This window comes from Manis javanica, chromosome 7 (assembly GCF_040802235.1).
Source record: "Manis javanica isolate MJ-LG chromosome 7, MJ_LKY, whole genome shotgun sequence".
In the NCBI taxonomy this organism is placed as follows: Eukaryota; Metazoa; Chordata; class Mammalia; order Pholidota; family Manidae; genus Manis; species Manis javanica.
The window spans coordinates 106,518,924-107,672,356 of record NC_133162.1 but is presented as its reverse complement, the minus strand read 5'-3'; the positions used below and the strand labels follow the sequence as shown (position 1 = coordinate 107,672,356).

General features: G+C 38.0%; 2 protein-coding genes, 2 long non-coding RNA genes and 1 pseudogene across 6 annotated transcripts; 3 read left to right on the top strand and 2 right to left on the bottom strand.

The window, feature by feature from the left end:
* Positions 1–18,506: 18,506 nt before the first annotated feature.
* Positions 18,507–92,374, top strand: LOC140850477 (uncharacterized). Of its 3 annotated transcripts, none has more exons than XR_012133373.1 (6): positions 18,507–18,647; positions 44,506–44,601; positions 50,022–50,319; positions 77,501–84,469; positions 87,570–88,874; positions 88,976–92,374. It is a non-coding gene; the product is annotated as an uncharacterized lncRNA (long non-coding RNA). The 3 variants fall into 3 exon arrangements; XR_012133374.1 differs by adding an exon at positions 76,644–76,782 and having other exon boundaries at positions 87,570–92,374; XR_012133372.1 differs by having other exon boundaries at positions 87,570–92,374.
* A 99,481-nt stretch (positions 92,375–191,855) lies between these two features.
* Positions 191,856–192,915, bottom strand: LOC140850530 (large ribosomal subunit protein uL4 pseudogene; annotated as a pseudogene).
* Positions 192,916–213,738: 20,823 nt separating this feature from the next.
* Positions 213,739–1,118,961, bottom strand: THSD7B (thrombospondin type 1 domain containing 7B). The gene is made up of 28 exons (XM_037020802.2): positions 1,118,847–1,118,961; positions 978,825–978,997; positions 800,553–801,363; positions 760,938–761,186; positions 747,430–747,599; positions 688,083–688,238; positions 679,914–680,111; positions 613,715–613,906; positions 611,837–612,071; positions 604,316–604,431; positions 572,574–572,703; positions 569,116–569,219; positions 465,901–466,095; positions 453,979–454,242; positions 411,061–411,239; positions 309,811–309,944; positions 302,906–303,056; positions 252,538–252,679; positions 250,746–250,861; positions 248,198–248,315; positions 235,492–235,637; positions 230,168–230,327; positions 229,084–229,257; positions 228,888–228,983; positions 226,557–226,639; positions 224,137–224,329; positions 220,904–220,991; positions 213,739–214,877 (listed from the first exon to the last, which is right to left on the bottom strand). The coding sequence occupies exons 2-28, from the start codon at positions 978,961–978,963 to the stop codon at positions 214,796–214,798; spliced, it is 4,821 nt and encodes a 1,606-aa protein (XP_036876697.2). The 5' UTR covers positions 978,964–978,997; positions 1,118,847–1,118,961; the 3' UTR covers positions 213,739–214,795.
* LOC140850608 (uncharacterized) lies at positions 418,066–421,350 on the top strand. The gene is made up of 3 exons (XR_012133550.1): positions 418,066–418,344; positions 420,346–420,387; positions 420,932–421,350. It is a non-coding gene; the product is annotated as an uncharacterized lncRNA (long non-coding RNA).
* Positions 1,089,885–1,119,239, top strand: LOC140850476 (uncharacterized). The gene is made up of 2 exons (XM_073241384.1): positions 1,089,885–1,090,679; positions 1,118,152–1,119,239. Exon 2 carries the CDS (start codon positions 1,118,607–1,118,609, stop codon positions 1,119,237–1,119,239), a length of 633 nt encoding a protein of 210 aa, XP_073097485.1. The 5' UTR covers positions 1,089,885–1,090,679; positions 1,118,152–1,118,606.
* Positions 1,119,240–1,153,433: the final 34,194 nt, after the last annotated feature.

The window sequence follows — 1,153,433 nt, the reverse complement described above, 5'->3', positions numbered from 1 at the left end:
TGTCGGTAGTTCAAAAACCATGGAAGACATTCCAGTCTTAGGTCCAGGAGTGCATTTTGTTTAAATGATGGTGTGCTTCAGAGCACAATACCATAGTGCATGGGATAATGTTTCTTTCTTGTCTTAATTTTTAATTATGGTATTATTGATATACAATCTTATGAAGGTTTTACATGAAAAAACAATGTGGTTACTACATTTACACGTATTATCAAGTCCCCACCCTTGCTGTCACTGTCCATCAGTGTAGTAAGATGCCACAGACTCACTGTTTGCCTTCTCTGTACTACACTGTTTTCCCCATGACCCCTCACACCATGTGTACTAAACGCAAAACCCCTCAATCCCCATCTCCCTTGGTCTCAACCCACCCTCCCCCACCCCTCCCCTTTGGTAAGCTCTAGTCCCTTCTTGGAGTCTGTGAGTCTGCTGCTGTATTGTTCCTTCAGTTTTGCTTTGCTGTTATATTCCGCAAATGAGGGAAATCATTTGGCACTTGTCTTTCTCCACTAGGCTTATTTCACTGAGCATAATATCCTCCAGCTCCATCCATGTTGTTGCAAATGGTAGGATTTCTTTATTTCTCATGGCTGAATAATATTGCGTATATGTACCACCTCTTCTTTATCCATTCATCTACTGATGGACACTCAGGTTGCTTTCATATCTTGGCTATTGGAAATAGTGCTGCGATAAACATAGGGGTGCATAAGTCTTTTTGAATCTGACAAGTTGTATTCTTTGGGTAAATTCCAAGGAGTTGGACTCCTGGGTCAAATTGTATTTCCATTTTTAGTTTTTTGAGGAACCTCCATATTGCTTTCCACAATGGTTGAATTAGCTTACATTCCCACCAGCAGGGTAGGAGAGTTCCCCTTTCTCCACATCTTCACCAGCATTTGTTGTTCTTAGTCTTTTCAATGCTGGCCATCCTTAACTGGTGTGAGGTGATATCTCATTGTGGTTTTAATTTGCATTTCCCTTATGATTAGTGATGTGGAGCATCTTTTCATGTGTCTGTTGGCCATCTGAATTTCTTCTTTGGAGAAGTATCTGTTCAAATTCTCCGCCCATTTTGTAATCGGGTTGTTTGCTTTTTGGGTGTTAAGGCATGTGAGTTCTTTATATATTTTGGATGTTAACCCCTTGTAGGATATGTCATTTACAAATATATTCTCCCATACTGTAGGATGCCTTTTTGTTCTGTTGATGGTGTCCTTTGCTGTACAGAAGCTTTTAGTTTGATGTAGTCTCATTTGTTCATTTCTGCTGTTGTTTCCCTTGCTTGCAGAGATGCGTTCAGGAATAAGTTGCTCATGTTTATATTCAGGAGATTTTTGCCTATGTTGTCTTCTAAGAGTTTTATGGTTTCATGACTTACATTCAGGTCTTTGATCCATTTCGAGTTTCCTTCTGTGTATGGGGTTAGACAATAAACCAGTTTCATTCTCTTGCATGTAGCTGTCCAGTTTTGCCAACATTAGTTGTTGGAGAGGCTGTCATTTCCCAATTGTATGTCTGTGGCTCTCTTATCATATATTAATTGACCATATAGGGTTGGGTTTATATCTGGGCTCTCTAGTCTGTTCCATTGGTATATGGTTCTCTTCTTGTGCCAGTACCAAATTGTGTTGATCACTGTGGCTTTGTAGTAGAGCTTGAGGTTGGGGAGCATAATCCCCCTCTTACCTCTCTTTTTAAAAGCTTTATAAAGACATAATTCACATACCAGACAATTCACAAACTGGAAGTGTAAAATTTAACTGCTTTTAACACATTCACAGAGTTGAATGTCATCACCAATATTAACTTTAGAATATTTTCATAATTCTAAAAAGAAACCCTGTTCCCTTTAGCCATTATCCCACAATATCACCATCCATCTCCCACCAGTCCTAAGCAACTGCTAAAATACCTGCTTTCTGGATTTTTCTTATAAAGGAATCATATATATGGTCTTTTGTGACTAGCTTTTTTCATTTAGCATATTTTTAAGGCTCATTCATTATATTGGTATCAGTGATTCATTCCCTTTTATTGCCAAATAATATTCCATTGTCTGGGTACACTGTGTTGTGTTAATTACTTAAATCACTTATTCAGGTGATGGACATTGAGGTTGTTTCCACTTTTTTTTTTTTTTTTTGCCATACAAAACCTTGTTAATATTTTTTTAATGGCAACAGGTAGCCCATCAAACAGTTGGACCGTGCTTCTCTGGCCAAGTCCATCACTGCTGGATGCATTGTTGTCTTCAAATATTGTATGCTTTGGGATTTTTTTTTTTTGAGAGGGCATCTCTCATATTTATTGATCAAATCATCTTTTTAACTATAATGCATAATGCTGCTATGTACATTCATGTACAAATTTGTATGTGGGCATATGTTTTCATTTCCCTTCTGTGTATGTCCAATAATGGAATTACTGGGTCATATGGTAACTTCATGTTAAACTGTTTGATGAACTGACAAATTTCCAAACTGTCTGCCATTTTACTTTCCCAGGAGCAATGAATACATGTTCCAGATTTTCCACATACTTTTGGGACTGTTGAACTCCTCAAGTGTCCTTTCAGTTCATTTATTGTTTTCTTCAGCTCTGTGACTTCAGTTTTAGTCTGGTACTTTCTTATATTTTCCATCCTTCTGTTGAAGTTCTGTGTTCATTGATTCTTCTCCCCAGGCTGGTGACATCTTTATGACTACTAAATTTATGACTACTAAATTACTTGTATCCATTTCACTGAAGTCGTTTTTCCTGAAGCTTTGTCTTATTTGTTCATTTGGAACGTATTCCTCCCTTTCTTCATTTTTCTTGACTCTCTGTGTTGGTTTCTATGCAGTAAATGAAAAACAATCTCTTCCAGTATTGAAGGAGTGGCTTCATTTCGGAGATGAATCTTTTTGTTCAACCCTTCCTAGCATTTGGTTGCTTCTCAAACCTTTGTCATTGTCCAAGTGGCCTATTATATTTTTAACAGCTTCCTATACTTGAGAATGTGTCAGACCTGTTAGTGTTTCAAAGGGGAGGATCTTAGTAGCTGGATTTATGCTAACTGGAAGCCAGTCCTTCTGGCATCACCTTCTAAAAGTATGCAAATATATGTAGTCCATGGGACCACAGGCATAAGCTCCTCTAGCCACCAGAGCTAGGCAATCTGGAGGTGTCCCTTGGGTAGCGGTCACAAAAACCAGGGCTCTAGAGAGTGTATAAGCTTTTATGGAGAGATACCTAGGCGCTTGAGCAAGATAGACTAAGAGTGCCAATATGGCATCCAGAGCTTACATTCCTGGAGAGCGGCTCATAGGCCACTAGACGTCTGCCAAACCTGAAGCCTGCCCCTCAGTCTAAAGCTCCAGGATGAGGAAAGAGGCACCCTTCACAGAAAGAATGGGATGTGCCTTAGTTTGCTGTTTGCATAGTACCTGTGGGTGGTAGCCCTGCCAAGAACCATTTCTTCAATTTGCACAGTGCTGGAGGACCTGGGAATAAAAGATCCTCTTGCTGCCAGCACCCCATCCTCTAGGTAGAAGCTGGGTGCATATAAGCATTCCTGCAGGAGACTCTGGAGCTCTGGAGGGCAGGGAAGTAGGAGCAGGAAAAGCACGTGTTCTCTGAGGTCTCTGGAAAGGCTTACAGTCAACTCTAGAGGCATGTTTAATTAGAAGGCTGCTCCTCAGGCTGTAGCCATGATGACTAACTAATAGGCTCCTTTGCAGAAAGTCTGAGCTACTGAGTCTTGCTTCTTGCTGTGCCTTTGGAATGGTAGCTATTTAAGAATTCTCTCTTGGTTACTGTCCTGTGGGCCCATGACCATAAGCTCCACTGGCCACCAGAGCCAGATGATGCAGAGGTGTCCACCAAAACTGGGGTGCCAGATAGGTATGAGCTCCTTTCTGGGTGACACCAATAATCACAATCCCATGGGACCAGGAACACAAGCTCCCCTGCCCAGGGAGCAAGCCAGGCCATCAAGAGATGTTGCCTGAGAGGTGGCCACAAAAAGTAGGGTACCAGTTATGTATAAAATCACCTGTCCAGGAGACATGGGTGCTCTGGAGCATGGCAATGGGAGAGTACAAAGATGGTGCCCACCAGGCTCTGTACCCAGAAAGCGTTCCAGCAGGCTCTTAGACGGGTGTGTTAAATAGATGCCTACCCCTGAGGCTGATGCTTTAATATAAGCAGGAGAGACTCCTTCACTTCAAGTTTGGGTGCGATTGGCTGCCTCTGAGTTCAGCCCTGGGGTGAGGGTGTCTGACCATGTGAACCCTTTTAAGAGCCATTTCTCAGATCTCTACAGTCTTGTGGGTCTTGGAACATGAGCCCTGTTGATTTTCAAAGTTAGATGTTTTGGGGGCTCATTTCTCAAGTGCATGTCTTCAAAGTTGGGGTGTTCAGTGTGGAGTACAAATCCTTCCCTCCTCTGGGAGAAGTTATGAGGTCCCTTCCAGCCAGGGGCTGCCACACTGGGGATGTGGGGAGTGTAGGGGAGATGGTGTCCCAGGCTCTCCTGTCCACATCGTTGTGGTTTTGTTCTTGTTTTTCTAATGTATAGTCATTACTTGCCAGCTTTTAGGCCTTTCTAAGAGGAAATTTGTACATTTGTACACGTAGCCTTTATGTGTATACAGAAGGGGGTGAGTTCAGGATCTTCTTCTGTCTCTATCTTGAACTGGAATCCCTGAAAGTTTTTAATTTGGATGAAGTCCATTTTTATCCATTTTTTTCTTTAGTTACTTTTTCTTTTCTTCATCTGAGAAACCATTGCCTAATCCAAGGCCACATATATTTATATTTTTGTTTTTCCTTTTACTCCTGTCTTGTTTTTATCCTTCACCTTCCATTTTTTAAAATTATGTTTCTTTTTTCTCTGAGCATATTACAGTTGCATTTTATTCTTTTGTTTACCCAACTTTGAGTCTTAGTTCCAAAATTAAATATTCATTGCTTTTCACCAATGACTTGCCAATTTTCTCATTCATCTTTTATCTACTAGTATCGTGCAGGAAAAGAATGCCTGAGAAAAATATTTATAAATTCTTAAGGGTTTATAACTGACTTTTATTCCCATAGCCTGATGTTTCAAGGAAAATTGAACTGAATATAAAATAATTAGATGGCAATTTTTATTGAGATTTTTTGAAAATATTTCTATATTGTATTGATTTCTATGTTTTTGTTGAGTCTAATTTCAACCTAATTTTCTATCATTTGTAAATGATTTTATTTTTGCCTGAAGAATTCTTTATTCATTTTTAAAGTCCAGTAATTGAATTGGGAGACATTTAAAAGTTAATAATTCAGGCTTTCTATTGAGAAATTTTCCTTGAATTATGTTTTAAATATTTATTCAGTTTCTACTTTTTCTTTTACTTTTTCACAGTCTCTAATTATATGTGTTGAATCTTTTTTGCCTCTCTATCACTTTCATTGGGCTATTTTTAATTTTTTAATGTTTTGATTTTATTTTCTTTGGTCTTTTTATTCCTTATTATCATACTTCTACTGAATTTTCAGTTGAACCTATTTTCCCTTGAGCATCTTGTAATTCTTCCTTTCCTTCTGAGATGACCTTGTTTATTGATCTATTTATTTTAGATTCAGCCCTTATTTTATATATCTGCTGGTGCTGAGTTTTCAAATTTATGATTTGTGGCATTTACACTACTTAGGATTGTTTGAAATGGTCATATTTCAAGGTCTTCTCTTCAGCTGCTTCCTTCCTTCCTTTCTTCACTTTATCAAGGGAAATCCCCTCTTCCACATTGCTTTCCCTGTTCCCCAAAACTCAGAAACATTTTTTTTCCCCTAGGGCTTTCTCCTCTGGTTCCTCACACATCCCAACCTTTTTCTTTTATTTCACTACCCAGTATTCAATGCTCTGATGCATGGGGTTTCAGACGTATTCTTCATTTTTATCCACTCACTGGGTGCCTTCCATCCTAATTGATGTCATCTCTGTTCCCCTATGGGAACCCCATGCATCTCCTGTCTTCTGTGTAATCCACCTCTTGACTTGCCACAAATGCATGGACTCCATATCCAACTGTGCTTGTCTGGCTTATTTATTTGCTTGCTTAGATATGTCTTGAGGTTCTAGTATTCTCTGTCTTCTAGTTATCCATAGGTGTGCATTCCAGGATATTTTATTTATTTTCATAGTCTGTATGAAATTTTAATGATATGTGGTAAAATTTGAAATTAGGGGGCCATCACCTTCTCAAAATCCTTCTTCATGAGACATTTCTAAATTCATAAATGTGTTTATTATTTTGTGTTAATTGTAATAAATTCTGAATTGGATATTAATGAGTTAATAGTAATAGTAGTAATAGTAATGATGTTGATGATAATAATATGTAGAGCCTCAGTTTTTAATTTTCCACAGTGCTATAAGAATTTTTGTCATTGTTAAATAGACATTTAACAAGGCTGGGAGCTATTACTAATCATGATTTGAAACTTCATATAAAGTCAGTAGACTCAATGATATGCTCTTTGGTCTAACTTCATATGGCCCATTAGGTTGTGTTAAACAGCACATTATAGCTTGTCAGCAAGAATAAAAAGAAAAGGAAAAGTAAGCCATGCTCAGCAGAGGGAAGTTCTCTTTTGTAATGATTTTATTTTATTTTTGTAATTGAATTGTCATTTCATCTCACTTCAACCTATTTGGGTTGAATAGATAATTTATCATATTTTTTACCCTCTTCTGTCTATCCCTCAATACCATTTTACAAGGGGAAGGGGTCACCTCTAGAAATATTGGCTAATGCATTTTTAATTGTTACTCCAAGGTTATCATGGCATGTAGATGGTTAAGATTTAATTCAATGCACTGCCTTTTCAAAAAATATTAAACATCCCAGATTTAAGAAATACAGATAAAGAGCAAATGTCACCGATTAAAACATCTTACCATTTCCTTTGGAGATGGGTACCTCCGATAAAAGTGAACAGCTCATTTCCTTTTGTCATTACATGGACATGTGCTATTAATTTTGACATTACCTGAAAGAATTTTGAGGTATATAACACCTATCAAAAGACAATATATTAAAAATATACACTCAAATTTTCTCTAAAACCTATGCAAAATATTAGATGTCAGCCATATGTCAGCTCAGTAAGGCATAGTTTGAATCCATTGACCCTTGGATATAAAGAACATTATATTTGGATTCTCTTTCAAAAACTAAGAATTGAAGGAATCCAATTCGAGTGTTTTGTTGGTTACCATTAATGTTCCAAGGTAAAAAAGTATTTGGATGTACAGAAAATTTATAAAGAAATAATTTATTAAACCTAAATCTATTCATGAGAAAGTTAATCACAGCTGACCAAGGTGGTATTTTTCTTCACTTCTGGTTAAGCATGACATGTTGTTCTAACCCTGAGTTTCTTCCATGTTTCTCTATTTAATCCTGTGGTTTTAACCAGAAGAGTACCTTACCATCACCTCGGAAGACTTAAAAAAATAACTATTGAGAATTGGAACAATCTTTTTGGAGAGCAATATGTCACTACCAAAATACAAATCTTTCATGCCAGGAACACAGCAGTTCTATTTCTATAAATTTGCATGGCAGATATACATGTAAGAGTGCACATGCATATTTGTAGAAAAATATCTAGAAAATAAAAAATAAAAAACTATTAATAAAAGACTGGTTAAATGCATAAGGTGTAAAAAGAAGTACTATGCAGCATTTAGAAAGCCATCATAAAAATGTTTTCAATTTGTTGTGATAAAACAAGTTGAAAATCAATAGATATGCTATAATGCCACTTATATAAATGTGTATGTGTGTAAATATATGCACATACATATATATATGCACATATGTGTCTATATGTATACCCATGCGTAAACAACTACACATATATACTTAACAATATATGGGGATATACACACAAAATAGATTGAGAGTGATGCCGCGGTTCTTGTTTGCAGAGCCGAAGAATTAGCTTCACAAATAGTCAAGTTAGAAGAGCAAGGTACAGGCTTTTATTTGGAGATAAAGTGAAAGGACAGAGTTCCTGGCTCATGCCAGGAGGGGACAAGAGGGTCTGTAGTGGTGCGTTGTCTAGGGGGTTTTATAGGCAGTTGAGGATTTTTCGAGAACATGAAAAAACTTAGGGGTGGGGACTTGTTAAGTGGTCCCTGAATATTAAAAATTAACTTAACATAAGGAATTTTCTGCCTTGATTTCTCTCTGGGATACCAGCACCTTGGGCCGGGAGCACATCAAAAGGAGGCTTCCTGCTCAGCCCCCAAGGTGTGCTGAGCTATTGTCTATTTGCTAAAGACTCCTGCCTCTGGAACTTCCTGGGTATTAAAATGCAATATTATCTTTAAGATGGAATTCTTCCTGCCTTTTACCATGCCGTCTACAGCTGGGTCTGCATGCTAAGTTAGTTGCTCAGTTTGCAAAATCACTTTGTCAGATCTGAAGGAGGAAAGACAGCACATAGGCCTGGGCCTTTAGCACGCTAAACTGAATCTTACACATGGTTACAAATGATTAGCATAATAAAACATGTGCTACTCTTCTTTATCTGGGGAACATTAACTGACCTCACTGAAGAATGATTCTAGGGTTTAATGTTTAACACAGAGTTTTAGAAGGGGGGTTTCCTTGCATGTAGTTACATTGCTCTGACTGCAAATATCCTGCCCTGCCCCCTCTGGAGGCCTTCACTCTATTCTGACTACATCTATGGTCCCTGTCTCAAGAGGATGACTTTAGGAGACTTAGTTTCTATCTCATATATCATGCATTTTCTTTAAACAAAGAACATGTTTCTTTAATAATGATAATAATATTTAATGCAAATGCTAGAGCTCAATACCCAGAGATTCTGTTCTGGTTCAATAACCTGATGTATGGCCCAAGCACTTTTACATTTTTAGAATTTCCACAGATGATTTTTGTATTCACCACCTTTATTTTCTGAGTACCTGCTATTCGATGGGAACCATGCTGGCACTCTGTATATCCAAATATTGATCAAAAACAGACATAATCCACACACTTGAAGCTCATAGTCTAGGGGAGTACATATTATTCAGCTTATGGTACAGTAACAAATCAACCCACAAACATCCAAGATTTGCAGATATAAGAAGTTACAACAATCAGTAGGTTAGCTCCGGGACCTAAATTGAAGGAGCAGCAGCTATCTGGGGTCTATTCTCAAGATGGATCTCAGGAGTACAGGTGAAAACCGGCAGAAACAGGCAAGACCTCTTGAATCATCTGTTCTTTTTCACCCTGAATAAAAAAAGACAAGCTCCTCCTTTGGCTAACAAGACCCTACCTGATTTCATCAGATACTCTTACTCCCTCTGTTGTACTTAGTCTGATCTTTGGCTATTCAAAAACTCCAGTTAATGGGCATGTTGCCACAACTCTGAAGTTGCTGTTTACTCCACTTAAGCTGATCACTCATTATTAGAAAAGGAAATTCAAGCTGAGAGAAGAATCTTTGAATCTTTACTATTCATTATTAATTTTTACATGTTTATTTAAAGTCATATAGGGTGATATTTCGATTTACTATAGAATAGGTGCTTTTTTTGATGAATCAATAAAATGAATTACTTTTCAAAATTTCATTTTACTCAAATCCAAAGATTATATCTTCCTGACTGATATTTAGGGTTCTTGAATAGTAGCTATTGGTTTATTCTACAGACAGCACTTGAATTTCAAATCTAGCAATATCTTGCTACCAAAAAACAAACAAACAGAAAACCTTGGAAAATGTAACTATGGCTTACATATGATCTTCTTTATCACAGGGAATAATGGGACAGCTGAAAATTGTTTCAGCTTCATGACAAAGATGGGAGAATCACATGGTTTGCAATTATGCTTGCTAGAACTGACGTGTGAATTCTCCCTGAAATATTCTAGTTTTTGCAGAGACTTTGCTCACATCTTTTCAACAAACTTCCAGGAGGGTTGAATAGTTAAGTGCAGTCATTTTGCATTTTGCTTCCTGTGATATTTACATGACAGTAGCACAGTAAGACCCAAAAAGAATAAAATAGCAGATACCCCAAATATCAGTTCATTGTAAAAGCACAAGTATCTTATAATTAAAGTAGGCAATAGGATTGGTCATTGATCACTGCCTCTCACCCCTTTCTCTTCCTGTTCCTGTGTCACTTGCCTTTTGGATGTGGCCAAGAGAGGGCATTGGCTAAAGGTCAGAGGGCAGGAGGAGAATAAGCTCTGTATTCCTCAAGTTGCTTGTCACAGTTTAGCAGGATCTATACTTCTCCATCTCAGCCAGAGCCCCTGGGGGATGACCATGTCTTAGATCTGCGGTTCTCACAGGTTCTGGCAAATACTTACCCCCATCCTGTCAGGGCTTGCAGTGGCAGTGGCTTTCTACTGTTGCATTTTTCTGTGCTTCAGTTTTTCTTGTTGGTTCCCTGAACTTGGCCTCCAACTTTCTAGTTCTTTCATTAAACTCTTTCAATGACCCTGCCCACTAACCATTTGTTTCCTGACCCAGGACCATGGCCCACATAATCTTCTATCATAAACTGTGTCCTACAAAGGTTTTAAACTAAAAATGGTATGAATGAGAGTAAGTTACAGCTTTCCAACTTTCAAGTCTATTTCAATCATAAAAGTGAGACTCAACTAATCTAGCCTCCCTTTCTAGTCAACTTGTCCCCCGTGTTCTTCTGGCAGCAGGCTGACCTCAGTCTTGCTAATCTTCCTCAGTCTAGGTCCCCAACCTTTCACCTCCCCAAATCTGCTGGGACCTGATGTCCATTGATGGAAACCATGTGGTTTACCTGTTTGTTTGGATGTTTTGTAGCATATTGGGAACATGTATTTACTTAAATAGATTTTTAATAGGCAAAGGATTTTTGCTGTGATTATCTAAAAACATTAGTCCCCCTTTCTAATGACATGAGTAATACATGAATATGTTATTTTATAATAATATGAAAAAGTTATTTCAAATAATATAAAGCATGCAGAGTAGAATATAAAGACCCTCTTTGTTACCTCTTAATCTGGCTTCAGTCCCCAGAAATGACTGCTCTTTGACAATCAGCTAAGCCTCCTTTCAGTTGTGCATACTGTACAACTTATTTTTGTTTTTAACATGAGTGTACTCATATTATACATACATACATATTTATATACACATATTATATAAAGGCATACAGCATATGTATATTACTATTTTTGTATGCACATTTTCATGTAAAAAGCATATCTCTATATGTTGATTTGCATGAATATCTAGTCTGTCTATACATGCTTTGGGTCTTTTTCCAAGTCTGTACATATTTTCATAATTTGTAAGGGCTGCATAATATTCCGCAGAATTAATACATTTCTCACTATTGCAAATAATGTGGCATAAACAACTTTGTCATACATATTTAATTCTATGCTTTCTTTGGAAATAGATCTTTGAAAGTAGATTTCTGAGTCAAAAATATGTTCTTTAAAATTTCTGATCAAATTGCCATACCCATTAGCAGTCACGCCCCATTCCCCTTTAGCTCTCACCCACCACTAATATACTTTCTGTCTCTGTAGATTTGTCTCTTCTGGACATTTTATATGAATGGAATCATACTTACAATAATATTTTCAAGGTTCTTCATGTTGTAGCAGGTGTCAGTATTTTATTCCTTTTTATTCATTACTGCCAAATAACATTCCAGTGCATGGGTATGCTACATGTTTACTTATTCATCAGTTGGTGGAAATTTGGGTAGTTCCTACCTTTTGACTATAATAAATACTGCTGCTATGACCATCTGTCCATCCATGTACAAGTTTTCCTGTAGACATATGTTTACACTTCTCAGGTATATAGGGCTGAACTGGCTCGGTCATATATATTGTAACTAATGTACAATTGTAACCACTTTGAGGAAATTTGCAAAGAATATTCAACAGTAAATTTGGTCGTTATTGTTTTGGTGACATTGCTATAGCATCACTGAGTTTATAAAGCAGGTAAAGTTTTATTAAGATCATAAATAAATATTTTATATAATTAACCAAGAGATATTATAATAGTGCTCAAATATAGATTCACCATCCTAAAAATATTCACAGGAGCCATAAAGAGAAAACTGGATGAAATAAAGTCTATGTTTGGACCAGTTCAGTTCAGATTATGGTCCAGGCTGAATAATTATTAAAAATGTTTAGAGCTTGAATTTCAAAGCATTATAGGTCTTAGAAATCATCATTTCAAAAGTCTTATTTTACATTTGAGGAAATAAAATAATTATTGTCCAAACATGACAGAATTGGGGATAAAAGTTGGGTTTTATGTTATCAAAACATTTTTCTTTATGAGAGCCATATATAATTTTATGTTCTATATTTGTTTTTGATGTTTGGGGAGCTGTCTTCTCAGAATCAATATCTATCTCTCTAATGAAAGAGAGAAGGTTTGGAGTTCATGAAGATTTTTCTTTAAAGCCTAACCTGTTTGGTGTTAGATAAAATATTATATGCACATAATGGATGACCCTTGTGACAATGATAAAATGATATATAATGATCTTTGATTTTCATGTGGAAGTTTAGTTTATGCCTGTGTAAAACGCAAATCTTCAATATAGTAGAATTTCTACATGCAAATCACCATGATAAATACATTTAATTAATGCATCCTTAACAGTTTATGCTGTAAAGATATTATTGTGTTCATGTTTTAGGTAGGAGCCACATTTCCAGAGTGGTAACTGACATGTTTAAAGTCAAATGTTAAGCAGCTGTACTTTTAACCTCCATCTTCTAGTTCCATATCTAGATTTATGTATCACCACTACAAAGATTTGAAGACATAAAGTAAATTCACTTTTTAGATTAACTGCCCATAACAAGTGACTTTCAGTGAACTGTGAATGTTCACAAGAATATCATTTAATAAACCTTACTGTTCATCTACAGATTGCTTAGGAAGAACTTTGGTGAGTCCTGTAAGATGTGGTGCCTATAAAATATGCCTGCTAGGATCACAAAGTACATTCTGAGGCTTCTCATGGGGTCTGTAGGGCTGAGTTTCCTTTAATTGAAACCTTAACTGAAAGACTATGAACACTCCTAGGTATATAAATTGTGATAAAGAACAATGTTCTAAGTGAAAACTGTATCACAGCAATAATAATTCGGTGATAGTTTCTAAAAATGTGCTGACAATTAACATTGAAATTTTATGTCAAATGCCCTCAGGCCATTCCATTCATCCAATATTTTTCTTTTTAATAAACATTTTCAAGAAAACATCAGAAATGATGATTTCTAAGGCCTATAATGCTGATTTTATAAATTCAGTATCTTCTGGACTTTGAGGGTAGGAATCAACATCATTATTTTCTTAATTATTATTTATTTCCTTTTCTTTGAATTAACTACTTTCTTTGGTCACCTCTGCCCTTCTTTCCTCCCTCTCTTCCTTGTTTCCTTCCTTCCTATTTTATGTTTATTTTTTCTTTTGTATTTATACTGTCAATTTTTCTTGCATGCCTATAGAGCTTTGGTTTTCTGTTCATATTTAAGAACAAGGCAGTTGAAAAGTTGAGAGCTTCAGTCTGCATTAATGGGATTGTCAATAGGCAGGGATAACTAAAGGAGAAGTAGGCTGTCTCATTAGTTGAGTAAGTTTTAAAGGATTGAAGCTGGATGTCTTTAAGCCAATTTACCAATGCAAGACACCCCATGTGCAGTAATGGTCCACAGTAGTTGAGCTACTTCACCAGACGGCATGTTAAGTTATTGCTATGAATTCTTATCTTAGGAAGAAGAGAAGACAAGCACTGTGATTCTACCACCATCTGGAGCACCTCACTCAACATCCATTAACATTATTTTGGGTATTTCTGGGATCAAGGGATGGAATTATAAAACTTGGACTTTGGTCTAAAATGACCCCACACTGTTTTATTGTTGTTAACCCAAAACTTACTTTATTATTGGAAACCAACTTGTTCTTTGGTTTTTACTATTTCCACTAGTGGTCCTACTGCTCTCCTTGTATCCCATATTTAGGCATTTCACGTTGTCCTTGGATCCTCATCTCCCCTGTGGGATTCAATTTAGTAATACATCTTGCATCTGTCCCTCATTTCCATTTTCCCTGGAGCCACCCTGGCCTGGACTTCTTTAAAGTTCTTTTGATAAATAGATCACGTTTGTCATAAATATGCATTCACACTTGTAATTGTCAGTCCACACTTGAAGGGAGATAGTGTGTATACTCTCAAGCCAGTTGGAACCTGGTGCAGATCCTGACTTTGTCACTTAACTATCTGAATGAAATAAGGAACATATCCTCTCTCAGCTGCTATTTCCTCTCCTGTGAAGTTGAGATCATCATAATTCCTACCATAAAGGATTTGGGGGAAGGTTAAATGAGATACAGAATGTAAAACACTTTACTTAGTACCTGACACACATAGTAAGTATTAAAAATGTTATGCATGGTTATTTTTTATTTTCTATTTTTAAATATTACACTTAATCCAACACGTAACACATAAAACAAGAACGAAAGTTATTTCTTTTAAGAATTTTCTCTTTTGCCTAGCAAAACACTTCTAGATTCTTAATGACAGGTCAGTGGCGTCTAGCATTTTGCTAATTTTTAACCTCAGAATCCACACCCCAGTTGCCATCTAGAAGTCACAGGTTACTATAATGCCTTCTGTGTGTCAACCTCATACTGAGAAACACAATCTTTCTTCCAGTAAACCTGGATAAGCAAACCTAGACAACCAAATCTTAGTTGATATTGAAGGTGCTTTCCTATCTGGTCTCTACCTGTTTTTAATTCTCCAATGATGTGCCATTATTTCTATATATGAATGAAATGTTCATTCCAGAAAATTTCATCTGCCTATTGTCTGCAAGTATATCCTTATATACTCCTGTCCTTGACTTTTTTTCTGATGAAATGATTTGAATCATTCTTTGATTTCCTAATTCCACTTTCAATTCCTACTTGAAGTATGGAATCCTGTGGCCCTTAGTTTCTGCATCATTATTTATTTCACACTTATGGCATTATGGCATGCTGTGTAGTACTTTTGTTAATCTTCTTTACAAATATGACAAATCTCTAAACTTAAAGCCAGATACCAGATGTAGTTCACCATTATCAATCAGGAAGTAGATGGTAAATAAGGGTAGGAGGACTATTTTTAATACAGTGATTAAAAAGTTCACCCCTTTGATGTAGCCGATCCAGTTGGCAAAATCAAATGAAGAATAGCCCAAACTTCAGGAACAGTGTTATGCACACATATGTTCATGATGAGCTTGTTTACAAGCAAAAATTTCAAACTAACCTAAATTCCAACTATAAAGAAGTCAGTGAGAATATTGCAGTGTATTCATTTGGGAAAGGAATACATATTATTAAAAATCAGTTTGTCATCCATCTGAAAAATGTAAGGAAATACTTCTCATATTCCTTACCTTTCAGAAGCACTTACTGTATGCCAGAGTTGGGTTACATGTAACCAGTAATTTTGCTCTCCATATATCATTTGATGAGGCTGGCATTTCTGCTATTGTGCTATTCATCTTTTTGCAGCACTGTAGCCACTACATTTGTAAACACCCTGAGAGAACTTGCTGGCAATGTTGATAATAATCACAGGGACTGTCCATTGAATGAAGTCCAGAAAAGGAGAGCTCTACTGCCATTTTGCATTTTGATCTTCTCTGGCAGGGACTTGTCTTCATGGCTTTATTTAGGCTGTTATAGCTACAGATGGAAGTGTGTTGAGTTCTTATGTCATTGCCAAGGCAGGTGACCTGAAGGAAGTATCTTGTTATAGGTTCTAGACTTCCCTAAGAGCAATAACCTATTTGCAGGACAGGTGAGCTTCATATGTTTACAAATTAATACAGCATGGGTGATGGCCAATCAGAACAATGCAACAGCCAATAAGAATGGATACCCACGCAAGGGAGCAGTAAGGCCATTCCTGTGCATAGTGTGTAAATACCTGCCTGGTGATCAGGGATTAGAAAGCTGCTTTGCTATCCTGTGCCCTTTCAGTCACAGTTCACCAGCAAACCCAGAACTATTAGACTCTTAGGGATCAACTTGCGCTTCCACGGATGGCTGAGCGAAGTTTTGATCAGACACTCCTTTAACACACTGAAAGCAGTTTCCTCATGAAATCCCAATAAACAAGGTAAATAGGATCTCCAACAAATTATACTGGGAAGTCTGTACAGAGTTCTTAATGAATAGCAAAGATAATTACAGAAAAGAAAAACATCAGTTAATATTTTATGGTACATTATGGACCTAATACATTTCTCCTCCTCATTTTCTCATTATAGAGACAGAAGAGTATCTTAATAGGACAGTTGAGTTTCACCTTTAATCTAGGCCAGTGGAGGGGAAAATATTAACTTCTAGTTAACTATTTCATTGCTGTGAGTTAGTAAATCTCCCAGCTTGGATGACTTTTACCCAGTTTTGAGTTTGAAAAAAAATACATTATCTTTAACTTTCTTCTTCTCTCAGTGTGATTAATCATTTCTTTGTAACACAGACCTTTCCTAAGAGACATTTAATTACTGTTAATCCTTGGCTCTTGTTTGTAATCACCAAAATAAAGTAATGGCTTTAGCGACAGTAAGTACCTTAGCTTAGAACTGGGCCCATGTGAATCGTAGAACCTTGAGTCAATGAGCTTGAGACTAATGTAGCCTGTTTCTTTTTTTCTTTTGGTGCTACATTTCACATTATTATTATTTTTTATTAAGGTATCATTGATATACACTATTAAGAAAGTTTCACATGAGCAAGATTGTTGTTACTACATTCACCCATATTATCAAGTCTCCCTCCATCCCACTGTAGTCACTGTTCATCAGCGTACTAAGGTGTCATAGAGTCACTACTTGTGTTCTCTGTGTAATGTAGCCTGTTTCTTAAATAGATGAGAAACCATCCCCAAAAATCTATTACCCAGAAAAGAAAAGCATCAGTTAATATTTTATGGTATATTATGGACCCAATACATTTCTCCTCCTTCTCATCTTCTCATTATAGAGACAGAAGAGCATCTTAATAGGACAGTTGAGTTTCACCTTTAATCTAGGCCAGTGGAGGGGAAAATATTAAAAACCTACTTCAAATTAACCTTTTTTACTTACTGGACTTATTTGCAGAAACTTGACACAAAGACACATTGATCCCTTCTGTTGATATAGAGACAAAGAATTATAAAGTAGAAATTAAATTTTAATTCAGTGTGTTAGTAGAGGAAACTAAGAAATTCTGTCATAATATATGATATGATATGTCACATAAATCAGCAGACACTTGTCCTTCCTCAACCTTATGGGTGGATAAAATATTCCCTTGACTCCCACTTTCTCCCAGTGGTTACTTTTAACAATTAGTGAATGCGTTTACTCTTCTACTCTTTTGCAGAGAGACCTCTCTTGCAATAAAGCTGCTATCATCTGGATGATCTAATCTAAAACATAGGGCAAATAATAGTCCTTGACATATTTTAAACATTCTTGTAGAAAATCCAGCCCACAAACAATCCAAATGAGACCCTTCTCCGAGTCACTTCCTAGACCTGGCAGGGAAGGTACAGAGGTGGTGAAAGGTCGATATGGGACAAAGATAAATTGTGCCTGAGGATACTGATCAGTTGAATAAAAATTAGAAAAGTCAATTACATATACTTAAGACTTATTTGTTTGTTTATATGTATTTGGCTATTGTGTTCTCAGGTAACAGGGGAAATCAAAGGGAATGTCAACACACATCTTCTCTTTGTGTGAACTTGGAAAAGTCATTTGACTTCTTTGGGCTTCAGTTTCTTCAATGATTAATTCTACCCACCTTATACTGTGGTTAATTACTAATGAACATATTTTCCTTAGTAGAGTGATTGCCATTTATTAGGTACTAAATAAATATTACCAACTAGTCTAAGTTTCAAGTTGAACTACCTGCTTCTTTCTAGAAATTAAACTCTATATTTCTAGAAATTAAACTCTATATATACAACTTTAGTATTTAAGAAGCTCCCAGTGAGGCAGACAGGAAAAAATATGATGGGTTCTTGGGTGAATCTTTTCCAGCGTGCCTCTGGCATGGCTCACAAGCTCCCAGGCTCTGCTGGAATGTGACCTTAGCCACCACCAGCTGGACTGAGCTGAGAGTCTTGTCACTGAATTAATGCACTTGCCTTGGCATTTATATTGAGCTGAGGGTTGATGAGTTCCCAAATATGAATCACCATGACTTTTTCTGAGGGAGGTACTTGGCATATTCACAACAGCGCTATAGAATGTTCTTTCCAAAGTACAGCTGCCTACAGATTCTGCAACAGCCTCATTACCTAAGCCATGACCACCTCCCACCAAGTCAGTCTCAGCAGCGTAAACTCAGGGTGGAGGTCAGGTTTGTCAAGCTGCCTTTAATGTCCTCATGCTGCGGTCCCTGGGACATAATGAACATTATGCTTGTGCAAACCCAAGAGGTTTGATCTTGCAAGTTCTTGGTTTTCCACTCACCACATAGTCCTCCACCTCCTGGAGTTTACAAAGATACCATCAAGGATACCATCTACCAAAGAGTGAGCTGTGGCCACATGCAGGGTAAGTAACGCTTTCTGATCCTGCCACCCAAGAGAGAGGGTTTCAGAAACCCAGGAAGAACCAGCCATGGGCCAATCTTCCCTGTTTGTTCCAGGAAGATCTAATAGGCCAGGAGGGAAGTGTTGTTTCCAGATCCTGTTGGGGAAATCAAAAAGACCACAGGGGTAAAAGTAAAACTTAGAGTTTTGGTGTCCTTTTTATATATCTAATGCATAAAACAGCATCTTATGCCATAGTTTCTATATTAAGGAATTCATGCATTATGGCCTTGAAAGTGTTAAAGTACTAAAATAACACATACATTAAAAACAGATGCCACACATTCAGAAGTTTTTTATAATAGTCACAGAAATTATCTTCTCTACTGAACATGTTTCTAACTAAATTTGTCAAAATAAGATTATAGGTGATATGTAGATTTAGCCTATCTAGAAGCACAATTTTTTTCATAACTTGAGTACATTGTATATGGGTGACTTATAACCAATGAACTTTTTATTTGTTACTTCAGAATTTCCACTTAAAAATAAGTTTTAGTGTCCTAAGAAGTTTTTAAAAACACTTTAATTTCATTGTCAAAAAACTGATTTCTTATTAGGGTTAAAATAGGTTTTGGTATAACTTGATAGCATATATATGTATAGGGACAATATGTATATGTACATATGGATGATGTTGCATTCAGTTAGCGTTAGGATACAAGTCAGAATGCCCATCTTCCTGTGTATGTTATTATATCACATATAAATAGTCATTGAAGAATTGACATAGGTATGCATGTTCTAGAAAGTAAAGAATAGAGAAGAATGAAGGAAATACTGTCATTCTCTTCTATGTTCTCTTGAAATGCACCACACTGAAAGGTGTCTCATTGGAAAATTCTGTATCTGTACATAAGGTATAAAGGAAGGCTTCACTTACCCATTTCAGGAACCTCACAGTACAGTATGTCTGGGTCTCTTATTTCACATATGCAATCTAATCTCATCCTCTGGAAGTTTAATTGGTGAGAAAAGACATTTTCCTTTTCTTGTCCCCAATCATCTGATGCAGTGTTTACTTAGCTGCTTAGTTAAACTCCCCTTAAAGACTGAATGGAAAAATGTTCTTTCTCAGAAATTGTTCCTTCAGACAATCTGGGGTCCTCAAATGTGCCATGTACTGTGCCCTTTAGGGACTCTTTTATTTAAGCCTTACAACAATACTACAAGGAAAATATTATGCCCATTTTAAGGATGAAGAAACTGAGCTTAGAAATGCTAAGTAGTATATTCAAGTTTTCACATCTAGAGATGAATCTGGAATTAAACTTAAATCTGTCTGAATCATTGTTCTTATCTATGATTAAATGTGACTGATGAAAAGTAAAGGTAGAATTTCAGGGCAGATGTGTCTTCATGAATGCATACAAGGCTCCTTGCAGTTTTTGTGACAATATGGAGGGGGAGGAAGGAGAAAGAAAGGACTGTGGATGGAGCCTGGTCCTCCCAGTGCCACTGTGGCCCAGCAGGAAACATTCCAGCCAAGATTTACCTTCTCTTGGATGTTAAATTGAGCAGGTAGAATGCCTCCTGACAAAGAGGTCCATGCTTTAAGTTCCTGGAACCTGAGAATATATTATGCTACATGGCAAAAGAGAATTAAGGTAGCACATGGAATTAACACTGCTAATCAGTCACCCTTAAAAATAAGGATATCGGCTACTATCCCAGACTATCGTAGTAGGCCCAGTGTTGTCACAGATCCTTTAAAATGGAAGAAGGAGACAAAAGAGAGAGAACCAGGGAGATGGTAATGTGAGTAGGCCTGGGACCAATGTTGCTGGTTTTAAAGGTAGAAGAGTCCCAAGACTGCTGGCCGTTCTAGAAGCTGGAATAGACTGGGGAGCAGATCCTCCCTGGGGCCTCCAGAAGAACGCAGACACCTTGATTTTTGCCCACTGAGACCCATTTCAGACTTCTGACCTCCAGAACTGGAAGAAAATAAGCATGTGTTGTTTTAAGACACTATGTGTGTGGTAATTTGTTACCTTAGCAATACCATAGCAATAGGAGATGAATACTCATATTAACAGGTGTCTTAGAAGCTTTGGAATATGTATCTGACTGTAGTGATCAGAGCTGCACCTCCCCTCCTAGCATTTGCACAGAGGCATTCATCCCTGCGTCACCTCACCACACCCGTGTGGGCACATTATGACCAGAATCAGCTCTGTCATGAGCTTAGTACAGAAGCTATTTTTGGTTGATAGGAATTGTGTCTTTAGGTATGAAAATAATTAAAGGCAACTATTAGTCATTTTATTCTAAACTCCTCCCTAAATTTTTTGTCAAACTAGGCAATGCCCAAAAGTCACAGTGTCATTGGGGAGAGTTAGGACAGTATGTTTTTGTCTGTGACTGTACTGCATGTTCACAGTTACAGTCTTGAGTGCTGAAGGTGGGCCTGATTCTTCCACTTCTCTGTTATACCAAAGATGACCAGGAGGAGTACATGTACGTGGGCAGTGTACAGGAGTGTACATGTGTATGTGGAGGCAGGGGAAGGAATTTGATGTGAATTTGATAGGGTCATGATTTAGAAAGCAAAATTCAAATACATACTAATTTCCAAAACCAAAAAATTAAGAGGCAAGACACGGTATCTTCTGCCATTTATCATTTTTCCACTAGATGGAAGCATAGTGTCAGATAAAAGAAAATCTGGTTCCTCACCTTCGGCTTCTCCTGCAGTTGGTAAAGGTCCTTTGTCGCTGTTTCAGAAGAGGAAAGTCAGCCAGGTGAAGACAGCCAACTTAGAGGGGCAGAGCTAACTTAGACTGATTCCAGGGCAGTAGAGTCCTGGGAAGAACATGTACTCCGTGAGTCTCAGTGCTCATAATTCCTAGCTGTGAAATCCTGCCAACTTACTTAAGTCTCTCAGGGCCTCCATTTCCACATTTATAAAATGGATGTGGGTATTAATATCTTCCTTATAGGATTATTATGAAGATAAAATAATCTTAGTAAGATAGTTAAAAATCTTAGGACATAATAGGCAGTCAATTACTATTAGTTCTTTATCTCCCCCGTCTAAGGGAAAAAATAAATAAGTAGAATTTAGATTATGGACCTTCAACTCATATAATATCCAGGTATTGTTGTGATAAAATGAAGGGCCGCAAAAAGTAAGGAGAGATGCTCCAGTTTGGCTAAAACTTTCCAAAAAGCAGTGCCACAGCCTTCTCCTCGTGCTGTCAAATGCAGTTGCTCTCTCCCATCTCCCCACAGCAGCTGACGTTCACCTCCTATGAGAAGGGATGTCAGCTCTCCCTGAGGTCTGCAATGCTACTAACACTTCCTGTTTGCCGTGCCTGCAGCAGGTGGGCCGTAGTTTGTGTATGCAGAAGGATGTTGCCGAAATAGCAGAATTTAATGCTGTAGTGATTTGAATGGTGACTCCCAAAAGACATGTCCACCTGGATGGAACCTGGGAGCATGACTCTCTTTAGAAACAGGGTCTTTGTGGATGTAATTAAGTTAAGGGACCCTGAGATGGAACATCCTTGATGATCCAGGGAGGCCCTAAATTCAACGACTATGTGTCTTTAAAAAGAAAGAGGTAGATTTGAGACAGAGAGAAGGAGGCCATGTTAGGCAGAAGAACAGATACGAGTGGGATGGAGAGAGAATAAGGCCAGTAAAGAGTTAACCATATGAAACTAGAGAGCCAGAAAAGATTCACAGAGTTAATGAGTTAATCATTGAAGCTCCAAAGGCCAGGAGTAACTTGGAATATCCAGATAAAGACAATTATCCCAGCACAGCCCATATCTTCATTGTGTCAATTACATCATGCCATTGTAAGATTTACTTTACCTCCTAATAGGCCCAGCTTATTCCTTAATTTAACCTATATGCTGTTTTTTTCCCTCCTTCAACCCCCAATCAAGTAATTTGCAACCTGGGAAGGGAGACAAGCATCATGATTAATTTTCCAAACAAGCTCAGATATAAACAGCATAGTAAAAACAGGAAAGATTTCATCTTAAAGCTAAGACTGCATTTTAAAACCCAGGAAGTTAGGAAGTAAGATTCTTAACATATTCTTTATCAAACAGACAGTCAGCCAGCCCACGTTGGGGCAGGGCAAGAGGTTTTGATTGATATGTTCCTAGAGGGAAGCTGCTATCCTGGGGAGGAACTGAATCAGTTAATTCCTTGTGTTAAATTAATTTTGCAGAGTATCCTGGGAGGACTGATAATGGAAAAGAAGAGACAGTAATGTCTCTCATCAAAGATAAACATCTTGAGACCACTTGACAAGCCCACACCCCTAGCCCTTTGTCACATTCCTGAAAAATCTTTAAAAGGTGGAACCCCCAACTTTTCAGTGTGATTCCTCTCTGAGGTTGCTCACACTTTTTCTCAACCTTTCAGGCCCTTTTCTCTGAGGTCGCCCATACCGTCTCCCTCTTTAGGTGCATAACTTTAAATAAAACTTTTACTCTGCTTCACTACTGTGCCTCTGCCCTTCTAGTCTTTGTTGCAGTGGGAATGAGAACCGAGAAAAATAAACAACCACAACTGCCCCCCTAACAGCCATGTGAGATGGAGACAGAGGTTGGGGTGATACAGCCACAAACCAAGGAATGGCTGGGCCACCAGAGGCTGCAGAGGCAGGGAAAGAATCTCCCCTGGAGTCTTCAGAGGGAGCTTGACTGTGCTGACAATTTGATCTCAGACTGCTGCTCTCCATGTCTGTGACACAATACATTTCTGTTGCCTTAAGTCACTAAGTTTGTGGTAGTTACTAGGAACCTAATACAGATTTATTTCCAGAAAATCCCTGTTCCCAAATATATTTCTGTTGTTGCTAGAAATTCCATCATCAGCCAATTTATTCCTTTGTTTCAATTGCAGCCTCTTAAAATAAAATATATAAGGTCCCTTAGGCAAGGTAATATATTTCAAAGAATGAATTTTTCACATTATATACTCTGCAAATGGATGGCTTGGATCTGCAGAAAGCAACTGGATGCTTGGAAGGAAGTGATTTTAAAGAGGTGAAGGGAATTGGTTCTAAAAGACCTGCTTGACTTGCAAAGCTGTTTGTCTGGCATTGGGCTCGGTGGTTCCACTTTATTTCAATGGTTCTCAATGAAAGAAGCCAAGATTTGGAGAAATATCAACCAGTATTGCCATCTAAGAAGATCCTACTCTGGACTAATTTCACTATGCTCCAGGGCAAAGATAAGGCATCCAGGAGGCATCCATGGCCGATGGAAATTGCCCTCAGAACTTGCACTTTCTCCTCCCAGACCAGGATGCAGGTGCCCAGAATCCCTTAAGTCCTTGCCCAAATGGCCCCCAAACCCCTTTCCAAGGCCCACGCAACTTTCATCTTTAGTCTGTTCTACCTGAAGTGTATCATACCATCAGAGAGCATGCTCCTAGGCCCAGGGTGGTGATTGTGAGGGGCCCTTCCCAGCCCAGCATGGAGCCAGAGGTGGAGAGGAGATGCTCTCTGGGGCCTCAGGCCTGTCTCTTTTGGCATTACTGCATTCTGGCCAAGGAATTTGGTCATTCTAAATTCAAACATGGTTTTCTTGTTTTTTATAAAGATATATCTGTAAAGGTAGAAGGATTGAACATATTTTATTAAAAAGTTTGTTAGCTTGGTTTAAAAATTCAGTATTTAGGCAAATGGAATGTGGACCTGCAGTTGTTCCTTTCCCCGGTCCCAGCAAAAGCTAGGGCTGGCCCGGACTCTGAGATGGGTGGCACTTCTGGAGCACTCTGCGAAGGTGGAGTAGAGAGCCAACCACAGTCCATAAAAGGCAGGGCATAAAAATAGAATCACAGCACTAGAAGCACTGGAAAGAGAAAAATAAACAAACTTGGAAAGGAATTGGTAATAAAACCTAAGAATTGTACTAAGCGTGTAAATGACTACATGGTGGAAAGCAGATACAGGCTCCCTGTCTCCCAGCTATGTGACTTGAGAAAAGACACTTAAAAGTGTTTGAACTGCAGTTTCTTCAAATATAAAATTGGGATGGTTAAACCTATGCCGAAGAGCTGTAATGAGAATTCAGAAAGAGCAAACTAAAGTCATTGCTATAAGAGAGGATACATGCTGAGAGACATCTAAATCGTGACTCTGATAATTGTGACCCCTGACAGCTTTTCTCCTGATGTTACTGGGGCTTAACAGGATGAGACTGGGCATGGAGTAGGCACTGGAATGGATACCTGGTTCAGAACATCAGATGTCTCAGGAAATGAGGGAAACTCTGCTACCCCGAATTGAGTTTTGCATAGATACATGCGTATGTTGGTGAAAACATAAGTTTCCTAAAACAACATTGTAAAAGGGATTGCTTCTCTGGTCCTCTCATTTGAGGCCCCAGAATCATAAATATAAGCCTGAACTGTGATTTTCAGTTTGGGTTTGCTCAGACCAGGTATCTCTCTGACATGATTCAGGGTGAGTTATTATTATTTTTTTAAATAATAGGGCACTTTATGAGAAAATAGATGGGCTATTTTGAAGTGAAAACTATTTGTAGTTGATTAAAAAGTAATTTGAGAATACTTACCTATAGTAAACTGGGAGTTACGAATGGTACACTCTTAAATTTCATTCTCTGCCAGCGTCTGGTGAATCCTTGGTCAGCTGGGAAATCTGACGGAACAGCTTTTGTTTTGGTTTAGCTCTGAGTTCCTTGATTCTTTCTGTGAGCAGAACTTGTCAGTCTCCTCTGTGGGCTGCATCCTTTGGGGCCCTTCCCAGGTAGTGGGATGATTGCTTCCTTGTGTCACAATCTTAACTGTAATTGCAGTGATTTATTTCCTCTCTATGGCTAAAACCACTGAAAGACTTTAAATAAAAAAAAGCATTTACAAGGTGTTACTAATGGGGACACTTCCTCCACTATGGACTGCAAAAAAGCCATCCACTTGCTGTGGGCTATTCAGTGGCCAGGAATGAACGGCCCCTCTCTCTCCTTTTCTGGGTCAATGACCTGTGTTTTGTCTTGGTCTCATGATCGCTCTGTGTTCTGCCCACTCGACTCCATGTTGTGCTTAAAGCTGCAGACTTAGGATCCATGACATTTCTTTTTTCTTTTGGTATTTAAAGAGGAACTTTCCGGTTTGATCATCACTATATATTGATTTCCATTAACCATAAATGAAAAAATAAATAAAAATAATATCATTTTATTGGCTGTATAGCACCAGTGAACATTATCCATGGCTACCACAGTCGAATTTTATTATTTTTACTATTTTTTACCCAGTGGGCATTTGGCTGCTGAAGCACTAAACTAGCATGTGGTGAGGAAAAAAGAAGAGAATGGCCAGTGGTACATCACCAGACAAGAATACTTAGTTAGAGATCACCAACCTCCATTCTAATGTTTAGGAACCATCCAGTAAGATCTTTCTTGGGAGCTTATCAATAGCTTGACTAAAGATATTGATGAATGTGGGAAAGCTGAAAGAGGTAGCCAGTACATGAGAAGTCAGAAGCAGGAGACAAAAATATGTTTATATGAGAACGATGAGTGGAAACCACCAGTGTTGAATGTAGGATCGGTACCTGTAAATTCCCACACTGAAGTTGGACAACCTGCCCTCCAGGTGCATGATGGGGAGATGTGTCCTAACAGCTGGGCCACGACAGAGGCTCAGTCTCCACATCAGCAGTAGAAGCTGCTATGCCCTTCAAAGCACTTTACACTCCAGCCTTTACCTTCCTGTCTAGCCTCACATCTAATGACATTTTCTTCCAAACCACTCCCTTCACACAGGTATAGCTCAATATAAGGAAGAATTTTCTAACAGCTGTCCAAAAATAGAATGAACTTTCTCTAGCAGCAATAAGACCCCCCAACAATAACAGGGGTTCCAGCTGAGGCTTAATAACCTTTTGTAAGGTAATTGGAAGAGGATTGAAGCAGTGTAACTATGAAAATAGATTTTGGAATAAAAAAGTTCAAAGACTCTCTCTAAATAGATGCATTATTTTGATCAGAGGGATGGTTTCTGGAACTGGTCAGCCTGGTTTACAACGCAGGCCTGCCATTTACCAGCTGTGTGACCTTCGCATGTCATTAAAGCTCTCCTGGCCTCAATTATCTCACTTATAAAATGTGATATCCAAGTAGTATTCTCAGTCTGTGTGAGGATTAAGCAAGTCAACATACAAAAACTCTTAGAACATTTTCTAGTACATAGCACACATTTAATTATGTAATAATTGTTACTGTTATTCAAATACTTAAGCCTGTTTTCTCCTGGTAAATAAAGATAATATTTACCTTATAGATTACCTTTGAAAAGGGAATGAAAGATTCACATAATGCTTAACATACTAAACAGCTATGATTATTAGTTTGATTAAATATTTTGTACTATATAACATCTAACATTTCTATAAACCTGAAATTCTGTGAATAAATGACTCAGCAATGTCCAGATAGAGTAATTTTCCCACCATACCCTGGAGGCAGATGCCCATAATTTGCATATGGAAACAAAACATTCCACCATCCTATCCAATATAATGCTTAATGATTTTAGAGGGAGAGGAAAGACGAGGATGAGGAGGGTGGGAAGGAAAGAAAGAAAGAAAGAAAGAAATGAAAACTTGAACATTATAGGTCCTACTCCATGGAACAATATGGCTAATTGGATACCAAAAGAGAGACTTAAAAAAAAAACCTGCGGGACCCCGGTGCTAGGGAGGCAGGGCGGCGGGACTGGTGAGCGGGTGCCTGGGACCAGCGCCTGAGGACAAAGAATATCGAGCGTTCCTTCCCTGCAGGACCGGTGGGTGGGTGCTTTTTGGAAGCCTTGAAAGGACAGGGACCCTGGTGCTAGGGAGACAGGGCAGCAGGACCAGTGAGCGGGTGCCTGGGACCGGCACCTGAGGACAAAAAAAAAAAAAAAAAAAAAATCGCGTGTTTTTTCCTTTTTTTTTCCTTTCTGTTCCCTCTCTCATTGTTGCTGTTGTTGTTTTGGTTTGGAGAGTGCTTTTTGGAAGTCTTAAAGGGGCAGGACAGGTCACTTAGACCAGAGGCAGGAAATCTGGGGATCTCTGGGCACTCTAACCCCCTGGGCAGCAGGGAGCACAGAGGCCCCTTACAGAAATAAATAGCCTCCCGGCCGCTCCCCCTCCAACGGGGCTCCACCATTTTGGAGGAACAGCCCCAGCCAGGCCAAGCCCACAGCAACAGCAGAGATAAACCCCAAAGCAACTGGGCAGGAAGCAGAAGCCCTGTCTGCGCACAGCTGCCAAGCACAAGCCACTAGAGGTTGCTATTCTCCCAGGAAAAGGCCACAAACCAACAAGAAGGGAAGCTCTTCCAGCAGTCACTTGTACCAGCTCTGCAAACTATCTCTATCACCATGAAAAGGCAAAACTACAGGCAGACAAAGATCACAGAGACAACAACTGAGAGGGAGACAGACCTAACTAGTCCTCCTGAAAAAGAATTCAAAATAAAAATCATGAACATGCTGACAGAGATGCAGAGAAAAATGCAAGAGCAATGGGATGAGATGCAGAGAAAAATGCAAGAGCAGTGGGATGAGATGCAGAGAAAAATGCAAGAGCAGTGGGATGAAGTCCGGAAGGAGATCACAGATGTCAGGAGGGATATCACAGAAGTGAAACAATCCCTGGAAGGATTTATAAGCAGAATGGATAAGATGCAAGAGGCCATTGAAGGAATAGAAGCCAGAGAACAGGAACGTATAGAAGCTGACATAGAGAGAGATAAAAGGATCTCCAGGAATGAAACAACACTAAGAGAAATATGTGACCAATACAAAAGGAATAATATTCGTATTATAGGGATACCAGAAGAGGAAGAAAGAGGAAAAGGGATAGAAAGTCTCTTTGAAGAAATAATTGCTGAAAACTTCCCCAGAATGGGGGAGGAAATAATCGAACAGACCATGGAATTATACAGAACTCCCAACAGAAAGGATCCAAGGAGGACAACACCAAGACACATAGTAATTAAAATGGCAAGGATCAAGGACAAGGAAAGAGTTTTAAAGGCAGCTAGAGAGAAAAAGGTCACCTATAAAGGAAAACCCATCAGGCTAACATCAGACTTCTCGACAGAAACCCTACAGGCCAGAAGAGAATGGCATGATATACTTAATGCAATGAAACAGAAGGGCCTTGAACCAAGGATACTGTATCCAGCACGACTATCATTTAAATATGATGGTGGGATTAAACAATTCCCAGACAAGCAAAAGCTGAGGGAATTTGCTTCCCACAAACCACCTCTACAGGGCATCCTACGGGGACTGCTCTAGATGGGAGCACCCCTAAAAAGAGCACAGAACAAAACACACAACATATGAAGAATGGAGGAGGAGGAATAAGAAGGGAGAGAAGAAAAGAATCTCCAGACAGTGTATATAACAGCTCAGTAAGCGAGCTAAGTTAGGCAGTAAGATACTAAAGAAGCTAACCTTGAACCTTTGGTAACCACGAATCTAAAGCCTGCAATGGCAATAAGTACATATCTCTCAATAGTCACCCTAAATGTAAATGGACTTAATGCACCAATCAAAAGACATAGAGTAATAGAATGGATAAAAAAGCAAGACCCATCTATATGCTGCTTACAAGAAACTCACCTTAAACCCAAAGATAAGCATAGACTAAAAGTCAAGGGATGGAAAAACATATTTCAGGCAAACAACAGTGAGAAGAAAGCAGGGGTTGCAGTACTAATATCAGACAAAATAGACTTCAAAACAAAGAAAGTAACAAGAGATAAAGAAGGATACTACATAATGATAAAGGGCTCAGTCCAACAAGAGGATATAACCATTCTAAATATATATGCACCCAATACAGGAGCACCAGCATATGTGAAGCAAATAATAACAGAACTAAATAGGGAAATAGACTGCAATGCATTCATTGTAGGAGACTTCAACACACCACTCACCCCAAAGGATAGATCCACTGGGCAGAAAATAAGTAAAGACAAACAGGCACTGAACAGCACACTAGAACAGATGGACCTAATAGGCATCTATAGAACTCTACATCCAAAAGCAACAGGATATACATTCTTCTCAAGTGCACATGGAACATTCTCCAGAATAGACCACATACTAGGCCACAAAAAGAGCCTCAGTAAATTCCAAAATATTGAAATTCTACCAACCAATTTTTCAGACCACAAAGGTATGAAAGTAGAAATAAATTCTACAAAGAAAACAAAAAGGCTCACAAACACATGGAGGCTTAACAACATGCTACTAAATAATCAATGGATCAATGAACAAATCAAAATAGAGATCAAGGAATATATAGAAACAAATGACAACAACAACACTAAGCCCCAACTTCTGTGGGATGCAGCGAAAGCAGTCTTAAGAGGAAAGTATATAGCAATCCAGGCACACTTGAAGAAGGAAGAACAATCCCAAATGAATAGTCTAACATCACAATTATTAAAACTGGAAAAAGAAGAACAAATGAGGCCTAAAGTCAGCAGAAGGAGGGACATAATAAAGATCAGAGAAGAAATAAACAAAATTGAGAAGAATAAAACAATAGCAAAAATCAACGAAACCAAGAGCTGGTTCTTTGAGAAAATAAACAAAATGAATAAGCCTCTAGCCAAACTTATTAAGAGAAAAAGAGAATCAGCACAAATCAACAGCATCAGAAATGAGAAAGGAATAATCACGACAGACTCCACAGAAATACAAAGAATTATTAAAGACTACTATGAAAACCTATATGCCAACAAGCTGGAAAACCTAGAAGAAATGGACAACTTCCTAGAAAAATACAACCTCCCAAGACTGACCAAGGAAGAAACACAAAAGTTAAACAAACCAATTACGAGCAAAGAAATTGAAACAGTAATCAAAAAACTACTCAAGAACAAAACCCCGGGGCCGGACGGATTTACCTCGGAATTTTATCAGACACACAGAGAAGACATAATACCCATTCTCTTTAAAGTGTTCCACAAAATAGAAGAAGAGGAAATACTCCCAAACTCATTCTATGAGGCCAACATCACCCTAATACCAAAACCAGGCAAAGACCCCACCAAAAAAGAAAATTACAGACCAATATCCCTGATGAATGCAGATGCAAAAATACTCAATGAAATATTAGCAAACAGAATTCAACAGTGTATCAAAAGGATCATACACCATGACCAAGTGGGGTTCATTCCAGGGATGCAAGGATGTTACAACATTCGAAAATCCATCAACATCATCCACCACATCAACAAAAAGAAAGACAAAAACCACATGATCATCTCCATAGATGCTGAAAAAGCATTTGACAAAATTCAACATCCATTCATGATAAAAACTCTCAGCAAAATGGGAATAGAGGGCAAGTACCTCAACATAATAAAGACCATATATCATAAACCCACAGCCAGCATTATACTGAACAGCGAGAAGCTGAAAGCATTTCCTCTGAGATCGGGAACCAGACAGGGATGCCCACTCTCCCCACTGTTATTTAACATAGTACTGGAGGTCCTAGCCACGGCAATCAGACAAAACAAAGAAATACAAGGAATCCAGATTGGTAAAGAAGAAGTTAAACTGTCACTATTTGCACATGATATGATACTGTACATAAAAAACCCTAAAGACTCCACTCCAAAACTACTAGAACTGATATCGGAATACAGCAAAGTTGCAGGATACAAAATTAACACACAGAAATCTGTAGCTTTCCTATACACTAACAACGAATCAATAGAAAGAGAAATCAGGAAAACAATTCCATTCACCATTGCATCAAAAAGAATAAAATACCTAGGAATAAACCTAACCAAAGAAGTGAAAGACTTATACTCTGAAAACTACAAGTCACTCTTAAGAGAAATTAAAGGGGACACTAATAAATGGAAACTCATCCCATGCTCATGGCTAGGAAGAATTAATATCGTCAAAATGGCCATCCTGACCAAAGCAATATACAGATTTGATGCAATCCCTCTCAAATTACCAGCAACATTCTTCAATGAATTGGAACAAATAATTCAAAAATTCACATGGAAACACCAAAGACCCCGAATAGCCAAAGCAATCCTGAAAAAGAAGAATAAAGTAGGGGGGATCTCACTCCCCAACTTCAAGCTCTACTACAAAGCCATAGTAATCAAGACAATTTGGTACTGGCACAAGAATAGAGCCACAGACCAGTGGAACAGATTAGAGACCCCAGAAATTAACCCAAACATATATGGTCAATTAATATTTGATAAAGGAGCCATGGACATACAATGGCAAAATGACAGTCTCTTCAACAGATGGTGCTGGCAAAACTGGACAGCTACATGTAGGAGAATGAAACTGGACCATTGTCTAACCCCATATACAAAGGTAAACTCAAAATGGATCAAAGACCTCAATGTAAGTCATGAAACCATTAAACTCTTGGAAAAAAACATAGGCAAAAACCTCTTAGACATAAACATGAGTGACCTCTTCTTGAACATATCTCCCCGGGCAAGGAAAACAACAGCAAAAATGAGCAAGTGGGACTACATTAAGCTGAAAAGCTTCTGTACAGCGAAAGACACCATCAATAGAACAAAAAGGAACCCTACAGTATGGGAGAATATATTTGAAAATGACAGATCCGATAAAGGCTTGACGTCCAGAATATATAAAGAGCTCACACGCCTCAACAAACAAAAAACAAATAACTCAATTAAAAAATGGGCAGAGGAACTGAACAGACAGTTCTCCAAAAAAGAAATACAGATGGCCAAGAGACACATGAAAAGATGCTCCACATCGCTAATTATCAGAGAAATGCAAATTAAAACTACAATGAGGTATCACATCACACCAGTAAGGATAGCTGCCATCCAAAAGACAAACAACAACAAATGTTGGCGAGGCTGTGGAGAAAGGGGAACCCTCCTACACTGTTGGTGGGAATGTAAATTAGTTCAACCATTGTGGAAAGCAGTATGGAGGTGCATCAAAATGCTTAAAACAGACCTACCATTTGACCCAGGAATTCCACTCCTAGGAATTTACCCTAAGAACGCAGCAATCAAGTTTGAGAAAGACAGATGCACCCCTATGTTTATCGCAGCACTATTTACAATAGCCAAGAATTGGAAGCAACCTAAATGTCCATCGGTAGATGAATGGATAAAGATGTGGTACATATACACAATGGAATACTACTCAGCCATAAGAAGTGGAAAAATCCAACCATTTGCAGCAACATGGATGGAGCTGGAGAGTATTATGCTCAGTGAAATAAGCCAAGCGGAGAAAGAGAAATACCAAATGATTTCACTCATCTGAGGAGTATAGGAACAAAGGAAAAACTGAAGGAACAAAACAGCAGTGGAATTACAGAACAAAACAGCAGTGGAATTACAGAACCCAAAAATGGACTAACAGGTACCAAAGGGAAAGGAACTGGGGAGGATGGGTGGGCAGGGAGGGATAAGGGCGGGGAAGAAGAAGGGGGGTATTAAGATTAGCATGCATGGGGGGGAGGGAGAAAGGGGAGGGTGGGCTGCACAACACAGAGAGGACAAGTAGTGACTCTACAACATTTTGCTAAGCTGATGGACAGTAACCGTAATGTGGTTGTTAGGGGGGACCTGATATAGGGGAGAGCATAGTAAACATAGTATTCTTCATGTAAGTGTAGATTAAAAATTAAAAAAGAAAAAAAAAAAAAAAGAAAGAAAGAAAGAAAAGGGGGATTACTCCTTAACAGGATAAAACTATTGGTAAATCAAAGATCAATGCATGCTTTAAATATCCTTAATGTTGATCACTTAAAGGGTGTCAGATGATCAGCTATGGAGGTACTCTTTTCTGATAATATTCCTTTCTCTTAATTAAAAAAAAAAAAAAAAAAGCAGTTACTGTGTGCTGACCTCCAATGAGTTCTGCACAGTGGTATAGAGGGCATGTCAAAGTGTGGGCAAAGGGTCTGTTTGTTTCTATGCAGAAGATCAAGGCCTAGCTTGGATACCCAGAAAATGAACTAAGATACGATATGAGGAGGAGCTTCCGGCATCAGCACTCTCTGGAGGACTTGTGCCGGGGGCTGATCATCAAAAAGCCTCCACAGGGATCCGGACGATGCTGCGGTTGTGGCTGCATCCAGCCCACCGTCTCCTGGACTTGCCATAGGAATGAGGAGGGAGATGTCTAGGCTGGCATGTGCATGCAGTGAGACAACGAATTTGACCGGATCTGTACTGTTGGAACTCAACCAGGAGTTGGGAGGGGTGCAAGTTGTAGCACTCCAAAATCTCATGACTATAGACTATCTATGGTTAAAAGAACATATGGGATGTGAACAGATCCCAAAAATGGGCTGCTTTAATTTGTCTGATGGTTCAAGTACAGTTGGACAATATCCATCATATCATAGATAAATTTTCACAAATGCCTAGGGTGCCTAAATGGTTTTCTTGGCTTCACTGGAGATGGATGGTAATTATAGATTTGCTTTGTTTATGTCACCGTATTCCTATTATGTTAATATGTGTGTGCAAATTAGTTAGTAGTTTAAAACCTATACATACTTAAGGTACTATACAAGAAGATATGTCAAAGAAATAATCAATCCTCCCATGTTTCCTTCATATGCTACATCTATAGCTTTTCTTCTTCCTTCCTAATTACAACCCTTAAATAGAATTCGTGCCTCATATCGAATTTACCGAGTATCATAATTCCTCCAGGTGGTAAAGATACCTCGAGACAAGTGCTGGGCATAGAAGCCACAGGGCATAAATCTGCAAAGAAGTAAAAAGCTAACCTTTGCAAACAATATGGCTTCTCTCTCACTTACCAACTTTACATTTCCCTGTATGGCCCCGGAAGATGACTGGTTAGCCAGAGACGGGTAAGATTCCTCAAGGGAGGAACAACCTAAGACAGGCACAGTCACAGGGGGGCCATCAGGTGAGAATTTGGGGATCAACAGAGGTGAGGCTCAGAACCTCACCCCCCCTGCTTTGAGAGAAATCTTCTGCATCCGTGGATGTCTTGCTGCCCTTGTCTAGCCTGGATTAATACTTAGTCCATAGGCACACACCTGATAATCTGATCATCTACATTTGCCTTCTTACAGCACTAAACTATGTTTTCTACCTTTATCTTGCATCTACCTACCACTTCAGCATTTTATTAAAAATAAAAATAATAATAATAATAGGAGAAATGTGGGATCAACATATAAATCAAGTACAAAAATCAAACAAATATTCATATTTGACCTGATTGTTTATAGGTCATAATGCATGAGCAAAACCGAAAGTTTCTGTGATGAATGCCCTTGTACTGTTCACCATGTAAGAATTTATTCACTATGTAAGAATTCGTTCACCATGTAAGAACTTGTTTGTTATGCTTCAGAAGATTGGAGACTGACGAGAATTAGGCTTGAGATGGATTAATGATTGTACATTGAGCGTTGTCCCCCCTATACTGAATTTTATTGTTGTTAACAACCATTTGATCAATAAATATGAGAGATGCCCTCTCAAAAAAAAAAAAACCTGCTCTGGCATCATAATCTTTCTGATATGCAATGTATTTGTTATTCCTCATTATCACTGCATATTTCTATTGTTATTTGATTTGAAAAATATGCATTTTTCAAATGAAAGTTGAGATCAATTTCCTTCATTTTTCAACTATATTCTAAAAGCTGTAATTCCTTCTCAGTCTAATCACCTACGCTGACCTGTCAGAATCAAGACTCATGTGAATTGTGCTTCTCTGTGAATAATATTTTTAAGAGAAGGTTTTTTGACTTTGTGAATTTAAAGATATTTCTAATAAGCATCTTTTAAATTCTTTCTTCTTTTCTGGTGTTAAAATGTTACAACAGAGAAACCTATTCTCACAGTTTCCAAGTTCCTATGAATTGGAACTGAAGTCTCTCTACAACCAGTTTTATTTTAGTTTTCTAATTGAACACTTCACTTGTACCTCTGTGTAGTAAGTGTGAACTTGTGTGCAAGCGCTGGGCCCCACAGAAGACACAAAGGGAGTGTAAGATCTTATCCCAGATTTATAGGTTAATATGCTATAGTTGGGGTGAAGGAAACAGAAGGAAGTAAGAGGTATGTCTACAAAATAGTTAAGCAATAGCACCAGAAGTTGGCTGTTTACAAAGTTGGCTGTGGTTTCTCTGGAAAGATGGGGGAAGTTATCATTCTTAAGAGGGGCTGCTCCAGGGCAAGTGCAAATGCTAGGTCCTGATGTCTGTGCTCTGAGACAATGCACAGAATAACCTCACAGAGCCTCCATTTCCTCATCTACAGAATAAGCTTAATGATGCTTCCCTCTCTTGGCTGTTGTAAGAACTAAAGATAATGTAGGGACAGTACCTAGCATATGAAAATAGCCAGTTAACTGTGAGCTTGTTACCTTTATTCTTAGCATGCAGTGTGGCTGGGGTTTGGATTCAGAGACGCAAGGATTTGATTGGAAGAAGAGTAAACAGCAGGAGCAGAGGTTTTTGCTGATAGTGGTGAGAATTAGAAAAATTTGGAAAAAAATATGAGCAGCCCAGAAGGGAGGACATTGAACCAAAACTAGTACTTTTTAAAATACAACATCAACAGGAGTGGATTTATTTTCTTTAGCTTGAAGCTTATATAACTGAGTACCTTCAGAAGTATTTTCATACAAAATCAGCTCATAATGTTTATTTCAAATGAGGAAATAAATCACAACATATTAAAAATGTTAAAGGCCTCCTGATTCCAAAAACATTGCAAATTTAGGAAAATAGCATAACATGACTTAATCAAAGAGGACATGTACCACTAAACTGGATTGAACTGTATTCTCAACTAAAATTCCTATTACATGGCTCCAGAATATTCTCACTACTCCATCACTTCCTGACAAAAGGGGGTGAGTCAACAAGGGTAAGCTAAAGTGGAAAGACATGGCAGGTTTAATTGAGTTGGGCTAAAATATCCTACTTTTGCTAGGTTTACAATAACATGTGACCATATGACCATGATGCTGGCTCCCCTACCAGTAAGTAGCACCCAGGCTCATTAACTTTGTGTCAGATTCATCTCTGCAATAAGGACAATCGGAGAACCACTGGAGTGAGTCGTCAGGACTATTGTTTAGGGAGATTTACGTAGGGCTCTCAAAGCTAGAAAAGCAACTAAAGATGGAGAGAACAAAGCTTAGAAGTCAGAAAGTTGAGACATCAAAGGTAGTATTAGCACTTATGAGATGATTGACTAGATATGGACAATAACAGTGAGAAGGGACCCCAAGTGACAGGAATGTTAGTCTCGGATGGCTAAGAGAAAATACACTGAGAGACTTTGGCAAGGAAACAGCTACTGACTGTAAGCAAGTCTGTACACTGGACACTGCCTGGGGACTTCAGGAGTAAGCATATCCAGTGGTTGGTTAGGAAGGAAAATGCCCCCTTTCCAGCCTGATTGAGTGCCTCAAACATGGAAATAGGATGAATAGTTATTCCAATGCTTATGCTGGTTAGAAATCAGGAAGTGATTGGGGTCCTCCTGTGGCAGCACTGTCACCAGGGGCTGGGGATACCCAACCTCACCTAGACCCAGGTTTCGGGAGATCCCAAAGGAAAATAGTCCATAGCAAATAGGCAGATTATTCTTGGTTATTTTGGGGATTCTGCAAGTCCTTGAATAGGAATCATCGTATATAGTCTAGGTCACCATGTACAGTACCACATCCCTTCTGCTCAGGCTAGAAGCCTGCTCCTTAAATGTAATCCTGAATCCCAGTTCCCACTATGACAGAGGAAAGGTGAGTGTTTGCCTGGAGTGCCTGTGCTGAGCTAGCTGGCTTGTGCAGGAGCCTGGTCACCAGCCCCACCTGGTTCTCAGGTGAGAGGAGGAGGAAGCATCCAAATTAAGGGAAGTAGCTGGCAAAACCCATACCACTCCAGCATGAAAAGGAGAAGCAGGAAGGGGACCACATCCATACTCTGCCTTCAGTAGGCAAGTGGACGATCTTCCTTGACACTGATGGACCTAGAGGATGATTCTAAATTTTTGGCAGCAAATTTACTTTCTCATTTAATCATCACATTCAGTAACAGGCAAGCAGTGTGATTGTAATTTTCAGATGACCTGCAAGACTCCCTATTTACTTTATCCCAGACTGTCGCTATAAAGGCAGCACCACATCAATAATGACAGTGGGCAACAGAGTATTTTAAGTGGTTTAACGATATTACCTCCTTTAATCATCCCCACAAGCCCATAAGGTCGTGCTGTTATTATCCCTGCCATTGCACAGGTGACGCAGCTTCGGCACAGTGGAGTCAGGTAGCTTGTCTGTGGCCACACAGCTTTTAAGAGGTGAGACTGGGATTTGAATGAAAGCAGTTGGGTTCTAGACATACGATATTCCCCACGTACTGTTCTGCCTCTCCGAGATTTCAAACTATGGCTTCTGACTCTACAGCCATCCTCTGTCAGCTCCCTCCACGACTCTGACCTGCATCCACAACCAGGTCTCTCTTACAGAAGGACAGAGGATAAACCTGTCCCAAGTGCCAAGAGAAGTGGATGAGGAAGAAGCACTTGCAGGAAAGCCAATCAGTCCATTTTTGGAAATACAAAATGTAGTTTCATGAATGTCCCTGAGGAAAAGGAGCCTTTAAGAATTTGTCCTAGAACTGTAGATTTGAGTCAGCAGCAGGAGATACCGGAGCCACAAGACAGGATCTGCTGGTGTATAATTATGTAATTAAAATAATGATACCTTAGAGTTGTTTAGTACTTTATAACTTCAAAACAGGTTTGCATGTATTATTACATTTAATCACCTGTAATATTTTAAAATTTAAGTAATACTAACTCTGCTGCATATTGCAAAAATGTTTGAATGTGTTTCTATTCCAGAGATAAAAGAACAAGATGACAGTGGAGGGTGAGGAGAGTGGCATTTGTTGAACTCATGCTGTGTGCCAAGAAATGTGCAAGACATTTATGCCATTATCTCATATAATCCAACAAGAAATTTGTGTGAGCAAAAATCACATCCTAACTTTACAGATAAGAAAACAAAGCCTCGGAGAATTTATGTAACTTACCCAAGAACACACCTGGCAAGTTTTCGGGCCAAGTTCTCCCGGGCCTGTCCAACTGCAGAGATCATTCTGCCGTGCAACACTGTAGCTTGCTTCTTTTGCAAAGTCCTTCCACATGTAAGAGGTCCTTATATGTCATCCAACAGATGACCCTTCATCGCATTTGTTTATGAAGTTCTGCTTGTTCTGGACACATATCACTTACACATTCATACAGAAGGAATAGAAAGAAGTTAAGGAAGTCTGTGTCACCAGACTTCCATTCTGCTTCAAGCCCAGTCCATCTGGATGCAGTTACCTTCCATATGAACAGCTTTTGCTCTAGAATCAACTATCACTACTGCTATTTCTTACCTGCTAGGAATTGGCTAGTTAACAGATTTGATCTGCCTCCTCTCTCTCTCTTGTATTCTTTACTACTTGTCTCCCAGGACTTCTGTTGACCTTTAGAACTCATCAGTCTTGACCTTCACACCTGCTGTGTCTCCTGTAAACTCAGTTCCCAGCTGATGAAGCCTGATTATTGACCACTTTTGCTGAGAGGTTTATGGGTCAGGAAAGCCATTCAAACAAGCATGACATCATACTAGATGCAGATAAAAAAAAGTCTACCATGCCACTGTGTGTGTGGGATTCAGTCCTCCCTGGGCTAGACTCTTTTCTGGACAGGCTCTAGGACACATGTTCAAAGCTACTTTTCAAGCATCTGGAACAAGGGGTCCTGGATAGGAGTAGTAGGGTGTAGTGGTTAAGACTGACTGATTTGGGGGAATCTCATATTTGGATCCTGCTCCCATTCCTTACTCACCTTGTAAGTTTGGACAGTATGTTTCAAGATATTTGAGACTCAGATTCCTCACTTGTAACACTGAAGGAATAATACCTCAGGATTGTTACATGAATTAATGAATGTGAAACATGTTACCTATGTAGCACTGAATGAGGCTGCACCTATTATTACCAAATACTTTCATCACTAAGGGTTACAGGCACAAGTGTTTTGAAGATTGATTACCCTGTTCAAAATGTTACTGTGGTTGCCTAGGGAGCTAAGTGGTATCCAGACTTGCTGCACATTAGAATCAACTGGGGAGGTTGTCAGAATTCTGATGTCCACCACATCCTAGTTTAGTCAGGATATCTGGATGTGGGAAGGAAGCATATCAAGTTGTCAGAGATCCCCAGGTGATTCCAACATGCAGCCAAGTTCAGTAGTGACTGATACAGATTTGCTGTCTGTTCTCCAGCTCCTGTTTCAAGGACCAGTGTCTCCCCACATTCACCTCCCATGACCCACCAGGAAAGGGCAGTGGCCCTGGTCCCCTGTCCTGGTCCGCTTTCCTTCCCTTTGTACATGCACCCTGTCACCAGAAACTTTGCCGAGCCCTTCTTCAGTACTATGGTAAAGGCAGAACAATGACTATGATGCAGAGTGCAAGTGGGGAGGCTGTGAAGGCCACAAGTTCAGCAAAATAGGGGATGAGGACTTGAGGCCTTTGGGGTTCCAAAAGGATAAGAGCAGTTTCTCATGTCCCTCAGTCCCTCTCTGGATTCAAGCCCTTCTAATGCCTCCAGGATAATTTCACTCCCATTTTGCTCCTACTAATGAGCTCGTATAAAATTCTTCCTAGGAAATTGCTGAGCTTTTCAACCAGAGCTTACAAACAATGCCCCTTGTCAAAGGAATTAATGAATAGGGGAGATTAAAGGTGCCAGAGAGGGTATTCTTGTGGGGACATCAAAGATAAACAAAGCTGACACTAATGAAAAGGGTTAAGGACAGATTTTAATGTTAATCAGTAACATACTATTGCAAAGGGAAAAGAGTCCAGCATGAGCTGAACTCAGCTTTAACCACACAGAGGTTGCTTGGTATTTTAATGGAGGATGAGGGAATAGGGAGGGCTGAGCCCGGGCTCAGATGAGTCAGGAAGTGAAGAATGACAAAAACCCAGCAGCAGGTTGGTCCATGGGAGACCCACGTGGGTTTGCTAACTGGCGCCTATCCAGGAAAGGCTCCTCCCCTCCCCCAGAGCCTGGAAGGCAGGGGCCCTGTCCTCAGGTATTTGCTGGAAGAGGCAGTAATTCTTTTTTTCAATAAAGTGTCTTTTCGGAGACAGCTACTCTTCGGGGTGGGTGTTGGATGAGCTTTTGTTCTTGAGCCGTTGCAAACTATTATTAGTGTTTTGCCCAAGTCTTTACAGTGTTTTGTATGAGGGGGAGGCCTCCGGGAGAGGAGGCCTCCAGGAGAGGAGGCCTCCCAGGTGCCTGGCTGGAGTTTGGTCAAGGGAGAGGGTCTCTGTCACGGCAGAGGATGGTGAGTGCTGTTGACAGTCGCTTCCCCTCGGTGTCAGCAGGTGCCTGTCTGCCGTTCTGAAGGGCTGAGGGGAAACCTGCAGGCAGCGTGTGCTGTGTAACATGGCAAAGCAGGCCGCCTAGCCCTGGCTCAAAACAAACGAGGTCCTCGTGCCTGACGTCGGGACCTGCTCTTGTTTAGCCCTGACTCAGCCCCCTTGTTCTTCTCCATACTCCTGTCTTCTTTGTACCAAACCTGTGGATCTACCTGGCCTCTTTACTGTTTTACAGAGAACATGCCTCAAAGAAAGTGGCAGGTGGTTAAGGAAACCCCCGCATGCCTGGTGGTCCTGGCCTTCAGCCCACTTGTCAAAATCCAGCAGGCCCCAGGGCCACGGAAGCTGCACTGTTGCCCTGGCAGCGTAACTAGGCCAACCCTTCCTGGAATCCAGTTCTCTGAGAGCATTATTTTAGGATGCTGCAGAAAAGGATGAACCTGAGCCAGGTCATAAACCACCACTGCATAGCCAGATGGGAAATTCTATCACTTCGCTGTTCCTTAATATGCTGCAGTCCGGTCAGCGCAGGGACCGTTCTGAAACGGTGGCAGGATGGTGCGGGGTGTATTTGCTTGGACTAGACGCTGGGCGGCGCTGCAGCGCTGTCACTCACTAGTTGAGCGACTGGTTTGCCTCTCTGTGCGTCAGCTTCCAATCTGTAAAATGGGATAATGAATTGGGGATGATTGTATGAGTGGTATGTATAAAGTACTTAAAACAGTTTCTGACATATTATAAGGACTTTTTAAGTATTTGCCATGATTATCTCAAGTTTCTGGTAACCTTCCAGTAGTCTACCCCTTGACAATTTATACTGTGGATTACAGATTTTTTTGTAATTTCTTTTTAACTGTGACTCAGACTCACTTCTGTCTTGTGACTTGTCTCCTTATCTGTATTCTTATTTCTTCCCTTATTTCTTCCCATCCACCCAAATTACATAATTCCCATGTTTTGTTCATGGCCATCTTTCTCTTAATCTCTATGCTTTCCCTTCAAACAGGCTTGCTTTCTTCCTGTAGCTGCTTCTCCCGTGACAAGCTGCATGTCTCAAAGTCTCTGTTCCTGCCCTCAGATGGGGCTTGAGATCCAGGCTTTTGTTTAGACTTTGGGTACTGACTCAGTGGTTGATGAGCTTTGGCATAAGAAAGATTTTGTGCTATGCTAAATAAATAGTATAGTTAGCAAGTCACTTAATTTCTCCAAGTCTTAGTTTTTCTTCTAATAAATAGGGAGTCATAAAAGTAATAATTTTCTACTTCATAGAATAATTGTAAGCATTAGATGGGTATTGCATGTCAAATGCTTGGCAGAGTGCCTGGTACATAGGTGTCCAAAGCCCAGCAGACTCCTGCCACTTCTCACAAAAACCATCTCCTCTTATAAATTCCTTACTACTGTTAGTGGTAATTTCCTGTTTTTAGTTGCCTGTTTTCATGGGCTGAGTCATCCTGGACTCTTTCTCTCTCACTCCCCATTTGATGGGTCATCAGATGTGACCTTGGCTTTTCAGGTTCTTGCTAATATCTATGCCCCTCTCCATTTTTATTGTTACTGCCCTATATCTTGTTTAGTCCAATACAGTATTCTGCTAAATAATCTCTCAGATTTTGGAGCCCCACTATCTTTACTGGGATCATCAGTTTCTAGTGGCAAAATCAGTATCACAGATGATATTAAAGGCCTGGACAGGATATGTGTGTGTGTGTGTGTGTGTGTGTGTGTGTGTGTGTGTGTGTGTGTGTTTAAAAACTTAAGTATGGCAAAAGCCCTATATATTTTTTGGCTTTTCATTCTATTTGTTTGGTGTCTAGAGACTTTGTTGAATTGGTAACCTCAGTTAACCCTGTTAATGCCAATCCTTTGATGGTAGAGTGAGCAGAATTGTCCAAAAGCTACCCTGACAGTTAGCTGGAACTTGAGACTTCCATTAAAAACCCAGCTTCCCAAGTGTCCTCCTCCCCTGACAGAGAATACTGCAGCTTCTCTTGGGTGCCATGGTCTCCAATTTTCTCTCTGCCTTCCCCAAACACTTCTGTAAATAACTGGCATCTCAAAGTCAGACTCCATGTAACTGTACACTCACCCACTGTGATGTTTAATTTTGTGCCATCTTGACTGGGCCAAGGGTACCCAGATTAAACATTATTTCTGGGTGTACCTGTGTGAGTGTTTCTGGATGAGGTTAGCAATGGAATCTGTGGACTCCAATCTCATAAAACAGACCCCCTCCCCATTGTGGGTGGGTATCACCCAATCTGTCGAGGGCCAAAATAGAGCAAGAAGGCAAAGAAAAGAGGAATCCACCCTTTTTTGCTTCCTGCCTGCCTATTTGAGATAGGGCATCTGTCTTCTGCCCTCAGACCATCAGCTGCCCTGGTTCTCAGGCCTTTGGACTTGGACTTGAATCATACCACTGACTTTTCTGGGTCTGCAGCTTTCATACAGCAGATTATGAGACTCTTCAGCCTTCATAATCTCATGAGACAATTCCTCATAATAAATCTCTTCCTATATATACATGTATATTGTCGGTGGTTCTTCTCTGGAGAACCCTCATACAGGCACCCATGGACTAAGTTCCCTATAAGATTATCCTATAAGAAGTGCGCATGACAAGGAATACTAGACTGTCACCTGCTGCCCTGACCCCAGCACATTTCTCTATGTGATAAAGGAGAACATGGGCCCCTATGACTTCCTTTTCCTTGCTTATCTTTGGCTTCTTTAAGTTTCCTTAATAAAGCGTGTTCTGTAACTCATACCACATGAACTTGTGAGCTTCACAGCAAACCCTAGTGCAGTACAGATGGAAACCCTGAAGTGATTTCCTTGGCTCAACAACCCGTTAGACTGTCATGTGAAGCTCATTATAATCTGGTGACCAACTTTTCAGTTTTTTCTTCCATTAATCCTTCAAGTTAGTCTGGTATGTACATGGAGGTGCTTACCATTCTGAATCACAACTGTCATTTGCTGCCTCTGCCCCTAGTAAGTTCTCATCCCACTCCCACTTCCTCCTCTGGAAATCCTACCCACCTTCACCATGTTTTAAAGGCTACCTGTAAAAACTTCCCTTAGAGGCCAGTTCAGGTAAGTCCTCTTCCCTTAGATGTTTTCTTTGAGACCATGCTAAGACACATAACACACAATACCTTAGGTTGTAAATATTTGGACACACTTTTTGTATCCTCTTCTGCTTTAGAAATAAGACTGCTGTTACTTATCATTGTATGTCCCATAGCACACATTGCTTTGCTTGAAGTATTCAAGCATGTATGGCATTCAAAATGTATGGCAAAATAGGACTTCTGTGTCATAGCATATATGTTGAAAAAAATAGTCCACTGAAATGTTTAGGGCTCTCAGAACTAACACTAAGGTTTTCTTATATTTTAAAGACTGAGCAAGTCAATGATTTATTAACCAAAACTACAACTACAGCCTTCCCCTGCCATCTGACTCACTGGAGATACATCTTCTAGTCTGAATGCCGTGTAAGTACTCTGAAATGAGTCTTTATTTGTTGTCTTTCTTAGCTACACATAGCAAATAGCACTGCTGTTATTTTATTGTGTTGAGCCCTTAAATTACTCGCAAGCAATTTAGTTGGGCAGGGGACCTCATTTTCCAGCCAGCAACTTGTCAACTGACCAATTGTTTACTGTATATGGACCACCACACCTATTTTCCTGCTTTACTGTATTTTATATTCAAATATATTACAAATATGAGTGAACACTTAAGAAGTCTGTGTGATAAAAATGTCTTTCATTTTATGTAAAATAAGGCTGTATCAACAGGGTATAAACCTTTGGATGTACTGTCAAAACAATCTAGGTGTTGGACATAAGCCATACATCCATTAAGTGTTTGCCCTCTTCTCCCATAAGGTGCTTGGTATCCTTCAAATAAATTTTAAAATTTATGATCGTTGGAGTGATTTATTCTGGCCTAAAACAGAGATGAATGGAAAGCTAAGCCATCTATATCCATACTCTTGACTAACAGCTACTTTTTTTTTTAACCAAATTCAAGTGGGCATAAAATAACAAATTCCATTTCAAGAATAATGGACAGACTTTACCTTTTGTATGGATTGAATATATGTGCTCAACCTCTGGAATCCATCTATTTAATCCCTTACTTTCAATGTGATGGTATTAAGATGTGGGGCTTTGGGGAGGTAACTAGTTTTAGATGAAGTCACAAGATTTAGAGCCACCATGATGGTATTAGCATCCTTACAAGAAAAAGAAGAATGGTCAGAACTCCCTCCATCTCTGTCCCAAGATATAAGGACATAGACGAAGGCAGCAGCCATCTGAAAACCAGGAACGGGGTCCGCAGCAACAGCCAATTCTGCTGGCACCTTGATCTCAGACTTCCCACCCTCCAGACCTGTGAAAGGTAAACGTGATTAAAGCCACCCAGCCAATGGTATTTTTGTTACAGAAGCCTGAGCTGATTAAGACACCCCTCCTGTCTTAAACAATGAAAAAATAAGACAGAATAGGCAAAGGAATGGTTTTCAGACAACAGAGTGCATAACCCTGATACCGAGAAAAGGATGCAGACAAGATGAACCCTGTGATGGTCCCGGGCTGCTGACCGGAGAGAATTTTCAGGCCACGATGTAGGGAGGGGAGCCATAAATGGAGCCTGGTGGTCTTCCTGACTTGAGGAAAAAACATCTGGATTTCAGGGAGACCAAGCATACCAGATTTGTGTGGCAAAATACTGGAGACAAAATAGCTCCACAAAGATCTTTAGAGTGGTTTCCTTGAGTCTGTAGCTCAGTACTGATCAGTGCACATGAACAAACTCCCCAAACCTAGCAAAGAACAGCCAGAAAGAAGCAGAGCAAAATACTTAGAGTTCCCATGGGGCCTGGGACAGTTGCTGTTTCCATCAGCCAAAGTGGAAATATCTCCTAATATATGTGTACCAAATAGAGTCTTCAAAAGGACATTGCCTTAGAAGCAGGGTATACTAGCCCCCAAATAAAGGCTGTTCTGTCCCCAAGTAATAAATTTTAAAAGCTAGCTTCAAAAGAATAAAACAAATGACAAGTGGTTTATCTGTATCCCAGAACAAAGCTCCAAAATATTTAAAGGAATACAAAAACACAGCAGAAACCCAAGCCGGCACCCACTAACATACGGCACACAATGTCTGGCCTACTGTGCTGCATAGACCCTAACTCAGTGGGGAAGGAAGAAACATAGTTTCTTGGCTGAAAGAAGAGAATGACATGTGAGCTGCCCTTTCATCACATTTTATATGATGAGGAGGATACAGTGGGGGAAGTCTGGACAAAGCTACCTGCCTTTACCATCTGTGGGCACCAGTGTGCAGCATCTATTATTTTAGTCTTGATTTGACATTGAAGAACACTCATATTTACACCTTTGTTACTCTCTCTGAATGATCTATGGAGAGAAAAAATATATGTCCCTGTTTGGATTTCAATGAAAGGCAAGGACACAATGTACCCCATACATAACATTTATGTATCAACACAATATATTGAAAGACATCTTTCCTTTAAATACAATTTTTCCGAATTGGTAAATTGCTAATAAATAACATTTCTTGTTCTATTCTCTTATTTTAAAAAAATAATAAAATACAAACAATTCACAGTGTTACAGCATTCAGTCTAAAGCATCCAAGCTATTTCGCATGCTGTGAAAGAACTAGCGGATGATTTGGAGCCAGACACATCCAGTTGGTACTACTATTTATTAGTCCTATGACCTGGACAATTTATTTAAACTCCTTGAGCCCCTATATATACCTTTATAAAGTGGAGATTGTGACACTTCATAGGGTTATTATACAGATTAAATGAGGCCGTGGAAACAAATCAACTCTCTCACTCAGCTCTTGGCACTAAATAGGTGATCAACAAATGTTAGTCCTCCTAAGTCCCTTACTATTTAATTCTTGCCTAAATGTTTTATTTAATATTTTAACTCAGCAATAAGCAAATATGTAGCTTTACTTAATATTCGGAAAAATTAATTTGGTTGCATTCTGATCAAGATGGCTGAGACACATGCATGCCCAAATGTCATTGGAATGAAAGTATGAAAGTACAAAATTGATTAACTCTTTGATAACACCCAAAATGAGAAGAACGCCTCAGCAAATCAGGTATTTTCACAAAGTAATGGGGCCACACTGACATATATGCCAGAATACAGGAAAAATCCCAGAGGAGGAGACATTAAACATAAGAGCTGTGCTTCCTGGCAGAACCCTGGGAGGACTTCAGGCTCAGAATCAATAGGCAGGGAAAGCAGGAGGGTTGTAGGGTAATAATCTGAATAATTTCTTTTGAAACTGTCTATATAAGAGTAAAGACAGTGGACCTCTTCAACTAAAATACACATATATATATCAAGAAATCAGAAAGCAGTACACTTTGCCTTCATAACTGAAAGTGGGAAATAATTTTCCAATAATTTTGAACAATCTAGCTACATAAAGTTAGAATGCCTAATAAGGGTATGGTGCCTAAGAGTGAAGCAGTTTTTCAGCAGAGGGGAAGGGCAGTTTGTCTACCTACTGCCTACCTATTCTTTCTAAATAGAAACTTGAAAGCCAGCTTGTCCTGACTGGAAACCCAAGACATGTAGGCATAGAGTTAGCCCTTCAGTTTCAAGCTTTTGTTGTTTGGGGTTTGGTTGTTTAAAGAGCTATAATCAGATTCAGAAGAAGCCTAGATCAACTACCCAGTTATCTGTGGTCATTCACCTCACTGAATGAATACTCCTGTATGACCAAGAAGCAAAGACAACTAGGCGTTCGAGGAAAACAAATGGCTTGATCTAGGAGTACCAAAATGCAGCGCGGACCAACCAATCAAGAGGAAAATAGATATAATTCAATGAGGATGAAACAACTTTTTTAAAATTCCAGTTTCTATTTTTAAAGAGAATTGAGAAGATATTTACCTTTATTATAAAAGGTAGGGAAAGGAACAGAGAGAGAACACAGAAAGTACTTTAATAAAAACATAATTGACACTATTAAAAAATTAAAAAATTAAAGTAAGGAAATCACACAGAGTCTGTAGCCAGTAGGCTGTTATCTTATGACTTAGATAACTTATTTCGACTTCAATTTATTTAATTTCCAATTAAATTGAGAGTTAAAACTATGGGAGAGAAATTAAAGATACAATGTTAGAAGATCTATAATAAGAATCCAATACTACGATTTAAAAGCTGGAAGATTTCAGTTCAGAATACAAAGTTAATTAAGAAGGAGGAAGGAAGAAATTTAATTATAGAGGAAAACTACTTAAACGAAGAGACAAGAAAAGTTAATGAAACTGGGGAAAGAAGTGTCCCATTGAAGTATGCAGGCAACAAGGTTGAAACCTCGACACATCCTTATGAAAGTTCAGAACACCAAAGATAAAGGGAAGATCTTAATTTTTTTTCTGAGAGAATAAAATAAAAGATCTCAGTAGTAAATAAACAAAAGCTGTTATCAAACCTTTTATCAAAAACACTAGATGCTAGAATAGTAATTCAAAATTACGGGGGAAATTCCCAGCCATAAATACTGAACCAGTATCAGTCAGAATAGACTACATATGCTGAGGTAACAAATGGCTCCACATGTGTAAATTACTTGCCCATTGTGGGTTTGCTTTGCCTCTGCTCCATCTTTTCCCCAGGATTGAGGCCTCTTTCTGGGTTATGGCTCTTCTGGGGATAGAAGGAAAGAGTGTGCCATAAGAATGACTGAAAGACGAAAGTGGTCTTATTCATCAGATACTATGACTTAAAAGCTGGAAGATTTCACATATATCATAAAAAAAGCATGGTTTCTTTCATCAAGAGAATAGAGATGTGATTAGAAACCAGCATGCAAAGAGCTGTATGAGAAGGCCATGCTTGGAATATAAAGCAAAGCAAAATGTGGCATGCTTTAAACAACAGATAGAAAAGTTTACGAGAATAATTTTGACTGATGCTTGGAACATTCTCTTGTCATCAGCATATTCTGCATCGTGTCAAATATTAATGCTTTTTAGGGATTCAAACACACTACTTGGTTCTAAACAGAATTATATTTGGATAATCAAAATATTAAAACTAATTATAGCTATTTGGATTTTGGGAATCTCAAGTTATTGATATATGTGAATTAATTATGGTTTTATATTATAAAGTAAATTTCTTAAGTCTTGATGCTCCTATAATGGTACAAGAGAAAGAGGGCAATGCATAGAGTAGGTTAATATGGGGGTATGAATTCCTTTCTCTTTTTCAGGTTTAGCATTAATGGAACAAAAACACGGCCCAGATATTTTACTTAGATTTAAGGAAATATGTAGCAGAACTAAAATAATAATATGACTCTCAAAACTCAGATTTAAGGTTACAACCTTGGTGGTTGATAGAATAAGTGAACTGGATTTTTAGTTTTAAATAACCGAAGAAAACTATCCTAAGTTGATAAATTAAGCAATGGACTCATGTCTATATTATTAAAATATTGTTAACCACTGGAAATCTAAAAATGTGAGTAGTTAAAAGTGGTTACCTGTAAGGTAACTGGAAATGTCAATGGTATAATAGCTTTTTCATTCATTGTATATATTGTGTGCATACATTGTTTTAATAATGAAATGTAGATCAAATTAGAGCAACTATCACAGAATTTAGACAGTTTTAAAGTAGAAACTGCCTATAAGCTATCATATAGTAACATTTACTTGGTAAAGTTGTTTGATGAGTAAATGAGATAATGAATTCAGGAATGATTAGTACATGGGAGATATATATCCACAAAATTCTGTTATATATAGTTTATTCACAATTAATGTGTCATCCTATTTTTTTTCTTTAGAGCCTGGTTCTATTCTTTTATTACAGTCACATTTATCTCCTCCCAGGCCCTAGAAGAAAGTCCTACTGCTTTTGACAAGCACGTCTTTGTTCTATTCTTCTGAAACAGTTAGAGAGTTGATATGCTATTTAACTAGTATATCCATATCAAGTTATCAAATATCAAATATTCCTTTCATTCAACAATGTGATAAGTTTTAGAGAGCCCATTATGTGCCAGGCATCATTGTAGTGGCTGGCGATGGCGCTCATTCATGCAGATACCGCCAAGGATATGCTGCTTCTGAGGAGCTTTCGGACATCTAGGAGAAGATAACTTCAAGCTATTTTGCTTCTGGGACCAAGGTAAGGGACGATATTTTAACTCAAACAAGAGGTTTCCTAGTCCAGCCAAGTAGGGTCTGAGAGGTGTCCCAGAGTAAGAGAAGTTTGAGTTGCTTTTGTATGGCTAGAAATTGGTTGTCTAAATAGGGTAAAGAATTGGGTATGGCTTTCTAGGTAGAGGGATTGGCAAGTGCAAGTCATGGAGGTGTCAAACCAGAAAGGGTTTGGGAATAGCATTAAATGGTCTGCATGCTCCTCCAGAAGCTCCATGTAAAGGAATGGATGAGGATTACCCCAGTGATGGAAATAGTGTAGTCATGAGAGATGATTTCAGAGCTGCTTGAAATAGTAACTGGATTATATGGTACTGAGTAATCACTTCCTACTCAGCCTTTCTATGCCACATGTTGAGGGTCTCTACTGAGGTGTTCTTCCACTTATCAAAAATGTCAACATTTCACTTTTCCTCAGTAAGACTCTATATTCCAGGAGGCAGAGACTGTGCTTCATTTGCATCTTCCATAAATGTTAGCATTGTTCTCAGTATACAGTGGTACTAAATATGTATTTGTTACATTAAACTGTTTGGGGACATATTTATTAAATACAATCTGATAGATCTAGTCTGCTTCTTGAAATGCCAGCTAAATGGATAAACACAGTCATTATAGCCATCTGTATTTCTTTCTTTCACATGGATTTTGGCACATCTAATTTCAGTATTTCTCTTTTTTTGGTTGCTGAAATTGAATGAGAAATAGGAATGAAATGCTACACTATACTCTCAATTTCCTTTTCCGTTCAAGACAGTCTCTAAGTTTAAAATGGAAGTTTTCATCAGAATATGCTTAAATATTCAAGAATACGATCACCATAAAATGAATGTTAAAAAATAGCTTTTTGTTCTCATGTCAGTCCAGACTGCCAAAGTATTGTGGCATTTTGAGCAAAGTCTAGATCCTCATTTTCAAAGAAGGGCTTGATTTGTCTTCTAAATTCTGGGCTATGTATCAGCCAGACACCTCATTAAAGCCTAGGTTTATTAAAATAGAGGGAATAGCAACTCCTAGCATTGCCTGTATAATGTGCACTATCTGTAACAAGCTCAGCAAATAAAACTCGAATGGTTGTAGAGTAAGGAAACACTAATTAATGAGACGGACTGCAATGAAAGAAGAGAAATTAGAAAATACAACCTGAATAATATAAGGCTAGAATATTTTGTGTACAATCATAAGGGAACTCCACAAAAATACCATACTAGTTCCAATTAATAGAAAGCATTCAGTTGCCTATGGGAGAACAGATAGCAAATGATCTGATCACCTTTACTTTTGATTTAATTATCTCCTTCTACACTCTGGTAAGTGAAACCATTGGTTATTTTTATTATATAATACAATCTTCCTCTATGTCCCCCTCTCGCTATCTATGTGTTACAGTGTGTCTGGCACATAAGTGCTCATGAAATGGTTGTTTGTTTCAACAGAATTGAACTTCTGGTACCATCACCATTTCATGAGACAAAAGTCAGGAGAGCCAAGTCTGAGTAAATCCTTTTTTTTTTAAGGTTTTAAACATTAACCTCCCTGCTGCTGACCTTACCCTTTTTGGGGCTTCTTTGCATCCATATCTGTTACGTTGACCAAGTGCAACCTCATGTTCATATTGGTTCCTAGGTCAAATTATAGTGTGCCCCTGGCTGCAAGCCTTTTAATTCTCAATTTTCTTCGGAGAAATAACCCAGCTAGTCATTCATTGCAGTTACAAATTTATGGTCACCAACCTTAACCAGATTGTCACTTCTACTGTGTTTTGCTACTCAACTCTGTCCCATTTTCTTTAATCCTCTAACACCTCCCTCTGTAGGACTCACAGAAGAAAATCTTATCTATTTCTTTGAGTAAACAAATGCAGAAGCAAATTATGTGAACCTCTTATAATGAAAACTTCAAATCTCTGTGCCCGTAAACCCATTTGTTCTGCCTTGCCTCCTGTCAGAATGAAAGCGAAGTCCCTCTTCCAGTCTAAGACTAATCTTGGTATTCTGATGCCTCCTTAGGACACATATTCTTTGTACCTCCAACCTCTCTTTCTCTGTCAACTCCCCATACCAGGTTTGCAGTATGCTCCAGGCCTCCCTGTTTACAAGAAACAGGCAAACACACTTACTGCACTTTGACTTCTGCCACTACACTCTGTGCTCCCCTACAAAATCAGCTCTTCTTGGGAGTTTTCTGCATGTTCTTCAGTTCTCTAACCCTTGTTTATGCCTTAACCCATGGCAAACTAGCTTCCCCTGCCCTAAGCAGAGACAACTTAGTGAAGTCACCAGTAAGTTCCTTGTCACATAACTTAATCAGACTTTTCAGTTCTCTCTACCTTTAATCCTCATAAGTAGCATTTTACTCTTTGACACAGTGCGGAGAAGAGTTACCTCAGGAGGTCTGACTGCTTCTCCTTAGAAATGCCTCTTACCAGGTGGCCCTTGGGGGCATATGGAAGCTTGGATTTGGGGAGGGTTCCTACCATTCCCAGAACTGATAGGAAGAGCTCCTTATACCTAGCCTGCCTGTGCAAACAATAAGGTTTTGTGCTGTGTTAACACCTGCCTTCCTTCAGGGAGTCTGGAATTTGGGGAAATCGGTGTGTCCTGTGTGACTGCCCCAGGAGAGGACACATGGAAGCTTGTTCCTAGTTTCATGACCTTCATGCATGTGCCTTTTCCTTTGCTAATTTTGCTTTGTATCCTTTCCCTGTGATAAATCATAGCATGAGTACAATTGTGCGGAATGCTGTCAGACCTCTGAGAATATTTATGAAGCTTGGATGGTCTGAGGCCCTGCAACACAGACACCCACTCCTTTGAGAAAGTCTCTCCACCTCTGGCCACACATTTGCCTTGTTTCCTTCCTGCCTTTCTGTCTCTTTCTCAATTTATATTTTGGATATGTTTTTCTCTCCCCATCTATTCAATGTTAATGTACCATGGGCTTTCTTTCTTTGGGATACTACCTTCCCTGTAGCATCACCAGTGACCGTCTTTATGCCTATGATCCTCAAATTTCTATCTTCTGTCCAAGTCTCCTCTGAGTTCCAGATTTTTATGTCCAATTGTTTAACATCTCCACTTGTTGGCTCACATAATTGTCAAATATAACAATTCCAGCACTGTGCTCTTGCTTACCTCCTCCAAATTCTTCCTACCTAAGGCTTTCCCACCTCAGTAGAGGCACCACCTCCCCCATCCAGGCTACCCACAAGTTCTGATGTTTCTACCTCTAAACATTTCTTGAGTTCATCTACTTTTCCCTAATAGCCCAGCATTATTTGCTGCAAGGCACTGTCATGATCCTAACATACTGTGTCTTTCCATTTGTTCTTGATCTATAATCTTGTTATGGACTGAATTGTTCCCCCCTACACACAAATCCATATACTGAAGTCTTAACTCCCAATGTGACTATTTGGAGATGGGGCATTTCAGGAGGAAATTAAGGTGAAATGAGGTCATGAGGGTGGGTCCTTAATCCAAGAAGATTAGTGTCCTTGTAAGAAGGGGGAGAGAAACCAGATCTCAATCTCTCTCCCTGCATATGCACAAGCAAAGGTCATGTGAGGACCAGAGGGAAGGCAGCCATCTGTAAGCCAGGCAGAAAGGTCTCACCACAACCCAGCTCTTCTGACACCTTGATCATGGGCTTCAAGCGCCCCGAACTGTGGAGAACATAGATGTCTTTTGTTTAAGCCCTTCAGTCTGTGGTATCTTGTTATGACAGTCCAAGCTGACTACTGCAGATCTCTTCTCCAAACAGCAATTAGTATAAACCATAAAAACCTCAAGCATGAAGATAATATAATGGGTCATGCTGCTTTCTGACTAAAATTTCAGTGGTTTATTGACATTCAAAAAGTCCTTGCTGTTGCCTACAGAACCATGTATGGTAGACCTTGAGCTTTACATTGAATCCCTCTGCCCTTCCTCTTACACCCCAACCACTGGGGCAATCTTTCATTTCCTCAGTTGTCACAAAATATTTCTCTCCTGTGGCATTTACAGTATATACTGTTCCTTTGTGCAGATTCTTCATTCACTTTTCATGTGGCTGCTTTCTTATCCTTCTTTTATCAGTATAAATCACACTTCCTGGGAGAAATCTCTCATACCGTCTTATCTAGGTGGGCCAACTGCTCTTATCCTCTATCACCATAAGAAGGTTGTTTCCTTTGCTGTATTAGTAATAAGCTGTGTCACATATTTGTTTCTTTACTTGTTTATTGCCCATTCCTCCACCTTCTGTGTATGTTTCACAAAGACATGAACTACGTCTCTTCTTTAATATAAAGCAAATTCCTACTGCAGTGCCTGCCACATAATAGACAATCAATAAATGTTTGTTAAACAAGCATGTATGTATCTGTGGATGGATGGTGGGTAGTTGTCTTAAAGAAATTTCAAACACCAATTTAAATTCCTTAAAATAACTCATAAGACTCTACCATCTGGCTCCTGTGCCTAAATAAGAAAACCTTGGAGTTGGAATTTGATTTTCCTAATTAAGAGAATTATAAAGACATTAACTGACTCAGTATTTTTTGAGTAATTACTTATGCTGGTCACTTTGCTAGCACCATCTGTCTCCAATTTCCGCTCTCCCCATCACATGCAAACCATAAAGGACACATAGCATTTCCATCAAAGGTCATGCTCCCTTTCTCTTGTCTTATCCTTCGCACATAGTGTTCATGCTACCAAAACACTCTCTACAGCCACTTTCACTTGGCTAATACTATTTGTCCTATAGTCTTGGCTTGAACATCAATTTTGAAAGGAAGGCCTTCTGTGCCCATCAGTTAGTCAGGCCTCCTGCTATAACTGCCCCTAGCTCCCCGAACATCTCCATCATAACTCTCTCCTCTCATGTCATTATGACTTGTCTTAACTGTCTACCTTCCCATTAGATCAGCAGCTCCATGACATCATGGACCATGGTGATCTTGTGCACTACTGTGTCTCTAGGAGCTACCACAGAGACTAGCATAGAATGCCTGAAGGATGAGATTGGTGTTCTCTAAATCAGCAAGGTCAGATTCCAACTCTAGGACTTTTTGGCTCAGCCATTTGCCAACTGGTGGTTGTGAATATAAAGACACTATTTGCCAAACTAATTTCAGAGCTAACAGGTTTTCCAGTTGTGACTTTAAAAAATGTGTCACAATGAGACAGAAACACTCTGTACCAAGGTACTTGACTTTCTACCCTTCATTCAATCTCTCTGTAAGCCTATGGTTCTACTTCAGAGACAGTCATTCACCAGCAGCAAAGAGATTTTATGAACACTTAAATGAGTACAAAATAGAATAATCCCCATTAAGTTAAGTGTCTTTAATTTCTTGGTTCCTTAAATAGGATTTAAATAAATACCATGCTTTCTTGAAAAAGCAGGCTTCTTCAGGCCTTGAAGTTTTATATATTTGCAGGGTTAAATAAGACTGGTTGCTACCCCATCCAAGAACTAACATTTGACTAGTAAATGAAGGTTTCCCTGAGGCTGGCTGATGGAAAGCAATATTTAAAAGCATAAGCTCAAGAGGCAGAGACCTTTGTTATGGGTACTTGTGGACTAGGACAACCTGTAAGACATTAGTTGAATCACTGGATGTACTGGGTGAGTTGACCAAATGTATATATTAGACTATTTCCTGACCTGTGATATATCTTTTTTTCTTTTTTTTTTCAAGTTGAAGTTTACTTTTATTACTGTTTATTTTTTAATTTATTTATTTTTATTTTTTTGAAGAACATTATGTTTACTACGCTCTCCCCTACCCCGAGTACCCCCCCACAAACCCCATTATAGTCACTGTCCATCAGCATAGCAAGATGCTGTAGAATCACTACTTGTCTTCTCTGTGTTGCAAAGCCCTCCCCTTTCCCCCACCCCCCACATTATACATGCTAATCATAATACCTCCTTTCTTCTTCCCAGCCCTTATCCCTCCTTACCCTCCCATTCTCCCCAGTCTCTTTCCCTTTGGTAACTGTTAGTCCATTCTTGGGTTCTGTGATTCTGCTGCTGTTTTTTTCCTTCAGTTTTTCTTTTGTTTTTTATACTCCACAGATGAGTGAAATCATTTGGTATTTGTCTTTCTCCGCTTAACTTATTTCACTGAGAATAATACCCTCTAGCTCCATCCATGTTGTTGCAAATGGTAGGATTTGTTTTCTTCTTATGGCTGAATAATATTCCATTGTGTATATGTACCACAACTTCTTTATCCATTCATCTACCGATGGACATTTAGGTTGCTTCCATTTCTTGGCTATCATAAATAGTGCTTCAATAAACATAGGGGTGCATCTGTCTTTTTCAAACTGGAGTGCTGCATCCTTAGGGTAAATTCCTAGAAGTGGAATTCCTGGGTCAAATGGTAAGTCTATTTTAGTCTATTTTGAGCATTTTGAGGAAAATCCATACTGCTTTCCACAATGGTTGAACTAATTTACATTCCCACCAGCAGTGTAGGAGGGTTCCTCTGTCTCCACAACCTCACCAACATTTGTCATTGTTTGTCTTTTGGATGGTGGCCATCCTTACTGGTGTGAGGTGATATCTCATTGTGGTTTTAATTTGCAATTCTCTGATAACTAGTGATGTGGAGCATCTTTTCATGTGTCTGTTGGCCATCTGAATTTCTTCTTTGGTGAACTGTCTGTCCAGCTCCTCTGCCCATTTTTTAATTGGATTATTTGCTTTTTGTTTGTTGAGGTGCGTGAGCTCTTTGTGTATTTTGGATGTCAAGCCTTTATCGGATCTGTCATTTATGAATATATTCTCCCATACTGTAGGGTACCTTTTTGTTCTATTGATGGTGTCTTTTGCTGTACAGAAGCTTTTCAGCTTGATATAGTCCCACTTGTTCATTTTTGCTATTGTTTTCCTTGCCTGGGGAGATATATTCATGAAGAAGTCGCTAATGTTTCCATCCAAGAGATTTTTGCCTATGCTTTTTTCTAAGAGTCTTATGGTTTCATGACTTACATTCAGGTCTTTGATCCATTTTGAATTTACTTTTGTGTATGGGGTTAGACAGTGATCCAGTTTCATTCTCTTACATGTAGCTGTCCAGTTCTGTCAACACCATCTGTTGAAGAGACTGTCATTTCCCCATTGTATGTCCATGGCTCCTGTATTGAATATTAATTGACCATATATGTTTGGGTTAATGTTTGGAGTCTCTAATCTGTTCCACTGGTCTGTGACTCTGTTCTTGTGCCAGTACCAAATTGTCTTGATTACTATGGCTTTTTAGTAGAGCTTTAAGTTGGGGAGCGAGATTCCCACCACTTTATTCTTCTTTCTCAGGATTGCTTTGGCTATTTGGAGTCTTTGGTGTTTCCATATGAATTTTTGAACTATTTTTTCCAGTTCGTTGAAGAATGTTGTTGGTAATTTGATAGGAATTGCATCAAATCTGTATATTGCTTTGGGCAGGATGACCATTTTGATTATATTAATTCTTCCTAGCCAAGAGCATGGGATGAGTTTCCATTTGGTAGTGACCTCTTTAACTTCTCTTAAGAGTGTCTTATAGTTTTCAGGGTACAGGTCTTTCACTTCTTTGGTTGGGTTTATTCCTAGGTATTTTATTCTTTTTGATGCTATTGTGAATGGAATTGTTTTCCTGATTTCTCTTTCTATTGGCTCATTGTTAGTGTATAGGAAAGGCACAGATTTCTGTGTGTTAATTTTGTATCCTGCAACTTTGCTGTATTCCAATATCAGTTCTAGTAGTTTTGGAGTGGAGTCTTTAGGGTTTTTTTATGTACAATATCATGTCATCAGCAAATAATGACAGTTTAACTTCTTCTTTACCAATCTGGATTCCTTGTATTTCTTTGTTTTGTCTAATTGCCATGGCTAGGACCTCCAATACTATGTTAAATAACAGTGGGGAGAGTGGGCATCCCTGTCTTGTTCCCGATCTCAGAGGAAAAGCTTTCAGCTTCTCGCTGTTCAGTATGATGTTGGCTGTGGGTTTATCATATATGGCCTTATTATGTTGAAGAACTTGCCTTCTATACCCATTTTGCTGAGAGTTTTTATCATGAATGGATGTTGAATTTTTTTTGAATGCTTTTTCAGCATCTATGGAGATGATCATGTGGTTTTTGTCTTTCTTTTTGTTGATGTGGTGGATGATGTTGATCCTGTGATATATTTTCATGTGATACTGACACACATCGCTCATGTTCCATCCAAGCTTTACATTCCTCTCATTCCTCTACTCCTTTTTTCTTCACCTGTCTCACATGCTCATAAGGGTCAGCTTGTATGGCATGGTACCTTGACTATACTCTTGCAATTCTGCTTTCTTCATCTCCTAGCTAGAGTCATTCTTCTAATTCCTGTTTTTAAGCCTCATAAACACTTGTGTGGCTGAGTCATTTTTTTTGTTCTGACTGGAAGGATGATTTGTTTATATTCAAATAGGTCAAATGTTGCAAGGGAGAATAACATAGTACAAAGCAGCATTAGAAATTGACAAAATGGGGAGCATTTTTTAGCTTAGGAAGCTAGAAGTGATACATGGACTTGAGGAAGATCTGTAATAACCAAGCCCTCACCTCATAGACTAACACCAGGATTCAAATCCTATTTCTGTTTTGTTTTGTTTTTACATCCAAACTTTTAAGATATATTTAAGTGTATAGAAGATACTTTCCAAAAGTTCCAGATTCAAACTACCAGTTTACTAGTCTTAGTGGAAAGATGACTTCATTCTTTCAGTGTCTGCATATCAAAAAGAATTTAAAAGCTAAATGTCAACAAACATAAGTAATGTCTACTCTACTCTTGTACCAATCACTTATTCAGTGAGAAGGGATTTAACAGTTGGCCAGACTTTAGGCATGTGCCTATTCCTATAATCTGAAGAAAATAGATTAAAGAGGGATGGAGAGAGAGAGTGAGGAAGGGAGGGAGTGAGGGAGACCAACAGTGGGTCCACTTGCTGGAGGCACTGGCGAGCACCATTGTTTATGTTCTTCAACTTGATAGTATTGAAGGGAGCAGGGTGCAGACATTCTAGCTGGTCTTCTGGGACTGCCCCACTGAGCCCCAGGCCCTTAGCCCAACCAGTTCCAGGTATCCACACCATGCTCCAGGTACCCCTAGCCTGTGCTAAATATAGCCATTTCACCAGGACTGTCCTGATATGATATGCACTGGGACACCTTGGACCAATGCCCACTCCACGTCCAGCTGTATAAGGGTGGCCCCAGTGAGGAGCACCCTGGAATACCTCCAGGCCATGCCCACTCCAACTTCAGTCATCCTTTAAGGGCACTCACCATCTGCACGGAGCACCCTAGCCCATGCCACTCCAGCTCCAGCTATAGCAGCAGGGTGGCCCTGGTGGTGCATATCCTGGGACCCCTCTCCACCCAGACCCGTGCCATCTCCATCCCCAGCTAGGCAGCCAAAGTCACGAGGTACATGCAGTCTACACAAGGGAAGTTTTTACACCAGGCCACCCTTTCAAGACTGATAGAGGTAGCTGTTCCACCTAATTAATAGAAACAAACACAGAAAATCAAGAAGTCAAACAAAATGAGGAGGCAAATGAATATTTTCCAAATAAAAGAGCAAGATAAAACACTGGAAAAAAACCCTAATGAAAAGGAGAATAACTAATTTACCTGATAAAGAGTTCAAAGTAATGGTCATAAAGATGCTCACTGAACTTCGGAGGGTGGAGGAACAGAATGAGGGTTCAACAGAGAGTTAGAAATATAAGAAAGAACCACTCAGAGCTGAAAAATACGATAACCGAGATAAAAATATACTAGAGGGAATCAACAGTAGAGTAGATGACACAGAAAAATGGATCAACAATGTTAAAGATAGAATAGTGGAGATCACCCAATCAGAATAGAAAAAGAAAAAAAGCATTTTAAAAAATGAGAATAGTTAAAGAAGCCTGTAGGACAACAAGCATACTAACATTCATATTATAGGGATCCCCAAAAAGAAATGAGAGAGAAAGGGGCAGAAAACTTGAAGAAGTAATGGCTGAAAACTTCTCAGACCTGGAGAGGAAACAGACATCCAAGTCCAGGAAGTACAGAATCCCAAACAAGATGAACCCCAAGAGATCCACAGCAAGATAATATAATTAAATGACAAAAAATAAAGAAAAATAGAAAATCTTAAAGTCAGAGAAAACCAAGGAAATCCAATATGACTATCAGCTGATTTTTTTCAAGAAGAAACATAGCAAGAAAGAAGGGAGTAGCAGGATATATTTAAACAGCTTAAAAGGAAAACATTTACAACTAAAAATAATTATCTGGCAAGATTATCATTCAGAACTAAAGGGGAGATTAAGAGTCTTTCAGATAAGCAAAAACTATAGGAGTTCATCTAAATTGGCCTTACCAGAAATGCTAAAGGATCTTCTTTAAGTAGAAAACAAAGGCCATAACTACAAACAAGAAAATATATGAAAGAAAAGAAATCTCACTGGTAAAGGCATATACCATATAAAATATATACTGAAGGCAGTAAATAAGTCACTTAACTTCATATAAAGGTTAAAAGACAAAAAATAGTACAATCAACTCTAACTACAATAAGCAGAGTTAAGTGATACATAAAATTAAAAGATGCAAAATAATATGTCCAACACATATAATATGGTGGGTGGAGTAAAAATATAGTGCTCTTACACTGCACTTGAGCTTAAGTGACTACTAGCTTCAAAAAGACTGCTATATATATATATATATGTCAAAGTATATGAACCTCATGGTAAACACCAACCAAGACCTATAATAGAAACACAAAAAATAAAGAGAAAGGAATCCAAACATAACACACACACATCTATCAAACCATAGGGAAGATAACAAGAGAAGAAGAAAGGAACAGAAAACCACACACTAAATAGAAAAACTAACAAAATGACCATGAGAACATACTACCAATGATTACTTTAAATTTAAGTGGATTAAATCCTCCAATCAAACACATAGGCAGGCTGAATGGATAATAAGAAGAACTATCTATATGCTACCTGTAAGAGAGTCACTTGAGATCTAAAGGCATACACACAGACTCAAAGTGAAGAGATGGGAAAAGATATTCCATGCAAATGGAAACAAAAAATCTAGTTTAGCTATATTCATCAGACAATATAGTCTAAAAAGTAAAAAAAAAAAAAAAGATAAAGAAGAGCATTACATAATGATAAAGGGGTCAGTCCAAAAAGAGGACATAACATTCATAAATATTTATGACCAACATAGGAGCACCTAAATATATAAATCCAATACCAACAGACATAGAAGGAGAAACTGACTGTAAAACTATACTAGTAGGAGACTTTAACACCCCACTTATATCAATGGATGATTGCATCCACACAAAAAATTAATAAGGAAACAATAGCCTCAAATGACATATTACATCAGATGGACTCACAGATACATACAAAATATTTCATTGCAAAACTATAGAATACACATTCTTTTTAGGTGCACAAAAGACATTCTCCAGGATCAATTACATGTAAGGCCATAAAACATGTCTCAATTACTTTAATAAGATTGAAAACATATCAAGTATCTTTTCCAACCACATTGGTATAAAACTAGAAATCTAGAAGAAACACAAACACTAAGGAATATATTACTAAATATATAGTATTTAGTAATACTAGACAGTATTACTAAACAACCAAAGAGTCAGTGAAGAAATCAGACAAGACATTCAAAAACTGCCTTGAGACAAATGAACATGGAAACACAATCCAAAATCTGTGGGACACAGCAAAAGCTGTTCCAAGAGGGAAGTTCATATCAATATAGGTCTACCTCAAGAAACAATCTAACTGTATGCCTAAAGGAACTAGGAAATTAAGAATAAACAAAGCACAGTGCTAGCTGAAGGAAGGAAATAATAAAGATCAGAGCAGAAATAAATGAAACAGAGATGAAGAAAAAAACAGAAAAGATCAATGAAACTAAAAGTTCATTCTTTGAAAAGATAAAACTGGTAAACTTCTGGAAAAAAATAAAGAAAAATGAGAGGGCCCAAATAAATGAGAGCAAAAATGAAAGAGGAGAAGTTTCTGGCCACAGAAATACAAAGGATCATAGAGATTAACTATGAATAGTTATATGTCAAAAAATTGGAAAACCTAGAAGAAATGAATAAATTCCTAGATGACATGATTCTACATGTATTAAACCCTAAGGACTCTACCAAAAGACTATTAGAAATAATAAATGAATACAGTAAAGTTGCAGGATACAAATTCAATATACAGAAATCTGTTAAATGTCCATATGCAAACAATGTACTAGCAGAAATAAAATTAAGAAAACAATATCATTTCCAATTGCATTAAAGAGAATAAAATACCTAGGAAATAATGAAATTGATGAAAGAAACTGAAGACACAAATAAATGGAAAGATAATCCATACTCATGGATTGGGAGAATTAATATGTCCATACTACCCAAAGCAATATACAGATTCAGTTCAATCCCTATCAAAATTCCAGTGGCATTTTTACAGAACTAGAATTAAGAATCCTAAAATATGGAATCATAAAAGACCCCTGAATAGCCAAGCAGTCTTGAGAAAGAAGAACAAAGTTGGAGTTACTATGCTCCCTGATTTCAAACTATACTACAAAGCAAAATAATCAAAACAGTATGGTTCTGGTACAAAAACAGACACATGGACAGACAATGGAACAGAATAGAGAGGCCAGAAAAAAATGTGTATATGATCAATTAAGCTATGACAAAGAGGCAAGAATATGCAATGGGGAAAAGACAGTCTCTTCAATAAATGGTGCTGGGGAAACTGCTAGGTACATGCAAAAGAAGGAAATTGGATTAGTATATTACAACCTACATAAAATAAATGCAAAGTGGATTCAAAACTTGAATGTAATACCTGAAACCATAAAACTCTTACAAGAAAACATAGGCAGCAAGCTTTTTGACATTAATCTTAGCAATATGTTTTTGGAAGAATCTGATCAGGCAAGGGTAACAAAACCTAAAATAAACAAATGGGACTGCATCAAACTAAAAAGTTTTTGCATAGTTTAGGAAACCATCAATAAAAGGAAAGAAAGGCAAGCTAGTAAATGGAAGGAACTACTTGCAAATCATATGCCTGACATGGGATTAATATCCAAATTTTCTAAAGAATGTACAGAACTTAGTATCAAAAAATTAAGCCAATAAAAAATGGTAAGAGGACTTGAATGGATATTTTTTCCAAAGATGTCATGCAGATGGCCAACAGACACATAAAAAATGCTCAACATCACAAATCATCAGGGAAATGCAAATCAAAACCACAATGAAATATCACCTGCCACCTGTCAGATTGGTTATTATTAAGAAAACAAAAAAAATAACAAGAGTTGGTGTGGATGTGGAGAAAAGGGAGCCCTCATACATTGTTGGTGGGAACTACCACATGATCTTCTAATTCCACTTCTGGGTATTTATCTGAACAGAGCAAAAACAACCCACAAACATGTATGCAGACCTATGTTCACTACAGCATTATTTACAATAGCAAAGATATGGGAACAACAAAGTCTCCATCAACACATGAATGGATAAAGAAAATGTAATACACAGACACACAGACACACACACACACTGGAATATTACTCAGCTATAAAAAATGAACTCTTTAGATAAATAGGTACAAACTTCCAATTATAAAAATATCAGAGGGATGAAAAGTACAGCACAGGGAACATAGTCATAATATTGTAATAACTGTATTGTGACAGATTATAACTACATTTATGGTGCAGATAATTTCATAATATATATATAATTGTCAAAATGCTATGTTGTACACTTGACATTAATGTACAATTACATGAGCAACATTATGGTTACTAGACTTCCCCACTTATCAAGTCCCCACCACATACCCCATTACAGTAACTGTCCATCAGCACAGTAAGATGCTGTAGAATCACTACTTGTCTTCTCTGTGTTATACTGCCTTGCCCATGCCCCCACTCCTGCTACATTATGTGTGCTAATCGTAATGCCCCCTTTTCCCTTTATCCCTCCCTTCCCACGCATCCTCCCAGTCCCTTTCCCTTTGGCAATTCTTAGTCCATTCTTGGGTTCTGTGTATCTGCTGCTGTTTTATTCCTTCAGGTTTTTTCTTTGTTTTATACTCCACAAATGAGTGAAATCATTTTGTACTTGTCTTTCTTCACCTGGCTTATTTCACTGAGCATAATACCCTCTAGCTCCATCCATGTTGTTGCAAATGGTAGGATTTGTTTTCTTCTTATAGCTGAATAATATTCCATTGTGTATATGTACCACATCTTCTTTATCCATTCATCTGCTGATGGACACTTAGGTTGCTTCCATTTCTTGGCTATTGTAAATAGTGCTGCAATAATTATAGGGGTGCATCTGTCTTTTTCAAACTGGAGTGCTGCATTCTTAGGGTAAATTCCTAGGAGTGGAATTCATGAGTCAAATGGTATTTCAATTTTTAGTTTTTTGAGAAACCTTCATACTGCTTTACACAATGGTTGAACTGATTTACATTCCCTCCAGTGGTGTAGGAGGGTTCCCCTTTATCCACATCCTCACCAACATTTGTTGTCGTTTGTCTTTGGGATGGTGTCCATCCTAAACTTGTCTGAGGTGATATCTCATTGTGGCTTTAATTTGCATCTCTCTGATGACTAGTGATGTGGAGCATCTTTTCATGTGTCTGTTGGCCATCTAAATTACTTCTTTGGAGAACTGTCTGTTCAGCTCCTCTGCCCATTTTTAAATTTGAATATTAGCTTTTTTTTGTTGCGGTGCATGAGCTCTTTATATGTTTTAGATGTCAACCCTTTATAGTATCTGTCATTTATGAATATATTCTCCCATACTGCAGGATACCTTTTTGTTCTATTGATGGTGTCCTTTGCGGTACAGAAGATTTTCAGCTTGATATAGTTCCACTTGTTCATTTTTGCTTTTGTTTTCCTTGCCTGGGGAGATATGTTCGTGAAGAAGTTGCTCATGTTTATGTCCAAAAGAGTTTTGTCTGTTTTCTTCTAAGACTTTTATGGTTTCATGACTTACATTCAGGCCTTTGATCCATTTCTAGTTCATTTTATGTATGGTGTTAGGCAGTATTTCAGTTACATTCTCTAACATGTAGCGGTCCAGTTTTGCCACCACCAGCTGTTGAAAAGGCTGTCATTTCCCCATTGTATGTCCATGGCTCCTTTAGTACATATTTATTGACCATATATTCTTGGGTTAATATCAAAACTCTCTATTCTATTCCACTGGTCTATGGGTCTGTTCTTGTGCCATTACCAAATTGTCTTGATTACTGTGGCTTTGTAGTAGAGCTTGAAGTTGGGAAGCGACATACCCCCTGCTTTATTCTTCCTTCTCAGGATTGCTTTGGCTATTTGGGGTCTTTTGTGGTTCCATATGAATTTTAGAACTGTTTGTTCCAGTTCATTGAAAAATGCTGTCAGTATTTCGCTAAGGATTGCATTGAATCTGTAGATTGCTTTAGGCAGGATGGCCATTTTGTCAATATTAATTCTTCCTACTCAAGAGCACGGGGTGAATTTCCATTTATTACTATCCTCTTTAATTTCTCTTAGGAGTGTCTTGTAGTTTTCAGAGTATAGGTCTTTCAATTCCTTGATGATGTTTCTTCATAGGTATTTTATTCTTTTTGATGCAATTGTGAATGGAATTGTTTCCCTAATTTCACTGCTAGTTCATCATTAGTGTACAGGAATGCAAAAGATTTCTGTGTATTCATTTTGTATCCTGCAACTTTGCTGTATTCCGATATCAGTTCTAGTAGTTTTGGAGTGGAGTATTAAGGGTTTTTTTTATGTACAATATTATGTCATCTGCAAACAATGACAGTTTGGCTTCTTTATTACCAATCTGGATGCCTTGTATTTCTTTGTTTTGTCTAATTGCTGTGACTAGGACCTCCAGTACTATGTTGAATAAAAGTGGGGAGAATGGGCATCCTTGTCTTGTTCCCAATCTTAGGGGAAAAGCTTTCAGTTTCTCACTGTTAAGTATGATGTTGTCTGTTGGTTTGTCATATATGGCCTTTATTATGTTGAGGTACTTGCTTTCTATACCCATTTTGTTGAGAGTTTTTATCATGAGTGGATGTTGAATTTTGTTGAAGGCTTTTTCAGCACCTATGAAAATGATCATGTGGTTTTTGTCCTTTTTTTGTTGATGTGGTGGATGATGTTGATGTATTTCGAATGTTGTACCATCCTTTCATCCCTGAGATGAATCCCACCTGATCATGGTGTATGATTGGCTTGATGTATTTTTGAATTCAGTTTCCTGATATTTTGTTGAGTACTTTTGCATCTATGTTCAACAGGGATATTGGTCTGTAATTTTCTTTTTTGGTGGGGTCTTTGCCTGGTTTTGGTATTAGAGTGATGCTGGCTTCATAGAATGAGTTTGGAAGTATTCCATCCTATTCTATTTTTTGGAAAACTTTAAGGAGAATGGGTATTATGTCCTCTCTAAATGCGTGAGAAAATGCAGTGGTAAATCCACCTGGTCTGTGGGTTTTGTTCTTGGGTAGTTTTTGATTACCAATTCAGTTGCATTGCTGGTAATTAGTTTGTTTAGACTTTCAATTTCTTCCTCAATCAGTCTTGGAAGGTTGTATTTTTCTAGAAAGTTGTCCATTTCTTCTAGGTTATCCAGTTTGGTAGCATATAGATTTTCATAGTATTCTCTAGTAATTCTTTGTATTTCTGACAGGTCTGTTGTGATATTTCCTTTCTCATTTATGATTCTCTTTATGAGTTTAGATTCTCTTTTTCTCTTAGTAAGTCTGGCTAGGGGTTTATCTATTTTGTTTATTTTCTCAAAGAACCAGCTCTTGGTTTCATTAATATTTTCTATTGTTTTATTCTTCTCAATTTTATTTATTTCTTCTCTGATTTTTATTATATCCCTCCTTCTGCTGATGTTGAACCTCATTATTTCTTCTTTTTCCATTTTCAATTGTTGTGAATTTAGACTATTCATTTGGGATTGTTCTTCCTTCTTTAAATAGGCCTGGATTGCTATATAGTTTCCTCTTAGAACTGCCTTCGCTGTATCTCACAGAAATCATGCTATTGTTTACATTTGTCTCCATATATTGCTTGATCTCTGTTTCAATTTGGTCATTGATGCATTGATTATTTAATAGCATGTTCTTAGGCCTCCATGTTTTTGTGAGGGTTTTTTTTGTACAATTTATTTCTAGTTTTATACCTTTGTGATCTGAGAAGTTGGTTGGTAGAATTTCAATCTTTTTGAGTTTACTGAACCTCTTTTTGAACCCTAGTATGTGGTCTATTCTGGAAAATGTTCCATGTGCACTTGAGAAGAATGTGTAGCCTACTGCATCTGGGTGTAGAGTTCTCTAGATTTCTGTTAGGTCCATTTGTTGTAGTGTGTTGTTCAGTGCCTCTGTGCCCTTACTTATTTTCTGTCTGGTGGATCTTTCCTTTGGAGTAAGTGGTGTGTTGAAGTCTCCTAAAATGAATGCATTGCATACTATTTCCTCCTTTAATTCTGTTAGTATTTGTTTCACATATGTAGGTGCTCCTTTGTTGGGTGCATAGATATTTATAATCATTGTATCTTCTTGTTGTATTGATCCCTTTATCATTATTTAATGTCCTTCTTTGTCTCCTGTTATTTTCTTTGTTTTGTAGTCTGTTTTGTCTGATACAACTATTGCAACATTTGCTTTTTTCTCCCTATTGTTTTCATGAAATAACTTTTTCCATCCCTTCACTTTTAGTCTGTATATGTCTTTGTGTTTGAGGTGAGTCTTTTGTAGGAAGCATGTAAATGTGTCTTGCTTTTTTATCCATTCTATTACTCTGTGTTTTTTGATTGGTGCATTCAATCCATTTATATTTAGGGTGATTATCAATAGATATATACTTATTGTCATTGCATGGTTTATATTCGTGGTTACCAAATGTTCAACAGTAGCTTCTTTACTCTCTAACTGTCTAACTTAACTCAGTTACTATGCTATTATAAACAGTTTGATGATTGTTTGTTTCTCTCTTGTTTTTCTTTCTCGTCCACTCTTTATAAATTATGTGTTTTATTCTGTACTCTTTGTGTTTCTCTTGACTGATTTTTTGGATAGCTGATTTTATTTTGCATTTAGTTAGTATTTGGTTGGTCTACTTTCTTTGGTGTGATTTTATTTTCTCTGGTGACATCTATTTAGCCTTAGGAGCACTTCCATCTAGAGCAGTCCCTTTAAAATACACTGTAGTGATGCTTTGTGTAAGGTAAATTCCCTCAACTTTTGCTTATCTGGGAATGTTTAATCCCTCCTTCAAATTTGAATGATAATCTTGCTTGATACAGTATTCTTCATTCTAGGCCCTTCTGTTCCATTGCATTGAATATATCATGTCATTTCCTTCTGACCTGTAGGCTTTCTGCTGAGAAACCTGATGGGTTTTCCTTTGTAGGTGATCTTTTTTCTCTCTCTGGCTGCTTTTAATACTCTGTTATTATCTTTGATCTTTGACATTTTAATTATCATATGTCTTGGTGTTGTCCTCCTTGGGTCCCTTTTGTTGGGAGATATGTGGCCTTCCAGGGGCTAAGAGACTATTTCCTTCCCCAGCTTGGAGAAGTTTTCAGCAATTATTTCTTCAAAGTCACTTTCTATCCCTATTTCTCTCTCTTCTGCTTCTTATAATGCACATATTGTTCCATTTGGATTGGTCACACAATTCTCTTAATATTCTTTCATTCCGAGAGATCCTTTTCTCTGCCTCAGCTTCTCTCTTTCATCTTCTCTGATTTCTATTCCATTAACAGTCTCTTCCACCTCATCCAGTCTGCTTTTAAATCCTTCCATTGTTTGTTTTATTTCTTTTATCTCCCTACACAATTCATTCCTTTGCTCTTGCATATTTCTCTGTAGCTCCATCAGCATGCTTATGTCTATTATTTTGAATTATTTTTCAGAAAAATTGTTGATTTCAGTCTCACCAGGCCCTCTCTCTGGTGTTTGAGGGATTTTGCACTGAACAAGGTTCTTCTGCCTTTTCATGGTGATGAAAGTGGTCACTGGTGAGTGGTGTGTGTTTCAGCTGGGAGAACAAAGTCCCTTCTGGCTTGCTGGTTGCCTTGCCCATCTCTGCTACATGTACTGGGAAACTGCACACAGGGAGCAGCCTCTGGGTTAATGCCCTGAGCTGCTGTGTGTGGGGTGGCCCTTGGGATGGCCTAGAGCATTGGTGGGCATTGCAGGTAAGCAGCATGTGTTCACCATGAGAACAGAGCCCCTTTGTGCTTCCCAGACTCTACACCCATTTCTTCTGTCTGTCCTGGTCAACCAGGCATGGGGGTCAGCCTCTGGGTTAATCCCCTGAGCTTCCATGAGTGCGGTAGCTCTCGGGATGGCTTAGGGCACTGGTGGGGTGCAGGTGAGCAGCACATGTTCACCATGAGAACAAAGCCCCTTTGTGCATTCTGGACTCTGTGCTGGTCTCCGCTGTCTGAACCAGTCAACTGTGGACTGTGGGCAGCCTCTGGGTCTGGGCCAGTTAGCCATGTGCAGGGAGAAGCCTCTGTGTGGTTGCTGTGGGTGGGGCTGCTCCCTGGCTGTTCCACAGCAATGGCAGGTCAGCTGGTTGGCTTGCAGTGCTGGTGGGGAGGAATAAACAGCAGGCTGCTTATCACTGTGAGGGGCTTCTGAGCTGCATTGCCACCCAGAGTGTTAGGGCTCCTGAAGCTCCTTAAAGTTCCCAGCCTGCTGGGCTGAGTGTGCCAGGACTATTTTGTCCACCTGTTAAACCCTTGTCTCTTTAAAACTTTTTTCTTTTTTTTTTTTTTTTATTAGAACAAGAAACACGCTTTTATTTAGAGATAAAGTGAAAGGCTAGAGCTCCTGGCTCACACCAGGAGGGGACAAGAAAGTCTGGGGGGTGGGGTGTTGTCTAGGGGTTTTATAGGCAGTTGAGGATTTTTTAGAACATGAGAAAAGGTTTAGGGGTATGGACTTGTCAAGGGGTCCTTGAATGTTTAGAATTAATTTAATACAAGGAACTTCCTGCTCTGAAAATTTTTCCCTGAAATACTAGCATCTTGGTCTGGGAGCATATTAAACAAGGCTGCCTACCCAGCTTCCAAGGTGGGCTGAGGTATTGTTTTCTGAAGAGTAAGTTAAGAATTTCTATCTTCTTAACTTTTTGAATTTTAAAATACAATCTTATCTTTTTTTATTTTTTATTTTTTATTAAGATATGATTGATATACACTCTTATGAAGGTTTCACATGAAAAAACAATGTGGTTACTACATTTACCTATATTATCAAGTCCCCACCCATACCCCAATGCAGTCACTGTCCATCAGTGCAGCAAGTTGTCAGAGATCCACTATGTCCCTTCTCTGTGCTACACTGTTCTCCCTGTGATCCCCCACACCATGTGTACTAAACATAATACCCCTCAGTCCCCTTCTCCCTCCCTCTCCACCCACCCTCCCACACCCCTCCCCTTTGGTAACCACTAGTTCATTCTTGGAACCTCTGAATCTGCTGCCATTTTGTTCCTTCAGTTTAAATGCAATCTTGTTTTTAAGGTGGAAGGAATCCTTCCTGCCTTTTACTATGTTGTTTATGCCTGGACTTACTTGCTAAATTAGTTGCCCAGTTTACAACATCACCTCATCAGATCTGAAGGAGGAAAGACATCACATAGGCTTGAGCCTTTTAGCATGTTAAAATGAATCTTACACATGATTATATAATGATTATAAATGATTAGCATAATAAAAACATGTGCTACTCTTCTTTGTCTGGGGAATATTAGCTGATCTCACTGAAGAATGACTCTAGAGCTTAATGTTTAACACAGAGTTTTGGTAGGGGTTCCTTGCATGTAGTTACATTGCTCTGACAGCAAATATCCTGCCTTGCTTTATGCAGAGTACCTCACCCTACTTTGACTACACACACGGTCCCTGTCTCATTTCCCCCTCTACAGATAGAGACAATAGCTGCTGCCAGGGAAAGGGGGTGATGACCACCCTGGCTGCTTCATGCTGAGAGGGGACACAGTAAAGGGTGCAGCTAGGTCTCCATCAGTGGTCCATCAGAAGTGCCTCGGAAGATGGGCATTTCCTTCCTGGGTTCAATTTCTATCACCATTTGAAGTTTCATGGCTTCTAGGTGAGATAGAATGAATAATGTTATTAGGTTAAGTATACAGGGGCAAAATATAAGTATGAGAATAATGATGAGCTTGATGAGTAAAATGGATTTCCACCAAAGGGACTTAGAAAGCCAGTTTCCTTGAGGTAGTCTATGGGATTTCTGGGCTTGACATAGCTTGGATTTGCCTTTGGAGGTCCTAGAGTGAATCAGAGACATTTTATGAATGATTCAGAATATACACACAACACTTAACTTTGATTATGGCACAGGTTCCTACTTGTGCTGCTCTTCAGATGTCTAGTACCATTTTATTTTGTGTAACTGCTTGGTGCATTAGTTTAACTTCAGTGTTTAGGAGGGTTTTTCTTCAGATTGTATCATTTAAGGCCTTTTGTCCTTTAAGGTATTATTAATGGGCCAGAATTTTACATTCCAATTAGTTTTCAACACTTAGTACATCCTGGGCAGTGCATGTATCATTTTTAAGAATTTGTAAAAGCAACCAATTATGTCTCTGAAGAAGAGACACTCACTAAAGGATTTTTGAGGTACTAGAAACAGGAAATAATCCACATATCCAACAAGATGAACTTCTATTTATTCTAGCTACGTCTTCAGCCTAATTTAAGAAGGAATCAGATTCATTTATTATGAAGGGAGCATTAGAGAACAGCAAATAAAAGAGCAATGTAGACTTTCATATTAAATACTTATAAGGAGAGGAAAAAAAAGAAAAAACATGTAGTACTTATATCAAACATTGGTAGTTGAGGATTTTCTTTTGAATAGTAGTTTCAGATCTTCTATAGGTTCACAGGCATACACAGGTTCCCAAATTTTGGTGTTCTGGGCAATGGATTTTTCTTTATTTGTGTTCTCTGGGAGGTCTTGGGACTTTTTCCAGGCCTTTACTCTGGAGTGGTGAATCCAGGCCTCAATACCTGTGACTACAAAGTAATCTGGGATAAGCCCCCAAAGATGATGCTGGGGTTCTTGTTCATGAAGCCAAAGATTGAGCTTCACAAGGTACAGGCTTTTATTTAGAGATAAAGTGAAAGGATAAAGCTCCTGGATCACACCAGGAGGAGACATGAGAGCTCCCCCTTTAAGGCTTTTAAAGCACCCACTTTTCTTTTGTCCCAGGAGAGCCAGCTGTGGGAACCTGCTCACAGTCTCCGTCTTGGATTTTACTTTTCCGTTTCTCTAATATCCAGTACACCATGCAATGTGTATCTGTGCTCCCGGTGCAGATTACTAGGGCTGGCTATTTAGCAGTCCTGTGCTTCCGCTCCCTCCCCACTCTGACTCTTTTCCTCCCACAGGTGAGCTTGGGTTGGGGGAGTGCTCGAGTCCTGCTGGGTCATGGCTTTGTGTCTTACTTTTTTTGTGAGATGCTGAGTTCTTACAGATGTAGATGTAGCCTGGCTGTTGTACTGTATCTATCTGGTTTCTCTTTCAGGAATAGTTGTATTTGCTGTATTTTCAGAATATATATGGTTTTGGGAGGAGATTTCCACCACCCTACTCATGCTGCCATCTTGAGAATCTCTTAATATAGCATGTTCTTATCAGTTATACTTGGATTTAAAAGAAGAGCACACAAGATGGAACTTTTGAATTACAGTGATTTACATAATTTTTTAAAATGTGTTCTTTTGTTTCTGAAGATGGAGTTGTGAAAGATATTAATAGCAGTCTTAATGAAAGTTTCTTATTTTTGTTCATACTTAATATATAATGATTTGTTAAGGAATACAGTTTGTTTTGGTAAGAATTTTAAAAAGTTCACTACTAAAAACTATACAATAAAAATTTAAGCAATAATATATGAATAAAAAAAGGAATGAAATTTTACTACTCATTACCACATGGATGGACCTAGAAGGTATTATGCTAAATGAAATAAGAGAAAGAAAAATACTGTATGATTTCACATATATGTGGAATCTAAAAAACTAACAATCAAACCAAATAGAAGAGAAATAAATTCATAGATACAGGAAACAAACTGTTAGTTACCTGAGTTGGGGTAGGGGATGATATGGATGAAGGGGATCAAGAGATATAAACTTGCAGTTAAAAAAATAAATCAGTCATGAAAAGCATAGCATAGGGAATATAATCAATAATACTGTAATAATTTTCTATGATGACAGATGGTAGCAACACTTATGCGGCAATTATTTCATATGAATATCAAATCACTATTATGTATACCTGAAACTATTAGGAAATTATATGTCAACTATAATTCAATTAAAAAAATGTGGAAACAGAAGGAGTACGTTGAACTCCCTGGAGGTGTCTAGAGTACTCCAGTTATCTGTCTTTCGGAAGATTGCAGTAAGAGGAAATGAAGGACTACTTAAAACTATTGGCTCAAAAGTAAATCTTGAAATAAAGGAAGTGGTATTTTCTGCAGTTTAGATGACTTCAACAATGATGTTTCCTGGTATCTAATGACTAGGATATGTGACTGAGAGACAAAGGAGGCTCTTTTCAAAGTTACCCAAGGACAACAAGCATGTGTTGACATGTTTTCCCCTGAGTGTGTAATTGGAGACAAGAATTTGAAAATAAGCCTTTTATTTGGGAAGGTATCCCAGGAAGTCTCAGTGGAAAAAGAGTGAGGAACTAAGCACAGGAGGGAAGCCAGGAATGGGCACACATCAAGCTGCTTGCCACTGTGGTCAAGAGGAGCTGACTCCCACTGAAAAACTCTGAGAATCAGTCTAAAACATACCTCAGAATTATCATCCAAAGAGAAAGGAAACTGGGCTATTTAGTCTTCAACTTCCATCTTCATTGTCTAAGGCCCATTCACAGAGAAAAAAAATACATACTTCTGACCTCCTCCCTCTCACCCCTTTTGTGAAATGATACCATTTGAGGTTTTTTTAAATTATATATTTATTTATTGAAGTATAGTAAATATACAATATCCTATTAGTTTCACATGTATATCATAATGATTTGATATATATATTGTAGAATATTCAGTATTTGATTGTTATGACTTATGAATGACCCCCATAATTGGTTTAGTTAAAATCTTATAAACTTCCAATTATAAAATAAATAAGACAATAGGATGTATTATACAGCATATAATCAATAACATTGTAAGAACTTTGTATGGTGGACAGATGGCCTACCTTTCTTTTAAGCCAAGAGAAAGTCCATACAGAGAGAGTCCCAAGGCATGACTGGGACACATTAGACGTGGACTTGTATATGATGCCAAGGTGTTATAGGTGGAAACCAATAGCATCTGCTATAACATTAACTGAGGCTCCCCCAGGCACACTGGGACATATGATTTCCCTTTTAATGGCCTCATATATTAGGAATATATGCTTGGGCACTCCTCCTTGAGTTGAATATGAATCTGAAGAGTTCAAAACAATTAAATTTTAGGAATGCAAAAAACTCCCATTATTAGACTTCTGTTAATATCTTGCTCATACAATTCCACAACAATGTACAAGCTCACTGGATTGCTATGTTCCTTCACTGAAGTACATTTTCCCCATCTGTATTTGCTTGTGAAAACTCTCTAATTACCAAGCACACATTTAATTAAGCACCTTTTTAGTCACTTAGCATGAAGTGGTGAAAGTTGTAAGAGTGAGAATCAGTCATATGAGACAAGCAGCAAAAAGCATAATAGCCCCACCTGTTCAAAATTGGTGGGATAAAATGGATGTCTAGAGCAGTAAATATTCTGAAGAGCACCTTCCACTTTATTTGTTTTACAAAATGGCTTTTGAGTCATCATTAATGCTCTTGGTAATTAATGAACTCCAGATGGAATATGAAATAGGACCACATCCATTAGGAGGTATTTTCTCAGAGTTGAATGAGGCAGCACTTGCAAAGTTTTCAGCTACCTTAGTTTTGGTCCAGAAAAGGTCCTTAGATCCGTTTTTACATACTTAAAGGAGTCCTGGATGCAGGCCTTGACCTCTCTGATATTCAAATGTGAGATACAGCAGTTTCCTTTCACCCATCTGTTTCCAACATAAGATTCTGCAATCTGACCTCATATGTCTTAAAGCAATTTTCCTTCTCCCCCACTAGGTGAAAAGAACAATTTTGAGAATCTAAAAAATGGAGGGAAGGGGTAAGAAAGCAATCCATATCATTCTAGGCAGCTAAATCATAAAAATGAATTAGTCAGTGGTTACTCCATGAATCTATGCTTGGCAGCCATCAGTAATTAGTACTTCCAAATAGTGATAGAAACAGAAGTTCTGAGGTTCTCTAAAGTTCTGAGGGACAAGGAACAAGGGACCTAAGCTAGGGAACTTCAGCATGCAGGGAGATAGCTGAATTGAGGTATTGTGGAATTAGGTAATATTTCAGGATGCAATGACTGTGTTCTGTGATACAAGAATGGAGAGATTATCTGTTCTTTAGACTTTTCTATAACTTCCTTGTATCTGAAGCTTTGGAAAGTCTCAAAGGGAATGGAATAAGCTTTTTGATTCTAGCAATGAAAATTACATTGGTAGAATAGTTTCTGAGGAATCTTGTTGAAAAAGACTCAGTCAAAGATGAAGTAAAGGAGGATGAGCTATAGTATAGGGAAGCTCTCCTGAGAAGTAAGTAACACACAAATGTGTATAGATAGCTCAGTTGATTAGGCTCTGAGTCTTGCATTTAATTCTTACCCAAACCAGTCAGGAAGTTGAAAATAGAAGTTATGCAAATTAGAAATGAACAAATCTCTACCATTTGAACCAAGGATATACTGAGCCATTTCCTTTCTTTGCCTTATCATGTTCACACTCAAATCTGGACTTGCACTCATCAAGTCCCCATTAATTGAACTACTATTACCCATTACCTTTGCCATTTCATCCATTTACATTATTGATCTACATATTGTAAAGACCCAGCCCAAGTCTAATGCTCTCTAGGAAGATTTTCTTAACCCTTTCAGTCCACCCTGATCTCTCCTTCTTCTGAAATATTTTGATACTTATGATCTACTCCACATAATTCTTGACTAAAATATGGTTTGTTCTTCAATGCTTTCTGTTAGTTTACTTTCATAGCCTTCTTTCTCCAACTAGACTGTAAGTTCCTCCAGTCATGACTGTGGCTTATACTTCTGTGCATGCATCACATTGAACCTAGACTAACATGGATTCATGGACTGTTTGAGCAGGAGCAGAGGATAATTTTTAAATCTCAGATTTAAGGATGAAGCAGGTGAGACTCAGAAAAGAAAAATAACTTTTCCAATGCATTTTAAAGAGTTATAGTATCAAAACTGGGGTATAAAATTTCTTACCCAAGTCTAATGCTTTTTTATTATACCACATAGCCTCCAAGATACAACACGTAAAAGGACAGATTTAATTACTTTGAAGTCCTAGAAATTCTTATGGGCAGTCTCCAAAACACAAGGATCAGAACCCACCACATTTTTGGGGGTGGGGGGAGGTGAAACTTTTTAAAAGTTGGTAAACTGAAGAGTTTCCCTGGAAAGAATGTTGAACCCATTTTGGTTGGAACAGAGAGCTTTGATTGTTCTCACCACAGTCTCTGTTCTTTGGTTCTATCCTATAATCATCAAGGAGTGTTACTGTCATTTAAAGTAAGTCATTCTGCCTGACTATGAGACCATCTTTCCGTCTTCTCTAGCAGTTAGGAAGTCTATAAATTTGGTGCCAAGTGCCAAGTGGAAAGGCTCTAGCCACAACATGAGACTTCATCAAAAACCTGCCTGTCCTATAGCTATAGATCATTCAGAATTTCCCCAGGAGCATGTGAACCTTCTTCCAGAGGGAAAGGAACACACAGTAAGAGAAGAAAGGGAAAGGGCATACAAAAAGCACAAATTGACAGAAAACATCAGAGAAATCTCTTTTTTTGCAAAGCTTATACTGCGTGGCCCCCTGACCTGACTCCCAAATCTCGTCCACAGGTATGTGACAGCTGCCAGTCTGCAGATACAGGTGTGAGCTGCTGAAAATGCACACCTGAAATTCTTAAAACCTGAGAGCAAAGATTAGCCTGAAGGAATCTTACAGGAACAGTGCACATTGAGCATAGGGACAGAGCTGCTTGAAAACTGCAATGATGGGGACTTACTCTGAGTGCTCTAAAATTAATAATCAGTATATGTTTTCCTTGAATCCTGAACAAATAGCAGAGCCTCTGTCTTAGTGGGAAAATTTGGCCAACTAATTAGCCCTACATTTGGAAGTTTGAAAAGCTTCTGATCAGCTTCTTGATTTTTAAATTTGTTTTGGATTACTATTTTATTCTTTCTGCTTTGCTAAGAAATTATCAGAGATGCCTTTAAAGTATCATACTTCTTTCTCATTTAAAATACATTCACAAAGTTGGATTTCTGAAATGTGCCAATTTATAAAATTCACATAGGAGAGAAAACACCAGGTATCTTTCATGTTTTGACTACCTCAGAAAAAATTGAGAATTTACCTGACAACTAAAAGAAGCTAGAAAACAATTTATTCTTATGCCTCTTTGAAAACCACTCCTTCAACATACCCATTATTTTATTCCTATTACGCTGAACCAAAATGATTCCTGAAACCAAAGATAATAAAGGCATGTCCTACATAGTGCTAATTAATTAAAAACAATTTCTTACTGAAATGTATTTTATTTATGTATGTGGTTGTGTGTGTAAATTTTAGCATTGTCTTGTAATATAATTCACTACAAGTTAATGCTGATTTATTTTTCCAAGCTTTGAATGCTATTGTACATTCACAGTTAATGTGACTTAGTGTTGCAGTTCAGGGCCAGGACAAGTGAGGGAGATACAAAGGAAACAAAATTTAGGAGACATTCATTCTCATGGCTGACACTGCCCTTGCATGACCCTCTGAGTGAATGCCTTCTTAAATTTGCAACCTAGGAGTTCCTCTGGCCTCACTTGGTTTCAGCCTTAGTTGAAAATTGTGCCTTGAACTCTACGAATAAGTGTTGTGCCATACTATCTTGAACTAAGTATTGCAGTGCTCCCTACCCTTATCATCTTTGTTTTAGTAAACACTTTTGACCTATTAGTGTCAGATTAAATGTGTTGCAAGGATAGGAATGTCAAAGACACAAAATAGAAAATGTTATTAGTACAAGCTAAAATATCTAATTAGAAGTTAAAATGCCAACAATATAGTGATCCAAAGGAATGGAGGAAACAATGGTAAAATATCAGAAAGTAGTCTGGATTGGGGGAAATGTTTGGAAATTTTTAAGGGTACTATAAACTTTTAGGACAGACCAACAATTATTTGCACTGTAGCTGGAAGAAACTGTGGGTGGTAGCACTTTCTAACTTCAGGATTTGAAGCAAACAGAAGAAAAAGTGCCAGTTTATGAACCTGGCAGTGAGCCCCTCAGAAGGCTATAAAAGCTCAATATAGCTGTGATTCAACTATTTCTAGATCTTATCTTTTTGTGAGCATCTACCTCATTCTAGAAATTTTGCTCAGTACACATCACATATTATCTCTAACTCTCACAGTGATGTATTTTACTGATGAAGTTAAAGAATGTCAAATGATTACACAGATTGCTTTTACCCATGCAACTAACAATTGTCAGAACCTGTTTGATCCAAGTTCATCTAATTCCAAAGCCTTCAGTATATAGATCACTGCTTGGGTTACTTGATTGTAAGGTGTAAAAGCAAAGTAATTACTGTAATTAAAGAAGCCAGAATGATGTTATAATCCATCAGAATCTATGTGAGTAACCCTAGGACTTGGACAATATTTAAGCATCTGCAGGGAAGTTGGGTTCCTATGGCCAGGATTCTCATTGAACTTAAACCACCTGATGATGTAACTGGCCTGTTGCTGGGCTACCGGTTCCATACCTTTAGGCAATAAGCTATTATTGCACAATATAGAGAGCTCAGCCCAGTGCTCTGGGTGGAGGCAGAGATGCTAGTGCTCGACCTACCACTGAGAGGATAAGCCGGGTAATAAATCCTTTCATCCCAAAGAATTTTTTGCTGTCAATTTCTTTGGTCACATTGAATCCATAGCAAACTTGCCTGGGGCTGAAACCCATTGGCAAGACAATTGGCGAAAGTCGGCAGGGTTCATTGTTGACCAAGGAAAAAGGCTGCTCTTATGGGAGGGGTGCTTCAGCGGGCTGCCCCTATGAATGGGGAGACAGTGGACTGTCCCCCAATGGGTATGTGGTCTGAGGTGGCTTGTCTCCTAGAGGACTGGGCCCCACCCCAGGACTGGAGGCAAGTGGAGGTGACACCAGAAGCTATAGGGGTGGCCCTTGGTATAGTAAGTAGGTCTTTTGAGAAATAGAGTGCCCATGAGACAGCAGGGACTGTGGCTTGGCTGCTTCTCACAGTATTAAAAAAGTCTACAGAAGTGACCCAATAAATGGTGGCATGAAAACGCGAGCTGCAAACTTCTGTGGATTCCCTGAGGAGGGAAATATGATTGATGCGAGAGGAGACAGCACAAGAATGCTGGCAGCAAGGTGCTATTGAAGAGCTGAAAAATTCCTTACAGAATGAGATGGCAGCGCTGCCAGGTGCTCTGAAGGGGGAAGAGGCCATCAAGGAAAAAGACGAATTCCTGAGGGAAGCACAGGCAGAGGTGGCACGAGAACATCACCTGAGAAGCATTCAAGTGAGGGTAAGAGAGCTTCTGAAGACTGACCTAGCATTGCTGTGAGGCACAGTAGAAAAGGTAAAGGTTGTAGCAGAGGAGGCACTCGGGGGTGGGGAGACAAAGGTGCCATCAGCCCCAGAAATGGAGGAGCTGGGGAAAGATGAAGGGGTGGTGCTGGAGGCACTGGCTCCTCCTGCACTGAAAATATGCCCAGTGGTTGTAAAGAAAATAAAGACCCAGAACCTGAAAGTTCCCCAAGGAGAGGAGCAGCCCTCTCCCCAGGTCATGGAGCACTCTATGCTCTGCCCCTATACTCAGGCTGAATGGGTGCATTTGGGCTCCTGATTTAGAGAAAAGCCCTTGGAGTCAATACCAGCTTGGCTCCTATGTCTGTGGGACTTAGGGGTGGATGGAATTGTTCTGTCGGGATCAGAAATGGGAAAGCGGGCTTCCCTGACAGTGCAGCCTGCCTTGAGGCAGTGATTACAAAAAGCACATCAGACCCCAGGGAGTCACTCCCTCCTCGATTGGCTTAAGGCTGCAGTTCATGCTGTGTGGCCCAATCTGGGTGAACTACCGTCCTCTCCTGTTAGATAGCAGATGTACGCTGACTCCAACAGGTGTTACGAGAGCTAGACATAAAAAATGCCATCTATAGTCCAGTGAATTATGGCCCAGATGAAGAGATTTTCACTACTGGGAAGAGAAATATTATGCTTCAAATGGCTCCCACATCCCTCTTTGGGTCTCTAGTGGCCATTCATTCCCCTCACTTTTGGCATCTCATAAGCAAGGTGACATGTACAGGAGCAGACTTAGGAGAAGCTGAAGCAATGAAAAGCCACAAAGAAATGAGGTCTGCTACTCACAAGGAGAATTCAAAGGGCCCCATGAAGGTTATGGGGACCGGGGACCCAGATGAGGGTTGATTTAATATGGGCAGGAGCAGATGGAAGGAAATTAGATGGAACATCAAATAAGATCTTACTAGAGCTATGGCAACTACTGAAACCAGAGCAGCAGTTCCAGCCATTCATTAAGACCAAAGAGGCAGAGGTCAGAGACAGAGCCACAAATCCAGTCAGTGTGTTTGAAAGACTTCCTACTGGACAGGGAACCAACCTCACTTGAGCCCACACAGGAAGGTTCTTGGGGAACACAGTTTGACTGAGGGGAAGGTCAATGTATCTGGCCTGAGGGACTGGGGCAGGATGAGAGGCCACATGTTAAAATACCTATCCATTGGTCCCCAGTGAGCGTACAACATGTCCTGGCTCTGATGGACACTTGGGCTAAATGTTCACTGATTCATGGTAACCCTGAGTGGTTCCCTGGGACCCCCACTATCATAGATGAATATGGGGGGAAGGCTATCAGAGTGAAAAAAGCCCAAATCCCTTTGGGAATAGGGTATCTACCCCCAAAAGAGTATACTGTGTATATATCTCCTATCCCAGAGTATATTTTGGGGATTCATATCCTGCAGGGTCTATGGCTGCAGACCACTGCAGGTGAGTTCAGACTGAGAGTATGTGGGGTGAAGGCAGTTCTGAGGGGACATGCTAGGCACCCGCCCATAGCTTTTTCTGTGCCTCGGTGGATGACTAATACCAAACTGTCTGGGAGGGCATAAAGAGATTGGAGAAACTCTCCAGGAGCTGGAAAAGGTGGGTATTACAATGCCCACCCATAGTCCTTTCATTTCCCCAGTTTGGCCAGTAAAAAATCCAGATGGCTCCTCATGTATGATTGTGAATTACAGAGAACTGAATAAAGTCATACCCCCTATGCATGCTGCTGTCCCCTCTATTGCAGGCTTGATGGATACCCTCAGCCATGAACTAGGAACATACCATTATGTGGTAGATCTTGCTAATGCCTTCTTTTCCATTGACATTGAGCAGGAAACTCAGGAACAGTTTGCCTTCACTTGGGAAGGACAGCAGTGGACTTTGACTGTCCTCCCACAGGGATACCTCCACAGCTTCACCATCTGTCATGGACTTACAGCAAAGGACTTGGCTACATGAGAGAAACCACCAATAGTGCAGCTGTACCATTATATTGATGCTCTCATGCTCACATCCAATTCTCTTTCATATCTAGAAGGTGCAGCATCTAGACTGCTGCAACGTTTACAGGAGAAAGAATGGGCTGTGAACAGCACCAAGGCTCAGGGACCTGGTTGTCTGTCAAATTCTTGTGGGTTGTCTGGTCAGATAAGACCAAAGTTATGCAAGAAGCAGTTATAAAGTCCAGGCCTTTTGTACCCCTACAACCATAGCATTGCTACAGGAGTTTCTGGGTCTTCTAGGTACTAGAGAGTGTTTATCCCACAGATTGCACAAATTCTGAAGCCCTTATACTGGTTGGTATGAAAGGGCATCAAGTGGGACTGGGATGAGACATGTGCATCTGCCTTTACTAGAACAAAACGGGCAGTCAAGGCCGTGCGGGCTTTGAGTGTGATAGACCCATCAAGGGCCTGTGAGCTGGATGTTCATGTGACTGAAGACAGTTATGGCTGGGGTCTCTGGCAGCAGATTGAATGAACTCGCCAACCCATTGGATTCTGGTCACAACTCTGGAAGGGGGCAGAGGTACAATACACTTTGATAGAAAAACAATGCCCTCTGTGTATCATGCCTTGCTGGCTACAGAACCCATCACTGGAATGGCCCCAATAAAGGTAATATCCACCAATCCCATCTTGAGGTGGGTACGAGACTGGAACCAAAACCCAAGAGTGGTGTGACACAAAGACCCACACTGGCCAAGTGAGGTGCTTACCTATAGCAGCATAGTGCTCTCTCTAGTAGCCCCTTGATTGAAGAACTCCAATGCTTGTTGGGCTGGTGACATATACTAGTGAAAAGCAGGAAGAACTTGCTTTTGAACCATTAGTAGTAGTGAGTCCCTATCAGGAGGGAAGAGTCCCTATACCTGAAGATGCATGGTCCACAGATGGCTCCAGCTGTGGGCTGACCCCAAAATGGAGGGCCATAGCTTTCCATCCTAAGATGGAGACAATATGGATGAAGAGCAGCCAATGGGCAGAGTTGCTGGCTGTGAGGCTTGTGATCAGCCAGGAGCCCTCCCCTACAGTTGTCTGCACTGACTGCTGGGATGCCTATTGGGCTTGACCCTGTGGCTACCAACCTGGTACTATCCCAACTGGCTGGTTGGTCACCAACCCCTTTGGGAGCAAGAATTGTGGCCAGACTTATGGGCCTGTGGTCAGACTAAAATAATTACAGTATATCATGTGACAGGTCATTTGCCACTGGCAGCTCTAGGAAATCATGAAGCAGATAAATTAGCCCAGATATGTTGGTTAGAAGGAAAGCCTGCCTCTGATGTAGCCTAATGGTTACATCAGCATTTGTTGCCTGTGGGGCAAAAGACAATGTGGGCTATAGCCCATCTGTGGGGCTTGCCCTTGACCTTTGAAGAAGTTAGTAGAGCCCGGCAGGAGTGTGTCATGTGCTCCAAAAGGGACTTACATCGAGTTCCAAAGCAACATAGGACAGTAGCTAAGGGGCCTATACCCCTCATCAGGTGGCAGATAGACTATATTGTGCCTCTACCTGTGTCAGAAGGATATCAGTATGCGATGACTTGTGTAGACACAGCTAGTGGACGTCTGGCTGCTTTTCCTACCCGTTGTGCAGACCCGCAGATGATCAAAAGAGGCCTGGAGCTTCTCTTTGATGCCTATGGCAGACCACAGGTAATTGAGAGTGATCAGGGCACCCATTTTACTGGACATACACTGGAAGAATGGGTGCAACAACTGGGAATCAAATGGAAGTTTCATGTGCTACACAATCCTACCACAACAAATATGATAGAGAGGCACAATGGCTTGTTAAAATCCAGAGTAAATTCAGATCCAAATAGTCTGCGGGGATGGTCAGTCTGCTTATGGACTGTGCTACAGCGTTTGAACAAGAGACCCTAAAAGGGAGCCATGAGCCCCATAGACATGTTAACACATATGGCTGCCTCTCCTATTCAACTGTAAGTACAAACCAAGGAAGACTCATTGAAGCCGAGGTTCGTCCACCAGAATAACCTCTTGCTGCCAGCACCAACTGCACTGAACCCCAGAGACCTCATTGAGTGGACATAGCCTTGGACCTTTTGACACATGGACCAATGATGGCTGGCTCTCCTGGCACCTTGGGGACAAGGCCTGGAAGCTGGCCTCCTGTGTATTCCTGGAATAACAGCAGAGTGGCTGCCAATGCTCAGAGTACTATGTCCTGAATGACCAGAAGGTAGGAGCATCTTACTGGAGAGTTTTGTTTTATCATATGGCCAGTGTGTGCACCTCCAGTAGCACTATATATAGACCCTTCAGTAACCCCCACAGGGAAAGGAGTAAAAGTATGGTGTACCACACCTGGAAGGGATCCCCTTCCTGATACAGTCCTATCACGGACCACTCTCTTGCATGCCTCCTACCTGATGGACCAGATTTGCCCATGTTGGTGGCATTAAAACATGTGTCTTATTGCCCCTGAAATCTTTGTGGATTGCAAACTTCCTCTGGCTTGAGGATTATTATAATTTTTGGTGTTAGGAACCTCCTCTGGCTTGAGGATTATTGTAATTTTTGTTACCTGTATCAAAATCTTGTTGTATCTTAATTTTTGTTATTATCTCCAAGTTGTTGTTATCCTCTGTTTCTATTGTGGAATCTGGTTACTGTGCGCCACCTTTCTCACACAGGGACCATTGAAGAAGATTGAAAGCATGTAGATTTTAAGGCAAGAATCCTGGAGGGGTGGAGTGTGGGGAATTTGGTGTTCCTATGGCCAGGATCCTCCCTGAACTTAAACCTCCTGATGATGTAACTGGTCTCTTGCTAGGCTACCTCTTCCACACCTTTAGGTAATAAGCTATTATTGCACTATATAGAGAGCTTGGCCCAGTGCTCTGGGCAGAGGTAGAGACGCTAGTGCTCCACCTACCGCCAGGAAAACAACCTGGGTGATAAACCCCAAAGAACGTTTTGCTGTCAATTTCTTTGGTCATATTGAGTACATAGCGAACTTGCCCGGGTCTGAAACCCATTGGCAAGACAGCATCTCACCCTGAAATTAGATCACTAGACTATCTTTGTTGGGTGTATTATCAGTGGGTTTCCCAGTAGAAACCCACTGCGTTACACTGCATTACAGGACACACACTTTAAGACAGCTTGGAACCAAAACATGTTTTTCTCCTATCAGTATGCAGAATTAAAGATCAGCTAGCTTCCCCAATGCTTGCTAGGTTATCAAAACCTTGCAAATAATTATTTTCCCTATAAACTTTAAGGAAAGCAAGTATCTTGGTTCAATTACTAATCACAGCAATGTTGCATGGGTTCAAGGAGATTAAAGTTTCTCATATTTTAGCACTATGAATCTTACCAATAAGAGGTTTTCATTTGCATTTGCTTTTCATGGATTTTGGGAGGAGCTGCTATGCTGCTGTATCTCATGCTTACAGGAAATAAAAAAGTGGTGCTCTCCTTTTTAGAGAAAACATGCATCTGACCCCATACTAATTAAGATATTTTATTTCTAAGTTTTTGTTTCTGATTTGGGGGATCAGTTTGAATGACACCATCCATCCTCATACATAAATCATTGTTTCTGTTAGAACAGAGACTGTGTATGTATTTGGGGTTTGGGGGTTTGTGTGTATATGGGAGGGTAAGACTGATATTTGTTAAATGTCATATGTGTCAGACTGTTTAACTACATAGTTTTTCATTTCTTAATCACAATATTTTGATGGTGCTCTGTATTTTTCAAAATTCTTTTGGTTATAAGTGGCAGAAATCCAACTCTAAGCCAAAACATGGTTTATTAAACTGGCTCTTATAACTACAAATGTAGGGGTATGCTGGCTGCAGACACAGGTGAGTCCAGGGGCTCAGGTAATATCATTAGGATATAACATTACTCTACTACTCTGAGCATTACACAAGGTCACCCTGGCTCCATTCCCCTGCAGCCCTTCAATCATATTAGCAAAATAGAAGCTCTAGGCTTATATCTGTATCTCATCAGTCCTGACAGAAACTACATTTTTCTTTCCAGAGTTACTTTTGCTTCATCACATCCCAGGGTTGAGTCCAACTGCACCACTGTAGGTCTGTAGGTCACATGACGAGCTTTGAGAAAGAAGCAGTGAAAAGGGGAATTTGGTGCCAAACCTGCATTCTATCACTTGCTTAGTCCTGAGGCAACAGAAACTCTACCCACAACACTTGGGCTTAGTCTGGAGGAGGCATGATTTCCCAGGAAAAAGTAGGAATTATCAGAGAAAAGGGAGCTGGGATAAGCATAGCATTGCTGGATAAAATACAGGACACTCATTTAAATTTGAATTTTAGACAAACAGTATTTTATTGTTATGTCCTAAGGATTGTAGAACTCTATGTCGCATGCAGTATTTGGGACATATATATACTAAGAAATGATTTTTCTTTATAATTTAAAGTTAAATGAGTATTGTCTTGCCAATGGGTTTCAGCCCTGAGCAAGTTTGCTATGGATTCAGTGTGACCAAAGAAAATGACAGTAAAACGTTCTTGGGGTGAAAGGGTTATATATAACTTTTTTCTCATAGTGGCAGGTCAGTCACTAAAATCCTGTTCTCTCAGAGCGAGTCTGCATGTAGCAAGCCAGTCTCTGCCTCTAGGCCCCTCTGCACAGTCGTCCCACACAGCCATCCTCTGGGCCTCTGTCCTCAGTGCTGCCACCACTCCAGCCTCTGCTCTCCTGCAGCCTTGCAGCCCTGCCACCATGTTACACCCAGAGCCCTAGGTGGAGCTCTTTTTATAGAGTCAACAGCCATGTATTGCCCACAGGTGTGCAGTGAGCTGGTCAGCCAGGGCCAGGTGAGAATCCTGGCCACAGGAACTCTCATTTTATCCTCAGGTATCCTCTATTTTTTATTTGTTAAATCTGGCAACAATAATAAGCAGAACTAAGCAGAAACAGAAGAGGTACACTACAAAGGTCCTATTACTTATATTTTTCACACAAAAATGTTATATAGTCCAGATACATTTTTTAACAAGCCCAAAATCATACACATATTACATACCTAGACAGGATATAAACCCATGGCTATCTGATTATAAAAATCCCCCTCTTTCCTCACCCCACAGCCCTTAAAGCAAAAGGTCCCATGTGTTCACTGGTACCGAGAAGCCAATCTTGGCTTTCAACTTAATGCTCGGCTGCTGTCAATACAAAGAACTGATTCATCAGCACGAACTGCTGCTCACCAGCAAACGTTGGCTGCTCAATGTTATTCTAAGAAATGAAATTAGCCAGTATTCTGTAAAATGTACCTATTCTACCTTCTTGTTCACAGAGTACATCGAGAGGAGTATTCCAAGGCAGAGGAAAAGAATACCTGGGAAGGGACACATGGAGATTGCACAGAAATTGGCCTCCATTGTACAGTCTACCAACAAAGATAAAAAAGGGATTTGATAATGCCTGAAGCCAGAAGGTTTGTGGTGACAAGAAGAACTGGCAGCGTGGCTCTATGGAGGAACAGAGTTAAAAACGTAACCAGGGATTTAAAGAAAACAAAAAAAAATTTTTTTCATTAGCTTTAAGTACAAAAAGGGATACCAGTTTTAGATTCAGTATTATCTTGCCAGTTTTATCTGCTGTATTTTTGTTTTAGGAAAAAGATGCAAGTGGTTTGATTTTACTTCCTGATACAGTATATACATAATTTCTTTTTTACCTCATAAAAAATAGTATATTAAGGTTAAATGAACCTTGTATTTTAATTACAAGTTGTCTTGCCAATGGGTTTCAGCTCCAGGCAAGTTCGCTATGGATTCAATGTGACCAAAGAAACTGACAGCAAAACGTTCTTTGGGGTGAAAGGGTTTATAACTGGCTTGTTCTCCCAGTGGCAGGTCAAGCACTAGCGTCTCTGCCTCCACCCAGAGCACTGGGCCGAGCTCTCTATATTGTGCAATAATAGCTTATTGCCTGCAGGTGTGGAAGCGGTAACCTAGCAACAGGCCAGTTACATCATCAGGTGGTTTAAGTTCAGTGAGCATCCTGGCTATAGGAACCCCAACTTCCCCACACAAGTCTTCTCACTGTGCTTACAACTTTCCCTCTGAAGACAAAATACAAGGAATTGAGAATGTAGATGAGGGAAGTTTCCAGAGAATGTCTGCTTAAACTGATGTATTAAGCTCGTTTGGATGGATTAGCTTGTATCGTTTGTGGACATTTGGTCTAGATGACATGGAAACAAGTGGTCAGTTCAGACAAAATAGTAAGACACAGTAATGAAATCAATAATTGGATTCAGTCCATCCGTGTTCCCAGGATGATCCAGCACCACCAAGTTGATTTGGCATAACTAGGAAGAAAATAATCATAACCATGACAACACTTAACCCTTTCAATGATGTAGGGTGTATGCTAAATACTTGTGTTAACTTATTTAAAATTTGCAACAATTACATGACATAGGTTTTATCTTTACATTTTACAGGTTAGGATACAGTGATTCTAAGATCTGTAATGGAATGTGCTCAGCGGCAGATCTGCAGTTTTAACAAGACTTATTCAGTTTCAGAAATCCATCCCATTAACCACTTCACCATATTGCTTATCTAAGCTACAAAATAAGTATAAAAGCAAAGTAAGAAAATATTTACCTTAAAAATGTTTGAAGGCATTTTCATTCATACATTGGCTGTTCATCAAAATAATTTAAATAGATAACCTTTAAATTCCTTTCAGGAAATAATCATCTGGGGCCAATGACCAGGACTTCCTCCCCTGGTCTGCACTTGAAGGCCCAGCAGAATCCCTCAGCCTGGAATGGGCACTGCAGCTCTCACTATGTGGAGAAGTTTGTGTGATTCACTGAGCATTAACTACACTCCAAAAACTGTGCTAATGCATGTTGTAATTTCTAAAACAGGTCTTCAGGGTAAACTTTAGTATTCCCTCCTTGCAGGTAAGAAAACTGAAGCTCAGTCAAGTTTGTAACTTCTCTAATGTTAAAAAACAACAACAACAACAAAAGTTAGTTGATGGAGGCAGCAAGATTTAACTCCAAAGAACCAGATCCTGATTCTATTTACAATTATGAGTGGGAAACTAGCGTTCTTTCTGTATTACTGCTAAGTGGAGTAAGTGGACAGAGATGTAAGAATGAAGGAATATTATGGCATTCCCCTAATGAAGGAAACACTCAGTAAAGTATTGATTGCTCTGTGGCTGGACCTGGGTTCAAATTCTGTTTCTGTTTATCAGCTTTGTGACCTTGGGTATTAACCAGGTGTTTCTGATGTTTTGACAGCTGGGGTCCCTGGAGAGATTGCTTCTCCCAGGTGTACCCAGTTCCTAGAGATAGTAAAGGACTCACCTGGGCGTGCACCTTTCATCTGCAAAGCACCCAATCCAGAGCCCATACTAGCCTCCTCTTTGGGACTCTTACACTCCCAGCCACTATCCTCCTGCCCTAATCACCAGGGCCAGCTATCAGACAAGTGGGGGCAGCTGCCAGATGCAGAGCCAGCTGAAACTGTTCACACTAGCCAGTCCAAAGCCTGCTTACCTGCCTCACCATTCCTTCCCGTGGAAGCTGGACAAAGGCTCTTGTCCACATCTTCCTTCCGCCCCTCTGCCTCCTGGTCTGCCCTGGCCCTCCTCTGCTGACTTACCTTGGCATGGCCTGCCTCCTCCTCTTCAGAACTGTGAGTAACATATCTTTTCACTTGTAGTCATCTCGGGATCTGTTGGCTTCACCAAGCCTAAAAAATAATGACATTTACATTTGAAAACACCTTGGGAAATTCATTTCACTTCTCTGAGCCTTGATTTTTCTTTTTTTCTGTTGTTGATCACAAGTTTCTATGAGAATGTACATGAAGGTTCAGCACAGGGCCAGGCTGAGTGGTTAGAATTAACAACTGGTAGTATTGTTGGTATTATCCTAAATCAGGTTATTATCATCACATAATATGATCTGGAAAGCATGGACAAATCTGATTCATCCCTAGCATTTCTAGTGGCTGGTAGAGAATAGGCACTCAAAAAATGTTTGTTGAATTTTAAACAAGTTAAGCCATTATTCTTTTTAGAGTGCCCTGTGACTGACACTAAAGATGTAGTTGGGTTTATGCACTCATGCTTTTATAGATGACAGTGGTATAAATTATCAACACCTTTGCAGAATGGCTGAACAGAGTTACTAGATCTTGGGTGTATGTATTTAAACCTATTTTCCAGGTAATACATGAACATAATAAACACTAGCATAAAACAGTAAAATGAGAGGAAAACTCTTCCATGTGCACTTTTCTTAATCTTGCCCTATAAGCTGCTAAGAGTTTGGAGTTTGGGATATATTCTTTGAGAGAAAAAAATGTAAAATGAAATTAATAAATGTTCTTTCCTCAAAATGTGGTCTCTGCTGGAGGCAAGGATTGCCCCATTAAGTGAAAACAGCATGCGTCCTCTAAACAGGGCTCTTCTAAAACCATTCCACCTTACTTTTATATTCTAATTGTGAATTCCAGAAGCCTAGTCTAGCACAAAGACCTGGTGAATGAAGTGAAGCTGCTCGTGGAAAGCTTTGGACTCAGATGACAGTTAGTGAGGAATGAAAGGATCTAAACCCCTGTCCCATATGTGCAGGCTCTGATCTGCCTCCAACATGGATTTCTTTGCCATAGTGGGGAAGTGTTACCCAGGGTGTCTAGCAGAAAGTGTTGGTGTTAAACAGCATTCTTCAATGAACTGGAACAAATAGTTCAAAAATTCATATGGAAAGACCAAAGACCCTGAATAGCTAAAGCAATCCTGAGAAGGAAGAATAAAGTGGGGGGGAATCTCACTCCCCAACTTCAAGCTCTACTACAAAGCCACAGTAATCAAGACAATTTGGTACTGGCACAAGAACAGAGCCACAGACCAATGGAACAGAATAGAGACTCCAAACATTAACCCAAACATATATGGTCAACTAATATTTGATAAAGGGGCTATGGACATACAATGGGGAAATGACAGTCTCTTCAACAGGTGGTGTTGGCAGAACTGGACAGCTACATGTAAGAGAATGAAACTGGATCACTGTCTAACCCCATACACAAAAGTAAATTCAAAATGGATCAAAGACTTGAATGTAAGTCATGAAACCATAAAACTCTTAGAAAAAACATAGCAAAAATCTCTTAGACATAAACATGAGTGACCTCTTCTTGAACATATCTCCCCGGGCAAGGGAAACAAAAGCAAAAATGAACAAATGGGACTATATCAAGCTGAGAAGCTTCTGTACAGCAAAGGACACCATCAATAGAACAAAAAGGTATCCTACAGTATGGGAGAATATATTCATAAATGACAGATGCGATAAAGGGTTGACATCCAAAATATATAAAGAGCTCACACACCTCAACAAACAAAAAGCAAATAATCCAATTAAAAAATGGGCAGAGGATCTGAACAGACCTTCTCCAAAGAGGAAATACAGATGGCCAACAGACACATGAAAAGATGCTCCACATCGCTAGTCATCAGAGAAATGCAAATTAAAACCACCATGAGATATCATCTCACACCAGTAAGGATGGCTACCATCCAAAAGACAAACAACAACAAATGTTGATGAGGTTGTGGAGAAAGGGGAACCCTCCTGCACTGCTGGTGGGAATGTAAATTAGTTCAACCATTGTGGAAAGCAGTATGGAGGTTCCTCAAAATGCTCAAAAGAGAAATATCATCTGACCCAGGAATTCCACTTCTAGAAATTTACCCCAAGAATGCAGCACTCCAGTTTGTAAAAGACAGATGCACCCCTATGTTTATTGCTGCACTATTTACAATAGCCAAGATATGGAAGCAACCTAAATGTCCATCAGTAAATGAATGGATAAAGAAGATGTGGTACATATACACAATGGAATACTACTCAGCCATAAGAAAAAAACAGATCCTACCATTTGCAACAACATGGATGGAGCTAGAGGGTATTATGCTCAGTGAAATAAGCCAGGCAGAGAAAGACAAGTACCAAATGATTTCACTCATAGGTGGAGTATAAGGACAAAAGAAAACTGAAGGAACAAAACAGCAGCAGAAGCACAGAACCCAAGAATGCACTAACAGTTACCAAAGGGAAAGGGACTGGGGAGCATGGGTGGGAAGGGAGGGATAAGGGCTGGAAAAAAGAAAGGGGGCATTATGATTAACATGTATAGTGTGGGGGGGGCACAGGGAGGTCTGTGCAACACAGAGAAGACAAGTAGTGATTTTACTGCATCAAACTATGTTGATGGACAGTGACTGTGAAAGGGTATATCAGGGGGACTTGATGAAGGGGGGAGCCTAGTAAACATAATGTCCTTCATGTAATTGTAGATTAATGATGCCAAATAAAACTAATAAAAACAAAAAAGAAGAAAGTGTTGGTGTTAAGAGCAGATACTGTGTGTCTGGGCAGTAATTTCTTGAGGCCTAAAATTCTCTGCAATAATTCCAAAGAGGGAACCAATGTAGTGCTGTAGGAAACTTCTGAATACCATTAATTCTGATTCTGGCTGACGATTGGTCAAAAGGTGACGGCCACAGATTTGCCCAGGGACCACCTTCTCTCTGTCTTGCCTTGCTTAGGTCTTTGTGGGCTAACACGGATTTGTTTAAGAAGGAACTTCCAGGACATAGACTCTCCCCTTTTGTCTTAATGGTTTTTCTTTTCATTTGTATTGTAAAATTTCTCCCTTATTTTACATATATGTTAGGGCAATAGCAAAATTTGGACCAATATCAATAACACCCTCTTGACAAATTATGGGTTTTTTAAATGTGATTTTAAATGCATTGATGTCACATGTCTAAAACTGCTTCTGTTTTTCTGTCATTGAGTACACTGTTATGGTTGGCCTGAAAACATGATGTATGAATAATATTTAAATCACCACTTACTCTGTGCCTGGTCTCTAGGCTGGGCACTGTGCCAAGTTTTTGCACTCATTATCTCTTATTTTTACAAAAATTCTCCAGGCTAGACACACCCATTTCACAAGTATGAAAACAGACTCAGCAAGGTTAAATTGGGCAACAAAAGTTTCTCAGATATCAGTAGCAGCTTATAAACTCAATGGCCCATTTATTCTTCTATGACTACTTCTTGTGTTTGAAATTGCTGTTTTTTTCAATGAATTCCCAGAGTTTTAAAAAAGCATATATTTGGTTATTTAACAGAGAAATTCACAGTATGTCTTCCCTTGGGTGTATTAAGAAACAAGAAAGGATAGATTTTTCTAGTTGATTGAGATTTGTCTGATTCCATAGCAATTCTGAGGAAGTTGATTTTTTAGGCCTTGTCTAGCCTCCAAGTTGAATGCCTGCTTCTGTTTTTCCCTTTTGCTGTGGGGGTATTTCTACTCAACTGTGAAGAGTCTCACGCACATACCAGGTCCCCCCATGATGTCAAGGTCCCCAAAGCTGAGCTAGGCAGATGTTACATGAATTCATGAAGGCCTGGGGTTAGCTGGGCCTTTTGATAAGGCATTTAACCTGGAGTTGAACACTCTTTCATGCAGCAAACCCTGCTGGGCCATTGATAGTTCCTGGGACCTAGGTCTGTAACTGCTGGATGTTTGTTCTGTCTTGCATAAGGTGACGTCTTCAGCTTATCATATAAAACAACAAGAATTATCAAACAACTGTTTGAATGCCAGTGAACGGCACTGGGATATAAGCTATGTCTACAAAGTTTAAGAAAAGCCACCAACAAGAGGCTCATCATAAGGGTAAACAGTGGCCTACAGAGGAGAGAGAGGTCCAAGGTCTGTCCCTTGCCACCACCTTCCCACCCCAGGGCCTAGGAAATCAAAGGGCAGCAGCCTCTGGAGCTGTGCCCCTTATCAGTGCTCCACCTGAACCGATGGGCATTGTGGCTGTATATTTTCCCCTCTCTGTCTCCTCTCCTTTGGTTTTTCTCAAGTATTTAAGGTTTAAAACAGGTTTATTTTTCCATGTTTCCCCTTCCTGCTTTATCATTAAGTGTGGGAAATAGGAAATCCCTCAGAACTAATACCTCCTCGTGGACCCAGCTGGTTAGTGGTGACAACAGGCTCTGCCACGCTAGACCCACAGACTGAATGTGAGGATTTTACCTGCTCAGGACTCAGCTCCCGTTCTCACCGGTATACTCTGGTTGCTACTGGGAAATGCTAGAAAGCAAATTGGAAGGGGATCAGAGAATGGAAGTGTAAGTAGGCTGTGGACCAGGGGGCAGTTTCTGGTTTGCTAGTTAGAGTAAGAGGAAACTGAGGACACTGCTCCCGCATCTCCCACTGGGTGGGAGCAGCTGCTAGATGCCAGGCCAAAGGGTTTTCTTAGTTCTATAAGTTCTGAAAAAGAAATCAGAAGTAGAAATCCAAGGTAAAATGGACAGATTTGAGGAATATCCATCAGCTCACACCCAGATCTTCTCATCTGTGCCAGACCGAGTAGGTTAAATAAACTTGTCTCACTTTTCTAACTTTTTATGAAAATTTACAGTTTCATAGAAAAATACAAAAGGGAAAATAGGATAATTCATATTCCCTGATCCAAACTACCACTGTTAAATCTTGGCATATTTGCTTTGAACCATTTTTTTTTTAATATTTCTCAATTGTTTTTTATAAAAATGGAAAAATCTTTCTATAGACTTTTTAAACAAAACACAAAGGGCATATGAAAAGATACTCCACATCACATGGCATCAAGGAATTACAAATTTAAAACAACAGTGAGATACCACTACACATCTACACACTACACATCATTCCATTCAGACAATTGAATGTTTTTCCACACTTCATCATTTTCATGTAACCTCTTTTAAGAAATGAATTACCCATGAAAAAAGAGAGAGGAAGCTTAATGCATATTACTTTGTGAAAGAAGCCAATCTGAAAGGGCTGCCTATTGTACTATTCCAACAATATGACATTCTGGAAAAGGCAAAACTATGGAGACAGTAAAATGATCAGTGGTTGCCGGGGTTTGAGGGAAGAGAGGAGTGAATAGGTGGAGTACAGAATATTTTTAGGGCAGTGAATCTATTCTGTGTGATACTATGATGACAGATACATGTCATTATACATCTGTCAAAACAGAACGTACAACTCTGAGAGTGAACCCTAATGTAAACTGCGGACTTTGGGTGATAACAGTGGGTCAGTGACAAGATTGATGACTTGTAACAAATATACCACTCTGGTGTGGGATGACAGTGGGGAAAGGTGTGTGTGTGTGTGTGTGTCATGTGGAGAGGGGGGATGCTCAGGGAGTATATGGGAACTTTGTACTTTCCATTCAATTTTGCTGTGAAGACAGAACTCTAGAAAAACTAATTCTATTTTAAAAACACACACAAAGGTGAAGTGTTTTTTTAAAAAAGAAATGTAATTTTCACCGTCCATATGTTTTTATTAACATAGTTGCATGTTATTTTCTAGATATCCAGATAGATGAATGATTTATAAATAGATGGATAAAGATACATATAAATACTTGTATAAAATGGATTTATAAAATACATACTATTTTAATAACAAAGTGTAGACTCTTCTGGATTTTTTACCTATGTAAACTTTAGAATCAGTTTGTAGATATCTGTGTAATAACTTCCTGATATTTTAATTGGGATTAAATTGAATCTATAGATCAAGCTGCAAAGGATTTCTTGATAATATATAGTCTACCTATCCATGCACATAGAGTAACTATTTACTTAATTCTTTGATTTTGTTCATTAGAATTTGGTTATTTTCCTCATAAAGCTTGTACATATTTTGTTAGATTTATACCTAAGTATTGCATTTTTTGGAGGTACTAATGTAAATGGTGTTTTTAATTTCAAATTCTACTGGTTCATTCCTGGTATGTAGGAAAACAACTGACCTTTGTAAACTAGCTTTGTATCCTACAACTTTGGTATAATCACTTACTGGTTCCATAATTTTTCTTTCATCAATTCTTTAAGATTTTCTGCTTAGATGATCCATAAATAAAGACTGTTTTACTTCTTCTCAATCTGTGCAACTCCTGTTTCCCTTTCTTATTGCATTGGTTATGACTTCCAGTATGATGTTGAAAAGAAGTGATGAGAAGGGACATCATTGTCTTGTTCCCGATCTTAGTGGGAAAACTTCCCGTTTCTCACCATTAAGTATGATGTTAGCTATAGGTTTTTTGAGGAAGTTTTTATCAAATTGAGAAGTTTCCATCTATTTCAGGTCTGCCAAGAGATATTATCATGAATAAGTGTTGGATTTTGTTGAATGCATTTTCTGCCTCTACAAGAATACCTTGGAGATTTTTGCATGTTTGGTTCTAGATCAAAATAATAAAACAAATACCACAATAAAGCAAGCCAAATGCATTTTTTGTTTTCCCAGTGCATATGAAAGTTACACTTTACTGTAGTCTATTAAGTATGCATACACAGTAAGCCTAAAAAAATGTACATATCTTGATTAAAATTTCATTTTTGCTAATACATGCTAACCATTGTCTGAGAGTTTTCAACAAGTCTCCATCATTTTGCTGGTGGAGGGTCTTGCCTTGATGTTGATGGCTGTTGACTGATAAGGGTGATGGTTGCTGAAAGCTGGGATGGCTGTGGCAATTTCTTAAAATAAGACACATATGTGTCTTATAAATCACAAATGTTCTAAATGGCATCAAGGATGTTGAATCTTTTCCACAAGTTTTTCAATTTACTTTGCCCAGATCCATCAGAGAAATCACTATCTATGACAGCTATAATGTTATGAAATGTATTTCTTAAATAATAAGATTTTAGTCAAAATTATTTCTTTATTCACAGGCTACAGAATGAAGGTTGTGTTAGCAGTCATGAAAACAACATTAATCTCACTTTAAAGCTCTATCAGAGCTATTGGGTGACCAGGTACATTGTCAATGATCAGTGATATTTTGAAAGAAATTTTTTAGCCATAGTCTCAACAGTGGGCTTAAAATATTCAGTAAACCATGTAAATAGATGTGCTGCTATCATCCTGGCTTTGTCCTTCCATGTATAGGGCACAGGCAGTAGAGATTTAGCATTTCTTAACATGCCTAGGATTTTCAGAATGGCTAATGAGCACTGGCTTCACCTTAACATCACCAGCTGCATTCGTTGCTAAGGAGGGATTCAGCCTCTCCTTTGATGTTTTGAAGACAGCATTGACTTTTGTCTACTTATAAAAGTCCTAAATAGCATCTTCTTCCAACAAAAGGTTGTTTTGTCTACATTGAGAATCTGTTGTTTAGTGCAGCACCTTCATTTATATCTCAACTGCTGCTTCACCTTACTTTTTGATTTTATTTATGGATGCAGCTTCTTTCCATGAATCTCATGAACTGGTTTCGCTAGCTTCCAACTTTTTTTCGGCAGCTTTCCCACCTCTCTTGGCCTTCATAAATTTGAAGAATATTAGGGCCTTGCTCTGGATCAGGCTTTAGCTGAATAGCATGTTGGGACTGCTTTGATCCTTTATCCAGACCACTAAAATGTTCTTCATATCTATAATGAGGCTGTTTTGCTTTCTTATCATTCATGTGTTCACTGGGATAGCACTTAAAATTACCTTGAAGAACTTTTCCTTTGCATTCACAATTTGACTCACTGGTGCAAGAGGCTTAGCCTTCCTCACTAAGCTTAATCATTGCTAAGTTTTAATTTAAAGTGAGAGATTGTGACTCTTCCTTTCACTTAGAGGTCACTGTAGGGTTATGAATTGGCCTATTTCAATATTGTTGCATCTCAAGGAATAGGGAGGCCCAAAGAGAGGGAGAGAAAGGGGTAATGGCTGGTTGGTGGAGTAAACAGAACATTAATTGATTGAAATCAATTGCACACATGTATTAAGTTTTCTGTCTTACACAGGTGTGGTTTGTGGCATCCCAAAACAATTACAATAATAACATCAAAGATCACTGATGACAGATCATCATAGCAAATATAATAATAAGGAAAATGTTTGAAATATTGTGAGGATTACCAAACTGTGACACAGAGAATGAAGGAAGCAAATACTATGGAAAAATGCTGCTGATAGGCTTCCACCATTTTCAACACATACCTTTCAAAGTCAACATATTTGTCTGTGTCAAGCTGGTGAAAGGCAAACAACCGTATTGTATCTCATGTAGAATTTTTTGAAAGTCCAGTTCATTCTTCCCTCCCTTTCTTCCTATTTTCATTCTTTTTTTAAAATTATTTTATTATTTTTTACCTTTTACATCCTACTTTTCCGTTTTATTCCTTTAGGTTGGCTTCATTGCCAATATTGCTTTATTTTCCATTTTTCTCTTTTCTGGGAATTTATAACATTCACTTTGCTCTTATAAATTGCAGTTAACTTTTAGACCCTCTCTCTCCAGCAGTTTTTTCTTTTTTAAACCATGAGCTGTAGTGAGAGGTAAATACTTTGTGTTTCCACTTTCTACAGCCTTGAGGAAATGGCAAAGAAAGATAAAACTCAGCTGAGGTGGTATGTGTTCTTAGTTGGAATAGCTTGAATCTGTTCTCTCTCCTGGGACTTTTGTAATGGGAACAATGAACTAATATTTATTCCTCCTATTTGTGGCTAGGGTGAGTTGGTTACACCATTCCTGTGGAGACCAGAGAGCATGGTTTTCCAGGATTCATTACACTTCATCAAGGGGGAAGATAGTGGGAGACACTATTCCTTTGGCAACATGCTTTAAATTCTGGATCATATTTTGTCTTCATTATAAGGCCCTCAGCCCCTTCCACCTCTCCAAGGTCATTTTCCTACTTCATTTTTTAAAAATTTCCTATCAGAGTGATTTACAGTATTCTTCCTAGTATTTTGCCATCATAATCCAGAACCTCTAACATGTTTTAAAGTATTTAAGTTGTTTAATTCCTCTGGAACCTCAGAAGCTGAAGTAAACATCCATTATCACATAGTTACATGAAGCAAAATGAACATGTCACCTGATATTCCCTGACTATAACCAGGGAAACAAGTAATAGGTTCCTGATAATAAGCCACCTTACTTTACAAATAAATGTCCTACATACATCCCTAATGTAAGAAAAGTTATTCCTAAGTCATATATCCTGTAGTTGGGCTTTTAAATTATTTCCTTTGCCCAAAGCCACACCCAAAACCTATGGCTTCTAATAAAAGATTGTCTTGGATAAATTGGACCAAGTCCTGTGTTAAGTAATGATTTTTTACCTCAAAACTCTCCTTTTGGCAAAGTAAATAAATAAGCATAAAATATTTATAGCCAAATTAAATTTATTAATGAAAAAAATGGAAACAACTTTAACATTCCCAAGCAGAGTAACAATTATGTGAACATGGTAGTTCTCAATCATGGGAGTTCATAAAACTTCAAGAAAAAAAGCTCAAATAGTTGTAAATGACACAGTAAAAACTATGTTAAATTGCCTTAACATGCTTCAGATCTACAAGGTCAGATAGCATATTTATTCTATTTACCATTTATCCCTATGCCTGTTACGGTGTTCTGGTATTATAAATGGACTGAATAAGCAGATAAATGAAAGGGTGAATCTGACTACTTTCCTGCAAGAAAAGGGGAATAAGCTGGTAGATGCTTAAGAGCAATCAATTCCAAGACACCATATCCAAACAGAGGTCCACATTTTAAGGACATTACCTAAGATACTATACAAAGGGACTTCTTTCCTTCCAATGGAACTTGAAATTTTTGAGTTGTCTTAATGAATTTAGGCATTTGAAAATCTCAAAAGAAATACACATCACATTGAAATTCTACAAAGTTCTAAGCAGCCACATTCTTTTTTTCTTGCTCTTCTAATTACTATAAAATCTTGACAAGTAGTTCACACACTCAAAATTCTGTGCTCTGCGTTTCAGTCCCCAAATCCTTTAATCATATGAGCGCTGTCAGCTGCGTCGGTCAGAACTGGGAGGAGTGCCGCAGCCACTGAGGAGCCCAGTGCTTCCTCCTTTCATGCCTAGAGTGGCAGGCAAGGTGCAAATAAAACACAGTCACAAAGCTGGGGTGTCTTTTTTCAAAGACCAAGTGAAATTTAATGAAGGGAAAGTGTTCATTAAGTTGAAGAATCAGAGAAACCGTAAAAGTTTGAAACATTTTACTTTTAGAGAAGCCAAGAAACAGCAGCTTTGAAATCACAGCACTCTTAGGGTTTGGATGTAGGGTCAGGTATTTTTAAAATACCTTCTCTGCAAATATTCATGTAAGGTTGCAGAGGAAGAATAATATGACACGTTTCATTTCCCAGCACTTCACAAAATTATGAAGATTGATGAATAAACTTTGAATTTCCCGATTAATCCTCAGTGAGCTGATAATTCATAAAAGATAAATTGCCATTCGTTTATTCATTCACTCAGCAAACTAGTGCCACGTTGCTAGGCACAGGATAAAATACAGACCTGACATGCTGTAGACAGGCAAACAAATGAACAAATGAATGAGTACAATAAAATACTGGCTGGTTGTCAGGAAAAGATACTATACACTCATTGTGTACAGTAAAAAATAATATTGATGTAGCATTTCTTGAAATACAGAAAGACTCACCTTAAATGTTTTCATCCTATCTTTTGAATGATAAGAGCAGATAAAAAATAAGTAGGGAACATGCTACATATATGGGAAGATTTCAAGTCTTTCAGCTTTTCCAGGGACAGGTCAGCAGAAGGAAAATGAAGAATGTGAACTCTGGGACTGCCTGTGTTTGCATCCCAGCTCTGCTTCTTTCCAGCTGTGCAAACTGGGTCCAATTATTTAATTACACATACTTCAATTTCATCATCCTAAAATGTGGAAAGTAATAGTTCTTACAGGGTTTTGTGAGGATTATAAGATTCATAAAAGACTTAAAATGTTGCCTGGCCCATAAAAAGTGGTATATAAATGTAAGCTATTACTATTACTTGAAATACATCATTTCATAAATGAGATAGTAAAATAAACAATCTGAGCACAATAATGTAAAAAATATGTTTCAGATATGTTCATATACATGTATGTAAATAAACATACAACTATTTCTGAAGTATATATATTCAACTATTAATAATAGTAACCTTTGAACAATAGTGGTATGAAGGAATTCTTTTTTTAATGAGTGACTTTACAGTTGTCACAGCACCATTTATTGAAAAGACTATTATTTTCCTAATTGAATGATCTTGTCACTCTTGGTGAAAATAATTGATCTCAGACACATGGGTTTATTTCCGGACTTTCAATTCTATACCATTAATCTATGTCTTTATGTCAATACCACACCTTCTTGATTTCTCTAACTTTGTTTTAAGTTTTGAAATAAAGACAAATGAGTCCTTCTACTTTGTTTAAAGTTTTAAAGATTGTTCTGGCTCCTCTTGTGTCCCACAAAATTGAATGTGAATGTTAAAATCAGCTTTACAGTTTCTTCTGAAATAATTTTCCAAGGAATCATCTGGAATGCTGATAAAGACTGCCTTGCACCTTTATATCAATTTGAGGAATACTGATTTAAATATTGCTATCTTAACAATATTAAGTCTTCTAACCCATGAATGTATGTTTTTCCCTTTTATTTAGATCTTTAATTTCTATCAATGATATTTTGTAGTTTTCAGAGTATACATTGTGTATTTTTGTTAAATTTATACCAAAGTATTCTTTGCAGTGTTAGTGTAAATGAAATTCTTAATTTTATTTTGGATTGTTTATTGCAAGTGTATAAAAATACAATTGCTTTTTTGTGTATTGATCATGTGTCCTGAAATCCTGTTGAACTTGTTTATAAGCTCTAATAGTTTTTTAATGAATTCCTTAAGGACTTCTATATCTGCAAATAGATATACTTTTACTTCTTTCTTTCCAATCTGGATGCTATTTATTTCTTGCCTAATTTCCCTGGGTAGAAACTCCGTTGCAATGTATAATAGAAATGGCAAGAGTGGACATCCTTGCTGGTTTCTGATCTTAGGGGAAAGAAGGCAGTCTTTCACCATCCATTCAGTATGATAATAGCTATAGATTTTTCAAAGATACAGTTGATCAGGTTGAGGGAATTCCCTTCTATTTCTGGTTTTTGAGTATTTTAATCATGAAAGGGGGTTGGATTTTGTCAAATTCCTTTTCTGTACTGATTAAGATGATCATATGGTTTTCTTTGCTTATGCTTTCTTCTATTAATAATGGCATATCACATTAATTTTCAGATGTTAAATAGACCTTGCATTCCTTAGCCATGGTGCAATTCTTTTTATATGTTATAATTTGGTTTGCTAATATTTCAGTGTATGTATTTATGAGAAATTAGTTTGTAATTTTCTTGTGATATCTTTAGTTATTTTTGGTATCAGGGTAAAATACTGGCCACATAGGATGAGTTAGGAAGTGTTCCTTTTCCTTATGTTTTTTGTTTTTATCTGGTAGAATTTGTGAGGAATTGGAATTTTTTATTTTTGAGGTTGTGCAAATTATGTTTTTTTTCTTTTTTCTTTTGGTATCATTAATCTACAATTACAGAAAGAACATTCTGTTTACTAGGTTTACCGCTTTACCAAGTCTTCCCCCCACATACCCCTTCACAGTCACTGTCCATCTGCGTAGTAAGATGCTGTTAAATCACTACTTGTCTTCTCTGTGTTGCGCAGCCCTCCTCATGCCCCCATGCACTATACATGTTAATCGTAATGCCCTCTTTCTTTTTCCCCGCCCTTATCCCTCCCTTCCCACCCATCGCCCCCAGTCCCTTTCCCTTTGGTAACTATTAGTCCAGTCTTGGGTTCTGTGATTCTGCTGCTGTTTTTTTCCTTCAGTTTTCCTTTGTTCTTATATTCCACATATGAGTGAAATCATTTGGTACTTGTTTTTTTCTGCTTGGCTTATTTCACTGAGCATAATACCCTCTAGCTCAGTCCATGTTGTTGCAAATGGTAGGATCTGTTTTTTTTCTCATGGCTGCATAGTATTCCATTGTGTATATGTAACACATCTTCTTTATCCATTCATCTACTGATGGACACTTAGGTTGCTTCCATTTCTTGGCTATTGTAAATAGTGCTGCGATAAACATAGGGGTGCATCTGTCTTTTTCAAACTGGAGTGCTGCATCCTTAGGGTAAATTCCTAGAAGTGGAATTCCTGGGTCAGATGATATTTCTCTTTTGAGCATTTTGAGGAACCTCCATACTGCTTTCCACAATGGTTGAACTAATTTACATTCCCACCAGCAGTGTAGGAGGGATCCCCTGTCTCCGCAACCTCGCCAACATTTGTCGTTGTTTGTCTTTTGGATGGTGGCCATCCTTACTGGTGTGAGGTGATATCTTATTGTGGTTTTAATTTGCATTTCTCTGATAACTAGTGATGTGGAGCATCTTCTCATGTGCCTGTTGGCCATCTGAATTTCTTCTTTGGTGAACTGTCTGTCCAGCTCCTCTGCCCATTTTTTAATTGGATTATTTGCTTTTTGTTTGTTGAGGTGCATGAGCTCTTTATATATTTTGAATGTCAGCCCTTTATTGAATCTGTCATTTATGAATATATTCTCCCATACTGTAGGATACCTTTTTGTTCAATTGGTGGTGTCATTTGCTGTACAGAAGCTTTACAGCTTGATACAGTCTCACTTGTTCACTTTTGCTTTTGTTTCTCTTGCCTGGGGAGATATGTTCATGAAGAAGTTGCTCATGTTTATGTCTAAGAAATTTTTGCCTATGTTTTTTTCTAAGAGTTTTATGGTTTCGTGACTTACATTCAGGTCTTTGATCCATTTTGAATTTACTTTTGTGTATGGGGTTAGACAGTGATTCAGTTTCATTCTCTTACATGTAGCTGTCCGGTTTTGCCAGCACCATCTGTTGAAGAGACTGTCATTTCCCCATTGTATATCCATGGCTGCTTTATAGAATATTAATTGACCATATATGTTTGTGTTAATGTTTGGAGTCTCTATTCTGTTCCACTTGTCTGTGGGTCTGTTCTTGTGCCAGTACCAAATTGTCTTGATTACTGTGGCTTTGTAGTAGAGCTTGAAGTTGGGGAGTGAGATCCCCCCCCACTTTATTCTTCCATCTCAGGATTGCATTGGCTATTCAGGGTCTTTGATGGTTCCATATGAATTATTGAATTATTTGTTCCAGTTCATTGAAGAATGCTGTTGGTAATTTGATAGGGATTGCATCGAATCTGTATATTGTTTTGGGCAGGATGGCCATTTTGATCATATTAATTCTTCCTAGCCAGGAGCATGGGATGAATTTCCATTTGGTAGTGACCTCTTTAATTTCTCTTAACAGTGTCTTGTAGTTTTCAGGGTATCGGTCTTTCACTTCCTTGGTTAGGTTTATTCCTAGGTATTTTATTCTTTTTAATGCTATTGTGAATGAAATTGTTTTCCTGATTTCTCTTTCTATTGGTTCATTGTTAATGTATAGGAAAGCCACAGATTTCTGTGTGTTAATTTTGTATCCTGCAACTTTGCTGAATTCCGATATTAGTTCTAGTAGTTTTGCAGTGGAGTCTTTAGGGTTTTTTATGTACAATATCATGTCATCAGCAAATAATGACAGTTTGACTTCTTTACCAAACTGTATTCATTGTATTTCTTTGTTTTGTCTAATTGCCATGGCTAGGACCTCCTGTACCACGTTGAATAACAGTGGGGAGAGTGGGCATCGCTGTCTTGTTCCCGATCTCAGAGGAAAAGCTTTCAGCTTCTCGCTGTTCAATATGATGTTAGCTGTGGGTTTATCATATATGGCCTTTATTATGTTGAGGTACTTGCCTTCTATGCCCATTTTGTTGAGAGTTTTTATCATGAATGGATGTTGAATTTTGTTGAATGCTTTTTCAGTATCTATGGAGATGATCATGTGCTTTTTGTCCTTCCTTTTGTTGATGTGGTGGATGATGTTGATGGATTTTTTAATGTTGTACCATCCTTGCATCCGTAGGATGAATCCCATTGGTTATGGTGTATGATCTTCTTGATGTATTTTTGAATTTGGTTTGCTAATATTTTGTTGAGTATTTTTGCATCTATGTTCATCAGGGATATTGGTCTGTAGTTTTCTTTTTTGGTGGGGTCTTTGCCTGGTTTGGGTATTAGGGTGATGTTGGCTTCATAGAATGAGTTTCCCTCCTCTTCTATTTTTTGGAAAACTTTAAGGAGAATCGGTGTTATGTCTTCTCTGTATGTCTGATAAAATTTCAAGGTAAATCCATCTGGCCTGGGGGTTTTGTTCTTGGGTAGTTTTTTGAATACCAATTCAATTTCTTTGCTGGTAATTGGTCTGTTTATATTTTCTGTTTCTTTCTGGTTCAGTCTTGGAAGGTTGTATTTTTCTAAGAAGGTGTCCATTTCTCCTAGGTTTTCCAGCTTGTTAGCATATAGATTTTCATAGTATTCTCTAATAATTCTTTGTATTTCTGTGGGGTCCATCATGATTTTTTCCTTTCTCCTTTATGATTCTGTTGATTTGTGTTGCTCTCTTTTTCTCTTAATAAGTCTGGCTAGAGGCTCATCTATTTGTTTATTTTCTCAAAGAACCAGCTCTTGGTTTCATTGATTTTTTCTACTGTTTTATTCTTCTCAATTTTATTTATTTCTTCTCTGATCTTTATTATGTCTCTCCATCTGCTGCCCTTAGGCCTCATTTGTTCTTCTTTTTCCAATTTCGATAATTGTGACATTAGACTATTCTTTTGGGATTGTTCTTCCTTCTTTAAATATGCCTGGATTGCTGTATACTTTCCTCTTAAGACTGCTTTTGCTGCGTCCCACAGAAGTTGGGGCTTTGTGTTATTGTTGTCATTTGTTTCCATATATTGCTGGATCTCCATTTTAATTTGGTCATTGATCCATTGATTATTTAGGAGCATGTTGTTAAGCCTCCATGTGTTTGTGAGCCTTTTTGCTTTCTTTGTACAATTTATTTCTAGTTTTATACCTTTGTGGTCTGAAAAGTTGGCTGGTAGGTTTTCAATCTTTTGGAATTTACTGAGGTTCTTTTTGTGGCCTAGTATGTGGTCTATTCTGGATAATGTTCCATGTGCACTTGAGAAGAATGTGTATCCTGTTGCTTTTTGGTGTAGAGTTCTATAGATGTCTACTAGGTCCATCTGTTCTAGCATGTTGTTCAGTGCCTCTGTGTCCTTATTTTCTGTCTGGTGGATCTGTCCTTTGGGGTGAGTGGTTTGTTAAAGTCTCCCAAAATGAATGCATTGCATTCTATTTACTCCTTTAATTCTGTTAGTATTTGTTTCACATATATTGGTGCTCCTGTATTGGGTGCATATATGTTTATAATGGTTATATCCTCTTGTTGGACTGAGCCCTTTATCATTATGTAATGTCCTTCTTTATCTCTTGTTACTTTCTTTGTTTTGAAGTCTATTTTGTCTGATACTACTATTGCAACACCTGCTTTTTTCTCTCTGTTGTTTGCATGAAATATCTTTCTCCAACCCTTGACTTTTAATCTGTGCATGTCTTTGGGTTTGAGGTGAGTCTCTTGTAAGCAGCATATAGATGGGTCTTGCTTTTTTATCCATTCTATTACTCTGTGTCTTTTGATTGGTGCATTCAGTCCATTTACATTTAGGGTGATTATTTAAAGATAAGTACTTATTGCCATTGCAGACTGTAGATTTGTGGTTACCAAAGGTTCAAGGTTAGCTTGTTTACTACCTTACTGTCTGACTTCACTCGCTTATTGAGCTGTTATAAACACAGTCTGATGATTATTTCTTTCCCTTCTTTTCCTCCTCCTCCATTCTTCATATGTTGGGTGTTTTGTTCTGTGCTCTTTTTAGGAGTGCTCCCATCTAGAGCAGTCCCTGTAAGATGCCCTGTAGAGGTGGTTTGTGGGAGGCAAATTCCCTCAACTTTTGCTTGTCTGTGAATTGTTTAATCCCTCCTTCATATTTCAATGATAATCGTGCTGGATACAGTAGTCTTGGTTCAAGGCCCTTCTGTTTCATTTCATTAAATATATCATGCCACTCTCTTCTGGCCTGTAGGGTTTCTGTTGAGAAATCTGATGACAGCCTGATGGGTTTTCCTTTGTAGGTGACATTTTTACTCTCTCTGGCTGCCTTTAATACTCTGTCCCTGTCCTTGATCTTTGCCATTTTAATTATTATGTGTCTTGGTGTTGACCTCTTTGGATCCCATCTCTCGGGAGTTCTGTGTACCTCCATACTCTGAGCAACTATTTCCTCCCCCAGTTTGGGGAAGTTCTCAGCAATTATTTCTTCAAAGACACTTTCTATCCCTTTTTCTCTCTTCTTCCTCTGGTACCCCTATAATGCAGATATTGTTCCTTTTGTACTGGTCACACAGTTCTCTTAATACTGTTTCATTCCTGGAGATCCTTTCATCTCTCTCTGCATCAGCTTCTATGCGTTTCTGTTCTCTGGTTTCTATTCCATCAATAGCCTCTTGCATCTTATCCATTCTGCTTATAAATCCTTCCAGAGTTTGTTTCACTTCTGTAATCTCCCTCCGGACGTCTGTAATCTCCCTCCAGACTTCATCCCTTAGCTCTTGCATATTTCTCTGCAGCTCTGTCAGCATGTTTATGATTTTTATTTTGAATTCTTTTTCAGGGAGACTGGTTAGGTCTGCCTCTGCAGATCCTTTCTCAGGTGTAACTATCTTGGACTGGACCAGACTTTTTTTTCCTTTTCATGGTGATAGCAGTGGCTGTAGGCAGGTTGCAGGTGTGTCAGCTGGGAGAGGAAAGTCCTTTCCTGCTTGCTGGATGCCTTGCTCTTCTCCGCTGCCTGTGACGGCTACCTGCACTCCTGGAGCAGCCACCGGGTTAATCTCCTAAGCTGCTGTGGATGGGGTGTCCTTCAGAGCAGCACGGAGCCCTGCGGGGAGTGGCAGGCATGCCAGATGCGCTCCTCCGTGCTAGCGGCAACCCTGCCAGGCAGCTGTGTGGCAGGAGCAGCCTTTGGGTCTGGCCTAGGCGACTATGCATTGGGCTGGGATTCCAGTCGGCTCCTGGGAGTGTGCCTGCTCCCTCTGGCTCCACTGCCGGTGCATGCAGGGCTTTTCCATGCAGGTTTCTACCAGGCTCTGGCTTCACTTCCGCCGGTGCACACGAGCCATGGCCAGGCTGTTTGGTCACACCGCTGCAGGCTGCGGCGCACAGATCTGCTCTTGGTTCCTTCCAGCGCTTCCACCCCCGACACGTGCTCCCACTCTCCTGCTACTGGGCCCATGTGTCAGGGTCCGTGCCAGTTGGAGGAACGACTGGCAGGCTGCCTAGTCCTGTGAGGGGCTTCAGAGCTGCACTGCCTCCATTTAGGGCACCTAAGTTTCCCCAGTATTCCCAGTTGCTGGGACAACTTCATCCAGCTATGGGGTCCCTGTCTCTTTAAGACTTGCAGAAAACACTCGCTTTTCTTTTGTCTCAGGGGCGCCGGTTGCGGGGACCTGCCCACAGGTTTTGCTTTTCTGTTTCTCTAATATCCAGCACCCCATGCACCTTGTGTCTGCTTTCCAGGTGCGGATTTCTAGAGCTAGTTGTTTAGTGGTCCTGGGCTTTCACTCCCTCCCCGTTCCGACTCCTTTCTTCCCACTGGGTTTTGGGGTGGGGGAGTGTTCAGGTCCTGCCTGGCCGTGGCTTGTATCTTACCCCCTTTGTGATGCTGTGTTCTTGCAGATGTAGATGTATCCTGGCTGTTGTACTGCATCCACTGGTGTCTCTTTTAGGAATAGTTGTTTTTATTGTATTTTCATAAATATATATGTTTTGGGAAGGAGATTTCCTCTGAACTATTCATGTCACCATCTTCCCCATGATCCTCGGAATTGGTATTCTTTAAATCTCTAGTAAAATTCAGCCATGAAGCCATCTCTTCCTGACTTTGCTGACAGTTTTTTGTTTGTTTTTGTTGAATTTATTAAGTTACTATAGATTGCCATTGTTGTTTTTGTCAATTTCAGGAGTCTGACTTTCTAGGAAATGTGCCCAGTTCATCTCAGTTATTTAATATAAGAGCACACAGATCTTCATAGCATTCCTTTATAATCTTTTGTGTTTCTGTAAGGAAATAATGTTCCCTTGTTCATTTCTAATTCTAGTAATTAGAGTCTTGTCTTTTTTTCCCCTTTGTTGCTCAGCCTTGCAAGAAGTTCATGAGTTTTCTTGATCTTTTCAAAGAATCTGTTATTGGTTTCCTCAATTTTCTGTATTATTTTGCTATTCTCTACTTCATCAATATGCACTCTAATCTTTATTTACTTCTTCCTGGTTTAGGTTTACATTTTTCCTTTTTTTTCCCCCTCAGTTGCTAAAGGAAAAGGTTAGGTTGAGAGGTTTCTTCTTTTTTAAATACACTTTCCCTTCAAGGACTGCATTAGCTTCATCCCATAAGTGCTGGTATGTTGTATCTTCATTGTCATTAATCTAAAAATATTTTCTAATTTTTATTTTTATTTCTATGTTCCACTGGTTGCATGAGTGTACTATTTAATTTCTACATATGTTTGATAGTCCCAGATTCATTTACGTTATTTCTAAATTTATGTTATGTATAACTTAACACAAAAAAGCCAATAGACAAGGTAGAATGAAATATTGAGAAATACTGTATTAACTGAAAGACAACAGCAATCAAATAGTAATATGGCAGACATAAAGCAAATCATAAAAATTATTGCATTAAACTTAAATAGAACAGTTCAATTAAAAGGCAGAGATTATCAGACTAGATAAAAGGCAGGATACAACTTTATGATGTTTATAAAAGAGGCACTATAAAGACACTAAATATTTAGGCAGCTTTAAATACATAGACTTATTAAAAGGATGAAAAATAAGTACTATGCAAATATCAAACATAATATAGCCAGTGTGCCTGCACCAATATCAAATAAACTGGACTTGAAAGCAAGGAGTATAACCATAGAAAAAGAGGGCCATTTCATAATGACAAGAGGGAAAAAAACTTTATATAAACATGTATGCATTTAACAGGAGAATTTCAAAATACTTCAAGCCAAAAAAACACCAAAAAAACAAAACTAAAAGGAAAATAGGCAATTCCATAGACATATTTACTATATCTTACTAACTGATTTTTTTAAGCCAGTAAATGATTAAGGATATAGAGGATTTGAGTAACATTTTCGTAGTTAAGTCTAGGTTTCCAGAGAAACAGAGACAGATAATTGTGCACAGCCATTTAATGGTGAATACTTTGGAAAACAAAGAAGTGAGGGAAGATGACTTGAACTTTTGTGGTATAAAACTACTGAAATTAAATATGGTCTTGGTGTAAGATTAGACAAATATTAGAGTCCAGAAATGATCGATGCATATACAGTCAGTAGGTATTTACCAGTTGCCAAGAGAGGTCAGTGAGAAAAGGATAGTCAGAAACTTGTTATTTATACACAGGAAAATGAATATAGATAGATAGATATAATATGATATGTAAAATAATACGTAGTATTTTTATATTTGACAAAGAACTTTTGTCCACCATATATAAACAACTACTATGAATAAACTATAAGAAGAAAATCATTTTAAAATGACTTATATCTTGAAAAGACACTCTCCTAAATAAGATATAAGAATGGCTAAAATGATTGTCAGCTTCATTAGTCATCGGGAAAATGGACACTGAAATTATGATATTTTTGCTCATACTACTAAGAATAAGACTGAATGATGTAAAATGTCAGATTTTGAAGGGGATATGAAGCAACTGGATCTCTCATGCACTTTTAAGTGATTTACATGTACCTTTGTCCCACCACTTGGGAAAACAGTCTTAAGAACTTAAGACATTGACATTATGACCCAGCAATTCCACTCCTATTTACCCAAGAGAAATGAAAATGTTACGTCCACAAAAAAATTGTAAAGGATGTTTATTACAGCCACAGTCATAAAAAACTCAAACTGAAAACAATTAAAATATCCATCAACTGGTAAATAGAAAAAGGCAATTTAGAGAATTCACATAATGAATCCTTCTGAGCAATAAAAAGGAATGAATTACTGATAAACTCAACAATAGAGATGGATTTTTTAAAAATTATGTTGAAAGAAAGAAACCAAGCATAAAAAGTACATATTAAATCATTGCATGAAATTCCAGAACAAACAAAAATAAGCCATGGTGATATGGTAACAGATCAGGTCAGTTGACTGTCTTTATGTGTGTCAAGAGGAGGAGGGAATTTGGGGAGACATTGTCTTGAAATGTCTCTAGATGGAGGATTTGAGCTGAGCATTGTCTGGAAAAGAGCAAAAGGGAACTTTCTGGGGTAATGGAAATATTATCTTTTCAGTAGTAGTTAGCAGTACTATATAAAGTTTTCAAAATTTGAACTGTGTACTTGTACTTTACATATGATAAAAATGTAGAGATTCTCAATTTAAACAGATGTTAAATGTATTACTATTCAGTTCTTGAAAAAGCTACTAAAAGATGAAACTTTATAAATCAGAAATTAATTAAAACTAAGACACAAGGGATGGAGGAAGTCATGGTTTAAAAAGCATTGAATCTAATTAAATACAAAATTAAAATTAAATGATTGTGGAAATTACAGTTATGTATAGAATATAAATTTTTAAAATTTGGTCATGAAAATATTAATATACATGATGAGGTCAGGAGTGGAAACAAAATATAAACATGTTAATTTCATCAGCTTTTTAACATGTAAACAATGTTCAATTATTATAAATTTTTCCTTCAGATGTCAACTGAATGCTTACAGATACACATGTAAAATGCTTTCTTGGTCAACTTTTGAAATATCTTTTCTATATGTATATAAAATAACTAATTGTGATGAGGGGGTCCAAGGATGCATTTTGTTAAAGTATCATGCTCAATCATTAGTATCAGGCTCAACCATTAAGGATGTGACTTAGAGAGTATAAAGACATTTTGTGTATATAAAAACAGAAGATTTAAATTAAGTAGTAAAACAAAAGCAGATAAAAATCTCCAGAGAGCAGAGATGCTAACAACAAGGTTACAGGAATAGATCTTTTATTTGAAATAAGCCTGGGGTTGACAGAAAACTAAAGAATTTCTGCCAAACTCAGCAATATGAATATACATATGAATATTCTAATTTTGCCATTATCAGTATGACTCCACTCTAGACTCCCAGTCTCTCTATGCTTCTGTTACAAGTTGCATATTTCCTGAAGGAAGAAGACTCTATTAGGCCCATGGTGGATCAGGATCTAAAGTGGGTTCATCAGCTATGACCAAGAAGGGAAGGCGATGTGAAACACATGCAGTCCAGGAATGGGAAAATAGCTTGGACTGAGAAGATACACCACAATGTGCCTCCTGCATCATATGTCCAATTTCCTTTTATTCTCTATCTTTTATATCCTATTTAGAACATTTGTTACTTCTTTTGTTATCTTCTTGAGTATATCTCAAGAGAAAGATTGACTGCATACAGAGTTCCATGCAAGTCATTTTTCTCGGGTTGTTCTAATGGTAGTGACAATTTTCTTAAAACATTTACTTCAAGAACCCTCTAGGTAAGTTAAATAAAAATTAAAGGCTAAAAATGAAGCTTTTCACGTTTTCTCCATTAGTCTTATATCATTAAACTAATAACCAGTTCTAGGCTTATACTGAGTAAACCCAGGTCAGCTCCCAGATAATTATTAAATGAGTATTGTGAAATTAAATTCTTTAAAAGTTACACTTAGAGGTAATTAATTTTTATGTTACCTGATTTGTCCAAAGAAATTCTTCAACCTTAACTATTTGCCAAATACATTAAATTTAACCATTTTATAGCACTAAACTAAAAGTCAACAACTTTAAAGATACACAGACAGGTAATAAAAATGTTCATCAAAATTAATCAGTTTCTCACTGGTAATTTACTGCACATATTTCTGCCTTCATGAGGAAATTAGATTAGATAATCTAGTTTCTCATGCTACCATTTATGAAAATAGTGTAGAGGCTTTGGGACTAGATAAATTGAATTCAAATTTTAGTTCTGTTTTTTAGTAAGTATGTAATTGTCTTCAATTTCCTTAACTACTATGAATCTCACTGGAGTCATATATAATAGAAAAATGATGCATTACACATGATTTGTTATTGTGAACTGTATTGATAATGAAAACATTAAGGCAGAACCTCACACACAGTGGTTGCTTCAGACATGGTTAAACTTCTTATAAGTTCTCCATGTAAGGTATAAGAAGGGATGAAGAGAGGAATGCTGACACATGGCTGAACATAATGAATACTGAATGAATCCTTGCTTTAAAGAAAGGTAGCAAGAACAAGAAGGAGAATGAATACAGAGAGAATCTTATGATTAATAGGAAATAACAACAAAGGCAAGGAATGGATAATCTTAAGCAAATGAATAAAAGGGAAAGCTAGTAGTTTTCTATTTCCATAAGTTACATTCTTCTTCAAAATTATTGAATTTGTGGTGTTTTAGGTCTAACAAATTCTTTTATCCACCTTCTATGGTGATAAATCATGTCTTCTATCACCCCTATGTCAGACAACTCAGACTAAATTTTGATGCATTATCAAATACCCTATACATCTCAGTGATTTCAACAGAAATTTAGCTTTTGCTCAAGTTACATGCCATTCATGGATTAAGGGCACCTTAATTCTGGGACACAGGATGAAGGAACAACCCCTGTTTGGGACATTTCCAGTCTCATGGCAGAGAAAAAAGGGAATAATGGAAAAAGGACATGAAGATCCCAAAGCTTCTATTCATCAATAACCCACCTAATTTCTGCTCACATTTTTATTGGTAAAATGAATTTCTTGTACATTGTATGAGGTCAGCATCACACTAATACCAAAACCATACAAAAACACTAAAAAAGAGAAAATTATAGACAAATATCTCTGATATAGATGCAAAAATCCTCAACAGACTATTAACAAAGTGAATTAAAAAATACATCAAAAAGATTATCCTTCACAACCATGTGGGATTTAGTCCAGGGATGCAAGAATGGTACATTTTAAATAATGTGATACACCACATTAACAAAAAGGATAAAAGCCACATGATCATCTCAATAGATGCTGAAAAAGCACTTGACAAAATTCAAAATCCATTCATGATAAAAACCCTCAACAAAATGGGTATAGAAGCTAAATACCTCAACATAATAAAGGCCATGTATGACAAACCTACAGCTAAGATTATACTCAATGGCAAAAAGCTGAAAGGTTTTCCTCTAAGATCAGGAACAAGACAAGGATGTCCACTCTCACCACTTTCATTCAATATGGCATTGGAAGTCCTAGCCATGGCAGTCAGAAAGATAAAGAGATAAAAGTCACCCAAATTGGTAAGGAAGGAGTAAACCTGTAACTATTTGCAGACAACATGATTTATATATAGAATATCCTAAAGACTCCACCAAAAAACTATTAGAATAACTGGATTCAGCAAGTTGCAAGATATAGATTAATACACAGAAATCTGTTGCATTCCTATATACTAACAACAAATTAGCAGAAAGAGAAATTGGGAAAACAATTCCATCAAAAAGAATAAAATACCTAGGAATAAACCTAATAAAGTATGTGAAAGACATGTACTCTGAAAACTATTAAGATACTCATGAGAGAAATTAAAGACACAAATAAATGGAAATCTATCCTGTGCTCATGGATAGGAAGAATTAATACTGTCAAAATAGCCATCCTACCCAAAGCAGTTTACAGATTCAGTACAATTTCTATCAAAATAGCAACTCCATTTTTCAATGAATTAGAGAAAATAACCCTAAAATTCATATGGAATCACAGAAGACCCCAAATAGCTAAAGCAATCCTGAGAAAGAACAAAACTGGGAGGATTATGCTCCCTGAGTAAGCTCTACTACAAAGCCACAGTAGTCAAAATAATATGGTGCTGGCTGAAAACCAGATCCATAGATCAGTGGAAGAGAATAGAGAGCCCAGATATATACCCATGCATATATGGTCAATTAATATACAATAAAGGAGCCATGAATATACAATAAGGGAAAAGACAGCCTCATCAATAACTGGTGTTGGGAGAACTGGACAGCTACTTGTAAGAATGAAACTGAATTATTTAATACCATACAGAAAAGTAAACTCAAAATGGATTAAAGACCTAAATGTAAAACATGAAGCCATAAAACTCTGAGAAGAAAACATAGGCAAAAATCTCTTGACCATAAATTGCTAAACACATCTCCTTGGGCAAGGGAAACAAAAGCAATAATGAACACGTGGGACTACATCAAATGCTTCTGTACAGCAAAGGACACCATCAGCAAAACAAAAAGTAACCCTACAGTATGGGAGAATATATTCATAAATGACTCAGCTGATAAAGGGTTAACGTCCAAAATATATAAAGAGCTCATATGCCTCAACACCAAAACAACAACAACAACAAATAACCTGATTTAAAGCTGAGCAGAGGACCTAACGGACACTTCTCCAAAGAATTACAGATGGCCAAAGGCACAGGAAAAGATGCTCCACATTGCTAATCATCAGGGAAATGGAAATCAAAACCACAATGAGATATCACCTCACACCAGTTAGGAGGGCCACCATCCGTAAGACAAGAAATAACAAGTGTTGAGGAGGATGTGGAGAAAAGAGAAGCCTCCTACACTGTTGGTGCGAATGTAAATTAGTGCAGCTGCTATGAAAACAGTATGGAAATTCCTCAAAAGACTAAAAAAAGTAAATTCCACTTCTAGGAATTTACCTGAAGAAAATAAAATCACTGATTCAAAAAGATAAATTTATCCCCTGTTTTTTGCTCCTCCCTTTACAAGAGCCAAGGAAGCGACCAACATATCCATCCACAGATGGATTAAGAAGATGTGGTACATACACACAATGTATATTATTCAGCCATAAAAAAGAAAGAAATCCTGCCATTTGCAACAACATGGATGGACCTAAAGAGTATTATGTTAAGTGAAATAAGCCATGCAGAGAAAGACAAATACCATATGAATTCACTTTCTTGTGGAATATAAGAAGAAAACAGAATAAAATGAACAAAAGAGCAGTAGACTCATAGACACAGAAAAGTGACTTGTGGTTACCACTGGGGATGGGTAGGTATGGCAGATGAAGAGATAAAAGGGCATAAAAATTCTCAATCATGATATTAGTTGGTCATGGAGATAGTAACAAAGTATGGAGAATATAGTCAGTGGTTCTGTAATATCTTCCTATTATGACAGATAGTAACTGCACTAGTGTGGGTGAGGATTTAATAATGTGGATAACTGTTGAACCACTGTGTTGTATAATTGAAACTAAGATAATATTGTATATCAACTATACTTCAATAAAAAAACAGGACCTTATAAGTGTGAGGTAATGACTGCAAATAGTTTTATGTAAAATAAAGGATAATATGGCATTTTAAAAAAACTAAACAAAAATTTATGGGTATGACTCAAGTCAATAAAATTGGGATGTATAATCCTCCCACAGAAAAAGTAGAGGATATTTTGTGTAGCAATGTAGGCTACAACCTTCCCTCATCTCCAGAAAAGCATATATTAAGTAAGTATTTAGATATTGCTATAGATATAAATTCATATTTTACCCTGAATTTAGTTAGTAGTAGCTTCTAGTACTTTTTCATTGTATGTCAAGGATATCCTAAACAAACAAGAACTCCCTCAAGTGTCTGGCTGATGCATTTAGATATAATAAAGACTTGACAGCACTGGCCTTTTTCATGTATTATTATCCTTAGCTGACATGGATTCTTACACTACCAAAAGATTTGGGAAACTATTGAAACCTAATTTTAAGGAGAATTTCTGAAGTCTCAAACATATAAGCATTAGGAAAAAATTTACCTTAGAAAGAGAGAAAACTGATCTTGTTAGCTCGGCAAGATTACTGTTGGTGTCTACGGGAGAGAAAATTAAGCAAAAATCTTAGTTTGTGAGAACTGTTGTTCTGATTGGCATGTGTTAAATTTTAAAATAATTTCCAGAACTAGCTATTAATTTCTTTTTGATTGTCCAACTTATACTTGGAAGTCATTATTTTATGAGACTATGATGGTAGCTATGATAAAAACTAATTTCACAGTAATATTCCATTGAAAATCTTGACCAGCCCATTCTTGTCAGAATATATTAATTATCCCTATATGCTGAGTGTTGTGTTATTCTTGGGAAATGATATCTAACAGCTTCCCATATTAAAATTATTCATTGTACCAGAAACCATATTAACTGCTTATGTATAATATTTCATCTTATCAAGAATTATGAGGGTTCTGAGATTTGTAAACCAACAAATTAGTCTGCCTTAGTGTCCTGGATGCTGGTAGATTACATGAGACTCCTGGTTCAGAAAAGGACTGTTTATACTCATAGTAATAGCAATATCTAGAGTAGCTGCTGCTTTTATTTCTTTATTTTTTGTTTTTTTGCATATTATGCCTCCAAGTCCCAATTCCCACATGAATATGTGAAGGGGGACAGGAAGCACTTGAACATGCTGTAGGTTGTGTTCTAGGACGTGAACTCTGTGATTAGAACCCTTATATTTCATAATAGGAAATAAGCATGCTTGTCCTTTGTTACAGAAGAGCAATGATATTTGTTAACTTCACTGTATTTGAGAGTAACCATGTTTGTTCTTTGTTCTGGGGGAAACCACGGTCTCTACCTTCCAATGCTGTTCTCTACACAAACATCCTTAAAAGGATAGTTCAGAATAAAGGGCAGTACCTGCCTGCCTTATAAGATGCAAAAACAAGAGAGGTTACTGGAGCACCCTTCCCCGACAGAATCTACCCTCTTTGCTACTCTGTCTTGGCTTCTGGCAAATTTCCCACAGGAGCATGCTGTGCTGTTGGCTACTCTCATTATATCTGAACAACATAGGCTGGGACCAAGTCGTTCAGTTTGTTACTTATCATTTAGTTAAGAGTGCCATCACCAGGACTCCGAGCAGCAGGAGGTGGCCAGTCTGCAATCCTGACCATCCCCCTTTCTAGTCACTGCTGGAATTAGGCAGCTGAATAAATTCTATAAACCATTAGGGTCTACCATAGAAATCCAGGTAATTTTATTCTTAGTTTTCTACATGGATCTTTCTACTTAGTCCAAAACCTTAATCCAGATACAATAAAATGTATCAATGATTTCACAAACTTCATCTTGTCCCACAAGGTGAAGGACGATTCTACCATGTATCACAACAGTAGGTATTGAGTTGTGGCTCACCTGAATGCATTCTAGAGATGAGGTGGTATTATTGATGATGTCAGCTTAGTTAGGGACTAATTTCATACTATCTTTTCTCCTGTAGTAGGAATAATTGTTCACAGGGTGTACATAAACAGTAACTCATTTCTCTCTCTAGGAATCTATTATGAGTAACTAAAGGTGACAAATTTTGGGGATTTCTAGTCATATGGAGATTACATGGTCTATTGGTAGTGTTTTCTTAAATACTTGAAAGTCTTCAGGGTCAAATCATCATGTTTTCAGGAGCCACGTTAATGCCTGGCTTGCATATGAAAAGCAAATGCACATGGTACCCTTGGGAATAAAGTGTTGTTTATAATTGTTGCTGCCCCCAAAGTAGGGCCTATATTGATCAGGGCCACAGGTTGACAGGGCTTCCAACCAGTCTCCTGTGTGGACCTTAGGGTCCCAGTCCAGTTAAAATAATTCAATTAAGTTCTTGTTTTCTTGACAGAAGTCAGTTCAACCTGTCCTGTTTGTTTTTGCTACCAGTTGGGCAGAATCAGTCTGCCCCATGGGACTGAGTTAGGGCTATAAGAAAGTAGGGAAAAAATCCAGATGTGTTAACAGATATTTTACACTGGAGATACAGGAGATGCTTTTCTTACTAAACTTCTCAGTAGATTGAAATAATGATCAAATCATAGTCACAGATATCTTTTACAGGATGGTATATCAAGCAGTCAGTTCAATTTAAAGCTCTTACAACATTTTTGGAGAGAAAAATCAGGAAATTTTCCTTTCTGAAAAAAGTCTTTAGATATGATTCTAAAAATTCCAAAGATTATTAATATAACTCCTTTTCTGGTGTCTGAACTATTCCTCTCCCTGGTGCCAAGATGTTGTTCTCTCTCCAACACAAAATCAATGTGCCCCATTTCAGTATCAGTAACTTCTCATTTTTTACAGTCATTCCCTGCTCACACCTAGACTTCTCATCCAGAAAGTTCAGATGTAAGAAAAAAAGGGCATTTTTACCAAACTTACAGAAACCTATTTTGTTCCCCAATTTGACCTGGTGGTCCATTGCAGGGGTACTCAGTGAGCAATGTAGTCAACAGGAGATAACTATTTTGTGATCAAGGATCATGTTAATATATACAGATAATCCAGGTGGCTAAGCCAGAATTAAGTTTATATGCTCTATACTGCCTTTTAGCTGGGCTGCTATCCAAATGGTATACCAACCAAGCTGGCCTAAGGTTTCCATTAGGGGAAAGTAAATATTTATGCCCTGGAATGGTAAGGGTAGAATCCTGGGTTTTCAAAAGTGGTCTATATAACCTAGTTCTACCTCTTTGATCTTGATAATTATCGAAGAAGCGGTCACAGGAAGATGATCCCTTTCTAGGAACAATTGTATTTAATGAATATACTGCCTTACTAAGACATGTGCTCAGGAGAATGAGAAAGGTAGAGTCAAAAATTGTTCATCAGTTTTTGAGGAGGCTCTTGCAATGTATAATATCAGTGCATGTGGATGGAAGTGAACATGGAAATTCCAAATAAATTTAATGGAAATTCCTTTAATGAATAATCAATTAATTATTAAGTGACTTGTGGTAAAAAGCACTTACCAGAATGCAAATGATTTGGAAATCCAAACATACGACAAAGACTGGTTTCAAGGGTCACAGTTTTACCCAGATAGAGGTGATCATTCAGGAACACCATAAAGAGGAAATGTACAAAGAGTGGTGAAGCACCACTATTAGCTCTAAAATGAATCAAAGGTTTGATCTGATCAATCTAGAAGAGGATGAGAATCATGCCCCGTCCAATATGGTCTCCCACACCGTAAGACAGGTGGACTGACCTGTGGCATGGGTCATGAGTCTGGCAAGCTGTGGTAACCTCTGCATCAGAAATACACAGTCCTTTATATTGTGCCCAATCCAGGAAAGTGGAGGTATTGCCCTATCTTGTATGATGAATCTAGGTAGCAGTGAGCAATGGAATCCTGAACAGTGCAAGCTCAAGCAGTCAGTCTCATCAGAGAATGGATCCTGGCCATGGACATCCACATGAGGAACCAGGATGGCTCCATTGGTAGCCATGATTTGTTTTCAGAGTTTGTGGCCCAAAGAGGGTTTACTCTGATCTGCCTGTCAGTGGTGTACTGAGTGGTAGACCAAACACCCAGACCATTGACAAGAGCCCAGCAGCCAATAAGAAAATGTAAGATTCACCAAGGGAAGTATTACCCACTGAACAGAGCAGTTACATCCATTTTGGTTCTTCATAGCTGGTGCTGAGGTTGAAGAGTGGCAGTAGTGCAGAGGGTTTCTCTCTTAACAGTCAGTTATTCTCTTAGTCTGTTAGTCTCTTACTAAGAGAATGGCCAACTTCTTGTCAGAAACAAAGGTCAGAAGAAAATGGAATGATATATTTAAATTGCTGAAGAAAAAAAAATTCTGTATTTAGGAAAACTATCCTTCAAAACAGAAGGCAAAATAATATTTTTAGATGAAGGGGCAGAGAAATCATTGCAAGCAACTTGCATTATAACAATAAAGGAAACTGATACCAGATGATAAATCTCCAGAAACAAAAGATCAGTGGAAATGGTACATCCAGAACACTATATGTGATTTTTTGTATTAATTTTTTACAAATGACATATTTAAAGCAAAATTTAACACTACATGATATGTGTATAATAGGAATATAGGTATGAATATATGTTAATAGCACAAAAGGCAGGATGTTAAATAGAAATACTCTATTGTTGCGAAATATTTTACATGAAATCATAAATGTTCTAAGTAGACTATGATAACTTCATGATTCATATTGTAATCCCTAGAGCAAGCACTGAAGAAAATAATACAAGGAAACACAGTAAAAAAAAAAAAAGAAAAGCCAAAAGAGGAATTAGAATATTTAAAATATGTTTAACCTAAAAGTACAAAGAAAAGAAGGAACAGAGCCACAAAAAAAAAAAAAAAAGATAATGAGCCAAATAGAAAACAAGTACCAAATGGCGAGTTTAATATGTACTGATTAATATAAAAGTGGATTATAGACTCCAGTTGAAAGACAGACTGGATAAAAGCAAGATGCAACTATTTCTCACAGAGATGCATTTTAAAATAGAGTTAATTTGTACTTGATACTCTCAAAGACAATAGGCACACTCTTTTACATAGCTAAAGTTAAGCCCTAAATGAATCTGCAAATATTTACAGATCAAAAAGTGCAGAGACTGAGACAGACTAGAGTTTATTATCGTTGCTGTTGTTTTCACAGGAGTGCAGTCCTGAATACTAAAGAGAAAAAAGTAAAAATATGAAAGGCTTTTAAAAGAAGGAAAAACTGGAACTGGTGACAAATTGCTTATAAAATGGGATAAAAGTGTGAAAAATCACTTGTGTATATTAGAGGAATTTCGAAATTAACATTTTACTGAGCAACCTTTTTTTGATAATTTAGTGATTTTAGTCATTGCCATAAAGGAAGCAAATACAGTTTTGTGTATTTGATTTCTTTTATCCCCCCATTTGGCCTCAATTAGTGATAAATGGGTTCCAGAATGGGGAGAGAACTACCACCCAGAGACTTAAAAAATTGTGAGAAATACCAGAACCCAAGTAATTCATAAAAGAAGATAAATTAAGTTTCTATCAGTTTTGTTCAGAAAGTTGGTTTTCTCCCATTCCTCAGAGGAATATCCCTTTCTGGTACTCTCAAATTGCTCAACTGTCTTTTTCTCTTTACTAGTCTTACTAATTCTTACGTGTGATCTTAGATGTAATGGAAAGGCTCACCTTGCTGAGAAAGTAGAACTGCAGATATGTAATTTGGTTACAATCTAAAGCACCCGCAGCACGTTCGCCATCTCAACTCAATATACAGAGATATGCACATCACCACATTATGGGAATCTGGAGTCAACCCCACACAGACAAGCAAATTCAACCTCAACATCTCTAACTTATGAATAAGTAATACCTAAAATCAAAGCTACATTGGTTTTTCCATGAAGCAAAATTGTTCATCCTAAAATCATGGCAGGAATCTGCCTGGAGGGTTTGATTGATGGGAGAGCATGTTGTGTTTGTTACCTTTTTCTTTCTCTTTGCACATCTTGGAGGGATGTTTCCTGAACAGATTTTCCTTTAATGTCAATGGTGCCCCTATGTTAGACTAGCTTTATAAGCTCATAGCAGAATGAGAAATAGCCTCATAGGGATAATATCCCTGAAAAGGAGAGATTAACCACCCAAAATAAATCCCAACTGTCCTGAGGAGATAAGAAATGAACAGAAGACTGTCTACAGATTGAACAAGAGACATCAAGTACACATAAGACTTCAACAAAGGGCACTACCTACTTCGTTTGAATACACAAAATTTTAGACACCATGTGGGGATTTCCTAGGGCAGAAGCTGCAAGTTTGGTAAGAATTCCTCTATCTTCCAAAAGCACATATTGTAAGTCTCAAAAAAAATAAAAAAGCACAAATACTGCATTATAAAGTCAGTTAAGAGAGCATCACATAAAGTAATTTTTAATTTTCTTTCCCTCCCAATCTTGCTGAGATACCCTCAGCTAAAGAAAGGAGACTATTCAATGGCAAATAGAAACTACTTTGGAAAGCCAATTTGTTTCCATAGAGTAAAAAATAGAGTCTTGGATAAAATACATATTTTTGGAATAATGATTTTGTTTCTTGGGCCATATTGTTCTTCACATGGAATGGGATGTACAAGGACAGAATTAAGCCTCATTAGGACTGTATTCTGTTCTGTACATGCAGCCACTTCTCTGTTTAGGCTTCTCAGGGCACCACAATTTTTACTCTAATTTTATAAGACAATTTCCATTCACCCCATAACAAAATATGATGACTCTTTAATTGGGGAATATAGAAGAGGACAAAGGAGAGACAATGAGAACTATTAAACATTTCATTCATGTATATATAATGAACTCTAAATTAATTCAGTGGCTTTTGATGTTTATTTGCTGTTCTAATTACCACAGAGCTGATAATATCTTAGCCTGTGTTGAGAGACTAGTTTTGTTCTTCTCTGGTTTCTTTATTTGGGTTGCTCTGATGTCTGCTTTTTTGAGTTCTAATGACTTGTTTTGTTTCTACTTTTGCTCGTGGACAGCATTTAGCAACCGATTTCCATAGAAGGTGTATTTTAATCCCACAGGTTCTGTTCCATGTCAGCTTCCTATTTTTTTTATATTATCAAAAATAGCTGTGGCTCTTGCAAGTCTTTAATCTCTACCTGAAGCCTGTGGCTCTGCTCTCTGTCATCTGCAGCCACTCTGTGAGGTCAGTATTATCCTAGTGCTGTTGAGATGGGAAGGACACTTCAAACCCTCTTCAATGGGAAAGTCATTTTCTGCCTAGAAACTTGATAGAAAATAAGCTGCAGTCTACCTTAGGCCAATGTAATGTGGTCATTCATAATGACAAGGGTTTTTTGGTTGATACTGGGAACTCTCCGGGAGCTTAGAGCTGATTGAGAACTTAAAGTATCTCCCTTACTGTCTGACCGCCATGTAGAAGGTTATGATGAAAACATTCTACCATATATATCAAGATTTATTAGCAAGCTTGCACAAAAATAATCATTGCACAAGCTGAGTAATATTGATGCAGTTCTAGGTCTTTGTCCATTTCATTGATCCATTATCACTTTATATGATCGTTAGAGATAGATGCGGCATCATTCTAGAGACAGCATTGACTTAATGTTATAGTTGAGGAATATGTCAAATTCTTTGATAGGTCTTTATGATGGCTAATTTCATGTGTCAACTTGAGTGGGCCACAGGACACCCAGATATTTGGTCAAACATTATTCTGAGTGCTTCTGAGGATATTTTTGAATTTGTTTAACATTTAAATCCATAGACTAAATTAAGCAGATTGCTCTCCCTTATGTGGGTGGATTTCATGCCATCAAATGAAAGCCTGGTCAGAACAAAAGCTGACCTTTCCCCAGAGAAGAGGGAATTCCTTCCACCTAACTGACTCTGAGCTGAGGCATTGGTTCATCTTGATATCAGACTCAAACTGAAACATCATGATAGCTTATTTTCTATCAAGTTTCTTCTGGTCTTCAGATTAAAACCTACACTATTGGCTCCAGCTTACCTCCTGAAGATCTTGGATCTTGGTAACCTCTGTAATTTCTTTAGCCAATTCCTTTTAATAATTATACATTATAATCTATTGGTTCTGGTTCTCTGGAGAATGCTAATACAGTGGTAAAATATACATTAAATTTCAGAATCCCAAAACAACATTCTGTAGGACTGAACCTATTGGCTTGCTAATTCTTATTTTTTTATTGCAAATGTGTTGGAGTGGGACCTGTTGCTCTGAACAATAACTCTCCTGCACACCCATCTTAAATGCCACTCAGTTCACTAAAAAAGCACATTTTATCATCCAGTATGTTAACTTTTAATGGCTCTGATATTGATTGAAGATAAAGATAGCTAAAGCCTCTGGACTAGAGACTTATAGGGCTACAGGCTCATGTATTCCCAGACAAGAAATTTGAAATGTTCACACAGTGACCCTAGGTTATAGAGTAAAAATAACACACATATATTGTCTATGCTGAGATATTTAAAAAATTAGCACAGACAATATAACAAAACAGGCTCATTACTGCAAGTAAAACCCTTCCTACAGAAGTCACTAATTTTCTCTCCATAGCAATAACTTTAGGCCTTCCTGTTTCAATAATCTATGTCTTATATTATGGGGCTATCCAGGATTTACAGCATTTCATATTTTTTACAAGACCAAACCTTTAGCTTCTATTATCAACATTATAAGAGCATTTAGAGTCAGGTGTCTAATGCAACACATTCTTACAGGCTTGTATTCAGAATCTCAGCTCACAAGCATTCTAAAGATATACCTTTTCATTGCCCAAATATAAATGCATCTGGCAGGATCTCATGGAGGCAAATTTCATGGCTTCTGAGTTCTTTTGAATATGTGCATTCACAGACACAAAGCAGACATTCAATCCATATTATCCCAGCTTCTCAGTCAGCTAGCTCTAACTTTAAAATGGTTCCAATTTCTAAACACTCTCCTTCATATTCATATTTATTCCTTTATGTAAGAAAACAATATATACTTTTCAGTCTTTTTACATTGTTTGAAAAATACCACAGAGTACAAGGCAGGTGTTCATTGTATCCAGTGAAATCCTGGCACAGAGATGGGATCATCAGGGTCTAAAATCCCTTCCCTTTTGATAATAGCCTTTGTATTGAACCCAGCCATTGCTGATCACTTTCTGATGTTAACTGAGCTTAGCGATGGCATCAAGACACTTAGCTTGACTATTGCTAACCAACAGCTAAATGCACTGGTTTTCCATCTCAATTGCCATGGCCAATTTAAATTCCAAATGTATGGAAAATACTGTTTCAAGCCAAAGGCCATATCCAAATAAAATCTGTCTCCCACCAATTTGGAACTCACCACAGGAGGGCAACAAATGACAGGTGTAAGATAAATTTTAGCCGAAATAAGCAGGCAAAGAGAGGCAATAAAGGGCTAGGTAGTTTATTTGAAAGTAATTTCTGGGTGAGGTTTCTCAGTCTACAGAAATGGAGGCTGGAAAAGTCGTGCCCAGCAGGGCAGGCAGCAAGTTTTTAAAGAAGGTAGGGGGAGGGAGAGCAGAGGTGTACAGTGGCATGAGGATTGGCTCACTTAGGGTACGTGGGGGGGGGTCTCTCATTGGCCTTTAGCCAGGTATTGTATGTAAAGTTACCACTACTCTTCTAGCTTGGGGGAGGGCTCTAGTCAGGAATGTTTATCTGATCAGTCTCTGGAATGTTGTCAGACCAGAACCTGTTGGTCTCTTCTCCTTGTTTGGTGAGGCCTGAGCTTGTCTAGCAGGCTCACCCCTTCCCCTGGTGCCTCCAGCCTTACATTCCAGTCTTTTGGTTATAATGGGTGCCGACTTGATCTGGCTACTTCCGGCTGACAAGGGGTGTCGTGGGGGGGTTAAGGCTGGTTGACAGCTGGAGGAGGCCCAGTTGGGAGGGGTGAGTACTTGTGCAACAACAATTGATTAACTTTTATGTGTGAAATTTCTGCCATGCACTGTTGAAGAAACTTGAAAACACATGGGGCAATTAAGAGTAAACCACAAACTGTTATTAAGGGGCCCAGCAGAGGCATTAGTCAGGCCATGATGGGGGACTGAAGCCACCCATAAGGGCTGCCTTCAGGTACTCATGTTTTGTGGAGATTTTTTTGTAGTTCTTGTAGTTTTTTCACACTTTGTTCTACGACCCCAGACTCATTGATACAGTAGCAGCATTCTTCCTGCAAGAAAATACAGGTTCCACCCTTTTCTGCAGTCAGCAGATCTAGAGCCTGCCTGTTTTGAAGGGTGACTTGGGCAAGGGAAGTAAGTTGCCACTGGAGGGAAATAAGGGAGGTTGAGGTTTCTCTCAAGGTTAGGCTCACTCTATCGTCTAATGCTGCTAATTGACTTGCTAGACTCTGAGAGCTGACTAAGCTATGGCCTAACGCTCTTGCCCCTGTGGCAGCTGTGGCCACTGCAGTAACTAGGCTCACTCCCAACTAGCACAGGTAGAAAAATCACCCTCTTCTGTCTAGGGTTTTGATATATAGACCATTCATCTAGTGTCTGTCTTACCTCAGGTTTGCTGTACAATTTTAGTTGGGGCACCAGCATCACTGAAAAGTAGGGTCTTACCATGGTGCTTTTGATGCATTGGGTAAGCGTATTATTGCACCAGAAGAACCCGCCCCCTTGAAGGGAGATTGGAGTGTCTACAGTTACCCGTCATCGGCATTGGCTTCCCATCGACAATTCCGAGATGGTGGAATGCTGGGTCAGGTAGCAGGTCAGTGGGGATGATGGTTCTTTGTGCTGTTTTCTGGTGGCCCCGGACTTATGTTGAGCTTTGGGCTTAAGGTTCATTTTCTACAGCGGTACTTCGCTTAAAGGGAGGCTGCAGTCTTTTTCAGAGGAGTTTACTGGATGAGTTTGGAAAAAACTAATGGGAACTGCCGCCACTGGGGGGCATTGGAGGGAGGTGCAGAGGAAACAATCGGACACGTTGCTGAGGATATGTGAAGCATTAAGAAACCGCACTGTTTCTCTAATGATTCTGGCCCAGGAAAGTGGTGCTTCTGCTGGTTGAAGAGAGTGGGGGTAGGGGTCTGACTGAATCTTCTGTTTTAATGCCTGTTCTGTTTTTAGAATATTACTTGATACCTGTGCCTGGGTGTTTAGAACTTCCATCAGAGTGGGATTTACAGTGGTCCATTCCCCCTTGATGTACACTATGCCCTGTGGAGACCATTGGTAACTATCGTATAGCTTGCCCTGTACTCCTTCTTCCCAGCGTGGATCCCATGGGTCACTAATGGTAATGTATTGCTTATCTTGTATTCTGAAGAACATGTTGTCCGAGACTCCTCTTGCTGTTTTTTCTACTGCATGAACTCTACATGTGTCTAATTCAGGATGACATCCCCCATACATGTCAGACTGGAAAACACATGTATGAGAGAGTTGGTCATACAGAAAGCACAATGTAGGGTTTGAGAAAGTGTTTAAGATGTCTGTGTGTACCGGTATTTGAATCAGTGCTTGACAACCTACACGTGGGCAACTTTGGGTGCCTACTTCTCAGTTAATTTCGTGAAGAGTTAGTTGGAGCTTAAACTTCCATGCAGAATAACTCTGCCTGGAGACTAGTGGGCTATTCATCTGGCTGGTTGTACTTGACATGACTAACCCACAGCTTAAGAGGACCCACCTCACAAGACACCCAATCATCATGTCTGGGTGCCCGTTTGAGCCTAGAAAGGTGATACCAGGAGGAATGCCCATGCAGTTTGACTGCTGAGGGTGTAGTGAAGATTACTGTATAAGGCTCTGTCCAGCAGGGTTGGAGAGATTTTGGCTGGAGTTCTCTTACGAGTACCTCGTCTCCCAGCTGAAGGATCACTACGTCTCCTGGGTTGTTGGATGGCGTAGGTTGGGGTAGGAGCTGTTCTGCTTGTTCCCTAAGAAGATGTCTCAACAGTGTAAAGTAAGGAAGGTAGGAGGCTAAAGGAGGAGAGGTAGCAGGCAGGCCTGTGTTCAGTAAGAAGGGCCTGCCATACATCAGCTCAAATGCGCTTAGTCCAGCCAGTCCCTGGGGGGAAGCATGCAGCCGAGTGAGAATGATGGGGAGAAGATAGGACCACGAGAGCTTTATCTTCAGAGACAGCTTAGTTAGTTGGCCCTTTAGGAGACTGTGAGCCCTTTTGACCTTACCCAATGATTGGTGTGATAGGGTATATGGAGGTTCCATGTGATGTTGAGAGCCTCGGCTGTTAGCTGAGTGACCCAAGAGACGAAAGCAGGCCCGTTGTCCAACTGCAGTGAGGCAGGCAGGCCAAAGGGGGGGATGATATGCACCACCAATGTCTGTGCCACTACCGAGGCTGTTTCTTGGCTGGTGGGAAGGCTTCAATCCACCCTGAAAAGGTATCAACCAGAACTAGTAAATATCGGAGCTTTTTATGCTTAGGCATGTGGGTGAAATTGACCTGCCAGTCCTGTCCAGGGATGATTCCTCTCATCTGGTGGAGGGCCATCCGGGTCTTCAGAGCACCTTGAGATGAGATGCAATGACAAGTAGTGCAGGCTTGTTGCACCTGATCTATGGCCTTGCGGAGACCATATGGGGCAAATATGGGGGAGAGAAACTGGTGCATGGCTTCTGGCCCAATGTGTAGGAACTGATGAATTTTGGATATGATATCTCTGCCTTGGGCTTGGGGGAGGGCAATTTGTCCCCCAAGATGTATCTATCCCTGATCTCTCAATGTCCCCCCTTGATGAAGAAGCAGTCGCCGTTCGTCATTGGGGTATTGGGGCAATAGGGGGGAAGAAACAGCACAGAGGGTTGCGCAGACCCAGATGTTAATTATTGGGCCATGGCATCTGCCAATGCATTACCTCTGATTACTGGATCGCTTCCAGTCTGATGTCCCTTACCATGCACAATGGCTACTTCCTTAGGGTCCTGTAGGACCTGTAGCAGGCGGCTGATAGCCCTGCCATTGATGATCAGGGTTCTCCTAGTGGTAAGGAAGCCCCTTTCCTTCTAAATTGCAGCATGAGTGGGTGCAATTAGGAAGGCATATTTAGAGTCAGTATAAATTGTGGCCTTCTTCCAGGCTGCCAGCCACAACGCCTGGGCAAGAGCCGCCAATTTGGCTCCCTGGGAGGTGGTCCCAGATGGGAGCAGGTTTGCTTCTATCACCTGTGACAAAGTCACTACTGCATAGGCTGCCCTTCGTACCCCATCACTCTCTTTTACCGAGCTTCCGTCTACGAAAAAGGTCAGGGTCTTTGAGGGACATGTCTTATAGGCCCTCTCTAGGTTTTCTAAGAGCCTCTACAATCTCTACACAGGAATGAGTGGGCTGATCCACCTGATTGCTGATGGGAAGCAAGGAGGCTAGGTTAAGGGGTAGAGAGACTTGTAGGGTTACCTGTGGATGTTCAATAAACAGAAGGTGGAATTCCTGTACCCTGGAAGGACTCAAGGAGGCCAGGGATCCATGACTCAAAAGATCTTGCAACAAGTGTGGGGAACACACAGCAATGGGCTGTTGGAGCGTTAATTTCAGGGCTTCTCGGGCCAGACTTCCCGCAGCTGCCAGAGCTCGGAGGCAAGGCTGCCACCCACTGGTGGTGGTATCCAACTGTTTGGAGAGAAAGGCAATGGGACGGCACCCTGGCCCCACTGGCTGTACCAGCACTCTGGTGGCTACTCCAGCCCTCTCAGCTGTACGTAGGTAAAGGGCTTAGTTAAGTTGGGGAGCATTAACAGGGGGGATGAGAGCAACGTATTCCACAATTGATTGAAAGCAGAAGCTACTTCAGTGGGTGAAGTTAGTGGCCCAGTAGGAGTCTCTGTGGCAGTCACATAGAGCGGTCTAGCCAGAAGGGCAAAGTTAGGCACCCAGTGTCTATAAAACTCCACTAATCCTAGAAAGGACAATATCTTGGCTCCTGAAGTAGGTGGCAGGAGAGCTTTAATCACAGTAGCTTGGTCTGCTGTTAGGGCTTTAGTGGTGGGAGTTAGAGTTAGCCCAAGGTATGTAACCTGGGGTAGAGATAGCTGTGCTTTGGCAGGGGATACCCTGTATCCTATGTCTGCTAGGAAATTAAGAAGGGATATGGTATCCAGAACTGAGGCTTCTTTCGAGGGGCTGCAAAGTAGAAGATCATCCACATATTGGAGGAGAGTACTCTCACCCGCTGAATATCATGAGAGGTCTTCTGCCAGGGCCTGTCTAAAAAATTGGGGGCTATCTCTAAAACCTTGAGGTAGAACTGTCCAGGTCAATTGTCTAGATCGACAGGTGTCAGGGTCTTCTCATATAAAGGCAAATAGCGGCTGTGAGTCTGAGTGGAGAGGTATAGTGAAAAAGGCATCTTTAAGGTCTAGTATGGTAAAATGAGAGGTACCGGAAGGGACCTGAGACAGAAGAGTGTATGGGTTAGGCATTACTGGGTGTAAGGGAATAATAGCCTCGTTAATTATTCGGAGGTCCTGAATGAGGCAATATGCTCCAGAAGGCTTCTTTACGGGCAAGATGGGAGTATTGCATGGAGAGTTAGCCAACACTAAAAGCCCCTGCGAGAGCAGATGATTAACAATAGGCTGTAGTCCCCTTCGATGAGCCTGCGAAATAGGAAATTGAGGCCAAGAAGGGAAGCGGGATGGGCCTTTAAGGCGTATTAAAACCAGGGTGTGGTGGGTTGCCACCACCAGGGTGGAGATGTCCCACACAACTGGATTGACAGCAGTCCAGGAAGTCGGGAGACTCAGGTTACCATCATCTAACTCCCCTTCACTGACAAAAGCAATGAGGGAGTCTTGGGCATCCTGTAGGCATTTAAAAGGCGGGAGGGAAATAGAGGCTCTTAACTTATAGAGCAAATCTCATCCTAACAGAGGCGTAGGACAGGAAGGCATGACCAGAAAAGAATGGTTAAACAGGATGCCTTGGAAGGTGCAGGCCACTGGGCCCATCTCTAAAGGCTTGGAGAGAGTTCCCATGACCCCAACTATGGAGACCTTGGCAGGGTGTAAAGGCCCTTTAAAGAACGGGAGAACAAAGTAGGTAGCCCCCGTGTCCACCAAGAAGGAGATGGGCTTACCTGCTACCTACAGCTTGGCCCTGGGCTCAGCGTGGGTGATCAGGGTGTCCGAGTCCAGGTGTCTTCAATCTTCGAGGATGCCCAGCAGGTCTGAAGGGTAGTCTTTTGAGGGCATCCGCCCCCCACAGGGCTCTACTGCCGGGGGAGGACCACCCCCTAGTGGACAGTCTATTTTCCAATGACCTCACTTACCACAGTTGGGGCACAGTTTGGTTGGTTTGCATGGTTGGTTGGGGCACTTCCATGCCCAGTGCTCAAGTCGATCTTCAGGGACACCCCGATGATCTCCACGAGCTGGCTGCAGAGCAGCTGTTCTGCCATTTGAGCAGCTGACTTCCTCTCACTCTCATCCTCTTGGGCATGAAAAACTTTAAATGCCATATCTACCAGGTCTCCTAGAGGGGTCTGGGGACCATCCTCAGCCTTTTTAGGCTTAAGCCTGATGTTGGGAGCTGACTGAGTTATAAAATGCATGGCCAGGAGAGAGGAACCTAATGCTGAGGCCGGGTCAATCTTAGTAAAAGCCCCTAGCATTTCCTTGAGGTGCTTGAGGAATTCTGATGGGTTTTCATCAGGTTTTGGGGTAATTTCTCTAAGCTTATCATAATTGATAGCCTTTTGGGCAGTTGAATTCATACCTGCCAATGAGTGGCATATCATGTGATCCCAGCATGCTTCACGCTCAGGAGAATTATAATTTCACAGGGTTTCTTGTAGAGGAATAGCTTTTCTGCCCATAGGTTCCCACTCATCTGTGGCATGGGCCTCATTGGCACAGTGCTGTGCCGCCACCATGATATGGTCATATTCCTCCGGGGTTAAAGTGGATTGGAGGACTGCATGTACATCGTGCTAGGTGAGCTTGTAAGCCCAAGTGAGATATTTAAACTGTTTAGTGAACATTACAGAGTTGGGGGAAAAGGACCCCAATCACTGTTCTACTTGGGACAAGTCTGCCAGGGAAAAGGGAACATGAACTTGCTCCACCCCTTCAGCCACTGCTACCTCCCTCAGAGGAGCCATCGCATGAGCTTGAGACTGCTGTGACTTACAGCAGGTTACAGGAGGGCTAGACCATTTGGGAGCCAGCCACGGTGAGTAAGATGGCAGCAGGTTTGAAGGAGGGGATGGAGGAGGCGACCTTGGTAGTGGGGGATACAACCTGGGAATCAATGTGGAACTAGGGTATGGGGGAGTTTTATCTGTTTTATCCGAAGTGGAGTGAGCACCTGTGGAGCAAGATGGCAGCGTGACTGGAAAAGAAGGGGAACAAGGTAGAGGAGAAACTGGAAGAGAAGGAGAACAAGATGGTGGAGAGACCAGAAGAAAAGGGGAAGAAGATGGTGGAGAGGCTGGAAGAGAAGGGGAACAAGATGGTGGAGAGACCGGAAGAGAAGGAGAACGAGATCGTGGAGAGATCGGAAGAGAAGGAGAACAAGATGGAGTAGATGAACAATGAGGAAGGGAGCCTGCCCCCGCAGTGGGCCTGGAGGAGCGGGAAGGGGGGTAGCCGAGATCCTCTGCCGAGTCCATCAGAGAAGAGCCTCCCAGTAATAGGAGGGGTAGAGGTCGGTGGTCCTTGGTGGAGGCCCGGGCTAACAAAACTTGGGAAGGAGTACACTTAACACATAGATCTGGGTGGGTGCGCAAAGTCCAAAAGGCCTGCACATATGGGATTTCACTCCATTTTCCGCTCCGGTGGCAATAATTAGTTAAGTCAGTGAGGAGGCCAAAATCGAAAGTTCCCTCAGGGGGCCAGTGAAATTGATTGTCCAAGGATAGTGAGGCCAGGCCTGAGAGCAAAGGAAGACTAGCTTCTGTTTGCAAACTTCCCGGGACTAATATAGAGTAGCCAGATTAGAAATGAGACACCGCAGTGGGGTCTGAGCCTCTGCTTTTGAGGGCTGGTTCCCCATGTCTGCGTCACCCTCCCAACTAATCCTGCTGAGAGGAGCACCCAAGCATCCCAAGTGCACCAAGTCAGGGGAGACATCCTGGGGCCTGGGGTAGGGACATCTCCCACACTGCAGGGCCAGGGGTGGGCCAGATGCCAGCAGAGGGTGAGCTGAATGCCCTATCCTGGACGTAGCTACGATTTCTAATGGACCAGGTGAAATGGAGTTAGGAAGGGAAATAGACCGGGGGAAACTGAGGGACTCACCGGAAAATAGTTCACGCAGCAGGGAGCAGGCTGAGGTCCCGGGTCAGGGAAGGAGGGGGCGGGGCCACTGCTGGCCAGTCGGGGCCCCATGCTCATGCTCCTTCCCAGGATTTTGGCATCAAATGTAAGATAAATTTTAGCCAAAATAAGCAGGCTAAGAGAGACAATAAAGGGCCAGGTAGTTTATCTGAACACAATTTTCAGGCGAGGTTTCTCGGTCTACAGAAATGGAAGCTGGGAAAGTGCCCAGCAGGGCAGGCAGCAAGTTTTTAAAGAAGGCAGGGGGAGGGAGAGCAAAGGTGTACAGTGGCACGAGGATTGGCTCACCTAGGGTACGTGGGGGTCTCTCATTGGCCTTTAGCCAGGTAACTGGAAAGCTACCACTACTCTTCTAGCTTGGGGAAGGGCTCTAGTTAGAAATGTTTATCTGATCTGTCTCTGGAATGTTGTCACACCGGAACCTGTTGGTCTCTTCGCCTTGCTTCGTGAGGCCTGAGCTTGTCTAGCAGGCTCACCCCTTCCCCTGGTGCCTCCAGCCTTACAATAATCTAACCCGAGTGCTTCCGGGAAAACACTGGCTCCTTCCTCCTCTGTCCTCGAGTCACATCAGACCATCAGGGACATGTCAGCCCCATTTTGAGTTTGATGCTATAAAAACAATCCCTTCTTAAGTTCACAGCTCATTATTTGGGCTAAAATTTGGGCATTTTACCCGGATATGTTCTGAAATGGAAACACTGGACTCCTGGTCCCCAGGTTCAGTTAACAAATGTGCAAAAATAGTTTTCATAATTCTTTAATAACAGGCCAATTAGCTGTAAGCAATAGGCCAGTTATTTGCCTGGATTACCCTGTTATGTGATTGAATTTAGCATCCCGTTTAGTTAAGATAAGTAACCTGGAAATAACAAACTAAGTGGGGTCCCTCCTAGTATGTTAGAATCTTCTAGTAATCTCTACGACCTATTTGGATAGATTGCTACAGCACTTTCTAGAGTTGGTGAGACAACCGGTGGGGGAGGAAACAGTGATTTGATGGTTCGTTTTTGCTCTTGCATCCTCCCCCTCTCCAGAGAGATTTGGGAAGCCCCTGGCAAGTGCAGAGAGAGCGATGTGAGCACCAGTTTTGCTTGGGCAAGTTTTAGTTGTGCTCCATGGGCCTGAATGCCCAAGCACATGGGAGGATGCAGGGCTGCAGCTTCAGACTGCCTTCAGGGTTTGGGCAGAAAAAACATCGTGAAGGAAAATTTCTAGGGAAGAAAGGAAGAGCATCGTGGAAGCTTATGTAGCAGGGAAGAAATCAGAAGCAAAAGACAGCACAATGACCTGGGCGACCTGATGTCAGCCCAAAAAGTGGCAGGGCTGAAGTGGGTAGGAGAGATTAGAGGGCTGCGTGGCAGAAGCATAGGGTGAAATGCCTGTTTAATAATCAGATCAGTAGCTGCCTGTGCCCTGTGATAAGGAAATGCAAATGTCACAGGGCTAGAGAGGAAGAAAACGTAAGGTGTGTTCAACTGACAAGTTTCAGTTGTCCTGCAGGGCTGGGAAAGGATCAGCTTTCTAAGGAATGCACTTCTAAAAATAAAAAGCACGCGCCTCAGGCCTTTCAGGCTGCTTAGAAATTTATATGTCCTTTAGAATCCCTCATTTAAACCTTGCAGCATTGGGCTGGTGGTAAAGTAACTGAAGATGAGGAGCTAAGCACATGGGCAAAGAACAGGATGAATGGAAGCTAGAGTGAACACTGTTTTTTTTTTCTTTTTTCTTAAAGCAGTATTGGTAATTGTTGAGAAAGGAGTACTGGAGTTATAAGGTACAGATGCACATTCTAGCTTGCCACCCACTGTGTGACCCTGAGTACCTTCCTTTACTTCTTTGCCTTGGTTTACTCCACCTATAAAATGAGAGACTAACACTGTTGAGAAGATAAAAAGGATGATGGGGGTGGAAGGTAGGCCAGTGCCTGGCACAGACTGACCGATAAATGTGCATTCTGATTTCTCATGGTTCCCACATCCTGCTGTGTACCTAGGCTGAAAGAAAGCCTTTAGCATCCTGTCCTTTCTCTTAACAATGAGAATATGAATAATGTTGTGGCCCCTTTCAATGGGCCTTAAGTGAGGAATTTGGGTGGTGATTACAGGGAGGAAGATGACAGAGACCTCCAAGAAATGATGACACCACGGAAGTCTACTCAGAGGAGAGTGACGGGCTCCCTCTCAGGCAGTGCTGGGGGGTTATTGCTGTTTTGTCTTCTCTTTCCATATTTAAGTGAAGCCACAAAGCTTCATAAAGTCCACTCTGGGCATTTTCATCACATGCATGCCTTTAGCTAGTTACAGGTGTCCCAAAGATAGCTTCGTGTTGCTATTTCCAGAAATCTGTTGGGAAACAACTTTTGAAGAAAAGAGGCTGAGCACCTTATGCTGCTGAACTATTACTGATATAGTGTGGGGTCAAAATCTCTTGCTGAATGAAGTAACAGTCTTCCGTCTACAGCTTATATCACCTTGTCAGTTCAATTTACCTTCATGCCTATTTCCCTTCAGAAAGCAAGGTTGTAGGAACAGAGTGTCATTTTGTTTTGTTAAGGCACCTGTTTTATATTCATTTAGTTAATGTGTGGCATTTTTATGTCAGGAAAACCACATTTACTGTCATAAAATGACCCTAAGGTAATAAACCGTGAATTATCTTTAAAACCAGGTAAAGGATTTTGAAGTTATAAACAAGTAATAAAATAATTTGCAGGCACTGTTATTTTCCCACCAGATTTTCCTAAAGAGACTGTTTTGTGGCAAGATCAATTTATTACACAAATCACTATAAAGGTGGTGAATGGGTATTCCAATTTTTATTGACTTTACTTTCAAATCGGGAGAAACCTAGGGGTGGAGGGCATGGGAGAAAGCCTAATATCAAGTTCACTGAAGAATTAGAGAAATAATTTTAAAGTGAGAAAGCACTTTTAAGACCTCACATCATGTTTAATATAAGATGAGGAAAATTGCTTTAAATAGGTAAAGAATAAAATGTTAAAAGTAAATGTACATGCTCAACTATGTTTAATACTAGCAAATAATATATGTCCTGCTATGAAAATCATAGGGATCAAAGATGTACTAAGAGGACTTTTTCTTTCTGCCAGTAATATATGCCTTAACATTTTGTAAAAAAAAAAGCTCTCTCTCTAAACAATACTAACCAGTGTGTGCATGTGCATTGCCAGGTCACCACTATTAACCATTGTATCTGTGCACTAAACAGCCTCCACTTTGTATTTTCTGACGTTTCATTAACACAAGCTTTCGGAATGGTAGGGAGAGAGAGAAAAATAACTGGTTTTTCAGAGTTGTCATTTATATTTAAAAATGCATGAAATGAAAAAGTAGATTCAAGAAGAAAGAAGAAATAGAGGTGAGAAAAAGATGAGAAAAGGGGAAAAGCAAAGGAGAAAGGTGGGATATGGAGGAAAGTAATAGTATGTTGAAGAAAAAGAACTGGAAATTAATGAAAGAACCTGAAGAAGAAAAATAAGGAGACAGAATCTCTCAATTATCTGTGAATAAGATTCTCAGAAATAGTTCCCTGAGAGAAACCCACTTGTAAGGAAATAGGAGAAAAAGAATGAAATGACTATAGCTTCTCTCAGGAGAGTAGAGACAATGGGAAGATGAAATCTTGCCAACCCTCGAGTTACAGAAAGGAGGCTGGAAAAGAGTTTTGAAAAATCATCATCTCTTTTACTCTACCTCCTAAAATATACATAATTTGTTTCCTGTTTTTATTTGTTTTTCCCTGTCGCCCTGTAACTGCTAGGGACTGAATTTGCCTGCCTGGCTTTCTGGACTTAAACTGGAAATTTGTAGTTTACTCACACAACGAGAAGACTGAAGGCAGGTATTTGCAGGCCTCGGTCCTGCTGCTAAAAGTATCGGAGACCGGATTTCATTGATTTTCCTGTCTTTTCATTATCGGCTGCTCCAGCACCAGCTCTCATTCTCACACGCTGCAGGAGGAATGGAGATGGCGAAGGGTAAAAGGGCAGGAACCTGCTAAATCCAGCCACATTAAAAGAGTTTTGGGGGAAGATCTGAATACTTGCAGACCAGGCCAAGTAGTTATAAGTTGGCCTTTGTTGTTTGAGAGAGGGACAAGGTAATTCAGGTTTTTAAAAGCTTGAGCTCTTTGCTTCTGCCCACACAGTTGGGATATCAGTAAAGGAGGAGAAAATGATTACTAGGTAGGTAGCTCTTTTTGCATTAATTAAACTTACTGAAGTTAAAATAATGGATGGAACTAGTCTTGCTATTTCTGTGATAGTATAAGAACATTACATTTTTCAGTAAGTACTTATGTCTTAGATTGCTTTAAATCGGTAAAGAATAAAATGTTAAAAGTAAATGTACATGCTCAACTATGTTTAATACATATATGTAAATAATATATGTCCTGCTATGAAAATCATAGGAATCAAAGATATACCAAGAGGACTTTTCTTTCTGCCAGTAGTATATGCCTTAACAGAGCAGAAAAAATAATTTATCCTAAAAAAATAATTAAATATTTACTAATGGTTGTATTTTCTTTTCATATACTCAAAAAATTACTGGGGAAAGTTGAAAACTTAAATGTAAATGAATGAATTGTTTACATGAAAAAAAAATGATGAACATACTTCCTGTATCAGTGGCATGGGTGTCTACAAGTCTCTGGAAAGAAGAATCATTTGTAAGCAAAATTCCTTACTTTAAGAAAAATAATATTTGGCAGTTTATAAATTGGTGTTGCAATACTGTGAGTTAGGAATTATTTGCATAAAAGAGAAAATCTGAAATAACAATGAGATTAAAAGTAGATAGTCCAGTCTCGTGTGATGGTTTGATGAATTACTTGGCCACTTGACTTCTAGTTTTCTGCTTACATAGCTTCACTGCAGGGCTCCTAATCTCAAGGTTGCTTTATGGACAAAGCAGAGCTGGGTCCCATCCCCACTCCTGCACAGATCTATGAGCAGTAATGTATTCACATGCTTACACCTTGTTGAAAGGAAGGCTGGTAAAAGTAGCAGAAAGTTGATTACATTTTTACTGTAAATAAAAATTGAGTTCTGCTTTTATGAGGGAGTAAAGAATGGATACTGGGTGGCAATTAGCAACATCTGACACAGCAAGTTAAAACTACTCTACTTCCACAGTTAGGATTCTTAGCATAGTATATAACTCAGTAAATAGGGAAGTGGTCACCCAGCCCAGTTCATGATCTGGCACAGCAGCTTCATGCCGGATATAACACATAATAACAGCAAAGAAACAAGGTTTGGGATGTTCACTGTAATGTGCCCTTTGGAGCCTGTGTCCTTGTCTTGTGGTCATGTTCAGGCTAGGCTTGGAACAGGTAACTGTCTCCCACCCTAATCCTATATATCCAATCTTGCAAGATTTTCTGAATAATAAATATGTCAGCAAAGCTTTGTGTGGGGCAAGCAATGATGATCATTTCTCACAAATGCAGGAAATGACCCTGTATGCCATTAAACCACTCGGTTCTCCTTCATGTTTTTTTTCCTCTCTGATAGTCCCACCCTCCCCTCTTTTGCAACCTAGATTCTTCAGAATTTTCTCCTCTTTGGGACCAAACCCTTACTCAAACTCCCAAAGCCTTCATATCTCTTTGATGGTAACAACAAGCCTGGAAGTTCTCCAAATGAAGGCTACATGCTGTCCCTGAATAAATCTCACACATTGAATGATTCTCAATGTTTGCTGTTAGATATAACAAGGTTTTGGATTCTTAGCAGGTACAAGTGTGCAGAAAACACTGCCATGGGCTGTGGGAGTTTGAGACCCCATGTAAGGTAGACTGTAAACACCAAGAGGGGGAAGTTTAGTATTGCTGGGGTCCCCATGTGTGCTGTGAGCATCAGTGAGAAAAACCATGAGGAAGTCTTTATTTCTCACAGGGTTCAACATACTTTCTCTGTAGCCAAGTATTCTTTTCTTGGTGGTTTCTTTCAGCAATGTTATTCTGGAGTCTTTTCTGTTTCATGTTTTCCTGGCTGTTTTTGTAAAGAACATTAGAAATAGAAAGTTATTGTTATTTTTTGCAACAGTAGCAGAAAATATTTGCTCTCCATAGAGTTAATAGAAATACCTACCATGCATTGTATCTTTCTGTGTGCCAAGAATAATGAGAGGTGCCTAGTATTATTTCCTTTCATCCTCTAAACTGTTCTTTGAGCTAGTATATTTTTAATTGAAGAATAGTTGGCATATTAGTTCATGAATGTTCATCATGATAAGTCTACTTACCATCTGCCACGATACAAAGTTATTATAGTATTAACCATATTCCCTATGCTGTACTTTACATCCATATGATGTATGTATGTACGTATTTACCTATTTTATTTATTTATTTATTTATTTTTAAGGTATCATTGATATACAATATTATGTTCAGATTTCACATGAGCAACACTGTGGTTACTACATTTCTCCTATTATGAAGTCCCCACCACGTACCCCATTATAGTCACTGTCCATCAGCACAGTAAGCTTCTGTGCTATACTTCCTTCCCCATGTCCCCCCTATATTATGTTTGCTAATCATATACCCCTTAATCATCTTAACCTTCCCTTCCCACCCACCCTCCCCAGTCCCTTTTCCTTTGGTAACTGTTAGTCCATTCTTGAGTTCTGTGAGTCTGCTGCTAGTTTGTTCTTTCAGTTTTTGCTTTGTTCTCCACAGATGAATGAAATCATTTGGTACTTGACTTTCTCTCCCTGGCTTATTTCACTGAGCATAATACCCTCTAGCTCCATCCATGTTGTAAATGGTAGGACTTGTTTCTTCTTATGGTTAAATAATATTCCATTTGTATATGTACCACATATTCTTTATCATTCACCTGCTGATGGACAGCTAGGGTGCTTCCAGTTCTTGGCTATTGTAACTAGTGCTGCAACAAACATAGGGGTGCATATGTCTTTTTGAATCCTGGATCCTGTAAAGTTCTAGGAGTAGAATTCCTGGCTCAAATGGTATTTCTATTTTTAGTTTTTTCAAGGAACCTCCATACTGCTTTCCACAATGGTTGAACTCATTTACATTCCCAAAAGCAGTGTAGGAGGTTCCCCTTTATCCACATCCTCATCAGCATTTGTTGTTGTTTGTCTTTTGGATGCTGGCCATCCTAACTGGTATGAGGTGATATCTCATTGTGCTTTTAATTTGCATTTCTCTAATAAATAGTGATGTAGAACATCTTTTCATGTGCCTGTTGGTCATCTGAATTTCTTCTTTGGAGAAGTGTCCATTCAGATCCTCCACCCATTTCTTAATCAGGTTATTTCTTTTTGGTTTTTGAGGCACATGAGCTCTTTATATATTTTGGATGGCCACCTGTTATCAGATATGTCATTTACAAATATATTCTCCCATTCTTTAGAATGCCTTTTTGTTCTATTGATGTTGTCCTTTGCTGTACAGCAGCTTTTTAGTTTGATATAGTCCCACTTTTTCATTTTTGCTTTTGTTTCCCTTGCCCAAGGAGATACGTTCATGAAAAAGTGGCTTATGTTTATATTCAAGAGAGTTTTGCCTATGTTTTCCTCTAAGAGTTTTATGGTTTCATGACTTACATTCAGGTTTTTGATCCATTTCGAGTTTACTTTTGTGTATGGAGTTAGACAGTAATCCAATTTCATTCTCTTGCATGTAGCTGTTCAGTTTTGCCAACACCAGCTGTTGAAGAGGCTGTCATTTCCCCATTGTATGTCCATGGCTCCTTTATTATATACTAATTGGCCATATATGTGTGGGTTTATATCTGGGCTCTATTCTGTCTATTGATCTATGGGTCTGTTCTTGTACCAGTACCAAATCTGTCTTGATTACTGTGGCTTTATAATAGAGCTTGAAGTTGGGAAGCGAGATCCCCCCAGCTTTATTCTTCCTTCACAGGATTGCTTTGGCTATTTGTGGTCTTTTGTGGTTCCATATGAATTTTAGAACTATTTGTTCCAATTCATTAAAGAGTGCTATCAGTATTTTGATAGGGATTGCAAAGAATCTGTATATTGCTTTAGGCAGGATGGTCATTTTGACAATATTAATTCTTCCTAGCCAAGAGTATTGGATGAATTTCCATTTATAGTGTCCTCTTTAATTTCTCTTAAGAGTGTCTTGTAGTTTTCAAGTTATAGGTATTTCACTTACTTGGTTAGGTTTATTCCTAGGTATTTTATTCTTTTTGATGCAATTGTGAATGGAATTCTTTTCCTGATTTCTCTTTCTGCTAGTTCATTGTTAGTGTATAGGAATGCCACAGATTTCTATGTATTAATTCTGTGTCCTACAACTTTGCTGAATTCAGATATTCTGGTAGTTTTGGAGTGGATTCTTTAGGTTTTTTTATGTATGACATCATGTCATCTGCAAACAGGGACAGTTTAACTACTTCCTTACCAATCTGGATGCCTTTTATTTATTTGTGTTGTCTGATTATTGTAGTTAAAACCTCCAGAACTATGTTGAATAAAAGTGGGGAGAGTGGGCATCCTTGTCTTGTTCCTGATCTTAAAGGAAAAGCTTTCAGCTTCTCACTGTTAAGTATAATGTTGGCTGTGGGTTCTTTCATATATGCCCCTTATTATGTTGAGGTACTTGCCCTCTATACCCATTTTGTTGAAAGATTTTTATCATGAGTGGATGTTGAGTTTTGTCAAATGCTTTTTCAGCATCTATGGAAATGATCATATAGTTTTTGTCCTTCTTTTTGTTGATGTGGTGGATGGTGTTGATGGATTTTCGAATGTTGTACCATCCTTGCATCCCAGGAATAAATCCTACTTGATCATGATGGATGATCTTTTTGCTGTATTTTTTAATTTGGTTTGCTAAAATTTTGTTGAGTATTTTTGCATCTATGTTCATCAGGGATATTGGTCTGAAATTTTATTTTTTTGTGTTATCTTTGCCTGGTTTTGGTATTAGAGTGATGCTTGCCTCATAGAGTGAGTTTGGAAGTATTCTCTCCTCTTCTACTTTGTGAAAAACTAAGGAGGATGGGGATTATGTCTTCACTAAATGTTTAATAAAATTCAGCAGTGAAACTATCAGGTACAGGCATTTTGTTCTTTGGTAGGTTTTTGATTACCAATTCAATGTCCTTGCTGGTAATTGGTCTATTCAGGTTTTCTGTTTCTTCCTGGGTCAGCCTTGGAAGGTTGTATTTTTCTAGAAAGTTGTCCATTTCTTCTAGGTTATCCAGTTTGTTACCATATAATGTTTTATAGTATTCTCTAATAATTCTTTTATTTCTGTGGTGTCCGTAGTGATTTTTCCTTTCTCATTTATTATTCAGTTTATGTGTGTAGACTCTCTTTTCTTCTTGATAAGTGTGGCTAGGGGTTTATCTATTTTTTTTATTTTCTCAAAGAACCAGCTCCTGCTTTTATTGATTCTTTTTTTAAATTTTTATTTATTTATTTATTCATTCATTCATTCATTCATTTATTTATTATTTTGGTATCATTAATCTACAATTACATGAAGAACATTATGTTTACTAGGCTCCCCCCTTCACCAAGTCCCCCCCACATACCCTTTCACAGTCACTGTCCATCCGCATAGTAAGATGCTGTAAAATCACTACTTGTCTTCTCTGTGTTGCACAGCTCTCCTCATGCCCCCCCACACACTATACATGATAATCATAATGCCCCCTTTCTTTTTTCCTGCTCTTATTCCTCCCTTCCCACCTATCCTCCCCAATCCCTTTCCCTTTGGTAACTGTTAGTCCATTCTTGGGTTCTGTGATTCTGATGATGTTTTGTTCCTTCAGTTTTTCTTTGTTCTTATACTCCACATATGAGTGAATCATTTGGTACTTGTCTTTCTCTGCCTGGCTTATTTCACTGAGCATAATACCCTCTAGCTCCATCATGTTGTTGCAAATGGTAGGATTTGTTTTCTTCTTATGGCTGAGTAATATTTCATTGTGTATATGTACCACATCTTCTTTATCCATTCATCTACTGATGGACACTTAGGTTGCTTCCATATCTTGGCTATTGTAAATAGTGCAGCGATAAACATAGGGGTGCATCTCTCTTTTTCAAACTGGAGTTCATTGATTCTTTCTATTGTTTTACTCTTCTTGATTTTGTTTATTTCTGCTCTAATCTTTATTATGTCCCTCCTTCTACTGACTTTGAGCCTCATTTTTCTTCTTTTTCTAGTTTCATTAATTGTGAGTTTAGACTGTTCATTTGGGATAGTTCTTCTTTCCTGAGGTAGGCCTGTATTGCAATATACTTCCCTCTTAGCATGGCCTTTGCTGCATCTCACAGATTTTGCAGTGTTAAGTTATTGTTATCATTTGTGTCCATACATTGCTTGATCTCTGTTGTAATTTGGACATTGATCCATTGATTATTTAGAAGCATGCTCTTAAGCCTCCAAGTGTTTTCTTTTGTGTAATTTATTTCTTATTTCATACCTTTGTGATCTGAGAAGTTGGTTGGTACAATTTTAATCTTTTTGAATTTGATGAAGCTCTTTTTGTGGCCTAGTGTGTGATCTATTCTGGAAAATGTTCCATGTGTACTTGAGAAGAATGTTTATTGTGCTGCTTTTGGGTGGATTGTCCTGTAGATGTCTGTTAGGGCCATCTGTTCTAGTGTGTTGTTCAGTGTTTCTGTCTCCTTACTTATTTTCTGTCTGATTGATCTGTCCTTTAGAGTGAGTGGTACATTGAAGTCTCCTAAAATGAATGCATTCATTCTATTTGCCCCTTTAATTCTGTTACTATTTGTTTCACTTATGTAGGTGCTCTTATGTTGGGTGCACAGATATTTATAATGGTTATATCCTCGTGTTGGACTGACCCCTTTATCACTGTATAATGTCCTTCTTTGTCCCTTGTTACTTTGTTTTGAAATCTATTTTGTCTGATACAAGTACTGTTACTCCCGCTATTTTTCCCTATTATTTGCATGAAATATGTTTTTCCATCCCTTCACTTTTAGTCTATATATATCTTTGGATTTTAAGTGACTCTCTTATAGGCAGCATATAGACGGGTCTTGTTTTTTATCCATTCAGTAACTCTACCTCTTTTGATTGGTGTATTCAGTCCATTTACATTTGGGGGGATTATTAATAGATATGTACTTATTGCCATTTCAGGCTTTAGATTTGTAGTTAACAAAGCTACAAGGGCAGCATCTTTACTATCTAACAGTCTAACTTAACTTGCTTATTATATTATTTCAAACAATCTAAAGGTTCCTTTTTTCCCCCTTCTTTTTTTCCCTCTCCACTCTTTATATATTAGGTGTCATATTCTGTACTCTCTGTGTATCTGTTGACTGACTTTGTTGGTAGTTGATTTAATTTTGCATTTGTTTAGTAGTTAATTGGTCTACTTTCTTTACTGTGGTTTTATTTCCTCTGGTGACAGCTATTTAGCCTTAGGAGCACTTCCATTTATAGCAGTCCCTCCAAAATACACTGTAGAGATGGTTTGTGGGAGGTAAATTCCCTCAAGTTTTTCTTATTTTGGGAATTGTTTAATTCCTCCTTCAAATTGAAATGACAATCTTGCCGGGTAGTGTTTCTTGGTTCCAGGCCCTTCTATTTCATTGCAATGCATATATTGTGCCCCTCCCTCTGGCCTGTATGGTTTCTGCTGAGAAGTCTGCTAAAAGCCTGATGGGTTTTCCTTTGTATGTGACCTTTTTTTCTCTGGATGCTTTTTTCTTTTTTTTTTTTTTGAGAGGGCATCTCTCATATTTATTGATCAAATGGTTGTTGACAACAATAAAATTCTGTATAGGGGGGCTCAGTGCACAATCATTAATCCATCTCAAGCCTAATTCTCATCAGTCTCCAATCTTCTGAAGCATAATGAACAAGTTCTTACATGGTGAACGAATTCTTAAATAGTGAATAAGTTCTTACATGGTGAACAGTACAAGGGCAGTCATCACAGAAACTTTCGGTTTTGATCACGCATTATGAACTATCTGGATGCTTTTAATGCTCTGTCCTTATCCTTGATCTTTGCCATTTTAATTATTATATGTTTTGGTGTTGTCTTCCTTGGGTCCCTTGTGTTGGGAGATCTATGCACTTCCATAGCCTGAGAGACTATTTCCTTCCCCTGACTGGGGAAATTTTCAGCAATTATTTCCTCAGAGACTTTCTATCACTTTTTCCCCTCTCTTCTTCTGGCACCCCTATTATGTGAATATTGTTCCATTTGTATTGGTCACACTGTTCTCAATATTCTCTCATTCCTATAGGTTGGTTTTTCTCTTTGTGCCTCAGCTTCTTTGTATTCCTGTTCCCTAATTTCTATTCCATTTATTGTCTCCTCTACCTCATCTAATCTGCTTTTAAATCCCTCCATTGCATGTTTCATTTCAGATACTATATTTTTCAAAGTTTCTATCTCTTTCTTGAAGTTGTCCCTGAGGTTTTGAATATTTTTCTTTAGCTCCATGAGCATGTTTAGGATTTTTATTTTGAAATCTTTATCAGGAAGATTGTTGATTTCAGTTTCAATTAGCCCTCTTGTGTTTGGGGAATTTGGGTTTGTACATGGTTCTTTTGTTGTTTCATATTCCTAATGATTACTATGGAATAATAACTTTGTGTTCTTGATGCCCTCTAGTGCACAGAGCTCTGCTCTCTGTAGCTGCCCAGCCCTGTAGCGATGCCACGTGGTGCCAGTACCTGTCTGGAGGAAAGAACTCTTTCCTGCTTCCACTTCCAGGCCTTGTGAGCCAAGTGCACAGGGAGGAACCTCTGCATTCTGTCCATGTAGCTTCAGCTCCCGTAGGGGCTCCGTCCTCTAGCTGGCCTGGTGGGATAGCAGGAGCAGCAATTTTGTGAGCTGGTGCTGGCCATGAGGAAGGAGTGGAAGGTTGTGTATCCCTGTGGGTGGCTTTGGCTCTGTGTTGTTAGGTAGGGGGGTGGAGCATGTGAAGCTCCTGAAGTTTTCCAACCTGCTAGGCTGAGTGTGCCAATATGATTGTGTCCTTTCTTCTTAACAGAAAACTTGGTGTAATCCTTGCCCCTTTAGCAGCCCTCTCACTGTTGGTAAGTCTTTCAAAGTGCCCACCTTTCTTTTGTCCCAGAGCAGCCAGTTGTGGGTACCTGTTCTCCATAAACAGCTCAAATCTCAGTCTCTCTGAGTATTCTGCCTGTCTTTGCTTTCCAAACCCTCTAATCTCCTGAGTGCCATGTAATATGGGTTTGTTCTCCTGGAGTAGATCTCCATGGGTTGGTATTTAGCATTACTGGGCTTTTGCTCCCTTCCCACTCCATTTCTCTCCCTCCAGCTGGTGAGCTATGGTGGGGGTGGGGGGGCTTGGCTCCTGTGGCTTTGCTACTTTACCCTTTTCCATCAGGTCTTCTCTCTTCCCCAAATGTAGGTCATCTGTTGCAGTATTCTTTCCAGTTGTTCTTTCAGGATTAGTTGTATTTGCTCTATTTTTGTGTTATATGTAGTTTTGGGGAGGAGGTCTCTGCCTCATTTCTCATGCTGTCATCTTGTTTAATCCCTCTCCCCTACCTTTCTTGATGTGGTTTTTCTTTATAGCTTTAGCTGTGGGAACTCTCCTGCTAGTCCCGGTCATTCTCACAAAGAGTTGCTCTATATGTGTGTGCAACCTTGGTGTATCTATGGGAGGAAGTGAGCTCAGGATCCTCCTACTCCACCATCTTGAGCTAAGTATCTTAAGCAGAGCAAAATTAAAATGTTTGAATACCATACAACCCAACAATTCCACTTCTGGGAATTTATCCAAGAAAAAATAAACCAAAAAAACCAATATCATTAATTTGAAAAGATCTATGCATACCTAAATTCACTGCAGCATTATTTACAGTAGCAAAGAAATGGAAGCAACCCAAGTGCCCATTGATAGATGCATGATAGGATGTGGTACAAATGTACTATGGAATATTATTCAGCCATAAAAAAAGCAGATCTTGGCATTTGTGATCATTTGGATAGACCTAGACCTTATAATGCTAAATGAAATAAGTCAGACAGAGAAAGACAAAATACCATATGGTCTTTCTTACTTATATGTGGAACCTAAAAAACAAAACAAAGAAAGAAGAAATATATCACAAATATAGGCAACAGACTTGGCTACCATAGGGAGGGAGTCAGTGAAATAGGTGAAGGGGACAAAGAAATGAAAGTGCTAAATTTTTATTGATTGTAAAATAAATCAATCATAGGAATAGAAGTTCAATGTAGAGAATATAATATTATAACATCTTAGTATGGTAATGGGGTAACTACATATCATCGTTAGCATCTGGTAATGTATATAATTATTCAGTCACTATGTTACACATTTGAAGCCAGTATAATATTGTATTTCAACTTTATTCCAATAAAAAGGGAGGAATGAAGAGGACTTGATTGAAATTTTATAATATTTTCATTATTCATAAAAGATAAAAACATAACTTACAGTTCATTATTTACATATTTTGTTTCTACTTTTGTCAATTTTATTGTAGTTTTGATGGCTAAAATACTTCCTACCCAGTACTCCCAAGAGCTTGACAGCAAGTTATCTGCCTCCGTTCTATGTACCAGGGCCATTTATACCCTACTTAAGATATTTAACGTATCTTCGAATTATAGGCAAAAAAGCAGAAGCTTATAGACAAATAACTTGCACAAGGTTATGTAACTAGTAACAGGACAGGGATTCAATGTAAGAACTGATCAACCACAAAGTTAGTTCTCGTGACATTCTGTCTTTTAGATTTTTAATGTTAGGGATGGCTTTCCTATAAATGAAGAATAGAACCACGCATGGGTCAAACCTTAAATGGCAAGATTATTAAAAAGAGAGTGCTGGTAAATGTTTAATGACTGGTTACTTAAAAAGCCCTAATTGTTAGCATTTGTTAATCTCTTTGGCATTAATACTTCCTCCATAGCCAATTTTAAGCAATCAATGTGTCACTGTTGAAAGAGGGATTGGAGAAGATGACTACAAAAGGCTCTTCTTATTATCCAGTATGAGTCAACATGCCACTGACTGATAATTAGCAACAATATATGCGCTTGCATTAACAAGTAGATAATAAACTAATCTTGAACTAAATAAGACAGTATGTTGTGTGGGAAAGACTTAGACTTTTCAGCCAGATAATCAGAATTGACTCCTGTCCACACTTGTAAATAGCTACGTAATCATGTGATTGTGGTTAACTTGTTCATCCTCTCTGACCCTCAATTGCCTTATATTTTTACGGAGATACTACTAACCTCATGTGATTTACTGAGTGTTTAAAGTAATAGCATATGAAAATTCCCCTGGCATAGGGAGAGTGATAAGTATATTTAGTTCTTACATGTTAACACATTTATTCACTTTCATTCATTTCCTTGATAAGCATTTATTAATAAGCACAAAAGAATAATTCCTACTGGCTTTATGGAATATATTTATTTTATCAATCATAAAAAGCCATCTAGTTTCACATTTTATTTTCTAAGTTTTCAAAAGGATGTTAATGTAAGAATTGTTTTACTTCCTCTAATGCCACTATTCAAGGTGATATACTAACAAACAAATACTATTTAAACAGTGACTATTACCTTACTACCCACCAGTAGAGAGTGATGGGGTCTTTTCGTTTTAATCAGCAACTACTCAGCTCTTTCTAATTACCATGAGACAACATGTAGGCCCAATATTGTGAGATCTTTCCATTTTTCTGAAGAACCAGACATTTGAATCACTTTGTGAAATGTTCTAATTTTTATTTTTATTTTTATTTATTTAAAAAATTTTATAATTGGAAGTTTATGCCTTTTGACCACCTTCACCCATTTCACCCAGACACTTTCCACCCCCTCTGGCACCTACCAGTCTGTTCTATAAGTTTTTTTTTCTTTTCTTATTTTTCTTCAGATTCCACACTGAGATCATATGGTATTTGTCTTCTCTGTCTGATTTATTTTGCTCAACATTCTGCCCTTGAGTTCCTTCCATATTGTTGCAAATGGCAGGATTTCCTTTGTTATGGATGAATAATATTCCATTGTATTTATATGTGTGTGTGTATGTACACATTTTCTACATCCAGTCTTTGTATACACACACATACACAACAGATTTTCTTCATCAGTGGACACTAAGTTGTCTTGTAAATAATGCCACAGAGAACATAGGAGTGCTGATGTCTTTCTGAGTTAGTGTTTTTGTTTCCTTCAGATGAATACCCAGCAGTGGGACTGCTGGATCTTACGGTATTTCTATTTTTAGTTTTTTGAGGAACTTCCACAATGTTTTCCATGGTGGTAGTACCAATATACATTCCAACCAACAGTGCCCAAGGGCTCCCTTTTCTCAACATCCTTACCAGCACTAGTTATTTCCTATCTTTTTGGTAATAGCCATCCTGACTGGTGTGTGGTGATGTCTCATTGTATTTTTTTTTCTATTGAAGTATCATTGATGTATAATCTTATACTGGTTTCAAATATACAACACAGTAGTTTGACAGTTATTTATTGACCTAGTTTCCTAGTCACTCCCTCTAATGCAGTTGCTATCATCAATATAGAAAGGTGCTACAGAATCATTGTCTATATTCTCCATGCTATAGTATTGTTCACCTGACCACCTTATGTTATAATTGCAAATTATGGTGCCCATTTATCCACCTCACCCTCCTTCCCTACCTGCTCCATCTTCTCCCTCTTGGCAACCAATGGTCACTTCTCAGTGTCTCTGAGTCTATCACTGTTTTTTTCTTTCTGTTTTGCTGTGTTTTTAAATTTCACAAATAAGGGAAATCACCTGATATTTGCCTTTCCTGGCTTATTTGACTGAACATAATACTATCTAGATCCATCCATGTTGTTGCAAATGGCAGGATTTCTTTTCCTCTTATGGCTAAATAATATACCATTGTGTATATGTGCCATCTCTTCTTTATTTATCTATTGATGGACACTTAGGTTGCTTCCATATCTGGGCTGTTGAAAATAGTATAGTCGTAAAGATAGGGGTACTACCTTTTCAAATCTGGGATTTTGTTTTCTTCAGGTAAATTCTTAGAGGTGGAATTACTGGATCAAATGGTATTTCTATTTTTAGTTTTTTGAGGAACCTATGGTTTTGATTTGCATTTCCTTGATGATTAGTGATGGTGAACACTGTTTCGTGTACCTATTGGCCATGAGTATGTCCTCTTTAGAAAAATGTCTATTCATATCCTCTGCCCATTTTTAAAAATTAGATTGTCTTATTTGCCATTGAGTTGTATGAGTTCTTTATATATTTTTTATATTAACCCCTTGTCAGATTTGTGAATCACAAATATTTCCTCTTATTTTGTAGGTTGCCTTTTCATTTTGTTTATTTTATTTTTTTTTTGCTATGCAGAAGCTTTTTAGTTTGATGTAGTCCTACTTATGTATTCTTGCTTCTGCTGCCTTTACTTTTGGTGTCAAATCCAAAAATCATACCCAAGAGCAATGTCAAGGAGCTTACTGCCTGTGTTTTCTTCTAGGATTTTTATGATTTCAGATCTTAAATTTAAGTTTTTTATCTCATTTGAGTTGACCTTTATGTATAAGGTGAAATAGTGGTCCAGGTTCATCCTAACTTTTAAGTATTTTTTCTCTTTAAACACCATAAAACCAATACTTGATGGGTCATATCTGACAGATCCGCTACCATTTTTCAGCTTCTAAATTAATGGATTAAGAGGGCCTCAGTAGCAAGAAAAGTGGAGAAAGGAGCCTGAACAAGGCGTAGAGGCAGGAGCGATGGAGAGTCATGCTTCAGGCAGAACAGAGAGTTTGCCGCTGCCGGAGAGAAGCATTCTTGCAGTAGACAACTGGCATCGGTACCATTGGGAGGAATTGAACATGATCTGAAATTCCAAGAAATATGATTTTTCTTCTACAGAAAATGAAAATTTTTAAAAATCATGGAACATATTATAGTTAATATGGTAAGAGTTGAAGGTAAATTTGAGAATGGGAAGCAGTGTATTTGCCTAAAAGAGCCTCATCTTTGGTGCCAGTCTGCTTGGGTTGGCATCTGGCTCACCATTTTATAATTCTGTTCCTCTGGAGAGGACATTTTATCTCTCTGGATCTCATGATAATAAGATCGTTGTGAGAATTAAATGAATTACTGATTATGAAGCTTTTAGGTGCTGTCTACCACATAGGAAGCATTCAGAAAAATGTTAGCTGTTATTATCAGTGTTCAAATAAAGAAAATGAGTATAGAAACATTGGTTAAGTCACTATAGCATGGCAGTGTAAATTGTTCTATGAAACAACCAAAGACATTTGATAACCCTAAAAAGAAAGGAAAGCATGAAAGTAAAGACCGAAGTCTTTTTTTTTTTTTAACTTGACTAATAAGAAAAATGTCCTACATTGCCAAAAATAATGAATTGTAAATGAGGAATCTTCTAATCAGGGGACGATGAGTTCAGCTTTACATGTGAGTAGAATTTGAGATAAAATAAAATTTGCTGTCAGCAGTTGAAGATATAGGACAAGAGGCAGATTGATGTTTAAATATTACACATTCACTGAACAGTGAATCATGTGCAGCATCTTATGTTCAGAGCTTTAGAAGAAATAAACAGATATGCAAAACATAATCTATGCCCTTCAGCAAACAATATGCAGTTTATTTTACATGGAAAATTAGACAAAGACTCCAAGTGACCATTCCATCGAATAAGCATGGAAGACATTGTGGCAACAAGTGCTGGGGCTGTTCACTGGAGAGAACGATACTGTTGAATATTGAAAAGCACAGAATGCTTTTTAAAAGGCCTTCCTGCAGGATGTGCAACAATGTGGCGCAGAGTTGGAGAGGAGAAAGTAAACTTGAAAAAAACATACTGGGGAATATATAGGGCACATTGGGAATCAGGACCCAGTCAGGTTTAGTTTGGCTGGAATGTGGAGGTTTGTACACATTGTTGAAGTACAAAAATTTGGTTAGGGACATATTACTGAGGGTCTTAATGTTGGAATGGAGACTTTGCTTGTAATGTGTAAGATGAAGAATTGAACTAAGCATTTTGGCAGTGCAGTAATACAAGGAGTCTCTGCTTTTGCCAGATGCCATCTTTCTATAGGTCTGAGTAGATGGAGAAGACAAATAACTACATGAGGTGCAAACTGCATAAATTAGGATTTGCTATGTGAAGGCGATGAGCTTAAAGAAGGAGCTCAGAAGTGCCTTTAAGAAAAGCAGCAGGGTTAGGCAAAGTAGTTGGTGCCTAGGAAAATACCTCTAATTCAGAAAAGAGACTGTACTTTAAGTTGAAGTGTAATAATCACCTAGAAATCACTGTTGAAACCAGAAGGTAAATGGGATTGTCAAAGGAATAAATTCAGAAATAAAGAAACAGATTCCATGTTAGAGCCTTGGGTGATATCTACAGGGAAGGAATGCAAAGAAGAAAACTCAGTGAAAAGGCCTGAAAAAAGTGGTCACAGAGTTAGAGGAGGAGCTGAGATAGGCTCTGTCATGGGAAATAAAGACACCAGAGTATTGGGCAGCAGAGAGCCAAAATTATGATTGGGAATTAGTTCCTGAACCTCCTACAGCTTTTCCTTCAAATAAAAGGAGATCTGCGTTATGTTCAACTGGGGAAGGCCCTAAACTGTAGAGGGCAGAATGGGGACAGCCAGAAAGAATTCACAAGTCTAAAATATTCCAAATTATAACTAAAAATGTAACTGGATTTCTTAGAAATTCATCTATCTAATATATTCCTATACAAGTTATTCAGAATTCTAAAACCTTTTTACTTTAAATGGATATGTCTGGCTCTATGTAGACATATCTTGATAATGTAACTCTGTTGCACTAAAGAAATCATTCTGTAGTTTAAGATTTATCAACTTTGGCACTACAGACATTCTGGTCTCGGTATTTTGTCATGTAGAACTGTCCTGTGACTTGTGAGATCAGTTGCTTAGCCGTGTCCTAGCCTCTACCTACTGGATGCCAAGTAGCATTCAAGTCACAGTTGTAACAACCCCAAATTGCTTCAGTCACCAAATACCCTTTGCAGGGCAAAGTTGCCCCCTTCCCCCTGCATTGGGATCCACAGGTATAGTTTAATGATAACCAAAGTAAGTTGTTTTTTTTTATTTTTCACAAGGGAAAATAAAAACCTACCCACCTACATAATGAAGTTACTGGAGTAATAAAATTATGGTTACCAGATTTGTGACATAAAGCTGTCACATATACGGAAACATACACATATACTTGTGGAAAGATAGAGCAAGTCATGTTTTCAAGTATCTAATGAGCAGAAGAGGTTGAAGTTACAAAACTACAAAATAAATTAACCATTATATTTAAACAGATATGCCAGAGGGGTAGTATTTTCATTTAGTGGCAAATACAATTAAACAGACATTCAGTCTAAAGCAAATAAAATCCTCCATATATCTGGTGGCATCTTTACACTGATATAAATTGCAGTGAGAAGCAATTTGTATAAATCACTATTATTCCATGGAGAGATATATAGACCATGCAAATCTAATGTGACAGATGTTATAAATGTTGTCATTATGGTTTTTCATTTCAGTTCAAACATTTCATAGACTCCTTTCCCTGATTGTATTAAATAGGGGATTGAAGTTTCTCCTGTCAACAAAGACAACAGCCTTGTCACATAATAAATTTGTTCAGTGGGGTTGAGCTTTTTTACCTTCTCATGGATAAAATGGGCTCCATAATGTGGTATTTAAGGCAGATTTCTTAAATCAGGAATACACTGATACCTGAAATCACAGTACGACAAGGAAAATCTAGTCAGTATGTAAACAATTATACGTAAGTATATGTAGAAAAATTATGTGTTTTATAGTCTTATCAATAAATATTAAAATGCACAACACAGGGCCATATCAATCAATGGTTCATAAAAGTCTCGCTTTGCATATGCTGAGACCATAAAAGCGACCTTGTGACACAGTTTGGCAGTTTTAAAGTTGCCAGTTCTTTTTATTCCCTCAAATGCAGTGGATGCTGTAGAACAGAATTCATCTATCTGTATGTGTGTGTTTGCAGGGCTCTTTCATGAGAAATATTTCTCCTTAAGTTCTTTCCTAAAATAGCCATTGGGGGTAAATTGGCTATGTAATCTTAATAGCAAAATACAGACTGGGATCCTTCTCAGAATTGTAAGTCTAATACTTTATGAATAAACATGTACATAAATATTGTCTATGTGAATTACTGGATACAGATATGGATATAACCAAAATACAGCAACATTAAAGATTATTCTTTAACCAGAGGACCCTGGGCTTTATTAGATCTTATGGACTGAATTGTGAATCCCCCCAAAGTATCTGAGTTGAAGCCCTAACCCCTCACTGTGACTATATTGGAGATAGAGATTTTAAGGAGGTACTTAAGGTTAAATGAGGTCTGAAGAGGAGCCTGTAGCTCAGTGTGGCCAGCGTGCTGTAAGAGGGAGAAGCATCAGGATGCACATGCTCAGAGAAAAAGCCACATGAGAGCACACACTGAGACGTGGCCAAGGAGAAAGCTAACCTGCTGACACCTTGATCTTGGACTTTCAGCCTCTAGAAATGGGAGAAAATAAACTGTTGTTGAAGCCACTCAGTTTGATTGTGATATTTTGTTATGGCAGCCCTAGAAGATGAATACACCACAGAAGGTCATTTTGCCTGAATTTCCCATAACCTCTGTGCTTACTGTTGTCATCTCTTAGATTAATAAGAACATGCAGACTTTGAAAAATTCTGCTTATGAGGTATCTTCCAAATTCCCTAAGAAGGCATATGTTTCTATCAACAAGTGAAATTAAATAAGACTTGCTGTTCTTTCCCAGTAGAGTAACAATAAATGTTGTTTATGTAGTTAGTCAAGGCAGGACTCTATAAGTCATTGGTTTTAAGGTTAGTTGCCCAAGAAAGTTTGGGCTACTGCCATCCTGGTCACTGCTCCACAAGGATGGTAGTATAAAATCTGACACAGTTGCCATAGTCTTGAAGGACTAGCCTGGAAAATTCGTTGCTGCCATCATGTTGTAGGAGTCATTTTTACGTAAAGGAAAGGCGGACTGCCACCACCCTTATCATAGTTGTTTGGCATAGATCTAAAAGCAGCAGAAACTGAACACCTAGCCAAAGTGAGCTTGTAATTTAGTGAGACAAGCAGCATTAAGTAAATTATCTTGTAATTTAAATGAGAACATTTTCATGTAACTGAAGTGTTAACCCAATCTTAGAGGGTTAGGGAGGTTTCTCTGAAGAAGCAACTTTAAGGCTGAGGCCAGAATAACAAATAGGAGTCAACTTGAAGAGCTGACCAATGAAGTGCCTTAACGAAGACCCAAGGAAGCACAAAGCTGGAGGAACCTGAGCAAAGAATGCTACATGCTGGACCATAATGAGTATGCACAGTGGGTTGGAAGGCAGAGGGAGAAATATCTGGTGAGAATACATGCTAGGGGAGGGCAAGAGGAGAATCTGTGCAACGTGATGCTTGTACATACATCACTTTCTGCTTTTGACAAAAGCAAAATCTTTGTAATGCTTCCAGGTGATTAATTGCTCTGCCAAATAAATGTAAAACAAATCACCTTGAAGTGATGATTTAATGTGTGTAATGGCAGTAACTGAGTGGTCAACTGAGATTAATTCAAGTGATTATATGAGAGTGGCCCACGACTGCCTGTGTCAGAACTGTTGCTTGGAATGTACGCCAGGGGAAACACTTGAGATGTTTGAAAAGGAGCTAGTGTGTGCAAAATATGTAAAATTATTTGACTCTGCATAACAGTCTCCCCTTGCCCAGAAAAGACTGGTTGTATCTTAGTTTGTTACAGCCCCAGAGGTCAGCTGCCTGAAGAATTATAGCTTCTGAAACTAACGCTTCGTCAAACCAGAGAGTTGCCCAGACTGGGGCTTGAGTCTCCTAGGCCTGAACTCCATTCTCCTGCCATGTGTTATGCCTCCAGCAGGAAGGCAGAAGTCTACAGTTCTCTCTGCTGTGTCAAAGCTCACTTAGTCTTAGATATAAGAACTGTATCTTCCAGGACAGGTCAACAAAACTAGTAAGTATATCCTCAGTTCACATTGTTACTGGAGAAAGAACCCTGCTTACTTTGGAAATCATTTCTGAGTCAACATAGCTTTTGAAAGTCTCAAGCAGCCAGTGCCTTAGCCATAATCTATTATAACCCAGCCCAGTAATTTCAGCAAATGAGTCAAGTGCAGATGGCTCAACGATGCTTTTAGCCTATAATTTATTTCTGAGGCACTTATTATTGTCTACCCCAGAGCAGTTGAAATTGTTTAAGCTAGAAAAATAGTGATGTCTTTAAAAATGAAGTCTAAGTAATTAGGGATGGCTCTCAAAGTTCCCCCAGGTAGTCTCTGGATTCATAAAGCAAAGATAATTGGTGAAATGAGACTTTTAAGTCTCTATTGTTGTTGAACTGCTTGGTAATTTCTATTTTACAGATGTGAACATTAAATTTAAAAGAATTCCTGGTTTGCCCAAGTTTCAATCTCACCTATTTCCTACTCAACCTGGTGCTGAAATTTTTTAAAAAATCTATTGTTCCTGGGCCCCATACATGGCACAACCTTTAGAAATTATTACTGAGTACTGACTGACTGTAAGACTTGTATTAGAGGCTGCCTGGGTGTGATGGGAAAGACGAAAAGGATAAGAGAGAGTTTCTTTCTCCAAGGAGAATACCATTTAATGGGAGAGAGAGAAAAATGATTTCTTAAATATAATACCAACTATGAACTGACAGGTGCTAAAAGTGCAGAAAGAGAAGTACCTTCAGGCCAAGGCTTTGGTGGTACTTGATCACAAAATAAGAGAAATAAGAAAAATGTAGGGGGATTTTTTTTTCATAAAGTGAAATATATTTAATTGCAAGGACTGAACTTAATTGTAAGATAAAGTTCTTCCTGATTTTTTTTTGAAGTGGACATAATTATTTTATGAAAAGATGATAATATATATTGCAAAGTGGGAAATCCTGTAATGGTGTCAGATCTCTTTCCTTTAAATACCTGAGATCCACTGTTTTGAGAGTCAGAGAAGCAATTCAGTAACTGTGTTTAAGGATATTTCATGAAGGAGGTAGCTTTGTGGTAGGTCTACCATGCATGAAATACTCAGCATTCTATCTGATTTTGTTCTCTGTTGCCCACAGTTAATAACTAAAATATTGTTGATGGAATAGATATTAAGTAGATCACTCTAGTCATCTTAACATTCAAGTAATACTGGAATGTTCCCTATAACCAAGAGATTGAACTCATACACATTGTATTAGTCAAACTCTTTTGTTGAAAGAAACAGGTCAAGTCAAGGAAAAAATGTGAACTCTAACTAGAACCCATGAGTGTCCTATAGAACCCAAAGACAGCAATCAGCTATAGCTGGGCCCCAACCAAAAAAGAAAAAGAAAAAAAAATCTAGAGAGTCTAGTCACACACAACTCCCAAGTTCATTTGTTCAAGTTACCAATAGAGACTAACACGATCTCTCAGTGTTAAGTCCATATTCCCAGGAGGTATCTGCTTGACTCAGTATGAAACAGGTGAACCCCCTGCCCAGTCAAATTAATTGCATCCTGGGAAGAAGAAAAGGGAATAGATTCATAGATTTATACAAAATAATACATCAAATACTATTTTAAAAGCAGTACTTGTATTAGTATTATAGTAGTTGTATAGAATAAGTACTGTATTTTTTAGTAGCAGTACTGTGTTCAATTAAAGAGTATTACAACTATTATCCCCAACTTGGACATGAGGCAACTAAGGCCCAGTAAGTTTAAGATCCTTGCTCAAGGTCATACAACACTTAAATAGAAGAGCTCGTTTATAAGCTCATGTAAGTTGGCTGTGGAACCAAAACTTTGATGCATGACTTCTGTGCTCTTATGCCTGCAGATCATAAAGCAATTTCCTCAAATGTAGGGGGCTGGAAAAACTATAAAATAAATGAAAAGTATTCAAACTAACCACTAAAAAAGATGCAATCATCCAAATGGCAGGGACAATTTTATTTTTTCAAGGTAACTGCAAATGAAAATTTAATTTATAGAATGTGCAATTAGGATATGAACTCAGATACAGCACCTCATTAATTAAACTTACTCTCATTTTGATCCAGTTATGCAAATATGTTTTACTTGACAGAGAAAAAACTGTTCAGTATCAAAATAGGGGTAATATAACTGTCATGCTGAATTCTTACTAAAACTATGCTATTACATAATCTTGTCAAAAATTAAGGAACAGAATAACAATTTACAGAGATTTTGCTATCTACTTTTTAGTAAATATTGCCATTTTGGACATTGGAATATGACTTGACCCTATGCATTTTTGTGTACTAGTTATAAATATCAAGTTATTAAACATCAAGGACAATTAACAGAGAGTATCACTGTGATGAAAAACAATATTAAGATGAGCTGGGGAAATATAAAATTACTTAAAAATATAAATTGGTATAAATATATCTTGGTGATAAATGATCTAATCCAGGACAACAAGCTGATGGACTTGAATGTGCTATGAAAAACTATGATGTGTTACAATGTCTTAAAAGAATATCCAAGGAAAAGTAATAAATAAACTGAAAGGTGAAATGAATCAATTATTTTCCTTTATAAAAACTTACAAGTAGATTTTCTCAAGATGGCAGCATGAGTAGGGTGGCAGAAATCTCCTCCCAAAAGTATCTATATTTTGAAAGTACAGCAAATACAACTATTCCTTAAAGAGTGACTGGAAGATACAGTACATGAGCCAGGTTACATCTGTGAAAGCCCAGCATATCACAGACAAGGGTAGGATACAAAGCTGTGATGCAGGGGGACCCTAGCACTTCCCAACCCCAGCTCAGCAGCAAGAGGAAGGGAATCAGAGTGGGGAGGGAGTGGAAGCACAGAACAGCTAACTACCCAGCCCTGGTGGTCTGTCCCAGGAGCACAGACACACATTGTATTGGTGTATAGGATATTGGAGGAGTAGAAAAGCAAGGTCTGAGATTGAGACTGCAAACAGGTTCCCACAACTGGCTACCCTGGGGCAAAAGAAAGGCAGATGCTTTAAAACTCTTAAAGAAACAAGGGTTTAAGGGTTTAACAGGTGCACAAAATAGTCTTGGCACACTCAGCCCAGCAGGCTGGGAACTTTAAAGAACTCCAGGCACCCTAACTCCATGACTGGAAACACAGTTCTGAACCCCCTCGTGGCAATAAGCAGCCTGCCATTCCTTCCCACCCATCGGCACTGCAAGCAAACCAGCAGACCTGCCATTGCTGTGGAACAGACGGGGAGCAGCCCCACCCACAGCAACCACAGAGGCTTCTCCCAGCACATGGCTAACCAGCCCAGACCCATGGGCTGCTCCCTGTGCATGGTTGATGGCCCAGGCAGAGTCTGAGAGGCACGCAGGAGCACCGTTCTCATGGCAGAAAACATGCTGCTTGCCTGTGACCCCCGCCAGTTCCCTAGGCCCTCCTGAGGGCCACCCCACCCACGGCAGTTTAGGATATTAATCCAGAGGCTGCTCCCTGTATGCAGTTAACTGGCACAGACAGCGGAGAGAGCCAAGGCAAAGGGCAAGCAGGAAGGAACTTTGTTCTCCCAGCTGACACATATGCCACTCACTGGGGACCACTCTCATTGCATTGAAAAGGCAGAAGAACCTTGTTCAGTCCAAAATCCCTCAAACCAGAGAGAGGGCCTGGTGAGACTGAAATCACCAATCTTCCTGAAAAAGAATTCAAAATAAAAGTCATAAGCATGCTGATGGAGTTACAGAGAAATATTCAAGAGCAAAGGGATGAATTTAGGAGGGAGATAACAGAAATGAAACAAACAATGGAAGGATTTAAGAGCAGACTAGATGAGGTGGAAGAGAGTGCTAATGGAATAGAAATCAGAGAATACAGAGAAGCTGAGGCAGAGAGAAATAAAATGATGTCTAGAAATAAAAGATTATTAAGAGAATTGTGTGACCAATCCAAATGGAACAACATTTGCATTATAGGGGTAGCTATAAAGAAGAAGAAGAGAGAGAAAAAAGTGATAGAAAGTATCTTTGGAGAAATAATTGCTGAAAACTTCCCCAGTTTGGGGAAGGAAATAGTCTCTTAGGCCATGGAAGTCCACAGATCTCCCAACACAAGAGACCCAAGGAAGACAACACCCAGACATATAATAATTAAAATGGCAAAGATCAAAGACAAGGACAGAGTATTAAAAGCAGCCAGAGAGAGAAAAAAGATCACCTACAAAGGAAAACCCCTCAGACTATCATCAGACTTTTCAGCAGAAACCTTAGAGGCCAGAAGGGAGTGGCATGATATATTCAATGAAGTGAAACAGAAGGGCCTTGAACCAAGGATACTCTATCCAGCAAGATTATCATTTAAATTTGAAGGAGGGATTAAACAATTCCCAGACAAGCAAAAGTTGAGGGAATTTACCTCCGACAAACCATATATACAATGTATTTTAAAGGGAATGCTCTAGATGGAAGTATTTCTAAGGCTAAATAGCTGTCACCAGAGAAAATAAAACCACATAAAAGAAAGTAGACCAACCAAATACTAACTAAAGGCAAAATATAAAATCAGCTATCCACAAAAATCAAAGTAAAAAAAAAAAAAAAGGACAGAATAAAACACCTAACATTTAAAGAGTGGAGGAAGAAGAAAAAGAAGGGAGAGAAAAAAGATTCATCAGACTTTGTTTATATTAGTGTAATAAGTGAGTTAGATAGATGGTTAGATATTAAAGAAGATGCCCTTGAACCTTTGGTAACCACGAATCTAAAGCCTGCAATGGCAATAAGTACATATCTATTGATAACCACCCTAAATATAGATGGACTGAATGCACCAATCAAGACACAGAATAGAATGGATAAACAAGCAAGATCCATCTATGTGCTGCCTACAAGAAACTCACTTCAAACACAAAGACATATGCAAAGTGAAGGGATGGAAAAGATAATTCATGCAACCTATAGGGAGAAAAAAGCAGGTGTTGCAGTACTTGTATCAGACAAAATAGACTTCAAAACAAAAAAAAAACAAGAGACAAAGAAGGACATTACATAATGCTAAAGGGGTCAGTCCAACTAGAGGATATAACCATTACAAACATCTATGCATGCAACACAGGAGCACCTACATATGTGAAACAAATACTAACAGAATTAAAAGGGGAAATAGAATGCAGTGCATTCATTTTGGGAGACTTCAAAACACCACTCACTCCAAAGGAGAGATCAACCAGACAGAAAATAGATCAGGACACAGAGGCACTGATGAACACATTAGAACAGATGGACCTAACAGACATCTATAGAACTCTACACCAAAAGCAATAGGATACACATTCTTCTCAAGTGCACATGGGACATTTTCCAGAATAGACCACATACTAGGCCACAAAAAGAGCCTCAATAGATTAAAAAAGATTGAAATTCTACCAACCAACTTCTCAGACCACAAAGGTATGAAACTAGAAATAAATTACACAAAGAAAACAAAAAGGCTCACAAACACATGGAGGCTTAACAACATGATCCTAAATAATCAATGGATCAATGACCAAATTAAAACAGAGATCAGACAACATATGGAGACAAATGTAAACAACAGCACAATGCCCCAACTTCTGTGGGACACAGCAAAGGAAATTCTAAGAGGAAATTATATAGCAATCGAGGTCTATTTAAAGAAGGAAAAACAATCTGAAATGAATAGTATAAATTGTTGAAAATGGAAAAGGAAGAACAAATGAAGCCCAAAGTCAGCAGAAGGAGGGACATAATAAAGATCAGAGAAGACATAAATAAAATTGAGAAGAATAAAACAATAGAAAAAAATTAATGAAACCAAGAGCTGATTCTTTGAGAAACTAAACAAAATAGATAAACCCCTTGCCAGACTTACTAAGACAAAAAGAGAATCTACACAAACAGAATCAGAAAAGAGACAGGAAAACTAATGATGGACACCACAGAAATACAAAGAATTATTAGAGAATACTATGAAAATCTATATGCTAACGAGCTGGATAACCTAGAAGAAATGGACAACTTTCCTTAAAAATACAACCTTCCAAGGCTGACCCAGGAAGAAACAGAAAATCTAAATAGACTAATTAATAGCAATGAAATTGAATCAGTAATCAAAAAACTACCCAAGAACAAAATCCCCATACCAGATGATTCACCACTGAATTTTATCAGACATACAGAGAAGACATAATACCCATTTTCCTGAAAGTTTTCCAAAAAATAGAAGAGGAGGGAATATTTCTAAACTCATTCTATAAAGCCAGCATCACTCTAATACCAAAACCAGGCAAAGACACCACCAAAAAAGAAAATTACAGAACAATATCCCTGATGAACATAGATGCAAAAATACTCAACAAAATATTAGAAAACCGAATTCAAAAATACATTAAGAGGATCATACACCATGATCAAGTGGGATTCAACACAGGGTGCAAGGATGGTACAACATTTGAAAATCCATCAACATCATCCACTACATCAACAAAAAGAAGGACAAAAACCACATGATCATCTCCATAGATGCTGAAAAAGCATTTGACAAAATTCAACATCCATTGATGATAAAAACTCTCAGCAAAATGAGTATGGAGGGCAAGTACCTCAACATAATAAAGGCCATGTATGACAAACCCACAGCCAACATAATACTTAACAGTAAGAAGCTGAAAGCTTTTCACCTAAGATCGGGAAAAAGGCTAGAATGCCCACTCTCCCTGCCTTTATTCAACATAACTCTGGAGATTCTAGCCATGGCAATCAGACAACACAAAGAAATAAAAGGCATCCAGATTGGTAAGGAAGAATTCAAACTGTCCCTGTTTGCAGATGACATGATACTGTACATAAAGAACCCTAAAGAATCCACTCCAAACTACTAGAACTAATATCTGAATTCAGCAAAGTTGCAGGATACAAAATTAATACACAGAAATCTTCTGCATTCCTATACACTAACAATGAACTAGCAGAAAGAGAAATCAGGAAAACAATTCCATTCACAATTGCATCAAATAGAATAAAATACCTAAAAATAAACCTAACCAAGGAAGTGAAAGAACTGTACCCTAAAAACTACAAGACACTCTTAAGAGAAGTTAAAGAGGACACTAACAAATGGAAATTCATCGTGTGCTCTTGGGTAAGAAGAGTTAATATTGTCAAAGTGGCCATCCTGCCTAAAAGAATCTACATCTTCAATGCAATCCCAATCAAAATACCAACAGCATTCTTCAATGAACTGGAACAAATAGTTCTAAAATTCATATGGAACCACAAAAGACCCTGAATAGCCAAAACAATCCTGAGAAGGAAGAATAAAGCAGGGGTGATCTTCTTCCCAACTTCAAGCTCTACTACAAAGCCACAGTAATCAAGACAATCTGGTACTGGCACAAGGAAGACCCATAGATCAGTGGAACAGTATAGAGGGTCCAGATATTAACCCAAGCATATATGGCCATTTAGTATACAATAAAGAAGCCATGGATATACAAAGGGGGAAATAGCCAGTTCAACAGCTGGTGTTGGCAAAACTGGACAGCTACATGTAAGCGAATGAAACTGGATTACTGTCTATATACAAAAGTAAACTCGAAATGGATCCAAGACCTGAATGTAAGTCATGAAACCATAAAACTCTTATAAGAAAACATATGCAAAGCTCTCTTGAATATAAACATGAACAACTTCTTCATGAACATATCTCCATGGGCAAAGGAAACAGAAGCAAAAATGAACAAATGGGACTATATCAAACTAAAAAGCTTCTGTACAGCAAAGAACACCATGAATAGGACAAAAAAGCATCCTACAGTATGGGAGAATATATTCTTAAATGACATATCCAATAAGGGGTTGATATCCAAAATATACAAAGATCTCACACACCTCAACAAACAAAAAGCAAATAATCCAATTAAAAAATGGGCAGAGGATCTAAACAGACACCTCTTCAAAGAAGAAATTCAGATGGCCAACAGGCACATGAAAAGATGCTCCACATTGCTAATCATACGGGAAATGCAATTTAAAACCACAATGAGATATTACCTCACACCAGTTAGGATGGCCACCATCCAAAAGACAAACAACAACAAATGTTGGTGAGGATGTGGAGAAAGGGGAACCCTCCTACACTGCTGGTGGGAATGTAAATTAGTTCAACCATTGTGTAAAGCAGTATGGAGGTTCCTCAAAAAACTAAAAATAGAAATACCATTTGACCCAGGAATTCCACTCCTAGAAAATTACCCTAAGAATTTATGATCCCAGTTTGAAAAAGACATATGCACCCCTGTGTTTATCATAGCACTGTTTACAATAGCCAAGAAATGGAAGCAACCTAGGTGTCCATCAGTAGATGAATGGATAAAGAAGATGTGGTACACATACACAATGGAATATTATTCTGACATGAGAATTAAGCAAATCCTACCATTTGCAACAACATGGATAGAGCTAGAGGGCATTATGCTCAGTGAAATAAGCCAGGCAGAGAAAGACAAGTATCAAATGATTTGACTCATCTGTGGAGTATAAGAACAAAGAAAAAACTGAAGGAACAAAACAGCAGCAGACTCACAGAACCCAAGAATGGACTAATAGTTACCAAAGGGAAAGGGACTGGGGAAGATGGGTGGTAAGGAAGGGATAAGTGGAAAAAATGGTATTATGACTGGCACACATAATGTAGTAGTGGGGGGCATGGGGAAGGCAATATAGTGCAGAGAAGACAAGTAGTGATTCTATAGCACCTTACTATGCTGATGGACAGTGTCTGTAATGGGGTATGTGGTGGAGACTTAATAATGGGGGGAATCTAGTAACTGTAATGTTGCTCATGCAATTGTATATTAATGATACCAAAAAAAAAACTAAAAGTAGGTTAAAAAAATAGATTAAGTATATATAAAATGTCAAAGCAGTAATTTGTATTATAAAATACTTGCCAAAAAAGTGGAAAAAAATAAAATGTTCATAAATAAAATGTTCACAGGAAGATCAAGTGAAGGTTAGAAATGAGTGAAATCCTCTACATATTAATTAACTATTGAAGTAAACATATTGAGATTTCAGATTGTATATAACTGAGCTGAAAATACATTTCCACTGGAATTAGTAGATGTTTCAATTTTAAAAATAATGTTTTAATAGGTATGTTTAAAGAGTTGGATAAACTTAAATAGTATTAAAAGTACATTTATTTTTGGTCAATCTATAATGAACATAAAGAGGTTTTTAACCCAGAGTTGGAAACAGGAAAAAACAGCCCTGGAAATGGATTTCCCTTTTTCAGTATTTCAGATCTTAAGACCTTGGCCTGGCCATCCTATAGGTACCTCAGATTAGGTGTGTCTCCAACTCATCTCATCTTTCTCCTCAAACCAGATCCAAGCATCTTTTCAGTTCATTTCTTGTTTGTTTCCATAGCCACCTCCTTCTTGCCTCTATTAGCTATCCCCCTCTTGCATGTTACTAAAATACAAATCCTTAAGCATACTGAATGGATCTCTATGCCTTTGGGTAATGTTCACATTGTTGATTTTCCTATGGATAACTCTCTACAATCAAGTTCTCTCCCTCTCAAGAAGCTATTCCATAGTTCCACTTACATCTATGCTTCCAATTTCCTGGTCTAATTGTACTTGCCAAATATTTGAAGTATCTTATACCTCCATGATATCCTGCCTGTGTTTCCTCTGCCTGGAATGCCATTCCCCAATCTATTTCAATATTTATATCCAAGTCCTTTGTGAAGGCATCTCCTAATCTTTTCAGGAAAAGTATCTTTGGATCTCCAATATAGTCTGAACATGCTTTATAATATTACCTAAGTGTTTTATTCTGCCATACTATTTATTAGTCTTTTTGCCCAAGAATAGATAATAAATTCATTGAGGACAATACTCATGTATCTGTTTCATTGTGTCCCCAACACCTAACATATAACATTGTTGAGTGGATGTGGTTACATACTAGTATCCTAGCAGCTGTGGCTACACAATGTTCTGGATAAACTAGAAAGGACAAAGACATTCCAGATTGTAATGACTTGTGAAATTTTATTATCCTTCCAAAGTAAAGACTCCCTCACAGCAAATGAACAGAACTTTCACAGCCATCTCAAAGGTATATATTTTGATACAACTTTACATCAGAAATAACTTTCTCCTCTCATTTTAATTATAATTTACTTTTGGATTTTGCCCTTTACATGCTAACAATCTCATCATTTCAAATGATGATAATGTCTTTCCATTATTTATTTATTTTTATCACACTGGGTAGGACTTTGAGAATGATATTGAATAGCATTAATCATATTGGACACCCTTGACTTATTCCTGACATGTCTCCATTAGCAATAATAACTTATATTAGGCTAAGGGAGTTCCCATTTATTATTAGTTTAATAGCAGTTTTCATTAATGGACATTAAATTTAATAAAATGCTTTTTATATATTTTGAGAAAATCTCTTTAATTTCTAAATATAGCAAGTTACATCTATAAATTTGTTTTTAGATGTTACATTATTGCATTCTTGGGAAAACCTGATATAGTCATGATATATTGTCTTAAGTGAATGGATTTGGTGTGCTGGTATTTTTTAAAAGAGTTTTGCATCTATGTTGGAGGTGGTTGGTAGTCTTCCATTTTATTTATTTTTCATCTTTTATCTGTATTTTTCATCTTTAATATTCATTTTTTATCATTTATATTTACACATCTGTTTATTCACTATAATAAAAATAAATTTGGTCACATTATTAGGGTTGTATTTTTCTCAAATTTGTCTAATCATCTTAATTCTCAGCTTTCCACATAAAACGATCTTTGCCTCCTACCCATGAATCATTCCCATTCCTCTATGATCTCACAGTAACATATAAAAGTGTGCATGACTTTCTACCTTTATCTTGCATCTACCTACCACTTCAGCATTTTATTAAAAAAAAATAATAATAATAATAAGGGAGAAATGTGGTATCCACATATAAATAAAGTATAAAAATCAAACGAATATTCATATTTGAACTGATTGTTTATAATTCATAATGCGTGATCAAAACCGAAAGTTTCTGTGATGACTGCCCTTGTACTGTTCACCATGTAAGAACTTATTCACTATGTAGGAATTTGTTCACCATGTAAGAACTTGTTTGTTGTGCTTCAGAAGATTGGAGACTGATGAAAATTAGGATTGGGGTGGATTAATGATTGTGCATTGAGCATTGACTCCCCTATCCAGAATTTTATTGTTGTTGACCATTTGATCAATAAATATGAGAGATGCCCTCTCAAAAAGAAAAAAAAAAGAAAAGTGTGCATGAATATAAAACACATCATATACATTCAAACATAAAAGTTTTGGATGATTCTTATAACAATTGAATATTGTATACCCTTTTCAGCACCTTTATTCGCTTGATATCTCAAAGAAATATTTCCAAGTCAAACTGTATCTCTAATTCTTTTTAATGGCTATATAATACTCCATGGTATGTACATATAATGATATTCTTATTAAATAGCCCTTTTTTAGTGAAGGACATTTACATCTTCTCTTTTTTACTTTGAAAAATGCTGGAATTAATATCATTATTATATACATTGTTATACATTGGAAACTTAATTTGTTATAAAGTTTCCTAGGTAATATATTCCTAGAAACATGTAAATGTGAATTTGATTATTTTTCAGTAAACTTTTAATAACATGATACATGCCAAACAGTGTACAAGTTGTAAGTGTACATACATAGTTTAAGATATAGAAAAATACTAGCAGTATTCTATTGTTGAACTTTACGTAGAATCATCTAGTGCACATTCTCTTGTGCATGATTTATTTTCCTTAATATATGTGTGTGAAATTAATCCCTGTTGCATGTAAAAATATTTCCATTATTCTCATTTTATGACACTCCATTGTATGAACTGACTGAACTTTATCCAGTCCACAACTGAACATTTGGGTTGTTTCTAGTTTAGGGTTATTACTAATAGTGCTTCTATGTACATTTTTGTACATATCTTTTAGTGCATATAGGTTTACACATATATGAAAAAGGAACCAATGGTTCCTTTTCTATAGGTTGTGTTTTTATAGGTTGTGCTTTTATAGATTGTGTTTTTATTCCACTTTATTGGAAACTGCCATAAAGTTTATGTAAAGATGTTATACCCATCTGTACTCCTTATAGTAGTATATGAGGATTTCCACTGTGCCACATTCTTAGCGGCAATTGATACTATCCTGTTTTTTAAATTTTATTTTTATTTTAGCCATTTGGCAAATGTGTAGTCATATGTCATTATGGTTTCAATTTCAGTGTTGAGGATTAATGAAATTAAGCATTTTTTCATTTATTGACCATTTGGATATTCTTTTAGAAATTGCTTACTTGGGTCTTTTTCTTCTTTTCCTATTGGGTTGTCTTCATTGTATTGGTTCATAACAATCATTCATATATTCTGGATGTGTGTGTATATATATATTGCTTGAATTTTCACTCTTTGCAATGGTGTCTTTTGATGAATAGATATTTTAAATTTTAATGTAGTTCATTTATTGGTCCTTTATTTAATGCTTTATGTTTTTATGTCCAGTAAAAGAAATATTTGCCAACCCCGAGCTTTTTAAGCTATTCTAACATAACTTATTCCAGAAGTTTTATAGCTCTATCACATTTAGATTTTTAGTCCTCCTGGAATTGGTTTTTGCATATGGTGTGAGGTATCATGTTGAGATTACATATTTTTCTAAATGGATATGCAGTTGACTGAGCATCATTACTGAAAAGAGTATTCTTTCCACACTATATTTCAGAATCATGTTTGATATAAATCAAGTGACCATATACATGTACAGCCTCTCCAGAGTATCCATTTTATTCCTTTGATTTATTAATTTATCTTACACCAAAACAACATGGCTTTAGTTGGTGTAAGTTTGTAACAAGTTTTGATATCAGGTGATAAAATTTTCTGACTTTTTTTTAAATTCTATTTGTCTTGCTTATTTTTGGCCCACTCATTCTCATATATATTTAAGACCAGCTTATAAATTTATACACACATGTTCTGGGATTTCCTTTCATTTCTAGATCAACTTGAAGATAATTGGTAACTTTTCAATATTATATAATTCATAAAGCTCCATTTACTTAGATTACATTTACATTATCTGAAAAATGTTTTTTAATTTTTCTTTGTCTTATGCAACTTGTAGTTTTACTTTTTGATATTTGATGGTTCTTGATTCTAATGTAAGTGATATCATTTTTAAGAAAACAGTTGTAAATGTATCTGTTATTATATAGAACTATATACTTATTTCCATATTGACAATATCTAGAGACCTTATTAAATTCATTTTTAAATTCTATTTTTAATATTTTAGATTTTCTATATACATAATGATGTCATGTGTGGATTATGACCTTTTGCTATTTTTTTTCCTAAACCTTATGAATTTTCTGTTGTTTTTTTCCTTGCCGTATTGTAGCAGAGAGGAATTTCCACAATGTTGTATAATGTTTGGTAGAGGTAGTGATAGGGGACATTTTGTCTTTTTTTTTTTTCCATCTCATGAAGGAAACTCAGTAGTTCACTATTAAGTAGAGTATTTATTATAGATATTTTATATATTTTTAAATTAAGTTTGAGCTTACATATAGTGAAGCTAATTAATGTATGTATACACATGTACTTTTGAAACTACCACTGGAGCAACCATCACTAAATCATAGTACATTCCAAGTATCTCAGAAGGCTCAGATGTACCCTCTCCCATTCCTACAGTGCCTCTAGCTTAGTGAGTGAATCCAGTTGGTGTTAAATGGGTAAGGGAGCTCACTGGTGAAATTTCTAAGTCATTTTCTGGAGCATAGATCATGTGGAGAGTGCGAAGGTTAAATCTGCAGGGGCAAAAGTTAAATATTCCACCTTTTTCTTCTTCAGAATGCACTTTTTTTCCCTTTTGTCCTATTAAAAGACATATGTCCTCATGCAAATTCCCTAAAGCTACCATATCACCCTAAGGTCATACTCCTTTCTGAAACCCCAAAATACTACTCTTTGTTCTTCATATAAGAAAATAGTAAAAAATATAGAGGAAAAATAGGAGGAAAATTAATTACAATAAACTATATATGTTGGCATTTTTATCTCAGTTAAATTATAGATGGTCAGCAAAGTCAATTGACCACCATGTAACACTAAGAAAAATCATAAACTTAAAAGTATATTACACTTTTTAAAGTCATCAAAGAGATATGGGCAAAAGTCTAAATAAAATAATTTTAGAAAGATTGTAGCCCTTCAGAGATGAGCAAAGACCAGCAACACTCTTTACTCCTTAATGCAGTTGCTGAGTCTACAGAAACAGTTGGGTTGAAAAACAAGACATTACAGGCAGAGGAACACTATGATAAAAGGAGAGATTAGCTGAGATTTTTACTACTGCAAGTTGGCAGACATGGCTGCTAGCCAATATTCCACATAAGGAATTTAGATGACTAAGCAGTGGTCCTGGAAAATTGAAGGCTTGTTAAAAAATGAAGAGTTGCTTAATTTCTCTTTGATTAATTTTCAAAGCCCTGGCTAGAAGGCAGGGCCTGATCTCACTGTTGAGAACCAGAGCACAAATTACCTAACCTACTGATTGAAGTGAAGATTGAAGCTCCTAGCTGCATAACAAAGGAGCAAAATGCAAGTCCTCTTTTTGGAAGACTTTGTTATCCACTTGAGTTTTTGCTGCTATTTAATACCTAAAGTGTAGTACATAAAAAAAAAAAAAGAAGATATGCCAAGTAGCAGGACAATGTGACTCACAATAAAAAGGAAAAAAGTAAAAAGAAGCAGAACCATAGATGATACAAATGCAGGAATTAGTAGACTAAAAAACAAATATCACAAAAAGGTAATTTATAGGAAAGGTAGATAAAGTGTGTCAAGTAGAAGAATCCAGCAGGCAAAAAGAAACTAAAAGAACTTTCAGAACTGAAAAATGTAGTATTTGAAATGAATAACTAATTTACTTGACTGAAATGTACACTGAACACAGAAGAAAAATGATTATTAATTTCATAGTAGGTCATTTGAAATTATCTAAAAGAAAGCACAGAGGGAAATAGAATACTTCTAAAATAGGGGATCAGAGCCTTTTAAGAGACTGTCAAATAGTCTTATATGTGTGTAGTAACAAATAATTTTAAAATAATAAAATTTACAATAGCAGCCAAAAAAAAGCTGAAACACTTGAAAATTTTAAAGAACCATGTGCAAGATTTATACATTAAATGTTGTTGAAAGAGACTAAAAGTATAAATAAATGGAGAAAGATACTACTGTTATAAATTAGAAGTCTGAATATTAAGATGCCATTCCTCCTGGAGTTGATTCATAGTCACATTCATCCCATTCCAAACTCTAGCAGGTTTTTATTTTAGAACTGGAAAGTTTAATCTTTATAAAATAATTATAAAGAATATATGTATATATAATTATAATACATTAACAAATAATGTAATGATTATAATATATGCTATACATAATTACATAATTGTACTTTATAAGACTTGTGAAACATATTTATAAAGTATAAAATTTATATATAAATTTAGGAAAAGAAGAGCCAAGACAATCTTGAGAAAGGAAAACAGAGGACTGACTGACCATATTTTAAGAGTTAGAATAAAACTATATTAATTAAGCCAATGAGATATTAGTATAGAGACAGACAAATAGATCAGTGGAATCAAAAAGAAAGTCTAGAAATAAACCCCAATATATAATTACTCAATTTTATAAAGGCACGAGTGCAGTTCAATAAAGAAGGAACCATTATTTTTTTTTTAAAAAAAGCAAATTTGTTAGGGTTCTCCAGAGAAACATAAACAGTAGGTACATATAGATATATAAAAGGAGATTCATTACAGGAATTGGATTGTGTGGTTATGGAGATGAAATTCCACAATCTGCTTCATCTGTACGCTGGAGAACTAGTAAAGTCAGTGGTATAATTCAATACAATTTTGAAGGGGGTGGTGGGTGCTTAAAGTCCTAAAGATTAAAGGCCCAAGAACGAGGAGCTCCAAAGTCCAAGGGCAGGGAAAGATGGATGTCTCAGCTCTGGAAAGGAGAGAGGAAGAGAGAGAAGGAAGTGGGTGGGAGAAGGAATTCACTGTTCCTTCACTTTTTGTTTTATTTGGGACCTCAGTGGATTGATGTTGTCCTCTCTCTGCATTGGTGAGGGTGGATGTCTCTACTCATCTACTGAATCAAATGCTGATCTCTTCCAGAAATATCCTCACAGGACACACCCAGAAATAATGTTTTACCAGCTATCTAGTCTTCTCTTAGCCCAGTCAAGTTGATACATAAAGTTAACTATCACAAATACTGCTGGAGGAATTGGCTTTCCAAATTGAAAAATAAAAGTTTACAAAATAAGTTACCATTGACCCCCCTATCTTACTTTTCACACCAAAATGAATTCAAATGGATCATAACATTAAATGTCAAGGCTTCTAGAGGAAAACAGATAAGTCTCCTGGTGTAGGCATATATTTCTTAATTACAATAAAGTTGCTAATCATAAAACTTGAAAAACTGGAATTAAAATCTTCTGCACATTGAAAGATAAAGAAGTAAAAAAGACAAACCACCGACTTGGAAAGTATATTCACAAACCATATACATGGCAAAGGATTTATATCTAGAACATATCAAGAAATCCTATAAGTCAATAATATGCAACTTCATTTCTTGAGCAAAAGATTTAGATGGATATTAGAAAATGAGATATCTGTATGGCCAGTATGCATATTAAAGTTTCTCAGTGCCATGTCTAATGCAAATGATACCCACAATAATATTTTAAAACTGAAGGAAAATAACAAAACACTTCACCTACTAATGTTAGCTAATGTTAAAAAACACAGAAAACTCCAAGGATTTATGAGGATGTAGAGCAACTGGAACTCTTGCATTGCAAGTCTGACATTGTACAACCACTTTGGAAAATGTTCTGCAAGTCTCTAATAAAGTTAACCAAGCTTTGATCATATGAACCAATAATTCCAATCCATATATGACTATGCATGTCCTACACAAGAATGTTCATTAAAATTTACTTTATGAAAGCTTGTAACTAGAAATAATCCAAAAGTTTAAGCAGTAGTAGACTGGGTAAATAATTTGACAGTTTTAAGACCTCCAAATACATCCCAAGTTGCTATGAATAGGAAGCAAAAATTTGTTCAGTGACTTGGTGAAACCCTAAGAGGAATCCCTCCTATCCACAATGGACTAAATCTATGTCCCCCAAAATTCATTTGTTAAAACCTAATTTCCAATATAATGGTATTTGGTGGTGGGGCATTTGAGAAGTTATTAGGTTATGAGGATAGAGTCCCAGGAATGGGATTAATGCCCTTATAAAAGGCCCAAGAGATTCACTCTCACTGACACTGAATCTGCTAGTGCCTGCATCCTGAACTTCACAGAACTGTAAATTCCTACAATTTCCAGAATTGTAAGAAATAAATTTCTGTTCTTTACAATCCATGAAGTCCACAGTATTGTATTATAGCAGCCCAAATAGACTAAGTTATACCCCAACACTTTGATTTTACAGCCTCTTTATGGGGGAAGACCATTGCTAGTTTAGGACAACTTAAAAGGAGCTTACTGTATCCTTTAGACTGTTACTATTGACCTTGAAGAGGTCAATCTCCTAAATGTTGCCATCCATAGACAATTCCACCATTCCACCTAAGCAGCTTCCTATGAGTTGTGGGAGCATGTGGTAAGGCTAGTGAATTTAGTGGCCCTAACGTCACACTTCAAGTATCATAAAATGAGTTCCCTAGTTCAAGGTGATAATGTGTGGAATACCTGGCAAATTATAATACATTCTGTAAGTCCATTAACGAAGACACTAGAAAAGGTAAAAGATAGTAAATTTGACTCTAGAATCTATTTCTATCTTTGTGAGATCAACTTCTTGCTCCCTCTATGACGAAGGGCCCAATATAAATAATAAGCCATCTGGTAACTAGTTGGTTTCCTTGGAAATGGTACAATTTTGGACTCAATATTGTTATCAATATTTTTAACAGGTTTTGCAATCTACAGTGATATGTAGTTAAACTTTGATGAGAGAAAGCACAGGCTATTGAGCTATGCATAGCCTCCACCCTGTCATGAGGGCCTCTATTTTACATGAGCTCACTAAAAAGTCAACAGAGTACCTGGAGAAAGGGACTGATATCAAATAATGGATATTGTTCCTCTAGTAATTAAAAGTGTCTGAGGTTGTGGATACCCTCTGATGGACATCTATGTAGACCTTGAATAATGTTATATTCTGTGCCAAGATATTCATCAGCTTACTTCACTCTCAGACCTCACTTCATTGTCACCACGCTTGTTCAAGTTCCTGGCTTACCACAGCATATAGTTATTGGTGTTGATGTTTACCATGGCCATCTTTATCTTATATAAAGTGAAAAACCAACCCACTTGGAATATACCCCAACACCACAGTATTTCTCTTTTCTCCATTTCTACCTAGTGAAAGAGCACTGTGTAGATTCATTCATAAACCAGACGTTTCTTTTTTCCATTAACTGGTCTTACAGTACTTTCTATGGCTGTAAGTAGGATGAAGAAGAGACAGCCAAGCTAGGAGTAGTACTAAAATCTAAACCACTTTGTGCAGTGTACCCATGCATTCTGGATCAGCTAGTGCTAGATTGCATGGTATTTCCACTTTGCAGTACAATGTTGCTGGAAATATTTCAATTTTATGATTTGGTAAATTATATAGCACCAAGTGTGTAACAAGCAATTTACATTGAATGCATACTTACTGCCCCCTAGCCACATATTCAGTTTCTCCTAGTGCCCAGTAGAAAACCAGGGGCCATTTTTCACATGGAGTATAATTGTCAGATGAAGGTGGCAAAGACATGACTTAACTCCAAGTCCTCTGGGTCTGCACTGTGGTTCTTCTGCGGGGGCTTGCTAAAAGTTTCATTCAACATTTCTATAGCATAGATGTTTCCAAAACAGAATGTCAACAGGTCACAAGTTCCAAATGACAAGGCAGTTTGCACTGCAGCCTGTACTTGCTGCAGAGACTTTGTTTCAAGGCCTACTCATAATCAGGGGACCTCCAGTTAACTCAGTAAACACCTTGAAACAGTGTGTCTAAATAAATGATAGTTACTCCCAAATCTAGAGTAGCAACATCACTGGTCTCTGATTCATTGGTGAGCAAGGCGAAGTGCAACAGTTTTTACTTTTGGAAGATACTCCAACATACTAAAGATCAGTGAGTTCAAAAACATCAGTGTGGCAGGCCTCTGAACGTTCATGGGCATTTATTGCCCACCATCTGGCACGCATGTATGATTTCCCACTCATTAGGTACAATGAAGAAAGTTTTATTAATATAATGAACCAGCATAATGAACGGTGGGATGTCAGGAAAGTCAAGCTCCTTTGGAATAAATTATGGACAGAAAACAGGAGGGTTAATATATAGTCTGGTGACAAGATCATAATAGTATACTGTTATCCCTAGCAAGTGAAGACAAAGAGCTTCTAACTAACTTTTCTCATAGCAGTAAGGGGAAAAAATGTCAAGTTAATATCTGTATACTGGCTATTAATGACTCTGTTGTTTTGCTCCAGAAAAATACCAACCCAGAAAGACAGTTGTAATTCACATCAATAAGTAAGTTTGTGCCAGTATATCCTAGAGCCATCTGGCTTTTGCTATGGTTAGACGAGATGAATGGCCCTCATTCCATAGGTCAAAAGACCATATTTTTAGAATCACTGAGCTAGGTGAACACTCCATTGCTTATCTGAACCATAAAACAAGGGATATTCCGGTAGGTAGAGTTCTCGGAGTTCAATCCCTAGACTAGAAGCAGCCCTATCATTTGGAAACATAGATGTGCAGATTGGTGAGCTCTATAAGAGACCTACTGAGGTGGACTTTTTGGGGCTGGTGGCCAGAATTCTGTTTCAACAAATCTTCAAAGTGTATGATAATGTTCAAAATCCACTGATCTCTTTACTTATTATACCTATACTGAGTCTTAATTTTTGGACAGGGTAAACACCACAGGTTGTGTTTGAGCTTTCACTGAATTCATTGTGAGATGGTTGTGAGTTATATATTTTAACCATTTATTTTATCAGTTTATGTATTACCCAACCTCCATATGTCCCCTCTTTGACTTGTAAAACATACATATATTTTCAGAACTTAGAGATTAGCATCAGTGAATAGCCAGTACCTGACTATGTCCAGAAGGTCTGTGTGTCTACATTTCTGTAATGGACAGAGCTGATGAGACATGGCCACAGATATCTCTGGGGAAGCCTTGAGCTATGATTTATAGCATACTCCACTGGTTACATTGTAGGGTCTCCTCTTCTAATCAAGGGACTCTAGGACCAAAAATTAGCTTAGGTATGGGTATTGTATAGGCCACAATATTCTACTGTAGTTAAGCAGATTTGTGCCGTCATACCTGGAATTTTTCTTTTGTGTGTGTAAAGCAATGTCTTACCATACTTGCAATCTATTTTATTTCTAGGGAACTTATGATCAGTTAATAATCTCCACAGATCCCTATGGGTCAAAATATTCTGATTATCACTCTGTCCCTGTGAATTTTTTGTAAAAATCATTTCCAATTTTATTGCTGATTTTTAAGTACAATCTTATTGTTCTCATTAAAAGCAAGGAAATCAATTCCATTGCATCAACTTCCACCATCTCTGACCTACAATAGTCATCCACCACAGAACTTATTATGGGAAATGGCACTCTTTTGTTAAGGAATTTTTTAAAAATCTTCTTTCAGTTTTATTGAGTTATAATCGACATGCAGCACTGTATAAGTTTAAGGTACACAGTGTAATGACGTGCTTACATATATTGTGTAATGAGTACCAGAATAAGTTCAGTTAACATCCAGCATCTCATAGATAAGTTTTAAAAAAATGTGTTTTTTTCTCTTCTTTCCTTTTTCCTTCAGTTTTTATTTTTTTCAAACCTCTTGTTTTGTTTGTGGGTGGTTTTCCTAATTTTATTTAGTCATATGTTCTTGTAGTTCACTAAGTTTCTTTAAGAGGATTATTCTGAATTCATCTGACAGTTCACACATCACTATTCTTTAGGATCAGTTATTCAAGCTTTATTAGTTTCCTTTGGTGGTGTCAGATTTACCTGACTTTTCATGATCCTTGATTCCTTACATTAGCGTCTACACATTCGAGTAAGCAGTCTCCTCTTTCAGACTTTCCGTGTTCATTCTGGCAGGTCTTCACCAGTACACTCAGGGCTCTGACTGTGTTTAGCTGACAACCTGCTGGGGCAGATGGGGCTTGCCATCAGGATCCATTTGGGGCAAGGCCACCTGCCCAGCTCTGAGGCTGGGGGGCAGTGCCGTTGGCTGAGGACAGTGGGTAGGCCAGCAGGCTTGGGGTCCTGCCCAGGTCTGTTGGGTGTGTTCTGCAGTTGCCTGAGTTCTCTAGTCAGGCTTCCTGGAGGGTCTGGACTGGGTGTCATACTCTGCAGTAGGCATGCTATGAATTAGCTTCCTTGTCCTTGTGGGATAGCAGAACAGGCCACAAGGCCTGTACACCTCATTGTTCAGGGATCAGAATTAGGCAAGACTGCACTGAATTCCTTGGCCAGATGGGTCACCATTTTATTCTGCAGATGCTGAAAACCACAGACTGTGCTATCTGTTTAAGTGTCCATGTGTGCAAGGCTGTAGGATGGCCTAGGCAGCTTACCGTGTCCTCTAGGTCCCTGGTCACGAGTCTGAGGCTGTGTTCAGCTGTGGACAGAACTGTGAATTAGTTTCCCTACTTGGGCAGGGTCCCCATGCATGCCCAAGGATGGCAGAAATCTTGTTTAGGTATCAAATGAGAACTACGCACCAGTTTCTCTGGCTGACAGGCCACTGTCTTAGCACTGCAGGTGGGTAGAGCTGTGGGCCAGGTTCTCAAGTGCCACTGTAATCAGAGTTGCAGGTTGAGCTACAGAGATTTCCAGGAGCTCTGGTTAAGTTTCCCAGTCATGTCAGGATGATGTTATAGTCAGCTTTGTGCAAAGCTATAAATGAACTTCTCTGCCCAGTTGGGGCTGAGGAACAGTCTCCAGGGTTGACAAGGCTTTTTTGGAATTAAATCAGACAGAACTATATGCTAAGCTCCCTAGACAGATGGGGCCACCATCTTGACTCTGCAGATGCAGAACCAATTGGCCAAGCTCTTCACTCAAATGCCACTTTAATTTGGACTGCATGGTGGGCTATCAGGATTCCTTGGAGCCCTGGATATGTATGCTGGTTGGCACACTTGAAAGCTATATTCAACAATGGACAGGACCACAGATTAACTTTTCTATCTGGGGAGTCAGGGCACAAAACAGACCCCAAGGCTGGCAGGACTCCTGTTTGGGGAGCTAATCAGGCAGAACTACACACCAAACTCTCTGGCCAGACAGGGTCACTGGCTTGACTAAGTGGGAAGAGGTGCTGGCTGGGATCTCTGCTTAAATGTTCCTGGGCCAGGCTGTTTCCCAGGTGCTCAGGCCTGGTTTTGTGGTCAGGTAGGGCTGGTAGCTACCCTCAGCAGTGAGCAGGGCCATGAGGTAGCTCCCTTTCCCTGGATAGAGCAGCAGAACCAGTTACAAGGCTGGCAAGACTCTCTGGGGCCTTGACTCAAGTTCCCTGGCTGAATGGAGCTGGCTTTGTTCTGTAGGCGATCATCACTGCCTGCCAAGTTCTCTGTTCAAGTGTTGCTGGGCTAAGTGGCTTTTGTGGCCTGGTGGGGCTGGGAGCTACACGCAGCAGTGGATTATGACTTTGCTCCCATGCCTTAGCAGAAGGGCCAACCAGGGAGCCCAGCAGGGCTCTTTGTTTGAGGTCCCAGTCAGGCAGACTTGTCCTCCATCAAGCTCCCTGGCCGTGTTTGGCCACCTCTTGGTTCTTCAGCTGAGCAAAGCTGCTGATTGGGGCCACTCTTGGATGATGTGACAAGGAACTCACTCTCCCAAGATCCCAGTGTTGGCTGCTTCAAGACCTTCCACCCTTTTCTGGCAAAATTCAATTCCCAGTAGTCAAGCCTTGCAGATTTCCCCGTGATCTCCATAAGAAGAAACCGGAGTAGGACTCCCCAGAGGTGACTTACAACCCTAGAGGAGCTGGAGGTCCACACTGGGCTCTCTTTCTCGCACTGGAGGGACTCTGTTCGGTGCTATGGCAGCCTGGGGAGAGGCGATGTGGTCAGTATGTAGCCAGTCCTCTCGGTAATGCATTCTGTCTGTCTCTGTGGTGCACAGGGGTGCTTGAGTCTCACCCTCACCCCCATCTTCTAGGATTTTCACAGGGTGTCCATTAATAGTTATTCTTGTGAAGGGGAGTGAAGTTGGGTATGGCATAAGTCACCACCTCGATGGCATCACTTTCCCAATTCATCAAAGCATTTTTCAATGTCCTGATGAAGTCAGTGTGCTCTGAATCGTCATGAAGTCAAAGAGAGTGTCTGAGCATGTCTGAAGTAGTTGCATTTAAATATCTCCATCTTCTTGAGGTTTTGTCCTCTTCTTCTAGAGCATATTTAATTCACTATTGAGTCCAGGCTTAAATTAGCCAACCTGCATGCCTATTAATATGGCTTCTAAATGCTTAAGGTAAAATATTGAATCATGAGTTCAAGGTGACTATATCCATGTCCATAAATTCAGGTTAATCAAATCTTACATTTGTTTTCAATTTTTGATCTAACGCCTCTAGCATCTGCTCACACAAATGCTCTTCAGATTCTTGCCTAAACAAATTTGGTGAATATTTCCTTTTTCTCACCAGGTCTGTGCTTCACATTATGATCTAATTCTCCCATGAATTTATATGAAATAAGTAGTGGTGGTAACTGATCCTGAGCAGAGTTTGGATCTCCTCTGATACAACTTTCAGGAGATTTTATGCAGGGAAAAAGCTAGTGCCCTTAAAAACAGGGAGAGCAGGTGCTTGTTGGCAAAGGAGTTCCAAGCGTATTTGGCAATTTAAAGTTCACAACAGTATTTGTGTCTGCTCAAATATGCTGTCCTATATTGAAAGTCCCACTTCTTCCAGAGCAGTGACCTTATTTAAGGTATTTGTAACACTTAAAATCAAGACTTGAGCTTATGTCTCAGCTATGATTGCCCTTAGACACCAACAACATATAGGTATTCTAATTTTTTACTCATATTCTGAGTTGGTATTCAGGGACATACATTTTTCATTTTCCTTGTTTGTGGTCTCCTTATAATCACTTTTGTCATCATAGCAACATAGGACCACAGGTGGACCTCCCAGTGTCTTGTTCTCTATTTACATTCCATTCCATTCCACCACAAGTGTTAATCTGGCTAATTGTGAATCTATTACATGCCATCAAATAGTAGGGCAAGAAAGTAATTTGTGATCTCCTTAAACATATGAGCTGGCAATACTAGATTGCCATTTCCTAGGGTCACACTGATACATGTTAATTTATCATTAAAAGTTTAAACAGGAAAGAGGTGGTTTATTCAGTTGATTTATTAGAGTTTAATAAAAGTATTTTTTAATAAATGATTAGGTTTGAGGGGAATCAACAATCATAAGTAAGTATCCCTCTTATCCCTGAGGGGCATAACTGGGGAGGCAGAGGGACTGGGTACTAGAACCTGGAGAGAAAATCTCTAGTTACATGAGAAATCCACTTGATAGAACCCACAGCCTTAATTAGAGAGATAAAATCAATCCATGGCAATTTAGTGGAGAGGCACTTGGGTGAAAAAATACTCTCCTTGCTCTCCGATATCCTACCAGTACCTCAAATTAGCTGATGCCTACCAGAATCCAGAGTTCAAGGAAGCCCACTGATGCAGTCTGTAAATTCAATCTTCCAGAGTTGTTGGAGAAAACTGAGAATGGGTCTAGAAAGAAAAATGAAAAACATCTAGGACATACTCCCATTTACTTAAGTTCTCTATTACATCTAAATCAACTATTATCTGACAGAAAGGTCTTATATATCCTTTGTTGAATTTATTCTTAATGATTTTTTTGGCAGGGTTACTATTGCAGCATCTCTTCATTGCACTTCTATTTGTTAGTATAAAGAATTGTAATGGAGATCAATATTTTTTTCTGTTTTCATTGAGGCATAATACATTGAACATTGTATTAGTTTCAGGTGTACAACCTATGATTTGGTATTTATATACATTGCAAAATGAGCCCCACAATAAGTCTACTTAATATCCATTACCATATATAGCTAGAAAGAATTTTTCTGTGTTGAGAACTTTAAAGATTTATTCTCTTAGCAACTTTCAAATATGCAATACAGTATTATTAACTATACTCACCATGTTATACATTATTTCCCCATGACTTACGTATATTATAACTGGAAGTTGGAACTTTTTGACTCCCTTCACCCATTTCACATACTCCTCAACCCCCACCTCTGGTAACCACCAATTAGTTCTCTGTAACTATGTTAAAAATTGTTTTTTTGATTCCACATGTAAGTGAAATCATGTGGTATTTGCCTTTCTCTGACTTATTTCACTTAGCATAAGGCCCTCAAAGTTCACACATGTAGTCAAAAATGGCAAGATTTCCTTTTATAGCTGAATAATATTATGTTGTGTATATATGCCACATTTTCTTTACCTATTCATTCACTAATATACATTTAGGTGGCTTCCATATCTTGGATATTGTAAATAATGCAATGAACATGGGGGTGTAGATACTTTTTGAGGTATTGTCATTTTCTTCAGATGAATGTCAAGAAGTGGAATCTCAGGATTGTACAGTAGTTCTCTTTTTAATTTTTTGACAAAACTCCCTACTGTTTTCTGTAGTAGTTGCACCCATAGTAGTTGGTACTGTGGTACCATAGAAGTTGTAGACCAGCAGTGCACAATAGCTACCATTCTCCACATCCTTGTCAACGCTTTTTTCTGGTCTTTTTGATAATAGCAATTCTAATAGGTGTGAGGTAACATATCGTTGTGGTTTTGACTGCATTTTCCTGATGATTACTGGCATTCAGCACTGTTTCATGTTCCTGTTAGCCATCTGTAAGTTATCTTTTGAAAAAAGTCTATTTAGTTACTCTGCTCATTTTTTAATTGGATTGTGTTTTTTTTTTTCTCTGCTTTTGAGTTGTATAGCTCTTTATATTGTTTGGCATGAACTTCTTATAGATACGTGATTTGCAAATATTTTCTCATTGGTAGATTGCCTTTTCATTTTGTTAATGATTTTCCTTTCATGTAGTGTAAGACAGTGGTCCAGTTTTATCCTTTTGCATATGGCTGTCTAGTTTTTCCAAACATTAATTGGAGAGACTGTCCATTTCCCATTTTGACTTGGCTCCTTTGTTACAAATTCATTGACCACAATATATGTGGGTTTATTTCTGGGTTCTCCATTCTGCTCCATTGATCTATGTGTCTGTTTTTAAGTCAGGACAATGCTATTTTGGTTAATATAGCTTTGTTATATAGTTAAAAATTAAAGCAAATGATTCCTCCAGCTTTGTTTTTCTTTCTCAAAATTGCTTTTGCACTTCAGGGTCTTCTGCCACTCCATACAAATTTAAGGATTGTTTGTACACTGTGAGAAATGCCATTGGAATTTGGATAGGGATGGCACCAGATTTCCTTGGGTACTATAGACCCAAATTTCTTATTTTTCTAATCCATTGGAACAGATTCTTTCCATTTGTGTCTTATTCAATTTCTTTCAATAATACCTTAAAAATTTCAGTACAGATCTTCCAATTCTTTGATTAAATTTACTCCTGTGTACTTTTTTCTTTTATATGTAATTTTAAGTGTAATTGTTTTCTTAATTTCTCTTTCTGATAGTTCATATTATATATTATATAGAATCACAACAGATTTTTATACATTGATTTTTGTATCCTGTAATTTTACTGAATTCATTTATACTAGAAGTTTTTGGCAGTCTTCAGGGTTTTCTTAGTGATTAAACAAGAATTATGAGATGCTCACTATGATAAGTATATTAACCATCTGCTGAACAAATACATTATTAACTATATTCTCTATATTGTACTTTTCATTTATTTATAATGAGAAGCTTGTGCCTCTTTATTCCCTTCACCTATAATTTTTACATATCTTCTTGCTGGATTGAGCACTTTATCATTATGTAATGTCTTTGTCTCTTGTTACAGCCTTTGATGTAAAGTCTGTTTTGTCCAATATAAACACTGCTGCCTCACCTTTCTTTTCGATGCCATTTCATGGACTATATTTTCCATCCCTTCACTCTCAGTCTGCATATGTTTTTAGGTCTGAAGTGAGTCTCAGATAATGGCCTAATGGAGTCTCCCTTGTATGTAACTCATTGTTTTTCTCTTGCTGCTTTTAAGATTGTCACTTTATCTTTAATCTTTGACATTTTAATTATTATGTGTCTTCATGTGGACCTCCTTGGGTTCATCTTGTCTGGGGCTCTGTGCTTCCAGGAGCTGGATGTCTGTTTCCTTCCCTAGACTAGGGAATTTCCAGCCCTTATTTCTTCACACAAGTTTTCTGCTCCTTTCTTCCTCTCTTCTTGTTATGGGACCCCTATAATACAAATGTTAGTCTGCTTGATGTCTCATAAATTCCTTAAGCTAACCTCATTTTTTTTAGTTCTTTTTTTTCCTACTGTGCTTTGATGAGTTCCATTGCCTTGTCTTAGAGTCCACTATCCTTTTTTTCTGCTTCATCTGGTCTCCCATTGAACGTGTCTATTGTATTTTTCAATTCAGTTACTGTATTCTTCATCTCTGTGACTCCTATTTGGTCCTTTTTACATTTTTTCTTTTTTGATATTCTCATTGTCATGCATTCTCCCAAGTTCAGTGAGCATCTTTATGACCATTATTTTGAACTCTTCACCAGGTAAATTGCTCATCTTCAATTCATTAAGGTTTTTTTCCTGAGGTTTTGTGTTGTTCATTTATTTGGAAGCTATCCCTCTGTTTCTGCATTTTGTTTTACTCCCTCTGCTGGTTTCTATGCATTAAATGAAACATCCACCTTTCCCAGTTTTGAGGAAGTGGTCTTGTGTAGCGGACAATCCTAATTATTCAACCCCGACCTAGCCCTTGGCTGTCTCTCTGACGGTTGTGATTGTCTAAACAACCTATTTTTAACAGCTCCCAGTAGTTGAGAGTGTGCAAAGACCTGTCAGTATCCCAAAGGGGAGGATCTCAGTCAGCATGTAGATTCCGGCTAACAGAAGCCAGACTCGGAGGCAGCAGTTTCTATAGTATTCAGTACTCCTGTGGGACTGCAAATGTAAAGCTCATTGGCTATGAGAGCCAAGTAATCTAGAATTGTCCTCTGGGCATCAGTCACAAAGATTGGGCTCCAGGAAAGTGTTTAGGCTCTTTTCTGTAGTGAGGCAGAAGGAGCATGCGAAGATGGCATCAATGTGCCTATATTCCTTGTGAGTACTTCTATAAGCCTCTAGATATGTGCCACACCTGAAGCCTGCCCCTCAGACTAAACAAACAAACAGAATCCTTCACAGAAAAACTATTCTGCTATCTGTGCAGATCCAGGAGTAGTAGCCTGCCAAGAACTGTCTTTCTGATTGTGGGTAAAATTGCAATATTTCCAGAATCTCTTGCCTGGCTTTAGTGCAAACAATGGGTGTTTCCAGAGGGTGGAGAGGAGTAGTCCATCTCCATATGAACAGGTAATTACACTGGCAAGAGAGGCTTATCTGGACTGAAGAGGTTGGGTGGGGGCTCTTCTACAACCTGGTCACCAGAGACACAGGGGAGCAGAAGTGAATGACTGGTTATAAGAAATGAACTTATTTCTCCCTTCGACCAATTTTGGTTTCAAAGGTATTTGCCCAGGATTTCCCCCAGGGGGTTACACTGATTATTAGAGTGTCTGAGACCCAGAAATGCAGTTCTCCCTGACCCCTGGATGTGTGTTTGTTTAGATGCCTACCCCTCAGGCCAATGCTTTAACATTACCAAATGAATCTCATTCTCTTAAATTCTAGGCATTATCAGCTGCTTTTGCACTAGGCTGTGGGGTAAATGACTCCAAGTGTGCCAGCCCTTTAATAGCTATTTTCCAGATTCCAGTGGTTTGTGAGTATCATGGATGTGACCCCATTGGTTTGCAAAGCTGGTTGTTTTGACGGCTTAATTCTCAGATGCAGGTCTTCAAAGTTGAAGTGCCCAAAATGGGTTCAAACCTTTCACTCCACAGGGAGAAACCCTGGGTTTTCAGTTCCTTTCCGATTGTGGGTCACCATACCAGGGATGGGGTTTATAGTGGAATTGTATCTCAGCATCACCTACCTGCATAGATGTGAGTTTCTTCTAGTTTACCCTATATATAATAATCACTTAGCTTTCTTAGGTTTCTTTCAGAGGAAATTTTTCCATTTACAGCTGTAGATCAGATGTGTAAGAGGGAGGAGGAGGTTAGGCTGGAGAAAGGAAAAACAAGGACATGCAAACAGAACAGAGAGATGCCATATGGGGAGAACAGACCCGGATGTCAGCCTCCTCCCTCTTGGAAAGAAAAAAGTTTCTAGTTGTCTATTATGTCACCTTTAGCCAATCATACCTCTCAACACCCCCCTAAGATAGCTTGCCCACTCCTCCCCCTCCTAATCCCTTATAAGCGCCCCACCTCCCTAACCAGGCGTGACTTCTCTGGCCTCCGGCAAGAAGGCCATAGAACCTCACCTGGGGGTATTTAAATAAATTACCTGGCCCTTTGTTGCCTCTCTGCCTGCTTATTCCAGCTAGAATTTATCTTACAGAGGTGAGTTCAAGATCTTCCTACATGGCCATCTTGAACTGGTGATATCATGATTTTATTTCCTATCTAATGTGTTAAATTTTCTTTTCAGTTGTAATAGTTTGTAGATTCTTTTGCCTTATCTATCAAGACATCTTTTCATCTGTAAATGTTTTTTCTTTTTATTTCACAATCCTTGTAAGTTTTCCTCCCATCTTTGTTTCTCACTGCCTCTTTGATCAAGTCTGTATCCAAAATGAGTCACCCAAAATGATTTGATCTTCATGGAATAACAAGCTTAAGTTTATGCAGCAAGCTCCTTTTCTTCTTTGCTGGGTTTGTTCTGTGGTGATTTCTTTTCATCTGCTAGTTTCTTGTGAGGTGCGGCTTAATTTCCCACCAAAGGGTTCTTCTGCTTCCTAACACCCACAGCCTACTTTCCTTCCTTCCCTACTATTGGCTTCTTGCCTGTTAGGCTGGAGAAAGGAAAAACAAGGACATGCAAACAGAACAGAGAGATGCCATAGGGGGAGAACAGACCAGACCCCAAGGTCCGTGCCGTATATGGAAAGGGGACAGCTCTTCCTGAATTCCATCCTTCTGATGTGCCAACTAAGACCCGGATGTCAGCCTCCTCCCTCTTGGAAATAAAAAAGTTTCTAGTTGACTATTATGTCACCTTTAGCTAATCATACCTCTCCGCACCCCTTAGGATAGCTTGCCCACTCCTCCCCCTCCTAATCCCTTATAAGTGTCCCACCTTCCTGACCAGGTGTGACTTCTCTGGCTTCTGACAAGAGGACCACAGAACCTCACCTGGGGGTATTTAAATAAATTACCTGGCCCTTTGTTGCCTCTCTTTGCCTGCTTATTTCGGCTAGAATTTATCTTACATATGGTGCCGAAATGCGGGAGGAGTGTGAGTGTGGGGCCCCAACCGGCCACCGGCGGCCCCGCCCCCTCCTTCCCGACCCGGGACCTCAGCCTGCTCTCTGCTGCATAGATTATTTTCTGGTGAGTCCCTCAGTTTCCCCCGGTCTGCTTCCCTTCCTAACTCTGTTTCACCTGGTCCGTCCGAAATCATAGCTACGTCCAGGTCTGGGCATTCAGCCCATCCATTGTGAGTATCCGGGATACTCACCCCTGGCCCTGCAGTGGGGGAGACGTCCCTCACCCAGGCTCCCAGGCCATCTCCCCTGACTTGGTGTACTTGGGATGCTGGGCGCTCCTCTCAGCAGGATATTTTTTGGGAAGTGGCGCAGACATGAGGAACCAGCCCATGAAAGCAGAGGCTCAGACCCCACTGCAGTGTCTCATTTCTAATCTGGCTACTCTGTTTGTCCTGGGAAGTCCGCAAATGGAAGTTAGTCTTCCTTTGCTCTGAGGCCAGGCCTCAGTATCCCTTGAACAACCAATCTCTCTGGCCCCCTGAGGGAACTTTTGATTTTAGCCTCCTTACCGACTTAACTAATTATTGCCACCAGAGCAGAAAGTAGAATGAAATCTCACATGCACAGGCTTTTTGGACTTTGCACTCCCGTCATGACCTTTATGTTAAGTGTGCTATAACTCAGGTTCTCCTGGCCTGATCTCCAGGTAAAGATTGTCAGCCTCTTACTCTGCCCAGTCCTTGTTCCCTTTCAGATCCACCAGAAGACCTCAGTCGCCCACCTCCCTCAGCTCGCAATCCCTTCCCCCTCTCTCCACCACCATCTCTAAGTCCTTTGTCTTCCCACGTGTCGCCTCCATCTTAAAGTCCTGCATTCTCAGCCATGCCGTTGTCCTGCTCTCCTCTTACAGTGGCTGCACCACCCCATTCCCCTCTCCTTCCACCTTCACTGCCCTCTTCCCCCACCAGAACATGCCCCTCCCGCCCTCTAGTTTCCAGAAGCCACAGACAAGAAGCTGAGAAGAGAGACGGCAATTAGATATCAGTGACTCAAGTCTTTGTATCAGTTTGTCTATCTGTGTATATGTTTTTGTGAAAAAAGTGTTGCTGACTGTGGTTGTTGTGTCACGGTTTGTGCGTTTGTGTGTCTGGGTGTGTAGATGAAAAATATTTTATTTGGAGATAGGTGCTTGTGGGGATTGGGCATTCTGGAATTTCCTGGGAATCTAGTGAAGGATGTTAAGCATGGAAGCTAGTTTGATTTGGCTGGGGCGGGCATGTCCTGGTTGTTGTCGGCTGCCTGGGTTTGCCTGGAGTCATTTGGGTCGATGTCTGCTGGATCTTTTGGGAATGGAATGCTTGGGGGCTTGGCTTTGTCTAAGCGTTCAGTGGGGGTTTTGTGGGTGATCCAGCATAGTTGCTAAAAATGGATGGACAGGCCTGGCAAATGAATATCTTGATAATAATACTGTATTAATGTATGACAGTGTGTATGTATGCAGGCAGTCTGAGAGTTTTTTGTGGTGGCCAAAATTCTTGAAGTTTGCTAGGTTATATGGATGTGTTTTGTGCCTGGTGGGAGATTGCCGTAGGGCACATTTCCAGGAAAGATGATATACGTTCGTGGGTGTGTCTGTTTGAAGGGTGCTGGTGTAGCGGTTTGCAGTGGCCTGTTTTTCAGTGTTCACTGAAAGTTAAAGTAATGGTTTTGGATTCTAATCAAGACTACTTAAGAATTTGATATGGTCATGCTGTGTAGAATTGGAGCAGGTGAGTCTCGGTATTTGGTGCGCAGTGGGGTTGGAGTTTTGTTTTCAGTTGAAAGGACAAAGTTTTCTTCACTGTTGGTCGGCTCTTGGTGTTGAGGGATTGCAGAAAGTTCTTCTGGTTGTTTTGTCGGAGCTGTTTCTTATGCTTGAAGTCTCGGTGGGTTGTTGGAGTCTTTGGGAAAGTGGGATCTTGGTGTTGGGGGGGCTGGAGTCTGAACTTTGATAACAACTGTGTAGCCTTCTTTGTTTGCCTTTGGGGTGCTTTGTTGTCATTCTGGTCGGTTGGATGGGTGTTGCTTCATGGTGGCCTGTGGTCCTATTTGGGCGGGTGCCTTAAGACTTTCTTCTGGCGACTTCCCAAGGTCAAATTCAGAGGAGTACTTTTGCCTCTGGTTGACTCTGATGTTTTCCAGGGGGCCCCTGGAACATGTCAGAGGAATTTTTTTTTCTCATTGGAGAAAGTATTTGGCTAATTTGGCTTATTTGTCTGATGTATACTTGCCTGCTTGATTGCCTGGAGAGCACTGTCAAAGGAAATGGTGCTGAACTTTGTTACTGAATGTTTTGTGTTGCAGAAATATCAGAATTTCCTTGTGTCAGCTGTCTTGCAGTAAGCTCTCATCGGATCTTTGACCATTGTCATTTGTGGGTCTTTTGCCATTTATGGTCACTGTTTTGTTACTCCTACACTAGTGAAGATCTAGATTTCAGCAGAACAGGAATTGGTTACACAGGCTTGAGTAGGCTAAAGAATATGATTTTGTGGCTTTTTGTTTCAAATGTTGTTGATAAAGTGTTTTGGGCTTTTTCTCTTAAGCTGACAACAGTTTAGTAAATGACTGCCTTTATAAGCAGAATTGAAACTATTTTTTTCTCTACCTAATCCCTCCAGAGTTTAAAAATTCTCAGTAACTATTTGTATATTTCATGGCAGTATGTTTATTTGCATAAGTTCAGTGAGAACCTGTGTTCCTTGTAAGAGGACCAATTAAAAACATAGGTTATACTACCAGGGCTTTGACTGGAACGTCATACCTGAGAGACACGTGTGTAAACTCAGATATGAACAGACAGCTTTAAGGAACTAAGATTGACTTTGTAAAGCCAACAAAGCCCCTTGGAAAAACTGGCCTGGTACCTTCCTTACAGAGTTCCCAGCAGCCTTACCAGGTGAGTAAGAAAGGTCACTTCCTGGCAGGTGCAGGAACCTCAAGAAGAGAGGAATTCACCCAAATGTACAGGTACTGCAGGCACAACCTGATGGCAAGTCTGGCTTGGCTTTCTGGCCTCAAGAGGCCCTTAAAACTTCAATCTGAAATTCCTTACAAAAAGTTCCAGCAAAGCATATTTAAAAGAGCCCATGTAATCAATTGCTTTTCTTGCTGCACTTATGCAAATAATCAAGCCAACTGTTAATTATTTTCTTAATCTAATTACTTCTAATAAAAATAAGGGTGATTTTAGAGAAAAGTATTGTTTCAATAATGCAGTCTTATCTATACTAAATCCTAATACTAGTCATTGAAATGTAAACTCAATCCAGAATTCCAGTTCCCTATAATGGCCTGGCTAATGCCCCTACTGGGCCCCTTAATAACAGTTTGTGGTTTACTCTTAGTTTCCCCTTGTGTCCTCAGGTTCCTCCAACAGCAGCTGATCCAGATGACCCAAGTAGCCACCAACCAGATATTACTTCACCGTTATGCACCTCTTCCCACTGAACCCCTCCCTTCGGCCTCATACCAGCCTCAAACCCCCACGACACCCCCTTGTCAGCTGGAAGTAGCCAGATTGAGTCATCGCCCATTATGACCAAAAGGCTGGAATGTTAGGCTGGAGAAAGGAAAAACAAGGACATGCAAACAGAACAGAGAGATACCATAGGGGGAGAACAGACCAGACCCCAAAGTCCATGCTGTATATGGAAAGGGGACAGCTCTCCCTGAATTCCATCCTGATGTGCCAACTAAGACCCAGATGTCAGCCTCCTCCCTCTTGGAAAGAAAAAAGTTTCTAGTTGACTATTATGTCACCTTTAGCCAATCATACCTCTCCGCACCCCTTAGGATAGCTTGCCCACTCCTCCCCCTCCTAATCCCTTATAAGCGCCTCACCTTCCTGACCAGGTGTGACTTCTCTGGCTTCTGACAAGAATGCCACAGAATCTCACCCAGGGATATTTAAATAAATTACCTGGCCCTTTGTTGCCTCTCTTTGCCTGCTTATTTTGGCTAGAATTTATCTTACATTGCCTACTATTAGCAGCCTACTATTTGGCTGCTAGCACTGCTGCCAAAACACCTGGAATTTATGATTCTTGGCCTGGTGAAGAATGGTGTCTTTGCATGGTCTTCGCATATGGGTTTAGCTTCAGCGTCATTCTCAGGTTTTTCCATGGATTCTTCTTTAGGACTCTGTGATAAATCTTCTTGTGCGGCTCTCAGAGGGATCTTTGGGTCTCTTGGCTTTCCGAGATTCTGCCAAGGTCTGTATTAATCATCTTGAGCATGGGAAGGTTGTATTTACTCTTGAGGGAGGCAGCTTTACACCAAATGCCATATAGGCCTTCTAACTTGTGGAAAGAACTTTCAGTCCAAGTGAAGAAATGTTCCACATGCCCACCAGGAGCGAGTTACAAAATGTTTCTGGTGTTTACATTAAGCAGAGTAATTCCAGGGATATTTCTGAAGGACTTAATTAGAACATTGTCCTTATTATAGGTGATGCAAGGCCTCCTGTGCTATACAATGATGGCTTCTCATTTTGTCCTTGTCAGCTCTCATTTGCTGAGAGGCATAGATCTTTTTGATATCATTCCATGTCCTAAGTTTCTTATGAAGCAAAATAGCCTCCATGGTCTTTTTATAGCCTTCAACTTTGTCTTCAGCAACCGAACGACATTCAGAAACTTCTTCAGTTTGATGACCTTTAGATGTGACCAGCACTAGTAAGGCCAAGGCAGCCAGGGCAGAAGAGATGGCTGCTCACTTCTGTGCTGTTGCCTCTGTGGTACCAATGGCTCTGGGCTTTGGCTAATGCAAACATGTAGCTCCACAACACATTTTTCCAAAAGTGCCCTGGCCAGAACTGTAAGTCCCACCACCTGGAACTCTGGAAAGTTGAACTGTAGCTCTGCCAGTACCTCAAGATCAGTATTGGTGATAACTTGTTAATTCACTGACATGAAAGGGATCTCTGTTGTTTTTCAATGGGTTGGTATGAACAAAGTTCACAATATCTGGTCAAGTGGGAACCTTGAACACAGCAGGTACAGTGACATTTTTACCACATGACTCCCCTTTTTGGAGTACACAGATATCAATAGATAAGCATATTCCATGGTGGGAAGAGAAGGCCATGTTCCCCTCAACTAGACAGCTCCCTCAGGAAAAGCTCCCCATCCCCATCTTATTGGGCTGGCTAAACTTCTCAACATATATTGAAAACAAGGGGTGATATCAGGACTCCTTGTTTCATTTTTGATTTGAACTAACTATTTTACTATCTCATTTTTTATATGAAGAGGTTTTACAAAAAAATTTATCAGGTATCTTTATCAATTGCAGCATAAAAAGTTACTTTAAAAATTAGTGACTGAAAACAATGAAGTTATACTATCTCATGTTACTTATGGATTATGAATCTTAGAGCAACTTAGGAGTATGATTCTTGCTTGAGGTCATTGGCTGAGTTGTGCTATTTTCTTATTAGTTAACATTGTTTCTAGGTAAGGAGAAATTCTTCTTTCATTCTTTCGGGGTAGAAAAGTAGGCTTCTTCCTAATGGGAGTACAAGGTACAACGTGTGATAGGGTGTGAGGGCTCCCTTCCTGCCTCTCAACTCTATATTCAGTGAGGTTTCCTATATTCAGTTTCACTGTATATATATTTTTAAATTTAAAATATAAATGATGGACTATATAAAATGTAAATATAAAAATTGGTTAGAAGAGAATATATCTTTGAGCCACATATTCATCTTTCATATCATGAAATCAACTTTTCTAAAGGTATCAAACCAATAAATACTGATATGAGTGTACCTTCTGGAATTATGGATATATGCATTTATCTATGTAAAACTGATGAAATTCCTTGTGTTTGTAGCCAGCCACTACATCTCACATGGAGGTTAAGAGCTAAATACTCACGACCCTGTAAGTAAAACTAAGGGTCACTTTGAAACACTGTGGCATCCCTATGTTTTGGTCCTAACACTTGTCAGAAACTGTGAATGGGCTGACTCCGTGCTAGCTGCAGAGGAATCCGCAAGGTCGTGCTAGTCTGAAGGACAGGGAGTTTGCTGACAGTTCCAGCAGAATGCTTTAATGGTTATCTGGGGGACAGTCACCCACACTGGAACCAAAACAAACACAAAATGAAGAATACCTGCAAATTTGGGAACTGGACTAACGGCCAGATGAAAGATTAGTGGGAAGTTAGGGAGCATGTTCTGTGGTGACTCTGAAGCCCAGGGGATTTTTGCTGCATTACCTTGACGGGACAGTCATTGCGTTCTGTGTGCTTGGCTGAAAGTACAGCAGCAGTTGGAACACACTGGCTTTTTGTCTTCATCTGTAGGCCCCTGGTTGGCTAGTGACCAGAATGGTGAGAGTCTGATGATAATTTTCAGCTTCTATGGAGAAAATTTAATCCTTTATGGTAAAGTACTTATCAACCATAGGCTGAGCATAGTTGGGAAGAAAATTTGTCAGTTGAAGCAATCATAGTGTTTTGGTGGCTATCAATGTGGCACAATATTTTAAGGAAACCAGTTCTGTTTCATTCAGTCATCCAAATTTATTTTTAATAGCATGATTTTTTTCTTATTGTTTTAATATATTATTTTAACAGGTCACTTTTCAGCATCTATCAATATACCATCCTGCCCTGTTGTTTTTGAATTGTATATGAGTGTCTTCCTTAAAAGACCCACAATAATACATTCTTTGCTCCCCAGGCCCTAGAGAACAGTCTGCTTTAATTAACATATACCTTACACAAATATCTGCTCATCTTAGTTTTCTGCATGAAAGGGATTGAAATTTGTTACTCTAAAGGAGCAAAATCAACACATTTAGAGGCCAAATGCAGAAATATTAACATTTCAGAGACTCAAGTGTCATAACTGGTTTAACTAAACAAAGCCGTAATGTACATTTTACAGAACTGCTAGAAAAGAAAATTGATTCTATATTTGAACTTAATTCAAATAAATCCACTGCTATATATCCCTACTCTGCTAGGATTTCTATGAATTATTTGCAATCAAAGTCTTACTTAAAGTTATTTGAAAAGAGGCATAAATTTGCCAATTTTCTTAAACTGAAAGGTTTGTCCTCTTTTCATATCCTTAATTGGATATTTCATATCCTTAATTATGATTATCTTGAACTGCCATTTTTCATTTTCTATATAGGTATAATTATTACAATTTCAAACTTTAATTATAAATTTACCCATTTTGTTTGGGAGATGGACTAAGCAAAATGATAGTGGCATATAATGCCTACAGTCAGATTAATCAATGCTAATAAAGAAAACCCATCAAATATTAAGTAGTGTACATCTAGTGTTTCTGTAAACTAATAGAAGATTGGTGTTTTAAGGGAAATTTAGGAATCCGAGGAACTGGGGATTGCTATTTCATACTTAAAAAGTTGTTTTTCACTTTTATCTGAATCTTAGAATGAGGCAAAATGCTAATGTGGTTTCATAATATTTGAAAGATACAATGATGAAAATCTGACATACTTAAGATCTTATACTTTGAGTCGTTCTGTTTAAAGAATAGAATCAACAACATATAGTTTTTCAGGTAAAAATTATGGGACCTGTTCTTTTTCTTTCTTTTTGGTTCAAGCCTCTGTTTATTCGGTGCCCTAGCTTCAGTGTAAAACATTCCATCTTATTCTTCATTTAAAATATGAAATATGATAATTTTCTTAGAAAATACTAAGATTAGACGCAATTATTCTAACTTATCAAGCTATGAAGACCATCAGGGCTACAGATTGCAAAACTCCACTTGGAATTGTCCACATAGGAATCCTGGAAATGGCAAGCCCATTGTGCAGCTGTATGTGAACGCGAACACAGAAAACTCACAGAGGGCTCTGTGGGGCTGGGCAATGCCGTGCAGCCTCTAGGAGGGCTATGAATGTTTCTTATCTTTTGTATCAAGTACAGAAAGACACTTAAAACTCTTCACTAGTTTCCTTTCCTCTCTCCCCACTATTGACAACGCTCTAAACTGCCTGAGTATCTTCCTCCTCCTAGAGGTGATTTGCTTCATTGCCTCGTCCGGTTACTCTGTTCAAGGGAAGATGTAGTACAGAACCATTAGGAAGGGCTTCCCTTTTATCCTGTTAAAGATAAAAAGAATGGGAAAGGTAATTAAGGTTCTTCAGTGACCCTGAATGGACCAGGGCCACATATCCATGCTTGATATCACAGAGAAAATTGTATGAAGATTTTAGTTTGCAGTGTGATCCACAGCTATTTTTAATATTGGTTAGGCTGGGGGATTGCAAGTCATAGCCTGGCTGTTGGTTAAAAAAGTAATCCCTTAAATACTTTCCAGACCCTATCGCAGCGAATTCATTACAACTTAGTGATGGAATCATCTTTCAAAAAACCTAACCTCATCCATAAAATGAGCATAGTTGTTTATTTCTTGTTGAATGTAGTAAACTGCAACAATACTAGCCTAACTACGTAGTAGTTTCAGATTTCCTCTTGATGGTCTTTGATTTGGATTCTCTGAGGAAACATATACACACACGCACACACACACGTGTGTGTGTGTGTATGTTCTCAGTTTTACAGTCATGAAAAAACTTTCATAAATTGCTATTTACGGCTTTGGATCTTTTCAATTATGTCATAATAAGTAGTTGAAAACTTTTCTCCATTTCTTCTATTCTTTCATTTTCTCTGTAACTTTGTGTTATCTCCTATCTGTTGTTCCATTTTGTGTTTCCTGGTTACTATTTTGTTATATACAAACATGATTATGTTAAATAGACATAAATGAGAGGCATCTGGATCAAGATCTTGGTAATAGAGAATTTGAGGGGTCCATATTCCTCCATTTTAAGGAAACCTATAAAAAGAGTGCTGTACAGAACATATTTACTAGGGTGACTGGTCATACTCACAAGTCCTTTGACTGTTCCCCTTGTGCTTTTAAATATGTAGCAAATCAATAGTATTTGATGATATAGATATTTGGAGATTTGAGAAATAAATTGAAGCCGTATTTTTAGGAACCAAAATAAAACAAAACAATGGGCCTCAAGTGGTTATTCATCCCTGAAATGAAAAACAAGCCCAGGGAAAATAGACCTAGATATCTAAAACCCTGATGTACTCATGCCTTTCAGAAACGCAATTCTGATTAGCTGTGTATACAAGGTCTCCTTGGGATTATATTCCCCAGATTTTAAATTTACAAGGAAAACAGCAAAAAACATCAGTCAGATATGGTAGAACTACTTGCTTGGGGCAGTTCCTATCTCAAGATTAGATTGCTCTGTATTTCTTCCAAAGATGTAACATCTTTATGAAGCTGGTTTTCACTGATTATTGTGATAAAAATGAATAGTGACCAAAAATCAATGTGGAATTGGAAATGAGGGTGGCAGCATCCAGTCTGATATCAAGGTTTAAGAAGTTCCAGGAACATAAATCCGCTTAGTGTGTAGTTGTGATAATTTAAATATGTAAAAAAAAAAATTCTCTCAAGTTATTGTCTTTACATGTCTTTCCAAAAGCTTTCTAAGTTATTAAGACATAAATTATTAAGTTGTTTGAAACTACTTCATAATCATAATGGCTAAGTATTGCTTTTGGCCTACTGAGCACTAAGGAAAAATTACTGAGCCACTAAAGGTCCTGTAAACCAAGGAAGTCTGGGGACAAGCACTTTGTTGTTTGATACTGTTGAGCAGTTTGAAGCTACTGATTCCCCTTTGAGAATAATCATCAAGGTCCAAGTGACACTCCCGGGAAGTTTCTATGGTGTATGTGTGTGTGTGACTCCTAGACTGTGGCGAAATATTCCCCATCTCCCCTGTCACTACTGATGGATTGAGGCAGGGATTTCTTAATGAGGTGCCTAAGAAGCAGGTTCTGCTTCCCCCAGTCCCACGTGTGGCATGAGACTGATGAGGCTGCTCCATGGTAGACACAGGATTAGTGCTCATTAGTAGGGAGACTTCCTAGTGATGTGGCTCTGAGACGGCCACTCCTAAGGAAATGGAAGTGAAGAGCTGTTTCCTACTGCTTGATGAAGGAAATCAGTTTGGGTTGGTTTGTGCTTGGACCAACCCAAGAATGTGAAAATTATTCTCCACCTTGGTTCTCATTTCAAGGCACATGAAAATTTTCTTAAATCTCTGGGGTAGCAATGCAGGGTTCCTTAGCAGTTACTTTCCTCTGTCCCATCAAAGTCTTCGCTCTTCAGTGTTTCGGTGTGTAGGTCAAATTCCAATTTCTTCCTAAGCCCTGCCTCCATCCCCCAAATGAAATTAGTCAATCCTTCCTCATGTACCATTTATATCAGTGTTCCTTATTGTTTTGATGTGTGTCTCCTGGCTTGGAAGTTCATTGGAAGTAGAGATATACTCAGGAATCCTTTCTCAAATTGTCCAAATGAGCCTTATAATACTAGCAGTGGCTGCAAACTTAATGATTTTTCTTCTTTTTTGGAAAAAACTATCTTTGACAAATTATGATTGTTGTCCATTGCATGGCTTCTGAACTTTATGACGTTCATATAAAATGATAATCATTCTATAACATATCAGGGTAAATGGATGAGGACCCCACTGACTTAGAGATGGAGGGTTCTGATCACTCCAGGGTGGAGGGGAATTGTTACTGCAGCACACCTGTAACCCACAGGTGGCCCACGTGTACACTCCAGTTTATTGATTGGTAAGCTGAGTTTTACTGTACTTTGCTTACAATTACATATTTGCACAAACTTCTCAGAAGACAAGTTATTAGCATTATAACAAATGTAATACATAAAGTTTATAAAATTCTCATAAAATCTGCTTCAGAATCATTGAGGTTGCTATTTCATGTTATTGAAGAACTGTGCAGAGCTTGGCAGTAAAACCTATTTCTCCCAGGGGATTCTGCCCACAGAGCAGTGATCTGAGATAGTCATGGAACACTGGTCTTTTGAGGTACTATTACCATAATCATTCCATATTCCTGGAGTATTTGCTGGGTTAAGATCTATAGCACAGGCCAGTTAAGTAACACAGAGGAATGGGCCTGCTCAATCCAGCATAGGGAGTCATGGGACCATGGTGGCCTGGATCACAACATGTCACTTCACTGTTTAAAACCTTCCAATGACTGCCCATAAATTTAGAATAAAATCCAAGTTCCTCACTGTGGCTTCCATGATTATATAGTATACACTGCTTTTTCTCTAACCTCATTCAATCATTCTCTAAGTATTTGTTGTAGTTACTACCATATTCCATACATTTGAAGTACATATATGAACAAAATGAAGATCCTTGCCCTCGTGTTGATAACATCTTAATGCAATGAAAAAAGCAAACAATAAGCTGTATATGTGTAGATAGAGTTTTAGAGATGATAGGGCAATGGAAAAAAAGAAAAAGTTGGGGAAGTTAAACATGATTAAGAGTACCATCAGGAATGGAGTCAGCAATATTTTTTTTTGTAAGGCCAGATAATATTTTAGGCTTTGCAGGCTATAGGGTTTCTGTTGCAAATTCTCAACTTTGTAGCACAAAGTCAGCCATAGACAGTGTGTTAATGGGTGGACATGGTTGTGCTCCAGTAAAACTGAAAAAAAAAAGCAGTTGGCCTAATTTGGCTGATGGGTTGTAATTTGAGGACTCCTGGATTTTAGTATTAGATCATCACCAGGGAATGTCTCATTGAAAAGGTAGAATTTGAGCAAAATTACTTTCTGTCCAATTGTCCTGTATGGTTTTAATCATAACATTTATAACCATATGAACATGCTTTATTTGAATGTTTGTTGATGAGCTCTGTCTCTATCTCATCCTATGAATATGTAAGTGCCAAGTGGGCAGCAAGCTGGTCTATTTTTGCTTGTCACCTACAGTAGTGTCTGACACATTGTAGATATTCAGTAAATATTTGTTAAGTAAATGAGTAGATAGTAAACGTCATCTTTAGAATACAACCAATATTCAGTGACAGTAAATTACTACCATAAAAGCTGAGGCTTCTTTTTTTTTTTTACCAGATCTAAGTTTTCAAGAGAAGCTAGAAGTCCAAATTTTTGTATTAACTCTTAATTTTAAATGACAGCAACTAATAAAAAGCATAAAAACACTTGCATGTCAAACTAAATATGTCTACAAGCTAGTTACCTAAAATTTCTGCTATATACATTCAAGGTGTAAACCAGTTGGTGTTTTTGAGTCTCTTTTCTAGTTAAATGTAGAAAAGAAAGGTGGCTTGTTAAGGTTTATGGCTAGTTGGTACCATACTAGGCCACAGTCATTTCTACCTTCCTACCCATATTCTCTGCCTACTAGAATGGCACAATTTAAAATTGTATTTAATTTAAGAGCAACATGCTCTCTTAAGGAAAGAAGTTCACGGATTTCATGCATAAACTTTTGTAAGCGGTATCAGTGTCTGGAATATTCTTTTTCACTTACATCTCTTTATTTGGCTTTGCTCTAGAGAAGTGAAGCTTCCAAATCTTTGGTATAATCAAGTAAAGCAAAAGTCAAAAGGAATCATATTTTGCTGATTCAACAGTGTACCTTTTAGCATTGTATCTAGCTTATGGTAGATGTTTTATAAATATGTACTGTTAGAATATACAAATGAGATATTTATTATGCTGTTTGAAAAATGAGTGTAACCAAAATAAAAATATTTTCAGTAACTGTATATATCTGCAAAATTATTGTACTCAAGCTATAGATGTTAAAAGTCCAATATGCTAACACAAATTCAGTATATGGATAATTGTTGCATTTATAATGAATGAATGAATGACCTAAGGACCTCAATTCCTAATGTGCTATTAAAACTAATTGTAGGTAGCATTTATTATACTTTTGATACATACTGAATACTAATTATTTTATGTTATTATCATTATTATTTTAGAGTAAGGTAGAAAATGTATTACTAACACTATAATTATGCCAAAGTATATGATCTATATATTTTCAATACACTGTGGTAGAATACTACTGTTAACTTATCCTCAGATGTACTCAGTCTTACTAGTGTACTTCTCAGTATTTAGGACTACTTATTCTAGATCATCTAAAAAAATAACAGAAAAGAAAACACATCATACTCTATGAGTCAAGGGATCTAATACTCTGTTTTTAAAGTTTATGATGATTTGCTTTATAGATCAGGTTTAGAAAGGGCAACAGTTAACTACTTTTGTGTTCAGTTTCTGTCATATGCTTAATTTTGTGAATCTTCACTTTTTAATTTTTTTTTATTGAAGTATCATTGATTATAATCATCTATTGGTTTTAAATATACAACATAGTGGTTCAACAGTTACCCATATTATTAAATCCTTACCCCCACTAGTGAGGTTACTATCTGTCAACATAGCAAGATGTTACAGAATCATTGACTATGTTCTCCTTCAACTCCTTCCCCAATCCCTCCCCATCCCCCATGGTAACCACCAGTCACTTCTCAGTGTCTATTGAGACTGCTGTTACTTTGTTCATTCTCTTTTGCTTTGTATTTATAGTCCACAAGTAAGTGAAATCATATGGCACTTGTCTTTCTATACCTGGTTTATATTTCACTTAATAGTACCCTCTAGATCCATCCATGTTGTCACAAATACTGAGTAATATTCCACAGTGTATATCTACCACATCTCCTTTATCCATACATCTATTGGTGGACACTTAGATTGCTTCTTTATCTTGGTTATTGTAAGGAATGCAGCAATAAACATAGGGGTGTATATATCTTTTTGAATCAGAGATTTTGTTTTCTTCAGGTAAATCCCTAGAAGTGGAATTACTTAGTCAAGTAGTATTTCTATTTTCAGTTTTTTGAGGAACCTCCATACTGTTTTCCACAGTAGCTGCACCACTTTACATTCCCACCAACAGTGTAGGAGGGTTCTCCTTTCTCCACATACTTGCTAACACTTGTTATTTCTTTTCTTTGGATAGTGGCCATTCGATGAGGTGATATCTCATTGTGCTTTTGATTTGCATTTCCCTTATGACTAGCAATGGGGAGATCTTTTCATGTGCCTGTTGGCCATTTGTACCTCTTTGGAGAAATGTCTGTTCAGGTCCTCTGCCCATTTTTTAATCAGGTTATTTGTTTTTGGATGTTGAGGCATATGAATTCTTCATATATTTTGGATGTTAACTTCTTATCAGATAAATCATTTATGAGTATATTCTCCCTACTATAGGTTGCCTTTTTGTTCTGATGATGGTATCCTTTGTTGCACAGGAGCTTCTGAGTTTGATGTAGATCCACTTGTTCATTTTTTATTTTGTTTACCATGCCCAAGGAGATATATCTAGTAACAAATTGCTCATGCTTATGATTAAGAGATATTTGCCTATGTTTTCTTCAAAGTTTTATTGTTTCATGTCTTACATGTAGGTCTTTGATCATTTTGAGTTTACTTTTGTGTATGGAGTTAGTAATTCAGTTTTATCCTCTTGCATGTTTTCCCAACACCAGTTGTTGAAGAGGCTGTGTTTTTCCCATTGTATATTCATGGCTCCTTTATCATATATTAATTGATCATATACATGTGGGTTTATATCTTGGCTCTCTATTCGTTTCCATTGATCTATGGGTCTGTTCTTGTGCCAGTACTATACTGCTCTGATTACTGTAGCTTTGTAGTATAGCTTGAAGTTCTTTTTTCTCAGGATTGCTTTGGTTATTGAAACTTTTATGATTCCATATGAATTTTAGGATTATTTGTTCTAGTACATTGAAAAACAGTGTAAGTATTTTGAAAGGGATTGCATTGAGTCTGTAAATTACTTTGGACAGGATGGCCATTTTGACAATATTCTTCCTATCTATGAGCACAGGATAGATTTCCATTTATTGGTGTCTGCTTTAATTTCTCTTATGAATCTCTTATAGTTTTCAGAGTAAAGGTCTTTCACCTCCTTGGTTAGGTTTATTCCTAGGTATTTTATATTTTTTCATGCAATTGTAAATGGATTTGTTTTTCGGCTTTCTCTTTCTGCTAGTTTGTTTTTACTATATAGGAATGTGACAGATTTCTCTGTACTGATTTTGTATCCTGCAATTTTGTTGAATTCAGTTATTAGTTCTAATAGTTTTTTGGAGTCTTTAGGGTTTTCTGTGTATAAAATCATGTCATCTGCAAAAATGACAGTTTAAATTCTTATTTAACAAGTTGATGCCTTTTATCTCTGTCTTGTCTGGTTGCTGTGGCTAGGACCTCCAGTACTATGCTGAATAAAAGTAGTGAGAGCAGGATTCTTTGTCTTGTTCCTAATCTTGGGGGAAAATCTTTCAGCTTTTTACCATTAAGTATGATGTTAGCTGTGGGTTTGTCATATATGTCCTTTATTATGTTGAGGTACATACCCTCTTTGCCCATTTTGTTGAGAATTTTTATCATGAATGGATGTTGAATTTGTCAAATGCTTTGGTATCTGTTGTGACTATTTTATTTTTGTTTTTTCTTTTGTTTATTTGTGTACTCTTATTTTTCTTTGTAAGTCTGGCTGGGGTTTGCCTATTTTATATATTTTCTCAAAAAACAAGCTGTTTGTTTTGTTGACTTTTTATCTTGTTTTATTCTTCTGTATTTTATTTATTTCTACTGTGATCTTTATTATGTCCTTCCTTCTACTAGCTTTAGTTTTCAATTGTTCTTTTCCTAGTTTCTTTAATTGTGTGTTTAGACTGTTTATTTGGGATTGGTCTTGTTTCTTGAGGTAGGCCTGTATTGCTATGTACTGACCTCTTAGAACTGCTTTTGAGTCATCCCACAAATTTTGGGCTGTTGTAATTTTGTTTTCATTTGTCTCCATGTACTTGATTGATTTCTGTTTTAATTTGTTCATTGATCCATTGATTATTTAGAAGCATGTTGTTTAGCCTCCTTGTGTTTGTGGGATTTGTTGTTTTCTTTGTGTAATTATGTCTGGTTTCATACTGTTGTGGCCTGAGAACTTGCTTGACACAATTTCAATCATTTTGATTTTATTGAGGCTCTCTTTGTGGCCTAGTATGTGATATACTCTGGAGAATGTTCCATGTGCACTTGGGAAAAACGTATATCCTAATGCTTTTGGGTGGAATGTTCTTTAGATATCTGTTAAGTCCTTCTGATCTAGTGTATTGTTCAGTGCCCTTGTTTCCTTACTCATTTTCTGTCTAGTTAATATGTCTGTTAATGTGAGTGGTGTGTTCAAGTCTCCTAAAATAAATGAGTTGCAATCATTTCACCTTTTAATTCTGTTAGTATTTGTTTTACATATTTAGGTGCTCCTGTGTTGGGTGCATAAATATTTATAATGGTTATTTCCTCTTATTGGACTGACCCCTTCATCATTATGTAATGTCCTTGTTTGTTTCTTGTTACTTTCTTTGTTTTGAAGTCTGTTTTGTCTGATATAAGTACAGCTACTCCTGCTTTTTTCTCCCTGTTATTTGCATGAAGTATTTTTTTCCATCCCATCACTTTCAGTCTGTGTTATGTCTTTGGGTCTGAAATGAGTCTATTGTAGGTTGCATATAGATGGGTCTTGTTTCTTTATTCTGTCACTCTGTCTTTTGATTGGTACATTCAGTTCATTTACATTTAAGTTAATTATTCATAGGTATGTACTTATTACCATTTTATTAACTATTTTTTGGTTGTTTTTATAGTTCCTCTCTTCCTCTCTTATACTCTTCTCTTGTTATTTGAGGAATGTCTTTAGTCTTGTGATTGGGTTTCACTTTTGCAAGTTCTTGTTTACCTGTTACAGCCCTTAGGTTTGTGATTAACATATGGCTCAAGGATATCTTCCTAGCTATATAACAATCTATATCAGTTCTTCATTGCTCTATTTCAACAATAATCTAAAAATACTTCTTTTTTCTTCTTCTTCACCACATTTTATGTATTAAATGTCATAATCTGCATTTTTTTGTGTATCTCAACTGATTTTGTGTATAGTTGGTTTTACTATTTTTTTTATTTCATACTTACTTGGTATGTAATTAGCTTACTATGTTTACTGTGGGTTTATTTTTTACTGGTGAAAACTACTTAGGCTTAGGAATATTTTCATCTACGGAAGTCTCTTTAACATATCTTGTAATGCTAGTTTAGTGGTTATAAATTCCTTGAGCCTTCATTTACCTGGGAAATATTTAATCTCCCCTTCAAATCTGAATGATAATCTTGTTGGGTAGAGGATTTTTGGTTGAAGGTTCTTCTCTTTCAATACATTAATATTTCATACCACTTCCTTCCGGCCTGTAGTTTCTGCTGAGAAGTCTGCTGATAGCTTGATGGGGTTTCCTTTGTAAGTATTCTTTTTTCTTTCTCTGGCTGCTCTCAATACTTTCTCCTTATCCTTAAATTTTTCACTATAATTATTATGTGTCTTGGTGTTATCTTCCTGGGATTCCTTTTGTTACGGGCTCTCTGTGCTTTCCAGGACCTATGTGTCTTTCCTTCCCCTTACTGGGGAAGTTTTCAGCAATTATTTCCTCAGAGACTTCCTATCCCTTTGTCTCTCTCTTCTCCTTCTAGTACCCCTATTATGTGAATATTTTTTCATTTGGAGTTGTCACACAGCTCTCTGAACATTCTTTCATTACTAGAGATTTTTATTCTCTCTGTTCCTCAGTTTCCTTGCATTTCTGCTCTTTAATTTCCATCTCACTGATTGTCTCTTCTACTTGCAGTAATTTATTATTCATTCCCTCCATTGTAAATTTCATTCCATTTACTGTATTCTTCAGCTCTGAGTGGCTCTTTTTCAGCTCTTGTATCTATTTGGTATGAAGTCCTTCCTGAGGTCTTCAATACTTTTCTGCAGGCCAATGAGCATATTTCTGACTTTTACTTTGAAATATTTACCAAGAGGATTGGTGATCTTCATTTCAATTAGCCCTCTTTATATAGTATCTTTGTAATTTTGTTTAGAAAATATTCCTTTGACTCCTCATTTTCACAGGGTTTTTGTTTCTTCCTTTGTGATAGGTGGATCTGCTATGCTCCCTGACTAGAGTAATGGCTTTATCAAGAAGGCATCCTGTGGTGCCCAAAAACTCAAGACTACTCTCTAGTCCCTGGTTCTCCTTTGCAGTGGAGCCCTAGTTGCTGTTGATGGGCAATGGCCAGGCCTCCTTTCTGTCTGTCTGCCTACAGTGGTCTATTGCAGTCCACTGATTCCAGCAGTTTGGCTCAGCTGGACCATTGTGATCAGAGCAATGACTTCTGCTTGGATTATTGTGACTGGGGCTGCCCTCTGCCTGCCCTGTGGCAATGGCACATCTGCTGGGTTAATGGGGTGGGCAGGACAATTACTTGGCTCTGGGTCAGGGTGAGACACACAATCATATTGTTTTTATTACTTATAGCTTTGCAATATAGTTTGAAATTGGGAAGTGTGATGCCTCCAATTTGTTCCTATTTCTCAAGCTTGTTTTAGCCATTTGGGGTCTTTTATGATTTTATATATATTTTTAGATTTTTATTTCTATTTCTGTGAAGAATGCTGTTGGAATTTTGATAGGGATTGTATTTAATCTGTAAATTATTTTTGGTAATAGGGACATTTTAATACTAATTCTTAAAATCCATGAGCATGAAATATCTTTCCATGTATTTGTGTCTTCTTCAATTTCCTTCATCAATATCTTACAGTTTCAGTGTAAAGGCCTTTCATGTCCTTGATTAAATTTATTCCTAGGTATTTTATTCTTTTTGATGCAATGTAAATGAAATTGTTTCTTTAATTTTGTATGCTGCAATTTTACTAAATTCACTTATTAGTTTTAACAGTTTTTCAGTGGAATTTTTCAGGTATTCTATATATAGATTATCATTTTCAAATAGAGACCATTTACTTCTTACTTACCAATTTGGATGCCATTCTTTTCATTTTCTTGCCTAATCTTTCTGGTTGATTTCTGGTACTATACTGAATCAAAGTGCAAGAGTGGGTGTCTTTTTCTTGTTCCTAATCTTCCAGGAAAATTTCTTGAGGTACGTTCCCTCTGCACCCACTTTGTTGAGAGTTTTTATAAAAATCAATTATGAATTTTGTCATATGACTTTTCTGCATCTGTTGAGATGATCGTGATTTTCATCCTTCACTATGTTACCTAGTATGTCATATTGATTGATTTGTGGATGTTGACCCATCCTTACATCTGGAATAAATCCCTCTTAATCATGGGATCAATATATGTTCTAATGTATTATTGGATTGGTTTTGCTAATATTTTGTGGAGGACTTTTAAATCTAATCCATCAGGTATATTGACCTGTTATTTTTTTGTGGTACCCTTATTTGGTTTTGTTATCAGGGTAATAATGCTGGCCTCAAGAACTGAGCTTGGAAATACACCTTTCTCTTCTATTTTTTTGAAACGTTTGAAAAAGTTTGGTATTAATTCTTCTTTAAATGTTTGGTAGAACTACCAGTACAGGTGTCTGGTGCTCAACTTTTGTTTGTTGGGAGATTTTTGATTACCAGTTCAGTCTCCTACCAATAGTAAGTGGTCTGATCATATTTTCTATTTCTTCATTATTCAGTCTTGATTGTATGTTTCTAGGAATTTCTCCATTTCTTCTAGGTTGTTAAATTTGTTGGCATATAATTGTTCACAGTAGTCCCTTAATGATATTTTGTGTTTCTGTAGTAGCTTTTATAACACCTTTTCTTTTATTTATGATTTTACAAGTGTACCTCAGAGATATTGCAGGTTCAGCTCCAGACAACCACCATAAAGTATCGTGATAAATGCTAACCACCATCTGAACTTTCAGAAATTCATGTTTTTGTTGGTGGAGGGTCTTGCCATGATGTAGATGGTTGTTGGCTGAGTAGGGTGATGACTGATGAAGTTTTGGGTAGCTGTGGAAATTTCTTAAAATAAGACAACAGTGAAGTTTGAAGAGCCACATCAATTGGTTCTTCCTTTCATGGAGGATTCCTCTGTACCATGTGATGCTGTTTGTTAGTGTTTTACTCACAGAACTTCTTTCAAAATTGGAGTCCATCTTTTCAAGCCCTGTCACTGTTTTATCAATTATGTTTATGTAATAGTCTAAAACCTTTGCTGTCATTTCACCAGTCTTCACAGAATCTTCACCAGGAGTAGATTTTATCTCAAGAAACCTTTTTCTTTGTTCAACCATAAGAAGCAATTCTTATTCAACCCATTCAAGTTTTATTATGAGATTGCAGCAACTCAGTCATCTTCAGGCTTCCCTTCTAATTATAGTTGTCTTGCTATATCTACCACATCTGTAGTTACTTCCTCAGCTAAAATTTTGAACCCCAAAAAGTCATCCATGAGGGTTAAAATCAACTTCTTCCAAGAAGAGAATCAAACTCCTCTTAATATTGATCTTTAGACCTTTTTCCTTGAATCATGGATGTTCTTAATGGCATCTAAAATGGCAAATTATTTTCCAAAGTTTTTAATTTGCTTTGCCCAGATGCATCAGACGAGTCACTATCTATGGCAGCAGTAGCCTTATGGAATATATTTCTTAAATAATAAGACTTGAAAGTCAAAATTACCATTTGATCCACAGGCTACAGTGTGGATATTTTGTTAGGAGGCATGAAAACAACATTCATTTCCTTATACATCTCCATCAGAGCTCTTGGTTTTACTGAGCAATTAGGTCTCAACAGTGGGCTTAAAATATTCACTAATCTAAGTTGTAAACAGATGTGCTGTCATCTAGGCTTTACCATAATTCTTAAGGGCCCTAGGAATTTTCAGAATGGTCATTAAGCATTGGCTTCAACTTATAGTCACCAGCTGCATTATCCCCTAACAAGATAGTCAGCCTGTCTTTTGAAGCTAGGAATTGACTTCTCTCTAGCTATGAAAGTCCTAGATGTCATCATCTTCCAATAAAAGGCTGTTTTGTTTACATGGAAAATCTGTTGTTTAGTGTAGCCACCCTCATTAATTATTAGTTAGATCTTCTGGATAACTTGCTGCAGCTTCTCCATCAGTACTTGCTGCTTTACCGTGCACTTTGATGTTATCAGTATGGCTTCTTTCCTTATACCTCATGAACCAACCTCTGCTATTTCCCAACTTTTCTTCTGTAGTTTCCTCACCTCTCTTAGCCTTCATAGAATTGAATAGAATTAGGGCCTTGCTCTAGATCAGGCTTTAGCTTAAGGGAATGTGTAGTTGATTTGATCCTCTAATCAGACCACTAAAAGTTTCAACCGCAATAAGGCTATTTTGCTTTCTCATCATTTGGGTTTTCACAGAAGTGGCACTTTTAATTTTCTTCAAGAACTTTTCCTTTGCATTCACAAGTTGGCTAAGTGTTTTGTGCAAGAAGCCTAGCTTTTAACTATTTCAGCTTTCATATGCATTCCTCGTTAAGCTTAATCATTTCTAGCTTTTGATTTAAAGTGAGAGATTGTGACTTTTCCTTTCACTTGAATACTTAGAGGCTATTGCAGGGGTATGAATTGGCCTCATTTCAGTATATCCATGTCTTAAGGAAGAGGGAAGCCCAAGGAGAGGGAGAGTGAAAGGGGAGCTGCCAGAGCACTGAGAACACACAGCATTCATCAGTTCAGTTTGCCATCTTATATGGGGGTAGTTAATGGTGCCCCCAAACAATTACAATAGTAACATCAAAGATCACTGATCACAGACCACCATAACAAAAAAAATGATAGAAAGTTTGAAATGTTGTGAGAATTACCAACATATGACATAGATACCAAGTGAGAAAATATTGACAAATGGAACAGACAGACTTGCTTAATGTACTCAATGCAAGTTTCCTGCCACAGACCTTTAAGTTCTAAAAAAAAATCTTCAAAGCACAATTAAGTGAAGCACAATAAAGCAGGGTATTCCTGTGCTTGTGTCTTCTTATTTCTTGGTTAGTTTAGCTAAGAGTTTGTCGATATTGTTTATCTTTTTAAAAAAATCTTAGTTTTTCTTATCTTCTCTAGTTTTTTAGTCTCCATTTATTTCTGCTCTGATCTTTGTTTTTTCCTTTTTTCTGTTAACTTTTGGCTGGTTTTTTCTTTTTTTAATTCCTTGAGGTATAAAGTTAAGGTACAATTTGTGATCTTTTTTCTTGATGCAAGCACTTATCCTTATGAACTTCCCTTGTAGAATTGCTTTTGCTGCCTCTCCAAAGTTTTGATATGTTATATTTCCATTTTCAGTGGTATGAAGCTGCTTTTTTTTTTTCAATTTCCTCTTTGATTTCTTCATTGACCCTTTTGGTCTTTGGTAGCATGTTGTTTAGTCTCCATATATTTGGTTTTTCTCCAGTTTTCTTCTTGTAATTGATTTATTTCATACTATTTTGGTTGGAAAAGATGCTTGATATGATTTGATTCTTCTTAAATTTTAAGACTTATTTTATGGCCTACTATATGATCTATGTGCTGGAGGTATGTTTCATGTGTACTTGAGAAAGTGCTGCTTTTGGGTAGAACAGTCCATCTGTTCCAACATGTCATTTAAGGCAAATGTTTCCTTGATTTTCTGTGTGAATGATTGATGCATTGCTGAAAGTAGGTATTTAAAATCCACTGCTATTATTGTTTTGCTGTTTATTTCTTCCTTTAGGTCTGTTAATATTTGCTTAATCTATTTGGGTGGGCACATAAATATTTGTGTTATATCCTCTTATTGGACTGACCCCTTTATCATTATGTAATGATGTGTTTTTGTTTCTGATTAGTCTTTGTTTTAAAGTTTATTTTGTCTAATAAAGTTATAGCTACCTGAGCTTTCTTTGGTTTCATTTGCATGGAATATCTTTTTTCACCACTTCACTTTCAGTCTACGTGTCCTTACATCTGAAGTGAGTCTCTTGTAGGTAGCATATAGATGTGTTGATGGCCATTATTTTTGAACTCTTTATCAGATAAAGCATTCATCTCTGTTTCATTAAGGTTCTTTCCTGAGGTTTTATCTTGTGTTTTGACTTAAAACTTGTTCCTCTGCTTCTTCATTTTCTTCAATTCTCTGTGTTGGTTTCTATCCATTGGATAAAGCAGTCCCTTCTCCCAGTCTTGAAGTACTCGCTTTGTACACAAAGCATATGAACCTTTTCTTTCAGACCTACCCTGTCTCTTGTTTGTATTTCAAACCTTTGTGATTATCGAAGCAGCCTACTTTGATTTTAGTGGCTTCCAGTAAGCCAAAGTATTCCAAGACATGTCAGTGTCTCAGAGGGAATGGTTGCAGTCAGCCCCTATATTCAGGCTGCTTGTAAAATGGACCCTCAGGCAGCAGCTTTTAAAGTATGCAAATGTCCATCTCACAGGGGAACACTGGGCAGTGGGTGTCCATCTGCTCCCTGTGACACTGAGACCTGAGTTGATAGCCAGTTAAGAACTTTTTGTTTACTACCTTCTTGTTGAACTTATGAACCCAAGGCCCACTGGCCACAGAGTGAGGTGATCAGGTGGCCTCCTCTGCATGTCACCTGTAAAACCTGGGGCCCCAGATGTATAGACAAGCTCCTTTCTGTGAGATACTGGCCACCTGGAGCAAGGCAGAGGAAAAGCACATAGACAGTGCCCACCAGCCTCTGTGGTCTCCACAGAGTATTTTAGTAAGCCCCTAGATGTATGTTAAATTGGATGTCTTCCCCTCAGGTCTTAGCTTCTAAGACATGCAAGTAGGCCTCTTTTGTAGAAAGACTGGGTGCATTTCCATGTGCTGTCTTAGTGCTGTGCCCTGGAGGTTAGCCAGGGTGAGTCCATGCGAGCCATTTAAGAACTGTTTCTCATTTTGTTCTAACCTTGTTGGTGGGTCTGGTGGATGCGCACCTTGTTGGTTTTCAAAGCTAGACATCTCAGGGGCCCATGACTCAGTGCAGATCTTAAAATTTGGGATATTAAATGTAGGGTTCAAAACTATTGGGGGTTGAGTTTGCTTTCCTTGGTTCTTGACCTGCCAAAACAAAGAACGGAAGGCCAGAGATACAGTAGTGAAGCAGAGTAAAAGTTTTATCTGAATAAACTCCAAGAGAGGAGCAGACTAGAGTGAAGGTAGACAAAGGCAGGTTTACTTGAATAAAGCAGAGAGCAAGGAAGAGCAGAGGGAAGAAAGGGAAGCTCATTGAACTTCTACTGGGCATAGGGCATGATCCTCTGCCAACTCCTAAAGCCAGGGTCACCTGGCATCCAGTGTCCACTTGGATTTGCAGTACATGGGAACTGAGTCCCTACCACCCCAGAATCTGGGGGAGCCATATATTACTGATGGAGTGAGATTATGTTCTGAGAACTTCCCAAAGGCAAAGAAAAGAGATATTCAGGCAGGCTACTACGGAGCATGGTCATATAGCCTCAGTTCCATCAGGTCACCCAGCAAATTGCAAGCCCCAGGTTAAAGATCTCAGCAGCTCCTCCCTAATCTGAATTGAACAGACAGTGACACACGAAGAAAGTTGAGTGCAGGCAACCTCAGAGAGGAGGAAGGCTTAAGGGTACAGGGTCTGGAGTTTTATAGGGCTTTTTTGGGTAAGGATCAGCATAAGGCATGATGTGTACAGGTGATTCATAATTCCTTTGAAGTTTTGTCTTAAGAATAGGGTTATTTAGGTGACTCTGTTGGTTTGGGACTTTAGCATTCTTTGTCCACATAGGTTTATTTACACTTCTGAGATGTGTCTCCTGCCCTGGTTAAAAAGTTACTTAATTAAAGGCTGGAGAAAGAGGGAAAAAACAGCACTATAGGTTAAGTTAAATAATAAACTGGGCCTTTTAGGAGGCTGAGTAGATTTTGCGATGGCATGATTTCATTGATACAATGAAGACATGGGCTGTGCTCCCATACTTTTCTTTATCTGGGGAATATCCAGACATTCTAAGTTGCTCCTGGCCTTTGGAACTTCAACTAATTAACTCATTACCTCTGTTAAATCCTTTCTGGCTCTCTACTGGTTAACACTTTGAGTCACTTTTAGTGGGCTGTACTGGCTTTATGGTCTCTCTACCATGCTCATGTCTGTTTTTCTGTCTAACGAAATCTTTTGGTCCTGAGGGAGGAGCTGGGGACTGTACATTCCCTCCCGATTCTGGGTCACTGCACCAGGGGTAGCATTTATGGCAAGACTGTGTCTCATCTGTTCCTATATATTTTGATTTGGTTTTTCTTGTTTGCCTGATGTGTAGGAGTTGCTCAGCTAGTTTTAGGTTTCATTCAGAGGGAATTATTCCATATGTAAATGCAGATTCAGTGTGTCCATGGCAAGAGGTGAGTTCAGTACTCTCCTCTATTACCATTTTGAACTGGAAATCTGTTTCCCTCTTAAGTTAGACAATAATGTTAAATTATTTCATCTTCATTTTGTGGGTCAAACAACAAAGGCAGAGATAGTTTGTAATCCTTGTACAAGATCACGCAGATGGTAAAGTCACAACTAGGATTGGATCTCTGGGGGAGGATCCTCTGAACCAGTATGAAGGCTCTTGAAGCTTTTGAAGCCTTAATAGAGTGAACTAATAAAAGGACAATTCTAGGGGTTGTTTCAATCACACTGTTGATACGAGCTATTGTTTTTTTCTTGTAAAACCATAATGCCATTGGATAAAAATTAGTGTTGAATGGTTAAGTTATAGTATAAATGAAAATATCCTACAGCTTGGACATTTTCTCAGCTCATTTACATATTAGTTCACTTAATTATAGTGGTTTGTTCTAATGTTACCTGAGCTTTAAATAGTGTTTAAAAGCTAGTCTGTGTAATTGTGGCTGGCTCTTTTTCCATAGTATACCTTGTCATGCTGAGAATGTGAGATAAGATCCCTTTTCCCTGTCAGTAATTTCAGTTGCCAATTTCTGAAACAATAACACAGAGAAACTTATTAAAAGTGTTTTTTTCCCCCTAAAACAAGGGCGCTTCAGAAATAATGAATAACTGTAGAACAGCCAATGTCTGTCTCTTGAGTACTTTATTTGTTATAAGTACAAGTCAAATACCACAAGATGGCACCTTCTTACTTTCAACATCTATGATTACAAACAATTACCTGCATAAAATGGTTTCAGCTTTTTAATGTGTTGTTTTAGGTATTATTGAAACCTTATAAAAGCAAGACTTCCTACAAACAGGATCAGTGTTTGATGTATATTAAATCAGGTCAGATAATTAAATTCAGAAAAAAGAATTTATAAATATTCAGATAAGAAAATTGAAATTACAAAAGCAGAGTTTGTCATCATTAAACTGAATTACAACTGTGTGTGATTAATGCCATATCTACATGGTCTAAGTTTTGGTTAAAATACAGTCTCAGTAATCAAATAATCTACCTCGTTCTCTAGTGTAATCACCTATTTCATTCAGAAACCACCTAGCTTTCACCTAGTCCAGCAATTACTCACACTCCATTTTTTTTCCCCAATAAATGCAACAGTGCCATTGTCCCCTGGCTATGAAACAAAATACAATATTTAAAGGTAAAAACTCAGAGAATTTCTGAAATGGTAACCCATTCTTTCTGTTTGTGAAAATAGGCAATCCAGTTTGAAAGTCTCTGAACCAATGTAAACGCTAGAAAACTCAGTGTTGAAGTATGGGAATAAGGATGTGCACTAATATAGTGCATAACAATGCAGTGTTAGACTCATCATTTACAGTAAATGCCTTGATTGGACTTTCCTCCAGATTGTCATGCTGCTGAAGATAAAGTTTACTGAAGTCTGTGGGAACTCATCATACTTTCTTCCTCCCATTTCCAAACAGGAAGAGAGGGGTTTTCAGGACTCTTGGGAAAATCAAAAAATTAAACACACCCACAAACAACTTGAAAGCAAAATGGCAGACCTAATAATCCTTGACTCCATGTCCAAATGAAGTTGAGGCAATATTACTTTTGCAATATTTGTATTCTGCCCAATATATCACATCATGAGATTCCTCAAAAAACTGAGAAGTCTGAGAGCTACAAAAGAGAAAGTGGTTAAGGCAGCTGATGTCTACATTTGGGTTTCTTTTTCAGGTTACATGTCTAAGTCTCCATCGTAGGCTAAGGTCAGAGGCTTCTGTTGGGGAGGTGTGCTTTGATGAGGTTTTGGCTTCTTGCTGCAAAAGGAAAAGAATACCTTGTGTAAAGGAAGATCACTGATCTCTGTTTCACCAGCCAGAGACAATTGTGGGGTACAGAAATTGAAGTTGTTAAATGACAAATGATTTATTTTTCTGGATTGGTGGGGGTTCCTCTTGAATGCTTGTTTACTTGAACCACATTTTAAGTGAGGGTTCCTCTTGAATGCTTGTATACTTGAACCACATTTTAAGGAGAAGCTGTTGTCTTTTCAAAATCTTAAAAATGGTTTAGTGCAAATAAGGAACTTGGTAGTGGGCTGTTTTCTTGTTCTTGCTTAGATGCAGTAATGCAAACATCTGCTACTCACTAATTCCTAAGCTATGACCTTCATATCACAGATGTTTAACATCATAAGCAGCTGGAGCAGCCAGACTCCCCTGCCCTGGTCTTGTTTTTAAGTCACCACACTTCTGCTCTGGCCTGAAACCTGACAGTTAGATGCCAAGTCAGGGGAGTCAGGAAAATTTCACTGATTTCTGTGCCCTGTGAAGCCTTTCTCACCTGGTCTGTTTTACCTGAGGAGGGCAACAACTTTGCCAGGTCAGGTAGGGCTGCTATCCCTCTTCAGAGAGAGAGAGAAGCTAAAGTTTGGTAACAGTTCCAAATTATACAGGGACAAAACAACCTGCATTATGCCCCTTGATTCTTAGTATGGGTCAATCCCTATGTTCATGAGTCTCAATTTATGTTCATGAATATTTATAGTTTGAATTCTACCACACACTGCCCACACCTCCCATACTATCTCCTTTCCCTCCTCAATGCTTTACTTTGCTGTCCCTTCAGAGTCCAGAAATCTTTTGGGTGGCCCTCACCATCAGAGAGCTACCTCCCTCCCTGTCTCCAAATTTCTATACTATTTACAGTAGCATCTATTATTAATCGGATGCATCCAAAGGGCCAAGCCCTACTGAGTATTTTGCATTTTTCTGATTTCCTGTTTCCCATGTCCTTCCCACTTCTCAAAAGGGTAGTTATTGTATAATTATCTGAATAACATTTAATTTAACTGTCTATATTAACACTTAAGTTCATTCCAGTGAGTGGCTCCGGTAATATTGCTGGATCCAGGCTTTAGCACAGAGCCTGGATCTAGCTTGAAATGGGGTCCTGAGCACACTGAGCTGCAGTGTTTAAAAAATACTAACAAATCTCACAAATAAAAGCTTGGGGCCACTTGGAAGTGACAGCTTATGTGCCCACGATGGTGGTCATGGGGTTGTCTTGTGGTCAAAAAATACAAGGAAGGTCACCTGAAATGATTATTGAGGTCTTCCGCCTCCTGCATCCCCTGGCTTTCTGGGCAGAGGGGAAGAAGAGGGAGGAAAAGCAGCACTTCCAGACAGAGTTTTTGGCAAGCCACTCTTAACTGGCATTTGCTAAGGGCTGTTAGGCAAAGAAAAAAATAGGAAGAAGGCTAGAGCTGGCTGGATCTCTATGACGAGACAGTGATTTGCCTGGAAGATATCTGTATTTGGCCAGCCTCTGTGAGCTGGGCCTGGAAAAATCTTCAGCATTAGATTTTTTTTATGAGTTTCTGTGTATGGAATTAGGAAAATCATATTTACCTCTAGAAAATAAAGAGGACTTCTAATAGGTAGAGGGAGGCCTTGGATCCCTGGGGGCCACAGGGTGTGTGGGGTGGTTGTAATGAAGACCACCTTTATCAGAAGTCATTTCATATTGTGTAACCTGTCAACTGACAGATTCTAAAGTCATAGCTTTGAATGTGTGAGATCTAAGAACTTAATGGAGTTTACAAGTTCTCAGATGTTGGCAAAATGATAAGGTGGCACGATGCTGGGTGGCAGAGGCTATACAAAGCTGCTCAGCTAGCTAAGAAGAGCCCTGAGAGGAAGAGCTGAGTCACAGGGCTCTCCTCAGCAACGCCAGCAAGTAGGAGACTTGTGTTTGTCGGCCTCTGCGCCGTTTCCTTTCTCCCTTACTGATACTCATTTTTCCCTTGAGAAATAAGTTTTTCTTAAAGCTTTTCTCCTCAACTCTAGTATCAGAAAAGGTATCACACTAAATCAGGACCCACAAATGCCTGGCACATACGCCACCACCAGTCATCCCGTACCTACTGTGAACATCTCTAATCCATCACGTTATTCCTTCCTGTTGGACTGACGTGTAGCCTTCTAACTTCCTAACGGAGCACTCTTGACAGCGACCAAGAGTGCCTAATATTTACTGTTGAAGTTACTAGCCTCATAACTTCCTAACAGAGCACTCTTGACAGCTACCACCACTTTTAGAGTAGGCATAAGTCATTCAGTTATGCAACCCTGGCTCTGTAAGAGATTATTGACTGACACATTTTAAAGTAAACTCTTCCACAATCATTTACATTTTAGTAAAGGATAAACCCATTAAGCCAGAAAACTGAGCTCATTTTGAACTGACAGGCAAACTGCTAACATTTCTCAACCCCACTAAATTCAAGCTGTGTGGACCTATCCCAGGCCAGTAGAGATGAAATAGTTTAATGAAAACTATAAATTGTCTTTTGTTTAGGCACTGCTCTGGAGGGCCGAGCCTCTAGAACTAGTGGCAAACTCTCAAAGTTGAGCAAAAGGTGAGCTCACTTGCTCCATTGTGCTGGGCAAGGCAGAATGGCTGTAGTTATCTGCAGTAACTCCTGGCTATGTCCAGATGAACTAATGCAAGCTCACCCAGTGGTTGCCCCTCTAAATGGCCTCATGTCTCTTTATTGCCAGAGGAACTGGGGCATCCATACTATTTCAAAAATTCCAAAAACAAATCATAGCTGTGTCTGAATGAAGTCTTCCATAGGAAGACTATTTTTCTATATTTTCTCAAAACCATTTCCAAGTTTTGTTATAAGTTCCTTTCATCTAAAGTATACACCTAAGACCTGGCATATTGTAGCAGTTCTCTTGTGCTGAGCCTTTTTATTTTGGGGAGAAAATATAAGCTCTCCACAACCATCATCCTCTAAGTCTCTGCAAGCTATTTACTAAAAATACATGCTGTGAAAGTGTCCATTTGCATTCTGTAGGCAGCTCACATGTAGCAGGAAATGGTGTATATTTTGGTATCAACAGGTACACTCCCAGGTTTATAGCTTACTTAGGAAACTAGGAACCTCTAAAAAAAATATGTGCAAGCTATAGACACTATGAAGAGTGTTTTAGGACCACAAAGGGGAAAGAAACTACAGAGATCTGAAAACCAGTGAAAAGAGCATGTACTCTGGGATTAGGCAAACCTTGAGGTGATTTTTGCTAGGCTGATGACCTCAAGTAAGTTCTTTTCTGAGGATTACTTACTCTTTCTTTAAAATGGGGATAATAACAACTTGCCTAAAGTTATTGTGAGTACTGAATAAGGCAACTTGAGTATAGTACCTGTATAGAAAATATCTTGACACAGATATTTCCCTGACATTTGTCTCTAAAAATCATGGGCAATAATAAATTATATTTTTACTTATCTACTCTTTATTTGCTCAATTACTATTTATCAGATTTGTGCTCTGAAAAACAGATTTTACCCCTTACTTACTCCCCGCTGCCCCAGTAACCTTGGGTTTGACAGAGGAGGAAGATGTTTACAAGGCCAGCATACAGTAAATGCCACAGAGGGTGCAGGCATGCACAAGCTATTCCAGACTGACAGAAAAATGTTGGCATTTGAGTTTCACTGGGAAGAACTGGTAGAATGCCAATAGCTGATGAATAATTCATTCTAGATGAACAGCATATAAGGAGTATACTATGAAAGCAGAAGCCTCCTTGCAAAATTAGAAGGTACCATCCTAAGGGTCCTAATATAAGGTTACCTCTCCCCAAAAATTTATCCTTCAGAAAGAGGCTGTAGCCTTATATTCAAACTTTATAGATCTTTCATATTAGGAGGAGCTTCCTTTACAATACAAAAACATAATCCTTAAGGGAGATTATAAATATACATGCCTAGTACAAATGAAATAGCAAACCTCCCCAGTACATGTGATTAGATACTCGGAGCTTGAGATATAATTTCCACAACACTAAAAGAAGTGCTGTGGCACAACCTGGGTGGAAATGAATATGGTAAACTTGAGAAAGTGAATTTGATGATGGAAAGGGAGACTAAAGCAATGACAGAGTAATGGAGCTGAAAGATGCAAGCTTTGTTATGGAATTATAGGAGGAAATTTACTATTTTATCAAAATACAAAAATCTTATTAAGGAAGGAATTTTTAAAAATGCTCTTCCATGAGAACCTAAATATATTTGGGCCTATACAGCACACCAGATTGTCCAGGGCATGGGGAAATAGAAGACAAAGGTGAAAGAGTTGTCCAGGCTTAAAATGTGGAAGACTTGAGATGACTGGCTAGGCAGCGAGAACATGACTTTTCATTTGTCATCAAAGGGAAGTCGCTGCTGGTGTCTGAGTAGGCAAGGTGTTGTTCACCTGGCTAAGTTTTAGGAGGACTAATCTGGTTGTAGACTGCAGAAGGGAGCATTTGTAATAAGTTCAAATATGGAGCTTATTGCTACTCCCAAAGGGGGATTATTAAGGCCAGGCTTTGAGGATGAAGAAAATAGATAGATATGAGAAATACATAATTATTTGTGTAATTTAGTCACTAAAAGGTAAGGGGAAATTCTACATGTCTTTTAAAAATTTTCTACAAAATTGTTACCAGAATTCCATGATGTGCCTCATATTTACTGTTGAAGAATGGATTAAGGCTAACACAATTTTAAGTTGAAAGAAATGGAGAAATGTAAAAAGGCAGGATTTATAACTACTACTGAGTGTTAATCTCAGATATTCAAAGGAAGAGAGGACCATGAAATCGGAAATGTGGCTGTTAACAACTAGAAGAGACTCATACTCTCTCTCTTACCCTGTATTTGACAACTGAAAAATTGCTCTCAAAGCAATGGTCCAACTTTTATATCCTTTGTTGCAATCTAAGGCCTTTCCCAGTGTTGAATGCTTCTCATCACTCTGAACGTCAAAGAAGGCTTTCAGTTCCACATTTGTTCATTAAGACAGAATAAAGGTAATACAAATTTATCAATTCAGACAAAAATTGGTCAAATCATTAGATTATAGGGTGAATGAGTAACTAAAGGTGTTACTGTTTACTATAGCACCAGTTAGACAGAAATCCAATTTCTAAAGATTTAATTTCTAGCACTATAGGTGGCCAAAATAATTAAAATCATCTTTATTTTCTTCATTAACTTTCACTGACCAAGAGCAGATTTAAAATCTGTATAACCTTGGAAACAGAATTTTAGGTTTAATATACAAAGGCTGGATTTGAATCAAGATTAAAACTTGGGTAAAAACATAAATATTTTGATCTGGAGAAAAAAAGCAAAGACACTTTGATCTCAAGGAAATAAAAAATCCTGTGAACATTTGCTTAGGAAGCTAATAAATATTCTCAACACACTTGAAAACATTCAAAGGCATTTACTTCTGTTTTGAGAGCAGCTTGTCAACAAAAATATATTCTGTACAATAAACTAATAATTTTCTGAGAAAAATTTTCACACCCAGTCACTTCAAAAATGGGGTTCCTGGAATTGACAGTCAAATTTTCCCTCCCAGCTGCTCAATATAGATGTACATCATGCTCTACTATTTAAAATGTACTAAACAGGTTGTTTGAACCAACTGGCCAGTTTAACCTCACTGGTTAAGATCAGACAACTTTAAGAACTAAAATTATCTATTAGAATCACCTGGACGCTTTTAAACAATCTGGCCTCATGCATGACTAATTAAATCAGAATCTCTGTGGCTGGCACCCAAGTATTGGGCCCCATGAGGTGGCAGTGTGCAGTCCAAGCTGGAAGCTACTGATAGAAATTAAAATACCACAACAGAACGTCCTGACTAATGATTTGTCTCCTCTACCTTCTGATCTTATTTGAAAATCAAATAAAATAACGTTCTTTCAAATGAAGACAACAAAGATAATGATCTTGTATTTCAACTCTTCAGCAATTCTTACTACTTAGTACTTACCAAACAAGGTAGGAAGCAAATATCAGGAAAATCACGATAAGAAAACCACAACCTGAAACACCATAGACCCAGATTTTCACTCGGCCATCTATTTAAAAGAGAGAGAAAGCAAACTTAATCATACAAAAGTTCTACTTCTTATCTGAATTTATTATTTTTTGTCTGAATTTTGAGATTTGCATAAGTCATAGGCATAAGTGAAAATAGCCATATGTGACAGTTATAAAATGTTTGTTAAAAAAGGGTGAAAATTAAAATGTAAGCTGTTATATTAAATTTTTCACAATGCCAAATACCAGCAATTATCACTTCTAATAATTAACAGACTATTTTGAATTTATTTTCATGTGTGCATAGTCATATACATAATACGGACGCATTTATAGAGCAAAGAAAAAGTAATTGAGACAATCCGGTGGGCAATGAAAATTACAACAACCATTGTTGCTGGTATTGCTTCCTGAATGATGCTGAGTGAACAAAAGCTACATGACCAAGCTAATAAATGCAGATTAAAATTCACATGTGTACAAGTATATATTATTTTGGATTTGATATCTGCCAGAGTTAAGAAAGAGATGATCTGATCTATTTTGTCTTTTTCACTACATAAGTTATAACTTGCGTGCATGTATAGTTTTTATACAAATAGAGATTTGATTCATTTCTGGAAATCCAGTGTTTTATGTGAGCACACAGCTAGCTTAGTGGTGGACTGACAAAAGGCAATGCCTTGGCACCCAAGAGGAATTGTGTGCCTTCTGAAAGATACATACAGAAGGTTCATTACACACGTGAACATCACTAGCTGCAGGGCTAAAAAACTCTTAGCAACATCTTACTCTAAAGGCTTCCATGAGATGAAAAACCATCAAAATCTATCGTAAGCAGCACTTGTTTGGAATGGAATCACAATTACATTCAATTATGTTATAACTACCTAGTATAGTTTTGCTTACAAGACACTTTCAAGCCTCAGTCAGGTTGGAGAATGTGGTTTCAGGGTAGTTATGATATTTGTCTATGTCGTAACACTTTTAACAAAGCTTTCTGATCTCTTTGAAACACTAATGATGAAATTATTAGCCCTGAATCCCACAGAGCTGAAGCTCTGGGAAGACCAGTACTTTTAAATCCCCAGGATAGAGGGATATATGGTCTGTAATCTTTAAGCCATGTTACTTAAATTAACTTAACCTTTTTAAATAACTTAATGGATAGGATCAAACTTATAAAAGGTAGAGAAAAATGTCTTCCTGCCCCTTTCTCAGTTCTTACATAGGAACCACCATGATTACCAGTTTCCTTGTGCACCAGCCCATAGTTTTCTCTGCACATGAAAACATGTGAGTACATGCACACAAATAGACTTTTTTTAAAAAAGACACAACTGGTGCATATCATTCAGGTTGACTTGTACTTTTTGTTTTCACTTGACAGCATATGTTGGAAATATTCCCATGCTAGTTCATAAAGGCAAGTCTTTTTTAAATGTATCTGAGATATATTGCACAATGTATCATTATTGTTTTTCTATTCCATTTGTAGACAGCTTGTTTCCACTAATTTGCTATATAACAAGCAATCATATAATGACTACCACTATATGAAGAATGCTTAGGAGAGAAATTTTAGATCATAATATATGATACATACTGCCTAAATGTCCTCCTAACGATTGCTCCAATTTATATTGCCATCATGTGAACCTAATGAAAAATCACACTCTTCCCAGACTAAATGTATATATATTCACATGTACACAATGGTATATATATGAGTATACATGTGAAACACATAGACACACATATGTATATTCACATACATGATATTATCGATGCTTTAGTTAGACTCCCAAAAGTTAAAGATCTCATATAGATTTGAGGACTCATTTCCCTAGAACTTCACTGTAATTTTCTTCCTGAAATAGGGTCTATAGGCAACAAGTAAGCCTGGCTACATTTTATATCATGTTCCCTTCAAATTTAAATCTACTGCTGGTTTAGTCCCCAAATGATTAAGGTGTTTTTAAACATCTATGGCATGTCCAAACATACAAGAAAATCAAAAGAGAGTAAGATACTGTGGTCATCCTGAACAGTTGTTTGAGGAGTGTTTCTTGTTTCTCCCATTAGATTTAGGGTCCTTTAGGCCCAGGCTCTGGTCTTTTTTTCATTTAAGCACATTGTCAAGGCACGTTTTGTACAGCAAAGCTCTAAGGTCTGGGAGGAAAGTTCCCAGGGTATGTTGGGCTGCGCTTTGTCCATCTCTTTCCTCTCCGTGCCCCATTAGGGATGCTGCTTTGCTTAGTCACTGGTGGCATTGTGCTTCTCAGGAGAGGTATGCATGATAGGCACAGAGAACCTTCTGTCCATTTTACAAACTGGGAAGCAGAGACAAGTGCCATATGGCAAACCTACAGTTCAAACCTTCCTGTCACACTTCCTGGTGGTGAGACCTTGGTCAAATTCGTTTGCACTATATCAGACTCCTAATCTATAAAATGCCTAATCTATAAGATGGGAGGATGACATCTAAGGTTGCAAGAACCAAATGAGACAATTCATATAATATAACCAGGACAGAATGATAGGGTGCACAGAAACCTCTAATAAAATGTTCATTCCTGTCCTTAACTCCTGAGCCCTACAAGGCATTGTGCTAATACCCACAAAATTCCTACAGAGTAGGTATCTGGACTGATTTCATAGATGAACAAACAGTTCCAGAAAGGTGAAGAAATTATGCGCAATCACAGAATGGGTAGATTCTGAGCCACGGTGCCAACAAGGTCTGTCTGCCTCTGAAATTTATGTTCTCCACAATTTTACCAGTGTTCCTCAAACCAGATAGCTTCGTTGGACATGTTCCAATTTTAAAATTTCAATCATATACACAAACTCACTGTTATAAAAGCATACCCTTTTTGCAGAGATAATTAAAAATTAAAATAATTTTAAAGGTTAATATTCTGGTTACTGAATCCAGCACCTTTTAGACTGAGATTGAGACAGGAAAATGTCCTCGGCCATGCACAAGAACATTTTACAGTTAAAGGGAACCGCACATCATACAACACTCAAATTTGAGAAACCTTCAAGAGACCATCTCGCCTCTTCCTTTTCTTCACTTGTCCTCCTTCCCACCATTCTTTCTGTTGTGAGCAGTGGTCATGATATGAACCCCAAACCCCATGAGAAAAGGTACATTTCTTACTCATAAGTGAAACATACCTGGATCAAGGGGTTGAAGAGACCATCCTTTAAAAATATCATGTATTTTTGAATTCACAGGTCTGTTTTTCCCAGCAAGGTTTTTCACATCAGCTTTTTTATCCTCTGAGCCAGGTACTTTCATGCAGTAATCCAGGAAACCATTTGATCTCATTATCTCTGTGTAGCCCTTCTCACAACCACAAACTCCACCCTACAGCAAAAACACATATTTTCATGGCTACACGGTGTGTTATGCAGATGAAAAAGAACAATTTAAATGTGGGAATCACTGACTATTTGCATGATATGTCATGGCAATTTAGGTTTTTTTTCAGTAACAGACTTGCCAAACAGATGGAAAGCCAGTAAACAGTTCATCTTCCTGGATTTCAAAGTCAACCCTTACATAAATCATCAAATTTTTAAGAAATTTATAATCCTTTCCAAATACAATAATACTGAAGCATTTATAGAGCAAAGAAAAAGTAATTGAGACAATCCGGTGGGCAATGAAAATTACTTTCCAAATATGAAATCACAATTATTTAATCAACAGAAGGCCTTAACTCCATCCTTTCCTCTCTTACAGAGATATTAAAGACATTTAATCAAAATTATCTTCAACTCTCCTCCCAGCTGGTTCAGAGTCCTGCCTACTCCCCCCACCCAACCCCTGATACCGAGAAGCAAAGAAACAGGGATTATGTACACAGCTTCTCTGGGTTTTGTGCTCTTTGGTATCTGTTACTGCTCCAGCCACTGAATGCCTCTATCACCTTCTACCACTGATCATTCACTAGCATGAACTACCTTTCTGCTTGCATTCTTGCTTCTGCACTCAAGGAGGGCAGCCTGAGTGGAGAAAAAAAGATTTCCCCAAAAGCACACTTCCAGAAGAGGGATCTGCATATCCTTCCTTCTGGTAACCTCCATGTTCACACCACATCCCATTACCACACTCCTAGCTGGCATCCTGACCACATGTCCTTCATATTTGTAGATTTCTGGTCACTTTCATGTCCAATAAACCTAAGCCCACTATGAGAAGGTATAATGGATGATGATTTCTTTCGCTGTCTGGAAGTGAAATGACAATAACTGTTCTTCCTCCAGCAAACATAAAGACAATTGAGAGGAATAGTACATACTCGTTACGGTCTCTGACTTTCTACAAGGGCTCTTTACCTGAGATGATTTATTTGGCATTTTCTGACCAGGCCTAGCCTCACAGAGCCCCTCATATCAATCCCTATGAATCAGCTAGATTTATCTGGGTCACGGGTTGTTGACCTGACTTGGAAGAGCCATACCATCACCAAGAGAACACCTCAATCTCCTACAGAAGGAAAAGGGAGGAAAAGCATATGCTATAATCAATAACTGCCCAGAGTTTAGTAAACAGGCAGAAAACATATAATTATGACAATTATTTTGGCACTTCAGTTTAATTGACACAGTGTTCAATGGAGAGAACTAATTAAGACAATATGCGTGGTTATGAAAGCCATCTATTCAAGATCATCTCGATTAGTCTGAGTGAATAGTTGAGCCAGTCACGTATGCCAAAGATTCAAGGGAACAAGTGTTTATGTTTAATAAAGAGGGTATCCAGAGAGTTAATGGGAAGCCACAACTTCTGTTTTGCAGAAATCAGCAGCCCAAGGAGCTGTTGCTGATCTTTTCTTCTCTGTAAGTTTGGTCACTAGCTTTTCTGTGGTAAAAAATTAACCCACCTTGAAGTAGAAGAGCTGTAAAATAGGATTGTGTGCTTGAATTATTTTTAACTAAATCATTTTTGGAAAAAGCATACAATAACAAGAAATTTGTTTCTTTAAGGAATATAAGATAACTTTTAAAATACTATATATGCATTACATACTATGAATGATATTGATTAGAATATATTGCACATTTTGTATTAATTTCTGAACCAGATAGGGGATTAAGAAGAATCAGGAGAAATGTGCTTTAAAAAATGTGTGTATGTGTGTGTATATATATATACACACACAACATAGTCTGTATATATAGGCACATACATGACTTATTTAAAATGAACTAAAAATGTACAGTAACCATAGTATGTACATTTAGTAAGTATAAACATGCATTTATATTTCAAAACAGTGTGGGTATATGAAAGGCTAAGTGTGAAAGAATAAACTGAGAACATTATTGATAAACAGCTAATGTAAATTAGCTATCTGAGAGACAGATTTGCCTATAGACAGATTTGTAGGAAAAAGCTTGCTTTCCTTAACATTTGGCCCTGCAAATAGATTATTCATTTATATAGCTGTGATTACTCCCACAAATGCCTCTAGATGGTATCGTGGGCATGTGGAACTGCTGCCAGGTCTGCAGTGACTGGAAACCATCGAGAGCACATGCATAACAGCAATTAAAACACTTGTGGAAGTCCCCAGCATGAGACTCACCTGTGTGCAGTAGGAGAAGGGTTTTCTGCAGGCTGGATTACACTGCCGGATAGCAGCAGGGCGTGCCTGAGGGGAACAGCCGCCTGCAAAGGAGATCCCACCATCATTTGCAGATTTTTCTGATAAACATTACATATTTTTTTCTCTCTGGCCCTGGCCACTTTGTAACAATATTATGTTTTATTTCCATTTGCTGACATGTGGCCCAATCTTATTTTATTGTTTACTCCAGGGAGGAGTGCTTGAGACAAGAGGCTCTGCTAACAAATGTTAGCAGTGGAGTTTTTATACCTGCTCGGTGGCAATGTAATTCTATCATGGCTATGCTTGAGGGCAAAGTCTGAGTGTGCCAGGATCAGTACAAAAATTGATGAAATCTCAATTAAAGTTGAGGAGCAGAAAATACATCTGCTTGAAGGCTGTTTCTCTGTATATTTTTCTCCAGCTCCTGAATACCCCAACTAGGCACTTACACCAATTGCCAACAACCAAATGCTAAAAGAATGCCCCTAATTGATTCACGGACCACAGTATCAGACATTTCGATATAAAAATGCATTTCAACCAGAATGCAGGCACACATACACACACAGTCATATGTAGACCCTGATGCATATTTTTAAGAGCAAAACATTTAAGCTACAGAAGAGTTAATCATGGATCTGACACAGTACTTGTAGGTGCTCATTAAATATTTTTGAGTAAATGGATGGAATGATGCCTCTATAATCTGAAAATCATTTACATAATAGTCATTCCTTTCTGGTACTAAGCTAAGAAGTTGCCATGATATTTGAGGGAAATATGTAAACTGTTATTTATGTCATAGTGGTTGCACTTACAGGTTACAACCTTTGCATTACTGTAATTGTTAACCAATTAATTACAGTTCATAATTTTGTAGCTAGCAAAAAGCTTTGGGCTTAAGATAGTGTAGGGAACAGTCAGATCTATGTTTTCCCTGGGAATGAAGCAGCTAAATTCTCAGTGCTACTTGAAAAATAAAACAAAATCCACACAGAATTTTTAAGAAACCCACAATCCAGAATTAGCACCTGGGTGTGAAATTGATTAATTGGGCATTAGTGGCAAATAACCACACCTTCCTGTGCTGCTAGCAGTGCTTGGACCGTGCGTTCCACTCTGTAAACCAGTGATCTTCAGAAGCATAGCATGGGCCGCCCTGTCGGAGGGACCTTCTTAGGAATTGGGAAGAAGTTCCCAGTTCGAATTTGATTACTTTATGCAACATTTTGTTTAAATTAAAACAATGAAATTTAGGTCTATCAATACTTAGCAGATGCAACTGGTAACCAAGCACATTTGCTAGCTGGTGGCCTGTGTCATGCACTGTGCACACAATGCTCGGTGCACAGTATCTGATAGGGTGACCCGTACCAGTGTGTCAATTCTTGGCATATTGCAGGTTATGTTTTCTGTGTTCCTGGCTAAGTAGATTTACAATATGTTTAGTTTTAACAACAACTTACAAAATGGGCAAGTAGCTTAAAGTAAATTATTGTGTGGATGAGCTATGGTTAAAGGAAATACCATTAATGCAAAAACAGGCAAACAATAAAAAGGAGGAGCTGACAATTCTGTTCCTATATAGAAAAGTAAAAATTCTCCCACCCCTACAATGGGCTTTTCAGCTTCAATACTAAGTAAAAAAAATGACATTTAACTTTCCCTGACAAGAAGACATACAAAAATCTTTGCAACTGTCAAAGAGACCATTTGTACAAATTGTATCCATTGTGGGAATGAGGAAATCGTTCTTCAGTCTATAATTGGATCAAATTCTCATGACCAGCATGATAGTAAAAAACTAAGTTTTCAGTGCATGAATACAGCATCTGTGATTTATAGCAAAAAGACTTCTGCACCATTAACCAATATTTTAATTTCTTTTATATCTTTATCAACCCTTTAAATTTCAAATTCTGTGTTTTAGAATATGATATATTAGAAAAGCAGTGCAGGAATATAATATGTTGAGATATGTCCTCAAAAACTTTTTACTGAAAAGTTACATGAGTTAAAATTTTTGAGACCATTGCTTTAATGTAGGATTGTTTTTACCAGTTTTTGTCTCAGATCATAATATTTAAGGAACAGTTATTGTGTTTCAGCTTATTTAAGTTGTCTGATATGAGTCTTCAAATAGAATTGTTTGCTTTTTAAGATGTAAAGGCCTAATGACAATTTGCTATGAAGATCATCTAATGTCACTTGCCCAGTCTATCCTTGCTTATAATTTGTAAGTGAATTCTCACACAGCCACACTCAGAGATCTTTCTGAAGTGCCCACATAATCTTAAATAGGAATACCTGTGACATTAATGCCATCTGAACGTTGGCACCATACAGTTCGTTCATTGTTGTTCCAAAGACTTGCCTTCCATGTGTAGTGATAACATTTGCCTCCTGCAAGTAAATATGGTAACAGCAGTTCTATTATACTTCACATAAAAATAGAATAAGCATTGATCAATCAAAGCTAAGAATCAAAAAGTGTTCTTGGTACCTGCACACGGGCGTGTTTCTAGAACCTGCTGGGGGCAGCTGTCTTGGTTCTCAAAAGACTGGATTATAAATGTCCTTGACCTAGACTGGCGACCTATTGTCTCGAAGCTTCTTCCATCAATGCAGGTTAATTCACATGTACTCCACTCTGACCATTCCGTTAAGTGGCAGTCCCCTGCAGGATTGGGCAGCACGGAGCAGGAGGAAAAAAACATGAAAACTGGTTGCTGACGGCATTTACGTGGACAGAGTTCACAGTGAGGTGCATGGTGATGGTGCAGTGATGGGGAGGGTTCTAGGTTCTTCACAGTCTACTTTGACCAATTTTCAAATTAGAAAGTACTAAGAAGGATGACATGATTTATGGTTTAATCTAGTTTAGCAAGAGAGTGCCAGAAACCAGATTGCTGCTACTTTGCTTCAAATCACAGTAGAATTATCTAGAGAACACTATGTGTCTGCCAGTGATAATAAACTTTTTAAAAGGTAAAGATTATAGTGCCTCAGTTTTCAAAGAGCAGCATAACATTGCAAAATGGATGTTCACAGAAACCATATGAAGAGAGTAAGATGCTGAAGTGGAGTATCTTTGGGCCTAATGAATGTTAAATAATATAAACACACATGCCTGTGTGCATATATACATACATATGTTTACATATATGTAAAATTCTGTATTATAAGGATATATAGGGTATATTAAGCAACTGTAAAGTTGTATTATTAGGATCAAAATTAAATCATACACTTCATGAAACTATATATTCATAATTAAATAGAACTTGACCACTTAACAAAGTATTTTCATAAACCGATAGCCTTACTTGCTCCTACCATGCCATCAGCCAGAGACTCATCCACTCAGGGATTCATCAGCACGTTTTGAGTGCTAGCTAATGTACAAAGTGCTGTTAAGTACTTTTTTCCTCTTGTCTACTTTGCCTCCATTGAAGCCATAGGTATATATCCAGAGTGATAATTAAAAACTTCTATTTTGATGAGAGCGCTTGTAGAAAAAACAGGTAATAGAAAATAAATGTAAAACTCACCATGATAGGCATTCCCAACAATTTAAGATGACATACCTGGGCAAGGCACAGAACAGAGCTGCTTCAGGAGGCTGTCCTGAAAGGGCACGTCTCCACACAGCGCCTCGTCGGCGCGGACAGCCGAGCGAGAGAGCGAACCATCGTGGACCATGCAGGAAAGGCTGCGGACCTGGACTCCATCTCCACAGTCTCCTCCCTGTGAGAGGAAAGGATACTGTCAGAATCACCCAAATAATGAGCATCTCAGAGCTTGGGCCGCTGCCACCTTCTGCCCAAGAAAGCCCCAATTGCAGATCTCGGCAGCTTCCTCTGCTGGGGGTCAGCTTTCAATTGTTGACAGGGAAGTGTCACCAAGCCGGTTTTCTAGAGCTGAAAGGGAAGCTGAAGTAGAAATGCAAATTTATGCCATAGAATTTGTGCACTCAGACAATAACAATTCATTTTGGAATTCAGCCAGAGCTGACTAAAAAAGAACTGCGATACCTAACTCATCTAGGTGTTTGTGATAAAATGGCCTGACCCATAGTCACTCCCCAAGATGGCATGTACAGCCACAGGACACACATTTCACTCTTACTTTCCTTGTTTTTCTTTTGTAGGGAATTCAGTACTTTCTCTTATGGATTAGGTTGGGGTTTCCAATAAAACACCGATTTTTTTCTCTATTGCCACAGAAGGTGTTTTCCAGCCATGCCTTCTGTGCTGAATAATGTTCTTCAAAGATATTTAATACAAATCCCACTCAGATTATGGTGAACAATTAGAAAAAAACTGTGCAGTGTCTCACAGAAACAGAAGCTTGGGATCAGAAGGCTCCTGGTGGTTATCTGAGCCAAGCATCTCCCTGAAGGAAGCGTTCCGGCAACATTTCTGGCAGATACTCATGAGATGAGTATTTTCTCCTCAGTTTCAGTCAGGTGCTCACACTTCAAAAGAAGTCCACTAGATATCTGGATAATTTTAGAAGATAGTTCTGTTTTTACATAAATGCTTTAGAAAACAGAGCCTAAGGCAAAGCTTTTGTGCTAAGGAGGTAAGACCACAGGATGAAGAGTGAAGGTGAAAGAACTGTAGCAGGAATGGAGGGCAAATACAAGGCAGGGCGTCACCACGCTGGCCTCGACTTCACAAGTGTGCGCAGCTGGGTTCTGGCCACCTGTGCAATCATCTAGACAGGCCACGTAGTGACACCACGCCTCCGGCCCATCCACAAAGGGGGAGGAGGACAGGACGGGAGAGGCATTTAAATGCCAGCTCCTCCTGGGGTCCTGTTTTCACTGGATCTCTCCCTTCATCCCAGGGAGTATTAACTCGCCTAAACTTCCAAGGTGTGATGACTCAGTTTCCACTGCATTCAGAAGTTGGGGGGAGAGCTAGAGCCTTCCTAACTACATGGAGTAGTTAGGAAGTGGGAGAAAGTGGGGCAGAGAGGGAGAGAGGGAGGGGGGATAGGAGGAGAGAGGAGAACATGTGCCTTTGTGCCTCTGTTGCAGCAGTAGGGGTGCTACAACCAACCCATTAACCCATCATTAGGTGACAGTAGATAAGTGTGCTCCAAACTGGGACACTGAGTTTCATCCCCTACTTATCCCTTCCCTGCTGCAGGACCTAGAAGCCACATTGGCTAGGCCCCGAACTTGCTGTAGCTCTGTGAAGGGCAGTGTAGTCAGCTAAAGCTGTGAGTGTGATCCAGGGCATGGAGCTGGTCCAGGGGCTCAGGGGCCTGCTGAGCACCAACCAGGTCAAGGCACAGTGACAGCAGCTGTTGAGTGTCAAGGGCAGTTTATGGACAGACAGCTGGAGGTACAGAATTTATAGTGCAACTGCTAAGAGAAATTCTTTATGTAAAGAAGTTAAGAGTCAGGCATATTGGCAAAAAAGAAAAGGTGTAACTTGGAGGAGGTCCAAACTGTAGCCACTTAAAGCCAAAAAATCTGAATGGGACAGGATGGGAGAGGAATTTAAATGCTAGCTTCTCCTGGGGTCCCAACTGTAGCCATGACATCCTCTTCTAGAGACGTTTTAAAGAGAATTATGATTTGTTTATCTAAGATGGCAATTCCCACACTTAATTTATCAGTACCTCATAATTGCTCTAATCACCTCTATGGCTGTTGTGAAACTGCCAAAAAAAAATGCTCCCTAATTTTGAACCTAAGGGCATGTTGGGGGAGATAAGTGGGGGCTCAAAATCAACTCACAGTAGATTCATTCAAAGCAAATGCTCTAGTAACTGTTCACTCCTTAAAGTGGAAAATAACTAAGTAAGTTGAATTTCTTTTGGGGGGTTTCTCTTTTGAAACTTTTTATTCCAAATGATGGCTCCACTGCAGAATCGTCCAAGGTATGTGTTTTGTTATAGAGTATCAGACTGCATACTTGGAGAGAAGAGTCTGGAGACACTGCAGCACATAGGAAATTAGAAATTACTGCTATTGCTCTCTAAAACCTCAGATGAGAGATGATGCAACTGATTAGAGTTTTGTTTGACATTCCAGGAGATGGAGTGTGAAGAAATGACAGGAAACAATTCTACGTTAGGGATCACTTCAGAAACCAAGACAGACAATAATATGCTCCTCATATGTATCCAGATTCAACGTTAATCTCTCATACCTTTGACAATAGCCACAATATGAAGAGAATCAGCATCAAAATGATAATTTCATTCATAAAGCAAGCATTCCCTCACTCTCATTCATGAGACTTTAAATACAAGGTACTGAAAATAGACCCAGTCTCAGAGCAAGATTGTCAACAGTTGGGATTCTCACTAACTCTCTACTCGTCAGATAATTAATGGATGTTCTGTATACTCAGAATTGGCATCTTCACCGGAAGGAGATAGGCAGATGGTGCTAAGAGTCATAATCACAGTTTTCATAAACATTACAACTTACTGAGCTCTTAATTCATGTCAGGTATCTGCTAAATACTGTACAAAAACTATCTAATCCCTATCAAAAAACCCCAGCAAAATAGGTATTATTGCTACACCCATGATATAGGTAAGAAAAAAGAGGCCTGGAGAGTTTAGAGACTTGGCAAAAATTGCAGAGGTAGGAACTAGCAAAACCTTGACCAAAATTAGTCTTGTTAGACTCCAAAGTCTTAGCTCCTAAAACAGATTTATCAACATACGTGTGGATACATGTTATTGGCTGAGGAACTCAGAAAGAAAGAGTTAGGAAACAGTAAGAAAGTAAGGCATGAGAATCAATGCTTCTTGTCATTCATTTCTTTCCACATAAGATGGTGCCAGGATGGGCACATCCACGGTGCTCTCCACTACTGCCTCTTGTATGGTTTGATACATTAAATGGTGGTGTCATCACCTTAAATAGCTCCTCCATTCGCAGTGAATGAGCTCCCAGCCTGTATTTGGGACGTTAGAACTTGACAGAACAAGTTGATGCAAGGGCAACTGTCAAACAGGCATTTGTCTTTTGTGTGCAAAGGCCCAGGTGTATTTTTTTATCAGTAATTCCAGAAACTCAACTTACATATAAATTCAAGAAAAGGAAACTCACTGAAAAGTACTGTGCTGTTTATCTCTCAGAGAGTTCATAATTAGGCTTCTGGAAAAGCTGAAATGTAATTGGAACTCAGGAAACACTCAGCTCAAATATCACTATGATTCCCTTTCTCTTTTGCCTCTGCTCTGCTTTTTGTGTGTGTCACCTTTTTTGTTCTTTCTTGCATCTGAGTGACTGACTTGTCTACAAGGCAGGAATATGTGGCAGCTAAGAGTTCCTGAATACAGCACTTTTCAAACAGCTTTAATTCCATTGCAAATTCTCAGGGAAGAATGCTAATTGTCCCTGACTGGGTAAGGTGCCCACCCCAGAGTAATTAACTGCAGACTTGTTTTTTGAGAGCACTGTGTGGATTAAATCTCCCAACTAGAAGGATAGTGAATGGGAATAACCTCATCTAGAAACCTGAGGCAGCTCTGAAGTTTCTGCATACATCTGCTCCTGGTATTGCCAAGGCCTCCATGCCTGGGGATGTCCAATGGGTGCTACAACCCCAGGCCCCTGCCAGCACTTCTACAGGAAATGTTCACAGCCCACCACTCTTGCTTGTGTGGTTCATGCAAAAGCTCAGTGTGTGACAGCAAAATGAAACTTACATTGGCCATTTCTCCATAATGTTCCCATAGGACAAGTTGGCCAACTTGTATAAAAAAAAGAAAAGCTCCTGCTATCTGAGAAGGAAAAAGGGAAGCACAGAAGAACAGGTAAGGCACAGAGGCACCTGTAAGCCTGATGAGACTTGGAGCATGGAGTCTGTTAGTGCTCCATCCTCTCTTCTTCCTTCCTTTTTTCCCCATACGCTGCAGTGGGTTCCTTAATCCTTTATTTTCTCTACTCTGTCAACAGCTATCATAATTACAAGGAAAAATATTCCTCCCATTTTCTTAATGGTAAGTGATTTCAGGCAGCATTTAGTATTGATATTTAAAGCCATTAGGCTACTATTGAATTAATTAGCAGGGTTACCTTATTTTTTGTAAAAAGGAGGCTGAACAAATGTACCACACATTTCTGTTCCTCTGGGACTTATTAAAATACATGGGCATTTAACTTCTGCAAGAGAATAATGCCGCATGACAATGTCATCCTGGCGGGAACACTAAACATCTCTATGAGAATACTCTGCAGATTTCTCAGTGCATAATCAAAATTACTGTTACCTCATTAACCTAGGCTTTGGAATACAAACTGAAGGATAAACTAGTAAAATCAGAAAACAGAGAAAAATCAATGTGCTTTTTTCTTACACAAGAAGCCAAAGAGAAAATGCGTGGAGGATATCTGCTGATCCAGCAAAAGCTCTGGGTATATGATATATTATGATGTCGCTAGGCATTTATATTTCAGGTCAATAAAAACGTAATCATTGAGGAAAATGTAGTAACCTTGGTTCATGTAATGATGTTAAAATATAACTTTCATATATTTTTGGTTTTCTGCCCATATGCAAGATTTTGTCTGAGCCTAAGAGTGCCTCTTTAAGAGATGCAATCTGCAGCAAGCCATGCATTTACATAGCATCAAGATTTTGCCTAATTAAATAATACTTTTACAGAGTTCTTTAGGATGCCAAAGAGAGTGAAAGTCTCATGACCTGGCCTGTTATAATCAGTGCCTAATGAATAGCTGTTTACTTCCCTAGCGCTGTCACTCTCCATGAGATTAAGTGATTTGGTTGTATTTTTCCATGTCTTCCATTGCATAAAAATACATTGTGCCAGACTCCTGGTGTGTGAAATGTGTTCTTTTAATGCCAAGGAGTGAAAAGACAGGTGCTTTGGACATACTGAGAAGCATTTCTCCAAGTGTCATTACGTGACCCACCTCCAATTTACATGCAGACCAGTTGCCCAGCACCCAGCTGTAGCAGGGGGTCACTGGGCAGGTTTTCGACTGGGTGAGCTCTGTGGGGCACAGCCGTCCTTCTCCTTGGGTTGGCATAATGATAAATCGAGTCCGGCTCATTTGACCTAAGAAGATAAGGAAGATGTCAGCATTTCCGTTAGAGTTTGGCTTAGAAAGAGAATTAAAGGATAGAATGTTACCTTAACATGTGTAAATTTTCATTACAATACACTTAACTTTGTCATGTCTACCTTTCATTTTTTCTGCCATTTTAATTAGGTTTCTATTGAGAAACAGGTTATCTAATGTTTATGGAGCTGAAACTGTCTAATACTTCTTTAGTCTTTCTAAGTCTAAACTCTGTATTGTTGCCAAATAGACTGATTCTGTAAACAATGGCAGAATGTTAACTCATTCAACAAATATTTACTGATTAAGCTCTAGTATGATCCAGGTATCCTGTGTCCTAGGGATACAGGATGAAATTACCAGATATGCCTTCTGCCCTCACAGACCTTCTATTTTCAGTCAGGGTCACAAATATTAAGCAAAAATAGAGGTACATCTTCTTTACTAGGTTCTAAATTAACAAATAAAGTAAAAATTACACACAATCCAAAGTGCCCTAGAAAATTCTCCAGGAAGGTGCCATCCCAAGCTCTCAATAATATCTCTTCATTAATTCAGCATGGACAATTTTCCTAAAGTTTAGGACCAATTAATTTTTTTCACTGAGTACAAGATTAAGTTGTTGGCTTATATGAAGGAGCCATCTGCTCCTACTGGCATTCCATTTCATAATGAAAAAAACTGGCTAATAAGAATAGCTGAGGACAGGTCAGAGGTCCCAAGGCATCTCATGCCCATTCCTAGGCATCAGGTCACAAGCTCATTAAGTGGCGTAGTGGATGGAATTTAAATGTCTGTGTTTCCTGTTTCTCTCTCTCCCCCTCTCCCCCAATCAATCTCGTCCTCTTTCTTTTACTGTTGATGGGCCATGTGAATATAGTTCATCTCTATTAGTTACTTGTGAAAATGATGTACTTCCGTTGTTGCTATAAAGTTCATTATGTAACTGTCTTTGTGCTAAATACTAATGGAAAGCAGAGGTTTCTGTGAGAGCATGTTATGGGGCTACATCCCAGTCTGGAAAATAATCAGAGAAAGTTTCCTCAAGTAGCTGAACTTTAAGCAGAAATCTGAGGGGGTCAGCCAGACAAGATGAACAGACAGTGTCCCACACAGAAGAAAGCATGTGAGGAGGCCATGAGATGCAAAGAAGGAGAACACTGTTGAGGACCAGATGTAAGGCTAATGTGGCTGGAGCAGAGATAGCTAGAGGAAGATAGAAAACTGCAGTAATGCTGTTAAATGCTGTTGAAAGTGCAGCCTTTTAGTAGCTGTGAATGATTCTAGATTTACACCTTAAGAGAAATGAAAAACTAGTGATGACTTACTTCTACGTAGAATTCACCTGAAAGCCCTGGGTAGGAATAATTCCCAGATGCCTTCAAGTTCAGACATGGAAAGGTGACTCACACTGTCAGTGGACAACATCTCTGACTGGCCACCAGAATATTTTTATAGATTTGATGATAAACTAATTCTCTCAGAGAAGACCTTGAAGAAAACTAGTTCTAATCACTGCATTCTTGAAGTTCCTTAAGGTTTGGGCTTCTGTCTCTAACATGGTATACTTCACATGTATGAAGCACTAATTGAATATCTGCTTAATTCTCATTATCATAAATTGTCTACATGATACCTGGTATCTGAAACTGTGTGATGGTGTAACAATAGGTGTAACAATGTTATTGAGCAAGTACTACATGCTAGGCAGTATCCTAGATATATACACAGACATCACATATTCATAACAATGCTAGAGGGAAATTCTCTTATTTTTTCATATTAAGATAAGGAAGCTGAGGCACAGAGTTTAAGTCACTTGTCTGAGATCAAAAACCTACTAAGTTGTAGAATAGGATTCAAAGCCAGAAAGTTTTACTCCAGAGGCTGTTGTATGAGCCATGAGGTGAGAGAGCAGAGATGACTGTCTAGGACTTTTATGGGAAACATAAAAGAAATGTAGGATGGTGGTAAAATTTGAGTCAGAAATAACATGGGCTTGGTGAAAAGCAGAAATTACCCATTCTGCATCCTTGTACGCTGAGTTCCTGTGTGGAACATATGTGTTTAGACAGCTGTTCCTCCCAGTGTCACTCAAGTCAAATGATACAGGTCAGACATCATTTGCTTTGTGATCTCTGCTTGATGAGCACACTTGGCCTAACATTTTGCATTGTTCTTGCTTAAATACTCTTCAGTTTTATAATAATCTTGATGTTTATTCTTTTGACGTAAATACCTATTACCCTAATGTCATTATGTTGTATTCAGTTCCATCCATCTTTGCAAGAATAATAACATGTAGTGCCGCCTTTATCACAGCCAGAAAGGCTCTCTTTCATTATAACCAAATGACTTCAGGGCTGTTCTTGGATTGATGGCATGCAGATGGCCATTAGTTTAGAGCTATTTTATTTATTTCCATTAAAGTGATAGATATCTTCTGCTGGACATAGAGGTGTGGGGGAATGTAATGAATTCAACTGAAAAAAAATGATGCTATTATTTTTTGAAATAATGAGACCTTAAAACCATTCATTGACGCACAGCCATATGATTTCTCTGCTTTTTGCCATCCACAAAGGTATTATTTTCAAACAATGTTGATTACTACCAAGAATACATTTTTAAAACAAAGGAGCTTATAATAATTCTACATTTTGAGGTATATTGTCATGTTTAATTGGCTAATATTAAAATCCAATAAAAACTATTGCTCATAAAGGCATGAGGTAAAGGTAACTACTGGACCTGCTGTTCTGTGGGGGTACCTGATGTATTTTAGTAAGTTCCTTTTCTTAAGTCAGGAGTACTTGGTTGCGTATATTTAATAGTCAGAGAAAGTACCCCTGAGATCAGTCACTCTTTCACAGATCCTAAAGTTGTAAATATAAAACCTAGCTAGCTACATGGATACAGATGTTGTCAACAAGAAGGCCTGACATCTCCAACAGTGGTGGCCTAGCACTACCAGGGAGTCCAAATACCAGACTGGGTGGAGTATTCATCTAAGCATCTATCTCTCAGCAAAGGAGCCTGAAGGAATTGTTTGGTGATAGTGAATTTTCACATGAAGGAGGAAAGCAGTGGAGAATGTGGTCAAAGATATTTAAAGTTATAATGTAACATAGAATATGTGTGGAAGAATTTCAAAGTACCTGACATATGGTGAAAAGAAACCTGGACTTGGCATCAATGTTCTTGAGTTGGAAACAGCGCTCTCAAATTAAAAGCTAGTGGATGATGTGACTGCATGAAAGTATTTTAAGTCCTCTGATCATGATTTTCCTCTTCAGTAAAATGCAATCAAGTATATATAAAGTTATTATCTGAGGATAATTCACACTGGGAAATGACACTTAAAAGTGAATCTTTTTAAAAGGGGAATTGAATTATTTTTAATAATACAAAATGTCTAAATGGATCATTTTCTGAAACTGAAAAGTATATAAGTGGGTTTATTTTACCTGATATCAACCAAGTATGCAATCAATATTAGGACAAAGAATAAATCAGCTATTGATATTTCTTTCATGATTGTATGATTACCCTATAAAAGATCCATTGTTGCACAACTGGTTTTGCAGTTTGATCACAGTCTTTGGCCTGTACATCACTTTGCATCAATTTTCTCAAGATCTCCCTTTAATCTCTGGTGTATGAACTGCTCCATTTTGTGCTCCTTTGCTGTGTGTTACACATTCCATTTGCAGCTAGAGACTGACCCAGAAACACCCAACACAATGACAACATGTGCATCAACAGAGAAGGCTTGTTCCCTGGGGGATGGCTTTACAAGTGGTCAGTTCATTAGAGAATATTTTGATATTAGGATGGGTTTTGCTGCCTAAAGAACTCACAATTATGGTGAGTCAGGCAAAGATTACAGAAATGATGATGACTCCTTGGACTTAGACTGGTGACATGACTCAAAAAATACCATATATAAACCACCTTCTAGCATATCTAAAATACATAATCTAAAATACTTATTAAACTTTAATATTTTAATCATTTTTCTAACAACTAGTATTTCATATCAATTTCTAGAACTTGCCCTGGAACAAGTCTATAATGGGTATATAAAGCACACTACCTCTATTCTTGGGCTTAGATTGTTAAGTACACACAACTGAAATCCATAATTTCGGCCTGGTCTCAACCCACCGAGTCCCCATGCCCTAGCCTGGGCTCCTTTAGCCTGAGTGAGTGAGTGAAGGTCATTGTCATGATTCCCACCTGAGAAGAGGATAGTTTCTTGGATACTTTCTCTGGACTCTTGCTTGGGTTTATTTCATGTTTTTCAATAAAAAGCATAAAATATGGGACTAGGAATCTATTTGTAACATGAATTCAATAGTAGATCTAGACAGTATGCTTAATCAGCAATACCAATGAGATGCAGAAACAGAAATTGCATCTATTCATCTCCTCTTCAGGTTATAAAAGAGGGAAAAGCACTGTCTACCAAGTATGCTGCTGATTTAATAGAGACCCAAATTACGGTCGGGTAAGTTTGCTAGCAATTCTTTCTGAGCCTTTTCCTCTCCTCTCTTGAGGAATATTGGGAACATTACGAACAACAGTGATATTAGGTCTACTATTATAAATTAGCAATACTTAAACGTTCAATGAAAGGAAAGGATTGCATGGGAAGACCTCCAGATAAAAACAGACAGGGGGGCATACTAGTATAACACACACACACACACACACACACACACACATATTCCCCACAGAGAAACCAGTACTGGTACCTGCGTAGGCTTAAAGCATGTTGAACCAGGTCACATGCCCACTGAACTCAGCAGCAGTCAGATTGCACTCTGAGAGTCCACTGACAAAGGGGATGTGGAAAGTTTTAAGCAGTAATGATCTCTCAAAACTGGTTAAGTAATTGTCAACGTGTATGTTCCTAAGAGGAAATGGAGTGAAATGCAATGGTTCTCTGTTCTGACCATACTTTCAGATCCAAGTAGCCAGCTGCCATGCACCTTCACAGTGACTTCCTTTCAACAATGGTTCTGTGGCTGTGACACATGGAAATTGAATTAATGGAAAAGTATAGTTGTGATAGCTCTGGACAATTTGAATATGACCCGGGCAAACAATGCAAAGTAGGTGTGTAGGGGAAAATGGGTACGTAAGTACAAGAATAGTAAAGCAATGAAGAATATACCTATTTAACCTTAAATGAGTCATGAAATCAAACATCTGAGCAATTAACATGAACATACCTCTAAACTCCAGTGCACTATAGATACATAAATACAACAGCAGTATATGAAGTGACAGAGCTTATAACATGGAAAAATGAATATTATTACTGGTTTGCTCTTGGGCATTATTTCTTTTAAACAGGAGTTGAGTTTTCAAGGCATACACCCAGTTTTGGCAGGGAATGCTCTTCCAGAGCCGAGACCTACAACGGGTCAGCTAACTTACCTCCTGAAGGACAGGGTTCAGTGTCAGTAACCTCTATGCTGGCCTTTCTTTCCTGATGTGCACCCCAAAATTATGTTATTGAGTAAAATGGTTCCTTTTTTAAGTATTTCCTCCTATAGATTTATTCTTAGTTTTTAGGTACCTGCTACCTAATATTAGTAGCAAATATTAGCAGATGGCAAAATAAAGGAAAAAGAAGCTAAGGGATACTTAAAAAAGCTCAATAATAGCTGATCATGTCAATCTATTAAACAGTTTTAATCATATGTGTCTGTATTATGGTTAAGGCAATTTATTGTATAATACCTTTTGTCATTATAAAATATTCCTTATTTTGGAGGGGAGGGATTAAATTAATTGAGTGAATACAGTGTGATATGGCGTAGAGATGATACAGCGTATTTTTGCTTAGTTCTCTTCCCTTCCCCACTCTTCTTTCTTTGCTCACCCCCCTCAGAGCACCTGCATGCCCCCCCAAACCCACCAAATAAACTATTTCAACAAAAATCTCAGTCTCAGGCTTTGGTTCAGACACACTTACTAATATTTTCATTTTCTATGCAATAAACTGAAGCTCAGAGAAGTTAAATAATTTTTGTAAAATCTCACAGCTAAGAGGATTGGAACAAAAATTTATCTTGCTGCAAAGGCATGTGCTTCCAACAGATCTCATCTGGTCCATGGCAGGTATCAGCTTCTATGCTGATGAGCCATTCGGTCACTTGAATGAGTTTGAGTGCACTTTGGCCTACCTCTGCAATAAATGTATGACTTGTTTTCACACATTTCAAAACTTTCTCTAGTAAAAAGTCATTAAAATTATGGTACTAACATCTTCCTCTGTGATAATTCTGTATTTGCTTTTGGATAGTTGTCAGAATAAGCTTTTCATAGTAAATTAGCTGAGTCCCAGACACGACAATCTATCTGGGAGTGAGGTCAGGACAAACCACAGCATCAAAGGCATGGGATAGGTCTTTAAAGGGCAAAAAAGCAGGTCCCTTTGGCTTGGCTGGAAATACAGAGCTCCTGACTTCTCTGTGGTAGAGTGTGTATGTTCTAGCCACTTATCTCCAGTTCTGTTGTCCATGATTGACTTTCAGTCCCATTAAACCCTAACAATACTTGATGAATCACTGTAAATACCCATATACAGAACTACCCCTAGGAAGAGCTCGCTGGGAACGCAGGAAGAGAAGGTCAGAGAGAGTGATGGCAATCCTGGAGCACCTCTGTCCATCAGTCACACATTCCCTATCTGTAAGATTGGGCATATGCCCATTAGGTGGGCTAGATAACAAGCAACAATATTGATTATGATACAGGCATACAGTTAGGAGGCTTAAAATTCAGAGGAACTTCTTAAAGCCCTTATCACCCTTTGTTCCAATCTGAGGTCCATTTCCTCTGCTTACTCTTAAATATAAATTATTCTATAAATTATGAGAAGTTTTATAAAGTTTTATAACCCAGGGCAATGTACATAACACGAACATCACAAATACAGTGTCAGATGCAAAGGGGCATAGTGGGACAAATGGGGCTTTGGCAACACCTGAACCCAAGTTCCAGTCTTTCCTCCACAGCTGACCAGCTGCCTAATCTTGAGTGAGTTACTTATTTGCCTATCACCTCACCTGTAAATTTACATTAAAACATCATAGGACAATTGTAATGAATTACTAAAGTATTTCCAGCACCAATAATTGTGCCTTTGACCAACAGATATTGAAAAAGTAATTACTCTAATATTTTATCATATTACATATAAAAATATAGTGTGAGTTCTGCAAAGATTAGATCCAAGTCCTACAACTTGCTGTTGGAAATAACAGCTCTAAAACTGGTTATCTGGTTTCTTGTCTAGTCTTTTGTCTTTTGCATTCTGTAACTTAGTTTCTTGTTCTGTTGTCATAGGAACTAATTACTTGGTGCAATAAATAAGTTTAAATTGTTATAACTAAATGGCTGTGCCCTATCAAGGATGCCACATTGATCACATTTTATATAGCCATTAAATAATGAAGGTCACTGGCTTGCCTTTGAAATCCAAAGAGAAAAAGAAAAAAAGAAGAAATGAAAAAAAAATATGGAAATCACCAAGTTGCAGTGCTTTGGAGGTAGTACAAAACTATTTTTTCATTATGGCCTAGAATTGACAGAAATTATATGACATCTGGGAAACACAAAAGGCAGGCTGGATTACACAGTACAGAGAAATATTATAAACTCATATACATTGAATTAAAAATATGAAATAGAAAAAAGCAGTCTGTGGTAAATAACATTCTTATAATGTTATTAGTTAAATAATTATGAATAATGCATGATATGCTAAATTTAGGGAGTTTTACATTTCACTGGACTGATGAAAATTCAACAGACAAGGAGCATGACTAATCCAAATATTAAGCTCTTCCATTACAAGCTTTGATCTTTGAAATCTATCGAAAAGATCCCTTAGCGGAAGCTTAGAATCAGTCTCCAATGTGAACTAAATTGGATTCAAACTGTTCTGACCTTGAAATCTTTAACACAATTAGAAAGTATATGCCAAGCATCAGGTGTACATTAAAGCAGCAGTCCAGATGCTAGGAAAAGAAAGAGCTCATCTCAAAATTTCCCATCAGATCACTGTACTTTTGTGGGTGTGATGGGAAGTGGCTTGTGCAGAGGCACTGGGGATGCTGGCATACATACTCAGTGCCTGACCACCCAGGGAATTTGTAAACTGAGACAATCCTGTGAACGTTTACCTGTGATAATGAAGTTAGGTGGGGGCTGCAAGTATTAAGATCAGACTCCTAGGCAACATGCTTGCTTACTTTAATGTGACTAAAGAAACTCTATTTCTGCTGTGGTCTCTGCCCCACTCCCACCACCATTTGGAAAAAAGAAAGTGGCTCCTGCAGAAGGCAGTGGCTGACATGCTCTCTTAGAAGACCCAAGGCACACATGTTTTTCAATGATGGTTTCCAACCTTTCTCAGCTCTGGAGTTTGGTGTCTTTTAATAAACAGGTTCATCTGTGCAATACATTCTTGCTTTTGATTATTGCTGTTTGCTTGTTGCATTTCAGTCATGCTGCATTAGGATTAAGGCATGATTTAAATACAGAATTCTCTCATTTTAGAAACATTACAGTGTGCCAGGGGGGTGATGATCCAAGGAGAGTGGTGCTGTAAGATTGGAGCTGGAAGGCTGGAATAGGGCAGGAGTTTGGGGGCTAGTTGGGGCAGCATCCTGAGGGCAGATGTTTAAAAATTCCAGGGCCATGTGTCCTATTCTTTGTATTGTTCAATGTCTTTTTAAAGATTGAGGTGGGGAAACAATATAATTAGAAAAATACTCATTTTTCTGTTTTGTCCACAGGTCCTGACAGAGAGGCTTGAGACACACCAGGCAGTCAGAAAATACCTGGGAGATTGGAAAGTAATGCTGCCTCGTCACTGCATCCTGACATCAATATGATGCCAGCTATCACTGCCTCAGTGGCCTTTCTTCCCCCATTCCTCCCTCTCCTGCAAGATACTTGGTCCTCTCCATCATGTGACCTATATTTTCATTGCATTGAAGCAGTCATTAGCACACATGAATTTTTGTCTTTGCTCCCTTTCTTGTCATCAGTATCCAATTTTCCACTAGAATATTAGATTTTTTGAGTGAGGGGACTTTGCCTTGGATCCTGTTGGTTCCACACACAGAGAATCAGTTCCTGGGAGAAAGTCTGATGTTCAGAAAGTGGCCAGTGAGTATCTGTGATATATGACTAAACTTCTTCCCCAGCCTTGCCTCCAAAAGAACTCAAGATAGCAGGGTCACCATATAATTTATTTTCCACACTTCCACTTTTGACAATGAAAGAGGACACAATTAGGTGCCAGGATAATAGGTGCAAACTTTATAAATCTCTTTTGGTAGAATAAAGGAACAATGGAATACATATTCATTTAGATCACTAGAGGATTTGTCAGATACCAGAATTATGGAATATTTTTTAGAAGGCATTATTACATATGACAATTCAGGAGATAAAGACATGTAAAGATTAAGGATTCCCGAGAAGTTATCCTACCATGCCTTAGAAACTAGGCAGAGGGGATTATACCTAGTGCTGTGTTTCTGTGCCAATGGCTACTTCCAAGTGCTTTATGCAACTTGATTTCTCCAAGTAGTTAATTAACGTTGCTTCCCTACTCCTGTGCTTTAGTTCACACAATGATTTTCCTTAGCAAATCTTTGATTCTTTGTCTTTATTATTCTAAAGATTAGAAAAGACGAATTTAAGTTCAAACTCTAATGGCCTAGAATTCTCCAACAATGGGATTCCGATTTGGAAAAGTTGTTTGTTTCTAGCAAACTAACAGGGTCTGATGAGTCTACGGCCACTAACAGAACTTCTTGAAAAAATAAAGTAATATTTTACTAGTAAAGCAATAATTTGGGGTCTTATTTTTAAAGGTAGCAAAACACAGCAATCTGTCATGTTTCACTGACTTGACACAGTGGCAGAATTAGGATGGCAAGGAAAAAATAATAATATCCAGACCTGTCCCCTTGCATCGAACACATTCTTGGGTAATGGTACCTAAGACTTTTGTGTTTAGTTTGAGGGAGAGGAAATCAGACACTCATAGGGGTAAGCTGCCTTTGGGTTCATATTCAGCCTGCAAGCTCTTCCCCTTCATTTTCCTTGTGTTCCCAGAACCTCATGGGCAAAGACAAATATGAACTGCAATTCCTCCAATGTGCCAAGTATGGTGCTTCATGAGAACTGGGGGTACCCACACATGAAAAACCCAAAAAGGGTCTGCAGCCCCTTAGACAGGCAGGATTAAAGTTTATTCAGTGCATGCATGATAAAAGGAGGAGGAGGCAGTAATGGGGGTCATGGTAAGATGTTTCACATGAGGAAAGGTGCCAAGGTAGAAAGAAGCACACACTCAGGGATGTGATAAGACTGCAGAGCTTGTGGCTGTGGAGTAAACAGTGTAGGTCCCTGCTGACAGAGGAGCAATCAGTTTCCTTATGAAAGACATCACCTCTCATCTGTATGAGGCTTTACTAAATTTATCAACATGCATACCTGTTTGTTTACTGTCTGTTCTCCCTCAACTAGACTGTAGGTTCCATGAAAATTGGGAAATTGTCTTTTATGCCCAATTGCTGCATCCCCAACACACTGAACTATAAGTGCCACATAGGTATTTGTTTGCTGCATAAATGACCCATAAGCCAATAGGAAAATGATTATTCAGATGTGAAGTTTGAAAATATGCATGCATGGATTTTGAGTGGGATAAAAGGATAAGAGAAGATTGGGAGATGAGAGTAACTGAGTCTATGGAATAATCTTTGAAGGTCCTAAGAAGTCTCCAGTAACCCTCTTTACTATGGGTGGGTAGGGAGACAGAGGTGGCAGTTAGCGCACCATAAGCAGCCATGATGATGCAAGTTATTGTGTGAGGTGCCTTCATCTACTTCATGTCACTTAATTCCCGATCCTGATACAAGGCCTCTAATATGGGCATGAATTCCATTTTTAAAGATAAAGAAGCTGAGACTCAGAAAGATTAAGTAATTTGCCTCAATAGCTACAATTTTAACCCAGATTTACCAACTTTAAAGTGGATGCCCAACTGGAAACTTGACCATGTTGCCAAATCAGAATATTGAGGAACTTTAGATCAGCCACTGAAATCACGGTCCCAGGACTTACCTTGTGGATTCCTGAAGTTTTCTGCTAGCTCAGTTGTGCAGAAATGTCATATTATTGGGCATTATGGTTCCCATATTTTCATTTTGAGTGCTCTTTGCAAAAGTGGTTTTCAGTTTCCTTATCCACATTTTCCTAATACATATCCTGGCTACAGTTTTCAGCTCTGGCCTCACCAGGATCTTACAGCTGAGTTCACAGATAAAACCCTTTTTCCATGCTGCATCATGCCTCCGTTCCCCACACATTCCCAGCTAATCCAGGGAATTAACAAGCCCAACATACTCATTTGTGAGGAGCTTAGAAATGAGCCTATACTTTGTGCCAACAGTCTAGTCACAGGACTTCTAGAAAACTGAGTCCAAATATCACTGTTGGCTAATCAGATCCAGATCTTCGTATTTCCTCCTCCTACCTAATCCCATGATTCCTTCAATTTGTAATTCTTCCCTTATCCTCCCCTCCCTGGTGCTTGACTACATAGCAGGATATTTTCTTAGGTCCCTCCTCCAAATTTCTGACACTTACTTTGTGATAAATTATAGCTCTTTTTCAGGACCAGAGTCTTAACCAAAACCACAGCTCTTGCTGCTCTCATATGGACATATCCCAGTCTCAATTTTAGTCTGGTGTCCCCATTTTGCCTAACTTCTGAGTATTCATTGCCCCTGTATCCCTTGCCATTGTGCATTACTTTCCCACTGAAATCATGGGAACTTGCGGTAGTGACCCAAGTTTAAATCTGTTCACTCAAGATTTAAACTAGCTTTCCTCCGTGATGTAACCCTGTTGCTGAGAAGTGACTGGCCATCCAGAAATGACATTTCCTGCCCTACCTTCTTGCATTGAACCGGGAACAAGGGACTAAATTTTGTATGATAGGATATAGATGGATGAGGTGTATGGTATTTCCAACCCAGCCCATAAAAACCTCCACAGAGTCAACTGGATATCACCCTCCAGAGAAACTTGATCGACTATTTGAAGCAGAAGCAACACCTCCCTTTATGTGAGTGAAAAATTAATCTCCAGTCTATGATGCTGAACCACTGTGATTTGGGGGCCTGTCTGACACAGGAGCCAGCTTTACTTATATGATACATATCTCTTCTAAAAACCAAGGATTGGTTGAGCTTTTGACTCTCTGGATAAACACTGCCCCACAGGGTTAGCAGCCCCTCTGGTGTTTGCTGCTGTTATAAAGTCAGCTTTGCAACCTCTGCATAGACAGAAAGGACTGGTATGAGCCCAGGTTCTGTCTCTTCCCCTCTGGGTCGGCTTCATATTGCCTCCAGCTGGCCAACATGCTTTATGCCCATTTGTCACACTATGGCATACTGAAAGATACTTAAACCCTAAACTGCTTTGTGGGAACAAACATAGGGAGCCCAAATACCTCCATGGCCACAAGTCTGGGAACACTCTGTCCAGGAGGTCCACTTGGAGAGCTGACAGTTGACCATACATTCCACCAGGCAGGGAATGCTCATTCTCTGGGGCTTCTCCAAGTTGTGCTGCAGATGGAAATGAAGTAGGATTTTACTGGAGATATCACATCACTATCAAATCAACTCACTGTCCTTTTATGGGAAAGACTGCCCTTTATTCTATGATGATAATCTTCCAACATTTTTGTGAGGGAAAATATCCTTTCTTATATAAATTGGTGGCAATCATAGAAAACGGCTGTCCTTCCTTCACAAGATAGAAATTTTTCAGCCCAAATTTCTTTTTATAAAATCCTCCACTGTAAAATAGAAGTAGACCTGAAATTAGGAAATGGGTAAGGTGGTTACATGACACAGAAATCAGTCCTCACTTAGCCAGCAAGGAACAGTAGAACAACTCAGAGGTCAATTCAGGCACCCAGTACTTCCGGATGGGCCAGTAGTACCTAGAGAGCTTAAAGGTAACAGCTGGCCAGGCTAAAATAAAAGAATAAAACAAAATAAAAAACCCATCTAAAGTTCACTAAAAAGATCACTTAGGCTAGGAACATAATCTTGATCTTAATCATGGGAAAGTAAAAGTGGTGATATGGTTGTTTTCCTCTTGTCCTCTCTGAAACTAGCAAGAAGGAAAAACTACACATTTCCTAGTGGCCACAAATAAATGATCAAAGAAACTACAGAAAGAATAATGAAAAATTCTGTTATGGGACTCACACATTGTGTGCTTATTTAGGAAAACTTTGATGTTCAACACATGTTATATGTTAGCAATGTCCACACCAAGCTAAAATTAATGATTATAACAAGATTACTTACTCAGTGAGCAAAATAGAAATGACCACAGAGGTTCCATATTGAAGAAACATGGATACTCTAGTTAGGTTAATATTTTTGAACTTCCTTAAACCATTAGTCTCCAAATATTTGTTGGATATATGGTGTGGGTAAAATTGAAACATTTCCAGAATATCTCGCCTGGCTTTAGTATATCTGCATATCAATAGGCATTTAGAGGTGGAAAGAAGTATTTAGTTCTTTTGCATCTTTCCTCAGGGGTGGAGACATTCATTTCCATATCAATGGGTAATAACCTGGGCAACACAGGGCTTATCTGTACCTGAGAGATGAGGGGGAGGGTCAGTGTGGTGGCTGCTTGATCAAGAGAAGAAAGATGGCCGGGGACTGCAGTTTGTGAGCAATAAACAGGTTTTAAACTTTATTTCTCCCTTTGACTGATTTTGGTTTCTAGGGGTATTTTGCCCCGGGATTTCCTTTCCCTGGACTTACATATGGTATTTGGAAAGCAGAGAAACTGATTTTTCTATTAATGAATAGTTCATGTCTTTCTTTGTATCAAAAGAAAAGATTGATTTTACACGCTAAATATAAGAGTTTCATTTATTGGGAGTTGTTGTAGATTGGTGAGTTATTTTTCCTGAAGCAGACAGTTTCTTGAGAGGCAGATTAAATGAAATAGTGGTAAAATAATCACTGACACTTGGTAGACTGAACTCTGCCCTATATTAGCCAGTTTCAGAATTTTTCCAAATGAGACATCCAAGTTCAAATGGTGTGGTCTCAGGGTTGGTGTGGGTCTGTGGCCCTGCTGTTGGTTTGGAGAGCATATTGTGACAATAATTAAGCAGCGTGAAATCAGGGTGGGTGAGGGGGGTTTGGTTTTTATTTTAATTTCCAATTGTGGACTCCACCTGTGGTAGGAGAAATAGGAGAAATTTTCATTTTGGCCATTTGTCAAGGGAGTTTCTGTGGAAATCTGAGTTAACCGGACCCATATTTTCAATTGATTCCAAAGATTATGTTAGTGATTTTTTATAGTGTGACAGCATATGGTCATCCTTATTTCTATTATACTGCCTCCATAGTGCTTTTCACTTATACATTGGGAAAGAAATGCCAACTTCTTGTATTACAAACCATAGCTTTTGTCCAAAATCCATACAGATTGTCACAGGAAAAAAGGGCCAACAAAATTACAAAAATTCACCACTTGGCATTTGAGCTTGAACTGAGAAGAAAAATGCAACTGTGCTATTTAGCCAGCAGTTATTTACTAAGCAAATTAGCTGAGTATTGTACTAGCAGGTGCCAGAATATTCTACTGGCTGGTACTCTCCTAACACTATGGAAGGCACAGTGTTTATCACTTATGCAAATGATCACCTACCCAATACAAAGTTAATCTAAATATTAATGCCAGCTGATGTGAATAGTTTGTTGGTAAGCAAATACATATAAATAAGTTCTTGAAAGTAATGATTTTTTTTTTACGAATCCATTTCTCAGTACAAAGGGACTGACTGAGTTCAAACTAGTGAGGCATAACTGTACTGTACTAATACCTCTTATTCTAGCTGAACTTAAGCTATGAAGAGAAGAGATCAGTCTGTCTTTTATATTAAGCATCATGGAGGTCACAGACCAATATAAAGAAAAACAAAGCCTTGGATGGGAGAGACAAATATAATGAATTACCTGCTCACATTGGTCCACGCCAACTGTCTTGCCATCACTGCGCACACAACTCAAAAGGCGGGTCCTGACACCTTGCCCACAGGTGGCATTTTCACTCAGCTGGCATGTGCTCCATTCTACAGGCAAAGGGTCACCACACTGAGTTTCAAATTATGGTCATGTGAGCAAAATACAACAAACCTTAGATTATCTGCGTTGGTGGAGGACAGCATGCACATAATCCTAAAATCCTTTTCCTGGGGCTTCAAAAAGCATCATGCTATCCTTTTATTGCAAGACCAACAATCAAATAAACAAAGTGAGTTACTTCCCTAAGTTTGTTTTCTAGAGTTAAGAAGCCAAATGGTCTGTGAGAAACCATCTCATGGGTGGCTGGTTTTCCTTTGCCATGGGTGACTGGGTAGGAAGACTCTAAGCAGGATGGCAAAGGAAAACCAGTTTGGAGTCATCTATTTGCTGGGCATAACTGAGAGGGAAAGTACCCCAGAAATGGTGCTAGTGCTTGATGTAAACTTGAGAATGTTTTTAAGGAATCAATCCAATCTTCCGAACCATTTAGTACATTTGGTACAGTGGAACCAAGAAAGGTATCCCCGGAAAGGAAAGAGGGCAAGATAACTGGAACTACGTGATAGCTACAGAAACTCTGCATTTTTTCCAAATTACTCTCTCATGACAGGAGGTGTTACAGACTTGCTAGGTGCATTACAAACTAGACCACTGGGAGTCAGAGTGAATTATCCCACAAATAATCTGGTACTTAAGAAACTTCTGCCGTTAGTGTGGGTCAAAAGGGAGATCCTTTTGACCATGTCCAAAAAGAACCTTCTTAAGAGGATTTTCACTGTTTGGTAGATGACCTAACAGTTGTAATAGAAACAGCAAACTCACGGATAGTAAAATCACTATCTTTTTAAAGATGTGCTCTTCCAGTAAAGCAAATTTCTTTGTATTTCTGAAAAATTACTATAAAAACCAAGGATCTGAAGCACCTTTAACTAAGGAAAAGGGAAAATGCACCAATTTATATTTCACCTATAAAGACAATCAGGCAGCCCCATAGAATTCACTGTGAGGTTTTCTACATGAAAAATGCTGGTCCTGCCACTTGACCTCGGTGGGGAATCTGTTTCTGAAACGGCTGTTGCTTTGCCTCTGCAGCCGTCCGGTGGTTTGGCTGTCGGTACTGAATTCTGTGCTGAGACTTAACCTGGATCCATATTTTGTGGTGTTTTGTGTACCTGCTGCTTTAGGAAAGCAGGTAGCCGATCAATATAACTAAACAGCCTTTGGTATTACACACTGAGCACAGTAGTGCCCAGGAAAAACCTGAGCAGTGGCTGCAAAACAAGGCTGATGATCGCCTACTGCCTCTGAAACATCAGGTCCACCGTTCATTGTTATCGAGACCTGCAATGCAAGGATGTCACAAGCTTGAAATAATAAAGGCCACGGAAAAGCTAAATTCTATAACAGCCTGACTACATTCTTCCTTAAATGGTAATTATCCCTTCTACTTATTTGTGTTGTTTCAGTTTATTATGGCTTCACTCAACTTTATTCTGAAACTTTGCCACACTTTTCTAAGCATCTCTGAGCTCGGAGGTTCTGGGTAACCTTGCTGAATCTACATGCCCAAGAGTAGATTTCTGGGAAGGGTTGCTGGAGATGCCCAGTCCTCAGTCTTTTGTGTAATATACTTTCACATTCTACTCTCAGTCCTTAATCTTGAGAATGAAAACAGAAACATTCTCCCCTTAGTCAGTGTTCAGGGAAAATGGCATGGTTGTACCTGTTAGATTGTACTGGAACTGGAAGCAATTTTCATTAAGGAGGCAAGGCTGGACTTGTGAATCTTCAGCACATGACCTTGAGGTCAATGGGGGCCTCAGCAGGTGGCGGGTTCTTCTCTGCATTGTGTGGGGATCACATGACTGTGGAAATCAGAGAGCAAGCAGTTAGAAAGGACACAGAGTTAGTTTGTATTTCTGAAAAATTACTATAAAAACCAAGGATCTGAAGCACCTTTAACTAAGGAAAAGGGAAAATGCACCAATTTATAGTTCACCTATAAAGACAATCAGGCAGCCCTGATTGTCAGGTAGATTATCAGGTAGATAATCAGGTAGATTATATATGATTGTATACATCCTGGCACACATATAACAACAACACGGAAGAGGTGATTGAATGTGTGAAACATTATATTTAGAAAATAAAACCATTCTGTGACTCACTGTAAATTGATTTTGTTTCATTTCTTTCACCTGACAACTCTTTTTTCTAAGTTATGATGAGGCCTACATTTCTCTCTCCCATGTATAGTCAGGCATATGGTGACTATTTTCATTAATTAAACACATGCTCCACTTTCAGTTTACCATGTACCAAGAGATAAATGCATTTTGAATTTTTATTGAGTGAAAAAAGGAAAACTCCCATGTCCTCAAATAGTCTAGCCCAAAAGAAATAACCACACAGAATCTTTTAATGAGAAAATATTTTTTAAAACCCTAGAACAAACAGGTATTGGAGAAATTTATGAAATCAATGTTACCATTTGGCCAGAACCCAAGGGTGCCTCTGATCCACAGGTGTGGAGCCACTGCATACCACTGTCCTTTCAGTAAGATAAATGTACAAATGTAAACTTCAAAGTTCCCTTGCATATACCACTTTATCCATGGGTCCACATGTCCTCTTACAGTCTCAATTCATGTAATACTTCTGAGCTGGGTTAACCTGACTGCCACATTTACCCCAGCTGCCATACCCACAGTGGGCCTCAAGCTCCCTCTACTGGAACAATCACCTTCCAACTGTCTTCAATCCTATCCTTCCTGGTCTTCAGAACACTATCAAGGCTTCATCATTGAGTCTTTATTTTAATAATGATAAGTACTTCTCTTCCTTCCGGAGCAAACTTGTACCCATACTCAGGAATTACTCTATAGGATTTGCTTCTAGACATACATACACATATGCTACATCTGTCCTTATAATATTCTTTCTTTACTAGCCTGGCTTCATCTTTTCTTTATAAATTCTTTGAGGACATCATAGATTATGATTTCCACTTACATGTCACTCTCTAAGAATCTTGGTGTATATTCTACACAGTGGTTGTTCAGTAAATACTATTCAAAATGGCTACAACAACACAACTCCAGAACCAAAAACCTCAAGAGGCACATGGATGCTTAAAACATGGGGGAAATAAGTCTTTGAATTAAGTTCACCAAATCATCATTTCCATATTTGTAATGTTTTACTTATTTTTTTATTCCTTTTAATTTTTGTATATTGTAGCAAGAACAACAACCTATAAACTGCATCTTGGCTGTTAATTAAAATAATAATGTTGGGTTGCACTGAAATATGCAGAAGAATGCCCGCAATTTTCTTCTAATTTTAAATGTTTAGAGTCATGGAAACACATTAACTATCATGTGACATTACAGTTGGATAATCTGTCAATACTTGTAAACTAATGTTACATTTTAATTGGTATTGAATTATCTCTAGATGATCAAGAAGGGCCACTGAAACCAAGTAATTATTCTTAATTATCTGCAAATGAATCCTAGGCTAACTGCCTACTGATAATTTATTACTAGTTTACCAATTAATTTAGTTGTTCTCATGAGTAGGAATAATAACTTAAATGCGTTGCTGATGAAAGAAAATGCATGTATCCTGGTAGATATTCTGATCAGTGTTCTCCTGTTTCCTACCTTACAAAGAAGTCAATGTCTGAATTAAGTAAATATAAGGACTTATGTACCTGCTTAGTCTATGCCTTCAAATAACGTAAAAGAGAAAATACACATACAAGTAAAATTTCTATGTAACCTTGAACAATTAAGTTATATACTCTGTATCTTCCTTCCTCATCTAAACCTGGTGGGAACAGGAGATGGGATGGCATATAATTTGATGAGATTTAAGAATTTCCTGCCTCAGATCTATCAGTTTATCAGTCTCTAATTCTGCTGGATATAGTTTTAAAATATCCTCTTGAGTATAACTCATCATTCATAATCATGTAGACTCTGGCAAATGCTTTCTAAAAATCAGTATGTTGAACACCAACACTGAAGCTACCTCCTAACAACTCCATAGAGACAGGCAAAGGGAGGAGTGTGAAATACACAAAGTCCAACCTAATCTTAGGCAATATTATAATGTTTCACCTTATAAATATTGCCCTAGTACTGCAAGCAAATGACAGATGGGTTAGTGTTCCCATTTCTTACTATTAGCCACTTATAGTAAGTTCATAAAAAAATGAACTGGTCACAAGGGAGAACGGGGTAGGGCTAAGAAGAAAAGAATGGCAAAGGAGGCTTATATCTGGAAGATTTCTTTATTGAATCAAGAATTCCTCAAATACAAACCTGGATCTCCTTTCCTCTAGAGTACTGATATGAAGACATATTGTTAATTTCCTAAATAAAGAAGTGGGAAGGTGATGTGTGGGTAACTAACCCAAAGTCAGTTTAGGATCAGTTTCATGATAAAGACCAAGGATATATAGCTAAGATTTATTTGCCAGGGAAGGAAATGACTGGTAAAAATCAGTTAGTTCCTGGTACATAAGCTCCTTTATGAGACCAGATGTTATAAGTTATTACCTTTGAAAACAGCACTTACCTTAAAGTTCAGTCCTTCTGTCTGACAGTGTGCCCTCACACCTTTTGTTTTCTCTAGGAAGAAGACCTTTACCCTTGGGTTTGGCCTAAATATTTGTATTCACCTGTCAAAATTAAATCAGACATCCCTTCTGAGAGCCTCCACTGACTTTCTTACACCCATATATACAGAGTCACCTCATCTATTAATTATTTCCACTGCACTTGTCATGTATGGATTTGTGTGCATTCCTTCCTGTGGGCTATCTGGAGAGAGAGTTTATGTCTTTATTTTCTGGGACATTGACAGGCTTGCTCTGTGTCTGGCATACAGTATATAAATAACAAATATTTGTTGTGCAGATTAATTTGGTTCTTCCTGGGCAATAAGACTGGAATTTTGTTAAGTTGCCATTAGCAGACAAATGGCTGAGTCTGGAGTATGAGCAGATTGCCTGAATATGAGAGTTCCCCATAGGGCTATATATCTCATAATTCTCATTCATTTCCTATAAAATCCAGATGACATTTCCAAGAATAGAATATATCATTAAATTTATAAAGCCTATCAATAAATGAGTTTTCATTTACCCATATAAAAAATAACAGAAAAATTTAGATATTTTAAATAAATCCAAATAAGAATATAAAATTTGGTATTTTTCTAACACTGAGTTGGTAACAATCACAAGTTAATAAGAACTACTGGCATAAGTCCAGGTACTTGTGAATTACGTTACTCTGCAAATTTCTTGTCTGACGATAAGCATTGCTCCAGAGCCTGGCCTTGTCAGCTCCCATCAAACACAGAAACCCAATGCCTTTATTCTGCTACAGGGATTGTCTGCTTATTCTGGGATGGTCTCTCTCACATTTAGCCAAATTCCATACTGTCAGTAGCCGTGCCATTTCTGTATTTCTCATGAGGTAAAAATGTATATATACACTATGAACATGAGCTGTCATAGTTGGAAACAGGATCAAAAGATTCACAAAATATGACTGCAATGCTTTGCATTGAAATTTTTAGTGAAATTAAAGTCTGATTCTCAAAAGTGGATAAGGAATGAAAAAAACTATAGGGGAGAAAAATCTGGGCCTGAAGAAAACATGCTTCTCATGTTTAAAAAAATTCTCAGAGATTCGAAGACAATAGTTAGAAAACTGAACAAAAAGTTGTTTGCATATCACAGTGCCATAAGAAGAGCAAAGTAAAAAACATATAGACAATATGCTCCGGAAAATTAGGTGATAAGTTATTTCCATAAACCTCAAACTATGAACTGACCAGGTGGGGAACAATGACTGAACGTACAGGACCTGGTGATATCAGCACCAACAGGAGAAAGCAGAAGGGAAACACGGGGCATCTGAGATATCCAAGAACACCAACATGGAAATAAAATGACAGTAGGATTCTGCATCTTCCCAAAGCTGGAGTAAGTGGAGGGGCTTGGGGAGCTGATGCACTCTGGGGCCAATGAACTCTCAACATTAACAAGCCAAAGCTCCCTTCTAGCACAATTCCCTGCATTGCAGGAAAACTGTTGGGAAGAGTTTCCAAATTGAGCAAAACTGGGAAATTAGCAATACATAAAAGGGGAAGGATAAGGGATCCAATAAATCTCACAAAGTAAGTGCTATATTTTTTTAACAACACTCCCCCAAGAGAAAGGTAGAAGCCTGGACCTTGAAAATGAAATCAGGGAAAAAAGAAACTCTCAGACACACCCCCTTCTAAAAGTTCAGACTTGATTTTGCAGGAAAATAAGCAAAGAAGGGATCAAATTCAAATCTCACAAAACAGCATTATGAGGAAAATAGGATAAAGGTCAGAATAATACCTCATAGATAAGAAAGTGCAGCAGAAAGACATGTGTGGAACAAAAGAAAACTATTTTGAAATGAGTTTAACAGTCATTTAAGAAATGATACAGATGTAAAAGAACATAATTGAACTGGAAAAACTTAGAACTTAGTAAATAGAATACTAAATAATTAGAACTCAGTAAATAATTATAAATCAAAGAAAAATCTTTTTCAGAAATGTTGAAAGGAGAAATATAACAATAAAAAATACAACAAATAATCTCAGCAGAAAAACAAAAATGGGGAAAAATGAAACTAAAGAAAACATTTACAGAGATTAAAGTAATTTGAGAACAATTTGTGAATAGAAAAGTGACTCCATAAAACTCTTAGAAGAAAACATAGGCAAAACTCTCTTGAATATAAACATGAGCAACTTTTTCATGAACATATCCCCCCAGGCAAGGGAAACAAAATAAAAAATGAACAAGGTGGACAATATCAAACTAAAAAGCTTCTTTAAAGCAAAGGACACCATCAGTAGAAAAAAAAAAGGCATCCTACAGTATGGGAGAATATATTCATTAATGACATATCCAATGAAGGGTTGACATCCAAAATACATAAAGAGCTCATGTGCTTCAACAACCAAAAAGCAAATAACCCGATTAAAAACTGGGCAAAGGATCTGAATGGACACTTCTCCAAAGAAGAAATTCAGATGGCCAACAGTCACAGGAAAAGATGCTCCACATCGCTAATCATCAGGGAAATGCAAATTAAAACCACAATGAGATGTCACCTCACACCAGTTAGGATGGCCAACATCCGAAAGACAAACACCACCAAATGCTGGCGAGGATGTGGAGAAAGGGGAGCCCTCCTACACTGCTGGTGGGAATGTAAATTAGTTCAACCATTGTGGAAAGCAGTATGGAGGTTCCTCAAAAAACTAAATATAGAAATACCATTTGACCCAGGAATTCCACTCCTAGGAATTTACACAAAGAAAACAGGATCACAGATTCAAAAAGATATATGCACCCCTATGTTTATCACAGCACTATTTACAATAGCCAAGATACGGAAGCAACCTAAGTGTCCATCAGTAGATGAATGGATAAAGAAGATGTGGTACACATACACAATGGAATATTATTCAGCCATAAGAAGAAAACAAACCCTACCATTTGCAACAACATGATAGAGCTAGAGGGTATTATGCTTAGTGAAATAAGCCAGGTAGAGAAAGAAAAATAAATACCAAATGATTTCACTCATTTGTGGAGTATAAGAACAAAGAAAAACTGAAGGAACAAAACAAAAGCAGACTCACGGAACTCAAGAATGAACTAACAGTTACCAAAGGGAAAGGGACTGGGGAGGATGGGTGGGAAGGGAGGGATAAGGGGATTAAGGGGTATTACAATTAGCACACATAATGTAGGGGGGGCACACAGGGAAGGAAGTATAGCACAGAGAAGACAAGTAGTGACTCTATAGCATCTTACCCTGCTGATGGACAGTGACTGTAATGGGATATATGGTGGGGACTTGATAATGGGGGTAGAACAGAACTTAACAAAAAATGATTTGAGAAAATGCGAATTGGAAAAAAAAAAGATTTGAAATTTCTTACTGAAAAGGTATATGAGAATCATCTGAGACATAGCCTAGTAAAATTATTATGCTTTAAAGAAAAAATTGTCTTTGAATATTTAGGCAAAAACAGAAGATGTTTCATTATGGCAATAAAATCAGAATGTCATTAGACTTTTTGACAAGAAAATGGTATGCCAGAAAAAATGCAGAATTATAATAAATATATACAGTGAAAGAAAAAATAATCCAAAGATTTTCTATCCAGCAAAGCTGACTTTCAATTAAAAGACCGTAAACTGTTTACAATATGCAAGAACTCAAGGCATATTGTTTCCATGAGCTCTTTCTTTAGAATTTACTGGAAACTGAGTTTTAAGACATCTAAAAGGGCTGGAAAGACATCAGTGTAAAGACCCATGGTGAGCCAACTTTACATGTAGAGCTTGAATAAAGGCTGTATGTTCTGAAGATATAGATAAAATACAAATGTGAAAGGAGAGTCTATATACAAATATTAATGCTTTTACTAAGTACTCTTGATAGTGTTAGTAAAGGTATTATTATTCTGAGAATGTTTTCTGTGTTACATGGAATACAGCATATGTGTAATTATGATATATTCTATGTATCTCCAGTGCCCTTGAAAAAGTAATTAGCATAGATAAAAGGAGATACAGATATAATATAGGTATAAGATAGAACTTAAATGAAACACAGCTAATCAGTATGAACTCATGAAGTATTTCATCCTCAAAATAAAGGAAATTATAGTATATATTTGGAAGTTCTGCTTACTGAGGTGGCTTAGGGATATTTAATGAGTTTAATGAGATTAGTGAGTGTAAGCATTCTGAGTGCCTGAGAGTTTTAGATTTTGCAAGTGCAGTGAATTCTTCTTTGTATTTGTATAATGTATTTTTCACAGGTAAAATCATAGCATACATCAAAGGAATATTTATTATGACATCATAGGAAACCTGTTCAAAAATTAATATATTGTAAATTTAAGTTACTATTCAGTCAGAAGGACCAGAGGTGGTATTCCTGGGCTTTGGCTCTTCCTATACTTTACCACAGAATTGAGGGGTCCAACAAGATATACCAACCTATGAGTAGCAGAACGCAAATAAAAATATAGAAAGCTTCTGTTTGTCTTCTGAGACTTTAAATGGATAATAACAATAGAGCCTAAACTATATTCTGGTGTCCTACCCCCAAATAAGAACAGAAAATATTTTAGAACTAGAGCACATGCTTAGCACTGTGGCAAACAATCCATGAGGATTATCTCATAAAGCCCTTCAAACTCCTAATGATTGAGATGTCCTTTTACTATCCTTGTTTTTAGAGATGAAGAAATGGAAGTTCAAAGAATATAACTACTTCATATACTCAAGCCAGGGTTTGAATCTGGGAGGGGTAATTTGCTCCTCAGTGTCTTCAAGTGTTCTACTTACAAAGTAATGGTAGGTGTGGAACACGTTGATGTGGGGTAGTGGGTAAAACAATGCATCACAGAGCTGTTTTGTGATTGTGGTTACTGCCACTGCTGTTTATTTTAACATGGAATGCATTCAGTACAGCAATTGGTAATTAGAAGGGGAAAAGGAGAGAGAGAACAGACAGAAGGCCCTATGGCTTATAAACTAGCCAAGAAGCAAGGTCCATCAGACTGGAGAACAGACTGGAGAATTAGGGGCAGGACATGACTAAGATCACTCACTGTCTGCCTTTGAGGAGCCCACAGTTGCAGAAAGATACTCCCAGCCCAGGGGCAGGTGTCAGATTGAAAGGGTTTTAGAAGGAGGAATGCTCGACACATGTCTCAACACAGTGGGACTGACAAGAGCAGGGGCAGAACCCATGATACTGTCAGTGTGATACAATGCTTCTGCTAAAGCTTTCCTGGCCTATTTTGAAGAGGAAGTTAGGCTGACACATAAATATCAGATTTTTGCCTGGCTGAGATGTTTGGGTGAAGATTTTATAATGGCCAGGGACATCCCCACATAGTCCTTCTGCTCGATATTTTATAACACTAAGGCATTGTGAAGGTGCATATTTGTAATCCAATTGGGCCCTGGAGCAGATGAATGATGTCTGGCATCTCCAGTCAGAGAAGCTGAGGCTGTCACCTGTTTATATGAGCATTGGGGCTTGGGAAGGGACCCAAATCCAGTCCAAAGTAACAGCTTGCATTCTAAAAAATGTCAACGCCATGGAAGAGACTCAAAAGATATGATCATTAAATGCCATATTGCCTGGATTTTGTAATCAAAGGAATATAAATACTATAAAAGTAATTATTGGGATCATTGAGAACATGGGAATATGGCCTAAACATCAGCTATAAGCATTGTATCAATATTGTGTTTCCAGGATTTGTTAAGTACACTGTGATTATGTTAGAGAATATCCTTGTACTTAGGAAATTCATACTGAATTGTCAATATTAAGTGATTAGAGAGCATGATGCCTTTAACATATGCTCACATAGTTCAGAAAAAGATACACACACCTTTTTTTCATACACACATGTTTGTGTGTGTCTATGAAGACAGAGAGACAGGTGTGTGTTTGTAGAGGTGTGTGCAGAGAAAGAAAGCATGTATGGCAAACTTAAAAATCAGTGGAGTGAATATTCTATAAACCTGAAATTGTTTCGAAATAAATATTTTTGATAAAAGGAAACTATAAGTGGCTCTGGCACACCAATATTTAGGAGACACTGATGAATAACATAAATGAAGTATGCATTCGTAACTGGCCATATGCCAATCCACAGGATCCTGAAGTGACAACTGTCATTTGAATTGAGGGCACACAAACTCTTAATACTATCTCAGTCACTCTCCTGTCCTTTCTTTTTCTCTTTCTCCTTATTTCATTTCCATGCAATGTTTACTTCTCTTTCTCAACTCTAAGCACCAACCATCAAGGACCAAATGAAAAGTCAAGCCAAATAAGCAGTCAGTGCACTGGGGCTCCTGGCCTGTGATGGGCCCTGGAATTCTGTCTACAATGAGAATCTCAGGACAACAGTTTTGGTGTCTGCCAGCAGTGCTGGGCCCCTGTTTAGACTCAGAAGACTAAAAGAGAGCCCATTCTGGGTATCTTTGTTTTAATGTTTGTGCTCCCCTTCATTCCCAAACCTACCTTAAACCAAAGAAAAGAGGTAAACAGTGTATCTAGAATGTGTCTGCTTATATCACTCTCCACTTTTGTCTGTCCTTTTCCACCAAAAATTATTCGGCCCCTTTCCTCTTAGAAAAATCTTGTACTTAGTTAGCCAGAAGCCACTTGACCTGCTAGAGGAAGAAGAGCATCGTTAAGTTCTACACATGGAGCTAACAACACAGACAGCAACCACATGGAGCTCTGATCTGTGTTCACTCCTTCTAGTCACACCATTGCTCTAGGGACTCAAGCTAAATCTTTTCTTTTCTTCCCTTCTTTCCCCTCCTTCCCCATCACTCCTCTCCTCTACTATACCTAACTAACCCTCACTCATCTCTATTTCCAAATGTATATTCTCTCCCTGGAAGACTTCACTGATCCTTCCAGGGGTTAGAAAATATACTAATGACCACCTTTGTCTTTTTTCTTTTAATACCTGCTTCTCTACTGAAATTGATTAGGAATTCCTGTACTCTTCCTTAGACTATAGGCTCCTCGAGGACAGGGAATCTTCCTCATTACAGCCCTAATGTCTAACATCGTATTGATCACAAAGGGGGCACTTAAAATTGGTCAAATAGATGATATTTACACTTTATTTTTGTACTTATGTGTGAGGCACATATTAATCTTTACTCTAATTTCTGAGTTATGCACTTTTATTCCAATTTTCCTGACTTACTGAGGTTAACTAACTTGCTTGAAGTGCCAATGGGGAGAGACAGGGAACAAAGAGAATACAATGCATTCATGCTGTTTCTAAATCTCAGACTTATTTCTTACATTGTTTATTTAGCATTGCTGTGTCCCTAACACTTGCCTTTCAACATGGAGATTCCCATATAGATGGTAAGATATGCAGCCAAATGAGAAAGCCTACTTTATCTGAGGGTCTTCTGGAGTGGGAAAACAGTCCACAGGGTGGGCATATGGTCACTATAAAATCTGTAAGTATACACTAATTTGAAGGTAAAATACATCAATGGTATTTGTATCTGTAATTTCAGAATTACTTTTTTTACCGCTTCCATGTAATAAATGTAGTATTCTAAAACTTGGGAAAGAAAAATAAAGAAAACCTACAGATAAATATAGAGAACTAAGGAGTACTAATGGGATATGATAAATCTGATCTACATACTATATCCTTCCTTAAGAAATCATAGTTTGCTTAAAATCATTCATAGATATTTTTCAAATTAATTTGTCCATTATAGCCAAAATGGAAAAGAGGTTATGACTTTGAGAGAAACACATACATTTTTAAAAGCTGAAGTGTGTACAAAAATTGATAAGAGAACTCTCTATCCATTATGATTCATCAGACATGCCATTTTATGAAGAGGTTTCCTGTAATCAGTGCTGCAGTGCATCATAGGGGTAAATACATTTTCACATTCTTTTTCCATATAACCAACTTGGGGATTGAAATGATGCAGAGAAGGACTTGTAGGATAACCTTCACATCCTGTAAACACATGTTTAAAATTCTAAGGGAAAACCTGGCCTTTTCTTCTTGGACATGAAACTTACATTTGGGATGAATAGAAAACACAAGTAAAATGGAATAGAGATCACAAAGCTGAGTTCAAAAGCATTAATACATAGTGGTTTGATACTAAAGTTTTAATAACAGCCATCATAATAATGAAATATCACTGACAGTGAAGAAAGATTTCACATAGATCAAAGAGAGGAATTGAGTCATTTCAAAAAAATTAAACTTTATATTTCACTACTTTGTAAGGTTGAAATAGGCACTCTTTTTATACTTCTTTTAGAAAACTCTACTTACTTTCAGAAAGCTATGATATTTATTATAAGTGAACTTGGGTTCTGACTGTGATGTCTTAAAATGTTTAGTATTACTAGTTTTGATGCATTTGAAATCCTAATTATATTTGATAGTCCAAAAATTAATTATTATATTCACTTTTATTGTTCACTAAAATGAGCTTCCAAGAGTGTCAGCAACCTGTCAAAGTCACACCACACCAAATAGAGCAGAAACTGGAATCTTTGTATTCCATTTTTGCTGTCTTCCTGGATATCAAGAACTGCATCAAGTAGGGTATTTATATGCCTGCTTTATGAGCAATGTTTTATAATAATTCAGTAGCAAGAATAATAATTTTATTATTCCCCATTCTAATTTATATGGGTAGTTAAAATCTTCCAAGTACACTGTTCAAAGCTCTAGATGCTCCTCTGTCAAAACTATCTTATAAATAAAGCTAGAAATTTTGAGAACCTATTTTATCACATTGTGATCACAAACAGGGCATTGGCAGATGTCTGTTTCCTTAAAAAACTAGTCATTGCCTGTAGAAATAAAAGTCATTTCTTTGTGTCTTTGTTTCTTCACTCACAGATTTACTCTGTATAATTCACAATGAAGTGAAGACCATGAAATAAGTCTGAAATAACAAAAAGCATTCGGAAAATCCAAAGTGGTGGTGCCCATGTTTCAATTGTAGGGCATCAGGGACAGAGGGAGCTCATGCTGGACTGTGGCACAAGCCAGCAGTTCAGCCAAGCATCATCTAAAAGAAAACCAAGAGCCAACAATTTCCAACTCATCACCAATTACCCAGAGGTAATTGAAGACACTAATATGAGCCATTCAATCAAGAACCACCAGAAACAAATTAAAAATTGGTAGAGCACAAAATAGATGAAAGTCTGACCCTGGACAGTCCGTGAGCATGAGGAGGGCTGAGGGGCTGAGGTGCAGCAGAGTCCGAGGGGAAGGTAGATGCACGCGGGAGGCACTCACAGAACTCCCCATCGCAAGGACTCTCCACTCCCTATCGACCGTAGACTCCGAAACAAACAAAGCATTTAAAGGATCATTTGGAGTATATTCCCTCAAGAAGCATGATGTGTTCTTTAACCTGGATGCTCAATACGACCAGAAAAAGGCAAAAACATTAAATGGGGAAGGCACAGGCCACTGTAAACTTGGAAACTCAAACACAGTTAACTGAGACAAAATTTCAGAGCCTTTTACTGAACAGACATGATGAATTTTCATAAGATGAGAATGGCTCCTAACAGCTATGAACAAATTGGTCAAGCTGAAAGGATACAGATGCCAGCTTTTGAATTAGGCTCAATTTCAAATTTGGGCCGTAGATCTCAAGTAATGTGAGTCTGATTGTTATACTTCTCTTATCTTGCACTTTCTTCACTAATAAGAAGGGGCTGATAATGCTATCAATATTAAATGATATAATGCATACAAAATGTAGCACAAAGAAACATTTTTATTTTTTAATGTCTTTTTTGCTTCTAAGACGGGTTCCAGGAATGCCTTGAAACCAATGGTTTATATTGTTTCCAAAGCTAAATGCCCATTTTGCTTCTGATGTGTCCTAAATTCTAATGAAACAGACAAAATGTGTCTGCAATGGTCCCTACTTGATAATGTGGGGATGGGGAGGGAGAAGAATGGGGAGGAGCTGGGAAAGAAGTGGGAAGAAAAGGGAGGAAGAAGAAAGGATAAGGGATTAAAAAGAACACCAGAGGCCAAAATGGCCACCCCCTGTGGCCCCAAGTTCATAGGGGATTCAGGGCATTCTTGAGGTTCCCAGGAAGGATGGCTTGGTAGGAAAAGGGAAAAGGGATACATGAGTGATGACCCACATATGAGCAGTAAGAGTCACTCCTTATGCTTCTGGTTGTTTCCTTCTTGTTACATGTTAAATCCTCTAGCTTCTATTAAAAAGTAAAGCTTTATAAAAACATTCAAAATGAATTTCTTTGAGCTAGATATTTGTCAATATCATATGAGAAGGGAGAAAAAAACAAGGGAAAAAATCTCTAAGGTTTTCCCTAGAGGGTTGCAAATCATTGAATTATGAGTTACATAGATATTTACACGCTTGGCCTAAATAGAGTACAGTAATCTACAAATGCTGTTCAAGTGATTTATGGCACAACTGTTCCAACACATTAACAATAGTAGGAAATGTACTTAATTTATTCTCAGGGATACACATTTACATTATTCACAACAAGCCATTTATAGGGAAATGTGTAACCCTTAAACTAAAGTAAATGCATCTCTAGTGGGTTTTGAACAGTTATAACTGTCTAATAAATGCTCACATCCTAACTTACTGTACAAGCCAATGTAAGTGTTCACTAGCTATCCTGTAAGTACTTTATTCTGTGAGTTAGTGAACAGCTCTAGAATGCATGGCAGAATCTGCAGACTGATGAAGTTGTTGGAGTCCTGAATGATAAAAACCTACTTTCCTTGCTGAGATTTTCCCAGAGCATGACAATAAGATCATCTCTTGCTCCCATACTTGTATTCTACATTTGTCAAATGCAGCAGAGTGATATAGTTCAAGGTTCTGAGCATCTCTTAGCATATTTGGCCATTGTCTGGAAGATGTACCATCTTCAAACCACTATGTGATTGGTCTAATTTGCACTCTACCTGCATCAAGACAAAAATAATGTTCTGGGCTTTTTTGGGTTCTTAAAGAAATATACACATGCATATAGCTTGGAGACTGAGGTGGAAAGAAAGCAAGAAAAAAAGAAAGGGAGGGGAAGGAGCAATAGGAACGGGATGAGTGAGTGAGGGATGCAGGGAAAGGCAGCCCCATGCTAAATTCCCAAGGGCTTCAATGTGTTCTTGTATTTATTTCTCTCAGGAACCCCATGAGGTATAGTTATCTAAATAACTGTGTGATATAGGTGAAAAATGAGGGCTGTGTTTCTAGATATAGAGAATTTAATTGCAACTCTAATAGTCAATCTCTTACCAATAAACAGTATAGCCCCAATTAAAAGTAATGAAACTGGAACTGCCCAAGCTGTGTACCTTTGAAGGTTTTTGCTTCAAAAATCCAATGAACAGAATCCTGCTCTTTTACAAAAGTAGGCAGCTAAATTTTATAAAATGGAATCATGTGTTTGAAACAAAATACATTTCAGAAACTTTGTGTCTTTTGTTCTTCATGATGCCTGCAGTTTTTCTAACTATAGGTTTCCTGTCTCTTGGCCATTGGTCAAATCATTCCTTGCCACTATGCAAATACTTCAGTGAACTAGAAGCCAATTCTTCCTATGATTCCCAGAAAAATTCTATTGTAGTGACAAGGTAACTACAACCAACCACCATCTTTTATGAAACAGTTTTTCCCTCTCTTGTGTACTAGGCCTTCTTGGATTAGTAAATGACTGACTGCTAGTTCATACAGCTAATGCATTTTAAACACAAAGAAAAAAGATCATGTCCTGAGGTCTGATGGACATGGAAGAGTTCCATAGTCTAACGCTGTTTCAGAGCTAGGGCATTATCACTCAATTTCACAGATATTTGATAATATAGGCAGAATTCCAGTATTCTAAATGCCATTAAAAATTATACAACAATATATTTCCATGTACCATTTGATTGTCCATGGCAACAGTAATCTGTTGTATTGATTACAATGATGTTCTCTATTGAAAAAAAGCACCAAACAAAAATTTTAGCACATTCTTTTCAAGCTAAGGGTCACTCTCAGAATAAAGTGTAAGAATGCATTATATACAAACAAAGTAATTCCCATTACTATTTCTCTGGAAAAGTAAAAGGCTCAGTAGGGAAAAAACACAGAGAAATGGGCAAAGAGCTTTATTAATGAAAATGAATTGTACTTTATTCAAAATCCACCTCAGAGTTTTTCACTAATCTCTTAATAGAAGAAAGAATCAGAACAGTTAATTTTGGTAATTGACTAGACCATTATTAGCTGTCGTACTCTGGGAATAACTATTTAGCCTTGTATCCTCATGTACAATAAAAACATGATCATATCTGTCCCAAATCCCTCACAGAATGGTTTTGAGATCATATATGTGAAAGTGTGCAATTATAATAAATATTTCTCCCTTTGAATTTCTTAGCACTCATTGATACATTCTGAAAAACCTGGTTTTATTCTGTCATATTTTTCTCCAGTGACTGTGTGTGTGTGTATGTGTGTAGGCTAATTAGATGGAAAATATGTACTTATCATTGCGTTATAAATTTTACCACTTTTACAGCTCCTCATAAATCTATATATCTATTTTTTTAAGTTTTGCTGAAATTTCCTATCAAATTACCCTTAAAATTTAGCTACTTCTAATATACTAAACTCAATTCTAACAAAATTTCAGAACCACACACCACAGTACCTTATACCTATGATTCTGGAGCCTAGACTACCTGAAATACTAGTTGCAAAGTAATATATTTTTGTGTGAAATACCACACAATAGCTCAACTATTTATGAAACTGATGATCAATTGATATTATATCTTTATATTCTATTGTTTCTACATCAACACACATTCTCTAGCATCTCTGAAACTTACACATAAGCACCTTGTTTTATTATTTCAATCTTTAAAAATAATGTGACTATATACAGTATCAGGAGTAAATGTACTAATCAATCCCTTATTATTGAACCATAGAAAATACCATACAGTGCTATCGATTTTGAAGAAGAAAGGAGAAAGATAGTAGGAAGAGGAAGAGAAGGGAAAAGGACTTGGGAAAGGTAGGAGGATGACATAGAAGGAAGGAAAGATGGAAAATAAAAGATGCTATCCACATTAGGGACTCAGCACAATTCTCACATTAACTCAAATTGTGTATACTTTCAGGAATTTGGTCGAAGTCATTTTATTTCAATGTGAAATATAGCTAGATCTGATTGATACTTGATCAGAATATTTAACTACGAAGATAAGATTTTAGTTTCAGGAGCTTCTGCTTGTCTGAGCAATCAGGAAATGATGTTTGAACACACAGCTAAATGAAGTATAATTAAAGGCATATATTTAATAGAAGTTTTTAGAAAGCCTTCATGCTTCAAAACACACACTAATTCTATATGCTAGCAATTAAAAAATATTTCCTTAATCTGCCATTCAAGACCATTGTTTACTGCTTTCATTTATCTTAATTCCCGCGGTTTGTTAACAGCTACGCTGTATTTTCGGTAAGAGAGCTTCCACCCTGTCCCTAGAGAATGCTATATTATCCAGTATGTATTTATGCTTGTTGCTTGTATATAGTGATTTTATATTTGCTCTCCATGTTTGAAAGATATATTTTTTCCAGGTATATTTATTAACCTCTTGGAATTACAATACCCTCATTCTCTTACGACCCCACAGTAGGACTGAGGGTCTAAAATATATTTGACTGTTTTGTGTTATTCTGTTTTTGCTGCTTCACTGAGAATCTGATTTTTTAAAGCATTAGAACAATGCAAAGTAGATCTTCAAAAGCAGCAAGCAATATATTAAACTCTCTAAAGTTTATCTCAGCATTTAATAATTCCAATTAAAATATTAAATAGGTATCTAACATAACTTTCACCTAAAAGATTCTGTAATAGACATTACTTTAAGAAGTTTTGTGTGACTGATAAGTCATTCATTACATATCTGTATCTGTATTCCTTGCTATATAGAGATGTGTGTATGTGCATATACACGCATACACACACACAAATATATTTTCAAAATCAGAATCCCCCTAAAGGACAATCAGCCAAAAGGGATATTAGCCTATCTATAAAAGAAAATTCCTTATGTTTTAAAGTGAAAGTTGAGTTACTTTCAAACCAAACCAACATAGTAAATCTTAATAATTAAGTTATTCTGGATTAATATTTGTAAAAGTGTTAAGTCAAACAGAAACTGATTTGGAATTACACAGACTAGACAACAAAAGTATGAGGAATCAGGAAGCATCTTTTAAAAAATTTTTATTAAGGTATTATTGATATACACTCATATGGTTTGACATGAAAAAACGATGCGGTTACTATACTTGCCCATATTATCAAGTCCCCATACATACCCCATTGCAGTCACTGTCCATCAGTGTAATAAGATGCCACAGATTCACTGTTTGCCTTCTCTGTGCTACACCATTTTCCCCGTGACCCCCCACACCAGGTGTACTAAACATAATACCCCTGAATCCCATTCTACCTTCCTCCCCAGCCCCCCTCCCACACCCCTCCCTTTTGGTAACCACTAGTTCCATCTTGGAGTCTGTGAGTCTGCTGCTATTTTGTTCCTTCAGTTTTGCTTCCTTGTTATACTCCACAAATGATGGAAACCATTTAGCACTTCTCTTTCTCCGCCTGGCTTATTTTGCTGAACATAATATCCCTGAGCTCCATCCATGTTGTTCCAAAGGTAGAATTTGTTTCTTTCTTATGGCGGAATAGTATTCCATTGTGTATATGTACCACCTCTTCTTCATCCATTCATCTACTGATGGACACTTAGGTTGTTTCCATATTTTGGCTATTGTAAATAGTGCTGCGATAAACATAGGGGTGCATATGACTTTTTGAAACTGGGATCCTGCATTCTTAGGGTAAATTCCTAGAAGTGGAATTCCTGGCTCAAATGGTATTTTTATTTTTAGTTTTTTGAGGAACCCCCATACTGCTTTCCACAAAGATTGAACTAATTTACATTCCCACCAGCAGTGTAGGTGGGTTCCCCTTTCTCCACATACTCACCAGCATTTGTTTTTCTTTGTCTTTTTGATGCTGGCCATCCTTACTGGAGTGAGGTGATATCTCATTGTGGTTTTAATGTGCATTTCCCTGATGATTAGTGATGTGGAGCATCTCTTCATATGTTTGTTGGTCATCTGAATTCTTCTTTGGAGAACTGTCTTTTCATATAGTATGCCCATTTTTTAAATGGGTTATTTGCTTTTTGGGTGTAGAGGCATGTGAGTTCTTTATATATTTTGGATGATAACCCCTTGTCGGATATGTCATTCACAAGTAAATTCTCCCATATAGTAGGATGCCTTTTTGCTCTGTTCATGGTGTCCTTTGCAGTACAGAAACTTTTAAGTTTGATGTAGTCCCATGTGTTCATTTTTGCTTTTGTTTCCCTTGCTTGAGGAGATGGGTTCAGGAAGAAGTTGCTCATGCTTATATTCAGGAGATTTTTGCCTATGTTGTATTCTAAGAATTTTATGGTTTCATGATTTACATTCAAGTCTTTGATCCATTTCGAGTTTACTTTTGTGTATGGGGCTAAACAATAATCCAGTTTCATTCTCTTGCATGTAGCTGTCCAGTTTTGCCAACACCACCTGTTGAAGAGGCTGTCATTTCCCCATTGTATGTCCATGGCTCTGGCTCCTATATCATATATTAATTGACCATATATGTTTGGGTTTAAATCAGGGCTCTCTGGTCTGTTCCATTGGGGTATGGGTCTATTGTTGTGCCAGTAACAAATTATCTTGATTACTGTGGCTTTGTAGTAGAGTTTGAAGTTGGGGAACATAATCCCCCTAGCTTTATTCTTCCTTCTTAGGATTGCTTTGGTTATTTGGAGACTTTTGTGGTTCCATATGAATTTTAGAATGATTTGCTCTAGTTCATTGAAAAATGCTGTTAGTGTTTTGATAGGAATTGCATTGAATTTGTAGAGTGCTTTAGGTAGGATAGCCATTTTTACAATCTATCAGCATGGGATGTATTTCCATTTATTGGTATCTTCTTTAATATCTCTCTTAACTGTCTTGTTGTTTTTAGACTATAGGTCTTTCACTTTCTTGGTTAGATTTATTCCCAGGTATTTTATTCTTTTTGATGCAATTGTGAATGGAGTTGTTTTCCTGATTTCTCTTTTTGCTAGTTCATTTTTAGTGTATAGAAATGCAACAGATTTCTGTGTATTAATTTTGTATCCCATAATTTTGCTGAATTCATATATTAGAGCTCGTAGTTTTGGAGGGGATTCTTTAGGTTTTTTTATGTACAATGTCATGCCATCTGCAAACAGGGACATCCTTGCCAATATGGATGCCTTTTATTTCCTTGTGTTGTCTAATTGGTGTGGCTATGACATCCAGTACTATGTTGAATAGAAGTGGGGAGAGTGGGCATCCTTGTCTTGTTCCCAATCTTACAGGAAAAGCTTTCAGCTTCTCGCTGTTAAGTATAATGTTGGCTGTGGTTTTGTCATATATGGCCTTTATTATATTGAGGTACTTGCCCTCTATACCCATTTTGTTGAGAGTTTTTATCATGAATGTATGTTGAATTTTGTCAAATGCTTTTTCAGTATCTATGGAGATGATCATGTGGTTTTTGTCTTTCTTTTTGTTGATGTGGTGGATGATGTTGATGGATTTTCAAATGTTGTACCATCCTTGCTTCCCTGGGATGAATCCCAGTTGGTCATGGTGTATGATCCTCTTGATGTATTTTGAATTAGATTTGCTAATATTTTGTTGAGTGTTTTTGCATCTATGGTCTGTAATTTTCTTTTTTTGTGGTGCGTTTGCCTGGTTTTTGTATTAGAGTGATGCTGGCCTCATAGAATGAGTTTGGAAGTATTCCCTCTTCTTCTACTCTTTAGAATACTTTAAGAAGGATGGGTATTAGGTCTTCACTAAATGTTTGATAAAATTCAGCAGTGAAGCCATCTAGCATGGGAGTTTTGTTCTTGGGTAGTTGATTACCAATTAAATTTTGTTTCTGGTACTTGGTCTGCTTAGATTTTCTATTTCTTCCTTACTCAATAATGGAAGGTTGTATTTTTCTAGAAAATTGTCCATTTCATCTAGGTTATACAGTTTGTTAGCATATAATTTTTTATAGTATTCTATCATAGTTCTTTGTATTTCTGTGGTTTCTGTACTGATTTTCCCTTTCTCATTTCTGATTCTGTTTATGATAAAGGGGTCAATCCAACTCTCATTTCTTATTGATAAGTATGCCTAGGGGTTTATCCATTTTGTTTATTTTTTCCAAGAACCAGCTCTTGCTTTCATTCATTCTTTCAATTGTTTTATTATTCTCAATTTTATTTACTTATGCTCTTATCTTTATATGTTCCTCCTTCTACTAACTTTGGGCCTCATTTGTTCTTCTCTTTCTAGTTTCATTAATTGTGAGTTTAGACTGTTCATATGGGACTGTTCTTCTTTCCTGAGGTAGGCCTCAAGTAAACTTTATACTTACAATATACTTTCTTCTTCGCATGGCCTTTGCTGCATCCCACAGATTTCACAGTGTTGAATTATAAGTGTCATTTGTCTCCATATATTCCTTGACCTTTGTTTTTATTTGGTCATTGATCCATTGGTTATTTAGGAGCATGTTGTGAAGCCTCCATGTGTTTGTGGGATTTTTCATTTTCTTTGCATAATTTATTTCTAGTTTCATACCTTTGTGATCTGAGAAGCTGGTTAGTACAATTTCAATCTTTTTTAATTTACTGAGGCTTTTTGTGGCCTAGTATATGATCTATTCTTGAAAATGTTCCATGTGCACTTGAGAAGAATGTGTATTCTGCTGCTTTTGGGTGTAGAGTTCTGTGGATGTCTGTTAGGTCCATCTGTTCTAATGTGTTGTTCAGTGCCTCTGTCTCCTTATTTATTTTCTGTCTGGTTGATCTGCCCTCTGGAGTGAGTGGAGTGTTGAAGTCTCCTAGAATGAATGCATTGCATTCTATTCCCCTTTTAATTCTGTTAGTATTTGTTTCACATATGTAGGTGCTCTTGTGTTGGATGCATAGATATTTATAATGGTTATATCTTCTTGTTGGATTGATCCCTTTATCATTATATAATGTTCTTCTTTGTCTCTTGTGCCTTTCTTTGTTTTGAAGTCTATTTTGTCTCATACAAGTACTGCAACTCCTGCTTTTTCTCCCTATTAGTTGCATGAAATATCTTTTTCCATCCATTCACTTTTAGTCTGTGTATGTCATTGGGTTTAAAGTGAGTGTCTTGTAGGCAGCATATAGATGGGTCTTGTTTTATTATTCATTCAGTAACTCTATGTCTTTTGATTGGTGCATTCAGTCCATTTACATTTAGGGTGATTATTGATAAGTATGTACTTATTGCCATTGCAGGCTTTAGATTCGTGTTTACCAAAGGTTCAAAGTCAACTTCCTTACTACCTAAGAGTCTAACTTAACTTGCTTAATATACTATTACAAACAATCTAAAGGTTCTTTTTTTCCCTTCCTTTTTCTTCTTTCTCCATTCTTTATATATTTGGTATCATATTCTGTACTCTTTGTCTATCCCTTGATTGACTTTGGTGATAGTTGATTTAATTTTGCATTTGCTTAGTAATTAACTGTTCTACTTTCTTTACTGTGGTTTTATTACCTCTGGTGACAGCTATTAAACCTTAGGAACACTTCCATCTATAGCAGTCCTTCCAAAGTACACTGTAGAGATGCTTTGTGGGATGTACATTCTCTCAGCTTTTGCTTATCTGGAAATTATTTAATCTCTCCTTTAAATTTAAATGATAATCTTGCCAGATAAAGTATTCTTGGTTCGAGGCCCTTCTGCTTCATTGCATTAAATACATCATGCCACTCCCTTCTGGCCTGTAAGGTTTCTGCTGAGAAGTCTGATGTTAACCTGAAGAGCTTTCCTTTGTATGTGATCTCATTTCTCTCTCTGGCTGCATTTAATAGTCTGTCCTTATCCTTGATCTTTGCCATTTTAATTAGTATATGTCTTGGTGTTGCATTCCTTGGGTCCCTTGTGTTGGGAGATCTGTGGATCTCCATGGCCTGAGAGACTATCTCCTTTCCCAGATTCTGGAAGTTTTCAGCAATTACCTCCTCAAAGACACTTTCTATCCCTTTCTCTCTCTCTTCTTCTTCTGGTATCCCTATAATGCGAATATTGTTCCATTTGGATTGGTCACACAGTTCTCTCAATATTCTTTCATTCTTTGAGATCCTTTTTTCTCTCTGTGCCCCCGCTTCTTTGTATTCCTCTTCTCTGATTTCTATGTCATTTATCATCTCCTCCACCATATCTAATTTGCTTTTAAAACTTTCCATTGTATGTTTCATTTCTGATACTGTGTTCTGTAATGATAGAATCTCCAACCAGAATTCATTCCTGAGTCCTTGAATATTTTTCTGTACCTCCATGAGCATGTTAATGATTTTTTTTTGAAATCCCTTTCAGGAAGATTCATGAGGTCAATTTCATTTGAATCTTTCTCAGGCATTGTATTCATAATTTTACTTTGAACCAGGTTTCTTTGGTGTTTCATATTTGTATATGGTGCCCTCTAGTGCCCAGAAGCTCTACTCTCTGGAGCTGCTCTGCCCCTGAAGCAATGTCAGGGGTCACAGGGGAGTGGTATTGGTGCCTGGGGGAGGAAAGACCTGTTTCTTGCTTCCAAGCTGCTATGCCTGTCTCCACTGCCAGAATTAGTGGGCTGAGCATACAGGTACAAGCCTCTATGCTTTGTGTTTGTAGCTGCTGTGGATGGGGCTTCACTCTGGCTGGCCTAATGCCAGGTAGTGTTTGCCGGTTTATGAGCCAGGTGGGGCTGGCTGGGAGAAAGGCTCATTAGGCTGCATATGACAGAGGGGTCCTTTGAGCTGTGTAGCCAAGCAGGGAGCTGGAGCACCTGAAGATCATGAAAGTCCAGAAACTGCTGCTCAGAGTGCAGCCAGACAATTTGTCTACCTGTCCTTTCTCCTGAGCAGTAAGCTCTGTGCAATACTTGCTCCTTTAGCAGCCCTTTTGCTGTTAGGAAGTCTCTCAGACTACCTCTCTATTTTTTGTCCCAGAACAGCTAGATATGGATCCCTGCTTTCCACAAGTGGCTAGATTCTCCCTCTCTCCAGGTATTCGGCCTGTTCCAACCCCCTAATCAGGAGAGTACCATGAAAGCACCATGAAATGTAGGTTTGTGCTCCCAGAGCAGTTCTCCGGAGTTAGGTATTCAACAGTCCCAGGCCTCCACTCTCTCCCCTGTTCCATTTCTCTTCCTCCTGCAGGTGAGCTGGGGTGGGGGAAGGGCTTGGGTCTAGCCAGGCCATGGCTTTGGTACATTACCCTGTTCTATGAGGTTTATTCTCTTCTCCAGGTGTATGCAGTCTAGCGCAGCCCTCTTTCCTGTTGTTCTTTCAGGATTAGTTGTAATAATTATATTTTATTATATGTGGTTTTAGAAGGAAGCCTCTGTCTCACTTCTCATGCTGCCATCTTTAATATGCAAGGTTTTTCAGGAAGCATCTTTACATATTATACCACTGTCACCAGTTTGAGAAATCATTTATCACTTGGTTGTTACGATGTGCCTGCCTTATGGCTGCCCAGTTGGCCATATACTATAAATATAGAAAGTGTATTTCAACTTATGTACCAAACCAACAATCTTCTCATACTGCTTTTCATGGGAAGATATGGTACAGAAAGGAGAAACTTGGGACAGACTGATAAGTAAAAGGAGCCTGTGGGGCATTTCATATCTTCTTATAACTAAGTATTATTATTTTGGAATAGGTAAAGAAGTGTAGGAAATGCAGTAAGGAGGAAGATTTGGATTTTGGAGATCATGACATGCTACAGTGATAATGTATCATAAGGAAAGGATTCCATCTAATGAAGATAGGAAAGATATTTTTTACAAAAAAGTTGTGTTTTGCACTATTTAATGGCAATGTCTAAAAATTTATGAATATTTATACATTAGTAACCAACAGCGGGAAAGGGAAAAATAGCTATTTAATTTATAGCAACATCAAAAACATGAAAATATAAGTAATACATTAAGGTTAAAAAACCTCTGTATTGAAAACTAAAAGATGCTAAAAGAAATTAAAGAACTTAAAAATGAAAGATATACCATGTTTGTGGATTAGAAGGCTACTGTTTTGATATCAGTCCTCTCCATATTCATCTATGGAATCCAACCAAAACCAAAACACCAAAACTGAATCACAGTAATATCAGCCAAAAGCACAGCAGGAATGTTGGAAGAAGTTGCCAATTCAATTCTTAAAATTTATATAGAAATGTAAGACACAAAATAGTTATGACAATACTGAATTCAAAAATTGTAAGAGTTATATAACCAGACTTTAAGTCTTATGGAAAGTCAACAATTATTTTAAGAATTTCAGTATGTGAATAAATAGATGAGTGGAATTGATAGTCGAGAAATGGAAATACACCTAACTGTTCAATTGATGGCATACAAAGGCAGTAATGCTCCAATGGGAGGTAAAATAAGTCTCTTCAAGAAATGATGCTGGAAAATCTGGCTCTCTGTATGGAGATGGGAAGCATTCATTCTTTAGTACATGTTCTTAGTGCACCATTCAAATACCTTTGTATATTTTTACCAGCTTTGAATACTGCTTTCTCTGCTTCCACATGCTTTGCTGCTAATGCCGTACTCCTGAGGCTATTAGGTAACTGTTCTTGGACGCTTATCCGATGTTTCTGAAACGCTAAGGAAATCAAAAGTGCCTAAAAGATTTACACCTACTCCCCAAAAGGCAGACTATAGCTGGTGAATGACCAGTTGCCGGGGACATGAGCTTAGTTTCTTTGCTTCAAGAAGGGACAAATCTGTGGTATAATTATCTTCCAAAGCTACTTTGAAGATCAGCCTGAGTCAGGGATTTCATTTGAAATGACACCCTTGCTTGGTTTCGTTCCCTCTAATTCTGCTTCCCCGCTACATTATTAGTTTTTCCTGGGAATGATTTCTTAACAAATGCTTTGTATTGAATTATTGGCTCAGGATCCAATTTTGGCTAATCCAACCTAATACACTCTTAAACCATGCTAAAAACACACAAAAAATTTTGAGATGGACCACAAACCCAAATGTGTAATTAAACAGATAAGTATTTTAGAAGTAAATATAGGAGAATGCTTTTTTAGCCTTGGTTTAGATGAAGATTTCATTGACAGATACAATAGATATTAACCTTAAAATAAAACAATTAGTTAAATGTCATAAAGGCTCAAATCCTCTGCTAAAACAAAACAAAATAGCCCTACAATGAAGGTAAAATGATAGAAATTGGTAGAATATATTCTTTATGCACATATATGACACAGGACTTACATCCAGAATATATAAAGAACTTTTTAAAATCAATAATAAAAATAAGAGTGACATCAGCAAAATGGTGGAATAGGTGGTTCTCAAATTTAGTCCCCCTTACTAAAAGACCAATTAGCAACTATCCATAAACAAGATGCCTTTGTGAAAATCTCAAAACCTGGGGATAATGCTGAAGCATCCCTTTGGACCACAAAAGCTGAGAAAAATGGCACTGAAGATGAGAGACATGTTTCCACTTTGACTGCACTGCACCCCACCCTGGCTGGCACAGCACTGCATTCAAAGAGTCCCCTTTGACCTTTAGTTTCTCCAGGGTGGATGAGATACTCCAAGGTGGGTATCCAGCTTCCCCAATGTTATAGGAAGCTTCCAAAAAGGCCAACTTAAATGCTGTATCATGACTGAATGAAAAATTCAATAGAGAGTTTCAACAGCAGATTTGACAAAGCAGAAAGAATGTGTGAACTCAAAGACAAGTCATTTGAAATTACTCAATCAGATGAACAGAAAGAAAAAAGAATAAGAGTGAAGGAACTCTACTGTATGTAAAGGACAAATTAAAAGAAACATACACTCATTATGGGGCTACCAGAAAAAGAGGGATTTCCCAAAGGGAAAGTCTGTTTAAAAAACAATGGCAGAACACTTCCCAAATGTGGGGAGAAAAAATGGACAGTCGGATTCATGAAGCCTGAATATCCTCAATAAGTTGAATTCAAAAAGAGTTATATCAAAATACATACACTGTGAAAGGTAAAAGACAAAAGAGAATTTTGAAAGCACAATATAAATCATACTCATAAAAACATATGAACATGTAAAAGTCACAAGTAAATATATAGTCAGTCAGATTCTCTAGTATTGTAATGGTGGGGCATAAATCACTTTCAACTATAGTTTAAAAACTTTAATTACAATTTGTTTTTTGATACACAATATTAGTAAGATGCCAGGTGTAACAGCAATAACCTAAAATGAGAGAAAAGGAGGAAAAAAAGTAGTTTCTATATGCTATCAAAGTTACGTTGTTATCAGCTTGAAATGGTATTATCACTAACAGGTATCTTATGTTAGCCTTGTAGTAACACAGAAGGAAAATTTGTAGTAGATAGACAAAAGATAAAAATAAAGGAATCAAATCACTTAACCAAAAAAATCCAAGAGAGGAAAAAACAAAGAAGTATAAAACAGAACAAAATTAGCAAAATGGCAATAGTCAGTAAGACCTTGCTTTTCAATAATTACTTTAATATGAATGGATTAAAGTTCTCCAATCAAAGCACATAGAATGAATGGATATAAAAAATAAGGTCCAACAATATATTTCCTACAAAACAGTCACTTTGACTTTAAAAATACATATAACTTGAAAGTAAAAGGAGGGAAAAAATATATTCCATGCAACTGGAGACCAAAGGAGAATGGTAGTGGGTATACTTATATTGGACAAAACAGACTTTAAGTTAAAATAGTCACAAGAGACAAAGAAGGTTTATATAATGTTAAAGTGGTTAATTTATCAAGAAGATACAACAACTGCAAATATGTACCCAACACTGGGGTACCTAAATATTTAAGGTGAATACCTACAGAACTAAAGAGAGTAATGAACAGCAATATAATAATACCAGGGGACTTTAATGCCTCACTATCAGCAATTAATAGATCATCCAGATAGAAAAATCAATGAAGAAATAATGGATTTGAATGACACTATAGAAAAAATGGACCTAACAAACATATAGAGAACATTCCGATTAGGAGTAGAAAACACATTCTTCTTAAGTGCACACAGAAAATTCTTCCTTTTTTTCAAATTTCCTCATAGATCATATGTTAGGCCATAAAAGAAGTCTTAACCAATTCAAGAAAATGGAAATTACATCAAGTATCTTTTCTAATTACCATGGTATGAAACTAAAAATCAATTATGGAAGAAAAATTGGAAAATTCACAAATATGTGGAAATGAAACAACCACTCTTGAACAACCAATGGGTCAAAGAAATAAAACCGGAAATAAAAAATATCTTTAAAATGGAAACATAACATACCAAAATTTACAGGATTCAACAAAAGCAGTTTTAAGAGGGAAGTTTTATAGCTGTAAATGCCTATATTAAGAAAAAAATCTCAAATAATCCAACATTACATCTCACAAAACTACAAAAAGAAGAAAAGATTAAGCCCAAAATTAGCAATGGAAGGTAATAATGAAAATTAGAGCAGAAATTTAAGTAAAGAATATGAAAACAATAGAAAATATCAACAAAAATAAGAAGTGGTTATTCAAAAAAATAAAATACCTACAAACTTTTAGCCAAACTTACCAAGGAAAAAAGAGAAAGGACTCAAAATTGTGAATGAAAGAGAATATACATCACAACTGATACCAAAAAAGAGAAAGGCTCATAAAGGACTGATAACAACACTTCATGCTAAAAATTTGAACAACTTAGAAGAAATGGATGGATTCCTAGAAACCCTACAAATACTGAGTTATTAAAGAAAAGAAAATCTAAATAGACCAATAATAGGTAAGGAGATAGAATCAGTAAACAGAAACCTCTCAAAATGGAAAACCTCAGGACTGAGTTGCTTCACTAGCAAATTGTACCAAACATTTAAAGAAGAATTAATGCCAATCCTTCTCAAACTCTTCCAAAGAATAGAAGAGGAGGGAACATTTCCAAATTCATTTTATAAGGCCAGCATTATCTTGATAACAAAACACAGCAGTTCCAAAAAATTTTTTAAAATCAACAAAATGAAAATGCCATTTACGGAATAGAAGAAAATATTTGCAAGCCACATATCTGATAAAGAGTTTATATCAAATATATATAAGGAACTCATATAATTCAATAGCAAGAAACTGAAATAGTCCAATTAAAGAAATATACAAAGGACCTAAACAGACATTTTTACAAAGAAAACATACAAATGGCCAACAGGTACATGAAAAGATGCTCAACATCTCTATCAGGAAAAAGCAAATCAAAATGATAATAAGGTATCACCTCACACCTGTTAGAATAGCTATCATCAAAAAAATAAGCATTGGCAAGGATGTGAAGAAAAACCCTCTGCACTGTTGGTAGGAATGTAAATTGGTATAAGTATCATGGAAAACAGTATAGGCATACTTCAAAATTTAAAAATGGTACTACTATAAGATTCAGAAATCTCACATCTCGGTATATACTGAGAGGAAGTGAAATCACAGTGGGGAGAAGAATAAACAAAGAAAACCACCCCTTCAAAATACAAATTGATCGATGTATTTAAAAACAAACAGGTAAATGACTTGAACAGATACTTTGGAAATAAGATATCTAAATGGTCCTTATATGTATGAAATGTCACTCAATATTATTAGTCATCAGGGAAATGTGAATTAAAACCAGAAAGTGATATTACCACAAACCCAGTGGAATGACATTTAAAAAGGAAAAAAAAAAGGAAAGTCCTAAATGTGAATTAAAATACATTATAATTAGAACTCTTATACATTGTTGGAAGTAGTATAAAATGGATGTCCATGAAAATTGTCTGAACATATCTAATAATAAATATAACCTATCTTATGACCTAGTTATTCCACTCCTAAATATAAGCCTGAAATGGTGCTTATATACACAAACTGACTCACAGAATCTCATAGTAGTTGTAATCCTAACGTCCCTAAACAAGAAATGAAACAAATGTCCACTAACAAGAGAATACATAAATAACTGATGCCAAATTTCTACAAAGAAATGCTATTTAGCAACACAAAGAAACTACTGACCCTACACTGTCAACAATAAATCTCAACTATAAATCTCAAAAAATATACTGATCAAAATTAGCTAGTAGACACAAAAGCATATACTGTGTGATTCCATTTATATAAAGTACAAGGCATAATACTAAGCTAATGAGATCAGACATAAAAGGGTATATGCCATATTATTCCAATTGCATAAAGTTCAAGGCAGGCAAATCTAATAGATGTGACATAAGAAAGAATAATGGCTAATGTGGTGTAGGGAACTGTGTATAAACAGGAATCAGCGAGGCATCTGTAGGACCCTGGAACTAGCTTCTGTTTTGATCTGTTTGGTGGTCAGTCAGATGCATAAAAAGTAAAAATGCATCAAATTGTATCCTTCAGATCTATGCATTTTAATGTATGAAATTCAAATCCCTAAGGAAACTATTAAAAATTTCCTAAGACTGGAAAAGGAAAAAGCACATATTATACACTAAAGAATACTACAGTGATAACAGAAAAATTTGGCATGGATAAAGATGCATCCAGTAATAGGTGAAATGAAGATTGGTATAGGGAGAACAGTTTGTAGTCTTAGAACACACTGGAGTACTTGGACTTCAAATTTTATCATACTGAAATAAATAGGAGCTCAAAGTATCATTCTAACTTGAGATGATTCTTATATTTAAAATACAGCAAGAAAAGAGTACCATGTTCTTAAAAGCAAAAGTGGTCTAACTGAAGAAGAAAAAGAAACATTAATATGTTCTATATGGAAAACTACAAATAATATTATGATCATGTAAAATATAGAAGCTGACAGAAACATTCATCTAGATCTATAATTTCAGACTATATTGACAAAGGAAGTTACAGGGAGAAATAAAACAAAGTATCTGATATGTATGTTCATAATTTAATGTTGTATTCATAAGTTTATAACAGAGAAATAGATATTCAAGACATTTTGAAAAATGAAAGTAGCATTGAATTACTCAAGTATATAGAAAAATGTAAACATAGTCCATAAAGCTAAGTGGAAATATTAGAAATCACCTTTTTTTAAATGATAAAAAAACAATAGATTTCAGTTATAAAAATTAATTTTAAAAATTCCTATAAAAAGCCAACAGACTTCCGGGCAAGATGGTGGTGTGAGTAGGGCAGCAGAAATCTCCTCCCAAAACCATATATATTTTTGAAAATACAACAAATACAGCTATTCCTAAAAGAGAGACCAGAAGATACAGTACAACAGCCAGGCTACATCTACACCTGCGAGAACCCAGCGCCTCATGAAGTGGGTAAGATACAAGCCGAGGCCCAGTGGGACCAGAGCACCACCCCTACCCTAGCTCCCTGCTGGGAGGAGAAGAGTTGGAGCGGGTAGGGAGAGGGAGCCCAGGACTACTGAATACCCAGCCCTAGTCATCTGCACTGGGAGTAGAGAGACACAGGGTGCAGTGTGCTTGATACTAGGGAAATGGAACAGTAAAACCTGTGAGAGTGTCCCTGCAGCTGGTGCCCCTGGGACAAAAGAAAAGCAAGTGCTTTTTGAACATCTTAAAGGGACAGGAGCCTCACAGCTGGACAGAAGCATCCCAGCACACTCAGCCCAGTGGCTGGGAAGCCCAAGGAACTCCAGGCATCCTAACCCCCTGGGCGGCAGTGCAGCTTAGAGGCCTCTCACAGCGATAAACAGCCTCCTGCCCATTCCTCCTTAGGCGCGGCCCTGCCATAGCGGAGCAGCAGCCTGAGACCAGCCGTGCCCACAGCAGCCACACGGAGTCTCCTCTGCAGGTGCCTGGGCCAGACTAAGAAGCCCCTCTGTGTGCAGCTGCCCAGCACAAGCCACTAGGGGCCGCTGTTCTCACAGGAGAAGAAGGTGACAGGCAAGCAGGAACAGACTTTCTTCTCCCAGCTGACACATGCGCCAACTTCCCACAACTACCTCTATCACCATGAAAAGGCAGAAGAATTTGATACAGATCAAAACAACAGAGACAACCCCTGAGAAGGAGCCTGGGAAGATAGGCTTAACCAATCTTCCTGAAAAAGAATTCAAAATAAAGGTTATAACCATACAGAAGGAGGTCCAGATAAAAATGCAAGAGCTAACATATGAAGTTGGGAGGGAGAATACAGAAATAAAACAGTCTGTGGAAGGACTTAAAAGCAGAATGGACGAGATGCAAGAGACCGTTAATGGAATAGAAATCAGAGAACAGGAACACAGAGAAGCTGACGCAGAGAGAGATAAAAGGATCTCCAGGAATGAAACAATATTAAGAGAACTGTGTGCCCAATCCAAAAGGAACAATATCCACATTATAGGGGTATGAGAGGAAGGAGAGAGAGAAAAAGGGATAGAAAGTGTATTTGAAGAAATAATTGCTGAAAACTTCCCCAAACTGGGGGAGGAAATAGTCGATCAGACCATGGAAGCCCACAGAACTCCCAACAGAAGGGACCCAAGGAGGACAACATCAAGACACATAATAATTAAAATGGCAAAGATCAAGGACAAGGACAGAATATTAATGGCAGCCAGAGACAGAAAAAAGGTCACCTACAAAGGAAAACCCATCAAGCTATCATCAGACTTCTCAACAGAACCTTACAGGGCAGAAGAGAATGGCATGATATATTTAATGCAATGAAACAGAAGGGCCTTGAGCCAAGAATACTGTATCCAGCACAATTATCACTTAAATATGAATGAGGGATCAAACAACTCCCACACAAGCAAAAGCTGAGGGAATTTGCCTCCCACAAACCACCTCTACAGGATACTTTAGAGGGATTGCTCTAAATGGAAGCACTCCTAAGGCTAAATATATGTCACCAGAAAAAATAAAATCACAGCAAAGGAAGCAGAACAAACAAATACTAACTAAAGGCAAAAAATAAAATCACCTACCCACAAAAGCAGTCAAAGGAAACACAAAAGGGCACAGAATAAAACACCTCAAATATGAAGAATGGAGAAGGAAGAATAAGAAGGGAGAGAAATAAAGACTCATCAGACTGTGTTTATAATAGCTCAATAAGTGAATTAAGTTAGACAGTAAGATAATAAAGAAGCAAACCTTGAACCTTTGGTAATCATGAATCTAAACCCTGCAATGGCAATAAGTACATAGCTTTCAATAATTACCCTAAATGTAAATGGACTGAATGCACCAATAAAAAAACACAGAGTAAGAGAATGGATAAAAAAGCAAGACCCATCTATATATGCTGCTTACAAGAGACTCACCTCAAACCCAAAGACACGCACAGACTAAAAGTCAAGGGATGAAAAAAGATATTTCATGTAAACAACAGGGAGAAAAAAGCAGGTGTTGCAGTGCTAATATCAGACAAAATAGATTTCAAAACAAAGAAAGTAACAAGAGATAAAGAAGGACATTACATAATGATAAAGGTGACAGTCCAACAAGAGGATATAACCATTATAAATATATATGCATCTAGTACAGGAGCACCAACATACATGAAACAAATACTAACAGAATTAAAGGAGGAAATAGAATGCAATGCAATCATACTAGGAGACTTCAACACGCCACTTACCGCAAAGGATAGATCCACAGGGCAGAAAATAAGTAAGGACACGGAGGCACTGAACAACACACTAGAACAGATGGACCTAATAGACATCTATAAAACTACACTCAAAAGCAACAGGATACACACTCTTCTCAAGTGCATATGGAACATTCTCCAGAATAGGCCACATACTAGGCCACAAAAAGAGCCTCAATGAATTCAAAAAGATTGAAATTCTACAAACCAACTTTTCAGACCACAAAGGTATAAAAAGGAAATAAATTGTACAAAGAAAGCAAAAAGGCTCACAAAGACATGGAGGCTTAACAACATGCTCCTAAATAATCAATGGATCAATGACCAAATTAAAATAGACATCAAATAATATATGGAAACAAAAAACAACAACAACACAAAGCCCAACTTCTGTGGGATGCAGTGAAAGCAGTCTTAAGAGGAAAGTTTATAGCAATCTAGGCATATTTAAAGAAGGAAGAACAATCTCAAATGAAGTCTAAAGTCACAATTATTAAAATTGGAAAAAGAAGAACAAATGAGGCCTAAAGTCAGCAGAAGGAGGGACATAATAAAGATCAGAGAAGAAATAAATAAAATTGAGAAGAATAAAACAATAGAAAAAATCAATGAAACCAAGAGCTGGTTATTTGAGAAAACAGACAAAATAGATAAGCCTCTAGCCAGACTTATTAAGAGAAAAAGAGAATCAACACACATCAACAGAATCAGAAATGAGAAAGGAAAATCACAATGGACTCCACAGAAATACAAAGAATTATTAGAGAATACTATGAAAACCTATATGCTAACAAGCTGGAAAACCTAGAAGAAATGGACAACTTCCTAGAAAAATACAACCTTCCAAAACTGACCAAGGAAGAAACAGAAAATCTAAACAGACCGATTAGCAGCAACGAAATTGAAGTGGTAATCAAAAAACTACCCAAGATCAAAACGCACAGGCCATATTGATTTACCATGGAATTTTATCAGACATACAGAGAAGACTTAATACCCATTTTCCTTAAAATTTTCCAAAAAATAGAAGAGGAGAGGATACTACCAAACTCATTCTATCAAGCCAGCATCACCCTAATACCAAAACCAGGCAAAGACCCCACCAAAAAGAAAATTACAGACCAATATCCCTGATGAACGTAGATGCAAAAATACGGAACAAAATTTTAACAAACCGAATTTAAAAATACATCAAGAGGATCATACACCATGACCAAGTGGGATTCATCTCAGGGATGAAGGAAGATACAATATTGGAAAATCCATTAAAATCATCCACCACATAAACAAAAAGAAGAACAAAAACCACATGATCATCTCCATAGATGCTGAAAAGACATGTGACAAAATTCAGCATCCATTCATGATAAAAACTCTCAACAAAATGGGTATAGAGGGAAAGGACGTCAACATAATAAAGGCCATATATGAAAAACCCACAGCCAAAATCATACTGAACAGCAAGATGCTGAAAGCTTTTCCTCTAAGATCAGGAACAAGACAGGGATGCCCACTCTCCCCACTGTTATTCAACATAGTACTGGAGGTCCTAGCCACAGCAGTTAGACACAACAAAGAAATACAAGGATTCCAGATTGGTAAAGAAGAAGTCAAACTGTCACTTTTTGGAGATGACATGATATTGTACATAAAAACCCCTTAAGACTCCACCCCAGACCTACTAGAACTAATATTGGAATTCAGCAAAGTTGCAGGATACAAAATTAATACACAGAAATCTGTGGCTCTCCAATACACTAACAATGAACTAATAGAAAGAGAATTCAGGAAAACCATTCCATTCAAAATTGCATCAAAAAGAATAAAATACCTAGGATTAAACCTAACCAAGGAAGTGAAAGACTTATAGCCTGAGAACCTCAAGACACTCTTACGAGAAATTAAAGAGGACACTAACAAATAGAAACTCATCCCATGCTCTTGGCTAGGAAGAATTAATATTGCAAAAATGGCCATATCTACATTTTCTACAGATTCAATGCAACCCCTATCAAATTACCAACAACATTCTTCAACAAACTGGAACAAATAGTTCTAAAATTCATACGAAACCACCAAAGACCCCAAATAACCAAAGCAATCCTGAGAAGGAAGAATAAAGAGGGGGGGAATCTTGCTCCCCAATTTTAAGCTCTACTACAAAACCACAGTAATCAAGACAATTTGGTACTGGCACAAGAACAGACCCACAGACAAGTGGAACAGAATAGAACAGTCTCCAGACATTAACCCAAACATATATGGTCAATTAATATATGATAAAGGAGCCATGGACATACAATGGGGAAATGACAGTCTCTTCAACAGTTGGTGTTGGCAAAACTGGACAGCTACATGTAAGAGAATGAAACTGGATCATTGTCTAACCCCAAACACAAAAGTATATTCGAAATGGATCAAAGACCTGAATGTAAGTCATGAAACCATGAAACTCTTAGAAAAAAACATAGGCAAAAATCTCTTGGACATAAACATGAGCAACTTCTTTATAAACATATCTCCATAGGCAAGGGAAACAAAAGCAAAAATGAACAAGTGGGACTATATCAAGCTGAAAACCTTCTGTACAGGAAAGGCCACCATCAGTAGAACAAAAAGGCATCCTACAGTATGGGAGAATATATTCATAAATGACAGATCCGATAAAGGCTTGACATCCAAAATATATAAAGAACTCACGCACCTCAACAAACAAAAAGCAAATAATCCTATTAAAAAATCAGCAGAGGAGCTGAATAGTTCTCCAAAGGAGTAATTCATATGTTCAACAGACACATGAAAAGATGCTCCACATCGCTAGTCATCAGAGAAATGCAAATTAAAACCACAATGAGATATCCCCTCACACCAGTAAGGATGGCCACCATCCAAAAGACAAACAACAACAAATGTTGGTGAGGTTGTGGAGAAAGGGGAACCCTCCTACACTGTTGGTGGGAATGTAAATTAGTTCATTCATTGTGGGAAGCAATATGGAGGTTCCTCAAAAAGCTCAAAATAGAAATACCATTTGACCCAGGAATGCCACTGCTAGGAGTTTACCCTAAGAATACAGCAGCCCAGTTTGAAAAAGACAGATGCACCCCTATGTTTATTGCAGCACTATTTACAATAGCCAAGAAGTGGAAGCAACCTAAGTGTCCATCAGTAGATGAATGGATAAAGAAGATGTGGTACATATACACAGTGGAATATTATTCAGCCATAAGAAGAAAACAAATCCTACCATTTGCAACAACATGATGGAGCTAGAGGGTATTATGCTCAGTGAAATAAGCCAGGCAGAGAAAGACAAGTACCAAATGATTTCACTCATATGTGGGTTATAAGAACAAAGAAAAAAACTGAAGCAACACAACAGTGGCAGAATCACAGAACTGAGAATGGACTAACAGTTACCAAAGGAAAAGGGACTGGGGAGGATGGGTGGGAAGGGAGGGATAAGGAGGGGGAAAAAGAAAGGGGTTTACAGTTAGCATGTATAATGTGTGGGGAGGCACGGGGAGGGCTGTGCAACACAGAGAAGACTAGTAGTGATTCTATAGCATCTTACCATGCTGCTGGACAGTGATTGAAGTGGGGTTTGACGGGGGGGACTTGGTGAAAGGGGGAGCCTAGTAAATATAATGTTCCTCATGTAATTGTAGATTAATGATACCAAAGAAAAAAAAAGAATGATAAAAAAAGCAAAAACAGGTAAAGTTGTGATGAAACAAAGATCAATTTAAATTTATTGAAGTAAATATTTATGAAGTTTATTGTGTGAAATAGCATGGTATCAAGCTAAAAAAGCAAAACACGATATACAGGCAAGGAGAATTTGACAGAAATACAATTAATAGTATATTCTAGTTGACTGCTGTTGGTCTACAACTTTTCAAGTTGGTTGACAAATATGGACACAAAATACTGAAAAATATAATAAAAAGAGCAAATATTACTTTATATAGGCATGTATCTTTATATATACATATCCTAAGAAAGGCAACAACTAATTTTTTTGAATTTTAGTGGAATATTCATAATGAGAATAAACCTGTCTCCTAAGTAAAACTCAAAAAATTTTTAAAGCAAATAGAAATAAATAAAAAAGATAAATGATTAGGAAATTCTTTGAAGTTTAAAACTTAAATATACTTTGTAAAACAACTATTTAGGACACAAGTATATTTGTATCTTAATGGTCACTTAAGACAACAGTGGAAAATGATAATTTTAAGGTCAGAGCCAATCCCTTAACATTCCATTTGGTTTCACTGCATCCCAAAAATCTATTATAGACACACTCAATTGTATCCTTGATATTAATATCCTTGAATATTGTCATCACTGCAAGGACAGTAGATACATTATGAGGTTTTTATTCTGATTGGAAAAATATGGACCTTAAAACCCAAAGAAAAGTACAACCAAAAATAACAAATTAGAAAATAAAAAGAACTGATCATGAAATGAAACTTTGAAATTAAAATCACTGAAATAGAAATTGATAAATTTCTGACAAATCTAACCAAAATAAATGAGGAGAAAAAAATAATAAACAAAATAAAATGAAGAAGGTACAATAAGAGATACAGAAAGTTACGTCCCCAAAGGGAATTTTTAAATGTATCCAAAAAGTACATTCCCACAAATAACTCAAGGAATATATAAATCCTGAATGGACTGATAAGCTTGGGAAATTGAGGATGTGACTAAAGGTCCCCTATCAAAAGGTTATGTCCAAACAGTTTGGCAGGTAAGTTCTTTCAGTCGTGAGGTATCACAAACTTTTTCAGATCAGCAAACTGTTTGAAAGCATAGAGAAAAGAATATGCAAAATTTATTTTATAGCACTAAGATAACTTTGACTTCAAAAACTCACAATAGTAATACAGGAAAAATAAATTATACTCAATCTCAATTATGCAAATATGATGCAAAAAGAATTAAGATGTTCAATTATATATTATAGATACTAATATATATATTCAAAATACAGTTCTATATTTTAAAAACATGATTGGATTGTTTTTCCTGGAAAAAGCAAAGATGGTTCATATAAAGAACTTACAAAATATCATGAGTTCAGTGATTTATATGTACACACACATACACACATAAGGTGACTGCAATACATGCCAAGTATTCAAGAAAATCTAAAGTCTATGATTGCTAAAATATCATAGCTGTATAGAAATAAGTATCTTCTGATCACAGTCAGATATGCTAGCAAAGTTAGTCATGGTTCCTGCCATGCCCAGATTCCCATTCCAGCTGACCTCACCCTGCCCACAGTTTTACCTTGGGAAATAATCATCAAGCCGATTCTGCATATGGGACCAGGCTCCATGTACAGCTGGCTAAGAATCCTTTTCCCAATATTAGCGATAGTTCATAACTAAGTCCATGGTCTAGCTCTTCTCAGGACTTGCACAGTATTGTGAGTACTATTTAGGGAAAAGGAATAGTAGAAGCACAGCCCAGACATGCAAAGTAGAGCATAGGTACTGTTAGCAGACAAAGGTCAGGATGACTGTGGAAGAGAGATATGGACTCAAGAGACAATTTAACTTCAATTTTTTATAACTTAAAAGTTACTAGTTGCAGTTTGGTACTCTCAGTCTTGGTCATTAGACTTGCTTTTTGATTCTTGAAGCCAAAACATAAAACAAAATAAATTATTTATTTCAATCTAATAGAATAATTATAGAATATTTAATGTTATAAAACTCAGGAATATGAAAAGGATGTCCAATAACCAGTGGTATATAATTAATCATAGGTGATGTTAGCTCTGCCCAAGTAAATAAGGTTTTACAAGAAAAATAAATTATGCTCATATCAGAATAATGACACATTCATTATTTGAGATGGTATAATTAAATCTCTTTAAACACAAGAAGAAAAGACCCAAAACATGCAAAAGCAAGTATAAAAGTCTACTAAAATGAGTACAAACATGAGAAAAATAAAAGAAAACCCAGTACTTGCCTCTGTGCCAGCAATATTTTAAATAGTGCCATTTAAAATAGTAATGCCCAAATATAAACATCATAACATGCCTATCTAACGGACACAAAATCTCAGACATACATAAAAGGAAGGTTGAATTTGTTTAAAAAATTGTTAAGATTTTACAAAGCTAGGTGTTGAATACTAAAATTTTATTTACATGATTCTCCGTAGTTTTCTGTATGCTTAAAATGTTTCATTAGTGAAAAGAGAGAGAGCTTGATCAAGATTGGAGAGTAGGAAGATCCTGAGCTCACCTCCTCCCGTGGACACATCGAAGTTGCAATCACCTATAAAGCAACCCTCTCTGAGACTGACCTGAACACTAGCTGAACAGAAGTTCTACAACAAAAGATATGGAGAAAAAGCCACATTGAGAAGGGCTAGGCACCACTTAGCCCACCCACCAGTGTGCTTACAACAGTTATGGCCCAGCCACACAGGAGGGTGCTCGCAACCCACAAAGGGGACACTTGTGGAGCATCTGATTATGGTGACCGGGGTAATGCTCTTCTGGGCCCCAGAGGACACCTTCTCTATATGACCACTCCTTCAAGACCAGGGGGGAGTGACTGATTTACCTTCTACACAGAAACAAAGACAGGAAGTCAGACAAAATGAGGAAGCAGAGAAATATCTTCCAAGAGAAATGATGAGACAAAACCTCAGAAAAAAGGAAACAAAATGGAGATAAGTAATCTGCCTGAAAAAGAGTCACAAAAAGTAATGGTCATAAAGCTGCTCACTGAACTTCGGAGATGAATGGATGAACACAGTGAACTTCAACAAACAGATAGAAAATATAAAAAGAACCAATCAGAGCTGATGAATATAATAATCGAAATGAAAAATACACTATAGATAATCAATAAGTTATATGTGTAATTACACATAAGGGAACACTCATAAGATTATCAGCTGTGTTTTCAGCAGAAACATGGCAAGCCAGAGGGAGTGGCAGGATATACTCAAAGGGATGAAAAAAATAAAAACAGTAATCCAAAAAATCCCAACAGATATGAAAGCACCTGATGGCTTCACAGAAGAATTCTATGAAACATTTAAAGAAGAGTTAATACCTGTCCTGCTCAAACTATTAAAAAAAGTTGAAGAGAAAGGAATACTTCCACATTCACTTTTCAAGGCCAGCATTACATTGATACTAAAACCAGACAAAGACAATCCAAAAAAAAAAAGTTATAGGCCAATAATGCTAATGAACATAGATGCAAAATTATGAGTGAACCAAATTCAAAAATATGTTAAAAGGAGCAGCAGACTCACAGACTCCAAGATGGGACTAGCAGTTACTAAAGGGGAGGGGTGTGAGAGGGTGGATGGGGAGGGAGGGAGAAGGGGATTGTGGGAAATCATGATTGATGCACATGGTGTGTGTGGGGTCACAGGGAAGATAGTGTAACACAGAGAAGACAAGTAGGGACTCTATGGCATCTAACTACACTGATGGACAGTGTCTACAATGGGGTATGGGGGGACAAAATAATAAGGGTGAAGGTAGTAACCACATTGTTTTTCTTGTGAAACCTTCATTAGAGTGTATATCAATGATACGTTACATAAACAAACAAACAAACATATAAATAAATAAATAAAACATTAAAAGGGACATATAATCAATTAGAATTTATTCCAGGGATGCAAGGATAGATCAATATCCACAAATCAATCATGATGCATATATTAACAAAATGAAAGATGAAAATCATATGATCATCTTAATAGATGCAGAAAAGCGTTTGACAATCTTCAACGTCTATTTATGATAGAAGAGAAATTTCAACACAGTGAGTGTAGAGGGAGCGTATCTCAACATAACAAAGGCCACATACGCAAACCCACATATGAAAACCCACAACTGACAGCATACTCAATGGTTAAAGCTAAAAGCTTTTCCTTTAAGATCAGAAACAAAATAAGTATGCCTACTCTTGCCATTTTTATTCCAGAGTACTGGAAATCCTAGCCCAAAAAGAAACGAAAGGCATCAATTGGTAGAGAAGAAGTAAAACTGGCACATTTGCAAATGACATGCTACTATGTATATAAAACCCTAATGATTCCACCAAAAAACTATTAGAATAAATGAATTTTTTAATTTGTAGGATGCAAAATTAACATATAGAAATTAGTTGCATTTTTATATACCAATAAAGAATTATAAGAAAATGAAATTAAGAAACAATCCCACTTGCAATTGCATCCGAAATAATAAAATACCCAGGTATAAATTTAACCAAGGAGGTGAAAGACCAGAAGACACTGATGAAAGGAACTGAAGATAACATAAGTAAATGGAAAGAAATTTCATGCTCAATGACTGGAAGAATTAATATTATTAAAATGTGCATACCACTCAAAGCAGTCCACAGATTCAGTGTGATCCCAATCACAACTCCAACAGCATTTTTCACATATCTGTAAGAATCCTAAAATTTTTATGGAACCAACAAAGATCCTGATTGGATAAAGCAATCTTGAGATAAAACAAATGTGGAGGTATCACACTCCCAGATTTCAAAATATAAAGCTATAGTAATCAAAGGATTACGACAATGGCACAAAAACCCAGACATTATCAAATGGCTTAAGAGATTGAAGGGTTCTCTCTATGCTGGTTGGATGAAATGAAACCATCTCCTACACCTGCATGAGCTTTGGATGTGGATACCTTGCAGGTCTCCAGAAGTCAATCTTTGCCTGATCTCAGGGAGTTCATTCTATGAATGTACAAATTAGTATTTAGCCAAGAACTGAGACCCCTCTCTAGGTATCTAGATTTCCTTGTTCACTTAGTTATACTTGGGTCAGCATTTTGCCCTTCAAATTCCAGCTTTCTCTACCTCTCAGATCTCTGATCTCTGGTTCATCACTATGCTCTTATTGGAATCTCATTCCTTACCACCATCTGGAAAGGATCTACATCCGGAAAGCCAATAATTATAAGGCTCATTTCACTTGGTTTTCTTCCCTCGGGATCATGGTTCTATGCTACTTGTTCTCCAATGTCTGAAAAGTCTTGTTTTGTATACTTTACCCTTTTCAGTGGTTTACAAAGGAATGCATAAATCCCATCCAATCCAAGTAAATCTAATGATATTCTATCATTGCTAGAGTGAGTTACTTGTCCTCTCCAATTTTCTTTGAACCAACCTAACAATCATGTTGATTTAATCTTCATAAGTTAATTCATTTTTGACACTTTGTATGAGAGGCATGTTTTTAATTTTTTGAAATTACATGCCTACAAGTTATAAAATGTATTTTGGTTATGTTTTGCTATCGTTATGGTTAGTCATTACCTCTTAGAAAAATACACAAAAGTATTTATGGATGAAATTATATCAAGTGTGGGATATACTTTAAAGTCACCTATAGGAGAGGAGATAAGAAATAAAATTATTGTATGTCCCTAATTGTTGAAGCTGAGTGATCAACTTACTGGGTTCATTATACTATTTTTTTTTTCTGAGAATTTCTATTGTAAAACAGAGAAATATAGACTGGCAGGGAGATTGTGAGAGAGATGGAGAGGGATATAGAGACAGGAAAAGATACTGCAAGCAATGGAACACTTATTTTGTACTCCACATTGGTGACAGTCAGACTCAAACAAATCACACTGCATAAGAAATAATGATAGCATACTAAAAAAAATAAAAATGGAACAGCCCAAAGACTGCTTTTATGAGACTGTCCTTTGCTGCTATACTGCATGAAATAAGGCATCCTTTTTCTGAAGGGTCTAACATGGTTCTGGAAATAAGAATGGTTCTAAGTGATATTAAACCTCACTGCACACTGGAGTAAAACACTCCACAAGCCCCTCAGAAATGAATTATTGGCTTCTGACATTAGCCAATATCAGTTTATGAGAATCAACCAGAATTTTCAGGCAGAATATAGAAAATTATGCTCATTCTTCTCATCTGGTTTTCAGTTCTGAGTCCAAGAAGAGCATGAGGCTGCTTGAGGGTTGTAATCATTGGACGTGACCTCCAGAGACAAACGCATGTTGCCTCTGCATGTTATGGACTGTGAGGAGAGGCTGATAAAGTGCTTGGAGCCGAGTACTAGCAGAAATCACTGGGGGAAATCGTTTCCCTGGAAACATCACTTTGAGAAGTAGTTCTAGGGTTGCAATGCTGAGTCACCAGTAATAAAATGCCACCGTTGACAGTCTTTACCAAAGCTAACGCTGGCCCACCAGGAAATGAAGGTGTTTTTTCTCAACCTCAACTGTTTAATTTTGGACCAATTAGAAAACTGGTCTACATTTCTTTATCTCTTTTAAAGCAGGTTCTTTGCCTGGAAGAGTACTGGTAGTGTCTATCTGCCAGGATATTGCTGCACTGGCTCTCACTACTGTATGTACAAGACCATCCAAATGGAGTTGGTATTGCTAAGAGAGCTATTTAAAATAGAGCCAGGAGACCATTAAAGAACTAGGGCTTACACATTCCCACCTAAAAGAAAAGATGAACTTTAAAATATAGGATACTGCCAAACCACAGCATCCTGAAGCGCCAGCTACACCTCTGTCATTTCAAAATAAATGAACTTTTTTTCTCATACTTAGAAACAGACTTTTTGTGTAGTGACAGCCCTTAGCAACCAATCGTATACTGTTAAGAACAGCTTTAACTTGTCAGCACCAATAATAATTTTTGAAGAACAGTTTATGTGACTTTAGTGGAAATACCCTCTTTGTAATTATAGGTCCTCCTCTTTCCCCCTATTTGAGAACACATTTTTGATTCCTGCTCAAATCTATGTCTTTGGAATGGAATTAAAGTTCTCAGACCCCAAAAACAAGCTTTTGGTGCACCTTTCAATCTTGTTAACTTTTTGTTGGACGTATATCCTGCATACATAAAGAATTGGAGGAAAATTTAGAAATAAGGTGTAATTTGGAAGCACAATATTAAGACTATGACAAAATCCAGATATGACTACTTTCAAGTCCTATATACTTTCTTTGCAGTTTTCCTCAGAGGTTGTCCTGGTAATAATGCAAAGATTTGAGTCACTGTTGGATCATAAGGTTGCATTTGGGACCACTGTTACCAGAGTCTCCAGTTCCCAGTGTAAGGGGATGCCTGGCTACAGCCTCCTTGGATGAATGCATTGGAGTGCTAGCCAGCTTCCAATGCATTCATCTGCAAGTGAGTCAATTAAAGTTCAAGTAGCTTTGACAAACTTAAGTCACCTTTCTGGAGAGTATTTCCAAGGGCTTGCTTCTGCAAGTATACATCAGTTTGTAAACTCATCTCTGAAATCCTCTTTGCTTTCTCCTATCAGTATTATTGGAAATTCTTTTGACAAGCCTCCAAGGAGAGTCATAAATGGAAAATCATTATTATTCAATGGAAAATTTCTGTAGGGATTGGTAGCATAAGAGAACCATATATTCTTTCAGGTATGTCAGGGGCTGGACAGTTTCTGAATTCCGAAACTTTTAAAGCTTTTTTGAAGTATGTATGAGTCTATGAACACTCAGCATAATTTTGGGAGTATGAAAGGTAAGGATAAAAGTTGGAAAAAATTTGATAAAAGAAATATTGGATAATATGCAAAGAACTATTAAATATATACATATATGTAGTTGTACCTATGTGTAGGTACATATACACATGTATTTATACCCACATATACATACCTTTAAAGTGTGAACACTACTGCAAAGGTTTTTATATATATAATTCCATAAGCTTCCTTTCACATTAAGGCATTCAAGAGAAATGAACATATTTGAGTAAAAAAATAAAAAAAATTGTGTGTGTTTGTGTGTATGTGTAGTGGAAACAAGAAAAAATAAGTACATGAGTGAACAACATGATTTTGAAATTCCATTTGGAATTGTGTGTGTTTTGCTTGATCCATTTATAGTTTCTGGTTCCTCCCAATATACTTAAAATGGTCCCAATACAATTTTTGATGGCTTTGTCTTGATCTTTGGTATGGTCTGTTATTGGCAGTTACCGTAAGGTCAGCGGCCCATTCAATCAAAGTTATCTTCTGATGCCTTACTTTTGGGATTGCCATTAAATTAAGCATGAGTCATTTTTTACGAAAAGAGGGACATTTTATTTCTGGGAAATCAAGTAACAACCCATTTTGTGTGTGGGGGGAGGCATATTTTCTATATGGCTCAGAAAATGTACAGAAACCTGTCTTTTGTTTCCTGATAACACTGTGGGCACTGTTAGGGGGAGGTTTGATTTGCTGCTTCTTTTACCTTTTCCTTTAAACAAACCTGCATCAAGTAATACTCTGTGCAATTCACTTTGTGCATAATCTCTAACCTTTAACTGATCAGCATAAACAGATGTCATTACCCTTATTTTCCTGATAAGGAACCTGCAAATCAGAAGTGTAAGTAACTTGGCCACAATCACACAGTCAGCAAGTGCTCCCAAGTACTGAATCACATCCCCTTTTGTGAATCTTCTTTTTCCCCTCCTTGGCCACCATTCAACTGAGGTAGATTATTCAATTTAGAGAAGACTTCTTTCACAGATCCAACAAACAAAAGAAACCAGAAAAGGAGACCACAGATTTTACAGGCTACATATTCTGAAAGACAGAAAGTACAGTTTTATTTCTTTGGTTGTGGCTAAGGTTATATATGGATTACCTGAGCTTAAATAGTTACTGCACCTCTCATTAGCTCTTTTAAAGTATCAGGTTACTAACCTCTCTGAGACTCAGTTTACTTATCTATATATAGGGGGGAATAACTATTTCATAGGAGCATTATGCAGATGATGCGGGATAATAAGTACAAAGTGCTAGGCATGCTGTCTGACTCATGGAAAGCATCTGTAAATATAAGCTAAGTTTCTACATAATGCTGAGTATTTATTCAATGTTCAACAAATTATTGTAATTAAAGTGAGATTGAGAAAGAATATGACTTAGATGTCATGGCCAAGAGCCTTGTGACTTAGACTTGTACTTCTGCTTAAAGAGTTAAGTTCCTGAAAAAGCAAAAGCAGCTGCACCTGGAATCCTGTTAGAAATGCAAATTCACGGGCCCCACCCCAGGCATTCTGAATCCTGAGAATCTCCAGTGGGGCAGAGGAGCTGTGTGTTAACACACTTTCTAGATGATCCTGATGCGGGCTAGTGCAAAAATCATTGACCCAGAGGCTAGGAAGTATACTTCTAATCAGTTTATATAGCGCTACTGATACAGGGACCATGGGCTTAGACAGAGTAGGGTGAGGGTCTCTGGAAAAAGCAAGGCAAGATATTTACAGTCAGAGCAATGTAACTACATGCAAGGAAACCCCCTATCAAAACTCTGTGTTAAACATTAAGCTCAGAGTCATTCTTTAGTGAGTTAATATTCCCCAGATAAAAAAGAGTAGCACATGTTTTTATTATGCTAATCATTTGTAATCATGTGTAAGATTCACTTTAGCATGCTAAAAGGCCCAGGCATATGTGCTGTCTTTCCTCCTTCAGATCTGATGAGGTGATTTTGCAAGCTGGGCAACTAATTTAGCATGCAGACCCAGATGTAAACAACATAGTAAAAGGCTGGAAGGATTCCACCTTAAAGATAAGATTGCATTTTAACAAGTAAGATTCTTAACTTACTCTTTAGCAAACAGACAATACCTCAGCCCACATTGAGAGCTGGGCAGGCAGTCTTTTGATATGCTTCCACACCAAGACGCTGGTATCCCAGAGAGAAATCAAGGCAGGAAATTTCTTCTGTTAAGTTAATTTTTAATATTCAGGGACCATTTAACAAGTCCACACCTCTCAGCTTTTTTTCACATTCCCAAATATCCTCAACTGCCTATAAAACCCCTGGACAACGCACCACAACTGGCTCTCTTGCCCCCTCTTGGCTCACACCAGGAGCTCTGTCTGTCCTCTCTCTCTCTCTCTCTCTCTCAATAAAAGTCTCCCTGGCTCTCCTACCTTGACTGTTTCCTATGTTCATTCTTCCACTCTGCAAACAACTCCAGTGAACACTGTGAATTAATTAATAAATACTGCTACTCAGCAATTGAATCCTTTGCTATGCCTTTGCTACACCTGCACAGTATATGTGTTTATACAGATACTGAGGACTCTGAGTTCCTTGGTGGCAGTGATGGCCTGTCCTAAATGTTTGGCCTTAGACTGCAGGACACACACGGGAATGTAAGACATAGTTTTAACTGATGAAAAGTTAACTTTTCATTAACTGGCAAATCTAGTTATTTCATCATGCATAAAAATATATCAAGTTCATCGCATATTCTATATAGTTTCTATAGTTAAGTCCAAATATAAATTTCAGAGTACTTTGTAGATATATGAGAAACTTATTTTTGTCACAGAAATAACCTGAGTTTGATTCTTTTTATCTTATTAAATTTTTGTCTTTTGTTTATGTGTTTTGCTCTGAAGAGCTGGAGGAGGAGGAGGGGTTAGAAGAGGAGGCAGAAGAGGAGAAAGAACAAAAAAATAGTGAGTAGATTCTGTTAACATACTTCTTGCTGCTGATGACCAAAGGAAAATTTGGTAAAATAATGGCCAGTCTTTAGCATCCATGAATTAGCACATGGTTTAGAGAACAATCACACAGTAATTTTTTTTTTTTTCAGAAAATGCACACTGAAGTGCTAATTAAATTCAGGCACAAGATCCAACTTGCTATCTTTGCTATAGTCTTGATCACAATCATTGTCAAATACTGCCTGAGCACCTATGATGTTGGGGCATTATACAGAAATGTTACAATTTATTAAAATTATGTAACATATCTAGAGATAGGGAAAATGATCAAGGGTGAGCCCTGATTACCCTTTTCTCCCCATTCTAAAATCTTTATTTACACTTGGGAACAGCAAGACATCTGGGAAAGAGTAAGGCTATGGTGATGGACAGACCTGCGTGACATGGATGAGTGTCTATTGTCATAGCACAGTGCTGGTTACATAAGATGTGCTCCATGGAAGTTAATTCTTGTAGTCATAGCTGCTGTTATTATGTAACTTAGAAGGTACGCAAGCTATAGAAGTAATGACTCTCTCACTTCATGTTAACCAGTAACTGTCTATGTCATCTTCCAGACACATGAAAGGAGAGTTAAATATTTTCCCTATCTCCAGTTTCTAAACACGCCAAAAAACTGTGATGATGTTTGGAAAAGCAAACTATAAAGAAAATTACCTCTTAGAAACCCAACAAAACAAACACAGGATGCCAGGTAGTCAAACCTTTCATAAAATGCTCCTATACCAGACATTTTAGTTCAGTAGCCAAACACCTTGACTTAAGAAGGAAACACTTTTATTGCAAAGTGATTACAGCTTAATGGAGTTTTCTGTAAGCTAATTAGAGAAAACGAAGTGAGGGTGATCATGACCGCTACATTTAATTAAACTTCAAGTTGCTAATTCTTCTGCAAGTTGATTAATAAAGTCTGTATGCGACCATGCTTTCTAAAGTATGAACATATGTACTCAGTCCTGGGATAATCACACTGACAGCTAAAATAATCTACTTTGGTCCTCAAAATAAATGTTGCATCTTAAAGAAAGAGAAGTGTAGAGTCTAAATCTTCCTTAATTCATCCAAGGTAACTGAGCCAGGGATGTAAAAGCAAAAGCTCTGGCTGCTTCAGACAGAATAAGGTTCATTCCCAGCTTCATCCCTTATTCAGTGTTGGGCTTTGTACTAGCTACTTAGCCTTTCTGAGAATTCGTTTCTTCATCAGTACAATGGGACTAAAAATGGAATTTGGTAAAATAATGGCCAGTGTTTAGCATCTAGGAATTAGCACATGGTTGGGAATATTGAGCACATAGCTGGCACTATTCAGCCTACTGTATTTAGCAGTATTGGTGCAAGGACTAAAGGGAATAAATTTTACATGTGCCTTGCATACAATAAGTGTTCAATAAATGCTAACTTTAATTATACCCAAGTTACACACAAAATAAATTACTTAATAGGGCAGTTATTCCATTCCTATGAATTAGCCTTTATTGATCTCTTCACCTTAATATTGTGCTATCTCACCCTAAAAGAACAACTCAACAAATAAAATAAAATAACAAGATCTCTTTCAGGAACAGAATTACAGAAATGCCAAAGATAAGGTTGCAATAATTAATATGTAATCAATAATTAAAAACTGTAAATATAGAATATTAATGGATTTCAAAAATATTTTCTGCTTCCATACAAAGTGTTTGGCTGGAGGAAAGAAAAACAAGGACATGCAAACAGAACAGAGAGATGCCATAGGGGGAGAACAGACCAGACCCTAAGGTCCATGCCTTATATGGAAAGGGGACAGCTCTTCCTGAATTCCATCCTTCTGATGTGCCAGCTAAGACCCGGATGTCAGCTTCCTCCCTCTTGGAAGGAAAAAAGTTTCTAGTTGTCTATTATGTCACCTTTAGCCAATCATACCTCTCCACGCCCCCTAGGATAGCTTGCCCACTCCTCCCCCTCCTAATCCCTTATAAGTGCCCCACCTCCCTGACCAGGTGTGACTTCCCTGGCCTGTAATACCCAGACCGCAGAACATCACCCAGGACTAGCATTATAATAAACTACCTGGCCCTTACAATCTTCCCACAAATGGTATCACTGAATTCAAAGTATCCTAATTTTTCCCTTCCTAATGTGTGGAACCATTTAGTATATTCCCTATCCTCATTTTCTTTTTTAACTCTTTAAGCAGAAGTACAAGTCTAAAACACCAGAATTTATCTTCTGAGACTATTAAGTTGAACCATCCTATTTGAAGAACACTTGTTTTGCCATATTACTGTTGTTTGCATTATTTTATTAAAAAAGAAAAAATATGAAGGCAAATGCTTAGGCTGTAAAAAAGGTTTTTTTGTTTGTTTGTTTTGGTCAGCTTTGGAAGAACATGACAAAAGAATACCTCATCTTTGGGAAAACACCAGGAAGAAAAAACAGCTCATTGCTAACAAGCTAAACTATACAGTAGAGTTGAGCTACTAAGATATGATTGATTCCATCAGGATAAAATGGAACATAACCAAGAAATTGTAATGAGAATCATTTTGGTACTAAAGAAGACCCCTTTAACAATGGTTGTGCATTAGAACCCTACTGAGATCATTCAAGACTCATTTTCCTTGTTTCTGTTCCCACTATAAAGGCCTGAGGGAAGCACTGGCATCTTAAATGGCTCACTCTCACTTGCTGAATTTTTTTTTTTCCTTTCTTTTGCTTCTCTTTCTTTGCTCTCTTAGACAAATTTACTCTCCCATGTTACAAGACTTCTTTGGAGAGTGTGGGTAAAATTCTAACATTTCCAGAATATCTCACCTGGCTTTGGTGCATTTGCATATCCTCAGGGGTGGATAGAAATTCATCTCCATGTCAATGGGTAGTTACCTGAGCAACCAAGGGTGTGTCTGAACCTGAGAGGTTAAGGGGAGGGGTTGGCTGGCTGACTTGCTTGCTTCTTCTGGAGCAGAGGAGAGAGATGGTGCTGGACTGCAGTTTGTAAGCAATAAAAGGGTTTTAAACTTTATTTCTCCCTTTGACTGATTCTGGCTTTTAGAGGTATTTTGCCCCAGAATTTCCTCTCCCTGGACTTACAGAGAGCAACTGAAATATAAAGCCCAAGATCAAAGGCAGGATGGGAGGATTAGGGGATTGATGAAGAAAAATTACCTGTGGGCATTTGCTCCAAGGCCCCCACTCAGACATGACACATTCACTGGGACACAGAAGGAAGCAGGATTGGGTTTCTGGGGGAACTTCATCCTGGTTGCAGAGGCTGTTATTCACTGCTCCACCTTCCCTATCAGCTGCATTGACACATCTGTAAGGAATGAACACAAGACAGCTTGATGACTTAAAATAGCCCAGAGTAAATTTCAAATAGTTACCATGTATCATAGTTACTTACTCTTCAAAGATAGTTTTACATAAATTAAGACCAGCAGAGAAGCTGGGGAAAAATAATTCCTTCTTCAACCAGTTGGCTTTTATTGAGTGATGACTCAGGGAAGAACCTTAATTCAGCAGGAGCGAAAAATGGGAAGGCCAGAGACAACTGTCATCCTTGAAGAACTCTCCATCTAAAGAGACTTACAATATTTTTACTCAGGTCCAGCACAGAGTGAATTTTCTTTTTGTTGCAACAAATCTTGAAGGCTCTCCCCAGAATGAATCCATCACTTTGCAATAGCTTGAGCCTCCAGTTTTCATGACTCTCTTAGACCTTTCCTAGACCTCCATCTCGTGTCATCTAAACTTCCCTAATCTTTGTCCACACATTTCAGGTCATGACAAAGCAATGTGAAGAATAATTAAATATGTTTTTCTTTCAGGCGTTTTCTGTATTTCAGTACAGAGTTCTGGTATCGTAAACCAAAGGGCAGTGAGCACACATTGTCATGCAGCAATTCATCACATGGTACAGATGCTTGGCCTAGTCTGGGTCAGGCTCTAAGATAAGCACTGGTGAAGACAAGATAAATAATAATGCTATTGACTCAGTAAAATTGAAAGTAAAAAGTCACAGAATGTATGTATGTAACCACCAGAATGTCTCAAATAAAAAACAAAATATCAAGGGTTGGCAAGAATGTGGAATAATTGTAACTCTCCTCATTCGGCTGGTTAGAACATAAACTCTTTGGAAAACTAGCTAGCAGTATCTACTTATGCTAACATCTACTGTAACATGTAGTCCAGCAATTCCACATCTATTAACATACACAAAAGAAAATGTGTACCATAAAAAAACCCTGAAAATATTCATAAGAGCACTATTCATAATCAGCCAAATTAGAAACAGTCCAAATATTCAACAACAGTACAATAGATAGATACGTTGCGGCAAATCATTTGACTTAAATGCTATAAGTGGGAATGAATGAAGTATTATTAGATGAAAGAACATAGGTATAGCTCACAAATATAATGTTGAACAAAATAATCTAGACACAAAAGAATATAAAATGTATGATTCCATTCATACAAAGTTAAGAAATAGGTAATACTCATTTATGGTGTCAGAAGTCATAACAGTGGTTCCCTGTGGGGAAACAGTTAGTTACTGATAGGGGCTTGCGTAGTCCTGGTAATATTTTGTTTTTTTTGGTCTCTGGACTGGTTACACAGGTGCATTCACATTGCGCAAGTTCATCAAGCTATAGCCCTATCATGTGGGCATTTCTCTGTGTTTATATTCTGTAGAAGTTTATTTTTAAATTATTTTCACAACGATGTTTAATAAAGACTTGCTTTGTGCAAGCCTGTTTGCTGGTGTTGGGATACAAAGTTATTTTTTATTAATAATGATTTACTTGGTAAATATTTCTGAGGGTTTACTATGCACAGGACCTTGCCTGGCTGCTGGGCTACAGAACTTAAGAGAAGGCAGACAAGATCCCTATTGCTATAAATATTTTTTTCTAGTGATAATGATCAAAGTGAAGGTGAAAATGACAATGATGACATAAATGGTGCCATAATATACAGATGATTCATTCTAGATCCAGGATGCACCCAAAGCCTTCCAGCACACCCCTCCTAAAATGCTTTCTCCTTGGTGGTGGCATTGTGTCTGAAATGACCAGATTAGCAATTACCAGATCAGAGATATGTGCTGGAGGGCTTTTAGTGCGTCCCTAATCTAAAATGAATCATCCTATACATTAAGAATTTCTTTTATACATACAAAACAAATTTAATGTTCAAATTTAGGAAAATTACAAAGTAGTCTAACACTTGGTATACAATAAAATAAACTTTATGAGGTGCTAAGAAGTGAAAAACTATATGTTATATAAAGGATGATAAGAGAATTGTAGAAAACTCATGTAAGTAATACCTTCTAATATAGGGAGGCCTGGCGTAGAGTCATCTACAGACTTTAATTTCTCCTGTGGTAACAGTCAATAGTGAAAAGACCATTAAATAGCTTAAATGTCTTTCTCTGGACAAGTTAAAAAGCTGGAAATTGCTTTCCTTCTTGCTTACACACTCTCAGATGATGCCCTTTTATTATTTTTACTCAGAAAGAAGAAAGACAACTTCTGGTCAACGGTGTCCAGTTGAGCATACACATTAGTCTTTGTCCACCCCCAACATGCCACAAAAACACTAGCAAAGGAATTTGTTTAAAAGGGGGGGAAGGGCATTACCCTATGGGGACAAAGAACAAGAAATAGGACAAAGGCCCACAAATGGAAAATAGACGGACTAGTCCTAACTGACTTAGCACATCAAGAACACTGAATACTAAGACTTCAAGAGAAAATAAAGAAGGTAATTCCATTTACACCACAGCACACATAGAAAAATCAGGATTCTTGGCGCCAAATACATCTGTAAATGTGGTTGAGGTGAGGCTGAAAAACTGGGGGATTCGTTAAAAGTATGTTTAAAAACTCCCTAGGTCCTCAGATCCCCTCCTCCAATCCATATAGCTGGTGATGACCCCTCCTCTACCCTTGCAGATTACTGAAGGTTTCTTATCTGGAGAGGGTAACTAAAAGGGTCTTTGGGTTAGAGAACACATAACCTGCTTAAAGACGGGAATATCATAAAAGTTAACATACTAAAAAGAATTACCACAAATTTAGTGGCTTAAACAATGCAAATTTGATACCTTACAATTCAGTAGTATAGAAATTCAAGATGGACCTCCCTAGGCTAACATCAGCACTGTGGCAGTGCTGCATTTCTTTCTGGAGGCTCTAGAAAAGAATCCATTCCTCCTTTTCCAGGTTTTAGAGGCCACCCATATTCCTTGTGCAATGGCCCCTATCTCTACCTTGAAAGCCAAGAGGTTTGCATCTCTCTATGGTTTGCTTCTGTGGCCACATTTTCCTCTTTTTCACCCATCTCCCCTTCCACTTTTAAGAATCCTTGTGAATAAATTGGTCCCACTGAGACAACCCAAGGAAGTCTTCCCATCTCAAGATCCTTATCTTAATTGCATCTGAAAAGTCCCTTTTGCAACATAAGGCAACATATTCAGATTTCAGGGATTAGACTGTTGTCAGCTTTGGGCACCACCAGCCTATCTACCACATCATCAGCTTTCTTATCTTGGGTTCCCCAAATACTGGCTTCTAGGATTACCTTTTTTGTGCATGATTTAAGAAGAGACTTTTCTGGGGCTTCTAACAAGCCCAAGAGTAGAGACTTAAAAAGATGGAAATTGAAGGTGTTCCCAAATGAAAATGTCTTTGCAGTTTACATATCCTTTGTCATCAATTTCTCTGCCACATCTTCCTTCAGTCATCACCTCATTTCTACCCAAAATCATTTCAAAACTGCTTTAAGGCATATTTTCTAGTTGCATATCTTTCCCTCATCATCCTCCATTATTACCTCTTGAACTCACTTTAATCACGTTTATATTACCATTCCAGAGAAACCTCTTATCAAGATCAACAGACTCCCCATTGCCAAACTCAACAGTTTTCATCTCAGTAAACTTCTTAGAACCATTTGAAACAATTGATTACTGTATCTTTGTTGAAAACTCTCCTCTTCCCTTTTTGTGGTTTTCCTCCCCATTCCACTGGCCATTTCTCAATCTCATTTGTAGGATCTTTGTTTTTGTAGGATCTACAAATATTGGAGTTTCCCAGGGCTCAATTTCTTATGTCTTTTCTTTTTAATATATACCAAATTTATAAGCTGCTCATGTCCAAATTTATACCCTCATCTCTCTCTAAAATCCATTCTATGACTCCTCAAATAGAAGGAAATTGTCTCAAATTTAATGTGTTCAAAAGATAGCTTTTAATTTTCTCTCTCAAATCTGCTTCAATTATTCCTCCTCTCAACAAATGGCACCATCATTTCTATGATTGCTCAGGCCCTAAAACCTAGCCATCATTGATGTTTCCCTGTCTTCCACATTCTACAATGACTTCATAAGCAAATCCTGTGGTCTGTACATTATAATTATAGCCCAATTTGACCTTTTCACCACCTTTGCTATTATTAAACCCAATCTAACCACCATCCTCTCACTTGGGATTCTAGAACATTCTTCAGACTTTAATCACTGCTTCTACATATAGAAGCCAAATGACCTTCTAAATACTGCAGCCAGCAAGGTCCTTTCAAATGTAAAGAAAGCTTTCATTCTCTTTGTCTCAAAGCTTCCAGAACTTGATGTTATGGTTAGAAAAATATCCTTCTACATTGTTTTAGAAGTTCTGAACTGGCCATAAAGGTAATATTATTATAAATCCTATCATAATTATCTGAGAAACATTCTTCTCCCTGGAATTCTCTTTCTACAGATCTTTACATTCATTCAAATCTCTCACTTTAGTTAGGACTCTGCCCAAATATTTTGCTGACTAGTCTCTCCAAAGTAGTATCCTTCAATCTAATCAAATTTTATTTTTCTTCTTGGTATTTCATAGCAATGACATTCCATCATATATTAATTTATGTGTTTATATTTTTCTCTGATGCTATATTCTACATTCTTTGAGGACAAACTTTTTGGTTCACTTTTTTTAATCCCCAGTGCATAGAACAATGACTGATACATAGAAGGCAAATATTTGTAAACATGTTTTGAATTAAAGTGATTGCAGTCAAGAATGAGCTTAGATGTCCTCCAGTATGGAATTTTCAAGAAAGAGAACAGATAAGCTGTTTCATTTATTACAATAGGATTTTAGCAAGGTCAATAGTGATTTGGAATGCAAGATACCTGGAAAATGTGCTCTGCATACTTAAATGTGATCATACACATAAAACATGCAACACAGTATGTATTAGTTTGTGAAAGATGCCATAATGGAATATCATAGACTTTGTGGCTTTAATAGAAATTAATTTTCTTGCAGTCCTAGAGACTCCAAGTCTGAGATCAAGGTGTTGGCAGAATTGGTTTCTTCTGAGGCCTCTCTCCCAGACTTGCAGATGACCACCTTTTCTCTGTGTTTTTACATGGTCTTTTCATCTATGTAGTCTGTGTCCTAATTTCCTCTGATAAGGAGATCAGTCAGATTTGATTAAGGCCCATCCCAATGACCTCATTTCACATTAAGTACCTCTTTAAAGGTTCTATCTCCAAACAGAGTCACATTTTGAGGTACTGGGGATTAGGACTACATACATAGATTTTGAGGGGACATAATCAGCCCCTAACAGTGTGACATTTGGTTGCTGTTATTATTATATCAGGCTCTGTATGCTTGAGCTGAGAGGTATGGCATAAAGGCCCTCTTTCTCAAGTGTGCTTTTCCTTAATCAATCTGCCACAATCGTATGTGTAGCAATTTATTCTTTTAAAGCTTTCTTTTCTAAGATTTTGCTTTGATACTAATAGTCCTGGTTGGGAGGAGAGGGAGGGAAGCCAAAGCTCATTTTACATGTTACTTGATAAACTAGGTTGGTCAGTCATTTCTCAAAGCCAGGAGAGAATAAGACACAGGAGACACATATTTTGAAGAGAACAAGGTAGGAGCCCCAGGTGTGTGACAGCCCAGGCACATGAATCCCCAGGGGAATGTGCAAGGAACAAATGGAAAGAAAGACAATTTGTCAGCTGTGTGCTTGGGTTGGTGATGAGATGTGCCTCTACCATTTTGCCAACAGCTACTTCTTCTAACATGCCTAACAGTGATTTTGCATTATCAGGACAAAGTCTCAGAAATGATGGGCATATAATGAATTACTGAACAAAGTAAATTCACCGATGCTGAGTAACAATCAATACACACGAGGAGGCTCTGCCTTGGCAACTGACTTCAGTCTACCAGTTAACTCAGTAGGGAGCCATCTGATTGGAGTGCTATCTGTCTATTTGAAGTGGAGCTTCCTAAAGCTGGCACAGTGATGCACTATGCTCATGCAGTTGAGTAGCTGACTACACTGTTTTCTCCTTGATTTTGCATACTAATTATTGTTTATCATTAATAGATTTTGCTTATTTAGTCTCTAACATTTATTGCCATTATCCTCAGTTGATAAGGAAATTATTTTTCTTTCTTTTCAAATCATTTCTAAATAGAACATTTTGAAGAACTCAGGCCAAATGTTTCTTCGGCTCACCACTGCTACATTTACAAAACAAAACCTTTAAACAAGCTTTTTCAGTAAATAACTCAACATTCAAAAAATTATTTCAAAGATGTGCTGTTCTTATATTAAAATACACTGCTACTGTTCATAGGTATTCTCAGACTTTATTTTCCAAGGCCAATAGTGGGAGTTTAAATTGGCCTTTTCAAGATATTGACATCCAAAATTAAGATAATGTCCATCAACTAATACTAACCATAAAGCAAAAGAGAGACATGACTTAACAGTCAAATCTCCTGATTTGTTAACAGTGATGGCCATGGATCTGGAGGGATGCCAGGCAGCTCCATGCAGTTGGCTTTCCTGCTGAAGTCCTTTGCAGGAAATCCCAATATACATATGACAGTTCAAGGCACATACACTTCCAGGATTCTCAAAGATGAGCAAAAGCCAGAGTATATGATGTGAAAACAAGAGTGTACTTGGAAAAGCAGCACTATTGTTTTTATAAAAATGTGTAAATTCCACTGCCCCATTTCCCAGATGTCTCCATTTCCACACACCTGATTTTCCTAGATTGCATTCCTCCTCCACAGCGTAGGGACCTCAGCTCATTGTGGATTTTGCATGGAGACCAGTGTTCTACAACCCAGGAATACTGATTGCACTCACTGTAACATGGGACTGCCTCATGCACCTGTCAAGAACAGGAAAGGAGAAAAAATTATGTGGAACTATCCAAGTTATAGAAAAATAGCCTATTTTTTAGTAATGACTGCCAAACATAACCCAAGAACTACACTCTGGCCCAAACAATCAAACTGCCTTCCCCAAAAGCAAGATATATTTGACTTCTCTGAAATTACTGACTTGCCTAAAGAAAAACACAGGGGAAACCAACTAAAACATGATGGTATGCCTTCACAAAAGAGAACAAAAGATGGTCATTTCTTACCACAGAGAATAGGAATTTCATTATCATTTCATTTCCTCAAAGAGCTCACACAGCATCTGTTAGATGGCCCAGCTCTCAATTATATCGCATACTGTATTCTCAGATGTACTTTAAGATGTCAATTGAAACAAATATATGTAAGGAAAATTTACTCTTGAATATAATAGGTTCTTTGAATGAATGCATAAGGAAAGTGATATTATTTGCACTTAAAATTTCATTTTATGCCCCCAAATGGTCAATACTAAAAGGCAATCATTTAGTCTCCTGGGCATTGTGGCTTCACATGAATTTAGCCATTTGTAGGATGTTTTCAGAGCATAGCTAAAACACACAGACACACATACATGACAAATACTTCTAAACTGTTAAAGGCTCTACATGATTACTGACTGAATATTTACAATTTTATGGTAAAAAGAATGAATACAGTAATGAATTCTTGGGTTACTTGCTATGCATTTGCTTGTGATGATTTTTTCCTGAAATTTTATCCCAGTGGGTAGTCAACTGAGTTTTCTGCCTCTTTTTAGGACTGAATTTAAAACGCACTGTTTCTCAATATAGACCATCCACTCTCCCTTGGTAAGAAAAAAAAAACCAGAATAGTTCCATTACATGATATATTACTCTAGATGCACAGATGGCTCTAGTGTAGCATGCTGATGAAGGGTGATCTGACATATTACCAAAATAATTAATTAATGCTTTTCCTTTTAAATAAGAATGCAAGCCAGCATTCTTTTCTCCCCTTGCTTTTTAAAAATCCCATAAAATTGTAGATGATGACTAGGCAGTGCTATCCAAACAGAACTATTCTTTGCAAGTTTCCACTAAATGCAAGGGAAAGTGCTATGTAATGGGATAATCAGAAAACAAGATTGGAGCACTGTCAGCATGTTAGATGGAAATCAAATGAGAAAAAGTTATTTGTGAGACAGACAACATCTTAGGAACCACAAATAGTGTCAGAAACTATTTTTAACTGTGGGGTTCTATTTGGCTCTCACATGTAGAGTGCACAGGGATAAGGGAAACCACAAAGTGAAAAATATGCAAGCCAAAATGTAAGGAGATGGGAAAATAGAAGTAGAAGTGGTTGTGATGAAAGTAAGGAATCAAGTAACAAAAAAAAAATCACCTTTCACACGGTGAATGCTGACAAGTATGGAATGAAAGGGTCAAAAGCAGAGCCTACATTAGAATAAGGAGCTAATAAGTTGTAAGGGAGAAAAGTTTGCCCAAAAAACTCACAGGACAGTGGAGGCAAGAACAAACCTCTGAAAAGGCATTACCCCCCACTGAACAGACAGGAGGGAAGTGAGCTGGGGACAGCTGGGGGTTTAGCTGACCCAACTGCACCATGGAGATGAAGCTTTCACTAAGCACGTGCATTTGTTCTATTAATTCCTCAATATGCACCAGACAACTTAAAGAAAGCTGTATGGCTTTCATATGAGATATAAAACATATGCCGAAATGCCTTGCACAAATGGGGTGGATGAAAAATTAATTTAAAAAGTCATTTTTCCCATACCTCATGCATGGATCTGTGAGCAAATGGATGAGATATCCTCACTGCACTAAAACTATCAACACCAATCAGAGCTTATATTTCCACTCTCCCTCCCATAGAATGCCCCAGGTTGGATGGAAAATGAAAACTGTTTAGTTGCATGTATATCTGATACATACTTTGAATACCTGGTCTATTGGCCTATTGAATGCCAATTTACTGGTTTTCTGTTTCTCTTTCTACAGATCTTTACATTCATTCAGATCTCTCACTTTAGTTAGGTCTCTGCCCACACTGGTGATTTACATCTGTAGCAGAGTAGCTACTCTCAGTAACAAGCTATTAGAAGATAGGGTGCATGTCCCTGTAGAAAGAAAGATGTTGACCCACCCACCTTCTTGACTAATGGTGTAAAAAATAGCAACTCATAAAGATTCTCTAGTCACATGGATTTATTTGATTTTCCCCCTATGTGTCTGCTATTTCAATATTGCTCATATCACTTCTAGCTGACAAATCCCTACCCTTTCTTTAAAGTCCAAGGAAACCCCACCACCTCCACAAGGTTTCATGACTCCATCTGATGTATCTTCCATACTCAGTGACAATCTGTTTTAAGCAGACTTGTAGCCAGGTTATAACAACAAGATGCTCACGTGCAGAGCTGGGGCAGTGGTAGTGGTCAGGGCCACACTGGGAGCTGCTAGGGCAGCAAACACATTCAGTAAAGTCATCACATGAGTCCCCTAGTGTCTCCTGTCTCTCACAGTACATTAGCTCTTTCTCTCACCTTAGTCTTTTTTTAAAAAAATATTTATTATTCATTTTTAATGTAAAATAGCATATGCAATGATAAGACATAATAATAAAGCAGACACTTGTAACCCACTATGTGGCCCAAGAACTAGAATGTGACTGAGACCACTGACTCTGCCTGTCTCTCACTTTAGTCTTAATAATGGCTTAACATCTCTGAGAGGATACGCTCAGAGAAACACAACTTACACTCTCCACACCTAAAGATGCTTCTGGTTCTAACCCAGGTCAGACCTGGACTGTCTGTTTGTGCCACTACTTGAAGGAAACGTGTGAGTCTTAGGCAGGCAAGGACTTGTTTCCATGATGTCTGCATTTTACAAGACATCGAGAGGAGGTTGGTGCTCATAAGTTATTTGTTGAGTGGAAATTCATGTTTGAAGGGGCCAGGTTGCTAAATGGCCCTCACTTAATTCTCTAGAGAAAATAGACCCACTAAATGGAATGTGTAAAGGATATTTTAGCCCAAAGGACAAGAGGAAGGGACAAAAATGAAAACCTTTGCTTTCCATTATGGTGTTTTGCTAAAGAATAGCAGTCAGAATATCATCAGAAGGCATTGCCTGATGATTTTGTTATGGGAAAGGTGCATAAGGAACTGTAGGTCCAAATAACTGTAGGAATTGTCATTTTAAAGTTCTTGTCCATCAGGCAGGGGACCTTACCTAGAGGATCAAAAATACCCACAAGAAGCAAAAGGCAGCAGGCATTCAAGAATAAAAATTACTACCCAGATGGCCAATTTCTTCTCCTGTCAGCCCTTTATGTTCTGGCTGTTTCATATTGCTATTTAGTTGCTGCTTATTATAGTTTCATAATGGAAATGTGTTAAAGCATGGACTTTATCAGGGAATCATATGGGAATGTTCTGAAGGAGAGAAATGAGCCATGGGAAAGTTAAATGAAAATCATTTCTAAATGGCACAAATTAGGAAGAAAATAACAGGCTTTAATAAGGCCACAAATGCTAAAAAATGCCACTGAAAACTCTAAATCCCCCGAGAGAGGTAACCTTTCATTCTCCTAGTAATAAGTCCTATTTATTACTTCTTCAGTGGAGAAATGTGTTTTTATAATTTTGCTAGTTCCAGAGTCCCTTGCATCATAAACTCATTCACTGAGTCAGTCTTTTAATATTTATTCAATAGGCCTTTGCTCATGGTAATTGATCAATTTAATTAAGTACTATTTTCTTATACTGCTCTCCAGTGACAGACTGACTTCCCTGGCATAAACTTGGAAGTACTGTCTCAATGGGCTTCAGTGGGTGTCGCTTTTTACACATCAGAGTCTAAAGGTTCACAGGTTCAAATAAAGCAAACAATCCAACAACTACCACGATAAAAAAAAAAAACAAAGGAAAATTCATGGTCTTCAATTTTCTGTGGCAATAATCCTTTGCTCTGATGAAGCTGCCAGTGAAGACCTAGGCAGAAACCGTCAGGGTCAAGATTCTATGTTGGGCACTGCGGCCACTTAGAAGAACTTGAAAATCAGTTCAAAGGCCCATGTGGGATCAGAGATTCATACAAACCAGAGCCAGGGTCTGTCCCATTGGAGTGTGAGAGGAAATCCCCAAGAGTGATGAGATCAATCAGGCTCTATGGGTTTCCTTCTCCCCCACATGTTATGAGCTCTTATAAGATGGGCAAATTGCCTTTGATCACGTCCGGAATCCTTATACTTTAATTCAAGAACTTCCCTCCCAGCCTTTTTCTACTTGTCAATGTTTCTTCCCTTTCTTCTTCCAGGGCTCACATTTTCCCTTCAAAAGGGTCCTGTAGGCCACACCCTCCCTCAACTTACCCACTTCTGCCCCTGTTCTTATTCAATCAGCAACTAAAGTATGTTTGCCTCCATTATGGCTTGTCTGACTGACTGGGAAGGATCACATTTACACAAACTTTGCTTCCATTTTGGTTAATCATGCACTTATTTTTTTGCACAATGTAATATTTGCAGTGCTTCAGTTCAGTCCTGATGCAACTGCACCCATGCTTTAGAACATGCCTATTACTAGCCAATCCCTCCACAATAATGCTGTGGAGAACTTCACAGCTCATATGAGACATTCTATGTCTTGGGTCTCAATCATCACAATTTTTGAGTTAGATAGAGTTGGAACAACTTCTCTTTACAGGTACAAATAACGAAACTTTAAAGAAGCTTGGTTCATCATTTATGGCTTATAAATGGCTAGTCTTATGCCCACACTGAAATTTGAGAATCCCAGCCTAGTGATGCCCCTAATGCAGGGGTTCTACCTGTTTAGCTTGTTTGGGCACATCATCATGCTCTGAGAATATCTTTTCAATGATGAAGAAAATGCTAATATTTAAAAATTCCTGGAATGGAAAACCAAGAACAGAATTTTCAGATGTCAACATAGTAGATGATGCCTATTATTTTATACAGAGAAAAACATTGCAATTCATTCCTCATCTTCAGACATGGAATCTCCTTTCACAATCCCAAAATCCAAAAAGTGTCTCAGAAAACTAATTTCCATGCTTAAAGCAAGAACAAGCCCATGTCTTTCAGGTAGTTGCAATCTTTGTGTGAAGATTGTGGGTTTAAAAAAAAAATCCAAAGGTATTTTTAAATTAATATCTGTGGGAAAACCATTATGCCTGTCATTTTGTGTTTTGTGTTGGTCAAGAGGGCAGCATTGGAATTAGGTTTATTTTTTGGAACTATGGAGTTCAGTGATCCATACTCAGCTGTGTGGGTAATTGTGCTTCAGCCCAGATGCTCAAGTCTGAGGCCCTGGGTGACCTTCTCTTCCAGGACTGAATAAGCATGGCCCCAAGCCATGCATGTACTCCTCCCCTTTCCCCTTTTTCATGCCTCCTTTAAAGATAGTACACTCAGCCCAGATATTACAGAGGGCATTTGAGAGAGGGGGCCAGAAAGCTCTCATCTAAAAACCATGGCTAAAGTGCATTTATCTGCACTGATACGGTTTAGGTTATTTATAATGGCAAATTAAGTAGAAATGCTCTAGGTTTTGTTTAAATACATAATATTATATTTCCTCTACAGCAGATCTACATTTCTTACTGTGTGCTATTTAAGTGACTCTGAAACTAAACCATGGTCTTAAAGTGAACTGCATAGTAAAGGACAACCAGCAGCAAAAATTATCGTGTTTTCCCATAAAGTTCATGATATTCTATAGTAAAGTGTGTGCGTACATACACGCCCATGCACAGGCACTGATAGGGTTCCCTCTGTGCCTGGTAAGTGTTACACAACTGAAGGGGCATACTGACAGATGCCGCCTGGGGCAAGGTGAGCTAGAAGGCCCACATGCTGTACCACAGCACTATGTAAACCACCATAAAATAGAATGAGAGAGGGAAACTCACTCCAAAGTTCAGATTGCTTTCTCCAATACCCTGAGAGATGCCACCGAGTGCCATGCTGTGCAATGGCAAGAAATCAGATGGGATTTTACAGATTGTGCACAGCATGCCAGAGACTACTGTCGCAGTGGCCTTTACAAATTTCATAGGACAGATTGCAGTAATCAGTCAACCTGAAGTGGAAAAAGAAAAGCTTATGCCAACTATGATAGATACTTCTAGAAGACTCTGGAAAAGCTGAACTCAGAGCCCTTCAGAAAGAGGTTATGGATGAACCTTGAGGACATTATGAAAAATATGCCAATAACACAAAGACAAATATTGCATGAGTCTGCTTATATGAAGTGTCTCAAACACTTAAACTCAGTGAAGAAAATGGTGTTGTCAGGGGCTGGAGAAGAGAAAAATGGAGAGATGCTAATCAATGAGCATAAGATTTCACTTATGCAAGATGAGTAAGTTCTAGAGATCTGCAGTACAACCCTGTACCTATGGAGAACAGATACTGTGCTATATGCCCTTAAAAATCTGTTAAGAAGGTAGGTCTCACATTAAGTGTTCTTACGAAAAAATTTTTTTTAAGTTTAAAAAGAGGTAGGTGTCACAGAGGGAGTTAGATTGCACCATGGAAACCTGACCAAAGGAAAAAATATTTTTGCCTTTATTGTCTATGTGATATTGTCTAGGAATCTGTTGCAAATCTATACAGACAGATGGATACACAGACAATCTGTCCCAGCATGACTACCAGAGTTCAGGGGAGGAAGGTAAGCTTTCTTTGTTCAATTGGAAAAAGAGTCTGGAATGGAGCATACTATCCTGGAAGGTAACAAAAGTTTTCAAGTTACAGGCATAAGGTAGTGCTAAAACAGAGATGAGCAGAAACTGACATCCTAAGGATAAATAAATCAGAAATATCTATGGTATGGTTTGGGTTTATCAAGAAAAAAGGAGGAGAAAGGGTTTAGGCCTGAGGCTTGCAACTCATTACCTAAGTGTCAACTACAAATGAAGGCTTTGGGAGGAACCTTTACTTTCCTTTGGCCTCTGCTGGGAGGAAGTCTTGTATAGCTCCCACTCTCACTGGTTGACAGCAGCATGCTAGCCGTATACTCTGGGTTACATGCAACTGTCTCTTCACTCAATAAATGCAAGGACCCTATGGAAACATGTCTAGGAAATAAATATGATTCAGATTATGAAAGTATATTTGTATAAAGGAGCTGTATAACCTAAGGTGCACACTCCTTTGGCAGAGAAATCCTGTTTGTGTGGGTAGGCTAGCAAACACAAATGCACAAGGTTGGGTAGCCCGACTAATCTTAGATGAGCTACTTTGGATGAGGGTTAGTCAATTGACCAAGCAAACAAACCAAAAGCTGTATGTCATAAACTGTACAAGAGGGCAAGAGGAAGTCTAGAGACTGCAGCTAGCTGGGGAAGCAAATGGGAAAATGTAATGTGATTTATATCAAGAGGGATATTCCAAATAGAGTTTGGGGAACAGAAATCATGTTGAATGGGAGGAGATGAAAGTGTGTGAGAACTCAGAGAAAGGTGGGGATGGTTTCAGTCCCAATACAAGATCATTGTTATGAATAATGGTCATCACAGCTGCTATTTTCACAAAGCTTCCAATATAACAAGGAAGAAGAGGCGCCAAGATTTGGTAGTGAAAACCAAAGAAACAAGCCAACATCAGTGCCACTTTGGGGAATCATTTAAGATTAGTATATTCTAGAACCTGGAGACACATTAAAGCTCTTTTTTTCACCAATGGAATTGTGAAAAAACAGGCAAGGTGTCAGCTTCCCAAGGGCCCTGAATCCCAGGCAGAATTGCTGATGAGGAGAGCAGCTGAACCTCTTGGGTATTTGCCAGGGAAACATCACAGTATATTTACAACGTATTTCCGCTTCCGTTGGTTTAGTTGGGAAACATTGCATGACATGTAAAGCAATCCAGTCTTTGGAAAGTTTGCTTGCAACATATCAAAATTCAGAGAAGGCAAGCATAAAACAGGCTTCCAGGACCATGTCCAGAAAGAAAGTTCCATAACTGGTGAGAAATGCCTTTTCCCGTGTTTCACATGCAATGCACCCTCTGGGCCTACCAGGCTAGTCTGTTGGTCATTAGCACAAACCTATCCTACTCTGCAGTGCATGGGAGTGCTCACATCCCTTATCCCAGGGTCTCCCAGGAAGTTAAAGAGAACAGAACAAAAGAAGAGATCACGAATGGCCATGATTCTGTCTAGTAAGACCAGTTTAAAAAGAAGGATAAACATAATTGCCATCTGTAAACCACATTCCTAATTTGGCTGATTTCTAAATGATTCTATTGTAACAGGCAAGAGAAGAGGAGGAAAGCAAGAGAAAATAGACAATTATTAATTCCTTATAGTTTAGGGCCAAAAGGAGAAAGAAACATAATTGTTATAAAATATCCTTAAAGAGATATTTTGCACAAAGGGGTTATGTGTCACACACACACACACACACACACACACACACACCTTTTCTTCTTTTGTACATAAATTTATGAAGGAGGAGTTCTAAGGCTGATCTGTGCTCTAACAGTTTTCCCTGTTAAAATGCAGGCCAGACATAGCACTAAATGGCTTTTTAAAATATGAACTTTTTGTGTGAGTTCTCCTATAACAAACCTAATGTGTCTGGGACAAAGTTAAAGTGAAATGGAGAGCCACAAGTGATGTTTTATAATCCAGGATGGCACAGCCTGACCTTTGCAGAAATGAGAGGCAAGATTGATTGGATAACGGAATCTCTGCCATTCACATGCATGGTGATAAATTAGGTTCTTGGCTCTGATTTCCACCCTAGTTTTATCAGCTGGAACTCTTATTAGGGACTAATTGAAAGCTGCTGCTTTATGGAATAAAATGTATTTTGCTGGAAACATTCTTCCTCTGAGGCAGACAGTGAGGAAGAGACAAGGACTGATGCAGACCTTTGCGTTGCTTCACAGAATAAAAATAGAAGATGACTGCTGAAGGAAGATGATAGTTTAAGGCAGACCTGCACCTGGCCTCCATTTTGATAAACTTTAGTTTGACCAGAGGAAAGACAGCTAATGAAAAAGTAGAAGTCATATCTAACAAGACAAAATATTATTATATACAACATAAATAATGAACATATTCCTAGGTTATTGCAAACACAGGCTATTTGAAAAACTTGACAATGAAGGTCTTAAAATGTGTTCCAGAATGATCATTTAACCTATCTCCATAAAGTGGGCAAGTTTCTACAAACTAGGCCTTGATAAGAAGTTAAACCATAAATACACATGTCCGTGTGCAATCAACAACAGTCTTTCTGGGATATTTATTAAGAATTAATAACTCCAGAAATCATATTTTCTGCAAAAAATCCTCCCACTCCACCAAAAAATAAAACAATGAATAAATGAGCGTAGAAATAATTAATGTCTGACATGCTTCTTGAAAAGCCTGCCTAGGCCAAACTATGCTGCTGATATCACCTAAAGCTAACATTTTTGCCCTCTTCATAATTAACTATTTAGGAATTTTAGTATTATGCGCCAATAATGCATATCTGATTGTTTATCATTGTACTCTGGTCCCAAGATTTGAAAGTAGATAGCCAAATGAATTCAGTCTTCTATTTTCTAGATTTATGTGATTTTAAAATTCTTTCACTTCTGAATTTATTTCTGATTTCTCTGAATGTGGATGCTAGTAATTGGACAGTATTACCCATTTCCCCATCTGGTTATGGATGCCTTGAATTGAGAAAAATATAAGCTTCTGAAGAATTGGCTTTTCTTCTTTTAAAGGCAGATTATATTCAAGGTAGTCAGCACCCACCATGCCTAACTAAAGGCAGACCCTGCTGGCATGAGGAAGCCAGGCTCACAGTGACAACTGGATATCTCAGAATGTGGGAGCATTTCTTGAACATCTTTAATGTTGCATGTAGCATCTGGCATGTGGGGGCCCACAATAGGCTCATAATAAATGCATGTTGAACTGAACTCTAGGAAGTAGGGGATTTATGGTTCTACATCAGCTGACATCTCATTTTGGTGGAGGGGATGTGTGTCTGTTAAAATATTCTTCGTTAGTGGGAATCATTGATTGATGAAATGACATTTGTAGACCAATTTAGGAGACAGGCAGCATCAAACACTTTGCTCGTGTTGGGTTCCTGTCCTCCATTATTGGATTCCTTGGTTGGATCCTATTACATTGATAATGTGGTCCTCTTCAGGGGCGGCTTCATGTCAGTGATGGGTCAAATGATCCTTTATACTGTGTGAAGGATTATCTGTGGTCTAGTGAGCAGAGAAATATGAAGGAAGCTGTGAGAAAGAGGTTTTGTTTCAGGTTCTGCCTTTGATTTCCTGGCAGCTCACTTAAGGGACTCTTGGGACCCAGCTTTTCTCTTCATAACCTGACATTAATACTTTCAAGAAAAGTACAGTAATGGTATATGAGCTTTAGAAAATTTGAAAGAGTTCCCTATAATAAGTACTACTTGTTTTGAGTAAGAGTAGCATTGAAGCATTGAGTTGAACAAACTTTGGAGCTGAAAGCAGACTATGAGATCATCTATTCCCACAGCATAGCTCTTTCTATCAAATATACACCTGCACACCCACGTATATTAATATAGTGAACTTTGAATAGTTCCTAACACTGCATGCTCAAAACCTGGGAGAGGTGACAGATGGAGACAGACAAATGCCTTGAAGTTTGTATGCTTTTGCATCCTCCAGAGCCCCTAGTACATTGCTGAGTAAAAGAGATGCAAAGTCAAGTAAGAGCTAAGCCAGGAAAACAACCTCAGTTATTCCAAAAACAGCACTATTATTTCTGATAAAGGCACTAAGGAGTATTTGCAATTCCATAGTCATGTAAATTTTTAACATTTCTCTTAAGCATGAAATGATTCTTCCTAAAAGGAAAAGTCTTTTTATAGCTGGTCATATAAGTGCCCTATGATGAAAGATTTAATTAAAAATCATTAACAATTTAGGGATCATTTACTACATAGAAGGTAGAGAATAAGCTATTGAAAAGGAATAGAATGAAATAAGTTGAATTTCATGAAAATTAGTTTTCATTAAAATTATCTGATAATAACAGCTAAAGATCTTTTGCCAGTTAGATGGTTTAAGAATTGGAACTAAATAGCATACTTACTCATTTACTTATGCATTCTTTCATTTTACATTTACTGATGTACTACTATGTAAGACCCAGAATCTCCTTAGACATCAGGCACAAATCTTTTTCTCATGTGTAAGCATTGTCAGACTATGTTCCATGGGTCAAATATGGTCTGCCACTTTATCTTTCTTTTTTAAAAAATGAGATGTGATTTATTTATCACAAAATTCACTCATTTAAAGTCAGTGATTGTAAAAAACTATAACCACAAAGTTGGGCAATAATCACTACTTCTAATTACATAATATTTTCACCACCCCAAAAAGAAACCTTATACCCATTATCAGTCACCACCTATTCTATCCTTCCCCCTGACTTTGGTGAGCAGCCATAAATCAACTTTATGCCTCTATGGACTTATCTCTTCTGGACACTTCATTTAAATGTAACTGTATAACATGTGGCCTTTTGTGTATGATTGCTTTCACTTAGCATAATATTTTCAAAGTTCATCCGTGTTGTAGTATGAATAAGTACTTCGTTGGTGTTTATGACTGAATAACATTCAGTTGTATGGATAAACCAAATTTGTTTATCCAGTCTTCAACTTGATGGACATTTGGGTTGTTTCCATCTTTTGGTTCTTATGAATAGTGCTGATAGGAACATTTGTGCACAAGTCTTTGCATGGATACATGGTTTCGGTTCTAGGAGTGGAACTGTTGGGTCATGAGGAAACTGTATCTTTTAACTATTAAGGAGTTCTCCAGAGTGACTGAAGCATTTCACATTTCTACCAACAATGCATGAGGATCACAATCACTCTACATTCAGCACTTATGATTATCTTTTTAATTTTTATTATAAGCATCTTAGTGGGTGTGAAGTTATATCTCATTATAGTTTTGATTTGTATTTCCCTAATGATTAATGCTGTTTATTATCTGAGCATCTTTTCATGTGCTTATTGACCTTCTGTATATCTTCTTTGGAGAAATGTCTACTAAAGTCCCGTGCTCATTGATTAATTGGGTTGTCTTATTGCTGAGTTGTAAGATTTCTTTATATTGCCTGAATCCTAGATTGTTATCAGATATATGATTTGAAAATAGTTTTTACAATTCTGTGGGCTCTGTTTCCATTTTTTTGATGATGTCATTTGAACTGCAAATTTTTTAATTTTGATGAAGTCCTATTTACTACTTTTCCCTTTTGGTTGCTTAAGCTTTAGGTATCCATTTCGTAATCCAAGACCACAAAGATTTACACTGATGCTTTAAGAGTGTAACAATTTTAGCCTTACATTTTTATCTTTGGTCCATCTTGAATTTGTGTATATGTGTGAGGGAGTGGTGCAGATTCATTCTTTGCATGTGGATATCCTTTTTCCATGTAGCATTTGTTGAAAAGACTATTCTCTCTTCATTGAATTGCCTTGGCACCTGTGTTAGGCTGAACAGAGGCCTCACAAAGACACCTATATCCTATTCCCTGGAACCTGTGAATGTTACTTTATATAGCAAAAGGGACTTTGTATAGTGATTAAATTAAGAATCTTGTGATAGGAGGATTATCCTGAATTATCTAGGTGGGTCAGATATAACTAAAAGAGTCCTCATAAGAGGATCAGGAAAAGGTAACATGTGGGAATGATGTGAAAATGAAGCAGAGACACATAGCCACAAACACTGACAGTCTCTAGAAGCCAGAAAGCAAGATACAGATTATCACTGGAAAATCCAGATATGGACTATCACTAGATGTGTGATAATGTGTTACAGCAATGATAGGACACTAATACAGCATCCTTGTCAAATCAATTGATCAAAAATATATGGGTTTATTTCCAAATTTTCAGTTCTATGCCATTACCTTTTGTACAACTCAGTCTTGATTAATGTAACTTTGCACTAAATTTTGAAACCACAAGGTGTGAGTCCTGCAGCTTTATTGTTTTTCAAGATTATTCCTTTGCAGACTTTACATGATTTCAGTCCATTTCAATTTATTGAGATTGTTATATATCCTAACATATGCCTATGGTAGAGAATGTTCCATGCACAGTTGAGAAGAATTTATATTTTGCTGGTTATAGGGTGGAATATTTTGTACTTATGTATTGGCACTCTTTATTTCCTCATATAGATTTGAAATTTGTCTAATGTCTTCTCATTTCAGCATCAAAAAGTCCCTTTAGAATTTCGTCTATGGCTAGAAATGAATTCTTCCAGTTTTTTTCTTTTAATTTGGAGTTTCTTAATTTTTCCTTCAGTTTTTGAAGAATGCTTTTACTGGATATAGAATTCTTGGTTGAATCTTCTTTTTCAGCCCTCTGAATATGTCTTTTTACTGCCTTCTGGCCTCAGTGGATTCCAATGAGAACTCAGCTACTAATCTTGCTGTTGATTACATACATATGATGAATCACTTCTCTCTCACTTCTTTCAAGACTCTTGTGTTTAACTTTGACAGTTTTATTTAAAGATGGGATCTTTTAAAATTTATTCTAAATGGAGTTTGTTGAACTTTTGAGTGTGTAGATTAATGTTTCTCACCAAATTTAGGAAGTTTTGACCTTTATTTCTTCAAAAATTGTTTCTCTTTTCATGTGCCCTGCTCTTCTGGGGCTCCCATTAGGCAAATGTTTGTATACTTGGTAATATCCCATAGATTTCTGAGGCTCTACTCATTTTTCTTTATTCTTTTATCTCTCTCTTCCTCAGACTAGAAAATCTCAACTGATACATCTTCCAGTTCACTTTTTTCTGTCTGCCCAAATCTACTGTTCAGGCCCTTTTTCAAGTCTAGAATATCTATTTGTTGCTTTCTTGTAATTTCTATCTCATTATTGATTTTCTTTATTTAGTTTAACACCATTCTTATACTTTCCTTTAGTTCTCTGAACATATTTAAAATGGCTGATTTAGCATCTTTGTCTAGTAAATTCACTTTCAGCTTCTTCAGAAACACTTCACTGCTGGCCTGCCTTCTCATAGTTTTTTGTTGATACTGGACATTTAAAATAATACAGAAACCGTGGAGACCGGACTTTTCCCTTTCTATAATGTTCATTGTTGATGCTACTTTTTATTATTATTTGATGATTTTTTTGAACTAATTCTGGGAACTCTGTGTTATGTCTAATGATCTGAAAGAGATTTCTTTTAATGCCCAGCACCAATAAATCTCCCAGTCTTTGCTGAGAGGCTCTGTATGTTGGGGCATACATTCAACATGCAGCTAGACAATTTACAACTCTGCTTTTGACTTTACTTTCTGCTTGCACCGAGCTTCAAGGTTAGCCTGAGGTGAGGAGGTCTTGTCCAAGTGTTCCTAGCATGTGCACAGCCTTATGAATGTGCCTCATAACTCACAGGAATATGTCAGAATTTTGCAAAACCCCTATGAATATCTCATTCTCTAAATTTTCCTTTTAAGTTTTTGTTACCCTGTTGTTTGTCCCAATCATTAACTACTATCTCAGGTAGCCACAAGTTAACTAATTGTCTGTTTTGGGCTAATGTTCCCAAGCTGCTCATACTAGTCTAGTTTTGACTCAGGGCAAAAAAACACAGCCTTGTGAGTGGAATCTTCCAGGGTACCACCAAACAGTAAAACAGTGGTAATTCCTTAAGAATAGGACTTTGAAGGAGCACAGTCCTGTTCAGCCATCTGTAGAGGCTGCCAGACTCATTTTTTTTTTTACCACAGCCATGAGAATTTCTTTCAAGGCTACTGTGGAGTTGGGGTTGGGCACCTGGAAATAAGACAAGATAAAATCAATAGTTTTCTGTTCTGAGATAAAGATGAATAAATGCTCCCCAGGTTGCTATAACCTGTAATTTACAGAGTCTAAGAAACTTGATTTGCACAATTTTTGCTGGTATTCCTGTTGATTTTATGCAGGGGAGGATTTTGGTAGATCCCTTCTCCAATATTTTCACTGACATTATTTATTTCTTTATATCAAGTTTTACCGAGTCAAAGCCATGCTTGGTCATGTGTGCATTGTCTCTGGAAGTGTTCATGCTGCTATGGCAGAGCTGAGGCATTGTGATGGAGATCTTATTGTCTGCAAAGTTATATTTGCTTACCCTTTTCCTAAATCTCACAGTCCATCTTATATAAGATGCTATAATCTATATTAAACTTTTATATTTTAGTTTCTATATTGTCTGACCAATTTGGAGGAAAATTTCAAGCAAGATCCTTTTCCTGTGTAAATATAAATATAAATGAAATATTCTAATCAGTAAGATGAAGGATTAGTTACTAAGCAGTATGTCATGAACTAGAAGGGGAATGTCTACCTTCTTCAGCCTAAAATAAGAAATGACTTTGAGTCAACAAAATGAAATATTTTGGGTCAGTAAGCTGAAACAGTCTATCCATGCACATACGACACCCAGTATGGTATAAAGTCCTCCTACCAAAAAGTCATCTTTCCTACCCAGAGAAAAAAAGTTTCCATAGAACTCTAAAAATATTTATCATGACAAACATTATAACAACCTTGGAAGTTAAATCTGAGAATGTGAAATGAGTATTTAATTTTAGCAAATTCATCCTCTACATAAGCTGTTTGTATGTGCCCAGAGCATGAAATAGACGACACTCTAAGAATATTAGGTCTTGATTTTCTACACCATATGATCAGAAAAAGTCAGATGATCAAGCAAGGAGGAGTAAGTTTGGGGAGTGAGGTCAGGGAGTGAGTTTAGGGAGTAAGTGCCTGGTAGAGCCAGGAATGAAGGGGAGGGGAAAGCAGGAATTTCTGCTGTCTGTGCTAACTAGAGAAGCAGCAGGGAGTTACCTGGACTAGATGGCTGTCTTTGTAAATATTTCCCTATCACTACATTCTGAAATTTAATATCAGAAACCTTTTCAGAGCCTGGTAAATTCTGCTGATTCTCAAACCTCAGAGCAGTTTTCTCCATATCATAAAATAAACCTGGCATAGCAAATTTATCCAGATATAACTCAATTCTCTGGGTTTCTAAAATTGTCATTTTGATGATGTAAAGGAATTCATTTAACATCAACATATAAATTAATGACTGTCCTATCAGGGGATTTTTTTCCTTCAATGCATAAACAATGTTTTGATCAGGATTTACAAAGAGAAAAAAAGCTGATTTGTGAAGGAAAACATCAAAGCTTCTTTTCACTAAATGAAAACAGTAAAGATCAAAACAGATTGCAACACCAACCTGAGCCTTTGTAGAAGTCCATGTTGGCAGTGCATGACAAGCAAAAGGGAAAGAAAATTATATATGCATTAGTTGAGCTGCTAATATAATGCAAAATTGAAAAAAAAAGTAGAAATCCTTTGTCCTGCTTTCAAAATAAATGGCTTACATTTTCCCTGCTTTCAAAATTAATGGCTTACAGCTACAATTTGAATGTTTCCCCCAGATTTCAAGCAGAATACACCCTCTAGGTAGATACTAAACATGACTATGTGGGAATAAAGAACACATGGATCTGAGAAAGCCAAGCAAATTTTCTCCTTCTGTCGTCTGGCCATGAAAACTGATTCCTAAGACATCGGCTTAAGGAAACACTATGAATTTCTGGAGTTTAATGCAAACGCCCTAAGTATCACAGTTTCAGTTCATCAATTATACAAAAAAACAAACAAACCATATGAATCATTATTTTTGAAACATACAGACCAGACTAACTCTTAGAAATCCATCACATTTGTTCCTACTGCTTACTCCCCCAACTATGTATCTTTACTCTTCAACCGCAACACAGTTTTAATTTACTAATTTCAGTGGTTAATTACTGTCCTCTCCACAACTAGACTGTATGCTCCCAGAAGGAAAGGCCAATATTATTTTTTTTTTCACCATCATTGTATTCTCAGTACTTATCCACTGCTGGTATGGAGTAGATAATTTCAAAAATATTTGTAGAAAGATGAAAGAATGAATGCAGTCTCAAGAAAATATAAATAACCAACATTATAATACATCTGAAAAATTATAACCCAAATCCAAAATCCATTTTCAGGTTGAATTCAAGTTTTACTCCTTTAGGTAATAGATCAGAAATCTCAATTTATAAAATAATAGTGCCAAAGATACTAAGTTGAGTAGGTTGATTAATCATCTATACATCTGGAATCTTAGGAATTTTCATCACATTTGAATCAACATATCCTCATCACAATCTGTAAATAATGATTGTTGGAAATCAGAAGTCACTAAGCCCACAGGCTTTCATAAACTTAGTAGATGACTAGATTACTATCACTATTTCAAAAATTAACATACTTGCCAGCTATAAATTGTATAAGTTAATCAAAAGAAAAATATCTTCAACTTTAGATGGAAGTATAAAAACATTAATAGTGCTGAATGATAAACCGTAGGGGCCAAGGACAGTCTGCCCAAAATATGCTACTTTGTCATGTAGACAATTTTAAGCTGAGAGCAGTCAAAACCCAGGTGGGCTCAAGAGAAGATTTTGCCCTTAGCTTACTACCTAGAAAAATCTAAAATGGGGTTTTTCTCAAAACAGGATTACCACCAGAGATACATTTTATCTGAGTGACTCATCTGCAAACACCTAAGTCCCTAACATCTGCTCTTCTTACTGTCTTGTGAATTCCCCTCCTCCCCTTTGAAGCTCCAGGCCCCTATTCCTTAGCTCAGGATGGCACACATGTCTCATACCTTTCTGTCTTTGAACCTCCTCTAATCTATGTGGAGTTTCTGTGAGTACAAAATTAAATTTGATTTTCTCCTGTTAATCTGTCTCAGTTCAGTTTAATTCTTAGACCACCTAGAGGAAACTTAGAAGGCTAGAGGAAAATTTTTCCTTCCCAAGAAAACTCAGGAAATTTCCGGAGATTAGAAAAATGTCTGTTTCATGGTAACTGTTAGATATAATTAACTTAGAGTTAAGTGATCAATGAACAATGAACTTGATCACACGATTATTTTATTGCCCATTAGTATCACATCTATGGAGATGCGCTATTTTAATATTATATCCAAATGTTGATGATTATTGCCCAAGGGTTGGAATTTAGATCAATGAATGGAGAAATCTGGGTGTATAGCTTGTTTCACTCCTGTTCTGGTAGACACCCTACATATTTTTGCCTGTCAAGAGCTAGAGTTAAGAGGGTTCTAGGAAAACAGTTCCATAGTTCAAGGGTAAAACTATTCAATATCAATAAATTGCACTTCTGTGGAAAGTATGCACAAATATGTGTAAATAATGAATGCATGAACATTAAAGGCCAAGAATTTCTCTCAATGAATAATAATGGGTAATTCCATTAATACAGATGTTTTCATTTGTACAGGGCAAAAATAAAAGCAATCAAGAGCATCTCTTTGTTATTCCTCAGGATACATACAATATCATGTCATCTGCAAATAGTGACAGTTTGACTTCTTCTTTGCCAATCTGGATGCCTTGTATTTCTTTGTTTTGTCTAATTGCTGTGGCTAGGACCTCCAGTACTATGTTGAAAAGCAGTGGGGAGAGTGGGCATCCCTGTCTTGTTCCTAATCTTAGAGGAAAAGTTTTCAGCTTCTTGCTGTTCAGTATGATGTTGGGTTTTTCATATATGGCCTTTGTTATGTTGAGGTACTTGCCCTCTATACCCATTTTGTTGAGAGTTTTTATCATGAACGGATGTGGAATTTTGTTGAATGCTTTTTCAGCATCTATGGAGATGATCATGTGATTTTTGTCCTTTTTGTTTATGCGGTGGATGATGTTGATGGATTTTCAAATGTTGTACCATCCTTGCATCCCTGAGATGAATCCCACTTGGTCATGGTGTATGATCCTCTTGATGTTTTTTTGAATTCGGTTTTCTAATATTTTGTTGAGTATTTTTAGATCTATGTTCATCAGGGATATTGGTCTCTAATTTTCTTTTTTGGTGGGGTCTTTGCCTGGTTTTGGTATTAGGGTGATGCTGGCTTCATAGAATGAGTCTGGAAGTATTCCCTCTTCTATTTTTTGGAAAGCTTTAAGGAGAATGGGTATTATGTCTTCTCTGTATGTCTGATAAAACTCCACAGTAAACCCATCTGGTCTGGGAGTTTTGCTTTTGGGTAGTTTTTTGATTACCACTTCAATTTCGTTGTTGCTAACTGGTCTGTTTAGATTTTCTGTTTCTTCCTTGGTTAGTCTTGGAAGATTATATTTTTCTAGGATGTTGTCCATTTCTTCTAGGTTTTCCAGTTTGTTAACATACAGATTTTTGTAGTATTCTCTAATAATTCTTTGTATTTCTGTGGGGTCCATCATGATTTTTCCTTTCTCATTTCTGTTTCTGTTAATGTGTGTAGATTCTTTTTTTTTTTCTCTTAGTAAGTCTGGCTAGGGGCATATCTATTTTGTTTATTTTCTCAAAGAACCAGCTCTTGGTTTCATTGATTTTTTCTATTATTTTATTCTTCTCTATTTTATTTATTTCTTCTCTGATCTTTATTATTTCCCTCCTGCTGACTTTAGGCCTCATTTGTTCTTCTTTTTCCCATTTTGATAATTCTGTCTTTAGACTATTCATTTGGGATTGTTCTTCCTTCTTTAAATATGCCTGGATTGCTATATACTTTCCTCTTAAAACTTCTTTTTCTGTGTCCCACAGAAGTTGGGGCTTTGTGTTTTTGTTGTCATTTGTTTCCATATATTGCTTGATCTCTATTTTGATTTGGTCGTTGATCCATTGATTATTTAGGAGCGTTTTGTTAAGCCTCCATGCGTTTGTGAGCATTTTTGCTTTCATTGTACAATTTATTTCTAGTTTTATACCTTTGTAGTCTGAGAAGTTGATTGGTAGAATTTCAATCTTCTTGAATTTACTGAGGCTCTTTTTGTGGCCTAATTTATGATCTATTCTTGATATTGTTCCATGTGCACTTGAGAAGAATGTGTGTCCTGTTGTTTTGGGATGGAATGATCTGTAGATATCTGTTAGGTCCATCTGTTCTAGTGTGTTGTTCAGTGCCTCTGTGTCCTTACTTATTTTCTGTCTGGTGGATCTGTCCTCTGGAGTTAGTGTTGTGTTGAAGTCTCCTAAAATGATTTCACTGCATTCTATTTTACCATTTAATTCTGTTTGTATTTGTTTCACATATGTAGGTGATCCTGTGTTGGGTACAAAGATATTTATAATAGTTATATCCTCTTGTTGAACTGACCCCTTTATCATTATGTATTGTCCTTCTTTGTCTCCTGTTACTTTCTTAGTTTTGAGGTCTATTTTGTCTGCTACAAGTACCACAACTACTGCTTTTTCTCCATATTAGTTGCATGAAATATCTTTTTCAATCCCTTTACTTTCAGTCTGTTTATGTCTTTGGTTTTGAAATGAGTCTTTTGTAGGCACCACATAGACAGGTCTTGTTTTTTTATCCATTCTGTAACTCTATGTCTTTTGATTAGTGAATTCAGACCATTTACATTTAGGGTGATTATTGATAGTTATGTACTTATTGCTATTGCAGGCTTTAGATTCATGGTTACCAAAGGTTCAAGGGTAATTCCATTACTATCTGACAGTCTAACTAAACTCACTTAGTATTCTATTACAAACACAACCTAAAGGTTTCTTTATTATTTCTTCCTTTTCTTTCCTCCTCCATTTTTTATATATTAGGTATCATTTTCTGTATGTTTGTCTATCCCTTGATTGACTTTGGGGGTAGTTGATTTGATTTTGCATCTGCTTAGTAATTAATTGTTCTACTTTCTTTGCTGTGGTTTTATTTCTCCTGGTGACAGCTATTTAGCCTTAGGAATACTTTCACCTAGAGCAGTCCCTCCAAAATGTGCTCTAGACGTAGTTTGTGGGAAGTAAGTTCTCTCAGCTTTTGCTTATCTGAAAATTGTTTACTCCCTCCTTCAAGTTTAAATGATAATCTTCCAGATAGAGTATTCTTGCTTGGTGGCCCTTCTGCTTCACTGCATTAAATATATCATGTCACTCCCTTCTGGCCTCTATAGTTTCTGTTGAAAAGTCTGATAGCCTGATGGTTTTCCTTTGTATGTGGTATTTTTCTCTCTCTAGCTGCTTTTAAAGGTGTGTTCTTATCCTTGATCTTTGCCATTTTAATCATTATGTGTCTTGGTGTTGTCTTCCTTGGGTCCCTTGTGTTGGGAGATCTGTGCACCTCCATGGCCTGAGTATCTCCTTCCCCCGATTGGGGAAGTTTTCAGCAATTACCTCCTCAAAGACACTTTCTATCCCTTTTCCTCCTCCTTCTTCTTCTGGTACCCCTGTAATGTGAGTATTGTTCTATTTTGATTGGTCACACAGTTCTCTCAATATTCTTTCATTCTTAGACATCCTTTTTTCTGTCTGCATATCAGCCTCTTTGTATTCCTCTTCTCTAATTTCTCTTCCATTTACCATCTCTTCTACTACATCTAATCTGCTTTTAAAATCCCTCCATTGTATGTTTATTTCAGATATGAAATTTCTTAATGATCGAATCTCCATCCTAAATTTCTCCCTGAGTTCTTAAATGTTTTTCTGTACCTTCATGAGCATGTTTATGATTTTTATTTTCTACTCTCTTTCAGGAGGATTGGTGAGTTCAGTTTTATTTGGCCCTCTTTCTGGCTTTGAGACGTTTTTGTTTGAACCAGGTTCCTTTGACTTTTCAGATTTGTATGTGGCACCCTCTAGTGCCCAGATGCTCTACTCTGTGAAGCTGCTCAGCCCCTGGTGTGATGTTGAGGGTCGCAGGGGAGCAGTGCTGGTGACTGTGGGGAATAAAGAGCTGTTTCCTGCTTCCTTGCTGCAGTGCCTATCTCCACTTTCAGAACCAGTGGCCGAGCACACAGGTGTACGCCTCTGTGGTTTGCGTCTGTAGCTGCCATAGGTGGGGCCTCCCTCTGGCTGGCCTGATGCCAGGGCAGGAGCTGCCGGTTTGTGAGCTAGTGCCGGCTGGCCAGGAGGAAGGTGTAGCAGGCTGTGTATCACAGTGGTGGGTCTTGGAGATGAGTAGCCAGCTAGGGGGATGGAGCACCCGAATCTCCTGAAAATTCCAAACCTGCTGGGCAAAGCATGCCCAGACAACCTTGTCCACCTATCCCTTCTCCATGCAAACTCTGCCCCTTCAGCAGCCCTCTGGCTGCTAGGAAGGCTCTCAGACCATCTGCCTTTCCTTTGTCCCAGATCAGCTGGAATTGGATTTCTGTCCTCCACAAATGGCTGAAATATCAGTCTCTCCAAGTATTCTGCAAGTCTTAGCTTTCTAACCCCACTAATCTCCAGAGCACCATGCAATGTAGGTTTGTGCTCCCAAAGCAGATCTTCAGGATTGGGTGTTCAGCAGTCCTAGGCTTCCACCCCTTCCCTGCCCAATTTCTCTTCCTTCTGTCCATGAACTGGGGTGGGGGTAGGGCTTGGGTCCCATTGGATCAAGGCTTTGGTATGTTACCCTGTTTCTTAAGGTCTGTTCTGTTCTCTAGGTGTATGTAGTCTGATGCAGCCTTCTTTCCTGTTGCTCTTTTGGAATTAGTTTTATTAACTATATTTTCATATTATATATGGCTTTGTCTCACCTCTCATGCTGCCATCTTGAATCTCCTTGTGTATTAATTTTAAATTCTGTGACTTTACTGAATTTGTTTAGTAGTTCCAATAGTTGATTGGTGGAGTCTTTAGGATTTTTAATATATAGTATCATGTCATCTATAAATGGTGATGTGGTTTCACTTCCAACTTTGATAACCTTCCCTCATTCTCTTCCTCTTTTCCTTCTTTTTTATTGTCTAATTGCTCTGGCTAGGACTTCCAATACTGTGTTGCATAAAGCAGCAAGAGTATTCCTGAACTTTGAGAAAAAGCTTTCAGCTTTTCACTACTGTATGATGTTGGCTGTGGGATTTTCACATAGGGCCTCTATTATGTTGAGGTACATTTCTTCTATACCCAGTTTGTTGAGAGATTTTATATTAACTGGATATTGACTTTTGTCAGATGCTTTTTTCAATCTATTGAGATGATCATGTGGTTTGTATCCTTTGCTTTGTTAATATGGTAGTTCACATAGACTGATTTGCAGATGATAAATCATCCTTACATCCCTGGAATGAATTCCACTTGGTCATGGTATATGATCCTTTTAATGTGTGGTTGAATTTGGTTTGCTAATATCTTGTTGAGGATCTGTGTTCATTAGGGATGATGGCATGTAATTTTCTTTTTTTTTTTTGGTAGTGGTTTTGGTATCAGGTTAATGCTGGCCTTGTAAAAATCAATTTGAAAGTGTTACTTCCTCTTCAATTTTTTGGAATATTTTGAGAAAGATAGGTATTAAATCTTCTTTAAATGTTTAATAGAATTCACTTGTGAAGCCTTCTGTACCTGTATTTATTTATTTTTATTGCTTATTTCATAATTATTAATTAGTCTATTCATATTTTCTCTTTCTTCTTTATTAGGTCTTGGCAGATGGTATGTTCCTTGGAATTTATTTCTTCTAGGTTATCTAATTTGTTGGTGTATAATTGCTAATAGCATTCTCTTTGATTCCTCGTATTTCTGTTGTATTTTCTCCTTTCACTTTTGATTTTATCTATTTAGGCCATCTTTTTTCCTTGATGAGACTAGCTAAATATTTGTTGATTCGGTTTGTCTTTTCTAAGAATCAGATATCAGTTTCATTGATCTTTTCAACTGTTTTTTTTGTTTTGTTTTTTTAGTCTCTATTTCCATTCTCATTTTTATTTCCTTTATTTTAGTAATTTCAAACATTGTTATTCTATTTCTAGTTTCCTTTAAATGTACAGTTGATTGTTTATTTGAGATTTTTCTTGTTTCTTTAGCTAGGACTATATTGCTATGACTTCCCTCTTAGACCTGATTTTTCTGTGTCCCAAAGATTTTGGAATGTTATGTTTTTGTTTTCATTTGTCTTTGGGTTTTTAAAATTTCCTTTCTGTTTTCTTCATTGTCAAATTGGTTGCTTAATAGCATGTTTTTTTAATCTCCATGTGTTCTTGTTTTTTCCAGTTTTCTTCTTGTAACTGATGTCTAGTTTTATACCTTTGTAGTTGGAATGGAAAAGATGCTTGATGTGATTTCAATCTTCTTAAATTTACTGATACTTGTTCTGTGTCCTAACAAGTGATTACTGGAGAATGTTCCTTGTGCACTAGAGGAGAATGTGTATTCTGCTATTTTGGGTAGGAATGTTCTGTATATATCAATTAAATCTGGTCTAATGTATTGTTTAAGGCCATTGTTTCCTTACTGATTTTCTGTGTGGATGATTTATGCATTGATGAAAATGCAGTATTAAAGTCCCTTAGTGTAACTGTGTTATTGTCTATTTCTCCCTTTATTTCTGTTAATACTGCTTTATGAGGTTCCTATGTTAGGTTCCCAAATGTTTACAAATGTTATATCCTCTTGGTTGATTCTTTCGTATTGAGAAGTGCCCTTGTCTTTTATTACAGTCTTTGTTAAAAGTCTGCTTTGACTGAGATATATTGCTATCCTAACTTTCTCTTCATTCTATGCAAATGGCATATAATATCTTTTTCCATCCTTTTAGTTTCAGTCTGTTTCTTTAGTTTTAAATTAAGTCTCTTGTAGGCAGTATAATGAAGGGTCTTGTTTTTAATCCATTCAGCCACCCTATGTATTTTGATTGGAGAATTTGCAACATTTGCATTTAAAGTAACTATTGATTGGTATGTGCTTATTGCCATTTCACTAATTGCTTTTTGGCTGTTTTTGAAGTTCCTTTTTGTTTGTCTTCCTCCCATTTCCTTTGTATTTTCTTGTGTTCTTTAATGTTATGTTCAGATTCCTTTTTCTTTTTTGCTCATATATTTACTATGGTAGTAAATACTACTGTTTACTACAGTTTTTTCTTTGTGGTTAACATGAAGTTCACACATAACATCTTATGTATGTAACAGTACCATGAAGTTCACACATAACATCTTATGTATGTCAGTCTTTCAAGTTGATAGTATCTTAATTTTGATCACATTTCAAAACTTTATTTTTTCTGCCTCAATCTTGTATATTTTGATGACACATTTTACATCTTTTTATTTTATGTACCCCTTAACTGCTTACTGTATTTTCAAGCAGTTTTATTAGTTTTGTTTTATCCTTCATACTTCCTTTATGAGTGGCTGATATACCACCGTTATTATTTATTTACCATTTTCAGTGAGATTTTTGCTTTCTTGTATTTCCCTATTATTTGTTAGTGCCTTTTTTCTTTCTCAGCTTAGAGAAGTCCCTTTAACAGTGCTTGTAAGGCTGGTTTAATGGTGATGACCTCCTTTAGCTTTTGCTTACCTGGAAGGCTTTAATCCTTCCTTTTATTTTGAATGATGATCTTTCTGAGTAGAGCATTCTATCTAGTCTTTTTTCCTTTCAGTCCTTTGGATATGTCATGCCACTTTGTTCTAATCTACAAACTGTCTGCTGAAAAAACTGATAAAGGGGTTTTCCTTGTATGTACTATGTTTCTTTTCTCTTGGTGCATTTAAAATTCTCATTAACTCTTATCATTTTAATTACAATGTGTCTGAGTTTGTTTCTCATTTGGTTAACCTTATTTGGGAATTGTAGGGTTTCCTGGATGTGGATGTCTGTTTCCTTAGTCAGATTAAGCAAATTTTCAGCCATTATTTCTTCAAATAATTTTTTTTCTGGCCACTTCTGTCTCTCTTCTCCTTCTGGGGGCTCTATAATGGGAACGTTATTCCACTTGATGTTGTCCTAGAGATCCCTTAAGGTATTTCCCCTCTTTTAATTTTTTTCCCCCATTTTTCTGGTCTGGATGCCTGCCTTCTGTTCTTTTATCTTCCAGCTCACTGATTTGTATTTCTGTTTCATCCATTCTACTGTTGAACCCCTCTATTGTATTTTTAAGTCATAATTTTTGTTTGGTATTTTCTTATATTTTCTACCTCTCTGTTGTAGTTCCCACAGTGCTCATCCATTCTTCTCTTGAGATTGGCCAGCATTTTTATGACCATTACTTTCAACATTTGTCAGGTAGGTGGCTTATTTCTATTTATTTTGAGGGAAATTTGTCTTGTACTTTGGATTGGAATATAATCCTCTGTCTCCTTGTTTTGTGTGTCTCTGTGTGTCTATATGTTTTAGGCAGAAAGTATATCTCCATCAGTCTTGAAGGAGAGTGGTCTTGTGCAGGCACTATTCTTTGTGGCCCAGAAGTGTAACCTCACCTGCTCACCAGAGCCAGGAACTCTGTGGGACTTCTTTGTGTGGGCTTTGTGTGCCCATCATAGGGCAAGGGCTGCTTTGTGGGAGAACAGAGCTCAAGGTGCAGTGTTTCCACTTGGGCTGTGGCTCAGCTGCCAAGGAGGGAAGGCAGGACATGGGGTGCATGCCCATTATGACTCAGTCTTGGTGCTGGGTATGTGGGGCTTGGGATGCTTTCCTAGGCTGACTACAGCTTGGTTCCTTTGAGGAGAACTTGCTGGCCTAGTTGTGGCCTGTCTGCTACATGAGTAGCTCATTCCTAACTGTGCTCTGATGGCACCATCTCAAAGAAATCTTCCCTGATCTACCCTTATTTATTTTCTTCATACATTATCTGCAACTATTTATTTATGGGTTTTCTTCTTCACAATCTATCTTCCTTAGCTAGAATACAAGTTTCATTATAACAGAACTTTTGACTGTCTTGTTCTTAGCTATAGCCTAGCACATGGTTCATAGGAGAAACTACTACATGACTATTCATGCCATTAATAACCATCTCTTTATACATTAGACACCTGGTATAATGTCTTAAGCATTGACTAAGGGAGTTGATAACTATAGAATAAGAAAACTTGGTAAAAGAAACTTTGAAGCTATATTATTTTACACAGAGTCAATGTAGTCATTATATTTAAAGAAACAGGGATAGGAGTTAGAATACCATTTCCACATAATCTGATTTATTGTACAGAATTAAATATAAATGACAGTTAATATGAATGGCAATTAAAGCAGCTTTCCAGGAGATATAAACATATTTTTTCCATGTGTGTTCCAGCACAGACCTCCTCTGCATTTCCAAAAATTAATTTTCAGCCAGATGTATTAACATGAATGGAAAGAAATGGTATAGACTTACATGAATAATGAAATTGAATACTGAGGTAAATATGAATCTCAAATATTAACCATAATTAAAAATGAATAGATTTGTCATAAAATCTGCATATTTCAATAGTACTATCTGTATTCACAACTTTTTATAGAGTCAAACACTATAAAGTTAAATAAAATGATAAAGAATATTTGACATCTACCTTAGGAAAAACTGGAAAAGAATAGAGAATTTTATAAATAGGAAGGATTTCAATAGAAAAATCAAGTTTCAAGTCTAGGAGAATATATGAATTGAATGTCTACTTTTTCCTGGTGAAATATTATATAAAAAGTATGCCATATGTAGTCATTCTAACTATTTTAATATGGGATCACATGAAAGGAGATGGTATTATATGACTTTGATATGAAAGTTATCTGATATGATCACAAACATTTTTCAGCTTATTTTAGAACCTCATATGGAGATGCTAATGACATATTTATTACTCATAGATATATGTTTCTACATATGTTAAAAATTTGGAGAAAAACTCTTTTTGACAACGTGTATTTTTAATATGAGGTGTGTAAAACTTCCTCATAAGTAATGTATTTATTTTGGATTCAGTATTCACTTATGGTCTTAAGAATGAATATATACATTTTAAAATTAAAGTTCAATGACACAGACCCAACTGAAATGCACTTCCTTTTTCCTTTTAGCATCTGTATTTTGCTGTCTCCTCAACACCAGATGAAAAAAGGAAAAAAAGAGGCACTTCCCAGGATTCTCATCAATATTTTTCAAAGAGTGCAACTTCTAGTTGGTCATAAAATGCTATTCTATGCTCACAATGACATTACAGAGATTGCTATTCACTGTTTAAAGCCACCAAGCCATTAATGGCTTCTAAAAATAGATGTACTGCTGTTAGAACCCTGTTTTTCACTAATCTTCTGAAATCCACCAAAAATAGGTAAGAAGGCAGAAAAAGAAATGACTATTTTATTTGATGCTAAAGAGACTAAAAATTGAGGAAAACATCTGGAGCAAGGCAAAAGGGGAAATACAAGGATTAGGGAAACAATCAGTGTTTTAAACTCTGTGTAGGATCAAAGTTGGAACCAAACAAGGTCCTTTGTAACACTATTAATTGTGTGTGTGTGTGTCTATGTACATGTGCATGATGTAGGTGCATGTGCAAGCCTGTGTGCATGGGTAGAGTTGTTTAATGCGTACTTTCTGGATATCTGAATAAACAAGAATGATATCGGAGAAAGAAAGCTCATAAGGTTGAAGTTATCAAATCAAGTGTTTAAAGTTTCACTGTGCTTCCATCTAATAAGAAAATCAATCAGGCATTCAAACAAACAACGTTATCAGTGGCAAATTGCTGGTTTTCTGAGTCCTTTAATCAGATGCAACTTGCTGAAATCTCAGTAACCTAGAAAGCTCAGTGGCAGTCCAGGCTTAGGGCCATGCATACTATGACTACATTAAGACAAATATAATAATCTATCTAGGGAAACATTACTTTCTTCCTTTGCAGAAAGCTATTTACATAACATTTATAATATACTGCTTTGCATATCACTAGACTAGGTCACTAAAGCAATCCTTTGTTAGAATGGAAGATCTAAAACAAAGAAGCTAAAACTACAAACAGTAACAACTACTACTTCAACTGCTTTGCTTAACTTTTTGCTATAAATCAGAATAGCAAGATTTTTTTTAAGTGGGTTGTTCAGATGAAGGAGTAATGAATGGAGTTAGTGAATTAAGTCTGAAAGTTATAAAATAACATGACCAGTTGTTTATCCTGTGAATGTAGTGAGAAGAGGTAAATTTAACCAGTGTAAGAATAACAGGTTCTATTCTGTATTCTACTTATTTCCTCTGGGACAAGGTTTGGCCAGTCATGTTATGGAGAACTGGAACATTTCTAATACTAGTGGAATGAGTTGGGAAAATGCATTCTGAAGAAACTAAATAAGCAATAGGGAGTAATTTTCATCCAAAAGCAATTTAGTGTGTTAAAATAAAACAAATAAATATTTTGTATTCTTCATCTAATATTTCTAAGCTATACTGTTTAGAAAATATGCTCTTTCATTACATATAACTGTATAATTATGTATTTATATATAATGTTATAATTTATATTACTTAAGATACATTTCATAGATATGTATGCATATCTGATATAGATCATATATGCATAGAATATAGATCATAGATATACCATATACACATTATGTATCTATAAATCTATATGTATATATATCTGTTTTATCTAAACAAACAATATATGGGTCAGATACTTCCCCATTTTTCTGAACCAAATATTTCAAGATGTATGAACTCCTTTTTTAATATCAAAACTACAGCTTTTCCACTATTTTATTTAATTATTTTCATCAGACTTGTCTTATTGACTGTGATTTTTACCTATACAGTCACTAACCAGTGTATAGATTTATTCATGAATTATAAAATTTCTAAATTACTTATTATTAAAAAACAAATGCAAGTGAGATCACTAAGCCCTGCACAGAAGAGCAGAGTCAGAATAGGAGAAACAGAGATCCAAGGAGAAAGCCAGCCACACCTGAAGACAAACTCTGAGGAGTAGCAACAATATATTTTGTCTCTGTTCCACAACAAAGTAGTTCAATCATTTGTTACCCACTAAGAATTTAAAATAATGCTGAATTTAAGTATAGGACACTCAGTAGTGGTAGGAAGCACACAAGCCTTAAGGGGAAATACTCACATAGGCTCCTCTGCCTTACATCCACCTTTTGCCTTTACATTTAACTGCAGGTGTACAAAATTGTATGGAGATATAATTGCACCTGAAATGAGCTGACTGCAGGTGTGACTGGCCGGTTGTAACCTCCCCAGGGAGTCCTTGGTTAATTATGCCAATTATTAGGTAATTATAGATCTAATTATATAAATTTCCATTTAATTTTATTGCTTAAAAAACTCTAGGGCAGATAATAAGATTTGAACATAAGCTTTTGTGAAATTTTCATTCAGTGAGAATGTCTCTGGGTTTCAAGGGACTAAAAACCTGAATTCACACTAACAGGTCTTGGTCTGGGTGCCAACCTCTGTACGCCATTGTTTGAATGCTACCCATGTGTCTTCCGCCAGAGTGATGTGGCAAGGCATCAGTGGCACAAGTTTTACCTAAGGGTGTGGTCGGAGCCGTCTGCTCTCTGCAGGCCTTCTGCACTCCTGCTTCTGCACCCTGGCCCCTAAGATCAGGCTTATACTGCGATCACCAGGACCCCGCTGAATGCTGCATTCTGGAACCTCCCTATTTTGCCCAGAGGAATGTGGTTCATCTCCCTGTCTTGGTAACTAAGTCTAAATGCCATCATCAATTATAGAAAACATTATATTCTGCTAAGACTGCTTTACTGATCTTCAGAGCCCAAGCAATGTACACACTGTACAGTCGAATGTTGTTTTCAGAGGAAAGGGGTGTGTCCCTTACTAGGTCAGGCCTTACTGCTATGGGACAGAATGCCTATCCACTCCTAGTAAAATGAGCTTGCTCACTGTGGTTTTATTTTCTGGCTCTGCAACTAGAGGTTGGAATCTTTAAACCCACCATTTAATAGTAAGCAGATCCAGGTTACAAAAATGCTTTATACTGATAGAAAAATCTATTCCAACCACTCCATGTTTGCAAATTTGAGAACTGATTAATCTGGCTGGTTATATATCAAAATTCAAAGATCAATGGTGCCTATACTCCTCTTTTTCCTAATTCCAGCCACTAAACTCTTTCCATGTTCCTGTGGGACCAAGACCTGCCACTTATCACAATTTTAGTCCTTTTCTTGCTCCCGTCTTCCTTGTGCTTTACAGAGCCCTGCTTTCTCCTTCCAGGCCTCCTGCAGTCCTACTTCTGCATCCTGGCCCTTACGATCAGGCCTGTAAATGGGTCACCAAGGTGCACCTTAATGCTGCCTCTCTGGACTTGCCAATCTTGTCCGTAGCACTGCGGCTCATTTCCCTGACTTGGTATCTAAAAGAGCCTAGTGCTAAACAGACTAATTATCCAAGCAAGGCCAATGATCAAAATGACTAGAAGGTCTGCCTTGTCACTGTAAGGACCATCTGACAAATCCACGAAGTATTGCTCATACCGTATTTTAGTACCATTTCAGTTGTGCCCCAGAGTGATACCGTTTGCAGAGACTCCAATATGAATAGTGCACCTTGTCATTGAGGAACACGGTGAGATTGGCAGGCCAGCTAGCCATGTCCAGTGCTATCCCCATGCCAGTCCCACAAATGGCTCTTCAAAATAAAATTGGATTAGTGATACTGAAAAAGGGGAGTTTCAACTTGGTGCACCAACACTAACAAATATCCATCATGTTTGGCTACAGAAAAGAGCAAGATAATTGACCATGGTTTTTTATTATTACAACAGAATGAATTAAATCATTGATGAATTAGATAATATTTTTCTAAATGCCTTCATTTCCTTAGGATAACACATTACCAAAATGAAATTTTAACAAGGAGTATGTTTTTAGGTGGCTTCTATACACACACACACACACACACACACACACTGATCTCTACATGACTGTTTTGTTGATACGGACTGGATCCATTCAAGTGAGATTTTTCTGTAAACAGCTGACTAAATTCTGTCATTTCCTTTTCAAAGTAACCCACTGTTCAATAGAATTCAAGCAGTTAAAAAAAATTTAAACTAATTTGTGTGCACATACAGCCACAATCATTCTTCAGTCAAAGTACATTGGTTCTTTTAATCCCTTAATCAATACTTCTTCCAGCAACATATATTTTTATGCCTTTTCCAAAATCATTAATTTCTCTAAAGAAAGTGGAAAGTTTTACCAAAGCATCATTTTTGGTAGTTTGTTTCAAATTGGAGAAGCAGTACAGTCTTCCTGGGAGTTTTCCTCTTTGGTGGTGTTTTATGTTCTTTTGAGTGTATGTTTTATTTTCATCCTGCTTAATCTTCAAAACACAGCTCAAGCCTCTGAGTTCATCTATCCTCCAATAGCCCCTTATTTAAAACATTTATCACAGTGCCACAATTAAGTGCTAATACCACAGTAATATTAATTACACAAAAAAGTTAAATAATCAAATTAAACATTAAAAATCAGTTAATTCCCCCATAAGCTGAAAGCTTGCAGAGGTCATAGTTCAGAATTTTCAACCTCCAGCACAGCATCTTGCAAATAATAGTTGGTTGACTGAATAAGTGTAAGTAGTCATGCAGTAACTGATTATTTTATTTTTTCAAAAAGTTAATTTTTCTCTATTCTACTGGCAAAAAGCATAAGAAGAGAACACTCCCAGTAGTCAGGTCAGGTTTTCTATTCCTGCAGGTGGTGGCTGGTAGGGGACCAAGACTCTATATTCCCCTCTCTCTCCGGTCAGTGAGTGTTCTGCAACTGAGCAGAGGAGGGAGAAATGAGTCAGAGAAAATAGACCCAATGACTGCCAGGTTGGATAATTAGTCTGTTTAGCACTAAGCTCTTTTAGATACCAAGTCAGGGAAATGAGCCACAGTGCTATGGGCAAGATTGGGAGGTCCAGAGAGGCAGCATTAAGGTGCATCTTGGTGATCCATTTACAGGCCTGATGACTGAGAGTTGGATACTCTAAGTATCCAGAGTCGATTTGAAACAAAGACCCAGGGATGAGAGAAGAGATGGTTATGAACTGTGGAGGAGAGGGGCAAGCTGGAGCACCAACTGTGACAGACACATGAATTGAGACAGGTGAAACTGGTTTCTATGGAACTCCTAAATATGGATGTATGCCTATATTAAGAACTAGGAACAGAGGGAGTAATTTGGTTACATAGCTACTTAGTTATCTAGCCCCCTCTGACTCATTAAATACTTACAAAATGTCTGAACTCATCAGCATCTCCTTACTCTCCCCAGCTTTTCTTCCCATTAGTTGCTACACTTTCTGACTACAATATTTCCATTTGTAAGCATGGCACATTATGAAATACTGGTATTAATGACATTTAAGCAAATTAAATTGCACTATTATGTTTGCAAAGTGTGGCCCACATTGATCAACATAACAAATTACAAATGGGAAACACTACTTAAGCTGCATAATGTTAGCCCATTTTAAAATCTATCCCAGAGTGGCAGTTAGGAGTTTCAAGAGAAGAGAGAGGAATTGCACATGGCTATGAAAAGTGGATAAAAAAGTATATGTAACTTGTTCTTGGACAAGATTTTACCTAATGAAATATGTGCTCCGAAGACCTGCTAAGCTACCTGTCAAAGTGAGGAGACATTAGCTGATGCCAATGAGGTGGAAGTTCCCACCTCAGCTATCATCTGGGGCAGTGGTTTTCTTTAGTGATGTTAAGAGTTGGAATAAACTGGGGTGTCTGGAGTCAGTGTGCTAGATACTGTGCATGGTGTGCGTGTGTCTTCTATTTTCTGTTTAGCAGTTTATGGTCCTGACACCATCCCTTCTAAGTATATTGTTCATGTGAACAGAACATTCCGAGCAGTCACACTGCTCTTGGTACCTTAAACCTCCTAACCAAACAACATGTATTTATTTCATACTCAGTATTTACTAAGTACACATTAAGTGCCAAGGATGTGCAAAGTATATGGAGAAAGTAAATCAAACTCAATGCAACCAACAAAAAAGGCAAACAACCCCCAAAGCATAAAGCACCAGCTCCTCTTCACCTGCAATCCCGGTTGTCATAAGTGAAAAAGAGAAGTAAGTAAACCAACACCAAACAATGCTAATTCAAGTGAATACAATTTCCAGAGCAGTGACAATACTCAAAATATTTAACAACTTTCACGGATGTGTGATATATGTATTTGGTCTCTGTCCCTGTTCCTGATACAGATTCCTAACCCCTTGGAGACTTCGTGGGTGACAGGTCATCTTTGTTCTAATAAGGCAATTCTTGATGGGCTCCTGGAGAGCGTCAGGATATGGGCTGGTCACCAGAAAGACCTGTGGAAGCTTGGACCTTTCAACTCACACCCGACCAGCAAGGCAGGAAGAGGACTTAGAGGTTGAGCTAATCACAATGGCTGATGATTTAATTAGTCATGTCTATTAATGGAACTTCCATAAACCCTAAAGTAGAGCTCAGAGAGCTTCTGGGTTGCTGAACACAGCCATGCACTGGAGGGTGGCACAATCTGACTCAAGGAGACAGAAGCTCCTGTGTGCAGGACCCTTCAGGACCTCACTCTGTATACCCCTTCATCTGGCCATTCATCTGTATTCTTTATAATAATATCTTTTATAATTGGCCAATTATTCCTTGAGTTTTGTAAGCTGTTCTAGCAAATTATCAAACCTGAGGGGTTGAGAGAACCCTCAACTTTATAGCCAAGTTCAACAGAAGTATGGTTACCCTGGGGACCCAATATTTGTGACTGGCATCTAAAGGAAGAATTCTATAGGACTGAGTCCTTAAACCTGTGGAATCTGACACTACCTCTGAGTAGTCAGAGTGAGAATTGAATTAAATTATAGGACATCCAGTTGGTGTCCAGAGACTTGGAGAATTGGTGGGTGTGGAAAACACACCCATACATTTCGGAAGTGTGCAGAGGAGAGTAACAGTTTTCCTTTAGGTTGGTACACACCAATCGGAAAAGCCACCAAACAGTCAGAGGGAGGACCAGTTGGTGAGCTGGAGAGCACACACCCCAGGGAGTGAGTCCCGAGGATGGGCTGCCCCATGCAGGAAGGACCTAAGACAGGAAGTTTGCTTCAGACCACTGCATATCAATTTCCCCACCTTGCGAACATATATCCTTTTTACTGTAAACTCAGTCTTACTAAACAGGATCTAAGCTCTTTGAGAGTTAGGACTATTTCTTCAACCTTTAATATATGGAAGCTGTCTCTATAACATTGGTTTGGCAAACATATAAACAAGGATGCAGCAGCCACCTATAAAAGTTGCAGATGTTTCTATTCTGGGCCTGGGTGTGATGGTGATGAGGCAACCTTGTACTCCAAAATAGCTTGACCCCAAAATATTAGTGAACAGGAAAGAAAGAAAAATGAACAGTGAGCTCCAGCAAGCATGGGCCCCATGCTCTGCCAGCCAAGCAGTACTTCCAGCAGCCCAGGGCAGGGATGGTGAGGAGGCTGTTCCACATGAGGAACTTCTTCATGAGTTGGAAAAATGTCTGTTAGGCTAACTGCAAAGCTTCTCCAAGCTGGGCTGGAATTTTCCAGTGGCTTACTGAATATCCTATTAGTATCTCAAGGCATTCTTTTAAAATGAGATTTTGATGCCAAATCTTTTGACATTTTGACAGGCTACAAAATTCAGAGCAGCAGGGAACTCGCTGTTTCTGCTTTTTGGGTTTTAGTGTGGTAAACACACATGCAAGTCATTTAGTAGACTGTAAATAGAGTTGGATGAAATCTGGAAATTGATTAGACTATTTTAATGGGAAAAAGTCCATAAAAAATCTACCTTGATATAAAATTAAATCTTGTCAGTGTATTTTTTAACTAAGAGGCATGTGCTGAAAACTTATTTGTTCAGAATATGCTACAACAGTGTTTTCAACAATAGCTTCACATTTAGCATCATATAATGATCTTAAAACACACACACACACACACACACACACACATAATGGTGCCTGAATCCCACCCTTAAGCTTAAAAAAGTGTGCCCTAGATATCTAGAAGTAGAGACTGCAAGACAACTTGGTCACAGGCTAACTGAGAGAGCACAGTACAATAATTGTGACTGGCTTAGAACCACCTTGATGAACTCAGGGGAGTTGGGTGTATATTGTCTGAACACATTTGGGTTCTATGAGCATAAGAAAAGGAATGGAAAGAAGGATGGCTATTGGGCAGGCAGTCACTGGATAGGCAACCAATGATATCTGTCATATACTCCAAGCATGTCAAATCATTTTTAGAAATTTTCAGAGATGGGAAACTTACTAGAGCATAGTTCGAAAACAATAGTATTTATAATATCATTTTTTCTAGTGCCCTTTCTGTTCTGTGTGAATGCCCGAAAGTAATGGACAGTGGTTCAGGAAAATGTTGGTTGGATTCAACAATTTCTAAGCTTCTTCCTATAAGTCCATGATTCAAGATACTGTGTGAAATCCAAATATCAGAAGAAATAGAGCTTTCAGTTCTTGTAAATATGATAATCTTATGGAGATCATGGACCTGTAGAAACATTTGAAAATAGAATCAGCAAAGGAAATTGATGACAATTGAACTTTGAATTAATTATAGAAGAGGTTATTAATAAAATAACATTTGCAACCTATACTCACATCATTGACTATATTATACATGGTCCATTTCCACATCCCTATACCATTTTCCATGTAGTATAATATTTATATCATTACAGAGGCCTCAGGAAAGAATGTCACTCCTAAAAGCATTTTTAGATTGTGGCATTTACCATGTCAAACACTAACCCTCCAGGATAGTTATTCAAAACACACATTTGTTTACTATCTGTTATGTCGAAGGTCCTCCACCACGTGTTAGGGATATTTAAAGATGAGAGAGATACCATCTTTGCCATCAGACAGATGAACAACTAGCTTGAATGCAGTCACCCAGAGCATGTGGTAGTAACTGGCACAGTCTTAAATGCAGAAATGATTTGGAGTAAGTGTATGTGTGTCACAACATATAATTCTAAGTATTCTGCTCTGCTGAGAGATTTCTAATCAAAATCTGTTTTGTTTTCTTTCAAGTAGCAGGTAGGTTTGCTACAAAATTTGCCCTTATGAAGCTGGATTTATAACAATGTCAATGAAATAATACAAAGGAATGGTGAGTCCATAGCAAAATGAGCTGTAACTAGGTTTCTAAGTGGTAAGGAATTCCACAGTTGCCTCATCTTTTTTCCTCCCTTTCCATGAAAAAAAGGAGGAAAAAAAGAGGAAAAAAAGAAAGCCATCCAGAATCGCTTGCTTTCCCTCACCGCAATTCTTTCAACAAGCATTTATCAAGCACTTCCTCTGTGGCAAGAAAAATGCTACACATGAAGAATATTAAGCATGCAAGGCAGCCACATTCTGTGGAATTTCTGGGATGCTTTAATTCTGTTTTGAGATGAATGAATTGAGACACGTTACTTCACTCACTTTACAAAAGTACAAAGCTAGGAACCTCAGTCAGGTCTTTCACACCTAGATCTAGCTATTTATGTAGGGCTTCCTTGGTTATTGGCACCAAGACAGACTTAACTGAGCTAGTCCAAAACTCAGAAAAAGATTGCCCACCCCATGTGTCCTCAGGCTGAAGAAAGGGATGATATAGAAGTTTATCTCCATTTAGGAGGCTGTACAAGTTTATAAAGTGCAGGGTCAAGCAGGACTTGTGGGGTTTTGCTTCATGACAATCAGGGAAGGATTTGAGCATGGAGTAGCTTATATTTGAACATAATGCAGAACATGTAGTGAGGTGATTCAACAGCTCAGAACACATGCCAGCAGAGCCTGCCCTGCTGTGTAGATACCCTGTAATTGACAGGACCTCTAATGCTACACTGTGCAACACAGTGACCATATGCTAAGGAACACTCCTGCTCTGTGGGGAGTCAGGTCATCAGAGAAGCCTCAAAAGCCAGCCAGATGCTGGCATCCCTTTGACTGTCCCTGATCCACCAGACAGAGCCTTGCCAGCTGGCACCTCCACCTCTTCCAGCCGTGCTCTGATCACAGAAAACAAGCAGGGCCGAGACACTACCAGCTCTGTTCCCCCGTGTTGGCACAGCCCTGCCAGTGAGAGATGAAGTAATGGGCAAGGGAATTAGTCCAAAGGTGATGAAGAGGTATGGGGTGAGCAGGATTGTGTCTTTCCCTGGGTTTCTTTTCCTTAGACAAGCTTGTGTTGCACTTTTTACGTGTTATTATAATTTATCTATCTAATTCTCTGCCCATTAGAGTACAAGTCCATGGTGACAGTGATGGTCTCACTGACTTCAGTGGTCACAGCTCCTACCTGGCACAATGGCTGGCACAGAGTGAGAGCAACATATATGTTTTGCTATTTTTGTTAAGAATAATGATGTGGTGATGAATTGCAATAGAACAGCTATTACCTAAGACTGTGACATTTCCATAATGTGGGGCCCTGCAATCCTAACAAGAGCTCCTTCTTACCCAGAAATTCATACAAATTATACATCATCCCATGGGCAATGCTCAAGTGGCTGTTTGCATACAGCGTTTAGTCCCTGTTATTATTATTGTTTTTTTGCCCCAGCACATGCATACAGCTATGCTGCCAGATGGCAGAAACACCCTCAACTCCAGGTCAGAGGAATGAATAGAAATGGGGGCACTAATATTTCACTTTTTCTTAACTACAGAGTTCACTGACAATTGAGTTCACTAGGCATAACTTTCAAACAATTTGGAGTTGTAAGTCCAAGTGATGATGATTTTTAAGCACAAATCATAATTCATCTAGCATATTAAATTATCAAATCTAATTCTGTAGAAATTTCATCACTCTCTAGCATTATGAAAGCAATAACATATAATTGCAATTTAAAATGAAGCATGGCCATGCTTATTGGTTTCGTAGTACATATAATGTGCCACAGAGATGGGGAAGATAAAAGTATCTTATACCAAAGAATAGCATATGAATAGATTGGTAAAAAGAAATTAAGTAAAAAATGATTTTATTATTCTTACAAGTGTTCCTGCTGCAAGTGCCTACTTAGAAACCTTGGATGTAAAATATATCTGGTTTCTACAGGCATCCTTCTTCTATACATTTAAAGCTTTTAATGGAGAGTAGAGAATTAGTTTCAGTTCTTAATTCTACTACCTTTACATAAGCAGAGTAACTAGTTCACTTATTTATACCTAATTTGCTCTTCTGTGAAATAGGGCTACCTCAACATATTGTGATTATGAGTATTATATATACAGTGCTTATCCTAGTATTTGGTGCATGGTTAGCATTCATAACAATTAATACTCTGTTACAGAAATTAGCACCATCACCTTTGATGAAACAGAATAAAACTGGGCAAGACCTTAAGAGAATTAACTAATCCATAGTCTCTTTTTTCTCTAGAGAATAGAAGCCACATTTTGCTACTATATTACCAAAGTCACCCAACAAACTTAGGAATAAAAAAATAAATAAATGCATCCTAACTCCAAGCCTAGAATTTTTTACCCAACTATTAGATACTATAAAATGTTTTTAGGTTTAAGGGTATTGGACAATATCAGAAACAGGGAGGCTCTATCTCTTAGCATCTCTTCTGCAAAGTTCCTGTGACAGTTCCTGCTTCCATTCCCATAGACCTGGCTCTCTGTCTATAACTGTTCACCTGTCTTTTAATGTCAGAAACGAAATGGCAATAGGTATTGAAAACTTGTGATATTATTTTGCTGACATTCACTCATTCTGAGATACATGTCTCCTTTTAAATGTCCCAGTGACCAAGTAAAGTTTTGTTATAATTTAAGTATTTATGAACTGTTTCTAAGAAGATTTTGAAGGAAATTATAAGAGCTCTAATATATATGAAAATAGGACCACTAAAACCCTTACCTAATGGCAGATCCTTTATTTTTTGTTTCCTTTTAATGTGTTAGACATTTACCTATTAAGTTTCAGTCACAAACTTTTCCTTCTATATTCTCCTTCAAACTGCTAGGACTAGAAGCCTGCAATCTACAGTTTGCAGGCTGCTTTGCTAGCAAGTTTCTAGTTATATTCTGTCACTTAGAAGTACTCCAGCCAAAATGCAAATCAGTAGAATTAGACATTCCGCTTCGGCTGACCCTCTTAGAGTGGTATAGCAACAGCCCAAGTTCTACTAGGTCAGCATTTTAAAAGCAGCAGCTCTTGTTCCATCAAATGGAGACAACAGCGCCTGCTCACAGCCACCTGCCGTGACTGCAGTGGCACTGGGGAGAATTTTCCAACAATCTTAGTGGCAAGAATGTTCTTAGAGGCATCAGCCCAGAGACATTAGCATCTTCCTGACATCTGGGTAATGTCTTCTATTTTCCCTCCAGCTCTTCTAACACTTTGGTAAAAGCTTTCCTACAAAAAAATCTTTCTGTGACTTAAAATACCTACATTGGGGTTGACTTCCTGACTGATCAATGACTGATAGATACACTGAATAATACTGACTAGAAGAGTCGTAAAAATTATTTCCACTTTACAGAGAAAGAAAGGAAGTCTTAGAAAAGTTAAGTGATGTGCCTAGTGTGATATGGCAAACATGTAAGAATTAGTGTTGGAAATACAGTTCTATTGGGCTCAGATAACCTTATCATTCAATGTTAAGAACTAGTTATTTAAGCATGTTATGAAAATTTTAAGTGTATTTTATTTTGAAACAATACATGATAAATTCATAAAGCTTCCAAATATATACAAGAAATAAACATTGCCCTTTAATTCTCCCAATGAATTCAGCAATGTCCTGATCATTCCCATGGCCTTTAATTGATGTGATATACAATGCAGTATACATCACCTGAACTGTCACATATATCAGCAGTAAGGGAGGGTACAAGGTCAATTTTGAGGCATTTGTCAATTTTCAGTGGATGCCCAGTAGGAAAATATTATCGATAATGAAAAGAGATACACCATCACAGAAAGGGGGAAACAAAGAAATATGGTGAGGCATGGAGCTGGAAAGTAATGGGATTACTTCTTTCAGACATACAAAAATTATATTTTACAAAGGTAAGTAGAATGATATAGTCAAATTCTGTGTCTGATACAATTTATGTCCTCACTCAGAGACTCAGTATGACCTGTCTCCCAGTACTGAGGTTTAGTTCACACAGACCCCCACCTTCCACTGCTGCCTCATTTGCAAACTCTGTTCATTGTCTGGACAACCCCTGATTAAATGCCAGCTTCTGAAACAGCTCTCAACCATGCTTCCTCTAGCTTTTCCTCAGATAAGTTTTCTACAGAACCTTGACAGAAGGCAAAGAAAATCATTCTTAATGAAAATGTACCTACCTTAGTTATATTATCTTTCAAGTTTATACTACAAGACTTTCATTAGATTTAATATGTGACTATAGACTTTATAAGTTACTGAAAGAGGTGCCTCATTAGCTCAGTAGGTAGCACGTCAGTCTCATAAGTAACTGAAAGTTTGAAGCTATCAGTGCACACAATATGTTTATGCATCCTTGCAATATTTGGATAATTGTCTCCAATTATTATAAATAATTAGAGGTTTTTATTTTTGCTTTTCTAACCCATTGGCCAAGCCTGTGTTTTTATGTGAAGCTGAATCCTATATTCTCCATATCTTCTACCTTCAATTAAAAGATCAGTGTTATAGAGATGTCATCAGTTTTTCAACATTTCACTTTATTATGCCCTTTCAGATATCTGTTGCCACAAAACGTCTTACCTCCCCCAAATTTTCAATGTCAAAAAATTCATAAAGAATCACAGTGTAATCTACTGCTTATTATTTGGCTGACCAGATAAAGGGTATGAATTAGAGATATAATCAGCATTATTAAAAAATATGGCAAATAAGCCCCAATAGCTAAAAGAATCTTGAGTTCTTCAAATGTGGGGAAGACACTAGGATATATCAGGGATGTGTACTGTAGAGAATTCTGAAGTTTTCAGTGGGGTTGTTCAGACATTTCTAGCTTCTTTTTAGTGTAGTTCAGCCATTGTCAGGTAAATAACAGTCTTTAAGAATGTCTGATATTATCATAGGTTTGTTTCTCTAATGCTCTGAAAGAAGAGACTATATACATAAAGATACTATACATATAGACAGGTAATATGTATATACTATCCCAGACTGCCTGAATTTGAATGCTGGCTCTGTAATTTAGTAGTTGAGTGCTCTTAGGCAAGTCATTTATCCTAATTTGTTTAGTTTACTCATCTACAGTGAGGACCATAATAACACTGCCTCAAAGGAGTGCTGCGGAGATAAAGTGAAGGATTTGAAATTTTTCCTCCTTTAAATTAATCTTTAAATATATTATATCAGAAAGAATCAATGAAAGCAGGAGCTGGTTCTTTGAGAAAATAAACAAAATAGATAAACTCCTAGACAGACTAATCAAGAAAAAAAGAGAGTCTACACACATAAAAAGAATCAGAAATGAGAAAGGAAAAATCCCCATGGACACCACAGAAATACAAAGAATTATAAGAGAATACTATGAAAAATTATATGCTAACAAACTGGATAACCTAGAAGAAATGGACAACTTTCTAGAAAAATCCAACCTTACAAAGCTGACCCAGGAAGAAACAGAAAATCTGAATAGACCAATTACCAGCAAAGAAATTGAATTGGTAATCAAAACACTACCTAAGAACAAAACTCCTGGACCAGATGGTTTCACTGCTGAATTTTATCAAACATTTAGTGAAGACCTAATACCCATCCTCCTTAAAGATTTCTAAAAAGTAGAAGAGGAGGGAATACTCCCAAATCATTCTATGAGGCCAACATCACTCTAATACCAAAACCAGGCAAAGATCCCACCAAAAAAGAAAATTACAGACCAATATCCCTGATAAACATAGATGCAAAAACACTCAACAAAATATTAGCAAACTGAATTAAAAAATATATCAAAAAGATCATCCATCATGACCAAGTCGGATTCATCCCAGGGATGCAAGGATGGTATAGCATTAAAAAATCCATCAAGATTAGGAGGCGGGAGCCAAGATGGCGGCGTGAGTAGAGCAGTGGAAATCTCCTCCCAAAAACACATAGAGCTATGAAAATATAACAAAGAAAAATCTTCCTAAAATAGAGACCACAGGACACAGGACAACATCCAGACCACATCCACACCTGCAAGAACCCAGCGCCTTGTGAAGGGGGTAAGATACAAGCCCCAGCCCGGCGGGACCCGAGCGCCCCTCCCCCCGGCTCCCGGCGGGTGGAGAGAAACCGGAGCAGTTTTTTTTTTTTGGCGAGCGCTTTTTGGAAGCCTTAGAGGGACGGGCCCCCGTTGCTGGGGAGGCAGGGTGGCGGGACCGGTGAGGAGGTGCCTGGGAACGGCGCCGGAGGACAAAGAATATCCCGCGTTTCTCCCTGCGAGACCTGGGGGCGGGTGCCTGAGACCGGTGCCTGAGGACGGAGGAGGTCGCGCGTTTTTCCCCTTTTTTTTTTTCTCTTTTTGGCAAGCGCTTTTTGGAAGCCTTGAAGGGACGGGGACCCCAGTGCTAGGGAGGCACGGTGGCGGGACTGGTGAGCGGGTGGCTGGGACCGGCGCCTGAGGACAAAGAATATCCCCCGTTTTTCCCTGCGGGACCGGTGGGCGGGTGCCTGAGACCGGCACTTGAGGACAGAGGAAATCGCGCGTTTTTCCCCTTTTTTTTTTCTCTTTTCTGCGAGTGCTTTTTGGAAGCCTAAAAGGGACAGGGACCCCGGTGCTAGGGAGGCAGGGCGGCGGGACTGGTGAGCGGGTGCCTGGGACCGGCACCTGAGGACAAAGAATATCCCGCATTTTTCCCTGTGGGACCGGTGGGTGGGTGCCTGAGACCAGCACCTGAGGACGGAAGAAATCGCGCGTTTTTCCCCTTTTTTTTCCTTTTTGCCAAGTGCTTTTTGGAAGCCTTGAAGGGACAGGGACCCCGGTGCTAGGGAGGCAGGGCGGCGGGACTGGTGAGCGGGTGCGTGGGACCAGTGCCTGAGGACCAAGAATATTGAGCGTTCCTTCCCTGCGGGACCGGTGGGTGGGTGCTTTTTGGAAGCCTTGAAAGGACAGGGACCCTGGTGCTAGGGAGACAGGGCAGCAGGACCAGTGCGCGGGTGCCTGGGACCGGCACCTGAGGAAAAAAAAAAAAAAAATCGCGTGTTTTTTCTTTTTTTTTTCCTTTCTGTTCCCTCTCTCATTGTTGCTGTTGTTGTTTTGGTTTGGAGAGTGCTTTTTGGAAATCTTAAAGGGGCAGGACAGGTCACTTAGACCAGAAGCAGGGAATCTGGGGATCTCTGGGCACTCTAACCCCCTGGGCAGCAGGGAGCACAGAGGCCCCTTACGGAGATAAATAGTCTCCTGGCTGCTCCCCCTCTAACGGGGCTCCACCATTTTGGAGGAACAGCCCCAGCCAGGCCAAGCCCACAGCAACAGTGGAGATAAACCCCAAAGCAACTGGGCAGGAAGCAGAAGCCCTGTCTGCGCACAGCTGCCCAGCACAAGCCACTAGAGGTCGCTATTCTCCCAGGAAAAGGCTACAAACCAACAAGAAGGGAAGCTCTTCCAGCGGTCACTTGTACCAGCTCTGCAGACTATCTCTATCACCATGAAAAGGCAAAACTACAGGCAGACAAAGATCACAGAGACAACACCTGAGAAGGAGACAGACCTAACTAGTCCTCCTGAAAAAGAATTCAAAATAAAAATCATGAACATGCTGACAGAGATGCAGAAAAAAATGCAAGAGCAATGGGATGAGATGCAGAGAAAAATGCAAGAGCAGTGGGATGAGATGCAGAGAAAAATGCAAGAGCAGTGGGATGAAGTCCGGAAGGAGATCACAGATGTCAGGAAAGAGATCACAGAAGTGAAACAATCCCTGGAAGGATTTATAAGCAGAATGGATAAGATGCAAGAGGCCATTGAAGGAATAGAAGCCAGAGAACAGGAACGTATAGAAGCTGACATAGAGAGAGATAAAAGGATCTCCAGGAATGAAACAACACTAAGAGAAATATGTGACCAATACAAAAGGAAAAACATTCGTATTATAGGGATACCAGAAGAGGAAGAAAGAGGAAAAGGGATAGAAAGGGTCTTGGAAGAAATAATTGCTGAAAACTTCCCCAAAATGGGGGAGGAAATAATCGAACAGACCATGGAATTATACAGAACCCCCAACAGAAAGGATCCAAGGAGGACAACACCAAGACACATAATAATTAAAATGGCAAGGATCAAGGACAAGGAAAGAGTTTTAAAGGCAGCTAGAGAGAAAAAGGTCACCTATAAAGGAAAACCAATCAGGCTAACATCAGACTTCTCAACAGAAACCCTACAGGCCAGAAGAGAATGGCATGATATACTTAATGCAATGAAACAGAAGGGCCTTGAACCAAGGATACTGTATCCAGCACGACTATCATTTAAATATGATGGTGGGATCAAACAATTCCCAGACAAGCAAAAGCTGAGGGAATTTGCTTCCCACAAACCACCTCTACAGGGCATCCTACAGGGACTGCTCTAGATGGGAGCACCCCTAAAAAGAGCACAGAACAAAACACACAACATATGAAGAAGGGAGGAGGAGGAATAAGAAGGGAGAGAAGAAAAGACTCTCCAGACAGTGTATATAACAGCTCAATAAGCGAGCTAAGTTAGGCAGTAAGATACTAAAGAAGCTAACCTTGAACCTTTGGTAACCACGAATCTAAAGCCTGCAATGGCAATAAGTACATATCTTTCAATAGTCACCCTAAATGTAAATGGACTTAATGCACCAATCAAAAGACATAGAGTAATAGAATGGATAAAAAAGCAAGACCCATCTATATGCTGCTTACAAGAAACTCACCTTAAACCCAAAGATAAGCATAGACTAAAAGTCAAGGGATGGAAAAACATATTTCAGGCAAACAACAGTGAGAAGAAAGCAGGGGTTGCAGTACTAATATCAGACAAAATAGACTTCAAAACAAAGAAAGTAACAAGAGATAAAGAAGGCCACTACATAATGATAAAGGGCTTAGTCCAACAAGAGGATATAACCATTCTAAATATATATGCACCCAATACAGGAGCACCAGCATATGTGAAGCAAATACTAACAGAACTAAAGAGGGAAATAGACTGCAATGCATTCATTGTAGGAGACTTCAACACACCACTCACCCCAAAGGATAGATCCACCGGGCAGAAAATAAGTAAAGACACACAGGCACTGAACAACACACTAGAACAGATGGACCTAATAGACATCTATAGAACTTTACATCCAAAAGCAACAGGATATACATTCTTCTCAAGTGCACATGGAACATTCTCCAGAATAGACCACATACTAGCTCACAAAAAGAGCCTCAGTAAATTCCACAATATTGAAATTCTACCAACCAATTTTTCAGACCACAAAGGTATGAAAGTAGAAATAAATTCTACAAAGAAAACAAAAAGGCTCACAAACACATGGAGGCTTAACAACATGCTACTAAATAATCAATGGATCAATGAACAAATCAAAATAGAGATCAAGGAATATATAGAAACAAATGACAACAACAACACTAAGCCCCAACTTCTGTGGGATGCAGCGAAAGCAGTCTTAAGAGGAAAGTATATAGCAATCCAGGCACACTTGAAGAAGGAAGAACAATCCCAAATGAATAGTCTAACATCACAATTATTAAAACTGGAAAAAGAAGAACAAATGAGGCCTAAAGTCAGCAGAAGGAGGGACATAATAAAGATCAGAGAAGAAATAAACAAAATTGAGAAGAATAAAACAATAGCAAAAATCAGCGAAACCAAGAGCTGGTTCTTTGAGAAAATAAACAAAATAGATAAGCCTCTAGCCCAACTTATTAAGAGAAAAAGAGAGTCAACACAAATCAACATAATCAGAAATGAGAATGGAAAAATCACGACAGACTCCACAGAAATACAAAGAATTATTAGAGACTACTATGAAAACCTATATGCCAACAAGCTGGAAAACCTAGAAGAAATGGACAACTTCCTAGAAAAATACAACCTCCCAAGACTGACCAAGGAAGAAACACAAAAGTTAAACAAACCAATTACAAGCAAAGAAATTGAAACAGTAATCAAAAAACTACCCAAGAACAAAACCCCGGGGCCGGACGGATTTACCTCGGAATTTTATCAGACACACAGAGAAGACATAATACCCATTCTCCTTAAAGTGTTCCACAAAATAGAAGAAGAGGGAATACTCCCAAACTCATTCTATGAAGCCAACATCACCCTAATACCAAAACCAGGCAAAGACCCCACCAAAAAAGAAAATTACAGACCAATATCCCTGATGAACGTAGATGCAAAAATACTCAATAAAATATTAGCAAACAGAATTCAACAGTATATCAAAAGGATCATACACCATGACCAAGTGGGGTTCATCCCAGGGATGCAAGGATGGTACAACATTCGAAAATCCATCAACATCATCCACCACATCAACAAAAAGAAAGACAAAAACCACATGATCATCTCCATAGATGCTGAAAAAGCATTTGACAAAATTCAACATCCATTCATGATAAAAACTCTCAGCAAAATGGGAATAGAGGGCAAGTACCTCAACATAATAAAGGCCATATATGATAAACCCACAGCCAGCATTATACTGAACAGCGAGAAGCTGAAAGCATTTCCACTGAGATCGGGAACCAGACAGGGATGCCCACTCTCCCCACTGTTATTTAACATAGTACTGGAGGTCCTAGCCACGGCAATCAGACAAAACAAAGAAATACAAGGAATCCAGATTGGTAAAGAAGAAGTTAAACTGTCACTATTTGCAGATGATATGATACTGTACATAAAAAACCCTAAAGACTCCACTCCAAAACTACTAGAACTGATATCGGAATACAGCAAAGTTGCAGGATACAAAATCAACACACAGAAATCTGTAGCTTTCCTATACACTAACAACGAATCAATAGAAAGAGAAATCAGGAAAACAATTCCATTCACCATTGCATCAAAAAGAATAAAATACCTAGGAATAAACCTAACCAAGGAAGTGAAAGACTTATACTCTGAAAACTACAAGTCACTCTTAAGAGAAATTAAAGGGGACACTAATAAATGGAAACTCATCCCATGCTCATGGCTAGGAAGAATTAATATCGTCAAAATGGCCATCCTGCCGAAAGCAATATACAAATTTGATGCAATCCCTCTCAAACTACCAGCAACATTCTTCAATGAATTGGAACAAATAATTCAAAAATTCATATGGAAACACCAAAGACCCCGAATAGCCAAAGCAATCCTGAAAAAGAAGAATAAAGTAGGGGGGATCTCACTCCCCAACTTCAAGCTCTACTACAAAGCCATAGTAATCAAGACAATTTGGTACTGGCACAAGAACAGAGCCACAGACCAGTGGAACAGATTAGAGACCCCAGAAATTAACCCAAACATATATGGTCAATTAATATTTGATAAAGGAGCCATGGACATACAATGGCAAAATGACAGTCTCTTCAACAGATGGTGCTGGCAAAACTGGACAGTTACATGTAGGAGAATGAAACTGGACCATTGTCTAACCCCATATACAAAGGTAAACTCAAAATGGATCAAAGACCTGAATGTAAGTCACGAAACCATTAAACTCTTGGAAAAAAACATAGGCAAAAACCTCTTAGACATAAACATGAGTGATCTCTTCTTGAACATATCTCCCCGGGCAAGGAAAACAACAGCAAAAATGAGCAAGTGGGACTACATTAAGCTGAAAAGCTTCTGTACAGCGAAAGACACCATCAATAGAACAAAAAGGAACCCTACAGTATGGGAGAATATATTTGAAAATGACAGATCTGATAAAGGCTTGACGTCCAGAATATATAAAGAGCTCACACGCCTCAACAAACAAAAAACAAATAACCCAATTAAAAAATGGGCAGAGGAACTGAACAGACAGTTCTCCAAAAAAGAAATACAGATGGCCAAGAGACACATGAAAAGATGCTCCACATCGCTAATTATCAGAGAAATGCAAATTAAAACTACAATGAGGTATCACCTCACACCAGTAAGGATAGCTGCCATCCAAAAGACAAACAACAACAAATGTTGGCGAGGCTGTGGAGAAAGGGGAACCCTCCTACACTGCTGGTGGGAATGTAAATTAGTTCAACCATTGTGGAAAGCAGTATGGAGGTGCATCAAAATGCTCAAAACAGACCTACCATTTGACCCAGGAATTCCACTCCTAGGAATTTACCCTAAGAACGCAGCAATCAAGTTTGAGAAAGACAGATGCACTCCTATGTTTATCGCAGCACTATTTACAATAGCCAAGAATTGGAAGCAACCTAAATGTCCATCTGTAGATGAATGGATAAAGAAGATGTGGTACATATACACAATGGAATACTACTCAGCCATAAGAAGTGGAAAAATCCAACCATTTGCAGCAACATGGATGGAGCTGGAGAGTATTATGCTCAGTGAAATAAGCCAAGCGGAGAAAGAGAAATACCAAATGATTTCACTCATCTGAGGAGTATAGGAACAAAGGAAAAACTGAAGGAACAAAACAGCAGCAGAATTACAGAACCCAAAAATGGACTAACAGGTACCAAAGGGAAAGGAACTGGGGAGGATGGGTGGGCAGGGAGGGATAAGGGGGGGGAAGAAGAAGGGGGGTATTAAGATTAGCATGCATGGGGGGGAGGGAGAAAGGGGAGGGTGGGCTGCACAACACAGAGAGGACAAGTAGTGACTCTACAACATTTTGCTAAGCTGATGGACAGTAACCGTAATGTGGTTGTTAGGGGGGACCTGATATAGGGGAGAGCATAGTAAACATAGTATTCTTCAGGTAAGTGTAGATTAAAAATTTAAAAAAAAAGAAAGAAAGAAAGAAAGAAAAGGGGGATTACTCCTTAACAGGATAAAACTATTGGTAAATCAAAGATCAACGCATGCTTTAAATATCCTTAATGTTGATCACTTAAAGGGTGTTAGATGATCAGCTATGGAGGTACTCTTTTCTGATAATATTCCTTTCTCTTAATTAAAAAAAAAAAAAAAAAAGCAGTTACTGTGTGCTGACCTCCAATGAGTTCTGCACAGTGGTATAGAGGGCATGTCAAAGTGTGGGCAAAGGGTCTGTTTGTTTCTACGCAGAAGATCAAGGCCTAGCTTGGATACCCAGAAAATGAACTAAGATACGATATGAGGAGGAGCTTCCGGCATCAGCACTCTCTGGAGGACTCGTGCCGGGGGATGATCATCAAAAAGCCTCCACAGGGATCCGGACGATGCTGCGGTTGTGGCTGCATCCAGCCCACCATCTCCTGGACTTGCCATAAGAAGGAGGAGGGAGATGTCTAGGCTGGCATGTGCATACAGTGAGACAACGAATTTGACTGGATCTGTACTGTTGGAACTCAACCAGGAGTTGGGAGGGGTGCAAGTTGTAGCACCCCAAAATCTCATGACTATAGACTATCTATGGTTAAAAGAACATATGGGATGTGAACAGATCCCAGAAATGGGCTGCTTTAATTTGTCTGATGGTTCAAGTACAGTTGGACAATATCCATCATATCATAGATAAATTTTCACAAATGCCTAGGGTGCCTAAATGGTTTTCTTGGCTTCACTGGAGATGGCTGGTAATTATAGATTTGCTTTGTTTATGTCACCGTATTCCTATTATGTCAATATGTGTGTGCAAATTAGTTAGTAGTTTAAAACCTATACATACTTAAGGTACTATACAAGAAGATATGTCAAAGAAATAATCAATCCTCCCAAGTTTCCTTCATATGCTACATCTATAGCTTTTCTTCTTCCTTCCTAATTACAAACTTTAAATAGAATTCGTGCCTCATATCGAATTTACCGAGTATCATAATTCCTCCAGGTGGTAAAGATACCTCGAGACAAGTGCTGGGCATAGAAGCCACAGGGCATAAATCTGCAAAGAAGTAAAAAGCTAACCTTTGCAAACAATATGGCTTCTCTCTCACTTACCAACTTTACATTTCCCTGTATGGCCCCGGAAGATGACTGGTTAGCCAGAGACGGGTAAGATTCCTCAAGGGAGGAACAACCTAAGACAGGCACAGTCGCAGGGGGGCCATCAGGTGAGAATTTGGGGATCAACAGAGGTGAGGCTCAGAACCTCACCCCCCCTGCTTTGAGAGAAATCTTCTGCATCCGTGGATGTCTTGCTGCCCTTGTCTAGCCTGGATTAATACTTAGTCCATAGGCACACACCTGATCATCTGATCATCTACATTTGCCTTCTTACAGCACTAAACTATGTTTTCTACCTTTATCTTGCATCTACCTACCACTTCAGCATTTTATTAAAAATAAAAATAATAATAATAATAGGAGAAATGTGGGATCAACATATAAATCAAGTACAAAAATCAAATGAATATTCATATTTGACCTGATGGTTTATAGGTCATATTGCATGATCAAAACCGAAAGTTTCTGTGATGACTGCCCTTGTACTGTTCACCATGTAAGAATTTATTCACTCTGTAAGAATTCGTTCACCATGTAAGAACTTGTTCGTTATGCTTCAGAAGATTGGAGACTGACGAGAATTAGGCTTGAGATGGATTAATGATTGTACATTGAGCATTGACCCCCCTATACTGAATTTTATTGTTGTTAACAACCATTTGATCAATAAATATGAGAGATGCCCTCTCAAAAAAAAAAAAAAAAAAAAAAAAAATCCATCAACATCATCCACCACATCAACAAAAAGAAGGACAAAAACCACATGATCATCTCCATAGATGCTGAAAAAGCATTTGACAAAATTCAACATCCATTCATGATAAAAACTCTCAACAAAATGGGTATAGAGGGCAAGTACCTCAACATAATAAAGGCCATATATGACAAACCCACAGCCAACATTATACTTAATGGCAAGAAGCTGAAAGCTTTTCCTTTAAGATCAGGAACAAGGCAAGGATACCCACTCTTTCCACTTTTATTCAACATAGTTCTGGAGATCCTAGCCACTGCAATCAGACAACACAAAGAAATAAAAGGCATCCAGATTGGCAAGGAAGAAGTCAAATTCCCTGCTTTCAGATGACATGATATTGTACATAAAAACCCTAAAGAATCCACTCCAAAAATACTAGATCTAATATCTGAATTCAGCAAAGTCGCAGGATACAAAATTAATACACAGAAATCGGTGGCATTCTTATACACTAACGATGCACTAGCAGAAAGAGAAATCGGGAAAACAATTCCATTCACAATGGCATCAAAAAGAATAAAATACCTAGGAATAAACCTAAGCAAGGAAGTGAAAGACTTATACCCTGAAAACTGTAAGACACTCTTAAGAGAAATTAAAGAGGACACTAACAAATGGAAACTCACCCCATGCTCTTGGCTAGGAAGAATTAATATTGTCAAAATGGCCATCCTGCCTAAAGCAATCTACAGATTCAATGCAATCCCTATCAAAATACCTACAGCATTCTTCAATGAACTAGAGCAAATAGTTCTAAAATTCATATGGAATGACAAAAGACCCTAAATAGCCAAAGCAATCCTGAGAAGGAAGAATAAAGCAGGGGGAATTACACTCCATGACTTCAAGCTCTACTACAAAGCCACATTAATCAAAACAATTTGGTACTGGCACAAAAACAGACCCATAGACCAGTGGAACAGACTAGAGAGCCCAGATATAAACCCAAGCATATGCGGTCAATTAATATATGATAAAGGAGCCATGGATATACAATGGGAAAATGACAGCCTCTTCAACAGCTGGTGTTGGCAAAACTGGACGGCTACATGTAAGAGAATGAAGCTGGATTATTGTCTAATTCCGTACACAAAAGTAAACTCAAAATGGATCAAAGACCTAAATAAAACAGCTCGCTCTTGGGAACCACACCACTGGATGAGATGACCAACAATACAGGCATCACTGAATTCCTCCTCCTGGGATTTTCTGAGGACCAGAAGATGCAAACCCTACATGTTGTCCTGTTCCTCATGGTCTATCTGGCAGCCCTGTTAGGAAATGGGCTCATCATTATGCTCATTACATGGGATCCTCAGCTTCACACACCCATGCACTTCTTCCTGAAGAACCTGTCACTAATAGATCTCTGCTACATCTCTGTCACTGTTCCTAAATTTGCTCTCAACTCCCTAATGAACAGGAACAAAATATCTTCCCTTGGATGTGTCTTCCAGGTGCTGTTCCTTGTTACTTTTGCTTCTTCTGAAATAGCCATCCTCACAGTGATGTCCTATGACCGCTATGTGGCCATCTGCCATCCACCACATTATGAGACCATCATGAACAAGGGGGCCTGTGGACAGATGGTGGTGGCTTCATACATCAGTGGGGGGACTGCTGAACATTTTCCACAACTTTTAGTTCCAGTAAAATGCATCATTTCTTCTGTGATATCCCTCAGATTATTTTGATCTCAGACTCCAAAATGAACATAAATGAAGCATCAGTGACAGCATTCACTGAAAGTATCTCACTTGCTTGTTTCCTCTCTATTTTATATTCCTATGTGCACATCTTCTCTGCTGTCTCAGGGATCTCCTCCCTGGAGGGCAGGTCCAAAGCCCTCTCCACCTGCCACCCTCATATGGTCATTGTGATTGTGTTTCTTTCAACAGGTGCCTTGGTCTATCTGAAGCCAGCCTCTGAGTTGAGGTCAGACTTAGATATCACTCTGTCTGTGGTTTACACAGTGGTGCCTCCATCACTGAGTCTCATCATTTACAGCCTTAGAAACAAGGACATAAAATTGACTCTAGGGAAAGTCCTTGAAATTGTAGCATTTAAGTCAAGTTAAATATACCCAGGTTGTACAGAAAGAAGTGTCTCTTTAGTTCCAAGGTATTTTGTTTAAAAATTTTACAATTTATGTGGTGGGGATATATCTTAAAATTAACATACTACTTTAGCCACTTTGGATTTTGGATGGAGCTGACATTGAAGAATGTTCTTCAGACAAATGGAGAAAGCACAGATATCAGTGGAACATGATTACTGTGGTATGTTTTGGCAGTGGCTAATAAAGTCTATTTAGCAATATTAATAAAACGATTACAAAGAAACCTAGTCTTCCCAGTTGAAATGCCAACATGAATATATTAATTTTTCAAAAATAAATAAATAAATACACACATACATACATTATATCATTTATTATAGGCTTTCAAGGTACTTGAAAATCTATTTCTCATTTAAAAGAAAAATATATAGATGCTGTGAATGATTTATGAAAACATTTAAAATAAATTTTACTTCTAATAATGACTTGATAAGGAAGGTAGCTGATTATGCTCTGCAGAAAGCACATTTAAAATTGTTCAGTGTTATTAAAAATAATCATTTCAGGACCATGAAAAATGACCGAAGACAGTTAATGACTTGAGAATTGTTTATTTGTGAAACACTGGTAATTCATCCATAGGAATAATGATTTTGTGGCCATATTTTTGGAGACATTCCCATTCCCTCAGCTGAGGTGACACAATACTGTAGCTTTACCAATTTGGTGTATATAAGACTCAATTCAGCACAGGTGGCAGAACAACTAGAAATTGAAGTGAGGAACTTCAGAAGTGAGAAAGATGTAGAAAGGCTGAAAAAAATAAACTCCTCACTCATCCCTGGCTTATTCTTAAACTATACTTATTTTGAAATCTTATTTTTAAATCTTTTTTCAAAATTCTTTCTTAGAAGTGGTATTTTATGTTTTGCCAACTTCTCCTTCCTCTTCTTTTCTTAATAGTGCAAAAAAATTAATAAGTTCCAATACATGAAAAATCCAAATTTTTTCTCCTTAATTCCTATCCATAGAGACCATTGTGTCTCAGGATCCAAACAGGTCTGCATACCACCAGCTTCAGAATCACCAATTGGTTATATGTTAACCCTTTCTAACCCTTGTTAAAAATGAAGATTTTCTGCCAAACCTAGACCCAATGGATTAAAATAGATGAGACTATATCACAGTCCAAGAAATAAGCAGGTAGGACACACGAGGGATCCAGGTAAAAATCGAAAGCCTGAGGAAAACTGAGGATATGACATACTTCCAAATCTATTTGTCAACCAACACACAGCTCAGGGAACAGGATGGAAACCTTACTGGATTGGGTAGTGTGAACATAACCTCTGCACATATCACTGACTGACCATGAAACTCTGCAAGGGAACCAGATTATCAAACACTGAGCAAATACATCAGAAATTACACACTATAGGATAGACAGATTTTGCAGTTTAAATCCAGGAAAAATAATTGTATATTAAAACAACACAACCCTTAGAGTAAAAGGACCCTGACATAAAAGCAACTACAACACATCATCTATGTTGTCCAGTTTCTCACAAAATAAATGATTAGACATACAAAGGAGTAGAAAGTTAGTAGCACAAGGGATAAAAACAGCCCATAGACATTGAGCCATAGTGAATTTAGCAAAAAAAAGACTTCATAGTAGCTATTCTAATCTGCTTAAATGTAAGAAAAATGTATGCAATGAATTAGAGGAAAATACATCCAAAGACTTAAAAAATATACGGAAGTAATGAGCAAACCAATAAATTTGATGACAGAGCTATAACCAATTCAAAGAACAGAGAAAAAAAAATATATCTAAGAGAAAAGAATAGAGCCTCAGAAGTCTGCAATGTAATTCCAAACCCTCCAAGACTTGTCTAACTGGAAACCCAGAAGATGGGAAAGGGGAAGTAAGATATTTGACAAATAATGGCCAAATTGGTGAAAAATATGAAATTATACACTCAGGAATTTCAATAACCTCAGATAGCTTAAACATAAATGAGACTGCACATAGACAAGATTGTCTACTGCTGATAGCCAAAAATAAAGAGAAAATCTTGAATGCAGAAGAGAAAAATGAGAGATCTCATACAAAAGAAAAATGTTATGATTAATAGCAGATTTATCTTCAGAAACAATGCAAGTCAGAGATATTAGAATGCCATTCAAAGTGCTGACAAACAAAACCAAACAAGATTTCTATACCCAGCAAAATCATTCTTCAAAAATGAAAGTGAAATTGAAACTTTTTCAAAATAAAGAAAACCAGAAAGAATTTGTTGGTAGGAGAATGGTACTATAAAACAGTCTAAAATAAGTCCATTAGACTGAAGAAAAATAATACAAATTGATAACTGCACTGGAAGACTGAAGAGCAACAGAAATGGTAAATATGGGGCAACTATATATGATACACACATATGCAGTTCTTTTTTCTTTATCTGAAGACTTAGAATTATATAAAGCAGAATTCATAATATATTTTGAGTCTTAAAATGCCCACAGATGTAATATACACAACAATACAAAAAGGATTCGGGAGATGGACTAGACTTATGTGAAGTTCCTATATTTTGTCAGAAGGCAGTGTTCATTTATGTTAGATTATAATAATTAAAGATGACACTATAATCACTAGATCAATCACTTTCAACAGAGTAAAGAATATAATCAGAAAGTTGATAAAGATAGTGAAATGTCTATTAAAATACAAAAAAAGGACACAGAGAAGAACAGAGGAAAAGAAAATAAGTGAGGGAATGGAAGACAAGCAGTCGAATACCGTATCTAATGCCAGTCTTATCAATTATCATATCAAATGTGAATTGACTGAACACTTCAAAGAGTAGAAAATTTTAGACTGGATAAGAAACAAACTCCAACTATGTAATATCTATAGGAAACATATTTCAAATTCAAAGACATAAATAGGTTGAAAATAAAAGGATGTAAAAAGTTTAACTAATCAACCAAACAATAGAAGAGTTGGAATTCCTATACTGATTCCAGACCATACAGACTTCAAGAAGAAATATTACTAGAGAAGGGAATTTCATCCTTACTGCTAAAGATAATAATAAATCATAAGCCTAGGACAATTGTGAAAGTAGAAGCACCTTACCACAGGAACGATTGCAAAGGGGCATGAGGGACATTTTGAGACTAATCGAAGTGTTCTAAAACTTGATTTTGGTAGTAGGCAAAACTCTTGTCACTGGATACTTAGAATGGCTGGATTTTACTGTGTATAAATAAAGCTATAGAAAGTAAATACAAAAGGAAAAAAAAATCTACACAGAGAAAGACAAGATGACCTTAGGCAATGTAGGGCTGTGACAGAGCCCTGGGCAAATACTTTCGGTGGTATCGTAGGTATAATCAATTTGATTCCTCCAAAATCAATGTCAGCGTTCTAGCAGCCTGTTCTCATAACATCCTGAGAAAGAAATATCGCTCTGGTCAATGAGAATGATTTACTGGCTAGACTGCCTATAGGAACTGGATCTGGTTATGGTGCCCTAGGAATGTGCTTAGCTTGGGAAATAGAGTGTTAGGTCGACGACACCCTGAGGCAGAAAATAAGACAGGATCCAGTGTAGGTCCAGATCTAGGTCCAGCTCAGGACCCTGCCCAGATGTCACTGCTGATCCTGGATGATTCTAGGCGCAGAATAGAGGGAATTCCAAAACTCAAAGTCCCTGGAGGTAGGACAGGACCCTTCTTTCCCAGGTCTCAGGGCAGTCTCCTGAGACTACACTTATGCATGTAAATTCAATTTAACTAATGCACTTTAAACATTTCTTTCAAACAACTGAAATCTAAACTTAGTTCCGTTCAACTTGTTGGTTTCCAAGCAACACACTGCAGTGTCTTACTATTATTTAACATATACAGTGATTATTGTATGCCAGACACTATTACAATTGTTTAGCAAATATTTCATTATTTTAACAACCTAGATCTATTATCTTTTTTCCCCCCATTTAAAGATGAAGAAACTGATACACAGAAAAGTCAAGTAACCTGCCCACTTTTACACAGCCACTTAGTGGTGACAGGATATAATCTGGGGAGCCTCATTCCACAATACCGGCTCTTAATCATTATGCTATGTTAGTTAAAACCTGTATTTGCTTTAAAATTTAAGGTAATGCTTTTAGCCCAAACCATCTTTTTAGAAAATCTATTTTACCCAACATAAATTCAAGCAAAGAAAAAGAAAGAACAGAGAGAGGAAAGGAAGCAAATGGATTTGAATATAACAAGGAGGATTCAGATTTGACATTAATCTTATGTTTGGGAGGAGATTGTAACTTTTCAAGGAGCTTTATTCCCATTTCGGGGATCTATGATGTCACAGAGTTTAAGCCACCTCCCTAGCATGGTAGAGCTGGTAGGTAACAGAGCAGTTCTGGCTTTGAGCCCCACTGAGCTCATCTTATCAAACCCCATTCCAGAATTTTCAAATTACCAAATTTCAACATCAAGGGAATTTGTTCCTGATGGGGGAAGACAGTGGACTTCCTGGTATGATTTATATTGTGAAAAGCCAAATCCATACTGTTTGATTGCAGTTTGACTACCCCCAGGCTGGCAATTCTTGGACTTTGTGTTGAGGTGGCTCAATTTCCCTGGTTCCTGAGGGTAGAAGTGGTGCTTTCTGGCATAGGAATGAGACCCTTTTGTGATTCCCTCCCACTGCTAGCTGAGATTGTAAACTGATGGTTGACTAACCGGCCAGATTTGGGATGAATGAGAATACTCTCTTCCTGGAGGGATTATTTATTCGCCTTTCACTGGCATAATTTTGTACCGCGATGCCCTCCCAAATGTCTTCAAGCTTCTCCAGTCTGCCAGCTGAGCTTGTATTGTTCTACTACAGTAAACATGACTTTCTTCAGAAAACATCAATTATGTGATTGTTATTTCTTGCAAGTCTCTGGAGATGAGTGTGTCTGCTGAGTTTAAGGTTGCCAATTCACTTTCTTTTTTAAAAAATTTGTTGTGTGAAGGACTCCTTTCTGATTTAGATATATATATTTTTTACTATTAGCTGCCTCCTGAGCCCAGGAGCCAGGTAGTCTTGCAGTACTTTCCAAGATATTCTCAGACAACAAAGGCTTAAAATTACTACTGAATTGGGTTTTCATCATGAAGTCATCAGAACCATTGAAAGAACATTGTAAAAGAAAGGTTTCTGGGGAGAAATAGGTCCCCTCTCTGAAGCTTTTTGTGTGGTAAATGCTAGTGGATAAGTCTGTTTGAGGGTTTCCCTGAATATCTCACCTGAGGATTTATCTAAGACTTTCTACATCTCCTTTGCTCTCCATAAAGCAATGTTTGAGGGTCAGAAGTACAGAAAGTCAAAGGCAGATAGATTTCATCTTCTTAGAGAAATAAAAGGGTTATTTTAATTGGCTGATATTCATATAGAAATCAGGATTTGAATAAATTTTTACCCAGTGATATTTAAGAAATTAAGGAATAAAATGTTTATTCTGATTAGAAAAAGATTCTCCCAAGGACATCTCAGATCTCTAAAGCAAGTCACCCTCTGGTACAAGTGATAATATTAATGATAAAGAGGCATCCATGAGCTTTTTGTGCTCACAAGTCACTTCTGAAACAAAGCCACTGGCTATATTAAACACAGCTCTAATTTCTGTGAACCTGATACTTTAGCATCTACCCTACGTGCATATGCCAGACATTCCTTTTTCTGGACAACCTGAATCACCATGCCACACCCCAAGAGCCCCCTTTACTAGGCTCTCACACTCCAGGCCACTATACACCTGCCCTGCTCATCCCAGGGCCAGGTACCAGGAAACTAGGGACAGTCCCCAAGTTCCAGAGTCCACTGAAATGATTCAAACTAGCCAGTCCTAAGACTGCTTACCATGTGTTGCCCTTTCATTCCTGCAAACATCACAGTAAAGTAGCTTGTTACAGTCCCCATACTCCACTGCTTCATGCCAAACCTGGTGTTTTCCAATGTGGCCCAGTGTTTTCCCTCTCCTCTTGGGATCTGTGAGAAGTAAACTATCTTGTCAATGGCAGTTGTCACCTGTTCTGTTGGCCTTACTATACCTCCAGTTTTCTATTAATACACTTTACTTTAAAACACCGGTATTTATTATACAAGGTTACCACACTTTGTACTTTATCCCAGAAGGCTGGTAACAGATTATCAGTCAAGAGATGATCATGTGGCTGAGAGCAGCCATCTATAGTTTGGACAATGGCCTATGAGTTGGCTTGGTACAAAAGTGTGTGGAACTGGGCTTCCTCAATTGCAAATGAATGGAGGAATAATAGATCCACAAATGTGGGCTGATTGGTAGCTGAGTGTTCTCTACCACTGCAACCCAACGTGTGCTCCTTGAACCAGTGGTGTAAGCAGCTCCTGGGAGCTTGTCAGAGTGGCAGCATCTCAGGTCCCTCTGGAGACCTACTGAGCCAGAATGTGCATTTTAAGAAAAATGCCTAAATGATGTGTATGCTCATTAGAGTTTGTGATGATCAGGAGAATGACTGTCAGTAGCACAAGCTGCTGGACTCTGAAATCCTTCAGTGCATTTGCAGTGAGACCAAGCTCTCGTTGGGTGACTTGAAGCTTGTGACTGACTGACAGCAGAGACACTCCGCAGCCCATTCTTGGGAAAGGGACACTTGACTCAGACTCTGATGACCTTGCTGAATTTATCTTAGAACTACACGCTGAGATGTTTGCACCAACGTTCCTTCCTTCCCTCAAACCTACATTGTGGTCCAGTGGCCCTCCCAGCACCACTGCCTTTTCTCTGACGGGCATTCCCCCAAGAAGCAGCTTACAACTTTAAACCTGTCTGGGTTCTGCCTTTTGAACAATGTGGATTTACCACACTGTCTATACCTTTACAGTGGTAGCTTTAGAGATCTACAGAAACTACACAACCGATGCAAACTGGCTGCGTGGCAGTTACGTGGGTATAGACACCTGTCCCACTCCACCAGCGCAGCAGTGGCTTCATGTATCCCTTCCTGAAGTTATGATCCAACACTGAATATCAGATAGATGTTGGGCCCCAGACGACTTCACAGAAAAGACAGAAAATTGATAGTTTGCCAAATCTGCAGTGGTGTGTTAATTTTTGTTTGAATCAATCATATTTGTATTGTATCGATAGCCATTTTAGGTGAAGATTGTAATGAGTCTTGTGGCTTAAAGAACAGGTGTTGGAATTGTTGCTGTTATTTTGAGCAAGCTCAAAGAAAAAGAAGTAATTAACCCACATGGGTCAGATGGGAGGGAAATAATCCAACCACAACCCTGGAAGCTAATTTCTCAGCACACTATAAGCATTGAGGAATAATGCCTTGGCATTAAGTTAGATAGATGTTAACAACGACTACTACCATCCAAAAAGTACTGAGAAAGGGATTTCCTCCATTTACATTGTATTCCATGTAGGAGCATATATATTCTGCATGATTTCTTGCAGTACTCTAAGAATTTTATGAATTAAATTCATCATCCTGAAAAAAATATTACAAACCATCATCCATGGTGTCAGAGACATAGCACAGGGCTGAGGCTGGCAGAAGTGGTCTTAAAGTAAGAGTACATACAGGGTCAGACATGTCCAGCACCACGAAGGAGACAGTCACTGCACTGGGGAATCACCCACATGATCTCACTTTCTGTACTCTGAGGTAGTTGTCACCTCCATTTAACACAGGAGGATGAAAACTGCATCAAGAAAGCAAATAATCTGGAATTTGAAAGCAGGTGTATTTTGTATCAATCCCAGTGCTATTTTTGTTACTTTCCAGCTCCATTGCTTAATATTCTTCCCATGAGAAAGACATAAACATAAAATCATGTAACTATAGCATCTACATGTACAACAACATAGAATTTTCAGAATACTTTCACAATCCCTGTCCCCCCACCACACAGCATGTTTATTAGTACTGAGTGTGGTGACAACTTATGGGGAATATGTCTGATTTTCAACCATGCCCCAGGGGTTGGAGCAAGAGTGATGGTTACTGAGTAAAGGGCACAAAGAAACCTTTTTTTGGGAGGAATGTTCTATATATTAATTCGGGTGGTAGAAATGTTGTTTTGACAGGGGTGGCTGTTACACAAGTATATACATTTGTTGTGATTCATGGAACTATATAGTACACTTAGGGATAAATTAAATCTCAATAAAGATGTTTTATGAATAAAAAACATCCCAGGTATGCTTACAGATAATAGTATATGTTCCCTTTGGACACATGATAAATAGCGATGATAGAATTAATGATAGCATGAAGGTTTTGCTTATAAATATGCATTTTTTCCTGCTGCTTCTTTAGAAAGATTTGTTACTATTTATAATATGTTATTGTTACATATATATTATATACTTACATATAATATATATATATATAAAATATGCAATAATGACACCCTTTCAAAATTATACAGGGAAAGGATTTTTTCCCCAATTACATTGTATTCTATGAACATGAACATTTTGATGATTTTCTGCTGTAGTCTAAGAATATAAATTCATCAACCTGTAAATAAATATTACAAACCATGACCCATGGAGTCAGGAGGTATCATGTGGGGTTGAGATTGACCAGAAGTCTTGAAAGCAAGGGTAATTTGAGGACAAGATATGTCAGCCCTGGATCTAAGGGAGCATTGGCCCAAGGTGTAAAAATATGAATTCATTTAAATTTACCCAGCTAGTAGTTACTGGCAACCATGATTAAAATTTTAGCTTCCTAGAGTCAGCTGGTTTCACCACATTTTAGTCTTAATTTATAAGAATGGAAGTTGATTTGGAAGCATTTACTTAAGTGCCATGAGTCAGGTTTAGCAAGAAGCTAGATGGTACTCATTTTGCCCTTGAGGTTTCATTAGCAGAATCAATGTACTCCTTTTCAAATGTCAGAGTATTTCCTGTCTGTCTGTCTGTCTGTCTTTATATATATACATATATATATATATACATACAACGCACACACACACATATACACACATACGTGTATGTACATACGTCTTTTTCCCTATGTATCATTAGGATTTATGTTACACAGTAAACAGCTAATCTGACTTACTATCTGATTTAATAAAAGAACTGGTAAGTGCAAAATCATTATGATGAAAGAACATTAATGTTAGAAGAATGATAAATACAAGGACCCTATCCTTAATGCATAATACCTGACTTCATCATCATTGGCTTTATTATCTAATACATTTTCAGACTATGCTAAAATGTTCCATTATGCATCATTTATTGGTTTATGAGCTTCTTGTATTTAGGCTCAGGATAAGCACTGGGAGCCGGCAAATCAACACCTTCAGCTTGGGCATTGATCATCAGTGCCATTTAATCCTTTCCTGTTTCAATTTCTCAATTCATTAGCGAGACCACAGCAGCCAAAGCACTTCCACAGTTTTGTTTAGGGGAAGCTCAGCATTCTTCACTAAAGTAAAGTTGGGCTTGGATTTCTATAACTGTCCTTACAATTAAGCTCTGAATTTAATTTACCTCTGCTCTCTTTGGCTTCAGAGATGTTAATTTCCTTGCTAACCCACAATTAGAGTAAATCATAGTCAGTTTTCTTGAGGAAGTCTTGAATTAAATGCAAATTACTTGAGTGATTTCTGTAAGTATAATCACACTGGTAATGCATTGATGACATTGTGTGTATATGGGGTGGGGGGTGCTCTAGGTTTTATTCGACTTTAAGGCAGATTTCCATCTCTGAAGAAATCTAAAGCGGTACCAACTAATATGAGTAAAGAAAGGTGAATTGAAGAATGTGTTCATTTTTGTAATGTATCATAGAATAAAACAATAAAAAATTTGGGATTATATATTTTTGACTTCTTCATGTAAATGCTTTTCCTAAATTTATTGTATTCTTTTCAAAAGATGGATGCAGAACATCTCAGGATAATTCTGAAATGATTCCAATACTAGGAATGAATTCGTTTGGCACTCTATACTTACTAGGTTTGCATCCCTTTGCAGATACTTTGTGGGAAGAGATATACCATATTCTGTTCGGAGGTCATTCCCCACCCCCATCTTTGCTAGATGGTGGAATCTCCTCTTTTCTGGGTTCTAGGCGAGGCTGCAACAAGGCACTGAGTGATGGACTTATTAGTGAATAAGTGATATGCATTTATCATGTATGCTATAATGCTTAGAAATACCCACAGTATATTTTAGTTAACATGTGCATAAACAAAATGATATATATTACGGAGTGCTTACTGAATGACAAATTCCATATTAGGAAATGTGCACATATCACTTTGTTTAGTCCTTACAGAAACCCCATAAATACATATTAGTTTCACAGATTTAAAAGGTTTGTGATTCTTAGGGTTGCACGGGCAGTGATGGTGCAGAAAAGCAAACATAAGCATGCTTGTCTTAAACTTAAGCCTTTCTGATTTACCTCATTTGCTTCTACCTCTCTCTTCAGCAATAAAATACCCCCATTTAATAAATCTGAAGAAAGGCCACTGGCAGGTAAACTTTGCAAACCCTGCAGCTTAATTTAGGGTTGGTGGGATATCGTATTCTAGATTATTCAGTTGAAGAGAATACATAGGATCAACTGTCTGACACTTTAAGGGTAGGTGACAGGTCTGACAGGCATGCCTAGTGTCTCCATCCTAATTGGCTATGAAATCATTTTAAATTGTCTCAGTCATGATAAATACCACGTGTGAAAAAACAAAAACAAAACAACTTCACTTTCCCTTTACAGAGATGTGATTTATTGAATAAATGGTCTTGACTCATGTTTTTATTCTTTGTGGCTAACATAATACTTTGACACATGGAACAAAGGAGGAGCTTTAAAATACATCCATGATAAAGTCAAAGAGAAGATATTATGATGTCTCAATTCATTTAATTTCATACTTACCTAAAAACAGGTAACAAATCAAAAGAAATATTATTCATCATACCCACACTTTGTGAATAGCTCCATTCTTTATACCTTAGATGCTTGAAATTGCAACAATAGTGAGGTCAGAATTCTGTGGTCCAGTGAGTCCTAATGTGGTAATTAGCATCCAAAATTGTAAGGAAAGTAAATTACTATCGAATCTAAATTCTGTACAGGAAAGTTACAATTTGTTTCCTGTTGGTGAAAAAAATACTCCTTTGAAATTTTTGACCATTAAAAGGAAAACAGCTCTCTGTGAAAACCAGTATATTAGTTTACTCTCTTAAAGTTACATGTGTTTGACTTTAAAAATGTGATCCAATCAAGGCATCATGAAACCTCTATGCTGTTTAATAATGCTTTAACATGTCGAGAAAAACAAAGATGGTGGCATGAGAAGTGAGGCAGACACCTCCTCTCCAAACCACATACAACATGAAAATACAACAAATACAGCGACCTTAAGACTGATACAGATTGCGTACACGTGGGGAAAAGAGAAGATGTCACAGAAAAGGATAAAACAGCAAAGCCACGATTTGGTAGGAACCAAGCCCTCCCCCTACCACAGCTCACAGGTAGGAGGAAGAGAAATGGAGCAGGGAGGGAATAGAAGCCCAGGACTGCTGAACACCCAGACCTGGAAATTTGCTCTGGGAGTATGATCCCACATTATATGGTCCTCTGGAGACTAGTGGGGTTGGAAAGCAAAGATAGGCAGAATACTTGGAGAGATTTAGATTCCAGCCATTTGTGGAGAACAGGTACCCACAAACGGCTGCTCTGGGACAAAAGAAAGAGGGCACTTTGAAAGACTTCCCAACAGCATGAGGGGTGCTAAATGGCAAGGATTACACAGAGCTTGCTGCTCTGCACAAAATAGTTCTGCACACTTAGCCTAGCAAGTTGGAAACTTTCAGGAGCTTCAGATGCTCCATCCCCCTGGCTGGCACACAGAATCAAAGCCCCCCACTGTGATACACAGCCTGCTGCTCCCTCCTGACAGTCACTGGTCTGCACACCTGCTGTTCCTGCCATCATACCAGGCCAGCCATAGGGCAGCCCCACCTATGACAGCTATATGGGCATAGGGCAGAGGCTCCTCCCTGCATGCTCAGCCCACTGGACTGGCAGTGGAGGCAGGCACTGCAGTCAGGAAGCAGAAAAGAACTCTTTCCTCCTGGCCACTAACCCCTGCCATTGCTCCAGGAGCTGGGTAGCTCCAGAGAGTAGAACTTGTCAGCACCAGAGGACACTGCCTACACAAAGTTATTATTCCATAGTAACCATCTGAAATATGAAACGGCAAAGGAATTTAGTCCAGACAAAATTACTAGAAAAAATGCTGGAAAGAGGGCTTGGTGAAACTGAAATCAACAATCTTCTTGATAAAGATTTCAAAATAAATATCATAAACATGTTCTAATGGATAACTTCAAGAAAGAGAAAGAACTTTTGAAAAATACAGTACCTGGAATGAAACATACAGTGGAGGGATTTTAAAGCAGTTTAGAGAAGGTAGAGGAAACAATATAAATGAAATAGAACTTAGAGAACAAGAAAACAAAGAAGCTGACACAGAGAGAAAAAAGAGTCTTTTGTAATGACAGAATAATAAGAGAAATGTGCAACCAAACCAAATGGAACAATATTTGCTTAATAGGGGTACCAGAATAAGAAGAAGAGAGAGAAAGGGATAGAAAGTCTCTTTGGAGAAATAATCACTGAAAACTTCCCCAATCTGGGGAAGGAAATTGTCTCATAGGTCACTGAAGGGCACAGATCTCTGAACACAAAGGATCCTAGGAAGACAACATGAAGACATATAATAATTAAAATGACAAAGATCAAGGACAAGGAGAGAGTACTGAACAACCAGAGAGAGAAAACATATAAAAGGAAAGTCCATCAGGCTATCATCAGACTTCTCAGCAGAAACCTTACAGGTCAGAAGGGAGTGGCATGACACATTTAATGAAATGAAACAGAAGGCTCTTGAACCAAGAATACTCTACCCAGTAAGATTATCATTTAAAATTGAAGGAGAGATTAACCAATTTCCAGATAAGCAAAAGCTGAGGGAATTTGCCTCCCACAAACTATCTCGAAAGTGTATTTTAAAGGGATTTCTGCAGATGAAGTGCTCCTAAGGCTAAATAACTGTCACCAGAAACAATAAAAAGATAGTAAAGGAAATAGACCAACTAATTACTAAGCAAATGCAGAATTAAATCAACTACCCTCAATATCAGTCAAGGGATATAGAAAGAGTACAGAGTATGATACCTAATATATAAAGAGTGGAGGAGGCATAAAAAGAAGGGAGAAAAAATAAAGAACCTTTAGATTATGTTTAAGTTAGACTGTTAGTAAAGAAGCCGCCCTTGAACCTTCGGTAACCATGAATCTAAAGCCTGCAATGGCAATAAGTACATACCAATCGATAATCACCCTAAATGTATATGGAATGAATGCACCAATCAAATGACTCAGAGTCACTGAATGAATAAAAAAAACAAGACCCATCTATATGCTGTCTACAAGAGACTCACTTCAAACCCAAAGACATACACAGACTAAAGTAGACTGAAAATTATATTTTATGCAAGTAATAGGGAGAAAAAAAGCAGGAGTTGCAATACTTGTACCAGACAAAATACACTTCAAAACAAAGAAAGTACCAAGAGACAAAGAAGGACATTACAAAATGTAAAGGTGTCAGTCCAACAAGAGGATATAACTATTATAAAGATCTATGCACCCAGTAGAGAGGCAATTAAATATGTGACACAAATACTAACATAATTAAAGAGGGAAATAGAATGCAATGCATTCATTTTAGGAAACTTCAACACACCACTCACTCCAAAGGACAGATCAACCAGACAGAAAATAAGGAAGGATACAGAGGCACTGAACAATGTATTAGAAAAGATAGACCTAAAAGACATCTGCAGACTTCTACACCCAAAAGCAACAGGATACACATTCTTCTCAACTGTACATAGAATATTTTCCAGAATAGATCACATGATAGGCCACAAAAAGAGCCTCAGTAAATTCAGAAGGACTGAAATTGTACCAAGCAGCTTCCCACACCACAAAAGTATGAAACCAGAAATAAATTACTCAAAGAAAACAGAAAGCCCACAAACACTTAGAGGCTTAAGAACATGCTCCTAAATAATTAATGGATCAATGATCAAATAAAAACAGAGATCTAGCAAAATATGAAGACAAATAAAAACAATTCAACACCCCAAATCTGTGGAAAGCCAGAAAGGCCATTCTAAGAGGGAAGTATATTGCAATACAGGCCTACCTCAGGAAAGAATAACAATCCCAAATGAACAGTCTCAACTCACAATTAATGAAACTAGAAAATGAAGAACAAATGGAGCACAAAGTCAGTAGAAGGAGGGACATAATAAAGATCAGAGCAGAAATAAATAAGAGTGAGAAGAATAAAATAGAAAGAATCAATGAAACCAGGAGCTGGTTCTTTGAGAAAATAAACAAAATAGATAAACCCCTAGCAAGATTTATCAAAAACAAAAGAAAGTCTACACACATAAAACAGAGATGGGAAAGGAAAAATCACTATGGTCACCACAGAAATACACAGAATTATGAGAGAGTACTATGAAAAATAATATGCTAACAAATTGGATAACCTAGAAGAAATGAACAACTTTCTACAAAAATACAACATTTCAAGACTGACCCAGGAAGAAACAGAAAATCTGAACAGACCAATATCCAGCAATGAAATTGAATTTGTAATAAAAAAACTGTCTAAGAACAAAACTCCTGGACCAGATGGTTTCACTGCTGAATTTTATCAAACATTTAGAGAAGACCTAATATAGAAGAGGAGGGAATATTTCCAAACTCATTCTATGAGTCCAGCATCTATCTAATAGCAAAACCAGACAAAGACACCACAAAAGAAAAATAATTACAGACCAATATCCCTGATGAAAATTTATGTAAAGATACTCAACAAAATATTGGCAAACGTAATTCAAAAAATATATCAAAAAGATCACCCATCATGATCAAGTGGGATTTATTTATTCCAGGATGCAAAGATGGTATAATATTCAAAAATCCGACATCAGACCCCATATCAACAAAAAATAAGGACAAAAATTGTATGATCATCTCAAGAGATGCTGAGAAAGCATTTGACAAAATTGAACATTCATTCATGATAAAAATTCTCAACAAAATGAGTATAGAGAGCAAGTACCTCAACATAATAAAGGCCATATACAGCAAACCCACAGCTGTCATACTTAACAGTGAGAAGTTGAAAGCTTGAACATCCAAAAAGCAAATAACCCAATTAAAAAATGGGCAGAGGATCTGAACAGACACTTCTCCATAGAAGAAATTCAGATTGCCAACAGGCACATGAAAAGATACTCCACATTGCTACATATCAGGGGAGTGCAAATTAAAACCACAGTGAGATATCACGTCACACCAGTTAGGATGGCCAACATCGAAAAGACTAAGAACAACAAATGTTGGCGAGGATGCATAGAAAAGGGAACCCTCCTACACTGCTGGTGCTAATGTAAATTAGTTCAACCATTATGGAAAGCAATATGGAGGTTCCTCAAAAAACTAGAAATAGAAATATCATTTGACCCAGGAACTCCACTTACAGGAATTTACCTGAAAAGAACAATATCCCTGATTCAAAAAAACATATGCACTCCTATGTTGATTGCAGCACTATTCACAATAGCCAACATATGGAAGCAACCTAAGTGTCCATCAGTAGATGAGTGGATAAAGAAGAAATGGTACATATATACAATGAAATATTTTTCATTTATAAGAAGAAAATATAAATCCTACCACTTGCAACAACATGTATGAAGCTAAAGAGTATTATGCTCAGTGAAATAATCCAGGCAGAGAAAGACAAGTACCAAATGATTTCTCTCATTTGAAGAGTATAACAATGAAGCAAAAACTGAAGGAACAAAACAGCAGTAGACTCACATATTCCAAGAAGGGAATAGCGGTTACCAAAGGGAAGGGGGTGGGAAGAGAGGGAGAAGGGGATTAAGGGGCATTATGATTAGCACAAATAAGTAGGTGTTTCACAGGGAAGGCAGTATAGCATGGAGAAAAGTAGTGACTCTATAGCATCTTATTAAGCTGATGGACAGTCACTGCAATGGGGTGTTTGTGGGGGACTTGATAATATGGGTGAATGTTGTAACCACATGTTTCTCATGTAAAACTTTCACAAGATTGTATATCAATGATACCTTAATAAAAAAAATGCCTTAATTTCATGAGGGTAATTTTAGTTAGCAGTCTCTGGTGGTCAAAATGAAGTTATATTGCTGTTAAGGATTTTTAAAAGGAGTCAAACAATTTGTCTCTTCATGTCAGAGAAAATTTTTTATTCTGAATTTTTTTTTTTGGCTATATTCTATTGCAGAAGTGTTGCATGTAATAGGTACACGTAGAAATGGGTCCAGCCTCAAAATAGAGCTAAAATAACTATGTTTCACAAAATGGAGTTTAGAACATCTACACCAGTTCACCAGCAAGTTGAAAAAAAAATTAGGTCCATATTAAATGATTTCAGGATCTAAGATTCTTTTGCAATGAAAGAGTTGAAAGACAAACTAATTCTAGGGAAGGTCATTGAAATAAACATTAATAAACAGAACTTTATTTTATTAAACAGGCAGTTAGAGGCTTAAAGTAAGAGCTGGTATAGAGTATATAGGTCACCTATAACAAGCCTAGAAAAAGAACCAACAATTTTCTGGAAATCTTTACCTGCATTACAGTTTGGGCAAGTGTTGGCCTGGATCTATCTTTCTTAAAGAAATGATTTCTTAATTTTACTAATTAAGGTATTACAAATCCTTGGAGAACCAAATCAAAATTAGGACGTTCTTTGCAGAAAAAAAAAATGGACGTACAATCACAAAGAATTTCTCCTACAACATCAGCTGCTTCACTGGCCCCAGAAGAATCAATGGACTAAGTGATTGGAACCTTTCAAGGGTTACCTCTGAGCATTTTAATTTTTAAATCCCCAAAGCCAGGTATATTGTAGGCACTCAAACATTATGGCTAAATGAGAAATTATCTTTATGGAAAAAACTAAAGACAAGTCACAAGTCTATGAACAGAAATTAAATCCATTTTTTAAACTGCCCATACTCAGAGTATTTAAAACATAATGACCACCTTAAAATTCACCGTTATAAGAGTTTACCTTTTAAACAAGTGGATCAGAAATTTATGCTGCCCAAAGAGATCAAATGTTGCCTCTACTTTTAAACTGTAGTAGAAGGATGTAAGGTAGTGATGTAATGGTAATTATAAATGGTAATAACTTTAAAGAGTTGGCCACATGACATAAATCTGTATTAATAAAAGCTGGCCATATATTTAGGACTGTAAGAAAAGCTGCCAAACAAAGAGGACTCAAAGTGGTAGAACATAGGCCCAGGTGGGAGGGGAGACAAAATTTGGACAGGGACCCCTAATTAATGTATACAAATTTAATTTTATATTTAAAATGTGAGAGAAGATAGACCTAAATTAGCTGGAGGGGAAAGTGCATTGATTTGGTTCTCAGGACACCAGTTAAAATCTGTCATTCTGGTGCAAATCTGTAACTCTTTGGCTATAGGAGAATTCAGGGAAGTCACCTAATAGTTTTGGGTCTCAAATCTACCCATTATTTGCAAAATAAGAGGGCTCATTAACTGAGCTTGAAAGTCTTTGGTGGCTTTAAAATTTTAACTTTCTTGAATATATATCAAAGAATTTCAAAGGGCAATTCAAACTACAACACCAATTTCAAATTATTCTTGCTTAAATTTTTGTGACTGATTTGGGACACCTAACGGCTTTAAAAATAAAAGTAAGAACAATAAAGTGCAAATAAGAAAACTGTTGTTTTTGACTTTTTAAACATAGAAAATAAAGTGAGAGACAAAATTTGCAAACAATGTAGTAGGCTTTCAGGGGGGTAGAACTTGTATTTTGTTAGTTTTGTTAGAATGTATGACTTAAAAATTGAAAAGCATGTATCTTATCCAAGTACAAATATCAAAGAGCAGAACTTTGTTCTGCTAAGAACCATGTGCATAGTATTTTTTAATTATATAACTATCCACTATTAAGAAAAGTACTGGAAAAGTTGGTGGGCAGTTGAACTCGGGAGATTAATGAGAGCTGAAGTTCTGACCTTCTAAATGACTAATTTACTTATTCTAGGGTCTCTCCTAGGATAACCCTTGGGGTGATGGATGTTTTACCTTTGAAAGTGGCTATTTGTACAGAGAACACTTTCTAAAGGCTAAGGGAGTGAACCCTAGGGTAGACTTCTCTGAATTTTGGAATTTTTGTGGGTTAGGGATTGAGGGTGGTAAGATCTAACTTCCTGCCCATACCAACAGGGGAGAAGGGTTCGAGGAGATAAAGTGGTTCTAACAGCTGAGGATCAGAAGGCAGCAGCTTTTAAAGAAAAGAAAGAAGCAGGTTAAAGGGCCTATTGTCTTATTGACTGGCTAAAGTAAATGTTATACCTTACATTTTTTTCTCCTGGGTATTATTTAATTTGAAATGATATATTCACTGGAGTTTTTATGTATTTTCCCACATGTACTACTAAACAGAAAAGATTAGATTACAAATTGGCAGAGTTAACATTTGGCCAATTTGTAATTTTTGTAACATAACAAAATGTAATGTTAAGGAATCTACCTACTGCATATAGACACAAGCAACAAATAATTACACTATGGTAAGTGGTAAGGGGTAGGTAGAGGGTACTCAGTTATTCCTTCAAAATGAAAAGCAGCACCCAGTGTGGTTTGGAAGGGAGATGATGATCAGGGCAGAATTCTTAGAGAAGATGACACAAGGCATGGGTATTAAAGTGTATATGGGAGCTATGAACACAGAGAATGGAAAAACAGATTGGGTAGGTAGAATGGAAATTAAACAAAGTGCTCACTGTCTGCAGGAAAGAAGAGAGGTTTGAATGAAATTCTAGATGGCTGGAGAAAAGACATCCATAGAGACAAAGCACCAAATCATAAAAGCCATGGCTACAAAGCTAAAGAACATATAGACCTCATTTTGATATAATAAATAGTAGCTGTGAAAATTATTATGGAGGCAAAAATATAGCTTAAAAAGTTAAAAGTAGGTACAAGATAGTAAAAATATGCAGGAAGAGTAAGGGGTAGGGGACAGGGATGGTTGAGTGATGTTTAATCATTTGCTCCTAAGGAAAATGAGGTTACTATTTTGTTTTTAGCGCTTAACAAGAACCTTAAAAAGTACAGAAAAATAAGAAGACAGTGTATTTCATGTCCATGTATCTCATGATCACAGGCTCATTTCTGATTCGGGTATACAATGAAACCACAATGTATAGGATCTCATTCTGAATACTATCCTCATGTTTTTGCTGTACTTAACACCCAGAAATAACAATATGTGAAGAAAAATAATAAGTGCCAATTTATTTTTTAAAGAGTAAGGTCTAAGGAATATTTATAGCTGATGAAATCTATTCCCTTAGATCTTCATCTACTGTATTCTCAGGTACAAAATGATGACATTTAGGAAACACAAGGGATCCAAATATCAGAGAATATTCTTTTTATTACATTCATATACCCTGCTCTATTTAACAAGGCTATGAAGTAGATCAATAATTTTAAGCTATTTTCAATAGCAAAGATTAAATTAGTAACTTTCTGTTAACCACAGTTATAAAATTTAATAATGAACTCCTCTCCATGCATTTCGGTTAATCAAGAGGGAGGAAGATTGATTTCTCTTGGGGAAATAATACACCTTTGTTCAATTTATTTACTAGTAAAATTTTATATTCAAAACCTCCATGCATCAAATTTAATTACTAAGCAAATGATTCCATACAAAAAAAGGGTAAGGTGCTATGAAATGTGAAGATTTAAGCTGAAGTTTTACCATTATAATTTTCCAAATAATGCATAGGGCAAAACAGCTAATGGTAGGTAGACTTTTCTGAGTGCTGTCATCACTCGTCTTTAACTACATTCTGATCAAAGTGAAAAAAAGAAAAAGAAATCAGTAGCAGGGGATAACATGTTTCCATTATATTACTATTCTCCGTGTGTTAGGAAATTTTAGACTTCCAAGATTGTCAGCATCCTACCTCACAGCTGTGTGGCTTTATTTCTCTCTGATTCACAAACCAAAGGTAAAATTAGACTCATAAGCTGAACTTTACCACCAGCCCTTCTTTTATTTGAAGATGATAATGGGTTTCCCTCATGGTGGAAGTTGTGAACAATGAACGCCCTCACTTATGCTCCTGCTCAGGTGTGTGAAGTCGCCTTCACAGAGGGAAACGAGAGGAAACAGCTCTTAGGACAACAGGAGCCAGGCATAGCTGCATCATGCTGTAGTAGCCTCAGAATGTTCTCTGATTACATATAATAAAGTTGATCTCTTGCTGACACTTTACCTGTATCTCTGTGTCCAAAATAATAAGACCCATAAGACCCATTCCACAAGCTATTAGAGAAAGCAACTGTTAAAACTATAAAGGAACGTCCTCAGTAAATTTGGCTCCTAACTTCTTATCTCTCTTTCCAGAAAAACAAGGAAGATTCAAAACATATATGGATAGAACATGAAAATAACAAGAACTGCTGTCCAAAAATACCTTCCTTAGTTTTTTGCTACAGTACTTGAAAGGGTACCCCTTCTAAATGCCAATTTCTTGTGTTAATTATTAACTGTGAATTTATGATTTATGTCAGACACTATGCCTGGTCCTTTGGCTATATCATCTAATTTAATCATGGCAAGATTCCTTAAAAAGTAGCCACTGTTCATCCTTTTTACAGAGGAGGAAACTGAGGAATAAATGGGGCTGGTATGACTATTTAGGTGTTCTTGACTCCAAATCTCAAGCTCTTTCCATTAAGTCCACTTATATCCTCTTTACTTAGTTTGAATTAGGTTTTGTTTTGCAAGGCAAATTATTCTGGACAGATGGAAATACTATGTCTATTACCCATGTACTTAGACTTTAGTGTAACTTGTTTTAATTCAGATGATTTCTTCACTGGAGTTGGTTTAGTTGATGCAAGAGTCGGGGTGGGGTGGCACCTAAGTGAGGGTAGGAAGCTCTAGCAGGCACATGGGCACATGGATACAATAGGTATTTGTTGGGTAGGGATGATGAACCTCAGAAAACAGTTGTTGGATGGAAAGAAAAGGAAATTTCAAAAATTAAATTAATCACTTTGCCTTTAGCCAGCTCTACTTAACTGACGTTGGAATCCGTTCTGAAAGATGACAAATGAAGTCTCATTTCCCTTCCCTTGCAGGGCTGCGTATGTGTTTATAATCCCAAAGTAGCAGAAAAGGAATTCATGGCTAAATGTAAACTTTAAAGGGTGGATAAAATTGAAAATAGAGCTGATCAAGAAATTGTTCTTGTCTTCTTCATTAAAATGCAAAGATTAGTTCAGACCAAGATCAAATTAGAATAGTACTCCAAAAAAAAAATTTAGATTTTGCAAAGATCAAATGCAGTACTGATTGCTTAATAAAATCAGGTAATAATCATGCCATGTAGAATATCAGAAATAATCTGGAAATTAATGGAGTTATACACTAGTCTTCAAGAAAAACTTAATTCATTTCCTTCAAAGAATTTTTCCCCAACTTGTAACTTCTAAATGGTTTGCCTTTCTTTAGTTAACACAGCAAATAGGGAAGGCAAAATCTTTTGAAAAAGGAACTGGAATGTAATTGCAACCTGTGTGGCATGAACCAGGTTGTGGCTCAAAGTTGTGGCCAAAATATCAAGCTGACTTCCAGTAGTCTGATGTGAAGAAGATTGTCAGTAGCTAAGACTTCTGGCCAACCCTGCATCCAAACTTGTTCCACATGATAACAAAATAATGGTTTATCCAGTTAAAATAGTGATAATATTAAGAATAAAAAGAAGCAGGTAAATACATTGCTTGACATCATACAAATAGAACTGAGCAGTTGACTTGACTTTATGTATTTCCTATAGTTCCTAGCTGTTACATAAACCCAAATTAATGGATAGAGTTAGGAATAGTAATAGTCCCACCAAAAAAGTTGGCCACACCTGTAACTCCTGATAGGCTTTTCTAGAAGTGAATTCAGCAAAACAAGATGTTTTTTCTCTTCTTCACTTTTCTCCTTTCATTTTGAATCCAGTTAAGATGGGGAAAAAAATCAGAAAAAAATCACTACTTTTGTGTGTGTGTGTGTGTGTGTATATGGGAGGTATGTGCATGAATGTATGTGTGTGAATACATTTCCTTCAAGAATCAATTGAAAAGCCTCCTCTTTGTTTTGTTAAGAGGCCCTAGCTTTATTACACTGTTATTATATACCTAAGAAGTACTCAAATTGAAAATGTCTCATCCACTAGAGAAAACATATCCACATAATAATCTGTAACAAAGTATCTCTAAGTTTAAACACAGGGACGTACATAGTAACTCCACCCTGTTAATCCCAGTACTATTCACAATAGCCAAGATGTGGAAACAACCTAAATGTTCATTGTCAATAAACAAAATGTGATATATACACACACAATGGAATATGATTCAGCCTTAAAAAAAGAATGAAATCCTGCCATATGCAACAATGTGGATAGACCTTGAGGACATTATGCTAAATGAAATAATCTGGTCACAGCAGGACAAACACTGTGCAATCCCACTTATATGAAGTATCTGAAATAGTGAAATTCACAGAAGCAAAGAGTAGAATGGTCATTTCCAGAGACTGGAGGGAGAAAGAAATGGGGAGTTGCTATTCAATAGGCATAAAGTTTCAGTAATACAAGATATGTTCTACATATCTGTTGTACAACATTGTGCCTTAGTTAATATTATATTGCATGCTTAAAAATTTGTTAAAATGGTAAATCTCATGTTAAGTGTTCTTATCAAAGTTGTTTTAAAAAATAGGAGTCAACTGAATAATTCTGTTAAATATCATGAGTCTACAGATCTTAAAATCAGATTTAAAATACACCATTCAGGTAATTACTTGTTATGAGTGTGAGCAGAAACAAAAGTGTAAATAAAGGTTCAACTCTATATGCCATTTTTGCATACAAAGGGCTTATTTGTATAACCCAGAATATATATGTTTATTCTTTTTACAAGAATTATTTGTAATTAAAACAATCATAAATATATGCATTCACTGTTCTTTTAAACAACTTATGGGCTATTTAGACTATGTCAATTATCCTCTGAGGATCTCCAAACCCCAGATGAATAAATGTTGATATGGAATATGAACATATTTCATATGAATATATTATAGAAGATTATCACTTTCTCAACAACAGTGCTTCTGTCAGGGTATTCTGAGGGACAAAAAAAGCACCACCCTATTCAAATTTTTAATTATCTTACTTTCTAACATCATTAGGAATGGATTTTTAGAAATATGACCTTCTATATTTAAACTATGAATTTTCTTCAGTATAAAACAATTATAATTTACACTTTGAATTATAGGCCATGTAGCAAAAAGAAAGTTTAGAGAAGTCACCAACCATCCTGTCAATGACCCACAGTAGTTTGCACTTAGTTGGTACTTAGTGGGGATCTTTGAATGTTTAGTGGGCAATTGCTAATGGCCAGGAAAAACATGTTTAGCTGAATTCACCTTACCACTGTTTACAACATCATCACCCATACTAGCTTGGTAGTCACTCTGATCTTATGTTCTGTTCAATCTACTTGCAATTCTTCTTGGTGAAACTCCAATTACCATTGATTTCTCTGATGGATTTTTCTAATGAATATCTACTGTTCATGAGTGTGATACCATACAGGAAAAAAAAAATGAAAGTTATTCCATGGACTTCACAGTCATGTGGTGTACGTTAAATGGTGTGCATGTTGCAATGGGGGAAGGAGAAAGCAGAAGATGGAAACTTTTTCCTTTAAATTATAAGTGGTTTGAAATACAGTCAGTGATTTCAGACTGGCAAAATATAGAAAATTCCAAATGGAGGATGTGTGGGTGCACATACCAGGAAAAATGCTGACTTCTAATTTGGAATTTCTTCCCCGCCACCCTCCCCACAATTTCACTGAGGTATAGTTGATATACATGAAAAGCTGCTCATGTTTGATGCATAGTCTGATGAATTTGACAAATATGCATGTTATGAGCCTTACATACACATATCAACATCACAACAATCAAGGTAATAAACATATTTATCATCCTCCAAAGTTTGCTGCGTCCCTTTTTGTTGTTAAGAACCCTTAAGATGAGCTCTATCCCTTTAACAAAATTTTAAGTATACTTTACTATTAACTATAGGTACTGGGTCATCATTTCTTAGTTTTAACCCTTCAAATCCTGATTAATCTGGATCACACCATCTACAGAATGACTCAGCAGAGCCCTGAGGGTAAGCATTTAAAAGCTAAGGGTAAGGATTTTCAAATGTACATTTAATTTTAATTCAATGAATACAATTCTTAAACACAAAGCAACTTGCATTCATTAAAACTAAATTGGTAAACACCAAAGACACAAAACCTGATTAACTCTATTTATTGGGGGATTGGGTGGATTAATATTTTCTTGAGGAGATATATAAGACCAAATCTATACCTTTTCTATTTATTAGTATTATAAGCCACCTAGAAAAAAATTTAAGTCCCTCCCTTGATCAAATATTAACAAGAACAAAAACTATGTTAACATGGATGGAATTTCAACTTCATCCCTGAAATCAGAGAACTGAAGGCAGCCAGAATGAGTGCTGTTTTGGGAATCCTGGAAACTTCATTCTAGCTTTGGATCTGCCTGTCATGCTAGGAAAATCCTATTACATTATCTGTGGCTCATGCTGCCAGAAAGATGGAACTTTGTGATGGGAAAAAAATTCTTCGTTAGCATTTGGCAATTTCAGATTCAATTTTAGTCCATTCAGTTCTCATGACTCACAACTCCCCTTCCCCATAAGTTGATAGCACACATCTTAGATTCTTTCTCAGAAGATTTGTGATCTGAATAATATACTATGTTTGTATACATGTACATATGTGAAATGGAGAAAAGAATGAGAGAAAAATTGGAAAGTAGCAGTCCCACATAGAGCCATTTTCTCAATAGTTTTTAGAGCTTATCATCTTTATCACAGATATTTATTGTGACAATCATTTCTCTCAATAAGCGAGTTACCATTTGGGTCACTGGCACCTCTATTACCAATTTCATCTTCAATCAGTGAAAATTCTATATTCTATATTGTAAGGAGTTGATAAGATGATGGGTAAGTCCAATCTTAAAACCATACCCCAAATCTACTTCTATATCCATGTTTTGAAACTCAAAATGCCTTTTCTCATAGAAGATATTTAATATAAAATATGTTATATAATGTATATTACATATTTATTGTATATTTTGTATATATATAATACGCATATTATTATATATACATAATACCATATCTAGTTAATTAAGAGCATTTATTTGATAACATGCTTTATAAGAAGTGTGCTACTTCTCATTTAACTGTAAAAGTTAGTATCAGTTGAGATATTATATATTTTTAGTTCCACCTCAATATGTCTGTATTGAGCACTGTGCTAATGCTTCAGGTCTTAATACCCAACTATTGATTGGAATCTGCACCTAACTACCTTAAGGAACCTCAAACTAAGTATGTCTGGAGCTAATCACATTACTTCCAGCCCTCAAGGTGTTCTCTGTCCATTAATGGTGGTAGCATTTCACCAGCCATCCAAGCTTGAAAGATGATTCTTCCTTAGCCTGCTCTGCCTCAAGTTCCAATCCATCAACATGCCCTGTAAATTCTGTCTCAGAAATGGTTCCAGGAGCTAAATAAACCAGTTGTTCTTAACAACTTTTATCTAACAGTCCTACCACTCCACCTCCACCCCAAAGTGGTGGCCGTGGGCCTGTGCCTCTCCTCCCTTTGTTAAATTCTCTTACAGGCTCAGCTCAGTTATCGTTACTTGTATGAAACAATCCCTAATTTCATTAACTAGAATTAATTGTTCTCCCTTCAGTGCTTCTAAAATCCATCTGTAAAAAGAAAACAAAAACAAAAACAAAACACAGTAACTAAAATTCAATGAAGCAGGTGCTGTAAGTGCCCTCAGGGAAGGGGTAGACATTAGTCACTCCTGGTGTACAGCTCCGGGCACATTCAGCAATCATTAAAGGTTTCAGTTCAGATCAGGGGCTTCTGCTCCCTCAGGCACTTAGTCATTAGAGACATCCAGGAGTCTGAAGTACAATTCATCTGTAATTCAGAGCACCTAGGTTGTACTGGTCACAAGGATCTACCATGTCCTTCTTTCCATTCCCCTCATCCTTGTCAGTTCTCTCAGTTCTGGAACAAGGTGAGAAGTTGAAATACAATCAAGGTATAAAGGGTGCTTCTGAGAAGACAAAGTCCTAAATGGAGGCTGACAAGAGGAATAGTTATCCTTAGGAGCTATTGAGCCTTTCAGCTGGGATGGCTATTTCCAATGGCCAGTCACAATTAAGAATACTCTTACGCATACCTAACCCCAGGGTTACCTAGACTAGCATTCCTCAAACTATGTTCCACAAATCTCCCATGATCACTCAATGGAGGCTTTATGATGAAACACATTTGGGAAATATATCCATCCCCTCACCCAAAGATTTGCACTGCAAAGTAGTATATTAAAAGTTTTATTTTAAAAAGTAAATAAAAAATTTAGCTTAATCCTATGTTTGACAATTATTTGAACATGAGAATTTACACAATTGCCTCTATCCTTAGAACACTAATTAACTCATCGATGAATATGTGAGATACAGCTAAAAAGCTGGCCTATACTAAACCTAAAGCAGCCAAAAGTTTCATGTGCAAAAAATGAACCTTACAGCAAAGCACTTATAAAATTCTATCTCCAGTAGCCACACTCCCCAGTTTTAGAGACATTGCTCCTGAGAGCTCTAGGATATGTGAAAGGGTTAACAGGACCTGCTATTTTATTTATGTAATCTCTGATTTTTAATAGCTTCTCTAATTCCAGATAGTCTGAAAAGCACTTCATTAATAGGGGGCTTCAGGGATGGCCCTACAGTCCCTAGACCAAAACCAGTTTACTGCTTGCTTGCATAAAATTTTTTGGAACCGAGACATACTCATCTCTTTATTTATTGTTTATGGCCGACTTTGCCATAAAACAGCAGAGCCGAGTAGTCCTGTCAGAGATCATGTGGCCTGAAGGCCTGAAATATTTATTACCTGGTCTTGTACAGAAAAAGCTTGTTGATCCTGATTTCTAAGATTATTTTTTACTTAAAATTAGATGACTTCTTTCTATAAGTAATCTTGTAGAACTTGTAATCCATATTAGTTAAATCTGGAAAATATCTAGTTAATAAAGTTACCTAGTATAAGAACAAAACCTTACAATTGTCATAGATATATAATTAAAACATCAAAAACTACTATTTCCAAAGTCATACATGAGGAAAAGTTTCAGTGATCTGAAAAGTAACAATTTGCAGTGTATGCATAGTGTATCTGGGAGAAACTTTTTTTTTCAAAATTTTTACTTGATTTTCAAAGCTTTACAAAGTTCTTTTTAAATATCGAGACACTTCCCATGGTCTTTCACATGGTTAAAATTTTAATCTTGCTAATTTATTAATGCACTTAAATTTAGCCTCTTTTGAGCACTAATGAAAATCTCCATTTGAATTATAATTAATTGGAAAGTTCTTGAAACATGCAATTTAGCTTAATCAGAAGTGAAAATTCTCATCTTTTCTCAATGAAGATAGAACCTCAGAGTAATTGCTCAGTATGTGGAACACTCTACATGAAAATTTAATAAAATAATATACTTACAGCTAGTTTTTCCCTGAATTGAAGAAGTTGATGAGACTTACATAGGTACTATGATAAATGTCTTGTGTTGATATTTTTAATTAGCTTAATGTGCTGTAAATAAAAATAAGTTTCAAAAAAATCTAGAAGATAATGTAGGTATAGACTTTTTGTAAATAATGAGATGATAGCAATGATTTTAAATTGCTGATGAAAGGTTATCCTGAGCTTTTTCTTTGCAGAATCACTAATGGTGGTCTAATATTATATTCTTACCTCAATTTTTAAAGAATATTCCAAAAGGACCATGAAAGTGATATCTAAAGGCCTTAACAGCGAATGTACATCTATATACACATAAACAAAACCTCCAATACAACTGTTAGAAATATGCACAGAGAGTAAATTAGATCACTCAAACACAGTGAGGGAGCTTATATTTCTGAAAATAGTTTTTTTTCTTTCGTAGAGTCTCTGAAAAAGAATGCCCAGTCATAGAGATTCCTACCTGAACATAATTACAAAGAATTAAGAAAAAAAGTGAGTAGAAATGGGATATAATCCCTTAGAATGATTCATTAATACTAGCAATAGAAGCTATCGTTTATTGAGGGTTAATATATCCATAGAATGTGGTACATGACTTTTGTGTATTATTCTTTCACATGGTAATTTAATAGTGTAGATACTATTATCACCATTTGTGATCAGGATACTGCGATTCTGAGAGTTTAATTTTGCTGAAAATCAAACAATAAATAAACATGACAAAAATTTTGTCATGTTTTCTGGAGTCCAGTGCCTAGATTCTTGTAAGTGTGCCTTAAGGCACTAAAGGAAAGGCTCACTAATTATAACTGGTGAAAAGTGGACAAGAAAGTACAATTCGCTATTTTAAAATCTTGCCTGCCACCTAAGGTGTCCCTAGATTATGACCCAGAGTGTTGAACTAACACAAAGCTTAAAGGGCTAAAGAAATACTTCATGTGAAATATCTAGCATTCCTCTATATCCTAGTCAAGTTCAGTTGACTGGGTGGTCTCTATCTTGGTAGGCTTGGAAGACAAAGTGCACCTGGTAATGCTAGAAAAATACAGAGACAGACAGACCCAAAGGAGCAGACTTTGACAAGTAGAACCTGAAACTATTCCATTTCTTTCCTCCAGGCCTGCTGACTTATATGAAACCTGGATAAGAAGAAAAGAATCCACAGGGCACACTAAGTTGGTTTTTGAAAAAGCTTAAATTTACCAAGAAACAAAAACTGAGGAGGAACTTCTACCATATTTTGAATTTTGATGATTCTCTTGAGAAAAGGCACATAAAGGATCAAGCAGCAAGCTCAGCTAGCTCTTTTGATCATGGAATGGCACTTACTTAAAACAACATTTGGAAACTATGAATCTATAAACTTGAACAGTAAGCAGATAATGTCTCAAAAAATGAAGTTAGTCTATCACATTGAAAAAAAAAACACCTAATAGTATTTTTCTGCAAAGACAAAATTCAAGCTGTCAGGCAAAAATTAAAAGTTTGGAAAATTTCAATCTGCCACCATAAGATTAGGGATTTCCCAATACTTCTCATAAGATCAGTGGTGATATTAATGAATATGAATTTTTATACTCTGCAGTGAAATATGTCAACATTTCAGCATAACTCAATTGACAAATACGTTCCAAATGACCAAAGCATAAATCTACAAAATAATGGATGGGTTAAAGATTTATTCAAAGTGCCAGATAGGCTGATGGATTATAATGTAACAGAGTATGAAAAGTAGATTGTTATAATTTCAGATTCCACACTGCAATTAAACTCTAAAATACTATCACTTGTCAAGTTCTGGCATATATCAAAGACTATCAAGTCCTAAAAAGGTCTACTAAAATACTCCTTGTTTTTCTACCTACATAATATATCTATGGATTTTCTTGATGTATTTGACTAAAAAAAACTAATACAAAGGATTGAATGCAGAAGCAGATATGAGAATTCAGCTATCTTCTATAATGCCAGATATCAAAGAAATATGCAAAATTATAAAATGATGCCATTTTATAAAACTATTTTTTGAGTATATATTTCCTTCAAAATATTGTTAGTATGTAAGGTATTTAATTTAAATTTTATTTTTATATAAATTAATAGATCCTTTTTCAATTTCCCACTTAACTTTAAATTTTGAATACAGTAAATGTTGATAGATAAACCAATATAATCAAAAGCTCTTTAAGATCTTAAGTTTTAAGAGTGGAAAGGATCTTAAAACCAGAATATGAGAATCACTGTTTTAAGGGCACTTTCCCAAAAAGCTTTTAGGTAAAACTAATTTCTTTCCCATTTCAACTGAAATAATTTAGTAAGTGTTCCACAAATCTCATTCTCTGACATTAAGATAAGCAATTACTATTCATGAACAGCAACTATGTACCATAAACAAAGCACTATGATATGGTTGGGAGGAAGATGACTAAATTAAGGGCTTCAGATTCAAACACCTGCAGATTCTATGCATGTGACATAAATGAGTAAAATAATCTCCATCTAAGAACTAAGACCTTCCCTTTTTCTTGCAACTCTTCCATTGCTTTTCTATCATTAATGGTATCCCTTTTGATAGACTTAAATTCCAAGAATATGCTTTCACCTTAAAGCTACCGGATAAAAGCAATAGCACAAGTCTCACTGTAAGTGGCCACCAGCAGTGCTTGTCTTTGGCTCCGTCACCCCCACCCTCAACCACAGAGAAACCCTCTCAGGTCCTCCTCCACTGGCACCTTTTCAGTATGGGCCAAGAACCTACAGAGTCAAAGGGATATGCCCACCAGCAGGCTGCTCTCTGCCTCCTCTTGAGTCTATTAGAGCACATTCCACAAAACCTGGACCCCCAAATCTACTGCCAAATGAGTTTGAGCTGTCCTTCTGACTTGTGTGAGTCTCTCCTCTAGATTAGTCTTCCCGAGGGCTGGAACTGCACTCCCCTGACAAACATAAGTATGCTTAGGCCTTACGGGTGTCTGTCTGCAGTGGACAGAGTTCATTCAAGCAGAACAGGGTGTCTGACACAATATAGGAGGGGGAAGAGCAACTGCTGAAGACTGCCTCCCCCAGTAGCACCCATTCCACCCCTCAGCTTTGAAAAGCCCAGATTCGAACTTAGCCTCTTGGGTGTCATGTAGGTATATTTGTTCACACAGGAGAATAAAACATGCTGAAACATACGAAATGTGGGTATCTTTTTGTATTCTCTTGCCAGCTCACAAATATAAAGAATGAGCCTGGCTACTGATGCTCAGCCTAGGTATAGAGAAGGACAGTGAGTAGAGGGAAGAAGATGGCCATTGTATTGATATCACCTGTTCAAAGAGGACTGACATTCTCAGATCCACCTGAAATTTGCCAGATACTCTGATTTTTAAGGGATATGATTTTGATGCAAAAACTTTTTTAAAAATCTCGACAGCTAATAAAAAAAATTAACACTTGATAGCAAACACTGAACAGTTAAAAAAATGCACTTGGAGATCTAGAATTTTCCATTAGTCCACCAAGATTATAATATCAAGATTTGATAAAAGTTGGTAATATGGTGGGGTTTCCAAAGACCTCTCCCTGCAACTTCACCAGAATCATAATTAATAACAATGTTAATAATACTAGCTGTTACTTATAGAATGCCTATCCAAGGCCAGCCATTTTATTAGGACAATTGAACATTTTATCTCAACAGCATTCATACTTCCTAAAGTTTTTCATTTATGGGAAAGCTTTGGAGCTCAAACACCAATTTTCACTTAGCCAGTCCCCATTATAATAATCATTGACAAGAAATCTGTTTATGCTTTTATATGGTGACTTGACTATAGCCAGTATCAAGTATGCGCATATAGATTAGAACAATTTACCTAGTCTGTAGAGAGAGCAAACCTTGGCACAAGTTGTAATTAAGTGAGTTAATCTGCTTCCCATATTGATTCCAGGCCTGTAATTCAGTAACAGGTTCTGGGCAAGTGAAACTTGAACCCTTCTGCACAACAGGAACATTGGACATGAAGCTCTTCTGCTTCTATGCCAATAAAGTGTCATCTCTTGATTACAACTTCTTTTATAGCTTTTCCATAACTCCTTCAAACGGTATTCTAGATAGGCTGTAAAGCAGTTAATCAGAATACATTAAAATTTGTACTTAGCACTAAAATGTAAATTAATTGTGTGTTTTTTCCCAAATCTAACCATTTTAAACATCTGGTATATATATTTTAGTGCTTCATTCTCTCTAATAGTGATAATTTTAGCAACTTGTTACAACTGCTTTTCACTTCATCACAGCGAGTGCAAGAGATGTGCTAATGTGTCAGCACCGAAGCATCACTTGCAAACTCATTAGAGAAACAACCAGTCCTCTTCAGTCCATCATAAAGTAAAACAGAGCAGAATTTTATCATCTGCCCACCACCAACCTAACGATGAAACCACTGGCCTCGCTGTGAAGAAAGTTTAAAGTTTTCAAGAATCAAGGGCATTACATACGGGAAATTAATCTTTCCACTGCCATGTTTTATACTTTTGAACATCAATTTTCACCAGCTGTGATAACTTCTTTTGTAACATCTGCTGGAGGGCAGAAAAGATGCACAGTGATTGTACTTAAACATAGCGATATTTTTTTTGATGATTAAGGCCTACAGAATTATGGGAAATCCATGACTTGCAAATCATAAATTATGTAAAGATGGAAAATGCTCATAACTTACTTTTAATTAAGTAATAAACCAGAACAGATTTTTCAAATTTTGAATAATGTGCATTTCAAATGACAGGCAATAATTCATGCAAAGAGGATCATATACTGAGTTCAAGATGTTCATATTTCATTTTTACATTTCAAAGCTGCTTCTGTTCAGTTTTTCTCTCTTAGATCTTTGCCATCATACTTGGCATTAAATAACTTGACCAATGTTTCCCTAGAATTATTCAGTATTTTGTTTGATTATCTTTCCTGTTTGGTTTCCTGGACACACAGTTCTTAAATTTTAATGCTTATAATTCCAAGGTGCAGGGGGATGGAATGCAAATAATTCTATATTCAGGTCACCAAATTCCATTTTTATCAATTCTTTCCCCTGGGCTTAAATGAACTTGGCATTTGTTTCAGCTTCATATAGACATGACTCCAATCACTATTTGTTGAAAAATCACCATTTAAAAAAAAAAAGTAGACAAGTGTAGAGTTAGTAATTTGGTCTTCAACAAAAAGCCAAACTCCTTTTCACCAAAAATAGAAGAATGAACCACACTAACATAGCAAAATTACTGAGTCAAACTTTCCCTCTCTTAATCTCAAGCCCAGGGCTTGATTCCGCTAGTTTCTAGCCCTGAGTGATAAATTAAAATATCAAAAAGAAGCCATAAGGACTGTAAATGTAAGGCTCCTCTGAACATAAAATATCTAAATGCATATGGTTACTATCTTAGTTTGTTTAGGGCTGTTACAACAAAAATCATAGATCAGATGGCTTCTAAGCAGCAAAGATTTGTTTCTCACCATTCTGTAGGCTGGTAGTGGCAGACCTAATGTCTGCTAGGGGCCTGCTTCTGGGTTCACAGCCATCTTATCCCTGTGTCCTCAGTTGGCAGAAGGGTCTAGGGAGCTCCCTAGGGTCTCTTTCATAAGGACACTAATCCCATTTACAAGGGCTCCATCCTTATGGCCTAATCACCTCCTTTGGAAGGCCCTGCCTCCAACATCACAACACTGGGAATTAAGTTCCAACACGTGAATGCTGGAGAAACACGGTCCCTAAAACAGTATTCTCCAGCGACTCACACTTCACTCAAAGCAAAGAATGTACCACTTTCACCACATCAGAAGCTCTACCCAAACACCAGAAAACTCTTCACCTCTAAAACATTTTTCATCTCTTTTTTTAATTGTTAGGAGGGCATATGGACTTTCAGTTTCATGGCTATGAGTGCTCAGCCCTTGGAAGAATTGTGGTGGCAACAGGAAACAACATGGCCATCTTCTAGCAGTCACAAGTCTCAGGACCAACCAGGACAGACTCATGCAAAACAGGACATTAGCAAATAACTACATGGGTATGTACAAATTAAACAGCTCTAAGTATCGATGTCTCACTGCTTTGCATCTTCTAAGATTCCACCCTCTACAATTCTGAGTGTAGCATACCTCAGGGACTTTTTAAATGTTTTAAAGCATCTATATATCTAAATCTAAATGTATAAATCTCCTGAAATGAACAATTTCTACTGAGATTTCTTTTCCATAAACATGTGCACTTATTTTACTTTCACATGAAATGATATTCCGCTCTACTTATTCCTGCCATCTGCTATTGTTACTCACATTACCAAATGGTGTTGCAATGTTGAGTGGTCTAAAAAAGGTTTACTTGGACTGAAACATTCTGGAGGAACCCAAAGGAAATAGTAGATTTGGTTTTGTTCATTAATATTGTTATGAGCCCTCACCAATACATACATAATTCCATTATGCCTTTAAGTTACTGGCAAATAACCTGAGAAAGGGTTGCATGGGCTACACAGAGCAGGGAAAACAGGAGAGACACATGATGTATGAATGTGTTGTTTACCTGATTGAAGTCTGTCTGTTTATCATATGGAGTGGGCCATTGGATGATTGGCTATGCCAAATAACTTGGAAAATGGAATGATGCCCTTGCCCAAAAAAGAGAGGTGTCATGGAAGACGCTAAGTAAAGGCAATCACTATCCTAACAGGGAAAGCATTAGGTCATCTTTCTTAACACAAAAGAGACTTCCAGATATTTGATTAAAAACATTTCTTAAATTTTCCATCCACTATAAGGTTCAAAATGTTACTTAAACCTAATTATGCTCTTATCAATTAAATGTCAAAAGGAGAGTAAAACTAAGGGTACATTACGGACATTTTAGTTCACTCCTCAACCTGCATTCCACCCCAGGTGCTTAGGATAGCCAAGAGCTGCCTGACTGGTACACATTATCATCTCAAGGCGTCACCTGCAGAGCAGCAGCTTTGCCACCAGCAAGGAGCTTGTTAAGGTTGCCGTCTCTATCTTCCTTCGCCCAGACCTGCTCAATCAAAGTCTGCATTTTAGCAAGATCTGTCATGTGATTCATAAGCATGTTTAAGTTTGAGAAGTACTGTCCTACCACACCAGTATCTTATAAGTTGATTTCAGGTGCATCTGAGATATTGATGTCACCATCTCAAAGAGCCTAGGGTCTCAGACCATTCACTCCAGCTGTAAGCAGCTTTGAACACGTATCCAAGTTTGCCAGATGAATACTGTGTCATTGCTGGACTTCTATATACATCATGAAGTTTAAAAAATAAAAGGTTGGAAAGTATGTGTTTGAGTTAATCAAGTTCATCCCATGACCCTTTCCAGAGATTAGTTTAGGAATGGACACAAAATCCAACTGCAGCCAAGGAGGTGTTAGCAGAGTGAGGAGGCTCTGGAAAATTCCGTTGTTGCTAAGATTCCCCAAAGAAGCATTCTCTTATTTTTCTGGTCATTGCTCCATCAGGTGGCTATGCCTGAAACGGCTGATGGTAGTCATCTTGTCAACATTTGGATGATGAAATCAACACTGAAGATGAGAAGGCACAGAGATTGAATGAAACTGTGTCCTTGAAGACATGTGGGGCCACAAAACCAACTAACCCTGGAGCCTGGATTACCACTGGATTTCTGGTTATATGAAGTAATGCATTTCTTTAATGTTTCAGCCAATTTGGATCAAAGTTTCTGTTAGTTGCAAATTATCCTAATATAGAAGAGGAACTGATAATGTTGCTTATCAACTACAAACTAGTTTTGTTTATCTTTAAAAAAGCTAAAACATTCAGAATCCATGAGCATTTAGAATATTGCCATCTATATTTTCAGCCTATGCACCCACTCACTCAAGTTTCCAGTGGAACTTTCCAATGCACGTTCCCAGGAGAAACTCCTTGAGCAGTGATGATGAAATAAGCTTCATCAATATCTCCTCCTGGCACATTATTCATTCCCAGTAAGTGCTGAATAAATGAGAGTGTGAATGAATAATGGCACACTGCATAGAATTAAAGTTGCCTTCCAGAACATTTGCAATTACCTGGAATTCCATTTTGTGTTTAGCTCTTCTCTTTTTGAAGGCTAGTAGGGCTCATTAATAAATTACTTTTGCTAAGAATCCCTGTCCACATCATCTACTTACATAATTCTATCCACAACATTACATTTCTCTCAGTCTCCTCCCAATGTCCCTAATTATACAGCATGAGGATATGCATGTGATATTTGTTGAATAATGCAAAGTAAAATACATTTCATACCATCCAAAACCATGAGTCCCTGGGATAACTTGCATTTTATATTTCCACATATTCAGGGGTATTTGCACTTCCAACAGGTAAGTCCCTTCATGCCTGGAGAAAAAGCAGTTGTTGGAATCCATGTGTTCAATTAAATCATCTCCCAAAAGAGGTCACTTGCTCATGGTAAAGGACATTTCTCCTTAGTGATACAGAATCACTGTCAGAATGGAATGTTGCAGTATAAGGTCATGGTGTCCTTTGTTTTCCTAAAAGAAGAGTAAATATGTACTACATATGTGTGTCACTGATGTTTCTATTGCCCTCATATGCATTTAGATGGAAGAGATGTTCAAAGAAGAAAGGAACAGCAGCACCTAAGAGGCAGGTCCCCATCCTGTCAAGGACTTAAGTGTCAAGTTGCTTCCTGGAGCTCCAGTTACCTCACTTACAAATGATGGGGTTACACTAGATAGCAGTTGTCAGCCCTAGCTGTGTATTAGAATCACCTAAGAATTTTTGAAAACAGACAGTTGGATCCCACCAGTAAAAATTCAAATTTAGTTGATTCGGGTTGGGAAGTAGGTAAAGCTTTTCCAGGAAATCTAATGTGCAGCCAGAATTGAGAACCTTTAGATAGTTTTAGTTTTCTTCCCAATTTGAACTATTATTCTAGCATAAAATTCTCTCGGAACTTCTTAGATATGTTCAGTCAGACACTCTGACTGAGGTAATACTGCACGGCCAGATGCTGTAAATATTTTACCCCAAGTGCAAACTACTCAAAATACACATTTGGCTGACCTTGGGCTGTAGTATATTATTACTGGAAAAAAAGTGGACTTCCAGTTTGGACATGGATAGCTAAATACTAGGTACGACCCCCAATAAAAAAATACCAATTGAGCAACTTCAGTACCTGTAGGTACTTCAGCTCACATTGGGGTAATACCAGGAGCCACCTGTGTGTGCAGGCCAAATTGCAGATGTCAGTACCTGTATTTCTATGCCTAAGCATTTTCTAGAACATAGGAAGACTTCTTCTGCTTAGCCCAAAGCGCAAAGATTTGCAATCCCCTTTAGCCAGGGACTCTTAGAAGTTTCCCTATGAATATCCTAGCTTCCTGGTCCCTTGAGTATGAAAAATCTTGGGCAAGTGTTTTGCACTGTATTCCAGTCTCCCACAAGCTTAAGCTACGGTGCCCATTGTGATAGCTGGCTTAATATCACACCTCTTATTGGTGTCTTCCCTTCCCTGTAGCACTTCATATTCACTCCCTAGTGGTGTTCCTGGCACTAGAGAAATATAGTTTTTGTTCTTGAATCCTATATCAGGCACTGTTTCTGGAAGAACCAAACATAAAACAACACTGTTTTCAGCTTCCGAGGTGCTTATCAGGAACCAGGTAGTGTATCTGTTTTGGGGGTGGCATGGAAAGACAGTCAAAAATTAAAATAAAAAATAAATGAGGAAATCATATAGTAGGAAAGGAAAGCCAAGGATCAGTAAATGAGAGAAGTGGGAGCTGGAGGCGAGGACAGGTGGAATATAGTATTAAATAGGTGGTGAGATAGGACACATTAAGAGGTTGAATTTGAGCAAAGGTTTTAAAACCTGAAAGTACCCTTATGCAAGTATCAAATGTCATTTCAAATAAATTTTAATTTTTTGAATGAATGGTAACTTCAATATGATTGTGCTCTGTTACAGCAAAAACCAGAGAAAGGTACCAGTAATTTCACTCTGTGTATTGTCACTTGGGTTTAGGACACATGGTCACTAGTGGCCCCCAGGCATACAATGCATTGGAATGTCAGCGCAATTCAGACTTCTTTCCCAATATTGCTGATCATCAATTTACCTTCAGTTCTAACGCTGACAGGATTGTTGTCTCTTAGGATGGAAGATGGCTTTGAAAAACTCTTCTGCTGTTTGGAAACACTCTTTGGAGGCTGACTTTACAATTGATTCCATACTTGCTTTCAACACAGGTGATAAGCACATGGTCCTTATACTGTCATCTAAGAGAAAGCTTTCTCTTCAGGGAAAAAAGCAACAATTTCAGTCTGCTTTGGATGGTCTATATTTAAATGTCTGTGGAACGTGGTTTTAATCCAATGCAGAGGGAATCTGTTGAGTAGGTTCCAGAGACATGGCAATAGAGTAAACCCAAATACGTAAGTTCATTAAAGAATGTTTGGTGACTTGTAAATTGAAAGGCAATTTCTGATAGAAGACAGCATTTTAGACATCAGGCAACTGATTCATATGTTCAGCCTGAGAATGTGAAATTCTCTGAGAAAGCCTGGATGAGGGCCCTTGGGGAGACAAAAGGTAGAAGCAGGCATTGGCCCTCACTCCGCAGCAGCTCCCGCGGCCTGAGGGCCTTGCTGATTTGAGTATGATCTGAGCTCAGAGAAATATGGCTGGGCCAGATCATGAACTATCTTGTAAACTATATTATGTAGTTTGCTCTTTATCCCAAAAATAACAAGAGAGCCATGAAAGGTTTTATGGAGGAACAGATTTGTGATTTAAAGAGTTCACTGAGGCTGCGGTGTGAAGAAGAGGTTGGAGGCAGGGGAAACATGATGGTTACGATGGTTGTCTAGAAGACAGGTGAGCAGAGTTCGGCGAAAGGTGGTGCTCAGCCACTTGTTCTCTTTGGGAAGAGGCATACGACTTGGGAGTAGTCAGTACTCACTGATATGCTGGCATACAGAGGTGCTGAGAGAAACATTTAACGTATCCACATAGCTTTCACACCTCTTTTCATGGTGTCAGAAAGGTTATATTTCAATTCATTATCTAGAATTATGTACTACCTGTATTTAGGAATATCTGTGAAAATTTACAAGTTAAAATGAAATGCCAATTATCTACTGAAGTTCAATGCATGCATATTCTGTGACCTAGGAATTCTACTCTTAGGTATATATACCCAAGAGAAATGCAAATGTATGAGCACCAAAAAACATGTACAAGAATGGTCCTTGTTATTTGTAATAGTCCTGAACTGGAAACAAGCCAAATCTCCGTCCATCAACAAAAATGGATGCAACGTGTTATATACAATAAAACAATGGGATGATACAAGGACATAACACACAGCAATGCAAATTAACAAAATGTTGCTGCACGTCACAACACAGATAAATCTCACAAACGTGCTGGGGAGGAAAAGGCAGACACCAAAGTGCAGATAGTGCAGAAGCCATTTATGTAAAGTTAAAAAAAATAATACTATAGTGCTATAGAGTAAAATATACTTCTCTAAAATACGACTTTGTGGAAAACTGGTTATTTTAAGTGGGCTGTTTTTAAGAAACTGCAAACACAGGAGAAGCCTGAAAATCAAGTGGAAATTACTTTTTTGTAAGAGATACTGAGATTTATAAGGGAAATCTTCATTTGTAAGGGCAAAGGAGATATTGAGGTACCTTGCAGTACCAGAAGAGGAGAATGATCAAATCTCTAGAAACTCTTACTAGTGGAGAAGGTATGGACATATAATATCTGCTTAACAGCCTTGCTCTTATTTACTGTGCTTTTTCTGGTTAGCTCCCAAAACTAACACCCCACCTCCAACATTTTGTTTTTACCTAGAGATGTATTTAAGGTGATGCCTTTGGCCATATCTGGAGTTAGCATTCCTGTATCTCTCCCATGTATATTAGGGGTATATGTGTTATTAAACTTTAGTTTGATTTTCTTCTATCTATCTGTCTCCTATCAATTCGATCCTTAGACCAGCCAGAAGAACCTTGAAGGGTAGAGGGAAAATTTTCCTCCCCAACAATAGTGTTAGAAGTCTGAATAGTAGTTCTGTTTAGTGAGAGGAAGGTGTTACGTGAAGAGGATGGAGCACAAAGGGGCCATCAGAGATGTTGATTACATATTACTTCTTGACATCAGTGGTATTTGAATGGGAAGGTTCACTTTGTAAACTTTCATAGAGCTCTATCCATAATGTTATTTCTGCTATACTTGTTAATAAAAATGTTTATAGAAAGAGCCAACAAATCACAAATTCACAGGAAATTAGTTATAAATATATCAGAAGTTATCATTCTTTTCACCACTAGGAAAAAACACAATGCTGAATAAGATGTTTAGAAATCAGACTTTCCACACAGGATGCAGTGACGGTAACTTTTAATATACATCTAAGCTATCACAATTAAAATATTTGACTTTAAATATTCTAGTGGCTAAATATAAAAAGAGAATCCATCTGCATAACTCAGTTCTAAAAAGCAATATGGAATACATGAAGGCAAACTGAGTTGGAAACAGAAAATGTGTGTTGAGACCAAGGAAAAATAATCCTAACATTTAGAAGAACTGATAATATGTCAAATGATGAATTAGAAAGGTTATTTTTTATTTTATATTAGTACTCACATAACATTATGAGGTAGTTGTCATCGATATACTCAAATTTGATTATGAAACTGAGACTCAGAAATGTTAAATAATTTACTCATGTTCCCAGAGCTAGTAGATGGCAGGGCAGCATTTGACCTCAGACCTGATTGACTCTTAACTCCTTATATATAACAGTGCATGAGTTGAGCAAGTAGTTACACCCCTGTGAGCTTTGGTTTCCCCTACTGTAAAATGGGAGGGTCCTCCAGATTTGCTTTGAAAAGCAAACAACAGCTGTGTTCATTGTTTAGATTAGAAAGGGCAGGCTAACTCAACTGCAGAGAAAGTCTTTTCTAGAGCTAAACTCAGCAGAAATTGCAGCCTCAGAGGCAAAAATCTCCATTCTGGCAGTGTTCTCCAGTTTGCCTGAATAGAAGAAACAGCAAAACCAAACCTTTGCTGACAAATAGACATTCCCGGATCCACACTACCAGAGCTGACCACAGTCACCAGAGCAAGAGCCTGGGAAACTATTCATACCATCCTTACCTGCCCCTCCCCCCACAGGAACAGAATCCTATGGCTTTGGTGATTCTATTCTTGTGATCAGTAGAGGGTATGAAACAATGAACTCTGGATTTCAAAAGATTTGGACAAGATTTTCAGAGAGACTACTTTTACCTTGACTCTTAAGTCATGCAGAAAAAATAAATCCTGATTCAACAAATGCTTTTTGGCAGAGACCTATCATAGGATCTGGTCAGGATCAAGGTAACTTGTTTTCTGGTAATTTAAAATTGGGATAAAGTTTGAAAATTCTGAAGGGTACAAACTTGCAACTAGTAGATAAGTAAGTCCTGGAGGTGTAATGCACAGGATAATGATTACAGTCAACAATACCATATCATAAACTTCAAAGGGGCTGAGACTAGATCTTAATTACTCTTGCCAGCAAAAGGAAATGATTATCATGTGACATGAGAGATGTTAGCTAATACTAAGGTAGTAATCATATTACAAGATATAAATAATCAAATCAACATATTGTACATCTGAAACTTACATAGTATTAACATCAATCATGTCTTAAAATAAAAAAGAACCGGAGAATTAGCATGCCATTTAGAACTGACTTTTAAATAGGTCTTAAGCAAGTTATTTTTTTAAAGAAGGTGTTGCACTCCCATCAATTCATGGTTTAATTTTTTAACATATGTGTTTAGTATAACCAAATCTTGTGTTTAAAGTCAGATCCATATTCTTACAATGCCTGCAAGGAGGAGGGAAATTTTCATTCCATTAAATGACAAAATAATTCAGGAAAGATATGAAAAATAGGTTCTGCCAATAATGTTTTTTTCTATAAAAGTACTTGAGAACTTCCACTTGAAGTACTGGTTAGGAAGACAGTTCTGCAAAATTGCAAACATACATGTGATTTCCTGCTGAAGCTCATGTTATCTGATATATTTCAGGACTTCAGGAGTTAAAGGGCTAGAGATAATCAAAGGTGTGGGAGTACACTGAAAAAGGTCCAAAGACAAAATCTGACAAAATTTGCCTGCTTCACAATGTTATATTTGTCCCCAGCCAATCATGAAAATCCTGCCTAGGGACAGCATTCAAGATATTTGCCAAGCCAGCCCCATAGAGAACATTGTAGACATACATAGGAACATCTTGAATAACAACTAAAAGTGAGTTCAAAAGCACAGAGTAGCAATACTCAGTATGAAAAAACACAGTAAAATGCAAGACAGAGTAGACAACAGGTATAGGAAAATTGCTTCTCGTGAGTGATTCTGGCAGCTCTCAAGAAAAACGATCAGCATTTCAAAAGGTTTTAAAAATCCTGGAGGGTACTTTGGAATGATCAAGAATAGGGTATGTGTGGATGCAAATGCTGGGGGAGAGAACTCCCTTGAGAAGAAAAAAACAGTTTTTCTTAGAGATGGTGGCAGGGTAAGGACAACAAAGAAAAATTGCCTCTCCTCTGAGCTCTACTCAGCTCAGTTAGTGCAATGTTACCACTTGAGAGCGCAGACTTTGGGTTGGCAGACAGGCATAAAGGATACAAATGGAACAATGCTAGTATTTAGGAGCCGTTTCTTTCTGCCTCTGAGATGAGGCACAGTGTCCCTGGGCTTTGGGATAACTACCATGTTGGAGAGAAGTGAATGTATTGGGAGCATCTGACCTATTAAATCCTCCCAAATAACCCTGAGGAATAAATCATTCCACATCCCTTAATTCTATGACATGATATTTAATACTTACAGTTCTTATCAAAGGTACCACCACCCCTCCCTACTGCCTTCACCACACAAGAACATCTGAATGCACTTCATCATGGAAAGGTTGACTGCCTTCCATGCTCATGCTCAAGATGGTGACTCCTTGCTCTGTTACAGTCTGGGGCTCCTGCCAAAGTACTAAGCGTAAAGTGAGCAGGACTCTGCCAGGAATGATTTGGACGAGGTTAAGAGGAGTGGGAGTTGGGCTGGTCAAAAAGAAGAGGCCAAAATTGGTTAAATCAAATTAAATCTTAAGTGTAGCCATATTTTTCTGGGGCAACACCCGTTCAGAGAGAATGACAGTTATCCTATTTCCATAATCTAACATGCTGCTAATAATAGGGAAGCAGTATTAAAATGAGCATAAAGTATTTCTTCACAGAAGTCTATTCTCAGCTTCTTAGAATAGAAGTCTATTCTTCCCTCTTCTAAGGAAGAAATGCTCATGCTAAAATATTTCCACATATATTTGAAAAGAAAGTATTCTTTAAAACATTATTACCCTGCTATGAAAAATAAAATGCATTTGCCAATCATTTCTAAATTGAGACCACTTCTCTTTGGAGGTAGATATACTTGTAAAATAGCAATTATATCTAGGAACACACATATTTAATTTATATCCTTGCATTCAGTTGCAGACATAATCAAACCTTTTAAAAATGTATATAAGTGGATAGCATGCATTTTGAAAAGTACAGGTAATGAATCTCAAGGTAAGATTTTTATTCAAACACACTCTGAACACACAGATTTGCAACATATAAACAAAATATAATTTCCTGAAACTCCCTTGCCTTCAACTGTGTGAAGAACTCATAAAAGGAAATGTTAAGTCCAATGGAGCTTTCATGTCCCCATATTTAATCTTCTATTAAGCAGAATTTTGAAAGAAAAAAATAGAGCAAATATATACAAGTGCACTTACATTCACTCAACACATTATAGACTGCAAAAAATTAAAATATATTACATATTTCATTATGCACAGCAAAGTCAAGGCCATCAGCCAACCGACCTGATAATTCGATAAACTAGAAGTTTTCCAACTAGGTAAGAGCTCGGGGTAAGTGGCATGCTTGTGCTATTTAGCATCACAAATATATTTAGCAGAAAGCTACTCAAGTACTGCTGTCACTTTGGCACTTCCAGAGAAAGAGCTATCATGTTGAAAGGTTTTGGTTTAAAAGGGAGGCTTTTTATGAGAGATTATAAATATTGATTTCACTAACAGATTCAGTTTACGGGCTTGTGTACCTAATACCAACCTTTTCATTTCTATCACTAAGCTAGATTTCAATGGAGGTCCAGAATTTTTTAGGCAAATCTTGAAAGACTCTGGGCAATAATAATTTGAAGGTTCTTATTTCTTTCTTCTAGGAGAGCTTATGTTTTAGAGAATTCAAATGATAAATCAGAGCATATGAGACCAGAGTTCTAATATATTTTTTTCTTTCTATGGAACTAGCCACCCACTCACCCAGAGAGAAGTCTTCTTTTCAAAGAAAGCCTTCAATGCATATAATTTAACAATCCACAAGATAATGTCCTAGGGGTTGGAATGAGTTACAAAAGTAGAAAGACAATTTCACCTTCAAAAAGACCTCATGTTCCACAGAGAAACAAAAGAGAATGAATAAACATATGCAGGTACCAACATTTACAAAGGCATTTGCATAATATATACACACACATAAGAAAGTTTAGTATTTTTTTTATGAACAGTCTGTTAGGGTCAATCTGGCATATACTGAATTTTCCTCATGTATAGGTACTAAAGGTATGTGCCTTTCTTACTGCTGTAATATTTTTTAAGTTCTTATGGGTGAATGGATGATAGCATATTAATCTGGTTCTAAAAATAGGAAAATAAATCTAAACCTAAAAACCAATTGGAAAGGAGACAACCTAGGACCAGTAGTAAAATTTAACTTTCTGAAAGAGCACTCAGTGGGTGACTTCTAACTAGATCGTATTTCCAGTTTACAGAAACGAATAGCAGTCTCTTCTGAAGTACTGCCATAAATAATAGAACCTGGGGCGTCTTCCCTAAACCATGAAACTTTCTGACAATACTTTTAATACTTTTAATACTTTTTCTGACAATACAATTAAGAAAATATGGATAACTTCAAATTTCTCTCTGTAACACACACACACACACACACACACACACACACACACACGAAGGACTCTATCATATTCAAGAGCAAATGCATAATGAAGTCACCACAGACAGCTTTCCACAAATAATACGTCTAGATAAAAGTGTGCTTACTTAAGAAAAGGAATTTCTCTGGGAAGGATATTTTAGAATAAGTATTTTCACAATGTTATTCTCCCTTGCCATTCACAGACTTACAAGTGAGAGGGTGGGCTTATCACTTATTGCACTGATCAATTAACTTAGGTTAAAATATTAAGCATGTATTCAAGTTTAATTAAGCCACATACATGCTAGATATCTGAAACCTCTTTTTATCAGAATATATATCCTACTAAATATTTCATTTTGCCAATTAAGTCCCAGGATTCTTATCTGTGCATCACAACAAACAAATGTTTTTGGAATGCTACAGGTTCCTTCTTGGATTCAAAATTTGGAACTACCTCCCACAGATAGGCCTACCCTCAATTTTCACTTAAGAAATTGATCTCAATTATTCTTGAACTTGGGCTTAATTTTTAGCTTGTATTACTTCTTAAGGTTACAAGTTTTACAAGTCAATCAAGTGTTTAGAACAACTTTCCTGTAAGTCACCACAGGCTTACAAGTAACGTTATCTTTGTCATATTCTCAAATTTGAAAGACAAGTTTCTACAATTTGCCTTTACACACTAAGAATATATGATGGTTTTGAGGAAGATACAAGAATTATCATACAATATTTATAACTATAAACACGTAGTAGTTGTTTTCATTTTAAATGTCTGCAAAGTTCCTTAGGGAAGGTGAAATTGCTTTCATACAGAGTATTCACTTGAAAGTCTTCCTCTTGACTGTAAACTTGTATTACGCATTTCTTTGTAGTGAAGTCATATCTTCTCATACTATCTCTGTTCTGATTATTTTTCTCTTGTTTTCATTAATTATATCCTACTCTTTCCTGAACCAAAGTACTGTACTTGGAGTTTTTGCAATCTTTTTTATGATCCTCTGCCTTGTTTTCCCCAACAGATCTGCATCTTCTTTGAGGGAATAAATTCATCATTATTTTACCATATAACCTTACAAAACAAGACTAGCATAATACTCTGCCTTGTCTTAGATCATAAGCATTTGTGCCATTGTAATTTTCCATTTTCACCTAGTTATGTGTCTTTTAGCCAAACCTAGTAAAAATAGCTAGAGATACTGGTCTTGCATTGACAAATAATATCTAAATACAAGTGGAATTTGACATGCTATTCAAATTAACTAAGAATTGATGCATGTATTTCCCTCCCATTAAACAACCTGTATACAAAATGTAATCAAATTGGGGTTAAGAGAGCAGAAATTAACATAATGGAAATAGTAATAGAAGCCTGTGGAGCCATTCTGTTCAAAGAGTTGCAGAGTCACAAAGGTATAATCTACATACCATTTAAGACACATTTCACCTCTTTACGAATAAAGATCTTTTGGCTATCATCGTCTTGTGCTCTGCCTATACAACTGATTAAAAAATACATACCAGTCCTAATCTAATAATCAGTATGCAATTATGGGAGAAATTTGAGTTCTTGATTATAATTCTCAACTAAATCTTGGGTTTTGTTATATGGGTAAAACCAACTGAAATACTCTAATCAACTTTGATTGCTTAGGATGGCAATTTTATCAGACATCCAAATGGATGGGTATCCTTCAAAGTTCCATTTATGAAAACAGCTCTGATGGCTGGGGCAACAGAGAAATAGCTCAGTAGAGACATGAACAAACTGGTGAGACTAGGAATGGAGAAAATTAGGGTGAAGAGTCACCTAAGTGAAATATAGACAGAATACCATTTGGAGAATACCATATGGATAAGACCACTAATTATATCCATTGTCATCAAGTAACTAACATTTTCCCAGTATTATTACTTAAGTGTGTGTGTGTGTGTGTGTGCAACATATATATACATATATACATATATAATATACATTACTTTTATACATATATACATACAAATACACATTACTTTTATGAGTAACCAAATTACACTTCAAGTTTACTTAAAAATCAATTGGATTTAAGTTTTGCAAACATTACATATTATTGCTAACAATACCACGTTGGTGTTGGCATTACCTAGGAGTAAGGGTTTATTACTAATTCTATTTCATTTATTTATTTATTACTAATTCTATTATATTAATTTCTGCCCTCTTAAGCCCTCTTGGAAACTTCTGATAACTTTTTATGAGTTATATGTAACAAGATAATGAGTTCAATTTCAACAGGAAATAATAAAGGGGATAATCATTTAGCTCTGCATCCATGGCTTCATGCACTTTACCTGATTCTTGAGATCCAGTTTGGGACATGGGCGGCCCCCACCGTAAGGTTTTTCTTTTAGCCACTTGGATCGAATTCTCACTCCAATCCCACAAGATGAACTGCAAGATCCCCAACTAGACCAGTCACTTAACTTGCAATCAAATGGGCAGGGGATAACACATTCTTCTTGAATATAACCTGAAAGAAAAAGTTTCAAGTGAAGGGAGGAAAGTCTGGTTAAAATGCACTGATCAAATTTACTTTCTGTTTCCATGATTACAGCTCAGATTGCTCAACAATATTGCTGCAGTGGCTTCAAGTCATTTTCTACTCAAATAAACAGCGACATGTTTTAAGAGACAGGCAACTGTGATTACATCCAGGTTCCAAATTTGTGCCAGCTGTTTACTTTCTGGACGGTTCTGGGATGGAAGGAACAGCAGAGAGTACACAAGTGAAGAACTGCAGTTCAGGGTTAATGAGGGTGCCATTTCCTCTCATAGGCCTTGTGCCCTACAATTCCTACAATTTACTATCTGGGAAAAAGGAGCATAATAGAGTGGCACTTTCTTCATGTCTGTGGTCTGCAAGATTTTCCCACTTTCAGGGAGTGTGGCCTGCAGGTGGGAGGACAGAGAGTGGACCACAATTAGGAAAAGCAGGGTATTAATGAAAGAAGCAGAGGATGCTGAAAGGTTGTATGAGATCAGACTGGAATCAAAAGAGGGGCTGGAAAACAGACGCAGAAGTTCTAGCATTACTTGGTGTGGCTCGTGTTCTCAGCTCATTTCCTGCTACAGTCTTTCTCTGATCTCATTATTTAACTCTCACCTCTATTGCTCATTACCAAATATGTACTTCCAATTCCTTTTCTAAACTACCTACTGATCCACTTTAATTGGATGCCCAATCAGCCACAGAGTCAACCTATCTAAATCCAAGGCCAATTTCCTCCTAAAACATTCTACTTCTCTTGTATTTCTCATCTTAATTAACTGTAACATATGTGATTCCTGGTAGACACGCCTATATAATCTATTCCCCTTGAGTTTGGTCAGACCTGTGAATATGGCAGGATGTTACTTGCATGATTAGGTTATGATGTGTGGCAAAGGGAAGGCAACTCACAGATATAATTCAAATGCCAAATCAGTTGATTTTGAGGTCATCAAAGGGGAGAGTACCCTGAGTGGGCCTGACTTAATCAGGGGAAAACATGTAAAAGAATAACTGGGCCCTTTTTGTGGAGAAGGAAATTCTCCTGCTGGCCGTGAAGAGGCAAACAGGCACGTCATGAAATGGCTGTGGAGTAGCCACATAGCAGGGGATTGAAAGCAGTCTGAGGGCAATCTGCGGCTCTCAGCCAGCCAGAAGACAGGGACCTCAGACCTACAGCTGTATGGGGATGATTTCTGCCAACAATTCCAAAGGAGATCAGGTGAGTTTACCCCAAATGTGCCTCAGCTGAAACCTTAGCTTTGGCCCACACCTTGACTGTAGCCTGGTGAGACTCTCAAGCAAAAAACCTAGAAACTCCATGCCTGCACTCCTGACCCATGGAAACTGAGATAATCAACATTTATGAGCTGTTAACTTTGTAGTAACTTAATATGCAGCACATGAAAACTAATAGATTATCCAAAATAACAATTTCAAAGTTATCTTAGACTTTCTGCCATCATTATTTTTAATTGAAGTATCATTGACACACAGTCTTACATTGTTTTCAAATTTACAACACCGTGATTCAACAGTGACCCGTTATTATTAAGTCCTCACCCTCACTAGTGCAGTTACTATCCATCAACATAGAAAGATGTTACAGAATCATTGGCTGTTCTTCTCCACCATTTTATGCATATGTTAAAGCTGTAATAAGTTCTTAGGTTGAAACATTCAGCCATAAAAAAAGAAATCCTGCCAATTGTGACAACATGGATGGACCTAAAGGGTATTATGCTAAGTGAAATAAGCCAGGTGGAGAAAGACAAATACCATATGATTCCACTTATTTGTGGAATAGAAAAAGAAAACAGAACAAAATTAACAAAATAGCAGTAGACTCATAGACACTGAGAATGACTGGTGGTTACCATGGGGGAGAAGCTGGGGGTGGTGAGGGAAGGGAGGGGTATAAAGGGGCATAAAAATCTCAATCATAATATAAGTTGGTCACAGAGATGATAGTACAACATGGAGAATATAGACAATGGTTCTGTAACATCTTTCTATGTTGATAGATAGTAACTGCACTAGTGGGAGTGAGGATTTAATAGTATGGGTAACTGTTGAACTGCTGTGTTGTATGCTTGAAACCAATATAAAATTGTATATCAATGATGTTTCAATAAAAATAAATAAATAAATATGGGGTTCATAGAAGCCATAGGCATTACATAATTTTACAGAGAAACTGAGTCACAAATTATTCCAATTGCCACTGAATGAAAAGAGCAGGACTAGTAATTAAGTAAAATTAACTCATGGTATACATGCTTCAAATATGAAATATAGGAGATGCGATATAAATAACTTTTAAACATTTGAATGCCTATATAGTTCCTATATCAAAGCAGATTTTGAATTAGATCCCCTCTTAATTAAATGAGATTATAAATCACTTTTATCTATACTTGCATATTGAAGGATTTTAACTAGAGAGCCTCCAGTAAAACTGTTATTTTTTTCTTTATTCTTTCCCATGATAAGATGTAAACCCAGAGGATCTCTATGAAAGTCAAGGTCATAAATTTAATGAGTATAAAATAATTTTGAAATTCAACAGGACTAAGCAAGAGTGACATTTATTCTTCAGGAAAGTTATTTTCATGCTAGAATATACCCCCAAGGAAAGCTCATGCTGAGCATCATTAAGAACTGCAGATTCTCATACTATCTTCTTATTCAAAAAATTAGCTTTACCCACATAGTTAATACTTATAATTTTTGCCAACAGAATATGATCCAATGTGACCACCTACAAGGTTAACCTGGCATATGAGAATGCCAATTCCTGACTATGGAAACTTCACTAATGGTATAATAACTCATTTACATAAAATATACCACAGAATAGCTTCTCTGGCAACAGTCATAGATCAATTGCTATGAAAGAAGCAATTTTTTCTGCCAAAAACATTTTACACTACAATGTATATGAAGAATACAATGCTTGGACTACCAAGTTACTCGGCCTGGGGATGTGTTCATGTACTATTTTGGTTGTCTGTATGTATATGAAGTTAGGTCTGAAGTAATCATTACAGAATTATCAGCAGAGCATACATCTGACATTGTGATTTTATAAACTATATTCATTACATATAGTAGGTGCTTAAATAGTATCAGTTGATATTATAGACAAAAATGAAACTGCACAGGGTCCATTAATAGTATCTCTGTGTTATAACTGGAGGAATTTATTTAATGACCTATGCCCATTAGGGCTGAAGCCCAACAACCTGGAATGACTTTTCAGTTTATATTGCTAACCCCCAAATATTGTTCATTAGATAAGCATAATGGATGAAGGTGAAAACACAGCTCTTTGAATAAGGTGGTCTTATTGATAAAAGTTCCTGAATATTATCTGCTGTATATATGTTTCCTTCCATCATTCAAGCAATATAGCACATTTTTTCTCCCTATAAGATCTTATTTTGGAGAATAAGGAAACATAAAATATCAAGTGATATTAAGACTGAGGAAAAATAATCTACATAAGTTTTCTTGTACTTTCCTACTGTGTAAAGTAATGGCAAACATCCTATTAGACTGTACATGCTCTATTTACTGAACTTTGCTAATGTAATGAAAACACAGTATTCAAAAGTAAGGCAGGGAAATGGTAAGAAAATGCTGATCATCTCTTACTCACTTCAGAGTGAAGATCTGGGAGAAACTTGTGAGTTAAAATAGCATGTCTTCATTTATCAATATTTAAAGATTTACTGTTTAAATTTATACATATTAGTACTACTAGGTATCTAGTAATATGCCATACTAAAAAGTATTCCATGACTTCAGTCAGAGTTGTTTAAAGTAGTTATTTGTTTGGGAGAGGTGGGGAAAATTGGGGCAGTGTTTTGACACTGTTGCAAGAAAGACAATTTGAGAATTAGACCAATATTTTGCCATTGCTTTTGAGGAAAAAACTGACAGTATTAAACACTTATTTAAATTCTCAATCCATTAGTGTGTGGAAATGTATATTAAACTCAGGCTGTCAGTTTGTTTTTGTGAATTTGTATTTTGCTCTGGGCTCATGAATATGATGCTCATGAATTGCAATTAGTTGTTTCCAAGATGATTCTAACCTTGTTTGGAACAGGGGCCTGAAAAGGAGAGTTGGGAAACTCCTAAATTATCATTTGTTCTTTTTCAAATTTTGAGTTATTAAAAAATGTCTTTGAAAATTATCTTTACTATTAGAAAAGTATCACTACTGCATACGTAAAAAGCCCATCAGCATAGATTCTCTAGTGTTAAACATAAAGTGGTGGTACAGCATTGAGTATAAGTGTTATCTTATTTGAATTCAGACCTAATCAGATATCTACTGTTAAAAGAACATACGGGATGTGAACAGTTCCCAGAAATGTGTTGTTTTAATATGTCTGATTTTTCTCAAACTATTCAAATTCAGTTAGACAATATCCATCATATCATTGATAAGTTTTCACAAATGCCTAGGGTGCCTAACTGGTTTTCTTGGTTTCACTGGATATGGCTGGTAATTGTAGGTCTGCTTTGGGTATGTAGCTGTATTCCTATTATGTTAATGTGTGCATGCAATTTAATTAGTAGTTTAAAACCTACACATGCTTATGTTACTCTACAAGAAGTTATGTCAAAGAAACAATCAATCTTCCCATGTTTTCTTCCGTCTGCTACTTCTATAGCTTTTCTTCTTCCTTCCTAATTACAACCCTTAAGTAGAATTCGTGCCTCATATCGAAATTACCGAGTATCATAATTCTCCCAAGTGGTAAAGATACCTCAAGACAAATGCTGGGCATAGAAACCACAGGGCATAAATCTGCAAAGAAGTAAAAAGCTAGCCTTTTCAAACAATATTGCTTCTCTCTCACTTACCAACTTTACATTTCCCTGTATGGCCCTAGAAGATGACTGGTTAGCCAGAGACAGGTAAGATTCCTCAAGGGAGGAACAACCTAAGACAGGCACAGTTGCAGGGGGGCCATCAGGTGAGAAATTGGGGATCAACAGAGGTGAGGCTTAGAACCTCACCCCCCCTGTTTTGAGAGAAATCTTCTGCATCTGTGGAGGTTTTGTTGCCCTTGTCTAGCTTGGATTAATACTTAGTCTACAGGCACACACCTGATCATCTACATTAGCCCTCTTAACAGCACTAAACTATGTTTTCTACCTTTATTTTGCATCTACCTACCACTTCAGCATTTTATTAAAAATAATAATAAGGGAGAAACGTGGGATTCACATATAAATCAAGTATAAAAATCAAACGAATAATCATATTTGACCTGATTGTTTATAGTTCAAGATGCGTGATCAAAACCGAAAGTTTCTGTGATATGACTGCCCTTGCACTGCTCACCATACTTATTCACTATGTAAGAACTTGTTCGTTATGCTTCAGAAGATTGGAGACTGTTGAGAATTAGGCTTGGGGTTGATTAATGATTGTGCATTGAGTCCCCTATACAGAATTTTATTGTTGTTAACAACCATATGATCAATAAATATGAGAGACACCCTCTCAAAAAAAAACTAATCAGATTTCTAAAATACAGCTGATTTAGAGGTTACACAAAGTTGAAATAATCACATTGACAAAGTTTTCCTCGATTCCTTAAAACTCAGGTATTTCGTAGCAGAATTATTAAATTGTATATATCTGCCAGAAAAAAAAACTAAGTGTCAATCCATTTCCTTTTGTAAAATTAGAATTTGCTGGTGTGCTTTATTTTAGATGTAGATGAGTTATTCAAGGTCATGTAGGTCAAAAGCTTCATTTTGCAATCTGGTCAGAAATAGAAAAGGAACTTGAACCTGGACTTGATTGAGATACTCAGTTCACTATCAGGCAGAAAAAAAAATCATTATTATGGGCCTAGAAAGTTCTCTGTATTATGGAGGCCATAAAGTAGAAAACCAACCCTGCCCTTAAATAAATCCACATTTTAGAAGAGATCTTACAAATGAGAAAAAAATGATGGTACATGACTGACTATTTAAATCATATGAGACAAATAATATATACAAATTAGATGCCAATTTGAGGTAGAATAAATATATTTTGGCTTTAATTTTATAGGTAATTGATGTGAAAATATTTATTGGCATAATCTGCAGTAGACACAGGTTCTGACTAATTGCTCCACCTGGTTCACTTGCTATAACTGCATGTGTCATTGTCTATTTAATCAATCAACCAAATCATATAAAGAACTGATCTTTTAAATTGAATTGTCCAGGAAATTTAATCAAGATGGTATCTCCAGTTGTTCATATAGATAGTTTCATGATTAACAACCTTGTGCCAAGTTCCTCCAGGCAAACAAAAGAGATGTTTTTCACTTAAAAGGTATTTAGTATATTAGGGACAAATGGAACACCAGACACAGAACAGTCTGAACGGTTCAATTATAACTGTATGTACTAAAGCCATTTCTATCATTACTGCAAATAAGTATTGTTAAAATTAAAGTGACTGAATGCTTTAACCATTTGAAACACTACAAAAATACAGATTGTTGGAAAGCCAGTGTTACTGGGTTAGAACTGTGGCTGCAAAATCCTGTATCAAGTCCTCTCATTACATTCCTTGCCCTGAGGAAATCTTGACTTAAATTAAACCAAGCATTCTCTACTCTCTATTGCTTATAAAAGTTCTGAAAGCTGATCTCAGAGCATATCTTGTACTCATCAGTTCTACTTCACAAATATTTAAGGTTCTGCTCCTAGACACATAGTATAATTGCCCTTCCCTGTCCCTTGAAGTGAGTTGAGATCTTCTAATTTGCTTTAGCCAACAAGATGCGAGAAGGAGGTGCATCATGTCCAGATGGGACCTTCAAAAGTCCAAATGTCACTTGCCACACTCTTCCATGCCACAAGGATCAGAAATGTTCCAGATGGTGGCTGCTCCATCAGCAAGGGAGTGAAGCAGCCCCATTCCAACCCAAGATGAACAATACTAATGAGTGACTTTTGTGCTCTCAACCACTGAGCTTTTGAAGTTGTGCTCCATTTGTTAGTACACCGCACCTATCTCATCCTGATGTATCAACCTTGGCATGGCAAAGTAAATTTTCACAAGGTAAAATGAAAAGCCTCATGCAACAGATATATCTTAAATATATTTTCCATAAATAGCTTAAATATCATGAAATTTCTTATATTGATTAAAAATATTGATTCAATATCATCATTGATATATTGATTAAATATCATCATTCAACTTTAACAGATATTTAAAGTGAAAACCCTCATGAAACAGTATTTTAAGAATCTGTATATAATATTCTCAGAAAGTAAGATTAAGCTATATCAGCATTTAGCACAGTATGAATGGCAGCACCATCAAATGAAAATGTGACTTTGAAAAAGGTGAACCTGTGGATCTATATTTTAGGAAAATTTATAATTTATTATTATGAAAAGGTCTGGCGATATGGATTATAAATCAAGGTCTAACCTTACGTGATCTGGAATAAAATATTAAACCTCAATAGTTCAGTTCCCTCATGTGAAAATAAAAATGTAATAATATTTGTCCTTTTAACTCCCTTTAATACTATAAGGTCAAAAAATGTAAGTAGACGTTGGCAGAGAAATTAACATATAAATGACATACTAGTATTTTACCACTCCTAAATGCTATGTAACAAGGTAAAAATGTTTTTCCCTTATCCTGTTTCTGATGCTAGTGATTGCTACAGAATATAATTCTGTAAAGATGCTTTAACAGAAAAATTATAGGGTAATAATTTTCAAATTTGGGTGCCATTTCTTATTCCAGGTCATTTCCATGTAAATTAAAGGCTAGGACAATGTTGACAAAAAGGACAGATTCTGTATTAGGTCAGTAAATCAATTGTTGTTGAGTCTATCTCTATCTTTCCAAGTCTGCTGTTACCAGTCAAGGTCAGAGACTCATTATCTCTCACCTGGACTATTATAATGGTCCCTTAACTGGACTCCAGGGCTCTAATCTCTTCTAATCCATTCTGTGTCTGATCAACTGTCATATTAATGTTTCAAAAGTACAATCCTAAATATATCATGGCCAAATTTAACACAAATAATCTCTAAAGCATGGCAGAGTTTTTTTATACATATATTTTTATTAAGGTATGATTGATATGCACTTTTTTGAAGGTTTCACATGAAAAAACAATGTGGTTACATTTATCCATATTATCAAGTCCCCACCCACACCCCAAAGCAGTCACTGTCGATCAGTGCAGCAAGATGCCACAGATACACACTATGTGCCTTCTCTGTGCTACACTGTTCTCCCCGTGATCCCCCACACCGTGTGTACTAAACATAATACCCCTCAATCCAAGCCCCGCAGAGTTTTGATAAAAGGACAGACATGTAGAAGGCAATCTAGGCAGAAGAGGTATCACAAATTAAGGTGACAGGAATGAACTCAAAATGTTCATAAGTCAACAGAGAAATCTTCTGTACCATAATTTGAGTTTGGGGAGAAGTATAAAATTGCCTAGGTGAGGCCACACTGCAAAGTCAGGCTGGAGGGCTGAGAAAGTTCATTAAGAATCTGACATTAATTGAAGCATGCTATTGGATTGAAGAAAAGACAGCATGAGAATATGGCACTTCCCTAGGTGACGACTGGAAAATTCAGAAGTTAAGTGACAAATGGCTAGGCCTTAGGCAAAAGACTAAGTGTGTTATATATATATGCATATGTATAATTACAAATTATATATTTATATATGAATTACATAGCGTATGTTAAAGATCCATTGAATTTATATATATATGTTGTGAGAGAATATAATAAAATATGATCAAATATTTCTTGTAATTAACTAGCTGACATGTGTACATGGCTAATATGCTGTCTAAATGGAAATGACTACCTTCAAAATGATCAGTGAATCAGTTCTTTAAATAGCAACTTCATTTCCCAACCCTTAAGACAGGTTTAATATAACTAATTCTAACAATCAGCAATGGCCAATTTTTGAGCAGATGGAGGGTTCTAAGTATCCCAGGAATTCAAAAATCCATGTATAGAAATATATGCTTAGAAAAGAAATATTTCTATCTTTTTTGCTTTATCTTGCAGATCCCAAAGGAAGCTCTGGCCTGAATGCAGACATTATATTGTGTCAGTATATTGTATTTTATCACCCACCTGTTTATTTTCTTGCTTATTTATGTATTTATTTTGAGTCCAAGTGTTTAATCCTGGGGGTTTCACATGAAAATAAAGATTTCTGGCTTCTCTTGGAAATGTGGAGGGCCTGGGGACCCCTGGATCCTCACACCAGCAGGGTCTCTTCAGACAAAATATGTCCATTAGCAGTCCTCCGTGGTCTGTGAGAGGGACAGTCTAAATTTTTAAGCAAAAGATTTCTCCCTCAACTAAAGCAAAGCAAAAACTTAATTCAGAATTTTAATATAAAGACAGATGTGGGGGAGGGCTGCATGTATTATAGGGAAAGGTAGAAGATACGGAGGTACACCAGTTAGGGCTCACCCTACTTATCACATGATGGACCTATGAGGAGTCTAACTAGAAATATCCACCTTGTAAGAGGCCACTGCAAGCAAGAGCTCCTAAAGCTTAAGCTTCATTAGGTAGATTGAGTTCTACTGCCTGTAGTACCCCACCTATTACTAACACCAACATTCAAACATTTTTCCTAAAGGTGGCCACAAGAGATACCAGAAACACAGCATGAATACCTAGAACAAGGTGGATGAAGGTGTCCATTCAGAACCAACCTCCTCCAAACATGTAACACCCAACAAAGCTCATAAAATGGTAAGATGTGGATGGAACAAACTTCAGAAATGAAACTCCACTTTTTATTTGCTGGAATGTTGGGTCATCCAGACAATGATTACTATTCATGAACAATGAAACAAGTTCTTATAAACTGTAAATAATGGATTGCATGACAAAGAAAATTTACCATCAAAAGTTTGCTTTTGCCAAAGAACTACTCCTTTCACTGAGCTTAATGCACAAATCAATGTACTGGAATGAATTCACAGTACATTAACTTCTTGCAAGTTACTGTAAAAACCTTTGAAATATCACCAAGATGTAAAACTAAATATGATTCCCAGTCTTGATTTATACTGTATGCTGGTAATGGTGAATTTGTTTCACTTACCAATAAATTTGTTCCCTAATGGACTGTGTATCAGCTAATTCAAAGATTTACATTTAGGCTTCTCTTGTCCTCTCTAGGTAAACAGGTATCTAGATTTTTTAATGATATTTAATGATATACTTACTAAAGGAAAAAATAAGTTGTGGGGGAGGGTGAGATATTTAATTTTATTTCCTCTAAGAAAATTGAAATAGCAATCTTTTAGTTATACTAATAGTATTAAGGATCTGTAGATGATTTCAATTCAGAAAGACAAAGGAATTTTTAGACTAGGAAATAATCTCAAGAGTCATCCAAGATACACCTTAGAAGAGAAAACAAAAAACAGAAAAAGAAAGTTTGTTGTTTTCTGAGTGCTGTCATAACAAATTTCCACAAGCTTGGTGGCCTAAAACAGTGGAAATTTATTCTCACCTAGTTCTGGAGGCCCTAAATCTGAAATTATGGTGTTGGTAGGGCTGTGCACCCTCTGAGGTCTACAGGAGGAGTTCCTGCCTTGCCATTCCAGCTCCTAGCAGCTCCTGGCATTCCTTGGCTTGTGGCAGCATACCTTCCATTTCTGCCTTCTTTTCACATGCTCGTCTTCCCTGTGTGCGTCTGTGTCTCCCTTCTAAGGACACCAGTCTTTGGATTTAGATAGAGCCTTCCCTAAATCCAGGAAGATCTCATCTCAAATTCCTTAATTATATCTGAAGAAAAAAACCTACATGCAAGTCAAGTCACATTCATAGGTACTGGGGCTCAGGACTGAAAGATATCCTTGTGGGGGTTGGGTGCATAACTCAACCTACTAGAAAGAAAAAGGAAGACTATGATGAGAAAGATAATTTAATACCTGGAACACAACTTGGCCTTTAATATGAAGCTGAGTTAGGTCCATATCCCACTTCAACATGAGCTGCCCAAGTCCTCTGAGCTTGCATTTTATCATCTATAACAAAGATTGACGAACTATGACTTGCAGGTCAAATCCAGCCTCTGCCTGCTTTTGTAAATACAGTTTTGTTGGGCAGGGTCACATCCATTTGTTTCCATGTTGTTTGTAGGGACTTCTGCACTGCAACAGCTGCAACTAGTTTCAACCAAGACAATATGACCTACCATGCTGAAAATATTTACTAAGTGGACCTTTAAAGAAAATGTTTGCAAGCTTTGATTTACAAAATAGGGATAATAATATACCCACTACATAAGATTATTACGAGGATCAGATGTGAGTCCTAAACAGTGCTGACCACACAGCAGTAACTCAATATATTAGCTGCTTCTATTAGGGAGGGACAATGCCATGATGGGTAATAGCATGGGCTTAGGAATGAAAAAGACCTAGGTTCCAAGTCCCTTATTACTAGCAGTATTAATCTGTACCTGCCATTGAACCTCTTCAAGCCTCGATTTTCTCATCAGTGAAATGGAGGTAATGACTATGCTACTTCAGAGAATTGCTCTATAGATTAGAGAGTCTGGAACAAGGGGTTAGCCATTGCTGTTACTATTATTTTTCTCCAACAAAGAACGTATAACATCATCTTCATTGTATGAGGTGGGGATGGAAGGTAAGAAGACAGTCCCAACTTGTGAAATCCCATAAAGGAGAAGATTCAACACCTTGCGTCCTCTCAAGGATGCTGTTCCTGCTCAAGGCCAAAGCCTCTGTGGCTTGTAAGGATGGTAGAATGCTCATGTGAATTTCTGTCTATGTGCTGATCAAACAAATAGAACAGGTAGTGATTAGCTTTTGGTTACAGTTAATAGTTCCATGCTAACTGAAACAGACATTTAAAATACTGAACAAAGAGAGCTTGAAGGCCACTAGAAACTGGGATGAAGCTACAAGACCTTAAAGAAAAATACCTACCTTGAATTCATTGTCACCCCCTCCCTAACCAATCCTGCTCCTTCTGAGTTCCCTACCCTGCTTCTGTATTAAATGCAAAGCTCTCTGAGGTGACTTAGGGGCTTCCATAATCTGCTGCTGCCATGTCTCTCCATTGCATTGAAGGTGCAAGAAATACTCTACTTTCACAGTACTCAACATGTGGTAATAATTTCAAAGTGGAGATACAATTCAGGAAGCTCTGAAGACAGCTTCCTTTGTCTTACTTCATGCTCTACACAACCCTCTTAGCTTTATAGGGATGTCTTTAGAATCACCATCAGCTTAGGAAGCAGAGGCTATAGCTGTGCATACTTTCTCTGGCCCAGGGAAGTACTGAATTATTCCATCTGCCCTACACTTACCTTCTAGTGTCCCAAAAAATGATTCAAAGAGGAGGGATAAAATCTTTAAGTCTTCTCCTTCAAGAGAATTGAGATAGTACCAACTAAGTTATTTAAGGATGTGAATTTTGTTTTCCATATGTTGGCAATGATCAGATGAAAAAAATCCATACCTCTATAATACAAAATTTAGGGATACAATAGGCTGACCACAGAGCCAAAAATGTGGCTCTGACTTTGATACCACTTTTGAGACTCAAAATCTGAGGTCTTACCAACAGCACAATTTTAAATGCACAGAGAAAATAGCAAACAGAGGAAAGGTATGGAGGAAGAAACCATTCTCACCAGTCAAAGGCTACCAACTATTATTATTTTAGTATATTTCTCATTCTTTGTTAATGATATTGTTACGGGGTTTTTGTTTTTGTTTCTGTAAATTATGCTAACTTACTAGCTACCTGGTGACCATCCAATGTGTCAGTATAGGACTACTTATAACATCATTATTTGATTGGCCAGGACTGGAATGAAGCCTAGATGATTTATCCCCTTTGGAAAAGAAACATAAAATACTGAATATTTGTAAGAAATAGGATACTAGGCAGCGCCCCCAAAGAAATGAAGAAATCTACACACAGAAGAATGAATAGAGGCAGTTAAGGAGACACACTCTGAACTAATTTGCATAGATGAGAAAACAAGCTCTGACATTCCTAGTTGGACAACCTTGTGCAAGTTTCTTAACCTCTCTATTCTTCAGTATCCTTATCTGTAACATGGTAATAAAACTAATACCTGATATTGTTGATATAAGAACAAAGTGAGTTAATGGAGAACACTTAGAGACAGGTATAGCTTATTATAAATGCTCAGCAAATATTAGATATCATTTATCAAGAAAAATAAGTTAGAAATATAATACCATATGATCCAGTAATCCCACTACTGAGTATGGCTAAAAGAAGTTAAATCAGATCTCTAAAAGATATCTGCACTCCCTTGTTCACTGCAACATTAATGTCAACATGGAAACAACCTACATGTTTGTCAACAGAAGAATAAACAAAATGTGGTATATATATAATGGGATATTGCTCAGCCTTAAGGAAGGAAGGAAATCCTGCCATTTGTGACAAAATGGACATGAACTTGGAGGACATTATGCTAAGTGAAGTCAATCAGGTACAGAACGACAGCTACTGTATAGTTTCACTTTTATGTGTCACCTAAAATATTGAACTCATAAAAGCTCAGAGTAGAATGGAAATGCCAAGGGTTGGAGGTGGGTGCAATGAGGAAAGGTTGGTCAAAGGATACGAAGTTTCCATTGTACAAGATGGGTAAGTTCTTGAGATCTAATAGCATGGTGAGTATAGTTAACAACACTGTATTATATACTTAAATTTGCTAAGAGGCTAGATCTTCATTTTTCTTATGATACATATAAAAACTGGTAATTGTGTGAGGTGATGGGTGTATATTAATTATTTCACAATGTATGTGTATGTCAAAACATCAAGTTGTACACCTTAAATATATGCAACTTATATTTGTCAATTATATTCCAATAAAGGCAGAAAAAAAGATAGATGGATGTTATAAATATAAATTAAAAGACAAGCTAAATAATCATTTATATAGTTATATATATACTTCAGGAATATTACTTTAAACAGATGTAGAATGGATTGGAAGGCTAAGAATTAAATATGAGGGAAGCTAATAGGTTTGGGGATACAGAGTGAAAAGGGAAATTATGAAACTGAATTAAAAATAAAAGCAGGGTGTGCATGGACTGAGATGAGAGCATGCAACAACTCTCTCAGATCCTCTCTCCAGGGCTTTTAAATGTGAGGCACAGAGAAAGTGGGGAGATGGGAGGAAGTGGAAGGCTAGGCTATCAAGCAAGTCTCAGGATATCAAAAGACACAGTGGAAGAACAAAGCCGTATTGAGGGAAGCAGTAAGCAGGGGGCAGAACCAGGAGCCATCGTGCATTTCCTCCCGAGATAGAGTAGATCCCCTTTGCTTCCTTAGCTCCCCATGTTCCCAACAAGGAGCCTCAGTGCCTAAGACTACTTAAGGGTGTCTTCATTCTTTGAAATTAAAAATAGCCTAATACATCCCTTTGGTCACTCAGCACAGGAATTTCCTAAGGACCTGCATGGTTTAAAGCACTTTAGTTCAACTTGAGACACAAAACATTAAGACACAGAAAACTATTATAATGATCTGCAAGATAACTGTTAGCATTTTTCTATTGCTCGAAGCCCTGCAGTGGACATTGAGTGAGGCAGCAATAGAAAAAAAGCAATATATTTAAAATCTCTGTACATGGTGATCCACTGTTCCACTTCTTTGTATCACAGCAAGAATTTGAAAAGATTTTAAATATTTGAATTTCTTCCAATGCAATACCGTATGAAGACTGGGCTGTGTGGGTCTTGATAAACAGCTGATATGAAACAACATAAACAAAGCCCTTGGAAGAGGGACTGACACATAGCATCTACTCAAAAAATTAATACCTTGGCTCTCACTGTACTCAAGCATGGCCCCAACACCCAAGAAAAACCTGCTAAACTTATCAAGCTAGTTGACTGCTACTTACATTGATGATGTATGTGGGAAGGAATATAACTGATGAGAAATCTGGAAGGTAGCTCCTGGAATTTACTAGTCTTAGATATGTGGATAAGAGACTTGAAAAACACAGGTGGTGTTAACTTTTCTTTTTTCCTTAAAGAAGCCTTTGAGAAAGAAGAGAAAGGAGGGGATAGAAAGGATGTTTGTAGGATAGATAACAATGAAGATCACAAGTAAGATTTCCAGGCTATAATCGTTGGCAATTGACTACTAAGAGGAGAAACAAAAATGTGCTTGGCAGCTGACATGAATGATATGGCTTTAAGCCAAACTTGAGAGGGAAGGTAAGTGGAGGGGAAAACGTGTAACACTGAGAATCAGATCAAAAACCAGAGTAGAGGAAGCCCAAGTCCTGATAAGGAGAAAACAACAGAGTAGAAACTGATTAACAATAATTATAGCCACCATTATCTATAGACTAATACATAATATGGAAAATCAACACAATAAAGTAAAGACAGGTCAAATCAGTGCAAGAAGTATATTTGGCAGTTAACTGCCCCCACCCCTGCCACCCCCCTATACACACACTCTTCACACCTGCCTACTGAACAGCAAAGCTATCTGAATTGAACTGTAACCAGTTAAGAGATCCATTTTCCTTGGGTGCCCTGTAACTTGACCTGGGCTTCAAGCCATTGACATAGTATCTTTGCCCAGAAGGGCTAGGCATGGCCAGAGGAGATAGAACTATAGGAAGTTAACACAGAGGTATGGCAGTGCCTAATTCTGAAAAAAATCCACGCATGTACTATTAAAGACCTTGTGAGTACTTCCAAAAGATGAAGTGGCCATTGGGCGTCACAATTGGCTCATTGAGTTCAATCAGAGAGGGTAATCAAATTTATTTTTTGATGGATTTACTAGACTGATAGAGAAGAAAGAAAGAGATGCTATAGGTAGAAAGTAATCTGACAAAAACTGTCTCCTGATGCCCTCATAAACAATTATAAGGAGCTACATGAATTTTTGTAGCCACCCGAACAATGTTGATGAATGGATCGGTGCCATCCTGAGGGATGTCTCCCCATAGCTGAATGCAGAGGGGGGAGTGCTTGGTCCTTTTTGTTCAACATTTTGATTAACAACTTAGATAAAGCCACAGATGGCAGGCTTATCAAAGTTTGGATTGAAATAAAGCTGAGAGTTATAGCTAATATGTTGGATGTCAGCATCAAGATTTAGAGCACTTAACAAGCTGGAATAATGAGCTGCAGCTAAAAATATGAAAGAGAAAACAAGGAAAAGCACAGTTCTGTGTTATGGCACCCAAAAGGCAACTGAACAGATACATGCAGAATGGTGAATTTAAAGCTTTTTAGAGGTTCCTAAAAAAACTGTCTTCAAAACTTTTTTACCACAAACTGAAAGTGTGTCGATATTTATTCTATGCATTAAATTATATATTTCATTTATTTTAATGCAAACTTCATTTATCAAGATGTATTTGAGATGCTTTACAAAACATGCACAAAAATGTTATTAAAATGGGCCTAAAGAAAATTGGAAAATACATTATTGAGAATACTGTACTCCTGTTTATTCAGAAGACTTATTTGAGCATATACTCTGGCTGAAAGAGTGCTTTTTGCCTATGCTATTCCTACTAATTCTTCACTTTTAGATCACATTTTCTTCTCTAGAAAGAAATTCTTCTCTGATTCTCCATTTAAAACAATGCCCTCTCTGATTATTCTTTCATAGTACCCTGATCAATTTTGTTATAACACTTAGGAAAATCTGAAATAATATTTTCTATGTATATATTTTCTTAATATACCTCTCAATCACCAGACTGCAAGCTCCATGAAAGCAAGGACCATGTGTGTTTTGTGTAACACTATAGAACCAATGTGTAGCACAGAGCTTTGCATATAGCATTTTCAATAAATACATCCTGAATTAATAAATAGGCTGAGAATTGGCTAGTAATTTGGAAGGGGAGATGGATATGTAAAGGGTTAAAGTATAATATAAATCATGTTCTACATGGAAGCATGGCTATATTTCTGTGACAAGATAGAACTGGTCTGGCCAATTTGGGAAACACAGCTCTTTGATGAAACTGACTTGAGTTAGGGCTCAAAAGATGAGTGGGAGTTCACATTGAAAAGAAAAAGACACCAGACTGAGGGAAGAACACAACAAAGGAATGGAGCCCTGTGAGGGCAGAAGGTATGTGGGGAGCAGTGGGAGGGGGTCTAATACAGTGCAGCATGTGGCACCTGAAATGTGTGTGGGAAGTGACACAGAATCTCATGTTCCCTTCTACTATTATTTAAGGCTTACTGCCTAATGGAAGCTTACTGGACAGAAATGAGCACAATGAAGGGCTGGTAACTGCACATGAGCCAGAGTATAAAACACTCTGGATATTTAGCCTGGAAAATAAAACATTTATAATTATGAATGCAGGGGACATTTTATATATATATATATTTTTTTTTTCAGATTCTTGAAATGCTCTTATGTAGACAATATTTCAGGTTTATTTTTTAATTAAGTAAAGTTAATTTAGAACCAATAGGTGGAAGGAGCTATATTTAGATTTAAATATAAAGATCTTTCACATTTTACAGCTGCTCAGCTGACTGTTAACACCAATGCTTCCGGTGAGTGAGGAGATTTAAGCATCCCCCAAATAATACATCTTCAGAGTTCTGACTGAGGTCATGTTTTTCCATTCTCAACACCATTCTTATCACCTACCATGCTACCGGTTTACATTCCAAAGTTTATATCCCAAATCTATAATTACAGAAACTTCTGTCTCTTGACTTCAAATATTTTCACCTGATCTTTTAAACACCCATAACAATGGTTCTTCTCAGTCCTCAAACTGTCCAATATCGAGTTGTCCATTTTCCACTCAAGCTTGTACCTTACCCTTGTTAGTGTCACCACCCATCAGAGACCTGGTTCTCAAAATTATTCCCAATTTCATCCTGTTTCTCCACCTCCAATCAGTGCTAACCCTCCTGACTCTGAAATACTTTCTTCTTCCCCACCCTCAGGGCCTCTGCCATTTTTTCCCCCTCACAGAGGCCGCTGTAACTTTCTCTGGGTTGGTCTCTCTACCTTTTGCTTTCACCCGATACAACCTCAACCCCCGGGGCTTATGTACCCTCAGACAATCTTATCTATGGGACAGCCCTTAGGAAGAATCCACTTCTGATGAGTAAGTCAAAGGTGAACATGATTGGATAAATGTGTCACGAGAGTGAAAAGGTTGACAACCACTGCCCCAAAGCTGTTCAGCAGACGTAGCTCTGTGGCCCAGAAAAATCTGCAGATATTTCTCAGAAAACAGTGAATTTCAAAATTTTGCATTTAAAATTTTGGGTCTCTTCTCAGTCATCAAACTGAGTTTACAGAGCTTCTTTTCTATAAGGACAAGGAGGTTCTGTGTAACTTTGTGTTGATACATATTTAATTGGTTTTATTAAAAAAATAATTTTAGTTAACACTGGAGCTCTATTGCATGAGTGCCCTAAAAATAAAGTTCAAATGTAAGTTAAAAAAAAAGCACCTTGAATATCAAAGTCTTCTTAACATAGGAGGTCCTACACAAGTTAACTCTGACATTTCCAACCTTGTCTATCACCTTCCTATATCCTGTTTACACAAGACTAGTCAATTCTACCAAACCGCAAGGCAGTCTTTCCTCCTGCCAGATGCAGATCAAATATCCCCTCTCTCTGGAGACACTGGTACTGAAAACAACTCAGCTTTAGTTCATCACAGTTTTCCCTGAACACTTCGTTCACATTTTTCTTTTGACATGTTCCATATTCAATTAAGTTCACTTATTTACAAGGCTATTCTCATTCAAAAGAAATTCTCCAGAAAATCCTTCAAGTGAATCAAATCCCTAGTGCCAGTATTGCAGATATGTGTAAATATATGTACATATATACACATATGTGTATAAACATACATAGACATGCAATGCATATATATTTGGCACTAAATCATTGTAATTCTGTTATTAATTCCTTATGAATTAGATCTTAAAGTTTATTTTTAACAAGTTGAGATATAATTCACATACAATTTACACATTAAAGTACACAATGTTTTTAGTATATTTAGAGTTATATAGTCATCACCACAATCAACTTATAATATTTTTATCACCCCAAAAAGAGCCCCAAAATCCATTAGCAGTCTGCTATGGATTTGTGTTCGTCTAAAATTCAGATATTGAAGCCCTAACACCCAAGGCGATGGTATTTGGAAGATGATTAGTGTTAGATGAGGTCATGAGGGTGGGCCCTTGTAAAGAGAGAGTAGTGCTGTTATAAGCAGGCATCTCTTTCTCATTCTCTTGCATTCTGATACAGCGAGAATGTGGCTGCCTTCAAGGCAGGAAGAGAGCTTTCTCCAGAACCCAAACATGCTGGCACTCTGTTTTTAAACTTCTAGCCTACAGAGTTGTGGGAAAATAAATTTCCGTTGCTATTTTGTTATGGAAGCCTGAGCGAACTAACCCACAGTCTCTCCCCATTTCTGCCCACTTCCCACTCCATTTCTTTCCCATGCTGAGGCAAAAACTAATCCACATTTTGTCTCTATATATTTCACTGTTTGGGACATTTTATGAAAATAGAATCATATACTATGTGGTCTTTTGTGACTGCCTTCTTTCATTTAGAATAATAATGCCAAGATTCATCTATGTTGTAGCAAGTATTAGAACTCCTTTTAGTTGTCAAATAATATTGTGCTATATGTTATGCAGCATTTTATTCATTTATCAATTGCTATAAATTTCAATTGTTTCCATTTTTTATCTATCATGAGTAGTGCTGCTAACTATTGGTGCACATTTTACGTTGAATCTATGTTTTCATCTCTTTTAGGTATATATTTCACTTCTGTTGGGTCATATGGTAACTATCGTTTTAAGGTATTATCATGGTTTTCCAATACAGCTGTATTATTTTACATTCCCACCAGCAATGTATGAGGGTTCCAATTTCTTTACATTCTCACCAACACTGTCTTTTTGACTGCAGTCATCCTAGTGGATATGAAGTGATAGTTCCATATGGTTTTGATCTGTATTTCCCTAATGACTAATGATATTGAGCATCTTTTTATGTATATCTTCTTTGGACAAATGTATATTTAAATCATTTGATCATTTTCAATTGGGTTTGTCTTTCTGTTGTTAATTTATAAGACTTCTTTATATGATCTGGATACAAGTCTCTTATCAGATATATCATTTTCTCCCATTCTGTGGCTTGTCTTTACACATTCTTATAATGTCTTTTGCATTTTTTTTGAAGTAATTTTTTTGAGGAAGTCCAGTTAATCATCTGTACATCCTTTTGTTGCTAGTTCTTTCAGTTTTGTATCTAATAAGACTTTGCCTAGGCCAAATCACAAAGACTTATTACTATGTTTTATTCTAAATGTTTTATAGTTTTAGTTATTACATTTAATTCTATGACCCATTTTTTAGTTAATTTTTTATGTATAATCTAAGGAAGGGATCAAGCTTCATTCATTTGCATGTGGATATGTATTTGTTCTAGCACCATTTGAAGGGACTATTCTTACTCCATAGACTAATCATTTCATCCTTTTTGAAAATCAACTGAACATAAATGTAAGACTTTTTCATGGGCTGCCAATTCTGTCCCATTGACCTATATGTCTATCCTTATGCCAGTAACACACTGTCTTGATAATTTCAGCTTTTTAGTAAGTTTTGAAATCAAGAAATAAAGTCCTCCAACTTTGTTTTTATCTTCAAGATTATTTGGCTATTATTGGCCTCTTGCAGCTCCGTATGAATTTCAGGATCAGTTTGTCAATTTATATTAAAAAACAAGCTGGGATTTAGCAGGGATTGCACTGAATCTGTAGATCAGTTTGAGGAGATTGGCATTTTGATAGTATTAAGTCTTGTATTCTATGAACATGGTACATCTTTCCATTTATGCAGGTCTTTAATATCAACAATGTTTCGTAACTTTTAGAGTACCTATTTTTATTTCTTTAAATTTATTCTTAAATATTTTATTCTTTTATACTATTATAAATGACATTGTTTTCTTAATTCTATTTCCTGATTGTTCATTGCTAGTTGATATATTGATCTCTACCCTGCAAGCTTGATGAATTCCTTTATTAGCTCTAATTTTGCAGGGAAACTCTTTAGGATTTTCTATTCACAAGTTTATGCTACCTGCTTCTAGATATTGTAACTTCTTTTTTAATCTAGATACTTTTACTTTTTCTTGCTTAATTGCCTTGACTAGAACCTCCATGGAAGTGCTAAACAGAAATCAAAATTAAGTAAAAAAAAAAAATTCTTGTGTTATTCTTGGTCTTAGGAAGACTGAACTATTTTTAAACAATGTAGGCAAAGTTACTTTTTGCTTCATAAGTTATCTACTAGTGCACATTGAAGGAAAAAAGTAATAGACATTAATTCTTTAAAAACCATTTGTTTACAAGTCCTGTTTACCTTCTAATTCAGGATAAAATATATCCCTTTCTATTTCAGTTAGGTTAAAAGGAAGTTGCACATGGGTTTCACCATGGCCCCACAATTTCTCCCCTGAGAAGGGTTACAACACACACTGCCTTTCTGGAAAACTATTCTTATCAAATCCATAGACACCAAGCTATAAAGCCTTAGACATGCCTTCTCTCATGGTCTAACTCTAATTCCAAGAGAGAAGCCTTAACTTCATAGTTGGATGTAATTTTGGATAAGAAACATAAGGCATATGAAACCGTTGGACTGGTTGATACCCTGAAATTGTCTCATTATAATTCAAAAACTAAGGTAAGATGTGACTCAGAAGGGATATAATACCAAATTTAGAACTCCCACACACAGTCCTACATAAGACTGCAAACATCTCCAGTATTATTTATTCATCTTTATATACAGTTAAACAGGAAAGTGCCTGATGAAAACTAGATGTTCCACTGATGTTTCTCAAAAGAATAAATGAATATATAAGCAAGGGAATCACTGTTCCCAACGTACCCCTTTACTAGGTGAACTGTTGGCCTATGAGTTCCTCAGTTTCAGTAGCAGAAACTTCTCTTAAAATAAGATCTTATTAGTAAGGCTTGTCTCTAGTAATTGTTACATAAGTCAAAGTTTGAAAACAAAACATAAGAAGTGACCAAGATAAAACTAATGTATGATCTAAAGACAAGGGAATACCCCATACCCTGCCCACCCCCACCAAAAAAAAAAAAAACTAAATGGAAATGATTCCATGTATTGGTCAAGGAAATCAACAAAAGCCACATTTGCTTTCTCCATTACAGTATTGTAATCTTTACAATATTTTATCCAATAATTTTCCAGATCAGGACATCAACCATTCCCATAAATCCCCTTGCATGGACACTACACACATAAAGTAACACTATGTGAAAGCTTCTAACACTTGAAATAAATTTCCAAGTCTTTTTCATTAGCATGTCTTTAGAAAGTTTAGCTTAAAAAATATAACAGCTTTAAATATTATAGTAGGCTGAATAATGGCCCCCAGAGATATCCAGGCTCTAGACACTAGAACCTGCGAACATTATATGTTGAAATAGACTTTGCAGTTATGATTAAGGATATTGAGATGGGAAAATTATCATTATAGGCTGGATCATCATAAGTACCCTTATAAAAGGGAGGCAGAAGGAGATTTACAAAGAAGAAGGCAATGAGACACTGAAGCAAGATGTCCTTCACTGACTTTGAAGACATAGAAAGAGACCATGAGCCAAAGAAGACAGCTTTCAAAACTAGAAGAGGCCAGGAAATAGATTCTTCCCTTTACAGAGCCTTTAAAAGGAGCAGGGTTCTGACTACACCTTGATTATGACCCAGTGAAACTGACCTTGGACTTCTGACCTGTAAAACTCTGAGAAAATAAATGTGTTATTTTAAGCCACCAAGTTTATGATTTTATTATAACAGTAATAAGAAACTAATATACATACTTACATTAATTTTTTATACATAAGCTTGGATTTGTATTCTGTTTTTGTGAATAATTATGTATAATGTGCTCTTTGCCCTGTGTTTATGATAATAGAGTGAAGTAAACACATCTTTCCTTCAACTGCACACATTCCATTGTGGCAGGATGGACTAGCCCTAATGTAAGTCAAATGTGCAAAGTGTTAGCATTGGGTTTCTGTATCTACTAAGAGACAAAAGTTATGCTCAGCTCCTAATGGGTTTTATGGGTTGGAGAATGACTGATTTGCAAGAATGCCTCTGGTTTCCCAGAGGAGGTAACATTTCTAATGTATGTTTGGAAAGATATAAAGAGTCAGCTAAAGAATTAGGACCCAAAGAAGAAAAATTAAAGTCATAGCAGAACAAAATCTAGAGCTACAGAAAGTGAAAGCCCTGTCAGAGTGAACAGTAGGTACTGAGATATGCAAAACACAAGACAGCCAGAGTCCATCATAGGAAGGAAGAGGGGTAAGACTTCAGGGCTTAAAAAAGTGTAAATTCCTGAAGGTCCTGTATCACATGCTAAGGCATTGGGTCATAAGTTTTGAACTCAGTGCAACCTATGAGGGTGGTAATCAGATTTGCCCTTTGGAAAAACTCTGCTTATTGAAATGAGAGAAAAGGGTGGTTAGGAGGAAGAACCAAGAGAGGATAGTGGATGGGCGATGACTGCAGTGAATCTGGGGAAAAGGTGAGCTAACTAAGGTAGAGCAATTTGGATGGAGAAACCTGGAGAGAAAAAACATCTCTGAAGTAGCAATATTATATGATTCTCTTAAAAAGCAATACTCATATTAAAATAAAGAACAAAAAAACATAAAATTTCAGCACAGAAAATTAACATATTCATCTTGTCAAATTTCAGTTTTCTTGCTCCAGAGTAGGCAACTATTTATTCCTCCTTGAGAGGTGATTTGAAGAGCAACATATGTATTGAAAAACATAAAGGTGTAGAGGGTTTAGGAAATAGGTCATTTGGCAAAAATTGCTGATGACTAAAATGTTTCTATTTCTTTCTGCAAGAAAGGGTGAGATATAATTATCCTATTCCTTCTGGGTGGTAGACTCAGGAGGAAAGCTAATAATACTTTAAAAAGTTTGTCCCATTTTTGATATACATAAACCTTTGCTTAGACACTTTTATAAGATGCTCTTTTAAGTACCTTGGTTAACAAATATAACTTTCAATCTCTGAGCATTCTCTCCCAACTCAGCTAAAATAACTTGTCCATATGTAGCTGTAACAGAAAACATACAATAATTTAAAATTCAATACATACATTAAGGATGATTAAGGTTAAATTCTCATTTTTCCAGTAACTGTAAATATGTGAAATATTTTTCTTTAAATCACAAAGAGATTTTTATAGGTTATTTAACTTTGCTATCCATACCTCCTTATATATGATAGCAAGGGAATGAAATTGCTATAGTAAAGCTGAAAATACTGTTATTTCTAGATAAATATTAATGAAGATAACTGCCTATCAAAAATTCTACTTTATCTGGAGTCTTCTATGCAACAGAGTAATTCATCAAATTATGAAACAAAACATAAAGTTTATTCACATCATTAATTCTGGATTACTCAAAAAAATATTTTTCTGAATTTCTTCACAAAACATTGTTTGTCTACCTGTAGCAATAAAATTTTCTTTAATCCCAAAAGGTATATCAAGGGCAAAGTAGAACCAGGTATTCTATAATGTTTGACCAAGTATTGCATAGCTGACTTCTCTGTGGATGTGCACTCATTATACACAGCTATTCTACCCAAAGAGGTGTTAAAACACACATATTCACATACAAACTTCAAGGCTTTTATATAGGCATAGGAATGTTGACTCTCGTCAAGACTAAACTAGTCATTTCATTCATTTAGCCAGCCTATATTGAGAGACATGATGGGCCACTCTGTGTTAAGTATTGGGGATGGAGCAATGAATATGAATCAGTTCTGAATTTCAATGAGTTATCAATTTAGTAAGAGGTAAAGAAATCTACATGGACATTAAAAAAATAAATAAACCTAAATGTAATCAGAAAGAAAAACACAAGTTATCATGAGAATCCTCAGGATGATCCCCTCACCCATCCTGAGAGTAGAAATACAGGAAATGTTTCTCTGATCAGGCACTATCTGCTTTTATCTGAAAGAATGAAGAGTCTAAGGACAAGAAAAGAAAGAGCATGCCAGGTAGACTACATAAGCAGGAAATTCTTTCCTGTCCTGTTAAGAAGCTAATGTATGAAAGAACAAGAATGACTTTAAGCAGGGCATTGGAATGTCATGTTTGCCTTATAATGTGATAGATGATGGCTCTTGGCATACTAGGTGTCGTGTGAATAAGTTAAGGCAAAATCCTTCAATATCTACTATTAGGAGTAGTAGATAGCAAGATAAAAGGAAAATATGGAGAACTACCTAACCAAAATTATTAAGACCTGATGATTCAGTCACATATTCAAAAACAGAGGTTTTGAAAACCCACTTTCAGGCACTATTGTAGGTGCAGTGGAAAGAGATGAAAAAGTAAAAGAACAAAAGAGTAGTTCTTTCTGTCTTGGAACTTTATCATCTGGTGGTGAGAAATAGTAACAATTTTTTTTAAAAGTAACAAAATATTTCAGTGGATAATTAAGTACTGTGAAGAAAAATAAACACTGGTAAGAGGAATAGGAAGTGATGAAAAATGGACTGATTTATTAGAATAGTTAGTGAAAGATTTGATGTGAGTAGAGAAGTTGATGAGGGGAGGGATGAAGGCAGGGCAAGGGAGAGATGAGAATGCAGTGTGTTGGAGTATGGGGTGCTTTTATGTCCTGTTCTTCGACAAGAAACAGTCACAGAGATGAGTTGTATCTCACCTCATGTATCTTAATTTTGGCACATGCTATTTTGTTGCTCTAACTAGATACCCCCAGGCAACATCTGGCCTGTTGTCTACAGTTGTGAGACACATCATGCACTTGGCATTAAACAGTTGGGTTCAATAGGAACAGAACAATTGCTGACAGGATATGGAAAGAAATACCATTTGTAAGTTTTGTTTTTATTTAATGAAGTACAATTTTAATATTAGTCCCTACATTGATATCCCCAAAATCAAGCAGACTAGGCTGAAATTCTTAGTGATTTGAAATATACCTAGAATCCATTAGAATAGATAACTCAGAATTTACTGGGTAGTGTTACCCATAACTACATGTACCACCAGGGGCCATATAGGATGCCTCATAATGAGGAATAATTATGTTCATAAGAAATTTTTTCTGTTATTGTTCTGGGGATTCCTGTTTGCGTCTTATGGATACAGATGGAAGAGAAATCCATGTAAAAAGGGCAAAGTATTCACTGTTGTCATTAGGAGACCCAGACTGAGGTAACTGTTTTGTGCCTGTTTGCCCTTAATAAAAACAGGATTGTTCACAGTGCATTAACTCATGTATATAAATATGTCTTTATTAGGGACGTTTAAAAGGATTCCCCCCTGTTTATAGATGGGTGTGTGTTTTATCCTTTGAGGTGATGAAAAGGAGTGTTTTGATTTACTCTTTTTAAAAATATTTTTCAAAGATGTACTGTAAAAGTATCTTAACACAATATAAAAGTTATGAGTCTCTGGTAAACCTTAATCAAAGCACTGTTTTCATTTGATGGAAATCTTAGATTTAGTTTTTGCTATTGCTCTGCAAATTGGTTCAGTTATCAATGTCTTCAGTTTCTTGAGGAAATTTTCTTTTGTAAACTGAAATGATTGTTTCTAAATTAGAAAAAAATACAAACCCATGAAAAATTAGAGGTAAATGATAAATAATATATTTAAAAGAGTATAACTGGTGTTTGGAATAATTCTGTGAATTCTATCACCAAATTTTATACTAAAACTATTCTCTATTTTTTTATTGCTATCATCCTTGCCTAACCTAAAACAGTCTCCAAATGGCATCCTTACCTTTTTAAGAACAATTTATACACTATGATCAAAAATGATTTTTAAGAGGAAAAAACAGGTTTTTATATAATGATAAAGGGACCAATCCAACAAAAAAAATATAATTTGTAAATATGCACAAAACACTGGATCAACTAAATATATAAAGCAAAGATTTATAGACATAAAGGGAGAAATAGTAATGCAATAACATAGGGGATACTAACACCAAATTTACACCTATGGATAGATCACCCAGGCAGAAAATCAGTAAGGAAACATTGGCCTTAGACATGTTAGATTGGAAAGACTTAACATGTACAGAACATTCCATCCAAAGGCAACAGAATACACATTTTTGTCAAGTACACATTGGATATTATCCAGGATGGATCATGTGCTAAGTCACAAACAAGTCTTAATAAATTTAAGACTGAAATCATATCAAGCAACTTTCTCAATCACAGTGATACGAAACTAGAAATGAATTATAAAAATACAACTGGAAAATTGAAATAATGTGGAGATTAAACAACTAATAGGTCAAAAAAGAAATCAAGAGAAAAAAATACTTGGAGTAAAACAAAAATGGAAATAAAACACACTAAAACTTATGAGATACAGGAAAAGCAGGTGTAGGAGGAAAGTTCATAGGGATAGATGCCTACTGCAAGGAACAAGAAAAAACTTAAATGCACAATCTACTTTTATACCTCAAGGAATTAGAAAAGAACAAATGAATCCAAAATCTAGTTGAAGGGTGGAAATAATAAAGATAGGAGCAGAAATAAATGAAAAAGAGACTAAAAAGACAACAGACCAGATCAGTGAAAAAGAGCTGGTTCCTTGAAAAGGTAAAATTGACAAACCTTTAGCTAAAGTCACCAAGAAAAAAGAAAGACGACTCAAAGTCAGAAATGAAAGGGGAGGCATTACAACTGTAACCTCAGAAATACAAAGAATCATAAGAAACTATTAAGAAAAATCATACAAATTATAAAAATATATAAGAATTACACAACAAATGGGACAACCAAGAAGGAATGGATAAATTCCTAGAAACATACTACTAATTGAAGCTGAATCATGAAGATATAGAAAATCTGAACAGATTAAGGGGATAGTAAGGAGACAGGCTCAGTAATAAAAAACCTCCCAACAAACAAAAGTCCAGGAGTAGAGAACTTCACTGAGTTCTACCAAAGAATTAATACAAATCCTTCTCAAACTCTTCCAAAAAGTAGAAGAGGGAACATGTCTAAATTCATTTTATAGGGCCAGCATTAACCTGATTACCAAAACTAGACAAGGACACCACAAGAAAATTATAGGACAATATTACTGATAAGCATAGATGCAAAAATTCCCAACAAAATAAATCCATCAATGTGATAAATCATATTAACAAAATGAAGGATACAAATCATATCATCTGAATAGATGCAGAAAAATTATTTGACAAAATTCAACAACAATTTATGATAAAAGTCTCTCAACATTGTGGTTATAGAATGAATATACTTAAACACCACAAAGACCATATTTGACAAGCCCACTGCCAATACCATATTCAACAGTGAAAACCTGCAAGATTCTCCTCTAATCAGGAAAAGAAGCAATTAGAACTAACAAATTAGTTAGGCTTTCAGGATACAAAATAAATATAGAGAAATATATTCTATCTATAGACACTAATACCAAACTATAACAGAAATCAAGAAAACAATCCCATTTATAATTTCATCAAAAGAATACCTAGGAATAAATTTAATCAAGGAGGTTAAAGACCTGCACTCTGAAAACTATATTTGGTGAAAGAAGTTAAAGACACAAATAAGTGGGAAGATATTCCATGCTCATGGATTAGAAAAATTAATATTAAGATGTTCATACTACCCAAAGTACTCTTAGATTCATTTCAATCCTTATCAAAGTTCCAATGGCATTTTTCAAAAAACAGCATTCAACCCTAAAATCTGTATGGAACCCCTGAATAGCTAAAGCAATCTTGAGAAAAAGAATAAAGCTGGAGGTATCACACATCTTGACTTGAAACTATACTACAAAGCTATAGTGATCTAAACAGTATGGTGTTGGAATAAAAATAGACACATAAGATGAGTGGAACAAAATAGACAGCCCAGAAATAATCCTACACAAATATGGTTAATTCACTTATAATAAAGGAGCCAAGAACACCAAGAATATATAGGGAAATGACAGTCTCTTCAATAAATGGTGTTGGGAAAACTGGACAGCCTCATATGAAAGGATGAAACTGAACCACTATCTTCCACCATACACAAAAATTAACTCAAAATGCAATAAAGACTTGAATGTAAAACCTGAAACCATAAAACTCCTAGAAGAAAACATAGGTCTCTATCAAGGAGTTTACAGCCTGTTTTCTTCTAGGAGTCTATGGTTTCAGGTTTCATATTGAGTGCTTTTTGCTAAGTCAAGTAAGTAAAACAGGAAATGAAAATACTGTACGGTTTCACTTCTTTGTGTATTAAAAACTACCCATGGGCATGGAACAGATTGGCAGTTGCCAGAGGTGAGGGTGATGAGTGAGAAAAAAGGTAAAAGTGTATCTTACACTAAAAGCAAGGCCAATAGAAGCAAAAATAAAGTGGGGTTATATCATACTAAAAAGCTTCTGCACAGCAAAGGAAATTATCAAAAAAGTGAAAAGGCAACCTATCAAATGGGAGAAGATATTTGTACATCATATGTTAGGGGGTTTATATACAAAAGGAACTCATACAACTCAACAACAACAACAAAAAAACCAAACACCGCAACTTAAAAATGTGCAGAAGATCTTAATAGATGTATTTCCAAAGAAGATATACAGAGGGCCAACAGGTACAAGCAAATATGCTCAACAGTACTAATCATCAGGAAAATGCAAATCAAAACAAAACCTCACCAAATTCATCTCACACCTGTTAAAACTGTTATTATCCAGAAGACAAGAAATACAAATGTTTGTGAGGATGTGGAGAAAAGTGAACCCTCATGCATTGTTGCTGAGAATGTAAATTCATACAACCACTATAGAAAGCAGTATGGAGGCCTCTCAAAAAATTTAAAAAAAATAGGTCTACCATATAATCAAGCAATTCCACTTCTGGGTATTTATCCAAAGAAAATTAAAACACTAAGCTGAAAATACGTCTGCACCCCCATATTCACTGCAGTATTTATAATAGCTAAGACATGAAAGAAACCTAAACATCCATAGTTGGATGAAAGAATAAAAAAAAGTGGCAGAAACATAAAACAATGTCATTCAGCCATAAAAAGAAATCTTTTCATTTGCAATAACATGGATTGACCTTGAGGGCATTATGCTAAATAAGTGAGACAAAGACAAATACTATATGATTTTACTAATATGTGGAATAAAAACTACCCATGGACATAGAACAGATTGGTTGTCAGAGGTGGGTGTGGAGGGTGGGAAAATGGGTAAAGGGTTCAAGATGTAAAAACTTCCAGGTATAAAATAAATAACAGGGATGTAACTTACAGTGTGGTGACTGTAGTTAATATACTCTATTTCACATTTGAAAGTTGCTAAGAGAGTAAATCTCAAAAGTTCTCACAAAAATATGTAACTGTGTGTGGTGATGGATGTTAACTAGACTACTGTTGTGATAATTTTGCAATATATACAAATATTAAATCATGTTGTATACTTGAAACTGTTATATGTGTACTGTATCTCAATAAAAGTGATTTAAAAAATCCTAAATTGCAGATTACCTTCCCCTCTTTCCATATTCTCATTATACTTTAATTATATACACACACCCTACCTTTTCCCACAAGGTTCTGCTACTTCTTCAACCTGACTTAACAGAATTCTCTCCTCACTTCCTACATTTAAAACCATAGGGCTCCCTTTACTTATCTTTTTTGCCACAACTTCTTTCTGCCTCCTCAGGACATGCTTGTCCCACTAAATAAAATAACCTTATGTATACTTTTCACATGCTTGCCTCCTTTTTACCCTTCTCATTTCAAAATTACATCATTCAAATGAGGACTTTCCTAAAGTCCATCTAAATATTTTAAATTCAGTATCCTAAGAACTAATCAAAACTTGAAATTCCTTTGTTTTATTTCTATTCCCTACTAGACAATAAACTGCACAATTCCCTGATTTCCCCACAACTGTACACCCAAATCACAGAAGAGGAGTAGGTATACAGCAGATGTTTGATATATGGGTTTTGATCCAATGAGTGAAAAAATCAGTATGTAGGTGACATCAGCACCATCACAGTAAGTCATTCCTCTCTTCTCTCCCCTTTTAATAACGAATGACACCCCTAACAAAAGTACCTCTTCACATTACATCAGGGGGCCCAGGAGGTTTCTAGTCAACCTGAAAATCTTAAACAAACAGGATTTTTATGGGGACCGTGGATCCATGGGAGTCAAAAAACTTGCCTCAACCCAATTTGGCATGAGTAGGAAAGAAAAAACCTGGAGAGTGCAAATCTGGACATACATTCATAGGCAAGTGACAATTTGTGGAAGTCCAGCATTCCTGAGGGGAGATTCCAGCATGCTATGGAGCAGGATGGAGAAGACTCAGGATGCAGAGGAGAAAGAGGAGCTCACCAAGGTGGCCCCCTTTCGTAGGGTAACACTGCAAGGGGTTGGGATTTTGGAAGCAGCAATGGCTACCTCTCCCATGGAGGAGGTAACAAGTGGTGACTTTTCTCATGGAGCAGGTGAAAAGAAAAAATGGCAAGTTATTGCCTGGCTATTCCAGTTGTGTGGGTTATACCTGGAGAAACCAATTTCTCTACAGCAGTGCTCAGATTTCAGAGGAGAGACCTCCATCGGTAGATGGAGAGGAAGAGAAAGGGAAAGAGGCTGACAAGATTGAGCAGGACCCAAGCCTTCCTTCAACACCAGCGTACAGACAGGAGAAAGAGGAATGGAGCAGGAAGAGGGTAGAAGCCCAGGAGCCCTGTACACCTGGCCCTGGAGATCTGCTCTGGGAGCACAACCCACATTACATTGAGTTCTGGTGGTTACTGGGGCTGGACACCAGGGCAGGCAAAACACTCTGGGAGGCTAAGACTCCAGCAGGTGTGGAGAGCATGCATGCTCCCCCAGTCCTGAGATCCAAAGTAGAGGCAGCAGTTTGAAAGACTTGCCAGCAGCGGGAGGGGCACCAGAGGTGAAGAGAGTTGGATGAACTCCCTCCTCAGAAGAAAGGGCAAGTGGAGCATACACCCCCAGCTCTTCCTTGGCCCAACAGATTGGAAACTCTTAGGAGCTCCAGATGCTCCATCCCCACTGATGGAACTGTAACCCTGAGGCATCTCCCTGTGCTGCTGGGAGCCAACCCACTGGGCCCAGTGGCAGCATCAGAGTTTGCTGCATGACAGGTAGAGGGAGACTCTCACAGCTTGCTTGGCTCCCTTTCAGCCCAATCAGAGAGATGCCTGGAGGAGCGGGCCCCAAGAGCTCCTTCCTCCCTGTGGGTGTCCAAACCCACTGATGTACATCTGGGTAAGGCACTTCATTCTGCCCATCCCACTAAACCCACAGCCCACCATTGCTGCAGGCCAAGCAGAGTGTAGTCCCATCAACAGAGAGTTCAGCAGAGATTCCAGAGCTGATCACAAAGGTAGAAGCTCAAGAAAACTACCCACCCAGACTTAGACCACTACAGAAGGCAGATAGAAAGGCACCCACCCACAGCATGCCAATAACTGGGACCCCACAAAATAGAACCAGGCACTAAAGAGTAAAGAACCTCAAGCTTCTGGGCACCAAAGCGTACCTACTTTATAAAGCTATTATACTTTAGACCAAAAAGCATATCACAGAAACCTAATACAAAGGAAGAAATGGAATCCTTGACAAAATGAGCAGCAGCAGAATTTCATCCAATCAAAACTACAAGACAGAATCCCAGAAAGAAGGCTAAATGAAACAAAGATCACCAATATTCTTGATAAAAATTTCAAAATAATAGTCTTGAACATGTTCACAGATTTACAGAAAAGTATTCAAGAATTCAAGGAGGATTTCAACAAAGATTGAAAACCTGAAAATGAACCACTCAGAGCTGAAGAATATAGTATCTGAAATGAAACACATAATGGAGGGATTTATAAGTAGATTAGATCATGCAGAGGAAACAGTAAATGAAACAAATTTTCATTTTACAGCCTGCTTGGCTCCATTTCAGCCCAACCAGAGCAATGCCTGGAGGAGCCAGCCCCAAGAGCTGAGGAACAGAGAAAAAAGGATCTCAAGGAATGAAAGAATGATGAGAGAGCTATGTGACCAATCAAAAAGAAACAATATTTGCATAATAGGGGTACCAGAAGGAGAAGAGAAAGACAAAGGAATAGAAAGTCTCTTAAAGGATATAATTGTTGAAAATGTCCCCAGGCTGAGGAGGGAAATAGACACTCAGGGCATGGAAGTACAGAGATCCCCTAACAAAAGGAACCTCAGCAAGACCATACCAAGACATAATACTTAAAATTGCAAAGATCAAGGATGAGGGGAGAGTGCTGAAAGCAGCCAGAGAAAAAAGATTACTTATAAAGGAAATCCCATCAAGCTATCAGCAGACTTCTCAAGAGAAATTTTTCAAGCCAAAGGGAGTGACATGATATATTCAATGTACTGAAAGAGAAAGGCCTCCAAATAAGAATCCTCTACCCAGCAAGATTATAAATTAAATTTGAAGCAGGGATTAAACAACATCCAGATGAATAAAATTTAAAGGAATCCTCTACCACTAATCCAGTCTAACTGATATGTTAAAGGGACTGATGTAGATGGAAATGACCCTTAGGCTAAATAGCTTTTACCAGTGAAAATAAACCCACAGCAAAGGTAGTAGACCAACTAATTACCAAGTAAGAAATTAAAACAAAAGAAACAAAATCAACTATACACAAAATCAGTCAAGTGATACACAGGAAGTGCACATTATGACATCTAATACAAAAAAAGGTGGAAGAGTAAGAAGGAGAAAAAGTACCTATAGATTGTGTTTGAAATAAAGTAATCAGCAACTTAAGACTATTATATAGTAAGGAAGCTAGCCTTGAACCTTTGGTAACCACAAAACTAAAGCCTACAATAAATATGCACACACAAAAATGAGTAAATTTTAAAAAAGAGAGAGAAATCTAATTACAACACTAAAGAAAACCATCAATAAAAAGAGAAGAATATAAGAGAGGAAGAAAGGATCAGAGAGGAGATATAAAAAATAACAGAAATTAAAATGGCAGTAATGACATATCTATCAATAACCACCTTAAATGTAAGGTGCCCATTATGTAAGTGAACTGAGTGCACCAATCAAAAGACATAGAGTGGCAGAATGGATGAGGAAACAAGACTAATCTATATGCTGCCTACTAAAGACTCATTTCAGACTCAAAGACATACACAGACTAAAAGTGAAGGGATGGGAAAAGATATTTCATGCAAATAATGAAAAAAAAACAGGAGTAGCATCACTTCTATCAGACAAAATTGATTTCAAAACAAAGAAAGTAACAAGAGACAAAGAAGGACATTACATAATGATAAAGGAATGAGTCCAAAAAGAGGATGTAACCATTATAAATATGCACACAACATAGGAGCACCTAAAATGTGAAACAAATATAACATCTTAGAAGAAATGGACAAGTTGCTAGAAAAATATAGCCTTCCGAGACAGACCCAGGATGAAATAGAAATCTGAAAATTGAACTGGTAATCAAAATCTCCCCAAAAACAAAAGTCCCAGTCCACACAACTTCACAGCCTAAGTCTATCAAACATTTAAAGAATAGCTAGTATATATCCTTCTTAAAGCATTCCAAAATGTAGAAGATGGAATACTTCCAAACTTATTCTATGAGGCCAGCATCATTTTAATACCAAAGGAGACAAAGACAGCACAAAAAGAAAATTACAAACCAGTATCCCTGATGAACATAGATGCAAAAATACTCAACAAAATCTTGCAAACTGAATCCAAAAATACATCAAACAGATCATCCATCATGACCAAGTGGGATTTATTTCAGGGATACAAGGATGGTACAATATTCGAAAATCCATCAACATCATCCACCACATCAACAAAAAGGACAAAAACCACATGATCATCTCCATAGATGCTGAAAAAGGACTTGAGAAAATTCAACATCCACTCATAATAAAACTCTCCACAGAATGGGTATCAAGGGCATGAACCTCAACATAATAAAGGCCATATACAACAAACCCACAGCTAGTATCATACTTAATATACAAAACCTGAAAGCTTTTCCTCTAAAAATGGGAACAAGACAAGGATACCCACTCTCACCACTTTCATTCAGCATAGTACTAGAGGTCCATGTCATAGGAATCAGACAACACAAAGAGATAAAAGGTATCCAAATTGACAAGGAAGAAGTTGAACTCTCTGTATTGGTAGATGACATGATATTATATATAGAAAACCCTAAAAAATCCACCAAAAAACTGTAAGACCTGACATTAAAATTCAGCAAAAGTTTTAGGACACAAAACTTTAATATACAGAAATCTGTTGCATTCCTGTATACTAGCAACAAACTAGCAGAAAGAAACCAGGAAAACAACTCCATTTACAACTGCATCAAAAAGAAGAAAACACCTATGAATAAACTAACCAGAAAGGTGAAAGGCCTATACTATAAAAACTACAAGACACTCAAGAGAAAAATGAAAGATGACACAAAAAAATGGAAATCTATCCTGTGCTCATGGATAGAAAGAATTGTCAAAATGTCCATCCTACCCAAAACAATCTACAGATTCAATGCAATTCCTATCAAAATACCAACAGCATTCTTCAATGAACTAGAACAAACAGTTCTAAAATTCATATGGAACCACAAAAATAGCTAAAGCAATCCTGAGAAGAACAAAGCTGAGAGGATTATGTTCCCTGCTTTAAGCTGTACTATAAAGTTAATTAATCAAACAGTATGGTAACTGGCACAAGAACAGAACCATAGATCAATGGAACACAATAGAGAGCCCAGATATAACACCCCCACACACAGTCAATTAATGTATGATAAAGCAGCCATTAATATATAATGGAGAAAAGAAAGACTCTTCAACAACTGGTGTTGGCAAAACTGGACACCTACATGTAAGATAATGAAACAGGATTACTGTCTAAATCCGTACACGAAAGTAAATTCAAAATGTATCAGACCTGAATGTAAGACATGAAACCATGAAACTCTTAGAAGAAAACATAGGCAAAAATCTCTTGAATATAAACAAGAGTAGCTTTTTCCTGAACAAGGCAGGCAAGGGAAACAAAAAATGAACAAGTGAGACTACATCAAACTAAAAAGCTTCTGTACAGCAAAGGACACCATCAGTAGAACAAAAGGCATCCTACAATATGGAGAATATGTTCATAATGACTTCTTTGATAAGGGGTTAACATCCAAAATATATAAAGATCTCCTATGCCTCAACACCCAAAAAACGAATAACCCAATCAAAAAATGGGAGGTGGATATGAACAGACACTTCACCAAAGAAGAAATACTAAGAGTCAACAGACACATTAAAAGATGCCCCACATTGCTAATTATCAAGGAAATGCAAATTAAAACCATAATGAAATATCCCTTCACACCAGTTAGAATGGCCACTATCCAAAAGATAAGAAATAACAAATGCTGGTTAAGGAACATATAAATAGGAACCTTCCTATACTGTTGGTGGGACTGAAAATTGTTGCAACCACAGTGGAAAGCACTATGGAGGTTACTCAAAAAACTAAAAATAGAAATACCATTTGACCAGGTAATTCCACTCCTAGGAATTTATCTGAAGAAAATAAAATCCCTGTCAAAAAGACATATACACCCGTATGTTTATCGCCACATTGTTTGCAATAGGCAAGATATAGAAGCGACCTAAGTGCCCATTAGTAGATGAATGGATAAAGAAGATGTGGTACATACACAATGGAATAGTATTCGGCCATAAAAAGAAAAGAAATCCTGCCATTTGCAATAACACTGATGGACCTAGAGGGTATTACACTAAGTGAAATAAGCCAAGAGGAGAAAAGAAATACCATATGATTTCAATTATTTATGGAATATAAATATAAAGCAAAACAGAATGAGCAAAATAGCATTAGACTCACAGATAATGAGAAGTGACTAGTGGTTACCAATGGGGAGGAGAGCGGGTGAGGGGAGGGGAAAGGGGACTGTTGAACCACTGTGATGTACATTTGATAAAATAAAAAATATATATATACAAGGGAAGAGTAAAAGGGTGGATCCATTATAGGTGGAAGGAGATAAGCTGCTATCTCCATAAAATTTAGTGTTTTATCCATGAGATATTTTATGTAAGCCTCATAGTAACCATACAGTAAATATCTCAAGTAGAATCACAAAATGTAAATGGAGGAGACAGAGCATATCACCATTGAAAATCACCAGTTTACACCAGTAGAAACAGAGTAAAAAAAACAATAGAGATACAGAAGAAACAGAAGGGAAATAGTTAGATGGCAGTAATAAGTACTTATATATCAATAGTCACTCCAGATATAAATGGTTGTATTTTCCAAACAAAATGGACACAGTGACTGGATGGATAAAAAACAAGACCCGACTATATGCTGCATACAGGAGACTCATTTCATCTTTGAAGAAACAGACAGGCTCAAAGAGAAGAGATAGAAGAAGATACTGCAAGTAAGTGGAAACCAAAAGAGAGGGGGAATAGTCATATTTACATTAGATAAAATTGTCTTCAAGACAAAAATGTAGTAAGCCAAAAAGGTAACAAGAAACAAAGGTTATTATATAAAAATAAAGGGGTCAATACATCAAAAAGGTATAACAATCATAAATATAAATATATATATTTATATATATATATATTCCTCCAACATCTGAGCACCTCTATTCTATTAAGAAAATACTAATAAATGTGAAGGAAGGAATAGACAATGCTTTGGCAGTAGGGGAGGGATTTCCATACTTCACTGTCAGCAATGGATAAATCATCCACATAGAAAATCAACAAGGAATGTTGAATTGAACCTTACTTTATACTAAATGGACTTAATAGACATAAATAGAATATTTTATCCAACAGCAGAATACATTTTTCTCAAGTGGACATAAAACACTGTCCAGGATAGAGCATATGGTAAGATACAAAATGAATCTTAGCAAATTTAAGAAGAATGAAATAATATCAACTATCTTTTCTGATCACAATGTAATGAATCTAGAAATCAACAAGAAAAAGCTGTTAATTCTACAAATATATGGAAACTAAACAACAAACTTCTTAACAACCAATGGGTCAAAGAAATAAAAAAGTTCTCTCAAAACCAATGAAAAAGGAAAAACAACACACCGAATCCAATGGGATGCTGCAAAAGCAGCAATAAATGCATGTATTAAGAAATTAGAAAGATCTCAAGTAAACAGCCTAACACCTCAAGCAACTAGAAAAAGAACAAATTAAGCCCAAATTAGCAGAAGGAACTAAAGTTCAATGTGGAAATGAATGAAATAGAGACCAGAAAAAAAGAAAGTACCAACAAAACTAAGAGCTGTTCTTTGTAAATATAAAATTGATAAAACTTAAGCTAAACAAGAAAGATACTCAGTTAGAAATAAGAGATATTACAACTGATAATTCAGAAATTCATAGGATCACAAGACTACTGTGAATAATTATATGGCAATAAATTAGATTACCTAAAGTATGTGATGGATATATTTCTAGAAACATACAACCTAACAAGAGTACATCATGAAAAAAATAGAAAATCTGAACAGGTCAATAACAAATAAAGGGATTGAAGCGGTAATTAAACAGCTCCCAACACAGAAAATCCCAGGCATCCCCATGAATTCTACCAAACATTTAAAGAATAACCTCAATTTTTTTCAAACCTTCCAAAAAAAAAAATCTGAAGAGTAGGGGACACTTTCAAACTCATTCTACAGACCAGCGTTACCCTGAAACCAAAGCCAGATATGGACACTACAAGAAAAACCAACTACAGACCAATATCAATTATGATTCTAGATGAACAACTTCTCAAAAGATCAGCAAACCGAATTGAAGAACACATTAAAAGGATTATACATCATGCCCAACTAGGATTTATCTCTGGAGTACAAGGATAGTTCAACATAGGCAAATCAAAAAATGTAATATATCACATTAATAGAATGAAGATAAAAATCAAATGATCACCACAACAGATGCAAAAAGAGCATTTGATGAAGTACAACAGCCTTGCATGATGAAAACCTTTGAAAGATTAGGTATAGAAGGAACATACCTCAACATACTTCAGTATAATAAAGGCTACTGTGACAAACTTAGAGGTAACATACTACTCAGTGAAAATTGGAAAACTTTTCCTCTAAGATCAGCAACAAGATGAGGTTGTCCATTTTTCACCAATTCTTATTCAATATTGGAAGTCTTTTAAATAATTCTTATTCAATTTCTTATTTAATATGGAAGTCTTTCTGAAGCAGTTAGACTTGACAAAGAAATAAGACATCAAAATCGAAAAGGAAAAATAGAATTATTGCTAATAGCAAATGACACAATTTTGTAGATAGAAAATCCCAAAGATTCAACCAAACTATTGGAACTAATGAGCAATTTCAGTAAACTTGCAGGATATAAAAATCAACATAGAGCAATCAGTTGTGTTACTATACACTAATAAGAAAACATCTGAAAAATAAAAGACTATCACATTCACATTAGCATCAAAAACAATAAAATACATAGGAAAAAATTCAGCCAATGAAGTGAAAAATCTGTGTAAGAAAATTACAAGACTTTGTTGAAAGAAACTGAACACGCAAACAAGAGGAAATGTTTACTATGTTCATGGATGAGAATAATTAACTTTTTAAAATGTTCATACTACTCAAAGCCATTTGTAGATTCACTGCAATCCCTAATAAAATTCTAATGGCATTCTTTACTGAAATAAAAAACAATCCTAACATTTTTATGGAACTACCAAGGACCTGAACAGCCAAAGCAATCCTCAGAAAGAAGAAAAAAGCTAGAGTATCATACTTCCTGATTTCAAATTATACTACAAAGATATAGTGAGTAAAATAGTATAATACTGGCATAAAAATAGATACATAGACCAATGGAACAGAACAGATAGAGCCCAGAATAAATATCTGAATATCCAGTCAACTAAATTTGACAAGGGAGTCAAAAACACCCAACGGGGAAACAATAGTCTGATCAACAAGTGATGTTGGGAAATGTGGATACACATGTGCACAAGAATGAAATTGGGTCCCTATCTTACACTATTCAGAAAAATTGACTCAAAATGGATCAAAGGCTTAAACATATGACCTGAGACCTAAAATTCCTAGAAGAAAATGTAGGGAACAAGTACTTCAACATTGGTTTTAACAATGATTTTTTTGGAAATGAAACCAAAAGCACAAAAAACAAAAGCAAAAGTCAGCAAATGGGACTACATCTAATTAAAATGTTTCTGCACAGCAAAAGAAACAATCAACAAAATGGAAAAAGACAACCTACAGAATGGGAAAAATGTTTTACAAACCATGCATCAGATAACAGGTTAGTATCCAAAATATATAAAGAATAAATACAACTTAATAACAGTAAAATAAAGGACAAACAAAAAAACAGGCAAAGAACTAAATAGATAATTTTCCAAAGACATCCAAATAACCAGCAGGTACATAAAAAGATGTTCAACCTCACTAATCATCAGGAAAATGCAAATCAAAACCACAGTGAGATATCACCTTATATCTATTAAAACGGCTACCAAGAAGACAAGAAATAAGTGTTGGCAAGGAAGTGAAGAAAAGAGGACTCTGGTACATACACTGTTGGTTGGAAAACACATTGGTTCAGACACGGAAAACAACATGGAAGTTCCTCAAAAACTTAACAATTGATCTATTATATGATACAGCAATTCCATGTCTGAGTATATATCCAAAGAAAATGAAAAAAGGCTATAAAAGAGATATATACACCCCCATGTTTATTGTAGCATTATTCACAATAGACAATATATGGAAACAATCTAAGTGCCAATCAACAGATGAATGAATTAAGATGTACACAGTGTCTTTATGCACATATATACACAACGGAGTATTATTCAACCATAAGAAAGGACATCCTGACATTAGTGACAACATGGATGGATCTTGAGGACATTATGCTAAGTGCGATGTCAGATGGAGAAAGACAAATACAGTATGATGTCACTTTTATGTGTAATCTAAAATAGCCAAACTCATAAATACAGAGTAAAATGATGGTCACCAGAGGATGGGGAGATGTTGTTTAAGGGTACAAGTTTGCAAGTAGTAGTAAATATGTCCCAGAGTTCTAATGCACAGTATAGTAAATACAGAAAACATTATAGTCAAACTTGCTAACAGACTAGAACTTATTCCAACCAATAAAAAAATGATAATTATGTAATATAACAGAGGCACTAATTATGACTACAATGCCAATTATTATATAAATTATTGAATTAATATATTGTGCACCTTAAATTTACACAGTATTATATGTCAAATATATTTCAATAAAAAAAGAGTAAAATATTGAAATAAACCAAAATCTATAGAAACACTAAAAAACTAAGATTAGAGTCAATGAGCTTTGGCTTCTATTACTTGATTGTGATATTTTCAACATTTCTGCAAGTCACATCACTGAGAACAATCCTCTCGACTAATCTAAGAAGCAGAGCAATGATGCCACCAAAGAAAAAAATCATTAAACCTTAAGTTGCATTCATATTATGTTACTGGTATATTTTAAAGAAGTGCTAACACATTGACACTAAGGACAAATTATTATTTGTCTGACTTGTATATTAGAACTGAGTTCAATGTACCATTTCTAGTATTACTGAGAAACCCCACTAGAACCAAAGACTGATGACAGAGACCAAAAGCAATCACATTTTCCCCCCAGAGTCTGTCTTGGCAACATAGATTCTCTTTCCATAACCTTTGTAAAAATTGTTGCAATTTGTATAGTCTTAAAAATAGTAAAAAACACACAAAACAGAGTATGAAATACAAAAGTTCCATTGTAATCAGTCTCAGCCTCTTCCATCAACATTTACCCCAAATGTATTTAATCCTAATTCTTTTCTCCATTCACCCCTATCTTCCCAATTCTTCCAACATTCAAAATAAGCCAGACTTCTGCCTAACATATCACAAAACTCTCCCAGATTGCTTAATTTCTTTTCTATAGTTCTATCCTATATATTTGGGTATACTTATACAATGCTTTATACAAGGTATTTTTTCAACTACTTTTGAAGAAAATCAAGGGTTAATGTCTTCTCTATAGCTGATCAAATCACCAAAAAACACCACAAAATGTGTTTGTTTGTATTGAACTTTGACTTTTTCAGTGAAGTAGACCAACTATGCTCACCCACAGTAAACAAGTGGCCAAAGGTGAAGTACTGAGTGAGGTGAGTCACAGATCCAAAATAATCATATTCCAGATAATCAGTGAGATACAGGTAAGTGTATTTCATATGCCCATATTTTATGAAAGGCAGTATTACTGACACAGGAAGAGTAAAACAATTATTAAAGAATACAGTTATTAATTCTAGACCTTGGACAAACCTCTTGGGCTGTAAGTCAAAGTTCTCATGTTACTCCTCATCCATCTCCTTACCAGAGCTGCTGCAGTGGGAGGGGTCAACGGGTCTTCCATTTTTATCAGAGCAGGCGATTGCTCGAAAGCGCATGCCTTCTCCACATTCTTTGCTGTCTCCTTGAACCCTCAGTCCTCGCTGAGACTCCTTTCTGCCTTCTGGAAGAATGCAGTCTGACCAGTTCCCATAAGGTTGAGATACAAATACATCACAAGGACATAGTTCCGTTTCCAATAGCGGGTACAGGGCAGTGTCTTGGCATTTCTCTTTCTTCCTGCTTTTCCCTGTTGCAACAGGAGACATTGGTTAATTTCAGATCTGCTTTTTGTTAATAGTCGCTTATGTTACTGTATTTTACAAGCTCTAAGAATATATTAATTCTTAAATAAAGCCTTTCTCCCCTCCTCCCAACTCTTTTTTGTTATGCAAGTAAATCAGGTAATGGAAGCAACTCCCAAAGGAACTATGAAATTCAAGTTAATTTGAAAAAAAAAAAGTTTGATGCTGAAGCAGCCAAAAAATTCTTAAAAGATGTTTGCTATAGTGGCTCAACAGGTCAAAAGTTGTACATTTATTTAATATTATTTTCCTTTAACTTGGTTGACTCTGTAAAAAACAAAAATCACTTAATTATCTACAAAAGGACTGATTACCTTGTCTCCATTTTCCTTGAAATTAATGGTTGACAGGGAAACCAAAAAAAAAAAATGGTATAAATGCTAACATTCTCCCTTTTTAAAATACATCTTTAAGAACAGTTTTATTCAAAGAACAAAGTAATATCCTTCTCTACAATACCCTGGATTGAAGCTGAGTGCCACTTCAGTGTAGTGGACAAAGTATAATTTATTTTGGTCCTTGCCATCAGACAGATCACAAATGCTGGCACACACTATAAATTGAAACAAATGCTCAAATCATGTTGGATAATTTAATCTGAGAAAAAGCTTGGCTTCCACTTGAGAGACTTTCTTAACCTAAGTATTCTGGAATATGACTTTACCTTTCCAATTGACTTTGATGAACCTTATAGCTGTGGTTCCATCTTTGAATAATGAAAATCCAGAATCACTTTTCACAGTTGTATTTGATCATCATGTTTAATAGATTCCAAGTCAGCCTATAACTTCATTCAAAATTGCTGCCAACACACTTGCTCTAGATTCCTGAAAATTTTCCTAGATCTAATAACTGTACCTTTTTGTTTCCTCATTAGGAAGTCATCAGGTAGAGAATGGGCTGGTTATTAAAAAAAAAAGTAGGCTGCTTCATTGGTCTATTTCCAGTCTTTATGACTGTTTTAGAAATGCTTGATGTAAGCTGACGCATGAGGTACTTTCTCACTGTCAGATAGTTTACATTACACATGGCAATTCCAGTGTTGTGCAGATGATTGGCTTTATGGAATGCCATGATGCTATGGCCACAGTAAGAAGGGTACTTGTGGACTTGAAATGATCTTGCAGGAGCTTTGGCCCCAACACTGTCGCCCTAGGAGGATACATTCACTTGCTTTACCATTAGGGCCACTTACTGAGAAAAAGTTTGAGAAGCATAGACTCTACCATGGCTGTGAGAATTTACTGGATAAGAAATATATCAATAGAGGGTGTTTTAGTCCTTCCTATCAGCATTTAATATGCCCAAGTGTTTGATGCTTCCCAAATGTCCAGAAAAACAGTCTTGTCACAATTTCCACTTCTTTTTAACTCACTCAACCTTGAAGTCTGAGTCCACCTAGTCCTTGAGACTCCTTCCTCTTGCCCAAGTAATAAAACATAGGAAGTCCTGGACTATCTTTTATTCTTTATCTATGAGACTTGGACATTCAGTGAAACGTCAGAGTGATGACTGCATCATCATTCTTGAAATATCCTTTCCAAGTTCCACACACCTTACCTTTTGTCCCTCGCCTCCACTCCACACCCCACCATCTTTCTGGGCCCATTCTGTCTGCTGAAATTTTCTTCCTCTGTACCTCTCTTGACTAATGGGCTTCCTCAGGCTACTGTTGTAGGTTCACTTTTATTCGGATTCTACATTTCACCCACAGAAAGAGTTTAAATCACCATCTATCTTTTTGAAATCCCTAATCAGTATCTCCAGCCAAGATTTCTAGCTCAAGATTCTAAGGCACATACTGGAACTATATAAAGGACCAACCCAACCTGGGAAAAGAGAGACATCCTCTTTACCTTACACTCTGTTTCTCTTGCATTTTCTAATTCTACCAACATGATCAAGTCAAAAACTAGAATGTCACACTTGAATCATTCTGTTGCCCCACCTATATCTTTTCAGTGAAAAGATCTACCATTTAAATGCCTAAATATCTCTTGAATTAATTCACTGTTTCCATTCTGATACCTCCCATACTGAGCCCACCTCCAAATCTCCAGCTTGAATCACTGCAACACACACTTTATTTTTTATTTTGGTATCATTAATGCACAACTACATGAGCAACAATATGGTTAGTAGACTCTCGCCATTATCACGTCCCCACCACATACCCCATTACAGTCACTGTCCATCAGCATAATAAGATGCTATAGAATCACTACTTGTCTTATCTGTGTTGCACTGTTCTCCCCGTGCTCCCCCATATACCATGTGTGCTAATCATAATGCCCCTTTTTCCCCCTTATCCCTCCCTTCCCACCCATCCTCCTCAGTCCCTTTCCCGCTGGTAACTGTTGGTCCATTCTTAAGTTTTTTGAGTCTGCTGCTATTTTGTTACTTCAGTTTTTCTTTGTTCTTATACTCGACAAATAAGTGATATCATTTGATACTTGTCTTTCTCTTCCTGCTTATTTCACTGAGCATAATACCCTCTAGCTCCATCCATGTTGCTGCAAATGGTAGGATTTCTTTAATTTATGGCTGAATAAGTTTCCACTGTGTATATGAACCATATCTTCTTTATCCATTCATCTACTGATGGACACTTAGGTTGCTTCCACTTCTTGGCTATTGTAAATAGTGCTGCGATAAACATAGGGGTGCATCTGTCCTTTTCAAATTGGGCTTCTGCATTCTTAGGGTGAATTCCTAGGAGTGGAATTGCTGGGTCAAATGGTATTTCTTTTTCAGATTTTAAAGGAACCTCCATATTGCTTTTCACAATGGTTGAACTAATTTACATTCCCACCAGCAGTGTAGGAGGGTTCCCCTTTCTCCACATCCTTTCCAACATTTGTTGTTGTTTGTCTTTTGGATGTTGGCCATCCTAACTGGTGTGAGGTGATATCTCATTGTGGTTTTAATTTGCATTTCTCTGATGATTAGCGATGTGGAGCATCTTTTCATGAGCCAGTTGGCTATGTGAATTTCTTCTTTGGGCAAGTCTGTTCAGATCCTCTGCCCATTTTTTAATTGGATTATTTGCTTTTAGTTTGTTGAGGTATGTGAGCTCTTTATATATTTTGTATGTCAACCCTTTATCGGATATGTCACTTATGAATAAATTCTCCCATACTGTAGGATGCCTTTTTGTTCTGTTGATGGTGTTGTTTGCTGTACAGAAACTTTTCAGCTTGATATAGTTTCACTTGTTCATTTTTTCTTCTGTTTCCCTTGCCCAGAAAGATATGTTCATGTTTATGTCCAAGAGATTTTTACCTATGTTTTTTTCTAAAAGTTTTATGGTTTCATGACTTACATTCAGGTGTTTGATCCATTTTGAGTTTACTTCTGTGTATGGGGTTAGACAATGATCCAGTTTCATTTCCTTACATGTAGCTGTCCAGTTTTGCCAACACCAGCTGTTTAAGAGGCTGTCATTGCCCCATAGTATATCCATGTCTCCTTTATCATATATTAATTGACTGTATATGTTTGGATTACTATCTGGGTTCTCTATTGTGTTCCACTGGTCTGTGGGTCTGTTCTTGTGCCAGTACCAAATTGTCTTGATTACTGTGGCTTTGTAGTAGAGCTTGAAGTTGGGAAGCGAGATCTCTCCTGCTTTACTCTTCCTTCTCAGGATTGCTTTGGCTATTCAGGGTCTTTTGTGCTTCCATATGTATTTTAGAACTATTTGTTCCGGTTCGTTGAAGAATGTTGTTGGTATTTTGATATGTATTGCATTGAATCTGTAGATTGCTTTAGGCAGGATGGCCATTTTGACAATACTAATTCTTCCTAGCTAAGAGCATGGGATGAATTTCCGTTAATTAGTGGCCTCTTCAATTTCTCATAAGAGTATCTTGTAGTTTTCAGGATATAGGTCTTTCACGTCCTTGGATAGGTTTATTCTTAGTTATTTTATTATATTTGATGCAATTGGGAATGGAACTGTTTTCTTTTTCTGCTAGTTCATCTTTAGTGTATAAGAATGCAACAGATTTCTGTGTATTAATTTTGTATCCTGCAACTTCGCTGAATTAAGATATTAGATCTAGTAGTTTTGGAGTGGAGTCTTTAGGGTTTTTTATGTACAATATTATGTCATCCTCAAATAGTGACAACAGTTTGACTTCTTCCTTACCAATCTGGATGTCTTTAATTTCTTTGTTTTGTCTGATTGCCGTAGCTAGGACTCCCAGTTACTATGTTGAATAAAAGTAGGGAGAGTGATCATCCCTGTCTTGTTCCCCATCTTAGGTGAAAAGCTTTCAGCTTCTCACTGTTAAGTATGATGTTGGCTGTGGGTTTGTCATATATGGCCTTTGTTATGTTGAAGTACTTGCCCTCTATAACTATTTAGTTGAGTTTTTATCATGAATGGATGTTGAATTCTGTCGAATGCTTTTTCAGAATCTATGGAGATGATCACTTGGTTTTTGTCCTTCTTTTTGTGGATGTGTTGAATGACATTGATGGAGTTTCAAATGTTGTACCATCCTTGCATCCCTGAGATGAATCCCACTTGATCATGGTGTATGATCCTCTTGATGTGTTTTTGAATTTGGTTTGCTAATATTTTGTTGAGTATTTTTGCATCTATTTTCATCAGGGATATTGGTCTGCAATTTTCTTTTTTGGTGGGGTCTTTGCCTGGTTTTGGCATTGAAGGGATACTGGCTTCGTAGAATGTGTTTGGAAGTATTCCCTCCTCTTCTATTTTTTGGAAAACTCTAAGGAGAATGGGTATTATGTCTTCTCTAAATGTCTGATAGAATTCAGTGGTGAATCCATCTGGCCAGGGGGTTTTGTTCTTGGGTAGTTTTTTGATTACCAATTCAATTTTGTTGCTGACAATTAGTTTGTTTAGATTTTCTGTTTCTTCCTTGGTCAGTCTTGGAAGGTTGTATTTTTCTAGAAAGTTGTGCATTTCTTCTAAGTTATCTAGTTTGTTAGCAAATACATTTTCATAGCATTTTTTAATAATTCTTTGTATTTCTGTGTTGTCCATTGTGCTTTTACCTTTTTTCATTTCTGATTCTGTTTATGTGTGTAGATAGATTCCCTTTTTATCTTAATAAGTCTGGCTAGGGGTTTATCTATTTTGTTTATTTTCTCAAAGAACCAGCTCTTAGTTTCATTGATTTTTTCTATTGTTTTATTCTTCTCAATTTTATTTATTTCTTCTCTGATCTTTATTATGTCCTTTCTTCTGCTGACTTGGGCCTCATTTGTTCTTCTTTATCCAGTTTCAATAATTGTGACTTTAGAGTATTCATTTGGGATTGCTTTTCCTTCTTTAAATAGGTCTAAATTGTTATATATTTTTCCTCTTAGAACTGCCTTTGCTGTGTCCCACAGATGTTGGGGCATTGTGCTGTTGTCATTTTTCTCCATATATTGCTTGAACTCTGTTTTAATTTGGTCATCAATCCATTGATTATTTAGGAGCATGTTGTTAAGCCTCCATGTGTTTGTGAGCCGTTTTGTTTCCTTGTACAATTTATTTCTAGTTTTATACCTTTGTGGTCTGAGTAATTGATTGGTAGAATTTCAATCTTCTTGAATTTACTGAGGCTCTTTTTGTGGCCTAGTATGTGGCCTATTCTGAAAAATGTTCCATGTGTACTTGAGAAGAATGTGTATCCTGCTGTTTTTGGGTGTTGAGTTCTGTAGATGTCTGTTATGTCCATCTCTTCTAGTGTGTTGTTTAGTGCCTCTGTGTCTTTACTTATTTTCTGTCTGGTGGATCTGTCCTTTGGAGTGAGTGGTGTGTTGAAGTCTCCTAAAATGAATGCAATGCATTCTATTTCCTCCTTTAATTCTGTTAGTATTTGTTTTGCATATGTCAGGTGTTCCTGTGTTAGGTGCATATATATTTATAATGGTTATATCCTCTTATTGGACTGAGCCCTTTATCATTATGTAATGTCCTTCTTTATCTTTTGTTACTTTCTTTGTTTTGAAGTCTATTTTGTCTGATACAAGTACTGCAACACCTGCTTTTTTCTCTCTATTGTTTGCATGAAATATCTTTTTCCATCCCTTGACTTTTAGTCTGTGTATGTCTTTGTGTTTGAGGTGAGTCTCTTGTAAGCAGCATATAGATGGGTCTTGCGTTTTTATCCATTCCATTACTCTATGTCTTTTGATAGGTGCATTCAGTCCATTTACATTCAGGGTGATTATCGATAGATGTGTACTTACTGCCATTGCAGGCTTTGGATTCGTGCCTACCAAAGGTTCAAGGGTAGCTTCTTTATTATCTAACTGTATAACTTTAACTCACTTATTACACTAGTATAAACACAGTCTAATGATTCTTTATTTCTCTACCTTCTTATTCTTCCTCCTCCATTCTTTATATGTTAGGTGTTTTTATTCTGTACTCTTTTGTGTTTACCTTGACTGCTTTTGTGAATAGCTAATTTCATTTTTTGCCTTTAGTTTGTATTTGGTTGATCTGCTTTCTTTGCTGTGATTTTATTTTCTCTGGTGACATCTATATGGTCTTAGGAGTGCTTCCATCTAGAGCAGTCCCTTCGAAATACCCTGTAGAGTTGTTTTGTTAGGGCCAAATTCCCTCAACTTTTGCTTATCTGGAAATTGTTTAATCCCTCCTTAAAATTTAAATGATAATCTTGCTGGAAACAGTATTTTTGGTTCAAGGCTCTTCTGTTTCATTGCATTAAATATATCATGCCATTCTCTTGTGGCCTGTAAGGTTTCTGTTGAGAAGTCTGATGATAGCCTGATGGGTTTTCCTTTGTAGTTGATCTTTTTTCTCTTTCTTGCTGCCTTTCATACCCTGCCCTTGTCTTTGATCTTTGCCATTTTAATTATTATATGTCTTGGAGGTGTCCTACTTGGATCCCTTGTGTTGGGAATTCTGTGTGCTTCTGTGATCTGAGAGATTATTTCCTTCCCCAGCTTGGGGAAGTTTTCAGCAATTATTTATTCAAAGACACTTTCTATCCCTTTTTCTCTCTCTTCTTCTTCTGGTACTCCTATAATGTGAATATTGTTCCATTTGGATTGGTCACACAGTTCTCTTAATATCCTTTCATTCTTAGAGATCCCTTTATCTCTCCCTGCCTCAACTTTTCTGTTTTCCTGTACTCTGATTTCTATTTCATTAACAGTTGCTTGTACCTCATCCTGTCTGCTCTTAAGTCATTCTATTGATTGTTTCATTTCTGTTATCTCCCTCCAGACTTCATCCCTTAGCTCTTGGATATTTCTCTGCCGCTCCATCAGCATGGTTATGACTTTTTTAAAAATTCTTTTTCAGTAAGATTGGTTATATCTATCTTGCAGGTTCTCTCTCTGGCGTTGTTTGAGTGATTTTGGACTGGACCAGGTTCTTCTGCCTTTTCATGGTGATAGAAGTGATCGCTGGCAAGTGGCGTGTGTGTCAGCTGGGAGAACAAAGTCCCTTCCTGCTTGCTGGTCACCTCGCCCTTCTCCCCTGCCTGTGCTGGTTACCCACACACAGGGAGCAGTCTCTGGGTTAATTCCCTGAGGTGCCATGGGGGGGCCAGCTCTTGGGATGGCCTAGGAGGCTGCCAGGGATCGCAGGTGTGTGATGTGTGCTCTCCTGAGAGAACAGCATCCCTTTGTGCCTACTGGACTTTGCGCCTGCTTCCTCTGTCTGTGCGGACAGCTGCATACTGGCGGCAGCCTCTGGGTCTGGCCCAGTTAGCTGTGCACTGGGAGAAGACTCTGTGGTTGCTGTGGGAGGGGCTGTTCCCTGGCTGGTCTGCAGTTGTGGCAGGTCAGCTGGTTTGCTTGCAGTGCCAGCCAGGAGGAATGAATGGCAGGCTGCTTATTGCCATGAGGGACTTTGGGTCTACGTTACCCCACAGGGGTTTAGGGAGCCTGAAGTTCCTCAAGATTCCCAGCCTGCTGGGCTGAGTGTGCTGTGACAATTTTGTCCAGCTCTTAAGCCCTTGTCACTTTAAGATGTTTAAAGCACCCATTTTTCTTTTGTCCCAGAGGAGCTGGCTGTGGGGACCCACTCGCAGTCTCCATCTCAGATTTTACTTTTCTGTTTCTCTAATATCCAGTACTCCATGCAATGTGTGTCTGTGCTCCTCGTGCAGATTACTAGGGCTGTTTATTGAGCAGTCCTGTGCTTCCACTCCCTCCTGACTCTGAATCTTTTCCTCCCACCAGTGAGCTGGGATGGAAGGAGTGCTCAGGTCCCACCAGGTCACGGCTTTGTATCTTACCCTTTTCATGGGATGCTGAGTTCTCTCAGATGTAGATGTAGCCTGGCTGTTGTACTGTATCTTCTGGTCTCTCTTTTAGGAATAGTTGTATTTTCCGTATTTTCAAAATATATATGGTTTTGGGAGGAGATTTCTGCTGCCCTACTCTTGAGTGCCTCCCCAAATCCTTCTTATTGCTGCAACAGATTCTTCCACGATCTTACTGCAACTGTATCTAATTCCTTTCACGTATTTCCCATACAATGGCAGAATGAGCTCATGAAGATGGAAATCTGATCACATCGTTCATCCACTTAAAATTCTTCAGTGATTTGCCACATTTTATGAAAAGAAGTCTAGGTTCCTTGACATGGCCATGAAGGATCTAGGCCCATTAGTATCTGCCCCTGCCAATGTTGCACCCCTCTTCCTCTGTTATGTTACAAGATAGTCATACTGAGCATCTTTCAGTTCCTGAAAACTCTCATTTGGCTTCTGGGCTTTGTGTGTCTTACTCTAGAAATTCTTATCAGTTCTAACCTCCCTCCATAGCTTAGTTAATGCTTGTTTGTCCTCCATGTCTAAACTAATAGATTACTTCCTACAGAAAGCCATCCTTGAACACTCTTCACCTTAGGTCTGGAAAAGGTGCTCTTCCATACTTGCCTAGCTTGTGGTAGGCAGAATAACTTTCCCAGATGTTTACATGCTTATCCCTGGAAACTGATTACACTACCTTAGATGGCAAAATGGACTTCGTAGATGTGTCTAAGATATGAACTGTGAGATGATGAGATTCTTCTAGATTATTTGGGTAGGTCAACCTAACCACACAGCCTTAAAATCAGAGAACTGTTTCTGGCTCAGTAGAGAGTCAGGGGATATGACTACAGAGGAATGAGCAGAGAGACACAATGTTACCAAATCACAGATGGAGGAAGGGAGCCCCAAGTCAGGGGTGTTGGCAGCCTCTAGAAGCTAGAGCAGGAAAGATTTTCCCCCAGAGCATCCAGGAAGGCATGCAATCCCACCAACATCTTGTTTTCGGTCCTGTGAAACTCATGTGTGACTTTATACTTACAGAACTGTAAGATAATAAATTTGTGTTGTTTGAAGCCATCAAATTTGTGGTACTTTGTTACAGCAGCAGTGAGAAACAAATACAGCACCCTATGTAATGGCTATTGTAGCAGGTACTATACTGTGTTGTAATTGTAGTAAAAATCTCTATCTCCCGTTAGACTGTAAGCTCTTAAGTTAGGATCGTATCTATCTATTCCCTTGTAATATTCCCAAAGCCTAGCACATGTAAGTGGTAAACAAAAAAGGTTCATTGAATAATTGATAAAAGGAAGTTTAAAAAAAGGGTAAAAGAAGGAGGGAAGAACAATAGAAAGAAAATATTCATCTACAAGGCAACCAAAAGTTACCAGACAAACAAATATTCTGTACAAACGTATACTGTCTCTGTGATATCCTTCTTAATTACATGGCATCACTATTTGAAGAAGGACTTGAGGAATTTAGGTAATGTAGAAATGGTTCTTGAGAAAATTATCAGTGGTCCTTTACTTGATCGAATTACAGTCAAATTTCAGCATTGAACTTTGAATTCAGAACAGAAAAAGCAAATCCCTGATTCAACTCTAAAGACATTTTTTTCCCTTATGTCAGAGGGAAATATGTGACTGATCCCACAAAAACCTAAAACTACAAATATTAATTATGTATTAGCTATCCATTTATTTATTTTTGTGTATATACACACACACAGACATATATATGAAAACCTACACAGATCTTCTACCTAATAGACTATTTTCAGTATTGTGAAACAACTGCTCTGTTTATCATTTAGTCTAAAACCTGTGATGATCTAATTTAGATACAACACACACCAAATGCAGCTACTGAGTTGAAGCCTCTTGTTAGAAAGGAAGGGTAAACACCCTAGATGGTCCCCTGTTCAGTGGAATGGGTGGTATTTATGTCTGTATGCTTTTCCATGTGTGTCTGTATTAAAGAAAGAGTCAAATTTCTTTACAGTCTAAGTCCATGCCTTTTACTATCATTATAGACTGGAACTCTCAGTTTATAGGTCCAAAATATCATTAGTGAACACCCAAGATAAAATAAAAATAGCCACTAATTAAAAAATTTTCCTCTAAAGGAAATATTTTATCTCAATTATAATAAAGGGAATTGCTACGATGTGGCCTGTGAAGCATATGAACAGGCTAACCGAGTTTCATTAAGTTGCCCTCTGAGCTTGAAACTATTTGTCATACACATTCTATCCTTTTATATTATTCTCTATAAGAAATTTGTTTCATCTTGAAACACAAGCAATGTTGCATAAAATTATATGTGCATATATTTTTGTGGACTAGAGAGACAAAATACCACACTTTATTTGATGTTTTTATCTGAATTATATGTTTCACCTATACTTAGGAATGGGCTTCTGATTTGTGTGCAGGAATCCTCTTGAAGGCTCTCATCAATTAAGTAAATCCATTGAAGTGAGTTAAATTTGAAACATAATCTTTCAAGCAATGCACTCAAACAAAGGGGTCTTGAAATCAGGAGAATTAGCACTTGAACTGCTCATAAGAACAAATGGTCATCTGTGCTTAATTCTTCAATGTCAACCCCAATTTTATTTCTCAATAATTATTTTGGCATTTTCCTTTTGTTCTTCATTCTCTGAATTAAGTTTTCTGCACATATAAATACATATACAATTAAGAGAAGCTCCAGCATATTTGCAATACACGAATGCATCAATTACTTGTACAGTACAGGCAAAAACTGCTCCAGGACCTCAATTGAACTACTAATTGTTTTAATTTCCATTACATTTCATGGATAAAAACAGAAACAATAATAGTATACCACAAAAACAGAATCTATATATGCAATTTGATTTTTGCCATATAATACTAAAAGCTTAAAATGTCCAATTGCTATAGACAAAAGACAACACTACAGGTTATTAGATCTGCCTTTGATGTGTTTCAGAAATCAGTGTCTGCTTTCAACCTTGCTGAGATCCTGGCATGACAAAATACCATAAATTCTGCCATTAACTACCCCAAGGCAGTTGGTGGATATGTTGCCATTTTTTACTACGGAGATCATAAAGCTGTACAGAAAGGACTTCATTGCTATAGAATGGTTCACGTCTTTCATTAATTTCACAAATATTAACTTAGCACAGATCATGTTCCAGGCATAGGAACAGAGGATACATAATGTCAGGGAAGGGAAGGGAAGGAGGAGGGAGAGTCCTGATGTAATTTTTTGCCTTTCTGGAGCTTATACATCCTTGAGAGGTTCAAACCTGCATCACTTATCTGAAGTTAGGTGGTGAAAGGCACACCCTACCTGTGAGCTGTCGCCGTCGACTTCGGGTTGTTTCACAACTCATGGAGCAGGGTGTAAACTTGGACCAAGTAGTGAAGATGCAGTCATCTCGACAGGGGACCATGCATTCTTGCACCAGGCGGGGCATGCCATTGGTCTGCTTGAAGCATTCCATCATTTCTGCTGACTGGTTTTCATCAGAGATGCATGAGACAGCTTTAAAAAAAGCACAGATTCTTTTGTTATTATTTTGATTAAATCTTCTGCTACTGGTTCTTCAACAAAATAGCAGAATGCCCCAATGTGTGAAAATTTGGTTATTTCTGTGATTGCCAAAAGTGTTCAGCATAGCTACCTATTTATCTTTTAAAATGAAATGTTTATTGTTGCTAGTGAAGGTAACTGAGGACTTAATTGGTTTCATTATTAGTCTGAACCCTGTATTGACAGCAGCCAAAATAACTTAGAATAATTTATTGTATGTCCTGTTAGTGAGCATCTGATCTCTAAGCATGTGAACTAGGGAAGAATCTGTAAGAGAGTAGTAATGGACAAATAAAAGACAAAACTGTTAATATATAAACTCTCCCCAAGACTTGAATTGTGTTTAAATGGTACTTATGAAAGTGGACCTACCTACTTTCACTTTACAGACCATATTTAAAAAGGAATGTCTATTGTTTATAAACCTTTTTATCCTTATTAACATTTCAGGATCAGTTAAATTTTTAAAATATTTTCCATGTGTAAGCATAAACTATCCAGATAATTCCCATTACAGATATCCTGCCAATTGCAGATAGCTATTCAAAGCTTATCTCACATGCATTCCACTGGAATGTCTCTAATTATACCATAAAACAACTAATAATATCAAGGTAAAACATATATGAAATTTTGCTTAATTTTGTATTTGGTTCTTCGGGTCGATGACATTCTACTCAATTATAAATGACTATTTTTGTGCACCATTTATTTGCCCTAATTATGGACTCTCTAAGGATATGTCCTGTGTTCTCTAGACCAACATTGCTCAATCTTGGCACTATTGACATTTTAGGCTGGATACTTTGTGTGTGTGGGTACATCAGTAGGTCTTGTGCATTATAAGATATTTAGCATCTTTGATTATGCCAGTAACACACATCCCATAACCCCAACCCTGAGCTGTGAAAATCATAAAAGACTCGACTTGCTAACAGTTGCCTCCAGTTGAAAACTACTCTTCTAAACTGATTGGTAACTATGGATGTCTATGAAAACATGGAATCTATGGCTTCAGACCTACTATATCAACATCTCTGGGGAACAAGTCTAGGAATATTTTTGTGTTCAAGTGTCCCAGGCACTTGTGATTGAGCTTGTCCACCCACATTTGGTATGGCGCCTTTGGACATGGCATGTGTAGTGGATATTTACTGAGTCTATTATCCTAAAGAAACCATAGTTGGGGATAATTTCTACTACAGCTTTCTAAAGTTTAAAGGGATAAAGTTTCAAATGACAAAGTTATCCTTGAGATAACTAAATAAATCACAGCGTAGCATCAATGCTGTTAAGAACTCTATATAAACTTCTTTAATACAGTGTAAATACAAATAGGTCCTTGTAGCTGCCAATTCTTCTTACATTCTGAATTCCTTTCCTTATTCTGAGCACAACGGAGGGCAAATCAATTTGAATGTCGTACTTTTTAAAAAAGAACTGTTGAATGCCAAACCCATCTAATGCTTTTGGACCAAGAAATTAGCTAAAATGCCAATGGATGCACACACAATGCTTCCCAGTTTGAACATCTGCTCTGTGGCAGGTGGGGTTATTCACTGATTTTGAATCATTTTTGTTTTTATTTACCTCCTAGGAACAAAATCCATTGCACACCAAGCCAACATCACCTGCATTTCCTTTGTTGGGAATATTACAGCCATTAATGATGAATAATCCAAGATACTTTATCTTAAGTATGGTACAAGCACATGTTACTTGAATTACACTTTTATATAACCAATTTTGAGTCAATTTAGCAGACTTTAACCTTGCCAAGTTATTTTTTTTCCCCAAGATGACAATGCACTCAATAATATGGAAGGGAATTTTAAAAATTTTTAAAAAGCATTGCTATTTGAAATTTGAACCCCTAAGTTTTACACGACAGTGTGTTTTTTCCAGTAAAAATACTCATTTATTATAATTTTGGAAAAGTTTAGACTGTGAAAGGTATGATAAACATTCAGTGATATTTTGAAGTTCTGCAACTAAATTAGAAAACACTGAATTTATGAATGTCTATATTGAGCCATTTTGCATTAATGAAGGAAAGCATAAGAGATTAAGAAAGAACAGCTATAGCATATGATGTCATTCATAGGCATTTTTGTCAAGTGGTATGAATGCAAATACCAACTCCAAACATCTGGGAGTTATGTGAGCTGAAATGAGTTAAATTATTTATGCTTTAATGTCATTTTTAAAATGAATATAATGAAAGCACCTGTGACAAAAAGCTGTGAGAATTCTTTAAACAGTGTCCCAGATCCACTAAGGACTCAAATAAATGCTATCAAACAATTATCCTTTATATTTGTTTTATAATTTGTTTCAAATCGAACAGGCCAATATTCTCCTAGCCAGTACATATGCACATACTCTCACTCTTCATTACTCATTTCTTCCCTGGCATCCTCAGAATTGGAGGGACAAAGGTGAGGAGAAAACTGTGGTTGAATCTTCACCTGATTCCGGTGCTGTACTTAAAATCACCAGTAGTCATCAATGTATCAGATATGCCCTAAACATAATTCACTGCATTAGCAGGGCTATGCAGAGCAAATCAGATCCATCACCACTATGCAAACTGACATAGGAGAGCAGTCTGAAGGAGGCACTGTAGAGCTCTAAGGGCCAAAGAATGAATTCAAAGCTGAAGCATGGAGTTTGATAGCACCCCTGTTAATCTGAAAAGCACCGCTCTATGTTATTCCTGATGATCGACTAACCCAAGGGTGAATGGCAACTGACACCCTACAGATCATGTGATCATCAGTTTAGGCTAAACATTATGGTTTTCAGATTTCTTCAAGGTTCTAATTTCTTTTCAAGGGTGAAAAGAATCACTGAAAAAAAACAAAAAACACAGAAGAGTTAAGTTAAAATTTCCTCCTTGGGAATGTTCTAGTATAAAAGCAATCACTTAGTTAATATTTATTGAATGACTAGGTAATGAATTATACTAGAGAAGGGGGAAAACACTGAAGAAATAGCAAGCAAGAAATTTACAAGACTGGAAAACCATCAAAGAAAACAGATACACAAAAGAAATGAAGACATTTACAGTAAATGAGGATAACTTACAGTTACAAATGCAACCCAGTTCAGAGGCTTCTTTCATTGGGCAGCTCATGCGAAAAAGATATTTCTTTAAATGTGCATATTTTTAGCCTACAATATGGTTTTGTGACCAATACTAATGGTATATAGACTCTGTAAGTTAATGTTTTTGAGAAATAAATCAGAGGTAGTGAATTGTACTAATAAAAGTCTAGACCTTGGTATCAAACAGAATGAAGGGAGGGTGACTCTCCATTTCTTTACTGTTACCTTGGGCAAGTTAAGTGAACTCCTAAGACTCAGCTCATCCACACAGTCGGATGATAACATCTACATCGTATGATAAATTGATACAGATGAAGTGCTTGGCACAGTACTATGCCCTTAGTACATTTGTCCTGTGAGTTATCTATTATGATGGAGGCTATTGGAAATCAAATGTAACAGACAGTAGGCAAGAAGAATCCACCATCACTTTTCTTGATTGCTGGTTCAGGAAGAATTTTCCAAACACCACCAAAGCCAAAATTTGGACCCTCAAAAAGTATGACTGGTGTCCCCCTTTGAATGATAATGCTGAGGTAAGCAGCCTCTTCTAAAGACTGTATGACCTACCCAGTGATACTGTTATATTTCCAGGTGATGCTCTGTGCATTCGGTTTACTCTCTACACAAGTGAGGCCTATAAGCTATCATTTAAGATTGCAACTCCAGTAAAAGCCAGAAACTACAGTCTAAGGACTATTAGGAAGTCTTTCCGAAAGCACCAAGGTCAAAATATTTAACAATGCTGAGGAGGTTCAGAGAGGAGAGTGAACATTTGCACAAAACGGTGTTGGCCATCTTTGCTTCCCCCCACCTCGTTTACTGAGGTGGTTTACCCAGCAGACACAGGTACCATGCCTCTCTGTGCTGAAGCCCAATCACAAGAATTTTAACATCTAAGTAAGATTTAGGGCATATATTAAACTTTTCTGACTATTAGAACCATTGAGGCTTCATTACTGATCAAAAGAGGAGTGAACATAAGGCAGAAAAAATATTTTCTATCCTTGGATCAGGAATAAACCTGGTTAAGGTCACTCAGTCCACCTCTATGGTGGTCTAGATGTTAGGCTTTGCTTCTACACCTGCGTCTTTATTACTCACACCTTCTGTTCTAATATATCTAACTGAACTGATCTATTCATGCATTCATTCACTTGCACACAACATATATATAACTATGAACAATTATGAAAGCACTGTGTACATACACACTTACACGTGTATGTATAAATAATCTGGCTTCCTGGAGGCCACAGTAGTGGCAAGGACAGGCAGGTAGACATAGAGTAGCACAATACTGTAGTTTCCCTAATGGTGATAATCCATGGGAAAACCTAGTATAGAAGGGACAAATGGGTACTCCAGTCTTGAATGGAAAGGATGTGTAAAAGGCAGGCAGGAAAACATAAGCCATTACCGAGAATTTGTTAGACATCTGCTATTTAGTTAAACTTTGAGTCCCAGGTTCTTCGGATTACAGCAAATCCCTTGAAGGTCACAACCTAGAGAAAAGATGTCTTTTTTCATACATTTTAAGCATTTAAAATACTGTGCTATGTGTATGGGAAATGTCTTTCTATTAGGAAAGGAGGCACTTACTGCTGACCCTTCCTATCATATTTCTACCTGGGTTGAATTGTTTAAGAAGAGTTACAATTCAATGCTTAATTATATTTCATTGGTTAAATCTGTAATATTGTTGTCTTTTCTGGAGCAGAACTGTATTCCTAGGTAAAATTTGTTAAGATAGCTCCAGAACAATCTTATTATTGAGCATTATTTGAAATGTAGCTACCTTAAGCTTTGGGCAGAATGCTCTCAGAGAAGCTGCCTGGGAGAGCTCAGTACTCTTGCTAGGGACTAATGGAGAAGCAGGGGCTCAGCCAATCCACTCAGACATGAGTTTTCAGACAAAAAAGTATATGGGTGTGGCAGGGTGACCTCAACCCTTCCAAAAATCTCCATGAAGCCTGAAGTCACATTTTCCTATTCATATCGCCTAATAACGTAGATCAAACATAGAATCGAGTTCCGCTTCTTTCTCTTTCTCTTAATTACTACACAAGCTGAACTTTGAAAGAAAAATCACCAAAAAGGGGAATAGATTAACTCACTGTTTTCCCCTGGTATCTGATTCTTTTCAGTCCCAGCAGCATGAAAAAGAATGCGCTGGCATGAAATGTGGTAATTTAGCAAAAGAAACAAAGAAAGAACCTATATGAATTCTCTGTTGGTCCAAGTTTTTAAAAGAACTGCTGTTAATGTGGGATGGTTAGTCAGCCTTCTTAGACTTCAATAATGACAAAAATCAGATTATTAAACAGCTGGTGTTTCTGCCCCTATAACCTCTAGACTCTGAGAGACACCCTGTGATAAGTTTGTCTTCTTATCAATTATGATATGAAGGGGGCGGAAAGTTGCTGGCCTTATGCGAAGAAATAATAATGCTCTGCCCAGAAGACTAAGCAAGCGATAGAAGCTGTTACTCCAGATCTGCCCAAGCTCATCTCCTTCACCAAGGACACTCACATTACTTTCTCGAAGTTGCTCCTGACCAGAGTTCAACTCTAATAGTTGACAAGAAAGGACAGGAAGGACCCCTTTCAAGAGGTCATGACTTTTAGGAAATGGCAGTGACATGCTAGAAAACTAGGACACTGTGAACTTGGCCATCCTGCACTGTGAGCTGCTTCGGCTCAGGTACAGAGCTCAATTTACATGCACCTCAAGGAGAGGCTAAGCAGCAACTGCTCAGCTCAACCAATGTTCAGACAGCATGCTCTGTATGCCAGGCCACAGGGGTGGGATGCACAGATGAAAGAAATGTAGAAGTACAACTTCACTGCACTCAGGATCCTACAAGAATACAGCACCAGAGCCTCAGGTACTGGGCAGTCCCGGGAGCCTTCCGGGAAGGAGTGATGCATGAACGGGTAGGATGTATCCAGTGTTAATAACACAAAGCCAGGCCAGGGGCTTGACACTTCACATGCCTGTGCAGAGAAACAAGCAATAGGGTGGGCTGGCTTCCTGCCCTTGTTATGCACATTCATAGGACTCTTCCCCTTTGATAAGCCTCCTAACACATATAATTACGTGTTCCATGTCTGTGTAGTGAGGTGTGGATAAAATGAGAGTTCCTGTGGCCAGGATTCTCACCTGGCCAATGTTGACTAGCTCACTGCACACCTGTGGGCAATACATGGCTGTTGACTCTATAAAAAGAGCTCCACGCAGTGCTCTGGGTGACACGGTGGTAGGGCTGCAAGGCTGCAGGAGAGCAGAGGCTGGAGTGGTGGCAGCACTGAGGACAGAGGCCCAGAGGCAGAGAGTGGCTTGCTACATGCAGACTTGCTGAGTGAATGGGAGTTTAGCGACTGACCTGCCACCTGGAAATAAAGGTGGGTATAACTCTTTCACCCCAAGAATGTTTTGCTGTCAATTTCTTTGGTCACATTGAATCCATAGTTAACTTGCCCAGGGCTGAAACCCATTGGCAAGACATGAGGTCATTAATTAAGTGACTTTCTGCCAGGTTGTCTCTAACATGTGTGGGGCCCAGTGTTAGAACATAAAAAGAGGTCACAAACCACAAGTCTGAAGAGTTAAAAGTGAGTTGCCTTTAACAAACATGTAATAGATAAGTTCTATTCTCCTGCCTTAACATAAATGTCTTCATAATGACTTAGAAAACCAAGTCCCGATAAAATTCTGGGACAACTTGGAGTGTCCCCGTGTCAGGCTGGAATGTGGTAGGGGACTGCAAGCCCTGGCCGGGGTCTCTGGTCTGCCTCCTCACTTCCAGTTGGATTCTAAGCCAGGAGGCACCTTCTTGCACTTGAAACTGGGCACTGCAAGCAGTCTCCCAAAGTTCAATTCAGAAGTCAGCACCCCTTGGTCCACCCCTCAGGCCTAGGATATACACACAGGCAGTGTACGCTTTCTTCAGAGGTCAGACTCAGAAGAGGCCCCTGAGAGTCCCTTGAAGCTGGCTCAGGGCCACTTAGGCAGAGGATCCCCTGGGCTCTTGCAGGGCTCCATGCCTGTGAGAGCACAGAGGTGAGAAGGTGGCCCAAGAAGGGCCCTCTAAGGCACAAAAGCCAGGGCAGGCCACCTCTTCCAACATCTGAGAGCAGAACTGCACTCCATCCCAGTGAGTCCATTACTGACAGATGTCATCTTCCTTAAGAGATCCTTTCTTGGTAGGGAATCGGGAGGTACAAGGGTCAGTGAGAGCTGCCTTAGTGTGGGCCATCTGAAGTGGTTTCCTGTCTAACAGTGCTTTTCAGGTGAATGCACAGTGACCCCCTTTCAGGCTCATGCCCTCCGCCTCCCCAGGATGGCATCTGGGTGTCTGTATCAGCCGGAAGAGTCTCGAATCTGCATAAAAGTCCTTCAGGAGCTCCCTGGGTTTTCGCCAGCATCTGCAATGAGTGGCCCTTATCCACTTAGTGACAGCTTGCCCTGGTGACATTCCCTGCTAGAGTCTCATCTCAGGCTGAAAACTATCTCATGACGAGTCCCTCAGTCTGGTCAGGGGCTCCCATCCCCTGATGAGGCCTAACCCACCTCGGTACCTGCTGGTGTGGAATATCCTGCAGGGGCCGTGTGATCAGTGTCCTGGGAGATCCCGGGTGGGTTCTCCTGTTAAGCCTGTCAGCCGGCACCACCAGCCACATATCCTCCTCATGGCACCAGGGAGCTCACGGAGACTCTGAATCCCAGGAAACTCAGGGAACATTCCGGGGAGCCAGTAAGACCCTCCTTTTGGAGCGGGACTCCCGGAGGGCATCTCTCCCCAGAGTTCCAAACAGGACAGGGAGCAGAAACCATTGAGCTTTCTTCTTTTTCTGGACCCCAACCTTCCACTCTAAGGACATCAGCCCCAAGTCATGGAATCCGTGATGCCCACTCCTCCTGCTCCACTTTCCCCTTTCCTTCCCACCTCCCGCTGCGGCAGGGGGAGAAACGCTCCTCCTTCCTGGCCCCGGGGACACCCTTACATTGCACCCATCTCCCTCTGAGGGGGCATTTACCCTGTCCTTTTCCTGAGGGCATAATGGCACACAGGATGCAGAGAGAGAAATCTGACAAGGTTAGGGATATAAGAAGCACTTTAAAAATATGAAGCCTGCCAAACACACAACATAGCAACAGTGCTGAGGCCAAGGAGAGTGGAGCCTGTGGCTGGACGACATGTTTACGAATAAATGACTGAAACACATTGACGTGTCACTAAATACAGGAGATGCATTCCTGGCAGCCCACCATGGAGTGTGAGGCAGCAGGCAATGTGCCCCCAGGAGAGGCAGATATTAGGTGGTCAAGGACGCTAATGCTCTGCTGGATAACCCTGCACCACTGCTGCTTTAGTATCAAAAAACCCCATGACTTTTTAATACTAATTTATTTCCAGGGTGCTATTTTCCTGTTAATGCTGAAACAAATTACCACAAATTTAGCAGCTTAACAGAAATTGCTTTTTTTACAGTTCTGGGAGTCAGGAGGCCAACATAAGTTTCCCAAGGCTAACATTAAGGGACCAGCAGGGCGGCTCCTCTGGGAGGCCAAGGAGAATCAGATACCTCACCCATTCCAGTGGCCACAGGTGCCCACATCTCAGCACCACTTTGCTTCCATCAGCACATTGTTGCCACCTGCCTCCCTCTTATGAAAGCTGTTGTGATTACATTGGACCCACCTGGAAAATCGTCGCCAATCTCCTCACCTCAAGATCCTTAACTTAATCACTTCTGCAAAGTCCTTTTTGCTGCATAATCTAAGACATTCACAATTTCTGGAGAATACGACTTGGGAACACATTGGCAGGGAGGGCATCACTCAACCCACAACACAGGGGAGATGAATTTCCTCCTAGCTCTGAGGTATTGCCTCATCCACTGGAATAGGGCCCAGGCCCAGCTCATCAACTCTCAATAACTGGAAGAAATGCAGATATATTTTTGTGTTTTAATTATTTGGGTCTGCAATCACCCTCCTTTAGCCACTGAGGTTACCTTTAGAACTACTCTCCCCACACACCTCTTCAGAATTGAAAATTGAGAAGAGATTGAGAGCAGCTTGAAGGAATAGAAAGTTCTATTCCTGGGGGAAAAAAAAGTCTGTTCTCTTACCAGACAGTGAGCATGTCTTGTTGACCCTACTATAATGACATGCTCTGAACTGTCCACATGAGGAATGGTAGCCCCAAGCCACTCCTACATTCCACCCTATGCTCAAGAGCCAAGAGCTGGCCAGGGTTAGGATGGCCATCAATACGGTCCTCAGAGGCTCTGTGGATTATAATTCTCCCAGCTTGTCTGTGCCTAGTTACTCCAGCTGCAGAGGAACAGAAAGACAGCTCCAATCCTCTACCAAAGTGGCCAGCACTGGGGTGGGGTGAGCCAGGAGCCCTGGTAGCATAAGGTAGAACAGGGGAGGTGGCCACTTAGCACTGCATTTCCCAGGCACAGACACTGGGGTCACCCCAGCCTGATCAAGCCAACTTCTTTCAAGCCAGACATTCCCCTTGGATTTCAATCACCTGAGCAAAACCAATCAACCACTCCACATACCCTAATTCAGTCAGCAGATGTCCTAGAAATTCAGTTCCATTTCTGTGACAATTGTAGGTAGTAAAGAAGACATTTTTATTTGCTACTATCTAATTGAATCAGTTTGGAAGTAAAAGCCAGTTCTTGCCATACCCCAAATGCTCTCCTTTCCCCACTGTATATTTTCTCCCCATGCAAAGCACAGTATGTGGGAGCACAGTATTTGGAGGCCTTATTCTTCAAAACTAGAGTTTGAATAAAGTGTGATTATTACATGCTGACTGACATATATGCAACTTTTGAGTGGATCAGCATGAGTTATGGAAATTGAATTAAACAATAAACCCATAATTGCTTGTTAGGGTGTTTTAATTGGCTCATAAGTACCGTATGTGAAGCTGCGTGGCTGCAGGAGCCCAATTATAAGTTTGCTTATGTAAAGAGACAACTCATTTTGCATGTTGGAAACATATTCCTCAGTTGCTGTTGCCCTCACAGATAAAGAAGAATTATTAAATAAATAATAAATGCTTAGTAATCTAATACTGTTTACTCAGCCCCTAGGTAACTGTGAAGCACTTTATTTAGGTTCTAATACAAGATCAGAAAATGCACAGTTAAACAATGCCAATTTGCTTTATTCTAAGGCATTTGTTCAGCCCTGGAGCTCTCTGTGTCCACAGGTAACCAAAGAAATGTACATATATAAGGTTCTTGGCTTCAAGGGATTTACCCCCTAGCTGGAAAACAATGACAAGAATAAACACTTCAGGAAAAAAGAGAACAAAATAAAATTACAACAATTCATAAATTCGATATGTAAAAACAGAATAGCAAATACATGTGAGGGTCACATTGGAGAAAGAAGGGTGACTAAACTCTGGCTGGAGATCTGGTGTGGCAAATTTCAGAAGGGATTGCTAGGAATTGGGGTCAAGTTAACCAGCCATGGTTGGAAGCAAAGTGATCAGGATCAGGTGTGGACCTTGGGGAGGGCATGATGGGAGTGAGAAACACAGGAGATGCAAGATAACCACTTAGTAAAATCAGGAAGTCAGGAGGTTTCATGTATGTGGAGTGAGTTCCTTCAAAAACTAAAGTGGAGAAGGAGCAATCAGTGGGAATCCTAAATCCAAGGAAGAAAAGCATTAAATTGTCCTTTTCTAGGACACAATGTAGCTTGACAATGATGTCTGCATGAACACAGAGTCCTGGAGTAGTTTTAGACCCCCAATGATTTCCATTAGCCACAATGAAACCACCCCAAATAAATATGTAAGCACAAAGAGCAGCTTCCCTGCTAACAAAGCTGCAAATCAAGTCTCTTTTTCCCAACCACTACCTCCCCTAAACTTGACCCAAATGATATCTAAACAATATACACTCTGAAGAGAGGACATGCGAACTCAGCTCCAAAAGTTCTTAGCTACTTCTTCCATTTAGATTGCCTGAGTAGTTCTTCCTCTAGAGAAATAGTAAAACCCGTATTGAGGAAAACCATTATAAATGTGTACAAATCATCACACACAGCAAGACATCGGGCAGTAATCACTCTGAATTAAGTCATGACAGTGAATATGGAGGAGCCATCATTGCAACCAATCTCTTTATACTTCAGTGATTCTTCCCATGATTTTATAGCACCTTAGAGTACCTCCATTTATCTCAGTTGACTTCCATTGAAAAGAATTCAATGAGGAGTGACTGCTAATGGTATTGTTTCTTTTGAGGGGCTATGAAAATGTTCTGCAATTGGATTACAGTAATGGTTGTAGAACTCTGTGAATATACTAAAACCTACCAGATTGTACACAATCATGATGGAATTTTATCTCAACAAAGCTGTTATAAAAAAGATGTGAATATTCTGAATCCCAAATAAATGCAATTTTAGAAAAAGATCTCAGAAGTCATGTCACAAAATCATGTCAAATAGATGCTGCATTTCTAGAAATCCTGGGGATCATAAGCATTCAACAGCTAACAAAGAAATTATTATCCCAAGAGTTCTGCTCAGTCATTTATATACACTTTTATAAACAAGGATGTGCCCATAAATAATGAATCAAGATTTTATCATTAATGGAGTTCTGTTCATGTTTCTAACCTGTAAAGTTTCATGTGTAAATTTTTCCTTCCATTAAGGAAAACATAATAGGCATTTGCCTGGGCTTTCTGTGGTGACATATTTACTGAATTAGAATTTTGCAGAATGATAATTGGAGGATACAGTTCAGTTGAACTATGAAACATAACACTAACATAAAACAGAATTTCTGCTATAAGGCAGCTCATAATCTACACAGAATATTTGATTTCCAACATGTGAAGAAAAAAAAACTCTATTAAATAAATAAATATCTAGGAGCCACCTGTGTTTAAATGTATCTACAATACAAAAGTATTGTCTGTTGGTTAAAGTTAATTTCTTACTATGTTATAAAAATCTGTCAGGTCAGAAATCATCTAACTTCCCTTATAAATGTGTGCCCCTTTTCTGTCCTTTCTGTACCACAGCCTCATTAAAGGAATAAACTAACAATGAGATGCCTTCTAATATTTCTAAGTCATCTTTTTCACAGCCACTAAAAAGACATCAGAACAGATCCCTTCAGAAATAACTCCCACATTTGAATTCTGTCTTATGCTGAATGAAGTCCTCAGTTCAAATCACATGAAAGTTTTTTGACAGTTCTTTTATATATTCAGGAAAAATCCATACACTCTTCATTCTACAGAATGTCTATAACTATATAATATGCTAGAAGCTTTCTGCTCCTCCAGCCCTTATTTTATGTACATGTATAAAGGAACTGTACATTTGGCAGGTGTGAAAGAATAAATAAGCTAATTCACACACTGCATGTAAGAGGTGGTTTATTCCATTTTTAAAGGAATATGGAATTATTTATATACGTTTCACTTGTATCTCTGCAAACAGCTGTTGTGGAACCAACTTCCAAATCAGGACAGAAAATGGGCTGGGCGTTTTTTAACAGTTGCTCTGAGCTTGACAGATGGGTAGACTTCAGTTGCCTGCTCTAGTTCACATAAAGGCACAAGGAAGAGCTGGACCAAATTACTGCAGCAAGTAATTACAGATTTTTAAAAAATATACTTACTCTTGGATTCTGAAAGGTAAGATTCTTATAAGCCTGTGTAAAACTGAAATTTTCACTATATGTGTCTGCCATGAAATAAGCTATTTTGATAGAGTGTTGCATCACTTATCCAGAAGCTAAACTGCATCATATAATCATCAGAGTAACAGTAGCTAAGTAACAAAAGAGATGTGAAACTCCAGTTTGGAAACAATTTTTGGTGTTCGCTACTGAAAAAAAACAAAACTGCCAAGACCAAGAATATTAATTATCTCATTGCTACAGAAAACTAATTCAGCACAAAATCCACATTTGTTTCCCCACCTTGTCAAATACTATATTTTCCTTCAGATCTCTCTCCTTAAAACATCTAAGGAATTTTCCTTTTTCTGCAAACAATTTCACTATGAGTGCTCATGCTGTACATGGACTCATAATCACCACCATCACAATAAATTGCCTTATGCACCAAGCTGATGCCATGTCAAGAAGACATTTGTTTTAATTTTGTTAGGTCTCCTCCTCCATAGACTCTGCCAAGATGCTGCTGAAATTATGTTTATTCATCCCCATTTCCTCTTTGGTCCCTCTGGAGACCATGCATTTGCTACATTCTTTATGAAAAATGAATTTGTTACACTTTAATTCTGTTTTAGAATCTCAAACTTAATAAAATCCTATAATAAAAGTCTGAGTAATGGTGGAGTCAGAGGATCATATTGTAGTTCTTATGCACTATATATATTCACCAGTCATACAACTTAGTTTCTCTCACAAGACTTTTTAATGAAGAACAACTCACTTTATATAGTATGTGGATGGATTCCTGGAAAGTTGTGTGCAAAAAATATGAAGGAAATGAATCTATTTTAATGCAATAGGAAGCCCACTATTCAAAGGTTTTCTATCCAGAATAATGGTTTTTAACCTCAAAGATTCATTTTTCAATGTAAACAACCAATGCTGTGTTTACAACATTGAAATTGAATTTGTTTAAAGTGATATATAGCTGGAAATCAATTACTCCTGTAATTTTTTTACCTGCTAAAATTAGCTGAATTAAGAGCAAAACTGGCTTCCAGTGTCTTATCAGGTATAAGTTAAATCAGGAACTTAATTTATTTTTACTATAAAGCACTGAGAAATAATGTACCTTAATGTGACCAACAATATTCAAATCATGTATATAACTAATTTGCTGGCTACTTACATAATTCAAATTATCGAGGTTAATTGGGACCTGTAACTAGATCTTCTTCTGATAATACATTATTTTACCCATGAGCTTCCAGTTTTCAGGTAGAACATGCTTTTTAGCCAGAGTTCCATGCCAACGACCAGGACCCAAGCACAATATGAAGAGGCTGCCTGGCCAGTCAGGACAGTGAGTCTGTTTCTGGCTTGACATAGCATGACCTCCTGGGTTAAGCTCATTAAGACTCAAATGTATTTATATGCAAAATAAGGGAGTTGAACCAGGTTGATTTGGGTCCCTTCCAGCTCTAACACTCCATGATTACATTATGGGTACAAGCGTATACAGAGCATTCTCATGTGTATTATTGCAATACACAGTTCAATTGAGAACTTGCACGATTAGCATAGCCAGCTGGTACTAAAGCAAGCATTTGTGCATAATGGTTTTTATTTCATTTAGTGACATGTTGTTAAGTACATACAGCATGCTAATACACAAATGCAAGAGCATTCTACAATTTTGGTAGAAAAAATTTGATGCTTCCTTAGGAAGGCATTTCATATAATATAAATTAGTTGGACATCTAGGTAAAGATGGCAGAGTAGAAACGTCAATATTTGTATTTCCTTGTAAAACCTCATTAAAACTTTGCGATTCCTTAACATATTAAGGAAATGAGAAAAAACAGAATGGTGGTGCACTTTTGGAAACTGTAGTCAATGAACAGGAGGTAAAGGATTGAGCAGACTAAAGAAAATACTAAATTCTAATGTGGAAGCAGCAAAAGCCAAATATTAATCTGACTCACAACACAGAATCTTTAGACATGGGGTTGAATAGGTGGAATGGATATGTTTAAAACATCAGAAATGGCCCATAGCATGTTTACGAAGCAATCAGATCCCTAGCTTTTTTCTGTGCCATGTTGCTGGATATTGATCTTCCCCCTCTCTGAAAAGACTGAAGGTTTAAAAGACCATAGGCTCTCTGGATTGGAAGCTAAAGGCCTACTTGGGAAGGTTACTTGATCATGGTCATACTGAATACTGAGACCCCTCTCCTTCCCCAACTCAGCTGCCAGGACATACACAACTAAGTCTTCCCCACTCCAGGTAGCCAATTTGAAAGTCTTCTCTGGGAAATACAAACAGTGTAAGACAAAAGATCCAATTATGCTGACATGAGAAGTTTCCCAATCGAACAGCCCTCCCAGATGGCCCTTCTCTTAAGCTAGCATGGACAACCAGACTCATATAACTCAGAGAGAGTTGGACTTCTCTCTGAAGAGAATACCGAAGAATACCTGACATAAAAAGCAGTAGCCAAAACAAACCATGAGATAAAATGAAGTTGGAACAAACTGAAATACTGGGGGAGAAAACTTTGATAATAAAAAGACTATCACTGCAACCATTATATGCACATACACACACATATATATATAATTGTGTGTGTGTGTATGTATAAAATATAATACCTAGCTATCTAAAGAAATTCAAACTATGAAACGAAGTGAAAGCTCTGAAAAAGGAATATTGAGCAAATAGAGATCTTTTAGAAATTACAATGAAATAGCAGAAATTAAAAGAAAAGCTCAATAGACTGTTAAGTGAAGTTGAGGGAATCTTTCAAAGTGGAGTGAAAAGATAAACAGATAGGAACTAGGAGAGAAACTACTTAGGACACCTATCCAGGAAGTCTGACACATGGATTTTAGGAGCTCTACAGCTAGAGAATAACAACAACAGCAAAAATGCAGAGAACAAACAATAAAAAAAATAGTTCAAGGTAAATACTATGGGATTTCACTTATTTTTGGAATCTAAAAACAAAATAAAACAACATGAACCAAACAGCAATAGAGCCATAGACACTGAGAAGTGACTGGTGATTACCATGGGAAGAGGGGTTTGGGGGTGGGGGGTAAAACAGTTGAAGGGGATAAAGAGGCACAAAATCTCAGTCATAAAATAAATTACTCATGGGGAGGAAAGTTCAGCATAGGGAATATAGTCAATAGTTATGTAAGATCTTTCTATGTTGACAATAACTATACTAGAGGGGTGAGGATTTAATAAGATATGTAACTGTCTAATCACTATGTTGTATACTTAAAATCAATGTAATATTGTATATCAACTATACTTCAATAAAAACAGTTCAAAAAAAATAGTTCAAGAAAACTTCAAGAATATATATTTCCAAATTAAAAGGGAATGCTGAATACCTAACAAACACAATGAAGACAGATTCCTATGAGGGTACGTCTACATACAACTTTAGAAAAATGTGGACAAAGATCTCAAAACCTTCTAATTTCTTATTCCTGCTGAAATCTAAAAGGAAAACATCTGCAAAGATCTGAAGGAAAATTGTTTCCTACTTAGAGTTTTACCAAATTATCATTAAAATGAAAACCGAATGAAGGTATTTTCTGACATGGTTAAGAAAATTTTACATCCACATGGTCTCTCAGGAAACTCCACAAGGACAAACTTCACTAACAGAAAACAGAAGAGAGTAAACTGAGAAAGAGCAGAGGATAGATCAGAAGAGAGTATGAGGTTGCAGCGACACCCTCAGGCTGATAGATATGCACTAAATGTAGACTGAATCCGTACTGAGTTGGTCAGAGATCCAGGAGAGATTTTCTTACGTATGGAACTGATGGATCTGGTCATCTTGAGAAAACATCTGCTAAAGCAGTAGAGAGTATAGAGTTTGGGGGTTTTTCAGTGTAGAGATGATAAGAAACAAAGCAAAGGAAAAAAATCTAGAAAATTAGTAACTAAAAAGTTACATGACAAGAATGATTATTATAGTTCACTTACACATGATAAGGCTTTAAAAACATTTATAGGATCCTACTAATATAAACACTGGATATATTGATCTAACACAACTACAGTACGACTGTGGGGGAAATGGGAGGTGTGTCTGCACAGGGAGGGCAGGATGAGACAAGAAAGCTCCATCCTTCTCCATCATGGGAAGGCAATAGTAAATGCTAACATCTGAAAATACAAGTCACAAATCAGACATTGTTTTTGGAGATACGGTTTAAAAAAACAGCATAATCAGCTAAAACAATTGAACATGGTTGACTCTGGCAAATGGTGTCAAGGGGGAAACCTCAGAGAACTCTTTAAAATTTTCATTCCTTTCAAAGAAATACTTGACTTTTCAAAGTGTGGACATGTATATATTTGATAAAAATTCATTAAAATTAAACTGAATGAGTAAATGAATAAAACAGATTAAATCTAACACTTAAAATCCTCTCACAGGTATGTAAAATAGTATATTAAATCAAACATACGCTGGATTATACTAAATAAACCCATTCTTTATAGGGAAAGCCTTTCCCATTTGCCTCCTTTTGCCAATAAAATACAAGGGAGCATAATTTCATATCTCAGTACTCTAGATATTCCACCTACTTATTTCTTATCTTTCTCATCAAAAACAACGTAACAAAAAGTGGCCGATTTTTTTTTCTTCTGATTTTGTGAAAATAACAGAAATAGCTATTCATTCTCTCCATTTGTTAATGGCTTACTATCACATAGTACCAGGTGTTCTATTAGGCATGATAAAGTTAAAAACACCAAAAAGAAACCCAGTCTTTGGCTTTTGACAGCTTAAGTGGTTGGTTGGGAAGGAGACTGGTTATAAGGCTGATGTAATTTACTTTTAACCTCCAGAAGGAGAAACTAGGACAGAACACAGAAAAAACTCTGCGCATGTCAGAGGTCAAACTGATGGAGATGAAATGCAATGGTTATTGGCTCATAATGAGACATGAACTAGCAGGAACACCAGGGCTTACAAAAGTGAGCAACTGTTGCCGTGCTGCGTGGGAAAGCAAAGGTAGCTGGGCACTTAGAAGTCCTCAGTTCACTTTCCTTATTTAGAATTATTCTGCCCCTTCAGAGACATTCAGCCCCCAAAGATTCCTGATTTAGAAATCATATAATCTCAGATGTTATTTCTATGTTCCTATTTCTCCACTCCTAGGAAAGAAGCATTAATTAATGTATGTCTTTGATTTCACAAGTCACAAAGAAACAGCCCAGTGCAATCCAGAGCAGGAGCCATGAATTCTGGTATTGAGGGAATCTCTACTCCCTCAAGTGGCTGCTTGCTAAAGAGAGTAATGCCAGAAATCAATTTGAAAGACTGCTGACAACAATTAACAAGCCCAAACCAGAATAATCTTTTTTTATTCTAAGCCAACACAAACTCATTATTGACTATGAGGTATCTGCAGCCTTCCAAACTGTGAAACCTTGTGGGGAAAAGGGATGCAAATGCAAAATATTGTCTGAGATTGTTTAAAATAAAAACTAAAAAAACAATCAGGAAGGGACAGTGGGTGAGTTCACATCAGAGCATCCAATAAATGTTGGTGGCCTGGGTGTAAAAATGTTAAAATATTCTTAACATACTTGGCTTTAACACATATAAATACTGCTACCACTCAAATCTGCATGCAGTCTGTTTACTTGGAAGAGATCAACCATTGTAAAAGAAAACAGGAAGACTCAGAAATCTATATCAAAATGAGACTGAGAAATTCTAAGACGAGTTCTAAGATTTTCTCATAAATATGATTGAGGATTCTGAAAAATACATGATGGCAGTCTTTCTTCAGTGAGGATTCCAAACATAAATAACATAATGAGCATATGTTGTATGTAGGTGGGGACTGGGAATTAATGAATCAGGATAAAGCTAAAACTCAACACACAATCTTCTACCTAAGGGGTTGATAGAAAAATTGAGTTTCCTTTTTTAACATTACTTTCCAAAATGGTGGAAATTTAGACTATGCCTGTTTTTTAACAGTAAAGTGTCCTTAGCTCTATAATCTTCAATTCTGATAACCTAAATTAACATAGCAATAGTATGTCTGCAAAGTAATTCAGACATTTGAATACATCATTGACAAAATAAGTTTCTATGGAAATCAACTGAATTGACATGTTATCCTTTTACAAATAATTCAACGTAAGCTGATGACTCCAGAACTAACTTAGCTAAGTATCCTCCTTATTGATGACATAATTTTCCTACAGCTAGGAGAAACCAAAAGGGCTAAATAAATCCTGCCACAGTTTTTTAAAAGAAAAAACAGCATAGCCCCTATAACTTTATTTTTTTTTGATTTGTAGATTCCAATTAATTTACGGATTTTTTTCTTTAATATATACTAAATCCATCTCTCTTTAATTTTGGAAGGCAGTCCTTTGCATTTCATTATAGAGATAGAAAACTGTGAGCTCTTATGCTTTCCACAATCTTTAGTTATAAGAAAGGTTTTCTTCCTTCTCAAGCAGCCCCATCAAAGGAAAATGGCCCTAAATCTTTCAGAGCCTTTAATCTGCCCTGTCCAACATATTCAGGCAGACACACTGAGTGGGTTTTGTAACGAACTGAATATTTGTCTCCCTAAAAATTCAAACATCAAAGTCCTAACCTCCAATGTGATGTTCGGAGATGAAATCTTTGGGGGGTGACTTCGATTAAGTCACAAGTGTGGAGCCCTTGTGATGAGAAGAGGAAGAGAACTAGCTTTCACTCCACCTGCACAGACCCTGCCTGTCAGGACCCAGTAGTAAGGAGGCAATCTGCAAGTCAGAAAGAGAGCCCACCAGACCCTGACCCTGCTGGCACCCTGATCCTGGACTTCCAGCCTCCAAAACTCTGAGGAATACATGTCTGTTGCTCTGCTGACTAACTGACTTACACAGGTTATAAATATTACAGAATTTTAAAGTTGGAAAGGTACTTAGAGATAACTCTTTCCAAGGGTTAGACATTGGTGGCCTTTTGAATTAGCCTACAGCCTTGCTTTGTAGGTGTTCATATTATAAAAAAATACTTTAGAAAACATGTTACGGGTAGTAACTCTGTAATTTTACCCAAGCCCCATCACTGTCAATTGCATTATTTCAGCCCGAATAACATTTTTGTACAACTTGCTTCACACCCATGCCTCTAATTTCTGCTGACCCTCTCCTTTTTTTTATACAGGAGGAAACTGAAGTTCAGAGATATAAGGTGACCAGCCCAAGCCTCGGCAAGTAATCAACATGAAATATGGGTCTAGATTCCAGATCCCTTCACACCATCTCTGGTTTTCCACTACAGAGTCCACCTATAGCACCAGGACATGAGACTAACAAACAATTTGGCTACCTCATGTGTAGATAACAGGGGAAAACACCAAGCAAAAAAGGGATAAATTAGGTCATTTAGGTCATTTATTTTTATTTTATCTATGTACTTGCTCAAATGGATTAATTGTGAAAAAGGTACATAATTACTTTGAAGATAAAATACTATCAATTTGTAAATAAAGAGGCAACTCAGAAATTCCCATGCTATATTCCTCCAAGTAGTTCTGTTAACATTGACTTTAGAATGAATTTAAAAGTTTTTTGGTAAGGATATCTCAAAATAGAGATTTATAGCAAAGGAAGTAACAGAAAGTGGAAAAATATTTGTGGAAATTATTTATAGTAATATCATACTAGGATAAGAAATAAATCTATTAAAATGTCTACACTACAATTACATTATTTAAGTCTCCATTAGATATTAAAGTTATTATATTTAATATCCCAAAAAGTTTCCCTTTCTGTTACCTTCTGTGTGCTACATTTCCTTCTGATATTTCTTCTCAAAATAGCCTATCAATATACAATCAGTAGAAGAAAACCAGGAGAAAAAGTAGATACTAATATGCCTTTCTTGAAAATCTTGCAAAGATCTGAGAAGTGCAAATACTAAAAGAATCATTACTTAGATAACAGGCCCTTGAACTCCTCTCAATAAATGTGTGTATCAGCAAAAAGAAATGTAACATTTATATGACATGATAATGAGAAATTCCATAGATACCATTTTATTTGATCCTTCCCCAAACTCTGGGAAATAGGCAAGGCGGGCAATTATCTCCATTTCTGTGAAGAGGAAACTGAGGCTCTGAAATGCTAAACATCACGTCCAATAAAATGGGCACAAATACAACATTTCCACAGCCAATCTGTTCCATATTTCACATGATATGAGGTGATGTTTCTGATGGCACTGTTACATTCACTAAGTTAATAGACTTCAGCATGTCCGTGTTTGATAAGTTAATTTTTAGTACTTAAAGCTTAAGAAAATGAGCAGTTACTCAGTTATGTAGTCCTGCTAGATATATTTTAAGCCTACTTTTATCTATATTAGTGGATTTCACATTGAGATTCTTATATTACAAGTGAATCACTTATTCATAATTTTAATAAAAATATTTTGAACACCAACTGTCCTTGGAGCTGGTATGTGTTTGTGGGTGTGGGGTCAGCAGGCTGCAGGAAGGACAGAAAGACAGGTATGCAACAGACTGCATGGCTTAGACAGGCCCTTACAGAAGAGCAGGAGAGACAATGTCACATGTATTTCTAAAAAGAGTACTTGGTACATGATCCATTTTCTTAGAGCTTATGGTGCTCAGGGAGGAACTGAATGTTTCACCAAGTGTTGAAGGCTTCAACAGCGCGCAGGTTTTCATACTACTTTTAAATGTAGGTTTGAGTAAGACCAGACCAAATAAAGGCCAGGGGCCTGTCTAGCACCTTGCTACCTCTGTCCTACCGCCCTCCTTCAGTGACAGCCTACCCTGAAACCATCCACCCCTCTCTTAGATGTCTTCCTTGGTAGTGACACAGTTTATACTTCCATGTCATCCCTCTGGACTTCACCTCCTTTCCCGCTACTCTGATGCCTTGACACTGACTCCCTCTGCTTTAACTTAACTCTCATATGGTTTTAGATAAAGCTGGTTTTTCTGTGTCCTGGAGCTAAGCCCCACCAGGTCTTTCTTTCAAATCAAAGTCATGGTCCAACCTGCCTGTGGCTCACCTCACCTCTGGACTGAGCAGTGGCTGAGATGCTTCTAGAGGCAGCTTCTTCCCAGGACCATGAACGATGCATACAAATTGCCTGATAATATGGGGAAGAAGGACATCCAACAGAGAGGGAAGGGCATGGCTAATTAGCCCTTCTTGGACTAAAATCTAAGTTTTGTGGGGGAAATAGGATGACAAAAATAAGCACACAAAAAACTGAAGAGGACCCTACAAGCTCCATTAAGGGCTTTAGTCTCAACACATAATGGGGATCTATAGACTTTGTGTTGCTTTCAGCAGAAATACGTGATTTAGGAAATCTGATGAATGTCCACAAGTAAAAGGCATTGAAACAGCTGCAGGTGCTCAGAGAACCCACACATCCATACATTTACAACCAAGGACCCTGATAGAAATGACTCATGAATGTTGACAACCAGGTTGTGATACCTGCAAAAGCAAGTTGAAGCCACATTGAAACTGGCACCCATGGAGTGAGTAAACACCAAGCCCCTTCTAAATGTGGGGTGCTGCATTTGGCACTGAACAGATCCAGTGTAAGATGACTTCTGCTCTCAGTGGGTCTCTAAGCCACTGATCCCCCTGCTTTCCTTGAACTTCTCAGTGGTGACAAGTGACACCAAAAACAGAATGCAGAAGTCTTGAAGCTGCCAGTGGGGCTGCTTATTTGAGAGCCAGTCCTCAGAATTCATTCCCCTCATTTCTTGTGATCTTATCTGTATACATCAATACAGGCTTGCAATTGTTTAAGATATTTTATCAAATTAATTTGGCATGTTCACATTCAGGCTTCAGTAAACATAATTTTTGTAGTGTGATTAAGTTTACATCTAAATCATCTACCATTTGCAAATTACATCAGCCCATAATCAAGACCAGAAATGCTCTTGCAGATGTTTTTACATGCGATTGGAAGGTCAGATGTACTTCGAATCACTTTATAAAAAAGGGAAACAGAAATGATTCTCATTAGAGCCTTGGCAAGTGATTTTAAAAATGCACCTTTTCAGTGAACATGTCCATGAGGAAATTTCAGTGGGAATCTCAGAATTCTTTTTAGAAGAAAAAAAAGAAAAACTGATAGAGCAAGTCCTCCACATCACAAAAAAACCTTGCTTTATTACTTGTTCTCAGGTACTTGGCAAGAGGCAGCATCTCAGGACTGGTGCCTGTGGGCCATCACCATGGAAAAGGGAGGGAGAGTGTCAGGGCACAGGCGTAAGAGAATAAGTGGAGAAATATTTTGCTCTGAAGTGTGAATAAGCGGGAAAATTAAAATGCACCCTTAGAAGGGGACTATTAGAAACACAGGGTAAAACCTCACCCTCCATGTGAGATGTTCTACCTGGAGTAAATAGGAGTGAGCTGCGGAGAAAATTATCATTACAGCTCTTCCCACGATTTTTATTGCATGGGCTATTGCGATTTTATCACTGTGATTTGTCTCATCTTACAACACTGTTGATCAATGTCTTGGCATTTGGGGATGGAAGACTAGAGAGTGGGGGTGGCAGTACTGGTCATGCAAGTGATCTCAAAAGAGAGACAAATTAGACTCTCCATTTAACCCAAATTTCTTTTGCAAACAGCAACTCTTTCTAGTGGTTCTATTAGAAGTATGTCTAGATGACCTCAAAACTAACAAACTAGTAATGGGAAGCAAACAGCACTGAATGTACAGAACAGCGACTGAGATGTTGAGGGCCTGACATTGTGTTCCATCTTTTTGAAATCGTTATCTAATATTTACATCATTCCTGTAAAGTTGGTAATAAAGATTTTGGTTTTTAGATGAAATTGAAATTTGAGAAAACCTGTCATTTTTCCCCAAATTAAAAATAAAAACAAAAACTAGTAAGTGGAGATGCCAAGATTTATACCTCTGGCCACCAAGCTTCATGGCCTGTGGTCATTGCCGTGTACTTAGCTGCTTCCAAAGGGGAAACAGATTTTTGAAACTGAAGTTCATACTTTAAAGATGTTCGATTACAAATAGCAATTTTTTAAATTTTCATATATTTTAAGATTGACTTTTCTTATATCCAGTAAAATTTTTTCCTGAGTATTTATTAAATATTTCATTTAGTGAATGATACACATATTATATCATTCATATTTGACAAATATAGTGAGAAAATGCATTTCCTATAAACACATAAAACATTTCCAAAACAGGTATAGCTATGTTTGCTCCCAAAGAGTTAAAGTGAGCATGCACATGCATATGTGTGTGTCTGCGTGTCTGTTTTTCTTCACTAGGGACAGAGCTGTTTGAAAGTACTGCAGCTTGACTAGCAGACAGTGACATTTTATCAGTTATATGCTGTTACATACAAACTACACAAAACAAAGGCTTACAACAACTGAGGGTTGCCTGAGCAATTCCCTTGGCTTGCCTGGGCTCAGTCATTGCACTGTATTCAGCCCGAGGATCAGACAGAGTCTGAGCTGTGCACTCAGAGATGGGACAGTGGGGCTTCTTTTCCAGGTGGTATTGGACCCTCAAAAGAGAGCAAGTCTTTCTCAAATAATGACAGTGGCTATCCAGCAGGGCAAGCTCCAGTGAACACACACTTAACAAATCAAAGCTTGGGTCATCTTTACTGATGTCCTATTCACCAAAGCAAGTCATATGGGCAAACACAGATTAATGTGGAGGGGACGACACCAGGGACATGGATATCAGGCTATGAGATTCATTAGGAGCTACTGAATAACACTCTCTCACGGATACCTGTGTTAAAATTGAAGATAGCCTTCCTTTAGAAGGGAGAGTGAGCAGCCTCGCTCTTCAGGCTCCTACAGGGACATTATCACCTGCTTGGTGTTTGAGGACTTCAGGGGAAATGATGCCGAATGTTTAAAGTCAACTCCACAGACAGAAGGGTAGAAGGGCAAGGCCACGAACTGGCAGATGTGAAATCAGTCCTGAATGGGTTCCCAAGGCCCAGCAGAGCCCTGAGATGTGGGTATGTGATGAGAAGTAAAAGTGCTGAGCAAGAAGATCATGTAAAATTGGTAACTGACCACAGTGCACCCTTGGCCAGAATTCACAACTAGAGGCTGCAGGGCTGTCTTTACACTAAGAATCCTGGTGGCTCAGTGACACCCAGTGAGGACTGACCCCACAACAGCTCTACAAAGATTAGCGTTTAACAGCACCTGCCGCGTCACTGAGCCGTGCCGGCGGGCGACTTCAGGGGGCTCATTCTCTCCCTGGTTGCATGTGCATGACAGACCTCCACAACGGTGGTTTTCGGGAGAAAATAAGATAAGGCAGATGGGCAAAAAAGCAGAGTGTTAGCTATATGTCACAGAGCTCTTACTATGCACCAGGTCCTACTCTAGCCATTCTACCATTGGATTCTGTTATCATCCCCATTTTATCGAGAAAGAAAGAGGGGGGGAAGAAAGGATTAATTAACTTTCCAAACCCAAGGACCTATTGTGGGGCAGAGCTAGGACTCAAACCCGGGAAGTCTCACTCCAGAGCTCTGAACCACTCATCATGCTACCTTCATTGGGGATCAATTAATCAGAAAAATTGATGATACGACTATATTTGCAACTCTTGAAAAGCTTGTCATGATTTTAAAATCATGAATTGGGAACTTCCTATTAGTATGTTTCAATTTTAACCATGCTTCTTGTACTCTCTCAGATCTCTGTGTCTGTGCAAAGATAAATTTATTTAGTGAGTGAACTGGCATTTCTTCTACTTTTCATCCCGTCTTGAGATACTTTTAGAAGAAAATATAGGTGCTACAATATGTGTTTACAAAAGAAATCCTTTATTCTTATTGAAATATTCCTGCTATGGTTGTGTATTTACTTTCTCATAAAATAAATATCAGTCATATGATACTACTTATTTTCAAACACGACTTTGATGGGTAATTCTGATCTTCCGGCTTTATAGTATTTAAATGACTGTCCACAGTTCAGTGTTGGAGTTGGGCAGCAGGCTTATTTTTGTTGCTCTGACTCCAGCAAACATAAAACCCACCATAAGAACATGAGGCACTTAAAAAGCTTTAAAGTTTGTGGCTCTCCTTAAAAAAGTATAAATACTTGAGTTTAAAAATTCGTTCATGATGGCTCATTTCACAAGCCATCAAAAACTCAAATTATTCCAAATAAATCTATTAAAGATCCTGACAGTAGGTGCTTATAATTTATTTTTATTTGGTTGTTTCCTTTGCCATTTCCTTGCTAGACTGCAGTAGTCCCTTGTTATTCTTTTAACTTAACAGTAATGCCCAACCTCTTATAACATATGCTTGAAGCTCACTGTTAATTTTAGGCAAAATGAAAACACATTCAGAATATTCCCTTTTGATTAAATGATCAAGACTGAAGAAAATGACTGCTCATATATCCAGAGGGATCCAAAATTCAAACTCCAATCAAAGTAAGACTGAGTTTATAAGATGCTTTTTGAATAACAGTAGTCACATTATGTTCTTAATTTGATAGCACAAAAAATTATTAAAGTACTATAGATTTTGTAATATGATATGTAACTTTTTAAAGGTAAAACTGTATGCAAAACTCTCAACTTAAGGCTATTTCCCATGTGTCAGATGTAACCTATGTTATTTATAAGGAAAAATTACAAAATTAATTACGTAGACACCTCTTAACAGGAAGAATATAAATGTAACAAGATGTTGCTTTGATAATGCTTAGCAGATGATTTGCATGTGTGAGTATTAAAAGAAAAATCCATCTAATTGGTCAAACTAGGAACATGATTGTAAGTTGCTGATTCTGTCCAACAATCTGCCTCTAGGGAATTTAATCAGTTTACTTTCCTCTTAAAAAGGGGTTTTTTAAATGCAAAGTGTCATGCATTACACATTTCCCAGAATTAAGATATCAAGAGTAAGGAGTTCTTTTCTGACAGCATTAATTAATTACATTCATGCACCCAACATCCAAGATCTATGAGTCTGCGGGGATGCAAAGGCAAATAAGAGGCTTCTCCAGCACTTACAAAGCTCATAATCTCACGGGAAAGACAAATATATAAACAAATAACTATAATAACAGTGTAATGAAATCTTTCAGTGGAGATATTCACATAGTTATCTGGAAGCAGAGGGGAGAGAAAAACTAGCTCTGCTTCCAGGGCCAGACATAGTTACAAACAGGATTAGTCTGAGACATAGAAGGATCAGACATCAGACCCAGTGGGGACACTGGAAGAGCAGGCCATACGGCTGTAAGTGTGCCTTTCTTTAACAAAAAGTGACACAGAGATTGATTTAAATGTGTTGTACTTTTTGTTATAGCTACAGTTCATTAATTATTCCAAAATGCACTTTACCTCTTTTTTGACCACACGTGGACTCCCTTGAAATATGTAAAATAAGGATTCTCAGTGGTTTGAAAGAAAGCTTTTGTATGTTTGAAGCCTCTATTATATTTGGCAAAGTAGGTATAAGATTCTTTTATTCATATGTGTTTTTCTACAAGCCTTTATCTAGAAAAATGAAAATGATAAATCCAGGTGAATTCTCACTGTCAAAGGATATAAAAGAGTGCCAAGTATGAAAACAAACTACTTAATTTAAATGGGCTCTAGGAAATCTGGAAGAATAATTCCTCTCCTATATGACTATTTTAGGGAAATCCACACTATCATCCAGGATGAGACACAGAGCCAACCCCTGCTTTGGAGACATTCCAACTTTGAGGAAGATAAGCACAGGTAGTTAGGGTATTTAGAGATACACAGGACGCACAGACCACTATCCAGAGCTGTGCACTTGGCCTTGTGGAGAACTGGGACAAAGGCTCACCAGCGCTCAGCAGAAGGAATGATGTAATGGTGCCTCTGGGAACACATGCATTTTGCCAAACTCTTAGATGAGGTTGTTTGTTTCTCCCGAACTTAGCATCCCACCAAATTCATTACTATTTCTTCCTGCTTTTCCTGCTCTCCACAACTCCACTTACTCTTGACTTCTTCCTACCATGGTATCTCTTTCCAAAAATGAGTATCTGAGTCAATGAGTCAGTGACTAATGCAGACCATCTAGGTTGAGCAAAATTCTAGAACTAGGCCAATTAATAGGTACCTAGTCTCTTTCATGGCTAACTCAATATTTCTGAGGTAGTCGGGCAGACAATAATTCTAGATGGTAAGAAGAGTTTGTTTTACCTTCAAAAATTTAGGGAAAAGCTATGCCAAATCTACTTGCTAGAAACTTACAATACATATTTCCATATCAAAGGCTCTAAAAAGTTCAAGTGAAAGAGAAAACCTGTTTCATTCTGCCTAATAGTTAAAGGAATTTATTTTAAAGGCAAGACTCCAGTTTTTTTATCAATACTTTTTAGCCATCTGAACATTTTAACACATTTCCACAAAGAGCTTAATCTCACCTCTAGTTTGCGAAGGGCCGTTCTAGTTGGCTTCAAGGGGCCCACTGATGTCCAGTTTAGGAGGTATGGGCCAGGTGTATATATATATATATATATATATATATATATGCATCCCACAATTTATTTGTCTGGAACTGCTGGTAGACATTTGCATCAAAAGAGGGCTGCAGTCATGGCAGAAATTTTTAATTCTAAAGACCCCACTCTAGGTAAACCCATCAATATTGAGATAGTATCTTTAAAAACAAAACTGATTAGAGTCCTTAAGAATGAGGGAATTATTACTCAACCTGTGAGCCAGCTCAGGTTCCTGAAAGCCCAACGAAGCCAAACTGGGTTTGAGTGGGTTTTGTCACTTCTGGAGTTGACTTTCAGAAGCATATTGATTTACAGAAGCAATCATGGTTCATCTCACATGAACCATTTGACTGTTAACTTCCATTGTATCATGTAGGCAGATGAGAAAATTAAGGGAGAGCTGAATATTGTGTCCTAACTAGCACTCAGAATCTACCTTTCCTTTAAAATTATGAATTTTTTTTCTCTTTCCTTTCTTCTCCCCTTTTTAGGTAAAGTTTTGCTTCAGGGATAGAATAAATAATGCAACCATTTAGTGTTTTTTAGTTTTAAGGAGGATTAAGAGAAAATGACATTATTAAAAGCCTATCCTTAAATACAACCTACAGATGGCAAAATATATCTCTCTGCTTTCCTGTCTCCTAGTTGTCTTAGCTACATCTGGGCTTTCTCTTTACCAAGTGCTCGGTGTCCTCATGTAGCAAGTCACCCAGAGTCCTGTGCCATTAATCAACATTTTATCTCTAAACTCTATCAAGAGTCACTGATCCAGTTTCTCATACTATCAGAAGTCTGTTTTCTATTTGGTTGGAAATTATTCTGCAAAGTGATAACTTACCCACTTATGCACAGGCAGTTGTTGGTTAGTCTTTAATTTTACCAACAAATTAACTGAAGCTTTAAAAGCCATGAATTGCTTGAATTCTCAGAAATATTTTATGTTTCCTGATGACAATAGAGTGCTTCAAATGTATAACTTGAATGTTCAGTGATAAGCATACTTCGTTAATTATTTACATAAATTATTAAATGACACTTAAAACTCCTGCCAAGTTCTACCACTTGCCCCTGAAATGCCAGAGTTCTTTAGGACTTAGTCTCAAGCCTTTATCTCTTCTGACTTGACATTTTCCTTCTCTCAGACCAGCAGACCTCATCCAATCCCAAAGATTCAATTACCAATGGTGATGTCAGTGATTACCAGGCTTGAATGTAAATTTAGACCTTTCCATTTAGCTCCAGTTGTCTACTAGGCATCTCCCCTAGGCTATTTTTTCAGGCTCTTCAAACTTAATAGTGCCCAAAATTCTACTAATGATGTTTTCTGCATCTTGCTCCACTCTAGGGGCTAACTTACCAGTGGTCTCACTATCAGTGCTGTCATTGCTCAAGCTGAAAATCTGAGTATTGTCCTGGATATTCTCTTCATTTCACTCCCTTATTCAATTAATTATAGGTATTCTACTTTTAAATATCTCTTCAGCACATCCTTTTCTCTCTATCCTCTGCAGGCACCTTGATAATCAAATCTACTCTCAAGTCTTCAGTGAATTATGAAAATTGCCTCTCACCTGGTCTCCCTCAAACCAGTTTCCCTTCCTCTCCTTCCCATCCCTTCATTTTACACATTGCTGCCAGAGTAATCTTTTTAAAATAATTCTAATCATGCCCCTCTCCAAACTAACACCCTGCAATGTTTTATTGCCTTCATTATAGTCTAAGTACATTACCATGGCTTACATGCTCCTGTATGACCCTCCTTCCCTCCCCACTGACGTAGCTTTACTTCAGGCTACTCTCTAACTCTATGGCTAGCTATAATTTAGTCATGACAGGTCTATTTCAATTTTTTCCAATGCACTGAACGATTTCCTTACATCCAGATCTGCATATAATATTCTCCTTGTTGGAAATATCCCGTCTCCTCTTCTTGACGTCAAGTTCCATTCATCCAGGCTCACCTTTATTAACTCATTCATTTTACTGTGAATTTTTCCTTTACAACACTTATCAGAATAATATTTGCTTATTTGATGAATTTTGTTTTGTACATAACTTCACATTTTAAAACATCCACAAGGATAGCTCTACATTCTATTCCTAGTACTTCAATACAGAGAAGTTTATCAAATAGAACTTATTTTAAAAAATAATTAATAAGAAATACCTAATATTTAGGAGATACTTTCAGTGAACTTGAGAGCAGTATCACTCTTCCTAGCCCCCAACTATATGTGCAATAGTGTAAGTATGAGAAACTTAGTCTTGAAAATTATGATTAACAATTACCATACCTTAAGATTTATCTGGGAGTTAGCAGACAAGATAGATACCTTTAAGAAGACATTTCCCCTTCTTAATCTCCAGTAGTTCTTTTGATGTAATGACCTTAGCATATTATAGTTCTCACTGGCTGATCACTGAGGAAGACTTTGATAAAGTATGGACTCATTTTTAAAAATGAGAGAAGGAGAATAGAAATTTGAAAACTGGGCATTCAAGAGTCAAAGAAAAATGGTCTCAATAAAATGTTGAACACAGTAGGCAATAGCAATAGCTTACTTTGAAACTGTAACTGAAAGTAGAACTTGGAATAACTATAAGTGGGTCAGACATTTGTGCCCTCCTGGTGTAAGTTTTTAAGGCAATTGAAAGGTTCATGAATTAAAGATAGACCTTTCTAAAATATTACAAATCTATATCTATCACCTGGCACATTATTTAACAAATTGCTAAGGATTTTCATGAACTCTGCACACACCAGGCATGATTCTTCTAAACTGCATTGGGGTTCTGTGTCTCAGCTGGCTTTAATCAGCTGAAATGGAATGCAATCAGCATCACAAATTAGTAATATTCCTTTTCATGAGCATTTTGTTTCATAAAGACATGACAAATGGTTTAAAAAGCTGCTAAAAAAAATCACAAAATACTGTCTCCATAAGGAACATAAGTTAGTTTGATTTGAAGATTCCCACAATTGCTTATACAAGATTTCCCAAAGCAATAGCCTTGAATGGATGCCTCTGAAATTGTTTTCCATTTTGATCATAGAATCCAACAAAGCATTTTGCCACAGGACAAAATGTATCACCAATCTTACCTAAATTTATCCCAGTCTGTGGAAATAGTTTTACACAAACTCACACCCACATACCCGCATAGATATTCACATTTAGGAAGTCATTTTAGATGGCCAGAAAAATACTATTTCGTAATTATTTTATAATGTTTTTGATTTTAAAAACTTTCAGATTTATTATCACTTTTCAAAACCTCAAGAAAAGTAAAAGCACAATATCCTGTAGCCAGGGATATGCTATCTATATGCACAAATTACTAAACTTTCAAGATAATAGGAATGAAAAATGCAGCATTTAGATTCCAGTGCCTTGATCTTGACCTTGATTAAGTTAAACTTTGTGTTCTACCATTCCCCCAAGTAAAACTGGAAAAGTTAAAAAAAAAAAAAGTGCCTTCTTAGAGATAGGATAATGAACTGTTCTACAGAGCTCATGAAATATTACTTCTGTTTCAGATAGACACTTTGATTTAGTGTGTACTGGCAGACAATTCAAAAATTATGACTGAGCCCTCATGTGACACACATACTCGCTACAAAGCTTGAATTACTCATTTGTTTATCTCATAAACCACAGGCTGGTGTAACATAAGGACATTTCTAGCACACTCCATGGAGACATAATCTGTAACTGCTTAAAATGATAAGAGGCTAATAACATGGATTGAACGCTACATAATGAGGGCATATGATTAGCAGCACTCAGAAAATAAAAAACTAAAGAAAACGCAGAAAAAACATGAATCTAAACATCTGGTTTTGAAGTTATGGGTATTGTCACTAGGCATTCAGTGGCAAACAACTGTTGTTTAGTTACTAAATCATGACTGGCTTTTGATACCACTTTATGTAACCTGAATCTCGATACTCTATTGGTGACATGATAGTGGTATCTTCTGCTGAGTGTCCACATCAATTAGATATCCATAAAATGCTGCATTTTGTTCTTTTACCCTATCTTTCCTCACATGAGAACCTTTAAGATGTGTCAAATGCCTCCATATGGACTTTTCCACCTGGGTGGATTAACACAAACAAAATGATTAATGTTGCAATTTGAGTGCAGGTATTGTGAAACTCCGGTCTAGATTCCCTCTAGCAATGCTAAGTTTTTTGAAAATGAATCACCTACAACTCAACAACAAAATGAACAAATAACTTGATTAAAAAATGGACAAAAGACTTGAATAGACATGTCTCCAGAGAAGATAGCAAATTTCCAACAAGCATATGAAAAACTGTTCAACACCACTAGTCACCAGGGAAATGTAAATCAAAGCCATAATAAGACATCACCTCACACCCATTAGGATGTTCACTGTATATATACAGAAAATAGGAAAAATGAGGGTTGATGAGGATGTGGAGAAATTGGAATACTTGAGCACTGTTAGTGGGGATATAATATGGTACAGCTGACATGGAAAAGAGTATGGTGATTCCTCAGAAAATAAATACAGAATTATAATATTATCCAGTAATTCCTCTCCTAGGTATATATCCAAGATAATTGAAAACAGGACCTTAAAGAGATACTTGCATACCCATGTTCACTGCAGAATTCACAATAGCCAAGATATGGAAACAACCTAAATGTCCACTGAAGGATGAACAGATAAAGAAAACCTGATATATACATACAATGGAATAATGTTCAGCCTTAAAATGGAAGGAAATCCTGTCACATGCATGTATAAACTTTGAGGACATTATGTTAAATGAGATAAGTCAGTCACATAAAAGATATTGCATGATTTCACTTGTATTAGGTATCTAAAGTAGTCAAACTGAGAAACAGAAAGTGGGATGGTGGTTTCCAAGGGCTGAGGGTAGGGGAAAAGCAGGGGTTGTTTCTCAATGGGTATAACATTTCTAACTGGCAAGATGAACAAGTTCTAGAGATCTGTTGCACATCAATGTATGTAGGTTTGACACTTCTATAGTGTATACTTAAAAATGGTTAAGATGAGAAATTTTATGTTATGTGCTTTTTACCACAATAAAAGAAGAGGGCCCTCAAAACAAAGGCAAAAAGAGGAGAAGAGAACCTGCACAAGGCCAAGAAGTATCTGAGAGCCCCTCAGACTTCCACAAAAATAAAGGGGCAAGTCCTCCATCCCACTTCCCACACCACACCAAGCAACCCAGGACACTTCATCAGGGTATTTACTAAGAAATGAAAATCCCTACCTTTACAATAGTCAAGATTTGGAAGCAACCAAAGTGTCCATCAATAGGTGAACAGATAAAGAAGATGTGGTACATATACACAATGGAATACTATTCAGCCATAAAAATAAAGAAATCCTGCCATTTGCAACAACATAGATGGACCAAGAGGGTTTTATGTTAAGTGAAATAAGTCAGGCAGAAAAAGATAAATACCATGTGATTTCACTTACATGTGGAATCTAAAAACAAAACAAAATGAACAAAATAGCAGTAGACTAAAGAAACACTGAGAAGTAACTGGTGGCTACCACGGGAGAGAGGTTAGGGAGGGTGGGTGAGGGGGATAAAGAGGCGCAAAAATCTAAGTCATAATGTACATTGGTCGCAGGGATGGTAGGACAACATGGAGCATACAGTCAATGGTTCTGTAACATCTTCCTATGTTGACAGATAGTAACTACACTGGGGGGGGTGAGGATTTAATAATGTGTGTAACTGATGAATCACTGTTGTATGCTTGAAACCAATGTATAATGTAATACTGTATATCAACTACTTTCTTTCTTCATTCATCTCATTGATTTTACATTCGCTGAATAGCTCACATCCTAACTTTCTTTTCTAATCTCATAAACTATATAATTCATGGAATCTCCAGGTCCCTTCCTTCCACTTGCTCTAACCTAGACTGACAGTTCTCTAGGCCTGAGGCACTGCTATTTTTCTTTATCTTTGTCTAATTGTTCTTCTTGGTCACAGTCACTATTGATCCCATATTTATTCTAATTTTTATCTCTGACCTTGATTAATTATATCCTTAAGCAGCATTGATTTTTACATCCAATTATTTTCTTAAATTATTTTTCTTCTCTATAAGGCACCTTTTCAATTCTTTCAGAGAAGTCTATGTCTAGAAAGCATTATATGTTTTTATATGTTTAATTTTCTTTTAAGATTTTCTCCTCACACACGAGGAGGATGGTGAGGGTTTGGCATAAAATTCTAGGGGGTAAATTGTTTTCTCTTAGGCCTCTGAGGGCACCCTTCCATTAAGTTCATGTGGCCAGAGTGCTTAATCAGAGAGCCAGCATCTAAATTAGCTTTATTCTTAGTGTGCTTTTCCTCATTTAGCTCCTTTTTGTAAGAGCAAATTCTTCTATTCATTGAGCTTACTTCCTTGCATTGGCTTTTCTTAAATGTTTGATGACTGATTATTATATACATTTGTTTAGATTTGAGATTTTCTATTAGACTATTTGATGTATGAGAAGATACCACATGTCTAGGGAAAGCAAAAAATAAGTTCTGTGGCTTGCAATTATGTCTGTTTTCAGGAAGATGTAGGTGGCTAAGTATGTAGCCAAAGAAAACCCTTGGGTCAGTCTGAACTGTACACTCTCCATTCTACTTGGGTATAACCAACTTGTCTTCTCCATACAAGCCACCACATATTAGGCTCCATCTTCCATCTGATAACATTACTCCCATCACTGATGCTTGACCCAGGGTAGAACTAGGAGATATGCAAGGATCAACACGTTCTGTTCTATTAAATATCTACCCACCCTCTCATTTGGCCTTAGACCATCCTCAGGCTCTTTCTACCCCTTATGTCTACTCCTTCGAGATGCAGCACACCCTTGCCCATGCTACAGCTACTCCAAGTATTTAGAGAAATATGATTTGTTCCAACTCATAATGTTTCCTCATGCCAGCAGCTGCACTGGCCCATAACACTCCTGGTGGGTCGGTCTCTTCCTCTTTATTGCCTCTCCCCTAGAGGCCAGGAAATTGGGGTATTTTGAGTAATGTGGTCATGTTATACAAAATCCAGCATGTTCCTTTTTATCTCATTCGAAAGTGGGCCTGCCTACAGAAATCATGTGGTCTCCTTAGCCCACCATACAATATGTATGTTATGGGGGCAGAAACCACACATCTAGGTGGAGAAAGGTCTGTCCCAGTCTGGTGTGGCCATCACAAGCTGGTAAGTCTGCTTCATTTGCCCCCAGATATAAGCCACATTCTCCAATATCAGCTTAACAAGTGAAGTATTTAATTACCTATGTCTTAACCCATTGTCTTTTTCTCAATTTATTCAGACTCAAAGAGGAAAGAGAAACACTACTTATTAAGCCACTGTAAACACAACACATGTATTTGAGACCACGGCTACAACCATCTATCTAATGTTTTATGTTAGCAATTTCTGGCTCACCAAAGGCTCACTGTATTATACAATAATGAAGTCATCCTTTAGTTAAATTATCTTTCTATCACTTCTAAGGATTAAGTGTGGGAGTTATACACTATAGCATGTGCTCAGCCTAACATCTGGAAACTCACACCTTCTTCTAAAACCAATAAATAGTCTAGTCTAAAAGGGTCTTAACTAAGGGTGATAGTACCCCTCCAGGTAGGATTTAAAAGGAAGCAGCATTGTAAGTGTTACACTGATTAGGTGGCTTTTAATATCTAGGGAGAGAAAAGCTAAACAGCCAACATTTCCCAGAAAAGGTAAACAGTCCTATACAAGGAGTCATCCTGGCTGAAGTAGCAGGAGTGCCAATGTTGACTGACATGGCTCAGCCTTACACTTTAAATTCTCCTCTGAATTTCTTCTAAAACCTTACATCTTATGCACATGAGTTTTAAGATATATTTCACCTAAAACTTGGAATTTTTAAGCAAAGTCTAAATTTCCCTTAGATTGTACAATAAGGAGACTATATCTTATATTTGTATCTATTTGATTAAAGGAATGTTCTGGATGTAAGAGCACAGTTAAAAATATAATATTTATAACAAAGGAAATGATTTCACCTTGTATTGACTCTATACCACAATAATATCATTTATATGATGTGTATCTCCAAGGTACTAGACATTGAACTAGTAAGTTTTCAAATAAAAACAATCCTATGATACAGTTATTAGACCTTCAACCTAGAGAAAAGAAAACTGAGGCATCAGAAGACTAGGCAACCGCCAAAATATCATCTGGTTAGTAAGTAGAGAAACTCAAAGTAAATCTCAGGCATATCTGATAAACAAAAAGTCTGTTTCCTCAAGTCAATGGAAGTCAGTGCTTCCTACACGGTTAAATTAGGGAGCAAGAGCATCAGGTACAATCCACTGCTGCTTCTTCCCCCTGCAGGTCCCTCTCCTGGAGTCGCGTCATGATGATCACTTGGCTCTTTCCTTTAGTACTTGCACTGAGAAACCATTTTATTAACAACAGTTGCACTATAAATTTCACCCAGACTACAAATTGCAAGTGAAGAGGCTTTCTTTTCCCTTTTTATTCAGTTGAGAAATTAGGACATTTAACTTCAGTTCCCAGTGTAACCCTTCACAGGGCTGTGCTTTTCTCTCTGTTTCATCCATTCCCATGTTACCAAGTAGGGCAAGAAAGCCTTTCCCTTGATATTTTCATGTTCCCTTCTCTCACAGCACCCAGTAAAACATTAAGGAGTGTGTGCTTGCTTGCTCTTTTAGTTCTTTTTGCATTTACCACAAACACACCTGCTCCAGTGATTTCTGGACGTACTGGATGCTCGCCATCTGACGGAACAGTTGCGCCTATTAGTCTGAGCAGAAGGAGTGCATTTCTAAAGCCACAGGACTCTGATTGATGACACAGTTCTTGGAAGAAAAGTGCCGGAGGTCAGGCTTTAATTTGTCTTCAGAAGATATTTATTCAGGAAAAAAAAGTTTGTCCTTTGTCAGTTCTTAAGAGAAAGTTCAGACTGGTACTTCCTTATGTTACAGAGAAATAGATTATAGGACCCTCAGAGTGGAGGCTGCTTTCAATTATATTACATATGCTACTTTGTGACTACAAGTAGTCAGTTACAGAATCATGGAAAAGATAACTATCTGATGCTAAGGGACCTTAATAAAATCTTTACAGGACAATTAACCTCCACAGATACGAGTTTTACTACCTTTTCTGTCCTTCTTCCCTTCTATCTTCCTTCATCAGCAAGTGACTTCATGATGTACAGGATACCTAGAGGTTTTGTAATTAATTAAAGAATGAGGTTATGGTATGTCAGATCCATAACCTCTCTACAGCATTCAGTACCACATTCTAAGCATAATTTTGGTTTCAGTAACATACCTATCATGTAAATCAATATTGTTAATTAAAAATATATGGGATTTTTTAGGTTTTCTTGCATTTTACTTTTATCACATTTGTCTTGCCAATGGGTTTCAGTCCCAGGCAAGTTTGTTATGGATTCAGTGTGACCAAAGAAATTGACAGCAAAATGTTCTCTGCGATGAAATGGTTTATTACCCAGCTTGTTCGCCCAGCAGTAGGTGGAGCACTAGCGTCTCTGCCTCTGGGTGGAGCTCTCTATAATGAGCAATAATAGCTCACTGCCTAAAGGTGTGGAAACAGTAGCCTAGCAACAGGCCAGTTACATCATCAGGTGGTTTAAGTTCAGTGAGTATCCTGGCCATAGGAACCCCAACTTGCCCACACTCCACCTCTCCAGGATTCTTGCCTTACAATCTACACACTTTCAATCTTCCGCAATGGTCCTTGTGCGAGAAAGTTGGAACACTGTAACCAGATTCCACAGCAGCAACAGAGGAAAACAACAACTTAGAGATAATAACAAAAATTAAGATACAATGAGATTTTGATACAGATAACAAAAATTATAATTATCCTCAAGCCAGAGGAGGTTCTTAATAACAAAAATTATAATAATCCTCAAGCCAGAGGAAGTTCCCAATCCATAAAGACTTTAGGGGTAATGAGACACATGTTTTAATGCCACCAACATAGGCAAATCTTGTCCATCAGGTAGGATGCATGCAAGAGAGTGGTCCTGTGATAGGACTGTAGCAGGAAGGGGGTTCCTTCCAAGTCTAGTATACCATATTTGACTCCTTTCCCTGTGGGGGTAGAAACCTATTCCCAAATGGATTTGGGCTTTTTTCACTCTGATAGCCTTACCCCTGTAATCCATCTATGACAGTAGGGGTCCCAGGGAGCCACTCAGGGTTAACATGAATCAGTGAACATTCAGCCCCTGTGTCTACCAGAGCCAGGACACACTGTGTTCACTGGAGACCAATGGATAGCTATTTCAACATGTGGCATCTGGTCCCCCCTCCAGGTCCCTCAGGGCAGATACCTTGACCTTCCCCTCAGTCAACTGTGTTCCCCAATCATCTTCCTCTGTGGACTCAAGTGTGGTTGGCTTGCAATCCAGCAGGAAGTCTTGTAAACACACAGGCCAGACTTGTGGCTCTGTTTCAGACCTCTGCCTATTTGGTCTTCATGGCTGGAACTGCTCTTCTGGTTTCAGTTGTTACCATAGCTCCAGTAAGATCCTATTTGACTTCCCATCTAATTTCCTTCCATCTGCTCCTGCCCGTATTAAATCAACCCACATCTTAGTCCTTGTAACCTTCATGGGGCCCTTGAAATTCTTCTTGTGAGTAGCAGTTCTTATTTCTTTCTGTGTTCTCATTGCTTCAGCCTCTCCTAAGTCTGCTACTGCACATGTCACCTCACTTATGGGATGAATGCTCTGAGGGAAAAGAATGGCCACTAGAGACCCAAAGAGGGATATGGGAGCCATTTGAAGCACAATATTTCTCATCGAAGTAGTGAAAATCTCTTTATCTGGGCCATAATTCTCCAGACTATAGATGGCATTTCTTATGCCTAGCTCTCATAACACCTGTTGGAACTCAGGACATGTCTGCCATATAGCAGAAGAGGATGGTAGATCACCCAGACTGGGCCACACAGCACCAAGTGCAGCCATAAGCCAATCAAGGGGGGAGTGACTCCCTGGGGTCTGATGTGCATTTTGTAATCGCTGCCTCAAGGTGGGCTGCACTGTCAGGGAAGACAGCTTTACCATCTCTGATCCTGACATAACAATTCCATCCACTCCTAAGTCCCACAGATGCAGGAGCCAAGCTGATATTTACTCCAAGGACTTCTGCCTAAACCAGAAGCCCAAATCCACCATCTCAGCCTGAGTATAGGGTCAGACCATAGAGTGGGAACCTGGGGAGGGGGCTGCTCCTTTCATTGGGGAACTTTCAGCTGCTGGGTCTTTATTTTGTTTACAACCACTGGACATGCTTTCAATAGAGGAGGGGTCAGTGCCTCCAGCACCACCGCTTCATCCTTCCCCAGATCCTCCATTTCTGTGGTTGATGGTACCTTTTCTCCCCTCCCCTGAGTGCCTCGTCTGCTACAACCTTTACCTTTTCTACTGTGCCTCGCAGCAATGCTAGCCCAGTCTTCAGCAGCTCTCTTACTTTCAGCTCAATGCTTCGAAGCTGGTGTTCTCATGCCACCTCAGACCACATACCCATTAGGGAACAATTCACTGTCTCCCCATTCACAGGGGCAGCCTGCTGAAGCACCCTTCCCATAAGGGGAGCCTGTCTTTTTCCTTGGTCAACAGTGAACCCTGCTGACTTTGCCAATTGTCTTGCTAATGGGTTTCAGCCCTGGGCAAGTTCACTATGGATTCAATGTGACCAAAGAAATTGACGGCAAAACATTCTTTGGGGTGAAAGGGTTTATTACCCAGCTTGTTCTCTCAGTGGTAGGTCAAGCACTAGTGTCTCTGCCTCCACCCAGATCACTGGGCCGAGCTCTTTGTACAGTGCAATAATAGTTTATTGCCTAAAGATGTGGAAGCGGTAAACTAGCAACAGGCCGGTTACATCACCAGGTGGTTTAAGTTCAGTGAGGATCCTGGCCATAGGAACCCCAACTTCCCCACAACATTGTAATTCATAAGCACTGTAAACATAAGAATATTTTCTTAGTTTCAAGCATTTAGATGTATTACATGGAATTAAAATTAAGCCAATTTAAATCAATACAAGGTATGTGTAGTGGTTTGTCTCCAAGATGCCCTCATCAATTACTTCTCTCCCTTTTGAGCAGGCCATTCCTCCACTGGGGGAAGAAAGCCAACCTTTCTACTCCCCAGCCTTGAATCCACTGGCCTGTAGCTGCTTTGATTAACAGCATATGGCAAAAGTAATGATGCATGACTTCTGAGGCCAGGTCATTAGGAGACTTGTAGTTTGAACAAGGATCCCTTTGAACACTTGGTTTGGGAGAAGCTACCTACCACATAAAATAACCAAGTGTTTTGAGACTGTTACAGTATGAGAAAGCCTAACTAGCCATTTGGAGGGAATATACTGAGAGAGAAAAACTTGAATAGCCCCTACGTGTTCCAACCACTCTTGGCCAGGCTTCAAACATGTAACTAAAAAAGCCTTCAGCAGTCCTAGCAGCTGTTTGACTGCAGCTGTTGAAAGGATCTCAAGTGCAAAACCCCAAACTCAGGCAGCCAAACCCCAGGAGCTTGGGACCTTATACTATCAAGGGTCATTTCAGGCCACTATGTTTAGACTTGTTAAATAACATTAAATAACCAGAACAACATCCAAAGAATATATTTTCCTCTTAAAAAAAAATGTTCAGAGGGGCGGAGCCAACATGGCAGCATGAGTAGGATAGTAGGAATCTCCTCCCAAAAACATATATATTTTTGAAAATACAACAAATACAACTAATCCTAAAAGAGAGACCAGAAGACACAGGACAACAGCCAGACTACATACACACGTGCGAGAGCCCAGCGCCTGGTGAAAGGGGTAAGATACAAGCCCCAGCCCAGTGGGACCCGAGCAAACCTCCCCCCAGCTCCCGGCGGGAGGAGAGGAGTCAGAGAGGGGAGGGAGAGGGAGCCCAGGACTGCTGAACACCCAGCCCCAGCCATATGCACCAGAGCGCAGACACAGTGCATGTGTGGGGTTCTGGATACTAGGGAAACAGGGCAGCAGGACCAGTGAGTAGGTCCCGAAGCTGATGCCCCTGTGACAAAGAAAAGCGAGTGCTTTTTGAAAGTCTTAAAGGGACAGGGATGCAACAGCTGGACTGAAACAACACGGGACGCAGTCCAGTGGCTGGAAATTGCAGGGAAAACCGGGTGCACTAGCCTCTTGGGCAACAGCTCTGAGACCCCCTCACAGAGGTAAACAGCCAAACAGCCCCCCATCCATTACCCCACCAGGGCGAGGTGAAAGCACAGAAGCAGCCTAAGGCTGGTCATGCCCTCAGAAAGGGAGCTTCCTCCATACTGTCCAGGCAAGACACAGACCCAGTCTACACGCAATTACCCAACACAAGCCACTAGGGGTCGCAGTTGTCCCAGTAAAGAAAGGCCAGTAGCAAGTGGAAAGTTTGGCACCCCCAGCTGACAGTCAATAGCACCTATCAACATGAAAAGGCAAAAAAATATGATCCAGACAAGACTAAACCAGACAGCTTCGGCATCTGCTACATCTTCCCCTGAGAAGGAATCAGGGGAGATAGATTTAACCAGGCTTCCTGAAAAAGAATTCAAAACAAAAGTCATAACTATCCTGATGGACTTGCAGAGAAATATGCAAGAACTAAGGAAGGAGAATACAGAAATAAAACAAGCTCTGGAAGGACTTCAAAACAGGATGGATGAGATGGAAGAGACCATTAATGGACTAGAAAACAGAGAACAGGAATGCAGAGAAGCTGATGCAGAGAGAGATAAAAGGATCTCTAGGAATGAAAGAATTCTAAGAGAGCTGAGTGACCAATTGAAATGGAACAATATCCACATTATAGGGGTACCAAAAGAAGAAGAAGAGAGAAAAGGGGATAGAAAGTGTCTTTGAAGAAATAATTGCTGAAAACTTCCCCAAACTAGGGGAGGAAATGGCCTCTCAGACCACAGAGGTACACAGAACTCCCATGACAAGGGATCCAAGGAGGGCAACACCAAGACACATAATGATTAAAATGGCAAAGATCAAAGACAAGGACAAAGTATTAAAGGCAGCCAGAGAGAAAAAAAAGGTTACCTACAAAGGAAAACCCATCAGTTTATCATCAAACTTCTCAACAGAAACCCTACAGGCCAGAAGAGCATGGCATGATATACTTAATGCAATGAAACAGAAGGGGCTTGAACCAAGACTACTGTATCCAGCACGATTATCATTTAAATATGAAGGAGGGATTAAACAATTCCCAGACAAGCAAAAGTTGAGGGAATTTGCCTCCCACAAACCACCTCTACAGGGAATCTTACAGGGACTGCTCTAGATAGGAGCACTCCTAAAAAGTGCACAGAACAAAACACCCAACATATGAAGAAGGGAGGACAAGGAATAAGAAGGGAGAGAAATAAAGAATCTTCAGACTGTGTTTATAATAGCTCAACAAGTGAGTTAAGTTAGACAGTAAGATAGTAAAGAAGCTAACCCTGAACCTTTGGTAACCACAGACTTAAAGCCTGCAATGGCAATAAGTACATACCTTTCAATAATCACCCTAAATGTAAATGGAATGATTGCACCAATCAAAAGACACAGAGTAATAGAATGGATAAAAAAGCAAGATCCATCCATACGCTGCTTACAAGAGACTCACCTTAAACCCAAAGACATGCACAGACTTAAAGTCAAGGGATGGAAAAAGATATTTCATGCAAACAACAGAGAGAAAAAAGCAGGTGTTGCAATTCTAGTATCAGACAAAACACACTTCAAAATAAAGAAAGTAACAAAAGATAAAGAAGGACATTACATAATGATAAAGGGCTCAGTCCAACAAGAGAATATAACCAGTATAAATATATATGCACCCAATACAGGAGCACCAACATATCTGAAACAAATACTAACAGAACTAAAGGAGGAAATAGAATGCAATGCATTCATTCTGGGAGACTTCAACACACCACTCACACCAAAGGACAGATCCACCAGACAGAAAATAAGTAAGGACACAGAGGCACTGAACAACACACTAGAACAGATGGACCTAATAGACATCTACAGAACTCTACATCCAAAAGCAACAGGATACACATTCTTCTCAAGTGCACATGGAACATTCCCCAGAATGGACCACATAGTAGGCCACAAAAAGAGCCTCAGTAAATTCCAAAAGATTGAAATCCTATCAACCAACTTTTCAGAACCAAAGGCATAAAACTAGAAATAAACTGTACAAAGAAAGCAAAAAGGCTCACAAACACATGGAGGCTTAACAACACGCTCCTAAATAATCAATGGATCAATGACCAAATCAAAATGGAGATCCAGCAATATATGGAAACAAACAACAACAATAACACAAAGCCCCAACTTCTGTGGGATACAGCAAAAGCAGTCTTAAGAGGAAAGTATATAGCAATCCAGGCATATTTAAAGAAGGAAAAACAATCCCAAATGAATGGACTAGTGTCACAATTATTGAAATTGGAAAAAGAAGAACAAATGAGGCCTAAGGTCAGCAGAAGGAGGGACATAATAAAGATCAGAGAAGAAATGAAGAAAATTGAGAAGAATAAAACAATAGCAAAAATCAATGAAACCAAGAGCTGGTTCTTTGAGAAAATAAAATAGATAAGCCTCTAGCCAGACTTATTAAGAGGAAAAGAGAGTCAACACAAATCAACAGAATCAGAAATGAGAAAGGAAAAATCACGATGGACCCCACAGAAATACAAAGAATTATTAGAGAGTACTATGAAAACCTATATGCTAACAAGCTGGGAAACCTAGGAGAAATGGACAACTTCCTAGAAAATACAACCTTCCAAGACTGACCCAGAAAGAAATAGAAAATCTAAACAGACCAATTACCAGCAACAAAATTGAAGCAGTAAGCAAAAAACTACCAAAGAACGAAACCTCCGGGCCAGATGGATTCACCTCGGAATTTTATCAGACATACAGGGAAGACATAATACCTATTCTCCTTAAAGTTTTCCAAAAAATAGAAGAGGAGGGAATACTCCCAAACTCATTCTATGAAGCCAACATCACCCTAATACCAATACCAGACCCCACCAAAAAAGAAAACTACAGACCAATATCCCTGATGAACATAGATGCAAAAATACTCAAAAAATTATTAGCAAACCCAATTCAAAAATACATCAAAAGGATCGTACACCATGACCAAGTGGGATTTATCCCAGGGATGCAAGGATGGTACAACATTCGAAAATCCATCAACATCATCCACCACATCAACAAAAAGAAAGACAAAAACAACATGATCATCTCCATAGATGCTGAAAAAGCATTTGACAAAATTCAACATCCATTCATGTTAAAAACTCTCAGCAAAATAGGAATAGAGGGCAAGTACCTCAACATAATAAAGGCCATTTATGATAAAGCCACAGCCAACATTATACTGAACAGCGAGAAGCTGAAAGCATTTCCTCTGAGATCGGGAACTAGACAGGGATGTCCACTCTCCCCACTGTTATTTAACATAGTACTGGAGGTCCTAGCCACGGCAATCAGACAAAACGAAGAAATACAATGAATACAATTTGGTAAAGAAGAGTCAAACTGTCATTATTTTCTGATGACATGACATTGTACATAAAAAACCCTAAAGACTCCACTCCAAAACTATTAGAACAAATATCTGAATTCAGCAAAGTGGCAGGATACAAACTTAATACACAGAAACCTGTTGCTTTCCTATACACTAACGATGAACTAGCAGAAAGAGAAATCAGGAAAACAATTCCATTCACAATAGCATCAAAAAGAATAAAATACCAAGGAATAAACCTAACCAAGGAAGTGAAAAACCTGCACCCTGAAAACTACAAGACACTCTTAGGAGAAATTAAAGAGGACTGTAACAAATGGAAACTCATCCCATGCTCTTGGCTAGGAAAAATTAATGTTGTCAAAATGGCCATCCTGCCTAAAGCAAACTACAGATTCAATTCAATCTCTATCAAAATACCAACAGCATTCTTCAACGAACTGGAACAAATAGTTTGAAAATTCATATGCAACCACAAAAGACCCTAAATAGCCAAAGCAACCTTAAGAAGGAAGAATACAGCAGGGGGGATCTCGCTTCCCAACTTCAAACTCTACTACAAAGTCACAGTAATCAAGACAATTTGGTACTGGCGCAAGAACAGACTGACCGACGAGTGGAATAGGATAGAGAGTCCAGATATTAACCCAAACATATATGGTCAATTAATATTTGATAAAGGAGCCATGGACATACAATGGCAAAATGACAGTCTCTTCAACAGATGGTGCTGACAAAACTGGACAGCTACATGTAGGAGAATGAAACTGGACCATTGTCTAACCCCATACACAAATGTAAATTCAAAATGAATCAAAGACCTGAATGTAAGTCATGAAACAATTAAACTCTTGGAAAAAAACATAGGCAAAAACCTCTTAGACATAAACATGAGTGACCTCTTCTTGAACATATCTCCCTGGGCAAGGAAAACAACAGCAAAAATGAACAAGTGGGACTATATCAAGCTGAAAAGCTTCTGTAGAGCAAAACACACCATCAATAGAACAAAAAGGAACCCTATAGTATGGGGAATATATTTGTAAATGACAGATCCGATAAAGGCTTGACGTCCAAAATATATAAAGAGCTCACACGCCTCAACAAACAAAAAACAAATAATCCAATTAAAAAATGGGCAGAGGAACTGAACAGACAGTTCTCCAAAATAGAAATACAGATGGCCAACAGACACATGAAAAGATGCTCCACATCGCTAATTATCAGAGAAATGCAAATTAAAACTACAATGAGGTATCACTTCAAACCAGTAAGGATGGCTGCCATCCAAAAGACAAACAACCACAAATGTTGGCAAGGTTGTGGAAAAAGGGGAACCCTCCTACACTGCTGGTGGGAATGTAAACTAGTTCAACCATTGTGGAAAGCAGTATGGAGGTTCATCAAAATGTTCAAAACAGACCTACCATTTGACCCAGGAATTCCACTCCTAGGAATTTACCCTAAGAACACAGCTATCAAGTTTGAGAAAGACAGATACATCCTATGTTTATTGCAGCACAATTTACAATAGCCAAGAACTGGAAGCAACCTAAATGTCCATCGATAGATGAATGGATAAAGAAGATGTGGTACATATACACAATGGAATATTACTCAGCCATAAGAAGAGGGCAAATCCTACCATTTGCAACAACATGGATGGAGCTGGAGGGTATTATGCTCAGTGAAATAAGTCAAGCAGAGAAAGGGAAATACCAAATGATTTCACTCATCTGAGGAGTATAAGAACAAAGGAAAAACTGAAGGAACAAAACAGCAGCAGAATCACAGAACCCAAGAATGGACTAACAGGTACCAAAGGGAAAGGGACTGGGGAGGATGGGTGGGTAGGGAGGGATAAGGGAGGGGGAAGAAGAAGAGGGGTATTAAGATTAGTATGCATAGGGGGCATGGGAGAAAGTACAATTCACTGTACAACACAGAGAAGACAAGTAGTGATTCTACAACATTTTGCTATGCTGATGGACAGTGACTGTAAAGGGGTTTATAGGGGGGATCTGGTATAGGGAAGAGCCTAGTAAACATAATATTCTTCATGTAAGTGTAGATTAATGATAACAAAGAAAAAAAAGAAAGAAAGAAAAGGGGGATTACTCCCTGATAGGATAAAACTAACTGTAAATCAACAATTAATGCTTGCTTTAAATATCCTTAATTTTGATCACTTAAAGGGTGTCAGATGATCGGCTATGGAGGTACATTTTTCTGATAATATTCCTTTCTCTTAAAAAAAAAAAGCAGTTCCTGTGTGGTGACCTCCAATGAGTTCTACACAATGGTATAAAGGGTATATCAAAGTGTGGGCAAAGGGTCTGTTTGTGTTTATACAGAGGATCAAAGCCTAATTTGGCTACCCAGAAAATGAACTAAGATACAATATGAAGAAGAACTTCCAACATCAGCACTCTCTGAAAGAGTCATACCAGAAGATGATCATCAAAAAACCTCAACAAAGATCCAGGCACTGCTACAGCTGTAGCTGCATTCATCCCACCGGTTCCTGAACTTGCCATGGTAATGAGGAAGGAGATATCTAAGCTGGCCTGTGCATACAGTAAAACAACAAATTTGACTGGATCTATACTGTTGGAACCCAACCAAGAATTAGGAGAAGTGCAAGTTGTAGCGCTCCAAAATCTTACAACTACAGACTATCTACTGTTAAAAGAACATATGGGATGTGAACAGTTCCCAGGAATGGGTTGTTTTAATTTGTCTGATTTCTCCCAGACTGTTCAAGTACAGTTGGACAATATCCATCATATCATAGATAAATTTTCACAAATGCCTAGAAACACCTAATTGGTTTTCTTGGTTTCACTGGAGATGGCTGGTAATTATAGATCTGCTTTGGTTATGTAAAAAAAAAATGTTCATATGTATAGCCAACCTTAAGGAGCTCCCAATGACCAAATTTATGACATTGTGACCAAGAAAATAATGTCAGTAATGGAGTACAATTCACTGAATAAAAAAAAAATCCATGAATCCCTAACTGATATAAATAAATGAGTAAATTGATGGGGAAAAAGAGACAATTCTTCGTGTCAGTAGTATTCAAATGAATAAAATGTACTAAGATTGCTGGAACTAGGAAGCTATCACTTGTCAAATGTTACATTTATGAATTTTGCTGATAAGAATCAGTAATGGGTATTAAAATTAATGGGCAGGAAGATGATGAGAAACATGATATTTGTATTGTCTCAAAGTAACTTCCCACTAAAATACTTATTAATTACAAGAGAATAATTGACCTCTTCACAGTGGAGAGAGCTGTCAGATACCACATGAATGAAGTGATCAAAATTAACTTGCAATAAGACATGTTGATATCATGTGCTTCCTAGTTTAATACCTTTTTTTGCCAAAAAGGTATAACCTTAATCTAAAGAAGAGAAAAACTTCAGTCAAACCTGATTGGAGAGACAGGCTGTAAGATAAATGAAGAGCGATTTTCAACAGGTGTCAGGGTCATGAGTGAGAAGGACTGACGGACAGTCCCAGAATGAGGTAAATGAATGCAGCCTGAAATCTAAACACCATATAGGATCCTGTATTGACTCATAGACCAGAAAAGGAAAACAAAAATCAAAATTCATGGTACAATCGGTAAAATTTGAATAAAATCTGAAGATTATTATTTGTATTATATCAATATTATTTTCCTGGCTTAGTTAATTGTATTATTATTTTTAAATGAAATGTTAATGACAGGGAAGGTTGGAATACAGTGTAATATTTTGCAACTTTTTTATTGGTCAAAAATCATAAATCAAAAATAAATATGACAGTGATACATAAAAAATATTGGGGTGGAGGAGGATTAGGTATGACCTCAAAGATATTTAATTTGATTCTTGAAGAACAGATATTTAAATGGTTATTTTAAAGACTTATTTTTTTTTAATGAGGAACTTCTGTGTTTCCAGTGCTTCAGTAAACAATTTATAAAAAAATAAGTTGATCTATAGTTCAAGGTTGCCACACACAGGTGTGTAGTCTTCTGTCCAAGAAGCTTTATAATTTAATTGCCTGCTCTGTAGGCCCTCTCACTGTAGCAGTTCATGCTCCCAGAGCATGACCATGAAAAGAGCTGCTGTTATTGCAATTGATCTCCTGACCATTTTACATGTCTTTATTTTAGTTTGGTCTGCAGTCCATTCTTGGGGAGGAGATAGAAGGGAAGGAGGTTTCAATTCTCTCACACCATCTCTGTAATGTGTTTTCTGATGTACAGGGTAGATCCTTAGCTGCTACATGCATACTACAAGTCCTATCCCACTGGCCATAGCAGATTGAACCAAGAGTTGAAGGCAAGAAAACTACATTTATGTGGGTTGATGTAGAGTCAGACAGATGACATCATCCAGTTGCAACACAGCTTCCAAAGATAATAAAAGTAGAAATTGGGAGAGGAGGCAGATCACTTACTAGCTTTTCCTGCTTCTGCTCCTTGTAGTTGAGCCATGGCAGGCAGTTACTTTCTTAAATCATAACTATTCAAGTATAAATAGCTCCCAAATACTTAAAGTCACCTTGAATATTTTAGATGATCTAATTCTCAAGATTAACAGCTCCCTAGACACTTTAGTATTAACCATTGAGAACTTTTTTCTACTGTCTCAGGAAAGTAGCACTTAACTTTTAATAATAACAAACTTTTACAGTTTTATAAAGACAGTTCCTAACTTAGGATGGTTAAATTTCACAATGGTGTGAAAGTGATACACATTTGGTAGAAATCATACTTTGAATTTTGAATTTGGATCTTTTCTCAGATAGCAATTACTTACTTGATGGGAGGAGATATTTGCAAGTGATACATCTGATAAGGGGTTAATATCAAAAATATATAAAGAACTCATACAACTCAACACTGAAAAAAAACCCAAAAAACTAATAATATGACTAAAAAATGGGAAGATGACTTGCAAAGACATTTTCCCAAAGACATACAGATGGCCAACAGACATATAAAAAGATGCTTAATATCACTAATTATCAAAGAAAAGCAAATAATGAGATATTACCTCACTCCCCTCAGAATGGCTAGTATCAAAAAATAAGAAATAACAAATGTTAAGGAGGACATGGAGAAAAGGAAATCCTCCCTTACTGTTGGTGGGAATGTAAATTGCTATAGCTACTATGGAAATATGGTTGTAAATTCTCCTTTTTCGTTTCTGATTTTATTTATTTTGGCTTTTTTTTTTTCTTGATGAGTCTGGTTAAAGGTTTGTCAATCTTGTTTATCTTGTCAAGAACCAGATCTTAGTTTCATGGATCCTTTCTTTTGATATTTTTTAGTCTCTGTTTTATTTGCTTCTCTGATCTTTATTATTTCCTTCCTTCTACTAACTTTGGGCTTAATTTGTTCTTCTCTTGCTAGTTTCTTTAAACGTAAGTTTAGAATGATTGAAATTTTCTCATTTCTTGAAGTAGGCTTGTATTACTATACATTCCCTCTGAGAACTGCTTTTGTTGCATCCTGTGGATTTTGGAACATTGTGTTTCCATTTACATCTGTCTCCAGGTATTTTTTTATTTCATTGTTGACCCTTTTGTTTAATAGAATGTTGTTTATCTTCCTTCCAGTTTCATACTGTTCTTGTGGGAAAAGATGCTTAAATTTACTGAGACTTGTTTTTTGTGGCCTAATGTGACTTATCCTAGAGATTGCTCCATGTGCACTTGAAATGAACTGTATTTTGCTGTTTTTGTACAGGTTGTTCTACTATATCAATTATGTCCATTTGGTTTAATATGTCATTTAAGGCCACTGTTTCCTGGTTGATCTTCTGTGTAGATAATCTATCCATTGATGTAAGTGCGGTGTTAAAGTCCCCTACTATTATTATTGTACTGCCAATTTGTCCCTTTATATTTGTTAATATTTGCTTCATATATTTAGGTGTTCCTGTGTTGGTGTGTATTTATAACTGGTATATCCTATTGTTGGACTGATCCCTTTATCATTATCTAATGTTTATTCTTGTTACAGTCTTTGTTTTAGAGATTATTTTGTCTGATATAAGTATTGTACCCCAGCTTTCTTCTTCTTGTCATTTGCATGGAATGTCTTTTTCCAAACCTTTACTTTCAGTCTCTGTGTCTGTAGGTCTGAAGAGAGACTCTTGTAGGCAACAGATAAATGATTTTGTTTTCTTATCCACTGAACCACCCTGTGTCTTTTGAGTAGACGTTTAGTCCATTTACATTTAAAGTAGCTTTTGGTAGTATGTACTTGTTGCCATTTTATTGTTTTCTGGTAGTTTTTCTCTATTCCTTCCTTCTTTTGCTCTCTTTCTTTGTGATTTGATTACTTTCTCTAGTGTTATGTTTGGGTTCATTTCTGCTTATTTTCTGTATATCTGTGTAGCTTTTTGGTTTGTTATACTGAGACAGTGACCATGGGCATATTCAGAGTAAGGTGAGGGCCTCTGGAAAAAGACCCCCATGGAAACTCCATATTAAACAATTAAGCAAAGTCACAGTCATGTTAATTCTCTAAAGTAAAATCTCAAACTAGGAATATAAGCATTCTTCAGTGAGATTAGTTAAGACTAAAAAGCCAGGAGTAACTTGGCCTGTTTGAACATTCCTTAGATAAGAAAATACCTCAGCATGGCCCATGTCTTCATTGTGTCAATTAAATGAAACTATTGTAAAATTTACCTTAGCCTGCTAAAGGCCTAGATTATCTTCTTTAACTTTGCCCAGATGCTGCTTTTCCTCCTCCAGCCCTAATTAAGTAATATATAACCTGGGTAATTAATATAGCTGGCAGGCCCCATCACAAACAACACAATGAAACAGGAAAGATTCCATATTAAAGATAACACTGCATTTTAAAACCCAAAAAGAAAAATAGGTTTCTTAACATAACAGACAATAACCCAGCCCATCTTAGAAGTAAGACAGGCAGTCTTGATTAATGTACTCCCAAACCAAGAAGCTGCTATTCTGGGAAAGAATCAGAGCAGTAAATTTCTTGTGTTAACTCTGCAAAATAATCCGAAAGACTGATAAGAAACTTAGTGTCTCTTCAAAGATAAACATTTAGGGACCATTTAGCAGGTCTGCATCCCTAGCCCTTTGTCTCTCAACTGCCTATAAATCCTCCAGACAATGCACCACCCTGGGCTCTCTTGCCTCTGCTGGTTTGAGCCAGGAGATCTGTCCTCTCACTGTATCTCTCAATAAAAGCCTCTCCCTGGCTCTCCTACTTTGGGTGTTTGGTAAGTTCATTATATATGCCACTCTTTTCTGGTCTGAAATATTTATCATGAAAAATCAGGTAATAGTCTAATATACAACTGGTTTCTTTTACATAATTAGTGGCTTTTCTCTGCTGCTTTTAAGATTTTTGTTTTTAATTTTTGACACTTAAATTATTATGTGTCTTGGCGTGGACCTCTTTGGGTTCATCTTATTTGGGACCCTCTGTGCATTTCCTGTCTCATGTTAGAGAAGTTTTCAGCTATTATTTCTTCAAATACGTTTTCTTCCCCTTACTCCCTCTTTTCCTTCTGAGACCCCTCTAATGTGAATGTTAGTATGCTTCATGTGCTGGATGTCCCTTTAGCTATGCTCACACATTATTATTATTTTTTTTTTTTTTTGCTGTCAGCTTAGATGTTTTCCAAATCACTGATCCATTCTTCTGTATCCTCTTATCTACTACTGATTCCCTCTAGTGTGTTTTTCATTTCAGTTATTGTTTTCTTTAATTCTGATTTTTTCTTTTTTATAGCTTTACCTCTGTATTGAAGTTATCACTGTGTTCATTCATTCTTCTCCTGAGTTTAGTGAGCATCTATGACTATTTGAAATTTTATCAAGTAAACTGCTTATCACTATTTTGTTGAGTTCTATTTCTGAAGTTTTTTCTTGTTCTTTATTTTGTAGTATATTTCTCTGTCCCCTCATTTTGCCTGACTCTGTTTGTTTTTATGTATTAAGTAGATCAGCTCTATCTCCTGGCACTGAAGGAATGGCCTTACATAGAAGGTGTCCTGTGGGGCCCAGAAACACAATCAGTGCTCCAGGATGTCCCAGGTGTAGGCTATCTGCACCCCCTTTTTGTGGCTCACTGTAGCTGCTATGGGCATGTTGGTTGGCAGGGGTGCACCCCTGGAGTGGCAGCTGCTTTGTGGTGGTACTAGCCCTGGCCTTGGCCAGCTTCTGGGTGCAGAATGGTGGGAGATACTTTGAGGGGCTGCTCTTCCAAGCTGAGGCTGCCCATTGCATGTGGTGGGGTGGGAGCCACTTGGTTTGGGGGTACTGGACCCAGCCAAGGTTGCTTGCCTGGTGGTAATGCAGGGGAGCTGCTTTGGAGTGACACCTGCTAGGGCAGGGTAATTGGTCCTAGCAAAACAGATGAAGAGTGTCAGAAATGGTGTTTGTCAGTGCCAGGCCAGCAAGGTACAAGAAGAGTAAGAAAACAGTACCCACCAGCACTTCTCTTTCTAGACAAAGTTCCTACAGATCCCTGAACCTCTGGCACATCCCTAAAATTAGTCAATAAATCTCCTTCATTAAAGCCCAGGTGCTCTTCAAACTGCTGCCTCTATGCTGGGTCTCAGAGTGAATAAGTTTGTGCCTGGGCCCTTTAGGAGCAGAATCTGTTTCCGATAGACCTCTGGCTCTACAAGAATTAAAAAGCCAGACATCATGGGGATTTGCATTCCAGGTGCAGACCCCACAGCAGGGCTGCCTGACGTAGGGCTTGAACCTCTTGCCCCTCTGGGAGGAGCTCCACATTTGTGATATCCCTCTCACTTGTGGATCATTGTGCTGGGATGTGAGTCCGGACTAGACTGCATCTCTGCTCCTCTTACTCATCTTGACGTGGCTTTTTCTTTATATCTTTAGTTGAGGAAGAGCTGTTCTGATAGTTTGCAAGTCATTCTCTCAGAAAGTTGTTCTTTATGTAGTTTTAGTTTTGGTGTGTCTATGAGAGGAGGTGAGCTCAGGTACTTTCTGCTCTGCCGTCCTCATCCCCCTTGAAAGTTGAGACTATTAAATAATATTAATTAAAGGCTCACTAGTGGAATATCTTACCACAAGGATGAAGGCAAATTAAAATTAAGAAAACATATAAATAAATAAAGCAGTGGAAATAAGCAAACTACTAAAAACTAAAGAAGAAAAGAAAGGCAACCTTTTTCAACTTGACAGGGCAATATTCTTCACTTAAAACCCAAGGAAATTTCCTCTTGAAATGTGCCACCTAATCACCATTCTCTGTGAAGGCAAAATCACCCAAAATCAATATTCTGGCCTTTTTTAGGCTTTTGCTATTTTCAAAACCAGCATTTGATCTATTTGCTCTAAGTGCACTGCAAGGCAATAACTATAGCTCAAAATCACCTTATTTCCCACTCTGTCCTTAATCTGGTTCCAATATGTCTAACCAGTGTAATGCATGCCAAACATTATTTCTCTTCCCATACCAATATTATCACCAACTGTTGCTGATTTATTTAGAGGCTGTGAGCATGGGTTATTAGCTTTGGCAGGAAAATTCAATGTGGATGAGAAAAAAAAAAAACCTTCTCCCCAGGGAAGTGGGGTGGGTTGTGTGGATAAAAGAAAGGTTAAAAAAAGAAGCAAGGATTGAAGAATAGGTTGCTCATCTGTTTTGTGTCATTCCAGGGACTTTATATGGAAACAGCAGAAGTATGAAGATCAGATACTGTTTACAGAGCCCATCAAGAACACTTTCTTCCTTGGCATTTATTACTAATAATTAACGCTTAGTTACTTTATCTGTTAGCACTAAAAAAATCCCAAGAGTAGGCAATTCTTCCCTTAAATACAACCAAGAGGTAATTTTTACCTTATGAATGGTTATATTCTAAAGGTTCATATGTTAATCTCCAAATAACTATCATATTTTTTCCATAGAAATAAAATGACCCTGGAGTACATTATAGAAATCAATTAATTCAATTCTAAGCATAGGTAGCTGTCTTCTATAAAAGAATATATATGGGGAAAATGCACTCAGAAATAAACTTGCAATGCCAGGAGCACACGATCTTTACCAGATATCCTGCTGGGTCAGACGCTGGTGCTGATGCTGGGACAGAGACTACAGGAGAAGGGCTTGGGAGAATTGGAGGAAGGGAAGCATTTGTGGACAGCAAGCTGAGGAGTTAATACTGAACTGAAGATTCAGGGGGAATTTGGCACAAGACATACGAGGGTGATGGAAGGGACCAAAGGGAGTAGATCAGGATATGGAAAAGACAGGCAGGGCTTTCCTACACTCTCCATCACTTCCCCCTGTGGAGCTGATGCTGGGCAGGGATAAGCTGAAGAAGGAAGAAAAGAAGAGTGATGGTGGAACAAAACATATCAAACATTCTCATCTCTCCTCCTTTTGCATTAGCACTGAGGTAGAAAAGGGATGTTATAAAACAGGCTCAGCAAACTACAGCCTGTGGGTCAAATGTGGACTGCTACCTGTTTGCAAATACAGTATTAATGGACTGTTTACATGCTGTCTATGGTTGCTCTTGTACTAAATGGCAAAAGTGAGTAGTTGTGACAGAAACCAGATGGTATGTAAAGCCACAGATATCTACTATCTGGAGCTTTGCAGACAGAGTTTGTGGACTGCTAGTGTAGAATCATACTGGAGAAGGGGTTCAGTCTTATCAAGGGAGAGAGCTTCTCCATTCAAACCTCTCCTGGCCACCTCACCCCATCATCCCACACGTGTCTTACTGCAGGCTACTTGGGCATTAGGAGGAAGCAACAGAGGAGACTAGAAATAGTAGAGAATGAATGGAAGATTCCTAAGCAGTGGTACAAGGGGTAAAGCTGAAGAGAGAGAATGAAGAGCAAGTACTTGGAGCATCAGAAGGGAATGGGGTACCTTCAGCTTACATTGCTAAAAGCTACTTTTCTTACAAAAGGTAAGATAAAGTCTCTCCTGCTGGCACCCTTTTATCTAGTTGTCTATGCTATAAAATTTTGGATTTTTCTACTATCTGGCTTTCTTTTTAATCCACATGGGAATCTTATTTTCTCAACCAGGCAATAATTTTCTTCTTTTATGCACAATTATCTTTTATACTTTTCATGGTATGTGGCACAGTCTAGGCACATGCTGAGTAAAACAATCAAGAGCGACTGACAGATTAGCTACAGAAGCTATTTATTCATGAGAGATACTTGGAGATGAGAAAACACAAGATTTTAGTTAGAAAAGCCTCTCTGAAAAATTACCGATTAAAGAACCTTTTTTTTAAACAACCATTCTCAAAATTTTCCTGAATTTCTTATCTTTTTTTATATTCTAAGAAGACTGAAATTTCATCTTTTTTTTTTAATCTTTCATTATTGGCTCTTCATTGCTTGTTTGTTATGCCATCACTCCTGATGTTCCCTGTGGTCACGCAGTAAAGAAAAGGCACCGTAAAGACATTTCCAGTGATGAAAGAGGGTCAGGCAGTAGACAAAGTCTACAATTTGATAGCACGGACAAGTAAAAATAGACAAAATACAAAATAGAAAATTTTGTATCACAAACAACCAGAAAAAAGGGAGTGAGAAACAGTGTTCAATTCCTGCTCTGTGATGGCTCTCAAGAACTTCAAAGAAACACTCACCGATAAGAGACTATATTTTTAGCATCATACAAACTGTGCATTTTGCTAGCTTGCCATAAACTGCCCTTAAGGAAATTACAATGTTGATTAATATAATTTTAACATACATCTAAATAGATTAATAATGATATAATATTACTGGCAATAATTTTATTGAGACATCATCTAATTTAATCCTTACAATCACTATGCGTTATTAGCCCTGTTGGACACTGGGTATGTGTATGATCTTGTAATTTGACCAAAGTTACACAGCTAGACAGCTAGGAAGCCAAACTGAAATTCTCGTCTGTTTGATACCAAAACCAGATTTCATATCTACTGTTCTGTAGTTTCCTTCCATGGATAGTTATTTATTCATATATGTATAAACTAGAGTTCCTATGCATTATACAAGACACTGGGAAATCAAGAGTAGGTGCAACAGTTGCTCATGTAAGTATATATTAGTGATATAAGAAAAAGAATAAAAAGGTCATGAGACCTCCTGATTTTGGCACAAAAAAGAGTAGGTAACACACATGTTTATAGTTTGGTTATCATGGAGTTTATAATCTGGTCTTGTCACATTAATTAAAGAGTAGATGCTAATTAATCACACAAACTCATAAATGTAAGTTGTAATAAATGCTACAAGGGTTGTTATAGGGAGAGATTATCAGTCTGTTGGACAGAGAAGTTTCCCTTACAAAGGGGAGTATTCCAGGAGGAAGAGTGAGATCTGCAAGGGGCTGGAAGTTGAAGAGAGCCATATCTGCTCTAGGAACTAGAAAATGACCCAGGAAGTCTAAGGGAGGAGAGGGCTTTCCAGGCCTGGAAAAGAAGCACTGAGGCCTTTGTCAACCATGTTAATGACTGAGCTTGTGCCCTAACAATAAAGGAAAATCACTGAAGAGTTTTAGGCAAGCAAATGATAACTGTTCAATTCCTGTTTTAAAATATCATTAGGACTGCAGAAATGAGAATGGACTGAAATGCAAATGTGAACTAGGTGGTAGTTATGTTGATGGAGACAGTTTGAGAGCTCTTAGAAGATGAATGTGTGAGAACTTGGTCCTGGGCTAGAGATGAAGGAGGCAAAATGTACAGGATGATATGCGAACTAACAGCACGTGTGAACCTACCTCTCCACTTGCACAACTATCTCCTCTACCACACCAACCCTCCCAATATTTCTCTAGGCAACTTACAGTGAATTGATGCATATGATTTCTTGAGTTCTTAGAAACATATGACCTTATAACCACTTAACTCACCCTTCAGCTCACTAAACCTTTCTGTGTTAACAGCATTTGGGAAGCATCTGGTGGAGAACAGGAAGCCAGACATAAGGTACTGTGATCACCAGACAGTACCTTGCTAATACTCCTTTTAAAGGAAGAAATGTAACTATGCTAGTATATATTCTGCTGCTGTATCTTCTTGATTCTTGTTTTAGGTTGATAACAAAAAGATGTTGTGCTTGATAAGAAAGTAGGATAATTAGCAGTGTCGGTTTAACATTTAAATGTTATATGTTAAATTTTAGAAGTGTTCTCCATGAAATTCAATATAATTAAGCCTTATGGTAAGAGGATAACTAAAGCCTGTTGCTATTAGAAACTGGATATTCTGTTTGTGAGCTTTCTTCTGCCTAATTTTTAGTAGGGAAATTCTTAAGGAATAAAATAAATTCAGTGACAAAAAATTAGCCATTTTTTCAACTTCACTTTTAAAAATAATGCTTTCTTTATCTAACTGATTGCACCCATGTATATTTATCTAAGAATAACAGGCCAAATATCATATAACCACATTCCACTTATAAAGGGGAAGCAGTGAAAAATGCCAATTACTTGTAAATGCCTAATTAGAAAGCAAAAATCCCCATATCAATTAGTTAAGGACATTGTAAGAGCATTGTAATCTTTTGCCTCAATGGTGTCTTGAAAATTCATTCAGCTGAGAAAAAAAATGTCAACTTAGACTATCTGCTTTTTGAAATGTCAGCATGCCTTTCATAAAAAGGCCCCTGAAGAATAATCTGGAAACTTCAAAGGCTACATCAGTAGAATTTGACAACTTTTATTTAAAATGATTAATTAATGCTGTTTAGCTATTATGCTATAAAGAAATATGTGTAGGACTTGAAATCAAATTAACTTATTCTCTAACAATTGTTGCATGATAATATCTTAGTGTTACTAAGTCTAGCTTTACACATTTCAAAGTCAGAGCTTCCTTAAAACTATGTACTATAAATAATTGCCTCACTCATATTTATTGATCTATCTATGATAAGCTTGCAATAAATATTTAATCATGGAGAAAGGTAGAGGAGAAAGGAAGAGAGATGGAGGGAGAAATTACAAAGGAAATAAGGAAGCATAAGAAGAGCAGAGAGTAGAAGGAAAAGAGAAATGGAGGAGATAGAATGTAGAAAAGAGAAAATAAAGAGAAAGGAGATCAAGACCATTGGAATCCTATTAATCAAAGGTTAAATGAACTGATCAACAAAAGACTATACTGAGTTTCCACTCCTTTGTATTATTTGATAAGTCAAAAAACACTATAATGATGTATTTCTAACATTTTTGGTAATAAATCAAAACTAAACAATGAAATCCTGAATGCATGGGGTGGTTGGTATGGGCCAATGATCTTGGGTAAGAACAATAAAGAGATCCTCAATATTCAGCAGATGTCACTCAAAGTCTCAGACTTGGCAGTGGCCTGGGCTTGCCAGACCCTCATCTGGCCAGATTGTTCCAGTTCTTTCTGACGTATGCCTGCCCTTTAAATCAGGGACTTTAGTAGGAGAATACGAAAATCCTGCAAAAAGTACACTCAGACTTCATTTAGAAAGGACAACTTACTAACCACTAATGGAAGGAAAGATGACTTATTTGAATAGAAATAAAACCAGTAAATGTGTGGATAAGTGGGTTTTCCGGGAAAGAATCAACAAGCTTAAGTGTTCTAGCATTGACCCACAAAGAGATTTTATGTATTTATTATTTTCACATGTAAACATTTATCACAAGACATATTTAAGCATGCCCACTGTGTGCATGAAATTGCTCTCTGCTGTGTACTTTTAGCAAGTCTTGTGTTTACAAAGGAAAAGGATACATACAGACATACTAGTTAACAGAATGACAAACAGTCTTTTAAACTATTTTTTGACTGCATGCATCAAGGAGGGTGCATTCTCCTGGCATTCTTATATTGATTGGTGCTGGTTGCCTTTTTGTAAGGGCTCAAGTCATTTTCACTTGTGTACATCCAGTTTAGTCAACCATTTTGTTTTCAAAGAAAGTCCATTCTCAAGTCTTTTGTTTATTTTGATATGTCCAAGAAATTCTGCATTTGGTAGACCTGAAATCAATGTCTTAGACTATGTGACAATTTTTCTTACTGAAAAGGGCAGTATGGAGGAACTGGCAGGCATGATTTTGAGTAGACTTCATGATTAAAATAAAAACAGAGCCACCATTCCCTCTGTAAATCATTCATCCTATTACTTTTGGAAATCTATATAGCTTTGCATAACCTCCTATGAAGTTTGTTCAGTTAAGCTTACACTGAGCATCAACTACTTGCCAGGCAAAGATATAGGCATATTCACATACTTTTACAATGCTGTTTTGCTTATATTTTCTTACATCAGTTTTTCACTCTTCCCCTTCTTCAGGGAACCCTGTTCTCCCCTTGGCTACCTCTCTCCCCCCACTATGACCATGTGCCTCAGTAGACATTTAGCCCTTTACCACAGCCATGACCATGTGCCTCAGTAGACATTTAGCCCTTTACCACAGCCATAGGTAGGCTTGAACAGTCTAAAGGTAACACTCCTTGAAATACTGATTGAATAAAAAATGCAAACTTAAGCAAATCAGTTCTATTTCTCTATTAACAAGACTGGTTCTGGAATGGTCTTGTGACCCAGTCCAAGTCAAGAGCACGTGAGTGAATATTTCCAAGGGCTTCTAGGAAAATGTTCCCTCACACTGAAGAGAAGGCCCTGGGAAGACAGACCTCTTCTTTGGATGTCATGATAACATACGGATGTGAAGTCTGCATAGCCATGAAAAGGCCAGCAAATGAAGGGGGCCCAGAACAGTCAAGACACTCAGAAAAAATAAGCAGCAGATGCTAAGTCTTAGCTTCTGGGTGGTAGGATAATTTGAATAGAATTTAAATTCCTTGCATCAAAATCATCCCTCCAAATACAATTAAGTCATCTTATTTCTTCCTGTCAAATATAGAACACAGGTATTATTCCCATTCTACAGATATTAAATTTAGCTAACATGTTGAGTGCTAGATACTGTGCTAAATGTTTTTTTTTTTTTGCAGATTACATCATTTAGCTCTCAACAATCATCTGATATTGTGTCTTATCATTTTAAAGATCATAAAATTGATGAAGGGTACATAATTCCAACTACAGTCAGGCAACTAATATGGGGAAAAAGCACAGGTACAGTGAACTACATTACCAGGCTTCTTTCTGCAGTCTCATTTTGTGGGGTATAAGTATTCTGAACCTGCTTTCAGTGTGGTCCCTGTTCTTTTCCACGTGAAGCAAAAATGGGAAATTAAGAAAAGTTGTAGATAAAAAGCAAGCTGGAGCAGAGGTCAGTCGTTTGTACTTCGCTTTAGTTTGGAGCTTTCCTTCTCCCTGCTGTGCATGTGGACCTTCTATGACCAGCTTTTATTAAAAGAGGAGGTAGGGAACAGTGCTGGAATTCAGAGAAATGATTTATTAACCTGCAGCTTCCTGTCCAGCGACTACTTGTTTCTACAGCAAGAAAATCTTGAATAGACACACCACTTAATACCAACACCTACAGCAGAGCCACAGTCTGGATTAGAATTAAAACCACTGAATTTGAGTAAATCTGTCATATATCATGGAAACTGAATAACCAGTTGAACACAGTTAACTGTGAAATACAGTTTGCTGACCTCTGTTCACAAGGAAGAGGCATGCCTTGATCAAGGTGATTCAGGTCTGTGGTTTTCTTCCTCCTGAGAGAAAGCTTCAGGGAAGGGAGACAGGAAAATGGAGCTTTGATGTTGTTCTGACTCCCATTTTAACTGGTCTTGGTCTTTTCTCTTAACTAGTGCCCTCCTGCTTTTATACTCCTGATTTGATTAGTACTTCCCTTGGTTTATACAAAAACATTTTTTAACTTTTATTTTTCTTTAGGAATACAAACTTTTGCTTTAAGTGTCCAATGATAAAAAAGGGAGAAAAACTTTGTTACAAGAATCAATATGAGAAAGTAGCAGTCCCTACAAAAAGAATGTCTGTTAGTAATTATGCCACTTGTATCCCTTTTCATGGCTATCATTTTGAGGAGGAACTAAAGAGGCTATTTTTGTTTGGTGGTGTTATTTCACAAGGCATCTAGTAAAACTGAAAGCAATAAATGAATGGGTTCTAAAATAGTAATTTCTCATTGAGTGGAATAAACATGATGAATTTCGTTAGTTAGTGGCTGACTACATTTTTCTCCTTAAGAATATTAATGCAAGCATTGTAGATGCAACCATTTTACAGAACTCATTAGGGAAGCAATATAATATCATTAGTTTATTTTTTATCCATTAATTGGACAAACATTTATTGAGTGCCAACTGTGTGTCCCACTACACAAGCTCCAGGGCTGTATATTTGTATACGTTAAGGGGTTTATCCCTGCCTTAGGGTGTTTAGGATACAAAGTAATTAAAAATTGCAGTGTAGTGTGATAAGTGGAAAGGAAAATAGCACGCTGTGTCAACTTCCCAATGTAACCTCTCATTTTTACCTCTGAAACACATTAAATCTCTAAGAGTTTTTTCTTTTTTTAAAAAATGATTTTATTGAAATAGAGTTGATGTGCAATAGTATACTGGTTTCAGGTATACAACATAGTGATTGGACAATTATACACATTACTAAATGCTCACCAGGGTAAGTGTAGTTACCACCTGTCAACATACAGATATTTCAATATTATTGACTATATTCCCTATGCTGTACTTTCATCCCTGTGACTAATTTATTTCATATTTTGGAGTTTGTACTTCTTGATCCCCTTCACCTATTTTGCCCATCCCTCTAAAATTCTTGACCATAAGGGGAATCTGAGTCTCAAGTGACGATATCTTTTTTGCGACCACTCATTGCTATAAGCTGCAGAGAATGATGTATTTTCCTATTTAAAATTCACTTTCAAAATCATCAGGACCTAGGAAAAACATGGAAATAAATTAAAGGTATTACTGCTGACAATAATGTGGCATTTTGCTTTGCTAGAACCAGAACATTTATTCTTGTCTAATAGAATCTCATTCATCTTCCTAAATTTTCTCATATAAAATGATTAATATTTGTCTGTGAAATTTATGGAACTAATATCTTTCAAAATTACCAATTCATGGCAGTTTGTTTCCAGTTTGGCTTGGAGACAAATTTGTCCTCAGATTTCCAGTCAAATTCATCCATATAAGCAAGAGACTAAACACTCATCTAGTCACTATTACTTAATCAAAATAGCTTCCTTCATTCCTTCAACTGCTAATAAGTGTCAAAGAAGAGATTCAAGGCCAAAGCTCTGTGCAGCCAAAATTCTCTCCTTAATGCTGCACATTCCTTACCAGCATAGTCAATGAAGAGTAGATGCCTTAATTCATTCTCTTGGGTGCAAATAAAACAGTCACTTATGATATCTCAGTGGGGAGTGGGAGAGTGCTATAGGTTACTTTGTTAGGAAAACAGGAAGGAAGGACTTGATGGCAATATAAGAGGACATTTTGAACACCAAGCTGCTAGTGGAAGTGAGACACTAGCGTCCCTGGAAGCCAGGCCAGCTTGGGTCCTTGCTCGTGGGCTGAACAGTGTTTCTGTCACGCCTCCTCTGCCTCTCTTTTCGTATGTGTCCCAGTCTATACCCTTAGCGTTAATCACTCTTAATGAATGTTAAGGGTTTTTGGTTCTTCTATTTCATAGATTATTTTTTATCTCATGGTTTCTGCTCACTCAGTTTTCCTCATTTAAAATTTGTGTTTGAACATGATCCATCCCAGCCTCTTTGACTGCTCTATCATCACATTTCCTGAGTTTTTACCAAATTATGTGTGTAACTACATGTTGATTGGCTTGGTCCAGCGATCCTGTTCAGACATCAGGATGTGGAGCCAATTGTAACACAAATGTAACTGGACAAGGGCTGCCCTTTCAAAAGGAGCTTTGGAATGACTTTACAAAAGCTGTGTGAGTGTCAAACAGTATCCTTGATGTGTTTACAAAAGAGATAATGAAACATATGTTCCTCCATGTCTTCCGATAGCAAAAGTAGGTTTCTGTACCTTCAAGGTGAGGTTCTGTGACAGAGGTTCCAAGTCTGGAAATTAGGTTGGATGAGAGGCTATTCTTGGGAATTTGATTACTTTACCTAAATCTATCACAGCCATTCCTAAGGCTATAGCAACCAATATGGGATCACGCCTCAGCTCAAGGTCAAAAAATGCTGTTGTCTCAGCTTTAGTCAAAGATTTGTCAACTAACATTCATGAAGTGAAGGAGAGCAGCATTAAGGATGCCAACTCTGGGGTGACACTGCCTGGGCTAAACCTTGGTTCCTTGCTTTCTGGATGAATGAGTGTGGCCAAGTTAATTTCTCGAAAACTTAGTTTTCTCATGCACAAAATGGGTTCAACAATAGTCCCCATGCCTTAGGATTTCTTAAGTACTAAATACAAGAATCCATAGAGTTAGAGAAGAATTGAAAAGTAACTTTCATTAGCTGTTATTACTATATGCCAGGCTCCCTGCTATTTGTTCTACTTTTATAATTGCATTTTAATCATGATAACATGTCTACTGGGAAAGTGTTATTGCCTGTCTTTGACAGAGAAAATGGTAAATCTGGGACTGGAATTGAAGTTTTCACAGGAACTTCTAGTCCAGTGATTTGCAACTTTATAAAAGCTTCTACTCAAAATCAAGATTAGGGTTTAAATTATGATCCCACACCAGAGAGGAAAAGGGAACTGAGTTTTGGAATGAGCAAATGACTTTTTAAAGTTTCAAAATTATATTCCCAGAGTGGTATTAACACTTGACAACCTTAATGCTCTACAACCTTCAAACCCTGCTTAATTCAACATATGAGGAGTAATGGCAGTGCATAGGCAGCCACAATGCAGAGTCCTGGAGTGCATAAAAAGCATCTGCTTCCCCATAATGTCTCAATGAATCATTATGACAAACAGAAATAGAGCCAATGCATCTCACTGTATAGCTGATGCTGCTTTTCGGCTCACAAGGCACAGAAGTTAATTATTATGAACAGATGTGCTTTGATTGGACAAGAATTATATTCCATGAAATCCAACATGGACTAAAACAACACAATATAGTTAGCATATTTGTATTTCTTGGTGGTTGTTGAAAGGGATGCACTGCTCACCATCCCTGAGCACTCATCTGAATGTCCCTAAGGGCTTGATCTTCCTACTGTGAACCACTTCACATACATTTCACTCCAGAAGGGCCCACTTTACACATTGCCACATTGCCTCAGTCCTATTGTGCCTGACATTGCTTGGCTTAGCCAATTACATGATAGACTAATGAAACCAGCATTATGGGTATCTCCCCCATCTGGGGAAGTTAATTTTATTCAGTATCATGGTAAGGCTTTTAAACCCTTCTGGAACAGGTGATCAGGTAAGAATATACAATTCATTAACAGAAATACAACACTTCTCCTATAATAGCTGAGAATGCATATGTATGATTTTCACATAAAACACAAGGCATATAAAATCCATCATTCATTCATTTAAAAGCTACTTATTTAAAATGTAAGCACTCATGCCATTCAATAGCAAAATAAACAAATATGATTAAACAATGACAGAAGATCTGAATAGACATTTTTCTAAAGAAAATATACAGATGTCCAACAGACACATGAAAATGTCACCTAATCATCAGGGAACTATAAGTCAAAACCTCAATGAGATATCTCCTCAGAGCTGTCAGGAGGGCTAATATAAAAAAGAGAAGAGACAAATGCTTGAGGATGTGGAAAACAGAGAACCCTGTGCACTGTTGGTGGGAATGTAAATTGGTGCAGCCTCTGTGCAAAGCAGTATGGAGGTTCTTCAAAATACTAAAAATGGAACTACCATATGATCTAGTCAATTCTATTTCTGGATATTTATTCAAAGAAAGCAAAAATATCAGCTTGAAAAGATACATGCACTCCCACATTCAATGCAGTGCTGTTTATGATAACCAAGATATGGGAAAACCTAAGTGTCCATCAACAGATGAACAGGTAAAGCAAATTACACTCACACACTATGATTCAACCTTAAGAAAGAATGAAACCCTGCTATTTGCAACAATGTGGATGGACCTTGAGGGCATTATGCTAAGTAAAATAAGATAGAGAAAGACAAATACCTTATAAGCTCACTTACATGCGGAACCTTAAAAAAGAAACAAACAGGCTCTTAGATAGAGAACATATTCGTGGTTACCAGGGGCAGGGGGTTGCAGGGTGGGTGAAATGGATGAACATAGTCAATAGGTTCAAACTTCCAGTTATAATATAAATAAGTCATGGGAATGTAACATACATCATATAGTATGTTATAGTCTATAGTTAATACTGTACTGCATATTTAAAGTTGCTAAAAGAGTAAGTTTTAAAAGTTCTCATCACAAAGAAAATTCTGTAACTATGTATGGTAATGGATGTTAATTAAACATATTAAGCTGATCATTTCATCATACTGCACATATTGAATTGTTATTGTACACCTGAAACTAATATAATGTTGTATGTCAATTATACCTCAATTGAAAAAAAGGAAAAGACAAAAACGCAAGTTACTTATTTTAGATTTACTCTGTTCAATAAATGAGTTATTCACTAATTAGGTCTGGGATATTCAAACATAGATAAGAAAATTTTCCTGTATTGCACTGTTCAGAATTTAGCTTCTAAGAGATAAAATGCTCTAAACCATAGTATATGTGAATTGCTAAAATGGAAAGAGTAATTCTCATAAGACTAATGGTGCTAAGAATGATGACAAGTTCTACAATTTGAGGATTGAATAGGGGCTGACGTCTTTGTGAAGACTTTATATTACTAACCTCCTTTAATCTCATAGCTACTTTATAGCAGTAGGTATTATTATCACTTTAAAGATGAGAAACTTGAGGCTCAAAGAAATTAAGTAACTTGTCTAAGAAACATGCAGACCCAGAGTCAGGGCCTGGAAGGCTGTTCACATGCGTTTAGTCGTGCTGCTCTGGGAGGCTAGAGGAGGAGAGGAAGAATTCTCTCTGAAGTTAAGAAGGCATCATAGAAAAAGTGCCATCTGACCTGGGCTTTGTCATACAAAGATGGGAAGGGGCATTCAAGATGGAGAAATAGCTGGCCCAAAGCCAGGAGCCCAAAGTAATGAGTGAACTTGCACTGATGTGGACAAACGTATTCCAGCCCAGCCCACCTTTGTGAGCAATTTTTTTCTCATATTATAAAACTCATTCTTCCATTTAGATATGAAAGCATGACCTCAGGCATTTGATACCAAGTTACAAGTTTGGTACAAAGTTTCCCCAACACTAGACCAAATATTAAAGTCATATTCTATATTGTATAAATATACAAAGATAAACTCAAAAGTAAGAGTTTCTGAGGGACAAATTCTGTATCTAATGTTATTTCCTTAGTCAAGCACTAATAAATCTTATTGAAGGTGTATAATTTCAAAACAGGCTTTTTAATAAACTTGGATGATTCTTTTTAGGGAAAAAGTACACATTTTTTCTTCATATAGGTATGGAACTGTAGGCTAAAAATGTTTAACAGTGCTGTGCTATGTAACAAAATACATCTCTCTAGATATTACATATATACATATATGTTATATAGTATGTAATATTAGATATATGTAATATAGATGTAATATTAGAATATATGTAATATATAAAAGATGTACATGTAACACATAAAAGGTTTATGAGTATATAGCATATATACATCACAATATATTTGTAATATATATGTAATACATATATATACAGATAAATGTATTAAAATATATGAACTGAGTTATAATATATAATTATGATATCTTTGTACTTGGGTGATATCATATGCTAAATATGGATATTACGACAAAGAAAAATGAAAAGGAAGAGTGTATATGAGAGTCTCTATCAGAAATTGCAGTCAGCTGGTAATAATAGAAATCCAAGTATAGTGGTATAAACACATTAAATTCTCTTCCAATTTTATTCTCCCTTGTAAAACAAGACCAGTGATAAGTTGTCCCCCAGGGTCTTTCTGTCTTTCTGCTCTTTATTCCTTGGTGCACGCCTCCCATCCTCAAGGCCACAAATAGGCAGCTAGGATTCCAGCAGTCTCATCCATAAGCCAGGCAAGCACAAGCTGAGGGACAAGTTGGGTCAACCTCATTTAAGGATATTTCCCAGAAGCTCTTCCCAATAATTTCTGCTTCTAAGTCATTTGCTATCTCTCACTTCAAAGAAGCCTGGGAAACAATGATTTTTTAAAAGCTGAGTACCCCCTTAAATATGTCATGTCTATTATTATGGAAAAAGGAGAAAATTAAAATTGTACAGTCAAATAGAAGTCTCCACCATAGTATTATGCTCATGGATGTATATGAGATTAACTTAACTCTATCTCCCATCTGCTAGGGTGGCTACCAGAATTAGGGGTGGAACATGAGAGTAATGGGGACTGGTTCAGGCCCAGATTTCAATTTAGGGCATTAAGCCTCAATTTTCTGCACCCTCTGGGAAGGAAAACTTCTCATCCTGTGGTTGTTAAGTCTGAACTGGATAAGTACTTGCTCATGGCTGGGGACAGCCAGGGAATGGAGCCAGGACATAGAAAAGCAGAACCAAGTCAAAAGCTCAAGCCATGATAGCATCGCTTGAATCTCCAAATTCAGTCAATGCTTGATGCAAGATTTAGACCCTATAGTCTTCAGCTATGCAAGACAATACAGTCCTTCTTTTTGTAATTAGCCTAGTTTGTTGTATTTTCTGTTATAGTAATGAAAACAATCTTGATTAATAAAATCAGTTGACAGAAGATAAAAATATGATGTAACTATAAGATGCAATTAGTACTGATTAATTAGAACTCATTCAGGGAATAGCTGCATGTAACCCAGGATCAATACTTTTTAAAGCCCAAATGTTGTTAGTCGGTAAAAATGTTTTACTCTGAGCAGATTTAGGGTTTCTTCCTTCTGGAGATGTTTGTGGATAAACCACATATTTGATTGGAATGCTCAAGAGTCCTTTTTTTGATTTGACATCACTATTCCTCTAAAATAAGTAGTTCAGTCACCATATTTCATGAAGTGCTGCTATAAGTAGGTAGTTGCCCAAAACAAGCCATATCATATCATAAAAAAGGTTTATCTGTAATAGGCTCTTTATGCGATTATAAATAAAACACTATTTTACCACTTTACATTTATAAAGAATACTCTATTTTAGTGTATGAAAGGACTTGAAATAACTGCTCACAGATGTCTGGGGAAAATAAAAATAGATCAGAAAACTACTATGTAGGCCAGTGTCACTTTACTGATAAAAATAATACCTGATCGATATTCTGCAAAGACAAAGTAACAGAAAAAATATTAAGATATACAAATAATTGATGTATCAACATCACCAAGGAAAATGGTCAAAGCATTCAGGGATCAGTGCAATGCTGTGAATAAGAATTGCATTTATACATGATTTCAATGTATCCTATAAATTCTACAGAGTTTTCCCCTACAGTTCTACTTTTACTCCTGACATACAGATTATGTCAGAACTTGGCAAGTCAGAGAGTTAGAAAGCCTTTATTATCCACTGAGAGTAATAAATTTAAATAATGTTAACAACCCTGAATGGTTGTAAATTCTACTTCGTTACTGGTTCTGTGTTCACCTATCTTTTTCCCCACCCAAGTTAAGAAATAAAAAACTGTTTCTTCACAGCAATTTGTCCTTATTTAGATGACTGACTTCTATGAACCTAGATTTTTTTCAATAGTTTGAGAAATACTTTATGAAAAATTGGAGAGAGATGAATAAACCCAACAGGAAAACTGCTAGAGCAAATTCTTAATATCTTTTTTTGGCTGAGTATCAGAGGTTATTTTTTAGTGCAAAAGTGAATACAGTGCCATTCTGTTTAAATAAATCATTTTACCTTCATCATGTCCATAGCTTCCTGGTATAAGGATTCATTCAAACCTACCATTTGTCGTAACCTTTTTTCACACATGCAGCCTACAGAAACACTGTGACTTCTCAAACACTCAAACATATATATATATATATATATATATATATACCTCTTTGCTATAGTTGCCAATATATCTTCCAGCCAAGATTTGTCCTGCTGAAGTAATATATTTTACCCAATAACTCTGAGATGATATAAGAAATTATGGAATGCACACAATACTATGTCTTAAAAGTGAAAATAAAAATTTAATAAAGGATTCAAAAATTCACATAAAAGAAAAATATATAAAATTCTGAAAAGTGTATAATGGGAAAAATTTGGTCTAGAAGATGTTAAAATACATTATAAAACTAGGGATATTACAATAGTAGATATTACATGACTAGATGGATCAAAGAAAGAATATAGGGTTCAGATACTCTTACATGGGAAATTTTGATAAGCAGCTTTACAAATCATGGGGCAACTGGGGGTAACTGGCTGGTTACTTAGGATACAAAACATTCAATCTCTACCTTAATCTTTTCCCCAAATATATTCCAACACAGTACAATAATTAAATTTTAATGTAATATAAAAAGAAAGTATAGGTAGATGGTTTTATAATCTTGAGACAGAGGGACTTTTCTAATAAAACACCTAATCTAGAAACAAAAAAGTAAAACTTGATATGCCACAAGAAAATGTTTAAAAATTATGTATATTTGATATATTCCTGCATCCTATGCATTAATTTTCAAAAACATAAAAGTCGTAAGCAATGTTAAAACACAAATATCAAATTGGGAACATATTTGGGAAATGTATGTCAAATAAAGGCTTACTATTACTCCTTCAAACTATAGGGAAGCAAAAAAAGAAAAACAGCCAGTACAAAAATAGATGAAGAATTTAGAGAAGCAATGTTGAGGCAAAGAACTTGAAAAGCAACAGTCTTGACTAGACCTGGCATTAACTAGAGGACAGAAGGAGTAAGTATTGGGCCATGCTGTTGTTAAGAGAATAAACTGATGTAATATTTCTAGAAACAGGTTTGGAAATAGTACAATTTCTAAAAATACATGACCTCTGCCTCAGCAATCCCACATATAGAAGTAAATCCTAAAGTTTCAACTGGCCAACATTGTAGTTCAGTGCTGTTTCTAATAGTAGAATGCCTACACATCAGTCAGTGATAAACTAGTGCAGCAAAATGGATCATTTACATAATCAGGAGCTTTGCATCAGTAGCAAAAAAAAAAAAAAAGCTCTTGTAGAAAATGTCTGTTTCTATTAGGTAGTAAAGGACAGGTGTGTTTCTGTATTTGCATGTATAAAAAGATGTTTGGAAGGATGTTCACTAAAATGTAAACCATGGTTTCCTCAGGTTGATGAAATTTCAGGTGCTTTTTATTATATTATTTTCTCAAAGAATTCTGTGTAACTATGTGATATGTTAAAACTATATGATATTTTGAAATTATAAATAGAGCACATTGTATTTTGTAAACTAAGAAAATTACATAAATATATATAAAGCAAGCAAAAAAAATGTTGCTTCTTTGCTACCTGTAACTTAACAATTATGTGTTAATGTGAGCTAATGCATGATTTAGGGCTAGGATACATCAAGTGTTCACCATTAATTCAGAATTAAATCTAAAATAAGCCTCCTTCAATATGGCAGCATGTTACATATAATGGTACCCCATCACTTATAAGCCCCTACAGAATTTCAAAGCATAGAATTATTTCTGCTAGATCTCAATTCATAGATGAAAAAAGCATAAACAGAAAATAAGCTGATATAGAAACTGATCACAAAGCTCAGAACCATTAAAGAATCATCACAAACTTTTAAAAAATGCCTGCTCCCTTAATCCTGATGACCTTTCTGTTTGGAGCACAAAAAGAGCAGAGACATTACCACAGCTGGGGTTGTAGCTTGAGTTTGTAAGTATGGGTGCAAAGCTGTAGGGATAGGTTGGAGGAACAAGAAAGGTTAATTTAGCACTTGGAAAAAAGGTTAATGGGAAGCTGCCATTCTTTCCTCTAAAATGCCTCACATATGTCTATCAGATGAGACAGCAGCAATGGAATGATAAAGAGCTTGCATGGTAGGAAACAGCTACCCTATTTGCTACTATTTCCAGGTGAATTCTTACCACCCACTGTAGTCACAGCTCCTGTGAGTGAACTCTAAGACTTCTATCAGCAGACAGAGTTGAAAGAGGGGGACAGATTCCGGAGTTCCCTGGCTGCCATAGGCAGCAAAGCCAAGACTGATAAGCCCCAAAATGCATGCTAATCCTACAGTTTACTCTGAGAAAAATACAATTTTGCTTGTGCAACAAAAATCTAAGTTATACCTAGCAGTGTCCAAACTGTAATGCAGTAAAATAATCTTCAGTGGTGCATGACTGTTTTTTTTTTTTTACCTTCCATGAAAACATCTGTATGGTTTCCTAGGAGTGGAATCCTGATAGCATTTTTAGGGACACATTTCACATTTGGCATTTGACAGTCCTATTTCCACACTCTAATAATAACGCTGCAATTTGTCCAGAGCATACTCATGGCTTTTCTAATGTGCGTGTCTTCAGAAGGTAAATGAACACCACATTTGGATAGGGGATAAAGTAGAAAATGGTATCGATTTGGAGCTTCTTCTTACTCCTGGGTTGTCAAGACATGTTCCTAGAAAGTTTAGTGTCTTTTGTTCTCTTCTTGTTTGGATCATCTAAGGCTGCCTGTCACAGTGGCCTGTGGTAGGAGGGCTGAGAAGGGAGGCTCTCACAGGTCTGCTGAAAGTGCCAGCATCACATTTGGCATTTGAGGTGTTACAAGGTAAAAAGGCAACTTGAACTCTTCTTTAAGAGTTTGCCTGTGCCTTTAAACCAGAAAGAACTGCCAATCCCAAAATTATCTTTCCCTTTCATTGGGTATGCCTCTTTTGTAAGACTGCTGCAGAAACCCATGTCTCAGTCCAGTCCTTAACTGTAAATGTAAGTGAGTAACCAAGAATCCCAAGACATATGAGGGCAACTAACAGCTTAAAAGGGAAAGGCCAAGGTAAACAGAGATAATGCAGGTAACACAAGAGAATTTAAAGTATTCCTGTTTTCAAAGATTTAAGAAGACATTACATCAATTTTTTAAAAAGAGTGTTAGTTAAAAATATTATATTCTTGGGGCAGAGCCAGGATGGCGGTGTGAGTAGAGCAGTGGAAATCTCCTCCCAAAACCACATATATCTATGAAAATATAACAAAGACAACTCTTCCTAAAATAGAGACCAGAGGACATAGGACAACATCCAGACCACATCCACACCTGCGAGAACACAGCGCCTCACAAAGGGGGTAAGATACAAGCCCCAGTCCAGCGGGTCCTGAGGGCACCTCCCCCCAGCTCCCGGTGGTAGGAGAGAGGTCTGAGCAGGAGGGAGAAGGAACCCGGGACTGCTGAGCACCCAGCCCCAGCCATCTGGACCAGAGCGCAGGCACAGTGCATGCACGGAGACCTGGATACTAGGGAAACAGGGCAGCAAGAACGGTGAGCGGGTACCAGAGGCCGGCACTGGAGGACAAAAGAAAAGGAGTGGCCATCTTTATTTTGTTGTTGTTGTTGTTTTGTTGCAGTGAGTGCTTTTTGGAAGTCTTAAAGGGACAGTGGGCCCAATACTAGGGAAACACGGCAGCAAGACCAGCGAGTGGGTATCGGAGACCGGCGCCAGAGAACAAAAGAAAAACAAGAGGCCATTTTTTTTTTTGTGGTCATTGTTTTGTTTTGGTGGGTGCTTTTTGGAAGTTTTAAAGGGGCAGGGTGGGACACTTAGTCCAGAGGTAGGGAATCCTGGGATCTCTGGGCACTCTAATCCCTGGGCTGCAGGGAGCATGGAGGCCCCTTACGGAGATAAATAGACTCCCGGTCGCTCCCCCTCCAATGCAACTCCACCACTTTGGAGCAGCAGCCTGAGCCAGGCCATGCCCACATCAACAGCAGAGATAAACTCCATAGCAGCCAGGCAGGAAGCAGAAGCCCTGTGTGAGCACAGCACAAGCCACTATAGGTCGCTATTCTCCCAGGAGAGGAAGGCCACAAACCAACAAGAAGGGAAGTTCTTCCAGGCGTCATTAGTCCCACCTCTGCAAACTATTCCTATCACCATAAAAAGACAAAATTACAGACAAACCAAGATCACAGAGACACCAGAGGAGACAGACCTAACCAGTCTTCCTGACAAAGAACTCAAAATAAAAATAATAAATATGCTGACAGAGATGCAGAGAAATACGCAAGAGAAATGGGATGAAGTCTGGAGGGAGTTCACAGATGCCAGAAAGGAGATAGGAGATCACAGAAATGAAACAAACTCTGGAAGGATTTATATGCAGAATGGATAAGATGCAAGAGGCCATTGATGGAATTGAAACCAGAGAACAGGAATGCATAGAAGCTGACATAGAGAGAGATAAAAGGATCTCCAGGAATGAAACAATATTAAGTGAACTGTGTGACCAATCCAAAAAGAACAATATCCATATTATATGGGTACCAGAAGAAAAAAAGAGAGGAAAAGGGATGGAAAGTATCTTGGAAGAAATAATTGCTGAAAACTACACCAAACTGGGGGAGGAAACAATTGAACAGACAACAGAAATACACAGAAAAATCCAAGGAGGACAAAACCAAGACACATAATAATTAAAATGGCAAAGATCAAGGACAAGGAAAGAGTTTTAAAGGCAGCTAGAGAGAAAAGGGTCACCTTTAAAGGAAAACCCATCAGGCTAACATCAGACATCTCGACAGAAACCTTACAGGCCAGAAGAGAATGGCATGATATGATTAATGCAATGAAACAGAAGGGCCTTGAACCAAGGATACTGGATCCAGCACGACTATCATTTAAATATGAAGGAGGGATTAAACAATTCCCAGAGAAGCAAAAGCTGAGGGAATTTGATTCCCACAAACCACCTCTACAGGGCATCTTACAGGAACTGCTCTAGATGGGAGCACTCCTAGAAAGAGCACAGAAAAAAACACCCAACATATGAAGAATGGAGAGGAGGAATAAGAAGGGAGAGAAGAAAAGAATCTCCAGACAGTGTATATAACAGCTCAATAAGTGAGCTAAGTTAGGCAGTAACATACTAAAGAGGCTAATCTTGAACCTTTGGTAACCATGAATTTAAAGTCCGCAATGGCAATAAGTACATATCTTTCAATAGTCACCCTAAATGTAAATGGACTGAATGCACCAATCAAAAGACACAGAGTAATAGAATGGATAAAAAAGCAAGACCCATTCATATGCTGCTTACAAGAGACTCACCTCAAACCCAAAGACATGCACAGACTAAAAGTCAAGGGATGGAAAAAGATATTTCATGCAAACAACAGAGAGAAAAAAGCAGGTGTTGCAATACTAGTATCAGACAAAATAGACTTCAAAATAAAGAAAGTAACAAGAGATAAAGGACATTACATAATGATAAAGGGCTCAGTCCAACAAGAGGATATAACCATTGTAAACATATATGCACCCAATATAGGAGCACAAATATATGTGAAACAAATACTAAGAGAATTAAAAGAGGAAATAGAATGCAATGCATTCATTCTGGGAGACTACAACACACTACTCACTCCAAAGGACAGATCCACCAGACAGAAAATAAGTAAGGACACAGAGGCACTGAACAACACACTAGAATAGATGGAACTAATAGACATCTACAGAACTCTACATCCAAAAGCAACAGGATACACACTCTTCTCAAGTGCACATGGAACATTCTCCAGAATAGAGAACATACTAGGCCACAAAAAAAAGCCTCAGTAAACTCCAAAAGATTGAAATCCTACCAACCAACTTTTCAGACCACAAAGGCATGAAACTAGAAATAAATTCTACAAAGAAAACAAAAAGGCTCAAAAACACATGGAGGTTTAACAACATGCTCCTAAATAATCAATGGATCAATGAACAAATTAAAATAGAGATCAAGGAATATATAGAAACAAATGACAACAACAATACAAAGCCCCAACTTCTGTGGGATGCAGCGAAAGCAGTCCTAAGAGGAAAGTATATAGCGATCCAGGCACACTTGAAGAAGGAAGAACAATCCCAAATGAATAGTCTAACATCACAATTATCGAAACTGGAAAAAGAAGAACAAATAAGGCCTAAAGTCAGCAGAAGGAGGGATATAATAAAGATCAGAGAAGAAATAAACAAAATTGAGAAGAATAAAACAATAGCAAAAATCAATGAAACCAAGAGATGGTTCATTGAGAAAATAAACAAAATAGCCAAACTTATTAAGAGAAAAAGAGAATCAATACAAATCAACAGAATCAGAAATGAGAATGGAAAAATCACGACAGACTCTACAGAAGCACAAAGAATTATTAAAGACTACTATGAAAACCTATATGCCAACAAGCTGGAAAACATAGAAGAAATGGACAACTTCTTATAAAAATACAATCTCCCAAGACTGACCAAGGAAGAAACAAAAAAGTTAAACAAATCAATTATGAGCAAAGAAATTGAAACAGTAATCAAAAAACTGCCCAAGAACAAAACCCCTGGGCTGAACGGATTTACCTCGGAATTTTATCAGACACACAGAGAAGACATAACACCCATTCTCCTTAAAGTGTTCCAAAAAATAGAAGAGGAGGGAATACTCCCAAACTCATTCTATGAAGCCAACATCACCCTAATACCAAAAAAGGCAAAGACCCCACTAAAAAAGAAAATTACAGACCAATATCCCTGACGAATGTAGATGCAATATTACTCAATAAAATATTACCAAACTGAATTCAAAAGTATATCAAAAGGATCATACACCATGACCAAGTGGGATTCATCCCAGGGATGCAAGGATGGTACAACATTCGAAAATCCATCAACATCATCCACCACATCAACAAAAAGAAAGACAAAAACCACATGATCATCTCCATAGATGCTGAAAAAGCATTGGAAAAAATTCAACATCCATTCATGATAAAAACTCTCAGCAAAATGGGAATAGAGGGCAAGTACCTCAAGATAATAAAGACACCCACAGCCAACATTATACTGAACAACGAGAAGCTGAAAGCTTTTCCTCTGAAATTGGGAACTAGACAGAGATGCCCACACTCCCCACTGCTATTTAACATAGTACTGGAGGTCCTAGCCACAGCAATCAGACAAAACAAAGAAATACAAGGAATCCAGATTGGTAAAAAAGAAGTGAAACTGTGACTATTGGCAGATGACATGATATTGTACATAAAAAACCCTAAAGACTCCACCCCAAAACTACTAGAACTGATATCAGAAAACAGCAAACTTGCAGGATACAAAATTAACACACAGAAATCTGTAGCTTTCCTATATACTAACAATGAACCAATAGAAAGAGAAATCAGGAAAACAATTCCATTCACAATTGCATCAAAAAAAATAAAATACATAGGAATAAATCTAACCAAAGAAGTGAATGACCTATACTCTGAAAACTACAAGTCACTCTTAAGAGAAATTAATGGGGACACTAAAAAATGGAAACTCATCCTACGCTCGTGGACAGGAAGAATCAATATTGTCAAAATGGCCATCCTGCTCAAAGCAATATACAGATATGATACAATCCCTATCAAATTACCAGCAACATTCTTCAATGAACTGGAACAAATAATTCAAAAATTCATATGGAAACACCAAAGAACCCGAAGAGCCAAAGCAATCCTGAGAAAGAAGAATAAAGTAGGGGGATCTCACTCACCAACTTGAAGCTCTACTATAAAGCCATAGTAATCAAGACAATTTGGTACTGGCACAAGAACAGAGCCACAGACCAGTGGAACAGACTAGAGACTCCAGACATTAATCCAAACATATACAGTCAATTAATATTTGATAAAGGAGCCATGGATGTACAATGGCGAAATGACAGTCTCTTCAACAGATGGTGCTGGCAAAACTGGACAGCTACATGTAGGAGAATGAAACTGGACCTTTGTCTCACCCCATATACAAAAGTAAATTCAAAATGGATCAAAGACCTGAATGCAAGTCATGAAACCATTAAACTCATGGAAAAAACATAGGCAAAAACCTCTTAGACATAAACATGAGTGACCTCTTCCTGAACATATCTCCCCGGGCAAGGAAAACAACAGCAAAAATGAACAAGTGGGACTATATCAAGCTGAAAAGCTTCTGTACAGAAAAAGACACCATCAATAGAATAAAAAGGAACCCTACAGTATGGGAGAATATATTTGTAAATGACAGATCCAATAAAGGCTTGACATCCAAAATATATAAAGAGCTCACTCACCTCAACAAACAAAAGGCAAATAATCCAATTAAAAAATGGGTAGAGGAGCTGAACAGACAGTTCTCCAAAGAAATTCAGATAGCCAACAGACGTATGAAAAGATGCTCCACATCTCTAGTCATCAGAGAAATGCAAATTAAAACCACAATGAGATATCACCTCATACCAGTAAGGATAGCCACCATCGAAAAGAGAAACAACAACAAATGTTGGCAAGGTTGTGGAGAAAGGGGAACCATCCTACACTGCTGGTGGGAATGTAAATTAGTTCAACCATTGTGGAAAGCGATATGGAGGTTCATTACAAAGCTCAAAACAGAAATTTGACCCAAGAATTCCACTTCTAGGAATTTACCCTAAGAATGCAGCACTCCAGTTTGAAAAAGACAGATGCACCCCTATGTTTATCGCACCACCATTTAAAATAGCCAAGAAACGGAAGCAACCTAAGTATCCATCAGTAGATGAATGGATAAAGAAGAGGTGGGACATATACACAATGGAATATTCAGCCATAAGAAGAAAACAAATCCTACCATTCGCAACAACATGGATGGAGCTAGAGGGTATTATGCTGAGTGAAATAAGCCAGGCGGAGAAAGACAAGTACCAAATGATTTCACTCATCTGTGGAGTATAAGAACAAAGGAAAAACTGAAGGAACAAAAGAGCAGCGGAATCAGAGAACCCAAGAATGGACTAACAGGTACCAAAGGGAAAGGGACTGGGGAGGATGCATGAGTAGGGAGGGATAAGTGAGGGGGAAGAAGAAGAGGGGTATTAAGATTCGCATGCATGAGAGGATGGGAGAAAGAGGAGGGCTGTAGAAGACAGAAAAGATGAGTAGTGATTCTGCAACGTTTTGCTATGCTGATGGACAGTGACTGTAAAGGGGTTTATAGGGGGGACCTGGTATAGGGGAGAGCCTAGTAAACATAATATTCTTCATGTAAGTGTAGATTAATGATAACAAAAAAAAAAGAAAGAAAAGGGGGATTACTCCCTGATAGGATAAAATTAACTGTAAATCAATGATTAATGCATGCTTTCAATATCCCTAATTTTGATCACTTAAAGGGTGTCAGATGATTGGCTATGGAGGCACATTTTTCAGATAATATTCCTTTCTCTTAAAAAAAAAAATCAGTTCCTGTGTGGTGACCTCCAATGAGTTCTACACAATGGTATAAAGGGCATATCAAAGTGTGGGCAAAGGGTCTGTTTGCATTTATACAGAGGATCAAAGCCTAATTTGTCTACTCAGAAAATGAACTAAGATACGATATGAAGACAAACTTCCAACATCAGCACTCTCTGGAAGACTCATACCAGAAGATGATCACCAAAAAACCTCCACAAAGATCCAGGCAATGCTGCAGTTGTAGCTGCATCCATCCCACCATTTCCTGGACTTGCCATGGTAATGAAGAAGGAGATATCTAAGCTGGCCTGTGCATACAGTAAAACAACGAATTTGCCTGGATCTATACTGTTGGAACTCAACCAAGAATTAGGAGAAGTGCAAGTTGTAGCGCTCCAAAATCTTACAACTAAAGACTATCTACTGTTAAAAGAACATATGGGATGTGAACAGTTCCCAGAAATGGGTTGCTATAACATGTCTGATTTCTCTCAGACAAGTACAGTTGGACAATATCCATCATATCATAGATAAATTTTCACAAATGCCTAGGATGTCTAACTGGTTTTCTTGGCTTCACTGGAGATAGCTCGTAATTATAGATCTGCTTTGCTTATGTAACTGTATTCCTATTATGTTAATGTGTGTGCGCAATTTAATTAGGTTTTTAAAATCTATACATGCCTAAGTTACTCTACAAGAATATATGTCAAAGAAATAATCAATCTTCCCATGTTTTCTTCCATCTGCTACCTCTATAGCTTTTCTTCTTCCTTCTAATTACAACCCTTAAATAGAATTCATGCCTCATATCGAATACAAGGAATCAATTGGTAAAGAAGAAGTTAAACTGTCATGGCAATCAGACAAAACAAAGAAATACAAGGAATCCAGATTGGTAAAGAAGAAGTTAAACTGTCACTATTTGCAGATGATATGATATTGTACATAAAAAACCCTAAAGACTCCACTCCAAAACTACTAGAACTGATATCAGAATACAGCAAAGTTGCAGGATACAAAATTAACACACAGTAATCTGTAGCTTTCCTATACACTAACAACGAATCAATAGAAAGAGAAATCAGGAAAACAATTCCATTCACAATTGCATCAAAAAGAATAAAATACCTAGGAATAAACCTAACCAAAGAAGTGAAAGACCTATACCCTGAAAACTACAAGTCACTCTTAAGAGAAATTAAAGGGAACACTAAAAAATGGAAACTCATCCCATGCTCATGGCTAGGAAGAATTAATATCGTCAAAATGGCCATCCTGCCCAAAGCAATATACAGATTTGATGCAATCCCTATCAAATTACGAGCAACATTCTTCAATGAACTGGAGCAAATAATTCAAAATTTCATATGGAAACACCGAAGAACCCGAATATCCAAAGCAATCCTGAAAAAGAAGAATAAAGTAGGGGGGACCTCACTCTCCAACTTCAAGCTCTACTACAAAGCCAGAGTAATCAAGACAATTTGGTACTGGCACAAGAACAGAGCCACAGACCAGTGGAACAGATTAGAGACTCCAGACATTAACCCAAACATATATGGTCAATTAATATTTGATAAAGGAGCCATGGATGTACAATGGCGAAATGACAGTCTCTTCAACAGATGGTGCTGGCAAAACTGGACAGCTACATGTAGGAGAATGAAACTGGACCTTTGTCTAACACCATATACAAAGGTAAATTCAAAATGGATCAAAGACCTGAATGTAAGTCATAAAACCATTAAACTCATGGAAAAAACATAGGCAAAAACCTCTTAGACATAAACATGAGTGACCTCTTCCTGAACATATCTCCCCGGGCAAGGAAAACAACAGCAAAAATGAACAAGTGGGACCATATCAAGCTGAAAAGCTTCTGTACAGAAATAGACACCATCAATAGAACAAAAAGGAACCCTACAGTATGGGAGAATATATTTGTAAATGACAGATCCAATAAAGGCTTGACATCCAAAATATATAAAGAGCTCACTCACCTCAACAAACAAAAGGCAAATAATCCAATTAAAAAATGGGTAGAGGAGCTGAACAGACAGTTCTCCAAAGAAGAAATTCAGATAGCCAACAGACGTATGAAAAGATGCTCCACATCTCTAGTCATCAGAGAAATGCAAATTAAAACCACAATGAGATATCACCTCATACCAGTAAGGATAGCCACCATCGAAAAGAGAAACAACAACAAATGTTGGCAAGGTTGTAGAGAAAGGGGAACCATCCTACACTGCTGGTGGGAATGTAAATTAGTTCAACCATTGTGGAAAGCGATATGGAGGTTCATTACAAAGCTCAAAACAGAAATTTGACCCAAGAATTCCACTTCTAGGAATTTACCCTAAGAATGCAGCACTCCAGTTTGAAAAAGACAGATGCACCCCTATGTTTATCGCACCACCATTTAAAATAGCCAAGAAACGGAAGCAACCTAAGTATCCATCAGTAGATGAATGGATAAAGAAGAGGTGGGACATATACACAATGGAATATTCAGCCATAAGAAGAAAACAAATCCTACTATTCGCAACAACATGGATGGAGCTAGAGTATTATGCTCAGTGAAATAAGCCAGGCGGAGAAAGACAAGTACCAAATGATTTCACTCTTATGTGGAGTGTAAGAGCAAAGAAAAACTGAAGGAACAAAAGAGCAGCAGAATCACAGAACCCACGAATGGACTAACAGTTACCAAAGGGTAAGGGACTGGGGAGGATGAGTGGGAAGTGAGGGATAAGGAGGGGAAAAAGAAAGGGGGCATTACGATTAGCATGTATAATGTGGAGGGGGGCACAGGAGGGCTGTGCAACACAGAGAAGACAAGTAGTGACTCTACAGCATCTTACTACACTGATGGACAGTGACTATAATGGAGTTTGTGGAGGGGACTTCTTGAAGGGGGGAGCCTAGTAAACATAATGTTCATCATGTAATTGTAGATTAATGATACCAAAATTAAAAAAATAAAAAATTAAGTGCAAAGTTTGAAGTATAATATGAACCCATATTTTAAAGTCCCTCTCTTTGTGTCTATGTGGGCATTTGCACATACATTTCTGTGTTGAGATACACACCCAGTTCCTTTGAGTTCATTTGTGAAGTGTGATAGTGGTTGTAGGAATGAAAGGGAAGGGTTGGATTCATATTGTACTGTTCTTTTTTTCTTTCCATTTTTTAAGTGTTTATAACCATTTTTTAATACATAAAAGGTTAAAAAGTGAAACTCATCTCTCTTGCTTTTAAGAACATTCTTGCAGCAATTCCCTCTTCTTTCTCCAACATGAGTTTTTCTTTCCACTGAATCATTCCCTTCCTTTATTATCTTCCTAATATTAGAGACAAAATAAATGAACAAATAAAAATCACTCTCTTGGCTCTATTGGCCCCACTACCCCCCTTTTTTTTTTAACACTTACACATCAAAAATTGTTACAAGGTTTTTCATTTTATTTCTCAGTCACTGTCTCTAATTATCTCTAGAAACCACTGTGGGCATGCTCTTGCAAGCCTCCCTACAGCTCCAACCCCTCTGCAATGTAACTGTTCTTGTCAAAATCAACAATGTCCTCCAAGTTGTTAGATCTCACCGACAATTCTCCAACACATTTTACTAGATATTTTAGCAACATTTAGCACAGTCAATCCCTCCCCTTCCTTGAAATAGTTCCTTCTCTTGGTGTCCAAGACTCCACACTCTTGGTTTTCCTCCTACACCGCTGGTCTCTTTTCCTCTGTCCCCTTTGCTGGTTACTCCTTATTTCCCATCTCTCTTAGCCTTAGTTTGGACCTTCCGCTCTTCCCTAGCTACACAGACCCTCTTACTGATCTCCTCCAGCCTCAGCTTAGATACAGCTATGCGCTCATGACTCAAATCTCTATTTCCAGTCAGCCTAGGGTAACCTTTATTTCATAACAGTCATTCAAACCTTTTACAAATCCCAACAACCCTACATTCAAAGACATTCCAAATCGGACCATTTCATATCTCTAATTGTAGCATCATGGATGAGGTCACTATTGTCATTCCCCTGGATGCTTCTAGGCAGTGTCCCAGTGGTATCCTTGCTTGGATCCTTCCATTTAAAGTTTACTGTTCACTCAACAGACATGTATGCAAGTCAGATCATATCAGCTTTCCACATGAAGCTTTATACGGCTGCCCCTTTTACTCAGTATTAAAACCAAAAGTCCTTACAGAGCTCTTCTCCAGCTTTCTGACCTCTTTCCCCTCTTCCCTCCTGGTTTTTCTGCTCAAGCTACACGGTCCTTTGCTGTTCCTGGGAAACATCAGGCTCTTTACTATCTTGGGGACTTCTGCATTTCCCAGATAGGAGCATCAGTCACTTCTGCCCTCCTCCAAATCTTTGCTCAGATGCCACTTTCTTAGCAAGAGCTTCACTGATGGACATATTTAAAATTCAACCACTTTCTTTACCAAGCTCTTGCATTTCCTCTCCTTTCCTGATTTAGATTTCTCTCATACGGATCACCATCTGACATTGTAAACTCTTCCTTTATTTTGTTGATAGTCAATTTCTCTTCAGTATAATAAATTCTAGGAGGTAAGGGATTTTTATCTATCAATGTATTTCAGTATCTAGAACTGGTGCTTATGAAATAGTTATTGCTTGTTAAATACTTGTTTAGTTAATCCATTAATATTTGAATGAATTAACAATCATACCTGAGAGAGTCAGAAGCATGTATTGAAAACTGGGGTACAGAGCGAGTCACCTGGGGGCCAGAGGGGGAAAAGCAAGAGCAGAGATTCTGGAGCAAGTTGGGGGAAGTTGGTTAATAATAACATTAGTGGGCCAGCTGCAATGAAATTCCACTGCAATCATTTCTTTAAAGATCCAGTGGGAGGGAAGTTTTACATTGCCTTATGAATTATACGAAAGGTTGTAAATTCCAAATACAAAAATACTTCCATTCCTTTTGTCAGTGATGAGAATTGCATAAAAGAACTTCACACCTAGCATGGGCACATATGCTTTGTTCTCCACACCCCCACCAAGGTGGTTTTAGAGCTTGATTCTTTTCCTCACATGTCCCCTGCTGCCCCTGTCCTCACTGGCCTGTCTTGTCCTCTACTCTCCTCAGTCACTGCAAGAGCTCTTTCCATTTTTCTTCCCATATACATTTGACCCATCATCTCTTATTTTTCCCACATATGAAATCAACTGCCCATTGCCACAAGCATGAATGCTTTTCCCTGGCTGATTTCTCTTTTCCTTTTTCCAGCATGTGCCTTCTATTACAGCAGTTAGCCTCTCATGAATTCTTATAAATTTCCCATCTCTAGATTTACAGACAGTGTAATTTGTATTAGGGACTTCTTCCCTCTATTCCACATAGAATTGGTAACACATTTTCAAAAATTTATTTTCCATGTGGAAATGTTCTATAGTTGGATAGAAAAAAAACCCCCACAAATTTATCCTGTAATCACTGGGCCAAGTTGTCACTAAGAACGTAGATAAAATGGAGACAGCATACCATACAATTCTAATTTAAAGGAAGGAAAGAAGAAAGGAGTGAAGGAATAAAGGAAGGAAGGGAGAAAGGAAGGCAGGCTTCCAAGTTTTCATACCCTTCTGTAAATAGCAAAATAACATGTCCAGGTTAAGTTCTTCATTAGAGTTGATTAAATGATATTGCTATAATCAGTATGGATATTCTACTTGGAATAAATTAACTTTTTTTTTCTTTCTTTTGGTTTGGAAACTTGCAGAGGGCAGGGGTGAGTAGAAATAAGAAGCAATTAAAATAGCATTAAGTTTATAAATGCTAAGCATAATGAGATTCCTATTTGATTTCCCTTAGCACATAAAATGTAGAGGAACAATTCTATCCATGGAACAGATTTTTGAGAAACCATATCAACATTTATCTACTCCTATTCATTCCATGAAGTAGATAAAATATTTTTCATCAAGCACATAATATTGAGACACAGCAATGCTCCTGTAAGGAATATTGCTTAATACTTTATTGCTCAATTGAGAGAATAGATGTAAAAGATTGCATATAATATCATGTTTTATGGTTTAAAAGCAATTTCTCAAAAATACAACAAATCTATACAGAAAGTTTAAAAATCTTATCTATCATTCACTTGTGCCAACTCAATTTCCTACACTGAATAGAGAAAAAAAACATGTTACAATAGCAACTATTCAAAGTTAAAAATATGTATAATGTTTAAGTTTAATAGCCAGGTAAGCCCTCAAATTTAGACACATTTTAAAGTGTGATAAGATTGTATTGTTTTCAATGAAAGATAAATTTCCCAATCTTTCTGTATCTTAATTAGGTAGCTAATAGCTGCATTAAAATTTCATTTTGTTGCCTTGTACTTTGAGATTTCTTGCTCCAAAAAACCTAAATGCAATCTTTCAATGGCACAAAATAAAATCAGTAGTTCTTATAGTTCATCATATATTTATACATGTTTAAATAAAGACTGTACCAAACTAGTTTAGGGAAATTGCTATAGAATATCTTCTGTACTATAGAAGTCAGGTACTTTGGGTTCAGTTCAAGAGTGTGAGAGGAGAAAATGAGGTACAATACCAACTTCAAGGTCATGTAGGGAGTCATGATTGACCTTGGCTTAAATATTAAAACTGCAAAATTAACATACTCCCCTTTTGGTAATCAACCTACTCCCTTTTAGTAATATATGAGTATTTCTTACTCATATATATATAGTATTTCTTATATAGTATTTTTTACTTTTAGTGTATATATGAGCATTTCTTACTTATGTATCACTAAAATACATATATGTGAGTATTTTTCACCTGGAATTTGCGGATTTAAAAAAATTCTCAAACCTGACCAAGGTGAACTCAGTATGCTTGCCTATGAAATATACGAGGAAGGCAGGGGAAAAGATGATACAACAGAGGAGTCATCCTACCAGATATTTTCTAAGATTCCCTCCAATCTCTACATGTATAATTCTTTGGAAAAGACAATGCATATAAACAAGAGTGTATAAATCCAAGCTTAAAACAATAATAGTAAAACAGTTCACTGGGGACAAAAACAGAAGAGGCAAAGCAGTAAACACGAGCCAAATATTTGAATGTTATGCTCGTTATAGGTTGAGGAGCAGCTTGGAGTAAGCAATGAGTAAGGAACCCAGGGCATCCATGCATTTCTAGTCCCTGGAGCTTGTCCCTAGGTAGCTGCTACTTCTGGTGGTTTATTTTGTGCATCAACTTGACTGGCCCACGAGGTACCCAGATATTTGGCCAAACATTTTTCTGAATCTGTTCAAAGTGTTCCTAGATGAGGTTAACATTTGTGTTGGTCAGCTGAACAAAGCAGACTGTCCTCCCCAGTGCAGGTGGGCCGCACCCAGTCAGTTGAAAGTCTGAATACAACAAAAATACTGAGTAAGTCAGCACTTCTCCTGCCTGTCTGGCCTAGGTCATTGTTTCTTTCTGGCTCTGCCTGAGTCTGAAGCCAGTGGGCATTCAGATTTGAACTTAACACCATCAGCTCTGTTTGCCAGCTGTAGATCTTGGCACTTGCTGGCCTCCATTATTATATAAGTCAATTCCTTATAATATATCTCTTTATATATCTAAAAGTTTTGTTTCCTTGGAGAACCTGAGCGGAGAACTCAAACCAGATGGGAGAAAGTCCTGGTAGGGTCGGAGCCTTATTGTGTACTGACTCTGCAGTTACTGCATCTGAGGATGATGGTAAGGGAGTTGGCGAGGTTCTTAAAAATATCTTTAATTACTTTGACTCAACATGTGCAGTCATTTGCTTGTCAAAATGTCTAAATAACCCTACATCTGTTTGTCAAACTGTCATTTGTAATTCAAATGCAGTATTCATGTTAGTCAATTATTACTAAAGATGATTTGCAGAAAATGATTTAAAGTCCTATTGGGCTTCATAAGTTTAGAATCTATGGCAGTCACATCGCTTTTAATCGCAGAATATGAGAGACACAAGGTCTTCTGCAGCATTCTGGAGAGAGAATTAGTTAGTTTCAATAGCTCCATGAATGGTGCCTTAGTAATTCTCACATCAGCCCCTCACATATGGAAAGTTCTGTGTTAGTTGCATAAGTCACTGTAAACAGGAAAGTATTACACCAGGGGGTTTTTAAGAAACAATGAAAGGAAGATAACCCTTCAGTGTAATGACTTAAACTGAAGAAAACTAGTAAAAAAAAATGTAGTTAAACATAATATAAACGAATTGATAAGTTTGCAATTTATGTGGCATGAATTCTTCATAGTCTAGGAGCTAATAGAGAATATTTAGAAGAAATTTGTAATATGAAATACATAAAGAAAAAAAGTCATTTTCAACCGAAATGGATATTCTTCCCAAAGAATCTGGACCCACTTACAAAGGAAGATAATGATATTTGACTTGACTGTTCTAGCCTAACCTGCTGCACTCTGACTTACTGTATCTACAAAGTGTTTACCATAAAAAAAAAATCAAGGTCAGGTCATGCAGGACACACATACACAAAACCCAATCTAGCTTGGCCAAAAGAAGAGAAAATATTTTGGGACTTCAGATATTCATAAAAATAAATTAGTCACCATGAACATCAGCATGTAAAGAAATGCAAGCCTGGAAATTCTGCTAACTAAAAAGACTCTCATGACAGCAGGCAAGATGTTCTGTTTAAGACTGATATGTTTTTCACTGCCTATTTGGCATTTATGCACTGTTTGAGGGATGGGGGCGTGGTACACAGCAGAGTTCAAAATTCCCAAGGGAAATTTGGGAGTTGTAAAGGCAACAGATGCAAAAAATATATAGGACTATGTCTGTATGTATAGTAAATATATTTTAGAGAAAGAAGACTATGAATCTGGCTTTCAAATGCAGTACTATAAACTAGGTAAAAAAAAACTATTCATGTGACAAGTTGTATTGTTTACTTAAGCTATTTCTTTAGCATCTGTTGTTATGACATTGCTGGTTGTGCTAGTGTTCTAATGGGAACAAACTGTTGTTTTTCTAGAATGACTTCAGTGAGAAAATATGAAAAAAAATGGAGATAGTAACAAGCTCACCTAAGAAATTACAGCTAAAATGTGTGGGCAAATATCAGCAATGATACTGAGGAGAGAAAAGAGAGAATAAAAAAAAAACATGAAGACAAAATGTTAATAATCATTTAATGTGCATATATGTGTGTATATATATATATGTATATGTATGTGTGTGTGTATATATATATATATATATATATATATATATATATATATATATATATATATATATATTGGGTTGTACATCTAAAACTCTTTCTACAGTAAAAAGTAAAAAAGTTACCATTAGTTAGAATTCCATGATCACAAGGAAAGATAAGCAATGTCATCAGGTTTCCAGATATTGTGTGTCTAGAAAGTGCCAGACACTATGTGTAGGGGTTACAGAGATGAATAAAACACCATTTCAGGCCACCAATAGGAGAGAGATAAGTATACCAACAATTAGAATTAGCACTAAAAAACCTCAAAGAAGGATTATCATGAGAGAAGAGAATCTCCTATTCAGAAAGCACAGTAAAGTGCTTCAGCAAAGGAAAATGAGAGAACACGTCATCTGGAGAGAATGGAGTGCAAAGCTACTGGAGCGGTAGGGTTGGGTAAAGTGAGAAATTCAAGTAGGGGCCAGACCTTATGTATAGGAAACAGCCCTATAGTTCATGCTTTGTAAGAAAATAGGGATGTATTAAAAATATTAAACAGGTAGTGACATATGAGATATTAATCTAGAATAATCATTTAGAAATAAGGCATATATCAGATTTGGAGAATAATGTAATATAGTCCAGAGATGGTGATGAGGACTTAACTAAATTGGCAGTAATAAGAATAATTTAGTAATCAGAAGAGAGTAGATTTGGGGTAGAATCTATAGGATCTTATGCTTAATAAGAAATGATTAGTTAAGAATTAGGAAGATTCCAGGATAATTTGCAGTAATGCCATTCTTTAGAATATGGGATATAGGACTAACATGTTGGAAGTTTTGTTGTATATCAGTTAGGAATTTTAAATCACAATAAAGAAAACCAACTCTGGCTAACTTAAGTCAAAGAAACAGAGACAGAGACACAGAGACAGAGGGATACACACAGAGTAACAGTAGGTCAAAAGGAAGGATATGAAATATTTCACAGAACAGAAGAAAAAAATAACAATTCCACATCTCCAAACAAATCTAGGGCTGTTGCCAAATCTGACTAGAAAGAATAATCAAAAGCACTACAATTGGTTCACACAACTCAATATTCAAAACCCAGGAGTCTAGTTTAAAAACTGCCTGGAAAATTATATCACCTATACTTTGGCAAAGACAGGCAGGTGATCTTACTCACAGTTCCACTAAGAAAGAGGAAATTCACTGCTCATAAAAGGTTTCTGATGGAAATAGGGAATGTTAACGTGAGAATTTAATGTATAAGATGAAAAAAATCAAGAACAAGTCATTTTATACCTAGAAAGGCCAATGCACAGTGAGGTCATGAAGACATCACAGTCTAATGCAATTAGAATTAACAGGGATGATGAAATTGCTGCTGGAAGTTAGGGAAAGGGGAGGCTGTTTACGTCCAATGAACATTGGTACTTAGCATGAGGGAATAAATAGCCTAACATGGTAAAACATATTCATAGATAAAAAGACTTGTGGAGACAAACTTACACTGATAATATAACAAAGAAAAGGGGCTTAATAAATGCCAACTGTGTTACAGTGGATTAGATTGTTACAATAATACCACTCCAAATTAAAGTCAGTAGGTTATAAAATTTAACAGAATAGGTCTTTATGTAAAATACAATTGTACACAATTGTAGCATTCATATCACTCTAAGATCCAGACTTTCAAGAGAAGTTACTGATAAGATGGCACAACACCCAAATTTTCAGTCTGCATGAGTGTTTCAGAATTTAATTATGAGTTTGCAGTTTTATAACTGTCATGTTACCATCATCCATCCAATTGTAAATTCTGAAGTGCTCTGAATCCACATGCTGAAACAAATTCTTTAGAAAAGTCTTTAGCAGGGCTCCAGCTTAAAATGTATTTATAATTAATTTACATCTATAAATGCAGATAACCAATTAGCTTATGTTATTAACTATGAGTACAAGTTATAGGAAGTATTATTTATATGGGAAGCATTCTGATCTGTCTTTTAAATGAAAAGATATTTTTTAATTAGATATCTTTAACCATAAGAAGTGAAGGTAACAGTATACCTCTGGTTCTGGAAGTTGGATTCTTGGACTTTGGCTCTACTGATATACCAGAACCATACCAGTTGTACCTCCTATTTTCCAGCCTTGATCATCAAACACGGCTCCAGATGTTGCCAAATGGAAGGCAAATTCACCTGGGTAGAAAACCACTTCTCTGAGAGAAAGTAAAATAACACCTTTTGCCCACTCTACTTATAAGTAAGGGACAAAATCCTCCAAGTTCCATGTAAATTCATGGAGAGGCACAAGTTCATGATGTTGGCCTCAGCAAATGATATTGTATGGCATTTTATAATCACTCATTATCTTACACGAGAAACACACTTTTGAGGCAATTTTTAAAATACACGCATTATAGAGTAAATGTGATACAAACTCTACTCTCCAGGAGATTAAATTCTCATAAGCAAAGTTCCTTTAGTAATTTTTAGTATAATTTCTGATTTTGCCTTTGCAGAATACAGTTCTACATACATTACATACACTTTTATTCATCATATTTTGCCCACAAATTCTGAACTTCCTACTCTGGTACACAGAGTAATAATTATCAAGTAAACATTTACTTAAAAACTATTCAACTGTTATGTATATAGTATGGAGCTTTTTGGGGACATTGGTGATACAGAAATAATAAGGTACAGTCAAATTTGGAGAGTTGAAAAATATAATAAGGGGAACAGTCAAGGTCTAATATGATTAAATAATAATTATTATTATATAAGGCCCAATAAATAATTGTATTACATATTAATATATATTAAATTATATTAAATATGTATTATATAAGGTCTAATGATATATATTGTATAAGGTCTAATATATTATATTGTATAAAGTCTAATATAACTAAAAGCAAAGTACAAGAAGGGAGTGTACAGTGAAAAGTGCTTAGCTGCAACTGGAAGAATGGAATAATTTGGAGAAGGAAGTGGTATCTGAGATGCTTCCATGGGAGGTATAGGATCTCAACAAATGGAGGAAAATAAACATATTTCCAGGCTGAAAGGGAAGCTTGAAACTGATGACTGTGTTGTAGATTGTGGATAGTACCTGGGCAATGACTAGTTGGTTGGGGCTCTGGGAGGCAATAGTGGGAAAAGTGAAGCAGAATATGAGCTTAGGAGCATGTGTAGGGCACATGGTAATGGTTATGAATGGGGAAAGGTTAGCCACCGAAAATTCTATAGCAGATGAATGATAAAATCAAATGAGTTACTCTCTATAGATGGCCTGGTTTCAGACTTTAAGGATGTATCAGTACGTGGAGACAAGAAGTTATAAAACCCAGAAACACATTAACAGTGGTCTAGACAAAAAGAAGAGACTGTCAAGGCCTTTATTTTAAGATGAAACTGACAAGGTTTGAAGGCTGACCCTCTCTGTTAATGAACTGATGGAGATGCAACTACCTGAGTTGAAAACTCAGCAAAAAATCCAATTTTTGAGGGTCTAAAGTAAGTTCACTTTTGGAAACATGAATTTGGACGATCAATATATTGTCTGCAAGGTGACCAGTGGAGATGAAATTTCTAAAATGGAATTAAGGGAGATATTCTTATGAAAATAAACCTGGCGGTAATCTCTAGAGTTTAAATCCTGAAAAGAGTTGGGTCATCTGGAGAGACATCACAGATGGAGACGATAAAAGCGAAGGAGAGAACTGTGAAGAAACATGCAGTGCAAAAGGCTTGGATGGAGGAAGAGAAGTCAGGCTCAGAGACTGGGGCACACAGCTTCAAGAGAGAGAGCGGTGGCGCCAGCAGAAAAGCAGGGAGTGTGGGTAGAGGTGAGGAGTCTCAGAAAGAAACATAGACCCTTGTGGACTTAAAAAACATACTGGATTTAAAATTAGAAGATCATGGCTTACTAGTTAGAAAAGGGTTTCTATGGACATGAGCCATTTTATAAAAGCTCATTCATCATTCTCCTCACTGACTCTGCATCTGTGTTCTGATATTTTCCCATAAAGTTCAGAAGGCAAAAAGACTTCCTTTTCCCGGCTCCTGAATTTACCTCTACATTCAGTCCCACTTCCAATTATCTCCTGAATCATATTCTTATTGGTATTTTCTCCCTAACATCTTCAATATACTTTCCTCACAACTTACTTATATTTTGTCTTCATATTTGTACAGGACTGTCCCATTTTTACTCTTAGAACCCTGAGCTATAATGCTAATTCTTTCCTTCTTTTCTTTGCCAGATATTCTGTAAGGACATTGACTCAATATGTTTCCTTCCAATCCTTGGTGTGAAAACTGATTTTGCTTTTTCATCTCACTTACTTTGCTGAGACTACTTGGGATATTCAGTTCTGCCCATTCACTTACCTAGTATTTTCTTCCATCTTCATTTACACAATTATTTCCAAAACATTTGGTAATACCGTATACATATGTCTTGAAAATTTTCCTTCCATGATTTTTATCATACCATGCCCACATTTCTCAGTAACATGAAGATGTTAGTTGGTATTTTGTGAAAAACAGGTTCTGTGGGCAATAGGTTTGGAAAAACTCTGCTTAAAAAAAAAAATTAATAATTTCTTCACTGCATCTCTTCCATGAGCCTTCAATATGCTAATTCTGCATTGAGAATTCTCAAGAGTAAGATCTTTTGGTCACAGAAACTTCCCTGTCTTTTTTTCATGTAACCAATGAATCTCTCCATTCATTTCCACTCATTTATTTAAAAAAAAAATGTTTTGCAATATTTATGTTAAAGGCTCTAACAAAGCCTAACTCACATCATTTTGAAACAAGCTGAGAAGTTCTCTTCATGTTGCCCTCTAACCAGACCTTTCAGTCTTTCAGGGATTTTGCCTGGAGCCTCCCCACAGAGACCACACACAAGGACACCCAGTTCTCCAGGCAGCTTTGGAGCACACAGACTCTCTGGTGCCAGCGAGTTGGCTTGAGAACCGTTGATTACCCCACCCGTGGATGATCCTGCACACAGCTCCCTCCCATCTCCTTGAAACTCCCCTTTAAAATGCTCTCCCTCTGAACTGCACTTTGAAGATGGCCTTGGGACACTAGTCCACCATCTTCTCAGGTTGTTGGCTTCCTGAATGAAGCAAACTTTCCTTTTCACAAACAGTTGTCTCTTGAGTTTTGGCCTTTTGGGTGACAAGCAGCTGAACTTGGGTTTTGAACCAGGCTATGCCCAATAACATTTACATTCTCTCTGGATGCTGAATATTCCTATCTTCGAAGTTTTGAAAAAGAAAAGGAGTTTAATGCATTCTGAGCAACCATAAACTGGTAAAAACAACTAGCAAGAACCTGGAATCATGCCTGCGTACATGGGAAACTCTGAAGCACAGGTAGGTTAACTAGCTTTATCACACACATAGAGAGGGCAAAACCATGATTTGAGTCAAGGCCCTTCACATCCCAAAGTCAAGGAATATTCTTTCATCACACCAGATTGCCTCTCGGTTTTAGGCCTCTCTCTCTGTTCTTTCTCCCTGAAAGAACTGGCATCAATTACAACCTCTCAGCAGATTTAAAAAATACATGTTATTTTTGAGAAATGATTATTCTCAGTTATTCTCGGATCAAATACATCACATATATCTCTATTTTTATATCAGTTATTAACGTCAATTTTGGGTGTCAATACCTTCTCATTGTTCTAAAACCACTGAATCTTCAATTCATTGCCATCTTTTGCTCTGTATATAAATTGGCTAGTAAGCACCACTGCTCCTTTCCTTAAAATGCCTTTTATGTGCACTACTCCTAATCCATCCCCAAAGTGAATATTCTTTTTTGAAGGGATAGGCCTTCAAAACGCTTTGTGCTGTAATTACAAAGCCTTGGTGAAACACAATCTTCTTACTTTCATTTTCTATTTTCAATCTCTTGCTCTGAGTTGATTATCCTGTGACTCTCTTGGATTTAATTGGCTCATGAGATTTTTAATTATCATTCCTCCTGCATCTGTATTAAAAGACTTTTTTGTCTCATGGTATGAACCCTTCAAAACATGTTGGTCTAAAAAGGCACTTGTTCTGCAACTTTTGTACATATTTAAATTGTAGTAGTAGTTGGTTTTGATGTCTCTTAGCCTTTGGAGCCTCTAGAGAGAGTAAAGGCTCCTCCTCCAATTGCCTCTACTAGAATGCATGTTGGAGTTTCTGTTTTCTTCACAAATGCAAACAGAAATGTAAAAACAGTAGCTCCTTCTGATATAATCTGAAACATGGCTCCTGGGCTAACAGAAATGGATAACATGACCTTAGTACCCTGAGAGCTAAGGGAAGCTGGGAGATTCAGATCTGTTTGAAGAGACTGAATCTTGGTCCTGTACAAGAGAAGTATAATCCTATTATACTTGCACAGTTTGCACTAGACTTTGAAATTCATATTAATATTCCAGAAGGAAAGATAGCTCTGTAACTGCAAGCCATGCAATCAGAAGAGAAAATTATCGCTCCTGACTTAACAAATGACTGCATTTCTCAAATAAAAAAAATTACCCCACCAATTCCTCCCCCAAATACCCATTTCATCAGGGAGATATCTGCTGGGGATGTGGGTGGGATGGAGGTGGACTGAAGAGTTACTTTGTACTTTGCATTATAGCTCCTTATATTAAAAATGGAGAGGATGGCACAAGATCACATCTCTGAATCTGCACTTAGTTAACCCTGTTACTAAAGCATCATGCCTGAGGTCACTCACCTCCTTTCATATTTATTTTTAATTTATCGCCAGTTTTAAAAAATGTGCATATTCTACTTGTATCCACCATGTGACCCACAAAGCTAATCCTACCCTAAACCATGAAAAGGAGATGAAAACTACCTCCCAGATCACTATTCACTTACATTAAAACACAATCTTTGCTGTAAGTCCCACACTTTGCTCTCTAAACCAAAGCCTATGTACATTATTATGAAACCTATTCTTTTGTTAAAATCTGAGGGCATCTTAATTTACAGAGTTGTCCTACACTTTCAATTTAATTTCTACATTCTAACCTGATCTTCCTTTTATTTTCACACTGTAAGAAAATTATATTTAGAAGATGTTTCTGAAGTTCCTTTAAAAATATTCATATTCAATCATTTTAGAATCAGGTGCTAATTAGTAAGATAAATTAATAGCATTAATTTTAATCCTCCAGTTGGTTATTCTGATGTTGAAGTCAGAATTGAACTTAGAAATTCCCCAGAGAATGATCTTTAATAACAAGAATATTGAGTTCCAATCATTTTTCCTATGAGATGAGCATAGTTATTAGAAATGGCATCACAAAAGTTACTGAAAATAGTGTTGCTGACTGCCTAGATTGGAAACCCTAGTATGTTGATTTGGGATCTCAAGTGGTATCAATGCCCTTCCTTTTTAAATCAACAGGAAAAATATCTCCATATGTCTTTGCCTATTTAAGAAACAGATTTATTGGTATAAAGAGTTGCTGAGGAAGTACCCCCATTCTCTACTGAAAATGCCCACAGTTCAGAGCTAATGTTGTCAATTTTTGTCCAAGTCTTGAAGTAAACAGAAGTTACCCTACCTTCCTTCCCAGCAAACCTTTCCTCTCCTCCTCCCTCACCAAACTGAAAACAGAAACAGAAAGGACTGTGACTATCTCTCTTTGAATATTACTCCATCAATATTAAAACCTACATATTTGTTTTCCTCTCTGAATCTAATGAAATGACTTGTAATCTATGGAGGTATAACTGTTAGAGAATAAACATGTTCAAAACTTGTAAGGTTAAATGATTAACAAAGCTTCTTTCATCTGGAGAGTAAAAAGTCCAATCATCCAGAGATATTCTCTCTCTCTCTTAAAATGCAAAGCTCCTTGGCATCTGAAAGAAGAGCATAACTAGTTTATTGACTGTTTTGACACTTTATTGACAGGCCATAAAAACTTCTTCTTTTCAAAATGTTGGTTTTTTTGCTGTACTTCTGTGCACTTTCCAAAGCTGATGAGCCAATGGTGGGCTAGCATCATCATTAACTTCCTCCCCACAAAGACAATGTAACTAGAGAACAATTTTTGGTCAGAAAACTAGGGTACTCTTATCAACAATATGAATAGTTTCCCTCTTAATTCTGCTTATGTAATCTGTTTAGGTGCATCTGTTTTATATGGATATATAGTTTATATAATCTTAGAAAAATTTTATAAACTATTTATAAACTCAATTGAAAAACTCAAACACATATTAAAAGCCTTTGAAATTCAATTATGCAATAAAATGGCAAAGACCTACTTTTCTAAAATGGCAGACACACACAAATACATATTTCTCATGAAATTTCATTTTTGAATACCAGGTAATACCATTGAGGGTTCAGACCACTTTATCTAAACTTCTTCCTAATATTTTCTAATTCCATCCTTTTGAAAACTAAAGCTAATCCAGATGTTATTTTGGGAGCAGATTACTTTGCCCAGTTTTTTTTCTAGAAAAGCACCTTTATTTTGAAGAGAACCCTTGAATGCAAAGAAAATACACAGATTCCATCAAAACTATTGTGCAAGAATACTATGCCTTTCATGGTAAAAAAAGAAAATTAAGGATGAACAAAAATATCTGGCAAAGATTACAGATCTGCCTCTTTGGTCCACAAAAGCATTGCTCAGGGGAAACCAGCAGAGGAAGGGTGCAGGTACTTCACAGAAGTCAAGGATATCTTAGGACACATTCAATCTCCAATATCTACTCTGTATTCATTACAGTGCTGCAGATGTCAAGTCTCCCTGCTATGACAGAGTACACTCACAAGCTTATGAATGAGAAGAAAGTATTCATTCATACCAAAAGAAAAATAGTGTCAAGTCCATGAAGCCATTTGTGAAGTTGTCATGAACAGCAAAATAAGAATCAGACTCTATCAGTCCATAGCTACATTTATTCCCCTTCCAGGAATGCCCTTTTACTTTTGCTGCTGTTATTATTAAGGTTTTAAGGGCAGTTTCCTCATGGTATGTTAGAATATTTAGGTTTCTTCCTCTTATACTTTCATTTGCTATCAAAGCTGACTACCATCCTTTCTTTATACAGATCAAGTAAAAGAAGCTGGGCAGAGAGGGCACCTGGCTGTCTCTGCAGCATGGAACAAGGGAACCCAATATGCCCATCTCCCTGGAGATCATATAGGTATTTAGACACAGCTATAATTCTGCCTGTCCTTCTACTTTCTTTGTTTTTTCCATTGTAGGAAAATTACATAAATATTCTTACTGTAAATCAATTAACCAGGTCAGCAACATAAACAACAATATAAGACAATACCTACTTCTGTTTGGGGCAATACAATGGCTTGGAAATCATAAATGACCTTTCAAATGAAAAAGAAACAAAAGTTGGCAAAATGTTTATCTTCTAAATATATTGCTGGGCTAGCCCCAAAAAAACTCATAAAACACAAAATGAGGGAAAAGCTTTGGATGCAAGTTAAACAAGAAAGACAAGTTTTATTCTGAGGGTTTCTACGATATCTTCAGGACCCAAGTTTCCACTTTCATGGAGTCAAGCCCTGCTATGGAGAATCTCCTACAAGGCCCCATACCAGAATCCAGGCCAACAAAGGCGGGTCCTCAGTACAAGAGTGAAGTAGAGATAAACATGTCAAGCAAAATGTACCGAGTGGCAAGGCCACTTGTATGTCTAAAACAACCCTGGATGATGAGGGGAAACAAAATCTCCTGTGAGAATTCATAACCCCAAGCAGTGTTTTTCATAACTTTACAGTCTGAATTCATGCTCCCTCTGTGATGCAAAAAAATCCTCAAAGAGAAATTTAAATTTAAAGTGTCTCCAGATTGATAGGGCTTCCGTTGAACTGAAAAGTAGGAAAACTACCTGACCAGCATGTTAAGCAGGTAGAAGAAGGAACTGAGTGTTTCTTAATGCCTTGTTCAGACTGCCCTTTGATCTTCCTCATTTGAGGCTAGACCCTCTTCTCCTCTCTCCTCTGTTTTCTAAAGTGCAAATATCCATAGAGAATAAACCTCTAGCCTCCAAAAAGAAAAGCAAGAGGGAAAAGAGTGCTCACTGTCTTTAATTAGACTTCTGAATGTCCCTATTTTTTCTACCATCCCCAATACACACACACACACACACACACACACACACACACACACATGCACGTGCAACCTTGTATACTTGTATATTTCCATCTTAGAATGTGGTGCCTTTCTGGAGTTGTCCAGGCCAGATCACTTTGTTTCTCCCCTGCCAACACTTAATATAAATCTGTTTTATAAAGCAAGTTACCGTATTTCCATTGAATTCTAAATCATATATTGTGATTGAGGTTACAAATGACTCCTAATTTATTGTGCTTCTTGTTCTCTGGAGCAATTTCATAAAGAACATCTCATCAGAGACTACATTTGTGTTACTGGTTCATGTTTTCCTTGGCAGTTTTGAAGTGATTTTAGAGAGACGGTGGAAGTAGAAATGTCTTTATTATCTTAAATTCAGAGACGCATCCTACTACTTTAAAAGAAAAACTTTCCCAACAACTAAATAACACTAGGAATTCTCTAATGTTGGTGTCTAAATTAAAGAAAATTCAAGTAGTTCACTTACCTAGTCTAAAGGACTACAGGCCTCCAGCTAGAACCCATTTAAACTGAGATCCAAAGTAGAATTCTTCAAATAATCTGTCATCTATGTAGTAAATTCTACATAATTTAGGAGCAATGTCTCTGCAGAATTTACTAAATGGTTTTGTAATGAAAACCAAACCATTATGATACTCCAGTATCATAGAGTGTTAAAGTCCAGGTCACCATATAAAGTTGTACTCTGCACAAAGGTGCCATTTTTAATGGACTTCATTCATGTAGATATTGCTGATATAGATGTAATAACAATTTTCCAGCAGAAAGTAGGCAAAGGTCTTATAATAATAAAAGCATATTAGTATAACAATTTTCTGACATATGGAAGTAAAAATGCTTTAAGGAGGTGGTCCCTTCTCTTAATTTACACAGTCACTGTACAGCCTCATAGCAGTCCTGAATTAAACCTTGGCAATCAAATTCACCACTGTAAATGCTCTGTCAGGGATATAATTTTCAGAGCGTAACTGTTATGAACTGAATTGTGTCCCTAAAAAATTCAAAGCTTGAAAAATTCAAATGTCCTTAATCCCAAATATATGGTACTTGGAAATAATAAAAACTGCTAGAAGCAGTTTGCTTTCAGGGGCCTGGCAATGCAGCTTCACTGTCCTCCCTCAAGGGTAAAGGGACTCTCTAATCCTACTTCATAATTTAGTTTGCAGGGGTCTTTATTACCCTTTCTTCAACAAGGTATCACCTGGCCCATTACATCAATAGCATCATGCTGACTGGACTTAGTGAGAGAAAAGTAGCAACTATTCTAGACATTATGGTGGGACATATTCACGTCAGTGGGTGGGAAGTGAATTTGAAAAAATCCAGGGGCCTTCTACCTCAGTGAAGTTTCTAGAAGTCCAGTGGCACTGGGCATGTTGAGATATCCTTTTTAACATAAAGGATAAGTTGTTGTGTCTGGACCCCTATAACTGAAATATAAGCATAACACCTAGTAGGTCTCTTTGGATTTTGGCGACAACATATTCTTCATGGATGTGCTACTCCAGCCCGTTTGCCAAGTTACTAAAAAAAATGCTACTAGTTTCAGTGGGGCCTAGAACAAGAAAAGGCTGTGTAAGGTCCAGCTATGGTGCATAGCGCTCTGCCATGTGGGCCGTATGACCCAGCAGGCCCAGAGCCATCACAGGGTCAGTGGGAATAGGGATGCTGTTTGGGACCTTTGGCTGGTGCCTACAGTGAACCACAGGGCAGGTCCTGAGGATTTTGGAGCATAGCCCTGTCATCCTCTGCAGATAACTACTCTCCTTTCGACCTGCTACTCTTAGTAGAGAATGTAAATTTAACCATGGGCCACCAACCTACCATGGAACCTGAGTATCCATCATGAACTGGGTGTTATCTGACCCAGCAAGCCATCTAGTAGGGTATACATGGCAGCACTGCATCACCAAATAGAAGTGAGATCTTTATATAAATATATATAAATCAGGCCCAAGCAGGCCCTAAAGGCATGAATAAGTTACAGGAATAAGTGGTCAAATGCCCATGGTCTCTGCTCCTGTTCCACTATCTTCTCTTACCCAGCCTGCCACTATGGCCTCATAGGGAGTCTCAATGATCAGTTGACAAAGGAAGAGAAGATGTGGGCGTGTTCACCGATGGTTCTGCACAATATGTAGGCACCATCTCAAAATAGATAGCTACAGCACTGTCACCCCTTCCTGAGACATTCCGGAAAGACAGGAGTAAAGGGAAATCTTCCCAGGAGATAGAACTTAAAGGAGTATGCCTGGTTGTTCACTTTGCTTGGAAGGAGGGATGGCCAGACATGTGATTATATACAGATTCATAGATTGTAGCCAATGGCTTTGCTGGATGGTCAGGGTCTTAGAAGGAATATGACTGGAAAATCAGTGACAAGGAAATTTAGGGGAGAGGTATGTGGATAAATCTCTCTGTGTGGGCAAAAAGATGTGAACATATTTGAGTCCCATGCAAATGTTCACCAAAGGGGAACTCAGCAGAGGAAGATTTTAACAACCAAAGAGGATAGAATGATCCATTCTATGGAAGCCAGTCACCCTCTTACCCCAGTCACCCCTGTCATTACCCAATGGGCTCATGACCAAAACAGCCATGGTGGCAGGAATGGAGGTTATACATGGGCTTAGCAACATGGCCTTCCACTTACCAGGGCTGACCTGGCTGTGGCCACCAATGCTTGCCCAATTTGCCTGCAGCAGGGACCAACACTGGGTGCCCAATAGCTCATCATTACCCCTGATTATTCAGCTACATGGTGGCAGGATGATAACACTGGATCACTTCTGCCATAGAAGGGATAGTGTTTTGTTCTTACTGGAATAGATACTTGCTCTGGATATGAATTTGCCTTTTCTGCACCCAATGCTTCTGCCAAAACTACCAACTGTGCACTAAGAGAATGTTAACCCATAGTCATGGTATTCCACTTCCACACAGTGTTGATCAGGGCACTCACTTCACAGTAAATGAAGTGCAGCAATAGGCTTATGCTCATGGAATTCACTGGTTTTACCATGTTCCCCACCCTCTTGAAGAAGCTGGCTTGATGGAATGGTGGAAAGGTCTTTTGAAGACTTAGCTACAGTACCAGCTGAGTGGCAATACCTTGCAGGTCCAGGAGAAGGTTTCCCAGAAAGCTATATATGCTCTGAATCAGCACCCAATAAATACATGGTGGTGTTTTCCCATAGCCAGGATTCACAGGTCCAGGAATCAAGGGGTGGGATAGGAGTGGCATAACTCACTATTACCCCTAGTGGTCCGCTAGTAAAATTTTTGCTTCCTGTCTCCTTCAGTCTTACGCTTTACTGGCTCTGAGTCAACAGACAAAGCAAGAAGTTACTGTGCCTGATGGGACGACTGACCCTGACTAATATAATAACTTGTGCAACAGGAAGAGGCAATTCTAAATATGCCTTTTAGAAGAATTATGAAACCAGTTGGTCCCACAAGGTCTGATTTTGTACACACATCCCTTTAGAGACAAAGTGGTCAGATTTTTAAGAATAAAACATTCCTTATCAGGCCTCATTTCATTGGCACCTAGATTACGAGTAAAACAGAGAAGTGAGCTGTATGATGACTCCCTCAGAGTTCTTCAGAGGTTTCAATATGCCACCTAGACACTGATGATGAAGATGCTTCTGCTTAGATCCAGAAGCCGATTCACAATGTCATCCATAGATTTTAATAGTTCCTTCCTGTGTATATTATATATAGAACATAAAGTAAGCATGTTTATAAAAATTATGTTTAAGTCATGATTATTAAGATTAGTCAATTAATTCAGTTATCCTTAATTCATTCAACAGATATTTAATTAGCACCTAAACAGTCTAGGGCATATTACTGGGTCAAATCCTGGTCATGCACTTCATTCCTCGTCTCATATCCAACATGCGTTTGGAACATCAGGACTGGGTGTGCTTATGACTAAGAACAGAAATGTGCTTACACTGCAGTAGTCCTTAGGTGCACTGCCTGGTTATGGCTAAAAGACAGTATAATATCAGCACAAACTAATACCAAACTTAAACTCAAGTACTGATAAATATAAATAATCCAATCCAATAATATTACAACTTCCTCAAATGCAAAAACAATGAACAATTTGTAAGAATAACATGATTTGAAATTACATTCAAACAAAAAAACTTTTCCCCTTACCTCTTATTTGTACTCCCTTTCCGCAGGCTTCACTGGTGCCCAATATCCCCTGCCTGACGGACTCTGGCACCAACATGCAAGGGCTCCATTTCTGCAGCTTCCACCTGTGATTGCAAAGGGCAGCAGAGGAGCATTTCACCACGACAAACGTACAAAAAGAATACTTTGAAATGATGAATTTGAAATCCAAAGGCATAAAGACAGTGATTCAGTAAAAATGGACTTGAAACATATGTCACAAAATGGAGGCCTCAAATGTACTAGGGGTGATGGTAGTCCACTCTTTTTCAGATTCATGCTTAATGCAATTTTTAAATGCCTTTTTTAAGAAAAGATTGGACATTTTCCATATAAACTTTAGTTCGTATAGCAAAATGGCAATAAAAGCATTAGAAGCTCAGATGAAATCTAGACAGCTTAGCTTTTTATGCCTTTATGAACTTAAAATAAAACAAATAAATAAACAGAGAAAAATCTCTATGTCCCATTGGAGCATTAGAAAATCAAGGTTTGAACATGTGAAAGTTTGAGGGAAGAGGGATGATCTGCCTCTGATGAATTACCAGCATTTCTTTGCCTCAGCAGAAATAGTCTCTAAGGAAGCCTTCTGGCTTTCCACTGTTTTCATTTCTCAGGTCAAGAAAACTTTTTATGACCCACATGCCAGACTGTGACTTGTGTCTCTTCAAAATGTTCCAGCAAACCCAAACCCTAAGTGTAACCACAGATTCTGCTCCTTATATGTTAACATATAATTCTTCACAATATATGTTAACACTTTCTCATATGAGCTAATATCTCTCACAAGATGATACTTCAAAAAATGAAATGGAAGCATGAAGTAAAAATATCATTCATTGATCAGTTGTACAGGACAAAACTTTTGTGGAGATCTACTGCACATCAAAGTGAATATAACTAACATAATGTTGGTTAGTAAAACTTAAAAATGGTTAAGATGATAATATTGTATTCTGTGTTCTTTACCACAGTAAAAAAAAAAGTTTCAGCAAAAGTAAAAAAAAAAAAATGTCACAACAAGGAGCAGACATTTTTGCTCAGGGAAAGTTACTTTAAAGGACCCTCTTAGTTGTGCAAACCTAGCTTGATAAAGCATGTGAGATCACTTAACACAGACATCATACATATTAACACTCACCACCACCTCTCTCCACTTTACACTAAGAGAGTCTCAGGTTCCTTGGGCAGTTGGGGGTAGTAAGGGAGAGAGACAGAACATCTGGCACAATCAAGGAGAGTACACTCAAATGTAAAAGTAAGCAATATATATCACTGGCCTCATTTAAGTGGCCTCCATATTGGGAATAACTGAAGAACTGTGGAGAAATCAGGGAACAGCTAAACAGAAAAACCTGTCATTTAAACAAAGCATTTCTGAACTTTAAATAGTTGTAAATACACTTTGTATAGGGATAAATTCATTCACCATAGTTCCAAAACTCACAGAAACTGAAATGCTAAGGGGTGTTAGTCCAACTTTTCCACTAGGATGTATCACTCACTCAGATCCTTTAAGTTTACATAGGCTTTCTACATCAGAATGAGACCAAGGAACTCAATCTAGGTTAGTGTGTTGCATAAACTGAAATAGATGGAATTTCCAGGCCCCCAGTGTTAAACACAGTTTTGGAATGATAAACTTGGATTCAGAGAGGGTCAGTGACATGTCTGAGGCTGCACAACCAAACAAGCCAATTGTCAGTCCCAAATCCCTGGGTGCTCACCCGCAGGTTGGCTACACACCACTGTCAATTCTATATAAAGATATACCACCTTTGCTGTTTTCCCTTTTCTTACTGACTTAATGTGTCAAGAGATGCTCAAATTCATAGAAAAATATTCTACAGGTATTTTGATTCTGTTTTAATTTGTTGAATATGTGCATATGTCATCTTAATGAAGTCAGAAAGAAGAATCAGAAGATAACAAAGTCCAAATTAACTTGCCTCCCTAACATACCAATGAGTGGGAAAACAAAAATTACATATGAGCTATATTGCTCAAAATTCAAGGATGTTTTACTAAGGATCAGAGAATAATGTTGATAACTTGGACACATGCTAAACTGTGCATGAGCAGAAATGATACACGATCCAATCCATACCCAGCAGAATTGATTTCTGAGGAAATGGCAGGCAGTCAATGACGGAAACCAGTTCAAACATGAGAGGAAAAACTGAAGTGCAACAGGAGAGTAAAGAGAGTGGAAAAAGAAAGGAAGAGCCCACGGATAGTTTCTACGATTTTTCTCTGATTATAATAGTCCTGGGTTCATAAAAATGTCAAATAAGATTTGATTTGGCTAATGTTTTTCAATTGGCTACTTTCTCTGAGAGCTCTTTTGCCAGGCTCAGAAGTTTCAATATTTATACATGGCAAAAAAGATGACTATTGACAGTGTTTCCACAATGGTCCTGTGGTTAATGATGAAAAGATGGTAGTGTGTTCATGTTCCCAGTGTTTTCCGACATCCTTCCCATTCTCTCTCATCAGACAGAAACAGTGGGAGTAAAAGATTATAAATTTATAGTAATTTAGACCCTTCAACAACATTCTAAAATTCATCAAATGTAACGAGTCTTCTAAAAAACATTGTATTTTCTGAATAAATTAGCCCTTGAATTTCATGGCTTTAAGACATAGTTTCTCAAATAAGAAACACAAGGCATTTTTTAAAAACACTTTTAAGTGTGTTGATAACTGTATCAATTTTAAGACCATGGGCTTTTTTCCACAAATAAGTAAAACTCATTAGTGATTGAATTTAATCCAGGTAACTTTAAAGCAATGTTCCAACCCAGTGATAAAGGAGTGTAAGTTTATGACTAAATACACAAACCTCAGCTTTTATATTATAGCTTTTATAATATAACAATCACTAACTTGTCCAAAGGGAATGTATGAGTAATGTACATACTTAAAAAGCTACTCATTTTTTTTTCAAAAAAATATTTTATCCATAAGTTAAATTTTTTTTCCTGCTAGATGGTTTCTTAAAATGTGTACATGATAAAAATTAAAAACCAAAACCATTTTTGAATTATATATAATATACAACTATTTTAAAAGTAAAGGTTTGTTCTTAGTTCTTGATTAAAGGCTTTAGGATGAGAACAGCAGAATGAGGTAAGTTACATGCATGTTTGTTTTCCAGGTAAAGGCCTCAGCCTGAAACTCTCTGGACCCCGATCCTGAAACTTGATTGCTTGAGTAGCAGAAATTACAATCAAAACAGGCTTGTTTCTTCTTTTCCTGTTAATTAGACTTTCATATTCTTCATTCCCTCAAAACATCCTCTAGATAAGTGTAGAAAATATTGAAGTAGTGAAGACAAGCATTACCTCCTCTTACTGCTCACTAAAAACCATATACTGTCTGAAATAAAAGAGGTCATGATTTATATTAAAACCTAACGATTATTTAAGGTAACTAATTACCGATATATGGGGCACAATGAGATGTCTTCACATTCTCGCTCTTCAAATAAGGTGTCTGGGCATTCTCGGCCTCCGTTGGCTGCTTCTTGGATGACAATCCTATATCGAGACTGTTTTATCGTGGCATTTCCTGAAGTAAAGGAAACATAGAATCATAGTGCTCTTTAGTGTCCTTTTATGTAGAAGCAGAGATAGAAGCCAATGTTAGCTAGCAATTGAAAAAAAATAAAATAAAAAACAGAGGTAAAGTAAGAACATTGAGGAAAGACTACCTGAGGAATGAGGAAGATAACAAAGGCCAGTGGTTAATACTTAATATTACACTGGATCTCACTTCTATGAGATAGACAATGTTACACTTTATAACTCTGGTATCAAACCTATGTGTCTAATATGAAAGATTGTTTCCCACTGTCTTAATATGTTTTCAATTAATCAGGCTCTATATTACCTACAGCATACGAGTTACATGGCAAAACCTGAGAGGCGTCAGAAGCCCTCTTTGATCTCCAGGGCCTGCAGTTTCACTATTAGCAATTTGCTCCCTCAGACAAGACTCTTTCCTCTCTTGGCTCCTTTTTATAATACAAACTCTCATAAAAAGTAATACATTAATAATTAATTTATGAGTATTAGTTTTATTATATTTCTTATTTATCATAACCTGACACAATATGTATACAAGTGCACTTCAGGGAAGAAGCACAATTGTGACACAACAATAGCGTCTCCACAGTTTTTCTGAGAAGCAGAAGTATTAATATTAATAGACACCTCAAAAAAAGGACAGCTGATACTCACTTTAATGTTTTGGGATATTTATTTCATCATTTTTAGATGCCTTCTGAATCAACAATCACCACCATAATCAATTATAGTTAGAGTGGATAGTGACTGTGTGCAAGATTTGTACAAGATTCAAAGATACAAACTCTTGAACTTACAATTAAACAGAAAGACAAATGGGCAGAATACAGACATAACTAGTTTTAAGATACTGTAGAGGGAGAAGTGTCAGACACTGATGCTGTATCAGGAGAATGTGGAATAAAGAATACTCATTTTTGTCTCTGGAAATCAAAGACAACTCCTGAAGGAGGCAGATTTTATTCTGGGACTTGAAGGCTTAATAGAAGAGGTAAAAAAGGCTGAAGCACTTTCAGGCCAAGGGAACAGTTTGAGAAAAGTCACTGAGACTTGAGGGTGAATGGGGTTTATAGAGAAAGACATGTAACTGCTTTCAGAAGGAACATGTGTATGTATGGCTTGCGTGTATGCACATGCGGGCAGCTACAAGGACCAGAGAGAAGGAGAATTTGGAATTAATTGGTAGGTTTGGAACAGATAATGAGCCCAACCATGTTAAGAAGAATATTTCTAGAAAGCCAGTAAACTAAGTGGAGCAAACAAAAGAACAAAAGGGAATCTATGTTAAAATTATATATCCACATGATTTTTAAACAATCGTTAGTACAAAAAGACATAGTGAGAAGCAAATGGCCTACAACGCGGTCCGTGTCCTTCTCCCAGAGCATTTTGAACTTTTTCTGTATTTAGTTCTTCCTGTGGTTACCTTCAAATACATAAATAATATGCTTATGTTGCTACGTCTTGATTTATTAACTTTAGACATTATCTATTGACTTTCTGCTATTATTGATGAGAATTTATTTTGCACCACCTTTCAATTTTTTAAAATTGTACCACTATGTTTATGCTTCTACCAGTTATTTAAAGGCTTAAATAACCCATATTTTTTTCAGTTCCACTCCTCACTCCTGTCCTCCATCAGAGCAGCTGCAAGCGTTCTAAAGAATCTTCCTAGGGAGACAGGCTTTCTCTCCTGTTACCACTGACATTCCTGCTGAGTGGGGACCTGGCTTTCCATGCTGTCATATGCGTGCAGTCGCAAGCCTCTCTCCTCTGTGTCTTTGTCCATTAAGTCTTTCATGAATGAGCTTCAGAGCTTTCATCCACAGGTGGTCCTCTCCTTTTGTTCTGGCAAGGAATTAGGACTTCCAAAATTCATTTCTACTATTATAATGAGATGAGAAGGTGGAGACCAACACATTTTTGCATTTCATTATCTGGAACTGCAAGTTAAGAGATGTATGGGATCTTTTCTACCTGCTCACAGATACACAGATGGCCCCTGCCTTTCCCCTCCCCACTTTTTAAGCTGCTGTGTACCAGGGAACTGATTATAGAAAGAATGTAGCAGTGGTCCCCTTTCCACTGGCTTCTGGTTAGGTTTGGCCAATGAAGGATGGGACACACAATGGAAGGAAAAAAATGGCAAGAACAGAGGGATATCAGGATATTTATTCCACTGGATGTTCTCTCTAGATCACCCCAGGTGATCCCATGGAGTAGCACATTCTTACAGCCACTTTCTCTGAGTTCTACGAACTGTTCCTACCTCTCTCTACTTTCATCCCCTTGTTAGTTTAGGTTAACCCTGCCTACTCACTTGTAAATAATCCCTTTATTAAATTTTACCCAGTTGCCCCATTTGAGTGGACCACGTTTCCTGCTAGATGTGTTAATAAGGCTGAAGGAGATAGATTGCTATTTGACAGGGGTACATGCTATAATGAGCCCTTTCTAAAAATACTTAAGGCTCTGTGAGGCATATAAAACAGGAGGTTATAAGTGTAATTAAAACAGTTCTGTATAATATAAAAGCTGTCTTCATTTGGGTGGGGACATCTTTGTAAATAATTATGCCTTTAGGGAAAGTCTCTTCCTCGACTGTCAGTTAATTCCTATTATACTGTACTTACCCTGAAAATTATTGTTTACCCTTACAATGAGCACATGAGTATTGGTTTGTGTGTGTATGTGCATGTGTGCCTATATAAGTGGGGGGTGGTTGTCCAAGAATTATCTTAGGAGACCAGAAATAAAAACTGAATTTAAGATAATAGGAAAAATGAAAGGGATGCTTTTACTCATGTTGGGAGAGAACATAGATCAGTGCCTCTCCCGTCACACTACATAAACACACACACACACACACACACACACACACACACACACACACACACACACAACAAAAACTCCCATGCAAGGCTATTCTATTTTATGGTGTAATTCTGTTCACATAATTCAAAGTTTGAGAAAAATAGCTGCATTGTTATCATGCCTTACAGATGTTCAGGGGGAGGTTGAGAAGGATGATTCTATGGGTGAAACAAACATTTAGAAGTAATTTTTTTTTCAGAAGGAAAACTGATTGGCACAACACAGAAATGAAGAAAAAAGTATGTCTTTGAAGAGACAGACTGAGATCAGCGAAGACCTTAACATACAGACATAATACCAGAATATGCAGGATATCTGCTAAGAGTTTTTCTTTCTCTATGGATGATTTTTCCTTTTGAACTTGGGAATGGTCATATTTAGCATTCAGTTTTAAAGGATTATCCCCCTCTCTCTGACATAAGTGCCTCACCTGATGACCTTACAGCAGAGTCGGTCACATACAACAGATGTGATTTAGCTGGTGTCCCAGGAATCTCACCGGTGGGCAACATGCACCCACGGCATAGAGTAGTCAGCAGTTCTCTCACTCCATTTCTGCTTCAAATCCAGCACAAGGCTAGCCGTTTTGCATCAAGGGAAAACAACAATTCCAGAAATGGATGCCCCTGACAACCCCCAAAATCATGACTTGAAGCCAGACAAGCGAGGATAAACAGAAGACCAAGTGGAATCTCTCAGGAAGTGGTGTCAAACGGAGCCTCCCTTTCTACTGAATATACAAGAATATGACTTCTGGGAAGTAAATATACAGAGAGGACGATAGTGGCTTCGCAGGTGGCAAACATTTGGATTACATATGTGTGTAAAATGTATTAGGCATTTCCAGGAATTATCACTTTAATCTGTATCAGGTCTACTTCTGGACTTTTTGGATACACTGTCTCATTATATTATTACACTTTGTGAGCTTGATATGATTCTTATTAATATTATTCTCATTTTACAGATAAGAAAATGGAGGGTAGAAGATTTAAATAATTTCCCCTAAGTCATCTAGCTAAGATCAAAACTGTGGCTAAACAGACACCAGAGCCCATTATCAATCTTGCCATGAGAGACCTAGAATGAGAGAGGCGCATTCCAGGGAGGAGCTCACATAGCAGGTCCTCTGTTACTCCCAAGGGATTCCCCTTCCTTTCTGATCCATTCTTCAATAAGACCCTGCTGGCAGAGGCTATAGGTGTCAATAAAAACACAATGCTTGTGGGGCTTTGTGAGTGATGCTTCCAACCTCATTAGGTCCATGAAAAATAACCACAAATTACAGCACCTGTTTGAGACATAAACAACTGCTCGAGCATGATTCTGGCTAATAAAGAAGTCGTCTGAATTCAACTTTGATTTATACATATTTTATCATTACTAAGTCATCAGGAATAATTAAACATAATTAAATTTAAGTTATTAACTATAGTCAAAAGAAGTAACATTTGGACAAGATGGCAACTTACCATACTTAGTATAGGATCAAGAACCATAATTAGTATAGGAAACATGTGAGTAGGTCACAAACATTGAGGGGTAGTTAAAGAATCTCTGTGATTGTCTATACCAGTCTTCCTCAGAAAGGTGGAACAAAGGTGGAGGAAGTCCACCAGTGTGTAGAATACCACTGGGTGGCTCATGGCCAAGTAAGCTAGGGCACCTCACAAGGAACTGAAGTCTTGTGTTGGGCTCTGGGTGCCAGGGTTATTCAATTAATGATTTAAAGTAAAGAGTTGACCCCCTAAGCTTCCAGTTGATTTGATATGTTAGAGTAGGAAAAGAAATGACAGTGCTTTTGTGAGCAGAGACAATGAACATAAGAGTAGAGCCAATGAGCATAAGCACTGGCTGGCAGGAGAGGTGGGTCTGGAGATGAACACAGCAGAGGATGCACAAGGCAAGCAGAAGTGCAAAGGAGATGCAGGATGGCTGTGAGTTAGCAATGGATGACATATCCCACCATCAGCCTACAGAATCTGAGGGTAGATTTTTAAAAATCGACCATTTTGACTTTCCCTTGTTTCTCAAATATCTCCAATACTAATAAGTCTAATTCCAGGCTTCTCACCTTGCAACTCTTGGTTCTCACCTGGTGCTCCTTTCCTCCTCCCCACTTGCAAACCAAGATCACCACTAAACAAACACAACCAAAAATCTACTTCTGATTCCTCTCTAATCGATCTGATGCAATAGCATCAGTGATATTTTAAAATTCATATCATATGAAGAACTACACATTAAATACTTGCAGGGATTGAGTTACAACTCTAGTGCCTTCAGGCAATTCCTATGATCTTTAGGACTTCAGGCAATTCCTATAATCTTGCTAAACCTCAGCATCCTTAGAAGTAAAACAGGACAAATAAAAGTTGCCATTTTATACGACTGCTGTCAGGATTATACAAGACACTGCGTGTAAAGCATGTACATATTGTCAGGTACAGGGAGTCTTCTCTAGTATGGTATGAGCTCATGAAAGAGAAGAAGAAACATTTTTTTTAAGTAGTAGAAGAAAAGCTCTAATAGTTTAAGATCCTTCTAATCAAAGAAAAATGTGGCAAACTGGTCCTCCAGTCAGGGCAGGATCTCAACCATTTTCTGAGCATCTAGGAGTAGTCCATGAATGGCTTAAAGTCACTCCCTGTTCCCAGCAAATTAAACTACAATTGTTTTAGGCAACTAGTACCAACCACCTTCTCACATCAGGAAGAGGAATGGTGTAACTTGGGGGAAGGGGAAAAAATAAGTGGGGCCTCAAATTACCTTTGAAGCTGAAATAAGTCAAAGGGAGAAATAAAGTGGAAGAAACCCATTCATTGCTTACAAGCAGTCATCCATTTCTACTCACCAATGTCTCTCACGACTGGTTGCAAAAGGAAACCCACATAACCTCTAGGGTCCTCACTCTCTCTTGTAATCACCTATTGATATGGAGATGGACTACTTCTCTCCACCCCTTGGAAACACCTGTTGATATGGAGCTGTACTAAGGCCAGGCGGGAGATACTGAAAACATTGTAGTTTTACCCACAAATGGATAGGGTGATCAAATGTCCTGTTTGCTCAGTGAAGTTAATGACTGGTATCCTGGCTTAAATATGAACAGCTCAGCCACTCATTTTTAGAAGTGCCTCAGTTTGTATGAAAAATTATGTGACCACTCATAAAAAGACCATCAGTCCATGTGAATGCAAGAAACACACATATTTTGCTTCTCCCTGCAGCTTTCTCAAATGCATGGGAAAGGTAGACTGCATTCTGTTCTTAAAATGATCTATTCAGTCTGATCGCTAGACCTTTTTATTTCTTGCCGAAGAATTCTGCTTGAGATACAGATCCACACATCCAAAGAAAACTGTTTTTTTGCCCCAAGCCCATTTGCTCATGAATCATTAAATTAAAAATTAAAGGGAAAGGAGAGTATAGGGCTCACCTCAAGATAGTCAAGTTGAGCTACTTTATTTTACATGTACTGTTATGATTGAAACATCAGAAACAGATGCTATATAACTAAAGAGAACTAGTGTTTCATCAAAGTGGAGCATGAGTATGGGGAGAAAACAACTTTCACTTGGCAAAAATTCCAAATGGTTATTAAGAAGTCTGTTTCTGAGTTAGTTCTATAGACAGAAATCACAGTATGATGTCAGGCATTCAAGTTGCGTCAACATTAAATCCCCTAAAAAGTACATTCTCCCTGCTAACTAATTATACACAAGAGAATAGTCCTTTCCAATTTATTCTCAACCATTGTTGAGATTCAAACAGAGTTGATTTCCTTTTTAGAGAAGTTACAAACCAAGATTCAACACCAACCCAACTGCCACCCACTTGAATTTGGTGAAATAGACAGTGTGACTCAGAGTTCTCAGAGAGAAGCACTTACCACATGCAGTGTTGCCAATCATTGATAAATATTTATCAGGCATCTGCTATATGTACGAGATGCACCCAGGTGCTGTGTATTACACTGAAATGTACATACATGCATTATTAAATCTTCCCAGTGAAGCAGTATTGAAACTTGATGAATGGATAATAATGTAGAAGTGCTCCATGGTTTTATAAGCATTCAAAAATGATAATATAAAGTTTGTATTTATTAGCAAAAGGCCAGCAATCCAGTATGATCTTTGTTCAAGGAGAAACAGAGGACTTATGTGGTGAAGAATTCAATATCCTGGGAAAATTATGAGTAGGAACTTTGCATATGCTTCCTTCCTATCCATCTTGATGATACATATATAGAGCAGATACATCAAGAGCAGCCTCCTCCCCTAGAATTCCCTCCCAACTAGACCTCCATGTACTTCAAAATGACCATTAAGTTTATCTATATAAGAATGAAATTTTTTTAAATGGCAAAGCTTTTCTGTTAAACTTTCCAGGGATGTTGAAAATAGGCTCCAGGATGTACATATACTTATTTCATTTTGAAATGTTGCCTGAACAAAATTATTCTATATTCTTAAATTTTCATAATCACCATTCACTTTGCAACAGAGGCTATATTCAATGGCTCTAGCAACACAAAGGACCTCCAGGGCGAATTTCTAATCCCACCTCATTACCAAATTGCTATGACCTTGGGCAATTGCACTTAACCTTTCAGAGCTTCAATTTTCTTCCTTGTCCTATGTGGGTAATACTCTCAAGCCAACTCACAGGACAGCTGTTAGGAATGCCTAATAAATGTGACTTATATATATCTCCACTGAACTTCAAATTCTTTATATGCAAGCCCTGAACATAGATTTCAGAAGAAGCAACTCATGTTTATATATGCATAAACTATCTAGCAGACAGTCAAAAAAAATAAATATTTTCTCTCTATGGTAGATACCACACTGGTGGAAGCCTGTTCTAATTTCTAGGCACTATTTCCAATTTATTCTACTCCCTATCCTCAACTACTTCTGCTCTGAAAACATCTGCAATTTGGAAAGCTAACCTTATCAAAAGGTGACCACCTTTGAGTCTGACCCTTCCTCTCTCTAAACATCACAAATAAAGTTACCCACAGCTAATCTTGCTGTCTCCCCAACCCATGTGGTCTTTAACCCTGGCATATTAGAATCTCAAGGGATGCTTTTACAGACTCCTAATACCCACCCTCCACCCTTAAACCAAACTATTTAAATCAGAATCTCTGGTGGGTGGGGCTCAAGTACTGGTAGATTAAAAGAATCTCCAGGACAGAGAACCACTGATTTAGCACATTTAAAGCTAGTATCTCTAATTCACCCAATATGTAAAACAGGAAAAAGATAAAGCAGCATGCTTAACCAAGCAATGGAAAACAAATGAGCACTAGGCTAGACCATTACTGCTCTCAACACATTTAAAAATGCAAGCCACCCTGTAGCTAAGTACACTGTAATGGGTATAATTGGAAATGGGTTCTCTAAAGGAGGAGGTTAACCACACTATTTATAATGATGATTTGCACTTGTCTTTTTTTCTTGCCAATGTGCTGAAATGACAGGGATTTATTCTCCCCCTATCCTGACCCCTTTTCATTTTAGCAGAAGAAATGTTTAGTGGCTGCCTGCTACAGGGTTCCTAATGTGCTGCACTCTGTTCAGCATTAAGACTGAAATGCATGGCAACACTATATAATGCCCTGTACACAGACAGATTTGGGGGGCACAGATGTCATGTAAGATATAAGCTCAAAATGCCGTCATTGTTATTAGGCATGGACACTGACCTGTATTTTAGGAAAAGAAGTCTTTTAAATAAGCCATGCTGACATAAACTATTAATGCTTTATGTTCTCAGGGTATAAAAGGATGCTATTCGTGCCTAGCATTGTGCTAAGAGCTGGAGGATAGAAGGGCTTCCAGATCAAGCTTATGTGTCATCCACATCAGGGATATGCAATGGCAACTTCAGATCCTCAGATCCTCTGTTCTTATATAAGAGTGAAGGCTATCACATGGCCATCTACTGAACGGAGCTTGCCATAACCTAAATGCACCACCACTCACTAGGGCTCAACCACATAAATTCTGATTTCTGCAACATTTTTCAGTGTTCCTTCCAGGGTGGGTCTACATCTAGAAACTGGTTTACTTAAATGTAAGGTAAGGGGAATCATTCAGACATTATCAGCTGTGCTCTTAAAGTTTTGTTTTGGAGGTAGTTTTGGAGGTAGTGGTTAAGACACTAAAGGAAAATAATGCCCGTGATGGCAAACCTGTTAAAATAAAGTTTTTCATTTTTAACTATAAATGGTAGCACAGTATAGACAAAGCCTCTTAATTATCCCTTTCATGTGTTGAGGTACATGCTATCACCTGTCTTGCTGTCTTCATTATTTTTCAGCATCAATGCACAGGCATCGATTTTTGAAATTCCTTTTTTGGTTTAGTGCTGATATAAAAGCATAACTTTTTAGAATCAGTGAGTCTGGAATCCTAGGACCATGAACTAGGGAAAACTGCTTATTTCCTGGTGCCTCAAAGGGAAGTAATTAGAATACCTTATCGGAGCTTTGAATAATCAGGTAATAGAATGTAAAGTACTTAGTTCAGGGTTTGGAATCTACTCACATGGGAAAGTTAGTTGGCAGACAGGTTAGTATACATAGTCTAGCATTTACTGTTGTAAACATGCATGGCTGAAGAAACAGGAAAGTAAGGGAAATTTTTGGAGCACTGGCCTTTGGGGAAATCTCTGTATGACTGGTGGTAAGTACCTGGCTTTTAAGGACATAGTAAATTAGGAAGCAGGAGACAAAGTCTGTATCCAGGGCACAAGGTCAGGTTTGGTCAGGGACCCTCGCATCCTCACACACACAAAGCCAGCATCCCTAGTGTGTGGACAGGGAAAAACCTACTCTGACAGAGAGAAAAAGTAGGAGTGTTTTTCTGTCGTGGCTTTGAGTCTACAAAGAACAGGAGAAAAAAAGCAGTTGCCCAGAAATGTCCTCTTTTAATGTGTGTATGGAAGCAGAATTCACACTATTCTACTTGAAGAAGAAAATCTAGGACGTTAACAATGTATATGTTCTCGATGGTTCTGGAAAGAAAATAAATTCTCTAAGGAGATGTTGCTCTAGAAACTGAGAATACAACAAAAGAAAAAACGTTATTCCCAACTTCACACACCCTACCTTGGAGTGGAGAGAGAAAAACAAATTAAAAATAAACATTTAGGTTTTCATATAGCAATTAAATGCTGTGCAAAAAAGAAACACACACACACACGTAGCAGGGAGTGCAAGGGCATGTGGCTATGTGTGTATGTGTGTGTGGCAGAGGAGAGGGAGTTGTAATTTTAAACTTCAAAAACCACAATGAGAAGGGAATATTTATGCAAGAACATGAAGGAGGCCAGGGGTCAGCTATATACTATCTAGGGAAAGAAAGTCTAGTCAGAGTGAGTGGTATGTGCAAAGGCTCAGGTTCAAATTCCCAAAAGATCAAGGGAGAAGAGACTGGATGGATCACTGGGCATCCTGGAGTACAAGGGTAGGATGGGGTGGAGGGGGATGATGATAAGAAAAAAAAAATTGGGTTCCCATCTAATTCCATGAATAAAAATGAATTATTAGAGACTTATATGAAAAAGTTTCCAAAGAAAAATATAGAGTTATATCTATATGTCTGAAAAGGAAAAAAAATAACTCACCATAATGAAAATCATGAAACAAATGATTGGTAAATTCAACTCAATTAAAATTAAGCATTTCCATCATCAAATGGCAAACCTTCCCATGAATGGTGCATCTGTACTACATGGAATCAAGCATGGTCAACTCTCTAGATATAATCTTCAAACCAATCAGAAAAGCAACCCAAGTACTTACCATGCTTCATTCATTTGCCAAGTGCTTTATTCACTTACTCCTTTTACCCATTCTAAAACACAGTCACTCTCATCATTCCCACTACAGGTCAGACAGCGGAGGCACTGGAAGGTTTTGTACCTTGTCCAAGGGGCCAGTAAGTGATAAAGGGGACTTGAAACCCAAGTAGTCTGGGTCCAGGGTGTGTGTTCCACCTGCTCTACTTTGCTATCACCCCACCTCACTCTGCTTCTAATCACCCCAATCCTTGCATGTTCTCAGCAGAGCAAAGAACTGCATGTCCAGGTGCATGTCCAATAACACTGTAATTCAATGCTCTGAGTTGATGTATCAGCAGATACTGTAAGTGTTCTCAGGAATCAAAACTCAAATTCTCCAGATCCTGGCACCTAGAGAAAGCCACTAAGGACCAGAACCAGTGTCACAGGATCTATGCCAGCTCACAGGGCCCAAGCTCAGTAGGGCTCTTCGTTTAATGCCCTGATGCGACTGTCTTGAAATTCTGAATAATTTTTGAACAAGGCACCCCACGTTTTCATTTTGCACTGGGCCCTGAAAAATCTGTTGTTGGTCCTGTTAAGAAATATGGTATATGAGGAATCAGTGAGAACCTCTCTTTCTTTGGAAGCACAGGCTCAGAGAGGTGACTAGGCAGGGTTTGGAATTCTGCCTGGAATTCTGACAGTTGCTTACTGTTTTTTTTTCCTCCCTTAGCATTTAAATCCCTTGAGCAGGAGAGCAGCTTAAGCACCCAGTCACAGGAACACTGCAGGATGGGCAAAGAACTCAGCATGTTTCAGTCATGAACACATGCTATTCAACAATGGTGATTTACACTGATATATACCCTAACCTACTATTCACATTTTTTTTGTTATTCAAGAAAACAGATTCTCCTTATTTCTTGCCTAGATAATTGAATGGTCTCATAATTTTTCCAATGGTTGACAATTCTGTCTAACCTCATTATTTTCTGTACTATTTTTTTTCCCTAAAACACAAATCTGATTTCAACACACCCATGCTTAAAATTGGCATCATCTATCAAAATTACAGAAAACATCCAGACTTCTTAGAATAGCATAAACCTCTCCATGAGCTGGTTCCTGCATCTCGCTCTCTCACACTATTTCTTATTACTCCCCCATATGTATTAAGCATCCCGTGCAAACAAGCCCTCTGTAGTTCATTTAATGAAAATGTACTCATGCTACTGAGCCTCTGCACACCATTCCATCTTCCATCTTTAAGATATGTGTACCCTGTGTTTACTTGGAAACTCCTTATCTACCAAATTGTACCTCTTTTGGCCACTTAGAGCAAGACACTCTCTTCTTTGGCTGCATAAAATTGTGTCCATTCCTGGTACACAAAAATATGTTTACATAGTTGAATAGCCTATTAAAAATTCCCTTGATTAAAATGACTTTGTCTTATTCACCTTAATGTTACTAGCAGTGGGCACAAAACTTTGTCTATTGGAAGCCCTACAAAAAGGTTTACTGAATTAATGATACATTGATCCACTATCATTCGTTCAGTAATAATTTAGGCACTTATGTTGTGGCAGCCACTGTGGAATGTGTTTGAGCAGTGAACAAGACACAGCCCTTGCTTTCTAGATGGGAGAATGGTTAGAGCTATGAAGACAGCTATGAACACAGGTAATGAGCAAGAAAGCGGATGGGAAGAGGGGATTTCTAATGAGGCTGTCAGAGAAAGACTCTGTGAGGCATGATATTTGAACTGAACCAAACTGCTGATCATAGGCAGCCATGCCAAGACCTGGGATAGGAGCATTTCAGGGAGAGGGAAGAACAGGCCAAAGTCTCAACAAGATGGAACAAGGTTAGTCAGAATGGAGGCCAGTGTAACTAGAGGAAAGTCACAGAAGCAATGGAAGGTAGGACGTGAGTTCAAACAGCAGCCTAGCACCAGACTGCGAGGGTGGGGCCTTTCAGATGACTCTGGAATGTGAAGGGAGAGCCGCACGGATGGCCCCCCATGTTCCTGGACTCTCTCCATTGCCCTCACCGGCGTCCCCTTGGGAAAGGCACATAAATCCCTGCTGTGGGAGAGGAAAGCGGATCTATGTGGCGCTTCCTTCTCCTGCTCTTTCTTTGGGGTGCCTCTGCTCAGAGGGTGTACATGCTCTGATCTCTTCTGAGCTGTGCTCATTCAAACAGTTGTCTAGTTGTGACCACGTAGCTAAACCTGCCTCATTCTGGGGTTGAGAATCAGCTGAGATTTTCATCTCTCTGCTTTGACTAATTCTCAATTGTTTCTAAATTTGGGTGGGGGCTAGATGAGTGGCGAAAAGACGGACTTCCTCAAAGTCCAAGACCATGTATGAGCTTGTTGGTCATGTATATTATTATTTCATATCTCATACAATCTAATACATATATATTTACTAAACCATTATTGTTCTGCTAGAAGAAAGTCTCTCTCTCTACACACACACTGTAAGTATCCCCTGTTTATAAAATTAATAACTTTCATGACTTCAGTTTGAGTACTTATGGATCCTACAACCTGGCTCAGGGAAGACAAAACAGAAAATAGGTGATAAGGAGAGAATTATCACATACTGAGAAACGGTTGCTAAGCCAGCCTCTTCAGTGCAGGATAAGAAAAATCTTGGAAGTAAGGTGTCCTCAGATGCTACTACATGTGGTATCTAGGTTGCAGATGAGCAAAGAGAGTCTGAGAGAGGTAGATTTCAGCACACACAACTAGGAAGTGGCAACACCAGGAGTCCATCGTAAGCATGCTAGATTCTCAAACTCAAGCTCTTTCCACTGCACATGAACAAATTAGAAAGAAGCTCAATACAGAGTACAATTAAGGGCAAAACCACATACAATCAAATATCAGTTCAAAAAATGTTGTGGCAATTACATTTTATTAAAACAAGGGTTTTGTCATTCAGCAGTAGCAGAGAGTACTGTTGAAAATTAGAAATTAACATACTGTATTCATCTACATTCCTACTTATCACTTATAAGCTCTCTAAATAAAGTTATGATAAGCATATTTTAGGTATCAGAGCGAATTAAATTTAACTTGGTAAGATTTCAAGTGGCAGAGAATCTATCATTCCCACCATACTTATTTGGGGGCATTTTATTCCTTATAATTAAAAACATGTCATTCAGGAGATAGTCTATATGAACTATCTGTATGTAACAACATAATCTTGAAGAAACTTCAGGAGATTAGCAGAATATCCAGTGATGATTTTTCTATTAGGAAACACTTAGAGGTTGTTTGTCTGAACCATGAGCACTCTACTTCACTTTGACCATGAATTTAATATCTTATTGGTCTGTTACTACCACACAGAGTATTTGATGTTCTTATAAAACCTGCAGTTCCAAATTCACATATAAAGATCTAAACATTTAACCACACCTCTAGCTCTAGGCTTTGTGATAGTAATACAAATTAAGTAGTTTATAAATCCACCATCATATTAACTAATCCAGTCAGTCAAAAAACTCCTAAAACTACACTCTAATTTAGAAACATTAAAGCGGGACCAAAGCCAGAAAGTGAGAATTAATTATTCTTTGTAACTGTAGTCGATTAGTTAATAAACTTAAGCAATACCCCAGCTGAATCAAAACTAATTTATTCTATTTATCCCTAGGAAGTACATTGAAAGTCTAAAAATAAACTTCTAATTAGAATGGGCACCTTGGTTTTGGAAATGCAGCTCATTTACCTCCATAGGCAAATAAGGATTATATTGTATTGCATTGTATTGTCTGCAGAGAATTCTAGACATATGAGAAAGAAACCAGACAGAAGTAAAAACATTTTCAAATAAAGTATTCACACCCAAAGAAACACAGATATTTGCCACCAAGGCTAACAATAAATCATTACGAGTATCCACTTGAGTTACAGGATTTATTTATGGTAATGCATCTTGACTGTTGAATCTAGGAGATTAATAGTGTTTTAAAGCAACTATTAGATGCAAACTTAGAAGACATAATGGTGGTAAATTTCAGATGTAAAGGATAGAACTTCATGCATCAAATCTACATTTGCTTATTTTGTTTGTTCTTGTTTACTTGCTTTTGATGGGTATGTTAGTTTATTTGATAACACTGTTTATGATAGACTACTGATGGGAACTACAGCCTAGACCAGACCTTTCAGTAAGAATTCAAGTACACACAGAGTGCATATTTTGTTTGAAGGACAATATCTGGCCCAGATCATGCTCAGGGTGAACATTTTCTCTCTCCTCCCAGTTTCTCTTCTGCATGAAGTTTTTCCTACTGCATTTATAGTCCCTGCAATATAGATGAGCTTAATTTTCCTTTTCATATTTCTGCCTAATCTAGGACAAAACTCTCAAGTGAAGGGAGGGTGGCTTCTGTGTTGGAAACAAGCAGGTAGCTCAGCACCTAGAGAGACCGGTGGAACCAGGAAGGCGGAGGGGTCGTCTCGAATCCTCTACAAGGACCTGAGCTGGGTGCCTGGAGCAGTCAGTCTCAGTGGGGAACAAACCACTGCCCCACCTGAGGGCGTTGTCTCCTCTTGGTTCCTGCTGCCTTTCTGTACACCATCGGGACTGGAGTGGGCTGGGCTCCAGACAGCAAAGGGACCTGACACAAACTGGACCATCAGACTCTTTCTTGGTAAGTTGACTAATGAGCCTGAATGGAAGTTTCTGTCAGTTTTGGGGGCAAACTCAATCAGTTTGGTAAAGTCAGGCCTGGGACAGATATGCTGGAGTTCTGCATCTGCTGATTATGAGAGCATAGAGATTCCAAGGAAGCCTGTTAAGAGAGGCAGGACAGCAGGTGCAAACAGAGAAACCGAGGCAGGTGGAAGCCCCCCATTCTGAGAGCAGAAGAGTTTCAGGTCCTGTTTGGATTTCTAGTTCCCATAACATCCACAGGGATCTTTTTCTTATTTTTGGACATCCGTGAGATTTCCTGTTATAACTTTCCAACGAGCCCCTTTCTACCTAATGTAGCTTCATGTCATGGAACCTTGAAAACACAAATCTGAACAAGGTAGTAGAACAGGTAATCCAAATGAGAACAAGATAGTAGAAGCAAGTTATGTATTTCTTTAAACAATCCATTGGCTAATGGTTAAATTACATGTTTCTACAGTTCAGTGATTTGGAGACTTTAATGTGTCTAGAATTACTAAGGTAGTTTGTGCAAAAATATGGATTTTGAGGCCCCAGTGCTTGTGGAGGGCTGGAAGCAATATCACCCTGGAATTGATGTCACACTGAAAGTGACATCACCGGATCTGGGCACCAAGGAGTGATATCACTAGGAAGTGGGATCACCAGAAGTGAGGTCACTGGAAACAGAAGTGACTACACCAGATGTGAGATCATTGGATAAGTGATCAGTCTGGGAGTGACATCATTATGAGCTTGTATGTATAAGTGGTGCTCAGAAAATAAACTGTGTCACTTGTCTGCCATAAGCAGGCAGTGAACCTCCTGATCCCAGCTTGTATCTTCCTCTGTGTTTTCTCAAAGCTCCTCATCCACTCCACTCAGGTTCAGCTGATTTGTGGACCTGGTCTCCGCAAGCGGCAAGTGCTGATTTCAAAATCAGAACCTCTTAGGGTTTTACAAGCAACTTAGGTAATTCTGAGCTGGAAGTCTGTGGGTCACACTTTCAGAAACCTGTTCAAATTATTCTGTTTAACCCTTGGATCAATCCAGGCCACTGAAAGACTGTGCATGACCATAATTTTGCATTTCTACTTTAAATCCTTGGGTTTTATAAAAAAAAGAAACTTGATGAAACCCATCATTGCAGTTCTTGAGACATTGCCTCAGTCTGTGGCCTCAAAATGTGAAGTTCCTGTAGAAGAGTTGTTTTTAGAATTATCAATTGAATAGGCTTTGATTCCCATGAAATACTCATATGACTACATTAAAAATAGTAATAAACTGATGGACAAATGGATGAGTGAACAAATAAATAAAAGGGAAGGAATGAGATTTCCCTCTTAACTATGTTTGCCAGGATAGATCTGATTCTCTAAGTCCCATCTCCTATCACCAACATCATTGTGTATGTTCTTGCAGTAAGCCACTTCAATCATTTATGAAATAAATTTAGTTGTAACGGCAGATCAACTTTCCTTTAGCAGTTTGCTAGATTTGCTTAAGCAGATTGCTTCTAACTGGCATTGATTTATTTGACACGGATTTACTGAGTTCTATTCTGTCTTAAGTTTATTACTAGGTACTTTTGGGAATATAAACTGAAAAGTTTCCAGCCCTCAAGAATATCACACAGAACACCTTTGCCAATAGCTAGACTGTGGGGAATTCAAACAGGATTATAGAACTCAAGAGGAGGAGGAGGTGTTCACAGCAGAAAGAACAGGACACATTCTGTGGAGGAGGCAAGGATGTACACCTTGGTAAGGTCTGGGCAAGCAGCAGGGACGAGGAGAAAGGTTTTCTACACAAAAGGGAATTCTGATTTTCCTTATTACTGTCTCTTATAGCACTCTGAGCCTCAGCATATTGCAATTGCATATTTATTTAGGTAATTATAAGTTCAATGCTTTAATCTTCTTCTACTAGAAAGTGCTCTCCGTAAGAGGCATGTGACTGTTTCACTCACCACTTTGAATATATACATGTACATTACCTAGCCTAGTGCTTGGAACACACTGATTGTTCAGCTGATGTTTACTGCTGAATGACTGGCTAAGACCTAGGATTCCATGGTTTTTGCCATGCATTCATATTGCGATCTTGTTTCTCATCTCTAAGACTCTATTTCTTCATATATAAGATGGAGCAATAACAGTTCTTTCCATATAGGCTTGAGGTAAGAATTAAAGAGAATACTGAGTATCAATAAATGAAAGCTTTTATTAATTTGATAGGAAGAGACAGTGAGATGAACCAAAGACATGTTGAAGTTACAGCCTTTTAGTGGTAAGAGTCTGACCTTGTCTAGTTTTTTTCCCTAGAACTGTACATGCTCACCAGGTAAGGCAATACAGCAGGTTTCATTCAGCTGGGCTCTTCTCCCTTTGGACTAGGTAACCAGTAGTGCTGGCCACTGTGCATCCCATTGCCTCATCTCTGGAGCAGGACTCATAAAGAGCTGTTCCTTTTGCATCAAACTGTCCCAACAGTCAGTGAGCTAATATATGCGAAAGCAATGTCTGATAGATCGATCTGTAATGTGCAAGTCTGCACCGCCAGTTTGAGAGTACTAGGCTTCAGATTCTTAAATTGCTGGTAAAAAAGCAAATGAGCTGTGTTTGTGGATATGAAAAATAACTTGCTGTGGGCTGCAAACAGGCAGACCCTGGAGTCAGAGAAATCTGGATTCCAATCCTGGCTCTGCCTCTGACATGCTGGGTGACCTCCGGCCAGTTACTGCATCTTTCTGAGCTGGGGATTTCTCACTTGTTAGTCATGTATGTTTAGACCTACCTCCTGGTGCCACTGTAGGAAGAGGAAAAAAATTCCAGCTGGTGATACTGTGAACTCCATCTCCCTGCAAATGTACATCAATCTCAGGTCCAGAAGAAGGAGTAGTGGGTGACAGGAGAAAGGGTGTGGATTGCGAATGCTCCCCTATCGGCTATGCAGACTGACATTAAGGAGAGGTGTAGGTAACACCAACTGAGATTGGCAACCTCTGAGCAACAGCCCTCCTATAACCCAGGGTGTTCCTCCATGTCTGGATGAGGTCATAGGGCTCTGAAGAAATATTCGTAAAAATGCATTCATTCTTTCATTTACTTATTTTTAGCCAAACCTGATTTTTTTTTTTGCCAAATCAAATGCACCTCATACCGGGTTTTAATAGAGACAGGCAGAAGGTGCCAAATTTTAAGAAGGAAAAAAAAACCAGTAGGAAAAAATTAAAATAAATTAAGATAATTTTACCTGTTAGCTTTTTTACCCCCCATGAATTGGCAGAAAGTGTCTTTTATGAATTTTATCAGCAGAACTCCTTGGTTTGACACACAATATGATTGAGAACTGTAATCTCTACAAGCCCAAGTGTTTGTCATTCCTCCTACTAAATTTTTGGGAATATTTATTGAGTACTAGAACTACATAGTGATCTATGGGCTTTAAATTATAGACTAAAAAGGGGGCGTGTCACTCCCAGTGAAGCCTGTAAAAGACAAAGGTGCCCACACTCTGCATATCGCATATCAGGGCTGGGGCTTGGGATATGCATATTTTATTTTATTTTTGAGATACACATTTTATTTTTTTATAAAAACTCTGGGGAACAGACAACATCCAAAATTTACAGAGGTGGTAACTGAGATTTACGTTAAGTCACTTTCTCAAGGAAAGTCATTAGATCATTATTTAACACTATTCTAGGGGGCCAGTGTTTCAGGCCCAAATCTTAATTACTCAAATACAGTGGTCTCATTATTATTTGGGAGAAAACAGTACTCCATCCATCACTTTCCTGGTGGACAAAAGTACAGGTGCACTTGCAGGGAGAAGGAGGGGACCATGTGGGTTTGAAAGGGGTTGGTAAAGAGAAAGGGTGGTGCTGGTATGCGTTTGTGTGGGAGACATTCTGAAGTCCTGGACAGGTTGTTTTTGTTTTTTACCTTTAGATGCTCTGAAAGACAGATATATTTTGCCCTAATGGTCCTGGATCTACCCAACAGTATGTTAATACTGTAGCTTCATCTAAATGGAAGCAACATCTTTAGGAATAAATTATTCATTTTATTTAATGACAATTACTGAAGGCCCATCATGTGTCAGACATTGTGATAAGGACTGGAAGTTTATTCACCTGCCCTCCAGATTTTATAATCTGTCCAAGAAAAACACAGACATGGAAACAAGTGCGGTAATACCAGCACATGGAGGACTAGATACTGCAGGACACCAACATAATGAAAGTCAAGTTCCTGGTTCTTAAGGTACTTACATCACCATCTCCATCATCATCAACATCATCATTATCAATTTCCATGTTCCTGACATTCTTCTATGTGTCCTATTCTCATTTAATCTTTTTCCACTCGATGAAGCAGATGCTAATATTTCCTCATTTTAGAAAGGAGGAAACTGAAACACAGCAAGTGTAAAGTGAGTCTAAAGTGACTTAGATGGCAAAAATGATCGGAGAGTCCATGCTCTTAACCACTATGCTACACCACCTGGCATTGAAACAAAACATTACTGACTTTCTTTGATACTGGAAACCTCAAGATATAACTCCAGGAGGTTTCACACAGAGCAAAGGATACCACCAGATGAGGTTTCCCACTGTTTCCGAGCAGCAGTTTGCCTTTGGCCTTCCTGTTACCATGGCGCTGGGTGTCCAGCTTGCCTCTTAGAGATGAAAACTAAAGGCGCTCCCTCAGCCTTTAATTATTAATACTGACAAATAATTAATCATTAGCTCCGTGGTTTCTAAGAATTTATAGGAAGGACTATTTTAAGTATGGCATATTTTATCTTCCAGTTTAATAACTTTACCTCCTACACACTTCTCCCTTCTATGAAAGTGTTACACACATATGGGAATTATTTGAAAATTATCCATGGGTACATAATGGTAATATAGGCAAAATAAGAGTGGCCATGAGTTGAGGATTGTTTTTATTTAGTGACAGCAACACAAGATTACATTCTATTAATCATTAATATTTTGTATTAACCTTGTATTACTTTATGTATATGGCTGAAATTTCATATAATACAATGTTGAAAATATAAAAGAAACCCCCTTTCAAGATAGCCTGATAGAATTCCTGGAGCAGCAGTACTGATTTGTGACTTAAAGTAAAAACAAGAGGTGTGATCATTATTAGAATAGTGGCTGAGATAACTTCCAACACCACTAATTGTTGATCAGCAATAGGTTAAAATGGACGTGATGATACCTTGCAAAGTAGAAAACACTCAATGTTTCTTCCTTGCCCACTTGTAAGAGTCACTTATGGAGAGTTTTAATGCTGTGGACACCCCTTTGACATGGAAAGATTTTGACTAATGTGGGCTGGCATGAGCCCTGACATCATCTGTGCATTAAAAAAACTCCATGGGGTTGAGAACCTATATAATAAGCAAATAGTTGCTATTACTAAGCAAATAACATTGGATACTTCATGCAGGCATTTGCTTTATAGGCTGAAGATAGAGGAAAGTAGCAAGAAAACACCAAAGGATGGTTCTTGATCATTTGACTAATTTATTACTGGCACTTAAAAACTGGAGAGGCCATAGCTTCACAAATAGATGGTTTTCTCAGAAGAATATGAGACTATCATTAATCATTTAATAAAAGACTTAGATGATGAGGAATAAGAAGGCAGGAAGAGTGGCTGGATATTAGCTAGAGATTGTTGATGGTTTGAGAATACAGCTGACCTGAGAACAACACATGGGTTAGGAACACTGATCACCGTGCAGTTGAAAATTGATGGATAACTGTAGGGAAGTTGGGGTTCCTATGGCCAGGATCCTCACTGAACTTAAAAGACTTGATGATGTAACTGTCCTGTTGCTAGGCTCCTGCTTCCACACCCATAGGCAATAAGCTATAATTGCACTACACAGAGAGCTCGGCCCAGTGCTGTGGGCAGATGCAGAGACGCTAGTGCTCAACCTATAGCTGGGAGAACAACCCGGGTAATAAACCCTTTCACCCCAAGAACATTCTACTGTCATTTATTTGGTCACACTGAATCCATAGCGAACATGCCTTGGGCTGAAACCCATTGGCAAGACAACTAGCGACAGTCAGCAGGGTTCATTGTTGACCAAGGAAAAGTACAGGTTGCCCTTATGGGAGGGGTGCTTCAGCAGGCTGCCCCTGTGAATGGAGAGAGAGTGGATTGTCCCCCAATGGGTATGTGGTCTGAAGTGGCTTGCCTCCTACAGGGCTGGGCCCCACCCCAGGACTGGAGGCAAGTGGAGGTGACACCTGAAGCAGTAGGGGTGGCCCTTGGTATAGTAAGCAGATCCTTTGAGAAACAGAGTGCCTGTGAGGCAGCAGGGGTTGTGGGTTGGCTGCTTCTCACAGTATTAAAAAAGTCTACAGAAGAGAAGGACACATTCCTGAAAAAGACACAAGAAATGGTGGCATGAGAATGCAAGCTGTAAACTTCTGTGGATTCCCTCAAGAAAGAAATGGCATTGATGTGAGAGGAGGCAGCATGAGAATGCCGGCAGTGAGGTGCCATTGAAGAGGCTAAAGATTGCTTACAGAAAAAGACAGCAGCACTGCCAGGTGCTATGAAATAGGAAAAGGCCGTAAAGGAAAAAGATGAACTCCTGAGGGAAGCACAGGAGGAGGTGGCACAAGAATGCCAGCTGCGAAGCATTGAGGTGAAGGTAAGAGAGTTGATGAAGACTGAGCTAGCATTGCCGTGAGGCACTGTAGAAAAGGTAAAGGTTGTAGCAGAGGAGGCACTCGGGGAGGGGAGAGAAAGATGCCATCAACCCCAGAAATGGAGGAGCTGGGGAAGGATGAAGCGATGGTGCTGGAGGCACTGACCCCTCCTCTATTGAAAGCACGCCCAGTGGTTGTAAAGAAAATACTCAGCAGCCGAGGGTTCCCCTAGGAGAGGTGCAATCCCCTCCCCAGGTCAAGGAGCACTCCATGCTCCACCTCTATACTCAGGCTGATCTGGTGGATGTGGGCTCCTGGTTTAGGTAGATGCCTTCAAGCATCAAAATCAGCTTGGCTCCTGTGTCTGTAGGACTTAGGGATGGATGAAATTGTTCTGTCTGGATCAGAGGTGGGAAAGCAGGTTTCCTTGATGGTTCAGCTTGCATTGAGGCAGCGATTACAAAATGGACATCAGGCCCTAGGGAATCACTCCCTCCTCAATTGGCTTATGGTGGCACTCCAAGCTGTGTGGCCAAATCAGGGTGATCTACCATATTCCCCTGCTAGATGGCAGATGTATGCTGAGCTCCAACAGGTGTTACAGGAGGTAGGCATAAGAAAAGCCATCTTTAGCCCAGAGAATCACGGCCCAGATGAGGAACATTCCACTACTGGGATGAGAAATATTGTGTTTCAAACAGCTCCCACATCCCTCTTTGGGTCTCTAGTGGCCATTCTTTCCCCTCACTTAGGGCATCTCATAACCGAGGTGACACATACAGTAGGAGACTTAGGAGAGGCTGAAGCAATGAGAACATGGAAAGAAATAAGGCCTGCTACTTACATGAAAAACTTAACCATGAAGGTTATGAGGACCCAGATGTGGGTTGATATAATACAGGCCAGAGCAGACAGAAAGAAATTAGATGGGAAGTCAAACAGGATCTTACTGGAGCTATGGCAACAACTGAAACCAGAGCAGCAGTTCCAGCCATTAAGACTAAAGAGGCAGAGCCACAAGTCTGGCCTGTGTGTTTGCAAGACTTCCTGCTGGAGAGCGAGCCAAACTCACTTGAGCCCAGACAGGAAGCTGATTGGGGAACACAGTTCAAATGAGGGGAAGGTTGAGGTACCTTCCCTGAGGGACCAGGGGAGGACTGGAGGTCACATGTTGAAATAACGATCCATTGGTCCCCAGTGAACATACAACATGTCCTGGCTTTGGTGGACACAGGGGCTGAATGTTCACTGATTCATGGTAACCCTGAGTGGTTCCCTGTGACCCCCGCTATCATAGATGGATATGGGTATAAGGCCATCAGAGTGAAACAAGTCCAAATTCCTTTGAAAAAGGGCATCTACCCCAAAAGAGTATACTGTGTAAGTATCTCCCATCCCTGAGTATATTTTGGGGATTGATATCCTGCAGGGTCTATGGTTGCAGACCACTGCAGGTGAGTTCAGTCTGAGAGTACGTGTGGTGAAGGCAGTTCTGAGGGGACATGCTAGGCACCCACCCACAGCTTTGCCTGTGCCTTGGCAGGTGACTAATACCAAACAATACAAACTGCCTGGAGGGCATAAAGAGATTAAAGAAACTCTCCAGGAGCTGGAAAAGGTGGATATTATAAAGCCCACCCATAGCCCTTTCAATTCCCCAGCATGGCCAGTAAAAAAGCTGGATGGCTCCTGGCATATGACTGTGGATTACGGAGCACTGAATAAAGTCATACCCCCTATGCATGCTGCTGTCCCCTCTATTGCAGACTTGATGGATACCCTCAGCCATGAACTAGGAACACACCAGTATGTGCTAGATCTTGCTAATGCCCTCTTTTCCATCGACATTGAGAAAGAAATTCAGGAATAATTTGCCTTCATATGTGAAGGACAAAATGGACTTTTACGGTCCTTCACAGGGATACCTCCACAGTCCCATCTGTCATGGACTTGTAGCCCAGGACTTGGCTACATGGGAGAAACCGCCAATGGTGCAGCTGTACCCTATATTGATGATGCTATTCTCACATCCAATTCTCTTTCAGATCTAGAAGGTACAGCACCTAGACTGAGGCAATCTCTATAAGAGAAAGGATGGGCTGTGAATAGCACCAAGTTTCAAGAAACTGGTTCATCTGTCAAATTGTTGGGAGTTGTCTGGTTGGGTAAGACCAAAGTTGTAGAAGAAGCAATCATAGATAAAGTCCAGGCCTTTCCTACCCTTACAACTGTAGCATTATTACAGGAGTTTTTGGGTCTTCTAGACTACTGGAGAGTGTTTATCCCACATTTGGCACAAATTCTGAAGCCCTTGTACCAGTTGGTACAAAAGGGCATCAGGTGGGACTGGGAGAAGACATGTGCATCTGCCTTTACTACAGCAAAACAGGCAGTCAAGGCCGTTCAGGCCTTGAATGTAATAGACCCATCAAGGACCTGTGAGCTGGATGTTCATGTGACTGAAGACAGTTACAGATGGGGTCTCTGGCAGCAGCTTTAACAAACTCGCCAACCTATTGGATTCTGGTCATAACTCTGGAAAAGGGCAGATGTATGGTACACTTGTATAGAAAAACAACTGACTGCTGTGTATAATGCCTTGCTGGCTACAGAACGCATCACTGGAATGGCCACAATAAGGTAATAACCACCTATCCCCTCTTGGGGTGAGTACAAGACTGGACCCAAAAGCCAAGGAGTGGTGTGGCACAAACGCCCACACTGGCAAATTGGGTGCTTACCTATAGCAGTGTAGTGCCTCTCTAGTAGCCCCTTGAGTGAAGAACTCCAATGCTTATTGTGGCCAGTAACATATACTAGTGAAAAGCAGGAAGAACTTGCTTTTGAACCATTAATAGCAGAGAGTCCCTATTGGGAGGGAAGAGCCCCTATACCTGAAGATGCATGGTCCACAGATGGCTCCAGCTGTGGGCAGCCCTCAAAATGGAGGGCCATAGGTTTCCATCCTAAGACTGAGACAATATGGATGGAAGATGGTGAGGGGAAGAGCAGTCAATGGGCAGAGAGGTGGGCTGTGTGGCTTGTGATCAGCCAGGAACTCTCCCCTATAGTTGTCCGCACTGATAGCTGGGCTGTCTATCAGGGCTTGACCCAGTGGCTACCAACTTGGTACCATGCCAACTGGCTGGTTGGTCACTAGCCTGTTGCTAGGTTACTGCTTCCATACCCATAAGCAATAAGTTATTATTGCAAGAATTGTGGCAAGACTTATTGGCCTGTGGTCAGACTAAAATAATTACAGTATACCATGTGACAGGTCATTTGCCACTGGCATCCCCAGGAAATGATGAACCAGTTAAATTGGCCCAGATGCACTGTTTAGAAGGAAAGCCTGCCTCTGATATAGCCAAATGGTTACATCAGTTTGTTGCATGTGGGGCAAAAGACAAAGTGGGCTGTAGCCCATCAGTGGGGCTTGCCTTTGACCTTTGAAAAAGTTAGTAGAGCTTGGCAGGAGTGTGTCCTATGCCCCAAAAGGGACTTACACTGAGTTCCTCAGCAACATGGGACAATAGCTAAGGGGCCGATACTCTCGTCAGGTGGCAGATAGACTATACTGGGCCTCTATCTGTGTCAGAAGGATATCGATATGCTATGACTTGTGTGGACACAGCTACTGGATTTCTAGTTGCTTTTCCTACCTGTTGTGCAGACTAGCAGATGACCAAAAGAGGCCTGAAGCATCTCTTTGCTGCCTATGGCCAACCACAAGTAATAGAGAGTGATCAGGGCACCCATTTTACTGGACATACACTGCAAGAATGGGTGCAACAGTTGGGAATCAAATGGAAGTTTCATGTGCCATACAATCCTACCACAGCAGGCATGATAGAGAGGAACAATGGCTTGTTAAAATCTGTACTAAAGTCAGATACCAATAGTCTGCAGGGATGGTCAGTCTGCTTATGGACCACTGCTATGGCGTTTGAACAAGAGACCCTGAAAGGAAACTCTGAGCCCCACAGACATGTTAATACATATTGTTGATGCCGCTATACAACTGCAAATACAAACCAAGGAAGAATCATTGAAGCCGAGGTTCAGCCACCAGAATAATATCTTGCTGCCTGCACCAACTGCACTAAACCCTGGGGACTCCATTGAGTGATCGTGGCCTTGGACCTTTTGACACATGGACCAATGATGGCTGGCTCTCCCGGCACCTTGGGGATAAAGCCTGGAAGTTGGCCTCCTGTGTATTCCTGGAATAACAGCAGAGTGGCCCCCAGATATCACAGTATTATACCCTGAATGGTCAGAAGGTAGGAGTATCTTACTGGAATTTTGTTTTATCATTATGGCCAGTGCATCCACCTCCAGTAGCACTAAATATACACCCTTCAGTAACCCCCATGGGGAGAGGAGTAAAAGTATGCTATACTAGACCTGGAAGGGACCGGGACCCCCTTCCTGCTACAGTCCTATCACAGGACCACTCTCTTGTATGCATCCTACCTAATGAACAAGATTTGCTTATGTTGGTGTGATTAAAGTATGTGTCTTATTGCCCTTAAGGTCTTTGTGGATTGTGAACCTCCTCTGGCTTGAGGAATATTGTAATTTTTGTTCAAAATCTTATTGTATCTTAATTTTGTTATTATCTCTAAGTTGTTGCTCTTTATTACCCTTAAGGTTTTTGTGGATTGGGAATCTCCTCTGGCTTGAGGATTATTATAATTTTTGTTACCTGTATCAAAATCTTGTTGTATCTTAATTTTTGTTATTATCTCTAAGTTGTTGTTCTTTATTATCCTTAAGGTTTTTGTGGATTGGGAACCTCCTCTGGCTTGAGGATTATTATAATTTTTGTTACCTGTATCAAAATCTTGTTGTATCTTAATTTTTGTTATTACCTCTAAGTTGTTGTTATCCTCTGTTGCTGTTGTGGAATATGGTTACAGTGCTCCAGCTTTCTCAAACATGGACCACTCAGGAAAATGAAGAGCATGTAGATTGTAAGGCAAGAATGCTGGAGTTGGGGGAGTATGGGGAAGTTGGGGTTCCTATGGCCAGGATCCTCACTGAACTTAAACCACTTGATGATGTAACTAGCCTGTTGCTAGGCTACTGCTTCCATACCCATAGGCAATAAGCTACTATTTCACTATATAGGGAGCTTGGACCTGTGCTCTGCATGGAGGAAGAGACACTAGTGCTCGACCTACCACCAGGAGAACAAGCTGAGTAAAAAACCCTTTCACCCGAAAAATGTTCTGTGGTCATTTCTTTGGTCACACTGAATTTATAGTGAACTTGCCCGGGGTGGAAACCCATTGGCGAGACAATAACTTTTAAACCCCCAAAACTTTACTGACAGCCTTCTGATGTCTGGAAGCATTACTGATAACATAAATAGCCAATTAACACATATTTTGTATGTTATTCCTATTACATATTATATTCTTAAAGTAATCTAGAGAAAAGAAAATGCTTTTTCATATTGTTGCAAATCTCCAAAAACTTTCCCAATATATTTATTAAAAATAATCTGCCTGTAAGTAGACTCACCCATACAGTTCAAACCAGTGCTGTTCAAGGGTCAACCGTACTTTTGTGTCACAAGGATTCAACTCAGGAATCCATCCCAGAACCCAATAAAAGCTGACATAACTTACTATTGCTAAGGCACAAATCACTCGCAGTGCACTCAGCCCCCTGGAACCATGCTTGCTTTCTGAAAGGTCTAGAATGGATTTGGTTTGGGATTCACATAATCCAGTGATCCTGGTGATATCAAGAACCTATTAAATCATAATGTCTTTGAGTAAAACCTAAGCATAAAAGTATATTTTTGATATTTCCAGGTGATTCCATTGTGCAGCCAAGTTTGGGAACCACAAACATACCTCTTTTTAACTTTGATGACCTAATCTGAAACCACAGCTGCAAAGAAGAGTCCCTCCATCCTCATTAGTTGAGATTGCTACCTGCTTAGGCCCACCCTTCTCCTGATCTCTCAATTTATGTTAAACCACTCCTCTCCATCCCACACTCTAGCCCACCTGTGTCCTCACCTGCTGAATTGTCCCCAGTTCATGTATCTTACTTCACAGCTTTGACCACATCACTGCCTTGCTCAAAAATTTCTAATGGATCCACCCACACCTGGAGGTCTGTAACCAACATGCAGTTACTACTGGGGGGCTTACAGAAAGGTACAATACAGCTTCCATCTGGTCTACTGAGTTGGAATCTGCATTTAATGAGATCCCAACAGGACTTGTATGAGCATGTAAGTTTGAAAAGTACTCTACTGGAACACCATTCCCAAAGTATCTTTTGAAGGACACTCACTAGGACAGAAAATCTATTGCCTAGATTCAAAGTCACATGGTTCTTTCTCTTCCCAGTACATCTGTCTATTAAAAAAATATTTACAGAGTGGAAACCATGTCTCATATTGAGCTGTGTTTAAAGGATCCAGCAATGAAGATGACAGAGGTGTTCCCTGCAATGCATAGACTTACAATGTAGCAGGGACAATATTAACAAGGAAAGGTTAGTATGGGAGTGTTATAAAGGGAATGTGCAGGATGCTGTGGGGTGATCTAGTGAGTTAGGTGGATTGGGAATGGCCTAATACATCTGGGAGATCTGGGAAATGAGAATAGCATTCCTGGGAGAAGGCTGCTAGTGCAGATTCCTGTGGCTGCACACACTAAGGGCCAGGAAGGAATGGCAGCTGAACACACTGCCAGCTTCACACACAGCAAGTGAAAAGGCTTGGAAAAACTGTGGAAATGCTTGCTCAGTGCCTACTCCATACAAGGCAGGGCTCTAGGTACATTCCTTACAGGTAGGTGTGATTACTAACCCTGTTTTACAAATGAGGAAACTGAAGTACAGAGAGATTAAGTAATGTGTTCACCATCACACAGCAAACCTTGGAACTCAATCCTGGTCACTTGGCTAAAGCATCTTTGTTCTTAGCCATCACACTTTATAATTCTTGAGCTTGGAAGAACATGATACACTCAAGAAGATGAAAAACAGACCATATGTCCAGCATTCAAGCAGTGTTTATTCATGGATTTGTGGTTCTTTATTATTCATAAAAAGAGGAATGCATCATCACCATTCAGGTGCATCTTTCTATAACTTAAATTTTGGGGAACAATCCCATAGCTATTGAATCAGAATTTATAGCCATGGAGCTGAAAACCTGCTCATTAGTAATGTTTCCTGGTGATTCAGAGGCAATAAAGTTTGAGAACCATAGGTTTAGAGACCTTGTCTTCCATATTCTCCTACCTCTCATAGTGCTCCCTAATTAACCCATGGTTATTTAATAATATATTGGTCCCAAGGTATAAACTAAATGTGAGGGTAAACAGGATTCAAGTGGAAAGTTGGAATAACTTTGAAAATTGAATCTTTGTTCCTCCAGGTCCCCTGGCTGCCAGGCTATGAAAAGAATTATCTGGGCTTGAAAAATTGGAAGCAAAAAGAGACCACAGAGGCTCAGAACTGCTTTCATTACAATGCCAACCATTTAAATAACTAATTGAATCTCTGGGATTGGAATAAAATTTAACACTGCTAGAAGAGCAATCATTTCATTGTCTATGATTTTTCCATCCTCAGCCAGGGCTAGCAGAAGACTCTCTGGCAGCAGAGAGAATTTCCTTGAATGTAGAATTCATGCAATAGCAGTAGCTGAAGTAATCTCTGGTCACTAGGGACACTGGCTCAACAAAATTAATATGTTTCCCTAAGTGTCAGGGGGCCTTAACAACTCCAACACCAATATCTGACTGCCAGTAGGGCATGCTTTTTAATTCTGTCTCTCCTTTCTGATAAACACTGAACAGAGGAATTAGGCTAATCTCTCATGAGGAAGAAACTAAAAGAAATAGTTGAACCTCAGTAAAACTCCATCATCATATTTTACTTTGTCTTCTTTGCATTTTTCCAATATTGATTTTTAAGAGTTTAAATGTTTTTAAGGTACATCACTATTAAATTTCCAATAGGAAGCTTCCTAGATACTGTCTTTCAAATGGTTCAGGATAGAGATCATAGCTTTTCTTTCCCATTCTATCTGGAAATGACATTCCTCTGCTCTGCCTATTCAACAAATTCTGTCCATCCAGTTCGCTTACATTGGATCACCACTTAGTAAAATAAGTTTTGGAAAGTTTTTGGAAGAGATTGTTGCTCTCATCCCTCAAAAGATCAGATCAATATTCCACTGTATTTTCAAAGCTCTTTCATATTCAACATATTTAGTTCTGATTCTAATTGTAAGAAAAGCTCATAGGCTGCAACACCATGAATTCTGTGGCAAGGGATCATTAAGATGATGAAATGGCAATTATAAAAACTTTATGCAGTTTCCCCACCATTGCAATATAAGATACTTAAGATAATCTTCAATAGCTGAATCTTTGCCAGTCACAGAGAGGTGGTATAAAGTGGCAGTCAGATCTGTGTCAATGTTGACCTATTTTCATGTCACTCCCACGATAATGTGAGTCAAAGAACATTTTGGGGTCCTAGATGCACAGGGCTGGAATTTCCCAAGGAAAGGTGTTACTGCTCTCAATCTCTGTGATAGGTTTTCTCTTCACTGCATATTCTGTCTCTCTTCTCTCAGGAAGCTAGCACACAATAGAGTGACAGGCATGCCTTGCCTGGAAGGACATGACTGCCAAGAGAAGATCAGGGATGTGTGCAGGAGACAAAATCCACTTTGGGAACCAGAGTTGGGATTCTTTCCATCCTTTCATTTTTTGAATTTGCTTTACCTTACTAAGAAAATGTTAAGATCCATAGGTTCAAGGCTAGGGTGTAAGACTAGGGGAGAGGAGCCAAGTTATTAACTCTAGTCTTAAGTTGAAAATGGAGATACAAGGTGTACTTGTATCTCAACATGGACTAGCTCATCAGGGGACTGCAATAAGAGTGGGGGAAAGACCTGGGCTAAGAAGGAGGGTCACCTTAGCAAGGTGCTTTGGTGTGGCCTCTAGGACTGAGGTATTATGTATTCTGGCTCATAGCCCTCCAAATGCACCCAGATGTATAAAATAGCACGGTTAAGAGGAAAGAAACATAAGTCTTACATTGCCAATTTCTGTGCCTGTTCAACAATTTTTAATGTATCTACCCTTGTTCTTCTATTGTATTATACTTATCAGTGATGCAGGCATAGTGCTTAAGGCCCTATGTTTTAATGCAGAAGCCTACCGGCAGGGGGAAAATACACAGAATTCATGAAGAAATTGAATGGTGATGATGCTTTATAAGGAACTACAGTTGAATGGCTGCTCAAAATGCTACAACAGGATTAGCAGATTTCTGCAATGCACACCACTGAAATTATGGCATATAGTAATAATATGTTTTCCCTGTCAGCTTCTGATGGATCTGGAAATCCAAGACTTGATTTACAAATTTTATAAACCTTGTTCTCAGAGTGACATGCAAATAGAAAAGAAGGTTGCTCACATTCTACGATCACTCACTCATTTAGCAGTGGGGAAAACAATTAGTTGACTAGGAAAGAAAGCATGAACAAAAGAGAATCCACCTACCTGGCTGGCACAACCTTGGGCAGGGTGTCCACTCACTGAAAGCAGTTACAATACAGTCTTTTCTGCATGGGAGAAGACAAGGACGTACTATTTCAGGCCGAGTAGAATCTGGACACCTGTCAGTGTGAAGAGACCATATCAATGCCTCCTGGAGGAGTAAGTAGTTTAGCCAACAACTATATGATTTCAGAACAGAAAACACTGTGTCCCTGTTGTCCCTTCTATAGACAGGGAAGAAAAACTCAGAGAGGGGAAGCTACTTTACTAAAGGCTCACAGCCAGAGGTAAGAGTTGAAGCAGACTTCAGCTCCCTCGATCCAGAGACCAAAACACTTTCCATTAGACTAGGAAAAGAACAAGCCCTGAAAGACATGCCAATTAAAGTAACATTTGATTTTTTTCAGAATGAATATATCTGATATATTTTTTGAAAAGTTTTTTACCTAGGGTGGTATATTTAATCAGTGATATCCTACAAAAGGAAAAGAAAAACAAAATATATGGATATATTGAAAAACAAAAATCACTGAAGACCACTTAAATATACTACACATTTCTGAAATTAATGGAATTTCCAAATATTTAAATAACTAGTAGGTGTCCTATAGGACATGTAGATTGATGAGGTGGAGTAAACGAGATATGACAGACTGCAAATAACTGTGCTAACTATCATTAACAAGAGAAACACTTTAATTATATTATTTTGCTGATAAATAATTTAATGCTCATACTTGGGAGGCAAGTAATGTAAGCAGTCAACAGCTTGATATTCACTTTGAAGAACTAGTCTCAAAAGCAATCAAGTTTCTGTTTATTTTCTTTCTTGCCTGCTTGTTTTTATGAATACAGAGGGCTAAAAATACATTTGTTACCTTCAAATACAGATATGCCAAAAGAAAAATGGGAGAGCACTCCACACCTATATTTGCATTTTAAATTCTGTTTCCCAAAGGTTTCTTATAAAACACAGAAATATAGTGTATAAAACTTAAAAGCATGACCTTTGATATCCCATAGCAGTGTTAAGTATTTTGCCTACATTCTTTCATTTATTCCAAATAACAGTGGGAGGCATTAGAATCTTCACATTCAGATGATAAATTATGGTGCTGTAATAATAAGTAATGGACCCAAAGTCGCATGAGGACAGAGAAAAATTATGATAGAAGAAACACAGTCCAGCAAGTTAAAAGAGACAATTAATAGACCTTCTAGTAGAAAAGAACAGAAAATAGAGGAGATAAAATTAACAAGGAAATAATGGATTAAAAAAACCACAAAGCTGATGGAAGTATGATTGATAATTCAAACGCCAAGTCCATCAGTTGTATGCAACACGACCAACATGAAAACACATAGGTTGTCCCATTTCAAACACCAATAAAAAGAGAAGAGATAATAATGATTGAGGAGAAAGAAGAAGAAAAACAGGTCACTGTAAGAGGGAAGAAGAATCTGACTGACATCAGACCTCATCAACTTACATAATTATAAAAATGGAAATATTTTCTTAGTTTTAGAAACAACACATAAGCAACATATAGAACACTGAATTTGGCTGTGGTGTGGAAGGTGTATGATATTTTGTCATCATAAGGTGAAGACCCAGTGGACCAAGGATGGTGGGTGGCAGGGGAAGGAAAGAGAGTAGAGGCTTGGATATCCTCATCCTACAGAGCAGGTGGGCAGAAATCCAATCCAAATATAAATGAAGTCAGCAGTCAAATTCTAAAAGTATTCATCAGAGGTACTAATGTTACCAACCAGCAGAACACCAACAACGTAGGGGGATTCAGGAGAGTTGCTGATGTAAATGGTCCAAGGTTCATTTCTTTCATGAGAGGGAATCAAGGAATGGGCATCTTAAATTGATAAATGACAAGATACATGAATAATATGTGAAAAATCTATCATTTAGAGTTTGGAAAAAAAAAATACCAGAAAGGGAAGAGGGATAAGAACATTTATGTGTGGTTGGTTGTTCAAAGCAGGAGTGGAGGTAGGTAAGATGGAGGTAGATAAAGACACAAGGGAGGCAGATAGGAAAAGACAAAAAGAAGGTCGTAGGGATGGATGGATGGGAGCAAGGGTACGCACATGGCTTCTCTTTGTTATATATTATATATCTCTTGTGTAGTGTTGTGATTTGTAAACCATGTGAAGGCATACCCAGTCAAAATATAGAGAGAAAGAGAGAGGGGGAAGAAAAAAACAGCAGCTGTTAAAAACTGGATGTACCTGGGATGTGGGATACTAAGTGGAGGGGGAGATGGCTGGGGACCTGATGCGTCCCGTCATCATCCTTCCGTATTATTTTACTTCTACTATGTATCACCTAATACTTTTGATAAAAATCAATTAAAATGGAAAATGTATATACTTGCAGAGAACGAATCACTCAATAAGTTATTAATGGCATTATTATCAATCATCCTTAATACACCCAAAAGCTATCAAAGAAATCAATTCAACATAACAATAGAAAGAAAGAAGTATGTCTTTAGGAGGATATGGTATTATTTAAACAAGCTACTCTGGTAAGGAAAATTTATGTCATACTTCACTAAAGATAGCAAAAAGACACTAAAAACATTCCCAAGTCTTTTATTCATACTCTGAGGTCTACTAAAACGAAATTGAACTGCTATTTATTCTAACTTCTCCAATCTCTCCTAGTGTATGTTTTGAAGTGAAACTACAACTTGAAAACACCTGTGTGCTCAGCCAACGACCCAGCCAATCACACTCACCTGTACACGCACAAAACAGCTTAGAAATATTTCTGAAGAGGATGGCTTACACTGCAAGGCCTTTGCCCACTTCAGTTAGGAGTAAGTGTCGGTCTCTTTCAGGGAGCTGGTACTGTCTACTTGATCTACCCTTTATCATCATCGCAATTCACAATAAATCCAGGGCATAATGTCAACTTTCCCTAATATGCCCCCTTTCTCCGTGTTCTCCCATTAAGTCCATAGGAGAGAAACAGTATTAACTCCTCAACTGTAAAGGTCAGGCTCAGGTTACATTGCTTTTATAGAGGCCGTGAACTGAGGGCTTTCCCAGAATGTGATTTCTGGTCTGACAGTAGCCAAATATTCTCTTGTCAGTGAAACTGTCTATTTTTGTTCCTCTCTTCTGCCAGTAAGGTTGACTCTTTTCTCAGGGGATCAACTTTCTCTTCCATTCTATTTACATGTTGTCTACCCCTTTAAGCATTGTCACATTTCCAATTCTCAACAATTTCCTCTTTGTCTTCAGAAATATTCTTTTTGACCATTAGCAACATGTGTGCCCTCCATTTCTAAAAACTGTAAGGTTTGTTTTCTGTATTATATTATCACTGGCCAAAAAAAGGCTTTGACATCTCTCGTGCTATCTTAGTATGTGTATGTCTAAATGCACATACATGTGTGCACAGTGATACACTAATTTTGAATGGCTTGATGGTACAGTTCTACCTAACATCACATCTTAAAAGTTTCATATTTTAGCTCAGTGTAAATATTTAGTAACAGTAAGTGAACAACTGAATAACACTCTATGCCACTGGAGCCTGACAACAAATAAATTCCTGCAAACATTAGGCTAATTACCCAGCCATTTCCAAAGCAAAATGAAGCCTTAAAACCTAGGGAAGCAGATTCACTTTTTAGGTAGTAAACAAAGTATGGTCCCTTGTCTTTTGTCATAATTTATAATTCTTAATTTTGCATCACATACTGATCCTAGATTGGCAGTATTCTCCATACAAGGATGAGTGGATTTCATTTCAACACATTTTCCTGCACTTGCATTGGAATAATGTTCTATAACTATTGTCTCTTTGTTGCCCTGTATCATTCAGTTCCTTATAAGCACTGTGCTGAAATACATCAGACTGAGCTACAAAGATCTGCCATTTTCCAGTTATGCCTTCATTCCCAAGATGCAGGCACACAGCGCCTACCCCCTCCCTTTGGGTGGAGTGGTGACCTGGGACCTGATGGGCCTACACCCTCAGAGGTGGGGCAAACCTGCCAGCTTCTTCAACATTACATGTTTAAACAGAGCTCTGCATTACTACAGATCACAAAATGCCAGGTGTTTTCACATTAAAGGTCTTATCAGGACTTTGGGAAGGCTTTGAGTTGTGTGTTTTTAATCTTTTTTATTATGTTTTTGTCCTTTACAAGTGACCGAAAAAAGCATTGGCCAGTGAAACAAAACCAAACAAAACCCCAGAAACATCCCAAGGAGCTCTTGCTTCTGAGTTAGCTGCACCCCAGATAGTTCTCATTTTCTGATATGATCAGCTCTGTTACTCATACAACGGTAACATTCTCACCTGTACAATTACCTGGAGACCGAAACACCAACCCAGGGAAGCAAGAACTTGGAAGCACCTCTGCTTCCCAGGGCAGTGGGCTTAGGGATAAACCACATTATGTCAGTCCATCTATTTCCTGGAGACATGCTTCTTTCTCTCCATCCTGAAGGCCCCTCTTTCTTTAGCACATTTTCTTCTTCTTTCCTTTTTCTATATCCCTACCCAACCCCAAAGATTTCACAAATGGCAGGGGATCTTTTTCCATTGCAATGGCTTTTCACATGAAAAAGAACAAAAATACATTTTTTTGAAAGGGCAGAGTAAAGGATAATTTCTCCTACTGATGATCTCACTACCTCATTATGTGCTTTGCTGGACACTACGTATTAATTTCTTAGCTCAATTAATCTCCTTAACCTCAAGAATTTTTATTAGCTTTACTAAAGTCAACGCAGGCTCCTCATATTGAGCAGAATTTTTTGGAGATATACAGTAAGAATTAAAACTACATTGTTTAAGTCTCTGGCCTCATTAACAGTGCAAAATTAATTAGTAAAGTCTTTATACATGTGTGTGCATATTAAGAAAAACATCTATGCATTTTTTCTTCCTGTGTTGGTAAACTTAGCAAAACTGGAAGTTACACACTGTAATAATATTTTATTCTCACTTATGTAAATTCTCAAACAAATGTATATACCTTTGTGAATTATGTTTTAAACTGTAAACTTATGGTCCTGTGATTTTTTTGGTCACAGAATACCATTAAGTTAACAACTGAGTAAGTTTATGTGTACAATTTTTATTAAAAACCATCAAATTATGAAAATAGAAGAGGAAATAGAGGGCTAATGACCTATAATTCAACTTTTCATGTCCAAATAGCATTTTAAAATGTGACAATAATTTATTTGGTAGGTGTTAGTCCCAATTCTTATGCCCCTTAGCAATGAATTTAACAAATTGCATTTATATCAAGTTTTCCTGTTGTGGTTCAGAGCTGAAAATTTTGTGAAAGGGAAATTAGACTTCAGGCATATTAAATTCTCTCATCACTATAAAGAATAATAGTTTGCTGCATTTTATATAGGGTTTACTACTATACCTAAGCTATATTTATTCTTATTTGAATATTCAAGCTAATATTTCATGCATCTTCTTTTAATCATTTGCAAATTTACATCATAAAAATGTACATTATCAAGGCTGTAATCCTTCCCAAAGTAAAAGGATTTCTCATGTTTGCATGATACTTTTAATAAGCATGTAGGATTTTTACCATCACCCTATGAATAAGATTATCACCTGAAGTGGTGATTTGCAAACATTATTGTCCATGTTCACCTATAATTCCCATTGTTTCAGTCAGGGCATGTGATGCGACTGATACCAGCAAAGCTGAAACACGCAAATGATACAAGCTGATCTCCAACAATAAACACAAGCAATGTAGGTCTAGTGCTAAAGAAGAAATAGTATTTATGAGTTAATAAGAGCAGAAGGTCATATGCATGATTTGTTCATACTCTTCAAGGCAGTGCCCTCTGCCAAATTTATTATGGTAGAGAGACTTTTTCTTGAATAAAGGATAGAGATCAGCTTCTCTTACTCTTCTGCAATTCATATTCAGTGTTTATCAAACCCTGTAACTTTCCTACACTTAGTTCTAGTTTATTCAAAAATTCTAAAAATGTTTATGGAACACTAATTAAATGCCAAACACAGCGCTGAAGTCTGGAATTGAAAGAGTAATGAAAATCCAATTCTACCCTCCTGGAGCCACGTTTAGGAGAGAGAGATGCAGTCTTCCTGACTGCTTCACTTCAAGTCATTGCTATCTTCACTTGGATTTGCTGAGCCATCTGCACACCAGCGCTCCACACCAGCAGTATCTGGCCAGTCTGCACTATTTCTGCCATCAGCACTTCATTTCCTTAACTGAGTTTACACACAGCTAGAGTGGATTCCATGGAAGTGTGGATGAGGCCCAGAGCTCACCATCATGGTGCCCCAGGATGAAGTGAATCAGGGGTTTGAGTTGCCCTTGACGGCAACACAAATGGACTGAAACAGGAAGACGAGCAAATGCATTTGCCTCTGTTGTCAGGAAGGGCAGGCATGTACTTTGGGGACATGCGGCCAGGGCTTGATACTGCCAGGATTTGTTTTGGTTCAGTTTCTGTTTCTTTATGAGCACCAGTTTCACTCTCTTCTGCTTTTCCACTACACTAGGTCTGACCATCCTGTGGTAACTCTCAATTCATAGAGAACGTCACGAACAGAAAGAAGAGAAGGTTTCATTTTCCCAACTTGAAAATTTCTGGGAAAGACCTCTAAGTTGCCTCATTTGTGACACCAGACAAAAGCTTGTGCCAGCCCATCCTGGTGACCCCCCACCCCTGTGACGGCTCTGGGGTCTTTTACCACAAGAGGAGGAATAGTTTAAACATGGCCCCTGGGGGAGCTCTATGTATGTAGTAGTTACTGAGTCTCTGTATGCTGCTTAAGTCCCTCAGAGTTCCTTCTCTGTGAGCCTCCCTCCAAGGACCCGAGGAAGTGTTATGTCTCCTCCTTTGGTCTAGAGCTGAAACTCCCACAGCTGAGTTCTCTGGTCAATTACTCTTTTTCCTCCATTACCTGCAATTGTTTTTGATGCATTCTGATTATGCATGTACTAGTCCTCTTGCCCAAATTCTATTTTTTTTAAAATTTGCATCCTCACTAGCAACATATGAAATTGCATGAGATCATAACAAACGTGAGGGCATGAATTAGTATATTTAAAATGGTGGTATGGATTTATTGTTCACTGTAGAAAAAATCATTGGGACTTAAAAGAAGAATGTAAACATAGCCCTACCCTTTCAAAGTATAGAAACTACCTTTGGGTTGACCTAATCTTCATGTGACTGAAAAAGAGCCAAAAATAATGAGATCAGCTCTAGAAAATTTGATTACTCAGAGTCCATACTTGTGGACATTATTTATTTTATTCATTAGCTGATGCACATAAGTTTACTAATGATCCATATGGTAACTGTGTCTACCTTTATTTGAGGCAAATATTTAGTCTTTAATGGCCAAACAAAACAAAGCAAAAACTTACACTATAGCACAGACTAAGGCATATTCATTGCTTGATAAATGCTTTTGACTAAAATACTCAAATATGCAATAATCATATGCACTTTCAATAAATTACTGATACCTACCTTTTGGTCATCACTTGTCCCACATGACTCTTGATGCAGAAGACCCTCCGTGTCTGAACACCCACACCACAGGTAACTTCTCTGTTCCAGCCTGAGGTGGCATTGAGGGCAGTTACCGATGTATCTTCAGAACAGGGGCCCCAAGGTGATGTCTCCCAGTAGAGCCACATACAGGCATGATTGCTGCATGAACGGTATTCTTGGAGGGCCTGAGCAGGGGGACATGGTTTTCCACCTGCAAAAGTCAAAATAAACAAAAAAGAATACCTCGCTATTGTATTGCATGTGGCTGTTATCATCATTATTATTTTTGTTGTTTTAATGATCTAGAAAGATGGCCTTTCTACCACAGGATTCCGGAGGCCTGAGCCCCTGCAGTCTTTTTCCCACTCTAAGGCCATGGTTCTTTTGTCCTGAGTAACAATCTGAAGACAAAAGATTATACTTTTCTCTCCTAAACAAGAGGCAGCAGCATATGTCAATTAGATTAAAAAAACAATTGATTATATTCTGCATCTCTAGGTTATGAATCTCTGATATAAATTCCAAACAAATATGCTTTTATTTTAGTATTATTATACTGACATAAATTAGTCAGTTAGATATAATAGCCCGTGACCTTGAAGTGAAATTAGGTCAAACACACACATACTCATGCACCCATTACCTATATGGTCTCTTTTTCCTATGGGGGCATTATTTTTCTCAGAGAACCACTTTAAAGACACCCATCCCCTATCAAGCAGTGGAGAAATCCAGAAGACAGCCAATCTTAAACTCTGAAATAATATCTGACAATGTGTTATCCACAGGCAGGGAAATCAGACAGATGTGCATTTTTAGACTCTTGGGTGAGTCAGACAATCAAATTTCATTACTGTCTTTTCTTTCACGTTTTTATATCCATATAAAAACTGGTATTTTTCTAAAGTATTGATTCTTTTTCCTACTCTTCCACACTGCAATGTTTTATTCAGTGGGCCAAATGCTCAAGATTTGTGACCTTGGTTTTGTTATTCTTACTATTTTATTCTCATTAAATACTTCTGACCTTTTTTCACCTTCCAGAAATATAAAAGATAAGCGGAGGACACAACCACACTTTAAGAATATGAAAATCTTCATTTATCTTGTTCCTGGCCACGTTTCTCAGGATCACAGAGCAGAGTCTAGTTTAAAAAGGAATTCCTCACAGCCAGTGGCCACACTAACCTGCAGTTCTAACTGAGCCATACGTTGAGGAAGGAAGGGAAGGCCTGAAAGAAATGGTGCGTGTGTCTGGGGAGGGAGACCATTGCTGTGATAGGAACAGCCACTCCCCTCATTTGTTCTGATGTCATCTGTTTACATTCTCACTGCACATCTTAGCTTCTTCAAAGCCATTTTATCACCCTACCTTTTTTCCCTCTCACGGCATGACAGAACAAAAAGTCAGGGCATATGGATCAGGTAGCTTGCTGATATTAATGATAGTTACTGCTCTTGAAGCCATGTCTCTTCATTCCTATTTGGAGCTCTTTTTACCAACATATTCCAATTATGTTCCCAACCGCATAAGCTATCTAAAGTTGGACGTGTGTTAACCAAACTTTGCTTTCTTCCCTAAAGACATATAATGCAACATAACATCCATCTGATTAGCATGGCCTATCCATGTGCATGAACTAAAACACTTCATGTAAATATGGCAACCCAGCATAGATACCCTAGAGGATTAAAGAGAAAATGCCTGCTTGGAAATGAAACTGTTTAGATTCAGAGAATAGAGAGATCACCTATATGTGGCTACTTCCCCAATATGGCCTTCTTCATTACCTACTGGAAAAAAATAATAATTGTACAATTGATTCCATTGTTGAAACCTTTACTATTACTCACCTTCGCCAGCCAATGCCAGAATAGTCCTTGACCTGGTCTGTTTCCCATCAGAGTTTTTATTTGAACAGGACTGGGAACAGGATGACCACTCTGTCCACTCGCTTACCACACAATCCATTCGGCAGGGAATTTCACAAGCCATCTGCTCCGGAGGAAGAGATGCTGGGCAGAGAGTCCCTGATACATCTTCTCCTGTAATCACCCAGATCAAGGCAGATGCTGGTTAGTGTACAATCAAGGCCAGTCCAAGGAACATTTACATTCACTGCACCCTCTAGTACTTCAGTTTGGATTAGAAGACTTTTCCTGGTGTCTAAACCAATAAAGTGCAGAAAAATGATGGTTTTTTGAGCTGTTCATAATATTTATGTCAAGAAAAATTTCCAGGAGATCATTTGGCATTTAGAAAGGTAGATACCACACCTCCTATTTGTCATCCTTCACAGGGACAAAGTGGGCTTCCTCCAAGAACATTTAGCCATGCGTGGCTAGAGATAGACATGATTGATGTGGTAGTGACAACCATATGTAACAAGTATTTTTTTCTGCAAAACGGGGGTCACAGCAGTCTGTTGGCCCATAAACCACAACTCATGCTGAGCATTTTATTCTACGCTACGAAGAATTTATCACGCTAATTTTCTGTTGGGGGTTCTTTCACCTCCATAAGTAAGATTATCACATGATGATTCTTTGGTTCTGTTTGTGCATAGTGGAAAATAATCCAAACTCACAATGAAAATGGACCTGTGGCTAAAATTATATAATGTTGAGACAAAAGTTAAAAGCCAGTTCAAAACTTCCCTTAATGCAATTAGTATTCACCCTTTGAGTGATCTGATGAATTAAACATATCTACATCTATGTACGCGTGTAATATGTAGAGATATATAGGGATGATGTTTTACAATTATCAGATATTAAGAATAATGGGATGATTTCTAAGTTACTTTTCCATATCTCAAATGATTACAATGATTGTTTTAAAACTCTCTTTTAGTTTATTCACTATTAGAATTCAAATATTCCTCTTTATAGGTAATAGTTCAACTCTTAGAATTCCCCCAAATCCATAGTCACCTCATAAAAACAGAAGACACAAAGAATGAAATACCATTTATGGTTTGAAGCAACAACATGAAATGTGGAATGGCAGTTATAGGAGAGAGGCAGTTTGGTCTGTGTGACTCTATGCCTATGGAATTTTCTTGTCCTAATCAGTCTAACACAAAAAACTACTGTAAAGGGGACTGCTTTTTATGGAGCATCTTATTTGTGCCAGGCACTCTCCTCGTAAGAAGCTCTTAGAGGCAGGTGTGATCCATCTTGTTTTATAAATGAGGGAGGAGTCAGTGACTCTGAAAGGAAAACTTGCTCCGGGATACACAGGCCTGAGCTGAGAAACAAGTTAAAAGCCTGCGACTCAAACCTTCTACTTTTCCCATTAACCATGCTGAGTCTAATTCCAAGTAGATGGATATTCCTTTCCTGATGAGCTAAAAAAACAAGCTGACAGTGAGCAAGACTACCTGGAGGATAAGATAGTGACCTGCTAATATCTGCATGCATATTTGTAAATGAGGTCAGGCTCATTGCCCTTGAGGTACAAATAAAACTTTCCAAGCATATTATGGAAGTAATAGAGATTCTAGGAGATAATCAAGTTGAAAAGACCAGTTCCAATCATTCACTTTTCAATCTCAATCTATTTTCAGGTTGAGTCCACACTGTATGGTAAACATGCATACCCATGTATACAGGTATACACGTACACACACACACACACACACACACCAATACTTGCTTTCCCAAATACAGAAGCAGGTAGACCAAACAAAATGCCCAACCTACACCTAGTCAAAATTCCACTTCCACATTTGTGATATTATTAGCATACTTGTTATGAAACACTTTAAGGGAATGTTTTGCAAAGGACATTTTGAAGACTAAGAGCTATTAGTAGAGTTTTTATTTTTAAAAAAAGTGGGAAGAAAACTGAAAAGTACTGGGTTAAAATAATAAAATTATTCTCACTATTGAAGAACTCCACCCTTTTTTTGAGGGGACTCTCTCTCAGAAATAGGATTTTTACTATATGTTTTTCGAAAGCCCTGCCTTTAAGAGTTATAAAATTATTAACTACTATTTGATGAGCATGCACTATGTCCAGGACATGGAACAGGATAAAAATAGGTAAAGATACTATTATTTAACCCCCTGGAGCCCATGATTCATAACATAGATGAGCTAAACATATACAAATAAACTTAGTCCAAAAGTAAAACCCATGCTGAAAATGTGTGCTTCACAGAGAAATGCTGTCATGGGCTCGGTGAAGAGAAGGCTTTCTCCAGGGGCAAGCATGATAGCAGAAGGCGTTCAACAAAGAAAGAGAAAGGGTGAGAAATATGGCAGTGAGGGAGGGTAGGTACTTCAGGCAATGAAAAAATCAACAGAAGTACAGTGGCAGGAAAAACAGAAGATAATACTGAAGCTGCATGAGATGAGAAAGCCCATGTTATAGGAGTTATTTGACATCAATTTCTGAATGACTTAGACAAGTTTTATCATATTTCTTTATTCCTTAAATTCCCAGTGGCTCATATGTCTATGATCCAAATTCAATGTCCTCCTTAGTCATCATTCAGCACCCTTGTATTTACTTTGGGTGCTTGACTGCTTTTTAAAACTTAAGCTTTCATATAAACTGACACACCCATTTCCTTAGTGCACTTAAAATGTCAATACCCACCCCCCATCAGCATTTCATATCTACACAAGCTTTTCCAGAACTGTTAGCAAACAAATGAGATTTTCTTTAGGAAAGCCACACTAATAGTCATAAGCAGGGTTTGCAAATTTGTGTGTGACCTATTTTATAAGTAATCTTGGAAAAGAAAAGCTGCAAAATGGGATGCTAGTTATAAGGTGTCCTAGCCAGACACAGTGAAGTGTCTAAAGGAGAATCCTTGCACCACTTATCTTCTTGAGTATATCACTTAACTTCGTTGAACCTCATTTCTCTCCTCTGTAATAATAAAATAGTATCATTTACCTTTCAGGGGCATTCTAAGGATTAGAAATCATTTATGCAACAAACATAGCAAGGTGTCTATCTAACACATGGAGGGCTCTTAAAATATAGGAATCTTCAAAAATGTTTGCAAGACATACACCATAAAAACCCAACAGCCTTCTTTATCTGAAAAATCTAGATTTTTATGTCACAGCCATCGAAAGCACTTTTCTTTACCATTTATGCATGTCTTCAAATAATTACTAACAGCTTTATAGGCTGGTTCGTGTAAAATATAAAAACTATTTATAATTATTCAGATCATTTTATTTATATGGCTGGGTAATCTAAACCATTTAAGAGCCAAAAAAAATAAAGCCCTTGAGCCTGAATAACTTCATTGCCCATCTGCCCATCTGAATAACTTCATCTTCCCATTGCACAGAGAAAATCCTTCTCAAAAGAGGGGCATTTATACTGTTCTCTTTTCATTTTCTCAGATGGATCAATGGGGCCAACTGAAATCTTGGGCAAGCATGGAAAGTAAAACAGTGCAAAGAACAGAAACTTGGCTATTAAAAGTGATTTTTCACAAGCTCTGATAATCTAATGTCATAATAAAATAGAATATATTTAAGACAGAAATTGAATTCATCTTTCAGAAAGACTATAAAATTACTCCCAGCCCTCACTGGGCTTTCTGGGATCAATAATGAGAAACTTCACATTCTCTCTTCCTGCAGTGGATGTACTGAAACCAATATGAATATATAGGATATGGTGCTGCTTCGATCTGGTCACTCAGTACTTAAAAAAATAATTTAATATGGTGAAATTCACATTATATGAAATTAACTATTTTAGAGGAAACACTTCAAACAGCATTTAGCAAATCACTGTGTTTTACAACCACCACCTCTATCTAGTTTCAAAACATTTTTATCACTCCAAAGTAAAACCCTTTACCCATTCATCAGTTTTTTTCCCCAATACTCCCTTACCTTCACCCTGGCATCTACTAATTTATGTTCTGTCTCTACAGATTTACCTGTTTTGACTATTTCATATTAATGAAATCATACAATTTGTGACCTTTTGTGTCTGGTTTCTTTCACGTAGCATAATTGAAGGTTCACCCATGGTGCAGCACATATCACTACTTAATTTCATTTTATGATAGAATAAATTTCATTGTATATATACAACAATTTGCTTATATACTGACACACTGATGGACACCTTTTGGCTATTGTGAATCGTGCTGCTATGGACATGCTTATAGATGTACTTGTCTGAGTACCTCTTTTCAATTCTTTTCCATACACAGCTAGGACTGGAATTCCAGAGTCATATGTTCATCACTCAGTTTTGTTTGTTTGTGATTCTGGGGACCATGATACAGATAGCCAGATGACTAGGTTTTGTCCAGAGTTCACAATATTGTTTTCATGTCTGTCCATTTCCAACCAAAAGCAAAAGTACTTAGATAAGGGATTGTTGAATATATGAATACACTCAAAATTCCCTAAAAATGTTTCTTTTTCCAGTTCAAATGTATGTCCTACTTAAAGTATAAATAGCTTATAGCTGACTCTCTAGGGCTACTAACAAGTAACCGTGTAACTTTAACACTAATATTGCTATCAGAGTTCGGGTTCTCTTCATCAAACTACTGTTTAAACTATACCTATGCTATATATACTAAATCCTGTCATATTTTTTTGTTCTGCAACCTCTAAGGAACTAGAATTTAATATGCACTACCAATCCATTTTTTATAGAAATAGAACAAATATAATTCTTAATTTTCTGACCTATACTTCCTGTCAAAAGAGAAAAGATAAAGACAAAATAGAAAAAGAAAGAAAAACCCATATACCCACAAATACATAGTATGATTTGAATAGCAGACCAGCATTTTGTCATATACAAACTTCAAACTACCTTAACTTTACCAAAAATAGTACACTATGGGTATTTTATTGATGTTTTCTCTTGTATACTATTACACTATCTCTGGAAAATAAAGAAACAATTATTGAAAATACTTTACATGTCATAAAATTTAATGTCCTATTTAAATCTCAGAAAAGAATGCCAATAATTGTTGATTAAATGCTTGCTGACAGCTGAATAGGATATCAACACATAGTATGTAACAAATTTACTGGAATTCATATGCACTTAATTCCTTTTTTTATATTTAAATGTTATCTCCTTAAAGGCAAGTAGCCCCTGACAAATTCTGGACTGATACCCTAATCAGAAAAGGAAATGTTTGTATTTCAAAGCAATAAAATATTAAACAAAAGCTGGGGGCTAAAAACTATATATAACAATGCAATACCAGCTATGCAATGAATGTTTCTGCTTGTGAATTTCACAATTTAAAACATATTTGTCTATCTAGTTTACACATATCAGAAGACAAAGAAACCTGATGTTAAGCTTTATCATATTCATAATAATAACAGCAACAATTATAATAAAATAACAGCAGCATCTGTGAATTAAGGAAGCATAGACTGAGCTACAGTCTTCATTAATCGCATTACAGGTAGAGGTTAACTGCATATTCATACTAAAATCATTAGTTAGGCACAATTGTTACACCTGAGGCAAAGAGAAGTTAAAAAAACTTGCTCAAAGTCATAGAACTAGTAAGTGTGTGAGCTGGAACTGGAAAACATTGTCTATTAGACCTAACAAGTTATATTCTCATCGATTGTGTTGCTGTGCGTCCTGGTTCATAACTCACATATGTCTTTTCTGTTATATTACTTTTTTTCAGCTGATATCAAACTATAAAGAAAGAATTCTATACAACTCATCATCTGCTAATTATAAAATTTAGTATTAGAAAGAGTTAGCCCAAAAGAGTGGGCAACTTGATTACCTGGGAATTGCATTACGGGATGGGTCAGAATAGGGCAATATTTTTCAAAGATAGAAGAAAGGATAAGCAGATCAGAAAGACTTCAGATTAGAGAGATGGAAGCATAAGATAGAATATAAGAGCAAATAGGAAAAGGGAAATAGGGACATTCAGCAAAAGCAGTACAATAATGATTAGACAAATGACACAAACACAAGCAAAAATATAATAACAATGGGAGAACTTCCACAAAGTGGAAAACAATAAAACTCTAATAACTGATAAAATTTTAAAAAGAGAACATAAGAGCAAAGGCTAAAATGAACATGGGGGAAACCCCAAAAGAAATGCTCCAAAGAAAATAATTTAGGTAAGAAATAATAACAGCTACAAGTAAGAAGACAATATTTCAAATGTTAGCATGTTTACAAAGGCCGGAAATGTGTCTTCATGGCAGGTGACTATTTGCTTACAAGCCTAACTGAGTAGCTATATCAATTCCTCAGCCTGTATAATAAAATAATAGCAGCTAACATTTTTATCAAGTAGAGTGTACCAAGCACAATGTTACATTTTATAGACATTTATTAACTCATTTCATCTTAGGAACATTAATAATAGTAAACATGTAAAGTATACACAGTAGATGTCAATTATTACTCTAAGTGAATTGTATATATGAATTCATTTAAATGCCACAGCAGTAATACAGTAAACTGCAGAGCTTGAATTTGGACCTCATCACCCTAGCTCTAGGGTCTATTTCTTGAACATGATACTTTATTGATACTTTATCTTCTATTTACTGTCAGGTCAATTTATGTACCTGGCTACACAAGGCCCCATCTAGTGGAAGCTCCTTGAGTCAAGTGCAAAGCATTACAACACCTTTAGCTCATGAATGTTGTACTAAATGTTGCTCAGGTGAGAGAAAATGAAAAAGAGCAGAGACACTACACAATTTCGGAGCAAACTACAATAGCTCATAAAAACCAAGGTAAAATCTAACAAAATGTCTTAGTGCTGGAACATCATGCTTCCTTGGATTCAGTCACATATTCCAGGAGGAAGTAACCAGTATTTTACATGTATCTAAAAGGTTTGAAAATCATTCATTATGACTTAGATATGAAAAAAAAATGCACAGTTCTGTTTTTGACACCTACCAAAATGTGGTCTTAAAAAATAACACTTTCTTCCTAAAAATGACATGAATTTGTTCACAATCCCCAATTCCTGGTTGGTAGTTGTGGGGCAGAGAGGAATTAGGGAAGGGTGGGGGACACAAATATATCTATTTAAGTAACAGCACGTTGATAAAACAATCTCTTCAAAGTTAACTTAGTCTCAGGTTTTCAGTGTTTCTCTCTTGTCTCCTTTCTTCCTTTCTGTTGGGTGGCAGCAGAGTGTTGGAGAAACACATACGTATCAATGTTGCACTCTCCCCTTTGGATTTTGCCGGTTCTATATTGAAGTATTTCCATGCCCTTGCTCTTTTGGGACGGACACGGACACGGACACACAGACACACACACCCCCCACCACACACACACACACACACACACCGCCCCCACCCCCCTCCGTCCCAGTCATAGCTTCAGAGTTTCTAGTCCACATACTTTGTACTCACCCAGCCCTGACTGAAAGCTAGATCTAGTTTCCTGGGACCCTTGACACTTCTCATCATGTACAGGGATCTCAGGATCAGCCACGTCATGAACAGATGGGAGACTGTTGGGAGGATGGTTAGCAGCTAGCTCAGGCCCACTCTATGCTGTAACACACCACATCACCATCTCTCCCTATCGCAGCTCCATCTCTTTAGGTTGGGGTGCAGGGAGCCCTGCAGGCAGAGTTCTCCCTGAGGTCTCAAGTGGGAATGATGCAATCGTCCCTCTGCTTTTGCTTCCCCTTCAGCCTATGTGAAATGTCCATAGTTTTCATCTCTTTGGCCCAATATCTCACCAGCAGAATGAGGGGGGCCAGACACCCCCTTCTTGACTTCCTCTCTAGGCTCCTTTCTCTGACCCAGGAAACTAGTCAATGTAGGATTCTGGCTTATGATCAAACTGTATTGTGAGTCCTTTGGCCTCCGACCTTGATGGAGCTGTTTGGAATTTACAAAACCCTTTTCTCCCACGTGCCTGGATCTTGCACATGAAAGCCTTGTTTTCAGTAGTACTGCCTCTGAGATGGGCTTCAAGGTTTCATTTTTGGGCACTGACTTGTTCTTTCTGTTTACATTTGAGGTATGATACTTCGAAGTCTTCTGTTCACAGTGGACAGATTAGGAATCAGGGGGTGGGAGTCCCATCTAAGGCGGCACAGAGGTGCCTACTAAAAGAAAAGCATGCCTATGTTATTGAAAACATGATCTGACATCATCTGCTTAGTGTGGAAACTCTATTTCTCATGAGAATTTTACAGAGAGACTCTACAATCTTTAAAAAGATGAATCCAGAATGACAATAATGGAATAAATGACCTTTATAATGCAGGACATTCATCTTCAAAAGGGAAAATCCTGAAGTAAATAAACAGTGCATTAAAATGGACAGAATACTTGAGAGTTGTGACATCTGGATCTGAGTTCTGCCTTTAACACCTACAAAAATATGACCTTGGAAAACTTAGTATTTTTAGGCTTCAATTTCTTTGTAGAAGTGGGAGGAGGAGCATTACCATCATCCCTGATTATATTGTTGGGTCTGGCAATAGAGCAAAGAGGCTAATATAAAATAATACTTTGGAAATTGCAAAGCACCATTTATGTATAATGTGGCTTTTTATTATTGGTGAAAATGGGGATAAAGGACATCCCAAATAGAAAAATGATTTGGGTCAAAGATACTATCTCTATACTCCATCCCAATTTTGTCTTAGCTAGAAAAATAAAAGAGGAACTGAACTGATTATAAGAATAAAAATAAATTTACTCATTTCACCAGTCTATCTGACTATATGTTGGACTATTCAGAAAAGAATCTAGAACAGCTTGAATATGAGGTTTACTTTTAAAAGGACTGAAAGTTGCCTAGAAGTTTTTAAATATTTGAAAATCAATATTTTTAAGTTAAACTAAGTCAATAGAACAAACAATACATCAGTAAAGAATGATCATTTCTCTTTCTAATTAATCTGCAGAAAAATAATTTTAATGTCTGTAAGTGGGAAATATAATTCATTTAACTACCTCACTAGAGTTGCACAATTAAGATGTTATCAATTTCTCTGTAATAACAATGCAAAGAACATTCTTGATCATATAATTGGCTGCTTTCCTAAGTAGATTTCTAGAAATGGAAAAACAAAGTCAAGGGAAGTAAACTTCCTTAAGCTTCTTCCACAAAGAAGTTACGAATGTGTTTTTTTTTTTTTCACTATGTATCACCTTTTTAATTTACATATAATAAAATTCACCTTTTGTGTTTTACAGTTCTATGGGTTTCGGCATATGTATAGAGCCTTACATCCACTACTAAAATCATGACACAGCACAGTTCTGTCACCATCAAAATTTCTTTGTGCTTATCTTAATCCCTGGAAATGACTGGTCTGTCCTTTGTCTACAGTTTTGCTTTTCCTTCCCACATCATAGAAATGGAAGTATGAAACCTTTGTAGCAAAGTGCATTTCAAGTGTATCCATGTTACTTCACTTGTCAACAATTCATTCTTTTTTGTTGCTAAGAAGTACTCCACTGTTTGGATGTAGCATATTTTGTTTCTCTTTTCCCCTGTTGAGGATGTTTGGGTTCTTCCACTTGGGCAGAATTTTGATTAAATTTTGGTGATCATGAATAAAGCTGCTCTACAGGTTCTTTTTGTGTAAGTTTTCATTTCTTTTAGGTAAATAACTAGGAGCTTATTATAATGTTGGTCATATGTAAGCATAGATTTTATAAGAAACTGCCAGGCTATTTTCCAAAGTGTCTATACCATTTTGCATTCCCACAAACAAAGTGTGGGAATTCTAGCTGTTCTGCATCTTTAACAGCACCAGTTTCTGTTGTTTTCACTGGTTTAGTTTCATCATTGTTACAGGGGGATAGTATTGCTCCATAATAAATTTGATTTACATTTTTTTACTGACTAATGATGTTGAATATATTTTCATGTGCTTATTTATCATCTATCTTTCATGGTAAAGTGTTCATTCAAATCTTTGACTCATTTTTAATTGGATTGTGTTATAAATTGAATGTTTGTGTTCCTCCAAAATTCATACATTGAAACTCCAATGTGATGGTATTGCAAGTGGGGCTTTTAGGGGATAATTAGGTCTGGAATATGTCCTGACAGTGGAACCCTCATGACAAGGAAATGGGGGCACACAGTGAGAAGGTGCCTGTCTACCAGTCAAGAAGCACGTTCTCACCAGTCACCAGATATGCAGGCACCTTGATCTTGGACTTTCAGCCTCCAGAACTGTGACAAATCAATGTCTGTTGTTTAAGCTCCCCAGTCTATTGTATTTTGTTACAGCAACCAGAGCTAACACAGGTTATTCACTTTAACGTGTTGAGTCTTGAGAGTTCTTTAGATAGTCTAGATATAAGTTCTTTGTCAAACTTATGATATACAAGTATACTATCACAGTCTGTGGTTTTTCTTTTCACTTTCTTAAGAGCATCTTGTGCAGGGCAAACATTTAAATTTTTAATTAAATCTTTAAATATAATTTGTCAAGTATTTTTTCTTTTGGATTTTTTTTCCTTTATGGATTGTGCTTTGCTGTCAAATCCAGCTTGCTTTTAAGACAAATTTTCAGGAAGGAAACGAATACACTGCCTGCTGCAAACACACAAAAGAGTTGAAATTTACATATTAGGACCTAAAATTTCATAATTTTGGAGACATGGAATTCTCTAGCCAGGGAGTCCTAGTGTATAAGTCTTTCATGTTTGGTGCTAAAAGTACAATTTTTCCATGGCAAATATTTACTGACATAATACCTGAGAGTCTAGCATTATAACATATGGACAGTGTCTGCTGTACAATGAAAATTGGCTTCTGGTTAAAACAACATTTATGTAGCATATAAGCAGTATAATGCATTATCTCTGATGATGGGATTTTGCGTTTTATCATATTGCATCAAACATCTGGCACAATGTTTGGCACGTAGTGGGTGTCAAATTCTGGATGAAGGAATGAATGAGGAGCAAAGGAAAAGATGTTTTGTCTCTTTGTGGTATAAACCATATCTTATACTTCTACAGTATGCACACCAGCCCCTACTACTGATGCACACCTTTAATGAAACCATAGGAAGATATCAGGTGTCAATTGGGAAGCAGGTCAGGTTTCTCACCCCAGCATTTACTGAGAGACAATTTAGCATAATGGTTGCTAGAGTCGGGCTGTCTGGGTTTGAATCCTACCTCCACCACTTATTTGCTAACATTTAACCCTTCTGTGTCTCAGTATCTTAATTTGCACAGTGAGAACTTCTATTTCACAGGGGACTGAGAAGGTAGCAGTACAATTTCCATAGCACTCCCATTTTTCTAGGTTATTGTAAAAATACAATCCATGGATTTATTCAAAGCCCTAAACTAGGAGCCTGCAACATAACAGTTAATATAATAATTATAACAATATAATTGTGATGGTAGCTTATTGAAAGTTACACACCATCAACTTACTTTCATTCCAACAAATTTTTAAGTTCAGGCCTCTGGGAAGCTTGCCTTCAAATAGCGTATAAGAAAGGTATGATAATCTTGCCTTTTTCTTGAGTTGGTACATTCCTCTTCTTTTCTGTCTGAATCACATGCCTGCTACTATAGGAATGATGATATAACCTATTCTTCCCTTAGACCCTGTCAATTTGAATCTACGACAAATATGTAGAGTTTACCAACATCCTCTAAGAATGTTTGTACTAGGCAAGAATTGTACAAAAGCAGAACATTTTAATGTAACCAAATATCCCTAAGTGTGTAATTCTCAGAGGACACCCATAGGGTTTCCCTTTAAAAGCGTTGTTGATTCCTTTTTCTGTGCCTGACCCCTGGCTATTATACTGCTCCTATTCAATTTTGCAGAACATGGCAGGGGTCTAATGACTATTTTGTACCATATTGAGGAAGTATAATATAACACCAAGCCACAAAACTGCATGGAAGTCTTCCAATATTGAACTAGCAGAGAATCATCCTATATAATTTTCTTATCTAAATGTTGCAAACTAATTAAGATCCTAAAATAATGACCATATACTGCCTTTCCAATTTGTTTCACAAACTTCATTCAGATATAAGATTACAGTACCACAGACCCAAGGGCACATAAACTAAGAATATGTTTCATTGTGCATCAGAATTTGAGACCTAAACAGAAAACAGCCTTTAAAAGCTTAAGTTCAGTGTCTCATAAAACCAGGGAGATGATAAAGATATATCTCCAAATGAAAAGAGGGTAAAAAATTGGAAAAATAGAATGAACACTGAAGGTTCATTAAAGTCCTTATTGAAAACCAAGCTGATGTCTGATGTCAAGTGGCATTCTGCATGTATAATAAATGTTTTCACCTAGATTAATTACACAGATAGTATGAGGTTCAAGAGTATATAGATTTCTATTGTAATAAATTTCTACTATACTTCATTAGTGTTGTCTTAAGACTGACATTGATGTCTCCTAGCAACTGAATGAATTCTAAAGTAGAACAAACCTTATCTCTATTTGTCTATCTTCCCCAAACTGATCTACCAGTTACCATAACAATTTAATTTGGCACTGTCATTCTTCCAGCCAGTCTCAATGAAGAGCTCAAAAACAAAACCAATAAGTGAACTTAAGTTTAAAATATGAATAAAAGATATGCTGATATTTCAAAACACAGAGAGTAAACTTAAGCATTTAAAAATCCGAACATCACTTTTTGGCATTGCCAAATTCTCCACAATACTTTGTAGGAGTAATTGCAACATTTGATTCAGCTGTTTGCTCAGAGGAATAAAAGATGAACACAGACATTTGAAATTTGTGTACTTCTTTTTATTCTGTACTGAGACCAAAAAGAAACCTGTTCTTACTTCATGAAATAAATATTGTTTTATTGGATGTCTGCTTTACTTAAGAGGTCAACTCCTTAATTATATCATTAATAATTATGTTGACATTTATTGCCTGCAAGGCATGGTTTCTTTGGAAGCAATTTAAGAACATAAGATATTTCTGATCATTTATCTTATTCTAACTGGCCCACTGGTTGGAAGAATAATTTTCTAATCCTTTTAGGCAGTTAAGCTGGCACTTATTAGGTTATTTGTACATAGGCACTTTACCCTGAGACATAATAAATGTAGAGAAACATTTGCCCAACAAATTTAAAGATGTATAATGTCTTTAGTCTTTAATACATTACATGGCTTTCTTGGTCAAAGAAAATGATTTATCTTACCTACTTCTGAATCCCCAGTACCTGGAACAGTGAGCCCCTCATACTATGTAGTCAATAAATGCTAATATATTAGCAGTAAAGCATAATAGAGCTGAACAGATTTTTTTTAGAATCTGAGATATTTTTGGCACCCATAGGGCCAGCACAAATGGGGGAAATTTTAAATGCCTATGAATATAACAACATCAATATATCTAATCAAGGTCCTACTACTGTAGTTCAGAAATACTTGGATTTGAGGTCTAGCCTGTCCCTAATACTTGTGTCGTGGTGCAAGCTATCTCAATTCTTTACATATTTCTTCCTTATCCAAATATGTTAATAATGATTCCCACTAATATAACATAGGAGTTACGTGCTGATTAAATTAGGTAAGATTAAAGTACAGGCATGTGGTAAGTGTTCAATATGTGTTAGTGATGTTGATGATAATGAATAGTGATGAATATGTGTACCAAACTTTATTAAGGCCTTTAGACTTTGCCTAAGTTCATTGTAGATACAATCAAATGTGTGAAGGACTATTTAGCATATGAGAGAAGTGGAGAGAATGTAGAAAATGATCGACATACCAAAAGGCCTATAGGCAAAGCTTTGCGTCGCACCATCTGATTTGTGTCTGCTTCGTGGATCTATCTACTTGCCCAGGATTTTTATTTTGCTTGGGATAAAAGTGCCCTAGCACATAAGGGAACATGCTGAGGACAATGCTGGATGGCAAGAGAAATATGCACAAGGAAGATTTTGCAACAGGGGCTCTCATTTAGGTAATCAAAAATGACTGAAAGCACCAAGAGAAAAGATAGCAGAACATTCAAAAAAGAATTAAATTCTCCTTACACATACCTCTCAGAAGGCACAGGAGCCAACCTGCCCTCAGGCAGTCAGGGGAAGGTAACCTAGAAGCATTATTTGGACATCTTTAAAAATATGAACACCGCCACTGGCAGCTTGAACTTCGGATGCATTACTCTGCTTACAGACCTGGCCTCATGTGACTTTCCAATCTATTTTGTGGAGATCAGCCAAAGCCCAGAAAACCATATTTTTTTTTCCTGAGAAATTTCCCAAACTGAAGCTTAATCACCAACCCATTCAATAATCAAGCCAAAGCCAAGCTGACTTAAAAGATTATCCGTGAGTATGCCAAATCCATCCTTGGACAGCTGGGTACCATGTGGCACTTGTGCCCAGCTCAGAAGCAGTTGTTTACCTGCAAAGTGTGACAGAGGTTCCTAAAGTTTCATATGTATGAAAGCCCAGCAATGCAGAAAAGGAAATCTACCCCATTTCCCTCATTTGTTGTTTTACCTAAAATCTCAAGCCTGTGAAACTTTCAATCTACTCTTCCACACTGAGATAAGGAAATGAAAGAAGAGTATGTGCTATCATTTGCGTCAAAATACAAAAAGACCTAGAGTTAGAGAAGCAGTATTGTTTCTCTAAGTTAGAAAATATTCTTCAATTCTCTTGACTATTCAGTTATTATAATAGGGAGAATATACTGACAATTGCTTTTGGCAGAAATTTTTATACTTATGTGTGCAAAGGAATAAATATGTAAACAGAAAAAAATATTAAAACTTTCAATGTTAATCTATATTTTAATACCCAAGCATATCCTGACAAACTTAGAAATACAGAATGAATGAAATTCATAAAATATATGTGTGTGATTGCATTAGTGTTTCTAATTTATTTTCCCCCTCAACAAAATTCTGCCTTTGTATTCTTATTTACTATGTTTTTATTCAATTGCATACTCAGGCAGAAAATACAAAAAAGCTTTGCTAATTTCATAAAATCTTGAAACATTGACACTTTAAATAGTATTTCACTATCTTTATGTACTTCTGGGCCTATCTCACAATTTAATCTAGAAACCTAGTTAAGGAGTGCATAATTTCCTAGACCTTTATTCTGATAAATTATATTCAGCATCTTAGAAAAAATATTCAAAATTCAGAAATAACATTTCCACTTGTTCAAAAATAGTCATAGAGCTAATTCACAAAGGTTAGGAAACTTAAAGACAGAAATGTGGCCAATGTCTTCACATAATCCTTCCAAAGTGTTTCTCCTACCCTCTTGCATGGTTTAGAATTGAGTTGAAATCTTGCACGAAAATAAAGACCACATTTAGATGGTTATATTTATTACATCAACATCTCAAAATTCACTGTACTGTCCTAACTTCCTAATCAACAGATCTCTTTCAGCTGCTGATAGCATATGGCAGTCTCCAGGTCAGCATACCCATTCCTACACTCCAGAAGGCAATCTGCTTATTTCAAATAACTCCTGTCTCTGTAGGGTCTTAGTTTTCAGTTTTCATATTCATACAACCAATCTTGGAATTTGCAGCTCTTAAAGATAAAAAAAATAATTTCTGTTCAAAAACTTGCATCCCTCTTTATCTTCTACCAAGGGCATGACTTTTATGACTCACATATATATTATATACCCTGCTAGAGATTCTTAGTAGAGCTCATACTCTTATTTTAATAGTTCAATTTCCATTTGTTGCATGATCCCTGATGTCAGCAACTTTATATTCTAAATATAAGGAAAATGGTAAACAGAAGGAAAATCCAGGTAAAAGTATAGAAATAGGCATAGGAACAATATTAAGTGCTACATTTCCCAAAAAGAAAAACTTATATGGAAAAAAGCATACATTCTGCCATTAACACATAAAATCTATGGGATAAGGTTACTAACTAGAGTCAGAGACTTCAACTTGGTTTCTTTCTTTTCCTCCCACCTGAGACATACAAATTCTATCTTAGAATAAAATTTATTCTTATTATTACACTAGATTGGATTTTATAACAAAAGAAACATTTAAAAATGTCCTATTTTCTGTTGTTAAATCACTGTCCATATTCTTTCTTGTTTCTGTTTCTATTATGTTAACTTGATATTCCATACATTTCTAGGAAGCAAAATGTAGTTATCCTATTAAAAACAAAGGCTTACATATCATTCTCTAAAGGGTATATGTAATATATAATATATAGGTGTTTTCTTGTATGTACATCTGATATCCACATTTATATCAATGATAGCAATTATGTACAACAAAAATAACTTAAAAATTGTGTTTGTACATCATTTGTTTAATTAGGACATGCTTTGATGACAAGTGTGATTAAATAAAACTGGCTGAGGTCTTTAGTTTAACTTTGGTCTTTAGTCTAAAATTTTTTTTAATTTAAAAAGGAGAAGATGAGACTTTTGTGTATACTTTTAAAAGTTAAAAAGGCAATCTTATGTATTTTGAATAGCAATGATTTAATTACATTAAACCTGTGAAATAAATGGTGATCCTAGACATTAAAACCTGAATTCATGGCTTCTATACATTAAAATGCCATCTTAATGCAATGAAAGGACTCTAAAAATCTTACCTATATAAAATATAGAATTGCATTATTGTGAGGTGAATGGAATGGCTGAGGTGTGCTGGAACTGCTAGTCCGCTGTATGTTCCTGTATCTGGCTCTGGGATCCAACTCTGCTGGCCATTTGCCATTACTCAGTGGCTGTTGTCTACTTTGGTTTAAATGAGGATAAGAACCATTTCAGGTCCTAAGCCTGTCTGAGATTTTCAGGATCAAGATCAAGATTTCAAAATGGGTTTTTTGTATTGGTTTTGTCAGCCCAATCTAACTGGGAGAATACTGGGAAAGAGGGGATCATCTCTCTGTTTCCCCACCTGAATTGTGTTCTAGTATTAGTAGATAATCAAATATATTGTGTATATGTTATACATGTGTTATCATACTACAAACTATATTCTAATAGAATACAAATTCTATTATATACTATATATAACATACTATTAACTTAATGTTAAAATCTAAAAGTATCATAGTATCTTATATATAACTTTTACATTATATAGGATAGCCAAATATTAGCTAATAGAAAATAGAGTATATATAACATATAACATATATTATGCACATTATTGTATGTTATCATTATCTGTTAATTTAATTAAAAAATTCAAGTGGAGAGAGAGAGTTGGTGATAGATAGCACCAGATCCATTGAAGATGTGTTAGACATATATATGATATCAGATATCTATCTATCATCAGAATATAAATTTTAAAAGTAGTCACAGAAAATTTTGACAGAATTATGTGTTCTGTCAAAGAAAAACCAGAGGAGAGTAGTGAACATGGTAAAAATAGATTGAATAAAGGAATCTGGCAATAGGGGAAAAGAGACCCCAGCCTAGAAGTGGGCTCAATACCAATACAACCAGGAAGAATGGGGATTTGTAGCTAAGAAACAGAGTGATGAGTTAGTGCATGGACAATTACTAACAAGGCAGTGTAATTCTTGCTATATCCAACAGTATTCTTGCTGAAGGCAGCCAGGATGATAGAATTTGGCTGTACAGAGAGGGCGGTAAGATATTAAAGGTGGGGACTCTCTCCAACCTGACTCAGCTGGCTTCCTGCTAAAACCGGACTCTGTAGGATGGAGGATGAAGCTCAAGGTGAGGCCTTGTCAAACAGAGGGCTCAGAGGAGCTGACTAAAGTTTGGCCAAAGACAGAATCTTTGTCAACCCCTAGGAGGCTGATATTCCTCAATGTATTTGCAATCACATAACCACCTCCATCAAATTCAGGTTTTCAAAGATACTGCATACTTGATAAGGTTTCCCTGGAACGTTTTTTAGCACGTAAATATTAGCTTATGGAATTTGAAACAATTTCTGTTTAGGTAGATGCCATCAACCAGGATCTGAGTTGAACTACATTCCTGTTCTTGAACTCTTATTCATGTATCACCTGTCAAGGAGAATAGTCTAGTTCTTATTTTCATTCCTGAGCTATAAGGTATAACATTTGCGGTTCTTTCCTGGGCCTTCTCTTCATAGTATCTTAACTTTTCCTCTGGAGCTGTCTTTAATACTCATTGCATCTTTTCATATATGAAACACTCAGTTCTTATCTTGAAAATGCTTTATGGTCATGATTGACTAGGAATGCCTTGAGCAATTTCTGAACTCAAAGTCACAAGGCAAAAATGACATTCTTTGTGTAGTAAAGAAAATGCCAATTTAGAGATGAGGCCTACCTTAAAGCATTTAACATGGCCATATCAGCTCTCAAGACATTCCATTGTGAAGGCCATTGGCCGCACTCAGTTCAGACCATGTTTTAATTTGCGTTAAAATTATGTCACATACTATTTCTTTTAGACACATTTTCAATTACCCAGTTTAAAAAATCAAGTTACACCATGAGTAATTCTCAAGCATTCTCAAATCTTGCCAAATATTGGTAATTTCCTTGTGAAAGTTTTTCATAATTCTGAACCACTTATGTGGCTTTGAAATGCTACTGGATACATGCCATTGAGAACAAAATTAGTAAAAAGTCCATTCATCACAAAATGAATTCAGGCTAAGCCACCTATATAAAACTCTATCAACCAAAAGTAAACAAACAATTAAAACTGCCCAGCATCAAAGGATAGTGAATCCAAGACTGATAGTTGTACACAAAATGTAGTTTTCATAAATATTTAATAAAATAAAATTTTTCAAAAACTATTTGACTTATCAAGAACATTTTAGAAGACATCACTACAAACACTGTTCTGGTTTTAAACTGTGTGGCTTTCAAATTTTGGACTAATGTTAGAATTCTTTTATTAGCTCCAAGATGACAGAATCTGTTCCTATTTTTCTCAGCATGGTAAACTCACTCCCAGCACTGAATCTAGTAGCACTGATACATTCCATAATTACCTGTTGAATGAATGAATGAGTGTAGGCCTAACAGGGAAATTTTTTTTTTCCCCAGCTTTAATGAGGTCTTATTGAAACTCAACATTCTGTGAGTTTAAGGCATACAATGTGATGATTTGATATACATATATATTGTAAAACGATAACCACAGTGAAGTTAGTTAACACACCCTTCATCACACACAATTACCATTTTTTGTTGTTGTCGTGGATGTTGCTTCAACATTTAAGATCTACTACCTTAGTAACTTTCAAGTATACAGCGCAGCATTGTTAACATAGTCATCAGCTGTACATTAGGTCCACAGAACTTAACTCATCTCATGACTGAAAGTTTGTATCCTTTGACCAATCTCTCTTCACTTCCCTCATCCCAAAGCTCTGGCAGCCATCAATCAACTTTCTGTTATTATGAGCTTTTAGAATCCTCATATAAGTGAAATCATACAATATTTGTCTTTTTCTGACTTATTTCCCTTAGTGGAATGCCCTCAAGGTACCCATGTTGTCACAATTGACAGATTTTCCTCTCTTTTATGGCTGAATAGTCCTCCATTGTATGTATACACCACATTTTCTTTCTCTGTTGATGGATATTTGAGCTGTTTCAGTGTTTTGGCTATTGTGAATAATATGGCCACAAACATGGACATGCATATATCTCTTTAAGATGGTTATTTCATTTCCTTCAGATATACACCAAAAGTGGAATTGCTGGATCATTTAGTTTTGTTTTCAATTTTTTGAGGAATATTCATACTGCTTTCCATAGTTGCTGCTACAATTCACAAGCCCAAGAGTGCATGAGGTTCCCTTTCCTCCACATGCCAGCCGATACCTACTCTCCCTTGTCTTTTTGATTCTGGCCATTCTAACAGGTATCAGTTAATATCTTACTGTGGTTTTGACTCATATTTCCCTGAAGATTAGTGATGCTGAGCATCCTTGGTATGTCTGTATGCCAACTATGCGTATTCTATGGAAAAATGTCTATTCAAATCCACTGTCCACTTTTTTTCATTATTTTATTAAGGTATCATTGATATACATTCTAATGAAGGCTTCGCAAGAAAAACAATGTGGTTATTACATCCACCCTTATTATTAAGTCACTCCCATACCCCATTGCAGTCACTGTCCATCAGTGTAGTAAGATGCCACAGAGTCCCTATTTGTCTTCTCTGAGCTACACTGTCTTCCCCATGACTTCACACATACCATGTGCACCAATCATGATACCCTACTCCCTCCCTCCCCACCCACCCTCTCCCACCCCTCCCCTTTGGTAATCATTTGTCCCTTCTTGGAGTCTGTGAGTCTGCTGCTATTTTGTTCCTTCAGTTTTGCTTCGTTGTTATACTCCACAAATGAGAGAATCATTTGGTACTTATCTTTCTCTGCCTGACTTATTTCACTGAGCATAATACCTTCTAGCTCCATTCATGTTGTTGCAAGTGGTAGGATTTGTTTCTTTCTTATGGCTGAAGAGTATTCCATTGTGTATATGTACCACCTCTTCTTTATCCATTCATCTACTGATAGACAATTAGGTTGCTTTCATTTCTTGGCTATTATAAATACAGCTGCAATAAATATAGGTGTGCTTATGTCTTTTTGAATCTGTGATCTTGTTTTCTTCAGGTAAATTCCTAGGAGTGGAATTCCTGGGTCAAATGGTAATTCTATTTTTAATTTTTTGAGGAATCCCCATACTGCTTTCCATAATGGTTGAACTAGTTTGCATTCCCACCAGCAGTGTAGAAGGGTTCCCCTTTCTTTGCATCCTCACCAGCATTTGTTGTTCCTAGTCTGTTCTATGCTGGCCATCCTAACTGGTGTGAGGTGGTATCTCATTGTGATTTTAATTTGCATTTCCTTGATAATTAGCAATGTGGAGCATCTTTTCATGTGCCTGTTGGCCATCAGAATTTCTTCTTCGGAAAAGTGTCTATCCATATCTTCCACCCATATTTTAACAGGGTTGTTTGCTTTTTGGGTGTTGAGGTGTGTAAGTTCTTTATATATTTTGGATGTTAACCCCTTGTCAGATATATCATTTACACATATATTCTCTCATACTGTAGGATGCCTTTTCATTCTGCTGTTGGTGTCCTTAGCTGTACAGAAGCTTTTTAGCATGATGTAGTCCCATTTGCTCATTTTTTATTTTGTTTCCCCTGCCCAAGGAGATGTGTTGAGGATAAAGTTGCTCATGTTTATATTCAAGAGATTTTTTACCTATGTTTTCTTCTAAGAGTTTTATGGTTTCATGACTTAAATTCAGGTCTTTGATCCATTTTGAGTTGACTTTTCTGAATGCTGTTAGACAATAAATGCATCTCTTGCATGTAGCTGTTCAGTTTTGTCAACACCAGCTGTTGAATAGGCTGTCATTTCCCCATTGTATGTCTATGGTTCCTTTCTCATATATTAATTGACCATATATGCTTGGATTTATATCTGGACACTCTAGTCTGTTCCATTGGTTTATGCATCTGTTTTTGTGCCAGTACCAAATTGTCTTGATTACTGCGGCTTTGTAGTAGAGCTTGAAGTCAGGGAGCGTAATCCGCCCCACTTTATTCTTCCTTCTCAGGATTGCTTTGGCTATTCGGGGTCTTTTGTGGTTCCATATGAATTTTAGAACTATTTCTCTAATTAGTTGAAGAATGCTGTTGGTATTTTAACAGGGATTGCATTGAATCTGCAGATTGCTTTAGGCAGGATAACCATTTTGACAATATTAATTCTTCCTATCCATGAGCATCTCTATACTGCTTTCCATAATGGTTGAACTAGTTTACATTCCCACCAGCATTGTAGGAGGGTTCCCCTTTCTCCGCAACCTCACTAGCATTTGTTATTCCTAGTCTGTTCTATGTTGGCCATCCTAACTGGTGTGAGGTGATAGCTCATTGTGATTTTAATTTGCATTTCCTTGATAATTAGCAATGTGGGATGTGTTTCCATTTATTGGTATATTCTTTAATTTCTCTCATTAGTGTCTTGTAGTTTTCAGAGTATAGGTCTTTCACTTCCTTGGTTAGATTTATTCCTAGGTATTTTATTCTTTTAGATGCAATTGTGAATGGAATTGTTTTCCTGATTTCTCTTTCTGCTAGTTCATCATTAGTGTATAGGAATGCAACAGATGTCTGTGTATTAATTTTCTATGCTGAAACTCTGAATTCCAATATTACATCTAGTTGTTTTGGAGTGGATTCTTTAGGGTTTTTTATGTACAATATGATGTCATCTGCAAACAGGTACAGCTTAACTTCTTCCTTCCCAATCTGGATGCTTTTTATTTCTTTGTGTTGTCTGATTGCCATGGCTGGTACCTCCAGAACTATGTTGAATAAAAGTGGGAAGAGTGGGCATCCATCTTAGTCCTGATCTTAAAAAAAAGCTTTCAGCTTGTCACTGTTAAGCATGATGTTGGCTGTGGGTTTGTCATATATGGCCTTTATTATGTTGAGGTACTTGTCCTCTATACCCATTTTGTTGAGTTTTTATCATGAATGGATATTGAATTTTGTCAATGCTTTTCAGCATCTGTGAGATGACCATGTGGTTTTTGTCCTTCTTTGTGTTGATGTGGTGAATGATGCTGATGGATATTTGAATGTTGTACCATCTTTGCATCCCTGGAATAAATTCCACTTGATCATGATGGATGATCTTTTTGGTGTATTTTTGAATTTGGTTTGCTAATATTTTGTTTAGATTTTTTTCTTTGAGTATTTTTTGTATTTATGTTCATCAGGGATATTGGTCTGTAATTTTCTTTTTTTGTGGTGTCTTTGCCTGGTTTTGGTATTAGAGTGATGTTGGTTTGGGAGTAGTCCCTCCTCTTGTGCTTTTTGGAAAACACTGTCTACTTTTTAATTTGATGATGATGAAGTGATGACTTTTGCTATTGAGTTTTATAAGTTTCTTATCTATTTTGGATACTAACCCCTTATCAGATTTATTGTTCGCAAATATTCTCTCCTATTCCATAGGTTGCCGTCTTCATTTTGTTATTTCTTTTGTTGAGCAGCTTTTCAGTGTGATGCAATCTTACTGATTTTTGCTTTTGTTGTTTGTGCTTTTGGTGTCAAATCTGAAAAAATAACTCCCAAACCAGTATCAAAGAGCTTTTCCCTACATTTTCTTATAGGAATTTTATAGCTTCAGGTTTAAACCCTTAATCTACTTGGAGCTAATTTTTCGAGTGGTAAGATAGGAGTCCAAATTTTATTCTTTTGCATGTGGATATACGATTTTCCCAGTAGCATTTATTGAAGGTACTTAACTTTCAAATTGAATCTTTGTGGCTCCATGTCAAATATTAGTTGACCATAGATGCATTTATTTCAGAGCTCTCGATTCTGTTTCATTGTTTTATATGTCTATTTTTCACCAGCATCATACTACTTTGATTACTACAGCTTTGTAATATAGTTTGAAATTAGAAAGTATGATGTCTCCAGCTTTGTCCTTTTCAAGATTGTTTTGGCTATCCAAGATCTTTTGTGGTTCCATATAAATTTTAAGACTTTTTTTTTCTATATTTGTGAAACAGTCCCATTGGATTTTTGATGGGGATTACACTGAATCTTTTGAAATTTCTTTGAGTAGTATGGACATTTTAACAATATTAACTTTTCTAATACATGAATACAAGGTATCTTTCCATTTATTTGTGTCTTCTTTAATTTCTTTCATTATGTCTTATAGCTTCATTGTATAGATCATTCACCTCCTTGGTTAAATTTATTCCTGAGTATTTTATTGTTTTTAATTGTAATTTTAAATGGAATTGTTTCCTTTATTTATTTTTCAACTAGTTCATGGTTAGTATACAGAAATACAACTGATTCTGTATTTTGATTTTGTGCCATAAATCTTTACTGGTTTCATTTATTAGGTCTAAAAGTTTTGTGGTGAAGTTTTCAGGATTTTCTACATAGAAGATCATGTCATCATGAAGAGTGATAATTTTACTTCTTCCTTTCTAATTTGCAGGCCTTACAGTTGCTTTTCAACCTGTGATTTTCTTTTCATAAGCTAAGAATAGGCAGGTGATCATGTAAATTCCATGAAGGACATTTTGAAATAATAACTATACTTACAATGCCAAAAATAACAAAAATAAATAAATAAAATTGTGGGGCACTTTACTTATCAAGCAATTTCCCACACTGTGAGTCAGATAATCCTCACCACAGGTATTAGTAGAGCTTTTAACAGTTTTATTTTGACAGGAATCTGAGGCATAAGATTAACTGGGTTGCCTCAAGTCAGCTAACACATGGTAGAGCCATATAAAACACAGGTCTTACCACTAAGGTCATTTATAAATTCTCTATTAACAGCTCATCTAAATAGTTAAGGTACATTAGTATAATATTAAAATAAACAGATTAAAAATGAAAATTATATAATATACATATACTTACCAAATAATTTGTTTTACATTTTTTTTTCATATAAAATACTGGCTTTGAGAAAGTCTTGAATTTCAGACATTGAAAGAACTATGACATATTCTTGTGTATGTGTGCATGTGTGTACTTCTGTGTGTTTTGTGAGTGTAGGGTGTTTTGTGAGTGTAGGGAGTGTAGGGTGGAAACTCTGTGAAGAGTTTCTGTGAAGAAACAGACAGGAAATCTGGTCTTATAGTTTTAAATGGTTTTGTCCCATTGCTCAATGTCAAATTTTATGAACAAAAATATCAAACAGTTGGACCATAAAATACTCTTTCTCATGGCCAGTATCTATATCTATTTATGCAAATCTCACCTCCTGAGCTAAAGTGAAAGATATTTGAGGTCACTTGGCACCTTTGAAACATTAAATGCCTGGCAAGTACCTAGCTATAATAGGTTCTCACTGAATGTTCACCTTCACAAAGCTGAACTCCAGGGGGAAAAAATAGCCAAATATTATATATAGCTAAGAAAGAATAGCTGTTTCTACAATCAATAGGATCAAAGAGTGGAAAAAACAACTCCAACATGAATAAATTCTCCTTCTTTCCCAAAATGAATTATTCTAACAAACTGTCAGAATAAATGAAAGATAGATAAGGAGTTCAAAACCCATATGACATCCAAAACCCTGATATAACTAGAGGGCTAAATTCCATCTCCTGAAATCACTTTTTTAAAACTTTAACTAGAACAAAATCTCATTGAATAGCATAATGCAAAAGTGAACATAAAAGTTGCACATGAGAAATGTCAAACACTTTAAGGAGAAATTAATGTTTATCACTGTAGTCTTCGACATGCTTCTTAGTTCTACTTAAATGCTGTTTAAATGTATTACTACACATCAAACCAAGTCAGCCTAGTAATTTCTTATAAAATCCTCCCACTCAAAGTTTATAAAGATTTCACAATGACTTGTAGGTATTTTGCAAAGAGATTTATCCTTGAGTGTTTTTAGTGTTTAAACTTGAAAAGGAAAAAATAAATAAAGAGGCTCCTATGTGGCTGTGAAAGCAAATACTTCAATCAGCTTTACTAGGTGACTGTAAATAAATGCATACATTTTAACATCCTTTACAGTTCCTCTTTTCCCTATATATCTGCACCAATTATGCAAATTTTTTCCAACTACATGGGGTAGACTTTTAATATTTTATGCCTTTGTGCTTAGGCATGATCTACTTATGCTTATTGATTACTTTGTAGTAATAGCTGCTTAAATGTCAAAAAGTGAAAGCTTGATAGACTGTGAAGAATTTAGATGAGTAGCATCATTGAAAAGAAAAATAAATAGCATGCTATTTTAGTTTGCTCAGGCTGCCATAACAAAATACTAGCTGGTTTTAAACAAAAGAAATTTACTTTCTCATAGTTCTAAAGGCTCAGAGTCTGCCATCAAGGTGTAGGCAGGGTTGGTTTCCTCTGAGGCATCTCTCCTGACCTTGCAGATGGCCGTCTTCTCTCTGTGTCCTCACACGGCCTTCCCTGTGTGTGTGCATCTCCCTGGTGCCTCTGTGTGTCCCAATTTCCTCTTTTCACAGGACACCAGTCAGATTGGATTAGGGCCTACTCTAACAGCATCATTTTAACTGATCACCTCTTAAAGGTATTTTCTCCAAATACAGTCAAATTCTAAGGTATTGAGGGCTAGGACATAGGAGTTTTGGAGGTAAACAATTCAGCCATTAACACATGCCAAATTACTGTCACTGCAGTATTTCTTAAATTCAGATAATACTTGGTAATTTGCTGTCTTCCATAGTTAGGATAGTGGGTAAATTAAATTAATTGTTTGGGTATTGCTCGAATGACTTGATCTTTTAGGACCCATCAGTAACTAGTTCAAATTTTCACATGTGAATATTAAACAAATGAGTTTATCAGTGTGACCAGATTTCTTAAATAGTTAATATAGTAGTACTTATATTATTTCCAGATGAGCAATGTAATTATGACTTGTGTTTGACCACAAATATGACCTAGTAGTAGTCACTAGTGAAAAGACTACAGTAAGTCCATTCATTCATTCATTTACATTTTTATCCATTTATCTTTAATAGAGGAAAACATCCTGTACCAAGAATTACAGATCAGAATTATAGGAATGTGAAAAGAGCTATGACGGCACAAAGGAGGATGTGATCAATAATACATGTGGTGATCATAAAAGGCTTCATGAAAGAGCTGGCAGAAAACCTGAGTTCCTTTTGAATGAGTAAGAGCTTTCAGTTTTCTGTCCTTGTGTTTTTTCATATCACTGCCTTCTTAAGTGACTCCCCCTCCCACCCCACTACCACCTACAAATAATTCAATGCCTTTTCTTAGAGTCACAAGTCAAACCATTCTCACTACCCATCCTTATAGCTGATTTCATTTCTCTTCTTTTCTACCTGTTTCTATGCTTTTACACATGATTTATTGATATGTTTTCCTTCCTGCAAACCATTTACCTCATGCTCTGGTGGACAAAAGATGAATGAATAGCAAAGTGGTATCTAGAATTTTGACACCTCCTGTGCCACCTATGCATTAATTCAATAGTTCTTGATTAACTGATGGTTCTTTATAATATGTGTCCTTTCTACATCAGTGGGGCTTGGTAGAAAAGTAATGTAGTGACATGAGCCAAAATATGGCCAGAAAGACCTAGATTTGAGCAATAACATCACCCAATTCTGATCTTCTGGTCTTGAGCAAATAATTGAAATTTGCTGAGCCTCAACTTCTTTATTTGTAATAACAAAAATGTCAGTAATAACCTCCTCCTGGTTTAGTTAACATATGAAAGCACCAGAAGGCAGTGGCACCCTGACTAGAAGAAGCATTGCCACCCTCCTTTTAACTTCCGCATCCCGCTTCTTTTCATTCCTTCAGATACTGTCCTAAATTACCTATTTGAACATCTATTCCTTTCTAACATCAACATCTTCTGCCCTTCTGAACCTTCCTTCTTAGAAAAAGTGACAACCTTCCTCAATCCTCACCTGATCAATTTACATCCCTTCTGTGAACATACACATTCTTGCTCTAATGAGATAAAATCCTCATGTATCTAACTGCTTTCATTCTCTCATTATGTTAATTTGTATTCCCAACTACTTGTAATTTCTTGTATACCAAGAATATGCATCTATTCTTCCTGCATTCAACTTTAAGTACTGGGTCCCAGCAAATAATGTGCCCATGAATGGTGACTGTTTAATAAGTTAAACAAAATGTATCCTTGCCTTTACTTAGATACATTATCACATAACACACCTCTTCTCCCTACCCATAATGCTTTTCAGAGCAACATGCTCCATGATTTTACTCCATTCAAACATGGGCTGTGGAGGGCCAGATGTGATGTCACCCCGGAAGAGACATCACCAGATTTGGGCACCAGGGAGTGATATCACCAGATGTGAGATCACTGGAAACATAAGTGACTGTACCAGATATGAGATCACTGGATATGAGATCAGTCCAGAAGTGACATCAGTATAAGCTTGTGTATATAAGTGGTGCTCAGCAAAAAACCTCATCATTTGTCTGCCATCAGCAGGCAGTGAACCTCCCGATCCCAGCTTTGATTTCCATGTCTTTCTTGTATCTTTTCCTGTGTTTTCCTCAAGCTCCTCATTCACTCCCCTCAGGTTCAGTTGGTTTGTGGAGCTCTGCAATGGGCCCTGTTCAATTCTTATGCAGAGAACAGTTATTCCCAGCCCTGTCTGCGTATGAGAATCGCCTGGGATGTTAAAAATATATTGATGCTAGGCTCAATCCAAATTCAATTAAATCAGTGTCTTAGGGATAAGGCTTATAACATTCAGTCAGGGCTGAGAAACTGAGTGGCAACTGGCTATGAATGACTGTGTTTGGGGCTTTAAACGCTTTATTGCTTCTCCCTCATTAATTATATTTTTGGAACATAAAGAATGTTTCCCTGTTTAGTTTGTCCAGGTACTAGACTTATGCCCTTAAGCAGGTCATTTAACCTCCCATAACCACACTGTCCTGATCCTCAAACCTTAATGAGGATTCCCACCTCCCACAGTAGTGCTGAAAATCAAATGAGAGTGCAGCTGTAAGATGATGATACAGAGCAGCCAACAGCTGCTTAAGAATCTGCTACTGAAAATAAAATGCCCTTCCTCCAAAAATCACCCTCCACCATCCCCCCTTAAAAAAAAAGGAGGGGAAATGAAAGACATCCAGATTTTTTTTAAAGCCAAAGGATAATCTTTGCTGAAAATATAAACTACTTTATCAGAAGAAACACAGATTTGTAGTCAATTTGCTTCAGTAATATAAAGAAATAAGGTAGTAGATAACATCAATATGGAGAAATATGCTGACAACAATTTACTGCTGACATTATTCTTAACACAATGATAAATAATGTATTAGAAGAGTAAGTAGGGTCTGAATTAATGCAAACTACAGTAACATAAATGTACAGCTGTTGTAGAATCACTTCCCTGGGACTTCACAGGCACATAATGTTTAAAGCAAAAATATTTAAATTCAAGGTAGGGCTCTCCAGGACTCTAGAATCTTTATGTTTGGAGCCGTTTCTATACACTTGCATTTTGGAGGGAAAGAGCTGGAGAATGAAATTCAAAGTCATCTAAAACTGTAACACTATAGAGGCCTCATTCTCTGCTTAACTCGGAGATAACAATGAGGAAACAGCTTATGTCTCAATTGTACCAAAAAAAAAGAAAAAAGAAAAAAAAGGAAAGCCAAAAATTACATAGGTAAAAACTGGAATAAGCATTAAAGGGTTAGTTTAATATATATTTTTCCTTAATTTCCTGAAAGCATCCCCAGCAAGTGATCTGTCCTTACTTAAATTTTTCCATGACTGAGAAGATCTCTTATAAATTCCATTCATTTGCAGCAACAGCAGGATCTTTGGGATGGATTCTCCAGGGTACCTTTGGGAGTACACAGACCGAGTTTAACACACATTCTACATGGCCAATCTTCTCTAAAAAATCTACAGTCTTTCCATTGTTGCTGATACTCTATTCAGCAATAAAAGGCATTAGAAAAATAGTATTCGGTGTCATCCTGTCTTCCCTCCACTGGGATTTGGAATACCTGCAATCTGGTCCTTGTTTACGTGGAGTCAACAGGGAGACAGAAGAAGGTGGTAATATTGAAGACACTTTTTTAGATTATCTACTCAGGGGCCATCCTGACCATTTAGCCTCTTGCATGGTAATTGGACGTTATATTCAGATTCAGCAATGATGAAGGTTTTTGTCATGCATTATTGATGTTCCTTAACTCCAGTTTTGGTGAATCATTTTCAGTCTTACAAATGCCAATGTGTTTTAGTGACTTTTTTTTTTCCTTTTAGTATATCTTCTAAAATTCTGTATGAAATCACTACATCAAAGCTATGAAAATGCTGTGTATCACAACTCATACTTTTCAAGTATAACTTAAGAATTTCAGTTGAATCTTTCCTGATATATTTCATGTAAGTCATCTGCCAGAACAAAGCCACAAATATCCTAAATAAATGCATGTGTATATAGATACATATTACATATGTATTTCTAAAAAAAAATCTCATTTTTTAAATGTTTCTCTTTAAAAAGACAATCTCCATGTCAATTACTATTTCTCAAAAAGTCTGATTCTTTAAACTCCTATCTCAATCAAACATAGACAACTGGACAACAGGCAAATCAACATGCAAAACATCACAGATAAAAATTCACAGCTTATAGGCAGCCGAGGAACTCCCCCGGCTGCTCCCAAAGCCGGAAGGGGCAAGGGAAGTTTCTTCCCAAAGTCCCACAGTCCTACTGACCCTTTGATTCAGACTTCTGGCCTCCAGCGCCATCAGAGAATAAATTTCTATTGATTTAAGAAAAAAAAATTCACAGCTTACATTGCAGCACAGAAAATATGGAAATCTGAAGACCACAACCCCAGTGATGAAGGGCAGGGACATGGGACAAACATCATGCTTAACTATGATAAAAAATGCCAAGATATAAACAGTATAGTAAGAACAGGAGGGGCACCATCTTAAAGCTAAGATTCCATTTTAAAAAACAGAGAGTTAGAAGGTAAGATTCATAACATACTCTTTAGTAATCAGGCAATAAACAACCCTATCCTAAGGCAGGGCAAGCAGTCCTAACTGATATGTTCCCAGTGCTTGAGAGGAACCACTGTCTTGGAGAGGAACATGACAAACTCCTTATGTTAAGTTTATCTTACAGAATTATCCAGAGGACTGACTGCAGATGAGGATGTAGTATCCTTTACTGCAAAGAGACATCATGAGACCACAAATCAAGCCTACGTCTAACAACTCCTACCAAGGCCCTTTGCCCCATTCTTGAAACCTTGAAAGACTGAATCCTAAGACCTTGGGTGAACCTCTCCTCTCTGAGGACACCCGCCTTTTCCTCTCTTTAAGTGTGTAACTTTAAATAAAGCTTTCTCACTGCTCAACTTAATTGTGTTTTGTCTTTCTGCGCTCCTTGCAGATAAGCATCTTCATTACTTCCTTATTTCATTCTATTTTCTAGACTTTACCACATGTCTTTACTCTCTCTGCCCTACTTCAGCCTCCTTTCTCTCTGCTGCCTGCAAGGCAGCTGCCGTTCTCAGCTACTCTCACTTTAATGAATTCCTTCCTTACCTACACTCTTCTGACCTGCTCAAGAATTCTTTCTTGTTCAGAGGTAAGACCCCCCCCCACCCCACCCCGTTCAGGTTGAGGTTTCACCTGGTGTGCAGGGAGAGACCTCCCAGATGCAGCTGCTGGCAACACCAGGGCAAATAATATGCACCCTGGTTCCTCTGATCATTACCAGGTATTTTCCAGTGAAAAACAAGTAAATAAGGGAGAAAACTAATTTTTCCCTTTTGTGTCCTGATTAAAAGTTTCATGTTTTCATATCATAAGTTCATTCATTTAGAGGAACACTGAAGCAACATTTTTTAACTGATTTTTCTTTGAACAGTTACAACTTTAACAGACTGGAGTGTTATTTTTATGGTGCCCACTCCAGGTACCGTGCAACAGACTGTGTTTTACATAAAAACCCCTAGAGGACTCAACAACACACCTCTGAACTGTCATTCTATACCAGTTATCATCCCATCACCAATCTGAGAAATATTTGATGTTAAATTCCCTTGTCTCTGTAAATTCTTCCTTTCCCCTTGAGTTGTCTCTGGTTATCTTTCTTTCACATTCTCATATTTCTCATCGAATGGTCTTCATACTCCCACCCACCAAGGGAAAGGTTGCCTCTGAGGAGAGTATGTTATATAGTATTCTTGTAGGTAGCTAAGCAGAAATGGGCAGATCCCACCCTGTCCTGGACAAGATCCACTCCATGCCCACCTACCCTTATTGCCAGATGGCAGAACACCTCCTGTCGATGGTTCAGTCTCCTGCCTTATCAGGACCTAAGGAGATGTAAAAAGTCCAACAGAGCTTCCAGGCCACCAACTCGGGTTGGAGTCTGTGCACTAAGACCCAAAAAGTGACCCAGAGTGATCCCAGGATTTATTACACCTTAACTGTAATAAATCTGCACCGTGGTTTTGCTCCCTCCTCCACCCATGGGTTTCACTTAGGTACTTACAGATGGGCAGCTGCACACCAGAAAGTTATATAACCTGAAATTGTCAGTCATCATATCAAGTAAATGACATAAGATGCTGGGAGGGGCTTAACACCATTTTAAAAGTCAATCCTAACCTTAATAGCAGCATTGCTTCTGGTTTCCAGACAGCCAGCTCTCTACCCTTCTTGAGGGTGTACGTATGCTTTGCTCAAAAACCCCTGCTGTCTCTTCTAAGTATGTCTCTTAATTTTCCCTTTGGGAAGACAAGAATCAGGGAAACACGACGTGTTCCACCTGTAACATAGTTTCCAATCCTCTGGATATCAAAGTTCATGCAAAGGTGTAGGTGTATGAGATGATTGATTTTCAAAGTTCCTTTTCAGTCATTTTTATTTAAATGAATAGCCATCTAAAGTGAGAAATACAGTGCACAAGATTCTATTTTCTAAAGTTCAAATATCCCATTTTTCAGTACATTCCCGTACACACACCTTATTCCTTGTTGATGTTTTAAAATTCCTAATGTTATCACTCAACTCAGTTCTCAAGTACTTTAAGCAAACCTTATAGCTACTAATAAATTATACTTTGGAGTATTAACAAATTACAGAATTTATAAAAAAATTTTGCCTTATCACACACTTCAGTGAAAAAGAAAGATGGAGTATTAGGCTAGAATCAGAAACATGGCCAAGGTGGAGTACACATTTTAATTAAGTAGTTAATTCATAAATAAATCACATTAGGTACTATTGTATTAATATACGTTTCCACCATTGAGAACAAGAGAAATATACCATTTTAAAATTTAAATTATTAAACTCCCCTGAATGTCAGAAAATTGAACATAATTTTTATTTTCCTACCCATGGAAGGATACATTTTTAAAAAGTCATTTTAAGCATCTGAAATCCCAATAAGGAAGTTAGCAATTCCTGTCATATTCACTGCTTGGCACCTTAGACTATGGAATACCTTCTCAAAGAATTAGAAATAGTTGTTATTTCTCTTTAAGAGAAAAAAGTAAATTTAAGAAAAAAGTGGGGAAAATTCCAATTAAAAAAAATTATATCCAACTTCTACTTTTGGCTATGATGGAACAGCTTTATACACACCAATAATCCCAAATTTAAAAGAAATCAAAATAAAACTAAAAGATAAACAAAATAACCCACTAAAACACCGTCTGTCTGTCTACCTATCTCTCTATCATTTGTCTAACTGCTCAAACAAATAGGAATCTGAGGTAAACATTCCTGAAAGACAGAACCACGGAAAATTAACCACACTCTGCAATCTGTCTTTAGAGCATTTGCCAGTCCTTGGTGTGAATCTGAGCCAAATTCAATGGAGCTATAAACATAAGAAACCCTACAAAACCTGTATTAGTTTCATAAAGCTGTTGTGACAAATTACTATAAAGTTAGTGCTTAAAACAAAGGAAACTCAATTCTCTCACAGTTCTGAAGACCAAAATCAAGGTGTCAGCAGGGCCACGCTCTCCACAGAAGCTCTAGGGGAGAATCTGTTACTTGCCTGCTTTAGCTGCTGGTGAAACTCAGGATTCCCTGGCTTGTGGCCACAGAACCTTCTCATTGTCTGCTTTTGTCTTTTCACATCACCTCATCCTCTCTGTGTCCCCTCTGGGTATCTTTCTTTTTCTCCTCCTCTCTCTTATAAGGACACTTGGGAAGGCATTTAGGGCCCACCTGAGATAATCCAGGATTAGCTCCTAATTTTAAATTAATCACACCTGAACACAGCCTTTTTCCAAATACAGTAACATTCACAGTTGCAGGGGTTTAATGCAGACATCCTTTGGGGAACTGTTTTGCAGCTTACACAAAGCTTAAAGAAACAATAAAAATACAAGCATACATGAGTCCACTCAAAAAAACAGAATCTTTTAAAGAAAATTGCAATGAATTTGCTACATAGAAATGAAAAATGTCCTTTCCAAAAGACAGCGTTATGAAAGTGACATTGCACAATGCACAATGATGAGAAGGACTGTGAAACAAAGAACATGTTTTCAGAGTATACTGAGAGTCAACTACTTAGAGATCACCCAGGAAAAAGGCAGAGAGACTGGCAGAAAACCAGGCAAAGGCTTGAGCAGTAACGTCACAGAAGAGATATATAAATGGCTGACAGGATATGAACAGAGCTCAATTTATTTAGTTTCAGGGAAATGCAAATTAAACCACAGATGGATACTCACACTTTCCTACTTAAGTGCCTGAAAGAAACACATCAGCAGCTGTAAACTGACAAGTGCAGGGACCAGGGAGAATTCTCATCTGCTGACACAGAGGTCTTCATTGGTCAGCCAGGGTAGGGTACTTTGCTTTATTCACCACAGGTGAATATATGCACACCTGTGACCTACAATTCTGCATTGAGGCTTAAATGCAACAAAGATACACATAGAAGTGACCATCAAAATAGAATGGATCAATAAATCAGAGTAAAACAATGGAATGTCATTTAGTAATGAAAGAGAATGAACTATACATACATTCATCACTAATATTCAATGTGGATGAATCCCAGAAACATAATGTTGAGTGAAAATAGGTTACTTCTACATACAATTCAAAAGCAGGCAAAACTAGACCATGACATTACAAGTCAAAATAACGATTATCTTGAACAGTGTGTGTTAATGGGGTGAAGCGTAAGGAGAGATTCTGGGGACTTTGGAATGTTCCATTTCTTAATATGAGTACTTAAAATGCGTGTGTGATTATATTTTCAAAATTTATCCAGGAAAGGCTAAGATTTATACTGACTTCTGTGTGTATGTTATTCTTCATAAAAATTTACTTTAAAAATAAGCAGGATAAATTCATATCAGTTCCTGATAAACCAAAAAATAAATAAAAATGTGGAGAGGTCTGAAACAACTCAAACACTCAAGTTAAGGTACTTATATAAATTTTGTGTGTGTAATACCATAGTAAAGTAGGTTCAAATGGAGATTGAAGTTGAAATTGATGATTTTGTCCTCTCACTAATTCAACAAGCACTTACAGAGCATCCATGCCTTAACCAAATTGGGGTGGGAATGAGTAGGGTATATAGTGTATACAAGAAGAAAAGGGTACTACTACCATGTTCTTGAATAATTTACAGCGATCACAAACAACAAATATATTATACACATATGTATGTCTGAAATGTCTAAGGGGGAATGTAGTGGTACAGATGCAAGGACTTGAATAAAGGGAAAATCATTAAGGATTGAAAAATATCTGGATTATCAATGTTCCTTGAAGAGTTAAAAGGATGTAATTATGTGAAGATTCTGCCACAGTCTAGTTGGATTCTGAGGCTATTTCTTCACAAATCTCAGCTGTATCTAGAAACACTGGGCCACCAGCATTGTTTTCCAATTAATCATTCTAGCCACCGGGCCTTTGGAAAATATTTTACACTGGCTTCAATTCATATTTTTCATTTTCTCTGTTAAAACCTATCTCCAAGTAAAGTTCAAAAGTATAATGCAAGATTTTCATATTTGTGTATTTCCAAGTAATTAAGCAGAAAAGGAAGAGTTTTCAAAGATCTGAGATAAGGAAATAAATTTTCCACACTTATCAAAAGCAAAAATGCAATATGTTGTTTATTATCAAAATTTTTTCAGGAATATTCATCACAGCATGTTTTTCCCCTCTATAAGAGATGAGGTTTGGAATTAGCTGCCACAGCCTCTTCAGGATGACTGCTAATAAACCCAAGCACTTAAGATCCCTGGAGATTAGCTAAAAGGAATTAGCTTATATGTCTGCATTTCAATACGTGACAAATGTAAACATTTATTTTTACGTATTAAGGGGAATATTTTTGAAACATTAAATTAATAATGTTAACAAGGCAACCCCTGTTAATTATTAGGACTAGACGGAGGAGCTGAATGGAGGGAGGGCTTTGAGAAGAACTTTAACATTTATTTTATATAAATCTTTATTTTTAAAATATTTACAACATGAATAATTTTTATTTTACATATTCTTAAAGTTATAAAGGACTAAGCATTAGATATTCCCTTTCAATACACTTTCTAGGGAAGAAAGAAAAATGAAAATAAAAGCCTGAGAAAAGTATTGTCCTTAAAATGTGTTCATCGTTGCCAGTGAAGAGTTACACATAAACAAGTAAACAACTCACTTGTAGAAAGGTAGCACACAGCCATCATCTATCCAATCACACTGTGGATCACTCAGGACTGTAAGGCAGGCTGTGTAACTCAGCTCTGCCCCCTATTGGTGTGGTGAGGAGCCCTAACTGCACCTATTCTGATTGTTAATTTCAAATTACTAGTGCACATCCAGGACACTCAAATTCCCATACTGAAACCATGACAATATTCCCCCACAGGCATCATAATTCTCAAATAATATACGTAAAACAATAACAGTAAGATCATTAAAAAACTTTTAGCCTATAAAACAAAAATGCCTTCTAAAATATTTTTAATGCATAAATGCTCACTTACTAATATATCTTAAAGGCTTGTTAAAGATACAACCATTTAATGAGAATCTGCAGAAATCAGGACTTAATCAGGATTCAAGTTACCATTTATATATATAAAGCCTAGCCTTTTTTAAAACACATACCACTCAGATGGTTGAAAAGTAGCAGCTGAAACCCTGCGCCTCTTTTTCTCAGAAGGTTAAATGGTAGAAAGTATCAGCATAATTGTGTTATGTGTGCAGCTTCTAAAGGCTTGGGAAGCATTGTGGAGAAAACACGACCTGTGGTTAAGCATTCCTCCATTAGCTCTCAGTAAGCAGATTTTAGTTACACATAAATCATTCCTCTCTTAGTTTCCTTATCTATCTTTACAGGGTTTAGGGGTGATGTTGCAGGTTACACCAATGAAAGATTATAAAGAAAATACCACTTCTCATATTCTCCTTTTGAAATTGGGAAAGAGGGGCAGGCAGAGGAGAGAGAAATCCCAGAAAGGAGAAAATGAATGAGGACAAAGAGAAATTCACTTATCCCATTGATTTCTGTAACCATACCACCTCTGAAGAATTTCTGATAAATGACTACATACACTTATAAGTATTTCCCTATCTCTTTTTTTCCCTTTGGTAAAGAAATAATGAAAAGTAGGAACTAGGTAATTGAAGAGCATCCAAGCAGAAAGATGGAGTAGAAACAGGCATGAAGGATGTACTTGCTCCTTGGAAATAAAGTGAAATCACCCTCCCTCCATCCCTCAGCACACTCCCCATGCATGTTGCATGGTTGTGTGCATAACTGTGTGTTTAATAGGAAATGGCCCAGATAATTTGATCGATATGGGATTCAATTGGCCATCAGTGACTCTGCAGACATGGTCTTACTCTCATTAAAATAATGGACATTTTTTACACTATAGGGAATCATGCATTTCAGCTTTCACAATACATACTAAACTCTGAAGAAATGCTGATGCCCTAAGATTATGGGAAGAGAATACAGCCGAGGCTCTTTCACTGATGTTCCTAAGCATCCACAACCCAAGAACAAAGATTCCTCCTGCTCCTTCTGGCTGCAGCATTTTGAACTGCCAACTGTACTTCATGCTGCCCCAATAAAATTTGACTTATTCTGACATCTCCTACTCAAACTTTCAATAGTACCCCATTTCATAATGTCCAAAATTCTCTAGTCTAGTATCTTTATTTCTTCTGCTGAATGCTTTTTAACTGACACATATTTTGGTCATTTAATCTTAATTTCAATTTTTTAAACATGATTTCATACTGGTATAGACTGTCCTCAACATTAATGTGTTAAAACATAACCCACAGTGTGATGCTGTTTCAAAGTGGGGTCTTTGGGATGTGGTTGGGTCATGGGGGAAGAACCCTTATGAAAGGGATTAGCACCCTTTAAAAGAGACCCCAGAGCTCCCTTGCCTCTTCTGCCATGTGAGGAACCAATGAGAAATGGCCATATATGAACCAGGAAGGTGGCCCTCCCCAGACCCTGAAACTGCTGGCACCTTGATCTTGAACTTCCGAGCCTGTGTAGTATAATCTAGCAGCCTGAATGGACTAGACACAAACATACATAGAAGTTACAAGAATAAAGCAAAGTATTCCTGCATACCACTCAACAAGATTACATCAACGTTATATTTTACTACACACTAGATTATTCTTCTCTTCCCTCTTCCTCTCCTAATGGAAATCCAGGACATTCAAATTCCTCTGCTCGAAGATCTTAGGTGAAAACATAGCAATATTTCCCCAAAGGTGTCATAACAGTCAACTAATTCCATAATTCATTGAATATTTATTAGTTAGCTTTCTTCTGCAAGGAAAAGCTTTCCCTTATCTTCATTCATCCATTCATTTTTATCAAAGCAGAATTATACTTTATCCAATAGATTCTAATACTTAAATACAATCTATTTAAAATTTCAATTGTCTAAGAGTTGGCCAGTAGGACCCCCCTCCAAGTGACTACTATTTTCCTTTGCTATATCTTTACCACAAAAAGATGTTCCAGACTCATTCTTTTCTTAATTCAGTTCTGGAATCAGCTCTTTTTCCAAGGGGTCCAGGACCACTTTAATGGAGAATGACCTTTAGAAACCAATCTCTAGGAGTATTCACTGCTACCTGAGGTATCACTGCTTCCAGACCTTCTCAGGGAAAAGCTAGAATATAGATGTATATAAACATACACACATATATAAATGCACACATGCATTTATTTATATGTAGGGTTATATTTTTCAGTTTTTAAATAAATTTTTTATTTACTAAAGTTTTAGATTTACAGAAAATTTGTGAATATAATACAGAAGGTTCCCATACAGTTCACATATCACTTTCCCTCTTTTTTACATCTTACATTGATATAGTACACACATCACAATTTAATGAACCAATATTGTGACCTACTATTAAGTAAATAAACACTTTTTCCAGATTTTGTTGTTATTGTTTTACCTAATGACTTTTTCTGATCCAGGATGCCATCCAAGGTACATTACATTTAGCCATTATGCCTCCTTAAGTTCCTGCTGACTATGATAGTTTCTCAGATTTTCTATGCTTCTGATGGCCTTGACAGTTCAGAGGAGTACTAGTCAGGTATGACACAGAATATTTTTCAATTTGAGTTTGTCTGATGCTTCTTTCATGGTTAGCCAGAAGTTATGGGTTTTTGGAAAGAAGACAGAGATAAACTGTCATTCCGATTATCTCATCTCAAGGATGCATACTGTCAAGATGACTTATCACTGTGGAATACTTGGGTGAGGAACTGAAGTGGTGTTTGTCTTATTTCTCCACCAGAAATTATTCTTTTTCCCCCATAAGATACTCTGAGAAAAATTCAGTGTGTGTAGCCACACTTAAAAGTTAGGAGGTTGCACTCCACACACTCGAGGGTAGAGTATCTATGAGAAAGGAGAGGGCTGGAATGGTCCATATTCTTCTGCATATGAAATTTGTCTCTTTTCTTATATTTATTTATTCCATCCTTGTTTATATTAATATGGACTAATGTATATTTATATTTTGGGTTTCAATTCATACTGCTTAATTTTGTTGCTCAAATTGTTGTCACTTGGCCACTAGGAGCCCTTTCAGGTACCTCTGTGTCCCTTTCTCATACCCACATCATTGTGTGTATGAAAATGGAAGAGACTGTTAAGCATTTCCTCATTTTCTGAAATTACAAGAGGCTCCTGGGTTCATTATGCTCAAGTTTCATGTCTTTTTAGACATCATTTTTCCAAGAAGCATTGGCTTCTTTTATTAGAGAACGGATTTAGAAACAAGGTCTGGGTACTAGGTGTGCCCATTGCTACTGTGATGTCATTGGCCCTCTCAACTGACAGAGCTAGGAAATATATGTGGATACAGTAACCTATGCAGAGACAACATATCTATGAATATTTCTATACGTATCCATCAGGGCCAATATTAAGCAAACATAAGTGTATACTGACTTCTCCAGTTTTAACCTAACACCATATGGACCATTCCAGCCTTCTCTCCTTTCTCTTCTGTAACCTTCCACTCCAATAGTGAGAAACCTCGTTCTCACCATTCACCATCTATTTATTTACTTGTTCAAATCTAGTATATATGTATAGTGGTTTCAGAATTATTAACCTATACCCCTCCATGTGAGAAACAGTCTTATCTCCTGGAGTTGCTTATGCATAGTTTGTTTTGCCCTTAGCCTTACATTTTCTAGTCATTTTCAAAGTTACTTAGGTCAGCACTTTTTCTGCCAACACCCTTCAATGAAATAATTTCCTACATTTTAATTCAGTTATATAATTTGGTCATAGTCTGCATTCCATTCAAGGATCTTAAATAGCTAAAAATAATTTTCCCTATGGCTTTTCTTAAGATTTTCTCTTTATCTTTGGTTTTCTGCAGTTTCAGAATGATGCATCCAGGGGTTGTAATTTGTTTTTGTTATTTATCCTGACTGTTCTTTAGCTTCCTAACTGCTCCATTTTTTCTTTCTTCTCCTCTGCCAATTACATACATGTTACACCTTTGAAACTGTCCCTCAGTTTTTATATGTTCTGTTCCATCATTTACATTTTGGGAATTTTCTGTTGACCTCTCTCCAACCTAACCAATGTTTTCTTCACTATGGCCAGTCTATTAATGTATCCAATCAAAGGCTGGTCTCATTTCTGTTACAGTAATTTTTATTTGTAGCACTTCCTTTTGATTCTTTCTCATATTACCTGTTTTTGCATGTTGCTTTTTCTACTACAGCCCTTAATATTTTAATCATCATTATTTTAAATCCCCTACCTGATCATTCCAAGGCCTGTGTCATATCTCAGTCTAGTTCTAATGATTGCTTTGCCTCTTCAGTGTGCGTTTTTTTTCTTGCTTTTGGTATGCCTTATAGTTTTTTGTCATAAGCTGTACATGTATTTTCAGATATTAAGAACTGCAGCAAACAAAACTTTGTGTGGATTTAAGTTAATTTGAATAATAGGCTGTGTATAATTTTGGTTGTAAGTATAAATATTAAAGACTTTGACTAATTCTAGTGTCCTAGTTTTTGTCTTCCCTCTTGACTTTGAGCTTCCTTATATATTCCTCCTCAGAGAGATTCTATGTTTTGTAGCTCTTTCACCTGCTACCCACTGTTATTATAATGGAGCCCTGTTAGTGTGATGATAACATCCAAGGGAGGAGAAGCATTCTATAATCTCATGAATAAATCTCAGTCTTTTAGTGGTCCTTTATTTTAGAACTATAGCCTTCACCATGCTTCTGTGATTTTATACCTTACTTTCCCTTGTCTCCCATTCTCTTCCCTGGTTGCTGCATTTCTAATCTATTCCCTCTGTTGAGTTAACCCCATCTTAACATAAGTGAGAGGGGTGCTGACATTGAGAAGAATACCTTTTCCCTGGCTTGGATAAAGCTTTAGATCTGAGCTCTGATAAAGTCCTTTTCTAAGGAGAGAAGACCTTTGTGATGGAAGAGACTTGGCATATTTTATAACTGTTACCTTCCTTTCCCCATTGCCAGGAGGGGACCTTTGTGCGATCTTCACTATGAGAACCTGACAGAGCTCCTCAACGGAAAGTCCATGAAAGTGTGGGCCCACCTCTTAAGAGTACAGCCCTTGGGAGCTGTGCTCTGTCAAGCTAACCCACACTCTACCTCTAGCAATTTTTTCTAAAATTACTGTTTATGTATTCCTATTTATTTAGGGCTCCAGCAGTTTCTGCTGTATACAGATCTCAGTTGCTGCATTTCTGTGGATGCACCTGTCTCTCCAGATGTTAATATAATGATATGCTCTGATGCCTTTGGTTCTCTGAAGGGTCCAAGAAAATTAGTTAATTTTCAGGTTTTCCAGTTTCCCCTTGTAAATATGGATGTGAAGACTGTCAAGCTCTTTACATCTTGGAACTGAAGCCACAAATCTCTATATGCATTTTTTATCTATCTCCTCTTTCCTCTCTCTTTTTTTCTCATTTATCAAATTCTGAAGGCCATGATTTCATACTGATATCATCGATTCTAAACCAAAACCACAGAGTTCATTCCACAATTTCCCCTCTCCAGATTTGAAATTCCCTTCAACAGTGCAAAACCTAGGTAACAAAATGAATAAAAACTAGTTTTCAAAAGCACTAACCCAAGCCTCTGCAAAGAAAAATTTTATTAGAGAATTAGGGTTCAATATCTCTTTATAGTGTTGTTTTTCTGTCTTTTGATGAAGGGCATATGATCCAAATACTCTGCTTAGAAGTTATTCCCCACTTCATTGAGATGTCATTTACATACAGTTCAGTTCACTTATTTCTATTTGTTTTTGCTTTAGCTCCACTTTTTCCTTATCCTTATGGATTTTCTTTCCTTTTATGGGGGGAGGGGTATAAGTAAATATTAACATGGTTCTAAATATTAGGTGTGTATAGAAGGCATATTCACAAAAGGGTCATTCTCTACTACCACCGTCTACGATTCCTTCCTTTTTTTCTACTCAAATCCTACTCACACACTGTAGATAGCCAATCTTAATCTCCTGATATCCTTTTCTGTGTTTTTTAATGTTTCTTACATAAAGGGTGGCACAATATAGTGCCTTTTTTTCCACTTTGTATCTTAAATTTAACAATATATCCTAAAATCACTTTATATCAGTCCACAAAATCTTCCTTACTCTTTTTTTACACAGCTGCATGTTACTTCAACATATGGGTGTATCATAGTTTATTCACCATTTTTCCATTCAATACCTCTCCTATGCATGGGCATTTAGATTATTACCAATATTTTGCAATCACAAACATGCCACATGAATAATAACTACAGATATGTTTTGTTTTGTGGCAGGGACATTTTCTGAATAAATACTTACAAGTGGGAATGCCAAATTAAAATATAAAAGCACATGTAATTTCAAACCAAATTCCACTTCAAAAGGGTCAATACCAATTTTTGTTTCAACAAGCATTATGTAGGGATGACTATTTCCCCACAGCTTCAGCAACACAGTGCGTTATTACTTTTTAACCTATGCCAGTCAGATTGGTAATAAATCATATCTCAGTGCAGCTTTCACTTGTATCATCATGAGTAAGATAAATAAATTTTATATGTTTAAAGGCCATTAATATATATATATATATTCTCATGAATTAAATTCTTTATTTCTAAATTTTACATTGATTTTCTTAACTTTCCCGTACCTCTAAAAATTCTTTATATAGTAGAAATATTAAACTTTTAGCTACAACATACAAAATAAGAAATGACAAGGAAGAAGTAACTTTTCAATCAGAAGGGATTTTTAAAACCATCAAAAGAAATTACTTGGTAAATCCCTATCAAATGAACTTGAAAATCAATTGAAATAAATAATGTCCTAGGGAAATACAGTTTGTCAATACTGACCTCACTAAAAATAAAAAGCTTAGACAGACCAATTTTCCAAGAATAAACAGAAAAAGTAATCATGGAACCACACCACACCAGGCCCCTATGGTTTCACAGGGGAATTTGTTCAACCCTCAAAGACCAGACAGCCCCATTCTGTCAATTTTTACAGAATATAGCACTGGTAACTAAACCTGGCAAAGACTAATCAAAATAGCACACAATATAAAATATGTTTTAATATTAATGCAAATATTCTAAATATTATTGATACCATATCAAGAGAATACACCAGACCCAAGTGGGAAATCCAAGGAAAATGAAGTTGGTTCATTATTTGAACCATTTACATAATATACCATTTGGCAAAATTCTGCTTGCATTCCTGATAAGAAAAATATACAAGAAAATAGGAATTTATGGATTCACTCTTAAAATATATTTACCTTACCACCTCACACCAGTTAAGATGGCCAACATCCAAAAGAAAAGAAATGCTAGGGAGGATGCAGATGAAGGGGAACCCTCCTACACTGTTGGTGAGAATGTAAATTAGTTCAACCATTGTGGAAAGCAATATGGGGGTTCCTCAAAAAATTAAAAATAGAAATACCATTTGGCCCAGGAATTCTACTCCTAGGAATTTGCCCAAAGAAAACCAGATCCCAGATTTGCCAAAGATCCCAGATTCAAAAAGACATATGCACCCTGATGTTTACCACAGCACTATTTACAATAGCCAAGATACAGAAGCAATCTAAGAGTCCATCAGTAGATGAATGGATAAAGAAGATGTGGTAAATACACAAAATGGAATATTATTCAGTCATAAAAAGAAAAGAAATCCTACCACTTGTAACAACATAGATGGAGTTAGAGAGTATTATGCTCAGTGAAATAAGCCAGGAGGGGAAATACAAGTACCAAGTGATTTCCCTCATTTGTGGGGTATAACAACAAAGCAAAACTGAAGGAACAAAACAGCAGCAGACTCATAGACTCCATTACCAAAAAGAAGGGGTTAGGGAGAGTGATTGGGGAGGGAGGGAAAAGGGGATTAAGGGCTATTATAATTAGCACACACAATATAGGTAGGTCACAGGGAAGGCAGTATAGCATGGAGAAGACAAGTAATGACTCTATAGCATCTTACTATGCTGATGGACAATGATTGCATTGGGGGGGACTTGATAATGTGCATGAATGTTGAAACCACAATGTTGCTCATGTGAAACCTTCATATGATTGTATATCAATGATACCTTAATTTAAAAAAAGATATGACTTATGTAAAGAGACAAACACAGAGCCTAGTATACAAAAGTTATTCAATAAATATTTGATGAGAACAAGTATTTCAAAACAAAAACATACATATGTATATATTTACCTTAGTCTGAAGACCAGCATCTTTCTTAATGGGGAGACACTAAAGATATCTCCACTAAGATCAAGTAAAGACAAGATTTCCTACTGTCTCTACCATTATTTATCATGTATTTACCAATGCATTAAGATAAATTATTTATTTGGATAAAAATTAAACTTTTTATAAAATAAAAAAGAAGTAAAATGTTTTGTGGGAATGATATGATTGTGTACTTGAAAACCCTAGAGAATCAATAGTAAAATTAACTCAAAAAAATGAATTCAATAAAGCAATAAGCTATAAAATCAGTGTCAATCAATAGTCTTTAATTACACATATAATGCTTAATTAGAAGATACAAAGAGAGAAACACACCACTTCTGTTGGCAACAAAAGAATGAAATATTTAGGGATAATTTAACAAGAAATATACAAAACTTACAGGAGGAAAATATTAACACACACTTCTAAAAGACAAAGTTTGACTTGAGCACAGGTAAAGACACCCTTACTCTTTGATATAATCAACACTATAAAGATGGAAGTTCTCCCTGATTTATAAAGTGAATACAATCCAAATAAAAATACTAGCATAGTATTTTTCTCTGCATGGAGCACTACCTTTCAAGGACTGCCTGGTCAGATCAGGCCCGGACTTTTAAGTCTCTTTCCAGGAGTGCCAACTCTGAACTGGAGTGCATTTTTCAATATTGTCACACACAGGGATGATTGTTTTTTCTTTCCTGTGGTAGCTTTAGATCAAGTTTAGGTCTGCTTCTAGCTCCCCATTCTCTCTTTCCTACAGTGCACAGCTCCTTCCCACCCTTCCTGTACGCATGTGCTCCCTGAAGGCACAGGGACTGCTAGAGAAAGCTCACTGGATTTGTGTTTATCTGCTTAATCTATTTGGAAATTTGGTTCCTTTCTTCTTCCAGCTATGCTGATGGTGTGGGTTTTGTATAGTTTCTTCCGTTACTCACCTTATTCCTTATTGTTTTTGGAGGAGAAATGGAAACAATTTTATAAATAAATCGATCTTCATTCTGGAAGCTATCACCACATTTAGTCTTTATGGGAACTCTGTGAGGTAAGACTATTTATCTAATTTCCATATGAGAAAGCTAAAGCTCAAATTTCATACCCGTCTAAGGTCAAACAGCTCAACAAATTGGGAATGAAAAAGTGCAGTCAGGAGGATCAGCTAGGATGCACAAGCTTATTCCTATGATTTGCCATCTGGCTCTAAGAAAAGATTGACATTCCAAGGCATACAAGTCAGAAGTTTTGTATGCATCCCCTATCCTATGGCTTCTGGTGTTTATATCCCAGTTTATATAACTAAGATTCTTTAAACAACAAATTATTGATTTTATTGGAATCTGTTCTTTTTTACAGAAAGACCAATGGCATGTTTATCACCAAGGTATCAACAAGGTGAGATACAGTACTGCCAAGAGCATCTGCAGTTATTCTTTCCCTTTGGAATCTGGTTTACTGCCTGAAGATGCTTTCTTATCGTTCAGATTTGTCCTGTCACTTCTTGTTTCCATCTTCCCAGTCCTCTCAAAAAATAAGCGCATATACTCAGATACAATTCAGCTTACACACATACATGAGTGGCTGGAGTGTGTATGTGTACATGTACGTGTACACACACACACATGGGTGTGGCATGGGTATTCATCAGGTTGTTGGATTGGGGAGCTATCTGATACATCATGGAAAAGTGGCTGGGTTGTGGAGGGTCCTAGGGGTGGATGGATGAGTAACATTTACCAACCCATGATAAACTTTGAATAATTCCACAACCAGTATATATCCTCTGAACATCAGCCATGTAAACACACACACACACACACACACACACACACACACACACACACACACACACACACACACAGAAAAATACATCAAGAACTGACTTAGAGACAACATGCCCAATAAAGTTGGCTTAATGTAAAAACCTCACTCAGTATCTTCTATGACTCCTCGTCCTTTGTCCCAGGTTTTCCAAAGATGAAGGTGAACAAGGAAGATGAACAAGGAAATAATAATTTTTCTTTTAAGGTGAAGTAGATTTCTTTTTCATACATTTATTTAATTAGCAAGACTTACTAGGTCAAAGTATACATGACATGAATAAAAGCATGGAGCAATAACAAGCAGCATAAAGGTGTTGCAGAAATGACAGGAGTTAAAAAAATAATAAGCACAGACGTTGCTTATTCATGTGGCAATTGGAAACTCACTATTCTGGAAAAGTGCCCATTGCTTTGGCCCAAAGCCAATTCTAAGCTTTGCTTTCATAATTCTTTCCACTTAGAATTTTTCCTACATCTCCCATTTCTTTTCCCATACAGATCACACTAAATCTTTGAGTCTTATTTCAAATGCCACCACACCCAGAAAGCCCTCTAACCCATTTCCCTGGCTGGAAAAGACATTCATGGTGGATCAATCAACAGTACTTTACCTATTTTTCCCTTATGAGTTTTTCCTGGCTTATACCATTTCTGGATGCATTTCGTTCACTTCCTACCCTAGGAAATTCTTAGAGTAAATTCTTAGAGTATTATTTTATGTATCTTCCTTACGAGATGCACATCCTTGAACATATACATGCTGTCCCCATGTTTTACTGAACAAACACATGCTGTGTAATAGCATATGTACTATGATATACCCATGATCAAATGGGTATGCTCTAACCTTAAGACGGTCATAGAGTCTTTCCCCACCTCTACTGTTTCTCCCTCTCTGTGGTCAACTCTCACCCCCAATACTACTGAAGGGAATAAAACCCCACAAAACACAAATTGTGACAGTGGCAATTTCTCTTCAAACAATTGAACAATTCATCCTAAAGAAAACACAAAGATTCACTCATAAACATCCTCATCTCAGGTTTATTTGTAAGGGAAAGAAAAAGAAACATATTGACATATTAAATATCTGACAACAGGTGATTGCTTAAATAAACCATGGTACATTTGTCTTATGATATACAATGAAGCCATTAAAAAGCAATGTAGAAAAGCATGTACATGACACAAAATGCTCATAACACAGTGGCAGGTCATTATTCAGTTTATATACTATAATCCATATCAGCACAACTAGGGCTGTGTAAGACTACACACACTGCAGTGGGGGTGTCTGTGGGGAGCCAAACAGACGGGGGCCCCAAAAAGAGCTTCCTGGAGCAGACAACACCTAAGCTGAGATGGGCGGTTGAGTGAAGGTGGGTGGGTGGCAGTGGGGGTGTGGCACAGAACCCACTCCAGGCAGGGGGATGGTTCAAGTAAAGGCCCAGAGGTCAGAAGAGGCATACATTTGGTGGAACCCTGAGTTGTTCACCAAAATTGTAACCAGACACCTAGTGGAAAAGCAGCAGAACTGGGACAACCCCAGTTTCCCTACTTCTATGCCAGGATGACTCAAAGCAGAAGCAGCTCCTCGTCCCCACCCAAGGCCCATGCTGAGTTTCCATCTGAGCCTTGAGGATGCAGCAAAGCAATGAAAATACAAGTAGCAATTACAGAATTTACGTGAACTTTAGACTATAAAAGAAACCCAAAGATATCTTGTAATAACAAACTAATGTGGAGAGAATGAGTTGAAGAGGAAAACATAAATCCTGCCACTAATGGATAGTAAGTGCTTTATTGAACAAATATTTGCCAGGTCAGTGGACGAGGGGCCCAGGATAGCAGTATTTGTGCTTTTAAACCGGCTTGCTATTCTTGGGAAGAGTGACTTCACCTGCAGAGGGTATCTCCAGAACCTGTGTGGGCTGAGCACACCCCCTGGTCCCCAAGACCTTCTGTAAGGGCAGTGGCACCCTGCCATGGGTGGCCAGCTTGCACGATGCCCTGGCAGCAGCAGTGTGGCTGTGGAATTGCAGCATCTCTCAGGCTGCCTTAGCCCCGTGATAAACGGTCTGCCCTGAGGAGACACATAGCAGTCTGCTGCCAGCTAATGGCCACCAGGCTGTCAGTGGGCAGCCGCCTCCCAGAGCAGCAGTGACAGCAGACGGGGGACATGTGCCCCATCAGCTCTCCACATCAGGGAAAAGGTGCAATACCCTAAAAGCCCTGAAAAAGCCTACAATTGTCAGAAATGTGATTTCCTGACATTGTGGACTGCAAATCATTTCTTCTAGGAATTAAGGTGGAAGATATACATATATGCTTTAACCAGCCCCTCGGAAGCCTTGTCCAGCATTAGCACTGAAGGTGTCATTCTGACTCGTGAAAGCCCAAAAAGGATGGCCAGAAGAGCCGTGCAGTACAAAAACCAAGGCCGTCAGCACCCGCGGACGCCTTTGCCAAGCGTCATCAGAGTCGATGGGTTCAGAAAAGGAGCAAGCTCCCTTGCTGCGGGCGGGTCTGGCAGAGTCCTGGTCACCATGGCAATCTTGCACTCCCCGCCCTCCCCAGAGGCAGCTCTGAGCAGCTGCGATGATGTGCACTCTGCATCCTATGCTGCCCAGGCTCTGGCAACCTGCTCCTGTCCTTCAGGCAAGTTGAATACAGAAGGATGAAAAACTAGCAATAAAACAATGTATGAACTATAACATACTAAGTGCCTAATTGCCCCAGATTCTGAATAACACATGACACATACACTGTCCCATGTAATGCTCACCTCAAGTCTGTACAGTTCATAAAATCATGTCCATGCCCTCGACTATGGGAAATTCTGGAGAGACCACGAGGGGATGGACATTCCCAAGTCAGTCACACTCAGAAGAAAGCTCCAGGCATCTGGGCCTCCACAGACTGAGGTGTGGGCTACTCGCCTCTCATTCATCAGGCATTTTTTCTGGCAACCTAGATTGACCTTCCACACATAGGTAACCTTGGGCAAGTTGCAGGACATGTTTAAAGGCTGACCTATATGATGTCAAAAATACCTTTTATGGTTGAAACTCCTGGATTCATTTGAGCCTTACACCAAGCAAGGCATGGCAGGCAATTTAGAATCATTAAGGCAGTTTCTATTTTCAAGGAGCCGATGTTATACAAATGAAGCTCAAAATAAAATATACAGTTGAGTCAGTAAGTGTAAAGATGTGTACTAATAACTACATGTGACATAGGAGAGGAAAGAAAGTCACCGTCAATGAGGGCAGCATAGTCAGAGAAAGCTCCACATGCAACACAGAACAGAGCACCAGGGCAAGGAGAGGGAGGGAATCGAGAGACCAGAAGACCCAACGAGGATCGTGAGGTTCCGGTGGATGGCACAGACTTGAACTTGAGCTCTGGAGGGTGGAGAGCATGGCTGATGTGGGCCTGTGGCCTCTCAAACAGTGAACCCACAGTGCAGTGAGAAAGAGCAGGGTCCACAGTGGACACCATGTCCTATGAGGACAGCACAGGTCCTCTGCCATAGACTCTTATGTGGCCCACTTTATATACAGTTGTTTAATCCTCTCATTTCCCTCATAGGTTCTCAGCAACAAACATGAAAATTCTTCAGTAAAGAAAACAGAGTTTTCATGTCAAGAGTTTTTGAAAACCTCACTTCAGGTGGGAAGAGCTGGCTGCCAGATTTCACACAGCTAATGGGTGTCTCTGCATAACACGGCAGCAATAGGAGAAGTGAGAACTGAAGGTGATGTGGAGGAAGATGAGATGGGAATGAGCTAAAGAGAAATGGTGGCTAATGTGGTGGGTCTGGGCTTGGGAGAATGACCCTGTGTCCAAACCAGAGTACTACTGAGACTGAAAAGGTACCATTCATGATTATGGAAGACAACGGGAAAAAGAACTGGGTCTTACTGAGCATACCAGAGCCAAAGGTCACTCTATGCAAAACCCTTATTCCAAAATTCCTGTAAAAAGTTCAGTATAATATATATTTCTCACAAATGCTTGGGGGTGACTATCTTCACAAGGTGGTGGAAGTTCAGGTCTCCCTCAGATTGTCATAGCTTAGAAAAACAGAGCATAGAGAACAGAGGCTGCTCCCAAGAACTGAAGAGAATTGGGTAACACTTGGTCTTCCCTGGAAGTTAAATGACAACAATCCCTAAAACATCACCCCTGGAAAGACTGCTCTTCAAAGCGTTAGTGTGCACATCACTAAAACGGTGTTTGATGTTTGATTTTTGGAAACTCCCAGGGAAACACAATTAAGTAGGTTTTGTCTCAAACAATTTTAGAAAACTCCCAAGGAAACACAATTAAGTTGATTTTTCAAAAGTATCCTTCATGGAGCCCTTTTGACAGCAATGAGCATTATGAGTTTCCATAAGAGAGAACATGTGTGCAGCATTGTCCATTTGTATTTAACTAGAGAATCTATTTTTCCAGGGTTACACATTAGGAAGCTCTGGAACTTATTTCCCATAATCATGGTTTGTAAAATGATTTGTTAAAGGGATGAGTTTAGATATCCAGATACAGCATCTACCCACAATGTTCCAATTCATAAAATCAGAAACATCAAAACAGCCCTGGCTTGAGAAATGTAATATCCATTTGCTAATAAATGTAGTAGTAGAAAGAGGACTGTGCAGGCTTCAAGGTGACTGCATTCCAATCTCAGCTCTACCTCTCTTTGAAAAATCAAACACTTTTGAATCCCAATACAATGACAAGGTTAAGTCCAATGCCTATGATGTGCAATCATAAATCTTATGATTCCTATAGCGCCATTAGGTAGTTCTAGCATTCCCTTAACTCATCACACAAAGACTGGGTACCTACCATGTCAGGTTAGTACTATGTTAAGTTTTAAGGATACAGAGTGGGCAATGAGACCTATTTTGCAGTGTCTACAGCTGGTATATTTATCTCCTGGGGATTTCCCATGGAAAGAAAATAAGTTTTTATTTCAAATTTGGCAGAAAAACATTAGATCTTGTATATCTATGTTTTTAAGAAAAGGGATAGATGGGGAGTACATTAGAAAATATATATATGTAATTAAAATCAACTACCTAAATTGAGAAACACTGAAACATATGTAGTACCACACAACAAAGGCAATAGTGGCTGAACATTCTAATCAGCACAAGATATTATCTCATGGAAAATAAATAACAATGGACTTCTTTCATCACAACTCAGCTCCCTCTCGGGATTCTCATGCTTTGTCTGAGGTGGTAGTGGTGGTAATTGTTACTCTGCCATTCATAGGGAAGCATAACCTATACTCTCTTTGTCCTATTCCTAAGCCTTCTTGCTTTTCTGAACAGAGTTTTTAAAAAGCACCAAGGATAAAACTTCACAGTCCTCCCTGTGGCTAGAAAATCCAACAGATTGTCATCTTTCATAAGATTTTGTTTTTAATACGTTGATTTTATTGTGAGGAGCTTGCTTTTATTTGGGTAGGTGTTTGCCATTTCTGGGACTCCTTTTTGGGAGTACACAAACATTTCATCAAACATGTCATATTTGCTTTTTGTAATGTAACACTACACTATTTGTTGTGATTCATGAATCAATTGGGGACTGATAAAACAAAACAAAAACTAAAATTATTCATTCATTGACTATAAATAAGTACATATATTCCCAAAGAGAACAAAGAACTCTTCCCAATAATTTCATTTTGGGTGAGGGACTAAAGCCTCATATCCCCAAATGCTTATTTTCACCTCCACTATGAATGAATTTCTAGTACAGTGGGTACTCTGTTATTCTGCCTTATTTCTGCCTCCCTGACTCCCTTCTTCCTTTCCCCAAGATACTGGTCTATGGAGTCAGAGTCTTAGATTTAGCTATATATATATATATGTGTGTGTGTGTGTGTGTGTGTGTGTGTGTGTGTGTGTATGTGTGTGCATGTGTGTATATACATACATACTTACATATATGTATATAGATACATAGATGTAGACATAGATGATATAGATGTATAGATAAATAGATATGCATTAAAAAAATACCCCCTAGATTACATAAGGGATAGAAATATTAGTCAATTTCTCAGATATGTGTGTGTTTGTATCATTATTTAATAATAGCTGTCTCATCTCCATGTTCCTATAAAGAATCCCAGGATTCAGTAGCTGAAGACCTTGAACACATACTGGTTCAGGAGTAAGAAGATAGCACAAGTTGCCTTGTAACCTCAGGCAAATCATACAACCTCTCGTCTTTAATCTCCTCTGTCATTAAATGAAGGTAAGCCACTAACTCCTGACTATCATGCAGAGCTGTTGTAAAGAGAAAATCGAACTAATGTAACTGAAAGTTAAGTGTGTTGAAAACTACAAAGTAGTATAAATGGAAGATGCCATTATCTTTAATCAAAACCACTAGAGAACATATGCATTTTTCATCCTTATTGCACACCATAAACAAATTTGAACTCTAAAAATGAAATCAGCCCAAAGTAAAATGTTAGGAATGACAATGAGTCATTTTTCACAACAAAGAAATTGATTTTCCATAGATGTTCTTTCCTGTTGCATGTAAAGACCTATATCCATCAATGCCTAGGTCCTGAATTTTGACATTGGGTACAATTATGGCACATCACATAGTAGCTTGGCTCACATTACAATCGGAGCCTGGGGCCACTAAGTTTCCTCCCTACGACCCCAGGGATATGCCAGGATTTATAGTAAATTGTGCTGCTGCCAAGCCATTTTCTTTAATTAACTTAAGGTAAAAGTCATTCTTTTCATGAATGTGATCTAAGCTTGAAGCTTGGGTCAGGCATGTATCTTCCAGTTCAAAAGTGCTAAATTTTTTACAATCATTATTTTTATACAGTGTTTTCAATCATCAAACTAATTTGACTGAAGGTTACCAGACACTCTACTTTTACAGACAAAACCAACTTATGGAAAAATCAAAATAGCTGCAAGACCCTCCAAGAAGCCTTTATATTATTTTACTTAACCATCATAGCCATCTATATTGTACTAATGCTGATTTCTGGTTCTTCATAACTGAACTGTGGTTAGTTACAAGAGGTGTTAACTAACAATGGGGGAGGTGGGTGAAGGATATAAGGGAACTCTGTACTGTTTTTACAGATCTTCTATTTTTCTGTAAGTCTAAAATTAGCTCAAAATAAGAAGTAAAAAAATAATAATACAAATCTTATAAAATAGTGTTCTATTCCCATGAGTGTAGACACTAGGCCTCTGAGAGATTAATTATTTACCTAAAGCCAGTTATCGTTTCCATTAATTTATGCCACCAATTAAGTCCAAAGTATTTAAGGCAGCTTATTTAAATTAAAGAAAAAAGGTAATTATTATAATAAAAAAATAGCTAACATTTTTATGGAGTGACAACATGCCAGGAGCTGTCTTAAGAACTTGACATAAATCAAATCAATACCTACGTCAATCCAGTGATGTAAGTTCTATTCTAATTTCTACTTCACTCAAGAAAAATGAGATGCCAAGGAAATCTTGCTCAAGGTCACACATCTAGCAAGTGGGGAATATAAGGATTATATCAAGTATACAGGATGACATTCAAATGGAAGAGAAGAAAGACAGAAACTAATAGAGGACCATGAAGGGAATCCAGGATGGAGGCAATGTGGGAGTCCATCAACAGTACACTCTCCAGGGTGCATTCAACAGAAGCCGGCCATATGATAAAGAGAGGGACAGGCATGCTTGATTTAGGGCTGGCCAGCATTTCTCCTAGGAATCCTCATACAGAATGCTGGTGCAAAGGACCTAACTCTCATATCTTTTGAAGAAATGACCATGACTTTCACAGGAAAGAGTCTTATAACCTGACACAGTATAGGTAGCTGATCTCACAGCAATAAATGATTCTGTACAAACAGTTCCATAAGCTGTCAATATTCTGTGCTCCATGGACGTAGCTCTCCTCTTCCCGGAGTTAATCCAGAGAAAGATTTCAGAGTATCTGGACTAATACTGTTCCTCTCAGCTGCACTTGTGATGGAAATGATTTTGAGATTTTGCACCTGCCAAGTTTCTAAAGAACAGCGTTCTACTTATCTCAATAAGTACACTCCCATAGCCTTCCTATTCCTCTCAAGAGCAAGTCACACTTCACCTCTCAGATAATCCTCCTGCATCTCCTGGAACACCTTATGAAATAAGAAGCTTTATTTATCAATCAGGGAATTGACTGGCCCTTCTAGATAGGTGAATTCCTGAAATCTGAAATCTAAAATTGTACAGCATGGTCTTATTTCAGCTGTTTGCTTTTAATTTCAATACATTTAAAACATGCTTCAATTTCCTCATCTTATTTTTCATTATTGATTTAGATCTAAAATTTATTTTTTTAAATTAAATGTAACCTTTTCTTGGTAACTTTGGAAAGAGAAATCCTCCTGGTGGTGTGATTGGAAATATGTGAGGTCATTTTGGGCTAATATAATGATTGCAGGATACCACTGAGACTTTATGGGGGAAGAGTCAGAGATCCTAAGTCTGGAAAAATCAAGAATAACACACAACCATCCTGTCCAATGTAGCAATAGAGAATCCACAGATCTATCTTCTTTTGCTGAACAATGTGGTGATTCCCACTGCAGTAACCCTGAGAGGGGGGCTCCAGCTCTGTGTAAATGCTTTCAGTGACAATGACCTCATGACCCTAGTTACCATTGCTAGGCAGCTGAAATGAAACATGCATCCACGTGTTAGGCCAAAATGTATTATCTTTAATTTCTATCTGTTTCTGTTTGTCTTGTAGAACAATACGTGCCAGGGAGATGACATCCTCTTCTCATCAAATCACTATTTACATTTATTTTAATAAACTCTAATGTAATATGAAGGACCACTTTTGTGTACAGACTGTTGCTTGGTTTTTACTCCTTCAACTTCACAAACTCCCACAAACTTCACAATTTAACGTTGAGCAGTTCCATGATTGCCTTCTTGTAGGCATACCTCTAATGTGAAGGAGTGAAAAGCTGGTGGTCCCTTCATAGCTGTCTCTACCTCCTCCTCTGTGGTTTGCGGTATCTCCTTTTGCAGAGAACCTGCTTCTCTCTTTACTCACAAACCAGTATGGTGCATAAATTCTATACTGCTTAGCTGTCGGAATGTGATCAAGATTAGAACTAAAGTTGCCAGGGGAAACTAGATAACTAAGGACTATATATCTAACTCAAATGCACTCTGTGCTGGAAGGAAACACGTGTGGGCTTTATGTATTCATTGTACTTGGAAATCTCTCTCTTTTGCTGTTGGTTTAGACCAAACAAAAGAAGAGGCAAAGGCTTAGTGTACAACTAGAAATGGGTTTCTTCTTTGGAGCCAACACCTGTCAGCTGGCAGTGGTTGATTTTAAAGGCAGCATTCTCACTTCACAAAAAAACAATATCTTAACTAATGAAAGTCATTGCAAGGGCCTGAGACATGGTGTTGGCAATGCTGTCGGCACAAGTGATAGGCGTTTGCTGACATGGACAAAGCAGTACAGACACTGGTTTGGAGTCCCAGGTCTGGAGTTCAAAGTTCTGGCATTAGAACTTACTGACGGAGTAACTGGGTTATCAACATCTCTGGGCTACAATGTCCTCATCAGTAAAATTAGAAATAATAATAATAATTCCATATTGGGCTATTGTGCAAATGAATTGAAATAACTTCTTTAAGTTCTATAAATATTTATTGAGTGTATCCTAATATACCAGACACTCTGACATCATGCTAAGAAAGAAACAATGAGTGAGTCAAGGTCTTCGCCCTTAAAAATCTAAGAGTCAAATGGGAAAAACAGACAAGTGAGCAGATAATTTCAGTACCATGTGATAGAGACACTGATAATTGAATCACAGTGTTATGAGAACACTGAAGACAGGCACCCCATCAATTATGATGATTTCTGCAGTGGCTGATATAAACCCTGATAGAAACTGGCTTTTATAATGATGAAATCTATTGTCTTACATTACAATCAGTGCTCAGACTATTGATTCAGGGGCTCAACTATTGTTTTCCAGGACCCAGAATGTCCTTATATCTCTGCCCTCCTGCCTTCTCCCTGAAGCCACATGACCTGTTGATCATATGCTGTACTAATAGCATCAACTGAAATAGCTCCCTTCCCTGTTCATGCCCCTCCTTCTCATATCCCACTGGCCCCAGTAGATTTAACCTGACACATTTCTGAACAAATCATCTATAAAGGAAGTAGGATTATATTTGACTGTATCTATAACTGGAGGTAGGTATTAACCAAAATATTCACTAGAGAATCTAGACCAGCTTAAAGGAGGTAGAGTGGGAGTGAAGTGATGGCTTTCCTAAGTGATATCCACCCAAACTTTAAAGAATGAGTACAAATTAGCCAAAGGAGGAAGAGGACAGATGGTGAGCAACTCAGGCGAGAGCACAATGTGATCCTGACAATGGAGGCAAACCACCGGAGAAGTACCAGAGGTGGAGGTAGCACTTGCTATGAGCTGCAGATTTTCTAGATGCTTGCTGCTGACTGAAATCTACCCATAGGTAAGAAAAGTGTCAGGCCTTAAGAGATCCCTATATTTTCTTTCAACACATTTTTTTCTTTTAATTCATGTTTCTTTGAAATAGAAGGTTTGATTTCCCTAAAACAATTTTAATGCCTGTTCCTTAGTTCCCTGTCCCTGGAGAATGACACAGTTCTTTGGGTACAGCAGACATTCAGTAAGTACAGAAGGAAAACACAGCACAAGGGATTATACACTATGAGTTCTTAATTTTGACTGATGTCACTTAGATAAAATATATGAACAGATTAATTTATAAATTTGAAAATTTTCTCACCTATTAAAGTCTAATTAAAATTTTCTTCTAATTGGTTTTGTATGGGATGGGTGGGCCTTTACAGGGGAGCTTTAGTTCATTTAGTTCATACATTTTTCTGAAACACTCGAATGGGTGCAGTACAGGAAAGCCTCTGACTGCATTTCCTCTTCTAGTCACGGTGGCTGTCCTAGCAGTGAGAATTACTCCATCATACTAGAACTGTGTTTGAATCCATGCCCTTTACTTTTTCTATGTCTACACAGAGAGAAAAATGGGGAGATACAGTCAGGAGTCACCAGCCAAAGGCCTTATGAAGCAGCCAAATCCCATTTTAAAATGCACTTCAGAATGAGAAAACAAAATGCTGTAACTAACCCCTGTTAGTAACACTAGTGGAATACACAGTAGAACAGGGAAACTCGGAGTGTGTCCAGAAGGTTGAAAGTGATGGCAAGGGTGACCATCTCCCATTAATTCCCATTGAAAGGCTGGGTTGACCATTTAATCTATGATTCACTGGCTTTTGAATCATAGGGAGTGGGGACAGAGAGCAGACTGCCCAGTGAGAATTTCAGAAGAGATAGAAAAAGGAGATAGCCTTTCTATGAGAGGTATAGGGGAAGTCAGAGAGCAATTTACCTTAAGCTACTTCTAAACACTAAAATCTGGAAAAATCAGATTGTATTTAGTCTGATTGTGAAATGCTAATAGGATAGTGATACTAATATAGTTATTTCCCTCAGAATCTTGGTAACAGAGAATAAAACAAAAGGTATCTTGCAATGTCTAGTGATGTAACAGGGTGGAAAGAGGAAGTAATTCAAAATACCATACCTGTTTATAAACAGATAACACACAGTAAATCTATTTAAAATCACACTGCAGTTCCTCTCTCTTCAGCATTTAAATTGATTCACCAGTTCATATCTACTCTCCACCTTGCCGTCAAACATGGAAGAGGAAACTGATTAGAACAAGTCTCTATTTTTATCTTTTGGATTCCCTCACTGCCAAGCATTATTAAAGCTTCACCTTTAATTTCACTGCAAGACATCTAAATGAAAGCGAATGAGGGATTTGGCTACAGGAACTCTTAAATTTAATCTTTGCAGTCTGATTCCACAGTGTGAATAGCAGCCTGATCTTATCGGCACTTTCAACTACAATGTCAGGTTCGTTTCAAAATTTAATACAACGTATTTGTCATCCCCACACTTCCTTCGGTAAGGACATTGACACCAACTTACTACCAGTTGGTGGTATGAGAAAAGAGAGCTTGCTGAAAATGAAAATTCTCTCTTCTAAGACTAAATAACTCATTTCATACATTACGTGTCTTCTGTTTCTGCAAGAGTACACTATTGCTTTCCACTATTTGATCTTTTAGTAATCCATCTAGGTAACAATAAAAAAATAAAAGAATATTTACTCATTGCTTGCTTCTAGAAAGACTGCAATGTATTTCATGGATTTCAAGAATAACTTCCCCAGCAGAAAACAAGAAACAACAGATTAGAATCAATACTACTGCTGATTATGACTAAGGGTAAAACATGCCTTTTACGGTTCCTTGTTTCTATTGTGAGGCTGCCTAAAGGCCTCTGCTGACTACAACTCTGTTTTCTAAGTATGGTCCCTGGACTAGCATATGCAGCATTACTTGGAACCTGTCAGAAATACAAATTCTTAAGCCCCATCCCATACCTACTGAATCAGAAACTGGAGCGGAGGCCAATTTCTTTGTGGTTTTATAATCCCTCCTGGTGATTCTAATGCACACTGTAGTTTTAGGACCACTGACCTAGAACAAAGGAGATAGGGCAACATTTTCCCCAAACACTTCAGCCCCATTTTCCTACACAAATAATTCTTTTAACATCCAAAGAAATCGGTTTTCTTGTACTTACTCAGAAACATTCCAATACACTCTGAAATCCACTATGCAATGAAAATATGAATAACCTAGCCTCCCCTGAGGGTCATAAAAAGACTCAATTGTTGGAAAACAAGACTTAGCAAGATGGCAGACAATACTGGCATTGCCTAACTGGGAAAGAAATGTGATTCTATAATGTTTTTCATATTTTCAAAGGGGAGACAGAAGCAGTATACTAAAGTACTTCAGACATTTGAATAATTGATAAATAGTGAGGGTTGTTTAAAATATCAAATAAGTTCTCATGACAGACTGTATCATTCCTTCCTTGGTAAGTGTTTCTTTAAATATTATCATCAATGTGGTATGATTAGAATTGGATCCTGTATCTCCAATGGCAGTGGATCCTAAGCACCTTCTCAAGGATCCTTGTCTTAGTTTGAGTTACACCATAACCGAACTCTAGGACAAAAATTCTTGGGCAAGTATTTATTGGGAAATAATGTCAAGGAACTAGTGCAAAAATGGAGCAGTGACACAGAAGAGAAAGGAGGCTGATAGAGGGCGTGTGGCCAGCTAAGTCACCACCATGATTAGTGAAGCTCCATCTCATTAGGAACTCTATGAAACAGTACAGAACATACACTTCAAGGTTATTCTATCTGAGGGACAAGGGATTTGGTATTTATATACCAACTGTTAATCACTGGTTGAAGTCTGCTCTCTGGGATTGTTAATTCCCTGGCACTTCTGATTGCAAATGTGGGCAAAGGAGGCTCAAGTGGCCAGAGAAATTCCTTAGACAAAGAGGAATAGGTGGTGTCCATTGGAATTTTGGGGTTGACACACAGAAATGGTAAAAGGCGAAGGGGATCATGTGGGAAACAACAGCATGTACTCCGTCTGACATTCCAAAAAGTCATTTTCTGAGTTTGCATTGTTAATATAAAATGCACACCCATGTTTATCCTCCCCTCCTTTGATCCCTTTGAACACTTGGTGATATAGTTCTAAGATTCCCAAACCTATGAAAAGGTAAGGGTGTGTGTGTGTGTGTGTGTGTGTGTGTGTGTGTGTGTGTGTGTGTCTTTTACTCAAAGTAGAAACAAAATATGAATGGTATAAGAAGAAAATAATAGTTAACTTTCTTTAAAAAAAAATCCCAATTACTGTTATCCCTACCAAATTGCACATCTTAATAAACTACATACTTATTTCAACCAAGGTGCCATTGCTCAAAACTTTCAGAAAATTTATATTTGAAATTTGTTTGAGAGGCTCTATAATCTCTGCAGTGGCCCTTATTTGTAGAGTCTCTTTACTAGGTTGATTCACTGCATAATATACTTGTGTGGTAAAGAAATACCAGATAAATAATCTGTTCCTTGTTCTTCCTAAAATAGAAGGAAATAAGCCTTGTGCTGAAATAGTAGTTAGAACATCTTGCAAGAAAAAGAAAAAATATCCAAAGGAGAATAAAGCAGTACTTGTTAACTAACACGAGATCTAGCACCATCAAAGGGTGTAGAACATAATAACTCAAAAACACAAAAGGGGTACTACTTAGAATTCTCTTCACTCACAAAACATTCTAACAGATAACTTTCATCTGAATGGACTTTGACCATATTCCCACAGGTGATCCAAAGAACATTCTTGAAATTTAAAAAGAAAAAACAAGCAAATCAAAACTCCTAATCATAGATAATAAACTGTTTTTAAAAATTTTAATCCAAATCATATAAATGATTATTCTAGCACCCTCTCTACCAGTTAAAGTCATCCTATGGGTACTTACTAGCACATGCTTATAAGCACATGCTATTTTAGCCAAGATTAAAGACCACATTTTTTGATTATTTAAAGTTTATGATTCAAGGCAAGAACTCATAGAAAAATGCCTCTGAAACTAGAAGCAAAACATAGTAATGGCAGGAAATAATTCCTTATGCTTTCTATGCAAATATACACACTATTTAAAGAAAATATTTGCATGGAGAAGGTCTAGTACAACTGTGAGAAATGAACCTTGCCTGCAAAGGGGCATTGCTGCAACAATGGGGAACTCTAGCTCCATCCATGTACCTGTCAACGTGTGAACTTTGTTTTTCCTAGTGTTTTTCCTCTTCACCACTGTGGGTATGTGCTTTCTACAGGGACAGAATGCACACTGCAGTATCGTTGAATAAAGATGTTTGCTGACATATAAAGATACTTTTTATTTTTCAAGACAGTCTATTTGGCAAATTATGGAGCAAAGCAGGTGGTGGGTACTCAGAGTCTGGTTGCTCCAGCAGGCCCTCTGGTGTTTATTCAATGACCCTGTGATATTATCTGCCCACTTTGCATTATGGAGACCTGAAAGATGATTAGTGTGGTCACTTGCCAGCTCCTGGGAATGCTGTCTACTGCCCTGGCATTATGGGACTTCCCTAACCTGTTCTGGGAAGATGTCACATAGCGGTAAGCCTTCCTCAATGGCCAGTGACATCCAACAACAATTAACTAGTTACACGTTTGAGAAACAAAATTTAAAACAGTAAATTAACTTGGTAATCTAAGGGAGAAATAGATTGGGCCTGCCGTTGGCTTCACACTCCATTTACTTTCAAATATCCCTTGGATGTGTAGGAAACATGTCAATGAGACAAGAAAAACCTATGGATATTGTATATTCAGTACTTCTACTGACCCATACTAATGATAAGATTCTGTAATACGAATGATGAGACTTCAAAGCTGACAATCAAAATATTAGAAATCAGATCCCAAATCAGAACACTCTTTCATATACTCTATTATACATATAATCTATTTCTTCCTGAAAACAAATATTACTAACACATCGTCATTTGCAACGATCACAGGCTGGGTGAGAAATAGGAACTTCAATGAGACTGACTCTGCAGTATTTCTAATAAATCACACTAGAGAATGGGCAAAAACACATCGCTACAGAGAAAGCTGTAGAAATTCATAGATGATTATTTGGATCTTAGGTCATCCAAAGTAGATGACATTCTTAAACTAACCTATGAAGCTTAGATGTATCAAATTGCTGTTTCCAGTTACTTTCTGGCTTCAGTGTGGCATAGATTGTTTATTTTTGAAGTTTCCAAGGTAATGATCAGAACAAACTTCTGGGGAAGAGAAATATGTCTTTCTAGTGGCACAAATAATGCCCATCAGAATGCTGTCAAAAGTCCAACAGACTCTGATTGCAGCTATGTGAAAATCTTTTGGCTCCCAACCTGAACAGGATATAGGTATTTTGCAGGAATGCTAAATGTTCCTTTTAGAGTAAGTCAATATGGACAAGCCAAAAAACAGGGGACAAAGCATGTTACCCTTACAAATTATAGCAAACCTCAAGCCTGATTAGGTCTACAATGAGTTTTGTTTTATTTTGCTTTTGTAGCCAAAAAGAAGACATTTCTTTTGGTCTCATCCATTTAGCTCTAAATAAATTCTGAAACAAAAAGCCAATGAGACAATTAGTAAACTCAGAGTAGTGAAAAGAAAACTATCAAATATGATATGAAAAAAATACACATGGGGCTTATTAAATATATCTCAACCCTTTTTTTCTCTCCAAGCATTTAAATGGGTGTCAATAGTTCTGTCAATTCCTGTAGGTATGGAAAGACTATGATAATATGTGGAGAGTCAAACAGGAGTACTTCTCTGCTAAATTCTACCATCAATCATCTGGAAATCTCACAGAAACTGAATTTCAAAAAGTAAAACCAGACCACACTTTCAATTTCTCACTAGACCAAAGACTGCTTCAGCTATCAGGAGGCCAGCATGTTCTCATAATCATGTCCATGGCTGATGCCCTGCAAATGATGGAGTCATCCAGCTATTTAAAAATCACAAAGAGCCAGTAGTAATTTCTACTTCTAATCAATGCTAAAAATCAGTCATTTCACAGGAATAAGCAATTAAACTCTGGAACTATTGTAAAATGGGAAAGTCAGTATGTCTGTGAAAAGGGCTCTGCATCCAATTTCAATGTGTGATTGTGCCTGTGGATTGGGGGGAATGGGGAGATTTTCCCACACCACACCACACAATTCTCTGAGCCACTTGGGTATCCTACCAGCCAACTAAATTCTGATAGCACTTACCTATAGATAGCATCAGATTCCACAGGTAAAGACCTCAGTCCCAAAAGACTGCCCTCATCTTCAAGAACCAATTGCAAGCCCAGATTACCTGCGCTTCTGAACAACCAGCTACAAATTAGTGGTTCCAATTATCCGCCAACTGAGGATGCCAATTTCGAATCCAGGCTGTTACCCATATGTTCAACCAACTAGCTATAAATGAGAGGATCCCATGACCTGTTCATTGAGTTTGATTAATTTGCTAAAATAACTAACAGAACTCAGGAAACCCATTTTTCTTCCTAGATCATCAGTTAATTATGAAAGAACATAATTCAGGAACAGCCAGATGGAAGTAATACATAGGGCACAAAGTGTGGGGAAAGGGTGCAGAGCTTCCATACTACTCTTTCCCAAATCTCCACATTTTCATCAACCCAGCAGCTTCCCAGACCCCATCCTTTTCCATTTTATGGAGGCTTCATCACATAGGCATGACCGATTAAATGATGTCCACTGGTGACTTACTCAACCTCCAGCCCTCCTCCCTTCTCCAGAAATCAGGGGGTGGGAATGAAAGTCCCAACCCTCTATTAGTGATTGGCTCCCCTGGCAAGCAGCTCCCACCTTGTGGGCCTTTCCAAAAGTCACCTCATTTCCAAAACCCAGCTGTGGTGAAAAGATACTTGTTGTGAAAAATTAGACATCATTTCAATTTTATGGCTCTGATTTCAGGAACTGAGGATGAGAGACCAAATATTTCAACAGAAGATGCTTCCATTGCTCTTATTGCTCAGGAAATTCCAAGGGTTTTAGGAAGCTCATGCCTAAACGGGATGGAGACCAAATAGGTATTTCTAATTATATATAACATCATGCTCTGCAATAATGTGGAAGGCACAGCACAAACTGTGGAAGAACGACCCAGACCTGTGGTCATCATATGTCATGACAAGCCTCCAATACTGAAGTGACTAAGTAGGACAGTCTTTTGTCATTGAGTCTTTACCAAATAAACGATCTTGTTTCCACACCTGAAGATTGGGAGAAGTAGTGTGGTTATTCTAATCCTCATTATTATTTTCACTTTAAAAAAGAATGCTCTTTGCACAATTCCCCTAGGAGAGAGCACAGCAATACATATATATTACAAGTAAAATAAGCTATAAGCTATATAGCTTATTTTGTATGGTTATGTGCCAGGTACTTCCCTAACCACTTTTGTATAACTAATTCAACTCTCCCAATCTGAGAGTGAGGGGTAGGTTTTATTACCCTCACTTTACAGCTGAAGGAAAGGATGCCTCCAAAAGTTAATCAATTTTCCTAAGATCATCCAGCAGGTGAGTAGCAGGCTTGAAATTCCAACCTTGCTAACTCGAGAGCCCAGCTTTTCAACCCCTGTAAAACTTCCTGAATTCCTAGCAAAGAGATACTAAAGTGATCTTAGTTGCCTCTGTTAATAAACTGCACATACATTAGCACAATTCAAAAATATCTGGTGGTATTAGATGCCTCTCTGTTTTAACTATTTAGTCAGAAACAACTGTGGCTAATAAAGTCTACTGTTGCCCTCTAGTTCATTAAACAATCACCTAGCTGCATGAGGTCACCGAGGAGTCACTTGCTAAAACGTTTGTCTAATTATGGCAGCGGTTACCAAGAAAGAGAGCAGAAGGACAGATGAAAAGAAGTAGAAGAGAAAGAGCGAGGAAGGAAGGAAAAAAGTGAGGGAGGAAAGGGAGGGAGAGATAGGAAAAGCAAAGAGGGTTGGGTGGATGGGAAGAGCAGGAAGCGCAATACTCGATGCCAGCCCCGTGTGGATGCTGATACCATTCTGAACCCAATTTGTACTTTCCTTCCGTTCTGTGGGTTACTTCACTTGCTAAGTCAAAACAGTTCACGCCACACATCATGGGAGATATAAATAGGAATTCTCATGGCAGAGCTGATTAACACACATACTTCATATTCTTCCAAGAGACTGAGGTTGGTTTTTTTCTTTTTTAAACTGTAGAATAAAGGTTTAAAATCTCATTCATTTCATTTCTATACGACTTACATATTTTCTAATTCACCCTTTATTTCAAACAACCATTGTCCTAGAATCTTGGTGACAAAGGAAAGACACCACTGTTACTAGTTTTGTAAATCTTGACAACATATTTAAAAACGTTTCTTTAGAAATGTTTATATCTAGAACTGATTCTATCTAGTCTAATGTCACATAAACGAAAAGATACAGCTTAGTTATTTTTTTTCTTTTTAACTTAGAGGGAGTTGCACCTCTGGAATCTTTACAAGGTAGTACTTGTTAATATGGAAAATCATGTTACATATCAACCACAAAAAAGGCAAATAAAACTTGGTTTATATTGACACACTGAAGACCATCCAGATAATTTCTGTCATAAATAAATCAGGAAACTCCAGAGAAATCTGTAGGTTCACTGTATTGCATTTAGGTCATGGAGTAGCTGGCCCCATATTAAGGCAGCTTGCTTTGCAGCAATGTATAAATATTCAAGGGTGGGAAAGGCATCAGGGAAATGACTGTTAGAGAGTGGCATTGTGTCACTTGGCAGGTGTCACTTAACAGCACGTGTTTCTTTGTATCATACCTCGATCATTCTGGCAGACAGCCTTCAGGATGCGATGTCCCAGGCCACATTTTCCATTATCAGGGATACAGATCCCTTCAGTTGCCAGCCATCGATAACACATTGGATCCTCACAAGGAACAGATTCCACCAAATGAGGGCAATTCCCAGCAGGCCCCATGGCTTCCATAAGGACATGGCGCTGTCTCATTCTAAATCCTTAAATGAGAAAGAGCAAAAGTTTCACAGGATTCCATCTTTATCCAGCAAAGGAAAAGCAGCAGCAGCTAGGAAAGAAATGGAACTTTTATTTGAATCCCCATAACTCTAAAGTGTGTTATTTTGATGCATTTTATTTTCTGGGAAATGGTGGGGACAGGGCAAATAAGGAGTGGAAAGTAAAGAAAATGGAAGAGAACTAGAACAGGAAAGTTGTCTTCCAAGAGTTTACAACCTGGAGAGGTCAGACATAAACAGAATAATAAGTCGCACATGTCCAACATTGTCAGTAAACCAGTAGAAATAATGACTCATTGAAATAGCCTAAATAAAGATAAATCCAAATTTTTTTGCCATTGCATTTGACATTCTTGTTACTTTGTATTAAGTAGAAATTAGTTGATACTTTGGAATATTCATGAAGCCTAAGCATTTACATCTTCATATCCTGAGATTTCCAGGTCAGACTACCCAGTGAACATAGCACTTCTTTGGACTGCACTCCACACTCTGGCTATACTTGGGTCCCTGAACTATTATTTAGTTTTAAAATATGTATTATGGTCCTAGGGCCCAAAGTCTCACCATTATAAGGCTATAAATGGGCCTTACATGCTACAAGCCTACATATTCAAACGATAAAGTTAACAAACTCAGTGTCACAGGAGTCAAGAAGGTACAAACTGAGGGAAATGACTTAACCATGAGACTGTAGGGAGTGGTGGGGTCTGTGGCAAAATGGAGGATATGTACTTGTTCTAAATGCTTGGCTATTATTCAACTTGTGTTGAGTGTTGTCATGAGGGAATGTGGATCCTCTATTGTCAAATCTTCTGATTTTTGTCTAAGAGACCAGCAATCCAATTTCCAATTTGTGTTTCATTTTTTATATGAAATCTCTCTACTTTTAAATGACAGAAACTAATTTACATTTAAAACAAGAAAAACAACAAAGTGAGCTAAAAAAAAGATAGAGAGAGACTGAGAACTAGATACAACCCTTTAGCCTGTTAGTTTTCAATCTTTGGCCCTCATGATATATCATTTCTAAAGGCTATGCCTACCTTCCATGGAACTTCTATTTACTACTCCAAATTCAATCAACCAATTTAATTATTATTATTATTATTTTAAACAAAGCCAATCTAATTGCATGGCAACATTTTTAAGGAATTATTATTCATTTATTCCTTGGAGCAAGTTCAAAAAAGAGAGAGAGAAGCTGATAGGACAATAGAGAACAGGAGAACACTGAATTCTCAGAACACCACCCTTCCCACGAAAGTGGGGGAGAAGGACAAAGCATGGAGGTAACGAAGCTAAATGTAGCTTTCTCAGTTTTGTCATGGCCATTCCTACTTTCCTGCCGAAAGCAAAGAAATGAAAATGTTACGACGCTCAAGGTAAAGTTGGCAAAAGCCTGACTCGTATTAAATAGCCCGGCCTCTAGGAGGCTAGAACAAATGGACGCATGGTTTTAGGCCACAAGAGGGAGCTGAGCTTCCTTAGAATACTGCAGGGCTGGGCAAGTGTTTTAGATAAACTGTCCTAACGGTTTTACTTGGCATTTTTCTGGTCTAGGGTTAACCTCTGAGTTCCTTGTGAAAGAGATTCTTAGATGCTTACTTTAAGGACCAGCCACCTATGGGAAGGTATTCAGCCAGTGAGAGACCATGTTCTCATAGCACAGGGAATACAAAGTCTGGGACAATTAAAACAATAGACGGTTTCTGCTGAACTTCATACATCCGCATACATATCCTTAATTAATTAAAATAAAACCTGTGGAAATGTTCAGCTCCCTTTCTAAGCTACCTTGAGAACAGATGCAGGGAATATATAGGACTCTGAACTATACTTGATGAATATTAAACTACAATAACCTCTAAGCTCTCACTGCCACACAACTTGGTTGACCTCTCTCCTTACCTGTAACACTCATATGCCACTTATCTGTCTTATATATATGCTTATTTAGTTTATATCTTTGAGCAGGACATGGCATGGATCTCCACGACTTACAGTGTTTGATAACTGGCTCAGAAACTGAGCATGTTTAATGAGGGATTCTGGGTGTCATATTACCTAGAGCTTAATGCTACTGAGGGGCATATGCAATTTTCCCCATAAATCAAGCTACATCTATCTTCCCATAAATCTATAGATTACATCTCCTCAGAAAATAAATTCTTTCAGTCTTTCATTTGTGCTGCCCTTGTTCTGACTCCAACTAGGATCAAATCACAGCACAGCTCAGCATAAAACAAAAAACCTTGGAGTCTCTTGTTACCCCTTAGCTTTAATCACACATTGGTGTTTATGCCTGTAATAGATATCAGGCTTCCCCTGGGTACTTCTGTTCTGCAAGATACATAGCTTTCAAGTCCATGGTGGCTGGGGTCAGCCAACCACTTACCTTCATTTACTGAATTCCACATTAATCAGATAGTGTCATTCAGTAAACATTAACTGCCATATGCAGATCACGGCAATGTACTGTGGGAAGCCACAGGAGGAACAGAAGACATAAATCTATTCTTCGCAGAGCATGTAATCCAAAAAGGAGAGAAGGCACATGCACCATTTAAGCATCTACCCTATACTGATCTCTTCATCTCTATCACCCAAAGTAAATAAATCAGAACTGTTTCTTAAGTTACTTTTCTCATTTTGCAAATATGAAAACTAAGACTAGAAGATACTTTATCACTTCTTCTAAGGCACATCACTGATAAATGGATAGGTAGGAAATTCAGCTGAGGTCTTTCTGATTCATGACCTTCTCAAAGAAAGGATTCAAGTCAGCTTTTATGGACAATGCATTCCAGCCTCATTTTTTGCTGTAAATCCGACAGGTACCATGAATCATGTCCATAAATAAAGGTATAGAACTTGCATAGTGGAATTTTAGGCACTGGATAGCAAGGAGTTCTAGTAATCACCTGGCCACAGATTCAATTCACCTTTAATCATGCTAATATTTGCAGGCTGCTTTTTGGGTTTTTTTTTTCTATGAACCCAAGGATTTAGTATATATACCAATAGCTTAGTGCATATACTACTAAAGATACTTAGAAAAGAATTAGTAATGGTTTGAAAGAAAGGGGAAAAGCACAAATAGCAAAAGAGGGGGAAATTTTTCTATTGAAACTATGAAAAAAATTAATAGAGACTCAGAGCTGTGGGCTGCATATCTTCATGTGTCAAGAGCCAAAAAGTGTCCACGTGAGCTTCTACGGAGCTATCCATAGGCAACATTGTCTCTCCACTGGGACGAGCCTGAAGAAATATCTGGCAGGTTGACCGAAGATGACAGAAGTTTATTCTATCTTAAGCATTCCATTTGCTCCTCATCTCTGGCAGCCTCGCACATTGGGTAACAACTCTGAGTCCAAGAACCTGAGCAGACTGAATCTTTGATTCTAACTCTTCAGAAATCAACCACCAGTCCCATACAGAAAATACAAAGAAGCATTGATAGGGTGATCATAAGCATGAGAAATCGCAATGCTTAGAATGGGAAAAGCATCCATAGCCCACACCAGCCCCAACACACAGAGGCATGAAACAAAAGGGAAAAGGAAAAACTGTCACTTAGCGTATGTACTTTCTGTGTCAAAACAAAATGATTTTATAGAACTCTCACTAAAGGCGGATCTCTAACAGGCAAGGATGGAAAATGGAAATTTTCCCCATTATTTTTGCAGGAGATCTTAAAACATGTATTTTCCTACTTTACCATTATTTAAATTGATTTGTTTCAGAGCATAAAAGACTGTCTTTTAAAGATAATTATGTCTTCTCAAAAATGTCTTTTCCCATGGCGATTTCTAGGACTTTAGGTGCTATGACTGCAGGAAATACTGTATTGGGGGCATGAAGGAATCCCTGCAGTCCTACCACACAGGCTTATTTACTGTGACACTATATTGGGAAGTCTGCATCAAATTTCTCTTTAGAATGATTTCTGTGGCAAAGATGCCTTTCTAGAATGTCTGAAAGGGACAGGGATGTCATATAAACATTATGTCTGTGCATCAAAAATAATTTTTAAAATGCATTTTAAAAGATATTACACGTATGTGTTGAGTTTGTCCATCAGCAATTTTTTCAGGTTACTTCTCTTTCATCTGTCTTTAATTGTTAACTTTCTGGGAGTGTATCAATGATAAAGCAATGAATGATAAAACCTGATCCAATTTAAATTCCTCTGGAAAGTGTCTTAGCTTCACTTGACAAGTACTGACCTGCCGAGCACTGTCCCACTTGTCTGCCCGTCACAGACCTGCTGACAGGTGCAGAGGCTGTGTACAGAGGCTGATTTCCTAATGTACTCTGACAGGTGCAAACCTTGGATGATTCCCGATTGAAGTATGGCTGCCTAAGAACAACAGCTATATTAAGATAACTTCTAGAATAATGAATTTCTTCTATTAGATAATAAAATATCTTCTCCTTTCTCAGACTCCTCTTTTTCTTTTCCTTTAATGTGAGCAAAGGCAATGGTAGTATAGTGGCTGGGAAATAGCTAAATGAAAAGAAAAAAGTAATTCTCTTCAACTTTATCCAACATTTTCTTGCTATTGTTGTTTGCTTGTTTTGCCCTGAAATCCTCCACCTTCCTGTAAGTATGTAGATAAATATAAAATATCTAGGTAAGTATAAATAGCCTAGTAGGTTCTGCTAGTAGGTTCACTGCATTTCATTAGGGTAGGAAACTCGAATGTGAAGCTTAACAGTCCAGTTTACACCCCAGAGTTTTGTAATGTTGAATGCATTTGCCTACATACTCCATTCTCCATGGGATTCTAAACTATGTTTTGTTAGTGCCAGTCAGTGTCTGAGGCAGAACCTACAGTGGGACCATGGGACAGACTGAGATTGAGAGACCTCATTCTCACAGACCTCACCCTCACAAGTCAGTAGAAATAACAAGCAGATTACTTACCGTCATCATAACATGCTTGGACTCCTGTAGGCACAGAATCACTTCCCTAGAGGGAAAACTCCATTCTTTATTCTTCCCAAGAGAGATTATAGACAGGTGGTCCTAGCAGGTTTTAGCAAGACTTTAAAAATCAGAATTCTTTCTTCTCTAGGGAAACATTTATAGAACAGCAAGCTTCCAGACCAGAATAACAACCACTGCTGCTTATACTCTTCCCCGTCTGATTACTTAGTGTCCAGAGTGGGTCACTTTGCCTCTCTATGGGCCTTATAAACAAAGACTAATTCTCATCAATCCCAACATGCCCCTGACCTCTGCAGGAGGCCATGGTGACACTGCTACCTTCAGGTGAGAAGTTCTCCTTTTCCTTCAGCCCCAAAGGCTGGGCCTTAATTTGAAAACTTTATTGTTTGAGGCATAAACACACAACCCAGTTGCCTGGTACTTTCAAACTGTTCTTGGCACATTCTTTCTCTTCCCCCCAACTCCAGCCTGCTTTCCCTCGGCATACGAAGGCCATACACTGGAGCTAAGACAAACCCCATGCCCCATGCCTCAGCTCTCACATCAGGTAAATGAACAGTTCTTAAGGCTAATGATTCCCACTAGCCAATGCAACCCAGGTGGGTAGAGGACGACTCTGCTAGCCTCAGTGCTGGCCTTGGGCCTTGATCCCAACTTCTTTAAGCTTATGGAGGAAATCACTAAAGAAGCCTACTGTTTGAAAGAATGCTGGACTAAGGAGATAGGAACCCAGGTTCCTAGCACTGGCTTGGCCATTATTAAATCACTATGGGATTTAGGACGAATTGGTTCACTTCTCTCCACTTTAGTTTTATAGTTTTATGAAATGTTGTATCCTTGCTGAGCCTAAATGCTGATGCAAAGGTGGTTTAGTGTACTAGTTTCCTAGGACTGTCCAAACAAATTACTACACTCGGCAACTTAAAACAACAGAAATTTATCATCTCACAACTCTAGAAACTAAAAGCCCAAAATCAAGGTGTCAGTAGAGCCGCACTTGCCCTGGATGCTCTAGGGAAGGATCACATCCGTGCCTCTCCCCTAGCTTCTGATGGTTGTCGGCAATTCTTGGCATCCCTTGGCTCATAAAAGTGTTGCTATAATGCCTGCTCTGTCTTCATCTGGACTTCTCCTGTGTCTTCTGTGTCTCCCTATTCACACAGTATTTTCCCCTGTGTGTGTCTCTGTGTCCATATTTCCCCTCTTTGCATAAGGACATCAGTCATTAGAAAAGGCCCACCAACCTCATATGACCTCATCTGAACTCTACATCTACAATAACCCTATTTCCAAATGAAGCCATACCTCAGGTACCAGGAGTTAGGACTGCACATCTTTTTGGAGGACAAAATTCAACCCACACCAGGTGATACCTAATGAAGCAGAGTGCATTATAGGAGCATCCTGGGCAAATGGGGGGGTCGGCATATTGTGTTTCCCAACTGAATGCCATGAACCAGAGCTGAATTATGTGGAAAAGGAAGACTGAAATAAAAGTTGATAGAATAGTTTTTCACAAAGGGTGAAATTTATGAAAATCTGGTTCAAGTGGCAAAAATCGCAACACAGAATTAGGAAAAGGAACATTTTCTGAATTGCTATAGAGACTCTATGGCCCAGAACAAATGGAACAAAACATTTAATAAACATCTATTAAGACTGATTGCAGCATTGCATCTACCTCCTTGTAGAAACTCAGTCTATGCCCAACCTCCAGTGAGTTTCCAGGCAGCAGTCTTAAAATGGATTGGCACAGATTGAACATAAGAAGGTCAACTGTAGCATGTAAGTCACCCTGGGGAGTCTCATAAGCAACTATAATATATTTACAAGGTCCCATTATACATGTCTGGGCCTTAAGACCACAAACGGTGGGTATTAGCATTAAATATTTAATTAGCATTAAATAATTAGCATTAATTATTTGTATCATAAACTGAAGCAGCTTGGAGGATACTCTGGTTACATGTCTAATTAAGCAGTAATGTGAGCTGCCTCCCCCACCCTCGACCAACTGCTTCCAGGTTCCACTGAGATACAGATATTTGATAAAATAATAAGTTAGTTTCTTCCCACCCTAACTAGATTCCTAACACACATCCTCCTCTTCTGCTTTAGAACAAAACAGGCGAATAAGGAGAAAAGCCCGGGGACACGGGTATATGAACTTGGACGTGCACATGTGTGCATGTGAGTACGCTGGGGATTGCTGATAGGTGGGTCTTCAAATGAATTCAAGCAGAACTGAGCTGGGAGCACCAGCTTTGTAGTATCAAGCTTATGGCCACATACTCTTTCTTTGCACGTGATAACGAGTATTAGTGCTTAGCAAATACAGCCCAACACTTGGAACATCCTTGGATCTCATGTCTCTTAGTTAAGGGAATATTTATTTCTGGCACTGCCACTTAAAGGAATGTAGTGTCAATATAAACTGAAGGGACTATGAAAGAGGAGTCAAGATGCCACCAAAAATGAACTTGGAAATGGAGATGTGTCTATGACAGCAAACTAAAGAGGGCCTACAAAATTAAACAAACACACAATGTTTGGAGAGTTTTCTTTAAGCCTGAGGACAACATCAAAAAGTAAACAACATACACCAGTGTCCCTCATGAAAATCTGAAATACAGTATCAAATCCAGCATGCGGAAATCTGAATGAAAATAAATAGATATGCAAAACAATTGTTTCCTGATGTGATTACAGAAATCATGACTAATTTCCTCAGAAACATAAAACATTAAGTTATACCATGTTTGAGTTATAAACACTTCACCAGAAATAAGACTGATTGGAAGGTCAATCAAGGTCAGATTCTGTGCTCTCCAGAAATATCCCCAGCGGCTCCCTCATAACTGAATGCTGTCAGGCTTCAGCTGGTTACCTAAATTTCGCAAACAAATATTGTTTTAAGCAGGCTTAGTTGGCTACTAAGCTACCAAAATAAATGTGTGTTTGCTGGAAGGAAATGAAGCGCACACAAATGAGGCACTCACCTTTTCTCCCCTGAGGATCGCGGCAGTTTTCATGGATGCACAGGCCCCAGGCTGACCAGGAAGACACTATACAGTCTGTAGAGCAAGGGATATTGCAGAGCTGAGAGGCTGAAGGGGTAGGTCCCAAACATAATGTCTTTTCCACAGGTCTAGAGACTGAAGGGCAGAAAAAGAATAATAATGATGCTCTATGTCACATTGTCTGGGCGGCCCCAGAATTGTTCCTGCCTTCGTGTGCCTGTCTAGCCCATGCCAGCTTGATGGGTATGAAGAGCATATGCGAGCCAAACATGAACACTTTACAGCACTCACTGCTTAGCTCCACACTGAGCCTCTGAGGTAAGCAAAGGCATACAAAGGGCGACAAAGGGCATGCACTTGAGTTCCCTGCACCGGAGTCTTCCCTGGGAATCTGCAAGAGGACGGCAAATACAGATTCAAATTATCTACAGTTACGATTTTTATACAATGGCTTGGTGAAGTTTCAAGATGAGTCTATCTCAACTATATAAATGACCAGGTTGCTGGAAAAAAATTAAAATTGAACCCCTGAGGTGGGGTGTTTAGCATAACCAATCTATGGCTGTTACTCCCCTGAGGGGTGGAGACTCAGAGACACGCAAGAAAAATGGTTCTTAGAAATAAGAAGAAAAATCAGGATCTGTGACTGAAGAATTGGCCCCTGGAAGTCAGTTTCATTAGTGAGGCTCCCCAGAGGTGCAGGGAGTATCTGAGAGCTATGGGGAGTGTCAAACAAGAAGCGGTAGGGCTCTTCCTGTCATGCCCCAACCCCCAGAGTGCACCCAGGGCTTGCTCACTTAATGGGGCAGCAGCCACCTGTCCATGGGGGTTTTCACCACCTGTTCACTCTCTGCAGACCCAGTTCTGGGCACCATGAAGGAGAAGATGAGATCCTGATTCTTGTGGAGATTTTAATATAATAGGAGCTAAGACAGCAATACCTGAAACAGCACATTGAAACAACAGCCAAATGCAGAACTAAGTTTGCCCAGAGGGATCCCTTGTTAGGAAGTTTTATAGTAGTTCTGAGTTTGTGAGCATATGGTTTAAGTTCAGACGCTTGTATCTTATGGACTGTCTTGTACTACTGTCTTAATATGTCTTATATGCCATTTCCATCCAGTGAAGCAGATGAAAAAATGCTTCAGAAACAGAGACTAGAGTGAGAAGACTGGGTGGTAACTAACACCATCTACTTTACTTCCTCACTTCTACATGAGATGTGAGTTAAAACCAGTAAGTATAGGCAATACATCCCAGCTCTGCCCAACAGAACATTGAACGTAACCCAAGACAACAGCAGAATTTGAAAATACTGTCCTGAAGAAGTTGTAACCCATGGGGAATGAAGTGTCTTTAACAGTGGGGCAGCCTGAGATGCCTATGAGGGTAAGCAGGGGGGGAAAAAAAGTTTATAAAGGGAAAATAATCATAATGTTTTGTTTGCAACTAATTCTTTTACAGTTTATTGAAAGGATTTGACCTGACTTAAAAAAGGCAAAGCAAGACTGCCGATATACAGGTCAGAGATTACAAGCCTAATGGAGGAAACAGGGAAAGGCAGAAAGGACAGATATTAGGGGAAAGAGGTTATCTGGAAATGTTGAGGAGAGGGAGTGATGAGAGATTGTGCAGGTGATAACAGTGAGATGGGAGGTTGGAATGAGCAGGACTGGTGATGCATATATGCCACTGACGGACTGTGGGTCAAGAAGAACCTGTAAGGGGGGGGAAGGGGTCTGTAATTCCTTTCCCAGGAGTGAGCAACCTACATGACAGCCATTCAGTGAGTGTATCATGCACTCATTCCCAAACCACTGAGTACCCTCTCTAAACCAGGCCTTTATGGGTGGTGTCTGCTTACAAGAAGTTCTCAATTCAGAAGGATAGGTACAGTAACACAGTAACAAAATTGATGGGAGGCAGTGCTTCAGAGCATCTTATAAACAGAAAGCTACATAGCTGGAGGTCTTAAGGCAGAAACGTATTTTAGCCCAGGTCCATGCTTATTAGCAAGTGTTCTCATAAACTCAGTTTAGTTCCAAGAACAAAACCTAAGTAATGATGGAATAGTAAGTGGAACATGTATATTGATTAATTTAGTTACTTAATAAACATGTATAGTATATGCCAAGCACTGGTTATAAACATCAATTCAATTCATTTAACCTACATAACTTTCAGATATAAATTATTAGTCTTGGTTTAAAAATGGGGAATCTGAGTTACAAATTACTCACTTGCCCACATTCCCAATTAGTGAGCAGTGGAGCTGGAATTTGGATCCAGGTGGCAGGCTTCCTGCTCTTAACCACTGGACTGTGTGGCCTCATCATAGGTCATTCAACCTACATTGTTGAGAGTCTACCGTGTGTTTACATCTCGTGAGGTGCTGGAGTCAGAGCAGTGAGCAAAGCTGACAAGGTCCCTGTCCTCATGGAGACCATGCTTCAGCGTGAGTCAGTACTAATCACACATGAGTCAGTTAGCCCCAGCAACAAACTGGAAAGCTGTTACTGCCGCTTCTCTTCCCTGTGTCATGGCTGTCTCCCGACAACATCAGATGTAATATAAGTGTCTCATGATCATTGCTCAGCAGATACCCAGTGCTCAGCTCCAACATCCAGCAGACACTTCTGCCACAAGCTCTGTACTTGAAGTTGGGCCCCACAATTGAAAATAGTCACTCCACCTGTACAACACCCAGACACACAGTCAGCCTGCACCAGACCCCAGGAGAAGCTCCAGAATGTCTGTGCAGGTAAGCCTTCGGATTGGCAGTGCAGGTGAGAAGAAACTGGCAAACTTCTCCTGAACCTGTGTTTGTCAAGGACACTGTTTTAACAAAAATTATATATTTGGCTTATGGAGGGTTTTGAGGATTACTGAGGGGTGGGGTGAAGTCCTCCAAGACCCCCTCTGATAAATACTTAACTCGCAATCAGTTGACTTTTGGACATTAGGGCTAATGGCACTCCTGAGATTGGAAAGTAGGAGGGGACATGGTTGCTGGAGAGGAATGGTTGGGGGGTTCCCTGGAGAATACTAAGTGACATAATTGGAGGCCCTGGGGTGGGACTGAGGCTATTTGTTAGAGCACTCATGCCTCTTCAGCACCTGCTGCTTTGACTGACAGTAGATTGTAATCCCTATCAATAAATTCTTCCAGTCCCAGGCGACAAGTCTAACATGCTTCATTTAAGCATTGAATCAATGTGCTTGGGTCAAACTATCTCTATCTCAGACCCTCTGGGCTACATTTGGTCTGGAAATAAATCATGAGTAAGTCACAAAGCACTTACCAGCTTTAGACCACTTAGGTAGTCATTTCCCCAAGTGAACACAGGACATTTCTATGCCTATTGACTGCTGTAGCTTAAAGAGAGCTTTAGAGCTAATTTAGTTTAGTTCATCAACTGCACTAAAAAGCTAAGCTCCAAAGACTTTATGTGGTTCCTCCAAGTTCACTTAGCAAGTCCAGGGCAGAGCAAGACTGAACCTTGTTCCAGGTGGTTGACTCACCTCCACCTGCTCCTCTGGGTTTTCCTTCCATGGAATAAAGGCATCAGACTGGGCAGATGAGGCCATCTGTGCCAAGGATATCTTGTTTATGAATCACAGTGACCATAGTCAGAGACATGATAGACCCAAGACACCCACAAAGGCTACAGGCTCAATTTAATTCCTTTAACAGAATCCAAATCCTTCCCCTCCTTCACTGTCACTTCAAAACTCCTCCAAATCTCTTCCCAATCCCCTGCCACCGAACAGGAGACAGTGAGACCATCTGTGCTCCACTTTAAATGACTATTGACTTCCTTTCTTTGAGGCTACTCATGTTCTAATTAAATTTTTTTGGGAGGGTTGGGGTCGTCGAGGTATGACCTGGGCCACAAGCAACTGGATGATGATCTGTGCAGTTTACTCATTACTGAGCCCTCATTTCTTCTGGGCCAAACTCTAGCCATGATGTTTGTAGTAAGAATTGCTGGTTTTCTAACTTGCCTGAAATCCTTTCTCTGGATATACTGACTGAAACAGCTTTATTTCCATTAACAAACTCTGTCTTCTCTAACGCCATGACTCCCTGCTCTAATCAGTGCACCTATTCACTGCAGGTCTGTGCTTGTCCCACTTTTCCCAGCTGCGTTTTAGACCATATCACCTAGATGCCTTCTGTCATTCCTGTGCTGACCAATTGCCTGGTTGGATAAGCAATTACCCAAGGTCTTATAGTCAATTTAGGTTTTGTAGGCAGCAGTGTTAATACCTACAGAGATGACTGATGGCCACAAAGTGTTAAAGAGCCAAAATAACTTTCAACTTGGATAAATGGAAACCATGACAGAGCAGTAGCTTTCTAAATGCTAGGGGATATATTATAGTATTATAAGTGATTGTACATATGTAATAGTCATTAAAACTTTGGTGACTATTTTGGTGACTAACCTGGAAATTTCATTTGCAATGAATTATCAAATCGACCAGTTCTTACAGGAAATGTGGAAACCTGGTACTAATGATTTCAAAGTTGCCTTAAATAATGAATTCCTCCATGAATAGAACGCTAATTAACAAGAGGGAAAATATGGTGGGTGGGTGACATGTTGAATGTTAAAAAAAAACTGATCTTAGTTCTAGAAGTGTAGAAAGTTCATGATTTTCTTTAAAGACAAGGTGATTTCAGATGAGCACACAAATTCAATCAAAATGATTTGTAATTAAGAAGAAAAATGTCCATTGTGATCATTAGCATGTGACTGCCATTGTAAAGAAAAATGAGTACTTTCACATTTTTTTCTTTGAAACTAAAGCAAGCTCTAATCCAAGCTAATTTGAATTACAGAGAAATAAATTAGAAAAGATTCAATAAGAGCGTATTAACCCAATCGCTACAGACAGCCATTTTGTAAGATCTAAATTTCAATTCCCTTGAACACCTCAAAAAGAGATTAATCTGAAATTGTATAATATATTTAATTACTAATAATTAATAACCAGGTATACCCCTTCATAGTTTATTTAAAAATGACTTACATGTGCTTAAAGTAAAAAGAGTATCACAGGAGTCAATGGTATTTCCTTATTTTTAAATATCTGTTTTTGGATGGAAAATCAAATCAGCCTGAAAATTCAGAAGATGTTTGAGGTAATTCTGCCAGGGCATAATGGATCTAACCTTTCCCACTGGACAGAAAAAGTATCTTAAAGATGATAGAGGAATTAGTCACAAGATATTGATTTTTTCCCAGTGTTTTCAAGGAGGTGGAGATGAAAAGAAAATGGAGGTAATGCTATTCCCTAGGAACACAAAACCTGGACAGTTTGCCTGCTTTCTATCTTACGGGAACCTAAATACCCTTAGAAACAATACCCACCTTCAGTTGATTTTTACATAAGGCATTTGATTTCCAGAATATCGGTCTTCACAAAGAAGTTAGACAAAGAAGTCATATTCATTTCAATTTTCCAAATCAAAGGCAGGCACTATAAACCCAAAGGTGACTCTAATTCAAAACTCAGGACCCCTTCATTGCATAGGCTTGCCAAGGAACAACCATAACAGAAACTGCAATTTCTAAGATTTAATTCAAAGCTAATGAAAGAGCCTACTTATGTAAAAATGCTGCTTTCTAAATGATTTTTGAGAAACAATATTGCCCCTGACATATTCATTTAGGGAGTATACTGACTTGGCAGAAATTCAATCCACCTTCCTGAGAAAATAAATAGGTCTCTTCTACAGACTGAAGGAGTCAAATGGTTGAAGGGGAGAGATAAATAATATTACAATTTTAACCAGAAAGCTATTTTCCTTCAAGAAGTTTCATGTATTATTTCAATTGCCTTTTGCCGCTGGGATTTGCAAAATAATATATCATTCTTTTAACTTAGTGGATAGAATAAAAGCAAATCTGTCTTCCAGCACTGTCAGGAAGCTTAAAGAATTAAATCACATCTCATCCCATTATACCTAATAAAGCTTAACTTTAGCCATATTGTGACTCTCTTGGTAAAGTACTGCACAGTAAAATCTGGCAGGGGGATGCATGCATATGTACAGGGAATTTAATATCTCAAAGTAATTCCTGCAATTAAAGACAGTTTTGTGAAATTTAACCACATCAAAAGTTTTCCAAATTTCACTCATTTACATATAACCAGTTAGGAAATGCCTACTGATCTTAAAACTACAGAATAACAACACCACAGGTAAAGATGGAAAACAACATTTAGAATAAAGTGGAAGGCAAAATAAATGAAGTACATATATAATTTTAGAGAGTAATTAGAATCAATATCCAATAATTACCTAATTAGGAAGGAATTATAGTAGCCTTCTGCCCTGAATTCACATATTTCTATCATCATATATTTCTCCTCTATTCCTCTTTTGAGATTTATAATTGTTTCTCAGACTTTTAGCTCAAAGCTGAAAGGGGTGTACAGAGAGGATGCACAGAACAAGAGCTAACCTAAATGGCATCTTTTATGCTTTACAGAGTTAAAAATACCACTATCGATGATAGAGAATGGAAAGGAGGCAAGTGTAAGATGGGGAAGTGGTCAGGCAAAGAGGAAAAGTGGGAAGGCAGAGGCAGGTAAGAGTTATCTCCTAAGATGTCAATGGCAGAAATGTGCAACGTCAGGGAAGTTCAGCTTTTAAAAGGGTTTTAGTGCCAGAGTCCTCTTCATACTCAGCACTTTGTAACCTCGAAAGCATTTTCCCAGAGAAACAAGGACAAGTGCTAAAGGAGAGCAGGTTTTCCCAGGAATGACCACAAATGTCTATTTTACCAATTAGTGTTAGCAATAATAGCTAATAGTATTAATAACCTTCTTGGTCCTAGGCATCATGCTGAGTACTTACATGCAATTTCTCATTTATTTATCATGATCACTCTGAGGTAAGTACAATTATTATTCCCATTTTATAGATGAAGTAATTGAGGATAATTATTTGCCTAAAATGACAAGGCTCATAAGTGACAAATACATGTCCAGGGCTCTTAAAAGCCCATATCCTTTAACATTACACCATACAAATGATTTTCTATTTGCAATAAAATTATGACAGAAAAATTCTGCTTTAATAGCAATAATAAATCAGCAATAAGTAATCAGTGAATATTGAGTTCACTTTTGAAGAGAGATCAAGTAGAGAAAAAGTACATTTCAAAGTATCAATAGTAAGGCCAAACCTCAGGAAAGGTAAGTGTTATTAAAGGAAGATGAGGAGCTAGGTGGGTATTTTTTACGTAATTCTGAAAGGTACTCATGATTATTACTAAGGATTTGAGAGAGTGGGTGAAATTGGACTTTAATGACTATTTCCACCTTAAAATTTAGGTTTAGAGCTATTACTAAGGAATTACAAAGAGCTCACAATAATCACCCCCGCCCTTAAGATTTTCTTGAAGAGCAAAGGATGACCAAAGAAATCACTGAGGCAGCTTTGAAATTAGGAAAGGCCAGCAAGGAGGTGCAGAGCTCACCTTCCAGTGGGTACACATCACATCTCAAGCACACTTCGTATGCCTCATCAACCATATCCAACCCATCAACTGAGAAAGGACAGAGGCGACAGTAAAATGTCCCTAGGTCCACTAGCCAAAAATTGAAAAGAAAGATGTTTGAAAAAAAGAAAAACACAGTTGAGGCAAAGATGCCTCGGAGGTAGGGGAGGGGACAGGAAGATCTGGTAAGAAGAGAAAGGTGGTGACAGCAGCCAGAGCTGGGTGTGTCAGGCTTCAGTCACAAGATGCCCTGTTAGTCCATCAGACAAGCATGTCAAACCTTCATCTGTGCTGTTTTGGGAGGTGGGTATTTCAACCTTGGAAATAACTGAATGAAACATTCTAATAATGTAACAAGGAGAAATCCGTATTATCTAAGGCAACACAATCCTTCAAACTACTCCAAAGCTTAAAGCTCTAAAGGACCAATAAAACAAATGGGAAAATATGTGGCACTTCTTTCAGAGGGTCAAGAAGGAACTATTGAATCTCTAAAATAAAGAGGCACACCATTGTGTTTTTAAAGCAAAGGAAAATGAAGGCCTCCCTGTACCTGATCTCCTTGTTACCATATGTTACTATAAATTTGCAAATCATTTTATACTTAATAAATCAATTCAACTTCAAAAGAAGGCTTATGAGATTCACCAGGTCTCTAAGTAGTGATAGGAATGAGACACCACATAGTAATTTTTAAGATGCAGAATAGTTCATTCTTTAATATGAGGAACTGCATTATAATTTTTCAGAAGTAAAACAAAAATTACAAACCAAAACTGGATGAAAGTTCCTTCCTCCCAGACCTATCCATATATTACAAGTCTTAAATTGTAGAGCTCTTCACTATGCCAAGGCCCATATTATAAATTAATAGCATCCAACCTGGCTAAAACAATCGGGTCTACTAAAGACCCAACTCAGAAGCACTGGCTCAGAATTGGGAAGGGAATAGCAGAGAGTACAGTGCGGATTTATATCTTTGAAAATCTTTATTATGATCAGCAGATTGGGGAGACAATGTTCTGAATGATTTATGTAATATGATTCTGAAAAGCCAATTGGCAAAATACTGTTATTAAAAAACCATTAAATTGAGAGTCTACCACTACTTGTGTAAATGGAGCAAATCTCTTAGCAACTGAGCTTCTGTAAAATAGACTGTCTGGTGCTTTTTACCTCTGTTCCATTATCTTCCCTAAGGAAACTTTGTAAACATTTTTTCTCTAATGGTCCCTGCCTTGCCTATGACATTTTTATACCACAAATACACTTGTACATATGTGTATGCTTTATATATGAGAATTGAAAAAAAAATTTTTTCACCCCAAAGATGCATTTCTGTCCTGTTGGAGGCAATATCATCCCACTGGGGATGCATGGACTAAAACACATATTGAACTTCAATTGTGTGCTAAGCAACTGACAAGTGTATTCTGACTTAATTAGCAAAACATTCTATGAGGTAAGTATTATTAGTATTTCCAGTTTTTCCAATGAGACAAGTGAAGTTGAAAAATCTGCCCAAGCTTTTCTAAGTAAATTCTAAGTAAATGCACAGTCAGGATGTGAACCCAGCCAGCATGATTCTGGTTTTTCTTCTTCATCACTATGTTAGACCCTTCCAGTTACAGGCTCTGCCATGCCTGGATTCATTACACATTTCCATGGTGGTAAGGTAGACTGGAATCCATTTTTTTTTAAATTTGACTGTAGGGCTTCTCAACACCTATGTTTTGCTCAAAATTGGAATTTATATATTGATATTTTCATTGAAATAAGCAGGAGATAATGCACTAACCAATAAGATATGCGCTTTTCTGATATATACAGAAAATAGAACAGCAGATATGGTATTGAATTTTACAAATTTCTCTTTTGCTTAAATAGAAGTCACATTATTAAAAAGCTGTCTTTCAAAGTTGCATACCCTATATTTTTACATTGCATATATCAGAGCGAAATAGGTTATAAGATCAAGAGGATTGTGATTCATATTTTAAAATACTATAATTGCCTTCTATGACATCTTAACTTTAGAGACCATCAAAAATGAGACAATAATAATTATTTGATTTAAAAATGCAGCTGGGTGATTTTGTATTAAAATAGGCATGTACATATAGGTTATTAAATGAAAATACACATTAATTCTGAAAGTGTTGTTACCTGTTTTTAATAGGGAGATGAACAGAAATTTTCAAAGGAATATAGATTTTTGATGACATAAAAACGTAGTTGCGGGAGGGGGGCGGAGCCAAGATGGTGGCGTGAGTAGAGCAGAGGAACTCTCCTCCCAAAACCACATAGAATTATGAAAATATAACAAAGACAACTTCCTAAAATAGAGACCAGAGGACACAGGACAACATCCAGACCACATCCACACCTGCAAGAACCCAGCGCCTTGCGAAGGGGGTAAGATACAAGCGCCGGCCTGGAGGGACCCGAGCGCCCCGCCCCACGGCAGCTGGCGGGAGGAAAGAAACCGGAGCGGTTTTTTTCTTCTTTTCTGGTGAGTGCTTTTTGGAAGCCTTAAAGGGACAGGGACCCCAATACCAGGGAAACAGGAGAGTAAGGCTGGTGAGCGGGTGCCTGAGACCAGCGCCTGAGGACAAAGAAAATCCCGCGTTTTTCCCTTTTTTTTTGGCAAGTGCTTTTTGGAAGCCTCAAAGGGACAGGGACCCCAATACTAGGGAAACAAGGCAGCAAGACCGGTGAGCAGGTGCCTGAGACCGACGCCTGAGGACAAACAATATCGTGCATTTTTCCCTTTTTTTTTTTGGCGAGTGCTTTTTGGAAGCCTTAAAGGGACAGGGACCCCAATACTAGGGAAACAGGGCAGCAAGACCAGTGAGTGGGTGCCTGAGACTGGTGCCTGAGGACAAAGAAAATGGCGCATTTTTTTCCTTTTTTTTTCTTTTTTCCTCTTTCATTGTTGCTGTTGTTGTTTTGGTTTGGAGAGTGCTTTTTGGAAGTCTTAAAGGGGCAGGACAGGACACTTAGCCCAGAGGCAGGGAATCTAGGGATCTCTGGGCACTCTAACCCCCTGAGCAACAGGGAGCACAGAGGCCCATTACAGAGATAAATAACCTCCTGGCTGCTCCCCATCAAATGGGGCTCCACCATTTTGGAGGAGCAGCCCCAGCCAGGCTACGCCCTCCGCAACAGTGGAGATAAACTCCATAGCAACCGGGCAAGTAGCAGAAGCCCTATCTGCGCACAGCTGCCAAGCATAAGACACTAGAGGTCGCTATTCTCCCAGGAGAGGACAGCCACAAACCAACAAAGAGGGAAGCTCTTCCAGCTGTCACTCGTACAAGCTCTGCAAACTACCATGAAAAGGCAAAACTACAAGCAGACAAAGATCACAGAGACAACACCTGAGAAGGAGACAGACATACCGAGTCCTCCTGAAAAAGAATTCAAAAAAAAAATCATGAACATGCTGACAGAGATGCAGAGAAAAATGCAAGAGCAATGGGATGAAGTCCAGAGAGAGAGATCACAGATGTCAGGAAGGAGATCACAGAAGTGAAACAAACCCTGGAAGGATTTATAAGCAGAATGGATAAGATGCAAGAGGCCATTGAAGGAATAGACACCAGAGAACAGGAACGTATAGAAGCTGACATAGAGAGAGATAAAAGGATCTCCAGAAACAAAACAACACTAAGAGAACTATGTGACCAATCTAAAAGGAATAATATTCGTATTATAGGGGTACCAGAAGAAGAAGAAAGAGGAAAAGGGATAGAAAGTCTCTTTGAAGAAATAATTGCTGAAAACTTCCCCAAACTGGGGGAGGAAATAATCGAACAGACCACGGAAATACACAGAACCCCCAACAGAAATGATCCAAGGAGGACAACACCAAGACACATAATAATTAAAATGGCAAGGATCAAGGACAAGGAAAGAGTTTTAAAGGCAGCTAGAGAGAAAAAGGTCACCTATAAAGGAAAACACATCAGGCTAACATCAGACTTCTCAACAGAAACCCTACAGGCCAGAAGAGAATGGCATGATATATTTAATGCAATGAAACAGAAGGGCCTTGAACCAAGGATACTGTATCCAGCACGACTAGCATTTAAATATGATGGTGGGATTAAACAATTCCCAGACATGCAAAAGCTGAGGGAATTTGCTTCCTAAAAACCACCTCTACAGGGCATCTTACAGGGACTACTCTAGATGGGAGCACTCCTAAAAAGAGCACAGAACAAAACCCACAAGATATAAAGAATGGAGGAGGAGGAATAAGAAGGGAGAGAAGAATCTCCAGACAGTGTATATAACAGCTCAATAAGCGAGCTAAGTTAGGCAGTAAGATACTAAAGAAGTTAACCTTGAACCTTTGGTAACCACGAATCTAAAGCCTGCAATGGCAATAAGTACATATCTCTCAATAGACACCCTAAATGTAAATGGACTGAATGCACCAATCAAAACACACAGAGTAACAGAATGGATAAAAAAGCAAGACCCATCTATATGCTGCTTACAAGAAACTCACCTCAAACCCAAAGACAAGCACAGACTAAAAGTCAAAGGATGGAAAAACATATTTCAGGCAAACAACAGTGAGAAGAAAGCAGGGGTTGCAGTACTAATATCAGACAAAATAGACTTCAAAACAAAGAAAGTAACAAGAGATAAAGAAGGACACTACATAATGATAAAGGGCTCAGTCCAACAAGAGGATATAACCATTCTAAATATATATACACCCAACACAGGAGCACCAGCATTTGTGAAACAAATACTAACAGAACTAAAGAGGGAAATAGACTGCAATGCATTCATCTAAGGAGACTTCAACACATCACTCACCCCAAAGGAAAGATCCATTGGGCAGAAAATAAGTAAGGACACACAGGCATTGAACAACACACTAGAACAGATGGACCTAACAGACATCTATAGAACTCTACATTCAAAAGCAACAGGGTATACATTCTTCTCAAGTGCACATGGAACATTCTCCAGAATAGTTACCCCATACTAGCCCACAAAGGAGCCTCAGTAAATTCCAAAATATTGAAATTCTACCAACCAATTTTTCAGAACACAAAGGTATAAAAGTAGAAATAAATTCTACAAAGAAAACAAAAAGGCTCACAAACACATGGAGGCTTAACAGCATGCTTCTAAATAATCAATGGATCAATGAACAAATCAAAATAGAGATCAAGGAATATATAGAAACAAATGACAACAACAACACTAAGCCCCAACTTCTGTGGGATGCAGCGAAAGCAGTCTTAAGAGGAAAGTATATAGCGATTAAGGCACACCTGAAGAAGGAAGAACAATCCCAAATGAATAGTCTAACATCACAACTATCGAAACTGGAAAAAGAAAAACAAATGAGACCTAAAGTCAGCAGAAGGAGGGACATAATAAGGATCAGAGAAGAAATAAACAAAATTGAGAAGAATAAAACAATAGCAAAAATCAAAAAAACCAAGAGCTAGTTCTTTGAGAAAATAAACAAAATAGATAAGCCTCTAGCCAAACTTATTAAGAGAAAAAGAGAATCAACACAAATCAACAGAATCAGAAACGAAAATGGAAAAATCACAGCAGACTCCACAGAAATACAAAGAATTATTAAAGACTACTATGAAAACCTATATGCCAACAAGCTGGAAAATCTAGAAGAAATGGACAACTTCCTAGAAAAATACAAACTCCCAAGACTGACCAAGGAAGAAACACAAAAGTTAAACAAATCAATTACGAGCAAAGAAATTGAAACGGTAATCAAAAAACTACCCAAGAACAAAACCCCGGGACGGGACGGATTTACCTCGGAATTTTATCAGACACACAGAGAAGACATAATATCCATTCTCCTTAAAGTTTTCCAAAAAATAGAAGAGGAGGGAATACTCCCAAACTCATTCTCTGAAGCCAACATCACCTTAATACCAAAACCAGGCAAACACCCCACCAAAAAAGAAAATTAGAGACCAATATCCCTGATGAATGTAGATGCAAAATTACTCAATAAAATATTAGCAAACAGAGGAGGGCGGAGCCAAGATGGCGGCGTGAGTAGAGCAGTGGAAATCTCCTCCCAAAAACACATAGAGCTATGAAAATATAACAAAGAAAAATCTTCCTAAAATAGAGACCACAGGACACAGGACAACATCCAGACCACATCCACACCTGCAAGAACCCAGCGCCTTGTGAAGGGGGTAAGATACAAGCCCCAGCCCGGCGGGACCCGAGCGCCCCTCCCCCCGACTCCCGGCGGGTGGAGAGAAACCGGAGCGGTTTTTTTTTTTTTTTTTTTTTGGCGAGCGCTTTTTGGAAGCCTTAGAGGGACGGGCCCCCGTTGCTGGGGAGGCAGGGTGGCGGGACCGGTGAGGAGGTGCCTGGGAACGGCGCCGGAGGACAAAGAATATCCCGCATTTCTCCCTGCGTGACCTGGGGGCGGGTGCCTGAGACCGGTGCCTGAGGACGGAGGAGGTCGCGCGTTTTTCCCCTTTTTTTTTTTTTCTCTTTTTGGCGAGCGCTTTTCGGAAGCCTTGAAGGGATGGGGACCCCAGTGCTAGGGAGGCAGGGTGGCGGGACTGGTGAGCGGGTGGCTGGGACCGGCGCCTGAGGACAAAGAATATCCCCCGTTTTTCCCTGCGGGACCGGTGGGCGGGTGCCTGAGACCGGCACTTGAGGACAGAGGAAATCGCGCGTTTTTCCCCTTTTTTTTTTCTCTTTTCTGCGAGTGCTTTTTGGAAGCCTAAAAGGGACAGGGACCCCGGTGCTAGGGAGGCAGGGCGGCGGGACTGGTGAGCGGGTGCCTGGGACCGGCACCTGAGGACAAAGAATATCCCGCATTTTTCCCTGTGGGACCGGTGGGTGGGTGCCTGAGACCAGCACCTGAGGACGGAAGAAATCGCGCGTTTTTCCCTTTTTTTTCTCTCTTTTTGCCAAGTGCTTTTTGGAAGCCTTGAAGGGACAGGGACCCTGGTGCTAGGGAGGCAGGGCGGCGGGACTGGTGAGCGGGTGCGTGGGACCAGTGCCTGAGGACAAAGAATATTGAGCGTTCCTTCCCTGCGGGACAGGTGGGTGGGTGCTTTTTGGAAGCCTTGAAAGGACAGGGACCCTGGTGCTAGGGAGACAGGGCAGCAGGACCAGTGAGCGGGTGCCTGAGACCGGCACCTGAGGACAAAAAAAAAAAAAAAAAATCGCTTGTTTTTTCCTTTTTTTTCCTTTTTTTTTTCTCTTTCTTTCTGTTCCCTCTCTCATTGTTGCTGCTGTTGTTTTGGTTTGGAGAGTGCTTTTTGGAAATCTTAAAGGGGCAGGACAGGTCACTTAGACCAGAAGCAGGGAATCTGGGGATCTCTGGGCACTCTAACCCCCTGGGCAGCAGGGAGCACAGAGGCCCCTTACGGAGATAAATAGTCTCCTGGCTGCTCCCCCTCCAACGGGGCTCCACCATTTTGGAGGAACAGCCCCAGCCAGGCCAAGCCCACAGCAACAGCGGAGATAAACCCCAAAGCAACTGGGCAGGAAGCAGAAGCCCTGTCTGCACACAGCTGCCCAGCACAAGCCACTAGAGGTCGCTATTCTCCCAGGAAAAGGCTACAAACCAACAAGAAGGGAAGCTCTTCCAGCGGTCACTTGTACCAGCTCTGCAAACTATCTCTATCACCATGAAAAGGCAAAACTACAGGCAGACAAAGATCACAGAGACAACACCTGAGAAGGAGACAGACCTAACTAGTCCTCCTGAAAAAGAATTCAAAATAAAAATCATGAACATGCTGACAGAGATGCAGAAAAAAATGCAAGAGCAATGGGATGAGATGCAGAGAAAAATGCAAGAGCAGTGGGATGAAGTCCGGAAGGAGATCACAGATGTCAGGAAAGAGATCACAGAAGTGAAACAATCCCTGGAAGGATTTATAAGCAGAATGGATAAGATGCAAGAGGCCATTGAAGGAATAGAAGCCAGAGAACAGGAACGTATAGAAGCTGACATAGAGAGAGATAAAAGGATCTCCAGGAATGAAACAACACTAAGAGAAATATGTGACCAATACAAAAGGAAAAACATTCGTATTATAGGGAAACCAGAAGAGGAAGAAAGAGGAAAAGGGATAGAAAGTGTCTTTGAAGAAATAATTGCTGAAAACTTCCCCAAACTGGGGGAGGAAATAATCGAACAGACCATGGAATTATACAGAACCCCCAACAGAAAGGATCCAAGGAGGACAACACCAAGACACATAATAATTAAAATGGCAAGGATCAAGGACAAGGAAAGAGTTTTAAAGGCAGCTAGAGAGAAAAAGGTCACCTATAAAGGAAAACCAATCAGGCTAACATCAGGCTTCTCAACAGAAACCCTACAGGCCAGAAGAGAATGGCATGATATACTTAATGCAATGAAACAGAAGGGCCTTGAACCAAGGATACTGTATCCAGCACGACTATCATTTAAATATGATGGTGGGATCAAACAATTCCCAGACAAGCAAAAGCTGAGGGAATTTGCTTCCCACAAACCACCTCTACAGGGCATCCTACAGGGACTGCTCTAGATGGGAGCACCCCTAAAAAGAGCACAGAACAAAACACACAACATATGAAGAAGGGAGGAGGAGGAATAAGAAGGGAGAGAAGAAAAGACTCTCCAGACAGTGTATATAACAGCTCAATAAGCGAGCTAAGTTAGGCAGTAAGATACTAAAGAAGCTAACCTTGAACCTTTGGTAACCACGAATCTAAAGCCTGCAATGGCAATAAGTACATATCTTTCAATAGTCACCCTAAATGTAAATGGACTTAATGCACCAATCAAAAGACACAGAGTAATAGAATGGATAAAAAAGCAAGACCCATCTATATGCTGCTTACAAGAAACTCACCTTAAACCCAAAGATAAGCATAGACTAAAAGTCAAGGGATGGAAAAACATATTTCAGGCAAACAACAGTGAGAAGAAAGCAGGGGTTGCAGTACTAATATCAGACAAAATAGACTTCAAAACAAAGAAAGTAACAAGAGATAAAGAAGGCCACTACATAATGATAAAGGGCTTAGTCCAACAAGAGGATATAACCATTCTAAATATATATGCACCCAATACAGGAGCACCAGCATATGTGAAGCAAATACTAATAGAACTAAAGAGGGAAATAGACTGCAATGCATTCATTGTAGGAGACTTCAACACACCACTCACCCCAAAGGATAGAGCCACCGGGCAGAAAATAAGTAAAGACACACAGGCACTGAACAACACACTAGAACAGATGGACCTAATAGACATCTATAGAACTTTACATCCAAAAGCAACAGGATATACATTCTTCTCAAGTGCACATGGAACATTCTCCAGAATAGACCACATACTAGCTCACAAAAAGAGCCTCAGTAAATTCCACAATATTGAAATTCTACCAACCAATTTTTCAGACCACAAAGGTATGAAAGTAGAAATAAATTCTACAAAGAAAACAAAAAGGCTCACAAACACATGGAGGCTTAAAAACATGCTACTAAATAATCAATGGATCAATGAACAAATCAAAATAGAGATCAAGGAATATATAGAAACAAATGACAACAACAACACTAAGCCCCAACTTCTGTGGGATGCAGCGAAAGCAGTCTTAAGAGGAAAGTATATAGCAATCCAGGCACACTTGAAGAAGGAAGAACAATCCCAAATGAATAGTCTAACATCACAATTATTAAAACTGGAAAAAGAAGAACAAATGAGGCCTAAAGTCAGCAGAAGGAGGGACATAATAAAGATCAGAGAAGAAATAAACAAAATTGAGAAGAATAAAACAATAGCAAAAATCAACGAAACCAAGAGCTGGTTCTTTGAGAAAATAAACAAAATAGATAAGCCTCTAGCCCAACTTATTAAGAGAAAAAGAGAGTCAACACAAATCAACATAATCAGAAATGAGAATGGAAAAATCATGACAGACTCCACAGAAATACAAAGAATTATTAAAGACTACTATGAAAACCTATATGCCAACAAGCTGGAAAACCTAGAAGAAATGGACAACTTCCTAGAAAAATACAACCTCCCAAGACTGACCAAGGAAGAAACACAAAAGTTAAACAAACCAATTACAAGCAAAGAAATTGAAACAGTAATCAAAAAACTACCCAAGAACAAAACCCCGGGGCCGGACGGATTTACCTCGGAATTTTATCAGACACACAGAGAAGACATAATACCCATTCTCCTTAAAGTGTTCCACAAAATAGAAGAAGAGGGAATACTCCCAAACGCATTCTATGAAGCCAACATCACCCTAATACCAAAACCAGGAAAAGACCCCACCAAAAAAGAAAATTACAGACCAATATCCCTGATGAATGTAGATGCAAAAATACTCAATAAAATATTAGCAAACAGAATTCAACAGTATATCAAAAGGATCATACACCATGACCAAGTGGGGTTCATCCCAGGGATGCAAGGATGGTACAACATTCGAAAATCCATCAACATCATCCACCACATCAACAAAAAGAAAGACAAAAACCACATGATCATCTCCATAGATGCTGAAAAAGCATTTGACAAAATTCAACATCCATTCATGATAAAAACTCTCAGCAAAATGGGAATAGAGGGCAAGTACCTCAACATAATAAAGGCCATATATGATAAACCCACAGCCAGCATTATACTGAACAGCGAGAAGCTGAAAGCATTTCCACTGAGATCGGGAACCAGACAGGGATGCCCACTCTCCCCACTGTTATTTAACATAGTACTGGAGGTCTTAGCCACGGCAATCAGACAAAACAAAGAAATACAAGGAATCCAGATTGGTAAAGAAGAAGTTAAACTGTCACTATTTGCAGATGATATGATACTGTACATAAAAAACCCTAAAGACTCCACTCCAAAACTACTAGAACTGATATTGGAATACAGCAAAGTTGCAGGATACAAAATCAACACACAGAAATCTGTAGCTTTCCTATACACTAACAACGAATCAATAGAAAGAGAAATCAGGAAAACAATTCCATTCACCATTGCATCAAAAAGAATAAAATACCTAGGAATAAACCTAACCAAGGAAGTGAAAGACTTATACTCTGAAAACTACAAGTCACTCTTAAGAGAAATTAAAGGGGACACTAATAAATGGAAACTCATCCCATGCTCATGGCTAAGAAGAATTAATATCGTCAAAATGGCCATCCTGCCGAAAGCAATATACAAATTTGATGCAATCCCTCTCAAATTACCAGCAACATTCTTCAATGAATTGGAACAAATAATTCAAAAATTCATATGGAAACACCAAAGACCCCGAATAGCCAAAGCAATCCTGAAAAAGAAGAATAAAGTAGGGGGGATCTCACTCCCCAACTTCAAGCTCTACTACAAAGCCATAGTAATCAAGACAATTTGGTACTGGCACAAGAACAGAGCCACAGACCAGTGGAACACATTAGAGACCCCAGAAATTAACCCAAACATATATGGTCAATTAATATTTGATAAAGGAGCCATGGACATACAATGGCAAAATGACAGTCTCTTCAACAGATGGTGCTGGCAAAACTGGACAGCTACATGTAGGAGAATGAAACTGGACCATTGTCTAACCCCATATACAAAGGTAAACTCAAAATGGATCAAAGACCTGAATGTAAGTCACGAAACCATTAAACTCTTGGAAAAAAACATAGGCAAAAACCTCTTAGACATAAACATGAGTGATCTCTTCTTGAACATATCTCCCCGGGCAAGGAAAACAACAGCAAAAATGAGCAAGTGGGACTACATTAAGCTGAAAAGCTTCTGTACAGCGAAAGACACCATCAATAGAACAAAAAGGAACCCTACAGTATGGGAGAATATATTTGAAAATGACAGATCTGATAAAGGCTTGACGTCCAGAATATATAAAGAGCTCACACGCCTCAACAAACAAAAAACAAATAACCCAATTAAAAAATGGGCAGAGGAACTGAACAGACAGTTCTCCAAAAAAGAAATACAGATGGCCAAGAGACACATGAAAAGATGCTCCACATCGCTAATTATCAGAGAAATGCAAATTAAAACTACAATGAGGTATCACCTCACACCAGTAAGGATAGCTGCCATCCAAAAGACAAACAACAACAAATGTTGGCGAGGCTGTGGAGAAAGGGGAACCCTCCTACACTGCTGGTGGGAATGTAAATTAGTTCAACCATTGTGGAAAGCAGTATGGAGGTGCATCAAAATGCTCAAAACAGACCTACCATTTGACCCAGGAATTCCACTCCTAGGAATTTACCCTAAGAACGCAGCAATCAAGTTTGAGAAAGACAGATGCACTCCTATGTTTATCGCAGCACTATTTACAATAGCCAAGAATTGGAAGCAACCTAAATGTCCATCTGTAGATGAATGGATAAAGAAGATGTGGTACATATACACAATGGAATACTACTCAGCCATAAGAAGTGGAAAAATCCAACCATTTGCAGCAACATGGATGGAGCTGGAGAGTATTATGCTCAGTGAAATAAGCCAAGCGGAGAAAGAGAAATACCAAATGATTTCACTCATCTGAGGAGTATAGGAACAAAGGAAAAACTGAAGGAACAAAACAGCAGCAGAATTACAGAACCCAAAAATGGACTAACAGGTACCAAAGGGAAAGGAACTGGGGAGGATGGGTGGGCAGGGAGGGATAAGGGGGGGGAAGAAGAAGGGGGGTATTAAGATTAGCATGCATGGGGGGGAGGGAGAAAGGGGAGGGTGGGCTGCACAACACAGAGAGGACAAGTAGTGACTCTACCACATTTTGCTAAGCTGATGGACAGTAACCGTAATGTGGTTGTTAGGGGGGACCTGATATAGGGGAGAGCATAGTAAACATAGTATTCTTCAGGTAAGTGTAGATTAAAAATTTAAAAAAAAAAAGAAAGAAAGAAAGAAAAGGGGGATTACTCCTTAACAGGATAAAACTATTGGTAAATCAAAGATCAACGCATGCTTTAAATATCCTTAATGTTGATCACTTAAAGGGTGTCAGATGATCAGCTATGGAGGTACTCTTTTCTGATAATATTCCTTTCTCTTAATTAAAAAAAAAAAAAAAAAAAAGCAGTTACTGTGTGCTGACCTCCAATGAGTTCTGCACAGTGGTATAGAGGGCATGTCAAAGTGTGGGCAAAGGGTCTGTTTGTTTCTACGCAGAAGATCAAGGCCTAGCTTGGATACCCAGAAAATGAACTAAGATACGATATGAGGAGGAGCTTCCGGCATCAGCACTCTCTGGAGGACTCGTGCCGGGGGATGATCATCAAAAAGCCTCCACAGGGATCCGGACGATGCTGCGGTTGTGGCTGCATCCAGCCCACCATCTCCTGGACTTGCCATAAGAAGGAGGAGGGAGATGTCTAGCCTGGAATGTGCATACAGTGAGACAAGGAATTTGACTGGATCTGTACTGTTGGAACTCAACCAGGAGTTGGGAGGGGTGCAAGTTGTAGCACCCCAAAATCTCATGACTATAGACTATCTATGGTTAAAAGAACATATGGGATGTGAACAGATCCCAGAAATGGGCTGCTTTAATTTGTCTGATGGTTCAAGTACAGTTGGAAAATATCCATCATATCATAGATAAATTTTCACAAATGCCTAGGGTGCCTAAATGGTTTTCTTGGCTTCACTGGAGATGGCTGGTAATTATAGATTTGCTTTGTTTATGTCACCGTATTCCTATTATGTTAATATGTGTGTGCAAATTAGTTAGTAGTTTAAAACCTATACATACTTAAAGTACTATACAAGAAGATATGTCAAAGAAATAATCAATCCTCCCAAGTTTCCTTCATATGCTACATCTATAGCTTTTCTTCTTCCTTCCTAATTACAAACCTTAAATAGAATTCGTGCCTCATATCGAATTTACCGAGTATCATAATTCCTCCAGGTGGTAAAGATACCTCGAGACAAGTGCTGGGCATAGAAGCCACAGGGCATAAATCTGCAAAGAAGTAAAAAGCTAACCTTTTCAAACAATATGGCTTCTCTCTCACTTACCAACTTTACATTTCCCTGTATGTCCCCGGAAGATGACTGGTTAGCCAGAGACGGGTAAGATTCCTCAAGGGAGGAACAACCTAAGACAGGCACAGTCGCAGGGGGGCCATCAGGTGAGAATTTGGGGATCAACAGAGGTGAGGCTCAGAACCTCACCCCCCCTGCTTTGAGAGAAATCTTCTGCATCCGTGGATGTCTTGCTGCCCTTGTCTAGCCTGGATTAATACTTAGTCCATAGGCACACACCTGATCATCTGATCATCTACATTTGCCTTCTTACAGCACTAAACTATGTTTTCTACCTTTATCTTGCATCTACCTACCACTTCAGCATTTTATTAAAAATAAAAATAATAATAATAATAGGAGAAATGTGGGATCAACATATAAATCAAGTACAAAAATCAAATGAATATTCATATTTGACCTGATGGTTTATAGGTCATATTGCATGATCAAAACCGAAAGTTTCTGTGATGAATGCCCTTGTACTGTTCACGATGTAAGAATTTATTCACTCTGTAAGAATTCGTTCACCATGTAAGAACTTGTTCATTATGCTTCAGAAGATTGGAGACTGACGAGAATTAGGCTTGAGATGGATTAATGATTGTACATTGAGCATTGACCCCCCTATACTGAATTTTATTGTTGTTAACAACCATTTGATCAATAAATATGAGAGATGCCCTCTCAAAAAAAAAAAAAAAAATTAGCAAACAGAATACAACAGCATATCAAAAAGATCATACACCACACCAAGTGGGATTCATCCCAGGGATGCAAAGATGGTACAACATTCGAAAATCCATCAACATCATCCACCACATCAACAAAAAGAAAGACAAAACCACATGATCATCTCTATAGATGCTGAAAAAGCATTTGACAAAATTCAACATCCATTCATGATAAAAACTCTCAGCAAAATGGGAATAGAGGGCAAGTACCTCAATATAATAAAGGCCATATATGATAAACCCACAGCCAACATTATACTAAACAGCCAGAAGCTGAAAGCTTTTCCTCTGAGATTGTGAACCAGACAGGGATGCCCATTCTCCCCACTGTTATTTAACATAGTACTAGAGGTCCTAGCCACAGCAATCAGACAAAACAAAGAAATACAAGGAATCCAAATTGGTAAAGAAGAAGTTAAACTGTCACTATTTGCAGATGATATGATACTGTACATAAAAATCCCTAAAGACTCCACTCCAAAACTACTAGAACTGATATCGGAATACAGCGAAGTTGCAGGATACAAAATTAACACACAGAAATCTGTAGCTTTCCTATACACTAACAATGAACCAATAGAAAGAGAAATCAGGAAAACAATTCCATGCACAATTGCACCGAAAAGAATAAAATGCCTAGGAATAAACCTAACCAAAGAAGTGAAAGACCTATACCCTGAAAACTACAAGTCACTCTTAAGAGAAATTAAAGGGGACACTAACAAATGGAAACTCATCCCATGCTCCTGGTTAGAAAGAATTAATATCATCAAAATGACCATCCTGCCCAAAGCAATATACAGATTTGATGCAATCCCTATCAAATTACCAGCAACATTCTTCAATGAACTGGAACAAATAATTCAAAAATTCATATGGAAACACTAAAGTCCCCAAATAACCAAAGCAATCCCGAGAAAGAAGAATAAAGTAGGGGGGGATCTCACTCCCCAACTTCAAGCTCTACTACAAAGCCACAGTAATCAAGACAATTTGGTACTGGCACAAGAACAGAGCCACAGACCAGTGGAACAGATTAGAGACTCCAGAAATTAACCCAAACATATATGGTCAATTAATATTTGATAAAGGAGCCATGGACATACAATGGCAAAATGACAGTCTCTTCAACAGATGGTGCTGGCAAAACTGGACAGCTACATGTAGGAGAATGAAACTGGACCATTGTCTAACCCCATACACAAAAGTAAATTCAAAATGGATCAAAGAGCTGAATGTAAGTCATGAAACCATTAAACTCTTGGAAAAAAATGTAGGTAAAAACCTCTTAGACATAAATATGAGTGACCTCTTCTTGAACATATCTCCCTGGGCAAGGAAAACAACAGCAAAAATGAACAAGTGGGACTATATTAAGCTGAAAAGCTTCTGTACAGAAAAAGACACCATCAATAGAACAGAAAGGAACCCTACAGTATGGGAGAATATATTTGTAAATGACAGATCCGATAAAGGCTTGACATCCAAAATATATAAAGAACTCACATGCCTCAACAAACAAAAAACAAATAATCCAATTAAAAAATGGGCAGAGGAACTGAACAGACAGTTCTCCAAAAAAGAAATACAGATGGCCAACAGACATATGAAAAGAGGCTCCACATCGCTAATTATCAGAGAAATGCAAATTAAAACTATAATGAGATATCACCTCACACCAGTAAGGATGGCTGCCATCCAAAAGACAAACAACAAATGTTGGTGAGGCTGTGGAGAAAGGGGAACCCTCCTACACTGCTGGTGGGAATGTAAATTAGTTCAACCATTGTGGAAAGTAGTATGGAGGTTCATCAAAATGCTCAAAACAGACCTACCATTTGACCTACGATTTCCACTCCTAGGAATTTACCCTAAGAACACAGGAATCAAGTTTGAGAAAGACAGATGCACCCCTATGTTTATCGCAGCGCTATTTACAATTGCCAAGAATTGGAAGCAACCTAAATGTCCATCGGTAGATGAATGGATAAAGAAGATGTGGTACATATACACAATGGAATACTACTCAGCCATTAGAAGAGGGCAAATCCTACCATTTGCGGCAAGATGGATGGAGCTGGAGGGTATTATGCTCAGTGAAATAAGCCAAGCAGAGAAAGAGAAATACCAAATGATTTCACTCATCTGTGGAGTATAAGAACAAAGGTAAAACTGAAGGAACAAAACAGCAGCGGAATTACAGACCCCAAAAATGGACTAACAGGTACCAAAGGGAAAGGGACTGTGGAGGATGGGTGGGTAGGGAGGGATAAGGGGCGCGATGAAGAAAGGGGGTATTAAGATTAGCATGCATGGGGGGAGGGAGTAAGGGGAGGGCTGTACAACAAAGAGAAGACAAGTAGTGATTCTACAACATTTTGCTATGCTGATGAACAGTGACTGTATAGTGGTTTATAGGGGTGACCTGGTATAGGGGAGAGCCTCGTAAACATAATATTCTTCATATAAGTGTAGATTAAAGATAACAAAAAAAAAAGAAAGAAAGAGAATGGGCATTTCTCCCTGATAGGATAGAACTAAGTGTAAATCAACGATTAATGCATGGTTTAAATATCCTTAATTTTGATCACTTAAAGGGTGTCAGATGATCAGCTATGAAGGTACACTTCTCTGATAATATTCCTTTCTCTTAAAAAACAAAACAAAACAGTTCCTGTGTGGTGACCTCCAATGAGTTCTATACCATGGTATAAAGGGCATATCAAAGTGTGGGCAAAGGGTCTGTTTGTGTTTATACAGAGGATCAAAGCCTAATTTGGCTACGCAGAAAATGAACTAAGAAAAGATATGAAGAAGAACTTCCAACATCAGCACTCTCTGGAAGACTCATACCAGAAGATGATCATCAAAAAACCTCAACAAGATCCAGGCGATGCTGCAGTTGTAGCTGCATCCATCCCACCAGTTCCTGGACTTGCCATTGGAATGAAGAGGGAGATATCTAAGCTGGCCTGTGCATACAGTAAAACAACAAATTTGACTGGATCTATACTGTTGGAACTTAACCAAGAATTAGGAGAAGTGCAAGTTGTAGCGCTCCAAAAATCTTACAACTACAGACTATCTACTGTTAAAAGAACATATGGGATGTGAATATTTCCCAGGGATGGGTTGTTTTAATTTGTCTGATTTCTCTCAGAATGTTCAAGTATAGTTGGACAATATCCATCATATCATAGACCAATTTTCACAAATGCCTGGGGTGCCTAACTGGTTTTCTTGGCTTCACTGGAGATGGCTGCTAATTGTAGGTCTTCTTTGGTTATGTAACTGTATTCCTATTATGTTAATGTGTGTGCACAATTTAATTAGTATTTTAAAACCTATACATGCTTAAGTTACTCTACAAGAAGATATGTCAAAGAAATAATCAATCCTCCCATGTTTTCTTCCATCTGCTACCTCTATAGCTTTTCTTCTTCCTTCCTAATTACAACCCTTAAGTAGAATTCGTGCCTCATATTGAATTTACCAAGTATCATAATTCCTCCAAGTGGTAAAGATACCTCCAGACAAATGCTGGGCATAGAAACCACAGGGAATAAATCTGCAAAGAAGTAAAAAGCTAACCTTTTCAGACAATATGGCTTCTCTCTCACTTGCCAACTTTACATTTCCCTGTATGGCCCCGGAAGATGACTGGTTAGCCAGAGACGGGTAAGATTCCTCAAGGGAGGAACAACCTAAGACAGGCACAGTCGCAGGGGGGCTATCAGGTGAGAAATTGGGGATCAACAGTGGTGAGGCTTAGAACCTCACCCCCCCTGTTTTGAGAGAGATCTTTTGCATCCGTGGATGTTTTAATGCCCTTGTCTAGCTTGGATTAACACATAGTCTACAGGCACACACCTGATCATCTACATTTGCTCTCTTACAACACTAAACTATGTTTTCTACCTTTATCTTGCATCTAACTACCACTTCAGCATTTTATTAAAAATAAAAATAACAATAATAATAAAGGGAGAAATGTGGGATCCACATATAAATCAAGTATAAAAATCAAACAAATATTCAAATTTGACCTGATTGTTTATAGTTCATAATGCGTGATCAAAACAGAAAGTTTCTGTGATGACTGCCCTTGTACTGTTCACCATGTAAGAACTTATTCACTATGTAAGAATTTGTTCACCATGTAAGAACTTGTTCGTTATGCTTCAGAAGATTGGAGACTGACGAGAATTAGGCTTGGGGTGGATTAATGATTGTGCATTGAGCATTGATTCCCCTATAGAGAATTTTATTGTTGTTAACAACCATTTGATCAATAAATATGAGAGATACCCTCTCAAAAAAAGAAGAAAAAGGTGTTTGGTAGTAAATGTTTGATGAACACTCGAAAGAACATGAAGGTAACTGAATAATCCTGACATATAGGCTTTTAAACAGATAGGGTTTTATAGGTTAAAATGCAAAAGGTCAACTTGCCCAAGGGGCAAGTAGAGGCTGGAACCCAGCACACAATGCTCTTGCCTGTATACCCTATGGCTTAAGCCCAGATGGGTAGCTCTTGCTAGTACTTCCATTCAGATGGGGAGACTTTTTTCTAATTTATGCAATAACACAGTTTATGTTATCCATGGTCCTGCTCATGTATGATCTTAAAGAATAAGAACTACCTATAGAGTCAGGCTGTTTTAAAAGTACCACTGAAAAACTAGAAACTACCCTCATGTTCATAAATTACAATGAGTTGTTTCATAATCAAAAACTTTGAAAAAAATAGGCAATACATCAGAAATGTGTTTTAGGAAAAAATAAGAGATATGCACTTCTAAAAGTACAAGAAAAAAATTGAGGTGACTCATCAAGAAAAGAACAAAGAAACCACAAAAATGAAAACAAGAGATGGAGGAACTAATCAAAATAAGATTCTTAGGTCTGAGATTAGCCAAGGTAGTTTATTGGAAATACAATATTAAGACACAGAATGGAAAATGGCTAGTGGAACTAAGAGCAAGGTTAATAGAGGCATGCACCAAAGGTCAGAGTGTTAAATTTATTTGTTCATGATTCCAAAATCCAAAAATTTAAATAGAAGCAGTGTGAAAGTGTTCACATTAGGCCATTTACCTTTTTTAAACTCTTTGCAATAAGCAGTATAATTGTCAGAGAGAAGACTACATGTTCTTCACTAAAGGAGATATTCTGGCAGCAGAAAGAACTTAACAGAAATCGTTGTCAAATAAAACTGCAATAAATTGGTAAACCTCTAAAGACCCCTTCCTACCCACTGCTTGCTTCCTCAAGGCAAAGCATTTATTAAAATACCTAGCCCTTTCTCCAGGCACTGATACACCCTGAAGAAAAGAGGTAGCATAATTTCCTATTTTGGTGACCTTCTAATGTGATAAGCTGAATTAGATATACACATAAAAAGTAGAGACTATTACAAAACAGTTCTCTACTTAGGCCCAGTATCAATTGCACATGAAACAGGTAGTCCCAGAAGAAGAAAGATCAGGAATAGAGTGACAAATGCTCAAAAAAGCCTGGAATAGTCTGGACATAACTGTGAAGTTTGTCTATAAGGCCTTCTCTCTTTCCTTCTTTTTTTTTCATGATATCTCATCTTTAAGATCCCAGGTTAGCAGGACCCTCCTGCTGCCTTTTGACCATTTATATACCTCCTGGTGGAAGAAGCCTGGGCTTCCTGAAATTACTATACCCTCTACTTCATATTTAATTTCCACTCTCGCCATGTAACTGTTCCCATTTTGCATTTTATAACCTGACACTAGAGGACATCGGAGGGAAAAAATTCTCACAAAATGAAATTGCAGTTATAAATAAATGTTAAAAATCCAAATGATAAATTATGAAAAATATTCCTTTTTCTACTATGTCCATGGTATTACAAATTTAATCCAGCAGCATATTAAAATAGTAAAAGTATTTAAAAATGAAAAGAGCAAGGTTTTTTTTTCCTTAAAAATGCAGAGGTGGTTCAACATTAGGATATCTGTTACTGTAACTCCCTGAATGGATAGATTGAGGGAGGAAACTCAAAAATTCATGGAAGTATTTATGTGTGTGTGTGTGTGTGTGTGTGTATGTGTGGTGTGTAATAATATGATATATGATATATTGTATGATATATGTGATATAATACATATTACTTTATATATAAATTCCATACCCATTAATAATCAAACACCCAAATACCCCATACAAAGACATAAGATGCCTTACTTAATAAATGCCTTTTAACATAAATCACAACAAATTACATTTAGAAGTGAAAAACTCTAAATATATAAGTCAGAAGCAAGGTAAGGATACCAGCTAATATTATGACCTATCACTGTACTAGATTTTCTAGCCAGTGAAATAAAATTTTAAAAGACCTAAAAATTATGAATATTACATGAGAAAAGATAAACATTACTATCTATATGTGTCTACTGCCTAGATAATTTAAGAACATTGACTGTCTTTGATTTCTCACCCTTCCCTTATGTTTACTTTTAGAAGTTATATACTACATTGTGTAACAATTTTTCCTCTGGTTAAAAATACGGTTGATGTATGGAGCTAGAGGGTATTATGCTCAGTGAAATAAGCCAGGTGGAGAAAGACAAGTACCAAATGATTTCACTCATCTGTGGAGTATAAGAACAAAGAAAAAAACTGAAGGAACAAAACAGCAGCAGACTCACAGAACCCAAGAATGGACTAACAGTTACCAAAGGGAAAGGAACTGGGGAGAAAAGGTGGGAAGGGAGGGATGGGGAAAATGGGGCATTACAATTAGCATGGTAGGAGGGCATGGGAAAGGCAGTCTATACAGAGAAGATTAGTAATGATTCTATAGCATCTTACTATACTGATGGACAGTGACTGTAATGGGGTATGTGTGGGGGACTTGATAATAGGGTGAGTCTAGTAAACATAATGTTCAAGTAATTGTACATTAAAAATATCAAAATAAAAAAAATATTGTCGATGTATTTTTTTATCAAAGTATGAAGTGTCAAATGTAAAAAATATATGTAGGTAGGAAGTTTTTGTTAAAAGTTCAAACAAACCTATAGCTATATCCCTGTCTTGTTCTATTAAAATCTGATTTCACTTTACCCACTACCCAAATGCCTAGCAGACAAGGGTGATCCCTAAGAACATTGTACATAAGTTGGAGGCTGAAACAGTGAGTACCAAGGATGGGGCAGGGACCAGGGCAGTGGCCTGCCCCAGGGGAGGAGTGAATATTTTTTCACTTAGGAATAAGTGTTTTTTACAATGGCCAATATGGAAGCAACCTAAGTGTCCATCAATAGATGAATGGATAAAGAAGATGTGGTACATATACCCAATGGAATACTATTCAGTCATAAGAAAGAAACAAATCCTACCATTTGCAACAACATGGATGGAGCTGTAGGACATTATGCTCAGTGAAATAAGTCTGGCAGAGAAAGACAAGTGCCAAATGATTTCCCTCATTTGTGGAGTATAACAATGAAACAAAACTGAAGGAACAAAATGGCAGCAGACTCAGAGACTCCAAGAATGAATTAATGGTTACCAAAGGGGAGGGGTGTGGGAGGGCAGGTGGGGAGGGAGGGAGAAGGGGATTGAAGGGTATTGTGTTTAGTACACATGGTGTGGGGGATCACGGGGAGAACAGTGTAGCACAGAGAAGGCACATAGTGGATCTGTTGCATCTTACTACACTGATGGACAGTGACTGCATTGGGGTATGGGTGGGAACTTGATAATATGGGGTAAATGTAGTAGCCACATTGTTTTTTCATGTGAAACCTTCATAAGAGTGTGTATCAATCATGCCTTAATAAAAAATTTTAAAAAAAGAATATGTGTCAAGTTTTAAGAATTGTAGGCACATGATGATTTTTTAACCTTTTATTTTGAAGTAATTATAGATTCACAAAAAATTACAAAAACCCGGGTGTGGACAGCCAGTGAACTTCCAAGTTTCCCCCATAGCAATTTCTTGCACACTAGAGTGTAATACCGAAACCAGGAAATGGACACTGGTGCGACGTAAAGCCTTTACTCAGATTTCATCAGCTTCACGTACACTCATTTATTTCACCCTAGTAGATTCTTATGACAGAAACACAATCAAGATACAAAAGTGTTTCCACAAGGCTCTTCTGTGCCACCCTTGTATAGACACACCCACCCCCTCCAATCATTAATCAACCTGGCAACTGCTCATCTGTTCTCTTTCTGTTTTTCTTTTTTCTTATTGGTTTTATTATCACTCATATTTCTCTACAGACAACGCACCCCTCTTGCCCGGGGCAGGCTTAGCACTCTCACTGTCCTGCCCTCCGTGCACCACTGGGCTGCAGTGACACTCAGAGAATCCAGGCAACTCACCTCACCTGATTAAAGCCCAAATGGTTGCCTTGGCCAGCTCACCCTGCATCGCCTGGCCCTGGATGCAGGCTAACCCTTCGACTTTCCTCTGGCCTATCTCCTCGACCTCCCACTCCTCCAGGGTGAGAACCTCTTTGTTGGCACATTCCAAGCCCGTCGCTGCCCTAGGTCTCTGCACATTTTGCCTCTACCTGGAACACTCTTTTCTCAGAGAGCTGCAGTTTCACTCTCTTCCTTTCCTTAAGGCTCTGTTCAAATATCTCCTTATGGGAAATGATTTGCATGACATCCTTTTCTAAAACAATTCTCAGTCTCAACCACCTCTTCATTATTATCTCTCTTAGCCTGCTTTATTTTTCTTCAGAATGCCTATCGTCCTCCAGTGTGTATTCTTGTCAAATTAGCTATCATCTCTCTCTTGCCATTAGAATGTAAATACTACAGGAAGGACAACCCAAGTGTCTAAAACAGTTCCTAGCATAAAGCGGATGCTCCATAAATATTTGTTGGATAAACAGATTCTCTCTAATGATCATGGTAATAAACTTTAAATATCAGGACTGCAATTCTCTCTTATCCAGTCAGCAAAAACTAAAAACAAAAATATTAGCACTGGCAAGAATATGAAGAAACTGTCACACTTGGACACTGTTAATGAAATTGGACATGACACAGAATTGTTGGAAGAAATTTTGGTGGTATCTGTCAAGTCTGAAATGCACAAACCCAACAACTCCATTTCTAAGAATCTTACTACATTTTTGACAGTTGACATTTGGACAAAGCTACATAGCTAGATGTTCTCCTCCACATCATTTGAGGATGGTTGGATTCACAACACTATTTGTTATAAGGAAAAAAGTCCTTAATGCCCTTCTAATGGGAAGTGATTAGATTAACTAAGATCATTCATGTCATAAACATCATGCAATTGTTATGCGGGCTCTCTATATATTTACTATTATAGAAAAATCAGGTGACCAAAGCAAAGTTGTAGAAAGTTATGCCATATATTATTTCTCTTTTTGCAATAAGGAAAAAAGTACATCTGAAGGCATATTCCACAAAAGTGTGTGTGTGTGTGTGTGTGTGTGTGTGTGTGTGTGTGTGCTGTATGCATAATAAACCAGAAAGTACTTATGCCAATTCATTTATAGTAAGTATCTCTGAGATTACTGGGGTGGCTTGAGGGAATTATTTTTAACATTTTGTACTACATATACTATATATAAATTTTTATAATAACACATTTTTAAATAGAAACAGACTTTAAAATTAAAAATTAAATGGAACATAGTCTCATTGCACTAGTTAAGATTAAAGTATCCTTGACATATAATATCACAAAGTATTTGGCATAACGGATCATCCTTTCACTGAGGATAATCTCATTAAAACACAGTTCTTAAGCCAAAGGAATAAATTGCTAATAGCAGAATTTCACCAAGAATATTTATTCTATGGAGGTCTTCCTAGAACATCTCACAATGGACCATTAAGGCAAGTGTAAAATGAACCATAAAAGCAACGTTTGGAGATATTGATTAAAAAAATCTATCAAAGGCCGGTTTGGAGGAATCTGTAACTCTCCTTTTATTCACCACCTAAACTCATGGCCCATTGGCTAACAAACTATTTTAGGGCTTGATGTGGAGAATTCAGGATTCCCTAACTGGAATTCAAATGACTACAGAGAAAGAGAAAATCCTCCTCTTTCCTGTTCCTTAACCTCCTTAACACCAGGTGCCTACTTTAGGGTAGCCCCCTGCAGGTTTACCTGATGTCCTCTGGCAGCACCAGCCAGTGAGTGGATTTGCATCGGAAGCACACTGGCTTTATACTACATCCAAATCACTACCTAAATGTGTTCCTTTAGACCCAATATAGCAAATAATTTTTTTTACTTAGTTTGTCAGAATAAAAATTATCAGCAGAATTTCTCACAGGTTCTGCTAGGACGAGAAGGGAGATGGTTAATGCAATCCAGTTAACATTACTTGAAAATAATTCTATGTGCATCCCGTGCTGACCCACAATCAACAGAGACATGTCCATAGAGCAGGGGCTGCATACTAACACAGCAGTCAGAGCTCAGTGAATAACGGCAGCAGGCACTTCAGGCTGAAATGGAAGAAAGAAGGTGACCAACATAAAGTTGCAAAAATGGAACGGCTGGAGAACAGAATACTAAATGATAGGACAGAAATAAAAAGCAATAGTGGAAGATAGGCTTCGTAATACACAAGGGTAAATACCTGAGGAAAATATAACAAAACAGTAACTAACACCACTTATCTTCAAAAAAGAAGAAAATATATACCATTAAAAAGGGAGTAGAAAAATAAATTTGTAAAACTTTCAGAATACAGTGGTTCATGTATGTTTTCAGATTAACTGTCACAGCTCTGCACACCTACATGGAAATCAATGAATGTAAACATATGGCTGGTCACTAAGGGGAGGCACAAAAGAGAGACGGAGGAAGAAAAGCAAACTTTGGAGAGAATGGTAAGTCCATCCTGTCTGCTAAAGGACATGAACAGTATCTTACTATTCTAGACTCAAAATCCAATACAATCCCTCCCCAGTGGGTAAAAGATCCCAACTTTATAGAAGAAGATAAATCATGAGCACATGAAAAGGCACCCAACACCAGTAGTCACTGGGGAAGTGCAAGTTAAAACCACAGTGAGATACTACCACATACCCACCAAAGCAGTCAAAAGTAAAAAGAGTGAAAATGCCAAATGTTTTTAAGGATATAAAATAACCAGAACTTCTTATTTATACACAGCTGACAAGTGTGTAAAATGGTACAATCTTATTTTTATTTGGGAAAAAATTTATTTGGAAGAAAAGAGATGTGAATATTTTTTATAAAACCACATCCACCCTATTACACAACAATTCTGTTCCTATCCAAGAGAAATGAAAGCATTTTTTCCCCAAAAATCTCTGTACAAGAATGCATAAATAATAGGGAAAAGCAATCCTGAGGTAAATCAAAGGAAAATGGATAAATTGTGCTATATGCATATTGATAGATATAACACTGATATGTAGGAATAACACAGATGAAAGACAACACAAAAAATTACATATTATATGATTCCATTTACATAAAATCCTAGAATAGTAGAAACTAACTGAAGGTCATAGGAATCAAATCAATAGTTGCTTCGAATGGAGGTTAGGCTTAGAAGTAGAATGTGGCTGACTTTGAAAGGGCAGAAGAGAACTTTCTGGAGTGAAGGAGATGATTGTCTTGATATGCATTCATCAAAACATTTATGAACTGGATATTTTACTGTATGCAAGTTAACCTAAATTAAAAATCACAGAGATATGTTAAGGAAAAATGAGAATTTCAGTTTCACAAATACTTTATGAAAATCTCAATCCCACCAAAAGCAGAACATATGGAAAATTCTATGTACAGGACAGAAAGTAGGGAAAGGAGCTACTCTCCCAGGACAAAATTTAACAAAGGAGAGGTTATCTGTTGGTAGTGAAAACATATTGAGAGCATTTTGCAATTTGAGTGAGATTAACTGAGAGTTATCTAAGTAATCCTACAGTCCTACTTAGATGCAATATATAGACAATCTTTTTCTAACCCTAATCTTTTCTAAAAGTTTCTAACAAACTTTTTATTTGCTAAGTGTCATATGGCAAATATAGAAATAATTTATTGTCTTTAAAAAAAATAAATTAGAGAGGAGGAGGAGGAGAAGAGAGGTATGAGTTAAGAAGAAAAGGATATAAAGAGGACACCAGAGATCAAGAATTGTGTAGGTGATAGAGAGGAATAACAGTATGGCCTAATGAAGAATGCTATTAAGTTAAATCATTTGACATAGGGTGTCTCTTTTTTTTTTTTTTCCCTCAGATCTTCAGGAAAACATTCCTTTCTCATTAAACCAATGTTCCTTTGATGTTCTATCTGGAGATAGATACCCGGAGTTAACATTTACTGAATATTTTCTATGTGCCAGGTACTAAGCTGAGACTTTTATGTTCACTATTTTTTATGATGCTTGCAACAGCCCTGTGAGGCCTGTGCTATTTTTAGCCTTATTTTAGGCTCAGAGAAACCTGAAGTTCAGAGAACAGTGACTTTGTCTGGGTCACACAGCTAGCAGGGGATGGGGACAGAGCATGAAGGCAGCATTTTGAGTGCAGGGCCTGCCCTCGTGGCACCATGTTGTAATTTACCTTTCCAACTCTCATTGTTGCTGTCATCACTGAAATCCTTGTCTACTTCTGCAAAGGGTAGAAACAACTTGGTTAAGTAGGGATCAAAAATAGAAAATAGGTGGAAACCATGTAGCTTTCCAAAACAGAATCAGTTTTCTGCCCCAGGTACCTTACTGAACAGAACAGACATGGGATTTATATAACCAATGTTTCAAGGACTGTTGGGAAGGGAAATGATGTTTGGATATGCTGGGTTGAATAAAATATATTACTACAATTAATTTCACCTATATCTTTCTGCATTTTTTAAAAATGTGGCTACAAGAAAACTGAAAATTACAAATATGACTCACATTGTGACTTCCGTTAGGTTTCTACTGGACAGTGATGTTCAAAGTATGGTCTGTGGAGCAACAGTATAGGCATCCCTGGGAGAGTATTAGAAATGCAGTATCATCACTCCACCCCTGACCTACAAAATCACAATCTGCATTTTAAAAGATCCCTAGGTAATTTGCATGCTTACTAAAATCTGAGAAACACTAGTCTAGAGGGAAAAAGAGCCTCCTACACTGCATAGGAAGGGGGAAAATTCCTTTTCATTTTATAAGGTAGAGAAGGCGAGGTCCTAGGCACTCAACCTCCTCCTTTCAGATGACATAACTAGAAGTCCCATTAAAATGCCCAGCCCCGACCCTCAGCCAAAGCACTCTGTCATTTCAGGCTTCCTACATTTGGAGCCTTACTACATGAGGAGTTTTGGACACGGAAATGGAAGGAAATAACAAACTATTTTGAATAGCTGTTGAAAAAGGGAAAAAATGTGGATTCCAAAGTGTATTCGGTGCGAAAATAAATCCAGGCAAAAGTCAAAGGCTTATTTTTAAATAGACAGTAACCATACAGAAAGGAAATCATACTTTATGAAATTATTAGAGTTCATTAAACACCCTTTAAGATGAAAAAGTATAAATATGACCCATGAGGAAAAAGTTGAAGACTGAGAGCATTAGGTACAGAGAGAAAAGTGTAGAGTATAGTGTGGCTGTTTGTAAATTTTTGAGAGTTTTTATATGAAAAATAGATTAATTTTATGTGGCTTCTAAAAACAGAACTGGGAGAAATTCATGGAAATTAACAAGCAATTCAGGAGACGTCTACAATAACTTGAGCTTTACAGAGTGATGAATTCGCTATCAGTATCAGTGCGATCTGAAACAACACTCAGGGACGCCTCAAGAAGGAATCACTGTGTCTGAGGATGTTTTGCACCAATGAATCCAGCCCCTTTCAAATTATAGACATGTCGATTCTACTATTTCAGCTAGTAAAGAGAACAGGCATGGTCACAACACCACTGCTAAGGTTACACTTTGACTTCTAGCCTTCACTTACATAAAGAAGGGTATGCACCATTAGTCTGGAGCTGAGAGACCATCACTTAATGTTGGGTAGTTAACAAATGTACTGATACTATGTTATATGAACACAAATAAGAAAGTTTCCTTATCTTATCATTATACTATGATTAAAAAGAAACTTTCCCTAAAACAAATGTGCATATGGCTTCTCTAAAAAAAGGAGGTGGGGTTGGGAAAAGACTCAGGATTTCAGTAATTATGGAGATTGAAATAATAATGCAGTATATGGCCTTTGAACCAGCGAGGTAGGACATTTGCTATGAAAACATAGTAACAAGTTAGCCATGTAATATGTGTCTCGCCAGGCCATTCAGATCAACCTCACCTGTCCAGATTCAAAATGAGCTACGGGCCATCCCCGCTGGCCAGTTCCTGCCTCAGCCCCTTGCGCTCTGTTCCCTTAGTCCTCCGATGCAGCCCTTCCCAGGGTGGCCCCTTTCTTGGTTCTGAGGGACCTCCTGCTTCTCCTAGCTTTGACAATTTTCTGTATAAACATCAAAACTCTCAGACATTTTCTGGTATTTGTCCTCTAACATCAAATATCAAGTGTACCTGAACAAATATTTATTTCACCTCTTACACTTTTCTACCAAATTCACATAAGATCATCATTTGGAAACAATGATAGATATAGATAGAAATAGATCTATTTCATGACTCAGAATCCCCCTACCTCATGATATAAAAGGTCAAAGCATAGGCAAAGAAGTGCTTATAATTGTAAGTGGTATAAGGAAACTGCTATGTAAAGCTGAGTTTCAAAGTCTTCTATGATGTTCAAAATAGGACTGGAAAAAAAAAGAAAATAAAGCTCCTTTAAGAAGTCTTCTATCTGATGTAAAAATAGCAAAACATATTGAACTGCAAGACATTATACTATAAATTATGCTGTACAGAGACGCCCCCTCTACTGAGGATGAAAGGGAAATCAAGAGAAAGTCTTAATAAATCGAACTTCAGAGTTTTAAGAAGAGAGAAAGCAGACTGATGGCTGGTATATAGCTACCATGTCTTTTAAGCTTTAAGTTCACCTCACATTTGGAAACTCAGGTTTTTTTTTTTAAATCATCTTCATCTTTATAACAGGTTACAGATTTTCAAGGATCTTTGACATAGTATTACCACAGTAGAAGTTTTCTGCAGGGTCATAAAGAAAAGCCATGTGGCTTATATAAAGTAAAAGAATAACCAGGACACAGAAATCCATAAAATCCTAGCTAAAAACCAATTTGAGTTAGCAAGTCATTAAAAGCTTTGGTGCTAAAGCTGCAAACTCCCCACCAAGCCCTGACATCTTAAGTTATTATCATTGAAACAAGTTCTTAAAGGAACTCTGTGATTATGTTGGGCTACTTTCCAGCCCCTGGAACTTGAATAGTTGCCAAATTTAGTGGGAAGGAAATTATTATACTAGTGAGTAAATGAATGTGAGGGAAAAAAAATCAGTGTAAGTTAGAAGGTGCACGTTATATAAGCTCATTAACTTTAGGCCAACGTGATGGACAGAGAACTGGATGAAGTGTTAGAAGTCTAAGATCTGCTGACCAACTTTGAGAACTCGTCAGGCTTCAACCAGAGCAGGTATCAATATGCATGTTTCAGGATAAAAACATTAAATTACGTCAACCTTCCCTAAACTTCCTCACTGATAAGAACCCCATTTTGTTATTTAAAAATATAACAAATTTCTAGGCCCACACGAGACCCACTGAATTGAAATTTCTAGGGCACAAGGCAAGGAAGGAATATGTCTGACAGATACCGTAGGTAATTCATATCACAAGGTTTGCTGACCATTACTGCTTAAATGATGCCTAAATTTCAAAAATTCCACTTCTTTAAAATCTTGCTTCAAATAGTAGTTTCTCCTAACCTAAACAGACACATGTTAGAAAGATTCTGTTAGGTCAATAAATAATTACATAATTTACTTTCATGAAGTTTATGTTTTAAAAATGATAGATAGGGTTGAAAGCTTGATCCAACCTATAGAATACCAAAGCAGTCTGACTAAATAGAGAGTACATCCTAAGTAGCCAAATAAAATTGAAGATATAGAATCTGAAGGAAATAATATACTTGTAGCATCCCAAATCAATTCTGTTTCAGTGAAAAGGAGACATTACTGACAAGGAAATTTAACAAGAAAGAATGTAATTATTTTTTACACTTACATTTTCCACTAAATATCCAGAATATACCTATGAATGAGAATGAATACATTCTATTATCCCTACTGTATAAAAGAATAAAATGAAGCCAAAATTGGGTGACTTCTCTATCCAAAGTTATGCACTATCATCAGTGATACAGAGAGATTATAATTCTGTTCACTTGATTCCCAGTTCAATATTTCTTTCCACACAATTCCTTTTTATCAAAAATAACTATTATCTCCAATGCACTGCACATACAGTTGAAAATACCCACAATGAAATATACTTTTTAAATTTTGTTAATTTAGATACTAATAAGGGGAACGTTGTAGATGCAAACCTTTATAGTCTGGAGTAGAATTTCCAGAATATTGTCTCTCCAGGCCAGCAATTTGGTCAGAATCATTGTAAATCTCTCATCTCAAAAATTTCTGCAGGAGAAGCCAATCTGTTTCAGATTTATTTCTTTATCCATAATAAATTCTTCTCATAGCTTGTTGGATAAAGCTACATATCAATAGCTCAATACTTACACAAAATCTATTTTATTCAGGGGAATAGCACATTTCCCAAGAAAAGTGTGGATGCTTCAATTTCAAAACAGAGAAGTCATTTCCTAAATAAGAGTACTTTGTTCCTTGTACTTTTTTTATTATAATAATTGCCATTTTTGAATAAATACCACAAGGTAGAATATCAAAATGCAAGGTTGCTTTTAGCCAATCAAAGATTTTGGAGAACATGGGGTATTTTATTGTTGCATGTGGTGGAGATACTAGTTTCGGATCACAACTGGAAAGCCAGCAAATCTATATATAATTATTTTAGTTACATTTTTAATTGAAATGAGTTTATTAGCCAGTGAAGTGTGTGTGTGTGTGTGTGTGTGTGTGTGTGTGTGTGTGTGTGTGTGCGTGTATGTGTGTTATGGTGGTGGTGGTGGTGAGACAGTTTCTCCATGGATCTGTCGTACTTCTGCACATCTTGGTATCAGATACTGACAGCTTTTGTTCCAGACTAGCTTCTCAAGGATTGTTTACATGCCAAGTAGTCTTGGAAAACAAGGGTAATGTCACCTTCTGAGGAAAATGTTGTGTTTTCAGCCTCCTTATAGATAATTAGGGTCTCTGAAGTCCAATGTCTCTCTTCTGACACGTCACTCACTATGTGTGCAGGCATTACATAGCACCCACTGTGTTGCATTGCACTTTGAGAACTTGGACTCAAGCATTAAGTACTCTGGCTACTGACACATTGCTGTGAGTAATAAACTTCTCTTTGTCTCTGACCAATGGTTCTCATGTATTTTGCTGGTATCTATGAAATGGTTGCAGGCTAATGTGTTAGCTCAGAAAATTCTGAGTTCCTTTACAGTTCTTGATATGAGTGTATGCCAGTCATTCACATTTGAGCTTACAAACAGCTCTTTCTACAATGGCCCTGCACAATTTTTTAAAAATTGCTTGTCTTTCAACTCTGTGTGCTAAGAAATCCTGGAGAGTCATTTTACGACTGATCATTTCAATTAAGTAACTGAATAGTCTGGGAAATTTTTTTGAACAAGTCAAAAATCTGGTCATGTTTTCTACTATAACATTCCAAAATTTTCATATCTACCACATTTTCTATGTCTAACTATAGCAATAGAATGCTTCAGTCTTGGTTTGTGGATTTCTTGCATTAAAATCAACTGGGATGCCTTGAATGGTATGTGGATGTACCTAATTCCCGATGTAGTGCTGCCCCAAACCTATTAGCAGTCAATTCGAACTCACTCATAGAGTAGGGTTGTGTTCACAGGTATTGACTAACGTCAAGTAGATAGTAAGTGATAAGGAGCTTAAGAAGGGATCCTTCCCACATATAACACACTCAGGGCAGTACAGCGTCTGGCCTAGTGCCTGGATAATAGCCTACTGGCTGTTAAACATTTTTTTTTATCCCTTCCCTTTAGATCATATTCTCACTTCCTCATTTTATAGATGAAGAAGCTGAAGTGTTTACAAGTTAAGTAAAACTTTAAAGGGTGTACTCCTTTCTTCTCCTACCCTGTCTGTTGTTTAACCTTGCATATGAAAAATAAATACTTTTTATATACCTGGAATATAGCATTTATTATGTTATACCCACATAATTTGTTATGTTTCTCTCTCCAATTGACTTTGACCTCCTGGTATTGAAGGTTAATTTGTTCATCCCTTGGTCTCTAATATTTGTCAGTGTCCAGCATATGGCAGGGGCTCCATAAATGTGTGAATGTCCCCAAAAGCAAAGCCTTTAGTGTCTAAAACAGAAAAAAATGTCAGCATCATGTGCTTACTGAGTGCCTACTATGTGTCAGGCACTGTACGATGATTTTTTCCCTTTAAATATTGATTATGTCATTAAATCCTAACAACTCTATTATTTCCACCATTTTATAGATGAGAAAACTGGAGGTTTAGAAAGGCTGTATGACTTGCCCCACATCTTACAAACGGAAATGGGGGAGCTGGTGCTTTCCACTTCAGAACCTAAGTTCTTAATTACTAAGCTAACTGGATGCCTGTATCTCTTTACATCAACCACATAATCCACATATTCCTAAGGACTACTCTCGATTAATTTTAATAAACCCCAAGTATTCATTATTCCTCAGAAGAAAGAGAAGGGTTTTAGGTAGGTAGAATAGTAGCTACCAAAAATGTTTAAACCTTACTATCTGTACCTGTGAATGTGCTGGGTTACATATAAAGAGCAGGTTGGGTTATGCAGAACTGAGGTTGCTTGTCGGCTGACCTTGAGATGAGGAGAGTGTCCTTGGTTATCCTTGTGGGCCCAGTGTAATCACAAGGGTCCATATATGTGGTTGAAAATAATGCCTGTAGCAGAGACAGAGAGCTGTCCTTTAAAGATCTATGCTTCCTTTCCAAAGCATACAGGTGTTGCTAGAAGATGTCTGCTCAGCCAGGGGTCACGTTTTCCAAGGAGCTTTAATCTCCCTACCCTCACTCCTCTGCATGGAGACAGGGACACAATGACTAGTCTCCTCAATGGACTGTGGAAGTGTATCAGTTCTGAGTCTTGATGTCCAAGTTCTGGTTCTGAGATTCTTATATTCTCTGTTGCTTAGGTGATGTGATAATAGCATCTACCCACAAGATGGGAACTTGGTGAGGGGAAGGCATGGTGGAGTAACATGAGGCTGATGTTAATGTTAAGAAGTTTTAATGCAGAAGAAGCCATTGAAGTCATTTTGCATATGAATAATATATTCAGATAAGCTTTCTTGTGAGGTTGCTTTGGCAGGAGTGTGGAGATGAAAAATAATAATAACTTATTGTTATTAAGTGCTTATTGTATATGGCTTTGTTCTAAGTGGTGTGTATGTGTTCATTTAAGCCTTCATTATCTCTGTTTTACAGATGAGGAAACTGAAGATAAAAGGACTAGTTGACTTGTCCATGGTTACGCAGCTTATAAGTGACAGTGAGAATTTAGACAGAGGTGGTACATCTGCAGAGCTCATGTGCTGAACCACATTAAACATGCCCCATTCTATTTAGACAGGGGTAAGAATAGAAAGAGGGAAGTCAGGCCAGAAAATATTTCAGTAACTCATAGAAGAAATAATGCTGCAATATAAATAAATGGAAATATTAAATAAGCAAAATACATATTTGGAAGAAGAATTAACAGAATATGGCCAGAGACTGAATGTGGGCAAAGAGGTGAATGACAGTGAAACATCAAGGACACTGCCCAGGTTTCTAACATGAGCATTTGGTAGGAAGAGAGATGATTTCCTGAATTTTGGAACACTGGAAAATAATCTGACATGGGATTGAGCAGGACAACAAAGAGTCCAGTATGAGGAATATGGAATTTAAAATACTAAGTTATTTAAACAGCAATATATGGGACCAGTACTGAGCTCCAAGTCTAGAAACAACTGGGACAACTTAAATACATTTCATCAAGAGTCAGAAATAGGATTGAAATCTTAGAAAAACAGTTCTTAAAAGAATAAAATGAGCTACAAATACATATTCCACATGGAGACACATAGTCCCTTATAAGTGGTTTCACAATTCAGTGGGTTTTCCAGCTTTTTCCTTGACTTGGAAGTTGATCCTCCTCCCCAGTGGCTGAGAAACTGGCTGGAAAACACAGGAGTAATTTAATCACTCTTAAGAGCACAGGTCTCTTACTAAGGGACCCTTCCCTCTTGGGAACAGAACCTGATGGGAAGTTCTAGCTCTAGCATGGGAAAATGCTCAATGCTAGAATAAGGTGGTGAGAAAGTTGTGAAATTTTCCTGCACTAAGGGTCAGACAGTAAGTGGATATTTCTTCTACGTCCTCCTTGCCAGGGCATTCAGACAATATTAACAAGGCTGGAGAAATCGATTTGGAAGGAATAACTTTGTTTCAGAAATAGCACTGCCAAGAAGAATCTCATTACCTCTTGGCTTGGTGTTGGGGAAAAATCGAATCCAGCTGACAAAATGAAGTTCAGTGAGACACCCAACTAAAGATTATAAATGCACTAGTCTTAGCATGCTTTTTATCCAAATGCAACCTTCTACTCTAAAAAATGAGAACGTAACTGTTCATTAATGAAGTGCAGGTGTACACAAACAATTGAAATGAAGAGAAATGTTCCAAATGAAAAGTGGTCTTAAAACGGAATGGTACCACTACATGCAGGGTTATATTCATTTGGTCAAGAAATGTCTACTGAACTCTTACCTAGCTTTTGCCAGGCAACGTGCTGACATGAGGTCTCCTGCAGTTACTGACACTGCTGTTGCTCTCAAGATTTATGGAAATTGAAAAAAGAAGAAAAGGATGAGGAAGGGAATGAAAGGGGAAAAGTGAATGATGAGGAAAAGGCAATATATAAAAGACCAGGAAGAAGACTGAAGCTGAGGGGAAAAAAGAGAAGGAAATGAAGAAGGAAGAGAAGTTGGTTTTCAGCTCCCCGCCATACCTCCGGCTCCTACTATGCCTTATCTACACTATTAAAACAAATCTCACGTTCTTTCTTTGGACATATATTCACTGTTTTGTTGCAGCTGAGTCCTCTAGAAAGCAGACTTGCAGGGAGAATTAAGGTGTGTTAATACTTCATGGGGGAGGTGCAAAGCCAGGAGGCAGTAACAGTGAGAAAACAGTGGGAGTAAAGCATGGCAAGTATGAGTGACACTATTTGATGTGTTGTTGCACTGGCTATCATTTCACATTCAACCACAAGGATATGTAGCACATTTATGTGTTTGGAAAACACATACATGATATGTGCTCTTTGGAAAGATTGCAAGAATATATTAGAATAACATACAGGTGCACTGGGAATAGTCCAGCTCCCTCCTAAATCATGTTACTCTTTGGTAAAATTTCACTCCTCAAGGAGCTAAATTGCCTATGCCTTCAGGTCATATCTTTCAGTTTCCTACATCTAGCCCTTCAGCTGCTCCTCAAAGCCAGATCCCATGCAACACAATGTAGTATTTTATGCAAGTCTGAACATGGACTGGCACCCATGTGCTTGTAGAACATCAGCCAAGAGGAAGGAAGAAGGTGGTAAAGGGAATATGACAAGAGGCAAAGATAGAGTGCAATCAAAACATCTTTTATCTGCCAGTCACTGTACTAAGTGTTGGGAAACTCTAGTGAGCAACACAGATGTGGTCCCTCACCTCACACAGCTTGCATGGTAGCCTGGTTAACAGTACACATAAACAAGCAATTGCAATGCAGTGAGATTAAGTGCACTGGTGACTGGGAGCAGAGACACCATGTCATCTCAAAGGGTTACCAAAAGGGACAATTTTTAAGAAATAGGGGTTATCCAGGTTATAGGTCTGAACCAGGGAGTAAGTTCATGAGGTGATTGGGACAGGGATGAGGGAGACCTTAGGTCAGTGCTCAGTGCTCAGTGCTCAGACAGAAACTGAATCCAAAGACCTAGAATGTTAAAGAAAATGTTCAGTATTTTTGAAGCTCAGTGTTAGACAAGAACAGAGAGGGTAATAGTTCAATTCCTAGCATCTCATGGTTTGATCATCATAAAGCCAGCACCATAGCCTAGAATTCTACCTCTCTACTCTAAATTCACAGTCCTTACCTTCATCTACCCCATATTCACATCCAACTTGATTATTGGTTTTACTCTAAATATGTTCTATGACTTTTGACTTGTGTCTTTACTCATATGGCTTGCTTCACCTGGGATTTTGTCCCCTTCACATGAATACCTGGCAAAACCATACCCTTCCTTTAAGGCCCACCTAAAAGCTTTCTTCTTCATGACCTACCCTATGTCCCCCACATCCCCACTGGTCTAATCTCTCTTTCCCTAAAATGTTTGTTTCCTGTTATGGTACTTAATATCCCTTCTGTAATTATTGTCTGACTATTTCATTTCCCCTCCTGGGCTGTTAAAGATCAAAAGTAAACTGATAGAAGCATATAATTTGAAGTCACTTGGGGTTTCTATAATGTTTTCTCTGGAGAACAGCAGAGGTTCATATTTGACTGTGGAAATTATTCAGAAATCAACTACATGGTGTCATGGGCTAAGACCACTCAGCAAAGCACTGTTTGCATCCAAGCTGATCTCCCAGACCAGGCAACCTTCTTGTTTTCTCTTTTGCATTCCTCCTTAATCTTTCCCCATGAACCATTCCCAACAGTTTATGATCCTTATGTCTTCTATTTTATCTGATTCCATTCCAGGCCCTTTGGACCAACTGGCCTTTGCATGGAATCCTGATACCCAAACAGAAGATCCTTTTGGTTTTGTCAATAGTAAAGCATTTCATTCCTTGTGCTGTCCTTCAAGAAAACAGAATGAAACAAAACTTAATATATCACTTCCTCATTGGAGGAGTTTTCCATTCCGAATTCCACAAGAATTTGCAATTTGCATATGGGTCCTGGCACTTGGAGATACAAAGAAGGACCCCAAGAATGTCCTTCAAGGGCTTTACAGTCTAATGGGTGACAAAGACAATAATACAAATGGCTAGAAATCAGGCAAAACGTGATGTGTTGTTACAGGGGTATGGACTGGTTCTAACAGGATTAGGAAATCTGAAATATTACTTGTAAACTACTGGAAAGATGCAAACTCAAACCTAGTTATAAGTCCTTGAAAATATCCCTTCTGCATGATGCCACTTGCTTTGGCTTCAGCAGCACATAGACTGAATTATCAATGTCGCTGTATTAAACTTGAAGAGATATATATTACACAACAAAGAACATGTGCTCTTCCTCCTTAGGAGATCGAATTAAGCAGGACTTACATGTCATCAAAAAAGGCCAATTTTCCCAAAAGTCATTCATTTTTTCCAGTAGCAATCTCTACTCAATTGTAGGCTTTTTCCTCAGGTATCCTACCTCTACCATGTGTTCAGGGTAGCTTTCTCCTACTCTCACTCCAATCATGTGAATTATACCTTGAGCTCAAAACATTAAGACATTTTTAATGTCAAGAATAGACTGATAAATTAATGAATGCTTAAAGTAGTAACTCTTCAATATTTTTGCTAAGCACCATAATTCAATAAGCATTTGCTATATCACACTAAGGTAAGGTTGATATATTTGATTTTAAGAAGTCACTAAAATGAGCTACAATTGCAATGAACAGAATCAGAATCAGTAGAAACCAATCTCAATTTAGACTTCTGGTGACCTAATTGCCTCTAAGTATTTAATGTTCCTTTTCCAATCTTTACTCAGCTTTCACACTTTTGGACAAAATATCTGGAAGAAATTTTTGAAATACACACACACACATATGCACACAAACACATATGCTCACTCACATATACAAACTGACTTTCTCCTATACCCATAAACCCAATAATTGAAGATATTTCCAGTGTAGAAAGATTACAGGCCAACAGCCTTCTTCTGTCTCTTGGTCTCATGTAAACTGCCATCAAATATCCTGCTGTTAATTAAAAAAGATTATCTCATCCAGTTCTCTCTGCTTCTCTGTTAGCATAAATCAAGAGAAAATTCTCTAACTCCATTTAAGCAGTCTCATTTCTCATCTAAGGGTCAACACTAAAGAAAGTGCTGAGTGTATTTGTTTTTCCTTATACTTGATTCTCACACCCAAATGTGCTTATTGACTTTAAAACCAATTTCTAAAGACAGGTAAATGACATTTCTAGGCCCTCAAATGATGTTAGAATCTCTTTCAATTGACCCTGAAGAAATCAGTTCCCCTGATTAAAATGTGAATTCCTTTATTTTATATCTCAAAATTTCTTGGATAACCAGAGAAGTTTGTGAATAAGACATGACTATTCATGAGAATTCTCTTAGCATACTAACATGTATACATTCTTAAAGACAGTAAAGAATGTGAGATTTCTTCTCTGCTTAAAATCCTGCAGCAGGCAAAGATAGGCTGCAATGGGTACCCATATTCTCAAAAATAAAGTCTTTACTCCAGAATAACACCAAAGACCTAATTTTCCAGTGTCATTGTCACTTCCTTATTCCCTGTGCTTCCCCTCACACCAGTTCACATGCCACCGCTGCTCATAAATACCTCCATTCCTTTCCATATATGTTCTCTCTGTCATGGCTTAGAACATTCTCTCCCCTGATGCTATAGACGGTCTTTAAGCAGTGTTTCCTCAATGAAGATGGCCCTCAGGCATCATTAAATGACTTTAATCATGATATGTATATAATGATCACATTACTCAAGACACTAGAGCATAATGGTTAGCTCAATTGCGATCCAATTAAAAGACTATAAATTAAGGAGGGACATCTTTATAATATCAGTATCTAGTTCATAGCCTAAAACATAGCTGTCACTGAACAGATTACTTTTAAAACAATGAATGTGTGATTGTCACCCACTTTTACTCACCAAATCCATATATATTAAAAATAAATTTAATGAACTAGAAGACTGGAACAGCATTTATGTGGCTTATCAAAGTTTCATAGAGATCAGAATTAAAGCCCACAAACAATACATATTAAGTCTCCAAACACTGCTAAGCATTCCAGGACATGTTCCTTATCTGCTCATATACTCTCTAATGTCAGCTCTGGTTATGATCAAGACATCGACTTCCAATAATGATTTAATCTTACTGGAGCAGAGAGGGCAACTAACACATTTAGCAATTCAAAGCTGAACCATGTCCCATTGTTAAAATAGCTGTGTCAGGGGCGGAGCCAGGATGGCGGCATGAGTAGAGCAGTGGAAATCTCCTCCCAAAAACACATAGAGCTATGAAAATATAACAAAGAAAACTCTTCCTAAAATAGAGACCAGAGGACACAGGACAACATCCAGACCACATCCACACCTGCAAGAACCCAGCGCCTTGCGAAGGGGGTAAGATACAAGCCCCTGCCGGGCGGGACCCGAGCGCCCCTCCCCCCGGCTCCTGGCGGGTGGAAAGAAACCGGAGCGGGTTTTTTTTTTTTTTTTTTGGCAAGTGCTTTTTGGAAGCCTTAAAGGGACAGGGACCCCGGCACTAGGGAGGCAGAGCAGCAGGACTGGTGAGCGGGTGCCTGGGACCGGCGCCTGAGGACAAAGAATATTGCGTGTTTTTCCCTGCGGGACCAGTGGGCGGGTGCCTGAGACCAGCACCTGAGAATGGAGGAAATTGCGCATTTTTCCCCCTTTTTTTTTCTCTTTTCGGCGAGTGCTTTTTGGAAGCCTTAAAGGGACAGGGACTCCGGCGCTAGGGAGGCAGAGGAGCAGGACCGGTGAGCGGGTGCCTGGGACCAGCGCCTGAGGACAAAGAATATTGCATGTTTTTCCCTACGGGACCGGTGGGCAGGTGCCTGAGCCCGGAGCCTGGGGACGGAGGAAATCGCGCGTTTCCCCCCTTTTTTTTTCTCTTTTTGGCGAGTGCTTTTTGGAAGCCTTAAAGGGACAGGGACCCCAGTGCTAGGGAGGCAGAGCAGCAGGACCAGTGAGCAGGTGCCTGGGACTGGCGCCTGAGGACAAAGAATATCGCGCTTTTTTCCCTGCGGGACCAGTGGCGGGGTGCGTTTTGGAAGCCTTGAAGGGACAGGGACCCTGGTGCTAGGGAGGCAGGGCAGAGGGCAGCAGGACCAGTGAGTGGGTGCCTGGGACCGGCACCTGAGGACAAAAAAAAAATCACGTGTTTTTGCCTTTTTTTTTTTTTTTCCTGATCCCTCTCTCATTGTTGCTGTTGTTGTTTTGGTTTTGAGAGTGCTTTTTGGAAGTCTTAAAGGGGCAGGACAGGACACTTAGACCAGAGGCAGGGAATCTGGAGATCTCTGGGCACTCTAACACACTGGGCAACAGGGAGCACAGAGGCCCCTTATGGAGATAAATAGCCTCCCGGCCGCTCCCCCTCCAACAGGGCTCCACCACTAAGGGGGAGCAGACCCAGCCAGGCCATGCCCACAGCAACAGCAGACATAAACTCCATAGCAAACGGGCAGGTAGCAGAAGCCCTGTCTGTGCACAGCTGCCAAGCATAAGCCACTAGAGGTCACTATTCTCCCAGGAGAGGAAGGCCACAAACGAACGAGAAGAGAAGCTCTTCCAGCGGTCACTCGTACCAGCTCTGCAAACTATCTCTATCACCATGAAAAGGCAAAACTACAGGGAGACAAAGATCACAGAGACAACACCTGAGAAGGAGACAGACCTAACTAGCCCTCCTGAAAAAGAATTCAAAATAAAAATCATGAACATGCTGACAGAGATGCAGAGAAAAATGCAAGAGCAATGGGATGAGATGCAGAGAAAAATGCAAGAGCAATGGGATGAAGTCCGGAGGGAGATCACAGATGTAAGGAAGGAGATCACAGAAGTGAAACAAACCCTGGAAGGATTTATAAGCAGAATGGATAAGATGCAAGAGGCCATTGAAGGAATAGAAGCTAGAGAATAGGAACGTATAAAAGCTGACATAGAGAGAGATAAAAGGATCTCCAGAAATGAAACAACACTAAGAGAACTATGTGACCAATCCAAAAGGAATAATATTCATATTATAGGGGTACCAGAAGAAGAAGAAAGAGGAAAAGGGATAGAAAGTCTCTTTGAAGAAATAATTGCTGAAAACTTCCCCAAACTGGGGGAGGAAATAATCAAACAGACCATGGAATTACACAGAACCCCCAACAGAAAGGATCCAAGGAGGACAACACCAAGACACATAGTAATTAAAATGGCAAGGATCAAGGACAAGGAAAGAGTTTTAAAGGCAGCTAGAGAGAAACAGGTCACCTATAAAGGAAAACCCATCAGGCTAACATCAGACTTCTCAACAGAAACTCTACAGGCCAGAAGAGAGTGGCATGATATACTTAATGCAATGAAACAGAAGGGCCTTGAACAAAGGATACTATATCCAGCACGACTATCATTTAAATATGATGGCGGGATTAAATAATTCCCAGACAAGCAAAAGCTGAGGGAATTTGCTTCCCACAAACCACCTCTACAGGGCATCCTACAGAGACTGCTCTAGATGGGAGCACCCCTAAAAAGAGCACAGAACAAAACACACAACATATGAAGAATGGAGGAGGAGGAATAAGAAGGGAGAGAAGAAAAGAATCTCCAGACAGTGTATATAACAGCTCAATAAGCGAGCTAAGTTAGGCAGTAAGATACTAAAGAAGCTAACCTTGAACCTTTGGTAACCACGAATCTAAAGCCTACAATGGCAATACGTACATATCTCTCAATAGTCACCCTAAATATAAAAGGACTTAATGCACCAATCAAAAGACACAGAGTAATAGACTGGATAAAAAAGCAAGACCCATCTATATGCTGCTTACAAGAAACTCACCTTAAACCCAAAGACATGCATAGACTAAAAGTCAAGGGATGGAAAAACATATTTCAGGCAAACAACAGTGAGAAGAAAGCAGGGGTTGCAGTACTAATATCAGACAAAATAGACTTCAAATCAAAGAAAGTAACAAGAGATAAAGAAGGACACTACATAATGATAAAGGGCTCAGTCCAACAAGAGGATATAACCATTCTAAATATATATGCACCCAACACAAGAGCACCAGCATTTGTGAAACAAATACTAACAGAACTAAAGAGGGGAAATAGACTGCAATGCATTCATCTTAGGAGACTTCAACACATCACTAACTCCAAAGGAAAGATCCACTGGGCAGAAAATAAGTAAGGACACACAGGCATTGAACAACACACTAGAACAGATGGACCTAACAGACATCTATAGAACTCTACATTCAAAAGCAACAGGGTATACATTCTTCTCAAGTGCACAAGGAACATTCTCCAGAATAGACCACATACTAGCCCACAAAGGAGCCTCAGTAAATTCCAAAATATTGAAATTCTACCAACCAATTTTCAGACCACAAAGGTATAAAAGTAGAAATAAATTCTACAAAGAAAACAAAAAGGCTCACAAACACATGGAGGCTTAACAACATGCCCCTAAATAATCAATGGATCAATGAACAAATCGAAATAGAGATCAAGGAATATATAGAAACAAATGACAACAACAACACTAAGCCCCAACTTCTGTGGGACGCAGCGAAAGCAGTCTTAAGAGGAAAGTATATAGCAATCCAGGCACACTTGAAGAAGGAAGAAGAATCCCAAATGAATAGTCTAACATTACAATTATCGCAACTGGAAAAGGAAGAACAAATGAGGCCTAAAGTCAGCAGAAGGAGGAACATAATAAAGATCAGAGAAGAAATAAACAAAATTGAGAAGAATAAAACAATAGCAAAAATCAACAAAACAAAGAGATGGTTCTTTGAAAAAATAAACAAAATAGATAAGCCTCTAGCCAAATTTATTAAGAGAAAAAGAGAATCAAGACAAATCAACATAATCAGAAATGAGAATGGAAAAATCACGACAGACTCCACAGAAATACAAAGAATTATTAAAGACTACTATGAAAACCTATATGTCAACAAGATAGAAAACCTAGAAGAAATGGACAACTTCCCTGAAAAATACAACCTCCCAAGACTGACAAAGGAAGAAACACAAAAGTTAAACAAACCAATTACGAGCAAAGAAATTGAAACGGTAATCAAAAAACTACCCAAGAACAAAACCCCGCGGCCCGACGGATTTACCTCGGAATTTTATCAGACACACAGAGAAGACATAATACCCATTCTCCTTAAAGTGTTCCAAAAAATAGAAGAAGAGGGAATACTCCCAAACTCATTCTATGAAGACAACATCACCCTAATACCAAAACCAGGCAAAGACCCCACCAAAAAAGAAAATTACAGACCAATATCCCTGATGAATGTAGATGCAAAATTACTCAATAAAATATTAGCAAACAGAATTCAACAGTATATCAAAAGGATCATACACCATGACCAAGTGGGATTCATCCCAGGGATGCAAGGATGGTACAACATTCGAAAATCCATCAACATCATCCACCACATAAACAAAAAGAAAGACAAAATCCACATGATCATCTCTATAGATGCTGAAAAAGCATTTGACAAAATTCAACATCCATTCATGAAAAAAACTCTCAGCAAAATGGGAATAGAGGGCAAGTACCTCAACATAATAAAGGCCATATATGATAAACCCACAGCCAACATTATACTGAACAGCGAGAAGCTGAAAGCATTTCCTCTGAGATTGGGAACAAGACAGGGATGCCCACTCTCCCCACTGTTATGTAACATAGTACTGGAGGTCCTAGCCACGGCAATCAGACAAAACAAAGAAATACAAGGAATCCAGATTGGTAAAGAAGAAGTTAAACTGTCACTATTTGCAGATGATATGATACTGTACATAAAAAACCCTAAAGACTCCACTCCAAAACTAGTAGAACTGATATCAGAATACAGCAAAGTTGCAGGATACAAAATTAACACACAGAAATCTGTAGCTTTCCTATACACTAACAATCAATCAATAGAAAGAGAAATCAGGAAAACAATTCCATTCACCATTGCATCAAAAAGAATAAAATACCTAGGAATAAACCTAACCAAAGAAGTGAAAGACTTATACTCTGAAAACTACAAGTCACTCTTAAGAGAAATTAAAGGGGACACTAATAAATGGAAACTCATCCCATGCTCATGGCTAGGAAGAATTAATATCATCAAAATGGCCATCCTGCCCAAAGCAATATACAGATTTGATGCAATCCCTATCAAATTACCAGCAACATTCTTCAATGAACTGGAACAAATAATTCAAAAATTCATATGGAAACACCAAAGACCCCGAATAGCCAAAGCAATACTGAAAAAGAAGAATAAAGTAGGGGGGATCTCACTCCCCAACTTCAAGCTCTACTACAAAGCCATAGTAATCAAGAAAATTTGGTACTGGCACAAGAACAGAGCCACAGACCAGTGGAACAGATTAGAGACTCCAGACATTAACCCAAACATATGTGGTCAATTAATATTTGATAAAGGAGCCATGGACATACTATGGCAAAATGACAGTCTCTTCAACAGATGGTGCTGGCAAAACTGGACAGCTACATGTAGGAGAATGAAACTGGACCATTGTCTAACCCCATATACAAAGGTAAACTCAAAATGGATCAAAGACCTGAATGTAAGTCATGAAACCATTAAACTCTTGGAAAAAAACATAGGCAAAAACCTCTTAGACATAAACATGAGTGACCTCTTCTTGAACATATCTCCCCGGGCAAGGAAAACAACAGCAAAAATGAGCAAGTGGGACTACATTAAGCTGAAAAGCTTCTGTACAGTGAAAGACACCATCAATAGAACAATAAGGAACCCTACGGTATGGGAGAATATATTTGAAAATGACAGATCCAATAAAGGCTTGACAACTAAAATATATAAAGAACTCACACACCTCAACAAACAAAAAACAAATAATCCAATTAAAAAATGGGCAGAGGAACTGAACAGACAGTTCTCCAAAAAAGAAATACAGATGGCCAAGAGACACATGAAAAGATGCTCCACATCGCTAATTATCAGAGAAATGCAAATTAAAACTACAATGAGGTATCACCTCACACCAGTAAGGATAGCTGCCATCCAAAAGACAAACAACAAATGTTGGCGAGGCTGTGGAGAAAGGGGAACCCTCCTACACTGCTGGTGGGAATGTAAATTATTTCAACCATTGTGGAAAGCAGTATGGAGGTTCATCAAAATGTTCAAAACAGACCTACCATTTGACCCAGGAATTCCACGCCTAGGAATTTACCCTAAGAACGCAGCAATCAAGTTTGAGAAAGACAGATGCACCCCTATGTTTATTGCAGCACTATTTATAATAGCCAAGAATTGGAAGCAACCTAAATGTCCATTGGTAGATGAATGGATAAAGAAGATGTGGTACATATACACAATGGAATACTACTCACCCATAAGAAGTGGAAAAATCCTACCATTTGCAGCAACATGAATGGAGCTGGAGAGTATTATGCCCAGTGAAATAAACCAAGCGGAGAAAGAGAAATACCAAATGATTTCACTCATCTGAGGACTATAAACACAAAGGAAAAACTGAAGGAACAAAACAGCAGCGGAATTACAGAACCCAAAAATGGACTAACAGGTACCAAAGGGAAAGGAACTGGGTAGCATGGGTGGTCAGGGAGGGAAAAGGGGGGGATGAAGAAGAGGGAGTATTAAGATTAGCATGCATGGGGGGAGGGAGAAAGGGGAGGGTGGGCTGCACAACACAGAGAGGACAAGTAGTGATTCTACAACATTTTGCTAAGCTGATGGACAGTAACCGGAATGTGGTTGTTAGGGGGGCCTGATATAGGGGAGAGCATAGTAAACATAGTATTCTTCATGTAAGTGTAGATTAAAGATTAAAAAAAAAAAAAAGAAAGAAAGAAAGAAAAGGGGGATTACTCCTTGATAGGATAAAACTATTGGTAAATCAAAGATCAACGCATGCTTTAAATATCCTTAATGTTGATCACTCAAAGGGTGTCAGATGATCAGCTATGGAGGTACTCTTTTCTGATAATATTCCTTTCTCTTAATTAAAAAAAAAAGACAAGCCATTCCTGTGTGCTGACCTCCAATGAGTTCTGCACAGTGGTATAGAGGGCATGTCAAAGTGTGGGCAAAGAGTCTGTTTGTTTCTATGCAGAAGATCAAGGCCTAGCTTGGATACCCAGAAAAATGAACTAAGATACGATATGAGGAGGAGCTTCCGGCATCAGCACTCTCTGGAGGACTTGTGCCAGGGGGATGATCAAAAAAAAGCCTCCACAGGGATCTGGGCAATGCTGCGGTTGTGGCTGCATTCACCCCACCGTTTCCTGGACTTGCCATTGGAATGAGGAGGGAGATGTCTAGGCTGGCATGTGCATACAGTGAGACAACGAATTTGACCGGATCTGTACTGTTGGAACTCAACCAGGAGTTGGGAGGGGTGCAAGTTGTAGCACTCCAAAATCTTATGACTATAGACTATCTACGGTTAAAAGAACATATGGGATGTGAACAGATCCCAGCAATGGGCTGCTTTAATTTGTCTGATTTCTCTCAGACTGTTCAAGTACAGTTGGACAATATCCATCATATCATAGACAAATTTTCACAAATGCCTAGGGTGCCTAAATGGTTTTCTTGGCTTCACTGGAGATGGATGGTAATTATAGATTTGCTTTGTTTATGTCACCGTATTCCTATTATGTTAATATGTGTGTGCAAATTAGTAGTTTAAAACCTATACATACTTAAGGTACTCTACAAGAAGATATGTCAAAGAAATAATCAATCCTCCCATGTTTTCTTCCATATGCTACCTCTATAGCTTTTCTTCTTCCTTCCTAATTACAACCCTTAAATAGAATTCGTGCCTCATATCAAATTTACCGAGTATCATAATTCCTCCAGGTGGTAAAGATACCTCGAGACAAATGCTGGGCATAGAAGCCACAGGGCATAAATATGCAAAGAAGTAAAAAGCTAACCTTTTCAAACAATATGGCTTCTCTCTCACTTACCAACTTTACATTTCCCTGTATGGCCCCGGAAGATGACTGGTTAGCCAGAGACGGGTAAGATTCCTCAAGGGAGGAACAACCTAAGACAGGCACAGTCGCAGGGGGCCTTCAGGTGAGTAATTGGGGATCAACAGAGGTGAGGCTCAGAACCTCACCCCCCATGCTTTGAGAGAAATCTTCTGCATCCGTGGATGTTTTGCTGCCCTTGTCTAGCTTGGATTAATACTTAGTCCATAGGCACACACCTGATCATCTACATTTGCCCTCTTACAGCACTAAACTATGTTTTCTACCTTTATCTTGCATCTACCTACCACTTCAGCATTTTATTAAAAATAAAAATAATAATAATAAAGGGAGAAATGTGGGATCAACATATAAATCAAGTATAAAAATCAAACGAATACTCATATTTGACCTGATTGTTTATAGTTCATAATGCGTGATCAAAACAGAAAGTTTCTGTGATGAATGCCCTTGAACTGTTCACCATGTAAGAATTCATTCATGTAAGAACTTGTTCGTTATGCTTCAGAAGATTGGAGACTTATGAGAATTAGGCTTGAGATTGATTAATGATTGTGCATTGAGCATTGACCCCCCCTATACAGAATTTTATTGTTGTTAACAACCATTTGATCAATAAATGAGAGATGCCCTCTCAAAAAAAAAAAAAATAGCTGTGTCCATTTGATGCCAAATAATGACTCTGAAATATGAAAAAAATATCCAGAAAATGTTCTGCTTAGCTACAACCACACCAATACTTCATCCCAATTTTTTATTTAATTTTTTTCTTTATCATATAAATACATTCCATTCTTATGTCATTTCACTCCATATTTTTTGATGTATCAGTCTCGAGGCCACACTGTCATAAGTGGAATAAATTTGTCCCAGTCTTTATTAGATTTTTGGAGGTGTGTTCGTTGTTTGAGTGTTTTATCTCTTGAGAATGATACTGGAATGCAGGCAGAGTGGCTTTAACTTCATTTGAGTAAAGGGAAAGAAGAAAATGGTCTCACCAGACCAAGCTTTTAGATTTACACATAAGCATCACTCTTGCTGGTACTTCTGAATTATAAAAGAGAAGCACAATTCTTTCTACAACAATAGCTGGTAAACAAAATCATAAATACGCCTCTACAGTTTCATTTCCAATTCTATCGGCTTGGCTACTATTACTGGTAATACTTCTCATTTTGATTGTTTCTGCACTGTTTTGGCTGCATGTAAAATATTGTGTGAACACTGAACAACAGTAGTAGGTAAATATGCCAGAGGTGCTATTATACTAAAGCTTAACAAGCATCATGACTTGAGGTCAAATGGGGAGAGGGAAATCACCAAGAACGGGTCACCAACGGAGGTGCATCAAAGTCAGAATCAGCCTCCACATCCAGTCTAGGCAAGAGACTAGAAGTCCCTTGGGAGAAAGTTAGCTCTTTTTTTTTCATTCTGGCATTGAGAAACTCTATTGCATTCTGTTGCATGAGACATTCATGGAAAATGGTCTTGATATTTTTTCCAGGATTGTGGGTTCCTCTATGGTCCTGTTCTTGGAATGCAGAGCATCTAACTTACAGCAGATGGTGAGATTTTGTAGGGAAGAAAAGTCAAGCAATTCTACTCCACAGAATAAACAGAGTATCCTGGAGTCTAAGGAAAAATTAACCTTGTGGGAAAGTCAACTGTGACTAAGAAAAGAGTTTCAAAATTCAATGCTATTAAAATTCCTTCTCTAAAATCAAACACAATCAAAAACAAAAAGTGCTGATTTTCACAAACCTGCCAAAATGTCACCAATTTTGGCCTTTATTATTGCATTAGCAGAAAAGATTAGAAATATTTCAATCTGCCTCTTTAACTGGGTGAACACACTAATTGGTTCCTACAAGAGCAATTCAATTGTTCTCTTGTGTTTCACTTGAGACAAGAAGAAATTCTCATGTTGCCAAGTTTGCCAAGGTGTATCTATAAATGATAACAGTAGGAAATTAAAACATTTATAAGAAAGAAAAGTAATGGCTGAACAATCTTTCTGGTTCAATGGCACACAGAAGCTAGATCAAACCTTTGTTAATGACTACAGAGGGAAGTGGTAAGCCCTACCATGCCTTTAATGCAAGGTGGCTGTGCTGGCTTTTCCAGTGCAGCAATAGATGATTCACTACATACATCTCTGTGAGAATACACGGTCGTGTTATGAATCGATATGCTTACATCTCATCCCACACCTAAGCCCCCGCTGAACACTGGCCTACCAGGCTTAGGGCCTTCTAAAGGACTTACTGTTTCCATGTGAACCCAGGTATTAATTTGGAAGAATGGCTTGACTGAAGATCTTCTCCTTTTCTTCAGATGCTTAAAGCAGTTGTACCAGGGCTTCATAATAGGCTGCTACCTCTGCATTTAACACCCCTCCTCTATTTGATTCCCCTACTCACATGTGCATATGACTCCAAAATCCAGAACACGAACCTTCCACTTTCCTTCTAATTACAATCTTCCTGTCTAAAATGTTTTCTTTCAGAAAGTTGGAAAAATTAAGGTTGAAGAAACTTCAGAAATCAGTGGTATATAGAAATGCTATTTTTACTAAAGAAACTTTAGGAAGATGAAAAAGTCAATAGGAAATTAAAAGTTAATGCTGAAAATATATCAATTTTTAAAAATTCTTATGTATGTGCTAATCCCTGATGACCCTAGTACCATAGACAACAGAAAAAGAGAAGAAGGAGACGGCAGAACAGAAAGATCACTGAAGTCTGAAAGATTAATCTGGAGCTTTTTATTTAAATTCTGTTCTTCTAAATTCAGAGGAATAAGCACAGTCATATTGTATCCTAGAACAGAAAGTGTGTAAATTGTCACTTTCCAAAAGTGACAGTAGAGACAGAAGAAAATCTATTATTTTTTAAATAACTAGCCTTGTAAATGTAGCACTGTCACTTCACTCACTGAAATAAAAGCTAAGAAACTGTAGAGATTATCTCTCTGTGTGTCACAAGGTAAATCAGCCAAGCTATAGTCATGGATGCCTCTGGAACAATGAGAGCCTTTGTCACATAACTGGGCACCTGATATGAAAAAGTTTACAAGACAAAATGGGTATTTTTCCATAGGAAGAAAGCTTACATCTTGCCTTCCTAAGCAAACTCTACAGTAAAGAATTTATGTGGCACTGAAGGAAACATTCCCACCTTGGCCACTTCTGCCGGGGGCACTGCTGTGTTCTCCACCTTAGCTCCACACACACTTCTACAGCGGAAGCCAACTACCCACTCTTGGTCTTTCAACCAAATGACTTAAATAAATCTGGGCCATTTTTTCAGTCCCTGTATGTTATCACTGCTCCAAACTCGGAAACTACTGAACCAGTGCTGAGGTTGTACCTTCCCAATAGAGAGCCTGCCACGGAGGAACTTGTTTCTCCTCTCCTTCACCTCCAACTCCTTCTTTTCATACTATTTAAAACTTGGCAATAAGTAGTGGATTCTTGACATTTGAAAGTAATGTGTCTGTAGAAATTCCCATATTCACACACACTCACACACATACACACACAAAATCACTCTAGGAGAAAAAAAGCTACTAATCCCTTACCGACTTACTCCAGCATTCCAGTGCCCTGGCTTGTGGCATTCATTTACGCTACAGATCTAACGTATATTTTCTCATTTAATTTTCACAATGATCCTTTGAGGTTGATGTGATTATTACTATTATTTTTAACTATTCCAAACTACACTGCAAGTAGCAGAGCTTAGAAGTGTTTGCAAATAATCAACAAAACAAATATTTAATCTGTGACTGCTGAGGGTGGGTTAAATCAAGAAGACCATGAGGAGAGTGAGTTGGAGCCGACTTCCCTCCCCACCGGCAGCACCGTCCCTCTCCTACCTTCCTGGGCGCTGTGTGCGGTGGACACCGGCGCGCTCTGGGCACAGTACACCTCCCGGGTCTGGATCCCTCCGCCGCAGAGGGGTCCCGTCACATGCCGGTGGGGGTCCCGCTGCTCGAGCAGGAGAGAGACTTGGCATTCCTTCCATTCAGAGGTCCTCCAGGAATACCTGTTTGATTTGATTTATTCAAAAGAGAAGGAGTAGTGAGGAAAATATACAATTCTAAAGAAAACTTAAGTCATGACATCAAGTGTGCATAATTATTTTTTTATGGCCCACCTTTTAGCCTAAGAATAAAGAAGTCCACTGGCTTTGAATATTGAACCCTTTCATTTCCTAGAGAAAAATCGCACCAGATTATCTCATGGCAGTAGGACAGGGTGAGAGGAGTGAAGGAAGGCAATGTAGATAAACAAGGACTATGTCTCAGCCTTGAAGCTACAATACAGTGAAGAATTAGAGGAAGGGGTTGGAAACCAAATGAGCTTAATTCACAGCAGGTGAACCTGTCCTGGGGCTTCACTTCACAAACTTCTAGATGACTTTGTATGAAAGTTAGCCTTTCTTTTTTAACTAATAGGCTATGTATGAATGTGTGCAGTTCAGAATATATTATTTTAGGTGGACAGAGATTTAGTCCAACTTTCCAACCTTCTTGATACAGGAAAGCATTTCTGTTTGACCCCATTGGGATTTAAGTATACATATTAAAAATGGGTTAACAATGAGCCACTATATTTAATTGATGAGTTTTTGTTAATGCATGCAGACATGCTGTTATTTAAACTGACTTAGGACTATGTCCTCCTGGTTTATACCTGGTTAAGGTACATACTAACACACACATGCAGGCACACAAGGGAAGAAAACACAGTGGAATTTGTAAACAACTTGCAGAAAACAAAACAACCAAAACAACACTGTACTCAGACCTGGAGAATTAGTTCAGACAGAATCTCCTTTTGTGGGCTGTATCAGCATTTCTCAGCCTGCAGCATTAATGTCACCCCACAACATTCACATAAATACCAACAGCCACATTAACTTTTAGAACAACAAAGAAAAACTATGAATATTCTTATATCTGCTGCCCTGTTTCAGGTTTTAGGAAAAACTCATCAGCTCTGTGATTATTTATAAGGAAAAAAAAAACAGCAATAAATATAAGCATGCGCCACTAAGACACTGGCCTTTATAGAAATTAGAGTAAAACTGAAATCAGGTTAACAGATCAAAATCAGGCAGCAAATTTCTAAGATACCTAATGAATGCCTCTCTAAGAACTTCACAATGAATGCCATTATTCTAAGAGGCTTGAAACTGGAGAATCTTTAGTCTTGTGTAAAGCCCATTGTGATTAGTAAAAGGATCTGGAGAATCCTGTGGGATTTGCTGTAACATAGTTATTCTCCCTGGGCCCCCCTCCTTCATTTCACATGGTTTTCCAAGGCTTGAAAATTATTCAGTAGTCTGGGCAAGAGTTTGGAGAGCAGAATTCAGGTGCTGCTTATGCCAGGTGCATTCAGACAACAACTCATTCCTAATTCCTGGGCACCGAAGATGGACAGAAGCTGCTCCTCCCTGAGTCAGTCCTGCTGCAGAGGTGAAGCTCCAAAGCCCTTTCTCCACAGCACAGTTCCCACCCTGTTCTCTATGGTCACTCAGGCAGAAGGCTTGGCCCTTACTCCCCTAGCCTCAGGGTACACGTAGCTCTGTAACCAGGGCCAGAAACGAGGCAGAGGCGTTCTGGGGTGCACAGCTCCCAAGTTCATATTCTAAACCCTCTTTCTCCAAAGGTTCCCTAGAAGAGCTCTCTGGCTATTACAAAGGGGATCAGACTCAGCAGCTGCCTCGGAGGCGCCTATGACACAGTTAGAGAACAAGAGAGGCGAGGAGGGGGTAGTGTGATGGAGATGAGCATGCTTTAGGGCCAAACTGACCTGGGCCTTCCCACTTACTAGTGTCTTGCCAATGGGTTTCAGCCCTGGGCAAGTTCACTATGGAGTCAGTGTGACCAAAGAAATGACAGTAGAACGTTCTTGGGGTGAAAGGGTTATACCCAACTTTATTTCCATGGTGACAGGTCAATCACTAGAATCCCGTCCACTCAGAGTGAGTCTGCATGCAGCAAGCCGGTCTCTGCCTCTGGGCCTCTCTGTCCACAAAGCTGTCTCAGTCTCTGTCCTCAGCGCTGCCACCACTCCAACCTGTGCTCTACTCTCCTGCAGCCTTGCAGCTGTGCCACTGTGTCGCCCAGAGCACTGGACTGAACTCTTTATATACAGAGTCAATAACAATGTATTACCCACACGTGTGTAGTCAGCAAGCCAACCAGGGCCAGGTGAGAATCCTGGCCACAGGAACTGTCATTTTATCCACAATAGACATGTGGCTTTGGTCCTATTCTCTTTTGTCATCAGTAAAATGGGGATAATAATTCCAAACATCAAACCTGGCATATAATAAATGTTCAGTGGATGTGAATTCCCTTTCTTCTTATGTCCTTCTACATGGGCCTTTTGTCCCTTGCTGGCTGCCACAAAATGAACACACACACACACACACACACACACACACACACACTCATTAACATTGCATCATTTTGCTTTCAACAAAAATCCTAATATTTAGAGATTCAGGAATGCCATGGTCTAACTTCCAGCAATGAAAGTTCAGCAAGAGCATATGAAACATAGAGTTTAGAATTGTAACAAATCTCAATAATTTGTTTGCTCATTTAAAAGGAATGGGCCATGCTGTATAAACTGCTTTTTCAATTAATTTATCATGACCCTGTATGAATTAGCAGTGGGAGAATTTGAGAAGTCATTATAGAGAAAAATGACAAGGAAAGAAAGTCTAATGACATAGTTTTTATAAAATAACAAAAACCCTCTTGGTAACTCATTAACCAAAACACCCAAATTCTATTCACTGGCAAACAACAAATTCTCTAAAGAAATATAAGACATTTATCACTATCACTATTGTTTACCACCTCACAGAAAATACTGATTCAGCAAGTGGTATAGGAAAAAGCACACCAATAAAGGACTTCAATATTCCTTTCTAAAGTGTGTGTTTTTCACAGCCTTTCTTTATCCTTTTCTCTTTATTTTCTTCAAAAGCACTATCTGTCTAGCCACAAATCACCTGGCAGCCATGAAAACTGAACATCCTGAACTCCACCAACCTGGGAAAATGTCTGTAGGAACTGACAGAATGAGAAATCAAAGGAGTCCACTCAGCTAAATGTTACTGGCTTTCTCCTTTAGAAGTTATTATAGTGAGAGTGCTCCAGCCTCCGGACAACTTTGCTTCCTGACTGCCTGGGATATTCTATTTAATGGCTAGGTCTGTGTCAAAGACCAAGCCTTTTCCAATTTCTCTCTCCCAACTCTGATGCCTTTCAGCACATCTTCATTTGTCCTTTGGCTGAGAAGGGAAATAGGCGGTCTCCAGCTAGAGTCCTACTCGCTGTGGACGAGCAGCACTTTGAAATCAATTATGGAAATGCCCCAAGTAGAGCAGGCTGCCATGGAATGAAAGAAATTAGTCAATCCTCATAGCCCCTTACCAAAGTGACTGGGTAGGATCTATTTGCTTTTTTCAAAGGGTCCACCTGAAGAAGAGAGATTAGGCATTAATTTGCTTGGGCTCCTAGAGTCTCATGACATATTCCCCAAGTTATGATAATAACCACCAGTATTTTCTGCATGTCTACTCTGTTCCAGGCACTGAACTAACAAATTTAGGTGCAAAAATTCATTGAATCCTTCTTACAACTCAATAAGGAAAATATGATTTCCCATTTTACAGATGGGAGAGTTGACATAAAGAATGAGCCTTCCAAGGTGATGTAATTAAGTAAGTGAAACAACAGGACTCAAAGTCAGGTTTATTTGATTCTGAAGCACATCTTCTTAATGAAATAACACTGTGGTAGATGAAAACAGTAAATGGCAAAACCAGTGAAATGCAATCAGAAGACACAGAAAGCAAGTTCAGTAGATAAACAGGTAGCTACCCACCTCGCCACAATGAGGACAAGTAAATCCTGGTCTTGGTCTGAGGAAGTGTGTTCTGGACTGAAGCATAAAAAACAAAAAAATTTCCTGTGCTGGTGACAAAGATATTGTCAGTCACAACTGATTGATAGTATTTCACACTGCCAAAAAAATCTTCCAGTCTCAAACACAAATGCAGTTTGAGATTATTTCATAGCCAGTTATTTTATAATTACAGCATTTTGGTCACATGGGGTCAAATCAGCACTTTCAGGTTATAATTTCAAGTTTAAGAGAGAACTAAACATAAGCCAAATAAAGGAATCTCTGATTGTAAAAACTGAAATTCCTACAAAATGGTACAGGAGACAACTTTTTGAAGAGGAATGCCTTTTTAAGAACTTAAAATCAAATTTCCTATATTGATCCCTGGTCATTAGAATCTTAAGTAAAATGGTCATCACCCATTCATGTGAGAACCACTCCAGTGTGTCCACTATTAATGAGAGAGCACACTGCCAGCCACACTGGAACCCACACCTCTGGAAGGGGAATGCTGATGGCAGAGTTTCTGTGTGCACAGGGGAGACAAATTGTACAAGAACATTTTAGTTAACATAAAGATATATATGAGAGACTGAAGGCAGGGGCTAAAAAGCAGAACTCCTTAGAAAAAGAAATAGGCCTGCTCAGATAGTAAGTGAATCACTAACTCAACCATGCAGTCAGTCAACCTTTCTTTGAGTAAGTAATTCTTGAGCTCCAACTATGCACCAGACAGGGTTTCAGACAAGAGCAAGACAAAACACCTGACCTTGAGAAGATTACCTTTTAGGGGAGCAGACAGATAGAAATGCACCAACATATAACATGGCATCAGATAATGTAGGGAAGAGAAAGAGATGGACGAGGAGAGCTATTTCACTGCCAGGACCAGGGAGTTCTCAGAATCCGGAATAAAATGAGGGAATGAGCACAAGAATATTTGGGCAAGGAGTGTTCTAGAGAGGAACATATTTAAAGGTCCCAGAGAGCGAAACTGCTTTTCTTTTGAAGGAAAGTACAGAAGCCAGTGCAGTTGGGACAGGCAGGTCAAGGTGAGGGGCTGGGGACATGAGGTGTAGTCAGGGGCCAGGCTATACAGGGCGCCCTCTAGGCCAGAGTAAGGATTATGAGTGTTATTCCAAATGTGTTAGGAAATCATTGCAAGGTTTTGAGGAAAGTGGTAACAGCATGATGCAACTGAAATTTTTAAAGGACTCAGGCTGCTGGGTGAAGAACAGCCCATGGGAGATGTTTAAGGGGGGGACAAATTTGGAAGCCTTTGCCAGTCTAGCAGAGATGACAGTGGCTTCAACTGGAACAGTCATAGTGAATGTGCTGAGAAGGGATCAGATTCTGGGTATATTGAAGGTAGAGACAAACTTCTAATGGATCAGATACGGAAGAGAGAGAAAGAGGAGTGAAGAATGATTCCAAGTTGTTTTTGCCCCAAGTATTAGCAGCACAATTTCTTGGTACTGAATTTTTAAGTGAGACAGCCCAGGAAAGGGGAGAAGAATGCAAGCGTTCTTCAGTGCAACCATGATTACAATTGCAAAATTGGTCTTTTCCTCATTTGCCTCCTAGAATCTGCTTTCTGACTCTTTCTCCCATGCCTGAAACTCATTGCCTAATTTCTTCATATGTCTCCCACAATTTAAGTCTACTCTTAGGAAATAGTCAATAAATGTACCCACATGATATATATTAAAAGTTAATATTAAACATGTCACCATTTTAAGGAGGTATATACAGCTTTAAAGAAGAAACCATGATTGAGTCAAAGAAATAAATTTCTAATGGTAGAAATACATATTCCCATCAAGAGATAATAGAAGACAAATAGTGGATTAGGAAAAGTTACTCAAGATTCAGAAATTCAATTGCCTAGGTAGCCAGCTTGTCCTCCTGAGAGTGAAATTGACTAACCCAAGGACTCCTGCACTCAAAGCTATTCTCCAAATTGAAGGGGTCAAGGCAGAGGCATAAGAAATAAATTCACTGCTGTGAAGCAATGAGTAGAGCCATCCTAAATTAGTAAAGCCAAAATTAGAAAAGTAGGCACATCCAGTGACTATTTTTTAAAGACTTCCATCCTAGTAATGTGACATAAAGTGATTGTAATAGCAATAGGATGGCAGGACCATCAGTTCTGTAGCAACCTCTGCCCTTTAGAATGCATACTTTGTCACTTTCATAAGGCTGAAAATTGCTTACAAAGTGTGGCTTTCTTTTCTCCTCTTCTAAAGACTTAGATTTAAAACAAGGAAACATGGAATAGAATCTTAAATGATTTAATGATGACAGATTGAAAGATTAATTGCATTAGTTAATGGTCATGTTTTGACTAAGCACGTATAGATTTGCAAACACCCTTGGAACTGAAACCTTATCGCAAGGTATTCAAATTAAATGTGCGTATATTAAAAAATAAGTGTTTTGCAGCATGACTAATTTATGATAATGTCTGCTGTCCTTTTACAGTTGTAAATGCATTTAGAATAGAATTAATTTGTCATTTTTTTGCTGAATAGATGACCAAACTAGAGGGAACAGATCAAGCTTTATACATTTTATGCTCTAGTAATTTTTTATTGAATAGACTGTGACTATTGATTATGGAAAGCTACTCTGAAGTGCAAAGCTCTTTGCTCTTCGGGAGATGGCTTTGTTAGCCAAACTACACATATGTATTATTAATAGATTTCTATCACTATGCACAGCACTTGACAGTATGTTAACTTTCTTACACGAACGGGAACAAATCTTCCATTCAGGAGGACTTAAAGTGGCACAATGGGGACTCATGAAATAATGGGCACCAGCAAAGGATAGACTCAGTGTAAATGGATCAGACTTCTTCTGTTCAAACAATTTACAGATTCTTTGAAATTGTTTCTTTTCTACAACAGATTCTCCTGAGGGTTCTAGGTCATGAGTACTTTACTTTTCCAGTGCTGCAGAAAAGCTGCTTAATTAAAACAAGTTAGAAAAAAAAGCTTACTTCAAGGATCCAGTAATACATTTAACAAACATTTATTTTGCTTCTCTTATGAGCAGGGTGTTAGGTGCTGTGGTAGATGATCAGTAGGACAAGACACAGAACATGTGATCAGTGATACACATGCCATTCTGTTCTGGAAGGCAAACTTTTAAAAATTCAGATTGCAGTATTTTTGAAGCTACTCCTAACCAATGAAAACAGGAACTTTTTATCTAGAAAACCAGACATAGTTAGCAGAAGCCAAGTGGCCATTGGGGACCACGTCAAATCAAGCTGCATGTGTCCATCCCTTCCCTGCATAATTATTTTTATTTAATCTCTTTGATAGTGCCAGTTTCAGTTGCTCTTCCTAAGAAATGACTTTGAACCCTTCACACACATTATTTAATAAACATAAGCATGGGATAAAGTACCCTGTGCATAACATTGTTGTAAAACTGCTCTACACTTGAGCATCACTTGTTATTCATCCATCCATTGTTAACTGATAATTTACTATGAACCAGGCACTTTTAAAGTTGTACCCATTCTAATGTAGAAGAAAAAAGTAAACAGAAAAGTCATACCCGTAAGTATGGGATAATGTGTGGAATAGCAGCAACTGTTAAATACTCTTAAAGAACGTGGTTATCATGATCTGGATGCTCTAGTTTTTAAAGAGTATATTACAGATGGTCCTTGACTTATGACAGTTCAATTTAGGATTTTGCAGCTTTATGACAATTTTAAAGCAATACACATTCAGTAGAAATCCATACTTCAAATTTTGAATTTTGATCTTTTCCCTGGACTCACAATACGGGTTATAATTCTCTGTTGTGATGCTGGACAGTGGCATCAAGCCAGCTCCCAGCCTGCCAAGTGATCATGAGTGTCAACAACTGATACATTTACAACCACTCTGTACCCATGCAATCATTCTGTCTTTCATTTTCAGTATAGTATTCAATAAATTACATAAGGTACTCAATATTTTATTATAAAATAGGCTTTATAGTAGATGATTTTGCCCAAGTGTGAGGCAAATGTACCTGAGCACATTTAAGGGAGGCTAGGCTAGGCTATGATGTTTGATAGGTTAGGTGCAATAAATGCATTTTCAACTTATAATATTTTTAACTTGTGATCAGTTTATCGAGATGTAACCCCATTGTAAATCAAGGAAAATCTGTATATAAGATTCTTAGGAAGAATAAATTAATTGAACACAGACAAATTTGTCAGTTTCCTGAATCCTCCAGCAATCAGTACAGTGACAGGTCGAAGCAGATGTTGAGCGCAAACCTCTCTTCCTGACATGCCAATCCTGTTTCAGCACTTAGTCTATTTCAGTGGGCCAAGGAAGCCAACAACCAAGCCAACTGTCACTGGCCATCCTTTCCCCTGGCTCTATCTCGGGTTTCACTAACCATCTAAAGAGATCCATCAACTAATCCCCAGAGGTTGCCTGAGCAATATTTTTATCTAGAAAACCTAAAATTGGGTTCAGTGCCCTCGAGATGTTAGGGAGAAATAGGCTAGTCGCAGGGGATTATATTACAAGGAAATCAAAGTGGGCTGCAGGAAACACAGATTAGATCTCTCAGTATGAGTCTGCACAGACAGACCTTTTGTGATGAATCTCTATTTCGCCCATAATAAATTCATATATATCAGAGACGAGGAAGGATAGATTATGAGAGCCAGACCCAAGTACTGAAACAATGTTTCACAAATTGGCTTTTCTGTGCAGTAATATCACACAGTCTACGTAATACTATCAGCCAGGCAGCTTCTTCCTTGAGATCTTTTTAAGAGTTTTACTCTTCATCGGTCGCTGTCACCTTTTAATAGTGCTGCCTTATATTCAGTTTCAAACTCTAAATGATCATTAAGAGGTAGAACAGCCATTTTGGCATAAAAGTTGTTGCCTCCTGGTGAGGTGGTGGAAGAAGCTGGTAGGTCACCCTAGTTGTCACTTCCAAGAAAAATGTTGGAGTCAGAATGGGCTCTCCATTTACCCATTTAAGCACAAGAGATTTGAAGTTATAGTTGTTCAAGCTTCTGGTGATGATATTTGATATTAAACATTTAAAATATCATAGCCCCTGTGTCCTCTGTCTTTCCTTACACTACCTAGTAAACAGGGCCATCTTATCATTTATGGTTAGAATGCTTGTAACCTTCCTTTTAGTTGAGATGTAGGATTTAATACTTTAGATGTTAATCGACCCAGGTTTTCTTGGAAAGGATCCAAGAAAGGCTCTCTCAATGTTTTGAGGCAGAGAGTTACGTACTGCGTGGAGTCATGATATCCAATGATAGGAGATAAACACACCAAGAGAAAAGGTAACAGGTGACAGGCAGGTTCATCCTGTCTCTGTCATTTCTATCCCCACCCCATAATATATGACATGAGTTTTTAGTGTTATGTTGGAGGGGGACATAAAATCCCAAGTAGACTGTTTAATGCTGGAGGAAGTGGTTTCTTAAAGCTTATATGTCTTGATCAAAAGAGCATACTCTTGAAACATGCTTAAAGCTGTCCAATGCTATGCCCCTATAGTTCTAAAACTTCCCAAGTAGCATAACATAGACTGGTCTCTGTCTCCTTTCAAGTGAACTTAAGCTAGTTGACCCCCAGTAACTCACAAAGTGGTCTTGTTTTAGGGAGCACTTGTAGAAATGGGCTCGCCTTGGTCACAATTCCCTTCGTGGAATCATACCTTAGGGAACAACACTCACAGTGTCTAGAGCTAAAATGCTGATCAGAGGAGTCCAGCTGGTGCATGAGCATCCCCAGAGCTATGCAGCTGAAGAACTTTCTGAGTATTCCCATGTAGGAACCAGAGCACTTGTCTAGCTCACCACTGTTCTTGGAAAATTCTTCCCCTGATCACCTGGATGGTTAATTTTCTCCCTTACTTTAAGTCTTCCTCCCCCCCCCAAATTGCCTAATGATCTTGTTTAATTCTGTAACCTGAGCTGAGCCCCCACCACAGCATCCCAGAAGCCTCTGTCTTTACCCTGTTCTAAAGTTTGTTTATTCCCTGCACCTCCCCCACCGCCATGGCTCATACACAAAGTATATAGTTTATTTTATTTGTTATATTTATTTGGTACATCTTCACTAAAATTCGAGTACCATAATAGGTAGGGAACTTTGTCTACTTTTCCCCTCAGGTATTGCAAACATTTAGCAGAGTGGGTACACAGCACGAGGTGAGTGTATATTTACTGAATGAATGAACACATATCCTACAGCAAAGATAGTGGAAGGGTAAAAGTTGAGCTGCATTTAAGAGTGTTTTTAAAACACACTGTTAAGACTTAGAGAAATGTAATTTTCCTGCTGGGGAGAAATATGATAAATTAAATGGCTTGATGCATATGAATTGCTCATGAATTCTGGGAAGGGAGAAATGGGCATTTTTGTTCCCTAACAGATTTTTGTTTCTATTTCCCTGATTCACAAGGAATTTTAATCACTGATGGTCAAACTAGAAACAAAAATTAGTACACAGCATTTATGCCTTCCTGTGGTAGAGGCCACAGCTCAGATTTCAGACAAAGAAGAATGTCAGCCGATGCTAATTTTGTCATTATCTATGCATTCTCCTTTCCACAACCAAGTGTAATCACTAGTTAACACATCATTCTCCCTAGGAAACCCTGGTTGATATTCAAATAATTTTCTAAGACTCTTATTTTCTAAAAATTCATTATTTGAGAAGGTTTAAAAAAAATATTGAACTCAGCAACATTTCCAAATAGCAGAACTAGATGGTCAAATTATCTCCAGTGAAATTTGTCAGACCCTGTTTTCAGATGTTAAAGTTCTAGCCAATAAAAACCAATGCAATAATTCATGTTGGCACATCTTGATTTATTACCACTCCCTATTATGTTGTTTGAAAAAAGTGATACATATGAATATATACATATATATGCATAAGGGTATATATATATATATATATATATGTATATATATATATATATATATATATATTATCTTGGTATGTGTGTTCACTGTGATTATCATAACAGTCAGTGTGATATAATGGAAAGTGCACTGACTTGGAAGCCAAATGATCTTCAGTTTGAATGTGAATGATACCAGCTTATACCCCTTTTTCTCTTAAAAGTGTCCTGTATTGGATGATGAACTCTATATTATTCTAAATAATCCTTATAATACCTCTGATATAGTTAGTGTCCAACAGTTGGTACTCAATAAAAGTAGTTATTATTTAACAAATATAGATGCAACTCAACTTTCTCAGCTTCATAAGGGAGGCACCACTCTGACTTACAATTATAATCGTTATTAACAAAGAGAAGAAAAAACTGGAGGGAGGTCTCTAAATCAACACACTGTTGAAAATGCCAGGAAGAGGTCACTAGCCATTCATGGTAGGAATGAAGGAAAAAAGGTACCAGTGTCAGGGTCATCATTAAACCTAGATTCTGTTCCTACCAGCCTAACACTGAGAATTCTTCTGAATTATGCTTCCATAGGGAAAACGATTTTCAAATTATCCAAAGGAAATACATTTCTACTACATAAAATTAGTACAGTATGCCTTCCAACGAAATGAGGGATTCTCTTTCTGAGGAAATTAACATACCTGCAAACAGCAACAATAAGGGATAAGGGTCCCCTGTTTTTCTAGTGCTTCCTATGTACTGAGCACTGGGATTGACATTTTACATACCTAGTTTATAGGTTTTCAACTTTCAAGACAGGCCTTATAATTAGATAGATTTTATTGAAGAGGGACCTATTTTAGAGAAGTTGTATAGTTTGTACTGGGACACACAGCTAATAAGTGAAGAAGATGCCATTTTAATCCAGGTCTGTCCAAGCTCAAAAGAGGCAGAGACCTCAGGTGTTACACTGTTTCCAACCCCATGCTTTGCCACAAAATTCATATTTTGAAAGATTGGACACATAGCCAACACAATTAGGGAAGATCCTGTTAAGACAGTGGGTCGACAATATATAAATTATTATGAACTACATCTACCTTCTCTCCTTTTGAGTTAAGGAGTGACATGAATCTAAGGGGTTATCTTAGTAAAAGTGAACAGTCAGTATGTAAGGAGTATATTGAATCTATACTGATTTCAGTGGTGAGGCAGAGAAAGTGAGTCACTGAGAATCTGATAAGAAGAACTTGTCTCATTTTCCCCCAACCCCTACCTCACCCCATACAATACTTATTTCGGGTTTAAGGAATAGCCAGGCCCATTAGCATCACCTGTTTAGTTTGTAACCCACCTACCCTTCACATATCCCCAGATGATTAATTTCTACAAGAAGGTATTTTTTGCCTCATTTATTTTTCAGTGGGGAAATGATTCTCAAATATTAGGGATTGTCAGAAACTATAGAAAGGTCTACGTAAAATAGATAAAGGTGATTTAAGAGGTACAAACTTCCAGTTACAAAATAAGTAAGTCACAAGGATGAAAAATACAGCATAGGGAATATAGTCAATGATACTGTAATAACTCTCTGTAAGGTGACAGATGGTACTACACTTAACCATGGAAGTCATTTCATACTGCATATCAATGTAGAATCACTGTGTAGTATACCTAAAACTAATGTGATATTGCATGTCAACGATACTTCAATTAAAAATAAATAGATTTAAAATAAATAACATAGCTACATATTCAACAGATACAGTCCAGGGATGCTGTCCAACAGGGATTACTACAAATTTATCCCCAGCAGACTTCTAAACAGCCAGCCCCCAATGACTTCTGTCATTATCAGACTGGGTTCATCGTGAGCAACAACCCAGAAGAAAATACACTGGAGACCTTTACCGAGGGCTATACAGACAGGCAAAATAGAAGCAACATCAAGATATTAAAATATAGCTACTAATCTATGTCAACCCTTTTCCCAACAATCTCTCTCTAGGGACTCTGGACTAGAAACAATGTCACAGGGTGGCAGTGAGTTTTAGAGACAGAACTGCATTTGAATTGTGGTACTCCCACTCATGAGCTGTGTAGCCTCAGGAGTTACTCAGTCTCTCTGAGCATCAGTGGCCTCATTTGCAAAATGAAGTTGCTATGAATGACTACACAGGTTGCCATAAAAATTAGGTGTGATGTCAGGTAATGGTAACTGTGGTTACCAAGCGTTTATTAGGTTCCAGGTGCAGGGTGAGTTAAGTGTTGCTAGTTGATGAGTAGACCAAGGCATGGGACTTGAGTCCTTGCTGAAACTCACATAATCAGAAAGTCACAGAAATGGGACTGGAGCACAGGGACTCAACACAGCCCATTGGCTCAACACTTACCCACTGTGCAATACTGCCTAGAAGGGAACTCAATACTGAGTCAGGAGTCAACAAAGATGAGTCACAGCTGCTGTTATTATCGTTAGCATCCCTATGCCACATGGAACATGGTTATATAGACCACTGAGCATTCACAGCAAAGGATGCACAATACCTGGGACATGGCTGCAGAAGTTCTTCTTCGACGATGCAGGCCTCTTTCTCAAGAAGTTCAGGGCACTCCTTCCCACCTCCAAGAGCAATGTGCTTCACATTCCGGCTCCTGCTCCTGAATCCTGGTGAGAGACTCCCTGAATGACATGTCTTGGAGCAGGGGCTCCAGGAGGACCACTTGGTGGTTTCACAGTCTTTCGGCATGATGCATGACTGGACAGTCAAAGGGAAGGAGTCTTGCATGCAAAGGCTGAAGGAAGAGAGGCAGAAGACAGTAGGACATAGATTAAACCAATGTGATGAGTGGCCTTTATGAAAAAAAATTATAAAACCCTGAAATGTGGTATAAGCTTTCAAATAGGATTTTTAAAAATTAATCACGAACATTATGGAAGGACATGTATTTTAAGAATGTACACCCTTCATCTGAAACTGTCAAGTTGTTTCACTCCCATGAGACACTGACATGGGGGTCCACCTTGCACCTCATCCAAGGCATTATCAGAAATAGTGGAGGTTCTTCTAATGTGCTGTCACCCATGACACAACCCACAGTTACCATTGGCTGCCTCATTCTTACATGCCACACACCATGCCACCCACCACAGGCACCTCACAACAATCATATGTGCACACGTATTGTTATCCCCATTTATAGATAAGAAACCTTAGGCTCAGGAAAGCTAAATCATTTCCCAATGTCAAGCAAATCTAAGTGTAAGATTTAGAGTGTGAATCTATCCATTCCTTTAAATTCTGGGCTATTAAAAAATAAACAAATGTGGTTTTGTTTCCCTACACTCTTAGGCTCTGAATGTCAACTGCATCATCTGCAAAATTCAAATGCTATTACACACTAACAATCTAATTGGGAAACAGATAAATAAAAAGATACTACAATGATGTGATGAACTCAGCATAAAAGCATTTATAATAATGAAGAGAAACACTGCTGGGGCAGTGATGGGTCTGTCGCCTGGGAAGGTGGGGTAAGGTGTTTTTGAAGAGAGAAAGAATCTAAGCTGCATTTGGAAAGATTAATAGGAGCTTCTCAGGTACAAAGAGAAGACTATTTATTTTAAGCCAGGGAAACAGCCTATTTGAAGCCTTTATTTAAAACTCTGTGGGGAGTGGAACCAGTGGTGTGCTAGGGCTGGATACTGGCAAATGCTAGAAACCAAGCCACCACCTCGACCCTACCCTGACGCACACCCTCCAAGAACTGGTGGTTAAGCATGTACAAGCACACCAATGGGGGAAGAGGATAAACCAATTCATCAACTGTCATAAATTGGTCAATTTATAAAGCATAAAGGGTAAAGATGAAAGAGGGTAAATACTAGGTATGAAAATTCTTTGGAAGGGCTAAGGATTTTGGATTTAATTGAGCACTAAATAATTTTAAGTGTGACAAAATCAGTGAGACTCATATAGGAAGATAATATTTCAAGTAGTAATTGGCATTTTTCTTCATTTTTTTTACTTTATTAATGTTAGGTTTTCCATTATTCAATCACAGGCATCCATTACTTTGGGGAAGAAAGGATAATTTTGACACGGTGTAAATGAAAGAAAGGAGTCACTGTTTAAAAACTGACTTCTAAAGTTGAGCCTATGAAGCGTGATGAATGAGGGGGCTATAGACAGGATTTGGTAATAGTACCTATTTATGAGTTTAAAAAGAGAAAATGCTTCCAAGTTTCTGACATGGTAAACTATGTAGATAAGGGAGCTGCCAACAGAAAAATGGATAGAAGTTATAGAAGGTGGTATGCAGAGGAGAATAAAACATCTTCAAAATTGAGTAAATTAGAGTGAGATTTCCATATTGATACCTGTCATGAAGCCACACAGCATTAGTGTAGCTTTCAAAAGTCATAATGACATAAGATAAATCTTTGGGCTAGTTTTTTTTTTAATTCAATTCAGATCATATTGTTCTCTTCAAAATATAAAAACTAATGTATGCCTCATTAACATTCCTTACTCTAATGAGACATTTGGGGAGCTTCAGAAGAAAAAACACATTCTCTTGGAAATGCCCCCATGTCCATCAGAAAGTACGATCTCTGTGCAAAGTGGAGGTAGGGAGAGAAGGACCACCTCACCTCTTTCTGCTATATAAGACAACAGAAAGCTGTTGGTCAACAAGAAGTTTTTGGGTTTTCACTTTTCAAAATTGTCATTAGCATAGTTCAAATTGGCATAGAACAAATTCAAGTGTTAGTAAACCCCCAGTACCTGCAATGTGTCTGTATTTGAAGACAGTCTTTGAAGAAGTATTTAAATTAAAATGAGGTCACTAGGAAGGACCCTAATCTAATCTGAATGGTGTCTTTATAAGAAGAGATCAGTATACACATACACACACACACACACACACACACACACACTCACACACACACGGAGGGCCATGTGATGCACAGAGAGAAGACAGCCATCTGCACACCAAGGAGAGAGACCTCAGCAGAAGTCAGTACTGCTGACAACTGGTCTTGGACTTCCAGCCTCCAGGACTGTGAGAAAATCAATTTCTGTTGCTTAAGCCACTAAATTTGTGGTATTTTGTTAAGGCAGCCCTCACAAACTAACACAGAAATTTTATAAGGTTTTTCAATCTGTGTAAGGTTTTAGAAAATGGGTTTCAATTTCCAATATGAAATTTTTTCTTCCCTTTATAAGAAAGGTCCCACACTAGGCAGTTTTCACTCTATAGCTGAAGTGGTGCTTTCGTTTTCCCCATTTACCAGCTTTTGCTCTGGGTTGCTCATCTTCCATAAGCTGACTTTTCCCACTGGATCAGCAGAAGAGATAATAAGACTCCAACAGTAAAAGCACTTGCATGGAGTTGCAGGGATTAATCAAAAGCTTTTATATTTTTGAAAACGACTCCTAATTCTTGGAATCAGGACTTATTTTTAATGTTATGTTTATTAACCCACCTCCTTGGTTAAAAAAAATCATAAACACTATTACATAAGGTTCCAGACTCATTTGATCAATGATAGTCCATTTTACTAGAAAAGTAGCAGGAGCAGTAAAGATTGAATCAGAAATTTTTATCCTGAATTTGCATCACAGTACATTAGCATGACCTGAATCCTCTGGCCCCCTAGTTTAACAATCTGTGGGGGGAAAAAGAATAATACAATGTGATCTGCTCACCCCCTCAAATGGGGTAACTCTCAGGGTAAGTAGAATCACCTTACCAACTTAAACCCGTAACAAAGACTATTGCCCACACACAGAAATAGGAATCAATCCTTTCACAGAAGGTGGTGTGCCTTTTTAATGAAACAGACATAGATTGTTTATTTGTCTTTAAAAATACAGATGCTACAGTAATTATGCCTCCTTGACATTTACAGAGTATATTGCCATTTGTAAATTACTTCACAAGTATTCAACTGTAAAGGAAATCTTTGAAACTAAAAATTACTCTAGTAATTCCTACTTCCTCTGAAAGTATAAGGATATCTCTTTACTTACAAAACAAGGACAGAAACTCATAAGATAAAAATCCACAGAAAGATATTCTCACTTCATTAACACTTCAATTACTACTTTAAAATTATATTGAATATCTCAAACATTCAAGGAAGTACAGTAATATAATAATTGCTCCCATACTTTATTAGAAAAGGCTAACATTTACTTCAGACTTTGTTCAATAAATTACATTACAAATTCAGATGAAATCCTGTGTTTTTTATAATCCTCTTTGCATCTCTTTTCTCCAGATACAGCTACTATCCTGAAACCAAGTTCTATTATTCTCCACAATGTTTTTATACTGTAACTAAATATGTATCTGTTTATAAATAGTATATAGCATTCATTTTGTCTTGCATACTTTCAAAAGTTTTACTTAAATGTTGTTTTATTGTACACATTACTCTGGAAATTATTTTCTACACTTAATATTATGACTTCTAGATATATCCATGTTGATAAATGCAGATGGTATACATTCACTTTTATTAGCGAATCATATTCCAATATGTGTACATGCAATTTATTTATTCATTCTACCATTAGTGCACCTTTTGGTTGCACTGAATTTCTTATAATTCCACAGAATTATATATTGAACCTCATTTTACATATCTTTATGTGTTACATATGTGTTAAAGATATTCCCTAGTATTTTTGCCTAGATTTTGGCCATAAATATTCATGTGCTAGGTATTATTAAATTTCTTCTTTCCTATAGGCTTAAAACTCTTGGTATTATGAGACATTTTCCAAAATGTTAAAAAAGTGAATTCGTTTCTTCAGATTACAATTGGCTTTATATTATCACATTTTAGTGACTACTCTGACTCCCCATTCTATGAATTGACCATTCATCTGTTTGTCCATTATGGTAGGCAGACTAATGCTCCCCAAAGATGTTCACATTCTAATCCTGGAAGCTGTGAATATGTTACCTTACATGACAAAAGACACTTTATAGGTGTGATTACTAAGGACTTTGAAATGAAGAGATTATTTTGGATTTTCCAAGTAGACTGAATATAATTATTCAGTCCCTACAAGGGTCCCTATAAGAAGGAAATAAAAGGGCCAGAGACAGAGAGATGTGATAACAGAATTAAAGCTGGAAACAATGTGAGGCCATGAACCATGGAATGTGGACAGCCTCTAGAAACTGGGAAATGCAATGAAATGGATTCCCCCCACAGCCTCCAAAAAAACATAGAATATTGTCCCCATTTCAGGATTTCCTAACTCTTAGGCTTCTGACCTCCAGAATTGTAAGATAATAAATTTGCGTTATATTAAACCTCTAGTTTATTGTAATTTTTTAAGAGAATCAATACAAAATCAATATATCCATTTTTCTATTGGTTTATCTTTTTTCTTATTGAATTTATGAAGTACATTCTCACATAGATAAATGCATATATAGATGATATTTAATAGATATATGGATTCCAGATTTGTTCTATATACTGCAACTACCTTATCCCATTATTTTAGTTTTAGTTTTCTTTATAGTGTCTTTTTGTGGTACTCAAATATTTTAGTTTGTTTTTCAATCTTTCCCTTTATAGTTTGTTTTTTATGCCACACTTAAGATTTTTCCACTATCCCAATGACATAAAGTTGTGTTCTTATACATATATATATATGTATATTTGTATCTGCATTCATTTTTTCTTTTGAATTTCTTTTTATTTTAAAATTTTATTAAGGTATTATTGATATACACTCTTATGAAGGTTTCACATGAAAAAACAATGTGGTTACTACATTTACCCATATTATCAAGTCTCCACACACACCTCAGTGCAGTCACTGTCCATCAGTATAGTAAGATATGTATGTGTTTTAAAATTAACTTTTTTTCTCATTATCAATGTAATAGTTGCTCACGATACAAAATGACAAGTTGTAGAAATTAAAGACAGGAAAATTACTCATCCATATTCTTATTACTTAAAGGCAACCCCTTTTAACATAGTGGGCATCAGACCTTGACATCTGTGGATTTAACCATGACTGTTAGCACTATTTGGAAGCAATCTGAGACATGCATGGCATGCAGTATGCTGTTGCTTTGCTGTGGCTGGTATTGGCAATTGTTTTGTGAGAGAATAAACCCAGCTATGTATATCTCAGTGCCACATAATCTCCCACCCACCCCCCTGCCTTCACTTTAATATAAACATTTTACCAGGGAAATTACATGCCTCAGTAGTATTCTGACCTGGAGATTTGGAAACTTCCCTGGACCTATCTCTCCCTTGGAAATTTCAGGGGGTGGCTAATATTCCTACACTTTAGCCCATTTATTTTTTATTTTTTGAAGAACATTATGTCTACTAGGCTCTCCCCTACCACAAGTCTCCCCCACAAACCCCATTACAGTCACTGTCTATCAGCATAGTAAGATGTTGTAGAATCACTACTTGTCTTCTCTGTGTTGAAAAGACCTCCCCTTTCCCCCACCCCCACATTATACATGCTAATCATAATACCCCCTTTCTTCTTCCCCACCCTTACCTCTCCCTACCCTCCCATTCTCCCCAGTCTCTTTCCCTTTGGTATCAGTTAGTCCATTCTTGGGTTCTGTGATTCTGCTGCTGTTTTTGTTCCTTCAGTTTTTCTTTTGTTCTTATACTCCACAGATAAGTGAAATCATGTGGTATTTGTTTTTCTCTGCTTGGCTTATTTCACTGAGCATAATACCCTCTAGCTCCATCCATGTTGTTGCAAATGGTAGGATTTGTTTTCTTCTTATGGCTGAATAGTATTCCATTGTGTATATGTACCACATCTTCTTTATCCATTCATCTACTGATGGACACTTAGGTTGCTTCCATTTCTTGGCTATTGTAAATAGTGCTGTGATAAACATAGGGGTGCACCTGTCTTTTTCAAACCAGAGTGCTGCATCCTTAGGGTAAATTCCTAGAAATGGAATTCCTGGATCAAATGGTAAGTCTACATTGAGCATTTTGAGGAACCTCCATATTGCTTTCCACAATGGTTGAACTAATTTACACTCCCACCAGCAGTGTAGGAGGGTTCCCCTTTCTCTACAACCTCACCAACATTTGTTGTTGTTTGTCTTTTTGATGGTGGCCATCCTTACTGGTGTGAGGTGATACCTCATTGTGGTTTTAATTTGCATTTCTCTGATAACTAGCGATGTGGAGCATCTTTTCATGTGTCTGTTGGCCATCTGAATTTCTTCTTTGGAGAACTGTCTGTTCAGCTCCTCTGCCCATTTTTTAATTGGATTATTTGCTTTTTCTTTGTTGAGGAGCATGAGCTCTTTATATATTTTGGATGTCAAGCCTTTATTGGATCTGTCATTTGCAAAAATATTCTCCCATACTGTAGGATACCTTTTTGTTCTATTGATGGTGTCCTTTGCTGTACAGAAGCTTTTCAGCTTGATATAGTCCCACTTGTTCATTTTTGCTTTTGTTTTCCTTGCCTGGGGAGATATATTAATGAAGAAGTCACTAATGTTCACATCTAAGAGATTTTTGCCTATGTTTTTTTCTAAGAGTTTTATGGTTTCATGACTTACATTCAGGTCTTTGGTCCATTTTGAATTTACTTTTGTGTATGGGGTTAGACAGTGATCCAGTTTCATTCTCTTACATGTAGCTGTCCAGTTTTGCCAACACCATCTGTTGAAGAGACTGTCATTTCCCCATTGTATGTCCATGGCTCCTTTATCGAATATTAATTGACCATATATGTTTGGGTTAATGTCTGGAGTCTTTAATCTGTTCCACTGCTCTGTGGCTCTGTTCTTGTGCCAGGACCAAATTGTCTTGATTACTATGGCTTTGTAGTAGAGTCTGAAGTTGGGGAGTGAGAGCCCCGCCACTTTATTCTTCATTCTCAGGATTGCTTTGGCTGTTTGGGGTCTTTGGTGTTTCCATATGAATTTTGAACTATTTGTTCCAGTTCGTTGAAGAATGTTGTTGGTAATTTGATAGGGATTGCATCAAATCTGTATATTGCTTTGGGCAGGATGGCCATTTTGACGATATTAATTCTTCCTACCCAAGAGCATGGGATGAGTCTCCATTTGTTAGTGTCCTCTTTAACTTTTCTTAAGAGTGTCTTATAGTTTTCAGGGTATAGGCCTTCCACTTCCTTGGTTAGGTTTATTCCTAGGTATTTTATTCTTTTTGATGCAATTGTGGATGGAATTGTTTTCCTGATTTCTCTTTCTATTGGTTCATTGTTAGTGTATACGAAAGCCACAGATTTCTGTGTGTTAATTTTATATCCTGCAACTTTGCTGTATTCCAATATCAGTTCTAGTAGTTTTGGAGTGGAGTCTTTAGGGTTTTTTATGTAGAATATCATGTCATCTGCGAATAGTGGCAGTTTAACTTCTTCTTTACCAATCTGGATTCCTTGTATTGTCTGATTGCTGTGGCTAGGACCTCCAGTACTATGTTAAATAACAGTGGGGAGAGTGGGCATCCCTGCCTTGTTCCTGATCTCACAGGAAAAGCTTCCAGCTTCTCTCTGTTAAGTATGATGTTGGCTGTGGGTTTAACATATATGGCCTTTATTATGTTGAGGTACTTGCCCTCTATACCCATTTTGCTGAGAGTTTTTATCATGAATGGATGTTGAATTTTGTCAAATGCTTTTTCAGCATCTATGGAGATGATCCTGTGGTTTTGTCTTTCTTTCTGTTGATGTGGTGGATGATGTTGATGGATTTTCGAATGTTGTACCATCCTTGCATCCCTGGGATGAACCCCACTTGGTCATGGTGTATGATCCTTTTGATATACTGTTGAATTCTGTTTGCTAATATTTTATTGAGTATTTTTGCATCTATGTTCATCAGGGATATTGGTATGTAATTTTCTTTTTTGGTGGGGTCTTTGCCTGGTTTTGGTATTAGGGTGATGTTGGCTACATAGAATGAGTTTGGGAGTATTCCCTCCTCTTCTCTTTTTTGGAAAACTTTAAGGAGAATGGGTATTATATCTTCTCTGTATGTCTGATAAAATTCCGAGGTAAATCCATCTGGCCCAGGGGTTTTTTTCCTGGGTAGTTTTTTGATTACCACTTCAATTTCTTTGCAGGTAATTGGTTTGTTTAGGTTTTGTGTTTCTTCCTTGGTCAGTCTTGGAAGGTTGTATTTTTCTAGGAAGTTGTCCATTTCTTCTAGGTTTTCCAGCTTCTTAGCATATAGGTTTTCATAGGAGTCTCTAATAATTCTTTGTATTTCTGTTGGGTCCGACATGATGTTTCCTTTCTCATTTCTGATTCTGTTGATGTGTGTTGATTCTCTTTTTCTCTTAAAAAGTCTGGCTAGAGGCTTATCTATTTTGTTTATTTTCTCAAAGAACTAGGTCTTGGTTTCATTAATTTTTTCTATTGTTTTATCCTTCTCAATTTTGTTTACTTCTTCTCTGATCTTTACTATGTCCCTCCTTCTGCTGACTTTAGGCCTCATTTGTTCTTCTTTTTCCAATTTTGATAACTGTGATGTTAGACTACTCATTTGGGTTTGTTCTTCCTTCTTTAAATATGCCTGGATTGCTATATACTTTCCTCTTAAGACTGCTTTTGCTGTGTCCCACAGAAGTTGGGGCTTTGTGTTGTTGTTGTTATTTATTTCCATAATTGCTGGATCACCATTTTAATTTGGTCGTTGATCCATTGACTATTTAGAAGTGTGTTGTTAAACTTCCATGTGTTTGTCAGCCTTTTTGCTTTCTTGGTACAATTTATTTCTAGTTTTATACCTTTCTGGTCTGAAAAGTTGGTTGGTAGAATTTCAATCTTTTTGAATTTACTGAGGCTCTTTTTGTGGCTTAGTATGTGGTCTATTCTGGAGAATGTTCCATGTGCACTTGAGAAGAATGTGTATCCTGTTGCTTTAGGGTGTAGAGTTCTATACATGTCTGTTAGGTCCATCTGTTCTAGTGTGTTGTTCAGTGCGTCTGTGTCCTTACTTATTTTCTGTCTTGTGGATCTGTCCTTTGGAGTGAATGGTGTGTTGAAGTCTCCTAAAATGAATGCATTGCAGTCTATTTCCTCCTTTAGTTCTGTTAGTATTTGTTTCACAAATGCTGGTGCTCCTGTGTTGGATGCATATATATTTATAATGGTTATATCTTTTTGTTAGACTGAGCCCTTTATCATTATGTAATGTCCTTCTTTATCTATTGTTACTTTCTTTGTTTTGAAGTCAATTTGGTACGATACTAGTACTGCAATTCCTGCTTTTTTCTCCCTATTGTTTGCATGAAATATCTTTTTCCATTCCTTGACTTTTAGTCTGTACATGTCTTTGGGTTTGAGGTGAGTCTCTTTTAAGTAGCATATAGATGGGTCTTGTTTTTTTATCCATTCAGTGACTCTAAGTCTTTTGATTGGTGCATTCAGTCCATTTACATTTAGGGTGATTATCGATAGGTATGTACTTATTGCCATTTCAGGCTTTAGCGTCGTGGTTACCAAAGATTCCAGGTTACTTTCCTTACTATCTAAGAGTCTAACTTAACTCACTTAGTATGCTGTTACAAACACAATCTAAAGGTTCTTTTCTATTTCTCCTCCTTTTTCTTCCTCCTTCATTCTTTATATATTAGGTATCAGATTCTGTATTTTTTCTCTATTCCTTGATTGGGTTTGGGGATAGTCAACTTAATTTTGCATTTGCCTCACAATCAGCTGCTCCACCCTCCCTACCATGATTTTACTACCTCTGATGACAGCTATCCAACCCTAGGAATACTTCCATCTATAGCAGTCCCTCCAAAATAGACTGCAGAGATGGTTTGTGGGAGGTAAACTCTCTCAGCTTTTGCTTATCTGGAAATTGTTTAATCCCTCCTTCAAATTTAAATGATAATCTCACCAGATAAAGTAATCTTGGCTCCAGGCCCTTCTGCTTCATGGCATTAAATACATCATGCCACTCCCTTCTGGCCTGTAAAGTTTCTGCTGAGAAGTCTGTTGTTAGTCTGATGGGCTTTCCTTTGTATGTGATCTTATTTCTGCCTCTGGCTGCTTTTAACAGTCTGTCCTTATCCTTGATCTTTCCCATTTTAATTACTATTTGTCTTGGTGTTGTCTTCCTTGGGTTCCTTGTGTAGGGGGATCTGTGGATCTCCATGGCCTGAGAGACTATCTCCTTCCCAAGATTGGGGAATTTTTTAGTAACTACCTCCTCAAAGACACTTTCTATCCCTTTTTCTCTCTCTTCTTCTTCTGGTATCCCTATAATGAGAATATTGCTCTGCTTGGATTGGTCACACAGTTCTCTCAATATTCTTTCATTTTTAGAGATCATTTTTTCTCTCTGTGCCTGAACTTCTTTGTATTCCTCTTCTCTAGTTTCTATTTCATTTACTGTCTTCTCCACCATATCCAACCTGCTTTTAATACCCTCCATCATGTTCTGTAATGATTGGATCTCTGACCTGAATTCATTCCTGAGTTCTTGGATGTCTTTCCATACCTCCATTAGGATGTTGATGATTTTCATTTTGAACTCCCTTTCAGGAAGAGTCACTAGGTCCATATCATTTAAATCTTTCTCGGGAGTTGTGTTAACTATTTTACTCTGGACAAGATTCCTTTGGCATTTCATGTTTGTATATGGCACCCTCTAGTGTCCAGAAGCTCTATTCTGGAGCTGTTGAGCCCCTGAAGCAATTTCAGGGGTCACAGGGGAGCAGTAAGGAAAGAGCTGTTCCCCACCTCCTGGCTCCTGTGCCTGTCTCCACTCCCTGAGCCAGTGGGCCGGGCACACAGATGTAAGTTTTTGTCCCAGAGCAGCCAGATATGGATCCCTGCTTTCCACAAGCAGCCTAAATCCCAGTCTCCCTAGGAACTCTGCCTGTATTAACTTTCCAACCCAATAGTCATGCAAGTCTCATGAAACCACCATGCAGTGTAGGATTGTGTTCCCAGAGCATATCTCCGGAGCTAGGTATTCAGCAGTCCCAAGCCTTCCACTCCCTCCCTGCTCTGTTTCTCTTCCTCCACCCAGTGAGTTGTGGTGGGGGAGGGGCTCAGGTCCCACAGAGACACAGCTCTGGTACATTACCCTGTTCTCTGAGGTCTGCTCTTTTCTCCAGGTGTGTGCAGTCTGATGCGTCCTCTTTCCTGTTGCTCTCTCAGGATTAGTTGCACCAATTAAATTTTCTAATTGTATACAGTTTTAGGAGGAAGCCTCTGTCTCTCCTCTCATGCCACCATCTTTAACCCAATTGCCTCTTATATTTTTTCTTCTTGAAAATTTTAACATTTTCCCATTTCATATTTAATCAATCAATTTGATATACACTTCCACGTGTGGCATTTTATAGGACCTATTTTAGAAATGTCAACACTGAACACATTTGTCCTTGTTTAACCTAAATAACTTTCTGGTATTTTTTTCTCTATTTCTAGGGTGTTTTTCCTTCAAAGAGATTTCCTTAAAATTATCTTTGAACTTTTAATTAATTTTTTACACATTTGCAAAGTTTTAAAGTCCAATATTTCTTTAATTCCTAGTATTCTTTTTTAATATTATCTTTTTATTTCTTAAGTGTAACATCACATTTCATGTCTTTGGCAATTTTAATTATGACTTGTTTTTCTCACTTCATTCCTTGCTCTCTGCATAAATTCATTTAGTTCTGAGTTCCTGATTTCTCTTTATTTGGTTTCACTGTTTCATACCAGACTTAGCTCAATTTCTGACCATCCTTGGCTCTTCAGGAGTAGAGTGAGGCACCAAAAACACAGATTGGAAGCTATTTGATTATAGGGGGAGCTCTTCAAGTTATAAACATTACTATTGGTTGATGATGCAACGCTCAGACCATTTTCTTGAGAACTTCAAAAAAATGTTGTTTCCATTAGTCTTTACTCTTAAGCTCATCTTTTCCCCAAGTTAGGAATTCTCCTCTTTCTTAAATCATTGTATGGACCTGGCTGTTACAAAAGCTGATTGGAAAAGGGGAGGTATCATGGCACTTCACAAACTACTTATGGGTGGGTTTTCATTTAACCCCCATGTTCACAGAGTGATGTATCACACTTACAGTATGTTCTGTAGGTAAGGAAGTAATTTTTAGGCACGTTGAACATATTTATTCTCTCAGTTTTTTGGTGCCTATAATTCTTAAGTCTTTCAAGAATCTTGTCTTAGTTAGAATACAATAGGTATACTTTGTTAACAAATAAACCCTTAAATCTCAGTGGTTTAACACAGTAAGTGTTTGTTTTCCTTTTGCACACAGTGTGAAGCAGTTACTTAACTCTCCCAGAAGGCACTCCTGTACCTGAAGACTCTACCCAGGGTCCAGTTTGTATTCATCTTCTAGATTTACAATCTAGAATCCTTGCCTGCCAAGTTCAATTTTAGAAAAGGGAGGTTGAGTAGGAGGATGATGCAAGGTGATGTACAACTTGAGCCTAGGAGTGACTTACATTCCTTTTGTCTACATTTCATGGACCAAATCTCAATCAAGTGGTTCTGCTGTAACTGCAGAGAAGACAGTGAACTATTTGTCTGCTATATGAGGGGCAAAAAAGGTGATAAACTCACAGCTTTGTGTCTGATACAGCTGAGCCATGTAAACTGACTTCTTGCACATCTTCCAAATGAAGGTGAGCTTTCAACTTTCTAAGGTCTTCAAGGTAAATTACCATTCATCTATCTGCTTTCCAGCTCCGAAATTTTGTTGGCATTTCTGTTTACATGTTATATTCATTGCTATTATATTTGTCCTTGAGAGTTTATGCCTTTTTTATTTCTCTACTATTAGTTAACAGTGGTCCCAGAATACAATAGTAATAAATGGCAATGTTCATTCTGCCATATACAACTAGAAACCTGAGAAGTTATTTGACATATAGCTTTGCTAAAGCCACATAATTATCCAAACTATAAACCAACAAATTCTTAGAGCTAAATTTATCCTATACATGAAAAAATACTGGTGGGAAGTAACTAAAAATATGTGAAAAAATATCAAATTGAAGAAGTATTTTCATTTCCATTAATCTTATTCTAAATTATGTAATTTTTCCCCAAAATATGCTTTGCATTTAAAAAGTTATACATTACAGTTAAAAGCTATTTTTCTTAAGTGAAATTGCAACTAACTAAGAAAGTACTTTAGAAACCTTAATAAAACTGTAGGCCATTTGAAAGCATAGTTATTCTAATTATTTAGTAAAAGCACTGCTTATCCATATGGTAGTATCTTACCCAAATTAGAACATAATAACAAGGGAACAGTTGATTCTAGAGCTTATGGATTCTAACTTAGAGAATCGTTGCAAGATCACATCATGAAAACACCACCAGGGAATAAAATGTGAATGGAAAAATTAAGAGAAATGAACCAGAACTGAGATAGGCTTAAAAGAGAATAGATTTGGGAAATCAGATGGAATATGTGCTATTTCTTTTAACAATTTTGAAACCCAATTGTTAGCATTTTTATACTACCAAATAGAAGTATCTGAAAGAAAATGATTACATGAAGAAGAAAAACATACACATACTAAATGCTATGTGAAATACCTAGATGTTTAAAACTAGACTAAGAAGTGAGCCACTGAGCACTGGATTAAAGATGGTGGCGTGAGAGGTGAGATAGAGGTCTCCTCACAAAACCACATATGATATGAAAATATAGTTAATACAGCTAATCCTAAAAGAGAAACAGGAAAGAAGGCTGTGCCACACTGCATACATCTGGAGAAAAGAACAGACTTAATGGAAGAGGGATATGTATGAAAGCTGTGATTCAGCAGGACCCAAGCTCTTCCTCCACCCCAGGTCACTGGCAGGAGACAGGGAAATGGAGTGGGGAGGGGGTGGAAGCTTCAGACTGCTGAACACCCAGCCCTGGAGATCTGCTCTGGGAGCATGAATCTACATTGCAAGGAGCTCTGGAAATTAGTGGGGTTGGAAAGCTAAGACAGGCAGACTACTTGGTGAGACTGATATTCCAGTCACCTGTGAAAAACAGGGACCCAAATCAGGCTGCTCTGGGACAAAAAAGGGCAAGCAATCTGACACATTTCCTAATGATGAGAGGGCTGCAGAAGGGGCAAGGATTGCACAGAGCTTGCTGCTCAGGAGAAAGGACAGGTGGACAAAATAGTCCAGGTACACTCTGCCCAGCAGGTTGGAAACTTTTAGGAGCTTCAGGTACTTCATCTGCCTGGCTGGCTACACAGCTCTGAGGTGCACCACTGTGATACACAGAGTGCTGAGCCTTCCGCTTAGCCAGCACCACCTTGCAAAATGGCATCCCCTTCTCTGGTGTCACACCATCAAGAGGGAGGCCCCAACTACTGAAGCTACAAACTCAAAACAGAGGCTTACAACTGTGTACTCAGCCCACTGGTTCTGGCAGTAGATACAGGCACAGAAGCTGGGGAGCAGGAAACAGGTCTTTCCTCTCCCCAGGCACCGCTCCCCTGTGACCTTCAACATCACTCCAGGGGCTGAGAAGCTCCAGAGACTAGAGCTTCTGGGCACTAGAGGGCATCACATACAAATATGAAATGTCAAAGGAACCTGGTTCAAATCAAAATTCCACAAACACCAGAAAGAGGGCCAATTGAAATGGAACTCATCAATATTCCTGAAAGAGATTTCAATATAAAAATAAACATGCAGATGGAGCTACAAAAAAATATTCAAGAACTCAGGAATGAAACCAGGAATAAGATACAAATATTTAAGAATACAGTATCTGAAAAGAAACATACAATGGAAGTATTTAAAAGCAGATTAAATGTAGTAGAAGATACTCTAAATGGAATAGAAATTAGACAACAGGAATACAAAGAAGCTGAGGCAGAGAGAGAAAAAAGGATCTCTAAGAATGAAAGAATATTGAGAGAATTGTGTGACCAATACAAATGGAACAATATTTACATTATAGGGGTACCAGAAGAAGAAGAGAGAAAAAGGGATATAAAGAGGAGGTAATTGCTGAAAACTCCCCCAATCTGGGGAAGGAGAGAGTCTCTCAGGCCATGGAGGTGCACAGATCTCCCAACACAAAGGACCGAAGGAAGACAAGACCAAGACATATAATAAGAAAAATGATGAAGATCAAGGATAAGGAAAGAATATTAAAAGCAGCCAGAGAGATAAAAAAGATTACATACAAAGGGAAATCCAACAGGCTATCATCAGACTTCTCAACAGAAATTGTACAGGCCAGAGGGAGTGACAAGATATATTGAATGCAATGAAACAGAAGGGCCTAGAACCAAGAGTACTCTATTTAGGAATATTGTCATTTAAATTTGAAGGAGGGAATAAACAATTTCCAGATAAGCAAAAGCTGACAGAATTTCCCTCCCCCAAATAATCTCTATAGTGTATTTTGGAGGGACTGCTGTAGATGGAAGTGTTCCATAGACTAAATAGCTATCACCAGAGGAAATAAAACCACAGTAAAGAAAGTAGATGAATTAATTAGTAAGCAGATGCAAAATCAAATCAACTACCCCCAAAGTCAGTCAAAGGGTAGACAAAGAGTACAGACTATGACACCTAATATATAAAGAATGATGGAGGAAGGAAATGGAGGGGGAAAAAAGAACCCTTTGATTGTGTTTGGAATAGCATAGTAAGTGAGTTAAATTTAACCATTAGAAAGTAAGGAAGTTACCCTTGAACATTTGGTCACCACGATTCTAAAGACTGCAGTACCAATAAGAACATACCTATCAATAAACACCCTAAATGTAAATGGTCTGAATACACAAATCAAAACACACAGAGTCACTGAATGGATTAAAAAACAATACCCATCTATATGTTGCCTACAAGAGAACCAATTCAAACCCAAAAACATACACAGACTAAAAGTTAAGGGATGGAAAAAGATATTTCATGCAACTAATAGGGAGAAAACAGCAGGAGTTATAGCACTTGTATCAGACAAAACAGACTTCAAAATAAAGAAAGTCAAAAGAGAGAAAGAAGGTCATTACATAATGATAAAGGGGTCAGTCCAACAAGAGGATATTACCATTATAAATATCTATGCCCCCAACACAGGAGGATCTACATATGTGAAACAAATGCTTACATAATTGAAGGGGGAAATAGAATGTGATGCATTCATACTAGGAGACTTCAACACACCACTCACTCCAAAGGACAGATCAACCAGACAGAAAATAAGTAAGGAGCCAACTGAACAACACATTAGAACAGACGAACCTAACAGACATCTACAGAATAATCCACCCAAAAGCAGCAGAATACACATTCTTCTCAAGGCATATGGAATATTTCCCAGAATAGATCATATGTTAGGCCACAGAAAGAACCTCAGTAAGTTCAGAAAGATTGAAATTGCACCAATCAGCTTCTCAGACCACAAAGGTATGAAAGTAGAAATAAATTATGTGAAGAAAATGAAAATGTCCACTAATACATGTAGGCTTAACAACAAGCTCCAAAATAACCAATAGATCAATGATAAAATAAAAACAGAGATCAAGCAATATATTGAGACAAATGACAACAATAATTCAACACCACAAAAACTGTGAGATGCAGGAAAGGCCATGCTAAGAGGGAAGTAGAGTGCAATAGAGGCCAACCTCAAGAAAGATGAACAATCCCATGTGAACAGTCTAAACTCACAATTAATGAAACTAGAAAAAGAAGAACAAATGAAGCCCAAAGTCAGTAGAAGGAGGGACATAAAAAAGATTAGGACAGAAATAAATAAAATCGATAAGAATTAAACAACAGAAAGAATCAATGAAACCAAGAGGTGGTTCTATGAGAAAATAAACAAAATAGATAAACCCCTAGCCAGACTTATCAAGAAAAAAAGAGAGTCTACACATGTAGACAGAATCAGAAATGAGAAGGGAAAAATCACTAAGGATACCACAGAAATACAAAGAATTATGAAAAAATTCTATGAAAAATTATATGCTAACAAACTGGATAACCAAGAAGAAATGGACAACTTTCTAGAAAAATATAACCTTCCAAGGCTGACCCAGGAAGAAACAGAAAAGCTCTTACCAATTACCAGCAATGAAATAGAATTGGTAATCAAAAACTACCTAAGAACAAAACCCCTGGAGCAGATGGCTTCACCGCTGAATTTTATCAAACATTTGGTGAAGACCTAAAACCCACCCTCCTTATAGTTTACCAGAAAGTAGAAGAGGGAATACTTTCAAACTCATTCCAAGAGGCCAGCATCACTCTAATACCAAACCAGGGAAAGACATCACAAAAAAAGAGAATTACAGACCAGTATCCCTGATGAACATAGATGCAAAAATATTCAACAAAATATGAGCAAACCAAATTTAAAAGTACATCAAAGAGATGATTCATCATGATCAAGTAGGATTTATTCCAGGGATGCAAAGGTGGTACAATATTAGAAAATCCACATACACCAAAATATAAAAAGGACAAAAACCACATGATCATCACCATAGATACTGAAAAACCATTTGACAAAATTCAACATCAATTCATGATAAAATCTCTCAAAGAAATGGGTATAGTGGGCTCAACATAATAAAGGCCATATATGACAAAACCACAGCCAACAGCATACTTAACAGGGAGAAGCTGAAAGGTATTCATTTATATTGGGAACAAGATAAGGATGCCCACTCTCCCCAAGTTTATTCATCATAGTTCTGGAGGTCCTAACCATGGAAATCAGACAACACAAAGGAATGAAAGACGTCTAGATTTGTAAGAAAAAGTTAAACTGTCACTTTTGCAGATGACATGATATTTTACATAAAAAACCCTAAAGAATGTACTCCAAACTATTAGATCTAATATCTGAATTCAGCAAAGTTATGGGATACAAAATTAATGCACAGAAATCTGTTGCATTCCTATGCACTAATAATGAACTAACTGAAAGAGAAATCATGAAAACAATGCCATTCACAATTGCATCAAAAAGAATAAAATAACCAGGAATAAACCTAACCAAGGAAGTGAAAGGCCTATACCCTGAAAACTACAAGACACTCATGAGAGAACTTAAAGAAGATACCAATAAATGGAAATAAATCCTATGCTCATGGATAGAAAGAATTAATATTGTCAAAATGGCCATCCTGCCTAAAGCAATCTACAGATTCAATGCAATTCCTATCAAAATACCAACAGCATTCTTCAACAAACTTGAACAAATAGTTCTAAAATTCATATGGAACTCCAAAAGACTCCAAATAGCCAAAGCAATACTGAGAAGGAAGAATAAAGCTGGAGAGATCTCACTTCCCAACTTCAAGCTCTACTACAAAGCCACAGTAATCAAGACAATTTGGTACTGGCACAAGAACAGACGTGGAACAGACTAGAGAGCCCAGATATAAACCCAAGCATATATGATCAATTAATATATGATAAAGGATCCATGGACATACAATAGGGAAATGACAGCCTCTTCAACAACTGGTGTTGGCAAAGCTGGACAGCTACATGCAAGAGAATGAAACTGGATTATTGTCCAACCCCATACACAAAAGTAAACTCAAAATGGATCAAAGACCTGAATGTAAGTCATGAAACCATAGAACTCTTAGAAGAAAACAAGCAAAAATCACTTGAATATAAACATGAACATATCTCATCAGGCAAGAGAAACAAAAGGAAAAATGAGTAAATTGGACTGCATCAAGCTAAAAAGCTTCTGTGTTGCAAAGGATATCATCAGCAGAACAAAAAGGCATCCTACAGTATAGGAGAATATTTTTGTAAATGACACATCCAACAAGGGATTAACATCCAAAATATATAAAGAACTCACATTCCTCAACAAACAAAAAGCAAATAACCCAATTAAAAATGGGTGGAGGACCATTATGCTCAGTGAAATAAGCCAGGCAGAGAAAGACAAGCACCAAATGATTTCACTCATATGTGGAGTATAAGAACAAAGGGAAACTGAAGGAACAAAGCAGCAGCAGAATCACAGAACCCAAGAATGGACAAATAGTTACCAAAGGGAAAGGGACTGGGGAGGATGGGTGGGAAGGGAGGGACAAGGGCAGGGAAAAAGAAAGGGGACATTACGATTAGCATGTATAGTGTGTGTGAAGCACAGGGAGGGCTGTACAACACAGAGAAGACAAGTAGTGATTTTACAGCATCTTACTACACTGATGGACAGTGACTGTGAAGGGGTATGTAGGGGGGACTTGGTGAAGGAGGGAGCCTAGTAAACATAATGCTCTTCATGTAATTGTAGATTAATGATAACAAAATAAAAAATAAAAAAATCTGATGGTCAAAAAAAAAAATGGGTGGAGGATATGAACAGACATTTCTCCAAAGAAGAAATATAGATGGCCAACAGGCACATAAAGAGATGCTCCACATCACTAATTATCAGGGAAATGCAAATTAAAACCACAATGAGATATCACTTCACACCATTTAGGATGGCCAGCATGGAAAAACTAAGGATAACAAATGCAGGCAAGGATGCAGAGAAAGGGGAACCCTCCTACACTGCTGGTAGGAATGTAAACTAGGTCAACCATTGTGAAAAGCAATATGTAGCCTCCTAAGAAAACTAAAAATAGAAATATCATTTGATCAAGGAATTCCACTGCCAGGAATTTACCCGAAGAAAGCAAGATCTCATAATCAAAAAGACATATGCATACCTATGTTTATTGCAGCTCTATTTGCAATAGCCAAGGTATGAAAGCAACCTAATTGTCTATCAGTAGATGAATGGATAAAGAAGAGGTGTTACATATACACAATGGAATACTATTCAGCCATAAGAAATAAATCCTATCATTTGCAACAACTTGGATGGAACTAGAGGGTATTATGCTCTGTGAAATAAGTCAGGCAGAGAAATACAAATACCAAATGATTTCCCTCATTTGTGGAGTATAACAGTGAAGCAAAACTGGAGGAACAAAATAGCAGCAGACTCACAGATTCCAAGAAGGGACTAGCTGTTACCAAAGACGATGGGTGGAGAAAGGCAGGTTGGTATTGAGGGGTATTATGATTAGTTCACATGTTGTGGTGGGGGAGTCATGGTGAAGACAATGTAGCACAGAGAAGACACGTAGTAACTCTGTGGCATCTCACTATACAGATGGACTGTAACTGCAATGCGGTATGGAGGGGCACCTGGATAATATGGGTGCATGAAGCAACCAAATTGTTTTTCCTGTGAAACCTTCATAGGAATGTATATCAATCTTATGTCAATTTAAGATTCAGCAAGTAAAGACATTTGAAACAGCAGAATGTATAGAATGTTGTCTGGAAAACAATTTTGAAAATATAATAATTTAAAATTGATTAAAAAAATGTGAAGATTACTGAAAAATTCTAGCTGGGAGATTATGAGTTTACTTTTTTTCTATAATCACCTGCTTGGCCATATTAACCAGACATAATTTTGTCTTGTTTGACAAAAGTAATGTTCATGTTAGGTAAGAATTTATAACTAATGGAGGTTTTTGCTTGAGACACGTAACTTTTTTCCTGTAATTCTCATTAAAATAAAATGGAGCTATTAAAATGACTTTATTTCTTTTTTTTCAAAAATACCTTCCACCATTGAGTGTTATGTTATTTAGCTATGGGCTTGTCATATATGGCCTTTATTATGTTGAGGTATGCTCCTTCCATGTCTAACTTGTTAAAGATTTTTTGTCATTAATGGATGTGGAGTTTTGTTAAATGCTTTTTGCACTTATTGAAATGATTGAATGATCCATTTCTTTCATTCTATTAATGTGATGCATCACACTAACTGATTTGCATAGGTTGAACCACCCTTGTATCACAGGGATAAATCCCACTTGATTATAGTGAATGATACTTTTAATGTGCTGCTGAATTCAGTTTGCTTGTATTTTATTGAGAATCTTTGCATCTATGCTCATCAGGGATACTGGCCCTAGATTTTTATTTTCCTAGTAGTGCCCCTTCCTGGTTTTGGTATCAGGATAATGCTGGCTTATTAGGATAATGCTGAGTTTGGAATTTTTCCCTCCTTTTCAACTTTCTGGGAGAGTATTTGAAGGATTGGTGTCAATTCTTTAAATGTGCACCAAATTCACCAGTGAATCTATCTGGCTCTGGGATTTCTTCATTGAGAGGTTTTTAAGAACTGATACATTCTCCTTCTTAATAATTGGTCTATTCATATTTCCTCTTTCTTCCTAATTCAGTCTTGGTAATTTGTATGTTTCTAAGAGTTTCTCCATTCCTTCTAGGTTGTCCAGTTTCTTGGCATGTAGTTTTGTTAAATTGGCTCTTACTGATTCTTGAAATTTCTGTTGTATTATTTATAATGCCCCCTGTTTTATTTATAACTTCACTGATTTGGGTCCTCATTATTCTTAATGTAGAAACTTCCCTCCTAATCTGCTTTTGCTACATCCCATAAGTTCTGGTAATTGCCATTTTTGTTTGTCTTAGGAAACTTATTTCCCTGTTAGTTCTTCCAGATCCAGTGGTTACTTGGGAGACTGTTCCAGGTTTCCCTTGGTTATTGATTTCTAGCTTCGTATTACTGTGGTCAGAGAAGATACTCAAGATTTCAATCTTTCTGAATCTCCTGAGACTTGTTTTGTGACCAAACATAAGGACTATTCTAGAAAATGTTTCATGTGCTCATGAGAACATGTGTATTCTGCTATTGTTGGCTAGAATGTTCTGTGAGGGCCTCTTCAATCCTTTTGGTCTATGGTGTTCAAATCACTGTATAGTGTTGTTATTTCCTTGTTGATTCTCTGGATGACCTAAACATTGTTGAGAGTAGGATATTAAATTCCCAACTATTATTGTATTACTGTTAATTTCTCCTTCTAATTGTTGGTTTTAGCTTTATATACTTAAAGGTTCAATGTTCGGAGTATAAATATTTATAATCGCTGTATCTTTTTGATGTATCAATCCATGTATCATTATACAATGACCTCTTTTGTCTCTTTATATCATTTTCAGTTTAATATCTATTTTGTCTAAGTACAGCTACCACTGTTTCTTTGGTTTTTTTTTTATTATTATCATTGGCTTGAATTTTTTTTCCCCTCCCTTCATTTTCCATCTATCTGTGAATTTAAGGCTAAAGCAAGACTCTTGTAGTCAGATTGTCATTGGACCTTGTTTTTTTTTTAATCCATTCAGCCATTCTCTGTCTTTTGATTGGAGAATTTAATCTGTTTATTTTTAAAGTAATTACTGTTAGGTAAGGACTTACCACTGCCATTACGTTGTTTTCAGATCATTTTATAGATCCACTGTTTCTTGCTTCTTATCCTTTTATCATTTTTTGTGTCTTGATGTCTTTGGTATTTATGCTTTTACTTCTTTATCATGTTCTTTTGTGTAATGATTCCCTATTTTCCCTTGTGGTTATCATGAGGCTTACATAAAATATTTTAAATTTATAACACTTTACTTTAAACTGACAACTTAACTTCAATAGAATTTGTAGAATTTACGCTTTTACTTCTCCTCCTCCTCACATTTGAGGTTATCTCTATTACAATTTACACGTTTTTAATATTGTGTAACTAACACCAGGTTATTTTTACTACATTCCTCTTTTTAAAAACTGTTAAACTAGAAGTGTGAGCGATACACCACTATTGTCATATTACAGGATCTATAACCACATATTTATATATGTGCCATTACCACTAAGATTTATGCTACTTTTTATGTTTTTATGCTGTTAATTAACATTCTACTTCCGCTCAAAGAACTCACTTTGGCATTTCTTGTAAGGTAAGGCTGGTGCTAATGAATGCCCTCAGCTGATGTTTGCCCAAAAAAGTCTTTATCCCTCCTTCATTTCTAAAGGACAACTTCAGCAAGGCAGATAATTCTTCATTAACAGTTTTTTTTTCATTAATATTTTGAATATGTCATCGCATTTCCTCTTGTCTAGAAAAGTTTCCTCTTAATCTCTTATTTTGATTTATAGAATTTTAAACTTTTCAAAAGTTAATAAACCAAAAATCATGTACTAAAACTAAAATAGGAATATAAATTCTACTTCAAATATACTGTTTAATGGGTTCTATGGGAGAGAGAGATTGTTCTATAGATACAAAGATAAGCACAAGATGTTAAATTCTTGAGAAGGAAAATCCTTGAGTTGATATTTTATCAAAATGGAATGCTTTTAGTACTGTGATCATTTTCTGTTACTAGAAAACATTATTCAATAGAGATCTACAATGTGGCACACATCTCAGAATAAAATGGATTTTATCTTCTCCAAATTTCTTAAGAGTACTAAGAATAATATGTAGGCACGTATTAGTGGATGTGTGTGTAACAGCTAAAGATGAAATCTGTGTCAGCAATAATCTGAAGGTTTTAGCCACTAACCTCATTTATAGAGAAGTAAACTGATGTCCAAAATATATGACATTCTAATGGACACACAGGACAAATACAGAATGGCCAAGATTAAAATTAAATTCTTCTGTCTTTTAAGGCAGAAGCATGTGTATAGTTAATCCATATGAGAACTCTTCCGGTTACAAACTCCAATTTATAAGACCTGAAAGTTGCATTGAAAAGAAAAAGTCTACCTTGACTTCCAGGTTTGGAGAACAATGGCAATTGCCCTACTCTGAATCATCATACTATCCCCCAAAAAGTATGAACAAGATGAGCAAAAATAACTACACATTTCCCTTGTGTTCACCATTGCTGGAGACAAAGAACATACACACACACACACACACACACACACACACTTTTCAATTACATATAAGTAGAAAAAAAATCTAATAAATTTCCCACTGAACACCTACCAGCTGTGGAAAGTAGAGGAAGAACATTATAAGAGATCCCATGAAAAAGACTACAAAGGAATTGGAAGCAACCTAAGTGTCCATCAGTAGATGAATGGACAAAGAAGATGTGGTACATATTCACAAGGGAACATTATTCAGCCATAAGAAGAAAACAAATCCTGCCATTTGCAACAACATGGATGGAGCTAGAGGGTATTATGTTCAGTGAAATAAGCCAGGCGGAGAAAGACAAGTACCAAATGATTTCACTCATCTGTGGAGTATAAGAACAAAGGAAAAACTGAAGGAACAAAAGAGCAGCGGAATCAGAGAACCCAAGAATGGACTAACAGGTACCAAAGGGAAAGGGACTGGGGAGGATGCGTGAGTAGGGAGGGATAAGTGAGGGGGAAGAAGAAGAGGGGTATTAAGATTCGCATGCATGAGGGGATGGGAGAAAGAGGAGGGCTGTAGAAGACAGAGAAGATGAGTAGTGATTCTACAACATTTTGCTATGCTGATGGACAGTGACTGTAAAGGGGTTTATAGGGGGTACCTGGTATAGGGGAGAGCCTAGTAAACATAATATTCTTCATGTAAGTGTAGATTAACGATAACAAAAAAAAAGAAAGAAAAGGGGGATTACTCCCTGATAGGATAAAATTAACTTTAAATCAATGATTAATGCATGCTTTCAATATCCTTAATTTTGATCACTTAAAGGGTGTCAGATGATTGGCTATGGAGGCACATTTTTCAGATAATATTCCTTTCTCTTAAAAAAAAAGCAGTTCCTGTGTGGTGACCTCCAATGAGTTCTACACAATGGTATAAAGGGCATATCAAAATGTGGGCAAAGGGTTTGTTTGTGTTTATACAGAGGATCAAAGCCTAATTTGGCTACTCAGAAAATGAACTAAGATATGATATGAAGAAGAACTTCCAACATTAACATCCTCTGGAAGAGTCATTCCAGAAGATGATCATCAAAAAACCTCACCAAAGATCCAGGCGCTGTTGCAGTTGTACCTGCATTCATCCCACCAGTTCCTGGACTTGCCATGGGAATGAAGAAGGAGATATCTAAGCTGGCCTGTGCATACAGTAAAACAACAAATTTGACTGGATCTATACTGTCGGAACTCAACCAAGAATTAGGAGAAGTGCAAGTTGCAGTGCTCCAAAATCATGCGACTATAGACTATCTACTGTTAAAAGAACACATGGGATGTGAACAGTTCCCAGGAATGTCTTGTTTTAATTTGTCTGATTTTTCTCAAAATATTTAAATTCAGTTAGACAATATTCATCATATCATTGATAAGTTTTCACAAATGCCTAGGGTACCTAACTGGTTTTCTTGGTTTCACTGGATATGGCTGGTAATTGTAGGTCTGCTTTTGTTATGTAGCTGTATTCCTATTATGTTAATGTATGTGTGCAATTTAATTAGTAGTTTAAAACCTATACATGCTTCAGTTACTCTACAAGAAGATATGTCAAAGAAATAATCAATCTTCCCATGTTTTCTTCCGTCTGCTACTTCTATAGCTTTTCTTCTTCCTTCCTAATTACAACCCTTTAGTAGAATTAGTGCCTCATATAGAAAATTATCGAATATCATAATTCTTCCAAGTGGTAAAGATACCTCAAGACAAATGCTGGGCATAGAAGCCACAGGGCATAAATCTGCAAAGAAGTAAAAAGTTAACCTTTGCAAAGAATATTGCTTCTCTCTCACTTACCAACTTTACATTTTCCTGCATGGCCCCAGAAGATGACTGGTTAGCCAGAGACAGGTAAGATTCCTCAAGGAAGGAACAACCTAAGATAGGCACAGTCGCAGGGGGCCATCAGGTGAGAAAATGGGGGCCAACAGAGGGGAGGCTTAGAACCTCACCCCCTCCCTGTTTTGAGAGAAATCTTCTGCATCCGTGGATGTTTTGTTGCCTTTGTCTAGCTTGGATTAATACTTAGTCTATATGCACAGACCTGATCATCTACATTTGCCCTCTTACAGCACTAAATTATGTTTTCTACCTTTATCTTGCATCTACCTACCACTTCAGCATTTTATTAAAAAAATAATAATAATAATAATAAGGGATAAATGTGGGATTCACATATAAATCAAGTATAAAAATCAAATGAATAATCATATCTGACTTGATTGTTTATAGTTCATGATGCGTGATCAAAACTGAAAGTTTCTGTGATATGACTGCACTTGCACTGTTCACCATGTAAGAACTTATTCACTATGTAAGACCTTGTTCACCATGTAAGAACTTGTTTGTTATGCTTCAGAAGATTGGAGACTGTTGAGATATAGGCTTGGGGTTGATTAATGACTGTGCATTGAGTCCCCTATACAGAATTTTATTGTTGTTAACAACCATTTGATCAATAAATATGAGAGATGCCCTCTCAAAAAGAAAAAGTAAAAAAAAAAGAGAAAAGAAAAGACTACAAAGGAGTAAAAGATTCAGATGAACCACAGACAAATCATTTCCATAAATAGAAGTTCACCAAAAACTTCAAAAAACAGAATACAGATCAGAGCTTAGTACTTCTCAACACAGATACAGAGAATAACCTTGAAAGTGTGTGGGACTGGAAGTAGCAGTCTTAAAGAAGCATTCTTTGTGGGATAGTCATAAATACATGGTAGTTCTTAGAGATGAGGCAATAAAGGGAAAGAATGGAATACAGAAAATTAAGGACCCTATAAAACGAAGTTGAAACAAGACATAACAGTCTTTGCCCACCATTACTTCCAGCAACAATGTCAATAAATGAAACTTCATAAGAGAGGGAAGAACAAACAAAAGAGGATGTTTTCTTGAAATTGGAACTGTGTGCAAGAAATGAATAGGAACAGAAATAAAGCAGACTACAATCAATGGAAATGCCATCTATTTTCTGAATGAAAAAAATCAGAAAACATAAAAGATTTTGGGTAAGTGAGAAGTGCCCTCCAAACAACCAGGAACAAAGCTGAAAAACACTTCAATAAAACACATGAAACTGCAGTAAATAGCCTCAAATAAATACTTGGAGATTCAAAAACAACAAGCCAAACACCTACCTTGAAACAGAAATAAAAAAGCTAGGACCATAATGGACTAAGGACAGGAAGACATAAAATGAAAATTGATTGAAATTGGGAAAAAATAAAAGAAAACATAATTTCAAGAATAAATATTGATTACAAGATGCCCGGGAAAGAACAGATTCAAATAAAACCATATTATAGAGTACTGAAGGAAAGTAGGAGGAAAAACAGAAGAGGAGATAAATAAAGAAGTAAAATGGGTCAGATAAAGTAGATGAAATGGAAAACAGCAGGTCCAACATACAAAAATTAGCTGTTCCCAGAAAAAAATCAATACACTAGAACCAATGTTTAAAAATATAATAAAAAAAAATTTCCAAGAATAAAAGATGACCTGAATATATACACAGAAAGAACCCACAGAGAAATCTGACCAAGAACAATCAACTACAGACACATGCTGATAAAACATTTAGACTTTAAGAAAATAGTTTTTCAGATGAAAAGATGAAATAACTATACAAAGTTATATGAAAAATAAACTGGCAATAAAATTCTCAAAAAAACATACAAATTGAGGTTATAGTAGCAATTTACAAAAAAGCAAATTTCAAAAAAGGTAGAGAGAAAATATATATATTTTTCAAATCTTCAAATAGTTTTTCATCTGCCCAATTCAGGAAATAGTGTTATTGTGACTTTCCATGAAGATCCAGTGGATGTTGAGCTCATCCAACTAGACTATTTGGAAACCTTTGACAAAGTCACTGAACTAAGCATTTCACATACACAAATCTAAAGCTAAGACTACAAAAGGTTGGGGTCTTGGGTAGAAGATAAATATGTAAATATTATATGTTCTAACAAATAGAAAGAACTCACCTAAAAGACAGAATAATGAGAGAGAAGAATGGGAAAGTGAAATAAGATTATAGGTAATAGTTAGCAGTCATTTTAAACTGACATAACATGTGTGAAAAAGGAGATTGAAGGGCAGTAGTAAGTGTTACTACAAAGATAACTGCTAAAATAAAACATAAGCATACCTAAATAATAAAAAACAAAAATCAAAAAGTATACACCAAATAAAGACAAATCGTAAATATGACCTTATATACACTGTAATTCAACAGACAATAATATGACAGAATTGAAACCAAACATAATAGTCATATCAAGAAATGTGAAAAAGGTTAACTCAGTTATTGAAAGAAACTGAAAGTTTACACTGATTCACAAAGTAAAACCCAACTCCATACTGATGCTGGACATGAGACACACGTAAAACATGGTAATTCAAAAGGCTAAAAATAAAGGGATAGATAAAGATTTATCAGATAAATGAGAACGATAAGAATGCATGTGTTGCAATCTTAAAATCAGACAAAGTAAAATTGGCCCAAACAGATTAGAAAAGTCAATAAGGATACATTATAATGTTAAAAGCTACATTCCACAATGAAGATACATCAGTTTTGAATATCTATATGCTAAATAATACCAGCAACTATGTATAGAAAAAACATAGAAGATGTAGGGGGAAAAGATAAAAACACTAATAAGAAGAAAATTGAACAACAGTTTTAGTGTTAAGTTAGGTCATGAGAATAAAAAATAAGTAAAGATATAAAACACCTAAATTGTGTAATCAACAAGTTATATATAGACCACATTAATGATAGAGAATATACCTTTTTCTTAAGTGTATACAGAACATTCATAAAGACTAATCATAGATTATACCACAAAGGAAAATCAGTAGGTTATATGAAATAGAAATATGACAAACAGCACTCTGCTTAGAATTAAATGAAACTAGAAATTAAAATTAAAACAAACAAAAACAAAAACAAAAGTCCTTTCTACCTGGAAATTAAGAGTATCTTCTATCAGAAAAATCTTGGGTGAAAGGGAAAATACAAAGAGAATACATAGAAATTTTGAAATAAAATGATGATAATAAAAACAACACATGTTCAGAATCTATGGGATACACTTAAAGCAGTTAAACTGATTCACTGATAAGAAGAAAAATTTAGCGCTAAACACATATGTCGATACAAATAAAGATAAATTAATTAAATGCCCTATCCAAAAATCTAGAAAAAGAAACAAGGAAGCATAAGGAAGTAACCTATGAAGAAAAATGCTGGAATTAGTGAAGTAAAGAACATGACAGTAGACCAAATAAATAATCCAAAATCCTGTTTAAAAATAATTAACAGAGACAAACCTGTATTTTAAATAACTGATGATAGGAAGCACACGTATATAAAAATTTACAAATGACATGTGGTAGATAAAGCTTTATACAGGAAATACATCTATGTAAATATATTTGAAAATCTAGGAGAAATGAGTCATTTATCTTAAGAATATATTCTGCCAAAACTATTCCCAGTTTGAAGAGACCCGTTCCTATAGCAGAAAATAGAGACAGTTTTCAAATAAATACTTTACACTAAAGCATCAGGTCTCGTTGGTTTCAGAAAGAAATTCTACCAAACTTTTAGTGACTAGAGAGTCTCAACACTATAGAAATTGTTTAGAACACAGACAATGAAGGAAAACTCCCATATTATTTTTATGAAGCAAGCAAAATTAACATCTCAATCTGATAAAGAGAACAAAGGAACAACAATGGAGCATATATTACAAATGCAAGAATTGTTCAATATTTGATGTATATTGATATAGTTCACCATATTAATAGGTTCAAAGAAAAAAATCATGTGATTATCTCCAAGATGCTCAAAAAGTCTTTGAAAACATTTAATGTCCATTCCATTACAAATTCTTGACAAAAGCAGGAAGGGATAGATACTTCCTTAATATGACTGAGTACACATACACACACCTGGTTACAGGTAAAACAGCCCCTCTCCCAAAGAGGTCCATACCTTTATCCCCAGAACCTGCAAATGTGTTACCTTTAATGACAAAAGGTACTTTGCAGATGTGATTAAATTAAGGGTCTTGCAATGGGGAGATTACCCTGGATTATCTTGGTGTACAACAACAATGTATAAACAAGTTTCCCTATGAGTGAAGGATGCAGGAGAGTGAGGGTTAGAGAAAGAGTTGAAGAAACTATACTACCAGCCAAAGAATTCAAGAAATCTTTAGAGTTAGAAACGTCAAGGAAACTGATTTTCTGCTACAGCTTCCAGAATAAACACAGCCTGATGACAGCTTGACTTTATTCCAGGGAGATCCATTTCAGACTTCTGACTTCCAGGATTGTAAAATAATAAATGTGTTGTTTTAAGCCACTAAGTCTGTGGTAATTTGTTAGAGCAGTGACAGAAAATTAATAAATACCTCAATCTTAAACACAGCATCTTACTTACAGGCAAAAACTGGAAGCATTCTCAATGACAGTTGAGAAAGGTAAGAGTATGCAGTACCTTCACTAATATTTAATATTTTTCTGGATTCAATATGACAAATTAGAGAAAACAAAAGCATGATAATTAGAAAACAAAATATAAAGTTATCTCTATTTGCTGATAATATAACTAGATTTGAATATCACTAAAAAATAAGTGATAAAAAATGACTCAGTAAGAAAATTCAGCAAACTACAATTATAAAATTAACATACATAAATCAATAGAATTTTCTACTAACCAGTTAGGGAATATAATGGATAAGAAAACACCATCTACAATAGCAGCAAAAATATAAAATACTTAAAAAAAGAAGTATTCATTATCTCTATAAATAAAATTATAAAACCTTCCTTATATACACAAAAATAGACTTGAAACAAATTAAAAGATATCCCTTATTTTTAGTTAGGATATTTCCACATCAAGATGTTAGTTCTGAGTTAATTTATGAATTTAGTTGATCACAAGAAAAATTCTAATGATTTGTTTTATTGAGCTAGACAAGTTGATCATAAATTTTGTAAGAAATTATTAACTTTTAGGAAATCTATAAAATACAGAAAAAAGATAGTTATGAGGAGGGACAGCCCTATCAGATATTAAAATATATTGTCAAAGCCTCTCTAATTAAAATAGTTGGAGACTCATTCATAAATAGATCATTGAAATAGAGCAGAATCCCAGTAAGAAGCCCAACTATACGTAGACATCTAATGCATGATAAATATGCTATCTCAATTACAGGGTCTAAGGGAGAGTCTTTCATAAATAGCTTGGGGCACAAGAAAGACTTTTGCAAAAAAGATAAAATTAGATCCATTCCCCACACCACACACTGGAGCATAGTCTAAGCTGCCAAAGGTTCAAATGTAAAGAATAAAATTATTCCCACACTAGGAGAAACAATGGGTACAATTAAAGTGGGTGTGGGAAATCTTTTAAACTTTTGCACAACAAAAATCACCATAAGCAAAGTCAACCACAAATTGCCAGCTGAGGGACAATACTGGAGCATATATTACAGATTTAGGGCTAATATCCCTAACTACAAAGATTTCAAAGTGAGAGCAAAGATAAATTTGCTAACAAAATGTAAGGAAACAACAAACAGAAAATTCACAAAAAAATCTATAAATATTCCTAAATTTTTGATTGTCTATAAATATGGGCAAAAGTTCAAATTCACACACATTTAAAGAAATGCAAATAAAAAGTCTTTATGATACCATTTCTCACATTTCAGATTGGAAAAACTTCAAACGCCTGACAATATATTCTCTTCATAAGATTGCTGATAGGAATACAAGATGGCATCATTCCCACAAAATGAGAATTTAGCAATATGTAACAAAACTTGTATTCATTTACCCTTTTACCCAGTGATGATACTTCTAGGGATTTATCCTGAACATATACTTGCAACCATATCAAAATATATAAGCAAAAGATTATTCATTGAAAAATTATTTGTAATTGCAAAATATTAGAAACTACTTAGATGTTTAAGCATAGCAGTTTGTTTGAATAAGCTACAGTGTATGTACTCATGGAGTACTATACAACTGTAAAAAAGCATGAGGAAGATCTTAGATAACTAATATGAAGCAATTCATAGAAAATAATACTAAGTGAAAAGCAATGCAAAAGAGATTATATGGTATGCTATTGTTTGTGTAAGGAAAAAGCATAAATGAAAATATATGAAGAAACAGAGGAGAATAAAATAGAAATTATCTACAAGGGATAGGAGACATAGGATGAAAGTCTACACCCAGAAGTAACACTTCTCTGAATTCAACTTTATGTATACTTTTGACTTTTAGAAACATGTTAATGTTCTATGCATTTTAAAAAGTTAAATCAATAAGTATGAGAAGGGGGAAATAAAACCTAAAGCTGAAGCAAACTGGAGAAAAAAATAAAAGAAGAAAAGAAGTCCTCCATTCCCATTCCCACAACACAAAAAAAGGCAACAAAATATTCTCTACCACTGTCAAATAAATTATGAAAACAACTTTTTCTTGTTTGTGGTTTACATTTGTTTGTGTTTGTGGAGAGATAGGAATAGAAAATTTCTTTCCACACCTACATTGGTAGTAGAGATAAAAAACAAAGAAAAACAAAGTGACAATAAGATCTAAGCTTTACTGATATGTTTCTTTTATAGTCTTAAAATTTATTATCCTTCCGAAGTTCCTTTCAGGGGAAATCAGAGTATTCATTTAACTATAGAGATCTGAGAATTTAAGGTATGTTTGTCATGTACCAAATTATCACATATCTTAAAAGACGGTCCATGCCAAATATTGCTCTACATTAAAATAAAAGTAAAATCCATTCATCTGAATTTGATTCATCTAAGCAATGAATATGAATCACTTCCTACTATATAAACAGACTGCCTAGTCTACGGCTCAGATAATTTAATTCAGATATACTTCCACTTGAAACAAAAGGAAGAACTGAATATAGAAGACACTTCACTTCACTCAGTTTAGGTATTGTAAAATTTCAGTACCACCACTGACATCTGAGTAAGAATGATCAACAGGCTGTACGACAGCTATTTTAAAATGTAATAATAGAACCTCAGAGAAACTCCCATCAAGATAAAAGAGAGAAAATAGGATATGCAATGAGACAATTTAAAACAAAAGATCTTTAAACCCAATAGGCAAATCAATGATGAGGGAGCAGAGTGGCATCACGGGTAATACAATTGCCTGCCACATTGCAAATATAGCTCTGAAGGGAAAATTGCTTGAAGCGATTATCAAAAGTTACAATAATCAATGGGAGAACTAATGGTGGGCATGAATTAAGCTCCGTGGTGTCCTAGATTAAGAAAGTCATTTTCCAGCAAGGCATGAGCAGGATCTTGCATTATGGAAGTCAAGGCAGGATCTTCCTGTTCTAAATGATATGACAACCCACCACTGTTATAATCAAAGCAGAGGAAACAACTCACTTATAGTCTCACAGAGAACACCAAAAGCAAATCTACCTTATGGTAGATAAGTACAGAGTAAAAGGAATACACTATTTAGGACATTTTTTAATGATTAAGGGAAACCTAAAATTCATTCTAGAAGTCAAGTCCTTGAAAGCATCAGATCCACAAAAATGGGTACTTTTCAGAGATGGATTTGAACATTTTTAGCAAATATCCTGGTGGATTATGCCCACATAATTTATCATATTGCAAGGAAGTGAGACAACATCATTAAAATGGGACCCCAAAACTGTCAAGGGTAAAGTTCCACTTTATCACAGAGCAAGGTAGTGAAATGGAAATGTCACCCCTCAACACATGTTCCTAGTACCCTAATAATTTCATGATAGTCTAGGAGTCATTTTATAAGACTTTTATGACTAAATCAAATGACTAGTATAGATTTCATGGCTTAATGTTTAAAAAAAAGGTACTTTGCTTTGGTTCCATATGCTGCCTAGAACTCAGAAAAGAACGTGGTGATTTCTGGTTTCCTTTGCAGCATCTAAGCAGCTTGTAAGCACTGCTGCCCTCACGAGTGAAAGACTGAACGAACTGAAAATCAACAACTGTTCTTAGATACATCTGAGAATTGTGGTCACAGGGCAGGTGGCTGTACCAAAAGTTGGGAGAAACAAAACAGGTGGATGCAGAGAATCAAAACACATAGGAATAACCCAGGAGCAGAAATGGCCACAGGAGCCGGTACCAGAGTAGGAAAAGTTGAACTGTGATTGACAAATTGCTGGAGGCTCAGTGTAGACAAGCTTTTGAGTTTAAATCTCCAAGGTGGCCCAGTCCTAGCAGACATCCCATATTTTCATGACTTTCGCTCTCAGAATATTCTCACAGTGAAGAAAACTCCTTATGCTTCCAGCACGAGGCATGAGGAAAAAGGAAAATGTAGCCATTTTGAAACATACCCAGAGAAGTCTTCTTAAAAAGGCCTGCCCTCAAAGGAAACTATTTTCTAACCAAAGCCTAACCAACTGGGATTTTACTAGAACTTGATCTGGGGGAAGCAAAATCCAACTCCAGACCACTCTAGCCTTCCTCTATTATCTGTGGGAGAGGATGGACCTGTGAGGCAGAGGAAGCTTGTGCAAAGGCCATATCCCAGGGGCACAGGTTCCATAAGAGACTGAGACCTAATCATAAAACAATAAAACACTTATCCCCCATATCCAGGATATCATCAGTAAGCCTCCTGCATAAAAACAGGATTACAACACACAGAATTTCATGTCCTGGACCTTAATTAGAAGAATTCTCTAAGGAAGCCCAAAGACAACAAGAAAGGAAGGAAAAGCAAAAACAAAACAAATGCCAGAGGAAAATTTTAGCCTTTAACACCTACCACTACAGCAAACATAGCCTAACTCCTAGCCAGGTGAACACAAAACCTCATACTGAAAGCTTATTTTTCTAAGTTCCCTTTACCCAGTACACCACACCCAGCTCTCAAGAAAAGAATGAAATGCATAGTAAAAGACAAAACACACAATTTGAAAAGACAGAGCAAATATCAGATGCAGACTCAAGATAATGCAGAAATTTTGGCTTTATCACACTGGTGATTTACAATAACTATGATTGATATTCTAAGGGCTTTAATGTGAAAAATAGATAATGTGCAACCACAGATGGGTATTATGAGTGGAAAGATGGAAATTCTATGAAAGAATCCAAACAAATGATAGAAATCTGAAACACTGAAGCAGAAATGAACAATGCCCTTTCATGGGCTCATTTATGGCCTAGATGGAGTCAAGTCAAGAAATGCTGAGCTGGAAAGAAATGTCAGTAGAAAACTTCCAAAACTGGAATGTTAAAAAGAGAGAGAGAGAGAGAGAGAGAGAGAGAGAGAGGAAGACATAAAACAATATCCAAGAACTACAAGTTAATTGCTAATCCATGTAATGGGAATGCTAGAAAGAAAAGAAAAGAAAAATGGACACAAGAAATGTTGGAAGTATTATGGGTGATGTTTTTCCAAAATTAATAACAAACAACAACCAAAGATCTGGGAAGCTCAGGAACACCAAGCACAAGATGAATACAAAAAAAAAAAATTAAAAATCTACATCTGGGCATACCATATTCAAATTGGAGAAGTGAAAAACAAAGAGAAATCCTTAAAAGAAACTTGGGAGGGGGAGGCTGGGAGAAACACCTGCCTACAGAGAAGCAAGGATAAGAATTACATCAGATTTCTTTTCAGAAACAATTCACTGAAAGAGAGAGTGAAGTGTTTAATGAAAACACCCACCCACAAAAATTCTATATCCAATGATATTATCTCTCAAAAGTAGAGAAGTAAAGACTTTCTCAAACAGAAATAGAGGGAATTTGTCACTGGTAAACCTGCCTTGCAAGATGTGTTACAAGTTCTTCAAATAGAAGAAAATGATAGAGGTCAGAAACTTGGATCTATATAGAGAAGGGCTGTTGGAGAATGAATCATTGAAGGTAAAATAACATTTTCTTATTCTTATTATGGATCTAAGAGAGAGCAATTTGTTCAAATTATAATAACACTATTGTGATTATATACAGGTAAGTTAATGACAGCAATACTATAAGGGGTGGGAAAAGGGGACTAGGACTCCTGCTTAAGGTACCTGCACTGTGTGTGAAATGGTATAATGTTATTTGAAAGTGGACTTGCATTAGCTGTAAATTTACATTGCAAACTCCAGGACAACCATGGAAAAGAAGGGGAAAAGATGTATAATTGATATGATAAGAGAGGAGACATAATGGTATAACATAAAATATTCTTTTAAAATCAGATAGATGGATAAACAGAGGAAGTAAAAAAGATGAACAAAGAACAAAGACAATAAAGGGAAAATAATAATAAATGTGGTAGATGTTAATCCAATTACATCAATACTCATTTTACATGTCCATAATATAAATACACCAATTACAGGACTAAGACATTAAATAAACAAGATTCAACTTTATGTTCTCTACTGGAAAATCACTTTAAACATAAAGACGCACATAGATTAAAAAGTCAAGGGATAGAGGATGATATACCATGGGAACAATAATCAAAAGATTACTAGAGCAGTTATATTAATTGCAGACAAAGCAGATTTCAAAGAAAGGAAAGTTATTAGGGATAAAGAGAGGCATTACTGACCCAATAAAGGGGTCAATTCTCCAAGAAGACACAGCAAACCTAACAAGAGAGTATCAAAGTATGCAAAGCAAAAACTGATGGAACAGCAAAGAAGAATAGGTGAATCTACTATTACAGTTGGAGACTTCGATACCCCTCTACCAGTAATGGACAGGTCGAGCAGGCAGAAAATCAGTGAGGACATAGTTGAACTTAACATCACCATCAATCAACTGGATATAATTGAAATTTGCAGAATACTTCCTTCAACAATAGCAGAATACATATTCTTCTCAAGCTTACACAGAACATTCACCAAGACAGACCAGTTTTCTGGGCCATAATAAAACACACGTTAACAAATATGAAAGAATAGAAATCATACAAAGTACTCTCCCAGGACACAGTGCAAATAAACTGCAGAGCAATAACAGAAAGATGGCTGCAGACCCCCTAAATACTTGGAAATTACACAACACACTTTAAATAACACATGCATCAAAGAAGAAATCACAAGAGAAATTAAGCAATATCTTGAACTAAATGAAAATGAAACTATAACTTATTAAAAATTTGTGGGATGCATTGAAAGTAGTGCTTAGAGGAAAATATATGGCAATGAATCCACATATTAGAAAAGAAAATTATCTAATAGCAGTAACCTAAATTTCTACCTGAGGGAGAGTAAATTAAATCCAAAATAAGAAGAATAAAAGCAATAAAAAATAAAGCTGGAATCAATAAAATTGGAAACAGAAAATCAAGAGAGAAAGTAAATGAAACCAAAAGCTGGGTCTTTGAAAAGATCAGTAAAATTGATAAACCTCTATCCAGGTTAACTTAAAAATATAAATAATAATAATAATAATAATAATAATAATAATAATAATAATAATAATAAAAGAGGGAGGACACAAAATACAAATATCAGTTAAAGCCTCCATATAAACATCTAAGATTTGTTGGGTAAGTGCAGAGATCTATGTGCCTGGCAGCTGCCCAAGACAAGACACATAAGTAAGTGCCCTTCTTAAAACTGCTACCTACCAATCTCGAGTGATCTGCCCCTTCCTTCAGTCTTTCCCTGCCTTGATCATGCAGGGGAGCACTTACAAAGCAACAAATACTATTCAGTGACAAAAAGAACTGAGCTATCCATCCATGAGGAGACCTGAAGGAACCTTAAAGGCATATTGTTGAGCACAAGAAGCCAATCAGGAAGGGCTATATACTGTGTTATTCTAATTATATTATATTATGGAAAAGGCAAAACTATGGAGGCAGTGAAAAGATCATGGTTTTCCAGGGACTTGGGGAGAGGAAGGAGAGGGCCAACAGGTAAAATCCAGGAGATTTTCAGGGCAGTGAAACTCTTCTGTATGATGTATACAGTAATGGTGGATTAAATGCTATCACACATTAGTTCAAACATGCAGAGCATACACCACAAGGAGTGAGCTCCAACATAAACAATGGACTTTATTTATGCTATTGCCGCATACTACACTAACGCAAGTTTCATGGGTGAAACTGCATGTGTGGAGGGGGAGTAATGAGGTGTAGAGGAACTGTGGATTTTCCGCTGTTTTTCTGTAAACTTAAGACTGCTTTAAAAAATTAAGTCCATTAATTAAAAACAAAATTGAACATGGTAAAAACAAGCAAACTAAAAATGAAAACATTCTATAAAACATGAAGAAAATAATGTTTTTATAGAATCCCACAAACATATTCAAACAATAATCACCCAAATCATCTGCTTCATCTTTTGGGCTTTACAGAGGCAGGCAATGAAAGGCAGAAAATCACTCTTGATGGACTTGCCAAGTGTGTATGGCACAAATCAGAATGAAGCATCAAAGAAAATATGCTCCTTTGTGAAGCCGAATGAAAAAAATCATCACATTACTTTGTTCTTGAATAGCAGAGGTAGTCCTTGGAGCCTTTCTTAGCCAGCTGTGGACCCTGAGAAAACAGAGCTGATGGTAATGATTAATTCTAGAGATGAGGGTTCATTGTTTGGTAATTTAAGTACTATTGAAAAGCATCTTAATTTGGAAGAAACTTGGTAATGTACCAATGTTTCCATTTAAGACCTTCCAGGGAAAAATTAAACAAATAGTACTTTCAACATATTTCCATAAGCTTATATCATTATGTTTTATACTACAACTTAAAGTAAAACAATTACAAATAATTTTGAAGCCTAAACTACTGCTTTTAAAAATATTAGTGCATTCCCTCCAAATGGCTGCACAAGTTAATACTTCTATCAAATTAATGCTAAAGAAAGTATTCTTGAACTAACCTACTGGTATTATTACTACTACTAATATCCACAACTGAGATGTAAAAGAACCTTCTTTTACTTACAAAAGTAAACAAACAAAAACAAGTTTGAAAAGACTAAACATTAAGAAAAACAAAAGGTCTACAATATTGCATCCTGAATCTGAGAATGAGCTTGAATTTTTATCATTATAAAGGCTTATAGCTTTACTGTAGCAAAAACAATTTAACAAGTTATTGTCATAAAATGTGGAAATATATGACTTATCCCATATAGCTGCACCACAAATTATGCAAAAATTCATAGCATTACCTAGTCTACACTCTGAAATTGTTATAACTGAAATTGAAAACTACTCCAGTAAAACTTCTAAAAACCCAAATCCCAAACCTGATCACAATTTTCTCTGTTACATAAAGAAATCCTGTAAGATTATTTTGTTAAAACTGCAGATGAGTTAAAGATATAAATACCGAAGGCCTCCTACCTTAACATAGCATTTTTTCCATCACTTCTCATACACCAAACCTGCCGGGTTTGATAACCTATCTCTAGGTCCCAGGACTTGGAGTGGTGATGTGGCTTGTAACTCTGATGTCTAAAGGTGACTCGCTCCTTTGAATCCGGGTTAAAATCCAGAACAGTTCTTCCGCTTAGGTTAACCTCCTTAAGGTGAGGCAGTCGACATTTACTCCATGGTCCAACTTTAAGGCTAAAAGTATATTCCTTGTCCCCCAGAGGACAGGACGTGGGAGCGTCACAGGCTCTGGACTCTGTCAGATTGGGACACTGAGAACCACCGTAGAGAGGGGGGGCAAGGGCCACTCGAGTTCTGTGCTGCAATCGCTTCCCACACCCTTTGCTGCACTTGGACCACTGTGAGAACTCAGACACCACACAATCTCGGGGGCAAGGGATGAGGCAGGCTTGCTCTGTGGGGGGCTGTGGGGCGAAGTGTTCACATATTTCATTTCCAACCGTTGTTCTGTTCAACTTCTGAGTGCACTGCACGGTCCGGTGCTGTAGTCCATGCTGAGCGGTCACACACTCTGCAGTCCCAGTTCTGGCCTGGTCAAGGGTGGAAGGAAAAAGCACACAGTGGTGCCAGTCAGAAACCTCCCACTGGAAGAGGTCCCTGTGCCAGTCACAGACGCGGAAGCAGCTTCTTTCCTTTGGAGGTCTGCTGTTCTCATCGCAGTTCGACAGGGGACTGGTCCACCCTTCAAAGTGGAAACACCACAACGCGCGACTCTGGACTCCTCCCAGCCCACAGTCTCCTGTACACCTTCCCCAGGGGCCTACAGGCAGAAAAACAAGGGTGTCGATTACTCAGAGATCCTATGACACCATCCACACCAAAATGGGTCAATCTGCACACTTCCCAACACAATCATGTGAAATTATGAATTTGGGTGGATGATACACTTAGTGGTTAATATTTTGGACACTGCATCAGTTTGCCTTTGATGAAATTCCCATTCCATCTCTTACCAGCAATGTAAACTTGGACAAATTCCTTCAGCTTGCTAAGCCTTAACTACATAAGGGAGAAGATAATAAAAGTACCGACCTGCAGAGCTGCTCTGAGGATCAATGGTATAATATGGTGCCAGGTAGACAATACACATTTAATAAATGATTGGTATCATTACAATCATTATGCCTGAAAGCCTATATATCTAACTCAATAGTAATACTTTCTAGTTAAGCAGTGTCTCACCTAAAAGAAAAGCCCTAAATCTAGAATTTTAATAAAATAGGATTTTTCATGTTTCCAATCCTTCATTTCATAACCTAAATAGCTCAAAAGAGGAAATATATTTTTAAAAAGTAACCTGTCACAATATCCTAAGTATACCTTTACTTTCTAAATAGTAATCATCAGTTTTGGTTTTTGCTTACAGAGTCAATTGCAGGAAAAATAAAAAAATCTAATTTGGGGGAAAAAAGTAAGGCAAAAAAGAAGCCATAGCACTGAATTTCCTATGGAAACTCTGTCCTACAATCCATGAAATACATACGTTTTGATCTTGGAGAGGTACTGACGCCAGGCAAAACATCCAAAATTAGCTTGCCATATGCCAAATATTTTAATTAATGAATTTGTTTTTATGGTAAGGACTCCAAAAAAACAGGCAGATAAAAGAACTGTCCACTGAAGATTCTCACTTTTTTTGCTTCTAATCTGTAGACATACCAGCCAGTCTTATATAGGAAGCCAATCATTTATCTTTTCATACAAGGACAGCAAGTAATCACATTCTGTGTCAATGGAAAAAAAAAGGTTCCTCCTTTTCATTTTACTTAAGTATGTAATATGAACCCCAAAAAAGTTAATCAGCTTAACCACATAACCTTTGTCTCTATACTAGGATTATGATAATCATAAAGGCAATTCACATCCTAAGAAACATTTCAATTTACCCAGGTAAGATAAAGAAGTCACGGCCTTCCTCTCTTTCCCTGATCAAACATCCAAAATGCATTTAACTACTTCATGGAGTATATTTTCATGCACATCCATTATATTTCTAGGAACAGTAAATGTGTACACAGTCACATGGATTTCAGAACAGGCATATGCATTCCCAGAGAAACAGGTATTTGTATTTGGGGCCATGGACTACAATGAGGATCTCTCACTTTAGCTGGACAACAGTTTTGGGGTTGTAATGTGAACAGTCATCCCGGTTCTTCTTCCCAGCCCTGAAATGTAAACCTGGTCCTCCAGGCAATTTCCTGTTAGGCCACAGTGTCTTCATGAGAGAGATTAACACTGAAAATACCCTAATCTCTTTTCATAGCCCCCATGCTAGAGCCTCCTCCTGCTGAAATGGACAGGGGGGTTACACTGGAGTAAGTCAGCCCTTACTCGCCTAAGTGCCTCAGGGTTGCCCACATGCCTCCCCAGGCACCTGGTCCCAGCACTGACTCCTCCTGGGGTAGTAAATGCGCATGGAAAGCGGTGCTTTCAGCACATTTAATCAACTACCCTCAATTCTGATAATTTCTTCCTAGATCACCCACCATTTTTCATTTCTTAATTTGACATGTTCATTGTCACATAAAAGTTATTTTCAGGCTTTCCATGTCCAGATATTCTGGAGCAGCTTCCCTGTAGGCATGCCATCCCTTGCCCATCAAGTCAGACTATACATGCAAAATTTTATTATTACCAAAAATATATAAATAGTCACTCTAGTTACTCAGCAAAGGAATATTTTATATATATATATGGTGTATATATATATATATATATATATATGGTGACTTGTAAGATTTAAAATCAGTCTTGAATGATATAAACAGTTATTGGATAAAATTAAAGGAAGCTTTTTTATGAAGCACTGGGTCTTGAAATAATAGCTGTCAGTTTATCTCTATGTGTGTAGGTATCAAATACACACAATTTTCCACTTAGGATTTTTTGGTGTAGGCTAAGGAAAGACAGACCAGAAAAGTCGAGCCATTTCTAAGCAATCTTTGAAAAGTTAATATTAAATTTAATTCATCTAGGACATCTTACAAAGTGATACTTATTCTTACTTTTAAAGTACTTACTAACACACTTTCTTAGCATTAAAATTATTTTTCCTCTAAGTTTTTCACCTGCTTGCAAAATTGTTAAGGTAGATCTTTTTTGTTACTTGAAATCATTAGTATTTGTACCTTACAAATTATTATTCTTCTCTTAGCTTTTACATCCTCGAACTATACAGTGTTTTATCAAACAGCAAAAAATCTCCTGGATCAATAGATGATAAAATATAACTATTAAGAACAATTCCTATCACTTATTGAGGGCCAACTTGGCTGTATCAGGGGACTGTTAAATATTCAGGAATTTTACCAGGTGGTTTTTAAATCATCCACAGTCTGAAACTGGCCATCATAAGAATATTTACACCACACCACAAATCAAGACAAATCAAGGCATTTTCTTTATAAACAGAGAGTCAATTTATATTACACCATTGGTGATTTTCCAGGTGTCTTCCTTCCTTCTTTCCTTCCTATTCTTTACAAAAGTCATATGAGGTAGGGCTAATATGCTCATTTTATCAGTAGAGAAAATGAAGCTCAGAGAAGTTACAAAGCATGCTCAAGGTTACACAGTTAGTGTATAGACTAAAATGGTCCTCCTGACATGTATGACTCCAAGCTTAGCTCTTACTCTTCATTTGAAAGGGTCTTTTCCAGTATGACATTGGTATGTGTGATCCTAAAATCACAAAGCAGATGTGCCTCTCAGCTTAGCTATCATCTTTCATATTTGTTAGTTAATATTCCTTCAGATATGAGTGGAATAAGTAGTCGAATTAGTCTATGAACAACGATTCCTCTTCCTAGTCCTGGAAATTTAGGAGAGCAGATCTTTCACAGTAAGACAGATGCCTGTCTATAAACACTAGTCAGTACATTCAGGAAGGCATAGTCAAAGGAAAATAGTTGCTCCTCATGTTAAAGCAAATTTTGTGGACAACTGAAAAACATGTAGAGATAACAGGCAAATGTAAATTGTGAACACCAGGAATAAATGAAAAACAAAGTGCAAACAAGACTTATGAGATGGAGACAAGACCTCTCAGCAACTGACCTACAAAAATTTGTATTTCGCAGACATAGAGGTATGTTCCATGATTTATTCAATTGTATTTGGCTATGAACTTTAAATACTCACACCAGTGAAAATCGCATAGCACTGAGAGATTTTGCCATTTCAAAAAACACACATATTGAAGCAAAATGTGAACTGTACTTTGAGAAATCTCATCTCTTGCCCAAGCTCAGAAATAAAAGAACATATTAAAACTTTGGACAGTTAAATGAAGAAAAAAATCACCTTTATATTTGCCATATGTATAAAACATACGATTATATTCAGAATAGCAGAGATAAATAATATAAAGACACATATGAGAAACCCATGTTTTTAAACATCATTTTGTATTTCTTAATTGAAAATAGGCCCAAGTAATACAATTAAAACAAAATTTTGAACAATTAGAAGATGAAAGCCTTAGTCACAGTTATAATGTGGCTTTAAACTAAAAGTGATGCTGTGTTACATTCTGAGAAAACAATTCAATGGTATAATAGGAATAATAATTCTGTACTTGTTTACCTGGACCAACATTATGTAAAAACACCATCCACCTGCAACTTATTACCCTTTCTGTGAAATCAACACAGTTACTCGGAATAAAGTCCTATTTTAAGTCACATCAGCTTTAGTCAGTATGTTAAGATTTTGGTTTAGAAGTAAATTCTTTGGATGTGAATGAGAGAATTGATGAACTCTCAGGTCACATTCACATTTAAGACTGAAATTCCTCTCCTTTTTCCTTCCTGTATTTTTGCAGAAAGTATAAATAATGTAGTATTCCTTTAGTAGCAGAAAAGTGCTGGCAACTTTTATTCTCCTAATTAAGTTAACTCAACTGGATTAGTTTAAGATGAATGCATCACCCAATGTAAGTCATCACATTTAAGACAGCCTGTTTTTATGGGTGCCTGAATTGCAGGCATTCACTAAGGTGCATGCAATAAAGAAACGAGGGATTTCTAGAGGCCAGAGAAGAGTAAACCCACTTTCAATAGCTTTTGCCCAGTACTTACCACATTGTTTAAGGCAGCAACCTTGACTTAATATCATTCATGCAATAGCAAGAAATGTTTGTTTTATTCATTTTTTTTTTGAGCCACAGCTTTTATTATCCTGGCATTGCTTTATTTTTAACTTGATTTGAGGAATGACATGAATGGCAATGCAGAGCTTTAGTATCTTAAATTATTTGTGAATAATTACTATACCAAAGCACTCATAAACCTCAGCATTATAAAATGTGATATAAACCAACATTGACTTACTTGTAAGATGGCTCACCTCAAAGAAACAGCTTGAAATTTATGTAGGACCTTCCCTTCAAAAAGCTTTCACATCGACCATGGAGTAATTAAAGTAATACTGCCATTACAAAGTGGGCAATTACCTAAGAAATCACACTTCCTAAAATACATCAAAGAACCCAAGGAATGAGAAAAACAGTGGCATCTGAGCATCCATTCACTAAAACAGCAATTATTCATTACTTGCTACTTGACAAGTAGTGTTTTAGACTCAAGATATAAAAATGAATAAGACATTAAATCTCTCTCACAAAATCTGTGCATTAAATGTAATGCTACTTTGCTCATGGAAGATGTTCGGTCCCTCCTTCAGGCCTAGGCACATTTACTTTGTACACTGTATTAACAATTTTGATGCTTTGGTTTCCCAGAGCTTATTAAATCTAAAGCAGCAAACCAGAAATTGCGAGAACCGCTGGAGGAAAAGGTGCACCAAGAGAAGTCAGAAAAGATGTATGTTTCCAAGTCTACATTTATAAATCTATCATAATAATTCATAACTTCACCTAGCAGAGGATGCACAAAGCTACCCAACACTTTCTAAACTCTCAGGGAAAACCTGTTCATTTGATACATCCATTTTTGAATTACACATTAGATATCAATAGAAATACAACATAGAAAATACACAAACACAGAAAAAAATTTCCAGATGAGAATGAATTAAAACCCTAACACATTTAATTTAAAAAATTTCACTGTACATTTTTCAGGAACCAAAAATAATATCCTTCCTTAATACTAAGACTATTTTCAAAACACATGTTGGTAGCCTGAAGGATATGTGTGTTAAAGGATTCCAATAACTCTCTTTAGAAAAATTCAACAGCAACTGTTAAGAGCTACAAATATAACTCCATTTTCAGAGGAATAAAGGTTTCCTTGCAAAGATAGTTTATGATACCTCACAAGACTACCAAGCATTGGACTGAATATTTATACTTCCAAACAGCATAAGCATTGCTGCTAACATCCCAGGCTCTTGTATGACTGTGCTTTTGTGTGACACCTAACAGCACATTCAAAGTCCATTTCCTCTTTGTGAACACATGCCTCTACTGAAAAGCAAAGTGCCTCATGCACTTATCATTTATGATTACAAATTATTAGTTGTCAGCAGCTAGAACATCCATTAAAAGTAGCTTGAAGGTAAAGCCGATTACAAATATATCTGAACAACTCATCACTAATGCAAACACCACCACAGAGATAGAAAACCACCTTTTAAAAATTGTTTATCAATATTTCTGGTTTAAATTCTACTTTTAAAAACCTCTGAAGCCTAAAAGGGACTCTTAAACTGCACCTGCTTCACTGCATTCTGACACAAAGTTGGTTTTTCAAATCATTAAATCCTACAGCTCTGTAACCACCTAGAATGTGGGAAAGGCAACCTTACTCTCACGGTTTTTGGAGGAAGTGAAACCCAGACAAATTCAATGTCTTGCCCAACTCACAGTCATTTGGAGCAGCGATGAGACTGACAATTTCATTCCAGGCACCCAATTCAAAGATTACTATGCTACGTCACCTTACTTCCATTATAACCCTCTAAGACTGTAAGAGGAGAATAAAAAGTCTGTGCACAGTTGTCATTCAAGGCGTGGAGGAGGGGATGGAGGAAAAGAGAACAAATAAGCAGAAGTTACAGTAAAGCACAGATAACACCAGTCACAGACTGCCAGGTAATGCTCAGAGTTTTCAGGCTCCTGCACTGGCACCTGGACTAGCTATTCCCAGAGGCCCTCCACAGCTTATTATGTGAAATGGAATTCTTCTGGCCTTTGCATACTTGAGAACCCAGAATAAGGTATTGCTTAAGTACATCCAGCATAGTTCAGTAGTTTAACACACAAGCCTCAGGTGCCAATAAGAAATTATGTGTCCCTAGAATAACTATAGCAGTAATAGCAACTGCTATCATTTTTTGAACACCTACTATCTTCCTGATATCATGGGTATATTTTGATACTGTTCTGTTTTGCTAGAGGATATCATCCAAATAAGTGGTCAAATAACTTGCTCAAGGTAAATGCTCAGGAGCCCTGACACTGAACTCTCCAGTTCTATGGACTGTAAACATTTTCCACAAAAAAGGCAATTTAATTATTTCTAGCAGCCACATCTCTGGAGCAAATGAAGCCTTGCAATGACCATTGGGTAAAGCATATTTAGAAGGGGTTCTGTTCTGAGAGCAGCTGGTGTGAGGGGCTTAGGCCCTGCCACTCCTCCGGCCTCAAGCCCCATGTCGCTGTCTCATTCCAGCTCAGTGGGCTGGTGCAGATGATGGCCCAGGAATTCCTGGACTCTGATACCTCTCAAGGGATATTTGTGGGGCATTCTCATCCCATAAATATGGTTCCACTCAACTCTGACTTTACTTAAAATAAATTCTTTAGCTAAGCCCTCCGGATTCCCTGGTGAAACAGAAGAAAATAATTTACTCAGCTGTTTTGTAACAGCTAAATGGAAAAGGCAAGTAAGCTGGAAACAGAATAAAGCTGAATCCCACACGACAGTCTCCTGAAGGACTTTCTCCCATAGCTTATTGACCACTCAGGCAGTTACTACATTCCAGGAGTGCCAAAAATCTGTTTGCTTTATGCTATACAGAAAGCAAACTAGGACAGGTATTTGGGAGGCTGAAATTTTCATGCTATGTTCCTGCCCCCAAAAAAGAGAAGAATAAAGTGCTATTTCTAGAGTGAATAATCAATACATGTTGGGCTTGACAAAAGGTGCCTTATTTATTGTTGTCTATTAGAGGTTCATTGGAAAGGCAGCAGTGTTAGAACTATGCACTGAGGCTTTAAAATTACAGAAAGCAAAAGGCGTGTGAGGGGGAAACAGCATCCATTTTATTTACTATTAAGCAACTCAGGAATTAATTTTGTCTAGGATAAAAATAACACCAGAACATGCTTGGGATAATATTTTTCTTAGTAACTCCAATTTTCTCATTGTTACATGGAGTATACCTGATCCTCAATATATCTCCTCTCTTTCTAGTAGCAGATATTCATGATGGGCAAGTGAGAGACAATAAAACCTGTGGGTAAAATGCCAATATTTCCAGACTCTCTGGCCTGGCCATAGTGCATCTCCATATCCATATCAATAGATGTTTCCAAGGGGTGGAAAGAAGTAGCTCATCCCCATATCAATAGGTGATTATGAGGGAGAGTGAGCGCATATCTGGACCAGAGAGGTTGGGTGGGGTCCCTTTATGCAGCCGGGTTGCAAGAGATACAGGTGAGCAGAAGTGGAGAACTGCTTGTAGGCAACAAACAGGTTTCTCCCATTTTATTTCTCCCTGATTGATTTCAGCTTCAAAGGTAATTTGCCCTGGGCTGGGGACTTATTTCCCACCCACCCCCAGAGTTACAAAGCCTAAGTTGAATTTTTGTGGACAGTACACCTAGTTCATCCAATATTTTTTCCAAAGGAATAATTATGTGTTTTGAGACAGTGATTTTAAGACTATTTGAGCCTCTACTCTTCTTGTCTGAAAAAGTATTTCCAAGTTATTCTATTTGGAAAAGTATCTGAGAAACAGAAATACCATGGTATAATCACAATATCTTTTTCTATCTAGAAACACCTACTTACCCTATATAGTTTAAGGAGCATTGTAAAGACTGTAGTTTCAAATATCCAATCCAGTCAATCACCTACCAGCTTTATCTCCTAAACGTCAATCCAATCTATCCATGTTTCTTCATCCCCACTGTGACGAATCTCGTTGAACCACCACCTTTTCTTGTATGAATGAGAAGAGTAGTCTCTTGTATGTCCTTCCAGGATGTGCTACCCCACCCACCTCCACCCCTGGCATCAATTCTTTCTCCATATTGCAGACATGTATTGTTTAATCGTTTATATGTGTAGCACTTGAGGTGCAGCATGTCATCTGTATGTCATTTCTATGCTTAAAGCTCATCAGAAGCTTCCATTCCTCCCAAAATAAAGAAAAACAAATTTCTTAACATGACATATGAGTGCCTCCCTGATCTGACCCTATCCTACCCCCTTAGTATCCTGATCACCTGGGCCACCCACGTTCACTTACTGCTTTCCCATCATGTTGGCCATCTTTCTGTTCCTCCAGTGCTCCACAGTCCCTCCCGTACCTAGGTAGCCACCTATACTGTCCCCTAAGCCAACTCACATGCTCCACTCCTGAGAGGCCAACTTAATTCCTACTCACTCTTCAAGTCTTAAGTCACTTCCTTAGGGAACTCTTCCCAATGCTGTGACAGTATCTCATTCTTATATAAAGCATTCATCACTCCTGCAATGACAAATCTAATTGTTCATGTTCAATTTATTGTTTAGTACTTGTCTCTCCCACTTGATTCTAAACTCCATGATGGCAGAAACATGCAGGCCCTGTTCACCACTCTACTCCCAGCACTAACTCAGTGCCTGGTATTCCATAAGCTTCCCATGAAGATCACACATGACTGGAGCTGGAGCAAGCAGCAATCGAGGAAGCAGAATTGTGTCTCAATATAATCAGGTGGAATGTCACAACTAGAAACTCAACATACAAATGGGGAGAAAGTTAGAAAGAAAAAAGTCTCTGCTGTGATTCCTTAGCTTATACTTCATGGAAGAAACCTACAGTGTGATGCCACATAGAATTCTTAAATACAGCTTTTCACAACTCTATTTGTAACTTCCATTATTTTTGTTGCAACTCTTTGGGCCCCTTCTTGCCAGGCTTCACAAAGTCCCTGCATTCAGGGTAGGTGTGTCCAGTCTTATGGTTAGCAGGTTTATGTTACATTAACAAATACCCAAGTCTGCAGAAACACTTTTGATCTTAGACCTATCAGTAAATCAGAATGTCCAAAATGATCCAGGAACAACATTGAACAAGTAAAATGCTTGTTATCTTTTTTTTTCTCAGAGGATTTAAACAAATGAGAATTACCTATCAGATCCTATCATCCCAGCCCATCACTCAGAGATGAAATTACCATGGTGGTCACAGGTTCATTATACTAACATCAGCAATAGTACAGCAGACACACCCAACACATTATAACAATCATGTCATGCAGTCCTTGAAGCAACCTTGCAAAGCAGACTAATTTTAAGGACTCACAGATGCCTTAAATTCCCTGGATATTTTCAGGACAATTGGCAGAAGAAATAAAAAGAGAGAAAATGTGGGCTCTTTAGAGTTTGTTGACATGATTACATTCTCAGACACCCTGGAAAACACATAAGAGTCTGGAAGGTAGTCTAAGGCAGCTAACTTGGGCCACTCTTCAACCTGAGAAAGAAGCACCAGATGCAGAGAGAGGCCCAGGTAATCGACCAGGATGCAGATTTCTGGCTAGAACCTTGAGGACTCTGTACAAAATGTCTTTATACTCACACGCCACTGGGGTTTGCATGGACTATTATTCTGAAGGGTGGAGTCTAGGTCCAGAGACTCAGCACTCACTTTTGCAAGGAGTTGGGGTATAGGAGAATCATATTTTATAAGTACATTTTGTGAAAAAGATGGCAGACTAGGAATGTAAGGCATAAACCTCTTACTAAAAACATAAAATAAGAAAATACAGCAAATACAACTAAACCTGAAAAAACCTGAAGACTGCAGAACAGACCACCTCCACCTGGGGAAAGAGACCACACAGAAAAGGTAAAGTGGCAAAGCCAAGACTGAGGAGGACCCAAGACCTCCCCCAACCTCAGCCTACAGTAGAAGAAAGACGAACAGAGCAAGGAGGGGATAAGAGCCCAGGAGAGCTGCACACCTGGCCCTGGAGATCTGCCCCAGGATCACAGGCCCATATTACATTGGGTTCTGGTGATTAGTGGGGATGGACACCAGGGACAGACAGAACACTCTGGGAGGCTGAGACTATAGCAAGTGTGGAGGACAGGCACACACTGCCAGTCCTGAGACTGAAAGCCAAGGCAGCAGTTTGGAAGACTTCCCAGAAGTGGGAGTCATACTAGAGGGGTGATGCCTGGACAGAACTCTCTCTTCAGGAGAAAGTGCAGGTGGACCATACTTCCCCAGCCCTCCCTTGGCCCAACAGATCAGAAATTCTCAGGAACCCCAGCTGTTCCATCCCCCTTGCTGGCAATGCAATACCAGGGCTCCTCACTGTGCATGTCGCTGGAAGCCAACCCACTTGGCCCAGTGTCAGCATCAGACTTTGCTGCCTGGAAAGTGGAGTGAAACTCTCCCAGTTTCCTTGGCTCTCTTTCAGTCCAACCCATGAGGTGTCTACAAATGCACTCCAAGAGCTCCTTCCTCCCTGCAGGAGTCCAAACCACTGCTTCATGTCTCAGGGCAGAGCCACACATTAGTCCACCCAACCCATTAACCCTGCAGCCCCACCATTGCTGCAGGCCAGGCATCTCAAAAGATACTCCTCAGCTGATCACAAAGGCACAGCTGAAGTAAACTGCCCACCCAGGCATGGCTGAAGTAAATTGCCCACCCAGACTTAGACCACTATAGAAGTCAGACAGGAAATTGTTCCTACCTACGACATGCCAACAGCTGGGGCCCTCACAAATAGAACCAGGCACTAGAAAGTAAAGAATCTTGAGCTTCTGGGCACCACAGGATGCCTTCTTCATAAAGCTGTTACTCTATAGGCCAGAAAACATAGCAGTGACATTTAAAGAAAAGGAAGGAACACAGAAACCCTGACAAAATGAATAAGCAGAGGAATATGATCCAAACAAATCTTCAAGACAGAACCCTAGAAAGAGGGCTCAATGAAATAGAGATCACAAATCTTCTTGACAAAAATTTCAAAATAAAAGTCATAAATATGCCCACAGATTTACAGAAAAGTAATCAAGATCTCATGGGGTACTTCAACAAAGAGATAGAAAACCTGAAAAAGAGCCACTTAGAGCTGAAGAATACAGTATATGAAATGAAACATCTGATAGAGGGATTAAAGAGTAGATTAGAGCATGTAGAAGACATAGTAAATGACATGGAAATAAGGCAACAGGAAAACAAACAAGCTGAGGAACAGAGAAATAAAGGATCTCTAAGAATGAAAGAATGATAAGAGAGTTATGTGGACAATTCAAACAAAACTATATTTACATAATAGAGGTACCAGAGAGAAGAAAGAAAGACAAAGAGATAGAAAGTCTATTTAAGGAAATATTTATTGAAAAACTTCCCCATTCTGGGGAAGGAAATAGACACTCAGGTTATGGAAGCACAGAAATCCCCTAACAAAAGGAACCTCAAGAAGAAAACACCAAGACACATAATTCAAGCGGCAAAGATCAAGAATAAAGAGAGAGGGTTGAAAGCAGCCAGAAGGAGAAAAAAAGATTACTTATAAAGGAAATTCCATCAAGCTATCAGTAGACTGCTCAACAGAAACTCTGCAGGCCAGAAAGGAATGGCAGGATATATGTACTTTACTTAAACAGAAGGACCTCCAGCCAAGAATCCAAGATTATCATTTAATTTGAAGCAGTTATTAAACAATTCCCAGATAAATAAAAGTTGAAGGACTTCACCACCACTAAGTTAGCCTTAAAGTATATGTATGGTAAAGGAACTACCGTAAATGAAAATGATCCTAAGACTAAATAGTTTTCAGCAGTGAATATAAACCCACAGTACACATAGTAAGCCAACTAATTACCAAGTATGAAATTAAAACAAAACAAAATAAGCAAAATCAACTATACACAAAATCATTCAAGGGATACACAAAAAGTACAGATTATGACATTAATACAAAAAAATGTGGAGGAGGAGGAAGAAGAAGAAAAAGAAAGGTACCTTTAGATAGTGTTTGAAATAGTCTAATCAGCAATTTAAGATAGACTATTATATAGTAAGGAAGCTATCCTTGAATCTTTGATAATGACAAAACTAAAGCCTACAATAAATACAAACAAAAAACTAATTAATTTAAAAAAGAGAAATCCAATTACAACACCAAAGAAAAACATCAATAACAAGAGATGAGTATAAGAGAGGAACAGAAAGCAGCTATAAAAAACAGCCAGAAAGCAATTAATAAAATAGCAATAAGTACATAACTATCAATAATCATCTTAAATGTAAATGGACTGAATGCACCAATCAAAAGACATAGAGTGGCAGAATGGATAAGGAAAAAGACCCATCTATATGCTGCCTATAAGAGATACACTTTAAATCCAAGGATATACACAGACTAAAAGTGAAGGGATAGTAAAAGATAGTTCATGCAAATAATAGGGAGAAAATAGCAGGAGTACCAGTACTTATATCAGACAAAATTGATTTCAAAACAAAGAAAGTAACAACAGACATTACATAATGATAAAGGTGTCAGTCCAGCAAGAAGATATAACCATTATAAATATCTATGCACCCAACATAGAAGCACTTATATATGTGAAACAAATACTAACAGAATTAAAGGAGTAAATAGATTGCAACACATTGATCTTAGGAGAATTTAACACACCACTCACAACAATAGAAAGATCAACCAGACAGAAAATAAGTAAGGAAACAGAGGCCCTGAACAGTACATTAGATCAAATGGACTTAACAGATATCTACAGACTACACTCAAATCAGCAGGATACACATTTTTCTCAATGTACATGGAATGTTCTCCAGAATAGGTCATATATCAGACCACAAGAAAAGCCTCAATAAATTCAAAAAGATTGAAATTGTATCAAGCAGCTTCTCAGACCACAATATATAAAAGTAGAAAAAAATTACACAAAGAAAAAAAGACCTATAAACACATGGAGGCTAAACAATATGCTTCTAAATAATCAATGGATCATTGAACAAATTAAAACAGAAATCAAGCAATACATGGAGACAAATCAAAATAAAAACACAATAGCCCCAAATCTGTGGGAGGCAGCAAAGGAAGTTCTAAGAGGAAAGTACATAATAATACAGGATTATCTCAAGGAACAAGAACAATCCCCAAAAAGCAATCCCACAATTTAAGAAAACTAGAAAAAGAGGAGCAAATGATGCCCAAAGTCAGAGAAGAAGGCACATAATAAAGATCAGAGCAGAAATAAATAAAATAGAGAAGAATAAAACAATAGAAAAACTAAATTAAACCAGGAGCTTGATCTTTGAGAAAATAAACAAAATAAATCCCTAGCCAGATATATCAAGAAAAAAAGAGAGTGTACACACTTAAACAGAATCAAATACAAAGAAGGAATAATCCCGATGGATACCACAGAAATATAAAGAATTATTAGAGAATACTATGAAAAATTATATACCAATAAACTGGACAACCTAGAAGAAATGGACAACTTCCTCGAAAAATACAAATTTCAAATTGTCCCAGGAAGAAACAAAATCTGAACAGACCAGTTACCAGCAATGAAATCAAACTGGTAATCAAAAAACTCCCCAAAATCAAGTTTAAGTCCAGATGGCTTTACAGCTGAATTCTACAAAACATTTAAAGAAGAACTAATACCCATCCTTCTTAAGGTATTCCAAAGAGTAGAAGAGTAGGGAATACTTCCAAACTCATTCTGTGAGGTCAGCATCACTCTAATACCAAAACCAGACAAAGACCACACACACAAAAATTACAGACCAATATCCCTGATGAACATAGATACAAAAATCCTCAACAAAATATTAGCAAACCAAATCCAAAAATACATCAAAAATATCACCCGTCATGATCAAGTGGGATTTCAGAGATGCAATGATGGTACAATATTTGTAAATCAGTTAATATAATATATCAGATTAACAAAAAGAAGGACAAGAACCACATGATCATCTCAAAAGATGCTGAAAAAGTATTTGACAAAATTCAACATCCATCCATGATAAAAACTCTCAACAAAATGGTAAAGAGAGTATGTACCTCAACATAATAAAGACCATATATGACAAACCTACAGCCAGCATTGTACTTAACAGCAAAAAGCTGAAAGCTTTTCCTCTAAGATTGGGAACAAGACAAGGATGCCCATCTCATCTCTTTCATTCAACATAGTACTAGAGATCCTAGTCACAGCAATCAGACAACACAGAGATAAAATGCATCCAAATTGGTAGGGAAGAAGTTAAACTGGCACTATTTGCAGATGACATGATATTATACATAGAAAACCCTATAAAGGGATTAGTTCAACAAGACTGATATGTTGGCAATAGCCAACACATGGAAGCAACCCAAGTGTCCATCAATAGATAAATGGATAAAGATGATGTCGTACATATATACAATGGAGTATTATTCAACCATAAAAAGAAATCCTCTCATTTGCAAAAACATGGATGGATCTAGAGAATATTATGCCAGTGGAATAAGCCAGGCAGATAAAGACAAAAACCATATGATTTCACTTATTTTTGGAATATAAAAACAAAGCAAAACAGAAGGAACAAAACAGCATTAGACTCACAGAACAGACAATGAGAAGTGACTCGTGGTTACCAAGAGGGAGGGGCAGGGGCAAGTGCAGGGGGAGGAGGAGGGATAAAAGGGCACCATAATTGGCAATCACAACATAAGTTGATCACAGGGACTGTTGAACCACTGTGATGTACATTTGAAACTAACATAGGATTGTATATTGATGACACTTTAATTTAAAAAAGTACATTTTGTTTACAGACACACAAATATTTATTAGGAAAGGTGATGGGAAGATATTTTTTAATGTAAAGCAAGCCAAACAAAGCCTCCAGCTTTTGTGTTACCGCAAGTACAAGCCATTAAGTAGGTTATGTTGGATGTTTCAAAGGAGGAACTCTCTTTCCCCTGGCACACATCTCCTAGTTTAAAAAATAATAATAGTAAAGCTTATCTCTAACCCTTCACTGTCTGGAGTAAAACTAATAAGAATAGAGACATTAGTGAAAGAGAAAGACCCTGTAACTTACTTCCCAGAGAGGACATGGCAGCTTGGGGTGTTCAGACAGAGCAGGCCAAGGCCACTGAGAACCTCCTGGAGATTCAAGGGCTCAGCACAGTGGAGGGAGCAGCACAAAGGACCAAGCACAGCACAACAGTTCTACAGATAGTCAGTCAGCCTGTCAGGAATGACCAGCACGAACCGGGGTGAGGAAGAGGCATACTCCCAGAGAAAGCATAAGGGATCCTGGTGGTATGATGGGCTCAAAATAAAAAATCAAACCAAGTTAAACAAAATAAATTGTATTTCTTACACACCTTGGGTAGCCACTACAGTAACCACCACCACATACAATAATTAAAAAGGGATCAGAAAAATAATGAATATATCCCCCACCAGCCAAAGGGCTGACCACCATCGAACATTCAAGTCCTTCACTCAGCAGCGCACCAAGAGAATTTATCCTCGTTACCCTTTTGTAATGGGGTTAGTTCATGGGCATTGCTTGACATCTGGGTCAACACTTTTAGCCCCCACCCCAGCCCTACTTGATTGGAATTTCCCAGAGTGCTTTGTGGTAATTCAACTTACAACAAAAGTGAATTGAAGAAATGCCATCTGAGTTGTGGGGGTAGTTCATATTTAGGCAATGAAATAATAATTGTTATAAGGTAGCTTTTATCACTTGATAGACTTAATGTTAGTACACAGCTGATTTAAAAAAAGCTGAATTTTAATAACTCTGGGGACAAGGAATATTGTGCTGCCTCCCTGCTTTCGCAGTAGTATCCACCTCACCCTATTCAACTGAAGGTAGCGTACCACTCAGGAGTTCCTAAAATGTTTTCAGTGAAACTACATAAGCAGGAAGAGAGAAGACCTGCTATTAATTAAATTTGGGAACAACGCAGAGTTAAACAAAACAAAGTTTTCTTTTCTACAGGGCTCCTCCACACTTTCAATATATATTGTGAATCCCCAAGAATTCAATCGTAATGCACAACAGTTCACAGATGTCTATCCCTATGTCACTCTTTTCCCAGAATAAAAACAAAAATAAGGAAATATTTTGCATGTGTGATGGTTTTCTCTTGTTAGCCAAGTTAGTTGATATCGTATTTTGTAACCTTCATGATCATAGAAAAATGAAAAATAAAAATGAAAACATTTTTGTCATTTTAATTTTAGGATCCACATCATAAATTGAGGTTAAAATTTAAATAGGTTCTAAGACCAATTGCAGTGTGTGTGTGTGTGCACAACACCAACCAATTCTTGGACCAGCAAAGTGCTGGAGAATTCAACTCAATTCTGATACTATCTGCCCAGAGATAGCATCCGATTCCATAGGTTAAGGGTTCAGTCCTACAAGACTGCCCTCCACCCCCCAACTTTAATAGCCTGTCCCAAGCCCCAGGCTCTCACCTGTGCTTCTCACCTATGGGCTGCTAAATTGGAGGTTCCAAGGACCTCCTCATCAAGGTCAATTAATTTGGTAGAGTGGCTCACAGGACTGTGGGAAACACTTACCTTTACGTGTTTATGAAAGGATATGATGAAAGATAAAAATAACAGTCAGATGAAGAGATACACAGGGCAAGGTCCCAAAAGAAAAAGCTTCCATCCTGGTCAAGGCTGGGGCTTAGTGGCACAGGAGCATTTTTGTTCCCTGGCAAGGAAGCTCTCCAAAAAAAGGGGGAAAGGAAAGAGATAGGCTAAAAAGCTGTTATCTTGGGTTTTTTGGAGGCTTCATTAAAAGTCATGATTGACTAAATCCAAGGTCATGAGCTGAGTCAGTCTCAAGACCCTCTTCCCTCCAGCCTCCCCAGAGGTGGATGGGGGACTGGAAATTCCAATCCTCTAATCACAGTGCTGGTTCTTCTGGCAACCAGCCCCTACACCCCAGGCCTTGGGGATCCAAAAGTCTCCTCATTAACAAAACAAGACACTCATTTCACTTACAGGGCTCTGAAGTTTTTCAGCAACTGTAGATGAAGACTAGATATATCCAGGAAATATATTTTGCTCATCTCAATGGAAAAATATGTATTTTTTATAAATCATTATATTGCAAAATACAACTTCCAATCCAAAGCCTAGCACTTACATCCCTCCCAGGATATGAATACACAAAACCACAAAGCAAAGATTACATCAGAAAAAGATCTGCCACTCATTCACAAAGAATGAGATGAATATAAAACACATGGCAGAGATCTCCACACTTGTTAGGTGTTGAGCAATTTCAAAGACCTAAGACATGGGATCAAAGTGCATTTAATAGTGACAAGGCTTAAGGTTGGAAAAATAGGAACCAATTCAGAGTAATCATTGAACATGTCCCTAATTTACAGCCCAGAAAGGGTCTTGCATATGTCACATGTCTTCTAAGTTTAGATTTTCTATATCATTTCAAACATAGTTTGCACTGTGCTGTATTTTACTTCAGGAAATGACAAGATGCACATTACTAGCCACACATTAGTGAATTATAGCAATGGAATCATCAATTCCAAGTTAGAACACAGCTTTTCTGACTCTGTAAGGTATGCCAGGAATATTTTATGAATCTTATTTTTTGTGCAATAATACACAATAAACAGAATTTATATTTCTATAATTACATTAAATTATATTATACATTATATTAATTATATAGTCCACTTAATATTAATATATTATATTTATAAGCCAATTATATTTCTTAACCATGAATATACTTTATGTATTTTATTAAATACATTTATTATGTAGTATAAGTATATATATATAACATATTGTATAATCAGATATAATACATGTGTTTGTGTGCATATATATTCACATACAGATAGACATGTACGTTTGCCTTTGAGTCTGTCGACCTCTTATTATGTTTCATTAGTATATTTCAATGCCCGTCCCTAATATTCATTGCCTCAATGACAGAAAGTACTGGTTACCTACATCCCATCCCCATCCCATCACCAAAACCTCAAGGAGTCTTTTTCTGCCTCTCTTCCTTCTACACAAACAAATAGATAACTATTCCCCTTAGTTAAAATACTGTGCTCCTGAATACAAACATCAGAGCACTAATAAGTAACACTTATGGAGCTTTAGTTCTTTCTCTAATACAGAGACCACATAGAAATGGGTGAAAAACAGCAAGATATTTCTGAATCATCCGCAAAATGATTAATTTACATTCATTATAATTTTAGAGTGAACAATACTTTGTTATACTCCCGTTTTCCAAAAATCAATACACAACACACAGTCTAGATATGGAAATTTAATGTGAACCATACATCCTACTCCCTGGGCACTAACTTACTGTAAAAGGCTATTATAACTCTTGATCCCCCTTGTGATTTCAAAGAATTAGTCTGAGCACCTCATAATTCCTACCTTGATGAAACTCATTATCAAGAGCCTATACTACTTTGAAGTAATTGAAGTCCACACTTCCTAATCTACACTGAGATTTACTTGAGATTTCCCTTTACTCTGTTCAACACAGATGTAGTCTCAGCATGAATCTGTCTCCTTCACATTTTTTTCCAGCTGACCACAGAAACTATGGGATTTGTTGGGAAACTGTTCTGCTGGGTCCCAGAAAGAGAAGACACTACCTCTTTGACCTAGGGGTAGAGAAGAATTAAAATCAGCTTTCATACTCAATCTGCAGGAGCTGGTGACCCCGTGGCTCCTGTCTGCCTCTACATTGGAACCCATTGGTAAGCATTGTCCAGCCTTGGCCATTCTCAGTGAAGAGTCTCCTTGGGGGTGAAATTCCACTATTCCTCTTTGGCCTGCTGCTTTCTTGTGGCAACTGTGGTAAGCAATGGAGGCACAGCATCATTCACAGTGCTGCCAAAACGTTTGCGCTATTACATGGGTAATGGCAGATGTGAACATTTCGTCAGCAGTCTGGAATCCTGGCCTGAGTAGGGAGTGGGAAGGAGCCGGTGGACAGCAGCAGCTATCTACAGTCAGAACTCAACCGTCACCCTGCCAATCTGGGCATTCTCAATGCATGGAAACAAAGTACAGTGGGCAGGGCTCAGCTCACAGTATCTGACAAACTAGCTCTAAATGTGTATGTTTATTTTTCTTCCAAATATCTCATGCAAAGAGTCAATAACAGTTAACTACTTTAAACTAGGAGAAAGCAGGTTTATGAAAAGTCCTTTGGGGCTGTATGAGCATTAGTACAAATTCTTACTTTACTATTCAGCAATAGTGACCTTGAGCAGCATTTTTAGCCTTGATCATTGATCATTTTATTCTGGGCTGGTGAGAACAGAGACAATGTGTATAAAGTTCTTGACACAATGCCTGGCACACAATGGGTCCTGAAGGAATAACAGGTCCATGTGGGAGGTGGTGTCTGTTACCAGGCTCTTGATCTACACAAGCATTGATCTCATGTGTGCATTTGATATTTGGAACCAGATCATTCTTTGTTGTAGAGGCTGCCGTGTGTATTATAGGATGTTTAGAAGCATCCTTGACCTCCATCCCCAATTGTATCAATATAACATGTCTCCAGACATTGTCAAATGTACCAAGGGGCACCAAATTACCATAATTGAGAAACACTGATGTACACTGTATCATTTGATCTTAACAAAAATCCTGAGAGGTGGGTGGCTTGTCCATTCCACAAAAAAGCTTCATTACCTATCCAGGATCCCAGTAATAAAAGGGGGAGATCAAGGACAGTAGTCCAGCAGCCTGAGCTCTATCTCTATGTTCTACATCTTTAAACTTGTATATATTAAAGAAGAAGAATGATGACTATTCAGCATTCTAAGTTCAACTTCTGGATACCCAAACAATGTCTGTATGATTGCATGATTGTATGATTTATCTTTCCTCCATTTATATTAACCTTCAACAAATAAATTTTCAGAGCCACCCCTTATTATATACTTCACTGCTACTTCATTAAGATCCGCTTTACCTTCCTCATTCTTTACTCTAGCAATAACCTGGGTTTTGGAATCCAGACAGTCTGGATTTAAACTTTCTAGTTATGTGACCATGGGCAGGTAAATTAATCTCACCCCTGTGTCCTATTGCAAAGCAAACCAGATTTTGTCAACTTCGCAGCTAGGCCAACAGCCAACTCTCCAGGACAGGCTGCTGTGCAGACCACAGGTGAAAGGTACAAAATTGCACTTGTGGAGTGAAATCCTGCCCTCTGCCCTGTCTTCAGGGCCATCACCAGAAAACGGATAATTCTTCCCCTCCATTATATGTACTCTGTCTATCCACATGCTCAAAAGACTAATCGCATCTTCCCCACAGAAATACATGTTAAATATAAACCAGCTGCTGCATCTAGTCTACTGCTAAGAGAATGCAGAAATGGGCTCAGCAATGGTGCTTGCTAGTGGCCAAAGGTAGTAGAGGCTCTTTTCCAAGGAAGGGGCCAGGGTCCTCAGTGTGGATTGTCCATGAGGGGACAGTGAAGACCTGCTGCCCAGCACAGACAAATGATTCCTTTTCATTAGGTAGATTTGAACATGACCATTTAGCTTTCAACACCTTCCCTGTAGTGATTTTGAATGAGGAGGTTTTACTAAGATGCTCAAAAATCTCATAGAGAAAATGTCAAATATTTTGATCACTTTCCACTCCTGGAACTTCAAAAATCACGAAAAATTCTTGAGAAAGGACATTTTTAAGGATGCAGAGTCCCTTAAGTTCCAAACTGAGGGATAATTATATTACCATTTTGAGCCCAAAATGCAGAATGAAATGAAGAACTATGGGTCAGAGTTCTATCTTGTGTTAACATCTATCACATAAGGTAAAAAAAAAAAAGAATCTGACTGACTCTCCAAAGGAAGACACCAATAAAACATCTTTATTTTTCTTAAGCATTAAATAAGATGAAAATCTTAATACAAAAGAACATTCAGGATTACCCTTCTCATAGGTGATATGAGCAATTGATTCCACTTTGTACATCATCCCTGACTTAAAACACCCTCCTTAACCATCGCTTAAGTTTTTTTTAATGTCCTCTGAACAACCTTTTCTAAACTGTCTACAAGACATGCAGCTAATATAAACTATACAGTTTATACCACCTTGTCATACATTTGGGAATGTGAGAAAAAGCAGTCTTAAGATGCAACTTGTTAATGCAGAAAGTACTTGAACTGGATAAATCCATATTTATCTTCTTAAGAGATGAAGAGAGGAAGGAAAAAGCAAAACTGTGATTTCCCCCCACCCAGGTCAAGACGTGAGAAATAAAATAAGACCTCCTCTCAGACAAATACATGTACAAAATGAAAATAGCAGATGATATTTACATGGAAAAATAAACTGAACTCATAAAGGCCTGTCCTTTTAGAATAAAAATACAATACTCACCACATGCCACATATATACTTGTATATATTCAGATAGATACACTGAATAAAAAATATGAGCTCAGTTTTCATAAGGCTCTTCAGTCTAAGTGAAAGAATCTGGTGTTTATGTTTAGATCATTTAAATAAATAAGCATAAAATATTCAGAGAATTGATATAGTAACCATCTATGTAACATATTCACTCCAGAATTAAGTACTACAAATAGCATGTACATTACTATATAATTACTGTTAATAGCATTATACTATTTATAATACTTATGTATATAAACTTAATTCAATTCAGTATTTAGTAACTGCTATGTAGAAAATATAGATATCAGAACAATATCATAAATATCGGAATTTGGAATTTAAGATGCCATTTATGCCCTCTAGTTATTTAAAATTTCTGAGGAAAAGAAGACTTAACTAAAATAATGTTAATATAGAGAATAATCGGTAACTACTCCAACCAATGTGCAAAGACTTTAGAGACACTGAATCAGAAAAATTATTCACTCAGAAAACTAAATGTTTCATGGAGAACAAAGTATTATAACTACACTTTCTTCTCAGAGGGGGTGGAGAAAATAAGAACGATATGAACAATTTCTAAAGAATTTATATCACTGGTCTGGATCTTCAATCAGATAGGAGGGAAGCAGAGAAGGAAGAGTCAGCCCAGCTACTGTGAGACAGACTAGGAATCCAGGAGGGATGAGTGATTCTCCCTGTAAACCTGCGGTCTGGTATTGCACTATGCAAATATGTCCAGGTTCCCCTGCACCTGTGACAGAGATACTCTTTCAATGATATTCCCCTACTTGGCTAAGTCTCTTGGGAAAGAAGTGCACACACCATTCTTAGGTAATACTTGCAGAATGATGTCCTTCTACAAACACCATACAGCTGTGGGAGGGATTTCAAAATAACTCTATTTAAGCAAAAGTCTACTTGTGTCAGGTATGTCTTTTTATGTTTCTGAAAATCCTATTTAAAATATTGTGTGGCTCCTTCAAGGATCCTGAAGTGAACAGTCACTGTTTGGCAACACTAATGATGATAATATATTTCCATCATTCACAGTTAATTACTCACAGTTAGATTTGCACAAGTTTGGTAGAGTAACTGAGGGGGCAGATGAAATCTTAAAAAAATAGCAAATATTATATTTGCCGTTTTGGTGACAGAAAACAAAGATGAAACAAAACGATTATGTGTGCTGACATTTCATTAAGGGCTCTGTGGACATTTGCATATGGCTCTTAAGCAAGAACATCAGGAAATGAAGATTAGCTTTCAAAAAAAAAACCATAAGGGAGTTCCGGCAAACATTCTGAAGAGGAGAGTGAGGATTTCAGGTGAATTTAGTGAACTGCAGAATCCACGATAATGTCTTAAAAATACTTGTAATTCCATGTGAAAAACTCTGGACCATTTCATCTTCTTTTCTGAAAGCACCTAGTCATACGTTTTAAGTGTTTGCACATTTTGAATATGTGGAAGCACATTTTATATAGTTCTGGAGTACTGCTGAGGTAGTAGGTAGTATATCACCAAACTACCGCTGCAGCAATTCTAAGGTCAAAGCTATTGCTTTTGGATTTGATTCATTTTGTACATGATTTATGGATTAATTTTATGGAGAATATTTAAGATATATGTCCCAAAAAGCATTTTATGGTATTATGACAATAAAACATGATAGTTATGGAACACCCTTCAACTAGTCATATTAAAGCCCTTTCCTTACATTAGTTAATCCTTGTAATACCCATGAGAGGCAAGGAAATATAACTGCACTAGCATCTGTTAGAACACAGACAGTACTGGGAATTTTTCACAAGTCTACCTAGATTTAGAAATACTACAAATCACTAATGTATTTATTCATTCATTCGACCTATAATGAGCCCTAGACAATGTGTTAAGACCTCGGGATAGAATGGCACAAAAAATCACAGCAACACCACCATCTCTGTCCTCCCTCCTTGAACTTATTGTGCAGTGTGTGACATGTTTGCATTGATGGGGTACAAAACAATATAGTCTCTTTCTTTGAACTCAATCTCACCCTAATAATCTGGAAATGTACCTCTCAACAATATTTTCTAGCAACAAAAAGCTAAGCTTCCAAGTAGCAAACATGCATCACACACAGGAGCACACCTCACAGAACAAAGCCTAACATGCTTTACACATGCTTTAAATGCTTTAAATCACTTTACACATGCTCCTAACAGGCACTGGCCAACTGGTTTCTAAACAAGTGAGTCAAAGTAAAATTAGAAAAGTGAAGGTTATGCTTAAATGGCTGTGAAAGCAGGTACACCTACAGCACAGGTGACACAGCTTAATGATAAAAAAGAGATGCATATACTCCCAAAAAGGCAAATAGTAGAGTTCACCCCAGTCTGAGGCCAACTAACATTAAGGGTCGAGAGTTCTGGAGCTCCTTTTCCTTGATGATACAGTTGTTGATGTTTGTAAGAAAGAACCCTACAACTTCAACCCTCCCTGTATCTAAATGCTTTGCAATATTTCTGCAACTCCATCAAGACAGGCAGCCTACTTTCTCATCCCTTGAAACTCAGCTAGTCTGTGACTTACTTTGGCCAAAACTGTGGTGGAAGTGACTGTGCCAGTTCTAAGACAGGTCTCCAGAGGCCTGTGTACCCCCACCACTGCCATGTGAACAAGCCTGGCTTAGCCTAGAGGATCAACACCATGTGGAGCAGAAATAAATCACACCAGCTATGACCATCTTAGATGAGCCCGCTTCCAGCTCATTTTCTCACTGACAGGAGATGCCAGAGCAAGTCCAGTCTAGATCAGCAGAACTACCTACCTGGCACACACAAAATAAAAAAATTATGTTGGGTTAGCCACTGAATTTTGAACTCTTTGTTATCAAGTAATAACTAACTGATGTAACTGAATTTCAGCAAATATTAGCAATTGTATAATGACCTTGAATAATTTAAAAATTAAAAAGAAAAAATTAATTCTGTCCTCTATCATGTATGCAGTAAGGAAGAGACACGTGAACATATTTTAGAGATATTTCCATCTCAAGTGGCCATTAAAAAAAAACATAAAGGGACAAATCTAAAACCTCTGAAAACCCTAAACGATCCAGTGCAGTTTACTCCCAAGGGTTCCACATAACACTAATCTTGCTAGACGTGAAAATCCGAATGATAAAAAAGACAAATTGGAGGGTGCTAGACATATTACATGATATTTTTATGCTCTGTAAATGATCTGTTAGATGGCTCTAATATGCATTTAAGCTATAATCCAATTTTTGAAACATCTATTTTTCAAGCAACTTTTCATGAACATGTTATTTTTGTGATACAAGGAGCACTTCAGGTCCACTATTATTAACACTTCAGGCCAACCAAGGCCTGCCTGGAGAAACTTTGGTGACAAATTGCGTGAAAAGCTAATTTTACTAAGTGTCTTAGAACATTCTAAGGAACTCAAGAGGCTGTTCTAGGAGAAGCAGAGCATTGATGAGTGTTGGTAAGCACCTGTAAGCGATGCTTTTTTCCCTTTGGGGAAGACTGGGATAGACACAGAATATTAATGGTTAAGTCACCAGCTGGAAGCCATTTATTCTCTCATAGACTCGAAGCACCTATTATGTACCTGCTGCAGAAATGGCTAAGACAGAGCCCTTGTCCCAGGAAATGTAATCTATGTAGGAAGACCAGCAAGTCTGAGTCAGGGATCTAAGTAGCAAACAAAAGACCTGAGGTCAAATATCAACATGTAATGCCCAAGACATTTTAAATCTCATACTTGAACTGCAATCTATTCTCAAGTTGCTCTCAGATCCTGTTAAGAAGGATTCTGAGACCTTATCCAAGCTCACTGAAAATCATGCAATGGTTAGTCAATGACATAATATATGGGTAAGAGAAAGTGATGTGGTGGCATGGGTAATTTAAAAACAAATATGTTTAACAAGTAAATATATTTTATTCTCCTTTGTGAATATATTAAATGAGGTCCTACTATGAGCTAAGTACTGTGCTAATCAGTGGGTGTATGCTGGTGAACAATTTCTACATGTCTTGCCCTCTTGAAGATTTCTGCCTAGATTTTTCCCTATCATATTGCCTATGAGGCAAAATGTGACAAAAATAGAAGGGCTCCTATAAAAATAAGAGATTTCTGAGACTACTCTGAATAGAGAATCAGTAAGAGCATGTCAATATTTTCTGCTACTTTGAATTTCATTCTAGTTTCTCACAGTATGCAAATAGTAAGAGAATAATTATAAATAATAAATATAATAATATTTATGTACAACCTAGTGTTTACTGAGCACTTATTTTATGTCAGACATGTTATCACAAAATCTTCACAACACACTGATAATCCCTTTGTGAAAGGTGGTACCTAAAATATCTGTTCAAATCACACATCTCCTGAGCTGTGTGACTGTAGAGTTCAGATTTACAGCCACAACTTTCTGACTCAAAGCCCAGACTCTTCAGTAGTAGACCATATAGACCATACTCTCTTGACTGATAATCTGAAAATATTCTGGATAAACCTAATCTACTACTTCATATCACTAATGATGAAGTGCTCAAAATGAGTTATCCCAATACCCACACATATTTTAAAATATGTTTTCCTAAGCCCTTTAGTGAGCTGTGAATCTCCACTTTCTAGGTATCCTTCATGCCCTTCTCCTGAGTAGTTATTACGGTCTGTATACAATACAGGCATTTTTATATTTCTGTTTATGCTACCAATCTTTCTCTTATGCAGTTGTATATGTGCACATACACACACACATGCATGTACACACACAGTTAAGTTCAGACCCTAAAAAAAATCCTGAGGGTAGGAGCTGCTTCTCACACCAACATGTGTCCCATGGGTGTAGCACAGTCTTAGACCACAAATACATGACCAATAAGAGTTGAATTAAGGTACAAACATTTTCACCTTAGCTACTATAATCTTTCAACCAGCAATAGGCTGCCTCAAAGTTAAAATAAATCAGTGTTTCCAAAGCTGTGTTCCATGGAACACTAGTTCAATGAGATGATCTATATGAACAGGATCAAATACTTTGAGAATCACAACATCACGTTGTACCTCCTCTCTTGTAGATTCATAGTGTACATTAGCATATTGCGAGCTCTGAGAAATCCCATGATATTGACCATTGGAAGGACCTCTAGGTTCATGCAACACAGAGGAACACTCAATGGGACACTGACTCTAGGAAGAGTGATCTAAAGAGATTATAAATATCAGAAGATTCTACTTTTGCAATCATTATAACCAAGGAAAATTAATTCTTCCTCAATTTAACTTTCTAGGCTATCCTCAGGAGACATAGACTGTGCCATATTATGACAAATATGTTTGCATACCTTTGAATATCTTTAAAACAGAATGTTAATTCTCCGTGATTTTCAAAATGTGAAAAATGGAAATAATCTAAATGTACAACAATGAGGTAAGGATTATCCACAAGATAGGGTATTTTTTAGTCATTAAAACAATACGTATAAAGGAACTAGAAAATGCTTACAACATTGTTCTAAGGGACAAAAGAGAAATATTTTATATTGTACTAGTTACTTCAATTTTATGGAATTTATACAGAAATACAGGGATGAAATGAATTGAAATAGCATAAGTGGACTTGGTTGATGAGAGATGGAAAAACATATATATATAACATGTACATTGTTTGATATTTTCTAATTATAACTCAAGACAAAGCTAATAAAAAGGCAATTCTAGGTTTTCAAAAAGAGCCAAATCATTGTTTAACTGACAAGATCCTACCTCTTTTTCAGGTCTGAGCTTAGATATGATTTCCTTTAGGAAACTATCTGGACCCCATAACTGCAGTGGATGTACCTTTCAAGTGTGCATAGCAAGCTATCACCCTTTGCTATAATGTAACCTGGCATTCCATTTTCTCATTTATTTGTTTATACACCTCCTCAATTATAACCTCTCTCTGTCTAGCTCATCACTGGAATCCCAGTGCCTCTCACAGTGATTTGAACACAGTAGCTGTAAAATAAACATTTACTGCATAATTGAAAGTTTTGATGTTTTTTCATTTCCTGAATGTGTTGCAGAAAATGTGGTAAAGATAAAATGATATCTTTATTCTGAAACAATTATGAAATTCTCCCCCTTAAATGATATGTTTTACTAGGGCAATTGATTTTTTTGATAACTTGTCAATAATTAAAATTTCACATGAAATTCTATCCATGAGCTATTTCCTCCATACCCAGTATAAAGGATAATGGCAAATCCCTGCCAATTGTTATATAATTTTTTTCTGCCTTTAATAGCTTGGTTAGTATTGCTTTTGTTGATGAAGGGTCTGTTAATACATTGAAAATCGTTATATAATTTTATCAGCATGACTATCTAAGTACTAGAAGGTTACATATGCTTCTGTTTGGGCTCCCAATTTGCTTTAGGTTGGTATATAACCTAAATTCATGAATCCAAAACAGTGAATTGTTTTAACATCAAACTCTTACTTAGGTCCAAAACAACCATTTTAATAAAAGAAACTGTTCTAATTCCAGAAGTGATTCTAATTCTATTCACTTATCCTCAAAATTTCATGATATGATGCATTTGGGTAATATATACATATATTATAATAGGAATAATAATAAAATTAGTTTATATTTACTAAATGCCTACTATGTGCTGGATACAGTACTAAGTGATACACATTATTTCATTTGACACTTAATGAGGTAGATAACATGATTTTATTCTCTGATAATGGGGCAATTAAAGCAACTATCTTGAGTTTACAATAAGTGCCAAAGTCAGGATTATGAATCCCTGAGTTTAATTAGTAATAATACAGCCATTCCTTCTACAAATACTTATTGAGTACCTCCTCTAATCCAGACATTGTTCTGTATCCTCAGAATATACCAATGAATGAACAGAAAGTCCCTGGGCTCCTAGAACTTACATTTTATTAAAGACAGACAGAATCTTAAGGACATGCATTCATACATACTGTGGCAGATATGGCTGAATGCCAACAAAACATGTATTTCTTCTTCTATAGAATATGTTTGTCACTGGGAACCAGTTTTTCAGCCAGCATTAAATTTCTCAGCACATCCTGCATATAGATATGGCCATGTGACTACTTCTTGCCAAGAGAATGTGAGATAAAGATATTTGTTGTCCTCTGGGGCAAAAGCTTCAAGGAATCCAGTGTGTGGTACGACCCCCACTTCTCTTTCTCCTTCTATTATCAGGATGGCGACAATAATAAAGTCCTCCACATGGAAGCTGCCTGAGACTTCAAATTAATACTTGGAGGAAAGATTGCTGCTTTCCTTATCACTATTAATCCCAGGAAGACATCCCATAGACTGGAGTTACAAATAACCACCTATGGGCTAAGTCACTACATTGTGAGGTTTTTTTGTTATAACAGCTAGTAAACCAGAGGAACATAGTAACTTTATTGGGGTGCTGCCATGAAAATAACTTAAATATGTTACATTAACACAATGGCCAAGCAGTAAATGTCACAAAACAGATATCACAGGCTAGAAATATTTTGTACAGTTATGAAATATTTGAGAACATTGTTGCCTAAAATAACTGAGAAGGCTGACCAAGCACCTACTTAGCCAACAGCCCAGGGAGCTTGACTTTTGAGTATTAGTTTGCATTGAATTATACTTGCTCCTTTTTCCAATGGATTATAGGAAATTAATAAACTCAGGGGAAAATTGACTGCTTAGCAACAGAAACTAAGGGACCTGCTGGAATGGAGAGACAAATGCTTATTAAAAATTATAATTTAAACAAATAGATTCAGCTGGAAACAAAAATAAGACTATGGGTGTTGCTTGACAATTCATACATATTGTTTCAAATGGGCACCATAAGGTAGAGGGTGAGAGGCATGGGTTTGAGGAAGCAAAGATCCAAAGCAGTATCAAAAAGGACACACAGGAAAGGACTATGGGAGGTACAGGCACACATTGATTGGAAGCAAACAGATCAAAAGGCTAACAGGTTTTGAGGGAAATGTATTGCCAAAGAAATGATGAGCCTGGCCTTAAAAAAGCCTTAGATTCTCAAATCCTTAAAGCAATTCTTGGTCTCCCAAAGTTTCAATGAGTATGAGGCAAGTTGCAAAAATTGCTTAGCCTCTAAGGAAGTCATATTCTCGAAGTTCCCCACATGCAGCAAATACAAAATATTTGAACAAAGATGAGCTGCTTTGAGCAAGCAAAGAACCAGAGAACAGTGGAGAAGAGAGTTCCTACCGAATGCAACCTAGGTTCTAACCAGGAAAAGCAGAGTCCTCACAACCCCTGACCCAGAGATTCTGCCATTGTTCGGTATTGCTGCCATGTGTTTCTCCACCTTCCCTTTTCTGAATGGGATTGTGTCATACACAGGCTGTCCTTGCTCTACCACTGTATTTAGGGGAAGGAGAGTAATAGTTCACCTTCCAACTGAAGCATCAGAACGTGAGATACCATAACTGGTCCTAATAAAAAGAACTGAGCATTACTCAGAGATTCTAGACTTTGAAATGGATACAGCAACTGAATGGGAATTTGGGCTGTCTTGCTTGGAGAGGAAGCGACTGTGTGCTCTATGTGAGAAATAGGTTATACACAGAAATGTGTGTCCAGAGGAACAGATGTGGCAGAGATGTTTAATTTCCAACAAATTCTGTTTCTTTCCTTCCACAGTATATTATTACTTGTGGGTAGCAGCTTGCCAGTTAGGAATTTTATATCCTGTCACCTCTATCCCCTTGTGAGTAGGTGAAGAAATGTAACTAGTTGTGACCAAAATAATTTGAACAGAAGTATATATGGTGGGTCAGGGCCAAAAAGTGAGAATAGTTTCTGCACTCTCATTTTCCCCTTCTGGTGACTTCAGACTCTAGAGAATAGCGGAGTCACATGAAGAAGGGCATCTGGATTCTCACATGGAGTAGAGTTGTCTGCCAAACAGGAACATTTATCTTGAACTATATTGCATGAGCAATTAATAACCTTACAGCACAGTAGAACTATTATACTATGCAGTGATCTATTTTTTTCCACCACTTAGCTTGGCCTAGAAAATCCACATAAGATCCCAAATAGTGATCCTGAAGAAAATTAAACTGGGTAATGGATAGAACTATATCTCAATTAGTTGGAATGACTAAATGAGATGGGAAGATCAAAGCTGGTCGTTCTGAAGAGGATACATTTCAGCTGAGAAAGGAGGAGTCTGGCAAGATCTGAGACAAGCATTTGGGGCAGAAATTATAACATGTGTAAAATTCTTAAGCCATAAACCAACTTTGTGTTTTTAAGGAAAAGCAAAAAGGCCAGGGTGGACAAAACAAACAGAGAAAAAGGAGAGAGGCCAGGCTAGCTGTGTTTGGGGTCTTACTGGTTTGGTAAAATGATTTTTAAGTCTGACAGGAATGCCTTGGAAGGTTTTAAGCAGAAGAACAACATAAATAATCTAGTTCATCTGGCTGCATGGAGCATGGCTATAGGTAGGCAAGATGGAAAACTGAAATCAGACAAGAGGTTATCACAGGATAACGGTGGCTGGAATAGAAGGGGTGTGTGGCGTTGATGGTGAGATGTAGTCAGGTTGGGCTCTATTTTAGAGCTACAGATAAAAGGACATGTATATGGATGGAATATTGTGACTGAAGAAAACAATGAGAAACCAATGATACTTAATGCTTGGCCTGAAAGGGTGAGTGGGTTGGTGGTGTTATTTGTTATTTTATGTGACAACTGGGAGAATATTAAGTTGACAGTGTGTAGAAGTATGTGTTTGTGCATATGTGTACATTTAGCAGAGTACCTAACACAGGTTATGAATTAAATGTTATCTTTAATATAGCTATTATAATATGTTTATTGCTTTCAGGTCCACCCCAATTATAATGGGGTGCTTCATTCTGGAGGTTTTAGAGGGACCCAATAAATAAATCCCACCTCCCTTCTCCTCCTGAAATTGAAATGGACTGAACAATGAATCCAAGCACCAATTTTATAGATATAAGTATCATTCTTATAAATGATGATACTGATTTGGGACCCTAACCTAAGGAGCCTTGCTAACACTAAGGTTCCCCTCTGTCCTTGTCACAGGCAGCACTGAACACAAGCATGCCTGCCTGGTTGCTAAACATGGTGCAGAGAGCGGGTGCCTATATGTGCTTTGTCAGAAAATGAGCCTAGGAAGGCTTGAGCCACACATGTCTACATTCTTCTCCCAAACCCTCCCCCAGTCAGGAAAGCTGGCCCCACTCTTCTGAGAAGAGCATGAGGCAACAAGTCATGACACCTACACAGAAATATAAAGAAAAGGGAATGGCGTTTCTCTCTTAAAACAAATGCAAATAAATGATTATTAAGGACATCTGGAAAACATCTCCATAGGATACAAAGAGGACAAAGGAAGGGATTTTCAAGGAATAGATGTCATTTCAAAGAGGGGTGAGCGTGTAATGAATAGTCCTTTTCCTGACACTTTCAAACCCAGCTCCTGGACCTCAAGAACAGAATGAAACAAAGTTGAGATTTTACCTCACTTCAGGCAGTAAGATAAGTAAAAGAACTAGAGAGGAGGAAAAAAAATCTTGTCCTCTAGTTGGATTTGAAGTGAAAGTCTCTGTTTTCCTGTTTTCCAATCTCATATTATGTGCATGACTCATACCCAGAGAGAAAAACTGTCACTGTCCCTCCAGCTTCAAACCGCCAGTTCATACTCCATCACTGCCATCACAACCCACGTGCTCCTGGTGATTTACTGATGGAACTGGTGACTCCATCTGAGGACCCAGGTCCCTGGGCCTTTTATCTTATTCTCTTGTGACTAAGCATACTTCCCTGAGGGATTAAATAGTAAAACAACTGAAAAAGGGGCCACACAAAAGAAGGAAATACACTGCACAAAACACAGTTCTTGGGTCACCAGGCTAGATCAAAGCCCCTTACTTCCCTTAAATATTAGGTTTTATCTGCAGACTAAAAAGGCATTGCTCTACCGTCCTTTCCCCATGCTTCCTGGTCTCAGTTCTGCATCATAAAGGACTACATTTCCCAACTTCCCTTCCTAAAGCAGGTTCACCCACTGCAAGGCACAGGCAGGAGACTGGAGAGCAGAAGACAGGGGAAACCCTAGTAGCTACTGGATTTCTTCCAGTACCTGGTTCCACCGACAGCCATTCTCTCTGCAGTCCTAGCTCCTGACTGGCAGCTCCCAGCATGATACACCCCCCTCCCTTTCATTGTCTTTCAAAATCTAGGGGTGGTAGCACCTTCCAGTAGTTGCTAATTTCTAGGATGGTTCACTATCCCATTTAGCTTCTCAATTCTTGCATCCAATTCCCTATTAAATTCCTTCTGTTGAAATATCTAGAATGGTTTTCTTATGGGTTGACTGGAGTATATCAAAGTTTAGTGAAAGAACTCAGACTTAAAATGTTGCTTACTGTATGAGTCCATTCATAAAGCATTCTTGGAATACCAGCACTGTAGAAATGGAGAACAGATTAGTGGCTGCCAGGGTCAGGATGGGGGATGTGGGTATCACTATGCAAGTATAAAAGCACACATGCGGGATCCACGTGATGATGGAAACACTCTGTATCACACCATACAATGTTGTTCTCCTGGCTGTGATCTTGTGCTATAGTTTTGCAAGATGTTTTCACTGGAGACACTGAGTAAATGATACATGGGAGCTCTCTGTATTATTTTTTATAAGTGCATATTCTACAAAATAAAAAGATTGATTTTCCTAAAAGCAGTTTCACATAATCAAGTTTCTGTAACTACTGCAAGCTTTCCAATAACCAAATCAAGTATGTTTTAATTTTTTTTAAATGATTAAACTAAAAATTCAACCTTTAGCCACCCTTGCCACATTTCAAATGCTCAAGAACCACATGTAGCTCTTGGCTAAAGCATTACATAGGGTGACTCTAGACATTCTTTTGGGGCTAGAATGGTTAAAAATAGAGTCAAGTTTGAGCTATTGAGAAAATGGCCACACAAAACAACTCCCAGAAAGCTCACTTCCTACAAAGAAATGCATTTCTACTCTAAAAATACCGCAATTCTGAAAAAGGTAATGAAACCTGCATGGTTTGAAAAACTAAGCAGTTGTGACAAACTGTCTAAAGAGATGCATTGTTGTTCAGACAGTTCCTTAGCCAGCTAACAGGATGTTGTCTGCTAGATAAGATGTACTTTTCCTCCTTAAACTCCCTTATTTTAAAAAAGGAATGAGTAAAATAAATAAGTAAATTATTTCAGATTACAGCTTTTTCCACCACCCTTATTTCTGCATGAACAATGAGGTTGAAAATCATGAGCGGTGATGACACACACTCCCAAGAGAAGCTGACGCTCTGCTCAGAAGGTCTCTCTCTTTGACAGGTTGACAAATGAAACTGGAAGATTAAATGAAATTGTAGCTCCCCCACACACTGGCTGCCTGCCATGCAGAAGGCCCACAGGAGGCAGCTGGGGGTGGTCTCTGTTAAGGGAGCTCTGGAAAGGGGTGTGGAGGGTGCAGGGGTCCTGTTCTCCTTGGTGGCCACTGTGACTAGCTTCTCAAGGAAATAGTAGGGGGTGGTCCCAGCATAGCTTAATGTGCTCTGCTACTTTAGAGTGTGTTCCCATTGGTGGGGACATGGGTGAGGTATGCTCTTTTTAAATGGACAGTAATTGGATCAGGTTGTGAGAAAATCTGCAGGAACAATTTTCTAAATGAACATTAGAAGTTCGGCAATCCAAATCATCAGCCCCTCCATCTAGCACTCCAGGCCCTCCACTGTCTGGACCCTTCTGCCTGTTCTCTCTCTGTGCCTCTCCGCTCATATTAGCTTACTTATTTCCTTCAGAACATCACCTGGATTACCCCTGTAGCTTTGTGCAGGTCACTGCCTCTGCCTACAGTGACACCTGTTCCATCTCATTGTATTAGGGTCTAAGTTCTCCTTTAAAAACCAGGTAAAACCACACTGCTTGAAAATCCAACCAGGTTGTAAGTGATCTCACCATCTTTGGGATTTCCACAGCTAATGCAACAATGGCCATTCACTTATGTGCCCACTTCTGTGACTGGTATTTTTATGCTCCCTAACTTATTACTCACAAACCTACTGCACATGAATATTATCCTCATTTTACACAAGTATGCTGAGCATCAGAGCTATTAAGTAGCTCACCTAAGGTCACAAAGGAGGTAACTATCAGTACCAGTACTCAAACTAAATTTTTTCTGTCTCCAAAACCTGTGCTCTTACCCCTGTACTATTCTATTACCTCAGGACATAGGCATTTAATCAAGCCATATTTACAAAGCATTTAATAGGACACAATAAGTGATCAATTCAAGGCACTTATAATATAATCATGTAGTGCATTTGGTAAAGATATATACTAAGAATTATAGGGTTTCACTTATAGTGGGTTTTCAAGATATATGAAAGTTTACCAGGTGGAAAGGGCCCGGTCAAAGGTATGGCATGTGGGTGAGAGGATGTAGGATGATATAGGTGGAGAAAACCCACATGCAAAGGCAAAGAATTTATATAGTCCATAAAGAACTGAAAATAATTCAGCAGCATGCTAGAAACACAGTCAAAAGCAGGTGTTAAGGGCTTGCTTTGTCACAGGCAAAGATTGGAAAGTATTCTGTGGGTAACTGAGAGCCACCAAAGAATTTTTAAGCAGAGGATGATCAGGTCGCATGTGCACCTCTTTCAAAATTTATCATCAAGTATATACTGAATACCAAGCATTATACTGAAACTGGAAACTTGTATAAATAAGGGGTTTCAGCTGAATGATGGAGAGACTCAAATAGACCAATAATTACACAGGTGTCTGCAGGGTGATATGAAGCACAGATGACGGGACACTCCAGAATGGCAGGCAGTCGTGGGTGTCAGAAACAGTTCCCCAGAGGAGACATCACTGGGAGTGGCTAGAGGAGGGACTGGAAGTTGTTAGGAAATAAAATGAAGGACTTGAAACCATAATGAGAATATATTTGGAAATTATTTCCTAGAAATAATTAAAATATTTAGTGACTTCCTGGAATGGATGTGGGGACAAGGAAAAAGTAAAGGGAAAAATTTTGGTGGTTACTGAAATCTTTAGCCCACTGAGTTTATGGGATGGCAACATATGGAAAAAAGAAAAAATATTGTTTGCAGAGGTAAGAGTCTGCATGTAATTTTTCACATAATAAGAGGAAACTGCCAGTAATTCACAAACAAAAAGAGAACTGAACAAAATATTGGAAACGGAATAACAAAATGCCAGGTAACAATAACATCACACTTTTTTGTTATTTTTAATATTATTACATCACTTAGCTAATAATGGCAAATACTGAGTCATTTCACAAATCAAAATAGTATGTTTAACCTTACTAAAATAATAAATCCTATTTTATTTGCTTTCTTGCTTCATGGGTGTTTTACACAGTGGAAACTGAATTTCCTGCAAATTTATAACCTGCACTTATAAGTATACAAGGGAGTTTTTCAGAAACTGTGTATTTTTGATGACAGCATCACTCCAGGAGCATAAATGTGTACCTATGAATCCTTTTCCCCCAATTTTCCAAGGTTTAGAGTATAGCTATGTACATTTCCAGAAACGATTTCAGTTTGTTCCCAGTATGTCTCCTGTGCTCTTCTAAGGCTTCTTTGGCTTTGTTACCTGCTTTGTAATGTCATTAACAACCAACAAATCATTCTTTTGAAAACTTAAAAATATTCTATGCCTATCTGTAAAGACAACAAGAAATACACCTTGTTTTCTTACAATATCTTAAAATTTTTTGAAAAATTGTTTAAGTTCAAAATAGAATTCGTACTTTAAATTTCCTGATATTTTACTCTAAACTAAATTAAAATTTATTTATAATATATTTCCCTCACACTTAAAGATAAGATTGTTGGTTTTTAAAAAGAAAATTGAAGACTCATTTTCTCAGTACTCAGAAACATCAATCTATGTTGAAAGGTGCTGAAAAAGATCAGAATTCTTGACTGAGGAAAGGAACAATCTATTCCAAGACAGGTTAAAGTGAAAATAGGACAAAAAATGCCCTTCCCTCAGCCTCATAAGTAATTATTTCTCTCAGTGCATCTTATACAACAGATCCTTTGGAAATATTATAATGGCGCAAGATGAGGTACAGCCTTAATTCTGAACTCAGTTTTCAGAATTGAAAGAAAAAGGATATGGGAATTCCTTTTGATTGAGATCTTCAAAATCATTTTTAATTGATTGTGCGCAACTTCTCAAACTTGAAATGAAAAAGTCACCAAAGCATCGTATGGGGTAAGCCATCGCATTGCCTCGAGTGGACCAGGGCCCACGATACCTGAGGGACTAATGAATCCCGCAGGACTGACAGAGCACATGGGATGTCCTGGCTGCAAAAGCCTGAGAATCAGGCACGTACTCGTCAGCCACTTCCCCCTTTTTGCTTGATGGTCTGTTTCACGCATAGCCATTTGCTATTTCCAACCCAGATACTGTCCCTCTGACATTGAGCAAAAGATATCAGCCCCCTGTGATGACTTGAAAACCAGGTCATCAGAAGTGTACTTCCAGGTCCTGATTGCTTTCTGCCTCACCGGGGTTCCCTTCCCCTCGTCCAGGCTGGCAGTTAGCAGCCCTTCCTTCCCACTCTCTCAAAGGTGCACGCCTCCCTTCCCATCTTTTCCCAAGATTGGTTCCGACCCTACTAATAATTAAGTTTTTCTTATAAAAATAAACAGAAAAAACACAGAGCCCCATCTTTCAATTCCAGTTTTGTCTCATTACAATTCTGTTTTTTTTATTTTGTTTTGGGTTTGCTCCTTTCTAGTTAAGAACAGCGGATATATACTACAGATCCACAATCCCTCATCTATGGTGCTAAAATGCAAAAAGCTCTGAAAACTATATATATATATAGTTATATATATAGTTATATATATATAATTATTTTTTTGTTGCAACCCATTTGAAAGCAAGCCCTAATTTTCTAATTAGGTAGTAAAATCTGATGGGGACTGACACCTGAAGGAAATATTCTTATATTCTGCCATGGAAATATGATGATGATTGATTACTGTGTGCTGGGGGTGTTATGTAAGACAGAGTATATAAGCACTGAATTACATTTTTAAATCTGTATTTTTGAAAGGCATCTGGCCCCAAAGACTATCAGTAAAGGATTGTAAGCCTGTACTATCTGTCATCTCAATCTCAATAGATAGGAGCAATTGCAAAAATGTTTGGCCTATACCCTTCATTAATATAGAGGCTGATATGAAACAACAGTGGTTTCTGACTTAAGTTGGTATACGGAATTGCAGTCTAATGCATGCTACAGTACTATATTAAGGCACATTAACATGTCTAGACACTCTTCATATACCATTTGATATTCTCAGAGAATGTATCCTGGTCCAAGTATGGACAACTGTTTAAAAGAAATAAATGTTGATGATTCCTATGAGACTCAAACAACAGATACAAAGAGCAAATAACTATGGCTTCTCTCCCTGCCAGGAGCCTTGTAGAAAAATTTTCACAGAAAAGTGTGTGTAGTGGGTTTCACATTCAGATATCAAAGTGCATCCAATTTGCGAAAGAGGTAAGATTATATCCACCATCATTACTAAGGTTAAAATCAAAACCCTCTAAAGGATGTAGCATGAGAGAGATGGTGGCACGACATTTGTCAAAGATATCTCTCAAAGTCAGCTGAATACTATATTCTCATATGCCGTGAAACTCTCATATTTATTGTTAATCTTTTACTTTAGAAAGTACAAATAGGGCTCCAAATCTGCACAAAGCTGCTGGTGAAAAATTCATTTTAATTTTTAATTGGTTAGGAAAGCTCTCAAGGGTTTATCTAATTATTTACCCAATAATTCCTCTACAGTCTTTGATAGAGAAACAGCAGTGGAGATGAGATGGCAGGCTCTGAGGTCAGGCTGGCTGGGCAGGAATCCTCTTCTGTGACTTTATGACATGACTTAACCTCTCTGAGCCTGCCTTTCCCCTTATATGAGATTATGTATTACCTACTTCAAAGGGTTCTTGTGAGGATTACATGTGACTTTTCATGTAAAACATTTAGCTCAGTGTCTGACACATAGCAAGCATGCAACAAATGTCAGTGTAGCAGGATATGAATATTCAGACTCTTTTATTATGCAAATTTAATTATTTTGTTTTACCATTCACTGCTGCACTAGAAAAAAAGGAACACAAATATTTCCATTTCTCTTCATCCCCTAGGAGGTTTGATGATTAAGCCCTGCCTTCTCTCAAGGAAAGAGGAAATGACTTTTGTGTGTCACTCATTTTGAAATTTACAGGGCTTCAAAGTCAACTTTTGAAAGAAAAAGAGTAGCTGGTATTTAGGAAAAAATAAAGAGTCGGAGAGAGGCAGGAGGCAAAGAGGAATTTCCTGAGATTCGAAAGAGACTCTTTAAAGTGGGAGTGATGATACAGTGAAGTCTTTGGTTCTGGAATAATAAGACTCCCCTCTTATAACACTAACTGCACCCAGGGAGGCAGAAATTAGCTTCAAAGAATGAAATATAGTATGTCAAGGGAGAATGAAATTTAGAAGGAATTTCACATGAAATATGGTATAGGATGTGGGCTCAGAAGACCTAGAGGGGTTCATCCTCACCAATGATTTCCAGTCCCATTCATGACACCAAAGTAGTGGATGGCTTAAAGACAGCAGCTGTTTCAGCAATATAATCTCTGCAGACAAAAATGCTAAGTAGAAAAGCTCCAATAGTATGACACAGCCACAGTGAGGAAGGAGTCCCAAAGTCGAACCAAGTTGAATTTCCCAACAGTCCACCAGAGTAACTCAGAGTCAAAAATTATGTGATGCATAGCAATAAATAGAGGCTGCATTTCTTGGATACCTGATGCTTAAAATGAAATTCACATCCTCTACTTTAGTTATCATGATATGGCCCTGTGCTGTTTGTGATAGGCTAAGGGTATACAACAGTGAACAAAAGATATGGTCATTGCTTCCTGGGAATTTAAAGTTTAATAAGGGAAATGGACACTTTAAAAGCAACTTCAATAAGCAGTGGTGTTGTGATACAGGAAATATGAAATAAAAGTGACTCAAGGGAACAGAACCAAGCTCAGGGGTCAGGGAAGGCCTCTCTGAAGGAGTGAGGATAAAGCTGAGACTGGTGATGTGAGGAGCTGAGCAGGTGAAGCAGTCGGGGCTGGGAGAAGAGCAGGACCAAGCTCCAGGAGAGATGAGAGGAGACAACAAGGTATAGCAAGGGAATAGAATATGCCTGGTAGGACTGGAGCACAGAAAGCAAGGGGGGAAGCTGCCTGAGGGAAGGTGTGAGGGAAGCAAGAAGTCTGAACATGGCAGGCCAACCTCTGAATGACTCCAGGGAATCGGCCAGGGCAGTTCACAGCTGAGTCGGGGCAGCCCTCCTTCTCAGGACCCTGAAGATCATGTAAAGCCGCTGAGGGAGAGGATGAGCGAGAGGCCAGTTCTGAGCCAATTCTGGGTGGGGAACACCAAAGGGGGACCTGGGACACTTAGAGCGACGCATGAAAAGACCAGATGTGGCGGCGATGTATGTGCGTTTGTGTGGTGCGACTGCGCTCCTGGTAAGCTGATCAGGACATTAAGTGGAAATTAATAGGGACTATATCTCTTCCTTACTGGATATAGAATATTTTATGGGCTGAATGTTTGTGTCGCTCCAAATTCGTATGTGGAAGCTCTGATCCTCATTGTGATGATATTGGGAAGTGGGAGCCTTTGGGGAAGTAATGTGGCCTAGATGAGGCCATGAGGGTGGGGTCTCACGAGGGTATGGGCGCCCCTAGAAGGGAAACCAGTAAGCGTGCTTTCTCTCCCTCTCTCTCTCCCTCTCCCCTCACCCCCCAAACCCGTGCCATGTGAGGATGTTAGACAAAAGACAGCCATCTGCCAGCCAGGAGGAGGGTCTTCACCAGAACCCAAATATGCTGGCACCCTGATCTCAGGCTTCCCAGCCTCCAGAACTATGAAAAATAAAGACCTGTTGTTTAAGCCACGTAGACTATGGGTATTTTACAGCAGCCTGAGATGACTAAGACAGGTATTTAAGTTTGTATGGATCTAAAAAAAGTATTCCAGGGCTGACAATGCTTGAAAACTCTAAACAGAGGGAATGTCTGTAAGTAAGCAGGTAAGACTCTGAGCTGTTGTAGAAAAGCAGCCAAAGGACTGTCAATCCCAGCTTGCAGGTGAGGAAGCCTGTCTTAGGCGATGTGCCCAGCTATAGCACGCACAGGGGCACCAAGGAGAGGGCCACCATTACACAGTGCCTTATCACAAGCCCATTCACTGCACATCTATTCTGCAGGATTATCTGCAGCCACACTAAACCTCGTTGATGGAAACCATGATCATGCAAGGAGTCACAGAGACATCTGAGTACTGAGCACAGGGCTTGAATCCTGACTCAACCATGTTCTAGCTGCACTGCTCGGGATGAGTTACAGGTTTCTCTGGACTTCACTTTTCTTATTAGAAAAACAGAAATTTTTTTAGAAACCTAATCAACCAGCATAAGCAACATGCACTATTATCCTAACTGGCTAAAGTGTTTTTATTTTAAAGATGAGGATGACATGAAACCTGCTGGAAGGAGGTGCTGTCAGCTCTTCCCAGGGAAGGGAAGCAGAAACTAGGAAGCTTGTGGACAGCAATTACTCTCTCAGTGTCTTTGTCTCCCTGGATCTGCTTTACATCCTCCCTATCTTCTGCTTTCCAAACATAATCTTGAGGGACTGAGGCTCTTCATGACCACAGGGTTGACATGTAGTTACTAATGGAGACTAACTAGTTTTGGCAAATCTTAATTCCTACTTCCCAGAAGAGTGCTTGGGTAGCCCAGCCCTGCCCCAGAGTCACATACAGCCAGCAGCCTGGCCTCCTTGAGGGGGATAGGGAGTGGGATCTGAGAATGGATTTTAAAGAAGAGTCTCTGGAATGACACAGAGCCCAAAAGGCATCCTCTACAAGGAACCCTCACAAAAGGTTGCAGTTAGGATTCATTTAATTGATATATGCAGAGTAGTGAGCACATAAAATATCAATATGTTACAATGCAGTCCCCCACTGTACCTTCACAAGAATTAAATAAATAAACATTTCATGCACTGTTATCCTAACTGGCTAAAATGAATCTGAGTGGGTATCACATTAGATCAATGAACTCCTCACCACTTGGGCATTTCTCAGGTGTCTATACCCCAAGCAGTTGTTCTATTTGGAAACAGTACCATTCACTTTACTATTTGAAAGTGTATTTATGAGAGAGTATGAGATAGGCCCATGTCTCAGAAATCCCTATACAGGCTGTTAAATGTGCAAATGAAAGCAGAAATATGACTGTCAATCACAGCGTAGGTGGAGTGAACACACAGGGAGGCCAGAGACTCTGGCATGCAATGTGAGAAAGCTGTGGTGGTCCTACACCTCTCATATGTCATTAAAGGGACCTTGAACTTGGTTCTCCAATGTTTAATAATTACGTGAATGCCACATGAGTGCTAAATTTACTGAACAGACACACTCTGAACAACAAGTTATATTTAGACAGAGGAAGAAATGAATGTGCAGGTTTTACTTCCAGTGAGACCTACTAACCTACTATTCAAGAGTTAAACCAAATAATCAAATTCTAGAGAATACATGCTTATTTATCTTTTTCCAGATGCTCTATGAGGATGAATGGCCATCCCTTTCCACACATATGAAGTGGTTAGTAACCATCTTTCACATAAAGAGCTAAAAATTATCTGTGGTCTTGTTGTTGAGATGGATGACAATTATTTAAAGTGTTTTGACCCTCCAATTCTGGATGACCCTGCGTTGCTATCTTCTTCCAGAAAAAGTAGTTTTATAAACTCAGTTCCACCACTATCAGTTTACTGAACCTCCATGGTGCTTGTTACACTTGAATTATACACTGAGTTTATTTTTAAAAATAATTTTCCACAATGATTGATTGTAATGAACACTATGCCATCTGTATTATCTATCATTTCTCATACTGTATAACTATGGAATTATTGGTGAAATTTTGTGAATAAGACTGAGCTTCTGCTAAATTCAACTGATTACCTAATTATTCTTACTCCAGGTGTTTTTCCAGATGCTCTATGAGGATGAAAAGGTGACTAGGGCACAGTCTCTCCTTTGGAAGAATTTATAATCTAGTTGAGATAAAAAAAAATATAAACCTTTCAATAAACAACAGTAGGCTCAGCTAATAGAAGAAGGCAGCAATGATCAAATAGAAAGAACAGATTTAGGACTTTATACTAGGAACTCAGAAGTGGGTGTTGGGAAACAGGCCATAGTAGTTAGAGGAGGATTTCTGCAGTAGGTGAAGTTCCAGATGGGTGTTAAAGAATGGCTAGAATTCAAATCATAGGAAAAGAGAAAAAGCCTGTGGTGGTGTTCAGCATCACTATTAGGAAATAAATCAAAGTACAGTTTCTACTAATGAAAGACTAATAGCATAACCTCATGATAATGATAAAAATTATGATGTTCATTACTTCCTGAGAAGCATCTCCTTGCCACTCTTAATAAAACAGGCCCCTCCATCACTCTTGGTATAGCATGTACCACTTTTTATAGCATGTAATCCATTTACAAACAGAAATTAGGTAGCTAAGTAAGTAAATAGAAAGAAATTTCAATTCTTGTTGACTGCCTGGCCCATAAGAAGGCAAGTTCCATGAAGTGAGAGACTTAAATGTATTCTCTGATGTGTTTCTGGATCTAGAGACTACCCCAACTGGACTTTGAAAAGTAGGTGACCATTAAATATCTGTTGATTAAACAAATAAGTGTCAATTACTAACATTTGCACAGTGCATAATGTGTTACATTTTACAGTGTATGTTATTACAAAGTACTTTAATTCCTTTAATTGGGGAATAGCATATCTTGACACTACTACCAAGACTGCGGAATGAGAGAGATCTGAGGCTGCCCCTTACATACCTTACAGACCAGCAGGAGTGTCAGGCAGTGGAAAAAATAATTACAACCAAGTTTGATGAGTATACCAATACAGAATGTTGGGAGTAAGATGGAGAGCATAGCGGAGACCTGTGAAAGTGTCAGGGAGGTAGATATCACTGTTCCTTTAATTTTAACAGTGAGAAAACAGTGGGTCAGGGAATTTAGCAGAATTGTTTCAAGTCATATAGTTGAAAGGTGGAGATGAGATTCTTGAAAATATATACTGACCCCTTGGATATGAAGATAATTACAGTGTTACTATTTTGAAGTACACACCTAACTGGAGCAGAAGCCTGGGCTTCACTCTGCCAACACCTAGTTTCATCCTCCCCTGCTGGCTGCAAGGGTGTCTGTGCATGATCCTGTATTTGATTGTATTGAATTACATGACTACTCAAATCAAAATGAGCTGAAGATGTCTACACAGGGAGATGATCTGCTGTCGGCAGATACACAGCTACAAGCCCTCCAGCAAAGGCATGGGAGGGGTAGTGTAGGGGGCACAGACAGAGCAGGGAATGTGACCCAAATTTATTTAGAGTCAGATTACAGAATTGGGGCTGGGAAATAAAAGCTGCCTTCCCACTCCAACATGACTAAATGACACTTTCAGAAGCCATTCACACCCAGAACAAATTGCTGGATTCACTGGTAAAGGCGTTACCATTGTAGCAATATAGTAATTGCACATATTTCTTCAGAAAACATTTGCTAAATGTCAGTCAACTCAGTGCCAAACATTGTGCAGGTCCTTGTCTGGAGACAATTTTGATTGTTATAACCTGATGGTGGGGGGTGGAGGTGGGGTCTCTGGTATCTAGTGTGTAGAGGCCAGAGATGCCCTAACATGTTACAATGCACAAAACAATTCAACAACAAAGTATCGACTTATAAGTGTCAATAGTTCCAAGGCTGAGAAATCCTGGTGTACACCTAAAGATCAGTAGGAAGAATTCTTGCCCTCAAGGACTCAAGGCATGCAAATAATGATGATCTAATACAATAAACCCCAAAATGGCCAATTTCTAAGATGCCATAGGAGCACACGGGGGCTGTGCCTAAACCCACACTCCTGAGAATCACCAGAGGAAGCCACGGGTCTCCACCCTTGCTCTCTGATACTCAGCATCATTCCTATGTCATAATTAATCTGAGTTTTAAACACTAATGCCAGCTATCATATTAAAGAATTAGGGAATTGGCTCCCAGTGATTTTTTAACTTATTCAGTGCCTTTTTGTCTGCAAAAGAATATAAAAGCCCCATGTGGCATTTAAGGTTTAGAGACTGTCAGAAGCATGTTTATGTTAACCTTTAAAGAATGGACCAAGCCGATGTTTCAAATAACAGAAATCACTCTGTCATTTGTACATGGATGTGCAACAAAGGACTTAGTTCAAAAATAAAATAATAAAAGGAAACCACTTTAAGGTCACTTCTATCTCCAGGTGGGTTAAAGTAGGTACAGTTTGTGAACTTTCACTGTCTCCTTCATAAACAATTATATTTTTATGACTCTCATTTATGTAATTCAAAATATTCTACATATTGTGATGTCCATGAAAATACAAGGCTTTCTATAAATAGAAGGGTTTCTGTAAGATAGGCTCTTATAGAAAAAGAGTTCTCTTTACATTGCAACACACACCCAAAAAGCCAACCCATCAAACAAAAGAACATAGTCAAATTTAATTTATGAGAAACCTTACTACCTTACTTATTTCTTAACTAAAGAAATACACCAAGCACTTTGGGTTGTCCATTAGGTCATAAATTCAGGGTATTAACAGCTAACAAAGACATTTTACAAATTGACATCTGAAGATGCAATGTACCCTTTGGCCTGAATGATTTGTTTTATAGCTTTCCCTTAAAGTTGATTTCCTTCATATTTTTTACTTAAATTTTTTCAGAAAGGGGCTTCTTAAAATGATTTGTTTCTACATATTCAAGTCACTGTCTGTGAAGGACATTCTCATTAAAATTCCTTTCCATCCACTCCTCTACCATTATACCATTTAACAAGGTCCTGCAAACATTCTAGGGGATAGATAAAGCTTTTCCACCCTGGATTTGCAGATAGAACTTTTGGCCACAGGGTATTTTTCTGATCTAATCCAAAGTGAGATACAATGTTTTTCTGATGATATAACACTTATTCATGCTTTTGTCAGTAGAATGTATTAGATATGAAACCGTAAGTCTTAGCCTAGATGTTATATAAAATTCATCTGGATAGTTGCATCCCCCTAGTAATTATTGCTGAAAGCAAGCCAACTAATATTAATCATGTTCAGAAAAGTAGTCTACATTACTATTCACAGTTTTTGGTGGATATTTGTTTCATAGATATTAAAAGAACTAATGATAATATTCATTGACCTAGAATTAAAATGATATTTTGGTGATTCACAGTTAAATATAGAAACATCACTGTTGGTTTTTGCCTTAATGTCTTTTTTATGCTACCACTAAAATGACACAAGAGTGTACCTTTACCATTCCTACCTCACTGTGTTGTACCTTTGCAACAATTAATGGTGCAAATGTACATTCAAGGTCTGAATCGGGCTACAAATTTCATTTATTTCTCACTGACGCATACTTTGCAATCCAACTTCCATCAACTTGTACTTTCTTCATGAGTTGTTTATTCTCTGATACGGAAATATATTAAACTAGGCACTTCTAATCTTTTCCAGAAAGCTCATGCCTTCATTTCTCCATTAGGCAGTCATCTGTCTTTATTGGATATTAATGTTATTCAAATCCACAGGAAATTTATAATCACTAAAATGCTTCATAATGAATTTCAAACACTCCTGTGGCAATTAGTATATATTTTAGTATCCAAATGTTCTCTGGTGTAATTTAAGTTGTCCCCAAGGTCTTTCCCATTAAGTGACAAGTGTCTGATTTAACTATAGGTTCATTCACTACCACTCGTTTTTACATGGATATTTACCATCTTAGAACTAAGCCTATACATTTACACTCAGGAGTATCTGTCTGCATACAAATTTCTACTATTAGTCATATGCAATGACGTGACATAGAAAAAAATTTAAAGTTACCCTACAGAAATAAATGTAATACCTTCAAAGCTAAGAGAACTCTAAGATTAATCTGCTTGTCATCTACACAGCTGGGAAGAAAACGTTTTACCCAATACTGATTTGAGTAAAATTTATACTTTTATCATGGAAAATTCTCTTTAAATTGTTTGTACTCCAGTCTTTGAAATAACAGTTTCATAGAGTCCATGAGTGCTGCTTCAAAAATATTTAAACCTATAAGAGAAGAAATATTTTTATAATTATATAGCTATAGAGAACACTGAATTCTACAGGATCCAGAATTTGAAAACTATAAAATTATCAACAAAATGAAATAAGATCTATGAGAGCCAATTAATTTCTATGTGTTACAGTGTTAACCTGGGTGAAGATAAATATTTAATTATTTAGTTATGTCCCGCTTATTTCTAAAAGGATTTGGGGGAGTTGGTTAAGCATTCTCTTTCAGCATTGACGGCGGGGGTGGGGGGGTGTGGGTGGGGGGGATGCAGAGCATCAGGGACTCATCCTTCAGGAAATATGTAATAGATACTCGTATTTCACTAGTATTTTCTGAGTAGTAACATTTATTTAGTAAGACAAGAATTATTCTGTAAAATTATTTTACAAGAGGTATTCTTTAACTTCCTTTACACAAATTCCAGGCCACCTCACAGACAAATGTACATGCTTCTCAGAAACATCCCATATTTACTCCTTAAAATAACTCATATGGGACTTCAGTTTGCATATTTGTTGATGTAGTACTTTCTGCTTGAGTATTTAGAAGTGTGAAAATGGCTCTCTGTTCAATACTGTCATTAGCTCAGATTTTCTTAATCTGTAAAAGGTATAAAGTTCATGATTTATTATAAAAACAGGCACACACACACACACACACACACAAACACATACATACAATCTCAGATGAATTGTCTCCCCACTCTGTTAACACCCAAAACTATGTAATCAATACTTTATTAGATTTAGTTTAATTCTAAGGCAGAGATAAAAATGAAATCTTTAGAATGTGAAACTTCAGTTAACAATATCACACAATTATGCTATTTGTAATAAATACAAAAAAAACTAGAAAAAGAAACTTTTCTTCCCCATTTTGTATAATGAAAAGCCTAGATTAGGGGTTCATTCTTCTCTATGATAGAAGCCAAATTAATTGGCTAACTTTAAAATTCATGACACTTGGCAAACGCAGAAGTAATTATGCCATAGAGGAGCTAACAACATAGTTACACAATTACTTCTGCTCGGATATCTCCATTTCTTCCTACAGTAAGGCCAACACATACAGTCAGGTCTCGAAGCATTATAACAGCTCTCAGCTCAACTGATGTGAAAAGTCACAAGGTGTCCGTGCAACAAAGTAAAGGATGGGCAGTTTCACTGATGGCAAATCAGAACTATTGCCCTGGGGAAAGAAGATAGCAGATGATATTGGTTGTATCATGCCCTATGGATCTTTCCTTAGGGAATTCAAACATAAAACAACCCATACATTTTGGCAGGCTTCAGAACCTTTCAACTCCACCCCTGACATATTCATAAACATTTGCTTGCTTAAGAGGAAAAATGGTAAAATAAGTTGGCTGAGTACAGAGATCATATTTTCATTTAAAATTTAACTTCCATGTACAGTAAAAAAATTTAGCCTGAAAGTATTCCACCTCTCCTGATTTATATCAAATAATGTGTTAAAGGACAGGCAGAAGAGAATATTTTTATATGTTATACATACACATATTTCACTAGTATTTCCTGAGTAGTAACATTTATTTAGTAAGACTAGGATTATTCTTTAACATTATTTTACAAAACATAAGAAAAGTTATAAATTTACTCATGTATTTATGCACCACTATGTTTATTGCTGCACTATTTGCAATAGCTAAGATATGGAAGCAACCTAAGTGTCCATCAATAGATGAATGGATAAAGAAGATGTGGTACATATATACAATGGAATATTATTCAGCCATAAAAAGAAAAGAAATCCTCCCATTTGCAACAACATGGATGGAGCTAGAGGGTAACACGCTCAGTGAAATAAGCCAGGCAGAGAAAGACAAAAGCATATGATTTCAATTATTTGGGGAGTATAAAAACAAAGCAAACAGAAGGAATAAAATAACAGTAGACTCACAGACACCGAGAACGGACTAGTGGTTACCAAGAGGGAGGGGCTGGAATGTGTTTGCAGGCAGAGGGTGAAGGGGGTAAGGGGGAACAATAATTTAAAATGACAATATAAGTTGGTCATGGGGAAGGTAGTACAGTATGGAGAATACAGTCAATGATTTTATAATATCTTACTATGTTGACAGATAGTAACCGCACTACAGGGGGTGAGGATTTATTAATATGGGTAACTATTGAATCACTGTGTTGTATATTTGAAACCAACATAAGATTACATATTAATGATACTTAAAAAAATTTTTTCTTGCACTTACATATGAGTAAATAGTACCTTTATATGATATCCAACTTCAAGAAAACAGAAAAAGAAAACAATGTTATTATGCAGATATTTAAAATAGAAGTGATTTAAGCAAGTTGAAATGTATTTCACAATAGAAACTCAGTGAACACATGAATGCATTTAAAATCATTACAGAACTCTAACAAAATGAAGACTGTGTATTCTTGAGAGTAAATATTCATAATGAAATGAGAAATCTTACTCAAATATTTGAGTTCAATAAAGTAGCCACATAAGCTGGCTGATTACGTTGAACAGAATTTGAGATGGTATCAACATAATCATAATATTTCTACAAACACACAAGATTGTTATTGGGATTTTAAAAGTAGATTTCTTCAAAGTTTTGTATAGGACCACAATTTTCCATAAAGTAATTATAAGAAGTACTGTAGAAAGACCTATACCCTGAAAACTATAAGAAACTCTTAAGAGAGATTAAAGAGGTCACTAACAAATGGAAACTCACTCCATGCTCGTGGGTAGGAAGAATTAATATCGTCAAAATGGCCATCCTGCCCAAAGCAAAATACAGATTCGATGCAATCCCTATCAAATTACCAACAGCATTCTTCAATGAACTGGAACAAATAGTTCAAAAATTCATATGGAAACACCAAAGACCCCGAATAGCTAAAGCAATCCTGAGAAGGAAAATAAAGTGGAGGGGATCTCACTCCCCAACTTCAAGCTCTACTACAAAGCCACAGTAATCAAGACAATTTGGTACTGGCACAAGAACAGAGCCACAGACCAATGAAACAGAATAGAGACTCCAAACATTAACCCAAACATATATGGTCAACTAATATTCGATAAAAGGGCCATGGACATACAATGGGGAAATGACAGTCTCTTCAACAGATGGTGGTGGCAAAACTGGAGAGCTACATGTAAGAGAATGAAACTGGATCACTGTCTAACCCCATACACAAAAGTAAATTCGAAATGGATCAAAGACTTGAATGTAAGTCATGAAACCATAAAACTCTTAGAAAAAAACATAGGCAAAAATCTCTTAGACATAAACATGAGTGACCTCCTCTTGAACATATCTCCCCAGGCAAGGGAAACAAAAGCAAAAATGAACAAATGGGACTATATCAACATGAAAAGCTTCTGTACAGCAAAGGACACCATCAATAGAACAAAAAGGTATCCTACGGTATGGGAGAATATATTCGAAAATGACAGATCCAATAAAGACTTGACATCCAAAATATATAGAGCTCACACACCTCAACAAACAAAAAGCAAATAATCCAATTAAAAAATGGGCAGAGGAGCTGAATAGACAATTCTCTAAAGAAGAAATTCAGATGGCCAACAGACACATGAAAAGATGCTCCACATCGCTTGTTATCAGAGAAATGCAAATTAAAAGCACAATGAGATATCATCTCACACCAGTAAGGATGGCTACCATCCAAAAGACAAACAACAACAAATGTTGGCGAGGTTGTGGAGAAAGGGGAACCGTCCTACACTGCTGGTAGGAATGTAAATTAGTTCAACCATTGTGGAAAGCAGTATGGAGGTTCCTCACAATGCTCAAAATAGAAATACCATTTGACCCAGGAAATCCACTCCTAGGAATTTACCCCAAGAATGCAGCATTCCAGTTTGAAAAAGACAGATGCACCCCTATGTTTATCGCTGCACTATTTACAATACCCAAGATATGGAAGCAACCTAAATGTCCATTAGTGGATGAATGGATAAAGAAGATGTGGTACATATACACAATGGAATATTACTCAGCCATAAGAAAAAAACAGATCCTACCATTCACAACAACACGGATGGAGCTAGAGGGTATTATGCTCAGTGAAATAAACCAGGCGGAGAAAGACAAGTACCAAATGATTTCACTTATATGTGGAGTATAAGAACAAAAGAAAACAGAAGGAACAAAACAGAAGCAGAAGCACAGAACCTAACAATGGACTAACAGTTACCAAAGGGAAAGGGACTGGGAAGGACGGGTGAGAAGGGAGGGATAAGGGCGGGAAAAAAAGAAAGGGGCATTACAATTAACATGTATAGTGGGGGGGCATGGGGTGGCCTGTGCAACACAAAGAAGACAAGCAGTGATTTTACAGCATCTTACTATGTTTATGGACAGTGACTGTGAACGGGTATGTGGGGGCTCTTGGTGAAGGGGGGAGCCTGGTAAACATAATGTCTTTCATGTAATTGTAGATTAATGATAGCAAAATAAAACTAATTTTAAAAAATTCATTAAGATACCAAAGAGGAAATTTGTTTGTGTGTGCTGAGATAGAGCAGGTGCAAGCAAAGGGCTTGGAATTTGGAATCACTCACGTCCTATTCTGACAGTTAAGAGTTTCATAATCCTGGGAAGCCCAAGAGACCCACTCTGGACCTTGGTTTCCTAACTGTAACGTGAGGAGATCTGACCACATAATCTCAGAGATACTTAGTGTATTCCATGATTGTAGTGCACTGAGGAGGCATATCCCACAATCTGGTTTAAAAAAGAAAAAAATCTTGAAGGAAAGGAATTCTGAGTAAGGGAGAGGTGGGAGTATTGACAAAGTATCAAAGAGGAAACTCCACACAAAGCAAAACGCCAAAGCTAGAAATGAGAGAGTATACATGACAGGAGAAACTCATACTTGGTGGGCCAGAATGTGGACTCAGTCACAGAGAAACAGTAGGAATGAGAAGAGAAAGAAGGTCTTGGAGACCAGAAGCTGGAGCGAAGACAGGGCAAGAGCAGAAAATACATAGGAATAAAATGATTTAAGACAGTATTTGAAGAGTGAACAAAAAAATATAAATTTTTAAGGCAAAAGTAAAAGATTTGAAAAGGACTAAGGAACCAAGGTACAATTAAAAGTTAGAAAACTAAAAAAATGTATAGCTCTTTGGTTGATAAATAGGGCAGAAAAGTAAGTGGGTGTGAGAAAATGAATGAGCCAGTGTTTTAGAAAAAATGAACTGAAGTTAGAACATAGATAAATGGGCAAAGATCTGAGCATTATTTCTGAATTAGAGCATTTATTACTGCATCAAAATGTGCATTTCAGGGTCACTGAAGCAGCCAAGAGAGATTGGCTTGTGCAAATGTTTTACTGGCCAAACTCGAAGCATCTCCAACAGGACAAATGGAGAAGAGGAAGTGAAATAGGTGAAGTCTTATGAAATACTTTCTTCCTCCTGAGCTCAAAGCCAATTAATTGGCCAAAAATTGGACTTCCAGCAGTACTGAATGTAATGCAATCCTAAAGATAATTATTATCTTAACTAATAGTTACTGAACACTTCCATGCACCAGGAACCAGGCTGTGCTTTAAAGGCACTATCTCATTTAGTGCTTCCTATGAAAGGATAGAAACAGATGTAAGTGGCAAGAAATTGTGGTTCTATCCTGTTTCTCCTTTGTTCATTTATATGTGAAGTTCAACACCCCTAGTAAGGCAGAGTTTGAAAAAGTCAGGCACAGGGCAAAAGTGGACTCCATCAGCTGTCACCAGCAAGGCAAGGAAGTATGGGAGTATCGTCATCACCTCAAGCAGGGGAGTCCAGATGAATCCACAGCATGAAAAAGAAATCAGGGAAATGTCAAATGTCAAAAGGACCCACAGTGCATAAAAACGGAAGGAGGCAATATGATAGCACACATGCTCTTAAAACCTTGAGCCTCTAGGTTTTATTCTGCAATGTAAACATGATATTACTACCTGGAGAGTAGAGGAGGAACAGCTGGGGACAGTTTAGTTCTCCTGAGAAGAAAAACAAGGAAACATTACTCAGATTTATAATTAACTAGATTGCTTCTGTAACAACTAGGGAAAAAACCCTTTCAACATGAATGGCTTATTGAAGTTTCCTTCTGGTAACTAAAAATACAAAATAAAATAAAAAACAACTACAAAGATATGTGTGGTAGTTCTCAAATTAATGATCAAAAATTCATTTACTTCAACATAATTTCACATTTTTATGTAAAGTTTTATTTGATTGTAATTAGCACTGCCTACAGAACTTAATTAGGACTAATCATTCTTTAATGCAATCAGAATCCCAGAAGTACAATATAAACAGATTTTTATTGGTATTAGTGATACAGATTTATAAAATATAGAGCCAATTAACCTATAACAATGCTTCCAAAATATAAAATAAAAATAAAGTATGGGTGCATTACCAAACAGTTTCATGAGTACACTAGGAACATAATAATGGAGCTAAAAATCAAACCCCAAAGGATCAGCCTTCCTTCTTAAATGCTAAAGGTAGCAGTCACAATTGTGAAGCATGTTAAAATGTGCTACCACTTAAGATTAAGCATTAACAGCCTTTCCATGATACTGCAGGGTCTATGATGTCATAGCTCCCCAGTTAAATTCTGAGAGAGGAATTCCACAATTTCCAGATCATCTAACAATTCAGGTATAGTCACCTTAAGTTTTGAAAAGTTATGCTTAGGAGGAAAAAGGAGGTCGGGGGAGTGGACTGAGTAAGCACTTGTGCTCTGCAAGCTTCAGAGCATAACGACAACTGTATTTCTTTTGTCTATTTACTCTGTTTGCTCCACCAGCCTCAGGGAATGATTTAACCCCTCTGGAGAAAAGTGTAGCCAATACCTGCAGTTAGACATTCACGTTGCAATTTCTGAAAAGACAGTAAGTGTAATTTGTCTTGACATAGAACTCTCTAATGAAATTTCTCCATTGGATTTGGAATCCACCCTACAATGTTTGAAGTATGTCACATGATTAGATTTGGAACTCCATTACTAAAAAGTCCTAAACTGAACTCATTACCATGGGATGGATTCCCTTGAATGAGCCTAAGGCAAAACATAAAATACAAACTGGTATGCAACTTCTACTGTACCAAAATTACTTCCCAGCTGGGCTTTAGTCAGACATTAAGGGGAGATGCAATATTTGAAATATGTAATCTAAACAGTATGCTCATATTTCATAAATATTGTGAGTTTCTCCTCACAATGCTGCAGAGTCATAGCAGCTTGCTGGTGCGACAGATGCCAAAATCATATGCTAGTAGGATGGGGGAACAGACTTTCAGATTCCGGGAATTAATGAATCCCTTACCTGCTGCCATAATTTTTCAGTGTTTCTAGAGTGAGTTCAGCCAAGTTCATGCTGATGTGCAAAAAAGGATAAATCAAAACTAACCTGAAAAACTAACAAAATCTCTGACTTAAATGTATCACCCTCCACTACACTTTTTTTTTCTGTCAAGTTACTCATGCTCAGCTTTTTACTAAACCTTAGTAGATCTGATTAAAAGGGTTCAACAGGAATTTCTAAAATAGCAGTGTCGTTGATTTAGAATAGTTGTGTGGTTTTAATTTTAGTTAACAAGCATTAGTTATCTCCTCTGTGCCCAGAAGAGTCGAGTGAGATCATAAGACATGGTTACTGTCTTTGGGGGCTTATAATCTTTCTTAAGGAAACACTACGCTCTCATAAAACCCTTGACAGCTCTTGAGGCAAACACAATTAGTTCCTAGATAAGGAATGCAGAACATAGGTATGGAAAGAAGAAAGAAACGGCAATGTTTGTGTAATATTGGACAAGGAGGAGGATCCTGAGCAGGAACTTCACCCATACTTAAGACTTGGATAAAAGGCAAACAGGCGTGTGTGTATGTAACCACATCTTAGGGATCATTTCGAGGAGCATGAATGATGAAAATGAATGCCATTAATTACTTCTATTATTTTTTCTTTCTGTTACATTCTTTTTTTTTATTTTAGTATCATTACCATACAATTACATGAGCAAGATTGTGGTTACTAGACTCCCAAAATTATCAAGTCCCCACCACATACCCCATTACAAATACTGTCCATCAGTGTAGTGATGCTATAGAGTCCCTACTTGATTCTCTGTGCTATACTGCCTTCCCCGTACCCTCCCCCCAACTACATTATGTGTGCTAATCATAATGCCACTTTTTTCCCCTCATCCCTCCCTCCCCACCCATCCTCCCAGGTCCCTTTCCCTTCAGTAACTATTAGTCCATTCTTGGGTTCTGTGAGTCTGCTGCTATTTTGTTCCTTCAGTTTTTTTCTTTGTTCTTATACTCCACACATGAGTGAAATCATTTGATGCTTGTTTTTCTCCACCTGGCTTATTTCACTGAGGATAATACCTTCTAGCTCCATCCATGTTGTTGCAAATGATAGGATTTGTTTTCTTCTTATGGCTGAATAACATTCCATTGTGTATATGTACCACATCTTCTTTATCCATTCATCTACTGATGGACACTTAGGTTGCTTCCAATTCTTGGCTATTGTAAATAGCGCTGCAATAAATACAGGGGTACATCTGTCTTTTTCAAACTGGGATCCTGCATTCTTAGGGTAAATTCTTAGGAGTGGAATTCCTGGGTCAAATGGCATTTCTATTTTGAGGAACCTCCATACTGCTTTCCACAATGGTTGAACTAATATACATGTCCACCAGCACTGTAGGAGGGTTCCACTTTCCCACATCCTCGCCAACATTGGCTGTTTGTCTTTTGGATGTTTGACATCCTAACTGGTGTGAGGTGATATCTCATCCTGGTTTTAATTTGCATTTCTCTGATGACTAGCGATGTGGAGCATCTTTTCATGTGCCTGTTGGCCATCTGAATTTCTTCTACAGAGAAATGTCTGTTCAGATCCTCGGCCCATTTTTTAATTGGATGATTTGCTTTTTGTTTGTTGAGGTGTGTGAGCTTTTTGTATATTTTAGATGTCAACCCCTTATTGGAAATGTCATTTATGAATATATTCTCCCATACTGTAGGATGCCTTTTTGTTCTACTTATGGTGCCCTTTGCTGTACAGAAGCTTTTTAGTTTTATATAGTACTACTTGTTTATTTTTGCTTTTGTTTCCATTGCCTATGGAGATATGTTCATGAAGAAGTTGTTCATGTTTATATCCAAGAGGGTTTTGCATATGTTTCCTTCTTAGAGCTTTATGCTTTCATGACTTACATTCAGGTCTTTGATCCATTTTGAGTTTACTTTTGTGTATGGAGTTAAAGAGTAATCCAGTTTTATTCTCCTTACACATAGCTGTCCAGTTTTGCCAACACCAACTGTTGAAGAGGCTGTCATTTTCCCACTGTATATCCATGGCTCCTTTACTGTATATTAATTGACCTATATGCTTGGGTTAATATCTGGACTCTCTATTCTGTTCCCCTGGTCTATGGGTACCAAATTGTCTTGATTACTGTGGCTTTGTAGTAGAGCTTGAAGTTAGGAAGTGAGATCCCCCTGCTTTATTCTTCCTTATCAGGATTGCTTTGGTTATTCACAGTCTTTTGTGGTTCCATATGAATTTTAGAACTATTTGTTCCAGTTCATTGAAGAATGCTGTTGGTATTTTGATGGGCATTGAATCTGTAGACTGCCTTAAGTAGGATGGCCATTTTAACAATATTAATTCTTCCTACCCAAGAGCATAGGATGAATTTCCATTTATTAGTGTTCTCTTAAATTTCTCTTAAGAGTGTCTGGTAGTTTTCAGAGTATAGGTCTTTCACTTTCTTGGTTAGATTTATTCCCAGGTATTTTATTCTTTTGATGCAATTGTGAATGGAATTGTTTTCCTGATTTCTCATTCTTCTAGTTCATCATTAGTGTATAGGAATGCAACAGATTCCTGTGTATTAATTTTGTGTCATGCAACTTTGCTGAATGCAGATATTAGTTCTAGTAGTCTTTAGGGTTTTTTATGTACAATATCATGTCTTCTGCAAACAGGGACAGTTTAAATTCTTCCTTACCAATTTGGATGCCTTTCATTTCTTTGTGGTGTCTGATTTCCGGGGCTAGAACCTCCAGCACCATGTTGAATAAAAGGAGGGGGAGTGGGCATCCTTGTCTTGTTCCTGATCTTAGAGGAAAACCTTTCAGCCTCTCACTATTAAGTATGTATGTTGGCTGTGGGTTTTTCATATATGGCCTTTATTATGTTGAGGTACTTGCCCTCTATAGCCATTCTGTTTAGAGTTTTTATCATGAATGGATGTTGAATTTTGTTGAATGCTTTTTCAGCATCTATGGAACTGATCATGTGGCTTTTGTTCTTCTTTTTGTTGATGTGGTGGATGATGTTGATGAATTTTTGAACTTGTACCATCCTTGAATCCCTGAGATGAATGCCACTTGATCATGGTGTATGATCCTCTTGATATATTTTTGAATTTGGCTTGCTAATATTTTGTTGATTATTTTTGCATCTATGTTCATCAGGGATATTGGTCTGTAGTTTTCTTTTTTTTGGTGTCTTTCCCTGGTTTTGGTATTAGAGTGATGCTGGCTTAATAGAATGAGTTTGGGAGTATTCCATCCTCTTCTATTTCTTGGACAACTTTAAGGAGATTGGGTATTATGTCTTCTCTAAATGTCTGATAAAATTCAGTTGTGAATCTATCTTCTCTGGGGGTTTTGTTCTTGGGTAGTATTTTGATTATAGATTCAATTTCATTGCTGGTAATTGGTCTGTTTAGATTTTCTGTTTCTTCCTTATCAGTCTTGGAAGGTTGTATTTTTCTAGAAAGTTATCCATTTCTTCTAGGTTATCCAGTTTGTTAGCATATAGATTTTCATAGTATTCTCTCATGATTATTTGTATTTCTGTGGTGTCTATTGTAAGTTTTCCTTTCTCATTTCTGATTCTGTTTATGTGTGTAGAATCTTTTTATTTTCTTAATAAGTCTGGCTAGGGGTTTATCTATTTTGTTTATTTTCTCAAAGAAAGAGTTCTTGCTTTCAATAATTTTTTTCTATTGTTTTATTCTTCTCAATTTTATTTATTTATTCTCTGATCTTTATTATATCCCTCCTTCTGCTGACTTTAGGCCTCATTTGTTCTTCTTTTTCCAGTTTCAATAATTGTGAACTTACACTATTCATTTGGGATTGTTCTTCCTTCTTTAAATAGGCCTGGATTGCTATGTACTTTCCTCTTAGAACTGCCTTCGCTGCATCCCACAGAATTTGGGGGTTTTTGCTGTGTTTTCATTTGTCTCCATATATTGGTTGATCTCTGTTTTAATGTGGTAATTGATCCATTGATTATTTGGAGCACACTGTTAAGCCTCCATGTGTTTGTGAGCCTTTTATGTTTGTACAATTTATTTCTAGTTTTATACATTTGTGATCTGTGAAGTTGGTTGGTAGAATTTCAATCTTTTTAATTTACTGAGGCTCTTTTTGTAGCCTGGTATGTAGTCTAGTCTAGAAAATATTCCATGTGCATTTGAGAAGAATGTGTATCCTGCTGCTTTTGGGTGGAGAGTTCTGTAGATGTCTGTTAGGTCCATTTGTTCTAATATGCAGTTCAGTGCCTCTGTCTCCTTATTTATTTTCTGTCTGGTTGATCTGTCCTTTGGAGTGAGTGGTGTGTTGAAGTCTCCTAAAATGAATGCATTGCATTCTGTTTCCTCCTTTAATTTTATTAGTATTTGTTTCACATATGTAGGTGCTCCTGTGTTGGGTACTTAGATATTTATAATGGTTATATCCTCTTGTTGGACTGACCTCTTTATCATTATGTTGTGTCATTCTTTATCTCTTGTTACTTTCTTTGTTTTGAAGTCTATTTTGTCTGATACAAGCACTGCAACACCTGCTTTTTTGTCTCTATTGTTTGAATGAAATATCTTTTCTCATACCTTCACTTTTAGTCCATGTATGTCTTTGGGTTTGAGGTGAGTCTCCTGTAGGCAGCATATTATGGGTCTTGCTTTTTTATCTATTTTACTACTCTGTGTCTTCTGATTGGTGCATTCAGTCCATTTACATTTAGGGTGTTTATCAATAGGTATGTACTTACTGCCATTGCAGGCTTTGGATTCATCATTATCAAACATTCAATGGCAGCATCTTCACTATCTAACCATCTAAATTAACTCACTTATTACACTGTTATAAACAAAGTCTGATGATTCTTTATTTCTCTCCCTTATTTTTCTTCCTTCTCCACTCTTTGTATGTGAGGTGTTTTATTCTGTATTCTTTGTGTTTCCATTGACTGATTTTGTGGATAGCTGATTTTATTTTGCATTTAGTTAGTATTTGGGTGGTCTACAATCTTTGCTGAGGTTTTATTTTCTCTGGTGACAGATATTTAGCCTTAGGCATACTTCCATCTAGAGCAGTCCTTTTAAAATACACTGTAGAGATGGTTTGTGGGAGGTAAATTCCTTCAACTTTTGCTTGTCTAGGAATTGTTTAATCCCTCCTTCAAATTTAAGTGATAATCTGGCTGTAGATAGCATTCTTGGTTCAAGGCTCTTCTGTTTCATTACATTGAATATATCATGCCATTCCCTTCTGGCCTGTAAGGTTTCTGCTGAGAAGTCTGATGATAGCCTGATGGGTTTTTCTTTGTTGGTGATCCTTTTTCTCTCTCTGGATGCTTTTAATACTCTGTCCTTGTCTTTGATCTTTGCCATTTTAATTATTATATGTCTTGGTGTTGTCCTCCTTGGGTCCCTTGTGTTGGGAGTTCTGTGGACTTCTATGGTCTGAGAGACTACTTCCTTCCCCAGATTGGGGAAGTTTTCAGCAATTATTTCTTCAAAGACACTTTCTATCCCTTTTTCTCTCTCTTCTTCTGGTACCCCTCTAATGAGAATATTGTTTCATTTGGATTGGTCACATATTTCTCTTAATATTCTTTCATTCCTAGAGATCATTTTATCTCTCTCTGCCTCAGTTTCTCTGTATTATCTGGTTTATTTTCCATTAACAGTCTCTTCCACCTCATCCAGTCTGCTGTTAAATCCTTTCATTGTTTGTTTCATTTCTGTTATCTCCCTCCTGAATTCATCCCTTAGCTCTTGAATATTTCTCTGTAGATCCATCAGCATGCTTATGACTTTTATTTTCAATTCTTTTTCAGGAAGATTGGTGAGTTCAGTCTCACCAAGCCCTCTCTCTAGTGTTTGAGAGATTTTGGACTGAACAAGGTTCTTCTGCCTTTTCATGGCAATGGGAGTGGTTGCCAGAGTGGCACATGTGTCAGGTGGGAGAACAAAGTCCCTTCCTGCTTGCCAATCACCTTGCCTGTCTCCGTTGTCTGTATCACTAAACCACACACAGGGAGCAGCCTCTGGGTTAATCCCCTAATCAGCCATGGGTGGGGCAGCCTTCAATATGTCCTAGGGCAATGGCAGGGATCACAGGCCAGCAGCTTGTGTTCTGCTACAAGAGCGAAGCCCCTTTGTGCCTTCCGGTCTCTACACCCATCTCCACTGTCTGTGCCAGTCAATAGCGGGCAGGGAGCAGCCTCTGAGTTAATCCTCTAAGCAGCCATGGGTAGGGCACCCTCAAAGTGGCCTACAACACTGGTGGGGGTTGCAGGCAAGCAGTTAGTGTTCTGTCACAAGAACAGAGCCCCTTCGTGCCTTCCGGACTCTGTGCCAATGTCCACTGTCTGTGCTGGTCAACCACATGTAGAGAGCAGCCTCTGGGTTAATCCCCTGAGCTGCTGTGGGTGGGGAGGCCCTCGGGTTGGCTTGGGCACTGGAGGGGTTCACAGGTGTGTGACATGTGTTCTGCCATGAGTACAGATCCCCTTTGTGTCTACAGAACTATGTGCCATTCTCCACTGTCTGTGCCAGTCAACCACACACAGGGAGCAGCCTCTGGGTCTGGGCCAGTTAGCCACGTGCAGGGAGAAGCCTGTATGTTAAGCTGTGAGGTTGCTGTAGGCAGGGCTGCTCCCTGGCTGTTCCACTGCAATGGCGGGTCAGCAGGTTTGCTTTGCAGTGCCAGTGAAGGGAGAGAAATGGCAGGCTGATTACCGCCATGAGGGGGTTTGGAACTGTGTTGCGACCCAGGAGGTTAGGGCACCTGAAGTTCCTTAAAGTTCCCAGCCTGCTGGGCTGAGTGTGTCAGGATGATTTTGTCCTCCTGTTAAACCCTTGTCCCTTTAAGACTTTTAAAGCGCCTGCTTTTCTTTTGTCCCAAGGCAGCCAGCTGTGGGAACCTGTTCACAGTCTTAATCTCAGATTTTGCTTTTCCACTCCTCTAATATCCAGTGCACAATGCAATGTGTGTCTGTGCTCCTGAGGCAGATTCCTAGGGCTGGTTATTTAGCAGTCCTGTGCTTCCACTCCCTCCTCACTCTGATTCTTTTCCTCCCACAGGTGAGCTGGGGTGAGGGGAGTGCTTGGGTCTGCTGGGTCATGGCTTTGTATCTTACCCTTTTCTGTGAGATGTTGGGCTGTCACAGACGTAGCTTGGCTAGTGTACTGTAAGCTCTGGTCACTCTTTTAGAAGTAGTTGTATTTGCTGTATTTTCAAAATATGTATGGTTTTGGGAGGAGATTTCACCACTCTACTCATGCCACCATCTTGAGAATCCTACTAATTACTTCTTTACCCCATCAATAAGTATGTTCTTAAGCTTCTCAAAGCTTTTACTTACATTTCTGCTTCTTGAAATAGGTTTAGACTCCAAACTTGAGAACCTTTGACCTGAACTTCCCATCCTCCTGAAAGGAACCACCACTAGCAGTATTCTTGAGTGATCAAAGTACTAAATGAAAGGTTTGTTCATTGATGCTGGGAGCCATTCTCTATTCTACAGCCAGCAAATACTCTCTCACTCTCAAGCGGGTGTTTGTGTAATCCCAAACTTCACATAACTTGATATTTAAAGTTTATGTTTAAGTTCAATTCCTCAGTAAAATTTTACAAAGATCTTCTAGCCTCTGTCATTAGGATTGCCCTTCCCCGTCCTCTTAGAGATGGGATTCAGAAAAAAAGAACCCATTGTCTTTAGACATGTTGCTGTGAATCATGGTTGAAATCTAAACGTTACACTCAAATGCACAGGAAACTTATTCCTACCCCATGAAAATCAAGGCAAAAAAAAGACACCTTAAATTTTCTAATAAAACGTCTGCACCTTTGCTTTTACTTATGTTTTGGTATTGTTTTATATTCTTTTGAGACCATTAGTGAGGTATGGCCCAAGAGGTGACAGAAGAGAGTCTTAGGATAAAAATAGAGCTTACTATACTCACAGGTCCCAGCAAAACAGAGTCACTCATGCCACAAGGGTTCAAACGGGAGGAGCACCAAGGGTGTGGGCTCAGCCAGGTGGCTGGGAAACTGAAGGCAAGCACCTGTGGCAGCAGCCCCTACTGAGGGTCAGGGAGGGGAGGGGTACAGAAGAACAGGTGAGAGGGGTCAGGGGAGAGGAGGATGGAGTGTCTGTGGCAGGGGTCCACACCTAATCCCACCTTATTACACTTGGTCACCTGGGTAGAGTGCTGTCAGCCTGTTTTTGGGACACTGAGGTAGCAGGAAAATACAAAGCTTTAAAGGTTATAATGTAAGTCTTTTGATCCCTTTCTGTTTGTAAGATTATTTTAGAAAATAAAGTTTGTCTTCTAAGGATAAATTGTAGGTTTTCAGTGTTTCTGATGCTTCCTCTTAATAATAACAGAAAGCTTAAGTGATGCCACAAAATTAGGTGGGATCCTTGATTTTTGTGTGGCTCTTTGCTTGGTGTCTTCCACTGGTCCAGTTTGTCCTGAGCACCTTCTGAAGGCTGCTATGGTATGGCTGGTGAACTCAGGCTTATTTTCTTAGCTCAGTCCAGGCCACTTCTTTGCCCCACCTCACCCCTTGCTAGTGGTGGGGAACCATTTTTGTATTAGCCAAGTCCCAGGGTTTGACTATAGCTTTAGCTATGTGCCCCGCAGCCCATGTGGTACCAGGCTTGAGCTCAGCTTCCTCCTGCATCCGCCCACACCCCAAAGGTCACAAGGAAACATCCAAGCCACTTAAAGCGACCAGGAGAGACAAGGAGTCATTAACCCAGGCACTCCCTTTGACTAAGGATTTTTTTAATTTTTTAAATTTTTCTTTCTTTGTTGTCATTGGAGGAGGAAACTAGGACATAAAATTGCTTGTTTATACTACTTTGGTTCTGCATTTCTTTTCCACACTTAGAGACTCAAGGACTTGATCATACCATCCTCTACCTGCTGGTGTCTGCACACCTGCCTGCCATTTCCAAAGCAGCCAAATAAAATTAATGCATACATTTAATGTTTTCAAAATATTATCTCCACTGAGTCAATATAAAATCAATGACATAATCTGCAAATTATGTCATTGATTTTACATTTTAATCCCCAATTAAATCTCTCAAGCATGTAGATTTTATGTTATATCTGCACTCCAGCTTTAGAAGAATAAAGTAAATGTCAATAAAACAATTTTGTAAATAGGATTTTGACTAAAGAAGGGAGGGAGAGGAGAAAAAAGAAGGATAAGGAGGAAATAAAAAAGAAGGAAGAGATGGAATAAAAGAGGAATAGCTCCCATGCCAGGAATATTCTCAGCTTGATATAGATTCAGCACCACCTATTTTACTCCTCAACTTACAATCCTTGATGTTTACTATGACTAATTTTGTGATACTTGAAGAACATCCTGAATCCAAAGAGCTATCAATTACATTATTAGATTGTGTTCAACCAAGGATGAAGAGTAGACAAAATAGTATAGGCTTTCAACAGTAAGTGTTTAAGAAAATAGAATTTCCATCACTACTTAGAAAATGCATTCAATAAAGACAACTCACTCCTCAATCACTCTGGCCCATAAAAGTTTGATCATAAATGTTTCCTAGTCAGTCCAGTATCAGAGAAAGGACAATATTTTATTAATATAATTAAAAGATAGCTCTCTCAATCATTTAGTTACACTTCTATGCATTTATCCGATATATTTGTTTTGTCATCCACCATGCTCTTTACAAGGGTGCCCAATGCCTATTGAGGGGTAAATGATGAAAGTATTTTATTAAAAGCAGCAATTTGTGTTCTTAGTGTGTTTTTAAATCACATATTTAAAACACAGGCTGACTCATTTGTTAATAATTTAAAATATTTAAAATGTCTTTTCCAATAAGTAACTTCTTCAGTCTGCTAGCCTTGTGCACAGAAGGATCTGGGAAAACTGAAATTAATGCTAGAGCAGCATCTCTGCAGAGTTGTCAACACACACAGGATTACATTAAAGAATCAGTGTAACTTCAAATAGTGCTATTACATCTTCCAATTACATTTTACTATTCAGAGATACAAAATAGTATGTGAGATGAAACAAAAAAACAAAGATAATTCCTCAAAATATTTGGGTTAAAAAATCAGTTAGTTGATTAAAATATGAGGGTTGAAAAAAAATCTAATGGAGGAGACACTGCTATTGACTCTGATCTCAATAATGACTACTCATTCCATCCATCAATAAGTAATACCTAGCCTTAAAAAGGAATAGCTCAGAGAAAATTGTCTCACTATGCATGCAGAATTCTAACTTCAACAAGATTTTCTCAATTTCCTCTCTAAAATGAAAAGGACAAAAGCAGATAACAACCCTCTTTTTTGGTGAGATATACATGAGATATTTGTCTCAAGATGAACAAGCCATGAGATGTCCTTATTTGCCCATGGTATTCGTCTTTTCCTAAGCAAGGGAAAATGATGGCTTAAGTGTTGATTCAGATCTAACTTCCTCAAGAAATGTCTCCTTAGATCAGGTTCATTTCATGGAAAAGACACAGACTAATTCAAATGAAAAATTGGTATATTTATTGGAAGAATTAGGAGAGCGGAATAGAAATATCAGCAGGGAGAGATCGGTCTTGAAGAAGTAAGAATGGGGCAAATGCCGTTACTCGCTTCATACGTCACAGATGCAAATTTGCTGGTCCCTGCCTCTCTCCGCCAGTTTCGGCTTTACAACTCTCAATCAGTCCACCTCCCCTCCCCCACCCTCCAATCTCATCTCAGATTTTGTTCCTTCAAAGATACACCACATTTGACAGCCACTGAGAAACGTCTGTTTCCCACCTCTGGTCCGCCACCAGAGTTTGCTCTGCAACAGCGATTCTCACCCATGGAGTTCTGGATTGGATTAATCCTCCCCCTCCACTCTGGGTGCAATCTCTGAATTGCTTTGGGTGTCTGTTGACAGATCAACACACTGCTCTGAAAATTTTAGCTAACCTGTTAGACTCCAGGAGAAAAATGGAGACCAATTAAATTCTAAGCAAATGCAAAATTAAATCAGCTACCCACAAAGTCAGTCAAGGGATACACAAAGAGTACAGAGTATGACACCTAACATATAATGAGTGGAAGAGAAAGAAAATAAAAGGGAGAAAAAAATATTCAGATTGTGACAAAGAGTCAGGCTAGCTCAGTCATCATGAAAGGCGCATGCTCTGAAATTCCTCAAATCAAGCAACTTATCAACCTGTATTCCAAATAGGAATATCACACATAGATATAAGTTAATGCCTTTTCCTACTTTTCAAAAAATTAAGACCTTACTGACTGCTTAGAAAACCTTATGCATGGGGCTGTATGCATACTTAAAGGAGTCTAACCTGTATGTGAGCCTTGGTACTGACATGTATTATTTCTATAAATTACAGCAAGTTAACTCTAAGTCTCTGTAAATCTGTGTGTATACAGGGATACATTTTCCCTTCTCTGTAATGATCCCCTATTCCACTACAAGACTGCTGTTGGGACTAAATGAGGTAACAAAGGAAAAATACCTATCCCAAACCTCAGCACCCAGGAACTCTCAATATCCATGCTGTTTCTGTTGTCAGCCTGCAGCCTGGAGTCCTCACGAGCCTCTCCATGCTTTCCTCTCTCTTACAAAAGAAGCAGTTTGAACATCTCACCGCATGCCGTATCTATTCAATTATGGATTACCCTCCAGATCCACCTACAATCAAGAAATCCCTCTTGCAAAGATTTTTTCAGATAAAGGCAAGAAGCTAGTGATGTGCCAATGGCTGAGCTGGCCTTGAAGTGGGAACATGATTGAAATAATAGACATGTATGGAAAACAGTTATCTTTACAACCCTCCCTACTAATCTTCCCAGAAAATATACTTATTTAATTTTTGATAATATATATGCATACATACACATATATAAATGCACATATATTCATCATGAGCATGATTTCTCTCTCATACACACACACACACACACACACACACACACATACAAGTCTGTCACCTTTTGCAAGAGAAGTCATCTGGTATTCATACATCTCTATGAGTCACAGATTTCCCTACTAAATTTGACCTGTATTCTGCATCAGGTCAGCAAATGTGTTTTATTTGACCTGAATATATTTGGGCCACAGACTGTTTTAATTGTGTGTGAATTACCTACTCATTGAGCACTTTTGACAATGTCACACAAACATACAAATATCTACTATGGAAAGGCTCGTGGATCCGTAGCCACTAGAACTGCATCCCCGTGTGGCAGCCTCTATGCTTTAGGCAGAGCTCAAGTTCTCCCTTTTAGCAAAGATTGTACCACTCACTATTGTATTTCTGACCAGTGAGCCTAAGTGTTACTTATAATTTGTCATATTGTATCAGGCTGTGTTCTCATTCACTTTACCTGCATGGCCCTTATTTCATTTTGTGCACTCTGGACTGTTTTAACATCCCTTTGAGTGTCTCATTCCTATGTTAGATTCCAAGGGGAAAGGAACACTTTGGTTTGACTTACTTTTTACCCTGCCTTAAAGTGTCATATTCAAATGGAGAGGCCTACTAAAGGGGTGACATTAATGATGACAGTGATACAGGCACTAGATGATTTGTTACTGTATACAGCTGAAACATCTGAAGCATCCTCTTAGCTGCAAAAGGCCTATTCTGACAACCCTTGATTATTCATGGTCTGCTTCTCCAGGGTATGAATCATTCAAGGAGCTTTGTTTTCCTTCATTCTGCCCACCACTGGATTGCCTGAGTGTTTCCTCCAATGCAAGAGCATGAGGAGAAAGATGAAGGAATCTCCTGCTTATACTAGCAATGAGGGAACAAGATAGAAGTATGACTTAAATGGAGAGCAAAGATTTCAGGCTTTAATTTTGTGCTCCCTAGTCCTCAGTTCTTCAGCTAATCTAAAATTGGACAAACACATCATAGCTGAAGTTGGTAATGGACCATGCGTGGTCCTGGAACCATTCTGTCTGCTGGTATCTGGCTGACTTCCAAGTGCCACTAGCTGACCTTTTCTCCTGGAATGATGGAAAGGTAAGTTGCCTGGATATGTTATGCCTGGCAGGCGAGACGTGCCAAGGAGTCAACACCCCCAGGGACAGGGCAGTCTTCAACCAATGTCTTGAGATTTGGTATGCTATTGGCTTACCTCCTCACCCCAGAGTTGTGTATTTTGCATTATTTTCCAGAGTTTGTCCTCTGAATCAAGCTCCAGGCACCCAGGGTAATGCCAGTTTAACAGCTCCCTTTTACTGGCTACCTTTCCTTTCCTGCATTGCTTCCCCACTCCCTACAGATTTTTCCTGCACTTTTATCACTCAGTCCTCATCTCCAGATCTACTTCTGGGGGAATCCACAATAATGCACATTATGATTACCCCTGAACAACATGGGGCTTTAGGGTGCTGACCCCCAACACAGTTGAATATCCATGTATAACTTTTGATTCCCCCAAATTAAACTATTAATAGCCTACTGTTGACCAGAAGCCTTACCAGTAACACTAAGTCAATTAACTATTTTGGATGTCATATGTATTATATACCACATTTTTTCAATAAAGTAAGCTAGGGAAAGGATTTTTTTTTCAAATAGTCACCAATCTCCAAAGACTTTTCTAATCTGTTTACTGAAATACTGAAAAAAACCTGCATGCAAGCAGACCCACGCAGTTGAAATCCATGTTGTTCAAGGGTCAACTGTACACCAGAAATAGCTAGACTACCAAGAAAACAAATTGGTTCCCATGATCATCAGAGTACCAAAATGACACTTTTAGACAGAACATTTTCAGATCAGTTACAGCCTTCAATCCGTAAGAGTTTTGCTAGACAACAAATTTTATATACTGTACTTCAGTGTCATTTAAGTAAGGTCTTGGTAACTTGAGAAGAAAGATTATTGTGAGACAGTTTAGTCAAGCTTTTTATCCTGGTTGATCTAAAATGTCTTTTTATTACTATATCAATCAACTAAATGATTTTTTCCAAGTCTGAAATAAAATTACATACTGAAGTGTTGGGCAAGAGAGACAAAGAGGATAAAATTTTAATTTGTTTTCATGAACATGACTTTGTAGCTTATGTAACTGCTGAAGGGGACTCTAATTTTCATTATGGGTAAGTGACTAATGGAAAAGGCAGAAACCAAATAAGAAATCCTGTTTTAGGGCCAGACAACCTTCCAAAAATCGCAGAACCAAACAGTTGTAATTTGGCATTCAAAGTTTATGGACCTGAGTTCCAAAATACTCTTGAAAAATTTAATTGGCCTTAGGGCAGTGGTGAGGAAATGAAAGAATTTGAAGGGAAGAAGTGAGGCAGAAGAAAAATTAATGGGTTGAAAGAATGGGCTGTAAGCACAGAATGCAAATAATAAGCTAAGTAGACTTCTTAATTCTCTCCGCCTTACAACTGAACAGCAAATGAAAGGGTATACACAAACAAACGTATACACAGCACTCAATTTACCCATTCCTTCAGCTACTCAGAGATGCATTGGGAATCACCCAGTTACCATCTGCAATCTGCTATTCTGGAGCCAAAAATGATACAAGTACAGAAGTCAAGAGAGGCCCAGCTCCCCATCACACACCTGGCAGGTTAGTGACGTCCAATAGCACAAAGGTAACCAAGACAGACCTCTTTTTCAAGTATATCATTTAGCCAACCCATCTTTCCCAAGGTTAAGGTTGACCTTCATATTTTAATTTCTTACTTTCATTATCATAGAAAATTCTTTCTTATGTGACCAAAGCAATTTTTACATACCTCCTTAATAGCAGTCATGTTAGAATAACTTTTTACGTCTTCGCTCTGACTAGATGGTGAGTGATTTGGGATTTGGGATTCTATCTCGTTCAACCTTGTGTCACCAGCACCCAACACTATGTCTGGGCCATAACTGTTCCAAAAAAAATCTCTTCAGCTAAAATGCTCATTTTTATATACCAGCACTTTCCAATGAGGTAAAAGCTTAGTTTAGCCTTTCTACTGAATCTCACATTTGTTCAGGTTCTCTATATTTACCATATAACCATCTGTCTATTTTATTCTTCTTTTTGTATCCAACTGTGCCAACAGAGATATGACAGTTTTGATGTCTTTCCTATATCTCATTCTCCTGATTTACCTGATCTGTGTTACAAAATCACCTCATCTGTTGTGCTATGCATTGTTTCGTTTCTGAATATTTTACTTTTAAGGGAATTTTAGTTCATGAAAATGCTCAATGCTCAGAAGAAATGCCATCGCTCAGGCACTATGGCACGTCCTAATCAGTATCTACAGTTCAACACAGTATTAAAGGGAAATAGCAAACTGAAAATATTTCCCTGGTTCCTCAATTTAGTGCATTTAATGTAGAAAGCTGTTATGAACTTGTCCACCATTATAGCAAATGTCCTATGAAATAAGGCCATTCCCCCCTGTTTTGCAAAGCACCTCCATCACGAGTAATTAGTGTCAATGACAATGTTGCTCAGTCCACGTTCCGGCATAGCCCATCTGCTGACTGTCCTATAATGCCCTCAGACAGTCTCAGGTTCATTTACTCCCTGCCGGGTGTTCCCCCCTACAGTTCTGTCCATCTGCTGTCTTCATTGCTCTGACCTTTTAAAGTCCTGTCAATTTGCTTTCATCACCCTTTCTCAGGAATCTTGATCACCTTGAGCAGACACAATGATCTACTCTGCCAGCCTGTCCTATTAGCCCAGGCCTCTGCATCTACCGACCAGTCCATCTGACCCTCACATCACAGAAGGTTAGTGAGTTCACTTCCTGAGAATATGTCAGACCTGACATGAACCAAATGAGAAATCTGTGAGAAATCTTGAATCCTGAGTTCTACTCGTGACTCTGTCACTAACTAAATGTATAAACTTAGCCAAGCCACTGATTTCCTTCTTGACCTCAACTGCCTCAATTCTAAAATGAGGGGATTGCACTTTACTATTTCTAAGACTATTTCTAACTAAGTGATTTAAATTTAGGCTCACTTTTGACTAGTCAATTCAGTGAGGACTATTAAAAAAAAAGGAAAGAAAGCAAAAGACGTCACTAACAGGAAAGATGCACAGAATGAAGAGAGAATCAATGATGTTAATATTAATCAACATGTGTGAAGCTACCGGAAGGCACTAGGATCCTAAAACAACCCACTACCACTTTCCCCTCCAAACAGATCTCCCAGCTTCCCTCCCTAGGTTCCATTTTACACCCAGCACTTAGAGTGATCCAGATTAAATGTAAATCACATACCCCTGTGGCTTCCTAGCATGCTCAGAATAAATACCAAATGCCAGAGGGTCCCAGCCTCTCTGACCTCATCTCGGCTCACTCTCCTTGCTGAGATGCAGCCACACTGATCTTGCTCTGATCTTTCAAATCTGCCAATTTGAAAGTCTACTTCTGGCAATTGCTGCACATTGCCTGAAATGCCCATCTAGCAAATCTCAGGGCTGACCCCCTGTGTGACTTGTCTCAGGTGAAATGTCATCTCCTCTAGAGGCTTTCTCTTGATCACCCTACTGATTTTAATCTGCCATCCTGCATCAGCAATTGTTCCTACTCCAATACCTCACTTTGATTTCATTCCGTCATTGACTTCTGTCTGCATTTACCTAATTTTTTATTTCTCTCCCCATACTAAAATAGAAATGTTTTAAGAACAAGAACATTTTTTTCTTATTCATACCTGTGTCCTTACCATCTAGAATAATGTTCAAAATGACAAATTCTCATCCAATGAATGATTGACAGGAGGCAAGTGAAGCCTTCCTTGTGTTGAACTGAGCAAATTAAAAAGAAAGAAAAAGACATTCTTGCTTCAGAATCTGCCAGAGAGAGTTGAGAACTTTAAAGTGTAGCTTGGGATTGTTTAATCCTTTCTCTGGTTGAGCTGTGATCTCATGTGGTCTTACTTGGGAAGACTAGCTACCACTGATGCATAGCTAAAAATCTCATGCCTGAAGTGGGAATCTATGAAAGCCTTTCTCAAGACAATTTCTTTGGAAAAGGGCACAGTTCTCTCACCTGAAGCACCCCAAGGACAGTCTTTATGGGAAACTCTTCATAAATGGAACTGGTTTACTCAAACATCAGTGGAGGCCCATCTTCCCATGTAAGATCACCTGATGGCATGCTCTAGCCAAAGAAAGGACCAAATAATCTAAATAACCTTTTAAAGAAATCTCAACCCTCTTTGGCAGCTTTGGAAGCAAATTCAGATTAGGTATTGTTCTTCCACTGCCCAAGGCCCCTCTCTTACACAACAGGTAAAAATCGACTTAAAATTCGCAGAGCAGTACCTGAGCTCATATTTAGCATCCCTGACCTCTGAGGCCAGAGACACCAAAATCTAACCTAAGAACTTCCTGACCCAACTTACTTTCCTTAAAATACAGCCTTTGAAAATCTGTAGAGATCTAAAGGGCATTCATGGTTGCCTGAGACTGGAGGTGGGAAAAGGGATTAACTGTAAAAGAGCACCAGGGTCTTACTAGGGAGGTGAACGTACTCAAAAACTGGATTTTTGTGATGGTTAAACAACTTAGCACATTTACCAAAACTGTTATGTCACATACTTAATATGGGTGAATTTTGTGGAATGTAATATATCTCAATAAATTTTTTAAATAAAGTCTTTGGACTTAATCAGCTGATTTCCCTTGACTTTGTTTCAAGGAGGAAAATATTTCTACTCCATGTAAAAATAAATTTCTCTCTTTTCTTCTGTCAACTTAAGCTAAGGATCTGGGGAAGTCTTCACTAGCCAATATTCTCAGAGGTTCCCAAAGAGATAGTTTCCGCTCCAAAAATAAAGGGTTCCCCTTTAATCTTTTTTGGCTAATAGAAAGTGACTAGATATAGAATCTTTCACACATATGCTACACTTGGTCAAGTACCAAAGAACACAGTTGCTATGCTTTGTGAAATGTTGAGGAAATAATGCAAACCAAGTTAAAATGACACCAGTCTGCAGCTAAAGTCATAAACCTATGTTGTGTGGTGGAAAGGCTGGTGGGAAGGGTAGGTTTCCAGGTCTTTCTTCTCAGCCCCCATCCAACTGGATGTTTTCAGTCACCACAGCTGCCTCATTCTTGTCTTCATGTAGTGAAAATGTGGTCATTATTTCTCACTTTTAACCCATCCTCATACACCTGATGTCTGGTCTATGTTGCTCTCATTCCATTTATGGCTAATTTTTTATTCAGCTTTCAGCCAGTTTTTTTATAGCTTTAAAATATTCCTTTCATCAAAGCACTAAACAAATGATTAGCTCTGGTGGTTTAACACCATAGAATTACTATAGGTGTAGCACACTTACCCACAACACACCAATCTTTGATCCTGTAGCAGTCAGAGTCATCAGCCTTGGCTAACTAACTGCAAAATCTAAAGAAGAGCTCTCTCTATCTACTCTGTAGCATATATTCTGAATTCCACATGGGACAGATCTAAATTATGAAGCCTACTGAAATATTACTCAAACCACTGTAAATCTATCTGTTCTCATCTGAAAAATGGGTGTATCGATAACAACCTTCCTGTACTGCTGACAGGTGGTGAGGGAACACCATGGTGCTGTCACAAAGTCAGGGCTGAATTTAGGGGCTAAAGAACACAGTGAGCACTTCTGCTGCCGCCAACATCCCTGGACCATGGGATGGCACCAAATTACTCTCAAAAACCACTAGACAAATCTTTAGTATGTCAAAACAATGAGGCTCCTGTTTCCAACATTATAAATTGTTCTTAGAGTCATATTTTCTCATCAGTGGGAGTTGACAAAGTGACAGAATAAACTTTCTGGGATAATGGTTTACAAAAATACACTTGCTTCTGTTGGCAGGAATGTGATTCATATTCTGATACGTACACTAATCTGACTTAAAAAATCATGGTAATATCAGTGTTGTCTGACATTTCTTTAAGAAACCAAAGAGAAGCACTGCAAGTACCTTTACATTTTGAAGCCCACGTTATCTGCTTCTACACACTTGCTCATTCCACATCCTTTATAGCTAGACCATTCTGTGGGACAGATGGGCAGATAATACGTGGGGAAATGGAAGAACAGGACCCTCATAACACTTACTGTGCACTTGGAATTCATCACAGACTTTCTTGTTGATATGTATGGTTTGTTTCCTCTTTAAAAAAATCTTACTTTTTAGGCCTTTGTGTCATATTTTCCTGTCTGAGGGTGACTACCTGAAGAGCAGAAACTATGCTTACACTTCGCATCTTGCAGAACAATTCAGCTTGCATAGCCAGTGCCTAATGAATCTTCGTCGATTTGAGGTGTTTGGATTGTCCAGAAATGTCACATTCCACATGGCTGTGCTACATCTTAAGTGTGCTGATGAAGCCCAAGTGAGCAAACTGGAAGTTCCTGAAAGGAGGGCCTCAGTACACAATATCATGTACATTGTGGTATTTCTTCACTTTAACACAGTACGTAACTCTGCTGAAGCTTCAAACAGTCCATACTGTGTCACAGTTGGCTGTCGTATATGTAGCTCCTCAACAAATCATGAGTTCTTTGAGAATGAAATGGAGTCATATGCATCTTGATATCCCCAAAACATCATGTCCCCTGCATAGTGACTCTTAAGAGCTTTGTCAGAGCCAGGCATTGTAGCAGGCACTGGACAGCAAATGAGTAAGACCAAGTCCTCACTGTCACAGAGCTCACTGACCAATAAGGAAGAGTTGGTAAGCCAATGACTACAGATGGCACAGTAAGTACCATAACACAGGTGGCTGTGAAACTGAACGGGTGAAGAGGGATCCTACTCAGACTGCAGGCATCAGGCAAGGTTTTCCAGGTAAGTTGATAATGAACTTATTGCTGAGTGAATAAATAAAAGGCACTCATTCAAGATTTATAAAACTGGATTCAGCATAAAGACATGGCATTAGTGACAAAAATATGGAGCCCAGGCTTCTGTCAGCCATACTGCTAGGTGAGTGAACCTCGATGCCTACAAGCTCCCCAGAGAATGACACATAGCTAGCCTCAATAAGAGAAATGGCTGGAATAGAATTAAAGTAAAAAGCAGAGTTAATAATGAAACATGAACATGTAGATTATTTAAATTATCAAATACTATATCTAGGGTGGAAGGTTGATTCTCATAACCATGTAAGCACACACCTCAGCACCCAGGTTAACATGCAGAACTGCATTCATGTCCAATACTTTGGCTCTTTTTCTGCTCAGCATCCTGTGCTGCATGGGTAACACTAGAACCCTCAGCTCCAACACCTGCCATCATTTTCACGGTGAAGGTCACCAAAATGCTTACCCTGTGTAGTAGCACTGATACATATGTATTCTATCTTGTTAATTTGCAGAGCACATTCCTTTCATTTCTGTTTAGAGATGGGGTGCACTGGTGTCTTTGGACAACATTACAAACTGCCTGGTGATTCTCCCACACGGAAGAAATTTTGCCAACTTCCTAGATCAAGACTCTGAAAGTCACTCCATAAGATGGGCTACAGAGAAAGTTACATAAGAATCAGTAATTTATATTTATGTAAAGAGACTTACTTGTTGTAATAGAAATAGAAAATGAAATCTAAATTTGTTTTTCAGTTTAGATTTAGTTTATTCCATAAACAAAGTCTCAGGACCCTAAGCATTAGAGACCCCTTCTCCTTGTTTGGTGCCCTGCAGCAAAAGCCCACTTGCTTTCACTATATCCTGGTGTCAGTGTTCAGCTTTGCTGCAGTTCAGGGGAGCAGATCCAGGTTTGTTTGATTGGGTTACAATCTGGGGGGTTACAAAAGAAATTGATACTTTACATTTTAATGTAAAAATCATTTTGTAGGATCATTCTATGGATTTTATCCAAAAAGAGTTCAGTATATATGACGATATTTTCTAGTTAAAGAAGACACCTTAACATCTCAATTATGTGTAGATTCCCAGTAGGAAATAATTTTTAAAAATAAAGATACTTAGTTACATTCCCTTCTTGTATAATAGGAATAGAATTCACTTATTCATTCTCCCCTTGTTTTGAACATAACAAGTTTATAAGTACACAAAATTATCTTTCATGGAACCAACTATGAAGACAGAGGGGCAAGTTTTACCTGAGATAATTGCCTATCTTGGGAAAGTTTGGAAAATATTTCAAAAACATACAGGATTAGTTAGAATCATTTTGTTTCAAAGTTTTTAAAAAGGTAAATTAAGGCTAATTATACCTTTTTTAGATAATGCATTCATATTCTTATATAACATTATTTTCTTATTTTGGTATACCCACTTGCACATATTCAAATATGCAACAACTAGTGATACTGGAAAATGCAAATTAATCTAAAGTATGTAAATAAACTACATGAAACAAAACATTCTTTAAATGCTTAATTATATATATCATCTGTCTAATTCATTATGCTTTCTACCAGAATGATATGACAGACTCAAATTGATCATTTCCCAACCAATTCAGGCCATTTGGCAATAGCAAACAACTCTTAAGCTATTTGATCATCATCCATGCCATTTTTATGAGTTACCAAGATTTGTAAATTCAGTTATTTTTATCAGCCTAACAAATCACACACATTGAGAAACAATCTGATCAACTACTCCATATTAACATTTTTGATATTCAAGACCAAGTAAATTGATAAACTGTCTATTCAGGGATAGCCTAGAATTATAGTCTTTTAAATCTCAGAGCATATGTTCCATTTATTTACCAATTCTCTGTCAGTCCAAGCTCACATCTTCTGCACTCTGCTTTGTGATCCTAGGTCTGAAAGTCTGAAAACGACATACACTTCTCAGATTCCCTTGACAGATGCTCTCTGGTTAGTGTCTGTTACTACAAAGCAGTGACAGAAGAGAAGGGTGGAGAGGAGAGAAAAGGAGAGCTGGGTCTCTACAGTTTTCCAACTCCATCTGTACCCTCCCAGCAGCATGGATAGCTCCAACTTCCCCTTCCCTTGGCATCTGGGCAGCAGCCCAAGGCACACCTGAGGAACAAGACCAGCCCTGCAGCACTCTCCCAAAGGGCCTAGCCTGCTGAATCGTTCCTCTCAGAGTCACCAGTCATCGCACCATGGTGGCCATGCTCCTAGGTTCTCATAACACCACCTCTTCCCTTCATTACCCCAACCCAAAGAGAGGCAGCCACCTTCTACAGTGATCAATTTCTGGGTTATCTCTTTGACCACTCAATACTCTCTCAGTTTCCCAATATCTATATTAAATTCATTTTATTTTAAATATTTAAGTCTTTTCTATGTCTTGAATGGGGCCCAATTGACATACTATGTAATGTATTTTAAAGGAACAATTATGTAATATATAAGACTAAAAGAAAGACACATAATCTGGTTCAAGCTCACATTTGCCATAAGACCTGTGTGAATTTAGAAAAATTACATGACCTCTAAGCCTTTGTTCACTTATGTATAAATTAAATATAACAGAAATACCTATTTAAGAAAGTGTTATTATTTGGTGAGGTTAAAAGAAGTGATGCAGATTAATTTTTCAACATAGTTTCTGGCATGTGATAAACACTCAGTAGATGTTTACATTATTATTTTCATTATTACTATTCACCAAATGCAACATTCCATTAATTGTTGCTAGGTGATTGTACATATTTCCAAAACATACCTGGGGAAGAAAACATACAGGTGATTCCTAATAAATCAAAATTCTAAAACTATGGTATTCTACATCACCTTTTGCACTGAAGCATCACAGGAAGAGAATGGTCTACACCGATTTTTTATATCTTAAAGATACCAACTACAAAATCTCCATTCAAACTGAATGTCAATATCTAGAGTTCCTTATTAATCAGTAAATTTTACCTCAGAAAGTTACATTCACACTCTTTCACATATATCTCAATATAAACTATAATGTAAAAATCTTTTTATAAAAGTAAAATCATACATTTTGGCAAAAAACACATAAACTCATTTTGAATTGAAAAATACCCAAATACAGACATAACAGTATACAATGTGGAGAGCAAATTTTATCTATAGCAGGAAGAAAAATAAATGTCTTAAGTTCAAATGAACATTAAATTTCCATATACACCATAATGAGAAAAGGGCATAATCTGAATCATTATTACTTAATAACTTCCATTTAGTCTAACTTTCATGAAACTATTAAATCCTTTTGAAATATGTGGTTCTAAGATAAAGCATTAGCTCATGATATTTCAGTCTTACAATGTTCCCCTAACCAATACAAGTCATCAAGGAATAAAATAATTGCTTTCATTGAAACTCCACATATTAATTTGTATGTCCAAAATGCCAGAGTTCAAAAATAATATCCTAAATATTAAAACTCAAGGTCATTACTTTAATGAACTTACTTATGTGAAACACCAAATGCAAGAATGTACTAACAAAACAGTGATTTGAAACAGATGGTAAATTCAACAGCTTGCTACAAATGGCATAAAAATACAATGTATTTGTCAAGTTTGGTTTTGATCAAAAAAGTAAATTGAAGACACTTTTGCACTGTTACAGTCATAGAATGAATATGTTCAAGACATATTTGGAAATCAATTTTTACAAATAATGTTTGAAAATGATGAATTTTGCTTATCCTGTAATGACAAACACCAATTCAAAAAAAAAACCTCCACTACAAGAAAAGAAAAAGTGCAGAATAAATTAAAGCAAGGATATGTAGTCTTTAAATTCAACCTATTTGCTGAAAGAGGATGTAAAGGTGGGGAAAAGATAAGTCTTCCACATTGAAAAACAAAAGCCATTAAGGACTATGAAAGAAACCACATGTGGAGGGTATAAAGATGCACAAAGGTAAGTAAACATTTGAAAGGAGAGTAAGGTAGGTTAAGGAAACATGTAGTTCATAATGACCAGTACATAAAGACAGGACATACCCTGCTCCCCTAGGAGAATGAGAAGACCGATTACAACATCAAGGAAGAAAGGAAAAAGAAATAATATCTCCCAATTATAACCTTTGTGCTCCCGAAGACTGAAGGAGGGTAAGGGAGCCTGAGAAGGAGGGAAGGCAAGATTGGAGATTGAGAGAAGAGGGAAGTACTGGGAGTAAGAAATGATATAATTAGAATCTTTATTCAATTTACAACATAGATCTTTTAAATGACTTTAGATTCTGGGTTTTTTTGAGGGGAACAATCTCCCTGAATCCAGTGATGCTCAAACCTGGGTTTTCACTGTATCACTGGAAGAATTTTCAAAATAAACCATGTCTGTATAGCTGCCCACCCCTCAAAAAAGTTTTGATTCAGTTGCTCAGGGTACAACACAAGTACTGAGATGTTATAAAATCCCTGTCGGTGGTCCACACGTGCTGCCACGTGTAAAAAGCACCATTTTAACCATTTAGCTCTGTCTCCCTAATAGCAATTTCCTTCAAACCCATGTTTATTTAATGTTTATACACACATTTAAAGTATTTTACATAAACCAACGCTCATCATTTGCAATAGCAAAAGTTTTCAGAAGCCTAAATGCATTTCAACCAGGGACTGATTAAATGTTACAGAAACCTGTGTAATGGAATGCTACCTAAAATTTAGGGTCTTATGTCTAATATTTATTATTTTTAATAGTATTTTATCATCAAATACATTGTTTAAAGTATCAAATAACACCAAAAAACACTGTGAACTATTAAAAATTAAAAAAGCTTGTTTCTACTGTTCTTGTCTATTCCCCAAAGTAACTGTTTTGAAACTGTTTTTATCTCTGCTGACATTGACCACACCAGGTTTCTTAACAATACTCTGGTATTTCTCTATCTTAACTCATCAGTGCTGGACAATATGTATGAACCTCCAGGACAGATAAGGACACAGTTCTCACTACCTCTGAACCCTCCCTATCTCGAGTTCAGCAGAAAACGCTGGTTGCCTATCCAGCATTCACCCTTGAGGTGAGACTCTAAGCCCATTTTGGTGGCCCATTCTCCTTGACAGTGAGTTGGTTTTAGGGGTGGGCATGTAACTATCATCCTGTTCACAGAGACTTGGTAGGAAGTCTTCTGCGGAGTTACTGGGAACCATTTTCTAGATTCCAAGAATGAGACTTCAGTAGAGATAATCCTCTTTCTGTTTCTGGACTTGATGTGAACTGAATGTAATGCTTGGAACTTCGGCAGCCGTCTTGTGACCTGCCTGAGGATAGAGCCAAAAGAAAGCAGAGCAGAGGTAAACATGCAGAGAGAAGGGGAACCCAAACCCTACCAGCACTGTGGCAGCAGCTTTCCCGTCTCAAACTTCTTCTTACGTGAGACACTAAATTTAAATTATGGTAAAACCAAGTTGGCATTTCTTGTTATGGTTGAGTGTATCTTTACTGAAGTCCCTCAGCTGCTCTCTCCATTCTCCAGTGTAATTTTATTACATATTTTTAATGACCCAGTGTTTGTGTTTTGTATCTATATAAGTTTTTTTCAGTGATAAACTATGATTACATCTGCCTCTCTATGCAATATTTCATGTTTTTAGAATTTAAAATATGTCTCACTTTTCATTTGCTTAGCTTGATTTGTGCATATGGCTTTTTCTTCCTACACCATACATGAAACTTTCAAGACAATGTTTCCCATACCTGGAAGTATGACAATCTATTTCTTTTATATTTAAGCCTAACTAATAATTTGTTAGAAAATTAAAAACTTTGATATATTACCTTACAGCTCCCAATCTTCCTATTCAGAAATCCAGTGCAATTTTTATGCCCAGTTCCTGGTATATAAGCTGTTATTTCTTTTTTTCTCTCTTTTTCTCTTTGTAAATGTTTAGGAAGCTCTCTTTATTTCTGATATTCTGTATTTTCCAGACCAAGGTGACCATGTAATTTAATATCCTCACTTGGACACCTCTGAGAGCGAATGTATGTGTTATCAATGATTATGCCAGAACCACAGGTATAAATCAGGATTGCACTGAGAAAACCAAGACATGCAGTCTTTATAAAAATACCTAATAATCTACCAATGCATTTTTAACTAAGAAGCTCCCTCCATGTTTCCCACGTCTTCCATTCACCAGCTACAGACCAGATCAACTGCTTTTCAGGCCTGCAAACCACAGTTCTGTAACTTCCCATTATAGACTTCCTGGAAAGTCTCTTTGTCTTACCTTCTTGTTTTAAATAGTGGCATGTGTCTCTGTCATGTGTTTCCTTTTATTTACATAGAAAATATTTTCCAGTACATTTGCTTTCTTCGTTGACTCCATTTCTTGGAACACATCATTAAACAGCTTATGGAAAAAAGGCAATTTTTGAAAAATGGAAATATGAAAATCTATTTCTTGTATATTTAAACTGAATAATCTGTTAGAGAATTTAAAACTTTGATATAGTATCTTACAGCTCCCAATCTTCCTATCTAGAAATCCAGTGCAATCTTTATTCCCAGTTCCTGGTTTATAAGCTGTTCTTTTTTCTCTCCCTCTCTTTTTCTCTTTGTAAGTGTTTAGGATGCTCTCTTTATTTCTGATATTCTGTATTCCATTATTTGTACTTTAGGCTTGTTTCTTTCCACTTACTCAGTGGAACCGGACAGGACCTTTCAATCTAGTTCCTGATATGTTTCAACTTGGGGAAATTTCTTGCATTATTATTTCTTGCTTCACTATTTCAATACCTTCTTTTTTCATTTCTGTCTTTCTCAAATTATTACTTAACAAATATTAGACCTCCAAAGTTAATTTTTTACTGTTTTTTTAATTTTCCTTTTTATCATAGTGTTTTTCCTGTTCTTTGTTTTTCTTTCTTTCTTGTTTTATTTTATTTGGTTCTGAGAAATCCTTAGCTTTATGGAGTCAACATTTTGTCCTATTTCTTTCAAGGTATTAATTTTTAAAACAAATTTTTCTCCTACACGTCTACTTCCTTCAAGTTCCTTTTGTAAAAATATAGTTTTTTTGTTGTTGTTTGTGTTCATCTTCGAGGCTTCCCTCAAATGTGTGGTGATCATGGCTGTTCAATTATATCACACATGGAAAGTTGTTGGAAGTTTTCATTTGGTGAGCTTCACTTATAGTGATTAAGTGGTGGTTTTTTTTTAGGGGATCCCATGTTCCCCAAAAGTTGATATTTCTAGGTCTTTTCTCTGAGGTATTCAGTTTCTGTAAAGAGAAATCCTCTATGTCCTGCCTGGTGTATTCTGGGCAGCAAATAAAGGCTGCAGATCTCCACTTACTCCCTCCTTTAGACTTTCATTATCTTCACAAAATATTTTTGCAAAAAAAATATGCTTATAAGTAGATGATAGTTGTAAACTCATATTAAGAAAGAAAAACCGGATGAATTGATGAACAAATTAATTCAAAAAATATTTTAGGACCCACAGCATCTAATGCATAATGTTCAATGCTTTCTGAAACTCAACAATTGTTAAGATTAAATATTATCTGTGAAAGAGTTCAGTCTACTGCAGAGAAAGACACTGGCATAACTCACTTTAGAACAAGATCTATGTTCCATGTCTTACAGAGAGGGTCGCTGGCAATAGAGGGATACCCTAACGAGTGCTGAGAGGCGAAACGAATGGTCTAAGAGTGGAGCAGTCATGTCTCACTACAGGCACCTGGGAAGGCTTTGAGAAGGAGTTAGGCTTTATATGACATGAGGAACTTTAAAGGTCAAAAACAGTTAGAGAAAGAAGTAAAGGAGAGCTTTCAAAGAAAAACGTCCAACATACAGAGGCAAGGGAATCAAAGCAAGTCATTACTAGAATGGCAAGCGGACCAGCATCTGGCATAGTTATATGAGCTCAAGATGCGAGTGGAAACTTGCAGATGTACAGTGAGGTCGCCTGAAAAGTATCTTAAATTTTAGGGTAAAAATACTGCATTGTTTTCTCTGGGCAATTGAACATTATTAGGTTTTGTGGGGTTTTCTAAATTAATTCTTACTGTATTCTGGCTAACATGCTATGTACTTTTCATATTATCCAAGCTGCTGTTTTAGAAATGAGAGTCCAGTTGCAAAGTGTGAGGTGGATGTGAGGAGAGAGAAGCCAGAGGACAAACCGAAAAGAATTAAAAGGCTATTGTTGTCTACTTAACAGTTTAAAAGAAAGATCAATCAAAGATGGAGTAAAAACCTAAATATTAAAAGCTTCTAGAAAATAATATAGGAAATATCTGCATAAGCCCAGGATAGAAAATAATTTCTTAGACAAGGTTCTAAATGCACTAACTGTAAATTATTGGTAAGAAGTTTGTCTACATTAAAATTAAAAATTCTCATTTTTAAAAGACACTACAAAGAAAATGAAAACACAGACATAGAAGGAAAATACTTTTGCATTATATATATCCATCCTAGAAACATACAAGGAATCCCTAGAAAATCAATAGGAAATAAAAAGAAAACAAAGTAGACAGATGGTCAAAACGACTTGAATAGGTATTTAACAAAAGAGAAATCCAAATGGCCAATAAACATGAAAAGATCCTCAATTTAACCAGTAATCACAAAAATGCAAATTAACACTGCATATAGATGTCTTTACACACATATATTCACACACAGAGAAACAAAAATTGTTTAAAGCCTGATAATACCATACATTATTATGACATGGAATAATACCAGTGTCCATGTGCCAAAGTAAGTGGGAATTGTTTTCATCATTTTGGAGAAGAGCTTTCCATTAAGAGTAAATTAAAGACATGCATGCCTAGCAAATCTACTCCAAGATAAAAATCCCACAGAAACTCATGCACATCAAATTTTGATATATCCATAAAATGTTCAGAGCAGTACTGTTTGTAATAGTAAAAGTAGAAACCATCTAAATATCCCAACAGTAGAATGGAAAAATAGTGGAATATTCTTTCAACTGAATACAGTATATTAATAACATACAGCAACATGATACTGTATGGATAAATCTCAGATACACTAATAGAGTTGAATAATCAAATCACAAAAGATCTATATACAGTGTAATTTCATTATATAAAGTTCAAAACTAAGCTATTTTCTTTAAGAAAACATCCATCAGCGTTTTTCTAATGACAAAAAAGGAAAATATTATTATAAATGCCTGGGAAAGTGTCTTCCTCTGGCTGAGAGAAGACTGAAATAGAGAAGAGACATGTATGGGTCTGAGTAACATTCTTATTCTTGACCTGGATTGTTACATCATAGCTCACTTTATGATTTTTCCTAAGCCTGCATTTGTATATATTTTACTCTAAGAATTTCTATCAACAAAAAATAAGATAAATACATATGTTCTGAAATTCATGAATAAGGCAAAAGACTTGGGGAAAAAAAAACATCAAAAGCAGAAGAATTGGCTATTGCAGGAACCCAGAAGGAAGGACATGAGGTCTGAGATGAAGGCAGAGGATGGGGAGGAAAGGACTGGGTCACGACATTTGAGGTAGAATTAATGGAATTTGGTGAGTGATTGTATATAATAACAAAGAGGAATAGAAGAAAGGAAGACATCTTCAAGATTGTATTCCTGTAACTTGTAAGAAAAATACACCATTTAATAGAGAGAGGTACTAGGGAAGGCAAGCGAGTTAGCAGGGGAGATGATGACAGGAATGTGGAGTCTAACACTGTGTGACATTCCTGCAGAGATGTCTACTAGTCTTAAAATGCTTGTTTAGGATATAATTCTATTGCAATAATGTACTTAAAAAAACCAACCAAGAAATGCTTTTTTGAGTACCTCCCACCTGCAAGATACCATGTTGAACACTGCAGAGAACACAATAAAAGGTAAGCACGTTCTTTTCCCCAGGAAGCTTACAGTTTAGCCAATACAGGGCATGTATAAATGGAACAGCAGCTAGATAAAAAGCAAGGTTAAATGAGTTGCAGAAATGATGAGTGATAGAGTTTAGCATGTGAGGGGAGAGGAAGGAAGGGAAAGATGATAAATACACAGAGGGATGGATGGATACATAGATACATATATGAATGGATGGATAGGGGAGAGAGGGAGGAAATCATTTGCAACTTATCTTTTTTTTTTTTTAACCTGTGTCTTGCCCTAGAACTTGGAAAAAAGAAAAAAATCTTTCCAGACAGAGAAGGTGCTTAATAGGATATTCAGAGGACACTAAACAAACCAGTCTGGGTAGAATTAGAGAAACAGCAAAGATAACATGGGAATGGTAGAATGAAATCAGATGTTTTCATCAGCTGAATAGGTGATAAGAGAACAAACGAATGATAAAGAGCCCAGCTCACATACCATGCCACTATCACAGTCAAGATAAAATGAAATAAAGACCTGAGCTAAAATGTGGTAGTAGAAATGAAAGCAAAAGAACTGACTCAAGAGATGTTGTTTAGGAAGAATTAACATAAAATTGACTTGGGGGAAGAGAGAAAAGCTAAAGCCAGGTTTGAAGGTTTGAAGCACAGATAGCAAGTTCCCTGAGACCCATGTAAGAAAGAAGTTAGCCAGGAGAGCACATTCTGGAAAGGGACATGAGCTCTCTTTAAAGCACTGGAGGATACGACAGAAGCTGGTTAATCAAGCAAAAATGCCCAATGCTGTCTAGAAAAATTAGAGCATTTGCTCAGGGAAAAAGTTCCATCAGCAGAAGAATGAAGATGTATGAACATAAAAGTGAAAGCTGAATCTAAGGAAGTGAATCAGAGTTTATCCAAAATTTATCCAACTTATTTATACAAAAATCATATATTGAGCACCTACCACATGTGATATACCATGGGAACTTTGAGTTAAGAAGACAGAAAAAGAATTAGAGAGAGGAAGTGAAAGAAATTAGTATGTTTAACAAGGGAAAAGAAACCATTAAAAAAATGAGTATGATTAGCAACTCCCCATTTACCCCTGGCAACCATGGGTATTAATTTCAATTATGCAAAGTGAGTAATTTCCAGAGATCTGTCGTACAATGTGCCTCTGATTAAAACCTGTATTTACACATAAAAATCTTTTAGGAGCATAAATCTCATTATCACAATAATAGTTTTTTTAAAAGATATGTTCCAATAAAATAACAGACAAATAAAAATCAGCAGCAAAAGGGAAAACCAGATTGTCTCAACTGTATGTATGTTTTATACATTCAAACTGTATGTATGTTTTATAACTGGCAGGGACAGTAAGAAATAGTGGTTGCCGAAAGACTAATAGAGCCAAATATAACAGGTATCAAGGAGAAATAGACAGTAAAAGGGCCTGTGAAATGCCATTACAGTTAAAACGTGTTGCTGAGCTTCAGGAAAGCAATTTCATTGATGTGAAATGGACAGGGGCCATGCTGGGAAGAGCGAGTTCTGTATTTGCCCCTCTACCCAAAGCACTTTCCTCATGGAGCTCCTCCACCTCCTTCAGTTCTTTGTCCAAATGCCATCTTCTTAGTGGGACCTTCCCTAGTTCTCCTGTTCAAAACTGTAACCCCCAACTTTCCTTTTCCATTGTCATACTCTACTTGCATTGTAGCCCTTATCTCTACATGTTATTTATTTATAATATTATCTGTCTCAGCCCACATAGACTCCATGAGAGCAGGGATTTATGTCTGGTGTTTGTAGCTCTGGTGTCTAGAACAGTATCTATACCAAGCACATCCTGAAAATCAAGTCAAGAAAGTAAATGAAAAGAGGAAGGTGTAGTATTAACTGTGTTACATGATAGGCTGCATGACAGATAATAGGAGGATAGAGAACTGACAGTAGGATTTTGGAAGATGGCCTTAGCAAAAGCAATTTAGAAAGAACTGTGAAAAAAAATATCTGTTTGGAGTGGGTAAAAACATTAAGGAGTAGTGAGGAAGTAAAGTTGGAAGTATGAAAAATCCTTCTACAGAGGTTTGCTGTACCAAAAGGAGACATGAGATGATTACTGGAGAGATGTTTTTGTTTTTATTTGTTTTGAGACAGCAAATGTTATAGAATATTTGTACAAGGATGAGAATGTTCAAGTAGAAAGGGGAAAGTTAATAATGCAAAATTAGGGGGATAGTCAGTAAAATGATACCACTGAGAAGTCAAGAGGGAGTGAATTCTGGTGCACACTGTCAGCGGGTGGCTGTGACAGACGTAGAAGCAATTACTCAATGGCAGCAAAGCAACAAGGCCTAGCATGGATGCACCATGCCTGGAGATGGAGCAGTTCTCTATGGAATCTTTTCTTCGTGAAAGGAGAATTGCCTCTTGTGGAGATTTAAGGGAAGAAGACATGGAATAGTTGTCTGGAGCATGAGAAAATACATTTACTAGGGAGATGTGACAGACTCTTTAGGCACATTGAGTGGCTATGAGAAAGAATGATTAAGTGAGAACATTCAGCAACACACCTGTGAGCTCCTTTCTAGCTATGTTTACTGGCAAGGATACCACTGTAGTGGCTGGAGGGTTGGGTTAAACCACTATGATGAGCACCATTTTCCACCAAATGATAACATACAGCTGTAGCCCAAACGAATAGATCCTCACATGCCTTAGACATACCATTTTAGCATATTAACACATGTCTAGCAATCAAAAGGAATCATTTACTCATATTTCTCAAAGAACGTTTGAGGGGATCCTCAAAACAGGCAAATGCCACTTGCTCATTCTGTTCACCAGCTCTCCCCCAGGGATCCCCTTGGAGCCTTTCACCACGTTATCCACACTCTCCCCATCAGCACCTCCATGACAGGCTTAGCGTAGCCCTTCCTCTTACTTTCCCTCTTCTGTTGTCCTCATTCTCTTCTAATTCTCTTGAGCAAATTAGGAACCTTTCAAACGCAAACTACTTAACTTTCCTTCTCCTGTTCTTCCCTACCAATTACTCTGATCTGTAAGATAAATGGAAAGGTGCAGTGGGAGGGATGTCAGGGCATGTGCAGTGCCAAACAGACCACTCCAAAGTCTTCCACACAGAGTAGGCACAGGAAAGCTGTGCAGAATATTGATACATTCATCTCTGTTACATATTTTTAACTACCTAATTCTTACCCCAAAATTAGTATTTTGACCTATTGCATTCACCTGTGGAATATAACATTCATAAACACTAATGTAATCTCCACTTATCATTCTATTAGAACTTCTACTTCGACCCTCTGTTGAAACAAACAACAGGTATACAAAAAAAATCTGGATTTCAAGATGAATATTTTATAATCAAAACTTAAGAATTAGCTTTTATATTACTTTATTCAAACTGTATGTATGTTTTATAACTGGCAAAAAACACCCCAACACTTGTTATTCCCATAAGAAAAGTAATGGATCACTTATTTTATTAAGTTCTATATCTCAGCAAAACTATAAAGTATTTTCTGTAGTATTTTAACATTTTACAGAGAATTTTCTCTAGAATGCCTTGTGAGTATTCCTACACTACAGTCCTAGACACGTGCTCAAGCCTGGGACAACCCCTACGCCCTCTCTTGCTCTGTTCAGCTGTCCTCAGAGCCTCTGTTTTCTTGGTCTTCATGATACACACCACTGTGAAGGTGCTGCCTCCTCCTCTGCACCCAAGACTGACCAGGAAAGTTTCAGAAAACTCTCAGGTAAATATTAAGATAACATAGTGACGACACAGAGCCCTCCCAGCTCTCCACAACTCTGCAGCTTCCACAGGCAAGGTCTTCTTCAACTTTTAGGATTTTTATTGCCATATGCAGTATAGATCCAGGTAATGCAGATTTTAATAATAAAGATAGCTTGTTTCCTATTGCTGCTGTAGCAAACCTAGTACCTTTAAACAACATTACAATGTTATTTTACATTGCAATACTGAAGGTGAGAAGTTTGAAATGGGTCTACCAGGCTAAAACCAAAGTGTGGGCTGGGCTGGGCTCCTTCTGGAGGCTCTAGAGAAGAATCTGTGGCCCTGCCTTTGCAACTTCTACAGCTGCCTGTGTTTCTGGCTCATGGTCCCCTTCCAGCTTCAGAGCCTGCAACAGCCAGCCTAGTTCTTCCCATGCTGTGTCGCCCTGATGCTCACTCATCATCTGCCTGTCTCTTTCATTCACAAGGACCCTCCCTGATGACTACCTTGGGCCCATCCAGAAAATCCAGAATAATCCCATCTCAAGTTCAGCTGATTAGCAACCTTAGTTCCACCTGCAACCTTAATTCCATTTTGCTATTTAATATAACATATGCCAGGTTCCAGGTTCCATGGGCATCTTTGGGGACCATTATTCTGCTCACCATAGATATAAACATTACAAAGTCTAAGAAATCTTTTTTAAGTTCTCAAATTTACATTCTTTAGTTCTCAATTTCCTTGCTGATATAACGTAACTGAAAGTTGGATGAGGCTTTTCTTCTTTCCCATTGTTTTGCAGGATGGAGCTTATCACATCGTACCATATGCACTGTACATGAATAGCCCGTATGGACTCCCTCCATGATTATGTATCTTCCTTAAATACAAAGGTAAAGAAGCAATAAACCCATAAGAAACAGTGTTTCAAGTTGGACATTCATAAGTTTGAAGACCTCCATAGTAAGGAGCACCAAATTCTGCCAGGAATGATCCATTCTGGGCATTCCCTCTGAGCTTTACTAATTCTATTGAAAATATGTGCCTAGTACACATGGTGTGGGGGATCACGGGGAGAACAGTGTATCACAGAGAAGGGACATAGTGGATCTCTGGCAACTTGCTGCACTCATGGACAGTGACTACATTGGAATATGGGTGGAGACTTGATAATATGGGTAAATGTAGTAACCACATTGTTTTTTCATGTTTTTTCATGTAAGAGTGCATATCAGTCATACCTTAATAAAATTTTTTTAAAAAAAGAAAGAAAATATGTGCCTAAATACCAGTAATATCCATAAGTCAATATGAAAGCTTTCCATCAGAAGCAGGTATCTTAATTTTTACCCGAGAACTTCCCTAGTCTCACATTTCCAAACATGTCATTTCTCCCCCTGCAAGCCCACATTTCACCCTTCATTCTTGTGTTTATAGGACCATCAGTGATAGTGGCAGCTAAAAAATTTCTCTATATAAAAGAGATTAAAGATAGGAAATTTGTTGGATAGAATGCCTGTAATTAGGAGTGGTGTGTTAACACTGTTTGAAAAGCACTTTTCAGGAACAACATTGAAATTATCCATTTCAAGTAACAAGAGTGAAGCTGAAGGAGCTCTTGGAAAAGCTAAAGGTATTCCTGTCTCAAACCACCCCCATTGTTACCAGCAATGATGAACAAAGACCACGGAAACTTTATATTAGGAAGAGAATAAATTATAGACCATTCTGATCCAAGTTCAATCCACTGAATGCCCTCAAATGACTACCTGAGGGAGGCATCGTCACTCCAGACCAAACAACTGGGACTCGCCAACTCAAAACAGTGAGCAGTGCAGCTCTTGGTTCTGAATCTGAGTGAGTTTAATTCTGCATCAAGTATGGTCTCCCTCCAGTCTGGTGTCCTGGTTCTTTCCCTAAACTTAATATTTGATTCCTGCCTCCAGAGTTTCTCTTTCTTTCCAGTTCTCAATTCTAGTTGTAGAAAAATATCAGAACTTCATCTAAATAAGCACAAAATCAGCCATAACCATCTCTCAATATATTTATAGAGGCAACTGGTAGGAACACGAACACCTCTCTCTTAGCTGTGTATTCTATTTTTACTGAACCAGATTTCAAGTGGAAAAACATCTGGATAAGGAGGAATAATGGCTTTAAGTAACTTCAAGTTCAACCCACTCTGCTAAGAAATCAACAAGAAAACCCAAGATGATTTCTCTGACCAAATGTGTTATTCAAAAAAGCTCATGCAAGGAGTGTTTTGACAATCAGGTAACAATGTTAAGAGAATGTGGAAAGTAGTAGGTTTCTACAAAACCTGTATTTAGGAGCACAGTAAAGCAGTAAATTCAGAAAATGAGAAGTTCTATGAAAGAAAAGGTAGGACGCCCAAGTTTCAGTAATTCACTTTGACAAATGCTCTAAATTGGACTGAAAGGAATAAGCTGCTGTTCAAGAGGTGAGAGTGGCAGCTTACCTGTTTCAATTTCCACTTCCCTGAGTGGGCCCAAGTAGAACTCTGAGAAAAATGTTGCAGAGTCAGACAAAGAAGTAGGATATTATTAAGAAAGTCTTAATGAATGAAGCAAATGAGCTGCAACTCTATTACATATATCCTAGAGTTCCTGGCTCTAGAATGTGATAGTGTCTAATCTGTGAGGTTTTCTTGTGACTCTGCCATTGATTCCACTTGAAATCAGTTTCAATTTTAGAAGTAGATCCCAGAATCCCTGGTTGGAGGCATTTCTCAAAGTCAGGCACATTGTCCTTGCCCACCACTACTTCTACCAGCATTACCATCTGCTTTGAGGCTTGTCTACCTGACTCCCATTGTAGAGGAAATTCAGCCCACTTTGAGGCAGTTCTTAGTTAGATGGCTTGGTCTTACAGGAACCCAAAACTAGCCTCCAAAAAACTAGGTTCAGTTTTGCTCTCCAGTGCTACTCAGAATAAGTTACTCTCCCATGTAAACACTAATCAAATATTTAAAGATACCATTGCTCATCCTGAGCCTTCATTCCTCATAGGCAAATATCCCCAAGACAGGTCCTCTTACCTCTGTTTTCCCTTTCCTCGAAGTATGCCCCCTCCCACAAGCTTTTCTCAATTTCCCTTAGGCACAATGACAAAAATATTGGGTTCTTCAGGTGTGGCCTCATTATCCCAAAATGAAAGGTTGACTACTACCTCTGAAGTTTGGGGTTTTGTGTCTCGATGAAGGCAATCTACAACTAAATCAGTACATCCAAATTAACCATTTTGGCCAGTACATCAGATTGTTAAATCATATTGTGTTTGTAATCAACTAAAACCATTAAATTGTTTTCACAATGCTGGTTGCTGATAAACTACACATCTCCTTCATCCTGTGCTTATGTAGACTACAGTTTATTTGAAGGACACCATTTTAGATCTTTATTTATAGAAATCTTTAGTTACTTTTGTTTTTTGTTAAAAACAATTGTTTTATGTATTTACAATTTGATAAATTCCAAAATATTTATCTTTTCATTCATGACTTCTACACTTCAACTGCTGCTACAGAGTAAATTAATTAAGGTGGAAATATCAATTTGTTTTGCTGTATGTATTAAAAATGCTGTAATTAATAAGAAAAATAGGCTTGACAAATCTTACCAGTGTATACCATTATAAAAAATCAGAATTCTGTTAAATTTCATACAAATAACTTGTATTTGTTACATACAAATATTTATTCTAGGTATTGAAGAACTTTGCATATATTAATTTAGATATACAAAATATTAATCATCACTTTCAGCTTTGTGTCCAACTAATAAATACCTTCCTTAATGATGAACTTCAAGATGCTAAGAAAAATACTGACAAGATTTAAGCTACTAACAGTCCTAAAGCACACTTCAGCAACTAGTATTGAGTTAATACTGCAACTTTAATCCTCATGATTCCAGTACAGTCTTTGAATTTGTCAAGAATCCCTCCAGCTTTGTACTACCATTGGGCTCAAATTTTTATACTTTACCCACAAAGTGATGTGATACAGTATCATGTAAAGTACTGAAATGTACATGACATTAATTCAGATGTGGAATGCTTTAATCCAGGTACAAAATACATAACTCAGGAGGTTCTTTGCAACATAAAAAGAAGATGAAATTCTTTGGACCAATGGAAGTGGATTTATCAAGACTGTCATAAATTTCAAAAGGAAAATATAATAATAATAATTCATTATAATAATGATTCATGATAACGAACTGGTCAATGCAAACAAATGGAAAATAAATCGTATTGGCTCATGTAGGTGAAAAGTGTAAAATAGGTGGATGACGATCCTGTGCTCACAGAGTGCCGTCAGGACCTAGCCACTCTCCATCTCTCAGCTTTGCTCTCCTCCACGTTGGCTGTACATGGTCACAAGACAGCTGTCAGCAGCTACCACCCTAGTATGCTCTCAAAATCAATTATTGAGTGAAAATTCATTTTTCTTTTTGGTAACACCAGCCCAAGGCCTGGGAATAACTACATGAACCAACATTACAACTAAGTCACAAGAGTTGGCCAGGCCAACTTGTATGCTCTTCCTGAACGAAGTCTGAGGAGAGCAATGAGAATTTGAGCTACTGTCTCAGAGGAAGGGGCAGTGGATGTTGGATGCGCTCACACCTCATATGGCCACTGCATAAGCTTAATATAATTCTCATGGTACTAACCAAAGAGAGAACATTTTGCCAAAAAAAAGAAAGAGATGGGCCTGCTAGAAGTCAGACCAACAGGCAAACTTGTAATGTTTCCAGGTACAAACAACCAAGTGTTCTCTCCCAGATATGCAAAACATGCAACCACATTTTCCATCTCAGCCAGTGTTAAGATCCATTCTCACCCAGGGCCAAACTGGCATTGTATGCTGCTAAATAATTTATTTTGCTGACAGGAAGTTAAAAACTAGTCATGTCTGCTTTTCAAAATACTTTTGAGATCAAAGGTTTAGTTCAGATTCACACAGCTGACTTCCTAACACTTTTTAAAAAGTTAGGGTAAATTTAATCTTATTCTATGCCTGATTTATTTATTAAATTAATAGTGCCTGAGAATAAGAACTCTAATGTTTTTTTATGTGCAAGAAAATCTGTAGTGTCTACATACCTCTCTTCTCCTGCCTCCCATGAATGAAATGCCCTAACCCTTGTCCTGCTTTTACATTCACATCGTTCATATACACCACTCTAGGAAATTTCTATAGCAATTTAAAATCTGATTAAAAAACAAAACACCTCATGCCCTAAACCTAATTGATGCCAATTCTTTTAAAGGAAACTACAACTTCAAAGGAATTCTGATGGCTCATTTTGTGACTGGATTTCTTGAGGTTGTGTTTCTATTTCTCCAAGAATTTTCTTTTTAAAAAGCATGTGAAGCTATTATTCACATATAGGAAGACCCTATAAAGGGTATATTATGTTAGTCATACCAAATCCAATTCCCTTCTGGAGTGAGGCTAATTTTGCTGGGTGATTTTCTAAATTAGGTTACAATAATTTGATGTTACAGGCTGAATCTTACTAAGTTAAAGATCTGGGCAAACAATAGTTCTCTAAATTTCCACTTATAAATCAGCTCTATCAAGGTGACCCAGTATATCCCAGCTATCTAAAAATCACCTTAATTGCACACATTTCTATTGCTAAGTACTTGATTTCAAAAGAGGGAGGAGTTCCTCACCCTGAAACTCACTTACGGGTGGTCCTCATTTGTACCTCACTAGTGTAAACAGTCTTCACTTTCCATTACAGTCTTCTAGGACCCCTCTGATAAACATCAATACAAACATGTAGATTTGAAGGTTAATAACTAAGAAAGCAAGATTACAAGCTATTGATAAAAAGCAAAACTGTTTAACTGTAGAGCGCACTGAAACACACAATGAAATTACTACAGGCAGTCACATACAAACACACAATTGAAAACAAGAAATCTGGATACTGTAGGCTAAGAACCCAGAAATACATTCCTAAATAGTCTAGTAAACAGACAAGAAGAACAATGTAAGACAAAGAATAGGAAGCTCTTATGTGAAGGCAGAGACACTGGTCAATATGTCAAAGGAAAAGGAAAATCACTATGAGATGAGTTGACCAAGGAAGGCTTGCAAAACACCTTACCATGGTTTCACCTGGCTACAGTCCCATGGGTTTCTTGAAATCTAAGTTTAAATATCTCCTCCTCAGGAAGCCTTCCTGAGATTAGACCAGATGAGTACCCCCTTCCATTACACTCCTACAGCAGCCCATTTTTTGCGGGGGGGACATTTCATAATTTAGATTCCATAATGAATAGTGCAATTGATTTTTTTAAATCTAATTACTACATCACAAACACAGTGTCTGCAAGGATCATGCCCATGTCCCCAGCACAAACCTAGCAGTGCCAATAACTAACCCAATAAATAATTTTTGTGTGAATAACTGAATGAGCCATCTAACTTTCTCATTTCCTAGAATCTACCTCTAAAATAAAATCCTAGAGCAAATCACTATTTAGATGACTGGGTGAGGCTGCATTTCTGACACATTTGTCATTAAGCAAATCTCTTATATCTCTTCAATTTCAGCTTTAGATATATGGGTAATTTTAACAACCCTCCATACCCTAGACAAGAGTGAGCCTAGTAAACAAGATGATGTCCATGAGACTCTCAAAGGAGAAGAAAAAAGCTATTTAAAGATTAGGAATTATTGGTGCTTTAGGAATAGATGCTGATTTGAAGGTTTTGTTATGCATATGTTTTAGGATTGATGAGAACAATTTATGAGGAGAGTGATGTTCAGCTAATGCACAAAGATGGTGGAGTGGCCCTGGGGGTCATTTTTCTTTCCACTATGATGCTCCATTTAAGCCTGACCCATGTGAACCCTTACTAAAGACTTTTATACATTTGTATGTAAGTGGCATAGTAATGAAGTAACTCTAGAAATAACTTCTACATGCACAGGAAAAGCTTAGGTATTAGGATATACAACTTTTTCTTGCTGTTTTTCTGTTTGAGTCACTTAGTACCTGACTAGCAAACACTGTAGCCTCATATGGAAAGAAGTTCCTGAGGCTGAAAGTAGTTCTTTAAAATAGCTTAATGTATTGTTTGAAGGCAATAATTGGATTAAGCAGCAGTGTTTTCAAAGGAGTTAGCTAGACTTGAAGCCCAATAAAAATGTTTGTCTTTCCTGCAAAATTAATCTAAAAGTAAAGTTTTGTCTCTACAGAGGGGCCGTTAACTCTCTCTCTATTCCTTTACTGTCAAAGTACAAGTTAAAAACTGTAAATAAAAGTTCTTAACTATGCTTATTTTACTATTTTGCCCTCTACATATTTTTTCCTTTATTTTTGTAATATTCTGCATTTTTATGGATCAGTAACAAAGTCTCCTGCTATGTTACAAACACATATTACATATTTATTTATTTACCTTGGCCTTTACTTTTTTTCCCCCCTCAGGAATGTGTAAGTTTAGCCAAATAACATGTGGTTTATCTAAAGTTATTTGGCAAAAGTTTTAAATTACCATAAACATTTGCTTTGGAAGACTCCATATAAAATTGTAATTCTAAGGGGTTTATGAATTTTTCATTCCCACTCATAGCAAATTTCAGGTATACACAAGGGATGAAGTAACCCACTATCTTATCTCTAGAATTTTAAACTTCATAGGTTGTTGAAGGTCAAAGGTGAATGACTTTCAGTTCTTCATATTTGATTCTAGACAACTGAGTCAAGACAGCAAAAGAATAATAGCTCTCTGTCACCAAACTCAGCATATAACACATGAAGAATTTTAGGTTCTTTGAGACCCTCTTTAGGGGCCCTGGTAAATCATGCATTTAACAAACCAATTCACAAAGAGTAAACATTTTAAAACAGACCTGGGTCTCTTAGGTGATATACTGTCTTAAATGAAAAAACCCTCCAAAGATCAGTCCTCTGCCATGGAACAAGCCTGTACTTAAATCATCTCAGGTATTTCTAGGAAAGCAGATTCAACAACTTACACCAATAAGGAAATAATACTCACACACAAGAAAGCCTTCTGCCCGTGCTATGTCTCTCAGTGCATTTATATTTTTAAGGAAACTGAAAAAATGAAACTACCATATACTATTCATACTCAAGTGAAACAAAAATCTCATTAAAACAGTTAACTTGACAAAGAACAACCTAAATCTCAAAGTTATTTCCATATCATGACCTAGTGAAATATGCTCAGCTGATGTGATTTCAATAAATTCATTATAAGTGCTATTTTTTTTCAGGCCCTCTTTATTTAAAATATATAGAATATGAAAAAACAAATCTTGATGATTAGTTACTTGCATTGTAATGGCAGACAGAAGCTGATATAAGTTGAAATTTTGACAGTTCTTCTTTCTGACCATCAATGAACAATGATAATGTTGGTGACATTCCTATCTTAAATATCTGAATTCATAAACTCATAAGAAACTATGAAACCATCCTCCCTAATAAACTGTTCTGTAGCTCTGGTAATATCAGCAAAGGATAAACAAAAGAAGTTAGAGAAGAGGTTGGAATAAGAAAATTTAATAATGACTGTCTCCTCCTTTTGGATTCATGCTACATTTATTCTCTACTTTATTCACTACAGAACCCAGCTTGTCATTAGCTGTGTTTTCTTCCCAGACCTATTACCCAGGAATAGAGTTTATATATACAATGAATTCTGACCATATTTCTTGACCAAAAAAAAAAGGCATAATCAATGTTTCACTGGAAATCACTACATTAGGATTATACTTTAGCAAAATAAGTTCACAGAGCATGTTAATCAACAGACTACTTAAATTGAGTGTGTATGTGTGTGTGTGTGTACATAAGAAAGACAATAATAAGGAAATGAGGAGTAGGGGGAGAGAGAGAAAAAGAATATTTGTGGTGCTTCTCTACCTTACATTACTCAACAGATCCACCTCCTGAAGGTCAGCCCTCAAGTGCATGCTTCACCTCTAGGTAGACCGATTCTCAGTAGGGTACCACAATGCTTGCTACAATTAGTGATGCCATGAGCCCCCTCTCCTGTACCTTGTCTTTTCCTGACCCTAGAGATGCTACCACCAAGAAGTGAATGGATAGTGGAAGCCTCTCAATTATCTAAGCAGGCAGTCTTTCTGGGGAACTTTCTGTCTCCAGCTGAACATGGGAGTCTTCACCACAAGTACCACCTATTTGTATCTCTCTCCAAAACACAGCATAATCTGAGTAGAAATAAAGGAGGGAGATACTAATTTGTTCCCTTCTTCAACATCAAGAGAATAACATGTGTAACCATCAGCCTTTTGCCAGCATCTCTCAAAAGAATTATGAAACAAACTGATGGGGTCATCGCAAAACAATAGCAGTAAGCACCACCTTTTGTGCTGGAAGATTCTCTCTTCACTCACTGAATCTAGGAGCCTAAACCCCTTATTTTTTTTTTACAATGGTGATTTTGCAGAGAGGTAAGAACTTCCATTAGCAATTTCAGATATTCAGACCTCATCAAGAATTAATTTACCCTGTGTGAGCTGGGTCTTTATATTAAGAATCACACTTAAAGCCACTTTCAAAGTCTGGGAGTTAACAGCTTACTTCTGTACCAATGGATCTCAACTCTGGAAGAATATTAGAATCATCTGGGGAGCTTTTTAAAATGCAGATATTCAAGCCTCATCACAAGCTAATCATAATCAGAAACTCTGGGGTAGTTACACCTGAGGAGTATTTTTTCATTGTCACTTATGATTCTAACACAAGTCAGGACTGAGAGTTCCTGGACTACAGTTACTACCTGTACACCCTTGGATTTTTGCTGCAGTGCTGAGATTTTTTTTTTTTCCAACAATGTGATATCCATGGACCACCAGAGCCACAACCCTGGGTGGTGGTCACCCACAGACAAGTTATGCTACAGCAAAACCCTCCAAACCATGGTAGCTTAAAACAATGAACTAGTGGCTTATAATACATGTCTTAGAGACTCTTAGACATTAATGGAGGTTTCTTTTATATCATTCCTAGTGAGGAAGCCAGGCTGAGGGGGACTCCATATCCATTCAAACACAAAAGATAGCACAGAAAAATAATAAATGCAGAGAATCCCACAGTTGCTCTTAAAGCTTTCCTCCAGTTGAGACTTGGACGTGTGAAGAACGCAAGTGTGGGTTCCATGTAATTCCAGAAAGGCCAGGGAAGCATGAATGTACCACCTGACAGAAGGTGGAGGAGGGTAAAGCCAAAAGCCTTTGGTGATCAGCACTAGTTCCAACCACAGCAGCCCATCGGCTTACTCCCAGCCTTCAAAAAGGCCATTCAAACTGAGGAGAGAGGGAAGGTTTAGGAAGCCCTTCAGAAAAGCACACTGGACAAATCCTCCCGCAGCCAGCAAGGCAGCCACAGACATTGCACCTCATGAAGGAATTAGGTTAAAAAATGTGTGCGTAAGGTAGAAATCATGTCTAGCATAAAGCTACTTGGAAAATTAATTTAAAAACTCTCATATCGACACATTATTGACATGGTAACTCCAATACAGCAAGCCTTTCCTCCATGTTCAGAAAAGATCCCAGTCTCTTCAGTTGACTAACAGATGAAATAGTTGATTCCCACTCTGGGGCCATGTTAAACAAAAATGAATTCTCTTTTAACACAAGGATCTCACCCAGAGAGGCAAAATGCTGGATACCAATGAGGGGATAGCAGAACCAACTTTCCTTTCTCATGTTTAGTCCAGAATTAACGGTTATTGAAGGGAAGAGTGAATAGAATTGTATGTACTGCTTAAGTTATTATTCCATCTATAAAATTTTTGGTTACTAAGACTGTATGGTTGACTTTGCATATGCTAAATTCACATATGATGCAATTCCACTGGGCCTCTCTAACACATTAGAGGAGCTGCTCCTTTTACTTTTCTGCCCACTGAAATTGTATTCAGTTAATAAGAAATATTGTATATCAGGTATTTTTGAAAAGTTGAATTATGTAAATGAGGTGGCATTAAAAAGTTCTTATTTGATGTATCAGAAATGATACAAGTCACCCAACATTTAAAAAAATTTTTAAAACAGTAAATCTAAATCAGCAGACTCAGTGAATTGTAAGTTCTATCTATATTATCACATGCTAATAAAAACTAAAGTTTATCAGAAATAGTCTTGTAGTCTGCAAGTTTTCTCCTATGCTAGATCAATAATTTGTCTCACATAATATATGAACCTCATGTAGCTAATATACTATTACCATTGGGAAGATTAAATGAGAAAAATGCCTGTATAGTTTCTTAGTAGCATTTTCTTTTCTCTAGCTTACTTTATTGTAAGAATACAGTATATAATACAGGTAACATACAAAATGTGTTTTAATCGACCATTTATGCTATCAGTTATGCTATCAGTAAGGCTCCTGGCTAATAGCAGACTATTAGTAGTTAAGTTCTGGGGTGAGTCAAATGGTATATGCAGATTTTTTGCTGCACAGAGTAGGGGGTCAATGTCCCTAACACCCATACTGTTCAAGGGTCAACTGCATATATATTCTTACATATGTATGTCTTAATATATTCATATGAATATATGAATAGATGTGTGTGTGTGTGTGTGTGTGTGTGTGTGTGTGTGTGTGTGTGTGTGTATGAAAATGGAGAGAAAATACCACAGAAATCCAAGTAAGGGAAAACAGTATCCAGCTGGATGAAACTAGAGAAGCGTCCTAAGGGACAATAATATTTGTATCAGGAATTAAAAGTGGGGAAAATCCTGGCATTTTGAAGCATGGCCCTAGTAAGAGCATTCCAGGGGAGAAAACAATGTGAGCACAGAGCATGTACAGAGATTTGGGTGTCAGTTAATCAACCATGAGACATCAAGATTGTCTACTGGGAAAGTGAGAGGATATAAAAATAATACATTTAGTTGTATCTAGATTGTAAGGGCCTTGCCTGCCACGCTAAGGATTCTAGAGTTTTCTAGAGACAATGGGGAAACAGGTTTGTGAGCAGGGGCACAGGACATGCAATTTACTAAGAAAGTCCATCATCTGTGACATATTGAGCAGTAATGATGGATTTGTTTGTGCTGTCAACAAATGTTTACTGTGTTTCTATTTTATGACTCATACCATGCAAGACTGAGTCATTGAAAAAAAAACTGTTATGGAGTTAGAAGGAAGAGAACTTAACTGATAATTCTTAGTTTATAAGGAAGAGGATAAGTTATTCTTGTCAATTCAGAGAGCTAGCTGATGGTGTCTCAATTCACAGAAAAAGGAAGGACTGTCAGGCCTGGGGCAGAGTTGACAGCCTATTTGTACACTTTAGTGTAATTTGCCTACAGGACATTCCCAGCAGAAACCTGCTGTGCTTGTTGTAATATTATAAAATGGAAATTATAAAATGCAGAGCCACAGTCATGTAAAAAGTGATCAGCAGAAATCTCACATGATCTACAGAAGCAGTCTGATAGTTCGGTCTAATGCGTGCTTACGTGGGTCTTAGAATTAATGACCGAAGCCCTCCCCTTTGGCTCCTTCACATGTCATCTAGCAAGAGAGCTTCCTCTCAGGGAAATAACCAGGGACAAGACAAGAGAAGGAGGAGACAGATAAAACAAAATTATCTTCAAATTGGATAATCTCTGATTCCGATCAGGGCAGGCTATTATCACAAATGCTTAGATTTAAGCTGTCTCTCCTCCAGGGACTCATATTTACAACAGATTCCTTAATGGAAACTCAACCTGCAACTGCAATTTGATGTGTTTTCCTTTGTTATAAAAGGTAGCACTGTTTATGAAGCATTCCAACAAATTCAGAAAATCATTTGCAATGTGATTCCCTGACCTGCGTGCTTAAGGAATTTTTTTGAAAAGGTTAAAGGAATATTTATTATATTGCAGATTACAAATTGTAACATTGCAAATATCTCAATGAACCAAATACTGCCTGTGCGATCTCACTCCTCTTCCTTTCTACCTTTCATTGAAGTAATAACTGAAAGTACAATAAATAGAAAATGACAAGCTTCAAATGCTTTCCCAGGTAGCAGGAAGACTTTCTCTTAGCTAAATACAATCACAGACATTAGGACTGTATCAGAAAAAACCTATCTGAGGTTTAGCCTTGCAGACCCCATTTATTATATAGAAGGAAAGATTTCCAGGTTAGGATAGTAAATAGATTTATATGTGCTCCCCTTTTTACACAAAAATAATAGCTCTGTGTCACCAATGGGTAGTTAGAGTGAGAGGATGGTTGGAGAGGGGTACTAAATAATCTAAATTCTCTTGTCTAGGGATCCCTTATAATAGATGCTGTGCATGCACAAGATGGCTGAACAGTTAGGGGTATAATTTTATGTCTGTGAAGCAAAGTGTTTAGAAGTGAGATGCTGACATGCATATACAACACAATAATAAGAGTTACCCTAATAAACAATATGCATACAATAGTTCGGAAAAGAGAAAGGTTATCACCACTGGTCAGAGAGACAAGAAGGCTCCATGGAGAAGACAGAGATGAACTGAGGTTCAGGGAATAACTGGTGTTTGGGAATGTGTACACCCAACTCATGATGAAAGGAAAGATGCAATTTGGCAGGAATTACAGTAGAAAGTCACAGGGCATTAGATGATAAAGTTAGCCAGTATGCTGGGTAAAAGTCAACAGGACTACTTATTACAGACAACAGGAATAGAAAAGTTAAAAATTCCAGTAGCATGATAACATACCAGCATCTGTGTTTGGAGAAGATTAATCCAGTGTCTTCCATTCCAGAATTGATGGGAAAAGGATATATTCAAGAGCATGAAGAACAATTTGGAGGCTGCTGTTAGGGTAGTAGCCTAGGAATGTAAAACTAATTTAAAGAAACTAATTTGAAGAATTGAAGAATAATTACATAATATGGTAATTAGTTGGACTTGGAAGACAAATGAGGGAACAGAGTCAAGGCCAGCTACAGAAATGCAAGCCCAGGTCACCAGACAGATGATGCAGCTAACAAAAGGGACAGGAAATTCGTATTTATGGAAACCAGCTTGAAAGGAAGTTACTCAGGAAAGATGCCATGGAATCTTGTACAGCATGGCCAGCTGGGCTAGTGGCCAAAAGGGACTCAAAGCACAGCAAAGGAGTTATGTAAGATCCTTTCTACCACTATTGTTAAGTGGCATAGATACTTACTGATTTTTACAGCAGTGTGGGTTGTATTATTTTCCTTTTTTTCTCCCATTAGTTCTCTAGTGATAAGAATCTGCATGAGAACAAATACTCTATTTTAGCAGTCACCTCTGTTACATCACACAAAGTCAGATTAGTTTGTTCATCAAATTACACTATCATACAATGGGGGCCTCATTGATTTGGGCCCTGATCTTGGTTTTCTTTTCAAAAGCTCTGTCCCCCCACTGCAGCACCAGGTAACAACCTTTCCAGTGATATACTCTGCTACAAAAAAGGGAAAACATATTTTACTACAAAGTCTAATCTCTGCTACAACAAAAGCAGAAAACATAATGTTATCTTTGGAGATACTGTTAATCTCCCAACTAAAGGAAAAGAACATTTATTTCAGATCCAATGTACCACAAGTGCCTGAATAAAAGCCAAACACATGAAAACATGTATGTGTATATGTGTAATATATATATGAAATAAATAAAAATACTGTATTTCAGAAGAAACAGGATAGAGTCAATATCAAGGTTTTAGTATTTAATGAAGGAAACACCAAATCCTCTGACTGCCTTTCTTACTGCAGGATAAACTCAAACGGAGTCATGCCCTGTGTCTTTCTTTGCCTCCTCAGCCTCTGGGCCCTGCAACTTTTCTCTCCCTTCTCCTCTCCTGCCTTAGCATTCTCGGTTGTTCACTGACCCAAGCTTATTTTCCTTCCTTTCAAACCCTGACTCCTTTCAAAATCTCACATTCGTCTGTTTAGAAGGATGGGTCATCCTCTCCAACCGCTGTTTCTCCAGGTGTGATCCACAGACAGCCCATATCAGTGTGCCCTTCTGCACAGGTAAAAACGCAGAGTCCAAAGCATAGCCCAAGTCAGACTGAGCTGGCTTCTCACCCCTTCCTGCACCTCATACTCTTCTGGGACTTCTTTCACCTATTGAAGTACTCTCTTATTTTTCCTTTGTCACAACTTAACCTGTATAAAAATTGGATAGAAGCAAAGTATGTCCTGGCACAAGCCCTGCCCATATGGGATGCACCTACCTAAGGCCATATGCTCAGCTATAGCAAGTACTGTATTTATTCAATCACAGAATCAAGCAACTGTTCTACTTATCTATGTCTTTAATAGTTAAACCCAAGAACTTTTCCACTGCAAGTGAGGTCATATTTTTTTCTGGACAAGAAGTATCCACCATAGGTCCAAGAAGCAGATCTTTTTAATTATAAGAAGGTAAACAGGACTTACAACCCAGTTTGGGCAACTGTGTCAGGTAGATGAGTGAGTAGAGATCATAGCTAATACTAATTTGTGCTTTTAGATAAAAATCAACAAATATTTACTGAACATCAGCTCTATACAAAGAATGATTAAATACTTCAGAAGATACATGTAAGTCAAGGATCCTATAATTAATTTAGAAAAAAAATTTCAACATACATGTGATTAAATAAGACTTAAGTTTAAAACAGAAGATTTGGCATAAGACTGTCTAAAATCTGCCTGCCAACTGGAGCAATTCAAGTTCAGAGAAGACATAAATGAATTTATCCTGAGAAGTCAGCAAAGGTTTTACAGAGATGATAATTGCACTAGGATTAATTGGATCTGCATAGATAGAATGAGAAAAAGGACAGTTAAGTAAGATGGGGAAGGAGATGATTAGACAAAAAGGCAAAGATGGCAAATCAAAACCACTACTAGGGAACTTGAATAAACCAGAGTGCCTGGAGCAGAAATTCTATTCAGAGCAAGTGCAGGAGAAGGCTCATAAATGAGAGAAGAGAGAGATTAGTGGTTGCCTCTGGCTGGGGGGTGGGGATGGTAGGGAATGAGTGCTAAAAGATAAGGAATTTCTTTATCGGAATAACAAAATCTTTAAAATTAGAATATGATTGCACGACTTTGTGAATGCACTAAAAAAAAAACACTAAATTACATATTTTAAATGGGTAAGTATTATGATATATGGATTCTATCTCCATAAAGTTGTTTAAAAAGAGGCAGAAGATGGCCTTTAAATATCACTCTCACTAAAGGACCTTCAAAATCGACTCTTATATAATTATCACAAAATCTAATAAGTCTCTCTTCATCTACCAAAAATATGTGACTGTTAGAGTCCCTCTTACTCTTCCCCCTGGCAATCTTCACACAGTATAGCCTTCCTTCTCTTCCCCCATGTTCTTATTTAATCTAAGGTATGACAAACTTGGTTAGCATTCATCAGGACTTTTTTTTTTATTAAGGTATCATTGATACACACTCTTATGAAGGTTTTACATGGAAAACAATGTGTTTATTACTTTCACCCATATTATCAAGTCACCCCCATACCCCACTGCAGTCACTGCCCATCAGTGTAGTAAGATACCACAGAGTCAGTACTTGTCTTCTCTGTGCTACACTGTCTTCCCCATGATTCCCCCCAACACCAAGTGTACTTATCATGATACCCCTAACTCCCCTACTCCCTCCCTCCCCAACTACCCTTCCATATCCCTCCCCTTTGGTAACTGCTAGTCCCTTCTTGGAGTCTGTGATCTGCTGCTGTTCTGTTCCTTCAGTTTTGCTTCATCGTTATACTCCACAAATGAGGGAAATCATATGTTTCTTGTCCTTCTCTGCCTGACTTATTTCACTGAGCATAATACCCTCTAGCTCCATCCATGTTGTTGCAAATGGTAGGATTTGTTTCTTTCTTATGGCAGAATAATATTCCACTGTGTATGTGTACATCTTCTTTGTCCATTCATCTACTAACAGACACTTAGGTTGCTTCCATATCTTGGCTATTGTAAATAGTGCTGCAATAAACACAGGGGTGCATGTTTTTAAAAATTTCCTTTCAATCTGAGAACTTGTTTTCTTTGGGTAAATTCCTAGGAGTGGAATTCCTGGGTCCAATGGAATTTCTATTTTTAATTTTTTGAGGTGCCTCCATATTGCTTTCCACAATGGTTGAACTAGTTTACATTCCTACCAGCAGTGTATGGAGGTTCCCCTTTCTCCACATCCTCACCAGCATTTGTTGTTCCTAGTCTTTTCAATGAAGGCCATCCTAACTGGTGTGAGGTAATATATCATTGTGGTTTTAATTTGTATTTCCCTGATAATTAGGAATGTGGACCATCTTTTCATGTGCCTGTTGGCCATCTGAATTTCTTCTACGGAGAATTGTGTGTTCATATCCTCCACCCACTTTTTAATCGAGTTATATGCTTTTTGGGTGTTGAAGCATGTGAGTTCTTAATGTATTATGGATTTTAACCCCTTGTCAGATATGACATCTACAAATATCTTCTTCCATACTGTACAATCCCTTTTTGTTCTACTGATGGTATCCTTTACTGAAAAGAAGCTTTTTAGATTCATGTAGCTTATGTGTTCATTTTTGCTTTTGTTGCCCTTGCCCAAGGAAATGCATTCAGGAAAAAGTTGCTCATGTTTATATTCAAGAGATTTTTGCCTATGTTTTCTTCTAAGAGTTTTATGGTTTCATGACTTACATTCAGAACTTTCATCCTTTCAAATTTACTTTTGTGTATGGGGTGAGACAATAATCCAATTTCATTCTCTTGCATGTAGCTGTCCAATTTTCCCAACACCAGTTGTTGAAGAGGCTGTCATTTCCCCATAATATGTCCATGGCTCCTTTATCATATATTAGTGACCACATATGCTTGGATTTATATCTGGGCTCTCTAGTCTGTTGCATTGCTCTCTGAGTCTGTTCTTGTGCCAGAAACAAATCGTCTTGACTACTGCAGTTTTGTAGTAGAGCTTGAATTCGGGGAGCATAATGCCCCCAGCTTTATCCTTCCTTCTCAGGATTGCTTTGGCTATTCAGGGTCTTTGGTGTTTCCATGTTAATCTCAAAACTTTTTCCTCTATTTCATTGAAGCATGCTGTTGGTATTTTGATGGGGATTGCACTGAATCTGTATATTGCTTTATGCAGGATGGCCATTTTGACAATATTAATTCTTTCTACCCATGAGCATGGGATGTGCTTCCATTTATTGGTATCTTCTTTAATTTCTCTCATGAGTGTCTTGTAGTTTTAGTGTATAGGTCTTTTACTTCCTTAGTTAGGTTTATTCCTAGGTATTTTATTATTTTTGATGCAATTGTGAATGGAATTGTTTTCCTGATTTCTCTTTCTGTTAGTGTATAGGAATGCAACAGATTTTTCGTATTAATTTTGTACCCTACAACTTTGATGAATTCAGATATTAGTTCTAGTAGTTTTTGAGTGGATTCTTTAGGGTTTTTTATGTACAGTATCATGTCATCTGCAAACAGGACAGTTTGGGTTCTGCCTTACCAATCTCGATGCCTTTTATTTCTTTGCATTGTCTGATTGCCATGGCTAGGACCTCCAGAACTACGTTGAATTAAAGTGGGGAGAGTGGACATCCTTGTCTTGTTCCTGATCTTAAAGGAAAGGCTTTCAGCATTTCTATGTTAAATATGATGTTGGCTGTAGTTTTGTCTCATATGGACTTTATTACATTGAGGTACTTGCCCTCTAAACCCATTTTGTTGAGAGTTTTTATCATGAATGGATGTTGAATTTTGTTGAATGCTTTTTTAGCATCTATGAAGATGATCATGTGGCTTTTGTCCTTTTTGTTGATGTGGTGGATGATGTTGATGGATTTTTGAATATTGTACCAATCTTGCATTCCTAGAATAAATTCTACTTGATCATGATGGATGATCTTTTTTACGTATTTTTGAATTCAGTTTGGTAATATTTTGTTGAGTATTTTTGCATCTATGTTCATCAGGGATACTGGTCTGTAATTTTCTTTTTTTTGTGGTATCTTTGCCTGGTTTAGGTATTAGAATGATGTTGGGCTCATAGAATGAGTTTGGAAGTATTCCCCCTCTTCTACTTTTTGGAAAGTGTTAAGGAGAATGGGTTTTAGGTCTTACCTAATTGTTTGATAAAATTCATCTGGTCCAGGCGTTTTGTTCTTAGTTATTTTTTTTATTACTAATTTAATTTCATTGCTGCTAATTGGTCTGTTCAGATTTTCTGTTTCTTCTTGGGTCATCCTTGTAAAGCTGTATTTTTCTAGGAAGTTGTCCATCTCCTCTAGGTTATCCAGTATGTTAGCATATAATTTTTCATAGTATTCTTTAATAAATCTTTGTATTTCTGTGGTATCCATAGTGATTTTTCCTTTCTTATTTCTGATTCTGTTTGTGTGTAAATTCTCTTTTTCTCTTAATAACTCTGGCCAGGGGGTTATCTATTTTGTTTATTTTCTTGAAGAACCAGCTCCTGCTTTCATTGATTCTTTCTATTGTTTTATTCTTCTCGATTTTATTTCTGTCCTAATCTTTATTATGTCCCTCCTACTGACTTTAGGCCTCATTTGTTCCTCTTTTTCTAGTTTCATTAACTGTGAGTTTAGACAGTTCATATGGGATTGTTCTTCTTTCCTGAGGTAGACCTATGATGCAATATACTTCCCTCTTAGAATGGCCTTCACTGCATCCCACAGATTTTGTGTTGTTGTATTTTTGTTGTCATTTGCTTCCATATATTGCTTGATCCCTGCTTTTATTTGGTCATTGATCCATTGATTATTTAGGAGCATGTTGTTAAGCCTCCATGTGTTTGTGGGCTTTTTTGTTTTCTTTGCATAATTTACTTCTAGTTTCATATGTTTGTGATCTGAGAAGTTGGTTGGTACATTGTCAACCTTTTTGAATTTACTGAGGCTCTTTTTGTGGGCTAGTATATATTTTTGAAAATGTTCCATGTGTACTTGAGAAGAATATGTACCCTGATGCTTTTTGGTGGAGTGTTCTGTAGATGCAGGTCCATATGTTTTAATGTATTTTTCAGTGCCTCTGTTGCCTTATTTATTTTCTGTCTGGTTGATCTGTCCTTTGGAGTGAGTGGTGTGTTGAAGTCTCCTAAAATGAATGCATTACATTCTATTTCCCCTTATAATTCTGTTAGTATTTGTTTCACACATATAGGTGATCCTGTGTTGGGTCCATAGATATTTACAATGGTTATATCCTCTTGTTGGACTGACCCCTTTATTGTAATGTAGTGTCCTTCTTTGTCTCTTGTGACTTTCTTTGTTTTGAAGTCTATTTTATCTGATACAAGTACTCTACCACCTGCTTTTTTCTCCCTATTGTTTGCTTGAAATATCTTTTTCCATCCATTCACTTTTATTCTGTGTATGACTTTGGGTTTAAAGTGAGCCTCCTGTAGATAGCATATAGATGGGTATTGTTTTTTTTATCCATTTAGTGACTCTATGTCTTTTGATTGGTGCATTCAGACCATTTACATTTAGGGTGATTATTGATAGATATGTACTTATTGCCATTACAGGCTTTAGATTTGTGGTTACTAAAAGTTCAAGTGTAAGTTCCTTACTATCTAATAGTCTAATCTAACTTACTTAGTATGCTCTTACAAACAAAACCTAAAGGTTTTTTTTTCTTCCTTCTTGTCTTCCTCCTCCATTATATATATGTATTTTAGGTATCATATTCTGTACTGTTTGTCTATACCTTGAATGACATTGTGGGTAGTTGATTTGATTTTGCATCTGCTTAGTAATTAATTGTTCTACTTTCTTTACTGTTTCCTCTGGTGACAGCTATTTAGACTAAGGAACACTTCTATCTACAGCAGCTCCTCCAAAATACACTATAAAGATGGTTTGTGGGAGGTAAATTCTCTCAGCTTTTGCTTATCTGGAAATTGTTTAATCCCTCCTTCAAATTTAAGTGATAATCTTTCTGAGTGTACTATTCTTGGTTTGAGGCCATTCTGCTTCATTATATTAAATTAATCATGACACTCCCTTCTGGCCTATAAGGTTTCTGTTGAGAAGTCTGATGGGGTTTCCTTTGTATGTGATCATTTTTCTCTCTCTGGCTGCTTTTAATTGTCTGTCCTTATTCTTGATCTTAGCCATTTTAATTATTATACGTCTTGGTGTTGTCTTCCTTCAGTTTTGTGTTGCAAGATCTGTAGACATGCACGGCCTGAGAGACTATGTCCTTCCCCAGACTGGGGAAGTTTTCATCAATTACCTCCTCAAAGACACTTTCTAACCATTTTCCTTTCTCTTCTTCTTCTGGTACTCCTATAATGTGAATATTGTTCCATTTGGATTGGTCACACAGTTCTCTCAATATTCTTTAATTCCTAGAGATCCTTTTTTCTCTCCATGCCCCAGATTCTTTGTATTCCTCTTCTCTAATTTCTATTTCATTTACTGTCTCCTTCACTTTATTGAATCTGCTTTTATATCCCTCCATTTTGTTTAATTTCAGATACTGTATTATTTAATGATTGAATCTCACTCCTGAATTCTTCCCTGAGTTCTTGGATATTTTTCTGTACCTCCATGAGCATGTTTATGATTTTAATTTTGAAATTTTTCAGGAAGATTGATGAGTTCAGTTTCACTTTGTCCTCTTTCTGGTGTTTATGGGATTTTGGTTTGAAACAGGTTCCTTTGACATTTCATATTCTGTATATGGTGCCCTCTAGTGCCCCAAAGCTCTACTATCTGGAGCTACTCAGCCCCTGGAGCAATGATGGGGGTCACAGGGGAGCACCGTTGGTGCCCTGTTCTGCTCTTTTCCCAGGTATATGCAGTCTGGCACAACCTTCTTAGCTACTGCTCTTTTAGGATTAGTTACATTAACTATGTTTTCACACTATATATGGTTTTAGGAGGTTTCTGTCTCACCTCTCACTCCACCATCTTTAATCCTCATCATGGCTTTGAGAAAAGTAAATGATTTTGGTCATATTTTATTTCCCTACATTGTAGAAATGACACTGTGTTCACAATGTATCTGGCTCTCAACAGACTATTGCCTTTTAGCCCACAGAATTTTCCCATCAAGTTAAAAACTCCTATCCTTCAATCCATCCATATGGTCAATATACAAATGGCTTAAAGTAGCCAGTAATTGGCAGATTTTAGGATATATTTGATATTTTCCATCTAACTCTACCCCCTACATTATAAAGGAAAATGACACAATAAAAATAGCTTAACTATGCTCTTATTATTAGCATGTTCTAAACATTTTCTATAGACTGGTTATTAAATCCTCACCACAATGCCATGATGCAGGTTTAATGACCTCTTCCATGTAAATGAAAAATCTGAGACCCACAAAAGTGTAGTAATTGCCTCTTCCACCACTATGAGGTAGTAAAATCAACATTCAAGCAGGTGTAGCTGACCCAAAGCCTATCAAGAAATGTTCCAAAGGGAGAAATAATAGAGTACAAATATTAACTGAAATTAGAACATAGAAAGGAAGACAGTTTTGAGTGTGAATCATTTCATAAAGGTTTTTGAATGCTTTGAAGTCTGAATATGAACCTCTTATTCCTTCTGATTCATTAGCTTATTCTCATGATCATATTCTGCAAAAATATTGCAGTTTATTTGGAAGAACGTAAGCATCTTCTACATTCTTCATTTGAAAACTTTCTTGAATGCTCCAGAAACAATGAATTATAACTTAATATTAACTTATCTATTCACTAGCTAAAATTATGATGTGAGTTAAGTATGAAAATCAAAATATAAATTAGAATTTTTGTAGAATAAACTAGAAATATTGAGATAAGTTGAAATGATTAAAATTCAACATCACCCTGAAGAAAAGAGAAATTACATGCTAAAACACCAAGATGACTTAGCTATGCCAATTTAATTTTGCTATACTATGTTTACATTCTAAAGTTAATACTAACCTATGATCTCTTTTCATTAAAAATGAATTATCCTTAATGCATATACAACTGTTGCCTATCTTCATATACAGAAGATGCTGAGATTCCTACATCTTTCCAGATAAATAAAAACTCTGTGGATCTACAAATTCATTTGGTAATAATAAATGATAAAGCAGTGAAGTTATCCATGTTTAAGTATAAAACAATGGAAGATATAAATTTATTTTTATGGTAAATGAGAGACTGTTCCACTGTTCTGCACAATCCATTAACTACTATACCTAAACAAAGTCTTTATAATGTTATGTTCCTCATTTCATGAATTTTTATAGCTAATGTGTTTTCAGCCAAGAATAATGTGGTGATTAGAACAGAGTTCAATAAGAATATGTGGCGATGCAGTTACATATAGAAGTTAATGAATTTCTCAGTGACTAGAAAATAATTATTGATCACCGATTTCTGGAAAACTTCAATTTTACTACAAAAAGTTTCTGTAAAAAAATTCAAGAGGAGTTGGATAAAATATTTTGAAACTAATAAGAAACAGCAGCTCCCCCTTACCCATGGATTGGCTTTCCATATTTCAGGTGCCCATGGTCAACCACAGCCAACCTGGTCCAGGTCAGCCAAAGTTTGGAAGCAAATGATCCTACTCCTGGCTTATTGTCAGGAGGCCAGTAGTAGCCTAAAGCTCCATCAGAATGTTGATATCACTCATCTCACTTCATCTCAACATGTAGGCATTTTATTATCTCATATCATCATCATAAGGGTGAGTACAGTATGGTAAGGTATTTTGATAGAAAGAGAGAGACCACATTCATACAACTTTTATTACAGTATACTGTTATAATTGTTCTGTTTTATTATTAGTTATTGTTGTTAATCTCTTACTGTGTCTAGTTTATAAATTAAAATTTATCACAGGTATTTGTGTATAGGAAAAAATAGCATATGGGTTCAGGCATCCACTGGAGGTCTTAGAAGGTATCCCCATGGATAAGGGGAGACTACTGCATTGATATCTCTAACTTTGTATGCTGATTTGTATTCGACAGCCCTTAATTTCACTGGATTAATGCTTTCTGTATAAACATGGCTTGTAAAGAAAGGCTTCCTGACAAATGATCTGAATTTCTGAATTGATATATCCAAAGGGGGCAAAATGAATATACTTCTTGGCTTAAGAATCTCACTTAAGGAATCTCACTTAGGAATCTCACAAACTAAGTACCTATGAATCTGGAAGATCCATGTAGTTTCACATTTGTTTCTTATTTGTCACTTTAGGTCATTAGAAGAGATTAGAAATTGGTTAAAATATTCATTAGGTTCATTACCAATTAGTTAACATAATTTTGCATTTGAATATGAAAAGAGAGTAGACATTTCATTTCTGCAATAAAGCTGAAGGATGAGGGGATAGAGAAGTAGAGAGAAAAAGGGAGGGAGACAGAAAGATATTGATTATATAATCAAGAAGAATACTGTAATTACAATATACCAATAATAAAAAAAATCCAGTTTGGAGTCTCTTAGCCAATCAATTTGCTATGACAATCACTAGGTGCTAATCACTACAGATCTGAGTTTATCTATATTTGAAAATCAGTTGAAAATATATTTAAAAACAATAAAATAGTCAAATGTTCAACAGAAAATGAAAATGGATAATCTGTAAATGAAGTCATTATCTCCTGAATAAAGTCTGATATTAAGATTCTCCTAAATAACAGGAACCAGATTTACACACAGCACCTTCCCCTTCCTTTAAACATTCTCTATGGTACTAATGATTTATCTACACCCTTCAGACCTACTGCCTGTGGTGCCCTCCATACTTCTCTGGGACAGTACTATCCCCTGGTGGCAAAAGGGAGAACTTTCCTTACCATCTATTTCTCCCCAACTCTTACAAATTCATATTGTGTTTTTGCTGTTTCCATACTTTCTTGCCTGGCCCAAGTAATTGTACCTCAAGTAGTCAATTTTTGGATTCACTCACATATCCAACTATCTATCACTCAACTTCTGTATCTCTTCCAACTCTTACTAAATTCCTTTAGGAAGTAATTTTCTACTCTCTTTGAACTCTGTAGTGTGTTAAAATGAATCAATGAGTTTAGAGGCCAGGTTCAGGTGAATCATCACTAATAAGTGTATTATTTCCATACTTTATAAAATTATACCAAAGAGTCATAAAAGGGATATAACCATATCAAGAAAAAGGAAAGTCATAAATATAATTGAAATAAATAATCAGGACCTGTACTCTCTACATTAAATGCAATTTTTAAAAGTGCTAAAGATCCAGTAAACCTACATTAATTGTAATTGAAAAAATTTCAGGACTATTACTGTCTACATTAAATAATTTGAAAAGTTCAAAATGTCATTTAAAATCTCCACAACTATTTCCATCTATTAAAATCTTTTAATTACATATGGGTATATATTGCAAGTGTTACATATTAAGAGATAGTCCTAGTTTAATTTTTCTATTTTATTTTTTAGCAACATTTTCTATTTCTTTCATTATTAATGTGGGATATTTTATTGACTGTAATATGGATATAGGTTTTTATTGGCTAATGTTTGACTAAACACTCTTTTTAATTCCTTTTCTAGAGGGAAAAGCTTTGTGTGTTGCATACAACAACTGAGGATTATGTGGATGTGGAGAACAAAATGTCACCTTCCTAGAGCACAATGCAAAACTACATTGGCTGTGTTAGCTGAGAATATACCCTACAGCACAAAATAAAGAGCAGGAAACGCAGTGAATACATTTGGCATTTAGGCTGAACATGACCCTCTAACACCCAACTGTGATGAAGGAAGTCTCATAAAGAGAGAAGAGCATTGGTTTGGAACCACACAAATTTCAGCTTTGGTTCTCAATCTACTATGTAAGTAGGTATTCAACCTTGGCCAAATTACTAGGTTTGCTGAGCAATGATTCCCTCATCTGCAAAATGTAGCTCATAAAAGTTATATTCCAGGGCCATGCTGCCATATGCATCTACACATGCATATATATATATATATATATATAATTCCATCCAAATGAGAATAGCAGGGAATGTCAGCCTCCTTGAAGGCAGCAGAGAGCAAGGAAGAACAGAGGCAGGCAAGGGAAGCTTATTGAACTCCTGCTCAGCATAGGAAACATCCCTTGCCAACTCGTGAAGCCAGGGCCACCTGGCATCCAAAGTCCACTTGAATCTGTATAGCATGGAAACACCGTTCTTACCACCCCAGGACTCAGGAGAGCTGCAGAGCACTGGATGGAGTGAGATTATGTTCTGAGAAATTCCCAAAGACAAAGAAAGGAGATTTTCAGACAGGCTACTAAAGAGCATGTTTGTACAGCTGTAGTCCTGTCCAGGTCACCCAGGCAATGGAAACTTGCAAGCCCGAAAGAGATCTCTCAGTAGCCCCTGCCTACTTACCTGGAGTAGAACAGAGACAGAGTGAAGACTTGTGCTTAAGTCTCAGGAATAGAATGAAATAGCAAAGGCACAAAGATGCTTACCATTGGAAGAGCAGAGAGACAAAAGGTAAAAGATTGAGCAGTATGAAGTCTTTATTTAAGGCAAAAAGTGTGCATTTGAAGCAAAAGGAGTATGGGCAACCTCAGAGAGGAGGTGCACTTACGGGTTTAGGGCTTGAGGTTTTATAGGGCTTTTTGGGTAGGGGTCAGCATAAGGCATGATATACACAGGTGATTTATAATTCCTTTGAGGTTTTATGTTAAGAATAGGGTTATTTAGGTGACTGTAGACGTGGACCTCAGCACTCTTTATCCACATAGGTTTGTTTACACTTTGGAGGTCTATCTCCTGTCTTGGTTACAAAGTTAATTAAGGGGTTGGAAGAAGAGGAAGGACAGCATATAGACTAAGTTAAAGAATAAGTTGGGCCTTTTTCTCAGGCTAAGTAGATTTTACAATGGCATGACCCTTGTCCCATTTCCCTGTCCTACCTCATGGGGTAAGGCACAGAAGTCCTTGATTGACAATATTTGGCCTTGGAGGCCTGATCTAATTGATATAATGAAGACATGGGCTGTGCTCCGATACTTTTCTTTATCTGGGGAATTGTTTTTCATCTGGAGAATATCTGGACATTCCAAGTCACTCCAGGCCTTTGAAACTTCAACTAATTAACTCATTAACTCTGTGAATCCTTTCTGGCTCTCTGGCTTTATCTGGTTAACTCTTTGAGTTCTTTAGTGGGCTTTCTTGGCTTTATTCTCTCTCTACCCCTCCCATATCTGTCTTTCTGCCTAACAGCAGCAGGTATATCTGCTCTTACATCTTTATGGCCTCATGACAGAAGGGAAAACAAGACTTTTCCCAACTACAACACAATTCTAGGAAAGCACTCTGATTGGCCCACATTGAGTTAAACAGTCATCTGTCCTGGGGAATGTGGTATTAGACTGAACTGGCTTGAGCAGGAACTTAGGGGCATGGATCTCAGCCAGCAGAGGCATCCTGAGCAGACAGACACTGGTTATACAAAGATCCTGTCTGCACTTTGGATTCCTCACTCTCTAGAGTTATTTTTTTTAAATAACTTCATTATTCATTTCTCAAGTAAATCAATCATCCTGGATGACTGCAGAAGTTTTCTAGCTGAGTAACACCTGATTCATCTTCCCACAACTGTCCTTTCAGATTACTTCCAGGCTCAGGAACCAATAATGGTTTTGTGTAACCTGTCATAAAAGATCAAACCTCTGCCCTTTAGCCTTAAAGCCTCTTAGTGCCTGGTCTACCCTTATCCAGCCAATCTTATCTGCTACCATTCCTTAATATGAACCATTCTTCTTGGACACTTAATATCCCTGTCATGTCACAACAATTCTCCCCCAGGCCTCTGATTATGCTAATCTCATGAGTTAAAATGGTCTGCTCTTGCATTTCCAAATCCCAATCATCCATTACAACCTAATGTTCCCATTTTATCCCATTTTTATATGCAACTCATACTGACCCTACCCTTCCCTAAAGTCTTACAGCATCCAGGCGGAATCAATTATATAATAATTTATTATTTCCTATTTGTTTTGCCATCTTTCTATCTAGCTGTAAGTGCTCTGAGAGTACAGACATGTCTTAGTTATCTTCCTCTAAGCTACCTGCCTTAATCATGTCTTCATACTACCAGCCTAATGGGCACTCAACAACACTTGATTTTCATGCCATCTGCAAACAGAGAACTCTCAATAGTTAACCCTAGGATAAAAGCAACAGAATTGCTATGTGATTAAACTCATCTATTTCATTTCTCTGTAGCTGCCATGAAAATAGTATGTTTCTAATTCAACATTTAAGTCTAATTCTGCTGCTGGATAAAGGTTATCTTCAGGTAGTCATGTGATATAAGGGGAGTTGGAAACGGGAAATTTGCATATGTTTACAACAACTTCATAGCATGGGACTGTCCCACAGGGGAGACCTAGTGCTCACTCCTTCACAAAATAGGTCAGCAGTCTGCCCTCTGCACACCAGCAGCCATCTTCTAAAAGCACCCAAAAATCTTAATGCCTGAATCCTAAGTAGCCAATTCATCCTTACCTCAAGCTGATAAGAAAACACCATTTTTTTCATATCTTAACTGAACTGATGTCAGTGGATGCTATTTTCTCAAGGAGGGATGAAAACGTTCCAACTGAGTGGCTTCTTCATGCCATTTCTTTTCCTTTTATAATTTATGAATTCATAGAGCCTAAAACCTACTAAAAATTAGATTTAAAAAACCTGACATTCTAAAAGAAATAGATCAGACAAATAATGACTCTGTAGAAAAACAAAATGCACATACTTTAGTTGTATTGATCTATTTATGCAGAAAACTGCATAAATGGGAGGTCATAGAGGGAAGGGATTAGGAAATTGAACGATCGCTGATTTAGAGTGATATGTTTCAAAACTAAATTGAAAAAACTAAAGCAACCATATGGTTTATAAACTTAAGTGATTAACTTGTAGTAAATCTTCTGATGGGGCATTATTTTTGGCAGAGCATTAATTTATAGGAAACAGAACAAACGGGCAATCCAGCACATTTCATAAAGGATAACTACATTTCCCAGTTATCCATCTGGGTCTTTTTCATTTCAGTGGTTTAATTAAAACTCAATGGTATTATCAATCTGTTACATTTTTCATGTTGATGGTTATTACATTTATAGTACAGCAGGAGTACAAATTGAAGTGAGAAGATGATAAATCTCATCTCCAAATTTCACTTCTGTTTCTCTAGTAACTAATACTCTGGCAATAATTTTTAGCTCACGCATGTTTATAGAACAATTTCCATGATTTTTTATGATTAAAATAAGGGGAAAAAAGAGGAGCATGATTTTTTTTCAATAGCTTTTTTCCCCTTTTCCATGCATTATATTTTGACCCTTCTATCAACCCACTCTGTACATATATTTGAGATGGGCTCCTCAAATGCTGTAATAAACCTGTTTCCATGACTTTCTTTTTGTAGAATTTTTTTGTTCTGAGTGAATCTTTTGATATAGACTTCCCCAGATTGAAATAAGAAGCATATTATACAATTATAAATTCTGGAGATTCAAATTGATATGTAAAACATTGCTATTTACTGTATAAATCATCAACAAAAATAAGTGATTACCTGTTCATATCAAGGATGCCTCTTCAAACCTAGACCACCAAATTTATATTCTCTGAGGTATTCCAGAGATATAATTACATTATCTTAACATATGATTACAAATTAGTTTAAGACAATGTTAAACAGGATGTAGGATGCAGTGGGTTATACTGGAGGAAACATGCTGTACCATTGCTTTCAAAATATTAAGAACTATACAACTATAAGCAAAGTTACACAAGATCAAATTGGGGCTGACTTCCAGAAGAAAAAATTTGTACAAAATGCCTCTGTCCCTCCCCTACTTCCCTCTCTTCCAACCTCCAGACCTGGAAAGGATGCACCTGATAAGAAGGAATGTAAGCCAATGCGTCTTGACAGACCATCAAAAGGGCTTTAACTGGTCACCACCCCTTAAGAGAAGAAACAATTGTTTTGAACTAACTGGTGTCAAAAACTGATCTGGAAAATCTCCACTTTTGTCAACACTCTGCACTCCTAAGCACCAGTTGTTCCCTATCAACGCCTACCATCAGTCAGTCCTGACTGTTTACAGTCTTGGTTTGGATCAAGATGGACTTCACTCCCTAGAGGCAAAATGTACTAGGTTCAACTGAGAAACTAGGTTTCTCAGAGGAAACACCTATTCCTCATAAATGCTAATAAAATGCCCTGTTATTTGACAAACTTAAGCTCTTTGCTACTTATGCAGCTGACTTTATCTCTTCAACACTTTTACAAAAGTGCCATCCCTGAAGCCAATTACTTAATAAGGACCCCACAACATTATCTAAATGTCAAAAGATGTATGTTCTAGTGGAGCAGCAGTACAGAAAATTCTCTTTTTAGTATTTCAGAAATCCCTGTTGCCTGAAACTCAAACCATGTCTTAGGCAGCATAACAATGAAAAGACAACTCCCCTGGAAGTCAGCATACCTGGGTGCCCAACTGAGGTAGGCCTATTCTAACTGTGAGTCTGAGCCAGAGGGAGTTCCCAGCTCTGGGCAAGTTCAGTCTGGATTCAATAAAACTGAATTATGACAACATAACATTGAGGGGTAAAAGGGTTTATAACCAAGCTTTATTCTCACAATGGCAGGTTGAGTGCTAGAATAACATCTGCATTAGGCAGTCTGCAAGCCAGCCACCAGCCTCTGCTGTGTACCAAGTAGCAGGCAGAGCTCTTTATTTAGCAAGAGAGGCAATAATGGCTTATTGCCAAAAGGCATGTAAGCATTAGCCAAATGCAGTAGACCAATTACATCATCAAGTGGATTAGGGTCAGGTGAGGAGCCTGGCCATGGTAACTTCCATTTTCCCTACACTAACCAAGTGTGTATACATGTAAGGTGAGTGATCTAGGGAGAATGCATAGAGTAGGTGATGCTCAAGCTGTTCTTAAAAGATTAAAACAGTTATTATGTAGAAATAAAAGAAAAAGTCAGAACTAAAATTAGAAGTGTTGGGGGAGTGGGGGAGAGAGTGGGCAGAGAAAGGAGAGGGACAGAGGAAGGGAAAAAAGCTATCAAAGAGAAATGTACTTTTCCACATTGCTCAAAATTATATATGATGGAAGACAGAATATAAAGCTGAGGCAGAAGGCAAATCATAATGAGTCTTTTTGGCATAAAAGGGAATTCATTTTATACTTGTAACTGGTAGGAAATTTTATTAGTTTACCTGATACAGGATTTTAAATGTAAGTGTTAGAAGCATGTTTGTGATTTCAAAAGATAGCTTTGAACCAATTCAAATATTGGAGACAGAGACCATTTAAAAACATAAGACAGCAATGCATTTGAAAGACAATACAAATAACAGAAACATTTAAGAAAAAGTCAAGAGAAAGGTACTTAGTGACTGTTGGGCTGGGAGGAGGAATTTTTGTTTAATATGGTCAGCATGACTGAGATCTCATAGAAATTCACAGAAATGGCAAGTGGAATGGGCAGAAGAGGTTCTTAGAGGTGCTGATGAGTGACAGCTTGGACTTGTTGAGTTTGAGATGACTATGCAGCATCCAGGGAGATCTGCAGGCCATAAGCATGTCTGGATTTCAGAATAAATTAGGGAGTATGTATGTACATCTCCCATGTTTATACTGTGTATCCCAAATGAATATTTAAAAAGCAGAAATGTTTCTGAATTCAAGAACTCAAGTAGTGTGCACAGGGAGAAGAGAGGAGAGTTGAAGGCATATCCCTGAAGAATAAAGATATTAAAGGGCAATTGAAGGAAATGACCTTATCAAGAAGAAAAAAAGGAGTGGCCAGAGATGTTGGAAGATGTCTTGCCTGAGGGTTTCAGCCCCAGGCAAGTTCACTATGGACTCAGTGAGACTAAGGGATGACAATGGATCTGTTCTTGGGGTAAAAGGGTTTGTACCTCATTTAATCTCCTGGAAATAGGTCAAGTACTAGAACCACATCTGCGCCCAACAGTCTGCAGGTCTGCAATCCTCCTTCATCTCTTCCTCTGCCCAGAGCACTGGGCAGAGCTCTCTATACAGTGATTACGTCAATAATAGCTTATTGCCTACAGTGTGGAAGCAGTAGCTTAGCAAATTACATCATCAAATAGTTTAGGGTCAGGTGAGAATCCTGATCATAGGTACTTCCATTTTCCCCACAGAAAAAAAGAAAAAAAAAGGTTTTTAAGACAATAAACAATTTCCAGGAAGAAAATACTGCAATAGTGTCAAATGCAGGAGAGATATCAAGGAAGTCAAAGCCAACTAGTATGTTTGATAATCTTTACAACCCCAACTTTACAAGGAAGGCATTATCATTATTATTGCTGTTATCTTTATTTTAAATAACAAACAAAAGATCTCAAGGTTTATGTAATGTGTCCAACATTATAAGACAAGTGAGTGTTGGAGCAGAATTCTGAATGCATACTGTTCTAATACCATATCTCAGGCTTGCACCTTCTACCACAGACTTTCACAATTTTACTATAGCAATACCAGGAGTAAATAGAGGCAAATGAAGGTTGAAGTGAAAAGCATTTTTTTAAGAAAGAAGAGAGTCAAAGAAACAGAGAAACAGAACCAATATAAGAAGAGAGTAGAACTACTTGGAGAGAGATTACCAAGATGAGGCATTCAGGAGAAGGGATAAGACCAAAACAGTAGGAGAGATCCACCTGCCTGAGACATGGGAGAAAGGAGGGAATGATATGTAAACAAGCAAATGCAGCAGCAAAGAGACTGAAACTGTAGAGATAGTTTGCTTGAGCTTTTCTTGTTGTAGCTTGTTTATTTGTTTTCTCGGTGAAGTTAGTCAGTAAGCTATTCACAGACAGAAGAGTAAGAGTATTAGAAGAACTATAATATTCTGCCTAGCATTTCTAAATTATTTTACACTTTTACAGAATTATTGTAGCATTCCTTTCCTTCACCAATGATATCAATAAAGTACATGTGTTGTGTGTTTAGGAGTGTCTTGCCAATGGGTTTTAGCCCCAGACAAGTTCACTATGAATTCAATGTGACCAAAGAAATGACAGTAGAATGTTCTTGGGGTGAAAGGACCCAACTTTATTTCCACGATGGCAGGTCAATCACTAGAATCCTGTCCACACAGAGTGAATCTATTTGCAGCAAGCCAGTCTCTGTTGGGCCTCTCTATCCCTGCAGTCATCTCAGTCTCTGTCCTTGGTACTGCCACCACTCCAGTCTCATCTCTGCTTTCCTGCAGCCATGCAGCTATGCCACTGTGTCACCCAGAGCACTGGGTGGAGCTCTTTATATACAGTCAATAACAACATATTGCCCACATGTGTGTAGTGAGCTAGTCAACCAGGACCAGGTGAGAACCTTCATTTTATCCACAAAGAGAGAGAGTAAATCAGGAAAATAGTGTTACTAATTTTTTCAATGTGTAAATAGTAAGGAGATTAAAGCAGTAATCAAAACCTCCCAACAAAGAAAATCCCAGGACAATGGCTTCCCTGGAGAATTCACTTAAACATCTAAAGAAGAATTAACACCATTTCTACTCAAATTCTTCCAAAGAATTTAAAAGAAGAGAATATTTCCAAACTCATACTTTCAGACCTTTATTACTTTTTTACTCTGATACCAAAACCATACAAAGACACAATAAGAAAAGAATACAAGATCAATATCCTTCATGAATGATGATGCAAAAATCCTCAACAAAATACTAGTAAACCTAATTCAAGAGCACATGAAAAGGGTTATAGACCATGAACAAATGGGATTTCTATGTGGAATGCAAGGATGGTTTGATATACAAAAATTAAATAATGTAATACACTGTATTACCAAAATGAACCACAAAAGGCATATGATCATTTCTAATGATGCAGAAAAAGCATTTGATAAAATTCAACATATTTTTATGGTAAAAACACTCAACAAACTAGAAATAGAAGGAAATGATCTTAAGATAATAAAATCTATATATGAAAAGCCCACATCTAACATCATAGTCAATGGTGAAAGGCTGAAAGCTTTTACTTTAAGATCAGGAATAAGGCAAGGCTACTTGCTTTTACCACTATGATTCAATGCAGTACTGGAAATCCTAGCCAAAACAGTAATTAAAAGGCATCCAAAATGGAAAAGAAGTGAAATTATCTGTTCACTGGCATGATCTTATATGTATAAAACTCAAAAGATTCCACAGGAAAAAAAATAAAAACCGTTACAATAAACAATTTCAGCAGAATTGCAGGATACAAAATCACAAAATCAACACATAAAATTCATTTGTTTCCATGTACCAAAAATGACTAACTGAAAATGAAATGAAGAAAACAATCCCATTTACTATACAGCCTCAAAAAGGATTAAATAGGTGCACTAAAACAAGGAGTTGAAAGACTTCTACACTGAAAACTATAAAATATTGCCCCAAGAAGTCAAAGAAGGTACAAATAAATGGAAAGATGATAAATGACTGTGGCTTGGAAGACTTAATATTATTTAAATGTCCATACTATCCAAAGTGATCTGCAGAATCAGTGCAATCCATATAAAAATCTTAATGATAGATTTGAAGAAATATAAAAACTAACCTAAAATCAGTATGGAATCTAAGGGACCCAAACAGACAAAACAATCTTGAAAAAGAAGAACAGATGGAGATTTCACATTTCCTCATTTCAAAAACCTACAAATCAACAGTAATTAAAACAGTATAAAATGGCCTTAAATACAGATTTATAGTCCAATAGAATAGAATAGAGAACACAGAAATAAATGCTTGCACATATAGTCAGATGATTTTCCACAAGCATGCCAAGACTACACAATAGGGGAAGGGCAGTCTTTTCACCAAATGGTATTGAGAAAATTGGAAATACACATGCAAAAAATGAAGTTGGATGCTTACCTCATACCACATACAAAAATTAACTCAAATTGGATTAAAGACCTAAATGTAAGCTCTAAAGCTATAAAAGTCCTAGAAGAAAACATAGGGGCAAAGCTTCAGGATGTTGAATTTTACAGTGATTTCTTCGAATGACATAAAAAAAACTCAGGCAACAAAAGCAAAAATAGACAAATGGGACAACATCAAACTTAAAAACTTGCACATCAAAGGAAACAATAGTGTGAAAAAGCAACTAACCCACCTAATGGCAGAAAATATTTCTAAATCATATATCTAATAAGATGTTAATATCCAGAATATATAAAAAAAACTTCTATAACTCAACAATAAAACAAGTAACTTGATTAAAAAATAGGCAAAGGAATTGATAGACAATTCCCCCCAAAATATATGAATGCCCAAAGAGCATGTGAAAAGATGTTCAGAATCACTAATCGTAAGAAAAATGCAGATCAAAGCTATGAAGATATACAAACTCACAAGGATCAGGAATGGCCAACATTAGAAGAACAGAAAATAACAAGTGTTAACAAGGATATAGAAAAACTGAAACACTTGTGCACTGTTCGTAGAAATTAAAATGGAACAGTCATTATGGAAAAGAGTATGATATTTCCCCAAAAATCAAAAAATAGCATTACCTATGATACAGCAATCCCACTCCTGGTATATCCAAAAAATTCAAAGCAGGGTCTTGAAGAGACATCTGCATATCCATGTTCATCACAGATTATTCACAAAAACTATGAGCTGAAAACAACCTAAATGTTCATTAACAAATGAATGGATAAAGAAAGTGTGCTATATGCATACAATGGAATATTATGCGGCTTTATGAAAGAAGGTCATACTGTTATATGCTACCAGATGGATGAAACTCGTGGACCTTTCAATAAATGAAATGAGATCAGTCACAAAAGGATAAATACTATATAATTCCACTCATATCAAATACCTAAAATAGTCAAAATCATACAAACAGAAAGTAGAATGGTAGTTGGTTTCCAGGGACTGTGGGGAGAAGCTGGGGAATTAATGCTCACAGGTATAGAGTGTCAGTGTTACAAAATGAAAAAGTTCTGGAGATGTATTGCACAACAATGTGAATGCACTTGACACTACTGAACTATAAGCTTAAAGCTGGTTAAGAAGATAAAATTTAAGGTATGTGTTTTTTACTACAATACAAAAAAAGATATTGAAAAATAAAAAACACTTGCAGATTCTCATGCACAAAATAACGTGAACATACAGAGGAATGGCAGTTGACATAAAGGATGTGTTACAGGGAGGACATCAGTGGTCTGCATGTAAGAGGATTAAAGGTTTGACTTTGCTTTAACAGTAAGGTGAGCTATAGCTAGCCTGATGGAAATAGAGATTGCTATTTTATTATACAAGGGGTATTGTGAAGTTTCATTTTAGAAAAATATATAATTCTATCAAGGTTATCTATTTTAAAAGTTAAATATAGCAAACAATGGCTCATCAATCACATATAACAATGCATGTCTCATATCTGTATTTCCAGCTCACCAGGGAAGCTGAAAATTGTAACATAGATCAGGAAACTTATTACATTTTATGGTATAATTTTGGGTTGATAGACTGAAAAGATTATCAACTGGAAATCACATCATGACCAAGTGGATATTCCCCTGTGGGTAAAATTGTAATATTTCCAGAATATCTTACCTGGCTTTAGTGCGTCTGCATATCAACAGGGGTTCCTTAGGGGTGGATAACATAGTTCATCTCCATATCAATGGGTGATTACATGGGCTAGAGGGCTTATCTGAACCTGAGAAGTTAGGGGGAGGTCTTGCTTGATTCTGCTGGAGCAGGAAAGAGATGGCCCTGGACTGAAGTTTGTAAGCAATAAACGGGTTTTAAACTTCATTTCTCCCTTTGACTTATTTCAGTTTTAGAGGTATTTTGCTGCAGGATTTCCTCTCCCTGGGATTATACCCACCTCCAAAATAATATAGATACACCTCCATTCTCCTTTCCACCAACTTCAGAAAGCTGGAAATGGCAAGATTTTCAGCCAAGAGAAATTGATTACAGGAGGGGAAGGTAGGTGGGTCATGTGGCAGTGGAATCAGGAGGATAAAGAGCAGAAAAGATAATTATAGTATATATAATCAAATGACATGTTATAATACCATGTAGCATCCATCCCCTCTACTTAGAGAATGGCTCAGTAACCACTGATATTGGGTTCCCACAGTGAACCAGTCAGACAAGAGGGAACTAAAGTAAAGCTGTTAGACACAGTCCCCTTGGATTTGGTAGCTCAGGTCCACCTGGAGGGGGTCTGGGGATGGGGTGAGAGCAAGGCACCTGAGAACCAAGAGGCCACACAGTGAAGGAGAAACAAAAGCAGACTGCAGAGAACCTTAGGACTTTTTATTACTTTGCTAATATGTATGGAAGCATACCTAAGATTAGATAGTAAAAACTAAGGATAAATGAATACTAAGCACAAAAGCAACCCATGCTCCAATTTCTCCAACCTATCTTTTGTAGCTTGGAAAGTTTCTAAGGAAATAGCCATCTCTGTGCACAGTGATAACCACTCGTAAAGATAAGGGGCATTTGAGTTCTCACAATCTAGAGGCTGGGAGCAGTTTGGTCCAATTGCTCTACTGACTGTAATTAAAACTACAGTGCTCTGTTTGGCAAATACCAGTTTGCAAAAACAGAGGCTTTATGAATTCCACCATCTAATGACTTTTCCATTAACATGCTAATTAATTCTATAATTAAGAAAATGTTAAGGATGTGAAAAACCTAGAAAATCAAGGAAATGCCAAATTGAAATTGCCATCCAGTCCTTAAAATAGTACTGCCAACAGTAACATTTAGAACAAATTCCAATATCCACCTTCTTCATAATCAAATTGTGCTTTCCACCTTCTTTAGTTTAGTACATCTTAGTACACATTTAGTACCTTTAGTACATCAGATCTATGGTCTGACCTTAAAGGGAAATAAAAAATAGCATAAACGTGTGTGTGTGTGTGTGTGTGTGTGTGTATACACACACATATATATATTCATATGCACAGTCTTGCACATAAACAGAGTAAAATGCCTGCCAATATAATGTTCTTTAGATCTAGAGAATGAAAAGTCCCCTGAACTTCAATTTGGACAAGGCTTCCTTCCATAATGGTAGATTTAGTCCTTTTGTTCGGGTAAGATAGCCAGACACAAGCAGGCAGCGGGAGGGGGACTTCAGCCAGTGTTTATATTCAGCTAGATGGTTGCTTACATTCTACACATTCCTTATAAGCTGTTCTCCTGGGATGAGGGGAGTGAGAATATAGATAACAGACTGGCCAACACCAGCTAGTTCCAACATGGAGGAGAAGTTGACCCAAACTTCACCCCAAAATACAATATATACTCATTAACATGGTAAAAATCATGCCTCCCTGCACCTAACAGTTCTGACAAGAACCAAATATAGTCACAACTGCACCCCTCACACATCAGTGTGGTGTGGGTAAAATTGTAATATTTCCAGAATCTCTTGCTTAGCTTTAGTACATCTGCATATCAACAGACATTTCCAAGGGGTGCAGAGTAGTAGTTCATCTCCATATCAATGGGTATTGCCTGGGCAACCTAGGGCTTATCTGGAACTGAGAGGTTGTGGGGATGATTCACTCACTTCTGCTGCAGAAGGGGAGAGAGAGAGAGAGATGCCAAATGGCTTTTTGTAAACAATAAATGGGTTTTAAACTTTATTTCTACCTTTGACTGATTTGGGTTTCAACTAGGTATTTTGCCACGGCATTTCCTCTCCCAGGAGTTACATCTGGCAGTAGTCAGCAGGACCTCTGAACCTGAAATCTGTCTACATGACTGCAACATTTGGGCAGGCTGACCCTAGAGATGGTAGAGAGATGCCCTGAACCTCTCTGTGGATAATTGAGAGGCCCCAGTGGATGCAGCAGCAGAGGGTGCAGCTTCACCTAGGAGCACTCTATCTGTGGAGCTTCCAATTTGGGAGCCCCTAGTGGGGAATTAGTCTAGGGTAAAGCACTTCCTAGAGGGGTGGGGACTTCCAGAACTGGGAAAGAATGGAGACACTGGAAGAGTAGCCCTCTATGAGATAGAAGATTGCTTAGAGGCCCTGAGTGGCCATGTAGCCACTGACATTATAGGGTCTGTTTTCCTCGAGATAGTGAAAAATGTTATCGAGGAGAGAGAGAGAGGGTTATACAGGAGAGAGAGAGAGTTGTCAAGGAGAAAGAGAGGGTTATCGAGGAGAGACAGGACCTTCACAAATTCTGAAGTCCTTATTCCAACTGGTACGAAAGGGCATCAGGTGGGACTGGAATGAGACCTGTAGCTGCTTTTACTGCTCCTAAACAAGCAGTCAAGATCATACAGGTCTTGAATGTAATGGACTCATCAAGGCCCTGTGAGCTAGATGTTCGTGTAACCGAAGATGGCTATGGATGAGGTCTTTGGCATTGGCTTGAACAGACATGCCAACCTATTTGATTCTGATCACAACTATGGAAAGGAGAAGAGGTCCAGTGCACCTTGATAGAGAAGCAACTGGCTGCTGTGTACCACACCTTGCTGGCTATGGAGCCCACTGCCAGAACAGCTCCGACCAAGGTAATAACCACCCATCACATCGCAGGGTGGGTATGATACTGGACCCAAAGGCCATGGAGTGGCACGGCACAGATGTCTACACTGGCCAAATGGGGTGCATATTTACAGCAGCATAACACCCTCTCTACAAGCCCCTTAAGTAGAGAACTCCAATGCTTACTGGGGCCAGGGACCTATTCAAGTGGAAAGCAGGAAGAACTTGCTTTTGAGCCATTGGTAGCTGAGAGTTGTTATAAGGAGGGAAAAGCCCCTATACCTGAAAATCCTTGGTGTACAGACGGCTCCAATTGTGGATAGCCCCCAAAGTGGAGGGCTATGGCTTTCCATCCTAAGACTGAGACAATATAGAGGATGAAGAGGGGAAGAGCAGCCAATAAGCCGAGTTGCAGGCAGTATGGCTCATCATCACCCCATAGCTGTCTGCATCAAAGATGACAGCTGGGCCATCTTTCAGGGCTTGACCCTGTGGCTACCAACAAGGTACCATGCCAACTGTATGGTTGGTCACCAGCCCCTTTGGGGGCAAGAGTTGTGGCAAGACCTGTGGGCCTCTGGTCAGACTATATATCACATGGCTGGCCATTTGCCTTTGGCATCCCCAGGGAATGATGAAGCATACACATTGGCCCAGGTATGCTGGCTAGAAGGAAAGCTGCCTCTGATGTGGCCCAATGGTTACATCAACATTTGTTGCATGTGGGGCAAAAGACAATGTGGGCTGTAGCCCATCAGTGGGGCTTGCCATTAACCTTTGAAGAAGTCAGCAGAGCCCAGAAGGAGTGCCTTGTGTGCTCTAAGAGGGACTTACACCGAGTCCCACAGCAACATGGGACAATAATAAAGGGGCCAATACCCCTTATCAGGTGGCAGATAGACTATATTGGGCCTCTGCTCATATCAGAAGGATATCAGTATGCGATAACTTGTGTGGACATGGCTACTGGACTATTGGTTGCTTTTCTTGCACATCATGCAGATCAGCAAACCACCAAGAGGGACCTAGAGCCTGTCTTTGCAGCCTATGGCCAGCTGCAGGTGACTGAGATCCATCAAGGCATCCACTTTACTGGGCATGCATTACAAGAATGGGTGTAGCAGTTAGGAATAAAGTGGAAGTTTCATAACCCTACCAGGGCAGGCATGATAGAGAGGTACAATGGTTTGTTGAAATCTGGCCCAAAGTTGGACAACAATAATCTATGGGGCTGGTCAGTTCGCTTATGGACAGTGAGTGCTACAATGTTTGAATGAGAAACTCCAGAAAGGAGCATTGAGCCCTGAGGATATGCTAATACACATTGCTGCCTCTCCTATACAACTGTACATGCAAACCAAAGAAGAGTTATTGAAGCCAGGATATGGCCAGCAGAGAAACATTCTGCTGCCAGTCCTTACTGCATTAAACCCTGGAGACATTGATGAATGGACATGGGCCTGGACATTTCAACACATGGACCAATGATGGCTGGCCCTTCTGCCACCTTGGGGAAAAAGCCTGAAAGCTGGCCTCATGTGTGTTCCTGGAGTAATAGCAGAGTGCCCCCCAAAGATCACAGTAGTATACTCAAAATGTCCAGGAGGTGAGAGCATCTTACAGGGAAGTTTTGTTTTATCTTTACGGCCAGTGCATGTACCTCCCATAGCCCTATATATTGACCCATCTGTAACTCCCACAGGGACGAGGACTGAAAGTCTGGTATACTAGACCAGGACAAGATCCCATTTCTGCCACTGTTATATCACAGGACCACTCTCTTACATGTATCCTACCTGATGGATAAAATTTGCCTATGCTGGTGTCATTAAAACATGTATCTTATCACCCTTAAGGTTCTTTTCTTCTACAGTCCTTGTGGCCTGGATGCACCCTCTGGCTGCATCTGCCACGTAGTGATTGCTACTACCTGCCTGTGGAATGGGTGAGCTATGCACTTGATCTGTATAGGACTTTGAACCTAGCTGAAGCCTCCAACTTGAGGATTATCATGATTTTATTGCTGTTGCTACTGTATGTCATTAGTCTGGTCACAATGCTCCAGTTTTCTCACCCAGGGACCACTTCGGAAGATGGGGAAAGAGTAGATTGTAAGGCGAGATTTTTGGAGTGGTGGCCTGTGGGTAAATTGCAATATTTCCAGACTCTCTTGCTTGGCTTTAGTGCATCTCCATATCAACAGGCATTTCCAAGGGGTGGAGAGAAGTAGTCCATCTCCATATCAATGGGTAATTCCTGGGCTAGAAAGGCTTACCTGAACCTGAGTGGTTAGAGGGAGGATTCCCTTGCTTCTGCACCATCAGGAGAGATAGAGAGATGCTGAACAGCTTTTTGTAAGCAACAAACAGGTTTTAAACTTCATTTTTTCCTTTGACTGATTTTGGTTTCAGCTACGTATTTTGTCCCAGGATTTTCTCTCCCCAGAGTTACAGACAGTCAGCATTCTTATGGGATGCAATCAATATTATAAACAGACATTATTGTAATTTGATCTGGGTCATTAGAATGAAGCTAGCCAGTTTCCTAAAAAGAGACCCTGCAGGGTTAGAAGTGTGGACAAGAAAGGCTAGTGAGTCCTGCATGGGAAATGGCCTCCTTCGGTTTTGCCAGAGGCTAGTCCTCATTACTAAGAAATAACAAAAGAATATATTTTTGCAGAAGAAAAAATGTACTCCACGGTATTACTGTTTTAAGCAACTATTTCTTCTGTGGTTATTTTATGGAAGTGCCATCTTTAGTCAAGAGTTTCAAGAGAGTAAAAAGGTCTAACACTATTGAATTGCCAATTATTTACTGCCACTGTCCTAAACTGCATGCATTTTTAAGGAATTTATCATTTGGGAAATTGTTTTGCTTTTGGGCTTGGGAAGCACTACTTAAAAAGACTAGTATTAAAGCCACTTTTTAAAGGAGTTCTAAATTGGTTGCATAATAAGATCTGAGATATAAACACCTCTGGGAAGAGAATGCCCCATCATGACCACACTCAGTATTCATGCCCCAGGGTGTCCAGTGTTAAAAGGACTTGTCTGCTTTACTCTTCAGGCCTGAAGACCAGAATGGTGTATAGTAAGAGAGGAGAGATACCGAACTAAAGAAACTAATATCCCTTTAAACTCCATTGGTCTGAATCTAGATACTTGTTTTAAAGGGGGCAGCTAATGTAAAGTTGCACTTCTGGGAAATCACAAAAGAGGCCAGGTTTCCCAGAGTGCTCCCACCAGCTCCAATTCAGAATCCGTGTCACAAGAGGAGAAGAAACCTCTGGACACTTTCTGTTGTTTACCCTTGCCTCCAAGGAATGTGAGTTACGAACCCGTTAGCAGTGAGTCTGTAACTATCAGACCTTTAACTTCAGGGATGCTGTCACTTGCCACAGCCTCCACTGATGTCCTCATTACACGCATTCAGGAAAAAGTCAGGACAGGCCCAAGAACAGGTCTTAGCCAGATAAGGATAAGAATAACTAGACCATAGCAACTGTATTTGGCAAGGTGATCCAACAAGAGTTAAGGGGAGATAGATTTAGTTTCCCTTTCCTTTTCTGTTTCCAACTCACTGAAACCAGATGGGGAAATGAACATGAAAGAGACCCAGGCTTTGATCCTTTACTAAAATAGGATCATGTGAGTGGGAGACGATACAAAAAGATTCTTCCAGAAGTCAGGCAACTTGGATTCTGGTTCTAACTACATGACCTTCAATAAGTCAACTTTGTTTCTAGACCCAGATTTCCTCATGTAGAAACTAAAGAGACTATACAAGAACAACCTTTACAGTCTATTTTGCCTTCCAGGGAAGCCATGACTAAATCAAACCAAATGCACAAATGACAAAAGTTAAAATTGAAACTTTTCAGAATTATTGAAAATGGAGTTTACAGACTCAAATTTTTTCTACAACAGGTAACACTGTTTTGGAACTGCAATTAGCATTCTAGAAATTTCTTCCATCTCACCCTAAGCCATTATATTTCAGTTAAAGGGTGTTAAGCTTTTGGATACTGTACTTGAGACTTTATACCAAAGTAAAGAAATCACTCAAGGTGCATTTGAATTTTTATGACTCTAATGATGTCAGTTCACAAGATGGACTATTTCCTTTGGAAAATAAAGAGTACTCCCAGGTGACAGAACAGATGGTGGGCCAACTTTTACTTATGGCTCACATTACATAGATGCTGTACCTTAAATAATTTATATGAAGCGATCATACTTGGGCCTCATCTGTGGGAACAGACTGAACTGAAACCAAATATGTCCCAATCTGTATACTAATCACTGTTCAATAGCAGAGATGTGGTGCAGAGTCCATTAGGCTAGCCAGAGTCTGGAGACTTCTGTTACTTAAGCACTGAGCAGATGCTCAATCCTGGTTAAAATGCCTAGTTCCACCCATTCCCAGCTGAGAGCTCAATAAATGTAAGCTGACTCACTGACTCAATTAGACAAGAGCTGGCTTTGGAAGTCCATAGACAAAACCATGTAGCAATCAGCCTCACCCATTCCCACTGAAAGCACCCAATACAGTAGGCTATTTCACTAGCTAAGTATTATCTACGAACACTGTGACAGTGCAAATGTACTGCCATTTACTCACAGAAACAAGAAGAACAGGAACAAAGTGAGGAATGGTAGTACCCCTATGCCAAAGTGAAGATTTCATATAATTTCAAACCTTGTTCTCCATGGATTGAAATTGGGAAATTTCATCATTTGTAAAAATCACACCACAGTCAATAATGGTCCTCATGAAAGTAATTGATTATTTATCCAAATTGTCTCCTACATGAGACTGATGAAAACCAGTATCAGTGTGGACACTATTTTTCTAGGTATTTCTACATACTTTCCTTTTAGAGCCTTATAATAAACATGGGCTGGTTAACTCTAATTATCCATCTTACAGATAGGGGCCATGAGGCTTATTCAAAGAAGTGCAAGGTCATGTGTACAGAATGAAATCACTGATTCATGACAACCAGTAGCAGGACTTAGGTCATTTTCCACTGTAAAGTACTAAGTGCTAGTCACCTCCGTCATCCCTACTTAGGGATCAAAGCCAGATGGAGTGGCCAAGCAGTGTCCACATGAACTATCTTGACAAAGGAGCCAAGGGAAGGCAAGAAACTCCAGAGAAACCACACCAGGTGGAGCTGCACTTCATGCCTGGCAGGAAGCAATGGGGACAAAGCATCTTCTAGATCACATGCTTGGACTATAATAAAAGGCAATATGCAACAGTGGAATGTGGGCACAAGTCCCAGAGAAACAAGTTCAAAAGTGAGCTCTGTCACTCATGAATTGTATGACTGGCAAATTTCTGAACTTCTTTCTGCCTGAGTCTTCTAATTTCTAATGCAGGGAAAACCATGGTGTCTTTGCATCATTATTGGAAGAAACTGAGTAAATGCATGCTTACTGGTCTACCTGGCACAGTAGACCCTTCATAAACAGCACCTCTCCTACCACACCTGTTGCGTGCAACTACCAAGCCCTTCCAAGGCCACAAAGTTCAGTCTGAACCAGTAGACCTGAACATTCTTGTCCATCATGGATGGAAGTGAGCACATGTTCTTCCCACCCAATTCCCTACAGGCCACAGAGAATCAAAACAATCTCACATCTAACAAGCAGCTTGGAAGTCCAGGGCTCTCTTTAGGGTAGCTAGAAATGGGTTGAAAACAAAACAAAACAAAAAGCCTGGCATCTCTTTCTTCCCTCCAGCAAAGTCTAGATGGAAAAGACCAATTAAACTATTGTTAGTGCAAAGTAGGAATGGCTCTTTATCTACTTTCATACCTGAAGGAGATAGTTGGTTATTTCCGCAATCATTTAAAAATGTCCTTCAGGTGCATACACTTGACACAAAGCCACAAACCTGGGAACAAACCATCAAATTGTGCAGAAATTTTTTTTTTATCTTTACTACTAGATATTATTATAACCACTTACAAATATTAAGCACTAGCTATATAAGACATTCATTTAGGACCTAGCCTCTGGCATTTGAATGGGTTTGTATCTTGGCTCTGCCACTGACTTGCTGTGTAACCTTGGGCTGGGTACTTAACCTCTCTGTGCTTCAGTCTCCATATCTACAGAATTGAAAAATTAATATCACCAACTTCCTAATGATCCACATGAGGCAAAAGAAAATAAAAATCCATGCAAAGCAATTGGAACTATGACTGTTAAGAAAAAGTAGTAAATGTTCGCAATTATGCTTAGTTATTACCGACTTAACCTCTCAGGTCCTGAGAGAAATGTGATAAGTAAAGAATGGTTGGGCTAGTTAAACTTTTGAGAGTGTGACGTAGCATCTTATAACAAAGTCACTGAGGAACTCTTCAATGCTCATGTTGCCTGGGGCTGTCACAAGAGAAACAACATCGTGTCGCCACAGTCACACCTGATATAAGACATACAAACAATTTATGATAAAGTTCTTTATCTCTGAACTAAGTATATTGATTTTTTCTACACTATAAAAAGACTAACCAGTTCAACCTGGTTTGGAAAACACTTTTTTAAGTCCCTTAACTTAGTTCAGAGCACAATGTGGTCCACACAAATATTTCCTCAATATTGAAATGTTTTAAAAAAGACTGGGACCTCGCTCTGTTGCATGGATATGATTCCATTCCACCTAAGATCCCACCCCACAGATAAAACCATCTTCTATTTAGGGCATTTAATTGCCCAAACAGTCCAATTCCCATCGAAGGTAACCCAGAAGCCGTATTTGTTTTCCTTCTAACTAAAATGCAATTATTTTTTACCTTGTATTGCTCTAGTATAAAATGGCATCTTAAAATTTTCATTGTACTTTGTATTTATCTTTTTCAATGCTGTTACTAATAATATTGCTCAAAATTATATAGCTATACAGTGCCTAGGATGTGATAGACACTGATGGCAACACTTCACATAACTCATTTTCATCCTCACAATGCTGCGGGGTAGTAACTATTAATATGAGCTTTTCATAGATGATAAAACTGAAGCAGAGAGAGCTTGAGTAAATTGCCCAGGGTCATACAGCTGGGAAGCAGTTTGGGAAGCACACATACCACTATGCTAAATTCTAATTCCTGCTTTCCTTTCTGCTTCCTTCACTCCATTTTTGTCTCCCACCATCCATCTGTCCATCCACCATCCATCCATGTCCTTTTTCTGTTTGCCCATGTCCCTATCTAGCTATCAACAAAGCAGCAGATGTGAAGGAAGAAGGAATTAAGCATATACTTAGAAAGAAATTTGAAATTTAACCAATTCAAATATATCAGTAGGATTTGGTGGTTGTAAAGTTATCTCATAGTAGGCTCAGCATGGCATGCATTATTAAAGAAACAGTGCTTTAAATGACTGTCAAGTTGTCAAAATGTAAAGACCAGCTCTATTCAAGAAATACAACACTTAAAGGGATGTGTACAATCTTACTATACAGCAGCCATGTTACTAAGATATGAGCATTATATCTAAAAGGAAAGACATCTTCAACAATTGTTCCTTTTCTTTCAGTAAGAAGAAAGCGAGGTAGGGGTATGTCTAAACTATCTTTCCTTCCTTAATGAAACTGATATTGATTTTTCATCCTAGTGAATCATTGCCTTGAAGCAATTTCTTTTAGCTGCAGGTTCTCACATTTAATTTGGATGTATGCTTACGGGAGAGTTTATCAATAAAATCTCCAGAGGAATGCCAGAAGGTTTTTATTAGAAAGAAACAGTGAAAGCAATTTTATCAATTTTGTTAAACACAAAGATGATCAAAGAAGTATCAATGAATGGCATTTAAAGAGCAACTTGAATGTGAATATGGGTCATACCAACATAATCATCACCCTAAATGCTCTCAGTAGGCATAAACATGAAAGATTTTCATGAGCAAAACATAAATTTGCCTGCCCTTAGAAGAAGCAGCAATATGTGCCTTCACCAAACAGTGGCCTTAACATTGACTTTGCTGACCAAAATTAATATCTCCCTAAATTCTTTTAGTATTTTCCCTTATTATATACTTGTTACTGAACAAAGCATGATCTATGTATTATCTCATTTGATCCTACAATTCAGGCACCATAAAGCCCAAAGTGTATACATACAAAAAGTAAGGCATAGAGAATTTAAGAAGTTTGCCCCAAATTATATAATTACTAAACGGCAGAGTCAGCATTCAAACCCACATTGGTGGGTTTCCAGAACCCACATTCATAACCCTATGAATAATTCAAGTATGCAAAGCACTTTGATTCTCCTCCATATATAAACAATAATAAATATTTTCATAACATTCATTCATAACATGCAGGACCATGAATTGTTAGACTAATTAAGCTATGTCTGTACAACATCAGTAACCACAAAACCCATGTACATGTTAGAAAACAAGACATTTTTAAAGTAAGAAAACGTTCTTAAGGTCCAATGTATTTACTTTAGATTCTCAAATACATTTTGGTATCAAAGAACTCCACATGGAGATGACTAGCTCCCTCTCAGAACATAGCCTCTTATCCCTCTATGTTGAATGCATGCCACATTCAAGAATAACACTACCATGGACAGGACTAGTTCCAGAACCTTCTGCACATGGGCTTGTCCTCTAAAGTCTCCCTTCATTCTCCTTGGCTCCTCCCCTGTTCTGCACCTTTTGTTTAGCACTGTGCATAGTCTACATTCAGTTCTAGATGCTTGCAGTTCAGGCTGCATACTCCCTCCTGGTAGTTTCTCCACATACTGATGACACACTATTCAACTCCTCTTTCCTCAGAAACTGTTTCAAGAGTCTGGAAACCTAGGCCCTGCCCTTAAACATAGCTCAAACCAAGGGAGATACCTCTTCACAGACCGCAGAGGAGCCCCTGCAGTCAGTCTACACCTAAGACCTAACTGTCTTCTTTGCCTGCCAACAACACACTTTTCCTACGCTGTTCTACTCTTTGCAAGCCATCCCATTATGCCAGTAGTTGTGTCCACCTTCAAGGAAATCATAAAGAAAAATGAACAGTAACAATAACCAAAATCAGAACAAAACAATAACAACAGAAAAGGACTGAAGCACTTTAGCCATATCATGAATACCAAAGGATCATGTAGATTCTACTGGCTGATTCATTTTAAACACTGCTGGGGCATGTGTACAAGCCCTCGATTAACAATGCCAACCGCATTTTCCCTTCACTTCCAATACAATTTGGACTACCTACTAGACATACTCTGACTACTATTCAGGGTTTCTCAGATAAATAGAAGCTCAAACTGGATTTTCTGAAGTCACATGTGTATTTTGTCATGCATTCGTTCTTCTGTTCACAACACATTTATTGAGTTCATAAATGAGCGAGACTCTGGAATCAAAACTGTGAAGGACACAAAGATGACTAAGAAACAGTCTTGCTCTCAAAGGGTGTTTAGTCTAGGAGTGCATACAGTGGCACACCAGTCATCACCAGTGACAGACAAAATAAGGAAAGTTCTCTTGCTATCCTTCCCTCTGTCCTACTCACTCTCCACCCCTCATTTCCCAGCCCCTCTTCCACCTTGTCATCTTGCAGGCATCTAGAAATGCATGGCTCATCCCTGTCTTTCCGTATGGGGCAAGGAGCCGAAAGGGGCTGTTTGTTTAGGTACAATTCCTAGGGAAGCCCCACTTTTAATTCATCTGCTCCATTGTTCTCACAAGTTTGTTATTGGATGTTCTGTTTTTATATATTCAAAAAGCATAATCCTCACTATCCAAGCCTCAAAGTGTCCTACTTCTTCCCCAGACAGAAAATTCTAATTTCACTCAGTCTTTGCAGCTAGTTGTAGTCAACGCAATTAACTAAGGAGTAAGGTCTCTCATTCAAAACCATTTTCTCCCTTATTTGTCCTTTAAGTATGTATTGTGGGTATGCATGTGCAGAGTATCTCCTGGGTGGAAAATGGATAGACAGAACTCCCGGGGAAGGCTGTCTTCTCCAAATGAGACTCCAGGGCTCACAATGGACTCCCACCTGGAGTGTCAGTGTTCCACTTTCAAAAGATATTGTTTAGGAACTCATGTCTATTATCAAGACTGTTCATTTTTTTATTAATATACACTCATTTTTCATGGATATACACTCTAATGAAGGTTGCACATGAAAAAGATTGTGGTTACTACATTTGCCCATATTATCAAATTCTCCCCATACCCCATTGCAGTCACTGTCCATCAGTGTAGTAAGATGCCAGAGTCACTACTTGTCTTCTCTGTGCTACACTGTCCTCCCCGTGAATCCCCCACACCATGTGTGCCAATCATAATAACCCCCAATCCTCTTCTCCCTCCCTCCCCCACCCATCCACTTTGGTAACCATTACTCCCTTCTTGGAGTCTGTTAGTCTGCTGCTGTTTTGTTTCTTCAATTTCAAGAGTATTATTTGAATTCCAACTCTGTTACTCACCTCCCTGCATGACTCACTTTCCTCAGATGTAATATGGGAATAATAATCTCATAGGATTTTTGTGAGGTTTCAGTGAAATAAGGCATGGAAAAGCAATTAAGGATCTAATAACTGCTTAATCAACATAAGTATTGTTACTATTATTTCTAACACATTCTGTAGGATTTATTACTGAGATGTTTCTTACAGGTTACTAATTTTGTGCATGACACAGTATCTTACATAGCTCTAGATATTTCTTAAGGACCCTGAAAAGTAAGTTTTGGCAGCCATATTCAACATTTCTCCACAAAAAATTAAAACTATTAAAAAACCTGAAGCTTTTTAAATCAAAGCTATCAAATCCCCTGAAAAGATTAAATGAAAACTGTTCACTCCATTTTGAGAATTTTAAGACACTAAATTTTCAAGCAAAGAAAAAATTTTCATACAAAAATCTCAGATAAATATTTCTTCTCCTGATCCAGCCACCTACGTCAAATCCCCTCTACTATTAGTGTCATCCCTTTCACCCACAATACTGCACCAAACGAGACGTCCTCCCACTTAATGTTAGTGATATTTATTTTTCAGCTCTAGAAGGAAAAACACAAATCTCTAAACTGATATCTGTGTAGGCCCATGAAATATAGCAGTTGTCTTTTCAAAATAAGGGTACAAAAATAATTTTTCAGTATATAAAAACCATCATTATAACTTCAGCTTCTCTTAAAACAAGATAAAAATTCATACAATTTAAGTAGATTTTTCACTATTGTAGTAAATTGCAAAACAGCCCATGAGATTCTCAATTATTTCTGGGTGTAAAAATTATTAACCTAACAACAGTTTTAATTATTTAGGCATTAAATGAATTAAAGTGCCCCTCCACAGACTCAATTTCATCAATTGAAAAACAGGATGTGGTCCCAGCTTTGATGCTGCCTAAGTCTGAGGAATCCCTAGACCAGCTATGATAAAGGAGTTCCAAACACTAAAAACAGAAAAATCACATCAAATGGAACATGCATTTGCTGAAAATATTTTTTTTTTCATTTTAACTCTCATCTTTCTCTAATGTTTTTGTCCAGATTAATTTATTTGTTTCAAAATTACCTCCCAGTGAGATCCCAGGCCTCTCACTAAAGTTCCCGGGGTGGCTCCAGACCACTCATTGCTTCTCCCTGAGATGTGCCACCTCAGCACAACTCCCAGCTGTCCCACCTGAGCGTCCTTCCAGGTCAGAGATGGCCCCTGTCTTAGAGCGGGAAGCCTCAGCCAGGTGCCGAGCAAGCATGGGGCCCTCTACACAGCCCATCACAGGTCAGCATGAGGGCAGAGGGAGCCCTTCAGCAGCCACACCGGAGCAGACCCCTTCTCAGCTGGAGCAAGCCCTGGAAGAACTCTGAATAATGCGAACTCTTCCAGGAGCCACAGTGATGGGGAACCCCCACCCCCGCACACTATCTCTGACCTTGTGAGTTCGGCCACTGTCTCAGCCTCTCTGCGTCTGCCTCTAACTCAAGCATGCTGACTGCTCGTTCACTCAGACACCTCCTCACTGCTGCCCAGGATGCCTGGAGCATGTGCCCCGGTCAGTGACGTCACTCCCACCCTGCTTGCCTTTGCTGGGAGGGCCTAACACTCATCCGTCACCCAGGAGTGTTGAACTGGGAGAGGGTGAAATATGCTTTCGATCCTATAAATAAATAAGTGCCTATTCTTACCCTCTCCCCTCTCTTGGGAACACGTGGGGACACAACTACGACTACTTTTTGATCTTTGGTTTTAAACTTCCAAAAATTATTCTCTGGCTTCACTGAAAGAAATTCACAAGGAAACACAAAGAAACTCTGAGTGCTGAGACTTTTTTCGTATCTTTAAAAAACCCTTCTGGGGTAGTTATCAATACACCTATTTTAAAGAATATGGAAGGGGCTGTAATAAACACTGCAGACGTGTTTACTAAGTGAACATGGGAAGGAACACAGAGCTAAATACAATATTGAGGCATGGAGGAGATGCACAGGGGCCCAGATTCATACACAGGCAAGAACGAAGCTCAGACAGGAAGCAGCTTCAACCTCCACCCAGATGCCTCTATGTCGGACTAAACTGTATTGTTGGGAATTTTTGACATTGAGTTTAAAATACAATTTCCTTCCTTTTAAATATTTGGTGGTCGCTTCCTTTCACTAGACTCTAAAGCTGCTGACGGTGGTCCCCTTCTCCCCTGTCCAATGATGGGAGAGAAATTCTGCCCTCTGGCAAGTCATTCTGGACATCTCTGCTGTGATTTCTTAGCTTTCCTTTCTCCTGAGAACTCTCATTTGTATTTACTGATTTTAACCCCATTTTTTGGCCTCCTCCTATACAAAGTGGCATGAGACACTGAGAGCCACCGTTCACCCCTTCACAGGCTGGCTCTGGCCCCTCCTATCATCGGCTTACACGATAAAGCAAAGGAAATGGGGACTCAGAGCCCCGGGGTCCCAGTCCTTCCCGTGCTGCTCTGAGCTGTCTTCCAGGCCCTGGGCAGGCTCACGCGTTACTGAGGTGGCCAGGTCTGGTGACGTCCAGGTCCCTTCCAGCTCTAAAATTCTTTCAAAACAACGGCTCAAATATACGTTTCATTATGATCCAAACAAGCATAGTAACTTTCAAAACTATTGAACAATAGATTACACTTTAACCGATCTCTGGTATCAGTACTGATAGCAGTGTTCTGACCACTAAATTAGTAACCCTAAAATGCAGTCCCTAATCATCCGACAAAGCTGCATCTCCCGCTTTTGTCTTCTCGTCCATTTTCTAAACTCTGGATTCATTAACGGTCCTAGAATCTCCATTATGTGACTTAAGGGAACTCATCTCAGATTAAGAGGCACCACTAAATTCAATCCTTTGACGTTTAGATTTGAAGACCTTTATAAAGTGCACTGAACTTCTAGGTCAGCATAGGCTTGGTATCGGTGGCATATGCACTACATCTGCTCACTAATTCATCCTGAACACTCAACATACCTTCAAATCTGATTTTGGGCTTTGCGCTCTGTAATAATTAAATCATCCTCCTGCTCTGAAAGCTGGCTCATCTGTTTCAAAATCAATCAAGGACAAACAAATCAGGCAGTCTAACAAAGATGGAATAAGAGATGGCAAGCCTACCTTTTAATGCATCACTGACTTTAATATTGAATACAAAATGCTTTTCAAAAAAAATCTTTTAAGAAACTATCTTTTTAGAAATCCTGATGAGAACACAGTTTCATTCTCAAGCATATTAATAAAACTCTCAGGGGGACTCTCTCTTTACCTAACGGAACCCTAACGGAAATGTTTTTAAAATATTGAAAAGACTTAATTAAAGAGTTCAAGTTACTTCTTCAATAATCTTTTAAAATTTAACCTAAGCTCTGAGGAATGTTTAAATATCCATGAAATTCTTCTCAAACATCGTCTTTTCAGTCTTCAAGTTACTATCCTTTAATGACCTTCTTGTTTACTTCAGAATTTAATGATTAGGAAGTGCTTGTGCTTTCTTACATAATATTTTAGAGTTAAAAAAATTGAGAATCACTGAAAGAAGGATTTTTTTAAATTAAAAGTGGCCAAATTTTAAAACAATGCAGCTTAGAGGAAGTCTTGGTGTTCTCACGGAACCGATCTTCGAGGGTCATATCCATGTGCTCCACGCTGAGATCAGTAAATAGCAGCCCATCCACTTGGACACCAGAGCTGTGTTTTATCTGCTTTGTAAGTCTCACAGCACAGCACCTGGCACAGAGTAATGCCCAAGAACTATTTGCTGCAGGATTAGAATCTTAACATCCAAGCATAAAAGTAGGAAAAAGAACCTAAGACATTTCAGATCAGAACTTCTTTTCTCTGTTAAAACAATCAGAATATCCAAGGAATGAGACCACTTACCTGATTTACAAAAGCATTGAGTAAAAGTTCTTATAAACATTAGTCTAAGTGTCATGAATTTATATTATCTTCTCACCTCATGCCTTAAGATAGAAATGTAAGAGACACTCTTTGTATGTAAGAGACACTTTCCAAAGGAGGATGCGTGTATTTTGTTTATTCAGGGACACATATCCACTCATCCAAACACTCAAGAAAGAAAACTTCCTAAGCTCCAGCTCTATGCTAAGATCACAGCTGTGTGTGCTTACCTTTCTTTCATCAAAACTTCAGACCACCATTTTTGATAAATGTTAATATTTTTCTCTTAAAAAGTAAGTTTTGAATCACTTTTAAATTGTCATAAAATTTTTATTTTAAAAGTTACAGAATACATGAAAATGAAAGAGTGGTATATAAATCATGTATTTATGATAAAACATGTTCTTTCACAATACAAAGTACCAAATAAATGTAAGCTGATAAAACATTAGGTAAAGAGACCTTGTTTGTTTTTTATAAAATATAACAGAGGCTTCTCTCTGTGGTCACATTACTGTAATATTGAAAATGTTTTCCACACTAAAATATGGAAAGATTTTGTTGTGCCATGTGGGTGTATGCTGCATGTGTGTGTGTGTGGCAATTCTAAATTAAGCCGTGGTTCAGAGGCAACCTTGGTTTTATTGATCAATAACAACACACAACTCAAAGGCAGCTCCAGGGTAAGGAGCCAAAGAAACCTTTTAAACTGTCACAAACAGTTTATTACAAAGACAGAGAGAGGCAGCAAGAACAGACACACTCACCTGTACAATAGATTATACAAAAAAAAAAAAAAACACAGTATTTTATGCACCAAGTGGATAAGTGACATTGGGTTGGTGATCCTACTCTCAGCATCGGTGGGACACCAAGTAAGGGTAAAACATGCAGCTGCAGAGATGTCAGATCTTCATTCATGGTGTTCCGATTGGGTTCCTTTGAACATAAGCCCTTTCAAGTGATATTAATCAACCTCTGTATCACTCTCACTGCATCTGGAGCCATAATCATTACCCAACTGCTGAGAAAGAAATGAAATCACTAATCGCACAGGGAGTAGAGCTTAGTGTTCAGACCAGGAAAGGTTTCATTCAGTTCTAATTTGAAAAGTGATTTTTCATGACTAGCCATACAAGGCATGCTGTGTCCAGGAGGCTGCCCTACCAAAGCTGCCTGCTAAGTACCCACCTATATATTATCACCATCTAACAACTACAGAATCATACTTTGTTACATTGTTCAATGAATTCTTCAACTGAATCTTAACATTAATTTATAAAACTCAACATGTAATATTCTGGGTATGAATATCAGAATCCATCAGATTCTTTGAACTCAACATAAATGCTGGTAAGTATCAAACACATGAATGTCTAGTTATTAATAATCCTCAAATTCTCCCCACCTCCAATCCTTACCACTGTAACTGAAACCCACTCAAATGCAATGAACAAGTTTTTCAGGTAGTAGTTCCTTTTTGAACTTTTTAAATTTCTTACTCTTTCAGGACACTAAATATAGCTGTGCTTCACTGGAACTGTAGGCATATTCTTGTACAAAACCAATTTGGGTTCATTGCAATACACTATCTAATTGACTTATCTCATAAAATTGGACATGTGTTCCCAGAAGAAAAGTTACAGTGTCAAAATACAGTTTTAAAACACATGTAAGAATGTAATAAACATCTTTGTACCATACAGTTGAGTGAGAGATAATGGTTACTTGAATCATATAATAATACTATACACATACACATACATATATATATATATATATTTATGAACATATATGTGTGTGTGTGTGTATATATATATATATATATATATATATATATATATATATATATATATGAACAAAAAGAAGACAGTTAACTTCCAACAGGCTAGACTTACAGAGCACTAGACAGAGATTGCAGGACTGATCTTTAAACAGAGTTCTGTGAAACAGAAAAACAATACCTCTTTCCCATTCAAACCAAATACTCTCAGTAGTATAAACTAAAAGATACTGGCTAGGTACTGCTGTGCCTTAGCAGTCTATTCATTTAACTAAGGGTATTTTTCTTAACATGGTTCATTGGTACTTTAAAGGATGTTTTCCCCTATTGATTTGTTTGCTGAAAAAGAGATTTTGCCATGATATGGTGCTAAGTGAGGCTTTTTGGACATGATTGGTAACAGTAATCATTAAAAGGCTCAGTGTCCCATTATTATATTCTAAGTGAGTTTTAACATACTACCAGCTTCTGTTAGACACAAAGTACTGCAAGTACTTTTACTCCTATGCTAATATCCAGAAAGTCTAGAAAATGCTAATTAGCTCCTAGTATCATCAGTTTTAAGTCAGGAGGTAGCTTAATCACTGATAAGTTGTATAATAATGGTAAGTTGTACCCTGCCAACCATAGCAAGATACAAAATCTGTATTAAAAAATTGTATTTCTTTCTACTACCAGTGAGCAATTTTAAAGTTAAATTAAGAAAACTCCATTCAAAATGGATAAAGTACTCATGAAAAAAAGACATGCAAGACTTGTACAGTGAAAATTACTAGGGGAAACAGAAGAAAGGGGAAACATTCCATGCTCATGGAGTGGAAGACTAAATATTATTAAGATGGCAGTTCTTTCTAAATTGATCTATAGATTTGGCATAATCCCTATCAAAATTCCAGCAGTCTTTTACACAGAAATTGACATACTGATCCTAAAATGGGAATGGAAATGCCAAAGACTCAGAACAAAAAAAGCAATTTTAAAAAGAACAAAGTTGGAATACTTTCACTTTCCAATTTTAAACCTTATCATAAAGTTAACAAGATAAGATATTGTTATCAAGACAGTGTAGTTAGAATAAGGGTAGACATATAGATCAATGGGACAGAGCTCAAAGTCCAGTAAGAAACATTTATATTTATGGTCAAATAATTTTCACAAAGATGTCAAGGGAATTCAATGAGGAAAGTACACTCTTTTCAACAGCTGCTGGTACAACTGGATATTCACATGCAAAAAATGAACTTAGACCCTTACCCACACCATACAAAAACACAATTCAAAATGTATTACAGACCTAAATGCAAGAGCTAAAGCTATAAAAATTTAGAGAAAAATATGGGAGAAAGGCAACAATTTCATGGCTATGAGAACAAAAGTACAGCCCATAAGTGAAAAAAATTGATAAATTATTTTCAAATTTCAAAACTTTTGCACATTAAAGACACTATCAAAAGCTGAAAAGCCAAGCCACAGGCTAGAAGAAAATATCTACAAACCTCATATCTAACAAAAGACATATTCAGAACATAAAAAGAACTCTAGAAATTCAATAACAATAAATCTTCTAAGTTAAAAATGCAAAAACTACTTGAACAGACATTTCACCAAAGAAAATCTACAAATGGCTAATACATGAAAAAATATCATTAGTCATTAATCAAATATAAATCAAAACCACAATAAGATACTATTTCAACCTGTTAAAATGAATTTAATAAAAATATAGACAATACCACATGTTAGCAAGAATATGGAAAAACAGAATTCTCATATGTTACTGGTGGGAATGTAAGTGGTATGGCCATTTTGAAAAATAGTCTATGGTTTCTCAAATGTTAAGTATCTATGTGCACCCAGCAATGCCACTCCCAAGAAAAATGAAAACACACATCCACACCAAAATTTAGCCATGTACATTCATAGCAGCATTACCCTTGGTAGCCAAAAAGGTGGAAACAAAATCTTCATAAACTTGTGAATGGACTTTTTAAAAGGCTCTGTCAATACAGTATAGTATTATACCATTCAGCAATAAAAGGGGTGAAATATTAATATGCTTTACTATGAAGTTCCAAAACATTATGCTAAGTGAAAGAATCCAGTCACAAAACACCACATCCTTTATGATTCCAACCTTTATATGAAATATCCAGAAAAGACAAATCTATAGAGACAGAAACTAGATCAGTGGTTGCCTAAGCTGTGTGGAGGAATAAGGGTAAACTGTGAAAGTTAGATTATGTTGATGATGGCACAACTAGGTAAATGTAGTCAAAATAATTAAAATATATTTTTGAAGTGGGTAGAGTTTTGGTATAAATTATGCTTAAGTAAAATTGTTAAAAATGACCTTTCCTATTAATTACTGGTAGTGTAACAAAATAGAATGCTGCAAAGAGAAGCCTCCAACTGGCATAAAGCATCTCAATCATCAACCACCAAAATGATAACCAATTAACATGAAATCTTAGTAAACATAAGAGGTGATAAACTTTTTGGTTCATTAGCTTCTCTATTGAGATTGGAAACATCATGAACAATTCTAAGTTCAAAGTTTCAAGAGAGGAAAACCAAAGACCTTTGCAAATAAAAAGTCAAGCAGCGAGAGAGCACTGAGCTGGTCCCGGCTCCACCGCCTCCTATCTGTGCAACTCGAAGTCAGTTTCCTCCTTACCCTGCCTAAACATCTCAGGCTATAGGAAGGACCACGTAACATAAATAAAAGATAAGATGTTATAATAGAATTGTTTTTTGAATTATTTTCAAATATAAAAGTGCCCCTTGCATCCATGCTTTTACTCATTTCAAGTCTGAGATGGGAGAAGTCAATCTATGGAGCCATATTAGATCAAACCCAGGTGCGGTCAAACAGGCCATACTTTCCTGGCTCCCAGGAAAGCTTTGAGACTGCATTCTGCCTGGTAATCATTTTGGATAGAATCTCACTGCTCCTGTTTGGAGACAATAAAATACAGTTTTTATGAATGCAAATGTCAGGGGACAATATTTACTGCAGGTCCAATATTTGAAACAATTGAGACACATGAGGAAGGTCACTAGAATCCAGCAATAAAATGGAAATACAAAATAAAAAAATACTTATTTTGGAAAATAAACTTTAAAGGGAAGAAAAAGAATATCCAATGACATCTTGAGAGAAATGATATTCATTATACTTGCATGTCTACATATCCAAGGTAAATTGTGTTGTACATACCAGAAGGTGGGAGGGACAGGGACTAATGACTTAGAATAGCATTCATTTAATAGTAATAAAAAGATAGCACTCAGATAGTAACTGCACTAGTCAGTGGGTGGGGGAGGATTTAATAATATGGTTAACTGTTGAACCACTGTGTTGTACACTTGGAACCAATATAAGATTGTATATCATCAACACTTCAATTAAAAAATTAAATAATTTAAAAAGTAGCACTGAGCATCAAATACGACCTTAATCATGGAGAATATACTTTGAGTATGTACTACAGAATATTAATTATGTTTTCTTTTTGAGAGGGCATCTCTCATATTTATTGATCAAATGGTTGTTAACAACAATAAAATTCTGTATGGGGGGTCAATGCTCAATGCACAATCATTAATCCATCTCAAGCCTAATTCTCGTCAGTCTCCAATCTTCTGAAGCATAACGAACAAGTTCTTTATGGTGAATGAACTCTTACATAGTGAATAAGTTCTTACATGGTCAACACTACAAGGGGCAGTCATCACAGAAACTTTCGGTTTTGATCACGCATTATGATATATAAACAATCAGGTCAAATATGAATATTCGTTTGATTTTTATACTTGATTTATATGTGGATCCCACATTTCTCCCGTTATTATTATTATTATTATTATTATTATTATTTTTAATAAAATGCTGAAGTGCTAGGTAGATGCAAGATAAAGGTAGAAAACATAGTTTAGTGTTGTAAGAGAGCAATTGTAGATGATCAGGTGTGTGACTGTAGACTATGTGTTAATCTGAGCTAGACAAGGGCAATAAAACATCCACAGATGCAGAAGATTTCTCTCAAAAAAGGGGGGGTGAGGTTCTAAGCTTCACCACTGTTGATCCCCAATTTCTCACCTGATGGCCGCCCTGCGACTGTTCCTCCCTTGAGGAATCTTACCCATCTCTGGCTAACCAGTCATCTTCCAGGGCCATACAGGGAGATGTAAAGTTGGTAAGTGAGAGAGAAGCCATATTGTTTGAAAAGGTTAGCTTTTTACTTCTTTGCAGATTTATGCCCTGTGGCTTCTATGCCCAGCATTTGTCTTGAGGTATCTTTACCACTCAGAGGAATTACGATACTCAGTAAATTCGATATGAGGCGCGAATTCTATTTAAGGGTTGTAATTAGGAAGGAAGAAGAAAAGCTATAGAGGTAGCAGATGGAAGAAAACATGGGAGGATTGATTATTTCTTTGACATATCTTCTTGTAGAGTAACTTAAGCATGTATTGGTTTTAAACTACTAACTAAATTGCACACACATATTGACATAATAGGAATACAGTTACATAAACAAAGCAGATCTATAATTACCAGCCATCGCCGGTGAAAACCAGTTAGGCACCCTAGGCATTTGTGAAAATTTGTCTATGATATGATGGATATTCTCCAACTGTACTTGAACAGCCTGAAAGAAATCAGACAAATTAAAGCAACCCATTTCTGGGAACTGTTCACATCCCTTATGTTCTTTTAACTGTAGATAGTCTGTAGTTGTAAGATTTTAGAGCGCTACAACTTGCACTTCTCCTAATTCTTGGTTGAGTTCCAACAGTAAAGATCCAGTCAAAATTGTTGTTTTACTGTATGCATAGGCCAGCTTAGATATCTCCTTCTTCATTCCAATGGCAAGTCCAGGAAATGGTGGGATGGATGCAGCTACAACTGCAGCATTGCCTGGATCATTGTGGAGGTTTTTTGATGATCATCTTCTGGTATGAGTCTTCCAGAGAGTGCTGATGTTGGAAGTTCTTCTTCATATCATATCTTATCTCATTTTCTGGGTAGCCAAATTAGGCTTTGATCTTCTGTATAAAAACAAACAGACCCTTTTCCCACACTTTGATATGCCCTTTAAACCATTGGGGAGAACTCATTTGAGGTCACCACACAGGAACTGCTTTTTTTTTTTAAGAGAAAGGAATATTATCACAAAAGTGTACCTCCATAGCCGATCATCTGACACCCTTTAAGTGATCAAAATTAAGGATATTTAAAGCATGAATTAATCTTTAATTTACCATTAGTTTTATCCTATCAAGGAGTAATCCCGCTTTTCTTTCTTCCTTTCCTTCTTTTTTTTTTCTTAATCTTTAATCTAAACTCACATGAACAATACTACATTTACTAGGCTCTCCCCTATACCAGGTTCTCCCTGTAAACCACATTACAGTCACTGTCCATGAGCATAGCAAAATGTTGTAGAATCACTACTTGTCCTCTCTGTGTTGTATAGCCCACCCCTTTCTCACTCCCCCCCATGCATGATAATCTTAATACCCCCTTTCTTCTTCCCCCCTCTTATCCCACCCTACCCACCCATCCTCCACAGTCCCTTTCCCATTGGTACCTGTTAGTCCATTTTTGGGTTCTGTAATTCCACTGCTGTTTTGTTCATTCAGTTTTTCCTTTGTTCTTATACTCCTCAGATGAGTGAAATCATTTGGTATTTCTCTTTCTCCACTTGGCTTATTTCACTGAGCATAATACCCTCCAGCTCCATCCATGTTGCTGCAAATGGTAGGATTTTCCTTCTTCTTATGGCTGAGTAGTATTCCATTGTGTATATGTACCATATCTTCTTTATCCATTCATCTACCAATGGACATTTAGGTTGCTTCCAATTCTTGGTGATTGTAAATAGTGCTGCGATAAACATAGGGGTGCATCTGTCTTTCTCAAACTTGATTGCTGCGTTCTTAGGGTAAATTTCTAGGAGTGGAATTCCTGGGTCAAATGGTACGTCTGTTTTGAGCATTTTGATGAACCTCCGTACTGCTTTCCACAATGGTTGAACTAATATTTTGTGGAGTATTTTTGCATCTACATTCATCAGGGATATTGGTCTGTAATTTTCTTTTTTGGTGGGGTCTTTAACTGGTTTTGGTATTAGGGTGATGTTGGCTTCATAGAATGAGTTTGGGAGTATTCCCTCCTCTTCTATTTTTTGGAACACTTTAAGGAGAATGGGTATTATGTCTTTGTGTGTCTGATAAAATTCTGAAGTAAATCCATCCGGCCCCGGGGTTTTGTACTTGGGTAGTTTCTTGATTACCGTTTCAATTTCTTTGCTCTTAATTGGTTTGTTTAACTTTTGTGTTTCTTCCTTGGTCAGTCTTGGGATGTTGTATTGTTCTAGGATGTTGTCCATTTCTTCTAGGTTTTCCAGCTTGTTGGCATATAGGTTTTCATAGTAGTCTTTAATAATTCTTTGTATTTCTGTGGAGTCTGTCATGATTATTCCATTCTCATTTCTGATTCTGTTGATTTCTGTTGATTCTCTTTTTCTCTTAATAAGTTTGGCTAGGGCTTATCTATTTTGTTTATTTTCTCAAAGTACCAGCTCTTGGTGTCATTGATTTTTGCTATTGTTTTATTCTTCTCACTTTTGTTTATTTCTTCTCTGATCTTTATTATGTCCCCCATTCTGCTGACTTTAGGCCTCATTTGTTCTTCTTTTTCCAGTTTCGATAATTGTGATGTTAGACTATTCATTTGGGATTGTTCTTCCTTCTTCAAGTGTGCCTGGATCGCTATATACTTTCCTCTTAAGACTGCTTTTGCTGCATCCCACAGAAGTTGAGGCTTTGTGTTGTTGTTGTCATTTTTTTCTATATATTCCTTGATCTCTATTTTGATTTGTTCATTGATCCATTGATTATTTAGAAGCATGTTGTTAAGCCTCCATGTGTTTGTGAGCCTTTTTGTTTTTCTTTGTAGAATTTCTTTCTAGTTTTATACCTTTGTGGTCTGAAAAATTGGTTGGTAGAATTTCAATATTTTGGAATTTACTGAAGCTCTTTCGTGAGCTCATATGTGGCCTATTCTGGAGAATGTTCCATGTGCACTTAAGAAGAATGTATATCCTGTTGCTTTTGGATGTACAGTTCTATAGATGTCTATTAGGTCCATGTGTTCTAGTGTGTTGTTCAGTGCCTGTGTGTCCTTATTTATTTTCTGCCCAGTGGATCTATCCTTTGAAGTGAGTGGTGTGCTGAAGTCTCCTAAGATGAATGCATTGCAGTCTATTTCCCTCTTTAGTTCTGCTAGTATTTGTTTCACATATGCTGGTGCTCCTGTGTTGGGTGCATATATATTTAGAATGGTTATATCCTCTTGGTGGACTGAGCCCTTTATCATTAAGTAGTGTCCTTATTTATCTCTTGTTACTTTCTTTGTCTTGAAGTCTATTTTGTCTGATATTAGTACTGCAACCCCTGCTTTCCTCTCACTGTTGTTTGCCTGAAATTTGTTTTTCCATCCCTTGACTTCTAGTCTGTGCATGTCTTTGGGTTTGAGGTGAGTTTCTTGTATGCAGCATATAGATGGGTCTTGTTTTTTCATCCATTTTATTACTCTGTGTCTTTTGATCGGTGCATTAAGTCCATTTACATTTAGGGTGACTACTGAGAGATATGTACTTATTGCCATTGCAGGCTTTAGATTCGTGGTTACCAAAGGTTCAAGGATAGCTTCTTTAGTATCTTATTGCCTAACTTAGCTCACTTATTGAGCTGTTATGTACACTGTCTGGAGATTCTTTTCTTCTCTCCCTTCTTATTCCTCTTCCTCCGTTCTTCATATGTTGTGTGTTTTGTTCTGTGCTCTTTTTAGGAGTTCTCCCATCTAGAGCAGTCCCTGTAGGATGCCCTGTAGAGGTGGTTTGTGGGAAGCAAAATCCCTCAGCTTTTGTCTGGGAATTGTTTAATCCCGCCATCATATTTAAATGATAGTCGTGCTGGATACAGTATCCTTGGTTCAAGGCCCTTCTGTTTCATTGCATTAAATATATCATGCCACACTCTTCTGGCCTGCAGGGTTTCTGTCGAGAAGTCTGACGTTAGCCTGATGGGTTTTCCTTTATAGGTGACCTTTTTCTCTCTAGCTGCCTTTAAAACTCTTTCCTTGTCCTTGATCCTTGCCATTTTAATTATTATGTGTCTTGGTGTTGTCCTCCTTGGATCCTTTCTATTGGGGGTTCTGTGTATTTCCGTGGTCTGTTCGATTATTTCCTCCCCCAGTTTGGTGAAGTTTTCAGCAATTATTTCCTTCAAGGAGACTTCCTATCCCTTTTCCTCTCTCTTCTTCTTCTGGTACCCCTATAATATGGATATTATTTCTTTTGGCTTGGTCACATAGTTCTCTTAGTATTGTTTCATTCTTGGAGATCCTTTTATCTCTCTCTATGTCAGCTTCTATACATTCCTGTTCTCTGGTTTCTATTCCTTCAATTGCCTCTTGCATCTTATCCATTCTGCTTATAAATCCTTCCAGGGTTTGTTTCACTTCTGTGATCTCCTTCCTGACATCTGTGATCTCCCTCCGGACTTCACCCCATTGCTCTTGCATTTTTCTCTGCATCTCATCCCATTGCTCTTGCATTTTTCTCTGCATCGCTGTTAGCATGTTCATGATTTTTATTTTGAATTCTTTTTCAGGAGGACTGGTTAGGTCTGTCTCCTTCTCAGGTGTTGTCTCTGTGATCTTTGTCTGCCTGTAGTTTTGCCTTTTCATGGTTATAGAGATAGTTTGCAGAGCTGGTATGAGTGACAGCTGGAAGAGCTTTCCTTCTTGTTGGTTTGTGTGGCCTTCCTCTACTGGGAGAATAGCTACCTCTAGTGGCTTGTGCTTCTCAGCTGTGTGCAGACAGGGCTTCTGCTTCTGCCCAGTTGCTACGGAGTTTATCTCCACTGTTGCTGTGGGTGTAGCCTGGCTTGGGCTTCTCCTCCAAAATGGTGGAGCCCCATTGGAGGGGGAGCGGCCAGGAGGCTATTTATCTCCATAAGGGGTCTCTGTGCTCCCTGCTGCCCAGGCGGTTAGAGTGCCCAGAGATCCCCAGATTCCCTGCCTCTGGGCTAAGTGTCCTGTCCTTCCCCTTTAAGACTTCCAAAAAACAGTCTCCAAACCAAAACAACAACAGCAACAACAAAAGAAAAAATAAATAAATAAATAATTTTTTTAAAAAAAGGAAAAACACGTGATTTTCTTTGTCCTCAGGCGCCAGTCTCAGTCACCCACTCACTGGTCTTGCTGCCCTGTTTCCCTAGTATTGGGGTCCCTGTCCCTTTAAGGCTTCCAAAAAGCACTCACCAAAAAGAAAAAAAAAGGGCCACTTCCGTTTCTTTGTTCTCTGGCGTCGGCCTCAGGCACCTGCTCACCGGTCCTGCTGCCCTGTTTCCCTAGTATCCAGGACCCCATGCATGCACTGTGTCTGTGCTCTGGTCCGGAATCCTGTCTCTGGGTATTCAGCAGTCCTGGGCTCTCTCTCCCTCTCTGCTGACTCCTCTCCTCCCGCTGGGACCTGGGGGGAGGGGCGCTTGTGTCCCACTGGGCCGGGGTTTATATCTTACCCCCTTCATGAGGCGCTGGGTTCTCGCAGGTGTGGATGTGTTCTGGATGTTGTCCTGTGTCCTCTGGTCTGTATTTTAGGAAGAGTTGTCTTTGTTATATTTTCATAGATAAATGTGGTTTTGGAAGGAGATTTCTGCTGCTCTACTCATGCCGCCATCTTGGCTCTGCCTCTAATTATGTTTTACATAGATTTTCTCATTTATTCCTATTTTTCTGATGAGAGAGCAAAGGCATAAAGGTGAGGTCACATACCATTTGGCTTAGCACCCAGGACAATCTGATTTGGGTGTCCATGTTCTAAGCCACTCTGTCACCCTGCTTAGCATGTAGTGTCGGCATCTTTAGTGTATACAGGTTCTCTACAAATACAGCTAAGTAATTAAGCCTCTGAAAAAGATTTAAAATACAACCACTCCTTTTCAACATAGAATGTATACTTAGCAACAAAAATTTTTGAGCAGTTGCAATTAAAAAAGTATTAACTCTGAGGGGAAAAATCCACAGACACACAAAAACATATCCATATGTTATTCTTGTCTTTTCTTATGTTACTTTTGTACTTAAACGTATCCATGAATGAAATCCACCATTGGGTGATAAAACTGCTTATTTCCACAATACCTTATTTTCCTCTTTAGAAGGGAAAATAATCAATCTAAGGATATCACAGATGCCCTATCTGAACCACAGTTTTACTAGAGTAGCTCCAAAAAGAAAAGAATAAAAGGACAAATGGTTAATTCATATTCACTTTTGCTAGAAAATAAGCTATAACAGTACACAGTATTAAAGAAAATAGTAAATATGAGTGGTGCTAAATGTATGCCTTTTGAATTATTTCTCTCAGTCACAGAGATTGTCTGTGGCACTAATGCCTGTAGCACAGATGTCATCTGAGGCTATAAAATTTGGGGAACTCTTTACTGATGTATCAAAATAATTGCATGCATCAAGCTAAATCCATAGCCAAACCTCAAGAAGGTAGGCTTTTTCTAATTTGGTTCCAATCAAGACTGACTGTGATTTATGTTACCTAACCAAGGTCATGACCATGAAGATGTTTATAAAACCCTCTTTATGAATTCATTATACCATCATTTAGTCTTTAATTTGTGTTTGAATCCCACTTTGAAAGGTCTGGCTTGTTTTCATCTTCAACTGCTGTATTTCTTTGCAGATAATCCTGTATTTTCCAAGTTAAGAATAATTCAAATTTATGTTACATACCAAAATTATATGATTAAAGAAAAAGCTGAAGGGAGATCTTTCCAGGTGGTATTTCACCACTAATAACCATTCCAAATCAATCACCAATACAATAGCTCAGCCCAACCAATCATACAGAGCCAATGAACAGTTAAATCAAATCTTTTAAAGTTTTAACCTGAGCAAAGTTTGGTTGGACTGTTATTTTATTATAGACTGATTTGTAGTACATGTTTGAAGAGAAAAGCTCAGTCATCATAAAAATTAACATTTCAACATCCTTTCTACTCCAGAGTATATAGCCCATGGCAGAAATTACAGAAAAGTGAGGAGACTTCCCATTAGCTTGGGGGAGATGACACAGGCATATGTTTTCATCCCTCCCCCCCCAACCAAATATCTACTGAAGTGACAGTAAAGGCATTAAAAGATGTAACTCAATAAGGGTCAAAAATTGAAGCTACAGGTGAGAACAGATAACAGTGAACTTTGGAACATAGCAGATAAAGGAGCAGTAAGCAGCTTGACAATGTAAAGGAAGCTGAAGATTAAGTGTCTACACAAAACTGGTAAAAACAGAAAAAACCAGTTCATGCTTGCAGAACTTTGGGAAGATTAGGAACTTGAGAAATAGAGAGGTATAATACCTGTGGCTTGAAATGGATAACAATTAAGAGTCTACAAATGGAAGTAATTAGTCCCTCAGATCCCTTCATTTGTCCCTTCTTCAGTCTCTGGAGGAAAACAGCAGAATGCAACTTGAGAGGACATTGTTGAGGAGAGCATACAAACTGTAAGACTTTGAATACATGATGAGGCACCCTAATAAAAAGAGGAATTCAGTGAAATGTTGAGAACTAAACGTCCAGCTACCTCTGCCAATACATACATACATATATATATATATATATATTTATTTATTTATTTATTCTGGTATCATTAATATACAATTACATGAGCAACGTTGTGTTTACTAGACTCCCCCCATTATCAATTTCCCACCACATACCCGATTACAGTCACTGTCCATTAGCGTAGTAAGATGCTATAGAGTCACTACTTGTCTTCTCTGTGCTGTACTGCCTTCCCTGTGACTCCCACTACATTATGTGTGTTAATAATAGTGCCCCTTACTCCCCTTCTCCCTCTCTTCCTGCACACCACCCCAGTCCCTTTCCCTTTGGCAACCACTACTCTGTTCTTGGGCTCTATAAGTCTGCTGCTGTTTTGTTCCTTCAGATTTTGCTTTGTTGTTAGACTCCACAGATGAGAGAAATCATTTGGTACTTGTCTTTCTCCACCTGGCTTATTTCACTGAGCATAATACCCTCTAGCTCCTTCCATGCTATTGCAAATGGTAGGATTTGTTTTCTTCTTATTGCTGAATAATATTCCATTGTGTATATGTACCACATCTTCTATATCCATTCATCTACTGATGGAAACTTAGGTTGCTTCCATTTCTGGGCTGTTGTAAATAGTACTGTGATAAACACAGGGGTGGATATGTGTTTTTGAAATGGGGATCCTACCTTCTTAGGGTAAATTCCTAGGAGTGGAATTCCTGGATCAAATGGTATTTCTATTTTGAGTTTTTTGAGGAACCTCCATACTGCTTTCCACAATGGTTGAACTAGTTTACATTCCCACCAGCAGTATAGGAGGGTTCCCTTTTCACCACATCCTCACCAGCATTTGTTCTTCCTATTCTTTTCTACGTAGGTCACCCTAACTGGTGTGAGGTGATATCTCATTGTGGTTTTAATTTGCATTTCCCTGATAATTAGCAATGTGGAGGATCTTTTCATATGCCTGTCAGACATCTGAAATTTCTTCTTTGGAGAAGTGTCTGTTCATATCTTCTGCCCATTTTTAATAGGGTTATTTGCTTTTTTGGTGTTGAGGTATGTGAGTTCTTTATATATTTTGGATGTTAACCCCTTGTCAGATATGTCCTTTACAAATATATTCTCCTGTACTGTAGGATGCCTTTTTGTTCTGCTGATAGTGTCCTTTGCTGTACAGAGACATTTTAGCATGATGTAATCCCATTTGTTCATTTTTTATTTTCTTTCCCTTACCCAAGGATATGTGTTCAGTAAAAAGTTGCTCATGTTTATATTTGAGTTTTTTGCCTATGTTTTCTTCTTAACATTTTGTGGTTTCATGACTCACATTCAGGTCTTTGATCCATTTTGAGTTTACTTTTGTGTATGGGATTAAACAATAATCCAGTTTCATTCTTTTGCATGTAACTGTCCAGTTTTGCCAACAGCAGTTGTTGAAGAGGCTGTCATATCCCCATTGTATCCATGGCTCCTTTATCATATATTAATTGACTATATATGCACTGGGTTTAAATCTGGGCTCTCTAGTCTGTTCCATTGGTCTATAGGTCTGTTCTTGTGCCTGTACCAAATTGTCTTGATTACTGTGGCTATGTAGTAGAGCTTGTAGTCAGGGAGTGTAGTCCCCCTGGCTTTATTCTTCCTTCTCAGGATTGCTTTAGCTATTCAGGGTCTTGTGTGGTTCCATATGAATTTTAGAACTATTTCATCTAGTTTGTTGAAAAATGTTGTTGGTATTTTGATAGGGATTGCATTGAATGTGTAGATTGCTTTAGGCAGGATGGCCATTTTGACAATATTAATTCTTCCTATCCATGAGCACAGGATGTGTCTCCATTTATTGGTATCTTCTTTAATTTCTCTCATGGGTGTCTTGTAGTTTTCAGAGTATAGGTCTTTCACCTCCTTGGTTAGGTTTATTCCTAGGTATTTTATTCTTTTTGATGCAGTTGTGAATGAAATTGTTTTCCTGATTTCTCTTTCTGCTGGCTCATCATTACTGTATAGGAATGTAACAGATTTCTGTGTATTAACTTTGAATCCTGCAACTTTGATGAACTCAGATATTAGATCTAGTACTTTTGGACTGGATTCTTTGGGCTTTTTTATGTACAATATCATGTCATCTGCAAACAGAGACAGTTTAACTTCTTCCATGCCAATCTGGATGCATTATAGTTCTTTGTGTTATCTGATTTCCATGGCTAGGACCTCCAGTACTATGTTGAATAGAAGTGGGGAGAGTGGACATCCTTGTCTTGTTCCAGATCTTTAAGGAAAACCTTTCAGCTTCTCACTGTTAAGTATGATGTTGGCTGTATGTTTATCATATATGGCATTTATTATGTTGAGGTACTTGCCCTCTATATCCATTTTGTTGAGAATTTTTATCATGAATGGATGTCGAATTTTGTCAAATGCTTTTTCAGCATCTATGGAGATGATCATGTGGTTTTTGTCCTTCTTTTCATTGATGTGGTGGATGATGTTGATGGATTTTTGAATGTTGTACCATCCTTGCATCCCTGGAATAAATCCTACTTGATCATGATGGATGATCTTTTTATTCAGTTTGCTAATATTTTTTTGAATACTTTTGCATCTATGTTCATCAGGGATATTGGTCTGTAATTTTCTTTTTTTGTGGTGTCTTTGCCAGGTTTGGGTATTAGAGTGATGCTGGCCTCATAGGATGTGTTTGGGAGTATTCCCTCCTCTTCTACTTTTTGGGAAATTTTAAGGAGGATGGATATTAGGCCTTCACTAAATGTTTGATACAATCCAGCAGTGAAACCATCTGGTCCAGGTGTTTTGTTCTTAGGTAGTTTCAGATTTCCAATTCAGTTTCCTTGCTGATAATTGGTTTATTCAGATGTACTGTTTCTTCCTTGGCCTGCCTTGGAAGGTTGCATTTTTCTAGAAAGTTGTCCTTTCTTCTAATTATACAGTTTGTTACCATACAATTTCTCATAGTATTCTCTTATAATTCTTTGCATTTTTTCTTGATAAGTCTGGCTAGGGGTTTATCTATTTTGTTTATTTTCTCAAAGAACCAGCTCCTGCTTTCTTGATTCTTTCTGTTGTTTTATTCTTCTCATTTTTATTTATTTCTGCTCTAATATTTATTATGTCCCTCCTTTTACTGACTTTGCACTTCACTTGTTCTTCTAGTTTCATTAATTGTGAGTTTAGACTGTTCATGTGGGATTGTTCCTCTTTCTTGAGGTATGCCTGAATTGCAATATACTTCCCTCTTAGCACTGCCTTTGCTGTATCCCACAGATTTGGTGGTGTTGTCATTTGTCTCCATATATTGCTTGATCTCTGTTTTAATTTGGCCATTGATCCATTGATTACTTAGGAGCATATTATTAAGTCTTCATGTGTTTCTTGGCTTTTTCATTTTCTTTGTGTAATTTATTTCTAGTTTCATACCTTTGTGGTCTGAGAAACTGGTTATTACAATTGCAAACTTTTTGAATTTACTGAGGCCCCTTTTTATGACCTAGTATATGATCTATTCTTGAAAATGTTCTATGTGCACTTGAAAAGAATATGTATTCTGTTGCTTTTGGATGGAGTGTTCTGTAGATGTCTGTTAGGTCCATCTATTCTAAGCCATTTTTCATTGCCTCTGTATCCTTACTTACATTCTGTCTGACTGATCTGTCCTTTGGAGTAAGTGGTGTGTTGAAGTCTTCTGAAATGAATGCATTGCATTTTATTTCCCCCTTTAATTCTGTTAGTATTTGTTTCACATATGTAGGTGATACTGTGTTGGGTGCATAGATATTTATGATAGTTATACCCTCTTGTTGGACTGACCCCTTTATCACTATGTAATGTCCTTCTTTTTCTCTTGTTACTTTCTTTGTTTTTAAGTCTATTTCATCTGATACTAGTACTATAACTCCTGCTTTTTTCTCCCTATTATTTGCATGAAATATCTTTTTCCATTCCCTTACTTTCAGTCTGTGTATGTCTTTGGGTTTGAAGTGAGTCTTTTCTAGGCAACATGTAGATGGGTCTTGTTTTTTTATCCATTCAGTGACTCTATGTTTTAATTGGTGCATTCAGTCCATTTACATTTAGGGTGATTATCGATAGGTATGTACTTATTGCCATTGCACACTTTAGATTCATGATTACCAAAGGTTCAAGGTTATCTTCCTTACTATCTATGAGTTTAACTTAACTCAATATCTATTACAAACACAATCTAAGGGTTCTTTTCTTTTTCTCCTCCTTTTTCTTCCTCCTCCATTCTTTATATATTAGGTATCATATTCTGTACTCTTTGTCTATCCCTTGATTGACTTTGGGAATAGTTAATTTAATTTTGCATTTGCTTAGTAATTAGTTTTTCTACTTTCTTTACTGTGATTTTGTTACCTCTGGTGACAGCTATTAAACCTTAGGAACACCTCCATCTATAGAAGTCCCTCCAAAATAGACTGTAGAGATGGATTGTGGGAGGTAAATTCTCTCAGCTTTTGCTTATCTGGAAATCGTTTAATCCCTCCTTCAAATTTAAATGATAATCTTGCCAGATAAAGTAATCTTGGTTCCAGGCCCTTCTGTTTCATTGCATTAAATATGTCATGCCACTCCCTTCTGGCATGTAAGGTTTCTGTTGAGAAATCTGATGAGAGCCTGATGGGTTTTCCTTTGTATGTGATCTTTTTTCTCTCTCTAGCTGCTTTTAAAATTCTGTCCTTATCTTTGATCTTTGCCATTTTAATTATTATATGTCTTGGTGTTGTCTTCCTTTGGTCCCTCGTGTTGGGAGATCTGTAGATCTCCATGGCCTGAGAGACTATCTCCTTTCCCAGATTGGGGAAGTTTTCAACAATTACCTTCTCAAAGACACTTTCTATCCCTTTTTCTCTCTTCTTATTCTGATACCCTTATAATGTGAATATTGTTCATTTGGATTGGTCACACAGTTCTCTCAACATTCTTTCATTCTTAAGATCCTTTTTTCTCTCTGTGTCTCAGCTTCTTTGTATTTCTCTTCTCTAATTTCTATTTCATTTACTGTCTCCTCTACTTTATTGAATCTGCTTTTAAATCCCTCAATTGTGTTTCATTTCAGATACTGTATTCTTTAATGATTGAATCTCACTGCTGAATTCTTACCTGAGTTCTGGAATATTTTTCTGTACCTCCATGAGCATGTTTATGATTTTATTTTGAACTCTCTTTCAGGAAGATTGGTGAGTTCAGTTTCATTTGGCCCTTTTTCTCGGGTTTGTGAGATTTTGGTCTGAAGCAGTTCATTTGATGTTTCTTATTTCTATGTGACACCCTCTAGTGCCCACAAGCTCTAGTCTCTGGAGCTGCTCAGTCTATAGAGTAAGGTCAGAGGTTGCAGGGGAGCAGTGACTGTGCCTTGGGTGAGGAAAGAGCTGTTTCCTGCTTCCCGGCTGCAGTGCCTCTCTTCACTCTCAGAGCCAGTAGGCTGAGCATGCAGGTGTAAGCCTCTGTGCTTTGCACCTGTAGCTGTCATAGGTGGGGCCTCCACCACAAAACAGTGACTTCTGGTTTGTGTGCTGAGACAGTTCTGGATGGCCCAGAGGAAGGCACAACATGCTACATATCACATTGGAGGTCTTGAAACTGAGTAGCTGGCCAGAGAAATTGAGCACCTGAAGCACTTGAAAGTTCCCAACCTGCTCGGCAGAGCAATCCCAGACAACCTTGTCTACCTATCCCTTCTCCCACCCAGCAAGCTCCGAGCAAACTCTGCCCCTTCAGCAGCCTTCCTGCTGCTAAGATCAGACCGCCTGCCTTTCCTTTGTGCCAGAGCAGTCAGATGTGGATCCCTGTCCTCCAAAAACAGCTGGAATCTCAGTCTCTCAAGCACTCCACCTGTCTCCAGAGCACCATGCAATGTAGGTTTGTGCTCCCAATACGGATTTTCATGGCTGTGTGTTCAGCAGTCCTAAGCTTCCACCCACTCCCTGCTTCATTTCTCTTCTTCCTGCTGGTAAGCTGTGGTGGGGAAAGGGCTTGGGTCTGCTGGACCAAGGCTTTGGTATGTTATCCTGTTATCCTGTTTCATGAGGTCTGACCTGCTCTCCTCTTCAGGTATGCAGTCTGATGCAGCCTTCTTTCCTGTTGCTCTTTTAGTATTAGTTGTATTAACTATATTTTATTATCATATGTGGTTTTGGGAGGAGTTGTCTGTCTCAGCTCTCATGCTGCCATCTTGAATCTATCTCGCCTCATTCTTGTCATTTTATTGGTAGCCCAGTGTAGGCAGTAAATGAAAAATTCATTTTAGGAGATACTATGGTGATTGATTTTATGCATCGACTTGATTGGACCACAGGATGCCCAGATACTTGGCTAAACATTATTTGCTGGTGTAGATAAGGATGCTTCCTGGTGAAATTAGCATTTGAATCAGTAGACTAAGTAAAGCAGATGCTCTCCCCAATGTGGGTGGGCATCTTCAATCTTTTGGGTCCTGAATAGAACAAAAAAATAAGAGGAAGGGAAAATTTACTCTGACTGGAATCAGCTGGAGCTGAGACAGTGTCCTTCTGCACTCAGACTGGAACTTACATCATCGGCTCCTCTGGTTCTCAGGCCTTTGGGAGTGAACTGGAACTATACCACTGGTTTTCTGGGCCTCCAGATGGCAGATCATGAGGTTTCTTAGCTTCCATAATCATGTGAGTCAATTCCTTAAACTAAATCAATCTCTTTCTCTCTTTGTCCTCCCTCTCTTACTCTCTTTCTCTCTCTACATATGTATGTAGAGCCCTGACTAATCCAGACACTGAATAGCCTATGTAATGAAGAATGCCAGTCATGATTAAATTTCCCTTCTTACATGGCTGTCCAACTACCGGCTACATTTTCTACCTGCCCTGTGGCTACAAGTGGCCACATACCAACATTCTCAGCAATGGCATATGAGCAGAAATGATGGATCATGGCAAATTTGGAGCGTATCAGCAAATTCCTCATCACTCCTCCCAAGAGACAGAATCCAAGCTCCCTCCACAGAGACTCTCTTGCAACCAACAGAATGTGGCAGAAATGACCCTGCATGGCTCCAAGGCTAGGTTAGGCAAAGCCGCAGAACTCCTGTTGGCTTCTCTTTGGAAGTTTTCTCTGAGAGGTCTCAGCTACTATATGAGACTTCTGCTACCCTGAGGCCTCTATATGGAGAGACCATATAGACAGCCCACACACACAGACAGAAAGAGACACCAAAAGACCCAACTGTTTGACTCTTCCCAGCCTGGGTGCCAGATATATGAGTGAAGAAACCTGCCCGATGACCCAGTCCCTGCCACCCTCTGACTGCAAAGGCCTAAGACTGCAAGTGGGAACACATATCTGGCCTAGTCACCTCCCCAAGATTTGTGGGCCAAACTGATGACTCTTATTGTTTGAAGCCACTTTTTTGAGAAGGCTGTTGCACAGCAAGCAATACACAATTGGAACATGCATGGAACTTCTATGTCCTTTGTCGAAGTCTCTTGTTTCAGACTTTACCTCTGAGCCCTTTTCATCAACTAGAACATGGAAATACTCTACTTGAGAGTATCTTTGTTGTAGAAGCTTAGCCTTCACCTTAAATAATATACATATTAAGCCCCAGAGAAAGGACCTTTAGATATTAAAGACCACAGATTTTTAAGGAACCCATCGTACAAGGAAAAAGCCAGCTCACCACTCAGAAAAGCCTGACAGTGGAGCTCAACATTTGAGTCAGGTGTGCAGAAAGCCCATCAGTGTTCAGTGCCTTATTCTTAATAATGGGAAAGACAATGGAGATAGCCAATAATCAATAGACATTAGAAGAAAGCTCCCTACACTAGAGGCCATGATCAAACAAAAAAATGAATACAAGAGCAAAAGAGATGTAGAGGAAGCATAAGTAGGGCAGGAGATGAAAGAAAAAAAATTATTATTAACATTTTCTAAATTAAAAGACATACATCAATGAAACAAGATGCAATTAAAAATATGTAATCATAGAAGAAGTAATAGTCTCAGAAATTAATGATGTGACAGCTGCAATTAAAATATATGCAAAGGTAGGGCTGAAAGATAAAGAATAAATATTTTAGAAACTGAATAAAAAATATAAAGAAAGCCAAAGAAAAAACAGGAAATATTTCAATTAGATGAAATATCTGTGTAAGGAGTTTCAGAAGTAACAGAGACAACAGAAGGAGGAAATCACATAAAAAGTAAATCTCAGAACTGTAGGCCATGTGATTAAAATATCGTTCTAAATGTCCAGCACAATAAAGGATAAAAGACTCTCCCAAAGTATATAACTATGGAATTTCAGAATTTTATGGATAAAAAGAAAGTTCCAGAAAGTGGAAAACAAAAAGGTAACATATAGAGAGATGTCCAATTGATATCAAACTTAATTAGTAACAACATCAGAGGCTAGAAGAGTGAGGCAACCCTTCAAACTTCTGAAGGGAAAGTGCTTTTAATCTTGAACTCCACACCCAAGTTATCAGTCAAGCATATGACAAGCCCAGAAACCCTTTCAGACATGAAAAATCACTTGCACTGTGCCCGATAGCAGCTTTAGAAGATACATGCAACAGTTCTAGAAAACAAAGCAACAAAGGCAAGAGAAAGAAACACAGACCAGGGATGCGGGGTTCAAGATGAGGAAAGGAAGGGGGGTTCCAACTGCACAGCAACCCAGAGACACAATCGGGAGGCCGGGGGGCTGTGGGAAGATCTCCCAAAGGGAAATATGAGACTCTGTCAAAAAATTAACAACAGATACAGGAGCCAAGATGGCAGCATGAGTAGTTCAGTGGAAATCTCCTCCCAAAAAAATATATATTTTTGAAAATACAACAAATAACAACTATTCCTAAAAGAGACACCAGTAGATACAGTACCACAGCCAGGCTACATCTACATATGCAAGAACTCAGCATCACACGAAATGGGTAAGATATAAGCTGCAGCCCAGTGGGACCCAAACACCCCCCTATCCCAGACCCCGTTAGGAAGAAAGGAGTTGGAGCAGGGAGGGAGTGAAAGCACAGGACTGCTAAACAACCAGCTCTACTAATCCATACCAGGAGCTCAGACACACGGTACGTGGGGTGCTGGATATTAGAGAAATGGAAAAGCAAAACCTGGGAGCAGGTCCCCGCAACCGGCGCCCATGAGACAAAAGAAAAGTGAGTGCTTTTTGCAAGTCTTAAAGGGACAGGTACCCCAGAGCTGGACGAAGTCATCCTGACACACACACCCCAGCACCTGGGAATCTGGGGAACTCTAGGTGACCTAAGCCCCTGAGCGGCAGCACAGCTTTGAAGCCCCTCATGGCGATAAGCAGCCTGTCAGTCATTCCTCCAACTGGCACGGACCCCAACACACTGGCCTAGTAGTGGGAGAGTGGCGGCACGCAGCAGGGGAGGCAGTGCCAGAGGGATCTGGGAGTGGTCCGCACAAGCCCACGGCAGCAGCAGCCAAGCAGCCCAGGGCTGGCCTGTGTGGGCCAGTGGTGGTGACACCAACAGAGTGGCCCACATGAGCCCGCAGCAGCAGCGCCAGAGGGGGACAGGAGCAGCCTGCACAAGACCGCGGCAGAGGCAACCAAGCAGCCTGAGAGTGGCCATGCGCGCCAGGCGTGGCAGAGCCAGAGGGGCCCAAGAGAGGCCCGAGTGAGCCCACAGTGGTACCAGAGGCGTCCGGGAGCAGCCCACAGGAGCTGGTGGCAGAGGGAGAGGAGCAGCCCAGGAGCAGCCACGCTCCCAGCAGCCGTCCAGTATCTCAGCCCAGTGCACAGCCACCTGGGCCAGACCCAAAGGCCACTGCTGGTACACAGCTTCCCGGTAGGGGCACCACTCACACGGGAGAGCACACCCGGCACACCTGCCACTCCCTACAGGGCTCTGCACTACTCTGATGGAGACCCTACCAACAAGAGCTTAGGAGACTAACCCGGTGGCTGCTCCAGCAGGGTGGGTAACCGACACAGGCAGCAGAGAAGGGCAAGGCAACCAGCAAGCAGGAAAGGACTTTGTTCTGCCAGCTGACACACATGCTTCTGGCCTACAGCTACCTCTATCACCATGAAAAGGCAGAAGAATTTAGTCCAGTCCAAAATAGTCCATACAACACCTGAGAGAGGATCTACAGAGACAGACCTAACCAGTCACCTGAGAGAGGATCTGCAGAGACAGACCTAACCAGTCTCCCTGAAAAAGAATTTAAAATAAAGGTCATAACCATGCTGATGGATCTGCAGAGAAGTATGCAAGAGCTAAGAAATGAAGTACAGAAGGAGATTACAGAAATGAAACAATCTCTGGAAGGACTTAAGAGCAGACTGGACGAGGTGCAAGAGACTGTAAATGGAATAGAAATCAGAGAACAGGAATGCAGAGAAGCTGACACAGAGAGGGATAAAAGGATCTCCAGGAATGAAAGAATATTAAGAGAACTGTGTGACCAATCCAAACAGAACAGTATTCACACTATAGGGGTACCAGAAGAAGAAGAGAGAGAAAAAGGGATAGCAAGTGTCTTTGAAGAAATAATTGCTGAAAACTTCCCCAACAGGGGAGGAAATAGTTGCTCAGCCCATGGATGCACACAGAACTCCCAACAGAAGGGACCCAAAGAGGACAAAATCAAGACACATAATAATTAAAATGGCAAAGATCAAGGACAAGGACAGAGTTTTAAAGGCAGCTAGAGAGAGGAAAAAGGTTACTTACAAAGGAAAACCCATTAGGCTATTATCAGACTTCTCAACAGAAACCTTACAGGCCAGAAGAGAATGTCATGATATATTTAATGCAATGAAACAGAAGGGCCTTGAACTTAGAATACTGTATCCAGCACGATTATCATTTAAATATGAAGGAGGGATTAAACAATTCCCAGACAAGCAAAAGTTGAGGGAATTTACTTACAACAAACCACCTCTACACGATATTTTAAAGGGACTGCTCTAAATGGGAGCACTCCTAAGGCTAAATAGATGTCACCAGAGAAAATAAAATCACAGCAAAGAAAGCATACCAACCAAACACTAAATAAAGACAAAAAATAAAATCAACTACCCACAAAAGCACTCAAAGGAAACAAAAAAGAGCACAGAACAAAACACCCAACATATGAGGAATGGAGGAGGAGGAATAATAAGGGAGAGAAATAAAGAATCACCAGAAAGTGTTCATAATAGCTCAATAAGTGAGTTAAATTAGACAGTAAAATAGTAAAGAAGCTAACCTTGAACCTTTGGTAACCATGAACCTAAAGCCTTCAATGGCAATAAGTACGTATCTTTCAATAATCACCCTAAATGTAAATGGACTGAATGCACCAAACAAAAGACACAGAGTAATAAAATGGATGAAAAAGCAAGACCCATCTATATCCTGCTTACAAGAGACTCACCTTAAACTCCAAAAACATGCACTGATTAGAAGTCAAGGGATGGGAATAGATATTTCATGCAAACAATAGGGAGAAAAAAGCAGGTGTTGCAGTACTAGTATCAGACAAAATAGACTTCAAAACAAAGAAAGTAACAAGAGATAAAGGATATTACATAATGATAAAGGGCTCAGTCCAAGCAGAGTATATAACCATTATAAATATATATGAACCCAACACAGGAGCACCAGCATATGTGAAACAAATACTAACAGAATTAAAGAGGAAATAGAATGCAATGCATTCATTTTGGGAGACTTTAACACACCACTCACTCCAAAGGATAGATCCACAAAACAGAAAATAAGTAAGGACACAGATGCACTGAACAGCACACTAGAACAGATGGACCTAATAGACATCTATAGAACTCTACATCCAAAAGCAACAGGATACACATTCTTCTCAAGTGCACTTGGAACATTCTCCAGAATAGATCACATACTAGGCAACAAAAAGAGCCTCAGTAAATTCAAGAAGATTGAAATCCTACCAATCAACTCTTCAGACCACAAAGTTATAAAACTAGAAATAAATTGTATAAAGAAAGCTAAAAGGCTCACAAACACATGGAGGTTTAACAACATGCCCCTAAATAATCAATGGATCAATGACCAAATAAAAATAGAGATCAAGCAATATATGGAAACAAATGACAACAACACAAAGCCCCAACTTCTGTGGGACACAGCAAAAGGGGTCTTAAGAGGAAAGTATACAGCACTCCAGGCACATATAAAGAAGGAAGAACAATCCCAAATGAACAGTCTAATGTCACAATTATTGAAATTGGAAAAAGAACAAATGAGGCCTAAATTCAGTAGAAGGAGGGACATAATAAAGATCAGAGAAGAAATAAATAAAATTGAGAAGAATAAACCAATAGCAAAAATCAATGAAACCAAGAGCTGGTTTTTGAGAAAATAAACAAAATAGATAAGCCTCTAGCCACACTTATTAAAAGAAAAAGAGAATCAAAACACATCAACAGAATCAGAAACTAGAAAGGAAACATCACAACGGACCCCACAGAAATACAAAGCATTATTAGAGAATACTATGAAAACCTATATGCTAACAAGCTGGAACACCTAGAAGAAATGGACAACTTCCTAGAAAAATACAACCTTCTAAGACTGACCAAGGAAGAAACACAAAATCTAAACAGACCAATTACCAGCAACAAAATTGAATAGGAAATCAAAAAACTACCCAAGAACAAAACCCCCAGGCCAGATGGATTTACCTCGGAATTTTATCAGACATACAGAGAAGACATAACACCCATTCTCCTTAAAGTTTTCCAAAAAATAGAAGAGGAGGGAATACTCCCAAACTCATTCTATGAAGCCAACATCACCCTAATACCAAAACAAGGCAAAGATCCCACCAAAAAAGAAAAGTACAGACCAATATCCCTGATGAATGTAGATGTAAAAATACTCAACAAAATATTAGCAAACTGAATTCAAAATACATCAAAAGGATCATACACCATGACCAAGTGGGATTCATCCCAGGGATGCAAGGATGGTACAACATTCGAAAATCCATCAACATCATCCACCACATCAACAAAAAGGAGGACAAAATCATATGGTCATCTCCATAGATGCTGAAAAAGCATTTGACAAAATTCTACATCCATTCATGATAAAAACTCTCAGCAAAATGGGCATAGAGGGCAAGTACCTCAACATAATAAAGGCCATATATGATAAACCACAGACAACATCATACTGAATAGCGAGAAGCTGAAAGCTTTTCCCCTGCGATCGGGAACAAGACAGGGATGCCCACTTTCCCCACTGTTATTCAACATAGTACTGGAGGTCCTAGCCATGGCAATTAGACAAAACAAAGAAATACAAGGAATCCAGATTGGTAAAGAAGAAGTTAAACTGTCACTATTTGTAGATGACATGATATTGTACATAAAAAACCCTAAAGACTTCACACCAAACCTACTAGAGCTAATATCAGAATTCAGCAACTTTGCAGGATACAAAATTAACACACAGAAATCTGTGGCTTTCCTATACACTAACAATAAACTAATAGAAAGAGAAATGAGGAAGACAATTACATTCACAATAGCATCAAAAGAATAAAATACCTAGGAATAAACCTAACCAAGGAAGTGAAAGACCTACACCCTGAAAACTATAAGGCACTCTTAAGAGAAATTAAAGAGCTCACTAACAAATGGAAACTCATCCCATGCTCCTGGCTAGGAAGAATTAATATCGTCAAAATGGCCATCCTGCCCAAAGCAATATACAGATTCGATGCAATCCCTATCAAATTACCAACAGCATTCTTCAATGAACTGGAACAAATACTTCAAAAATTCATATGGGAACACCAAAGACCCCAAATAGCTAAAGCAATCCTGAGAAGGAAAATAAAGTGGGGGGGATCTCACTCCCCAACTTCAAGCTCCACCTCAAAGCCACAGTAATCAAGACAATTTGGTACTGGCACAAGAACAGAGCCACAGACCAATGGAACAGAATAGAGACTCCAAACATTAACCCAAACATACATGGTCAACTAATATTCGATAAAGGGGCCATGGACATACAATGGGGAAAGGACAGTCTCTTCAACAGATGGTGCTGGCAAAACTGGACAGCTACATGTAGGAGAAGGAAACTGATACACAAAAGTAAATTCGAAATGGATCATAGACTTGAATGTAAGTCATGAAACCATAAAACTCTCAGAAAAAAACATAGGCAAAAATCTCTTAGACAAACATGAGCGACTTCTTCATGAACATATCTCCCCGGGAAAGGGAAACAAAAGCAAAAATGAACAAGTGAGACTGTATCAAGCTGTAAAGCTTCTGTACAGCAAAGGACACCATCAGTAGAAGAAAAAGGTATGCTACAGTATGGGAGAATATATTCATAAATGACAGATCCAATAAAGGGTTGACATTCAAAATATATAAAGAGCTCATGCACCTCAACAAACAAAAAGCAAATAATTCAATTAAAAAATGGGCAGAGTAGCTGAATAGATAGTTCTCTAAAGAAGAAATTCAGATGGCCAACATACACATGAAAAGATGCTCCACATAGCTTGTCATCAGAGAAATGCAAATTAAAACTACAATGAGATATCATCTCACACCAGTATGGATGGCTACCATGCAGACAAACAACAACAAATGCTGGCGAGATTGTGGAGAAAGGGGAACCCTCCTACACTGCTGGTGGGAATGTAAATTAGTTCAACCATTGTGGAAAGCAGTATGGAGATTCCTCAAAATGCTCAAAATAGAAATACCATTTGACCCAGGAATTCCACTTCTAGGAATTTACCCTAAGAATACAGCACTCCAGTTTGAAAAAGACAGATGCACTCTATGTTTATCGCAGCACTATTTACAATAGTGAAGAATTGGAAGCAACCTAAGTGTCTATCAGTAGATGAATGGATAAAGAAGATGTGGTACATATACACAATGGAATATTATTCAGCCATAAGAAGAAAACAAACCCAACCATTTGCAACAACATGGATGGCACTAGAGGGTATTGTGCTCAGTGAAATAAGCCAGGTGGAGAGAGAAAAGTACCAAATGATTTCACTCACATGTGGAGTATAAGAACAAAGAAAAACTAAAGGAACAAAACAGCAGCATAATCACAGAACCCAAGAATGGACTCACAGTTATCAAAGAGAAAGGGTGGGAGGAAGATGGTGGGAAAGGCGGGATAAGGGTGGGGAAAAGAACGGGAGCATTACGATTAGCATGTGTAATGTAGCAGGGGTGGCACAGGGAGGTTTGTACAACACAGAGAAGACTAGTTGGGATTCTGCAGCATCTTACTATGCTGATGGACAGTGACTGTAATGGAGTTTGTGGGGGGGACTTGGTGAAGGGGGGAGCCTAGTAAACATAATGTTCTTCATGTAATTGTAGATTAATGATATCAAAAAAATGAATTTAATAAAAAAATTGGTTTATACACAGACTTTTAAAATAAAATTGCATTAATGATTTCAAAAAAAAATTAGCAACAGGTATCTGACACATCAAGCAGAGCAGTAAGGGAAAGGCAGCAATAGGCTCAATGGCAGCAAAGCAAAAGAATAGAAAAGGCAATTTTTATTTCTTTGTAAGACAACAAAAAAAACTAAAAATAAAGGATGGTGAAGCATGACACACTCTGTGGCTCAGCAGAGAACAATATCTATGTAAAAATAATAACATAGGCTCTGCTCATTGATTTAAATATTTTGATACAAGTATTCTGAAAGGAGGCAGGCAAGGGGGAGAAGTGATGGGTGGATGAGAGATAAATCCTCAACTGACCTAGAAGGAAATCAATAGGAAATATTTAATTTGTATAAATCAAGAAATATCAGTATGGAGCATGTAAGAAACATGGAAGAGCAAAAAGAACTGAAACTGCCTGTCTCCACGGAGAGGAACAGGGAGGCAACATGCCACCATAACATCTCAAAGTAAGAATTAGAGTAACAGTTAAACTTCTATGTGCACCTCTTCTCCTTGTAAAAGAGGTCTTCTACTCTTTCCAGAGATGATCAGAAGTGGTACTGGAACCAACAGCCCAGGAAATAATACAGATCACTCATTTTCATATTTACTGATTTATAAGTCTGACTTTGACTTTCATTAGTGTTATATTCTCTCCTCAATACATATTTCAAGTTCTTGAAAATCAGGGATCATATTTTCTATTTCTTGAGTCTCACCACTTTTCAAACCTCTTAAATACACACACACAGACACACACACACACAGACCCCCAAGTCAGTTACCTTCATTCTACAAGTACTTAGTGTGCTAGGCATATCTTAAGTAACAGCTATTTATCCTCTAGGTGCTTGGGCTGTATCAGTGAATAGAATTGGCAGAATTTCTGTCCTGAGGGTGCCTAGCACTATTTAGAGAAAAAGATTATATTATATAGATAATATGGACTTTTTCTAACTTATTGGGAACATTATAAAATTAGTACCCGTTATCTCTAAGGACAAATAATTAAATTTTTGCAGTGAACTCCATGCCATATATGTCTATGTTTTTTTGATACCACAGAAATAACACCATTGAGACTATATTATATATAGCCCTTAGGTAAATTAGTATATTAGTATTCACAGAATTAAAATTATTTCAATTTAATTAAATTCCCAAAAGAAATATGTCATGAACTTCTAGCACATATTGAAAAATTTAGCTCTTTCCTAATAACATTTATTTTCTCTAAGATTCATAAATCTTAAATATATACATACATGTACATGCAAATATATATTGTGTGTATATATATATGTGCAATTTTTTCTTAAAGTAGTTCCAACACTAAAATCATTATTACTAAAGCTATAATTAAATATTAACCTAATCAAGATTCTTTTTTCTTATATAATGTCATTTTCATAATCCATTTTTTTCTTCCAAAAATATTGATTCTAACATATCTGCTTAGTTCTTAGAACATAGGTCAGTATTCTCACCCTTTTCATCACCGGGAAGGAGCTACTGAAATTAAAACTTTCCAGGAGTCTGTTAAATAGAAAGTTGTAGATCTAAAAAGTCAGTGAAATTACTTGTGACCATTTATTAATGAAATATATTTAGCTGTCAAATTAATCTCCCCTTTTCTGTGTATCTGAGGAAGAAAAGTATGTAAAAATTGCATAATGTAAAAACAAAAATAAACATTTCAAACATCAAATTATTATATAATAATAATAAACATAACCACTAACATTTATTGAGTAGCCATTATACATTAGGTGTTTAAATACATTGTTTTACTTAATTTTCAAAATAGTCCTGTGAAGCATTTATTATCCTCAGTTGTGGATGGATAAATAGGGCTCAGAGAACTTAAGTAACTTTCTCCTGTTTGGAGACTTAGGATTTGAATGTGGGTCTTCCCACATATGAAGCTCTAGCTCATCCTAGTATACTTGAGTGATCTCTTAGGATGATTTAAGGCTATTATTAAAAGAACCTTTCAAAAAAAGACAAATGTGCTTTTTTTTCCTTTCACACCTTATTATTCATAGCAAAATTTGTTTACCATTCTTTTTATAAACTCACTTGCAAAATGTAATTCGGTGTGATAAAAAATGTTCTGGAACTAGAAAGTGGTGATGTTTCTACTACACTGTGAATATACGAAATGTCACAGAATTGTAATTGTATGCTTTAAAATGGTTAAAATGGTAAACTTTATGTTAAGTGTATTTTACCACAATATATATTTTTAAAATATCACTTGGCCCAAAGGAGTTACATTAGAAAGTTATCCTCTACATGTACAGGATCACAAACTTCAAGGCCACGTCTTCATTTCTAAGGTTACATATTTTAATTCTACCTCTCTGTCAGTGACTTCTAAAATTACATATCTAGCAGAGACTTTTCCTCTGAAATCAGACCCACACATCCAACTTCCGGTCAACATGTCCTCATAAATTTCTAGCAGGCTCCAAAATGTAACATTCCCAGAACCAAGCCCCTTCTCAGTCAGCCCACATTACATGTTGGTGACTCCACCCTTCAGGTGCCTAGGGCGAAGCCTCTGTATCACCCTGTGTCTCTTTCCCTTCCCTACCCCCACCCACATCAGTACGTCATCATGGCTTCACGTTAGAGCAGGGTTTCTCAAGCTGGGCACTACGGATATCTCAGTGCCCAATAAAACTTTGCTGTGAGGGGCTATCCTGTGCATTTTAGGATGTTTTGCAGCTTCCCTGGCTTCTGCTCACAGATGTCAGTAGTACATCCCAGCTGTAACAACCAAAAACATCATTAGATACCATCAAATGTCTTGAATAGTCTTCACCCTGATAACCCCATGGCTCTCTCATTTCCTGCAGGTCTTCACTTGAAGTTACCTCCTGGGTGAGGCATCCCACAGCCCACCTACTTAACGTGTCAGTCTCACCCATCACTGCATATCCCTCTACCTTGCCTTATCTTTCCTTCTAAGCACCACCTAACATACTCTCTTTCTAACTTTTCAGTCATGTTTATTGCCCTGTTCATGGGGACTGAAGATGTGTCTGTTTTACTCTCAATTTATCTCACATGCTTGTATCAGTGCTGGATACATAGTAAGGACTTGACAAGTATTAGTGGAATGATTGAAAGTCTTAGAACCAATATTGAGGGATTTTTTAAGATACCACTAGTGACTGTGGTCCCTGAGACCATGATCTGTTCATCTCTACAAAGCATGCAGACATGAACAATGACCTATTTACTTAGAACAACAAGCAACATCATTCCTTATCTGATGCACTTCTTGATGTGATCTTTCTTTCTTGGCATGGATGATAGATTGCTTGGCAGCAAATATAGATCAGAAGATCTCATCACAAAGATGACAGGTATTCAACAGCCTTGGGATCAATGATCCCACAACCTAGAGCTCATCAGACTCTCTCAGAAATCCTCAGCAATATAATATATTGCTCACTTATTATTCACCAATCCATTGTTTTTCCAAACCCAGGACACACTTAGAAATGCCTCTAATTTGGATGAGGTTCACTAATATCTAACCTATGGACTCAGGAGGAAAACAATAGCTGCTAGCAAAGAGCTTAAGGGGTTGACACTACAATCTAAACCCAGAGAATGGCTTCTATGTTTCTAAAAATAAAGTATATTTATCTGAGTCTTCATGGAAATGTTTAAATTCCACATTACATTGGACCTGAGTTGCTGGATTTGGTAATATACTCCAAAAATGCAGCTAATTTCAACTACAATAGTTTTTTCAAAAATAATCCAAATGAAATATAATAAACTAATGCATAAGCAGGTAACAGGTTCTAAGATGTTGAGGCTGTCTTTGAAGGTGATGACCCACAATTTTTCTGGGGTATATATCTGCTCAAATTGATGTATTGCTTATCTTTAAAATAATATTGCACTCATGTACTATTTATAGTAGAAGAATAATTGAGATGCAAACAAATAGAAGAAAAGATAAAGTAACAGAACACTGGCTAAATAAATTACTGAATAAAAATACTGAAGAATACTATACAACCATTAAAATGCAAAATTGACCCATGTGAATTAATACGCAATGTTCATCAAGGCATTGTTACATGGTGAAAACAAGTGGCAAAAAAGGATGTATAGTGTGATTCTGATTGTATGAAGCAAAGTGTGTACATGTGTGTACATACATGTCCATAGGAATTAGATATTTTCAGGTCCCCATTCTCCACCTTTCTGTACTCCATGCCCAAGATGCTGGTCAGTATGGAACATCACTGGGCTCTCTTGCCTTGTAACTTCCTGTTGGATTGAGCCAATGGGACCCTGGCAGGAGATGTGAGGACAACAGCTGTTTATTCCCTTAGCTGCCTTCCTACTTTTCACTACAGGTTGGATATATCCCTTTAATAGCCATGGCATCTTTCAGGCATCTTCTCCATGAAGTTTTCTCTGCGATTCCAGAAAATGCTTTTTTCCTTTGTCCTTGCAGATCCAGAAGTCAAAAAGATTGATACTAGCTCAGAGGCACTCTCCAATTCTTAAACTCTGCTCACACTTTCCCACTTCTGTAAATAGTCCTCTTATTAAACTCCTCTCAGTTACCTACTTTGCACGTACCAATGCCTGTTAGCAGAACCCTAACTAATAATAATAGGAATGCTTTCTGTGTGTGTGTATTTTGCATGATTTATATACACAAATATGTATACAGATGTATTTGCATGCACAAGGAAAATTTCTGAAGGATACGTAAGAGATTGGAAAGTAAAATACAAAAGTCTGGACTTTTGCTTTTAATTTCGTACCTTAAGTTTTTTATACTTTTAAACTGTCTGGTCATATACAAGCAATAAATTTGTAGTTTAAAAGCAAAACCAAAGGAAAAATATATATTACTCCTTTTAGATGGCACATTAAGGAGGGAAAGAAGTAATGAATTACAGAGAAAATGAGAGTGATGGTACAGATGTTCATTTTGAACAATGCAACCAATGTGTCTGACAGGAAGCATTTTAACTTGGAAACTTTAGGTTTGACGGTTATCAAACCATTTATCCACTTTAGAGTGGGTCTGTACCATTTTGTTCCAAAAGCAGACTTCTTTTTCAAATTTGCTTCAAAATAAGTCCATTTTCTTAACACATTTCATTCATGTTCCAAATTTGCTACTTTCCATTTTAATGGCTTTTTTTTGAGAACTTTAGGCAAGGGGATAGTCATATAAATGAACTTATATTTGATAAAATGTTTCATCTTTTATGATTAAGACAAACTAGCCCCATTCACATAAATGCAATATTGACTTTTAGTACTATTTCTAAAGCTAACTAAAACTATTATGAGGTAAAAAATGCAAATCACTAATGTGGTATTAGATCCCACAATTAAATTAATTTATAGGGGCTTTAATGTAATTAAATTTCCTCCAGACTGTATTGCTAATGGTGCTGAGTTTTTACTTCATACACTTTAAAGCATAATTCCCTTTCATTTTTATAAAGTCATTTAAATACTACAAATATCACTTTCTACATATTTCCATGGTGGCATAATTCATGCAGACTATCTGATTTAAAATGAAAATGAAAACTCTTTAAGGACTACACTTCAAATGAGTCTAAGAAAACTCTTTGAGGACTACACTTCAAATGAGTCTAAGAAAACTCTTTGAGGACCACACCTCTTCTGCAACATCACATTTTCCAATTCTAAGATACTAAGTGTATAAGTTATCTGTATTTGCAAGAATGGACTCTTGAAACAGTCATAAATATTTTAAGTGATCTCATTATGAAACTTAAAGAAAATAAAAATCTAGAGCAAAGAAAACTATCAGTGACACAAAAAGCCAAGATGTATGGAGTTCATAATTCAAATGAATAAAATTCAATTTAACAGATCTCTTCCACAGCCAAATTAAGGAACTATTCAGAACATAAGTTATATGCAAGCCTCCGAGTCTCAACTCATTTTATTTATATACTTACATTTAAGACAGCTAAGGATCTCAAAACACATTAGAGCAACTTCATAGTCATAACTAATGAGTAAAGCTATTAGGAGAATTTTTCATATTCCTAAACCTAGATATATAGGATCTGTGCTAGAAAATATTCAATGATAAATAGCTAACTACTTCGCACCCCTAAAGAAAGAGACATACAGATTGGTCCTAAGTGTTTTTAGCTGAGGCTCTGCACTAAATTCAGATGTCACTTTTGCTACAAATGTGCTGCACGGTGATGATGTATTTGACAAAGGAGAAGTAGATGTGACTATGGAAATCGAAATGTTAATTGACAGTAACATGAAAATCCAGAAAGATAAAAAGCATCATGGATGGAGGTGACAATTATACAGACATAAAATTCAAATGTAAGCTTTATTTGTAAAAAGAAGAGTCTATTTTTCCTCTCTGGATATTTCCCACTATTCTACAAATAAAAACAAGGATGGAGAATATTCTTTTCATTAATGCAAATAGGTCAAAGGAATAGCCAGGACATTCCTACCTGGTTTCCAGATGAATTGATTTTCCTTCTTGCCTTCCAAATGAGCTGCATGGAACAGCAAAAGAGAAAGTACTAGAAATAGCTTCCTCATGCTCCTCCATATCCCGTGAGTAACAACCAAATTTCCCTTGGAAAACATTCTTCAGATTGTCAGCCTCTTGAATTGCCTATTCCTAAAAGAAAAAAAAAGGCAAGTAGGTAAGTTTCTTCCATACAGAAATTGTAAAAACTTGCCTTGATTGCTAGAACCTTTATCATGATGGCATCACCAAGTTTCTATCGCTGTAAAGAGTACATATAATAGTCACATTTTAAGGTCAGCAGTTAATTAGCCATGTTTTCGGTCCTTATCCACTGAAGACATTATTAATTCTAGGGACTCCACAGTCTCCTGTTCAGTTTATTTTTGTTTTTAAAAGCAGGGTTGGCAGATACCTAGTATGTTTCCTCCTCCTACTCAGTCAAACTCGTGACTAAGAAAGAAAGATATGCATTCATGGCAAAGTCCACAATAGGGTGAGGAGTGCCTAAGAAAGTCAGATGGGAAGGTTGAGAAGGAGGCAATGAGGTCTAGTGTGGCAAGAAAAAAGAGGGAAATCTCACACAAGGTAATATTTGAGAAGAGCCTCAGGGAATAAGGGCTTGAAGGAGCAGGAAAAGATGTTCCTTCCAGGAAGGAAGGCGCTGAAATGCATTTGGTGTTTGGAGACTGCTGAGTGGGCCACTGGCTGCTGGATGGACATGAAGGGGAGGGAGGAACAGGTGGAGATGAGATTTAGAACACAGACTGAGGACCCAATTACAGAGAGCTGTGAATGTCACGTGGGGGATTTTTACTTCATTCTGTAAATGATAATAAGATTCACAGGAGAGCAAATGACTTAAATAACTGACCTCAGTGCATAATGGATGACTGGTAGATGATGCTAAAAAGACTGAGGCCAGTTTAGGAAACTGGTGAAATAATCCAGGCAAGTACTGACGAATGAAAGGATCGGCAGAGATGTGAAAGGTAGTGCAGAGGCAGGATTAAAAGGATTTGGTTAACAACTGGATGAGCTGTGAGAGGGCAAAGATGAAAAAATACAGCAAGACTACAAATCTGGAGGATTGCAGCAGGGAACCGCTTTACCAGAGAGGAGAAATGGGAAGAGGGGCAGGATTGAAAAGGAAGACAAGAATTCCCTTTAGAGCATATTATGTCTGATGTGCCTATAGAGTAACCAGGCAGAGTTTCCCAAAAGATAATAATATAACTCCACCTGAAATTTAGGCTATCTGAGATACTCACAATACATGTATGAGGAAATTATATTAAAATACATGGATAGAAGCAGTAATAAGATTGAATAGTAAGAGGATATCATGGGTAGAAGTCATTGCCCCAAATATTTACCCACAAAACTGCTAGAAGTGGGCAGCAAATCTGACTGTGAGCTTCTTACCGAGCAAAGAAAGGAAGTAGCTACTATAGCCTTAATGTATGCAGGAGAAAATTACATCTTCTTTTTGTTTTAGGAAAAGCGATTGCCCCATTCCCAAGCACTGATAGGATTTACCCCGAGAGTCCTCATAAATACGGGTGATGTGCTGAGCAATATACTGAATGTCGCCTCTTCAAATAAACAGACAATGGCAAGCCACATGCAGAGGAGTCCCCTGGCACTCCCAGAACACTCTTAGGGTACAGTGGCAGAGCACAAATCAGTAAAAATGATTCTACAAGGAGTCAAGCAATGAAGTTCAAGTGCACAGCTCTTTGATGGCCAGCCTGGAACCTGGGATTAAAAAAAAAAAATCTGTATTGAACAACCAAAAGCTCTTTTTCAACTTTCTGTATTACATGCCAATACGATGTTAGAGTAGGTAGATAGCCAAACATGAGCAGGGAAGGGAGTGGGAACATTGGCTGACCGTTGGCTTATATTTTACATACTGCATGTAAGCTGTTCTCGTGGGATGTGTGGACTGAGAATGTAAATTAAACTGTAGACAAGCTGAAACCAGCTAGTTACAAGATGGAGGAAACATTCACCCAACTTCACCCAGAAGCTCATTATACCCCCATTACCATGGCATCAGCATTGCGGCTGTGTCCCCCCCTTACTGGGATGAATGCCAGGACAGTTCCAATGGAACAAATACAGACAAAACTCCCCCCACCTGACGTGAGGGTGCAGCAAGCCCCACTCTGAGAAGACTCTGCCTGTTCCCTTTGAAACCTAACCCTACTTGATAAATATGCATCTCCTTTTATGGAAAAAATCTCCCTATTGTTTCCTTGAGGCAGCCTCCCCTGGGGTCTGCCTGTGTTTAACTCCCAAGTGAGTACTTTGACTTTCTTTAAACTCTTATTTTCCAATAAACTCCTAAAACTCAACCACTTTTGTATCCATCCTTGAATTCTTTCTCACGACAAGAACAAGAACCTGCCTCTGATAACATTGAGAATAAAAGTGGAGTGTTCCAGCTTATGAAATAAAATAAAATAATAAAATGCAATAAAATAAAGCTCTCTTACTTGACTGTCTCCAAGAGTGACCTGTAAGGTTATTTCATGGGACCTTCAGGGCATCATTGGACACAATTCAAAAAACCTCTGGCCTAGAGGACTGAACTGGCCACACTGTTCCTTGTAGCAAACATCTAAGAGAATGATTTTACCACAGCTGTGCTTTTGCTAAAGGGTAGACAACATGGATATTAATTTTAATTTATTATAAGGCTACAACTTCAGATAAAAATGTGTTTTAGAGTCCTGAATCCTAAGCTATTGTTATTATTACTATTAATAAAGTAATTAGCTAGCAGAACCAGCTCTCTGCTAAGGCAACTTCTTTTCTGACAGGAAATCACCAGGATTTAGATGACATTGTCCATCCTCATTAGTGGAAGACATACACCCAGCATAGCTAAAAATATTGTCAAATAAACAAAAGTGAAGAAGGACCAAAAACTACCCTATTTATGTATCTATATATTTGCTACATTCTAAATGGCCTTAGGTGGGAAGCTAAAAAAAAAACAAAAAGACTTACAAGAATTAGGAGTTCCAGTGAGACTGTACTTGAACTAGAATGATCAAAAATTTGTATAAAAATATCTTGAATTTTGTACCATTCTTTGGATTTTAATGCAAAAAAAACTTTTAATGAACTTAACCCAGGCAGCTGGGAGCCCTGGTCTCCTCTGAGGTTTCTCACCAGCCCACAGCCTGTACTTATTTTGCCAAGGGACCCAATGTCTTTAAGCTTCTTCTGTGTTCACCTCAAGCCACGGAAGATCACAGGACAGTGTGGCGCCTACTGGACACTTGTGAGCACCATATCCCTGGCCAGCACCGACTAACATGGATAGTGCCAGTAGAAACCAAAGACTGATCAAGACCCCTGAAACATCTGAAATATAGGTCTTAGAGAATGAATAAAAGTATGTCAATCAAGGACAGCACAGCAACTGTACTCCTAAAAACACCCACACATTTTTAGTGTCTGTATTACCTATAACCCTATACCTCACTACCACCCCTTTCCCAAGAATCTTGAGGACAGAGATGGGGAAACTAGATTGGATAAAGCTTTTGCCCTTGCCACACCATATGCTTCACATACATAAGTAAAATGAGAACCTCTGCTCAGTTGGTGGAAGGTGCAGGATGGAATCTGACCAGTAAACCGTGTTGCTTCTCTTTCCTCCAAATGCCTAAAACTCACTAAATTATTCCTTGAAAGACACTGGAAATCATTCTTGTATCCATTACTTGAAAAGCCACATGAGAGTTCACAATAAACAAAATGAGAGAATACATGAAATAATTAGAGACTCCACTCCTCTATTTGTATAACAGAAAGGGAAAAATACTATAACTATGATAAAAAATACATATTATGCAGGAAGCATGTGCTACCCACGATGGCATAAACAATTTACATCGTGGACATTTGGTTTACAAATCAACTTATTTACTATGTATCTTAGCATCTGAAATGTATTTGTAAGGTTAGCTCTAAACTGATGAATACTAAGAGAAATAAAAAAATAAACAATTTCTCCTGTTAGTCTCAGTTTTCTAATTATGTAAAGGCCAATCAAAGTATGAAAAATGTGTTCTTACACCTCATATGCATTTCATTTTCTCTTAAATGTACTCTTATCAATGAAGTCCTTAAATATTTAAAAGGCACAAAACTTTAAAAAAATAAAATAACAACTGTTGTAATTTGCTTTCAACCTGAAGGAACAGCAATGAGTGGGCAAAAAGCAAACCTGCCTTGTGCATATCTCCCTAGTGCCATCTCATGGTAACTGGGCACAGAAGATGGTTCAGTAAAGGTGGCTGAGCAACAGCGCTGGAGGAAAGGATGCCCAGCGTCAAGCTGGTATAACTGACCACGATGGTGACTCCAGTTAGTGGCCTGTTGCAAGTGACTGTTAACTACATACTGCTAGAGAAAGCACAGAAACGTTACCTTTTCCAGCCAGCTGCCTAATTTCTGGTTGCAATATTGTGCATTCCATTTCATCTTTCATAATCTGCCCATACACAGAATATTGATCTAAATACTTCATTACCTTTCACCAAAGCCCTGTGAAGTAGGTTTTCATATTTCCCCCATTTTAGAGATGTGGAAACTGAGACATGCGGGGTTACATGCAAGTCCAGGGTCACAGAGGTAGTAAACTGAAGGCAAGTGGTTTCAGCGGAATTCCTCTGAAGCAAGAGAGACTAGTACTGTAACCCAAAACCAATACAAGCAATTTTTCATGACCCTGTAAATGTAGCTCCTTCAAATCCCTATGCAAGATCTCTCAGTTCACACAAGGCAATGTATGTATCATTTCACATGATCCTCACAGAATACTATGAGCAATTATTCCTATTTTTTCAGATGTAAAAGAGACTAATCATTAGGATGTTAAGTAATTATTCTAAGGTCACCTTAGCCAGAAAATGTCAAAGCTGGATTACAGAACAGGCCTGACATCACAGCCCCCAGTTGTTTATTGCACCACATATGCTGACCCTGGCAGATTATCAGGCCTCAGAACCTCACGGTCCTCATCTACCAAATGAAGAGGACAGTCATCCCATAACTCTTAGGGGAAAGGTAAAAGAGGGAAAGTATTTACATAAACTGATCAGAGAATGAGTGCTCACTAAACAAAGGATTACCATTGTTACTATCGTCATTCTCTCAAAATTCAGAAAAATCTTTTCTCCAGAAATATATAAGCAGCCTGAATGCAATCCTGCCCTACAGCAAAGGAATGAGAGATGATATTTTCAAACCTCCCATCTCATGACTTTGTGCCACACTTCTGAAGAGCTAAAAGCACTCCATACCAAGAATCCCATTAAAGATTCACACTGACCCCCTGAAAGAGAAAAAATGTGTATTATCATCTCTATTTTTCTGAGAAAGTAACCTCTGGCCTCATGATGAGATGATGTTTAGTAACTTCCTCATGCCTTTTAACCATCAGTCTCTTCCTCCACGCAGTTCACTCTGCAGAATCCTAAATTAAGTCAATATGAGCCTAGGATACTGGCATGCATACCACAAAAATACACAATCATGTGGCTTTTGGTTTACTGCACTGCTAAATATTTTCAATTTACTGTATTAATAAATGCACAATGCAGTAGGTTGGCATCATATAATGAGGGCATAGAAAATTTTGCACAAAGTCCACACAAGTATTTTACATATCTCTGAACAAAGTTGTGCCACAGGAAATAACAGACAGAAAAAGGGCTTAAAACCAGTTTGCCAAAACTTTCAAAACTACATCTTGGTAGTTGCGGCAAGCATTGCTATATTTTCCCTTTGCAGAATGTCCACTTGTCCTGTTTAAAATATATACACGCACACGTATGTGTGCGTGTATATATGTGTGTGTCTGTATCAGTCACATTTCCAGCTTCCTTGTAGTTAGCATGCCCACAGGACAGTTGCGTCAATGATTTGCATGGTGTCAAAGCACAGAGGGAAACATCCCTTCTCCAATAAAAATATAAAACCTCACAGGAAAAAATGTGGTTCCTTGCCACAAGCTCCATCCCCCTTATCCCTTCCTGGCACACAGATACAATGCCTGGAGGTACCAGAGACATCCTGAGATGATGAGGATGAACACCACCTGCTGAGAATGCTGGAGTGGGGATGCAGTAGGAACCCAACTCATATGCCACTGTGGAGGTACAGGTATTGTCCTAGATTGTCAACCTTTGGATCTCTTAGTTTTAAGCCATTTTTGTGTTTGTGTTTTCTGTTACATGAGCTGAAAGCAACTCTAACTCCTACAGTATCCTCATCCCTAGATGCTGGGGGTCTGTTTACAGACATACGTGTCCATTGGTATGTGTGTACCTCCTTCTACTTCTACAGACTGAACTTCTCCCAGGGTTCAAACAATGTACTGAAACTATAAACCTGAATGTGCATGTCCCTATTTCTTTTTTGTTTTATTAAGGTATCACTGGTATACACTCTTACGAGTTACTACATTCACCCTTATTATCAAGTTCCTCCCCATACCCCATTGCAGTCACTGTCCATCAGTGTAGTAAGATGACACAGAGTCTCTATTCATCTTCTCTGAGCTACACTGTCTTAACTATGACCCCACACACACCATGTACCCTAATCATGATACCCCCACAATCCCCTTCTCCCTCCCTCCCCACCCACACTCCCTGCACCTCCCCTTTGGTAACCACTAGTCCTTTCTTGGAGTCTGTGAGTCTGCTGCTGTTTTGTTCCTTCAGTTTTGCTTCATTGTTATACTCCACAAATGAGGGAAATCATTTTGTACTTGTCTTTCTCTGCCTGGCTTATTTCACTGAGCATAATACCTTCTAGTTCCATGTATGTTGTTGCAAATGGTAGGATTTGTTTCTTTCTTATGGCTGAATAGTATTCCATTGTGTATATGTACCACATCTTCTTTATCCATTCCACTCATAGGAATTTACCCAAAGAAAACAAGTTCTTAGATTCAAAAAGACACGCACCTCTATGTTTATTGCAGCACTGTTTACAATAGCCAAGATGTGGAAGCAAACTAAGTGCCCATCAGTAGATGAGTGCATGTCCCTATTTCTAAGCAGGTGAGCTTGATTTATTCACCATATTGCCTTTTTCAAGTAATACATGCAGGATTCAAAGAAAAGTACCTGTCATCTTTTTTTATAAGTATCCCTGCAGTGAAGAAAGGGTACTTCACATATAATGAACTATAAATAAAAGAGAAAGATAGAAATTACTCCGGTAAGCTGCCCCAGACTGCCCAATGAGAACAAATCCATCCATACAGACACAGTCTAACATGAGAACATACTTAGGTAGCTATTGTCTATGCAGTTGCCAAGCCCCACAAATTCTGAAGGTATTATGGATGCATTCTTGTAATTTGAGAACTACCCTGTCATCACCTCATGTAAAATACTCAGTCCCTCAGGGAATCATGGCCTCATTACCCCTAGCATTCCTGATTATTGTTAAAATCTTCCACTTCCTCTTTCTTAATTAATTTTTCACTTGGGGCAGGGATACCAACTTCCCCCCACCTTTTACTTCTCACTGGCCACTTCTCCTCAGCCTCCTTTTCTGGTATTTCCTCTCACTTTGACCTCTAAATGGATATGTCTCTGTCTTTAGAATTCTTTTCTTCTCCAACTTTGCTCACTTTCCAAGTGATCTTATCAAGACCCCCACACTTTGAATACCAGGCTGCAGGCTCCCATCTCTCCATCTCCACTCCCGTCTCTCCTCCTGACTTGTTCCCTGAACCTGTACGGCTAACTCACCACTGAACAAGTCCACGGGGTGTGTGATGGCAGTGCACATAATGGAACCTATGATTCCCCCATGTAGTCCACGGCCCAGTTCTCTCCTCAGTGTCCCCAGCTTCATAGTGGCATTACACTTCACAGCAGAAGCCCAGGAATCATGCTGACATCCTGTCTTCTGCTCACCTCTCAAAACTAAGCCATCAGCAAACTGAGTTGGCAACACCTTCACCATCTCTCCAGGGTCCTGCCACCTCCACCTCCCTTGCCCCTACCTTCCTAGTGTAAGCCACCATCATTTCTCCCCTGAGCTTCCTAACTGGGTTTCCTTCTCTCACTCTTGATCGCCTTCTATGCATTCTCTACAGAAAAACCAGGATAATCTCTGGGAAAGAAAAACACGCTCCCCTCCTTAGAATCCTCTCATGGCTTCCCATCACAGAATAAAATGTGAAGACCTGGCTAGTTGGACTTTTGCTTCCTCTTCTTCTTACTACTGTCCACTCTTCTAGCCTGGACACACTGGCCTCATTCTTGTTCCTCAAGATACAGCTTCTCAAAGTCCTCACACTGCCGGTTCCTTAGATATCCGCATGGCTGCTTCCTTGCTTCATTATTCATCAAAGATCTTCCCAGACCACCAGCTGTTCAGCACAGATGCAATCACTCTATCCTCTTGACGTTTGTTTGTTGATTGTAACACTCAGAAAAGATCAATACCTGACAATTTAGTGTAGATTGATTGGTTTGTTTTTTCTCATCTCCTCTGGTATCATTTGCTTGCTTTTTGTTCACTGCTATTTGCCCAAGTGCCTAAATAGGGCACCTGGAGAACAGTAGGTGTTCAATAAATATTTGCTAAATGAATGAATGGACTAGGAGTTACATTTGTACTTTTCTTTCTAGTTAATATTTTTAAATCTTGGACAATAATTTTAAGGAAGAGGCATTAGCATACAATGGAAAAGAGCCAGCTAGAAAAGCCCCTCTACCTGAAAATTTAGACCACTTTGAAATATATTAAAAGTCATTTCTAACATCCTAACATTTGGAACATAGGAAGCAATGTCCAAACACACAGATAATGAGATCTTGTCCAACACACAGAATTATCTGATGAAAATTTAAGATGGGATTAAAAGTGTTGATTCTCATTTTCTAAAGAATCAAATTTCCATGTTTTTTAGATGAAAAGTTACCAATTACTTTTTTAAAGCCCAAAGTATCTCCCAAACATAAAGTTTTATGCCTTTTATGGGAAAGGAATAAAATTATGAAATCAAAGAAAACAAAATATATCTAACAGGACTGGTTTCTACAATGTATAAGTTCCCGTGTCTCATCTAAGGACCTTGCTTGCATTATCATGCAACAAGTACTATCACTACTGAATGCCGCTCTGCTCCAATAACAGTTGTTGTCGGGATCCTAACCCTTGCATGTAAAGCAAAAAAGAAAACCATTGATTAAAATGTATGCTTGTCATTTTAATTTTACTGGCTACTATACTTTGTTTAGCTTAAAGAAAATGGAAATTATTTAAATTGAGAAATTAGTGGGTTATCTCTTAAATAACATTTAAGTTAGATTTTGTCCTGGCCAATGGTGAGGTTCATAACATCGTTGATTTCTTTTAGTTTGAGATTCTGAATTCTCTGCATTTTGCTTAGCAAAGTTAACTTGGTAGTTGTAAAACCCTGAAAATTATTTGGGCTTTGGTAAATAGCTGAAAAATTCCTCTCACTTTATAAATAAATTACAAACATTTCCACTCCCCCACTCCATTGGAAGAATAAGAAAAGTTCTATATTGTCTCTACTTTTTAAATCCTCAAGTGGAGAACTCTTTCTTTATAAAGTACCTATAATTAAAGTCAAAATAGTTTAATAAAAATAGTATGAAAAAAACGTAATCACTACAGAAAAAAATAAAATCTATATAATCTGGAGGAGCTTAGGTTAATTATAAAAAGAAAATGCATTCAGTTTGAAAGTATTACATTCTATAAAGAGTAATAAAGTTAGAACAATCACTTGTGTAGATATTGTAACAAATAAAATTGGCACATAATGGTGTTAGTCTGTAGTCTGTTCTGCTTAAAGGTGCAGGGAAGAATTTGATAATCTCTTTTTACCAGATTTTATAAATACATATATGTACATATTTATATCTATTATATATGTTTTGTGCAAATATGTGAATGCTGAGAAAGTGAGCTTTTGTGAGCTCACATTTAACACTCTAAAGAGCTTTATAAGAACTCAGTATAACTAGAATGTGTGAACAAGATAACATCCTCTTCTCAAATGCTATTGACCTTTGAAATTAAAAAAATACTTAATTACTCATTAATATTTTGTGCAATGTAAGATTCTAAATATTTAATGTCAGGAGAATTATCTAGTTAAGCTATAAATATAGCTTTGTATTCTCTTCATTAATTATGCATCTACTGTTGCAAGGGAACTTATTGAAAAAAGTGTCTACAGTTGACATAAAAAAAAACATGTTTATAAGCCTATGAAATTTTCTAGTGGTCTTTTTCAGTATCTTTTTTAAATTTTCATTTATATGGTTGGGCATTGACCATTAATAACTTGCTCATTAGATTCAGAAGATTTGATAGAATTTACTCTCATCCTGTCTCACCTCATTCTTCCTGAACGAATAGAGTGATATCTGAAAGAGAACATTCCAAACTAAGTTGAAATACAAAGGTGTTTTTAGATTCTTCTTTTATTGCATAAACCACAAGGAAAGCTGTAAGAACATACTTAACCAATAGAAAACAGATTACATTTTTCTACTAGCCTCTCCAGGGATTTTTTGTTTTTGTCTCTAGATGTATTATTAAACAGATCAACAAAGCCTGAAGGCAATTGTCTCAAAATATATTTTATTTGCCATTTCCCTATCTTAAAAAAAAATGCAGTACATTCACTCAGTACTATCTACCTCCAATTTCACAGAAACAGGCAGAAATTAATAGTCCTAATAAAAAGCCATTCAATCTTCATGTACTATATTACACTATTAATGTGTGCATATGTATGTGTACTCACACACACAAACACAGTCTTTAAAAATGATCAAATGAACGAAACACAAAAGCAAAATTTTCAGAGTGATTTCTCTCAGAGAAAGAAGACAAGTTTGCTAGGTACCTGGCAATTTGCCAGTGGAAATTTTACATTTAGAAGCTTAATTACAAACTTAGATAAGTGGATTATAATGAAAGATATCTCTAGTAAGGGAGCCCAGACAGATGCATCATGAATGCATTAAAGAAAACACCAGAGAGACAACTTTCTATCAGCAGAAAGACTTTAATTAAACAGCAATAAGAGAGATCTCTTCAGTGAAATTATACTACTGTTACCCATAGCTCATTAGAACTATTTACTACATAATATAGTCTTTAAAACCATTCCACTCTGGAAAGTATGTTTAAACCTTTCAATCTCAGAAGGGTGGAAAACTGCGGGGTTTTTGAAGGAGGGAAAAGGTCCATTGGTGAAGTGTGGGAATGAAGAACTATTTCTTTGTATGCTGCCCTTGAAGTAGCTCCATACTGCATGGAGACCCACAGGCTTCAGAAGAAAGCAAACGCTTCAACAATGACCACCTAAGTGTCTAAAGAATATTAGCAGTGGTCCATTAGGGACAACCAAGAGAATGCCTGAGATCAGTGTTCAGGGTCACATGTCTGTAATTTTATTCTTGGCATGAATGCAATCATTGGGATACTAGCTTCTTAAGAGACATGCATTTTCAAAAGCCTCAACAATATTCCTGTGGCCTCTGCAATATCCAACCAAAAGTTTGTTTCCTGAAGTCAGAGGTCATGTTTATTCATTTTGTATTCCAAACATGTAGCCCAAATCTAGACAGAGTAGATGCATAATAAATGTTGAATGAATGAAGTGAATAGGTGCAGTAAGGTACATTCTAATCCAACAAAATTATAATAAACACAAAAGAATTAAAAAGAATATTAGTAGAGATCTCTATAACTCAAAGCTTCTCTAACACCAGTAATTGAAGAATTCTAATGACAGGGAATTAATGCAATGTCCCACAAAGCAGCCCATTCTATTTTTGGTTAGCTCCAATTATTAGGACATGCGTCTCAACCCAGAATAGTCGTTTCCTTTCTTTATCTAAGCCTTTGATCTTAACTCTTTCTTTTTGCAGTTATAGCTAAAGTATATTTCATTTGCCTGACACATGACAAAACTCCTAATTTCCTGTTTTCTAGGCTAAATATGTCCAACTTTTTCAATCATTGCCCATTATTTATGGTTTCCACATCATTCACCAAAATGGCCACCCTCTCTAGACATGCCTCCAGAGCTGAAAGGCAGTTCTCTAGAGAAGGACAGGGCTCTGAGCCAGTAACAGCCAGATTAGAACTTAGCTGATCAGGGGACTTGGGAATTTGGATGGGGCAACATATACCCAGAAACAAGGCTAAGTACAGGAAAAAAAACCTGTGTACTGAACCATTCATATCAGGGATTATTATTAATATTAATTAGAAACATGTAAGGACAGTAACCTAAATATCTACTATAGGAAAATGATTAATGTTTTTATATCTTCTCAGTGGAATATTGTATAGCTATATTATGCAGTTACAAGTCTAAAAATATGGAAAATATGTATAAGTTTAGAAGACCTCATATTATATTTGATTAAAATTATGTGGGAAAATATGTTTGAATATTTTTAGAAAACACTAAGAATGTTAGTTGTATTTACATAGTAGAAATATGTTTAGTTCAGAGTACCTTCATTTTAAAGATTTTTCCCATTTTACTGAGAAATAATATATATATATATATACCACTGTATAAGTTTTTAAGGCATATAGCATGATGGTTTGATTTACGTATATTGTGAAATGATTACGAAAATAGGTTCAGCTAATATAATTTTCTCATATGGATAAAAGAAAAAAGGAAAAAACATTTTCTCCTTGTGATGAACTCAGGATTTACTCTCTTAAAAGCTTCCTGTATCTCATATATTAGTGTTAGCTATAGTCATCATATTGTACATTACATCCCTAGTACTTATTTATCTTCTATGGGAAGTTTTAACTTTTGACCACCTTCCTCCACTTCCCCCTTGTCCTACCTCTGGTAACCACAAGTCTGATCTCTTTTTCTATGACTTTGGCTTTTAGTATTTTATTTTTTTAGATTCCACACATAAGTGAGATCATAAAATATTTGTCTTTGACTTATTTCTCTTACAGTAATGCCTTCAAGATCCATTCATACTGTCACAAATGGTAGGATTCCTCATTTCTTATGGCTAAATATTCATATTATACAACTTAGTTTTCTATTTATCCATCAATGGACACTTAGGTTGTTTCCATTTCTTGATTATTATAAATAAATGCTACAATAACTATTATGGGAGTACAGATATATATTTGAGTGTTTTCATTTCCTTTGGATATAGTCTCAGAAGTAGAATTGTTGAATTGTATAGTAGTTTTATTTTCAATTATTTGAGGTTCCTTCATACTGTTTTCCATAGTGGCTCTACCAATTTACAATCTCATCAACAATGCACAAGGGTTCCCTTTTCTCCACATCTATACCAGCATTTGTTATGTCATCTTTTTGATGATGGCCTTTCTAACAGGCATAAGGTGATAGCTCATTGTGGTTTTAATTTGCATTACCCTAATGACTAATGATGTCGATTATCTTTTTATATACCTGTTGGCCTTTCATATATCTTTTCTGGAGGAATATCTATTCAGATTCTTTGCCCATTTTTTAATTGGGTTATTTGTTTTGTTTGCTATTGAGTTGTATGTGGTCTTTATATACTTTGGATATTAACCCTTATATCACACATTTGGGATGCAAACATTTTTCCCATTCTGTATGTCTTTTCACTTAGTTGGTTTCTTTTGCTATGCAGAAGCTTTTTAGTTTGATGTAGTAAGCTGTTTATTTTTTCTTGTGTTGCTTGTGCTTTAGTTTTCATATCCAAAAAAATCATTAAGTCCTATGTCAAGAAACTTTATTCCTCTGTTTCATTCTAGAAGTTCCATGGTTTCAGGTCTTCCATTGAAGTCTGTCATCCATTTTGAGTTAATTTTTATGAATAGTGTAAGACATGGGTCCAGTTTCATTCATTTACATGTGAATATCCAGTCATCCCAGCACCATTTATTGAAGGGACTGTCTTTTCTCCATGTAGTATTCTTGACTCTCTTGTCAAATATTAGTTGACCATATATGCTTGGGTTTATTTCTCGGCTCTTGATTCTGTTTTGTTGGTCTATTTGTGTGTCTTTATGACAGTACCAAACTGTCTTTAAGACTATGGTTTTATAGCATAGCTTGAAATCAGGAAATATGATGTTTCCTTGCTTGCTCCTCCTTCTCAGGATTACTTTGGCTATTTGGAGTCTTTTGTGGTTCCATATAAATTTTATGGGAATTTTTTCCACTTCTGAAAAATTGCCATTGGAATCTTGATAAGGAATGCATTGAATCTACTGATGGCTTTTGACAGTAACAGTATTCTTTATTTCAATACATGAAAATTGGATACCTTTCCATTTATTTCTGCCTTTGATTTCTATCATCACTGTCTTAAAGTTTTCAGAGTAGAGATCTTTCACCTCAGTTAAATTTATTCCTAAGTATTTTTTTTGATGCTATTGTGAATGCGATCTATTTGTTTCTTTTCCAGAAAATTTGTTGTTAGAGTATACAAATACTACAGATTTTTGTATGTTAATTTTATATCCTGAATTCATTAGATTTAACAATTCTTGGATTGAATCTTTAGGGTGTTCTATATATGAGATTATGTCATCTGCAAATAAAGACAATTTTACTTCTTCCTTTCAAATTCTGATACCTTTTATTTCTTTTACTGGCCTGATTGCTCTAGCTAGGACTTCCAGTACTATGCTGAACTGGAGAGGTAAGAATAGGCACCATGTTTTGTTCCTCACCTTAGAGGAAAAGCTTTCAACCTTTCACCACTTAATACAATGTGAACTGTGGGTTTATCAAACAAGTCCTTTATTATATGGAGATATGTTCCTTTTATGCCTAATTTGTTAAGACTTTTTATCATGAATGGATGTTGAGTTTTTCAAATGCTTTTTCAGCAGTTCTTGAGAGATCATATGATTCTTTTCTTTCATTCTACTAATGTGCTGTATCACATTAGTTGAACCATCCTTGAATCCCAGGAATAAATCCTACTTAGTCATGGTGAATCCTTTAAATGTGCTACTGAATTCAGTTTGCTAGTGTTTTATTGAGAATTTGTGTAACTATACTTATCAAGGATATCAGCCTCTAGTTTTCTCTTCTAGTAGTACCCTTTTCTGGTTTTGGTATCAGGATAATGCTGCATATGGTTTTTTTTTAATCTGAAAACTATACTCTATGTACCCAACACCAATAGTGGTGAAAGTTGGAGCACATATTAAGTGCTTAATAAGCATATGCTGCCTGCTCAAAGAAGCCAATCAATTATGTTTTTCTCAGGAAGGAAAATAACCAGCTGCAGAGGAAACTTTAATGATTACTTTGAAACTATGTTGTTTCCCATGTAGTTATTCTTCTCCAAGTAGCAAGAGGGGACATGATTCCCCACTCCTCTGCGCTCCACAAAGCTCATCAACACACAGAGTCACCATCAATTTTTAATGGAAATGCCTGGAGCAATACAGGAAGCAGATCCTTAGGTTTCATGGCCCTGAATAAATAATTAAGGATTGTTGCAGAGTAAATTTTATATATTTTATCATGGAAACTAAAATAAATGTAAATTACTTGTCTCTTTCAAGAAGATAATCTCAGTTTGATTTATTTTTGTTGAAGCTGGTCCTGTGTTTGATCATGGAAACTTAAATTCAAACAGAGATCAAGATTTTTAGTACTTCTGCCTCCCTTTCCCACTCCTCATAGTTGTTCCAGCCATGGATACCTCTACCAAGTGCCCTAAACCCAACTGCCAGCTGATTTTAGTTAATATTAGATGAATTTCTAGAGCAAAAGGATCTGGATGGTCCCTTGAATGCTATTAAAATCTAACATATACCTAACTCCATGATACTATATCTCATCAATACAATGAACAAAATCCTGTGACTCTGCTCTTACTCTAACACAATATTTCTTATCAAATATTGCCATGATCAAACATTTAATGAATACCAAAATGCAAGATAACATAGAGTGTTAGGCTTGGGTGAAACCAAGATGGAGTGCACTTAGCCCCTCCTTTTAGGATGCTTAGCAACAAATTGAATTACAGAACATATAATAAGGAAAGACTTCATTAACTAAACAAAGTAGCCTGTATAAGTGTCAATGCTTTCTCGACATTCCTAGAACGACTTAAAGGAGAAGATTTTGAAAGAGAAATAGATTTTAGACAAGGTTGGAACATGAGCAAAACATAGAATTTCAAGGAAGGAATGGCATGAAGTACTGAGCTTTGGGGTAAGCTTTAGAAATAGGTTAGGGATTAGATAAAATAAAAATAGGAATTAGATAGAAATAGGTAAGGAACCACAGGGTAAGCAGGAAAAGTGAAAGCTTCTGATTTTACTCAATAGGCAAAGATGAAGTGATCAAATGTTTCTCCAATAGAAGGCAATATAAAACTACTTCAGGATACAACTGACATCAGCATGCAGGGCAGATTAAAGAAGAGGGGCTCAAAACAGAAGACTAGAAAAGGAACTCATATGTAAAGATGTGTTGTAACTAGAGTGCCCACTGTGGAAATGGAAAATTGGAGAAGCAGCAAAAAATCTAACATTGTGCAAATTGTAGGAAGAAAGAAAATTGTCATAGCTAACAATGAAGGTATTTTAAGCTGAGAAACAAAGAGTTGGAAGGAGAGGTGGTTAAGGAAAGTGATGACAAGTTTTGCTTTGTCACAAGTTTAAGGTAATGTAATATTCAAGTAACAACGTCTGTTAGAGAGTTAGAGAAATGGAACTAACAGGGCTCAAAGTTAAAGACATGATTTGGGAAACAAGGCCTGTTAAGTTGGTAGTTAAATCCATGAAAGTAGAAAATCAGGCAAACTATCCAAGTGAGAGAATTCAGTACAGAAAGAGCAGGAAGCTAGGCCCTATGATGATAGGTGCTCAAGTAAACTTATTTAAGACAATACTACAATAAACTTGTGTATTAGATATTGACATTATCACTTTGCAGGGCAGACAGAAATCAGGGTCTTCTCCCAAATCATGTCATTATAGTCTGCTCATTTTCAGGAGGAAGAAGCAGTTTTTGTTCATGCTATCTCTTTGGGTAAAATATTCTTCCCTACTTCATGGCCTTATGAACCTGTCCGCAACAGTCAAGAGCTAGTACAAATGGCACCTCATCTACAGCATCTTCTCCAGCTCATCTGGCCAGAGTTTCTCACTAGCCAATTTATGATCCCAAAGTATGTTGTGCAATAAAGTCACATCTTTTTCATCCAGTAAAACATGAACTCCACAGTGATAAAGATTTTGCCTTATCAGTTTTCATATTCTTGACATAGAAAGACACTTAATCAACGTTTATTAAATGTTTAATGTCCTGCAAGGTTGAGGGAAAAATGACCTGACAGGTAGGAGGGGACCTAAAATAGCAGGATTTTGTGGACTAATAGCACTAATACATGGGCCTACTTTAGATGATGGGATTCTGGACACTGAGCTGGGGCCATAAGAGCAGACTTGGGGAGGGGCTGCTGGGAAAGATGTAAATGCATTTTTCATGTGGGGAAGAAGCCAGCCTCCAAGATGGCCTCCCACAATTTTCACTTCCTGGTATTCATACCTTGTAGGTATTCACACCTTGCATAACCCCTGCCCACACTGAACTTGAAATTGTGTAAATGATGGTGGTGACTTCCTAGGTTGACCATGAAAGAAATTGCAGCTTTTGCCTTATACTCTCTTGACTACCTATCTGGGGAACACCAAGTGCCATGTCATGAGGATACACCAGCAACCCTATTGAGAGTCCACATGAGAAGAAACTGAGGTGCCCAGCCAACAAGCAGTACCAAGGTGCCAGGCATGTGTGTGTGTGTCTCTTTGGAAGAAGATCCTGCATTCCCAATCAAGCCTTCAGATGATGCAGCCCCAACTGATGTCTTGACTGCAACCTCATGAAAGACCCTAGACCAGATTCTTGATTTACAGAGACTGTGTAAGCTAATAAATGCTTGGTGTTGTTTTAGGATGGTAAATGTTAGAGTAATTTGTTACTTGGCAATAAATGACTTAGGTCCTTTCTATTTCTCTAGATCTCTTCTCCAAAAGGAAGAAGATAATAATGGATAGCCCACGATAATGGCTCTTACAGAGTAGACACTTGACTATTCTGCTTAGAGATTAAAGACTGCAAAATGGAGTGAACTTGACTCAGAGCTAAGAGAACCAGATTCAAACCCTCATTCTATCACAGACTCACTCTGTGACTCTAGTCAAGTCCCTTCATCCTTCTGAATCCCAATTTCTGTCTGCCCTGCAAAATGATAATGGCAATACCTAATACACATGTTTATTGTAGTATTGTCTTAAGTTTACTGAGCACCTATCATCATAGGATCTAGCACATAGTAGATGCTCAATTAATATGAATTGAATACAAATCAAAAAACAGTTCAAAGAGAAAACAGATTGAAAAGCTAAGAAATAAGTGTAAGAAACAATTATAGAAGGCAAACCACAATAATGAGACCGTAAAATTAGACTTTCACCTAACATAAAACATTTCTATGCCAGCTTTTGTCTCTTACATGTGGCAGAATAGATCCATCTCACTTCTTTGGCTGATGGCTCCCCTGCTACCCAAATCACTATCCTTTGGGCACCTATCCTAAGTCAGAATAAATTAATTCTCTCAGTATATATTCAGTGAGTGCTTATTGTGTACCAAGTGTTGTCCCTGGTGCTAAGAATATAGCCATAAAAAAAATGAATTTAAAGCAGATAAGGTGTGAGCTATGCAGCTATCTGGGAAACAGTGCTCCAGGCAGTACAACCTGTAAGTGCCAAGTTACTGAGGCATGGAAACCCAGTGAAGCTGGAGTCAAGCAAGCAAAAGGAGAAATAAATAAAGGAAGTGATGCCAGAAAAGCAGGAGTACAGGTCCTTTCTAGGCCACTGAAATAATTTTGGCTTTTATTATGAGTGAGATAGGGAGCCACTGGGATATTTTGAACAGAAAAGTGACATGATGTGACTCACATTTTAGCAGGATCTCAGTAGCTGCTGTGTTGAGAATAGACTACAAGCGGGGAAAATATAGAAATAGGGTGACTAGATATGAGGCAGTTATGACTGAAGGTGGTAAGAATAATCAAATACTAGAAATATTTTGAAGACAGTGACAATAAGATTTGCTGATGGATTAGATGTACATAAAAAAGAAGAACGGAGGGTGACTCCAAGATTTTGGACCTAAGCAATTGAAAGAATGAACTGTGGCCAAAAGGGAGGGGAAGGTGAGAGCAGCAGATGTGAGGCAGGAGAGATATCGGGGGTTCAGTTTCAGAAGTTAAGATTCAAATGCTTATTATATATCCAAGTAGAGATGACAAATGGAAATTATATCTATGAATCTGTAGTTCAGGGGCGAGCCCTGAGCTGGTGATATTTGGAAGACAGTAGCTACCAACAGTGTGAGGTTGGGTGAGGTCACCATGGTAATGTGAGCAAGGATAAAGAGAAAGGACTGCACCCAGTCCACCAGCAACAATGATGTGCACCTTCTACCACATGTCTGTCTCTTCTGAGTCTCCCTTGTTGTGCTACCCCAGCCTTCCAACATACTCCCTTCCACTCTTCAAATAAACAATGAAATAATCGCCTTTAACCCACCCCAATATTAAACTGGTGTGCACACTGAATCCTTCCAGTTTCAGTGTGTGGAATGACTTGGTTCCTCTGGCTGCTCTGTCCATCCGTTGAAAAACAGTGAGAGACTGGATCCAGCTGTCATTCCCACGCAGCTCAACTAATGCATCTGAATTCTACCTTCCCTTTTTTCCTGACAGTTTTGGTTCCAGACTTCTCTTTTAGGGCCACACCACTCCTCTTCAGCAAAATGCCAAAGAACCTGTAGGAAGGCTCTTTCTAATGAACATAAAAACATCCGCAGCAGCCTATGCTGACCTTCTCAGTCTTCTCTCTTGGATGCTGCCCAGAGGCAGGCATTCACAGCCACATCAACCCTCCAACCAAGCCCTTTATCTCTCATCTTATGGGTGACTGCCACTCACCCTTGCTCTGAACTCACATCTAGGAACTTTTTAAAGCCTATTCTCTGTGAAGTGTCCTCTCTGTTGGTTGCCACAGTTGTCACTTATTAGCACATCAACACAGCATTGGTTAAACTTGGCCAACTCTGAGCCCCTCTTCTGCATCAAACCCAATTATTTGAATGGAGAGTGTTTATCCTAGTTAAAGTGATATTTAAAATAAGTACATGCATAATACTTTTCTCCTTAAAAGAGTCATTCCCAAGCATTTGACTGTCTCACTTCAGACACTCTGAAATAGGGAATGTTTGCTCCTCTTAAAAATGATGAAATTATAGTACTTCGAGATCAAGTGACTTCTCTAAAGCCATGATTCAGTTAGGACTAATGTCTGCTGGTTTAGTAACATGTTAACACATCAGAGTTAAAGAAATAACACGTTGATAACAGGTGCCAATAGTAAGCATTACTAATTTTGGAGGACATTTATATGTTGATGTATTGTAGCCAAAACAATCTCACATTCCTCCCCATGCACGTGAGAGAAGCAGGAATTGTCATCCCAACCCAAGTTTCCAGGAAGGTCATAAGAATGCAGAGTTCAAACTGTATCTCTATTCCTGTAATTTGTCCTTCCCTGCTGTCACTCCAATTATGGTTCAATTAACAGTGGAAGCTGGGAGCAACTTGATGAGCATCTGTCGCATCCACCTGGAAATAATTCAATGAGGGTGCACCATGGGAAGATATTATGGGATGTCAGCCTAAGTTATTTTTTCCATTTTGACACTGGGTGGCAAGAACAATTCAGATAACAGGAGGGAGAAGAATACTTCACTTGGCAATATTAGGTCAATTTCCTAGTATAACATTCCAACACATGTTTGAAAGGAATATAAAAATAATAACACAAATGGATTAGATTCATGAAGTGAACATGGTCACGGTGGCATCACTGTTTTAGAGCATATAAATAAAATATACTGTTGGCAGAAGCTACTGTCAAACAAAGTATCACTATCTAAATAGTGTGTATTGTATAAAGTAACATAGTTTTGATGTATTACCTCAGCACTTCACAGGATGCCCCAGAATGATCTGGAAATGGACAGAAAAGTGAAGGACCATTATTAGCCTTATATGTGTGAAATAACCAATGACAGCAATTTAAGATAAACCTGGAATGAATCACATTTCTGCATGTCTGAAACTCCCAATGGAGACCTACTCATCATTGGAAAGAACTTTTGATTGTTTTTTAAATGACCGCTATTTGTTGATCTCTTCCAACCAGATATTTTCAATCCCCGATTCTAAAAACATTGTGAAAATGCTGCCCAAGCCTAAAAATATATTTATTTAATAATTATAACTTTAAAGTTGTTTTAATTAGCATATCTAAATGACAAATCTCTATTCATTTAAGTCATTAATCACTTTTCTCAAATGCTGTGCTCAATTATGTTTTTAAGACATCTGTTTGTAATGTTACTTCCATCCAGAATAAAAAGTTGAGATACCAGGCTTAGAATAAAAGGCTACAGGAACTGCCAATATTTCAGAATAAAGAGGAAGACAGCCAGTGAATAAATATAATCACCTTCAAGCAATACAATGAGTAGCAGACGGGAGAAACCCGCTATTCACTACAGACGCTAGAACAGCGAGATATAGGCTAAAACTGCAGGTGCAAGAGAAAGGATTTAGTCTGGGCAGAGAAAAGATAGTACATCAATGTTCAACAGTGAAGAAACATTATTATAAAAGACATGACTCCATTTTTTTCCCTCAGGTTCCTGGACAACGGTTTGACCGCTGTGTGAGATTGTGTTGGAGTCGTCTCGAGTGAGTTCAGGAACCCACATCGGGTGGACCGTCCACACTCCTCCCGATAAGTGACTCTGTCTTCTCGTGACAGCTATGCCAGCAAATTTCACAGAGCCATCAAAATATTTCATGGACACTGAGTAGGACAGATCCAAGTACAAAATTAAACAAGGAGAGAAAAAGAAACACAGGATGCCTGGAACATAGAGAAGGGGCATCTGCTTTAACTTGATCAGGGTAGGGAAGAGAGAAGCACAGGTTGCTGCTGCTTGCAGGCACTGCGGCGTTTAGTGGAAGTACAAGCATGTGGCTCGCCATGGAGCATGGACCCCATGGGATTAGAATGCTTCTCTCCACAGCCTGAGCCCAGGGTTTCTGGCAACTCAAGAACTTACATTTTGATTGTTGTTAAACATTTAAACTTGGTCACATAATTTCATGAACTCCCACTTCCCAACTGGTGGCAGTTTAAAACCAATAAAGACAAATTTTAATTTTAATTGAATGTTTATACATCAAATGATTTTTCATAAAGGATGAGCCACATTGCTGGGAACTATTGAAATGAGCAGCTCAAAACAGTAGCATCCCATCAAGAAACCAATTTAGGTCTCTATTTTAAAAGAATGAAAATTAAGCATATCTGAAAAGTAGTTTCTGAAATCTTGGGTTTTTTCTCCCTCCACTCTTTCTTTCTCTGATTGGGAGAAAATACTAAAATGAAGATTCAACAAAAACAATTAAAAGGAATTCTGAACACCAGTCAAATATGGAGTTCATTAAAACTGAGCAATCTATCTCTTCAGAGCTAAGTAAATTGACCTAAGTTCAGGAGAGGATTTAGCACTGACATTAAACGTCATTTTAAAGAAAATCTGGAAAAGAGTCATGACACTGAATGCAATAGTAAGTGCCTTTAAGTGAAATATAACAAGACAGAGCTGGCCTCAGCCTATAACACTGGTGGCTAGGGTATGCTTTGAAAGATCTTCAATCACTTCTTACAGCTCAGCCCTTCCAACTGCCTAAATAGAGATGCGTCTGGATTCTCTTAGTAATACAGGAACAATCCATTCATTCATTCAAGCATTTATTAAGAGTCTACAACATGGCAGTGATGGCCTTAAGAATAGTAATGCCCTGCTTTCCAGTGACATGGGGGAAATTTTTAAAAGTGCAAAATTCTTTATGAGAGTGATAAATGCTATGAAAAAAATAAAACAAGGTGGTGTCTTAGAAAGTGATGATGGGAGTATGAACTTGGGTGCTATACAGGAAAATCTCCCTTAAGAAAGTGATATCTCAATTGAGACTTGAATGGTAAGAAGGAACTAGCCATGGAAAGATCTGGAGAAGGAGAGAAGTGTGTAACATGGGCAGAGGGGAGAGTTATTACAAGACCACAAGGAGGGAGTGAGTGTGGGATATTTGCAGGCAAAAAGGTGCTCCCTGAGGTTGGAGCATAATGAATGAGGGAGATAGTGACAAGGGAAAAGGCAAGGAACAGGCAGGTGACAGGTCATCTGGGGCTTTTTAAGTCCTGGTAAGTAGTTTGGATTTATTGTAAGGTAATAGTGAGACCTGGTAAGATTTTAAGCAGTGGGGTGAGTGAATGATATGACCTGATGTGTATGGAAAAAAAGGTGCTCAAATTTTAGTCAAGATGTACCCACTTGTCACTATATACACAGAAATAAAATCCAAATAAGATTTTTAAACATAATATTTTTTACTCTTTTGTACACCTGAAACTAACATAATATTATATGTCAACTATATTCAACTTTAATGCAAAAAAATAATTTTTAAATAAATTACATTTTAAAATACACATATAAATATACAGCAAATCAAAGAGCCCTATCTCTGCAGATAAGCAGCAAGTAAAGCTAAAGCCATAATGTACTGACCTCCGTGTCTGGAAGTAGCAGAAGTGGCCAAACATCCATCCCCTGATGCAGAATGAAAACTAAAAATGCTTTATACACTATAGCAGACCAAAGGAAAGCTAGTTACTTAATTTAGCCAGGAAATGGTTTCTCATGTTTGGAAAAGAAATTAAAAAATAAAAACCTTTGCTGACCATCATGTGGGCTACAACTCATAGAAAATCAGGAAGAGGGATGATACAGAGACCAGTCTCCAGGAACTGAAAGGATGCATGGTGCCCCAGCATCTATGGTTGGATCTCCCACCTCCCCAATATCACCTCACGTCAGAAGCAGAAAATGCCACCACAGACCCCTAAGCAAAGAGGCATACATAAAGAGAGAGAAAAAAATATTGTACTTCTCATCTAAAATGATCTAGCTGGCTTGCCTTTCATATCTTAACTCCCAACTTCCCTTCTCACCTTGCCTCCTCCCCCGCCCCTTCCAGGCTTGCCCAATAGAGAAATGCAGAAGCAGGGCAATGAGGAAACGCGAGTGTCCACTAAGACCATGGGGATGTGCGCAGAAAAAGTGGGATCAAGCAGAGGAGGGGTCAACAGAGACAGGCAGGGGGATGGAAGAAGCAGGGTGGTTGGGAAGTGGGTTAAATTGAGCAAACATGTTAATGAGCTAGCAAAGAAGTAAACTTATTAAAGATAATGGGAGCCATTCTCACTGCCTGGGAAGGAACTTACTTTCATGGAAATAGGGAAGATGAAAAGAACCCTGAGGTGTTGTTCAACTGGAGCTAAGAGTGTTGGTATGACCTCACAGAGTTCAAATAAATACACATATATAGAAATATATATTACTCTACATATATATAGTTATAGATGTAGGCATATGTGTGACTGTGTACATGCATAAATATATATTTATTATGCATATCTTCCTTTCTAGCATTATTTCATAAGAAGAAATCACATTTCTTCAGAGCAATGACAACCAGTCATCCTAAGAGCAATGACATTCCAAAAGCAATGAGCACATCAAGTACTCTGATCTGGTCTGAAATAGCATCCTCCAGGGAGAATGGCTGATCCCAGGCTGGGGCAGGAAAAGTACCAGATCACAAGATGAGCCTGAAACATCCTGTTATGTGAGAAAGTAAGTAACCCAAAGAAAGAGGAGGTATGTCAAAAGGTCACACACCCACTGGAAGAGCTACCACAAGACAGGACAATTTGAGCAGTAAAAAACAAAACAGAATGAGAAACTAATGCAACTATGGAAGTATACCCTGCTGAATGAAACAAAAATCCATAGTCTTTGCTGATGTACTTAAAATTAATGAATAAATAGAACATTGGGTGAGAAGAGAAAATTCTTTCTCACAGCAAAATATTAGTTTGCAAATGGAAAAAGAGATGGAACTATACAATCACCATTTGGCAATCATGATAGTGGTAGTTAATATAATAAGCAGGAGTATCAAAGAGTGCCAATCCAGATCAGTGAGGGTTTAGTGTAACAGAGCAGTATCTCCCTACAAAATGCTAATCAAGCACAAATGGAGAATGGTGGCTTTAGAAGTAAGAAGCCTAGAAGACACCATTTTGACCAGTAATCCAGGTCAGCATTGTCACTGAGTTGGTGGGTCAACACTATATGTCTACTAGTTTTTTGCACTGAGAACATACGCCCATTTCTGTGGTATCCTGCCAAAAATGCATGGCCTGTGTTTAGCCCTGGGGAAATACTGGATGGATCCATATAAAGGATCATCCTGCAGATCTAAATAAAGCATGTATAAAAGCCTCTCGAGGACACAAGTGATAGAAAAAGATGGACAAAATGTTCCAGATTAAAGTAGAATACTGGGATGCACAACCAAATGTGACATATGTTCCTAGATTGTATCTGGACCACATAGGAAAAAAAGAGATACTGACAGGGCAGATGGTGAAATTTGAGTGAGGTCTGTAAAATGAATAATAACACTGCATCAGCGACTTCCCGATTAGGAGGTCTGCACAGTGGCAATATAAGAGAGTGTTCTGGTTTCTGAGCAGCATGCACTGGAGTATTTAGGGATAATGGGCATCATGTCAGAAAAAGACTATATACACACATACGCACAGAGAGAGAGTTGGGGGTAGGAGGAATACAGAAAAATGTTAACTATTAGAGAAAACGAGTTAAGCGAATGCAGTTATTTTAATGTTTTTAAGCTTTTCTGCATTTGTAAAACAATTTCAAATTTTTTTACATTACATACAAGATTATGTAACTAAAATACCAAAAATCATGGAGAAATTAATGGTAAGAATATCAAGCAAATATCTTAACAAATAGAAGAGCTCACTCCCCATAAAAGTAATTTGGTGCAGAACTATAAAATTAAAGTATCTGGGGTGCTATTTTTTTATATAAAACATAAATAACTTTATAAATAGAGGAAATAAATCATGAAAGAAAGACAGGCATAAAGTACATAAAAGATATGGAAAAGTACAAAATAAAAAATTTGGCAAATGTATTAGTTTTATATTGCTGCTGTAACAAGTCACCACAAACTTAGCAGCTTAAAACAGTATCTATTATCACCTAACAAGTTTCTCTGGGTCAGAGATATGGGCACCGTGTGACTCAACTAGTTTCTCTGCTCCAGATCTTACAAGACCAAAAGCAAAATGTCAGCAGGGCTGAGACCCTTTCTGAAAGCTCTGGGGAATAATCTACTCTAAACTAATTCAGATTATTGACAGAATTCAGTTTACAACAATCCCCATATCCTTATTGATTGTCAGCTCAGGGCCAACCTTAGCTTCTATAGGCTTCTCTCTATTCCTTGGCTATGTCCTCCTATGCCTCAGAACCATACTCAAACTTGGGACTCTGACTGCTCCTTCTGTCAGACCACTCTGTTTTGACCCAGAGAAAGTTTTCTGCTTTTAAGGGTTCCTGTGATTAGACTGGGCCCCTTGGATAATCCAGGATCATCTCCCTATTTTAAGGACCTGAGCATTGGTTACATTTAAAAGTCTCCCTTTGCTATATATATATACCATATCCATAGGGATTAGAGCATGAGCATCTTTAGGGGACTATTATTCTGCCACTACAGAAATTTTAAAAAATAGTTGTTGTGGATTGCATTAGTGGCCTCAATTCTTTATCTTTCCCGGTGTTGTACCCTTTGCCAATGACTTGGGAATTCCTCCCATAAAAGCAGAATATATGTCTACATCCCTTGCTTGGAGCTCAGCCAACATGAATTACTTTGCCCAATAGAAAGATGTAGATATGATGCAACACTAAGCCTTAAGAGATGTTGAGTGTTTCCATTTGCCCTTGTATGTATACAATCAATGAGAAGAATATCCCTCTCTCACATCTTGGTTCTAGAAAGATGGAAGACACATGCAAAAAACCATCCAAGCTGACCCAGCCAAAATCAGCTGATTTTCAGCTGCCCAGATATGTAAGCAATAATAAGAGATAGTTCTTTAAAGCCACTGAGCTGACAGATCATTTGGAGGAACAACAGCCAACAATATGATGAGATAAAAGCTAGCCTACAAATAATGAAAGAAAAAATTAATAACCAGACAATATTGCAAGAACTCACTTAGAATCCATAAAAAGACAAGAGAAAACAGCAACAAGTTGCAGTTAAAAGACATGGAGGGTAGAAAGAAATGTATATAATTTAGGAAAGATGGAAGGAATCCTCAGATTAAAAGAATATGTTGAGTTTATCAAACAAGAAAATCAAAGATAAATTATATTGGGAAATATAGAAAAACTACATAACAACAGATAAAGAAAAGACTATAAATTTTCAGAATTAAAAGAGAGATGATCTACAATGGAACAATCATTCTGACAACAGATTTCTCATCAGCAGTAAAAAACATTGGAGCGATACTTTTAAATGGCTGAGGAAAAATTAACTGAAGTCTCTAATTTTACAACCAGATAAATTGTCATTCCTGGTGGAGTTCAATGTAAAGACAGTTTTAGACATACAAACAGTCTGAAAATTTAAGAGAACTATTAAAGAATATACTTCAGAATGAAGAAAACTGAAAATAAAGGGAATATGTAGAGTAGAAGAATAGCACAAAATGTTGATGAAAATGGATTTGTAAACTTAAAATGTAATTAAATATTAGCTATAACAATTATATTTCATGCTTAAAAAAAGAGATAAAACCTTCCTTTACCCATTGCCAAGCAACTTATGAAAAAATGTTCGACGTCACTATTTAGAGAATTGAAAATTTAAACTACATTAACATATCACTTTGTACTTCCAAGACTGAAAACGGTTTATATATATATGATAATATAAAAGTCTTGCAATAACGAATTCTTATGAACTGCTATTGGTAATGTCCACTAGTACAACCCTTTTGAAAAATTGGCATTTAGAAAAGTTGAAGATGCATGTGCTTTTCATTCCTGCAATTCCACTTCTAAGTATATTATTTGCTTCACCTTTCTTTTAGGCAGATTGGAGAAATGTTTCAAATGTAGTCAAGGAGAAAAATATGCAAAAATGTTTGTGATATCACTGTTTTCAAGCGCAAATTATGGAAACAAACTAAATGGTCATTTTGAGGAGCATGGATAAATCACCTCAAGGGTAGTCATACAATACAGCATTATACAACTGAGAAAAATCAAGGAACTAAAATTACATTTTTCAACACAGATAAATCTTAAAAAATATAAGGTTGAGTGAAAAAGCCAATTACAGAATGATGCATAAAGTATGAAACCATTTACATAAAGTTTAAAAACATCGAACAGTACAATAATTTATTTTTATAAATGCACATATATGCAACTACAGTATAAAAACACATATTGGAATTACAAGCACCAGCCTTTGTAGTATTAACCAGCAGAGGAATAAAAGAGAATGGGTTTGAAACAAAGAGTGTAAGAGTCTTCCAAAGTAAAAAATAAATAAATAAAAAGAGTATTAAAAAAATGTCTGCAGTAAATGTGTGAAATTATTAAGATTTGATTAGGCGGAGGGTTGTACGCACAAATGTTATATCATTTGCTTTACCTGTCTGTGTATTTCTGTAATATCTTGTAACAAAATATATCTGAACACTTTTTCTGAAGACCATTCAGCTTACTTCAGCAGAGAAAGAAATGCAATCTGGAAGGGTTGTTTTAGTGCAATTAGCCCTCCCACAGGTGGACACATTTGCAGAAGACAACTAGAAATAGCAAGGCTGCTTTTAGGTTATAAAATGCTCAAGGGTAAATATCAGGCTTTCTAATCCCTTCATGGCTCACTAGTAAAGCAGACTGGGGACAGGACTTCCTCATCCCTACAAATCTTTCTGGCAAGACTTCCTGTTCTGCCTGTGGGTGTCTGACCTTGGTTAGGTGAACTAACCACAACAGTGACCAACTTTAATACATTTAAGATAAGATCATTTCAAGGCTTAGGTAAGCCTGTGGTGTCTTGAAAAGAGTTATCTATTTAGGAGCCAGAAAGACTTGGGTTCAAATATTGCTCCCCCAAAATTTATTATGGCTCCCTTACTCTTTCTTGAAGCTCCATGGGTCTTGTCCTCAAAATGAGGTTAACATTACTTCCCTTGTAAGATATGAATTCACATAATGTATAGCATCTAGTAGGTACTCCACATGTGAGCATCTTAAAATTCCTTCAAGCAACACTGACGTGAAGTGCTTTTCAGAACCCAGATACACCATTTGTGCAGAAAGTCTGGTTTGTAATGAAAATGTAGTCTTTATGTTTTCTTTACACAGTACTTACATAACCTAAGACATCAAATTGCATATGTCTGTAAGTCATATGACATTTCTCCAGTATCAATTTCCTCATCTGGGAAACAGGAATAAAGGAAGTGTAACTTGTAGAGTTAGCAGGAGACTCCAAGATCCCATACATTAAAATGCTCAACATAAAAAAGGCCCTCAGTCACTCAATAAACAATTGTCACTGTTGCTGTTGTACTATTCTTTAAAAACTGAGAGGATCAAAGAAAAGAGGAGAAGAATTTGGAAATTGTGATTACAGAGGGAGAAATTAATTATAAATTGGAAACCACTAAAAATCTTGTTCAATCTAATGTTCCTCTGCACAAACTTTCAAGAGAATAAGAACATTTCATCTTCAACAAAACTTTGACTAACTAAAACCCCTACAGCTTTCTCAAAATGACTGGCAGACTTACTTCTTGGTAAAAAGAGAATAGAAAGAAATAATAAATACCTAAGTCTTAAGTCTTAAGTCTTCATTGCTCTAAACACATAAATTCAGAGGAACATAATAAAATCTAAAATTAAGATTTTCAAATGAGAAGCATTCTTGAAAAGTTTTTGAAATTTATATTGTATGCCCAATTTAGCATGTCTTTTTATTACATGTTCTCTTTTCATTTTCAAATCTCAGGAACCATCCAAAACCATAGGCTGTATTTTTGGTTCTCAAAGTATGCTCTCTGGACTAGCAGCACCTGGAAACTTGTTAGAAATGAAAATTATAGGGTCTCATCTCAGGCTTCCTGAATTAGAAGTTCCAGGGGCCCAAATTTCTGGTTTTCACAAGCTTTCCAGGTGATTCTAATGCAAGCTAGAGCTAGGAGGCACTGGGTCACTTAATAGGAGATCCCAAATTTCCAAAGTCAGAGGGGAATAGCCCAGCGTTACTTGCAGGGCCCTGACCATGTGGGCCTGAGGCGTGTTGTGCCAGGAATTTGTACACTGGCCTGCAGCGTGGCTTAGAAAACCTCTAAGATCCCTTACATCTTTGAGGCTACAAATAATGGCTTCTGTACTCACAGAAAGCTCGCTCCAAGTACAGAGGACGAGATTCCTCATGATGACCTTTTAGGGTCCCTTCCACCGTCTGGGATCCCTTCCTTTGAGGTTCCTCCCACCCCAAAAGTTCCATGATAGACAGCCCATAGTAGGAGGAGAACCTGCAAATGCACATTGCAATCTGGGCAAATGTTTTCCTATGAATTGATTAATAAGGCTAAATTGAGCTGTGTGGTTTTAGGATTCCACATTTTACTTCTAATATATTCATTCAAACTAGATAAATGCCTGAAGTAGAGAATACTGCCAGGGTCCAAGGTAAAAATAAAAGATACACAAAAATCTCAAAACCAAAGATCTGCTCAAGTGCTACCTGACATGGTTTTGAAGGGTGGGACTTAGCTAAGCAGCCTTGTGTCAACACAGACAGAGATGCAATACAGCTTGCAGAGCCTGTGCCCCTACTGAGAATCCACTGACAATAGTGTACATGTGACTCTTATAAAGACTTACTACAGAGACACCTTTCAAAGGGCCATTAACATACCACATACGGAACCTCATATTTCACCATTTCAAAATAAACACTAAATCCAGACATGTATTCACCTGTTTCTAAACTGTCCACCAAAGACTTTCTCTGAAAGGCACAGTGCCTGTTCCAGGAATACAAATCCCCCTGGTTCCAGGACACAGACAGCATCTCCAAGGCCCCCTGAAATATCCTTTCCACTGTCAGCCTATAGTCCCTACCAAGAAGAAAGAGGCTTCCTGACTCCAAAGACTGCCTTTCAGAGATTTCAGGTGGAGCTCAAAGCAAGCAACCCTGAATGCACATTCATTTCTGCCATGGAAGGGCTCCTCTCAGATCCCACCGGCCAAACCTGACTTTCTCATTCTGTGCTGCTCTCACCTAGCCCTGATTTTATTACCAGAGTGGCACCTTGGCCAGCAGCATAGTCCTTTTACTAAACAGGGCAGCAGGCTTCCTTGCCAGAGGGTTGATTCCAAATCAGAGTGATTCCATTTATTTCCATCCAAATGAATCTGCTCATCATATATCTTCCTTCCTGCCATTACTTCAGCAATAAGAGCCTTCCTCATGGCCTGGGAGTGGGGAATGTGGAAGCCACAGGAAAATTGTGTTATAAGAAAGCTTTTCAAATGTGTCTCCTATGACCAGAACTAAGCTTTACATAAATTCTAAATAGCCCATATGGTTACATACAGAGCCAATAGAATGTATACAAACTGAAATCTCAAATTTTCATCATTATTTTTATGAGTGATATTTATTGCACATCAATAGAGTCCTAGGAAAGAGAGTGTCTAATAAATTCTAATGCTCTCTTAAAGTTAATATGGAAAGCTGTGCATCATAAACCCATACAGTGCTTCAATGTGTGATTTTCTTCTCCACATACCGTGTTCTGATCATATTCTTGCTGAATTCTACCTCATATGAGTAAAGAAGTTATATCAGAGTAGGGCAATCTTCAAGGTATAATTACGATGATGCCTTTGTGGCTTGCACTCTGTATGAATTACTAAGGAGGGTGAAATGGAAGCACGAAGTGCTCTTTAATAAAATAAGGGTATGTATAAATGATTCTCATGTTGATTATTTACCATCAACTTCATAACTAAACTCAGGCAGGTACTGGAGTATTGCTCCTGCTTCTTGTAATATATAAATTTTATTATCAAATTACTGCAGCAGAAAGTGTTTTCATTTCTTTAATGAACAAAATGATTGCATTTCCCGGTTACAGCTCCTTTCCCACATGACACTAGGCATAAAGGAGAAACCTAAGAGTGGCTTTCAGACATTTGTCTCAGTGCCTGATATCTCCTTGGTCATGGCATTGAGATCCTATCAGAAGAGGCAGTGGCTTGGGAAGTTCCCTCTCTCAAGCCCAAATAACTGTGGATGTGCTTATCCATGCCAGCAAAGGCCTCCTTTGATCAGGAAGACTTTCTATTCTTGATTTGATGCCTGGTGAAAAATAAGATCCACCATTAATAAAAATAGAAAATCTCTAGTTGATCTCAGGAACCTAACAAGTTTTCTTAGGGCCAAGATGTGAGACAGTGACAGGAAGATGTCCGGCTTCCTCCTGCATTCACCAGCATGCTCTCATCAGGCCTCCCATACCATGGTCAGTAATGGAATAGTGCATATATTCCTCGTGTATTCACAGCATATTCTAGGACTGTCTAATATCTCAAGAGATCAGTGGGAACTTTCAATTTAAGCTCCCAAATGTTCAGGGATAACTTTTGATGACACCTTTCTCTTCCTCAACATAGTTATAAAATACTATTTGCATTTTTAGCATAGTTATCTTTTTTAGAAGCATGATAAATTCATGTTCACAGAGTACCTAAATTTACTCTGGAAAAAAAAGCACTTTTTGCCTTTGTTGTACTGCTGTGCAACTCCTTTCCCACACCAAAGATCATAATAAGTTAGCACACCATTCTATTATGTAACTGCTTATAATAGTGCCTCTCTGATTTTCTTCCCTTCTAATATGAAATCCCAGAAAATATAAAGAATTTGATTTTAAACAATGAGTCTCTACCTGGCTCAATTATGCTTTTGTGACTAAAGGTTTTATGGGGCAAAAAAATGAACCAGTATACAAAATCTTGATAGAAAGCTTATTTAAAATCTGCATGCCTCTTTCTACCACACTGTGAAATATGTTTCCCCAGATGCTGCAAACTTTAAAAGAAAAACCTCATTCTCTTATCTTTGCCTCTAGTCCTTCCCTGGAGCAGAATTTAGGGCCCATGCCAGGTCCTAAATTCGTGCACTAAGCATACAAATTCCCACTGTGACACTCCTTACTGAGCTCTTCATCTCTTCCAGAATCCTCCCTTCCCTGCCACCCACCTATTCAAAGCACCCAATTCTTCAAATCACCCAATAAAGAGATTTCTGATCTTGTTTCCCTTTCCTGACCAAAAACCTACTCTTCTTTCCCTCTTTCCTGGATCGTGTCTGATATTTGAGTTGATAAATACATTCATGTCCAAGTTACCTAGAAGCAGATGGTGAAATGAAGTTTGGGGTACAAGACATGTACCAAGTATTATCTGTGAAAGGAAGGAGGGAGCAGGATTGAGAAGAGGAAGAAGTCAAACCACAATTCAGACTTGACAAAGTCCTGGCCAACCCATCTTAGAGTTTTGGAGAGAACATTGCTGTTAAAGTTGTGCCAGCCTGAGCCCAGAGGAAAGCCTGTTAGGTAGTCACCTAGCTCAGTCACCACCTGTGGACTGCCCCTGATGGGGATGACTTCAGATAAGCAGGTTTCTCTGTAGCTGTGACGAACTGAAGAGCTGGCAGTGGAAGCTGTCTGCTCACCATACTCCCTGCAGCTAGTTGTCGCCTAAAGGCAGGCTCAGCTCCATGTCTGCCTTAGTGGTCACCACCTGTTTGTGCTCAGAGTCAGTCCTGACCCTTCTTCTACAACTACCTTTGACAAGCTCCCAATTCTCTTACTATGTTCCAATAGAAGATGATTTGAGAACAGGAGAAAAGGAGCCAGGGTACTTCTTTCTCTATCTCTGTTTGGGTGGCCCCTCTTCCCTCCTCCCAGCTCCTGATGAAAAGTCCTACGCTCCATAGACCTAGCGTCTAATAGGCAAGCAGCCATAATTCTAGCTTCCACCAAGTGGGCTTTGGCAACACCTGTTCCTCCCCTTGTTTATGGTATCAGTTTCCAGCTGTCATCTCGTAGTTACCACAGTGTCCACTGCTCAGCTCTCAGCTCTTCCATCAACTATGTTAGCAACTCCCTGTGTTAAATTCTTTCTGTTTGAAATACCTAGAATAATTATGTTTGATTGACCAAACTCTGACCACTACAATGTTTTCAGAAGCCATATGCAAAAGCACAACATCTAAAAAAAATCAAAGCCATGGAGCTCTGGCTGAAGGGGTTTTGAGAGTACTGTGCTCTCTGTCTCATGAGGCCTCTGGCCTCTCAGAGTACAGCCTGCAATCCAAAAGGCATGATCCTCAATTACTTCTTACACATTGCCCCCACATCTGAAGAGAGTGCATGGCTGTCAGATCATGGAATCGTGCAACCTGGAGTCAAGCCCCAAAGCTCAAAGGGCACCTCTCCTCTCCTAGAAGAACAAGCAGTACCCCACAACCCAACATTATGCCAATACAGAAGATAAGTAGCCACGTCAAAACTGTCAGGGTATCCTATTTTGGGATACCTCCTCACCTGCCCAGTACTGAAAAGCAGCCTTACTAATATATGTACCTTTTATCTGAACACCAGGTTATAAGGTCACTGCACACAGATCATCTTTAGATATCTATAATAATAGATGCATCCCTCCATCACAGCACTGTTTTCATTGGTTGTTCACATACTATTTCTGCCATTGGAACATGGCAAGAACTCTGTCTTATTCATCAAATTCCATGCATAAGAAAGTGTATGGCATAAAGCCAATTCTCATTAATTTTCCCTTGAATGTTAAAAAAGTTTTACTTAAGTTTTTTTCCCCCATGTGTAGGGTTTCCCTATGCATGTGGAATGGTTATGATGCTGAAGAAAAGAACAATGGGACAATCACGAATACAATGTTAGTATAAGGGACAAGTAAGTTAATATAAATACTATCAAAGAGAACTTCAGATGAAGCTAAGATTCTTCTTGGGAAATGTAAGAAATGCAATGTTTAAACAGGCTCGATAAAATTCTACCTTCTCCAGTAGACACCAATAACTATAATAGGGACATTGTCTTCCTTTGAATGAATGATTACATTTGACAATATAAGTATAAACAGTAGTTTTAAATCTGTGAAGTTAAATGAAAGAAAAGAAAGCAATGTCTTAGTAGGAAGCAGAGGAAAAAGTAAAAAACAAAGAAACCACCTTGTATGAGTGAACAGATATTTTGCTCTACTTAGAAATCATAACATTTTCTTGGAAAGGGAGACCATGCCAGCAAGTACCTGATTAGAGTTCATTATTCAAGGAGAGAAAAGAACATTTATGGAACAATTATAGTACACAAAGGACTGTGCTTGATGCTTTCACATATATTTTCTTGTTTGATCCCTGTAAGTCTGTGAAATACATTATCATCCCATTCATGGAGAAATAGAGACCTATAAATATTAAATTACTTGCCCAAAGTCAAATAGCAAAATGATGGGGTGAGAATTCAAAGCCAAAGCAATCTGATGTCAAATCCCCATATTTCTTCACCCACACTGTTCTGTGATTTGGGTGAAATTATTGCTCCCTTAGTAAAACATGGTTTATTATTTTCAGAAATGTTTTCACAAAGAGATAAGAAATTTACTTTTTGCTCTACTTTCAAATGGCAATTTTAGGAACATACCACAGCTTTTAGTTGCCTGATAATCCTTAGGTAGAAACTGGGAGTTTCATTTATGGCATTTTTCCCTGAAATCACCTCACTAAATAATTTTTCTAATTATTTCTTTCTTGCTAAGACAGTATCTGTTAAATGCATGCCTATTTGTGAACTGATACTCATCCACTTGTTAGAATTAACCTATTTTTGACCTTCATAATGGAACCAGATTGATATAGTTGAGATTAATGAGTCAATTATTTTTGGACAAGGTACAAGAAACACAAACTGTTCCACACACTTGGTACCTCACAGTATTCCTTCTTTCCCGGGTAGCTTTTGACACCTATAAAATAACTCTGTGCAGCTTTTCCATTTTTTTTCCCAGCCTAACAATGATGAATACTGATATTTTCCCAAGAACACAGAAATCATTTGGATGAAAAAGTAAGTGATCATGTAAGAGTGCAAGCTATTCTTTATAAACAATTGTCTTTAAATCCTTTTATTTGACAAATTCATGCCTCCACAGACTTAGCTGCCTCAGAGTGTCATTTTTATAGTTCAATTAGCCTGCTAGGAGGACTTAGGTCCCATTATTGTTGAAACCAAAGACACTGACAAATTATCAACAGATGAACATAGGAAAACACTAGAAATCCCCAGAATCATTGAGAAAAACTTTATCATGATAATAACATGAGATTCAACACCAGTGTGCTTGTATGTGCCAACCCTTTAATTTGTTCACACAAAATCTAAACTATTTATTTCCTTTGCAGAGGGCCAAAGTTCATACAATTGCCAGAGTTAAAACATTTAACAAAACATTTTAATGCATTAATGTTATCAATACATTAAAGAGCAGCATTGATCATTTTCTTGAAAGTCTTTTTCCTTTACACTCTTTACTTGGATGGACACATATCTCCGGAGGGGAGGAGGGAGAATTCTGCCTAGAGGAAGGAGGCCAACACTAGGTGCTGAGTCTCAAGGTTTTATGAACAAGTCCAGTGTGAGCCAGTAATTTCAAAGGTCCAAGTTTGCAGCTAAATTAAAAGTTCTGGGTTTTCTTGATTGTTATTATGGATTCCCCATCTTTCATATATCAAAAGTAAACATGTTAAATGCCGATCACAGAGTTTTACTACAAGTCACAGGGTATTGCAGACAATGCATATGATACTGGAAAGCTCACAGCTGATGGGAAGCAGGGGGAGTAATTCTTCCTCTGATTCTCATTGGCAGTCACTAGGGAGACAGAAGGAGAAGCAAGAGGTGGAAGGATTATCTTCCCAGCCAGGAGTGGCCTTCAGACAGTGGAGAGGAGGCAGGTATGGGAGAAATCCTCAGGTTTATGAGGAAATGCCAGTGTAAGGCCTGCTTGGCCTTTGCTCCTCAGAGAGTAGCCTAGGAAGATATGAAGCTCCTTTGTCAATCCCTTTGTCCGATATGGCATGAGAGCAACATGACAACATCACAAAGGTAGTTTAGAAACAGATAACAAAGGTTCCAAAGGGCCCCATGTGCTCTCTCGCTGAGCTCTGGAAGTCCAGCAGGGGGAAACCAAGCACATGAGAGGCCCTGACAGCCTCCCTGCCGCCCAGCGCTTTCCAGGTGGCCAGAGATCGAGGAACCTGAAGAAGCCTGTATTATAAACAAGGCTGGTGGAGCCCACAGGCAGAAGACTGAGATTTTATAATAAAAGAAATTTCAGCAGTGAGCGCTAGTGCAATGCCCCAAAAATACATTCAGGCCTGTCACACCTCTGAGGCACAATGCCAGATGCCCACGGCCAGAGAAGATGGCCACAGCCCAGCAGATGTCCACAAAGGCCAGGAGTCAGTGTGCCAGCCTCCCAAGTTCCTCCTGCTGCATAGGCCCAATCTTGAGAAAGAGAACGGGAAAAGGAGAAAAACTCAGGAAAGCTAGATATTTACCTGCAACAAATGAAATGACTAAAAGGAGAAGAGACTGGTATTCCTTTAATTAGCAAGTTTATGTTTCCCAAAACTCTGGTACCCAGTGGAGAGAGACTGACTAGCAAAATGGGATCAATTATAGGAAATACAAAAACTACATGTATTGCACAGCTTCATTTGTATTAGTTTAAATACCAACTCTATTGCATATGTAAATGGTAAAACGGACTCCCCTCACGCCTCTATCTGAGCCCCAAACACAGCCCTTCTCATTTAGGAATGGTCAAAGTGACCACCCTCCTTTCCTCTATTCCTAAATTTAATCCTAGCTCAAGAAAGCAGATCCTAACAAAACAGAGAATCCCATCCAGATTGTCAAACAACAACAACAACAAAGACTGACAAGTAGTTATTTGATAAGCAATGATTTAATTACCAAAAACATTGTTTATACATCCTTTAGGACCAAAGCTAATCACAGCAGGTACCATATTTGGACACTAACTGTAACTAGAAGCTCTACACACATGACTTTATTTATCCTTTATAATAACTCTTAGTTTACAAATAAAGAATGAGGTCAAGGGAATTGAATCAAATTGCCCCAAAATCACGAAGTCAGTACTTGGACAGTTAGCATTAAATTCAGATCTGTTTCTTTACAAGTCCCTTGGCCTGGACCCACTATGCAATTCTGATGCCTCCCAAGACAGATGCTCCTCGGTTCTAAGAGGACCAGAGTAATGTTGGGTATTCACAGCAACACAGGATGGGATGTAAAGAATTTAAATCACCACAAGATGGATATTAGAGAAATGGGTAAGGATATCACGATGGCATCATTTATTCATTCACTCATCCTATGCCAGATGATGCTGGAGACAGCAATGCCACATCCAAATGGTGCTTCTGCACTTTCGGAGGAGACAGACAATGAGCACACAAGTGAAATAACCACTATTCCTTCAGGTGATAAGAACTGTTCTAAAATAACAAGCAACACTAGAAAGCGACAGGATTGCTATTTTAACAAGAGTTTGGAAGAGATAAGGAAGGAAGCCCTGCAGGCATCTAGGGGAAGAATGTGGAATTCTGAATGGGGAGAGAAAGGTCCTTGGGGAGGCACACTGCAAGCAAATGGAAAACTGGTGGGCCAGCAGGGAGGCCACTGTAGCTAATGCAGAGTGACTGAGGTGGTGACAGAAGGGAAGTGGTAGAAAATGAAGAGAGTGGTAGGCAACGTCCAGACCATGGCAGATCTTGCAGGCCACTGTAAGCACTTGAGATGAGGTTGTATTCTCAGTAGGACACGAAGCCTTTGGAAGATGGGAGGTGGTAGGATTAGTTTCATATTTTCAATGGTTCCCTCTGAATACAGAGGATGGAATACTGACCACCATCAGGTTGAGAGTGGACATAGATCTTTCAGGAAAATGAAGCCAGTCCAATCTAGTAAAATATCAGTTGAACTGCTATAATTTATTTGGAGATACACGTGGAATATATATTGAAAATACAACTGACAGAACTTGCTAATGGGGTGAATGTGAAATGGATTAGACAGAGAAAATCCAAAACTCTATTTTTTTTGCCTAGGCAACTGGGTAAATGGTAATTCCATTTACTGATATGGAGAAGACAGGAGAGGAGCACAATAGGGAGGGGTCTGTGTACAGCAGGAATCAATAGTTCTTGTTTCAGGCACAGCAGGTTTGAGATAACTTTAGATATCCAAGGAGAGATATACAGAGATATACAACAGACACAAAATTCTGAAACTCAGGAGCTACTGGGGCTGGAAATAAAAACATGGACATCTTCAGAATAGAGAGGACATTTAGCCATGGGACTAGACAAAACTGCCTAAGGCGTGAGCGTAGTTAGATAACAGGAGTGCTCCAAGAACTCAGTCCTACAGCACTCCAACATAAGCGAACAAAGGATGAGGATCTAAAAAGTGACGGAGAAAGGCCAGCCAGCTGAGTGCTAAACTCCCTGGAGGATGTTAGGTTGCAAGGTGGTTTTACCAATTGTGATAATGTGTACAAAACTTTAATGCACATAAACTTTTGAACCTCATCCCCACTAACCAATAAACTAGATGACATGAGGCTAAAATATTGTGCATATGTAGGTGTGCACACAGGCATAAACACACACACACACACACACACACACACACACACACACACACACACAGTCCTCCTGACAGTGAAGATGGAAAAGCGTTTCTCAATTTTGTCTTCTCAACTCTCAAAAGCTGAGTATGTGCAAACTCCAAAAAGGAGACCAAATTAATACCTTTGTCCCATTTGTAGCTGGAGCCCAGTGAAATTTTCATTTGTGATTATACCAACAGAATGTCTGAATAGAAGTACACATATACATTTTTGAATAAATGTTTTAAATAATGTAATAACATTTCCAAAATGGCCTACACTGTTTTGACTAGCAGTATTTTCAGCTCTGAAATTAACGTCAAATTCTTTAATTTCATATTTGAAAACAGACACTAGCTGAATGCTCTTCCCACATGCAATGATCTCCTTTTTAATAATGCAGCCTACTGTTTTCAGAAACAAAGATTAAAGAGTATAGTCAGAAACTTCCTCAATAACTTTGATCAGATTAGTTTAATTTCTTCCCTGAGAGCAAAGATAAACAGACATTAATTCTCAGTCATTTTCTCTGTCATTATGCACCTCAACTCTTTGTTCTTTTATCAATATCAGAATGGATTCAGTACTGTATGTAACGTCCTAAATGCATTCCGGTCTCTCTCCTTGGAGTACAGAACATTCAAGAAATAAAGCTTGTTTTTCAGAAAGGAAAAGTGTATGTGAATCTTTTATTTCTCCATTGTTTGTGCAGAAACTGAAAGTCAAAGAGATATTTTAGATACTCTGCATGCCTATATGCAAAAATTCTAAAACACATTACGGATAATAGGGTTAATTCCCCAAAAAGATCAAGGATGTAATTCAAAAGGTTTCCCACAAAATGAAGAGAGAGAGATACACAAGTCAGCTTGCCAAAGGTCCTAATCCATTCCTGACATCAGTGAGGGGACAGATGTTACAGCAAGAGCTTCTCTCAGCAGCAAAACTTAATGAATTCACACTCTACATCATGTTAATTTACATCATCAATATTCCTAATTTAAAAGTTTCTCAGCACTCAGTAACATCTCCTAGGGGGCAAGTTAGCATTAATAATCCTACTTCAATAACTAAGGAAAATATGGTTTAGTCGCCACCAGAGAATTATACCTGGACTCAATTAAAGAGCTCAAAATATTACCCTACTCCCCTCTCATTCCAGGACTGATGCCCTACTATAACAAACATGGCATCTCTTTTTCACATTTAAAGAGATGTTTTTCTTTCATTTTTGGTTTGTTTCATGACTAGAAATTTTTTCCAACTTTACAAGTATGTTATCTAAAACATTAGGCTTTATAAGGAGATAGACTCCTGACAAATGTCCCAGTATCAGAGTAGGGAGAGCAGTTAGCTGTGGGCTCTGGGGGCTGAGCTGAGGTCTCGGCTTTAGCTTCACTGCTCAGACATCTGGCTTCTATAAAGTCACTTAATCTCTATAAAATACAGATAGTAACATTTTTCTCATTGATTTTATGAGGCTAAAATGAGACCATGGGTACATTTGAATATTAATTTATATCAATCTTGTTTCATTGATAGCTCAGAATGTTTTCATGCTACACAAAAAATACGGGGTAACATAAATTTGTTAGAAGCCACCAATTCAGTCTTCTTTTAATAAATCCTGGAGTCAAAACATTTCAACAACCTATAGAATGTATTTGCATCTACTCCCACAGATAACAAACATATAACACACAATTCTAAATACCTGCAGCATAAACTCTGAGAACTCCAAATATATTTCACAGTCAACCTACATGCATTTCTTTTGGAAATAATGCTAGCAACAAAACAAAAAAGCAAAACAAGCATTATTCTACTCATTTCTGCCTAGATATATAGGGCTTTTCAAAGGCATGATATCTACTATTTAGAAGACTCCAATACTGGTTTTAAATCAGGACAATATTTGTGAAAGAACATTCAAAAGCCAGCTCTCAGTCTGGCACAGAGCAAGAAAATGCCTGGCAGAGACTATGTAAGAACAACCAAGGGTGATCATCAAAATACTGAGCCATTGACAGGATGGATGCTGGCCAAGAGAAAGCCTTCAGTGGCCTCTACACTAGACATTAACCCTTCAGCTCTAGGTTTATGACAAGTTTCAGCAGGAAGGGCAGTGATTTTCACCAATGAACAGGGAAATATTTGAATGTTTGAATAAGCAATGTGGTCATATTGTTGTGTCCTAGCTCTATATTAGCCATGGGAACAGCTCAGCATGAAAAACTTCTGATATGCATTATGGCTACACAATTGAGCTCCATAATTTCAGGAATAAATCTAAAAAAAAAATCTATAGAGATTTGGAGACTACGCCACACATTTTAGACAAGGAGTGAAAAATGCACTGAATATTTTTATTATTTAAATGTTAGTGAATTTTATAATTTGTATGAATTAAAGTTTGCCTCAACAAACCTTTCTTCTATCTGATCTTAGCCCCCTTTCATTTCCTTGCCCCTCATGAAAAGGTGAACAAGTGGACTTATTATACATGAGGCAAAGAAAGTACTTAGTGATGGCCTAAATTACTCTATTTGCCTTTTGCTCTTTGCAAGTAAAAAATACTCCCTTCTATGAACTGGGCTCTAAATTAGTGATTATGAGACCCACACTTGACCCTTCATAGTTATCTAGCCAAGATTAGTTCTAATTATTGTCTTAAATCTAAAAAGGAAAAAGGATAGGTAATTAAAAGTACCAAACACTAACTGTAAAAAAAAAAAATTTTTTTAAGGTAAGTTCCTAGAAAAAAAACAAGGTGTAACTGCCTTTTAGTTTTAAACTTAGAGGATTTGTTTCTACCAGCATGATAATCACCTATCACAGATTCCATTAAGAGATTATTAAGATAGTAACAGCTTTACCTGAAAAGTCCACAAATTATCTACCTACCAATATTCCCAGACAGAAGGCAAACACAAAAACAACCTTAAACTTATATCTAGAGAATGGACACTGGGCAAGCTTCAAAAGACAATATAGTGGGAAAAAAGAGCCCAATCTCAAGCCTCCTACTTACTAGGTAACCTCGAGCAAGTTAGTTTACTTCCTGAGGTCCAATGTCTCAACTGTGAAATGAAGAAATCATAAGGATCTAGCACAGCTTGCTGGATGCTAGATGTGAGACAAATGATAGCTGTATTTTCAAAAGGTTATATGAATGACTGGGGACAGGGATGGCCAGGGACTAAGTGAACAGATTATTGGGGACAGTACTATCCCATCCACTGGGGTCAAACTGGTAGTGTAAAGAAGTTTAAGCTTGTCCCATCCTCAAGTTGGAATCCAGTCCAGTTGAGGAGGCAGAGCACTTACAGGGAAATTAAACTAACACATTTGCTAAGTGCTAAATGAGCGCAGCAGACAATTATTGTAGGAGTGTCCAAAAAGAAGATATCCCAGTGTCCTGGGTGATGCAGAGAAGCCCCACAAAGAAGGGCTGTGCTGGACTTTAAGGAAAAATAAGCCTTTATTTAAGTGGGCTGGGGCTGAAGAGGGAGATAGTATACCAAGGGTCATCTGCCAAGATTGTGTTATACTACCAAAGGGTGGTAGTGGGTAAAGCCTCAAAATCTCCTAAAGCCTCCGAAACCATCTGACTCTAACTACTGAACCTTTCTCTTTGGTATATCAACCTTCAGAAAACACAAACACCTGAGGTCTGGGGATTACTAATCAAGTCTGTGCTACTAAGCAAAATACTGTAACAGATTACACCTTTACACTGGAGAAATTCCTTCATCATGTACCTTGGAGAACATCTCTTTATACTGAACTTCAAGCATATAAGTGTCCACTTACAAGCTAACTATTCTACCAAAGGCATAATAGGAATGCATAGAAGAAAAGTCCACAGGTTCTAAAGCCAGATGGCTGGATTAGAGCTCAAGGCCTGCTATCCTACAGCTATATGGACTTTGATCATTTAATATACCTCAATTTCTTCATTCATAAACAGAATATAAATATATGCCTATCTATAGGATTAGATTATTGTAAGAGTCAAAAAGATAAATGAAAATATTATAAAAATATTAGTAAATATGTGCATTTTCAATCTTTAGTCATAATCCCATAAAGCTGCTGATAGGAAATATCATTTTGAGCTGCCTCTGAGGAAAAAAGTATTTTAAAAAATCCATTTGTGGATCACGGGAAGATGGCAGCATGAGTAGTTCAGAGGAAATCTCCTCCCCAAAACATATATATTTATGAAAATACAATAAATACAACTATTTCTAAAAGAGACACCAGTGGATGCAGTACAAGAGCCAGGATACATCTACATCTGTGAGAACTCAACATCACACAAAGGGGGTAAGATACAAGCTGCGGCCAGGCGGGACCCAAACGCTCCCCTACCCCAAAACCTGGTGGGAAGAAAGGAGTTGGAACGGGGAGGGAGTGAAAGCCCAGGACTGTTAAACAACCAGCTCTAGAAATCCGCACCCAGAACGCAGACACAAGGTGCATGGGGTGCTGGATATTACAGAAATAGAAAAGCAAAACTTGTGGGCAGGTCCCTGCAACCGGCACCCCTGAGACAAAAGAAAAGTGAGTGCTTTCTGCAAGTCTTAAAGAGACAGGGACCCCATAGCTGGACAAAGTTGTCCCAGAAGCTGGGAATACTGGGAAAACGTAGGCGCCCTAAGCCCCAGGGAGGCAGTGCAGCTCTGAAGCCCCTCACAGCACTAAACAGCCTGCTAGACGTTCCTCCAACTGGCGCGGACCCAGACACACTGGCCCAGTGGCAGGAGAGTGGCAGTGCACACCTGGGACGGCAGCACTGGAAGGGACCGAGAGCAGATCCGAGCGCTGCAGGAGAGGCTTGTGCTAGCCCACAGTGGCGCAAATGAACAGCCCAGGTGCGGCTGGCACACACCAGCAGCAGTGAAGCCAGAGGAGCACAGTAGAAGCCTGCACGGAAGAGCCCTGTGTGCACCTGCAGCAGAGCCAGAGGGAGCAGGTGCACTCCCAGCAGCCGACCAGAATCCCAGAATCCCAGTCCAACACACAGCCAACCAGGCCAGACCCAAAGGCTGCTGCCACACAGCTGCCCAGCAGGGTCACCGCTAGCACGGAGGAGTGCACCTGGCATGCCTGCCACTCCCCGCAGGGCTCCATGCTGCTCTGACGGACACCACGCCCACAGCAGCTTAGGGGACTAACCCAGTGGCTGCTCCAGGAGTGTGGGTAACCACCACAGGCAGCGAAGAAGGGTAAGGCATGCAGAAAGGACTTTCCTCTCCCAGCTGACACACCTGCAACCTGCCTACAGCTACTGCTATCACCATGAAAAGGCAAAAAAATATGGTCCAGTCCAAGATAGATACACCTGAGAAAGGATCTGCAGAGGCAGACCTAACCAGCCCCCTGAAAAAGAATTCAAAATAAAAATCATAAACATGCTAACAGAGATGCAGAGAAATATGCAAGAGCTAAGGGATGAAGTCCAGAAGGAGATTACAGATGTCTGGAGGGAGATCACAGATGTCCAGAGGGAGATTACAGAAGTGAAACAAACTCTGGAAGGATTTATAAGCAGAATGAATAAGACGCAAGAGTCCATTGATGGAATAGAAACCAGAGAACAGGAATACATAGAAGCTGACATGGAGAGAGATAAAAGGATCTCCAGGAATGAAACAAAATGAAGAGAACTGTGTGACCAATCCAAAAGGAAGAATATCCGCATTATATGGGTACCAGAGGAAGAAGAGGGAGAAAAAGTGATAGAAAGTGTCTTTGAAGAAATAATAGCTGAGAACTTCCCCAAACTGGAGGAGGAAATAGTTGCTCAGACTACAGAGGCACACAGAACTTCCGAGAGACAGGATCCAAAGAGGACAACACCAAGACACATAATAATTAAAATGGCAAAGAGCAAGGACAAGGACAGAGTATTAAAGGTAGCCAGAGAGAGTAAAGAGGTCACCTACAAAGGAAAACCCATCAGGCTATCATCAGACTTCTCAACAGAAACCTTACAGGCCAGAAGAGAATGGCATGATATATTTAATGCAATGAAACAGAAGGGCCTTCAACCAAGGATACTGGATCCAGCACGACTATCATTTAAATATGAAGGAGGGATTAAACAATTCCCAGACAAGCAAAAGTTGAGGGAATTTGCCTCCCACAAACCACCTCTACAGGGTATTTTAGAAGGACTGCTCTACATGGGAGCACTCCTAAAAAGAGCACAGAACAAAACACCCAATATATGAAGAATGGAGGAGGAGGAAAAAGAAGGGACAGAAATAATCATCAGACTGTGTTTATAACAGCACAATAAGCAAGTGAGGTCAGACAGTAAGGTAGTAAACAAGCTAACCTTGAACCTTTGGTAACCAAAAATCTAAAGCCTGCAATGGCAATAAGTACATATCTCTCAATAGTCACCCTAAAAGTAAATGGACTGAATGCATCAATCAAAAGACACAGGGTAATAGAATGGATAAAAAAGCAAGACACATCTATATGCTGCTTACAAGAGACTCATCTCAAACCCAAAGACATGCACAGATTAAAAGTCAAGGGATGGAGAAAGATATTTCATGCAAACAACAGAGAGAAAAAAGCAGGTGTTGCAATTCTAGTATCAGACAAAATAGACTTCAAAATAAAGAAAGTAACAAGAGATAAGGAAGGATATTATATAATGATAAAGAGCTCAGTCCAACAAGAGGATATAACCATTATAAACATATATGCACCCAATATAGGAGCACAAATATATGTGAAACAAATACTAACAGAATTAAAAGAGGAAATAGAATGCAATGCATTCATTCTGGGAGACTTCAACACACCACTCACTCCAAAGGACAGATCCACCACACAGAAAATAAGTAAGGACACAGAGGCACTGAACAACACACTAGAACAGATGGACCTAATAGACATCTACAGAACTCTACATCCAAAAGCAACAGGATACACACTCTTCTCAAGTGCACATGGAACATTCTCCATAATAGACAACATACTAGGCCACAAAAAGAGCCTACCAACCAAAAGATTGAAATCCTACCAAACAATTTTTCAGACCACAAAGGCATAAAACTAGAAATAAATTGAACAAAGAAAGCAAAAAGTGTCACAAACACATGGAGGCTTAACAACATGCTCCTACATAATCAATGGACAATGAACAAATTCAAATGGATATCCAGCAATATATGGAAACAAATGACAACAACAACACAAAGCCCCAACTACCATGGGACGCAGCAAAAGCAGTCTTAAGAGGAAAGTATATAGCAATCCAGGCATATTGAAAGAAGAAAGAACAATCCCAAATGAATAGTGTAATGTCACAATTATCGAAATTGGAAAAAGAAGATCAAATGAGGCCTAAATTCAGTAGAAGGAGAGACATAACAATGATCAGAGAAGAAATAAATAAAATTGAGAAGAATAAAACAATAGAAAAAAATCAATGAAACCAAGAGCTGGTTCTTTGAGAGCATAAACAAAATAGATAAGCCTCTAGCCAGACTTATTAAGAGAAAAAGAGAATCAACACACATCAACAAAATCAGAAATGAGAAAGGAAAAATCACAACGGACCCCACAGAAATACAAAAAATTATTAGAGAATACTATGAAAACGTATATGCTAACAAGCTGGAAAACCAAGGAGAAATGGACAACTTCCTAGAAAAATACAACCTTCCAAGACGGACCCAGAAAGAAACAGAAAATCTAAACATACCAATTACCAGCAACAAAATTGAATCGGAAATCAAAAAACTACCCAAGAACAGAACCCCTGGGCCAGATGGATTTACCTCGGAATTTTATCAGACATGCAGAGAAGACATAACACCCATTCTCCTTAAAGTTTTCCAAAAAATAGAAGAGGAGGGAATACTCCCAAACTCATTCTATGAAGCCAAAATCACCCTAATACCAAAACAAGGCAAAGACCCCATCAAAAAAGAAAACTACAGACCAATATCCCTGATGAACGCAGATGCAAAAATACTCAACAAAATATTAGCAAACTGAATTCAAAAATATATCAAGAGGATCATACACCATGACCAAGTGGGATTCATCCCAGGGATGCAAGGATGGTACAACATTCGAAAATCCATCAACATCATCCACCACATCAACAAAAAGATGGACAAAAACCACGATCATCTCCATAGAAGATGAAAAAGCATTCAACAAAGTTCAACATCCATTCATGATAAAAACTCTCAACAAAATGGGCATAGAGGGCAAGTATGTCAACATAATAAAGGCCATATATGATAAACCCACAGCTAACATCATACTGAACAGCAAGAGGCTGATACCTTTTCCTCTGAGATTGGGAACAAGACAGGAATGCCCACTCTCCCCACTGTTATTCAACGTGGTGCTGGAGTTCATAGCCATAGCAATCAGACAAAACAAAGAAATACAAGGAATCCAGATTGGTAAAGAAGAAGTCAAACTGTCACTATTTGCAGATGACATGATATTGTACAAAAAAAAACCCTAAAGACTCCACTGCAAAACTACTAGAACTAATATCGGAATTCAGCAAAGTTGCAGGATACAATATTAACACACAAAAATCTGTAGCTTTCCTATACACGAACAATGAACTAATAGAAAGAGAAATCAGGAAAACAATTCCATTCACAATAGCATCAAAGAGAATAAAATACCTAGGAATAAACCTAACCAAGGAAGTGAAAGACCTACACCCTGAAAACTACAAGACACTCTTAAGAGAAATTAAAGAGGTCACTAACAAATGGAAACCCTTCCCATGCTCCTGGCTAGGAAGAATTAATATCGTCAAAATGGCCATCCTGCCCAAAGCAATATACAGATTTGATGCAATCCCTATCAAATTACCAACAGCATTCTTCAATGAACTGGAACAAATACTTCAAAAATTCATATGGAAACACCAAAGACCCCGAATAGACAAAACAATCCTGAGAAGGAAGAATAAAGTGGGGGGGATCTCGCTCCCCAACTTCAAGCTCTACTACAAAGCCACAGTAATCAAGACAATTTGGTACTGGCACAAGAACAGAGCCACAGACCAGTGGAACTGAATAGAGACTCCAGACATTAACCAAAACATATATGGCCAATTAATATATGATAAAGGAGCTATGGACACACAATGGGGAAATGACAGTCTCTTCAACAGATGGTGCTGGCAAAAATGGACAGCTACATGTAAGAGAATGAAAGTGGACCATTGTCTAACCCCATACACAAAAGTAAACTCCATATGGATCAAAGACCTGAATGTAAGTCATGAAACCATAAAACTCTTAGAAAAAAACATAGGCAAAAATCTCATGGACATAAACATGAGTGACTTCTTCATGAACATATCTCCCTGGGCAAGGGAAACAAAGGCAAAAATGAACAAGTGGGACTTTATCAAGCTAAAAAGCTTCTGTACAGCAAAGGACAACATCAATAGAACAAAAAGGTATCCTACAGTAGGGGAGAACATATTCATAAATGACAGATCTGATAACGGATTAACATCCAAAATATATAAAGAGCTCACATGCCTCAACAAACAAAAAGCAAATAATCCAATTAAAAAATGGGCAGAGGAGCTGAATAGACAGTTCTCTAAAGAAGAAATTCAGATGGCCAACAGGCACATGAAAAGATGTTCCACATCGGTAATCATCAGAGAAATGCAAATTAAAACCACAATGAGATATCACCTCACACCATTAAGGATCACCATCATCAAAAAGACAAACAACAACAAATGTTGGCGAGGTTGTGGAGAAAGGGGAACCCTCCTACACTGCTGGTGGGAATGTAAACTAGTTCAACCATTGTGGAAAGCAGTATGGAGGTTCCTCAGAATGCTCAAAATAGAAATACCATTTGACCCAGGAATTCCACTTCTAGGAATTTACCCTAAGAATGCAGCACTCCAGTTTGAAAAAGACAGATGCACTCCTATGTTTATCACTGCACTATTTACAATAGCCAAGATATGGAAGCAACCTAAATGTCCATCAGTAGATGAATGGATAAAGAAGAGGTGGTACATATACTCAATGGAATATTACTCAGCCATAAAAATAAAACAGATCCTACCATTTGCAACAACATGGATGGAGCTAGAGGGTATGATTCTCAGTGAAATAAGCCAGGCAGAGAAGGACAAGTACCAAATGATTTCACTCATATGTGGAGTATAAGAACAAAGGAAAACTGAAGGAACAAAACAGCTGCATAATTACAGAATCCAAAAATGGACTAATAGTTACCAAAGGGAAAGGGACTGGGGACGATGGGTGGTGGGAACGGAGGGATAAGGGCAGGGAAAAAAGAAAGAAGGCATTAAGATTAGCATGGGGGGCACGGGAAGGGCTGTGCAACACAGAGAAGACAAGTAGTGATTTTACAGCATCTTACTACACAGATAGACAGTGACTGTGAAGGGTATGTGGGGGGGACTTGGTGAAGGGGGGAACCTAGTAAACATAATGTTCTTTCTGTAATTGTAGATTAATGATACCAAAATTTAAAAAAATCCATTTGTGAAAATAAATGCCTAAAAAGGATGATTCTGCAGGCCTTGAACTCCAGAGCACCACCCAGACAATGCAAACCTGGAAACAGGGACACAGTTCCAAAAGACTGTCAGAAGAGCCCAATCTTTTAATTGAGCAATTACCAACTGATGATTGTTTTATATTTTTGTAATTGATTCATATATGCCCTTTTCTGGTAAACAATGCAACTGCTTCCTTTTCTGAAAACAATCTAAAATGAGTCAGTGGGTAACAAGATCTAAGTCCTAATTTCAAGAGATCTGCGATCAAGGTGGAGTAAGAAAAAATTATCACACATTAAACAAGGAGCAGCTCTGGACAGAGGATAAGTGACAAATAGCATCTCAAACTAAATTCAATGGCAAATGATGTAGCCAGTGAAACAGATTTGAAAATAAGCTATTGTCAATTTAAAATAAGTATAGGTGTTTAAAGGGGGAAAAGGGCTTTAGGAACTGGGGGATATTAGTAACTGAAAAGTCTGAAAGGTTAAAGACAAAAATTTGTATTTCCAGTAAAATTTGACATGGGCAAAAGAAAACATTACAGTATCTTAATGAAGGTTTGATTCCAAATATCTTACAGTTAGAAAAACCCAAAGCACCTTAATGTACTATCTTTGTAAGCTGAATAATAAAGGCCGCAGCAAAGAACCCCCAAGAGGAAATAAAAATGAAATCTGAGTACTTGGAAAAATATATTCAGAAGATCACTGGGGGCCTAACTTATTTGTTTGGTTAAGTTTCCCATTTTATTCCTTTTCAATGGCAAGAAATGTTTATTACAGCACACAGCTCATTTTCCATCTTTTAACTTAACGTACTAAAACCGTTTTACATAAAAAAAATTGCACTTATCAAATGCCAAACATCTGCACCCTTGATTACAGCCCTGCTATTGAGACTCTCGTTTTTCAGGTACCATATGTCACAGTACTCCATGTCAGTTCAATCTTTGTTTATGCACAGTCAGGTGTGTGTGCTCAGACAAGGGGGCACACAAAAGAAAATGACATCTGGTACCTAGGAAAAAAAAAAGGAGCAGAAGGGCTTGGAGGAAAAGCAATGAGATTTGTGTGTGAACATAAACCAAGCCACACACACAAGCACAGTTACCAACTATGACACCCTGTGGGGTCACAACTTATGGACTGTTTAATAAATACATATAAAAAACAAAAGGTGGTAAGAGAGAAAAAAAGATTTTTTAAAGGGATGTTTAAATGTATAATTATTCTATAAATAAAAATTAAAGCAGCAAGGCATAAGGAAGATAGATATAATGTATATGCTTCAAACAAAAATAAATTCTAGATAATGGTTTTTGCCAAATATATATCACCTCCACCTGGTTTCACCTCCACACCCTTGTTTTCCCCCAGGACCTTCCTGGCTTTCCCCATCCCTATTAATTTTTATTCCCAGCATGGTGTGTCTCATCCTATTAATGAGTGCTTAATCTTTCTTCTCCAAATTTAAATGAGACAACCCAGCAAAGTACAATGAGCCTGGAGTCAGGGGACCCAAGTTGTGGCCATAGCTTTTTTTCTAATTAGTTATGCAACCTGGTCCAATTATGCACAGCTGCCTATGTAAGGCAAGGGCTTCTCGTCTCTGGGTCTCAGTCTCTTGAGCTGAAAGATGAGGAGTTGATACCTGCAGTCTAAGGCTCCAAAAAGTACCCACAGAGAAAGTGTGCCCATCAATTGTTCTACTTCCATCTCTCATCCATCCCCACACACTCCAGAGGAGAAAACCAACAAAAGGTGCCATGTGCAGAAGACGCTGGCTGAATTTCCACAGGCACATAAAGCAATCCCCAAGTCTTAGCTCCAAACCTGAATTGTGCTCAGAATCATCTTGGGCCCCCTGAAAGAATTTTTTTAAGCATAAGACATGTTCTTTGTCCTCAGAGAACTTACAATTTGACCTTACAGATTTAACTATCTAGTTAGAAGAAAATTCTTACATACATTCAAAAAGAGAAGAAGGGAAGACTCACACTTAGTGACAGATACTAGAGAAGCCTTGAAAAGGGAGAGCTTCACTATGTGAATAGTTAAGGAAGACTGCAGAGAGGATGCGAGATTCTGCTCACTCAGCAAATACTTACTGAGTATGCACTCTGTGTCTGGTGCTAGAGGAGGCATAGTTCCTGCTCTTGGGGAGCTTACAGCCTAGTAGGAGACAGTCATTAACAGGAGAAGTCCATGCTGCTGCGTGAGAGATAAAAGGGGCCATGTTAGCAGTTTCGCATCAAATGATACATCTTCAGATGTACATTTCAGGCAGCTGTGTGGGAAAGGGAATGAAGCAGGACAAGAGTGGCCATGGGGAGATGTTTGAGAGACAACTTCAACAGACCAGATGAGAATGGCTAGACTAGGATGGTGGCCATGGAGATTAAGAGCTGATGAGTGTGTATGGGCGTGAGGAAGAGAGAGTGGTCAAGGGGAGCTCTTAGATTTCTGATATGTGTAACACAAAGAATGATGATGCCATTACCTGAGAAGCGAGCACAGGAAAAGTGTGAGGAGAGAATCATAAGCACCAAATGCTCTTAAGAGGTTAAGTAAGATGAGGACCTTGAGTTTAGAGACATGAAGGTTATGGGAGAGCTGAGTGATTTTAAGTGAAGTGAGAGGCCCACAGACAGGTGAGAGTGGACTGAGGAGCCAGAGGTCAAGAGTGAAGAGCACAGAGTCCAAGTATGTGCAGATCTTCACTGTTAGCATCTTCACATGTTATGTCCACTGGCACAACACAGAAGAACAAAATACATGCACACGGCACACACTCATCTCAGATAACTCACTAGAAATTAGTACTGCTCCCTGAACTAATAGAAAGGTAGAAGTGGACTAAATTCAATTTTTACAGTCTGAAATAAAACATGAGATTAGTCTCTTCTTGTATTCTTTTCTTATACTTGCTTCCCTGTCATTCTCCCTCCTCTTCCCTTCTCCGTCCCTCCCCCATCTCTTCCTCTTTCTTTCCTTCCCCTCTGTTCTGTGTAACTGTCTCTAAATATCTTAAATCTTTTTATTGACAACCAATTACTATATCTTTTCAAGTATCAATTCAATAAACTTGCCTGTGTTTCTACCAAAGAAAGTGGTTCCACAATACACGCTTAGCACTAGGAGAGTTTCTGCCTGGTGTTCAGTTCAGTATCTGAGGCTATGCAGTTCTTTCTAGACCTCATCACCCTACTGTTAATCTTTGCTAAACTGTGACAACATGCTAGCAACAGCAACCAGCCATCTAAGGGACATTCTTTCCTCAAATAAGACATGACTTTCATTCTCTAGTGTAGAGATAAATTGTTGCCATTCACCAGGCCTGCAGAACTAAACTTAAGTTTCTCTCTCCTTGCTGCTTAAAGCCACACATGATTCTTGTTCTGTTTGACCTAACAGTTCAGCAATATGTATCCATTTTTCTTTTCAGGATATTGACCCCCATAAATCTGGACAGCAGAATACCATAAATATGAGTTTTTAAAATATCTTGGAGATTGTACAATCTTTATCATGCTGTATACCCTAAATCAATAAGAGACCCCACAAAACTGGGTCTAAAATCCTGGAAAAGTCTGGAGCTGACCAAATATTGCCATGGGGATTGGTGACTTCTCACGAATCTCTTTGCCGTGGTTTCTACAAGGTCAAATCTGCTTGTTAATCACAGCAACTATATTAACAACGTTAATATTTTGCATATTTACTTTGCCTGCATTTGTTCTCATTTTCTAAATCTATATTTCTATTTCCCAGCATATACCCTATGATGAGAAAAGTCAGAAACCCTTTCCTCAAAGTGATGGGGATATAAATATACAAATTAGCCACATAGTCAATGTCTACCCAGAGTTAGTTACTGTGCTCATGATTATTACAAAAATACATCAGAGGAGGCAGAGCCAAGATGGCGGCGTGAGTAGAGCAGTGGAAATCTCCTCCCAAAAACACATAGAGCTATGAAAATATAACAAACAAAACTTTTCCTAAAATAGAGACCAGAGGACACAGGACAACATCCAGACCACATCCACACATGCAATAACCCAGCACTTTGAGAAGGGGGAGTGGAAGGCCACAAACCAACAAGAAGGGAAGCTCTTCCAGCGGTCACTTGTACCAGGTCTGCAAACTATCTCTATCACCATGAAAAGGCAAAACTACAGGCAGACAAAGATCACAGAGACAACACCTGAGAAGGAGACAGACCTAACCAGTCCTCCTGAAAAAGAATTCAAAATAAAAATCATGAACATGCTAACAGCGATGCAGAGAAAAATGCAAGAGCAATGGGATGAGATGCAGAGAAAAATGCAAGAGCAATGGATGAAGTCCGGAGGGAGATCATAGATGTCGGGAAGGAGATCACAGAAGTGAAACAATCCCTGGAAGGATTTATAAGCAGAATGGATAAGATGCAAGAGGCCATTGAAGGAATAGAAGCCAGAGAGCAGGAACGTATAGAAGCTGACATAGAGAGAGATAAAAGGATCTCCAGAAATGAAACAACACTAACAGAACTATGTGACCAAACCAAAAGGAACAATATTCGTATTATAGGGGTACCAGAAGAAGAAGAAAGAGGAAAAGGGATAGAAAGTCTCTTTGAAGAAATAATTGCTGAAAACTTCCCCAAACTAGGCGAGGAAATAATCGAACAGACCATGGAATTACACAGAAGCCCCAACAGAAAGGATCCAAGGAGGACAACACCAAGACACATAGTAATTAAAATGGCAAGGATCAAGGACAAGGGAAGAGTTTTAAAGGCAGCTAGAGAGAAAAAGGTCACCTATAAAGGAAAACACATCAGGCTAACATCAGACTTCTCAAGAGAAACCCTACAGGCCAGAAGAGAATGGCATGATATACTTAATGCAATGAAACAGAAGGGCCTTGAACCAAGGATACTGTGTCCAGCACGACTATCATTTAAATATGATGGCAGGATTAAACAATTCCCAGACAAAAGCTAAGGGATTTTGCTTCCCACAAACCACCTCTACAGGGCATCCTACAGTGACTGCTCTAGATGGGAGAACTCCTAAAAAGAGCACAGAACAAAACACACAACATATGAAGAACGGAGGAAGAGGAATAAGAAGGGAGAGAAGAAAAGAATCTCCAGACAGTGTATATAACAGCTCAATAAGTGAGTTAGTTAGGCAGTAAGATACTAAAGAAGCTAACCTTGAACCTTTGGTAACCACGAATCTAAAGCCTGCAATGGCAATAAGTACATATCTCTCAATAGTCACCCTAAATGTAAATGGACTTAATGCACCTATCAAAAGACACAGAGTAATAGAATGGATAAAAAAGCAAACCCATCTATATGCTGCTTACAAGAAACTCACCTTAAACCCAAAGACAAGCAAAGACTAAAAGCCAAGGGATGGAAAAACATATTTCAGGCAAACAACAGTGAGAAGAAAGCAGGGGTTGCAGTACTAATATCAGACAAAATAGACTTCAAAACAAAGAAAGTAACAAGAGATAAAGAAGGATACTACATAATGATAAAGGGCTCAGTCCAACAAGAGGATATAACCATTCTAAATATATATGCACCCAATACAGGAGCACCAGCATATGTGAAGCAAATACTAACAGAACTAAAGAGGGAAATAGACTGCAATGCATTCATTTTAGGAGACTTCAACACACCACTCACCCCAAAGGATGGATCCACCGGGCAGAAAATAAGTAAGGACACACAGGCACTGAACAACACACTAGAACAGATGGACCTAATAGACATCTATAGAGCTCTACACCCAAAAGCAACAGGATATACATTCTTCTCAAGTACACATAGAACATTCTCCAGAATAGACCACATACTAGCCCACAAAAGAAGCCTCAGTAAATTCCAAAATATTGAAATTCTACCAGCCAATTTTTCAGATCACAAAGGTATAAAACTAGAAATAAATTCTACAAAGAAAAACAAAAAGGCTCACAAACATATGGAGGCTTAACAACATGCTCCTAAATAATCAATGGATCAATGAACAAATCAAAATAGAGATCAAGGAATATATAGAAAAAAATGACAACAACAACACAAAGCCTCAACTTCTGTGGGACGCATTGAAAGCAGTCTTAAGAGGAAAGTATATAGCGATACAGACACACTTGAAGAAGGAAGAACAATCCCAAATGAATAGTCTAACATCACAATTATCGAAACTGGAAAAAGAAGAACAAATGAGGCCTAAAGTCAGCAGAAGGGGGGACATAATAAAGATCAGAGAAGAAATAAACAAAAGTGAGAAGAATAAAACAATAGCAAAAATCAATGAAACCAAGAGCTGGTTCTTTGAGAGAATAAACAAAATAGATAAGCCTCTAGCCCAACTTATTAAGAGAAAAAGAGAATCAACACAAATCAACAGAATCAGAAATGAGAATGGAAAAATCACGACAGACTCCACAGAAATACAAAGAATTATTAAAGACTACTATGAAAACCTATATGCCAACAAGCTGGAAAGCCCAGAAGAAATGGACAACTTCCTAGAAAAATACAACCTCCCAAGACTGACCAAGGAAGAAACACAAAAGTTAAACAAACCAATTACGAGCAAAGAAATTGAAATGGTAATCAAAAAACCACCCAAGTCCAAAACCCCGGGGCCGGACGGATTTACTTCAGAATTTTATCACACACACAGAGAAGACATAATACCCATTCTCCTTAAAGTGTTCCAAAAAATAGAAGAAGAGGGAATACTCCCAAACTCATTCTATGAAGCCAAAATCACCCTAATACCAAAACCAGGCAAAGACCCCACCAAAAAAGAAAATTACAGACCAATATACCTGATGAATGTAGATGCAAAAGTACTCAATAAAATATTAGCAAACAGAATTCAACAGTATATCAAAAGGATCATACACCATGACCAAGTGGGATTCATCCCAGGGATGCAAGGATGGTACAACATTCGAAAATCCATCAACATCACCCACCACATCAACAAAAAGAAAGACAAAAACCACATGATCATCTCCATAGATGCTGAAAAAGCATTTGACAAAATTCTACATCCATTCATGATTAAAACTCTCAGCAAAATGGGAATAGAGCGCAAGTACCTCAACATAATAAAGGCCATATATCATAAACCCACAGCCAACATTATACTGAACAGCGAGAAGCTGAAAGCATTTCCTCTGAGATCGGGAACCAGACAGGGATGCCCACTCTCCCCACTGTTATTTAACATAGTACTGGAGGTCCTAGCCACGGCAATCAGACAAAACAAAGAAATACAAGGAATCCAGATTGGTAAAGAAGAAGTTAAACTGTCACTATTTGCAGATGATATGATACTGTACATAAAAAACCCTAAAGACTCCACTCCAAAACTACTGATATCGGAATACAGCAAAGTTGCAGGATACAAAATTAACACACAGAAATCTGTAGCTTTCCTATACACTAACAACGAATCAATAGAAAGAGAAATCAGGAAAACAATTCCATTCACCATTGCATCAAAAAGAATAAAATACCTAGAAATAAACCTAACCAAAGAAGTGAAAGACTTATACTCTGAAAACTACAAGTCACTCTTAAGATAAATTAAAGGGGACACTAACAAATGGAAACTCATCCCATGCGCATGGCTATGAAGAATTAATATCGTCAAAATGGCCATTCTGCCCAAAGCAATATACAGATTTGATGCAATCCCTCTCAAATTACCAGCAACATTCTTCAATGAATTGGAACAAATAATTCAAAAATTCATATGGAATCACCAAAGACCCCGAATAGCCAAAGCAATCCTGAAAAAGAAGAATAAAGTAGGGGGGATCTCACTCCCCAACTTCAAGCTCTACTACAAAGCTATAGTAATCAAGACAATTTGGTACTGGCATAAGAACAGAGCCACAGACCAGTGGAACAGATAGAGACTCCAGACATTAACCCAAACAAATATGGTCAATTAATATTTGATAAAGGAGCCATGGACATACAATGGCAAAATGACAGTCTCTTCAACAGATGATGTTGGCAAAACTGGACAGCTACATGTAGGAGAATGAAACTGGACCATTGTCTAACCCCATATACAAAGGTAAACTCAAAGTGGATCAAAGACCTGAATGTAAGTTATGAAACCATTAAACTCTTGGAAAAAAACATAGGCAAAAACCTCTTAGACATAAACATGAGTGACCTCTTCTTGAACGTATCTCCCCGGACAAGGAAAACAACAGCAAAAATGAGCAAGTGGGACTACATTAAGCTGAAAAGCTTCTGTACAGCGAAAGACACCATCAATAGAACAAAAAGGAACCCTACAGTATGGGAGAATATATTTGAAAATGACAGATCCGATAAAGGCTTGACGTCCAGAATATATAAAGAGCTCACACACCTCAACAAACAAAAAACAAATAACCCAATTAAAAAATGGGCAGAGGAACTGAACAGACAGTTCTCTAAAAAAGAAATACAGATGGCCAAGAGACACATGAAAAGATGCTCCACATCGCTAATTATCAGAGAAATGCAAATTAAAACTACAATGAGGTATCACCTCACACCAGTAAGGATGGCTGCCATCCAAAAGACAAACAACAACAAATGTTGACGATGCTGTGGAGAAAGGGGAACCCTCCTACACTGCTGGTGGGAGTGTAAATTAGTTCAACCATTGTGGAAAGCAGTACGGAGGTTCATCAAAATGCTCAAAACAGACCTACCATTTGACCCAGGAATTCCACTCCTAGGAATTTACCCGAAGAACGCTGCAATCAAGTTTGAGAAAGACAGATGCACCCCTATGTTTATCGCAGCACTATTTACAATAGCCAAGAATTGGAAGCAACCTAAATGTCCATCGGTAGATGAATGGATAAAGAAGATGTGGTACATATACACAATGGAATACTACTCAGCCATAAGAAGTGGAAAAATCCAACCATTTGCTGCAGCATGGATGGAGCTGGAGAGTATTATGCTCAGTGAAATAAGCCAAGTGGAGAAAGAGAAATACCAAATGATTTCACTCATCTGAGGAGTATAAGAACAAATGAAAAACTGAAGGAACAAAACAGCAGTGCAATTACAGAACCCAAAAATGGACTAACAGGTACCAAAGTGTAAGGAACTGGGGAGGATGGGTGGGCAGGGAGGGATAAGGGGGGGGGGAAGAAGAAGGGGGGTATTAAGATTAGCATGCATGGGGGGGAGGGAGAAAGGGGAGGGTGGGCTGCATAACACAGAGAGGACAAGTAGGGATTCTACAACATTTTGCTAAGCTGATGGACAGTAACCGTAATGTGGTTGTTACAGGGGACCTGATATAGGGGAGAGCATAGTAAACATAGTATTCTTCATGTAAGTGTAGATTAAAGATTAAAAAAAAAAGAAAGAAAGAAAGAAAAGGGGGATTACTCCTTGATAGGATAAAACTATTGGTAAATCAAAGATCAATGCATGCTTTAAATATCCTTAATGTTGATCACTCAAAGGGTGTCAGATGATCAGCTATGGAGGTACTCTTTTCTGATAATATTCCTTTCTCTTAATTTAAAAAAAAAAAAAAAAAAGCAGTCCCTGTGTGCTGACCTCCAATGAGTTCTGCACAGTGGTATAGAGGGCATGTCAAAGTGTGGGCAAAGGGTCTGTTTGTTTCTATGCAGAAGATCAAGGCCTAGCTTGGATACCCAGAAAATGAACTAAGATACAATATGAGGAGGAGCTTCCGGCATCAGCACTCTCTGGAGGACTCGTGCCGGGGGATGATCATCAAAAAGCCTCCACAGGGATCCGGGCAATGCTGCGGTCATGGCTGCGTCCACCCCACCGTTTCCTGGACTTGACATTGGAATGAGGAGGGAGATGTCTAGGCTGGCATGTGCATACAGTGAGACAATGAATTTGACCGGATCTGTACTGTTGGAACTCAACCAGGAGTTGGGAGGGGTGCAAGTTGTAGCACTCCAAAATCTCATGACTATAGACTATCTATGGTTAAAAGGACATATGGGAGATGAACAGATCCCAGAAATGGGCTGCTTTAATTTGTCTGATTTCTCTCAGACTGTTCAAGTACAGTTGGACAATATCCATCATATCATAGACAAATTTTCACAAATGCCTAGGGTGCCTAAATGGTTTTCTTGGCTTCACTGGAGATGGATGGTAATTATAGATTTGCTTTGTTTATGTCACCATATTCCTATTATGTTAATATGTGTGTACAAATTCGTTAGTAGTTTAAAACCTATACATACTTAAGGTACTCTACAAGAAGATATGTCAAAGAAATAATCAATCCTCCCATGTTTTCTTCCATATGCTACCTCTATAGCTTTTCTTCTTCCTTCCTAATTACAACCCTTAAATAGAATTCGTGCCTCATATCGAAGTTACCGAGTATCATAATTCCTCCAGGTGGTAAAGATACCTCGAGACAAGTGCTGGGCATAGAAGCCACAGGGCATAAATCTGCAAAGAAGTAAAAAGCTAACCTTTTCAAACAATATGGCTTCTCTCTCACTTACCAACTTTACATTTCCCTGTATGGCCCCGGAAGATGACTGGTTAGCCAGAGACGGGTAAGATTCCTCAAGGGAGGAACAACCTAAGACAGGCACAGTCGCAGGGGGGCCATCAGGTGAGAAATTGGGGATCAACAGAGGTGAGGCTCAGAACCTCATCCCCCCTGCTTTGAGAGAAATCTTCTGCATCCGTGGATGGTTTATTGCCCTTGTCTAGCTTGTATTAACACATAGTCTACAGGCACACACCTGATCATCTACAATTGCTCTCCTACAACACTAAACTATGTTTTCTACCTTTATCTTGCATCTACCTACCACTTCAGCATTTTATTAAAAATAAAAATAATAATAATAATAAAGGGAGAAATGTGGGATCAACATATAAATCAAGTATAAAAATCAAATGAATATTCATATTTGACCTGATTGTTTATAGTTCATAATGTGTGATCAAAACCGAAAGTTTCTGTGATGAATGCCCTTGTACTGTTCACCATGTAAGAATTTATTCACTATGTAAGAATTCGTTCACCATGTAAGAACTTGTTCGTTATGCTTCAGAAGATTGGAGACTGACGAGAGTTAGGCTTGAGATGGATTAATGATTGTACATTGAGCATTGACCCCCCTATACTGAATTATATTGTTGTTAACAACCATTTGATCAATAAATATGAGAGATGCCCTCTCAAAAAACATTTTAAAAAAATACATCACATCACTCCTTTTCCATCACTGAACATGTAGTGATGGAGACATCTTCCAGTGCAGAAAATAGAGGGTGTAGTGTAATTTGGGGACCACCAGGAAAGTCTTACTACTAAGAAAGTCCTCTCCCATTCACTGGCTGTATCTGAAGTTCCATTGCCTCTCTCTTGGGTAGTTTTCATGAGTATTACAACACAAACAAGCACATTTTACCAGATTTCATGAGTGAAGCATTAAAGGGAAGATTTTGCTAGGACAGAAGGCTCCCTGTACCTTCCAGAGGTGAGATGGGACAGCGTGACATGGAAAGGAAGAGAGGAAAGAAAAGGCAAAAACTGGAAAACACAATCTGAGCCCAGTGTTCCATGAACCAGCCCTACTGGAGTTACTCAGTAATCAAGCAGCTCATGAACAACAGTCAACAAATGAACAAGAAACTAAGGGCTCAACACTGAGCATGACCCTTTGGAGAGGAATGGGTGGGTCGGATTTACTTCCTTCAGTTCATTTGGGAGCTACAGTTTCTTTCAGAGCTCCAACAAACGCACAAGACAATTTTGAACTACAGAAGATCATAACAAATGCTCTCAATTCTAATCCAAGGGAGCAGGCTTCTTAACCTGAGGAAATTTAGTAAAGAGAGCTTCCCTATTTCATATCTGCCTTTCTGTGAAATTTATTTCATTAGAGTGCAGTTAAATAATTATGAATTACTTTATATTTCAGAAATTCTATTTGCAAACATGTAATTTCATAACTACAAGGATGAGATTCACAGTTACATATAATAAAGTGCATCTTTTTTTGATCTGTGTTCTTTGTCAACCCTTGAGAATATATGGCAGGCAGAATAATGCCCCCCTCAACCAAAGGTGTCCATGTCCTAATACCAAGAATCATTGAATATGTCACCGAAACCATAAAAAGATCTCATAAAATGTTATTAAAGGTCAGGGTCTTGAGACGGGGAAATTATCCCAGATTATAAAGGTGGACCCAATCTAGTCACATAAATCCTTAAAAGCAGAGAACCTTTGCTGGGTGGGTTAAAGATAGGAGAAGGAAGAAGAGGAGACTGGATGCATTTGAGGGGCTGGACAGTTGCTGCAGGACTTGAAGACAGAACAAGGCACGTGAGCCAAGGAAGGCAGGCAGCCTCTGAAAGCTGGAAGAAGCAAGAGAAAAGATTCTCCCCTGAGCCTCGGGAAAGGGGCAGAGCCCTGCTGGCACACTGATTTTAACTCAGTAAGACTCACGTCAGATTTCTGACCTAAAGATTGATAAGATAATACATTTGTTGATCTTAAGGTATTAAGTGTGACAATTTGTTTACAGCAATAGAAAACTAACTTGTTTTCCTTTAAACTTGTCATCTGTAAAATGGGGATAGTTGTCTTTCCATTTTTCTTTAAAATTATTTTAAAATTTAAAAAGCAAACATTGGGCAAAATTTTTAAGAAGCCAACTAGAAAGAAATACCATTTAAAAATTTTCTTCAAAGCACCTCGTTTTCCTAAATTTCACAGAATTCAGTCATTCAGAAAATAAACCAGAAACTTAATATATCGTAACAGTTTCATGGTGTCCCCAGGTAATCAGAGGCAATCTCTCATATTGATCATAGTATAAAACTAGTTGAGTTATAGAGACACATATGTTGTCAGTTCTTTGGCAAGTAGAAAGCCTCCCCTAGAAAAATAAGAGGTAATGAAATATTCTCAGTCAGTACGCAGATCTCAGACTGCTAAGCAAGTTAATGAGATGCATAGCTAGGGACTTAACATGCATCTCAAGTGCAAGTTCTGCACAAGAAACACAGTTGATTCTGATCTCATCACCTTATCCATTTTTTACAGAAACATCTATCAGCAAAGAGAAGACACTCCATGTATTAAAAGTTTCCACATCCACCCTCAGCTATCCAAAACATGACAGCAGGCTATGTATTAGAGTTTGCAAACCTAATAAAAGATTTTGCAAGTAACATATTTAATCAGGCAAACACTGATTATATTTGGTACATTCAAAATATGAAGCCCAGCCACATGACATCATTTGTCAACACTCCAGCAACAGCCCTTTGAATGAAATAACTTTGGGGTTTATATCATAGATGGGTCCAAAAAAAATGAGAAATCACATTTAACAGAAATCACCCTGTAGATATGTTATCACAGATGACAGAAAATCACCCTGTAGTTATGAAATAATCAAAGGTGCTCACATAAAACAAAAGAGTACAAATTCCAAAACACTTATATAATTAAAAAAAAAAAAGCAGAGAAGGAACAAGACATGTCCAAAAAAACTATATGTACATTCAAATCATGGCTACGCCACCTACTACTCTGCATTTTGGGAAAATTTCCTTATTCCTTTTCAACTCAATTTCCTCATTTGTAACAGCATTTAAAATGTTTACATTTAAACATTTAAATTTTGGAGTCTGCTCCTCACTCCATTCTCTTTGTACTACCCCTCCCCACCAGAGGTCTGGCCCTTTTGTCATCAGTGGCCCCAGAGTATTTCTGTGTGAAACCTTATCATTTGCACTCCGACATCAAAATTCAGGAAGACCAGACCTTTGCACCACAGTTAATAGTGGCAGCACAATGTTGAGGCCTACACCCCCATCTTCGCTGGCCCCCTGGTGCAGGGGTTAGGTGGGTGGGTGTCTTGCTGGGTAGAGGGGAACCCCATGACACAATCCCTCTGACATTCTCAGGCCCCAGGGGACCGCCTGCTCTTGGCTGCTCCCTCTGAGAAAGGTTCTGCCTTCAAACCACCTTCCAATAAACCAACATCTTTTCCTTCTTTTAACAGAAAACAAAATTACAACAACACAAAGAGGAGTACTGAGCTCAGCACATTGTTGTGAACATTAAAGGAGATAATAGGTACAAAATGTTCAGTACAATGTCTGAGCCACAGTAGGTACTTGATACATACAAAGAATTATTTTCAACAATTATCATCGCAATCATCATGGTAGGAAAATTTTAGCACAAAATCTGTTACAGAATCCAGTCAATGGATCAATGTTCATCAAATTCATATATTTTCCCTTAGTCAATTTCCTATTGCCAACAGAAACATTTCAAAGATGGGACTTACCCATGCGTTCTCTGTTATGCAGTAAAGAATCACAGAGGAATTTCCTTGGGCTACAAGTGTTAGAAACAACTACACAGTAAATAGGTTTTAAACCGTGAGAAAAGGAGAAGTTAGGAAGACAGTAAAAATTAACTTTAGAAAAGAACATTTTGCCCAAGTAATAAATGGGCTAAAATAAGATCTTTGTGGAGAATAAAGAGCAAATGGGAATGTCATGAAAAGTAAAAGGCCTGGTTTTATGTATAAAGAAGTAAATGTGTGAAGATACGAGTTTAGAAAATGAAAAAAATTGGCAAAAGACGTAGCAGACCCTAGGAAGCAAAAGAGAGAGGCAAGGGGAGGGAAGGTTAACTGGTAATTTGTAAGGAGGCAATCTTGTTTTCAACTACGCCTTTGGAAAGAAGAATCATCTGCTTTCTGCTAAGCAAAGCAAGTATCGTCTGTCACAAAAAAAAGAAAATGTAACCAGAATTGAGAGCGAACATACTAAAATGTACCTTAGCAGCTGGGTATCTTCGAATCAGTGGAGCCTTAATGGCCCACGTTGGAAGACAGTTGAGGAATTTCCAAATGTTATTACTAAGAGCCCCATTCTCCTTGGCTGTGAATTATCTCTGTCTTTATCTTTGAAAACTCATCTCACACTAGGATATTCTACACGGTAATGCACCTCTGCCAGATGATATACATCTCTTCCTCATTAAATAACCAACCAACCAACAGAAGCATATATTGTGACTATCTTTGTCTAAATACTACCCAAATCACAAAGGAAGGAGCTTAACTGACAATACAGCCTTGTTATTAGACCCCATACTTTTTCGAGGAAAGGTCCCTAATAGTATTCCACAAAATAAATTAGAATCTACACCTTAACTTCAAATAAACAATTTAATTAATTCATAGAGCTAACTCAGCTACCCCTGGGGCAGTTAGGACATCAGAATTACCTTAGACTCCCCTCGCGATCCAGTGAGTCATGACACCTGGAGGCAGGCATCTCCCATGTAAGCCCAGCGCATGGTGATATTCAGGTGCACTAAAGTCTGTGCCCTGGCCCTTCCTACACCAGCTCCTTCCTGGGGCCACTTCCTCCCTTCTTTTATTAAACACACTTGTGCACATTTTAAGATAGGATATAAGAATTCAAATCAATCAGAGCTGGAGTAAAAGCCTTGCTGTAGAATGTAACAACCACATGACCTTCCTTAGTCTCCGTTTCTTCATCTGTAAAATGTGAACAATCATGCTTCCTTTGCAGATTTGCCCTGTTGACCTGAGGACAAGAGGACTCCATGTGTTCACAGCACTGAAAGGAGTGTCTAGCACTCATTCCTCCTTCAGTGATGGCCCAGCAGCAGTCCCCAAGGGGCAACAGCAAGCGCCAGGTGCAGGGCTGGCCTGTCATACTTTTAGGAAGACAGGATGGCCCGTGGCTTTTGAATTTCAGTACACACATCTGTACAAACAGCCTAAGGGATGCTTTGCTGAAACTAGATCATCCCAAAGATGGCTTGGTGGAAGCATGTCTGGATGGTCTCAGTGCCACAGTCCTCGCAACTGGCCAGTCACCTCACCACAAATGGCAGCACTCTGGTCTCTACGCCATCCAGAGCAACACGGGAGGAAAGAGGATTGAACTTTTTTTATGACTCCCAACTTGTTCTCCTTATGTCCTAATTACTCTGTCTTGTCTAGTATGAATGTAGCTCACTCTCCCTCTTCAGAGTGGCTTGAAATTAATGTGCCTTGATCCATGATCCAGGGCCAAGCCATCTCATTATGCTGCTGGTCATTCATATCCTGATATAATTTGCTGTGTTCTCTGTAGACAGCATACATTTACTGAACTCTTACCAAGTCCCATGAGCACTGCAAGGCTGTGCCCTGCTAAGGCTTATGAGAGAACGAGCAGACTCATAGTCAAAGGCAGGCAGTGGCAGGAATCACTGGTAGAAAGGATAAGGCTCCACTAGAGCTCACTGAGTTTGGAGTCAAGGCAGACCACGCACATTGCCTGTGCTGAGAACACCAACACAGGAGAAACTCACAGTAGACCAGAGCCAAAGACAGCAAGGAGACCTTGCAGAAGTGTGGCCATTTACCTCTAGCACCATCCAGAGAAGCAAGTGATAACATTGTCCAACTGGCTCAGCTTCTGTGCTTGTCAGTCACAGGACAGGAACCTTACCCCACCCCACCGGCCACTATCACCCCTACCCCACCCAGCCACCAGCTGCTCAGAAGGCTGGCACAGGAAGGAGAAAGGAGGGAGGGGGCTAACACAGTCTATGTGAGTCAGTCACAGCAGACACATTCTTGAAGAGCCATAACTAAGGGGCTCTGAACTATTACACATGAGGAAATTTAGTGTTTTTAATTGATTGCAAATGAATATCGAGCATAACAGAAGCATCGGTAGGGACAAAGCAGTAATTGACAAGTTTACATTTTCTTTCTTTCCTTCAGCAGGTACACATAAAATGGGAGCTTAAAAAATCAAGCTGATATAAATTACTGGGGGAAAATGATCCACATCAATACATTATTCAGTAAAGGTTGTGCAGTCATACCTACCACATTTGTTTTTGTTTTTGAAATTTTCATTGAAAAAATATCAAACCTGCATGAAAGTTGCATGTGAAATTGGCATGTCTATAAGTCAGAAATGGCCAAATATTGGTAATTTCATATCATCCCACCTGATATTATTCTTGTAACTTACATATAAGGTTACTTTTTAATACAATGTTTTTTCATTTAAACTTCACCTGAATTGTTTAATTGCTACCATTTTGTGGAATTTGCTTCTGTTTGATATAGATACATAGTCATAAATATAGGTATGTAGATACAGATGGAGGTAATGCTGAAATTTTTGGAACTTGAAAACACCATAATGCTTTACCCCTAAATACTTTGGTGTGTATTTCATAAGAACAAGGATAATATTTTTTTAGCATCATGTTGTAATTATCAAATTCAGAAATTTGGCCTTGACATACTACTGTTATCTAATACACAATCCATGCTCAAATTCTTCCAATTATTCCAAAAATGACCTTCCTCGCAATGTTTTCAATCCAAGTTCAGACATTGCATTTGGTCAACATTTACTTTCCTTTAATGCAGGAAGTTTCTCAGGCTTTCTTTGGTATTTTTGAAAGTGCAGCCAATTGTTTTGTAGAAAGTGCAGCATGTAGGATTTATCTGATATTTTCTTATGTTTCCTTTGCTTTTGTGACTGGGTAACACAGGAGTGATATCGTTTCCTTCCCAGGGCATCACTCAGGAGGCATGTGATATGGGTCTGTCCCATTGTGGGTGACACTGACTTTGTCACTTGGTTAACATGAAGTCCTTCAGGTTATTCCACTGTGTAAGCATCTTCCCTTTGTAATTACTAAGTAACCTCTAGAGAAATTAACTACAGTTTTTATATACAGCTCAACAAACATTTATGGAACCTCCACCCTACCCAGCACCATTCATGATGCCAGAGACATTACAGAAAATAAAACAGACCCAAATCCTTCAAGGATCTCATATTCCTGTGGAGGTGGGGGAATCCTGATGATGTACAAATAGTTAAAGAGTTGGTATGTTAGAAGGCCGCCGAAGGGAGTTTACCAAGGGATACGCATGCTTCCATTCTAAATAAGGAGTCAGGAAAAGCTTCCCTGAGGAGCTGACATCTGAGCACAGACATAGAGGGATGAGGATCTGGGCCACGGAGAACAGGAAAGCTTTTCAGACCAAAGGACCAGCAAATAGAAATGACCTGAGGTCCCTGGTATATTTCAGGGACAGCAAAGGGCCAGCATAGCTGCAGCAGAATAAGCTGAGCAAGGAGGGGAGAAATAACAGATTTCTCAGGATTCTTTCCTTTACAGCTGACTAAAATATTCCCTGAACTCCTACACTGAATTAAGGGGGAGATAAAAATGGGGAGGTATTGGCCAGTATAATTTTGACATTCATGGTAGAGCTCATTTCAGCCACAGCTGGAATGAGGTTGGGGGGCTAAAGCAAGAGCCCCAGGAGCCCATCTCTCTCTAGGTCTTGTCTCTTACTTCTTCTCCCCAAGTGGTTGCTCCGATGGCCAACCCCAGTCCAGCCTTCACTGTACTCATTTATCATCTCAGAGGGAAGTGAGGGCCTCTTCCCCTGCAGACTGAGGAAAAGGCCTGAGGACACCCACTGGCCTCACTTGGCTCATGCGCCATCCCTGAGAAAATCCCTAAGGGGTCAGGGTGGAGGGGGGATGTTTGGATTAAGAAGGCGTGGATCACAAATCCACCCCCAGAACCAAGGGTGGGACCAATCTCAGTCCAGGACACAGTGGGAGAATGAGAGAACCGTGCTCCTCTCCAAAAGTAGATTATGGTCCTAATTCTAAAGAAAGGAAGGTGTTCTGAGCAGGAAAAACAACAGATGTGCGCTCTTAATACATTTACATAATTACACTGTCTTCTTAAAAAAATAACAAGGATCTTGACTTTCAAAGCCTCTGATAAATGACAATTTGACTGAGATTTTTTACCCATTATATATTTTTCAAGGACACTAGCCTGGATACTTTTGTTCCCAGTATTAACATTGGAGGATTGAGAAGAAATAAGCAAAACAAAGTATTAAGCACACAGCTTCTCAGTGGGTCCCATGTTCCTTAAATCTGCTTTCACCCATGCATAAATACCTCATTCCCCACTGAGATGCCAGGACATCAAGAGGACAAATGTCTGATAGGACCTAAAATGACAATTCTCCTTTATAACAGCATCATTTTATTAGAGCTATAAGCAGCCAAATCTAGTCCCCTAAAAATCAACTTACTTGAAAGCCAATGGACATTGCTAAGTGAAAAAAAAATTAGAAATGAGGAATCAGTGACATTTTATTATACCATTGGCCTTAACACTCATGTTAAACAATTTCACATAGAGGTTGAAAAACTAAATTAAAACATAAATTCTCTTTTAAGCTAAAAGAAGCAAGAGAGTGTAGTCATTTCCTAACCCTTTCTAGGTTCTTTGTAATGCTGAACACAATTCAACTCTTTCTAAGAAAAACCATATTCTCTCTGTAAGGCTGGAGGCACCGGAGGGAGGGGTGAGCACATCAGACAAGCTCAGCCCTCACCAAATAAGGAAAGAGGGCAGCAAAGCCCCCAACCCCGGCCTAATAAGGGAGAGAGACCAACAGATTCCGGCCTGATGATGTGCCAAGATCCTTGGCTGCTGCCAAGATCCCCTCCCAACCTGGAAAAGGAGTAGTAACTTTTTAGTCCCTTGTCTACTGTAAAGGCCAGTGAAAAACCTGCATGTGCCTTAGGCTAGCCAATCCTCGTGCCACTGTTGACCTATGCTCTCCCTCCCACTAACTTCTTTATAAACTCACTGCCTGGCCTACTGGGCACGACTTCTCCAGCCTGTGACTAAGCAGACCAGCGAACATGGCCCGGGATTGCGCCCTATTAAACTTTTGGCTCCTTTGTTGCTTCCTCGCCTGGTCATTTCAGCTCGATTTTACCTTACACTCTATTTTTAAGACATATTTGACAAGTAACAGCATACAAGGCCTTAATATTTCTGAATGTTCTATTCTTTAAAGGAAGTATTCAAAATTGCAGATTAATCCAATTATATTCACCAAAATTAGACCTTATCAGCATGTACTTACTAGCATTGTTTTTTGGCTTAGATAGAATGAGCCAACAATAGAGGCTTTTACATGCATCTTCACAAACAGTAAGGAATATTTTGAAGATTCTCACTCCTCTAGTCTCTGTTGTCTAAATGAAAACTGAGAGAATCAACTTACACACTTTTGGAATGAAAACGAATGTTCAGCAATATGACCATATACAAAATACACCAAGAATAATTTTCTTAATATACCAGCAAAAAGTCTACAGAAAATAATGAACTAGAGTCTCACTTATCAAATCAACAGATAATACATCTTTGGGTATAATATCCATGAGAAATGTGTCCATCCTATATTTTTTAAAAATCATGAAACTTTTCTCAGATATACAAATACAGATATAAAAATAAATAAACATGGCACTTATGTACATTCTCAGTGCAAATGCAATTTGTGCAACCTTTCTGATGGGTGATTTTGCATTACATATTAGGTTTTACAAATATGTATACCCTTTAACACAAGGAACCCTGTGCAAAAATCTATCCTAAGGAAATTATCAGAAATGTAACGAAGGATGTAAATCATTTATCTCAGTGTTACTTGTAATAGCAAAACAAAATGAAAAAATCCAAACTTTCAGGAACAGAGAATTAACTAAAACTATGCCTCATTCATGCAATGGAACTCTATGCAGCAATTAAAAATCATAGTTTTCAAGAATATGAAATGCCCTTAAATAGTATACTATCAAAGCAGGATACCAACTTGAAGAGGATGAATATTCCCTACTCAGAATATGTTTGCATTTAATAAATACAATATTATCAAGAGACATCTTTCAAGTTTTTTAAGTCCCCAAATCTGCAAGCATCAATATGACAATATCTCCCATAAAATGCAACCCGGTATAAGGAAATATTGCTAAGGATCTCTCCACTTTATACCTGAATAAACTCTAAAGACATAGGGCAGAGAAATGCTTTCTTCATGTTCCAAATAATCCCAGACCAAAAGTTGAAGCCCCCCCACCTTTGGTCCTCTCTCTCTACTAAAAGAACCCCACTTTCAGCGGGGCATTCCCTTATCTCATTTCTTTGATCAAAACTTACCTCTCTGTGTACTTCTGGAATGCCCTGGATCTTACAACTAAACTCATAACTAAATTTGTTTTCATCTTTTTTGAGGAATGTTTTACAAACTTTGGCTATTTGCTTATTATGTTAACAATATTTACCAAACTTACGTATTATGTTATTCTGTATTTCTTCTTTACATCAGTTCATGTTTTCAAATACATATTTAGTTTCATCTCATCCATGAAATTAAGGGTTTCATTTTTTTTTCTAATGTATTTTAAACTAAATACTTTGATTAAAAGAAAACATCTAATAAACTATCATGCACTCAGATCACTGCTATCAATTCCAACAGGAAACACATGGGAAACACCAACTTGGTGGTTGCCGATAGGTGACCTGGATGTACTTTAGCAGAGTTTATGAAGAAAAACAATGTCTTAATCCAAATTAGTGTCTTGTATAGCATCAAGTTAAGGGTAACAGAAGGCTGGCAGTGGTGGGAAATAGGCTGAAAGTTTAATATCCTCCTTTGTGACTGGCCTACTCAAACCGATTCTCACTCTAGATCAGTGAATCCTATGCTGCTTTTCTCCAAAAGCCAAGAGGCAACACCATTTATTCAGGAAAAAAAATACATATTTGTCTTGCCTGAGGGTTTCAGCTCCAGACAATTTCACTATGGATTCAGTGAGACTGAGAAATAAAAATGGAACATTCTTGGGGTAAAAGGGTTTATACCTGGCTTTATTCTCTAGGCAGTAGATGGAGCACTAAAATCACATCTGCATCCAGCAGCCTGAAAGTCTGTAATCCACCTCCGTCTCTGCCTCCCCCCAGAACACAGGGCAGAGCAAGAAATGTTTGCTCCCTCACCCTCTTTCCTCTGGTTTCACCTGGCAGTTGTTTACCTACTAGGTCCTGTGCATTTATTCTAAAGCCTGAAGGACTGAAAATAGGAAAAGTACTGCCTCTTGTTTCTACTCATGAGTTTGAAAAGTAAAATCCAAATTCACCACCAAAAGAAGATAGATGTCTAGTCCAAAAGGGGAAAACCCCAGAGTACAGGCCATGTTCATGGAGGCAGGAGGTGGGGGTCTGTCTTGCCAATGGGTTTCAGCCCCGGGCAAGTTCACTATGGATTCAGTGTGACCAAAGAAATGACAGTAGAACATTCTTGGGGTGAAAGGGTTATACTCAACTTTATTTCCATGGTGGCAGGTCAATCACTAGAATCCCATTCACTCAGAGCAAGTCTGCATGCAGCAAGCCTGTCTCTGCCTCTGGGCCTCTGTCTTACCAATGGATTTCAGCCCCTGGCAAGTTCGCTATGGATTCAGTGTGGCCAGAGAAATGACAGTAGGATGTTTCTTTGGGGTGAAAGGGTTTATTACCTAGCTTGTTCTCCTGGCAGTAGGTCGAGCACTAAGTTCTCTACCTCCGCCCAAAGCACTGGGCTGTGCTCTCTATATAGCGCAATAACAGCTTATTGCATAAAGCTGTGGAAGTGGTGGTCTACCAAAAGGCCAGTAACATCACCAGGTGGTTTAAGTTAAGAGAGGATCCTGGCCATAGGAACCCCAACTTCCCCACAACCTCTCTACCCCTGCAGCCATCTCAGTCTCTGCCCTCGGTGCTGTCACCACTCCAGCCTCTGCTCTGCTCCCTGCAGTCTTGCAGCCATGCCACCATGTCATCCAGAGCACTGGGAAGGGCTCTTTATATAGAGTCAGTAACAACATATTGTCCACATGTGTGTAGTGAGCTAGCCAACAGGGCCAGGTGAGAATCCTGGCCACAGTAACTTTCACTTTATCCACAGTACCCTAAAGAAATTCTGACCCAGTTCAAAGTTAAAAGAAAAACAGAAATCAAAGTTCCTGATTCTTGGTTCTACAAAGCCATGCAACAGAATACTGGAAGATATGGAGAATTATGACAGCCTGCAATAGCCCAAGTCAGAAAGCCTGAGCTCACTAGTCCCTGCATTGCCATATACCAAGTTCAGAGAGCAAGTCATTTTGTAACTTTGCTGAGTCACAGATCCTCATTATTTAAAATAAGGTCACAAATATTTTCTGAGACTTGAAGGAGAAAAGCTCCCTGTAAACAAAGGAGGATAATGTAAAAAAAATCAATAAAATCTTAAAGGGAAATTGAGTAGAATCAGAAGCACAGAAATAAGCTGATCACACTCATTAAGTCATATAACAAGCAATCTGGCTCTGAAGAATTTGGCCATCACTTTACCCTGTTTCTGGAAAAATTACTCTAGAGCTCACTAAAAGAAATGACAGAATAACACTTAAACTTAATAATGGCATCTTCATAAATATTATTCTCAATTCTACTGTTGATGTTCAAACTTGAGTTCAAACTTGAAATCAGGCATTAAAAACCTTCAGCTGTCTCCAAATTATTATTGTAAATTCAGTCAAGCCATTAGTCAGTATCATCTGTGTGTTAAAGTCATCTCAAAGAGCAGTTGCTTCATCTTTCCTTCTCTTAGGAAATGAGAAGTATCCATCATTAACTTTCCAACCAGCGCAAACTTTGCAGACATACCGTGAAGCTAACCCAAAGGGTTTGAAGGCACAGCGGTCTCCAGTAAATCACAGCAGGTCTGAGGGCAGGTTAACTGCTTTAATTAAGAATAATAAAAAAGAAAGATCATTTGACACACAGGTCAATATTTTTCCTTCAGACTTCATGTAGGCATACTGGGAAAAAAGATCTTTGAATATTCATCAAAATGAAGCAAGTATGAGGCCTCAGAAAGGATGTTAATTAAAGAGAGAAAAAGTAATTAAACAGAAGAAAAATGTGCTGCATAAGACACACTTTTATCCAGTCATATTATTATTTTATCTTGCAAATCAGCTGATCTGAGAATAGCTGAGGAAGTTTAACTTACTGCTGGCTGTACACCAACTGGTGTTGCTCATTTGCATCATCAGATATATGTAAATAGATTCATATCACCCAAGAATGACTGCTTGTGTGACCTTTCAAAAATAATGTACTTTTAGAGCAAAACTTACTACAGTCCAAAAAACAATGATTTCCTGAATTGGAAGGTTTGTCGTTTATTAGAATAACTTAGAAAGCTCCAGGTGGTGACATTCAAGGCAAGCAGGCCTGAAGCTGAATCCCACTCTGCTGCCCATTTGTGTGTAACCTACAGAAAACTGTTCAAAGTTCCTAAACTTCAGTCTCTTCATCTAAGAAATAAAGTTATTGATGCCTACTTCTTTGAGTCGCCCTGACAAGTAGTAAGTAGGATAAATGGATGTAAAGTATTTAGCATGTGCCTGGCACAGAGAAACTTCTCAATAAATACTAGTTGCTGTTATTGTCATTATTAATACCATTATCATTTTGCTCAGCTTCTAAGTTTTAGTTTACAGCTACTTCATCAACATCTTATCACAGTCATGTAAGCTGCAGCATGAAAAACATGCTTTTTACATTACAAAGACCAAACAAATACAAAATATTATTGTCAACTACCAAGCTTCAGGTCACTTAGTGCTATAAATTTTTATATTCTTTTCAGATCATTCACTGCTTATGCCATTAAAACTTTTCACGACAATCATTATGCAAATAACATAGGAAGGTGTTAGTCAAGTAAACAAAAAAAATCAGCATTTCTAGACTAAAATAACTGAGTGAGCTCAAAGTGTGCTCCACCAATTTCTGAAGGACTCCAGAATGAGCTTTCAAATTATTAATATTTTAAAAAGCCAGGCTATACTTTATTTAGAATGAATTAATCACTTACACATGATTCACAAGATGATAAAATGTTTGAAAAATATTGCTCTAATCAAGTAATTTGCTTCATACTGCACTTAATTCATTTTATGCTAGTTTAGATAGGAGTGGAAAATAACTCTCAACTGAAAAACACAGTCTTTGCTCTGCTCAGAGAGGAAGATCTCTGATTTCCTCTTCCATTGTGTTCTCTGCTTCTGGACCCCACACATAGCTCTTGGACCCTGTGAATAAAATGGAAGTTCCTGTGACCAGGATTCTCACCTGGCCCTGGTTGGCTAGCTCACTATACATGTGTGGGCAATATGTTGCTATTGACTCTATATAAAGAGCTTCGTCCCATGCTCTGGGTGACACGGTGGCACAACTGCAAGGCTGCAGGAGAGCACAGCAGAGGCTGGAGTGGTGGCAGGGCTGAGGACAGAGGCCCAGAGGACGACTGTGTGGACAGAGAGGCCCAGAGGCAGAGCCCAGCTTGCTGCATGCAGACTTGCTCTGAGTGAACGGGATTCTAGTGATTGACCTGCCACCATGGCAATAAAGTTGGGTATAACCCTTTCACCCCAAGAATGTTCTACTGTGATTTCTTTGGTCACACTGAATCCATAGCGAACTTGCCCAAGGCTGAAACCCATTGGCAAGACAGACCCCCACCTCCTGCCTCCATGAACATGGCCTGTACTCTGGGGTTTTCCCCTTTTGGACTAGACATCTATCTTCTTTTGGTGGCGAATTTGGATTTTACTTTTCAAACTCATGAGTAGAAACAAGAGGCAGTACTTTTCCTATTTTCAGTCCTCAGGCTTTAGAATAAATGCGCAGGACCTAGTAGGTAAACAACTGCCAGGTGAAAACAGAGGAAAGAGGGTGAGGGAGCAAACATTTCTTGCTCTGGAGCTTTCCTTCTTAGGACACTTTGTTATCCAGCATATAGAATGCTCAGCAATAACCAATGAATCACATCTTTAGAGAACACAATTCCATAGTTCACCAGAATTACTTATTTTTCATGAAAAACTCCTCAGCTCTTTTTCAGCTCATTTGCTAATTATTATTGTTAACACATTTTATTTTGGAAAGGGTGGGATGTTCAGGCACTAGAGCAGAGCTTAATTAAGAACAAGCATTTCAGAGGCTGAATCCAGCCTTTAGACAATTTTCTTGGTCTGAACAATACTTAGAATTTTTAAAAATTAGTTTCTATCATTTAAAAATCAGATTTTACACAAGACTTGTGATATGTGACTTCTGATGAAGTGTTTCGAAATGGCAGCTGCATTTACACATGGTGACCACCAGCACATGGCTCAGTCCACTGTCCTCATTTATGTTGCTTGCCTGATCTCAGCAGATACTGGATTTGGGGTCCTTTTTATGAGATGGTGTTCTGCAGTTGAGAATTTAGTTTGACCTCCTATCTACACTAACATAAAATAAACTACGGATACATCCTGCTAACAGGCTAGCATGCCACATCACCAGCATTTAACATGCTGTTTTAGAAGGAAGTTGATGGATAGAAATCACCTTAACAGAGGAGATCTGAGGAGTAAGAGAGACTCACCAGGACCCTCTACCATCAGGGGCCCACTGCATCTTCAACTTCTATAGAGGTAGTTCCTAGCACCTTATATTCAGTTCAGAGGGCACAAGTTAAGCATGACACCCTCATAAGGAACCTTTAGTTTTCAAACAGGTTTGGCACAGCACCAATGCATGATCTGCAAAGAACATGCCTCAGGGATCAGAACATGCTGATCTTAGTAGAAATGGCATACAGACCAACTGAAGTATGTGGTTCCCACAACAGCTACATATCCTTGTACAGTGCCCACTGCATGGCCAGCAAACTACACAGCGAAGTACTGTTCATAAAGGAACCCAAGTAAGTGCCATTCAAAAACCAGCTTGATTGAGACATTTCCAGAGAAACCACACCATTTCAGCCACTACAGAACACATGGTGTATCTTTTACAGTTTCATTTTGGGACAAGCATATCTTTGGACAACTTCTGCAGTGAGGAGCAGGAGATTAACTGCCAGATGTAGCCAGGAAGCAGGCATAGGTATCTGTGGCTCTCTCCTGTTATACACTGTGTGACCACCTTTATAGTCATATGGAGACATTTTTAAAGAGATATCACTCATTTCTACTCACAGAGAGAAGTCTGAAACAAATGACTTGGGTCTGCTTTCCTTCACCTCTAGTAGGAACAATTTCTTTGAAAGAACACTCTCTGAAAAATTCGAAGTTCATCTTAGCTCCACTGTGGCTACTCCGCTTTCCAAGAAAAGCTTTCATGGGCCATGAACTCAGCAGCATATGAGAGCAGCAGTGGGAACTGAAAGAGAAATGCCCCATCACACCCCTCGGGCTGCAGGGTCACTTCCCAGAGCCTCCTAAGCTAAATCCAGCCACTTCTTACCCCAAGCACAGATAACATACACCCTGCATTTGCAGGAACTGTAAAACAGCACCCTTGTCCTTCTGGGGAGGAAGAATGTAGAAAGGGGGTCCTCTTTGCAGTTCATGAGTCACAGAGTGAAAGGTTAGCAAGTGGAACATAGCTGGCTCGCCTGCCCAGTCTGCCCACCCTGCTAATGCCTCGGACAGTGCTCAAACCACACAACTGTGCTAGCTGGCATTTCTTTCTCATTATTACCATCACCACCACCCAAGACCAAGCACCAGAATCTTTTACCCAGACTATGGCAGTAGCCTCCTACCTAGTCTCTTGGCCTTCTCCCTCACTTCCTCAGAAGATTCTCCACACAAGCCAAGAAGACTTTAAAATTTTGAATCAAGTCACATTATTCCCATGCTCAGAGGGCTCCTCAGACTTTTAGTCTCATTCAAAATAAAACCATGACCAGAGTCTCCTGCTTTGCTTTTCATACTATGGCCATGGACCCACAGCAGGGATACGACCCAGCAGCTTCTTAGAGATGAGTAATCTCAGTTCCCACTCTAGACCTCCTGAATCAGAATCTGCATTTCAACACAATTCCCAAGTGATACCTTGGCTCAGTAATGTTTTGAGAAGCACTGGTTCACTAAACCCGGTAAGATTCAGCTCCTACCTCTCCAAATAATGTACTACCAACACTGCTGACTCAACTCCAGCCACAATGGATTCCTCACTGCTCCTCAAAACTGGCAAGTGTGCTACCAGCTCAGAACATCTGCTCCTGCTCGTCCCTCTTCCTGGAATCCTTGCCCCTCTGAACAACCACCTGACTCATTCCCTCACCATTTCCAGATACCTGCTCACTGTCATCTTCTCAGTGAGCCTTCCCCTGACCACTCCTATACCCCCTTGAAAACATTTGTGTTCTCTAAACTCCTAGACCCTGCTTTAGTGTGAGTGTGACATTTAACACTATTTTACAATGTATTATATTGCATTTTATCATACTGTGCTATGGTGTATTATATATTTACATGAAAAATTGCTCTCTCCCACAAATGTAAGCTCTCTGCCTACAAAGATGTTCTCATTTCTTTATTCACTTCTCTATCCCCAAGGCCCAACATACAGCAGGTATTCAATGAATATTTGATGAACTAGTGAATACATGAGACTAGTGCTTCTAATAAACAGTGATGAAGGCAAGTATCCAAACTTGTTTTTACAGAAATTAATAAGATAACTTGGGCACTTCTAACTTCTGAAAGAAAATTAACTGTAGTTGAAAAATAACACAGTCAAACCCCCAGCACAAAAACATAGATCTAAAAAATACTCAATGACCCTAGGTAGCTTTAACTGTGGCCAGAAACTATAGCATAGTTCAAAAATAGGAAATGAGTGTGTTTAAATGTAAGTATTCCTAAGGATGACAAGAATTGGTAATACCAACCATAGGCAAGGGTATGGGGCAATGGGAACACTTATTGCTAGTGGGAATGCAAAATGGTAGAGTTACTCTGGAAGTCACACACCTGGATATTGACCAACTGATTTGAAAACATATCTCCACACACACAAAAAAACTGCATATAAAAGTTTATAGTGCCTACAAATTTTCAAAACCTAGAAACAACCATGTTGCCCTGCAACAGATGAACAGATTCTACAAACATCCACACTGTAGATGATACTATAGAATGATGGAAAGGAACAATCTCTGAATCCATACAATAGGATAAATCTTGAATGCACACTGCAAACTGGAAGAAGCCAATCTGGGAAGGCTATATTTTGTCTAATTTCACTTATATAACATTCTGTAGAAGGCAAAACTATAGACAGAAAATATATTAGGAAATGACATGGGTGTGTGGGGTACAGGCAAGGGACTTGGATGACTGAAGCACAGTGAAACTATTCTGTATGATACCTATGTTACTGGATGCATGACATAATACAGTTGCCAAAACCCTTAGAACTTTACAACACAAAGAACTAATCTTAATGCATGTTAAATGAGAAAAAAATCAATCAGGTGGTCAAGGTATCAAAGGATGGAATATAGACTGTGACAATAAAAATCTAACTCAATTTCAAATGTCTGACATAATCTCACTGAAGTGAGTGGGGAAAAGAGTTCTGAGCTATGTGACTTTGGACAAAAAGAATTGCCCATAAGCATTGTGTTCTACTTAATAAAGTTGTTTCTTAAGAGGACATAAGTTAATAATTCTGAAAGCATTGCACATGTATACCTGGACTGGACAGGTAAGTAAATGGATGATTGATGGTGGAAACTTATCATCACTATTGGAATGGGAGGTTGCAGGCAAGCAAGGAGAGGAGGCTAGAATAAAACGTGTGGTAACAGATTAAAAGTAATGATAACTGTATGAAGTCTAGTTGAGTTTAATATAGACACTCTATACAAACATATATTTCTTAATTCTATCTGCTGAGAGGGTCCAGAAGCAACAATACAATAGTAGCAAAGTGCCCACATCTTCATTTCTAATACTATTCTTTAATAAAAGGAACTAAGTTCTCTTGTAGAAATGGCTGGTTCTAGGACCAGGGTGAGAAACATGCAATATGAGCTAGAAACACCTCAGAAAGGAAAGATGTGCCCCCCACCCTGCCCCCACCACCTTGCCAAAAAAAAGATGGTGTGTCAAAAGGGCACAGGAGCTGATCAATGCCCAGTAGCCAAAACCAGTAAACTGTGAGCAAGAAAATAAATAGTCTAGCATTGCATTATAAGCCAAAGTATGAGAGTCATGAGTCCATGCTGGTGTAAATGACAGGATAATCAACAGGGGGTGGGGGCACAGACCTCCTGTACAGAAAATCTCCAAATAATCTATACAAATATTCTTTTCCTCAAGGAGGTAGAGCACAACTTCCCATCCTTTAAGCTTGGGTTATGCTTAGTCACTCGCTTCCAAAGACCAAAGTATAGAAAAGGGGGAAGTAAAAAGTGACCTGGCAAACATGTCCTCCACCAGCTGACTGAGGTTAAAAGGTTAACTCAACAGTGATGAGTCATGTTGACAGTATGTACCCTCGATATGTCAAGAACACTTCACCAGCGTGCTCTTTCTCCCCAAGTCCATAAGCCGACTCTGATCATGAGAAAAATATCAGGCAACCCAGAAGAAAAGGACACTCTACAAAATTTCATTTCATTAATTCCTCAGAACTGTCAAGGTCATCAGAACCAAAGAAAGTCTAAGAAACTGTCATCATCCAGAGGAGCCCACAGGGACATGATGACTAAATGTGATTTGACATCCTGAATAGGATCCTGCAACAGAGAAAGAGAAGTAGGGAACACCTAATGACATGGGAATAAAATATAGAATTGAATTAATAATAACAGATCAGTATTTGCTCCTCAGTTTTAATAAAGGAACCACAGTGATGTAAGATGATACAACAGGGGAAACTGAATGCTGAGGATATGCAAACCCTCTATACTATCTTTACATCTTTACATCTTTTCTGTAAATCTGAAATGATTCTAAAATTTAAAATTTATTCACAAAACAAATACAAGACTGAATATAACATATTTCTGTGTCCTTTGGCCAAGCTGTGTCATCTCTCATTCTCATTTAAGTCCCCTCTGCATGCATATACCATACTTGATAGTTTACATACATGATTTTTGTCTCATAATAGACTTAGAAACAAGGATTATTCTCACATTTTACAGATAGAGAAATAAAGATTATATAAAGTACCTAGAGCCATGCAGCTAGGATGTGGGGGAGGAAGAATTCAAACCTATGTTTTCCTGTCTAGAGCTCTCACTTTATCCAGTACACCATTCTGACTCCACAATATAATTTCTAAAAATTCTAAAATTTTTAGAATGGCAGAAAAAGGGAAAAAATTTTTTTGACTCCATAATACTAAATAATTCATATTCCGTAATCCAAAACTATGACCTGCAAAAGAAAGAGTCAACTTTGGCAATATCTTTGCCAAGTTATATTTGGCTTTATTTATCAAAAGCCAAAATCACTGCAGCCTCAATCTCCCTGGGGTCCCCAACCTCTAAGTGGACACCAGCATTAAATGACAGCAGCAGTTCCAAGTCCCTAGAAGAAATAGATGGCAGAGTTGAATTGGTTAATGTGAGAAGACTTCAGTAAAGATATTGTTTACAAAGGAGTTGGTTGGGTGTGGAGAAGCCACTTCATTAACTGCCATATATACAGAAGTCAACTAACTTCAGTTGAAAGGAGCGGTGAAAGATAAAGCTTATTAACTGACCAAGAGAATGAAGATAAAGATTGTATGGGGTCACTTGTATTTGCAGTATTTCTCCAGGGACAGGGAGGGAAAAGCATTTATGACCAAGTCTTTGAAGAGTTAGCTCAATTTACCAAGCTGCTATGTGGCCATCAATGCAATCCTAACTTAGTTTCTTAGCTGCCAGCTTGAAAAGATCCCTGGCTGCTCAACTCTGGCCATTTCCATCAAACGGCTATAGGGGGCACCATTCCTCTAGAACAAAAAGCAAACCTGTAATGGTCCAAATTGCGGGCTTTAATCCCAAGGAAGTCATAGTCCCACTCTCTGAAAACAGCATGACCCCTTAGTCTTGATAAGGAAGCAAGTGTTCTTTTAAAGGTACTTGAAAGAAAGTATCCAAACAGAATTACTTTAAAGGTATTTCTTTTTTAAATGCCCAAACAGAGTCCCTTCCTGGGTTTTTTAGATGGAGGGACTAGGGTTGGTGAAATGGGTGAAGGGGATTAAGGGGCACAAAATTCCAGCCATGAAATAAATAAGTCATGAGGATGAAAATTACAACATAAAGAATATAGTGAATAAAACTGTAATAACTTTGCATGGTGAGAGACAGTAACTATACTTACGGTTGTGAGCATTTCGTTATGTATATAAATGTCAAATCACTATGTTGTACACCTGAAAATGCACAATATTATATGTCAACTATATTTCAGTAAAATATTTCAAAAAAATAACTACCCAAAGAGAAAAAGTGACTTCAAGAAAAGGGATGCAAATAACTAAATAGCTATAGGTCGTCTGTAGGAAGAAGGACCCACAGTCTCCTTTTCAATACAATCTGCAACTTTTAAAGAATAATGCCCAAGATCTTAACACTCTGACTACCTTAAAAATACACCTAAGCTAAACTTTGATACTCATTTTGTTCTTGATGCCCTTAAATTTAATAAAGAATTCCCTCTATTATCCCAAACATTGTTAAAATAAATCTCAAATGAAAAAGATGTGTGTGTGTGTGTGTGTGTGTGTGTGTGTGTGTGTGTGTGTGTGTGTGTGTTGTGGTACAAGGTACAATCACAACATCAGTACTCAGGGACAAAAGGGGGAACTAACATTGAGCTTCAGCCCCTACATGATGTACACAGTCATTCATTATATCCTTTCAATAACTCTATAAGGAAGATCTTTGCCGACAAGAAAACAGCATAGAAAGGTAGTTAAGTTACTAAAAATCACACATATATAAATGGCTCAACTAGTGTTCTCAGAGCAAGCTCTTTCCAATGCACCACATTTCCTTCAGAGGCTGTATCATACCAGGCATTGTACAGGAGCATGTAATCTCATTTCTTATTCTATATTAAACACCCAGGTAAAAAATTATGTCTTTATATTCAATGAAACAGCAACTGTTGACACTTAACTTTCCTAAAACCAAAGTCTTCTACACCTGGTTCTATGTAAAATATTACTTTTAGAATTTTGTATTGGCAGATGTTTAGCTTTAAAAACTGACATGTGCCGAGGGTGAAGCCATGATGGTGCCATGAGTAGAACAGTGGAAATCTCCTCCCAAAACTACATATATCTATGAAAATATAACAAAGACAACTCTTCCTAGAATAAAGACCAGAGGACACAGGACAACATCCAGACCACATCCACACCTGCGAGAACCCAGAGCCTCGCAAAGGGGGTAAGATAAAAGCCCTGGCCCAGCAGGACCCGAACGCCCCTCCCCCCAGCTCACGGCAGGAGGAGAGGAATCAGAGAAGAGAGGGAGAGGGAGCCCAGGACTGCTGAACACCCAGCCCCAGCCACCCAGACCAGAGCGCAGACACAGTGCATGCATGGGGTCCTGGATACTAGGGAAACAGGGCAGCAAGACTGGTTAGCAAGTACTGGAGGCTGCTGCCGGAGTACAAAAGAAAAGTGAGCGGCCATTTTTTGTTATTGTTGTTGTTGTTGCTGTTGTTGCCATTTTGTTTTGGCCACTGCTTTTTGGAGGTCTTAAAGGGACAGGGACCCCAATACTAAGGAAATAGGGCAGCAAGACCGGTGAGTGGGTGCCTGAGGCTGGCGCCAGAGAACAAAGAAAAACGAGTGGACATTTTTTTTTTGTTGTTGTTGTTGTTCTTTTTTCTGTTGTTGTCATTTTGTTTTGGCAGGTGCTTTTTGGAAGTCTTAAAGGGTAAGAGCGGGACACTTAGTCCAGAGGAAGGGAATCCGGAGATCTCTGGGCACTCTAATTCCCTGGGCATCAGGGAGCATGGAGGCCCCTTATGGAGATAAATAGCCTCCCAGCTGCTCCCCCTACAACACGACTCCACCATTTTGGAGCAGCAGCCTGAGCCAGGCCACGCCCACAGCCACAGCGGACATAATCTCCATTGCAGCCAGGCAGGAGGCAGAAGCCCTGTCTGCGCACAGCTACCCAGCACAAGCCACTAGAGGTGGCTGTTCTCCCAGGACAGGAAGGCCACAAACCAACAAGAAGGGAAGTTCTTCCAGCTGTCACTCCTCCCACCTCTTCAAACTATTCCTATCACCATGAAAAGACAAAATTACAGGAAAACCAAGATCACAGAGACACCAGAGAAGGAGACAGACCAAACCAGTCTTCCTGACAAAGAATTCAAAATAAAAATCATAAACATGCTGACAAAGATGCAGAGAAATATCCAAGAGATATGGAATGAAGTCCGGAGGGAGATCACAGATGCCAGGAAGGAGATTACAGAAATGAAACAAACTGTAGAAGGATTTATAAGCAGAATGGATAAGATGCAAGAGGCCATTGAAGGAAGAGAAACCAGAGAACAGGAACACATAGAAGCTGACATAGAGAGAGATAAAAGGATCTCCAGGAATGAAACAATATTAAGAGAACTGTGTGACCAATCCAAAAGGAACAATATCCATATAATAGGGGTACCAGAAGAAGAAGAGAGAGGAAAAGGGATAGAAAGTCTCTTTGAAGAAATAATTGCTGAAGACTTCCCCAAACTGGGGGAGAAAATAATCGAACAGACCACGGAAATACACAGAACCCCCAACAGAAAGGATACAAGGAGGACAACACCAAGACACATAATAATTAAAATGGTAAGGATCAAGGACAAAGAAAGAGTTTTAAAGGCAGCTAGAGAGAAAAAGGTCACCTATAAAGGAAAACCCATCAGGCTAACATCAGACTTCTCTACAGAAATCCTACAGGCCAGAAGAAAATGGCATGATATATTTAATGCAATGAAAAAGAAGGGCCTTGAACCAAGGATACTGAAACCAGCATGACTATCATTTAAATATTATGGCAGGATTAAACAATTCCCAGACAAGCAAAAGCTGAGGGATTTTGCTTCCCACAAACCACTTCTACAGGGCGTCCTACAGGGACTGCTCTAGATGGGAGCACTCCTAAAAAGAGCACAGAACAAAACACACAACATATGAAGAGTGGAGGAGGAGGAATAAGAAGGGAGAGAAGAAAATAATCTCCAGACAGTGTATATAACAGCTCAATAAGCGAGCTAAGTTAGGCAGTAAGATACTAAAGAAGCTAACCTTGAACCTTTGGTAACCACGAATCTAAAGCCTGCAATGGCAATAGTACATATCTCTCAAAAGTCACCCTAAATGTAAATGGACTGAATGCACCAATCAAAAGACACAGAGTAATAAAATGGATAAAAAAGCAAGACCCATCTATATGCTGCTTACAAGAAACTCACCTCAAACCCAAAGACAAGCATAGACTAAAAGCCAAGGGATGGAAAAACATATTTCAGGCAAACAACAGCGAGAAGAAAGCAGGGGTTGCAGTACTAATATCAGACAAAATAGACTTGAAAACAAAGAAAGTAATAAGAGATAAAGAAGGACACTACATAATGATAAAGGGCTCAGTCCAACAAGAGGATATAACCATTCTAAATATATATGCACCCAACACAGGAGCACCAGCATATGTGAAACAAATACTAGCAGAACTAAAGAGGGAAATAGACTGCAATGCATTCATTTTAGGAGACTTCAACACACCACTCACCCCAAAGGATAGATCCATCAGGCAGAAAATAAGTAAGGACACACAGGCACTGAACAACACACTAGAACAGATGGACCTAATAGACATCTATAGAGCTCTACATCCAAAAGCAACAGGATATACATTCTTCTCAAGTGCACATGGAACATTCTCCAGAATAGACCACATACTAGCCCACAAAAGAAGCCTCAGTAAATTCCAAAATATTGAAATTCTACCAGCCAATTTTTCAGACCACAAAGATATAAAACTAGAAATAAATTCTACAAAGAAAACAAAAAGGCTCACAAACACATGGAGGCTTAACAACATGCTTCTAAATAATCAATGGATCAACGAACAAATCAAAATACAGATCAAGGAATATATAGAAACAAATGACAACAACAACACAAAGCACCAACTTCTGTGGGACGCAGCGAAAGCAGTCTTAAGAGGAAAGTATATAGCGATCCAGGCACACTTGTAGAGAGGGAAGAACAATCCCAAATGAATAGTCTAACATCACAATTATCGAAACTGGAAAAAGAAGAACAAATGAGGCCTAAAGTCAGCAGGAGGGACATAATAAAGATCAGAGAAGAAATAAACAAAAGTGAGAAGAATAAAACAATAGCAAAAATCAAGCAAACCAAGAGCTGGTTCTTTGAGAAAATACACAAAATAAATAAGGCTCTAGCCAAACTTATAAAGAGAAAAAGAGAATCAACACAAATCAACAGATTCAGAAATGAGAATGGAAAAACCATGACAGACTCCAAAGAAATACAAAGAATTATTAAAGACTACTATGAAAACCCATATGCCAACAAGCTGGAAAACCTAGAAGAAATGGACAACTTCCTAGAAAAATACAACCTTCCAAGACTGACCAAGGCAGAAACACACAAGTTAAACAAACCAATTATGAGCAAAGAAATTGAAACGATAATCAAAAAACTACCCAAGAACAATAACCCCGGGCCATATGGATTTACATCGGAATTTTATCTGACACACACAGAAGACATAATACCCATTCTCCTTAAAGTTTTCCAAAAAAATAGAAGAGGAGGGAATACTCCCAAACTCATTCTATGAAGCCAACATCACCCTAATACCAAAACCAGGCAAAGACCCCAACAAAAAAGAAAATTACAGACCAATATCCCTGATGAATGTAGATGCAAAAATACTCAAATATTAGCAAAACAAATTCAAAAATATATCAAAAGGATCATACACCCTGACCAAGTGGGATATACCCAGGGATGCAAGGATGGTACAACATTCGAAAATCCATCAACATCATCTACCAAATCAACAAAAAAGAAACACAAAAAACACATGATCATCTCCATAGATGCTGAAAAAGCATTTGACAAAATTCAACATCCATTCATGATAAAAACTCTCAGCAAAATGGGAATAGAGGGCAAGTACCTCAACATAATAAAGGCCATATATCATAAACCCACAGCCAACATTATACTGAACAGCAAGAAGCTAAAAGCTTTTCCTCTGCGATTGGGAACTAGACAGGGATGCCCACTCTCCCCACTGCTATTCAACATAGTACTGGAGGTCCTAGCCACGGCAATCAGACAAAACAAAGAAATACAAGGAATCCAGATTGGTAAAGAAGAAGTTAAAGTGTCACTGATTGCAGATGACATGATATTGTACATAAAAAACACTAAAGACTCCACTCCAAAACTACTAGAACTGATATCAGAATACAGCAAAGTTGCAGGATACAAAATTAACACACAGAAATCTGTAGCTTTCCTATACACTAACAATGAACCAATAGAAAGAGAAATCAGGAAAACAATTCCATTCACAATTGCATCAAAAAGAATAAAATACCCAGGAATAAATCTGACCAAAGAAGTGAAAGACCTATACTCTGAAAACTACAAGTCACTCTTAAGAGAAATTAAAGGGGACACTAACAAAATGGAAACTCATCCCATGTTCATGGCTAGGAAGAATTAATATCGTCAAAATGGCCATCCTGCCCAAAGCAATATACAGATTTGATGCAATCCCTATCAAACTACCAGCAACATTCTTCAATGAAATGGAACAAATAATTCAAAAATTCATATGGAAACACCAAAGACTCCGAATAGCCAAAGCAATCCTGAGAAAGAAGAATAAAGTAGGGGGATCTCACTCCCCAACTTCAAGCTCTACTACAAAGTCATAGTAATCAAGACAATTTGGTACTGGCACAAGAACAGAGCCACAGACCAGTGGAACAGACTAGATACTCCAGACATTAACCCAAACATATATGTTCAATTAATATTTGATAAAGGAGCCATGGGCATACAGTGGCGAAATGACAGTCTCTTCAACAGATGGTGCTGGCAAAACTGGACAGCTACATGTAGGAGAATGAAACTGGACCATTGTTTAACCCCATATACAAAAGTAAATTCAAAATGGATCAAAGAGCTGAATGTAAGTCATGAAACCATTAAACTCTTGGAAAAAAACATAGGCAAAAACCTCTTAGACATAAACATGAGTGAACTCTTCTTGAACATATCTCTACGGGCAAGGAAAGCAACAGAAAAAATGAACAAGTGGGACTATATTAAGCTGAAAAGCTTCTGTACAGCAAAAGACACCATAAATAGAACAAAAAGGAACCCTACAGTATGGGTAAATACATTTGTAAATGACAGATCCGACAAAGGCTTGACGTTCAAAATATATAAAGAACTCACATGCCTCAACAAACAAAAAACAAATAACCCAATTAAAAAATGGGCAGAGGAACTGAACAGACAGTTCTCCAAAAAAGAAATACAGAAGGCCAACAGACACATGAAAAGATGCTCCACCTCAGTAATCATCAGAGAAATGCAAATTAAAACCAGGATGAGATATCACCTCACACCAGTAAGGATGGCTGCCATCCAAAAGACAAACAACAAATGTTGGTGAGGCTGTGGAGAAAGGGGAACCCTCCTACACTGCTGATGGGAATGTAAATTAGTTCAACCATTGTGGAAAGCAGTGTGGCGGTTCATCAAAATGCTCAAAACAGACTTACCATTTCACCCAGGAATTCCACTCCTAGGAATTTACCCTAAGAATGCAGCAATCAAGTTTGAGAAAGACAGATGCACCCCTACGTTTATCACAGCACTATTTACAATAGCCAAGAATTGGAAGCAATCTAAATGTCCATTGGTAGATGAATGGATAAAGAAGATGTGGTACATATACACAATGGAATACTACTGAGCCATAAGAAGAGGGCAAATCCTACCATTTGCAGCAACATGGATGGAGCTGGAGGGTATTATGCTCAGTGAAACAAGCCAAGCAGAGAAAGAGAAATACCAAATGATTTCACTAATCTGTGGAGTATAAGAACAAAGGAAAAACTAAAGGAACAAAACAGTAGTGGAATCACAAAACCCAAGAATGGACTAACAGGTACCAAAGGGAAAGGGACTGGGGAGGGTGGGTGGGTGGGTAGGGAGCAATAAGGGGGGTAGAAGAAGGGGTGTATTAAGATTAGCATGCATGGTGGGGTGGGAGAAAGGGGAGGGCTGTACAACACAGAGAAGACAAGTAGTGATTCTACAACATTTTGCTATGCTGATGGACAGTGACTGTAAAGGGGTTTATGGGGGGACCTGGTGTAGGGGAGAGCCTAGTAAACATAATATTCTTCATGTAAGTGTAGATTAATGATAACCAAAAACAAAAAATGAAAGAAAGAAAAGGGGGATTACTCCCTGATAAGATAAAACTAACTGTAAATCAATGATTAATGCATGCTTTAAATATCCTTAATTTTGGTCGCTTAAAGGGTGTCAGATGATTGGCTATGGAGGTACATTTTTCTGATAATATTCCTTTCTCTTAGAAAAAAAAAAGCAGTTCCGGTGTGGTGACCTCCAATGAGTTCTACACAATGGTATAAAGGGCATATCAAAGTGTGGGCAAAGGATCTGTTTGTGTTTCTACAGAGGATCAAAGCCTAATTTGGCTACCCAGAAAATGAACTAAGATACAATATGAAGAAGAACTTCCAACATCAGCACTCTCTGGAAGAGTCATACCAGAAGATGATCATCAAAAAACCTCAACAAAGATCCAGGCAATGCTGCAGTTGTAGCTGTATTCATCCCACCAGTTCCTGGACTTGCCATTGGAATGAAGAAGGAGATATCTAAGCTGGCCTGTGCATACAGTAAAACAAATTTGACTGGATCTATACTGTTGAAACTCAACCAAGAATTAGGAGAAGTGCAAGTTGTAGCGCTCCAAAATCTTACGACTACAGACTATCTACTGTTAAAAGAACATATGGGATGTGAACAGTCTCCAGGAATGGGTTGTTTTAATTTGTTTGATTTCTCTCAGATTTTTCAAGTTCAGTTGGACAATATCTACCATATCATAAATAAGTTTTCACAAATGCCTAGGGTGCCTAACTGGTTTTCTTGGTTTCACTGGAGATGGCTGGTAATTATAGGTCTGCTTTGGTTATGTAACTGTATTCCTATTATGTTAATGTGTGTACGCAATTTAATTAGTAGTTTAAAACCTATACATGCTCAAGTTACTCCACAAGAAGATATATCAAAGAAATAATCAATCTTCCCATGTTTTCTTCCATCTGCTACTCCTATAGCTTTTCTTCTTCCTTCCTAATGACAACCCTTAAATAGAATTCGTGCCTCAAATAGAATTTACCGAGTATCATAATTCTTTCAAGTGATAAAGATACCTCAAGACAAATACTGGGCATAAAAGCCACAGGGCATAAATCTGCAAAGAAGTAAAAAGCTAACCTTTTCAAACAATATTGCCTCTCTCTCACTTACCAACTTTACATTTCCCTGTATGACCCCAGAAGATGACTGGTTAGCCAGAGACGGGTAAGATTCCTCAAGGGAGGAACAACCTAAGACAGGCACAGTTGCAGGGGGGCCATTAGGTGAGAAATTAGGGATCAACAGAGGTGAGGCTTAGAACCTCACCCCCCCTGTTTTGAGAGAAATCTTCTGCATCCATGGATGTTTTATTGCCCTTGTCTAGCTTGGATTAACACTTAGTCTACAGGCACACACCTGATCTTCTACATTTGCTCTCTTCCAGCACTAAACTATGTTTTCTACCTTTATCTTGAATCTACCTACCACTTCAGCATTTTATTAAAAATAAAAATAAAAATAATAATAATAATAATAATAAGGGAGAAATGTGGGATTCACATATAAATCAAGTATAAAAATCAAACGAATATTCATATTTGACCTGATTGTTTATAGTTCATAATGCGTGATCAAAACCAAAAGTTTCTGTGATGACTGCCCTTGCACTGTTCACCATGTAAGAACTTATTCACTATGTAAGAATTTGTTCACCATGTAAGAATTTGTTCGTTATGCTTCAGAAGATTGAAGACTGATGAGAATTAGGTTTGGGGTGGATTAATGATTGTGCATTGAGCATTGAGTCCCCTATACAGAATTTTATTGTTGTTAACAATCATTTGATCAATAAATATGAGAGATGCCCTCTCAAAAAAAAAATTGACATGTTCCCTCCTTCCTGATAACAAGGGTTTTGAAAACCTTCACAATATGCCTCAAAACTAGGAAAGTCAGGATCAAAATTAAGATTCAATCACAATAGCTCGTTTAGGTTTTTGGTAGAGAATTTGCTTTTTCCTTCTCTTTATGGTTTTGACTGTTTGTTACATTAATTCATTGTACGCTTACTGAAAATTCAGAAAGAACAAGTCAATAAGTCTTTATTTATGTATATATTTATATTGTAGGAAATAAGATTTGATCCATGATATATCTAAATACATAAAGTGTGAACCCATAATATCTAGGATGTTACTAGTTAGTTTGTCAAATGTTTTTATAAGTATCTTTTCCTTAAACTACGACTGATAATCTTTGTGAACTCAGATTTGATCTCAGAAAAGTAATAGCATTGAACCTGTTTTTAGTTATTAGTTCAATTTGTTGCAGGAGAAAGTTTCTTAGCATGCTCATCATTAGGTGATAGTAAAGAACTAAATAATAATAACAGTATTAATAATTTACTTGGTTATACAGCAAGGGTTCCTCTAAGTGAAAAGGACAGTCTCAGATTTCTAAACCACTCTGTTGCAGTTCATCAGGTGAATTAAATATTTAGTGGGCTGCTTAATATTTCATTTTAGACAAATCATAGTGGGTTTTATCTACTCTTCGGTACAAAAGCAGTGATCAAATATCACATGTATATATACATTTAATTCATAAATCATTCTTAAAGGCATTACAGTCAATAGTGCACATGTAGGGATGCTTGAAGAACCACAGCACCAGGTTATCATTAAGCAGTAACAGCATTTTGTTTGTGGAATAAATATTTTCTAACTTCTCCGGAGAAATGACCTGAAGACAGGTAGACCTCCCTCTTTTTCTGTACATTTCTGAAATAAGACAAACTCTCTTCAGTGCTCCTGTTACAAAGGAAGGCAGAATTTTAACCAAAGTATTCAGGCTCTTTTGCTACTGCATAGCTTTCCCCCTCGCCTTTGCTGTACAGATACTGCTAAAATCTATTTGGAAATGAAAGGAAGTTAATTCTCCGAGGATCCAGGAGATTGGATTGCCTCCAGCTATTCCCACTTCCTTTCCCACGTGGCACATTTCGGTCCGCTTTGAAATATCTAGTGATGGTAACTGGCAGTTTACTCTGTTAAGGTTCTCCTTATATTTAAGGCATCTTCCTCATTACCAGCTATTTCTTATTCTGTTCCTAATAATGGGAAAGAATAATCTATCTCTACCCAAGTTCCAATAACTCAGGGAGGTTCACAAGGAATTGCTTATTAAACAATTATTAACTGTTCGGAAACCACACATGCATTTGTGTTATTGTAACAGCCACTCATTTCGATACAAACAGCTCCCTAAATATGCATAAGCCATTTCTCTGCAATAACAGTTTAACCACCATGTCTGCATTATACAACCAGAATAAAATAATGCTCTGGTTTAAGATATTATCATTTCCTTCTCTGAAGTCTCCTCTTAGTTCTAGCCCTCCAGATCACAGCGTGTGCTTAAAATTACTGCCTTCGTTTTAGCCATTCAAAGCTGAACAATCACTTCCCAGCCCTCAGACACAACGCACTCACGGCCTTGCCAATTCCATTACAGTACTATTCAAACCATCGTGCTCACTTTCCAAATGCTCTCTTACACTTAAATGGGCCCTTCCTCTGCCTCAGTGCCATTTTTCTTCTCCTAATGTACATACTAACCAGTGAATACTGAGAAAGGGAGCAAAGAAGAAGAACAAACTGTGTGTAACTTTTTGAACAGGTGACTCTTAACCACCTCAAGCTGAGATGAAAATAAACCTTCCTAGGAAGCTCAAGGGCAAACCAGACCAGCCTCATCAGCTCTCTTAAGATGGGTTCTGTTCCAGAGGGTCCATCTGTGGGAAAGTTGGGGTTCCTATGGCCAGGATCCTCACTGAACTTAAACCACCTGATGATGTAACTGGCCTGTTGCTAGGCTACCACCTCCACACCTTTAGGCAATAAGCTGTTATTGTGCTATGGAGAGAGCTTGGCCCAGTGCTCTGGGCGGAGACAGAGATGCTAATGCTCGACCTACTGCCAGGAGAACAAGCTGGGTAAGAAACCCTTTCACCCCAAAGAACGTTTTGCTGTCAATTTCTTTGGTTACATTGAATCCACAGCAAACTTGCCCAGGGCTGAAACCCATTGCCAAGACACCATCCAATCCTAATTCAAATGATTCTCAACACACTCAAGTCCACCGAATTTATGGATCCTAAACTTCTCCATCTGTAAAATGAGAAATCTGAACTGAAAAGTATTTCAAGACTTTTTTTTTGTTCTAGAGTTATCTACATCCCTGTTTCTCTAGTAGTCATGGCAGATTGTGCTACTAGTTACATAACGTGTCAGAGTAAATATATCTGCCTTCCAAGTGATAAATTATACTGGGCAGCAGAAATATGTAAACCATTGAGATTAGAGACCATTCCTAGGAATGGACGTAAGTACAGAGGATGAGGGAGAGCTAGGAGAAAAAAACACAATGTCTACCTGGGAAAGTCAGGAAAGGCTTCAAGAATGCAGTGGCTCTGAATGTGTTTTACAGGATGAGTCATTTACCTGATAGAAAAACAAGGTAAGCTCATGATAAGCCCAGGGAACTGCATAGGCCATAAAATGAAAGTCTTCAAGATCCTGGGTATCCTGGGCACTACGAAAGTTCTGTGCTGAAGAGCAAGAAAGTTCAGGAGAAGGGAATCTGGAAAGATGATTTCTCTCTCTTCTTCTCTCTCTCCCCATCTCTTTCCATCTCCCTCTTTTTCTCTCAGTATCCCTCTCAGTCTCTCAATCTCTCTCTCTCTCTCTCTCTCTCTCTCTCTCTCTCTCTCTCTCTCTTTCTCTCTCTCTCTCTCTCTTTCTCTTTCTCTTTCTTTACCTCCTTCTCTCTCTCCCTCTGTCCTTTTCTCAGAGTCTTAGCCCATCATCCCAAACATTAAAATGGAAAAAGAAAATTATGGAAGCCTACACAAATCTGTATCTACTTGAAAAAATAGCTCATCTTGTATTTTATTTCCAAAATGTAACAATCTCTGCAGGTTTGACACAAGCTGGACAACATAATACTCTAAACAGATTCACTCAGCTGTGTGATTAATGGATGAAAACACCCATTTTCTCCTTCATTAAAGGTTTAAAGTTTTCTATTTTGGTTTGTTAGTGACAAGTCATACAATATTACAACCCACTTCATGGGGGAGATACCACAAAATAATAACCTACTGATAGATACTGAATATAAGCCACAGAAGGCTAAAATAAATCCTGAGACAGTGAACATAGATTTCAAATCCAGGCAGCCTAACCCAAGAGTTTAAGTTCCTTAATATGACATCTAACTACCTCCCAAAAGGAGATAGTCACACACACACAAAAAATAATTATTGTAAAAATAGTTGAAACTGGTGCAAATATAGCAGTCAGACAAAATTTTGGTGGCCTTGGGGTTGAAAATTATTTGTAAGAATACACTACACAGGAGATTGATTATAAGACCTTACTTAACATGAGAATTAATTTGAGAGTTTAGATACAAAGAGATCAGGTCATAGAATATAAAACTGTTATTTCAAATGAAATCAAATTCTAGAGTATTACTTCTCACAGTATTTTCTATTCTACCTAGATTAGGCACATATCTCGAAGCAAACTATATGTGTTAAAAGGATTTCTTACTTCAAATATCTTTTTACATTAACGTTGTATAGTTATTTTATTTGCACATTGATTCTATCATGTCCATTGAGAGCAGAAGTAAAACCAAAGTGCCCCATCGCAGTGTCTAGCAACAGTAGGGATACCCTGCATGTGTGGAGGTATTTTAAACAGGATCAAGACTTTTAAGAATAACTTAACTTCACAAATGACAGAAATCGTTTGGTTATTTGTCTTTCTCTGCCTGAATTATTTCACTGAGCATGATACCCTCTAGCTTCATCCATGTTGTTGCAAATAGATTTGTTTCTTTCTTATGGCTGAATAGTATTCCATTGTGTATATGTACCATATCTTCTTTATTCATTCATCTACTGATGCTCACTTAGGTTGCTTCCATATTTTTGGCTATTGTAAATAGTGCTTGATAAACATATGGTTTGCATATGTCTTTTTGAATCTGAGAAGTTGTTTTCTTTGGGTAATTTCCTAAGAGTGGAATTCCTGGGTCAAATGGTATTTCTATTTTTAGTTTTTTCAGGAACCCCATATTGCTTTCCACAAAGGTTGAACTAGTTTACATTCCCACCAGCAGTGTAGGAGGGTTCCTCTTTCTCCACATCCTCTCTAACATTTGTTGTTCCTAGTCTTTACTACGTTGGCCTTCCTAACTGGTGTGAGGTGATACCTCATTGTGGTTTTAATTTGCATTTCCCTGGTAATTAGTGATGTGGAGCATCTTTTCATATGCATGTTGGCCATCTGAATTTCTTCTTTGGAGAAGTGTCTGTTCATATCCTCTGCCCATTTTTTAAAAGAGTTATTTGCTTTTTGGGTGTTGAGGCATGTGAGTTCTTTATATATTTTGGATGTTAACCTTTTGTGGGGTCACGGGAAAGACAGTATAGCTCAGAAAAGGCAAATAGGGACTCTGTGGCATCTTACTACACTGATGGACAGTGACTGCAATGGAGTATGGGGGGGACTCAATAATAAGGGTGAATGTAATAACCACATTGTTTTCCTTGTGAAACTTTCATAAGAGTGCATATCAATGATACCTTAATAAAAAAAATCAACAGGACATAGTGGTTTCTGGCCTGATATGTGAAGAATTCAGAAGAGCTCATTTCTGTCTTCATAAAAAAGAATAACTTAACTTGGGCTGTAGAAATTTATGTTGATATCACTGAAAAAGAATAATTCCAACCTCTGAAGAATTTTTTTCTTTCAAAAGTAACACTAACACAAGATAAGTACTCCAAAATGACAAAAAGAGTATACATAAAATATAAATAAATATTTGGGTGGATACCTGTGGTGTGTGTGTGTGTAATCAAACACTCTTCGCAATTAGAAAGTGACTTTGAGCTCTGAAAAATTAAATGCTGATCGGCTGGAAAAGGAGATAATGCCTTATAATATATCTGAACTGACCTGAATTAAATTACAGACCCGCCTGTAGCACAGGCCAGCGAATCTGAAGGTGAAATCAGGTTGCAAAAAAAGCAATCTATGGAAACTATTGATGAACAAGTAAGGGATTCTTTTTATTCACTGAAATAAAACAAACAGGCTCTAGTTAACAGATCCAATTATGGAAAAAGAAATATTTCTAACATTTGTGAAACTTAAATGTTACAATTATTTTTTCAATCTCCTAAAACATTTCCAAGATGTATTTTGTACTAGGAAATTGAACTATTACAGTGTAGGTCAGTGATGACACTATAATAAAATCCCAGGGCCAGCCAGTGTTTCTTGCTATATGAAAATAAATCATTTTTCTTATTCAGCTAATAGATAAGTGTTACTCTACATGGCAAGTTTAGATGGAAGATTCTGCTTTTGTTTAGTAAAAAAAGAGTAGGAAACAGAATTCCTTCATCAAGAAAGATAGCATTAAGCTTGCAAAGGGCAACTTCAGATGAACAACAACAAGAAGTCTACAGATTGATATTGAGAGCAGCTATATGAAAGTCTCGGAGGACAAGATGACAAAATTTGGCAAATGAATCTCTAAGCAAGGCCTAGAGGAAGCTAGGAAATGACTGTAGACTACAAAATCAAGGAGAAAACATTACTGACTACTTCTATTACCCATTTGATCGATGTTTATGGGAATATGAGTTTTCAAAGGAAATTGGCTAAGCTACAAATGACTGTGTGATGGTTCAACAAAGTTGTCACAGTCAGTGTGGCCTCCACCAGTGTTAATTTAACAAGACAGTAAAAATGTCTACTGGCCAGTTTGGTGGTTGTTGGTTTGTTTGGGATTTTATTTTTGGTACTGTGTTGACATGATGCCGGTGGTTCTCAAACTGAACACCACCACCTCTTCAGTGGGTCTTCTGGAAATGTGTGTAGCCATTTTGGTTGATTGAAGATAAAAACTAGCATTTAGAAGATAGGAAGGAGGCAAGAATAAAGACTTTCTGGAATATGCAGAACAGTGTTATACAAGGACAAATTATCCCACCTGAAATGCTTTTAGTGGCTCATTACAGAAGATTAGGCCATTTCCCTACCCACAATATGCCCTCCCTTTGAAATCCAGTCTATGGGAGTCTAAAGCAATCCTGTAACTTTGCAACCTTGCAAAGAAACTCAAGAACTGAACACAAAGTTTTCAAGTGGTTCCCAAGTGGTTAGCAGCCAGTAAAGACACTAGTCCACAATCAATAGAAAGTCAGACGTATCTGAACATGTAAAACAGGAGTTGCTAAGATGCAAGACTTGAGGAATCCAGCCTTTGGATCCTGTTGTTCTAATGAGGGAGAGCAGACAGTCAAACTGAAAGGAACTGGTTTGGAGAGAAGGTATAATCTTAGAGCTCAGTGTACTGTGTCAACCAGTAAGAATCTTTGAGTCTCAGGTAGGTCCCTAAGAAAAGGTACTTCAAGTAGGAAATGGTCATAGAGAGAACATGAAAGAGAGAGAAAACAAACTTAATAGAATGAATAATGCCTCTAGATTCTTCTCTTACAATTTTAGTAATGATAGCCCTTTAAGTTCTCTGAAAATCATCCTACATACCAATTTTTGCAACGATGTATCTTGTGTATAATCATCTCCAAGTAAAAGTCAGATATATTAAATGGCAAGACAGAAAATTCAACATTGCATTTGGTATAGGTATGCAAAATTTGCCATGCAGAAGTTCTAGCTTTAAATAACTATAAGTGTTTGCATATGGTAGAGAGTACTTGGAAATGTCATTTGCTTTATAAGAAGGTGCTGATGTTTTGAAACCAGCATCAACTGTTATCAGGTTAAATGCCTTGTTTGAAATGCTGAAAGGGAAGGAAAAAGTAAACCATGAAATGTCCCTCTAAAGGTTCAGAAAAGTGCCAGTGCCAACATTGGACAAAAATGATTAAAATGTTTGCAGAATTGTATTGGTGTCCATCTTGACTTGTCTCAAAAGATCAGGATCAGTCATTATGTGTAATCAATAGCCTATTCATTTGCAACACATGAACAAGCCCATTTTATACATATATACCTTACTCCAGGGTCTTTGATGATTCATCTGCACACTAACAGACTTCACTAGGCAGATGTGTGCTCTGAGTTTGTTCATCCTGATGAAGTTGCCTATAGAAAGACATATACCCCCCCACACAATTGTTTTTCAATCCATCAACATAAAATGCAGCAAGGTTATATAATTAATTTGTGAGTTTTAGTGACTCACCTTGAGAGAGCTAAAGACAATGGTCATTTAAATCTTTCCCTTGACTTGGGAGTAGAAAAGAGTGAGTGTCTACACCAGCCAGTGGAGACTTGAAAAATTTCCCAGAAGGAAAATTTCTCACCCTCTCTCAATGACCTGTTCCAGTATCTGAAGGTTAGTCACACACAGGAGCACAACCCCACTGTTCTTCAAAAACTCGACTGAACAAAATTTGGTTTCTGCAAAAAAAAATGTTCCAGATACTTTCACTAATTACTAATTATTCTTTCTCTCCTTTATGACAAAAGCAAATGAATTTTCACTTCTCAGTTTTGCAGGTCATCAAATATGGCATCCTAATATATTGACCAGTAAAAATGACAATGTTATATTCTGTCAAACACTGAAAATTTAACTAGGGTTTCTTCATAAGTGTTCCAGATACAGAGCAGAGAAAATCCTGTTTATAATTTTTAATTACTATTAAAAAAGACAAAAAAAATGGAAGTTCTTAAAGGAGAAAAGTAAGTTCATGATCTCAGTTTTACAGAATTTATATTGTGACATGACTGTAACTTCATAGTCTCCTTCCAAACCTAAACAAATTTACTGTACAGCTCAAAAATCCAAGAACTGATTAGAAACACAAATATTAAAATCCAATATTTCAATTCTGTAATTAGCAATAAATCATTGAAGATCATGAATTAGATTTTGTAACCAAATGACTCTCTACTGCCACCTACAGGTAGCACCCAACCTTTATAAACCACTTAAAATATTTCTAGGTGATGATGGTACAACCAGACTAGTTTCCCAAGAACCTCTCACAGTTGTGCTTATTAAACAACCATCTAGTATACTGTTGCAGTTCCACAGTTCCCAAAAGGAATTTATGCCATGTCAAAATTTACAACCCTTTCCAGGAAGAAACTACTAGAATCATAGGAAAACAAAAGTGAAAGTATCCTGAAACACCAGCTAATGCCACTTCTCTGGTCTAGCCGCATCTATAACAGATCCCATAACAATCTCCTTCCATGCTCTACGAGGTCCCTTTAACTTTTCTCCCTCATAAGTGACACTTCCTGACTTGTGTTTCTAGGATAATTGCAGAAGTCAAGGCCACCTGTTGAGGTCCTGCTGTAGCTACAAAAAAAATGGATAGATTTCAGAAATCATATTTTAAAAGACATCTAAAAGATGTGGGAACAATGAAGTCTGGAAGAATAACATTACAGAGAAGGAAAAGCACTTTCCAGGTGAGAAGTAGGTAAATGAGGGTAAGGTATTATGTGTGCATATATTTAATAGGCAAATGAGGCTGATGATCAAGAGGGGAAACAGGAGCAGACTGACATATGACCTAGTATTAGAGTCAGCATACCAGAAATTTTTTTTGATGTATGTGATAAAAATAATTACTCAAGATGGACTGTGCTGTCATGGGTGCATACTGAAATCTCTAAGATAACCCTAAAAATCATCAACCATGCACAACTAAAAAGATAAGAAAAAAATAGAACAATTATATAATTATTTAGTCCCCAAGAAGGCAGAATATAGAGGCCAAGAAATAGAACACACAGACCAAGATGGTAGGCATGAACTCATTTATGGTACTAACTGTACTACACGTAAATGGATGAAAAATCTCAAAGACAAAAGTCAGAAAAGATAACAATAGCAATATTTAACTATAGGCTGGCATGTTAGGCAGGGTAACAGCTCCCACAAAGTTGTCCATGTCCTAATCCCCAAAACCTGTGAATGTTACTTTACAAGGCAAAAGGGACTTTATAGGTGTGATTAGTTAAGGATGTTAAAACAGGAAGATTATCCTGGATTGTCCAGATGGCCCAATGTAATCATAAGTGTCTTTATAGATGAAAGGGAGATTCAGGAGAGTCAGTGTCAGAGTGATACAGCATGAAAAGTCCGGATTGGCAACTGCTGGCCTTGAATATGGAAGAGGCCATGAGCCAGGGACCCTGAATAGCCTCCAGAAGCTGGAGAGGGCAGGGGACTGAATTTCCCCCTAGGGACTCCAGCAGGAATACCGAGCTACCAACACCTTGACTTTGGCCTACTGAGACCCATTTTGGACTTCTAACCTCCAGAATGATAAGAAACTAGATTTGTGCTGTTTTAAGTCAACAACTTAATGATATTGTTATATGAGCATTACAACAGGAAACTACTACAACTGATTATAAGAGAAATGTCTTAAATATAAGGTTATGGATAAGTCAAAGAGGATGATAAAAGATTTCTTAAGCAAATACCAATGAAAGAAAGCAAGTGCTCCTATATTAACACTAAACAAATTACACAATGGAATATTATTCAGCCAAATTAGACTTTTTGACAAGAAGTTTTACGACACATCAATAGGGATATTTCATAAATATAAAAGTGTCAGTTAACTTAGGAGACATGGCAATCTAAATTTTTTAACTCAAGGAAAAACAAAAACATATAGAGAGAGAACTAGACAAACCCACTCTCATCACTATAGATTTTAATAACCTTCCCTTCAAGAAGAGAGTCACAGACAAAAGATTAGAAGATATGAAGAACACAATGAGCTAAACTGATCTAATGAAAAGTATATAAAACAATGTTCAACAACTGTAGAATGCTCATTCTTTTCAAATGTACCTAAAACATTTCCAAGGTAGATCATACATTGAGTACAAAACTCAAGAAATCCCAAGGGATTAAATCATACAGACGATGTGCTCTGATTCCAGGGGAATTAATTTGAAATAAAAAGCAAAATCCATCAACTGCTTGACAATTGAGTAATATACTTCTAAATAGGAAAAAGTGGAGATTATAAAATATTTTAAGTGAATAAAAATGGAAATGTAACATCATAACTTATGCAATGAAGATAAAGTAGTGCTCAGAGAAAAATTTAGCTACCTGTATACAGTATCAGTTAAGTATAAAGGTGGATCAATTATCTAACCTTCTGTCTCAAGAAAAAGAACAAAAAATTAAAACTGAACAAAGTAGAAGACATAAGACAAAAATGAATGAAACATATAGCAGATAACCAAATATAGCAAAAAGCTGCTTTTATAAAAAGATTTGTAAAACTGATAGACACTTAGCAAAACTGACAAGAATAAAAGAGAAAATACAAAGTACACATATCAGGAATTAATGAGGGGCATCACTACAAACAAAAAGATAATGAGAGAATATTATGAACAAATTTGTGGTAATAAATCTGTCAACCTAGATAAAAGGAACAAATTCACTGAATAATACATATTACCAAAATATGTGGAAACATGAATGAAAATCTGAATTTATAATTAAAAACCTTTCCACAAAAGCCCGGAAGTCTTTACTGATGAATGTCTTCAAACATCAAAGGAAGAAACAATACCAAATTCAGACATATTCCTTTATGGAACAAATAAAGTGGAAATACTTTCCAATTTATTTTATGAGGTTAAGGTAACCCTGATACTGAGACTCAAAAAAGATATTACAAGAAAAGAAATTACAAACCATATCCCTCATAAACACAGATACAAAAATCCTAGTAACTTTTTAGCAAACCAAATGCAGCAATATATAAAATGGATGATACAACATGATCAAGTGGTTTTATTCCAGAAATGCAAGATTGGTTTAATATTCAAAAGTCAATCAGTGGAACATGAATAATAAAACACAAAATCTGTGAATTGTACTGCACCAAAATTAAATAATTTTATCTTCAAAAGACACTGTTAAAGAAAAAGATGAACTACATGCTAGGGGAAAAAATAGTGAAATTTATGTATAATAAAGGGCTTCTATGCAGACAAAAGAGCTTATAAATCAATAATAAGAATATGAATAACTCAGTTTTTTAAATGGGTCAAATAGTTGAACACTTCACAAGGAAGATATACAAATAGAAAACATGCACATGAAAAAATGTTCAACATCATTAGTCATCAGGGAAATGTAAATAAAAACCAAATGAGAAACCACTATACACTCACAAGATGCCTAAAGTTAAAGTGATGGCAAGGATATGGAGAAACTGGAAATCTGTTCCATTACTGATCAGAATGCAAAATGGCATTGCAGGGGAGTAGGAGAAAGGGGAGAAACTGGAGAGTGACTGGTAATGGGAACAGGGTTTCTTTTTGGAGTGCTGAAAGTGCTCTAAAATGTATTGTGGTGATGGTTACAGGACTCTGTGAATATATGAGAAGTTACTGAATTGTACACTTTAAGTGGGTGAATTGTATGGTAATGAACTGAATCTCAATAAAGTTGCTATATTAAAAAAGAATAAACCTACTGTTTTGATGAAGTTACAATAAAACAACTGGCTTATGGAGATGGTTGCATAACTACATCTTACCAGTTTTCTTGGCCCAAGAGCACCATAAAATAGCATGAAGAGGTGCAGTTTATCAGGTGTGGAGATGGGTACCTAGGGGTTGTTATATGTTCTGATACTGTGACGGTTTCTTTAGGACCTTTAAAGTTTTCCCTCTTTTTGCTTTCTACCAATGCTCCAACTGATGTCCCCCCAAGCCGAGTCATCCCCTTCTACACCAGGTGCAGTGCCTCCCTGAGAGCCATGTCTGTTCCCATAAACATTCAAGTGATTTCCTTTTAATGCCCCAGGAGCCAATACTCTGATCTATCAAGCCTAATACTCCAATCCAGGGGATACTTTCCCTTTCGCTAAAGAGCATTTGCTGTGTTTCCATTAACCCTCCTATTTCTCTCCTCCTCTTTTCTGAATTTCCCTTCCCAGACTGGGGTGTTTCTTGAATTTGAGGTAATTTGAAGTTTGCAGTCTTTTACCTATGCTGTGGTTTCATTTGCTTCCTTTGATAATCTGTATGCCTCCTTTGGTAGATGTGTGGACAGATTTGGATTTAGATAGATACCATTATCCAGTGGAATGCTAGAAGCCCTATGTAGAATTTTATCACTACCAATATTCTACCTACCATGGTGAAGATAAGTATACTTTATGGTCCTCAGAACCTCCAAGGACTTTCATCATTTTAGGTAGAGGGTATTTTAACACAGATGATAGGAAACAAGACACAGGCAATATGTAATATACTACCTAAAGAAATCGTTAATGTTATAGAAATTTGGAATTAAAGTAGACATCATTAAGACAAATTATTGACAAAAGCTTCATAAAGAAGACAGGATTTTATTTTAACTTTAATGAACACATAAGATTTGTCATAGAATTGAAATCTATTACACTGCCCAGACAGCTTTTATGATGTGGCCATTTTAATTTCACTCTTTTTTAGATTCACAAGCCAATTTTGAAAATGGCATGTTTTTATAATGTTTATACATCTTTCCCTACTTCCCCATAAAGGAATTAATTATCCTCTTCTTGACAATATTCCTATTATTTCATATTTCAAGCTCTACATTGCTTATTTTTGAGTGTCTATCTCCCTCATTGAGTTTAAGCCTCTGCCCGGTAGGGAAGAGCTCTCCATTTTTGTGTCATTACCTTAGTGGTGACCAACACACAAGATGCTTAGGAACCAACCTGAACTTATTTATTCAAATTAAAAGTAATGATTAGCAATTCTTTAGAAATTATATTCACAATCTGTATTCACCTTTTTTTTAATGTGAAAAAGATTAGTTTTTGCTACGGACAGAAGTGTAGAGGAAATGGCCTGGAAGCAATTTCAAAAGCTTTAAAAACTTTAAAATCCAATTTGTTATTATTTTAATTACTAAATCTTGGCAATAACATCCCTTTAAATAGTGATTTTAAATATCCTCAGGCCTTCAAGGACCTAATTTTGTACTGAATATGCAAATCTAGAGGTCACTTTATTTAATAAATACATACCTCCTAATCAGCTGCATACTAATGAAGTTAAATATGAAAGCCAAATTTCAGTTATGAATTACAGACCCTCATCTCTGTTTCTTGATTGCCTGAATTACCTCTATCTGGAAAACTTCCAATATGTAGCAAAATGATCTGCTGAGAAGAACATCCTTTTGAAGATTAACTTCCTTCCTTCAACCAGATGAGGTAAAAAGTGATGTGTCTCTAATTCTTAATTTTTTTGTAACTCTCCTTACACAAAATAATGATTTATGAGCACCTAGGGGTAACTTGGCTAGCTTAAGGCATGCTGCACAGGTTTGGACGCTTAAACTGAGTCATAAAACTTAAGATTCCTGAGATTTGTAATTAAAGCACACACTTCAGCTGGAGTATTTATCCTGCTTCAGTTCTGAGAAATTAATTTGAACTGAAGAGAGAATGGGTTTTCTTCTCAATTCATAGCTCTCACAGTTTATCCTGAGCATGTTATCTCCTAAAAAAAAATCAAACATAAAAAATTTTTCCTAAGCCTAATATGACATACATCAGCTGACATTTACATTTCAGTTGAAAATTAATTTGTGTGAATATAAAAGCAACAGATTGTATTATTTCACAATGTGTCATTGCAATTCAAATAATGATCTCAAGTAGCAATCTGAAAGAAAAATCATTAAAAAGTTCCAGCTCACTTTAATTGGTCTAACAGATCACTAGTGCTAACCTCAAAGTAAAATGATGCCTCAGTCTTAGAAAGTTCTTTCTCATTCTTGCAATCAATTGTGATTTGTAGTGTTAAGCATGACTGTGATAGCTTGTGGTATCTCTTGAGGGGCACTTTAATCCCATTCTGGTTTGGCAGTTTACTTTACTGAATCACAGAGCTCGAAGGGAAATCCAGGTAGCATTAAATTGGCTAAGTGAAATGGATCATTGACTTTAAAATCTCCAACCATACCCTCTACTTGGTAGCACCAAAATCCTGTATTCTATACATGCATCTTATTTCTTCTTTGTAGCAGTCAATTTAGGCAAAATCATGCCACAGTAACAAACAAACCAAAATTTTCACTGCTTCCAACCAAAAATAGCATTCATTTCTCAAGTATGCTACATATTCATCACAAATCAAGGAGGTTAAAAGAGAAGCTGCTGTCTGGGACATGCCAGTCTCAGGGCAGAGGAAGAAAAGAGCCTTAGCGGACTGCACAATGATTCCTAAAACTTCTGCTTGGAAAATGCACTCACAATTTACTCTCACATTTCATCGACTGAAGCAAGTCACACGACCAAGAGATGTACAGAAGGCACCAGGACAGGGGAGAACAATGTGTTTCTAAAAACACAACCAATAATAAGGTAATAATACAACCTCCCATACCCCTTAAAACAATCCATCTTTCTATTTCCCAAGGAAAACTTCAGATTCTTTTCCAATTCCCCAAAAGATTTTGAATCTTGTCACCCAAGGGGAAAAACAGAACAATCAAGTTGAATCTTTTTTAAACTTAAATTCCAGGCACATTTGACAATGCAGCCTGTCCTAAAAACTAGATCTTGAAATTCTTTAAGAATCCATTGCCAAAAATACTCAACAAAATATTAGCAAACTGAATTCAAAAATACATCAAGATCATACACCATGATCAAGTTGGATTCATCTCAGGGATGCAAGGATGGTACAACATTCGAAAATACATCAACATCATCCACTACATCAACAAAAAGAAGGACAAAAATCACATGATCATCTCCATATATGCTGAAAAAGCATTTGACAAAATTCAACATCCATTCATGATAAAAACTCTCAACAAAATGGGTATAGAGGGCAAGTACTCCAACATAATAAAGGCCATATATGATAAACCGACAGAGAATATTACACTAAACAGTGAGAAGCTGAAAGCCTTTCTTCTAAGATTGGGAAGAAGACAGGGATGCCCACTCTCCCCACTGTTATTCAACATAGTACTGGAAGACCTAACCACGGCAATCAGACAAAACAAAGAAATACAAGGAATTCAGATTGGTAAAGAAGAAGTCAAATTGTCACTATCTGCAGATGACATGATATTGTACATAAAAAACCCTAAAGACTCCACTCTGAAACTACTAGAACAAATATCTGAATTCAGCAAAGTGGCAGGATACAAACTTAATATACAGAAACCTGTTGCTTTCCTATACACTAACGATGAACTAGCAGAAAGAGAAATCAGGAAAACAATTCCATTCACAACAGCATCAAAAAGAATAAAATACCTAACCAAGGAAGTGAAAGACCTATACCCTGAAAACTACAAGACACTCTTAAGAGAAATTAAAGAGGACACTAACAAATGGAAAACTCATCCCATGCTCTTGGCTAGGAAAAAATTACTGTTGTCAAAATGGCCGTCCTGCCTAAAGCAAACTACAGATTCAATTCAGTCCTTATCAAAATACCAACAGCATTCTTCAACAAACTGGAACAAATAGTTTTAAAATTCATATGGAACCACAAAAGACCCTAAATAGCCAAAGCAATCTTAAGAAGGAAGAATACAGCAGGGGGGATCTTGCTTCCCAACTTCAAACTCTACTACATAGCCACAGTAATCAAGACAATTTGGTACTGGCACAAGAACAGACTGACAGACCAGTGGAATAGGATAGAGAGTTCAGATATTAACCCAAACATATATGGTCAATTAATGTATGATAAAGGAGCCATGGACATACAATGGGGAAATGACAGCCTCTTCAACAGCTGGTGTTGGCAAAACTGGACAGCTACATGTAAGACAATGAAACTGGATCACTGTCTAACCCCATATACAAAAGTAAATTCGAAATGGATCAAAGACCTGAATGTAAGTCATGGAACCATAAAACTCTTAGAAAAAAACATAGGCAAAAATATCTTGGACATAAACATGAACAACTTCTTTATGAACATATCTCCCTGGGCAAGGGAAACAAAAGCAAAAATGTGAACAAGTGGGACTATATCAAGCTGAAAAGCTTCTGTATAGCAAAGGACACCACCACTTGAACAAAAAGGCATCCTACAGTGCGGGAGAATATATTTGTAAATGACAGATCCGATAAAGGGTTGACATCCAAAATATATAAAGAACTTATGCACCTCAACAAACAAAAAGCAAATAATCCAATTAAAAAATGGGCAGAGGAGCTGAACAGACAGTTCCCCAAAGAAGAAATTCAGATGGCCAACAGACACATGAAAAGATGCTCCACATCACTTGTCATCAGAGAAATGCAAATTAAAACCACAATGAGATATCACCTCACACCAGTAAGGATCGCCACCATCCAAAAGACAAACAACAACAAATGTTGGTGAGGTTGTAGAGAAAGGGGAACCCTCCTACACTGCTGGTGGGAATGTAAATTAGTTCAACCATTGTGGAAAGCAGTATGGAGGTTCCTCAAAAAAGTAAAAATAAAAATACCATTTGACCCAGGAATTCCACTCCTAGGAATTTACCCTAAGAATGCAGGAGCCCAGTTTGAAAGACATATGCAGCCCTATGTTTACTGTAGCACTATTTACAATAGCCAAGAAATGGAAACAACCAAAATGTCCATCAGTAGATGAATGGATAAAGAAGATGTGGTACATATACACAATGGAATATTACTCAGCCATAAGAATAAAACAGATCCTACCATTTGCAACAACATGGATGGAGCCAGAGGATATTATGCTCAGTGAAATAAGACAGGCGGAGAAAGACAAGTATCAAATGATTTCACTCATCTGTGGAGTATAAGAACAACGAAAAAAACTGAAGGAGTAAAACAGCAGCAGACTCACAGAACCGAAAAATGGACTAACAGTTACCAAAGAGAAAGGGACTGGGGAGGATGGGTGGAAAGGGAGGGATAAAGGGGGTGAAAAAAGAAAGGGGGCATTATGATCAGCATGTATAATGAGGGGGGTGCACGGGAAGGGCTTGTACAACACAGAGAAGGCAAGTAGTGACTCTATAGCATCTTACTATGCTGATGGACAGAGACTAATGGGGTATGTGGTGGGGACTTGATGATGGGGGGAGTCTAGTGAACATAATGTTCCTGTTATTGTAGATTAATGCTACCAAAAAAAAAAAGAATCCATTACCATCTAATACTCCTAGCAGCCTTAGAAGTAGCCAGTGTGCCAAAGTACAGGGTAATTTACTCCAGGCAAACAAAAAAGTACAATTTACATCTGCAGAGCTGAAAAGAGAGGGCTTATGAAGAAATTGTCAGAGCTCATAAAACTCTGGTACTTCATCAAAAATATACTACATAGATATAAAAGAAAAAGTTTCCCAACTCAAGACTTTCCTTGAAATAAAGTAATTCAACCTCAATTTTTCAAGTGTTTCAGATTTCATTTTTAAGGTGTCCTAAATTTTTTGAATACCATTTGATTATGAATTCCATCATTTGCTAAACTTTCACCTTTCCTTTACCCTCATTCCAGGCATAAATTCAAAAATCATTTTGTTAAAGTCACCCTTTGCTTTCTTCTGAATGTTAGGCTCAATTCTTGCTACTGATAGCAATCCTGTGTGTCTTGGCCACCAAGACATGTCTTAGCTGAAGATTATTACAATCTTGCCTCCTTTCTGACCTGGACAGGAAAAAGCTGATATAGCTACTTTTTAAACATTTGCCAATGCAATCTCCATCCCTCTAACACATCTAGCCATCTCTTTTGGTTCAAAGTACCTTTATTCACTATAATTCATGCTAAAACTACTAGGTGAATGATTGATGAGGAATCAGACATTCATATAATGCTACAATAACCCTGTACAAATTAGTTAACAAGGGAAGAAGCATATAACTGCACAATGGAAGTATCAGAGAGTCATCACCGTCATCCAGCCATTAATTACAGCATCATTAAGATGGCATCTTCTGATAGGATACAGTCTGAAGCATTACCAAGGAAGCAAAATTTAACCAAATTAATAAACATTTGAAGCAAAATGCCAGTTAGCAAAATACAGAGGAACAAGCGAAACAGCACCTTGAAGAAGCAATCAGACAAACTCAGAAGGTGAAATATTTCACATAACAGCTGGTCAGGTCTCTTCAACAAGTCAAGGACATGAAAAAAATAGATTTCTTTAGTTAAAAGAAACATAAGGACCATAACAAACAGAAGCAACATGAGGTCCTTTCACATGCTGATTGGAATAACCATTAGTGAAAGACTTCGGGGAACAAAAGAGCAAATTGGGACATTCTTTAGTTCTAAAGGAGATGAAAATTAAGTTACAAATTTATATACACATAGATACAGAGCATTATAGAGAGATCAAAATGAATAGACACTGAAGTGTTAAAAAATAACAATCTGCATGTTGGAATATGAAGACTTTTTTCTAATTTTTGCTTGTATTATCTAATTTTTCACAACACACACATACTGCTCCTGTAATAATCCAGGACTTTTTGTTAGGCTTTATCTAACTGTAGTGATATGAGTGACACTTTGCCCTTTAGTCTTTGAGTTAACTTCTGATTTTACTTGATCCTTGTGTATGTACTTCAGTTCAAACTTTCTCTGTTTCTAAACTGTGGGGGCTGGGGCAAGTAGAGGGGAAAGGACTAACATTTTTTGACAGTCACTTGGCATGACCCTTGATCTATCACATTTAATCTTCATAATAATCACACAACCAGGTATCCTAATCCTTCTTTTACAGATGAGAAAAAGTTACACAACATGCTTCAAGAAAGCATAGTGGGTATTGTCCAAGGTGCCCTCACCCAGCTTTGTTGAATTTCTTAACTGAGACTCAACGCCTTTCCCTCCAAACCCAAGGACCTCTAGAAAACTGCTTATTGCCTAAAGAGGAAGTCTATTAGAGAATCAGGACACAGACATCTTAAATTCCTGACTTTCAGGCCTAAACACTGGCCTTGTGCACATATGTGAAAAAGACAGAAACAGTTAAAAGGAAACAAAGGAGTCAGATACAGTTTCGGTTTTCTAAGAAAGTGGGTGGAAGGGAACAATCAGACTGACCCAGAGTCATATCCTGCTTTCCTTCTGGGCCTTAGGAAATGATAAGCAGCCCCGAATCGCCACATCTTACTGCTGCCATGGCCAGGAGGCTGAGGGAGACCAGGGACTAAGAGGAGAAGCTCTGCATGACCTGACGGAGCAGAGGACACAGACAAACACCACCTTCACAACCAAGGCGGGCAAGGTTGGAACACACAGGGCAAGACAACGGACCTGGAGGCCCTCCCATAGTGATAAAGAGTGCTGTGCAGAAAGCAAGATGGACTCCGTGAGGGAAGACAACGGGGACCCGGGATATTCTGCAGAGACCAGTATCAGGAAGAACTAACAATGCCCAACAACCAGCAAAGATTTTACATTTCAGAGGATGCCTGCATGGACCACGACAGATCCCTGAGGGGTCAGATACCTCTCCCACAGCAGGTGCCATCCAGGGCAGAAAGGTGAGAGGAATACCTAGAACTGAATGAGAAAAAATAGACATGCTGAAATTAACCCCAAATTGAGAAATTGTCATATTTGCATTCTTAAGTATATGGCTTAAAAATATTGTAGCTGTAACCCCTATGTTTATCGCAGCACTATTTACAATAGCCAAGAATTGGAAGCAACCTAAATGTCCATCGGTAGATGAATGGATAAAGAAGATGTGGTACATATACACAATGGAATACTTCTCAGCCATAAGAAGAGGGAAAATCCTACCATTTGCAGCAACATGGATGGAGCTGGAGAGTATTATGCTCAGTGAAATAAGCCAAGTGGAGAAAGAGAAATACCAAATGATTTCACTCATCTGAGGAGTATAAGAACAAAGGAAAAACTGAAGGAACAAAACAGCAGTGGAATTACAGAACCCAAAAATGGACTAACAGGTACCAAAGGGAAAGGAACTGGGGAGGATGGGTGGGAAGGGAGGGATAAGGGTGGGGGAAGAAGAAAGGGGGAATTAAGATTAGCATGCATGGGGGGGAGGGAGAAAGGGGAGGGAGGGCTTTACAACACAGAGAGGACAAGTAGTGATTCTACAACATTTTGCTATGCTGATGGACAGTGACTGTAATGTGGTTTTTAGGGGGGACCTGGTATAGGGGAGAGTATAGTAAACATAGTATTCTTCATGTAAGTGTAGATTAAAGATTAAAAAAAAAAAGAATGAAAGAAAAGGGGGATTACTCCTTGATAGGATAAAACTATTGGTAAATCAAAGATTAATTCATGCTTTAAATATCCTTAATTTTGATCACTTAAAGGGTGTCAGATGATCGGCTATGGAGGTACTCTTTTCTGATAATATTCCTTTCTCTTAATAAAAATAAAAATAAAATATTGTAGCTGTATAATAATTTATCCCAGTTTATAGAGCCCATAGATGACAGTGTAACTTGTCATGTAAACTGCACTTTGTAGTACCACTAACAGAGGAAAGGCTAACAAATATTTCATCATGATGACAATTTTATAGACTAAGAATAAACAAAAGTATCATGTTTATAATGCCTTTGAAATTCAGAACTAAATGTTAGTTTTAAAATGGAACTATAGAGTACAGGGAGAAATTCACTATTTTTTTGAAATTATGATACATTTCTTAAAATTAAATTATATTTTTCATTTCACTAATAATTCCTCCTTGTAAGGAGTCATTAGTCAATGACTTTAAAAACCTCTTATTTATGCATTTAGAATTTCTTTTATATACTTTCCAAAAACAAAGGAGCCTAAAAAGTAAATATAGTCATTTTACTGGCCTGAGCCTTTTAATGTTCTTCCAAAAATAAAAAACCTGCACTTAGCCATTTCTGCAGTTCACAGCGTTTTGTTAAATTATACAAAGAATGAACAAACTAGAAAGGCAACCCAAATAGAAAGAATGTTCTCGGTCTCAGGGAGAATCTATGCTCAAAATCGTTATTTGTGAAAGCTCCATTTTGATTACTTTTGTTTTGCCCTAGAGAATACTTTAATATTCAGGTGGAAATATAATTTCTGGAGGATAATATTGCCTATAAACAGCCGGGAAAATGAGACAGGGTAAAGGTGAGTAGCACTACACTGCTGCTGTGACTTGAAGCTGGAGAGAAATTTCACTTTTTAAAAACAATTTTGCAGCATGACTCATTAGGAAGTTTCATCATGATGCACATTGCACCTTCCGGTTAACTGGATCTATGTGACCTACACTTCATATTTTTAATAGAAATATTCCATTAACCAGTGAGTTTTCTCAAAGAAACTCTAATTAAAGTCCTAACTGCTGTGCATTTCTCTTACCAAATTGATGAGAAAGGCCCTTCACAAAGAGATCCATAGGCAGCATTGATACCATAGGTCAATTTACTTGTTGAAAAGGAGGCAATGAAAGAGAGGGGCCATGCCTATCATTTGCACAGTTGCCCTCTGCCTTAAGCCTGCTCTGCTCTATGGGGCAGGAAGCTGATTCTTGCAAACTACGTTTGCACACTCCCTGCCAACTGACTTCTGGTTAAGCAACAATGGGAGGGAATGAGCAGAGATTGGGAGTGGGAGGGCTGGACTCTCTTTCTCCCTCTCCTTGTCTGTATACATAGGTAGCATTATCATTAGTGGCTGTGACTCCTTCGTGATGCCAGGGCCGTCTGGGTAGCTCTGGCCCTGGGCTCTTCACCTCCTTCACCAGTCTCCCTGACCCTATGGCAGGCAGCAACTTCCTGCCATAGCTGAGCTCTGAATTTCCCCAACATCCCATTTGGTTTTCTATTTTAATAGAAAGTGTATATATTTAAGGTATACAATGATGATTTGATATACGTATATATAGTGAAATGAATACTGCCATCAGGTTAATTAATATATCTTCTCCTCATAGATACTGTTTGTGTGTGAGATGAGACCACCTGCAATCTGCTTCTCTTAGCAAATTCCCAGTGTTCAATATAGCCACCATGCTTTCCAATAGATATCTAAAGTCAGTCACCCTGTAACTGCAGCTTTGTACCCTTTGACAAACATCTTCCCATTTTCCCTACCTCACCTTCCCTGGTAATCACCACTCTACTCTCTGTTTCCATGTATTTGACCTTAGATCCCACATATAAATGAGATTATGCAGTTCCTCTTTCTGTATCTGGCTTATATCACCTAGCATAATGTCTTCCACGTCCATCCATGTTAATGGCAGAATCTCCTTTTTTTTTTTTTTTATTTTTTTATTTTTTTATTTTTTTTGAGAGGGCATCTCTCATATTTATTGATCAAATGGTTGTTAACAACAATAAAATTCAGTATAGGGGGGTCAATGCTCAATGTACAATCATTAATCCATCTCAAGCCTAATTCTCGTCAGTCTCCAATCTTCTGAAGCATAACGAACAAGTTCTTACATGGTGAACGAATTCTTACAGAGTGAATAAATTCTTACATGGTGAACAGTACAAGGGCAGTCATCACAGAAACTTTCGGTTTTGATCATGCAATATGACCTATAAACCATCAGGTCAAATATGAATATTCATTTGATTTTTGTACTTGATTTATATGTTGATCCCACATTTCTCCTATTATTATTATTATTTTTATTTTTAATAAAATGCTGAAGTGGTAGGTAGATGCAAGATAAAGGTAGAAAACATAGTTTAGTGCTGTAAGAAGGCAAATGTAGATGATCAGATGATCAGGTGTGTGCCTATGGACTAAGTATTAATCCAGGCTAGACAAGGGCAGCAAGACATCCACGGATGCAGAAGATTTCTCTCAAAGCAGGGGGGGTGAGGTTCTGAGCCTCACCTCTGTTGACCCCCAAATTCTCACCTGATGGCCCCCCTGCGACTGTGCCTGTCTTAGGTTGTTCCTCCCTTGAGGAATCTTACCCGTCTCTGGCTAACCAGTCATCTTCCGGGGCCATACAGGGAAATGTAAAGTTGGTAAGTGAGAGAGAAGCCATATTGTTTGCAAAGGTTAGCTTTTTACTTCTTTGCAGATTTATGCCCTGTGGCTTCTATGCCCAGCACTTGTCTCGAGGTATCTTTACCACCTGGAGGAATTATGATACTCGGTAAATTCGATATGAGGCACGAATTCTATTTAAAGTTTGTAATTAGGAAGGAAGAAGAAAAGCTATAGATGTAGCATATGAAGGAAACTTGGGAGGATTGATTATTTCTTTGACATATCTTCTTGTATAGTACCTTAAGTATGTATAGGTTTTAAACTACTAACTAATTTGCACACACATATTGACATAATAGGAATACGGTGACATAAACAAAGCAAATCTATAATTACCATCCATCTCCAGTGAAGCCAAGAAAACCATTTAGGCACCCTAGGCATTTGTGAAAATTTATCTATGATATGATGGATATTTTCCAACTGTACTTGAACCATCAGACAAATTAAAGCAGCCCATTTCTGGGATCTGTTCACATCCCATATGTTCTTTTAACCATAGATAGTCTATAGTCATGAGATTTTGGGGTGCTACAACTTGCACCCCTCCCAACTCCTGGTTGAGTTCCAACAGTACAGATCCAGTCAAATTCGTTGTCTCACTGTATGCACATGCCAGCCTAGACATCTCCCTCCTCCTTCTTATGGCAAGTCCAGGAGACGGTGGGCTGGATGCAGCCACAACCGCAGCATCGTCCAGATTCCTGTGGAGGCTTTTTGATGATCATCCCCCGGCACGAGTCCTCCAGAGAGTGCTGATGCCGGAAGCTCCTCCTCATATCGTATCTTAGTTCATTTTCTGGGTATCCAAGCTAGGCCTTGATCTTCTGCCTAGAAACAAACAGACCCTTTGCCCACACTTTGACATGCCCTCTATACCACTGTGCAGAACTCATTGGAGGTCAGCACACAGTAACTGCTTTTTTTTTTTTTTTTTTTTTTTTAATTAAGAGAAAGGAATATTATCAGAAAAGAGTACCTCCATAGCTGATCATCTGACACCCTTTAAGTGATCAACATTAAGGATATTTAAAGCATGCGTTGATCTTTGATTTACCAATAGTTTTATCCTGTTAAGGAGTAATCCCCCTTTTCTTTCTTTCTTTCTTTTTTTTTTTTTTTTTTAATTTTTAATCTACACTTACCTGAAGAATACTATGTTTACTATGCTCTCCCCTATATCAGGTCCCCCCTAACAACCACATTACGGTTACTGTCCATCAGCTTAGCAAAATGTTGTAGAGTCACTACTTGTCCTCTCTGTGTTGTGCAGCCCACCCTCCCCTTTCTCCCTCCCCCCCATGCATGCTAATCTTAATACCCCCCTTCTTCTTCCCCCCCCTTATCCCTCCCTGCCCACCCATCCTCCCCAGTTCCTTTCCCTTTGGTACCTGTTAGTCCATTTTTGGGTTCTGTAATTCTGCTGCTGTTTTGTTCCTTCAGTTTTTCCTTTGTTCCTATACTCCTCAGATGAGTGAAATCATTTGGTATTTCTCTTTCTCCGCTTGGCTTATTTCACTGAGCATAATACTCTCCAGCTCCATCCATGTTGCTGCAAATGGTTGGATTTTTCCACTTCTTATGGCTGAGTAGTATTCCATTGTGTATATGTACCACATCTTTTTTATCCATTCATCTACAGATGGACATTTAGGTTGCTTCCAATTCTTGGCTATTGTAAATAGTGCTGCGATAAACATAGGAGTGCATCTGTCTTTCTCAAACTTGATTGCTGCGTTCTTAGGGTAAATTCCTAGGAGTGGAATTCCTGGGTCAAATGGTAGGTCTGTTTTGAGCATTTTGATGCTCCTCCATACTGCTTTCCACAATGGTTGAACTAATTTACATTCCCACCAGCAGTGTAGGAGGGTTCCCCTTTCTCCACAGCCTCGTCAACATTTGTTGTTGTTTGTCTTTTGGATGGCAGCTATCCTTACTGGTGTGAGGTGATACCTCATTGTAGTTTTAATTTGCATTTCTCTGATAATTAGCGATGTGGAGCATCTTTTCATGTGTCTCTTGGCCATCTGTATTTCTTTTTTGGAGAACTGTCTGTTCAGTTCCTCTGCCCATTTTTTAATTGGGTTATTTGTTTTTTGTTTGTTGAGGCGTGTGAGCTCTTTATATATTCTGGACGTCAAGCCTTTATCAGATCTGTCATTTTCAAATATATTCTCCCATACTGTAGGGTTCCTTTTTGTTCTATTGATGGTGTCTTTCGCTGTACAGAAGCTTTTCAGCTTAATGTAGTCCCACTTGCTCATTTTTGCTGTTGTTTTCCTTGCCCGGGGAGATATGTTCAAGAAGAGATCACTCATGTTTATGTCTAAGAGGTTTTTGCCTATGTTTTTTTCCAAGAGTTTAATGGTTTCGTGACTTACATTCAGGTCTTTGATCCATTTTGAGTTTACCTTTGTATATGGGGTTAGACAATGGTCCAGTTTCATTCTCCTACATGTAGCTGTCCAGTTTTGCCAGCACCATCTGTTGAAGAGACTGTCATTTTGCCATTGTATGTCCATGGCTCCTTTATCAAATATTAATTGACCATATATGTTTGGGTTAATTTCTGGGGTCTCTAATCTGTTCCACTGGTCTGTGGCTCTGTTCTTGTGCCAGTACCAAATTGTCTTGATTACTATGGCTTTGTAGTAGAGCTTGAAGTTGGGGAGTGAGATCCCCCCTACTTTATTCTTCTTTTTCAGGATTGCTTTGGCTATTCGGGGTCTTTGGTGTTTCCATATGAATTTTTGAATTATTTGTTCCAATTCATTGAAGAATGTTGCTGGTAATTTGAGAGGGATTGCATCAAATTTGTATATTGCTTTCGGCAGGATGGCCATTTTGACGATATTAATTCTTCCTAGCCATGAGCATGGGATGAGTTTCCATTTATTAGTGTCCCCTTTAATTTCTCTTAAGAGTGACTTGTAGTTTTCAGAGTATAAGTCTTTCACTTCCTTGGTTAGGTTTATTCCTAGGTATTTTATTCTTTTTGATGCAATGGTGAATGGAATTGTTTTCCTGATTTCTCTTTCTATTGATTCGTTGTTAGTGTATAGGAAAGCTACAGATTTCTGTGTGTTGATTTTGTATCCTGCAACTTTGCTGTATTCCGATATCAGTTCTAGTAGTTTTGGAGTGGAGTCTTTAGGGTTTTTTATGTACAGTATCATATCATCTGCAAATAGTGACAGTTTAACTTCTTCTTTACCAATCTGGATTCCTTGTATTTCTTTGTTTTGTCTGATTGCCGTGGCTAGGACCTCCAGTACTATGTTAAATAACAGTGGGGAGAGTGGGCATCCCTGTCTGGTTCCCGATCTCAGTGGAAATGCTTTCAGCTTCTCGCTGTTCAGTATAATGCTGGCTGTGGGTTTATCATATATGGCCTTTATTATGTTGAGGTACTTGCCCTCTATTCCCATTTTGCTGAGAGTTTTTATCATGAATGGATGTTGAATTTTGTCAAATGCTTTTTCAGCATCTATGGAGATGATCATGTGGTTTTTGTCTTTCTTTTTGTTGATGTGGTGGATGATGTTGATGGATTTTCGAATGTTGTACCATCCTTGCATCCCTGGGATGAACCCCACTTGGTCATGGTGTATGATCCTTTTGATATACTGTTGAATTCTGTTTGCTAATATTTTATTGAGTATTTTTGCATCTACGTTCATCAGGGATATTGGTCTGTAATTTTCTTTTTTGGTGGGGTCTTTGCCTGGTTTTGGTATTAGGGTGATGTTGGCTTCATAGAATGAGTTTGGGAGTATTCCCTCTTCTTCTATTTTGTGGAACACTTTAAGGAGAATGGGTATTATGTCTTCTCTGTGTGTCTGATAAAATTCCGAGGTAAATCCGTCCGGCCCCGGGGTTTTGTTCTTGGGTAGTTTTTTGATTACTGTTTCAATTTCTTTGCTTGTAATTGGTTTGTTTAACTTTTGTGTTTCTTCCTTGGTCAGTCTTGGGAGGTTGTATTTTTCTAGGAAGTTGTCCATTTCTTCTAGGTTTTCCAGCTTGTTGGCATATAGGTTTTCATAGTAGTCTTTAATAATTCTTTGTATTTCTGTGGAGTCTGTCGTGATTTTTCCATTCTCATTTCTGATTATGTTGATTTGTGTTGACTCTCTTTTTCTCTTAATAAGTTGGGCTAGAGGCTTATCTATTTTGTTTATTTTCTCAAAGAACCAGCTCTTGGTTTCGTTGATTTTTGCTATTGTTTTATTCTTCTCAATTTTGTTTATTTCTTCTCTGATCTTTATTATGTCCCTCCTTCTGCTGACTTTAGGCCTCATTTGTTCTTCTTTTTCCAGTTTTAATAATTGTGATGTTAGACTATTCATTTGGGATTGTTCTTCCTTCTTCAAGTGTGCCTGGATTGCTATATACTTTCCTCTTAAGACTGCTTTCGCTGCATCCCACAGAAGTTGGGGCTTAGTGTTGTTGTTGTCATTTGTTTCTATATATTCCTTGATCTCTATTTTGATTTGTTCATTGATCCATTGATTATTTAGTAGCATGTTGTTAAGCCTCCATGTGTTTGTGAGCCTTTTTGTTTTCTTTGTAGAATTTATTTCTACTTTCATACCTTTGTGGTCTGAAAAATTGGTTGGTAGAATTTCAATATTGTGGAATTTACTGAGGCTCTTTTTGTGAGCTAGTATGTGGTCTATTCTGGAGAATGTTCCATGTGCACTTGAGAAGAATGTATATCCTGTTGCTTTTGGATGTAAAGTTCTATAGATGTCTATTAGGTCCATCTGTTCTAGTGTGTTGTTCAGTGCCTGTGTGTCTTTACTTATTTTCTGCCCGGTGGATCTATCCTTTGGGGTGAGTGGTGTGTTGAAGTCTCCTACAATGAATGCATTGCAGTCTATTTCCCTCTTTAGTTCTGTTAGTATTTGCTTCACATATGCTGGTGCTCCTGTATTGGGTGCATATATATTTAGAATGGTTATATCCTCTTGTTGGACTAAGCCCTTTATCATTATGTAGTGGCCTTCTTTATCTCTTGTTACTTTCTTTGTTTTGAAGTCTATTTTGTCTGATATTAGTACTGCAACCCCTGCTTTCTTCTCACTGTTGTTTGCCTGAAATATGTTTTTCCATCCCTTGACTTTTAGTCTATGCTTATCTTTGGGTTTAAGGTGAGTTTCTTGTAAGCAGCATATAGATGGGTCTTGCTTTTTTATCCATTCTATTACTCTATGTCTTTTGATTGGTGCATTAAGTCCATTTACATTTAGGGTGACTATTGAAAGATATGTACTTATTGCCATTGCAGGCTTTAGATTCGTGGTTACCAAAGGTTCAAGGTTAGCTTCTTTAGTATCTTACTGCCTAACTTAGCTCGCTTATTGAGCTGTTATATACACTGTCTGGAGAGTCTTTTCTTCTCTCCCTTCTTATTCCTCCTCCTCCCTTCTTCATATGTTGTGTGTTTTGTTCTGTGCTCTTTTTAGGGGTGCTCCCATCTAGAGCAGTCCCTGTAGGATGCCCTGTAGAGGTGGTTTGTGGGAAGCAAATTCCCTCAGCTTTTGCTTATCTGGGAATTGTTTGATCCCACCATCATATTTAAATGATAGTCGTGCTGGATACAGTATCCTTGGTTCAAGGCCCTTCTGTTTCATTGCATTAAGTATATCATGCCATTCTCTTCTGGCCTGTAGGGTTTCTGTTGAGAAGTCTGATGTTAGCCTGATTGGTTTTCCTTTATAGGTGACCTTTTTCTCTCTAGCTGCCTTTAAAACTCTTTCCTTGTCCTTGATCCTTGCCATTTTAATTATTATGTGTCTTGGTGTTGTCCTCCTTGGATCCTTTCTGTTGGGGGTTCTGTATAATTCCATGGTCTGTTCGATTATTTCCTCCCCCAGTTTGGGGAAGTTTTCAGCAATTATTTCTTCAAAGACACTTTCTATCCCTTTTCCTCTTTCTTCCTCTTCTGGTATCCCTATAATACGAATGTTTTTCCTTTTGTATTGGTCACATATTTCTCTTAGTGTTGTTTCATTCCTGGAGATCCTTTTATCTCTCTCTATGTCAGCTTCTATACGTTCCTGTTCTCTGGCTTCTATTCCTTCAATGGCCTCTTGCATCTTATCCATTCTGCTTATAAATCCTTCCAGGGATTGTTTCACTTCTGTGATCTCTTTCCTGACATCTGTGATCTCCTTCCGGACTTCATCCCACTGCTCTTGCATTTTTCTCTGCATCTCATCCCACTGCTCTTGCATTTTTCTCTGCATCTCATCCCATTGCTCTTGCATTTTTTTCTGCATCTCTGTCAGCATGTTCATGATTTTTATTTTGAATTCTTTTTCAGGAGGACTAGTTAGGTCTGTCTCCTTCTCAGGTGTTGTCTCTGTGATCTTTGTCTGCCTGTAGTTTTGCCTTTTCATGGTGATAGAGATAGTCTGCAGAGCTGGTACAAGTGACCGCTGGAAGAGCTTCCCTTCTTGTTGGTTTGTAGCCTTTTCCTGGGAGAATAGCGACCTCTAGTGGCTTGTGCTGGGCAGCTGTGCGCAGACAGGGCTTCTGCTTCCTGCCCAGTTGCTTTGGGGTTTATCTCCACTGTTGCTGTGGGCTTGGCCTGGCTGGGGCTGTTCCTCCAAAATGGTGGAGCCCCGTTAGAGGGGGAGCAGCCAGGAGACTATTTATCTCCGTAAGGGGCCTCTGTGCTCCCTGCTGCCCAGGGGGTTAGAGTGCCCAGAGATCCCCAGATTCCCTGCTTCTGGTCTAAGTGACCTGTCCTGCCCCTTTAAGATTTCCAAAAAGCACTCTCCAAACCAAAACAACAACAGCAACAATGAGAGAGGGAACAGAAAGGAAAAAAAAAAGAAAAAACACGCGATTTTTTTTTTTTTTTTTTCCTCAGGTGCCGGTCCCAGGCACCCGCTCACTGGTCCTGCTGCCCTGTCTCCCTAGCACCAGGGTCCCTGTCCTTTCAAGGCTTCCAAAAAGCACCCACCCACCGGTCCCGCAGGGAAGGAACGCTCAATATTCTTGGTCCTCAGGCACTGGTCCCACGCACCCGCTCACCAGTCCTGCCGCCCTGCCTCCCTAGCACCGGGGTCCCTGTCCCTTCAAGGCTTCCAAAAAGCACTTGGCAAAATGAGAGAAAAAAAAAGGGGAAAAACGCGCGATTTCTTCCGTCCTCAGGTGCTGGTCTCAGGCACCCACCCACCGGTCCCACAGGGAAAAATGCGGGATATTCTTTGTCCTCAGGTGCCGGTCCCAGGCACCCGCTCACCAGTCCCGCCGCCCTGCCTCCCTAGCACCGGGGTCCCTGTCCCTTTTAGGCTTCCAAAAAGCACTCGCAGAAAAGAGAAAAAAAAAAGGGGAAAGACGCGCGATTTCCTCTGTCCTCAAGTGCCGGTCTCAGGCACCCGCCCACCGGTCCCGCAGGGAAAAACGGGGGATATTCTTTGTCCTCAGGCGCCGGTCCCAGCCACCCGATCACCAGTCCCGCCACCGTGCCTCCCTAGCACTGGGGTCCACGTCCCTTCAAGGCTTCCAAAAAGCGCTTGCCAAAAAGAGAAAAAAAAAAAAAAGGGGAAAAACGCGCGACCTCCTCCGTCCTCAGGCACTGGTCTCAGGCACCCGCCCCCAGGTCTCGCAGGGAGAAACGCGGGATATTCTTTGTCCTCCGGCACCATTCCCAGGCACCTCCTCACCGGTCCCGCCACCCTGCCTCCCCAGCAACGGGGGCCCGTCCCTCTAAGGCTTCCAAAAAGCGCTCGCCAAAAAAAAAAAAAAAAAACTGCTCCGGTTTCTCTCCACCCGCCGGGAGCCGGGGGGAGGGGCGCTCGGGTCCCGCCGGGCTGGGGCTTGTATCTTACCCCCTTCACAAGGCGCTGGGTTCTTGCAGGTGTGGATGTGGTCTGGATGTTGTCCTGTGTCCTGTGGTCTCTATTTTAGGAAGATTTTTCTTTGTTATATTTTCATAGCTCTATGTGTTTTTGGGAGGAGATTTCCACTGCTCTACTCACGCCGCCATCTTGGCTCCCGCCAGAATCTCCTTTTTTAAGGCCAAGTAATAATAACTATTATTATTATACATGTAATTAATATATATATACTACAATTTATTTACCCATTCATAGGTGACAGACACTTAGCTTACTTTTCAGCTCCCAAAATCACTTTTTGATTCAATACCCAACTTAAGTTCCCTCCACTGAACAACTTGACATGAGCTCTGTCTTCCCAGATCCATTCTGCCTGATGCAGGGGCCATGTGGATAACTAATGAAGAGACCATCCCAGATGATTTCTCTCTATACAGAAGACCACACTAAGTCATAAGTAGCCGTAAACCTTTTACTCACAGGATACAGAGCACGCAGAAGAGTCTTGAGAAGATAGAAGGAGAGAGGGAAATGGATAAAAAGATTCATTTATTCATTTTGCAATGTGCTAGATGCTGTGGCTACAAAGATGAGTGAGAACAGACATGGGCCTTTCCTCAGGGTCTGCTCTAACAGGTAACACAGGCACACACAGACAATCACACAAGTAGGTGTAAGTGGGCGCAACTGTGCAGTCAGTTCAGCGGACACTTGTGCTGAAATTGTGAAATTGGCCTATTAGGGAAACAATTTGAGCATAATGTGATTTTATGTTTGCTTATGCATCAGTTTCATCCATGAGAAACTCTAGCTGAATATGCAAAAATCTCAACCAGCTAACAGAGCCAGGTAAAAACACACAAACGCAACACAAGTATAGACCTCTGCCAGGACCTCAGTTGACCTTGGGCCACAGTCTTACCATCTGGTGATAAGGCTTTCTGAAGGATTTCAGAAAGCCGTCCTTCTACCCTTGCATGGCTTACAAGCACAGCCTCGCCGAAGTCCACTTCCACAAGGAAACTTCAGGTCTTTTTCAAGGCAAAATACCATACAGATTGAAGTCTTCATGCATTTCTTAGTGATTATACTTGTGCAAAAGCATACTGCCATTTTGTATTAGTTTCCAATCTTCTGCATGCCACTGGAGAAGTGTTTTAATGTGACCCTACCCCATTTTTCCCATAAGCCCTGTGGTTTTTACTGTGACATTTTACACAGCATGGTGATATTTTTTATGTTTATGTTGCATTACAACAGAACTGACTACATTTGGAAGGAAAGGGTAATGGGGCTGTGAAAGCACATAGTAGAAGGAAAAGGGCATGGGGCACAGACACAAGGAGCCAGGAAGGCCAGGACAGGGCAGCCGGAAAACAAAGAGTTAGGAGTGTGTCTGGGAGGAAGCCAGAGAGCTGGAGGAGTGCAAGGTAAGGGCTGCATGTGGAGCCTGCCAGGCATGGAAGTGGTAAGAGGCCATAGTGGACTAGCAGGGGCAAGCTAGGCACTTAGGCAAGTCTCCAGAAGGAGTGGTAAACAAGCCAAAAATAAGGCAAGGCTCCATTTTCTCAGTGACAAAAGGTAAAATAATTTGGGGCCAACTGGAATGGATATGCACACACACAACACATATGTTTTTGTATAAATATCAAATGGAAAAGAACTGCTTATAAAATTTTAAGTTATTAATTCTGTTACACATGCACATTAAAAAATCACATAGCATGGAATCTTATAGTGATTTAAAAGGTTGCTTTTCACACTCACACATTTCATGAAGCATGTTACTCATACTCTACGTGCATCTTCACATACTTTATATGCACTACTAGATCAATGTATATCTTCACTATGGTTTATTTATCTTATTTATCTCTTTAATTAGAGGTGGAAATATGGACATGCACACACCTCTCCAGACTCAGGAACTTGAGGGATCTCTAACAAAATACCACCTGGATTGTTCAGTAAAGAGTATGAAAAGTAGTAAGTGCCTTATGGATTTAAAGGCTGGTCCAAAGAAATCAGATTTTGGATAAAGAATCTAAAATGTATGTTTAAATCCTATTCAAAATAAAGCATTTGAAAGAGAACCTTATAAGAAAGGTTTTGTAGATGATTTTCACTCCTCTAAGCAATAACTTGAAGGTGGGGAGTACTTTCAATGTAGTGAAAGTGAAGAGCAAGTTGAAGTTAGACATTAGAGAGTAGTGAGCCTTGGAGCAAAGTGGAAGCCACTCAACCGCACAGAGGGATCAAGTTTAGTTGGAATAGAGATGGAGGAGGAGAGAGAAAGGAGGACACACACACACACACACACACACACACACGCACACTGTCTTTGGTGGACAACCAGACAACCAGCACGCACGCGCGCGCGCGCACACACACACACACACACACACACACACACACACACACACACACTGTCTTTGGTGGACAACCAGACAACCAGCCTGCAGCCTTTGCTAAGCCACTCCTTCAACTCTGGCCTTTAAAACTCACCCAGATTCAGAACAGACTCTTTTGTCCTTCCATGATTTCTGTCCACTGTCCTCTAAGTACAAACATTTTGCAGCAGACCAGACATCATCCCTCTGTAGGACCAGAACTCTAGGCATCAGTGGTCAGGCTGTTTGTAATCTTTCACAGCATTGTTGTAGACTAAATGGGTACATGGGCATGCATATCTATTCCTATGTGTAGTAAAAATCTCATTTACTGCATATCTAAAATCCCAGAAAACTTAAATAAACAGAATTTATAGTGCCATTCAATAGTAATTGATTTTCTTAGTGTTTCTGGGAATACTCCAGCTTCCCAAAGGAACTCGAAATCATCAAAGCAGGATTAACCTACGTTCAATGAAGTTTCTGAGTTTCTTTTTTCTTACTCTAATATGATTCATTTAGCAAATGCTTAAATTAGCTGCTACTATATGCACAGTAATGTGCTCAGCATAAACAAGAGAATCCAAATACAATACAAGGTTTGGGAACCTAAAGCAATTACAGTATCCATATGAAAAGAAAAGCTAGAATATAAATTAAGCTACAACATAACAATATTCATATTAATGCCACATGCCAACAAAGGCACTTTTCTTTCCACTCTAGTGTGTCCTGAGAAACTGGGTCATAAATTGGATTATATTTCACAAAGGAAAAACATTATAAATTATAACTAGAGATTTTTTTCCTGATATAAGACTTGGCATTTAAAAGAAAATGCACTCACTCATATTCAATAAACATGTCACATAACAAGCAAAAGCTGCAAGAAACCCTGGTAGCCATTCAATGTAAGCATTTCCAAAATGGGACAATAATTATGTAAAAATTATACAGTGAGATCCAGTGTGCACAAGGTTACACATAGCACAAAACTAAGACCCTAATGTATCATAAATTTCTCTTAATGCCACAGTGCCAGGTCTGATAAACACAAGCATACCATTACCCATAGCTTTGCTTGATGTGTTGGATTTGAAAGGGTACTTTGGGGATGACTTGCTGGCCTGAGTCTTTTTTAAAAATAAGCTGAGGCATTCTTTTCCTCTAGATACATTTCCCTGTAGAACATCTGAGCACTCAGAACTTCTCACTGACCTTAGAGCTACCTTAAAGGACCAGAGCAGGTGTTTAATAAATGTCTACTCCTGCTGGTTATAATGGCAATAGTACATCTTTTCTCTTTTAAAAGGACTGACCTAACATTTAATGCCTTAAATCTCTCTTTCTCTCTTGAAGTTTTTTAAAGTAACTGTTTCTGAACAAATTTTTTAAAAAAAGATGAGGAAAAAGTAAGCATGGACTAACCCGAGTCTGTAAACAGGTGTCTAAGAAGTTAGTTGGGAAGACTTACCCACCAGCAGTTAATAAACAAGACTGAGATATTCTTTGAAAAGTGGTTTCACTTGGTAATGCTATCAACCTTCATGCTCTGCACCCTCTGAAACACTGAGTTTGGCTCTCCTGCGGGCATTGGTGCCTTAATGTATAGTCATCATTGTGCGTTCCTTAAAAGCCTTGCTTTCAACTTCTTCAGGCTTCAAGGTCTTCTAGGTAAAAGAACATGTCTGTGTACTAGGCAACACTTTCCCTCATTCCCTGTAGAGTTAACAGGATATCTTCCATAAAGGATTGTTATATTTCCTCCTAATAAATCCTAATTAGATTTCCTTTCACTTACCCAGGTCTTGCTCAATTTCCAAAGGTTGATATTCCAATTTCAACTTTATTTTAGAATATTCTTTTTGGCAAAGTGTCACATTTCAATCTTTCCTAGTTCATATTTAGTTCAAAATTACCCATTTTTGCTTGTCTAAATCTTCAGTAGTTATTTTGGCAGCTTCAGAGAATCAAAATGGTAGGATCACGGGAACTTTGCCAATCCAGTCTTGGCTTCTCAAATACACTAAGATTCTTCTTTTAATCATCACAATAAAAAGAGACTGGAAAATCTCCGTTGAATTTGACAACTGGGAAGAAATTCATAACTTTGGCAAAAACTATTTCAGCTGGAGCAGGGTGGGGAGAATCCAAGCTGGGAGATTTGAAGAGTGAATTCACAGAGGAGACAGTGAGCAAATTCTACTAGTTTCAGGAGACAGAATTTAAAGGAAGGCAAGAGACAAGGAAGTAACTGGGAAAGGAGTTAAGAGTAGATACATTGTTCTAAATTAGTAAGATTTGGGCTTGCATATACTACCTTTGAACTTCTAATGGTATATTATACATAGCATTAAATTTCACTACCTCACCCCCACCTCATTTCTCTCCCATTCGATTTTGCTTGTGTACATAACATTTCTCTAAATCCATGAGAATACATAACCTGACTGGCTAATACAGATTTCTCCCACCTTTAACATTGGTTCAGCTTCTAGAGCAGTATGCTTTCTTTCCCAGGGCTTTTCCTCTCCTCCCTTCTAACAGCCTCATTTGTTGGACAAATATTGGCTAATGGCTTCAATCACATGGTATTTTTGAACAGGTCTAGCCCTAACAGCTAAGAAGGCTTTTCCCCTTCCAGTCAAATTATCTACTTCTTTTTTCCTCTTTTCCCTGGGTTTGCTGTCACTTTTGGATCATTGAAACCTGTGTGTGTGTGTCCACGCTCATGTGCATGCCCTACCAAATTTCCATTATTCTATGTTCACTTCCTAAGCCATCACAGCATAAATTATTTCATTCTATTTTGAGAATCTCTTAGCTTTCAGTTCTTAGGACTGATTGACGACTTTTCTATTTTGGATGCTTTGATCTTGTAAGGAGTCACCAAACATCTATGCTTGCCAAAGTTGTTGCCAAAACAATGGATAATTCTGCCCCTATATACATTTCCCTGCCACATACTGACACATGCCAGGACAAAACTGTTTATCTGCAATTATAAGGATTTGAGTCTCACTTTATTTGGACTGTGAGCATCACAAGTTTTCAAAATACAGAGTTTGAGATTGCAATCTAGATCTATGCAGACCAGTAAACCAGAGATAAGCCATTCTGCCCACATTGCCAGGTTACAGGGGAGCTTGTTATTTTTGTTGTTTTAATGAGTCTTGAGGTTTCTTAAGCCATGGACTTCAAAACACTATATAGAATGTCATATAAAAGAGAATATAAATAATCAGTCTTAAAGACTAGCATATATGATCCAGAATAAGAAAAAGTATTGGGGAAAAAAATTAGAAAAAACTAATAGGTTAACAGCTCAATTTCTTCCTTCCCATCTTAATCTATTAAACTATAAAACCCCACAGATGCAATTCTAACTAGTGATTCTAAGATAAATTTAAAGGCTGTTTTTGCCCAATTTTATTGAGAAATAATTGATATACATCACTGCATCAGTTTAAGGTGTACGGCATGATGGTTTGATTTACATATATTGTGAAATGATTACAATAGGTCCAGCTAACATCCATCTTCTCATATAGATACAATACAAAGAATGAAAAGAGATAAAAAGGGAAAAAATGTTCCATTTGATTGTGAACTCTTAAGATTTAATCTCCTCATTCCTTTCCTATGTATCACATAGCAATATTAGCCATAGTCATCGCGATGTACATTTCATCTCTCCTACTTACTTATCTTGTATTTGGAAGTTTTTACCTTCTTAGCACCTTCTTTCAATTCCCCCTCCCTGTATTCTCTGCCTCTGGTAACCACAAGTCTGATCTATTTTTCTGTGAGTTTGTTTGTTTTTAGATTCTACATATAAGTGAGAGCATACAGTATTTGTCTTTGTCTGACTTATTTCACTTAGAATAATGCCTTCAAGGTCCATCCATGCTCACAGATAGTAGGGTTTCCTCATTTTTTATGGCTGAATATTTCATTGTACATATATATATCTCAAGTTTATTATCCATTCATCCATGGATGGGCACTTAGGTTGCTTCCATGTCTTGGCTATTGTAAATACTGCTGTTATGAACATGCGGGTCTAAATATCTTTTCAAGTTAGTGTTTTCATTTCCTTTGGATATATTCTCAGAGGTGAAATTGTTGGATCATATGATAGTTCTATTATAAATTTTTTGAGGATCCACCATACTATTTTCCATAGTGGCTGTACCAATTTATATTCCCACCAACAGTGCACAAGGGTTGCCTTGTCTCCACACCCATGCCAGCATTTGTTATCTCTTGCCTTTTTGATGATGGCCGTTCTCACAGGTATGAGGTGGTATCTCATTGTGGTTTTAACATGTATTTCCCTAGTGACAAGTGATGTTAAGCTTATGTTCATGTACTTGTTTACCTTTCATATATCTTCTTTGGGGAAATGTCTGTTCAGGTTCTTTTAAATTGGCTCATTTGATGTTTTGCTATTGAGTTGTATGAGTTTTTTTATATATTTTGGGTATTAACCTCTCAGCAGCTATATGGTTTGCAAATATTCTTTTTCCAGTTCTGCAGGTTCTCTTTTCACCTTGTTGATGGTGTCCTTTGCTGTGCAGGAGCATTTTAGTTTGATGAGGTCCCACTCATTTATTTTTTTATTGCATTGCTTGTGCTGTAGGTGTCATATCCAAAAAACCATTACCACAACCCATGTCCACGAGCTTTATTCCTCTGCTTTCTTCTAAGAGTTTCATGGTTTCAGGTCTTCTGTTTAAGTCTTTAATCAATTTTGAGTTAATTTTTGTGAGTAGTATAAGATATGGGTCCAGTTATATTACTTTGCATGTGAATATTCAATTATCCCAGCACCATTTAATGAGGATACCATCTTTTCACAAAACATTGAGTATTCTTGGCTCCCTTGTCAAATATTAGTTGACTATATATGCTTGGGTTTATTTCTGAGCTCTCAATTCTGTTCTATTAGTCTATTTGTCTGTTTTTATGCCATAGTGTTTTGATGACTATAGGAAACATGGTGCCTCTTGCTTTGTCCTTCTTCCTCAGGATTTCTTTGGCTTTTCAGGGTCTTTTGTAGCACTGTATTGTATACTCACTGGAAGCTCTATATCAGCATGTATTAATGTATTTTTATCCCATCCTTCCATATCTCCACCCTCTTATATCCATACTTCTAAGGATTACCTAGCATGTTTTGTTATTCATCCTCAAAAAAATAGATTTTTTTAAATAAACTGAAGCAATCTGCAACCGAGGCTAACCTGCTATATCCCTGGCATGCTGAGAAGATGCCCACTTCCTACTGGTTAACAGCTTATTTCTCAACTGCAACTGAACTGTTGGGAATCATCAACTGGAGTCAGCAGAAGAGATTCAGTCAGAAGAATAGGAAAGGGATTGGAACTGGACTTTGTCTTCACAATTTAAAATTAGATTTTTATATAGGTAGTCCCATTATAAATACAGCATCAGAGCTATATTTTAATTCACATGTATAAATATAATCGATGGACTACTGTCCTTTCTCCAACTCATATCAATTGCACAACTACTGGTTGCTGAAGATGTAAATATGAGTAAGAAGCATTTTCTGCTTTTATGGATCTTATACTTAGAGAGCTAGACATACATAAATTAGATGACAACACTTTGCCAAGTGCAGAGGACATACATGAACTTTCCCCAATTAGACTGCAAATCCCTGGAAATTGGGGTGATATCCTATACCTGCTTGTGTTTACAGTAGGTGCTCAATAAATGCTCTATGAATGTATTCATATAGCTCACAAACAAATGCATCTTTTCCTTTCCATTGGTTTGCCTTGCTGTTTGAAAACTGCTTAGTTTAAAAAAAAACTGAAAGATGTGCTACATTGGGGTATATTACATCCATAAGCATTATGTTTTAATTCTACCCACTCTATAATCCAAATGAAATATCCAATATTCATGCACATAATATTAGATGACACATCCTCAAAATCTGGCTCCACAAGGAAATTCCTCCCTATGAAGTTGAAGATTTTTTTTTGCAACTGAAAACTTGTTCTCAGTATTTTTCTTCTAATAAGTCACAGAAATCAGATTTAAACTGATGTAATATGCCCCCCCCCAAAAGTGACTTGGAATTATTAAAATGTTTCATAGTATTGCATATAACTGAAGAGATGCTGCACTTACAAAGGAAACACAGGACTTTTTTTATATATTCCATGCAATGAAAGGTATGTCACATTCTGCTTTTTCAACTGAAGCACTCCACAGCCCAGGGGGCTGGTTACTGTCAGGAATTCAGCTTGAGAAAGACTCTTCAGATCACTGAGAAGAATGCTACCTGCCAGGAAATAAATCAAGCCTACCAAAATATTACTACAATTTGATCAGAAATATCACTGTGGTGGGCTGCATGTCACTTCTGACTACAGGAATCATAGTAAGGAGATAGTAAAAGAGGACTGGGAAATACTCATCAAGTGTAAATGAGGAAAGCTGGTTAAGTTCACTCTTAGTTAAAGGTCATTTTTTCCTTTCTCATTCTCACCAGAGATAAGTAGATCCTTGGCTATGCCCACTTCATATCCATCAGGCTACACATATAGAGAAGCAAGACAAAATAAAAATTAAAATGACAAAAGAAACCAGGGTTATTTAGTCCAGAAACAAGAAGGGTAAGGTGACTTCATAATGTATAAGAATAGTTGTCAAGTGGAAGCAATCCAGGTATGTCCCATTTTCACAAATCGAAGGCATATGGGATTCGTTTTTTTAACAAATGAGATACAGAGAAATTTTCCTATCTTACAGGATTTTCAGAATAAATGTGTTCCTGAAAGAAGTCATGGAAGTGTTTTGAGGTTGTTTTTTAAGAGATTATTCATCCTGGTATTTAAGGGCAAAATTAGTAAGTAAATGGATGGCCTCATAAACGCAGACTGATGGTATATGCCTTGGGAATCAATAGACAGGAGGAGAGTGGAATTGTTCATAGTATGGGTTCTAATCATGTCCCATATGGTCACTTGAAACATGCCTAGTTGGAACTGAGATGTGCTTTTAAGTGTAAAATACAGACTGAATTTCAAAGACTTAGTACAAAAAAAATCTAAAACATCTCACATAACTTTTTCATAATCAATACATATTGAAATGACAATATTCTAGGTATATTAGGTTAATAAAATACACTATTAGAGTTCAATTCTTTTCCTATTTTAATGTGGCTACTGTAAAATTTAAGATGGCACATGTGAATTATATTAATGGCTTGCATTCAATTTCTAATGAAGATTGCTGCTCTAGAATCAGACTGCCTGAGTACAGATCCTGACCTGGAGCAAACCACTTACTATCAGTGCACCTATAAAATGGGAATAATAATAACACAGTCAACTCCAAGCTTTTTGAAAGTATTTCATAAATTAATATATGCAAAACAGTAACTGGCACACAGTATATGCTCAATAAATCTGTTATTAATACTCAGTGCACATATCCCCTTTGCAGAGTACACAACTGTTTGTCCTGTATTTGAATGCCCTCAAAGATGGGGAACCTACATTTCCTTCAGTTAGCCTCTCACTTTTCTAGACATCTCTGAATGGGAGGAAGTTCATTCCTGGAATGAGTAAAAATCTCTCTTTACAACTTTGAATCTTCTGAGCTTCTTTAGATGATTGTGCCAGAGGCAAAGAGAGAAACTGGTCCTATTCCAACACTGTATTTCTACAGAAATTGTTAACAGAATTTGTTATTGGAAATGGGGATATTTCATGTTTCATGGAAGTTCATATCAAGAGATCTCATGCTGACCCAGCAAAATACTTTGAAGAAACAAATCTTTAGAAATGTGATTTCTGACCCATGTTTAGCCAAAGAACCAACTTTGTCTTCCTAGCAACGTTGTCCTTTCGACCACAGACACTTTCCTATCAGGATGAACATGGAGTAAAGAACACAGACAAGATTGCTGACCACTGCAGGTGACATTGCAACACTTCGCTGACCAGATTGCTCATTCCTATCACAGGAGTGACCAAGGCCACTGCCAGGCTACCCACAGTAACATCTGAACACTTGGTTTTCCCTTTTTTCCCGCTCTTGCACTAATTTCAAAAACTAGTGTTTTGCATGTTCAGCATAAGAGCTCTGTCTTAACGATAAGCTGTTAATGTAAAGGAATATGATGTGGATTTCCCTATGTCTGGATTTTCCGGATCTTCCAGTGGTTCTTCAGGAAGCCCATACTTTCACATACCAATGTCTCAAGCTCTTTACAATTCTAAGATATTATAACCTTCACACATAAGATCTGTGCCAAATCAAAACACAGTCTTTTCCCGTATTTCCAAATGACACTTCTTCCTCCATGTAGAAGTGAGTCAGCAATACTCTTCCTGTCAATCATCTCCAGTGTGTGTGTATGTGTGTGTGTGTGTGTGTGTGTGTGTGTGTGTGTGCACATATGTGCATGCGCATGCACGCTTACATTTGGGAGAAATTCCAGCAAAGATTAAGAGTAAACTGGCTGACCCAAACTTCAGGCTTTAGGGAGGTCTGGTGTATCAGAAGTAGAATGGTCCTTGCAACCCAACAAACTGGGATGCAAATCTTGGCTGTGTGGTTTACCAGCTGCCATGCCTTTACATCAAGCAACAAAATCCCTCAGCTTCCATTTCCTAGTATGAAAAACAGGACTAAATAACAGAACCATCCTGGAGACATTATTATGAGGATTAGACAAATCTATTCTAATGCACCTAGCCTGGTATGCACCATGTTATAAATAGTCAACCATTAGTAGTCACTCTTGTTGCCTACCTGGCTATTGTAAAGCCTGGTCTTAATGATCCTGAAAGGGTTGCTATCATCCTCTTCAACATTTTCCAGAATTTTCAGTAAAAAGTGGTACCCTTTATCATCCAAATCCCTTACTCTCAGAACTCAACAAGTAGATTCTAATAAGAAAAGAGAGTCAACCAAACATTAAAATTATAATTTACCACCTAAGTTGTTTGGATAGAAAGAGGGCTTTGTAAGTTGGCATAATCAGAGAAAGTTTAATGGAAGTGTAATTAAAACTGGATCTGGACTAATGTAGAATTTGGATAACTGAGGACTGAGGTAGAGAAAACGGCATCTTGGGCCCTTTTAAATGGGTGTGGGTCATGTGGGTGACTTGAAGGAGACAGGCCTGATGAAAAGCAAGGTGGGCGATAGCAAGTTAACGGCTGGCATGTATGAATTCGAAGTATGACCCAGAACACGATTTCTTTTTTCTGTTCAAGAAAGAATCATGATTCAAGGCACATTTTTCAGGGGCCATCTAGTAGTGTTCATGTTTAGTTTTAGTTAGAAGAGATCCAGAAGAAAGCACCAATTTTCCTTTAAGAGTCTGCAAGTCATCAACATCCCTTTTCTCTCTGTGATTGACCAGAAGATATTCCAGTTCACAGATTGGGTCAGTTCAGCTGAAATGAAGCCCCATTTACAATACTTAATCACAAAAATGGAAGTCAATACAAAATAAATTGAGTTAATTCTGAAGACTAGAAATGGAAAAAAAATAATTTCTTTTTCCCTGAAAGAAAAAAGCCTTGTTGAACTACTTCCCACATACATGCATTGTGAATAAGTGGTCTGAGACAGCAACAGGGTAGAAGGATGTATAGCTGTAGCAGATAACCTGGGTTAGAAATTTGGCTTTGCCCCTTACCAAAAACACAAGTTAGTGTATTCTTAGTTTATGTTTTGGGGGAAAACAAATTAAGCTGAAGGTTAGAGTGGCTTTACATGAAATGCCAACTCAACCAGAAGGGATCTAGGCACCTTTGGGCTATTTGATCATATAAATACATGCAAATAGTAATACTTGAGTATTTACAACATATATAAATGTTAGACACTAAAAAATTATAATGTAAACTTAAACAGATTTCATGTTCAACTACTTGATAATGCCAATGGTTGCATTTATTCATGTTATGAGTAAAAATATCAAAAGGTGATATTAAAAATATTTAGCAAGTAGCATAACTCAAGTACATGTCAAGCAGAACAGGCTCTGGAAATAGCTCAGGAGCAGGGCCCAAGGCCTCCCTGCCATACCAAGTGGTGCCTTTCTTAGTGGCTGTAATAAGAGATGATCTAAGAAGTGTCAGGGGAGTGGCCCACAGGACTAAGGTAGTAATGGGGCTTTCAGGGGGCTTAGAACAGTACCCATTTACCCATTGGTGCTGAAGTATTTCAATATTTTTACAACCAGTAAGGCAGTATCAGTGCACAGTGGCCAGATGACTCTGAATATGTCTAAGGTAAGCATGAAAGACAGAAACCAAGAGAAGAAAACCCAGAAGCAAATTCTGCAAGGAGAGATTACTGCAAACCCTTGTCTTATTATAGTTAAAATCTTTCATTTGTGTGTGCTACATGATATGCTTATAAAAAAAAAACCATTTGAAAGAATCCAAAATTAAAATATGTATTACTACAAAACAACGGTCTTATACAAAGGCAATGGTGCCTAACTGCCATGAAGTTGAAAGCTTTTCTCCACACTGGATTCCTCCAGAAGTAAGGACGCTGTTCGTGAATCTAACACTAGGGCACAAATCTGCAGCCAGCTGTCATGCAGACAAGTGGTACACAGCAAAGTTTCTCTCCAGTCAAGGCATTGGAAAATCATTTGTGCATTAGTTAATAAAGATTCTGTTTTTAGCTGCAACATATTTAATTACAAGAGGCTCATAATTAAAATATGCCTAGAGTGGCAAAATCAAAAGCGAGCTTCACATCCCTTGCTGAAAAATACTTAGGTTTACCAAAGACAGCCTCTATTTCCACACAGGAAACACTTTCACATTTTTATAGATCCTCACCTCTAGGCCAATGTCTAACGTTTGCATAAGAGGACCTCTTTTTTTTTATGTCAAAAAATACTACAGATTTCCACATCACAGCAAAGAGCTGTACTTTTAGAATATATTAATTGTAGAAATACCTAATGACCAAAAGCTGAAATAAATGGAGATGCTTTTAAGCATATTGTGTTTTATTCATCACAAGAGCATGTACACACTCTTAAATTATATACAAGAAACCAAACTTAAATTAAACTTTCCATCCTTGCAATAACCCTTAGTCCCAACCAGCAGTGAAACTTTATTCTTCAGCATCTCCAGGGGTGGTTGCTAAAGTCTTACCAAAGACATGGGGTAATTACATTTCACTGATGTTTTATTTTCCTCTTCACATGAATTGCTTGATCTAGTAGCTGTAGAATGGTCATAATAAATCATGGTGGATTCCAACTGAAAAAATAACTAAGTGTCTATATTTTGTATAACTGGCTCACTCCCAACAGCATAGGTCAGAATGAAAGTGGGATCATAGGAATTCAAGGCTTGTGATCCCTATTTCCTCTTCAGTTCCAGCGACTTGCAAACTGACAAGGAATTTACATGGTCACCTCTGGCTTGCTTTCATCAACAGCTACCATTAGCTGTAATGAATAACCACCCATGAAAATGTTAGTAAAAACACTGGCAAAACGATCCCAATTAATGGAGAAATTTTAAAGGGTGAATAAAATGTTTATCATTCTGGAGCAGAGGTGGACCTCACATCTTCTACAACATTGATCCCACTCAAACTCACAATTCCTAAAATTTCTAAAATCAAAAGTGGAGTTTAAAATCCTTCTCCTTTCACAGGTTTAATGTGCTAATTATCACTTAGATATTAATCCTGTTAACAGCTCTAAATTAAGGACCTTTGTTATATTTAGGATGCTGCCTGTTGCTCAATAAAGGTGGCTGCTTCTTTTATAGTTCTGTAGTGGGAAAATGTCTTCTTTTAAAAACATAAGGCATTTATATGCAATTCACATTCAAGAGACAAAAAGCATATGTAGGTAGCTCATGCAATAGTTTTTAATACTGTAATGCCCTCTGGTTAGTCAAAGACTAGTCCTTTACACTTTGTCTGTAGAGCATCTTTGAAGCTGTGGTTAATGGTCCTGTCCTTTTCGCCACCAAATAGTACAGGTGTCACAAATTAGAATCCTTTAATCTGTTTTCCTTGATCATGTACTTAATATATTGTATCATTTGTCATTTTGATTCTTAACTCAATAGGACAAGTCAACTATTCTTCATCATTCTATTCAAACTTTCAAAACAATGTTATTATTTTAATGCCTAATCTTTATAAAGCTGTGCATAACAGTGAAATACCAGTTTTGGCAAGACTTATTTTCTTTCCTCTTTGAAGGAGGCACGTGACTCCAGCTTCAGTTTGTGAAGTGTAATTAAAGAAATTTTTCTTGTTTGGACACTCCTCTTCCACTGACTTAGCTCCTATCTTTTTATTCAGCTTTTTCAGTCTGTTAGGGACAAACTTTATTGTACGGATATTAACAAAATAATTATTTCTTCAGAAACAGGATCTGCCGCACATAGACAAGGTTCTTAATAGCCTTTCTGATGAGGTACATTTTAGCAGTAGCATTTTTCTTTAACTCCTTACTTTCTGTCTCTCAAAAGGCACACTCACAGAGAACAACAAGGTACCTTTAGTTGCCAATTTATTCATGTCAATCCTCAAACAGCAGAGTCCATGTTTATCCTGTTTTTAAAATCAGTACTTACAGTCTACCTGTGTGTCTCTTACCCCTTGATTCCTTAACAAGCAACAACTTTCATTAAAAACAGTGGGGGATGGGGAAGCAGAGGATTAAGAAACATAGTAAAGATTATTTCTCAAGTATTGATTTAAATAGTAAATTAGATATTAAGTAAACTGGTTTGTATAAGCTCTCAAAATGAACTATCAAAGTCCACCAGCAGTAGGCTCTCCTTTCCTGGACCACACATCTCTAAGCACTTTTCACAGATTCTATTAAAAATTCAGAACCCAGAAGAGTTTGTAGGTGTTCAGCACTGCTGGAACTGTCTTTGCTAATGTGTGAGACTATCCCATACTATTGAAGTCAACAGCTGTATCTTTGTATGTTATTACAGGGTCAGGAAAACAATCTTCCTAATTCTTTTCTACTTCAGTTTACATGAAGAACAGTTTCTGGTTCTCTACTCCCAGCAGGCAGGTGAATAATAATAATAATAGTGCACAGGCATAAGAAGGAATCCAATTCCAAGGAATCTACCCACAGAAAGAAGAGAACTGGCCACATCAAGTTTTAAAAGAAAAGTCCCAGCATTAAGGGCATTATTGAGATTTAAAAACAGCAGTGCTTCAAAGTGAAGCCTCAAAACAGGAACTTCATATAGCTTTCAGCCCATAAATACACGAGCTTTTCACTCACCACTGGATAGTATCTCTTAATTTGGTAACATTTAAAGTGGCTTCCACAGAGCACTAAGCAATGAATGTGGTACAATCCAGAGCCCAAAAAAAAGTCTTCCCTAGACATTGCCACCTCCCAAGTACCCACAAAACCCAGACCATCCTGACACTCACTGCCTAGGACAAAAATGTATCACTTTGACATCCAATGATTGCCTGTCCAAAGGAAACTCCTGACGAACATGTGCATGAGTTTGCTGGTGTGGACACTACCTCCAAAGCCTGGTTGGCACACACCCTGCCTGTATGGGTTACCATTCCACAACAGCACCCACGGCGGTACTCCTGAAAAGCACCAAGAACACGCCTCCAGGCAGGTTGGTTTACGAGTGCACAAATGCACGTGAAGGTGGGAAACTGCAGGCTCTCAGCAGACCACCCCGGCAATGAACAGTGCACCAGCTAACCCCCTTGTTTCACACAGAACGTCGTGCTGAGACACCATCATCCTAGTTGAACTCCACCTTTACCACACAGAAAGGAACTGAATTGTAATAGCTCTTAAAAGTGGCTCAGAATGACAAGAAAAAAGTTCCATTAAATCAAGCACCCGTTTCTCCTAAATAAAGTTTTTCCCCCCTTGTATTTATAAAGAGATTTATGAAGGCCCACTCCCCAAACACACACAACACCCCAAGGGATTCCAACTTCAAGACTCAAACTACGCGGACTTCAAATAGCAGAGGTTTCATTTGCTTCTCCAAATAACTGTATTACTAAGGGAGGTGTTGAAAAGGAAAAGGGACAGGAGCAGATGGGAGATACTTTAGAAATTATGCGTGTCCTCCTTGCCCCTCACTCTCACTCTCTGTTCCTATGTTCCTCTCAATAAACAGTGTGATGCCAGCCAGACCCTCCAGTTCAATTCTCCCCAACTCGCGCCTCACCCATAGCCCCTCGCAGGCGAAGTGGAGATGTAAACTGTTGCTGCAGCCTCCTGATGATCCACTGATAAATCAAAGGAAACTGCAAAACTTCTTGGCTTGCTAAGCTGTCTTCCAGGGGCACTAGACACCCACGCGCAGATTTCGCTACGGAAAGGCAACCCTCAGTCAACCTGTTTGCAGAGCCCGCCGGACTCCCCGCCCTCTGATCCTGGGCTCCGAGGGTCCCCGCGCAGGATGGAGGATTTCGGGCTCCGTTCATCACTACACTCCAAAGCAAGCTGGAAGACGAGGGACTAGAGCTCCTGCTGCCCCAGTCCCACTGCCGGGTCTTGATTGCCTGAGGTCTGTCTGTTCTCTAGATTCTGCCTAGTGCATTTCCGCCCGCCAAACCCTGGGGTCTCCGCATGCTGCGCCCCTGGCAGCCCACCCTCTCCGCAGCCCCAAGGCAGAGGCGTCAGAGAAGCTCTGCTTGCAAGTTTGTTCCCGCGTCTGGCCAGGAGAAGGGGCGAGGAAGGCTACCCAGGGAGGAAAGAGCAAAGTCTCTGCCCACGGCGCATCCCGGCTGCCCAGCCACTGCCACCTGGCGCCAGCGCCGGCCAGGGGCTGGGCATCCCCCGCCCGGGGCGCAGTGCCGCCGCACTTACCCGCCTCGCGCGAGCCGCCGCAGCCTCTGGGAGCCACCGAGCCCCGAGCTTCCCGTGCTCAAGAAAGATGGTGGTGTGCGTCGGGAGACCACCCATTCCAGCGTCTGGCAACCTCAGCACCGAAGGAGGAGGAGGAGGAGGAGGGGGAGAAAGGAACAGCGCAGTCGGACGCCATCTGCTGTACACCTCTGCGCAGCCATTGGCTGCCTGGTGCGTCCCCGGGAGCCGCGGGGCGCGGGCCGCCGGCCGCCACCTTGCGCTTCGCCTCCCGCGGCAGCTGCTCCCAGCGTCCGCGCCCCTCTCCCTCCTCCCCGTCACCTCTTCCTCCCCACTTCCCCAGCGGGTGCACCGCCGGACCCTCGGCTCAGCCTGCACCCTAGGGCTGGAGTCTAGGGGGCACTAGCCTCGGCCGCTCCCCACAACTGTTTTCCTCAACTTTGAATCTGTGGGGTGCAGGTGCGGGCCGGGTAACGGAGACCCCAGCGGGCCTGAGCTTGGGTACCCGAACCGCTGACCGTGGACGGGAGCGAGCGCTTCGCGCCTCGGGCATCCACGAAGTGATGATTAGGAGGAGTAGGAGAGAGTTGGGGTGTTTTATTCCCCGTTTATAGCCACCCTTACACACACACACACACACACACACACACACACACACACACACACACACACACACACACACACACACACACACACACACACACACACACACACACACACACACACACACACACACACACACACACACACACCACACACCACACACCACACACACCACACACACAGGGCCATCCGGCGAGGTCACGCGTTCCTCTGCAGTACCCGGCAGGAAAAGGCGTCAATAATATAGGGAAAAGACAAAGATGATCCTAGCGGGATATGTGGAAAAGAGCGAAAGGGAAAATCTGGGAGTTACTCTGGAGGAACGTCAGGAGCTGAGTCCGCCCCTGCCTCGACAGCCCCGTGTTGAAGGGCTCGCAGAAGCTGCCAGCGCGCAGACCCAGAGCTTGGAAACACCCCTAGCTCCAGCCTCTTTTTTAAAGGATTTGTGGTCCTGGGGCTTGGGAGGCGGGAAGGAGCCACGGAAGGGTGAACAGCGCCTTGCTCCTGGGCTGCGGATGCGGACGGCGATGCGGGTGGCAGAGGAGGGAGCCTCGAGTGGAGTGTGCCTGGGTGAGGCTGGGGAGCAGAGAGTACGTGGGCAGCTAGGAGCAAAGTCACAGCTCTGAGAGTCCTTTGCTTACTCTGACGGTATTCCAAACCCTCCTGGTTTTTGACACCTTTGATCTAGGGAACTTCTTAGGTTTGTTCAGAGAGATGAAGTTTCTTCAGAAGGGAAAAGGGGAAAAAGCAGGAGAACTACCTATTGCCAATTACAGGACATTTTGCCTGTTATACCTCCTTAAATGTGTGAGCCAGAGACATCAGGGATTTTATCTTTCAATTTTATCCAATACTTGGCACACCGTTGGGTGCTTAAAAAGCAAAATAATCATGACAAAATTAAAGCTTGATGTCATAGTGCAAAAGAAATTAAAGAGAGAAACAGAGTAGCCAGGATTGTCACAGAAAAAAAAAAAGAATCTAAGTGCCATTGAAAAGTGTAATTCGAATATGATGGTGAGGGGTTCTGATCCATCTTGCTGGGGGACTGGATTCTGAGATTGGGAAAGGAAATCCACATTACTTAATATTTTAAACAGCAATGGCTCTTCTCCCAGAGAGCACTGCCGTCACACTCTGGGTTATGCTTTTCTTTCTGACATCACTGTCTTAAAAATAAATCCAGATTCTAGAATATTTCCCTACATCCAAAACCATGATTTATTACTCCCAAGAAATAAAATGCCAGGGAAAAAGAAACTGGTCCATTGTGTTTTATTGTAATCTCAATATACACAGATCAATAGCCAATCAGTGTCATTTAAATAACTTCAGGAATAACAGCCAAAGAAAAACATTTCTGTTTTCCTGAACTGCTACATCCAGGCTTCCCTGTTTCAGTCTTCCTAGAATCAACGCAGTGTTTTCAGACCACATCCCATGCACGCACAACCATATGGTGGAAAGATCTGTGTTTGCAATTCTAGCAAAAGGCCACCAAGGATGACTTCCAGGTATGTTGTTTATGTACTTCTTTATAGTTATGCATCCCCCTACCTCTTCAGAGGCAGTGATGTGTGTATTTCTCTTTAGGCTGGCAATCTGATTTCAACATGCATTCTAATTTGTTAGTCCACTCTTATTAACTCCTTGCTCTATGTCAGTGATCACTTAGTGTAATAAGAATATTTTAACATTTTTAAATAAATAAAACTTTTTATTTAATACTGAAAAGTATGACAATGTAAGTTAACATGAAATATGTTTTTAATGAAAGTAAATGCAAAAGAAAGACCATGTGCCAACATCTATATAAAATGAAAAGGAACAAGAAATTCTGTGCATTCAGGGCTTAGATTAAAAATTCAAACTGTAAAATCAAAAAATAAATACTTTGATTCTGAAGATGTAACTTTCTTCCTCTATTGCATTGTTTATATTTGGTCCCCAGCTTTTGAATCTAGGGTATAAGAGATAATAGGTATATGGCAATTATGTCTTAGACATTGGGCTTCTTAAAATCAAAAGAAATCATAAGAATGAAAACTAAATTATTTCCAAAATACAGAGAACCATGAACTTTAAATATTGCTACATTTTATTAGCTTACCGCTCCTTCAAACTACAGAATGGTTACTCTTAAGGCATTATGCAAACAACAGATATTGTAGTATACTCAGTTGTTGAACTGCACACCAGTCTGGTAAAAGGAAAAAAGTTTTGTCTAGCTAAAACTTCTAATTTATGTTTTAAATATCTATTTTACTAATAATATGAGTTTCTTACCACTATAGTCAGTTTTGGTCCTTAATAAAAGCACTGCGCTCAAAAATCTAGATTAGGTTGAAAATTTTAAAACGTAACGTAGACAGAGAAAGACATTGCCAGTGAAGACTGATAGTGGGTGGGGGCGACTTTACAAAATAAATGACCAAAGAATGTATTTGGAAGAAGGTAGCCTTGAATAGATCAATGTTCCAATGTTGAAAATTAGCTGGAGATTATAAATTCCCATAACCTGATGCACACAGATGCTGAAGGCTCCAACTTCCTCCAGGACTCCAGTGAGTAGACAATGGAACAATAGAACAATAGAACAATGGAAGAGGAGAGGAGGTGGGAGAAGGTCTCTTGGGACCAAGTCACTAGTAGAACCAAGGGGGAGCCACAGAGGAAAGTAACCCTATATATCCAAGTACTGTTGGAGCTTAAATTGTCACCTTGTTGCTGAGTGTATTTGTCATTGTTCTTTGTCTGCTCTCCATATAGCCTACCAAACTTGGATAGGAAAGTGCTATGTAAATAAAATAGACAAGCCCTGACATTAAGCAATAAGAGATAAAGAAGCGCACCCTAAAGTAGAAGTGAGAAGTGCAAGCCTGAGCCAGTATTATGGGCTCACCACCCAGGAAATCATTGCCCTGTAGGTCTACAGTAGCCCATCCATTAAAGCAATGAATTGAATCAAATGATTCAGTTGCTTTGAGAGGCAAAACAGGAGGTGAAGGTGCAGAGGAGAAAAAGAACCATGACTGTCTCTTTATATAATTCACTCAGGCCATTCCAGGCAACTTTGAGGGGCTTTTTTTCTGCCAAAGAAGAGCACTGAACATTTAATCCTGGCATACAAATGGAAGATTTGAGCTTCATCCAGTAATTTGATTCTGATGTGTCAACATCTTAAAATACAATGCAAAGATAATGTACGGAAAAGTAGTATAGTGGAACTCCACTGGCTTCTAGCCCAGCTCAGTCCCTCTGAGGCTACAGCACTTTCCTAGCAGACACTCAGCATTCACCAATTTAGTCCTGAACCATCAGCTTCAGTTATTCATTCGAAAAGGTATTGGTTGAATTCCTACGATGTCCCTGGCACTGTACAACATGTTGGTTATTCAGTGCCACAGTGGACTGAGTCCTTGACCTCATGGAGTTTACAGTCTAAATGGGGGTATCAGACACTAAATAAACACACAAATGATTATAAACATATAAAATGAAGAGAATTTTGTGAAAAAGGAATGCAGAAGGGAGTAGAAAGGGTCAGATACAAGCAAGATCTCTCAGAGGAAATGATGTTTAGACGGATACCCAAAAGATAATAAGAGGTAACATTTACTGAAAAATTTCTAGACATCAGTCAGTGGGCTAAGTCCTTCACTTGTATCATTTAATCCTCATAACTAGCCCATGAGGCAGACACTAACATTTAAAAAATTTTTTTATTATTATCATATCCACTTTACAACAGAGGCATAGAGAGCAACTTTTTCAAAGTCACCTAGCTGATAAGTAGCGAAACTAGGATTTGACTAGGCACTCTGCAGTGTGTACATTTCTAACTGCTAAGACACATTTCATTTCATATAAGTAAACATCGGCCAAGAAGCGGGAAAAGGAGGATTACATGACCAAAGACCCCATTGCTTGAGGAGCTTGACACACAAAGGACCCATCAGGGCCCCAAGTAGTTGGAGACAGCGAAGCCTGGGGCAGAGGGGCATGAGGTGGGATAGGAGCAGCAAACCAGGACCAGAGTTTTCAGGGCATTGTATGTCAGCTGGTGGTTTTGACTCAGTGAGTGATGCAGCCTCATTTAGACTTCTAACAAAATCTTGGGCTGTTCAGAGGCGACAGAAAGCAGCAAGAGTGGAACATTCACTGGGGCAAGAGATGACGGTGGCTGCTGGGTAAAATTGCAATATTTCTGGAACCTCTCTGCTGGCCTTAGTGCATCTCCATATCAGTGGTTTTTCCAAGGGGTGGAAAGTAGTCCATCTCCACATCAATAGGTAATTATAAGGGGAAGCAAGGGCAAATCTGGACCAGAGAGGTTGGTTGGGGCCCCTTTTTGCAGCTGGGTTATGAGAGACAAGAGATGCGGGGGAACAGAAGTGGACAACTGCTTGTTGGCAATAAAACAGATTTCTCCCACTTTATTTCTCCCTTTGACTGATTTCAGATTCAAAGGTATTTTGCCCGGGGCTGGAAAAATATTCACCACCACCCCCTCTCCCCGACAAGTTACAGTGGCTTAATGGAAAGAGAGAACCGTACAGGTTGAGTGGTATGTGGAAGACCTTGTTCATCTTTTCATTTCTGCTTCTACCTTCCTGTCTTTACCCACGCTGTTTACCTCCGGATCCAAAATCCTAAATGCTTCAGCTCAGTCACTAGATCCTGGGACTGGTTTTTTTGTCCCAAATTGGATCATGGAAAGAATGAATGTCAATGAGTTCCCACTTGGAACTCCTTCTTCTCAGCCATGTCCTAGAATCCCCCCTCCACGGCCAATCTTAGTTGGGTTCTTTGTTTTGTTGCTCGTACTCCCATAATTTTTGCTGACAGAAGTCTAGTGTGCTGCCTCCACACTGCTCTCTACCATCTCCAAGCCATATGAAATCAGGGGAGGCAGTCGCTGAACCCAGACGGACCAGGGACACTGGGCCGGCAGCCGCCATATATACAAAAAACAACTCCAACTAATTTGACAATAATAAAACCCCTGGAGTAACAACTTGGATCACATTCATAATGACTTGGTTTGTAAAGACCAGGTGCTATGTAGATTGGAACTTGTTATTATCGAAAGATTTGGCAACCCTAATCCTCTTCAACTGGGCACAAAGCCACATAATACTCACAGGCCTAACTTTGATGAGATAGGCAAGATAGCCTCTATCTTCTATTTTCCTGTTTTCCAAGGACACCAGTGCATCTGATGGGCAGCAAGTCCCTTTACAGGTACAAAGGATAGAAAACATTGGAAAATGATCATGCTGTCAACAGATTGCAGGGTACAGAGCCCATGAGTGTGGTGTGTGGGGTGGGATAAACAGAAGTTTTTCTCATTCTTAATCATTTAAGCTATAACACCTAATTAGGAAACAAAAAACCCCCCTAGGCATATGATGTCAAAAACAAAATTTATATGAGAGACTTTTGTAACTAAAGCTTTCTACAATATTCTTCTTAGATTTTAAATTATGCCATTTTCCTTGGCTTTCCACCTTTCTCTGTATTATATGTTATCTTCCTGAAATACCCCTTGTCATATCACTTTGATTCCCAGGAACCTATTTTTCTCTCTATCTTGTCACTTGGTCCCTTCATAAATACCAGCTCCTCAGAAAATCCTTCTCTGACCCTCCCCCATGGAAAATGGCATGGATCTCCTTATTCTGCCTTACTTTGCTTCACAGCATTTATCCCAACTTGAAATGTTGCTATATAGTTGTTTCAATGTTTATTATATATCCTCTCAAGCCCCATATCTAAGCCCCATGAGGACAGAGTTATATAGGGGTCATATCCACATACATACAGACATGCTCACACATACCCCATACTTAACAATAGTTCCAGGTACATGGTGGGAACTCAATAAATGTTTCACAAACAGATGAAAGACTAATTGAATGACATAAATTATCAGTTTATTGACTTCAAATTCCTTACTGATCTGGTCCACCTACCTTTCCAACCATGTGTCTTGCCCTACCCAATAACACCCTTTCCTCTGTTTCCAGGGGTCTCCTCACTGCCCCTTCACAGTTGATGACCTCAGATTTAGGACCTCTCTAAGTCTCCCTGCCCAGCCTTGCAAGTCTGCCCCCTGCCTCCTTCCCCTCAACCTAGGAAATTTTCCTAGACCTAATTTCATTTCACATTTATCTACTTCTTCACTTTACCAAACTCCTATAAAGCTCACTGTACCATTCAGTTGTCCAATTAACTGCATACCATCTCATACTGCTTGCTAATGCTTCCACAGGTATTAGCCCAGTCCTCCCAGCTGCATTGTTACTCCCTTGAGGGTAGAGGCTAAGGTAGACACTTCATTTCTTTCCTTCAATGCATCATTTTTGGTACATAGCAGGCACTCAGTAAGTACTTGTTGATGGACTAAGTACATGAAGAATCTGAACAAGAGTCTTATGCTTCCTTTCATCAGGTGATATTAACAGGAACTTATCACCTTGCATTTGTGACAACCATCAACACCCTTACCACCTCATGTGTGTGGGAGCTGATCTTGCCAAGTGCCAGGCAAGACAGTTCCTTCACTGAACAAACACTGACTGAAAATCTGCTTTGTGGTGATACCATTGTAAACCCTGGGGAGAGTCCTAGAGGAGATGATTATTTCACGAAACAGACACTTAAACTGCAATATAACAAATCTTAGAGACACCCTGTGGACACACTGGAAACCTCCAGGAAGATTATCTAACCTAGTGTGGGGTGAGCCACGAAAATCTTCCCAGGTTAAATCTATCTACATCCAGTAAATGAAAAGTTCTACAAATTTAGTGACCTGCTGGCTTGAAACTGTTTTTTAAAGCTGCATTTTCACCGTATGCTGTGCTCCACCCATAACTTCATTCTAAGAATTCAGAGCACAGGCTCTCACTCACAACCCACAATCAAGGGAAAACAAACTGCCACTGCAATGTCTGTGCATGCTGCAAAACCAGCCCTGATGCTCCATCTCTCCGGATTTGAACTCTAAGGATCCAGTTTTCACCTCATCATTTTCCCTTTTACTTCCTAGGCACCACAAAACCCCAGCTTTCCCCTTTTGCTCAGCCCTGTACATTAGAGCATATTAGAATTCTAGACTGTGCTCCCTTTTCCTCTCCATCTACACTTTCTCCTTAAACTAATACATCCATTCCCATGTTTTCAGATAGTATATATTTACTGAAAATTCCTAAATCCAGCTCTCTGACTATAATAACCAGTAGAGACTAAGTTGTGCTACAGTAACATATGAACCCCTACACCTCAGTGGCTGAACACAAGCAGGTTTGTCTCTCTCTCTCTCATCCTATATGAACAACACAGGTTAGCAGATGGGATGGTGACTCTGCTTCTCAGAATCCAGTTAAGAACTCAGGATAAAAAGGGCTCTGCCATCTGGAATATTGCCAATCACTATGGCAGAAGGAGAGATCATGGATATACAGTGGGTGATAAATGGTCTCTGCCATGCCAAGACTGCATATACTTGGTGCTCCAACTCCATATCCAAGTGCTTGCTTGGCATCTTTTTTGACACCATCTGTGTACTTCAAACTGAACATTGATTTTTTTCCCCTAAAGCTGTTTCTTTTCCAGTCTTTCTAGCCTCAATATACAGCACAATTTATTAAGTTACTCAACCCCAACTCTAAGAAGTACCCTTCATTCCTTCTTTCTCTCACTTTACTCACATGGAAATAACTAGTTCTGTTATTTCTATCCCCAAAATAAATTCTTCATGCATGTGCTTCTCCCCATCTCCCCTACTACTGTGCCAATCTAAGCCACCAGTCTTTCATGGCATCTGATGGCAGTGGCTTCCTGACTGACCTCCTTTCTGACACTTTTGTCCCCACACAATCCATTCTCTACAGAATTTCACATTCTACAGAAAGCCAGAGTGATCTTTTCTAACAGTGCCTTGAGAAAATCTTTTCCCTGCTTAGAACCTTCCAATGATTTCCCAGTACACTTATAATAAATCCCAATTCTTTCTGTCTGTTCCCTGTCTTAGAGAAGTCATCACCTATTTCTCTACCTGGCCAAAACTGAACTATAGTCTCACCTACCAACTTCAGTGCTGCCTTAAGGTCTTTGAGCCAACTCCGTGCTATGCCTGGAAAGTTCACCCCCAGACCTGCAGCAGACCTGCACACAGCTGCCTCTCACTTATCACACAGATCTCAGTGTTAATGTCATTTCCTCAGGGAGGCCCTTCTGGACACCTCCATACAGCAGCTACCAGTCACCCTCTGCTACAACCCCCTGCTTGGTTCTTTGCATAGTACTTGTCACTATTTGATATTTTGCTGTTTCTGTGTGTTTATCCACTGGAATACAGGCTCCATTAAAGACAAACGTTGTCTACCTCTTCACTCTTGTACCCCTCAGTGCCCAGAGGAACAGTGCCAGGCTTGCAGAGCAGGGGCTCAATAGAGGTAGACTAAAGAAATGCATTTATTAGCTCACTCAGAAATGCTGGTGTCATTGCTCATTCTCGCCATTACTTAAGAGTGAGCATTGGCTTCCTTTCCATATATCCTTTTAATACAAAAGACTCAGACAAAAATCCTTATTTCCAGTTGTTGGAGACAAATCTAAAGAAATGAAATAGTAAAGTGATCATCCAGGTGTTGGGTGATTTGCAGTTTTCTCCTTGCCAATCAGAAGCAAGAAGTTAACTACAGAGGCAGCTACTTGTCACATCCAGAGGTTCTTTTGACCCCATTGATTAAGATGATGTGTCTGATGTGATGAACTTTCATATTATATTGCCACAGAACTGTGAAAACAGCCCTTTTTCACACTGAGTTCTCAATTGTGGTGATGGCTGTCATTGCTGTGGAAGGAGGTGACTCACCCAAGAGAGGGCGCAAGGAGTGGGGGCAGGATGGAAGACAGGACAGCTCTGAGGGTCCATTTCCAAGCCCACTCATATAAATAAAAGGCAAAGTTGCCATATTACACAGGCACATCTTGATACCACAACCTTATATAACTTTGGTCCAATTTCTAAAGACCTCAAGGAAGGAAAGACCTCCCTGACCCTTAGCAGTCGCCTCTCTCTAGACTGAGGATACTAGAGGCTAAAGACAGTTTATCTTCCAGTGTCTGGTTCTACCTGGCTTCTCAAAGCTCTGAAGACAGGTTGGGGGCCATACAAAGGAAGGCTGTCATAGTGTGTCAGCCTTTATCCAGCACCGCTTTCTGTGAAAATACATATATTCTTACATCTCGCTGCACAACTTGCTTCTGATCCTCTCCATCACTGACTCACTCCTTGATTTGGCTTTCTGTTTATGGTTACCCTTTCATGCCTTTATCATGGTGCCTCCTGGCATGTTTCTCCTAGTAGGATAATTTGTCTTCCATGTCAGCCATGATTTGGTCCATCTTTCAAGTACTATTGCTTCAGTTCTTGGGGGATAACACCCTATCCAGTCTAGCCTGACCTCTGTTCTGTCCTCATTTGTCAAACCAGGCTCCCTGGCTAGGTTTATCTCACTTTAAACTATAGCTTAGAGCTACAGCTTCCTTAGCAAGATAGCTGCTATGGATAGAATATTTGTGCCCCCCACCCCAGTTCATAGGTCAAAGCTCTAAATACAAATGGGATGATATTTGGAGGTGGAGCCTTTAGTAGGTAATTAGGTTTAGATGAGGTCATGAGGGTGGAGTCCCCATGGTGGAACTAGTGTCCTTCTAAGAAGAGGCACCAAAGATCTTGCCCTCTCCCCATCTCTCTCTCTCTCATTGCCATGTGAGTATACAGCAAGATGGTAAAGCAGCCAGGAGGACCCTCACCAGAACCTGACCGTGATGGCACCCTGATCTCAAACTTCTAGCTTCCAAATCTATGAGAAATAAATATCTGTTGTTTAAGCCACCCAAACTGTGGTATTTCATTATAGCTACTAAGTTATAGTAAACTAAGACAGTAGTTATTCACCATTCTTAAAAGACTGTACATTTCCCAAAAACATGTTCTATTATCTCCTAACCTTTAGAGTCAGTCATGGGGAGGGAAAGCTCTTCTACATTTCCAGTCTAAATTTCTCAAGACTTAATTTAATTAGAGCTCATACCAAAATGGAGATTCTGATCTCATGAAAAAAAAACCACTTCCTACTTCATTCCTATAAAGATAATTGTTTCAGTCTTTAAGGAATCTTACTTCAATACTATTTGATCTATCCCTTATTATACAATTATTAGCCTTTTGGTGATCTAACCAATGACATTTAAATAGCATTCATGTGCAGGGCTTGAATTATGGAGCCACAAAACTTTTGAGTGGAAAGATACCTCAGAGAAAATATAGTCTAGTTTCTGTATTTAAAAGATAAGGAATATTGAGCTAAGGATAGCTTAGATGTCTTGTACAAGGTCACATAGCTTGTCAAGAAATAGAAGGGAGAAAACATGTCAGATGGCCTTCTGATCATTCCACCTGTAGTTGAAGAAAAAAGTTTTAAAAGATAAAAAGGAAGAGAAATGGTTTTAGGTTCTTACAAAAACAAACAAAAAACTCACCAACCTGATGCTTTCCTGATACATTTCATCATATTTTAAGAATAGTATGCCATTAACGCAGAGAAATTCTTCAGAACATAAAAATATTGGCAACTCATACTTTTGAAAACAGGGGCTAATTCCCAGATCACTGGAGTGAAAGGGCATGGGAGAGAGTGGGAAGAGAAGTCTTAAAAACACCAACTTAAATCATAGTCCCTGGAACCAGTTTCTCTTTCTCATATCTTATTGGGAGCCTTTTATAAAAGAAAACTGGAAATGTGCAGCTGCACACAGATCACTTTATTTAGCAGACAATCTAAAAAAAAAAAACCCAGCATGTTATCTTGTGATTTGAGGCTTGATAATCTAAATTTCTCTTTGTGGTGCCCCTCCACCAGCAAACACCTGCTCTAAATGGTCAGAACAGACATTGACGGCTCTGCTAACAGTCCTTGGCTCTCTAGCCTTCTCACTCTTCACCCTGTCCTAAGGGGCTTCCATCCACTCCCACAGCTCCAGCTGGAGAGACCCAAACTCAATCTCCAGCTCTGAATTTTCTCTCAAACTTGACACTCTTTTCTAACTGCTGACGGTGTATCTCCACCTTGACGTGGCAACTGGCACTTCAAATTCAGCACATCTAAAATAAATTCCATTCCTTCCTTTCCCATGACCCCAAAACAGTCTTTCATAACCAGTCCAACCTACCTAGGTTAACAGTGTCACCAAGCACTCTGTTGCCAAGCTGAATGCTTCCTGACTCTTCCTTCTGCCTCTCCCACTACATCCAGTTGCTCACCAGTCCTGCCTGCCTACCTATTTGGTATCTCAGGACTCTGTCACCTATGCTCTAAGCCCTCATTGTCTGCCTAAAGTTCAGACACCATCATCTTCAGGCTAGACTATCACAACAGTGTTCTAATAACATGATGCTCATATTTTCCCTATCTTCTCCAAATCCAATACATTCTCACTGAAATCCCTTCTGTGGCTCTCTACTGCCTAAAGAACAAATTCCACATTCCTTAGTATGGAAGAATAGATGACTTAAAATTTACTTGCTTTAAATTTAGACATACAGAGTGTAAATATGCCATTGTGCAACTTTTACCCATCAGTAACAGATCTGTTCTCAAGAGCTCAGCATGGCATGAGAATCAACCTAAGCCCTCATTCACAAAGAGGACTGTGTGTTGTGGTTGAAAGAAAGAGCACTAAAAGCAGATGGAAGTGGACAAAGTTCTGCCTCCACAATGAAGCACCATTGTGATCTATTTCTTTGCCTGTATAAATGGAGATGGTAACAGTACATAATGCTTCAGGTTGTTGAAGGAACTGCATGAGATGTGTGCAACATGCCTTATTCCATGAAGTGTCAATAAAGGGTTAATATTATTAACACCATTATTATTAAAATGAAAGCTCTTTGAATATTTTAGGATAATTATGACAGGTCCATTATTATTTTCTTCCTTAATTCAGACATTCTGAATGCTTACAATCAGTTTCAAAAATCATACTGTTTTGAGAATGGTTCTCCATCCTGTCAACTCCTCTGGGCCGTGACTTTACCATAAGACTTAAAGATAAAATGGTAATCATCCCTCCTAACAGTTTAAAGGTGATTGATAAACACAACATCTCTTTTTCCAAAGGTGTTTCTCTTTTAATCATCATGACTGTAAAGGATTACACTCCCCTTTACTTTATTAGTATGTAATTTATATTCCTAATTGGGGCTTTCAAGGAAATTTTAGAGTGATTGTCCCAGACCATGAATTAGTCTCTCCTTTCTAAAAATGTACCTTCCAATAGTATTGGTCAGAGATTTTTGGCAGGAAGTGAGGGAAAGGTTTACACTTCCTTTTTGTGGCTTCTAGAACAGTGCTATCAATCTAACACTCTTCACTAGCTCTGAATTTACAGTCATTTTAGTAAGTAAAAGAGAATACTTGGTAGAGCAGCAAATTGGTCTTCTCTTGCTATGAAAATGAAAACAGATAGTAAACATAGTACTCCATTAAAGTAAGATAAGTACTCCCAAGAAGTCAAAGATACTGTTAGAGATATCTTAAAAGTGTCAACAGATAACAAAAGCGGGCAATGAGCCAGTGATATCCAAGCAGAATATATTTGTTATTTATGTGAATTAAGTGCTTCTTCAACCAAAAGTATCAGGGATTTCCATTTGACACATTTAGAGTGTAGATACTGTCACCCAGTGTGTGAATACTGAGGAAGTCTTAATACAAAAGTACTGCCATAAACCTTGATGGAAGTAGCATCATGGAATGAGCTCTTAAGTCTAAATACCTCCGTCCTAATGTTGGCCCATCACCTACCAGCCTTGTGACTTCGGGTAGGATACTTAATCTCTCTAGACCTTCTTTTATCCAACAATACAATGAGGATGGGAAAAAGAGGACCCCAGGACATTTTTTTGGAAAGAGCACCCATCATGTGCCTAATGAAGAGCCTAGCACACAGTAAGCAGTCAACCACTATTGGCCAAACATGGCTATGGCTGGATAACAAATAACACGGGTATGAATCTCATTTCATCTTTGCTTAGCAATCCAATGCAGTGACACCAAAGGAAATTTCTGTGAACAACTTAAAATTTTCTCTTCATCCATCTCTTTTTGATCTGCATAAAATCAATTACCAATGGATTTTATTCCCACTGAAATGACGAGCTGCCCATCACTGTGTGAAAATACCTCAAGTGTTGCCTTTGACATACCACACTTTCTTGTTCCATAAACTTAGCTGCTTCATGGAGACCTGAAAACAATTAAGAAATCTTATTCCTAATGTTCTGTGTAAGGTCAGGGAGTAGCATATGATTAAGAAAAATTATTTACATAACTTGATTGAGAGGATTCTTCAAAGTAAACTATTTGCCATCTTGGCAAAAGTGTTGATAATAAAAGAAATAACTCTTCCTAAAAATCCCACCAAGGTGGCTTTAATTAGATGTTAAATACAGAGCATAAGTAACTAAATCAAGTCAAATCCCTGTCAGCCTAGAAAATATTACTATATTTATTGTAGCCAAGAGGAGTGTGGGAGTAACTTCTGAAAGAAGATTGGAAAACTACAGGACAATTACTCAAGTCTCAGAATTCCTTGGATTTTGTGGTGATTATGATTAGGTTAGGTACTGTTCTGTTAGGAGTTAGATACTGAGGCATCCTATCCCCATAATCTCAGTGTATGGGGTTCAAGTGGCATTAATTAGATAATGAATACAGGATCATGATTAACTAAATCAAGTCAATACAAATGCCAAGAAGCATGTTTAATAAGCTGTTTTACCAGTATTAATCTGTAATAAACTACACTGTCTTAATTCAAGAATATGTAAAATTTATTTTCTTTTGATTGATCAAAGTATGTTCATAGTTAATTAACATCCTTAAATGAAAAGGATAGTGTAGGGCTAAATGTTAATATTTGCTACTATATATTGATTTCCTGATAAGCACATGCACATAGTACACAGCACTTCATGGATATTTAATTATTTAATCCTCCCAGCAACTCTATAAATACAGAATGTAGATACTATTATCATCTTACTTTATAGAGGAGACAACTGAGGCGCAGAAAGTGAAGTGAATTGTCCATGGCCACTCATCCAGTAAGTTGGTGAACTAAAATTTGAATGCAAGCATTCTAATCTAGTCCCCTTAGTAATAACCTGTACACTGCTAGTGTTCAACAAGGGGTGATTTTACCCACAGAGGTATTTAGCAATATCTGAAAATAGCTTTGACTGTCACAACTGGATGGAGAGAATATTACTGGCTTCTACTGGGTAGAAGCCAGGGATGTTGCCAAATATCCTATAATGCACACAACAGCCCCCCACAACAAACTGTCAATAGAGTGGGGGCTGAAGAATCCTGCTCTATACTATTATCATTCCTCTGGGGTCAGTTACACACTTACTACAAAAGATATGGTCTACAGACCAGCAGCACTGCATCACCTAGGAGCTCATTGGAAAAGACCCTCCACCAGATCTGCTGAATTAGAATCTGGTTTTTAATGAGATCCCCAGGTGATTCATCGGTACACTGAGGCTTGAGAGGCAGTAAGTTACATTATCAGCTCTACCACGCTGTGATAGGTCTCAAATATGAAAAATACACCATTTGTCCCCAGTGTGATCTCCATGCACAGGCACTGAGAGGGAATGTTAGGGAGGTGGCAGGAGAAGAGGGAAGGAAGATAGACGACCCATCTGGGATGTAATATTGGGGACTAGAATTATCTTCAGCAGATGGTTACCTGAAGTAACAGATACAGTCAGAAGGCCAATACAATCTGGGTTCATGCAAGAGGGAGAAAACAACATTCAAAATCCATCTCTGTCCTCAGGACTAAGAGTAGAAGATGTTGGCAGGTGGCCAGGAACCAGGTAAATGCAGGCATGTGGGAGAAGTGAAAGGAGCTAATACAACTGGGATGTGGGGGTGGGGGCAGGAAGACTGTCACAAATAGACAAACCAGCCAAGACAGCAAAGCCCCTTGCATCACGGTACCAGCTCTGTGGACCAGGGACTGGCCCAGTTAAAGACACAGATGCAGCAAAGGCCCATCCACCTCATGAGATTTGTTATGTTATTTGCACAAGATGAAGCTTTTTTCACCTTTTCAACAGTCAATAAGGTAAAAAGCACCACCAAAATACAAAACTCCAATAATAATGCATCATTCTTTGAAGACTCCTGTCCTTTTAAGAAAAAACATCCACAGTGACTAATGAAAAAAGAGATGCAGAAAGAGTTCCTACTCCCAGGTGGCCCTCGGAGTTGACCACAAGGGGCTTCAGAACCGCCACTGATGCATAAACTATTACACAATTCTACATTTGGAGATTTAAGACAATACTTTCGCCAAAACATGTTTCCTCCCCAACAGGCTTCTCAAAGCAATAAGCAAAATAACAATCTTCTGTGAACTTTACCAAATGTTAACTGGGAAACCCTACTGTTTTTAATTGTGTTTGAATAAATGCAGACCAGGATCTGTGAGGGCAAATAAAGTTTCTTTCCCCCTTTCTGCCTCCAAATCAGCTTTGCATTGATGGAAGACCATTCCCAAAGGCAAAGGTAAGGTGATAGCAAGATTGAGGCAAAATCCACAGAGCCCAACAACTGTGAAAATCACTTCACAGTAAAGTAATAATTTAAGAAGACAATTGTTGTAGTTATCCAAATTATTTCCCTTTCCATCATTTTCTATTCCTAAGTCACCATTTGAACTGTTGCATGAAAATCATAGGATTTGGGGATAAACTGGGTCTTAAAAGATTTTCTAGTACAATGGTTCCCAAATGTGGGGTCCTCTGATTGGGGTGGGGGGAGGGAGGGGTGGAGAAAGGACTACAAGAGAATCAGACAAGAGCCTTTTAAGAATGTGTATTCCCAGGGCCCCATCCCAAGAATTCTAGGTCAGCTGGCTTCAATCAGGCCCAAGGAATTTGTGCTTTCAACAAAACCCTCAGATATTCTGATGCTCAGCAGGTTTGGAAGCACTAACAAGTTCAACTCTCCGGTTTTACAAGTCAGGAAACTGAGAACCAAACAAGACAGTTAATTCATTGTAATGCCAGAATTAGCATCCTAATCTCCAAATCTAATTCATTTTGATGACCTAATCCTTTTAATTTTTTCATTTGATCAACAGTACTGCATAATAGTAAAATATAGTATTCCAGGGTATGATCCATCAAATGCAGAAGAATCCAGAATTTGGAGCTATGATCTTTTCTATTTTTTCCACTTCCAATTCCAGCTCATTTTAATCCATGTGAAAATGAAGCAGCCTCCCATGTATTACTAAACACCAGCCATCTGGCCTTTCAGGGGAAAGTTGAGAAGGCCTCTCACGCACCAGTCTGAAAATTAGCTGTGTAATCAATGCCATTCCATAATTGTATTTTCTCCCTTTTAATCTCTTACAGCTTTATTGTTCTTGAACTCTTGGGGAATACCCAGTTCCAGCCCCAAAAGAAAAATTGCATCATTATAACTCAGGAACATCAATGTGTTGTCTCCACAGCCCTATTGACCGGTCAACTTCAACTACTGTAAATGCTTTTTACATATATATATATATATATATACACACACACACATATATGCTTTTAAAAGGAAGTTGACTATGAACATATCCACTATTTAATTTCTTTCACTGTTTTCATAAATTTTTAAAAAGTGGCACATTTAATTTACTCACAGAATAGCAAGAAGAAAAAGTACAACAGTTAAGATAGTGGTATTGTTTTGTTTTGTTTGTTTTGTTTTGTTTGAGGGAGGGGAAGGATATCAAAAAAATATCCAAAGAGGTTGTTTATTTTTAAGCAAGGGCCTACTCCTGTTTATGAAAATAGCTGAGCTTAATTAGCTTGTTATTCTGGCTCTGGAATACAAGTGAACTATCATTATGCCTCTTTCATTTCAGGCTTGAAGATTTAAAGAAAAGAAGAGTGGATGACCCTCAGAGCCATGGCTTACTTCCATGTGTTTGCTGTTCAGTCCAGAAAGTTTATATTATTTTTTGGTATCTTATGACACACATTATTTTCCCTGGAATTATTAAGGTAACAAATATGTGTTCATTAAATTTCCCAAAGTAAATTGTATCTTGGCTCCTCCATCTATCAAAAGCTTATAAGCGTTAAGGCCCACACAGGATCCTGCCACATCTGGAAAGCATTCCAGAATGATCCAGCTTCCATTCTTCCTATACATCAAGTATTAAATATGGTCTATGCCTTTGCTACTCAGAATGTGGCCTTCACACTAGCAGCGACAGCATTGCCTGAAAGCTTGTTAGAAATGCAGAATCTCAGCCCCACCCCAGACCTACTGTATCTGAATCCACATTAAATGAGATCCCTGAATGATTCATATGTTCATTGAACTTGGGAGCATGGTTCTGTTCCATTTAAGTCTTCATTAGAGTCTGCTTCAAATCTTCTGTCTCCTCCAACTCAATTCTTAAACATTACAGGGAGCAACCTTCAGTGATCTCAGGAAAACTTGTGGTGCCCTAAGAAGTCTATGGTGGAGCTGAAGATAATATGTGTGTAGCAGACCCATTGGTTGCCTGTCCCACAGCTATTTCTCACCTTAAATCATGCTAACAGTACTTCAGTCAGGAAGGACATGTCCAGGTGCTCCAAAGGAAGTGGGGTCCAGCCCCTCATCCAGCCCTGGGCCCCGGAGGCAAATCACAATTGGTTTGTGCTGATCATGATGATCCCACTTCTCTTCCCAGTAACTGGTAAGCAGGGAGTGTGGACCTGTGACATAATTTTAGCCATGCTACCAGTGAGGGGACAGATGGCTCCTAGAAAGGTTTCTGAGCAATTACAAGGTGGGTAAACATTAACAAGCCCCATTGTGTGACTCTGGACATTTCCTGATGAAGATGTGATCCCAAAAACTAAAGCAACCACCTTGGGAAAGGAGTTACCCCAAGAGAATACTCAGAATGGTCAGGTGAAAAGTAAGAAGGAACTGGATTTCTAAAGGCGTCTCTGTGCCATTAAATTCACCAACCTTCAACTTGTTTTATCTCCATTCTTCTTTTTATGTGCCACAGAAATCATCTCCTTAAGCCATTTGGGTCAGATTTTCATTACCTGAAGCACAAAGTAATTTAACAGATAAATATCAAAAATTGACTGAAAAATCTACCAAAAAAGGTGTACATTCACCCTTTACATATATTATCTCAAGCAATTATTACTTGTTCTATGCTGAAGGCACTTTTGTCCCCATTTTCCTGACATAGGAATAGACGTTCAGAGAGACTGAGTGACATTTCCCTGTGATTTCAGATTTGAACCCAGATCTGCTGGATTCAACAGTTCAGGCATCTTTATCCATTCTCCTTCCATGGTTTGACTGGTTAATAGCCATGATAATTTACTTACACTATTTTCTGATCATGAATAAGAGTTGATCTTTGGGAGGATTATGCTCCAGCTTGGGATGAGGAGGAGAGCCTTTTATAGGTTTTCTTAAGAGTGGTTTATTATTTGTTTTAGTGATGATGTTGCATGAACAGATGTGTGGGTTATTTAAAATGGGAATAATCTCATCCTAAAGACTCTACTCCCAAAGAATCCTGCAGCAGGCTCGACATGAATAAAATGAAACTCCCAGTTTGCAGAACTATTCATTGTAAAGAGATGGGTGTTATAAAATTAATGAATCCTTCCAAGAGAGTTGATAACAATGAACTGATAACCAATTCACAACATGTACACATGGGTCTGAAGGGAAACGAAACCTCTACAAGTTGTGCCAGAGGAAAACACAATACTGTACTTCTTTTAATCTACCAGTTCACTTTGAAAGTTTAGGACTCAGCTTTCAAATTTGCCCAATTTAAAAGAGCATCTACAATCATTTGTTCGGACATTTTGTCTGGAAAAGGATATAAAAAATATCTAAATATGTGGAAATATCTAAAAACACCACCTAAATATTTCACTCATCATTCCCACATGACAGGCTGGTAGAGACACAGCTCTTGAAATGAGGTCAACAGTTTCCTTAGTCTGGACTCCAAAATTATAGCAGATGAAAGGCTTTTGACCAATCTTTACCTCCCCAGAGAAAGTCATTCTTACTCTTAGAAATGTCATTTCCCAGCTGTATACAGATACATAACAAGGAGCAATATTCCTGAAATAAAAGGAGAATACAAGCTTAGACACAATTAGTAACATTAAAGGAAAGAAGCCGACTTTTCACCTAAAAAGGGTGTGTCCTTGCACAAAATAAAGACTTGGGAGCTGGTCTTCCACTTTCCATGTGCAGTCTATGCTTCAAAGGTCAAGCCATGTAGACAGAATGCTAAGCCTAACTCTTAATTAGGTCATTTAATCAATACAGAGGAAAATTCAGTACCAGTGGTTATGTAATACATGTAAACAATGTCATTTTTTCCTTTCAACCCTAAAATTCTCTCAAACCTGTTGTTGGAAGTGACCAATTATTTCAGTAAAAAAGATGAACTAATAATTTTGTGCAGATGTTGCTAAGTAAGTCTTTAGAAATGGCATTAATTTGCTTAGCATTTTACCCAAAATATTCTACTTTAGCTTCTTAAAATAAGGACTCTAACTCATTATTTTGAGATTTAGAAAATTATCTATCTCAAGTCAACAGAACAACAATGAAAATGACCTATTTCAGTACTTCATCTTCTGGGTGAATTTCTGAATTTTGTAAAGGCATTCTAGTAATTAGGAAGAAGACAAAACATGTCTGAGAATAGAGAAAAATGAACTATCCCAATTGCTAAAGCTAAACATGTTTGAACAGTTTGTCATTAATACAGCTATAGAATTTTATTTTTTCTTCCTAATCAAGAGTTCTTTTAAACCCATCTTTTTGATAGATCAATCCCTCTGGTTAATCAAAGAAGACATGTGATGTGATTGATGACTTTTATGTATTTTTGGAAGAGAATCTCCAAAACACTAAGTAATCTTATCATGGCAAGTTTTCTTAAGCTACAAACATGTTATATAGTCAATTTTTAAAAAGATAAATGACTTGCTAATATACTTATATAGAATTAAGATACATTTTTATAGCAACATATACAAACTTTAATTTTAGATTTAATGTAAATAAATGCTATGTTTATATAAAAAAGGCCTGTTAACTTGAACACACACCTATGTATGATATTTTGATAAAAACAATTGTAAATCAATGATATATAAGACACAAAATAAGCCAAGAACTGGAAATCCTGAAATCACAATTTTTGTTCCTTTTGCAGTTTATAACAAAAATCCTTTAAGTTTTGCACAGCATTATAAAAAGAGATAAAGTTTTCACTAAACTATTTTCAGTCAATCCTTAGCTCTTAAATTCTCACTAAATACTAAAGGCCTACCATCACCTTAAAATTCTTCCCTAATATAAGATCATAACTTTTTCATTATCTAGTTTACATATGCTGCCTACTCAGAGCTAAGTAGTTAAAATGTTTGAATAGATTGTTTTTTAAATGATGAGCACAACTTATTAGCATGAATCTTTATTCCTTTTATATGATGTTCATAGCAAAGCCAAATGCAGTTGGGTGTCAGACTCAAATTTTCCCTCCTTGTGAATGTTGCTTCAAGTGCCCTAAGCTTCCTCCAGCACACAGCAGACTTCATAGAAATACAGAAGCCCTTTATAGTAGTTCACTGGGAAACCTGCAAATGTTACAGAAAAACCTGAAAAACCTGGACTGGATCACTGACAGAAGAATCAAGCGGCACTGGGAGGTCTTGGAGTGTTGAGGTTTTAATTTTACACTGGTGGGCTCAGAGGGAATAATCTCCCAAGGTCTGAGCCCCGAACAAAGGCAAGGTGAGCAATATATATCTTTCTACTTTCGTATCTGCAACATTTCTACATGTACAGCAAACAAGCAAGCAAGGGGGAGTAAGTTTAGGGAGTGAGTTCCTGGCAGAGCGGCAGTGAAGGGGAAGGGGAAAAGGAGTTTCTGCTGTCTGTGCTAACTAGAGAAGAGGAGGGAGCCACCTGGACTAGACCACCGTCCTTGTAAATATTTCCCTATCACAAAGACTACTACTACACTGACTATTCTTACAGGAGAACAGAGGATTTCTTCTGGAAAGGACAAAAAGTTGCTATAAATGTGAATTCTAATAGCTATGGAGGTAGGAGAACAGAAGGCATCTCTCTCTTTCTCTTTAAAATCATTTTCCAATGGTCAGTAAAGATTAAACAATCTTTTGGTTCAAAAAAGTCGTAAAGAGGACTCTTTTCCAAAGAGAGCTACAATTCAAGACATCTATATTTCATTTTCCTTCTCTAGTTAAAGAATTGCTGACCATCCTAAATCTAAGAAGTTCTGTTCTTGAAGTTCTGCTTTAGGAGAATAGTTTACAAAATATTGGAAAGTGGGAAGAGACAGCAAAAATGATCTGTTCCAACACTTTTTATTACATTTCAAGGTTGAGAACTCTTGGTGTTCTTTTTATTTCCCCAAACCACAACAGCTGATATGAGAAAAGGGTCCAAAGGACTTGCAGCAGGAACAGATGAAACATGCCTATGATGACCAACAGAACTTTGAACTCTCACTTGAAATCCACTGTATTAATTCCTTAAAATTCATTTTATACATTACCGATGTGTGTCTCATCCCAACTCAGCATGCAGTCTGACTGCCTCGTTTGTTTCTCTTGGACATCATCCAGCCTCCAACACCTTTGTGCACCACTGCACACCCGCCGGGCCTTATCCCCTGCTTAAGCCACTGTAACAACTAGTTTTCCGAAAGTCAGCTTCCCTGGGGTGCAACTTGACAGCACCACAGGCCCCAGCCTACACCCAAGCTCACACCCCTCCCTTCCTACCCACCAGTGCCTGGAAGCCATCGAATAAATACATCCTGCAGTGGTTAATTTTATGTGGCAGCTTGACTGGCCAAAGGCTGCCCAGATCAAACATTATTTCTGGGTGTGTCTGTGAGGATTTTTCCAGGTGAGATTAGCATTTGAATCAGTGTACTCCATAGGCTGCCCTCCCCATGGTGGTTGGGCATCATCCCATCCATTGAAGGTGTCAATAAAAAAAAAGAAAGACCAAGGAGGGATTCACCCTTTTTTGCTTCCTGCCTTCCTGGTGAGCCAAGACATCTCATTTCATCTCCCACCCCTGGACTGGGATTTACAGTGGCAGCCAGGCTCTGGACACATACTGAATGACAGCACTGGCTCTCCTGAGTCTCAGCCTCCATAATCATGTGAGCCAGTCATTCATATTTAATCTCCTTTTATGTCTTATTCTGTTTCTCTGAAGAACCCTAAACATTTCCCTTTTTTAGGCAATTTTGAGACACATTTCATAAAGCTCTCCAGGAGGTCCTAACAAGAGTGAATGCATCCCTGTAGCCATGGCCAGCAGTCACTTAGTTTCCCTCCTTCACTGTGCCATACCTTCACTCCTGCTCCCTGGACTCACTTCCCAAATCAGGGAGTGAGGATCTAAGCAGGACTGAAGCCCAGATCTGGTAGGGACTCTCAACGCTGCCTTCCACATGGTACTGTCCAGAACAGTAATCTGTAGACACGGAAAACTCGGCATCAACAAAACATGACATTTCAAAGTGCTTTCAAATGATCCAAGTGCTTCCTTATACTGACAGTAATAAGTACCATTGTAGGGATTTCTATGTGCCAAGTTATGTGCACATTTGTGATCTCATTTCATCTTTACAACAAACTGGTAAAGTAAATCAGACCCTATTTCCTCCTTTTGTACAGTGCCTGCCAAGTAAGCAAGTAGACACTCAGTTCTCATTTGTTAAGTCAAATTGAAATAAAGTTTGGAAAACCATAGACATGTTCCATCTTCCCACTTCCTTTCAGAAAAATGAAGTGGACCTCGTGCTCACAAATTTCCTGAAAATTTCCACTTTGTTCTTTGACAACATATTCTGACACCTCAAGAAGTACAAGAAATATATTTTCAAAGCACAGGGTAGTAGCATCTTCAAAGAAGGAAAAAAATGTTGGATTTGCTCAAGGAGATTAGTACTGCAGAATTATTCAGTTATGGGGAACCTCAGGGGGTTATCTAGTTTATAACCTTGCCTCCAGGCAGAACTACAACAAAGCTATCAGGAACATATTCCTCTCTGTGTCTACAAGTCAAATCTTATTATAACCCATGATGATTCTGATCTCCAAATGATTAAAAGATCCCTCTGATCCAACAATTGCCCAGTTTGTTTCAAGCAGTGTTTGATGAGGCAAAATTCCAACTCAAAATATTTCTGTGGGCTCGAAAACGAAAATGAAAACAGGAGGAGAATTTCAAAAACCTTTGTAAAGGCCACAGACTCTGGCAGTGTGGATTTGCATCAACATGCTCTTTTTCTTTTCTGAAACTGAGACCCTGGACTCTAAGAAAAATTAAAGAGCAAAGAAATTCTGAAACTATAAAACTTCATTATACCAATAAAATAAATACCTATTTCTTATAGGTCAGGAGTAAATGATTATTATATGTACCCCTTTATTGAATTAATAAACCTGGTCTTGTTCAAGAGGCCCTAGGCAAATGTATAATGAAAATGTGGACAGGAAGAGGAAAAGAAAGATCATACCTTTGAGCACCTTCTAACCTAATGAGTGAGTTTTTATACATTAAAAAAATGCAAAGATCATTTATGAAAATAGGATGATAACAATAGGGAGTAAAGTGCATGCATCAGAACTCCATTAAAATCTAGCTCATTATTAGAGATTTTGCAGACAGCATGGGGCAAGTCACCTCCTCTGAGACATCTCAACTGCCTTGAACAAGGCACCATATCAAGTTTTATCACAGCATCAGGTTTATTAAAACAGTGTTACATATCTTCATTCGCTACAAATGAATGAAGATAACAAATGAACTTAACCAATTAGTTAGCTAATTTATTATTTAACTAAAGATACCCTAAAAATACTGTCATGGTGTCCACTAAGGATAAAGATGGTGGAAAATCATCTATATAGCATAGCAGAAATGCTTTTTCTAGGATAAATTAGCATAAAAATAGAGCATTAGTTTTCTCACCCTCCTTCAGGCCCTGCCAGTTAGCTCCTTTAATGCTGCCTCACTGTTATTGAAAACAAGACACTGGGGATCCAGTATTATGGTTTCACGGTGTCCTCAGACCCTGCTCTTTCTATCTGTGGCCATCCCTCCTTGAGCTACAGACCAAATGAATGACCAGTACAGGCTGCAGGACTATCCTGGCTATTAGCCTACCATATGTGTCCTCCAAAAAACTAACCCAAGTTACTGATTCTATTGCTGTTGTTTATGAATTTTATTTGGACATCTTCCTAAAAGATGTATGTTTCTGCCTTATTACTATAGTAGAGTGCAGTATTAGTATTATAGCATAGTATATTACAGCACTAGCACTACATTATGGTATAATATAGTATAGTATTAGTATAGGATAGCATATTAGTATAGTCTGAAAGAATACACTGAATATACACTTCTGGATTAGTAAGCTAACTAATGTTAGTTGCTATAACAAAAAATCCTGGAGGCTTACAAACAAGAAAAAAACAAACAAAATCTTTCTTTCTCATGAGTAGCCCTTATAATTCATGAGTACAGCAGGTAGGTTTCCAAACCATTTCTATGCTGAACCCTGCTGTTGTCAGCTGCAGTCAGTAGAAATGTAAAATAGAAGGGGTGTACCACTACTTACGTGGAAGTGCCAGTCATCACTTTCATTCTTGTCCCATTAGTGAGAATCAGTTTGTGATTGGTATTGTCACTGGGCCATATCTAGATGAAAAGAGGGCTGGGAAATTCAGTCCTTGGCTGGGCAGCCAGTCTCCAGCTAAAATTCCATCATAGGGATGATGCAAATGGATTTCACTAGGCAGTTAGCCATCTCTCCTGCACTGTTCCAGAGCACATCCCTAAAAGGCTCTCCCTCTTATTTGTTTGTTGGCTGTGTTTCAGTTAGGTGAAATTTGCTATATGGCTAAAGTACAAGATATTTGAGGCAAGGATCATCTCTGTCCTTACTCTACTTGCCTTATTCACAAATTCATTTTCTCAAGTTCTGTTTGTTCAGGTACACGTTTTAGCAGCTAAGTGGATACTCCTCTTCTGCTCCCAGATGCCTAACTATATGATACCAAATCATTTTGCAAATTGAAACTTGCAAACAAGTTGGTCACTCAAATACAGGCTCTTGCATAGACCTCCCCTCTCTCTAATAAGCTTTTTGACATTTTTATCTGAATCTATTATAGAGTCCAAGGTTGAAGCAATGTGCTTTGCCCACAGACTCCATTTATTGAAGAAAAATGAAATTTCGGCAAGCCTTTAACCTACTTACCAAACACTTATTGAGCACCTACTATGAACAAGATGTTGTGCTAGACTGTGGGACTGCTGGGCTAATAAAATGCAATCACTATGCCCACAAATTCATTGGTAACATAAAGAAGAAATACAAATCTCCTTAAATTTTCTTTCTCCTCTTCCCTTACAATACAAAAACAAAAACCTCCCATATACTTATTTAGAAATCAAGTCCAGTAGGGGGCAATGCACACACACACACACACACACACACACACACACACACACACACCCTTCTGCTAGCACCCTTGCACCCCCAATAAATCTAGCTAAGCAGATAGAACAAAATAAAAGTTCTTTGTACATGGTAGGTATGCAATTGATTATTTCAAAAGACTAGACATGAAGTGGCAAGGGAGAAAGTATTCACAAGCAGGCAGATGGGCCTTAAATAAAGTTAATATTCTAAAACATAACAAAGAACAACCTAATTTATTCCTTATGTCTTAGTAATTGTGTCAAAAACACATTGTACATAGAAGGCAGTAAAAATCCACTTATAGTGAAAATGCTTTATAATTCAGCTCCATTATCATATTACTGTTTGATTTGTTTTCTCTGAACTCTGATACAGCTATGAAAATAGGAAAATCAAGTGTAACATTGTTTCATCAGTGAAAATAGAGATAGATGGAACCTAATTATTAAAACTGTCATGTACCTTAGTCACCCACACACTTAGATAAATTGTCCAGTTCTCCAACACAATTTAACCATAGAAAAGAGCAAGAGATAAGCACCAACTCATTAACACTATGTGAAATTGTTCAGTTTATTAATAAAAGGTTCTATAATAACAGAACTTTGTGGGCACATAGGGAGATTTATAACTAGCATTTGCAGGGAAAAAATGTGTATGTTTGCTGCTAATAAATTGCGAGCAAAAGTTTTTCTCCTTGCAATAAGCCTATAGACATAGGTTGTGTACTGTGTTGTAATTATGGTCTTCAAACCGCAGAATTGCTAAATTAGCACATCTAATGAAATCAATATCTTCTGGGGTGCAAAGGAGCCTTGTGAGGTCTGTGAAGAAAACTATTTGGCATGGCATGGCTGCCCTTAGTCTCCAGATAGTGCTGATTCATCACCTCTAAGCAGACACCTAGTGATTGAGCATCTGTTATTGAAAGAGTAAGGTACAGTATTGCGAAGTTTATTCATTCCTACTTAAAAAAAGAAAAAAGTCCCTTTCATCTGAGAAAGCAAAGTTTTGCTGCCAACACTAGTAGTAGAAATGACTTCTCCTTCCTCATTTTTAGATGTGTACAAGTGAGGTGCATAACTAAAAATTAGAAAGACAAAAATGACAAAAGAGAAAAATAAGGCATTTTCAGGAACTTTGCATTACATGAGATATTTTATCCTTCTTTCCATTAATGGTGCAGCCCATCAGATTTTCACCCTGACATTTGGATTTTTTAATACTGTATTAGGTGTCAGAGTAAACATTTTTCAGGCTTTCAGATCAATTTAGAAAAAAGATCAATATTAAAAATAGAGGATATGTCAAAATGCCCCTGCCTCTTTCCCACTGTGAACTTTCTCAGGCTTTAAAAAGTTGCCTTCAATTTCTTGCTTCCAAAATCTAAGTGTTTCCCCTCATCCATTTCATCATTTCTTAAAATGAATGAATGAATGAATGAGTGAATAAATAAATAAATAAATAAATAAATAAATAAATAAATAAATATTCAGTTTAACTTTGTTAATAAAAGAAAAAAATGTTTTCCCATAGTTTGTTCTCCCTGGTAAGGACAATTTCCTGAAGCAAAATTCCTACAAATACATGCATTTTGGAAGAAGGCCATCTATCTGAAAGGCAGTGGAGGGAAAGGCTGAGTTTAGCCAGGAAGACTTGTTAGCAGCTAAACTCCCTAACTCCCTTTTGCTAGAAGGGAGAAAATTATTTAGAAGTTCTGCACCACTAGCATTGCCACTTGACAGGCTTGGTTAAATGATGGAACCTATTGACTTTGATGTGATGAAAGGCCTTTTCCCCAAAATAATTCAAGCAAACAGTAGACTCTTACTGGCTCCTGGTTTGAAATGTTCTTACTTGTGTTGAAAGTTTGGGGGATTTAAGTTCCTTGCCCTTTCTGAGATTTACAAGTTCTGTAATTACCACCTTTCCTCTGGTTTTAACCTGGTCAATTCTAAAGATCTTCATATTAATGATTCTCAAGCTTTATAGTTTGTCAGTAGAAACTGAGATCAATTCTGCAGAGTCAGCTACCCTCCCCCTGCTTTCAGATAGTGTAATAAATGTTTGAGTAGCACTTTACAGTATACAAAGTATTTTGTTATATGATGGTTTGTGTAAGGCAGAGAAGTACTGGGATACAGGCAAAATGAAAGGTGAATTATGACATACTTACATCAAAAGCAGATCGACATTGAGTCTGCCAGTCATTAAACATGTAATTATATGCCACCCTGTGATTTTAGTTGGCTGCTTTGCATGTATGTTTTTTCTTTCCAAATTGGCTTATATAATCTTCTAAAGATCATATCATATGTTTTTGTATCACCCTCAGCTCTAGCACAATATTGAATAAAAAATACATGATCAATAAATACTTGAGAGAGTGAAAAAAACAATATATGTATGAACAAAGAATGACTCATTAGGAAAGAAGCTGTTATGATTTATCCCAAGAATTCTAAAGCCAGAGCTTTTGAATATTAAGAAATGTGGATCTATGAATCCCTGAACCATTTAGAACACATACTTTTTGGGGGCCTGATCACTTTCATAATATGAGGTGTGGATGGAGTACGACCTATGTCTTTTTTTCTCTGTTGAGCTACTCTCCTCAACTACCAGAAACCTTCTGGGCCACATTCCCCACCCTCCATTAAGTCCTCCTTGAGATCCTTCCTTCCTCTAAATTTCTACACCATTTGTAGTCAAGTCAGTACTCAGTCATTAGTCATTCCCTAGCTTTTTAAATTTTACCTTTTGACAATCTCATTTCTCAATTTTAGACTGTCATCTATTCTTTTGGAAATGTCAGAGTATTTAGAATAGTAGCAGAGTGACATAATAGGCATTTATTAAATATTTTTATTTAAATAATGTTTTTATTCATTCATGCACTCAGCAATTATTGTTGAATACCTACTCTGTACCAGAGACTGTTCTAAGCATAGAGATACAGCAGGGGGGAAAAAATACCAAAGTTATTACTTCATGGAATTTATATTCTAGCAGTGGAAGACAGATATACAAATAAGCAAATAACCAGTAGGACAAATGGTAAGAGGTGCTATGGGGGAAATTAAGCAGGAAAGTATTTATCCTGGTATAATATAAAAGAGTGAGCTACAGTAGTTGAGAATGGGAGTAATGGGTATTTTAAGCAGATTATACAGGGACATCCTCATTGACAGGTGATATTTGTATAGAGATCTGAAGGAAGCAGGGATATATATATAAACATGCAGATATCTAAGAGAAGAGTATTCTAGGTTGACAGAGCAAGTGTAAAGGCCCTGAGGCTAGGTCACAACACATTGAAGGCATATCAAGGCTAACAGTGTGGCTGGAGTGGAGTAAGAAAGAGTAGAGTGCTAAGAAATGAGGCCAAAATGTTGTGGGGACCAGACTGTAGGCCAGTATAAGGACTTGGGCTTCTATTCTGAGTGAGCCATGGGACCATTAGTGAATCTTGTAAAGGAGACTGACATAATCTGAATTAGAGTTCATATAGTCATTCTGGCTGTTAGATGAAGATTAAAATGTGGGGAAGCAATAATGGAAGTAGAGAGATCAGTTAGGGGACTACTGCAGTTGTCTAGGTAGTAACCCTGGAGGTAGTGAGAAATGTCTGGATTTGGGAGACAGAGCCAATGAGATTCACTTATGAATCACCTGCAAAATGGGAAAACAGGAAAAGTGTCCAAGGGAATGCTGAGGTTTTTGTTATGAGTCACTAGAAGAATAAATAGGCTGGCTTTCTGATAAGCTGGAGCAGACTGTGGAAGGAACAGGTTCAAGGAAGAAAACCACTAGTAACTTTCTGTTCATGGTTCATCATAGGTGCCTATTAAACCTTAAAGTTGTTAAGCCTCCAACGGCTGTTCAGTAGACAGGCCCAGACTACAAATACAAATATGAGAGTCAACCAAATATAGTAATATTTTTAGCCATTAAGACTGGAAGCAATCGCTTAGGGAATAAGTGTAGCTAAATAAGAGAACTAAGAAGACAGAGCACGGTAGCCTATTTCTTTGAAGCTGAGCAACAAGTGAAAGGACACGGAGGTAGGAGAACTAAGAAAAGACTGGTTTGTTGGAAGTTTACCCAAATGTTTCAAGAATGAAGGTGTGATCAGCTGGGTCAAATTCTGATGATAGATGGAGCAAGAGAAGCACATAAGGTTGGATCTGGCAACATGAAGGTCACTGGTAACCTTGACAGAAGCATATTTGCTGGATTGGTGTGGAAGGAAGCCTGGCTAGAACGGGTTCAAGAAGTAACAGGAGGAAGGGATTGAAGCTGACAATGGGAAGAGGTTGCTAGATACAGACTACAACTTTTGATGATTTTTCTGCAAAGAAGAGCAGAACAGAATGGTTGTATGTGTGTGTGTGTGTGCATGTGTGTGTGTGTAATGTGCAGTCAAGGAAGACATTTTTAAGTAAGAGAAATATTATCACATGTTTGCTTGCTGATGGGAATGATCTTGTGAAGTAGAAAAAATAGGTGATCCGGAATAAAATGTATTATACCTTACAAATATCAACTGGATAGAGGATGTGCAATATTTAGCCTTTTATGTAAACAGGACAGAGGACCTAGCACTGTGCTTTAAAAATTATTCCACAGCTACTCATTCTTATTTTGGTACCTGGGTGTTCTTTTTGATTTGCATTTGTTTGGTATCCTTGATGGAACCAGGACATTCCTTTTCATTCCTTTTCTCCCTTTAGTGCTGCCATTTTGTGTCATGCTGTCTAGTACACTTTTTCATAAGAAGAAGAATCATAGGCACAAGCCTGTGGTTTTGGCTAAATTCACAGATGAAGCTTTCAATATTTTTTGTCCTGAGAGCTTGGCTTTCATAGAAGGAGTGTGTTCCTTCTGGTTTTCTGCCTGCTGGCAGGTGTGGATTGTAGGATTTGCATTTGGAGGAAGACAAACATCAGGGTGGATGTGCAAGACACGAAGTGCACCATGCACGGCTCTTCAGCCGGGGCTAAGTCTCACGTGGCTGTCTAAATGTCAGTCCTCTTTTCCAGGAGAAACTCCAGCTTCCTACAAATAATTATAACCCCAGTCCTTCAGTAGCTATACTAGGAAGCATTTGAGATGGACAAAATTGCTCATTTGAAAGAATATTACTTAGTCCTGTTTGGTAGTGTTCTTTGATGAGAAAGCAGAGGCCACCAAATGAATTCTGAATCAAAAACTGCATCACTTAAAAATTCTTTTGCCAAAGGTAATGAGCAATTTGACATACTTAGCAGCAATAAACTGGACTAATTTTCTTAGTGAATCCTACCCTTCCTTGTCCTCCAGTGGCCTCCCTACTCCCAGCTCTCCCACAGCCCCTTGGCCTTCCTCCTCCTCCCACACCTCTGTCAAAGACACTCACCTTTTCCAGACTCCCTACTTTTTCCCAGTGATCTCACAGACTCTTTGTGACCTTGACCAGGAGATTTTGTCTATTAGAAGAGACATCAGAGAAAAACTGCTCTTTAATCACATAAGAAATGACCTTACAATGTGCTGTTAATAACAAATGCAATAGTGAAACTCCAGGTAGTCCATCCTAGGGTTCATATTTCACAACTAAAGAAATAATTCCAAATTGACCTGATTGGAAGGCTACTCCAATAGGGCCTTTCAAACTGAGGATTCTCAGAGATCCTCTAGAAACTGCCAATTTTTAAGACAAATGACCTAAATAAATTAATCTGTGACTTTGCTAGTGTCCTTCTCTTCTAGAAAAAACTAGCCAATTGTTATAATCTCCTGATCATTCTTTAGATAATTCTCAATTTGAATGCCCCAATACTTTCAAAACAATCTAATGACCTCAGACAGTAGACAGCCTCCATCCAATACATCAGACCAAGACCCCTTTCTAATTTGGTTTGGTTTTGCTTGCTTATAATTTTTCTTTTCATTTTTTACAAACATCTAGTTGTCACCCCTATAATGATCTTTTTCTCTGTTCTTCCCTCCTTATTATAATTGTTAGATCAGAACATATGCATTTTAAAGCCATTCTTAGACTATCCTAAATAATAGCCTCTCCCATCAATCTTACTGACTGTGGGATATGCCATTGGCTGCCAGAACTTCATGATAAAATCCTCTGGGAAGTTCCAGTCTCATCAAATGAAACAATAAGGAATTATAGCTGATGGCATTTGCACTTGCACCTACATGGACAAATGACCTTAAATAAATTAATCTGTGACTTTGCTACTGTCCTTCTCTTCTAGAAAAAAAAACAGCCAATTGTTATAATCTACTGATCACTCTCTAGGTGATTCTAAATTCGAATTCAATAACATGCATAGGGTGACAGGCCATATAATTGCCAACTTGAAGATTCTAATAGAGATCCAATTATGTAACCTAGCTAATGTAAGGTGTTGGTTCTGAGCTTGTCTCATGAACAACTCCTTTATTGCTGATGCCAGGATCACTATTCCAGTAGTATAGGATACTATTTCCTTTGTGGCCATGATGGCTGATCAACAATTCCTCACTTTAGGCATAGTATACTGACATTTTCTGTATACAGAAGTCGTAACCCTATAAATCTCCAAGGCTTCCTCAAACAAGAGCTCCAAAATGAGCACCATCCTTAGTTATTCAGGCATTCTGCTGGGTGTTTGCATAGCTCATTCTTTATATGAAAAATCAAAACAGTGTTCCCATTGGTGAGAATTACACAAATAGAAAGGATTGTAATGAATTTAGCGGTAACTCTGGCAGAAATCTAGAAATCATTAGCAGTGCCCTAGATGGGGTAGAGAGCAGTCCAGACTCATTTTCACAACTGGTGCCAGGTGTAGCACTGCTCCAGATTTCTCATTGGCTAGCTGGGACGAGTCTATGCCATTGCTAGAACTTCTGCCTGTATTTAGATCAGTGAAACAGATAAATTAGAGATGCCTACATATCTTATGGCCTGTGAGATTTGTTCTCTTTGCCTCAGTTGGGCCTTGGGATTCTGGGTTCCAAAGTATCTTACAGGATTATTAATTGTCCTTATTCTTGTCATAGTTGTCATGATGTTAGACCACTGCATTCTACCCAGAGCTTTAAATGCTTCTGAACAGCTCTCTCTCTTCAGCTGATCATCATCACAATAAAACAACAAAAAGGTTAAGAAAATCCCTTGATACAACTGACTATGGTGACAACTAGACAATCCTCAAGAGGAGATTCTATTGTCTATACTTCCATGGATTATTCAACCACTCACAAGAAAACAACCAAAAAGGTAGATGAAAAGAATGAATATACAAGCAGACAGTGGTCAGACCATTTATGACAACAACTCTGACCCACAACACTTCCAACAACTAGCCCAGGAAGCCAAACCACAACCTCTTACAGCAAATGGCCCAGAATGAGTAGGACTTGGCCACTAACTTCCAGATTTCCTATTTTTTGTTCCTTCTTCCAACACAAGACCAACCAGAGAAAATCAAATACACTCCTCAAACCAGTTACATAAGATGCCCCACTTCTAGTTAGGCCATCTCCAACTTCTTCAACAACTTCCAATCAGAGAGTAACTGAAGACATCTCCTTTTTGCACCGTAAAGCTTTCCCACCATTCTACCTGCCTTTGAGTCTCTTCTAAACACAAAGTGACGGTGGCTGACTCCCTTGTTACAATGAGCTCTGAGTAAACAGCCTCTGTATTTATTTGGGTGATCTTTGTTTATTTATACACAGGAAAGAGAGGGACAGACCATAGCTGATTTCTGAGAGAGGAGGACATGATGTGATTTAGAGGATTATTAGAAATCAAGGTTTGTCCATGGATCTCAGATTCCTCAAAATAAATTCATGCATTTCAAAGTGTCAGTGTTCAGGTTCTTTAAAAAGAAAAACCTATTCCATGATATTGTATTTTTTAATTTAAAAAAATGTCCATTATCAAGCTGTCTTCAGCAATATAAAAGTTTTTAAATGGTATCCATACAGGCAACATTCAATGTAAATGTTAAGTTTGTTTAATTGGTGACTATTATGACATTGGAGCCTGGGATTACATGAAAATTACATTTTTGTTGTCTAAAAAGGTAATAAATCATATTTTATTTAGGACTAAAGTCTACTTTATAGCTGATGTGCTTTCATATTACCTGTTGGCATGCTACCAGAGAATGATGTAGGCAGCTAAGTAAATGATACAAATTGCTAAAAATTAAAATATTCACTTAGAATCCACTAAATACTGAGTTTGGTGTATATAAGCAATCAGATATGCAGGTTCTTTAAGAGAAAGTGCTGTTTGGAGAAGATGTGCTT

Coding starts and splice junctions, on each gene's coding strand:
- THSD7B (XM_037020802.2), bottom strand. CDS start 978,963: ATGTTTTCCAAGGGAAATTTGGTTGTTACTCACGGGATATGGAGGAGC. Junction 801,364..978,824: donor TCAATTCATCTGGAAACCAG/GTAGGAATGTCC, acceptor TTCTGCCTGTAG/GCCCCTGGGGAAGGTGTACA. Junction 572,704..604,315: donor CCCAAGGTTGTGCCAGCCAG/GTAGGTGGATTC, acceptor CCTTTACTTCAG/GAAATGCCACGATAAAACAG.
- LOC140850476 (XM_073241384.1), top strand. CDS start 1,118,607: ATGCTGCGCCCCTGGCAGCCCACCCTCTCCGCAGCCCCAAGGCAGAGG.